Source organism: Mauremys mutica, chromosome 8 (genome assembly GCF_020497125.1).
Source record: "Mauremys mutica isolate MM-2020 ecotype Southern chromosome 8, ASM2049712v1, whole genome shotgun sequence".
In the NCBI taxonomy this organism is placed as follows: Eukaryota; Metazoa; Chordata; order Testudines; family Geoemydidae; genus Mauremys; species Mauremys mutica.
This window is the reverse complement of record NC_059079.1, coordinates 20,891,082-22,044,514: the sequence shown is the minus strand read 5'-3', so window position 1 is coordinate 22,044,514 and position 1,153,433 is coordinate 20,891,082. Positions and strand designations below refer to the sequence as shown.

The 1,153,433-nt window shown below is 41.4% G+C and overlaps 3 protein-coding genes across 5 annotated transcripts; all 3 read left to right on the top strand.

Annotated features, from left to right (window-relative positions):
* The first annotated feature begins 199,123 nt into the window (after nucleotides 1-199,123).
* NEGR1 (neuronal growth regulator 1) lies at nucleotides 199,124-769,584 on the top strand. Of its 2 annotated transcripts, XM_045027838.1 has the most exons (8): nucleotides 199,124-199,476; nucleotides 449,409-449,641; nucleotides 559,820-559,945; nucleotides 582,306-582,437; nucleotides 642,896-643,016; nucleotides 650,762-650,913; nucleotides 697,621-697,662; nucleotides 769,460-769,584. In XM_045027838.1, exons 1-8 carry the CDS (start codon nucleotides 199,301-199,303, stop codon nucleotides 769,582-769,584), a joined length of 1,107 nt encoding a protein of 368 aa, XP_044883773.1. In that variant the 5' UTR covers nucleotides 199,124-199,300. The 2 variants fall into 2 exon arrangements, with proteins under 2 accessions (XP_044883773.1, XP_044883774.1); XM_045027839.1 differs by lacking the exon at nucleotides 697,621-697,662.
* A 119,854-nt stretch (nucleotides 769,585-889,438) lies between these two features.
* ZRANB2 (zinc finger RANBP2-type containing 2) lies at nucleotides 889,439-905,623 on the top strand. Its single transcript, XM_045027261.1, has 10 exons — nucleotides 889,439-889,650; nucleotides 890,831-890,883; nucleotides 890,995-891,103; nucleotides 892,420-892,502; nucleotides 894,744-894,820; nucleotides 895,988-896,125; nucleotides 897,286-897,458; nucleotides 900,354-900,440; nucleotides 902,996-903,160; nucleotides 903,703-905,623. Exons 1-10 carry the CDS (start codon nucleotides 889,595-889,597, stop codon nucleotides 903,764-903,766), a joined length of 1,005 nt encoding a protein of 334 aa, XP_044883196.1. The 5' UTR covers nucleotides 889,439-889,594; the 3' UTR covers nucleotides 903,767-905,623.
* An 8,771-nt stretch (nucleotides 905,624-914,394) lies between these two features.
* Nucleotides 914,395-932,686, top strand: PTGER3 (prostaglandin E receptor 3). Of its 2 annotated transcripts, none has more exons than XM_045028480.1 (3): nucleotides 914,395-915,726; nucleotides 927,115-927,312; nucleotides 930,753-932,686. In XM_045028480.1, exons 1-3 carry the CDS (start codon nucleotides 914,872-914,874, stop codon nucleotides 930,792-930,794), a joined length of 1,095 nt encoding a protein of 364 aa, XP_044884415.1. In that variant the 5' UTR covers nucleotides 914,395-914,871; the 3' UTR covers nucleotides 930,795-932,686. The 2 variants fall into 2 exon arrangements, with proteins under 2 accessions (XP_044884415.1, XP_044884414.1); XM_045028479.1 differs by having other exon boundaries at nucleotides 927,115-928,018.
* Nucleotides 932,687-1,153,433: the final 220,747 nt, after the last annotated feature.

Below are 1,153,433 nucleotides of genomic sequence, written 5' to 3'. Positions count from 1 at the left end.
GTGCATAGCTCTACGGTAGAAGTAGGCCCCATAACATATATGATCATATTTCTCATGAAATCCATATTCTGTAATCATTGAACCTTAGCAGTCATATCTGGTGGTTTATTCCAGAAAAAGCATCCCCAGCAACTAATTAATTCACACATGTCACATAATGGAGTTCTGACTATGACATAATTTATGTAGCACCATGTTTACAGTAATTAAAAAGATACAGGCTGGCATTTTCAAAGGACGCATCCCGGAGAATTTTGGTGGTATTTGGGTACCTTAAGCCCCTTAGGGTGCTTTGAAAATCCCAGCCACAGTCTCTTACCCAAGGACTTTATGTTCCAAGTTACAGGAGCAGAATAATTGAATATAGTTGGAAGGGAATACGGCTCTTGGGAAGTATAGGTTGCCCAAAGTTGGCATATCACACGCATTGATTGTTTATCATGGTTTTGTTAGTTACACGGGGACAGGATTTGTGTTTCTGCATGTGCATGTGTTGCTTCTTAGTTGTTGTGTCTAGCACAATGGAACCCCATCCTGTTTTGGGCCTTTGGGTCCCAAACTACCATAGGGAGCAGGTTAACTAAAAGATTTCCAGGTACAGCTCTAGTAAAAGTATGTATATAATCCATTGATGGATAGTACAATGCACAATGTTACAAAGTGCATCAACTACATTTCCACAGTAACTACTTTCCAAACTCCAGGATAGCTCAAGCTGCCAGGTGACAGCTAAAGGTTCAAACCATGGAATTCTTTGTGCTTGTTTTATGAAACATTTTTCACTCCGTAGTAGACAACAAACTTCTCACAAACTTCTCATCTAGCTTTTCTATATGTAACTTCTACATCAAAGCTAGTCCATATACAGTACCCTAGATCTCAAAGCACACTTACTGATCCAGTCAGGCCTTCCATATCCTAGTGACTGGTATTTACATTTTTACACACACACACACACACACACACAGAAAGAGAGAGAGTCTCTCTAGATGGAGAATATTTAAGCTTCAATTGAATGGTTTAGTTTTTAAATGACACTATTCAATATTTAAGAGATATTTACATGGGCAAACTTTCATATACTGCAAAAAATAAAGAAAATTGGAGAGGTGATTGTAAGCATGTCATATTAGATTTTGTCTAAAAGAGAAGTTTTCAGAATTAGCTCTCTCTGGCTCTCTCTGAGTGTAGACGAAAGAGAGAGAGATCCTTTTCACTCCCTAGTGGAATATACTTAACTCTCATCACCCCATGTACAACCCTCTAACCTGCCATGCAATGTCCTCACAAAACTTCCATAAAAGTCTCACTAGAAAGTTTAAAAGAGGCACCAGATGCTATTTTTCTGATGAGTATTCCTGGCTACTCAACTCAGTATACAATACTTGTACACCTGTGTTGACTGCATACCTGGATCATGTTAATTACCTTCCTTTCTCACCCAGCTCAGCGTGTCCCTAATCCACATGCTAAGTCATTGTTTTTCCTGTAAGCTGGTGTCTGTATATAATAAGCTTTCTCCAGTCCTTTTTGGTTGGTAACACATCCCCTTAAATTCCCCTTTTCCATATGTTTGTGTGAATACAGAGTTTCCGCATGTGGTTAACCAGCCCCTCATATGACACAAGGTCTTCTCAAGCTGTGACACCTCTCTAATCATTGCACATTAGTCTCTTCACAAGTTTTCATACACCCACACAAAACAATATACTGTGTACTGATGCCTGCATGCAGGGCCTTTGACACATATCATGATGCAGTATGGCTCTTATTTTCTTTGCTTTGGGATTTGATTGCTTTTAAAGAGCATTTTTCAGGCGACCCTTCTTGTTTTTCAAGATTGAAAATATGGGTGAATTTAGTGCTCAAAAACTGGGCTCTAGTTTCAGCCAGGCATGTTGTGGGCAAAAGCCAGGAAAGCTTCCCACACACCTCTGTGTGACAGAGCAGCAACACTCCTGCTATCCATGTCCTGGGTCTCTCTTGAGCAGATGCTGCCAATTGTATTGAATTGTACCCAACTCTGTGTTGTTGGATTCTTTTTTTCAATGTGGCCAAATGGGGAGTAGGACAAAGCTGCCAAACTCATTTTTATTTGTAACCTAAATAAGGATTTGAACCTAAGTCGCTGGAGAGGCAAAAGCTATTGTAGGGACCCATGATGCTATCTAGCCTCAATCGTTTTGTAATTAACATTTGTTGTACAACTGTCTGTCAATTACTTTTTGCTTAATTATTGTAGATTATGTGCATTTTTCATTTGCAGGCCAAGTCCAGTGACTTGCTTTGGCAATTGCAGCTTTCCTTACAGTACAAATCAATCTATGCATTTGCAGAAGAGAGTGAGAAAAGGCAGACTGATAGCCGTCCATCAAAGATGAAGCCCATAAATTATCCTTTGCAGTGAACATATAATGCACGATAGTCTTTTCAAGGGCTCTGAGATGAATAATGTCTGAGAGGATTCTATTTTTAATAAGCTACATTTATGTGTCTTTGTGAAAAGCTTTGTGAAATCATGAAAAGTCAAAAGAGAAATCATCCCCTAACTTATATTTGTTAAAAGTATGATCACTTATAGCTCAGACACTAGTGTACCACCATTGTGAACCTCAATGCTTTGGGCCATGGCTGTATAACATTGTGGTTGGTTTGTTTTGGTTTTTAATGATGGTCATTGGTTGAAATCAAACTGTCTACAATATTCTGTGTCAACTGGTACGTTTCAGAACCTGAACAGCAATATGATTGGTAGTGACCACTAAGCCATTTCTTGTGCTTTGACACAATTTCCCAAAGTGTTCCCTATTAAACAAGATCAGATGCTTGTTTTCCAGTATTTTGAAATGAAGCAACAGCATGTGTAACATGCTGTGTACTTCTTTGGCAGCACATCTAATGGTTTAGCTGTTATTAACAACATACCTGTGGTTCTGTGAGCAGCCCCTAACGTCATGCATTCAGGGCAGATGTGAAGAACCCCTGCTGTCTAGTCCTGGCTTCGCCACTGATTTCTTCTATGGCCTTGGGCTAGTCCCTTTACCTTAGTTATTGAAAATAAAAATCTAGCTTGTTGGAAAAGCATCAGTAAAATGGAGGTTTGTATGGTGATGGTGAGATGATCCTGTTTAATTGAGAAAACACATGACATTAAAACTGAAACACTTTGAATTGTTGTCTGTTTTGTTTTCTGTGAACCCACAGACAGGTGCACCTCTCATGGGTTTTATCACTTGAAGAATTTAAATAGCAAGAATGTGAGTTCGCCACGGAAATCAATCCACACTGTCATGGGAAATCTCTGCATTTGCTGGTACCTCATTGTTTATATATCTCCCTTTCTTCCGAGAAATTGTAAATTGTACATTTTATATCATGCTACTTTACATAATATAGACATTGAAGCAATGTGAAATGATTTTTCACTACACAGCATGCAATGCAATTTATTTGTATGTAATTTCCTTCACATTAAATATCATACAAGGCTTTGCACAAAGTGTTAATCATAAGTTAGATAGACAGGGCATGTTAAATGGAATGGATTCTGATTAATAGCATTGCTCTGGGTTTACACCAGTGTAACTGAGATCTGACCTGATTTAATGAAGTGACATCAAGGATGAATTTGGCCCCAGACCTCAGAAGGAGGGAGGAAGGGAGTTGTAAATAATAAACTAAAAGAAATGGCTTAGAGAAAAAGGCAAAACAAGAGAATGGTGGAAAAATTAGATGTTTGCTTGAGGCACACAATAAGGAAAGTTGCACTGAGATTATTAAGTAGAATGAGGAGAGAGAGAGAAAATCTCTGAACAGAAGAAACAAATAGGTCATTACTGCTGGGAAATGGGTAACCTCAGCACCGTGAAAAGGCCAAGGGCCATATTAAAAGTACAGGTGAGGGAATAATTGATTTTTCAGTTTGCTGGCCAAACTGAAAAAAAATCTGAAAAAAAAAATCGTTTGTTTCAACCTGAAATACTTTGTTGTTTTTTTGTTTTCTCACGAAAAGAAAAACAAAACAAACAAGCATCATTCAGGTGAAAGAAAACATTTCAAGTGTCAAACTGAATTGATGTTGTCTGAACAAAATTTCAATTTTAACCAACCGTTTTGAAGTGGCAATTATTAAAAAAAAGTTTAAAAATTTAAAATATTGCAAGTTTTTTTTGAGGGGTAGCTAAAATATTTATTGAATTTGACCTGAATTTGCAAATATTTTCAGTTTCCCCCCCCCCCAAAAGAAAAACCAAAACATTTTTTGAAGAATAGTCAATTTCCCAAAAATATTTTAGCCAACTCTAAATAAATGTAATCAAGGAGGAAAATTTTGATGAGGTGGTCATAGGGCTAAGAGGACAATACAATATTCAGAACTTTTCTAATGAAAGGAAGGTTGTAGATAGGGTAGCATTTAGAAAGTGAAAAGGACACAGGAAGATTTGGGGTTTTTTCCAACGGAAAGGGAAACATTCGGGAGAAATAAAGTGGTGGTTGAGGTTTGGATCTAAGTGGCAAAGTCAGAAATGGTGAAGAGTTACTTTCCTCATTGACTAAATGAGACTGATCGTATTGTGATAGAAGCTGATTATACTCAGTGGCATGGGGATGGGTGCCATACTATTGGTAGATAAAGGAAATATGAGGCACCTGGTGCTCAAGTCAGTAATGGTGTAGTGTATTTGTTGCTGTTTAGAAATAAGACTATAGCAAACTTCACACAAAGGTCAATGGGGAAGATATTTTGCGGAGTGGGGTAAGGAGTCATCAGCAACCTGAACAATGATACACTGGAGAGATTGAGTGAGTTGTGCATTCAGTAAACTCTGGCATATGGCCCCAGTTCAGCCAAGAATTTAAGTACATGCTTAACTTTAAATATCCCTGTTCAGCAAAGTACTTAAGTATATGATTACAATTAAGTATGCATTTAATTCCCATTTGATTTCAATAGAACTTAAGCAGGTACTGAAGTTCTTTGCTGAATCAGGACCTGAATCACTGTATCTCCTGAAACTTTTAGCTGGAACAGGGTTGAGTAAAAGCTAGCTTGAGGGCTATCACAGCAGATTTAAGAGATGTGAGGGGACCATCAAGGCAAAAAAAGAAGTACTAACTCTAATATAAGGCCAAAGCTGCCTTCAGAATAGACGGTGACCAGAATGACAGGAGTAATTCCTAATGACAAAGTCAAAAGAAGAGTAGCATAAGCCCCAGATGTAACTATTGACCCTTACAGAGGGGATCAGTTTTGCCCTAGGGCAAGATGAAGTGATACTGAGATCATTGCTTAAATCAAGGGCATGCAGGGCCGGCCCACAACATTTTGGACCTGAGGAAGGGAGCTCAAATGATGCCCTTATGCCCCCTTGTAGACACAATTTTCTACACTCTGGGTCCTAGTGCCCTTCCACCCTCCTACACACACACAGAGTCTGGCGCCTGAGGCGGCCGCCTCAGTTCGCCTCATGGTAAGGCCAACCCTGAGGGCGTGGGGTGGAGGTGGGAATAGGAGCATGGCCTCTGGCACAGTTGCAGCACCTAGGTTTTCCAGGCTATCAAGAGTGACTATTAGACTGTGAGACTGAAAGAGTATCCAGGAGGAAAGGGGGTTTACAGGGAAGATGGACAGAGGTGTCATCTGTGAACTTCTCAGTGTGATACAATGCATTAGAAATATTAAAAAGAACCTCTCCTTTTAACTGAATAGTACTCCCTTGTGATCACTGAAGCCTGTAATTCAGTTCTACAATGTGTCAGCTACTTATTATTCCAGCCTACCAGATTATAAAACAGGCAATCTTAATGCTTCTCCAGTCTATGCTAGTTTATAAATTATTTTAAAAAATTAGCCCAGACAAAAATACAGCACCTCATAAGGAAACACATAAGCTTTTTAGGAGACGGTCATGATAGACAAAAATGATGATGCACACTGTAGTGTCATCATCAAAGTATAATTGTCTCATTAATTAAGATCAATATTCTGTTATATATTGGGTCCAAGAGTGATTATGACTCAAATGCCTGCTAAAATGTGTGAATTTATCTTCTGGCTTACAATTTGCAGCCACGTAAAGCATTTGGTGAAGGTTAAAAAGTTCAATTGCTGCTTTAAAATGTATTTGAACTTTAGGCATGAATAATCATTGATCTGCTCTTCAGCTAACCAATTCTCAAATTCCAGTATGGTGTGAGTTGTTGGGCTGGTTTCCCCCCCCCCGCAGTACTCTAATTACTTTTCCAGCAGGGGGAAAGCTATTTGCTCTCTTCAATATGTAGTGACATAACATTGTACATAATGCTGCCTCACACAAAGGTGTTCGAAGTTACCGGCACTGCTATAATTTACTGATCATCCATTGTTCTGTCTGTGATATGTGTCTCTTGTATTGGGGCCGTTACAACCCACCTCTGACATGAACAGTAAATCATGCTGCGTTATTTTGTGTGACATAGAACCACACTGAAAATTTAGCACTCCACTTATTTTGATGCAAAACTGAGATACTGGATATCAAAAAAGTTAAAACACAGATAAGCGACATAGTTGTCGAAATGAGAATTGAATCATTAGCCAACTCATTCATCATTACATACATAATTTGATGAGTACATGTAACTGCAAACACCTAAAAATTCTTTTTTCACAAAATATTCTGACACTGATCAAGCTAATTTTCATAAATTCCTTGCCAATGTGAAAAGCTTGTAACTCTGTATGTTCAGAAGTAATTAGATCAGATTCAAGCAATTTGCTGTAGGCCCTCAACTCAGATCATCCTTCATATGTCTTGTTGCTAGATCTGTCTTTAAATTTGATATAATGAGCTCAGCAGCACTATTAATAATACAACAAATCATGGGAGAATATGGTTTTATTTCATCGGTATTATATGCACAATCATGAAGCTTTTTGCTTATCTAAAGTAGGTGACTGCTCGAAGCTTTATATCTTTTAATCATGGAAACCAAATATTAGGACACAGGAATTACCAAAAAGTAAAATATATTTGCTCATTTTCAGTAACAGCTATGGGTTTAAAACATAAACTTTAGCAGATTATTTGGAAATGGCATCATTTAGATCAAATATTATTAGGGTCCTTTCTCTGTCTCTAGAGATTATTTTATTTAAACAGTGTAATTCCTGGTCTTAATAAATGTAGTGGATGAAAATTGATCCTCTCTAAATTATTCAGTCTCTCCATTTTTGAGTCACAATGGAAAGATTACCGCAGCTGATTAAATATGGGACAGCAGCACACAGTGATTGTGACTTGTGTCAGCCTAGCGTGAAAGTTATAAGTTAGTTAAATATATCTTATAACAGGAGATGGACTGAAGTACTTTGGAATTAGTGTGACAAGTATATTTGCTTCACTTCAATTAAAATGAGATGGCCCTTTCGTTGTGGGTATTAAGAGTGCAGGGACTGAGATCATTGCCTCTGTAGTGTAATGTGTCCCCTATCAGTCACAAGCACAGGGAGGTGAAGGAGTTTAAAGTTCATGCTACTTGCTTTTCTGGAAGATCAAAAGGGAGAATACCTGTAGGTCAGATCACCCTCGCCTGTGGGAAAATTCCTGGGAGAGGAAGTAAAGCCCAGGGAGAGTTCTCACAGCGAGATTTCCCACAATCAAATCTCCCTTCCCATCCTCCCTGCACTGCACTCCAGTGCAGAGTGAACAGAGTGTTCAGTCCCTAGGATCTCGGATCTCGGATCTCAGGAGGCACAGACTCAGGATGATCTTACTGAAAGTTAAAAAAGCTTCAAGCTAAGAAAAGTCACCTCCTCTCCCAAAGGCTAGGAATTTTTTCTTCTTTCTTTTGGCTCTTTGAAATCTATCATGTTTATTTTTGATGTAACAGCATGAGACGGTGAAGCTAATCATTGATTAGCTTGGCTTGACTCCTGGAGAGAGAAGTGTATTTCACTAATTGTGTTGTTCTGGGCCATGCATTGACCTACTAGTCATTTTTAGTGCCATGCAAAGTGAAGCACCTGAGTAAGTAATGTGAGTAATTTAAAAGCACGAGTACCAAGAAGCTGTGTTTAAACTGCTGTGCTCTGTGTTTGCTGAAAAGCACAGCTGAGCAATTATTTTAAAGAGTATTTGTTTTTAACTTTCCTAAAAATGTTTTTTAAAGACTCCGTTGGGGGCCACCTGTTGTGGGCGATCATTACACACTGAGCTGCTCTGATTTGTAGCTGAGGCTTAAAAACCAAGCCATTTGTTTGAAGTTTTCTATACTACTGTACTTGGAGTGGGGAAGAAGGGAACCACAGACATTCAGCAACAAAATATTTAAGACATAGGCATCTAGGAAGCATGTTTCTAGTCTTGGTATGGTGATGATTTCCTAAGCATACTCAATCTCTTCCTACTCTACATGCCGTGCTATTACTTTGACCAGTGGTTCTCAAACTAGGGCTGCTGCTTGTTCAGGGAAAGCCCCTGGTGGGCCGGGCCGGCTTTTTTACCTGCCATGTCCGCAGGTTCGACTGATCGCGGCTCCCACTGGCTGAGGTTTGCCGCTCCAGGCCAATGGGGGCTGCAGGAAGCGGCGTGGGCCGAGGGTGAACCACGGCCAGTGGGAGCCGCGATCGGCCAAACCTGCAGATGCGGCAGGTAAACAAACCTGCCCGGCCTGCCAGGGGCTTTTCCTGAACAAGCAGCAGCCCTAGTTTGAGAACCACTGATATAGAGAACTCAAAATATAAAAGAACTATAGAGAAGGCCAATGTTGTGGCTTACATGTAACATATCATTCTGCTAAGGACTTAGAGTGCAATTCTCGAGTCCATTCTTTCACTTCATTGCCTGCCATGAGGTAGGAGATGGAGCATTATGGAAGTGATCCCCTTAAAGGCAGTGGAAAAGTCTACATCTACACATGGAGTGGAGGGTGTGATTCCCAGCTTGAGCAGACACACTCATTCTACCTCTCATAAAGCTCTCAGTTAAAAGTAATAGTATAGCTCTGATAGCACAGGCTATCAGATGGTATGGGCTAGCTGCCCCAAATATGTACCCACTTGCCGTTGCCCTGGCTACCGTGGCCACACTACTATTTTTGGTGTATGTCTATTCAAGCTGGGAATCACACCCCTAGCTCCAAGTGCGGACATAGACGTACTGTTCTTGTGGTTGCCTGTATTGGACAATATGTATGGGAAGCGATGATTTTATGGAGAAGTCTTAGTGCCTCAGAAAGACCCAGTAGCAGACATTAGTGAAACATTTGTGCTAGATCTCAAAGAGAGAATAGGCAGCAAAGAATCCTGTGGCACCTTATAGACTAACAGACGTTTTGCAGCATGAGCTTTCGTGGGTGAATACCCACTTCTTCAGATGCAAGTCTGAAGAAGTGGGTAATAGAAGAGAGAATAGTGTCCTCTTGGATAGGAATGTTCTTGGGAGGAGGAAGGGACTTGAAGAGTGAAAGAATAGCTTGTTATGAAGCCAAGAGTTGAATTTCCCCTGCTTCCCGACACCTAAATATTTCTTCTCAAAGAGCCATGTTATGAAGTATAAAGAGCAGAAAGAATCCAGACAGCTGTTGTCTGGAGAGCGTGTGCATTTTGATGAAAAGCAATGTCATTCTTTTTGAAAACAATGTTTAAAATGTCTTTAAATTCCATTGAAGTCCTCTGTTGGTTTGGGTGACAAGGGTGTACAACGTGGTAAATTACAATAAACATCACAATATTTGACATAGACCAGGTGTTGCTTGTGCACTATAGGCCCACAGGGCTCTGAACTGGTTAAAAGACACTTCTTTCCAGGGAGTTGCATTCCCATTATTATTTTGTTTGTTTTTTAACAGCTGAAAGTTCAGGGATAGTCAGAAAAATTACTATATAAAATTACCTGCTTCTTACTCAGCCGCTCTGCTCCTTGTATGTCTGATTCATCTCTTCTGACTTGAATGGAATAATGGGTTCAGTCCTGGTTAACCTATCTCAGAACATGAATAGCAGAAATAGAGGGGAGATTCAGATCAGGATAATGAAAATCATCAGCGGTATGAACTGACTTCTATTAGGAGAGATTAAAAAGACTGGGATTGTTTAATTTATGCTCTGATTGCCCTGAAGACCAGTTCACTTTGCATTGACTCTTAGAAAGGGATCAAGGTATACAAACTAATGAATGGTACAGAGAAGGCATAACAAGTGCTGCTATTTACCTTTTTATGATACAAGAGTAAGGGTAGATTCAATGATGTTGAAAGGCAACACATTTAAAATTGATAAAAGAACATGTATGGAACTCAAGATACAAGATACGTGCTACAAGATAAAATTGAGACCAACAGCTCAGTACGTTAAAAAAAAAGAATTAGGTATTTACATGAATAATGAAAACATTTACAGTTATATTAAAGGGTAGCCTTAGAAAGGATACAAACTTTTATGCTTCAGGGAATAAATACACCATTAACTAATGTGGGTTGGGAAGAATCTACCCCTTTGGGCAGTTTTTTCCATAATGGTTCCCTACATGGTTTCTTACACCTTTAACTGAGGCATTAGGAGCTGGCCACTGTCAGAGGCAGGATACTGGTCCAGATGGATCTCTGGCCTGATTCAGCATGGGAATTAGAGCTGGTCAAATTTGTCAATGAAAATGTATTTTATTGGGAAAAACAGATTTGTTGAAAGGGTTGCTCAAGCTCAGGATAGAAATTCCTGCTCAAAAACACCAGCAAGAGAGAGAAACTGAAACAGACCCCAGACAAGCCCAGGGGTTAGGGCACTGATGTGGGAGACTCAGGTTCAAATCCCTGCTCTGCCTAATTCAGAGCAGCAATTTGAACCGGATCCCTGGTAGCCCCACACAAAGGTTAACCACTGGGTTATGCAGCTAGCTGCTCTTGCTGGTGCAATGAATATTGAAGTATTTATACAAATTGGAACAGCTCTACAAAGAGTAATTGGGACTGTCTCTATAGCTTGGTGGTTAGGGCACTCACCTAGTATGTAACAGTCTTAGGTTTAAGTCTCTGCTCTAAATCTGGCAGAGCAGGTTTTGAATCTGGCTCTCCTACTTTCCCTGTGAGTGCCCTAACCCATCCTATTAGCTATTCTGTGGTAGCCCACTCTCTCCATTAAAAACTTCAAATGGTCTTAGTTTTGCAAAACGGAATTCTTGTTTTCCAGCCTGGTCTAATGAGAATACAGCTGAGGAAGTTTGATCCTGTTCAACCTGGTGCATCGTCAGTACAAGTTACGAGCTAAACTCCAGTTACAGAATTTTTATTTTCATTTATTATAGCAGCAGTAAGAGCACAACTTGGACTCTCAGATCTGCAGTTGAATTTCCAGGGTTGACAGTTAGAATAATTGTCTTCTGACTTGTAAACTGAACAAATTTGATATGAATCTTTGAGAGAGACTAAATGTAGCACCCCAAGATGTCAGGTTCATTGAGTCATTTTCCTGATGATTATCGTACTCCCGTTCCTAGATAAAAAGCTCAGATTATTTTATAGAGTGAGGAATAACCATGCACAACACAGTGTCGCTTCACTTCACACTAGCAATCATGAGTTATGTACTCATCCTGCTTCTTTCTCATGAGAATAAAAACACTCTGCTGGCTCTCATGTAGATTATCCCTTTATCTATCACTATACCCATACATAGACATGTGTATATATTATATTGGTAATGGTGAGATCTGTCACAACAGTAAATTACAGTTTCAAGTAAGGAATAAATCCATCTGAAATAATCTATTTTTTCTTAGCTACATATGTGCAGTTGGCACTTATGTTAAAGGGACCCATGCCTGTTCACAATGAAAAAAAATAGACTCCCATCATTATAATTGGCTGTCAACCACACATATGCATTTGGCATCACTACACTGTCTGTTATTTTGAAATGTAACTGGGACTTGTTGCAATGTTAATCCAGACATTGGCAAATGCTAACTCAGCAATGTTAACTAGTCTGGCTGTTCATGCTGTACTTGTTTTGTGGTGGAGGATTTAAGTCTTCTGGCCAATCTGTTTCTGATTTTGAGCACTAAATTGAATGGAGTGGCCAGTCCCTTTTGAAGATCAACCTTGCATATTTGAAGGAGGAGAAAAGTAGAACATTGTTTAAAAAAAATGGTTCTTAATTTAAATCTGCCAGGGGGTGGATCTAATTTCCACTTTGAATAGAATATTGCTCCAGTAATTATCCTACTATTTAAGAACAAGAATAATTAGTGTAGTAACCTCAAAGTCTTGTAGTACTCACAGCCTGCTGAAGGAATAAACCCTACAATTAGCATTGGGAAAGAATATGAAACTTTTTTTACATAAGTAACTGTTTCAGTGCTTTGCTCTAGAAGTAGATTATTATCATTATTTTTAAGGAAGAAAAACTGGGCAGCTTGGAAGGAAAAAGAGTGGTGTTTAATCAGTGAGAAACCTATAGGAGTTTTTTATTTTTTTAAAGGACCTTTAAAAGTACACTGTTCCCAACTTAATGGGATGATACAACTTAATGGTCCTTTAATCTCTTCAGTCATTTAATAAACCAAGCATAACACTTTGAAATAAAATGTATTTTGCTTAGGGTTCTCTTCTTCCTTCATTTTTAGGTGCATGTCAAACAGAGTTCTACTCACAAGGGGAGATGAGTTTTTTTCAGCATTATGCAAATATCTGATACTACATAGAACTCATCTTTGAACCACCTAAACAGATCTTTCTCAACAACTAACCGAATCAGATTCATACATCCAGTGATTTCCCTACACCCCCCCAGGGTGTGTGTGTACACCCCCCTGAATTTCCCCAACACCCCCCTACCCCAGTTGTGTGAACTAGTTACATGCCAATTTAGTGACTGTTTGGAAATTTGAATTGAAATTGAAACATTAATACACACTTTAAAAGCATATACAGTGTATGATAAAATATGTGTATCTGAAAAAGTATAATAGATTTGAAAAGTATGAACATAGACTAGCTTCCTTATACAGCTGTTGTTTTTTTATTACAATGTCAGTGCATTCATTTTGGTGATGTTGGCCAACCTAATAATTTCAAATGATGATCTGTAAGCCAAGTCTAAATGAGCTCTCCCTGACAGCTAGCGATGAGCTGGGGCTGAGGGGAAAGGCTTCAGGACCAGACTGTATTTACATTCACACCTAATCTACCTAGGTATCCAGCAAACGGAGCTGTGTTGCCCACGTGATAGATTTTGGCTGGTTGGGTTACAAATCACTTGAATGCGGGGTGGGGCGGGGAAGAAATGTTGTTGTGCTTATTGTATGAGTAAAGGGCAGTATAACTGTACTTAGCTTGTGCTGATTGAGGGCAGCAAGAGAGAGGGTGGGGACCTGTCCCTCTCCACTGTTTAAAGACAGAGCTGATTAGGCTCCATAGATAGTCTTTTGTTCTGTTAAGTGACCACTGCAGCTGAAATCACTGCAGATCTAAGTGCTTAGTCCTGCTGTGGGGACAGTGTTTCTGTGGAAGAGACAGCCCAGACTGTACTAGCCCACTTTCAAAGCCAATTTTAGAAGTACTTAATGAGGCTGTTAAGAATGCTGGAGACACACAGTTCATGCAAACAAACATGGCTGTGGCATCCTACTTTCTATTTAAGCAAGAGATACCACACACTACAAACTGGAGGCCAATGTTAAGTGCATTGTCACTTGTTCATTGTGAAGTTGGACACTGGTTCTGAACAAGACCAGCAAATGCTCACTATCTTTCTGCAAGAAACTCAACTGGCTGGCTAGAAGCATGCAGTGCAACAGTGAAAGAGTCAACAGTTGAAAAAGTGAAGAACTCTCCCACCACATTAAAAAAATTTGCATACATGGCTGATGAATGCATTGATGCAAATGGACATCAAGTATTACATCATTATGTACATTATCTTGATGTCAGGGGTAGGCCAGTAGATGCATTTCTAGCTGTTCAAGTTATAGAAGACACATTGGCTGCATCTGTGACAACCCACATCTTAGAAGAGTTAAATGCTTGTCAGTTGGACCCCAAACAGATGGCTGCTTGTGCATTTGATGGAGCTGCAAACTTCTCTGGAAGACATGGCTGAGTACAAGCTTTGCTCAGAGAAAAATGTAACCCTAATCTCTCCTGTATACACTGCAGAGGCCATCTCCTCCAACTAGCACTAGTACGAGCTGCAGAATCTTCAAAAGACATTAAAAAAGCTATAAATTTGATTTCTTCATTAGGTTCTTTTTTCAGCAAGAGTCCAAAAAGACAGAATATCTTGGAAAATATAGAAGATACACTGGGACTGAAGTTCAAATTAGTCCAACCTGGGAAAACCCACTGGCTTTCTCATGAGTGATCCTTGGCTGTTGTCTTAAAATTACTCCAGTCATTATTACTGGCTTTGGAAAGTATCTACCAAGATGGGATGGATCTAAGTAGTGAGGCTGGTGGATTACTTTTGCTACTACATTCAGAGATGACTATTGCCATTCTCTCTCTCTCGTAAGTCTACTGTTGAAACTACTTGGGTCATTAAACAATGCCATCCAGGCATCTGCTACAACAGTAGTAGATCTTTGTCCAGCAATAGAGCTACATTTGGATCAACCAGAGAGCTATCCATAGAAAAAGTACTGGAAGAAGCAAAGACTTCAGTCCAGAAGTTGACTAATGAAGGCATTTATATTGACTCCTTAAGTGAAGAAGACAAGAAGTGTTTGTTAAGACAACTGAAAAAGTACACAGACTTGATTCTTAAAAATCTACAACAGCGACTTCTAGATTCTACTCAACCTCTACGTAGCTTTTACAGATGCCTGTCCTATAAAACACCAACAGTTGAGTGGAGTGAGGCACTACCAGCAATGGGGCTGCCATGTGATCAGGACAGAATAGAGAATTTGAACACAGAATGAATATCATACGACGAATGAATGAAGATTTGACTTCAACTACTTTTTTATCATCACTAGTGGCTCGACCCGATCTTTGTGTTCTTCATACAACCACCACTAAATACTGTACAAAGCCTGATGTCTATCCAAGGTCATAATGTACTGTTGTCATACCGCTAACTCCTAAATACACTTACAGGGAAACCCTTTTCTTCTGTGGTCACATGTCAACAGACAAAAAAAGTAACATTATTTAATAAAGATAATATGTATTCGTTTATCATATCCTCCAGTGCAGATCATTGAGAAGTATTTCTGTATTTAAAATTAGTTGTTTATATCACCACATTGTACAAGTCTATGTTTATGGTTGATTTAGTAGATTTATTTAAAAATAAAAGTAGGAGCATTATTTAGAAATCAGTATTCTTTACAGTTCTGGTCATTATGTTATCTCCAAGACAGGAGTTCACATACTGGGGCAAACTATTGGTTCAAGAACATTATTAATTATTAATATCATTATTATTGATTCTAGAGGCCCCAGCTAAGATCAGGACTCCCACTGTGCTTCAGCACAGTACAAACTCATACTGAGAGATAATACATGCCCCAAAGAGCTTGCAGTCTAAATAAACAAGACAGGCAAAGAGTGGGAGAAAGTCCCAGTTCCTGCATTCAGCAATAGACAGTGAGGAGATAATTCATAAGAAGGCTGCACCTACCTAATTATACATTGCAATATCAAGAAGGGTTTGAAGGAAGGGGCAGAGGTGGAAGAGAATTCCTTCCTGACCCTTGCAAGTAATTAACCCTGAAATTTGAAAATGTATATCCTTTATAATTGTAGGCTGTAATTGCAAATGATCATGTACATATAGATTTTTATTGCAATGATTAGGGCAAATTTTCTTGGAGAACACTACCTGCTGTAATTACATTTCACTTAAGCTCCTTGGATCCTCATAATACTGAAAACCAAAGACATTTAAGGTTGATGAATTTTGCATAATTTCTCCCATACAAAGAATTTTCACTTATCAAAGAATAAACTGATCCTTTATGCCATAATATATTGTTTTTTCCCTTGCATACAGATAACAGCTGAGCTTTAATTCATTTTAATTCTAATACCGTACATAACCATAGTGTGATGTGGTAAATATATCTCCTATATTAAAATTGATTTTGCAGTTTGTGTTAATCATAAGATTCATATTGCTAAATCTTACAACCCTAGGTCCAGCAGTAGGCTAAATATTCAAACCTTGTACTAATTGCTGGGCCCTGTTAAGCCTCAAGCTTGTTGCAAAGCCGATTTTAAATACTTTTACATCTTATTTTCCCCACTTGCATTATAACTTTAATTTTTTTTTATTACCACTTCCTTAAGCATCTTAGATTTTCCTAACATATAGATTATAGTTGATTCTAGGTATAGACGTCTCACAACCATGTCTGGGGTCAACAATCAACTTATATAATCAACAGTTTTTAGTTAGTCCAGGTTTCTGGAAGACAAGAATTAAAAGGAAGTATGATGCTAGTAGACTCATTCATCCTCTAGTGTGTGGAGTGTATATGGGGGTAATAAGTTAAATTAAAAGGAAACCAGCTTACTAGGAATGTTTTCACTTTTCACAAAAAACATGTGTGTAACATAGAAATATGGCTTGATGCTGGATATTCACTCCTTTCAATTAATTGCATACTAGGCGTGCGTGGATACTCATGAGCGATATAGGGCTAGGTTCAGTAGGAGAAAGGCAGAAGCAGGTACTGGAGTAATACAAGGATCTCATATAACTAGGGCCCTACCAAATTCATGGCCATGAAAAATGCATCATGGACCGTGAAATCTGGTGTCCCCTCGTGAAATCTGGTCTTTTGTGTCCATATAGCCTATATATTGTTACAGACGCAGCCATCAGCGCCATCAAAAGCCTACCTGTTATGAACCAACTCGATGATGAACTGAAGTGGAGGAGCTTAGATGACCTCCTCAATGTAAAGACCCCCGGAAAAGACTGCATACCACCTGAGGTCATAAAATGCAGAAAATCTATTCTACTGCAACATCTTCATGAGTTGCTCTGCCTGTGCTGGAAAGAAGGTGAAGTACCACAAGAAATGAGAGACTCCAACATCATCACTCTCTAGGAAAACAAGGGTGACAGGAGCTACTGTACCAACTATTGTGGCATTTCCTGTATTAGTATTATGGGAAAAACCTTTGCCCGAATTGTCCTGAACAGACTTCAGACCCTTGCAGACAGAATCTATCCTGAATTACTGTGCGGCTTCAGAGCTGAAAGGTCTACTATCAACACGATTTTCTCGCTGAGACAACTACAAGAGAAATGCAGAGAACAAAAAAAGCTCCTCTACATAGCCCTCATCGATCTCACAAAGGCTTTTGACTTTGTCAGTAGAAGTGGACTATTCGCAGTTCTAGAAAAGATTGGATGTTCCTCCAAGCTCCTAAGCATGATTCGATCCTTCCATGAAAACATGTACGGCACAGTCCAATATGATGGCTCAGTGTCTGAGTCTTTGCAGATTTGCAGAGGAGTTAAGCAAGATTATGTATTTGCCCCAACTCTGTTTGGGATCTTCTCCCTACTACTGAAACAAGCTTTTGGTTCCTTGACTGCGGGAGTCTACTTGTACACAAGATCTGATGGAAAGCTGTTCAATCTTCCAAGACTCAGATCTAAAACCAAGACTCAGTTATCCAACGCCTTCTCTTTGCTGATAATGCAACAGTCACAATCCACACAGAAGCTCATCGTCAAAGCCTAATAGACAGTTTTTCCAAAACCTGCCAAGACTTCGGGCTTACTATAAGCCTAAAAAGAAGAACATAATGTGCCAAAGACTTGAGGAAGCACCCTCCATCAAGATCAACAATTAGTGATGAACAAGTTCACATAACCTGGGGTCCACTGTTGCAGTCAACCTTTCACGTGAAACAGAACTCAACATCTGCACTGGAAAAGCTGCTACAACCATGTCTAGACTGAACAAGATGATATGGCAAAACAACAAACTGACAGAACACACAAAGATCCGTGTGTATTGTGCGTGTGTTATCAGCACAGTTTTATATGGGAGCGAGACATGGACCTTATACTCTCATCAGGAACAGAGGCTCAACAGCTTTCATATGCATTACCTTTGTCAAATCTTTGGAGTCTCCTGGAGGGACAAAATACTGAGGGGCTCAAACAGGCCAGCATACCCAGCATGAAAGCACTCCTCAAACAGAAACGCCCCCACTGGCTTGGGTATGTATGCCGAATGAATGATGGGTGCATCCCAAAGGACATCCTCTACAGTGAATTGGCATCTGGAAAAAGACCCAAAGGATGTCCAAAATTGCGTTTCAAGGATGTGTGCAAGCAAGACCTCAAAGAAATGGACAAATGGGAAGATCACACTCAAGACTGCAGCGTTTGGAAACAAGAGCTTAACAAAGGTCTCCGGGGCTCCAAGAGGAAGCCATCCAGCTTAGCAGAGGAGAAAAGAGCTCACAGAAGGCAGAGCCCAAAAGGTCAAAAAATCACCTTTAAGTGTGACAGATGCAGCAGAGATTGTCTCTCTTGAGTGGGTCTCTTCAGCCATGTTTTCAGCTGCCATAAAACCAACTGAGTAAATTCTTTACCTCTCAGGGTCGCATACCCATGGTCTTTTGAGACTGAAGGATGCCTACTACCTACCTACTACCTACCCTATACTATACAGATTTCACTGGAAGACCAGCATTTCCGAAACTGGGGGTCCTGACCCAAAAGAGAATTGCAGGGGGGTCACAAAATTATTTTAGGGGTACATGGTATTGCCATCCTTTTTTCTGTGCTGACTTCTGAGCTGAGTAGCCAGAGAGTGGCTGGGCACCCAGCTTTGAAGACAGCGCCCCGCCAGCAGCAGCGCAGGAGTAAGAGTGGCAATACCATACCATGCCATCCTTCCTTCTGCACTGCTGCCTGCAGAGCTGGGCGGGTGGAGGGTGGCAGCTGCTGACTGAGGGCCCAGCTCTGCAGGCAGCAGTACAGAAGTAAGGGTGGCAATACCATGCCATGCCATCCTTAATTCTGTGCTGCTGCTGGTGGCGGCTCTGCCTTTAGAGCTGGGCTCCCGGCCCGCAGCTGCCACTCTCCAGGTGCCCAGCTCTGAAGGCATCACCACTGCCAACAGCAGCGCAGAAGGGTAGCAGTATCACAACCCCCCCTTCAATAACCTTGCGCCCCCCCAAAAAAGAAAAACTCTCTTTTTTGGGTCAGAATCCCATCAATTATAAATTTCAGATTTAAAAAGCTGAAATCATGACATTTACAATTTTTAAAATCTTATGACCATGAAATTGACCAAAATGGACCGTGAATTTGGTAAGGTCCTACATATACCCCCTCCTCCACATACTCTACACTAGAGGGCCCACAGTCATCCTGCCACAAAGGTAGGTTGTGTTGACCTGCAAGAAGGAGCTGAGCACATTGACTCACCAGTCCTGCCCTGACTACAAATGAAAGGTGACGTCCCCATTTCTGCCTTCCCTTGCGCACCTCTTTATCATAGAATCATAGAATCATAGAATCTCAGGGTTGGAAGGGACCTCAGGAGGTCATCTAGTCCAACCCCCTGCTCAAAGCAGGACCAAACCCAACTAAATCATCCCAGCCAGGGCTTTGTCAAGCCTGACTTTAAAAACCTCTAAGGAAGGAGATTCCACTACCTCCCTAGGTAACCCATTCCAGTGCTTCACCACCCTACTAGTGAAAAAGTTTTTCCTAATATCCAACCTAAACCTCCCCCTCTGCAACTTGAGACCATTACTCCTTGTTCTGTCATCTTCTACCACTGAGAACAGTCTAGATCCATCCTCTTTGGAACCCCCTTTCAGGTAGTTGAAAGCAGCTATCAAATCCCCCCTCATTCTTCTCTTCTGCAGACTAAACAATCCCAGTTCCCTCAGCCTCTCCTCATAAGTCATGTGCTCCAGCCCCCTAATCATTTTTGTTGCCCTCCGCTGGACTCTCTCCAATTTATCCACATCCTTCTTGTAGTGTGGGGCCCAAAACTGGACACAGTACTCCAAATGAGGCCTCACCAGTGCTGAGTAGAGGGGGATGATCACATCCCTTGATCTGCTGGAAATGCCCCTACTTATACAACCCAAAATGCCATTAGCCTTCTTGGCAACAAGGGCACACTGTTGACTCATATTCAGCTTTTCGTCCACCGTAACCCCTAGGTCCTTTTCTGCAGAACTGCTACCCAGCCATTCGGTCCCTAGTCTGTAGCAGTGCATGGGATTCTTCCGTCCTAAGTGCAGGACTCTGCACTTGTCCTTGTTGAACCTCATCATATTTCTTTTGGCCCAATCCTCTCATTTGTCTAGGTCCCTCTGTATCCTATCCCTACCCTCCAGCGTATCAACCACTCCTCCCAGTTTAGTGTCATCTGCAAACTTGCTAAGGGTGCAGTCCACACCATCCTCCAGATCGTTAATGAAGATATTGAACAAAACCGGCCCCAGCACCGACCCTTGGGGCACTCCACTTGATACCGGCTGCCATCTAGACATGGAACCATTGATCACTACCCGTTGAGCCCGACCATCTAGCCAGTTTTCTATCCACCGTACCGTCCATTCATCCAGCCCAGACTTCTTTAACTTGCTTGCAAGAATACTGTGGGAGACTGTATCAAAAGCTTTGCTAAAATCCAGAAATAGTACATCCACTGCTTTCCCCTTATCCACAGAGCCGGTTATCTCGTCATAGAAGGCAATTAGGTTAGTCAGGCATGACTTGCCCTTGGTGAATCCATGCTGACTGTTCCTGATCACTTTCCCCTCCTTTAAGTGGTTCAGGATTGATTCCTTGAGGACCTGTTCCATGATTTTTCCAGGGACTGAGGTGAGACTGACTGGCCTGTAGTTCCCTGGATCTTCCTTCTTCCCTTTTTTAAAGATGGGCACTACATTAGCTTTTTTCCAGTCATCCGGGACCTCCCCCGATCGCCATGATTTTTCAAAGATAATGGCCAATGGCTCTGCAATCTCATCGGCCAACTCCTTTAGCACCCTCGGATGCAGCGCATCCGGCCCCATGGACTTGTGCTCGTCCAGCTTTCCTAAATAGCCCCGAACTACTTCTTTCTCCACAGAGAGCTGGTCACCTCCTCCCCATACCGTGCTGCAGAGTGCAGCTGTCTGGGAGCTGACCTTGTCTGTGAAGACAGAGGCAAAAAAAGCATTGAGTACACTAGCTTTCTCCACATCCTCTGTCACTAGGTTCCCTCCCTCATTCAGCAAGGGGCCCACACTTTCCTTGACTTTCTTCCTGTTGCTAACATAGAGTCCCCATCGGTAGATTTTTAGTGATAATGCACCCCCCTCCTTGAAATTCCTGATCATCTTCTTGATCCCAGGGAGAAGAGCATTATTTAAATGACCTGAGTTCTAATGGACAATTCTTATGGAATCTTTTTTTTTTTTAAGAAAGTATTGCTTCCATTTATTAATGAATTCATTTGCTTTAAGCAGAGCTTACCTCAGGACTTAGGGAGATCTCCATTGATCTTTAAGCTAAATAAATACCTCACAATCATCATTTATGCCTCCGCATAGCTGGCATAATAGCTGAGGACAGAAAACTAGTTAAGTACAGATCTAATTAAAATATATAAATTTGCTGTGTAGGAGATGGATGTGCTTGTGCTGTCTCTTCATAGCCTTTGCCCCTGGAGCCATGTGCAACCCCATGTGTGCTCAGGTTTCAATGAATTACAGTGCTGCCTTTAAAAAGTTGTGTTATTGAAAGAACTGGAGAACCTAATATAGAAAGACACTAGTTTCTAATTGCCTGTAAATTTTAAAATGGCGGATGTAAAAGGGAAGCCTGTCCAGGAGATCGGGGACTAGCCAGCCTTATTCAACCAGCCCTGTCTGTGCTATAATTAGCTGCCTCCCAAGCTAAGGGGTGTCAGGTGACTGGACTTCATAAAAAGCCTAAGAAAACTCAGATGGGGTGAGGGGGGAAATCAGAGGGAGAAGTGATGCTCCTGTGGCAAGTAGGGTCTGGAAGGACCCCAGGTAAGCAACCTGGGAATCTGGGCTCTATCCTGGAGCAGAGAGATTAAAGTAACCCAAAAGAGACTGGGAATTGAGCCTGGATACTGAGCTGAAGAGGCGCCCAAGTGGGATAGAAGAATTTTTTATTTGTTTTGACTTTGTTACCCTGAAAGAGGACTGAACTCGGAGGGTGACCCGTCAGAGGGCTGAGCCACACAAATCCCTGGGAAAAAACAGAAGATGCTGGTGAAGGGAAATTGAGGCCGGGAGTGTCTGCAGCACCATGATCAGCCAAAAAGGGTTGCTACAGAGAAGACACACCCTATGACAAGAACCACCTCAGAAAATGCAAGGAGCTTCCTGATTTTCAGCCTGCACACAATTCCAGACGTGTCAGATAGAATTTTCAAGTTGCCTCTGGAATATGGATTTCCAGTTCCTATTAACTTTATCTAATTCATAAAGATTCCCAGCGACTTTAGCAGGTTTTAGATTTGGGCTTTAGTCAACTTTGGAAACCTCAGTCTTAAGGTTAGGATCTTTCTGGCCAACACCCCCCAACACACTCTTCACACACGTCATCTCTTATAGCTGTGTCTGCTTAAGTCCAGAGGCAAATCAGAAAGATCATTTTATTAGCAGATATTAATTCAGCTGCTTGAGTAGGCTAAGAAGCTAAGATGTTCTCTAATAGGAAAGACGTGTTCAGAACTCAACCTGCACAAGGATGTTATGTTGCAAACTATTACCTCATTAGAGCAAATTTTTCATTTCTGGCTGATCCAGAGGTAGGGTGAACACTTATAAGTTCCTGAGATCTGGATTTCACAAATTATTACTACTTATTAAGCAGGATAGCTCGCTGGGGGGCACATGACACTACTGTACAGGATATGCCCCTGCTGCCCACTGGATTCTGGATGGAGATTGAAATGTTGGCTATGACCAATTAAACCCTAAATTGCCTGGGAACAGACTGCCTGAAGGATTACTACTCTCGCCAGTCCATACTGTCATAGTTGTAGTCAGCAGGGGCACCTCAGCTGAATTTCCCTTGTTATATCTTAGAGGGGATGACTGGCAGGGTGTTCTCTATGAGGGCTCCAGGACTCTGGTACTTGCCTCTCCTCCCAGGTCCAGAATAGCGCAAATATATTGACTTTCCAGGCATGATGCAAAAAATGATCCTTCTGATAGGGTTTCTGGAGAAATCTAAGAGTGTGCTCTCTAGGTGATGAAGAGTGGGGGTTGGGAAGAACAGGGCAGTCACTGTTGTGGAACTGATTTTAATGCTGGTCAGATTTAACTTATTGCATTTACAATATAGAGCCTTGGAAAGCCATCATTTTTAAAAAAAATTAAAATCTAATTAAATAAATACATAAAATAAATTAGCTCTTTCTAATATATTCTAATATAGCCCTTCCTTTGCTGCTGTCCATCTGCTCTCAGTAAATCTGTGGTGTAGTTGTGCTGGTCCCAGGATATGAGAGATGAGGTTTTATTGGACCAACTTCTGTTGGTGAAAGGTACATGCTTTTGAGCTACACAGAACTCTTCTTTGGGTCTGGGAGAGGAAGCAGAAGAGTTCTGTGTAGCTTGAAAGCTTGTACCTTACATCATCAGAAGTTGGTCAATAAAATATATTACCTCGCCCACCTTCTCTCTTGTAGCCGATTAGTTCATTTTGTCATCCATTTATTATTGTGTTACCATGGACACATGTTGTGCATAGATGCTGATGAGAATAAGGGGAACTAAGAAAACAACCTATGAATAATGGAGGAACTGAACATTCATGTGGTGTGGAAGTACAAATAAGGAAAGAGGATTGAAACCCCTATGCATTTGCGTAAGGTGTAGGCGTGGTCATGACAACAGGATAAAATAGGCTCTCTGGTTAGGCTAAGGAGGGAGGAAGACCCATGAAAGACCTCATTGGGATGACCCCAGCAGGAACAACCCCTTTCTCAATGACCACCTGTTGAGAGAGCTACCTGACTCTATGAAATCTTTGGGTATGTGAGTATGGATACGGCATTGGCCAGTGCATGGACTCTCTCAAGTTGTGTAAATGAGTATGCGAGTGCACTAGGTATGTTTGCACAGCAATAACCATCCGTGGCTGGCCCAGGTCAGGTGGGGCTCACGGGGCTCAGGCTGTGGGTCTATAAAATTGCTGTGTAGATGTTTGGGCTGGGACTGGAGCCTGAGCTCTGCCACCCTGCAGTGGGGAGGGTCTCAGAGCCTGTGCTCCAGCCATAGCCCAAACATCTACACCCCAATTTTTAGCCCTGCAAGCCTAAGTCAGCTTACCTAGGCCAACCGTGGGTGTGCTGCAGTCTTCTATTCCAATGTAGACATACCCTTTGAGTCCTGGGCTTGAGAACTGTTGAATGCCCGTGTCCCCAGATCCGATCAAACCAGCCTTGAAAATGGACTCAAGATGTGCCCTAAAATCCCACTTTATTAAAACTATAAAAAATGGCATAAATCAAGAGAATCAAATCAAACACATCCCATACAATAAAAGAGCTTGCTTCCTCTAGAAAGATGTCTGGATTCCTTCTGCAGTAGTTGAGTTCCTCCTGGTACATGGAGAAGTTTCCCATTATGTCCTGCTTTAAAGGGGTCACTTCTTCGCAGACAGAATTGGCCCCTATTTTTATCTCTGCAGAATTGCTGAAAAGGGGCAAAATAGAATGGGGTAAGAAGAGGAACAGAAGCCTGTTGGCCACCATTTTTACACATCAAGAAAAGAACCAGTGGTTGCGCAGCACAGTTGGAGAATGACCTAAAAGGAAAGTGGCAAAGTTCATTGTTACTTCACGTGGGTTAAGTGGCAATATACTAAGCTAGCTGTACAGAAGCAAAACTCATAGTTTGTCAACTTGCCTAACCAATGCTGGAGATGCTTGAGTTTTAGGCATCACAGGCAAGTTTGATTCTCAGGAGGGATTTAAAAGAGGATAAAAGTGGCATTTTAATGAATTTGGACTGGGGGTGGGTGGGTTTCTCATATGGTGGGCAGCTTGAAAGCTGCTTGGCGAAAAAGTAGACATCCCTGCAATCAAGGCTGGTATCGGTGGCAAAGTAAAAGCAGGAGATGACAGCTCAATCAGCGAGTGGTTCTGATAGTTATGGCAGGGTTATATAACGAAGGGCCTTAAAGGCAAATAATTCTATTCAATTGAAGTAATTCAGGCTTCAGTTTGAGTATAAAATATATGGAATTGAAATTGGTTTGGTTTAACGGTGTGATCCTTTGAGGTGCTGGGCACCTTAATTCCCACTCATGTCAGTGGTAGCTGAGGGTGCTGAATGCTTCCCAGGACCGAGTCTTTACCTTGTTAGAGACTGCTACATACAGTACATTTAATACCCTTCTTAGCAGTGTATTGCCTTCTACCTATCCTACAGCCCACTTACTCTTTTTTTTCATCTGTTGATGATTCATGCAGTATTTGGTGAATAAAACATTTTACTATAATAAAAATGCTGCTGCTCTGAGTTTATTATCTTTTATTTCTTCCACCAGATCTTTGCATGGTTTCATAAAAGGCTTTTCTTACCATTTAATATTCATAAAGTTAAAGTAGTTTTCTGTGCAAATAATTAAACATGCCTTTCTGCATTCCCTGGGTCTTCACCTCTCTTCATAAAGAGCTAAACGAGGGGGGGGGGAACATATGGAGGTGGCAGTTATAACAGGATAAAATAATGTTGACCTGTTACCGCTTCCACTGGAAATTAGCATTTATTTTTTTTCTCATCTGATGTTCTGTCATTACAAGGATGGTGTGTTCTGGTATTTTCATCAATAAACTTCACAATTTAACAGCTAGGTTAATGGCGATTTTAAAGAAAAATAATATTAATTAAAAAACAGTGACAGCTTTGATCTGTTTTTTTCTTCTTGAAACAAATTGATTTTTAGAGTCTCCTGCATGTAGCCACCCTGTCTTCCAAAATACACAACATATGTGCCAAGGTTGGGGGGTTTGTTTAAAAGTTGACAGTTAATGTGCACAGTTTGTACTATTTTGTTGGATATTTTCACTTCACAGAGTCTTTTGCACAAATGCGGATTCATGCTGCTGCAGCCATGGGATTTACAGATTGCTAAATCTTAAAAGGTTTGCATAAACAGGCATCTTGCTATTGATAAGGCAGACAATATGACCATCTGTCTTTTTTCTGTAGCCAAATGAAAATGACATGAAGTATGGGTCTTGTCATTTGAAAAGTAGTAATTTCCTAGCTCTTGTTAGTATTAATTTAAACTCTTATTTTGCAATGCGCTGCTAAAAGGTGATTACTTTCAGAAAGTGTGGCATAGCAGACTTTGATTTAGCTACACCACAAATCACTGTTGGAGAAAGCAAATGGAGAAGTGTTTGATTCAGCTCCCCAGAGCTTCTCCTCTCCTCCCCCACCCTCACCCCAACATGAAGCTTACATCTTGGAATGTTGATCACAGCACTCCTGGTTCCCTGAAGAATTCAAAATGCCTGTATCACAGCTGTAGAGTTTCCAATATAACAGTGCAAAATCAAGGCATAGGAACCTTAATGCTTTTTAATAACTAATGAATCAAAAAGTCTGTAGTGTTAGCTTTGCCTGTGACCTTATCTAAAGATAGCTCAACAGTTCAGTGTTTTGAGAGTTCTTTTATGCAGATTCCCAACTGTGTCACTATTAGTAAAGCCTTTAAGTTTCCTCTATTGAGAGCAAGTCTCTAGGGAAGTCCAGGTTTGGGCTTTATCCTTGGCCTTCTCTCTCTCTCTCTCTCTCTCTCTCTCAGCTCTTCCTTTGCATGAGCGGTAATAACAAGTTCAGAATGTACAGCTAGAAAAAATATTGTGATGATACTGCTGGTTTTCAGCAAATCAGAACACGGCATGTGGTAGCAATTGATTCAGTGATATATTTTGACTAAAGGTTCAAGGTCACTCACATCTGTCCCTGTTATTTTTCCTTCCACTCTCAAGAAAACTTCTCAATGGACTAGTCATCTTGCTTCGTGCACTGAGTTCCTAAAACATGTACTAATTACTCTGGCTGCAATTCAAGACCAGATCTGTTTTTGCCAAGAATAAGACAGTGGACCTAGAATGCACAAACAAGCTGGCCCTTGGCTGGTTAAGTCACCATGCTGGCCACTTCATCACAGACACATTTATGTTCCCCCAGGTAAAAAAAAAAAAAAATATATATATATATATATATATAATTATAAACAGCTTTGAATATATATATTCGAAGCTGTTTATAATTAAGAGATGCTGAATAGGCAGCAACAAGCTAAATTTGCCACAAAGAATCAGAGAATGTTTTCTTTTTTTACTGAAAAAAGAAATCATCAGCTCCTTCAACACATATTGGAACAAGCCCAGATTTATGTTGAGTGTGATAACAATCTACAATTTATACTGTATCAGGGATTTACAATATTGTCTTAATGCAGCATAGGAGCATTATAAACAATAACAGTGCTTAAGGTCTCTCTATAAATCTTGGGTGGTTAATAAAGTGAAACTGAAAATTTACTGCATGCAATTCCAAATTCGCCTCCATACTGGTAGTTTGGAGGGAGGGAGGGGGGATTTTTTTTTGTTTTTTGTTATTGTCCCAGTGCCATTGTGCACACTGAACATCAAGAGACTCTGCTGAGACTTCATGTCATTAAATGGGGGAGCATGGGTGGTTTGCCCTCTTTCTCTTACCCCCCAGTTCATTTTACACTACCCCGTAGCTTTCATATATTTAACTCCAAATGCATACCTTGTTCTAGCAAGTCACCCAAGTACTGACTGCACTATTGCACAAGATGTCAAAAGCCCTGAAATAATAATAAACCTTGACTCCTTCATTCTGACTTGTGTAAGTGTCATGAGATCAAGTTACCATGTAACCGGCTTTCCTGTGATCAGAAAAGCTTCATGCCCCTGTTGGAAAAGCCCTTTCTGCAGTTAATTTACTGGTCCTGGGGACAGTCAACAGTAAGGGTATGTCTAGATTCAGGAAATGTGCACTTGTGTAACAACATCAAGGTCACTACCCCGCTGCAAATCCTGACTGTAGTTACTGTGGTAACATACAACGATAAATAGCATGGGTGCAGAGTAAGTCGCACAGGTGTGTGCTCCATCTTACACTAGTACATCTGCACTACCAGTTAACACAGGTTTAGCTACACTGGTGCAAGCCCCTTCTCTCTCACACACATATGATTTAGTTGGGGTTGGTCCTGCTTTGAGCAAGGGGTCGGACTAGATGACTTCCTGAGGTCTCTTCCATTCCTAATCTTCTATGATTCTTCTATGATTCTATATACGTTGTATAGAAGAAACCCAGTATATTGATTCTATTGTTGGAACTACCGATTATGATGCAAATAGCATTCCTCAAACTTGTAGGTGCAGAAGGCAGTGAACGGTTACTCCTATTGTGGGTCTAAAGAAGGAAAGAAATGTTGCCAGGGAGGCAGCTGACCTTGCCTTTATATGTGGATAGGGAGAGAGCCACACATGGAGAGGACCCTCCATACAGCAGCTGACCATGGTCATTTCCAATTCCTGTTATTTATTTTTAAATATTTAATGAGCCTTTCAGCAGAGTAGGAGTTTGTCATTTTGTCTTTGGCCACTGCTCCCTCCACACCCTCACTTCACATGTTATGCAATTTGCAGTGGGGCAGCTGTTTGCCATCCTCCACCCCACACTTGGCCACCCATAATTGTGTATTATGTGCCATATATATGGCATGAACCTGGAACCCCTATTCAGACACAGAATCCCATTGCAGTCAAATCCTGAGAGGCATCGAATACCTGCAGGTTCCAGGAACCTCAACGGGAGTTACAGCTGCTCCTTACCTCTCAGGAGCTGGTCCAGTGACTAGAATGTAAAAAGCAAAATTATTATCATCACTAGTTCCAAATGCTTTGAAAAAATAGCTTCATTTATGCATGCAGTCCATTCTCCCAGTGATGTGTCACATTTACATCCATAACTCCCATTAGCAGTAATAGGAGTTAACAGCATAAATTCTCCATGAAGCAATAGATGAATGGACTCTTATGAGTGGAACATTGTGAAATGCATTAGAATTTTAGTCTGTTCTGACATCATATGGCTCTATGAAACTCACTTCTAGTCATGAGCAGTATATTTATAACTGGATGCTAAAACAGTTTACTAACCTATCTTAGATATAGCAAGAAAATAAATAGCACTGTATTAGTTATCATTCTAAACAGATGGTCTGCTAGTGATTCATTTATATCTCCCTTTCAGTCATTTTATTTATAAACAAAAGTTAATAAGCCTCTGAATTGTATACTCAGCTAATATAGGTAACTGTGTGTTCCCATTACTAGCCGCCTACTATCAACTGTCTTTTATGTTATGATGGTACAGCATGCAGGAAAAGGGAGCCATGATCCTGATTTGTGTCTTTGAGCACATCTGTAATACAAATAATAAATAATGTAATAATAAAATCAAGTTCCTCCATATGTTGATAAAGAAACACAAAGCTGCAACTACTATAATATTTGATTAACCAGTTAATATTTTTTTATAATCTATGTAGTATTTTAATTGCACTAGCTCCCAGAACCAGAGCTGGCTGAGAATTTTCCATTAGATTTTTTTTAAATTGGAAATGTAGTTTCTGCACAATTGAAATTTTCCAGAAGAAAATGTTATTTTTTGACTACATTGTCAATTTTTTGATGGAAAATCAAAACATTTAATTTTGGGTCTGGTCGACATTAAGCTGCGTCCACCTGAACTGCCATGGTGCATCATGGGAGTCATAGTTTAGATGTCTCATATCCCCATTCTCTCCTTCAGGCTGGGATTCTTCATTGGACTTCATCTCCCATGATGCACCACAGTCTCTCCTTTGGCTGGGCCCCATTAGTGCATAAGGAGAGCTATAGTCCAGTGAGGGAACCTAATTCTGCCTGGCCTTTGCACAGAAGCACCAACTGTGAGGAGGGTGCCATGCATCCTTGCACAGGGATCAGGCACAAGGATTACCCTTTGCTTGTGTCCCGTGGGGCACTAGACACCCTCCTAAACTGTGGTGCAGGGTGTGCCCTTCCACTGTACACCAGGGAGTTCTAGGAGGCAATTCCCCTCCCTGAATCACAGTGCTTCCCATAACTCTCCTTGGGTTGGTGCTGCTCTGGATTCCCCTCAAAGTAGGTGTGTGTCTAATAGGCCTAATGTAATCCTTAAATATGTGTTTAATAATGTTGCTATTTTGCTTGTTAAAAAACAAAGTAAACCTTATTTTAACAGTTTGATTTTTTAAAAGGTGCTTTTAGCTTTTCACTTTGGGATGGTTGGGCGTGATAAGGCACTACGTAAATCTAAATTGTTGTTAAAGGGCTTTAGTCTCCTAACCTCTGTGCATGAACTTCCTTTGTGCTGAAAATCCTTAGGGCTGGTCTCCACTACCGGGGAGATCTATGCTGCTGCAATTGATGCAGCAAGGATCTATTTAGTGGGTCTAGTAAAGACTCGCTAAATCGATGGCAGAGTGCTCTACGGTCAACCCCAGTACTTCAGCTCTCCGAGAAGAGTAAGGGAAGTCGACCGGAGAGTGGCTCCCATTGACTCAGCGCTGTGAAGACACCAGTGAAAGTCGACCTAAGCTACATCAACTCCAGCTACGTTATTCACGAAGCTGGCGTAGCGTAACTTAGGTTGACCTACCCCCGTAGTGAAGACAAGCCCAAAGTGAAGGCATGGAAACAGCTTCATAAAAAAGCAATCAGCACAGAGGTGATTGCATATTGCAATAAGTAAGTGGAAGTGGAATACATGGATTTTTACACATTTAACTAAAGTGGGCAATTTATATACATGATTTTGTTAAATACCCAGCAAGGTTTCCAACTGGCCCTGCTTAGGGTGGAAGGAGCAGAATTGTCTATATTGTGTCCTAGAATCATAATCCAGTGTCTCTTATCCCTGACAATAGTAAGTGGGAATTCTTGAGTTCAAAGGCCCCTGCTTTCTTCTGTGCCTTCATTTTTTCCTACATCCTTCTCTTTCCTCACTATTTATTCTCCTTTTCCTTCTCCTGAAAGTGTACCTTATTCCACACCACTTTGAACACCCTCCTGGTCTGTAGTGTGGGGATTTGGGTTTTGGTCTTGTTTGCTGTAAAGCATGGTGTACAGCTATGGTGCTACCATTTATGTCCCTTAACTGAATTCAACATTTAATATAAAAATATAGGGAATTAATTCACTAATAAAGTCCAAATGGTATGAGATTGAAGGCAATTGTGAATCAGTCTAGCCCACTCCATGTACAGAGAAGTCATGCTAATTTCAACTAGATCTGAGTTTCAAAAGCCAGGACTTGTGCAACCCAGCCAGACAGCTAGCTGAGAGGAGGAAATCTTTGAGATCTTGAACTTATTTCCAATTACTGCATGTATGATTTTAAATAAAAGTACCAGCATCCAGAAGAGAACCTGCTGTTTTCTGTCCATCAGCAGTTTATGCTCCTGATCTAGAAACTAGTGGTACCACTGTTACAGTTGCTCATATGAAACTGACCAGGCTACAATAAGAATGTTTTCACAACAAACGAAAAGTTGAATTTCAGCTCTCTGGAGCCTGTAAAGTGGTTGTGAAAATAACAAAATATCCCCCAAAGCTTCATGGGACAGGCACGCTAGAAGGGAGCTCTGGTGAAAAGCAGGCAGGATGGAGAGAGATAAGAGGATCATGCTGGAGCAGACTCCTATCCAGAGATAAAGGAGAGAAAGTTTTCAGTGCCTCCCTATACAGGGTCTGCTGGAGACGGGTGTAGTGATGCTTCAGTGAGCACTATGGGCTTTTCAGGGGTGGAGAATCATGGGTCCTGATCTGCCTCTGACACATCCCCTCCATGCTCTGCCCCACACTCCTCGCTCCACTCATTGTGCAACCTGGAACATTTCCTGGCCTGGGGGCTGCTACAGAGGCAGCACAGAGTGGTATTTCTGGGGGCTGGTGGAGAATGGTTTACATCTCCCATGATCCTTTTGCAGCAGCCTACCTAGCACATAGAAGCCATGGAGAAATGACTAATGAAGCCCATTGTGAAATATTAGTATTCATATAAATAGGAAAATAATTACATTCAAACTCTTTTTATCTACTGTAAACCATATTTATGCTACATACATACCAAATGTATCATATACAAGTGCAAGTAGGGACTTATTTAAATACTTTGGGAATATAAGATCTCTTTGAGAAAAGGTCCACTAAATACTTTTTCATTATATTGTCCTTTGTACCATCCCCACATAAGCTGTGGAAGAAAATCAAATCCCAGCTCCAAATGCACACACAGTATATAACAATTCACAGAGTGAATGAGTGTTGATGGTTGACGGCAGGCAACAAGGGTGAAAAGTAAAAACACAAAGAACAATGCTAGTAGCAAAAGAGGTATGTTTAATAGAAGCTCCTGGGGCCTTTTATGATTATGATGCTATCACATGGAGGAGAGTACAGAGACCATAAACATATTTGTTTTCATTACAGTTTTACCCAGTCAGCATTAAATTGACATCCCTCTATTGGATCCCTCAGGAGGGCTTCTGGGGCAGATGCATCATGTCCCTTGCTGGAGTCATGTTGCCATTGATCTGGGGGTGGGGTGCACAGCAAAGGAAGGAGACACATGACATCTGCAGATCCCCCCAGACTCCACCCAGATCTTTGGGGCTCTACTGGATTGCAGGGGCTAAGCCCCTGTGCTGCTTGGAGAGGGAGGAGCCTGTGATTAGATGGCACATGAAGGTTAACACTCTCATTTAAGTTTTAGGCCAACTTTTTTGTCTCACCATAGGAACATTCTCCCTTACATCTTCTTCCAATTACTTTCCATTTTCCACCTCAGCATATCTCTGCCCCATTAGCACACTGCATATCACCCAGGCAACCTGAAAATCCTGAAGGAAATATGGACAGGAAGACATTTTTCTGAGACACATTTACATTGGTTTGCAAATATATGACTTCTTTTCTTTTTGCAGGTGATAGTCATATATTTAACATCTGACATGTTTTCCCAGCCAAAACATCCCTCAGCAACCCAGCCAAAAGAATTTGGTGTCCTCCTAACCATGTAAATATAGGCACAACTCAAACAAGAGTTTTAGAAGGTTACATGACTGCTTTACCAGCACAAGTACCAGAAATCTTCACAGCAACAGAAAGGGAAAGAGAAGGGAAGAAAAGGCACGTTGGTTTTTTTAAGCAGGCTCAAATGGAACTTTCTGAGAATTCTGTATTTGTAATCCAGCTGAGGTGACTCCAATTACCCTCCAAAGCTAGAATTTCTCATTGTGCCACGTTATAAAAGTGGAGCAACAATTTCAGCCAATCAGAAGCCAAAAAAGAAGCACCAAGTGAAACGCCAGAAAATTAGATTGATCAGAGTTGATAAGAATCAAGTTAAACAATTCTACAGTGTATACATGTTTGAAGATTATACGACCACTGATAAAGAATTCAGATGACAGTATCTTATTAACATAAACAAGTTATTATTTTCACAATAATTTGTTTAGCAGTGTTTCACAAACCCCTGAACTAGAAAAGACAAAACATCTTTGCGATCTAATTACTTTTAAAATTCTATTAACATAATTCAATATAGCTGTTTTCAGGGTATCCCTGTTTAGGGCTTTAGTTCCCATGACAACGGAACAGCTTTTAAATATAGCTTGTAACACCCGGAAAGTTCCAGGAGGCTGGAAGAAAGCTAGTGTTGTGCTAATATTTTAAAAGTATAAGTGGGATGACCCGGTAATCATAAGCCTCTGAATGTGACATTGACCCAAGGCAAAGTGACGGAATTGCTGATACAGAACTTAATTAATAAAGAATTAAAAGGGGTAATATAATTAATGCCAATCAGCATGGGTTTATGGAAAATAGATCTTGTCAAACTTGTTACCTTTTTTTGATGAAATTACAAGTTTCGATGAAAAATGTAATGGTATTGATGTAATATACACCTCTACCTCGATATAACGCAACCCGATATAACATGAATTCGGATATAATGTGGTAAAGCAGCGCTCCGGGGGGAAGAGGGGCAGGGCTGCGCACTCCGGTGGATCAAAGCAAGTTTGACATAACACGGTTTCACCTATAACATGGTAAGATTTTTTGGCTCAGCATTATATCGAGGCATAGGCGTACTTAGACGTCTGTCAGGCATTTGACTTGGTACCACGTGACATTTTGATTAAAGGACTAGAAAGATATAAAATTAACATGGCACACGTTAAGTGGGTTAAAGCTGGCTAACTAATAGGTGTCAAAATGTAAATATAAGAAGGGAATCATTGAATGGGTGTGTTTCTAGCGGGATTCCACAAAGATCAGGTTTTGGTCATATGCTATTCAACATTTTTCTTAATGAACCAGAAGAAAACATAAAATCAACATTGATAAAATTTTCACGGCACAAAAATTGGGGGAGTGGTAAATAATGACGAGGACAGATCACTGATACAGTGCAATCTGGATCGTTTGGTATTCAGGGCACAAGCAAACAGTATGCATTTTAATATGGCTTAATGTAAATATATGCATCTAGGAACAAAATATGTAGATCATCCTTACAGACGGGGAATGCTATCCTGAGAAGTAGTGATTCTGAAAAAGATGTGGGGGTCATGATGGATGATCAGCTGAACAAGAGCTCCCAATGCTACGTGGTAGCCAAAAGGACTAATGCAATCACTGGATGATAAACAGGGGGATCTCATGTAGGAGTAAAGAAGTTATTTTATCTCTAAATTTAGCACTGGTGCAACTGCTGCTGGAATATTGTGTCCAGGTCTGATGTTCACAATTCAAGAAGAATGTTGATAAACTGGTGTCAAGTATCAGAGGGGTAGCTATGTTAGTCTGGGTCTGTAAAAGCAGCAAAAAGTCCTGTGGCACCTTATAGACTAACAGACGTTTTGGAGCATGAGCTTTCATGGGTGAATACCCACTTCGTCAGATGCATGTAGTGGAAAGTTCCAGGGGCAGGTATATATATGCAAGCAAGAAGCAGGCTAGAGATAATGAGGTTAGTTCAATCAGGGAGGATGAGGCCCTCTTCTAGCAGCTGAGGTGTGAAAACCAAGGGAGGAGAAACTGGTTTTGTAGTTGGAAAGCCATTCACAGTCTTTGTTTAATCCTGAGCTGATGGTGTCAAATTTGCAGATGAACTGAAGCTCAGCAGTTTCTCTTTGAAGTCTGGTCCTGAAGTTTTTTGCTGCAGGATAGCCACCTTAAGATCTTCTATTGTGTGGCCAGGGAGGTTGAAGTGTTCTCCTACAGGTTTTTGTATGTTGCCATTCCTAATATCTGACTTGCACAAATACAGACAGATATCATCTTCCTTTCCAAATGCAAATGGATGGACATCATACCAAATGGACTAAAGGTAAAAAATCCACTGCTATCTACATACTACACAGACCACAGTGAGAGATTATGCCGTACTCTATCAAAGAAACTGAGGAACCACCTGCATCCTATACAGCAAACAGGAAAACATCAAACAAGAGCTCTCCAACCTGGAGACTCTCATAAATAACCAAACTTCCGTACAAATGGACTTCACTAAAATAAGACAGGAGATCTACATTACTCACTTCACCTCTCTACAAAGAAAAAAGGACTGTAAGCTGTCTAAACTACCTGCCACATGGGGCCACAACCGTGGTATCCCTAACCCACCCAGCAATATCGTCAATCTATCCAACCACACACTCAGCCCAGAAGAAAAGTCTGTCCTATCTCGGGGACTCTCTTTCTGCCCTGCCACCCCCACTAACATGATACAGTTCTGCGGCGATCTGGAAGCCTACTTTCGCCGTCTCCAACTCAAAGAATACTTTCAGGATAACACTGAACAGCCCAAGGATACACAGTTACCCTCCCACCAACAGCACAAGAAAAAAAACTCCACATGGACTCCTCCTGAGGGTCGAAATGACAGTCTGGACCTATACATAGAATGCTTCCGCCGACGTGCACAGGCAGAAATTGTGGAAAAACAACATCGCTTGCCTCATAACCTAAGTCGTGCAGAATGCAATGCCATCCACAGCCTCAGAAACCACCTTGACATATAATCAAAGAGGCTGATAAAGGAGGTGCTGTTGTCATCATGAACAGGTCTGACTACCAAAAGGAGGCCACCAGACAACTCTCCAATACCAAATTCTACAGGCCACTTCCCTCAGATCCCACCGAGGAATACACTAAGAAACTGCACAATCTACTCAGGACACTCCCTACACTAACAGCGGAACAAATCAACATACCCTTAGAGCCCCGACCAGGGTTATTCTATCTACTACCCAAGATCCACAAACCTGGAAATCCTGGATGCCCCATCATCTCGGGCATTGGCACTCTCACTGAAGGACTGTCTGGATATGTGGACTCTCTACTCAGACCCTATGCCACCAGCACTCCCAGCTATCTCCATGACACCACTGATTTCCTGAGGAAACTACAATGCATTGGTGACCTTCTAGAAAACACCATCCTAGCCACCATGGATATAGAGGCTCTCTACACAAACATCCCACACACAGATGGAATACAAGCTGTCAGGAACAGTATCCCTGATGATGCCATAGCACAACTGAGCTCTGTGCCTTTATCCTCACACGCAACTATTTCAAATTTGATGACAATATATACCTCCAGATCAGTGGCACCGCTATGGGCACCCGCATGGCCCCACAATATGCCAACGTTTTTATGGCTGACCTGGAATGCTTCCTCAGCTCTCATCCACTCACGCCCCTTCTCTACCTACGCTACATTGATGAAATCTTCATCATCTGGACCCATGGGAAGGAGACTCTGGAAAAATTCCACCATGATTTCAACAGCTTCCATCCCACCATCAACCTCAGCCTGGACCAATCTACATGGGAGGTCCACTTCCTAGACACCACGGTGCAAATAAGTGATGGTCACATTAACACCACCCTATACCGAAAACCTACCGACCACTATGCCTACCTTCATGCCTCCAGCTTCCATCCCGGGCATACCACACGATCCATTGTCTACAGCCAAGCACTGAGGTACAACCGCATCTGCTCTAACCCCTCAGACAGAGACCAACACCTACAAAATCTCCACCAAGCATTCTCAAAACTACAATACCCGCATGAGGAAATAAGGAAACAGATCAACAGAGCCAGACGTGTACCCAGAAGCCTCCTACTGCAAGACATACCCAAAAAAGAAACCAACAGGACTCCACTGGCCATCACATCACAGTCCTCAGCTAAAACCCCTCCAATGCATCATCAGGGATCTAAAACCCATCCTGGACAATGATCCCACATTTTCACAGGCCTTGGGTGGCAGGCCAGTCCTCGCCCACAGACAACCTGCCAACCTGAAGCATATTCTCACCAGTAACTGCACACTGCACCATAGTAACTCTAACTCAGGAACCAATACATGCAACAAACCTCGATGCCAACTCTGCCCACATATCTACACCAGCGACACCATCACAGGACCTAACCAGATCAGCCACACCATCACCGGTTCATTCACCTGCATGTCCACCAATGTAATATATGCCATCATATGCCAGCAATACCCCTCTGCTATGTACATTGGCCAAACTGGACAGTCTCCATGGAAAAGGATAAATGGACACAAATCAGATATTAGGAATGGCAATATACAAAAACCTGTAGGAGAACACTTCAACCTCCCTGGCCACACAATAGAAGATCTTAAGGTGGCCATCCTGCAGCAAAAAAACTTCAGGACCAGACTTCAAAGAGAAACTGCTGAGCTTCAGTTCATCTGCAAATTTGACACCATCAGCTCAGGATTAAACAAAGACTGTGAATGGCTTTCCAACTACAAAACCAGTTTCTCCTCCCTTGGTTTTCACACCTCAGCTGCTAGAAGAGGGCCTCATCCTCCCTGATTGAACTAACCTCATTATCTCTAGCCTGCTTCTTGCTTGCATATATATACCTGCCCCTGGAACTTTCCACTACATGCATCCGACGAAGTGGGTATTCACCCACGAAAGCTCATGCTCCAAAACATCAGTTAGTCTATAAGGTGCCACAGGACTCTTTGCTGCTTTGATAAACTGGAGAGGGTTCAGAGAAGAGCCACAAGAATGATAAAGGATTAGAAAATATGCCTTACGGTGAGTGCAGTGGGGCAGTTACTCTGCTCCGGTGGGAAATGGCTAGGCTAATTGGAGAAGCAGCCACAGCTGAGGCCACGCCCCAATCAGTCCACACCTGGCCCTGTTATAAGGGCTCAGGGATGAGCTGGATCAGTCTCTCTCCAGTCTTGGAGGGAGAAGGACCTACCTGCCTGGGAGCACAGGGTACCTGAAATAAAGCAGTGCTGGGGAAGGGCAAGAGAAGCTGGGGAGCTCCAGCCTGGCAACTCCCCAGGCTGAGGCCTTGATAAGTGCCTACGCAGGTATTGGGGCTGGGAGGTGCAGCCTGGGAATAGGCAGAGGCAGCTGGTCTGACCCCCTTGCCAATGATGAGTGGCCATTACAGACTGCAGTTTGCCCCAGTGTAGGGTTACCAGATAGCAAACGTGAAAAAAATGGGGTGGGGGGTATTAGGCACCTATATAAGAAAAAGTCCTCAAAAATGGGACTTTCCCTTTAAAAATGGGACATTTGGTCACCCTACCCCAGTGAGAGAGGGCTAGATGATGACTGGCAGTAGCCACTAAGGCAAGGTGGGTGTAGGGGGGGGTCCCCTGGGAGGGGAGACCAGAGTGTGGGGTACTATGGTGGGCAGATCCCCAGAGTAAGAGGTGCTGGGGTCTGGGAGGGGCATGGAGGCCTGAGGCAGGCGAGACAGCAGCCACCAGGAGGCACGCTGAGTACTGGATGAGCTAATTCCCAGGATGATCAGCAGGAGGTGCTGCACTGGTGAGTCTTTCCTCTGCTACAGTGATAAACTAAGTAGATTAAGCTCCGTGAGTCTAAAAAAAGAGAAGGTTAAGGGTGACTTGATTATGGTCTATAAATAACTGCATGAGGAACAAATAGTTAATTGTGGACTCTTCAGTCTAGCAGAGAAAGGTATAACACAATCTAATGGATGGAAGTTGAAGCTAGACAAATTCAGACTGAAGATAAGGTGCAATTTTTAACAGTGAGAGTAATTAACCATTGGAACAATTTACCAAGGGTCACTTCTTCGTCACTGGCAAGTTTTAAACCCAGATTGGATGTTTTGTAAAAGATCTGCTCTAGGAATTATTTTCGGGGAGTTTTATGGACTGTGTTATACAGGAGTGCAAACTAGATGATCACACTGGTCCCTTCTGACCTTGGAATCTATTAATCAGTTTTGTGGGGTTTGGTTTTTCTTTGGCAGAAAATTTAGACAAAAACAAATTATTTTTTGTTCAAAGTTTTTCATGGGAAAAAGCCTCCCAATTTCTGAGCGGCTCTAGTGCAAATCCTAAAGTACCCTCCTCCAATGAGGGGCACCATAAACCGCCAGGAATATGCCTGCAGCACGTCTATGCTGAAAACGAAGGTGTGATTGCAGCTCGGGTGGGCAGCCCCATGCTAGTTTTCATCTAGTTATCATGACTAAAAACAATCGTGAAAACATGGTGGCACAGGTTCAGTGCAGGCTAGCAACATGAGTACATACCAAGGTGGGCTTGTACAACCCACACTGACGCCCATGCTGCTGCATCTTCACTGCTATTTTTAGCCCTGCTACCTAGAATGATGCTATTACAGGGTTTGCCTACCTGAGCTGCAATGACAGTTTTGATTACAGAGTAGACATACCCTTCCTGTCCCAATGCTTCAAATTAGCTATTAGATGTTCAGGTCTATTTCTGAGGAATAAAATCATTCAGCCAGTTGTAGGCTCCATGGACCTCAATGGAGTTGAGTTAATATACCCTGAGGATCTGGCCTATTGTATTTTTCCCCCCTCTCTCTCCCTCCATCTCTCCAAATGAATTTGATGTCATAGGGTGATATATTTTATGCTGCAAAATCACATCTGAAAAATAGATGGAACATAGTGATGGATTTTCTTGATAGCAAGTTCCATCCCTGAACCCAATTTCAGGGAATAAGGCTAGAAAACCATTAGGGTCCTCTGGGATTGCTCACATTGCAAGCATGAAAACTGGGTACCCTTATTTAAACGTTGCTTTTTCATATAAAATAGAGTCTTTGATAACTTATATACTCATTCACAAATTAAAAGGCAGCATAGTCCAGCGGTTAGCACAGGGAACTGGGAGCCAAACTCCAAGGCTGAAATCTTGGGCCCATTGAAGTCAATAACAAACACCCATTGACATCAGTGGGCCCAGGATTTCACTCCCAGATTGTATTTCTCATTTTGACATTGACATTGACAACTCACTTCATTGTCCTGCACCTCAGTTTACCTTTCTGTAAAATGGGGATAATACTATTTCATAGGGTGGTGTAAAGATAATTAAATGTTTATTATCCTCAAGTGAAAGTAATTCTATAAGTATGTTATTTGCTATACAATTGTGACATATGAGGAGGCTCACTGGAAAATAAGTTTGTGGAAATCTTTGTGAGAGAGAAAATACCAGGACTTACAGGTAGGAAGGAATAGCTGGGTCTAGTTTAGCCTTGGTATAGGTTGTCAAACAGATTTTTCTGCCAATACATAAAAGAATTCATGTCATCACATGGATGCAGACAACAAGAATTTCCTGAGATGTATAATATATGAAAGCACTGTTCACAGGCCAGTCAGAATGCCCAATGCGACTGATGCAAAGCTAGATAACAGGTTATTTTGTACAAAAAGACTAGATGTAAAGTAGATAATCACAGGATACAAGTTGCACAGCCACAAATAGTTCTAAGGTGGTGGGTGCAGTTCAGAATTCAACTTCAAGTTTCTGCTCAAGTGGTGTGGTGTTGGGTTTTAATACCCAGATGGGATTCTTTTCAAATAGCAGTGGTGATCCACCATAATTAATCCGCATGCCTTACCAGTTTATAAGGTGGAAGCAGCTGCAGCCAGCATCTTTGAAGCTTCAAGGTTTAATTTCCAGTGTGTGAAAATAGTCCCCAGATTAAAATGGAATCAGCAAATAACATCTGACATCAGGTAAGATCATGTAACACAATGGAATTCAGCGCAATTAAATGTGAATTAAAGGAGACCACATCTTCTAGAAATGAAACAAATCCAAGAATGTTAAGCAAAATGAAGAAATGGAAAGATTGTCAATTGGAATAATAACAACAAAAACAGGAAATATTTAGTTCCATGGACTAAATTAAGAACTAAAGACTGAATTAGGGCCTCAGTTATATGACTTGCATCCATGTAACTAATCACAAAACTGGGCTCTCTTTTTATTATTTTACCGAAATTTAAATTGCTAATAGTAGTAGGAAATAATAATACTTGCATATTAGTCCTACATGTTTGTCAGTCCCTGTACATCTTCAGAAAATGTGAGGTAATCAAAGTATATATTCCTTACTTGAAACCTTACTGCTCATGATTCCTTATTCTGAAAATCGAATCTCATGAAGAATTCTGAGGTGAGATGTGCTAAAATAATTACTTGTAGTGTTAGGTAAGTAAAGCAAATCAGTTGTCTAGTCTATGGGTTTATGACATGTAATAATAGAGGGCTGCTTAACTATTTGCATTTGATCCTTTGTTGCATTCTGTCATATGTTGCATTATAGGGCATGTTAGGAATAACCGGCAGAGAAATGTCAAACAATATATGTTTCTTGCTTCTGCTTTTGGATCAAGAGATTAGATTAGAAGGGCATTCCAAGAAGGCAATGGTATGGATCTCCTGTAGTTGTCATGACCATAACTGCTCTTGAACTCCAGGCTTGAGCCTTGCCTTGATCTGGACCTCACCTTCTGACCCAGATCCTGAAACCTGATTTGGATACCGATCCTTGGTATTGGGCCTGGCTTGGAACTTGACTGCAAACTTCTCTGCTACTCTTGGCTTCAGGTTTTACCCTGCTCTGACCCTTGGTCCAATTACCCTTGTCACAATCCTGACACTGAGGAACTTCTTTTTGTTACATAGATCTTCAGAAATAATTGTGTAGACTGGCTTTCAAACTGGAAATATATTTAAATTCTTTGCAAACCACCACAGATAAAAGCTGCCTCTGAAGTTTGAACTGAATTGGTTTAGACCCTGATTCTGCTTCCATTGAAATCTATGGCAATATTCCCATTGACTTCAATCATCGCAGGATAGGATCTTATACTTGTACAGAAACTATTTTCTATTTATCAAAAATGTTTTAGGATTTTCATTGCTCTGTTTCTTTGACCAGATGTCTAGATTCTGCAAATGATTATCATTTGACATCTTTCTCACATCTTCTGTATGATTCTTACACAGTTTACTTAGAAAAAGAACACTCTTTTTCATTCAAATATATGGTTTTATGTCTTTAAGAGCCTTTTCCCTCTCCATCTGACTACTGGTGCTTTCTTGACAATGTCACACAAAAAGGGTGAAAATGTCAAATTCAAATGCAGTCAAGTGTATTGTTGCCGTATGGCAGCTATACAAGACTTTGCTATAAGTAATGATTACACTAACAAAAGTGAGTAAGAATTGGAGTTGCAAAGATAATTTCTAACAGTAATCTCACCAGAGCTCAGATTCTATATGCACATATAGCTCCACAGATATATCTTCATTATTTGTTTGTTCTTCTTTATCCTCTACATCCTCAGGTGTATGGGGTGTTGACCAGTTTTCACCATTTATTTTTATCTTGTGCTGGTCTGCTCAGGCTACTGAATGTCATATTGATGGATTTGGCTTCTTTCTCTGTTGTTCGGCATAATGTTTCTCTAGCACATTAGCTGACCTCTGAAATTTCCTGGCTTGAAGGCAACACCTTTTAGGGAGTTCATTGTACATGGGTCGGTTGCAAGGTCTGTTGGGTGGAGACATAGGGCTCCACAGCTTGATGGAGTTCTCCATATATTAGTATACTTTGAATAAGCATCCGAGTGCAGAATCTTTTGGAGTTCCTCCATCACTAGTCTTCTATAATTGGATCCATACAGGCGGCCTCTTTTGCTTCTGGGCCTCAGTGGATCAGATTGCAGATTTGGGACTTAGCAAAACTGCATATGAAAACTTTCTATGAAAAGTTGATTTACAATGTGCTTTAATGAACACTGTTGCTAAGGTGAGGCTAGTTTCAAGGGCATCTGCTGGAAAACAAAATACAGTAGAGGGAGCAAATTGTTAAACTTACACTAATTAGTAATTCTTCACTCCATTATACCAGTTTTATACTAGTTTCAGTGGAGTTACCCCATCATAAAATTGGCATAATAGAATGGAGATCAGGCCCTTTATGGATAAATATTGTAGGAATGTAAGGTTAAATCCACAGCTCATACAAATCAGTTTTCTTCCATTGAAGTCAAGGGAGCTACATTGATTTACACGAGTTCTGGATCTCATCCATTATGTGAGTTTATTTGATAAATCTATTATATAATTCCCAATTAATGAAAAAACAGTTTTAGTTAAGTGATGTGGTTAGTAATTGACACAATCACATCCTCTCTTATTTTTCTTTCTTTCTTTTTTTTTCCTACCAAAGCAATACCTTTCATCTTTCCAGGACTCTGAAGTAAGGCTGCTGCTTCACATACATTTACTTGTTGCCAGGCACAATAGGTTTTAATCAAGAAATGACTGATAGCTATAGTTAAACAGAACATTAGGCTAATGACGTACCAAGCTGCAGCACAGTTAACTTATTTATAAGTTTATTCTTTATTGAGGAATTGAAGTTGCTTACTTTAAATCCAATGCCGTTAAGCTCTCTCTCTCTACAAATGTGTCCTCCAGCTTAGTAGGGCTGCTCAAAAAATTGTTTTGACAGAAAATGAGGTTTTTGACTAAATAAAACATTTTCTGAAAAAAATGTGCTTTCCTCGAAAAATGCATTATTTCATTGAAAAAGTCTACATCCCAAAACTGCTAACCCCAGTGACTCAAGGAAATTGCAATTCATTTGTCTCATGTCCCCATTCTTTTCTCTGGGGTGGGCTCCCAAGTCAGACTTTCTCCCAGCCAGGGAACTTCCATGATCACTGTCTTGCCACAGTAAGAGGGGAGACTGTGGTCCTACCAGCGAGGCCTATAGAGGTGAATGAGAGCATGAGTCATTGTGACAGCATTTCCAAATTGAAATATTTTGCGTTTTAATCTTTCACTGAAAAGTTGAAATTTTCCTACCCACTGTACTACTTAACCTTCTTCTGACAGGCACTGATCGGACACAGTCCATTCAACCGCTCATCACTTCGCATCAACCATGGCTGCACAGAGTGCTGAAGGAATGTCTGATGGTGCAAGTTGTGAGTGGAAAGGCAAGAGCAGTCAAGATAGCCATACTAATGGCTGAGCACTAATAATGGTATGTTCCAAAACATACACATAGCCTACGTTCTCTCTACATTTTGCCTCTTATTGGCTCACTCTTCAGACCATATTTCTTCTTTAAAAATATTTTTGAATGCATACATAGACTGAGTATCAGAGGAGTAGCCATGTTAATCTGTATCCACAAAAACAATGAGGAGTCCAGTGGCACCTTAAAGAGTAACAGATTTTTTTGGGCATAAATATTCGTGGATTAAAAAACCTCACTTTTAGCTCATTTAGATAGAGCTAAAAGTGAGCCTTTTAAATAGAGCTACTTGGGATATTCATGCTCTCCCTCCCCAGCTACTGCAGAATCCCTCATAGTGCACTGCCCAGTTGCCAAGGTCAAGTACTGGTGTAATGCTTTGCCTTCCATGCACAGCACAGAAATGTTGACATTCCATAGAGATACATAATAAAAAGACACCATTTGCAAAAGTAAGGAAGCAAGGTGAATCTGATTTACCAACAACAGCCAGTCGGTTGGCAGGTACAAGTGAGAACAACTAAGCTATGGATTGTGACTTTCCCAACCAACAATGGAAATTAAAAGGAAAGGAGAGGGCAAAAGACTATCGTAGCATCATGCTAACCACTGAGAATAAGTGACTGGCATTTTGAAAGGCCTTCTCTCCCTTAACTATGCAATTAATGTTTGTATTTCTTTTGATGAAAGAACAAAATTAATCATTAAGAGGAATATGACTTTTGCAAATGAAAGATTAAATGAAGCAATACAAAATAGATTATTGTCTTCTATATCCGATCAACAAAGTATGATATATTACAAAAAAAAAATTGTTTTTGCTTTTTCTTCCACAAGGAAGATTTCTTGAATTCCTTATTTTATTTTAAAATAAATTCTATCATGATTAATAAGGTCCAATAGTTTAGTATGTGTCTGATTTGTGTCTGAGGCTTGTTTTTAGAATGAATAGGAAACCTCTCTTTCCCAGGATCAGCAGGGCTCACAAAGGGTTGAGATAAAAGAAGATAGTAAGTGGTTTTTGAATGACTTTGACCTTTACTACACTTACGCCTAGTGTGCAAGAAGTGATGATTTCTTTTCTTTCTTTTGAGAGATAGAAGGATAGAGAGTGGAACTGTACTGTTCTGTGGGATGCTATGGGGTAAGAATGGTGCTAAAATGAGTGAGTGAAGTCTAGCTTTGTAAGTGACAGTTTGGCTATGAAATGATTGCAGAGGTGTATGTCAGAGCATATACGTGGGGTAAGCAGGAGAGGAAAGTGTATTCATAATTATTCTCTTTTAAACTAACACAGAGAAGGTGGAAGTAGTGATGTTCTCTAGACTCTACAGCTGATAACATGAACTCCATCATTCCAGCTGTTCTAAAAATGTCACTTAAATTAAAAAATCATATATTTTATATCATTTTAATATAATGTATAACTGTACTTAGACCTTGTCAGGTACAAGCTACTTTACAAATATTAATTTAATGCTTAAAAAACTGTAATTGACCATAATTAATGACTCACATGTCATAATACCTTCTATTAACACTCTCTACTAATCATCTGATGTTAAATTTACAGTCCCCACATTATAGTTAAATATCACCAGCTCTGGGATTACAAATGCTGAGTTATGTAGCATAACCACTTTTGCCAGACATTTTTTATAGAACATTAGCTCCTGAAAACAGGCTGGCCACTTCCTGAGTGCCCCCTGGTGGCCTGAGATATTGCTGCATGTGCCCTGCCTCAGTTTCTCTTCTTCCTGGGCTTCTCAGTAACTCACAAAAAGCTTCCAATAACAATGCCCCTTCTTGGGGTCTGGTTTATTAATATAAAATAAAGTCTTTTCCACCCCAGTCTTACACCCCTGCCTGTCTTTTTAAAGTAACTTTCTTTCACCCAATCCCAAGCCAGGCCCAGCCCCTCCTCTCTTAGGGTCTAATCTTTCTGTTTCTCACCATTTCCTCCCAGGAGTTTCATAATGCTCGTATTTTCACTCCTAACTCACAGGTTTGTCTGCTGCAGCACACCCTCCCAGCAGCTTCTGTATTCCACCTGCTCTCCTTAAGTATCACCCTGTCTCTGCAGCTTCATGTTGCTCTTACAGGGACTCACTTGACCCCTGCTCAGGGGTGCCTACTTTGTAACTGGGATTGGCTGGCCCCCTAACCTGGGGCACCCTCTCTATTCTGCCCTTACTCTAGAATGTTGCCCACCACAAAGCAAGTTCTACCTAAGGGAATGTTGCCCCTTACAGGTTTGTTTCTCACTCTGTACCCTGTCCAGCTCTCCTTTTTTCTGACTATGTTCAAAGAGAAACTGCTCTTTCTCCCAAGCTACTCCCATCATTGCTGCCTGGAGACAAAGCCTCTTCCTCTGATCCACTAGCATGCCACTCTGCCACTCCATGCCCCGTTTATCTGAAGCTAGCTCATCACTTTCCTTCAGGGCCAGCTGCCTGGCTTCTTCCAAAGCGGATAGTTCCTTCTGATAGCTCTCCTTCAAGGACAGTAAACCACTAGTGGTCTCTCCCAACAGTATTGTATGGAATCTGTCCACATCCAGCAGCCCTGTCCTGCCACTCCTTAGGCATTTCCATGAACTAGTCCTACATCTCCAGGACTGGTCCTGTCTCCAGTGTAGCATCCTTTATGTGAGCCTTCAATGGTTCTATCCTGCATTAATTACCCTTCTGTATAAGGTAGGAACAGCTGTGGCCCCCACAGCTACTTCTCTCCCCCACCTCATCTCTGCAGTGGTACTGGTCATCAGTTCTGACCCTTCCTGAACTTGGGAAAGGGCCTTTTTCAGTTCAGGCATCTAGAGCTGGCCAAGTTTCTATAACAGCCCATCTAGTACTCCCTGTGGTAATATGCAGGTCTGGAGTCTCTTTCCTCTGAGATTGCCTGTCTTTCCCTGTCTCAGACCCCATCTTTCTTTTCCCCAATGTCGTGAACCTCATCAGGACAAGTCTCTACCACATATCCTTCTGTTCCACAGCAAATGGCATCTTAGAGGGAATCTTCTTCCACCCTTGCCCTAGCTGGATGCATCTTGCATGTCACAGGGGACACTGTTGAACTGGCCTGTTGCTCATCTTCTTTTGCTTTCATATCGTTACATGCTTAAAAAGGCAGACCCTTCCTCTCGACACTTAAAACACTGGGATGGGCCCTTCCACCTCCAGACTGCCCCTGGAGGGTCTCTTCCCTGAGCCCATTTTGAGTGCACCCACTGCCCCCTGGGGCACTCCAACTTGGGTGTAGGATTTCCACATGTAAAGCATAACAGCATCTTCCTTATCTGCTGGCAACAGTTCACTGCTGTGCCTTGAGCTGCACTGCCTGGGTTGCCTGCTGACTCTGCAGGAGCTGTAAAAGGAAGGCTTGAATCCTCAACTACTGCTCAGCCAGTAAGTGGATCACATCCTCCATTTTTCTTCCTCTTGACCATCGAAACTCCCTTCATGTTTGAGGAGGGGAGCAGTCTCAGAGCCTACTGACTATGCCAGTGTCAATGAGTGTGCTGCCTCCCATCTGCCCTCTCATGGCTTGAGATCGCTCTACAGGCAGCCTGCCTCAGTTCCCCTTTCAAGGGGCTTCCTAAATACATTCTACAGTGACTTTTTTTGTCCATGATGCCCTTTTCCCTGGGTCTAATTTATTAATATAACAGAATATTCAAAATAACAATTCTCAAATCCCCATCAAGTCCCTGCTCCCAATCATCCCTCTGAGGGTCTTCCAGGCCTTCTTGCCTGGAGCCATTTCCCTGAAAATTCAGGGTTTCTTGCTCCCTGTACATCCACTTTTCTCTGCAGCATCCTGCTTCTCCTATAGAGGGAAATCATCTAACCCATGCTTAGGTGTGCCTACCTAGTAACTATAGTTGGCAGGCCCCAGGCCTCTAGCTGTTAAAGTGGCGAGCTATCCTCTTCCAGCTCCTCAGGTATGTTTGTCATTCTAAAAGAATTGTCTTGAGACATAGGAAATATTCTCATCTCTGTCTTCCCCACCCCCATTCCTTTTGAACTATAAATTCTGGCTTGTAAAATAGGTGACTGTTGAACTTTCCAGAATACTATAGGACACCAAAGTAACTTACTGCCTGTTGCCGTATTAGCTATCATCCTTAGGGTTCCTAAGAAAAGTCTATTAATTTATTTGATTTATACTATTATTCTCTAGATTTCTGAGAGCAAGGTGGATTCTCTTCACCCTCAGAGCATAGAAAGCTTATCCTCTTATGAGGTTGGAGTATGGATTTCAAGATACCAACAAGTGTCTGTATTTCTGTTTGAAATATATAATCTATATATCAATATCTATATATATTTAGAATGATGCCTGTCATTGGTTTCCCAGAGCAGCTCCCTCATTCTAATTTTACGTTTAATGATCAAATGTCCAATGGCTGCACAATAACTTTATGTAAATAAGAAAAGAGTACTTATAAATGCTTGTGTAAATGCCATGATTGCACATGCTATCCAAAATGCATGTGCAAAATTTCAATCGGAGCTTCACTAGAAAAGCTGAATGAGGATGGTGAATATTTTTTATTACAGTCCATGTGATTTCCCCCCTTCCCCCCTCCGCGCACAATTCTCTCTGAAGTGTTTTTTCATTAAGTTCTGAGGGCCCAAACCATTTTCACAGATTAATTTGCAAAATCCATTTTCAGGTGTGAAATGTTGTGTTCTGGAAATTTCACATTTGGAAATTCAGACAGAAGTACCATGGGCTTTGTATCCTTGGCAATTTGAGCTTGTAGAGGAAAAACAGGCAGGGACAGAAAAGCCTGCGAGTCACATGCTCATTTAGAATATATTATATAGACTAACACCAGGTCAGGAGGAACAGCTGTGGCTTGGGATATATATGTTATGGCTTTACTTGTATTAGGAAAAAAAACACTCCCCATAAAAATTAAACAAATAGAGCTAGAGTCTCTATTAAACAAATAGAGCTACTCCACTAAGTCAACAGAAGGATGCCAGTTTACACTAGCTAAGGATCTGTCCCATAATATTTACATGTAATTTAAGGTAATATGCATATTGGAAGTTTTGATAGAAAATACATTTCATTGTGTAACAATGCATATTACAGTATATAATAAACTGACAAACTACATCCTTAAAGGCAAAGAAACAAGTAGCAGTTAAAATTTTGTGAGAGACAAAATTAAAGTAACCCAATCAATAGTAAGTTTCACTTATTGGTCTGAGAAAATGAATTAAGAGTATTTTGCTTTGTTGATACAAATCTGTTTCTTTTTTAGCATGTGGTTTGAAAAGCATCTGCAAGGAAAATCTCATTAAAGAGACGAGTAAACAGGTTTCGCCCCCCCCCTTAAAGATAGGCTACTTTTCCCCTAACTAATTTTAACACATATGTCACAGAAGATAGCTTTGCCATTTGCTTTCAGTAACTTATCTTACAACTATGGTTAAGTTTTTCACCTGTACTGTTACTTTAAAAGAAGATGCTGCTCTCCCTTTATGCAGTACACTAAGAACAGGGCCATGGGGATTCTACTGGCATGAGGGAGCCCTTCTAGTGTTGCCAGCTTAGCTGATTCTGCACCTCCTCCTCTCAGCCATATCCAGGCTTAATGTCCCAAGCAGGATGAAGCATGGCCAGAATGCACTGAGATTAGGTTATCCCCAGCTGCATAATGGCCCCTACAAATTCTGATATTAGCATGTCATTACCACTGGGCAGAGGTAGGGGGGAATCTGTCTACCCAAGAACTGTTTTCACCCCTTTTCATTGGGAACCTACTCCTAAGCTTGCTACAGCTCAGCTGAGCTGCACATGTCATGTTCTACTCAGCTGTTATTTACCCATAAAGGAAGCAGGCAACTGAATGAATAGAGAGAAAGGAGTGATTTGGAGATGGGTGGGTTCCTGAGGATGAGTGAGTTAAGGATGCAGAGGTAAGTTGGGTTCTTAGAGTATGGGAGTTGGAATGTTGTTTTTAAGGCATGAATACAGGCAGATAGTGATGGGGATAGAACATGAGTTGAGGTGATGAGAGTTCCCAGGATACAAGATGGAATGAGGCAGGCTCCGGGAGAATCTGAATCCAACATGGGTTTGGAGGAAATGAAGTTTGGCTCCGTGGGGTGGGAGCAGGAGCAGAGTTCAGAAAGCGGGGAGATTGACATGGAGAGATATGAATACTGAAGTCTTTGAATGGAATTTTGTAGCACGCCCTATGATCTCATTAACTGAGTTATATAGCTTTCAAAGATGTAAATATTTAAAATTGTGTTAACTCATCCTTGGATATTAGTGCTTTGTTTGTCATTTTTTTAAATAAACCTGTCTTACTGTGGCACTCATTCTTCTCAATAGATCCTTGCAAACTGCAGATTTAAACTCAAATATTTAAGAATTTCAATTCAAAACCTGTTTTTAGTTCTTCCATTTGAGTTAGCTATGAATATTCACAATTTTTTTAAGATGCAGAAAACTTCAAATGCCCAAGAAAAGCTCCACAGATTCTGTTGGAGGATCTCAGGCAAAGGTGCTCAACAGAAAGAGACTATATAGAAAACCATGCCCCTTGGAATCAACTACACACCTTGATACTGAGAATGTGATCCAGTTCCACCTATTAGTTAACAGATTGAAGAGTGACCTCATTACTGCATAATAGACTCCACCCATCATTGATGTCAAGAGTGAGAATGGGCCCAGATCAATTCACCATTTTACAGCTTGTCCACTATTCAGTTTTCTTACTCTTCCACTCTGAAAGGAGCTCCATACTGTTTTCTAGCCAAAAGTGACTTGAGACATCAGATATTTTGCCAAAAAAAGACCTTCAATGAAGCAGCGAAGCATCACAGAAAATCTGGATGCCTCAGAGTTGTTTATGAGCATGCAACCCACTTCGCATACATCTTGCCCAAGAAGAAAGCATCTATGAGGAATAGCTAAATGAAGGATTCTCAGTGGTGTATATCATGAAAATTGCCAAAAGCTGCACCCAACTGTACCTGTTACTGTGCCTGTCACTGTGCCTGTCAGAAGACAGCACCCTAGGGAATGCGCAATCCAGGGGCGGCTCCAGGCCCCAGCATGCCAAGCACGTGCTTGGGGCGGCATGGTGCAGGGAGCGCTCTGCCAGTCGCCAGGGGGGCGGCAGGCGGCTCCGGTGGACCTCCCGCAGGCGTGCCTGCAGAGGGTCCGCTGGTCCTGCGACTTCGGTGGAGCATCCGCAGGCACGCCTGTGGGAGGTCCACCGGAGCCGCGGGACCAGCAGACCCTCCGCAGGCACGTCTGTGGGAGGTCCACCGGAGCCACGGGACCAGCAGACCCTCCGCAGGCACGTCTGTGGGAGGTCCACCAGAGCCACGGGACCGGCGACAGGCAGAGCGCCCCCCGCGGCGTGCCGCCGTGCTTGGGGCGGTGAAATGGCTAGAGCCGACCCTGGTGCAAACACTATTTGAGTTCTGCACTGACCCAAGGAAAATATCTGGAAAGTGCTCCAGTTATGGTGCTCTACACATCACTCTGAACACAAAATGAATTGTCTGAAATCTGTGGTCAAATAGTGAGAAATTATATAGTTGAGACTGCAAATGCATCAGTATTTTAGCTGATGAGTCGACATACATTGTGGAGAGTGAACAAATGACTCTAGGAATGAGGTTTGTTGAAATGAAGCATGGAAGTGCCTGTATTCAAGAAGAATTCTTGGGTTTTGTCCTAGTATTTGCACTGAGTACAGAAACTGTAGCCAATAGCAATTTTAACAAGTGCTTCTGAGTTTGGGCTTGACCTTTTCAAATTAGATGTTCAAAGATATGACTGCCACGGCAGTAATGGAGGGCAGGAAAAGTAGAAGGTGTTCATAAAAGAAATACCCAAAAGCAGTGACTGAGCATTGCTCATTGCATAGGTGAAATCAGGTTATTAATGACTCAATCGGTATAAATGAAATCTGCACCATCAGTGGAACTGTCAGGGCAATTATCTAGGTGCGGGTGTTTTGTTTTTGTGTGTGAGAGTACTCCTAAGGAGATGGCTAATCCCTACCATACCTATTTTATGAGAGAGATGCTGGCTGGAGACCTATAAGAGCATTCATATTTTTACTGCAAATATACCCATTTTTATGCAACTGGAACACCTTGCCTATACAAGAAAACAACACAGTTTACATATTGGTTCTTGTTGTGTATTGAGCACCTTGTACTTTACCATTAGCTGGATTATTATTGTGAAGTTTTCCTCAGTGGTTGAACCAGTGTGACTCAAACACTACACACTGTGCCATTCGAACTACTACAAATGCACCCTGAATCAGAGACCTAACAGGACTGCTTAAGCAACAGCGTTAAAATGCTGAGATCAGCCTAATCAAAATAGAAGAAATTGCTCTGAAACTGGCAGTTGAAGTAGGGGAGGAAGTCTTCTACAGCCAGGATCGCCAAATAAGTCAAGCCCCAGGGAAGTGTTCTAATGGCTCTTTCTGTGCCTTACATGGGCTCTCCGCTTGCAGATCTGCACCACGCTTTCACCAAAATAACCAAAGGCCATGTCTACGTTAGCAAACTTACAGTGGCACAGCTGTACCGATATAGCTGCACCACTGTAAGATCGCTCATGTAGGTGCACTACACCGACAGGAGAGAGCTCTCCCATTGACATAGTAAAACCATCTGAATGAGCAGCGGTAGCTATGTTGGCAGGAGAGCTGTGCACACTTTGCTATGCTGGCAAAACTTATGTCACTCCGGGGGGGGGGGGTTCACACCCCTGAGCAACATAAGTTTTGCTGACAGAAGTGGTAGTGTAGACCTGGCCAAAGCAACACTCTGATTGTTAAAGCTCCATCATTCCTCAATGCTCATTTCACAGGTATTGTGCTTACAAGTCTTCCCCTGGGGAGCTGTGACCAGCAATGAATACAGTGACCCCAGTAGGAACAAAGCATAACAAGAGAAAAGAGTTTTAAATACAATAAAAGGCCTTGGCACTTATCTATCTTACTTATAGGCTTAGGTAGGCCTAGCTTATCCCAGATACCCCAACCTCTGGGACTGGGGTTCAGCCTTACTCTGTGTCCTGTCCTTCAGCTGTTGTCTTTTTATCAACTCAAAGGTCTTTGTTGCAGTTTCCTTCACTTGGATTCCTCCCTCCATAGCTACAGGTGCCCAGTGAACTCAGCTGGAGTTTTTGGTTAATAATGAAGCACCAGCAACATGCCTTAATCTTGGCTTCTATTTCATATGCTTCTGAATCAAAATCAACATCTTTGATGCTATCATCAAATATACAATGCATAGATTTAAAATGTATAATATGATTCATTAAATATATTTTGGCATATACAGAAGAGCAAACATTAAGGGACCACATTAGGGAATGTTAATGAGAAGAGGGCCCTTTATTTTTAGGTCACCAGTTCAAGTCCAGCTTAAATTTGCAGTGGATGAAAGTGATTCTTATTACCATTCTATGGCTATTTGGCCACTTCCCAAGTGTCAACATTTCCAAAAGACAGTGGTTTTAAACTGCTAAGTGGTCGGCTGAGTGACATTCTGAGCAGAGAGGTCACAGATTAAATTGGCAGAGAGAATGGCTATCTGCTTAACATTAGTGATAGTGGATAGTGCCTCTAAATCATGGTTGAGGTATGTTGGCAGGAGACTGGGGGGAGGGCAGATTTACATTGCCAATGTAAATTCTGTATCTGTTCTTTTGATAGAGAGAACTGCATCCTCTGCAATTGCCAAATTTGATATTGTTCATGTGCACTACAAACTTCTTGCACTACTAAAATCAGTGGAAGTCTTATTATCGACTTCAGTGAGGGCAGGGGCAGGTGCTATCTTCAAACATACAAGAAAAAAACACCCGACTAATAGAGACAAATAAAAGATTAATAAAATCAATGGCTTAAATACATCTTCCAGACTTTTGCCATTATTCTTTTCAACTTCAGTCCTACTCTTTCAAACCTTACACTCAATTTAGGATGCACAGCATGTGTATGCCAAAAAATTCTAAGCAGCACAAAACAAATATGGTGACACGTTATCAAATTAAAGATTAGAAATGAAAATGTTTCTTGTAAACTATAATCCTTGCCTTGACTCATGCATTAAAAAAAATCAATAAAATAATCAGGCAACCATGCAAGTCTTCTTTTAATGACTTGTGTCTTAATAAATACTATATTCATTACAAACCTCCATCGAAGTATATTATCTACACATTCACCATGCTACTTTTCCTGATTAGAAAGCTTCACCTTGCTAAAGCATGAAAAATGGATAAGAGTGGAATGGAATACAAAATGATGGTTATTGTTGGTAAACCAGCAAGTTTTGCCCTTGTATAGTAAATCTCAAAATTTTAAATGTGATATTATAATGGTGACAAATTCCCTCTAGAATCACCTACATTATTTGAGTTTTACTTAAACCTGGAATAACTGAGTGAAGACTTAATTAGTATTATAATAATGGAAATTGTGGATCTAATTTAGGTGCCTAATATTGAAAGCAGCATTCTCCAATGGTTTCTGACCCTATTTTTGCTGGAGGGTGGGTGACAATGGAGCTAAGGGAAACATTGCTCCTGCCATGATTCCTTCCCCACAGATCCCCCAAATTTGTCGGGTTGTAAGGGCATCACCTCCAAATTCCACAGTCCCCCAAACAGCTTCATCAGAGGGACAGTGCTAGGTCACCTCCGTGAGAGGAAACTTGTGGTGTTTTCCTCTCCCCAGCCCTCCCTCCCATGACATTTTCTGCCAGAGGAGGTGATCTGGCTCTTGGCTGATGCATTTAATGCCTGTTTTGCTTCAGTCTTCACTAAAAAGGTAAATTGTGACCAGATGCTCAATACAATTAATATTAACAACGGGGGTGAAGGATCACAAACCAAAAATAGGGAAACAACAGGTTACAGAATATTTAGATAAATTAGATATATTCAAGTCAGCGGGGTCCTACGAAATTCTCCGTAGGGTACTTAAAGAACTAGCTGAAGCAATCTCAGAACCATTAGCAATTATCTTTGAAAACTTAAGGAGGATGGATGAGGTCCCAGAGGACTAGAGAAGGGCAAACATAGTGCCTATCTTTAAAAAGGTGAACAAAGGGGCAAAGAGGACCCAGGGAATTATAAACCAGTCACACTAACTTTGATACCTGGAATGATACTGGAACAAATTATTAAATAATCAATTTGTAACTATATAGAGTATAATAAGGTTATAAGGAATATCTAGCATGGATTTGTCAAGAACAAATCATGACAAACTAACCTAACTTCCCTTTTGACAGCGTTAGTGGCCTCCTGGAAAGCAGTAGATTTGATCTATCTTGATTTTAATGTTTTTGACACAGTCCCACAAGACATTCTCATAAGGAAATTAGGGACATTAGAAGAAGTTATTATAAGGTGGCTGCAAAACTGGTTGAAAGACCCAACTCAAAGTATTCATCAACGGTTCACTGTCAAACTGGGAGGATGTATCCAGTGGGGTCTTGCAGGGGTCAGTCATAGCTCCAGTCCTAGTCATTATTTTCACCGATGACTTGAATAATAGAATGAAGAGTATGTTTATAAAATTTGCATATGACCCCAGACTGGGCGGAGTTGCAAGCACTTTGGAGGGTAGGATTTAAATTCAAAATGATCTTGATAAAATGGAGAATTGGTCTGAAATTAACAAGATGAAATTCAAGAAAGCGAAGTGCAAAGTACTTCAGTAAAGAAAGAGAAATTCAGTGCACTACTACAGAATGGGGGATTACTGGCTAGGTGATAGTACTGCTGAAAAAGATCTGGGAGTTATAGTGGATTGCAAATTGACTATGACACAACATTCTGACACAGTTGTGGAAAAAAGGCTAGTATTCTGGGGTGTATTAACAGGAGTGTCGTATGTAAGACACAGTAGGTAATTGTCCCCCTCTTCCCAGCACTGGTCAGGCTCAGCCCTGCTGGGAGGGGTTTAATAACAGAAATAATTCATTTCTGGGTTAATGCCACCCCGATCTGGAGCTGATTTTTAACAGAAACATTTCCTAATAATCCTCAGGGCCCCAAAATAAAGTCTGTCACCACACAAAAGCTCATACTTGGCTCTGCAGTCTTCTCTCACCACAAGAGCTCTTTTTCTGTCCCAGACTGTTCTCACAGCCAGTCTTCCTGGGTCTCCCTAGCTGGAGTTCAGCCTTCTCACTTTAGCTTCTAGGCCCAAACATGATCAGCACCTCCCATGAAAGCCACCACTGTATTCCCCTCCACATCAGCAGTAAGCCCTCCTGAGCTGAAGCAGCAGATTCTGGTCCAGAGTGTCTGTCTGTAATTATAATTTGACACGTGTTTTCTCACTGTGCATAAGGTTTTTCTGCTAGTTCATGAACTTGAGGGCCGTGTAAAGAGTTTCTCACTGAGGCCTAGCATAGACTACCCTCAGTGTGGTACCTACAAATAGCATATATATATGTTATAGCTTCTGTAGAAGCAGCAAAGAATCCTGTGGCACCTTATAGACTAACAGACGTTTTGCAGCATGAGCTTTCGTGGGTGAATACCCACTTCTTCAGAACATCGTCGTCACGGACGAGGATCGGAAAAAGATCATCCTCGTTGATGTGACGATCCCGTTCGAAAACAGGACCCCGGCCTTCCGCGAGGCCCGAGCCCGCAAGCTCGAAAAATACGCCCCCTTGGCGGACCTCCTGCGGTCAAAGGGCTACGAGGTCCACACCGACGCTCTGATCGTGGGGGCCCTGGGCGCCTGGGACCCTTGCAATGAGCGCGTGCTTCGGACCTGCGGGGTGGGCCGTCGCTACGCGCAACTTATGAGACGCCTGATGGTCTCGGACACTATTCGCTGGTTATATTCGACGTTATAGCTTCTGTTTATGTTCCTTTATTTGTTCTTTTGGTGGCACTCCATACATTATACAGAATAATAACCTGCAGCATTTTGTTTACCCCCAAATTATCCGATTTCATCAATCTTTCCCTGACTGATGAGCACAAATACCAGGAGACCTGATTTCCACTAGACAGTCATAAAAAGATTTAATAATGATTGGATTGGATTTATCAAAGGGAGCCAGCCATTGTTTTACCAGTACTTGAAACCCTTCCTCCCTCTCCCATCTCCCTAGACCTGGTTATTTGACAATCAGTTATCCAGAATGAGCAAATGACCTGGTTCTTTGACAACGAATTAACTAAAATATACCCCCCAAATATTCTAATTTTGTTAGAATTAGCCCATCATTTAGGATTTTTTTTCTTTCTAGCTCAACGAACAGATAAGCTCGACCATCTGCCTGTTAAGAATCCTAGTGGTTTTTGTTTGGGGTTTTTTGTTGTTTTTTTTAAAGAAAATACTGCAGTTTTAATTTCACTATGAGATCTTTTATAAGAAAGATGAACCAAAGCCTAGAATTTGCACATTTTTTAATGTTGAGGTAGAGATTTGAGTCAACTTCCATCTTCCAAACACTTCTTCGGTTTTGTTACCCTTTTGGATCATGTCCACAACAGGCAGGGGATCTTCTGAGATACCCACCCTCTTGGGCTGAAATGTCAGAAAAATAACTTATGACATTTCAGCCATAACCTTACCAAAACCTTGAAATTGACACTATGATATCTGAACCAGAACGCTAGTCTAAATCTGATCTAGATCTGGTTCCTCACATTGCATCTGCAGTCCATCTCTCCCATAGTATGTACTCAAGAGGCTCCTACTCGGGACAGGTAGAATTTTATACTTGCAGTTTGTTTTCATACGGTAGAACTACTGAGTTTTCTTGAGAAGGAAGGAGGAATTTTCATGTCAAAGCATTTCAGCATCACCTCTTAAGTGGTAAAAATGACCACTGACAGAATAGGTGGGGTAGATGTTGTGAGTCCTATGCAAGTAGAGGATGTAGTTCTTCATATTGCTGCATATCCATTAGATAAAGCTGGCAATTCAAAAAACTCTCAGTTTGACTGTGTATTGAACCAAGTAAGCCAGAAAGTCATTGAAAAATAGAACCCATACAATTTTGACAAAAATAGCCTTCATCCAACCATTGAGCTTCTATTTAGAGTCCATTGGCTGTATTAGATATCTAAAATGATAAATCATATTAAATGGTAAGAAACTTGGTTAACAGAGTAAATGTTTCCCAATGACAGCTCATGTCCTTCTAGGATATCAAGCTCCGCAAAGCTCAAACTTCAGGAAATAGAGTTAAGATAAGTGCTCACGTAACCTTGACTCTCTCCCCCTGGAACTGGCAAGCACCACTGGCACTTATCTGCATGCAGCAGCTGCATTCAGTGTGTGATTTGTAGCTTTATTGAATGGCTTGAATAGTGGAGGCAGGAGGTGGTACAGGCTGGCAGAGGTGTGTTGGAGCTGAGGAGATGGGAATTACTCTGAGGAGCATCACAGAGCTGTGATTCTGATATGAGTAGATCAGGGTTTTGGACCCACCCTATGTGTGCAAGTAAAGGAAAAGGAAGCATGTGTACCCTGTGGAGCTAGTCTGCATCATTTTATTGACCAATTGGGTAGGTTGTCTCAGTAGCAAGGCACCGGGGGTGAGGCTTGCCATGGGAATTCTCAGTAGTAAGGTGGGATATATGAGCAGTCTATTGGTTTAATGATAAGGGAAAATATAGGATTAGATGGTATCGTGTGAGTCAGTGTGGAATGGTTGTTGCATTTCACAAGTGTGGCATTCTGTCAGGGGAGTAGGTTAAGTGTTTGCATGTAGGGCAGATGCAAGTAGCTACCTGCAAAAAGTAATATAGCAAAATGGCAGAATGTGTGTTTGTGTGTGATGATGGGCGTTTGAGAGCAATGCTCAAAGAGGACAGTGTTAAAGTTATATTTCCTTATCTCAGTATTCCCTGGTTTTCTTGTTTCAGTTTTGCTGAGTTGTCACCAGGAAACCTTGTCGCTGGGAAACCGCTGTGGTAACCAAGTTTCTTTCCCTTTAATTTCCTAGTTTTTTTTTTTAACAGAAAGAAAACTTGTTGGTAGGAGTTAATGATTGTTGTGGCAGTTGTAGATAGCATGTAAGCCAAGTGGACTACCAATCCCAGCCCTATCTCCTTCTCCTCTCCACTGCTTAGCTCCACACCTCCTCCCCTACCAACCAGCCCTGTCCCTTCCAGTCCAGCCACTCTCCCCACACTTCTTTGTCCAGGCTACCCTCCACTCCAGGTGGGGGTGGGCTGTCCCTGATGTGTTTTCATGGCAGTGTACTGAGGTTTCCAACTGGATCCACCCTTGCAATCTGACTTTCCCCTATCGATGAGGCAAGAACCCAAAGGCTGTCTCAAATGCCACCACAATTTTCTGAAAAGGAGCGGTATTCTGTGCACTGCTTAGCCAGTCTGGGTTTCTTCTCACATCCTCCAACGTTTTGTCAGTAGGTGCAGAACACAGGTGTACACATCCATCTGCAGCACAGGAGGCTCAGAAGTGGCCTATTCATCTCAATGTGATACTCTCACCTGAAAACACCTCAAGGAGATGAATAAAGCCTGAAGCAATAGCTCTGAGATGTGTTAACTCCTCCATTTGTGTCAGTGGGTGTTCCCATCCTTCCTTTACAATGCTGGAGAATGTTTGGTAGTGTCAGTCATGCCCTTTCTCAGATTCTCACTCCAGTGTGTTCTTGGCACATGGTCTGAGCATGCCTATTCTGAGCTATCCACTCAGAAGGGCAGGGCTTCCTCAGATCCTGGCTCACATGGGAAAGGGGAGTAAGGAGCGAGGGGTCAGACACCCCTAGTAAGGCAAACCCCTCTCCAGGACTTGGGTCCCATGAGTGGCGGCAGGGAGGATGGTTAGATCCCCATAGATGGGCAACTCCCCCAGATCTTGTCACACAGGCACAGGAGCAGGGAGGGGGACTCAGACACCACTGGGGTGGGCTGAGTTTCCCAGAGCCTACCAGACATTCCGGGGGGAGGGGGGAGGGAAGGAAGGGAATGGGTCTTAGACTGTCCATCTCCTGGCACATGCACACGCAGACTGTGGGGCTGACAGGTGCCACACCCTATTCTCCCTTAGCCCCCAGCCACTCCACCTCACCCGAGCATCCCCAACCCCTGCAATAATACAGAATGATGGATATATTTCAATTATTTAAGTTATTGTTTATGAATAGTGTTGTAAACCAATAGGGTCTTCGTCTCGCCTCCACTGCTTTAAATTAGAAGTAATAATTCCATTGAAGTGAATGGAATTATACCAGTGCAAAATTGGTGTGAGAAAAGATTTAGACCCAAGATCTGTCTTGAGGATATATTTGTTTTACAGTCATCAAGTTGTCATGGATTGCACTCACATAACATAGTGATGGGCAACAAAGATGAACTGGATGGATAGATTTCACAGAAAATGTGAAATTGATTATTTGCCACGAAACACAAAATTTCATTGGAAAATGTGAACATTAATTTTCTGCCTCTTTTTCACTTTGAGCAGTTTGTCTGGCATAGAGAGTTTACCTCTCCCACATCAAAGACATAACAGTGAAAATCTTGAAGGACAATGCAGTCACAACATATTACCTCAACTGCAAGGTATATAGGTATATAATGTACTGCAAACAGGTATGTGTGGAAAGCCCACATGACTGAGCTGGAATTTTCTAACCTACAGCATATTTTCCTATTGATCCACAAGTGCAAGCCTTTTTAGCAGCTCCTGAAAGATAGAAACGTAGTATTTCACAGAACTGTGGTGCCCGATGTATTTTTGATAGATGCCTGGCTTAACTCTTTCCAAAAACATTTTGAAACTCTGAAATAGTTGGGGGGAGGGGAAAACAAGTGTGCAAATAAACAGGTTTTTTTTAAATGAAGAGGATTACTGCAAGTCATATCCTCTTTTCTCATATTTACATTCAGACTTTTAATGGCACTTGACTCTGAAATCATTCCAGTAAAGCGGAAAATTAATATTTTAATATGTCTACCTCTCCAGCAACTAGAAATAAGTAAAGTGGAATAAGTATTAGAGAAGAAAATGTTTTAGTATTAACTATATGTATGAATATTTATCATCACTTGCCATCACACATCTGCCTATCAGGTGCCTTTTCACTTATATACACAGTAAATCACTGTGGGAATCACAGTAGCAATTATTTTTATGTTGTACAGAAAAGAGGGTGATAATTTATTTTGTATATCTTTGATTAGATTTTACCATAGTTTTTCTCTGAGTGAATCCAGTAGTATCAAGCATATCTAATAAAAATCATTATACAAGGGAGTCACGGAATGATACAATTCTCCTTTACCTATCATAAAAAAGTGTATTTAGGTAGGGGGATAGAATGTTAGAGGAGAAAACAAATGCATTTCCTTTCAGCCTTCAACAATGTCTACATTTTTGGTTCTGCTTAAGGGTTAGACTTGCAGAAAAATTACCCACCTGGTTTAGGTCTGTTTGTATCTTTTTTAATGAGTTTGTTTCAGTGATCCAACAAGTAAATGTCAGTTTTACAGGAGCCTGAACTGGTGGGTGGGTGGATTTTAGCTGAGTACCTTTGTGCAGACAAAGCAGCTACAGGCGTTTGATGGAGAGTAATGCTTCTGCCCCACAGAAAGGCTAATTATACAATCAACAGCTGGATTGTATGTAGCCTCTGATTTTTCAATTTGGTGGTAACTGGAGGGGATTTTAAGTACTATGAAATAGACAATGCAAGTTTTGGCTAATGCTAGCGATAGTGTTTCCAGGCACTGTGTGAACTTTACCCCCATCTATATGTCTGCCAGCACACCTCAGACTTGATTTGAAATAGCTCTGCTATTTCACCACTGAGAATCTCTTGAACAAAGGAGTAAGCCCATTAAGTCAAGAGGAAGAACTTGAAGTATCAATGGAAATCCAAACCACCATTTGTGGCTATGAGCCATGCCAAGCCTGGCTGGTGAAAGGCACCCATGAGCATCTAACTTGCTACTAAATAGAAACTGTTGATACTGTACTTTATTTAGAGAAAGCAATCTACTACCCTATCTAAAAGAAAAATAAAATGGTAAAGGGCTACCAGTGCCCACAAAATAATTAATGTTACAACTAACTTTACCCTCTAATACCATGTACCTAACCCCAGTTCATGAGCAAGATAAATGAGAAGCTACTGATGAGTCAACTGATCTCCACCAATGTTCAGAACCCATCCTAATCAGTTTTCCAGAGTAGCTCAGAAATGAGGCTGGTGGCACTAGTGGAATATTTCCTCTTAGCTATGTCCATGTTTATAACATTGGCTATCTAAGCAGCATTCAGCATGGCCAGTCATAAAGTCTTGCTCGTCCTTATAGACTTGGAACTGTGAAAAATGCAGTAAACTGTCTCAGGCCCTTCTCAAACCTGTCCCAAATGCTAGTGATGGGTGATTACAGTTCTGCCCCCACAGCTCTCACTTGTAGACTTCCCTCTTTTCCCTGTCACAACTGTATGTAAAACTTCCAACAGTATGTGGACAATACCCAGCTATAAATCTTCTTAACTTCACATGCTAGCAACACCTGCATCCATGTCCCCTCAGTCCATAAATGAGATCAGTGACTGGATTAAGAGCATCTGACTGAAGCTACACCTGGAGAAGACTGTGGTTATGCCCACTGAAAAGGAAGGAATATTTCAAATGGGCTGGCCTCTTCCTTCGCCCTCTCCCTCCCTGCTGTGATCTATTAAGGATGGCCATGGTGACGCCATAGCACAAAGACTATTTTGCTCCAGACCGCTTAATACCACATTCCTCATAGTGTATTGGAGCAATAGGGAGGCAGTGTGTGAGCACAAGAACAGAAAAGAGAAGAAGGAGGGGACAAAGATGGCAGAAAGGAATGGGGACAGGAGGATAAAGGGAGAAATACTGGCTCTCAGAGATCTATGTCCCACATTTGGCGGAGTGTCTGTGTTCCAGATAGCAGCACACCATAAGATGTATGAATGCAGCTAATCTACCTATTTCAGATAATATGGGGCCAAATCCTAGCCTTTTCACACACTTTTCCCTCAGGCAGTGCTCTAATTGGTTTAAATGGGAGTGTTGCTGTGACGGGGTTGACTAGTCTGGAGGCCCCCTGCTGGAGGCCTCGTGACCCTGTCTCATCCTGCCTCAGAAAAGATCAGAGGAGAAGTCCTCCAGATGGCCTAGTGTAGCTTAGGGGGAGCAGCCAATCAGAGCAGCTGCTGGAGCAGCCAGTCAGGGGCTAGGAGGGCCATATAAAAAGAAGCAGCAGAGACAGAGAAGTCAGTTGCTGCATGGAGCTGGAAGAGATAGCACTAGGTTCCTAGCTGGCTGGAAGAGCAACAGGGCCAAGGACAGTTCAGTGTGGGCAGGGCTGAGCCTGGGAAGGGTGGCTGCCAAAGGCTGGGGGAGCTAAGAAGGAGCTCCTGGCTGGCTGCAGGTACCAAGCAAGGACTGAGCTCAGAACCTAGCAAGGGTACCACGATGGGTCCTGTTGCTCTGGTTAAAGACTAAACCCGATGGAAGGGTTTCGGGGGGGATATCACAATGGGCCCTTTTGGACTGGTATAAATGGCAGTGTCTCCAGGAAGGAAGACTTGGTGGAAGGTAAAGACTGTATTCCTCAGAAGGGTTTGTTCTGTTCCACCCACAGATGTGTGTGTGACTTGGCTGGAGGGCCGAGTCAAAGAAGACCCTCTGAAGAAACCATTGGCCAAGTGTGGGGATGCTCAAGAGATGTAGGTGCCGCCCTGTTCCAAGAACTAAGAAACAGCAGGCTCTCACTCAACCAGAAGGAGGTGCTCATGGGAGGCGGGTGTCGACCCCAACTTACAGCTACCCATTTAAGGACTGAATGAGACAGGACTCCAGAATTTGGCCAGCAATGATGCCAGCTCAGACATTGGAAGCTATTGGAAGCTCTTTAAGGATGTTGCTAAGTTTTCTGGAGAAAATGGGAAGGGGGAAGGATGCTCTTCAAGTTGGCCTGTGCCAATATATCACCTGCCCACTCAGTGACTACACACATCCATGAACAAAAACCAAGGCTCCCATTTGCTGTAGCCAAAGAAAGTTGACATTTCCCCAACTTGTGATTAGTTTAATAATATTTCAAGCATTAAGCAGCTTTGTTATCCTCTATCTTTATTATTTTCATGGATTTTTATTTAATTTTAAAGTCGTGCTATTTGTAAATACAAATGGCTCTGAATGTCAGATGCATGTGTATAAACATCAGGACCCACACATACCACAGCTGTATTTGCTTGTGTAGAAACCCCATGCTGTGGTTATACATATCTGTAAATTAGTCTTTCTTCTTTGGATTCTATACAGCTCCCTGATTGCTTGTAAAATATAGACATGTTTAGCCTCTCTTTCAGATAGAATAACAGCTAATGTGCTGTTATATTCCATAAAAATTATGAGTTGTAAAATATATTATGCCTCTGCCATAGATAAGACCCTTTTTCTGATGCATCACAGGTTATAGACATGCTGTTCTTTCAGGCAGTCTCAAAACCCAAATGTTTAGGATATCAGTTTGTTTCTTAAAGATAAGTTTAATTTTCTCCTATTGATTGATGTTAAATGTAGCTAGGAAATAAATGCCTCTTTACTCATTATCTGTGCAGTGTATTTATTCTACACTAGAGTCCAGTTAAAATTCTTAATGTCTATGTTCCACATACTTTTCAGAGTTGTTCTAATTGGCCACCATTTCACAGAGCTCATTATTCACTAGGGTGACTTTCTGGAGACTGTTTCTAAATATACTAGAGATGATGGGTATATTACTTGCATAAAAACCTTCCAGGCTATAAAACCCGATCTTGACTTGGCTGAAGAAGATAATAAGAAGAAAGAATTCTGTCTAACTCAAGCCATACCTAAGGTGCTTTCCACATAAATGACTTGCTTTCAGTACTACAGCTCTGGAAAAATCCCCCACTGTCAGTGGAACTGGGGGAAATCATCATATTTCATAATTATTTTCACAAATCAGAAAACTTTCATTTTACAGAGATGAGCTGTATAACTGTGTGGAATGGATAGTCTTTGTTCAAGAGCAGTCCAATACTCACTTAGCAGGTGGTTTGTATACCAGACCAAAATCTTTGATAGAGATTTTTTGGATAGAGGGTGTAAGTCAGTGGTGAGTAACCCGCTGCCCGTGCGCTGCACACAGCCCCATCAGGGTAATCCACTGGCAGGGCATGAGACAGTTTGTTTTCATTGAACATCCGCAGGTACGGCCACCCACAGCTCCCAGTGCCCCTGGGCCATGATTTAAAAGGGCTCAAGGCTCCTGCCACCACTGCCATGGTACTGCAGCAGCAGCGGCCGGAGTCCTGGGCCCTTTAAATTGCCGCTGGAGCCTCGGGCAACACGGGCCAGGCAGTGCAGATGGGCTGGCTGGGGATGCTGACCCAGCCCTGCCCCTTCTGCCTGAGGCCCCACCCCTTCCAGGGGGGCCAGAGCCAGCCCTGTACTGGTAAGAGCTCCATTTTACTTTCACCCCTGAGAGACGGGGAGCTTGAAGTCTGGTCCTTGGGTTCTTTTCCTTGCTCTGCCACAAACTCTATGTAAGTGTAACCTATGTAAAGGGGACATAAGTCAATATACTTACCAAGTCTCTGCTACAGAGTTCCTCTCTGACTTCAAATATCCTTTAATTTAGGAACCTTCTGTATACTAAAAGTGGAAATTATAATAGGATTTATTTTCTTTCTCTCCATAGAAATCCTGTACCAGTTTTTACCATAAGAGTGTTATGTACACACAAAATTAATTTCAAATTCCTTTGTCTGAATAACACTCAAAAGGTAAATCATTACAGCACAGCAGTTACACAATGCACCCTAGCTAGACTAGCATCGCTAACTATAGATTTGTTATTTTCCTTTAAAATGAAGAATATAACACCAGGTCTAACCACTTCCTCTCCCCAAATATATGTAATACCTTACAAAATAAATACAAGGATTGGAACTACTGACAATTGGAGATCTTCTGCTTTCATGTAGGCTTACCCTGGGTATTATATTGACAATTAAATAAAACATATAGTTGTACAACTTAATCAATTGTTTCAGCATCTACACTATTGAGTGTGTACAGAATATCAAATTAAAAAAATTTGACAATTGCTGTTGCTGTTAGGCTCACACACTGTCTTTGGTCCAACGATGTAATATGCCTCACAAAGACATTTGGCCTCCGGGCTTTGATTCCTCCTTTATGGTGTTTTCCCAGTCTCAATCCCACTGACTTTTGTAAAATTAGGGGAAACTATATTGATATCCAATCCACAGATTCAATCTGGGTTACTCCTGGCAGCTCTATCTTTTCCCTGCAGGACTTGGCTGGTTCTGCCTGGTGCTCTACCAGTCAGGGCTCAGGGCCATGCCTTGTGTCTATATTCACACAAATACAGTTGCCTTACTTACTTAATTCTAAGACTGTGTCTTATAATAACAAGAATAAGGCAGCATCCTTTTAGGCAAGTAGCAAACTTCCCTATCCTCTTAACTATAATCCATTGCTATATAAAAAATACGCATTTTCCTTCTTGGATCTAAGGACCGTACAGATACCTTAACATACAACTGCTGCAGACCAATAATGTCCAAATACCCTATAAAATTACAGGAAACTGCACTGAGATCCACCCCACAGATTCAGTCTGGGTTACTCCAGGCAGCTCTATATTTTCCCTGTAGGGCTGGGCTAGATCTGACCAGAGCTCACACTGGCTACCAGTGTTGTACCCTGACCCAACTCTCTACTAACTGTTTGGGAGCTTCTAGCTTGTTACAAAGTGTGTGTGTGGGGGGGGGGGGTGTATGTGTGTACATGCAGGAAGTCTGCCCTTAATGAAGCCTTCTACACCAGCTTTGAAACTGCTACTGAGCATGTTAACAACTTCCTGCACTCCTAGTGGTCTGAAATAGCAGCTCCTTCTTTGCAGTCTCTCAGGGCTCTGTACTTGTTTGGGAATGTTTCTGTTATCAACTCAGAGCAAGTAGAAACAGCAGCTGTAATTACAGCAATCAGTGTTTTTGGCTAAACACCATGAAATAAGAAAAAGAAATAGGGAGTTACATAAGTCATAGAGAATGTCATTTATCCTCTGCAGTACTCGGTGGGCCCAATAGTCTAGTGGGTAGCACCTGAGTATCCTTTAACTCTTTTGGGCCTTCATGATATCTCAGGACAGGTTCGTGTCCCCTCCATCCTGTGAAAAGAATTCCACATTTTTATTTTCTATGCCCGCACAATGGGTCATCTGGAAGCTATACAGCAGCATTGAGAGGTACCACTGCATAATATGTGGGTTGTGGTCTTTCATCAAGTTCAGCCAATGGAGTTGTGCACAGACAGCTATAAGGCAGAAGAGCTGCTCACACAAGTAATAGTGTAGGGCATCGATGGCCCAGTTCATTGCCATGGCCTCCTTGATGACCAAGTAACCTACCTCTCACGGGAACAACTTCCTGCTGAGATAGGAAATAGGATGTTCTTCTCCTCCTTCAAATTCTTTAGATAACAGTGTTTCAAGCTCAACATTGGACACATCTCTTTGTAGGATAAATGACTTTGAGAAGTCTGGTTCAAACAGGGGGCATTTTTTCAACTGCTGGGGATCTAATACTTTGTTATTTGCCAGGATGAACTGCTCATAAACCCTACTCAGAGTTGAGTCTGAGTTCTTTTTCTCTTCCATGAAGTCTACATTGCTGGACAGCAGGTCCAGATTGAAAGGTGGCAGCAGACCCCTACTGCTCGGGTTAGGTTCAGGTCTTTTACCTATGAGGATGGTCTCTCTCCTTGGTCTTCATCCTCCCTCAGAGCCTTCTCTTTCAAGGCCCTGTCTCAGCTACTGCAGCCATCTCCAGCCCTCCTGGGTCTTCCTGCTCTGGCTTAGCCTCTTCTATGGATGTGCCCCATCACCCTTTGACCACTACTTCTAAAAAAGGTATAACTGGGTAGTCCAGGTCTTTAGTCATGCCAGCCCATACTGTTTAAGTGTGTTTTTGCACAGGCAGATGTACTTCTCTGATTGGATAGGGTCATATGTCTCTGTGGATACACTGGATTTAGATCATGCCTCCAGATTTACCTCCGGACCCCACCAGCCTCTCCCTGGTTACAGTCTGAGTCTATAAGTCCTGTACTGCTTCTCCATCCACTTGCACAGCGACTAACATTTTCCCTGGGCCTCTCTTCTGAGCCCAGTTATTAGCTGTCCAGGCCTGCCTTTAATTATAGTCCATGAACCAGCAGTATCTTCTGAAATGTCCTTGTTGTCCACATGCAAAACAGTTCCCCATGGGCAAAGCTGGTTCTGCTGTTGATTCTCCCAAGTGGGATGGCCTCTTCAGATAAGGTTGCTCAGTTTGAACAGGAAAGCCAACTAACAGTTGGCTTTCAGGGTCCTCTCTTGGTCTTTGCATCCCCATCCACTAGGGTTGGGTTTCCAACTTCCCCAAGATACACCTGGCAGAGTTTAGGTATCTGGGTTACAGGAGGAGGGGGGCATGCAGGACTGATTTTTGGTGTTTCTACCTCCAGCCCAATGGACACCAAGTAATTCTCCACCAAAGATACAGCCTCTGCCAAGTTTCTGGATGATGTCTTACCATCCACTCATGCCCCCCCACCAGGGAGAATTTGGGTGAACTGTTCCATGACAGTCATCTCTGCCACCTAAACTACCATGCATCCCTCTTGTTGGAGCCAATTCCAGCAATGCTCTTTCAGGTTCTGGGCAACAGTCCATGGTCATGCTCCGGGGTGGGGGCGGGGATTTCTAGTGGCAGAACCCCTGCCAGTAGGTTTCAGGTGAGATGTTAAGGATATCTAGGATGGCTTCCATGACATGCATGTAGTCCTGTTTAGCCTTCATGTCAAGGCACCGATATGCCGCTGGGGCCAGTCCGTTCATGTAGGGGACCAATAGGGTGGCCCAGCTTTACTTGGACCATTGGGCTGCGATGGCATCTCTCTCAGACATGATGCCTCTGGGTTGTCCAAGAGGCCCATTTTTGTCAGCTTTATAGGGATGGGTGGTATTGAGTTAGTATTTCTCCCTCCTGTGGTTAGACTCAAGGCCGCCCCAGGTGACAATAGGAACGTTGCCATCTGCTGGATGAGCCACTCATGTTGTTCTTGCTGCTGCACTGCCATTTCCTTAATCAGCTGCTGCTGTGACACTGGCAGCTGTTGTTGGGCAGCAAGCTTCTGGAGCAGATGAACTTTGCTATTGCTGGGTGGCCTATTGCTGCTGGTTGTTAAGAACCCACTTCGGCAGTTCCTCAAAATCTGTCTCTCTCTCTCTGGCCTACCATCAGTCTTGGGAATACTATGTTGCCCACATTTTCCACCAAATGTAATAGAGTCCTTAGAGGGCCATATCATGATGGTCTAATGGGTAGCACACCCATATCCAGACTCTCCTCTCAGCAGGAAGGCCTTCTAGTCCAGTTCCTCAATTGTGTATGAGCTGAGCTTCACCTGAGGTTTTCAAAGTGCTTTCCCTCTTCTTACCAGAGGGTGAATGGGGTGGGGATGAGGCTACTGTCCCTCCTGAAACAGGGGTAGTTGCTGGGGGAGGGGGAAAGGCCCTTCCACTCCACTGGGCTCTGACCCAGAGCCTTGTGACAGCCAATAAGTGCCCTCTAAGTTATCTCTGGGTCACTTCCTACCATCCATCTCTCCCCCCTGCTCTAAGTCCAATATAAGATAACAAAAGAAAAATAAAAGGCAGCTAAACCTTCTGCCCCAACCGAGCTCAGCAAGCAGTCCTATTCCTCACAGGGATGCTTCTTCAGAACTCTTGCTCAGGAGCCCTGAGGGTAGGTCTTCATTTCTCCCCACTCTCCCCCTTCTGAGCTGGGTTGCTCCCTTTTAAGTCTTCTCTCCAGCTGGAGCATATTCTGAAGGTCGGGAAGGGCAGGACTACCTGGGCCCAGTATTGTCTTTTAACCTCTTGGGGCCAAGTGTAGGGTTTGAACACCCCATCACAGGGGATAATAATTAACATGCTGCACAGATATGTTGTGAAGCTTAATGACTTAATGCTCATAAAATTCATTAAGGACATTGGCTGCTAAAAATGACATCAAAGTGCTGAATAGGACTGTTGTTGAGAATTAGGGGTGTCCAAGGAGACAAATAGGTGATATCTTTCAGTAGCTCAACCAATTATTTTTTAATTTATTTTACTTGTAGTTACTGGTCAATATTGTTTACCTTATATAAATGCTACTTGGTGTAAAAATTTACTAATGCCATATAAAAGTTTTCCCTTCAAATACTGACAGTTTTTACCACAAGTGGAGGTGAACTACATTGACTTGTTTACTGTGATTTGAACTGATACTATATATAAAAGTGTTACACTATATGATAGGATAAAAATTCAAATATTCAAACAGTAACATAGCTGTAATCCAAATACTGCAGAGAATGAATTGCTGTACAAGAATCTAAATTGCAGGCAAAACTGCTGCACTGCAAGCCCTCCATCTCCGAAAGTTGAAAGTTGATATTAGATATCTGTTATTCATAATATTAAAATCATTGAGGTGTAAAATTGTAGGTGTAGTGTCAAGCACAATGTATTATTTCTCTAGTCAGAAAAGACATATCCTTTGGGCATACCTAGAGCTGCACTGCTGCTTTCCCCCCCCCCCGCTTTCTTTCTACCAGTGCTAGCTTGGGGCCTACAAATCTTTTGAGGATGTGACAAAGATGTCTTGGCTTAGTCCCCATGAAACTGTGATAATTAGGGGAACCCTGTTGGAGGACAGCTGCTTCTTTACATCCTACTGAATGTCCCAGCATATGTGCTGTAAGTTCCATAGGCTGTGTGGAATATAATCAAGGCAGCTGCCAGTCCCTCAAGTATGGAGGCGTTTCTTGGCAGAGTCCATTCTTAAGACTTTGAGACCTATGAATGGACAGATTTTCATAGCTGCTGATCATCCTGCCACATCATATTACATTTCAAACCACACTTTTAATAACATCTTGTAAGAAATGTTCTCTCTCTTCAGGCTGCAGCCACTACCTTGACAGGCTCTTAGGTTGTAGAAAAAGTGGAAAGCCTGTAAACTCTAGATGTTGCAGACAGAAGTTATTTTTGGTTGCGTGCTAGAATTAATGCTAGGGCCCAGCCCAGCACTTGTTAAGGGAATAAATGGGGCTTAAATGATGGAGACAACCTTATGCACAGGAGAGAACTTTTTCTTTAGAAATTAAATGGGTCAGTGTCTTTGGTCAACTTCTGAGAGCCCTTCCTACTGCTAATGTCAGGACTTTTTTCAGCATGTAAATTTCATGGATTATATCACTGTGGGACAGAGGTGCAGGTTCAAGCTTCACAGAAGACAGGAGGTTTTTGCTCAAGCCTGAAAATTCTGTTGTGTGGGAATTACAGTGCTTTTGGCCACATAATCAGAATTAGTCTTCATGGGTAAAATCCTGGCCCCCTTGAAGTCAATGGAAGGATTTATATTGCTGTATAAAACTGTCTCCCAAAAGTATAATAATTCAGTGAAAAGTTGTGTCTCGCTAAATAAATACCAGAATCCTGGTCCTACTCTCAGTATACTCAATGGGCTCTCTGCTATTGACTTCAAAGGGAATAGAATCAGACCCGTGGTCACTAAAGAACTGATAAGACTCATCTACACTGATACAATAGGTTGGGATTGATTTATCTGTAACTTACACTGGTTCTACACCAGTATTATATCCATGCAGTTACTCCTGTTTTATGCTGATGAAAATGAGAGGACAATTAAGTCTGTTAATACTCATTATATATGATATAGTTCCACAAAGCCCAATCTATAATTGCTAAAATGCATGTCTCTGGAAGGATTTAAAAGGGACCTATACATCATGTTTGTATGCTTCCTATACGTTATGCATAGATCAGCTTTGTAACTCCCAATAGAAAACACCTGTATTAGATACAATGTCAAATTTCCTACTTGTCAACAAAAAAAATTATAAATATTCCTCTTAGGCCTGGTCTACACTAGGACTTTAATTCGAATTTAGCAGCGTTAATTCGAACTAACCGCTCAACCGTCCACACCAGGAAGCCATTTAATTCGAACTAGAGGGCTCTTTAGTTCGAATTTGGTACTCCACCCCGACAGGTGGAGTAACGCTAAATTCGACATGGCTAGCTCGAATTAGGCTAGGTGTGGATGCAAATCGAACTTAGTAGCTCCGGGAGCTATCCCACAGTGCACCACTCTGTTGACGCTCTGGACAGCAGTCGGAGCTTGGATTCTCTGACCAGCCACACAGGAAATGACCCGGGAAAATTTGAATTCCTTTTCCTGTCTGGGCACTTTGAATCTGACGTCCTGGCTGGACATCGGGGCGAGCTCCGCAGCACCTGCAACGATGCAGAGCTCTCCAGCAGAGGAGTCCAGCCAATCCAAGAATAGAAAGAGGTCCCCAGCATGGACTGACCGGGAAGTCATGGATCTGATCGGTGTGTGGGGCGAGGAATCTGTGCTGTCAGAGCTCCGCTCCAGCAAGCGGAATGCAAAGACCTTCGAGAAGGTCTCCAAAGCAATGATAGAGAAAGGATACAGCCGGGATGCAATGCAGTGCCGCGTGAACATCAAGGACCTGAGACAAGGCTACCAAAAAGTCAGAGCGGCAAACGGACGCTCCGGAGCCCTGCCCCAGACATGCCGCTTCTACGAGGCACTGCATGCCATTCTAGGTGGGTCTGCCACCACTGCCCCACCAGTGACCGTGGACTCAGTGGATGGCATAGTGAACCTGGACAGTTCCTCCTCGATGTTCGCCGATGTGGAAGATGAGGAAGGGTCTGTGGAGGACGGCGCAGGCGACAGCCAACACAATACCGCTTTCCCTGACAGCCAGGATCTCTTCATCACCCTCACAGAGATCCCCTACCAACCCTCCCTGGCCGTTAACCCGGACTCTGAATCAGGGGAAGGATCAGGCGGTAAGTGCTATAAACATGTAAACATTTATTTTTTATAAAACAGGTATAAAAAAATAGAAATACTATATATAAAATTTTCAATGAAAAACTATATGAAAAGTAGGTCCACACATATAGGGATTGAACAATAATCCTCCAGGGACAATTCAAGAAAGGTCTCATTTAGGTCCTTGAAAAGCCTCCGCAGGAGGTTCCTGGGGAGAGGTGCCTTGTTGGGTGCTTGTTGGGTGCTCACTCTTCCGTGCCAGGACATCCTTATGTAGATGGGAATCATCGCCTCCACAAGCATGGCCGCATATGGTCCTGGTCTCTGCAGGGCTTCCCTTAGCATCCGCTCTTTGTGACTCCGAGGGACCCGCATCAGGGTGATCTCGTTCATGAAATGCTGCATCTAATTAGGGCAATTAGTGTATTGTTACTGTTGTGAATGGTTGACTTTTACTTTGCATAACAATGACCCTCGCTTAACAGCCACGTGTTGTAGGCCACATAGGAAAAGCATACATTGATCTTTCCCGTGCACTGGCGGGAGTGGCTGGAAAAGGGTCAGAGTATATGATTTCCAGATTGCCTTTAGCGGGAGGGCACAGCTATCCATTAACTGATAAGCAGAATGTACTGTAAGGCTTACCAGGACTGTCTGCTAGACGGATTCAGCTGTCTCTCCCCACTTGTCCACTCTCCTGTGCAATGCCGCAGCCAATGTGAGCGTATTCCGAAATCTCGAACTTGTCCTGAGATCTCGTGAGACTTGTTGCCCTGTATGGTCTTGTTCAGAGAAACTGACTAGACTGTGTTCACTGTTCGCAAACATGTATCTGTTCAAGGAAATCAGTTACTTTTCCCATCACACAGCTTCGGCTCTTTCCCGGACTGCCCCGGCATCCCCCTCGCAGAGGCTGGCGCAGATTAGGCGGCGAAAGAAAAAGACTAGGGACGAGATGTTCGCGGAACTGATGGCTTGCTCCAGAGCCGAGGCGGCAGAGCAGAGACAGTGGAGGGAGACCCTATGTCAACAGCATCGCACACACATCAAACGGGAGGATAGGTGGCAGCAGGAAGACCAGCAGGCGACTCAAACGCTGCTTGGGCTAATGAGGGAGCAAACGGACACGCTCCGGCGCCTTGTTGATGTTATGCAGGACCGCAGGCAGGAGGACAGAGCCCCCCTGCAGTGTATCTGCAACCGCCCTCCCCTGCCAAGAAGTCCTGCCCCCCCCCACCCAAAAGTACAAGACGGCGGGGCGGTAGGGGCCGTGAGATCTGTCACTGCACCACTGCATAGCGCTAATGTACCACACACCTCTCACGCTATAAATTTGTAGAAGTGCTTCCCTTACAGGCTCACCCAGTCCCAAATCCAAGTTTCATCCCCCCACTGTGTATTAGATTATTAAAAGCTGTTTGCTGTTATTCACTGTTTCGGTCACGTCTTTCGTGTCAGAGGATTTTTTTGTGTATGGGGGGGGAGGGGATTTATAATTGCACGGTATAGCCTACATTACCAGGGTACAGACTTGGGGCCATGATCAACTGCAGGGCACACACACTGCAGTCAGTAGGCACCAGGGTCACTCTGTGTGGTGTATGCTGCCCCGGGTCATTCTGTGATGTGTATGCTTGTCCAGGGTCCTAGCGCCTGCCACCCCCTTAATGTTAAGGCACACTGCCCTTACCATGCACTTCCACCGTAGCAACGAGCCTCTCCGCTGCCCTGAGCCCCAACAAGAGCCCTCATCCACGGACAGATACTCACCCTTCCCCCACACCCCTCACCCCTTCCTACGCCCAAACCCGCAGCCCACTGCCGTCATCCAAACCCCTATCCAAAGAAGGCACCACTCGCCCCTTCCTGCAAACCCACCCCTTCCTGCAAACCCTCCCCTTCATGCACAACCACTTGCAACCGTCCCCCACCCCAGAGACCTATGTAGGAGCAGGAGGATGTCATTCCTCTATGGAACAAGCGGTCTGTACATCAGTGCACACCGTGCCCAGCACAGTATGCGTCCATGTTTCAACACCTGAACAGAAATGCAAAGTAAAACAAAGATTTATTAATAATGAGTGTTACAATTAATTTGCTTTAAAACATGCTTTGGAAGTGGGGGAAACTTGGAGAACGGGGTATGTAACCGCAGATCGAAATCGACACATACAGACACAGGGCCAGGGTCAGTTTCTCTTGAAAGCAAGTGGAGAGTCATAGGTTACCCTGCTCTCCGAGGAAACTTGCTTTCAAAGCCTCCCGGATACACAGCGCTTCCTGCTGGGATATTCTCTCGGCACGGGTGTCTGGCTGAGCGTAAACTGCAGCCAGGCGATTTGCCTCAACCTCCCATCCGGACAAAAAGGTCTCGCCCTTGCTCTCACAGAGATTGTGTAGCACACAGCAAGCAGCAATAACTACGGGGATATTCTTTTCGCTGATGTCCGAGCGAGTCAGTAAGCTCCGCCATCTCCCCTTGAGACGTCCGAAAGCACACTCCACCACCATTCTGCACTTGCTCAGCCGGTAGTTGAAGAGTTCCTTCTCTCTGTCCAAGGCGCCTGTACAGGGCTTCATGAGCCAGGGCATTAGCGGGTAGGCTGGGTCCCCGAGGATCACTGTAGGCATCTGCACATCCCCAACCGTTATTTTGTGGTCCGGGAAGAAAGTACCTGCCTGGAGGCGTTTAAACAGACCAGAGTTCCTGAACACACGCGCGTCATGAACCTTGCCTGCCCACCCAACGAAGATGTTGGTAAAACGTCCCCTATGGTCTACCAGTGCTTGCAGCACCATTGAAAAGTAGCCCTTTCGGTTAATGTACTCGCTGGCCTGGTGGGCTGGTGCCAGGATAGGGATGTGAGTCCCATCTATAGCCCCACCGCAGTTTGGGAATCCCATTGTGGCGAAGCCATCTATGATGTCCTGGACGTTTCCGAGAGTCACTACCTTTGAGAGAAGTTGCTCAACGATTGCGTGGGCTACTTCAATCACAGCAACCCCCACGGTAGATTTGCCCACGCCAAAGTGGTTCGCTACTGACCGGTAGCTGTCTGGCGTTGCAAGTTTCCAGAGGGCTATGGCCACTCGCTTCTGCACACTCAGGGCTGCTTGCATCCGGGTGTCCTGGCGCTTCAGGGCAGGGGACAGCAAGTCACAGAGTTCAAGGAAAGTGCCCTTACGCATCCTGAAGTTTCGCAGCCACTGTGATTCATCCCAGACCTGCAGCACTATGCGGTCCCACCAGTCCGTGCTTGTTTCCCGGGCCCAGAATCGCCGTTCCACACCATGAACTTGACCCATTGCCACCATGATCTCCACTGCGCGGCGTACCCTGCTTTGTGAGAGGTCTGCGCCACTCTGTGAATTCCTGTCCTCACCGCGCTGCCGGAGCCTCCTCGCACGATTTCTCAGCAGCTGACTGTGGAAGAGGTGGACGATAAGGTGCGAGGAGTTGACAACGGCCATAAGTGCAGCGATGATCGCAGCGGGCTCCATGCTCACAGTGCTGTGGCGTACGCGCTGTAACCGACAAGAGAAGGGCGCGAACAGATTTCCCGCCGGAGCTTTTAGGGAGGGAGGGCGTGATTGACGGTTCAATGACAACAGTTACCCAAAAGCACCCTCGACACATTTTTCCCCCAGGAGGCATTGGGAGCTCTACCCAGCATTCCAATGGGCAGCGGGGACTGCGGGAACTGTGGAATAGCTTCCCACAGTGCACCGCTTCCAAAGTCGACGCCAGCCCCGTTACTGTGGACTCAGAAATTCGAATTAGTGTATTTACTGTGGATACACAAATTCGACTTCATAAGGTCGAATCCACAAATTCGACTTAAGTAGATTCGAAATAGTCTTGTAGTGTAGACAAGGCCTTAGAAAACAGTGACCCACTTAAGAATGATTGACAAAATATATCAGTCATAGCTAGCTGACACCAGACATGTTTTTATTTTTAAAAGCAAGTTCTTACATAAATTGGAGATGCAAAATTCATCCTGTAAGGTACATTATAATTAAAGCACAATCTAAAAAAATGTTGGAATGCTATTAAATAATTATGGTTTATTCACATTTTTCCGTATTTCAATGTCCGTACTTTCTCTCTGACAGCTATATGTTTACAGCGAATCACTCATTTCTAAGTGTAAAACTGTATACTGTAAGACTGAATTATTCATATGATTCCTGTTCAGCCCTATTTTTATTTACATTTTTGATACTGAAAAATATTCCTCAAAGATTAAATTTAGCAATTAAAATTCAAAGAAACAATTTGACAATGCACATTATTAAATCACAAACAACTGGGACAGAAGAAAATGAAAAATAGAAAGGTGGTGGGTGTTAACTAGCTCTGATGTTTTCAGTCATTCATAAGTGGGTCACAGGTTTCCATTGTAGTATTAATATTGTTTATTTTAATGGCAAGCACTACATTTGAAATTACATACAATAGTGACATTTTCTATGAACCACATTCTAATATCCCCATTCATGCTGGGTAGTACCTTACTCTGCAAGCAAACCTGTTGACACCAGTGGGGCTACTCCTGGAGTAAGGTATGAACCAAAGTGAGTACACTACAGGTATGAGAACCTGCCCCTTTGGGATTTGCAAAGTATTTGTCCATTTTATTTTTATACAACATTTACAATAGCTATTTTTACATAATCATTTGTCCATTAATTTTCATGTACACTCATCCAGATAGCCATGTATTGAATTTTTGGGGGAAGATAAAATGCCATTAGTTGAGCAGAACTAACTTAATGTGATCTTCATCCATTATGCTATTCTTTAAATGTAAACCAAGAGACAATATAGGAAACATTGAAACTATTCCTGATACAATTTATATTATAAATTACAATGAAAAATGATCTTAAAGGAGTTCTGGGAAGAGATTGAAATGGCTCCAGTCATTTGATTAGTGCTTCTGTACTGAGGAAAAAGAAAAGGAAACACAAAACAGTTACAATATAGCTCAATGGAACAGATAGAATACATTTGGAGTAATGGTTAAAATGTCAGAGGTAGTGCTAGGCCCTCACAATGCTTGCAATAAACAGGATTCCCTCGTGTGTCACAAACCCACCACTAGGGCTGCTTATTCAGCAGAAGTTGGTAAAACCTGAAGATGTGATCTTTGCAGCAGCTGATAAAGATTATACTGGAATTGACTCAAAACAGGCCAGACAGCTTGTGCAGCTGGAAGAGTCTCTAGTAAGTTTATTTTATACAAGGCACTGTAACGTGTACCATGGAGAATAATATTGGATTATCGGGGTTGATGGGCCTGATTCTTACACATCAAGGCTTCCTTACACAGCTCCAGTGGTGTAAAGGAGTCTTAAAGAGAGTGTAAATGTAAATTATAGCCACTTCAACCTCATTGCATTGCCAAAGCAGTGTAAAGCGGTTTAGTGTAAATGAGAATCAGGCTTTATCCTGGTGCTTTAGTCAGTCCTTTATTACTTTTATGTAATCATTATGATTCTTTTATACCGGTACTTGCTATCTAGTATAAAAGAATCTCACATCACATAGACAATAAGATCTCTAGCAGCTCTGACCACTGCTGGTTTTTTTAGCCCTGAAGGGCAAAAGCAAGTCTGATTTGGTTTTCAAAATCATGCTAATCAGCTTCTGGGTTTCCAAAACCAGGGACAGTTCACACTCATGTCCCACTTCAACCAGACAAGTGTTTGAAGGATTGGGATAAATACAGAAGTTCAGTTTTTGCCTATCTTTGAATTTTAGCTCCTAGTGTGGGATAGATCCCAGGTGGTATAGTTTAGGATAGCTGTATGTTGAAGCCAACAGAAGTGCACTTAGGTACAGTAGCTAAGGATGTGGCCTGCTGACTTCCCATAAAATCATAGATTTTTAAGGCTAGACAGGATCAGTATGGTCATCTAGTCTGACCTGCAGCATAATACAATGAGAATAGAATAGAAATTTCATTCTTTCACTGTATAAATTCCATTAATATTAAAATGTTAAATCCAGATCAAAATAAATTGAAAATGTGGTCAAACTCAAATTAGTGTCATATACTATTGCTGATCTGGACATGTTACTCACACTCATGTCAACAGAATTTGTTCAAGAGGATCTGGCCCTAATGGCTAAACAAACTCTTTCCTTTTTGACCATTAAGGTTATTTCTATTTTACATGCAATTGTGTGAGAGTTTGCAATCCCATAAATTGCCAATATCATTCTTAGCAAGATAATTTCCACTCACAGAAGGCTCAGACACCAGTACACTCAGTAAATTTTGGCTAGATTCTGAGTATAGCTTTATACATTATTAGTCATGTTAGTAGTCCTGTATTATTCAATGGGGCATTCTTGTTGATAACAGTGGAACTACTCATGTGATTAAGGGCTACTTATTGATAAATTTGCAAGATCAGACCCTTTGCTCTCAGAGACTGGATTGCCATATTCGCTTAATTCAACAGGAGTTATGTTCATGTTTCTCAGGGGAGATTTTGGCATTTTATCTTTAAATACATTTCACAATTTCTCTCATGGCAAGGAAAGCCTCTTACTATTTGACCTTTTGTACTAAAGGGGTGAATAAAATTGATGCTGTAAGTTTGGTTAATTGGTTCCTTTAAGTTTTTACCTTTGCAATGTAGACAGTCTCTCCCCATTATGCAGTAGGAGCAAAGCTTGGGCATTAGCTTCAGCATTCATAACTGGGTACCTTAAAGTTGTCCAGTTTATATTCAGATATGCAGTTGTTAAGACAATGTTATGTACTGGTATGTTAATATATGGTTTATTGCAAATAAACAAGCTCTGCAGTGTTATGTTGCAGTTTTAAACATGTCAGGAAATGCAAAGTTATAGTTCCCACACCAGCAGTTACTGGGTCCTCTTGTGCATACTCTATGCAGTATTTTATTTGACTGTACATATTGTTAACTTTTATGCTTTCAAAAACAACCATAACTCCTACCCACATTTGACCTAACAGGAACAGGTTTCTGTCATAACAATTACAATTTTAGGGCCCCATCATGCAGCCTTTGGATATGTGAATGCTTCAGCAATGAGTAAGAGCTGTAGAACCAGGCCCCTAGCCACTTACATTTTCATTTGTAGGCCAGGGTAACATACACTGCACATAGGTTGATTCCTCTCTCTCCTACCTGGTAAAAAAGTAATATATTTGCCTTGTTCAATGAGTGGGCTACTCTGGGGTCTGTAGCCAAAATTTATAGAGTAGATGGGGTGAAACTGGATATAGTGTGTGTATCTGTAGGGTGATGTGTCTGAGTCTCACCATATGAAGGGGGAAGAATGGCCTGCAATAGCGGCTACGCTGTCTCTGTCCCACTCAGCGGGGTAGTGTTGTATGCAGAGCCAGTAAGAAGACTCCCTCTGTGACACTCAGGCCCCCTATGTGTTCCAGAGTGCACACCAGTTGAGGTCCATGGTGGAGCTACAAGTGAATTTCACCCTGGTTTACTGCAGGTGAGTATGTCATCACTGAGATAAACATAGCTGAGTTTACCTCACCATGTCCTGGGCCAGCTATCCACATACTCATACTATGGGGAAAGGAGGATTTTGGCACCTGAGTACATTGCTAGAGTTAGAAGAACACAGTTTGCTGTTCTTAAGTCATACCCAGCTTAGACTACCACAGAACTGTGCATCTGGCATTCTTTACACAATCTTCCTTTTCTTAGCTGAAGGATACTTTTCTAATGACCTAAATCTGATTATTAAAAACCATTACATTTTTTTGCTAATAATGCCCTCTTCTAACCTACATAACCGTGCAAGAAATATTGAAATAAAAAATAATTTACTGTGTTAAAACATATGGATAATAAATATTTTTATGAATATGGCATTTTTTTCAGATAACCAAGATAATACATATCTTAGCAATTGTATATTAACATCTTTTACTTTACATATGACATTGTGCTGGTTTCTTTTGAAACAAATTAAAATGGAGAGCGAGATTCTTCGGTCTCTCTCCTGTTTGATAGTAACAATTTCAAAGAGATGTTGCAGATGATTTCCTCAAGCTGGTCTTTTAATTTTACGTAACATTAACAGGTAGGGTATTGATAGCTGCTGTAGGCTATTTTAGCTACTGTCAAAAGCTTTGCCATTAGTGTATCTTGTTTTATGCTACGCAGCATACTAGGATAATGATAGCAAATGCATTTCCACCTTCAAGAGCAGAGATATACTGTATATAGTATTCTACTTCATTTTTAGAAAACTGCAGGGTGTAATTTTAATTCATTTTCTTCCATTATATCTTTTTTATTGAATTGTTTATAATTCACTACTTTTCTATACCTTATCTAACTCTATACACAGAACATGATTTTTGTTGCTGACACATAAGCCCTCAGGAACCTATTTGGTCAAACAATGGAAGAATGCTATCAAGTTTAATGACAATTTCCCCTCTACATAAACACCTGCTTTCCTGGTATATTACGTTAAAGCACTTCTAACAAGGTCAGTGATACTATTTTATCTTCCATCACTTTGAGGCATAGATATCAATCTTTATGAGCAATAAAGATGTATGAACACCAACAGTTTCTGTAACAGGCTTTGTTACATCTGTAAAGCTAGATATATATTTGCTTTATGATATATGGATGCAGACATTCAGTGATAGAATCTGTGTCCTCAGAGAGAATATTCAATATATGAGGCCAAATCCTCAACTCCACACACAGCCTCCCTGGCCGGAGGATGCTCTGGGGATTCCTGGAGAGACAGGAAGGAAAACTAGGAGCCTAAGGAAGTTAGGCATCCAAATCCCATTGAAATTCAATGAAGTCAAGCATATAACTCCTTGTGGTGCCTTTAGAAATTTCAGCCTGAAGGAATATTCCCCACAGACAACAGAGGCAGTAGCCTCCATGACCCGTGTGCTCTGCATCTCTGGGAGGAAATAGCTAGTGGATCCACACTTCAATGCATCCATTGCCTCTGTTCCACAAAGCCTTTTGCACCTTGGGATCTCCTGTGGAGTAGAGGCTCTGTGGTGGTATCCAAACTTACTCCAGCTTTCTGAGTGGAACATACCAGTTCCATTGGCTCAGGGCTGTCCTGAGCTGCAGACAAGGTGACAGGATGAAGCCCACAAAAACATATTTTTAGTGTTTGTTATTTAGCTACAATAAATATATATATGACTATTTACGTTTTTCTCTCTTCCCCTGAATTTATGGGTGTATCATATACATGTATTCCAGAGTAGTTCTTGAAAAAAGTATCTTGCTCACTATTCCCTCTCAATAAAATACATTCTGGCATTCAAGGCTCCTGTTAAATCCATAATGGCTGCTTTGTTTGCCTACATACTCACTGTATCAGCATTATTTAACTAACTACTTTGTGAAGTACATGGACATATGCTGAGTTGGAAAGGCAAACTTTGTTTTCTGCTATATTAAAAGACTGTTAATGTTGCAAAGTCAAGCACTCTGAAGTTAGGAAATGCCAGAATTAAAGTTACTAGTGCAGCCTTAATTTGACTCCCTTGTGCATATGCATAATAAGAACTAAGGTGAGAAGATGACGACGCTGAGGGAGGAAGAACGATAAAGAGGGAAAGGAATGGGTTCTGAGGGAAAATCATCTCCCCTATTTCTGAAAGGTGTAGTAAAATGGCTAAGGCAAAGTAAAAACAACTAACTAGTGGGGTAACCCTGAATGGGCTATAATGACTGAGCCTGACATTCTGTCAGGGCCGGCTCTACAGTTTTCGCCGCCCCAAGCAGCGCGCCGAATTGCCACCGCGGGCGGCGGGGCAGGAGCGGCACCGGAGTTTCTGGCGCCCTAGGCAGAATTTGGTGGGCGGCATTTTGTGCACTCCCCACGGGGCGCACGGGAGTTTCCGGTTCCACTCCCATCGCGCCGCCAAAGAAGGACCCTCCGCCGAAATGCCACCAGTGACAGCGGCAGTCATTGAGCTGCTCAATTGCCTGCCGCTGTTTTCCGCGGCACATCAGCAGAAGGTCCTTCTTTGGCGATGCGACAGGAGTGGAACCGGAAGCTCCCGTGCGCCCCGTGGGGAGCGCACAAAATGCCACCCCCCCCCGAATCCTGGCACCCTAGGCAACTGCCTAGGGTCACGTAATGGAAGTGCCGGCCCTGCGGCGGGGGCAGTCCGTGTGCCCTTAGGGCGGCAGGCGCATTTCCGCAGCGGCGGCAATTTGGCGGCAGCTTCTATGTTTAGCTGAAGCTGCCGCGGACAGCTAAACATAGAAGCTGCCGCCGAATTGCCGCCACCGCCGAAACGCACTTGCTGCCCTAACGGCACACGGACTGCCCCCGCTGTCCACGGCGGCAATTCGGCATGATGCTTGGGGGCAAAACAACCGGGACTGCCGCCCCTTGCAGAATGTTCCCCAAGCACCAGCTTGGAATGCTGGTGCCTGGAGCCGGTCCTGCATTCTGTGAATTATTCTCTCTTCATTCAGATCCCTTTTCCATGTGACTTATCAAAACCTGTTTTCCCCTAGCCTTTGCCAAAACTAAAATAAATGAGGTATCAATTAATACGTTCATGATTCAAACACACTAAAATAATGGTTTAATTCTTTGGGTCTCCCAATATGTTTCTGTGTCTCATCTTTGTCTGACTGTTTATAGTGAGTTTTAGGTCAGGGATTGGCAACCTTTGGCTTGCAGACCATCAGGGAAATCCACTGGCAGGCTGGGACGCTTTGTTTATCTGCAGCGTCCGCAGGTTCAGTCGACTGCAGCTCCCACTGGCCGCGTTTCACCATTCCAGCCAATGGGGGCTGCGGGAAGTGGTGGCCAGCACATTCCTCGGCACGTGACAATTCCTGCAGCCCCCATTGGCCTGGAACGGTGAACTGCAGACAGTGGGAGCTGTGATTGGCTGAACCTGCAGACGCTGCAGGTAAGCAAACCGTCCTGGCCCGCCAGCGGATTTCCCTGATGGGCCGTGTGCCAAAGGTTGCTGATCCATGTTTTAGGTCAACAGTTTAGGTGGAGCAATGTGGGGGCCCTGTTCATTTTTCTGCAGCCCAGGTCCTGGTCCCCCTGCCCAGCTTGGAGTGTCACAGGCATCTAGTATAGGGGCTTTGGCTCCAGTGGCCCATGATCTTGTTACTAAAGTACACTTCTCAGGGTTCTCCTCAGAGCTGTATATTGTTGCTGCCCAGCATGTAGTGTAACCAGGTACATTTCCCTGCCTGTTCTACCATGAGTGAGCACTATACAGTCTGTGGAATCCCAAAGAAATTCTTCATTTGGAGAATTATTCCACTGTTCCATATGTTAACAGCTGTGAACGGTGCATGGAATATGGATGATGGTCAATTTACTTTACTCTGATTTATGCTCCCATTTTTCTAAGTTGGGCATTGCTTTGAGTGCAGGGTGGCTCAATGGCAGAGCTTCCACTGTCCCTGAACATGCCACTGTATCAAATAATTATTGCTTAAATGAAGGCCAAGCTGGTTGGGCTGGAGAAGCTGGTAGTCCCTGAAATTCTGCAGTAAGAGGGAAAAGGTGATTGTGAACTTCATAGAAAAATAATGTTCTGAGTCTTGCTCATTTGGCAGCAATTATCTAGTTTACATCTTCCTACAGTCTCTACTTCTGTCCCTGCTGATGAGCCTCAGAGCTCATAGGATTTGCTTGCTTTATATGGAGTTAGTTAACTGGTATTTGTTTTAAGCCTCCCCATTCTCTACCCGCATCCCTTCATGTTCTATATTTGTATAACTTAGGGCAGGGGTGGGCAAACTTTTTGGCCTGAGGGCCACATCTGGGTATGGAAATTATAGTTGGAATGTGGGAGGGGGTGAGGCCTCTGGCTGGGGGTGCAGGCTCTAGGATGGGGCTGGAGATGGGGCACAGGAGGGAGCTCCTGGCTAGGATCAAGGGGTTTGGAGGGTGGGAAGGGATCAGGGCTCAGGCAGGGGGTTGGGGCGCGGAGGGGTGGGTCAGGGTTGCAGGCTCTGGGTGGCACTTACCTCAAGTGGCTCCCAGATGCAGCGGCATGTCCCGTCTCCGGCTCCTACGCGGAGGCGCGGCCAGGTGGTTCTGCTGTGTGCTGCCCTGTCCGCAGTCGCCGCCCCTGCAGCTCCCATTGGCCATGGTTCCTGGCCAATGGGAGCTGTGGGAACAGTGCTTGGGGTGGGGGCAGCATGCAGAGCAGAGGCCCCTGGCTGCCCCTATGCGTAGGAGCAAGAGAGGGGACATGCCGCTGTTTCCAGGATCTGCGTGGAGCGGCCCCCGGCCCTGCTCCCCGGCTGGTGCAGGGCAAGCCCCAGACCCTGCTCCCCAGTGGGAACTCGAGGGCCAGATTAAAATGGCTGCTGGGCCAGATCTGGCCCATGGCAGTAGTTTGCCCACCCCTGACTTAGGGTATATCTATACTGCAATTGGAGATGTGACTGCAGCTCGTGTAGGTGTCCTGCACTAGCTTTAATCTAGCAAGCAATGCTAAAAATAGCAGTGAAGAAACAATAGCACAGGCTTCATCGCAGGCTAACGTGTGCATAGCCAGGAGGCCTGGATGAGCTTGTACAGCTTGTGCTGAAACCTGTGCTGCTGTGGGCTTCCTTGCTATTTTCAGCCATTCTACCATGGGTATATCTACTTAAGCCACAGTCACACCTCTGACTACAGTGTAGATATACCCTAAGACTATATACGCTTCAAGGCAGGGTGAGTTTCTTTTTCTTTCTTTCTTTTTCTGTGTCACACAAATGTATGGTACTATAAAAATAATAATAGTAATCACCCCAGGTCTGGTATGTGTTTTCCATTATATTTAAATAAATACTACCCATTGTGTCCCAGGATTGTAGATAAATGGAGAGCTTCTGTCAATCTAACACCTTTCATGAGCACTCAGTTCACATTGAGCATTGAATAAAGGACAGAGAAAAGTTCTGGGAAGGGGTTTGTTGCAGCTGCAGTCTCCTCTTCACCAGTAACTTTATACACTACAGCAAGTTTCAGCTGGATTTTAGTCAGGGTCACTGAACCATGATGGTCATTGTTAACATCTGTGGAGTATTCTTTTGTTACAAGCTGATTCCAGGAATTTCTTGATATTTATATACATTTACTGATCAAATCCAATGTCTTCTAAAATCCATTTCAGTGCAGGTGCAGTGATGCGTGCCTGCATTTTTGTGATCAAAATCAAGCTCCTAGACTTGTATTAAACACCACTGACTATAGATCATGAGGTCCTTTCAGATCAATTGAAACATCTTGTAGGAGTGCCTAGTTCTGTGTTTATCTAGTTTTCTTCTTATTTACTTAAATGGTCACAATTTGTATCATATGCATTGAAGTATTCAGCTCAAGTTAAAGTAGTTCCCCAGGGCTCTGTTCTTTGCTCAATGCTTTTTAGTATTTATATGACCGCAATGACTTCAGTTTTCCAACAGTATGGACTCAATTTTCACTGCTTTGCTGATAATACTCAACTCTACCTGACTTTTTTTTTCTTCTGATTCTGCTTATCCTGCCTGACAGAAGCTCAGACATAAATGTCCCAACATTTATTTTTAAATTTAATGCCTCATAGGAGGAATTTTTATGAACTGGAGCACCTGGTTACAGAGGCATTGCTCATTCTTCTGAAATACAGATTGATGGTGATCACACTGCTTTTACAGATGTTGCTGTAGTGTTTATCTTCGTTATGTCTTTTGTTCAACATGCATCATCTGTAGTTAGAAAACTGTATTACTATTTAATAAATATTTGGCCTCAGATGTCTTGGTGCGAGGAGATTTATGCATTGTTTGCTTCATCTGTTTTACTATGACACTATTTTACTTTACAGACCTCCCGACAGAGCTGCGTGGATTACAAGCTGTGCTGAATGCTCCGGAGTCTTTTATCATCACCAAGCATAGTCTATATATTCACTACCCTAGTTCTGAAGTTATCACACTGGTGCCCAAATTTGTACTGTATTTAAATTGCTATTTTGGGTCTGGATGCTGTGACTCTTGCCTACATGACCTGTATTATGTAAAGTCAGTTCCTCTGAGATAGTATCATTAGGGACTGATCCAACTCACATTGCAGTCAATGGGAGCCCTTCAATTTATCTCAGTGAGCAATTGGAATAAGTCCTTAATTTGCAATCAATTAAGTGCACAAATGTGGATGAACTCTTGAAACCGGTTGAAAGCTTGTCTCAGCACACCAGAGGAGAAATTACCAACTCTCATCACTCCCTGCAAAATGGAATCTGAGGTGGGGTACATCAGAACATGGAAAAATATTTCCATTAAAAGTTTTATCAAAGCCATTTCCCACTTTACTCCAAAAGGTTTGAAATTTTCTGATGACTACCTGTCTGAGCATTTTGTATAACTTATTTGCACTCAGAGCTGCTCCAAAACCTAATTATTGTGTCCTAATTGACATTTTGGGCAAAAATCCCTTCCCCCACAGTCCCTGCTGGGTCAATGTAGAGTTTGTTTTGATCCATGCGTTCTATCTGTGCTACTCACAGAAGAGACAGAGCTAATGGAAGACAAAGCAAAATTCCCACCAGCTTAGAAAGCATGTTGAAGCTGTAAGGTACTGTACAAATGCTAAATATCATAATTAATAGTCATCATTAATATTTCCAATTACATTCTAATATTTCTTTGGCTTCCTTTATAAAATAACTTCTATAAATTTCTATCAATGTGTAAAGCTTTGTGTTTATAGGATAAAATTTCCCAGTGTTTCTAGTAAAACTGGATCATTATACTAAAATAGATTTTAATTTTGGAGCCAAGCTAATAAAATTATATATTTTTTAAAATCTATTTTATTTTTAACAGGCTTAGGAAATAATGAGGGGAAAAATGCTGTGGGACAATAAGAAATGTGTTTCAGAGGTGAAAGTTAAAGATCACACACAAAAAAATCAAATATACTTTCACCTTTAAACATAGCTCTCTTCCTTGGCGTTTTGGGTTTTCTTATGCTGGGGCTTATGGGGGCTAATTTAACTACAACGAGTCAGGAAAAAGATCTTGGCGTCATCGTGGATAGTCCTCTGAAGATGTCCACGCAGTGTGCAGAGGCGGTCAAAAAAGCAAACAGGATGTTAGGAATCATTAAAAAGGGGATAGAGAATAAGACTGAGAATATATTATTGCCCTTATATAAATCCATGGTACGCCCACATCTCGAATACTGTGTACAGATGTGGTCTCCTCACCTCAAAAAAGATATTCTAGCACTTAGAAAAGGTTCAGAAAAGGGCAACTAAAATGATTAGGGGTTTAGAGAGGGTCCCATACGAGGAAAGATTAAAGAGGCTAGGACTCTTCAGCTTGGAAAAGAGAAGACTAAGGGGGGACATGATAGAGGTATATAAAATCATGAGTGATGTTGAGAAAGTGGATAAGGAAAAGTTATTTACTTATTCCCATAATACAAGATCTAGGGGTCACCAAATGAAATTAATAGGCAGCAGGTTTAAAACAAATAAAAGGAAGTTCTTCTTCACGCAGCGCACAGTCAACTTGTGGAACTCCTTACCTGAGGAGGTTGTGAAGGCTAGGACTATAACAATGTTTAAAAGGGGACTGGATAAATTCATGGTGGCTAAGTCCATAAATGGCTATTAGCTAGAATGGGTAAGAATGGTGTCCCTAGCCTCTGTTCGTCAGAGGATGGAGATGGATGGCAGGAGAGAGATCACTTGATCATTGCCTGTTAGATTCACTCCCTCTGGGGCACCTGGCATTGGCCACTGTCGGTAGACAGATACTGGGCTAGATGGACCTTTGGTCTGACCCAGTACGGCCTTTCTTATGTTCTTATGCTGTAGTCACAAAGCTTATTACAATATGAGATCTCATGGTGTATGTCTTTTGAATGAGAACCAAAGCTGGCCTCAACCTCAGACCCCTCATCTTGGTGGTAGAAGGGTCAGTTGCCTGTTTTCACTATGGCTTGCAATAATTACCTTCAGAATAGTCAATTACTTCTATTTGGATTAAATAAAACAAAATTTATTCAACACAGAAGAAAAAGAGAATAAATTAAATACATTGCAGAGCTTCATACTGCTGCTAAGGTTGACACAAGCCTTTTCTAGGAAGGCAGAAAAAGTCTTTTGTGTTACAGATGAAGTTTAAGTAGAAGGTCAAACACCTGGGGTTAAGCTACTGTCATCTTCCGCTCCCCTCTCACATACTTCCTTCTCTTTACTCTCTGTCACCTTCCCTTTCTACCCTTTCACATGATGGGTGTATCCATCTTGTCAGGACTGGTTATAAATGCTGCTTTAATTCTACCCATTTATTTGGGCTTGATCTTATTCCCATTAACTTCAGTAGCTGGGCCTCTATATTAAGGATATAAAAGCTGCTGCTATTGAAGGCAACTGGAAAACTCCACGGAAAGGTTTGGATAGACTTTGGGACAGTTACTGTGCAAGAGGGAAGAGAAATGTCTAATGTGCATTTCAATATTTGTATATAGTATCTGTAAAAACTGTCTTGTGACAGGGTGTATGCCCCCACACAACCCCAAAGGAGTTAATGTGGGCTTGAGGCCAATTAACATACTTGGCAGCACCTGGGAGAGAGAGCAAGCAAACCAAGCTTAATTAATAATGGAGCCCAGCTGGGGAGAGGGCTGGGTGATGTTTATAAAGTCAGGAAGTTTGGCACAGATAGGACCTGCAGGAAAGGTGGCAGAGCTTGCTTGTATTTGCTCTCTGGGGGATAGAATCAGTTCAGGGAGGTAGCAAGGCTTTGGCTGCTAGCTACAGGGTCCTTAGAGTGAAACCCAGTGTAGAGGGAGGGCCTGGGTTCCTGTACCAGCTACCAAGGAAGGTGGGGTGAGAATCCCACAGAGCTCAGAGACAGAGGGAAGACCTGTTTCAAGGTCATTGGACTATAGCTGGATTGATTTCTGTGTCTGCCGGCAGGGGGGACTAATGCATAACCTGTCCAGAAGGCTAAATCCCTAGAAGAGACACTACCTTAGCAATGGAGTGACTCTTGGTGGGGAGTGCCAAATAGGGAGATATCTGTCATGCCTGGCTACAAGGAGGTGCTCCTGTGGTGAGTGAACCCTTTTACATGCCTGATTCTGTGGGATGAAGAGAACAACTAATAGACTCAAACCAAGGTCCTGTAGCCTGGTCTATGGACATAATTGAGTGAACAATAGAATAATTCAAAGGTGTAGTAGCTAAAAACACTATGGGAGTGCTTCAAACACCGATGTCTCAGAGCAAAGGCATTAAGAATTCTCACATCCCATGTTGTCCACACAGCCCTGCTCCCTCCATCCAGGCCCCTTAACCAAAACCCTAATCCCTCAACCCTTCCTCCATAGTCCCATTCATCCCACCACTACTCCAACATCCCCCTCAGTGCACCATTTAGGAACTTCCTGCAGAGCAAAGAAGCAGTTTGAATGGCTGTGTAGAAAGGGAGTATGATGAGGAATTGAGAGTGGAAGGAGCAGTGTTGTGGAGATCTCAAGAAGGAATAGTGCTTTATGGGGGCATAGGGATTCACAATGAGTGGGACTGTGTTTACCTCCGTTCTCCCACAGTTGTGTAGGAGGAGATAGGTGAAAAAGCATAACTTGCATGGGAAGGGAGAATGAGGAACCACCAATGGGGTTCATCAGATCTGTGCTCTTCTGAACTACCTGTAGCTTTCTAATGAATGACTGCAAGTAAATGCAACATAAATTTTTTATGTAGTGATTGTTTTAATGCTTTAAAGGTGGCACAGAAGGACAAAGTTTACACCCCCAAATCTGTTATCTCATTTCCTATTTATTATCTTCAATTTTTAGTGGAGAAATGACATTTAAATTAATGACAGTGTGAAGTTCTAAGTCATTTTGAATGTAACGCTTAATACTGAAATTGTACTTGACAACTAACAATGGGTGAAAGTGATGGATTTTAGTTTGCTTGAATTTGACACAAAAAAGATTTTTTTGATTACTGTAGCATGAAAAGGTGACATTTCAACACCAAAAAAGGCAGATCTATTAAATGCAGGCCCCTTTTTAATTTAAATTAAACCTAGCTTTATAAGATGACAATATATTGACTTACTCTCCTGTCAAAGGCCTGAAAGGGCTTGTTTTTCAGGCAGGATTCATTTTAGGTGAAAAATATGGAGCTTGCCAATGACAATTTTTGTCACCTCATGCAAGCTACCTCAGTCTCTCTAGGTAGTTAGTATGAGGTTTTTTCTTGTGAACTAGGAGTCACATGACTCCATTGAAAGTAATGCAGCTTGTGTGGCTAAATCCCGAAGCGCACCGGCAAATCTCAACTTTCTTTAAACGTGCATTTATTTAATGTACAGGCTTACATAAACTCACCACACAGGGCATTCATCCAAAGTCCTGGGAGCCCTTGACATACATTTTAAAAACACAGGGACTTAGGTGCTACTACTTCAGTCATTTTTACTTCTTCCTCATGCCTGACCACACATCACATGTTCACTAATCACGTGACCAATATAGCTTAAAACCACATTTAACTGGGTCTAGCTGCATCATAAAGTGCGTCACTGTGGCACTTAAGTTTCTGTTAATAGTTCCAAGCTTTTCATTCGCTTGGACCTTTTAAAATAGAAATAAACAAAATTTACTTTTACAGAGTATTTATTCCTACGTGATGCCACTTCAACTGCTTGCTTAAGATTTGGGGGTTTTGCCATTCTTGTATTCCCACTGAATTATTGATTAAATGCCAATTCTGTGTTCACTGTTCAATATTGTTAATAGAACAAGGAAATTGTCTGTGGCAAGTGTCTATGGGATAATATTTATTTTATAATGTACAATGCCAGTATGGAGTATTATAACATGAGGTATGAACTGGTATTTTATTGTTTGTTTCCTTTGTGTGTGGGCTTCATTTGGTATTTTGATTTTTAATTTTAACTCTGTTTAACAAATGCAAAACAGAGATGCAACAATTAAAATGAGAAGATGTTCAGATTTTGCATTAAGGCCCTAATACTGTAAAATACTTAAGCATGTGCCTAATTTTAAACACGAGTAATCCCAGATCTCTAAACACCATGCTGAATCAGGGTCTAATCTTGGAAATAAGTAATTTTTTTTTGGTTCATTGCATAAGATCTATGGATATGACTTCAATACAAGCTACATTACCACTTTTGCATCATTTGAAATTTTTGTTTGTAATTTCCTCTTTTTTGTTTTCATATTTTAAAAAATAAGTATCACTGCAGATTAAATATCTTAAAGGGCTTTATATTATACACAGAATTTTATATTGCACACTTTTTAGGAAGAAAATTAATTCACATATATTACTGCAAGGAAGTCCCAGTTGGTAAATCTCTTGCTGGGAAAAGGTTATTTGTAATGACCAAATTCGTCACTGTTTGGAATCTCGTAAAGGTCACAATAGAAGGTTTTCACTTGTTTTAAATAAAATTCTGTATTTTAAAAATAAATATGCTTTACTTTCATTTCATAGAAATATCAAAGCTATTTGCACTATAATTTACTTTTTGAGCTCCTGACATTTACCCAGCTGACTATCTTTGGAGAACAATCACTTGATTTGACTAGGAAGGTCTATAGGTAAGAAAACTGCAATGCATCATACTGCAATTTGTAATTGACAAAGTGCATGGATTCTGCAACGTAAAGGGTGAGCCTGTGAAGCATATTTATGTCTAGTAGGGGGCCCAAATCTAAAGCTAAGGTGTGAGGGTTTTTTTAAGTAGGCAAATTTGATAAACAGAAAATAACTCTGGAAAACTGTCCCAATTAAATTAATTGATAGGGTGCAATATGATAGCTTGTTAACTGTTCACTGCAGTCTATGCAGCATACTGGGATGGGGAGTGAAGAATACCATTAGTCAAATGAAACTACGGGAGGAAATTTTGCTAGTTCAGTTGCAAGTAACCAAATACAGAACATAGGTTCAAACCCCAGTCAGAGGATTGGAAAAATTACTATTCTTTGACATAAAGGCCTTGGGGATTGGAAATGTGATACAGGACCTTTCACGTACAGGCTGCCTCTTCAAATCCAGCCATGGGAGGTAGTGACCAAAAGTAGTTATTACTGTTTGTTGAAGTGAGTTGGTGGTATCAGTCCAGTTCTTAGTGAGACAAATTTGTATTTGGCTAGGATCACTAATATTGAGTGAAGGGTATCTGAACACTTACCACAAGTGGCTAAGACTTCAATTTTATATTTCATTATCTGAAGGATTTCATTCTCTACATGCAGCAACTCAGTCTTGATTTTAACCACATGAGCCCTTTAAGTAACAGCCTTTTCAAATTGCAAATCACTAGCAAAATAAGATATTGGGTGTGGATGCGCTACCCAGAAGGGTGTAAATCACATTAATGATGTAGTAATGCACCTAGGGAGCAGAGCTATTCAGAGTTGCTGTGTTTGGAGCAACAGCATTTTAAAATCTGGAGATGGATTTAAACAGTGGAATTACTAGGAAGCTTAATTCAACCACACAAGCAAGCTGAGAGAACAGTATCCTTCTGGTCAGTTTCAGAAATATATCCATGTAACTTCATATCAGCTAATCAGAGACAAGATAAGACTACACCCTCCAAATACACCATCATTGTCTGAACCTATCCTGAGAAAATGGCTTTTGCGTGTACTGGCACCTACCAGGGGCTTCTGGCTAACCCTTTCATGGGTCTTGCGTACTCATTTTCTTTCTGCTCCTGCATCCATGCTTCCCCTCCCTAAACCTATTTACCAGGCCACCTCCCTCTTATTCAAATCCTTCCTAAAAAGACACTTCTGGCATGTAAAAAAAGCTTATAAACATAATTCAGTGGCACTATCTAGATGTGTACATGCCTCACGAAGTAGCTGCCTTATCTTTCTGTTACTCTTGTCCTTCATCTCTCTTTCTCTCCTCTCACCCTCCCTCCCCCCCTTTGGTCTGTTTGTGGAACCCACTTTTTGTGTCCTATTTGTGTGTGGAAATGCAGGCCCCATGTCCTGTCTCGAACACAATTTTGGGTGCTCAAAAATAACTCCTCATGCCTCCAGTTGAACACCTACATGTACGATTGGCGCATTCCCAGCAATCTCTTGTCAATCCATTTCCTTGTGAGCCCTGCTCTCATTGTCTTTCTAGTATAAAAGGAAACTCTTTTTCTCACCCACTCACAGGTAAACAATTCTTGATGAAGTGCAGGTTAATTCACGATAGAATACCTCTAATTTTGTTTAACATCTTTTGTACACAGAAAGAGCTAAATGCTCTAAAGTGAGGCTTACAGAGTACACATTGCTGCAAATTGAACTGACAAGACTTCACCAGTGATGCATCATTTTACAGAATATTAAACACCCATCTCCAGTGTTTGGTTTCATGGGAGATGAAGTCATTCCTAAAAAGAGGGAGGGTTATGTTAAAACACAACCATTGCTGAGATGCAAAGTTTTGCTGAGCGAGTTGATTAAATCAAGTTTCAACAATACGGTATGAAAAATTGTTTGAAAGGAAATACAAAATATTGGTCACAAAGTACATGAACTGTACTTCCCACCTACTGGCTAAAGGAAAACCAGTGACCTAGCCAAATGTCTTCTGGAGACAAAGGAATAATGCTGGCTAATTGAGCTGTGCTTCTAGAGTTGGAGCAACTGATTGGCAATCCATGCTGCCTTTTCCCAGACTTCGCTATTCTGTTATCCCTCTCCCCCGGGGCCTGATTCACTGGTGCTCTGAGGCTCCTTTATGCTGGGGTGAGTTCCTGTGCTGTGAGTATTCCTGGTTGCTGCAACAGCTCCTGAGACTGTAGGGAGCCCGGTGAAGTTAGAGTAGCACTTGAAGTTGCCTTAATCTGTGCCTGGGTCTTTGCTGGTCTCCGTGTAGGGTAGAGACCAGGGCTATATGATATTACCCTTCTAAGCAGGTGGGTAGCTCCTTGGCTCCAACATCCCAATACACCAGCCAGCAATGGTGAGCAGGTACAAGGGGAAGCACCGGTAAAGGGCTGTAGTAAACTATTTTCCTAGTGGAGCAAGGGGGGGAAGAGTAAGGATACCTTATCAGAGTTTCTCCTTGGTCAGTGGAGCTGCATACCAGCCTTATGTATGGGGTGGGCATAAAGGCTCAATCTAGCTTGAAATAGTAATTTTAGAATAAAACTTTATTACAAATTCACACAAAGGAAACTTCCTCAGTGTATGAATGAAACACATGAATTGAATGAACAATAGGATCTCAGGCCCAGATCCCCAAAAGGACTTAGGCTCCTAACTCCCCACTTTATGCACCCAAGCCCAAAGTTTAGGCACCTCAGAGATCCTCAGAAGCCCTGCTAGGCTGCAGCCTAACCCTGTAGGCACCTAAAATCCCTTGATGTCTAATTTTTTGCCATAAGTCCCCTAAGCAGGGGCAGCTCTAGGAATTTGGCCGCCCCAAGCACGGCGGCATGCTGCCGGGGGCGCGTTGCCGGTCCCACGGCTCCGGGGGACCTCTTGCAGACGTGCCTGCAGAGGGTCCGCTGGTCCTGCGGCTCCGGTGGAGCATCCGCAGGCATGCTTGCGGGAGGTCCACCTGAGCTGCGGGACCAGCGGACCCTCCGCAGTCATGCCTGCAGAAGATCCGCGGGAGCCGCCTGCCGCCCTCCCGGCAAAATGCCACCCCAAGCGCACGCTTGGCGCGCTGGGGTCTGCAGCCGGCCCTGCCCCTAAGTTCCTGTATGTGTACAAAGCCTTGCTTTATGCACGTGGAACATCAAACCAGGTGATGTGATGCCCAGCCCTGTAGGTGTGCTCAGCATAAGCCTATTGGATCAGGCCCCATGCAAAATCCAGCTGCCGGAGGAGGAGCCTCACCTTTAGCCTAGTGCTTAGAGCATACACCTGGGGGGTAGGAGACCTGGGTTCAATTATTTCCTCTGCTTGATGCGGGGGGAAAAAAGATTTGAACAGGGATCAGCCACCTCTCAGCAGAGTGCTCTAACCACAGGGCTATCAGATATTCTGAGCTGGGTTCCCAGAATCTCTGTTTCATTTAGGGATAAATAGTCACTGGAGCAGGGGGACTGGATGCTGGGACTCCCGTGTGAGTGCCCTAACCACCAGGCTCTAGAATCATTCACTCTCTCTCTGGCTCAAATACTATTGAAGTGTTTATCTGAAGTGGAACAGTTTTAAGATGGGCACTTGAGAGAGTCCCCAGAGCTCAGTAGTAGGATAGTCTCTGAGTGGTAGGAGACCCATATTTAAATCCTTTCTCCCATCAGGCAGAAGGGGGAATTAAACCTGGATCTCCCACATCCCAGGGGCATGTCCTAACCACTGGGTTAAGAACTTTAAAGAAGGCACCTCCTCCTCTTATGTCTCTTGCAAGAAACAGCTTAAGCACCTAACTCCAGCAGTGGTTCATGGCTGTGGATCCCAGGAGATGCGTACTTCCCTTAAGTCATGGGTCAGGGATGGGAAGTTAGCATCTATCTGGTATCTTAGCATGCTGGCTCTTGTGGGTGCTGTTCTTTGGCACCTATCTCTTCCCATGCATTGTATAGGGAGTCTCGGCATCTAACTCAGGCTTTCTGGATTCCACTGATTTTTTTTCAAGGCAGTTTCCACACCCAAGTCCCTTTGTGGCGCTAAACCTTAGTTCCTCCAGTTGTAATAGGATATAAAATCTCAGGTACATTTTAGAACAAAGAGAACATTGTGATATATGCATAATGTGAGATGACCTACATGGTGATTGAAAATTATTTACTCTTTTATTTTTTTTAATTTCATTTTGTTAAGACCACAAAAAGAGCCAAATCTTACACTGATTTACACCAGTTGATCTCCATGGAAGTCATGGGGCTACAATGATTTGAATCTGGCCCATATGTATTCTGAGGTCTGTAGGAAACCTGCTACGTGCTTTGCTATACTCTCTCTCTAGTAATTACTGTGACAGTGTTATGAAGTATATATGACTGTCTAGAAGACCTTGATAATGGATTTGAGAATGTGTAACAAATAAAAATTCTCTTAGGTCTTCTATTCCTAGCTACTGTTAAATTTCAGTATGGAATAGGACAAAGATATTAGTATGAAATTTGGCTTTCATTGTTTTAGATTATTTTTGTGTATCTTTATTAGTGTGTATAAAATGCAGGTGCCTGTCTCTTTAAATATTTAAATGAGCATTAAACAGCTAAGAATATTTCTCTCATGCTCTCTAACATGACTGTCTCTTGAAATACTTTACAGCTTTAGCAAAAAATCAGCAGAGAGACAGGTGCATCTGGTTTGTTGCTAGGAGAGTGGGCATAGTAGATACCCCATACCTACAGCTGGAGCTTTTGAACAGGCAGGCAACTATTTAAATGATAGAATATTTTCATTCTGTTTCCCTTAGTTGTGCAAGAAAGGCCTTTGGGTGAAATGTTCCTGCTGGGAATCGATTATGGCTTGAGTAATCTAGTACACCTCTACCCTGATATAACTGGAATTCGGATATAATGGTGGTAAAGCAGTGCTCCGGGGGGGCGGGGCTGCGCACTCCAGCGGGTCAAACCAAGTTCGATATAACGTGGTTTCACCTATAACGCGGTAAGATTTTTTTGGCTCCCGAGGACAGAGTTCTATCGGGGGTAGAGGTGTATCTGCTAATAAGTAAGGAATTGATACTTTATCCCTTTTGTTGGTCTCTATATGGCAAGGAGAGGAAACTGGTTCATCAGAGTAGAGCTATAGCTGCAAGTAGCCCAACTACAAATCTCTCCTCTGTCTACTGGCTAAATAATTCTAGGTGGACTCAGTTTACACCTCCCCGCACTGAGACAGAGGTACACTTTTTACCTTGTTAAACCAGCCCTGAACGCTAGCGGACACTGATGATGGCAAGCTGTGTGTGTTCTGCTACCCTCTTGCAAATCCTACCATGGGAAGATAGCTATTGGGCCTAACTAATGGAGGCTGCCTAGGGGCGGGGCTGAAGTGAGTGTTCCTTACCAGCCCAGGCTATGTCCTGTTCCTGGCCACTATACTTTACGCCTCCTGTGAAATGACTCTTACAAGTTCCTTTCACTGACATAACTTTGTTCACATGTAAACATGTGACGTTTTGGAGCATGAGCTTTCGTGGGTGAATACCCACTTCGTCGGATGCATGTGCATCTGTCCCATTCATCCGACGAAGCGGGTATTCACCCACAAAAGCTCATGCTCCAAAACGTCTGTTAGTCTATAAGGTGCCACAGGACTCTTTGCTGCTTTTACAGATCCAGACTAACACGGCTACCTCTCTGATATTTGTTCACATGGACTTTCCAATACCAGAGGGCTTGTGTAGACTGAAGTGGCAGAGTTCAGCATGACCAAGGATGAGGTCTAGACATGACCCAGGCTGAATTGTAGACTGTATTCTAGGAGGATTTCTATGCATGTACTTTACCTATAATAAACGTAGCTGCTCTGTGTCTGTTCTCTGCGTTTCTGTGCTGTGCAAGTTAGAAACCTGTGGCTTCCCACCATCACCTCCAATTCAATGCCCTTTTTAGTGGGGAATGTAGTGCTCTTTTCTACTTCTTCAGATTATAATTTGCTACCAGGTGGGTTTTCTGAAACTACAGCATGCAGAACGTTAAAATCTGAATACTATTTAATGCTGTGTTACCACTTAGCAGAGTGGAAATCATATTTTTTAACAAGCCATTTGTAGACTGTGACTGCTTAAGTTCTAGTGTCTTGACTTCGGGTGAGGATAACCTGTCCCCATACTCTTGCTTCCTAAAACCAGAAAAGGAGAGTGGTTTCCACCTTGCCTTTCTTTGTAAATGTGCTTTTCATTCAGATTGGTGTTTATCTGCTCTGCAAAGATTTTTTTTTTCCAGCTGAGTCTAATCCTCCTCACTTGACTTTTTGAAATGCCACACATCTTAGTGATTGAAGACAAATAAAGTAAAGGTGCAGCATGTGTCTCTAACAACTGTGCTTTATCAGCTAATGAGACTGTTACACATGAGCATGGTCAGAAATGCATTGTGTTGCTATTCCACAGTGTATGTCAATGCTAACTTGTTATCCTGGCGCAGTGCTCTTTTTAAGTGCTCAAAAGTGAGTGTCTGCATCGTATCTGGATACACTTCATGATCAGAATTAATGCAAAAGAGCTACACAAGTTTTCCCACTTATCCAGCACAAGGGCTTGTAGATGTATCTATAAACCAAAATGTGGGGAAAAAAGAACTCACCAAAATACTGCTAACATCATTCAGGAATCTCAACTTCTTAAGCAGGTTGGCTTGTCAAACAGGCTACCTCCTCATCTGTATTGCAATTAAAAAGTATCATCTGCATTTATAAAAAGCTTACAATGAACTCTGTAAGTAACTGACCTCTTTTAACTTACTTGGGATGGGATAGAAAATTCTTGGGGGCTGGGTAGAAAATTACAGTAGATACATTTTGAAAAGACCATTTAATAGCATTTACAAAACACTGTACAAACATCAGTGCTTAACACACACCTTAGACTACTGCTATCCACATTTTACAGGTGGATAAACAGACCTTTTTTTTTTTTTTAAGGACTTTCTTCAAGGAACACACATTACTACTGGGATTAATGCAGAGAATTGCTGTATGAAAAAGTCTATAGCTGTGTTTATGGAAGAGGTCAGACTGGGTGATTGCAATGGTCTCTTCCGGCCTTAAAAAAACATTAATCAGGATTAGAATTTGGAAATTCCTGGCTCTGTCTCATACACAACACTACTTTCTACATTTTGAGGACTATTGGTAGGTTAGACGCATGTAGAATGGAAATTATTGGCTGCTGCTAATGTGTATATGACTACAAAAACCTAGAATTTCCATAAAAATATCAGCTTTTTGCAAATAAGAAAACTCACCTAAAAGGATATTTTAATGGTCTTAAAAGTAACCATGAGTGAGTTATTGCTGAAACTGGTTTTAAAATATGTCAGTGAACACTCTATTTCTAATTAGTGTTTATATCTTGTGGTTCCTACATCTATTGTCATGAACGGTCACATGTTAATGATTGGTTTAAAAATATGCTCTAACAAAAAACATTTAAAAGGCTTTTAAAAGAGATCTACCATCAGATGAGTGGCAGTATTGCACGTCACTCTGTCACTTAGGCAGAAAAGTACTTTTTTAAAAAAGGATAGAAATATGTGTGAAACAAAGTTCAGATTTTGAATATTAGTCCTTCCTTTTTGAATGATGTATTGTCCTTACTGAACTGTCCAAGAATGTGACAATATAAAAGCATGTTTGTATCACTGCCCTTTCATCTCCAGCCACTTGGAATTTAATCTAGTGTAAAACATAGATGATTAGTTATCTCAGGTCAGTCTAAAAGTGAGTACAATATGACATTAGATTTACCCATAACTCAGTGCAAATGGCCATTCTTAATCAGAAATTGTAATGTAATGAGAATATAGACAGTAGTGTGTGATTCTTAACTTAAAAGAGAGCTGTTTGTCCTGGTGAAGGTTCAAGTGCAGTGAGCTATGAAAGTGCTCATCTGTGGTGCAAGGAAATTGAGAGTGAGTGACTGGCCTTAATTATATATAATGTGGTTATTTTAACCAATTTTCTTTATGAAGCTTTGCTGAGCAGAAAGGACACTTCAACAGGATATGGTTGCACACTGGAAAGCCAGATGTATAGTGACATGCCTAGGACCTGGTCCAAACCCAGTGAACTCATGGGACTCTTTCTGGTGACTTCAGTGGGCTTTGGATCAGACTTCTATATATTAGTGATGGACACTTTGCTAATCCTTTAGGTAGAGGAGATCCAAGTATTGAATCTAAATATTTCATCTGAAAGTGTTTTGTATGTCTGTAGAGAAATGTCTGCCAGTGCCAAATGACCAGAACCCCAACCCAGCTTTCTATAACTGATAAGGGGGAAGATAAGCCAGACACTGCACAAAATCCACCAGGAACTTTGCAATTTGTTTTACATGGGACATGTTCAGGTACAATGGTGATGAGTGGCAATAAAAAAACTTAATTAGGACTGCTGCCTTATCGTATTATTTATTTGTATTACCATACCATTTAGGAACTCTAGTCAAGGACCTGGGCCACATTGAGCAAGACACTGTACAAATAAAACAAAAAGAAGGTCCCTGCACCAAGGTTACTTTGTTAAATGAGAGCCGCCACCTGCAATGCACTGAGCATGTACGCTGGGGAAGCGGATTGTCTGACTCCTAACCCCATGAAGGAAGCAGAGCAGGATCTCTTCCTTGCCTCCAGGAGAATGGTCTGTTTAGATTCCAGATTGCACACCAGCCAGAGGGCAGCTCTCCCTGCACTACTAAAAGCAAAGGGATATCTCCCTTTTTCTTAGGGTAAGTCCAGCCTGCAATTAAACACCCATTGCTCATCTGTGTCAGTTGACTTGGGCTCTGGGTGCAGGACTGTAAAGTTGTAGTGTAGACATTTGGACTCAGGGACCCTGCTGCCTCATGAGATCCCAGAGTCTAGGCTCTAGCTTGTCTACACTGCAATTTTATGATCCCATAGCCCGATCCCAACTCAGCTCACATAGGCCAGCTGTGGATGTTTAATTGCAGTGTAGCTGTAACGCTGACAGATCCTGGTTGTCAGCAGGCAGGATCGAACCCGGAACCTCTGAAGCTTAGTGCGTGAGCCTCTACAGCATGAGCTAAAAGCCAACTGGCTGCTAACTGTAGAGCAGACTCATTTTATCTCTCTAAGTGGTCTTGGTGCCACTAGATGGGACAGAACACCACACCCAGGAGGTTACATAGACATACCCTTAGCAGCTCTGGTAAGCAGCCCTCCCCTCCCCGCATCTCTCCTTGGCTAATATGGTGAGAGCTTCCCTCCCTGTTTGTGTCTCAAACACTGACATGGCCACAGTCTGAGGGCTAATAAGCAGATGTGCTGTAACATCGAGGGGTTGTGGCCAAGTCCATAACTGGTCAGTCTGTATAATGTGATGTGCAGCGAGCCTCAGACTGATGTGCACAATTCTTTTTCAAAGAGCAGTAAGAGTACACTTGGTGGTACCGCTTCTCCTCACCCCATTTATGGCTCCACACACCAGTGCCTCATGTAAATAGATTTTTTTTTAAAATTCAACACAGTAACTACAGTAGAGACAAATGTTTGTCAGTTTTGTAAAGATAATCTCCCTCAAATCCATTACATTTATTCATAGCCGCATGTCAAACTATTCATCCTTTACATTACAGCCCGATTTTTAGTTTTATGATTTGAGAGGAAAATGAAGATCCTCTTCAATGCACAGGCTAGCTGAGCTTACCTCTTCAGTAAACGCTCCAACATAGTTTATTATTTATGTACATAATTTTACATTGACGTCAGACTATTAAAATTCTCATTACTGGTTAAATGTTACTACAAAATACAAAAAGGATGCAGAGCTCCATGACTGTGATTTCACCTGTAATATATTCATACGTAGAATGCTTTGCCCGCCCCAATGTACTCACATGCATAACCTCTTCCCCACAATCTCAAACACACCATTATGATTAATACTCTAAATACATGATGAAAATTCAGCAAATAAAAATGAGTGTCCGCAGCAACCATATCTCAGACTCTTTGACCACCTATCCCATTACTGTTTAATGTTAAACGTCCATGCTTAAGAGCTTACTTTAGTCATATTGGTATGGAAGTCAGAGAAAGCAGAAAAATTGTTGTTTCTTTGAATGGTTACCTGTGGCCACTTCATCATGCTCCACAGTAAGGGTCCTACAGTGCCGACTCAGGCCAAAAGATTGGACTATGAGGAAATAAATCAGGTGTGTTGAGTATCTGGAATTTGGTTCTATCCCTTTTGTATTGATGGTAGTCAGTGGATTCTATGACTTTATCCTTTCAGTAATGTAGATATTTATTCATATTTTACTACTGTGTGTGCAAAGTGGACCAATTACAGTAACTTGTGGGTCATTTTGAATTTCCTAACATTTATGTTTGTTAAATTTTACAAGTGTCTCATTGCATTCATGTAGTTTCGTTCACATTCCGTTCAAACGGAAACATTTATTTCAATTTCAACCATTTTAAAAGCTTTTTGACTGTTTTTAATCCATTGAAGGGCATTTCTAAAGGAAGTCATTTCTGAAATATTTTGTTTTGGAATTGTGAAAACAAAATGTTTTCACTTTTGGAATTTTTTCCTTAACAATTTAGTGAAACTGATGAATAACAAAACATTTTTGTTACTGAATTTGCATTTTTTTCCCCAACTAAAAGCTTTGGCTAAATTCCCCCAGCTCTAATTGTGAGTACTGCTAAGGTTTTTGATTGCTCAGTGTAGTTGTGGAAAGAATACTGTGATATCAGACATGCTGTAAGCTTCTCACAAGCACAGTATTGTATTAGCAAAGTGGCACTTTGGAGAGCTACAGGCTGGTTGTTCAGTGATCAAGAAGTAAGCATTCATTTCTTTGGGACTGACGAGGGGGTAGAGGTTAGTTGCTCTTCTGATTCTTAGCTCCCTACACCAAGAATATTTTAGTATGATTTTCTTTTAAATGTTAAATTTGTATCATGTCACAATTCTGAATGTTGTGAAATGAATTAGCCATTAGTTATGGATTTAGACACGCACACAGTATTTGTTCAGCCAAGATTAACTCTTGCTGCAGAGAGACTCTGATTCAATATGTTTGCATGTACTGCCTAAAAATTGTTTTAAAGAACTACTACCATTTTTAACTGGCCTCTTAAATGTTTGACATCTTCCTGATGATTTATTGAGGAGGAGGGAAGCAGAGTAGGAAGCCTGAAGAAAAGTAGGATTATTACTTTTATAATTAGTTTCAATATTGACCATTTTATATTAATGTTCAGTAACAAACATGAAGAGGAGCAGGCTTGTTTGTGATGGAGGAAAAACATGAACTTATTATGTGAGATCCACTACGGTGCAGAGGGCCTGATAAAGGCCTGTCCCACTGAGCCCAATTTTTGAAGACTCAAGTGGGACCTAACCAGAACATACGTCTTGTCTGGGCTAAGCACAAGGGGTGAATTTCACCATAATGAATAATTCCTAATAGAGTATAGCAAAGAGGAATTGGAGGAATCTAACTCTTGCAGAGTGTATTTTTCTCTTATTTAAACTGCGATCAGATCTGCTTTATTTGATTTCATAGTACAAAAGTCAAACTATATACAATAATTCTTGATAAACTACTTTTTAATGATAGCCTTAATGTAGTAATTGTAGGAACAAAGCCTATAAAAAGAACCTTTTGTTGCTTTGAACAACACACAAATTTAATATATTGAAAATTGAAGTTTGAGCTTAATGAAGAAAGCAATTTAGATGTAAACTAGCTGGAATCAAAAGCCTAGGGATTTGAACAGTCCATCATGCAGTGCAATGAATGCTTTTGAAAACCAAATGTCTGAGTTGCCTAAAGGGATTGAAATAGGCCCCACAAACGCCCTAGTTGAGATCATGCGCATTCAGCAGAGACAAGCCAATGGCAGCTTTGCCATCTTCTTTCCCAAACTCTCTTCAAAAAACCTCCTGGCTCAGACAGGTAATTCACTAAAACAATTTGTATAACATGCATTGTAATAGTTGCCAAACTTATAAGCATAAATATTCAGGAAACAATGAATATTATGAGCCACTGCATCAGCCAGGTATGCTTACATTTGAATGGTTTATGCAATGGTACTGTAGCTGTGTTGGTCCCAGGATACTGGAGAGACAAAATGGGTGAGTCAATATATTTTATTGGACCAACTTCTGTTGGCTCAAAAGCTTATCTCTCTCTCTCTCTCACACACGCACGCACGCACAAACAGAAATTGGTCCAATAAAATATTACCTCATGCACCTTGTCTCTCTCTATTTGAATAGGGCAATCAAGGGGATTGTGTTCACATAATTAGCATATAAAAATTCCTGCAACAGTAAAGCAAATACTCTGTCATTTCAAAGAACTGCCTAAGGCTAGAAAAAATTGAATTTGCTGGTGGGGGAGAAATGGTGAAAACTTCAATTCACTTTAAAATTAAGCACAATACATTTTATTTTAAGTACAGTATATGCTAATTTTAGACCTATGAGTAAGTCCCACTGTCTTCTGCAGGATTCAGTTAAGCACATGCTTAAGTGCTTTTTCTGAAACGGGATGGGATTCAGCATGAGTTTAAATACTTTGAATAGGAGCATCAATGCCCACTTTCCATTATTAGGTTTGAAGATACCTATATTAGCTGTAATCTTCTATTTCTTGGAGCTATTGGATCATCTGGTTTGAAACAATACAGGATTCTGCATTTTAGAATTCTGATGTTATGCTAGTATGACAAGTTTTTGAAACTGAACATTCAAAGGAATACACCAATATAACATATCACTGTCATCGTATTAATTCAGACTGAATTCTGAATTCCTATTCTGTGAAGATTTGTTTTAGATTTACTGTGTAGCCAGTAGTCTTGTGAGATATTTAAAAAGTATCTGCACCTTTCTTTTACCAGCCCAGCTGTATAATTTGTTTCTTACCATTTAGGGACTAAAAATCTAGCACAAACAATGTTGAACTAATTATAATCTTAGCATTTACTCTTCAGAGTGTTTTGCAAACAGAAATAAGACTATCAGTTATTCTAATAAGACAAGTAACACAGGGAAATAAATTTACACTAATTTGTACAAAGAAGAGGTATTGTTCCTATATGTCACAATTTTGGTCAAAAGGAATGACTATTAGAGTTTCCACCTGAAGGGAAAACTCTGCATTGAAATGAAATGATGAGTTGAAATTTGAAGACTTAAAATTGGCATCAATAAAAAGAAATCAGGCAATAAGGCAAAAAGTGAATGAAATTCATTCTTGTGCAAATGGCTCTCATGAGGCTCATATGAAGAACCATTTCAGACAAAAAGGCATTGGACTGATAATGAAGATCAAACATCCAGAATGACCACTTCTTTTAAAAGAGGCTCTTTCAAAACATCACTATGCTGCTCAAAATACTCTTACTCATGTAAATCTCACCTTGTGTACTGTGACAGGGCAACACCGCCCCGCACCAGCCCCAGCAGCGTCAGGCCGGTAGCACTGATGGCAGAAGTCCCTCCCTGTCCGTACTGGGCATGCTCCAAGTGCTCTAAGAGTATAAAAGGAGGGAGCCCAGCTCAGTCTGGGCTGGCGGCCGCAGGGGAAGGACCTGACTGGGAAGCTCCTGCAGAGGACCAGCCACCGCCTGCGGAGGCGCCATGAACTGAAGCCTCTCCAGGCCCTGCTATGAGAGGAACCTGGGGAGGCGGCTGACCCAGAGGCCTGCAGGGAAACTAGGAACTTGTGGGAGACCTCACCGCTTAAGCTGGTAGGAAGCGACCCGGGGAGGGGGTGGTAACGGACTGGTACCTTGCCCCCGGCAAGCCTCAGCGTGTTTCGGCAGGACCCCCCCCCCCCCAAGCTGAGCCAGGGACAAGGTCCTATGCCACAGTTAGGGCTGGAGGGGGGGGACCTGGTGGAGTGGGAGAACCTCTGTCCACTAGGCCGTACTGCCCTGCAACCCAGGGTGAATCTATGGACTCTTTCCACTAGGCCGTACTGCCCTGCAACACGGGGCAACTCTATAGACTCTGGCCACTAGGCCGTATTGCCTGGTAACCAGAGGCACAAACCCTCTCAGTACCTTTTTATTTTGATCTTTGAGTATAAAACAGTATTTTATAAAAGTTTTGAAGATGTATGTTGATTGCTGTCCTGCATGGAATGTCAGGACAGTCGTCCACAAGAAATCTGCAAAATAGTGCTTTAAAAAAATCCCAAATTCCACCTCCACTACAAATTCCCATTTTGTGGGAATATAGAGGTTCAAAATTGTAATGTATTTGCTCTTTCCTATGAGTTAAATTAAGGCCATAGTTAACCATCCATTATGACCCTTGCTACATATGCTCATGAGTTCTTCAATAATTATAATTCACCTTTAGTGCTGAGTCTGTTTGGTCTCAGCCGGGAGGGAGGGTGTGTGTGTGTGTGTGTGTGTGTGTGTGTGTAAAACTTGATTGAAAAATCCATTCAACTGGTTTTGAGTTATGGGAGAACTGGGCAAGAAGGTAAAAATCTATGTACATATTTTATAGATAGAAATGTAAAGACTTCTAAGCTCACTGATTAACTCAGAACTGGCTGAACAAAAATATTCCAAGGGCAGGGGCGGCTCCAGGCCCCAGCACGCCAAGCGCGTGCTTGGGGCGGCATGCCACGGGGGGCGCTCTGCCGGTCGCTGCGAGGGCGGCAGGCAGGGTGCCTTCGGTGGCATGCCTGCGGAGGGTCCACTGGGCACGCCTGCGGGAGGTCCACCGGAGCTGCGGGACCGGTGAGCGGCAGAGCGCCCCCCGCGGCATGACGCCGTGCTTGGGGCGGTGAAATGTCTAGAGCCACCCCTGTCCAAGGGACAGATTCTGTCCGCAGCTCAGGCTTCCTTACATCACTGTGCAATGCAGAATCTGACCTTGGATATGAGATGTGAATCATCTCCTATATGCCAGAGTGCTTGTGTCTTGTGTTAAGGGGATTTAAAAATCACTCCTGAGTATGTCTCGTAAGATTTCAGCTGCCAAAGGAAACCCCAGCCCCTACATAAGCATCTAGGAATCTGAACGGCATGCTTTCCCTGACCGATTGACAGGAGGTGGGTCAGCTAATGCTCTCAGGGTAACAAAACATATCCTGAATGGGCATTCTTACACTCCAAAACGTCTAATTACCCACACAGAGCTTAGTAGTCTGATTTTCTTGCATGGTTAATACCTACATGGAGTTTCATTAGTGTTCTCCACTAATAAACTGTTTTAAGCGGGGGTTCATTGGCTAACTTCTTTTCTCTAATGTGTGTTTTTGTTTTGTTTTTTAAATTCTAGCTTGTAGCTGAAAGGAAAAATAGTCAGGGAAGAATTCAAAAGTTAAGACATGATCCTGCCCTCCATCTTTCCAGAAGACTGAAATAGAAAGTACTTTTGTTTTCTTGCTTCCTGGAGCCATGCATTGGTGTTTGGTGGAGGTTGAGCTACCTCTCATCTGTAGCTCAAAAAGCTACAGTAAAAGACTGAGGTGATTCTAATAAATTGAGGGAAGCCAGTGGAACTAATGATGAGGTTTAAATCTACCCTTCTTATTGAGGGAATCTGACTGCCTTTTGTTGGTACTGTTTGTACTCTGGGGTGCATTTGTATTAATTCCTGGATCATAGAATCATAGAATCTCAGGGTTGGAAGGGACCCCAGGAGGTCATCTAGTCCAACCCCCTGCTCAAAGCAGGACCAAACCCAACTAAGTCATCCCAGCCAGAGCTTTGTCAAGCCTGACCTTAAAAACCTCTAAGGAAGGAGATTCCACTACCTCCCTAGGTAACCCATTCCAGTTCTTCACCACCCTACTAGTGAAAAAGTTTTTCCTAATATCCAACCTAAACCTCCCCCTCTGCAACTTGAGACCATTACTCCTTGTTCTGTCATCTTCTACCACTGAGAACAGTCTAGATCCAACTGGAATATGCTTTATACAAAAGGTCTCTTGTAAGGTATCATTTCAAAGCTTATAATCTACTGAGTGTGATCATCCTATTTGTATAAATGTACCACTCTTGTATCTGAAACTAGAAATATGAAATGCAACTCTGAGGGCCTATTGTAATTATGCAAAGTGTGGGCCATTAATGGTGGTTTGGAATCTTGATGACTCCCATTAACCAGGACAATTGACTGTGGATGGCTCTGTTTGCAGGCAGGCCTTCCTGTGAGTCAGGCTGGGAGGAATGAAGGCTTGGGGTCTTACAGTGACATGTGATCATGTCATCTGAAATGGAATCCATCTTTAACCTGGTGCTTTTCCATTGAGAAGCGGGGGAACTCAGAGGGACAAGGGATTCCCACCTTATGCAAAATATATATAAGTGAGTGGAACAGAACAAAGTGAGGAGCCATCATGAAGAATCCCCTAGCTACCACCTGAGCTGGAACAAGAGCTGTACCAGGAGAAAGAATTCTGCCCAGGCCTGGAAGGTGTCCAGTCTGAGGAAAAAACTCACTGAATCATCTCTAAGGGTGAGATGATCTGAATTCAGTTTGATTAGACATAGATTTGCGTGTTTTATTTTATTTTGCTTTGTGACTTACTTTGTTCTGTCTGTTACTACTTGGAATCAGTTAAATCCTACTTTCTGTAGTTAATAAAATCACTTTTTACTTATTAATTAACTCAGAGTATGTGTTAATACCTGGGTGGGTGAACAGCATATCTCTCTATCAGTGTTATAGAGGGCGAACAATTTATGAGTTTACCCTGTATAAGCTTTATACAGGGTAAAATGGATTTATTTGGGTTTAGACCCCATTGGGAGTTGGACATCTGAGTGTTAAAGGCAGGAACACTTCTGTACGCTGCTTTCAGTTAAGCCTACAGCTGTTAGAGGACATGATTCAGGCCTGGGTCTGGGTTTGAGGAAGGCTAGCGAGTCTGGCTCAAACGAGGCAGGGCACTGAAGTCCTAAGTTGGCAGGGAAGGCAGGGGCAGAAGTACTCTTGGCACATTAGGTGGCAGATCCCAAGGGGGGGTTCTGTGATCTAACCCGTCACACTACGATCATCTTTGCCTGTGTCACTTCAAGATTAGACTATTGAAATGGAGCTGTTTCTTTCACCATATGGTCACTGGTGTAAAAGGGCTTAGCTTTGTTGACTACAATGAAGTTACTGTAGTTTATGGTAGCTGAGGATCTGGCCCCATAAGTCAAGCTGAATCTGGAGAAGAACATAGCAGCCCACATACCAAGTGGTGCATGAGAGATCTTTGCTCCGTGGTCGGCATCTTTATACATTTTGTTACAAATTATGTAACACTTGCCTACCAGCCCCACTTTATATCAATGTAAATGCTGAAAAGCATGTCTGTATCCATTAAAATCCCACTTACTCTCCAAAAAAGGAGGGATATTTTAGTATTTTTTTTTATGGAAATTCATTGGGGTTTAATGGAAATCCTTCTGCAAGGCAGGAAATTCACCACAGGACAGGTAGTATGCTGAGCCTTCAGGACTGGAACAGTATTTGTTGAGAACAAGAGAAAAACGTTAAATATTTCTACATAACTATTTGATATAAAGCTATAATCTAAGCAGGAAATGGCATTTATGATGATAAATGCCTTGAAACAAATTCTGCTTTCCTTATATAGGCAAACATCCCACTGATGTAAAATATTCTTTTGGTATTTTTCCCTGAGGAAAGACTGCAGAATTTGGTACTGTATTTTGTTTTCATGAACTTGAATGTTACGTTTTCCTTACTAATATGAGATCTGTCCAGTATGTAGTAACCACAGTTTACAAGTGAAATAAAAAAGGAGGTCCAAATGATTCTGAACAGCACAGCTGTGATGTATAAGTATACTATTGGGTACTGGTAACCTGGATATAAGTGAATTTCTTTTTTTTTCCCCATTTATCCAGAAGATGATGAGCAACTTCTTCCATGAATATTTAGACTATTCTATTTAAAATGCTCTGCATGAACCAATAGCATGTTTGTAGGATGAAAATATTTTCAATAGCAGCACACTTCAGGGGAAAAAATAGCTCACTACCAAAAAAATAAAAATAAAAAATAAAGCAGTGCTGTATAAATACTCTTAACTTGGAAAGCTGCTATCAGTTCATGCACAGGCTTTCCCTGCTGTAATAACTCAGCAAGATGGCATACTCTATGTACTAAACTCTTTAATGGGAAAACTAAACTACTTCCTAATATTTTTCATGTATGTATTCATGAATGTGACTATTGTAGGACAGTCTGCTTAAACCACGATGAATTATTTTCTGAATAAATCTTTAACTCAATTGTAAGCTCTTTAGGGTAGAGGCTACGTGTTTTTCAACATCTAACAAAATGGGACCCTGATCCTTGACTGGAACGCTAGGATAATAATGATGGCACAGATGGGCTGAATACTGGATCCATATCTCTCTCGAATTCCCACAAGCTTTATAGGTACTTTCTGTAATTAATAAAATCACTTTTTACTTATTAATTAACTCAGAGTATGTGTTAATACCTGGGTGGGTGAACAGCATATCTCTCTATCAGTGTTATAGAGGGCGAAAAATTTATGAGTTTACCCTGTATAAGCTTTATACAGGGTAAAATGGATTTATTTGGGTTTAGACCCCATTGGGAGTTGGACATAAGAACTACCTCTCTTATTTTTACTCTGACGTAAATATAAAGAGTCGGGTACTGTATCTCTAGAGTTGGCTCAAATGGTAATTTTTTTCAACTGTGTGTAAACATTCTGCCCATTAAATGTTTCTGAAAATACCTTTATTTTCATAACGAAGAAATAACCTACATACAAGTACTGGTGAATGTCACAAATAAGCTATCTGTTTATCATGTAGCAATTTCCCTCACCATTGTACTAAGCATGATGCACCCATTCACATTTACTTGCTTACTGGAAACCATGTGACTTACTTAGAAAGTCCCTTCTGCACAGTTGGTCTTATTATAAACAGAATAAATAGGTATAAATGAGATTTCTAAAATAAACAATTGTAAGAGCTCTCCCTGAACCCAGGCTTTTCTTAGAACATTGTTTGTTTTTATTTTTTTATATGTACATCCTCCTTGTTCACTCAGATGTCTTTTGCCTGACTGCAAAATAGGGAGATCTGAATTTGTACATAAGGAAAAGATGTTAATACACCAGAAAGCTATTTGCATAATGCAACTTGAAAAATGTATGTTTCCCAAGTGAACGCTGTGATAAGCCTGCTGCAGCTACAGTAAGCAGTGCAAAAGGCTGTAGGACTTCATCTCTAACTCAGCAATCTTGACATGCACTTAATATGTGCAGCTTATAAACTAATATTTAAGTAAATGCCAGAGGGAAAACAAATAGGGACTGCATGAAAAATTCGTGATGGGAGGCTTGAGCCGAAACATCTGCTGACCAGCCATCAGGCAAACTCTATCTTAAAATCTTAAGAGCTCCAAAACTAGCATTAAACTGGGTAAAACTCATATGCTGAGTGTGGAAGCCAATGATAAATTTGGAGAGTATTGTCCTTCTAATTTTCAATATGAAAACTCTACTGAAAAAATGTCTCCTTCTCCATCGACAGAAGGAGTTGCTGCCCTTGCATGACCAGAAATGTCTTTGATTCCAAGTTTGATTCTGAAGTCATTTTGATTTATATTCATAGTAACTGAAAGATAAGCTGGTATCTAAGGAAATGACTTTTCTCTTCCCTTTGATGCTTCAGGTGGATACCAGTTAGTCTAATCATCAGGATAAGGGGAGGATATGTACATTTCCTGGAGTTTCCAGGCATATAACCTGCAGTAATTGCCAACTAAATATACATTTTAGATCTGTGCCCAAAATACCCTCCCATCTGAGTATTTTTATTCACTGAAAAATGCAGTTTCAGGTTGACGGAAACTGATGATTCGGAGTGAATTTGGCAAATAGCCAAACAAAAATGGAAAGGAGGGGGAATTTCCAAAAAAGTCAATGAAAAGTCATTTCAACCCTTTTTTTTTCCTTCTTCTTTTCTCTTTTGGGGCCGAAAACATTTCAGGTGACATTTGAAGTGACATCTTGTTAGACAATTGGCTATATTTCACTTTCCAAAATTAAAAGTAAGCACCCAACAACAAAATGTTTTATTTTGAGTCAAACAAAAGTGTTCATTCAATCTGAAACAAATTAATTTTGGGTTTTTCTTTTGATGAGTGAGGGAAAAACCAAAAAACACTCTGCGTAAACCCAAAATGAAGGTTTTTATTTTTCAACTCAGCTATCGAACTGAAAAATCAATTATTCACCCAGCTCTAGAAATTACAATATTTCCTTTACAAAAGCTTGACAACCCAGAGCAAAATTCTCCTATTACAGTGACCCACAGAGGGCTTACCAGTAGTCAGTGGGGGTCTCTGTCTATAGAAGGTCCATGGAAAGTAATCTGGTCCCTTCCTCCAGATGTTACTGTGAGAGGAATTTCCCAATACCCTCTGTTCAGACAAGGGATCAATGTTCAACCATTAACTAGACTTTTATGGTTAGTAAAATTTGTGTGTGCAGTATTAGTTCAAGGAATCTTTTTCCCCATTGTCACAAAGGCTCCTGAATTTACAGAAAATATCCTAAATAGGACTAACATTATCTGAGGTATATTTGTTTGCTCCCAAAGGCCAGGGTCATGTCAAAAGACAGTTACATGATGGGTTATCCCTGACAGTGTTTTGTTGTTGTTTTTTTAAATAGTCCCATGCCAAAAAAGAAAAGTCTGATCATACATCACCTGTGCTGAGCCCTTTGTTGAGTCATGTTTATGGATATCAAAGGTTAGACTCCAGAATCAAAAAGGAAGAGGCTGTATTATGTGACTGTGTTACTATACTCAGTCAACACCTGCTTTTCGGATCTGATATGTCACCTAAGTGTTTTGCCATGGTCCTTTTAGCTTGGTGAAAGCTTTTCATTAATTTTCTTAAGGCTGCTGTAGTTTGCATTGGACATTGAAAAATGAATGTGTTGTTGTCTCACTTTATTGAGATGCAATGCTATAACTCCTTTCCTGTGCTGGATAAATAACTTCTATTGTTTTCTCACCTGATATTCAAATATGATTAAAACTGGTGTCCATTTTGCTCAACCCGAAAGTATGAAATATCTAAGCTTGATTCCAAAATTTTTATATGAATTTGTGAGTTTACTCACACTGATTAATGGGCTATCCACTCATTTCTAATAGACATTTGTCAAACTTGACTGTTGTTGTAATAAGTATACACTCCTCTCTTTGCTGCTGGTTGGGGATACCAAGCTTCCTTGGAAGCCACTCCCCCAAACAAGGAAGGGCTTTTTAAAAGGAAGATTAAAAACACTCTGCCAGGAATCTCAAAGGCTCCTGAAGCTGTGACAGAAAAACTTTGGGAAACTCTTGAGAACAGGACTGCTGCAGATCAAACTGAGATGTCCTATGTAAAGCTGTTTGTGTGATGAGGCTTGTACATATCTGTCACTGCTATGCCTGGCTTGAGCTCCCAGCATCAGTGTCACTCAAATACTAAATTTATACAATTTAAAAATAATTGCAGTCAAACATCCAGCAAAAAATGATGAAACATACAAATTAAGCATTAGTTAAGTCAATTTACGATAGTTGTTTACTTAATTCTGCAGGCTTTGTTCACAGATGGTTTTATTTAGATCTGCAAGCTAGCATAAAGTGATACATCACATTACCAAAATGTTTTTCTTTTATACCACAAGCCAGAATTGTGCAAACTCTCCAATTAAACCTGACAACTCCTTAAAACGTTTAATCCCACAGATGCAATTTGACAATCCCAAAGTGTAGAATGTACATAAGTTGCATTCAGCTGTTTCATCTTAAGACTAGTGTCTACATAGTGTTCAGACACTGTAGTAGAAAGTAGATAAAGTTGGTTAACACATTGACACCATATGTGCAACCGTGTTTTTATCACTAGCATGTAAATTAAAATAATTTGGAATTTAAATGTTTACTATTGAACTCTGTTTTTTTGCTGTTTTCTTCTTTAACAAGAGTGGTATCAGGCAGACTCAAAAAGTCCTAAACAAACTGGCAAATTATTTATTAGACAATTCCAAGGGGGGAGGGTGGAAATAAAAGGGAATGAGCCAAAGAGATTAGTTCTTAGCTGCTACTGGACAACAGTCAGTGTATTTAAAATGCTCCTTAATTTAGCTCAAGTGTTTAAATTAAAACTTTCTAATAGCAATGGTTTTTCATTCTCCACAGGTATTCAAGATCTTCAGTACTGTGATTAATTGGGCAGGCATGATTTCTTCTATTTAGAGCCCACTTGAAAGTGGAAATGAGAAATGAATTGTGCCAAAAGGCTTTGGTCTATTTTTATTAATAGAGCAGTTTAGATGGATCATGAAAACAATCTTCTAATTTATAAGAGTCAATCTTGTATCTTGTTAAACAAGAGTTATTATTATTGAACTTAAACCATTGAAGTGTGATATACCAAAGGCCACTTTCTACACAGCAGAATGCTACTGTGAGCACTAGCATGTTAACCACATGCTAATAGGGTTCTCAGCAGTCTGATATGCTATTGATTATCTCAGCTTGTATAATTCGCATCAAGACAGCATAGTTAACTGGAATATAAGTGCTTCCTTCTTGCTACTTGAAACGGATTCACATGCTCATCAGTCACTTTATTCAGGGCCATGGTAACAGACAGGAGGCTTTGTCCACAGGTGGATGGAGCCTTTTAGTGATGAGCAGCACTGAACACCATTAAACTCTGGCCTAGAAAAAATTTCAGCTCCTATTGTACCTACCAGTATTAATCTAAACGTAGTTGAAGTGCCAGATGGAAAAGCAGTTCAAAGCTGCTAGCCATTGTTCTCTTGCTAATGCCAACGTTAAAATTACACTAGATTTTGTATTTTGTTCATTTTCACATAGGCAGAAATGAAATGGAAAAAGATACAAAGAGTGTGTGTGATTACAAGGCCTCTGTGATAAAACCATTCCTATTCCACCAACCAGATATATTATTTTATATCTATAGGACAAAATAAAAGCTTTAATACCTGACCATATGCAAAATATTTTTTTTAAGTATTGTCTCTTGTTTTTACTCTGAGCAAGTGTTATCTTAATCAGAACTTGAAATCATCATAGCCAGGTGTATATATAATGACCTTTCTCCTTGCATTTTGCTGCTTATGCTTTTATAATGAAAGATGTAAGGAAAATTGGAGGAGAAATACCACAAAAGGAGGATTAAATAAAGGGGAAAATTTAGGTTTGTGTCACTTTAAGCATTGTAAAGGGACAAATTTCCCACAAACTAGAGGTCCGTGACAGATGATAAACATACACATTAGAGGAGTTGACAGGCTTTCTTATTGGAAAGCAAAATAAAATAGCAAGCCAGAAAGTACACTGCCTTTTTACTGGCAAATAACTCAACTTTGAACGTAATTTTTCATGGAGTTTTACTTTATAACATGCTTTACTCAGTGGGCGGTGTCTTGAAATTGCACTCACTTGTTAGGCCTGAGTCTTATCTCATTTACACTGACTTCAGGGATCTATTGGCTTGAGTGAAATGACTTTCAATTTACATTGTTGTCAGATTGGTATCAGGCCCATTGTAAATGGAGATCAACTAAGGAGACAGATTCAAATCTGGATCCCTTTCCAGTTCAAATTAAACTGGGGATAGTATTTTTCAAAAGTGCCAAAATGATTTCCCATTTTCAAAAGTGACTGACACTTCAGAGTCTAAACCTAATTAATTTTGTATATACTGTATAAATATAGAATGTATTTTATTCCAGGTTCAGGTCTGGCTGAAAACAGTCACATTATGATTAAATAAATATCTTATTAACATCTGAGTAGGTCAATAATATACTAAACAATGTTAACAAATAAATCACAAATACTTCATCCTAATCGGTTACCATCAATTCCATCTAAGCTGCTATTTAACTTGGGGACCCTTAACTTAGAATATTAATTGAAAGGAAAAGCCTTCTGGGAGATGATGTAGGTAAACCAATTTCTATCCCCTTTTTAATAGTTGTGAAAAGGGGGAGGAATTAGTTTTAGAACTGTGTACAAAAATGTGTGAGGCCTGCTACAGTCACAGAGAATCATCACAATTGTATATTCAATGCCTGCAGCAGTGGAACAAACTAGTCATTTGAGCGTATAGTTGCCGTTATTTCTTGTGTAATCGTAATACATGTACACAAAAATTAGGCATATCAATGTGTGCATATTGATGTTTGCACAATTCCAAAAATCTGGCATTGAATACATATCTGAATGTGCACTTCATTTCACTGAAACAGAGATTGTCCCATATGGTAAATATGTAGGTCTTAGGTTAATAAACCTAGACGTTCTCCTCAATCTTTCATTAAACTTAATTGATATACTAATGTGTTATACACCTTATTTTTTAAGAATTAAGTGATCAAAATAACTTGCTTTATATTAAAACCTGATTTTAAAAAAACTGGGCATATTTTTTTTTAATTTAAGAGACCATAAGAGTTACAATATTTGAACTGCCTCTAGACTAGCTTCCTTAAGCAAATTATCCATTGACTTTTAGTCTTTCAGGTCTTATTTAAGCTGTGGTAAAATGGGAGCCAGATGTTTACTTTTAGCTGAGGCCATATTTGCTAAGTGACCCACATTCCCTGGGGAAGACTTATAATCATTGTCTGAAGCCCAGGGATCCTTAGCAAGCACTACTTCATCTGGTTTTGACTCCTACCATGAACTCATTTCCTTCACTGCTGCAGAAACTGACAGTCAACTGCCAAGCTTTCCGTGGCTCTCTTGAGCTTTAACTTCTTGTACTCACTCTGTTCTGTAAATTAGTTTGGCATCCGTAACAGCTGCCTCTGATCTAATATTTTAATACAAATAATCGTATATCTTACATACTTCCAGTCCTGCTTTTAAATGTGTGTCTATGATCTATATGATCTAGGTTAATATTAATACGAAGTACTACAGGATCTGAAAATATTGGTCATAAAATGTCACATGTTTATATATTGGTAAAAAGGAATGTCTCTCACCTCAGATTTGCTATTTTAAAACTCTCCCGATGCATAAAAATAACTTGGTAATTAGGCTTTTGTTCTCCTCAGGATAAAATATATTCCGTTGTTCAATAACATCTGACAATGTCCAGTGCTTTGTTTTATACCTTTTCTATTACAACTATAAAATGCTTACTGGAGAAATATCTTCTACTACTAAGTTTAAGAACAACAAAATATACAGGAGAAATACATACAAACACTGAGAGAGGTAGGAATCACCTTCACCATAAGAAAAGTGGTAGAAGCTCGGTTGTCAGATGCTGCTGTATTGTGGTGGCCATTTGGAACTTAATTATAGGGACTGAGTTCATTATCAGACCTACCCCAGGCCATGGCAACTGTTTAGTGGGGTGGGGGGGTAGAAAGTGTCTGGCCCTCTAGCTGAGGCAGGTAACTCACATAGGAGAAAGAAAACTCCTAACTGAACCCTCTTGAGATAGGATAAAAATGTTTAGTGTACTAGGCAGTGGCAGTACTGTTATGGTGCTCTGGAGAGAGAAGAGGAAACTGCATATATACTCCTCAGAACTAGCTGGATGACAGTGTACCTACAAAGGGAGAAGCAGCAGCCAGGCCACAGGGCTTGTCAAGCTTTGCCAGCTGGAGACCTTGATCATGGTGCTAGGTGACACACTGCATCTTTGTTATTTTTCAGTTTGCACTTGAAGGGCCTGAGTAGTTACCAGTTTTAAGAGGTGGCTAGTCTGGAATGTTTATCATTCCATCAGGGATTCTTGCAAATGGTGGGAGGGCTCTTTAGCACTAGAGGGAGAGTTTGCTGCCTCATGCCTAGCAGGTCCTGGGTTCATGGGATTCCTAGTCGCTGGGATCTGGTTGTGTTCCCCAGAGCCAGGGAGAATAGCCCTACAGATCAACCACCAGATGAAAATTTGGACTCCTGAAATACACGTCTAACAAATCTTTGCAAGTTGCTGCTACTCAGTGTTTTGTCCTTAACGGGTAAAGGCATAGAGTTGGCTGAGTTGCTGGTCTGAAGAAACATCGATACACTCTGTGTAGGAGACCAGGTGGCCAGGAAGTGCAGGCTGAGAATGGGTCTGGTCTATAAGTTGTACTACACAGGTGGTAAGGGAAGGAGAAAGGGTTTAAGAGTGGTGGTTTGTGATGAACTTTGTAAAACTGTTTGGGAAATGACTCTCTAATGGCTGTTTGAGTACAAGTAAAGGAGTGTGGGTTGTTTTTAGTATCCATATACCCCCCACAGCAAGGTTGTCCTGAAGAAGAGAAGGAAGAAGTTAGAACCTAGCAAATATGGCTGAACCAGAGGAATTACTCCTCCTCCATATGAGTTCATGTCAGTCAGCCTATGAGCAGATACTGAGATGGTATACATTGGGATCACAGAATACAGAGAGTGCAGTCCTTGACATATGTTTTGGCAATCACCCACTGATTGCTAACACTTACAAAGCAGCAGAGTGAAGATGCACACAGATTTCTTGCTAACCTGAATGAACCAAAGGAAGATGGTTGAGGATTGAAACTGTTGCACCACTACCCAAACTGTTGGTGTCAACACACATGACTGGCAAATGTACCCAGTGTTAGCTTTGTGACAATGAGACTGCATCAGGATGTGAAAACTGTGCAGTGTGACTGCAGACAACTTTAGAGAGACAGTCACAAGATTTGAGCTAAGAGATACACAAATTGGAACAGCAGAAGAGTGGCAGATGTTCAAGAACATCTTGATCTGAGATGCTATGTGGACACACTAAGCTGGGTACACCATCTTCTTTTGAAGAATGGTGATGGTGGAGTGGGGAAGGGTGGGCAGAAAGCGTTAAGGAATAAGAGAAGCCAGAAAGGTTATGGAAAATTAACTCTTCCGAAAAAGCAGTTTCTGCATATAGAGTCTCCACGTAAGTAGTAAAACAAGCAGTCAGAAAGGCAAGAATCCTAGCTTTAGACTTGCTGTAGAATGAGTTGAACGACATTCTCTTTTGGCAAATTGAGAGCAATATGTAATTGTCCAGACCAACAAAAGGATGAAAGATGGAATGAACACACCATTCCTAAAGGATGCAGGGGGCAGACTGCTTGTGACAGGAGACATGGTACATAATCAATGGTAAGAATACTATGAGGGTCTACTTAATGAGAACCCTTTGTGCTATGTTGCTGACCTGTCAGAGGCACGGATCAAGGTTGAACTCCTGAAGATGGCACCTGAAAAAGCAGCAGGTCTAGATTAAGTCATGGAGGAAATAATTAAATCCTTGAGACAGATTTGTGTATGCTGACTCATGGGAGTCCTGCATACAATTTGGAAAGAAAAGAAAAATCCAAAAAATTGGAGAGAGGCTATACCGGTACCAATATACAAACAAAAGGATGACACATTTTAAGTTGCAAGGAATTGACCTGCTGCTCCACTGTGTGAAATTGTCAGAGAACCATAGTCACATTCAGCATATAGCAGAATCCATTTTAGGAAAGGAGCAGTTCCTTTCTGCAAAGGGAAAAGGGATGACAGATATGTTCATTGCTAGACCATGGAATGTTGACAATGGTTGGGTTTTCCTTGATTTCAAAGTACATTGGTAACTGCTAGTGCCTCTGATAGCATTCTTTCAGGCTACTGAAGGATCTTGTCCAGATGGTGACAGGTTTGGCTGACAGTTCTCTGATAAAAATGGGGGACACCCTTCAGTGTTTTGAGGTGAGGTTGGGGCTCCACCAGGGAGCATTGCTTAGCCCATTATTATTCATAATTGTGGTGGAATTCATAAGTAAGAAAATCCAAATGGAAGATGGTAGGAAGTTGGTCTATGCAGACCATATTGCACTAATGGCTGATAGTGAGGTAGGCTTGGTCCAGGTGGCTGATGCCTGGAAGACTGATCTAACAAACTGTGGCCTCTAAATAAGTAAAGAAAAACCTGAAATCACATGGGTGACTATCACAGAACCAAACACGGAAGAAAATCAATGTTGGGGCCAGTGCCTAAATCAAGTTTCTGTGTTTAAGAACTTTGGGGACTGATTAGTGGCAAATGGAGAAATCCACAGAAACCTGAAAGCAAGGGTGTTGAGCTGGGGGAAGTCTGGCTCAGGATACGTGTAGTTATTTGATATACAGAGGTCCAGACTACCTAGGGGACGACTATACAAAACTATGGCAAGACCAGCTGTTCTATACAGATTAGAGATGTGGGAAACCAAAGAGGCACTCGAATACATTACCCCTCTCATTTCAATAGTTTCAGTGTTGCTGGATTATATGTGGAATAGTGCTAGGAGGAATGAGACCTATGCATGCAGTATCAGGGAGGAGGCTGAGATGGTAAGGATATGAATGAAAGGAATCCTATTAGGTAGGTATTTGAGAATAGAGTTAATGGGTGGAGAACAATAGGGTGGCCAAAAAAAAAGGGGGAGGCGGGGGCTAGAATGTGTGTATGGAAGGATAGTGTGGGACTGGCAAGTCTGGATAAGACTAATATGGTGGCCTGACACCAGCTAACTGGAAAAGGTGAAGAAGATGATTAAGGGAAAGGTAGAGTAAGAGTAAAAACTTGTCTTGCTTATTAGCTGCCTGTGTGCGACTCAGAGGTAATGTATTTTGGAGCATCTGTGGACCTTGGATTAACAGAAGACCTTAAATACCTCTTCTAGCCTTGGAGTTACAGTAATGCTGGTTACAACGGATTCCAGTGGCTTCCTTACTCTCCGCAACTTACTGGCACCCAGAACGATGAGAGGAATCCCACCAAAATAGGTGAAACTGTACAGAAAAGGTCATACCAAAGTATATTAAAAATGGCTGGCTGGCCCCTCTGCCCCAGGCAGAACAGCCCCAACCGCAGCGGCCCTGGACAGGTGGCATGGTACAGCCCCGGGGGTGGACAGCAGCCCCCCTGCCTGCCTGCCCAAGCCTCTGGCACAAAGCGAACAGCAGGTAGGATGGGGCTTGGGGGTGGAGTATGGGCGGTGGGACGTCAAGCTATTTGGGAAGGCAGAGTCTTTCTATGCCTACAATACTCCGCGTCCATGTGTAGACTCTCACTAATTCATACTAACAACTAGGAGCCACATGAAGTACTGTATTTTGCAAGTGAGTGGTGGTGTATGTGCGGGGAGGTTAGGGTGACCGGGTAGCAAGTGTGAAAAATCGGGAGGGAGGATAATAGGCACCTATGAAAGAAAAAGCCCTAATATCAGGACTGTCCTTATAAAATCAGGACATCTGGTCAGCCTCAGGAGGGAGACACTTTAAAAAGCAAGGAAAGCTCATCTGAGATATCACAATAGTAAATGGCTATGGCAATGTAATGTAGTTTTGTTATGATCATGTTCATAACTTACTAGTAAATGTACTGCAGGACGTATTGGAAATAAAAGTAAACTACAGTTGTCAACTGTACTATAATTTGTGAAAATAATGAAGACTATGTAATGTAAGCTCTTTTTGCAGCCTCCTGCTGTTAAATCTTTTGACATGGAGAAAGACTAGGAGTTTTCTGTGGGGATGTAAAGCATGAGGGTTGGCATAAAGTGCAGATTAGCGAGGTACTGTGATCCTGTAGATGAATGCTTCTTTTTCCTTTGTTTCCCCTGCAATTTCTTATGCACCCTGTATTCGGGTATCCCCTGATCCCATACTCAGAACAAAGCAAATTCTGCCCCTCCTTTCTGGCTGTTTAAAGCATAAATTTGAGGTCCCACAATAATCTCATTCTAATAAAAATGTGTGGTTTCCCCACTGAATAGCAAGCTAAAGCACTTGGAAACACCAGGACATTTCCATGTCTATGTTCAGCAGAGTGATTAATCACTGCAACCTACACCTTTAAAATGCAAAGGCAGTTAAATAGTTCTGTTTTGTACTCTCCTTTTTATATTAATAAATAGATGTGAAAGTGTCTCCAAAGCCTCATCTATCTTGCATTGAATCAACTGTAATTGTAAAAACATCCTAATGCATCCAAATGCTTCTGTTGTTACCTGTTAGGTCCTATTCTGTAAATATTAGAGTACAAGTTTCCCATTTAGCCACTCTTAAAGGCACAATGGTAATTTTTAATAGCCTTTCATTATAAATGTATTACTACTGGCTACCATTAGTCTAGAAATTGGGGGTGGGGGTAGATGACCCTACTCTTCCCTGTTGTCTTTGAAGAACTCATTTAACTTTTTTATTTGTTTGATCAAGTGATCTAAGTTTTGGGCCTTGCTTCTAGGTTCTCCCCTTTTTATTACTCAATCTAGCTAGAGCATGAGGAAGACAGACAACTTTCATTTAACTGTTGGGCCCTTCTGGGGTCCAGTAGCTGTTGAAAAATGGTTATACATTGCAGTCAATGAACCATGAAGATTGTAAGGACAATAAAAGTAAAGTTTCCATGCCCTTAGAGCAAGAGGCTGGGTTCAATGTCTATTAAAGCTGTTTAACAGCCTGCAACAACTGCCAGAGAGGGTGAAAAAAGGTGAAATATCTATGTATTGGAGCTCTTTACCTGTCATAATGAAGAAGCTCGTCTCTTTTGCTAAAGAAACATTTACAGAAAAGGTGAAGCATATATCCTAGTTTTGTTGAAAATATATCATTCTAATTGCATTGCAAAAAACATTTATATCCACTTTGAAAATCAGATGAATGACCATTGGTAGCATAAAAATTATTAGTGTCTTTGGTTAATTATACCCAACACTACTGTTGTCATAGTCAAGTTAGCATATCAAATGCTGCGGAAAGAATATTCTGTATCAGAGTATGCAGAGGAATACAATCTAGTGATGGGAGAAGATCAGGAAGCCAAGACTCCTGTGTTATAGATTAGTCTCTCTCTCCCCCCTCCCCCTCCCCCACCCTCCCGATTCTGGGTGACTATGAGAAAGTGATTTAACTTCTCTCTGCTTTAGTTTCCCACATGACTATTATATTATTAATAAAATGGATGTAACAATATATGCCCACCTCACAGGAGTTTGGATTGACAAGAGCTTGGGAAACTCTGAGAGAAAGGTGCTAGATAATTATTATTCTTTGGTTATGTTTCTAAGGCTCAAATCTCCAAAAGTATGCAAGGATCATTAAATAAACTGAAAATTGACATCAAAAGGAGCCATTTCATCTTTTTTCCTTCATAAATTTGAAGGTACTTATTTATGAACAGTTAGATTGCAGGAGCACGTTGCTGGAGTGGCCCACACCTTCACTCATCATGGAATGCCTGCTAAATGACATGAAAATTGTAAGATCAGGGTTCTGCTTGATCTCTCATAATAGTGAGATGATGGCTGAGGATCCTCAACTGAGAAAGCTTTGAGGTTGGGAAGGTGCAATGTCAGCCTACCACAACCTCATCCATGCCTGCTGGGTCCTACTGGCAAGTCCGCAGCACCTTGTGATGACTGGATTTAAGGCTGACGAGAGTTATAACAGCAGTAGAATGTATGTTTGGTCCCATATTCCAAGAATATTCATTGCTGACTCTAAACCTAACCGTGGTCTGAAGACAAAGTCAAAGGGCATTTTGTAGGAGCTGGAGTGTTTGGTGAAGCTGGTTAGCTACCACCTTCCTGATGCTCTTGATCTGTAAAGATGGTGTGGTAACTGGAGGGGCTGTTCACATTGACTGGTGATTCTTGTTTAAGGGTTTCCGGGATTATGCCTCTCAGAAGCAAGCAGTAGTGTCTACAGGTATAACCTTTGTGGTCAATAGTCGTTAGGGGATCACAGGTCCATACTTCTTAAGTTAGCATCAGCTTCCTGCAATGCTTTAAGCACCTTTGCTTGTTAGAGGCAATTGGAGAGCTTCTTGAGTCTATCTATTTAGCTTAACAATTACTGTATGGTATGTTTTCTAATTCTTTAATCATTCTTATGGCTCTCCTCTGAACTGTCTCCAGTTTATCAACATCCTACATGAACTGTAGACTGGCCACAGTATTCAAGCAGTGGTGGCACCAGTGCCCAGTGCAGAGGTAAAATCATCTCTCTACTTTTACTGGAGGTTCACTAGTTTATGCATCTAGGGATCCATATTCTCTTTTAGCAACATCATTGCAATGGGAACTCAAGTTCAACTGATTATCTGCTGCAACCCTCAGATACTTTTCAGAGTCACTGCTTCTCAGGATAGAGTCCCCCTTCCTTGCAAGTCTGGATTACAGTCTTTGTTTCTAGATATTATACATTAATATTTAGCCATAATAAAACAAATATCTCTTTGCTTGTGTCTAATTTACCAAGCAATCCACATCATGCTGTATGAGTGACCTGTCCTCTCCACCATTTTCCAGTCTCCCATTTTTGTGTCTGTTAATTTTCAGTGACTGTTTTTCTTCCAGGTTGTTGATAAAAATGTTAAATAGCACAGGATCAGGAACTGATCCATCTGGAACCCCACTAGAAACACAGCTGCTGGAAATGATGATTCCCCATTTACTTTTACATTTTGAGGTCTGTCAGTTAGCTAGTTTTTAATACATTCAATGTGTGCCATATTAACTTTATAGTTGTATTTTTTTATCGAAATGTCATGTGGTACCAAATCTAACACCTTCCAGATGTCTATTACATCAACTTTATTACCTATTAGCAACCAAATTTGTAATCTCATTTAAAAAAAAAAAGTTAGTTGGACACAATCTATTTTCTGTAAACACATGTTGACTTGTATTAATTATATTACACTTCTTTAATTCTATACTAATCAGGTCCCATATCAGCTGCTCCATTATTTTGCCTGACAGCCTTATAACTATCTGGGTAATCCCATTTTACCCTTTTAAAATATTGGCACATTAGCTTTCTTCCAGTATTCTGGAATCTCCCCATTGTTCCAAGAAATGAAAGGCAACATTAATGGTCCAATGTACTCCTCAGCCAGCTCTTTAAAAACACTTGTATGCATGTTATCTGGACTTGCTGATTTTAAAATGTCTAACTTTAATAGCTGTTTTTTTAACATCCCTGCAAGATACTAATGGAATGGAAAGAGTGTTGTCATGATATGGCTAATTTATCTCCCCCCTCCAAATAGAGAATATTAATTGATCACTTTTGCCTCTTTTGCATTATTATTGATAATTCTACTTATTTCCATCTAGTAATGGACTGATCTCATTGTTAGGATTCTTTTTCCCCCTCTGATATACTTTAAGAAGGAGGCTTATTTATTGTCCTTATCTCTGCTGGTCATACGTATTTTCCCTTTGCTTCCCTTATCAATTTCTACAATTCCTAGACTGATTTATATTCATGACAACCAACTTCTCCTTTTTTCCTTTTGCTTATATATAATTTTATAGCTGTGTTCACTTCCCCTCTAAACCAGGTCACTTTTTTAAACTAGGATAGCCTCCTCCTTTGATTGTGACTGTTGGGTGTCTTTAATAAATTCCCAATTACCATTCATGTTTTTCTGACTAAATTCTTCCTACTGGTTGATTTGGCTCATAAAGCACCAAGTATAGATATTAATGGTTTGGATTTTGCACACTGTAAATGTGATCAATTCACGATCACTTGCACCAAACTTACCACTCATTTTTAGTTCTGAGATTCATTTCTTTGTCAAAATAAGGTCTAATAAAGAATTCCCCTATGTTGGTTGCAACATTTCTTGAGTTACGAAATTGTCATCTATAATATTTAAAATATTCAGAAGATGTTTTAGCACTGGCAGCATGAGGCTTCCAGCATATGTCACTCAAATTGCAATCCCTCATGATCACATAGCTTTTCCTGCATGTTGTTGATAGGTGCTTACAGAGCAGGTCATACATTTCCCTAGTGTGATTTGATGGTCTGTAGCAAACACAAATTAGTATCCCATCTTGTGCTTTATTTGTTAACACATTGGTCCATATGCAGTAAAGATAACTTTCTTCTGAGTTGTCAGTGACTCAAACATACAAATGCCATTTTTGACATATAGTGCCACTCTCCCTCCCCTTTTGCCTACTTGATCATTCCTAAATGTTATAACCATGGATTTTTTTTAACATTGCAAGTATGTGAATCCTCCCACCAGGTTTCAGTAATACCAGCTAGATTGAATTTATGCTCATAAATAAGCCATTCCAATTCCTCTTGTTTGTTATCCAGGCTCCTAGTATTGATGTGTAGGTAACTGAAGAAATTCTTCTCTTCATCTCCTTTAGTTTCTTAATTTTGTTCTCAAAATCTTGATTTGGTGCTAAATGAGTGTTCATATCTTCCCTTTTTACCATCCCCTTTTGTTATTAGTTTAACACCCTCCTGACTACTCTAGACAGCCTGTCCCTGAAGAAATTGGTTCCCCTTCTATGGAGGTGGAGGCCATCCTAACTATACAGGCCCAGCCCTTTCAAAATAGAAAGTGGACCAATGTTCCACCAAATAAAAACCCTACACCACTTACCTAGTCAGTGATTCACTTCCAGAATCTTCTGCCTTCTGTTTTCTGTCACTTGTGCGACAGGAACATACGAACGGCTATACTGTGTCAGACCAAAGGTCCATCTAACCCAGTTTCCTTTCTTCCAACAGTGGCCAATGCCAGGTGCCCCAGAGGGAATGAACAGAACAGGTAATCATCAGGTGATCCATTCCCTGTCGCCCAGTCCCAGCTTCTGGCAAACAGAGGCTAGGGACACCATCCCTGGCTAATAGCCATTGATAGACCCATCCTTCATGAATTTATCTAGTTCTTTTTTAAACCATGTTATAGACTTGGTCTTCACAACATCCTCTAGCAAAGAGTTCCGCAGGTTGATTGTGCATTGTGTGAAAAATACTTCCTTTTGTTTTTTTTCAACCTGCTGCCTATTAATTTCATTTGGTGCCCCCTAGTTCTTGTGTTATGAGAAGGAGTAAATAATAGTTCCTTATTTACTTTCTCCATACCAGTCATGATTTTATAGACTTCTATAATATCCCCCCCAGCCTTAGTTGTTTCTTTTCCAAGTGGAAAAGTCCCAGTCTTACTAATCTCTTCTCATATGGAAGCTGTTCCATACCCCTAATCATTTTTGTTGCCCTTTTCTGAACCTTTTCCAATTCCAATATATCTTCTCTAGATAGCCCAACATTCTGTTCACTTTTTTGACTGCTGCACATTGAGTGGATGTTTTCAGGGAACTATCCACAATGACTCCAAGATCTCTTTCTTGAGTGGTAACAGCTAATTTAGACCCCATCATTTTATAGGTATAGTTGGGATTATGTTTTCTCATGTGTATTACTTTGCATTTATCAACACTGAATTTCATCTGCCATTTTGTTGCCCAGTCATCCAGTTTTGAGAGATCCTTTTGCAGCTTTTCGCAGTCTGCTTTGGACTTAAACTATCTTGAGTAGTTTTGTATCATCTGCAAATTTTGCCACCTCAGTGTTTACCCCTTTTTCCAGACCATTTATGAACATGTTGAAGGATCTCCAAGACGATTATTTGGACAATATTCTTCTTTAGCACTTTTCCAAGTTCCCTGAAATCCACCTATTTATATGTGATGCCCTGTCTTTGACTTTAATGTGACCCATCACCAATGGATCCTTGCCTATGGACTTCAGAAGCCTATTCAATTTTAGTGATGTCTCATCTCTTGGCTCTGAGAAGACGGCACACCACCCTGTTGTCCCTCTGTCTCTTGTAGAATATTATTTAAGTTCTCCTGAGTATTGAATCCCCAACAAGGATCATCTGTCTTCCTTGGGCAGGTGGAGAATGCTTCGTGAGGAGGCTTAATTTTCTTACAGATTGGGTCGAGCAGCCATCCACAGGTGTCCTGTATCTAACTCCATTCCTTAGGATCAGCTGGATCTTGAGAAATATCGTCCACAGTTTCCATATGGAGAACCTGGTATTGATTGGAAAATTCTAGTTGTGTGGAAATCCTCCTGATCCTCTTCTCTCTGTGCACTACAGTCTGCCCATCCTCCTCTGTATCCAGGCACATAGAATGCAGCCTTAACCTTTTGTCTCTTCTGGTTACAAACAGCCACGCCTCTTCTGACTTCCTCTTTCTGACTCCTGGGGTGATCAGGTCCTTTCTTTCCTGAACCTAGGGGACTGCTGTTTCCTGAACCTGACAGTGTAGGAGCTCCATAGCATCTCTACTTGCCCTTCCAATCCAAGAATCTTTTTTTCCAGCACAGCCACCAATTTGCACTTCATATTCAGGAAATCCTTTCTGGCAGGTTCACCACCACTACTTCTTGCTAACTGTACAGCACACTAGCATGTCCTGTGTTTAACTGCTCAGATGGACATCAACGGGCACTATGGAACTTATAACACATGGTAGCAGGGTCCACCCAGCCAGTTGGTGTGTGGCAGGCTAGTGTACTGCATGTTCATACTCTGGCTTGCTGTGCACTAACGGACTGGGAAGACAAACCCTTTGAGAAATCATTTATATGTTCATAGAATTTCCCATAGATAAACTTTAGGAGGAGCTTGATACTCGTTCAGAAAATTCCATGAGGAAGCCAATGGGGAGCATACAGCAACCTGTGTAGACGTAGTTGCATTTTAGAAACCAAAGTAAGTATCATCAGGATACCACACTGGCTTTAGCAATGGACTCTCATACCTTGCGGATTTGCTTAAAGGCTTCCCTTCTTCAGGTGAAGGAATTCTTGTATCTGAGGTCAGATGTAAAAAGTATGGACACCGCCTCTCCTACCTTCCCTAGATAGTTGCTGTAGTGAGTAACCAAGTATTCTAGTGTAGACCCAGCTGTAGAATACAAACAAATCATGAATATATTACTACCAACCACCCAAGTAGCCCTTATTATACATTTTTCAAGGTACCTGAACTACAAAAAAAAAAGGAAATATATACACTGTAGTATGCACATAATGAATACTAACTTTATTTATTATGTTGTGAATTATGCAGAGGCAGAAAAGCTATCATTTTAAAAAAGAAAAATGGAAAGCCTTTTTGTAGGCTTTGTGCAGCATAAGCCTGACCTTTTAAAGACGTATCTGGAGATTACTTGGGTTATGTTTGACAGGAGTCTGTCATCCAGCTAAAGTTGAGGATGACTAAGGGTTCAACAGAGTAGATCAGACTCTAAATTAAAGTATTAACCTAAGAGAGCACTGCATTTAAGTATCCTAATAGTTTAGTATGTTGTCCAATAGCTGCAAAAATGTCTATCATCTAAAATTCTTAACAAATAAAACATTCATCGTGATTGTATACCCAGCTATTCTGCACTGCGCATGGTATGTAGTCAACTGCTAATCCCACAATAAATGGTGACTTTTTTAAATCAAAGATTATGTTATCTATCAGTGTTGCTCTTGTGACTTGAGCGGAGGGCCTTATTAACAACAATTAGTTTTAAGAAAAAATATACAGGTATATACATTTATAGTTTAAATTTATCTGTAACTGCATGGTTCATCTATTACTCAATAGACTAGCCAAAATAGGATTTTTTTTAACATTTAATACTACTTTAAAGTGAACTTATAAAGTAGCATGATATTAAAATTAAAATATTAGTCACTAAAAGGATTAATTAATTCCTGCTGAATAGTATGGCTGTTTTTAGACTGAGTGGGCTTGTTTCTGGATTGAGACACACACAAATCAGCAGAAAGTCCATTGACATTAGTACAATTACACCAGGGTAAAACTACTAAGTGAAGTCACCATCAAGCTTTTATGCTATAAAATGTAAACACAATGTAAACATACTTATTCAGAAATGCAAGCAATTTTTCACAATAATACCATGTTTCAAAGTAACACTTTGTGAATGGTGACACTACAGTTAGTATTCCCCATATCCCAATGAATCTGTTAAAATCTAACAGAGATATTACATAGCAGATTATTCGTTAAGAAATATAGCCAAAGATATGTTCATTTGCTGTGATGTTACTCCCAGATTCAGTATAGTGTAAAAATCTCTTAACTTCACTGTATCTGCCATCTTTAATTCTAAAACGGACAAGGCAAAGAACTTCAGTAACAAATCCACATAACCTCTTTAGCCAGATGTGCACAGTGAATAAATAATACTACTGTTTCAAAAAGGGTCTGGGAAATCCTTCTCTGTGAATAGCACCTTGGCAGTGTATAGTAATTATCTGGAAAGAAAGTCGGACACTTCAAAATTTGGATTTTAACCAATGTGGGCCTGATTCTCTTATCTCTGATGCTGGAATAATGCCACTAACTTAAATGGAGTTATTCCTGATTTACGCTAGTGTGGGTTAGGAGAATCAGGTCATATGACTGAAGTGTTTTTGTATCAAGGTTCCTCAGAGCAAATGAAACACTGCTCTGTTTCTGAGCTGCAGTAAACTGATAGAATTCCATTGCAGTATAAATCAGCTTAGTTTTATCATCCGAGGATCTGGCCTGCTGTCCCTATTCAATGTTAGATGTAGCACGTTTTCTAAATCAAGGGAAAACAAATCTTCAGCAATTAAAGATTTGATTTACATTCACTGTTCCATAATTATGGCAAGAGAATATTTCAATCAAGGACTAGAATAAAAGAGATTAGTTACCTTTACTTGTTATATTTGCATAGCAACTCTGAGATGCCGACTTCCCCAGTTCCCAAGGGGGTGCTCAACCCCTGCTCTGCCCCATTTCACCTGCCTCTTCCTGCCCCACTGTTCCCTCACACCTCCACACTGCTGAACAGCTGATGGTGGCAGGTGGGAGGTGCTGGGAGGGAGGGGGAGGAGCTGATCCATGGGGCTGCTGGTGGGTGTTGAGCACTCACTGTTTTTTTTCCATAGGTGCTCCAGAGTCAGTGCCTATAGTAACATTACATTCTCTAGTGTACCTCTGTGCCAGTCCAGACTGACTCCTAGCAAATGGAGTAAGAGAATGAAGCAATGCTTTGTGACTTCACAAAAGTGGGGAGACAAACCCTGTGTACTGCTATTTCTCTTCATAGCAGTTGGTACTGCATCATCTCTGTAGGTTTACACAGATGCCATTGGAAAGGGAACCACTTCACATCAAACTTTTTGCCAAACTATACCTGATACCTCCCAGCCACTCCTACCCGTCTGTTTTCTGCTCCTAGTCGCTTGTTGTGGGGGCTGGTGATCACCTTTCTCCAACCTCTTCCTGCTCCCTCCTGGATCTAAGTGACTTCATGTAGAGATGCCCCCACCTCCTCTTCTGAGTATGCACTGACTGCAGAAGCAAGCCCTAAAATTAAAGATAATTTGAATTTTGAAGCTCCAGCATCAGTGCCTAGCAATTCCATAGCTCAGGATTGTTTGGGTCAGGTGTTCAGATTCAGTCAGATCTTTACATGCTATATCAACTGATATGTAGGCATGAATCCGTTTTGATCTTGTGAAATCAGCAGCTGTGTGACTAGCAGTTTGGAAGTCACTTTATTCAAAGCATGTTCTACTTATTCATGATTAGCCAAATGCAGTTCAGTGTCCAATAATAAATAATATGCTTAACGAAACACATAATAGGCACATAAGAATATATAGAAAATGCACTGTGCTATTTAACAGATTAAGTATGACAAGTGGTTTATCTATAAAATAATAGTTGTACTCAGTCATTTACTTAAGGCCAAATGAATGTTTACCCAAGAGATGGGAATTGTTCCATTATTTCAGTTAAAATGTATTAATTTCAGATCCTTCTAAAAGTATTTAAAAAAAATTCAAAGTGAACATTATATTTAAATAAGCTTGACTGAGTTACTTTGACAAATGTCAACAAAATCCAAGTTAGCGGTGACAAACCATCCTTCACTTACATTTTGAAACTCCAGAGTATGCGCCAGACTATCCACCTTCCATGAGTGCCCAGAAGGGATACTGTGTGTGCATGTTCTCATTTCCATATTTGGAGGAGGATCATCTACTTCTGCAGCAGGGTCCCACCAGCCCTCAGATCTTGCAGAGGCCTTTCCTTGTTGCCTGGGGTCTGCACTGCGGGGAGGGGATAGAACCTGGCTGGGATGGGAAAGGAAGGGGACAGGTCAGGGAGATGTAAACTGCCCCCCTTCCAGCTCCACAGAAATCAGTGAAGAAAGATAGTGCTACGTTTTCTTCTCCACTGCCCTCTCCCTCCCCAGGAGCAGCCAGAACTGAAGGTACAGAGCTTTCACAGATATGGCCCTAACCTGAAGGAGCTGCTAGGACTAGGAATGTGCCCTATGGTCTCCCCATGCCCTGTTGAATAGGACAATGTGTGATAGAATCATCGTGAAGATGTCTTCCCTCCAAGGCCCATCCCATGGGCATTTTCCATGGGAGGGGATTATTTGGGCCTCCATTTTGAGGGGAGAGGCAGGGACTGGAATTTAGTGTTTATAACCTTTGTTGAGCTGAAGACTGAAGATCTTCTCCTTGTCCATAAACAACTAGAGAATGGGCCGCAGGGGTTGCAAGCTGCTTGAAGCTGTCTTGACATTGTGACTGAACTGTGGTCTAAAGCAGTATTTCTCAAACTGTGAGGCTGGCCTCTTTGGCTAGGTGCCAAGCTCTCTAAGCAAAGGCTCAGGCGAGATGAGGAAAATGATAAATGGAAACTCTTTACTAAGTTCTAGATTAAAAGAGTTAAAAGAACCATTTATTGTGTACTTTTTTTTTTGCGTGATTGGGAATGACCTGAGAACAAAGAAATTTACCATACCCTCTATATTTTCAAAATATCCTACTAAAATGTGTTATTTTCACTTGGAAAGAGATTTCCTTCTCTATTAAAAGTGGGACTCCTGAGTATTTTTGTATTTTAGGGGAGAACTAGGATGAGCTTTGCTGAACCTTGATTTATAGCAACCATTGGTGAGAGGGTAATTTAACAATCACTAGTATATTCACTGAGGCTCTGTGGGGTCTTAAAATTATTTGTCTTAAAATTAGTATTTCTATTGTAGTTCTATGATGGTGGTGGACACCTTCCTATTTAGGGGTTAGAATGTTACTGCTGACTTATTTCATATAATAAACTACTAACAAACCACTGGATGGTACAGTAATGGTTTTCTGTTACATCCCCATGTTGCTCTGGGTCAGACTGGAACCAGTGACCAAGCAATGAAAGGCTCTGGTGGTTCCATTGCCAGTCATCTGATCCAATCTCTTGTCCATCATTGGGTACGTGCATCTCAAAGAGAATCACTCCGTGGTTTGTCATTTCACTAATGAAACAAGCATCAGACTCACTTCCGAGTCAAATAGTAGAAGGTGAGAGCTGATGCAAAGCAAATCCTGAGGGGCTCAGATATTATGGAAGATCAAATAGTAATTCTTTGTGGCATATATTGCTGTTTTGTTTAACTTTTGTCTAAGTTACAGAGAATCAAGCAAATTCTAGTTAAACAAAATAATTTGCTGGCAGACGCCATACTGATCCAAGCTAATGAATATAGTTATTTAATGTGTACATTTTAGATAAGAGAGCCTTGATGATCAACAAAGTAGGGATTTCTGCTAAATCAGAACAAAAGTTTCAAAGATCTTCCTCTACCAGACACTCATTTTGTTTCTGGAGCCAACAATTTAGGAACACTCTTTGCTTTTAAATCAGAATGAACTGTTTTGCCTTCAGAAGATACAGAATGCAACCCAGCCTTCTCAAATAATTGACTTCTCCATATGACTACTCCAAGAACTGAAGCACTCAGGTTCTCTATGAAGAAGAGAAGCAAGCCCTGCTCAAGGGATTTGAAAAGAAATTGTCAGACTTCTTTACTTAGATTAAGCCTTGACTGCATTTATGGCAGGATGAGGAGTTATGACCAGAAAGGTTGGGAAAGTGAGAGACTTCATGCCAGAAATTCTGGAAATGCTATGGTCACTATGGTTTGGAGAAGAGGCACACAGCAATATGACACTATTGGGAAATAATAATAATTAATAATAATATGACACTATTGTTCAGATCATTAGCTGGTAATTATGCACAGCTGCAGAAGAACCTCTCTCTAAGGAAGATCAGTAATTATCAGCATATACAGCAGCTATGATATGCCAGAAGTACTTCCTCAAAGACCTCTGAAGAGTCAGAAGAAAGAAAATGGATATGTGGGAGTCTCCATGTTGGAAGGACATAAAGAAAGCTGCTGACTTTGGGTGCTGGTTATATCCAATAGAGCAAAGGTAAGTCATTGTGTTTCCATTGTGGATGAGAGCCTGCACCCTGATGTGAACTGCTTAAGCCTCGATTTTTTTCAATCCTGAGCTGACATTTTAGTTCTCTTTAGGGTAAATTTTGACTCTGGGATTCTCTCTGGAAATTGGACACAGCACAGTAATAAGAGAAATAACTTCTTTCACAGTGAGATTTTTCATAGGTTACAAGTGGGCTAGCACCCGTCAAGTAGGGTCCGGTGCTTCCATTTGGTCAATAAAGAGGGCAGGACAGCACCTGTGTGCTCTAAAGGACCATGGAGATTGAGACAGGGAGAGACCCAGTGAGTTGGAGAGGCCTGGTGAATCAGAACTGCCTGAGTGGAAGTCAGGGGCAGGGAAAATCTGCCAGAGACTGTCTATTTGGGATCTGGGAGAAAACTGAAGTCAGGGGATCAGTCAGCGGGGTTCACTACCTAGCATCACTAAGCCAAAAAGCCAGGGATAAAGAGAGCTGAAAGTAGGAGGAATGTCAGAGGAGATACTCGCTGGCTCTAAGCTAGAGCTAAGGGCCAAAGAGGGTTGAAGGCTGGGGAGCAGTGGAGGGGCTTACCTGCTGACATCTCCAGGACCAGAAATTTGAACTCAGTTCTGCAGAAAAGGACCTGGGGATTACAGTGGATGAGAAGCTGGATATGAGTCAACAGTGTGCCCTCGTTGCCAAGAAGGCTAACTGTATATTGGGCTGCATTAGTAGTGCCAGCAGATCAAGGGAAGTGATTAATCCCCTCTATTTGACGCTGTTGAGGCCACATCTGGAGTATTGCATCCAGTTTTGGGCCCTCCACTACAGAAAGGATGTGGACAAATTGGAGAGTCCAGCGGAGGGCAATGAAAATTATTTCAGGCCTGGGACACATTACTTATGAGGAGAGGCTGAGGGAACTGGGCTTATTTAGTCTGCAGAAGAGAAGAGTGAGGGGGGGATTTGATAGCAGCCTTCAACTAGCTGAAGGGGGGTTCCAAAGAGTATGGATCTCAGCTGTTCTCCCTGGTGTCAGACGACAGAACAAGGAGCAATGGTCTCAAGTTGCAGTGCGGGAAGTCTAGGCTCGATATTAGGAAACACTATTTCACTAGGAGGGTGGTGAAGCACTGGAATGGTTACTTAGGGTGGTGGTGGAATCTCCATCCTCAGAGGTTTTTACGGCCTGGCTTGATTTAGTTGGGGTTGGTCCTGTTTTCAGCAGGGGTGTGGACTAGATGACCTCCTAATCTGCTGACTCTAAGAATTATGATGGCCAGAGGGAGTGAGGGTTGTTCCGCTGGTAGGTTGGGGATGGGGTGCTGTGCTGATACAAGAACAGGGGAAGGACTGACAGAGACTCTGGGCCGGATCAAAGGCACTGGTGTGTGATTATGTGGGGCATTGTGGGATGGGGTGTTGGATGCTGACTCTTTGCACTGGGATGAGAAATAAACTCTACCCTGATATAACGCGACCCGATATAATACTAATTCAGATATAACGTGGTAAAGCGGTGCTCCAGGGGGGAAGGGCGGCACACTCTGGTGGATCAAATCAAGTTCGATATAACGCGGTTTCACCTATAATGTGGTAAGATTTTTTTGGCTCCCAAGGACAGTGTTATCTTGGGGTAGAGGTGTATATGGCTTTGAAGACTTATATTTTGGACCAAGAAGGGTACTATTGTCAGGAAAGCATGCATAGACTTACTGGAGACTCCTAAGGGGAAACTGAGGCAGGTGTGCCTATTGAGCTGTGGTCTGCTGCAGGAGGGCACTCCAAGCAGAGACCATCCTAAGACAAAGATGCTATATAAAATCCTGCTCAAGCCTAATTGCATATTAAATGTTTACAATATGGTGACTATGCTTTATATAGCTGGCTGAGTTCTGACATCTGGAAAATATAGCAATACGAGGTCCTGAAGAATTTCAAATTTTCATTGTTATTTTTGGCATCCCATACCACATGCATATTCATGTTTTTGAAAACACTTCATATTTCTATAGATTTCTTCGTTGTATGCAGGTGCAATTATAGATTCATGAATACAGCTAATCACTTCTAATACTTACAGGAATGTAGCCATTGCATTGAAATCTGTTTTTTTCTGATGGGGCTGTGTAGGATGTTCAGTGAATGAATTATAAAGTCTAGAGTAGTCTCCAAGACCTGTGGAAAAACTTCTTGCTTAAGGCCAACTCATCAGAGGTTTAATTTCTTTTCTCTTTAGAAAAAGAAAAAGAAAAATTACTCTTGGCAATTAGGAATTCTCTTATCCTACTCATCCAGAAGGTCCAAATTGGCTTTCTTATTAAAGATGAATAAAAACATTCATGGTAGATAATTTATTCAACAAATTTTAACGTTTTTTTTAAATAAAAAAACAATTTGTCCAAAAGAAGCTTTTGATTTTTTTTATATAGTTGCTATTTGACATTTATTCGTCAAATAATTATGATGGGTTTGGAGCTGCCCTCTGATTTATAACCTCTGTATGTTGAACTAGTTATTAGGATGTTTACTATATGAATATAATGGTGTAGCTCAACAGGGCGCTGTCTGGAAAAGCAAGTAGGAAAGAAAAGACTGGCTCAAGATGGCCATCTCTCAGCAAACACTTGAGTTAAGGAACAATGCCAGAAAAATAACTGTTAAAATAAACAATACTTTTTCTTTTAGAACTCTGTCTGATCAACATAGACCCATGGCCATTGGTCCCGGAAGAGTGGCAGGTGTTGAACTTAGCCAGACCTTCCAAATAAGAATAGTTAATACACAGGGTATTGTAGCCCAGGTCCCAGTCTACGAGTGGGAGAACTGTGAAATTCCACCCCGAGACAGGTGAAGACATGACACCTCAGACCCAGGGGGATGAGCTCAAAGAGACCAGGAAGGGGACACTGGTGCAGCTAGCCCTGTAACCATGACAGGATTCTCTGACTGTCCAGGTGCAATTCCTTGAAAGTTTTTAACATTCAGGTTCAAGTTAATACAAGCCAATGCATTATCTTTATGTGGGGCTCAAGCACTTGAGAGAAGTCCTGCAGCCCTATAAAGGATCCTGACATTCTATTACAACTCATCTCTGGGATTTCAGGTTTATTTTTGCATGTGTGTGTGGGTGGGTCTGTATAAAATACATAAGACATCAGAGTCTGTTCACATTTCCTTCATATAGCATAAATCCTTAAACTCAAAATAAACTATGTAGAAACACCCAACAGTATTCAGAGATCAGCTTTTGTGTCTCCAGCTCCCTGTGCTAGACTTCCTCCTTCCCACAAAAAAAGCCTTACTAGGCTTAGCTTCATCTGTTTTTTGTCAATTCAGGAAGGCACCCTGAAACCCTCTACAGGGATTCAACCCCAAAAACCTTACTACACACTCTGGTTCAGGATGTGCTTCTCCAAAGGGGTACCAGAAGACCTATGTCATCTATCCCAAACCCCTCATTGCAAGCAAGGAAAAGAAACCATGCTAAGATCATTGAGACCATGGGTAGAATTTCGAAAACCAGCAAACGAACTCACTACACTATTTGTGATCAATCCCCAGAGGAAAATCATTAGTGTTTTAATGGAGTCATTTCAAATAATGAGTATAATTGTGATCTGCTTGGAGGCATTCTGTGGGCAGAATGATGCTGAATTCATGGAAGTCATAGTGCTGCATTTTCTCATGATCTGGCCTCTTTGTGGCACTCAAGGTGCAAAGGGGACAGAACCTGGCTACAACTATGTAGCAGAGAATTTCCTAGGACAGGGGGAACTCCCTGGTAGAGCTCATGTGCTGAATGCAGGCCTGTACGTCTAACACCTCTTCATGACCTAACAGGCTAGTTGGGGATGGAGTGCGGTGTCGCAGCTCCCCTCCATCATGGCCATCCTGCACTTTGCATCAGGGCTGGGACTGGCCATGAGAACTGGGGAGCCCCAACCCAATCACATTAGTCACTGCAGCTGGCTTGCAAAGATCTAGTCACTTCCACCACCCCACGTTTACTGAGGCACCTACTTCATCTTGAGTTTTTTCTCCTGACAAAACCAAAATACTTCATATTCCTCAAAGCTCCCATTGATCCGCATAACTCTTTCAATATTTTATTTGTTGTTCTTACCTTTTCTCTCTCTGGCTTGTCTGAGATAATCTCCTCCTGGCCCCCTCTACCCTACCCCTCTTTGTAGTACAGGCTCCTCTTTTACCATCAGATATTTGAGCAGTCCGTCACAAAGCCACAATGTCTGCTGCTTCTTTGTATTTTTATGTATTGGAGGAATTATTTATTGCACCTTAATTAAGATGTCACTGAAAATATTCCAGGCTCCTTTCATATCAGTGCAGCTAGATTCACGCCTTATCAGTGAATGGTGTTTTCATCCCCTAGAACTTGTGGGGTTAGCTACATCAGAAGTTAATCTTGGGGAAGGGAGATGGTGGTGCTATAGCTGCCTTTCCCCCGAAGTGCAGTCGGAGGAGAGGCAGCTTTACAATTTGTTCAGGCTTCCATATAAGTTCCACTGGTGGAAACTGACAGGGAGATATGTTGAATCTACTTCCCTCTCTTGGACAGCCTGACCTACTTTGGGGACTGTGCCAAATGACTCTTAACAGAATTAGGAGTGGGGTTGCAGGCAACTTGCATTGTTGTTCTGCTTGAGGCTGATGTAAGGGACCCACAGTCTTCCAGGGGACAGTTTCTGCTAGTGTATAACACAGGGAGTGCATCTTGCCCATAGAGTTTATACTTCCTCCAACTGCATCATGCTCACTAGATTTCTTAAAATCTAATCCCCTAGCACTCCTGTTCTTGCAACCCTTCCCTTAGTATTGCTATGCCAAATGTCACCAAGTAGCATTGTTACATCTAGTCTTCTAGGTTCTTTTTTTTTAATTGTGTGAGCAAGGCTTTAGTCTTGGAATAAATACTTGTATGCTTGATAGTTTGGTAAACCAAGGCCTTTGGCAGAAGTCATTATGAGCAGTAGAAGAGTTTGCTTTCTGTCTTAATCTCTCTGCTCAAATAAAATCAATTCTTGTAACAACATTGCTTCCTAGGAGACAGGTATGGGTATATGGACTGGGATTTGTGGAAGAGGGGATTGCCTGTATGCTGTTTGAGTGCCTCTGTTCCAGGACTGCTGCCTATATGTAAATAAAATAAGTTGTTTTGTAGAACATACCCTGAACCTAAATCACTGATTTCTTCTCCATTGCAAGGCCCCATACTTCAGCTACTATGCAGCAGACTGGCCATGCAGATGGTCAAAATGGGGACACTGGTTTCAGAAGGCAGAGCAACAGTATATTGAATTCAAGTAGCTCATGGGCCTAGCACCAACCTTCGCTACCACTTTTACATTCTCAGTCAAGCCTTCTCCTTTCTTGTCAGAATATATCTAACTCTCTTATCCTTTGCTGTCTAGTCTAACATGTCTAGTCTAATATGTACCGTACTCATCACCATAGTATTAAAACTGGATCCTTCAGACCTCGTATCATATTTGATGCCTTAAATTGTGCCCTCTCGAAAGCAAAGGTGTCCTTCAGGAGGACAATACAGAGCCACTACACCACACAGCATTCCAGATGGAGTCTGTCATGCCTGTTGCAATGATTTATTCACAGAAGCAAGAGATCCAAATAGGGACCTCAATCTGGATTCTTTGTGCCAAATTCTGTCATGGAGTATGCAGGTGCATGTCCCTGGAGCTGAATTTGGCCCCTTCGATTCATTACATTGTTTAGATTAAAATATTTTGTGTGGCTCATTAAAAGGAGGAATGGAGCAGACCATTAAAATGCTTCCAAAAATAATTATCAATTTAGTGTGCAGACTGCCTCATCTGTTGTGGTCATTTAACTGCATTTCCCCCCATCATTATGTGTAAAAGTAAGAAGACTCAAATTCTGACACTACAATACCACCACAAGTTTGATCTAGTTCCCTAGTTCTTTTGGAGTATTTTTGTTTGGTTCCTTGAGTGGTAATTGGCATTCTCGCTTTACATGTTGTACAACATTTGTGTGTTTCTCCTTCAGATCTGTTTCTGGAAGTGGGCAGATAAGAATCTTTTCCTTCTAAAATTGATCTTAAGTATTACAAACATTAGTTAGCACTTCAGAGCATGTTAAAATGCATACAGTGAACCAATTAAAAGTTTTACATTTATATTGTTAGAGATAAAATAAGTGCATTTGGGAAAACAACTTAGCCATCTTACCCTTTGCTATGGATCAGTGTTTCTTAAAGAGAGATGTGGCAATTGCATGCTTTTTTAAAAGTGTTTTCTCTGACTTGAAATTCTAGATGGTGCGAAGATTTCACTAAAGGTGTTTATAACGCAAACTTTTTGGGTTCTGGTTTGCTGTAATGCATCTGCTCAATATGCCTTATGGAACTTGAAAATGCAAGTTAATCTTGCTAACCAGGAAATATAAGAAAGAAAGTGTTTTTTCTTTTGAAATTTTATTTTATACTGAAATATATCCAGTCTCTGAAAATGGGGTATGAAAAATATTGGTGACATTTTTGAAAAAGATGCAAGAGAACTAGACACCCAAATCTATTGGGCACCCTTCTCCCTTAGGCTTCTTTGAAAATCCCAACCTATTTCTTGTCTTACTCCCCCATCACCTCACTTCTTCTTAAAATGTGTATTCTAGTAGTTAGAATAGGGGATTGGGATTCAGAATTCCCAGGTTCTATGCAACTGATATGCTGTTTGATCTTGGCAAATCACTTAACTTCTCTGTCTGAAGTTACGCAGTTGGAAAACACGTTTTCCTCACAGAGATCTAATGATGCTTACTTAAATGTATACAAACTGGTTTTGGGTTCTCAGATAAAAGGCAAAATATGCTGTATTTATTTTATTCTTTCATTCTTGCTGTGGTAGAGAGAGTGTTGAAACTATTGCAGACAATTAAACCAGGATCAAGACTCAATCCATTCTGTGTTCATGGTTTGATTAGGTCAAAGCCTCTATCACTTATCGTCTCAGCTATGGAGAGCAGCCTGTTTCTTGCAGTAGGAGAAGAGAGCAGTAAATCCAATAGGGCTGTCACAACACTGTATCTAGTCGGCAGCTGATAAAATAGATCAGACTCCTCATCCTCGCTTTCAAGGTTCCGTACAGCATTGCTCACCCTACAACTTAGTACTTGTCTCTGCTGCACCCCACCCCTCCCCATACCGTATGCTCTACCAACTCCTGTCTTAACATGCCCTTCACCACCTTTTCCCACTCGCAATCCTGTACTGTTTTCATGCTGCCCTTATGTCTAGAGCAGCTTCCCCCATCCAGAGTACAAATCATGAAAGTGTACTGTTTTTCCTGTATTTTGCTGCATTAAACAGAGTGTATGTATAGTAAGAGACATTACTGAACCACAGCTTGTAATGATATAGTTTGTTCAGAGAACTTATGATAATGTTTAACTGGAAGGCCTTATATTTGCCAGCATGTACTTCTGTTTGCCGTCACTCCATTTTATAGTGCTTGTGCAACCCAGTACGTTGCTTAAGTAGGTTTTACCACGTACTCCCACTATCAATGATTTTCATGTTTTCCGCAGAACCAATTAACTTCATCAGTTTTATTCCATTGGGGAAAGGCTGGCTGCATATTTACTTGCCCCGTGTATTTGCATGTGGCAGCCAGCTTTTTCTGCCAGCAGAAATCAACACAACATAAAATTAGCTAGCAGAAGGAGGAGAGAATGAAGAGTAGGTGGAGTGCTGCCACTATTGTTTAGTATGACAGCAGCATAAGAACATGCATGTTAGGCAAGAGGAGAGAAGGCAGGGCAGGGAACTGAAGGGAAGAGTTTGGAGAAGAGCAGGTGAAGCGGGCAGATGAGCCAAGGATGGCCTGGGCCTGAGCAGAGGAGGAGGTGAGAGGTATAGGTCTGCTGCTATGTCTGGTGGGAGGGGTTGCAGAGGTAGACTTGACGGGCACAAGCAGTGGTGATGCAAGAGGCTGAGATAGAGATGATGGTGTGGGAGTGGCAAAGGAGAGGCAACTCAGTAAGGAAGTGCAGAAAACAGAATGGGATTTTCTAAAAGCATTCTAAAGTTCTGGCCTAACTGTTCCCATCACACTCAGTGGGAGTTTTACCATTGACGTTAATGGGAGCAGAATAGGTCAAGGCTGAGCTCTTTTGAAAATGCAACCCTTAAACCTTATTCCAGGCTGTATAAGAAACAAAGATCTTCACTGTAAATTCATTTTCTTAAAATCAACTGTCCCTTCTCAGCCTGTTATCATGGAACGATCACACCCAAAGAACCACCGCAGCAGCTACATTCTAATTGTACCCCTGTTCAATTGCAAGGGGGGAAAGGGAGAGGGTCATTGTCCTGCCAAGAATCACTTAAAAAGCTGAGTTTATCTAGGCAGAAGAGGCCCCTTTATACTTATTGCAATAAGCCAAGAGACTGCACATCTCTCCCTTTTGAAATAAAACCATGACAACATCATATGCTGATAACTGAAAGGGCTGCTGTTATTAGTGGTATTAATAATAGTACTGTGGTAGCTTAGGCCCTGTACAAACACTCTACAAGGAGTAAGTGTTAGGCACAAGCAGGCAAGCAAAGATTTCTCAAGAGATGCAGAAATGGTCCAGTTCTTTAAGAATATAATGTACAAGAGGAGGGGGAATCCCTGGCGAATCTCTTAACAAGAAAATCTCACTGAGACCATCTTTGAGTAGGCTTGGAAGGATTAAATTTTTATTGGTAAATGTCAGTAAATGTTGATGTCACTGTACCACTCAGGCAAATAAAAAAAATACTTCCATTGATTAATAATCAAAATATACAGTTAGGCAAAGTAAGAGAAATGTTGCTTGAGCACTTAGTGGGGTTTGATTTAAGGATATTTACTTTCTATATTTTCACTTGTAAGGTTGATAGTTTGTGTTTTAAAGGTTATAAGTCTGTCTTTGAATTTCAGTGTCTGCAGGCTTTCAATAATTACTGTCTGAGCCCCCTGATTTCTCGCAACTGTGAAAATTTAAATTGATAAAAATGAAAAAAAAACGCTTAAATTTTGATATTATCTATTGAAATTATATAAAAAAAATCTAATTCTGCCAAGCCTAATTATGAGAGAGTGATGTAATAGTGTGGTCCAGTTCCAAACACATGTAAAGTCTGTAGAATGGCAAGCAATCTTCTGGTAGGCTGTAGGTGTCATTTTTCATGGTTTCTATCTAAAACATAATCAGTTGTGAAATTTTAGTTTCCTCTTAGCTATGACTTTGAGAGTACAATTATCCTAAGTTAAGGCTTGATCAAGAGTAAGAACGTTTATCATTGAAAATAGTTAACGTTAATAACGTGTTCTTCCACACACAATACCAGCTCCGGAACGATCTTCTGTAAGGAAAAAGAGTTGTCTCTTTAGTGAAAGGGAGAATAGAAAAGCCACTCCTACATTGAATCTCTGGATCAAAATTGCTGCCACTTAACCAATTACGTAGATTTCAGAATCTGCACTTCTCGCAAGAATGCATTACCGGCCCACTTTTGTTTCTAAACTTCATATTGCTGTGCCCTTCCTATGCCCACCTCTGCACCCATTGCAGGGAGGTAATCCACTAAATTGCCTATGTTTTTTTTCACATTGTTTAACCTTGCAAACCAGCTTCTTGAAAAGAAAATGCTTTCTGGGATCAAAACTGTCAAATGAGCCTCCATCTCAAAATGAAAACAGTAGAATTTTTAAACCGCTGTAAATCTGGGAAATAAGGCTCAACCCCCTGCATCACTTTAGTGTTATTCAAACAGTTGCTAATCTCTACAGTACTTTGACCCCTCCTTTTGCAGCATCCAGCTGAGGACTCAGAAGCAAGTCAGAGTAGCTGCCTTCATCCTCTGTCACCTTCAAAATCCAAAGGCTCAAACTGATACCAGAATTCTTCTGCAACATGATCATACCTTCCTGGGGAGACAGGTGCCAAAGGAAATTCACAGTGCCAGTGGTATCCTTGGTCTTAGGGCATGTCTACACTACGAAATTAGGTCAAATTTATAAAGTCGATTTTTTTAGAAATCGATTTTATACAGTCGATTGTGTGTGTCCTCACTTAAGACCATTAAGTGGGCGGAGTGTGTCCACAGTACCAAGACTAGCATCGACTTTTGGAGCATTTCACTGTGGGTAGCTATCCCACAGTTCCCGCAGTCTCTGCCGCCCAGTGGAATTCTGGGTTGAGCTCCCAATGCCTGATGGGGCAAAAACATTGTCGCGAGTGGTTCTGGGTAAATGCTGTCAGCCCCTTCCCCCCTCCATGAAAGCAATGGCAATAAATCGTTTCTTGCCTTTTTTCCTGTGTTACCGGTGCAGACGCGATAGCACAGCAAGCATGGAGCCCGCTCAGCTCACCGTCAGTGTATGTCTCCGGGGTGCGGCCAGACGTGGTACTGCATTGCTACACAGCAGCAGCTCATTGCTTTTTGGCAGCAAACAGGGCATTACGACTAGTAGCCGTTGTTGTCGTCTCCTGGGTGCTCTTTTAGCCAGCCTCGATGAGGTCATTCTGGGGCACCTGGGCAGACGTGTGCTCCTGGCTAGTCTTGGTGAGGTTGCTCAGGGGCATCTGGACATAAATGGGAGATGACGATGTCTAGCAGTTGTACTGCACCATCTTCTGGTGAGCAGCCAGGAGACCATGATGTCTAGCAGTTAGGCTGGCAGCAGACGGTGCAGTACAAGATGTATGAGAGATGGAGGGGATCAAAACAATAAAGAGACCAGATTTGTTTTGTATTCATTTGCTCTTCCCCCCCCCCATGAATAGTGGGGGAGGGATAGCTCAATGGTTTGAGCATTGGCCTGCTAAACCCAGGGTTTTGAGTTCAGTCCTTGAGGGGGCCATTCTGTGTAAAAACCCTGTAAGCCATGTCATCAGTAGCCCCTTCCTCCATCAGTGCAACAGCAGACGCCATAACACGGCAAGAATGGAGCCCGCTCAGATCACTGCCGCAATTATGAGCACTGTAAACACTACACGCATTATCCTGCAGTATATGCAGAACCAGAACCTGCAAAAGCAAAACCAGGCGAGGAGGCAATGGCAGCGCAGCGACGAGAGTGATGAGGACATGGACACAGACTTCTCTCAAAGTACGGGCCTTGGCAATGTGGACATCATGGTATTAATGGGGCAGGTTCATGCCGTGGAACGCCGATTCTGGGCCCAGGAAACAAGCACAGACTGGTGGGACCGCATAGCGTTGCATATCTGGGATGATTCTCAGTGGCTGCGAAACTTTCACATGTGTAAGGGCACTTTCATGGAACTTTGTGACTTGCTTTCCCCTGCTCTGAAGCTCAAGATTACGAAGATGTGAGCAGCCCTCACAGTTCACAAGCGAGTGGCAGGGGCGGCTCTAGGATTTGCGCCGCCCCAAGCAGGGCGGCGCGCCGCGAGGGGCGCTCTGGCGGTTGCCAGTACCGCGGCTGCAGTGAACCTCCCACAGACGTGCCTGCGGAGGGTCTGCTGGTCTCGCGGCTCCGGTGGACCTCTCACAGGTATGCCTGCGGATGCTCCACTGAAGCTGTGGGACCAGCGGACCCTCCGCAGCCATGCCTGCGGGAGGTCCACTGGGGCCGCCTGCCGCCCTCCCGCGGGACACCGCCCCAAGCGCGCGCTTGGCGCGCTGGGGTCTGGAGCCGGCCCTGGTGAGTGGCAATGGCCCGGTGGAAGCTTGCAATGCCAGAAAGCTACCAGTCAGTTGGGCATTAATTTGGAGTGGGCAAATCTACTGTGGAGGCTGCTGTGATCCAAGTAGCCAATGCAGTCAAAGAGCTGCTGATATCAAGGGTAGTGACTCTGGGAAACGGGCAGGCCATAGTGGATGGCTTTGCTGCAATGAGATTCCCTAACCGTGGTAGAGCAATAGACGGAAGCCATATCCCTATCTTGGCACCGGAGCACCAAGCCAGCGAGTACATAAACCGCGAGGGGTACTTTTCAATGGTGCTGCAAGCACTGGTGGATCACAAGGGACATTTCACCAACATCAGCGTGGGATGGCTGGGAAAGGTACATGATGCTTGCGTCTTCAGGAACTCTGGTCTGTTTCAAAAGCTTCAGCAAGGGACTTTCTTCCCAGACCAGAAAATAACAGTTGGGGATGTTGAAATGCCTGTCGTTATCCTGGGGGACCCAGCCTACCCCTTAATGTCATGGCTAATGAAGCCGTACACAGGCAGCCTGGATAGTAGTCATGAGCTGTTCAGCTATAGGCTGGGCAAGTGCAGAATGGTGGTAGAATGTGCATTTGGACATTTAAAAGTGTGCTGGCACCGTTTACTGACTCGGATAGACCTCAGCAAAACCAATATTCCCATTGTTATTACCGCTTGCTGTGTGCTTCACAATCTCTGTGAGAGTAAGGGGGAGACGTTTTATGGCGGGGTGGGAGGTTGAGGCAAATCACCTGGCTGCTGATTACGCGCAGCCAGACACCAGGGTGGTTAGCAGAGTAAGAGGGGGTGCGGTGCACATCAGAGAAGCTTTGAAAACCAGTTTCATGACTGGCCAGGCTACAGTGTGAAAGTTCTGTTTGTTTCTCCTTGATGGAACCCCACCCCCCTTGGTTCACTCTACTTCCCTGTAAGCTAACCACCCTCCCCTCCCACCTTCGATCACCACTTACAGAGGCAATAAAGTCTTTGTTGCTTCACATTCATGCATTCTTTATTAATTCATCACACAAATGGGGGATAACTACCAAGGTAGCCCGGGAGGGGTGGGTCAGGAAGGAAGCACAGGGCGGGGTGAGGGAGGAAGGAAGGACAAGGCCACACTGCACTTTAAAACTTATTGAATGCCAGCTTTCTGTTGCTTGGGCAGTCCTCTGGGTGAGGAGGTTATGGAACTTGGGGAGGAGAGTGGTTGGTTACACAGGGGCTCTAGCAGTGGTCTGTGCTCAAGCTGCCTTTCTTGAACTTCAACCATACGCCGGAGCATATCAATTTGTTCCTCCAGGAGCCTCAGCATTACCCCTTGCCTTGTGTCACCAAGCTGATGCCACCTATCATCTGCAGCCTGCCACTTATCTTCATCCCGCCACCTGTCCTCGCATTCATATTGTGCTTTCCTGGACTCTGACATTGTCTGCCTCCACTCATTCTGCTGGGCTCTTTCAGTGTGGGAGGACTGCATGAGCTCAGAGAACATTTAATCGTGAGTGCGTTTTTTTTTGCCTTCTAATCTTCACTAGCCTTTGGGAAGGAGAAGATAGTGTGAGCTTTGGAACATTTGCAGCTGGTGGAGGGAAAAAAAGGGAGAGTGGTAGTTAAAAAGACACATTTTAGAGAACAATGGGTAGACTCTTCCATGGTAAACCTTGCTGATAACATTACATAGCACATGTGCTTTCAGTACAAGGTCACATTTTGCCTCTTACTGAGGGTATGCCAGTTTGGTGTGAGAGATCTTTCACACAGGGCTGGGCAACAGAATTTGGCTTGCAAGCAGCCGTGGTAAGACACAGTCTTTTGGCTTCTTTAACCTTCATAACATGTGGGAATGGTTTTAAACAGCAGCGCCCTAATTTCCCATACCGAGCAGCCATTGGGTTGGCCATTTTAAAGGAAGAGGGGCTGTGGTTTTCAAGTTAACGTGCAGCACAGACCCAACTAACCCCCCCCATACCCCCAATATTCTGGGATGATTGCTTCACCCCTCCCCACACCGCGTGGCTAACAGCGGGAAACATTTCTGTTCAGCCACAGGCAAACAGCCCAGTGGGAAGAGGCACCTCTGAATGTCCCCTTAATAAAATCACCCTATTTTGACCAGGAATGATATCAGTCTCCTGAGGATAACACAGAGAGATAAAGAACGGATGTTGTTTGAATGCCAGCAAACACCGGGACCATTCACTGCTATGCTTTGTTATGCAATGATTCCAGACTACGTGCTACTGGCCTGGCATGGTAAATACAGAAAAAAAGCATATCTACTAAACACGCATCCCCATTCCTTCCAGCAATCATTGCTATCCCAATCCCAGGAAAGACTCTAGAAACTGTGGAAGACATTAATGATCTTCTACGTTTTAGAAGGCAGAAATAGTGTACTTAGGAAGATGTCTTTCTTTTCTCTACATGCTTTGTGCAGGCTCTGCTCTAATAAAAATAACAATCTTGCTTTGCTCTCCTGAATCTGTGTAACATTCACTTCATATAGATTGCTCTGATTATTTTTCCTCACCCATTTTGTAGAAATGTGCCTTCCATTCCTCACCTTTATCTCTCCTGTCTCACCCCCCTTTCCATATATTGTTTCTTGGGGCAATGAATAATCCTGGCTCATGAATATCAGATGTATGTAAGTTAGATGGCAAAATCATGTTCCAGCAGGGTTATTTTATATAAATTATAGAAAAGCAGACTTTCTGCAGTTCAGATCTTTAATATTTAGATGTTTGGATTTTGTATAGCACTTTCATTTTCACAGCAGCTGTAGGCATGTTGTTTCCAAGTGGATCTGTGTGCAGACCATTTTCTGAGCCACCTTGTCTGACGAAACACTTTCAGCTTACGTCAGTGGAGTCCGTTGGCTTGACTTTATTTTTTTTAAATTCTTGTAAAATATGCATTTTGATATTCCACATCCACATCTGCCATAAGTCAATGAGAGCCCTTGTGATTATTTGTTGTGCTACCATAAATTTAACAAAAACTATGCTAAGCAAAGCTGTGCAGAGCAACCTCAGAATTCTGAAGGCTAGTGGTGATCAGAGAACAATAATATTAGCACTGCATGGCTAGCTTGATCTCTTTTCTCCTGTAACCTTAACACTGTTTCAGACATTGATCAAAAATAAGACAATTCACTAATTTCCTTCCAATGAAGTTTAGTATCTAATTGTAATTAAGTGGCATTTAATTAAAACACTTTTCCTAAGTGGGTCTTTGCTGAATCATGTTAACGGGCTCATTTGGGTTATCACATATTGTTTCTGTTTATATCATGTGTAGTGGGAGTAGACTTGGTTGGTGAATCTTAATATGCTCTATACAGCTGTTCACCACACACCAAGGAGCTGATGAGCAAACATTAGCTAGCTGCTGAATGCAATAATAAACTGAGATATGTACCTATTGTGTAATCCGCCACATATATGTGCCAGTTACTTTTTGTACCTTCCATTTTACTTTAACCATGAATAGCTTTAATATATTCTACAACCCTCCTTATGTTTTAAAACTTTTGAACTCGATTCCCACGTAAATGTTTACCTTTACACCTTTTAATTTCTTTACATATTGTGACTGGACTTTTCTCCAGTGTTGTAAGAGCTATCATAATGTTTCTTCCCAGACAACTTAGTGAATTAACATGCTTGCCAGTTTTAAGGCTGCAGAAATGTTCCATGCTCACTGCTGTGAGCCTTACACTTGGCAAGTGCCAACAGGTCTGCAGTGATGTTTAAAAGAATTTTATTCATTGGCACCTCCACCATCATTTATTAGTGTCACCTCTCTCACTGTTCTGGCCATGATCTTCTCCTCCCCACCCTCCTAGCAGGCATCCTGTCTTTTGCTGCATCATATTCAAGCTCTTCACTAGACCGCATCAAAATCTTTCAAACAAACCCTTTTTTTCAAAATGGAAAAAATTCACAAACTTTTAGTTCTTCTGAATAACTTGGTGTTTGTGGGTTTTTTGTTTGTTTTTGTTTTAATGAAATGTTTCTGCTGTTCTGAAGTAATTTTAATTTTTGGTGTTTCACTGGGAAACGTTAGGTTGAATACAGGCTCTCATGTTATGTGGTATCGTTCTGACTTGGTTGGCTGAGTGTGCAGATAAATTCTTGGAGAATGTGTGTGATACGCTGACTCCAGCAGCGTCTCACTCTGGCATTCCTTTGTGCTTGGGGAAGCAGGCTGATAGCGTGTGGGCACACTGGGGGGTCACTGAAGCAGGCCAGCTACTTTGGTTTCATAAGCAGTACTACTGTCTCCCTCTTGGTGTGAGGTTTTCATCAGTATTTGCCTCTCAGCACTGCTTGTTCACCTGTTGGGTGGCGGGGAAATATTTCTCTACTTCTGAGAGGTTCAGAAGGGATTGGCGGTGTGGGAAAGACATCTTAAAAAGGCCTATGGCTAGTTCTTAGTTTTTGAAAGGAGAAGACTGGTGACAGCCTTTGGGATAGACCAGTGTCACATCCTATGAGTTCCTCTGAGCATGGCAGACCACAAACAGAGGCTGCACAGAAGCAGCAGTCCTTTCAGATACAATTAAAGGAACATTTTTCAACTCCAGCTTGAGATTGCTCCCTGGGAAGGGCATTGCCGAATTCCTTAAACAACAGTCCTGGGAAGAGGACTCACTCGTGACCTGGAAGCTTCAAGAGATGAATATTCCCCTGACAAACATTGATGTTGAAGGTTGTGATAACTTGTAATGACATCAGTGATGCTGAGGAGGCTTTCCTTCAGAGTACAGCTCCAGTTAGTCCATCCTTTGTATACTCAGACCAGCATGAGGGTGAAGCTGTGCCGGAGATTACTCCAGAGCATGCTAGTGGCCAGGGAACTATCCCTCTCTAATAAATGCTGAAGGCCTTTTTCAGTCCTAGCATGGACATTTTTCTTAGCTCTCAGTTGGGATGAAATGTGACTGCGTCCCCTAGCAGTGCAAAGAGGCTCTGTGTGCATTGGTAGGAGGGCATTGCTCTTGCAATATGTCACTTTCAGCAGCAAACAGCAATTTAGATCCCAGGTGGCAGGCCCAGTAAATCAACAAAACCATCCTCCTGGCTTTGGAGGTATTGTTGGATTGTACAAGGGCAGTGCATCAACAGTAGGCTCACAAGGTCAGTCTAGGCAACAAGAAATGCTTGTGAACAACAGGAATGACTACACAAATAGGAACACTGGAACTGTTAGTGGCTGAGTTCCAGAGCAGTCACACCCACTGAGTTCACAGAAACCGCACATACCAATGGCAGTACCACTGCTCACAAGTGTGGCAGCAGCATTGTCAGTACCAACCTCAGTTGACTGCATGCCACCCTCTGTGTGCAGCTTTGAGAAGCAGCATACTGTGCACCACATTTTGTAGAAAACTGACAGCTGTCACTTTGGTGTGGTTAAAGACCTTGACCTATCACTTGGCTTTGAGGATACAGATGACTGGGTCAATGTTTTGAAGGCAGTGCATGGTGGTGGACTCTCACACATGCCTTGCCTTGCCCATTACCTGAATCTTGCTACCTGAGAAAAAGAGAGAAGTGCCTGTAGTTGTCCTACTATGGCCTGAAAGATCTGTGTGCAAAGTGGCTCTAGGGAGCACTGGCCTGCCACCACCGCCCTGTATGTATCTTTTGTGGAGAAGACAGGTTGCCGGTGAAGGTTTCCCTGACACCTCTCTGCCAGGGAGCAGAATCTGCCATCCTGTGCTCCCTTACTGTGACTAACGGAAGCTTCCCCATTCCCTTTCCTCTTCTCCCATAGATATTACTCCTTCATATTACCCTCCCCTGGAGCCCCATTCCCTCTCCAGGAGTGCAGGCATGATGGCTGACAAAGTACATCCCTTTCCAGGTTAGTTCAATAACCAAAACATTTTTGGTTTAATTTCCCCCCCCCCCCACCGAAACCTTAAATTGGAAACATCATGATTTATATTTTCAAAATATTTTGCAACCCTCTTCCCCTTCAAAATATTTGCATCAGCCTTCACCTGCAATATTTTACATAATCATACTCCGGACTACACTCTGTCTTCCTTTCATCTCTCTATCTGTCTTGTTCTCTCTGTTATCTTTGGGCTTGACCTTTAATCAAGCAAAACTTCATTTGAAATCAACAGCAATTTTAACTGAATCAGAAATGGCCCTATGAAGTTCTTTCTAACTGTCCTCTTATGGAATAATCCTATGGAATTGAGATAAATGCAATGCAAGAACTGGATCAAAATACTCATTTATCTTAAACAAATGAAAAATGTCCATCACTCTAATTTTTGGAGTCCTAATCCAGAGCCCATTGACATCAATGGAAAGAATCCCACTAACTACAATTGTACAGAACGGCTCAAAAAGCTTGCAAAACTTACATCATTCTTAAATACATTCTACAGGTTTATAGAGCAATTTGAATAGCACCTTCCGGGTTTCATGCACATTAAATTTTATAGGAGTTTTGCATAAGAATCACAGGGTTGATTTATTTTTTTAATGTTTTATGCTGTTTGCTAAGCTGGAATAGTATCTTGCCTTTTTTCTACCATCCATCCTCCATCTTTTTACTCAAATCCTAACTTAAAAAACAGTTTATTTGATAAATACTGGTGAATTTTCTACACCGGAACTCTGCGTTTTGTTTTGTCTCTTAGATCATTAAGTTTCATGAAGAGCCCAAATTGGCTCATCACCTCCAAAATGGGCTTCCCAGGACTAACAAGATTGCAATGGCTCTTTACAGTGCAGGTCAAAAAGGTTCTTTCAAATGTGTTTTTCTACAGAAAAGAGGAGTTTTGACACAGCAAAATTTTTCATGAAAACTATCTGCTTTTTATAGAAATGAGTTTTTGTTGAAATCTTTTTAGCTGAAAACTGAAATATAAGTTTTGGCTGAAAACCAAAAAATTCTGGGTTGTACCCAAAAGCTTGTAGTTTTGAGTTCTTCAACTGAAGTTTAAATTTTTCTCTTTTGACGGAGGGGAAAAGATGCATTTTTTTCCAGTCTGCTCTAGTCATGCTCAGGAGCCCCTATTCTGTTGGTTGGTCTAGTGCTATCATCACCAGTTGTGCTTTAAGGACTGTGACTAATACCTGCCATGGGTGGTTCATTCTCGCTCATATTCGCCCCAAGAAGAGAATTGTGTGCACGCAATGTAATGTTTTGATTTGGTAGGGTTCTGTGTTTGGGGTTTATTTTGTACATGCACTGGTACAGAGTTGTTAGAGAAGGCAAGACTGAAGGAGTGCACCTTGTGCTTGGCTGTGGCTCATGAGGAATTATGGATCGTTAAAAAGCCTCCTTTGGCTTCCTTTCATATGCCCTGAGCCTAACATTCTCCTAAGGTTCTAGGGAGATTAGGGACCTTGGGATAGGTGTAGTGTAGCAACAGAAGGTTTCACTCTTTTCTCCTCTAACCCCAGTGCCCTCCTGCCTGGCTGGCTGCTCCTGCTTCCCAGCACCATCACTTGAGCTGCCAATGAGCTGAAATTATTGTAGCTTATCAGTTTCCCATGACCCATGCTTACTACTTAAAATATTCATAACTTTTAAAATAAGAGTCTAAATTAGACTAATAACCTCATCTTTAGTTATGTGCACTACATCTCTGTCCTTTATCTCTTCTTCTTGGGGTCTCTTTTGCAGCAAAGTGAATAAAAACACTGACATTTGTGAACTCTGGACACCTCTTGAGGGGGAAGGGATGTCCTATTTAATTAATGAATCCTTCATCCACTAAGCATAAAATCGAGCAGGAAAACTCCTACCTCTGCCACAGACCGTTACCAATTGTAAGGCCGATATTTCTGTGTGAATTTTATGGGCAGGCAGTGCAAAACCAAGCTTACAATAGCAACTCTGTGGCAGTAGAAACTATGGAGCAGCTGTCACAGATCCACAATAATGGTCTGATGATGGGCTGTCATTTAAATCAGGACCAATCATAGTTCCTCCAACTTTCACTGAGTTAACCAGGCAGTCAAATAGAGGAGAATGTGGCAGGATGTGCCTTTAAATCTGACTCTCTTATCCATGGCGATCAATAATGATTAACACATCACTCTCCCTATTTGACTCTTCAGGGAGATGTGCCTTTTCAAGTGATGATGCTGCATACTTTAGAGTCTGACTGTCTTCATGATGAGTGATAAATCTATAAACATTTTACCTTAATGAGGAGCATGGTGTACATTTTCTTTTAGTTTTGTATGAGCCGTATGGGAGCCAAATTATGGCTGTCACATGTTGTTGACCTGAATTTGAGTGGGAGGGGTGCATGAGGACATATTCTCCAGCGTGTGTCCAACTGAAAATAACTCGTTTACTTTCTGGCCTGTCTATTATGATTAGCAGAACACTAACTCTACTTTACACATCCTTTATTCTTCTTTCAAAGTGGACTATCTCTTGTTCCTGATCTGGTGACTTCCATTTCAGAAAGGGTTTTTGGAGGCAAAATGCCCTATTTGGGCTGAATCACAGCCTTTCAAAGAACTTTTGTCCCTGATTTAGATTGAGTATGCAGCCAGTCTAAATACAAATTCAATGTGTTGAGGTAAGACTGAAACAGAGTCATGTTTCTCCAGTGAGTCTGAGTCAGATCTATCCTGTGGCTCTACTGATGTCATTCTCATTTTGGTAAATAGAAAGGGTATTTGGTAAATACAACTCTTGTATACCTGAGTTGTATAAGGCTTGAAGTATCATATTCTGAAGTGTCCTCCAATGAGAAGCAGCTTTGTTCTTATTGTGTTTCATGACATTCACTATACGTAAGTTTTTCTCACAAACAGTACAGTGAGAGGCTATTTTTTGTCTTACTCCCGTGTTGGAAGCATACTGATGTAAAATAATGCTAAGACAGAGAGTGTCTTCTAATTAGATGGGCTTCATTATTACATTGATAAAGTCAAAGAAGATAGAGATCACTATACAAGTATTACAGACAGATCAAATCCACAAGTGTTCCTGTTAGCTAGAGCTGACCTGACTTGGGAGTTAGTGTGAAAATATAGACCTTTTTACTCAGTTTTGTTTAGAAATTGAAAAACAGATTACATTTTTGTTTAAAGAATATTACGGAATACAACATCCCTTTGTTGTCCTACGCATTGTGTGTGTGTGGGGGGGGGAGAGGGTTGTTTGTTTTTCTGGTTTCCTTTTTAACAAAACAAAAAAATAACTGGATAAGCCATATTGTGGACTACTATTTTATCTGGGTCATGGTTATCAAAATTTATCATAACATTGATGTTTGTTTCCAAGTGGTCCACAAACTCTCTCTAATCTCTGTAATTTATATACATTTCACTTATGATTCAGCAGAGGAAGAATCCTCTCCTATAATACACATTCTATAGACAATTTCTCCTGTGTCCTAACTTGAAATGATTTAGCAAAAAATAAAAAATAGCTGGCTGTCCCTGATTATCTGTTTAAAAAAAGTACATTAGAAGTATAATCTTCTCCTAGAAAGAGTGCTCTGAAATCCTCTTTCAAAATTTTACATGAGAGGAGGCTTGACTATATATAATAGTAGTCAAAGTCTGAAAATCCTTGGTCTTTTACTTAACAAATGAATACTGGCAGAATGTCGGGATGTTTTTTATTTATTTTTATTTATTTATTTATTTTTGTAATGATCTCTAGCAGTGGTTTGCCCAGGAATTGAAATTAGGGGGGGTGTTCGAATTTACAGGGGTGGTGTCAGGACCAATGAGATATATAAAAAAGATATGAATAAAGTAAATGTTTTGTTAGGATTATGCAAATTTAACATAAGAATAATGCAAGTTACACCAAAACACATAACAGGTCTAGATTTCTAAAAAAACATATATTTAAATTGACTTTTGAAAAGTAAGCCATCATAGGGTAAGAGGAAAGTCCTCTCATGGATCAGTAACTGGTTAAAAGATGGGAAACAAAGGGTACGTCTACACTACGGGACTATTCCGAATTTGCATAAACCGCTTTTGTAAAACAGATTTTATAAAATCGAGTGCGCGCGGCCACACTAAACACATTAAATCGGTGGTGTGCGTCCATGGTCCGAGGCTAGCGTCGATTTCTGAAGCGTTGCACTGTGAGTAGCTATCCCGTAGCTATCCCATAGTTCCTGCAGCCTCCCCCGCCCCTTGGCATTTCCGGGTTGAGATCCCAGTGCCTGATGGGGCAAAAATCATTGTCGTGGGTGGTTCTGGGTACAGCCTCAACCCTCCCTCCCTGAGCAGCAGACAACCGTTTCGCGCCTTTTTTTGCTTGGTGAACTGTGCAGACGCCATAGCACAGCAAGCATGGACCCTGCTCAGCTCCATACTGCAATCGTGAATGTTTTAAATACCTCACGCACTCTCGTGCAGTCTATGGTGAACCAGGACCTTCAATCCGAGGCGAGGAGGAGGCGGATACGGCAGCGCAGCGATGACAGTGATGAGGACGTAGACACAGAATTCTCTCAAACCGCGGCCCCCTGTGCTTTGGAGATCCTGATGGTAATGGGGCAGATTCTATCCATTGAACGCCGATTTTGGGCCCGGGAAACAAGCACTGACTGGTGGGACCGCATTGTGTTGCAGGTGTGGGACGATTCCCAGTGGCTGCGAAACTTTCGCATGCGTAAGGGCACTTTCATGGAACTTTGTGACTTGCTTGCCCCTGCCCTGACACGCCATAATACCAAGATGAGAGCAGCCCTCACAGTAGAGAAGCGAGTGGCGATAGCCCTGTGGAAGCTTGCAACGCCAGACAGCTACCGGTCAGTCGGGAATCAATTTGGAGTTGGAAAATCTACTGTGGGGGCTGCTGTGATGCAAGTAGCCAAAGCAATCACTAAGCTGCTGCTACGAAAGGTTGTGACTCTGGGAAACGTGCAGGCCATAGTGGATGGCTTTGCTGCAATGGGATTCCCTAACTGTGGGGGGGCGATAGATGGAACCCATATCCCTATCTTGGCACCGCAGCGCCAGGGCACCCAGTACGTAAACCGGAAGGGGTACTTTTCAATGGTGCTGCAAGCACTGGTAGATCACAAGGGACGTTTCACAAACATCCACGTGGGATGGCCAGGGAGGGTTCATGACGCTCGCGTCTTCAGAAGCACTACTCTGTTTAAACGGCTGCAGCAAGGGAATTACTTCCCAGACCAGAAAATAACAGTTGGGGATGTTGAAATGCCTGTCGTTATCCTGGGGGACCCAGCCTACCCCTTGATGCCATGGCTCATGAAGCCATACACAGGCAGCCTGGACAGTGGTCAGGATCTGTTCAATTACAGGCTGAGCAAGTGCAGAATGGTGGTGGAATGTGCATTTGGCCGTTTAAAGGCGCGCTGGCGGACATTACTGACTCGCTCAGACCTCAGCCAAACCAATGTCCCCTATGTTATTACTGCTTGCTGTATTCTCCACAACCTCTGTGAGAGTAAGGGGGAGACCTTTATGGCGGGGTGGGAGGCTGAGGCAAATCACCTGGCCGCTGATTACGCGCAGCCAGACACCAGGGAGATTAGAAGAGCACACCAGGAAGCGGTGCGCATCAGAGAAGCTTTGAAAACGAGCTTCATCAATGGCCAGGGTACAGTGTGACTGGTGTGTTTGTTGATGAACACCCAGCCCCCTTGATTGACTCAGTCCCTGTAAGCAACTCCCCCACCCCCTTCGAGTACAGCTTACTTATGCAAATAAAGTCACTCTCATTTAAAAAGCACGAATTCTTTATTGATTCATTATAAAAAGAGGGAGAGAAGTAAGGGTGTGGTTTGGGAGGAGGATAGGAGGGATGGAGAAGGCCATTTAAAACAAAAATTCACAGTAACAACATCCTTCTGGTTGGGCTGTCCATGGGGGTGGAGTGGGCGGGTGCACGGAGCCTCCCCCCACGCGTTCTTACACGTCTGGGTGAGGAGGATGTGGAACATGGTGAGGGGGGAGGGTGGTTATTCAGGGGCTGCAGCGGCACTCTGTGATCCTGCTGCCGTTCCTGAAGCTCCACAAGACGCCGGAGCATGTCAGTTTGATCACACAGCAGCCCCAGAGTTGCATCCCGCCACCGCTGATCTTCCTGCCGCCACCGCTGATTTTCCTGCCGGTCTTCCTGCCGCCACCTCTCATCTCGGTTGTCCCTCCTGTCCTCACGTTCATCCCTCCTGTCCTCACGTTCACTGGCCTCTTTCCTGTAATTTGAAACCACGTCCTTCCACTCATTCAGATGAGCTCTTTCATTGCGCGTAACTTCCATAATATCCGAGAACATCTCATCTCGCGTCTTCTTTTTCCTCTGCCTTATCTGTGCTAGCCTTTGGGATGGAGGAGGGATGGTTGAAAAATCTGCAGCTGCATGAGGGAGATAAATATTTAGAAAGATACATTTTACAGAACAATGGTTATACTCTTTCACAGTGAAAAGCAGTATTCACCTAGCACATGTGATTTCCCTACAAGGTCGCATTTTTCATCTTAATAGTGAGTGCCTGCAGCTCTGGGATTACAGATCTCACAGACACAGGTCCAGGCATCAGAATTCAGCTTGCATGTGGCCATGGTAAGCCACTGTCTTTCGGCTTCTGTATTGATTTACCCCTCCCCCCCAACGCATGGCTAATACCATGCTAGCTCCCTGCTAATCAACAACCTCACCACCCCCCACCCACTGCGTGTCTGGTACCTTGGGGAAGATCGCCGGTGACCAAACACAGAAAAGATCATCGGCATTTCACTCCTCCCCTCCCCCCGCTTCGCTACGTGCAGGAAAGTTTTTTTTTTAAGCTGATGCAGTCCACGAACCCAGTAGAAAAATGGCCACCCCCCTTACTTAAATTCCTGATTTTTAACCAGGTTATCCTGAACGATATCACTTTGCTGAGGATAACAGAACAAGATAAAGAACGGATGCTTCTTGAATGCCAGCAGTCACCGGGACCATACGCTGCTATGCTTTGCCACGCAATGATACCTGATTACTTGCTACATGCATGGCGTGGTAAAGTGTCCTACCACGGTGGGCGGAACAAGGCTGCCTTGCCCAGAAACCTTCTGCAAAGGCTTCTGGAGTACCTACAGGAGCGCTTCATCGAGATGTCCCTGGAGGATTTCCTCTCAATCCCCGGACATGTTAACAAACTTTTCTAAGTAACTATACTGTCTGCGAATGCATCCCAAGTCCTCAGGGCAAATCAATCATTAAAAAAGGCTTGGTTAAAAAAACAATGTTTGCTATTTGCAAAGGTACACTCACCAGAGCTCCCTTCCATGGCGTCATTGTCTGGGATAGTGGCTTGTGAGGGCTGGGAGGACGGTAATTCCGTCAGGGTGATAAAAAGCTCCTGGCTGCTGGGGCTCACGGAGTGCTGTGTGCTCTCTGCTAGGTCTTCCTCCTCTTCTTCATCTTCATCTTCCCCGTCTGCATAATCCTCAGCCATGGAAGAGATTACAACCCCCACCTCGGAATCCACGATCAGGGGTGGGGTACTTGTGGCGCAGCCCCCTAAAATTGCATGCAGCTCAGCATAGAAGCGGCATGTTTTTCGACCTGCCCCGGACCTTCCGTTTGCTTCTTTGGTTTTCTGGTAGCCTTGTCTGAGCTCCTTAACTTTCACTCTGCACTGCACTGAGTCCCGGCTGTGGCCTTTATCCATCATAGCCTTAGAAATTCTTTCAAATACTTTTTCATTTCGTCTTTTGGAACGCAGTTCTGTTAGCACTGAATCCTCTCCCCAGATAGTGATCAGATCCAGTACCTCCCGTGCAGTCCATGCTGGGGCTCTTTTACGATTCTCAGGAGACTGCATTGTTAACTGTGCTGATGAGCTGTGCGTGGTTACCTGTGCTGATGAGATCTCCACGCTGGGGAAGCAGGAAATGAATTTCAAAAGTTCGCGGGGCTTTTCCTGTCTACCTGGCCAGTGCATCCGAGTTCAGAATGCTATCCAGAGCGGTCACTGGTGCACTGTGGGATAGCTCCCGGAGGCCAATGCCGTCGATCAGCGTCCACACTAACCCTAATCCGATATTTTAATACCGATACTAGCGTTACTCCTCTCGTTAGGGAGGAGTACAGAAACCGGTTTAAAGAGTCATTAAAATCGATATATGGTGCCTCCTAGTGTGGACGGTTGTGGCGTTAAATCGGTTTTACACTCCTAAAACCGGTTTAAACGCCTAGTGTAGACCAGGCCAAAGGGTAGGAATAAATTATCAGTTTTCAGAATGGACAGAGATAAATAGTGGTATCCCTGAGGGGTCGGTACCGGGACCAGTGCTGTTCAACATATTCATAAATGATCTGGAAAAATGGGTAAACAGTGAGGTGGCAAAATTTGCAGCTGATACAAAACTATTCAAGATAGGTAAGTCCCAGGCAGACTGCGAAGAATTACAAAGGGATCTCATGAAACTGGGTGACTGGGCAACAAAAATGGCAGATGAAATTTAATGTTGATAAATGCAAAGTAATGTACATTGGAAAACAATCTCAATTATACATACAAAATGAAGGAGTCTGAATTAGCTGTTAATACTCAAGAAAGATCTTGCAGTCATTGTGGATAGTTATCTGAAAACATCCACTCAGCGTGCAGCGGCAGTCAGTGATTCCCAACATTCTGTTTGCTTTTTTAAAAAGAACAGGAGCACTTGTGGCACCTTAGAGACTAACACATTTATTTGAGCATAAGCTTTCGTGGGCTACAGTCCACTTCATCGGATGTAGCCCACGAAAGCTTATGTTCTTTTTGCAGTACAGACTAACATGGCTGCTACTCTGAAACCTTTGCTTTTTAAAGAAAGTGATAGATAATAAGACAGAAAATATCATATTGCCTCTATATAAATCCATGGGACATGTACACCTTGAATACTGTGTGCAGATCTGGTTACCCCATCCCAAAAAAGACATACTGGAAATGCACAAAGTACAGAGATGGGCAACTAAAATGATTAGGGGTATGAAATAGGAGAAGAAATTAAAATGACTGGGAATATTCAGCTTAGAAAAGAGATGACTAAGGGGGGATATGCTAAAGGTCTATAAAATCTTGACTGATGTGAAGAAAGTGAACAAAGTAAATGTTTTGTTAGGATAATGCAAATTTAACATAAGGAAAATGCAAGTTACACCAAAACACATAACAGATCTAGATTTCTAAAAAAAATATAATTTAAAAAAATGTATTTAATTTAAATTGACTTTTGAAAAGTAAGCCATCATGGGGTAAGAGGGAAGATCCTCTCATGGATCAGTAACTGGTTAAAAGATGGGAAACAAAGGGTAGGAATAAATTATCAGTTTTCAGAATGGAGAGAGATAAATAGTGGTATCCTTGAGGGGTCAGTACTGGGACCAGTCCTATTTAACATATTCATCTGGAAAAATGGGTAAACAGTGAGGTGGCAAAATTTGCAGATGATACAAAACTATTCAAGATAATTAAGTCCCAGGCAGACTGCAAAGAGCTACAAAGGGATCTCACACAACTGGGTGACTGGGCAACAAAATGGCAAATTAAATTCAGTGTTGATAAATGCAAAGTAATGCACATTGGAAAGCAATCTCAACTATACATACAAAATGATGGCATCTGAATTAGCTGTTAACACTCAAGGAAGAGATCTTGGAGTCATTGTGGATAGTTCTCTGAAAACATCCACTCCATGTGCAGCAACAGTCACAAAAGCAAACAATGTTGGGAATCATTAAGAAAGGGATAGATAATAAGACAGAAAATATCATATTGCCTCTATATAAATCCATGGTATGTGCACACCTTGAATAGTGTGTGTAGATCTGGTCACTCATCCTAAAAAATATATATTGGAATTGGAAAAGGTACAGAGATGGGCATCTAAAATGATGAGGGGTATGAAACAGGAGGAGAGATTAAAGTGACTGGGAATTTTCAGCTTAGAAAAGAGATGACTATTGGGGATATGATAGAGGTCTACAAAATCTTGACTGGTGCGCAGAAAGTGAATAAGGAAATTTTATTTAATTCTTCACATAACACAAGAACTAGCAGTCACCCAATGAAATTAATAGGCAGCAGATTTTAAAAAAACAAAAGAAAGTATTTCTTCACACAATATAAAGTCAACCCAGGGAACTCTTTGCCAGGGGATGCTGTGAAGACCAAAACTATAACAGGATTTTAAAAAGAACTAGATAAATTCCTGGAGAACAGGTCCATCTGTGGCTATTAGCCAGGATGAGAGGGATGCAACGCCATGCTCTGAGTGTCCCTAGCCTGTTTGCCAGAGGCTGGGAATGGGCAACAGGGGATGGATCACTTGATGATTCCCTGTTCTATTCATTCCCTCTGAAGCACCTGGCCTTGACCACTGTTGTAAGACAGGGTACGGGGCTATATGGACCATGGGTCTGACCCAGTATGACCATTCTTATGTAAAAATTATTTATAATAAAAATGTTTAGTACAGAAACTCCCCAACATAATGACCTCCCAAGATAGCAACAATGTGAGATAACAACCTTGGAAAATACTGCATTTTAAAAATCTTGGCCTACTGGGAAACATTTATATAAGTTTCCATTCCCAGTCACAAATCCAGCATTCTGGAGCAAAGTGACTAAAATATAGTCCAACAAACAAATGTTTATTTAACATGCCCCTCACTTTTCCCTCCACCACTCCACTCACCGGTGTTGTCCTTGGTCAGTGGAGACTCAGAGTTCAGAGGTGCTTTCACGTGAGTACACCTTCCAGGTGGGGGACAAAAAGGCACAGTTTGCTCTGGCCACGGCTGTTCGTTGTGCCACCGTTCACTCCACCGCTCTGTTGCCAATGGCCCTGCACAGTCACCTTCTGCTGTCACCTACCACCGTGACCGCTGCGAGTTGGTCTCTTGAGGTTCCACCAGCTCTCAGTGATTTCAGCTGAACTCTCCGTGGGGGAACCTCGCTGCTAGTGCAGTCTGGGCTGTCTCTTACACAAAAACACTGTACCCACAGGAACACTGTCCCCACAACAGGACTAAGCACTTAGACCTGATTGTCAGTGATTTCAACTGCAGTGGTCACTTAACAGAACAAAAGACTATCTATGGAGCCTAATCAGCTCTGTCTTTAAACAGTGGAGAGGGACAGGTCCCCACCCTCTCTCTTGATGCCTTCAAATCATCACAGGCTAAGCACAGTTCTATTGCCCTTTACTCATACAATAAGAACAACATTTCATCCCTTTTCCCCCCACATTCAAGTGGTTTGTAATCCAACCCCAGCCAAAATCTATCACTTGGACAGCACAGCTCTGTTTGCTGGATACCTAGGTAGATTAGGTGTGAATGTAAATATAATCTGGCCCTGAAGCCTTAGCCCCCAGCTCATCACTAGCTGTCAGGGAGAGCTCATTTAGGCCATGGCTACACTTGCAAATTTGCAGCGCTGCAGCAGGGTGTGAAAACACACCCTCTCCAGCGCTGCAAATTGCGGCGCTGCAAAGCGCCAGTGTAGTCAAAGCCCCAGCGCTGGGAGCACGGCTCCCAGTGCCGTACGTTATTCCCCACAGGGAGGTGGAGTACGGACAGCGCTGGGAGAGAGCTCTCCCAGCGCTGGCGCTTTGACTACACTTAGCGCTTCAAAGCGCTGCCGTGGCAGCGCTTTGAAGTGCAAGTGTAGCCATAGCCTTAGACTTTGCTTACAAATCAGCATTTGAAATTATTAGGTTGGCCAACATCACCGAAATGAATGCACTGACATCATAAAAAACAGCTGTATAAGGAAGCAAGGAAGCTAGTCTATGTTCATACTTTTCAAATCTATTATACTTTTTCAGATACACATATTTTATCATACACTATATAAGCTTTTAAAGTGTGTATTAATGTTTCAGTTTAAATTCAGATTTCCAAACAGTCACTAAATTGGTATGTAACTAGCTCACAAAACGAGGGGGGGTGTTGGGAAAATTCAGGGGGGTGTAGGGAAATCACTGATCTCTAGCTTCCTCAGTTTGTAAAAACAGAAAAGCTGTTGAGGAGAGAGTTGAATGACATAGGAAAGTATAGAAATTCAGATTTAAAAAATGATCCAATCAACATATAGGAAAAAAGTGTTGTCAAAATTTGACACTGTGTTGTGCCCACTAATTCAGAACATTTTTCTCCCTGTCAATCTTGCTCCAAAAAATATTTTGTACCACTGTACATTGACGATATGAACAAAATCATCAAGCTTGCTTTGGGCATGATTTATTAGCAGAATCTAGAAGGTACAAATACTACAGTTTATTTGATTTTTTTTTCTTGTTCCTAAAAGATGACACATTTTTTAGCTGTCTACATTTGGTGCTTCTTATTATTGAAGGCAGCATGAGATCTGCACATGTCAAATTGCCTCTGGCTAGCAAATATATTTCTGGGATACATAACGTTTTAAACAGGAAACACAGGAACAAGTCTACAAGCCAATCTGTCTACAACTAATAAAGTATTCATAACATACTTCTAGAGCAAGAAGCTGAAAAGGAAGCACCTGTCAGTCACAAGCTATATGTTACATTTCCTTTTGTTACAAAAGTGAGACATTGACAGCATGACTGCTAATAGCAAATCAAAATGAGTTTATTAAACTCTGGACCACGTCCCTTTTGTATTAAGAAAGCTATCAGTTAGGTAGGATTTACATTTAGCCATAGACTGAGTATGGGTTAGGCCATACAATTTAGATTTATGAAACTGTTTCTAATCCCACTTGAGCTACAGACTCCTCATATGATTTTGGACAAGTTAAACACTATGCTTCAGTTTACCCATCCATGAAATGGGTTTAGTGATAAGTACTCACCCTTGTGAAGATCTTTGAGGTCTTCAAATGAAAAGTGCCAAAGAATACTTCCCATTTATAGTGTGCAAGGACTTGTGTTCTGACTCTTCCTGCCAACCAAAAAAACAATAGGCACACCTTGTTGTGGCACTATATAATTTACTGGGAGCTGCAGAATGAGGTTTCATCAATTGTCACTAATCACTGCCTCTCAGTGAATCATCTGGCAACACTCTGTAACAGCAGTGCAAAATCCCCATCATTCCAGAATGTACCCTCTGTCTTCACTGCCTGTGATCTAAAAGTGATTAAACATCCTAGTACTAAGCAGTAACCCAGAGAAGTATGAGGTGATCCTGTAGGTTAGAGGATGCAACCAGGAGAAATGGTGGGAATTATTATTTCCACTGGAAGGAGCCTCTCCACTCCCTGTTGTTCCATCTTGAGGAGCATGTTGGATGCTTTGATCCTAGATGTTCATGTAGCAGCAATGACCGAGAGTGTTTTTTTTTTCCTTAAGTGCATGACAGATAAGGATGTGACTTTTTTTTTTCTGGACTTCCAATGCTTCTGCCTTTACTGATGTCTCCAGACTAGATTACTACAGTGTACGTGGGGCTTGAAAACTCATCTGGTGCAATTGAATTGGGGGTGAGGGTTGAGCCATCCTGATTTAAATAGGAAGAGGCTAGTTGCAAAGCATTTTCAGTCTTCATCTCTGGAATTTACATTCATCTCTCACTTGATCCGGCAGTGTGTGCTTTTGATCTTCTTCAGGGTATGTAGTACTAGTATTAGATGATTCATACTAGATGATTTGTCCTTACCCACTTCCTACAGGGAAAGGTTATATGGGATGATATACTGGATGTGGTCTTGATTAGCTTATTTTCATACTGCTGCTGACCAGGTTTGCATCCATATGTCTGTGATACATACGCTCTCATAGCATCAGCGAGAGAAGTCATGTGACTACATCTCTCTGCACAGGTCATGTATTTGGGAATACCCGGTCAAATCTCTTTAAGTAGCAGAAGAATGGGGACTCTGCATTGCTAAGCAAAGTAGCCTAGTTACAGCCTGGAGCAAATGTTCAGTATTAAGACGGACATCTTGTGCTAAAGATATGGAATGGGTTGATCTGACACCTTCCGCTCTCAATTTTCATTCCCATCTTTTATCATTTTATTTCACTAATTTTATGCCTTAAATTTCCTCCCCTCCTCTTTTCTTGTAGTGTCATACCTTTCTTATCTGTCTTCTCTACCTGCTTTCAGTCTGCGGGAGGGGGATTTCATCTCAAGTATTCAAAAACAGGTCTACCTTTGTGATTCTCATTCTCTTTGAACAAGACAATAGTTGAACAGTCTGCATTGCTCAATGCATAGTAAGCAAGTGTAGACAGATCACTTCAAAGCTATGCCAAAGGTTTTCTACTTCCTGTATCTGTCTTCTTTTTGACTGCTGTATTTCTTTTGCGTATGCTTGTGCATAAAAATAATAAAGCTAATAAGCACAATAAAGGTCACCATATCATCCATAGTAATGAATGTATTTTAAAAGACACTCAGACAGAACAGCCCTGGCTACATCTTTGATTCCGATACAGGGAAGAAAGGAGGTCATTGTTGACACTGTCAGTGATCCAATTGCATTAATGCAAATGAAAAATGTCTGTGCCAGTCCATTTTAATATATATTAAAATGCTCAGAACAGATACTGCATGTTAGATTAAGCTGTAACTTATTGTATTGTATGTTGAAGCCATGCCTATAACTTTTTCATTTTTAATTGATGTGGCTTCAGTTTTTGGGTGGTGGATGTTAAAAATACCTTTATTATTTCTTGTAAGTATAAGGGCTTTCTTGCTTTTGCCCTCACTAACTCTCTCTCTCTCATATTCATATATATATAATATATTTCATAATGCTCTGTCTGCTTCACTTGCTGGCATTCTGTTTAAATACTGGCACTGTCAAAGCTAGCAATGAACTCTGCTTGCAAGAGAGAGTCTTGTTTATCTTATTGATAAAATGCAGAGACTTCTTAATGGGCTTTGTATTACAGCACAACAGTGAAGTCATCTTGCAGAAGTTCTTCCCTGGATTTATATCTGGCATCGAAAAGGGAAAACTGTTAGGGTGACTGGGATGGCAGGCTTATGACTCTTTCGTAAAACACAGAAATGAAACAAAGTAGAAATGTGGAGGAATGCTCAATCTGTTTCAAATTACATTTTACTACTTTGACTATCACTGGCATATACCTTAATTGAAAAAACCTGGACTCTCAAAGTTAGTACAATGGCTCTCACTCATATACAGGAGAGGTCCAAAGTGCTCTGTGTGTTTCTTCTGAATGATAAATGGCCCTATGCAGGGCCAGATACACTGATCTTGCCAAGCTGTGTTCAGTGCAATGATAGTGGGAGGAGTGACAACGATCGTTTTATGCTTTGCTTTGCATTCCTTCGACCCTTGTGCTGGTTGGGGTCCAGTTCAATCTTTCACATAGAGCAGAGCTGCCAAAAAGCTATAAGGGACTGTTCTGGCACCCACGTATGGCAAGACTGCAACACAGGCTCCCCGGGGCATACTTTCTTACTCCTAGGAAAGCCCCCAGTGCCACAAGCCAGAAGGAAGTGTGGCATAAAGCTGCTCACAATGCAAGGGTAACTTTTTAAGACTGCTTTCCATATGTTTTGTGATGCCAGAGTGTGGGGGCATAATCTGGCCCATAGATTTTTAGGGTGGATGTTCCCAGCACACAGATCGAAACATATTTAGTTAGCATTACATGCCCAACCATCCCGATGTGCCCTACTGATTGAATATAATATGATTTACAGATTAAATGCACAGTACTATAAAACATCCACGTAATTGAGAGGTGAAATGAGTCTGTCTTTCTGCCAAAAAACACTTTCAATCAGATGTCTCTGGATGTTTAAGTGATGTTGGAAATATGTGCCATTGTCAAATATTTCACTAATCAATTTGTCCTTGCGTCTCTGACATCAGCTCTATTTAGTGTAAGCTAGGTCATTAAATTATCAGTCATTACTATTTAGAGATACTATTGGGCAATATAAATTTGAGCCCTTTTTATTATGTGGAGAGTAACGCACAGAGCTTTTTCTGTACATTTAGAATTGATAAGGCAATCTGTTTGTTTGTTCTCTGGCTACCAGCCTGAAAGAGAATGTTGGTAGCAAACAGTTAGTTAGTTTTGCCACACTTTACCTAAAACTGAACTGTTGATCAATTAAAAGACAATACATCAGATGTTTTCAATTGTGTTATGGTGGGATTAATTGCTAAACTGCTAATATTAAGTGTGTGGTCAGCTCAGACTCCAAATTTCTTGGTCTAACTGCATTGAAATTACTTCAGTCTTGGTCAGTGGGTTCTCTCCACCCTGAATTCTCCATTCTAGGAGGATTTATCCAGAAAATGTTTCCTTTCTATGACTGCTGCAAAGACTTCTCTTCTTACTTTGGACAAAAAATTACTTGGTTATTGCAGTGTTCCTTAGAGGGCCTTCCCTGTTACTGCAATAAGTCTTATCAATAAATTCAAAATGCAGCAAGCTAGAATGTTCAAAGAAGCTAAAATTGTTAACTGTACAGTGTGACTGTTGAGACAGCTCCACTCAGCATAAAAAAATCCAGGGCACTAGAACACCTTTCTTCCCCCACACAGAATAATTGTATGTTATCGCAGCCACTGTGGATATCTCAGAATCCCTAAGAAGTATAGCCTGCAGACATATGAATGTTTAAGTTCCCTGTATTGGGTATTGTACTACATCCTTAAAGTATTGGATTAATGTTTTCCTTTCTTGACAGACAAACCAGGGAAATGCATAGCAATTAAGATGATGTAGGACCTAATCCATTCTAATTTGAGATTATCCATGTTTACCTCTCCACAATTGTCCACTAATCCTTTTAAAGAAGAAAATTTTAAAGAAACTTTGATCCAGTGTGTTGTCATCAGGCAGGCATGTGATGTAGCATGCATCCAAATATCTGTCTAGCTCCAACAATGAAGCAGAGGGTATCTCCATATTCAGAGGTACTAAACGAAAAATAAAAAAAATAAAAACCCACCTAATTGTAATGTTATATTGATTTGTTTTGCCTTATTTATTGGATGTCACTGCAATGAAAATATCATCAATCACAAGTGCTTTATTGAATATATTATTGGGCCAAAGTCTGACACCCTTAGTCTTCACTTGAGTGTATTTGCAGAATAAGGTAATAATCAGCATTACTAAAGATGTCTCCAAGCCCTTTCTTAGCATTTTTACTATATCTATATCTATCTATCTATATATAGGATCTGATTCTGAGCTACATACTCCATTTAGGCCAATGGAATTAGAATAGTTACTTCTAAGTTATAGTGGTGTAAGTGAGTGAATAACCTGGTCCATGGCTAAATAGATGATAAGCCTTTGGAGGTCCTGTAAAGAAATTGCATCATTTTATCCTTAATATTCATTCGTATTAGAGATGTCCAAATAGATATTATTCAAATTTTAAGATGCATGGCATTGGGTGTTGGGGTATATATTTTTAAGAAGTGATTGATACTTTTTGGAAAGATGAACATTAAAATTCACCTCCAAAAAGTTTATGGCTTGTGGAATTATGAAGACTTTTCATCTCAGTGTTTGCACCACCAACAAGCTTCAGCTGCCGTGTCGTCTTTTATTGATAATATAGGCTGCCTAGAGGAGTTCACCAGGGTCAGTTCTCAATGTCCTTTTAGTCAGGAATTCCTGGACTTTGGCAATGTCAGTGGAGCGAGTGTTTCTTCTTCTTTCCCAAAACAATCGTGGTTTAGCATCCTACAGGGGAGAGGTTTCCAGCACATATCACCCTGTAATGGCTTTGCTTTTTCTAGAAAAGTCTAAAGGCACAGTTGGTCTGTCAGTGGACAAGGGAGAGGTTGCCAGTTTGGCACCTTGCCCTTTTTCCTGCTGTCCAGAAGCACAGTGGAACTAGAAGAAAGAATAGGGTAATCATCAGTAGGAAAATTCTCCTGATGCGGAGGGGTCTTTTTTTGCAGTGAGAATCCTGGGTCCAAGCAGTCAGTCTGTGGCACTGCACAACGGTGTTGGTAGTCAGCAGGACTTGGAAAGGGCCTTTCCAGCGTGGAGCCACAGTCCTTCGTTGATGGATCTTTATGTAGACCCAGGCTCCTGGTCCCAACGATTGGCAAGGTTGCACAGGATCCTTCGGTAGTGCTTCCTTCACCTGTGTATAAAAAGACTTAACACATTGCATTAGTGCCTGACAATACTTAAGCATTATGTTATCCAGCAAATGAATGTCCATCTGAGCTGGGGTTAGTGGGGATGCAGTTGGTAGTCACATTGGGCGTCCTGTCAAAACTGCATGAGGGCTGAGTCCAGTCTTTCGATTGGGAATGGCTCTCATACACATCAGTGCCAAAGGAAGGGCATCTGGCCACTTTAAGTGTGTCTCAGCACAAATCTTGGCCAGTTTATTTTTTAAGTCCCGTTCTGGGGTTCCACTGTCCCAGCAGATTGTGGATGATGAGGGCTGTGAAGGTTGTGTTGGATCTGCAAAACTGTACATAACTCCTTTACAGTCCAGTAAAGTGTCCAGTAAAGTGAGTTCCACAATCACTGTTGATAGTCACAGGGATGCCAAAACGTGGTACAAAATCTGTAAGCAAAGACATCTACTGTCCTGCAGGGAAAAGCTTCAACCCAAGTGGTAAATACATCAACTAAAACTAATACATATTCATAACCACAACATTTAGACATTTAAATAAAATCAATCTGAATATTTACAAATAACATGCATTAAAATCCCCTTCAAATCCTTATTAATTCTTTCCTTGCTTCCACAAGTTGGGTGCTCAACTTCCACTGAATTCTAATAGGGTTTGGGCACTTAATTCAGTCAGGCCCATCTGAGAATCCCAGATGTAATTCTTAGCATATACATCACGATTTTGCTGTTCAAAGTGATTTACAAAGAATTAATAAGCCACATGCTGAACAATCAAATAATAAGCACATATCTCAAAGGTTCTCAAACTGGGGGTGCAGAATTCATTCTGAGAGGGCATGAGAAGCTTTAGGGGAAAAAACATACTGCACATATTTTACCCACAGCAATGAATAGCAAAGCTCTTTCCTCCAGACATATCGGGTCCTCAGATGGCGCTGTGCATTTTGACATATGTCTGTTAAACTTGCATAACATTATACGAAATCGTTGCCATTTATCCATTAATCTGTTTGCTACAATGCGGTGTGCGCATTTAATTGTAAGCACTGACCACAATCACCATTTTGTTTTTGCTCTTATTACAATGGATCATTGGCTCTGCTTGAATCAATACCTTACTCTTTTTAATGTTTAGTGAGACTTGCATGTTGTTTGTATCTGTATACGTATTTGTGGGGGGTGTAAACTACTACGACACCAAGAGTTGGGGAGCATGATCAAATACTGTTGAGAACCACTTTTGTATCTGCTGTGGCATCATAAACTTTTATTCCCCCTGTGGCTAGGTTTAAATATCAAACATCCAGTCTCAAATTCTCCTGTGATTATTTCAGCTGAAATGCTAGACAATTAAATGTGCGTTAATTAGAAAAAGATAAATAACTTTGTTTAAAAAAACCCACCTGGAATGAGGAGAAAAGTAGCAAACTCAGGTTTTCTTCGAATATGGGAATGGATGACAGCTGCACAGCTTTTTCTATGTCACACTGTTTTTGATATTTGTTTGCTCTTTTATAGTGCAATATCCTTCCTAATTTAAGAGCTGACAGCTTAATTATATGTGATTGATATGCTTATTTTGGGTGAGCCACTACCAGACTGTAAAGTATAAACATTATTCTTATTAGTATTTACCTAGCTTTACAAGTAAAGAATTTTAAATTTCAGAGGAAATGGCAGTGGGATTCCAGGAGCAGAAACAAAAGGCAGAAATAGAACTGAGTGATTTTTTTTTTCAGCGAATAGTAAATTCAGCAAAAAATACATTAACAAATTTGGATCGCTATTAGCTAATAGTTTCAGGGAAAAAAAAGCTAGGAAATTTTTTTTAATGTGAAATTTATTTTGACATTTTCAGAATGAACCATTTTAACATTTAGTTTTTAAATCAGCATTTCATTTAGAAAAGGCAATTCGTTTGACCTGAACAAAATTTTTGTTTGGTTTCAGCAAGAATAAAAATAATCTTTTTGGTTCAAAAAGTGGGGAGGGATAGCTCAGTGGTTTGAGCATTGGCCTGCTAAGCCCAGGGATGTGAGTTCAGCCCTTGAGGGGGACACTTAGGGATCTGGGGCAAAAATCAGTACTTGGTCCTGCTAGTGAAGGCAGGGGGCTGGACTCAATGACTTTTCAGGGTCCCTTCCAGTTCTATGAGATAGGTGTATCTCCAAAATGAACCATATGTTTTTTTCATTTTTTTTTATTTTGGCTTCTAAATTGAAAAATCAATTATTCAGTTCTAGTCAGAACCTCCTTGTTAATGAGTAGAAAGTGGCCTTCTTGGAAGCTTTATCACTCAACACAGAGCCCCCAAGCTTGTACAAGTTCCTGTTTAATACTTCTGTCAAAAGGCAGCAAATCACTGCTATTTCCCACTCCTTCCTCCCACAGGTGTAGATGAGATGGGGATGTGCAAATCAATGCCCCTTTCCTCATAGCTCCATGGAATTAAGCTTGGGTGGAAAGAGAAGGCAAAATTCTCCTTGTAGGTGCTGGGAGCTACTTCCGCACATGCAGACAGCTATTTCCTGCTGCTTCAGACCTACCCATCATGAGTGAGTTTAGTATTTTAACAAACCCCTGAAAGGAGTGAATCCGGCAGGTATGTCAAACTGAAAAATCTGAAAAACGCCCCCAAATTCAACATATTCAGTCCTGTTAAACACATTCAGATCCTACCTCCCATAAATAAATTGTCTGTCCGCCAAATGTCCCTCACAGGTGCATGACTTGATATAAGCAAGGACTCTGTTACACCCATCCTATACTGCTTACTGAAGAGTGCAGTCCGAGGTCTTAATTTTACCAGAGCTGGCCAAGAGAACATGTAAACCATGCAGTTGCACATGTTCCCTCTAGAATTTGTCAACTGTCATAAGCTAGACAGCACTGTACTGTAGCAGTTGGCAGGTTCAGGCAGTAAAACCTTTTAGCTTCTCAAGTTGTTGCTATTGCTTACAATATCTCCTATAGCAGTAAGGTGGTATCAGCATCAACTATCTCCTCCTATTCACCCAACCATCACTATCTCTGTCACAGCAGGTAGACTTTCTTCTTGCTGTCTTATAGAAGTGGCACACACTATACACTACAGAAGTGCCCAGCCCACCAGTCACCAGGATCTTTGGGCTGGTCCATGGAAAAGTCAAGGAGGAATGAAATCAGCAGGCGGGCAAGATTGGGCTGTGTGTGCACGTATGTGTGTGCTGTTACAGCTTAATGGATGGGTAATGGGGTGGGGTAGTGAAGTAGAGAGGGTGGGGTGAGTGTAAACATTGAGTGAAAGAGGGGGAAACATAGCAGTGGTGTTAAGATTAAGATCATATTAGCTCATACATAGTGCTATTATTGACTGTCCTATCCCGTCCACCTTTTTTTGTACTTTGTTCTTTCAGTCTCCCCTTCCACCTCTGTTTCCCCTTTCCTCTCTCCAGTATTCCCACTCAACTCATTCCTGTTGTCTCACTCATTGTCTGCTTCTAACTCGGGTCCCTACGCTCCCCTGTATTTCCATTTGACTTTAATTCTGTTTTGATTGGGCCTATAAAGGGAGAATGTGGCTTACATATTCATAGATGTCCATAATCAGAAAAATAGTTATGCTTACAATGAAACATACAAAAGTGAAGGGATTTCAAATTGTTGCTCAGTCTGTGACGACTTCCCAGAATGGACATTACCATTTCGGGGATACTGAGAAGCATGATTCATCTGAAGTGGATTCAGACAGGATTAATGATGTGATCTGATTTCAGGCGCATGAGGTAATGCCTAATGATCATTTAGATTTAAGACTGAGCCAAGTGGAAGGCTGCAAAACAGAGCTCCATCATGGATCACAGACACTTATCTTTGGGACCTGGGATAGGGCGACCAGATAGCAAGTGTGAAAAATTGGGATGTGGGGCAGGTAATAGGGTCCTATATAACACAAAGCCCCTCATATTGGGACATCTGATCACCCTAAGAGGGAACCTTGTGTGTTTAAACATCACCGTTCAGTCATTTGCAGTTTGTTTGCACCCATCCCCAACATAAACTTGCAGGCCTTAGGAGAAAGGTTCAGGAAGAAATGTGTTCATATATCATTAATGGTAGCTGCACTTATGTAATAGGAAAATATTTCTCTTGCTTCATTCAATGCATAAACTTTGTTTAGACTAAGTTCACAGATGGAGATCTTCCCATTATGTTGCCTGTCAAGCATCTGACATAATTTTGGTGCTACGTAAATAATAATTAAAGGCTTTCTTTAAGTCTCTAACATGCAGTTCCAAGATGTGACTGGAAAAGAGTTGTAGATAATATTTGTTAATTTTGTAACATGTTTGTATTGTATTGAATTTCTTCTGGATATGTCTTTAAAGGTCTAACATGCTCTTGGAAACTGGACAATAAGATTTGTCATATTTTTCTTATAATACTCAACATAAACACATTTAATAACAGTTACCTCTAATTTAAAATTAATGGATGATATGTCTAAATGCCCTAGGTCTAGATTTTTAGAAATATCAGGTATTGCAACCCAAAACTGATCTAGACGCCTCAGTCATTTTCAGAAGTGACTTGGACACTTGGGTTACTAAGTTGCATTGACTTTCAATGAGGAGCAAAGATCCCTCAGTCCTTATTCACCTAATGTCACAAGTTTGTATTCATTGATACACAGGTTTAATTTTTGAATTCTCCAGGTAGCCAGGCAGCTAGCTACTAAAAACACCATAGCTATAAATGCAAAAAAAAAAAGTAACCAGCTATCAAAATTAATTGGATGCTCATAATTTGGGAGGACTTTCACATTTTACATGGCTGGTACATATAAATGTCTGGTAAAAGGCACAGTAATGCTTGATATTTCCAGATGAGCATCCTTCTAGCCACTACATGCTGAAGGCTGAAATACATACCTTTCTGTGTAACAAGTGCAGCAAAGTCATATGCCAGTAACATAGCCTAGAAACAGCTTCTGGCTATTGATGTACATTTCTGACCAGCTCTACTGATAACCATGTGTGCAACATTAGAACATGTTACACAAGGACTTCAACCAGTTCTGCCTGAAGTCAATGACTAAACTTCCACTTGCAGGCTTTAAGAGAAAGGTTCAGGAAGAAATGTGTTCATTTGATATCATTAATGGTAGCTTCACTTAGGTAATAGTAAAATATTTCTCTTGCTTCATTCAATGCATAAACGTTTTCTCACTTAGTTTAATTAACACTTTTCTGGCCCATGGATCCTTCCATCCCACCCGTCTTCTTTTCTCACTCTTGCAACAAACATTGCATTGAGCATTCAATGAATTTCACTCTGCTTTGAAGATGACTGTTTCTAACACTGCTACTGTATAACAGCCTTTGAGACTATCCATTATGTACAAGTGGATGAAGCAAATGTATTAAAGTAGTCCATTACTACAAAAGGCAACAAGACTAACAAATAGGGCTGGTTGAAAACGTACCATTAAAGTTGTTTTTTAAGAGAACACTGGGTTTTCAACTAAACATTTTTTGCAGAAAGTGCCTGCTTTCCTCAGAAAAATTCAACTTTTGGTCTCACGTCTTAAACCTTGGTCAAACATTTTCAGTTTTCAATTGAAATCATTTTGTGTTTATGATGGAAAGTTGAAATTTTCCATGTAAAAAAACATTTCTGACCAGCTCTACTGATAACCATGTGTGCAACATTAGAACATGTTACACAAGGACTTCAACCAGTTCTGCCTGAAGTCAATGACAAAACTTCCACTTGCAGGCTTTAGGAGAAAGGTTCAGGAAGAAATGTGTTCATTTGATATCATTAATGGTAGCTTCACTTAGGTAATAGTAAAATATTTCTCTTGCTTCATTCAATGCATAAACGTTTTCTCACTTAGTTTAATTAACACTTTTCTGGCCCATGGATCCTTCCATCCCACCCCTCTTCTTTTCTCACTCTTGCAACAAAAATAGAACTATTTTAGACTTCTCCAGATATAAGAATTACATGTTAAATAGTGTTCACTTACCAGTACACGTAGTGCTGAAGTTGAATGTTAGTGCTTGCTGATATCGTAAATCAATTATGTTTATGGAGTTCCAAATTTACTTTGTCTTCAGTCAGACTGAATTCATTCATTAAGGGTTTCAGAATAGGCTGGGACTGAGTTCCAGAGGAGAAAAGCTGGCTGTGTTTCTAAGCCACAAAAATTCAGATTAACCAAAGTGAGTGCTTAGAATTCAGGTTTTCAATACAGTGCTCTTGTCATAACAATTGCTCTGAAAAGGTAATATTTCAGTGTTTATCAGAAAGGCATTTCTTGAAGATAACTTGACTGTTAACTTATTTTGTTACTGTCTAATTTCCAAAAATAAATATTGTAACTATTTCCCTATCATTTGTATTATATTTAATATTGGTCATATCACTAAACAGTGGTATTTTAGCATTTTCAAAAATATGCTGATCTTTTGTGTTCATTGGACAAAAACAAAGGACAAAAAGATGGGTGGGGAGGAAGTTAAGTTAAAGCACAAAAGAACTGTTCTTTCTTCATAGAAAAAAGATACTCCATATCAACTTGTGGTGATATTCCAAACTAATTCTTCAGTTTTTTAATAAAATATATCCAAAACCTGATTAAATCAGTTCTTCAGCTACTTACATGATTGTCTCACTTTATTAAAAATTAGATTATGCTGATACAAAATGGCATACTAGTGTTACCATAATTAAACAAAATTTGCCCTATACTACTATTAAGAAAATACAGAGGATAAGAACTTTTTCTTTTATTTCCTAAGTGACTGAATTGCTCTGCTGGAAGTTTATACATAGGGGAGTGATTCCACATTGTTTTCCAAATATGGTCATCCGCTTGCCCTTTACGATAATATCGGGTGATGTCTGACATGACATTCTGTACTCACTCTACTTTTCATTCATGTAGAATATATCCACCTGATGCCTTTCAATGTTTGGCTATAAGGAGGAAGTCAACAGTTTGGGCATGGAGTACCTTATTGAGGCAGAAATCATCTCAGCACCAAATAGAACTCAGTCCATCAACTCTTCTCTTGCATACCCTTGTCCAGTTCCAGGCCATCGAGGAGATTACATCAGATGGGTAGGCAGTACTATATTAGCTGTCTCCCCAAATGGTATCTTCCCTTTGTGGGAAGATTTCCTCACCTAGTACAAAGGCCTTTGGGAGTGAATCTGACAAATTGTGAGTCTCCATTTTTCCACCTTCCTAAGATGTTAGGCTTGAGGAAGGATCTGGTCCACACTTCCTCTCCTAGGCTTTCTCCTATCAATCCTGAGTTGGTTCCAGTCTCTACTACTATCAGAAGTCTGAGTATACAAGACCATGCCCTCTAGCTCAGAGATATGGAATGTCATAGCTGGATCACTAGTACTTGGAGGGCAACTTCTAGGCACCACTACAGTAGAGAGGAGCCACTGCATGAAGACTTTCAGCTGCCATTTTTCACAACTTGATGCATACTCTGACAAGTGACTGAGGATCTTTATGGCCAGCAGAGAGACAAATATCCCGTGCACCTAATTGGGAAGAGGCACTTGTTTTTCTGGATACAATACCTAACAAAGACAGGAAACTCCAAGACCGTGAGGAGCAGGACTGTGTACTGCTTGTAGTCCAGGGGAAGGTAGCAAGCAGTGGGCCCCTTTCTGGGCATGTTGATTATATCGGACTTGAAAAGAAAAACAAATGAATGGGTTAGACTTTCTAAATCCCTGTGCAGGGGGAAAAATTTTATTGGGCAAAGTAGGCAAGAATGTCAAACCTTTTGCTGAATGACCATTGCCTGAGCAGATCAGATAACTCAGATTGGTAGGACTTGTAATGCTAAGTCCACACCACTACATTTCTTCTCTTCAGATTGTTCAGCTCTGCCTCCTTGGCCAAAGTTACACTGAGGAGATTGAGAAATTAAACAGCATTTCAACATTGATGGCAGGGAATGGTAAATCCCAAGACAAGAAGGAGAGAGTAAAAGATCAGTTTCTGGATCCAAAGAGACCCCTGTCCTCCATTTCACATGCTGTATCTTAAAGGAGGACACTGCTACCAGAGTATGCTGCTAGGGTAAGTATTCTGTTACTGGCTTACAAAGTAAAATATTAATGTTTTCTCGCTTTTCCAAGGCAGAAAATAATAATAGTATAGGCTTAGAAGGATAGTGTATACATATGATACTAGCCATGGGAAAACATTAAAAGATTATGGGCTAGTTCCTCGTCTGGTGTAAATTGGCATAGCTCCATTGAAATTAATGGAACTTCACTGAAGTCAAAGGAGCAATACCAATTCATACCAGTTTAGAATTAAACCCTATAGTACCATATAATTCGTATTCTAACAAAGAGAAGCTGTTCATCATACAATATTCATATAATATTCATCATACAATAACCTGTTTTCTAATAATTTTTCCTAAGGAAATATTTTACCATTTGCTACATTACTGAATATATAATCAGAGGGGGAAAGTTTTTTATGTAGTATGAAGTTACTGAATAAGCATCCCAAGAGGAGTAGTCTATTCCCAGCCCAGCAGAGGCCTGGTGATGGGGATCATGTATTGGATCTTTTTTGCACAGAAATGGAGGAGTCCATTCCTCAGCTGTCAGTCTAGAGTGTTTCATAACACTACATTCAATTTTTTTTAAATAAAAAAAACCCCAAGAATATATGTATAGCCATTTTTTCTTCTTAATACAGGTACTGGAAATGCAAAATCGGAGCATGCTTTAATTAAAACTGCAGTATGAAAAGAAATCCCAGTCATAAGTCCTTCGCTATATAAATGTACCACTGATAGATCTGTCAGATATTATAACAAACAGACTTTTTCTTTCCCTTGGGAGTTCAGGTTAGATTACTAAATTCTCTTAGCAGGGGAGAGGATTATTGTGGCTTTTTATTTCACCTACTCTGAGGTTATTGTATTTATTCTTTTCCTTAGCCTTCGTACCACAGATTTATAGTTAACACTTCCTTTGGATACTGTGTATGTTGTCAAAACCTGTGGCTGATTCTTTGGTTTGATCAGTTAAGCAGTCTTTATAGTAACTATATTCAGTAGCTTGGATGTTGGTACTTGTTGCCACTTGTAGATATGGTTGCATCTAACATCCTGTGTCCCAAAAGTCTTGTATCCTGTTTTACTACTTCTCCTGTTTTATCAGCTGATTATTGCAGCTGAATATTTTACCTTTGGGTGTTTCAATTATGCATTAATGCAGAATGTTTTCTGTGATTAAGAGTAATAGATTTCTTTTTGCCATCTGACTGACTTGGTTCATGAACAGACTCAGCTATATATAACTTCTGCAGATTTGCTACAATGCTGTATTTGGTTTTGTTTTCTCTTGATTTCATTTGATCTGATTTTTAAGTGGAAGGTGGTCTTCTGGCATCTGCTTAGAGAGAGTTGGTTTAGATTTAAATTGCTTGTTTATCTGCACATAATGTGGTAAAATGCAGATGCCTTTAGGAATTATTTTATAGTCTAAGAGACTAGGTAGGAATCATCACCTCCTTTGGCTCTTGCCTTTTTCAGTATACTTTGATTTATTTGAACTGTATTCTCAGCCAGTCTATTTGCTTGTGGATTTCTCAGCAATATACTGCTTCACATCTGAATTTCAACTTACAAGCATCTTTAGAGTCCCTCACTAATACATTATGATCCATTGACTGATTTAATTATTTCAGGTACACCATGGCTACTGGGAATGTCGTCTTCTGTGTGTGAATGATCACAGTATTTTTGGTGTAGAGGTGTTATTTCAAACTACTATGAATAAATGCTCACAAATGAAAATGAGCAAGTCTGTCCCCAAATTTTGCCATGGGCAATGTGGAATTTCATAAGTTATGAGTGTCTGGTTCTGTTGAAGACTTCAATGCAGCTGACACTTGTAAAATTTTAATAGAATTATTTCTACCTCTACAGATTCTGTGCATATGACCATAACATCATCTCCTATTCCAAGTGTTTTAATTTCTCCTCTTTTCTAAAATTGATACTGGTTAAATGGCACACAGTTTTTCATCCTTTATTATCATTATTTCAGTCTCAAACATTCAATCTATCCAGCTCATGCTTATTCCTGTAGTAAGTAGAATACCTTTTTGCCTGCAGGCCAAACATTTTACATTACCATTTCAGGCTTTAAATGTTTCATCTTTGTCTTTGATTTGATTTTGGCCAGCTTTTATTCACTCATTCTCAGATTAACAAAAATGTGTGCTAATGCATTCAATTCATCATGATTTGGGACACTTTTCTATGCAGACTAAACTGCTGGTAAATTCTGCAGGTGACACAAATTGGTGGAGTGGTAAATGATGGAAACAGGTCATTTCTACAGATTTATGAGGTTTGCTTGGTAAAGTGGGTACATCAGTACAAGATGCATTTTAATACAGTCAAAGTTCATAAATCTAGGATCAATGAATGTTGATCACACAAGTTGGAGGAAATACAGTGACACTGAAAAGGATTTAGGGATCATGGAAGATAACCAACTGAAAATGTGCCCCCATGTGATGCTGCAGCTCTACGAGGGTTAATCCAATCCTTGAATGTATTAGCAGGTGAAGATGAAGTAAGAGAAGGGAGGTTTGTATTACCTCTACATATGGCATTAGTGAGACTATTACTGAAATAATGTGTTTAGTTCTGGTGTCCCCACTTTAAAAAAAAAAAAAAAGATGTAGAAACATTGGAAAGGGTCTAGAAGAGAACTACAAGAATGACTGAAGTCTTAAACCATGCTTTATAATTAGATATTTACAAAAGAGCAGGTTAATAGGTTACTTCATCCTGGTCTATGAGCACCTACTTGGGGGAAGAGATTCTGATAGTCAAGAGCTCTTTAATCTAGCAGACAAAGACACAACAAAATCTAGTGGTTGAAGGTGCCGCTAGAGGAATTCAGACTAGAAAAATTGCCAATTTTAGACTGCAAATAATTTTCATATTGGAACAATTTACCTTGGGATGTAATGGATTCTCCATCACTTAAACCCAAGACTGGGCATTTTTAAAAATGCTATAACTCAAACAGAAGTTTCACAGATTCCAAGACCAGAAGGGACTATTGTAATTAGCTAGTCTGACCTCCTTTATAACACAGGCCATAGAACTAATGTGCTTGATGCAGAAATTGTTGGGTCAGATTCTCTGGATTATCATAATGACTTTCTGACCTTAATCTAGGAATCTATAAATTCCCATTGAACCGATGGGAATTTGCACTATGTAGAATTACAGGATTTTGCACCAAACTTTTTAATCTTTGTTCTGATTTCCCATTTATATGAATCTGATGTTTCTTGCTCTTGCATATGAAGAAGTTTTATTGGTTGGCTTTATCATAGTGATCTGTGCATTTTGTTGAATTACTTAGAAATGATTATCTACAAATTTATGTGGAAGTGCTGTATAAAATTCAACCCTTCTGCTAAATTGGTGCAACTACATTAACTTCATGGTGTTACTCCCTCTTATACTAGAACAGAGTGTCTGACCGTATCTGTTTGAACCATTATGAATGTGTATATCAAATTTATGTACTGGAAATTATAGTAAACATATTGGATGAATTAAACTTATTTTACTTGACTAATATCCATACACAGATTGCAGTTTCCTTCTCCTTTATTCATTATTTGAATTTTGATGAATAGTGGTGGGTTTTTTTTAAATTGTTACACTATGGATGGAGTATGAATATTCAAAATGAGCTATGTTGCTTAGTTGTGATTGGTTAAATACATTACTTCTTTTCCCTACTGCAGTGGTTCCCAAACTTGTTCCGCCACTTGTGCAGGGAAAGCCCCTGGCGGGCTGGGCCGGACTGGTTTGTGTACCTGCTGCACCCACAGGTTCGGCCGATCGCAGCTCCCAGTGACCGCAGCTTGCTGCTCCAGGCCAATGGGAGCTGCTGGAAGTGGCGTGGGCCAAGGGACATACTGGCCACCGCTTCCAGCAGCTCCCATTGGCCTGGAGCAGCGAGCCACGATCGGCTGGACCTGCGGACGTGACAGGTACACAAACCGGCCCGGCCCGCCAGGAGCTTTCCCTGCACAAGCAGCGGAACAAGTTTGGGAACCACTACTCTACTGAATTATAATGTTCAAGCATTTCTAATGCAAATACTGCAATATCCAGATTAATATATGGTTTCTGCACATGGAACATCTAGCTTTTTTTTTAATTCACTTTCCACCCAGGAATGTATATCTTGTAAAACTCGATTGCTCAAATGCCTGTGGTACACAACCACAAAATGGAATTGAGCACAACCAAAGCGAGTTCATTTCCACAGCAACTCATCCATGTGATTTTTTTCTTGTAATACTTACATTTGAGACCAAGAAGAGCACATGCATTTTTATTTGAGACATATAATGGGGAGCTGGTCAGCCTTTAGGTTGACCAACTCTCATATTACTTATCAAAAGAAATAATCATTACATAAAAATCAATTCCCCTCAAAAACCAACAGTGTTCCAGTTCAGGCATCAATTACAGGAAGACTATAGTGAAGGTCTATATATCATCACCCCATGGATCACAGAGCTGCCCCTCACTTACTCTGGTGACTCTCATATTTGAGATTTGGACATCTGGGGAGGAAATGTACAGGTCACAAGTTTCCAATTTTGTATATTTTTATTAACTTCATAACTAAGCAAAAGCTTAACATTAAAACAAAGTGGGTTACTATTAAATCATAAAACAAGGTACAGCTGATTGTCATCTCAAATAAACCAACAATTCCTTAAATTCTATGTAGTAATTTCGGAAGGCAGCAGTCTATTTAGATATCAGTCCAGAAAATAGTAGGGTATATACCAATCAATATATTTCAGTTCCAGCTAAACAGTTGATACAAGAAGAGTCAAATCACTCCGAGATTGAAGCTACTGTTGAGACTGAAGCTCTGATGCCATTTAAAACATAATTTGGGCAGGCTGCCTATCACCCAATCCCTTCTCCCCCAACACAGGATTACCATGAAATATTATGATACAATTCAGGAGGATGCAGTTTGTTACATTTAACGTTCAAATGACAAATGTAGGTGAAAATAACATGATTTCTCAAGGTTAATCAGGCAACTCCTAATCTAGGAAATACATTAATCTTTTCTTTTAAACATCAAGGTATTAGAGAAACTATTCTATAGGGGCTGTTCTCAAATAGATTCTGTGGGTTCTAACACCACACTCTTAATACCAGCCCTCTTCTGAAATTAAAAATGAATGCAGGAATGCTCAGGTAGAGGCATCCCATTAATAATAAAAATTGGAAAACAAAACTCAAAAGGTTGATACTTAAGCAGGATGTTTGTCACAGCTCTTGTGGTTTCATTTGGCTTCAGGAAGTTCGCATGTGGCTGTAAAGATCAGCGAGTGGTCTTATTGGTGTTGATATTTAACAATTATGGACTTGCTGGCAGATATTAAACCTTAGATGTTGCATGATAGTGGATTCTACCCCTCAAGTAGGAGGGCAGAGGAAACATAGGCCTCTTTAACAGCCATGGTGATATTGCTCATGTAGAGGCCAATAACCGCAGCAGCAGTTACTGCAGGAAAGCCAACCTGAAGTGAGCAGCAAGGCTTCTTCCTTTACTTCAGGTTTTGAAGATGGTGGCCTAACTTGTTCTTCCCCTTCAGAGCTGCTCCTAAGGAGCGTTTTGGTTAATCAAAATGGAGTACTCTCCTTCAGAGGTCACTGGCATCACCCACTAGGGTCTTGATAAGTCACCTTCGTGCAAACAAAGAACCTCCTTATTCCAGTATCTTTGGGCTTAGAAAATCTATTTATTCAAAAATATATCAGGTCAGTCAGCAGCTCAATGGGTATTTTTAGACAGTTGAGGTCAAGATTCAGGCCATAGACATTATCTCAACCATGGTAAAGGCCTGACTCAAACATAATTTGCAATAAAATGCAATGCTAGCAAGAAATTGGAACTAGAAAAATCCCGCATCATATATTCACTCAGCCATGTGTATAGAGGGGCAGTTCATATTTTAGAGACAGTAGCTTTAACTTTCGCTTTATATTTTGGTATTCAGCAGTTCAAAATTGATCAGCATATTTTTTAAACACACACAATTTTGGGGGTTTATAGTGGGATCAGTCACCTCCTATGCACCCACTTGTGGCCAGGAATGCCTCTGCAGTGCCTTGCTAATAAGTTTTCCACTCTTCAGGGCTCTCCCATTAAATTCCCGCCAAAAAGTCTCAAAGGCTTCCTGACCAGGCTTTTCTCTTTCATTTTCCAAGTACAGCAAAGCAAAACTGAAAACAACATCATAACAATTCCCCTGCTGATCTTAGGCACTGTCCTCAGGGGTCTCTCTTCCGCATCTCACTGCCAGGCCTTGTGTCTCTGGAAGTCTCTGCAACTCTCTCAACCCTGCAGATCAAGGACTGTACATGACCTTTTGTAAATGTTAAACGTGTGGCACTCAACCATGATATTTTTTCTGCAGAGTACGAGACTACTCAAACATTTTGATCACAACATCAATATTGTCCCCTTCTCTGTCTCCCCATCTGCCTGCTGTAAATCTCCTGTACTTGTATTCTTACGGAATGCAGCAGATCTTAGTATTTCAGCTTTTCTGATTTCTTGTCTCTTACTGACTTCATAGGTCTGCATATATTTAAGTGTTTTCTCCTCCTTCTCCAATTTTCTCATACATTCCCTCTAAAGTTTTAACTGCTGCGGTTGGTTAACTGCATCCAGCTTTGTATGTGAAGTGAAGTTAATAATTTTTTAAACACACAATGTGATATTTGCAATAAGAACACAGCTTCTGTTATTTCAGCAATTTTTATTTCCCCCCTGGATTTTTTTTGTTTTTGTTTTTACTTTCACTACTGGGTGGCAATAGCGCAACCATAATATATTTAAAAAAGGTGACTGGAGTTTTAGCTCAAGTTCTGTTGAATTAAACTACTTAAATTAAAATTAAAATTTAAAATGTTATTCGCCTGAACATTTCAAAGGAAAGAAAGTTAGACTCAAACGTCCACTGTTCAACAAAAATGGAGTGCCACCTTGAATGTTGCCCCGCTTCCTCAGGACCAAATTACAACTAAATTTCCTTCTTTTCTGGGTTTAAACAACACACTTATTGCTTTAATTACAGATGAAGTGGCACAGTTGTGTATGGCAATTTACTGCTATGAATTAAACTAATGTTTCTGCCTTGGGGATTTACCATCTATTATGAGGCTTCTATTACCTGAATAGACTATATATTGTTGCTTCACTGCTGAGTGGTAGTAGCTTTTTCATGGCCTTGCACATTGGTTTCTCATTACGGAAAATAACAGTAGAGCTGGGTGAAAGATGGATTTCCCATTCCACAAGAGCTTTTTAGAGTTCCGATTTCTTTTTCCATTCTGAACTGAGATTAAAAATCAAAATCTTAATTTTTTGCAAACCAACAATCTGAACATTTTGTTTTGATCGGGTCAGTCAAAATGTTTTATGTCAGTAATTTCCTAATGTTTAGTTTTGATTTTTGACTTATTTTAAATTTTTTAGTACTAAAACTTCAAAACAAAAACCTGTTTTGAATTGGGAAAAAAAGTCAAAAATGTCAAAACAGGATGTTTAGACAATTCTCAAATGTTTTCAAAATTTCAATTTTGAGAAAGATCAGTTTTGTAATTTTATCAGCTGAATCTATTTGCAAGAATCTATATTTTCTGACAAAAAATGTTTAAGCAACTTCCTAATCAGCACTAGAAATCAGTAATACAGAATCCTGGTATCCTCTTAATCACTTTTTAAATTTACATTATGTACAACAGTTCTTGAGAAGAAGTGCTCTAACAGGGACACTGACAGTCCCCCTTTTCAGGAATCTCAGCCAAAATACCAATGTCTGGTTCCCAGGGAGCAACTCTGCTGTTTGCCTTACTCTCTCTAATTAGCATAAATTCTCACAACAAACTTCTCCTTTTTTTCCAATGTTACCCCAGAAAGAACAAGCATTGCAAAAGTAACAACAACAGAAGTATTTCTTCCAAGTCCTTACACTGCTCGCATGTGAAGAAGAATAATTGTAAGACTATGTATGACAGCACCATCTGGTGACTCCCACCTTAATATTTTGATATATAGGTCACGTATTACTGATGCTGTATTGCCTTTATTTAAAATGAGTACACAGTGTGAATGTTGTAGGTAAATAATGTGAAATACTAATTTCCTTCTGATGCTTAAAACAGGAAATAATGGTGATAACTGTTAGCACAGTGTTTTTCACCTTTCAATACTGTGATTCCCTATTACAACAGAAAATAGTTTTGGAACTTCCCTTCCAGCTAGTCATAAAGAACTAGATGGTGGTTCTGACCCCCTGAAGCCTGCTTGCAACCCCATTATGGGTCAGGATCCCCAGGTTGAGGACCCATGCGTTGGCAGATGTTGATGTTATAATGGCAACTACTCTGTATGGAAATGAGCTGTGAGGTAGGAAAAGGAAGATATTCAGTTTTTATGATGGATTATTTCTTTTTATGAACAGGAACATGAATGTTTCTTTAAACTGTTTGCAATAATTTTGAATGTGATTTTTTTTTAAAGAATACTCAGCAGGAAGTCAATTATTTTAGACAAGAAACCTGCAAGAAGTTGAATAAAACTGGAAAAAATGACTAGTATGAACAAAGTTAAAGCACAATATACAAAAGTCAATGTTCATAAATGGGCAGGAGCCCTTTGTATATCTAAATTTATTTAGAAACAGAAATATATCTATATCTTTTTCTGGAGTGAACAAAATGTTTTAAGCTAGCCTACTCATTCCAAGGCAACAAAAGGACAATGTTGCTACTGATTGTATGTACTTTTCACAAAGTAAATAATCTACATTCTCTAATTCTAAGCTATCTTACTCTCTTATGTTGAGGCTACAAATCAATAAGATTACTCATGGTATTAAGTGGTACAATGGGTGACACGTCTTTCAATTTGGGCCCTTAGTAATCATTAGAGATGAACTTGAATAAGTTCAGATCTGGGGTTCTATCTTGAACATTCAAATCCTATGATTTGGTCCCATCTCTAGTATTACATTTCTAGGCACCCAAATACCCAGAATATGTAATTATCCACATATCCTCTCTGATTTAAATTTGGGAGACTTGGGTCCCAAGTACAGGTTTTTCCCTAATTTAATTAATGGAACTCCACTATTACCTCTAATAAATAAAACAGTGCCACACCACCAAGTTCTCCTCTGTGGGGCAGTGGTTCTTCCTCTCCTAGAAAACAGGCTGCAGGGACCATTCCCAAACAGGGTTTTGTGGGAGACCAGAACAATTCCAGCACAGGCCTCTTACCTTGACACTAGCTCCTTGACATGAGCTTTTATTATCAGGCCTGGAGTGGGGACAATATATGCCCTCTCCTCCCTGGTTCCCCCTGCTTAGCTCACTAAGTCTTCATTTCATCATCCCAAGGGGTCTTTCTCCACAAGGTCTCAGTGAGGTTGGGATGATGCTCTATAGGCACCTGTGCAAGTGTGGGAAGATCCTTACATAGAGGGGCCCCTTCCATTCAAGGATCTAGAAGGGATGAGCTCTCATGAGGTGTTTGGGAAATAACAGGTCCTATCTTGCCCAAGTTACTCTCATAAAACCTTCTGCAGTAAAATAATATGGTGTTGGGTTCAGATTCAAATAATTGTAAAGTATGAATGTATCAAACACCAAATGTGAGTTTAAATTCTGATCTGTTTAGTAATCATAATTGTGCATCTGCTGATTGAAAAACATCAAGGAAGCAACTAGTTGTTGTTGTTATACTTAACATAGTGCTTAAGCATAATCCATAGCTTCTCAAAGTACATGAAAGTTACAGGTATAAAATCTGGTTAATGGCATTCTGAAGTACCATAATCATTTTCAGAATTCATTCTTAAACGAGCGTCACTTCAGATATAACTTTTGATAGCTACCTTCTACCAATCAGCAAGAAAATTTGAAAGACTAAATATTCTTGCACTTAAAAGGTTTTTTTTAGTGTTGTCTATTTCTAAAAGATATTTTATCCTCACTAAGAGAAGTGGCTTAACTGTTTAGTCTTCAAGCTTGAAGAAGTGTAGTACTCATTAGAATTGCTTCTCCACAAAGGCAAAATTCCATTTCTGCCCTGGATACTGAAGATGTCAGTTCCCACGGAAATAGCAGCCCCAAGAAGAGACATTTCAAATTGGTAACTGAAAACTCCTGTATGTGATCATTTAACTTTAAATAGATAAATGATAGGTTTATTCAGGAATGGACCTGTGCCCTTTGCCTGTCTTCAGTGTGATCCAAATCACTACTGGTTGTGATACAAAATAATAATAATTTATCCTTGTATTTGGAATATATTTCTTCTTAAAAGCCTCCAATATGAGGCTTGTTCTAGATGTTTTCAAACTATATTCATTTGTGTATCTTAAAAATAGGAAAATGTAGGCTGTTAACAAGTTGACAGTATTATATATGTATTTGGCATCAATATTAGTGAGCTTCTGTCATCTGACAATTATTTCCTTAGTATACCATATGGTAAAGAAAATGTTTTCATGCACCCACACATGACTAACATTTTATTGATAACAGCACGCTGTGCAAACCTACCCCATAATTGTTGTAGATAGTAAGATTGAAAATCAAGAACCTAAATGTACCTGTGCTCTTCTAACTGACAAGAAGCAGAGCCCAGATTTCAAAAGAATATCTTGGATGAGACGCTGCATAGCAGCCCTGCACGTCTCCTGGTTTAAGATAACTGATTTAAGAGGCTACTCTGCAGCACTGCTGCTCCAATTGCCTTTGCAGAGGCTGAAAAAGAGGCAACAACATCCCTCTGCTGCCTGTGTTCCAGCATTTTTGCTGCTACAGGATTTAATTGGTAGATATGAGTTCCAAACAGTCTTAATAGTAAAACATATTTTCATTAAAATAATGTGACTGGTAACTTTCAGTATGCTTTTCTATAAATGTATCATTTATGGCTTTCTTTCCATTATAAGTTTTTTGTGATGTTGTTTGTTTGTTTGTTTGTTTGTTTATCAGAGCTAGTCCCTGTAAGTTATATCAAGGTTTCTCGTGTTTTTACAATGAGGACTGCAGCTTAATAGACTGTCTCTCAGAGCACTTTCCTTGCTTATTCATGATCACATAGTAGACCTGTGTGGAGAACAAAAACTCTATTTTGCACAGGATTTTGAGAATTCAAATTATGTTTTACTATTATGAATAGGGCCCTACCAAATTCAAGGTGCATTTTGGTCAATGTCACGTTCATAGGATTTTTATAATAAATTCCATGATTTCAGATATTTAAATGTGAAATTTCACGATGTTGTAACTGTAGGGAATCCTGACACAAAAAGGGAGAGTTGCAGGGGGTTGCAAGATTATTGTAGAGGGGTCATGTGTATTGCCAACCTTACTTCTGCACTGCTGTTGGCAGTGGCACTGCCTTCAGAACTTGGCGGCCGGAAGGCGTCAAGTGCTGGCCAGGAGCCCAGCTCAGAAGGCAGTGCCACTGCCTGCAGCAGCACAGAAGTAAGGGTGGTATGGTATGGTATTGCTACCATTACTTCTGTGCTGCTGGCTTGAGAGATGGGCCCTCGGCCATCAGGCACCACTCTCCATCCACCCAGATCTGAAGGCGGTGCAGAAGTAAGGGTGGTAATCATACAACTCCCCCTACAATAACCTTGCAATCCCATTGCAATCCCTTTTTAGGTTGGGACCCCCCCAGTTTGAGGAATGCTGGTTTCCCCTGTGAAATCTGTATAGTATAGGGAAAAAGTACACACAAGACCAGATTTCATGGTCCGTGACGTGTTTTTCACAGCCCTGAATTTGGTAGGGCCCTAATTATGAACAAAATCTGAACATTTTTGAAATTCTCTGCAAAATAAAATCCCCTCCCCGCAAAATAATTTGTTTTGTATACATCATATTTTTTAATTAAAGTAGACAATATGATTAACACAGGCTTATGTTCTAATTGACAATCAACACAAGAGCTGTCCTCCAATGGTGCCTTTCATGGTCATTACCACAAACCATAGGGCTGGGGATGGTTCTCAAGATGCTCCTGCTACTGCAGTTTGACAAAAACATATTTTGTTTGGTTTGCAATTTTATTTTATTATAATACATAGTACAAAATTAAAAATGGAAATGAACAGGTTTTTTCAAAAAGAAAAATCAAAACAGTCTTTGTTCAGAAAATGTCAAAATGATTAGACCTTTTTTCTCCAAAATGAGATTACATAAAATTGATGTGATTTCACAGCACATTGAGATTGTGACAGAACTACATTCTCTAATGGAAAATGGTTCTGAGAGCTGGTTGGGAAAACTTCTTATCATCTAGCATCCCTGTGGCAAATGCAGCAATTTGATGGGGGGAAAAATAACACTGGGAAAGTATTTGGGATCAAATTTTCAAATATCTCCCAATTTTGAGAGCCCACCTTGAAACAACCTGTTTGAAGTGCTGAGCACAGGGTGGGCACTCTTGAGAATTTGGACCTTCATACCCAGAATTGAGCTGAACAACAGCCTAATAGCAATCTACACAGTGTTGCCTGGAATCTTATGCAAGATGTGGATGGTAGCACTGATTCACCTCAGAGAGATAAGACTGATAATCTCAGTTTAGGTTCTCACTATGCTGAGCTGGATAACATCTACCAGAATCCTGTGCTCAGAGGTAGAGAGAGACTTGCAGCTCTTAATAAGGTTATTGCAAGAGGGAATATTCCCTCTGCAGAATGAGATGAACTACTACTTAAACAGTTCTGCAGAGTGCACTGGGATCAGAATCTGATTCTTACCCTCCAACTGGAACAAAAGAAAACTAACATGACCATTCTCCAGTTTGCTATGTTGCTCAGCATGGAGGATGAGAAGCATGCAGCTGAATTAGACTGGACAAAGACACTTCTGAGAATATATCTGAGGCAAACACGGGTGTGAGATTTCTTCCTTGGACTGTCATATGGACACAAGTTGTGCTGTGACAAGGAGTCATTGTAAAGGAATTGAGAAAATAGTTGAACAAATATCTGAATTACAGCAACAACTGACTTCCTTCTCTAAAAAGTTTAAAAACAAGACTATGGGCTGTAAACCCAAACAATTGGTTGAATCTGCCAGTGAAACCAGAAGTGCTGGGAGCCTGAAGTCTAATATCCTTTTCCCAAAAGTGCCCAGGCCACGTTTCAAGTGTCCAGAAACAGGGCATATAGCAGCTCCAATTAAAGGGCATTCGGGGCTGATACCACTGATATTCTTCTTCCTATGCACTTGGGACAATGATTATTAATAAAAATCAACACAAGCATTTAAGCAGATCCAAAGAGCCTGTTACAAAAGAACCACACACTCTACATGTATATTTGAAAAGGGATTGATGGACCCAGCTTCATTGCTATAGTTATCCATGTCACTATATACTGCACATTGGATCTCAAGTGGCCACCATTTTGGAGACATCCTACTTGAATCACTTGTCATCCTCTCCTGTGTGCTACATTAATCTACCAGAGATCAAAAGTGCCAGTTTCCTACTCACCATATGTTATCACTTCATTCCCACATTCTTTTACTAGGGCTTCTAGATGAGTTAAACACACAACACAAAAGATGAGTGAAGAGCTTGTCAGTCTGAACACTTTGTCCAGACTATTAAATGAATACTTACAAATAACAAATACATTCCAAGATAATAGTCCCTGAATGGTTACTAATTTGCTAACCAAAAAAGAAGTTACATTCAGCACAAATAGTCTATCATAGGGCTTGACCATTCCTATTTATAAATTATCTAATTTTTTAGAGGAACCCTCTTACGGATCTCTGTAGTGAACATTTTCCCCATGCCATTAAAAACATTCCAAGTGAGTTGTTTTCCTGGAAAATCAGCTAATGTAAAAGGTTTCTGTTTTTCTCCCATGGACGTGCACTGTGCATGTGCACACATTTGGTGGCAGGTGCTGCACAGTCTCAAAAAACAGATCCAGATGAAAGAATTTAGTCTCCAGAACAACAAAACTCTATTGAATCCTTACCTGCTTTTTCACTGATCTGCAAATGGCCTGAAACCAGGGGATTTAAATCTGAAAATGAAAATACAATAAAAACTTTCATATTGACCTCAATACTATCATTAACTGAGATCTTAAATGATCTTATGTTTAACAGGATGTTATTGTGGAAATATCTCTTTATTGAAGGAGCAAAAAATATTTTGAATAGTTGAGGTCAAGTAAAAACAGTATAATGTGACTTAATAAATGTTAAATGGCTCTTCCAAAAATTAGATCTACCTGTGTTCTTATATATCATGCCCATCACCACAATTTGAGTATGTAATATTGACACTTTTGCATAAGAGCTCAAAACATTTAAATGGCTTCTCACATAACACAACTGCCTCTCTCCCTATTAAAATAGTTGATTCCCAGCTGTTCACTAGTCTTCACTAGTCTTCCTCTTGATGCTAACAGGAGGCTATGAAATGCCTTTATTTACCACTATGAATGGCAACTTGTCTAACAATTAGTGCTGGATGACTTAGTTTCATGCCATTAAGAGATTACATGCTTATGGTAGCTCAGTTATTGCTTCTCTTAATGAAGCTTGCATTCCATATGATAAATTTTGTTCATTTACATTTCCTAATATTTTGGGATTCAATAGATATTATCTTACCAGCTCTAATAACAATATTGCACAAACCCATGACAACAACAGCTAAATTCCACTCTATTACACTTGGAGACTGATTAAAGTAACTAACTGAAAACAGATCTTTGGTTCAATATCATGTGACAGGCTATGCAATCAGTGGGAAATAAAGAGAGGACTCGGAGGAACAAGCAACACCTGTTTTCTCCATTTGTGTGTTACTGTGATCCCAAGACTAGCCCTTTGAGGTAAAGATGGGTCAGAGCATCCCTTATCTCCTGTGATAGAATGAATGAGAGTACTCAGTTTGGGGAAGGGATGAAGGTGGACATGGAGGACCATTTTATATGAAGGGTGAATTCAGGGAAAAGTGGAAAGTAGGCTATTTCTTCAGCTGAGAGGAAGGATTGAACTACTTCTGAAGCTGGTTGAGCTATGGTCCTATGACAAATGGCCAAGCATGCTGGGAAAAGAGGAGCCTGAGGCCCTTGAGATACAGACTTTCTCCCTCTGAACTGCAGTTAAATGAAAGACACATGAGGAAGGCAGTTGTTTGAATATGATCTGGGGGCAGGGGGAGAATCATGGGAAGAGTGGGTAGAGGCAGAAAGGATGACCTTCCATGATAGCTCTTTGATGTCAAGCAACTGCTAAGATGTAGATACTCCATGGAATCTGATATTTTTGAGGACTGATGTGTTTAATTGTCATTTTTGTGTGGTAAACATATGGGCTTTAATGACTCCTGTACTGAGTACATTTTGTCCTACACTTCTCAAGTGGACGGGACATCCTCATGCTCCACTAGGGCTATGTCACAAGTGATTGTCAGAGTGGGATGTCTCTGGGGGGAACTTGGATACAAGACAACTTAAATGACTGAGGGTACAAGAGATTAGGGAGGTGCTGGATTCTGTCTGGAAGAACTATTTCTAGAGGAGGAAAGGAAGACTCTAAACATCGGTGTAGAGGTGGATGCCCAAATTCACCCCACTCCTGAGTCTGGAATTGAATGGGGACTGCTCAGAAAAATAATTCCCTGGCAGAACAGAACACTCCTGTTTTAAGTATCCTCTTCCAGCATTTCTTGAATTGGTAGCAGAAAGAGAGCTGAAAATATTCCTGGGTTTGGCTAGATTTTCTAGAGTCCTGAGGAAAAGAACTATGGTATACTAGACGCCCTCCTCCCCTCCAGGCCCAGGGATATAGCAGCATCAGGCTCCAGACAAAGCCTCTAGATAGGAGAACAGCTTGAAAGGCAAAGGGAGCCCACTGAGAGGATGGTAGGAAGAAAGTTACTTCAGTAAGTGGAAAGGGAGAATAGTGAACAAATCTTCACCAGGTTTGAGTGTAGGGCAGCGGACCCCTCTTGCCCAACCCTTGAGCTCCCAGCCAGTGAGGCTAGCCCCCGGCCCCTTCCTTGCTGGCCCCTTCCTTGCTGGCCCCCTCCCCCACAGCCTCAGCTTGCCATGCTGCCAGCGCTCTGGGTGTCAGGGCTGCAAGCTCCTGTCAGGCAGCATGGCTGTGAGAGCCGCGAGCCTACCCTGATGCACTAGACTGTGTGGCGGCATGGCTGGCTCTGTCTGGGCTGCACAGCTGCCAGTTCTGGTGCTTTGAGCGGCATGATAAGGGGGCAGGGAGTGGGAAGGGGGGATTGGATGAGGGGCATAGGGTCCCAGGGGACAGGGAGCAGGAGATGGTTGAATAGGTGTGGGAGTCCTGGGGGGCCTGTCAGAGGGTGGGGGTGTGGATAGGAGTCAGGGGACAGGGAGCGGGGGGGGGGGAGGGTTAGATAGGGGGTGGGGTCCCGGGCGGCTGGTTAGGGGCTAGTACAGAATGTTCTCACATTCTCTTGTGTATAGTTGGTGGATCTCCATAAAGGATCTAAACCATCTAAGATGATTTTAAAAAATTGTGTATATGGGGACTGGAGAATTTCCGCTACTATAAAGTGATACTTAATATACAAAGGTGAGCATTATATATTATGCAGTATTTATAGCCTGGTGCCCAGCCTCCTGTATGACTTAGTATGAAGCTTGTGTGACAAGAAGGGAGGAAGGATGCCCTTCAATTGAATTAGACCAGGATCTTTTGTGGTAACTAGAAAAGACCTACAAAAGTGGGATGCAATAGAAGAGGGTGAAGCATAAAGGAAAAGGAAATTAAGACTGTCAAGAGAAGGGGAGTTGGAAGTCACAGGTTTATGGACTGTTTGGCTATGGCAAACCAGGTGCCAACTCATGCCAAGGCTTCCATATCTCATTTGAACGCTGAGAAATACATAGTTGGAATTAGACTGGCTCACCTGTTAGTATTGTTAAAATGGGTATTAGTTATAAAAAAAAAGTGCTTAGTGTTTGGATGTTTGTAAATTGCTCCAGGTATTAATCTCACTTATAACATCTGTGCCCTGTATTGTAAGATATTTGAGCGTTTGCATTGTAAGCTACCCTAACTGTATAAATCACCAGTCAGGAAAGAGACATAAATTAATGTGAAATGCCGGCTTCCAACAGAAGGTGTTAGGTCCTCCTGCCTAACAGAGAAGGCCCATCAATACTAGACAAATTACTATGGATCATCGGAGGCCAAAAGACTTCATTGATTGCTCTTCTCTTTCCCTCTCCCCACACCCACATGAAGAGGAGACACATCAGATAACAAGTATCAGGCTGTGTTAGTCTGTATCTACAAAAACAACAGGAGTCCGGTGGCACTTTAAAGATTAACAGATTTATTTGTCTTTAAGGTGCCACTGGACTGCATGTTGTCCCATCAGATAAGTTTACAGCTAGAAGCAGAATGAAGGGAAAGGGAATAAAAATTGCTAACAAGGAGAAACTAACTGTATGCTGCTTGGACACTCAAGGGAAAAGTTTTTGAGGCATAAGCAGGAGATCCCGAGTGTTTAGCCTGGGTTAGCCCTAAGGGGGACACAGAGCTTGCCTACTATACAAGCTTCTATTACCTTTTGCAACTTAAATGTTTCAAAGTCTGTCCTGAATGCCAAGGCACCATGAAAAGGCACCGTACACCTCTTATGCTGTTAACGGTAACTGAGATACCATTCCTCTCAAATAGTCAAAAATATACAGGATCACTTTTCTGGTGAGATTATCACTGATCAGAAATTCAATTTTATATCATCGGTTATGCAACAACTACATTGGAAAATACATGTCAGCAGGACAAAACCAACCAATCATCCACAACCTGATGATCTTGAAGAAAGAGTTGAGCAGGTGTTGAGGTGGATTTTATAAAAGTGTATTAATACCACAGGGCCAAACTAGTATTAAAGGTTGCTATTTTCATTTGCCTATAGGAGTACATGGTTTTGTTTTTCCACTGAACTCCTTTCTCACCATAAGTGAAGATCCCCTAGGTATCCTGGCAAAAAGCTGGGAAACTGAAGCCAAAACATTGAAGGGCATGGCTAATTATACAGTCTAGATTAGGCCAGTTGGCAGAAATGAGAGATTTACTGCTTAGGACATCTCAAAGCCTTTCAGGGAAAGCAGAAGGCCCAATATGTAAATGTTAAGGCAGAAGTGTTAGAATTTATATTAAAGCAAAATTTTGCTTGTAAGCTTTTGGCAAAATGACAAAGCTCCTATGAAATCTTAAGGGAAGCTGGATCCGTGATGATATGAGGTTGTGAGATACTATCAGGAATTGCTCATGCGTATGTTCAGAGATGATATAGAAAGTTCTTCGGAGACAGGATATAGAAATGGATTTTAGTTTACAGATGGACAAGGAGTCTTCTTGTTTCCTGAATGTGCATCTTAACAGAATTTCAGGAAGAACTAGAAGGGAAAGTCTTGAAGGTTTGTATTGACATTTGTGGTGAGACTAGGGAGAACTACCTTGATGCATCATACTATCACCTTCAAAGATTCCATTAGGATATATCTGTGCCACAACCATTTATCAAGGAGAATGACAGCAGGAAGTGTGGTTATGCTAGATGTGGATTAGTCCAGTAGGTTTCCGGCTAAAATTATACAATTCTGCATAGATTTTTGAAAACATAATCCGGTATCAAAGTTTGACTTGAATCTAATACTTCCCACTGAAAATCAAGCATATACTTTTGGCTAAATGTATGTGCACCTTGATTTAAAGAGGAGTTAGTGGCCAGTAAGTTTCTCCCAGGAGACAATGAAATAAATAGCATTTCAAATTCCTAGACCTGTGTACCACTTTACTGCCTTTCCTTTTGGAATAAAGAGGTGTTAGGTTTCACAATTTAATGGACACTTTTCTGAGGGGTTGAGAGGTCTATGATGCAGTCTGGTTGGGTTACAGAATTGTTTGATACCAGTGGTACATAGCTGCTCCTCCCTAAGAATGGGAACCCTCACTGGAGGATTTCTCCCATACTCCGATAGGGTGACCAGATGTCCCAATTTTATAGGGATAGTCCCGGTTTTTGGGTCTTTCTTATATAGGCTCCTATTACCCCCCACCCCATCCTGATTTTTCACACTTGCTGTCTGGTCACCCTACACTCCGAGGATGGGATATTCCACTAAGGTGACAATCTGACCTATTTTTAAGGACTTTCTTTTCTTCTCTGTGTGTCCCTGGGGGAGATGGGAGTCGCTGGTTCCTCGGGGATGCGATGTGTTTCCGCGGGCGTTGATTTCTTTTTCTCCCTAGCTCCGAGGAGAGACGCGGGTTTGCATTCTCCCCAGCCTAGGGCAATGCAAGCCCCTTAGCCAGGCACTTACAGGAGCCTCCTCACTCGTCTCCTCTGCCTAGGCAGATGCAGGCTAAGGTGCGGGTTCCCCAGCCCCCCTTCCACTTCGCCCCTTCCCGCCCACAAGCTGGGCTCACGCGTACAGCCTGCGCGGGAGAAGCCCAGCTCCTCGCCCCCCGGACCCCGCCTGCTTGCCCGGACCGGCTGCGCGTGAGCAGCGCGGGGTCGGAACCGTCCTGGCCAGCAGTGTCGGGCGTGGCTACGAGCCGCCGTGCAGGGCATGGCAGCTTGGACGAGTTAGTTGTGTGTTAAAAAGCCGCTGACTGGCAAACTCCGCTGTCTCCCTCCCGCAAACGGGGGTCACTCCGCAATCAGTGCCTTTAATTGCATGCCAGTTATTTCCGTAGTGCCATGTCGGTGGCTGTAGCACACCTCCTCCCACTGCTGCTTTGCTTTTAGCTAGTTTTCCCCCCCCAGCTTTTTTCTCCTCTGCTCCACCACCAGCCATCAGGACAAGTTGCTAAGGAAACGGCTGCATGGCAACCGGCTCGGAGCCTGGGGGCCGTCTGCTGCTGCTGAGCCTGACGCTGCTGCCGCCGCCGCCGCCGCTGCTGCTGCTTCTCCTGCTCTCAGTCTCCTGCGCGCTTCCCTCCTCGCTAGATGGTGTGCGAGCCACCCGAGAATAGACGCGTTCCGGACTCGGCCGAAAGAAACCCGGCGAGGCAGAGCTCTGCCAGTGCCTTGGCTGCCTGGCTGGAGGGAAGACTCGTCCCGAGTACCAGGGGCTGGGGGCTGCGAGGCGCTGGAAGCTGAGAGAGAGCAGCCCCGAGCAGGGATGGACATGATGCTGTTGGTGCAGGGTGCTTGTTGCTCAAACCAGTGGCTGGCTGCTGTGCTCCTCAGCCTGTGCTGCTTGTTGCCCTCCTGCCTCCCAGCCGGACAGAGTATGGACTTCCCTGGGGCAGCTGTGGACAACCTGGTGGTCAGAAAAGGGGACACGGCTGTGCTTAGGTAGGAAACGGAGCCTCGTCTTTACTTCTCTGGGCAAGTGAGGGAGAGCGTTGTGCAAAGCCATTTCCAAGCGACTGCAGACACGCATTTCTAATATGCGTGTTGGTTTAGCTACCTTAGAAGCGGAGGTTTGATTTTCACTCTGAGCATTAGAAAGATGGACATTTTGTAACACGCTCCGGCTGCTGCTTTTGTTTTTTAATCTCCAAGTCCAAGCAGCCTGGGTAAGAGTAGGTCCGGGAGAGGCGGTCCCACTTTGAAACTAGTGCTCAGTCATTCATGCCAACTCTTCCTATTCAGGAGGGCCAGTCCCTCTGCTTCTATTTCTCACTTGTCCCTTTCCAGAGCCATCCCAGTATTTCAGTGGAATTAAAAGGCGTGTCCCTATTATTCTTCCTCAATATCCCCATTTCTAGATATAGTAGCAGTTCTCAGGTGGTCTCCCTTTGCTACGCGGTGTACTCTTCTACTCTGTTAAGTTTGGGAAGTTTTTAAAAAAAATCCCCCCCCCCCCGGAATAAGTTTGCTACTTTCTTCGTAAGGCTTGTTTCTCTCACTCCACTGCCTCTGAAAGATGTAATGGCTCATCAGAGATCAGCTATAGCCCAGTTACCTCCCTAAACCGAAGCAATTGCAGAAGGAGATACTCACAGAAGCTCATTCTGGTTTTTTTTAATGTAAATTGATACTCAGCAGTGTACAGATCTCAGCAATTCTTCATAACTGCCCTCCTCCGATGTTTGAACACACATTATTCAGACGATTGCTGTATTCTCATTCACTGTGCGAGTCTTCAGATGGGTATCTTTAAATATTAACATTGGGTGTCTTTGTTTAATAACCAATGACCAGTGCCTCTGTAATTTAATTCTATGGGTGTGGTATGTAATTCTATTAGGAAACTCTTAAATCCTGATCGGTGGTGGAAATCATGTCCTACTTTAAATATTTAGATTTTAACCAAACCTAGTTTAAGAACACAGATTAGCCCTTGGGTTATAAATTCAGAATCCCTGCTCAGTTAATGTATGTTTTGAGACAACTATTGACAGCAAATACCTTATTACAGAAGAATGTCTAAGACTTTTCACTAAACATTAGATGGATGCAAATAATACATACCTGCTTTTTGAATAGTAAGTTTGTCTATGGAAGTTTGGAAATCCCTAGTGCTGGATAAAAATTCTACATGATGGTTTTTAATGTCTGTTATAGAATCTGCTATTCAAACATTCCTTGCAAGTATATTGCTCAGTTGTAAAGGGGAAAGATTGCACAGTATTATAAGTGTATATACTATGATTTTAGCTTTTTTGTTTCCTAATGATTAACATGAAAGGAACCATCCTGCAATGACAACTGAGAGTTCTAGTTTTACACCATTAAGAGCATGCTTATGGTAACTCAGATATTGCATCCCTTAATAAAGCTTGCATTCCATATGGTAACAATATTTTTTTCTAGTCCAGTTGGCTGGTACAAAATTTGTTTACCAGTAGTAGTGTACTGTACTTAATATAGCTGAATTCTTCTATTTGACTCAAATTCATTAATCTTCAGTTTAAAACTGCAAAAAATTCAAATTTAGCTTTTTGATACATTTTACTTTGTCAGGATACTTTGTAGTAATTAAAAAAATCATTTTCTTAGTACTTCAGATTTGATAAGAATAGGCTGAATCTTCTTGTGTTTTGTAAGTCTAGACTTTAATCTGCAATAGTTTTAAACCACAAACTATTTGGCTATAAACCATTTTCTTTTCCCTTTGGAAGTAGCTGATTTAGGCTTCCAGATTAAAAAGTGACTTAGCCAGATACAGTTTTCGTGGATTTCACAATTTTCTTGGAAAATATTGCATAAGATTTCCTTGAGTGTTCTGATGTAGTATCTGCTGAGAATACAACCAGTGTCTATGCAGTGCAATTTTTTATTTATAGGAATATACTGTAGTTAGTCTCCTAGGGCATTCTAAAACCACGAATTCACTTGCTTTAGTTTCTCTGTTTTTGTAGACAGATGTATTTTGCTGTTACATTTCCTATCTTTATTTTCAGCGTTTCAGATTTAAAGGTTGCAGAGAACAAGAGTTGAGGAGTTGCAGTTCTTAGCTCAGGACAGAACTCAAACAAATACTGTACTGAGTGTCATTGGTGGTTCTGGAAAATAAAAAAAAAATCCTACATTAAAAAATTAAAGTAATACAAATATTTGTGTGACTCTAAGGGTTATCTATTGGTGTCTTAGAGCTAGAGTGTAGCACTACAGTATATTAAACTCTGTGAGGCCTAAAATTGTGAGTTCGCAACTCAGTACCCATGCAGCTGGATGGATTACATAAATGAAATTGGAGTTTTAAAGTCAAACAATCATTTTTATTTCATAAGTGAGAGAATATCTGTTTTGGAAGAGAATACTATTAAGGATGGAGTACACATCACTACTTACCTGTAGAACTCAGAAGCCAAAAGCAAATTTGTGCTGAAATAATATATGGGGTATTCATAGTCCCTCCATCTCAATATAAAGCATTCTTCCCTCCCTTTAAAGACATAGATGACTTATTAATGAAATCCATATTTTTAGTAGGTTTTCTTGCTGCTTGATGTTTACTGTATTACAAGGTAATGAGATAACTTTAGAGGAACAATGCACCATCACTAAGGGAGTGCATTTTCCAAAGGGGGTACAGGAGAAGCATAGAGCATTTAATGAGACTTTTCATGTAGACCTTCTTTGCTCCTCTTGAAATTTTCCCCAGAGGATATTCGTATCGTAAATACACATGAAACTTTTTTAATTAATGAAACTAAGGAATTTGTTTTTTATTAGGTCTTGGCACTGGAAACAGAGTATACATAGTCCAGTGAGTTCAATGAAGTGATTAATTTGCGTTCAGAAAAACGAGCTTCTTCCACCTCCCCCAGATCACTGTATTTAGATTTTCTGGATAAATGTACATTGCAGTACTCAAAGGTAGCTGTATAAGTGTGATTTCGAGTTGGTACTGTGCATCTTTTTTCTGTAGTAGAGCTCTGTTAGTGCTGACCATTGATTGTGTGGTGTGTATGTGTGTTGGCTCCTCACTTAGTGTCAGTTAGTGTCAGATTGCAGATTGTATCTGCATTAGTTATTCCCTCCTTTGCAGGAGTGGGCTCTCCGGGGAGTTACCTTTGCACTTTGCATGTTAAAATCAGAAAGCCTCTAATGAATGTGTTTAAAACACCCTATATGACTGCGAGTGTTGAGCATAAAACACCTTTTAAAGGAGTTAGACTCTACAAGTCATTCTCCTCACTTTTTGAGTCAGCATTTTACTAGGTGATGAGAGAGATTATGCTAATTCATTTGATTTACAGGTGTCTTGATTATCTGAGAGTCAAAGCATTTTTAATACTCTTGCTCTGAATACATTCCTGTTCAAGTTTTCAAGATTATAACATTTTTAAGTGATTTTGCCTGTGCCATTTAACTTAATTGCACATGACAGCTAGGAATAGATTCTGTATTCAGTTTACGTGTGTGCATTCCCACTGAAGCAAATGGAGTTGTACCTGTGTAACCGAGGGCAGAATTTTGCCCCTCAATGTTGTAACAAAGCTTTCCTTAGGAGCTGAAAATACTACTTAGGGTGTCCTATTGTAGTAAGCAGGTGACATATTTCAGTAGGTAGGGTACCAGAATCTATGAACTGCTATGAAGTCGTTCTGGACCTCTCTGATTCTAAGTTTCCTCATCTGAAAAATGTAAAATAAATGTTTTAAGTGCTTGGAGATTTACAGATGAAGAGTACCACTAAGTATCATAAGTAAAATAACTAGTTTGTCCTTTCATTTTGCAAGTGTGGAGACGTATTAAAGAAAAACAAGCACAGGTCTGTAATGTTTTTCTAATGCTGATGGAATGCCATGAAATGAAGCATTAGACAAACATACCATGGGGAACAATCCTGAACTCACAAGGGGGTGAGTTACATGCCCCCACAGGCAGGCCTCTTCCATTTTGTAATTGCATTGATTTTAAGATGTTTGAGGTAGGGATTATATATATCCCTCTGTTCCTACAGCACCTAGCACAATATGGCTAGGTCCAATCCTGACTGGATCTAGAGCTAGGTGAAATTTTTCACATAAATAGCTTTATTTATATGTGGGTGGCTTTTGCTAGAAAAAGGGGGAGGGACTATTACTATTCATTGGGGGAGAGACTTGAACTTGGGTCTCCTCTCCACCTCCTGCCAGCTGAGTGCTGGGCAGAGTGTCTCTCAGTGTTTCTTGTTGAAGCTGTTCTATTTTGTATAAATAACTAAATATTCAAAGGAACAGGGACTTGAACTTCAGACTCTGACATGGCAGGCAAGTGCTCCTACTACCAGATTATGGAGCTTTTCCTCTCTAACCTAATGCTTATTCAAGATATTAGGCAGAGGCGAGAATTGAACCTGGGTCTTCCACACTGGGCTAAAAGTTGTAAAGAAGGCACTGCTTTCTACTCTGTGAATGAAGCCCTTTAAAAACACCCAGAAACAAAGTATCTGCGGTCAAACAACCTGAATTATTATAATGTAAGGCTCTGTCTTTTTCCCCCCAAAGATTGTCTGTGATCCTGCAGCACACAGGCAGACTCCTGCACCCAAGAAAAGACTCACTGGACCACTATTTATCCAAGTGTAATTGAAAAGGAAAATGATTTTTAAAAAAAGATTAAAATAGTATTGCCATTCTAATGATTTAGTATGATGTCATTTACAAAGAAAAACCACCTCATTCCAGAGGGCCGAATTCTACCCTGCAATGTGTGTGCACTGCTCCCATTGATGAAGTCAGCAAGACTTTGATACAAGCACCCCAGGACCAAGCATTGCATGAGAGAAAAGTGTTACCAAAACATTTTTAATTGCTAAAAATACTGCATACAATCATGATTCGTTTAGAAATATATGCAAATTGTAGTTATCTAATGACTCATTTAAAGCCATCGTACAAAACAATTGTGCAGCAAAGGTTTGGAACATGTCTGCAACATCTTAACAACAAAAACTGAAATTTTAGAAAACACTTTGGGAGCGGACAAATTAAGGCTAAATTGAGATTACAATGAGGATGGAGAGCTGTATTGAATATGTTTTTGCCTCTATTTCTCCAACGATCAAATGACTGTTGCTTATGTATTTGTTACTGTCAGAGCCTCCCTCTACCAGTCTCCTTGTTGCTGTACCTGCTTCCTGCCAATAAAACTGCTGGGTGCAGCTCTAGGAACTACTGGAGGGTGAATGTTGTGTATTGTTGCCAAAGACCATTCTACTGGACTTACTGCCCTGCTGATAACACTTCGGGGAAAAACTGAGTGAGGATTTTACTCTTTTATATGCACCTGACAACAATAGCCTCGTATGCAGGTGGATTATGTATGTGGCCCTGTAGATTTTACACATTGCAGAAAGTCTTATACATTTTTGAAAGAAGAGTCCTTAAATTGCCCATTGCTGGACATTGCAAACATAATCCCTTTAAAATATCTGCATATATGAGTTTGACCACCTACAGACATGTAACTCAAAGTCTAGTTGTGACTGTCCTTCTCTAGATGACAATATAATTTCTTCATACCTGATCTTTCTTGTTAGTTCATGAACAGAAACAACAAAAGGGCCCAATTATACTGTTTTGCTGATGTAAATTTAAACACAGATTTTTACTTCAGGGCAACTATTCTGGATTTACAACAATGTGAGTTAGGGTAAAATTTGCTCCAAATAACTAATTTACTTTCAAACAAGTTTAAAGTGCAATTCAGTTTTTCTTTTCTTATTATCTGAAATCTAAACCTGTAATAGCCAAAAATATTAGACCTACTTTTGTACACTTTTGTCAGGGTTAGAAGAAGTAAAGATAATTTGCTCTTCGTTTCTTTTTCAAATCCAAATATCTAACTGAATCCTTTTAAATGATTCATCTGATATTTTTATGTAATGAGAGAATGAAATTTACAAGTCACCCTATTTTAGAAAGTAGGTAGAAATGTTTGTTTTCCTTTATATGAATGTGGGAAAACTGGTAATGAAATTCATGTTGTTAAATTGTTGGAGTACTATAAAATAACTTGATGCTTTCCATCCAAAGAGTTAAAAATAGAGTTCTTGTCTAAACTAAGAATTTTTAGATGCATGGTTCTAGCTTCATTGGAAGGAGCATTGGTGGAAGCTATAACACAGATGTTTAAGTGGACTCAGGTGTGTGTTTTACCATGGTTTTACAGGAAAATGGTTAAAAATGCATTAACTTTGTCTATATTGCAATCTCTACCAGTGCTAATACTGGAGGAGTTGTACCCCCCTTGGAATTATGAGTCTGAAAAATCTTGGTGTAGATGTAGCTGGTGCGCTTTGCCCAATGGACTTAAAAACAGCTGGCTGCAGCCACCACACATAGGCAGTTGTTAAAGACTGTCGCGTGGGTTAGGCATTCTTTTGTCTGGATGGAGATTTGTAGAGAAGCTAACTCAAGTAGATGTCAGTTATTGTCTAACCTGGCTGAGGAGTTCAGAGTTAACACCCAGCCCAAATCTGTATTAGCTCATCTCAGTGTTTGCAGTAATAGTCTCCATGTGGTTGTGCCTTGTGACTTTAGGCTGAGATGATAGTGCAGAGGACAATCATGTCACATGACAGACCCCAAGGATTATTCAAGAGGGACTTGTTTTTCTGGCTACAGAAAAGTATGGGGGGCACATTAATATATGTAAGTCTCGCTGCTGTTCTCACCATCTTTGCTGAAGGTACTGTGTACATAATGTAAATTTTTCACTAGGAAACAGCCTAAGATTTTAGGTAAAAAATTTAAAAAGTGTGTAGTCTTCATAGGACTCTAAATCCTATTGATAGTCAATGAGACTAGGTTCCCAAGTCACTTAGTCACTTTTGAAAATTTTGATCTCTGGCACCAGCTTGTTTTCCAAAAAGAAATTGTCTTATAAATCTGGTAGTGTTCAGCAAAGGAACACCAATACACATACAGATGGAAAGCCCCTGACATATCCACCAACGACATTACTCCACCATCATTCCAAATGCTGACTTCCTAGTGAAGTGAATGAGAGTTTTGATAGCAGAATATGCCTTTAAGTAACTGGTCTAGCATATTTTATATGAGATTACATGTATTATCATTAGAGTCCCCTTGATGCATATCCACACAGCTGTTGTATATGTTTTAAATTCTTTGCTATTTTATCTTTCCTAGTTGCTTCACATTTATTAATAGGGAATTAGCTTGACTTCTATGCCCCTATTTGGTATCCGTCTGCATTTTAGGCTCATACATTAATCTGCTGCTTGAATTTTTTCTTGGATCTTTCAGAAAATATAAATATTCTTTGGCACAGTTAAATCTGTAAAACTAAGAGGTTGCTTAAGCAAGTTTTCATATTTCAAATCTTTGCCAATTATGAGATGAGCACCTTATGGCACTTGAAAATTGTACAAGTAGTTAAACTATCCTTAATTTGCTCCACAATTATTTATTGTGTGCATCATAAATGTTTCATATAGTTCCTCTAAATTCTATCACAGATTAAGGAATCAGTAAGTCATGAATGGTGGAATTTGATCCATTCAAGACATGCTGTTTTATATCAAAAAGAAAAAGAGGGCTTTAACATTATTAATTACTTTCTTCTTGACATTATGCATAAGAGTGGACTATAACCCAAACTTGGAGAATAGGAGATGGAAGAATCAATTCCAGGGATTCAGGCTCTTTGTCCATCTGGGCCCTGGTCTCCATTACTGGCTATGGAGAGGAGTATTGGATTGTCCTGCAGCTTCTACTCCCAACAGGGATGTGATTCAGTGGATCCATACATTGCATGGATACCTTGGCCACACCTCTAGCACACCAACAATTCACATAATCAGTGAGCTGTGGAAACCTGCCACTAGGGAGAGTATGCAAAATCTCCCTACACAGGGACTCCTGGAGCTCCATGATTCTGACCCTTGAATGGAGTACAAGGAACGTCCCAGGGCTAGACTCTATATCAGGGATCAGCAACCTTTGGCACATGGCCCGCCAGGGTGCTTACCTGGGGGGCTGGGCCAGTTTGTTTACCTGCCGAGTCCACAGGTTCGGCTGATTGCAGCTCCCACTGGCCGCGGTTCACCACTCTAGGCCAATGGGGCGGCGGGAAGTGGTGGCCAGCACATCCCTTAGCGCACGCCGCTTCCCGCAGCCCCCATTGGCGTGGAGCGGTGAACTGCGACCAGTGGGAGCCACAATCTGCTGAACCTGTGGACGCGGTAGGTAAACAAACTGGCGCGTGCCAAAGGTTGCTGATCCCTGCTCTACATGGCCAAATAGTTTACAGTACATCCCAGGGGTTGACTTAAGATGTAACTATGTAGAGTGGATTACAGTATTTTAATCTTGAGTTGACCATTTCCTTTCAAGATGGCATTCTGCCCTCCTGAATAGGTGCACTGACCGTCTTCACCAATAATTAAAGCCACTGATTGTCAGCAGCCAAGAAGGGCATGTCTTCCTTCCACCCTCCAGTAACTCAGGGAGTAATACATGCATAACTCAAACAGTGAAGACCTTGCATTTGTCCCCTTGAGAGATTGCTCTTCAACAGCTGAAGGAGAAGGTAGTTTGGCCTGAATCTGAATGATTTTTTCAGAAAAATACTTTGAAATGTACATACAACTAGTAGGATTTAAATCTGCAATCAAGTGAAGACAGCCTGGATTAATCTAGATGTCCAGAACTGGAGACACATCCACTGACTGAGATTTTGCTGATAACTTTCACATTTGTCTCCATCACATAAAACTTAGAAAAAAAAATCTATGATGCAATTGACCAGAGTCACATAGACACTTCCACCAATGGCTCTCTAGTCATCTTTCCTCTTGCTTCATCTGTAAACCAAGATGACCTAAAAGATAAAGTTGGCAAACAGAATGTTCTTGGCTCTAGAAGAGAATAGAGAGAAAAATATTTTTACGTGGTCCTATACTAAGCCATTAATGGTAGCCTGTTGAAAGTATAGAGAAGTTCTTCATAGTTCTCTTAAAAACTCTGATTCTGTTAGTCTTTGAGAATAGACCCTCAAAACAAGTTCCTTATCCAGATTGGAAAGGCAAACCCTCCTTTAAACCACAGGAGATAACTCATCACAGAGGCAAAATTTCCATTCCTCCAATCCGAATCCAAACACCAAATCAAGGATGTGGCCAGCTGCATGAGTTGATCTTATAAACACTTGAGACAATCACACACGAACTCTCTACCTGTTAATCTAACAGTGCAGAACCCTGGGTAGCTGCCACTTTTTAAGAATCAACCAAGAAGAAAAATGTTTCCTCATCGTCTTGGCAAAAGTTTAATTTCCTACTAAAATTTACAACTGAGTCCTCAGAACAGGCAAGATTAATTGAGACACCTGGATTTACATGAGGAGGTATATGTAAAATAGTCCAAGTAAAATGTTTAAACATCACTTTAAAATTCTTAAAATGGTCTTGCCTTAACATGTGCCTCATTTTTACAGCATATGGAGAAAAAGTACATATGTGGCAGGTAGCTGTATTTGACATGACCTATACTCCTGATTGGGGTGGTAGGCTATTTTCAGTTATTCAACTGGTAGAGATAGAAATTTCTGTGATAGTGAGCACTGCCCATTAACAAGTTCTGTGTACACACCACAACAAGTAAGATATGCAATTAGGCTGGGTTTAATTGTTAATGAAGTGGTTGCATTTTCATCTCCTATATATTTAGCTTGGAGAGGTAAATTTTGGGGATATGTGGCCAATGTTTCAGATGTATGGCATCATGACTGGATGAAGTTTGTTTTTTTGAAGCTGCAAAGCTGAGTTAGAAATAAAAAGATAACAAAAACATGTTTTCCCTTATAAGAGGAAACAGTCAATCTCTCTTTAAAAAGATTTTCCCTTGGCAACAGCATATGATCTGATGGTCAAACAGGCAAACAGCTATCATTAGTCATGCATAATTAAAACAAAAAGTATCTAACTGTTAGATTTTTCCTAGACAAAACTGTTACTACTAACATGCAATATCTCTTGCAGAAATTGCCAATAGTTTTGTAGTTATGCAAATACAAAGTAAATATATAATGTATTTGTGTACAGTATTCTGGGATTTTTCAATCTTTGAATAAATGTACAGGAAAAAGAACTGTCTGATTTAGTATAACATCTATGATGTAGTAGTTAAATTTACATAAAAGTAATCTCATTATATAGTCAACAATATGCAAAATAACGTATTCCCCTGAGAGAACATCCAAGTCATACATAATCTATTTTACCATTGTGTCTTTACTGATCTTTCATTATGTACATGGAAAGTGCATATTTTATTGTTTAAACTATTGTCAAAGAAGGATGTTCTTGATATTCATAACAGATACTGAGAATGAAGATTTTCTTCTTAGTTGGCTACTGTACTGGGGACTCGTTTTCCTCTCAAATGAATGTAACTCCATTCATGTAAGTGGAGTTACTTCTGGTATAAAAGAGAACAAGGCCTCTTGGTCTTTAACTTCTTGGGAAAGATTAATAATTTTGTCATGTCACGTGTTTTACAGACCAGTCTGGACATCAGCCGTGATTTGGATGTTCACTTATCAGGGGATACATTTCTTTAGAAGGCAGTCCCCCTCTCCTGAAAAAGCTAGTTTCTGACCTGTATGGTGTCTGTGTGTGCAGAACTGGAAGGGGCTTTTGTTGTAGGGTGTTGGAGAAAGCTAGTGGGAGGCAGGATCAGGAAAGAGCTGTAAGAGAGACTGGCCAACTGAGGGAGTCGTTCTTTCAGAACAGCTGCAGAAAGTTCCAGTTTCTTATTTGTGGGGGATGGGGTGTCTGCAGGCTTGCAGTACTATGACCCAGGGAATTTACCTGACACCTTTTCTGCCAGAGCGGACTTAATGTGGTTAGCTGGAACTTGCACACTGAAAACAGTTTTCACCATTCTGGGAAGAAAGAGGCAGTCAATATATGAATGAACAAGTAAAAGCTAAAAGTTCAGACATAAGCTCACTAAAGTTAATAGCAAAGCTCCCTTGGACCTTAATGGTGCAGGGCCAGGGCCTCACTGAATAAACAGAGGAGGAGATGATGACTAGATTCCAGTGGGGGGGGGAAGTGTATGTGGCGACTACCCCAGCAGTTGTTTCAGTGGCCAGTTTAAAGCACTTCAGCATACATTGTCTTACCATAAATTATTCCTACAGCCATATAAATGTAGTATTATGGTAGCTATGTTCAGGGCTGTCCCTAGACATTTTGGTGCCCTACGTACCAGGTGCATTTTGTGCAGGAGCAGGCTTGGGAGACGGGGGAAACTGCCCCCCAGCATGAGCTGGCAGAGCAGAGCGGGTTGGGGCCGGGTGGTGATTGCAGGGTGGGCCCGACCCCGCACTCACGGGGTGGTGGGAAGTGGAGTGACCCAGCCACAGCCTGCTCCGCTCTGCTCCCCTGGCTCCCAGCCTTGGGATTTGGGGGGAAGGGAGGAACCGCCCCCCAGCACTCACTGGTGGAGTGGGCTGGGGCCAGGTCGCTACACTTCCTGCTGCGTGGTGAGTGCAGGGCACATCTGACCCCTGCTGCAGTCCCCTGGACCTTGCTCAGGGGAAGGGGTGAAGTGGGGGAGGGGCGGGGCAGAGAAGGGGTAGGGGCTCTGGGGAAGAGGTGGAGCAGGGGTGAGGGCAGCTTTCCTGGCTGGCTCAGCCGGCCAGGGGTTCAGGCTGGCCACTGGAGCAGCACTCAGCTGCGTAGGGCACCAGGAAATTTGGGGCAATTTGGTGCCCCAAAAATTTCCTGGTGCCCTACTCAGCTGCGTAGTTTGCGTATGGATAAGGACAGCCCTGGCTGTGTTAGTCCCGGGATATGAGAATGATAAGATGGTAATATCTTTTATTGGACCAACTTCCGTTGGTGAAAGACAAGCTTTTGCACTTACACAGTGTGTCTCATTGAATAAAAGACATTACCTCATACACGCTCTCTCTCTCTCTCTCAATCTAGTCACATGTTCAAGGCAATATGAAATGAATCTTTATCCTTTCAACTTCCTTTATGTTTTCTATCACTCATTGAACAAGTGTCCTTGACTTCCCTCTGGGCTCTAAATTTGTCCACCTGATACTTGATTGACAGGGAAATCCCTCTTTGTTTGTTGTTCACTATAATATTTGATGTTTGAAGTAATAATTCCAAGAGAGAACATGCTTTGTCCACCATGAATTTAATCTTTTAAAGAAATATCAGTTGGTGCTATTCTTCAGTTTCTGTCATTTGAATTATCTAAATGTTTCAAATATAGCTGTAGTTATGGATGAGTGCATTGACTACTGATTAATCTTAGACTGCACTGGTTAATGATTCAGTCTCCTGAAGGCTAGAGCATCAGGAATATTAGTAGTAATAAGAGACCCTAGGAGCACACGAGAAACAATTCCATTTTATTACAAGTTCCTTTATTAACAAATTCAGTAAACATAGAAATGATCTCTCAAATAGTAAAATATAATAACAGCTGGCTAGGACTAAACACTTTACTATAACCGGCATCATTCACGTCTCCTGCAGTGGGACTCTGGAATGTCCGTCAGTCATTCTGCTAATCATTGTTATAAACGTCATCCTGGCATCTCCCTGTGGGTTTCTTCCCTACGTGCACAGGCGTGCCAACAGCTTTTATTCTTGGTCACATTGATACCCACTAAGTATCATACATATGCATAAGGGTTCCAACCCCTTTTTCCTTATCAATACTTCCCTCCCTCACTGTTTTATGGGTGCCCCATTTCTCATTGGCTATCTCCTTAGTTCCCTTTATTCTCACTGTGCATCTATGATGGTACATACATATACATTGTGGTATATTTTCCCAAACAACATCCATTGGCACATTCTTTAGAGCAGGGGTAGGCAACCTATGGCACGTGTGCCGAAGGCGGCACGCTAGCTGATTTTCAATGGCACTCACACTGCCTGGGTCCTGGCCACCGGTCCGGGAGGCTCTGCATTTTAATTTAATTTTAAATGAAGCTTCTTAAACATTTTAAAAACCTTATTTACTTTACATACAGCCATAGTTTAGTTATATATTATAGACCTAGAGAAAGAGACCATCTAAAAATGTTAAAATGTATTACCGGCACATGAAACCTTAAATTAGAGTGAATAAATGAAGACTTGGCACACTGCTTCTGAAAGGTTGCCGACCCCTGCTTTAGAGTAATCTTGTAATTTACTGATACAGGGTTATTCCTAGGTCACATATTTATGTCAATCCTCCCTAGGCCTGAAGTCTAGTATGGCTAAGTTAAAATCTTTACAGACCTCAGCCTATAGGCCTTATATTACAGCCTTACTTTGCTTATGTGTATATACCTAATACACACTCATCATTCATAAATGCTTATCAACCTTTATACTACTATGATCCAATCCTACTTAAACCTATCCATCATGCATTGATTATGCTTAACCACAAACATAAATCCTCTATTACATTATTATATGAAACAACTGGCTACACAAAATATTTGGTCTCCTACTGGACATATGCTTTTATTTCCTTGAATAATGAAGAATGAAAATCATGTTAGGGCAGTGAAAATCAAATAATGTAATGTAAACAAACTTTAGACAATCACTGTTAAGTTGATGGTTCTTCATCTAGTAGTCTGACATGACTTTAGTTACTTTTACAGCACTACTAGGAATAATTTGGAGACATTTAGGAAATATTAGCTCACCCAGGTGCTGTTATAACTCAGAGCTTTTTTCATACTTACTCTTTTTTCATATTTCTTTGTTAAATTGGGTGAAATACAAAAGCTGTGTCAGGTTTGGAAGTCCAAAATAATTATTTTTAGAATTAAAGTGCTGGCTTTTATGCCAAAGCTGTTAATTTTATGTAGAAGTTGATAATTTTCTGCAAAGAGGTAAATTAAAACACTTTTCTAACTTGAATCAATTGACACGCATCATCAGTTGCATCTTCAGTGCATGGTCTAGAAAGTCGCTAGTCATTTTTAAACAGTGTTCGCACGTTACATGGGGGAAGGTAATTCTGGTGACAGTAGCCTCTTTGTGATGATGATGGCTTGCTTGTGGCAATGGGAAAGAATCACAGAAGACGTCACTTTCTATTAATACTGAACAGGGAACATCATTAGGATAAGTGAAACAGTAATCTCCCTATTCCTACTCTCTCCCTCTCTTTCTGCTTTACTGTTACGGTTTCCCTGGAATCTTCCCTCCCACTTGCCCAGCTTCCTATCTTGTCTAAAGAAGTGGTGCACGTTTCCTTAGGCCTTGTCTATACAAGAAAAGATTCACTGGTTTAGCTAAATCTATTTTAAAATCAGCCTAATTAAACCAGTGCAAACCACACTTACATTGGAGTAACAATTTGTGACGCATGGCTAGAAAGGGTTAAACATCCTGCAAAATAAATAACCCTCAAAAGACATGTAGGGAGATAATGTTTTTGTTTTTCTGTATTTACATATGTATGAGTAGGGTGGACAATGTAATCAACAGTCCCTGTCTATGCTGTATTCTGATAATTCAGAGGCCAAAAGAACATCCTATCATGTAAATGAATTGTAAACATGGGATATCTCAGTATTCATCTCTAAATGTACTGAGAATGGTGGAGGAACAAGCAAATGGCCTTATTAGTATAGCTAAGTACTGGTGATGGACCTCCTTCAAAGTCATGCTAATTACCTTGTGTTCCTTGAGGAATTCCAACTTGTCAAAAGACATGAAATTGTATAAAAGATCTTTAGGTCCTGATTCTGTCATCTCAGATCTGCTTAGACTTCATCCGGGGTAGTTTGAGTCGCAAGACTGAGGTCCAGTTATGCTGGTACACTCTGAATCTGAGATTTGGACATTGGACTATGACCTGAATTCTAAAGGAACTCTTTGCTGCTATGAAGCTCACCATCTCTGCTATGAATCTGCACCTCAATGAATTGAACTCATGTCTGTATGTATATTGACATTTTAACCATTCTCTCTCTCTCTCTCTTGTTTTTTTTAATAAATTTTAGTTTAGTTAATAAGAATTGGCTGTAGCGTGTATTTGGGTAAGATATGAAACATTCATTAACCTGGGAGGTAATGTGTCTGATCCTTTGGGATTGATAGAACCTTTTCTTTTATATGATGAAATAAGATTTACAGAAATTTTCATCATATTTGACGAGGGTACCTGGATGGAGGCCTGAGGCTGGATCACTTTAAGGGAACCGTGTTGTTGGACTTCTGAGTAACCAGTAAGGTAATAAAGAAGCTGCTTTATGCTGGTTTGGTGAATCTAAGTATTGGAATATCCAGCAGCTTTTGTCTGCCCCATTCTTTGCAGTTCACCCCAATTGAGTGACCACAGCTGGCTCCCCACTAGGACCCCAGTCACACACTTGATTAACTTACTTTAGCTTCTGTCAGTAAATTGGCCAAGTAAGGACTAAACCATCCTAGATTGAGGAGCCAATGGGATGGTGTCCCTAGCCTCTGTTTGCCAAAAGCTGGGAATGGAAATCACTTGATGATTACCTGTTTTGTTCATTCTCTCTGGGGTACCTGGCATTGCCCACTGTCAGAAGACAGGATACTGGGCTAGATGGACCTTGGGTCTGACCCAGTATCGCTGTTCTTATGCCAATAGAGAAGGTTTCAAAACAAATTGATAAAATTCACAGTAATAAGTCACCAGGACCAGTTGTTATTCACCCATTCTGAAGAAACTCAGGTATGAAATTGCAGAACTACTAACTGTGGTATGTAACCTGTCACTTAAATTAGCCTTGGTACCAGATGACTGGAGGAGAGCTAATGTAACACTGATTTAAAAAAAAAAAGCTCCAGAGGCAGTCCTGGCAATTACAGACCAGTAAATCTAACTTTGGTACCAGGCAAATGGATTGAAACTATAGTAAAGAACAGAATTATCAGACACATAGATTAGCATGATATGTTGGGGAAGGGTCAACACTGCTTTGGTAAAGGGAAATCATGCTTCACCAATCTATTAGAATTCTTTGAGGGTGTCAACAAGCATGTGGACAAAGGTGATCCAGTTGATATAGTGTACTTGGATTTTTAGAAAACCTTTGACAAGGTCTCATGTCAAAGACTCTTAAGCAAAATAAGAAGTTGTGGGATAAGAGGGATGGTCCTCTTGTGGATCATTAACTGGTTAAAAGACAGGAAATGAAGGGTAGGAATAAATGGTCAGTTTTAACAATAGAGAGCAGTAAAGAGCAGGATCCCCCAAGGATCTGTACTGGGACCAGTGCTGTTCAACGTATTCATAAATGATCTGGAAAAGAGGGTGAACGGAGGGGTAGCAACATTTGCACATGATGCAAAATTATTCAGGATAATTAAGTTCAAAACTGACTGTGAAGTGTTACAAATGGATCTCACGAAACTGGATGACTGGGCAACACAATGGCAGATGAAATTCAGTGTTGATAAATGCAAAGTAATGCACATTGGAAAACATCTGAACTATATATTCAGAATGATGGGGTCTAAATTAGCTGTTACCACTCAAGAAAGAGATGTTGGAGTCATTGTGGGTAGTTCTCTGAAAACATCTGCTCAGTGTGCAGCAGCAGTCAAAAAAATCTAACAATGTTAGGTGTAGCCGGATGCGCCTCCCTTCCCCTATTTGCTCTTTTGAGTGCAGTCTGCACTGTGTTTGTGCCTTTGTAACGGCATAACAGGAAAGTCCCCAATGATGTTAGATGCTTGCTTAAAGCTGCATTGCTCTATATAATCAATTGTATTCATGCTTATGAATATGTAATCAATTAATGTAAGGGATGAGTGAGATAGTGTGAGTGACAGCCAATGGCAAAACAAAGGGGCATATATCACCTTTTATGGAACCATGGTATTATCTTGGTGAAGGTATAAATCTCGAGACGTGCAGCCAGGTCAGGGGTACCAAAAAGGAAATGTAACAGCACGCTAAATTCGGGACCAGGCCAGAAGCAGTAGGGCCCTCCCGTGGATCCGAAGGGACTTCGGGGACTCTCGTCGCCTTGCGGCCGATCTCCGGGCAATTGTCACCTGGCCAGCCTCAGCCACCTGCGAAATCAAAATCAATCTATGCCTGCACCTGCAGCTGGCCAGCATGAATGTGATGTGTGTGTGAGTATAGCTGTATTAGACAAGCTCAACTCACACCAATAAACAAACCTCAGTGCTGCTCAAGTTCACCCTTTGTTTGGGCTCATTCCTTGACTAGTCCCAAGGACAGGAAACATTGAAAACCATTAGGAAAGAGATAGATAAGACAGAAATTATCATGTCACTATATAAATCCATGGTATGCCAACACCTTAAATACTATGTGCAATTTGGATTGCCCCATCTAAAAAATGATGTATTAAATGGAAAAAATATAGAGAAGGGCAACAAAAATGATTATGGTAAGGAACGTCTCCTATATAAGGAGAGATTAAAAAGACTGAGACTGTTCATCTTAGAAAAGAGACAACTAAGGGGGATATGATAGAGGTCTATAAAATCATGATTTGTGTGGAGAAAGTGAATAAGGAAGTGTTATTTTCCCCTTCACATAACACTAGAACCAGGGGTCACCCAATGAAATTAATAGGCAGCAGTTTTAAAACAAACATATGGAAGTACTTTTTCACACAATGTACAGTCAATCTCTGGAACTCATTGCCAGCAGATGTTGTGAAAGACAAAATTGCAACATAAGTTGCAACATAAGTTCAAAAAGAATTGGATAAGTTCATGGAAGATAGTCCATCAGTGGCTATTAGCCAAAATGGCCAGGGACACAACCCCATGCTCTGGGTATCCCTAAAACTCTGACTGCCAGAAGCTGGGGCTAGATGACATGGGATGGATCACTTGATAACTGTCCTGTTCTGTTCATTCCCTTTGAAACATCAGGCGCTGGCCACTTTTGGAACACAGAATACTGGGCTAGATGGATCATTGGGCTGACCCATGGTCTGGTGTCCTTTTTATATTCTTATCTATGGAATGGGTTGGAATCAATTTAACTAGAAATATTTTAAAACAGTTGAGTTAAACTGTGCAATATTTCTCAGCGACAAAACCATAGAGTAACCTTTGATAATGCCTATTTTGAAGGTCTTTAATCTGTCGGAAGGCTGGGAGACAGCACTAAAAATATGAGCTAGTCAGTGGAATAAAATCATCAAAGTGCCCAGGTAAAATAGTTCTGATGATATGCAGATTTTGTTCACCATAGATTTAGTCTTAGTGTTGAAGTTTGGATTGGATGTAGGGAAAATGAAAATTGGGGGTTTCATGTTTAATTTGGGGAGTGGGAAAGCCTTTACTTCTAACAGTTAATGTCCAGAATGGTAAGTGATTAATCCAAATGTTCATCAGTCTTATGTATTTACTGATGAAGTTGTTTATATTACAGTAATTCATAAGGCTTTAATTTTACTACTATTTATTCCTCTGACACTTTTCCCTGCCTCCCCTTCTGTATCAAACAAAGAAATAATAAAACAAGCCAACTTCTGTTTGCAAAAGAAGAGACATGCTGGCCAGCTGGCACTGTAGTACATTGGCTTTAAATGAGGGTTGGGGGGAAATGCAGTCTTGTTTGAGACATTCAGATGGATGACTGTTGTGTCAACACTTTGTGGTATTTCTTGATGATATCACGCTAGCCTGAAGGGTCCTTAACAGTTATTAATTATCAACTGGTGGGCACTCCTCTGCCTGAAAGGTGAAAATCTTTTTAAAATGTGTAGAGTATGCTCAGTGTAATTATTAAATGCAATTACGAGCTACTGATATGTACTGTTGGGACTCTAGGTGTGAGCAAATAGTTATAATGTGTACTGAGAAAATATGGCTTCAGTGATTTGGTATTCAAACTGCAAAATGTCAATTTACTATTTTTTAATTATCTAAAAGAAGTTTGACAGGGATCTTAACACTCAATGAGTGTTTGTTCCTCTGTGGCTCTGATGCTACCCATTAAAATGTTCAGCTTGACACAGGAACTCCCAGCATAACCTTAGCTTTGGATAATTACAGTGTCATTTGTTTTTTTTAAAAAAACCATAGCTGTGAATGCCTGTCATATTTAAATGAAAATGTTAACAATTGAAGTCTATATTCCTGATGAGTTGTACATTATATTCTTGAAATAAACACATCTTATGATGAATGTGACATGGTTCACACTAAAATATAGGCTATTACCATTCATAAATTACATCATTTATCAAATCGGATATTTCACATAAGAAGTCAGTCCCTGTACAACTGAAATCAAATCTAATATTGCAAATCACCTCTCTATCAAATAACTTGTCCTACATGATAGTAGAAATATACTGTAATACAGTGGTGTCCATTTACTGGCTTAAAGGCCATTTGCATATTCTGAAGCTCTGAACAGCAGCTGTTGAGACCAGTTAAGAAGTAATGCGCGTGTGATTATGAATTGAATATGTGCTCTCTGAGCTGTGCCCTGCAATTTTAGACTAAAGTGTCCGAATCAGCCTCATCTCTACGGAGAGGTGGTAGGAGATGCTCTCTCTCCAAAGGCTTTCCACCATTTCTCCTGCAGCCCATGTAGTAGAACTACTGTGTGCTGGGAACACTTTGAGAGGCTGAACCATGCTACAGCTGCAGTTCAGCAGGTCCCCTGCTGGCTGCCTGCCACATAAGGGAAGGGAGGAGAGAGTAGCTCTGTCTGATCAATTTCTTTCTTCCATACTGGGCTGTGAGAGCCCCACGTAGAACAGGATGGAAGATCAATAGGTTCTGCCTGAGTCTAGGGAAGCACCTGTTGAAGTCCCCCTGGGCAGTCCAAAACAGACAACAAGTAGAAGCTGAGAAACATCAGCACGACACAGCCAGCTATAGCTCACTGGATCTCTTCCCCAGCAAAGGCTGGAGGAACCTGGGTAGCTCTGGTTTTCTACAGCTCCCATCAGTCCCCTAGGAACTATGTGCTAGCTAAGGATACCTGAAATGCAGTGCACTCTGCCACTCCATCTTCCTGTTTCCAGCTAAGGACTGTAGGAGAGAAGAGTAGGAACTAGCTAGCCCGGGGCGGGCAAACTTTTTGGCCTGAGGGCTGCATCGGGTTTTGTAAATTGTATGGAGGGCTGGTTAGCGGAGGGGGTCGTGGCCTGGCCCCCACCTCCTATCTGCTCCCTACCCCATGGGACTCATGCCCCATCGAACCCCCCCATTCCCTGACGGCCCCTCTGGGACCCCTGCCCCATCTAACCACCCCTTCTCCCTGTCCTCTGACTGCCCCTGGAACCCCTGCTCTTGACTGCCCACTGCTGCCCCATCAAACCCCCCTTCCTTCCTGACTTCCCCCCGGGACCCCTGCCCCCATTCAACCCCATTTCCCCCCGGACCACCATCCATACCCCTGCCCCCTGACCACCGCCCCAAACTCCCCTGCCCTCTATCCAACCTCCCCTGCTCCCTCCCCCATTACCACGTTGCCTGGCGCACTGGTGGCTGGTGGCACTACAGCCGCGCCACCTGGCTGGAGCCGGGCCACGCTGCTGCTGCCGCCACCACCACGCAGTACAGAGCATGAGGTCAGGCCATGCTCTGCAGCTGCGCTGCCCTCCCAGGAACTCACAGCCCCACCACCCAGAGCATTGCACCAGTGGTGGAGCGAGCAAGCTGAGGCTGCGGGTGAGGGGGAACAGCGGGGGAGGGGCATGGGGCTAGCCTCCTGGGCCAGGAGCTCGGGGGCCAGGCAGGATGGTCCCGCAGGCCGGATGTGGCCCATGGGCCGTAGTTTGCCCTCCCCTGGGCTAGCCTGTCTCTAAATACGTGGGGATTCCCACAGTCTAGGGGAATCCCCAGTGTGTAAAGGCAGCAGAACAGGGCATAGAATCTGCCCCCTCTCCTCCACCCCAAGTACTGATTGTGGTCTCCTGACCATTTTGAAATAATATTTGGCCCTAGGGCTGAGAAAATTGGATCCCACCACTGTAATATACACAAAATTGTAGTATGGTTGGTACATGGAACAGTTATCAAGGCTGTGAGAGAGAGAGCTATCACGAGACCAAAGATAAGTCACTAGAAAATATAACTTTTAGGTGAAGCTAAATTTCAGAATACAGCATCCCTCCCTCCCCTTTACTTATTGATTTGAGTGGTCCCCTCCCATAAGTAAAGATTACTTACGTAAGCAAAAGTTACAAGAGGAGGTTTTGGAATTAATTGATAAACTCAACATTAACAAGTCACCGGGACCAGATGGCATTCACCCAAGAGTTCTGAAAGAACTCAAATGTGAAGTTGCGGAACTATTAACTAAGGTTTGTAACCTGTCCTTTAAATCGGCTTCGGTACCCAATGACTGGAAGTTAGCTAATGTAACGCCAATATTGGGCAAATTAGTTGAAACAATAGTAAAGAATAAAATTGTCAGACACATAGAAAAACATAAACTCCTTTCTTATGTAAGATCAGAATTTAATTTTAACAAATTTAAATATTTTAAAAAATTGGGCCCAACCTAAAAGGTGATGAGCACCTCAATTCTCCCTTTCAAGTCAATTGTAGTTCAGGGAGAGCTCCAGACTTCACATTATCAAGCTCTTAAAGTCTTTAAGGGATTGGATGCTACTCTGACTAAAACCCCCAAATAATTTGATTTCTCAGATTGATTTAGTGAGGAACCAGTTTTCAGTGCAGGCAAAAAGGACAGATGTGGAAAATAACCTTTGTTAACCCACACAAATCAATATTGTCATTTACTTTCAATAAAATTGCTCCTCCCCGTTAATTGGAGAAAAATTATGACCCACTACCTTAACCTGTATAGATTAGTAGATTAATTTTAAATATTTGATTAATTTAGAACAAAGGCCTCATCAAGTTATTTTGTTTTGTCAATAAATAAAAATAAACACGGTTTCTCCAGTGCCATATCACTGTAGCAGCAGTGGCTAAGATCTTTTCTAGATACAGAAAAATTGCACCAGTTTAATTTAAGATATGATTTTAAACTGATTTAGTTAAATCACTCCAAGAGGCTGTAATGGACACTTCAGTTTAAACCAAAGTTTCTTTCAGTTTAGCTTAAATCAGTTAGAAACAGGTTTAAACTAAATTGAAATAAGCGACTTGTAAACTGAAATAAAAGTGTCCACACAGGGGGTTTCAGTTAACTAAATCAGTTTAAAAAGCAGTGCAATTTCTGTGCATAGACAAGGCCCAATGCAAGTTAATTACCTACTTTGTTTCATGATCATAAAGATTTGTGTGCATTTGTAGGTAGTAAATAGCATTAATTATGTATTTACTTGATTTTTTTCAACTTTCTAAAATGCTACATAAACAAATGATGAAAATATAGATACATAATTTAAGAAAATGTTATCTTTACCACCAAGATCCACCACATCCAAGAGGGCAATTTTGGAGTTTGCATTTCACATGGCTTTGTTTCAACTTCTGTATTTTATATTTAACATTGCTGTAGATTATGTTAAAGTATAATATTTTTTATTAACATATTGATCCTAAGTCTCATTTAAGGGCCTGATCCTGTAAGGTAATGAGCTGTTGATACTTAGCTCCTCTAAGGAGATGATCAGCAACTCATAGGATTGATCTTTTATGCTATTATAAACCAGGAATAAATCCATTGGAGTCCATGGCAAAATATATTGGTGCAAAATCTGGTATAAATGAGAGCAGGAAGGGGCCATAGATTAACAGCTCTCATGCCCTTTATAGTAAGAAATACAAATGAAATTTTATTCATAGAAGTCTTTACAAGAAGTGTGTACACATCTGTACATCCATATGATATGAATTTTCATCCATCCAGTAACATCTATTTTGAATATTATGTGACTGATGAATCAAATGATTCAGGATGCCAAAATTACTTATTTATTTGATTTATGGAAATGCTACAAAGGTCTCCAATCCATATTCGCTACGTGCCATTGATATAACTTAAAAATACATCCTAAATACATTAGTACAATTTAAGATTGAACTCACCGGGCAATTTAAAAAACTCTAATCCCACTCCCACTTCAAAAATTCCCTATCCTTACAATTCCCTCTCAAGATATTACTCAAGTAAAACCATGGTAACATGTTCAAATATTATTGAAATTCTGAGATAAACAAGAAAAATACCAAAACCAACCAGAAAAAAATGACCAAGAAAATGGAGAATTAAGATTATCACTCTTTTTATGCTTTGTTCCAGGTATTAAGGAGGACTCATGTGATAGAATATTGTCTTCTATCAAGTTATTGCATGTCAAGCATGATGGAGTGAGTTACTGTAGGCAGACACCCTTAATTCCAAATTTCCTTAAGATGGTCTGCAGTAAACTTTTGTATTTTACTTCCTCTACTGCAAATCCCTTCAAAGCCTCCCACTCACATCCATTCATTACTGTACTATCCTGTAAGCTTTTGTGCAGTTAGATTTTAATTCCTTTTGAGACTTTTCAGTGCTCTTAGCAGCCTATATTTTGAGAAATTCCTTAATACAGGTCCAACCAGTGCATAGATTTCTTAGACCTTGTCTACACTACACTGCTAAATTGGAACCACTGCAATCGATGCGACAAATTGGGTCTGCTGAAGATGAGAGAGCATCTCCCGTTGACATAGCATGGTGTAGGCAGTGCTTTAAGTCGATGTAAGTTACATCGACTTAAGTTACATAACTTAACTAACATAATTTAGATCGACTTACACCGTTAATGGAGACTAAGCCTTAGTGGTTTTAAGGCTATTCCGAGAGGTGTCAGTGCAGGGGTTGGCAACCTTTGGGGTTGGCTGGCGGGCCGCAAGAGATTTAGTTTACGTTGACTGTCCACAGGCACGGCCCCCTATAGCTCCCGGAGGCCGCGGTTTGCCATTCCCGGCAAATGGGAGGTGAGGGAAGTGGCAGCCAGCACGTCCCTGCTCTACTGAGAAACATCTTAAAACAATAAGAGAACCTATACACATGCTAATAAACTTACTAGCAATCATCCAACCCCTAATATGGATTCTGGCAGGAGCAAACCTTCAACACCCCACCCACAAGGTTTCTTGTGGTTACAAGTTCATCACAGCTTCAGCTCAAAACAGGCACTTGGTATTATGGGACCTCAGTAGGCCCAGTCCTTCCAGCCCTTCCCTAAGAATTGGGGCCCTCTGTGAATCAGGAGTCCTGTCCATTTGCTGGAACAGGAGAAAGGCCCTGAGCCAGTTTTTAATACCAGGTTATTTATCAAAAAAACTTTTCTTTGTCTGTTGGTCCCTAGAGAATCCAGTCTGAACTAGATATATGCAGACCTTTCCAGGGATTTGGCTTTAAAGAGCTGATAATGGATGAAGTACATTACCATCCCTCTCCTACTGAGAACGTACATGCAGTGCCACAGTAACACATACACAGTTGCATTTTTAATAGCATGTACCCGAAAGGTACTAACCCAATTCAATAAGATTTAACTTAAACTTTATTGAATTATGTTAATTCCATAAGGTTTGTTTGGGATGTCACAGAAAATTTTTCTGTCACACTAAGAAACTGAAGTTATAGGAAAACACTAATTACATTCAATTAGCTATGCACATGGAGGGACAGTTCATTCTTCAACTGTTTGGTGGGGCAGTTTCAGAGCAGAGTAATATATTCCAAAACTCTCTTGCCCAACCTTGATGATCACACTAATTGTGGCTTTGTGAAAAAGGGACAAGACCTAAAACTATAATATACTGTTCCATCTGAGGTCCTGTATCCTTGTATTAGTTTTCCTGATCCCTTTCTGGACATAGGAGACTTCACCTTCCAATTGCCATTTTGGATGTTGGGTACCAATTCCTGACTCTCATACACTTGCTCACTTGGGAAATAATTCCTGGGTGGAGGCAGCTGTTCCTCACTTAAGCGATCAGGCCCCAAATCTAGAGTAAAACTCTATCTATGAATTGCACAATTCACACTTTTTCTGGAGAGATAAGCCATGCTCCCTGAAACAAGGTTTGTTGCCTGATCTATTGATTGTATGTTACATTGATTACTTAAGAATTCCCAATTAATACTCTGAAGTTTAGTGCATTCTTGTCCCAAGATCAGGCCCAGTATTAAAATGAGTGTTCAGTTGGGAACCCTGATGTGAACAGTTGCAACACTCCCACTTTGGAAAAACCTTCTGCATTTATAATAGTTTTATTAGCACAGTTGGCAAAGTTACAAACATGCCAACCCAGCCAAGTAGATAGAGATAATACAGAACATGAGTCTGATTATTCATGTACTCTCACCATCCCTTGCAAAAAGACCTGAAAGTGTAAATTAGCCTCCTCATTGGTGGTTGTCATCCTGTCATCTCCCAAGAGTTACATCTCCCCAAGGCAGTCAGGCTGGGATACAACTGGTATAATGTGTTATGCTGAGGCCACTATGCCTTATGCATATTCAGTAGGGGTTTCATCCCCTTATTTGTATTTCCTCACCCTACTAATGTTGGGGTGCCCATAGTTTACTAGTCTGTTAGCCTCAAGTTCATTAGCATGTATGTCAGTTAGCTAGTTACCATGGCACTCTTGTGATCCGATATCTGCTGATGTTCCTAATTTAAAATATAAACGACCATTCTGGGTTTCCTGTCAATGGTTTAGTCACTACAGCATTCTATCAGAAATAAGGAGAGCAGTACCGCAACCTCCCTTACAATAACCTTGTGACCCTCCACAACCCCTACAATTACAACACTGTGACATTTGAGATTTAAATAGCTGAAATCATGAAATTTACGATTTTTAAAATCCTATGACATGAAATTGACCAAAATGGGCCCTGAATTTGGTAGGGCCCTAGTTATTGTTACAAAACTTCACCTTATGTATGCAAATTGTAATTAACTGCATATTTATATAACCATAGTTAACAAGATCCCTCAAAGTCTCTTCTTGTTTCAGGCGAATTAATTTTTCCAACCAGTTAACCTCCGTTTTTAAAATTGATGTTCTACCTTCTCTGTTGTAAACAATCTCCCTAATTCTTATCTCAAAGTTCTTGTTTAATCTGAAAACTGAATTTTCTGTTTCTCTTCTGGCTGCCAATTAAATGTGTGCTGCTTTCATAAATCTTTGCCTTTAACTGCTTAGCCATCGTAGTCATCCTTTCACTAATTGTCTGAACAATGGCTTTCTGAATATGATCTAAATTCTGGATATGCAAGTTTGTCAAACCAAATGGAACTCCATTTTATGAAAAAAATGACCACATCCTCAAACCTTATACATCAGACTGACTCACAACTAAAAGATTCCAGCTACTAAAAATAAAATCAGAACAGTAGGGCCAAATTTAAGGCAAATTATTTCATTTGTTTTGTTTTTGATGTGTGAGATGTTACTTATTTTGGAGAAGGGGTGAAAGCATTGTCTTGCAATCAGCAGCTTCTTTAAGAGGATGTTGGCAATTCCTTGTTGCCGCTCCTAGAGGATGACTTCTTTTTCTAACTGATATGACAATCCAGTGCTGCCCTCATCTTCAGGGGGATTCTCTTGGTAATTCCATGCTGTGGCCTCTCCAAGATGAAAATACATGTGTGACGCTATTCCATATCTTTAAATTAAAGCACTGTTTAAGTTTAGCTCAATTCAGGGAAAGTGGTTCTAAAATAAGTCAAATTATGGGCCCTTAAAATACCAATTTTTAATCTGCCATTGGGCTAGGGACTCCTTCAGCAAGTCCTCCATGTGATTCAAAAATAGCATTTGAAAGAATGTGAACAATCTGTCAAAAATTGCTCCCCTAAACCAACTTAGATTTATTTTGAAGCAGTTAAATTAAAAACAAGAAGCTGCCTAACTTTCAAACCTATTCAGTGGCTCAAACAAACATTTCCTTCCAGAAACTAACATGGATCGTGTTCTGGCACCAGTTAGGTGTGGAGTAGATTTATTACAGGGCATTGGTTAGCATTTTGGTTCACAAGTTCTTATCCACCACAGCAGACCCTCAAATGTTCTGGAACCCATGTTGCTTATTGAGAGAAATGACCAATACATAAGTTAACGTTCAAAAGCTAATAGTGTTCCTATCTGGGCACCGGTTGTAGGGCAGTTCTACAGCAGGGCTGCCCTGGGGCGGGGGGAGGCAAGTGGGGCAATTTTCCCCAGGTTCTAGGCCCACGAGACTATAGTATTGCAACTTTTTTTTATGGAAGGGGCCCCCGAAATTGCTTTGCCCCAGGCCCCCTGAATCCTCTGGGCGGCCCTGTTCTACAGATCACCACCAGATGGGTTACAGAGTTGCCTCTTATTTTCTCCAGGACTCCTCATGTTTAGAACTCTGACATCTGAAGAAGAAACATCTGAACTGCACAGGTTTCCAGCTTTATATATTTTATTAACTAAACCAAATAATTAAGCAAAAGGTGAAAATAAAAACTACAAACAAAAGAGAGTGGGTTAATATCAAATCAAATTAATTAGCAGGTTGATTAAAATATTAAGTAAATTAACAATTCTTAAAAGCTCTAAGTAATAATTCAAGAAGATATCAGTCTAGTTTAGCTGTCAGCCTTCAAAGTAATGGGGCTTTATCAGTTTCAGTGTTAATCGATATATTTATGTCCCAGCTAAACAACTGACACATGGAGGGTTAAGAGTAGCAGCCGTGTTAGTCTGTATCCACAAAAAAACCAGGAGTACTTGTGGCACCTTAGAGACTAACACATTGTCTGTTCTTTTTATGGAGGGTTAAGTCTCTCTCATGTCGAAGCTATTCTTGAGACTACAGCTCAGATGTAGTTAAGGCAGCCTACTCAAACTATGGGTGGCTGAGCCATTTTCTTTCCCTCACAACAAGGGGTTACATGAAATAGTCCAATAAAATTCAAGATGCCACAGCTTGTTACACTTAAAATTTAGATGAACAATTTAGGAGAAAATAGCATAATGTATCAGGATCAAACAAATAAATCCCAATTAATTAAATATCGGCATGTGTGATCTTTCAGACTTTGAGGTTATTTAAGTATTTCAGAAACTATTGTATAGATGCTGTTCTCAAATTCTGTGGATCCTGTACACACATGCATGCCCAGGTATATGCTTATTACCACCCACCTTTTGGAACTAAATAAAAACAAAAAAACCCCACCAACTGCAAGAATGCCTAGATAGAGAAGTCCCTTTACTAATTAAAATTGGAAAAACAAAATTGATACTTGTGCAGGATGGTTGTTGCAATTCCTTCTTTCACTCAGCTTCAGAAAGCTGGTGTTTGTAACTTATTAGCCAGTGGTCTTACTGGATCTGATGTTTTAAAATGACTAACTTGCTCGATGTTACTTGCTTGTAGACGTCAAATCTTTGATGTTACATATTGCTGGAGTCCTCATACCTCTTCATTACCAGCCAGGAGTGTGGAGGAAGCACAGGCCTCTTTGTCAAGCATGGTATCATTGCGTGGTCAGAGATCAGCAGCCATTGTGGCTCCAAGCAGGCAGACAAGCCACACATTGGCTTTTTCTTTTCCTTCACTTTTTGAAGACTGAGGCCAATCTGGTTCCTCTTCCTTGAAATCCTTGTGAGGACTCATTTAGTGAATCAGAAGGGAGCACTGTCCTTCTGAAATCACTGGCATCACCAATGATGATGAGAACCTGCACCCCCAGCAGGAGCCCTCACCCCCCCAACCCCAATCCCCTGCCCCAGCCCAGAGCCCCCTCCTGCACCCGGAACCCCTCATTTCTGGCGTCACCCCAGAGATCGCACCCCCAGATAGTGCCCTCACCACCACCCCTGCACCCCAACCCCCTGAGCCAGTCCAGTGAAAATGAGTGAGTGAGGATGGGATGAGGGAGGCAGGGATGGAATGAGGTGGCGGGGCCTCAGAGGCGGGGAGGACAGGGGGCGGGACAAGGATGTTTGGTTTTGTGTGAGTAGAAAGTTGTCAACCCTACGTGTGAGAAGACTACATCTACGCATGCAAAGAACTTCCCCATTTAATTAATTCTGGGTTGGAAAGCCCATAGATCCAAAAGTATATCCCATCAGCAGGTCTGTAGGTATTTTGAGATAGTACGAGTGCATAGCCATCACTCCCAGTCAATCTTGGAGGGAGGCTACACCCCCTCATTCTCAGGTCCCTTAGTGGTAGCTAAGACCCTGGCCCTGTAGGCAGGGCTCAGCAGCAAGTAGTCCAGGGCTCTGGCCCTTGGGCAGGGTGGAACACCCAATAGCATAGCAAATTTCCGCCTTCAGGCAGGCGAAGCAACACACAAACAGTCTAGGGTCTGACACCCTAGCTCTGGCAGATGGCAGACAAACACAGGCTTCTTGGCCTAAGGGGAGGAGGCTGCCTCTCCAGGGGTGGGGTCAGCAGCAAGGGGGTTGGGGAACCTGGGACTACCCTACTCCACTGCCCTAACAATGGCAGATAGTGCTGCTACTGGGTCAGTGAGGATCCAGCCAAATCACACTGACCTGGATTCAGGCAACAACCCAAACTGACTATGGTCTAGTGTCTCTGGGCTACTTTCTATGAGCCCTTCATTCGGTACCTTGATTCCGTGGATGTCCTCCATCTCCCCAGGGTAGATAGCCAGCAGCAGTCCCAGCAGTTCCTTGGTACCCTGGTTGGCCGGCAGCTCTGTCAAATCCTCAGCATGGCAGGGATTCTCTTTGGGCTCCAGCCCCAGCAGTGGGCAAAAGATGTCCATCTTCTCCAGCAGCTCCCGCCCAACAAAACCACAGGGCCTCCCTTTTAAACTTCCTATCCCACCCCTCTCCTTCTGGGCGTGGGTGTCCATCGGGTGAGCAGGGGTTCCTCCCGTTAATCTCTCTCGTTACAGAGACAATTCGGTTGATGGATCAATCGTTCTACAAAAGTCCCCAATCAAAAACAATTTTAAAAATTCAGAGCTTGCAAAATGTTGAAATTGAAATACTAGGGAAAATAATCAAATATTTTCTTATCCATGAACACAGACACAGTTCCTTATTCTTGAACTCTTCCTTTTATATGGACAGGTGAATAACTTCCCTTTTTTTAGTTTGGTATTCAGCAACTTATCTTTCAACAACATTTTTGATGCACAAAATTTGTGAGAAGGGTTAGATTTTAACTCACTCAGAGAGAAAAACTGGCTTTTCCTCTTAAATATCACAATGTGGGGGTTCCGTTTTTATAGGCTTATCCTCACAGCACGTCACTTCTTTGCTGTGTGTCTGTTTAGACTGCAAGCTCTTCAAGATGGGAACTGTGGCCCTTTCTATCTATATATCTATATAATCTATATAAAAATATCTCCCATGTATATGTATTTGTATGTATAAAAATATACACAAATTATATATAATGTTGTTGTGTGTGTACTTTTATACACACGCACAAATACATACACACAGTGCATAACAGAATGGTGGGCCCCAGATCTGGGTTGGGGCCTCTAGTCCCCACTGTATCTCAAATAACAATAAATACCAAAAGTATTAATTACACTAAGCAATTACATCATAGTCATAGAGCTTCAGGCCAGAAGGGACCACCAGATCATTTAGTCTGATCTTCTGTATATCAAAGGCCACCAGTACCACTCAGTACCAACATACTAAGCCCAACACCTGAAATTAGACCAAAGTATTACAGCCCAAAGGAGACGAGTCTATTTTATGTGCCACAGGCAGACAATAGGCCGGATCGAGGTGCATCAGTGCTCAAGTCCCCCACAATGGCAGGGAATATTTTTTTCTCTTTTGAGCAAATGCTCAGTGCCACCTCAGGGCCCTGGCCCATCCTGTCCAATGTGCTATCACCAGCTGTGATAGTTCCTGATGTTTCAGAGGAAGGAAATTAAAAAAAAAAAAGCCCACAGAAGACTTGGGGGGTGGGGGGAGGAGAGGGTGGTATCCCTTTCTTACTCCAAACCTTGATGGCTGCTTTCTTTGTGAGAAATATAAAGGAATCATGTCAGAGACAGATTAAACCTTTTGTTTCACTGTGCTCAGACTAAAAATGTTGCCCATAGGTTTGGACTGTCTAAGAACAGGAAGTAAAAACAAAACTTTTCCCCACCTTTTCGGGTTTAGGAAATCAGAGAGACAACCAGTGGACTTTAATAAAACACTCAGCTAGGGGAAATCAATATGGAAATGACAAGATTTTATTTCTAAAAATATCCTGTGTATTATTGCTGAATATTGCTCTTGTTTGTTTTTGCTCTGGGCCATGACCCATTACTGAGTCAGGTCAGACTTGACTGCATGGAGAAGAGATCATGGAATGATAGAGTCAATCATAGTGAATATTAAGATACACTTCATCAATTCATAGGTGCAGAGCTCTAGTCACACCAAAGTAGATTTGATGATGAATAAATAAATTATGAAAATAGCCCAATTATGATAAACTATTTTCCCCTTGGGTAGAAAAACTGAGCTAGAAAATTATCCTTGACTCTTCATTTTGAAGACCAGTAATGGGCAGAAGATTGAAGAAAGAAATACATCATTTGTCTCAATTTTGTAATATAGTCTTACACATTGCCACAATTTTATTTTAAATTAACCTATTTACATTTAATTCTGTGACCTTTTGCACTTGTATAAATTCTATGTATGTTACATTCATAGTCATACAGAGGTGTTGATGTTTAAAGTTTAAAAAAAAAATCTGCCAATTAAATTAACAGAGCATAGTCAATTACAAACTGTGGGGTCTGCTCCCCAAGGGAGCAAGGAGGAACATTCAGGTGGATGTAGCGAGGCCTCGGCCAGCCCTCCCCCCCCAGAAGGCAGCGCCACCCAGCCTTGCTCTGGCCCTGCCCCTAGCCGCAGCCCCACCCCTGGCCGCGGCCCAGCCATGGCTTCCGCTCCCGTCCACATCTCCTCCCCCTGTAGCTGTGGCCCCACTCCTGCCCCCATCTCCCTGGGGGGAGGGTGCAGACTGGGTTGAGGGGTGATGTGACCGTGAAAAGTTTGGGGACTACTTGTCTATTACAACCCATTCCAGTTGTTCACTTTAGTGCTACCTCATGGTTTGAAATATGATTCATTAAGCTAAACCTTTTGACCTTCTTTGTAATGAGTTGTATTTAAATCTTTAGTTTAAATATGTAGTGGGCCAAATTCTGTTCTGTTTTAAATGGAGGCAGCTCTATTGAAATCCATGGAAATGCACCGTTTTGCACCAGTAGAAAATCAGGCCCTTGCTGGGGTGTGTATGTACATGTATGTAGCTATCTACAAAATAAAGCATGCATAGGTCTAAGTCTGCCCTCAGAAACAATAAAGATCCATATGTACTGTATACGATTTAGATACTGCAGCTTTCGCTGAAAGACTGGTTTTTCTCAGGCAACAGTGGTCTCTCTTTATAGTGAAGCAGAAGTTATTGAAAGGGTGCCAAACAGCGGCATGATTTCAAATGTCAGCACATGTATCCCCTCAGATACTTGGAGCAGTGGTGTGTCAATGAGTTAAATGTATCCTTTGTCAAATTCGGGTACATTTTTGCTGTGTATTAGCTCCCATGCATTATGTTTTTTTATTGTAGTTTGCTTATAATTGAGGGGTACAAAGAAACAATAAGACATTATTATTGGTCAGTCTGATAGGTAGTGATCTTGGCAAACCAATGGCCTAATCATTGTCTAGATATTTTAGGCAAAACTACAAAGGAGAGTTTTAAGGAAAGGGGATAATGAGGTAGTTTTGTGGTTGATTATTGAGGAGTGCCTCCCAAGCATGAGGGACAGCATGAGAGAAAGCACAAAGATGCTTGTTTGAAAATTTAACAGGTGGGTGATGGAGGTTGGCCTCATGGACAGATTGGAGATGGGAGCTGACAGCTCAGTAGCGAATGGGGTTGGGTGGGGATAGGCCGTGAAGGGCCTTGAAAGTGAAACCAAACAGCTTATGTTTGATGTGTTAGAGAAGGGGGAGCCAGTGGAGAAGTGCAAAGAGAGGGGTGACATGGGTAAAGCAACAGGTTTGGAAAATTATCTTTATAGCAATGTTCCCAATGGATACACCCTTGAACGTGTGTAAAATTCGCTGACTTCAGTGGGACTCCTTTTGGGTTAGTGGGCCTACCCGGGCAGATCAAATCGCAGGAATGGGGCCTTAGTCTATGCATTTATTTTGTGTTAAATCTAAATACTCAATCAGGATTTAGTCGCTGCCTCAGTATATCACGCAGGTGGCTAAAAAAGAATAAATATGACTAAAGAATGGATGATTGATTTAAAATGAATCTTGGTTGTAGAAGTGTAAAGAGCACTCTCTGTCATAAACTGCTTGTGACTCATCGGAGTGCAATAGTTTTGTTTAAATATTTCAAGTGAACAAGCATTCCATGACAATTACTAATAAGATTTTTAGTAGTGTGTAAATAATTAATATTATGGATGTTTGATTTTTCAAATTGTAGATAATGGCACAATTGCCTAGTTTCCATATCCGAACAGTGTAAGATTTTATTTTATTTTAATATATTTTATTCTGTCCCCTTCCCCAATTCTTAATTTGGCCTAAATAGTTACCATGAACAAACTATTAATGCCCCAGGAAACATTCATCAGGATATGAAAACAACATTTATAACTGTGTGTTACATACATAGTAAACGCTTCAAGAAATACCGTATCTGCAGCCCATGAAGCTGAGGCCTGTTTTTAATAGCGGTTAGGCAAAGTGAGCTTTGCAAAGAAGTGTAGTTTATTGTGAGGCTTATTTCTTTATAATCTCATCAGAATTGTTGTATAGCAATGCACATTTTTAAAGCACTACACCTGAGAGAATAAATGCTACTTTGTTAATTAGAAAATCATCAGTAAATACAAAATATTCAGTCCTCCTTGAGACCTTTCTCAGTAAGTAATCAAATAAAGAAGTATGGGGAACATTGTTTTACATTATTTAGCAAAACATTGCTTTTTTAAAAAAGCACAATGTGATAGTTAAGGGTGTACAATATATTTATTTCAAGGGTTTCAGGAAATCATAACTTGTGTAGAAGTCATGTTAAAACAGAATCAATTATTGACTAAGCAATAAAAGCCACAGATACTCACATACTCACTCATAATCTCTAAATGGTATTTTAATGTTCATTAAATTTACAGATGTTTAACCTGTTTGTTATAATTACTTAAATAATACATTGTAAAGAGAGTTCCATTGTCTCACTAAGATTTGGATGCATGGTGAAGTAATTTTGGGACACAGTAATCGTAAGTACATAAAACAAAAATAACCACCAAACAAGACATGAATATCCGACACTACAGATTGCTGAAAAGCTAAAATATCTTTCCTGAGATCCCTATGATTATTTTGTTGGGGGGATGGGAGGCATATTGCATTGCTGTCTCTGAAGAATTGGAGTTTTTTTATCATTTAAATTTTTAAAGATTTTATAAAGCATCCCAGATGAAAGGCAATGTGCTGTGTTAGTGCAAAGTGCAGTAAAAGCTGTGTTATCTGGCCCTGTACCAACTGGAAAGCTCTATAAACTGGCATTTCTAATCTTCATAGAGAGTCTGGTTTATAGTCTGGTTGGCATGGGGCCGGTAGGCACCCCACCTGGCTCCATGTGGTTCCCCAGAAGCGTCTCTTAGGCGGAAGGGTGGCAGGTGGCTCTGCGCACTGCCTCCACCTGCAGGCACCACCCCCACTGCTCCCATTGGCTCTGGGTCCTAGCCAATATGAGCTGTGGAGCTAATGCTTGGGATGGGGTGGGGGCAGCACACAGAGTCGCCTGCCGCGCCTCTGCCTAGGAGCAGGTGGGACAGGTCACTGCATGCAGGGAGCTGCTCAAGGTGAGCACCCCTGGATCCAGCACCCCAAAACTCCTCCCATGCCCCAATCCCCTGCCCCGAGCCCCCTCCTGTACCCAAACTCCCCTCCTCTCAGTTAACTGGCATTTTTCACTTACCAGCACCCACTATTCCCCCAACATGCCGGATAAAAAAGCTTTTACTGGACTATTATTTTATGAGTTCATACTATTTTGTACATAGTAGCAAATGGTGCATCTCCTTTACCAGTGGATCAGTACCCGCTCTGCCTATCATAATTTTGATTTTTTTTCTCTCTCTCTTATACGCACATGCACCGCGCACACATACGCATGTTTTCTCAGAGTGTGAAACATGTTCTGTAGGTCCTCTAACGCAGAGCTGTCATACACTGATGATAGAGACAAGTTGGATGAGGTAATATCTTTTATTGGACCAACCTCTGTTGGCCATCAATGATGGCTCATAGTAATGACATCAGATGGATTCAACTGTACATGCTCAGGAAAGTCATTAATGTTTACAGAAGGGGAAGAGCTACCAGAACTGATCAGTAGAAAATATGCTTCAGATGCCATATAGTCTATCAAAGAAAATATAAGATTATTAAGTCTCAGATGCTAGAAAACATTGCCTGGTGGCATGATCTGCTTGGTTCGAGAGGGTGTGTCTACCCTGCAGCTGGAAGTGTACTTCCCAGCATGACTAGAGAGATGCACTAGATCTACTTGAGCTAGTGCGCTAAAAACAGCAGTATAGCTGGGGTTAGCACAGGGAGCAGCTCAGGCTAGTTGCCACAGCTAGCCTGAGCCATCGCCTGGGCCACCCCCAGCTACACTGCTATTTTTAGATTGCTAGCTCCGCCAGAGCTAGAGCATGTCTGTCTGCCCAAACTGGGAAGCATTCTCCCACCTGTTGTGTAGATGTACCCAGAGAGAAGGAATCTCTCTCCAACTCATATAGGAAGCCACTGAGCCATTAGATTTTATTCCATATAGAAAACTACATTTTGGTTCTGTGGAGTCTAAAGTTTTCACACACATTCTCTTTGGGAGATATCTGGCTCCTTATGGCAGGCATCTGTGGATTTCAAGCAAAATAAATCCATTGTCAAACTATGTAGTCTAATAAATAGCTTGTCTGGATGCAGAAGACCAATCCATATCTCTCCTTCCAATTTTACAAATGCTTTTGCAGCACAAATAAAGTATAACCCTTTTTTATGATATCCAGGTACAGATATTTGTCAGATGATTTATGTATGCTGTTTCACAAGATGTAGATGTGAGGTGGCAGTGTCAAAAATTGTGCAGTTTTATGACTTGTCTAGTTGAGAATCTACCACGTCATTAAAACTTTTGTCAAAATAACAATGGGAGATTGCTGCGTTGTTTACTGCAGCTGTCAACTAATTTATAAAATTGAGCCATCTTTTACATTAACTAAAATCATTGGTTGAGAATGGAGAGAACCTCTCAGAAACATGTGACAATAGAAAAGTGTTGTTTAGGCTTTTAAAATGAGTGATCCAGTGGAATAAAAGCCCATCTCTAAAGCCTTGGTTTCTGTTATAGATGGTTAAATAGGTGTTAGAAAGAACCTATATCAGAAATACATAGCTGCATGTGTTTGACTGGCGATCCATCTGTAAACCTCACCAAGGGCCTGAGCTGAAATATTCTCATTGACTTCAGACAGCTTCAGATCAAGGCCAAAGTAACAGCAGCTTAACCAACGTTCTTAGATTATGCTGTCTGCCTGCACAATCACAGAACATTTATATAGAGAATTTTTCTTCCTACATTTCACAATCCATATGCTTCTGGTTTTTATTTCTAATTTTTGCTGTGGAAGTGGGGCTGAAATTTGCACAAATGAGGTAATTTTGGGGAAATGTGTCTGAATAATAGAATAATTTGATACACAGACTTTTTTCCCAAGCTATTGAATTGATTTGACTATGTTGCTAACGTATAGATTTGGATGTCAATTGATGGGCTATGTATATCAGTATTCACCTGTCTTTAATGAAAGATAAATTTGTAGCCTTTGCTGGAACTATTTTCAATAGTCAAGAAATTATTTAAATAGTATATAATCCCTGAAGCCACTAATTTGCATGACAAATTGATAAAATATAGCCTATTTCCATACTTTATTTGTTTTGAATCTGTCCAATTTCATTCCATTCCATTTATTTTAAATTAGGAGATTGGTTCAGTTAGTTGACTTAAAAACAAGTCAAAGGTAATGCTGTTTGTTCTGTATAAATGCCAGTCTATAATGTAAAGTGACCTGAAAGTGTGTGTAAATTACAATCATATTTATAAAAGAGACAAGGTAGGTCAGGTAATATCTTTTATTGGCTCAGCTTCTGGTGGTGGAAGGGACAAGATTTCGAGCTTCACAGGGCTCTTCCTCAGGTCTGTGAAGTTTGAAAGCTTGATCCTTCCACCAATGGAAATTGGTCCAATGAAAGATATTACTTTACCCGCCTTGTTTCTCTCAAGTCCTTGGACTAACATGGCTACAACAACATGGCAAACCATTATATTTATACTCACTTTAACATTTACACTGCTGCCAGAGTGCTGTAAACTACTTTTAATGTAACAGAGAATCAGGCCTATTAATAATCCCATTGGCTTCCACCTGAGTAAGAGTTGCAAATGTATCCCCATATTTACTGAATAACATTTCACTTTATATTCATGACTTATATAATTTTCCAGGAGAACTGACTATAAAATTTAAAAACAGAATTTACACAGATGTTCAACAAAATTGCAGTTCAAAAATAATTGTGATTCAACAGAAACTGTGAATTTCAATATATTCGACCAGTTTCTAATTGGACATACAAATACAAGCAGGATATTTTTCTCAACAAGTGGTGATGCTTACTATGTATCTTTGATTTTTCTTCTGGGGCCCACTATATGTTCAAATTAAAGTGATGCACTCTGCTTTTTAAATTCATAAAACTACACTATGACTTGTGCTGAAGTTTTTACATTGCTTAGACCAGTGGTTCTCAACCTTTCCAGACTGCTGTACCCCTTTCAGGAGTTGGATTTGTCTCTTATCCCAGTTTCACCTCACTTGAAAATGACTTGCTTACAAAATCAGATATAAAAATACAAAAGTGTGACAGCGCACTATTACTGAAACATTGCTTACTTTCTCATTTTGTCTGTATGAACTTTTATAGTTTGTATTGACTTCAGTAGTGCTTTTTATGTAGCCTGTAGTAAAACTATGCAAATATCTAGATGAGTTGCTGTACCTCCCGGAAGACCTCTGTGTATCCCCGGGGTACATGTGCCCTTGGTTGAGAACCACTCGCTTAGACAAAAGATGTTGATGTATATATTTATATTTCAGGTGGATGACACTTTAAAAGTACATTTTGCAACAATGCATGTAGAGAGAACATTTTTGTCTTTAGAAGTCTGTTGAATAATGAGAAATAGGAAATGAGACTTTTTTTTTAAAATCTAATCTTGAATTGAACTATCTTAAATAACTGTTAAGTCTACTAGGGATTTGAAGGGAAAGGGATACCTCTCAGCTGAACCACAGACTAAAAACACCACACAAATAAATCTTAGTAGGTGGCATAATTCAAACATTTGAAATATTTGTTAAATCCATTATTAACTCTTTTCAGTATTCAAACTTTATTCCAGAATGACATTTTTACAATGTACCAAGAGTGTCAGTCAAATGGTTTTAAAATATCATGCTCTGGCTACTGTATGGGCCAAATATTATCAAGTGACGACTAATAGTAGAATGGTTAATTTACAATATTTTGGTTAAAGTAAACTATTTATTATGTATATTAGTTTTTTATATATTTACCACCAGCACCACCACCCCGGAAGGATTCTAAATGGATTTATTATTTCACCGTGAGACTAGTTGAAAATTTTGGAGTCTATATCCATTTTATATAGCATCCAAAAAAGTATATTAAAAAGAATATTAAAATTGCAAAGTCAAACAGAAGTTAGGAAATGACAGAACTAACATTACCTGTTCAACGTTATTTTGATCCCCTTGTGTATATTCATTATTATACAATTTTTAATCACATGATCACATACTATTTTTTCCTCACAGGACCCCATCCTCCTTCAGTGAATGGATAGTTATTTAATTTTTATCCAAAATGATGCATTTTTCATAGGATTTTCTATAAGGGGCAGAAAAACTGTGGCATAGAGAAGTTAAGACCAAAATTTGGTGTCCACCTTCAAGTTGAGAAACACGGGCCTGATTTTTCAGCAGTTTTATATGTTGACAACACAAATCTAGTTGACTTCAGTTGCAGTTATGTGTGCAACAATGTGTGCAAATCTGGACTCAAAGTGTCTGAAGTCAAATGATGAACACACAGTTAGTGGCCAACTGTGAAAAATTTTAAGTGACTTGTCCCGCACCACATAGAAACTCTATGGAAGAAGCAGGGTTAGAATCCAGTTCTCCAGAATGGCATTCAATTTATTTTGCCATGAGAACATCCTTTCTCTTCCTGAAGTCAAAATCAGCTGATCTTCGAAGTTCCAATAACATTTTAACATTCCGTGGACAAAGCATAACCTTAAGCACTAATTCTGCAGGAAATGTTCCAGGCAGTATCTTCTTTTTTTTTCATTCCTTTTGGATTTGTCAGAACAGCCTGTGTTCCCAGGATCAGATCTGTACAGAAACTGAAACAATATTTCAGATTATTATACTGACTCTAAAAGTATGTCTGTTGGGTATAAATTTAAAGTAAATACCTTTTCTAGCTACAGATCTATTAGATCTACATAAAAATGTATTTGCTTTCACTGGATCACTGATCAAACTCTAATTACTGTTCAATGCAATAGAATTATTAAAGGTTTCTTAGCACTAGAAAAAATAACTAGGTAATTCACCTAGACAAAGTTAAGGACTGTTAAGGAGCTTCTAATCCTATATGTTCCCTTTTTCCTTTATGTAAACATATACTAAGCTTGCTCTGATTATTCACTGAACAGTGTGGATCAACTTATGGGTAACATTTTCAGAAGTGTGTATGTGAGTTAGGAGCCTAAGTCCCAATTTCAAACATGACCTAGGCACATAGGAGCCCAAAACCTATAGACTTGCAAAGATACTGAGAATTTAAAATGCCTATCATGTCTGAAATATGGGACTTGGTCTCCTAAATCACTTAGGCACTGTCATTTGCTCTTAAACCCTTTTCCCTTCTGCTGCATCTCTTGCAAGCCACAATGACCAGTGATGGTAATGCAAGAGACATTTAGATTAGCTTTGAGAGCATTTGATTTACTGTTAAATTTCATGGTCGAAAGCCTTCCCAAATGAAATAAATGGAAATTTTGCCATTGACTTCAGTAGGGACAGGATTTCACCCCATGTATTGAAGAAATGCAAGATTTTTATTTATTTTTAACTTTTATTTTATTAGTAACCAAAACACCTTTTTCTGTTGGCTGTCTTGGATTTGGAATTTTCAGTTTCTTATTCCTTGTTTTCCTGGTGTGCAATTTTTTCACTGTATCTCTTTCAGTGAAAAGTTGCTGTTATACTCTTATATATTTTAGGAATAAATCCACAGACTTACCTTCATTCTATTCTCACTTAGTTCCCATCCATAACCGCAACAGATTTGCCTTCTGATTTGCACTTGATATTTCCTGAAAATGATGCATGGAGCAGTTATTCATTTGTGCATATGGCATTTCTTTTCAAAATTGTTCTTGGAGATTTTTAGTTGTATAAAGCAGCTGAAAGGCTTTTGCAGTTGTCCAAAGCAACAAAGAATTTTTTTGAATTGTTAAAGTAAACTGACATATCAAACTACTGTTAAATTACTGTGCAATAGAAAAGGCACATCTGTAGACAGCTTTATCTGAAAATCTCAGTATAAGTACAAGAAACTGGAATATAATACCCAGCAACGTTAAGTACAATACTCAGGATTTCGGAGAAGAATACCAGTGTAAGGTGAAAGGATATTAAGAAGATTGAGGAGAGTGATAGAAGTAGAGAAGAATGCTGAGAACTACAAAAAGGGCATACACATATAGAGAATGAGAGAGAGACAAATGTTGGTTATTGGAGAATTTTACATCTTGCTGTTTTTAGACTCATCTGGAAAAAGTAGTGCATAGGTTTTCAAAAGTAATAGGTTGTGTTTTAGGATTTTTTTCCCCTAAGGTGTGGTGCATTTGCAGCAGAATCAAATTGGGGCTACATTTGTTTATGCCAGGGATGAATTTGGTCCAGTGAGTCCAATCCTGAATTACTGATACCTGAGTAAAATTCCCACCATAGTCAATGAGAATTTCACCTGAGTAAGGAGTTCAGGATAGAACTGAATCCTGCAATCACTCTGGGTTCAAACCCAGAGTAAGGGGAAGCACACTGTTGTGGTGCCATTGGGGTAGGTTGGGAAGGAGATTGGGACTCTGTCTCTCCATCTCCTCATCACTCCCAGCTTCATCTGCTACTCTAGGAAAGGGGCAAACTGCACTGGTTCTATACCCAACATGGTGCATATTTCCTTGTTTGCAGCCACAGTCTCACTAGCTTCAGTGTTGAGGGATGGAATCAAAGCTTCAACCAGTCCTCACCTCCATCTTCTCCTGCCCACCTGCGCAAGAGGGAGACACAGTAACAGAGTCTGCTTTCCCTCCCATGCTTCTACCTATGATCAAAGTAGCTGAAGCAGGGTCATAGGTGTATTTTATTGCACCTTCTTTGGGATTAGGCAGTAGCAGGTGGGTCTCCATACTGCTCAGATGCTACACATAATCCCATCATATAAACACTGCACTGTTTTACAGAGCTATAATGTGGAATGAAGTGTAAAATTCTGAAGTTTTGTCAAGCAGTAAGAGCAAAACAAATGTTTACTAATGATTAGTACTGTATACTTCACAATAATTTAGGCCTGTAGCAAATTGTAAATTTAGGTTTGTTCCCCCTTGTAGTTTGTACTATAGTTAGAGATCTATGGGCAAATTCTAATACACCTATACGACCCAAGTGTGAGTCAGTGAGTTGCACAATATAATTAAAGGCAGTATTTTGGTCTACAATAAACTTAAAATAGACTAAGTCCTCTGCTTAACAGAATAATTTGGCAGAATGCTTTGTGAAATACAGTTTATATTTATGTTAATGTGTTATACAAAGGACCCAATCATGCAGCCTTTATGGAAAAATGACTCTTAAATCAGCAGAATACTCTTGCTGAAGTCTGGACTGTGGGCTAGGATCCTAGACCAGGAATCCTGAACTCATGACAATATATTAGGAAGGAACAGTAATACTACTTGAGCACTGTGTGATGAACCTGAGGAACTCACTGTTGCAGGATGTTATTGAGGAAAAGAAATTACTAAGATTTACAAAGAGATTGGAGCATTAATGATAGGAACAATATAGGCTCTCAACCTCTTCCTAGCAAAAGCTCCTAACCATACTCTATCCTTTTCCTCCTTGACCTGTCGACCACCTTTGACATTGACCATGATCATCATCTTAAAATCTTATCCTCTTTTAGCTTCCATGACTCTGTCCTCTACTTGTTTTCCTTCCATCTTTCTAATTACTCCCTGAATGTGTCCTTCAGACAATCCTGCTTATCCTACCTCCTGCTTTCAGTGCTGGTTCCACAGGGCTCTGTCCTTGGTCCCCTTCACTTCTCTCTTCACCTTATATCTGGAAAATCTCATCTGCAAACAAAAATTCAACTACCATCTCTATGCTGATGATTCACTGATCTACCTGTACTCCAGAGCTGTCTCCTGTCCAAACTAAAATCTCAGCCTTTTTGACATCTCCTCATGAATATCTAGCTGTCAGCTCAAGCTCAAGATGGGTAAAATAAAGCCTTTAATCATGCTGCCGACAAGTCCTCCCTCCTTACCTCTTTGATCGCTGTGGTGATATGATAGACCATCCTGTTTGTCACTCAAACCTGTAACGGGGGGGTCATCTTTCACTCAGACCTCTCTCTAGGCCCTCATAGCCAGGAGTCCTCACATGTTTAAATCTTGCAGATTCACCATGCATAATAACTCTAAAGGTATGTCTGGGTAGCTTAGGCTAGCTATCTGAGTACAAACCTGCCCAGCCCCGCGGTACATACTTGGGTGCCTAGCTCATAATAATGACCATACTGGGTAAGATCAGTGGTCCCTCTGGCCCTGCATCCTGTCTTCCAGCAGTGGCTTGTGCCAGGGGCTTCAGAGAGAATTAACAGAACAGGGCAATTTATGAGTGATCCATCCCCTGCCATCCCGTCCCAGCTTCTGGAAGTCAAAGGCTTAAGGACACCCAGAGCATGGGGTTATGTCCCTGAATATTTTGGCTAATAGTCATTGATGGACCTATCCTCCATGAACTTATCTAATTCTTTTTTGAACTCAGTTATAATTTTGATCTTCACAGTAGCTCCTGATAATGAGTTTTACAGGGTGACTGTGTTTTTTGTGAAGAAGTACTTCCTTGTATTTGTTTTAAATCAGCTGCCTATTAATTTTATATTCTTTATTTCTTTTGTTATATGAAGGTGTAAATAATAATATTTCCTTAATCACTTTCTCCACATCATTCATGATTTTATAGACCTCTATTGTCCCTTAGTTGTCACTTTTCTAAGTCCAACAATCTCAGGTTTTTCATATGGAAGCTGTTCCATACCCCTAATCACTTTTGTTGCCCTTTTCTGTACTGTCTCCAATTCTAATATATCTTTTTGATATGGAGTGACTAGAACTATATGCAGTAATCAAGGTATAGGTGTACCATGGTTCAACTTAGTGGCATTATGATATTTTCTGTCTTACTTTTCTTTTCTAACTGTTACTAAGATTCTGTTAGATTTTTTGACTGCTGCTACACATTGAGGACATGCTTGCAGAGAACTATCTACAATGACGCCAAGATCTCTTTCTTCAGCAGTAACATCTCATTTTGACCTCATTGTTTTGTACATATAGTTGGGATTTTGTTTTCTTACCTTGCATTTATCAAATTTCATCTGCCATTCTGTTGCCGAGTCACCCTATTGGACTTAACTATCTAGAGTAATTTTGTATCTTCTGCAAACTTTGCCACCTCACTGTTTATCCCTTTTTTCTGATTGTTTATGAATATGTTGAACAGCACAGGTCCTAGTACAGATCCTGGGGAGGCTTTGCTCTTTACCTCTCTCCATTGTGAAAACTGACCCATTTATTCCTATCCTTTGTTTCCTATCTTTTTAACCAGTTACTGATCCATGAGACGACCTTCCCTCTTCTCCCATGACTGCTAACTTTTGTAGGAGCCTTTGGTGTGAGGTCCTTAACAAAGGCTTTCTGAAAGTCCAAGTACACTATCAACTGGATTACCTTTGTTCACATGTTTCTTTGATCCCCCTCAAAATACTTTAATTGATTGGTCAAGCATGATTTCCCTTTACAAAACCATGTGTTGCCTCTTCAACATATTGTGCTAATCTATGTGTCTGATAATTCTGTTCCTTATTATAATTTCAACCAATTTGCCTGGTACTGAAGTTAGGCTCACTGGACTGTAATTTTTTTAAAAATTGGCATTACATTAGCTGTCCTCCAGTCATCTGGTGCAGAGGTTGATTTAAGCGATAGGTTACATACCACAGTTAGTAGTTGTGCAATTTCATATTTAAGTTCCTTGAGACTTGGAAGGAACTCCCCATAAACATCTGCAAAACTAACTCATTATGCTCCTTCAAAATCCTCCTTAAATCTCTCCTTTTCTTTGATAACTGAAAAAACGATCATGATAATGGTTAGACGTCTGGTGTTGTAAGACCATTGCCTATCATGTTGACCAACTTTGTCTCATTGTTTCCTTATGCTCTCTCATTGGTCTGTGTCTCTGTCTGTTGTCTCTTATTTTATACTTAGATTGTAAGGTCTTTGGGCCAGGGACTGGTTATTTTGTTCTTTGTTTCTATAGTAGCTAGCACAATAGAGTTGTGATCTATGACTAGGGCTCTTAGATACTATGCTAATACAAATAAATTATACGATAATAACTTTCACTTACAGAAGCAAGGATGAAAATTTCAAGGACTATCTAGCTTCTTGGCTTTAAGGCATACATTAATCACAAGCTGGGAGGAAAAAGAAACTTTCCTGAAATGTAAATATAGCCAGTTAAGTGCAATATTATTGTTATACCTTTCTCTGACGCATGTAACTTGGGTCACTGTCTGTGACATGATGGTGAAATCGATGGCCCACTGGTATATATGGTGATTCTTATGTTCTTAAACAGTGTACGCTAATTATAGATTTGGAAACTGTGATAAATGGTAAGGAGTGCATTTTACCACTTAAATGGGTTCAGATATGTGACACTAAATACATTGCTGAAAGATAATTTAGTTTCTAAATCACTTTCACTCCTGAATTTCAATGATAGTTATGGATGAAAAACACCTACATTTCATCAGGAGGTAAATAAACTATTGAAGAAAATACTATGGGTGCGCTAGTAAATATTTATTTGTGATAGATGTGCATAAGTAAAGGATAGCATTCAGCATCCACAAAAACCATATCAATCTTACAACATAATATAAGGATTCTGAATATATGAATATATGTATGAATGGTTGAGTGCCGATTCCTCCTCAGCTCTTAGGAGTTGAAGGTTATGTAGTATGTCATTGGGAAGGCAATTCTCTCCAAATGTGTGCAATAAGGTTTCATGTTTGAACTCAATGTCATGATAATTTGAATTATGAATATTGTAAAATTATAATTTTGAACTATGAATATTATTTTCCCTAATATTTGAGGAAGCAAATACAGCATACTCTATGCCACTAAATGTATAAATGTAACTGATTATTACCCTGTCCTTTTCTGAGAAGGCCTAGCAATGGTATAGGCCCATTAGTACATGGAGATGGTGAAATTGTTAATGATGCAGAAAAGGTAGAAGTTTTCAATGAATATTGTTATGTATTTGGAAAGAAGCAGAATGTACTTTCCAGTCCATTATTAACTAAGGAGGATGTTAAAAACATCTACGAAGGAAACATCTTTTTAAATCAGCAGGTCCAGATAACTTGTACCCAAGAGTTGGCTGAGGAAAACTCTGGTCCGCTAATAATTTTTAGTATATCTTGGAATACCTGGGAAATTTTAGAACACTGGAAGGGTGTTAATGTTGTTCCAATATTCCTAAAGGGGCAAATGGGATGACTCAAGCAACTGTAGACCAGTTAGTCTGACATCAACCCTGGCAAAATAATGGAAAAGCTAATATGGGATTCAGTTGATAAAGAATTAAAGGATAGGAATACAAGTTGGCTTGGAAGGATTAGGTTTTTATCAGTAAATGTTCATTTTCCCATATATGCAAAAACCAACACAAATACTTTTTATTGTTGATAATCAAAATTTACAGATAAGCAAAGTAAGAAATTCTGCTTGAAAATTTTAGACTTTGATTTAAGGATGCTGACCTTGCATATTTTGACAGGTGTTGTTAACAATTTGTCTTTATGATTATTAACTTTTTGAATATCAGTGTCTGTCATTCAGTGATTATTGTCTGACCCCATAATTTCCTCAACTGAAAATTTAAATCAGTACAAATAAAAAGTACTTAAAATGCATAATTTTTGTGCAACAGTGAAAATTTAAATAGGAAAGAACTTAAAAATAAACAGTGAAATTATCCGTCAATTATAAAAAAAAAATTGAATTCTGCCAAGCCTAAATATAATTAATGTCAGTCAACATAGTTTGGTGGAAAATAGACCTTGTCAAACAAACCTGATTACATGCTGTGACAAGATTACAAGTCTGATTGATAAAAGTAATTTTGTAGGTATATTTTGTGTAACCTTTTGTAAGTCTTAGTATTACACATTATTCTCTTTTTAAAAAGCACTATTACAATATTAATAAAGCACTCATTAAGTGGAGTAAGAACCAGCTAACTGATAAATCTCAAAAACTAGTTATCAGTGGGGAATCCTCACTGAATGAACATGTTTCTAGTGGGGTTCCATAGGCACTAGACCCAATGCTATTCAGTATTTCAACAATGATCTGGAAATAAATATAAAATTGCTGTTGATAAAATTTGTGGATGATACAAAAACTGGCAGAATGGCAAAAAATTAAGGAGAACAGGGCAGTCACACATGGTGATCTGGATTGCTTGGGCCCATTCAAACAAAATGCATTTAAATACAACCACATGTAAAGTTATAAATTTATGAACAAGGAATGCAGGCCATTCCTACAGAATGGGGAACAGTATTCTGGAAAGAAGTGACTCTGAAAAGAATCTAGTGGTCATAATGGACAAGTAATTCAGTATGAGCCCACAATGTAATGCTGTGGCTAAAAGGGGTAATTAAATATTTGGAAATGAGTAGGAGTAGGGAGGTGAGTTTTACCTCTGTATTCAGCATTGGTGACACTGAGTGTGTGTATAGTTCTGCTGTCAACATTTTAAAATGGATGTTGAAAAATTGGAGAGGGTGTAGAAAAAAGCCACAGAAATTATTCAAGGGCTGGACAAAATGCTTACAGTGAGAGACTTAAGCAAAACAATCAAGCTCTTCATCAAAAATATTGAGAGGTAACTTAATTAGTGTATAAGTACCTTCACAAGGAGAAAATACATGGTACTAAAGGGCTCTTTAATCTGCTGAAGAGAGGTATAACAAGAACCAATGGCTGGAAGTTAAAGCCAGACAAATTCAAATTAGATATGAGGCACAACTTTTTAACAGTGAGGGTGTTTAACCATTGGAACAAGTTACCAAGAGAAGGGATGGAATCCCTAACCCTTGATATGCTCAAATTAAAATTTTATGACTTTCAGGAAGATATGCTTTAACCAAACACAACTTATTAGTCAAACCCAAGTTATTGGGCTCAGTAGGGCTATCTGGGTGAACTTTAATGGTCTGTGACATACAGGAGATCAAATTAGATGATCTAATGATGCCTCTGGCCTTAATTCTATGAATTATGAAATTTGGTGATTATGGTTCCTTAGTCCATTAATTAATATTAAAGAATATTTGAATGTTTATATCACCTTATCTGATGTACTTTATTATTCAGTTATTTTCAGACACTTTTAGTTTTACATTTGTTAAAATTCATTTTTTCCCAATGGCTATCAAATCGTGTTGTTTGAGTTTCTTCACAATTGTTTCCTATTCCATGTAATTTTAGATGCAGTCTGTAAAAGAGAACATGTTCAATAGTACAGCTGGTTGGAAAACGGAATTGCCAACATTTTGAAATTTTTGAAAGGTTCATTTTTATAATGTCAAAACATAATATAAAATGTTAAATAGTAAATATAAAATATAATAAAAATAATACAATATAAAAATCAAAACAAGAATAGGAAGTTGGAATAAAGCAAGAATGAGAAAGTTGAAACAAAAATACTCCATTCTGATTTTGAATTTTCTACAATTTTTATTGAAAACAATATGTTCCCATGAAACATTTTGTACTTGATGAATCAAACCTTTCCATCAAACCCTATATTCAAAATGCAACCATCTATCCATGAATATTCCCAAATATTTGCTTAAAATTAGCTTTTCTGAAAACAGTCCTGTCATTAAAATCTTTTTGTAGAATATTCATGGGGATGCTGAACACAGATGAAGTGAATTCAGTATTTTTTCCAAGCAAATATTTATGGATTATATATTAATATTCTAAGTTCAATTTCTTCATCTCCTTTAATGTAAAAGAGAATGGGTTTTTTGACACCTTTCTGATTTAGGGCTGCATAAGATGTAACGCAGTAGTACATCAGTCTGTAAGCACTTTGGTGAATTGTTATTCACAATTATTTAGCATACAATATATTTTCTTGTGTCCTCACCTACCAAATTAATCTTTTCCCCAAATAAACAATTCAATACAGTTTGGAGTCAATTTTGCCCATGGATTCATGCAAGCAATGCTCATTAGAAGCAGTGAAAAAATTTTCAGCACAGTAGGATCCTAGTTCATGCTCTATTCTTTAAAATCTATCTACATACATTTGGCCTATTCTACATAAAGAATATTCTCGAGGACTGTTTAGCTAAGATATTTCCCTGCCTGATTCCTATTTTATTTTGATGTGATATAAAATATGGCAAGTGAAAAATTCTGTCACCTTTACGAGGTGTACTGTCACATTGTTTTTCAGGGCCATTTATTTTTAGAAGAAGAATTTTGACTCTTGGATTTTTTTTTTTTTTTTAGTAAACATATTGCAAGCATGAATGTTCGGAACAAGTACATTCTATTTATTGTTTACACTCTTGAAATCTATGACCAAAAAAGGTTTGTAATTAGAGCAATTGTGCAGGAAGCCTTGACTTTGTCACTTATCTACATAATGAATGTAAAGACCGTGGACTACTGTTACTGTTTAGTTGAGCTGATTAATTGGAGGGACTGCACCTGGTAATAATTAGTAAGTAGAAGAAAGAGCAGTGGAGTAAATCAATATCTCTGAGAAGAGGCACTTTGTCCTTTGGGAGTCTACACCATAACAGAGCTGTCATGTTGCAAGGAGATTAGAGTATCCCTGATTAGTGTTGGTAATTTATTTAGTGGGGCCTTTACCTTATATACCTAACACATCAAGTATCAAAAGATATTTAATTTAATAATTTGCATTAAAGCTTCAAGTCTTAATTTTGATAGATAAGCTGCTAACACACTTTCAGAATTCTATTGTTATGCATTATAATATTCTCCTGCTGTAAATGTTTAGCAATTATATGCTTCACTTGCTGTTTAGTGTTATAATTACTATAAAGGTGATTATATGTCTGCTTTTTTAGTTTTAAGGATAAGCAGTATTATAAAGTGAAGCAAATATCTTCCTGTTTTACAGGAAGTACTAGCTCTCAAGCTGTTTACTTCTGGTAACATGTTATACCATGGTGGTATGGTACATTTGGCTGAATATATCAAAGCAGACAAATGCCTCAGATCATTTTTCCTACTGATTTTGGACATGACCTCTCCTTTCCCCCATTTAAGCCAGTGGATACCTCCCATTGATATCAGTGGGAGCAGGAACAGGCCTTTTTTCTCCAAGCTGTAGCCGGCTCCAGTCTGGCACCGCTATGGCTTAGGTTTGCTGAGTTCTATGGGAGCAACCCCAGGAAACTCAGAATGCATGCAGCTGACTATTCTCTCTCCATAGCTCAAATAATTCCTTCCCCAGATACCCATACAAGGTATATGGCTATTTCTTGTGATACAAGGTGATTCAACGGGATATGTTCAGTTAAGGATGAACAATGAACAGAGGTTCAGAGATTTAACCTAACAGAAAGCAAACAAAATTCCATCAAATAGTTTTCATGTGGAACCAGATGTAGGAGCTGTAGGAGCTTATGGCTTTACAAATATTTTGCTTTTTAAAAATGAAGCTTTCTGCCCTCCTGTTGTGTGAGTGCATTTTTTTTTCTGCATTATGAGTAGTTAGCTCAATTGGCATTTGTTTCTGCTGGTTTCCTGTAGAATTATCCGTTACTATAGTCCATTGTTACAGACCTGTTCCAGTTGGTCATGATATGCAATGGGTAAAAATAACACTTTGTATAGAAGCACCCAAGTGATCTGAGGACTACATTGCAGAAAAACTTACCCTCATGTAAAATTCACTATGATTAAAAACTCTTTCTGTGATGCAAACAGTGTATTTTTTGAAAGAGTCTCTTTGGGGCATAGGGCATGCAGAGAAACTGATTTGTACAAAGTCTTGTCTTCGTAATCAGATCTCCATGTCAACTGTTGGTTAGGAAATGACTTTCATATCCTTGCTGTTTTCTACCATGAAGGTGAACCAGCTGAGCTGATGTTGAGCAGATTTTCCCATAGCAATGACAATCAGCATTTTGGATACATTTGGATGAAAGAAGCCCTAAAATATTAAATCAACTGAAGCTTTCCTTTTTTTGTGTTTAAGATTATTACTCAAGTTTTATTCAAAGTTTCAACTAATATAGTAAGAAAATTGTGGGTATTAAAGAGGAATTACACTGTAATTGCAGAATAGTGAGTTAACATTGTGGACTTTTATGAGTAATGCAAACTGGTAATTTTATGAGTAATACAAAATGCTTAACTGTGGCTAGAAGTATCCAGGTTTAATAAAGATATGCTATAATATTAAGAATCTAATTTACTAACTGTCAGTGTTAATGTAATCTCTATAGCAGTAAAACTCCAGATTTGACTCTAACAGGCACAGAATCCATTTCAGGGGAGTATAAACATCCAGTCTATGATAGACCTATGATTGTCACAGGTGAGAGTGTTCACTAATAAAGTGTGTATTAGTCCTAGACAGGTAAAGAACTCCCTCAGTCTCTTAATTTACTTTGAATAATTCATTAGCTAGCACTTTTCACCCTATGACAGTCACAGGTAATCCCAGACTGCAATCGCTAATTAAAGTTGGAAGATGAAAGGGAGCTTCTAATGAAATACTAGATAAATCCTGGAACAATGCAAGTGTAATCTTAAATACATAAAATGATATTGTTCATTTGTTTTCACAGATGAATGGGGAAATTCTCTAACATTTGTAGTAATAAATAAATTGGAAATGTGAGTGTATATTAACATGGATCTGGGATGTGAAAGTATTTCTACTTATAGTAAAGTCTCCCTAGAGTCAAAACAATATGTGGAAAATTTTGAAATATTTAAGGGTTATCCATCCTATTGTTATTAAATGCTGTTGAATACTTCACATTCCGTTCTTTAATGAAAAGAATGAACAAATCTGGGCAAATACTAAATAAAAAATCATTATTGGCGTAGTCTGTAATGTATGCATTTATGTCAAATGATTCTAATTTTAATTAGTAGGTTTCAAGAATTTAAACACATGGAAACATTTTAGATAATAGAATTTACTTTTTTTCTGGGTTATGCTATGATTTTGAAGGTCAAGATTTGAAAATGCTCTGTTAAAGGAGAATGTACTATGCTCTGGTATTGCTTCTGGCTGGCTATGAACAGAAACATATCTGATATTGCAGTGTGTTAAAATATGCTTTACATAGGAAATTTTTCTGAATAAGAGGGGCTAGGAATTCCATTTTGGATGAATAATTAGAATATGCAGAACACTGCAAAGTGTATAGGAGCCGAAATGTATTGAAGCAAAAAGTCTTGTATTTTTAATGGCATTGTTAATCATGGTTGGAACTGTCTTATCTTGTGTAGATTATGCTTCAACTTTAACTGCACAATGTTAAAAATGTAAAAAATGTTAAAAGAGGCTTAGTTGGCAGTTAAAATTTTTCCATTGAATGCTTATAATTTAGAGAAAATTTTATTCACACCTTATGGAAGGTAGTGGCCTATTCTTGGGGATAGAACTAAGCCTGTTTAGCAGAGCTGTACGCCACTGAAAATGTGGGGTGCAGGACAACTTTCTACACCCCAACTAGCCAGACTGCCTGTGCAGCCACACTACAGCCACTAATTCAGGGACTGGAGAAAGTCACCAGATTGTGTACAGATGCACTGGTCATGATATTAATCACCTACATCCTCTACCCCTTCATGGAGAACTTTTGAAATGGCATACAGTGGGATACAGAGTCTGCCAGCACACAGTCTCTACTGTTGGTGCTCTCTACAGAAAATTCAAATTGTAAGATGTTTTGGGGTTTTCTTCAGGTTCAGATGATTTGGCCATGCCCAGAGTTTGAAATATACCTGGTGAAAAATCTTCAGTAGTTTATTTTAATATCTCTACATAAGAAGCTCTTAGAAGAATTTAAAATGCAACACAATACTTCCTAAACAGTCACAAAAGTGACTAGAGCACACATAGACTGCAGACATGGGGACACGTAGACTGCAGACAAAGTCCACCGGCTGGTACTTTGGACAAGCATTTATACCTGTGCAAAGTGCTACCATGAGAGACAGTGGAGAATTATGATGTACAAGCCTTCTACATCCACTTTGCATAGGTTTTAATAAGTACATAAAGTGTTAGGCAGTAAAGAATCCGGTCCATGGTTTAAAAAAAAAGTGTGGGGAAGCATTCCACTGGAATAATAATAAATGATGGGATAGTTGCAAAAAAGAGAAGTCCTGAAGTCATAGGAAGAGCATTAGGTTTTATAGTTTCAAAATAAATCTGGGACATATTCAAACCTGCCAAATTATTAAAAATAAAATAACTCCCTAATCATTTCAGAATCAATCCCCAACTCTCGGATTCTCAAATTCCTGCTGTTACTGAGATTTGTCAGTTGAGGTACAGACTTTGTGTAGGAAGTTTATACCTTTCTTGGGCCACCAGAAAGGTCCTGGAGTGTGCTCTCTCACACACACTTCCACCTTCCTCTACCTTTGAGGAGGAATAGATGCAGTTGTGCTTACTTTATTGAGGATGCTGTTTAGAATAATAATCATGCTGTTTTCTTTGTAAATACACTCTGATACATGGGAGGGAGGAAAGGAAACAGTGAAAATGCCATGATTACTGACTTATTTTATGCAGCTCACTAAGACTGTACATTGTGCTAGCTAATGAAAAGGACTTTCAGAAGGATTCCCCATCTTATCATCCATTCTCAGTGAAAAGAGTAGTAAGGTGGGGGTGAAGAAAGAAACTGTTAGGCATCATCATCCAAAGCCCAGGGAAATCTATGTACAGTTCTACTTCCTTACTCCTCTTCAAAAGCAATGAATACTAGTATATCTGCATGTTTTCTCCATTGTAAAGTGGTTGCCCACTTGAATAGTCTGTGGTTTGGAGAGCTGTACCCATACAAGCCCAACAGGCCCAAATGGATGACATGATGGTACTTAGCATTTGTTATATAGCACTTTATATGTCCAAAGCAAATAAATGCTACAGACAATAACTAATGAATCTTCACAGCATCCCCATGAGGTAGATGGAGTGTTCTCTATTTTACAGATGGGAAGCTGAACAGCCTTTTCTTCTGTTTTCTTTTGTCCTTAATAAAGTCGGATGACGTCCTGTGAATGGGTTCTAAAAGGAGGTGAAAAGCTTATGGTACTGTGGGGTTGGCAATGGGGTGTATGGAGGCATTGCTGAAAGAGGCAGAGTTAAGTTTGCATGAGCACACTGAACCATGCATTACTGGTTTTCAGAAGCTTGAGTTTTGCTCAGCTCGGTGTTCTGGATGGAGCCAACATACCTTAACTCTGCATTAATGTGTTGTTTGGCCATTGAATTTCCAAGTTTTTTGTTTGTTTGTTTGTTTTTTTTAGTAGGAAAAGATATGTTGTTGATAGGAGTTACAAGTCATTTAGGCAATTATACATATGCCCCAAAATTTGCATGCCAATCTAGCCAATCGCTGTGAAGTGGGGTGGCTGCCCCACTCCTGGAGAACAGGGGTTAAAACAGCCAAGCTAGGCTGATTGGAGTAGCAGCCACTGCTGTGGCCAGCTCAGTTAAGGCCTAGCTGGCCCTGATAAGAGGGCTGTGGGCCAGAAGCTAGAGGAGTCTCTCTCCAGCCTTGGAGGGAGAAGGACGTGACTGCCTGGGAGCACAGGGTACAGGGCTGGGGAAAGGCAAGAGGAGCTGAGGACCTCCGGCCTGGCAACTCCCCAGGCTGCAGGCCTTGGGAAAAGGCCAAATCAAGTACTGGGGTTGCAGAGGCAGCTGGTCTGAACCCCTTGCCAATGATGAGTGGTCATTACAGACTGCAGTCTGCCCCAGTGAGCTAGATGATGACTGGCAGTAGCCACTAAGGCAAGGTGGGTTTAGAGGGCTGGGGGTTCCCCTGGGAGGGGTGACCCAGAGTGTGGGGGTACTGCTGGGGCAGAACCCCGAGGTAAAGGGCACCAAGGTCTGGGAGGGACACAGGGCCAGCGGCAGGGGAGACACCGGCCTGCAGAGGGTACTCCATATGCTGGAGAGCTAATTCCCAAGACGACCAGCAGGAGGTGTCTCGCCGGTGAGTCGTCGCCTCACTACACGTCACCTCCCACATTAGCTGTGCCCCCTCAGCCTTGCTTTGGCACACCTCCCTAGCCATGCCCCTGACCCATTCACTGCATTCTTCTCTCCATCCTGGCTCACTGCTTATTGTACCCAGGACCCACCATTGCAAGCAGGGAACACATCTCTATGAAGTCTTCACTCTCTGGTACACAAACGTTTCTATTGCCGTTAATCTCTCCCCCCACCCCAATAATTTGACTTGCATGCTGTGCCTGGAGCAGAGCTATGTTACAGTGAAATGGTGTTCGTGTTTGTGTTTCAGAATGGTTGGAGGGTGGAGTTTGTGACAGGGCCAGTAAGAGGAATCACAATCACGGTTTCTGTTCCACAGTACTGACAGTTTTAAATTGGAGAAAAAGATCCTTTGACCCCGGCCCAATATGTATATGCCCATTTCTGAAAAACTGTGAGGTATCAGAGTCTGTAATGTTTCTATGCAATACAGTCCATATTTTCTGGTCAGCCATAAAACCTCCAATTTTCTGCTTAGTCATTAATTTATCCTTTGTTATGTTAATTGAATGTCAATCTCAATGAGGTCTGTGATTCATCCAATTATTAGTACCTCTCAGATTAACATTATAATGCAGCAGAATGAAGCCCATTGGTGATGGTGGGGAACTGTAACTCAGGAATCCATTGGTCAAATTTAGATCATTAACACTACCCTGCACTCCCATGAGGCACAACATATTTCAAAACAATTTAAGTAACCATTTGGATTTTAGAGCACTTAAAGTTGAGCTTTAACACATATAAAATGGTGGAATGGAAATCCTCAAACTGTTTGTCCATATTGGTGCATGCATGCTGTAAAAATTGTAATTTTCCTGAAATACTACTCTCAATTTGGGTCCCCTAAAGATTTAGCAGGGGCCATGCAGTGCCCTGGGTAAAATTGGCAGATTGAGAATATTTTTACCCACTGTCAAGAGATACTCTCAGCACTGGGGTGCCCCCTCTTGTCTATTCTGGAGATTAGCTCTTTGCAGGCCAGACACCACCTTCTGTCACTCACCCACACTCCTTGCATGACTCAGGGTTCTGTCTCTTCCTGGGTTGGCCCAATATAGATAGATATATAGGTATGGTCACTGTATATAGATCACTATAATCTTCCCCTTCTGAGGTACCAAAATCTCTTCATCCAAAATAGCGGTCTTCTATTCACTGCCCAGTCCATGCCACTTTCCCAGTGGCTCATAGGGGAAGCCAGGCCACAACTGTGGTCTACTTATTCCTAGATCCTGATGTTATTTCCTTTGACTCCTTCCTACATCTTCTGGCTCCTCCCTCTCTAGATATACCAGCCCAAACTTCCTCCTCCCAGCAGACTTCTTAGCACTATAGCCCCAGACACACAACCCTACTCCTAGGAAATGACTGCAGATTAGTTCCCCTTCCAGCTCCTTTCTGTTGTCATCTCCCTGGCTTTATACCAGCCCCATCTGTTCCTTCTCAGCTGGGCTCCATCATCCATCAGCCTGTCAATCCCTGGCTCTCACCCAGGCACAGTCTTTCAAGTTAATTAACCTAATTTTGTGTGTGTGTGTGTGTGTGTGTGTACATACACACCCTACCACAATCACATCAATAGTTTGGTGTCTCTTTTTTTTTTTCTTTCTCTTTTTTTTTTTAAACACATAGGACTAAATGGAAAGACCCAACAAAAACCTATAAACTTTTTGAAAAAATGGCTATATTTTCAGGGCTTATATTTCTGCAACACCGAGCTCATAAAAACTCCAAATTTGGGTCACTAACCCTACCCTGCACCCTCACGAGCCAAACTAAACTTCAAAGGAATCCAACCAAACCTGTCAATTTTAGAGCATTTAGAAAGGTCAACCTTTAAACAGAAGTGAGGTCACAACCTTAACTGTAGTGATGCTGCTGCACTGCTATAATAAAAGAGACAGTCCCTGCCACAAAGCTCACAATCTTACTGTATTAGTGGATATGTGCAGGGTTTGTGCCTGGATAGGGTGCAGGATATCTGAGGTATAGGGTGGTTGGCTCTAGTGGTATACCTGGGACTGCAGGGGCATTGGGGAGCAGGAAGGTTGAGGTTCAGGGTTGTTAGCATGCACTTGCAAGGTTATGAGGTGAAGTGTGATTGGTGTGAATTGGCAGAGCTATGGGGTGCTGAGTGTTTGGGGTGCAGTGGCAGAACTGGTGGTGCAGAATGGGTTGATGTGCACTGGCAGAACTGGGGGGTGCCATGCCTCCCTCATCTGAACTCCCAATCTATCTTCCTTCCTCTAGCACCGATCTCCATTTATCCCTCTCTCCATAACCTTCCTTGTCCTCTCTGTAGTCCCAACCCCACCCCTGCCACTCTTTTGCCCTCTAATATCCCTCTCCGCTGTAATTCCCAACCCTGTGTTCATTCATCTATATCACACTGTGTTCCAAAAAAACATGGATACAGATGTAGTCTCTAGAAGTCTGCTAAAGTCATTGTGCATGCGGAGCTTTGCATGCTGTAGCCATATTTCCTATCTGAGCTGTTTCTCATGTTACTGACACCAGTATCAAAACTCTTACTCTGCTTTGGGATTTACTGACTCTCATGGCTTTCAAACAGCCAAGTTCTTCCTCTTCAGGTTTGTAGAGTATATCTGAATAGCAGGCTCTTTCTGCTTCTTTTCTGTTCTTTTTTAGTCTTCCTAGGTAAAATAACCTTCAGTAAAATAAACACAGATTATTTGCTGCCTGAATATAATCCTGTCATCCTGATTTTAGCAACCCTAGAATTGTTCATATATTTGTTCTGTTAAGAGCCAAGAAATCCATATCTCCATATACTGGCATTTACAAAACATACCCCACTACCTTAAGGATTCCCATCTAGTTAGCAGAATGAAAAGGGCTTTGTCTTGTAAGATTTCACTGAGTATTTACATTATGCTGCATGCAGTAAAACAAGCCTTACCTTTGTTGGAGCAAATTCATTTCTCTACTATGTCTAAATAGAGGGACGAAGGCCTCTCCCTTGTGGGAAGTATGAGAGATTCATCCTCATTATATAAACAGGGCACCCTAATCTTTCCAAATGGATGATTAGGACCCAGAATGGGAAACTTCCGAACTGGAAATCTACCACAGTGCCCCGAGTGGGAATATGTTCTATTCCCTATGATCTCTGGCCCAAGACTGATTGATTTCTTTTAATTAAGGTTTTTATCAATGCCTGCAGTGCATAAAAAGAAACCCATGCAAACTGCACTCTACATGAGCAAGAGTACTGCTAACTGACGGAGTTTCAGAGTATGGCCCTTAAGGAGCTAAATTGAACCTTTGTGTAAGTAGGTATATCTCTATTGCAATGAAAATAACTTCAGTGGGACTGCATTCCTCAGTGTTAGCTTCAAATATGGCAAAATAAGTGAGAACAGACAGTGATTTACCTCATAAGAATGTAAGACCAGCCATACTGGGTCAGACCAAAGGTCCATCTAGCCCAGTATCCTGTCTTCCAACAGTGGCAATGCCAGGTGTCCCAGAGGGAATGAACAGAACAGGTAATCATCAAGTGATCCATCCCTTGTCACCCATTCCCAACTTCTGGCAAACAGAGGCTAGGGACACCATCCCTGCCCATCCTGGCTAATAGCCACTGATGGACCTATCCTCCATGAAGTTATCTTTTTTGAACCCTGTTGTAATGTTGGCCTTCACAACATCCTCTGGCAAAGAGTTCCACAGGTTGACTGTGTGTTGTGTGAAGAAATGCTGCCTTTTGTTTGTTTTTAAACCTCCTGCCTATTAATTTCATTTGGTGCCCTCTAGTTCTTGTGTTATGAGGAGGAGTAAAAAACACTTCCTTATTTATTTTTGCCACACCAGTCATGATTTTATAGACCTCTATCATATTGCCCCTTAGTCGTCCCTTTTTCAACCTGAAAAGTCCCCGTCTTATTTATCTCTCCTCATGTGGAAGCTGTCCCATACCCATAATCATTTTTGGTGCCCTTCTCTGTACTTTTTCCAATTACAATGTATCTTTTTTTGCGATGGGACTACCACATCTGCATGTAGTATTCAAGATGTGGGCATACCATGGATTTAAAAACTTGACACCCTAAACCCACCCCTTCCAAGGCCCTGCTCCCGCTCCCTACATTCCCCCTCCCTTGATGGCTCACTCTCTCCCTCACTCACTTTCACTGGACTGGGACAGGACTTCAGGAAGGAGCTGCAGGGTGGGGCCGATTTGGAGTGCGGGAGTGGGCTGCGGATTGAGGCAGGGGGTTGAGGTGCAGCAGGGGCTCTGGACTGGGGGTGCAGGCTCTGGGGTGGGGCTCGGGGTTGGGGCATGGGCTCCTGCTCAGCAGGACTAAAGCAGGCTTCCTGCCTATGCTGGCACCATGCTGCACCCCAGAAGTGGCCAGCAGGTCAAGCTCCTAGGTGGGGGGCCATGAGGCTTGTGTGCTGCTCTTGTCTTCAGGCACTGACCCCCCCCCAGCAACCATTGGCCATGGTTCTCGGCCAATGGGAGTGCAGAGCTGGTGCTCAGGCAACAAGGGGGGCCCTGTGACCCCCTTCCCCCTCCCCCCCGCCTCGGAGCCTAGAAGCAGTAGGGATATGCCACTGTTTCCAGGGAGCCACGCAGAGCCAGGTAGGGAGCCTGCAGGCCCCGCACCAACCAGACTATAAACTGGACTTTCAATGAAGATCAGAAATGCTGGTTTGTAGAGCTTTCCGGTTGGTAAAGTGCCAGATAACACAGCTTTTATTTACTGTATGTAGTTAGGTATGTCTGTTTTTGCATTATTGCCATACAATAGTATAAATCTACTTGAAAAGAATCCCCCCAGGGTGTGTAAAATCATTCTGTGTTGCCAGATATCACAATGTCTAAACAAAACTGAGTTGACTAAGGGTGCTGTGGAAGGCCTACCTCAGAATGCCTTTGCATTTTGTTTTTTGTTTTTATTTTATGCCTTGGTGTTAATGTTGCTTCAACATGTTTTTGTGACTCATAGTCTAAAACACGGGGGAGAAATGAAGGCAGTTGGTTTATAAAAGGCTTGAAAGTCTTTGATCTATTTTTAGCTGGAAACATACTTTTTTGGATGCTGGAGTTATTACTTTTAAACCATGCCCTTCGGTTGCACAACTTATATTATTTAAACACTGAAATCTCTTAAACCATTTTTCAATTTAGTGATTCTTTTCTATATGGTTTGCTGTTATAATCTAAGATTAATCTTAATTTGCTGTAAAGCTACTTTATCCAGTTTCATATTGTTTAAAATGTCCATTATAAACTTTCCAGTTTAATACATACCTTCCTGTAAAATGCTAAATCCATGACTAACAAACCTTGAAAAGGTCTAGTGCTATATTTTTTTTCTGCTGAAACAAGAAAATTGGATCGATGTTGCATTATAATACAGGTACAATATCTGAAATGTAAAATGAAAAATGCATATTTGCAACTTAAAATGCAAATAATTTTTACAAATCAGTGCTAGATATAAAAATTGGAATAAAAGTAATAAAAAATTATTCTTAGAGGAAAATATTCATAGTAGTCATGATACATTCTGATTTCTGCCAGTTACAGCTTGATTGCATACACAATTATTCTTGTGCTACTCTGATAAACTTGTGATTGGAACATAATATTCACATTTGAACTAAATGCATCTTGTTTGAAAGTCTACCACACAATGAAATATACAGCGAGAATGCATGGATTTTGTTTTGTATCTCTCCTTGCTTCCAACACTTGGGAATGAGAAATTTTCTACCTCTGGCCTGATGATGAAGATGGCTATGATGATAATGCTTAGCGCTTCTATAGCAATTTGCATCTGAAGATCTCATGGTTCTTTACAAATATTAGTCAATTAAACTCTGTAACCCCTTTTAACCTCCACCAGTTCTAATCATCCTCTTTCAGCTTCACAGAAATATATGGGAGAGTAAGAAACTAAATAGATAGTGGCTGTTCATGTGCAAGTGAGCAAACGAGGAGACAGCACAGGGAGCCCATCTGCTCATCTCTCCCAACCTTGCATCCCTGCACAGGGACCAGCCTCAATTACAATTGTATTTCAGTCTGCTGGAACATGAATGTATGTAGAGAGGGACGGGGAAGTAATGGAGCAAAGGACAATAAAAGAAAGTATCCTTTCCTGTAAAAATTACATCAGAGTACTAGAACTCAAGACTGTGAAAATGGTTCTGATAGCCAGAGATGGTTTGGCCAGTTCATATGGCAATGGTTGGGTAAGCAAGAGTTCCAAAATTCTAATTTTACTGAGATTCTACATCTCTCCTGGCTACCAGGGCCGGATTAACTCTCCTGTGGGCCTGGGGCTATTAGATTTTGTGGGGCCCCTGGGGGTTTGGAGTGTGGGCAGGGGCGGCTCTAGAAAATCCGCCGCCCCAAGCAGAGCGGTGCGCCACGCCGCTCGCGTCGCCCTTCCCCGGTCCCGCGGCTGGGGCAGAAGTGCCTGCGGACCGTCCAGTGGTCCCGCGGCTCCGGTGGAGCATCTGCAGGCATGCCTGCGGGAGCTCCGTCTGAGCTGCGGGACCAGCACACCCGCCGCAGTCATGCCTGCGGGAGCTCGAGCGGAGCCGCGGGAAGAGGGGACCCTCCGCAGTCATGCCTGCGGCAGGTCCGCTCGTCCCGGGGCTCCGGTGGACCTCCCGCAGGCATAACTGCGGAAGGTCCGCCAGAGCCAAATGCCGCCCTGCCGGTAAAATGTCGCCCCACGCACCTGCTTGGCGCGCTGGGGTCTGGAGCCGGCCCTGAGTGTGGGAGTGAGCTCAGGACTGGGGCAGGGGATTGAGTTGCGGGAGGGGGTGCAGCTCCAGCTGGGGGGTGGGACGGCAGGAGGTTCGGCATGTAGGCTCTGGGTGGGAGTTTGGCTGGGGGGGGGCCTCATGGCTGGGACAGGGGGCTGGGGTGAAGTTGGGGGTGTGGGATCTGGGAGGGAGTTTGGGTGCAGGAGGGGGCTCCAGGATGGGGTAGAAGGTTGGGGTGCAGGATTTAGGCTCCAGCCAGGAGGCGCTTACCTCAGGCAGCTCCTGGTCAGCGGTGCAGCGAGGCTAAGGCAGGATCCCTGACTGCCCTGGCTCTGCACTGCTCTGCTCCCTGAGGTGGCCGACATGTCCAGCCCCCAGATGGAGGGACCAGGCCGCTCTGCGCAGTACACGCTGCCCGTGCCTGCAGGTGTTGGCCTCGCAGCTCCCATTGGCCTTGGTTCCTGGCCAGTGGGAGCTATGGAGCCAGCGCTTGGGGCAGAGGCAATGCACAGAGATTCCCTGAATGCCCCTTGCCTAGGGGCCTCAGGGGCATGCCAGTGCGCTGCCGTCACAGAGATTGGGGGGGGCGCCGAGGCTTGGAGACCAGTGTCCAGCCCGCGGCGTGGAGACTTGCTGCAGGACAGACGAAAAGAAGCAGCAGGACGCATCCGGCCCACGGGCCTGCAAGGCTCCCCTTAGCCCGTGGCCCTGGGCTGCAACCCCTAAAACCCCTGCGTTAATACAGCCCTGCTGGCAACTGATCTATCTAGTGCAGTGGTTCTCAAACTTTTGTGCTGGTGACCCCTTTCACATAGCAAGCCTCTGAGTGCAACCCCCCCAAAAAATTAAAAACCCTTTTTTTATATATTTAACACCATTATAAATGCTGGAGGCAAAGCAGCATTTGGAGTGGAGGCTGACTGCTTGCGACCCCCCCCCTCGCGTAATAACCTTGCGACCCCCTGAGGGGTCCCAACCCCTAGTTTGAGAACCCCTGATCTAGCGAGTATCTAAACTGAATGTGAAGTTCTCATTGGAGAGAAGAGCCTCCCTTCAGTGTTCTGAATCTAGTGTCTAGGATGGAGGGGCGAGTTTCATAAAGTGCCTCATCAAACTTGTTTGTTCTCTTAGAGTGCCAAGATGACCCATTAATATACACAATACTATGATCTATAGGCAACTTATGGGGATGTCTTTGCAATCTTGTGGAAACATGTTTACTTATTTTCACCAAACCTCTTCTCTAAGTGGTTATCTGGAAGAAATGATTGAAGAAAGCCATTGCCATAATGCTTACTTCTATCTTGCTCAGATTGGCCTGGTACATGGATCTGATATTAATGCACGTACACAGGCACTGGCTTCTGGCCCAGGTACCTGATCTCCTCCCCAAGGGGCAGCTATATGTCTTGATCTGAAGATACATGTGCTGACACATGAAAAGTTAACACTTCAAGCCTGGGTCTTTTTCAGTCAATTCAGTCTCCTATCTTTGCTGTAGAATCTAGAAAAGTTTTGGTGTTGGTGCCAAGACATCAGAGCTCTTTATTTTCTACAAAAAGCCCTTTGCAAAAGGTTTTCTACCAATACGTTTCAGTAGTTAGTCAGTACCCTTGGCAAACACTGCCCTCACATACACCTGTGCAACTCCCATTAAAATAACATCATTTATGGGTAAGTATTCTAAACATTCCGGCTACACTTTGGAATTTTATAAGAATGAAGGTAGAAAGCCCCACTTGATGGAGGTGCCATGATGCCACTCTTCAGCATGGACAACATAGAGTGAAGCTGGTGACAGAAGAGGCAAATGCATTGCACTGCTTTGCTGGGTGTTAGGCTGTGCTTGCCTCATTACTGGGTTGAAAGATCACAAAGATCTCTATCCTGTCTGCTAGGACTTAAAAACAAAAAAACAAGGATTTTGTTTCAGCTTTCATTTTGCTACACATTTCTTCAAGTCCAGGTGCATTAGGTAAAAACAAAAATCATCATCACTGTCCAAAATTGTATGTGCAATCAGACAGTGACTTGCTTGTCTCAGACTATATCATGACTAGCATGTGTATTTCCCTTAAGTATAATTTTTATTATAATCTTGATTTGATTTTGAGCTGGTGGAATATATTTTTTCTAAATTGAAAACATTTACGCTGATGTAGCTAGAGTATTCTTTTTCTGATAACTAAATGCTTGGTAAAGCTTCAGATTGTCTAGGAGTTTTTTTCCTGGTCCTTTTATGGCCTGGCAATTTCCAGAATTCAGATACCCGGGTCTGAGAATACTATTCTGATACTGGAGATCCATCAGCTCTGTACGTGTCACTCTTTGCAACCTCCATATTTAGTTGTCCATGAGCACATAAGGGGCCAGAGTCTTATCTGTGACCACAGGTTGCCTCTGAAGTTCTGATAATTACCCTTTGGGCATGGAGTAGATCTTAAAAATACAAATTTAAAATTTGAACCCTTTGTATAAGATAAAGAATCTTGGACATTGCATTACTTACAATGCTGAAATTCTTAAAGGGACTTTAAAGATCTGTTTGAAAAATATTACTAGGCTTTTGTAAAAACTTTGGAACAGGGGCTTCTCTGTGTAGTAGTAGGCCATATTATGCCACCAGTTATTATGCAGAAATCCTCAGTGATTTCAGAGGGAACCTCTACTTAAAAATAATTGGATTTTTAAAATGTGTTAATCAAATTTTAAGTTACACAAATTATTGCTTCTAAGGAAGAGAAAATCTAAATTCACACATGAGACTGTTTTTTATGGTGCGGGTAAATAGTCCATTCCAGAAATCCTTCTTTTTCTTAGTTAATTCAAGATTTTGTGTGTCTATTGTTGTTTTATTTTAATTATTATTGAGGGAAACAATATATTTGTCCATGTATGCTGTATTTATGATTAATATTTGATATGGAGCTCAGAAAGGGCTCACAATAGGTTCTGTCTCTCATTAGAAGCAGGTATATCTAAGTCACTATAATCAAATCTCAAGGTATATCTTTGTTTTCTGTGGTGATACTTCTCTCTCTTCCTTTCTTCTCCTGCCTCCTTCCCTCTATGCTTTTCTGTGCAACTGAATGTGGGTGGTTCTTCATGCACTTGGCTAGGCCAGCCAAAGATAAATGAAGTCCTGAAGATGCCCTCAAGCATGTATCCAAATCTTGGCTCCCTTTTTTTCCAGATGTATTTTGGAGGAAGGGCTCCCTGCATTCACTACTTCAGCCTCCTTCCCCATTGCATTTACACTAGATCAAAAATAATTTGGCTGTCTAACCCGGTTATGTCTAGCATTTCCCAGTAAGAACACCGTGTTATCTGTGATGTTACATTGAACATAAAGAACTCAAAGTCTATAATTAAGAATCTGTTAGAACACAGTGGGTTTGGGCAATTTAGGACCATTATGCATGTTGAGATTCAATGTTCCATTGAGGAAGGAGGGTCAAAGAGCAACTTCCTATTTAATACTGTGTTCCTTCCTAATGTTTTAAACAGTTCATAAAATCAAAACCTATCTCCTTTTGTTCTGTTCTTTCTCCTAGTGGGAATTTTATATTGTTAATTCATATTATCTAAATATGAAGATGTTCACATCACTCAACTTTACTAGTACCATAAAAGGAATATAAATATTTTTGTTCAGTACTTTTCTAAATGAATAAACATATGTCTGGAACTTAAATCTACATTCCACAGTCTTTTTTTAATTAATTCTTGAAGCCTAAGTCTGCAGGGTCTTTTAAAATAAACTTTAATCAATTATTTTGCTCTAGAGTTCTAAATTGGTTTGCAAGAATGAATGGTATCCATGACATTTTGTTAATTTACAGCACATGTTACTAATAAAGTATTATTTCAAATTGGAAAAGTTAGAAAATGAGAAGCCTTCATTCATTCCTTTGAAGAATGTTTAAAATGTATACAGTATGTCAAGATTTCCTGTTTATTCAGTAATCAAGTTTTAAAGTACACATGTAAACGTTACTCAGTGTTCCTCATACCACAGAGTGTTGAAGGAAGATTATAGTGCACTCTAATAGTTTTAGAAAAATGAACTGAAGCAAGATTCATTAGCTTTTTCACAATATGCATAGATGTCAAGAGTGGGGGGGAAGGTTGCATATTGGTGCATATATAAAAAATAATCCCTCATGCTGTTTTATAGTAGTTGTCACTCACACTGAATAAAGGTATGAAAGCTGAAATTAGGAAAAGCCTCCCACATTTCTAGCTTGTAAAAGCAGATAGAATTTACTTCAGTGCACCCACAAACATGCCCCAAACCAGGGTGTATTCTTGCAAAGCCTCTTTGAGCCAAACGCCCACTGAAACCAATAGGAGTTCCATGCATGGAGGGTTTGCGAGATCAGGCTCCTAACTGTTACTAGTAAATTACAAAAAGAACTATTCCTGGGTGACCAAAGGAGGCCCCAAACCTGCCATCACTTCTCAGGCATCTTCTGTTGACATCACTAGGAATTTTGCATTAGTAAAATGTGCCGGATCAGGCCTACATTTTTGTAATTAACTGACTGGAACTCAAACTGAACTAAGTCTTGCCCTTTTATGCAAACATGCAACCCTGCGGGGTGCACAGTCTAACCCTGCTTCTGACAAATACGGTGGTATTGACTTGCAAATATCTGCTATGTTTGCTTATTAGCACTGCATGCAACCTACTAATTCTGAGCAAAAATCTTCCTACTACAGTAAAAATTGCGTATTTTTGCAACATCTTAACAGATGTTTGATTTAAAGACTTCCCATTAAAAACTAATGACAAATAATGCTCACAAGAAATCATTAGCAGAAAATGTGATTATTGTAGCTTACCTTTAAAATGATCTATGTCAATATTCTTGACAAATAAAACAACTGACCTTTTATTAAAAGGAATGATTGGTGTTAGTAATTATAATAAGCCACACTAAGTGTAATACATCTTCAAAGAACCATTGTATAATTTGTCTTTTTTCTTTCTACATTTGGAAACATTTCTTGCTTTCTTCAAGGTTGTTCTTTTAACAATTGAGGCACTAACATTTTTTTTCTCTTTAGTGAGTTTAAAATGACTTTTCTAATCTTAATCATAAAAGTTCTTAGAGTTTTTTTTATATAAACTGAGATTTTCACTTTATTATAGCACTTTTGTCCTGTCAAAAATGTCTCACCATATCATCTTTGTAAAGAAACCTTATCACAGATTGCATACTAGAAATACAAGTGCTGATACACAGGGGTCTTATCAGCAGAAAAAAGTGTATTTTCAGCTTCCTAATGTAACATGCTGTGCCTTTTCACCAAGGACACACAGCCTGGCAAGAGTACAGTATATCATGAGCATGTGTAAGATGAACATCACTTACACGAAGCTACAATTATCCTCATTTCCAATTAGTTAGACAAAAAACAGTTGATATGCTTAAAGTAGTATAGGAAGAATAGCTATAGAATTCATAGTATATTTCAATGACTATTTCATTATTATAATGGCAATGGAAACATAATGTGTTATTAACAAATTCAGCAATATGAAAATCCAGATTATAAATTTTTTTGGAAGTAGAACACAAAACCTTATGTTGTTTTTGTTTGAGTATTACTGTGGTTAGATGTTTGCTGTGTGTGTGTGGTTTTCCGGTGTACTGTCCCAGCTCTGCGCAAAGAGTTGGCACAGCAAACCTTGAGCAAACTAGCCAATAACCACAAAATCCGTTAAGGTACAAAGGCACCCAGCCAGGTTTATTGTCAACAAAGCATGGTACTAGTATCCCACAAAATCTGCCGGACCACTAATATATGTATACCCGTGACAATAGATGCAGCTCAGTCAGTGGTGGAACTTTCCACTTCCCCCTAGGCTGCCATGACTGCTCCTTGCTTTGACCTTGGCTTGTTTTGGACTTTGCCACCTGACTTGGATTCTGACCCTTGGTATCAACGCTGGCCTGGAACCTGATTTACATACTCCTCTGCTACTCCCTGCTCTGACTCTTGATACGGACTGCTTCCTTTGGGATCCTGACACTAAAGTCTGCATGCAACACTCTTCATTTTTACTTCCTTCTCCAAGCTAAACAAAAATAATGAATGTAGAGTTAACGCAGACTAGATAAACATATTGGTAATTTTCCTAACTTATTTAATAACTGAGTATTTCTCCTAGCTTTCTGATATCCTTGCTTGTATAACTCTCCTGGGACTGTTGATCGGGAAGGTAAAACTCAAGCTGATGAAATCAGGTCAAACCAAACAAACTTACTAACCATAGGCTCAATACACTTGTGTGCAACTTATTTTGACTTCAGTTAAAGTTGCACATGCTTGCATATCTGATGGCAGAATCTGGTCTGCTGTATATTGTCTTGGTTACTAGTTTTTGGGCTTACTCTGCTGCACCTCTGCCTTTTTATGGCAATTTAACTTCTTACACTTATCCTAGATCTGTAAGATATGTCTGAAGGCTCATTTCCAATGTTCCTTGTCCTTTTTTTTTTCTCTTGTCTACCTCCAACTTTGCTATATGTGTACTTTGTACTTTAGTTTATTCTATATGATTTTCTTCAGTTTTCTCTAGCATATTATTTATTAAAAGTATTTATTATTAAATTTTTGTATTTAGTGCCATAGATATTTACAGAGAGTAAAGGCCTGGGCTGTGATTCTTCTCTCATGCCAGTGTAATTCTGAGTAACTCTGTTTAAATCAATGGAATTACATTGATGTAAAATTGTAAATATGATGCACTGAAGTCAGTAGCAAAACTTCCATTGATGTCAGTAGAGCCAAGATTTCATTCCAGCCATAGGTTACTATTATCATTCGAAATACCAGAGTTCAAGAGAAATACATTTGTTTAGTCAAAATATGTTTCATTTTGACTTCCTTGCCCACTTCATGCTGCTTCCTGCTTGAAGAGCATATAGTGGTTACTGCTAAACATTAAATGAGGCACAGTATAAATGCCTGGCTGTAGTTTACATTCTAAATATAGGAAATATCACAAAAAAATAAATAACAGAATGTATTTGTTTACATTCATTGGTGGCCATTTATACCATTTTAAATCTCCCCTCAAATGAAATTGGAAATAGGAAAATTGGAAATAAGGATGGTATGGTTCATGTTCGGAAAATACTGTTAATAAAATATTTCCTGAGGTCTTCAAGCCATGAAAAAGAAAGTTAGAGACTGAGAAATCCTGTAAATATTTTTCACTGACAACAGAAATCAGAACAAGAGGTTTACACTACAACTGCTGCAGAAGCGTTCTTCTGTAATCCAAGTAAGAAATGAACCCTAAAAATGGCAAAACTGTCTGACCTAATTTTTAATAAGCTTTTTTCATATTTGTAAACAAATTTCCATGAGGCCTGAGGCCTAAGTAGCAAACATATATGGTCTTTGTCCCCATCTGATATTTAATCTCACATAGGTGACATTCATTTCCGAGGAGCCAAAGGGCTTGTCTTCACTGCAGTGTTAGCTTGAGGTATAATTCTAGTATTGTCCCTAACCTGACTCTCACGTGCACACAACAATCACTAGGGCAGGTTAAGTGGTGCCTTAAATTCAAGTAGCTGGCCCATCAGGAGGTTTGGGTTGAAGTTCAAGTGCTGCTGGTGCTCGAGCTAGTAATGCATTGAGAAGCATCTACAGGTTATAGTTTGAGTTAGCACAATTCCACTGCTAACCCACTAACTCTGCTAATCAAATCACTCTGTGTAGCTGGAATGTTACTTTGCAGTGTGGCCACGGTCACTAGAGGTAGGCTAGCTTGAGTGGAGTAACCCAAGTATACTAACTCAAGCTAATTATTGCAGTGAAGACAAGCCCAAAGACTGACTAGCTCACTTCCATGCCCTGGAAGCTTTTAATCTGGTAGTCCTAAAACCATAAAGAAAGCTATCTTTCCGTGTAAGGATTATTATTGTATTCAGATGAATGCTACGGTAAGCAAGGAGTAACATGAAGTTCTCAAAATAAACATGCAGGGAAGTGGCAGAAACTTTAACATCAATTTATATATTGGTTTAATTTTCAACATCACTTTTTATGAGTGTCTCTTTTTCTGCACTGTCACATCGTTCTCTTGGTCTGAGATAGACTGAGGGCCAGATTCAGTCTTCCTTATTGACGTTGAGTAGTACTTTACTCCACAAAGTAGGCCTATTGACTTCAGAGATACTACTTGTTGAGAAATGTTCTATCATTGTCAGTAAAGGTGGCTGAATCAGCCCCTAAGACTATGTCTACTTTAAGAGTGAGGGATGTGATTCCCTAGTGTGCTTACACACACTCATGGTAGCTGGAGTATAAATAGTAGTATAGCCATGATAGCACAGGCAGTGGCAGCATGGCTTAGCCGTGCTGAGTATGAAGCCACCAGTTTCAGGCGGATTTGTACTTGACCTGGTTAAGCCATGCCACCGCTGCCTATGATACAACTGCTACGCTACCAGTTATATTTGATCTAACTCACATTGAGCTACTGTGAGCTAATGTTCAATATGTCCAGATGTGTTTTGATCTGTAGCAAACCTCAGTTCTCTTATAAACAGTGATTCATTTTGCAATGACATCTTAAAGAGCGATGTTGAAATGGCTTCTGCTTTAGCATCATATTTGGTTTGCCGCTTGTGCTTGTGAGCGATAATACTGCCTTATAGTCAATGAGGTTGATGTGTGTGATCTCATCTATAAGGTATGTGACTTGTGTATTTTTTTTAAATTAGCAATATGCTATATGTGATTTATGCATCACAAATAAACGGTCTCATTGCCATTCATTCATTTAATTTATAAATGGCATATATTGTGCACCCACATATTTGTCTATGTGTTTCTATCATTCGGATTTGTTCTTGACAGGTCTTTAGCTAAGTTAAATCATTAGCTCTTACTACTGTTCCTTTCAGTGGTTTTGAATAAATTATTTAGGGACCGATTTTTTTAAACGTATTATTGTTATTTTCATAGTGCAAAGCACCATTCTGACCAGTCAGCCACATCATTGAATTACCCTCACCACGAGTGCCCCTGCCCCTTGGCAGCTGGCATCAGTCCCTGCAACACTTGCTTAGGCAATCTTCCTCCACTCATCCAACTCACACCTCTTCTTATGATGATCCAATCAGGTCAGTATTATCAGTGAAGCAGAGATGACTACTTTGTCATCCATTGACGGATATGCTCTCCTGTAGGTTTCTACGAGTGGTTCCTTTTAAGACTTTTTCAAGCCAACTGTTGAAGGTGGTGGGTAATAGTGTGTAGCCGTGTCTGACACCTGTCCTCATGTCAAACCACCTACTCTGATCATGTCCCACAAACACCAAAGCTATCATGCTTCTGTGGAGATTTTGTTTCAGCCTTATTACATTTTTACCAAAGCTGATCAGATGTAGGATTCCCAAAAGAGGTGTGTGTCATATGCTATCAAATGACTTAGCAAAATCCAGTAAGACATGGACTGCTTTCCTATTGTTTTCCAGCACTTTCTTGAATAGCACATCCACTGTATTTCTTTTTTGTCTAAATCTGACCTGTTCTTCAGCCAGACAGTTCCCTGTATTGGGCTCAGTTCTCTTCAGGATGATGCAAAGAAGTATTTTGCTAGTGTGTCAGTAATGTGATATTGCAGCAGATTCCACAAACAGCCAGGTCCTCCAAAGATACATATAAGTGCCTAAGATGAAGATAGGCACCTAGAGGAATTTCCAAAATACCGGTACTTAGAAACCTATCTGTCATTGAAATCAATGGGAGTGAGGTGCCTCAGCACTTTTGAAAATACCACTTGCCACCTATTGGGTCTTCAGGCACTTAAATTTGTTTAGTCTAACCGAGAATATTCTAACTCTTCCTCCCACTTGATACTTAGGCATATTTAAAAATATAACTATATATGGGGAGCAGATTTAATTTGAGGGGCCATGAGCAATCTCTTGATAATTCTTTTATAGGAAAAAAAATAGGATTCTCTGTAGCTTATCCAAATTTCCAGTCCTTGGCTTGTCAGTATTACAATCCAGAATTATTTTTTACTTTTGATTTTTGTGTCTCTTATAATCATGATGTATTGTGGAGATGACAATGGTAGCTTTGACTTTTGATAAAATTTGGGAAAATAGCTTTAACTGGTCACCATATCCAAGTTCAAAGGCAGCCTTTGTTGGTATGTTGTAGCTTTATTTAATCAGGAATCATAGGTTTTAATTTGTATTCTCCTGGGCTAATATCTAAAAGAATATTTAAAAGTATATAACCTGATACTGCACTTATTGAGGTTAGTGACTTTATGATAAGATTGTTCACAGAGTAAGGTACTAATCAATGTAAGGATGACTGAATTGGGCTGGGAACATTTGAGCAAATGGTGTAAATTGTCATAGCTCCATTGATGTTGGTGGAGCTCTGACAATTTGCATCAGCTGAGGATCTGCCAGACAGAGGAATACATTTAAAAGATGAAACAATTAAATGTGGGTGCCCACAAAAATGAACAAGCACACTTTTCCACTCACAAAAAACCTGCACCAGTATATGCAGCTTGGCTAATCAGACACCTACATTGACAGACCTGGTTCTCTGTGCTGATCATGTGCACCTCTGCAAAGTGGTGCAAAATGCCACCATTCTGAGTTGGTACCATTTTGCCCAACTGTAAATACCTAAACAAAGTGTGAAACTGTAGAGGGTCAAGTCTTCTGAGTGCAAGAACCCAATTTGCATGATGAAATGAGGGATTTTGAAGTTAAAATGGTAATGTGCACATTTTTGTGGGCACACTCATATGTTGGCAAATTTGGCGAAAAAGAAGAAATATGTTCACATTTTCTGAGACATTTTAGATATGGGTAAGAAAGAGGCACTGTGTGTTTGGTCAAGTTCACTTGATTCAATATTTATTCATTTGGGAAAGATGTTGAAGTCAGGTATATGTGCACAGCTCCTTTTGACAGCACTGGGTGCCATCTGCATGCATCTGAGAGCAGAACTGGGTCCACTGACTTCAGGAAATCTATTTCTCTAATCATATCAGTAAAATATTACACGCGTAGTATTTGTGGATTACAATTAATGGCTGCTTTTATTTGTTACTGTATCAACCTATATTTACTAACTTCCTCTTAAAATTGGAGAAATGTATATTTTGATGTGTTTGCTAGGGTACATTATACCAGAACAGTCTTTTACTATCTTACAGCTCTTTTACAGCTCAGGATAAATTGTCACTTTATCTCTTAAGAGTTACATCTCTTTGTTTCAAGTTGAATTCTGTAGAACTGCTTCTTTTTACAGACCCTCTCTAAAACTTAAAGAAAAGCAAGCAGCATAGCTACAGTCTATTTGCAGCGAACTCTTATTTTTTGTTTTCAACAACTGCATGCTGATGGTTGTGAGTTACCTCTTTCCCCAAAACCCACAAAGGAAGAGGTGAAAGAGGATAAAGTTCAAAGGCAGATTGGAGATTTTTTCTGATTGTTCCAGTAAGGGAGTGAGCTGAGCACTCTCATCCCATGGAACAAGTTGTATGGATTGTTCACAACCACCCCATGTTTCCCTAAGGATACGTAGGAGGTCAGGGACATCCATCTATGTGAAGGCTCTGTGTCACCAGCTCCCTTGTATGTTTCTTCTGCATTAAACTGAGCCTTCTGCCAGTTGCAGGGAAGGGGAGAAAGATGTTGCTGTGGAGGGGGGCAAGCTCTATGTGTGGAGGGATATAATTAGGCCTTATTCCTGAAGTGGTGTTTTTTATCTTAATAACACTAATATAGTTCCATAGGTGTGGCTGGGCATGTATGGGAAAACTAAAGTCATACAGAATTTAGCCTCTGCTCCCAAGGAGCTTAAATTCCAATGGCTCAATCCTCCAATCCCACATTTACCATATTGTTTTGTTAAAATCAATGGGACTGCGTGTGAAAAACTATTTCCAGGAATAATCCTAAGTGAGATGCAAAATGACATTCAAGGAGTGACATGGGGCCAATAGAGGAAGGAATGGGTTCTTCAAGATTTAAAGTTGTCATCTGATTTTGGCCTTTTCATAACAGAATCCTTGAGTTCATTATGAATAGACAGTGTTCTTGTTTTACTTAAGTCAATATTTTTGAATCATATTTTCAAATTAGCTCTCGTTTTGCAAAATCTTTATTGGAAACATGAATATAATTCTTCTATTATCAGATTCCTTCACAATTTAAACAAAATAAATCAGTACTAATTTTTAGCGTGTATTAACTTACTATCCTAAATTTCTGGCACTGCATCTTAATTATTTTGTTGCATTAATATAAATCATTGCCTTACCACTTTGGAGAAGTTTAGCAAAACTATAACTTTCATAAACATTCCCAAATGTTATCTCTTTTTGTGACTGTAAATGACCATTACTTTGAAGTGAAAAGCAATATTCTTGTTTTGCAGTAATGAATTGTTACTGATATTTTTTCTTATTGTTTAAAACATTTTGTATCTCCTTAGTGAGATCAATTTTGTTTTGCTCCATTGTCCTTTATAACATTTAATGTTTCTGCTAAAATCAACTAATAGATTATGATTTCTAAGTGTTGGGTGTTTACCTGCCACCAAACCCTTCTTGTGAAGCACCTGCAATGCTATGCAACTGCAAGTTCCTCTAGCTTGGCCACTGACAGACAGGCAGACAACCATGTTTCATTGCCAGCTAATATGGCAAGAATGTTGGCTGTAACACTTCCAACACAGTGTTGGCCCAACTCTTCTGAAATTCCAGTGGAATGCTACTTGGAAAAAAGGCCACCACATCTTGCTGGAGCACAAAGGTTGCAATGAACATCAATGGTAAAAGGGTTAGATCAAAAAATCCTAGTGTTCATTACTTTGGGTGATTCAATTTTTTTGGGTGCCTAACAGTGTGGCTGCTTCTGAAAATGATGTCATCAATAAATTAGTAATTACTGGATTAGTTTAGAAGGGATTTGCTGATTGGTAACAATAACTGTAGCAGTGCTTACTTCAGGTACCTTGTGTGGTTTTGCAGCTGTTCTTTTTCAGTCAGAGGCTCTTATGCTCATAACTGCAGAAGGGAGGGGGAGCTAACTGATGGCAAGACTGTCAGAGTAAATAAATTTCTTTGTATGACTCCTGACAGGGAGGACAAAAGAAACCTGGACTGTGCTGAATTTCAATCCAGGTATTTTATGGTCTTTTTCTCTCTTTTCAACCATTAATAGCTTGCAAGTGCGCAAGTCTCTAAAAGTAAAATAGATGGGACAAATTCTACACTCAATTGTACAGAAGTCCATGAAATTGCATGAGTGTAAGGGCAGTATTTTGGCCATGCAGTTGAACTCTGTGGAGGCAAAACAGGAACTGGCATATTCCATAACCGGAGCAGAGCAATCCCATGCCTGGGCATGAATCTATAGCTTTTCCAACATGTCTGTCTCTCCAAGGAAAGGATAAACTCATTTGTCCAGACTCCTGGGGGATCCAATACATAGTCAACACCCATTTTAAAGATAGGACCATCTCCCTGTTTAATGTGCTATATCAATGCTTCCAGAAAATATTGCTTTTGCTTCCCCCACTTTAGTCTCCTCTTCATCCTTGGGACTTTTGTCTTCCCACTCCCCACATGCTATTTTCAGTGAAGAGGCATTTAGATGGCAAAATATAATATATTAGACAGTAACATAGCCTCTGTCTTTTTCAGCTAGTTGGAATATGGAGCTGGATCTGAGAACTATTTGTGTAAGAAGTCTTGTTGAATTTTTAATATTTTTTTTCAGAAGATTCTGCATCCATCTGATGCTTTTGAATTTGTGTCTGTGCCTGTTTTGAGTGGCTGAGTGAGATCCAGTGAAGCCTGTTAGCACTGTTGCAGAGGGATGCTGGCTGGGAAATATTGTATGCTGTTGGCAGAATAACAGAGTGTGGAGATGAAGTGTGTGCCAACCAGGAAACTTTGAGAGAAGATACAAGGAAAGTTGCCAGCTAGAAAACAGAATGTAGCCAGCAGATCTAATAAATAGAGAGTGTTTTAGTGTGAGGGAGGGAGCCTCCTCTCACAAGGGAGAGAATGAGACTGAGAGAACAGTTGTTAAATGCAACGTAGTGAGGAAAGTCAGCAAGAGGCTTAAATAGTCTGAGTCACTTGCATGCTGGTATTGCCGCCTTGTTCATTGTGAGCTGCCAAGCAATATCGGGTGAGAGAATGAGTGCACAAGGCCACTGCTGTGAGAAGAAGCCATAGAGAGAAGAGTTAATTAGAGGGTCTGAGAAACAAAGAGTTGGTGTGATATATTGGGTGCAGAAAATTTGCTGTGGGGAGTGGATGGATGATAGAACCCCCTGCTGTAAGCGCTCTAGGTCCTGAAGGGATGAGAGAATTTATGTTGGACTCTATTGACACTGCCTAGGCTACTGTTCCCTACTCAGAGTTTAGGAACTTTGGGGTGTAAACTTGACAGGGGCCTTCAGATATATTTTGTGGTTTGGCACAATATTTTTGAACCTTTTTCACTATATTATTTCATTTTTCCTTTGTGCCACAGTCACAAATGCAAAATGAATTTATTTTGCAGAGCCTTGGAGAGAGAAGGTTGGTGAAGCAATATCTTTTATTGGCCCAGCTTCTGTTGGTGAGAGAGACAAGCTTTTGAGAAGCTGGTTTAATAAAAGATATATTACCTCACTCACTTTGTCTCTCTAATATCTGGACCAAAATGGCTACAACAGCACTGTATTTTGCAGAACCTGTCAGATTATTAAAACGATTTGGATCTGCTTCCTTTCTGATCCAGTCAGTGTTGCTATTTCATACCTCCCAGGTTTTCATATTGTCTAGTGAGTAGTACTGCACTATTATTAGGAAGTAACATAAAAAACCTTGTGTTAAGCTAGCTTTTCAGTGCTGCCTTTAGCAACTCAAGCTACTTAGCACTGAACTATTACATCCAGACATGTGGATAAGATAAATCTGTATTTGGATATGTTTGCTTCACAGGAAATAATTATCACATTGTGTTACATTGTTTGTGATCAGAACCTAGATGTAGTTTTGCATTGAAATGTGGCCGAGGACACTGGATGATTTATTTTCTGAACAAAACTCACTCCAGGTTTACTGATTGTTGAGTTTCTCTAGCTGAGATGACAGTGATCTCTGTGGTGCCAAATGTGGTTGCTTTATTTAGCATCATTTCTCTACCAGTATGGTCTGAGATGGGGGCGGGATTTTAATTTCACTTGCTTACAACCTCTGGAGATTAACACTTTTCATATCTCATGTCCCTTTTCTCCCTGAAGTCCTGTCAGTACTGTATTAGGCCCTGGGACTATAAACACTTCCACAAAAGACAATGGAATCAAAATCACTTGAAATCTTCCACTTGGAGCTTGACAAGATACCTGTTGGAGATATTCTATTGATATAAGAAATATTAGAAAACTGAAAAAGCCCATTATTGATTAATGGAGCAAATAAACTAAATAATCAGTGTTCAGATACCGCTGTGATAAACACTATAGAAATAACTGAGAGGCTCCAACCAGAATTAGGGACCCTTCGTGCTAGGAACTGTATAAACATGTATCAAGAGTGTCCTTCCTCAAAGACATGGCTGAAATGCCTCCACCTGTAGCCCATCTCTTCATGTCCAGAGGGCAGAACAGGACATGCCAGTGCCATGACTTGAACAGTCAGGGATATGCCGATTTAGCAGCTGGGGATCCTATGTAGCCCTGGCCACAATTTAAAGCTGTCCTTCCCTGATGGAATCTGTGGGGACAGCAGCACCACAAACCCCACATGCTCTCTATTGGGATGAATAATCATATAGTGCAGTTTCCCTGATAGTGAATAGGTTAGGTGTAAATTGCAGCCCACCAGTATACACTTAAATTGTGCATATTGGTGTTAGACTGCTTGTAATTGCCTGTGAGACACTGTGACTAGTCTCGTTACTGTGAGCCATTGTTTCCATGGGGAACGGTGACTTTTGTTCCTGAGAACTTGGACTTAGACATATTAATGGTGTTTGGTTATCGTGTGATAACAGCTCCATTAACATGTGTCACTGCTGTTCTAACACAGAATAAGGTGGTTGCACTTACAGTTTGTTAGCTTGGTTGAGAAGATTTGAAGCTGTACACTTGAAATTTCTTTAGAGTCCTTTCTGTATTTCATAGATATTCAATTATGAACTTGGTGGTAGAATAAGGTATGTACATAATATGATTGCTATGTTGTAGTATTTATTGAAGAAATGTTCCTCATTTCCATAATAAAGAAGCACAAATAGTTGTACATTATGGAACCTTTCCCATAATTACATTCAGGTAATCTGTTTTTTGGCGATAGCTCCCAAACATCTCAAGCTTCCCTATATTAGTTAGCTTCATTTTGTTTTCAGCTCATTGTTAAAAAGCTTTTCTCTGAAATTAATGGTCCAAGAAAGAAGGTCTCCAGCCACCTGGCTCTAAAGGTGTGTTTGCTTTATTGTGTTTTAAGGTACTAGAATGCAGGATTAAAGGATGCTTGTGGAGCCCTTATTTCTGTGATTTTTTTTTAAAGCAACATACATTTTGAGACTCGTTTTGTAAAAACAGATTGAAAACTATCTTTCTTCCATATTGTCTTCATTCAATTTTTTCCTGTAGTGAAAGCAGAAGTTTTTATAAAAAATGTCCCTTGCTTTAGTAGTACAGTAAAATTAGTTTTCATAAAAGATTCATGAGAAGAAAGAATGTTTAGGAGATGTATTTTAGCTTTAATTATCAAGGAAAATGAAGTATAGAGTACATAAAAGGTAAAGGTAATAATTGGAGATATACCAATCTCCTAGAACTGTAAGGGACCTTGAAAGGTCATTGAGTCCAGCCCCCTGCCTTCACTAGCAGGACCAATTTTTGCCCTAGATCCCTAAGTGGTCTCCTCAAGGATTGAACTCACAACCCTGGGTTTAGCAGGCCAATGCTCAAACCACTGAGCTATCCCTCCCCCCTATATGCATGATTAACTAAGGCCCTGATTCAGCAAGGTACTTAAGCATGTTGTCTAACTTTAATTATTTTACTTTTTTTTTTAAAAGGTAGACAGCAAGGAAACTATAGTACATCATAGCAAATCATAGCAAAAACTGCAGTTTCAGAACTAGCCTGAATCTCCCAATGTTATACCAACATTTAACTGTTAATTTTAGCTTTAAGGTATGCTATCTGCATAATTTAGTAATGGATATTGAACTTGATTTTCCTTGTTCTATTTAGGTAGAATCCATGCAGCTGGTGAGGATGGCATTGCAGGCTGTAAAATGGATCTGAGAGAGAATTTCTACACCAGAGTGTCCTGTTGCATTTCTTTGAATGCATACACAGTTTATTGTTGTGGCTGATGAAAATTAAGCCATTTTCTCATCTTTATCCATTGATACAGCTGCAGCTAAAGGTTGTTTTTCTAGTCTCCAGTATGAGAGAGACACCAGCATCCCTAGAAAATAATTGGTACGACACAGTGTATTTTACAAACATTTTCTAGTTTTCCATTTTTGTACACTGATTTCTATAGTCATAAAGCATATTATAGTCTCCTCTTTCTTTTTGGTCTGCATATTCCTATATAGGTTAACTTCTAATGTGAGGTTTCAAGAAAAAATAGGCCTAATTTCTAAAACATTGTAAGTATAAATTTTACAAAAACGTTAGAAACATAACAATTCCGGACAGCCTTTCATTATATGTTGCTATCATTTCTAGAAAAAAATGTTTTTAACTAGACCCCAAAGTCTCATATCTCTGCTGATTTGGGGTTTAGTTACAAATTCACAGCTAAGACATCAAAAGTTTTGAACTCTTCTAGGAAACCTAGATCCAGTTTCCAATGACTAAAGGGAAATTTATGTTTTTCCATCAAACGATAGTGTAATGTCAGTTTCATGTTGTGTTTTAGAGGGTTTGATTGCATGTGAATCTGTTTGAAAATTGTGAATGAACACCATGCAAATTGAAACCAACAGAAATGTCCATGCAAACTCCTCTGAAGAAAAACCGAAGAGTCAAAGAGATCCTTGGGGCCTGATTCTGAAAAGTGCTGAGCACTCATAATTCGCATTGAAATCAATGAGAGTTGTAGGCACTTATGGAGACTGACTCTTAGATCTACCCTTAATTGTAAATGCAGTTCCAAGGAGGCCTGCTGTTATTGAAGTCAATGTAAGTGGGATTACAGCACATAATTACCTAAGAAACGAAACCTGTAAGCTTCTTCAAGCAGTTATTTTCTCTCTATGAGCCTTATTGGTTTAACTCCATCACACACACATCACACTAGGGTGACCAGATAGCAAGTGTGAAAAATCGGGACAGGCGGTGGGGGTAATAGGTGCCTATACAAGACAAAGCCCCAAATATCAGGACTGTCCCTATAAAATCAGGACTCCTGGTCACCCTACATCACACTTACATAATTGGCATTTTGGTTTTGATATGATCCTGTAAGGTTCACTTGAACTCCTCTCTGAGTTTCTGTAGTTTCACAATTTACCCAGCTATTTGCTCCTCAAAGTAATTGTTCAAAAGGGTGCTGAGTTTTAATAACAGCTCCTGTTGCATATAGGATACAGTAAAAAATACAATACTATGAGATTCTTTCTCCTCCCCATTACTAATATAAAAGCTTGAACGGGTGTTTATTATGTACTGAAAACATTTATTTATTTCTGTCATGTCCAGGGAACAGTGTTAAATCTATCTTTCATACACACATTGGGTTTTGTATGTATATGCAAAAGGCCCATTAAGTGACAAAGCATTACAACACTTACTTTCTACTTAGTCATTTCTGAATCTTATATTACACACAATTGCTTTTGTGTTTTGCAGTTAAACCACAACCCCCCAGGGTCACAGTATTGGTCTGCCTCATCTGTAAAAACACTTCCAGATCTATTATTGAGTCAAATAACAATGAAATACAATAAGCCTTCCAACCCTTACTCCCTTTTGGCTTTCAAAATGAAACTGGTAACTTCCTGGAAGCTTTATTCCCAAAATGTTCTATTAGTGCAGTATGATGCTGGAATGCTATTAAAATTTCTTGCACATTAGGAGTAACTTTTATGCACAGGACGGCTCTCTACAGTGTATTGCAAACAGCAGACTTAACAGCAATTCGAAAAGGTCTCCCCAGAGCAATGGCCTAGCTCCCTAAACACTGTAAGTGGCATCATTGTCCGGAGTTGAACTGCAATATATGAAAACTGCAGCAGACAGATCTTGTGCATAATGATGCTCAGAAGATTCAAGCTGTCATTAGGAAGCTGCAGCTCCTTTCATTTTTGGTCCACTGAGTTAGGAGCAGGCTTTCTGGTTGTGGAGCCAAAAAAATCTAACACAGCTTCCATGCAGTAGTCATACATCCTGTTATTAAATGAATAGATCTCTTGTTATTTCGGGTGCCCCAAATTAATTAAAATGTTTAGGGAAAACAGTGGAATTTGAGGTGAATAATAAAACAAATATTTATTTAAAAGACTTTTTGAGGTTTAATTTCCTATCCCACCTGAACACTTTAGGGAATTTAAAAGTATTTTGACATAATATTCTAGTGAGTAAAGTTATAACCAAATAGTCTGTTCTTTTTAGCAGTAATATCATTCATGCTTCAGCACCTGCTTCTTCATCGATGGTAGCAGCTGTTTGAGTTGAAAAAAGGAATGAGACCTTGATAGTTTCATACTCTCCACTATTGTATATTAAGTTAAAGCAGCTACTGTAAATCTGACAAATCTTGGAGGAAGCTTCTACTTCTAGGTGCCTTTCTAAATATCTGGTATATATTTGTGAGAAGTTTGGGGATCTTTTCCTTAAAAAACAAACAAAAAAACTACTTTATCTTATGGTTTCAGCGTAGAATTTCACTAAAATGCATGAAAAATTCAATTCAGAATTCATTACCTTTTGCACTGTAGTGCCAAAGTCTATTAGTGTTTGAAAGTACAGGAACTGCTTTTGGCAGACAGAATAATTCTTCCTTCTAGATCATTCTACAGCAAGGTTAATCATTTAAATCGTGGCATAGCTGGTGATCATCTTACCAGAGTAAATGTAAAATATGTTGTGCGTTCAGAGCATAAAATGCAAAAAGTAATGAGCTACGTGAATATTCTGTACCATTTGTTCCAATGGTATTGATTCAAGAGCTATAAATAAATGAGAATAATTATCATAATGTTATAAATATTTGTAGTGCATATTTGGGACCATAGCCTTAGCTGATGCAAATCAGTAGCTCCATTGCTTTCAGTGAAGCTAAACCAATTTACTCCAGATGAAAGTCTGGTCCTTCATTTTATTTTTTTTTTAAATGAAGGAAAATCTAAATTGTAGCCAAGTTTTGGACCTCTTTTTGTGAGCAGGAATGTTTTAAAAAAGTAGTGGGATCATTATTCTACTGTGTAAGGGCCATGGAGAGAACATGCTAGTGTACTCCACCTTGTCTGTGCACTGCGAATAACAGCTCCATTCTGGTTTCCTCCACAGCAGGGTGTAAGAGAAATTTGGGAGCAGGTTAGACTGGGGGCGAGTAGCAGGAACATGGCCTCTGGGTTTGTGATCACATGATGGTTAACCAAATCCCCAAATCAGGGGAGAGTAGTCAGGAGGCTGTAAAAGAAGCTGCAACATTGCAGCACTGGTGCTATCTGTCCTGTGCTAATTTGGGTGGGAAGCATTTCATCCGTCTGGCTACTATACATTTCTCCTGCACAAAGCCAGTGTAATTGAATTTTGTGCCCAGGTCAGGATTTATCTACAGTATTATAGGAAGAAAGTCATATACCAAAATAAAATGTGTATGGTGAGCCCACAGCTGTATCACTGGAAATATGGAGAACTGTCAGTAATCAATTTGCTCCAGTTATTGATATGTACTAATTGTATGTTAGCCAGAATCACTGTGCAGTAAATCCAGTTGCTAGTTAATCCAGAACTAAGGTATGTATTTCAATAGCTTTGAAATGTCCATTTTATTTCAAAATCAACACAAAGCAATGACACACTATGACTCTGGTGTCTGAGAATTATAATTTTCATAAATAAGGACTCTGTTTTAAAATAGCTAGGGAAAGTCATTTCTTCTCTAGAAAACTGGCTGTCTTGGATCTAGTTCTGCAAAGTGCTGGACTGTGCCATGATCAGCCTTCAGCTTCAGGAGGAGTTGTGGGCATTTGGCACCTCACAGAAGGTGCTCAGCACTATGTCAGAATGCCATGAGCACATGGAATATTCAAAGACTGTTGTATCAACTTTATAATGTTATGTGTATCTTCATGAGCTAGTAATTGTATTGCTGATCAATGGAGAGTTGCGTGCTATTCTTAATACCCTTCATTTTTATTGAATTCTTCCCACCCATCCACCCAAAATTCCTGCCTTTTGCAAAAGCAACTACTCAAGTTTTACTGTTTGGTTTTTGTTTGTTTGGTTTTTTAACCTGAATTTTGCAAGTGCTGGAACTCCCCTGACCTGGCTCTCCTCCCCGCCCCCACCAGATGGGAGTGAGATGAAGGGAGCCGGGTACTGGCAGTCAAGAGGGGCTCCCCACCTATTTTGCTGCCCTATGATCTGGCTCCCCGCCCATCTTCTTTTCTGAATATCCATGAGTGGGCAGGGAGCTGGTGATAGCCCCGTCTGCTTTCCCTGCTGGACAGAACCCCCTTCTGACCCCAGAACTGCAACGTGGCCCCATCTACTTCTTCTGCCCACTGAGGGAGTGAAACAGGCAGGGAGCCAAGTCTTGGCAGCTAAGACTTGACCACTGCAGTGAAAGGTCCACAGGGAGCTGAAGGTTCCCTTCATGCACACCCCTACCCGTCCCCTGCCCCTTCATTTTTGGGTTTTATTGATTTTTTCACACTTTTTTAAAAAAACACTGATAAATTCCTGGGAAAATTTAAATAAAATTAAAACCAAAATCGAGAGGCCCTAGGTTTTCTGCAGGAACGAAAATGACTGAGAGGTAAATTAAAGTAAGATATCTGGGCAGATAACAAGTCTGAAGAAGTCTCATGTCCTGGGGCGGGGCGGGGTGGGGTGGGGTGAGAATTGCATATACTAGTTTGACCTGGTTCAAGAGGCCTGACAAACAAAGAACTAAAAACTATTTAAAGTGTTTTGAAGCTACATTTTCTGTGTAATGCATTTGTTCTCAGTAAATAATACTTTGCTTTATGAAGGCTGGCTGGTCATTGGTTAGTTTTGTCGTGTCCCGAGAGCACAGGCCTGCAGGTGCTAACCTAAAGTCAGACCTGCTAAAATGAACACAGTAAATTACAGGATACTGCAGCCTAAATCTCCAATCTGGAGGGAATGGATTGCATGATTCTACCCCAAGAAAGGTGACAGCTAGAGGCCTGAGACCTAAGTGAGATAATCTCAAGGAGACCACTAAGGAGTCAGATGTGCAGTTACCTCAGAAACTGTAACAAGTACCTTTTAAAATCAACCCTTCTATGATTTTACAAAAGATGAACGTTGTATATGCTGACTCAATGTCAATGCAATGGAATCCTTAAAATGTGGTGACTGAGGGCTAGGTGCAAATTTTACAAGCATGCCTATGTTTGTGCAAGCAATACAGTCAGTTGCCTGTGTAATATCAAATGTGCATGCATTTATGGTTTGGCACGCACAAGCATCGCTGCATGTGACTGCCTCTGTCTTTATATGTGTAAGTGCTTCCAGCAGCGTAGTTCAAAACTCATTATACTCTGTGATCTGAACCAAAAAGCTCTGTTTAGTGCTGCTGAAATGCAATTAAAGTCCATTTGGAACAGGTTTGCAATGTAACTTTTCCTTCTAAAGTGTGTATATATGATTTGGAATGCAATCTATAATAGAGATATAAGGCCAGGTCCTCAGCTGGTGTACATCAGCATAGCAACACTGACTCCAGTGGAACTATAATGGTTTACACCAGCTGAATATCTGGCTCAGAGGTTAGATATAATGAGATAATATGAAACACAGATGAACTCCAGGTGTTCTGCCAATCACATATCTGGAGCACAGTGTAGAAAGCATGCAGTGGTATTATTTCATTGCTGTGTAAGATGTTACACACATAAATCCCTTAGCAGCAATGCAGTTCAGAAGTGATTATACCCTTGCATCTCACCTAATATGTTCTATTTAGTATTATCAAAGTACAATTATAGTTCACTTTGAACAGCTTTCTTGCCTCACTTTTCCTTCTAAAGGATCTGAATATTATTCTAAAAATTTTCATATATTCTCAGCATGTACTGGAATATACATAATGCATATTTCTATAAATGATGTCCTGCACATACACTTTAGGGTGAATAATGAAGCTGCAAACTGTTCAAAATGGACTTTAATTGCACTTTGATACCACTACAAAGAACTTTTTGGGTGAGATAAGGGTATAAATGAATTCCATTGTCTTACATCTGAGTTTGCTATAGTGTTAAACAAGAATCAGAAAATAAATACCTAACCAGAATTTTGAATCCCGCAGGATTCAGTTTGAGATTGTTCCGGGACCGAACTCTACAGTTCGGTTTGATGCAGTTGGAAATGAACTGGCACCTGCATCTCTTGGAAATTTAAGATAAATGAAATTGAACCCCCAAAAGGAGCCCCATTCTGCTTAAGTCCATTCTTAACCTCCTAATAAGTCTCATGGCTGCAATACTTAAAGTTGTTTTGTGAGTGGTGGTCTTCTCTTCCCTACCAAAATGCTCCTTCTGGCCCAGGTAGCCTCTCTTTTAGACTGGGTTATTCATATGGAATTTGCATGTTTTGTTTTGCTACAGTCATCTCCCACTCTTGTTTTTGGAATGTATTGTAGCTTGGACTCAAGCTATGTACAAGAGGATTCAAGGTTTGAGGTGAATATTTCATACTGTTATGCTATTACGATGACTTGCTCAGTCAGTTATTAATGAAAGATTGTAGAGACAGAGCGGGGAGGAAGGCCATGAATTCTCATTAATTTGGTAAAGCAAGTATTGCAAGGAAGGACACAATGACATCAGGAACTTTGCAGAAGAGAGTAGGCATGGGGGGAATATCATTAAGTAGGTAGCTATGTAAATAAACGTTTTGGTGTTTCCAAACCAAAGCTTTTGATGATTGCCCTTCATTATGTACATATATAAGTAAAAAATTCTTAAAGTAGGCATGCCATAATAGACATGATTCTTAACTGTGTACAGTAGTCTAGGATTATTCTACCAATTAAGATTTTCTAGTCTAGATACTATTAAAATTGATTCTAAGAAACAATAACTGTCATGTGATGGTTAGCTACACCTTTTGCTGAAGCAGATCTATAGCTAATTTGAAAGTACAATAATATTACTACAGTAAACTGGCAAACAAGATGGTTTTCAAGTTGTCTGCATGTTTTAGAAAAATAGACATTTTTCTTCATTAGTCTGTAAAGCTTATTCCCTCTCAGTCATTCTTGCATGTTAACTCTGAGTTTTCACTGAGAAGAGTAGTGGGTTTTTTTTTAAAGAAATGGCATATGAGCAATTTCTTAACAAAATCTTGGTTTGAAAAATAAAGGCTCAGAAACCAGAAACTCAGAAGCAATAAAAATGTTAGTTTTGTGTTTTATTGGTGAAATAAAATGTATGGATAGCATCTGCTGTAGAGAGCAGAACAATCCTATCAAAACCAAGTCTATTTGGCTGTATAAAAGAGGAAGGATATTTCCTTAATAGTAAACATGTTGTAAAGGAGAAATAAATAAGCAGGTGCCTGAGACCATTGCTGGAAAAATGTAGCTTCTGTACTTTCTCTCACCTATTTTCTTTGAAAATGTATTTAGTGTTGCTTGGAAGCTTTATTGACGAAGAAACTCTACTTAGTGCCATGAAACCAATTGGTTTCATTTTACAAATGTGTTTTGTAAAGGACAGCTGAAAAGTTCAGAAAATGATACGTAGACTATGGATAGTAATGATGAAAACAGGTGGATTGAGAGTATATAACAGTCATGAGAGACCCCAGAATCCTGGTTCGACTAGTGTAATACATGGATGAGCTAAGTTTTCCTCTCAAGAAATGACATATTAGCCTCCCGCCGAAGACAACAACTTTAACCTACGTATAGGTTTATAGATTTTCCTTCACTTGTGTATTTACTATTTTGTTTATCTAGTACTGGAGTAAGAGCCTGAGCAAATAAAACTCTAATAATATTTGGAGTTTTAAAAAAATGAAAAATCTGCCATGTTTAACAATTATGCCTCATTTTAACATAGTCTACTATACCATATACATATTAGGAAGGATGTTACAGCATCACCTCACTATTGCAAAAAATTGAAAAGTGGTTGTTTTCAAGTAAGTGTTTGTTTCCAAAAATACAAAATATGCTAGAGATGGCAATTCTAGTTGAAATGAATGGATGCTATTTTAAATGGGTTCTGCAAAGAGGCATGCATATGGATAACTTTATATACTGTGAATAGCCCCAACAAAATGAATGGTTGAAGTCAGTGGGACCACTTACCGTGCATAATGTTAGGTACATGCAAAACACTTTGTAGGATTGATAAGAAATTATAAAAGTAGAGATTTTTTTCTACACTTGTAAAGCAACTATTACTTTAGTCTTATAATAGCTGAGACAACATGATATACAATTTCATATAGTCTCTTCTCATATGAGTCCACATGGTACAATCAGATCTGCCTAGACAGAAAGCTGTGCCTGGGAGTAGCCCCACTTTAGTCTGACTGCTGAACTGAGGCCAGCCCACAAGACAGGGTCTGTGTAATCTCCCAAAATTACCAAAGGCAGCAACACATATCACTACTTTGCAGTAGCTATACTATTGTTAATATATGCAGTGAAACTGGTATACTCTGGAAATCTATTTGTGCTAGCAATTAACTTAATTTTCCTAATGTGAAACACAAAACTATGAGATATTAAAGAGAAGAACTGTCCAGGGGGGGAATTATTTTAAAAGCTGATACATTCTAAATAATGTTCTACTTTTGAGGAATTTGGATTGCAACAAAGGCAAATGGCTCTTCAGTGCTACAGCGCTTGCCAAATGTTAATTATTCAAAAATGGAAATCTGACTGTCTTTGGATAATTGACAGGGCTACTGAAATGAGTGATTTGGCTGCTCTTGAAAGAATGTCCTTTAATTTAAACTGTTATTTGGAAACATTCAATAAAATGTGGTTGCTTGTTGGAAAGTATGATTAATTTCTCATCAATGTTTAAATATTTAATAGCAAGAATTGCTCATTCCAAATTTAAGATTTTATTCACTTAGCTGAACCTTAAAGCTGGGCTTTCTGTTGTAGGTACTTATTTTATTGATTGATAAGATACTTTTTGTATAGCACTGACCACAAAACAACAAGTGCCTATGATTGTATATATGCCATATACTGGACATGTTTCTGTGTCTCTGTGCATTGTATTTAATTGTGGGACAGGTCATCAAAGGCAGAAATAGGGACTACAGCTGTGAATGGAGTTATCTGTGCCCTTCTGAAAAAGAAACATGACCTGGTAATAAATCTAGCTAAGTAGGAGATAGAATATTAGGGTTGGGAGGGATCTCAGAAGGTTATCTAGTCCAACCCCCTACTCAAAGCCCCAGACAGATTTTTACCCTAGTTCCCTAAATGGCTTCCTCAAGGATTAAACTCACAACCCTGGGTTTAGCAGGCAAATGCTCAAACCACTGAGCTATCTCTCCCCCCAGACTTAGACTGGATCCTGTCCAGATTTTGTACAATGTTTATGGACCAAGTGGCTATCTTAAATTTACTTTTTGCTGTCAAAGAAAGTAAGCAGATATGTGCTTAATCCTGTGTACACTGTCCCCGATCACATAAAATATTAATTAACTAGTGTATCTGTATTTTTTCTTTATTTTGTGTAAAACACATAGCACCATTACTGGTTGAGTACAGAGAGAGACTACATGTGCATCAGTACAGAAATGTTACTATATTTAAAAAAAGATGGAAAATATAAAGCAACATGAAATGTTACATCACTGCTTTACACTCAGGGGCTGTAAACTGCCACAGCTTCACTGACTTCAGAATTATGCTAATCTATGCCAGTTGAGGATCTGGCCCAGAATCTGTTTGATTAGAGCATAGAGGAATATATTGTAATCCAAAGTATATTTAAAGATTTTTATAATGTAATATGTTATAGAAATATAAAAGCTACAATAAATAACGAGTACCTGTAATAGGGTATCCAAGCTATTTCCAGTAACCAACATGACTGTACTAATACTAAAAGCTACTTCATGTGTGGATTTCAGGATATATTAGGTGGATTTTTTGTTTTTAATAATAATCTCAATATTGAGGCAACAGTGAAATTCGAATTCAGATACTAGTCTTGTGCTAAAAAGCCTTAGTGCCACTTTTGCTCTTTAGGCAAATTGCAAACATGGTCTGAATGTAACAACTACAGCATTGTATTAGTGCCAACTTTTAGTCTATAGCAGCTTCATGGCCATAGCTGCATGCTGTTCCATTTCAGAAATGCCCTATTTGCGACATGCTCTAATCAAAATTAGTTCAGAATTATTCATTATTTCATTTGGATAGTAGCAAAGGACCACTGAATTTCTCACATAAGACGTTAAAAATCAACTTCTCTACCTTGATACATTTTTTTTAATATCATTAGAAAAAGTACAGAAAAGGAATTCTGAGATTTTTGGACTTTGCAGTGATCAAGCAGTTGAGTCAAATGAGGACTAGAATTTCTCTCAAACGTATTCTCAGAAAATTCTGTCTTTTAATCCAGTTCCTTTCTCCCCACTTATTTTTAACCATGATTTGTTATAGAAAATCTTTGCACTATCACTTAAACCTCACACTTTTAATGGGGAAGCTCAGCCAGGGTTCTTTTTTCATTATACATTCTTTTAAAAAAAAAGATAAATTGCTTTTTCTTCCCAAGTCAAAGTGTGTCAGTTACAAATTCATGGTATCTTTCTAGGCTGAAAGGTTTGTTCTTCATGACAGGTGTCAGGATTGCTGGTGATTCAAATTAATATTAAAGGACAATAAATGAATGTCAGAGGAAATCTGCAAATCTTCTCAGTCTAAGACACTCAGCTTTGGACCTTTAATGCCTATAAAATATGAATTGCTTCTAGGCAAATTATTGAAGGATTCAGAGCAGTGATATGTGAAGAACACAACAAGATACAGCTGACAGGCTCTTAGAATGCAGACCCAAATATTTTAGATACCATCTGGAAATAAAAATAGCTTCCATACAGGAAAGGTACTTATGGAATCTAGTATAAATTTTGTGTAGATTTATTGGTATTGGTTCAGAATTTCATTTATTATTTTTCACTGTTAATACACAGATGTACTGTTTTACAAATATGTATTCCTAAATATGTGCTAGTGGAATTTGAAAATGACTTTTTACAACAATGTTCCAACAGTTTCTACGTTAGCAGAAAGAACCTGTCAGCATACTAAGAACTGAAACAAAGAAGACAAAATTTCACTAATGATGAAAATCTGGCCCTTCAAGAGCCTTTCCATTGCCCAGATTTGTTCTTTGGTACTATTTTTAAACTTGAACATTTTCATTTCACTTCTTACTCTTTCTGTGTAGTCTCCTTCACTGTGCTGAGGCTTTAGAAAACAATCCCTTGCATTTGCCAGTATGATGTGTTCAAGGTGTGATAAAGCACAGACCAACCTTCTGATGTTTCATTGTAATGTGAGATCGAAGGGCAGTTCCTCATCTGAGCTAAGAGAATTTACACCAGTTGAGAATCTGCCCCTATTCTCAATACTTTGAGGGCCAATTTCTGAAATCACTGTACACATAGCTTGAAATCAATAGTTAGGCTTCGAGACCACAAAGGTTCAGTGGCTGGAAATTAAAAATATATTGGAAAGAAAACAAGATTTGCAAATGTTTGGAAAATGTATGGACCACATCCACACAAAAAAGGATATTTGACTAGTGCCATAGCAAGTAATTGGGAGGCTCCCTGCGAGGGAACCGAGGGGACCCCTTTCCATTAATAATATTCCATTATCAACTTAATCAAACTATGCAAATAATCTATAGAAATCCACAACTAGTAATGGGCTGTGAATACCTTTGAACCTAAAATTGTCTGTCACGTGTTACTCTTGTCAGTGGATACTGAAAAAAGTATAATGAATGTTTTTCTTACCTTGCTTATCCTGAGTAATGGAGTGCTCTATTGACAAATTCTTCTGTCATGTTCTTGAAGTCTAGTGTCTTGCAAATGTTGCTTTGTATGGACAATGTAACTAGTCCTACCAAACATTCTTGAGACATGGTAGACATCAGATAAGTTTTTATTAATTTAAACTTTGAGAAACTGCTTTCTGCAGACACCCCAGAGATTGGAGCTGTGAGAAACACTCGTAGAGCAATAGATGTGTTTGGGTACATTGAGGATAAACCCTCCTGAAAATGAATTCAAGTATATCAAGTGCAGGCTTTGGCAAAATGCCAGAAAGACTCTGGAGTTCATGTACCAGGTCGTACCCATCTACAGTACTGCCATCAGAACAGATTCCAGGTTACAGCAACATTTTTTCAATGCATTTTGTTGGGAGATTTCACATCACGCAGGAATTCAGACACGCTCATATGCTTTTGCAATAATTCAAAATGTTTCTCCCAGCTCCACCAGAGAAGCATCTATAGCAATATTGAAGAAGTCAAATTTAAATTTCTTTTCTTCATCACCGATGACTTGATCCTTTGCTTTGTAGCTGAACAACTTCTTTCTGCGGACTCATGTTTCAGCTAGTTCCGCAGGCACTGATGTTTCTTCTGCTGTCTGTATAGTAATTAACAACACCTCTTCAAATCCATTTTCATTATAATTTTGTATTTCTGTCTGAGTAGTTCCAATTAATTTGATGAGATTATCAATATCACAGTATCTCTTATTGTTTCTCTCAGTTTCAACAGCGCCAATTGCACACTTTATGTCTGAAACCACATAGCTTTGACACTTTCAATTTTGATCTTCCATCTTGTGCTAGACAGAGGCTTTAATGTTGTTTTTGCATAGGATTTCAAAACTGTCCACCTACTGCTTAACGCTGCAAATATAGTGTACATATATTGAAGAACACAGACAAAAAAATTCAATGAGTTTGTGGAATGTGCTGCGTCACTCAGCACTAGATTTAAAGAATGGCATCTGCAAAGAACAAAAAATACATTTTTGTTCTTTTGAATTAAATGGGCTAGCACATTTATGTTGTCCTGTCCTGTTAGCTCCATTACCATATCCCTTTCCCCTGTAATTATCAAATGTTGTATCATGTATGGATAACTCCTGAAGTATCTCATCTGACAAAGCCTTTCTGATAGTTTTCTGCATATTCAGAAATGATAGGAACTGCTCTTCAGTGTTGACTTCTGTCTCTAACATCTTAACATGCCTCAAAATGACAGACTGTTGCATCTGACTGATATCAGATGTTCAGTACAAAATAATGGAATACTATTTTATGTTGTTAATAATTATACCTGTTGCTTTTTGAGGACTTCACAATGATATCATTTTGCCTTGTAGGGCTTAAATAATGGTGTCTTTCTCCTTTTGCAAAGAACTATCTTATATTTTCTTCATCACAGGCTTAAATTTATCCATTAACTCAGCTTGGCCTAAGAAGTTTCCATTTCCACTCTCGTTAAGTTTCTCCATGGATCCACACAATGCTAGGTTCCATTAAGCTAAGTAAAGAACAATAGCTATAATTCCTTCAAATATATCTTGCAAGTGTTGTGACTCAGTTTTGAGCAATTATTGTGAAGTGTGGTCAATTGTAAATGCAGTTTTCATTTGTGGTTCCAATTCTTTCCACTTCACTGTATTTCCAATGCAAACATGACTTTTCTTATGAGTTTTGAGAATTTTGTGGATACATTGCCATTCCCAAAAACCACCATCAATGAGACTTTACTTATGAACACCAGACAATTTGCAACAAGAACAGAACACTACATCCTCTTTACTGGATTAAATGAGCCAGTGCCATTGTACATTTTCTCCATGTTTCAATTTTCTTTCTTAATTTTCTTCAGTAACTTGTTTCCATTATGACTTTTATCTTTAACTTGCAAGGGCCCATGTTTCACTATGGGTATTCTTGTTTTGTCATCGATTAATCTGGGCAATGTTGAAGAATCACTGACTTTAAAAACAGATACTAGAGTTAATGGAATGTCTTCTGAATTGTAGCTACTATTACTCACTTGTTGCGATATAGTAGCATAACAGTTAGACAGTGTTTCTTGCTCCCTGTTTTCTTCATGCACCTCTAAAAAACTTTTCTTGATCAGTTTCCTGTGATGATTCTACATTTGAAGAGCTACCAGGAGTCAAAATCCTTTCAAGTGCAACTTTATGTCTTTTAATCTTCACACAATGCACAGTCAACCTGTGGAACTCATTGCTAGGGGATGTTGTGAAGGCCAAAACTATACCAAGGTTCAGAAAATAATTAGATAAATTTATTGAAGACAGGTCCACCAATGACTGTTATGCAAAATAGTCAGAAATGCAACCCCATGCTCTGGGTGTCCCTAGCCTCTGACTGGCAGAAGCTGGTAATGAACAACAGGGGATGGATCACTTGATTACCTGTTCTGTTCATTCTTTCTGAAGCACCTGGCATTGGCCTCTGTGGGGAGACAGAATACTGGCCTAGAAGGACCATTGGTCTGACTCATTATGGCTGTTCTTACATGCTCATGTAATCTGCTCCTCTCTCTCTCTCTTTTTTCCCTTCCTTTTTGCTGTACCTGATGTAAATTTTCTAAAACTTCCTGACATCTTGTGGAGCAGGGTCTGGCTGTGGAACATTTAGAGCTAGAGGGCAAAAATGGGAGTGGGGTTATGCATAGAGGGCCACATCCAGCCCCCTTCCCTACCCTCTTCTTTATTCTTTCTCATCATAATACAATGACAAGAGGACATTCAATTAAATTGAAAGGCAATACATATATTGAACTGAAAGGCAACTTTTTACGCTCCCCCGCATGGAGCAAGGGCTCTGAGGCCTTTCCTAATTTAATGATCTTGACTGAGGACTCTGAGCACTGCAGTCCATCCAATAAATAATGAAAATCCTTATTGAGTTTGTGAGTCCTCACAATCAATGAGCATTCATAAGCACTGTGCACTTAATTTTAAACAGCAATACAACAGGTGACAGAGACTTGCAACTGTAAAGCAGAAAGCTTACCTCCAGCAAGGAATATACCATCTGTAAGGAACAAAGTTGGGGGAGGGAACACAGTGTGTGTGTCTAAGCGTATGTCTACACTACCGTGCTACGTTGGCGCAGCTGCACTGATGCATAATAGAAGCTTAGATGTATTGGGTAAACAACAAAGTAAAAGAAGAAGTGAGAGACAAAAAGGTATCCTTTAAAAAGTGGGAGTTAAAGCTTAGTGAGGAAATAGAAAGGAGCATAAACTCTGGCAAATGAAGTGTAAAAATATAATTAGGAAGGCCAAAAAAGAACAGCTTTGAAGAACAGCTAGCCTAAGACTCAAAAAGTGATAGTAAACATTTTTTAAGTACATCTGAAGCAGGAAGCCTGCTAAACAACCAGTAGGGCCACGGGGTGATCAAGATGCTAATGGAGCATTCAAGAATGATAAGGCCATTGTGGAGAAACTAAATTAATTCTTTGCATCAGTCTTCACAGCTGAGGATATGAGGGAGATTCCCAAACCTGAGCCATTCTTTTTAGGAGACAAATTTGAGGAACTGTCCCAAATTGAGGTGTCATTAGAGGAGGTTTTGGAACAAATTGATAAACTAAAGAGTAATAAGTCACCAGGACAGGTGGTATTCACCCAAGAGTTCTGAAGGGACTCAAATGTGAAATTGCAGAAATACTAACTGTTATTTGTAACCTATCATTTAAATCAGCCTCTGTACCAAATGACTGGAGGATAGCTAATGTGATGGTAATTTTTATATAAGGCTCCAGAGGTGATGCCAGCAATTACTGGCTGATAAGCCTGACTTTAGTACTGGGCAAAGTGGTTGAAACTATAGTAAAGAACAAAATTGTCAGACACATAGATGATCATAATTTGGGGAAGAGTCAACATGATTTTTGTAAAGGGAAATCATGCCTCACCATTCTACTAGAATTCTCTGAGGAGGTCAATAAGCATGTGGACAAGGGGGAACCAGTGACTATAGTGGATTTATATTTTCAGAAATCCTTTCACAAGGTCCCTCGCCAAAGGCACTTAAGCAAAGTAAGCTCTCATGGGATAAGAAGTCCTCTCATGGATCAGTAACTGGTTAAAAGATAGGAAACAACAGGTAGCAATAAGTGGTCAATTCTCAGAATGGAGAGAGATAAATAGTGGTGTCTCCCAGGGGTCTGTACTGGGCCCAGTCCTATTCAACATATTCATAAATGATCTGGAAAAAGGGGTAAAACAGTGAGGTGGTAAAATTTGTGGATGATACAAAACTACTCAAGATAATGAAGTCTAAAGCAGACTGCAAAGAGCTACAAAAGGATCTCACAAAACTGGGTGACTGGGCAAGAAAATGGCAGATTAAATTCAATGTTGCTAAAATGCAAAGTAATACACATTGGAAAACATTATCCCAACCATACGTATAAAATGATGAGGTCTAGATTAGTTGTTACCACTCAAGAAAGAGATCTTGGAGTCATGGATAGTTCTTTGAAAACATCCTGTCAAGTGCAGCGGCAGTCAAAAAATCAAACAGAATGTTGGGAATAATTAAGAAAGGGATAGATAATAGGACAGACAATATCATATTGCCTCTATATAAATCCCATGGTATTCCCACATCTTGAATACCGCATGCAGATGTGGTCACCCCATCTCAAAAAAAAATATTATTGGAATTGGAATAGGTTCAGAAAAGGGCAACAAAAATTATTAGGATTATGGAACGGCTTCTGTATGAGGAGAGATTAATAAGACTGGGACTTTTCTTCTTAGAAAAGAGATGACTAATGGGGATATGATAGAGGTCTATAAAATCATGACTGATCTGGAGAAAGTAAATACGTTTTATTTACTCCTTCTTATAACACAAGAACTAGGGGTCACCAAATGAAATTAATAGGCAGCAGCTTTAAAACAAACAAAAGGAAGTATTTTTTCACATGATGCACAGTCAACCTGTGGAACTGTTTGCCAAAGAATGTTCTGAAGGCCAAGACTATAACAGTGTTAAAAAAACAACTAGCTTGACTATTAGCCAGGATGGGCAGGGATGGTGTCCCTAGCATCTGTTTGCCAGAAGCTGGGAATGGGCGACAGGGGATGGATCACTTGATGATTATCTGTTCTGTTCATTCCCTCTGGGACAACTGGCATTGGCCACTGTCGGAAGACAGGATACTGGGCTAGGTGGACCTTTGGTCTGACCCAATATGGACATTTTTATTTTTATGAGTGTGCAAAGGGCTATATAAATGCCTTGTTTCCCATAATTGCAATACATGTAATCTTCTCTACATCAATCAAAATAGCATTGAAACTATGGAGTGGATCTGAGGCCCCCTGCAGCTGCAGGGTTTGCAGGGTTGAGTGCTATGGCACTGTATTTGGCTTTCTGGGGCACTTGGGACCCATCAAATCTCATCTACTAAATGAGCAGCTCACTGGCCATATGGCTAAATGTTATCATATGAACAGGGTGGAGTCAAGATGTTACACATTTAGGAATATATTCTAAAAACAAAAATGTCAAAGGCTGCTTCTAATCCAGGCCTCCTGTGACAGTTTCACCCCAAGGTTTTTTCCAAGAGTGGAGGGAAGAAACATATAAGGGATGCCAGCTATCTGAGCTGATACTGATTGTGGGACTGGGAGGGCACACCACAGCCCTCAGGGAGCACTCCAGCATCTGCCAGCCAATGGCAGCCTTGTCGTCTTAGATCTATTATTGATCAATCCTAGCACTTCTACAATGCATTGGGGGTTGCTGGGTAGTTGTGGAATGCAGTCCATAAAAGACAGAACAAAGGAGACCTCATATTTATTATGGTAGTGCTAAGGGCCAACTAAGATGGGCATCTCATCGCACTAGGAACTGTATAAAACAGAGAAGTAGATGGTCTCTTCTTGCTGTGCACTTGCCAATATAAGTACCCCACCCTCCCTAATGATTAGGTTAATGGTCAGATGGGTTGTCTGTTGCACATCAGATGATCAAAGGGACTTTGGGGTTCACTGGGTTGTGTGAGTTCCTTTTGGACTTTGAAGCAATTATGTAAGTTATGTTGTGTGGATAGTAATGACATGCTAGGAGCATGGGTGTTGCAGGTAAAGGTTAAATATTGGATGATACTGATCTTTTGAAATACTTATACCTGAGTTTTAGAGGATCTCTGTCATACTATTTGTCAAGCATCTGGTCATACCGTATAATAACTATTACTATAATATCAGTTTACTCTATGTAAAAAATGCCCTATTCTGTTGATTACCGTATTCATGAAGCACTATAGTCAAGTATTAAACAATGTTCTGTATACCCTGATATGTTTTTGTATGGATTGTTTTTGCCATTTAAAATATGTTGTTATATACCTTAGTGCCTAAGGATGCCAAAAACTCTAATGAGTTTATTACTGTTGGGAAGAGTATTATATGGCAAAGGTTTTATTTATGTACATTTTTAATATGCCTATCTTGACCGTAGGCATTCATACAAAATTAAAAATACTACAACCAACAATATCTTACAAGGTAATTTGCCTTTGCTGTCTAAGCTACCATACAAGTTCAATTATCCAACAGTTATTATGGACATTACTTTAAATAACAATACCCTGCAGTCAGTTTTACAAGATTCTCATACTATGGCCAATATGAAGGTCGGCCTGTTTGGATCCCTTAAAAGTATCAGGCTCTGTATAGGAAACCAGTACAGCCTATCAGAAAAGGCCTGTTGCTGAAGATGGGTTAATTGATGAAGCTTGCAGTTACGTTTCACAATAAAAATTAGAGAATGCTTTTTTACATTTATCTTGCACCTTGGAGCAGTAATATCCCAACTGTCTTGCAGGAAGAAAATGTTTCTTTCACAGAAATTCAGCAGTATTCAATGGAATTCCTCCTGTCGAGAAAGGAATCTCCATGTAGGACAGCTGGGATTTTAAGGCTGCAGGACTGCACTAAAGCAACCATGTGAATTTTAGTAGGAATGTTTATTAATACGGTACATTTTCAAATATCTGAAAGGCATAGGGGATGTGGCTAAGTTAAGGATAATTGAGGGAATTTCCAATGTTCAGTAATGGCCTTGTTTCAAACAGCAGACTTAGTAAATACAAAAAAAAAATCTGTGTAATCTCCTTGCTGCTTGGCATATTGCATAAATACTGAATATAGGAATCCCACTTGTCCTCATGGTAAACCCATAGGGGTGACAAACTCCTTAGGGCTAACACAATCCTGGGATGTAGACCTCTACCCCGGTATAAGGCTGTCCTCGGGCGCCAAAAAAATCTTAGCGCGTTATAGGTGAAACCGCGTTATATCGAACTTGCTTTGATCCGCCAGAGTGCGCAGCTCCGCCCCCCAGAGTGCTGCTTTACTGCATTATATCCGAATTTGTGTTATATCGGGTTGTGCTATATCGGGGTAGAGGTGTATAAAAAGAGAGTAATGAATAGGAACAGGGAAGTGACTTTAACTCAGTTTACAGCACTAATGAGACCAATACTGGAATACCATGTATGGTTATTGGTGTTCACATTTTTAAAAGGATGTTGAAAAATTAGAGAGGGTGCAGAAAAGCTAAACAAACTATTTGAGGACTGGAGAAAATATCTTACAGTAAGAGACTTCAACTAAACAGATTGCACTCTTTATCAAATAGTGTGATCTGTGTCACACAGGAGATCAGTCTAGATGATGTAATTGTCTCTTGTAAAAAATCTCTTCATCTAGATATGAAATATTACATCTGGGTCATATCTCCAAAGATGAAGGATCTTCTAAAACTACATATGCATAAAGCTTTGGGGGTAATACTGAGAAGCTTTAATACTGATTTCAACATACATTAAACATAGTCAGAGTCATCATCATCTACTTGTTCCTCTACTTAATTTACTGGCCAGTTGTTCTCTTCTTGTTGCTCTCTTTGATGAATCGCTCAAGCAAAATCTGTTTTCATATTGCAGGACCTGCTTCTCTCTCTTATAACTTAGGAAAACTTCCATTTCCTCTGCAGAAAATATTCTGAAAACGTTTTTATGTAACTTGCATCTGATAGGTGGGCGCTTGTTTGATCTCTAGTAACAATACTAGGGAGTGTAGAATTGCATATGCCTGCACAAAAAGATGTGTGGGGGAGTAGGACAGCTTCCCTGTTACCTTCTGACTCTGGAAGACATTATTAACCTTCTTAATGTAAGAAATGTATAGCACTCTGGTAAGAAGTCACATTTCATTTCCTGCCCCTAGTCATATGACAAATCAGGGTTACGAGCAATTATACTTACTATTAATATTCTAATATACTGAAGCCTAGAGGTCTCAGCTACAATTAGGTCTGCATTGTGCTAGGCACTGTACCAGCTAACATATAGTAAGAGAAACAGTTACTGCACTCATGATTTTACAATCCAAATAGAAACAAACAAACAATGTGAAAGGAAACAGAGGCACAGAGAGGCAAAATGACTTGCTCAAACAACAGTCAGAGCCAGGATCAGAGCACAGGTCTCTGATTCCCAATCTAGTGGCCTATCCACTAAATGTGCTACCTCCCCAGTGTCACCCTTGTTGCGTGGAAGGAATCATTATCCACTGACTCCCCCATTACTGCTAAACTGTCTGTACAATTAATTCTCCTTGGATTACATCACTAGGCCAAGGACTACAAGGTACAGGGAAGAGAAGTAAAAAGAGAGATTAAAGAACAGTAGAGAGGAATGTACTGGATTATGCTTTTATTTAGCTATGTAGAAGTGGTGTGAGTTGCTATGAAATTCTTACAGAAGGTCTGTAAGCCATATGCAAGGCATTAACAGGGTCAGTAAGGGTATTTCTGCACTGCAGTAAGGAGGTGTGATCTCCAGGATGGGAGACAGACTTGCACTAGCTCTGCTTGAGCTAGCATGCTGATAATAGCAGTGGAGAAGTTGTGGAAAAGGTAGTAGCTCAGGCTAGTCACCCGCACTCAGATCCAATGGGTTGGGCAGGCTTGGACTCCAGTTACTAGCCCATGCTGCAACCTATGCCGCAACATCCACACTGCTACTTTTAGTGTGCTACCTTGAGCAGAGCTTGTGCAGGTCTGTCCACCCACACTGGAAATCACACTCCCAGCTGCTGTATCGACATACCCTAAGAGTCTAATCCAGCTCCCATTAAAGTCAATGGAAAGACTCCAGTTGACTTCAGTGGGAGTTGAATAATTATCTGCTAATGCATTTATATGACCCTGAATATAGCATAGTAGGAAGAGAAAGAATTGGACCAGTATTTAACCAGGTAGATTGCACTGGGAAATCATTTTCAGATAAGAAATTCCTTTGATCTGATGTGGATGGATACCTGTAAAATCTTCTGCCTCCCTCCCCAAAGAGGCACGGAAATCTAAAGATAAAGAGATCTCCCATTACCATCCTTGACAGGAACTCTCCATCTCAGGGACCCCCAAGAAAACCCAACTCTTCCAACAGCCTTCTTGTTTCCTGCAAACACATCCAAGAGATATTTTCCTCATCTCACCATTCCCCTCTGAGACCCACAGCTTTTATCATATTGATGAGAAACAACTAGTTGGATCTGTGTGAAAAACCTTTAATGTGCCACTACAAAAGCATCAAAATAGTCTGGGAGGGAAAAAAGAAGGGCTTGTATTTAATTACCTACTATGGTTCCTTTCTAGATTTAACAGTTCTACTCTTTGACAAAATGATACTTTCTTGAAAGGATGGCTGTACTGCATGTTTATTTATGAATATTGTTCTTATAGAGTCATTTTGGAGTTAGTTCATCCATTTTTATGTGCTAGTGGCTTTTTTATTATCCCATTCTCCCATTTTGCTATAAATTGTTAATTATTACCTCAAAGGCGTTAGGAAAAACTTTTATTAACTGTCATAGTCTGAGTACTGGTTATAGAGATTTACCTTTGTCAGAGTCCTACAGTACTCTATTGTTATTAAATACAGCATATTATATGTTATAAAATAGGATAGTACAGCTTCTGTCTAGTTGTTTTTCAAAATTATGGAATACATCCATGACAGCAGCTACAAATAAGTTGTTTGTTTAAGGTTTTGTGGAATTGGACTCTTAAGTACCATATTCATCATTTAAGCAGAGATTTCCATTAACTAATATCTACAGAACTCTATTATCTCTGTTCTCATTACTGCTGCTGTACTGTTATTGTTTAGAAAAAATAAGTTTATTGACATCCCAGCTTTGTATTGATTAAAGTGCAATTCTCTTGTGTGCAAATTTTACTATAGTATTTCAAGAAGAAATCGCCATGAATAGAGAGATGTTATATCAATTTGCTAGATCCTGCAGGCATTGTTTTTAATGAGAGATACAAGATCAAACCAATATTCTACTGTATCAATAAGTCTTGATCTAATATTCATCATAGAAGTTTAGGCCAAGAACTCCAAAAGTGAGTAGTGATTTGTGCGGGAGGGGAGCCTGCGTTTTTCGATACCCAACTTGAGATATCTTCAAAGGGCCTGTTTTCAGAGCATGCTGAATACCTCACTTTGAAAACTGGACCAGTGTAAGGAATCTCAAGTAGGGCACCCCAAAATTCAGATACTCCAAATAACTAGTCACTTTTGAAAAATTTGGCATTAAATATTTAATGGCATGAAAGATATTAGCTTGTCATATGAATTGAAATCTCCGCTTTTAGAACTAAGGAGAGAAAAACAAATGGTATACAAAATCTGGGACCAAATTCTGTCTGATCCTTACACATGCACAGGAAAAGGGGTGGCCAGAAGGGAAATGACAAGGAACAACTCTTGCATCCTGGTCCTGATTCCCGAAAACATGCAAAGCTGACGTTCCACAGGCTGTTAATGTCAAGGTGGGAGGTACTAAGGCAGCATTTGGCAGTCAAGGATTGTGCTTTTTGTCTTTTTAGCTTGTACTCTCTGGCCTACTTGTGAGCATTACACCTCTTCTGGTTGACTTATAAAGGCAGGGCCGCCCAGAGGATTCCGGGGGCCCGGGGTCTTCGGCGGCGGGGGGCCCTTCCGTTCCGGGACCCGCCGCCAAAGTGCCCCGAAGACCCGCGGCGGGAGCCCCCCACCGCCGAATTACCGCCGAAGCGGGACCCGCCGCCGAAGCGCAGCCCGGTCTTCGGTGGTAATTCGGTGGCGGGGGGGGTCCCCGTCGTGGGCCTTCAGGGCACTTCGGCGGCGGGTCCCGGAACAGAAGGGGCCCCCCGCTGCCGAAGACTGGGCTGCGCTGCAGCGGCGGCGGCGGCGGGTCCCGCTTCCCCCCCCCGGCCCCGGGTCCCGCTCCCCCCCCGGCCTCTTACCCCCGGCCCCGGGTCCCGCTTCCCCCCCCCCGGCCTCTTACCCCCGGCCCCGGGTCCCACTCCCCCCCCCGGCCTCTTACCCCCGGCCCCGGAACAGAAGGGTCCCGGAACAGAAGGGGCCCCCCGCCGCCGAAGACCGGGCTGCGCTGCGGCGGCGGGTCCCGCTTCCCCCCCCCCCCGGCCCTGGGTCCCGCTCCCCCCCGGCCTCTTACCCCCGGCCCTGGGTCCCGCTTCCCCCCCCCGGCCTCTTACCCCCGGCCCCGGGTCCCGCTTCCCCCCCCCGGCCTCTTACCCCCGGCCCCGGGTCCCGCTTCCCCCCCCCGGCCTCGTACCCCCGGCCCCGGGTCCCGCTTCCCCCCCCCGGCCTCTTACCCCCGGCCCCGGGTCCCACTCCCCCCCCGGCCTCTTACCCCCGGCCCCCCGGGTCCCGCTTCCCCCCCCCCCCGGCCTCTTACCCCCGGCCCCGGGTCCCGCTTCCCCCCCCCCGCCTCTTACCCGAGTGCGTCTCCGGCGGGGCCTGAGCTCCGTCCCGCTCAGAGCCGCGTGGTGAGGGGGCAGGGCTGTGAGCTCCACGCCGAGCGGAGGCAGCTGCCCCCTCCCCACGCCGCTCTGAGCGGGGCGGGGCTCAGGCCTCATTGGAGCTCCCAGCCCCGCCTCCTCACCATGCGGCTCGGATCGGGGCGGGGCTCAGGGGCTCGGCCGGAGACTCGGCGCTTGATGCGCTGAGGCTCCAAGAGAGGGGCGGAGGCGGGAGCCTCCGCTCTTCTCTTGGGGGCCCCTGCGGAGCCCGGGGCCCGGGGCAAATTGCCCCCTTTGCCCCCCCCTCTGGGCGGCCCTGTATAAAGGTGCCTGGTAACACCATAGTTAGGGTTGCATTATAAAATGGGTGTGGAAATGGGACATAAATTCCTTGTTTTCTGTAAAAATAGGTGACCAATTGGTGTAAAATTTCACACAGTGTATACTTTGTTTCTTTGCTTTGGATTTTGTTTTCCCTTCCTACATTTTTATTAGGACGTCTTTGAAATTGTGCTCTAGCTGAAATTTCTTCTTGGGAATTGCACTTTTCATTGTTGACATATCTTTTTAAAAACTTCGTGTATCTGTACAAATTAGTATAGGGGTGGATTATCAATAGATTAGGTGCAATGGATAATTTAAAAAAACCCTTGAATTTAGATTTCAGAGTGGTAGCCATGTTAGTCTGTATCAGCAAAAACAATGAGGAGTCCCTGTGGCACCTTTGAATTTAGAGTCATATTTAGCTGTTACTGATCATAACTGAAGGTTTATGTGCATATTGATGGGGCAGGATAAAACCCTGATTGATTGGGGCAGGATAAAATATAATACAATTTTCCTCAGCAGCAGCAGTGCTTCTGCCTCCTGTAGGTCCACCTCTTCACCAACCTACACATGCACAAATCCAACCTTAAGCATTAAAAACACCATTATCACAACTGCCAAACACACACCATCACTTTAACTCTGCCCTGTTAAGGATGCCAGCCTTGCACCACCCTCTTTAACCTTCTTTCTGTGCACAATTAACTTCTTCAATCAAATATACACAACTACTAGTATTGGGAGGGGATAATATTTTAAAGGGGTGCATACTGAAGAGCAAAAGGGCATTAAGATTGCAGTGCATGGGGTCCATGATGAACTTCAGGTGTGGTAGTGGTAAAATGTGCACCTATGGAATAGAATGTATGTACTGCTGGGTGGTTTAACGTTTCATTTCCTTGCTGTTCTGGGTTTGCGTAGCAATAGTAGCAGCTTGTAAACAGTTTTGTTTGGTTGGGTTTTTTGTATTGCAGTATGCACAGGCCAAAAAAAAAAGGGGGTGCAAACCCTCTACATACACACACAAAAAACCTCCAAAAGGCATATTTGAAAGCTTTACAGACTTGGCACAGAAATTCTCATCTCTGTAGTTGGTCCCCATTTCACATAGCTAACGCACTGCAGCGTAAAAAGTGTTGAGAAGCTTGAATTGCTAGTGCCTGTGCTTTTAGATAAGTAAAGGAGTTTGGTCTCCAGGGCTTTAATTCTGGAACCTCTCATGAGCACTAAATTCATATTAAAATTCAAACACATGAGAACCGGCCAATCACTGCCACCCTATAATGGACAATATCACCTAACCAAAAGACACTGAAACTCTTACTGAAATTATGGCCTTATTTTTGATTACACGTGCAAATCAGATAATTACCTGGCGGTATGCAATTGCATGCACATTTTTGCATGGGTAATTCTGAAAATTAGGCCTCAGGTGTCTGTTACTCTTTTTTCACACATGCCACTCACTCAGCCTTTCATTTTAAAGTCCTGCTTGTGTGTATACATATATATGCTTTGTCATAATTGGAAATAATGCCAATTGAAAGTTCAAGAATGTGTTAGATAACAATTCAATCCCCCATAAGGGGAAAAATAATAGTTTCCTATTTCATTTTCTTTTTCATGCTGTGGTTTGTGGCATAATAGGAATAATCTTTTGCTTTGTAGAATAATAGCAATAAAAAGCTTTGAGATTGATTAAATGCCTTAGCTTTGCTTCGGCCATTAATCAAACTTGGCAGCCATTTATTGCTTTGGATAGTGCAAAGCAGTAGAGATAATCCCTTCAACATAATAAATCCCTTAAACATATTAAAATGCAATATAAATACTAGCGTAGTGATGTAAAAGTCATCTCTTCAAGCTCTGATGTGGTAGTATATATTGGTGGTAACCAATTTTCTAGGTTTGTACAGTTCCAACTAACCTAGATTATTGACCTTTATGTGCAAGTAGCTCTTCTTCAGAACAGGTTTAAATTTTGACTACTTTGGCCAATGCCAGGTGCCCCAGAGGGAATGAACAGAACAGGTAATCATCAAGTAATCCAGCCCCTGTCGCCCATTCCCAGCTTCTGGAAAACAGAGGCCAGGGACACCACCCTGTCCATCTTGGCTAATAGCCATTGATGGACATATCCTCCATGAATTTCTCTAGTTCTTTTTTGAACCCTGTTATAGTCTTGGCCTTCACAACATCCTCTGGCAAAGAGTTCCACAGGTTGACTGTGTGTTGTGTGAAAAAATACTTCCTTTTCTTTGTTTTAAACCAGCAGCCTATTAATTTCATTTGGTGGCCTCTGGCTCTTGTGTTATGAGAAGGAGTATATAACACTTCCTTATTTCCTTTCTCCACACCAGTCATGAATTTATAAATCTCTTACTTTAGATAGTTCAGCCACATCTTTTATAGGTCTCTCCTTTCTTTAATTGGTAGCTTTAATTAATCAGTTTTCATGATGCAGAGCCTTTGGTCTCAAGTTTTAGTGGTGGCTGTCTTTGAAGTTTGGGTTGTTTTTAAGGCATTAAATCTGAGCACTGAGGCAGCTGCTCCCTCTATTCTGGCTGTGAAAGTTCAAAACAATATTTTTGTGAGGGTTTTTTTTTTGTTTGTTTTGTCTGTGATGGCTAAGGGAAATGGTTTTGTTTTCACTGCATCTCTCAGACTATCAGAGCTGAGAATAGTTGGTTTGTTTAATTCTTGGGTTAAATTTGTGTTGCCAGTTTTTAATGTTTTCCCTTGATTTTGTTTGTCCCTTTTCAGTGATTTGTCTGTATAAAGACTCCTTTCCCCTCACCACAGAGCACTCACGGTGTTCATTCCCTGCAGTGCTTTCTGGTTGGCAGACTTCTAGGTGCCCAGATGTCCATGATACCAAATTCCTGGAAAGACAATTCTGGCCTTTTAGCTAGACTCATTAAAACACTTGATTAAGGAAAGAGCAGGGCAGGGCTCTAGAGGCTAGACTCCTCATTTGTCTGACTGTCAGGGCAGGGCATTATTTTGGCATGTGTGAGCACCTGAGGCAGGATCATGGAAGCTTGGAGAGTTGCCATACAGGAAAGCCCCATTCAATCGCCCCTACCATCTATGCCTAAGAGACATCGACATACTGGCACCTCAAACTCATTTGCTTGAGCATCTTGGAGGTGAAGACATGTTTGTTCTTCATGGGATTGCACCTGGAAGTTAAATGCCATTCTGGCACTTTGATCAGCACCCTGTAGATGTTGTGTCCGGAGCAAACTAGTGGCTCAGCCTTAGCCCATTGGTAACAGAGAGCTAAAGCACACCAGCTGCTAGACTTCCTATTACTTGGATGACGAATATGCAAATTATCCCCCCTCTAGAGTCTCTGTTTGTGATGATTTTTTCCTGACTGGGCCTTACTTTACTTCAGTATCTCTCACCACTCTTCTTGCTGATGCTGGCAGTACTTTTTACCAGTGTATTATGAAACATTTCTTGAGCTTTGCATTCTCCTGCAGTGGGAATCCTATGGGTACAATATAACTAAAGAAGAGAAATTTACTTACCTTTAATTCTGCTTCTTTGAACACATCTTAAACAATTGCTCCTTACCCAACCACCCCCCTTCAGATATTGATGTGTTTAAGGGAGTCTCATTTCCTGCTCATTCAAGGACTGGCTCAGAAGGTTCTAGAAGGAACTGAGGGCAGTGGTAGTTGGGAAGGAACATGAAACAATTAAGCAAAAACCCAGCTGCCATGGCATCAGGGTGCCAAAGATCTGAGAGCTAGGAGAGTGCCTTATAATTGGATGCTGAGACTCAAGACAGGAATAAGTTCCTCCAAAGAAGCAGGATTGCAGGTAAGTAACTTTCTCATCTTGACATACACAAAATTATGCTTAAAAACAATTTGTAACTTAGTGTCTTCAAAATGAAGACAGACATAATGAAAGAACAAAATAGAAAAATAAGTATGATCACTGCTCCTTATCATGTTTTATACTATGGCAACATAACTAACATATTGAAAGAATTAGCACCTCAATCTATCTGGTCTATTTGGCTACTTTTTGTTTGGCAGGAACTCTGTTTTTGCAGTTGAGCAAATTAATAGTTCCTGGTTTTCCTGGCATTTGAGGAGTAGCCCAGCTTAGCATTACTCATTTCTAACTAACAGTTCTAGGAACTTAATTATAGTTTTGGAGAAAAATAATATTTAATTTGTCTTTAGGCCTGGAGTATGGTCACTAACTTTAGATTTTGTGTACAGTTATCACAGCAATATTTAGAAAGAAACCCAACAACAACAAGACTCTTCTCAGAAACCTCTATCTAACAGTCTGTGTCTTTGAGTCAAGTTACTTTTCAGCTGCCTCTTCTTTTGCACAGAAGTTACTAGCATAGCAACTACAGGAGAGCTAAATGGAGACCGTCTTCACCTATACCTGCATGTTTGCGTGTACCTGACTCATGACTAGCTTGTGTTGTACCTATAGTTAGTCTGGATGTCTTCTATACTATAAGCTATGCATTCCTATCTCTGTGGCCCCTTCTGTCACCTGGGCTATTTGTAGCACTGTGTATGCTCAGCCACCACCTTTGAAAATGACTGATTGCACCCTAGAATAAGTGTTCACCTGTAGCTTTGAACTCATCCAAGCTTATGAAAATTGAACCCTAGAGATAGATTTTGGAAGATAATATATCCATTAAATTCATAGAAATAAACTTTTTCTTCCAGCAGGAATTTACAGAAATCATGAAAGAAATATGGCTACAGTTGAAAAAATACGGAAATATGGAATATTTGATTCACAATTTTATATCATTAGAAAACTTATAATTTTATATTCAGATAAGATTCCAAGATAATGTAGTGGTCAGAGCAGAAAAAGGGAAAGCTATTATTTTCACATCAAGATTACTTCAGCTACCTAAAACTTTAAAAAATTATACTTAAGCTAAACTCTTGTTAAGATGAAGAGCCTGGCAATGCAGAAAATTTCCCTGTTCATTAGAGATAGAAAGTAGGATAGAGATGAAGGAAACTTTCTGCACAAAATGGCAGCCTTCATGAGGTGAAGTAAGAGCCACTGACTAACTTTGAAATATTGAAATTGAAGCAGCTGTTGATTAGAATTGACAGGAGTTTTTCATGTGAAGTTCTCTCATGTTTCACATCCATGCCAATCAGGGTCCTAACTTGCAAACACTCCCACATGTAGGTAGCATTTTGTTATTACATCCATTGTGGCTCATGTTCCTCTAAGTTATGCATCTATCAGTCCTATCCAAAACATTTTCCCTACCATTTATGTTGCTAACTATTACACCTTCCACCGTACTTTGTTGAAAAAAATCACATGATCACTGTAGCAATCCCTTACCCATCCATGGCTTGGCCTACCTCTCACTGCAGCCATTGGAAACACTCCCACTGACTTGAATGGGCGTTGGATCAGGCCCTGCTCCATGGGGTTGTCACTTAGTCTTCTGCTTCCTTGCTGAATGTAATTTTAATTTATTTTAGCATATGATATTTAATTTTATCCTGACCTTTAAGAACCATAACAAACATCTTGATTATCCAACTAAGTAACAGACTATTAAAATGAAAGGTCACCTACATGCACATTCAAGATATGCAGCATATATTCCTCTTTTGTGAAGAGACAATCAAGTTATGTTTTGTCACAGAGAAATATTTAGATATTTATAAGGGAGGCAATGACACAAAAGAGTAAGTAACAATAATCAGGAAATAAATTAATGGGACATGAGTACTAAGGAAATCACCATATGGCAATATGTAAATGAAATTAAAAAGCAGAACATATTAAACTGATGATGTTATTTTGTTTGTTTGCAACCATGTTTTGGCAGCAGCTGGAGTATCAGACAAAACTTTATAAACTTCATGATCTTAGTTTTGAGCCTGTTTTCATTGAAGTCCAATGCAAAACTGCCATTGACTTCATTTTAAGACACTATTGACTTCAGATGAAGCAGGGGTATGCTTTTTAAACATCTTGAATTTAAATTTGCTCTATTTTGCATGTTAGCAATATCAGCTTTGCAAGATGTTTGGAAATACAGAGATATAATTATTTCTTATTTCCTATTCTTTGTTTTTTTGGGGGGACATAACTAATTTTGAAAGGCTGAAGGATTGTGTTTTCCTCCTTTCCCCCCCACAAAAAAAACCCCACTGCACATAGAGGATTCTCTGCAAGAAGATATCCTGTCTATGAAGATAGTGTGTGTCAACCACCAGAATGACAGGATTCCCTCCTCCCTTCCCAAGACCTCACAGAGGGCTCTCCATAATGTTCAGATCCATTTAGGAAAGGGAAAAGGCTGGTGGTAGAGGCTGGGTGGTCCCATGTGGGATAGCAGTGGAGGTATAGACATCATTCTCCCATGTGGCCTATGGATGTGAGGCAGAAAAGGTAATATAGACTGGGATTTATTAGCTTCTCCACAGAGTCTCTTCTGTGATAAGCTACTCCTCTAATGCAAGGCTTGGGACAGCTTTTTCCTATGGGTTTAACATGGGAGGAGGCAATCCAAGAGATATTTTAGATACTTCTAAGTAACTCCCTTGCATTGTTTTAGTGTTAACTCTGTAGGTCCCTTTAAAATCTATGTAGGAGGATTTTGGAGAGAAACTGTTGCAATAAATGAAGTTAAGTCCGTTAGTCTGTTTTGGCAGAGCGCCCCAAGCGGGGGTTTTTTACGTCCTTTTATTATAATGGTTACATAAATTATTTTATTATACGCATGTGCTAACTCAAGCCAGTTTTTTGCCCCCTCCCCTGATTGGTGCTCTATGCATTGCGTGTTTCAGTGGTACACACCTGGTCGGCGCTTAATTTGTGTGTCTCCTGATCGAGAGTGTGGGGGGGTGGGAACCACTTCAGCTGCTCTAAATCCGGGGGCGGTTTTCCAACCCCCTTAGTGCTTGAGAAGTGTAAAGTTCCTACAAGAAACTGTTGGCTGAAACTGTTTACGTCTTTGAAACTGAGAGCATGATGTATGGAAAAAATGTAGCTTTAGGATCTTGAAAATGCACAAAGACTTTTTTAGAAGTTCTGTGTTTTTATGAATTAGCATCTCAATGCACAGCATTCATAATAGCTTTTTAAAATCTTTTCATAGCTTCAGCACAAATGTTCACTTCCACATAAATGTATAATTTACCTGTATCATTGCAGATCTGGTTTCATGTTATTTATCATGTATATTGTGTGTGATTATATTTCAACTCCAAATTATTACTGGCAGATATGACTATTTCTTGGCACCTCTGTTTATTATACTTTGCACTCAAGACACGGCAATTCATTTTCCTGATCAACTTCCTGTGTCAGACATACAGGTTTCATGATTTATTGCTGCACTTGAATACTACTTGTCTTGAGTGCCTGTTCCAAAGCTGCTGTTTGAGAATGTGTCTTACTTTTAAAGGGATATAACTCTACTGAAAACCCTTTAATGCAATGTATTGGCATGCTTCAGTGTGATGATATTATGTAATGTAATCTTAGCAGCTTATCTTCTTGTTCTCTTTGAGCTTTTAAGTACCTACATCCTATAGCAAATGAGAATTATTTCTCGATTTAATTTTAGTTCGTTTAAACATCAACAGAATCTCAGATTTTAATCCAGATAAGTTTGAGATCAAAACAAATAATTCTTATAGTTATGGGAAACAGTTATGCCAGTGATAAGGCAAATAATTTCCACTTTCACTGCTTGTTTTAATGCAATTTTTGATCTCTGTTATATACCATATATCAGATCTACATATTTATAAAATGGACTAGAGAAATCTGTCAATGATGCCTGATGCTAACTGTACTGATAACAGTATAATATCGTAAGTGGATATTTGTTGGCTGCATTTGGGTCTATTTGTGAGCATTTTGGATTCTCTTGTCTGAGACAGATATCATTTTTGTGGTGTATATTTGGAAGTTCTTATAGTTACTTTGGAAGCTTGATACAGTTTGTTTTAAAATGAGTCTTCAAAATAACATAACAAACTTTATATTTATAATGGAAAAATAACAAAGTTTAATGCAAAGGATGCACCACCAGCCTTATTTGGGAACCATTTTTAAATATGGTATTATTCTCAACAGGACATCTATATTAAACCTGTGAAATATTCACAGATGTTCTTCCATAACAGTGGGAGGTTGGGTCCCTCCCGCCAACCCCCTACCATGGGGAAATTTTTGCCCCTTCTTTTTATGTTATTTTGCACCTCCTCACATTTTGCATAATTTATGGTTTTGATGAAAAAATGTATAATAGCCTCAAACCATGTTAATATGATGCAAAAGCTACTTTGGTTCTGTCCAGTTTTTGCATCTTTGCTCATAAATGGCCCTATTTCCTCTGGAAAAATGATGTGCTTTCCTCAGAAACATTGTTTCACTTCTCAACATTTTACACAAATTTCTCTCTCTCTCTCTCTCTTTCTCCACTAAGATGGTTTGTACATGAAAACATATAAGTATTTGTTTATTTGAATTTCTGATAATTAGAATTATGCAAGCAGATTCATAAAATTTCATCTCAATAAGTATAAAGTTACAGTTTTAGTTCTACTGACAACACAAGTTAAGCAAGGGACTTGGAGGCATGCTCTCCAAATGGTATTCGCAAACATTTAAGGATTCAAAGAGAGAGACTGCCTACATTTATTTTTAAATATAAATTACAAAAATATATGCAATGTTTTACTTGAGTAAACTTCAGATATGAATACACCTCTACCCTGATATAACGCGACCTGATATAACATGAATTCGGATATAACGCGATGAAGCAGTGCTCTGGGGGGGCCGGGGCTGCGCACTCCGGCTGATCAAAGCAAGTTCGATATAACATGGTTTCACCTATAACACAGTAAGATTTTTTGGCTCCCGAGGACAGCATTATATCGGAGTAGAGGTGTACTAAAAATTTACTGGTTCATTCCCATTACCTCAATTTTATGGTGGTTTCAGGGATAATACCAGTTATATTTTTATTTATTTATGATTGTAACTAATTTATTTGTGCTATCACCCAATCCTATCTTTTTAAGAACTGAGAATTTGTAAATTAAATATAATTCACATTCAACAGAATCAAGTCATTTGGAAAGCTGTATTGCTGTGAAAACATTTCTGGTGTAACTTTGGCACACATTTTCAGGAAGTTGTACATGGGAATAACTTCGGGCCACCTGTATCTGTAAAAATATTTGTGAATCCTTGGAGTTTCACAGTTCAAACCAGAAGTGCATCACTTGCTGTTTTAGTTTCCTGTTAAGAATGTTCAGTCATCCAATTTGAGAGCAGAAACAATGCCATGTGACCACAGATTTTGGCTCATGAACAGCTGTAGTGAACTGTTCATAAATGAGTCATAGTCTGGCAATTATTCATCAAAATGGTACACCAAAACAGTTATGAATGCCAAGCACATTCACAAAAATGATGAATAATCTGTTAATGATTCACATACCAAAAAACCCCACCAATATTCCAACTCCAGATGCTTGTTTTTAATTTAGGGAGCTCTATACAATCCTGGCTCCCTTAGAGTCCGCATCTCTCCTCATTCTATTTCCAAAGAGTTCAGATCAGATGAGATGCTCTCATTTGGGTGAAATCCTTGCTCCACAGACGTCATTAGGAGTGTTCACCCTTTGACTTGCATGGCTGGAAGACTTGGGGACAAGGTGATCTCATTGGGAGCCCTCAGCAATGGAATTGATTTCCCCCAATGGTCTGAGAGAATTTGAGTTTGCAGACATTATAATGTAGGAAATCTTATGTCTGTGCCCATTGTATTGTCTCGAGGGCTGGCTTGAGGAGTTAGTTATTTGTGGTTGGGGAGGATTTTTTAGTTCTGTACCAAATTTATGTTGGTTTAGTCATGTCTTATTTGGTTGGTTTTAGCTTAGCCATATTAGAGACCATGCTAAGCACATTTCATAAAATAAAAAATTCAGGGTATACGTTTCCTGAAATGTCTCTTAATGCTGTTGATTTTTGTATTTAACTGCTTATGGTGAGGAAGAAGCTTCTCTAAGATAATGATTCTGTTCATTTTCAGACTGTTATGGGGAACAATAACAGTGCTGATTATGCTTCAGTCCGTGAAGTCTTTTAAATGCTGCATAAAGAAAATGCAGTAGGTAGTCAGTTTCTTGTCATTTGTGCAGCTTTGACATTCTCATGTATACTGTGTGCCCCAGTGTAGCCATAGCCATCACCCTAGGATAAAACCATTGCTGATTATTGAGTTGGTAGTGAAACTGACTGTGAGGCTAGTGCTGTGTCAGCCTGATACTGGACTGCCTTGCCCTTCTTAGTGACATTTGTCTTTGAGCTGTGCATAATTGCTGCATCTATATTTTTGGAAATAAGGTCAGATACAAATCTGTTACATTTTCTACTAGGCATTAAGTGAAACTCATATTCATTTCTCCGTGCCATACAATATACTTTATATTTAAACATAGGTATTCTATGTAAATAACCCTATCCTATGTCAACCACCCAAAATATTTATTAAATATCTGATAAAATATTAAGGTTGAATAAGTTTAAAACTTTCTATAGGTAGCACCCAGTCAAATGTTTATAGACATCCCAATCACTCATGTATAGAAAAAAAATTCCCTAACCATTAGGTCTGGAAGTGCACAGTTAAGGTATGTAGTCAATTTTCCACTGCTGTTTAATAATAATTGACCATTCTGTCTTACCACAACCAATTTTTACCATCACACTTTTGTTGTTCAAATTACCTGTAAGGCCAAACCCCAGGGAACTAGTGTTTTTGTATTGAGTACAGTCTAAATAAATGGATTTATGCTCATTTACACCTGCTGAGGGCCTGATCCAGTGTTTTTAGACACTGTTCAGAGAAGGGTTAGAGCTCCCTCTGCTTGCAGGGCATTTATATTTATTTTCTTTTATATAATTGACTGCTTATATTTATTTTTGGTGTATTTATATATAACCATTTATTTTAATACACAAATACATGTACTCATTGTTGAGCTGGTCTTGGTTTCCAATATATATAATTAAAATATATTTTCATATCCCTATATACATATCCAGAGTGGTGAATACCACGATGTTCTAAATAAAGATGAAAATGTGCATATAAAAATAACAGTTATAAAGTTAGTAAGCATGTAGCATAGAGAGTTCTGTATGTACATGATAAAGGATCTGAATATCTATTCAGGTAACCAATAAATACAGAAGAAAAAATTACGGTGAAAGGCACAGCTCCTCATGGAGACAAAGTAAATAAAATCATCTGTAATTTTAGATGACAGAATAAGTGAAATGGATGAATCCAAAGCAGTATTGGAAAGAGTTTTAAAACTACATTTTCAAATGTTGAGCACAATGGGCCAAATCTTTAGCTTATGTCAGTTGGCATAGCTCCATTAACTTCAATGGCTCTATGTTGTATTACATCACCTGTGGATCTGGCCCTGGATCGCAAAATCCAAGTTTCTGCTTTATCTCAAATTATGTAAGAAATGTTATGTAAATGCAGCCTAGGACATACCAAACTGCAAGCAACGTGTTGTTTATTAACTAAATTTAAGAGAAGTGTGAAAAGCAGACTTATAAAAGGCATATTTCTTATGCTTTAATAATGAAAAAGCAATATGTTTCTCAATAATAGTGTTGTTGTCCAAACACTGAAGACTCTTTAATGGGATGCTGTTTAGTAAATTGAGAGTAATTGAACAGGGTTTGTCCATTGCATTAAAACATACACAGTGTGTGAGAGAGAGAGAGTGAAAATAAGGATAAAGTTTTCTAAAAGGATTGGCACTAAACTCCACCACCTTTCTGCCAAGTATTGAAACTGCATATTTTTGCATGTGCCTCTAAGGCCATTTCTTTATAAATACCATCCTAAGGGATTGTTAACAGTAGATGAAGCTTTCTCTTTATGCACTAGCTCTGGGATTTCCTATTTGCCAACACTACAAGAGCATTGTATTATAAATGAGGACAGCTTGCTGAGAGCTGTGGTTTAATGTTGTCTGGAAAGAGATGAAAACAACGTGTTCTGATAAATTTGTAGCAAAATCCAAGAGTTGGTGATTATACAGTTTGCTTCCTCCATACATAAGAAAAAAAATGTATTATGAAAATGAAGGATTTGTAAATATATTCTTCTGAAAGTCTTTGCAATAAGTAATAGACTGTCTAGACAGAATTTCAAAACATAGATTTATGTATATTTGGAGGGGGGCGACATTTAAGGGAATGGAAGTTGATATAGCAACACCAATTTCTGTATTTTTATAAAGTTAAAAAACCCACCTCTTTTTTGAATGGATTAAATAAAATTGTATTGTTTGCACTCCGTTAGTGTAGGCCCTGGGAAGTCAAAGCACTGCCAATGGTATGAGCACCTCAGAAGAAAGGCTGCTGTAGGGCACTGACTGGCAGTCCATTGTCAGGGGAAAGCTTGTGCTATATCCTCAAAAAAAAAAAAAAGACATGTAGTAGGAGGTGCTGCTAAATGTGCTGCTCCACCCAGCACTTACAGGGGCCTTCTGCTTGTTTCTGTTCTCTGACAAAGGGAACTGACATTGGTGTCATGCACCTTCATTGCATTCCCCAGCAGAATAATGTTGGCACGTGGAGCCCTAGGATAAGAGAAAATTTTCAGCTCTAATAAATCAGGGACTCTGGAATCTGTAATTCATTGTTCTGAAAAGGCTTTCAGACATCGCTAAGCATGTCAGTTTAATGACAACACTAGGGTACTTGTAGACAGCACTGGACATGCTGTTTAGGTGTGTCCATGTACCAACAGTTAAATCAGCCATCCTTTAATCTGGATGCAAGTTAAGAGGATTCTACTGTCAATGATAAAGGAATAAAACTGTGATAAGAATAAAACACTCATTCATTTAAAGGTAAAATAATATACAGAGGACACCTGTTAAAGAAATACACTAAATCTGTATTTTTTATTTTCCAATATACTCATAAAAAAGATGGTATTTTAAAAGATAACCACCCAAGATATTTTTATAAAAATCAAAAATATCAGGCCATCCTGCAGGCTCCCTAATCACAGAAAGCAACATGAAGTGGGATGTGATTAAACTTTTATTCCCTTTCAATGAGAATTTGCCTGAATAAAGACCTTAGGGTTTGGCCCCATAGGCATACACAACAGAATGTTGTATCATTTAGATCAGAGGCTTTCAGTTGTGGCTGTTGGTTCCTCCTCTATATTTCCAGCTGCTAAACTGCATTAAAAGATAGCTAAAGTACAGATAGCATCAGAAGAAGTGAGCTGTAGCCCACGAAAGCTTATGCTGAAATAAATTTGTTAGTCTCTAAGGTGCCACAAGTACTCTTGTTCTTTCTGCGGATACAGACTAACACGGCTGCTACTCTGAAACCTAAATTACAGTGAATACCTTCCTGATTTATATAAGGAATGCCTGTAGTTACCTCAGGGATAATATATGAGAGAAGAGAAAGGAACTGTATGATCATGAGTAAAAGGAGCTGTCACCAAGATATTCTTTGCATTAAAACGTGTACCACACTATAAAAAAAGTTTAGTATCTTTAAGGTCAATGTTAAAATAGTATCATTCTTATTTTAATGAAAGCTCACTTAAAGTAATAGCAACTCTGAAACAATCACTATGACAAGGATCTGGACAGTTGTAATCTGGAAGCCACTGAGTTTACCCGTTCTTTTCTGTTGAAGGTGTTCAGGTATTGATAGTGTAGTTTGGCAGGCGGCTTGATTTAAGGTTCAGGGCAGAGAGACACATCTTGGCCTCTATTGCCAGTTTGGGAGCAGCCTGATAGTCTTAGTCTTGATGGTGTTTTTAGGCTTCTTTGGAGGACTGCAAGTGTTCTTTGAGCTCTGGCTACACCCAATGTAGCTGAGAGGCTAAATCTGTGGTGGCTGGTACTGGGGAACTCACAGGTAAGTCTGGGTGGCAGTGGGGGTGAAAACCATAGTTCCCAAAGAATGGGCTATGTTGGGTTGAGGTGTGGATTGCATTGTTATATGCAAATTCGGCATAGCACAGCAAGAGAAGCCAGTTGTCATGGTGGTAACTCAAAAAGCAGCAAAGATACTGCTCTAAGATTTGATTGATCCTTTCTGTTTACCCATTAGTCTGTATGTGATAGGAGGACAAGGTGTGGGCTCGAAGCCAAGGAGTCTCACAGATTCCCAACAGAACCAGGAGATGAACTGAAGATGCTTCTCTAATGCTGTGCCCATCAGTAACCGCAGGTAATGGAAGATATTTTCCAGGAATAGCCAAGCTGTCTCCCATGTGGAACGGTATGCCATATTTGTTAGGAGGTTGACAACCACCAGGATTACAAAGTGTCCCTGGGAGTGTGGCAGTTCTACAATAAAGCCCATTGATATCATTGACCAATGCTGCAGAAGTATGCACAGAGGTTGGAGGAAACCTAGGCGTTCTAATTGTGGACTCTTGGTACAGGCACAGGAGGTTTGCAATACCCTTGTGACTTTGATCATCTAAGATCACCACCATAGGTCCTCAAATTGTCCCAGAACCGGGCTTGATTTTTTTCAGGAGCAGAGATACTCAAGCCAAAGCCTCCCTGGTACACAGGCTGATACTCAGTCCCACTTAGACTTGGTGGGTGGGGTACAACTGTGGGTGTAGTAGAAATAGGTGTCAACACTAATTTAGGAATCCACAAAATTTATCGTGATCATGGTTAAACTTATAAGGTGGGGGGATCTTGGGCTGCAGGGAGTTGGGGGGAGTTGGGAGTCCAAGATGGTGTGGCTTAAGCTGGCAGGATTGCATTCTGCACCTACTGGGGTGGCAAGGTCTGTAGGGCTCCAAGTATCTCTGTCAGAGAGATATTGGCCTTTGTAGAATGCATGCTCATTGTAGCCATTCTAATTCTCTTACTGCGTGTATTGGGGCTGCTCAAATTGTCAGTGACCAGGACACTGGTGGTCAACCTGGTGGCAGGACTCCGTAATCAGGAATCATAGTAGAGTGGATCTGGAGTCGGAGGCTAGATGCCAGAGCCAAGCGTCAGAGACAAAGTCAAAAGTCAAGAATTGGAGCTGATGATCAGAACTTGCTTACCCAGAATGAGGCAAAGCAGGGGCAGGGTTGAGTTGAGTCCAAAGCAGTAGGAGGACTGGGAACAAGGTGAGAGCAGTATTAGGAGTAAGCAGGAGCTATCATAAGCATGGGCAAATGCTTTGAGCAGTTGCTGAACTGCTGCTGCTTCTAGGCTGAAGACCAATCTGCTGACACCTCCAACTAATCAGGCAGCCTACTACAAGCCATCTGCATTCATTGCCTTGCTCTGCTGCAGGCCCTGATTCTAGAAAGTTTCCTGTGGTAGGTTAGAGGAACAAAAGAACAGCTATACTGGGTCAGACCAAAGGCCCCTCTAGCCCAGTATCCTGTCTTCTGACAGTGGCCAATGCCAGGTCCTTGACTGAGGAATCCTGCAGTTTAAAATTACCTGGATGTAATTGAAGTAGCAACGTTTTATGTCATATCCACCAATTGGTGTCAACTCACTGTACTTAAGTGAGGAGTTCATGGAAGAGCTAGTACAGCACTGAGATAAATTACATTTTTGACCAGTTGACTCCTGTGGGAACAAAATTGATTGAGAGAACTGAATTCTCCAGAAGTGCTTCTCCACTGAGCTTCCTCTCTTGAGGCTGACCACCCCAAGTATATCCACAAGCTGGTGTCAGGTTGTCAGCTATAAATAGAACATGGACGTCTTGTAGGAAAACAAACAAAACCAGTCCTGCAAAGAGCCATCAGGAGTATGGTGCCCATTACCTTAATAAGAACATCCAGCCTAATTTAAGTTGTTGCCTTCTCCTATAGTCCTGCTTCATTGGGCTCCTATGTACAGAAATGGAAATAAAGTTGATGGGAAATTTTCCATACAATTGAAATGTTTACCTCTAACAGAGGAAGACAGTCTTTCAAAGATTTTTCAAGGGTGTGGTATTTTCACTTTTCAACCATCTCTGGGTGGAATATTTTCATGCATTCGCCCATCCTAGCTTGGTCCTTTTCTATTGCTGTGAGATTGGTATATGGCCTGGCCTATGGGTGGCAAGTCTCACCATACCAGTAATGGCATTTCCTTTGTACCTTGCAATGCAGAATACATGTCCACAATAGCCCCAGAGCTGTTTCTTACCTGTTGCATTCAGTATTAACATGGCAATAAATAGCCTCTTTGCCAACATGCAGTGCAGCCTAAATAAATCCCCATTGAGTGGATAGAGCTCTCACTCATATATTCACTAGGCATGGCTGATGGAATCTCTCTACTGGGATTGCTCTTATGCAAAGTCCTGTACCCCCCTTGAATCTCTGGGTTCATACATGTCAGCAGTGTTTGTATTAAGCAGGGCTTTGGAGTGGAGCCCGGAGCTGGAGCATGGAGCAGCTCCGGAGCAGTGGAGCTGCAGGTTTTTGCCTGGAGCTGGAGCAGAGCCGGAGCACAGCTCCAAAGCTCTGGTATTAAGTTTGTACTAGTTGCTATATCAGCACTGGCAATATCTACAGATAGCTAGTGCATGCCCTGTCTGGTCAACGTGAGAGGTTCTCAGACAACTGTATTTGGATACCATGGTGATGAACAAGGAAAAAAACAAACTAAAGAGACAGTGACACTCTTAGGATGCAAAGGAGACATAGCTGCTGGAATGCAAGTGTACTGTAAGCATGTATTTGCAATATTCTTTTTTGGGCACCCACTTTGAAAATGCTTCTCAGGAACTCCACTTTCTCCATCTGCCCAGTACTGTCCTTTGATTGCTTATTATATAAATCTCCTGCCTGAATATAGGGAGCCATGACAGTAGTCTATCTAAGAGCAAAACAACCATTAATTCTCTTGTCTTAGGACAGGACAGGTTGGAAGGAAATTTAGTCTAAATAGCTTTTGCTGAGCTAATAAAAATGCAAAAATGAAGAAATACTAAGTAGTGCACTATAAAATACAAATTCTTGAAAACTCCATACAAGGACTCAGAAGAGTTGTTTTTTGTGGTAGATTAGCGAATGTACAACTTCTAAAATGGTTCTAGAGTGCTTCCTTATGCTTTTGCATCTGAGTTTGTGTTAAAAATAAGAAACAAAATATAAAACCATGAAAAAAGATAATTTTACTTTGGCACATTTTATCACAGTGCTATAGATTTTGGAGTGCTGAAAATTCACATGGAACAACTTACATTGTCATACCATCAAAAAAATACATGAATGGTCAAAATATATTAAGTTTTATGGCAAAACTGTTAATCTGCTCTATATTAAAACATATCAAATCAATATTTTATTTATCAAGCTCAAGGACTGTTTTATGAGCTAAGAAAATTTGTAGTTTTATTAGCATTATACCCAAATTATATCAAAATGAACATTGTTAATTAAGCTCTTAATTAAAGAGATTTATAGTACAATATGGAAGTACAGCTTTATTTACTTATTTATATTTAATCTTAACACAACCAAATAATTATTGTAAATTACACCATACTTATTTACTTGTGGTGTGTGTGTGTGTGTATATACCAACTGTTGTAGATGGCTCCAACTGCAGGTAGCTGTAGCACCGTGCAGAATTTTTTTATCCTTCTCTATGTGCATTTTCATCTCTATAACGTATTTAAATAGTATGTAATGAAAAGACAGACACTCTTCTCTAATATTCAATACTCTGTAAGAGAAATGGCCCGTTTCTCAGCTGATGTAAATTGGTTTAGCTCCATTGAAGCTAGGATCTTGGCCCTAAAGGACTAAATAACTAGAGCTAGTCCAAACGTTTCAGTTGGAATGTTTTTAATTGGAAAATGCTGTTTCATCAAAGTTGAAAGTTTTCATGTAATATAAATGACAAAATGAAATTAATCAAAATGGAAACGTCAAAATGGAAAGATTTTACCCTATCATAATGAAACATTTCCATATTATTTAAATAAAACACGATCTTACATCTTAATTGTCTGGAATTTTTGTTCCAGGGAAAATTTTGATATGGAATATATTTTTTTAATGTCAGTATTTCCTGCAGAATGGAAATTACAGCTTCTGACAAGCTTCTGAATCTATCCTATGGAATATATCAGAGAAAGAAAAAGTATTGGCTATTAGAAGCAAACAGTTCATATAGATTCGGGGACACCAAGCTGAAATTTGAAACCAATAGTGATAGACGACAATGGCAAATAGGAAGAATCAAGCAACAAAGAATAGGTATGATAAGTCTAAATGTTCATCTCCCACTTCAGAATTTACCCTTTTTAGCATACATTTATTTAGTTTTGTGCAGAAATCTGACAATGTGCATGGAAACAGAATTCATCATGGAACTTCGTGTCCCACTTGGGCATTCTGATTACCACAATCTATTGTTAATCAGCCATAGTCTATGTGTTTGTACTCTGCATGCTAATAAATTGCTGTACAATATCATCTGGGCCTGCCACTTTAATTAACTTATGAATTTATTTAATAAACCTCAGGCAGATTCGTAGTGTGGATGCAGCATGGAATCTGGAGCTGGGGAGTGGGTTCTGGTCATCACTCTTCCACTGCCTTGCAGTATGGCCTTCAATAAATCCTTTACCATCTCTGCATCTCAGTTTGCTTCATTTATTAAACAGGAACAATAATACTGACCTTCTTACCTCACAGAGGCATTGAGAGGATTAATTACATAATAGTAAGGACTTTGAACATGTAAATACTAATTATAATTATTTTTACTACTCAGTAGTACATGGCCTAAATTTTACTTACTATTTTATATTAAGGCTTTAGTTTCCACAACAAACTGCAGAAATTTAGATGTTTGGCTATGAAGAAAGCAGATTTAATTTCTGATTTGCAAGTTTTGCTAAGTTTGTGACAGTCATTTCAGTTGAATGATGAAGGAAACTGCATTAGGACCAAAAGTCAAGAAGACTCAGATGATTTTGAAGTATACCTCATTTTGGAGACGTGACATACAGTGTATCTGATTCTGTATGAATATTGAAGCAATTGGAATTGAGCTATATTGAACAAGCCCTAAACAACACAGAAAGTTTTACTTGTAACTATAACTTCTATAGAAAACAAACTCCTACTTGCGTTGAAGTGGCAAGAGGTACACCTACATTTTGTGCCTTGAAAACAATGTTATAATCCTCAGAATGATCTTAATCCATTTCTTGGTCAGATGCATGCAAACATACATACTGTCTTCTGATTTTTGTGTGTGTGCAGGGGGGACTGTATAATATGTTTACTTCTCATTACATTTATAGACTCATAGACTTTAAGGTCAGAAGGGACCATTATGATCATCTAGTCTGACCTCCTGCACAATGCAGGCCACAGAATCTCACCCATCCACATTTGTTACACTTGATCAATAACATGTCTCCTATATACATGCAGGCGTAATCAGCAAGCTGTATTCAATACATGTATTTAAAATCCTGTTAGAAAACAGTTTTATCCCAAAGCATACTTACATGAAGGAACAGTAGGTGTGCCTTTTTCAATTAAGCATTGCAACTAATGGCTTGCAGAAGAAATGTAAATTTTAATAAGAGATGGGTCTAAATGTGAATTGCAAAATTGAACACACCTGAATTTGGGACACTTTAGATCTGAACTTTGACGCTCTGGTCCACCTCAGCATTTACGGGTCTGACACTACTAATTTGAATAAGGAAGGAAAACATTTGTGATGGGTTATATATAATATTTCTTTCTAGCAAAAGTGCTAAAAAAACAAAGATCCATTGAAATAGGCTACATTTCAGATGGCTCCAGTTTCCCATCTTAAAAACTACTGCAGACTGATGCAATTCAATGAGTAGCATTAATTGGTGAGGACAATAGGTTGCCATTACCAACAGACTTGTGAGCCATTGGGTTAAGGGGAGAGAGGATTGTTGTTACATGAATTCAGATGAGCTTCTTTGTGTGGTGTTCAGCAGCCAAAAGTTATGTGCCTTTAGAGCTGAGAGATTTTGCATCTAGAGCGGGGATGAGTAAACTACAGCCCGTAGGATGCATCTGGTCCACGAGCCATCTTAAGCCAGCCTGTGAGCCACGCCAGCGGCTCAGCCCCGCTCCTACACTCTGGCTGGGGCACTGGGTCGGGGGCCGGACCACGCGGCTCAGCTTGACCTTGCTTTGGCGCGCCGGCCCGGGGTGCTAGGTCAGGGGCCGTACCACGTGGCTTCCGGAAGCTGTAGCATGGCCCCGCTGCGGCTCCTATGTGCTCCAATGGGAGCTGTAGGGGTGGTGCCTGCAGATGGGGAAGCGTGTAGAGCTGCCTGGCCGTGCCTCCGCATAGGAACCAGAGAAGGGATGTGCCATTGCTTCTGGGAGCTGCTTGAGGTAAGCGCTGCTCAGAGCCTGCGCCCCCTGACCCGCTGCCCGTGCCCTAATCCTCTGCCCCATTCCTGATCCCCCCCTCCCACCCACCAAACTCCTTGGTCCCAGCCCAGAACACCTTCCTGCACCCCAAACTCCTCATCCCAAGTCCCACCCCAGAATCCGCACCCGCCACACTCCCCAACCCCAATTTTGTGAGTATTTGTGGCCCGCCATACAATTTCTATTCCCTGATGTGGCCCTTGGGCCAAAAATTTTGCCTACCCCTGATCTAGAGAGTAGCGAGACAGTTTTGAGAGAACTACACTGTTAAAAACTCTTCTGAAAACTGAGACAAAGTTGTTATCTGGGTTGGGCTCCTGATCTAGGGGCCACAAAGTTGGCTTCCAGACACTTGTGCTATCCCCAACCTCACTAATGCAGATTTTTTCTATGCAGATAGTTCCTGCAGTCATTTGTTCTTATTTGAAATGAAACGTAATTGTCCCCCAAAATTGTAAATAGCACTAATATAGCTGATCTTTTGTTGTACAGATTTATTAACATGATAAAGAAACATTATCTATAAGGCTTACAATTCAGTGTCTCAGGAACATGTGAAAATGGTAATAATTTATGAATGAGGCTGAATCATAGATCAGAGTGGTTGAGTGGCCAAGTGAGCATAATTCCAGTGATGGTTTTCCTTCTGGTTTTGGATTGAATTATGTTAAGAAGATTTTGTGTCAGTAATTTGGAACATTAATATCGGGTACACCAATAAACGGAAAACTCCTTTTGAAATTTGGACAGACCATATTTCAATGCTTTATAAGAAAAAATATTTACTGTTTTTATGATAGTTTAATTTGTCATGAACTGGTTGTGAAAAGGTAATTTAACATCGAGAATGACTAATGCTAGTGAATTGCTTTTCTGAGTATGCAGTAGTTATTTACCATGGTTACACTGGTAAATTAAGAAAGGTACAATTACTTGGGAGGTACTGTAGATCCTGTTTGCTTTTCATTCTCACCATTTTTCTAATGTATTTTTTCCTACATTGTTCTTCAAACAAACAAAATTGAAAATGTTTAACCAATTTTGAGAAATATGCTTCTAAAATTGAAGGATTACTCCAGACTACAGAGTATCAGAAGAAATTAATGTTAAATCTTTTAGCCGTCAGGAGGTTAATTTTCTTCACATTTCACGGCTTGTACTCACAACTCCTGTTATTGTTAACAGGAGTTACATGTGGAAATCCCCACACACTGTGCTGAAAATTAGCCTTCTGGTGTTTACAATAGTATTTTCTTTCTGAACTCTGCATTAAATTGAGGAAGAGGTAAGTGTTGTCCTATCTTGTCAATATTTAACTGTGTTTATTCTTATTAAGGTTTGTGTAGGTTATTCCACCCAACCACATGAAACATTTCATCAAGCTATATTCATCTTGTTTAGAAGGATACAGGTCATAATGTTAAACTCAATAAAGAACATAATTAAATCCACAGCCAGGCACTTCAGTAGTTGGTAATATTCAAACATATTTTGCCAGGGACAATTTTTCAAAAGTGTCCTAGGTCCAGGGACTCTATCTTCTCTTCTACTATCCCTGCTCTCCTCCCTCATTGATGCTTCCAACCCTTCTCTCCACATGGCTACTTCTGTCATGAACTGGTGCGTGGGCAATCATGCCTAGTGGTTGGAGGAAGGTCAGTCAGGCCAGGAACAGCATCGAGTCAGAGCTGGAGTCAGGAACAGGACTGGAGTGACCTGGACAGCAGGGAAGCGAGGCTGGAAATGAGGTAGGACCAGGGCTGGAGCAAGGCTAGAAGCAGGGCAACACCGGAGAGATCACAGCCGCAGGGCGGGGCGTGTGTGTGTAGAGCATAGGGTTGTCAACCCTCTGGGACTGTCCTGGAGTCTCCAGGAATTAAAGATTAATTAAAGATTGTGATGTGATGAAATCTCCAGGAATTCATCCAACCAAAGTTGGCAACCCTCTCAGAGCAGTCAGAGATCAGTTGTTGCTGTTGGGCTTAGGCTGTTCTCACAGGCTGCTGGGAGACTGGGCTGGCACAGCGGCAAGTCCTCATTCCTGACAGCTTCCTTTCCCTCTCTTCCTTCGAATAAACTGACCTTTCATTCCTTTCAGGATCCTAGGGTAACACCTGAATGTTTTTTCCTCCCTTGCTAGCTGACCCTCTCTCTGTCAGAAGAAGCCAGATCCAGGTCTGCTGAGACGCAACTGTTACTTCTGATAAAGAGTAGAATCAACCATAGGATGATGAGATCTCTGGGGAGAGAAGCAGATCATAGGGGAAAAAAGCTTTGTTTTGCTTCATGCAGTTTCTGGACATTAGCTATCAGGTGACTCTTGTGTCCTTTGTGATATAATTTTTCTGAGGCCTTCCTTGGCCTTCACTCTCCTTTTAAAATGCTGGCCATACACTCCACTGCCACATATGGACCTCCTGAGATCTTTATGTTTCAGATACTGGTTGCCCTCAGTCTTGTGAAGAATACCACCGGATTGACTTCAGATACTGGCTGCCAATCTGATCTTTGAGGTTATGTCTACAATTAGACCCCTGCGGCTGGCCTGTGCCAGCTGACTTGGCTCACAGGGCTCCGGTTAAGATGCTGTTTAACTGAGGTGTAGATGATTAGACTCAGGCTGGAGTCTGGGATCTAGGACCCGGTGAGATGGGAGAGTCTGAGAACCCAGGGTCCAGCTCAATCCTGAAAGTCTACAACGCAATTAAGCAGCCCCTTAGCCCAAGCCCAAGTCAGCTGGCACAGACCAGCCATGCGAGTGTCTAACTGCAGTGTAGACATACTCTGAGAGGCCCCAGCAAGTGTATAGCCACTTTGACGTTATTGATATAGTCACTATTTCCATAAAATAAGAAATTGTTTTGCAACACTACTAGTGGAAAATTTGTGAGCATGACCTGGAGCAGCTGAAATACTCTGAAGATTAGGGTTGGTTGAAAAAAATTTGCAGAAAGGTGTGTTCTCCCCTTCCCCCCCGTCCCAATCAGAACATGTTATTTTGTTGAAACTGAAATCTTTTGCACTAACCTCTGGGGTACTGGCTATTTTGAGGTCTCACTCTCAGGATTTTTGTGTATATGTGAAAATTTCTAAATGTATCATTTTTGTCACACGTAAACAAACACACATTTTGAAACTCAAAATATTTTGCTAAATGGAATTGTTGTTTTCCAGACAGCCTTACTAAAGATCTAGAAGAAATAATAGTGAGGACTATTTTTTTCCAAAACATTTTTTTCCAGTGCACTTGTTCATGGAGGACATGGGTACTGGAAGTGTAGATAAGTTGCCAGTCTGATATCACTCACCAAAGAAACAGTTGTCTTAAACGTATTATTGATGAGGGGAAAAAAGAAAAGGATGGATAATGACTTCATCATGGTAGTCAAAATGTTTGAATATGATTTTTTAATCAAAAGAAAGTTGAGGGTTAACATTGTAATAGTCTGCTATCTACTATCCTCTCCTTTCCCATGAGCAGCCCACATCTTTTCTTTTACAAAGAGTTTGGAGACAAAACAGAGTGAAATAATAGAATAGATTGTGACTTTTACTTCCCTTTATCTTAGAGAGGTTGTGTTTTAATATTTAACACTATTTTAATATTTAATATCGCTACTGCTTTTATATAAGCTTGTTATTCTAGACCTTTCACTGTGATATTAAGAATCTGTCCAGACAATGTGATTAAATTATTTTATATTTTATTGTTTGATTAGTTAAAAATATTCTTGTCTGTGGACAAAAGAGCTCAGAGGCCAGGATATGTCAGTAGTGCACCATTTCTGCCATTCTAAAATTCTTGTGAGGCACCCTTTTTTTTTTTTGGGAAAGGACTTGTGGGTTTTGTTAGGTATTATTCAGTATATTATAAACTGTATAAAACGTGACTGTCTGTTACTTTTTGCCCTATAAAGCAGGGCCATATTTTCAGGCATGTCTTTATCTAGGCTGTAAAATTTCTGAATGCTCTGTTTTTCACAACTGTATTTCTGCTCATGCAGAAGCTCAGATTTGTATACACAACTTGATCCAACCCCTACTCAAAAAATAAAACACAAACTGATCAATCCAGAATTCATACAACAAAATAAAAATGATTCATTGGTTTACCTCAGGTATCACAATTCTGCCACCGTCTCTTTTAATATGATATTTAGTCATGAAATATAGTTCTTATGGACTATATTTTCAAACTAGCCTTATATGGGCCTCTGATTTTGTGATAGTACAATTATGGGTGCAAATAGATTCAGGTTCAGTTTTGTCCTTACAATTAGTTGTATTCAGATTTTAGATTGTTATGTCGTCTAAGGGCTTCTCTATGCTGTGCAGCAAAGCACACCAAAGGGGTGTGATTTTTAAAGCCCACTAACATGTTATGCTGTAATAGTCCTTTGTGGACCCTGCTGGCATGTTCAAAAGATACCTAGTTCACCTTAATGTAGTCCTGTTTGAAACGGACTAGATCAAGGCAAACCAGGTTCCTTTTAGAGTAGGGATCGGCAACCTTTGGCATGCGACCCACCAGGGTAAGTCCCCCGGTGGACCGGGCCAGTTTGTTCCCACAGCCCCCATTGGCTTGGAGCAGCGAACCACAGCCAGTGGGAGCCGTGATCGGCAGGTAAACAAACCGGCCCAGCCCATCAGGGGGCTTACCCTGGCAGGTCGCATGCTAAAGGTTGACGATCCTTGTTTTAGAGTGTGCCAGCAGTGTTTACACCGGACAATTACAGCGTAACATGTTAGTGTGCTTTACAAATCATGCCCCTTTGGTGTGCTTTGCTGTGACGTGTAGACAAGCCTTTAGTTTTTGACTGCATCTGCAAATTAGGGTCTTAGCCATCCAAATGACCTAATCTGTGCACCAAAATTGTGCCAGTATTAAATTATACCTGAAAAAAACGAAGACCAGTGACTGAAAATCTCACCCCATAGCCATTGTCAATATTTGTTATTATACAAATAAAAGCCAAGAAATACTGTTAGAGGTATTGTTTCTATGAACATTGTTGTTTCTTTATTTTAAAGTGTATGGAAGCTAGTCTACAAACCTTACATTGCAGTGAAAACTGAAAAATAGATACAAAATATCTGAAACATTTAGCATTACTTCTAAAAATGCATTTTCTTCAATAAATATGTTTGTATTTAATAACCTGGACTTCTCTGTTTCTCTCTCCTAAAAAATCTAGTGAAATGTTTGCACTTGAGAGAAAAAAGAAAAACAGTTTTAACTTAGCTAGGACAGGGAATTTTAGTAAAAAAGATGTGTTAAAAAAATGTTTTCACTCTGAATAGAGTGGCCTGGTAGCTTTCAAATCTTGTTTTATTGCTGGATTTGATGTTATGTTGCATACAAATAAAAGCCAAGAAATAGTTCAGGGTATAAAAACATTAAGGGTCATTCTACTAGAGGTCTGTCTCTGTCTCTCATGAATCTTTAGAGCGTTAATCTAGTTTACAAAACTGAGAGATAGGGTACGTCTACACTACGGGACTATTCCGAATTTGCATAAACCGGTTTTGTAAAACAGATTTTATAAAATCGAGTGCGCGCGGCCACACTAAACACATTAATTCGGTGGTGTGCGTCCGCGGTCCGAGGCTAGCGTCGGATTCTGGAGCGTTGCACTGTGGGTAGCTATTCCCTAGCTATCCCATAGTTCCCGCAGCCTCCCCCGCCCCTTGGAACTTCCGGGTTGAGATCCCAGTGCCTGATGGGGCAAAAATCATTGTCGCGGGTGGTTCTGGGTAAATGTCGTTAGTCACTCCTTCCTCTGGGAAAGCAACGGCAGACAAGCATTTCGCGCCTTTTTCCCCTGGATTGCCCTGGCAGATGCCATAGCATGGCAATCATGGAGCTTGTTTTGCCTTTTGTGACTCTCACCATATGTGTACTAGATGCCGCTCACAGAGGCGATTCAGCAGCGCTACACAGAAGCATGCTTTTGCTTTTGCATGACAGCAGAGATGGTTACCAGTCATACTGCACCATCCAAACCCTTCCATAAATTGGAACTGGTGAGGATGATTATGGCTACCAGTCCTTTTGTACCATTTGCTGCTGTCATAAGTGCCCCTGGCTGCTCTTAGCCAGGGCGCAAAAGCCAAAATTGGGAATGACTCCCTGAGTCAATCCCTCCTTTTTGGTATCTAAAAATAGAATCAGTCCTGCCTAGAATATAGGTAAGTGTACTAGATAACCACTGTATCATAGAACCAGAGAGCACAGCTGCTCTGTGTCAGATCCTGCAGAAACTTGATCTGTATGCTATTCACAGGGGGTGCTCCTGTAACAACCCCACCTGTTGATTCCGTTCTTCCCCCAGCCTTTCTGGGCTACCGTAGCATTGTCCCCCCACTTGTGTGATGAAGTAATAAAGAATGCAGGAATAAAAAGACATGGTGACTTGTTAGTGAGAAATGAGTGGAAGGAAGCCTCCAGCTGCTATGATAGTCCAGACAGGACATTAAGCAGTGTGTAGGAGAGAAGCCCAGCATCCCTCTGCTAGTCCAGGGGCAACTGAATCTGTTCTTTACACATGAAGGGTGGGGGCTGATGGAGCTCAGCCCCCTGTTGCTATGATGACGATGGTTACCAGCCATACTGCACCATCCACCATCCACCAGAAAATATTAGAGCCAGGAGCCCTTGATCGACCTGACGGATGCTAGTCAGCATGGTTACTGCCCCATGTGCCAATAGGCTGATGACGAGGACGGTTACCAGTCCTTTTGTACCATCAGCCACCCATGGCAGGGGGGAGTGAGGATGTTGGTGTTGACGGCTGCAGCATCGTGTCTATCTGCAGCATTCAGTAAAGATAGGGTGACATGTAAAAGAGTCAGAGGATTGTTTTCCCTTTCGCTTCTGGGGGTGGGTGGGGGGGTGAGTAGATTGCCAAGCTATGCCCTGACCCACCGCGGACACTGTGTTTGACCCTAGAAGCATTTGGAGCTCAGCCAAGAATGCAAATACTTTTCGGAGGCTGCAGGAACTGTGGGATAGCTTCAGTCCTCCAGTCCATGAGCGTCCATTTGATTCTTTGGCTTTCCGTTACGCTTGTCACGCTGCAGTGCGCTGAATCCCTGCTATGGCGTCTGTCTGGAGATTTTTAAAAAAGGATTCTGAATTTCATCTTCTGTAACGGAGCGCTGATAGAACGGATTTGCCTGCCCTTACAGCGATCACGTCCGCATCGTCCATGCTGGAGCTCTTTTTTTATTTTGATTTCGGACTGCATCGCCACCCGTGCTGATCGGAGCTCCACGCTGGGCAAACAGGAAATATTCAAAAGTTCGCGGGGCTTTTCCTGTCTACCTGAGCACTGCATCCGAGTTCAGATTGCGGTCCAGAGCGGTCACTGCTGCACTGTGGGATACCTCCCGGAGGCCAATACCGTCGATCAGCGTCCACACTAACCCTAATCCGATATGTTAATACCGATACTAGCGTTACTCCTCTCGTTAGGGAGGAGTACAGAAACCGGTTTAAAGAGCCATTAAAATCGATATATGGTGCCTCCTAGTGTGGACGGTTGTGGCGTTAAATCGGTTTTACGCTCCTAAAACTGGTTTAAACGCCTAGTGTAGACCAGGCTTTAGAGTTCTGTCCATATGCTGCTCATCAGCCCTATCGGGTGAAATATCTTTGTTTCAGATTGTTTCCACTGGCAGTATTTTTTTTTCAAACTGAGGATTCATAGTGACCCACCTTGACTGCTCATCTCTTTCCTAATGATAATGCATCCTGTAAGCATATGCAGGCTTACTGAAAAAGGAAAACTTCTTAACTCAAAAATAAAATAAAAAAACTGTTTTCTAGAGTCTGTATAAATCATACTTGAAACTCTTGCATTCTTATATCCTTATGTTTGTCACAGAGTCGTTGAAAACCTCTTATTATACATTTGTAAACCAGCACACGTTGGCAGGATATAGGTTTGAGCATGCATATTCTGAAGAATCTTCTGCTTCTGATAGAGAGTCCTGTGGCACCTTTAAGACTAACAGATGTATTGGAGCATAAGCTTTTGTGGGTGAATACCCACTTCGTCAGACGTATTCACCCATAAAAGCGTATGCTCCGATACATCTGTTAGTCTTAAAGGTGCCACAGGACTCTCTGTTGCTTTTTACAGATCCAGACTAACACGGCTACCCCTCTGATACTTGACTGCTTCTGATAGTATGTGACAACCAAAAATCGTGACTATCCTTCACTTACATGGATGTGTACAAATTTTCCACACACACAACCTCAAGAGGTAAATTCATCTTCCTTATTCAGTATTCAGCTCCAGGGTATTCCAGTCTTTCGTCACACAGAAGTTCTTGATAAGCTTCTTGTTCTAGCTGCTTCACTTTCTTCCCAAGTCTCTTTTTCTGTTTTACATTCAAGCCATTGGGGGAAAAAAACATAATTTTTCCCTCCAAAGGTATCCTCAACTCTTCTGTAAACTCTGAACTTTAACATTTAGAGTGATCTTTTCCCTTCTATTACCTCCTTGTTTCATAGTTGTTCATGAGAAAAGAGATCTAAAAGTCAGCATGAGCTTATTAAACCAGTATATCTGGCTATATCTCCTGAATTTTCTTCATCATTATGAGTCATACATATAAACAAACATTATGGTGAAGGGGAAAGGAAATTTTCATATTGAATGTGTCTGGATCATTTCTTCCTGAAATTGAATGTGAGTGTTTGAGCACATCTCTGCTTTTTATTCTGATATGGAATAGTGTCTGCAGTAAAAGTGCGCTATAAAAATCTTCACGCTAAAGATTCTTCTCTGTCTCTCTTTCCCAATAGTGGTCAGTGATAACCTGGTACAATAGGTGAAAAGATTCAGTTTTCTCCCATGTCCAGACCACCTTTCATTCCTTATTGCTAGAGCCCTGCGTGGATACAAAATTTGTATCTACATCCAATCCACTATCCACAAACATTGTCTGCAGATATTCACATCCACGGATGCAGATATCCACAGATATAAAGCAAGATATCTGCAGATTTGCCCGGCTCTACTCATTGCCTTTGCATTTACCATCACTTTTTAGGTTTTCTTGCATTAATTTATTACTTTTATTTTGCTAGTTGAACTCATTGTTTCAGCTGATTTTTGTCCTTATAGTGCCTTGAGTCGAATATCATTAGCAAAGTTACAGTCCATTTAAGTACAATTTTCTGTGTATGAAACTCCAGAGCTGACCTCCATCTGACATTTTCTAGGCTTGTCTCATTAAAAATGGCTTATGACAGTTCACTGGATACTTTATACTCATGAAAAAGGTATGGCAATGGGAGAAATCCAATTTATGTCATGACATATTTGCATGTAGTTTCCATTTAATGTGCAATTACAGCAGATAGCTGCCATTCAAATGCAAACAAAGATGTAGTGCAAAAAATCATGAAGACCCGTGTTGCTATACTTTAGTGTCTGTGATTGTAACAATGACATAGCAAACTATCATCTCTTCCAGTGCCAGCCAGCTTTTTCTTCCATTCTATAATTAAAACAACATGCTGAAAACATTTAATGGTATTTTTTCTTAGAATAAAGGGAAAATACTTAAAATAACCTGTACAAAAGAAAGATGTTGATCCTTAGGTGCAGCCAAGGAGCACATACTGCATCTTAAGAGGTGTCTGTGCAAAGATGGCTTTAAGTCATATTTATGCTCCTCTAATCCTGGACTATCCTGTGTGCCTATCCAGTTCTCTGGTTTAATTTAGATCAGTCTGGTGGTTGCTTTAAATTATGCTGTCTGCGGATGGTCCAAAGGAGCTGTATGGCAGTAGAGGATCACTCAGGCTCAGAGAAGGATCAAGCCTCTTTCCCCCAGTAATGTTCCTTACAGAAGCATTTGAAAGGGGAAGAGTGCCCTTATGCGGGTCTGTGTTACTGGAGGATCCCTCTACACTGGGATGATCCTCCCATGGCTGCCTGCATGGCTGCTTTGCAGATGGAGAAGTGCAAAGTTGCTTTTGCACAGCTAAAGATTAGAGCCAAAACTTTTACATAACATTGTTGATATTTATATCTTACAGAAAATATTCTCTTTATTTAGGTACATATATGGCCCCACAAATTGTTGGACACCACAAATTGTTGGATACCACAAATTTGCATGTTTCTAAATTAATTATACCATGTAAGCAACTTGTTCCTGCAAGACCTCCAAGCATGCAGCTCCCATTAAAGCCAACAGGATGTGGTGTGTTTGCAAGATCAGACCCAAATAAGGTCTAGTTCCACTTCCATTGATTTGAATGGAAGCAGGAGGAGCCCCATTTTATGCTTAGTTACAGGTCTTGCTTTGCTTTTCTCACAAGTGGGTGCATTTGCTCATTGTATCTAGTTACCCTGTTTGTTTACTGGCTTCCCCTTTTTTCATTCTTCCACAGCACTCAGGATCTGAGTTGCAACTAGAGATGATAACCATTTGATGTGCAGCTAATTTTATAGGAAAATTGAAGTATTTATGAGAATTAGTACATTTTTCTGTTTGCTATGTTAAATTTGAAATGTTTTTCTTCAAAGTCCTTTAGAACATTTCAGAGCAAATCTCTCAATTTTATGCTTTTTAAGAACACAGACTGATTATGTTGAGGGCAGAAATGCTAGTTATATCGCCTGCATTTTTCATAGCACAATAATTTGTTCAGTATACAAATACAGTTTTAAGAGCTAGCATATTGGTCCTATTGTAAATTGTGTATGAGTTCCTGTATATTAATCAGCAACACTTAACATGTGGATTTCCAGGAACTGACAGGTTGTTTATGAAATCTTCCAAGTTTGCATGACTAGTTGGTTTCAGTTCTGAAGAATTATTCCTTATGCTGTAATTTTGTCTGCTCTGTATCCTTTCCATCTTTGGCATTAATTATAGCGAACAACTATTTTTCCCTAGTTATGTACACAGTTCACTGGGTAGCATGTCTTCTTTTCTTTTCCACTATAAAGCTGTTTATTAGTTAACTTGTCTTTAGCAAGTATTTTTCTAAATTGGTCTTCCAGTTAATTAAATTAATTTAAACAGATAAAAATCAATGAGTTAATATGAGATAATATGCTGTCTAATGCAGTATTACATAATGCTTTGTCAGACATACCAAAATTGATCATTTAATTCATTCCAATATGCTTGATCTAAACTTATTTCTTTGAGATTTTTGGACTCAGGTGTCATTTTTTCTCTGTTTGCTGATGGCATATCAAAACTCCAGTTTATGATCCTTCATACATTATCTGTTACTTCAGTTTCTTTAAAATCTCTAATTGATTTGACAGTTCTCCCAGGAACTTTGTCCTAATCTGAGGGTTATTTCAATCTGGATAAGAAAGGCAGCTCTCTTTTCCTGGGGGGATTTATTTAAATGTCACCTTTCCATAATGGCAGTGGCATAGTGACTACTCTTGTCTTTCAGCTACTTTTGCTTTTATGGTATTGTTGAAGATAGCCACAGCCTCAGTAATGTGAGGTCAAGTCCCAAAATCCTTTAGAAGACTTTCTGGCAAGTTATGTTAAACCATTTATTTCTTTTTGCTCAATACTTATATAGTGAAACAAGAATCTAATTATTGAAAAGTAACTGTGATGGTTGTACTTCTCAAACTTCAGCATGGAAGTTGATTGCCCCAGTTGGCTCCCAAACCACTATTTGCCATCTCAAGGTGTGCTTTACATGCCCGCGTTATATCTGAATTCGTGTGGAGTCCAGAGCCCATTAAATCCCCGCCCGAGCCCCGCTGCCAGAGCTCCAGTGGTGATTTAAAGGGACCGGGCTCCCCACAGCAGCTGGAGCACTGGGCGCTTTAAAACATACCGGACCAAACACTTATAAGGCGGTGAGATTTTTTGGTTCCCGAGGACTGCGTTATATTGGGGTAGAGGTGTATATGAGTTTTATTTATTTTCTGTTTTATAATTTTTTCTTTATTATTTGTGTATATGTATGTACTGCAGATCAAATAATAGGAAGGAATCAGTGGGGGTGTGTATGTATCTTTCATTAGATATGTACATGCACAACCTTCTGCGAAAGAAGGGGATCATTAATATCAATTCTTCATCATAACTGAGAGCAAATAGGGTGCCTCTGGTCCTGTCCATGCTCATTCTAAACCCCACAAACAAACTTCATCCTTCTGCTTTTGCTTATTCTCACTGATGCATTATTTTTAACTAAAAATCATTCACTTTATAATTACTCTATAAATGATCGCTGCTCACACTACCCTCCTTTCAGGAGCTGTCTGCAGAGCGCCCCGAGGACCCATGTGCCCACATTCCGTTAGGCCACTTGATCAGTCATTTTCTGGCTTCTAAGAGGGCCCGAGATTGGCTGGCAGGACGGGGCAGCCATCCTTCTTAAGGAAGGGTCAAGGTGTTGCCTCTCTTTGACCACAGTGTGACTGCTAGCAACCTACTCATTTGCTGGAGCAGACTAGTTGTATGAACAATATAGAGTTTGCGTGACTTGTAATGTTATTAATGTATTGTCTATTTTTCCCTTCTGTATCAGGCAGGAGATATTGTGGTCAAATAATAATTTTATTATTTATTCAAGTTCAAAACATTGAGTTCTTGCGGGATAGTTCTAGAAGGGCAAATTGCCAACCAACATGGAAAATATATTGTGGGGAAATGGTCTCTATCTCCCAACCTGACAGTCAGGAGAGCTGAAATGAACTAAGGGCTTGATCCTGCTCTGACTGCAATTAGTGGCAAATTCCCTTTGACTTCACTGGTATTGGATCAGGCCTTCAGAGAGATGTAAGGCTGATACATGAAAATTTGTGTGTTCACTGCATTTTTTGCCGTTTCCCAGCTGTTTATCAACTACTGTTTTTGTAGGGCCTTTTATTGCTAAATATTAAACCTAAAATTAATAGTAGGTGAAGAAGATGCAAAATCTTATTACAGTACATCCAGCAATGTTTTGGGGTGAAAAGAATGCAGAATCAAGCTTCAGGTGTGATTTCCGATACTCTTTTATACAAAGTTATAAATGTGACCATTTTAGATAATGATAACCAGTGCGAGTTATAAACCAAAACTGCAACTTCAAAGCCCCTAGATGTGGAAATTTAATTGAAATAATAGAGAATTACACAAACTAGCATTTAATAATCATTTGAAATGTATTAATTTAAAATACTATATGAATCAGGAAGTAGATGACTAGACAGAAATATATTGAACAAGTATATTGAACATGGCATTAGCACAAGAACAAAATCTGATTTCATCTTGATAAAATAAAGATTACTCCTGGGGAAATTCTGTGCCAAAAAATTAAAAATTCTGCATACAATATTTTAAAATGTTGCATATTTTATTTGTCAGAATAACACAATATAAGCATGCCAGTTTCAAGTATTTTATTTATTTCAAAATACCTATCAGCAAGTATGTCTGTAATAACACAGACAACAAAAAAAATTCAGGAAATATTTTTTGACAAATAGATTTCTTACAAGGCAGATTAATACAGAACTTGATGTAACTTTGTTGACAGTTTTCTGTTTCAGTGAAATTAAATATTGAATTTAAACAAACTCATTATACAAAAGTATTGTAACAACCTGTCCTAAGAGAATGGTGGTGTTCTTAAGGACTGTTTTGTGTCTGTCTGTCATGTCTTGTCCAAATTAAAGTTTCTATGTGTATTGTAAGGTTTAACACCACTGTAGTGGGAGGGGGCTTGGTGAGTTAGTAGTTTAGTTGTAGGATAGTGGGTGGTTAGCATGGGGAAAGGAGACCCAGGGTAGCGTGTGTGGTGGAGGTGGGGGGTGTTGGGGTGTGTAGATGTGTACATGGTTCGCCAGCGAAGCCTCCTTCAGTATGTGCTCCCCCATGCCAGACATGGGCAGGAGTGCTGGGGAAGGGGTGCAGTGGCAGGTGGGAGCGGAGGGGGTGGCAGGGAATAGATAAGGGAGGAGGATGCCTCTAGGGTCAGACACATGCAGAGTAGAGTTCAGGGTGAAGTACTACTGTATTATACAAGTGAGACTGCTGCACCCAACAAGAAGGCCTATGGTTCCAGCCTGTACAAAACAGTGAATATCTCTTTGCCCTTTAGTACCTTCATCTGGACCCAGTTGGCTACTTTGGGAAGATATTTGTCCTGACATTTTATGGACTGCTTCATAAACATGTCATGAGAAACTTAATTTAATAGCACACCATGAGGTTTTTACATTGAGTTTTCCTGCTCATGCAGCAGGAATGCTCATGTGTATGCAAAGACATTATGTGTATATGTAACTAATACATTTGAAACACACAAAACCAGAAAAAGGAAGCATTTTGGTGGAAATCACAAATTATGTATGAAAAAATAAAATTATGTGGGGAACATTAATTCTGTGCAAATTCTGCATTGCACAGGGCTGCAGAATTCCAGCATTGATCAAAGGTACTGTATTGTAGGTACTTGAATAGAAAATTTGTATGTATTTGTATACCGAAAATCTAACAAAGCCCAAGTTCAGGACAGTACAACTCCTCTAAACTGTAACAAAGAGCAATTCTTACATGTGGAAATATCTGTTCAACAAATAAATAAACTAAATGTGCAAGAATTATTTGATGGACTTAAATTTCACAACATTCTTGGAAGACACTGGAAATTGGGAGAAACATACTATAGCCTAGCTATTAGGTTGGGAACATCGACAGTCTGGCAAAAAGAGTTTAATAAAATTGGGTTCTGCCTGAATTACATCTGTCCTCATAAGCATTCCAAGAAAGGAGTGTATTACAAACTTTTCATCATTCATCTCAAAGGGTATTGCTACAAATGACAATGTTCTGAGTTGGAGGAAGTGAACAGTGGAATGAAGCAAGAATGAATATTAGGGCAAGTCGTCTTTAGAATCTTTACTAATGCTGTGGAAGAGGGAATAAAAAGTTAATTAAATGTGTACCTGATACTAAATTGGAAGGTATTTCTAACACCTTTGGGTATAGGGATTTGAGACAAAGGGTTCTAGTGAAATTAGAAATAGATGTCAGTAATAATATTTTTTTTTAAATTCCACTTGGCAAAAATATATGCTGATGTACCTGGAGAAAAAAAATCTGAAATAAAATAATCAGTGTGAAAGGAAAATTTGGAAACAGTTGGGTCAGCTAAGTTTCATGCAGTAGATAAGGCACAGGACTGGGAGTCAGGAGATCTGGGTTTTAATTCTGGCTCTTCCTCTGACCTGTTATGTGACCTTGGGCAGTTTTCTCCACTTCTCTATGCCTCTATTTTCCCACCCAACATTTTTAGTGATGGATATGTTGGATGTTGAATTTTTTCAATTAAGACTGGACGTGCATTTTAAAAAACTTCAATCAGAAGTTAAAGACTTGATATAGGTATTACTAGAGGACATGTTTTGGCCCGTGTTATGCAGGAAGTCAGACTAGATGACCACAATGGTTTATTCTGGCCTTGAAATCTATTAAGAGACTTCTGAACATTAGTGGACAGCAATTAGTCAACGGGAGCCTTTCCACTGACTTTAATGAAAGTTAGATCTATCCCTGTTAGAGAAAAAAACAGTCAAAGGTTTCGACTGAAAGATTGCTCTCATCCAATAACAAGGGAAGTGAATAGCTCATTGTGCTGTATCATGGAATGAGGCTGGCCCAGGTAGGCTCCCCAGCACAGCTGTGTAGGGCTACACGTGGTGTTGGCCAAGTGATTTTGGACTGAGTATGAAGAGGTATAAGTCAAACCAGTGAGTTGGTTTCTTCTGATATAGCTCTGAGATTGGAATGAGAACAGCCTCCACTCTTAAAGGTGTGGGGTAGTCATTGCCCAACTATACCAAAAGAAGGACAGGAGACACCTGACATCGTTTTAATCAGGCCGCAACTTGATTATTAGATGTCTGGGACTACCCAGCAGATAAAAGTGTACAGTGCAGGTAACTTCATGTTCATTCAATATCTACCCCAGGGGCTTCCACCAGCCCCCCTCTTTTTCCATCCAGGTCCCCCAGCCAACCCATTGCTGGCACCGTACCACCACCACCCCCAAACGAGGCTTATGGAAAGGGGAGTTGGCTCCCCACCATACCAGACATAGGAGCCTGCATACCATCCCTGCCCATTCTGCTCCTTTAACCAATAACTCCTTTTAAAGTCCTTACTGTACATCTTCCCTATGCCTGCACTGAACATTTGCCACAAGGAAGCACCAGCAATTAGCTTGGCTGCCTCCTCCCCAAACCTAGTCAGGTTCCCAGACATCTCCTAATGCCCCCTTTAATATCAGCCAAAAATGTGTCTGCACCCAAGTCTGGCAGGTGAATGTGACTCCATCCTTCCAAAATAACTCTGGGGCCCTGTATGCTATGCCAGGATGCAAAATTACTTACCCTCCTATGGCCCCAAGGCATTTGGCCACCTTCTTGTTCACATACCTCCTTGCCTTATCCACCTGGGGTGAGCCTCACAGCTCCCCGCCAGGCCCTGTGTTGAAGCGTGACTGACAACACAATTTTTACTCCAGGAAAAAGCTCCAGGATCTGCCTCAGGTCCCGCTTTGCTCAGAGCATTAAGTCCACCCCTTTATACATTCCCAAATCGTTTTCCCCAAGGTGCACCACAATCATATCTGGCAAATGTGAATATGGATGTGAATAACAATGTGGCATTCAATTTAGGGAAACGTACTTATAGAACACTAGGCATGAATTTGAGTCAATTCAGAGAAAAGCAACTAAAAATAATATAGAAACGGAGGAACTAATATATCGGAAAAGACAAACAACTACAAATATATGTCTTAGATGAGTGACAACTAAGAGGCATATTTACATCTCTCATCTTCTTCCTTGAATCTGTGATACCTTTATTTTGCAACTCACGTGGTTTGTACCTATAGCTGGGTGATCTCAAGAAACATGTTCAGTGAACATACTCGGGGCAGTAAGAAAGTCCAGTGATTAGGCGGCACTAGTCTAGGAGTCTGGAGAGCTGGGTTCTACTTCCAGCTCTGCCATAGCCTTGGATAATACCTGAGGGCCAGGTGCAGATAGGTGCCTAGTGGGATTTTCAGAGCACTTAAGTGACTAACTCCCCTGGAAATCAATGTGAGTTAGGCACCTAGTGCTTGTGAAAATACTGCTAGGTGCCCATCTGCATCGTTAGGAACACAAATACCTTTAAAAATCTGTTCCTTAGTATCTATGCCCCAGTTCCTGATATGTAAACTGTAGCCAGTAGTATTTTCCTAACACAAGTTTGTTGTAAGGATAAATGAATTTTAAAAGATCATGAGACATTCAGATTCAATGGTAATGGGCTCCATGCAAGTACTTAAAATAGACAGACTTGTTTTTATTAAAAAAGAAAAATATACTCCATAAACTGCCTAATAGTTTAGCCTAGCATTATCTTCGTGTAAAGGATACAGTTTCAGAACTCAAAAAAGGATTTCTTTTATTGAGGAGTAAGAGATTTGCACAGGTAATTCCCATTAGCACTAGTGGGGGATCAACCCACAGAATTTCTTTATTCTCTGCAACTCTTTGGTGAATTTTACATCTACCTAATTTTTCCATGGCATGAGGTTACATTTTGATGTATAGTGTAATATTGTTACCCCTCAGCTAAGCAGAGGCTGACTTGGGCCTAGTGGCAGGCCTCTATCCATTGTTGAAGAAAAATTGCTGTCATGGAGTCAGATATATGTTGTTTATTTAGACATGAGTTGTGTTATTTTTAAACCATGATAGCACCAACTGCAAACAGCTAGTCACAAAATTCTCCCTCAGCATTCCGGAGGAGCCACCAGGAACAGATGCCTTCATCACTCTAGGGTCCAAGCTGCCATTGGGACCATCCCCTTCTGGCTGCCCTATCAACCTCCAGCCAGAAGCCAGGCAAGCAGCAGCAGATTTGTCCTTTGCAGTTTCATCACATTGCCCTCTGCTAGGGTGACCAACTCTTCCAATTTTATAGGCACAGTCCCGATATTTAGGGCTTTTTCTTATATAGGCTCCTATTACCCCCCTCCCCGTCCCGATTTTTCACACTTGCTGTCTGGTCACCCTACCCTCTGCTGATCTATTACTGCTCAGCCATTTCATTATAATATAATTAACTTTATAGAGGTGATACTTTTCCTGTCTGATCCTGTATGCTTGCATATTCCTGGGAAGACTTAGAGCTTGATCCAAAGCTCACAGAACACGGAGAGACTCTCACTAAGCTCAATTGACTTTGGATCAGGCACTTATTGCCCAAATTGATTCCATGTATAATATGTTTTAGTTATGATATACTGTAATTTATGGGGGGAGGGGAGAGGTGTCATACATCTTTGAAACAGGCAAGGCCTTCTTGAAGAAGAGAGATAGTATGTTTCCAGCCAATTGCATTAATTTATTCTGTTAGAATTTTAAAAAATCTTTGATTAAACCAGTATGCAGTGATATTACAAAAGAAGCCATAATAAGTCAACATTTGCCAGCATTGCCACCAATATATCCTGCTCTAAGTATTGGGAAAACTGGGTAATCTCAGATACGATGATGTGCAAACTTTTGGGAAAGGCTGACTTTTTCACGCACTTCCTGTGCTAGTCAATTCAGTAGTTAAAGCTTAACACGCCCAATCTTAACCTATAGTGAAATCCCCTAACAATAAGCTCCTTGGTGCCTCTGTGCTTTATGGAAACAAGGAGAAGAGCTAGTACTATGTGACCAGTAATGATCTTGGGAACCGTTACTTTAGTATTGGTGAAAGTTGTACAGGATGACCAGAGTTTCAACATCTGTTGTAACATAAAAATCTTATATATTTTTGTATTATCACAAAAGGTTTGCTATGCACCTCAGAGAACACATAATTGAAGAAAGATCTTGGCACAAAAATATAAATTTTATACTGTACCCAAAGAGAAAGAGAGAGAGAGAACAAAGAAGGGGTTACGTGTGGACTTGATTACGTAAGAATAGATTATTTCTTGTAATTTGTTTTGAACTATTTCATTTTATTCTTTGTGGGTTTTTTTTTTCATGTCTTATAGGCTTTGCATCAGGAGTGGATTTCAAGAAGGGATGTGAGTGAGAATGGTGGAATAGACAATATGTTTAGAGAGAGTGTTTCTTCCAGGCATAGGCATCAGCATGGAAGGAGGAGAGGAAATGTTTGTGAGAGAGAGTGAGTGAGTGTGAAAACTGGTGTCATTTTGGTGCCGAATCTTTAATTCCTATGATTCTGTAATTCAATCCACCAAAGAGACTGGCCATGTAAAGGTCGCTGCTGTTTTGCTCTGAATGTCAGACTTTGATTTATCTTCCATTGTTGTATTAGTTGACTCTAGGATTGTAAACAATAATTTCATGCTGTCCCTTTGACCACTGTCATTGCATTGATACATACAGCTTCTCATACTGATTCTCATGAGTCATTTGTTGGTCTACCCAGGATGACTTTTCATAGTTCAGTTCATACCAGAAAATGTTTGATATGCTTCTTTAGTGATTTGTTAAGTTTTTTATCTGAGAGGTGGATTACATCCAGGGTCACTTAAGAGTTCATTTTGAGGATATTTTGTCTGCTTTTCTGTGTTAACACCAGACCTACTAATCTGCTTTTCTTTTAAGACAAACTACGCTGCCTCCATTTTATTGACTTTTTTTCCAGCAGGTATTAAGCTTTCTTTGAAAATGAAAGAATCCTGATTTCATCCATCAGGTCAGAAATATGGGCAGGTTGTGGCCATCTTGTCTGTGAACATGCAATGTCACTGTTAAGTCTGTTTATTTTTTGTGTTAATTCCAACTTTAGTATTATAATTTTTAAGGTATTGCAGTTTTATGCTACTGCCAATTTCCTACCAAGTCTTAAACAAATATTAAAAAAACAAGGTGTCTCATCTTGTATTAGCAACAATAGATAGTTGCTTGCTCGAATAAACTACATTCAGTTTACAATTTTTTACTGTAAAATTTGCTTTTAAGATTAGGCATGATTTATCCTCCTTCTGCCAAAAAAGAGAACATTTTCTATTATACAAAACTGCAAGATTATATTGAACAGTTTATATTTATACATCCAGTGCACCGAATACTGCTGTCAGTTACACCCATGCATGGTGGACTTAACCCAGTATTGAACATGTGTGAATTCTGGTTTGTTGGTATTAGCTTACTAATTAATGGCCTTTGCATTTCTTTAGAGTCCTTCCTGTTCTGTTGTGGAGTTTATTGCTTTCTACTGTGCTTATTTTAAAAGCAGATAATTAAATAAAAATGTTTCTACAAGCACAATGTATTCTTGTGCTAATCAGGACAGTCACTAATGATTTCATCCTGTGGGGTTCTGAGTGACTTCAGCTCCCATTATAGCCTTCAGTTGCTTACAGGACCAAGGCCTTTACTGGCTTATGTGTCTGGGGAGTGTCCATTAACAGTAATGGTTAACACATAGGTCTGACAGCAGATCTGGCTTTTATTCCACATTGTGGAACAAAAATCCTGTGCTATCCTGGCCAAGTCATTTACACTCCACCTCAGTTGGTGTTCAAGTAGTAGTTCAAGTTGGTCACCTAGATAATGAAGCACCCAAAATGAGAGGCCACTTTGAAATACTGCAGTAATACTTCCCTACCGTACAGAGGTGTGGTGAGCCTTAACCCATTAAGAGGCTGGTAAAACACTTTGAGGTGTTCTGCTAAACTGAATAAATTATTAGTAATCATCATTATTATTTATTCACTGAAGTCTGGGTTTATGGTAGAGTTTTTTCTTTGGTTTCTGTTACCAATTTTAAAGGAATGCCCACACCTTTTGAAAAAGCTGTGGGGTTGCCAATGATATGTAGTCAATGAGTTAAGATTGCTGTTGTGTAATTTTTCTGGATTTCTTTAGCAAGTCCCTTCTTTATGGGTAATGAGACATTTGCATTGCTGTACATAGTTTTTAAATTACTCTGTTACAAAGAGTTCTTTTTAGAATACAGTTATGTGTAAATAAAAATGAATATGACATCAGTATTGCAAGATGAGTGATTGCTACAGATTAGAAGAAATGAAAAAGATCAGATGCAGAATAACAATTTAAGTATTTGACAGTTTTCATAATAAAAAGCAACTCATCTAACATAGAAAGTCTCTGGTAAAATTTTGAAAAGTTCTGGAAATAGACCATAGGCATCTATAAGAATCATTTTTTTTCTGTTTCGTTTTTTTGTTTGGTTGGTTGGTTTTGGGTGTTTTTTTGTTTTTGGTTTTCTTTCATAGACAGCCATAAAAATCTGGTGTGGATTGGAGGAGAACATATGGTTTTTAATAGGGTATGCTTGGGGTAGCAAAACAGCCACAAACCCAAAGAATTTGGTCCTTAAAAGATTCCCATTCATTGGTGGAATCACCAAATGATAAAGAGCTACCATTGTGATTTCACACTGGGCTTCTTAGGCCTCTGGGTAGGAGGCATGGCCAGAGAATCCCTGCACAGCTCCTGGAATGGTCCGTTGGGATCATGGGATCAAGGCCACTTATGTGCATGCCCGGCCCCCTCAGCTCCCTGCCATCCCTGCACATCAAGCTTCCTGAAGAAGCCAAGGCCTAAAGGCCATGTTTATATAAAATTATTTTTTTGCCCATGCGGAGAGGAAAAAAACAAACAAAAACATGTTTTCACATGGGACCTGGGATAACCTAGAGTGGGCAAGGATATTAAATCAGGAAGGTTTGTGTCATTGGAATCACTGCAAAATAATGTGCTATTAGTGAAGATACACAGTTAGCTAGGTGAAAACAGCAACAACAAAATTTGCCAGTTGTGGATAAAATCTGCTGATTGACTTTGGTGGTAATTGTGACTCCCTTTTATCCACCTATTCATTAATGTTTAAGGGTGTGAGTTTATCTTTCACAGAAAGTAAAATATTCTGAATACTAATGCAAATGCACACTGTATTCACCTGGATATTTTGAAAGATATTTATGAGTTAGGTGATCCAGCTGGGGACAGATACAATATCATATGACTTAGGTGAACAAATACACAGCATGAATAGTGACTAATATCTAGAGCTGGGCAGAAAATGGATCTCTCTCCCCCCTCACCTAAATAAAAGCACTTTTTGCAATTTTTTCATCCCAAATCAGACTGAAAAGTCAAAACTGCCAGAAAAAGAAATCAGGAAGAAATTACCAGAAAAATCCCACCTGGAAGGCTCTCACCAATTTCACTTTCTCCCAGCAGAGAAAGTGAAATCGACAAGAGCTTTCCAGAACTGCTGCAAGAAAGAGAGCACTTACCCTAGGTTCATACCCTGGTTCTCCGCCTTTCCACAGCTCTGCTGCCAAAAAGGCAGCTGGCCAGTGAGGGGAGGCAGAGCTGGGATGCTCATCCTCCCTGCTTACTACCCAGTTGGCTTTGGCTACCTGGCTGCCTGTCTTTAATGCTCTTATTTATTTTGCTTGCTTTCTGCAGGCAAAAAGTGAAATTGACAAGCACCTTCCAGGAAGACAGCCAGGGAGCCATCATTTTGATTTTCCTAATTGAAAATCAATTCTTTTAATTGGGAAAATTGAAATTTTCCCATGGAAAATGTTGATTTTGCAAAAAGTGTCTTGTCCATCAGAAAAGTCATTCCAATGGAAAATTTCCAACCAGCTCTAATAAAGCCTAACAAATACTTGCCTTGAACAGTTCATATGCAATCCAAAGGTTGAAAATTATTCATTTTGAAGGTTTGAGCAAATATGAACAGGATCCAAATTAATAAACATCACAACATCTTCACAGATTATTCAGGACCAGAAAAAAAAATGTTGAATAAAATTATTTGAAGCAAAGTGTGTGCCCAACAATACACATAACTGGTGTCTAGAATTCAGAATAAATTACAGGGAGGAATTAGTTCCCAGTTTCAAAGCCAGATAAGAGGCCACCTTTAGGAGGCTAGATTAAGTTGTTTATCTTTCTATATTCTATATTAATGTAAGTATTGGAGCTTGGCAAATACTGCACTGAATTTTCCAAAAGCTTCATTCACACTTTAAAACAAGGTTGTGCTGAGTGGGAGTGTTAGCTTCTGATGAACATTTTAGCAGATAAGTTTACTCGCAGGTATGTTCGCTGAAACATACAGCTTGTAAGCAAATATAATTCACTGAGAACATATTTGGGATTCATCATTGGTATTACACTGGAACTCTAATTATAATGTTATGATTTTCAGACCAGGGAACAAAAACATCCACATGACCAGAGTGCCAGTAAAAACAAGTTGGAGATAGCATGATTAGAGCAAACAGCTTGCAGATAAACTACAGAATTAATTGCCAAAATTGTACCCAACATGTCTGGAACTGATGTCAAATAGAGTGAAATCCATCCCTACAAAGAGGGCCAGCTCAAAAGCCTATTCATGCCACTTAAGTCCCACTTAAGCCTCCAGATAGGTCTTAAATAAGACTGAAATGGTGCATAGTATTTATGCTGTGCTTCTGCCCTGGGGTGAATTTTATCCATAATAAATAAATTTGAGAAAATTGCAGTCTGTTCACAGATTATCCATGAACATAAAAATAGATGTCATTCATCAGCTTGCTTGTTAGAAATGATTCACCCAGTTCTAGTAAATATATGTAACCCAAATATATCTATGAGGCTGGTGGTGCCCAACACGTATGCCTAGTGTCCATAACCAGTCAGTTTAAATGGCTTCTGATAATGCTCTGGGTATGACTGGGAATAATTTTCTCTATTATATTCAATCTACAGTTCTGGACTTTAAGCATCATCTCGATCATCAGTAATACGTAAGCCATCACATTGTGGTACCAAAGCCTCTTGCCCTACTATTATTATTTCTTTGACAATGACTGTGACAGTAGACTAGCCCCTATCTGACAGTCTTCAAATCTTACCACTAATTAGAGTTACTGCCGCTGGATCTCAAACTTGGGCTTCTAGCGAACGGTTTGTGTAGGTTAGACTGCTTGGGATGCATAAGCAAAGTCATGACCTCAGCATTAGAGTTTGAAGTGATGCTGAGCTTCACTTGCTTCTATTACTGTTGCTGTAAATTTTATATATATATATTATATATATAATTTAACTCAGTTTGGAAATAAAGGGATTAAAAAAAACTCATCACGAACCCTTAGGAGTCTTTAAAAAGAGAGTATTCAAAGGGTTTTGTTGTTGTTTCTATTTTAATTAAGATACATAGTAAGTCGCACAGTATGAAATGTATGAATAGGTACCCTACTGTTGTCTGTAAATGGAGTACAGAGTCTCAAGAGACTACTGAAACTGTATTACTAAAAATGTAAGCAAATAAAATTGCAGATTCATGTAAAAATTTAATAATTGTATCAGGAATATGCAGTGTTGCTGATTTAAAAAAAATTATGAAAAGAGAAATAAACTATTGCATTTATTGCACTAAAACTCTTACTTTTTGTGATTAGACCTTTTAGTATTAGATAAAAGGGACATTTTGTAACAAAAATGACACACGCTGCAAAGTGGTGATAATATTTTTAATATTTATTAAGCATTGGCAATGTGCTTAGTTCTGTGTAAAATATAAATCTTGAGACATTTTATTTCCCAAAGAGAGTGCCATCTACAGACTGAGAAATCAGGACACATTAGGAAGTCCAGAGCAGAAAACAAATGTGTATATTTGTATGCACATGTGTAATACATACATACATACATAATATATATACACACACATAGATATGCTAATTTTTCAAAATCTGGACCCTAAAGTAAGGCTCCTAAATCCATATTTATGCACCTAAGCAAGTGGTCAGATTTTTTAAAAGTACCTCAGAGGGTGCTGTTGCATACTAATGATATTTGAAAATTTGGCCACTTGTTTGGTTGCCAAAGTATTGTTTTAAGAGACTGAGTTCAGTTTCCTTTTTTGAAAATTTTGGCCATAATGTATTTAGAAATTATACCTCCAATTCCGCAAACATGTATGTGTACGTTAGTAAACTGAAGTATATGATATTATTCACGTGCTTAAAATTAAGTATAAAATTATCAATAATAATGCAGAAAAGACTGAAGAGATTAATAAATATTTCTGTTCTGTATTTTCAGAAAAAACAGATGATATAGTCATATATATGATAATGATGCCACTTGATATCTTTTTTGATGAGACTACAAGTTTGATTGATAAAGATAATATTGTTGATGTAAGATATTTAAACTTCTGTAAGGCATTTGACTTGGTACCACATGACATTTTGATTAAAAATTATAACCATATAAAATTAACATGTACACATTACATGGATTAAAAGATGGCTAACTAATACTTCTCAAAATAAAACTAAATGGGAAATCATCATCAAGTGGACATGTTTCTAGGGGGTCTTGCAAGGTTCAGTTCTCAGCCCTGTGCTATTTAATATTTTTATCATGGCCTGGAAGAAAACAAAATCATCACTTACAAAGTTTTCAGACAACACAAAAATGGGAGAATGGTAAATAAGGAAAAGGACATGTCACTGATACAGATCAATCAAACTGAGTGCAAGCAAACAATATGCCAAAGTTAGACGCAATATCCGTCTAATAAAACTGGTTTCAGGATCATGAAACCAATTCTGCTCTGGTGAATATAAAGGGCCAATTGTCCCACTAGACTTTGTCTCAACATAAATGTTTTCTTTGAGAATCATTTGTTTAACCCAGGCCAAAAGTCACTGGTTGGAAATCTGTAGTGAGGTCTTCACTGCAAGCTGTGATGGATGTAGTGGATTCAGTGGCTGGGCCCATGGCTTCTGTAGTGGCAATGCACATGAGCTCTTGGCTGCAATCCTTGGGACTTTCCAAGAGTTGCAACAGACTTCACAGGACCTGCCCTTTGTAAGGTCTTTGCTGTTTTCGGAGTAACTGACTCTACGATGCATGGCTTGAGAGACTCTAGGGCAAAGGTGGGCAACTCCAAGTCTTTGGGGTTGTACACTCCTGTCCCATCCAGAAAGCATTTCCACCCACAGAAGACCCACTGTTGTTCTGCCCCTGCTCCTTGGCAGAACCTGAAGAAAAAGTGTGGGGGTTATAGATGTAGAGCGCCTCCTCCTTTGCCTCTGTATCAATGCCTGCTCCATCTAGATACCCCTGCAGTGTCACCGGGCATTTTGATGGAACACTCGGAGATGTCATGCCAGTCTGCAGGATTGTGTGCAGTGTTGTTGTAGCCATGTTGGTCCCAGGATATTAGAGATACAAGCTGAGTAAGGTAAAATCTTTTATTGGACCAACTTTTGTTGGTGAGAGAGAGAAGCTTTTGAGCTACATAGAGCTGTTCTTCAGGTCTGGGAAAGGTACTTGGCGTGTCACAGCTAAATACAAGATAGAACAGATAGTTTAGAATAAGTTGTTAGCCCATATTCTAAGGGACCATTCAAGGTGAAGTGGTCCATTAACACTCTCGTAGTCATAGGACAAAAGGGGGTAGGAGGGCTTAGTGAGTTACAGATTGTTTTCATAAGCTATAAATCCAGTGTCTTCATTAAGACCATGGTTTTTAATGTCCACCAAAGTTATGAATTTAAGCTCCCAAGCTCATCTTTTGAAAGTGTTGTGCAGATTTCCTTTGAGGATGGGGACTGATAGGTCAGATACAGAGTGATTGCTTTGTGAAAAGTGTTCACTCACAGGTTATTTTGTTATCGTTTTCTTGTGTGAGTTCATCCAGAAGTGTAGTGATTATCTGGTTTCACCCACATAGTTCTTGTTCAGGCATTTAGTGCACTAGATGAGGTACACCACATGTTGTGATAGTCACATGTAGAAACCATGGATCTTGAAAGCTGTGTTGTGAGGGTGTTGATCATTCTAGCAGTGGAGGTTTTGCATCTGTTGTTCCGACAGAGTCTGATGCTGGTTTGAGTTGGTATGTCCTGCTCTGTGGGGAGCTTGCGGGATATCATAAAACTACAACAACCCATACTCGATGGGGACCTCATCCTGAAACAAATCTTTCCTGAACCCCCTCTTCTGGCCTTCAAAAAACCCCTTAACCTCTCCAAGCTCATCATCAGAAGCAATGTGGGTCCTACATATACCTATCACTACGTATGGTGTACCTCTAAGATCATGGTCAACTGCTCCACCCAAACCTGCTTATCCTTCATTTAATAGCCTGGACAGTGGTGCTGGAACATTTTTAATAGTGGGGGTGCTGAAAGCCAGCCCTCTTACCCCTATCCACTCCCCCGCCCCAACCTGAGGCCAGAACCCCGGGCATGCAGGGCCGGCAGCCCGGGGGTGCTGCAGCACCCCCTGCACTCCTAGTTCCTGTGCCTATGGGCCTGGAGGCTCCATGGTTAAATCCTCTAGTTGATTCTCACTTGGAGCAAGTTTAATAGTAGAAAATGCTATATCAGAGATCCTTACCATCAAAATGGAGGCTTTTTTTCTGTTTGGTATTGTAAGTCTGGGGTCTTGCCAATGCAGGCCTCTGTGTCCAGCATATCCTGGACAATCTATTGCACCTAAAACAGCACCGGTTCAGTTTCTTCTGTCAAGGTCTATCTGACAGCAATATCAGATTTCCATCGTCATGTAGGTAACCGTTCTGTATGATATGGCAGTCAGATTTGTGAAGGGCCTGGAAAGGTTTTACTCTCAAATAAGGGAACCTATGCCCCTTCTGGGACTTATACCTTGTTTTGTTGAAGCTTATGGGGCCACTATTTGAGCCTCTAGCAACGAGCTCTTTACTGCACCTATCTTTGAAGGTGGCTTTCCCAGTAGCTATCACTTCTGCCAGGAGGGTGGCTGAACTGTGTGCTCTGACATACGAACATCTTTGCTTGCAACCTCATCTGAGATGTCTCTCTAAAGTTGTATCCAATTTTCATATTACCCAGTCAATTTACTTACCTATATTTTACCCCAAACCATATGCCTATAGAGAGGAGAAATGTCTGCACACCTTAAATGTTAAAAGGGCACTTGAATTCTGCAGAGACAGGACTAAACAGTTTTGTTTGTCAACTCAACTGTTCATGGCCATAGAAGACAGAATGAATAGTTTCCCAATCTCTCTTCACAAAGAATTTCAGCTTGGATTATTTCCTGCATTTGTGTTTGTTATGATCTAGCAGGCATTTCCCTGTTAAGCAAAGTGACAGCACATTCCACTGGACTGCAAGTGGCCTCAGCAGCATTCCTTGTGCAAGTCCCTATCCAGGAGATTTGTAGAGCGGCAACCTAGTCTTCAGTTCACATCTTCTCATTCCATTATGACATTAATCAATACTCCAGAGACTATGCTAACTTTGGATGAGTTGTGTTCCAGTCCATGTACATATGAACTTTAATTCCTCCTCCTACTTTACCCATGGTGGAATGCGTGTGCACTCACTTGAAGAAGAAAAAATGGTTACTAACATTTTGTGACTTGTTGAAAGAGATGTGTTACACACGTCTGCTCCACAACTGTTCATGCTATCCCTCTATATCAGAGGGGTCCAGCAAGAAGGAACTGAGAGGGTTTGGGAGTGGCTGAGCCCTATATAGTGGCATACAGTGGGGAACAGCAGCAGAGTGTACTCAAGCCACCATGATGGGTACCATGAGAGAAAAAAGTCCAACTACTGTGCACAGGGCACATGTACACCAAGAATGGAACATACATCTGCAACACAGAACAACAGTTACAAAAGACCAGTAACCGTTTTATCCTGGATGAAACTGTTAGAGAAGTGTACAAAGAATTAAACATGTAAGTCCTATTATTGTTATGAAGAACTGTCCATCTGCTTTTCAATGCACTGTACTGACAGTGCCATATTTATTAAATCTGTTAAATCAAATAATGAAATATTATTTTGGTTTTCTCCACAATCCCATGTAGATATTCTTTCCAATTTCAGTTCAGGGCTTGGATAACTCTTAATATTCATAGTGATTTCTTCTGTTCACAGTGTAATCTAAGGTTTATATTCACTAAAAACTAAGCACCAAAAATTATTTTAACCACCTAAATGACATTATTAGTGTTTTTAAAATCAGTTTCTAATCTTGACTAACTCTGAAATTTGACCTTTTTGCTGAGTCTAGTCATGGAGAGCTACCATAAAACTGAAAGCTTTGCTAGCTTGCATAGTAACAAAGAGAAGCACGGGGGGAGGCAAGGCAAATGGTGGTTATTATTCTGTTTGTTCTGATTATTGCAAGTGGCAAGTGTATATACACTTACACATATCCATCTCTGAGGCTCTTTTCCTTCACTAGGCCCCTTGCTTCTCTTGAATCTGTTTGACTCACCCTAAACGTTGCAGGGGAATATTTACTGTAATCCCTTCTCCTTCAGTGACAACTGTGCCAGCAGAGCCATTCATCCATGGAGGAGGCCAGTTGTATTTCACTGTGGGAGAGAAGGCAGTTTTAAACTACATATGGGGCACCATAAAAGCTCTGACACTGGATGCTTTCTAGGAAAGTTTCTCTTTCCCGTTCTGAGCTGCACTGACAAACTGGCCCCCAATCAAGAGGAGATTTTATTGCCTGCTGCACTGCGTTGTATCCCCAATCTCAGCAGATTTTCCATGTCTGGGATCCCTGTGGTCTACCAGCAGAAATGACTCAGGTTCCTGGTGTTTAAAGTACAGCCCCCTTACATACCTTTATGGAGAATGATGTGGCGTTCTAACACAGAATGGATCCATGCTGGCAGTGTGATGAACACTCCTGAATGACATTGAAGCCATCCTATATTTCTTGAGTGGTACTTCTAAAAACTCCATAGAATTTAATAGAGGGTTATAACCTTTCTATAGGATATCTAAAATTTATAAAATTTTATAGCAGAGAGATAGTTCTCCATTAGATTAGATCTTCTGAGCTAATAATTCTCTACAAATGATCTGATTTTCTATTACATCTATGATGCTGGCAAACCAGGTGCCAGTTTATGCTAAGATCCCCGTGCCTCACTTGGATACTGACAAACACATGGGTGAAATGAGTCTGACTCACCTGTGTGACAGTATTGTTAAAATAGGTAGTAGAGTTATAAAAATGTGCTGCATGCTTAGATTACTGAATGCTTTAGCAGCATACTAATCTAATTACTGAACATGGGCACCATTTGGGGTAGGAGCCCTACCTTCTGGAGACAGGAAAAGAGAAAGAGTTGAGCTGGGCCCGGCTCTGCCAAACCCAGCCCTGAAACCCAACACACAGCGGCAATAGCCCATTCCTCACCTTCTGGGATAAGAATTCTCACAGACACACCCTAACAGTCTGCTTTATGGGGTGTGGGCCCTCTCCCTGCAATACAGACTGTCTGACATGAAGAAAAGTCACACATAAGAAAGAAACTTTCCTTTCTCCTGCTGCCACAAGTGTAATTTCTCTCTAATGTAGCTTAAATTGTAGAAGTCTGTGTTGTAAAGCTGAAGATTTGGGGTTCAAACTGTGCTGGTAATGGTGTTGTTATATGTAATATTAGTTTTCACATTTTTTCGTTTAAAAAAAATTAAAATAAACAAACCTACATTGAAAGAACACCGGTTAAGTTGTGAAGTCCAGCACTCAAAAGTTAGGAAATGCCAGATTTAAAGTTGCACATGCAAACTTCATTCTACCCCTTTGTGCATATGCATTATGGTACGCTCTCTAATCATATGATCACATACTATTTGTTTGCAAAGGACCCCTCTCTCAGTCAAGCATAGGATGGTTGCAGAACTGGGCAGAACTAAGGCTGCATGGAAAATCTTAAATTTGGCATTTCCTAATGTTTGAGTGCTTAATTTTGCAACCTACATAATTTTTTAACATTTTTTGTATAATAAACATATAGATCTGTTAGCAAATTTAATAGTGTATTACAGCTTAAAAATCCTCAAATTTATATTTAATCACACTTTTAATATGTGCTGTATAACTCATACATGCAAATTATTTATGAAAGTATGAAAATAAATTGTGAAATGTACACATTTATTCTTTTCGTATGCAGCACTTTATAGCTCAGATGAGAAGTGTTACTGTAGTGTTACTTCCAATGCTGAGGATTTAAAACTTCAGGAACATCAGTGTCCTCCTATACAGCCACCATTCTCCAGACTTGCTTCTCTCTAACGGATAGAGACATGGTTATCTCACAGCCTTAGAGTTTTGCTGTTTTGAAGGTTTTTGGTTAAATTAAAACCTTTATTTTACCAGTTTGTTCACTGTGAGCCTGGAAGTTTCTCTTCCTTTTCTCTGATGAGAATAATAGTATATGCTAGATGCTTTCCAGACAGACAAGGGACGGTCCCTTCTCCAAAGAGCTCATAGCCTAAGTGTAATTTCTTACAGTAACAGTTAGGTTTGTTCACATTCATTTTGTCATACTCAGACACTCCACTTTGTTATTCTGAAGTGTTAAGAAATGTGTTGCTGTTTCTGGTTCTTCATAATTGCCTATAGTGCTGCTAGTTTACTTAACAGGAACATAGGCCTCATATTTTGGGACAGGGAAATTACAAAATCTCCAATTATCCTGCCTAGGAGGGTAATACACAGTTTGGACTAGACTAAAAGTAATTGAAGAAATACTGTTAACAACAATGAAATTATGAAATTCAACTTTTGTGGCATTCTGTGTATAATAAAAAAGTACAATATTTTCTACAAAGAAAAAAATGGATAGACTGTTTGTTAAAATTTACTGATAAGGGAAAGATTCTATTTAAATGCATAGAGTTTGTAATCAGCATCTTGTTTTATGTAACAGAAATCCTTGTATTACGTTATTATACAGTTGTCATTCCAGTGCAAAGAATGCCAAGCCTGCAATTAATTACCTTATGGTGTGGAATAATTTCATTTTCTCATTTAGTGATGTTACTTTATGTGACCAGAATAGTGGGCAAACTCAGACCTGATGAAAATATAAGGATTAATTTGGCTCTCTTGCCTTAATGTGCAATGTCAAAAGTATGTGTATGAGGTTTAAGAGCATGCTCTGACATGAAATTTAATGACTCATGTTATCAGACTGTTCAGAAGACTGTAAGCTATTTCTATGGTGAGATTCTATTGCTGCTTTCTCTTATTCTAGTATCTGTCTGCCAAAAACCGCTTTACTTGACAACTGTTCAGTATGTGATTTTTGGATAATTCTTTTAGTTAAATCAAGGAATAATAAATTAATTTTCATGTTTGATCTCAGAAGTGAGGAGAGGCTGATTAATGGACAGATTTGTCAGAATAATCCTCCCAAGAACCATTGCATTATTAGTTCCAAGCTAATGAACACAAAGTATATTCTTTCTGCATTGTATTTATTATTGTTGGACATTTTTGCTTTTTTGCTAATAATTATGATTATTATAAATATTTACAGGTTTTATGTAAAAATCCACCAAAATTATGCTCATTATTCTAAACTGGCAGCCTAGGAAAAAAAGACAGGGCTGATGTTTCATTTTTCAGTAATCGTTTTGTAATTCCATTGTACTTCCACATGTAAGATTATGATTCCCAGAGTTGAAATGGTTGTCATATTTAAAATCCATTACTTTGACTATTCTAAAGATTGAAGATCAAGGGATATCATTATAAAGATCAAAGATCACTAGATATAATTTAAGCCACTAGAGTTCTGTATTTTTTTCTAAAATTTCTATGAATTCCCATGTCCAGAAGCCTGTTAGTTGTCAATAATCACATTGTTGCATATGCATTTCCAAGTCTTGTTAAACCCATCATAATGCTGAATCCTGACTTCAGCTTATTCTACAGAGGTGTCCTCCAAGAGAGACAAAAGGGTGTAAACTTCAATATAGATCTTAAGTATAGAGTAAATCATTCCACTTTTTGACATCATTGTCCATTTCCTCTATTGTGATTCCATAATAAAATTAAAACTAATTTTTATAAAGGCTTTCCTAATTATTTCATTTATACAAGGATTCAGACTAATATATGTTGTGAGATCTTCAGCGCTATAGTATTTCAAATTTCTTTTTGCAGGTTTCATTATATCAAGATACTTGTCAATCTTTTGAAATCATTTTATTTGCTAATTGTCTCCATAGCAAATTGTTAGCTCTCTATATGACCCGTTGAAAGAAAAAGATGAAATTATACAAAGGTTGTTTGTACAGAGAGGAATGATTCACCCTCTCTCTTCCCTCTTGGTGTGAACATTAGACTGACTGCTTAAACCATCACTTAAAGCTGTGATGCTTTAAAGTTCATATACAGGAATTTGTACATTTAAAATCTAAGTTGTTCAGTACTAGGAAATGTCATTCTAACTCTTTCTTTTTGATATTTGCTTCAGAAAAGAATTCCATTCAAACAGAAACATTTGCAAAGAACAAAAATGAAATGTCCTCTTTTTTTATCTCTTAAAGCCTTGTATTCTGAGAATATATTACAGTCAGTAAAACCTTTAGACTGAGAGTTTCTGAAATTCAAGTTTTACCACAGAATATTGTATATTGTCTTCTGTAAATGTCATTCTTTATTGCATTCTTGCAGGAAACTAGAGTGAGAGTGAAAATGTTAACATTCATAAAGGTGTCTGCTAATCAATATTTTATTTAGTGTTCATAGGAATCATAATCAGGATTAGTTAATTGACCAGTAGAGTGAATACTATGCAATAGTACAGGAATTCATTCTAAATTATTAATGTATGAATGTACCATTATGTTTAAATACAATTATGAAAATGAAAGTAGTTATTCATAACATTGCAAAGGATTCCAATATGGATGTAAAACTAATTATTGTTTAGTATGGAGACATGAAGTAGAGATGCCAGAACTACTTATAACCATCATTCCAAAATAAATGTTAATTTCATTGGCATGTTTACTATATATTTCACTATATACTGTGGCAGGTTTACAGAAACTAGGAACTTGTGTTATGCCAAACCAGTTTTCTAGTTACCAGCTTGCTCTTGATTACTGTTTTGCTTCGCTAAGTGCAACAATTCTTTTAGTTTAAAAGAAGCTTTTGTATGATGTTTTATGAGGTGAGAGGAGGTGCATAAGATGAATTCTACTGTTGTGCTATTCTAATTTATAAGAATAGTGGCTGCAGTCACATTGTGGTATTTTTACATTAGGGTGTTAGGCCAGTGTATCCAAACAATCACAGATCACTTGACCCTGTTCAAACTGTGCTAACCTGCATGATAGCCTAGGTAAGGCCACTGTGGTATGGCCTGCTTGCTGCTACTTTGCTTTCTCTTCACTCAGCCATGCAGCCAACTGCATGGCTTCAAGTGGTGCAGAAAAGCTTGTACTGGTCCTAGATACCTGGAGTGAAACCCTGGCTTCATTGAAGTCAATGGCAACACTTCCATTGACTCTGTGGGGCCAGAATTCTATGAATGTGGACACATGTATGTGCCTGCCTTTTTAATACAGTGACTTCAGCTGCTGACTGCTGACATTTTGGCCCTTGATGTAATAAATTTTGTAACCCACAAGTCTGCATTATAGATATGAAGTACAAAAAATGTTGGTGTTATATATGAAACACTTTTCCTGGCTGAGGCACTGCTGATGTATAGTAACCTCACAACCTAGATGAGCCTCTATAAGTATTTTGGGAAAAAGGGAAAGAATAAGTATGAAACATAGGCATTAGGAGAGAAATTTCAATTTTGCAAGGGCTAGATTGAAGTATTAAGTTATAATTAAAAAAGTTATTGGAGACCTCCAGAAAGCTCCAAGCCAATTTAATTAATGCAGTCAAACCTCTTCTTCTCTCCCTCCAACAGAAAAAGCAGCAATCAGTACAGTGGTATTTCAAAGGTTACAGAGGTCTGAATTTTACCTACAGTGAATGCTAAATATAATTATAAATTTGTTCATATCCTATTCCTTTTTACTTCTTGGGAGTAAAAATCCTGCCAAAGGGATGTACTGTTGTTAATTTCTGCAGTGTTCTAGTGTTACTGAGAAGAACAGTTTGGACCATTAGGTGCAATAGCTCCTGTGTGATGAAAAAGAAGTCTATAAAAGTTTTATTAGTCTGGATATTAGTAAAAAGGGGAAAACAGCCTGCTAAAGCCAGGAAGGAGAAACTGCTGTTGATTGGCTCCATTATTACCAACCAGTGTGTGTTATTTCTGCCAGTTGGTCGTACTTTGGAAACTTTCAGATGGACATGGGATAATTTGGTTAATAAAAATTGGAAGAGTTTTGAAAGGCGCATTAAAAATGGGGAATAAATAGAGGTATTGTGATTTTCATATTACATGGCATATGTTAATATTAGTTACAATATATGCTAGTTTACATATAGTTAGTATATGTATAAACTTTTATATTTCATTTATGATTTTTAAACAGTGATATAACACTATACAGAGAAATAACAAACATTGTCAACTGTGTATGTGTAACAAAAACAAAATTCTGGGCTGTATGCCTTTTGGGAGCTCAGGGTTTGTACCTCTTCTGGAAAATAAAACAGTGAATTTGTATCATATTTACACAATGAAGATTAAACACTTGATTCTACACTAATTTATGAAGGTCAGTAGCTTTATACTTGTGTGTAAATCTGTAGGACCAGTGTCTAAGATAGTAAGCTCTTCGTGGCGGGACTTTTCCTAGGTATTTGTATAACACGACTGAAACACTGATCCTTACTGAGGCACCTGGAAACTTACACAATAATAATAAAGGAACATTTATAATGGTGATAAAACTGCATATCAGTAATAACTCCTTATGCAGAAATAAAACTGCAGTTCTGTTTGTTAAATATAGGAGCACATTTAAAAACATTTTCATCTTCTCAATGTAAAAGGAATGAGTTTTGTGATTACAAAAAAGAAGGAAACATAACATCATCTTTAAGCTGTCATGGATTCTGGAAAACCACTGGTGAGATCACAGAAAGGGAGTTTGTGTGGTGCTTAGAGTAATGAAGTATTGCCATATTATATGACCTCTAATCTGTTTATACTTCAGTTTTCACTTGTATGAAATGGGCATTTAGAGCTAGTCACAGGGATGCCGCAAGGCTTAATAAATCAATATTTATAAAATGTTTTGATATGTCTGACTGAAAGATGCCATGCATATAGTAAGTGCAAAGTATTACTGTGTACATGGAGTATGTCTCATTCACAGGGGATAGTTTTGCAGTAGTTTGGTGATTACCCTCTGTATCACGCTATGTGGTCTGCTACGCGGGACTTCAGCTTCAGTAGCTACATTGCTTTGATCATGTAGACAAGATGGTGGAGCAGCACTGCCAATTGTTCTGGCTGTGGTGTGTTAGGAGGATACTAGTTCAGAGGTTTGACCCTTAAACCTCTATTGTGGCAAATTAGAAGGGAAGACAGAAAAACCTTTTTTTTTTAAAATTTATTTTCAATCACAAGCCAAGCGCTTGTTGTTCCTCTCATAATGGTCATTCACATCTTGGAAAACTCTAGGCCACTGTAACGTGCTCTGCCTAGGGCTTATTCCTGAAGTCCACTTGGAAGCTCAAGCTGGTCAGAACATAGCTGTGTGCCTCTTGCAAGCCTCTTTAAGAATTTCTTTTCAAGTCTTCACTCTAGTTTCCTGTTCATCTCCAGATGTAAGACAAGACATTGATGATACTCTTTTTACGCTTTGAATAGTGCGGGGCTGCTTCTCACACATCCCCCACCTCAGCATTAAGATCCTCCACAAGGCTCTTGCTCTCTGTTTTGGAGTTGGACTCTTCAGGACTTGTGGCAAGATTCTCTCATCTGAGTGCTCCCACCTTTTGAATGTTTAGAGCATGGTAAAAGACTTGTTTGTCCTATTCTGGTTTGAGTGTATTTGTTTTAATTCCTGACAACATAACAATATGGTTGCTAACATTTCTGGAGATGGCAATAGTGCTTCTTTAATGTTACCCACTGTAGTTCTATGTAATTTTTTTCAATAGATATGCCATGTTCCCTCCCATATGGGTGGCACGGCCACAAAGAGTCCACATAAGGTAATTCCACAATCCTCAGTTCTCTACCAAGCAATGAGCTATGACAGCATTTTCCATGGAACTGCAGTGGGGGTCAGGGAAGGGGTGTCCTACTATAAACTAAATGTGTTAATAGTCATGGCTTGGGTGTACTGGCACTCTTTGTACCTTTTGATTGAGGAGCGAGGGCTGGATCTCCCTAAACTCAAGTGCAAGGCCCTTTTCCTTAAGCTTTACACAGGAACAAGTCTTTGGCCTTGAATCAAACAAATATTAGCATGCTGGTAACTGAATAATATTTAAAAGACATAGAAAACTATTTTTTGAAGAGGGCTAAACTGCATTGTTTGAGACAGTTTCTGAGAAGCTCTGAAATATGAAGAACATTCTACTATTTTTCTCTTTTTCTCTGACTGCTTTTCTCATGGTCTGTCCTATAGAGCAGATTAAATGAATGTTCTGTAAATAAGACTTTCTGAATATTATGATGTTGGCATAACAATGGCAATAGTTTATTTGTTAATTAGTGTAAGAAGGTCAGAAGGGGTGTTTCTGTGTTTTACAACTGATATATTTTAATTCTTCTGGCAAAGGATTTGACTAATGAATTCATCTAGATAACAATTTTGAGGTTGTCAACACTGAGTCCTAAACTAGTTGACTGTTACTTTTAGAACTGAAATACATTTAAATTATATGACTAACTTTAATTGTAATAACCACTCTTCCATTAATTTTCTGTAATGAATAACATACGTATTTCAATGGTGGCTGATGATTTCAATAATTAGAAACATGTTCAGTGGGATATAATGTACTGAAAGTCAAATTTTGGAGCAATAGTTTAAGCACATCACAGTTTCACTCAGGACCAGGAAATTAATCAAATGGATATACTCTCATGCTTAGATGACTCTAAATTTGACCATATTAACAAATAGGGCATGATCCAATACCCATTGAATTTATGGGTGCATTTTCATTGATTTTAATGGGTATTGGATCAGGGCCAGAGGCAACTGTGTGAAATCCTTGTATGCCAAATATATGAACAGATTCACTGGAGCTATGAAATACAATGCAGCGTTGCATGTATGTATGTTTACTGTAGCTTGCATTGAAAAATCTCTATACCATATTGGTGACAAGAAAAACAGAAAGGTGTTTAATTAGTACAAACAAAACCCCTCTACAGTTCATGTTTCTTCCTATTTGTGCTGAAATACTTTGTTGTTTTTTAAAAAAGTGAGAGGACATGGGACCAGCCTAAAATTTCTTCCATCTAGTGGGCGTTTTCAAGCTATGAAACAAGAGTTATGATTGAAATTTACAAAAAAGGTAGAACATCTGCTAGTGATAGATTTGCATGTGAAGTACATGTTTTTAACTTCACGCTATAAAATCAGTAATTTTGAGGTATTTCCCATTCACAGCTTAGAGCTGAAACTGTTAAATTCATGGTACAAAGATACAATGTTTCTCTATGTCTTGATGGAAAATATTTTTCCACTCTTATACCAAGAGAAATATCCTGTAACTATAGAAGCAGCAAAGAATCCTGTGGCACCTTATAGACTAACAGACGTTTTGCAGCATGAGCTTTCGTGGGTGAATACCCACTTCTTCGGATGCAAGAAAGCTCATGCTGCAAAACGTCTGTTAGTCTATAAGGTGCCACAGGATTCTTTGCTGCTTCTACAGAACCAGACTAACACGGCTACCCCTCTGATACCTGTAACTATAGGCATTTAGCCTAGCTCTTTCTTTAGGATTTTAAGTCTTACTTTTAGAGTAGTGTGATTTCAGGAAATGTTTTTAAACCTATGGACTTGGATACTATACAAGGTGAAATTAACTTGGGACTGTTAATACTAGCTGTCATTATCTGTCCATCAAGAGTCTTATACCAATGTAGTGTTTAAGCTCAAATGAAAATAAGGAGTTAGCATAGGTGTAGATAGAAAAACTTGTATAATGAAACTGTATACAAGAAACTAAGACATGTTGACTTAAAAATATTATTTTTCATAAACGATCACAAAGAATGATACACCCTGTGGAGTCTGAAAAATTTGTGAAATATTGGTTAAGCTCATCAATATAATCAGGAAAGGATGCAAAATAATACTATACATTTTGGAGTTAAAATAATCATAAGGTAACATCTGCTTATCTACTAGAACAGATAGAACATTAACTTTTACCTTGCGCTCACTGCCCAGGCAGTCTCCTGCCCACTCTAGTGTTACCACTTGCACAATCAGCACTCCAGTGGAGAAGAACCAAAACAGCCTTCCTTTTCGGTTCTCAAGAATTACCCATAATATGCAGTCTTGAAGGACAAGTGTTACCAAAGTAAATTAAATTTAAGCTCTAGAAGGTGCCATAGACAAACCAAACAACTCACTATTGTGCCATTATTGCAATACACACATGAGAGAAATACCATTCTCTGGTTAATAACTGAACACACTCAATATTTATAATTACTGCATCAAAAAACAGCAATAAACACAACCACTAGACTACATTTCTCAACATACTACTCACAGAGATCAAATCAACACTCTAAAAGTACAAACTACAAGGCCCCAGATTCCTGATATGGTCTTCTCCATATCAGATTCTCCAGTTGCAGGAAGACCATCACCAGAAACATGCTTTCCAGCTTTATTTGGCTATATTAGTGCATAAGGAAACAATAAAGGGAAAAAAAACAGATGGTATCTGCTTTCAATCTCACATGTATGGTATTTTAATTACCAAATCTTCTTCTTGTTTTATAGCATTGCACTTGTGTTTTTGTAATATTCTCTTCCTATATTACCAAGCTCAAGGAAGGCACAGACTTACATGTGGCAACTCAAAAACACAAGAAAAAACAAGAAACACCAATTACACTCATTTATCTTTATATATGCTACCTCTACTGTGTCTTAAGATTCCTACTACTATAATTGCTATGTTGCCTTTATATCAGGGAAGCTTGTAAATGACATTTCCAAGGTAAACATAGTATGGTATGAGCAAAACTTTGATGGACAAGAAAAATGGTGCATGTAAGTTCTCCTAGGAAGACCACCTGGCACTATGTGGGCCAGTTTTCCTATCTATAAATTGTTGATAATACATACCTAACTCAGGTGATATGAGGGCTAGTTAATGTTTTACAAAGCACTTTGAAAATGGAAACTGCTAAATAAGGGCTATTGCTATTATGAAACTGTCTGCATGATGAAATTTAAAATTCTTAACATATAGTGTATTCCAGCATTATCTATCATAAAATATTGCATATAGGGAGAATAGAGTTTTGTTCTCTAAACTAGAAGACACTTAATTTGGTCTACAAAATAAACTAGCCATCTTCCATTCATGGAACTGTGTGTTGCTGCTAGTTTGTGTATTTTTCTTGTCATAATGAATAACATTTCTCTGTGTCCTTGTTTATATATTCAAACATGGTGAAACTATCCTATTCATTTACTGCTCTAGAAGCATATGAGCACTGCTGCCTTTATATTCTATTTTGTTGTTTGTTTGTTTTTCAGGACTTGTTGTCCTTTCTGGGTGCAGAGAATTGTAATTTGCTACATTTCCGTTCTGACCCAAGGCAATCTGCTCCTGGTGTGACACCTCACTACCTGTTTTGATCCCCTTGTGTATATGAATTATACATCTGGCTTTATTTATACATGAATATGATCACATACTATTCGTCCAATGGGATCCCTGTCTCATTCAATGCACACGATGAGGCAGAAAGTTGCAAGAAAAGGAAGAACATGAAAGAGCAGTCTCTTGTGTTTAAGGCATTGGACTGGGACACAGGAGTGCCAGAGACTTCTGATGCAATGTTGGACAAGACTGCCATAATGCATACACACAAGTGGCCTAAACTGAAGTTGTAGAGGCAAACTTAATACAGGTGTTTTTTAATTGTTAAGTGCTAGACTTTACAACCTTTAATTTTAATTTAACTCTTTTTTTGCATGGAATTTAAAGAATATTGAGACATTAGCATAGAGGAATAACTACCCACACTGTGCTGGCATGCTAGATTATGTGTACTATACCAGGTATAGGGTTGGCACAAATTACATCCCCTCCAGGGCATGGAGCAAGATATATCCCCCTAGAGCTTCCTGAGCTGATCCTTGGGCAGTGCAACAACACTTTTCCTATATCTGGGGCTTGTGGTAAAGTTGCAGTTCAGTCCTTTAGCAGAGACAGTGTCTGCTGGTGGATTTTCCCCTTATGAAATGAAGGGAATTATTCTAACAGACCAGACATCTTTGTTTAATAATAATGTAATTCCTCATTAGGCTATGATGTTCTTAAACTGCACTCATTTAAGGATCTCATCTTGTGTGTTTTGGAAATGCAGCCTGATATCACAAGGAAACAGATATTGAAAATGATGATTTGCCAACAAAAAGGGAATATATTTTAATTATTCATAAATATTTGTAGTAAATATGAGTAGCCCAAATGTTTTAACCAAAAAAACCAAACCAAAACAAAAACCTTTCAGATCAGAAAAAAAGTTAAAAACATGCAACTAAAAATGATCAAGGTTTTTTGTACAGACAGCACCCCTTTAAGTGGAATACATGCCTTAAATCTGCATGCACGGGCACTATACAGAGCCCGGTAGAAACGAAGTGCTAAGAGGAGTGAAGTGCAGAAATATTTGCATTTAAAGATCAATAAATATTGAAATTATGATAATGAGATTCATAACAAAACAAAAGACAGTTCACTTCTTTGCTGACACTGCTTGGCTAAAAGTAGGTTTGAAGATCCTTTCATTAAGCACACAACGAAATTTAGAGAATATGACTTACTGGTAATGGCTATCATAGCTATGTTTTAATAGCCTCAAAACATTCTATGACTACAAAGAAAGAAAACAAAACAATCGCAACTTAACATTAACCAAAAAGCATACATTAATTTCTAAGCAACCATGGAATCATGTTTTTGTAATCCAGGTCTGCCAGGTAGGTGATGACATCTTGGTGGGAGGAGGTCTTGGCAAATTGCTTCCTCTTGACATTTTGCATAGCACTCTCCGTGACGTTCCTCACCTTAGCATCCAGGCACGTCAAAAGGTGGAAGGCATGAGTGATCACTGCAACATCACAGAGATCACCCATTTGAGGGATGTTGGTGCTGTCCTGTCTGTGTGAGACCAGTTCATTGCTGGCTCTTTGGGGAAAAAACATCCACTTCTTCACTACTTGTCCAATGGTGCTGTTCTTCTTGTTAAGAGGTAACTTCACCATGGCAGATCCCCTAAGGATGAATAAAATATGGGGGATCACGAAGGTGTTCAAGGTGCTGGTCTTTTGCCCTGGTGCCAGTAGGGAACAGTCGATCTTGGCCATGTCTCATAGGATCTCTGCGATAGTATCCTCAGGTGTCTGCTGGACACGGAAACCTGTGGGCATGCCAAGATGTTGGTATGCTTGCCCATCTTCAAGGAAGATCATGAGTTAATCCTGGATCTGGAACGGCGGCGTCTGGACTGAACCTTCTACTGCCATTGATATGGTCACTTTCTCACATTGAAACGGAGTCTCGTCCTGTTGGCAGTCTGGCTGGTGACATCGAACATTTGTTGGAGACTCTCAGGATTGTCTGCGATCAGGACCAGATTGTCTGTGTAGGCCAGGATATTCATTCTATTGCCGTATAGGTCAAAACTGCCTAGACCACTGGCGATTGCTCAAATGAGCGGCTCCATGGCTTAGTTGAAAACAGTGAGGTTAAGGGGACAGCCTTGCTTCATGCCACTACAGATAGGAATTTCAGGCATCTCTCCTCTCATGGAGCAGATGGTGGTGGTGCAGCCATCATAAAGTTCCTGGACCAGTTGGAAAAAGTTTTCAGGCATCCCAATCTCTTGCAGAGTGGTAAAAATGTGGTGGTGGGGCATGGATCCAAAAGCGTTAGCCAGGTCAAGCCACGCTATGGCACATTGTCTCTGTGCCCTCCTGGCCATGTGGATGGCAGTTTGAAGGACAAACTTATGTTCATGACAGCCTTTGCATGACATGAAGCCCTTCTGGATGGAGCCGATGGCTCCTCTGTTCACTGACCAGTCTTTGATCCTAGCCGCGACGCAGCTGGCATACAGTTTGTACATTGTGGAACAGAGAGAGATGGGTCTCCAGTTGCTGGGGTCATCTTGCTCACCTTTCTTGTAGATGAGCACTGTAGTGAGGCGGCCTGGCTCCCAGCTGCACCTGAAAGGGCTGAGCCCGAACAGCTGCCGAAGTGGGCGGAGTCACCGCCGCCTGTTCCTGCCCCCCGGAAGTCAAGGGGCGGGACAGGAAATATAAAGTCCCAGTGGAGGGGGAGATTGGAAGTGGCCCGGGGATAGCCGACCCCAGTCTGGCTGTAGCAGACACTGAGCCTATGTCAGTGTGTTGCGGCCAGGAGCCCCACTGACTGCAGCGGATCCACGCCGCTGCTAGGGCCCCGGGCCGGGACGCAGTGGAGTGGGTGGGCCTGCGTCCCCCCTGCTACCCCCTACTCACGGGTGGCAGTCTCCCCCTCACCCCAACACTCCGGCGTAGAAGCCGGGACTTACCTGTTTGGTGCTCAGCCCTGCCTGAGGGTCTGAGCCCTGTACCTGTTGCTGCCCCGCCTGAGCTAGGGCTTGGGCTTTGATAAACTGAACTGCTGGGTGTTTGCTCAGCCCCTGCCTGAGGGCCTGAGCCCAGGACTACTGTCTGTTGCCCCGCCCTGACCTAGGGCTCGGGCTTAACGTACTGTTTGTCTGCTCAGCCCCTGCCTGAAGGCCTGAGCCCAGGGCTACTGCCTGTTGCCCCGCCCCAATCTAGGGCGTGGACTTTAAGACTGAACTGCTGCTCAGCCCCCTGTAGTGAGGCGGCCTGGGTCCCAGGCACCCCGAAGGCGAAGAGCGATCCCTCACCTGACAAGGGGACCCATACACGGACCCTTACAGCACCGTCATAGACTTCTTCCAGGAACTGGAGTACGGCAGAACTGTTTGCATTTGTTATAAATGGCAATTAATGCTAGGCAACTAGGGTCTCATTTTTTCAGGAAGTTATAGTGAATGCCATCTTTTCCTGGGGCTGTGGTTTTTGTGTGAGTAAGTTTGATCATTATTTCTTGAGGAGGAAAAAGGCAAGCTGATGGCTCAGTTCTAGTGCTAGGGCATGAGTCTGTGCTCATTGAGGTCAATGGCAAAATTCCCATTTAATGATACTGGATTAGGACCCTAATGCAGACAACATTCTTCCTGCATGTGGTCCTGCAATTCTCTTGCATGTGAGACACAGCATGTCAGACTGTGTCGTCTGACAGGAAATACGTTCCCCACACCCGGTTGGCAGGGTATGGATTAAAACGCTTCACTGGAGTGAAGTGGTCCTGTACTGTGTAGAAAAATTGCATAATAGGTCAAAAGAAAGCTTCTAGTTCATTAAGTGGGAAGTGGCATAGGTTGTGTGCATCCCTTGTACAGTGTAGAGTTCAGTTCTGCAATAGCAGCCTTTGCACGAAAGGGTGGGGTCAGAACAGGGTCAAGCAGAGGGTGATATGGGACAAGAGGATGTTTTAGAGTGTGGATCCTCTGTCTTCCTCTTTCTCTCACTCTGGAGGGACTCCTTAGGGCTGCAGGAAAATTATTTGTGAGAATGTTTGGAGGAAGCCGAGACAGAGGTGTAAACAGAGCCAAAGCAAATTCCATTGTGAATCCACACAGGAAATGATGCTGAGATGTCACCCATCTCTACTCTCCATTGTGGCTTCTGGTTTGATGAAGATCCAGATCAAGCCTGGCAGTGAACTGACTTTGAACAGGTTTTTTTTGTTTTTTTTAAAAAGACACTTCCACATGGCATTCATAATTAAATGATACTTAATATGGTTAACGCTTCTGATTAAGAACCAAAAATAATTTGAAATCAATCCATGTTGTACTTAATATTCATTTGAATGCATCCTTATCTTCCTTCTGCCCTGCCTGAGATGCTCCTGTGCTTATTTATAGATCATACTGAGTCACCAGATACCCATAGCAACATAAATAGCTCTACGCATTTTATCTTGCTACTAAACAGATACCATAGAAAATGACAAATGGCTGAAGAGTATTTTACTTTGAGTACTAATATTTATAAATTACATAATATTGAGCTCTTTCACCCAACACCATTAAAAAAAACGCTTTTACTTGGTCTTTTTTTTTTTTTTAATTCAAGAGCAGATGGTTAGGAATCTGGTTGTCTGTTTTACTTAGTTAATTATTTCAATTCAAGTTAAACCCTACAAAGCAAAGATTTAAGGATTAAATACAAGACAGGCAATGGTAAATAAAGTTGGGATCATCCCTTTCTCCCCACTCTGATACACTCAGAGGATGAAAAGCATCTGTCTCATCTCCCTATGTTGTGGGCATCCTTTGATATAAAACTGAGCAGAAATGGAGCTCCACTGCGACAGGAGGACATGAATGAATGAAGGTAGGATAGAGCCAAGGATGGGCTTGCAGCATTAATGTCAACATCTCCCAGTTTTACTCATTCTAGTCTCTCTCCTGCTTACATGGGATCAGGATGCAGAAACCATGCTATAGGGAGAGGGGAGGCCTGGAAAGTAGTGTGGAGGGACTGAAGTTTTTTTGCTGCAGGATGGCCACCTTAAGATCTGCTATTGTGTGGCCAGGGAGGTTGAAGTGTTCTCCTACAGGTTTTTGTATATTGCCATTCCTAATATCTGGTTAGGTCCTGTGCTGGTGTCGCTGGTGTAGATATGTGGGCAGAGTTGGCATCGTGGTTTGTTGCATGGATTGGTTCCTGGGTTAGAGTTACTATGGTGCAGGGTGCAGTTACTGGTGTGCAGCAAAAAAACTTCAGGACCAGACTTCAAAGAGAAACTGCTGCGTTTCAGTTCATCTGCAAATTTGACACCATCAGCCCAGGATTAAACAAAGACTGTGAATGGCTAGCCATCTACAAAACCAGTTTCTCCTCTCTTGGTTTTCACACCTCAGCTGCTAGAAGAGGGCCTCATCCTCCCTGATTGAACTAACCTCGTTATCTCTAGCCTGCTTCTTGCTTGCTTATATATACCTGCCCCTGGAAATTTCCACTACATGCATCTGACAAAGTGGGTATTCCCCCATGAAAGCTCATGCTCCCGTCCCAAACATCTGTTAGTCTATAAGGTGCCACAAGACTCTTTGCTGCTTTTACAGATCCAGACTAACACAGCTACCCCTCTGATACTTGTTTTAAAATTGACTCATGACCTTAACATTTATAAAATAAATAGTTACAGACCAAGAGAGCTGTTCACCAGTTATTCCATGGCAAAAAAAATAATTACTTTTCAAGGTGAACTCTTAAAAGAGGAGGTTATAAAGGAACAGATACAGTGGAAAAATAATTAGTAAGGTAAATCCTTCAAATCATTGCAAACATACTTCACAACCTAGCAAAATGTAGGGTAAAATAATTTGCACCACTCCTATCTAGAGTGGTGACTCGGTGCTACTATCTAACCCTAATAAGATAGGAAGCTTAAAATGATTTAGTAGTACATACTTAACATCTTCTGTAACCATGGTTTCATTTGTCTGCATGTAGAATATAGATAATTTGCAACTGAGAGTGTAGAAAAATACAAGGTTTGTTTGCAATGGAGGTAAATAAATGTGTGATCCAGCTTTCATAGGGCCAGAATCTGATTTTGTTTAAACTGGTGTAAATCAAGAGTAAAAACTCCATTAAAATCACTGGAATTACTCTGGATTTATTCCAATGTACCTGAAAGTAAAGTGAGGTTCATAATGGTGGGGAAGTACAAGTGAGAGAGCTAGTTCAAAACTAACACATTCAGTGTGTTTGTTTTTCAGGTTTATGGACATTCCTCATAATTTTTCAACACAGTTTAAAACAAAAGCAGCTCAAAGCACAATTCTGCATTTAGAATGAAAGTCACCTTAGTGTGATGAGCCACACAAGTCCCTGGGCTCTACTTAAATCCTTAAAGGACATGGGGGAGGTCTAATGGTGTCTTGAGTGATGCATACAGCCCTGTCGTCCTTTAAACTAGATTATGATATTCTTACAGTGGGTGGTGCCTTGGGCCTCAATCCTGAAAACACAGTAAGTGTTTGAGGGATTGTGGCCTTACTACACAAGTAATCCCATTGAAGGGTCTATATGTGAAGTAACACACTATTCCATGTAAGTGTATCAAAGTCTGTCATTCAGAGATTAAAAGAATTTATACTCTAATTAGAGAAGACCAACAAAATGTAGTAGGGCCAACAGAGGCTCAAGGAGGTGAAAGGTAACATTTTCAAAAGCACCTAAATGGTTTAGGTGCCTAAATCCCACTGACTGTTAAAGTCAATGGGACTTAGGCTCCTATGTCTGTTAAGAGCTGTTGCAAATTTTATCCAAAGTGACTTGCACAAGTTCACACATCACATTAGTGTCAGCCCTGAGAATACAACCCACATCCACTGACTCCCAGTCCAGTGCTGGATATTAAACCTATACTAGGCTTAGACCTATACTAGGCATAGAGCCATCCAATTTGCTAAAAAAATTAATAGTTCCACTTAAATTACTGTAACTATTGATTTTGAAGGGAGTTCATAATTTAGCCCATTGTCCTGCAGATATAGAATTGTTGGTTTCATATAATTTAATACATATTTTAGAAGTAGAAAAGCACCTTCAGTCATTTCAGAACAACTTTATTTTATGATACTATTACATATAGGGAAAATACCTGCTGTGACTGCTGTCCATTCTAAATTTAAGATTGGGGCTATACTGAAAATACACTTTCTGTTACTTTGTAGATATTATATTTATGTGCCAGCTTTATAACATAATGTAATACCCTATTTCTATCTTGGTTGGCAAGAGAGGGAGGGTTGCTCAGACCAGCAAGCTGAAGAAACAATTTTAACCAAATGGGAAAAGATAAAAGAACATTGCAGAAGATAGGCAAGCAATTATTTTCTAGTACAGGTAAAAGAATTTCATCCTATCAGATGATGTGAAACAAGCAGAAATTGCCATGTGCTTGTAAAAGCTTAGCTAAACTTGTTAAGGACAAAGATAGTGCTGTTGGCCAAGTCTTAAGTGAATATGGTAGGGACCTGAACACCGGTTCACCTCTCAGCAAAGACAGAGATGAGTAAAAGCTCCCTGGCTGTTGGACTTAGCATTTGATAGTTGGGTTACAATGATCCTAATCAGCTTATTTCAAATGTACACCCCCAAAAGACAATTATATATAGCATGTGTAGTGCTCATTTAATTTGGTTTCACTTTATAACTGAGCTACCAAAGACCTCTTTACTGAAAGAAACACAAATCTGGATGTCTGCCTCAATGTTACTGGAGACTTTAGGCTTTCAAATCCACTGACATTCGATAGGACCTGATCCAACCAAATTCCATGCAAATGCATGTGAGTCTTTCAACTGATTTAAATGAGAATTGGATTGGCCATTAGAGTCCACTCCATACATCAACTAATGAAAGAAATATACTAATGCAAAACTCAATAAAATGACCATATATTTTATCATTTGAAAAGAGCAATGCAAATTTAAACTGATTACTGAACAGAATTATTAGCTGTGGCATCTAAAGCTGGGCTCTCAACAAATGTTAAGAAATGGCACTGGAATGAAAGATCCCCAAAGGACACTAAAGCACTGAGGGAAAAGGAATTGACAACTGAGTATGTGACCTTCTACCCTCTGAGTCAATTCTTACCCAATGTCCCAGCATAGTACTATGGTGCACTGCACTGCTAGAGATGCCATTTTTCAGATGAAATATAAACCTAAGGTCCCTATCTATCTATCTATCTATCTATCTATCTATCTATCTATCTATCTATCTATCTATCTATCTACCTATCATCTCTCTAGCATGCTTATCACCACAGTATCTAAACTAGGTAAGTAACCTATGCTCATTAAAATCCCATGGTACATTTTACAAATTAAGATAAATTGATTGGTTTAAATTCCAACATTCTTTTACTGTAATGTCAACTGATGACATTCTTTTACTGTAAATTTCCTCTGTAGTTTCATTGGGTGAGTTAACATTCTTCACCTCTTGTACTGATGTTTAGTGTTGTTTGTTCTGGTACATCACTCTGCCTCAGAAGTGCATGTATTTCAGTGGTATGTATACATTTGTGAGTCATAGTTGTAAATTGAAGTCAAGTTACAAAAAACATTAGTGGCACTTTTTATTCATTCAGATTCAATGAGGAGTTTGGTGCTGACAGTACTGAACATTGGAATTTAGGGGTATTTTTGTACTAGACCTATTCACCATAATATTGCTGAAAAGTAATTTTAACAAATCTCTATTTCTAGTTCGCCTTCTTTTTTTTGTTGAAGAAACAAAATGCACAATAATATGTCTGATTTCAGTTTTATACTCTTGTAGAGCTTGGCAGAAAATATGTGCTGCAAACTGAACAGCCTATAAATCCTGTGTTCCAAACAATGACTAACAAATCTCTGTGATATCAAAAATTCTTGTTTCCCATTTCTGTACTTCCTAGCCAAACCAAAATTCATTTTGAAACCACTGATTTTACAAACATTTCCAACATCCCCTGAGATCTTTACAACATCAGGGCTTTGTTTAAAAATAAACTCTTTTATAATATTTGCAAAACATTGTGTTCCTTCTAGTGGACAAAATAATACTTGTAAACTGCCATTCATTTTAACCAAAACTGTAGCCCAGTGGTTATAATCTTGCTTAGCATTGCATTGAAATTGGTTGTTTTTAATCTTGTAGAGTTTGCCTTTTCAATAAGCCAGAGATCTTCAAGACAGCAGCATCCAAATAAATGGTTGACAATGGGGAGATCCAGAGCTAGCACCCAAGAGAAGGGGTGCAAAACTATGAAATACTAGAATCCCTGTTTTTTGCCATCATTGTGAAGAAGTTTCTCTTAGAATCCATGTAGAGCCTAATATATCTGGATACCCATATTAATACAGATCAGGACCAGAATTTTTCATGGAAAGTAAAAGTACTCACCCTTCAGACTCTTAAAACAATAACTCCTCCTCCTCCTCTGGTCAGGGTGGGTTTTTTTTGTCTCAGCAAAAACCCATCTCAGTTTACTCTGGCTCGTCATTCCTTATTCATCTCATCCTTTCTAGTCAGCTCCATGTGAAACCATAGCAACCTTTCCTACTGTACTGTTGGAAGCACAAAAATCAACCTCTGAAGATGAGAATAAGGGTGTCATTTTCGTTTCATCTGCTCTGTCTGAGCATTCCCAGTTCCTCGGTATCATCTGTTCCCTCTCGTTGCTTGGCTTTTGAGAGAGGCGAATTGAAGCATTGCTTTCTTCACCACGAGGTTCTTTCTGTCAGAAAGAAGTGACTAATAAGTTATACTGGGGGAAGTAGGAAAGATAGTTTCCACCAAATTTTGTGCACCCCATGCAATCCCTTTGAAATTAGTGCTTTGAAGTCAATGATCTTGCACAGCATTTAAATCCATGTAGAATTTGGCTCTTTGTTCTGAAATTGGTCCAGTCCTGTAGGGATTGTCCATAGTCTTCCTTTCAGGCTTCATTTTAAGTCTTTATTTAACGCATACCCTCATTTTGCATATGATGAATTCTGTCATCTGGCTGCATAATTCCTCTTGGCACTTTCTTTCCATAAGGTCTTGTATGTCCATCCTTTGAGCCTCAGCATAATACTCTCCATTTTCATTCTAGAAAACAACATTCTTGTGGCTATATCCTCTGCTAGGACAGTATAGGGATCTGAATGCCTTTTCGAAAGGTTCCACTTTTCTGACCTTTACTATGTTGTCCTTCTGTGGTTAGATACCACCTTTTGCTTAAGGTTATTTTTCCCCGGCATAAGGATTTTGAAGTCAGGTGTTATTTATTTCACAAGTCTTTGTGCTTGGAGGATTATGACCCGATGTCAGAAGTTCTTAGTGCATACAACTCCCATTGGCTCATGAATCTTTAACTGAAGTGTTTGTTTCTTCATAGAAGAGCATAATCTAGGAAAAAACATTTGTATTTAAAACCTGAGTAGCCAGCTTTCGGTGCATTTTTCACAATATTTCTAACTTTTTGTAAAGTACTTTAAGGAACATTTACTGCATGCCTTTTCTAAAAGCTGCGCATGTTTTTCAAAAAACACCTTGGATTAATATTTCATCAAACATATACAAAGTCATTTAAGAGATTTATGTTCCACTTTGATACAATGGCTACCATTTCTGTGTATCATGTTCCATTCTGGGGGTATCAATCCCAGAAACATGGATACACTAGTGGAAAACAGTATAAAGCAACACAAATGATTAATGAACTAGACGATTTAAAGCAGAGGAACCTCCTCAAATGTAGGCCTCACTTACACGTTTTAAATCATATATAGTTTATGACAGCAGGTAAGATTCAAATTATTTTAAAAGAATTATTCCAGATTTGCACCAGTGTGACAGAATCTCACCCTGTGCATTGTTTCATCTACCCATTTACCAAGCTCACTAGCTACTGTTGGATAAAAGAACTAAAATGTATAGCTTGGCTAAACAGCTATTGGTGAAGGATATAACTGTCTACAAGTAACTGAAGGGCAAAGACACCAAAAAGGGGGAGGAATTATTCAAGGTGGAGGCTTCTCAAGTTTTATCTTTCATAATAGAATAAATCTTTTCTCACAATCATGATAGCCTGGACCTCCACCCTACCCACTGTTGATCAAATGACATCCCTCTAACAGCTGTTGCTTACATGGAAAACTAATATTAGACGGTATATGATGCATTATAGATTCTTTTAATGTATTTTAGTAACTGGAACCAGCCACCTCTCTGCAGACTACTAATTGTCTGTGGACCCCATTTGGGACCACTGCATTAGGGAATAATCATGTATTGGCTGACTGGTATGGAGAACCAAATAGGTTTTTCCTATCTCCGTTGTTTATTATTTGTGCCACACCCAGAGTTGTGCTAAACTCTTTCCAGAATGCACTCTAAATAAGGGAGTCTAAGGGATTATAACTAACAGTAATGAGATACAGTAAGAGACAACATAGGGTGGTGACTATAAAGAACTAGTGACTATGGATTAGTTTCCTAAAGGAAACAGGGATAACCCCAGTGACAGAGACATTTGCAATAGGACTTGAAAAACGGTAGTGTACACACATGCTATAGGGAACACTTTTCCATGCAAGGGGATGGCTTAGATTACTTAATTGTTTGTTTCCATGCCTAGTCTATATGATACCGTTAGCATCAGGACCAAAGAGAATAACTACATATAACTAAATTTACATACAGAGCTGGCAAGTGTTCTTGGTTACCACTGATTAAACCCAATTAAAAAGTTACAATCATATGTATAGCTCCTTTTTTACATAAAATCTAAAATCTTTAAAAAACATAATTCAATTTCAGTTCATGTACTGTGTTAATTAATTCATTTATAAAGCCTTAGCAGTTAATTCACTTAATCATTTAAAGGCTTAACTTTAGAATTTTCATTAAATTTCACTTCATGTACTGCATTCATTAATTTATTCATTTAAAAACCATTTGTAATTTATTGACTTTATCCTTTGTACAGTTAAAGAGTTACTATAATTTGTCTTCCAATAATCATAGAATCATAGAAATCTAGGACTGGAAGGAACCCTGCACAGGGCAGCACTAAATATTATCTAGACCATCCCTGAGAGATGTTTGTCTAACCTGGTCTTAAAAACCTCCAATGACAGTGAATTCACAACCTACCTAAGTAATTTGTTCCAGTGCTTAAAAACCCTTGGATCTGGGAAGTTTTTCCTAATGTCTAACCTAACTCTCCTTTTCTGCAATTTACTGCATTACTTGTCCTGTCCTCAGTGGACAAGGAGAACAATTTATCCTCCTCCTCTTTATAACAGCCTTTTACATACTTGAAGACTATTGTTATGTCCCCCCTCAGTCTTCTCTTCTCCACACGAAACAAAATCTTGCCTCATAGGTCATATTTTCTACACCTTTAGTCATTTCTGTTGCTTTCCTATGGACATTCTCCAACATGTCCACATCTTTCCTGAAGTGTGGTGTCAAGAACTGGACACAATACTCCAGCTGAAGCCTTACAATGCTGAGCAGAGTAGAATTACTTCATGTGTGTATCTTACAACACTCTTACTAATACATCCCAGAATGTCTTTTTTTGCAACATTATTACATTGTTAACTCCAATTTAGTTTGCAGTCCACTAAAATCCCTGATCGGTTTCTGCAGTACGCATTTCTAGGCAGCCATTTTCCCATTTTGTATTTGTGCAATTGAGTTTTCCTTCCTAAGTCTAGTACTTTGAGTGTAACCTTATTGAATTTCATCCTGTTTATTTCAGACCATTTCTCCAGTTTGTCAAGATAATTTTGAGTTCTTATCCTGTCCTCCAAAGTGCTTGCAACCCCACACAGTTTTGTCTCATCCGCAAACATTGAGTGTACTCTCTATGCCATTATCCAAATAATTTATGAAGCTATTGAATAGAACCAGACCCTGGACAGATCCCTCTGGGACCCTGCTCGATATGCCCTTTCCACTTGACTGTGGCTCTTTGATAACTATTCTTGTGAGTATGGTTTTCCAGTCAGTTGTGCACCTACCTTATAGTAGGTTTGTCTAGGCTATATTTCCCTAGTTTGCATGTGAGAAGCTCATCTGAAATGGTGTCAAAAGCCTGACTAACGTCAAGATATATCACATTTACTGCTTCTTCATATTCACAAAGTTTTTTACCCTGTCAAAGAAGGATATTAGATTGGTTCGACATGATTTGTTCTTGACGAATCCATGTTGACTGTTACGTATCACTTTATTATCTCTAGGTGCTTACAAATTGATTACTTGATTATTTGCTCCATTATCTTTCTGGGTAGTGAAATTAAGCTGACTGATCTATAATTCCCAAGGTTGTCCTTATTCCCCTTTTTTAGAGAGAGGTAATATAAGGTACCTCTCCCTTCCCCCATGTATTCTCAGAGATAATCATTAATGGCTCAGAGATCTCTTCAGACAGTTTTTTAAGTGTTCTAGGAGTATTTCATCAGGCCCTGCTGGCTTGAAGACATCTAACTTGTCTAACTAATTCTTAACTCGTTCTTTCCCTATTTTAGCCTCCAATCCTACCCCATCTACACTGATATTCATATGTTAGTCATTAGATCACTGCTAATCTTTTTGGTGAACATTGAAACAAAAAGGTAATTTAACACATTAGCCATTGCTGTGTTTTCTGTTATTGTCTTTCCCTCCTCATTGATTAATGAGCATACTCCATCCTTGGTCTTCCTCTTGGTTCTAATGTATTTGTAAAATGTTTTCTTGTTACCTTTTATGTCGCTAGCTAGTTTAATTTTGTTTTGTGCCTTGGCCTTTCTAATTTTGTCCCTATCTTCCTGTGTTTTTTTTCTTATATAGTCATCCTTTTTAATTTGACCTAGTTTCTACTTTTCATGCGACTCTCGTTTGAGTTTCAGGTCATTGAAGACCTTCTTCTAAGCCAGAGTGGTCTCTTATCAGACTTCTTATCTTTCCTATGCATTGAGAAAATTTGCTCTTGTGCCCTTAATAACATCTCTTTTAAAAAGTGCCAACTCTCCTAAACTCTTTTTTCCCTTAGACTTGCTTCCCATGGGATCTTGCTTCCCATGGGATCAGTTTTCCGAGTTTGCTAAAGTTTGCCCTCTTGAAGTCCATTGTCTTTATTCTGCTGTTTTACCTTCTACCAACCATTAGAATAATGAACACTATCATTTCATGATTTCTTTCGCCCAAGTTGCCTTCCACCTTCAAATTCTCAAATAGTTCTTCCCTATTTGTCAGGATCAAATCTAGAACAGCCTTCCCCCTAGTCGCTTTCTCCACCTTCTGTAATAAAAAGTTGTCCCCAATGCATTCCAATAACTTCTTGGATAATCTTGGCTCTGCTGTATTATTTTCCCAAGACATATCTGATTAGTTGAAGTCCCTTTGGATGATTTTGTTATTTATTTAAAGAAAGCCTCATCTATCTCTTCTTCCTCATTAGGTAGTAGCTCTCCTACCTGCTTCCTGAGAGATTCTACTGGTAGACACCTATCATACTGGATGGTCTGACCAGTCTGGCTTTCTGCAATGGGGAAAGGCAGGTGACAGTCTCTGCAAATCTACACTAGGACCAGCAAGAATCTCCAAGCAGAATTTAAAAAACATTAAAAAAAACCTCCAACTCCTTTTTTCACCTCATCTCAACATTTTCCTTCCCTCTCCACATTGTGCACTTCTGGAATTGTCAGTGACTCAACAAAAGTCTCTCTGTGGAAGGCAGCATCCCTGACCTCACTAATTCTTCTCATTACTACTATATGAAGTAGATTGGTTAAAGCCATCAGCAATCATGCTGCAGTGGGACGCTCATGTTTTCCAGAGCAAGGAATTTATTTAGTGGATAATTTCAGATGTCTGCTTTTTCTGAAAGCAATAATAATTTCTGACTAGATACCATTCCGAGAAGTGATGAGAAATTGTATTGTATCTAGTATGAGTGTGCATTTGGTTAGCTCCACAATTAAAACTGTATCAACTTTATTAAGCATCCTGTATTTTAACAATTGTTTTATAAAGGGAAAATTGAGACTATTTAGCACAATTACCATTCACATTAGAGCTACATGATATTTCAACATCTGGTAAGTGTTGTCAATTGTCATCTAAAGACCCCCTGCTAAGCTGAATCTGTGCAGACAACCAGAATCCTGACTACCAAAGGTTGAAAATTATGTGAAAGAGAGAGAAAAGATGCACAAACAGGACTTTGCCTGCATCAACAACAACAAGAAAGGATTATAGGTAGACTGTAATATAGTGCACTCTATGGACCAGATCAGGGGTGGGCAAACTTTTTGGGGCGAGGGCCACATCTGGGTGAGGAAATTGTATGCAGGGCCGGGGCAGGGGGGGTGGAGTGCGGGATGTGGAGGAAGGGGCTCAGGACAAGGGATTGGGGCAGAGAAGGGGTGCAGAGTGTAAGAGGGGGCTCAGGGAAGGGGGTTTGGGTACAGGAGGGGTACGGAGTGCAGGATGGGGCTCAGGGCAGGGAGTTGGGGTGCACGGGGTGCAGGGTGCAGCAGGGAGCTCAGGGCAGGTGGTTGGAATGCACAGGAGTGCAGAAAGGGGCTCAGGGCAGGGAGTTGGATGCAGGAGGGGTGCGAGGTACAGGCTGAGGGCTTAGGGCAGGAAGTTGGGGGGCGGGGGGCAGGAGGGGTTTGAGCTCCAGCCCGGTGCCGCTTACCTAAAGTGGCTCCGGGGTGGCAGTGGCGCACACCAGGGCCAGGGCAGGCTCCCTGCATGCCTGCCCTGTCCCCACGCCACTCCAGGAAGTGCTGCGGCCCCTGGGTGGGGAGGGGGGCAGAGGGCTCTGCGTGCGCACATGGAGCCCTTTGCCTCCCGGCCCGGGGGCTGCTTCTGAGAGCAGCGCCGGGCCCGCAGCACCACCAGGGGTAATCCCGCGGGCCGGATCCAAAGCCCTGAAGGGCTGGATCTGGCCCGCGGGCCATAGTTTGCCCATCCCTGGACCAGACCCTGTCTCTCTTCATGGTTATTCCAAAATCAGGCTCAGAGGATCACTATAAAAGCAGCACTCCTATTTTGGTTTGCCTGGGAGGCACACAAAATCACTGCACATATGCCCACACAGATTATTCAAGCCAGGAGCATGATTAAAGCAAGAGGGATAGGGCTGATCGGGGTCTTGGATAGATAAGGGAAGTTTAAGCTACAACACACACATCATGCCTCTAAACCCGATCCCAGATTGCCCCTTTATGCCATTAAGCTCTGAGGACTTGCTGAAGGACTGTTTTTTAGCTAGGGTCAGGACACAATATTTACAACTTGGTTTTGATATTTTGGAAATATACATATCCAAAACATGAAGATGAGATTTTGCCTCTTGTTTTTACTTTTAAGAGATATGAAAGAATCAGAACTTGTAAATTTGTGGCTGTGGTTGAGGAGGGCTGGCTCACCACTCTGTACACTTTGTAAGTATCCCTGTATAGGCCAAATTGGGAGATGATTGATTAGGACTGGGTGATTAACCAGTCAACAAGGGGGGTGAGATCATCAGCTGGAGACTGTTCAATGGGAGACAGGAAGGGAGAGAAGGGGGCTGAAAGAAAGGGCAAAGAAGCTCAGGCTCTCAGGGAGGCGAGACCTCTCTCCCCCATCCTGTATGTACAAGGATATGTTGAAGCTTGGGAAAAGCCTTATGGGGATGGGATGTGAGGCTGCGTAAGAGATTGTGAATAAAGTACACTGGTGAATTTACACAAGAATGTGGGAGGACTGTTTACAAAAGGAAATCCAAGATGTGGAAGACTACCACGTGACAGTGCCCATCTCTGGAATTTGTGTCTAGGTGCCCCACAAGGTAACAAGACTTTTACCCTTATAATGAACTATGTAGATTTCATTTAAATATTTCTTCTTTTCTCTTCCTAAATTAAAAAGAGCAAGAGGTATAAGCTTGAGCTCTCTTTTCTTTGTATCTAGCAGCATATCCAGGCTCAGTACAGAGGTTCTCCCCAAGCAAAAAGAATTCTCTGCCACACCCTCTCTTCCTCACCCAACCTATGGAGCAACAGCCAGGCTACTCCGCTGCAACTGTTAGCTCCTACATGCGGTTTGCCTGTTACCACCTTGGAGAAATGTCCATATACTCATCTTTTGTGTATCCAGAATCATGCTCCCTTACTCTTTGAAGAGACCCTCATTAGTTCTGCTGCATCCAGAGTTCTTCATGTCCATTGAAGGATTTGCACTTTCGCATTTTATTTCTGTACTTGGTTTATCTGGCATGTGGGGATTAATCTTTACATCTTTCATTACATTTAAAATCCCACAGCCCCACTCCAAGCTCTGCTTTGAACTTTTCAGGCTGGATATTTTTGTGAGTTATAGTGGTGCACATGGAATTTTACTTAACTGCAGAGTTCAGATACAAGGGCTCATTGTCTGTTATCCCGAAGAAGGAGGAAGACACTTATCTTTGTGACAGAAAGCTGGAGTAGAGGAGTCTGTAGTTCTAAAACATCCTCTAAGAATATAGAGTCAAAAAGACCCATTTTAAGGTGGCACCTCTAAAAAAGTTCCCCTTTGTTACTCTTTCTCACTGCTGCTTATAAACTAGTGTTAATGCCATGTGTTAGACACTTAGATTGCAGTGTTAAAAGCCTAAAGTTGTTATTCAATTCAGACATTGGCATCAATTTGATCAGTACTTTAACTGGACATTCAAATTATTATCTTTCTTACCGCAAAGTCATTGCTCCAGAAATTAGAAGTGAACTGTAAGCAAGCATTTGCATAATATTTTCAGCCTAAAAACTCTAGTTCTTGAAATTCTGATTTTTATCAATCCTGAGATTTTTCCCTTTAGCTGAATTCGTAAAGTGTTTTAGTTCTCAGAAATTCTGAGTTTCAGTCAGGGCCGGTGCAACCATTTAGGCGACCTAGGCGGTCGCCTAGGGCACTGGCATTTGGGGGGCACCATTTTCTTCAGCAGCGACCGCGGCGGCTGGATCTTCAGCCGCCCCGTTTGCTGCCGGCATATAGGTGGAGGGAGCTGGGGCAGGGGAGCATGGTGAGGGCCACCTGCAGCAAGTAAGGGCGGGGGCGGCACGCAGGAGAACTCCCTGCCCCGCCTCCTCCCCGAGCATGCTGTGGCCGCTTCACTTCTCCCGCCTCCCAGGCTTGCGGCGCCAATCAGCTTAGGCGCTGCAAACCTGGGACGCGGGAGAAGTGAAGCGACCACAGCATGCTTGGGGTGCTTGTGCACAGAGCAGGGGTGAGCTGGGGTGGGGGGAGGGGTGCCTCAGGGCGGAGTGCTGGAGCTGCCGTGGGGGGGGATACCTCAGGGTGGGGGCGTGGGGGTGGGGAGGACGGAAGGTGGAAGTTTCGCCTAGGGCGCGAAACATCCTTGCACCGGCCCTGGTTTCAGTACATATCGCTATTAATTCTGGGGCCAGATTCTCAGCTAGTGTGAACTGGTGTAGCTCTATTGACTTCAGCGGCACTACCCCAATTTACACCAGCTTAGTATCTGGGCCCTTTGATCTTGCATTTACATTGTGCACTTTACCTTGTATGAGTTATAACAGCTTTATAAACTATTTCTCTGTCATGCATATTTACGTAATATTTTCAGTGCTGTACTTGGTCATATCACTTCCTTTTTTGCCTTTGAAATTAACATTACTGTGTACCCCCCAAACATAACACAACCCCCACCCCCCATCACTGAACTGATTTAGGTCTCAATCCTGTGCCCACTGAAGTAAATATCAAAACTCCTAAGGAATTTCATGGTTTAGAATTAGGCTTTTAACACATCTATGCCCCTGCCCAGCCACTTGACACTGAACTAGGAGGAAGAGTGGACCTTCTGACATTACCAGGCAATGGATTAGCCTTCAGATATAGGTGATAGTATATAGATAGGCTTGGAAGAATTAGATTTTTGTTGATAAATGTCGGTAAACTTAGATTGTGGTGTACATGCACAACGGACACCAAAAAAATGCCATCTATAGCAATGAAAATTTAGAGCTAGGTCAAGTAAGAAAAATGCTGCTTGAGAACTTACTAGAGTTTGATTTAAGGATATTTACTTTGTATATTTTGGCATGTGATGTTGACAGTGTGTGTTATAACTGTTATAAAGCTTGAACTTTTTGAATCTCAATGTCTGCTGTGATTAAATAATCATTGTTTCACCCCCCATAATTTCCCACTGTAAAAATTTAAAGAGATAAAAATTGAAAAAAAAATGCTGAAAAGCAAACATCAAGAGTAACCGACAAAATTGTAAAAAAAAATTTAAAAAATCTAATTCTGCCATGCCTATGTATAGACACGCTGCTGTCCCTGTAGATGGCCTCTTTTTGGTACTAGGCATTCAAACTAGCAATTCTCTTTGAACATTCCAGTGTAGAATAACTCACACACACATAGTCCACCGTGCAATCATCCCACACATAATCAGTCTTTTACTGTAGTGCAATAAAATAAATAAATAAATACTTGGGGTAACTGATGGGTCAGTTTGTTTATTAATATATTTTACATGGATGGGTGCTCTGTAACTGAAGAGTAGTAAAATTCAGATAAATATATTAAATTAATTAAAATTTATTAAATCCAGGGCTGGTGCAACCCATTAGGGGACCTAGGGAGTTGCCTAGAGTGCTACCATTTGGGGGGTGGTGACCGCGGCAGACAGATCTTCGGCCACCGTGGTCATCAGTGGTATTTTGGGGGTGGGACCTTCCATTGCCTCTGTCGGGGGCGCCATTTCGGAGGCGGGACCTTCCGCCGCCTAGGGCGCCAAAAAAAGCTGGCGGCGCTCCTGATTAAACCCTAATTTTCTTTGAAATATGTAGCACATATCTGGTGATGTATTTATTGCCAATCATTTGGGATTATTGTTTATTTCTTAAGTGTTGACAATGAGTTGAATGTTAGCAGCTGCAATGAACAGTGTATATTTTATGATAAGCACTCAACTGTACTGGGAAAAAACAATTTCAAAATAAAGTAGAATTTTAATTCCAAATTCTCATGAATGAATTCATGGTAGCTGCCTTTCTGTGCTTGTGCTACTCTACAAATGGCAATTTCCAAACACAGAAATTCCGTTAGATTTTCAACAGGTAGGCGACATGCTCTGACAGCTTTACATTTTGTGTGTTCTTAATTATGGTTTATTTAGAATTTTTTCCTCTTACTGATTTACAGCCTAGCAGTTCACAGTTAAGGGGTTAGAAAGTTGAGGCTTTTGACAACTGCTAAATAGATTATTCCATTCTTTTTAATTTCCTTTATTTCAACTGAGATTTGACTGAGGGAAAATTTCTTCAAATGTTTTGCTAGAGCCCATCGTGTGGAACTAGGGACAATTTTTTTTGGTGTAGAATTTACCTGTGATAGCCATAATATATTTGAGAATATATTTATGCATATCTCAGTAAGTCTTGTGTGTGCTGTGTAGCTCTGAGGGTATTTATTTGTGCCAATTATTCTGCTCTTTCAACCAGTAAAACTATGTAGGAGGGGTTTAAATCATGGCCCATTTTGCTTACACATTTACTTATTTTGCTATGGTTGTCAGATACCACTCATTTTCCATCATTCAGCAATAAGGAGCACAAATAGACTTATAATTCTTAATATTTCCTGCTCTGATCAGTTAAAGTAACCATAACATTTGTTGCATATGGTTATATTAGTGTGTAAAAAATAAGTTTTGCTTTTTAATGCAATGCAAATACTCCAAATTCCAAATATTTATCAAACATCACACAATAAAAAATGTTTATAGAGTCTAGAAAATGAAAACTTCTATATTACCTCACCTGTTTCTTATATTGAAATTCATGGGCTGATTTCAGCTGTTCAGTAGCTGCCCTTATTGTGTGTGTCTGCCTGTGAATACATCTATACAGATCGGTGGATACTCCGGTGTCTGATATATATCCACACCTAAACATAATGGTTAGGGGAAAAGTGGCATTCCCTTATGTCAGTGTATATATATATATATAAATCATATGTGTTTTGTGGCTGCCTCTTTTTGAGAGAGAGAAAGAGAGAGAGAGAGAGATGCTCATATTCTGGCAGAAGAGTACAATACAAATTGTTCATTTGGATCCACTTCCTTCCTCTTTGTTCATACTTTCTTTACATTTGGGACCCACCCCTGCATAAACATTGTGCTGACTGAGATACATGTGATAACCCACATGAAAGAATGGTGGTTTGGCATCTTTTAAACAAAAGGGGGACATTGTGTGGCTCTTGCTCAAAGTAAAAATGAAGGAATAAGTTATGACAGGCATATGTTTCTAGGTTATTCTAGCATGCTTGGGTGGTATTAGAAGGCACAAGGCTGATTGGCTTTATCTACTTCTAAGAAGTATAATAATCCCCTAAAAATGCACTGCCTGGAGTGTCTTACTTATATTATGCAATGAAATATATGACTAGAAGTACGAAAATGTAGATTTGACTTGAGCATGACAGCATTCATAAGTCACAGAAAGCTCTAATTGCATCTACAGTTCTGAAGATATTTCATTAGTGGTCATAGGGAAAGAAGAATGTAGACCTCAAACTATTACCTAATACACTTTTACTTAACTATCAACAGGCTGTTTTCCAGTATTTGGGAATGGGTGAGTTCTGTTCGTACCCTCTAAAGCACCTGGCATTGGCCATTGTCAGAAGACAGGATATTGGGATAGATGGGCCGTTGGTCTGACCCAGTATGGCCGTTCTTATGTTGTGTGATGACCAGGGAACTTGATCCTGTGAAGTGTTCATCATCTCCTGTCAGGTGAGGAGCACCCCCAATTCTTATGGACTTCAATAAGAGCAGATGGTACTCATAGACACTGGCAGGACTGGGCTCTGCCTCATTACAATTGAATAATCAATCATACACCTAGTGTAACGTGATAATCAAGGAAGCTACAGTACAAAAAAGAATATAGTTCATTTAAATAATAACTGGTAGGAAGATTCCTTCAAGTTGTCTATGCTGTGATGTAGGAAACTAGATGCTTATTCACACAGGGCTAGATTTTAAGAACAAAATGTTATATACTAGGGTGCAAAGGCACGTTAGTAATATACCCCGATATAACGCGACCCAATATAACACGAATTTGGATATAATGCGGTAAACCAGCGCTCCCAGGGGGCGGGGCTGCGCACTCCGGTGGATCAAACCAAGTTCGATATAACGCGGTTTCACCGATAACGAAGTAAGATTTTTTGGCGCCCAAGGACAGCGTTATATCAAGGTAGAGGTGTACTACTACTAATAATAATTAGTACTGCAAGGCATAGAACTTCTCCTATGATTCCTGCACCAGTATCATAAGTTCAGGTTGAGCTAGAGAAGTCTGGCCCCATAGTGTAACAGGTCTCTGTCACTTCCCTCCCCTCACTTCTGCTGTCCGCTGGAGCACTCCACACCTCCAAGAGCATGCCAAGGAAGCAGTTGCTGTACTCCACCAAATGCAGACCCTCATGTGAGCTATTATGATATATAGAAGCTCATTGTGTGTGCTCCCTCCCTACCCCAGCACCTGTGCACAAAGGCTCTACCACTTCTGAACAAATAATTCAACTTCCTTTCAGATTTCAAGTAATTTGACATTTTAACAAGTCTTTCTCTATCCACAGCCTGCTAGCTTTACTACTGCTAAAGGATCAAGATTCTTTCAAGCAGTACAAATATTAATCTTACATTATTACTGTACTAAATGTTCAATTGATTTGAATATTAAAATAGCCTAGGGGCTATTCAATAAAATATGTGATTACAGAAATAGTACAGCCCATTCCATCATGGAATAGCTCCTATGCATAACTTAAGTGATTGCAGATTATGGGCCTAATCCTGCAAGGAGCTGAGCATCTCCTGCTGTGCTCTCTCAACAACCCTCCTCTTCAGAAAAGAGGCCTGGGACACCAAAGCATGAGATTGCATTTGCCATGTAACCCACAAAAAACATAAAAAGAGGTCACTTTCTTTCTCATGGTTAAACTTGAGAATATTTGCTACTATGACATCAGCATGCTTTTTAATAAATTTTCATTCTGTGCCAAAATTTCTCCTATATAATAAGTATCTCCTTTTCTCAGCACAGTACATTTAATGGCCAATGGCCACATATACACACACACTTCTCTTTTTTTATACATTATGGGTCAGATTCTTAGCTGCACCCAATAAGTGTCGGGTACACCAGAGAAAAGGGTAGGAGGTGGTGTGAAGAATCCATTTGTGGCTCCCCAGTCATGGGGCTGATTCAGCATTGGCTTAGTCCTCTCAGTGTACTTTAAAGAAACTTCAAAGTAGATCTAGATACATCACCAGTCAGGGTCCTTGGGGTCCATTTCAGCAGCAGGAGAACGCTAGAATACAGGGATATTCCAGCCACATCCTGGAGCTAGTACAGCTGGATCTATGACACTTGAGGATTTTCCTACACTAGCAGACTCCTTAGCTGGCAGGGTCTTGTGTATCTACAGGCCCTCCATGACACTTAACAAGCACAAAAAGACATAGCCCACCAGATAATCTGACACATTGTCTTTTAAACCCTCCAGCAATTAGAGGATGAAACCCTTACAAAACAATAAATACCTGAGCAAGTCTGACATTGCCATGACTAGGGAGCAGTAATACCCATATGAAACAGCTTGTCTATATGCTGTAATTGATACTTATGTTGCTAGTGGGAAAGAAGACAATCTCATTAAGGCCCACAGCATAATTTTGCAACCAGACTCTAGGAGAGTCATTATCTGCACGATACTCCATATTATCCACCCTGAGGAAAGAATATCCCAATTTCACTCATGAGCACAAGTCTTTAACATGATGGCTTATGCTGCTGTTCAGCTGGCTATTGAACTGCCTAATTCTGTATAACTTTACAAACATCACAGAACAAAGTTCTGTGACTACAGTGCAAGGCAACCTGCCATATATTCAGAATATCATGTTTTCTCTTTTTAAGTCATACAGACAATACAAATGCTATAAAATATATTTTTGTAAGAATCATAATGTGAAAATCAGGATAAAAATGCTAAGTGTGATCTAGAGAGTTTATAATTTCAAAAGTGACAGAGTCCTGTGGCACCTTACAGACTAACAGACGTATTGGAGCATAAGCTTTCGTAGGTGAATACCCACTTCATCAGACACATTGAAATCACTCCACTATAGAAACATTGCTCTCACTTAAAATGTCTGTATTGTTCATCTGAATAATCTTTACTCACCCAAGTAAATCTTACCAAACACAATGGGACCACTTGTAAATAAGGCTTTCTCACATCATTTAGATTATGCTAACTTGAACTACTTTGAAATTAGTTATCATGCAATTTAATGTTAAGCAAGCAAGATACCTGGAAAGGAAAATGTAACATCACTTATGGTTTCTAGACTTTAGAATATTCGTTAGACGTTTAATAGAATTTAGGTTTTCTGGACTAGAATTCATTTTGTAGCAAACTGCAATTGAATTGTTACACTATAACTCTCAAGTGGCAAATTGTTTCAAGAGCTCCACGAACAGTCACATTTACACAATCTGATTGGCTACCCTAAAGGCAGAACCAATTTAATTATGCTAATATGCGTATAATGTTCAGAAATCTGAACTCACCTTTCCAAAACGTAAGTGTATATTGTCTCCTTAAAGAACCAGGCTTAAAGCTGTCAGGTTTCATGTTAAAAAGTGAAGGTTGACAGATTTGTAATTGTCAGCTTTAGCAAGCTAGTAACATTCATAAGTTTCATAATAGTGATGAAACGTTTCATTTGACAATAAATACAGTGCTGAATATAGTGATAACCTTGATTGAGTATAACATGGCTGTGGAAACATTCCAGAAAATAAGGTTTTGCATCTTTATGTAGAGTTCATAACAATCTGGGGGAAATTATTTGAAAATTTGCTCATTAAGAGCTCAATATAAAAAACATTTTGTTTGCATTGCCTAATAAAATGGGCCAGTAGATACATAATTTTTTTTTCCTGGAGTGTGTATTTTACAGCTTAAAATGTTCTGGTAGCTTTATGGCACAGATTACTGGAAGATGGTATTTTATGTCACAATAATCTATTTAATATGAAGATTTGTTCTTAAGATTGAATAAACAACTGGAAATCTGCATGGGGCAATAGATTACTTCAGCTGTTTATCCATTTTGTTGTTTTTTTTAAATATCTGACAACATCCCTTTTTTGTCCTTTGCATATGGTTGAAGTCCTAATGGCATGTTGAAAAAAATACATTTACTATAAATTTGAAATATTCCTATTGTTTAAACAAGAAATCAGTATTAGCTCACCACATTATTTTTTGGGTTATTAAGTTTGGAGGGGGAGACTACAGTTGAAATAAGTTAACTGATTGAAACTCAGGACTGTGTGTCAGAAAATCTGCCTTTTATTCCTGGCAATGCCACTGATTTCCTTTCTGGTCTAAGGCAAGTTATTTTATCTCTGTTTCTCCATGGGTAAAAGGAGAGTAATAATATTTTCCTCACAGGGAGAATGTAAGGTTTAATTAATGTTTGTAAAATGCTTTGAAGTCCTCATATGGAAGGTGCTGTTAAAGTACAAGGTGTTATTATCACACACTAATGTTGTTTGTTTGTATGCATACTTTACACAAGACAGCTCAGGGCACATAAGGTTGTGCCACGGTGGAAGGGAGAGGTCTCTATGGGACTGCTCTAGCTTGTATAATCTACAATAACCCTTATAGTGATCTAAATGGTGTCAAGGGCTGTTACAACTTTCAGCTACCCCATAATTGAGGAAACAGAAACCTGGGTTAGAGCCATCTTCTCCCCACAGCCTCCACAGCTGCACTGAGTGTAAGTCTACATTACAATCTGAGGTGTTATTGCAGCTCAGGTAGACATATGCATGCTAACTTTTTCCATGGTAGAGTGTAAAAACAGCGTAGATGCAGGCTTCAGCATGAACTAGCAATGCAAGTAGGTCTCCAGGGTCCCCAACATGCTTTTTCAGCCTGTGCTGAAGCACACACTGCTGTGTCTATACTCCTATTTTCAGCCAAGCTAGCACAGGCACAGCTACCACAGGTATGTCTACCAGAGTGGCAATCACATCTCACATTGTGTGTAGGCTAACCCTAAGTGTCTGTTCAGTATATAGCATAGTTATATATGTTTTTAAGAAGTCATTTGTCTGTTTATAAGTTTTATAGTATATAACTGTATAGTTGTGTATCTTTAAAGAAGACATTTTTAGGAATATAAAATAGAGGGCTGATATTATTGCACATAATACCTGTACAGGACTTTTCATCTTCAAAGGGAAGATGGGACACCTCCTTAGCACCCAGTTTCAGTTTTGTGTATGAAAGTTCAATAATCTATTGCTCATAATTCAACTAGTTATATTGAAAGCCATCCTACTACCTTCTATGAGGCCTGATTCATGAAACCACCTCTTTACAGGAAAGCACTTAAGCACATGCTTAAATTTAAACATGAGCTGAAGTTCCATTGAAGTTAGATTGTACACTTCTTGGGACAAAGACCTGTCCTATTCATGCCTGCAAAAGCATCTAGCACATATATGGGTAGCATATACCTTATAAAGCTCCTATGAGACTTGAGTTGAAAATTATGGAAGCAAGGTGATGTTGTGATTTGCAAATAGTTTCTCTACATTTCTTGTCTTCTGAAGAACCATAGACATGTTTAAATATTACTGTTTACTACAGAAGGCACCCATGACCATAATATTTGTGTTGTAAGTATTGTGCATATTTTGTCTTGCACATATTTTCAGAGCAGGTTGAGTTGTACAGCAGCTGTTAATACTGGCTGATGATTCATGTAGCTCAGCACAGTGTAACCTTAGTATTCCTTATTCTGAGAAATTTAAGGCTATATGATAGCAAAAGTAGTAAAAAGAAATCATTTTCATCATCTGACCCTATTATCAATAGAGATAAGATGTAGTTCCGTGGCAAACCCAGTTGGTACAAACCTACAGTGCTCACAGTGTGGCAAGCTTAGGTTTGCCAGCTATTTAAGCTATTATCTGGTTGTTCAGTTTATTGTGTGTCAACTCTACTGTATGGTCCAGGCAGGGATATAGCATAAGACTAGGAATCGAAATCCTGTTCCTATTGCCTGTTCTTTTCCTGACTCACTGTGTGAACTTGGGTAAATCACATACAGGAATATAGCAACTGCCATACCAGATTATCAATGATTTCTCTAATACAGAATCATGTCTCTGGTACTGATTTGTACTGTGTGCTTCAGAGGAAGTCCCAAGAAATTCCATAATGGTCAACTATGCTCTAACCAAATAAGAGAGAAGTTTCTTTCAGTTAAAGGTCAGATTACAATCTGAAACTTGGGAGTTATAGCTCTTTTTATATTAATGTAACTTTGAACTTTTTATATTAATGTAACTTTGTAACTTTTATATGGCTAATGGTGTCATTAGCCATATAAAAATATAATCCTTCTTTTGATGCTACTATGCTGTTGGCCTCGGTGCTATCTAGTGGAAGTGAGTGTCACAGGCTAACTATGGAAAAGAACTGTACAAAATTTATTTGCCTTTATACTTTTATAAATTATGCGTTTCTTGTTCTTGTATCGGGAGGCAGTGTTGTCTAGTGAATAGAGCACTGTGTTATGACTCCGTAAACCTGGATTCCATGTCTAGTTCTCCTGCTGTCCTGATGGGTGACCTTGGGCAAGTCACATGCCCGCTCTGTGCCTCAGTTTCTCCACCTGTAAAATGGGAATAATGATACTAACCTCCACTATAAACTGCTTTGAGAGCTCCAGATGAAAAGCACTAGATAAAAGCTAGGAATTTTATTATTATTACTTTATTATAAGAAAAGGTAAATAGGAGAACACACTTTACCTTTTCTAGACTATTGACTATTTTGCATACTTGATCATATCCCCCCCTTTTCTGTCCCTGCAAGCTAAATAGCCCAGTCTTTCCTCTTTCAATGTCTCTAATAATTTTCATTGCCAACCTCTACTCCACTCCCTCCATTTTTGTTACTTATATCTTGAGAAATGGTAACCAGGACTGAATACCCTATTCCAGGATAGAGCATCCACAAGAAGATCGAAGAGGAGAAGTTGCAGCATCCATTAAATCTAGGCCTTTATCAACATTTGTCTCTTGATAGATGCAACTTGTATCACATCACTGTTTAATAGTTAATACGTGGAAGACAAGATGCAGAAGGTGCTGCCCTGTTGGACTCCTGCTTTCAGTTCAAATCTTTCTGATATTTTCCTGTTTTATCTCCCTTAGTTCGCTGCTAATCTTCCTAGATGCTCCAGAGAAGTGCTGCAACTATAGTGCCAGTCACTCTTTTGCCTAGTGAGCCTTATTCCTGTTTGAAGCACACAAACTACACACAGAGATATTTTCTATAATCTCAGCACTTTTGTGCCATCCCTTTCACAGTGAATATCAGCACACCCACTGACTTTTCTCTCTCTTTCTATCTTGCATTTTATTCAGGGTTCACTAGCAATAAACTTCTCAGACATGCTGAGCACACTAATATTTCCTGAGCGCTTATATTATTTCTTGTCCTCTTCTTCTGTGTAGAGTCGAAGTGCTCATCAGCACCTGCTGTGCAAAGATTGATATTCATTGAGATGTCCATAATCACCTGGAAGGGAGTTTATGAAATAATAAAAAAAAATTGATAGGAAATTGAGTCTCTTTACAACCTTTATTTTCATCTTGTAGCTTGATTTACAATTTCTATTATTACTTACAAAATGTGTAAGACACCCTTCCTTGTTCTATCAAGAGGCCATTTATATAGTTAAAAGAAACAATGTAATGTTAAGTATCAGAGGGGTAGCCGTGTTAGTCTGGTTCTGTAAAAGCAGCAAAGAATCCTGTGGCACCTTATAGACTAACAGACGTTTTGCAGCATGAGCTTTCGTGGGTGAATACCCACTTCTTCGGATGCAAGTGGTGGAAATTTCCTGGGGCAGGTATATATAAGCAAGCAAGAAGCAAGCTAGAGATAACGAGGTTAAATCAATCAGGGAGGATGAGGCCCTGTTCCAGCAGCTGAAGTGTGATAACCAAGGGAGGAGAAACTGGTTCTGTAATTGGCAAGCCATTCACAGTCTTTGTTTAGTCCTGAGCTGATGGTGTCAAATTTGCAGATGAACTGGAGCTCAGCAGTTTCTCTTTGAAGTCTGGTCCTAAAGTTTTTTTGCTGTAGGATGGCCACCTTAAGATCTGCTATTGTGTGGCCAGGGAGGTTGAAGTGTTCTCCTACAGGTTTTTGTATATTGCCATTCCTAATGTCTGATTTGTGTCCATTTATCCTTTTCCTTAGAGACTGTCCAGTTTGGCCAATGTACATAGCAGAGGGGCATTGCTGGCATATGATGGCATATATTACATTGGTAGAAGTGCAGGTGAATGAACCGGTGATGTTGTGGCTGATCTGGTTTGGTCCTGTGATAGTGTTGCTGGTGTAGATATGTGGGCAGAGTTGGCATCAAGGTTTGTTGCATGGATTGGTTCCTGAGCTAGAGTTACTATGGTGCGGTGTGCAGTTGCTGGTGAGAATATGCTTCAGGTTGGCAGGTTGTCTGTGGGCGAGGACTGGTCTGCCACCCAAGGCCTGTGAAAGTGTGGGATCATTGTCCAGGATGGGTTGTAGATCCCTGATGATGCGTTGTAGGGGTTTTAGCTGGGGACTGTATGTGATGGCCAGTGGAGTCCTGTTGGTTTCTTTCTTGGGCTTGTCTTCACTTCCACCAATGTAATATATGCCATCATATGCCAGCAATGCCCCTCTGCTATGTACATCGGCCAAACTGGACAGTCTCTAAGGAAAAGGATAAATGGACACAAATCAGACATTAGGAATGGCAATATACAAAAACCTGTAGGAGAACACTTCAACCTCCCTGGCCACACAATAGCAGATCTTAAGGTGGCCATCCTACAGCAAAAAAACTTTAGGACCAGACTTCAAAGAGAAACTGCTGAGCTCCAGTTCATCTGCAAATTTGACACCATCAGCTCAGGACTAAACAAAGACTGTGAATGGCTTGCCAATTACAGAACCAGTTTCTCCTCCCTTGGTTATCACACTTCAGCTGCTGGAACAGGGCCTCATCCTCCCTGATTGATTTAACCTCGTTATCTCTAGCTTGCTTCTTGCTTGCTTATATATACCTGCCCCAGGAAATTTCCACCACTTGCATCCGAAGAAGTGGGTATTCACCCACGAAAGCTCATGCTGCAAAACGTCTGTTAGTCTATAAGGTGCCACAGGATTCTTTGCTGCTTTTAATGTAATGTTATTCTCTTAAACTAGGAAGCAAACTTATTTTGCCAAACCCACCTCTACTAGAGGTCCCTCTTATAACCCGCACTGTAGAAAATATTCCCCTAAGGGATCCAAGCAACTATTGTCAGGGAAAAACTTGATCAAAAAGACACAAATTGCACTCTGATAGAATGCCATTGCCAATGGCTGAGAAGACCCCCAGACCAACACCTGTAAGTGCCTTTCTGGAGACTTATACTGGACGTTTCCAGACAAGTAAAACTGCCATGATGGCATATGCTGTAGGGGGTAAGGTTAAACTCTGAGGAAACAGGATTCTTGGCCCCTTTACAGAAGGATTTTAGGTTTGTAGAAATGCCCTTCAGCCACAAGTGAAATGGCAATCAATCAAGGATTAGTGTAATGTTCCCTTGTCTGTCTATTCTATCTAAAAGACAGAAAGGCATATTCTGCATTAGTGGTGTTCAGGGATAGAAGAACACATTACAATAGTCTGTCTTGAAAGTGAGAAGGTTATTGATGACTGGGCAAGTTCAGATCAGAGTAAGGCACACAATCTTTGGCCAGCTGAAGATGGCAAAAGACACTTCGAGCTACTATTGCTACATGTAATTCCAGGGCAGAGATTAATCTCATAGGATCCCATGGTCACAAATGTTATTGTTTTAATATATATTTCATATATATTCATTTATATATTTAGTTGTATTACCCTCTGTGGGGAAGAGGACAACAGCCAACTGGCAAGCAGCAAGGAACACAACAACAGAACACAGAAAATTTCATAGGCCTACACTCCCCTCAAATCATAAATAGATAGATAGTAAAACTTCATTGTACTTACTTGATCTACTTTGTAATAATGAAATCAGTCTTGCTAAATTTGAACCTGGGGTTCTAGGTGGACTAGGTAAGCCAAAACTGAGGTTTAGGTCATTTAAATTATCTCCTCCCCCAAAACAAGAAATACTTCTTCCTCCCTCTGAAGCTCCACTGTGCAAGAGCATGACAGAGAAACACCAAGACAAGACAAGCAGCCAGTGGTATTGCCATGTTTCTTAAGAAAGTAACTTTATGTATGGCAGTTGCATACTGCTAGCACTGGATCTCTGTGGATACACAGTGAGCCACCTGTGAGAACTCACCATGCAAGTTAACAGCCATTTTGCCTGAATAAGGGCTGCAGGTTTTGGCAGTCTACTCTACATGCAATTTCAATAGGTTATTTAGAATAGCATTCTCCTTCCCTTATTTTCTGTTGATAATCTGTTGTATTAATTGTTTTAATGTATTTTTTTCTGTTGTCAAAGCCTCATTTTTGTAACGTTTTTCTTCAGACTCCTTTGTCATTTTCGCCTTCGGTGCATTAAGATGCAATTATGTACTTTGGCTAATTACTGCTTGCTTAATGTCAAAATACATAATGTGTCTGAAATGTCTTGAACTATTTTTCTCTCACAACATCATATATGGCACTATATATCAACTCAGAGGATATGAGAGCCATTCAGTATGCATCATGCCAGATATTTACCTAAAAATTAATTATTCTGATAGAACATACATTACATCTTTCGGGTATAGCGTTATAGGCATTTAAAATGCATGAAGAGCTCCTATTATACATATTTGGTTCCGGGGGCCTTTTCTATAGAGGGTTTATTTACTCAGATTCCAAATTCAGCATGTCATTTTAACACATTTTTTGGAGGCTGACAAAGCTGGGAATACTTTTACAGGCTAATGTAACTGGACACAGAAGTGCCACAGTGCATTAGGAGAATAGAAATCCATTCTACTTCATGCCTGAATTTATACTTTTCCAGAGACAGAATTTATTTGCATATTTTATTTCAAATCTATGTGAGTTACACAGAAGAAGGTTAAAATTAAATAAATGCCATGATTAAATGACAGACATAGGCAACCAGGTGTGCCATTCCTATCATACACATGCTTTCTAGTCACATTGATTACTGTGACTGATCGGTCCTTCAGCCCTCATATAGATTGCGCCGATCACAACACGTCTTCAATTATTCTCTATCCTGGCCTCCTCCTCCACCCTTGACCATGCCTTTTCAGATAAAGTCTTCCTATTTCTTTGGAGGTCGGCTGAGTGGTTGTTTCGGTTCCTGTGGGTACCACTCGGCGACAGCTGTGGTCTGTCAATTGTCAGTGAGCTTAGCTATATGCCCGACCCATCCCATTTCACTGTATCTGCTTTTAACAATGATATCCTGCACTCCTCTCTGCTGTCTGATCACTACATTGGGGACTTGGTCACGGATTGAAATCCCCAGAATTCTTTCCATCACACTTTGTGACAGATAGTTGTTGCTCTTCTGACTTCATCAGTGCCCATGATTCGCTACTGTACAACATTGCTAGCAGTATTGTTGAGTTGAAGAGGTTGGCATGTGTTGTCTTGCTAATTTTTCCTTGGAGAACATCCTTGATAGAATGGAATGCACGCCAACTGACATCCTTACTTTGCGAGAGTTCACCTTCCTGATCATGGCGCATGTTAATTTCTTGGCCCAAATAGACATATTGTTCAACTTCTTCTCTTTGTTCTCCCTTGGCTATTATTTGGGCTTTTGGCAAGACATCAGACCACATACATTTCGTTTTAGAGCGGTTCATTTTCAGTCCGACTTAGCTGCTTTTTGTGTCCGATTTCTCACAGCATTTTCTGTGGTTTGATAGCATTTTTAGCAATCAACACGATATCATTTGCAAATCTGAGGTGGTTTAAATGCTCTCCATTGACACTGATTGCACCCTTCCAGTTCATCCATCTCATTACCATTTTGAAGCAGGCTGTGAAGAATATCGGTGAAACCAGGTCTCCTTGTTTCACACCTTTTTTGACTGGGATGTGAAGGGGAGTGTCGAACATAGTTATATCTGTAGTGCAGTCAGAATTTGCTTCCTTTAGTAGTTTGACTTTGTTTGTGTAGATGCCCTGCTCTGCAAGAGCTTTCAGCATTGCATTGATCTCTATGCTGTCAAATGCTTTTTCATAATCAATTAATGTAATTCATAAAGGGAATTTGTATTCCCTTGAGTGCTCTAATAGCTGGTTTATAGTGAAGATATGGTCCAGTGTGCTGAAATTCCTTTGAAAATCTGCCTGCTCGCTCAGCTACTGCTCATCTAGACTCAGTGGGAGTCAGTTTATTGTTATTTTGGTGAATAGCTTGTAGACATGTGAGAGCAGGCATATTGGATGATAGTTCTTTAGATCTTCACAATCTCCCTTCTTGTACCGCAAAATGGTGTTCGACTCCTTCCAGCTGGATTGTATCTTCTGCATTTCCAAGTAATGGCTAAACCTCTGAGCAAGGGTTTTCCAGAGGTCTTGGCCTCCAGCTCTTATAATTTTGGTTTTCCTGGAGCTTTTCCTTCCTTCATTTGGTAGGCTGCATGTCGAACTTCGCCGACGAGGACCGGGAATACGCACTTGTTGGTCTGTTGAAGTGTTGGTAGTGGGACATTTATTTGAGACACAAACAGTTCGGTGTAGAAATCTTTGCAGACTATTTTCATTCCTGTTCTGTCAATTACTGCTTTTCCATCCTTGTTCTTTAGTGCCATTAGAGATAGGCAAAGTTGTCACAATGTATTTATTTAACTTTGTTTTCTCTCATTAAAAATATGCCTATTACAATTGTTTCTGTACCAGCTGTGGCTTCATCATGGTCTCCAAGGATAGACATATGTAGAATACATTGCACTAATCCATTCTGGATCTGACAAAGGCATGGATTAAGTGAGCAAGGTTCATATGTAATAAAAACAGGCACAAAATTCAAGATAAATATAGATTTGGAGACTGCTCCTAGTCACTAAGGACTCCAGGAACACTTGGGGATCTCTTAAACCCTATTAGCAAAGGGTGCTAATAGGGGGAAAACCAACCCTCAGTGTGTTCTGGTTGCTGTCCTCAAATATCAGCTTATACCATTAGCCCTCAGCCAGTTTGCTTTCATTCAAATCTGTGGCTTGGCCAGATGCTAGGAGGGCACTAACTCCACATCATCTGGATTTTCTGGTAGCAAACAGTCATGAAACAAAACACAATATAAATTGTATAATGATTTTTTTTCTACTAAAGCAACTTGTTAATGAACCCAACATAAATAAACATAGTCACAGTAAGACAAAAAAAGTTACTTTTAAAAATGTCAGATAAAAGGGTAGATTTTTCAACATATTTTCTCTACTTCTGTAACCCTGTTATCTACCTTTGTAAAATTCTTCTCCCTTTTTAATTATTTATTTAGCAGGTTCAAATTTGGAATCCCGTAAACTTTTGTTTTCCATTTTCCCTTATACCTTTTCTCCGCTTATACTTGAGCTCTCATCTCCTCTTCTGCTGCTCATTCTCTAGCCACAATTGTTTTCCTTTCTTGTCTGTTTTACTTTCTCATTAAGCCTGTCTTGGATCTCTCCATTCTGACCCTGAATGTTTGGTTGGCAGGCTGGATTTCACTATGTTGCTTCTAATCTGCTCCAAGTACAAAAATATTGATATTGTAAAAATCAATATTGCACTAGGCAGAGCAGAACAAAGCTCTGTGTAGTAAAGACAACCTGGCTGGTCCAAAACACAGATAGGTCTCAAGAAATCATGACAAGAGGGAACCTATCTTCAGAGAGAGAACCTATATTTATAATATATAGTTCATCAGAATAGATGCTCACAATGGCAAAGAAAGCACTGAATAAAACGTTTTCAAAAGAACATTTTGGGGCAAAACAGCAACACTCATATGCCACCTTCAGCTTTTCAAAATTCCTTAAGATACTTTCTTGGAAACTGCAGTTGTTGTTGAATCCCCTAGCATTGTCTCTGATGCTGTTCAAATATTTGACATATGCCATCTGTGCGATGTGCTGTCCAGATAGGTTAATATTGAGCTTGTTGTAATCTGGAGCTGGAGGCTGGTTGATGGTAATGGCCTGGACTTAGTTTTATACAGATTAATAACAAGGCCAATGCATTCTGCTTCTTGCAATCATATAGGTCATGAGCTGCAGCGATTCACCAAACTGAACCACCAAGACAATATTTTTGGCATATTCAAGATCTTGAAGTAGAATGGTGCTCAACTCAATGCCACTGACAGCTGGCTACTCAGGCTTATCCATCAACCAGTCAATGCTAATGTTAAACAGTGATGGTGACAGTCACAGCATTGCTGAATTCCTATGGAGAAAGGAAACCATCCTACGTATCCTGCGTATCTTCCATTGATTCAACTACGATTTTCCCTTTCATTATAGAGCTCTTCAATGACACTGTCTTCTCAGAGATGCTGAGTTGCTTTATCAGATCCCACAAACTTGGCCAATATACTGAATCAAAGGGCTCATGGAAGTCTATAAAAAATGCTGCTCATGACTTATTAAATTCAATCATCTTCTCAAAAAATTGTCTCATGGTAAAAATCTAGTCAACAGGTCTAAAGCCTCATTTTGTATCCTGGCCTTTGCCATGAAATGCATCACTGATTCGAGCCATTGTCACTGAAGCAAAAACTTTCCCAGGAACCAACACCACTAATACCACTATAGTTGCTACATTTAGCCTTATCACCCTTTTTGAACAGCAGAAGAATAACCCCCTTCATCCAGCCATCAGGGATGATATTAGTACACCAAATGGTCTGGAAGAGCCTATGCAGCCAGGGTACAACAATACTTTCCGTTGTCTTCAGCAATTCGGGTAATGTTACTAAACCCTTGGTGCTTTCCCTAGCTTCAGCTTATGGGCTCTGATCCATATCTTTTCTTGGTTGAAAGAAGGGGTGTCTACCTGAACTTCCTGCCCCTCTTCAAATGGAAGAGGGACAGCATATCACAGACAATTGAGTAGTGTCTTGAAATGATCTTCCCATCAATGCAACTGATCCTGCAGAATCTGGCTGATGCTGACATCCCAACTTTATTGGACAAGCTGGTGCCATCTTTATCTGTAAACACTGCAAAGTTGAATAGAAGGTGCAGTGATCATGCCTGACAAGAGTCTCAGAAATTGAACAGTTGCCTAGTTGCTGAATTCCCCATTCTGTACTGGAATTGATCTGTAGTTATCAGTATTACCACATAGATTATCCACTGTTAAGTGATATAGGAGCTAACTGTGGACTTCTTATGTTGTCCTGATGTATAAATAAGTTCTTTCAAATACTACGCATTATTTCACTAATTTAAGTTTGAAAAGTAGATTGTTTGTTTAGTTCCTGTTTACCTGCAGGTGTTTCTTTTTTCAACCATATGGGCATATCCTCCAACCACTTACTACCGAGCACAATGTTGTAGTGCCGGTATAACATGTTCCAGGATCAGCACCGTAGTTGGTAGTCCCCAAATCCATAAATGGACTCCTGAGTTTATATTAAAGAGAGGGATTTTATCTGAAATACAGCTTCTTTCCTGGGAATTAAGTGGAACAGTGTGTTAATGAAATAGTCATTCAACACATGAAGATCTGGGTTCAACTCTCTATCAGGGCAGCATTGAAGAACTTTATAGAGGAAAATATAACAGCCAAGTTAAAAAAAGCTGGACTGAGGGCAAGCTACACATGTTCAAGTGTAGGGAAGGGCCTTCTAATTGAAAACAGCTAGTTCAATTGTAAGAAAATAACCTGATTTTATTTGGGGCAGGAGTGGGCAGGAGAGGGAGGTTCGCCAACCAGAAAGACAACCATCTAGGAGACCAAAAGCAGCTAATCTATCTTTTGTTTTACTAAGTTTTGTCTCAAGAAATTGTGTTCCCTGTTTGTATAGCATGTTCTCTCTAACCTCCTGAATCAAAGAGGGTGATTTGAATTTTTCACCCGCTTGATTCTCTCCACAGAGGCATGCACGAAACAAACTCAAAATGCGGAGTTTTGGATTAAGTGACTCATCCCAAAGTGACTCTTCCAGGGTGTCCTATAGAGGACTGATTCTAGTCATAGTTGTTAATAATCTGTTAGCATTTGTTAGCAATATGAACACTTGGTAACATTTTATAGTATAACGAATATTTGAGTGTGCAGAATTCCATTATGTTGAAATGACAACACTGTATTAAATATAGCGATAGTACATAAACATAGCCAAACATTTTTGAAACACCTCTCCATCTTTTAAGGCAACCTATGCTATTTTAAGTGTTAAGCAATGTGATTTAAAACAAGCAATTATATCACATGATCAGAAATTCTTATGTGACACAAAAATTGACTATAGTTTTCTGAATTATTTCCCTTGGCAGTGTGTTTAGAATTTTTTATTCCACACTGAGTTACATTGGCTCTAAATAGAGCTGTATATGTGTCACACCATTTTTTATCAAAAATCATGGAGCAGTGGTGGTAACTTTAGAAAAAGGCACAAGTTTACTGACTGCTCTGTGATGTCCAATTTTTTTTTAAAGTCTTGACAAATGAAATTCAGCTATATCGCTTCAAAATCCTAGCAGGCCAGGATCTTTCTCCTCTTCCATCTCCACCAGCACATTCACCTTGCCCCACAGAAGGGGCACCAACTACCTGCAGTAGCTAGCTACCTTCCACCAGCACCCTGATCCCATGGGGAGGAAATGGGGCTGGAGAATGAGCCTGCCCCCCTCACCTCACAGCAGAAGATCCTGACCTGTGGAGTTGGGCCTGGGGCTTTGACAGCAAGCCTGCTCCGCCCTTATCCTGGGCATGGGCAGCGGCAGCTCCTGTATTCCACTGGGCTTGTTACAGGCATTGCAAAGTGCCACATGGGATTGACAGAGGGACAGCCAGTCCAAATCTGAATGAGTGGCACAACCTCAGAATGGGAAGCCAAGCCAGTCCCAGCCCCATGGAACGCAGGAGCTGTCACTTTGCAGTGAGCATGGGTGGAGTATCCCCCACAGTGGCCTCCCTTCCACACCAGGCCAGTGGGACAACCCACTGAGAGCCTTCCCTCATGGAAGTCATGGGCAAACAGAGAAGTCAAGGTATCTGTGATTTTTTTCACCATCACAACAATCCTGCAGCCATAGCTATACATGTCTAAACAGCAGTTATTAAAATACATATTAATGAAATGTCTAAACTATGCTATAAATCAATTATTAGTACAGTAGTAAAGTGGACTCACTTATAGATTCTCACCCCAGGTCTTGTTTCCTCACCCAATATGCTGCTTTGATGGAACTACTTTGACTTCAGTGGAAATACTCTTGATTCATACTAGTGTGTGAGAGAAGCAGACCCATTTTCTTTACAAGTATTATGGCTCAATTCAACAAGGTATTTAAATGTGTGCCTAACTCTAGGCACATGAGTAGTCTCTGAGACAAATCACATGATTAGTTAAATACCTGCTTATGTAATCTGCTGAAAGGTGGCCTATTTATTAATACTAATGAAACTGAGAATACTGCAATTTTTTGTAGGTCAAACTTAAATATTTGTCACTCTTGCTTTTCCTAAATACTATTTTAAAGCCATTTTTTGTTGACAGTGTAAAGACCCAGACCACCTTGCCTCCTACCCCCCACACATACAAATAAACAAATATAGGAATTGAAGTTTGTACAAATGCAAATGCCTGATGAATTTCATGGCTTCATGAACTTCTTGAAAGCTTTTGGAAACCTCTTGACTGCGATTATATTTGGTGTTGTAGCCAATATCTCATGTTTATTTTTCTAAACACTAATGCCATGTTCACTAACCGTAACTCCACCAACTTCATTTCCAAGAGAAATGCGAGCTGGAGGAAAATACTTTTTGTACCAGGCTGTTGCAGTTTGAACACTGTTGTGGCAGTCAGAATTAATAATAGAATGCCTCAAGTGGTCAGAACAAGTCAGGGAATTTTGATTAGACAGAAAATGAGGTTGAGTAATATAGATCAAGAAATCTTTTAATTGTTTTGGCTTTATATTTTATATCTAGTTATAATTTATAACTAATATTTTATTTGAAAAATATAAATCTTGGGGGGAAAAGTCAACACTGTATATTTGATAATTAAATTATAAAGTTATTAACTCTAGCCAGCAGTATTAGCAATGAGTGAAATCCTGCCCCCATTGAAGTCAATGGGAGTTTTGCTATTGACTTCCGCCTGCTAGGATTTCACCTGGTATGTTGTAATCAAGCACTTCATGGCCAGAGCCTGGAACCTGAATCTTAATGGAAGGTATTTTGAAATATTTTCTTCTTCGCCTCGCCCTCTGAAACCCTAGGTAGAGAGACTGAAAGCCATTAACCATACAGAAGCAAGAGTAAGTTTCTTCTACTTAACTTTCAGAGGTTTCTGAAGGTTTATTTTCCAGGTTAATCTACTTGTACGAGGACTCATTACATTTTCAGCTAAGTGGGCAAAGGATTAATTGTGGGTGAAACATGATAATTTCCCTTCAAAATTGGGGATAAAAATTTCAAATGGAAAAAAGCTTGAAAACTGGCCTCTGAGCAAAGTGCTAACAATTATCTGCACTGCAGCCTAGATCAAATTCAGGTTAGGTAATTTGCTATATAAGTGTGTGTTGCTTCAGCTGAAGCTGTCTACGGGTAGCTTAACTGAGACATCAAACTTTTCTTAATTTTCTCTTAAATCTGTGTTCTGGGATAGGTGCATCTTGTTCATTCCACACTTTTCAGTCTACGTTATGTGAAAACCTGGCTGATGCGGAAGACTTCCCTTAGGAATCAGGCCTTTAAAGTACTAGAAACTTTTAGTGTGATCTTAGCATTTTACTTTTCCTGACACGCTCTCTGCAGTTTGGATTTTGTTCAGCATTTGAGACTCTCTGCCATATCATGCCGTTGATTGATCTCAGTCATGCTTGTTTTGAAGAGTCAGACATTTATTGTACATTGTGGGCACTTTAAGAACTTGAAATATTTACCAGTATGTGCTTCTTTATTCTCTGTGAAGAATAAAATGGGGGTTGGAATCCTGAAGCAATTTGAATGTTTTAAGTCTGATTAATTTCTATCTCTTTAAGGGACACAATAGATGGCTTGAGCATTAGCGACTGTAAATCTGAGTTTAGTTGAAAGTAAGATTCATTAGCTCCCTAGGTAGGCCTCAAAGACTGAATGGTAACAGTAGATTCTTTCTAGCTCACAAGTGCTGCAAGCATTGCATGGCTGATCAGTAAATTACAAGCCAATGTAACAATAAGTGAGGTTTGTAACTGCATAGTACAAATATTTGTACTTTAATTGGATATTTAAAGGACTGCATTTTTGCCCTTTTTCGAAGGTAATCAGAAATTGAAGGTTTTATTTATTTTTTCATTTATACCTTAATGGTTGCTATATGTTAAATGAGTTTCGTGGTATGAATCCATTTACTAGTGGACAGGTGTTCACATAATAAAACACACCATTACAACTGCCACCATTTTGGCAGGCTCAGTAGATAAGCAAAAAACTGAATGGCTATGGAAACTGCTCTGCCTTCTCACCTGGAAGATCAGTCCATCTAGATCAGGGTTGAGGCTCACTGGTGTATCAGCATATGGAAACTTTTGCTGCTGCTGTAGCCCCACCCAGCTATTTATATTCTGGGTCCAGATAACTTTGGTGCTTGGAGCTGTAAATCTGGTACCTTTTAAAAGGACTGAATTCGCTTATACTAAAATTAAAATATTTTACAAAAATGTTAATGTATAAAAATACTATCCTATATATAGAAGTGCTTTAACACAGATAGCTTTTATCTTAGCTAATGTAGGACACTCATCTTGCGATATCTAGAATATTATTGACTTGGTATTATTTAGCTCTTTATGTTTAATTAAGAAATAGGATTACCATGAAATCATCATATTATGGCTTCTGTTACAGCTCATATTTCTGGGACCAATAAAATGCAGATAATAAAGGAAATATATACTCTGTGTGTGTGTGTGTGTATATACACACACACACATACAATATATAAAATATATTATGAATAAGAATTGAAAGAAGTTATGTTTTCACCTGTTGACACTAGAAGATAAGAGGAATGAGCTTTTTCCACACTTTTCAGACTACATTATGTGAAGATCTGACTTATGTGGAAGACTTCCCTTAGGAATCAGGCCTATAAAGTAATAGAAACATATGATCTTAGCATTTTAATTTTCCTGACATGCTCTCCTCTGACGTTTGGTTTTTGTTCAGCATTTGAAACTCTGCCAAATAGTCACCAGTATGTGCTACTGAAGTAGGCTTCTGTACGTCATTTGGCTTGGTACCACACAACACTTTGATTTAAAAAACAAACAAACTAGAATGATAGAAAATATACATGGCACACATTGAATGGATTAAAAACTGACAGATATCAAAATATGCAGTGTTGTTGTAATGGTGTTGGCCCCAGGATACTAAAAAGACAAGGTCGGTGAGGCAATATCTTTTATTGTACCAACTTCTGTTGGTGAGAGAGACAAGCTTTTGTCTTACACAGAGTGCTTCATCATCAACATCATCATTTCTAGTGGGGTCCCACAGGGATCTGGTTTTGGTCCTGTGCTATTTAAAATTTTTATCAGTGACCTGGAAGAAGACTTAAAATGATCACTGATAAAGTTTATAGATGACAGAAATTGGGGAGTGGTAAATAATGAAGAGGACGTGTCACTGACACAGAGAGATCTGAATCACTTGCAAACAATATGTGTTTTAATACGACCAAATATAAAGTTATCCATTTAAGAACAAAGGATGTTGGCCATACTTACAGGCTGAGGGACTCTATCCTGGGAAACAGTGACACTTAAAAAGATTAGGCCATCATGGTAGGTAACCACCTGAATGTGAGCTCCCATGCAACGCTGTGGCTAAAACATACAAATGTAAGCCTTGGATCTATAAACAGGATAATCTTGAGTAGGAGTAAGGAGATTATATTACTTTTTTATCTGGCACTGGTGCAACTGGTGCTGGAAAAATGTATCCACTTCTGGTGCCCACAATTCAAGAAGCATGTTGATAAACTGGAGAGGGTTCAGAGAAGACCCATGAGAATGATTAAACAATTGGAAAACATGCCTAATACTGATACACTCAAGGAGCTCAGTTTATTTAGCTTAACAAAGAGAAGGTTAAAGGGTGACTTAATCACACTATAGAAGTACCTACAAGGGGAACAAATATTTGATAATGGGCTCTTCAATCTAGCAGACAAAGATATAGTACAATCCAATGGCTGGATGCTGAAGCTAGACAAATTCAGATTGGAAATAAGGCACAGATTTTTAATGGTGATGGCAATTAACCATGGGAACTACTTGTCGAATATTGTGATGGATTCTTTGTCATTGGCAATTTTTAAATAAAGATTGGATTTTTTTCTAAAACATATGTTTTAATTCAAATAGAAATTATTTCAGGAAAGTCCTATAGCCTGTGTTACTCAGAAAATCAGTCTTGATCATCACAACGGTCTCTTCTGGCCTTATAATCTATGAATTATGGTACAAAGTTGTCCACTGAACAATGATATCAGGTTTATTATCAGTCATGTAGGAAACAATGTAATTGAGTCTGAAAGGCATTTTAAATTATTATTATTTCAGGAAAAAAGTGTGCATGCTTGAGTGAAAAGGACTGGTGATAAAAATATGATTGCAGTGATCATATTAGAATGCTGATCAATACCTTCAAATAAACTGTGTATATGAGTGTCTCACTAAAGCCATGTTGCTTATTAGATGGTTAGGCATATTCCATGATGAAACAGTATTATTATATTGGACATTTCTACTGAAATAGTAGATATAGTTGACCTGGTGGATCTCATTCACTTGGATATACAGAATGCTTTATGCTGTGCCAGTTCAGAGTCCTGACAAACCTGCAGCCACAGGAGACCCCCCAGGTGATAGGGATTCCATGCCACCTCACACTAGTCTAATGTTTACTGCTCATGCTCCACTGCTGTACAGTGCTGTGCACAAACTACTCTATGCTTCGTTAGTTCTACAGTGATAATTCAAGCCTTCTGAAATATCAGGATTTCTCCCTGTCTGTTGTGATCTTGGCACATCATAAATTTCCCACCTCGCCATTTAACATTGAAAACTGCCTCCACAGTTCCCTAAATCTCTCCGCAACACTTTCCCATTCTGTCTATTCCCACGTATCTTCATTCTCAGGGAACTGAATCCCTTGACTGTTAGAGTAATCTGGAGCAGATGGCGGGGGAAAGTTGTAGACTGAACCTTAGGTCATACTTTGAGGAGCCCAAGAGAATGGCTATGCCTGGAAGGATCTATATTAGGCCTGGCTAAAAGAATCAATTCCATCAATGTTGAGGTTTCATGTTTTTGTTCTGATGTGGAATTATTTTATTTTTTTGTGTGTGAAAAAATGAGGGAGACCCACCCCGGCCTGCCACCAGAACTTCAGCAAACACTGCAGGACCTCCCCTTTTGATAGAGAGGGCCTGTTTTCTGAAAAGACCGATTCAAGGCTACAAAGCTTTAAGGAATCAAGGGCGATAATGAAGTCCCCAGGCATGCACACACTAGCTACCAAGCAGAAGCCCTTCAAACCCCAGCAACCGTCTATAGGAGACGGGGGAGTAATGGCAGGAGGAAAACCTCCAACCACCAGTCCGGGCAAGGCCAGGGCCTGTCCAAGCCCTTGTCAGGCTCAAAACAAACCTTTTGAAGAGACGCCTGAGGACGATGTACCCAAGAGTGGTCACTTTGACCAGATGGCATCCACCCCATCTTCCAAAGGTGGGGGTTTCTCCAGGTCGACCTGTTTGCCTCCCACAGCAATCAGAAATGCCTGGCTTTCTGCTCCCTCCAAGGCCACTCCCCAGGCTCTCTCACAGATGCCTTCCTGCTCCTGTGGATGAGTCTACTATTTTACGCCTTTCCTCCATTCCTCCTTCATGGATCACGTCCTGCATCCGCTCTTGCTATGATCTGACCAGTGTTCCGACCCCACCCCTCACTGCCCACTCCACAAAGAGCCAGGCCTCGTCGGCAGCTTTTCTGGCCCAGGTGCCGATCCAGGAGATCTGCAGAGCTGCAATTTGGTCCTCAGTACACACTTTTGCTTCTCACGATGCCATCATCTTGCTTGGGAGTCACCTAACTGGAATCGACATGAGCAAGCACTCGAAGAAAAAACGGTTACTCACCTTTAACTGTTGTTCTTCGAGATTTATTGCTCATATCTATTCCAAACCTACCCTATTCCCCTCTGTCGGAGTAGCCGGCAAGAAGGAACTGAGGGGGCACTGGGTCGGCTGGGGTATATATCAAGCGCCATGAAGGTGCCCCTCCAGGGGGCTCCACAGCTGACCCACCAGGTGTTGCTAGGGTAAAAATTCTCCAACAGCCGTGCACGTGGCACGCACACACCTAATTGGAATGGATATGAGCAACACATCTCGAAAAACAATAGTTACAAAGGTAACTGTTTTTCCCCCTTAAAAAGCTCTGTTAGCTGTATAATGGGAAGTTTCACCTTCTTCTGAAATATCAGGTATCAGTCATCCCCAGAGGAAGCCTAGCAGACTAGATGTGACCAATGCTCTGATCTGGTACAGTAAATCTTGCATTCCTATATATTATTTTTATGTGTTCATTACTTCAGGAGGGAAGGTTCCTTAAATAATGCTTAGATCACACCACAGTTCTGCTAAGGTCTGAGGAAATCAGCTTTTTAGATAAAGTGAAGGAAAAATGGCCGTCCCTCCTCCCCACTCACACACACACTCCCTTTACAACTGCCTCTCTTCCTGCTCCACAATAGAGGTATTTAACCTCATCACTGCAATGAAAGATCACATTCATGTGGAAACATATCCCTCCTGTCTGTCGCATTGTTCCTGATAAATTGTGGCTTTCCAGTCAAGTAAACTGTATCATTGATAACTGCTGGACACAAATGTGCTCCAACAATGGTGATTTCTGTCTTTACCCCCCCTTTTCATTTTCTCAGTAGTGCACTACTTTACAATCATTTTGTTTTATGAGTCCACTGCTCTACCCTTCAACATACCACTGCAGTCCAGAGAAGTTCTCCTTCCTCCAAACTGCTAATGTTTCTCACTCCTGCTTCTTTTCCTTTCCTATTGAGTCAAACATGCAGCTAACACTGGAGAGTGAATGAATCTCTCAGATGTCCTCTTCCCTGCTTGCTGCTCTCCTGAATCCTGTTTTTCAATCTGGTTTCAGTTCACACAGGTTAGAGAACATGTAATGTTGGAGTGAGCATGGCCAGCATTTTCTGGAAATGTCTCATGTAGCCAAATGCATAATCATATGCCAATGATAATGCAGTGATATACACGAACTTAAACTGTCAAAACACACACACACACAAACACACCTGGATTGAAAAATCAAAAATAAATGTTAAGATATTGAGTCAAATGTTTCCTTTAGAGATGAACACATGTTTGCCATTAATTTCAGTGGAAGATGAACATGTGTATCAGAAGCAAAACTTTTTTTTTTTTACAATAGCAATAATAAATGTAGTGTAAGGAATTCCCTAGGGATTACTGGTTAATTGGAGTTATATAGGCTAAACATTTTTCACCAACATTTTTCATCAAGTTGCCTACACATTCCAACAACTTTCTTTATACTGCCGTACCTCTATCACCAATTAATCTGAATTGTCTATACCTATTCATGTTATTGCATTCAGAAACTGATCTTCCAACTAGGTAATTAAATCATTATGTTTTTTAATTAATTTTCATTAAATTTTATCATCCCCTTTGGTGATGAAGTGAAAAATACTAAGTCATAATTTTATATCCTTTTCCTTTTTATATATTCTTTCTGAATGGCACCATAAACTTTAGTTAATTGTTTTTCAGTATAAATCAGACTGAATATTGATACATTTGTCAAGATATCTTAATGAAATATCTATATTTTAGCTTATTGCTGATTCCTGTATTTTAAAACCAAATGTGTAAGAGGCTAATTACTAGGTGTGCTTTTATGAATTAGTCTTTCTTTTTTGTTCTGGAGGAGCAGATATTGCCTGCTAGAGACAAGCTGATTAATCTCAATTGTACAAGGTTCTCAAAGATTAATATTCTCTTTGTGATTCATGCTGTTTACAATATGGCTAAAATATTAAAACACATTACTTAAAAAGATAAGGTACATTTTTCAGAGTAGACTAGTCCAATCCAGTTACATGCAGCTTGGGTTGCAAATGAGTAAACCCTAAATAGTGTTATACTTTGCTGTATAACAGACATCCCAATGAGTATTGCAGCACCTTTAAGCAAAAAATTCTCTCAACTAGGAAGAACATTTTTGTTTTCGGTGTCATGCTTATCACTGCACCATGTCTAGAAGAACCTTCTGTTTGAACTTAATTCCTGTATAATAATTGCTTAATATTAGACTACATCTTGAAGACCTCAGTTCTTACTCGGACTTACCCAGGCAAAAAATGAAGTCAGTGGGAGTAAGAATTGTATAATAACTAGGTAAAGATGTTAGTATTTGGATGACTCTTTTATTTGTATCTAAGAATAGTTGTTCCTTTATTACTACATATCAGTTGTGAAGCATTTCTACTGCCTCTTTGAGTCATTACACTCATCCACTCTACTTCAGGTGTGTGCAGGCCCAGTGCAGCAGAGTCAGACTTTTCCTTTATTGGTACCCATCAGGGCAGCACAAGTACCCTGCTGCATGATGGTATAAAGGGCAGATACCCTTCAGTTCCTTTTTACAGGTAAGTAGTCAGAGTACATTGACTTGCTACTTTAAGTTCTCTCTCTCTTAACAGATATATTATCTTCCTTACTGTAAACAGTTAGTGATATTCATTAGTTATATGAGTGTAGGTTTTCTTTGTTTTTTTTCTTGTTTGTTTTGGAGCTTCAGTCCCCTCTTATTATTGGCGTGCCAACACCTGGTACCAAGATATGCCTTGATCTGCAGGATTTAAGCTTTGTGCCAGCTGTAGGAAATCCATGCTGGTGAGTGACCATGCATTCCACCTGTTCAAAGTGCCTTGGCAAGGGTCTTATTAGAGATCTCTGCAAGATTTTCAGGGGACTTCAAGCCCAAGGATCAAAAAATACAGAAGTGAGTCTGTGACACAGTCTCATGAGTCCATCCTGTGTCCACCTTTGGAACCTTCCTGCTCGGGGAATGCATCACGTACTTAGGCATTGGTGAGGAGTGCCTTCTGGACATTGCTTCTGAACATCAGCATCAATCCCCTTTTCCACTGCCAACAAAGATGCACAAGAGGGTGGATTCATCAGAGGAGTGGAGACTTAGTTCCACTAGACGATGGAGGTCCCTGGTACCATCCATCAGCTTGGGAGGACAGGGAAGGGTGTAGTCCAGAATAAGGCACTTCCTGGTACCAACCTCTTTTCACTAGGGGTCATCAGTGCTAGCTATGGTGCCTGCATCATTGAGACTGACCCCTGCTATGCTACCGATTACTTCTGGACAACAAAGGCAGCATCAGGAAAATCTCTTGGTACTGATGACATTGGAGACCTATGCAGCAGCATATGACCTACTCTGCACCTTGGTGCCATACCTCCCCATTTGTACCGGAGACAAGCCAGCCAGTACTAGCAGATCCTCAGGGTCCTGGCTGCTGACCTACTCAGTCATGATAAGCCTTCAGTACCATAGCAGGGCTAGATTGTCAGAGCCTCTGTGCTTTCTCAGCCTGTGCAGTTCCAAGGGTAAATCTAGTGTGATGTCCCCTGTACTGATATCTCTAGAGCAACAACCGTGGCCCTCAGCACTATCTGGCGCACCACCACCATGGTCAGGCAACTTAGGGTCCTCCTTGCAGTCTGAGGTGAGTTCTTATGCCCCTTGGTCCTGGGATAGAAGGCAGCACTTCTCTTCTTGATCAAGGAAGTTCCAGTACTGGAACCCACTGGATGTTCAGAGACAGGGACCCTTGGTGCAATCGTGGCTGAGATCCTGTCTAGTGCCCTACTGGAATCCCAGGGCCATGCCTCACACTTCCAGATCTTCCCCAATTCCTCAGCATGTCAGACCTCCTAGCCCACAACTTGCTAGCTCACTTGACGGGGTCCTGATGTGGATATAAAGCAAGCCCTTCAAGGCCTGCAGGCTTTAGATCATCCACGCACTGCACTGTAGGAGGATCGGCCTCAGCCTCCTTTGCATTCTTCCGCCTCCTCGTCTGATCAGACAGGTTCCCTGGGACTCTTCACCTGTCCAAGATGGCTTCAGGGATTAACAATACTTTTTAAAGAGAGTTGCTACCTTTCTTGATATTCCTAATGAGGTGCCAAATGCTGTTCTGCCTCTAAAAGCTAAGAGAACTGAGAGACAGTACCATGTTTCTTTTGAAGGATATGACATTTTTTATTCCCATCCTTCAACAGGTTCGTAATTGTCTCAGCAGTGAATGAAAGCATACATCAGTGATCTATGATTTCACATAGCTAATCAACAAAACTTATTGGCTAGATATGATTTTTCCCTCTAGGACAATATGTTGAAGTTCTCACACAAGTTGCCGGAGGATGCCAGAAAGAAATTGCAGACACTGTTCAACAATGGCAAGTTGGTGGCTCACACCTTTCTACAAGCATCCTTGACGGGGCAGATTTGATATTCAGAGCCAGATGTTCATGGCTTCAGTCCTTTGACCTACTACAGGAGGACCAAAAGATGATCCAGTGTTCTTCTCACAGAAGATGGGTGAGACACTCCACAGTCTTAAAGATTTGAGAACCACGTTAAAATCATTGGGAATTTTCACACCGTTCCCTAAAAGAAAGCAATTCTGCCCTCAGTCTATAGAGACACATGCCTCTCCCACTACAGCATCCTGACCACTTTAGAAAATGAGGGTCAGAAGATGATCACCCCATCCTCTGTTTTCTTCTTTAGTGGGTTCTTTGAGACAGTCGGGAAATCCCAGTTTCTCCCTCCAATTTTTTTTTAATTCCAATTCCTATGCTCTTGGACTCATATTACCACAGACTGATGGGTCCTAACTACTGTGAAACATATATTTTTGTCACTAATTTAAGCAAAAAGACTGATTATGGCCGGGGGGGGAGCGTGGCGGAGAAGAACTGTTAGGTAAGAAGGTATCATTCATACCTATTCTTCAGAGAACTGCATTTTCTGGTCCAAAATGTTCTGAACCACAAGGGATAAGAGAAGTCAGAGTCTATCCCTAGCCGTTTACATGATGGGTTAGATCACAGAAACCGCCTTGGGACTGCCACTTGATGTGCTGGGACTACCTCTGAGCCCATTTCCCTGCCAGTTTGGGACTCCAGTACCTTGCCTTGTTTGAGCACTCAGATACCCAGCTCCCAATGGGGTCCAAACCACAAATAAATCCATTTTACCCTGTATAAAGCTCATATGGGGGTAAACTCATAAATTATTCACCCTCCATATCACTGATAGAGAGAGATGCTCAGCTGTTTGGGCTCCCTCCCCAGGTATTAATACATACTCTGGTGTGAAGGGGTTCAACTCACCACTGCTGGTGCCTCCCGCTGGTTGCTCCGGGAATTAGATCTGTCCAGTCATGGAGCACCCTCTGCGCATGGTGTCTTGCCCATCATCTGCTCTGCTGCCTTGGGACATGCGTTGCTCCCCGCTCGGCGGCGTCCTCTTCAGGACACTGCCCTCCAGCAGTGCCCACTACTCCAGTCTCACCCCCTTCCGGGGGGAGGGTATGTTAACAGCAGTCTTTGGGACTCACACCTGCCTCAGTGGCCAATCACAACCCAAAGTCTAGCCCCTTAGCTCAGGGGCAAGTTGCAGTCTGTAGTGGCCGCAGTCCTCTGTGGCCAGGTACAGTATAAGAGGGGAAGGGGAAGACCCAGGGCTGCCCACTACTCTGGGTCCTGACCCAGGGACTCTCTAGTGGCAGCCTCTTTCTAACATCCTTCGTTCCCCTCTTGTCTGCCTTTCTTCCTCTTTGGCCCTGTGCACCTCCTCAGCCCTTTGTAGCAGGGTCCGCAGCCTGGCAGGTAATGGGGCTGGAGCTCTCTCCTGTTTCCCCGAGCCTGCCCGGCATGCTCTGTCCGAGGTGCTAGCTCCTTACCGCAGGAGCCGGTCCTTCTCCCTCGCTAGTCAGGGAGAGACTCTCCTCTGCTAGGCCCTTTATATAGGGCCTCACCTGGACCTGATTGGCTGCCTCTTCCTTCCCCTGATTGGCCCTCCACCGCCCTTCGTTGATTGGCTGCTGGTCTGCGCAGCCTCAAAGGCCTGTTCCAGCCTCACCACATCTGCGTTAATTAATAAGTAAAAAGTGATTTTATTAAATACAAAAAGTAGGATTTAAGTGGTTCCAAGTAATAACAGTCAGAACAAAGTGAATTACCAAGCAAAATAAAATAAAACATGCAAGTCTAAGCCTAATGCAGTACAAAAATCTAAATACAGGTAAATCTCACCCTCAGAAACGTTTCAATAAGCCTTTTTTTACAAACTAGACATCCTCCTAGCCTGGGTCCAGCAATCACTCACACCCCTGAAGTTACCGTCCTTTGTTCCAGTTTCTTTCAGGCCTCTCTTTGGGGTGGAGAGGCTGTCTCTTGAATCAGCTGAAGGCAAAATGGAGGGGTTTTCCCAGGGGCATATATAGTCTCTCTCTTCTGGGTGGAAACCCCTCTCCCTCTGTGTAGAATCCAGCTGGAAAATGGAGTTTTGGAGTCACATGGGCAAGTCACAAGCTCAGATGTGGATTGGCATCTATCAAGGTTCATTGTTAGCCAAGTACTCCCAAGTACTTGAATAACCCCTTCACACTATGTTGACCAAATCTGACTTAGGTGATTTCTACAGCAAAAACTTTAAATACAAGCATAGAGCTAACGCGCATAACTTCAGATATAAAAATGATACATGCATGCAAATAGGATGAATACATGCAGAAGAACATAACCTTTGTCAAGATATGTTACATGGCATATCTAGCATAAAACATATGCAAGTTATGTCATAGTTACACTCATAAGCATATTTCTATAAAGCATTATGGGGTGGAACATCACAATGATCTAGGACAGTGTTTCCCAAACTTGGGACGCTAGTTGTGTAGGGAAAGCCCCTGGCAGGCCGGGCTGGTTTGTTTACCTGCCCCGTCCGCAGGTCCAGCTGATCACGGCTCCCACTGGCCGCGGTTCGCTGCTCCAGGCCAATGGGAGCGGCCGAGGGACGTACTGGCCGCCGCTTCCAGCAGCTCCCATTGGCCTGGAGCAGCGAACCGCGGCCAGTGGGAGCTGTGATCGGCCGGACCTGCGGACGGGGCAGGTAAATAAACCAGCCCAGCCCGCCAGGGGCTTTCCCTACACAAGCGGCATCCCAAGTTTGGGAAACACTGATCTAGAACTTTTAAATCACATCATTCTCATTATCAAATGCCTTTTCCTTCCATTGCAACTCTGACTTGATTTTAGTAGCCACTACCTGAATGACTGTAAGAGGCAAAACCTATGCTGCATACTATCAGGACGTATGTAATCTCCGTTTTCAAATGATACAGAACATATACTCTCTGAATGGAGGAGACTGAAAATGGTGAGGCATGCTGAAATTGGAGGTGGGGAAGAAAAAACAAGGTAGTAATTAGGATAACTTTAAAGCATAGCTGTCATTTGTTTTAATATTTTTGTTGCATAACTATATGCAACTTCTTAGTAGTATATCACCATACTTAAAAGATAATATTTGTTCCTTGGCTGTAATTGATTGCACTCCAAATTTAAGAACATTTAAAAAAGATATATAATTCATAAAAGTCTCTCTATATATTTTGATAACTCATTTTATCTTTTACTGTATAAAATATATTGCTAGGGTGTGGTATGCATTAATGTCTCCCTTCTACTCTTTATTAATAAACTAGTCAACTTAACATTTATTCAGAGGTTTTTCTATCAGTTGCTTTCAACCTTTCCAGACTACTGTACTCCTTTCAGGAGTCAGATTAATCCTGTGTTTCCTCAAGTTTCACCTCACTTAAAAACTACTTGCTTACAAAATCAGACATAAAAATACAAAAGTGTCACAGCATCCTATTACTGAAAGATTGCCATATAATTATAAAATATATCAGTTGGAATATAAATATTATTCTTACATTTCAGTGTATAGTATATTAAGCAATATAAACAAGTCATATACAATTTTAGTTTTTACTGACTTTGCTAGTTCATTTTATTTAGCGGGTTGTGAAATTAGGCAAATATCTAGAAGAGCTGATTTACTCCCTTGATGACCTCTGCGCACCCCCAGTGTACATGTAAGAGGTTAAATGACTTGCCCAAGGGCATAGAGTTCACTTACACCAGAACTGGACATAAACCTTTGGCCTTCCTGAACTCCCAATCTATTGTCTGATCCACTGGCCCATGCTGCTTCTTTGGTATGCAGTGATATAAACCAGGTTTTCAAATAGAAGTATTAAGTCCTTAAAATGCTGTTATTTCCTCAGCTAATGTTTATAAAAACAAACGTACAATTAATTTTGTTATTGCATCATACTCTAGGTCAGTGGCCCCCAAACTTTTTACAGTCATGTACCCCCCTTACTCCTGTGTGCTCCCTGCCCCCCAAGGAGCCAGGGCAAAGAGCAGGGCTGCACATCCTGGGGGGAGGAGGGATTCACATGGCCAGGGATAAGGGAGTGGCGGCAGGGGCTGAGACGGGTGGGGGGGGGAGCAGGGCCGGTAGCAAAGTCGGGGGCAGGGCTGAGGGCAGGGCCGAGAGCAAAGCTGTGGGAGCGGAGCCAGGGCCTCGTCAGGAGCCAGGGCCTCGTTGGGAGGCAGGGCTGGGTGGCTCTCCCTCCCCTATCCCCTGTGGGGGCTGGTCTTGGCCCTGCTGTGCCCCCCTGAACATTCCTCTGTGCCCACCTGGGGGGGCACCCCCCACAGTTTGGGGACCACTGCTCAAGGCAGTGCTGATCCTGCTGGACAAGTATACAGTGATTACATTATTGCATAGTAAGAAGTGATATAATCTGGGGAGCTGGAGAATAATCACATTTTTCCAGAATAATTTGTTTATAAAAATTAAAAGATATGAACCTTTTAATCTATCTATCTATCTATCTATCTATCTATCATCTCAATGTGTTTACAGACCTGTTAATATGTTATATTTGTATATAAAGGAGAGTTTAAGATTTTTAGTGTACCACAGGTTTATTACCATACAGCAACATTCTGAGAAAGAGCTTAAATTGGCTCCTTGAACACCTGAAGCTTAGTCCCAGACTCTTCAAGAGATCTTTTAATGGAGAGCAGACAGCTTGATGTTTAATTCACCTTCAGATTGCTCATGTAAGCCTTTTGCCTTCATAGTTAAGGGTTACTCACCATCTTTACATTAAATAGACATTTTAAAGTGCAATATCTCAGTGGCAGAGGGCTGTAGACAATGAAACACCAAGTTAATTGAAACAAAAAACTTTGTCTCACACTTCCTGTGAGAAGTTCTATCACTTTAGGTTTTGTGCTGTTTGAAATAAACTATGTTGTGTATCTTTTCATTCCATTTGAAGGTTGTTGGGAAAAAAACATCTTTTTTCTAGTGCTGGAAACCAAATTTAAGGGGATTCTGGGATTTAAGGTTTATGGGCCTGATCCAAAGCGCACCTTAGTCTTTCCATTGACTGTAGTCAAAATTGCCAAGGTAGTTTGGAGTTAATGCACTAAGGAAAAACTGTTTTTCTTGCTAAAAATTAGAATCCAGTATACATTTAAACCCTCTGTACTCCTTATTAGAACAGATTAGAATTTTTCTACAAAACAGTTTTTCATAAGAAAATGACAATTCGTCAAACCCAGAACAGGCTGTTTCAACAGATCTTTCTTTGGGAAGATTATTGGAAATTCTGCTCAAAACCAGAGTGAAGAGCGAGATGGTTTAGGAAATAGTGATGGGCTGATTATAGTCCAGTGGTTAGGGCAGGCACCTGCAATGTAAGAGACCCATGTTTAAGTCCCTCCTTATATATACAAAGTGGAACAGCTCCATATAGAGTAACTGAGAGACCACAACTAGACTAGCCAATAGCCTGGTGGTAAGGGCACATGGCTGTGATCTGGAAGACTCAGAGAGAGCAGGGATTTGGATATGGCTCTCTCCTACATCCCAGTTGGCTGTTCTGGGGCTCACTCTTCAATTTTTCATAAAGTATGTTGAAAGGTCTCGGTTTTGTCCTGATGCAGAATGAAACATTTTTTGACAGTTTCCCATGGGACAGGAGACATTTTCTGCCCAGCTCTTCTACTTACTCGACCAAAATCCCTATATACATCTCACAAAATCATAATATTAATTTTCTTAAGTAGCTTTCCCTTACATTGTGAGGCACTGAAAGGAAGATGTCAGTCATTGCTTTAGGTTAATTTTATCACTCCCCCAGGTTGTGGTAGTTGCTAGCCAGCATCTCTCAATCAAATTCACTTATCCCCCACTGAAAATAATCAAGGAAGAGCTTCCAGCCAGATCCAATAGTACAGAAAGTATTCAAAGGAAGAACTCTCTCAATAAATCTCATAAATAATACAACTGCAAACTTTCAGAGAATTGTCAAAGGAACCCCTTCATTGCTCCCTCTGTCTCTCTCTCTTCATGTGTATATTGTATAAGTACCGCATTGCGTCAATGATTTAAAAATTATTTTTTCCAAGTTGGTACAGTGTTTGCAGCAGAGTAGTAGGTATGCTCACAAGAACCTCTACACAGGAGTGATTAGTAGCATCTCTTAATTTTTGTGCTCATAGATGAAATAGATAAACAAAAAAAAACCCTGTTTTTGTTCTGTGGCACTGGAGATAAAAAAGTGTATATTACCAAATGATGTGGTCCTGTCTCATTATCAAGCTAGGGGGTAATGTAAGATGAACATGCAGAGAACTTTGAACATGAAGAGAAAAAGGGGATATTTTTTCAAGGGATGTGTGGGGAAATATGTGATGAAAAAAGGCATCCATCTTAGATATTAATAGAAATCTTGATTGTAGCTAATGCACTGAGGAAATTATTCAAGAACAATTAATCCTAATGTAAAGATTAGCCATGTATTGTTGCCAGGATCTTTCAAACCTTAGGTTATCTACTGCAAAAGAGACAGTCATGTAACTTAGAGCTGATTGTGAGCAGATTCAACTTGCACAACTGACTTTCCAAATAATTATTAGCACTATCCATACATAAATTGGTATTTGTTGTATATTTGGCTAGACTGTCCATCCCTCACTCCCTGTGTGTATATCAATAAGGTGGGCAATAATTAATATGTGTTTAGTAATGCTGATTTCCTACATGTTATAAGGCATAGCCAGGTATTGGAGTTTTTTTCTTTTAGCATAGACAAATTATTGATTCTCAATACAAATGTCCTTTCAGAATCCTTCAAAGCACTCAGTTTCTCAAAACTTAAACCATTTCCAAAAATAATTACAGTATTACTGTGTTAAGATAAACATAATTATATTGGATAGTGCCCTGGTTCAGATGTGTGTTGTAATACAGGCAACAAACTTAGGGCCTGCTTCTACAAACACTTACTACAGGGCATGGGTGATCTTCAGTGGGACTATTTGTAAATACTATTTGCAGTGCACTTTGTGATATATACTAAAGGTTTGCAGTAGAAATTTGGCCTTCATATGCCTTGGCCAGTCCCTCACATGTCTCTACACCAGAGGTTGGTGGGATGCAGGAAAGGACTATTTCATCAGTCCTACCTTTTCTAGAGACCTCCCTGAGTCGGGAGTCAGGAGAACTCTTGGCTGAAGGGATCTGTCTGTGTTTCAGCCACTTTATGCCAGTACACCAGGGCACAGAATCAGGCCCCCATTTTCGGGAAGTACTGAAAGCTAAGACTAGAATCCATTAAATTATTTCACGACATTATTTCAAGACAAAAAAGAAAAAATGCCATTTTCCTTAAGTCCCTCCTAGCAAACGATTAGTGTATTTTTGCCTTGTGCAGGAACTCCCACTGATAGCAATTAGATATTGTCAACTTCAGTTTTGTCATTGAGAGCCCCACAAAGGGATGCATTTATGGTACACTGGTCTCAGATGTATCAGATTCCATGATGCCATAGAGGTTTCCTGGATCCACAGTGTAGCTCCTTTCCTTAAGGTCCTGAGTTGTCAACAGTCCACTGTGTGTGCAACACCACTTCCTGCTCCCCAAGGACTTGATACTGCACCATTACAGTTAATTGGAGTTTTTCCACTAACTTGCTAGCTCCATGCTGTTTCTAGGCCTTTTTTCCAGAATCTCCCCTGAATCCATCCCTGGTTCACACAGAATGAGGGAGAAACATATGCCTAAGTGCAGAAATGATTGAAGTATGTAATGCAACAGGTGATCTGCATTACAATATGTAATCCGCTGGAACAGATATTCTGAAGTGGAAGAGACGTTTCTCAAAGTGGATTCAGTGGTCAGAGTTTATGAAGTACATTCTTATAAATTAGAGAGGCTCACTCAATTTCATGAAGTGTAAAAATGGGACTTCTTATTAAAATTAGATTACTTAAGGTCAGGATTGCCCTGATAGTTTTTCCTTTTTTGGGTCACAGCTGATCAGGAGAACAGTGAAATATTTAAAATTAATGGAGAGTCATATATATTGAAATTGTTTCCTATAAATTACATCATTATTTCATGGATAGTATTTGAATACAATCAGATGGTCATTAACACATTGTGGTGTAGTTTTCTATCAAGTATACCTGTTATCGCATAAACACATTTAATAGAAAACTAGAGCTATGAACTAAATTCATACTAATACATGCCTGTTTCTGCGCCATTTTCTTTAAATGTTAGAAAGAAGGTAGTTTCTATTTGTTTGTGTCTATCATATAAATAAGAATCCACATTAATAATTAGGATTGAAAAACAGCATTGCTAAACACATATTGAGGGAATGTATTCTAAGACTAGCTCCTTAATGTAGTAGAAGATAGTAAGAAATTTTTCAGGGAAAATCAGCATGTCAGAATCAATAGCTGTGATTATCCTGTGGTAACTATGTTTAATGTTCATGGGCCATGTTCTTTAGACTGGATTACTGAGGCAACCATGTGAGTATCTGCTGCGAGAAGATAAAGAGCATCAGTTGAGTGGAGATGATGGTTTTGCTAAGTAATCTACTTCCTTGACTGCATCCTGTAAAAAGCTAAATTCCTCTGGTAAAATTTCTTTTCACAATGAATGAATCAAATGGAAATACAGCATGAAAAATGAGAATAGGCTCCTGAGGTGCTCAAAAGAAAAAAAAAGTTCATCCTATTAGCAGTACAGGCACATGAAATCACAAGGCTAGGTACCAACATTTGAAGCTGTACAAATCTTTAATGTATCCTCTTTGATTTATAATACCCTATTCATATCTTAAACCTTCCATCCCATTCAAAATAATGGCAGAGAGGCTATTTCCTATTGTTTTGTTATGATTAGTATTCTTCCTTTGCTATAAGTGTTGTTTTAGGCCTGGAATAGTGCTGATCTTCTATCGTTCTGTGTACATTGCAGCAGGTTTCAATCTCAACACAAAGATGTAGCAAATCTTGCCTTACCTATGCTAATTAAAATGCCTATTATCCTCCCTAGTCTGTGTACCACAGAGCTGAAGGAATGCATTGTATATTGTTTTTGACATTTTTTTCCTCTATCAAAGCTACAAAACTAACCCCTAGATGAAATAGCTCAAAGCACAGCATGCTTGTTTATTTTTCAGTGATTTCAAAACCTTTTGTTGTAGTTTGTCATTTTAAAAAAACATTTTTTATTCCTTGCACAATCTTTTGTTCTCCCTTTTTAAACATTGTAGATGAGTAATATTTGAAGGGAGTGTATCTGGTGTGTTTCTTTCTATAGACTGAGGCCCCAGATTAGATGCAAGACTAAGGAATATATGAAATACAGTTGAGTCCTCTTATAGTGAAGTATTCTCCACTACTCCATCTCCCTCAATCCCCCCAAACTTCACTACAGATAGGGAAGGGCCTACTTAGCTAAGATCCACTCCATTTTATCGCAGCAGTGGTGCTAGGGCTTTTCTCAACCTCCTGAAGATGCGGGGGCTTCTAGCAACTGTGAAAGGCACTTGAGAGACTATCTAAGAAAAAATCCACTTTGTTATTACAAAATAACTGAAACATAAATGTGATACAATAGATACATGGATTTATCAAAGCTTAAATAAGAAATGCAATGATCAGATTACATTTATTTAAAATATCAAGGGAGAAATTCCTCTTCTTCTCCCTACAGCCCTGGTTACTTCTGCAGCAGGCAGTGGCCATAGAAGTGCCATAACTGGCTGGAGAAGAATTCTAGGGAAGGCACAGCATAGAAGATACATAGGCACTGCATAGAAGATACAAAGATTTGTTGGCAAAAGCAGCTTTTTGCTGACAAAACAGGAGAGTTGTACACACTACAAAGCTACTTTTGGTGGCAAAACTCTGCTGTTTTGCCGACAAAACAAAACCATCTCAATGAGAAGCATAAAGCTTTTTGTGGCAAAGTTAAAACGACAAAGGGTCAGTGTAGACCAGGGGTTCTCAAACTGGGGGTCAGGACCCCTCAGGGGGTCGTGAAGTTATTACATGGGGGGGTCACAAGCTGTCAGCCTCCACTCCAAACCCCGCTTTGCCTCCTGCATTTATAATGGTGTTAATTTATAAAAAATTGATAAAAAAGTGTTTTTAATTTATAAGGGGGGTTGCACTCAGAGGCTTGCTATGTGAAAGGGGTCACCAGTACAAAAGTTTGAGACCCACTGGTGTAGAAACTGCTGTTTGTTTTGTCTTCATAACTGGCTTTCGCCAGTATACCACAATGCCTGCCATGACCTCTCTGCTCACTGTTTTGATCTCTGCTGCCTTGCACACATGTGGCCCTCCCCTTTAAAAGTTCCTGGAAGTATATGACAGCTCCATGCTGCTCCCTTTGGGGAACAAAGAGCAAATCATTAACTGGAATGCTCCTGTTCTGCCCTGCACTAGGAACACAGCAGCAGGCATCTAGACTGCTGCTGGAGGGAGCGGGGTCAGGGGGACGGGGTGGGACTTGCTGTGCTGCTTTGACATTCCTCAGCACAGAAAGCTCACAGAGCTGCACAGAACCATAGACAGGCAGGCAGAGTGGCTTACTTCTGGAGAGACTGCTGTGCCAAGCAGAGCCCTCTCCCTGCCTCAGGATAGGTCGGTCAGCCTGCTGTCTCCCTCGCCCCAGACATACTGCTCTCCTCTCCCTCTCCCCACACTTCAGTTGAAAAGCAGCTAACAATCTACTAGGATGCCCCAGGAATGGTGGGATTGAGAAACATGCATCTTGTGACGCTGTTTCTGCCCCATGAGGCATTGCAAACCCTTCCCAAAGCAGCCTGCGGCCAGTTGCGTAGTGGAATAAGTACCACAGTACACTGCTTGATGTGTTCATGCAAGAGCTGTTAGTGTGGATGGACTCTGCTGACACAAGCAGCTAGTGTGGATGTGCAACAGCGGTTTTAATTAAAGTGCTTTAATTAAAGTGGCATAACTTTTGCCGACAAAGCTTTGTAGTATAGACAAGGCCTTAGGTTGTCCTATGCAGGCTCTTTCATAACCCAGTGTACGAGAACGTGCTGGGGGAGGAGGGGCTGGGGCAGGATTGACTTGTGTTGTGGTTAGGAGGCGAATACCCTTAATACACAACTATGGGCATTTTGGCTGCTTTAGGCTGTGGATGGACCAGGTCACAAACAACCCAGAAAGAAAGATGATCCATAAATTAGAGCAGCTCCCAGCTGGCTGCTCTACTTTGTACTGAGGGCCTCAGTGTCCCCTGGAGCTGTTCAGAATCTGACAGGCACAAGTGTTATTTAAATCACCCTCTCCCCGAAGAGGTGCAATCCAGAATCTCAGCCTAGATCTTCAGATATATATTGCTGCTTATACTCATTATAAATGAAGTTATTTGAAATTAGCATAAAATTTGAAACAATATTGTCATTGTGAGCTACTCAGATAGCAATTCCTAGAATAATGTAACATCATCCAAAACTAACAGAGGAGTGATAGTTCTATTTAATTGTCAATTGTGAGCATTCATTGACAGTAACAATCTCCGTGCTTTTGCAAAGAAAATCTGAGTGCTCCTTTTTCAACGTTCTATGTCAGTTTTTGTACTTTCTGAGATGTTTGAATGATCATTTAAAATGGGAAATTATGGAGCAAATCAGCTGGATCTTCAGAGTGACCAGCTCTCTATTCACAACTTATGTTTGGCATTTTCTGAACCAGCTTTACAGTTATTTAACTGAAGTGAACATTTCCAACATTTTGGTGTGTAGCTATCAGGGCTCACAGGCCTACAGGTCCCCAAGCAATGCTCAGGCTATGACTGCCACCCACCAGCTCCCCTGAGTAACTATCGAAGGGTCCAGAAAAGGGCTAGCTTGCAGAAGGCCCCACCTTAAAAGCTCCTGATTGGGGGGAAAATCCAGTCCCCTGATTGGCTAAGGAGAACTATATAAAACAGGAAGTAGTCTGAGCAACTAGAGAAATTCTTGGCTGGCTGGGACTACGGAACGCTTATGTGCACAGGCCACACCAAAGAATTACATACCATGGATGTGTCACTAGGAGATCTCTCTGGAGGATGACAATTCCATTTCGATGTTTCTAAATTTGTTTTTGTTCGGTATTGGAACCTTTGAGTTCATTTAGGATGGGCATTATCTGTTGTACTTTGTATCCAATACTATACAGCTCTAAACCACTGCTTTAAGTGTCAGGATCACAGTGGGACCTTCTAGTCTTCCCTATCCAGGTTCATTTTATGTCACAGGCTTTCACTGCTGCATAATTCTTATCATTATCCAGTGATGCCAAAATATGACTTTCCTTTGGGCAACACACACGTCCTTATTTTTACAATGTCAACGAGAACTGCTCCCTCTCCCTTTCTCTTTTTTTGCAAATTAAAATAAAAGATGAAAATAGTGTTGTCTTAGTTTTAACTTTTGTTTGGTAAATTCTGGAAAAAAATAAATGTATATGTATATTTAAACAGCATCTATTAAAGTCCTGCTTTTATGTGAAGGGATGATAGCACGCAGGATAAGTTAACTGGTTATCTTTAGTTAGTTTAGTTGTATATACAGGTACCTCCATGGATTGGTTGGTTATTTATATGCCTACCATCTCTATTATAAAAAGGCTTTGTAATATCTCAATAATAAATGCATTCATAACCACATCTTCTGTAATCACTACAGTTCCTGAGCTGCTATTTGGCACTCATTAACTGAAACTCCCATTCACCTATAATTTATGAGAAGCATACAATTATGTGTTATCAGTACTTCAAGTGATTACTACACTGTATGTTTTTGAGATAATGGCATGCAACACTCCATGATGAATTATGCCTCTCTGGGTAGCTTCAATTCCTCCATTAGCCCTATTATTTTTCTAAAAACCAACCTAGAGAGAATTATGTTACAGGGTTAGCAGTATCTGCTTAAAGTAAGAACTCCAGGTCATGTTGATCCAATAAAGAACAGGACAAGACACACCATTACATAATATTATGCATATTCATGTGTATGTGCATGAGACAGAAAGATACTTTATAAGGATTCGGATATCATAAATAAAATGACATTTCTTTACAGGGCCTGATTAAGCTGAAGTAGTACAGTGATGAATCAAGTCTACCATTTATTTCATTTTTTTGATTGTGTGGTTTCAGTACTTATATAATTGAAGGACAAAGAACATTGGCTCAAGCCAGGCATGATTTAGGCAGGAACTGTACAGGTTTCCTCACATAGTTCTATAAGTACTCTTCAGTATTAATCTGTAAGACATGCAGCCATTTCTGACCTTGTCTTCTTCTGAACAGACACTGACAACTTTACCGTATATAGTGGGTTTGTGTGTAAGTCAATTTTTTTTTATTTCTATGCGTTATGACAGGGCCTTGGAGCCATAGTCATGGATGAGGACCCCACTGTGCTAGAGGCTGTACAAACAGAACAAAAAAGATGGTTTCTGCTCCAAGGGGCTTACAATCTAAGTATAAGACAAGAGACAGCAGATGAATAGAGACACAGGGAGACTACAAGGACTCAGCATGACAGGCAGTGGTCTCAAGCACATCAGCAGCCTAACCATTGTCTAGTTTTTGGTAGGCATCACAAGAAATGAGAGTTTTGAGGAGGGAGTGGAAGGTGAACAATGAGGTAGATTTGTGCACCTCCCAAGTAGTCAACAGCTATTGCCATTGTGGGCCAAATGGAGGCAGGGGTTGGTATCTCATTAGTGAATGAGAGATGATAGGTAGAATGTGAAGGGCCTTGAAAGTGAAGACAAGTAGCTTATGTTTGATGTGATAGAGAAGGAGTAGCCCACTTGATGGATGGAAAGAAAGGGAAGGTCTGGTCAAAGTAACGGGCTAGGAGAATGATCTCTGCAGCAGCATTCAGAATGGATGTGAGAGGAGCAAAATGGTGTTTGTCAAGGCCAGAGACAGGGATGTTGGAGTAATTGATATATAATATGATGCGAGACTGGAGAAGAGTTTTAGTTGTGTGGGTGGATAAGGAAGGCCAAATCTCAGTGACAGTATGACAAGAATTGGCAAGATTTAGATATAGCCCAGTGATTCTCAAACTTTCGTACTGCTGACCCCTTTCACATAGCAAGCCTCAGAGTGTGACCCCCCCTTATAAATTAAAAACACTTTTAAATATATTTAATACCATTATAAATGCTGGAGGCAAAGCGGGGTTTGGGTAGAGGTGACCCCCCATGTAATAACCTTGTGACCCCTTGAGAGGTCCCGACCCCCAGTTTGAGAACCCCTGAAATAGCTTGAATGTGAGGACCCTAGAAAGTGGTAGAATTGAAGAGGATTCCATGGATATGAGCCTGAGTGGCAGGCAGGATGGTGGTGTTGTCCACAGTAATTGTGAAATGAGGTAGGTGGAGGTTTGGGACGGGGGTGGGAGAGTAGGAGCTTTATCTTAGTCATGTTGAGCTTGAAGAGAGAGGATCAGAGCCTAAATCAGCCATGTCAAATCACAGAAGGTAGAGTAAAAAGAAGAGTAAAAAGAAGAGCTAATTTTATTAAATCACACTATTTCCAGATTTCTCCTCATGCTGCATAGGTGGTTAAGCCTCATGCTACAATGTATGCACTTGAGATAATTATATTAGTGATATCAGTCGGAACCTCTAGCTTTCTATTGTGAAGGTTTGTCTTTTTGCTGTTGCAGAAAACTTTGTGTGAAGCTAATCAGCAAGGACTGAGTACTCTCATCATAGGCCCGGGTCCAACAATTGCTTCCTGTGTGGAACTCCCGCTGATGCCAAAGAAGGTGGTGCAAAGAGTCTCTAAAAGCCCTGATTCTAATGGGGGGATGATTCTTCCAGGACAGGAACTGAGGAAGACAGCTGTATGGCTCCCTTTTGAGGACTCTTTTCCAAGCCCTGCTGTTGAGGCCATGTTGGAAGCCAGACTAAGGGTGATGGGAGTATGTCATGAGTGGGCAACGGTGGAGATTCTGTGCAGTGCTGCCACCTATAGGACTGCCCATGGAGGCTGCGTAAGGCCTCTCTAGTGCCCTTCCACTCCTAGGCTGCTCCAGTAGTTTGTGAGTTCTGTGCTTGGATTCTGTGTTATTCATGGGATTATCACCTCAGTTTTTAAATACCTTATGAGGCTGATCCTGTGAGCCTCTTGGGAAGTGATGAACATCCTCACCTCCCATGGAGAGCATCTGAGAGATGGGGACACTTAGTAGCGCAGAGAATCAGGCTCATAGTGAGTGCGTGTGCTTGTCCCAACTTTACTTGTGTCTGTTTGTCATGCATGTTTGATCATAATTTTTTCTGTTTAATGCAAGGCATGCTATGTAGTTCAATTTTAAGTTTCATGGTTAATTCAGTGTCAGTGGTATATGTACTCGTCTCTAGAAACAGAGCTGGATTCAGAGATATGCAATGTGTGTTTATAGAAACATTATCAATACAATTTATCATGGAGAGAGCAAAATGTCTTGTTTTTCAGTAAAATACAAGTGTGACGATAATATGAACCTTTGAATCAGAAGGGGAAATCTGTGGTTTTTTTTCTCTATTATTTTATGTAACATAACATGCTTTTTGAAAAACAATAACACTAAAGCCGGTGTGCTCCAAGGGACCCAGGCACTTTGTCCAAAGTCATATAAGTAGAGCAGGGATCGGCAGCCTTTGGTATGCAGCCCGTCAGGGAAATCTGCTGGCAGGCCAGTCTGGTTTGTTTACCTGCAGTGTCCGCAGGTTCGGTCGATCATAGCTCCCACTGGCCGCGGTTGGCCATTTCAGGCCAATCGGGGCTGTGGGAAGTGGGTGCCAGAAAATCCCTTGGCCCACACTACTTCCTGCAGCTTCCATTAGCCCGGAACGGTGAACTGCGGCCAGTGGGAGCTGCGATTGGACGGACCTGCAGATGCTGCAGGTAAACAAACCGTGCTGGCCCGCCAGCAGATTTCCCTGACAGGCCATGTGCCAAAAGTTGCTGAACCCTGGTCTAGGAGATTATGATATTCTGTTCATACCCCATACTGGGGAGGAGCACTTGGCTTTGTTTGTAGTCTATTCTCAGTTCCTTTGAGGGGATGTCTTCTCTCTGACTCTGTTTAGTCCTGTAAAGAGGCATACATCCCCAAAAAGAGCGTGAGAAAAAGTATGCACCAGACAAATTAGAAGGGTGTCCTTGGCATACCCTAGTTCCATGTTAGGTCAGCACTGTGATACTATTATGGGAGTTCAACACAAATCACAGCTGCGAGTATTTGATTCTTTCTTCTATGTCCAAAAACTATGGCTCCTTCTTGCTCACAAATGATTTTATTGTGCAACTCATACTCACTCACATATTCCAGCCAACCAATGTATTTATATCTGCATACAGTTCAGTAGCTTTTCATTTTTCTTTTAGATCAAACTCTTTTAGATCATCCCTGCTCTCAGAGATCCAAGATAATATCAAACATTCATGTGACTATTTTTGAAATTGAACCCTATTTTTTGTTAATTAAATTAAATTAAATTTTATGTTAATTAAAGAATTAGAAGTCCGGTATGGGTGTTCCATCATATGGCCATCATAATGCATTCATTAGCAAGATGTGGCATTTATTTGAATTTTGCAAGTATAATGGCAAACCTACATTCATTATTTTTTCATGAGTGCATCTTACTGTAATAATTTTCTGTTCTCAGTCCTCATGTTTTTGTCAGAACTTATTACATCAGTGATTAAATCTTTTTTCATTTTTAGCCTTGAAAATAATAAAGATCATCATAAGTATTCTAAACCGAAACAAATGCAGCAGCTAATTATTCCTTGATCTCTATCAGTAACCTAGATGGTTGCTTTCAGACACATGTATGTTCACAAACATACCAATGTTCATTTTTAATATATAAAATAGAAATGTGTGTGTGTGAATATGTATGTGTTTATGTTATTTATATATACACCTCTACCCCGATATAACGCGACCCAATATAACACAAATTTGGATATAACAAGGTAAAGCAGTGATCCGGGGTGGGGGGGCGGATCAAAGCAAGTTCGATATAACACTGTTTCACCTATAATGTGGTAAGATTTTTTGGCTCCCAAGGACAGCGTTATATCGGGGTAGAGGTGTATATATATGTATAGTTACTTAAAACCTTTCAGCCAAAGCCCATGTTATTGAACATTTCAGATACAACAAACAACATTTTCAAAGGCCTGATTAACTGCTTTGCTGTGGTCTCAGAGCTTATGTTGCTTTTTATTCCTTTAATTTGTGTTTCAGTGTCACATGGCAGAAAACCAAGGGGAAAAAATGTACCATCTGGTTTGACTGTCATCTGGAGAAATGGTTGACTCATCTTTTTATATAATACATACATACCTGACTTTAAGTTTGTCATGAAGACTCTTTCCCCACTGAACAGTTAAATAAAAACCTGCAGTCCTTGTTTATATTTTTATATTATTTTGCTACAGTGACCAATTTTTTCATAAAGTTTAGAAGCCAGTGTAGGCTAATAAGAATGTAAGATCATATAAGCTTTGGAATTAAATAAATAGATGCAAAATATAGCAGCCAGTATATGATATGTATTTTTGTATTGATTGCAAATTAAAATTCCTCCTGTTTAGAATGATTCTACTAGTGTGGGAGATAATCCCTAGATACAGAGTGGAGAATATTAGTAGAACCAATAATATCAAACAGATTACAGGTTTAAAGTGTCTCCACTGTATTATTGTTGTTTTTCTGTTATGCTTATTTTGTTCACTTTTGGTCTGCAAAATCAATCTATCACCAGCATATGAGAGGGAGTGCAGGGGGAAAGAAGTTTTTTCATATAAAAATTTTATAGATAATTCTAATTCATTAGAGTTGTGCCTGGTTATTCCATCTGGTGGATTTGGCCAATAAAATGAAGATCCTATACTTGATATTTGAAAAATACATGTAATTGTTATCTCAGTTCATTGCTATCTGTTCAAAATGGTGGAGGATGGAAACCTAGTTAATGAGAACAAACTTTTGTTTGGCTTGGATGATTTAGATATTAAGGTTGAAACCCACACAGATTTAAATCCAGATAACATTGAATATAGGACAAATTATATTAGTAAACTTGCAGAGGTATAAAAATAAAATCTCTTGCCATTTACATTTTTTGTCAATTTTTTTTTGTCAAGTAGCTGATGTGTCTAAATTGTTCTGAGGCAGTGCAAGAAAATTGGATAAGACCTTTAGTGTAATGCTATTTGTGTAAGCACAGTTGTTGCAAACTACTGTATATAGTATGTACTCTAGCTTTTGAAACTCTGCTCTGCAAGCAGCAATCCAAGCTGAAAACAGACGAGAAAAATGCTGAGGTACCCTTTCATTCAGCCACTTTCCTACAGAAATCTTAGTTCATTAGGATACTCTCATAGAAAAAGTTGAAAAAATCCAATTTACTGGAGATTTTTGTACACTTAGGGCCAGATTTTAAAAATGATTTAATTGCTAAAGATGCAGATATGCATGTAGTCGGATGTTCAAAACTGCTTAGATACCCAACTTCCATTGATCTACAATTAAAATTCCACCTTTACGCACCTAAATACCTTTAAAATATCTGGCCCTTAGTTTAAAATACATCTTTTGTGTCCAAGAAGCATGCACCATGAAATTTGTAAGTGGGGGCATTTTAGAAATCTACAAACAAAAATGAAACTGGCTTCAGTTTCTTTTCTTGAAAATGTTTAAAACCAGTGTAAAAAGGCATTGTAAGGTGAACTATATGATAGTGGAGGGAATGATCCATTCCCCAACTGCATATACAATGGTGTGGAGAAACTTTGAACCAATCTCACTAACCCATGTTCCATCCCTATTTTTCTCATATAGTTTCTGAGGAGAGGCTGGTGGTGGCCACGCAGTGCTGTGAAATACAAATATACTGTAACTGCATTTCTTCACAGAATCATAGAAGACTAGAGTTGGAAGAGAGCTCAGGAGGTCATCTAGTCCAACCCCCTGCTCAAAGCAGGACCAACACCAACTAAATCATCCCAACCAGGGCTTTGTCAAACCAGGCCTTAAAAACCTTTAAGGAAGGAGATTCCACCACCTCCCTAGGTAACCCATTCCAGTGCTTCACCACCCTCCTTGTGAAATAATGTTTCCTAATATCCAACCTAGACCTCCCCCACTGCAACTTGAAACCATTGCTCCTTGTTCTGTCATCTGCCACCACTGAGAACAGCCGAGCTCCATCCTCTCTGGAACCCCCCTTCAGGTCAGGGGTGGCTCCAGGCCCCAGCACGCCAAGCGCGTGCGTGGGGCGGCATGCCGCGGGGGGCGCTCTGCCGGTCGCCGGGAGGGCGGCAGGCGGCTCCGGTGGACTTCCCGCAGATGTGCCTGTGGAGGATCCGTTGGTCCCGCAGCTTCAGTGGAGCATCCGCAGGCATGCCTGCGGAAGGTCCACCGAAGCCGCAGGACCGGTGACCAGCAGAGCGCCCCCCGTGGCGTGCCGCCGTGCTTGGGGGGCCAAATGACTAGAGCCGCCCCTGCTTCAGGTACTTGAAGGCTGCTATCAAATCTCCCCTCACTCTTCTCTTCTGCAGACTAAACAAGCCCAGTTCCCTCAGCCTCGCCTCATAAGTTATGTGCATTAGCCCCCTGATCATTTCCATTGCTCTCTGCTGGACTCTCTCCAGTTTGTCCACATCCCTTCTGTAGAGGGGAGCCCAAAACTAGACACAGTACTCCAGATGTGGCCTCCCCAGTGTCAAATAGAGTGGAATAATCTTTTTCTTCTTCATCTGACTTTCCCAGGCCATCTGCTCCCATCCATGCTTTATGATGGAGATGGACATATAAAGGAGACTATTAAATATTTGGTTTTTAACATGTAAATATATTTGGGGTCATATTGTGCCCACAGTTATACCTGTGTAACCTCATTGATTTCACAGGGTTTACATGAGTGTAACAGCACAGAATTTAGCCTGATATGCTTAAGTCAACACACACATTTTTTCACTGATTTTAATCTTAATCTTGTTTTTAAACTTCTTTGCATTTCAGCCTTGAAAGTATTCCTTTTATAGCATGATGAAAGTTGATTATTATTCATAGAAAAAATACAAAGCCATAATTTTAATTAAAAAAGGACAAGTTCTGTCACATAATATTTTATTATTAATTATTATTTTATTATTATTATTGTATTTCTTTTCCATTAGAAAGATTTCATCAATAGCTTGATGAATATAAAATAGCAATATTTAAAAGAGTAGATATGTAAAAATTAATGGAAGAATGAAAAAAATTAGAATGAAAAAGACCATGACTGGAATGACCCCTGGAAATCATGCTGCTTTTTTGGGAGGTGGGGGGGTTTGGATAATGAGAAACATACTATATGGCCTTAAATATGATTCTGCTAATCACAGTTAAAGGTCATACTAAAAAGAATACGTTTGTGCTTAGTTTTTCCTATGTATTGTTTCTCTTGAGAAGGCATTTAAGTTAATATTATAAGAGACTATAAAGATCCATAACTGAGTAGTAGTCTGCAATAAGGATATGTGGATGGAAGTAGAATTATTATAGTAGATGGGGTGAAATCCATGAGATTCTGCCATTTCTTTATACTACAGAGCAGGGCTTGGAAAATTCCATTTGCTACTAGTGAGTAAGAGGCATTCCCTGGTGAATGAAGGAGGCTGAAATATCAGTTGCTATAGAATTTAAGCTTTAATTTAAAAAAAAAAGTGCCTAGCCCTTGGGATCGCAAAGATTACACTCCAAACGTGACCATAAGGTAAAATGATGCAGTGCTCTTTTCTAAGTCTGCAGAAAAACAGTTCCAGTGTGTCTGTTGCAACAGCAAGTGAAACGAATACAACACTTTTCAGTTTCACTGCTGCTATTCAGAACCCTTTGGCTATCTGGTCCCCACGAACCTGGGGGAATCCCTTTGGGGATCCATCAAACATTATTCAGAACTCTTTGAGCACCAATGACAGTGTCAAGAATCTTTCCCTTTGCTTGAGCTTGAGAAATCTTGAAGGAGCAGCAGAAAAAGCACTGGAACTTTTGCATTTGACCTTTCTTGTGTTCCCCTGCCTTCCCATCTTTCGTATCAGCAACTCGCTGGTAGGTGTCTGGCAAATTTGTCAAGCCCAGCCATAGAGCGTAATAATGTGATTTGTGCAGCCCTTACATGTAATAAACCATACACAAAATCTCAAAAGTACTAGAGGTGACCTATGAGACACATGCGGATGGTAATTATGCTAATTACTCCTGAAAATTCAGGTAGCAAGTAGCCACTTGATCCATTTATTTCAGTCAGTTTGCCAATTAAAAAGCACATGGTATTAGCTGTTTCTTTTGAAAAATCCATGGATCATAAGAGATCTCTGGACAGTTTCCTTGATTTCTCCCAAAACATGGACATTTCTCTAGTTCAAATCTATTGCTTCATGGAGTCAGGGGCGGCTCTAGACATTTTGCCGCCCCAAGCACGGAGTGTCCGCTGGTCCCGGGACCAGCGGACCCTCGGCAGGCAAGCCACCGAAGGCAGCCTGCCTGCCGCCCTCCCAGTGCTGGCAGAGCGCCCCCCGTGGCTTGCCGCCCCAGGCACGCGCTTGGAACGCTGGTGCCTGGAGCCGCCCCTGCATGGAGTATAAAATATTGCTGGACAACACCCCCCAAAAAAGTAGAAACTACTAAGTTTGGAAGCAAACATTTAAAATGAGCTAATTATGAATAAGTATATTGCTACTACATTAAATGAGTTATTTGAATGAAAAAACTGGGTAAAAATCTCAGTTCTGTCAAATCTGCTCAGTTTAAAAGGAGAAAAAACACTGTCATCGTTAGCTCGTGTGATGATCTTGTAAACTGAACAAATACACCTATTTGCTTCAGGACAAAAGAGAAGAGATTTTGGGAGGAATAGCAAGAAGAGAATAGAGACTGCCCCACTTCCAGGGCTGGCCTTACCATGAGGCGAACTGAGGCGGCCGCCTCAGGTGCCAGACTGTGGAGGGGCGCCACTAGGACCCAGAGTGTAGAAAATTGTGTCTGCTGCTGGTGCATATGTATTCTCTCTGCTCTAGATGCACAGAGATGGTGAAGTGCTGTGCTGGAGGAAGGAGGGCACAAGAGACATAACAGGCAGGCAGGAGAAAAGGTGAGAGGGAATAACAGAAAGCAGCAGGAGCTGCAGGGAGAGAGAGGAGGAGGAGCCTCTTATGTACCTTTCTAGCACCTCCAGGAGCCTGGACTGATTAACTCCAGTTTCTCAGGGAGCTTCCTGTTTCCTGTTGCTTCCCTAAACCCACTTGAGGAGAGCAGGGTGTCAACTGAAGTAGTAGGAGACAGTTAGGCTCTTAAGATGCTGATATCTTCCCTCACTCAGGCCCTGCTACCAGCATGCTTATTTGTCCCCTTCAATTGAGTGTTCAGAGCCACTATAGCTGGCACAGAACAGCAGTCATGAGTGAAAGAAGAAAATGCCCTTCTGGGGCAGCATTCAGAAAAAGAAAGCAAGCAAAGGAAGCTTTTCTATCTAAGCAGGAAGGAGCTCTCTTCTGGCCCCAGTGAGGATGTGAGTGGTGAGGAGATGCCTGATCCTCCAGTTAGTCAGAGTGCAGGTAACCAGGCATCTACTGCAGCATCTATATCTCCATCTCAAATGGATGTAACCATGCACATTCCTGAAGAAAAGTGTAAATCAGTGTGGTGGAGGCGCAAGAAACAGCTGCTGCAGAGTTTAGTTCCTTAAGTCTAGATGATCCAGGACTGTGGATCCATTTGAGCGGTAACCTGAGGGACTTCCTTGTACTGAATGGACCACAGCAAGTAAAAAACTTCATGTTCCCCAAAGACAATGAAAATAGAAGTTTCCATTCAACACATTACTGGCGTGAAATCCCCAATGGTGACAAAATGGAGAGGCCATGGTTTATGTACTCAAAAACCCAGAATGCTGCATACTGTTTTCGTTGCAAACTCTTCCAGTCTAATGTTCCAGCCACATTGGGTTCTACAGGAACAAAGGACTGGAAAAATCTGGCTAGAAATCTGGCATGCCATGAGAAGGCAGCAAATCACCAGAGAGCATTCCATAGGTGAAAAGAGCTTGAGATGAGACTAAGGTTAAAGGCCACCATAGATGATCAGCATCAAGAGAAGATTGCATCAGAGTCTCTTTACTGGCAAAATGTTCTGAAAATGCTCATTGCCATTGCGAGAATACTTGCCTCCCAAAACCTAGCACTTCATGGCACTTCAGATCAGCTGTATCTGTCAAACAATGGAAACTTCCTTAAAATTGGAGCTGATGGCTGAGTTTGATGCTGTACTCCAGGAGCATCTAAGAAGAACACCACCTAAGAAATGTATTCACACCACTACCATGGAAAAACAATTCAAAATGAGATCATACAATTACTGGCAACAAAAGTCAAACAGAAGATTGTGGCAGATCTGAAGTCAGCAAGATATTACTCTGTTATTCTGGACTGCACACCTGACATCAGCCATATGGAGCAAATGACTTTAATGGTGCGTTTTGTAACAACAGAACTTAGTGAAAATGTCCCTGCAATGGTGACTGTCAGAGAGCAGTATCTAGAATTTATTGACATTGATGATACTACAGGAGCTGGTATGACAAATGTGCCTCTTAAAAAGCTGGAAGATATGGGATATGCGGTAGCTGACATGAAAGGTCAGGGCTATGATAATGGTGCCAGCATGAGAGGAAAGAACAGAGGAGTTCAGACATGGATCCGAGAGTTAAACCCTCGTGGTTTTTTTTGTCCCATACATTTCTCATTCGTTGAACTTGGTGGTCAGTGATGCAGCATCAGCTTCTAGTGAGGCTGCTAAATTTTTTAATGTAATTCAAAGCATCTATGTATTTTTCTCTGCATCAACTCACTGATGGCAAATTTTGAAGCAACATCTGGAAACATCCTCTCTAACACGGAAACCACTGAGTGCCACACGATGGGAAAATCGAGTGGAGGCAATAAAGCCTATCAAACACCAAATTGGGAAGATAGATGATGCCATAGTTGCCATTATGGAGGATAATGCTATGACAGGAACTGTTTGTGGGAGAACAGTGGCAGAGGAAAATGGAATCACCAGAAACATACATAACTTCAAATTTCTGTGTGGCTTAGTGTTGTGGCATACTGTTTGAAATAAATGTTGTAAGCAAGAGACTCCAAGGTGTAGACCTTGATATATCTGGAGCAATGGAACAACTGGACAAAGCAAAGTCACACCTACAGTCTTACCGGTCAGATGAGGAATTTCAAAACATTCTGAAGAGTGCACAGGAACTTGGCAGAGGAACTTCACACTGAAGTTGGCAGAGGAACTTCACACTGAAGCTGTTTTCCCACCCATTCAAGAACACAAGAGTCACCGAAGAAGAAGACGTTTTGATTACGAAGCACAGGATAAGCCCATAAGAGACCCCAAACAACAATTCAAAGTTGAATTATTTAACTGGGTGCTAGATTGTAGAATACAGTCAGTTGAAGAACATTTCATTCAGCTCAAGGAACACCTCAGTATATTTGGGATGTTGTATGATATTTCAAAGCTCCTCACTATACCTGAAAAAGACCTACACCAGCAATGAAGAAGACCTACACCAGGGCATTAGAGACAGTGTTGACACACGATGACATGCATGATATTGATGTGTGTGATTTAGGTCAGTGCTTCTCAAAGTCGGGTCACCGCTTGTTCAGGGAAAGCCCCTGGTGGCCCGGTCTGGTTTGTTTACCTGCTGCGTCCGCAGGTTCGGCCAATCGCAGCTCCCACTGGCCGCGGTTCGCTGCTCCAGGCCAATGGGGGCTGCGGTTCGCTGCTCCAGGACAACTTCATGTTCCCCAAAGACAATGAAAATAGAAGTTTCCATCCAACACATTACTGGCATGAGGGTGGAATAGAGATTGGACACTTTCTGACTGTACATAAGGAAGATAGTGAGAGATTGCTGAGCCAGAAGAGGAGGTCAGAATTTGGCACTCAGAGCAGATGGTTGGAATGGGAAGAGGAACTGAACTGTATGCTGAGTTGTAAAATTGGCCAGATGGCTTGTTGTAAAGAAAAGGAAGATCCTGGGAATGATGGACTGTCTCGCTATGGATTTCCTAACCTGAATTCTAAAACTGAAATGAACTTACTAGGGTTAGTTTGTTTCCTACTGCTATAAGACACACCCTACAGAATCCACCAAGATTTGTCATACACTGGAAGGGACTAAAAACTATTCATAATTAGGATAATAAGCACCTCCCTTCTTTAATAGTGTGTCATCTAGAGTTACTCCTAAAATGGAGTGCACAGTTTAAAGTGTACAATGTGTTTTCTGCCTGCTGGGAAAGGCAGACAATTCAATATTTGTGAACCTTTTTACTCTGGAAAGGTAGCACTGCATGTGAGAAAAACCCATCATATTTCAGTTGAGTGCTGCTGGGTTATTTTTATCCCGGAAGGCTTTTCTTAAAATAAAGTAGTTCTGAGGAAGTCGAAAGTCAATCAGATGCACTGGATGAACTGAAAAATCAAAAGGAATTGAAATTAGGTTTTCAGAGTACAGCATATGGTATAAGGAAGATGCCAACCAAGATATAGTATCTTACACTCTTTAAACCTATTCAGACAGTGTTTCAGTCATTTCCAACCAAAATGAACTTCTCACAAACTGCATTGTCCAAATGCAAAGTCGAGAAAAACAGGGCTTCCCTTGTGTGTGTTTCTGTGTATCCCTCCCTAATCTGTGGACAGTGTAAACTGTACGTATTGTTATAAAAGGCAAATGCATTGTGCAAAACCATCCCTATCAAGTGAATGAAAATGCCACAGAGAGAAAGTTCTGTATCTACAACCTTAAACTCTATTTTTAAAATACTGTTCATAGATCTTAAGCTTCTGTTTTATTTGGTTTTCTGGGAATTGGCTGTGCAGATTTCAGTTCCATTCTTTGAACAATATAGTCTCCCTCTGGTGGCTAATTTGACATCTACAAATTCCCTTAACTGTAAATCAGCTGTGTTGCCTCTTGAAGAAAATTATCTATTGAAGGTTGTGAATTCCAATGATGTTCAGCTTTCCCCCCCCACCCTCGATTCTGGCTTCCTCTGTGATATGGGTGTGATTACACTGATACGAAATGCTTCAGACATTTATAGAGAGCCATTTATTCACGAGGATCCCCAGACACTTAGACCCAAATCCTAGGCCTCTTTTCCACTGCAGTGAGGGTTGTTCCTGGGTCTGCACAGTTCCAGGTGCGCAGGCACAGTGGTGATTGTGCAGTATGATTACTTAAATAGGTACAGAGGTCAGTCTCTCTTGCTGCATATAGAAGGTAGAAGATCTTCGTATCTGGGAAGTATTGAGCATATATATATATAAGCTTGCTACCCCAAGCAACTCCCAATAGGTTTTTGAGCCTCCCAGTTACCATAGGGGTCTCTGCAGCCATGAAGCAGCATTAAACACTGTAAATTGCATACACAGTAGGGGAGAGTGGCGGGAATGCTAAATATATGGATATATTTGCCTTGGAGGGGATAAGAATTACTTGGCTTTGGCGGGGGGGCTGTTTGCTGTCTGCCCCCTATACCAAAGTGCCTCTGAGGTGTGCAGCTCTGTGCCACAGAATTACCAGGGCTAGGTTTTGGCCTGTAATTATTAAGCATGGACAAATTGGTTTAGATAAAAAAAAAGGACCTAGTGAACTTCACGTAAAGCTGGAAGTGAATCTTCTTTCTAGTTCAGACAAGTTCAGTTTGCTGTGATTTTGCTATGCTTTGTGGTGTTCATCTCAACTCGCTGTTTCTAGCTACAACAGGAGTGAAAATTTGAAAACATCAATAGTCTGTGTATATGATATTTCTGTCACTGCCAGAAGCAGGAAGTACTGGAATCCTTGCAAGATTTTTGGCCCAATTATCAGACCCTTGAGGGACTGGATAACTCAGATAAGGCTCTGAACTTTTGGATGCTTGTCCAAAATTAACCTCTGAACCTTTTCATGTTCCATCTTTACTTACCATTTGATTTAAATCCATTCTATCCTGCGGGATGTTCAAAAGGGTTCCATGAAAACTATTTTTAATAGAAAATTGGATTTTCATATAAAACATTTAGCAAAAAGTGTCTGCTTTCCATAGAAAATTTTGATTTTTTTATTTAGAAAACTGAGACCCAGAAATCAAAATAGTTTTGGCTAAAAATAAAAAAGTGATTCTGAAATGATGCTGTAGTGCCTCATAGGAGTTGTAGTTTGGGTGCTTCATGCTCTCTTTCCCCTTGATGGTCCATGCTCCGTGGCTGAACTACATCTCCTATGATGCACCACAGCATCTCAACAAGAGGTGAGGTCTTGGTGAATTACATCTCCCATGATGCATTCAGGGAGTCTAACCCACCATAAACAATGAGGGTATGAGGCACAGCAACAGAAGTGAGAAACCAATTTTTGGGGAGGTTTAGATGGCCCAAAAAAAATGGATTTCAGTTTTTCATTGACAAATCAAAATTTTCATTGAAAAGTCAATAATTTTATTTGTTTTATAAACATTTTCTATACAGCTCTGCCTTACACATTCTCAGAACATATTCAGTTAAAGAAGCAATTCACAACATATAACATTGTTTCATTAAAGCCGGATATAAATAGGAAATGTTCTGTGTTTTTAACTCTGTAGCTCTGGATTCCCACTTGCTCTTTTTCCACCCTCCAATCCCTTTCCACATGGACACCTTGTAAGATTCCACACTTAGCATATGTCTACATTTCAAGCTGGGAGTGCAATTCCCAGCTTGAGGAGCCAGACAGTTTCTCATGGAGCTAGCACATGTTTAAAAAAAAAAAGGTAGATGCAGCAGCACAAGCAGTGAGAGGGACAAGCCACCCTGAGTATGTGTCTGGGGTTTAGATAGATATGTACTCAGGGCCACTAGCCTCTCCCAACACTATGCTGAGGCAGCTACAATCTATTTTTATCATGCTAGCTCAATGACACAGCTATAACATGATCCAAAGGCTGGACATTGAAGCTAGACAAATTCAGACTGGAAACAAAGCATATATAAGCCACTGGAACAATTTACCAAGGGTTGTGGTGAAGTCTCCATTGCTGACAATTTTTACATAAAGATTGCATGCTTTTTTCTAAAAGATTTGCTCTAGGAATTATTTTGGGGAAGTTCTATGGCCTATGCTGGGTACCAGAGGTCTGCCTAGATGATCACTATGGACTCTTCTTGCCTTGGAATCTATGAATGAGAGCAAACATGACTATGCCTCTTTTTGCTGGGAATTACACCCACCTCAAAGTGTAGCCATAACCTAAAAAATGGCTGTTTCATAGAAATCAATACTATGGAAGGATAAACCCAGATACATAGTTGCTGGATGGAATTCACAATTCACAGAAATGTGGTTACTACCTTTTCAGATAAATATGTTTCTAATATATTTAAAGGGCTCCATGGGTCTACTCTGCTAACTAATTATGTGGAAGTTCCTCGGGCAAATCTGCTCTTGTAGTCTGTGCAGCCCAGTTCAAATCAATGGGTTGCACAGGATATAAAAGTAAATATGAGCCCTTTTGCTGTACTTTATCTGTATAAGCTTGAGGCCAAGAGACTAAGTAGTCTCTGAATTTACATTATAAAATGTTTTTAAGGTCAGATGGGGTGGGGCATATTTCATGTGATTTTCGTGGAAAAAAAGAACATTGAGCTGAATCCTGATGCATTGTCATGCAAAAGTAAGGGAGGTAAAAGTTCCAAAATTGGATTGATTATGTGGAAATTCAGAACTAAGGGCTATAATTTAAAAAAATCCCAGTTAAGAAATTCAAGCAGAACTATTTTGTATAATTAGTAATAAATATATGTTTTAATTGTGGGGAAGGTGACTGTAGCAAAAAGATGAGTTCAAGAAACACCTTGATTTATTCCTGGAGAAAGAACAGCATAGAAGGCTAGGAAAGAGGGAGGAATAGGGAAGATGTGGTTAGAGATTTTTAAGGAAATTGGACAGGATAATATCTGATACTTGCAAATTGCAGCAAGTCATTCTCTGATAACTGTTGGAAGAAATATTGAAATATCCCTATGCAGCTATGTCAGTTAACACTGGAAATGATGTTTTAAATCTTGTTGTGTAAAACATTTTTGATTACAGCCTTCAGTCAAAAAAAAAAAGGAATTACTTTTTCCATTGCACTCTCATAGTCACATTTTAAGACAGAGACAATCTCCTGACTGTACTATGGTTTAGTCAAAACTTTCTCAAGAAACATAAGATAAATAAGGATTAATATTGTGTTTATTTAATTATTTTAATGCTTGGTTCAATTAATTTTGCTATATGTTTGTTCTTTGTTCATAAAACATAATTCGTGCTTCTTGGCGATTGTTTTAAAATTAATTGCATTAAGTGAAATCCTATGGTGACTAGCATGAAGTCTAAAGATAAGCAGAAGCTAAGGAAGAAGAAAAGATGGGGCCCATTATACATTAATTATCAATCAGTATCCATTAATTATAATAAATAATTTGTCCTTAATTTATGACAAATTATGTTATTGGTGTTTATGGTGCCTAATTCAATTTTGGTTTTTGTCTTATCATTCATAAATGATCAATAAATTCAGATAATTTGAATGTAGGGGCAAATGGTCTTATGACAGTGCTTATTACCACGAGTAATGCATAAGCTCTGCACCTTGTTGTAAGTGATTCAAGTATCAGACCCTGTGACAGAGACCCATAGAAAAGTTAATAGTTTTAATTCACAAGATTTTATGCACTGATCTGGGGCTTTGCGCCTGATCTTACTTCTAGTGGAGTCAATCAGGAGTAACTCAACTAATAGATTCAAACTGTAAAACTGAATTGGAATAAATTGAATTGGAATCAGGTTCTGAGTTTGGGGATCAAGCTAACCCCAAAATGAAACTCAGTGGAAAGCTCTGGATTATTCTGCATGAAAACAATAACTCAGATCAGGGTCCCTTGAATGTATTCTCAGGTTCACAACAAAATGTGCCCAAATTTGCCTGAAATGGTTGCAAATCTTAGGGAACCTATCAGCTTCTTAAGCCGAGTTTCAAGTTTGTAACAAGATTCTAAACCTCACCATTTTTTGTCGTGGTGTTTGTATCCTATTACTGAACAGCTGCTTTGCTACTGTCTTATAAGGAAAGAAACATTTTAGTAGTGCTCTCTCATCAGTGTCTGTCCTTTTATTTTGACAGTAGAACAGCCTCAGGCACCTCAGAGAAGGGGATCTATAACCCCACCTGACCTCAAACAAGGCATGTACCAAGGGAGCTCTCATCACCATGAGTGGAAATCAAGGAACTTAGTCTTATTCAGAAGGATATCATGTGGCATTCATTCACTTTCATTCTGGGATACTTTCCCCCTTCATCTTAGCTTTTCCTGCCCCCTCAGAGATCAAGATGCACATGTTCTGAGAGAATATTTCACTCACCCTTATGGCTGAGAGGGCAAATTACCTCTTTGAGGTTGCAATAACAGTGTGAGAGTTCTGCAGTCTGTAGACTTCCCACAGCCACTAAGGTACCAGTTCACTGATGTTCCTATCTACCTAAGAAGTGAGTTTCAAGGCCAAATTTCATTCTAAGTTTCCTGTGTGGCAGTAGGTGGGATACAAGCTAAGCTATCTCTCTGACCCTCATCACTATTTAAATAATGTTAATGGGCTTTAAACCAAAAGAAAAAGGGAAAAACCTTTACAATCTTTGGTAGTTGATTTCGTTAGCACAGAATTATCACACACTGTGAAATGCCTAAAAAATTGAAACAAAGTATTTTTGCTCACTGAAAAAGTGGGGTAGTGAACAGAGATGAGTGTATGCAGCAATTGTGGTTTTAAGGGATAAATGGCAAGGAAGAATTAGCACAATACTGCAAAAATGTATTTTTGAACATACGAGTAATTAATAAATTCACAAATCAGGAGCAATTTACAAACAGAAAAAATATGAATTCATAGGACAATGTATCTGCAGCAAATAAATTTGACTGGTTGTAGTACACACTAAATGTTGTAGGCACCTTCTCCATTGCTTTTTTTGCCACCTTTTTGTTGCTGGATTGGGAAAATGCAGCAAAGTGCTGTGTGCTTACTAATTTTAAAGCTATCCTACTTGAAATCTTTGGGCCAAATTCTGCCCTGGCTTACATTTAGTTCAATCTTATTGCCTCAGTGGATTTGCACGGATTGTGAGTCAACACAGAATAGAGCCCTATTTTTTGTCTTTTGGAGCAGATTGCTTCAGGGAAAATTAATCTTTCTTTTTACACATATTTTATCACTCCTAAAAGTCCACTTTCTAAAGGTACACACAGAACAGGAACCTGATCTGGAATGTCATTTTTCTTTGAGTCATGTCTCTGTGTTCCAGAAAAGTTATTTTCAAGGAGAGCCACTGAACCTAAACTGGGGAAGTATGATTTTTGGTTATACATCGGGAAAAGTCCTGCCTAAGACCATGCTTGCTCAACCTTGAAAATTGATCCCCTTGTTGTAGTGAGTAAATTATAGTGAATGTACAATATTCTCTTTGTTAATCAACTTTAAAGTTGTTTTTTGGCAGATGCCTCCTATTTGTGATGTTCACTTTGGATGGTAAAGGGAATTGGCCAAGCAAGAACAACTTGGTCTTTGGCACATTGTTCAAAAAGAGTGAGAAACTATCACCAGACCAAATAAAACAGCTAGACATAATCTAATGTTTATAATATCCCTTTTAAGAACTGATTTATCTCACCTTTTCTCAGCATGGAAGCCTTGATGTTGAAAGAGCTATGTTTAAATGAAGAGCAGTGAGGAAATTTTGCAACTTTCAGAACACATGTCACAGCATCTGGCTTCTTTGCAGGCTTTTGACAGCTTCAGAACTGCCCATTAGGGTGCTGAGACAGCTGTGAAAGTAACTGGCTAACTTATCCTTTTTGAACATCATTTTCATGTGATTTAACTTTGAATCTGAGGAAAATTCCACTTTTATCTTTAATTGGTACCCTTAAAATTGCTACTTTCATTATTCAATATTTTTGAGCAAAAATGGTTTATTTTCTTACAGTCTAAACATTTTATTTTTGCGGGGAGGGGGAAGCAATTTTGCTAGTGTTTTTAGTGTGTGTGTGTATGTGTGTACATATATATGCATGTATCTGGGCAGAATTAGAGAGAGAGGAAAATCTAAATATTCACCTGGACCCAAAAGCTACCTTCATAAATAATCCTGTACACCTCACATCAAACTGCTGTAGAGTGGTATTAGAGAAAAAAATACCACCTTCCAGAGAGTAGTGTAAGGACTTTGGAGCGTGCCTGCAAAGTGTGGGTTTTGCCCTGGCCCCTCCCCAATCCACTATACACAGTATCATCTTTTGGATTTAAGGGAAGGTCTTCAAGATGATTGTTTACATCCCCCAAATCTTTTCCGACCTCGAAACTCTTCCTTTAGGAGCCCAAAGCTTTCCACTGAGGTCTGCTCATACTAGTGTAAACAAAGAAGAAAAATCTTTCTCCATGGAAGAGCTTTCAATCTCTGTCCTGGTGTCCCAAACATATAGAACCAGACATCTTCAGGGGAGTACAATAAAATAAAAGGAGCATAAATAAGTAACATTCACTAGTCTAAACATTATGCCTTTTCTTACCTGTTCCCTTCTCCAATTTCCTTATTCCCTTCTCCTTCCTTCCTCCTTGTGGTGTTCTGTATCCATCTTCCTAACATTTTCTTCCTTTTGTCTCAGTTCTAAGTATATTTTTAATCTTATTTTCTCTTCTTTCTTTGACAAGTCACATCTCCTTTCTCACTCATATTCTCTTTCATCGTCACCCAATCCAACGTCCATCCCATTGCTCTCTCCTGGATTATATTTTCTCTCCTCCCTTGCTGAGCCTTCATGTATTCTCTTTGCTTCCGACAGATCTCCTGTCTCTGATTACAGTTCAGGAGATCATTCCTATTTAAGGTAGCAATTAAGAGCACATTTTGCCCCCATAAAATCAATTAGACTTAAGCACATATTTGTAATTAAACACCTACTTATGTTTTCTCTTGAATATGGATGGTTTTAAGCATGTGCTTAAGTGCTTTTCTAAATTAAGGTTTTTCGCTCTCTTGTTCCTATCTGTATTCCATTGTCTCAGCAAGATTCCCTTCCCTATCAATCAGTGTCTAATATTTAGAACTTATATAGAATTGTACAAACATCAGTTAATGATCAGTCAAAATGCCTCTGTGTGAGGTAGGTAAGAAAGAACTGTTTCCCTCATTTTCAGATGGCAACAAAGCCTTAGGCATCAGAAGGAGTCTGTATGTGAAGGATTAGAACACAGGAGCAATTTGCTTCCAAATTCATGCTTGGTGTGGTGCACAATGCACCATTGAGTTGCTCGCCCCATGACAACCAGTTGCTACCTGGGTTTCTCAGCTGGTTGGCAGATGGGAGGGAGCTTGTGTCAGCTGTAACACAATCCGTGGCAGCTCAGGAGGCCCTGACTCCCTCACAGCTGCAAACTGGTCTGTCCAAAATTAGGTTCTCAGGCCACAAACAACAGCCTTTGGGGCTGTAGTTAATATGTGAATTATCATAGTAATAAATTATCAAGTTACATTTTAAGGCTTTCTAAGCAACAAAAAGGGCTAGGTTTTTTGTTTTTTAAAGAATGAAATTTGGCATTAGCTTTTACACCCCTTGCATCCCATTATCAGGGACAGTGGCAGGCAAGCCATGGCCTTGGGCTTCATGAATCCCCCTCAAGACTGGCTCTGCCAATTTCTGCAAAATGAATTCAGATAATTTGAATGTAGGGGGCTACTGGCTTAAACTGGCAAATGGTCTTATGACAGTGCTTACTACTAATTTCTGCAAATTAGATTCTGAAATATATCTTCACAATATTTTTCAACTGATTAGTTTCATACAGTTAGCAGCAACCCACCCTGTTGCATTCAGCTTGCAATTTTGTAGCAATCTCAAGCACTGTGTTCAGATCCCCAGTGTAATGTGTAAAGATGCTATCAAACTTTTTCAATGTATATTTTCATTCTGTAGCTGTGCTTTGTACTCCTTCAAAAGAATTAGTCTTTAATTTGTAGAGGAAGACTTTCAAAATGAAGTTTAGAAAGACAGGAGTTTGTCACATTCATTGGGGGTATATCTACATCTTAATGTGCAGGGAGTTACTTGCAGAGCTCCAATTAAATCGCTTAGTATACCCTATTGCACATTATTTTTTTGGTAATTGCTTCTTTAATAAACAATAATTGTACAAAACTACAGTAGTGTACTATAAACCAATTATACTAGTTTGAATCATTAACATACTGCTGATCCACTTCCATTTATTTTGATGTAGTTGAAATATGCTTTATATTTGGTTGTTGTCTAGGCATGGCAATCTAATAGGAGCTATGCTTACATAAATAGTGAATATTGTACAACATAAAACTTAGAAATGATAAATAAGATGAGCATAAAAAGGAATAGTACAATTATATATTTAACTTAATTTTCAGTCTTGTGAAATGGCACTAAAAATAGTAAAGGGAAAAGAATTTTTCAAATATTTTACCAAATGAGGAGAAACTCATTTTGGAAGAAAAAGAAGAGTAATTTTCATACTAGATAGCATGTACCTCGATCCCGATCACTACTGGATGGAATCTGAATTGTAATTGTTAACATTTCTTAATAATCTGACAGTTAAGGGAGATTCCCCTTGAGCCAAGTGATAGGGGACTGTGATTTTTGGAGCAGAAGGAACTGAGTTCTATCCTGTTGTCATCAGAAGTGGTCATGGGGTTTACTTCAGAGATTATTGAAGTCCTCAGTAGCCACAGATCAGCTACAATTTGAAAATGCAGACTTAGAGAGGGAGGAGATGATAATGAAGTTCTCTATGTGTAAACCTTTTCATTGCAAGCTATAAGGACGATTCCCCTGTATTTGGAGCCAAAGTAAACTCGGTTTCTGAATTTCTAAATGACTTGCAACTTTTTAGGCCCATGTCTAATAAGTTGTAGTTATTCATAGATTCATAGACTCTAGGACTGGAAGGGACCTCGAGAGGTCATCGAGTCCAGTCCGCTGCCCTCATGGCAGGACCAAATACTGTCTAGACCATCCCTGATAGATGTTTATCTAACCTACTCTTAAATATCTCCAGAGATGGAAATTCCACAACCTCCCTAGGCAGTTTATTCCAATGTTTAACCACCCTGACAGTTAGGAACTTTTTCCTAATGTCCAACCTAAACCTTCCTTGCTGCAGTTTAAGCCCATTGCTTCTTGTTCTAGCCTTAGAGGCTAAGATGAACAAGTTTTCTCCCACCTCCTTATGACACCCTTTTAGATACCTGAAAACTGCTATCATGTCCCCTCTTAGTCTTCTCTTTTCCAAACTAAACAAACCCAATTCTTTCAGCCGTCCTTCATAGGTCATGTTCTCTAGACCTTTAATCATTCTTGTTGCTATTCTCTGGACCCTCTCCAGTTTCTCCACCTCTTTCTTGAAATGCAGTGCCCAGAACTGGACACAATACTTCAGCTGAGGCCTGACCAATGGAAGAATGACTTCTTGTGTCTTGCTCACAACATACCTGTTAATGCATCCCAGAATCACGTTTGCTTTTTTTGCAACAGCATCACACTGTTGACTCATATTTAGCTTGTGGTCCACTATCACCCCTAGATCCCTTTCTGCCATACTCCTTCCTAGACAGTCTCTTCCCATTCTGTATGTATGAAACTGATTGTTCCTTCCTAAGTGGAGCACTTTGCATTTGTCTTTATTAAACTTCATCCTGTTTACCTCAGACCATTTCTCCAATTTGTCAGGATCATTTTGAATTTTGACCCTATCCTCCAAAGCAGTTGCAATCCCTCCCAGTTTGGTATCATCTGCAAATTTAATAAACATACTTTCTATGCCAATATCTAAGTCATTGATGAAGATATTGAACAGAGCCAGTCCCAAAACAGACCCCTGCAGAACCCCACTCATTATACCTTTCCAGCAGGATTGGGAACCATTAATAACTACTCTCTGAGTATGGTTATCCAGCCAGTTATGCACCCACCTTATAGTAGCCCCATCTAAGTTGTATTTGCCTAGTTTATTGATAAGAATATCATGCGAGACCGTATCAAATGCCTTATTAAAGTCTAGGTATTCCACATTCACCGCTTCTCCCTTATCCACAAGACTCGTTATCCTATCGAAGAAAGCTATCAGATTGGTTTGACATGATTTGTTCTTTACAATTCCATGCTGGCTATTTCCTATCACCTTACCACGTTCCAAGTGTTTGCAGATGATTTCCTTAATTACTTGCTCCATTATCTTCCCTGGCACGGAAGTTAAACTAACTGGTCTGTAGTTTCCTGGGTTGCTTCCCCTTTTCCAGTCTTCCAGAATCTCTCCTGTCTCCCATGATTTTCCAAAGATAATAGCTAGAGGCTCAGATACCTCCTCTGCTAGCTCCTTGAATATTCTAGGATGCATTTCATCAGGCCCTGGTTACTTGCAGGCATCTAACTTATCTAAGAGATTTTTAACTTGTTCTTTTTTTATTTTCTCTTCTAAACCTACCCTGTTCCCATTAGCATTCACTATGTTAGGCATTCCTTCAGACTTCTCGGTGAAGACTGAAATAAAGAAGTCATATGAAATATTGAAACATAGTGTGAAAACAAATAACTAACAAACATACAACTCTCTCTATATTTTCATTCTGATTATTAATCTTTTTCTCCCTTTGGTCATTCACAGGTGTTATTTGGAAGATGGAGCTTCAAAAGGTGCCTGGCTGAACCGGTCAAGTATTATTTTTGCAGGAGGTGATAAGTGGTCAGTAGATCCTCGAGTTTCAATTGCAACAGCAAATAAAAGGGAATACAGTCTACAGATACAGGATGTAGATGTGACGGATGACGGTCCATACACTTGTTCTGTGCAGACCCAACACACTCCGAGAACAATGCAGGTGCACTTAACTGTACAAGGTATGTGTTTTAACCAATTGCACAGCATTATTAGGAATGTATTGAAAAAATCAGTATTTAAAGTAAAACAGTCCTTTATTAATTTTTTTAAAATATGTTCTCTGCTTAATGCACAGTAACCTTGTGATCAGAATGCATCCTCTAGAATGTCGGGTTTAATTTTATTATATTTATGTTACATCACCTCTCCCATGGATTTTGGACACCATAATGATTACACTAACTTATAAAATCAAGATTGGATGTTTTTCTAGTTATAACAGGAATTAATTCAGGGAAGTCCGATAGCCTGTATTATACAAGTGATCAGACTGGATGATCACAGTGGTCCCTTCTGGCCTTATAATCTATGAACTTTTCAGCACAGCTCATACAAAATCCTCAGCTCTATTGCCTTGTTTAGGTAGATAGTGAACTACCTACTTCTATTCATTTCCCTTTTAAATTCAAGCCATGATCATGAAAATGAATGTGACCTAGATGATGGGCATCTGAGCATGTTTTAGACAGCCACTCATATTGCCTCATGATCTCATGACATATTGCCAGGACCTCATATATTGGAAAAAAAATTCTGTGACCTTTTCAACCATGTGAAAGAATTGTGGTAAGTTTTTTTTAGTGTTACATTCAGTAATTATTGTGCACAACCTTTTGTACAAGATACACTAGTTTTAATGCTAACTGAACAGTCCTGCTTTTCTCTCTGTACATGTGCATTTAGAAAGTAAGGTGGATCAGGAAGCTATTGTGTTAGATAGAGACTGACGCAGTATAGGCTGGAGTTGTTCAAACACAACTCATTCTTATGGACAGATTATCACCATATTGATGCCAAAATTAGCTTGATTTCATTCCTGCATAAGTGGTACTTATGTCAAGCCATTGTCCTGTAAAAGTGAGCTCTGTGGTTATTCTTTTGTGGCCTTTAAATGAGGTATTAGTCTCCTCAAAATGTGGTTACTCTTTATTACTTGCAGGGATTCATTTATTTTCAGATACTATTTTATCTTTTCTGTTATTAGAGAGGATATGATAGCAGTATTTGTAGTGTCAAGTAGTTTATATTTTAAAAAATATGATAAACATCTTTATATTATAATTTTAAATTAATAATTGCCTCATCAACAAGCCAAACAGGTAATGCTCGGACACAGAAAGTTTGTACTCCAGTAGTTGATGTGGGATTACTGTAGTTTTGCAGTTACTTTGTTTTCCAGAGCTCAGAAATGCATATAGTAGGTAAAGTAAAAACCTTAATCATATGATGCTGTTTATAAATGTAATTATTCATTGAAATTGATTGGCATTGAAGCAGTTTTTCAGTTATATTAATATAAGTTCAAGAGGGACAAACATCAGTAAGTCAAACAGGGTCAAGTCAAGCAGTAAGTAGATGTCAGAGAAACAATTGTCCTTAAGTAGAGATGATTATCTGCATGCTAAAACAAGCTGTCTCACACATTTTTATTCTTCAGATTTTAGTAGTTCCTGTCAATGCATGCTTAGATACATACTTTAAAAATATTATTTGCATGATAAATTTTCAAGCCAAGATAAAGTAAATTATTGAAAGAGTACACAGTTCTCCAGAAAGCTAAGCATCCAGAGTTTGCTGCTATGCTAGAGTTAGAAACAACAATGGGAGTAGAGCGTGGTAGTTGAGGGGGTAGCGAGGGAGAAGAAAGAAAGAAAGAAAGAAATTGTATACCACAAGTCAAATGCTGCTTTGTTACATTAGTGCAGTACCCATTGACTTGCATGGGGAATATCAAATGAGAACAGAATTTGGCCCAGTATTACTCCTTTTCAATAAATGAATAACAGTCAGCTATAGCTACACAGTCATTTAACTTCATGTGTGTTACTAGTTTGGTTTTCTGCTTCTTTAAGAACCTGTACATAGATTCCCAGCCCTCCTCTGCACCCATTGCACTGCCCATGCAGCACACAGAGAAGAATCTATTATGCTTGGTATCTCCTTCAAGGGATCAAGTCCCGACTCCCCAGTAAGTGTAGAATTGGTATACCAGCCTCCTGTGTCACCTTGCCTCCATCTCCTGTGTAGGGGTATGTTGGGGCAGGGAGGGTGCATGGCAGGAGATCACTTCAGCCATCTCAAGCTTGTTGACAGTCTCTTGGAGACTACTGCCATCTGGCACAGGCTAGAGGAACTCCCAGGCTGTATTAACCTATGCTGTGGTGGAATGTGGCAGAGAATCCTAACTCTAATCAGCTCTATGATATACTACCCCATCTGCTGCAGCATAGAATGTAGCCCCAAATGTCTGAAAGCACAGGAATTATGTATGATTAAAAGAAATAAACCTGAGTGAAAATTATTTCTAACATCCGTGTATTGTTCTCTCTGAGGGTGCAAAAGCAAGGGAAGAAAGTATGTATCTCATATGAGATGTATCTGGTAAAATTTCAGACAATGTCAGTACAATATTAAAAAAAAAACTTGACAAATTTCTTTACTGTGTTGACAGTTGAAAATAGAACAAATAAAAACATCAGTGAAACAGTGTATGTGTATACACAAATAGAAATACCAAAAACTTTGTATCTTTGAAGTGACCGTGTCTATTGTCTCCAGCAGAGGTAATATGTGTATATCTGTCAATTTGTTGTAGGTCTTCTATGTGGCTCCTAGTATTCTGCCTTGTCATCATTTTAAAATACATAATCATGTGCTAAGTTCAGGAAGGGTTTATTGCCTTTGCATTTTAACACTGATGCCAAATATAGTTGGAGGGAAATATTCTCATTTCCCTTATGCTAGCAAGGTGCATTCCGCAATACAAGAAGGCACAAGTGTTATATGCGATCTCTTCAAATGGTATGGGAATAAGAAGAAGCCATATAGTCTTTATCACAAACTGTGTATGAAAATGAATACTGCTTTTGAAATTCATGAGTAAAAAGATTTTTATTTAAAACTTCTATGGTACAAAATCAAGACTCTTGGTTGGCTATTTGTTGTTGTTTGTTTGTTTGTTTTGTTTTAACGTTATTATGGAAATGACTGGACTTACTTCAGCCTCTGTGGCAATATTTCCCAATGAGCCTCTATGGGGAAAGGAGGCAGAGGACAACAACAAAGGCCCTAGATAACACCCCTCCCCAGTGCTTCTGAGGTGGTGGGTAAAAAAACAAGCAGCTCATTGAAATTCATTTGCCTTCCATCTCTGCTCTCACAGAAGCCCCTAATGAGACTGAGAGCAGGAAGTAATTACCGATGTTGCTACATGCCTAGACAGCAGACCCTAGCTTTTCTCTACTGTTCTCTCAGCATTCAGCTAAACTACAAGTGTATATGTGACCTGGCTCCACGATACTCTCAGTGGATGTCCAACAAAATTTAAAAGAATTCAAGTATTTCATTACAGCACCTCAATTGTGGTGTTTGCAAAGCCATGCAAACAAGAATTAAGTGACTAAACTAGATTGAAAGAAACATTTGTCAAATATAGAAATGAACCGTTGTTGAAAGGACCCCCTAACAGTGAAGGCAAAAAACAAGGCTTTTTTTTTAACATAAGGTAATAAAAAAAAGGTGGTAATTGGAGATATACCAATCTCCTAGAGCTGGAAGGGACCTTGAAAGGTCATTGAGTCCAGCCCCCTGCCTTCACTAGCAGGACCAATTTTTGCCCCAGATTCCTAAGTGGCCTCCTCAAGGATTGAACTCACAGCCCTGGGTTTAGCAGGCCAATGCTCACACCACTGAGCTATCCTCCCCCGTTAATCCACCCTGTTTTCTTTATCCTGCATTCTCACAGAAAATAATAGCTAAGAGGCCTGGCCTAATCCTGCAATTGGAGGCTTTTCCTGTATCACCACCGCAGGACTAGGATGTGAGCAGTGTGAGTCTGTAGAGGTGTAGCAGAGCACTGACTCACCACCGTGGAGCCTCCTGCTGGCCGTCCTGGGAATTAGCTCTCTCAGCCCTGGAGTGCCCTCTATGGGCCGGTGTCTCGCCCTGTTACCTGCCCCTCTGCAGTCCCTTTATCTCCACAATGTGTTGGCCCCACGTCCCTCCCGGACCACGGTGCCCCTTACCTTGGGCTGCTGCCCCTCACCCAGGGAACCCCACTCCCCTGAGCCCACCTCACCTCAGTGACCCACTGCCAGTCTTCATCTAGCCCCTTTAGTCCGGGGCAAACTGCAGTCTGGAATGGCCACTCATCATTGGCTAGGGGGTTGGACCTGCTGCCTTTCCCTCCAGCCCCAGTATCTCCTTAGGCCTTCCCGTCAGGCCTCAGCCTGGGAGGTTGCCAGGCCTGAGGTCCCCAGATTAGCCTGTCCCTTCCCCAGCACTGCTTTATTGAAGGTACCCTGTGTTCTGAGGCAGCCAGGTCCATCCCACCCCAAGGCTGGAGTGAGACTGCCTGCCTCCTAGCTCACAGCCCTCTTTATACCAGCACTAACGGCCCGCATTGGCTGCTACCTACCTTCCCCTGATTGGCTCCTCGGGGCAGCCCTTTCCCAGAGCTGGTTTTAACCCCTTTCTTTCCAGAGCAGGGTGCTAACCCCGCTACAAGAGGTAATATGTATTGTACTGTTCCAAAGTAAAGAATCCCCTGCTTTGATTATTTTTATAATAGTTAATGCCCTCAAACAAGGAACTGAAAAACAAAGTTGAAAACTAATTGCATATAAAACACATAAATGAAAGCTTTAAATTAATTAAGCTAACAATCAGAAATAATGAATCAATAGTGAAAAATATGCCTAATTATTAAGCAAAGGCATTTATATCTTCAAAAATGCAAAGTGTAACCTAAGGCTTCAATTTATTAGTGTTTGGTGTAATCATCATTAACATTTTCAGTTGAATTTTTAATGAGCAAACTAATATAAAACAGAATTTAAAATGGCAATCTTTAATACTCCAGATAGTATACTCAAATCCTTTACAAATACTGTATGTGAAATTTTTGTCACAGTAATTACTTTTAACCAGTGCATCTTTGAACCCAACAATGTCATGCTGTAGCTTTGAAAGAACCAAGTGTATTTATTACATAAAGAACCTTATTTTATTAGTAGGGACAAAAACCTTTGAATCCTCTGAATTGATAGCTAAGATAGTTTTTTTATAATATTTTTTGTATGCAGTTGTAATGAAAATACTTCTATAACTGCAGTCATCTGAGTTCAACTAAAACTTTTATGTACTGCGAATCATGCCATATTGTTTGCATACAATTGGATTAGCAATGGTAACTAGTGGGTTAACTTCTACATTGAAATATAGTAGAGGACAAAGTGATTGCACATATCCATTCCACTTCACATGCCTGTGCGCCAAGTGCACAGTTGTTGGAGGATTTCCCCTCAGCAGTGCTAGTCGAGGCAGCACGTGCTCGCTCCGTGGCCTCGTGCTGCTGCGCAATGGCATACAGGGCAGAGCCTCCCCGACCTCCTTCTTACCACCTGTGACAGCTGCCATATTGTCTAGTCTTGCCGTCACATGTTTTTCACAATGTATCTATTTTGTACATAGTTGATACTTATTTAGCTATAGTTTTGGTATTAGGTAGTTTTTAATATTGTTTCCTTCTAGAGGGTGTTACACATTCCAGTTCCTTTTGTTGGGTTCTGGTACTGGGGCCAGAGCATGCCTCAGTTACCGGGCTTTACCCCCCGTCATTCCTGCAAAAAGCCAATGGCAGTAAGTGACCTGCACTTCAGGGTGGCCAGACTTACATTTCTACTGATGGAGGCAGCTCTGTGTTCTCACTTGGAGCCTTTCCACTCAGAACAGCTGCTTTGTTTAGGTGCACTCCTGCTATGTTGGCTGAATCCTGACAGCAGTCTTCCCAAGTACCAGGGAAGGAACACCACAAGTTGCCTTCATAGGACTCAGCATCTAGGAGAGGAAACTCTAGTACTGAAGTCCAGCAAGCATGCACACAAAGGAAGTAGGGTGTTTTGCTTATATGTAAATATATAGTAAAAGCTGCTTTATCCAGCATGTTGGGGGAATGTAGGGTGCCTGTACATGAAAAATCCCAGTTAACTAACAGGGAGGGAGTTTGGGTGCAGGAGGGGGTGCAGAGCTGGGGCATGGGAGATGGTGCGGGGCGCAGGCTCTGGGAGGGAGTTTGGGTGCAGGAGGGGGCTTGGAGCAGTTGGTTGGGGTACAAGAGGGGGCTCGGGGTGCTGTATCCAAGGGTGCTCACCTCAGGTGGCTCTCTGAAAGCTGCAACCTGTACTGGCTGCTCCTAGGCAGAGATGCAACATCCATTGGCCTGAAACTGTGCTGGTCAGACAAACAAATACACATTCCTTTGTCTAGTGTTGACTGGGCTTATACATCCTTCCTTAGACGTTTTTCCTTCCTTAGAGGTTTTTAAGGTCAGGACTGACAAAGCCCTGGCTGGGATGATTTAGTTGGGTTTGATCCTGCTTTGAGCAGGGGGTTGGACTAGATGACCTCCTGAGGTCCCTTCCAACCCTGAGATTCTATGATTCTATGATTGCTTACCAAACACAGTTTAAGATCACAGTTCTAGCACATATCCATAACTCTTTGTACATACCCCATACATACATCACTCAAGAATATTAATGATCAGTTAGTCATTAGTTCTTCAATGATATATTACATACCACTTATATCATGACAACCATGTATTAGGCATAGTGAGTATATCAGGCCTGACAAGAGTTGTAGACACAGAGTAATGAATCCTCAGTGAGCCTCTGTATCACAATACCTCAGCTACAAAGAGGAGACACTTTGGGGGTCAGCAGCAACAATACCGCTGCTTCTACAGATATTGCTAAGCAAAATTCTCCAGATTTGGTGTGCTGGGCATGTGCACGTCTGAGTGGATTACAGATCTGCACCCACATCTCGAAGAGCAATGGTTACAATATAGATAAGTAACCATCTATTATCACAGCCACATGACAGGTAGGTCAAGTGGCTAAATCAGTCTCAAGCCTAGTGATAAAAGAGAATTCTCCAGTGAGCCAAAAGAGGGGATAGTGAGTGGATACTTGAAAGAAGTCTGTCTACATGAAAAGGACAGAATGAATAGAGGCCAGCTCAGAGAACCTGATTGAAGTCAGCAGCTGGCCTGAGTTATCAACAGAGACCCTAGAAGGACAGTGGAACTCCTGGCTTAAGGAGGGAACAAGGGTTGGACCTGACTAATTGCTAAAGACTAATTGATATGCTTTAAGAGACTTAATAAATGAAACCCCTCACAGGGGGAATCTCAGTTTAAAGTATTCTGGCTTGGGAGGACTTCCTACAGAAGCCAAACAGGGAGTAGAGGGCAATGCACCTGCAGGGTGACGCTATTCCACAATGGATTATCTTGAGGGACGTTTGTCAGCCACAGGGCTTTTTTATTCAACTCTCACTCTCCATTTATTTGATGGCTTGACTGTGGCCATTAGACCAGTTTGGCCTGCAGTTTCCCAATCCTGCTTTTTCCTCAAACATCAACTTGTGTGCAGAAGGCAAATGCCAAACGAGTAGGGATCTACTTATTCATGGGTTTCCTGAAGGGGCCATTTCCTTCTTATTTCCCCCATTGTTATGAAGGTCCATAGGACCAGTGGAACTTCAGAGAACTCTGCCTGTACATCTAGAAATCACAGTGAACAATGGAAGAGTGAACAAAGGGTGGCTTTAATAATGAATTAATTGCTTAAAAAAATAAAAGGCCTATTCAAATAATCCACATAATTTTATTAGAGTAAGCTATTTGTATGTTACTGTAAATCTATTAAACATGCACAGTTGATTTTTAAAGAGAGTTTATGGTGAAAAGATAGTACTTGCTAAACCATGCCCTTACTCTCATAGCTGCTGACTTTTACAACAGAACACGCTTACCAGGAATGTGCTACTCACTGGTTTAAACTTGCTGTCTCAAATATATTTCTTTAGTTAAAAGGCTTATAGAGCATCTAAATGGTCATTTTGAAGGAAAAAAGACCTGTAGCTTTTCCATCTCATTTCCACAATTGTCAGCTTTCCTTATTTAGTTTTATCTTCTTCCATTTCAGAGTTGTCCAGTATATTTTCTGGCCTTCATCCAACTATCAGTAGCTTGCATCTATGGCCAGCACAATTCCTTTTTGAATGTTGGGAGCTTGTGTTGCTTTTCTTATTCAGCATTGGTGAGCTGTTTGACAATCATCTAAAATTGAGACTTTTTCTTTTGGCTTTAGTAAGTAGTAGTGAAGTCTTTGTAAAAGAAGACCTTGCTCTATGTGAATATGTTTGTTAATTGTCCACTGTATCTAACTTTCCATACGTGGCCAAGCTTTTGAGGAAGGTGAGGCAATATAGATGCAGTAACATCTGGAGAGAAAGGATATATATGATAAATTGTCTACACAATAGGTATGGTCATATTGGCTGATGTTTTCAAAGAAGGAAAAGCAGGGAAATAATATCTTAAATTAGTGTTGGATATGTTACCTCTGATAAATAGACTTTCAGATCTGGATGGACTGGCCTGACTCAAGAACATGTACCCAGGATCTTTTTAGTACAAAGACTCTACCTCTTATTCTATATGAAAAGTAGGCCCCCAAATCCCATTGAAATCACCCTTATTCCATAGGCTTCTTTGGAAATCCCAGCCATCACCTTGTGACAGTTTTGAATGATCTGCTCAACACAGCGAAGTCTATGACACAGCAGATAATCAAGATCTTGTTAAAGTTACTGAGAAGCAGGGTAAACACAATGGGAAAGCTCTACAGTACTATTTCAAGGGAAGATGTGAGTAATGGCTGAAGGGCCTAATTTTTTTTCAGATAGCATAAGGAGTAGAATTCTCTGCACTCAAAAGATCCTGGGTACATGTTCTGGAGTGAGGCCAGGCCAGTCCAGTCCATATCTGAAAGTCTATTTAGTAGAGGTAATATATCTAGCATTAGTTACAGATATTATTTCCCTGCTTTTCTGTTTTTTCCCTTCAGTTCTTCTACTTGTTCTCTTTTCAGTTATGACAGCCCAGAAGAAAAGAAATGCATGTCAAGCCATTTTTCAATTTTTTGATGCCAAAAAAACCTCCTGTCAAGTCTGACTGCATTAACATGCCACTCAGCCTCTCTGTTCATTAGAACAAATTAGATTTGGAAATTTTTTAACTTTAAACAAACTCTCTGCAAACCTGACATATAGTAACAGCAGCAATTATTTTCTTCATCTTTTTTTTATTGCATGGGTTTTATCCCATGTAATGACAGACTAATTGCAGAAATGTTGGGAAAACTTTCAGTGTCAATTAAAGTAACCTCAACAAAAATTCAACAGCAATTGGAACCAGGAGCATTTTATATCCTAAATAACCAGCCTTTATATCAGACTTCACAGTTGAGTACATTAGAAGAAGGTAGACCTGAAGAAGAGATCTGTGTAAGCTCGAAAGGTTCTCTCTTTCACCAACATAAGTTGGTCCAAAATAAGATATTACATCACACACTTAGTTTCTCAAATATTTTGAGATCAACATAGATACTAGAAGACAGCAAACAATCTTTATAATGGCAATTAATAACGTAATGAGTATAAGTAAGGTAGATCAGGACCAGATCAATTAGGTAGCTGCAAGGAGCACTGTTTAGTCAAAATCAGAGTTTCTAGGTTTTGGCCATCAACATTCTGAAGCTTAGCACTTGCTGTTCAGACTTTCCAAATTTTGCAGCACTATTCATACAAAACTCATAATGCTGACTAGTATTTTACCCCCTTCAATTTTTTTTCCATTTAGGCTATCAGCTGCATGCCCTCTTATATTCTGTGTTTTATACTAGCATGCAAAATCCGTATCTTTTTTAAAAAATGCACACAGGATCAAATATATCTTCTGCAAGATGTGTGTGTTCCAGTTGGTTAGCTATACAAGGCACTTGATCCAACCCCATGTATTTCTACTCTGTTACAGTCAGCCCATTCTGTTGACACTTTCAAGCATCTTATGACTTTTTAAATCACTTTTGTACATGGAATTCTCCTTGTGCTTCCTTCCTCTTTCTTTACTTCTAGTGTATTTTTTGTTTATTTTTACTTGCAGTATGGATAATGTGGGGCAAAAGTTCCACCAAAAAGAATCTTAACTAAGACAAATCACTTGGAAAATGTAAACTGAAAAGGCCAGGGACTTTGGAAATTTTTTTTTCTATAACGATGTATAATATATAATGTCATTATCTTGGGAGAGTGTATTTCCCAGAAACCTCACTGTGTCCCAGAGAAGATCTTCCTCAAATGCTGACTTAGGTATATCTGTACTGCATTTTGACACCCACAGCTGACCTGAGCCAGTTGACTCAGGCTCATGGGTCTCAGGCTAAGAGGCTGTTTAATTGAGGTACACAGATTGCGGGTGACTCTCTCACCTCTCAGGGTCCTAGAGTCTGGGCTCCAGCCGCAACCCTAACATCTCCACTGCAATTAAACAGCCCCTTAGCCTGAGACAGCTGGCACAAGCCAGATACAGGTTTTCAACTGCAGTGTAGACATATCTTACTGTAGCATACTAGGAGGACAGCAGCCAGGTACCAGTATTAGCAGTTACAGGGTGTTGTACTCCGTGTAAAATCTGGGGTTATTTTAAATTTGTTTTAAGTTGTATTTGAGGGATCACATCTGGGCCAAGCCTAAAAACCACATTGAAAAGGATATAAAACCATCTTAAAGATTCAACTGAAAGTCCAACTATCCTGTGTGTGTTTCCCTTTTAATTTTAGTAAATTTAGCCCTGAGGAAAGCTGCTACACTGACAGCTCTGTAAAGAAAAAAAAATCCCGTATTTATGCACTGAACTGGCACAGCAGGAACAGCAGCGCTCGAAGTTTCCCCACAGCTTCTCAACCTCGATCTTGGGCAAGAATCTATTTCTTGGTTCTATCTCCATTCCAATTCAATTCTTGGTCTCTGCTGAGGCTTCCACCCAGTAACAATTATTAATTGTACAAAGGTGGCTTTATGCTGTGGATGACTGTCAGGTACAAAGTGAGATCAACCACTCATTATATACAGGCCTCTGCATAGTCATCAGAAGGTAGTCATCGTTGCCTTGGGCTTGCTTTGAAGCAGCAACTTAGAGATAAAAGGTGAACTAACCTTTGTTTGTGTAGTTTCCCTTCAGAGCAGTGTGGGCATCAAGGTTCAGGTTGGCTAGTGCCTGGCTTCAAGGATGCAAACATTTTTTGAAAGGATGTCTCATATTTTCACTGAGAATAAACTCACCCTCCATATTCTCTGGTAAAAAAGGCAAAGATATGAGACTTACACATTTATAAGGAATGACTTTGATCTCGGGGTAGATCTGTTTGAAATAACGGAGACTCTTATGAACCTCAAGTAGCTAATTGATGCTATAGAGCTATATATCCTCTCTGCTGAATAGGGTTCATAGGGATGGCATAACTAACTTCTACAGAAGCAGCTTTTGTGTTTGCTTTTAGTATTGTTCATTCTTTTGTTCTGAAAAATTAGAAACAACATGTGCTATTGGGGAAAAAAATAATGAAAATAAAAAGCAAAAAAGAGATACAAAGAGATAGCAAAATCACATAACCAAAGTGCTAGTTCTCTCTTTATGTTGCATATGGATAATTGGCAGCAGAGTCTAAAACACAAAGTATTAGAAACAGAAGATATTTTTTAAAGCAAAGTTCCAGTCCTTTAAAATGGTGTTACATGGTGAATGCCACTGAATAACAATGAGTTCTTGTATAGGAAAAAAAAGGGCTTTCCCTTCCTTCAGGGCAGGAAGAATTTGAAGGCTAGGAATTGTATGCTACACATTAGAAATTAAAGAAAATAAAGACTCAAGCCTTATCCCAAACTCTCAGTGACTTCACTGGGATCAGGAACAGGTGCCAAGATTACAAAATCATTTATGATGAAATCCTACTCTAGGTGAATTTCTCTGTTGCACTGAGATCTTTACATACAATCATTCCAAACTCATTTTGAATCTTCTTTTGTGTGCCATTTTTGCGTGATGTTCTTGATCTGGTTCAGTGAGGAAAAAGTAAAATTTTAATGGGATACTATACCATTACCTCATACCATTTGACTTGGTACTGCACAAAATTTTGATTAAGAAATACAAAATTCAGTTGATGCACATTAAATGGATTAAAAACTGACTAACCAATATGTCTCAAAATGTAACTGTAAATAGGGGAACATCACTGAGTGGATGTGATTCTAGTGGGGTCTGGTTCATTGATACCTATGCCAAGATATCAATGACCTGGAAGAAAACATAAAATAGTCATTGATAAAGTTTGCAGAAGACATACAGGTTGAGGATGTAGTAAAGAGGGCAAGAGAACAGGTCACTGATATCAAGTGATCCAGATTCTTTTATAAGTTAGGTACGTGCACACAATATGCATCTAAAAACAAAGAATGTGGGCCATATTTACAGAATGAGAGACTCTATCCTGGGAAGCAGTGACTTTGAAAAAGACTTGGTTCATGGTGGATGGTTAATCAGTTGAACATGAGCTCCGAGTGTGATGTTATGGCCAAACAGGACTAATGCATCCCTTGGATGTATATAGAGGGCAATCTTCAGTTAACATTATTTCAATGACCTTATTAAAGGGAAGTGAGACGTAGCAGTAATTAATTACAAGTTTAGAAGGAGGTCTTAGTCAATTCAGTCTTCATCAGAGCTAGATGCTAACTCATGAACTGATGATTTAAATGTTAGATTTTCTATTACCAAAATCAGAAAATGAAATTGTCATAGATCCTAGCGAGTGCCTCTTCCTGACCAACCAGTAGGACTACTGTGAGGGAGTCCAAGCCTCTGTGCTCTGGATCCCCCAAAGCGTGTTGAGCTTCTAGACTGTCAACAGGCTAAACCACTGGTTCCTCCTTTGGCCTCTGGCACATTTCCTGAGCACTGACTCTCAGTCTGCTACCCTTTCTCAGAAATGGAGCTCCTTGCCCCACCTGCCTTGGACCCTGCAAGCCCTTGGGAACCATCTGGGTCCAGGAAGGCAGGCAGACAGGCAAGATATCCTGTCTTCATGCAGGCTGTTGCATGCTAGCTTGTCCTCTCCCTCTTGGAGCCCCTTCCCACCTTCTGTGACTTTTCTCCCTCCTGCCCCATGCTGCTTCTTCCTGTCTGGCCCCTGTTCCTGTGTGTTTATTTTAACCTGCCCTGGTTTTGTTCTCCTCCTAGTGACTTTCAACTGCTCCTACCTCCCCCGCCCCCGGATGAATCAGCTAAACTGTTTTTTTCTAAGGATACAGCTACTTTTTACATAACCTCTGGGTGAAGTTTAAGTATCATTGTTAACCTTAAGTGCTTCCCATTGTATCTGTCTGGAGTGTACATGCTACAGGCCCTGGCTGCAATGGTGGATCCACATATATGTGGGCACTCATAAAACAGCAGTTTTTCATAATACACCTTCACAATATCCATCAGAATTCATTACTTGCGCAGACATAGCCCCAATTTAGCACAGAAATACCTCCTACCATTTTGTATTCTACAAACGAAGCTCTGAACAAAGGACTGAATGACCCACCAAGCTGTGGATGTGTTCCTGAGGGACTTTCAAACCAGCAAACTCACCAATACTGCTATTTTGGGTAAGAGCCGACCTAATAGTGACCTGGCAATGTGGCTGGCCCTTTGGTTCAGATGACCATTTTGTATAGTGAGAAGAGTTTTTTAAATAACTTCTCACTGTACTGGACCTAGGTGCTGATTAGAAGCCAGAGAACTGGAATGCAATTAGGGGCATGCAAATCATGGAGCCAGAGAACTGGAATGCAATCAGTGCCTCCCCTTCCCCCCAGCACCTTCCGTCCGATGGTGGACCCTGCTGATCTGCGCATCCACCTCCCTCCCAGCGCCTGCTGTGGATCAGCTGTTTTGCGACATCTGGAGGTGCTGGGGGCAGTGAAGGGGGGAGGAGCGAGGACGCAGAGTGCTTGGGGGGGGGAGGCAGATCTGGGCAGGGAAGGGGTGGGGAAGAGGCGAGGTGGGGGTGGAGTGGGGGCGTGGCCTGGGTGGGACCGGCGGGGAGCCCCCCCGGCAGATTAGAAACTCGGCACCTATGATCAGAAGTACAGTCTGTGACTGGTTGGTGAGTTTAACCTCAGTGTTAACCCCCAGTTTTGGGAGTATCTGCCCTCCCTTTTGCAGCCTCCCCTAACCTTGGCATTTTCAGTGAGGGCTATCCCAAGCACCCTGGGTCACAGATACCATTGAACTATCCTAGGAAAAGCCATATTCTAATGCTCTGGCTCTGGTAGAGTTGTATCTTTGAATAATTTTGAAGCTTAATAAAGAAGATCGAGGAAAGAAATTAAGCCCTGTAGTATTTAGGAGCAATAGCTCGGTTTCTTAATTCTTCACTTTTTACTGGACAATATTAAGATTGATATTTAAGAAAGAGTTCAGTAAGTTAGAGGTCTTACTGCTATCAGTGGACCACAGTTTAAAAACTGTTATCTTACATAAATACAATGGGACAGAGTTAAGATAGCCATGTGCGTTTTATCAAGTGCTTAGCCACGTGACTGTCATTTTGTTCAATACCATGTTCTTGATGGAGTTTCTCAGGCTTTATAAAGGAGGATGAGAACATGGAAAGATTTGGTTAGTATGCTCCCTATCCCATGCACCTGATGAGGGCTGTAGATTGGAAGGCAAAGACTAAAATGGTGAGGAAATTTTGATTCACTACTGGGCCACATCCCAGGTCACTTTTGGGACTACTGTAAATAAGGCATGCAGAATCAGGTCCACATGTGTGAGAGACTTATATAAATTCCTATTCTTACTTCTCTCTCATTTTATTTCTGTGGATTATCTATATTTTGGTTTCTTAAACATTTGATACACTTTGTATATAATGAATTGGAAATAATTGTATATGTAAATACAATTTATAGATTCAGTCCATAATGATGATCAATGTTTTCAATTTAAATATGGTTCATATTTCCAGTATAATATTCCAGCCCTTTTATTTGTTTAATAAGCCTCCTTAATGCCTCCTAAATATTAATGTATTGATTCAGTCTTTGCAATGTTTGTGAAGTCTAATTTATTTTCGAAATCTGGCCAAGAGAGACTTGCATTTGGAACTAACAAGATAAACCTTGCACAAATTTATTTAGAGTGGAACAAAATAAATATGCAAAATACTTCTAAACTCATATCACCACCATTTTCCAGTTAAAAGTGACAACATATTACTCTTTTAAATTGCTGGTACTTGAGTGGGATGTCAGTTTTAGTTATAAAATTAACTTACTAGTGCCAGCCACTGTTATCATCTTGTCCCATCTCAGAACAAAAAGAGAAAGAATTAGCAAATTTGTTCCAGATTTAAAAGTAGTTTAGTTAGATTTACTAAAAAAATAGAAAAGCAGTCCAGTTCCATAATTATATTTAGAATCTTTATTATTATGGGTTGTATCCATGAAAGCTGTGAGTAATGACCAGTCAGAATGTTCTCCCGCTGCTTTTGTTTTTGTGGATTAATAAAATGCTTTATAAGCTCTTGCAATTCCTGGCAATTCAAAATGGACTCTAGCAACATGGACTTTACCTGTGGGCTTGTCTATACAGTAGGGCAATTTGCACTATGGGGGTGTGATTTCTAAAATGCACTAGCATGCTGCATGCTCCTTGGTCCTTGTAGACCCTGCTGGTGCTCACTAAATGTTCCCCAGTGCACTTTCACATAGTGACATCACTTTATCAAAACACACTAGGGAACATTTAGTCCACACCAGCAAGGTCTACATGGACCAATTAATGAACAACACGTTAACGTGCTTTAGAAATCACACCCATGTAGTAATTACCCTCTCATGTAGACAAGTCCTGTACCTATTAAATCATTTCTTCTTTAATATCCTCTAATAAATCATGGAAACTCTCATCTTACCTGGCCTGATGGTGATCTCACTTGCATTGGCATAAGTCAGGAATAATTCCACTGAAGTAAACAGGGTTATCCTTGTGTGAAACCAGAGTAATTCTGGAGTGGTGATAGCCACTCCACAGTTAAAATTGCAACTGAATTCTCATTATAAGCCTGTATTTTGCCCCATCTCAAATCCACAAAGGAATATCTACCTCAAAATTGATAGATTGGACTCTTTTTCAAAAGTAGGTTTTTTCTACCTGATTTTAAGTAAATTGGACAAGTTGTTTCTGACTTATAAAACCTTTACAATGGTTGTGTTCACTAGAGTCCAAAATGTCTTTTGGTGGTTTTTTGCTGCTTTGTAACAAAAAAAGGGAGCGGACATATCCACTTAAGATCTAATGCAAAGGACCAAAGTTTAGGTGATTAAATTCTAATTTTAAAAATTAGATATTAGTTTGAGGAGTAATCTCTAAATGGGTCAGAGATGGGCTTGAATAACATGAGCAGGCGGGGTAGGGGTGTGTGTGGATTTCCATCAGTGGGTCTTCTTGAAAGAGCCTGAGGCAAAGGTGGCGGGAGAGGAGAGGGGAATGACTCCCTGTTCTGCAACTCACAAACTTCTCCTAACCCCTCTGTTGTCTTGCATACCTCTGTTGTGAAGCACTTTGAGATCTATTGATGGAAAAGGTCTATAAAATGACTATTAATAATAAGCATATGTGGGAAAAGAGGGGTTGAGCAACTCTAGAGGGCTTGTGGGAAAGGAGATTGGAGGTGTTCTCACCTAACCTCCCTTTCTAGGAGAATGCTGTGGTCTGTCAGAAGTGAACAGTTCCCAGTAATTCTTAGGAGTCTTCTTAGCGTCCTCTCCTTCAAGCCTAAGGGGCCCAAGGCTTCTTACTAGTCACAATGTCCCTTTTCCCCTTCCTCTTGCAGACTTCCCAAGGTTGGATGAAGTGAGTTCCCCCTTCCTTTGGAACCCCTTCCTGCGGACTTTAGGAACCAGCTGGTCAATGGAACCATATGAAACTCAAACTACTTAAAGCACTGAAAAAAATGTTCTGCAATATCAGTGATAGTGGCACATTTTGGGCTGAATACAATTCAAATTCTAGTTTTATATTTAAAAATTGGGCATATCCAAAAGCATAGTAACATTTTATTAACTTGTGAGTGAGACTATAGCAAGTGTTCATCATCCTGATCTGAAAACCACAGTGTTGTTTTGCATGAAAATAATCTAAATTTCAATACTTTAGTAAATGTCAGGACAAACTAATTGTTTTTATTTAAATCTTTATAAGTGCAGAATTCCTTCTTTACAATGAATTCAATAATTGTCATTTAACCTTTCTTTAAATTCTGAAAGTTATATATGGAGAACATTAAATAGATTTTTTGTAAATTCACTTGCAGTCAAAATGATTTGACTTAAAAAGTGGATAGAATTTATTACTTGGTACCCTGTTGACTAGGAGTACTCCAATGTGGATTGCTCTGCAGAAGATTTCACAGAGCTCCGCAGTGCGCCAGACCTGTTTTTCAACACTAAAATTATTCTAGTAAATAACAGTGAGGAGAGCGACAACCACTGCTAAATCATGGGCCATATTCTGCTGTCACATTGACATAGCTATTAGAGTGCTCCATACGTACAGGAATTTTCCACCAAGTGATTGTATCATGTATTGTGGAAAAAAGACTGAGACCACCAAGTCTATTTTTCTTTTAGGATTGTACTTGAGACTTACTGGGCCTGCTGAAGTCAATGGCAGAACTCCAAACTGGAAACCGATGCAGGCCCATGATAAGGCTTGTTCTGAAGCTTCTGGAAGTGAAAGGCTATTGTTTCAACCTGCTGTGTCAACTCAGACAGATGTTCAGTAATAAGAAAATAAAGTTTAATGATGTTTGATTTACTCTTCCAATCCTGCTTAACTTTATTAGTGTAATTAAACAATGAGCAAGAGTTTCATTTTAGAGGATACTCTAGGTATGTCTACATTGCGGCTGGGAGCGAGGGTCCTAGCCTGGGTAGACAGACTTGTGCTAGCAAGGCTTGAGCCAGCGCACTAAAAATAGCAGTGTGGATATTGAGGCATGGGTGGCAGCTTGAGCTAATGACTCGGGCGTGGCCCCCAGGGAGCCAGGGGGGGTTTGGACAGTTAGCCCGAGCTGTCATCCATGCTGCAATGTCCACACTGCTATTTTTAGTGCACTGGCTCAAGCCCTGCTAGCACAGGTCTGTCTACCCAGACTGGGAGGCATGTTCCCAGGTGCAGTGAACATATGCCTTCTGAATATAATATTCACACACAAAATGTCTGTAAGGCTTACTGGAATTCCTTTTGTATTTGAAAATACATACGGATTTACCTGTACATGATTTATTATAAGCAATTGATTATTTATTTTTGTACATTACTATACAATGTATAAGTATATTGGGCCAAATTCTACCCTCAGTTACATTTGTGCAACCCCACTGACCTAAATCGGTGGTTCTCAAAGCCTGTCCGCCGCTTGTTCAGGGACAGCCAATGGGGGCAGTGGGAAGCAGCGGCCAGCACATCCCTCGGCCCGTGCCGCTTCCCGCAGCCCTCATTGGCCTGGAGCGGCGAACCGTGGCCAGTGGGAGCTGCAATTGGCCAAACCTGTGGACGTGGCATGTAAACAAACTGGCCCGGCCCGCCAGGGGCTTTCCCTGAACAAGTGGTGGACCAGCTTTGAGAACCACTGACCTAAATGAAGGTAATGGAGCTGAACTACTGTAACTGAAGGCAGTATCTGGCTCATTATTTCTAAAACCCTGACTATGCCAAGATTAATATCAATATTTTTAGTGGCATAAGTGCCCAGTATAATATTATAGTGAGATGACCCCTACCTATTTCTGTGATTTCTCCACTGGCACTCCAATTATTTCTGCTGTTGTATCTTGAAACTGCCAACCTAGCAAAAAAAAAAGTGTTCCCTCATTTTAAATTACATAATATTGTTCAGGGAAAAGTTAACAGGCTTAGAAAGTTGAATAGTGGTAGATTTCTCGTGGGGCTGGGTTCTGCTACTTTTATTTAGGCTGAGTACATCTTGCTAAAAGAGTAGTCCTTCAGAAAGAGTGGTGGAAACTGGCCCTTTTGGTCCAGAATGAATTTGTACTATTCTGCTTCCATTCTGCAACAGGATTTTCATTCCAAATGTATAATGGCAAATCTTGCTAATGGAGTATAAAGAATCATGAATTTTCCTGAATTTGCTGTAGAGTGAACCCTGAACATTTTCAGAGAACAATATCTTTTGTTTTTGCACAACCCAAGAGGGAAATATAGAGACAAATCTCCAGAAACGTTAAGAACATAATATAAGAGTGGTCATACTGGTCAGACCAACAGTCTATCTAGCCCTACACTGTCTTCCAACAGTGTCTGGTGCCAGATGCTTCAGAGGAAAAGAACAGAACAGGGCAATTATTGAATGATTCATTACATCATGCAGGCCTAGCTTCTGTCAGTCAGAAGTTGAGGGCCACCCAGAGTACGGGATTGCATCCCTGATGATCTTGGTTAATAGCCATTGATGGATCTATCCTCCACATCTAATTATTTTTGGATACCAGTTATACTTATGGATTTCACAACATGTCCTGGCAACATGTTCCACAGGTTGAGTGTGCATTGTGTGAAGAATAAGTTTTGTATATTTGTTTTAAATCTGCTGCCTATTAATTTCATTGGGTGACCCTTGGTTCTTCTGTTGTATGACGGGGAAAATAACACTTTCTTATTCACTTTCTCCACACCATTCATGATTTTATAGACCTCTATCTTATCCTCCCCTAGTTGTCTCTTTTCTAAACTGAACACTCTGTCTTTTTAATCTCTCCTGTTATGGAGGCTATTCCATCATTTTTGTTACCCTCTCTGTACTTTTTCCTATTCTAATATATCTTTTTTTTTAATGGGGCAACCAGAACTGCACACAGCATTCAAAGTGTGAGTGTACCATGGTTTATATAGTGGCTTTGATATTTTCTGTCCTATCTATCCCTTTCCTAATGGTGCCTAACATTCTGTTAGCTTTTTTGACTGTAGATTGAGCAGATGTTTTCAGAGAATTATCCACAATGACTCCAAGATCTTTTCCTTGAGTTGTAACAACTAATATAGACCCTGTCATTTTGTACATATAGTTTGGATTATATTTTCCAATGTGCATTACTTTGCATTTATCAACATTGAATTTCATCTGCCATTTTGTTGCCTGGTCACTCAGTTTAGTGAAATCCCTTTGTAACACTTCTCAGTCAGACTTAGTCTGAACTATCTTGAGTAATTTTGTATTGTCTGCAAGCTTTGACACCTCACTGTTTATCCTTTTTTCCAAACCATTTATCAATATGTTGAACAATGCTGGTCCCAGTACATATCCTTGGGGGAAACAATTATTTACCTCCCTCCACTGTGAAAACTCACTATTTATTCCTACCCTTTGTTTCCTATCTTTTAATCAGTTACTGATCCATGAGAGACTTTCCTTCTTATCCCACAACTGCTTACTTTGCTTAAAAGCCTTTGGTGAGAGACCATGTCAAAGGCTTTCTGAAAATTCAAGTATACTATATTCACTGAATCACCCCTGTTCACATGCTTTGTTGACACTCTCACATAATTCTGATAGGTTGTTGAAGCATGATTTCCCTTTATAAAAGCCATGTTGACTCTTCCCAAAAATAGTATGTTCATCTATGTGTTTGATAATTCTGTCCTTTATTATAGTTTCAACCAGTTTGCCTGGTACTGAAGTTAGGTTTACCAGTCTGTAATTGCCAGGATTGCCTGTGGAGCCTCTTTAAAAAATTGTTGTTACATTACCTGTCCACTAGTCATCTGGTACAGAAGCTGGCTTTAGTGATAGGTTAGACAGTTAGTAGGTCTGCAATTTCATATTTGGGTTCGTTCAGAATGGGTGAATACCATCTGGTCCTGGTGACTTATTACTGTTTTTGTATCAATTTGTTTCAAAACTTCCTCTATTGACACCTCAGTCTGGGACAGTTCCTCATATTTGTCACCTAAAAAGAATAGCTCAGGTGTGGGAATCTCCCTCACATCCCCTTTAGTGAAGACCAGTGCAAAGATTCATTTAGTTTCTCTGCAATGACCTTGTCTTCCTCCAGTGCTCCTTTAGCACTTTGTGTGTCTAGGTGCTAAAGGAGCTGATTGTTTGGCAGGCTTCCTGTTTCTGTTGTACTTGACACAAAAACTAACAGTATTTTTTTGCTAGTTGTTCTTCAAACTCTTTTTTTTTGGCCTGCCTAATTATACTTTTACACTTGTCTTGCCTGAGTTCATGCTTCTTTCTGTTTTCCTCAGTGGGATTTGGCTTTCATTTTTTAAAGGATTTTTTTGTCTCTAGCTGCCTCTTTTATTGTGTTATTTAGCTCTGGTGACATTCTTTGGTCCTCTTATTTTTTTTTTCATTTGGGGTATATATTTAATTTGAACCTCTGTTGTGTTTTTAAAGTTTCCATGCAACTTGCAAGCATTTCACTCTTGTGGCTATTACTTTTAATTTGCATTTAACTAACTTCCTCACCAACTCCCCTTATTGAAGTTAAATGCTACTGTGGTGGGTTTCTTTGATATTTCTCCCCCTACAAGGGTGTTACATTTAATTACATTATGGTCATTATTACCAAGCAGGTCAGCTATGTTCACCTCTTGTTCTTTTTCACCTATTTTCTGAGGTTTTGTTTTTTCTTTCTTAAATTCTTCTACTTAGCACTGTGAGTAGCGCTGTGAAAAATATATACTATATTAAAGCCTATTCAAATCCCATTTTAGTCAGAAGATATTGATCTCCATTGACTTCACTGGCTTTGCAGGAGACCCTTAATGAGTAAAACACATATAATGCAATGCTGTACTTCATCATACTGTGCTAACCGTAGCAGTATATATATAGCCCCTCGATGTGTATATGTCAAGAGGCTAACACATTCATGAAATAAAGCAGAATAAACAGCAAAAACAGCAAAAATTAAAATGTGTAGTAAAACACTGTGTATGTAACTTTTGGCAAAATGCTTACAATATAAAAAATAAAGAAAAACAGGAAAATAATAAAAAAAAAATTAACCATTCTGAAATCAGGAAAGTATATCATGGGTAAAAAAATGTACCCAGTACTATAACATACATTAGGATAATACAGAATATACTGAACTTGATAGCTAAAGCATAGTGACATGGGTGTATCGTCTTTGTCCTGTGACTGAAGACATTGTTAGGCATATGACTCCTGTGAGATTTTTCTAGATGAAAGATTGAGGTCAGAATTTTGCTGTTAGACTGATTTAAAACTAAAAATGTCTGACACATTAAATACCTTAGTTGAAATGTTATCATCAGATAAAAACCTTTTGTCAAGTTTAGTTAATGGTTTAAAAAGTGAAGTCTGAATTGCACTGGAAGTACAATTCCTAGCACCGTTTCTCCTAAAAACTGTGACGATTTCAGGGAAATCTTAGCTATCCTGTAACAGCACAAATGTTGTGATCATACAGGAGTATTACTAGAACCCATTTTACCACACAGAAAAATCTAGTCCTGCGGTCAACTTGTTTATTGTCAAAGGTTAAATTTTGCACCAGTTGCAGGCATGTTAGGGTATTCCCTTAGTTACCCTGGGCCAAATTCTCCTCCCCTGAGAAGTCACACTGGCTTCAACATGCTGAATGTGCATGTAAGAAAGCTCATGCTAAAATAAATTTGTTAGTCTTTAAGGTGCCACAATTACTCCTGTTCTTTTTGCGGATACAGACTAACACGGCTGCTACTCTGAAACCTGTCATGTAAGAATAGATACTTTACAAGGAAACATGCAAGCATACCTGGACAGTATTCTCATGTAAGAAGCATATCTGATGGATATGCAGTGTAATATATATACACTAGCCCATATGTTGTTCTGCATGAAAGGAACTGATTTGCCTTTAAGAACTCTGTTTTTCAATTCTATTTTTATTCATGTTTATTTTTATACAAATATTTTTTTTAACTCACTGGGTAAAATTCTTCCTCTCATTACAGCTGTGCAGCCCCATAGGTATCAGTGGAGTTGCAGAAGTGTATCTGAGGGCAAAAAGATGCACATTGCATATTTACAATGGGAAGACAAAGAACTAAAGGGATGAAGTACTCAGCAATAACCTTGACTCATTGTCCCAAAAGACACATATTGTGCAATACAGACTAAAAACAATACCTAACACCCAGACCAATTTCCAGTATACGTTTTAATGGAATGCTCTAAGTGAAGTAAGCTTGTCTCCCATTTCTTGTCTAAAATCTTCTTTTCGCCATTATTATGAATGATAATTATATATGTGAAGTATATAATTAAAGGATATAGAGTATGTGACAAATTCTGTTCTGAATTACATCTGTGCATCCCCTTTTAAGGCCTTGTAATAAAGAAGAGAATTTGGCCCAGTATCAAATTATGTTTGTCTGGTTTAGAGTTTATTTATTTAGATATAAAATAATAGAGGCCTATCCAGGTGCCCTAATATAATTAATTATACTGTAAATATAATTCATTTCAATCTGAGCAGCATTAAAATCTGTTCAACAGGACAGTCACCTGTCCCCTCCATCACCTAGAAAGCACACTCTCCGCCTTCTCCAGCGACCCTGTCAAACAGAAGTCTTTTGCTGAGTGCCCAGAAAATCACCAAGTTTAGGCCACCGAGGGAGGAGCAAGTTCTAGAGTCTTGCCAGATACTCGGTGGTAATTTATATTCACTTTGATTTGTGTTTTACTTTGTAACAGGTACTATAAAGTAGTTCAGTTCTTGTTACTAGAAGTGATAATGCTGATCTGTGAAACATTTTAGAATTAAAGGTTTCTTCAAACTATGGTGACTCCTATAGCTCTGCCATAACAAAAATGTGATTTTACAGTAGAATGGAATGTTCTGAGAAAATGTTTGAAATATTTATATCTACTAAGTATTCAAAAAAGAGAGATAATTGAATAACAAGATAACTGGTGAATCTCAAAACATGACACTAACAAATGCTGCATATGCTAAGATGCATTCAGTCTCTGGAGTGTGATAAGTTGACAGTGATATCTGACTTGGGCAAATCAGTGACAGTGAGGCTAGCTGCTCATATGTGAATAGTTACTGATTGAGGTTATTCACAGGGGGAAAAGAGCAGTACTTAGAAGGCAAATGTGAATATATATGGTACAGCATGAAAGGAAAAATACTAAAAAGCTGGTTTTTTGAGATTATATCTGCAGTATTAGATTGTAGAATAACCTTTCAATAACCTTTGCTTGTGATTCTTAAAATTAGACTGGGCAAAGTATTATAGACTCTAATGTTGGCGCAATCTAGCTGACATCTTTTCCATCTCTAACTCTAGTTCATCTTTCCTCAGCTGTGATTAATGTATTGTTGAATGTGACTCAGTCTCTTTCTACAGTAATTAGAGCTTGGGCCCCATTTTACAGTACTTAGCCGGCTACCTTGCAAGCTAAATAGATCTAATTATAACATTCAGAACATTACGTGTATCAGTAAAGGCAATTAACATGGCTTGAATCTAATTAAAGAGAAAATAATTATAATTATTTAAAAAAACTAAATATTCTTAGAATATTCTTTACATTTTGAAATAAATGGACAATTCCATGAATGCAATAAACAATATTAATTCAAAATAGAAATGAGGAGAAAAAGGATTATTTCCCAGTTAAACCACTGTATTGGTAGTCACTAGACTTAGGTTCTGTTCCTGGCTTTGTCTCTGACTGTATGAACTTGGGCCAGTCCCTGACATCCCAATGATTCAGTTGCCTCACAGGTATCTATAACATGAGGACAGTAATATTTATCTACTACTCAGGGAGTATTCTGAGCCTTAATTCATTTAGAATTAATGGGGGGAGGCATAGCTCAGTGGTTTGAGCATTGGCCTGCTAAACCCAGAGTTGTGAATTCAATCCTTGAGGGGGGGTCATTTACAGGTAAAAATCTGTCTGGGGATTGGTCCCCCTTTGAGTAGGGGGTTGGACTAAATGACCTGCTGAGGTCAATTCCAACCCTGATATTCTATGCAGGGAAGTAAAAGATTCTTCACCCACTCAGAGGGCTTTCTTCTGTGTGGAGCCTAGTTTTATTTGACTAAATCCAAGGCTCTGACTGGTTGAGCCATAGAGAAGAAAAGCGGCTGAGATTGAATGAGCTCTCTCTGGTATATTCTTTCTCTAGAGAGTGTTAAGCATGTGCACTCTTTGGTGTCCTAAAGGTTAAAACATTTCACTTGTGATAAAGTATGACAGCTTTGTGTCTCTTTTTAATAAATCCTTTTTTCTCTCTCCTGTAGCTCTGTATCAGATTGCTGTGAAAATAGTTGTTGGGCCTTTGCAAGGACATTCAAATATAACCATAGTGGTATCAGAAATTTTTTGCCACTTCGCCTTATGGAAGGTATTACTTTCAATACTTGGAAGCAGAGTGTCTGCTGTTCTGGGGATGTTTTGCTGTGCAAAATGAGGAAGCAACTGGACTGTATTATTGTGTCAGCATATACTATGTCTCACACCAGGGTAAATATTAATTGTTTCAGTTAGGATGCTAGACTGTACAGAACTAGAGTATTTTGTAAATAACAAGCTGAACAGTATCTGGCACTCTAATTGTAACATCTCAACTGTGTGAATTCTTAGAGTTTTAAATTTAAATTTTCATAGTGAAACAGATAAAAATGTCCTCTTTTCCTTCTGATCCTGATTTTAATCACACTTCTATGCTGACACCTTCAGATGATTGTGTCTCCTGGACATTGACATCTTTTTGAGTTTGCTTGTAGCTGTCTAAACCTTGTCTGTTTTACAGCTGGTATCAAACTTAGATGCTCCTTGGTACAGGGAATGTTTCATTACATGTATTTTAAGCACTGAGCATTGTTACATCAACAGTAGACTTTGCATCAATGTGTCCATCATCATCAAGTACATCAAAATAATAATATTTTGCCCTATTATAGCTCTCTTTCTCAAAGATCTATTATTATTATTTATTATTTCTATTACTGTAGCACTTAGGGGTCTTAGGCATGGACCAAGGACCCCATGGTGCTAGGTGCTGTACAAACAGACCAAAAAAGAGACACTTTGCCCCAAGGACCTTACAGTCTATAATCATGAACAAATTTAGTACTAGAATCCCTGTTAGGTAGGGAGAAGTATTATCTCCATTTTACAGATAGGGTTTCTTGAGGCATGGAGAGAATTAAACCAAACTTATACAAAATGTCCAATAATTTTGGATGCTTCAATGTTAGGGTACCCGTCTGAGAAACACTGTGCTTGATTTTCACCTGTGCTAAAATCTTCAGCTTCCAGTGACTTAAGTTGTAGTTTGGGGTGTTCAGCACCTCTGAAAACCAGTCTCTAGGTGTCTCAAGTTGGGCACTCAGAAACTGAAGCACAAAATTAGTGGACTCGTACCCTATTTTTTCTTAAAATGACTAGTCTAAGGACACAGAGCAAGTCTGTGGCAAAGACAGAAAGAGAGCCTAAACCTCTTGCCTTCCAGTACCATACTCTGTCAGTAGCAGGTGTACAGGTGTTGTTCAAGTAAGGAGAATATGTTAAAAGAAAGTAGACTTTTAGAACTGCTGTACTGCATAGAGGTATATGTAGTCTGGGCTGGAGTAAGGAATAGGGATTTTAGAGCCCATGCTTTAGTCCTTATCTCCCGTGTCACGGGATAAGGTCAGAATCTCAGCTTTCATTTACACAATGTTTCTAGCCCTTATGTATGCAAAGGAAAACTTGGAAATGTGAGCTGAATGTAACTGATGTCTGCCTGTCTGTCAGTCTTCAAACTGCCTGAAACAGTAATTCCAAGAGGTGTGATCTGATCCATACATCATAACTCTGAAACCTGCTGCTACCACCCAGAGGAGTAAGCCCACTGTGTGGTGCTGGGGCATGGGCAAGGGGTTGGGGCCATGGAGGCATGTTATTAGTTGTGCCTTAGAGTCCAAGATTTCCTTAATTTAGCCCATATATAGTACCATTTTGGAACTGCTAACTACACCATGTATTTATTAGTTGAAGCTCCATTCGTTAATGACAAGTTTATGTCCTTTATCTGTGTTCAGTTTGTTAAAGTTCTTAGGGGTTTTTTTTTTAAGGAATTTATGCACATACCTTGCTGCTTTACCAGACTTGCTTAGAAATCTTTTCTGTCATAATCCCAGGCAACCATAAAAATGGATTTTAATTTCTTACAATACCAAAAAGTTTCAGATCAGTGGCTAGAATTTTAAACTACTAATTTAAGCATCATCCTTAGCTGGATAATTAGATAGTAATTTCTATGAAGCCTTGAAATGGTTTGGGCTCTTCATAAAATCTGTTGATGGCACTGCTATGAAAATTCCTTTCTATGACACTTAAACTATAAAGCTGTCTTCTTTTGGTAATATTGCTTTAGCTAATTAGCCTTCAAGGCCTCCAACACATTATAATTTCATTCTTGTGTCCACAGTCTTCTCTTCCATATTTTACATACATGCCTTTGTTTTAAGGCCAGCTAAAATACTAATATGTATAATTCTATTTCTGTAGGAATCTGTATCCATTTGCTTTTGAGAAGGACAGGACAAGGGTCAAATTCCCTCATTCATGTCAATGCATAAACAGATTCTAAGGATTCCCCAGCAATCAATTTAAACTGCTGGATTAACTTTAATGAATCGTATCAAACCATAGATTGTCAGGAAAATATATTATTGTTTTTGAGCATTGAAGATTTGTACAATGTTGTATAACTACCACTGTCCTTCACATGACGCAGTATTAGTTCTGGGCCCTGTATGAAAATCCTGGGCCCTGTATGAAACCTGGGCAAAAGGGCTTTGGGTAGGGGATGTATAGTATTACATAGAATTTGGAGAAGAAAATCCACTTCTTCAACTTGCTGGAAAGGTTTGGATCACTAGAACATCTTGGACAGAAGGGATTTGCCAGCTCAATGTGTTAGTGCAAAATTATGTGCAAGTCATTTTATATCTTTCTGGAATGTCCAGGATACCAGGTCTTCTTGGAAGCTATAATATGGTTTTAGTTATATTATCAAAGCATTCATGTTTTGAAAGCTAGATTTTGTTCCCCAATGGAGCATTTTAAAGGGTTGTTGTATTCTATTTAAAAAAGCCATTGTGGGGTTCTCTTCTCACTATGTTTCAATAACTCGAGCTCAGTTTTGCTCAGTTTAAAAGTTATACAATTTTTTTTCCAACTGGCAGACCTACAGTCTCTAAATGGGAAAGTCAGGCTGAACTATTTCCGATTTGTACAGCGTCATATGTAATAAAGATTCTGCATACCAAATTCTGTCAGTTACACCTGTGCGACTCCATTGTCGTCAGTGAGGTTGCACAGGTGTAATTAGTGATAGAATTAAACTTCTCTATTGGAACTTGGATATCAATTTTGATGATGATACATGAGACAGAATTGAATCCAGCTCTCATACTCATAGCTGGGTTGACTCTTCAGGGTTAAAAAGAGTAAAAAAAGTAGTAAAATCTCACTTTGTCAGTGAACTCTGACCCATTGCTTGGTCAGTATGACTCTGAACACACATAGGGGAAGATCTGTATTGTTTTAGTAAGTAAATTTCAGAGTAGAACCTCACTCTAAAAAGGCTGAAACACAAGCATAAACAAAACTAAGCCTCTGACCATGCAATGAGCTCTATGCAGGTATGTTATCTCCTGGATGTGTATATACAAATTATATTAATTCTATTGGGCAATTCTTGCAAGCATCAAGGGAAAATATATCCCATTTCTTCTGACTCAGAGGTATACAGGGATGCATTTTTATGCTTGATTCGTTAATCAGTTATGCATCATTTACAAGGAACTTCACACACAAAAACTGAAAGATGCGATAAAAATAGCAAACTTCATGTGTTTCGTATTCATCCAAATCCTCTTACCAGTGCTTACATTGCTAATTTGTTGTTTTACCACACAAGTTGAAAATGAGCTAATGAGCAAACTTTGCATATTGCAGGAAAAAACCCTAAATTAGAAATTAAGAATGATTAGAAAATTCTGCAAAATGTTGCTGTGTAAGTAAGATCTATTTGGAGCCACCCACACTGGCATTCTGCCCACTTGTGCCAGATTTTATTTGATCTAGTCTACTGTAAAAGAAATGCTTATAATATCAGTAAGTGGATCATACAATCCAAGTACAAGAAATGTCACAGTTTGTTAGGCAAGAATACACCTGAAAAATATTCCTTCCCACTGCTACCTTTGGGCTAAATTGTTCCTGATAAGCACTTCCCTAAGTAAGGAGAAGTGCGCTGCTACCCTGCCTTAGATGGAAACCAGGGAGTTGGGGGGATTGTTCTTGGCTAGGCACAGTCTCTTTCTAAGCTCCTGTGCATGAAGAAACAGCGAAAAATGTGTAGTCTGTACCGTCCAGCTTGCTGCACCTACAGTTCTTGACCCCCTATGGGGCATAGGGAGGAGGGACTATGATTTTCCTTAGCTGCTTTTAATAACTCTTGAGCTTGGAAAGCATCAGAGGAAAACAGCACTTGCAAGTAAGTACCCCTGCTACAGGGTGGCTAATTATTTGCAGGTTCCCTACCACAACCCTGATCACTGATATTAATGTGAGTTGCATTAGTATATCAATGGCCAATATATGCCCCAACCCTCCCACTCTTCATTGGCAAGTTGGCACACTGGAAACTAGCTAATGCTAGCTATCACCTGGGAACATTTTCAAGGATTTGGGAAGCTGCTAGGGAGTGCTGAGCCAAGAGAAAGGGGAGGTTCTTATTTTGGGGAGATGACTTTTGTGGGGAAAATTGCAGCCCATCATTCTTCCTGTCCTCTCTGGAAGCTTCCCTTTTATGCTTGCATCCCCCTGCTAGTAGTTCCTGGTACTTCCCACACATCAAGAACCAACAAGAAGGTGTCTAGGGTTGGGGCAAGGAGGGACTAATCCCATGGATGAAAGCAAAACCAGCAGATGAGAAGAGGTGAGCAGGAAATGTAAAGTTCTTGGAATCTAGGGTGGGATCATTCCAGCACTTACTGGGGAAATGAGAGAGAGCTTGGGAGGTGAGCGGCTGTATAGGAGCTTCTGGAGGGATGATCCAACTCCCATCAGTTGAAAGATTCTTGTTCTTTTCAGTGGGAATTAGATGAAACCCAGAATGATTCTAATGTCTTTACTACCTTAATGCCAAACAGTGATGTTGACTACACTTTATTCCTGGGTCAAAGAACTTAAGAGGAAGAGGGAAGTCTCTATTCAGTGCTAAGGAGAAAGAATATTGCACAGAACCAGTATTTTCTATATTGGACCTTTGAGAACTGAGGGCAAAATTCAGATCTGCATGATGGATCTTGACTGCTGTTCTGCTTGATGTATTTTTTAAATAACTGTAATTCAGTCTGGTAGTTGGTAATGTGCACCAATATAACATTCTAAATATATAATCTAGAAAAGATGGGATAACTTCACTGCTGGCATCAATGGATACAACTTCACTGATGCTGTATCCACCTCTGTCATTGGTGATTTGGTCCATTGAGAAGGAAGATGGGAGATATAGAGAAATGGGGTAAAGTAAAACCAAGCAAAAAAGCAAAGTAATAAAACCACTAAATGGGAAGGTAAATGCAAAGAAAATGGTCCTCATATTCCTTTCACCAGGAAGAAATGGCCAAAGCAGTAAAGTATTTATTCTTAAACTTATGAACTTTTATACAGCTATCCATCTTCTAAAGTTTTGAATACATCTCCATACAATATTCATCTTCCTTTGTCTTTCTCTTCTCAAATACTTTTTAAGCAGAATCAGCTGCATAATTAGAACTAAATCAAACACCAGTGGAAGTGTAGTTGACGTTTATGGCCAGTACATGGGTAGTAAACTTTGGAATTCTTTGATAGAATACTTTCAGTAAAATTAGCTCCATGCTTCTTGCCATGGTTCCATTTTTAAGTGTGGAGAAACCTATTGCACAGATAATTGTCTTTTATGGAGTTACATAACACATAATATTTAAGTATCTGTTTGTGTGGCACTGTTCTGTTTCTGTTCATACAGTCTGATCTGAAAGGATCACAGTGTAAGGTAAGCCTGTATACCTGCCTTGAAATTAATAAATCCTTGAGAGATGGCATTATTTGCTGGGATAATCAACTATAATGTCATTTATAACTTTTGTAGCTGACTCTGCTTTAGGGAAAGTTGATGCATGATCTGTGTGTACACTAGATTATTTCATAAAATGAGATATATTCTACATAAACAAAAATATTTTACCTCCAGTGACCAGTCCATGAATAAAAATCTATAAGCAGAAGGGACAGAAACATCTCAATATGGGAACCAGAAGAAAAACGTGAAATGTATTCAGTTGAACTTGATTTACAACAATCATCCCCTAAACCTAAGGGCCTTATGAAAGGATTGATTGGGCATGGAAACTGAAGTAGAGATGGTCCCTCCAGATGAGATGCCACCATACAGTTATTCTGGGAAGTGTGTAATGATTTGCTGCAAATGTTTGGTGAATAGAGCACTCCGTAGAGCCCTCAGTTCAGCTCATTTCATAATCTTAAAAACAAAAAAAGATACTGGAGATAGGTCTTATTTAACAATGTAGTGCCTCTCTAATTGTCAAGGAACAAAGGCTGTATCCATTGTAGTTGCAAGAGAATCAATCTTGAATGTTTCATTGTTCTTATGGGAAGTTTCCTCTTACTTAAGAAAACAGTGTATGCTTCTTTGTAATATCTTTTAATTCAGGAAGTCTATTCTATCCTCGATGCACATGGATAATTCCCATTAATAATGAATGCCCTTGGAAAAAGAGAAATTCCCCAAGACACTATAAAACTCACAAAAAGGATACATTCTGTTGCCAATGATTCTACTGTCTCAGAGTTCTGCTGTAAGTTACTTGATGTACCTCACACAGGGCTAAAGCAAAATTTATCAGCAGTTGCACAGGTGATTGGATTAACTGGAAAAGAGGAAGCATGTAAATCAGTTAATTTAAATTCCGCCTCCAAAACACAAGGCCCGAATCTACCCCTTTAATGTAGATGATGATGCATCTCTGTATCACATTTCATGATCTGGGAACCTACTGCAGGAAGAAATCATCTTTTGTTTTGGATTGGTTTCTCCCTGTATATTTTCTTCCCTTGGGATCACCTGCAGCTGAATTATCTTCTTTTAGGAGGTAGATTAGAGAAGATGACCTGGATATTTGATATTTTTGAGACCTAAATGGTTATTCACACAAAATATGCCAAACTGATTAGAACAAAATCAAATGCACATCTTGAAAACTAATCCAAAGGGAAAACAGAGAGAGAGAGAGAGAGAGAGAATAAACATCTATGACAAATGGGTTGGTCATAATTCTAAAATAATTCAACTGGGTTCATTGACGTAGAATGTACAGTGAGTAGTACCAAAACAGAACCGTTACCTCCCGCTAAACGTACATTTATTAGAGTATGCACATCATTCCCCATTTCATTCATTGAGCAAAAAGGTACACATTGGGATATGGTAAACATCTATTTGTAATGATGCCCGCTGTATCCCAGGGCATCCAGAAATGCTGGAAATAACAGGAAAGCAGGCAATGCTAGCTCCACAAAAAGCCATGATACTCCAGACAGATAAACAAACAAACCCACTCAGTATACACCCAACACCTCCTCCACCCAGATCCCATGACTGAAAACAGATTTCAAAGAAAAAATACTAAAAACTGAATAACTAGAAGTTAAATGAAAGCAGATAGAGCAATGGAATACCCCACATTTTAGTCTTTTAGCACAGATGGACTGAAATGGTTGTAGTCCTGAAATGTATGGGAGTTCATTTTCAGATCCAGTTACGATATTTTCTGTTTGGGTCCATTTCTAATTTTTATATAGGTATCCCTTAACTATCAGGTCCCTATTTATTTCTCAAAGAGACACTATCAATTTGATTGGTTTTTTTTTTAAATTTCACTGCTTAAGTTACAGGTGTAAATCTTTGCAGGATGAGGTCCAGAGGTTTACTTGTAAGTGTAGCAAGTTCAAAAATGTCAAACAGAAATGTGATGTTAATCTTAAACAATTTTATGATAGTAAATATAATTGATGACATTTGTGAGGTTATCTAGTTGAGATTAAATTAGCCAAACAATTAAGAGCTCCAGTTGATTTTTGTCTGAGATCTTAGTTCAGTTTAGTCATACAATTTATTCTAATTTATAAAAACCAATACTAAAATATGGCGAAAGTATGCCACAATAAAGAGTGCTGTGAGACTAGAAAGGTTACTCTTTCATCAGTGTAAATCTGAAATTTTAAAGTTGTAGAGGTTAATTAGCTTTTACCAAACATCTGGGGTTTTTTTTGTTTGTTTGTTTGTTTTTGGTTTTTGGTTTTTTTGCTGCAGTTATGTAAATTCTTGTAAAAATATTTCAGGCAAAAGAATAATCTAGAATGAATTGCCATGTGTACTGTGGTATACAGAGATGCATCTTTCTGTACTACAATTAAGGATTTAAAACAGCTGGAAAGGTACCTTAATTGGGTAATGCTGTGACTTTCTCTGATGTTTAGGGATACCTGAGCAGTTTAAAACCAGCATATCCAGCTTTCCTCTGCCTGCAGACAGCACCTCCACCAATAGATGGGGCTGTATCTCTATCTTAGTGTTAAGTTGTCATTACATTATTATGAACTGTTTGATCAGGGGCGTGGGGAAGAGGAGCTTTGCAGATAGTTCAATATTGCCTGTGTGTACTGGAGTGGTACTTGCAGGGTTTCAATAAATCCCTGTGATTCTATAAGTGAATATTACAAGTCATTCTCATAGGATGGGATATGCCACTCCCTCCCAGATAATTCCCAAACAGTGGTCCTTAGGAGGGGCCTGAAACTCTTGTCTTATTTTTTATTTATAGGCTTTAAAATATATGTGAATTTTTCCATGGGATTTTTTTTTTTTAGATTCTCTATGAGCTTGTTCTGTCACCAAGTATCCCCTGTGGTGCCAGCACTGAGTGCAAGGAGACCGTCTTTTCTCTGTTGTCCGTGGTCTCCCTTCTAGAGCACAGTCAGTGTGGAGCCACTAGTAGAGCTGGCAGCAGTGGCAGTACCAGCAGGCCTTGCTGGTGGGGAGGTGACGGAGACATAGGTCCAAGTGGGAACAGATTTGTTGAAGTGGAACTAATTGGTTGGAATGGGCTGGAGGGGACATGAGCTCAAGGGGGGTCATTTGGGGGTGGGGGCTTCCTTTGAGCATCTCTTCGCCCCCCCCCCTTGATTCCTGGGGAGAGTCATTGGTCAAATGTCAGATTGAGTTTGGCTCAGTATTTCCATAACTGGATCAAGTGTGCACAGGAACTGTCCAGTCATCACTGAGCTGTGTCAAGGTAAAGGTTAATAGCTGATGTACTGATTTCTTGCACTTATGAAGGTAGGAACTGAGAGCAAAAAGCCTGGAACAATAATGAGTTCTGTATAAAATACCTACTGGGTATCCAGTGTATTTATTAATAGATGCAAAGTAAAACTGAAATATAGTGCCAGACCCCCTTTGTTCTTACCATCTAAGAATCTAGCAATGGAAGGTCTGTTAAATCTTGGAAGCTAAGGCTGGGATTTTTCATAACAACTGAAGAGAGTTAGGCATCAAAATCTCACTGAAATTTGATGGGATTTACATATCTAGTTCCCTTAGGCGCCTTAAAAATCAGGACCCAGATCTACTGTGAAACTTACAAATCTTTGTTCTCTTTGGGTAAAGTTCACACTAGGTAAAGCACTAGGCGACAATCTAAATCCTTGGGAAAATTTCACTTCTTTTTCTGAGCAGGCGGGAAGAATTCTCTTGCAACTGAACAAGTGTAGTTCCATTTTGTCTGAGGTAGAGTACAGGATTCGGAAAGAACCCATCCTCTCTGTATCATTGAGCTTAGCTTCGGTGGAGGGCTTGGTGTACACCGCTACACAAGGATAATAGGGGCTGGGGCAGAGTTGGTGGATATGCTACTATGACTATGAAAGCCATCTCTTCCCGGGGAGAAGCATAAGCAATGCAGAGGCTAATCCAATTCTGAGAAGCCACTCTGCTACTGCTCTGTGTCTTGGAGGAGCATTCCTTCCCTGAATGCAGAGAAAACTTCCCAGTGCACCCTGTGCTGTGAATAGGAGGAAATATTTAGTTCATTATGCAGGGATTAACTAGTAAAAGGACCTTGTGTGAATCTTCTTCACTGTGGTGAATTTCCCGCTGAGAAAATATTTAAATGGTTATCTGAATATTTATTTTACTAATTTAAGGAAAGAAAAGACACATTCAGTGCACCTTTAAAGAAAAGGAACAAATCCAAATAACAAGCAGTAGCATTCTCACTACTCACAAGAAGTAAACTTGTTTTATTACCAAAGATAAAAACACCAGGCCACACCACACTGCTTTTAGCAATCTGATGAATAGTTCTTGGAACAGTTGAAAAACTCACAGGCTTTCCCTTTGATACTTGAAAGTAAGGAATTTGTGAGGAAACTTTAAAAGGCACGGCTTAAATCTTCCTGGTCATAAAATCCCCTTTTGTAAAAGTTAGTCTTTCGTTGTCCATTTTTAAAAAAGATTTTCCTGTAAGGAAAACATTTACAGGTTTTAGATTTAGAGTGACTTTATAATCTTCAAAAGATTTCAGGACAGCAAATAATGAGCTTAACTAACCTGAGCAATCTAGGAAGGGTACATCCTCTACAGAGGAAATTAAAGCCACTGCTATTTCTGATCCTAGTGATTGAAATACCTTCATAGTGAGATTTAATTCAGGAGGTTTAGGGTTTCTAAATTGGGCCTTCAAAAAGGAAGTTTCTGCTCTTTCACTCTTTATCTGACTGCAGCTAGGGGAGGATTTTCAACTTTTTTTTTTCCCCTGAAGGTTTGTACAATAAAGTTAACCTGCACACAGGTAAAGGAAATAATCTAGCAGAGGGAATGATAAAATGTCTTCCAGAAATGTTATTGGGACAATTTCAAGAGGAAAGCTTGGAATTTTAAGTCTTTTAAACATTGCTTCTAACTGATGTTTCAAAAGGTAGAGAAAAAAGTCAACACATGCGATGTAGGAGGGACTAAGGAAGATTTTTTTTTCACATAATTTTTTTGAAGTTTAGGGGTATAGGACAGTCACTAATTTTTAATAGGTCCGGAGAGCTATGTTGGAATCCAATTTTTAAAAGGAGGTTAAAATGCCAGTCTCAGATATGGGACTAATTGCTCCCATAGAAAGGGGGGGAAGGGGAAGCAGAACAGTCCATATCATGCCAAGGAGATTGTGGGGGCAAAGTCAGCTAGACAGGAGTATCCCCGAGTCGTTCAGTCTCCTTCTCTCTCGTCCACTTCCCAGCACCCTCCCTGGATGCATAACTGTGCAGAGAAACCAACCCCTTACCTTGCCCCACTTGGTCTGAAATAAATGAAATCTGTTGATCTTCAGGGTGCACAAGCTCCATTTATTTGGGTGGCACCTTAAGTAGGGCTGAGATGTATTGCAGGGAGGTTGGGGAATCTGGGGAAGGAAATTAGATGTAAGCTTTTTTATTTGGCTATTACTTTATAATTAGATTGGGATTTGCTGTTGGATTTACCTTTTCCCCCCATCTATGTAGATGTAATAAAAATAAATAAATAAAATATATTTGTTAACACTCTTGAACTGTGAGAAAGAGTGGAGGCCTTACCTGCTCCTTAAAAAACGCTCCTGGTTTAGTAAATGTTATATTTTATTGTAGAATATGATTTACTAATTCACTCATACTTGATCTGATTATCTGCATGACTGGCCCAAATTTATATAAAAGTCATCTAATATGAACAGCTCGAGTGGAAGACTCTTATAGTATTGAAAACTAGGTAACATTTAATACTGCAATATTTTGCCAGCAAAAAAAGACATTATCAAACATGAGAGACACAAGGTAGGTGAGGTAATAATATATTTTATTGGACCAACTTCTGCTGACATAAGAGACAAGTTTTTGAGCTTTCAGAGTTCTTCTGGTCTGGAAAAGGCACTTGTAGTGTCAGAGATACAAGAGGGAACAGATAAGGAGTTAAAACATATTGCAAGAGACCATTCAAGGTGAAATGGGCAGTTTATCCCATGTAACAACAGACTAATCACAGAAACATTGGGAAAACTTTCAATGTTAATTTAAAAAAAAATCAACAAAAATTCAGCAGCAATGGGAACCAGGAATATTTTATGTTCTAAATTCTGATTATAAAGTATGTTACTTAGGACATAAAATGTTCCTGGTTCCCATTGCTGCTGAATTTTTTTTTTTTTTGGTTTTGGTTTTGGTTTGTTTTTTTGTTGACATAGAAAGTATTCAAAACATTTCTGCAATTAGTCTGTCATTACATGGGGTAAATTTTCCACTTCCCCTTAAATGGTCTCTTGCAACATGTAAGAACATAAGAAAAGCCATACTGGCCCAGACCAATAGGCCAACTAGCCATGTATCCTGTCTTCCAATAGAGGCCAATGCCAGGTGCTTCAGCGGGAATGAAATAACAGGCAATGTTCGAGTGATCTATCCCTTGTTGTCCGCTCCCAGCTTCTGGCAATCAGAGGCTATGGACACCCAGAGCATTCGGTTGAATCTCTGACCATCTTGGCTAATAGGTCCATCACTGCCTATCTTCCACAAACTCATCTAATTCTTTTTTCAACCCATTATAGTTTTGACCTTCCCAACATCCCCTAGCAATGAGTTTCACAGGTTAACTGCTGTTGTGTGAGGAAATACTTTTGTTTGTTTTAAACCTGCTGCCTATTAATTTTACTGAGTGATCCCTCGTTCTAGTGTTATGTAAAGGTGTAAATGACACTTTTTCTCCACACCAGTCATGATTTTACAAACATTTATTATATGCCCCTTTAGTCATCTCTTTTCCATGATGAAAAATCCCAATCTTTTAAATCTCTCCTCATGTGGAAGGCTGTTCTATAGGCCTAATCATTTTGTTGCCCTTCTCTGTACCTTTTCTAATTCTAATGTATCTTTTTTTAGATGGGGGCAACCAGAATTGCATGTAGTATTTAAGGTGTGGGCATACCATAGATTTATGTAGTGGAATTATGATATTAACTGTCTTATTATCTATCCCTTTCCTAATGATCCTAACATTCTGTTAGGTTTTTTGACTGCTGCTGCAGATTGAGCAGATGTTTTCAGAGAACTATCTAAAATAACTCCAGAATCTCTTTCTTGAGTGGTAACACATAATTTTTATCCCATCTTTTTGTATGAATATTTGGGATTATGTTTTCCAATGTGCATTACTTTTCATTTTTCAACACTGAATTTTATCTGTGTTTTGTTGTCCAGTCACCCAGGTTTGTGAGATCCTTTTGTAACTGTTTGCAGTCAGCTTTGGATTTAACTATCTTGAGTTATTTTGTATTGTCTGCAAATTTTGCCACCTCACTCTGTATCTCTATTTCCAGAGCATTTATTAATATGGTCCACTGGTCCAAATACAGACCCCTTGGGGACACTGCCGTTTACCTCTCTCCATTCTGAAAACCGACCATTTATTCCTACTCTTTGTTTTGTGTCTTTAAAGCAGTTACTGATCCATGAGAGGACCTCCCCTCTTATCCTATGACTTTGCATAGAGTCTTTGGTGAGGGACCTTGTCAAAGGCTTTCTGAAAATCTAAGTACACTATATCCACTGGATCCCCCTTGTCCACATGCTTGTTGACCCCCTCAAATAATTCTAGTAGATTGGTGAAGCATGATTTCCCTTTACAAAAGCCATGTTGATTCTTCCCCAATAAATCATGCTCATTTCTGTTATTTTCTGTTGTTTCAAGTGCTACTGAAGTTAGGCTTACCAGCGTGTAATCGCTACAATCACCTCTGGAGCCTTTCTTAAAAATTGGCATGACATTAGCTATCCTTCAGTCATTTGGTACAGAAGCTGATTTAAGTGATAAGTTACATACCATAGTTAGTATTTCTGCAATTTCATATTTGAGTTCCTTCAGAATTTTTGGGTGAATACTATCTGGCCCTGCTGACTTATTACTGTTTAATATATCAATTTGATCCAAAACCACTTCTATTGACACCTTAATCTGGGACAGTTCCTCAGAATTATCACCTTAAAAGAATGGCTCAAGTGTGGGAATCTCCTTCACATTCTCTACAATGAAAACTGATGCAAAGAATTCCTTTTTTTTTTTTTTACAATGGCCTTATCTTCGTTGAGTGCTCCTTTAGCACCTTGATCGTCCAGTGGTCCCACTGATTGTTTGGCAGCTTCCTGCTTCTGAAGTACTTCAACATTTTTTTGCTGTTAGTTTTTGAGCCTTTTGCTAGTTGCTCTTCAAGTTCTTTTTTGGCCTGCCTAATTATATTGTTACTTCCTTATCCTTCCACCCTTGTATTTAGCTCTTATAACCTGAGTGCCTTTCCAAACCTGAAGAAGAGCTCTGCAAAGCTCGAAAACTTGTCTCCTCCATCAATAGAAGTTGGTCCAATAAAAGATATTACATCATCTACCTTGTCTCTTTCATATCCTGGGACCATTGTGACTACAACAACACTTCAAACAATTATTGAATATTATAGACTGTGCCTCATTGGGAGACAATTAATAGAAATGTCCACATATCTGGGATAATCTGCCAGGTTATTATACATTCAGTGCACTTGGGGCTAGATCTAAGATGCCTCGTATACAGAGGACTCCCACGAAAATCTAGGAATGCAGGAAGCGCCTCTTAATAGCATTTTAACTTCATTGCACCCTGGAGCTCCCATTCCAGAAAAAAAGCTTGTGTTGCTGTTTCCCCTAAATTAAATGATTTTAAAGTTGCTAAAAAGTTATTTTCACAAGTGGTTTGAAACAGCACAACATAGTAGAACAATAATTGAACTACACAGTATACAATTTTCTCATTTTCATAATATTACCTTCAAGTGCTTAGACACATTTTTCAAGCTTTACATCTTTTTAGTGATTTTTTTAAACTACTCTACATTTTCTGAACCTTAGATCCATGAGAATGATAAAAAGGTAAGAATTGTGTGTGTGTGTGTGTGTATGTATATAAAATAAAAAGATGTTTGTTTTGCTAAAAAATTTCCACTAAATTTTCCAACTTCTTTAGCTGAAAAATTCAGCTTTCATGACTTTTTTTTCTTTAAAAGGTTAAAAATAGTTTTAGCTGAAACTTTTAACCCTCTCTGCTTAGCACATGCTGACATATGAAAGGTTAATTATTACCTTTTTATTTTCCATTGAAACTTCCTAACTGAATTTTCTCAAAATACGAATGGAATGTTTTAGTTGTGCCCTGCAAAGCCAGTTCAGTGAGACACAGATATGCAGTAAAATTTTCCAAACATACACTCACTTTATAAAAATACAAACTCTGAATAATAAACAAGTAACTGTTAATCTTAAGGCTGCTGACCAAAATGTAGTGCTGCTACAGAATGGGCCAGATTTTCAGCTGGTGTAAATTAAAACCACTAAAAACAAACAGCTATGCTGATTTATACCAGCTGAGAATCCAAGTTCTGGCATGCTGTGACTCTTTAAAAAAAAAAAAAAAAAAGGAGACATGCCATCATAGCATACCAACCTATTTCAGGATCATAAAGGAGATTTAAATGTATTCATTAAATACTGCATTACCAGCAGATTAGTAATATGTATTTTAATTAATGTTAAAGGACCATGAGTTTTGTTAGAAAATAATTGACTTATTTCACTTTATTGCAAAAAGCTTGAAATACCAGAAACAAACCTAATGCTACCGCTTGCCACCCTTGGTGAAATAACTTTCATTTTCCATATTTAAAGAATTTACTTGTACAATATAAAGTTTACAAGACTTTATCTTCACTAGAAAATGATTTAATTTTATTTGTATCTTTTAAATAGTAAAGGAACTAAAGTATTGTGCTATTTCAATGTATTTAGTGGAGAATTGGTATGATGTTATAGTACAGTTAAATCTACCTTCAAATGTATTGATTTAATATTAGAGATCACATAAATATTTTATTTCTTATTCAATAAAAGGAAAACAATAAAAAGAGGTTTTTCTTGTGACCTGGACTAAGTATTACTCTGAAATACTTTCAGTCTACCAAAATAAGAAAATAATGTGTCAGCCTTTAATCATATGCATTAGAATTATGCTAATTTTAAAATGAGTAGACCCCTTTTTGGGAGGCATACTGACATTGCCCAACCATGGGCCTTTGTTAACTCACCAAGAACTGCTGGGTGGCATTTAATTTGCATAAATGAGCAGATTGTTGCCACTTTCCTCATTAATTCCAAGACAACCCCCCCCCCCCACATTAAAATGGAGTTAAAGTTGAGAGTATGTATCAGTAATTTAAGTATTAAAAATATTACAGGGGTGTTGTAATTATCCAAAATCCGAGCATTACAGGAAATGTCACTATTAAATTAAGGATTTAAAATAATGTAAGCATGTTAAATTATGGAAATTCACAATTAAGTCTCCCAAACAACCTTAACTATGCCATTTAGGGATACCATGCAATAACTATTAATTTATGATTAAAGCATTTTAGTGTTTGTGGTTCCAGATTAGACTAAACTGTTTTTTAAATGTTTTCTTTAAATATACATTTCCCCCTCATGGTGTTTCTACAGAGCACTGCTAAGGTTGTTTGTGTTGGGTGTCTTAACATGTTTCGATTTCTTTTAAGTGTAACCATAACTCTCAATTTCCTGGGCTTATAATGATTAGGGAATAATTACAGCAATGCTGGAAGGTTCTTTTACCCTTAAATTAGTGATACAGTCGAACCCATTTATGTCGACCTCGGTTAACTTGCCAATCCTGTTAAGTCGACGGTTTACAAGTGGAACCGCCAGACTCCCTCTTTGGCTTATGAGTTTCTCATCCGTTATGTCGATTTGCCGAACCCTAATATCTCGAGCCCGTCCCCGACCCACCGTGTCCCCAGCCGCCGGCTCCCCGGCTCTCCAGCCGCGCGGTTCCCCAGCCGCCCGCTTCCCGCGTCCCCAGCCGCCGGCTCCCCGGCTCTCCAGCCGCGCGGTTCCCCAGCCGCCCGCTTCCCGCGTCCCCAGCCGCCCGGCTCCCCGCGTCCCCGACCCACCGTGTCCCCAGCCGCCCGCTCCCCGGCTCCCCAGCCCGCGGTTCCCGCTTCGCCGCCCGCCCGTCCGCCCGGCTCCGCTTCCCCGCCCGCCCCCCTATACCCGGTCCTGCCTGTCCCGCCTGCCTGGCCCCGCATACCTGGTCCCTGCCCGTCCCCGCCCCACAGACCTGGTCCGCGCTCCTCCCGCCGCCTGCCCGCCGGCTCCGCTTCCCCGCCCGCCGGTCCCCGCTTCCCCGCCCCCGCATACCCGGTCCCTGCCTGTCCCCGCCCGCCCGCCCGGCCCGCATACCTGGTCCCTGCCCGTCCCCGCCCGTCCCCGCCCCACATACCTGGTCCTGGCTTCTCCTGCCGCCCGCCGCCGCCGGCTCTGCTTCCCCGCCCGCCGGTACCCGCTTGCCCGCCCCCGCAATGCCGGTCCCTGCCTGTCCCCGCCCGCCCGCCCGGCCCGCATACCTGGTCCCTGCCCGTCCCCGCCCCACATACCTGGTCCCGGCTTCTCCTGCCGCCCGCCCGCCGGCTCCGCTTCCCCGCCCGCCGGTCCCCGCTTCCCCGCCCCCGCATACCCGGTCCCTGCCTGTCCCCGCCCGCCCGCCCGGCCCGCATACCTGGTCCCTGCCTGTCCCCGCCCCACATACCTGGTCCCGGCTTCTCCTGCCGCCCACCCGCCGGCTCCGCTTCCCCGCCCGCCGGTCCCCGCTGCCCCGCCCCGCATACCCGGTCCCTGCCTGTCCCCGCCCGCCCGCCCGGCCCGCATACCTGGTCCCTGCCCGTCCCCGCCCCACATACCTGGTCCCGGCTTCGCCTGCCGCCCGCCCGCCGGCTCCGCTTCCCCGCCCGCCGGTCCCCGCTTCCCCGCCCCGCATACCCGGTCCCTGCCTGTCCCCGCCGCCCGGCCGGCCCGCATACCTGGTCCCTGCCCGTCCCCGCCCCACATACCTGGTCCCGGCTTCGCCTGCCGCCCGCCCGCCGGCTCCGCTTCCCCGCCCGCCCGTCCGTCCGTCCGTCCGCCCGGCTCCGCTTTGCCGGATCCAGCCACGTGCAGGCAGCGCGGTAAGGGGGCAGGGAGGGGGTGGGGGGTGGATAGGGGTTTATCTCGATCATTGGTTATCTCGATGGCTTTTGGCAAACCCCTAGGCCGTCGAGATAACAGGGTTTAACTGTATATACTCTCAAACTTGAACTCTATTTTAAGGTAGATTTTTTTTCTTGGAATTTCCTTAGTTTTCTTAATTAAAAATTTCATATGTCAATACTAAACAAGAAACTCAAATAAAAGGTTAGCATGTGGTATTAGAGAGCTGTAGTAGGAACCTTAAATCATCTTTAAAATTTATATTTAAAGGGTAATTCACTGGTGCACCAGAGTCGCACAGAACAGCTGGATTGCACTGGTAACGATGGCCCTGAAGAGACTCATGGTTTAGTGGGCTGGACAGAGACCATCACTGTTTGAAAGAGGCTGTGTGGAGAGCCCAGTTTCTGTGCTTCAATATCACTAGCATGTGGCCACGGAATCTTTAAAGAGCAGTGACAATTGGGCTAAGTAATCTACTTTTGACTCATGTCCAGTCTCCTCATACTACTAAATCATTACATCCAATACAATTGTTGTATTCAGATTAGCTGTAGAAGAACGTTAATGATTGGCTGAATTAGCTTTGATGTCACAGCAGCCCCACCAAAGTTACCTAAGCTGTTGACTTCACTTTGTAGCCTAAACAATCATAACAATTAGATAGCAAAATTGTTAATAATTTAGCTTAATTACAACTTAATTTATGAAAATATAGCATATGGGTAAGATTTCAATTAATTTTAACTACATGGAAAACTTTGAAGAGTCTGTTCTCTTCCATTATTAAGATCACTGAGAACAAAGAAAAAACTGAGGACAGATGTTTAATTAATTAATTATAACTCATAAATGAATTCATAGTTTTACTTGTAAATTCATAGAAAATTAATTCTGTATTCCAAGAGTAAATGCTGTAAGTTTGGGCAGGATACACTGAATTTTTCATACATAATGAATCCCCGCATTAATTGCTTTAAGTGCAAAATAGAACTCAGTCTTAATTGAAGAGTCATGACCAGTGGTTCCATAATACAGAGTGCAGCCCTCAAAGACTGCAAGTCCCATCCTTCAATGCTGAGTAGCATTCTGTAGCTAATGCTTTCTGAAACAGGCCTCAGATCAAAAGTCTCCTGAAGTCAGACTTCAATACTAAAAATGAACGTGGCTAGGTGTGCCTTTGTAGAACTACTGGGGCCACGTTAGGTCCATGACCACACTTGGCCACTATTTGTCCCATTTAAATTGTGAGAACAACAATTTTATTTTAAGGAACTGTCTTGTTGCTGGATAAATATTTGGGAATGTCACCATATTCAGGGGTGACTAAGGAACCTGAAGATTAATTAAAATAATTACCAAAATGGCACACCATAATCACTGAATTATTGAAAGTATAATAGTTGCCAAATATGATCTGGAAATTTCTGGATTATGAGTATTATGCAAGTACGGTGTCATTACCACAAAAAATAAAGCACTAAACATGGATTGCATGGGAATTACAATTGATATTGCTTTCCTATTGCCTAAACAAATAGAGGGAAGGAAAAGGCTCAAATAACATCAAAAACTATGTATTAAAAAATCCTGGTTTTAAACATGAACCCCACATTTTGGATAAGAATTAGATTTGACCACACCACAATCAATTCATTGTAACAATCGGGATCTCTCTATAAAAGCTGGATCCAAAGCCCATTGAAGTCACTGGGCTTTGGGTCAGGCCCTAAATGTGGAGTTTTGTGACCGATCAGTGTGAGTCAGGTTGATTTAATCCTTGTTATGTGTCTAAAACTGCACAGCGGGCTTTTAAAACTATTTTAGGAAGTTTGACTGAAGTTATTTAAAGGACTAAGTCCAATGTAGACTAGTGGCTCATTGCTCACATGATGCCTCCTTGGTTATATTCATTTCTAGCTGTAGATTCAAATTCACAACAGTAATTAATGTGGCCTGTCATTGTCTATGATCTTAGTCAGAAGGAGTGTTAAGAAACATCCACTTTCTGCATTTTTCCAAACCTATTGGATGACTCTTCATCTGCATTTAGAACTAGGATAGTATATTCAACCTATCCCCTCCAAATTTGCCCCACCTCTTGGCAAAAACAAACAAAAACTAAATAAGCCCTGGTCTACACTAAGCTCGGGGGTCGAACTAGGGTACGCGAATTCAGCTACGTGAATAACGTAGCTGAATTCGAACTACCCTAGTTCGACTTACTTACCCGTCCAGACGCCGCGGAAGCGAACTCCGCGGCTCGAAGGTCGACTCCGGCAACTCCTCCTGCCGCGGTGGAGTACCGGAGTTCGAACTAGCGCTTCCGGGGTTCGAACTATCGCGTCTAGATCAGACGCGATAGTTCGAACTCCGAGCAGTCGAACTCGCCGCGTCGACCGTCCCGGTAAGTGTAAACGTGGCCTAAAAAACACATCACCACCATCTTGTTATAAGCTGCACTTTGTTGGAAGATATTATACTTTGTTCTTGAAAAATATGTTGTGTACTGACACAAGTGTATCATTTGAAGTTGGAGATGAGTAAAGGCCAGATAGTGGAGGCCAGCGATATTCTCTGGACAATATTTTTGGATATGTGTGTCACTATTTAGTGCTCTCTGTGGGTGATTTCAAAGACCAAAATATGTTCTTCAGAAGTATTTTATGAGCCACAAGCTTTATCTAATCAGAATGATATATCAGGCTCTTGAGTAGGTGAACTTCATCTTGAATTTCAAGGAAATCAGCCAACTCTCCTTTCAAGTTGGTGGCAGAATTTTAACAAGGGACTCTTAGAAGCCCCCTGGAATCACATCACTGCTCGAAGTCTGTTGTCATGACAAACTTTTATTAAAGTGGGTGATCCAGGTTTTTTTTTTCCACTTGTCTTTCCAGTCAGTACAGTGGTCATACAGCATTTCATTATTCATGAACTTTGGACTTTCAGATGTTGGTTCTGTAAAGTGATATTGCTATGTCAGAGAATAGTGTGTTTAAATGCTCACATAGTGCAAGGAATTCAATTTGTATCTAAACAGACCTAAAAATCACTTCACATAAAGAACTGAGTGAATTAATTTCAGAAGAATAGTTTAGCAAGCAACAAACACATTGCGATACTTGAACACAGCTGCAAACTTGGAGGATACACTAGATTAGAATACTGTTTGTAGCAAATAGCAAATTGAAGCCCTCTTTGAGGCAATTAAGAAAATCAGAGCATCCTTTGAAGCAAATAGACATGAAAAATGCCATTCTTGCATTGATTTTCCAAATGCTTAATTTTGCAACAGTCCTGAGTACCTTATAGTTGTTCAAAGCCCAGTAGAACTATATATCTGACATACAGATGAGTTTTTGTTTTTATATTAACTATTCATCCACATCTAAATGCATATTTTCAATAGCAGAAATGATGAATGAGAATTATTAAAATAATTTCCCACTGCTGGCTGATGCATAGCTGCAGCCAGATAACATTTTGTATTTATATCTCACCACTAAGAGATGGAAGTCACTGTATGGAAAAAAGGTTAAGCAAACAAAGATTTGGTGGATTGGGGAAAACATGGCTACATTCAAATGTGAATGTGACTACCTGCAGAAGCATGGTGGTAAATAGTGTTGGTAGCAACCTCTGCTTTCCCTCTTCCATCTACTAACTTTCATTTAAAAGATTCAGGACATACTTCTGTTATTACAGCAGCTCTGTAAGACAGATAATTCAATCAGTGGTTTCCTTTTGAAATCTGGTGCTTCTCATTGACTTCCATGAAAACTTTAGAAACACTTCTTAAGTTGTAAAGGGCTTCTTCTTGTATTTTACTCTGTTTCCCCTTCATTGTGTATGGGCTAGGAATGGGGTGCCCACAAAATTTCATCTTCCTTTTAATTCTGCCTGATCATAAGATGTGTTACCCTCCTGTATGGGCCCACAGGGACACATCCCTGAAAGGAGCTTCATGGCCATATATCTTAAAAGAGCAATATAAAGAAGAATTTGCATCAGTAAAACCAGGAAGGATGTGTTACTGTAATTCTTGAGGCAATAATAGGGATAACAAATGGTATGGTACTTGATATTCTTGACACACCTAGTGGAAAAATTCTATAATAAAGGAAAACTCTGACAAGACACTGCTTCTTAATGCTACAATATGATTCTAACTTCTATTATACATGCTTTTCACAGATCTTTTATCCCCAGGTATCAGTATAAAAGCTTGGGAATCCTACAAACAAAATATTTTAGTCCTAAAGTTTTGAAATTTTTGAAAATCATGCCTAAGATGATGTACATATAAAATCTGTTCATTTCCTGCATTTTTGCTGTTCTTCTTCCTTGCACTGTTTCAAATATTTCTCTCTCCAGGTAAACATATTCATTTTTTTTTTAAATCTCATGGGAGAGATGTGAATTTGAATTCAAGTGCTCTAATTTGAACGGATGAAAAGGATTTAAGGAGTCAGATAATACAGCCACAACCATAGGTCTGTGATTATCAACCAAGCTCAAAGCCATTATTACATACAGCACAGTGCAACAGATTGAATAGTTACATTATTACCTCATCTTTGAGACCTTAAGACATTGAATACTAAATACAAAAAAAAGAGGCAGCTATACAAATGATATACTAATTTTATTTAGCGTTGAATTTTAATAATCTGCTGTTTGCATCTTAATTTTAACATTGTTTCCTCCATTACTGCCATTAAACTCACCTGCTAGAGGAGATACAAAAGATACATTTCTTAAATTGTTGAAAGTATAGTATCCAGTTTAGGCCTCCGTGACCTAAATGTCATGGGCATATAAAAAATCAATTTTTAGCGTAGTCAAGGCATCATATGGTCACAGCTCTTTTGTATTAGTAACCTTTTTTGTGTTTGCAGTATTTCAAAACAAATAATTTATCTGGCATTGTTCATTCGTTTATTATTCTTGTTCCATTATAAATTATTATCCATAACTATTTCAGAAAGTTTGTAGATTATATTAGCATTTATTAGGAGTGAAATTACTATTCAGGTTCCAAAATAAATGCCAATAATTTTTGTATTTAAAAGGAAATATTTAACATAATTCTCTTCATACATATCTGCTGTAGTGCACTCCAAGCACCATCGTATTACTCTTTGGTTAAAAGAATTTGATTAAAAATAATTACTCTGTACTTGACTTCTGATCATCCTCAGTAACTGACCCCATATTCACACCTTACATATGCCAAACCTGTCTTGTCTCATTGCTCAGATTATAACTTCTCTTTCAAAATATCCCATTTTCTGCAAATAGGGGAATTTATACGTCTGTCAATGTAATCTGGTAAATCATTAATCATGACATTAAATAGTGTGGCACTAATTGTATTTCCCTTAAGGATTCCTCTTCTGTCTTCCAGAATTCTGATTAGACAGTCCCTGTTTGAATCTGTATTTTCCAATAAGGTAAGACATATTTTAGCCAAAAGAAAAAAACCCTTTATATAATTCCCATTTTTATAGTAATCCCCTTCTTCTATGTCAGAAGTATTTAAACATGCATATGTATAGCAGCAGCTGAAAGTGCCACTATAGTTTATTTCTTGTACCCATTTCTAAGCCTTTATAACTTGTGCATAAAAATTGCCGCTGGCTGTGCAACCTATATGTAGGATGTATATTCTTCTTTCAATGTGAGTGAGTAACTTTCAGTAACGGTATATCTACACTGCAATTAGACACTCGCTGCTGGCCTATGCCACCTGACTTGGGTTCACTGGGCTCGGACTGCGGAGCTGTTTATTTGCAGTGTAGAACACATTTTGCAGAAGTATTAAACTCATTGCTTATATATGCTAGTAGGGCAAGGGGTTAAGGCCTACAAATTACGCCAAGCAGCAATGGGGGGTTAAGGTACGCTTAAAATTCTGGGCCTATGAGCGGGGTGGGGGGGATATTTTACATACTATAGGAAACAATCTTGCACCAGCAGCAGAATGAAATATGTGCTCTAATAGGTCTTTCCCAGCTCCAACATGTGGGATGCATTTATTAAAATAAAATTTTGCAGAGCATTAGTCAGTAATGTCCTTGATTCAGAGAGAAGTAAATTAACATAGAAATTGACAGATTGGATCAAACTCAAGGTCTACCTGGTCTACTTGCCTGTCTCCAATAGTGGCCAGCACCGGATGCTTCAGAAGTAAGGCCTGGTCTACACTACGGGGTTAGGTCGAATTTAGCCGCATTAGGTTGATTTAAAAATGAATGCGTCCACACAACCAACCCCGTTCCGTCAACCTAAAGGGCTCTTAAAATCGACTTCTGTACTCTTCCCCGGTGAGGGGAGTAGCACTAAAATCGACTTTGCTGGGTCGAATTTGGGGTAGTAAGGACGCGAATTGATGGTATTGGCCTCCAGGAGCTATCCCAGAGTGCTCCATTGTGACCACTCTGGACAGCACTTTGAATTCCGATGCACTAGCCAGGTACACAGGAAAAGCTCCGGGAACTTTTGAATTTAATTTCCTGTTTGGTCAGCATTGCAAACTCAGCAGTACAGGTGACCATGCAGTCTCCCTAGAATTGTAGAGCGTAGAATGTTTCTACGCTCTCCCTATCATCTCTGTCCCTGAGGTTATCGCAGATTAGAAGGTGAAAAAAAAGCACTCGTGATGACATGCTTTCCGAGCTCATGCAGTCCTCCTGCATTGATAGGGCACAGCTTAATGCATGGAGGCATTCAGTGGCAGAGGCCAGGAAAGGACATGATGAAGCGCCTGTTGGGGAAGTAAATGGACACGATGATGAAGCATCTGTTGGAGCTGCAGGAAAGCCAACAAGAGCACAGACTCCCGCTGCATCCACTGTATAACCACCTACCCTCATCCCCATGTTCCATAGCCTCCTCACCCAGACGCCCAAGAACGCGGAGGGGGAGGCTCGGGGCACCCAGCCACTCCACTGCAGAGAATGGCCAAAGCAACAGAAAAGGCTGTCATTCAAACAATTTGATTTTTAGTGTGGCTACAATAAGCCATGTGGCCTTGTCCTTCCCTCCTCCCCACCCCACCCGGGCTACCTTGTCTGTTATCTCATTATTTTTAATTAATAAAGAAAGAATGCATGGTTTCAAAATAAAAGACTAACAGACGTTTTGCAGCATGAGCTTTCGTGGGTGAATACGACGAAGTGGGTATTCACCCACGAAAGCTCATGCTGCAAAACGTCTGTTAGTCTATACGGTGCCACAGGATTCTTTGCTGCTTTTACAGATCCAGACTAACACAGCTACCCCTCTGATACTTCAAAATAATAGTTACTTTATTTCGAAGGAGGGAGGGTGATTGACTTACAGGGAATTAAAATCAACAAAGGAGGTGGGTTTGCATCAAGGAGAAAGACACACAATTGTCACACCGAAGCCTGGCCCATCATGAAACTGGTTTTCAAAGCCTCTCTGATGTGCAGCTCGCCTTGCTGTGCTCTTCTAATCACCCTGGTGTCTGGCGCAAAACGATTGTCTGCCATTCCTTTCACGGAGGGAGAGGCGACTGATGAAATGTACCCCAAACCACCCGCGAAGTCCCCATATAGGCCACATATTTTGTACCAGTGGAACATTTCTCGATTTCTACTCTCCTTCATGTAGATTTAGCCAAAGGGACACCATAGTAAAGAACCTGTATGAGATTCTGGCCTCACTGAGAGCAATGGGAGTTGTGCCAGTGACTTCAATTTGCACTTTATTTTAAACCTGAAACACCCATCAAAAAAAAAACCCACTATGGGTTTAAATTGCAGAAAAAACAACACCTCCCACCCAAAATACCCTAGAAGATGTCAATTTAATTAATTGATTTTACGAACCCAAACCTTAATTCTGAAGTTTGCATTCCTCACACTCCACAAGGCACATCCCTAATTTAGACTACATCAAATGTGCATTTAATATACTGAAATATTCTCTGAAGTGTGTCATGCTGAAAGGTATTCACACCATCTTTAAAAGTGTTATTTGGAGTTGTTTTGACATGATCATTTGTCACATATTAGACCAATCCATTTAAATGTCATTCAGAATATATGCTCCCTTACTAACAAAAAACATGCAATTTTCAAAGAATAATCTTTGATTATAATTGTTATTGCTAACAAAAATTCTGAAAGGAATTTTCAACCTTGCGCTTCAAGTTTTAAACCAGTCTCTATTAGAGATTAGGATTATAATTAATCTAGGAAGCAAATTATACCACATCTGCCTACTACTTCTTACAATTAGGGTATGTCTACACTACGAAATTAAATCGATTTTATAGAAGTCGATTTTTAGAAATTGATTTTATACAGTCAATTGCATGTGTCCACACTAAGCGCATTAAGTCGGTGGAGTGCATCCTCACTACCATACCTACCATCAACTTACAGAACAGTGCACTCTGGGTAGCTATCCCACAGTTCCTGCAGTCTCCACCACCCATTGGAATTCTAGGTTAAGCTCCCAATGCCTGATAGGAAAATCAAAGATACTCACTTTGGTCCCAAACTGATATCTGTAGGTTCAGTTCTGGGTCCTGGCACTGCTGAGGCAGCTCAGTGTGTCTGGAAAGTTGCCCTGAAGGGTCAAATGAAGTTTCCCATTGTTACAGACAAATCTATGCTACCCACCCTTTGGAATATGAGGCTTGTTGGGTGCGAAGAGGGTGAAAGGGGCATAGTGGAGTGGATAGTGCTCTGCCAGGTGATTGGCAACTGAAGCTCTGGAGTTGTTCTAAGTTGTGTGAAGGGCTTTTTTGGCCCTCAGACATCTTAAGGAAACAGAAAGGTGATATAGTCCTCTGCTCATCAGAGTCAAAGTCTTGTCACATCTGAGGCTTCAGTCTTATGTATGTATTTAAAGTGTCAGTGAATGAAGGGAAAGTGTACCCAGGCAGTGAAAAGAAGAAGGCTTGAGAAGATAAATCAAGGGTTTTCTGACAGACAGTTTATGCCTAAAGACCTTTCAAACCTACAGTGTTATGTTCAAGTTGGTTTCAAATGAGGCAAAATGGGTCTGTATAGTGGAAAATCATGTAAATTCTCAAAACACTTCTATTTTGTGTGGTTTCATTTAAAAAAATTAAAAGTAGTAAACTAAATGTGCATTTAAAGTGCATTTAAGATAACATTAGATTGAAATTTTCACCACAACTCCTTAGTTTTTCATCTGCAGAATTTGCAAGCACATCTAATTTACAAGTGCAAAATGGGTAATTGCGCTAATTTTTGCAACTCTTCACTTGTCCGTGCAAGTACTTTTTTGTAGGTTGTAATTATGCAGGCCCTGTGCAGATTTGACCATGGAAGTCTGACTCAAAACACAAATGGAAAGGCATTCAGCTTTAAGACAGAATCTCTGTGCTAACCTCATTCGTAGGGATCACCAAACAAGTAATCAGTGCTGTATTGCTACAAGACCAAAAAACAAAAGGGAGGAACAATAGCTTCAACTCTGAATATTCTATATTTGGTTAAATCTTTAATGTTATTTGAAATGAAGGGTGGGTGGGTATTATATCTTCAAACTTGTTCTACTTCGTATTTCAAATGCTTCTAGAACTTTGGATATAAATGGAGGTTTTGATTGTCATTGATGTCACACCATTTTCAACAATCTCTCTAAAACGCACCTGTTTGATTCCCCCTCTGATTTCCTTTTATAATTTCCATTTCATAATTGCAGTGAGACACTCTAGGAAGTGTGTGTCCGGAAGACTACTGCACTTCACTGGTAGTTGAAAGCTCTTGGAACAATCCCCCAGAAATACACTGCCTGTTGTGTTTTATTGCTTAATTTTCCAAACTCCTTAATATCCAATTCTAGCTACAGTACGTGACCTACAGTAAATTATTTCTTTCATAACTCTCTTTAGAATAGACACACACAGACTGTTCTGAACATAAATTAATCTCATGTTTGAAATCTCCATCGGTTTATATAAGCAAGCAGTTAGCCGGTAGTTTTATAAAGGGAAAAACTCGCCCCTTTACAAGAGCAGCTTGTCAGCCCTGGCTAGTGAGGCACAGCCAAACCAAGAATTCCCAAAAGCTACAAAATACCTTTTTATTTAATTCATATTTACAGATTTAAGGGCAAATTGTGATTTGATTTAAATATCACTACTCACTGTCTCCAGTAGGGAAATACTTGCCAGAAAGTTCTAAGAAGGTACTTCTGCATGAGGTTCAAACCTTGGTATAGCTAATAATGTGGCAAAAAGCTGCCTTGTTACCATGGCAATTTACATGCCCAGCAGTCACTTTATAAGGGCATTGCTGTGGTAGCCACTGCTTGGTGAGGCCACAGCAGGATTATAGCAGTTAAAACCAGGCTGCAGGGGGCGGCGATGGGGCCTGCGCCCTGCACCTCCCCAGTCCTCTCCCCCCATGGGAGGCCCTATGCAAAGGGTGACCAGACAGCAAATGTGAAAAATCAGGATGGGGGTGGGGGGGTAATAGGAGTCTATATAAGATAAAGACCCCAAAATCGGGACTGTCCCTATAAAATCGGGACATCTGGTCACCCTACCTATGCCTGTGCACGAAGACCCACCAGGCCTGCCTCGTACCCTTGACCCTCACCCCCCACTCTCCTGGGTAGCAGTGGTGGGGGGGGCAGATCTAACTCATGGGTCCACTATAAATAAGGTAAATTTTTAATACCTATTAAATTGTGCATTGCAGGTGGGGTGAGGTGGGAATAACTATTTTGTAATTTGTGCCTCGCCTGCCAAAAAAACCATGAGCCGGCATTATTCTTTTGTTACAAATTATTCTATTTAAAGTTACCTACACCCAGATTTGTAAAGTTATTTAGGTGGTATTCTGCCCAGTGTTGTAATGTCTAACTCATTTAGGAGCCTAAGTGTCACTGAAAGTCAATCATTTGCAAATTAAATATGAAAGCAATGATGGTAGCAAAACTCCTAAAGTTTTGGCGTTTGAGATCAGTTTGGATAAGCATCCTACAATTTTGGATGCCTACCTGATCCAATGGAGGCCCCAATAGGTTCTGAAACCCTCTTAATAGGAACCCCCCTCTTATTTCAACAGATATCCCCACTGCCAATGTTATTTTCATGGGAGGAGGGTGAAGGAAACCTGGAGCCAGGTCATTTGCTCCCCTCATTTTATGTGAGTAGGCAGCTCCCCCTTCTGACATCTTCAAGGAAGAGACAAGTACAGTAAAGAAGCACAAAGTAGGAAGCCTTTTTAAACTGAATAAAGTAGAATGGCTATACGTTTATGAGACTTCATTTTGTACAAGTGCATCACTTCAATTGGAAATAATCAGATTTTGGTTTCTTGCTCTCTGTAGGCCGTACATTACATTCAAAGCTGCATATGCTGTTAGCAAATGTTCTTCTGATTACACAGTACCCGTGTGTTTTTAATATCTGTTACTCCTGTTGCATTGTTTTTGTTCTGAATGCCTAACTTCTTGTAAACCCTCCACCCATAAAAGACTATACATATGTGATATATGATCTGAGCTACTTTGTCAAGAGTATCATCTGAAAATTAATACAAAGCACCAAAACATGAGTCTTCCAAACTGGCAAGTGGAAGTTTCCAGGTTGTGGTCATATACCTTTAGCTGATAAGTAACACTCATGATTGGAAGCTGTGTATCTAGAAACATAAACATATTTTTTTTATAACACCTTGTGACTTGTGAAGAGCAGTATTTCTTTCCATCCCACCACATCTTGAGCTGTTTGTTTGGAATATTATTGCAGATTTAAATTATTAACATTGTAGCAACCAAAAATCATCTTTCCAGGTAGGAATATAAAATTACTTATGAACACTATCACAAAATTACCATTAACTAAGTCAACATACAGCAGTGTTTCTCAAACTGGGGTCACCGCTTGTGCAGGGAAAACCCCTGGTGGGCCAGGCCGGTTTGTTTAACTGCCCCGTCCACAGGTCTGGCTGATCATGGCTCCCACTGTCCCTCAGCCCATGCCGCTTCAAGCAGCTCCCATTGACCTGGAGCAGTGAACCGTGGCCAGTGGGAGCCACGATTGGCTGGACCTGCAGACGAGGCAGGTAAACAAACTGGCCCGCCCATCAGGGGCTTGCCCTACACAAGCGGCAACCCCAGTTTGAGAAATGGTAACACCCACTGTTTCATGTTCTCTGTGTATATATATCTTCCTATTGTCTTTTCCACGGCATGCATCTGATAAAGTGCGCTGTAGCCCACGAAAGCTTATGCTCAAATAAATTTGTTAGTCTCTAAGGTTCCACAAGTACTCTGGTTCTTTTTACTGACATACAGTATGGCAGGACAGCTTTCCCTTTAATATCTCATTGTGTTCAAATGCCAAGTCTAATTTTCAAAGCTGCCAATACAACCTTGGGCAGGCCTCCAGGAATATACAAATGTACTCCAAGCTTTTCTTTGTACAGAAACATAAGGAGCCAATGGGAGAGTATGTTGGAAAGTGCCATTGTGTAACCATATTAAGCTCTTTAGCTTCCAGGCCAGCATCAATTTAAGTTGACATATCCAACCTTAGCCATTTCAGTTACTAAACAATGGGGCTCCCCTAGTGTTGTGGGTTCTTTGCCAGCACACAGCTATCATAATGACTCCCTTATCACACCCCTCCTTGCAGTGAAAAGCTAGAATCAGCAGGGCATCTGTAATGGCCTTTTAGAGCTATTAGCAGCCAATGCAACTTAGAGAAGTCCAGAGAGAGGGACTGGACCAAAGCAGATCAACCCAGAATAGGGGTTGTGTAAAAGTGGCTTAAAGATGTCTTTCATCCCCCTGCTCCTGAGCTGTGCCAACTGCTTTTGAGCCTATGTGAGACAGGTATTCCATGATGGTATTTCATTACCTGTACCTTACTAGGCTATATGATTTTTCTTGCATCTCTGATACATTTTCCTACGGAGTATCAAACCCCTTTTCCATTTTTCAGATCTACAAAACTACAATGATTCTAGGCCTCAGGAGGTTATTTTCTAAGAAATGGGGAAGTGTAGCGTTCAAATGAGACTGATTTAATAGCAGTTACAACTGGATCTGTGTCAAATTCTCTAAATAGCTCAGCTGCCCTTGAATGCTTAATCACCATTTGCAGGTGTTGCAAATATCACTTGGATGCTTTAGTGCCAGCTCTGGTCTACCCCTGAACTGTGACGGTAAGCTTTTTGGCATCCTATGAATTTCTTCTCTGTAGACACCTCTGTTTTCAAATTTAGATGCATCTTTTCTTGTTAAACTGCTTTCTATGTATGATTGTAAGGAGATGACACTTTCTGAAAATGTTACTTGCCTTTCTAACTGGTTCCAACAACACTTTGGTTCCATTTTTTATAGAACCAGGCTAAGTTCCTTGTGGGAGAAGTTCTTGCCAATTAGAATAGCAAAGAACATGGGAAGAGATTTGATAGTTTTTACTGATGTTTCTGTACTATCCCTCTTTCCCTAAATGGAGGCCAGCAATGATTTTTGTTGCTGAACAAACCAAGCTGAATAGCTTTATCAGCTTTTCATATTAAAACATGATACATTAATCTAGATGTTTCTTCAAGTCTAAAAATGCTCATTTATTTATGGAGCTGAGAGACTACGCACTTACATAGCATTGACGGGCTGCTGTTGTAATTTTTAAACTAAAGATGGAAAGTGGTCCTCTGTATTATCCGAGCAAAGTCATTAGCTAGATGTTGAAATCCTAATTAAAAAGGATTTTGAATATTCAGCTGTGGAAGTCAATATTAATTGAAGTAAGCTGGCTATTTTGAATGTTTTTAATCCTTGTAATACTTTTGAATAGTACCACAGATTTGATTTATTCATTATTAGAAGAGACTTTAATTATTGTATTTCATAGTATAATTTCATAGTTTCTTTTTAAAATTAACTTTTTATTGAATTTCCTGAAAACACAAATCCAAAACAATAATGAAAATTACAGACGTGCATAATAGCATAAGTATATATGATATTGTAAAATTTGGCATAGATTATGGGGCCATTGTTAGTGACAACAAAATTGAGGTTATGCTGAAAATTGCACTTAAAATAAGAATAATTTCTTTCACACTTTAATTATTAAATTTAATCTCTAAGTTTGTCACAATAACTTCACAGGATGATACAAATTTCCCTGCCATTTCAAAATAAAAAAAATATTTACTAATTTTTGTATGGGAAACATTTAAAATGTTCCCTTTTTCAAATTCTGCCCCAGCAGTGTCATTTTTGGAGGTTCCTGTATCTCAACAAACTCCAAAATGCATTCTTTCTTTCTCTCTCTCTCTTCAACACCAGGACTTCTTAGAATTTAAAAATCAAATACAACAGAAAGAACAGGAGTACTTGTGGCACCTTAGAGATTAACAAATTTATTGTAGCATAAGCTTTTGTGGGCTACAGCTCACATCATCGGATGCTGTAGCCCACGAAAGCTTATGCTACAATAAATTTGTTAGTCTCTAAGGTGCCACAAGTACTCCTATTCTTTTTGCGGATACAGACTAACACAGCCACTACTCTGAAATACAACAGAGTTATCCTTTTTTACCATAATTGAATTGATCTCCACTAAGAAAAAAACAGCTGAACTGCTGAGATCTATCTTGTCTTTTCTGATAATACAGAGGCAGCTGTAGTGGATCTTCAGGCTCATGGTTGCTGATAGATTGGGCTTTTCCTTTTGCTTGCCCCCGATCACTCTGTCTTGATCCCTGTCATGAACAAGAGGCCATAAAGGTGCCTGGAAGAGGAAGGAGACTTACTATCCCTGACAAACTCTCTGTGAGCCATTGAGGGTGCAGGCAGTGCAGACTGAGAAACCTTGGGCAAGTTTGTCAGACTGGGACTCCATTAAGGGGTTAACAACTATGGAGGATGGGGGTGGTGACCTGCTCCCAGGAGAGAGCTGGCAGGCTGGGAGAACAGCCCAGGCTGAGTGGGGAAACAGCCACAGCTGTGGCCACGCCCCAAACGGACTCAGCTGGCCCTATAAAGGTACTGCTGGGCTAAAGCAGTCTCAGTCTCTCTCTGCCTTTAGAGGGAGAAGGGCCTGGCTGCTAGTGGGAGTGGGAGAGCTCAGTGGTTTGAGCATTGGCCTGCTAAACCCAGGGTTGTGAGTTCAATCCTTGAGGGGGCCACTTAGGGATCTGGGGCAAAAATTGGTCCTGCTAGTGAAGGCAGGGGGCTGGACTCGATGACTTTTCAAGGTCCCTTCCAGTTCTAGGAGATTGGTATATCTCCAATTATTACCTTATTACCCAAGGTGGAGCAGGGCTGGGGGAAGGCAAGAGAAGCTGGGGAACTCTGGCCTGGAAACCCCCCAGGCTGCAGGCCTAGGGTAAGGCCAAGTGGGTACTGGAGTTGCAAAGGGGCAGCCCACGGGTAGGCAGGAGCAGCAGGTCCAAACCCCTTTGCCTGTGATGAGTGGTTGATACACTGCAGTCTGCCCCAGGAAATGGGGGCTAAGTGATGACTGGCAGTAGCCAAGACTGAGGTGAGGTGGGGTATGGGTTCCCTGGGGAGGAGAGATCCTAAGACTGAGGGGTTACTGCCAGGGGGAAGTGCCCTAGATAAAGGGGCACTGGGTCTGGGAGGGACATGGGGTCCAAGAGATGGTAGTGGGACACGGGCCTGCAGAGGGCGCTCCGGAGGCTGGAGAGCTAATTCCTGGAAGAAATCAGGAGGAGGTGCTGCAGGAGTGAGCCCTGCACCCTTACAATGGGATATAGGTAAGGGGTGGAGGTCTTGCAGCCATAGATGCCTCAAGCATAGAGCTATGAACTTCTTTCTGGAGGCAGCTTCCACTTCTGATGAGCCATCTGGGGCTCAGCCAAGAGGATTTCAACTGTAAAGAACCAGAACAGGTCAGCTGGACTGGAACTCCTACTGGAGAAGGCTAGGACTTCCTAGAGAGTCTTGTGGCCATGAATAGGGGAGCATACATTTATTTATTTGGATTTAGAAAAGCAGCAACAAGAGGCATCGATCTGTCTATAGTTGAGTCTAATAAGTGACCTGTATCTCAAACTCTAGGTGATTAAAAACACAATAAATCAATAGAACCCCACAAAATAGAGAGAGCAGTAATCCATTAATCACATCAGAAATCAAATAAACGAAAAAGAGGACATGGTAGGCTCCTTGTTCCTCCCCTCCCTCCCATGCACTTCACTGTGAATGCCACACAAACCCTTCTCCCCTTACTTCCCATAACCCAGAGCTCCCCTTTACTTCCATCCTCTCACATTACCATGGCTTTGGAGAGAGTGAAGCAGGCTACAGAGAAGCTCCATTGTGATTATCTATCAAGTATATGTCTGTGTGGAGCTGCCATCTGCTACATTGCCTGTGACTCTCAACATAAGAACTGTGTGCTGGCAAAATAGAGGAGGTTTGTTACAGTGGAGCTCCACTCTACTCTGCAACTCCTTCCCATTATTCCCCCATGTGTTTCCACTATGGCCCCTCACATACAGTCATGTTTGCTACCAGGCCCCTGCCGCAGTAATGCTCCTTAACATGGACCCATCCACACTGGCAGCATGGTGAACCATGTCTCTCTGGTCAAGTGAAAATATTTTAAACTGGATTTAAAAGCATTAGAAAGAGGGTGGAGGTGTTAACTGTTAGTGTGGTAAACAAATTAACTAACAGGAATGTTGAGCCTTGGTGATGAGATATAAAAGCTCTTGCCCAATTTGGGAATTCCTCCCAACTCTAATTGGCAACTTGAATATGGTACTGAATCTCAGAGTAGATAGCTCTAGTCACCCTCCCATATTGCTTCTACTCTGGTACCTGTGGGTCAGTATCTGGTAGGAAATGCGCTGTAAGAAGAGGGATTTCACTTCTTCTCCCTCCACTAGTCATATAGCAGGACTGATTTATTTGTTTGTGTTCCACTGCAATGTCTAATTTAAGTCTCTCCCCCACTGTAGAATATCAACTATTGTTATACTTAGTCCTCAGGAGACTCTCTCTCAGAGAGGTAACTAGAGGCTGAATTTGTCTCTGTCTGGCATGGATACCTTCTTTAATCAAATTGAATCCTCTAATAGGGAGTTTAATAGCATTCATTCCGCTCTCAAATAGTCACTGGCCCTGAGATGATACTTGAGGCAATACTGTGGGACTTGATGATTGCTTTTGCCTTAAAACGTTATAAATATTATTATAAGGACAGAAGTCCCTTAAAGGGGTGATTTTGTTAATGAACAGGCAAGAGTAGAAGAGGGTATGATCATGTGTGAACATATTGATAAAACAGAAAGTGCATTTCATTTTATTCAGAAGAAATGTTATCAGTTTGCTGGCTGGACTGACTATTTGCTGGCTAGTAAAGTGAAGGCCAACAGACTCAGTAATAGGATACTTAAGATTCAGGATTTACTATTCACGATTTTGTTGTTATTAATAGGGTTAGAGACATTATTTTAACAAACAAACAAAAAATCCCACATCTTGTATTCCCTCAGAAACCTGTTCCTTAGGAGTGTACCAAGAGATGCAACAGAATGGATGTGGTGGCCAAGGACTAGGACTGAGTGATTATTTCACATAAATAAAAGCTTATACAGTAAATTCAACATCCTTGTGTTTGAAAATTATCCTTCAATAGACTAATTTTTATTTTACTTTGTTTTTTCTGTTGCTCAATTAATTGTACAAATGAATTCTTGCCTATTGATTATTTGAAACCTGCTCATTGTATTTTTGATTCACTTCATGTATGATTGGTCACCTAAATCACATACCATTGTTTCCGATCCCAAATTGGATGATGCTCTATCTCACGAAAAGTCAACTGCATTAACATTTCCAGTGGAAATAATCCTCCGCATACATTTTCAGAACATTTATAGTTCTGCAAACTTTCTTGCAAATAAAAACTAACTCACTTGAAATTGCGTTAAAAGTTTTGCTAATGTGCTGCAACTCAGATGCTAAACTTAAAGTATTTTTTAGCTAAACCCTTTATGACCATTTAATATTAAAACACTTCTGGTGATAAGTTATTACTTAATTTTTTGTAGTTATGCTTTAACTGTAAAGATTATACCTATCTGATCATTCTGTTTTCTAGCATTTATCAGTGTAGAATCTGGTTCACATACCTTAAGTATTAACATAGTGAGCTCTTATGGAAAATAAGGCAAATTGATATATTTTCTCATGGTGTACATATAACTTCTGTTCCCATCAGTGGAAATGTATGCACCTATATTGACAGGGGAATAGCCCATGATGCTTACTAATATTATTACTGAAAGATGTAAAATATTGTTTTGTCATTATTTAATATTTATATTGCTGTAGCACCCATAGGCAAAGCCAAAATGGGACCCATTATTTTAGACTTTGTACAAATGCATACAAAGTCTGTGCCCTCAAGAGTTTACAATCTAAAGTTCTGAATAAAGAGGATGAAAAGAAATATTGAATAAGTACCCATTCACTATCAAGGAAGATTATTTTAATGGCTATATTTTGAATACTAGGCAAAATCAAAGTCACATAAGAGTTCAAAACAAAAGAGAGAGATACTTATCACTGGGCTAAATATAAATTGTCTTAGCTGTCACACTGGCAACCAGACCGTACTATTTGAAAGCTGATATTCGATGGCATTTCAGTCCCATTTGTGTTTTTTCTGGTAAAACCTGTTAATATTCTCATGTTGCTAAGAGGGATAATTGACAATATTAATCTCTAATGTCTGGTTTTTAATTGTATTTCTATTGATAGACTCAGCTCACATGCAGTAAGAAAAATAGGTTTCAGTGAAAACTTCCATATCTACTAATATTATTGTATTCTAACTTGAAAATCTATCAACCCTACATTTAACATGTTTGTCAATCTCCTATATTATATATCTAGGAGAGGGCGATAGAAAATCATAGTGAACTGGTCTCTCATTTTTCCTTACAATTAACAGAACATAGAATTGTTATGTCTTTTATTCCTTTATCCATGGTAGTATGGAACAGCAGGTATAAAATTACTGAAGTTTGATACTGTACAAAGGCATGGCTTGTTTGACCACCAAGTGTATGAATCTCTCCCAATTAGTTTTACACCAAATTCAGTGCTGTGTTAGTTACTGGTTTAGAGAAGAGTAGTGTTTTGGGTTTTGAGAGAGAGGATGTATGTATGCCCTACTATAATTATTAGCAGCCTATTGATCCCTTTTTGAGGATGTCAATCAATTGCTATGGAAAATATGAAGATAATTATTTGCTGTCTTATGTCTAATGACATGGGAAGAAAGGAAAGTTCAGAATATTTATTGCAGAATATAAAGATGGAAAAAACTTGCTGGATATTCCTTCCATGTTAAGCAATCAAAGCACCTTAATTGCAGGGAACTGAACTGAGATGTGTGATTGAGCAGTATCATTTGGAATGTCAATCTGCAGTGTTTGCCAGTTCACTTAAACCAGTCACAAGAAATGTGAATTAACTAAACTTTATTCCTGTTGTAAAGTAAATTGCTCAAAGAATAAAAACTAAGCAAAAGTAGCAGCCATTTAAGATGTATTTAACATAATCTTACAGGTAAGAGATGGGAATGACCTATAAAGCACAGGATTGATCTCTCTGGTAAATTCTCGAGTGTTTTGTCTGCTATTTTGAATAAATCCAGTGAAGGAGCCTTAACTATTTCATAATTTAATTGAACTTGCTATTGGAAAAAAATCTTATTGTTCAGTTAATTTTATTGACAACATTTTATGATGCTACTTCTAGTTATTCCTCACATATCCACTGCAAAGAATTTTCTTCCTGTCTATTATTAATGTTGATTCCCTTGAAATACTAGAACAGTAGACAATTACAATATTTCATCTCTAGTCATTTTTGTTACCTAGTTGTAGGTATTTTTTTCTTTTAAAGTTTCCACGTTTTGGTCATTTTCTGCATGCTTTTTATTATTTTCCCCTTTCATTGCCAGTGTGTCCGTTTCCTGTAGTGATACACCCCCAAATGCACACATCAGTGTGACTGCTCTAATGCTGTATAAAGAGAACTTGTTACCTCTGTCCCTAACATTATGCCTTTTATGTGTTGAATACTGTTCCACATAAAATTTGCCTTTTAGCCACCACATCACACTGCAGTTCATTTCTGAGGGCCTGATTCTACTGTCATTTCAGTTCCATGTACAGAGTGGCTGCATACTTAGGCCCTATGTCATTTATTATCAGGCTGAGGTCTTCGTAGGGTTACCAACTTTCTACTCACACAAAACTGAACACCCTTGCCCCGCCTCCTACCCCACTCCTCCTCCAAGGCCCAGTCCCTGCACCATCCTTTCTCTGAGGCCCTGCCCCTTCTCACTCCATTCCTCCCCACCCTCACTCACTCGCTCATTTTCACTGGGCTGGGGCAGAGGGTTGGGATGCGGGTGAGGGCTCCAGCTAGGGGTGTGGGCTCTGGGGTGGGGCCAGAAATGAGGAATACAGGGTGCGGGAGGGGGCTCCGGGCTGAGGCAGTGGGTTGGGATGCAGGAGAGGGTTTGGGCTCTGGCTGGGGATGCGGGGTGTGGGGTAGTGCCAGGGATGAGGGGTTTGGGGTACAGGACAGGATCCCGGGCTGAGGCAGGAAGTGGCCGTTCAGGGAGGGTGAAGGCTCCAGCTGGAGATGTGGGCTCTGGTGTGGGGCTGGGGATGAGGGATTTGGGGTGCAGGAAGGGGGTCTGGGCTGGGGCTGAAGGGTTCGGAGTGCGGAAGGGGGCTATGTGCTGGGGCAGGGGGTTGGGGTGTGAGGGCTCCAGCTGGGGGTGCAGACTCTGGGGTGAGGCTGGAATGAGGGGTTTGGGGTGTAGAAGCGTGGGGGGGCTCTGGGCTGGGGCTGAGGGGTTCAGAGTGTGGGAGGGAGTTCTGAGCTGGGGTTGGGGTGTAGGGGGGTAAGGGCTCCAACTGTGAATGCAGGCTCTAGTGTAGGGTCAGGGATGAGGGATTTGGGGTGCAGGAGGGGGCTGCGCGCTGGGGCAGGGGATTGGGGTGCAGAGGGGTGTGAGGGCTCTGACTGGGGGTGCAGACTCTGGGGTGGGGCTCGAGTGAAGGGGTTGGGGTGTAGAAGCGTGCTCCACGCTGGGACTGAGGGATTCGGAGGGGAGGGAAGGGGGGCATCAGGGCTGGGGCAGGGAGTTGGGGTATGGGGTGTTGTGAGGGCTCTGGCTGGGGGTGTGAGCTCTGGTGTGGAGCTGGGGATGAGTGATTTAGCATGTAGGAGGGTGCTCTGGGATGGGACCGAGGGGTTCAGAGGTTGAGGGGGGAATCAGGGCAGGGGGTTGTGGCATGGGAGGGGATGAGGGGAGCAGGCTCCGGGCGGTGCTTACCTCAGGCAGCTCCTGGAAACAGTGGCATGTCCTCCCACACCAGCTTCTACGTGCAGGCACGGCCAGGCTGCTCTGCATGCTGCCCCATCTGTGTGCGCCACCCCCACATTGTGCCACCCCCTATTGGCTGCAGTTCCCAGCCAATGGGAGCTGCAGAGCCAATGCTTGGGGCTGGGGCAACATGAGGAGCCCCCTGGCTACCCCTATGCATAGGAGACGGAGGAGGGACATGCCGCTGCTTCCGGGAGCTGCATGGAGCCTGCCTTAGCCCCACTGTGCTGCCGACCGGACTTTTAACAGCCTGGTGAGCAGTGCTGACTGGAGCCACCAGGGTTCCTTTTCAACGGGGTGTTCCACCAAAAACTGGACTCCTGGCAACCCTAGGTCTTCCTCATATTTATTGTTTCTGACTATCTTTTCTTTATATATGCCTTTGCTTTGATTATTTTGACCCAAAGTATTGTAATGAACTCACTACTGGGTGTAATCAGCACTAGTTAATCGTGTGTCTTGTAACAAGACTCTTGTTGCCCTGTTCTGATAACAACTAATGCAGATTCTACTTAAGCTCTGCTGAGAGAGCCAATCTTTTGTATTAGGATTAGATTCTGTCCCTGCTGCTGCCTTGCCATGAAGTTCCCCTTAACATCTGTGAGGATGTAGATGGCTATGGATTTGTTACAGTATTCATAAGCATATTAAGTGTGCTTTACTTTGTTTCTGTTGTTTTACAATCTGTTTGGATCCACATGTATTTTTGCTCTGTTCTCCCTTTGCAAGACTTCCTAGCTTTATACCTATGAATGTAATTCAATTTTTTTTTCTGTTTTCTAAATAATTTCTGAAGCTGTTAGAGAAGCATATATGTATCAATGCCTCTCCTCGAGGCTCACTTCTTCAGTGAGACTTGCAAACTCAAGGAAGATACATTTTAAAACATATACATTTAAACAGTACTTTTTAAAAAATCCTGCTGAGCTTCCTTCTCCAGTTTCCCAGTGCATCATGTTTTGGCTTTGTCTGTTTTTTGTTTTAAGACCCTCATCCTACAATTTGTTCTGTGTTCTCCCTGAACCCACATGGAGCTCTACTAAAGTCAACAGGGATCTGTGTGTGCAGGAGTTGGACCCTGCCAAACAGCTTGCAGGATTAGAGCCTTTGATTGTAAATTCTAAGAGGCAGGGACTTTTTTCATAATTCTATTTATCCTCCATTAATTTAACTATCCCCATTTAGCATTAGTGTCAATTTCTCTTTAGTATTCATTTGATCCCTGATAAATTTATTTTTAAAACTTGCTTTATTAATCTGTCCCTGTTTGCCTAGCTTTCCCTTCTGAGTTCCAAGCTTAATGCAGTAGTAGGAGTTTTGCTGCATGCACTGAGAGCAGAATTTGCCTCTGCATTTTCTATACGATTAATTCACAAAAGTTAACATTTCTAAATGTGTGTCATATTCTGGCAACAGGGGAAATGAGTAAAACAACCAAATAGACTTAAATCGAAAACAAAATTGAGAAAGCAAGTTTTCTGTTAGTGTTTTTGTTAGTGTTTTTAATAGAATGAGGAGGGAAAACTTCTCTTTTGGTGACAGCACGTTAAAACTGCTTCATGAATCAAATACCACCGAAATATATGGCTCAGTTGGACTTATCAGTGAACTCTGCCACTTAGCTGATATCTTCCCACTTCTTTCTTTTTTTTCTTTGCTAATGAACAATACTCAAAAATACATTTTAAAAAAAAAAGTCCATAATAACACATTTGTGTTTTGAAGATAAATATTTTCTGACGGGTTTGTTATTGGAAAGAGACAGGCAAAAGTAGGGCAGAATTATGTTTGTTAATCTATTTGTCTCTTGTCTCTTCTTTTTTTCAAGATATTGGGACAGTATGTTAAATTAAAAAAAATTGAGACAGTAAAGAAGGTGCAGGTTTATTTAAAGCTGAGCCTTTGTAAATCAAAAGTATCCTCTTTTACTGGCATATTGCTGCCCTGATTCTGTTGGCAGGAACCTTGAACAACAAGCTGACAACTAGCACTGTGAAAGCAGTGTGTTCTTTCACTAAATTTGTGTTAGGTTAGACCAGTATTTTGGAATCTTGTTCTTTTCTCACCGTCTCTCTGTTGTTGCAAGTGTTCTTCACTAGAGGAATGGCTTCCAGCTTAAGTCAGTTGTATCAACTTGCTACACTGACCAAGCCAATATCGGGTGCCACCCATTCAATGAGTGCATTCCAGGTTGATCAACACAAACTCCATCATGGGATTAGTGTGAACATACATGAATGAGAGGCAGACAGCAGTGTTTCACTAGTATCCATCCTGCGTTAAGGTAAGGCACCAGTTACAAATACCTCTGGTACCAGTATGGGGGTTGGGGCATATACCAGTATGGTGGTCAGGAATCCTTGAGGTAGAAAGGACAATCCTTCAAAACTTTATATTAATTTTTATTTCAAGTGAATCAGTGTAATAGGAATTCTTGGTCTGATTATGCTAATTTATTCTTATTAATCACACATACAGTACTGCCAGTAGTACTTAGGAGTGTGAAACATTGCAGGTACTGCCACAGTGTTCATTATCTTGGAGGGATAATACCTCAAAAAAATCTCTCTAAAACAATATTTAGCACTTCTATGGAAGTAATCTGCTCATGTGTCATGTTCACACTCCATAAAGAGATTGTAGGTGCAAGCTTGAGATCAAAGGACTGTAGGTTAAATTAACAGGGAGTATAGTGGAATATAACTTCCCTTCTGCTGAAAAATGAGCATAAGCTCCACCTCATCTCCTTGCTCCCCGCTTTCTTGGTGCACTGAAAACTCACCAAGCAGGGGGATTTTGAAGTGGGAGCAGCAGAAGGAATGGATATCTGGCTGAGGAATTTCTGGGGCTCACAGCTTTTCCAGTCAGTGGGAGGAGCAGTAACAACCTGAATAGGAGAAGATGATGGTGGCTCAGGTGGAAGTCCCCTACCTACAACCTCTCCTCTAAAGGAAGATCTGCCCTACCCAGTACCTAGGCTTCCCTCCAAAGGGAGAGGAGAAGGAGGCATTACTCAGTTTTGTTTTTACATTAGTACAGACTCTCCATCTAGTTAGAAGTTGGGTGAGCAGCAGCAAGTATGTAACCCCACCCAGCTCTGCACATTGTGCACGCACACGTTTTTGCATGGCTGGCTCAGGGACATAATACCTTTTGGAAGTGTTTCTTACTGCATCTCATTGCCCCAAGAAGCCCTCATCAGCACATGGCAGTGGCATCTGTGATAGGAGACAACAAAATTAGTTAACTCTCCCTCTTACTTTGACCTACTTTAAGCAGAGCTGAAGCAGAATGAAATAGTTTTTCCAGAAATAAAAGGAGAGGGTAAGACACAAAACAGAGCTGCTACAAGTTTAAGAGAAAAAGAAACAGTTGACCAAGATGTACTGGTAAATTAAATACACTAACATTAAATGGAATATTTTATCACTCTGCATTGCAGGTGACCATAGAAATAAATAACATCTATGATTTTTCAAAGGAGCTAGGTAATTTTGTGACTTACAATATTGGTGACTGTGGGTACAAAGGTAAGGGGAAATCAGATATCTTCCAGGAATATGTTCATAGAATCATAGAATCTCAGGGTTGGAAGGGACCTCAGGAGGGCATCTAGTCCAACCCCCTGCTCAAAGCAGGACCAAACCCAACTAAATCATCCCAGCCAGGGCTTTGTCAAGCCGGACCTTAAAAACCTCTAAGGAAGGAGATTCCACCACCTCCCTAGGTAACCCATTCCAGTTCTTCACCACCCTACTAGTGAAAAAGTTTTTCCTAATGTCCAACCTAAACCTCCCGCTCTGCAACTTGAGACCATTACTCCTTGTTCTGTCATCTTCTACCACTGAGAACAGTCTAGATCCCTCCTCTTTGGAACCCCCTTTCAGGTAGTTGAAAGCAGCTATCAAATCCCCCCTCATTCTTCTCTTCTGCAGGCTAAACAATCTCAGTTCCCTCAGCTTCTCCTCATAAGTCATGTGCTCCAGCCCCCTAATCATTTTTGTTGCCCTCCGCAGGACTCTCTCCAATTTATCCACATCCTTCTTGTAGTGTGGGGCCCAAAACTGGACACAGTACTCCAAATGAGGCCTCACCAGTGCTGAATAGAGGGGAATGATCACATCCCTCGATCTGCTGGAAATGCCCCTACTTATACAACCCAAAATGCCATTAGCCTTCTTGGCCACAAGGGCACACTGTTGACTCATATTCAGCTTTTTGTCCACCGTAACCCCTAGGTCCTTTTCTGCAGAACTGCTGCCCAGCCATTCGGTCCCTAGTCTGTAGCAGTGCATGGGATTCTTCCGTCCTCAGTGCAGGACTCTGCACTTGTCCTTGTTGAACCTCATCATTTCTTTTGGCCCAATCCTCTAATTTGTCTAGGTCCCTCTGTATCCTATCCCTACCCTCCAGCGTATCTACCACTCCTCCCAGTTTAGTGTCATCTGCAAACTTGCTAAGGGTGCAGTCCACACCATCCTCCAGATCGTTAATGAAGATATTGAACAAAACCGGCCCCAGCACCGACCCTTGAGGCACTCCACTTGATACCAGCTGCCAACTAGACATGGAACCATTGATCACTACCCGTTGAGCCCGACCATCTAGCCAGTTTTCTATCCACCTTACTGTCCATTCATCCAGCCCATACTTCTTTAACTTGCTGGCAAGAATACTGTGGGAGACTGTATCAAAAGCTTTGCTAAAGTCCAGAAATAGCACATCCACTGCTTTCCCCTCATCCACAGAGCCGGTTATCTCTTCATCATAGAAGGCAATTAGGTTAGTCAGGCATGACTTGCCCTTGGTGAATCCATGCTGACTGTTCCTGATCACTTTCCCCTCCTTTAAGTGGTTCAGAATTGATTCCTTGAGGACCTGTTCCATGATTTTTCCAGGGACTGAGGTGAGACTGACTGGCCTGTAGTTCCCTGGATCTTCCTTCTTCCCTTTTTTAAAGATGGGCACTACATTAGCTTTTTTCCAGTCATCCGGGACCTCCCCCGATCGCCATGATTTTTCAAAGATAATGGCCAATGGCTCTGCAATCTCATCGGCCAACTCCTTTAGCACCCTCGGATGCAGTGCATCCAGCCCCATGGACTTGTGCTCGTCCAGCTTTTCTAAATAGTCCCGAACTACTTCTTTCTCCACAGAGAGCTGGTCACCTCCTCCCCATACCGTGCTGCAGAGTGCAGCTGTCTGGGAGCTGACCTTGTCTGTGAAGACAGAGGCAAAAAAAGCATTGAGTACACTAGCTTTCTCCACATCCTCTGTCACTAGGTTCCTTCCCTCATTCAGCAAGGGGCCCACATTTTCCTTGACTTTCTTCTTGTTGCTAACATACCTGAAGAAACCCTTCTTGTTACTCCTAACATCTCCGGCTAGCTGCAACTCCAAGTGTGATTTGGCCTTCCTAATTTCACTCCTGCATGCCTGAGCAATACTTTTATACTCCTCCCTGGTTATTTGTCCAATCTTCCACTTCTTGTAAGCTGTTTTTTTTTGTGTTTAAGACGAGCAAGGATTTCACTGTTAAGCCAAGCTGGTCGCCTGCCATATTTACTTTTCTTCCTACACATCGGGATGGTTTGTTCCTGCAACCTCAATAAGGATTCTTTAAAATACAGCCAGCTTTCCTCGACTCCTTTCCCCGTCATGTTATTCTCCCAGGGGACCTTGCCCATCAGTTCCCTGAGGGAGTCGAAGTCTGCTTTTCTGAAGTCCAGAGTCTCTGTTCTACTGCTCTCCTTTCTTCCTTGTGTCAGGATCCTGAACTCGACCATCTCATGGTCACTGCCTCCCATATTAATCTGTTAATATTTTCAGATCAGGAAGGAATTTCCCCCCTCAGCTACAGCACTGTATATTTAACCAATGGCCAGTGGAGATTTTTTGTTTGTTTGTTGTTTTGTTTGGGCTTTCCTCTGCAGCACCTATCAGAGGCAGGATACTGTAACTGATGGACCAATGAGCTGATCTGGTATGGCAAAACCCTGTGTTTCTATAACATTTAATGGCTCTTTCCAAATCTTCTAGAGCAGAATGGTGGAGAGTGGCATGCTTAGTTAGAAATATTGTATTACTAGATCTGTGTTTCAGTAAGTTCTCTGATTTGAATCAAAATTTTTGCAAACAAATTAACAGATATGCCAGTTTTATTTTGTTTCATCTCTCCTCCTTTTCTAGCATCAAGTCAGTGGCAACAAATACACCTTGAAGGCATCCAGTCTAGCTTTTCTATTTTTGTATTTTATGGGTAATAAATTGAGTACCGTAATGAAAAAAATGTGAAGAGTGATGAAAGGGCTGCAGAGAGAGCAAGTACTAGAATCATAGAACTGGAAGGGACCTCGAGAGGTTATCTAGTCCAGTCCCCTGCACTCAAGGCAGGATTAAGTATTATCTATACCAAGGGAGGGGAAACTACGGCCCGTGGGCCGGATCCAGCCCATCAGGGCTTTCAGTCCATCCTGCAGGATTGCCAGCCCCGTGGCGCAGCAGCGCTATGGCAGGCTCCCTGCCTGCCCTGGCCCCGCGCTGCCCCATGACGTCCATGTGGCCCCTGATGGGGGAGAGCAGAGGGCTCCATGCGCTGCCCGGGCCTGCAGGTACCGCCCTCCACAGCCCCAATTGCCTGGGAACAGGGAACCGCTGCCAATGGGGGCTTCAGGAGTGGCACCCACAGGCGAGGGCACCGTGCAGTGGAGCTGCCTGCCCTGTCCCACCCCTAGGAACCACTGCCGGACATGCTGGCCACTTCTGGGAGTGGTGTGGGGCAAGGGGAGGCAGGGAGCCTGCCTTAGCCCCACTGCACACTGCTGCCACCCCAGAACCACTCGAGGTAAGCAGCGCCGGGCTGGAGCCTGCACCCCAACCCCCTGCCCCGAGCCTCCCAACCCCCTGCCCTGAGCCCCCGCTGCACCCCTCCTGCACCCCAACCCCCTGCCTGAGCCTCCTGCTGCACTCCACACCCTTACTGCACCCCAACCCCTTTCCCAGAGCCCCTTCTTTCACACCGCACCCCCCCAAGCCACACACTCCCTCATGCACCCCAACCCCCTGCCCCAGCCCTATATTCATGGCCCTGCATACAATTTCCCCACCCAGATGTGGCCTTTGAGCCAAAAAGTTTGCCCACTCCGATCTATACCATCCTTGACAGGTGTTTGTCCAACCTGCTTTTAAAAATCCCCAATGATGGAGATTCCACAACCTCCCTAGGCAATGCCTTCCTACTAGTCCTCTCTCCTCTCCCAGCATATACCTAGAGAACAATATGAGTCACAGAAAATAGGGAAAATCTATTACATCAAAAATTGAAGAATGATTATCTACAGAGAGTCTTTCTTTACTGGTGGAATAAAGGTTTGCATGACAAAATACCTATTGGTAAGAGTGAAGACTCTTTTTGATTCGCTTGGAAAAAAGATAGCTGCCAAGGTCATCTTTCACAGAACTTTCAACATCATAGCAAATTTTTACCCCTCAACTGTTCATTCTGAACACATACTTAATTCTGCATAGAGTAGATAATATTACTCTTGTAATCTTGAGCTGTGGTGCTTTTAACAGAAGGCACAGTGCTTGAAAAATAAAAAAAGTTGATGTTATGTGCCTCTCCTGAAGGGAATGATGGCATACTCTTACTTAGACCTATCTCTGTTCTATTTAGAAAATTTCTATCGAGTTTCTCTATTGCACACCATTATTTTCAGCTATTGCAAGCCTGGGCAGAGCATAGACATACATATCAGGCCAATTTGAACACGGACAGCAGCACAATTGCCAACCTTCACACGGTAAATAAGCACCCTGACTTTCACAATCAGCCAAAAATCAAGCTAATCCCATTTCAAAACAAGGGCAAAACAAGCCAGTCCTAAGAACCCCAACATTCTATGTGACTAGAGCTCCCTGGCGTGCAGTCTGGGACTGTGGTGGGCCCGCTGTGCACCCCAGACTTTCCCCTTGCCCCTGCTTGCCGGGTGCCGATTTAAAAAAAAAAAAAAAAAAGGCAACAAGCTACAAGCCAAAAACTAGCCAACAAGCAGCTCACAAGTCAATTAAGCCAAAAACAAGCCCAATTTCTGTGGGTTTTTTTTCACGGGTTTGGCATGTCTGGACCATCAGCCTTTCTAACAAAAAGCCTTCCTCAAATTCCACTAAATGATCCATTTTAAAATAGCATCTGAAAAAAATCACTCCAGGAAATCACCCTTTTATGAATAAGAGCCTCTTGTGCAATTCTAAAATTCAAGTCTTTCATTTACTCTTTAACCTATTTTGCTGTTACTAAAATACTGTACTTTCAATAGCTTGAGTATTTCAGGCCAAATACAAATTTAGTGTAAGCTCATACAATTCTATGGAAACATAAAATTGCATCTGTTTACACCAGGAGCAAATTTAGACTTTTGTCAGTACCTACCTGTACTACAGTCCACTCTGTACACAACTATATAGCTTGTGCTGGACATTTTGATACCTCTCAACTTCAATGTTTCAAATTTAACTAATTTTTACAAAAACTTCTAATAGAGCACCCTTTAAATAATACGTTTTGAATTTATTTGTTTATTAAAATTTCTTATAAAAAACAAGTGTTTTACTGCTTCACTGTAGATATTTAGAAGAGCTTTTTGCACAGGCTTGAGAACACCACCACCAAACATGATCAAGCACATCATACTTCTCTTCTTCCCTTCTTGCATATAGGGCTGCCTGCCATCTTTCAAGTTGCAATTTCAGCTTTCATGTGACACAAAGAGGTGTCAAATGCACAAAGTAAATAATTTTTGAATAGAGAAAAACAAACACGTGTCTTTAATATTGCTGTTATCTCTCAGTTATAGTGATGTTAGGGTTTATTTGTAAACATAATTGGTATACTTTTCAGGTGGAATCATGATTTTTCAAGTTGATTTTGTACATTTTAAAGGAAGGCGCTTGTTTATTTTATTAATTTAGAAACCATAGGGAAGCACTGTGAGTTTTTGTTTTTGTTTGGTATAAAATAAAATCTCGGCTGTATAGTCAATGGCAAAACTCCCATTTACTTCAGCGGGCCATGATTTCCCCACTGTTCTCCCTTTACCTATAAACTTCACTTACTTGTTCCCTTCCCACTTTCCAAACTTTATTCATTTTTCAGTAGTTTTCAACAAATGGGGAAGAGCTGAATAGAATAAATTATTATACACATTGCTATCTAGTCTAACTATGAGGAGTAATGACTAAAACCTCGGTAATAATGAATTACGTAAAAGAACTGCAGATTGCAACTCACTGTAGGAACATATTTTAGTGAAAATGTAAATGTGACGCAGTAAAAAGGGGAGGTATTTTTAGAGATGGTAAATCTGCCATTATTGTTAATTTTTTCTCAGTCCCTTGCACCACCTCAGCCTTTAGATGAAGTTAAAAACAATGTTATGAACACAGTGACATAGCAAAATTAAGTTTGGGTTGGAGCCTCTGTCATGCAGCTTTCTCATCATGTTTCTAGCTGTTTTGGAATGGCTGTGTATTTTGTATACCCCTAATATCAAGTCAATTTTAGGCTTCTTATGGTACACCATATGTACACATGGATATAATTTTAAAAGAAATACCATATGTTGGTATCCTAGCCCATCAAAAAGCCTAGCACTAAGCTATAAATCTTGCATCATTGTGCATACAGTATACATATATTAAACACTTTTAGAGCAAGATGCTGCATTTTTCTTCATGGTATTAATAGTATTTCATCTGTATCCACATTGGTGATCAGATTTCTTTGTATTGGAAAATTCTTCAATTACCTATGAGACAAGCGAACAAATATGCATCTAGTATCAGAGGATATATAGGAGGTACTAAGGCATCATGCTGAGTGGCGGCCATGTAAATAGGCAACACACCAATGATATGTTGATATGTGGTAGCATTCTCTAAAATGCTTCTAGTTCCACATGCAGGGCTAGTTAGGCAGAACTGTAGGGTCTCAATGAGTGGATGAGATGATAGTGTTTGGAGAAGGAATTTAGGTTTATTAGGTAATGGGAAACTTTTGGGACAGGAGGAGCCTATACAGGAAGGATGAGCTCCACCTAAACCAAAACAAAACCAATTTAGTATTGTCCTAACCCAACCTGATATTCTCACTTCAAGGGGAGAGAGGGTGGGTGCTACCTTGCCTGCTGTGTGGAGAAAGGGCTTTTTATGCCAGGGCTTGCACCTTATTAAGCTCTCTGCGCTTATGTTCCCAGAGGATGAGTCTGCCTTGCCCTGACCACCATCCACCTTTTTGCAGCAGTTTCTGACCTATTTCCTCCCCCAACCATAAAGCCCTGCTACCTTCCTCCAGCAAGCCTGGACAACACCTCCCTATTTCAGATGTGGTGCAGTCATTGCTGAGACATTAAATCAATTCTTTGCATTGGTCTACACTGCAGAGGATGTGAGGGAGATTCCCTCAACTGTGCCATTCTTTTTAGGTGATGAACCTGTGATACTGTCCCGGATTGAGGTGTCAGTAGAGGAGGTTTGGGAACAAATTGGTAAACTAAGCAGTAATAAGTCACTAGGACCAGATGGTATTCATCCAAGAGTTCTAAAGGAACTCAAATATGAAATTGCAGAAATACTAACTGTGGTATGTAACTGATCACTTAAATCAGCCTCTGTACCAGATAACTGGAGGATAGCTAATGTAATGCCAATTTTAAAAAAAAGGCTCCAGAGGTAATCCTGGCAATTACAGGCCAGTAAGCCTAACTTCAGATAAATTGGATGAAACCATAGTAAACCACAGAATTGTTTGACGATTAGATGAACACAATGTGTCTTGGATCAGTCATCGTGGCTTTTATAAAAGGAAATCATGTCTCACCAATCTATTAGAACTCTTTGGGATGGGGAGCAACAAACATGTGGACAAGGTTGATCCAAGGATATAGTGTACCTGAACTTTCAGAAAGCCTGTGACAAAGTTTGTTACCAAAGGCTCTTAAATAAAGTAGGCAGTCATAGGATAAGTGAGAAGGTCTTCTCATGGATCAGTAATTGCTTAAAAGGCAGGAAACAGAGAGTAGGAATTAATGGTCAGTTTTCACAGTGAAGAGATATAAATAGCGGGGTTCCCCAAGGACATATACTGGGACCAGTGTTGTTCTACATATTTATAAATGATCTGGATAAACAAACGTGGGTAAACACTGACATGGAAACATTTGCAGACAATTACTGAAGATAGTTAAGTCCCAAACTGATTGCGAAGTGTTACAAAGGGTTCTCACTAAACTGGATGACTAAGCAATAAAATCGCAGATAAAAATCAATGTTGATAAATGCAAAGTAATGCACATTGGAAAACATCCCAACTATATATACAAAATGATGGGTTCTAAATTAGCTGTTACCACTCGAGAGAGATTTGGAGTCATTGTGGATAGTTCTCTGAAAACATCTGTTCACTGTGCAATGGCACTCAAAAAAGCTAACAGAATGCTAGGAACCATTAGGAAAGGGATATATAATAAAACAGAAAATATCAATAATGCCACTATTTAAATTCATGATATGCCGACACTTTGCATGCTGCATGAGTCTCCCCATCTCAAAAAAAAATACATTAGAATTGGAAAAAGTACAGAGAAAGGCAACAAGAATGATCAGGCTTCCATATGACGAGAGATTAAAAGGACTGAGACTATTCACCTCAGAAAAGAGACAATTAAATGTGGATATGATAAAGGTCTATAAAAATCATGAATGATGTGGAAAAAGTGAATAAGGAAGTGTTATTTACCCCTTCATATAACACAAGAATCACAGGTCACTCAATGACATTAATAGGCAACAGGTTTAAAATAAGCACATGGAAGTAATTCTTTACACAACACACAGTCAACCTGTGGTACTTATTGCCAGGAGATGTTGTGAAGGCCAAAAGCATAACTGGATTAAAAAAAGAATTAGATAAGTTCATGGAGGATAGTTCCAACATTGACTATTAGCCACTGTGGTTAAAGGAAGCAATCCCTTGCTTTGGGTGTCCCTAAACCTCTGACTACCAGAAGCTGGGACTGGATGACAAGGGATGCATCACTTGATAAATTGTTCCATTCTGTTCATTTCGTCTGAAGCATCTGGCACTGGCCACTGATGGAAGACACTATACTGGGCTAGATGGACCATTGGTCTGACCCGCTATGCCATTCTTATACTCTTACACTGTTTTCATGTGTGGACATAGGTCAACACGATGGCTTTCTGGACCTATTGCCTTATATAGAAAGGAAAATGAGATGAAAGCGGCATTTCTGCAAGAGAGAGATGAGGTCATCTAAAAACCTACTTGATGTACTTACTTTAGATTAATCGTATATATAAATTATCTATAGATCATTATGAGTTAAGTCCAAAATGTCGAATAAGTAATCATGTAGTTTGCTGGGATAATAAAGATTTACTAAATAGGAGCAATAATTCATCCCTGTTTTGAGTAGATGTAAAGGAGTTGTTTGATGATGGTTAACAAGAAGTCCACCATGAAACAATTAGCTCAGAAGAGGTCTTTTACATTTAACTCAATTTATGGCAATGCTTTAATTGATGATAGACTATTAGCCATCAATTCTTATCTTCTGGTAAATCTCAATACCAGTTTGACTATAACAGTGGTTGATAGAACCATATGGTTAACAATGCCTTTGTTAGCACACTATTTTTTTAAGATTTCTTTCTCCATTTTTTCATTATGATCTATTTTTATGGCAACATAGTTCATTGTTTCTGTACTATAAGGCTGATGTTTAAATCGGTAAAAAAGAACTCCATCAGTGATGGATAACTACATTTACATGGCAGTATATTTCCAGCGAAAATACAGAGGCTTGTTAAATGCTTTATGTAATTCTGATGGTATGAGAGAAGTATGAGATACTGGTTAATCAAAAGCTCAGAAAAGTACTACTTTTTATGAGGTTTTCATATTTTTGCTTCAGCAATAAATTGGAAACAAATGATGTGTCAAGATATAGCCATTTTTCTTTCCAACATACCCATCACTTACTTTGTCAGACCCAGAGCTGATGCTTCCTTTGCACAGAAGGCAAAGTATATTTAATAAGCAATAGGTGAGGACCTTTAAAGCAACGTTCTTCAATCAAAATGCTGTTAAGGATCTAACCATGTAAAAGCAAAAAAACCCAAAAAAACCCAAGCTCCCTACCTGAAACCACATTTTCCCAGTTGGTGATTGATTGCCACATAAGTAAAAGATCAGTTGTACATTAATACAAAGTGTAGCCAATTGTAGTTTTAGTTTTACCTAAGTAAATGTAGTGCACGCTCATTTAAAAGCTTTATAAAATTTACTGTGAAAATTCATGTATATTTTGTGTGTGTTTTGTGCACTGTGCTAAATATTTCAATTTCACATATTCTCTTCTTGTCACAATGTTATGGGGGAAGTTGTGGATGCAATTATGTAAAATTTACTTTTTGTTTTGATTGTAATATATTTTTTTCAATGGAGCAAGAAATACTTTTAAAAGGAAAATTTTAATTGTTGCCCCTTTTTTTGTAAAGTAGTTTTTATTTATATTCAGGAAAATGGAGTCTTACCACCACATAAAAAAGAAAACAGGGTTACACAGAATAAGACCGTAAATGAATGAATAACACAGTGGCCTCCTTATAGTCCTGTAAATCTCAGTGAGGGTCAGAATGTAGCACTTCCTTTTTTCTTCTTTTTTATAAAAATAAAACACCATAGGCCAAATTCAGCCTCTATTGTGTATACATAATTGGGGAAAATGAGGCCAAGAAGGTGGCGACTCTTGTACTCACATTGCTTTTATTTTAAACTGGTGGAGTTCACACACAGCTTTTGCAGTCCGTGGCACGTCCTGAGACTGACCTCACTGCACATTTGGCAATGGGGACCTTTTGTTGTGCTTGGAAGAGAAAGTGTCTTAGCTCTTTAGGGGTGGCTAGAGAACAGAAGGTGTGTTGCCTATCTAAGGGTGGCTAGAGAGCTAGTGAGTAACCTTCAACATTAAAGCAGTATGTTTATTTAGGTGACTGTTTGTTTGCGGGCAGGGTGAATCTGGACAAGTGTGGTAGCCCTTTGGTCACCTTTCAGGCCTGGTCTGAAAAATTGGAGATAACTGGGGAATTGGGGAAAAAACGGAGGGGCCTTCCAGGACCCTGACCTACCTGAGGCTTGAGCTAGGTAGGTACCACTGCCAGGTACATCTCAACTCCTTCAGGATAACCTTCAGAAGCTACTGGGCTTGATTAGGAGAGGTAGAGAAGTCAAGAAAATTACACGCTGTGAGCGGCAATCTATTATTGGGCATCTTTGCCTACTGGGTGGTAGCCTCAGGGTAGATATCTTGCAACTGCCCCCTCAAGCATATCACAACTTTGTAAGAGTTACTAGAGAGATGAAGGGGGATTGGGATGCGGGAACAGTTTCTGAGCCATTTTAATGGAGTGTGATTGTGAAGGGAGGAATGGATACTTGAGGCTGATTTAAAGATTCACTTGGATGCTTTGGGAGGTACAGGTTTTGGGGTGTTTTACCAAGATAGGTGGTGTGCCCAGAAATGGATACCAGGATACAAAAGGTATAGTGCAGGATGTAACATTTCTGGATTTTTTCCCTCATTTTGGTTGCAGACTTGCAGTGATCATTTGAGGAATAGAGTTTACTAATAAAAAGGTGTTTTTCTCTTGTGCAACAAGATAGTGGTGGTACATATTATCATTCACCAGACCTCCAGATCACACAGAGTCATGAGGTTGGTAAGAGCATTTGTTTAAGACCTAGCATCTGTTCCCCTTCCACGCATATGCCTGGGTTTGATAATGACATAGCAGATGCATTGTTTTATTTTCAGATGGACAGATTTCAAGAGCTGGCACCAGGAGCTAGCAAGGAACATGAATGGATGCCACTAGTTCTATGGAACCTAGGCATACGGTGGCTGTCAGTGTAGCAAAGAGTTCTGTGGTTCCACAATATTTGTGGAGTTATAAAAGAAGTTTTAATGATTTTGTGCAATTTCAGGAGTGGGAAAGCCTGTCACTGATATGATCTATTAAAGAGGACTGGGTGCTGCAGTACATGGGGTCATTAGCCATCTGGCAACTGGCATCATCAACCATCTCCACTTGCCTCTTGGGCATTACATTTGTCAGTAGGCTGAGTAGTACCCAGATCCTTGTAGTGGGTTTTTAATTTGGAGGTCTCTAGGAGGATTGTCTGGAAGCACTGACCATAGGGAGGATACACTTTTTGTCCTATCGCTGTCAATATGCTTAGGGATCTGATGTGGATCCCAAATCCCATATGACATTGTGGACAAGAGGTGGCCTTGTTCAGGGCTGCATTCCTGGTAGCATTTTTTTGACACTCTTGGGATCAATGAACTAGTACCTGGGTCCTGTTGGGATTCTTTCGGAAGGGCTTTGGAATTGAGGGATATACATTGGGAGGGGTGATTAGTGATATTAACCTTAAGGAGGTCAAAAGTAGATCAACGAGGCTAGGGTGAAATCCCATTATTTTACAGGAGGGTGACAAGTGTGGGATCTGCCTTATCAAGGCTCTGAGGGTATCCATGGCAATAAGACCAGAGAGGGATGGGCCCCTCTTTATTCACAGTGGTGGGAGTCCCTTTACAATATACCAGTCTATTACAAATGGGGACTGACAAGGTTGGGGCTTCCAGCACAGGAATTGGGTTCCCACTCATTCAAGATTGGAGTAGCAACAGCAGAAGCACAGCGAGGTCTGGGGCCGGGGCAATTCAGGCAATTGGATGCAGGCATTCTGAAGCATACAGAATACCTGTGAGACCATTGGTGGGGAATCTGTGTTTATTTTCCTCTGTGTTTGAGAAACGTACTCAGCAATGTAGGGTTTGGGGTTTAAGTTAGCAAAATAGCACTGATGAATGCACATGATGCTGATTCCACAAATTGGTGTTAGACTAGAAATTTCAAAAGTTCAAGTAAGTCCAATAGATAAGATTGCCCTTCAAATTTCACTCCATTAGAGGAAATAATTTTTAATGAACCAGGTATGTTCTGAACAAACACTTCTGGTTTAGGTTTAATTTCAAAGTGGGATAGCACATCTCTCATATATCAAATTTATGTTGCCTTCTATCTTGGAGATTTCAGTTGGTGTAATTCTTCCAAATTTCAAAGTATTTTGATTTATCATCATAAGAAGATTGTTCAAAGCTGCAGATTTGAATATTTCATTCTTGGTTGCCCAGATTTTGTGTTTCGTATTAATGAACCTCTTTCTCTGAGGAGTCACAACTGCATAATCTTATTTGCATGAACTCAGAGAAGGGGATCACTTTCTATGGGGTTTCAAAGTAATTAATTAATGGGCTCCTTCTCTGAAGAGTTTGAAATTTAGGTGAATTTCACTCACCTTACCTTTTGGGACGGGGTGGGGGGTTGTTTTGTTTTAAATCAAGTCAATTACACAAAGTCCATAGCAGTCTCATCAGTCTCTGCTATTTCTCTAATCTCAGTGGGATACTTGGGCTATATAGGATCTTGTGGAAAGATCTGGGGGTCAAGTTGGCACCTGATAGACAGTTTCAACTAACTTTGATTTGTAGGTAAACAACAGTGCCTCTTCCATGCCAACCACAGAATATTCTGAAAGTATGTTGTACCAGAACTGTGTGGTTTTTAAAAGGGTTGGCCAGTGACACAATTTTAAAATTGTAGAAGGCAAGATTTCTCATTGCTTTATACCCGATGATTTCATATGATGTATTTGACTGTGAGAAGTTCTTTCTTCCAGACAAAACTTCTTGTCCAAAAAATATTTTGGAGGTGGATGAGGAGCATAAAAATGCACATTTTGAGTTTTTCTGTTTATAGATCTAATGATGAAAATGCTGTACACAAATTTTCTACAGCAGTAGACAGGTTTTGTGTGCGTATCAATAATTATAAAAGGAATTAAAGGAACTTGAACACAGTGAAATCATCTCTTACTTTACACAAGCTTTGAGGCACCCTGTCATTAGAAATAAATTTTGCATATAGCAATGTCATATTAGACTTTTTTCACTAACAACTTATCTGTTGGCTACCATTGAAAAGTCCAACTCCTGAAGAGAAGTCTTTGAAATACTGGCATTTTAATCTGGGATACCAAATATGTGACACTGCATTGGAGGTCTTTTTCCTTCAGTAGGGCGTGATCCAGTTCCTGCTGAAGTCAATGGGAATCTTTTCATTTACTTCAATGGGAGGTGGATTAGACTTATAACTGGTAGGTGATGTGAGAGCAAGTGATTAAGCATATTTACAAACTTTTATATGTACATATAGAAATCACTAAAGAAAAACAACATTGCAGTTACTGGCTAACTTAAAATTGTGTTTAATTTATGATCTTTATTGTATGTAGAATACTTAACCACCGATGGAATGCTCATAACAAGTAATATTCGTTGTGAATTTAGCCCCTTAGTTCTGTCCAACAATTGTTCGTCTGTGAATGTATTCATTATTCACAAGTAAATTGAAATGTCAACCATAGGTAATCTATGGTTGACATTTCAAGCTGTTAACGTGGACTATCCATTATTCCTTACATCTTGGTGTATGATTGTCACATGTTGATATTACAAGCTTGGTTGATAGAGGTAATAGGGTTTATATAATATACTTAGACTTCCATAAGGCATTTGACTTGGTGCTGCATGACATTTTGATTAAAAAACTAGAGCAATATAAAATTAACATAGCACACATTAAATGGCTAAGTCATAGATCTCAGTGTGTAATTGTAAACAGGGAATCACTGAACAGGTGTGTTTCTAGTGGATCCTGCAGGGATGGGTTTTTGACACTATGGTATTGAATATTTTTATCATTGACCTGGAAGAAAACATAAAATCCTCAGTAATAAAGTGTGCAAATGATCCTAAAATTGGGAGAGTAGTGTTCAGTAATGAAGAGGACAGGTCACTGATATAGCATGATCTGGGTCACTTGGTAAGCTTGCCACAAGGAGACCATATGCATTTTCATATAGGTATATGTAAATCTGTACCTTTAGTAAAAAAGAATATAGGCCATACTTTCAGGATGATGAACTCTATCCTGAGAAACAATGACTCTGAAATAGATTTGGGGATCATGGTGGATAATAAGCTGAACTTGAGCTCCTAGTTCAATACTGTGGCTAAAAGGGCTAATGCCATCCTTGCATGCAAAAACAGGGGATTCTTGAGTAGGAATAGAGGTATTATTTTACTTCTATATATGGCACTGGTGTGACAGCTGCTGGAATGATTAAAGGTTAAACATGGTTAAAAAAAAAACTAGATAAGTTCATGGAGAATAGGTCCATCAATGGCTATTAGCCAGGATGGGCAGGGAGGCAAAACCATGCTCTGAAGTGTCCCTTGCCTCCATTTGCCAGAAGCTGGGAATGGACAACAGGGGATGGATCACTTGACGATTACCTGTTCTAGTCATTCCCTCTGAAGCACCTGGGATTGGTCATTGTCAGATGACAGGATACTGAGCTGGATGGACCACTGGTCTGATCCAGTATGACCATTCTTATGTTCTTAGAAAACATGCCTTATAGTAATAGACTAAAGAAACTCAGTCTATTTTGCTTAACAAAGAGAAGGTTAAGGGATGACTTGATTAGTCTATAAATACCTACATGGGGAACAAATATTTGATAATGGGCTCTTCAGTCTAGCAGAGAAAGGTATAATACCACTCAATGGCAGGAAGTTGATGCTAGACAAATTCAGATTGGAAATAACACGTAACTTTTTAACAGTGTGTAAATAACCACTGGAATGATTTACCACACATTGTGGTGGAGTCTCCATCACTGGCAATTTTTGAATTAAGAGTGGATGCTTTTCTAAAAGATCTGTTCTAGGAATTCTTTTGAGGAAATTCTATGACCTGCGTTATACAGGAGGTCAGACTCGATGATCACAGTGCTCCCTTCAGGCCTTGGAGTCTACGAAAACAGGAAAACAAGCACATCATATATTCCTCATACAAATTTTCATACAAATACTTACTGTGCTAAATTTTGTGAAATGTTTAGGAACATGAACATTTTCATGACTCCCTGGACGCTGTCTGAACAATAACAAACTGAGAGGTATTTGGTATATAAACTGATAAATAATAGCAAACAGAATTTAGAGCAGTTTTTTTTCTCCCATACAGATATTTACAAATCACTGTGTGTGGGTGTCACCCAGCTTTAATTAACTGGTTCAAGCTATAAAAAGGAAACATAATCAGCAATTTCTTATGTCATCTTGGTGATTGCTAGAAACTATCCAAGTTTAGTAAATCAGTGGGCATGTTAGGAAGACAAAGCAATAAGCTTTGCAGAGAAAAATCAAAGAAAGAAGTATCCTTGTACATACCCTCTTCAGCAGGGCCAGCTCCAGGGGTTTTGCCACCCCAAGCAGCTCAAAAAAAAAAAAAAAAAAAAGCTGCAATCGCGATCTGCGGCAATTCAGCGGGAGGTCCTTTGCTCCGAGCGGGAGTGAGGGACCCTCCGCCGAATACCTGAAAGTGCCGCCCCGCTCTGGAGTTGCCGCCCCAAGCACCTGCTTGATAAGCTGGTGCCTGGAGCCGGCCCTGCTCTTCAGTAACTACATGAGACCTCTTGGAGAGGTCATGAGATGTTATGGGCTTCACTGTCAACAATATATTGGTGGCACCCAGTGGTACATCTCAGTCTCCAAACAGTGCCATCATAAAGATGGCACAATGCCTATAATAGATCATCTCTTGCATACAGGAGTGTGAGGTTCAGACTGAAGAAAACTGAAGTGATGCTAGTCAGAAGGGAGATGATAACAAAGAATTATCTGAAACACTGTGCCCCGCTTCCTCCCAGTGAAAGCATCCTCCCCCATATGCCTAGTGGGGAAAAACTTTGGGGTCCTGTTTAACTTATCATTATCCCTGGATGAAATGGAAGCATCAGAAGTAAATAATACCCTATTCTATCTTCAACTTGCTGGGAAACTTTGCCTCTTCCTTTAAGCCAGGAATCTGCCCACAGTGATACATTAATCATTTCCAGACTCACTATAACTCACTCTATTAGGAGCTGAAATGGAAACAATTCAGAGGGTCCCAGCTTTTGTAGAATATGACTGCCAGTCTCTTCAATAGGACAGGTTACTGTGAATGCATTCCCCTGTACTACAGTTCCTCTCTGGTCTTCCAGTTTGCTGTTGCCAGTTTAAGACCTCTTTCCAGGAATTGCTAAGACAGCTGTATTCCTCTGGGACAGTGCATCTTACAAATTCCAGAATAAAACATGTGAGAGCCAAAAATGAATGTATAGGGATGATTAGCCTAATCCAGGATCTGACCAGTTTTAGGATATGCTCCAAGACAATTCTCTTTGATAAAACTTTCTCAGCATAACCAAAAGGATTTACACATAAAAAATGAAAAACAAAGAAAAAACTTCAACCCCAAGAAGTGTAAAAGAATCCAGGAAGTGCAGTAGGGTACCTCTACACAGATTTAGTATACCTGGAGAGGGTTTTAGAAGCTACAGTGATGTGCACTACAGAAAACTGTAAAATAGGTTGTTTAATTGGATTGACACATTTTGCTTTCCTTAAAAGAGTGTGTGTATTTGTATCGATGATGGGTGGATCTTTAGATCTTTCCCATCTTCCTGCTGAAGAAGGGGTGCCCAGCTTTTTTGTTGTTCGTCAGTTATAAGGATGTTTTACGTTGGTTTAGATCAGTGTTCAAGACTATCATTGCAAAGAAAATGGCTAGAAGCTTACTTTAAAAAAAGAAAAAGTTGAGATGTTATATATATGTATTTCTGGTTCAACCCTAAATAGATAGCGTGGGTGTGGGACAGTAGCCATGGGATTTCTGAGGTCTGACTGTAGTCTCTTCTCAAATGCCAGGACTGTAGCAAACCAGGCATACAAATCAAGTGTGTGTATATATAGATATATAATGTCAGTAGTCTAAATATATAATAGATTCACTCTTTTCAAAACTATTGTTGGACTCTGGCTCCAAATGTAATTCACCAGGGGTCCTGCCTATTGGTGGTAACAAATTACATTGTCACAAAGGAGCCCTGAGTACTTTACAAACTGATTTGTAAATTTAAATAATTTCACTCGCTCCTGAAATGTGGCAGCAGTTCAAAACCTCACAGTAACACTATATACCATAACAGTCCAGGGCAAGAGGTTAAGAATATAATAGGTAAAGAATATTTTATCCAATAGAAACTATTAAGGAATAGCATAAGGGGGAATTTAGGTACAGAAGGCAGAATATAAATATCGAACTTGGAATTTGGCCAAGACTCTAAAGTTTATACAACTGTGTCCGCAATAATGCCATAGGATCTTTAACAATAAAAAATAATTACCTCAGCTTTGTCTCTTCCAAACTCTTATTTGAATTGTGAATTATTTGTGAAAAATACTCTCATCTCTCCTCATTGTAACTCCAATGATTGCAATGAATTGCTCCTTACTAGCACTAGTATGAAATCAAAATTTAGTGCTATAATTAGTATTGCGAATTTACCCACATTTGAAATAAGTTACTGTCAGGATTTGCTTGAATTCTGTAGGTCTTCATTGTCACTTTTTTTTTTAATTGCTTTTGGAGACTAAAGGAAATTCCACTCCTTATTAAACAGCCCTGAGAAAAATAATGTCCCTCATGCCACAGTATATTGATGTGCAGTTCTGGAAATGATGTATTAATTTATTTAATGGTGTATATATAGTGCCTGCAAGCTTTAGCAAATATTAAAACAAACCATCGTGCAAACCAACTAAATGGAGAAGCTTAGATAAACTTGACTTTTCTTAAGGTGCACACTTTGTTCCAGTTATTGAAACACCGTTATTGTGCAATTTTAATACATTACTTAGAAGTACTGAATAGCAGTTGACAGTAACCTCTCTGTTTACTGAGAGTCAAATCAGTCCCTCCTATGGAAAAAAGTAGGGAGTAGGGGGAAATAGTTGTCAGAAATTTTTGAAGTTTACCCACTGATTTACCATCAATAGTCTGGGAGAAAGGAACTCTCAGACATGTGGGGAAGGATAAAGCAGAGACTTACAGAACTTGTGTTTCCTTGTGAAAAATCATATTCCAACCTTGTGGATCCTTGGATATCTACACACAGAGCCAGCCTTTCATTGCCAGCATAGCTGATCTGAAAAGGTGTCATGTCATTGGCTCCCCTGCCATGCCTACATCCTATCTTCCTGGAGAGCAATATTAACTAGAGCTGGCTGAAAAGTTTTACTTTTTCAGTCTTCGTCTTTGTAAATTTCCTAAGCTACTGGTGTTAAGTCCAGGAAATTCAAAACACTTGGCATGCTGAAAATGCCATGTAAATGAACTGATTTTCCAGTGGAACTTCCTTTTTAAAATAATATAAACTGGAATGTCAGGTTTCCAAATGCCCTTTCTCACATAATCACAGGGCTTGGTGTATGCTGCAGCCTGTAACCAATCTCTTTAGGAGTGACCCCTTTAGTGCACCAGGCTCCAAGGACCCACACAGTTCTGCAGAGGCAGGTCCAGGGCCTCCAAGACAATGAGACTGGCCCTTCGGAACCAGCAAACTGTCTCTGTCCATAGCTCCCTGCAACAAATCCAACCAAGCCGGGGTGCAATGCTCTCACTGAGTATTTGTGGCAACACAAGCAGCCTTCCCAAATAGGGTAACCATTTGTTAGTTATCTGGCACAGAAAATCTGAAAGTCTTTAGGTTACCACAGAAAGGCAGATGTTAAGCCACAGTCCATCCCAGCCAACCCAGTGCCATGAGGAGTCAGCCAAGCATAATAGACTGTATCTCTGGCTCTCTTCCCCTGGCCCCCTCTTGTCTCCCCTGGTCTGGTCTCCTGAGTCCTCCCAAAAAAGGCAACTCTTCTTTTAGTCCCCTGGAAACTTGCTCTTCCCACATTCCACAAGTCCTGCCTGCTGGGGTTTCCTGCTGTTAGATGTTGGCTGTTCAGTCCTTGGGGCATCTTTGTCTTGCTGGACCCTCTGTTGATTTAGGTCAATTTGAGCCAGTCCTTTAATGACTCGATTCATCCACCTGCACAGGGAGGAGACACACACACACACACACACACACACACTCCTGCTGTCTCCTGCACTGTTCCAGGAGCAGTTTTAATCCTTTCACACCCACTAGGTAGCAATACAGACGGAAACTGAGGCGTGCCTAGAACTCATAAAAAATATTACAGAAAATTCCCACTTTGTCACACCCTCCAGCATCATCCTGTACAGGAAGTTATGGCTATTGCAGTCAGATAACTGTTACCTCTCTAACCACAGGCAAAAACAGGATGATATTCCTGTCACAGCACAATTCTAGTGGCTCCCTACCAGACACCTAACATCATCCCCGATACGAAGTACCGCTGAAACTGGGAAAGTTCCTATAATTTATTATATAAGCTTTACTAAGTGAAATAACTTGGTTGATTGGCACTTATCAACCATTACCATTTTTACCCGTATTTATATAGCAGAAGATCATCCAATCTGTGTAGGTTAAAACAAATGCATTGATAAATGCAAAACCATGTATAGAATGAGAAAGCATCTGTTTTGCTGCAGCATGAACTTAGACACCAATCCTTCAAGAGATCTTCCTGCACAGATCCTTGTACTATTGGGTCATCCTATTGACATCAGTGGGATTCCATACAAGAATATTCCTTTTGAAGTATCAGTACCTTACTTTGCAATTTTTAAGTAGAGTGTGCGGAACTGGCGGGGGGAGCAGTGGTCAATAATAGTATTTGTGTCATCTTACTGAATTTGTATATAAATACCTACAATTTTTCTCTTGAGTATAAATAATATCATCTTAAAAGAATAGGAATAGAATTTTATGGACAATAGTGTTGTTAGAAACTGTATTTTTAATACACCTCTACCTTAATATAACGCTGTCCTTGAGAGCCAAAATATCTTACCGTGTTATAGGTGAAACCATGTTATATCGAACTTACTTTGATCCACCGGAGTGCGCACCCCCACCCTCGGAGCACTGCTTTACCACGTTATATCCAAATTCGCATTATATCAGGTGGCATTATATCGAGGTAGCGGTGTAATAAAATTCGAACAGTCTAGTAGTTTTCTAAAATATCTCTTAATCTGATAAACATGGTGCATTCTAGAGAAGCAAGTTAGTCTTGTGTTTACAGCACTGGGAGATCTGGGTTCAGTTCCAGTCTTGGTCCTGCCACTGCTTGTGAAGTCAGTGGGGCTTCATGTGGAGCCAGTTGCAGGGATGGAGCCTTAATGTGTCTGTCCCTCATTTCTGCATCTGTAGAATTAAAGTGATAATGTTTTGTACTAAGATAGAGGCCTCAACCGACATCAAGGCCCCATTGTACTAGGTACTATTGAAACTCATTGCCGAATTTGAGACTCAGACTCTAAGCTCCTCAGCAGGGGTGGCATTTCAGAAAAATTGGGGGGCAGGCACAGCTTAAATTGTGTCAATATATAGAAGATATGTGATTATATTATATCCTGCAAAGATGTGGGGCAGATCAGCGGAAAAGACAATGGAGCATATAGATCTATGAAAATCTAGAGGGAATGGGCAACTGCTCCCTTTGCCCCATAGTAAATGATGCCCCTGCTCAGATTTTCTCTTATTATTATATTTACAGCACTAGCCTGCAGCACCTGATCTTGGTTGAGGCCTCTAGGTGCTACAGCTCTGCTGTTAATAATAATAAAATTACATAAAAGCAGTACTTCTGCTACTACCGCCAGCTTCTGTATGGTGAGTTCTCTCTTCACAGGCACGCCTCTCTCCATCTTTCCTCCGGAAAGTGTCCCACTTTTTATAAAGTATTCATTTGGCCAGAGTGAGAATTACTCTATAGTCTGGTGCTTAGGACCCTCCCCTGGGAGGGTGGAGACCTGGATTCTAGACCTAAATTCCTTCGAGGGGCATGGCTTATGCCATACCTGTCTCCTTGACATTTCCTACTAGCTAGTTTAGAGCAGCGTCCTGCTGAGCATGCTGGCTTTTGTGAATCCCTATTTTGTGCTCCTAACTCTGCACATGCATTTTATAGGGAGCTTGAGTGCCTAACTTGGGGTTGTGAATTTTAGTTAGGCACTGCAATACACAGCATTGCAGCACCCAAGTACCACTCTGTAATCAAAATCACCATCTTTTCAAATGTTTTATTAATATACCAATTGTACAGTATATAATCTTTAGTTACTTTAAAAATGTTTAGAGGATATTTTCTATGGGTTATATTAACCTTGTTGCAGAGGGCCAGACAAAATCTATGCACCACTTAATTCTAACTTCAGCTTTATTTGAGCTTCTCGGCATAGGGATAAATTTAACTGAAGTTCAAATCAATACAAATATAAGGTTCTGGGGAATTTTTAAAAGTTTGCCAACCCCCGATTCTAGCATATACTCGTACATACCAAAATATCAGGGATGATCCTGAGCCCAAAAAACTGGACAGTTGGCAGTGTGTACTGAGCTGTGACATTACATGACTTTCAGCATTCCCAAGGGAGAGAAAGGATTTTCTGGATTCGTACAATATTTGCTGCTTGCCCAGTTATTCAAAAAAGTCACATAACTATACACTAGAGTGAAAGCAAACACTTGCCATTTAAATTCATAATTTATATCTGAAAAGAAGCTGTTTGGGAACTAGAAGACACAAATGCATAGTTTTTTCCAAACTTTATTACAAAAATATATGCCATACTTGCTATAGTAATGTTCCAAAATACTAGATTTTGTAATAGTATTTCTTCAGCCTATCAGAGCATTTATGATAAATTTCTAAAGTATATTTTTATTTTTAATAAGGAACCAGGTTTCTCCTTTGGCTCAACAAATCCTCATGTCTAATGTAACATTCTACTACGACTTTGCCTCTATGACCTGGGAACAGTAAGCCCAATAGAACGGCATTTCATTTTATTACAACATTATAAAGATTATTAATGCTACTGTCACATACTGTCCAACAGCACTTTTCTGTCTGATTTTGTTATTTGTGTTTATATCTCAGTGAACTCTTTTCCCCCTAGCCCTCTAAGATGATATATTACAAAGCTACATCTGATCCTTAAACATAATGAAAAGGGAGAAATCCCAAAAGGGGAATTCTGTGACTGCGCCCTGTTATTATTTACTGAATGCCATTTGTGCGTGCACTGTTATTCAAAACATAAAAGACATTGTCTTTGCGCCAAGGGACACAAAATCTAAACTGGACAAAGAATACAGTTCAGACACAGAATATACCAGATGACTATGGATTGGAAGGTCCAATCTCAAAGTAGTCTAGTTACTTTTTAAATGTTTCTTTTGGAAGATTATCATTGAAAGATTTTGCAGAAGACAAGTACTTTCAGGAGATATTTGACTGAAGACAGGGTAGAAGATGAAAAATCTTCCAACATAGAAGAACCAAAAAGATCAGAGTGGAATGATACAAGGGGCGTTAATAAGGCAGATGGTTGGGTTGAATGAAGAGAGCAGAAGGGGTAATAGGACGAAATGAGAGTGAAGACATAGTAAAGGCAAGAGAGGAGCCGTGCAGCTGTCAAAGAGAACCTTGAACATAACAAGGAGGAGGAAAGACAGGGAAGACATTTGAATAAGGAGTGACATGATCCAAGTAGCAGGGAAGGAAGATGATTTCAGCAGCTGTATTTTAGATGGAAGAGAATTGAGTAAGGTGAGATGGTCAAATAGGAGGTTAAAGCAGACAGAGTGAGAAATAACCAGGGAATACACAAGGGTTTTGGCAATAGTAAAGGAAGGGATGCAATATAGTAAAGAAACATCAGGATGGAGGTGACAGACTCAAAACGAGGGAGCAGAGAGGAATCAAATATGAAGTGAGTTTGCAAGCCTGGAGGATGGAGAGGACAATGGGATTATTAAGAGCCCTGGGGAGGAAGATAAGGGAAATGTGAGTTCAGTTTTCACTACACTGAGTTTGAGATGGCTGAGGTAACATTTAAGATGAGCTATCAAAGAGCCAGTTGGCGATTCGAGACTCGACATAGTAAGAGACAGATTTGGCAGTTGCCTGGGTAGAGAAGCTGTGAGGATAGATAAGGTAACCATTGGATAAAATGTAAAGGAAAAATAGGAGGGGAGTACAGAAAGCAAAAAGGGAGAAACAGAACCACCAAAACAGCCACTAAATGAACAACAGGAGAGGGAGTATAGAAAAACAGAGAGCATAGAGTTATGAAAACTTGAGGAGAAATAATGATTGTATCAGTGAGTTTGGAGGCAGTTAGGAAAGGGAAGCCAGGGAGAGATTTGGGCATTTTGTTTTGCTTTTTTGTCTCAGGTGCATAAGAGATCTAGGAAGCAGGGCAGAGTCAGGTCAGGGTGCAGAGTGGGAACATGGCCCGTGGAATTTGGACTAAACAAATCCATGGCTCTTTTCTCATGTAGAGCACACACTAGCCCATAGATTCCACTAGTGACCACAGATATTTACAGAGGAGACATCACCACCTCTTAACCTTCTCTTAGATAAACTAAATAGATTGAACTTCTTCAGCCTCTGACTGCAAGACAAGTTTTCAAGGTTTTAAATAATTTGTCTCTCTTTTTTTACCCTTTGAAATTTGGCAGCATCCTTTCTAAAATGTGGACACCAGAACTTGATATAGCATTCCAGTTATACACAGAGTGAGCAACCAGCCTCCATCCACCAGACTGCTCTCTCTGATACATTGATTGATTCATGGGCCAGGGCAGACCGGGTCTGGCCATGACCCAGATCTCCCACCTCACTTTGGGCATTCTGTTCCCCAGAGGAAGCAGTCGGGCACAGTCCCAGAACTCTGCAGACTTTTAGAATGAGAGGGTCTGTCATTATGAGATGCCCTTGTTCATCAACACAAATTAAAAATTTACTTTATTTGTGTTTTGTGGGGGGGGTCATCAGTTTGTATAAGTGTTTTTTTCAGGAGGAATTTGAATGGAGAGAAAAAAGGGTAGTTTGTGGAGGAAGACAAAGGATAAGAGTGGGAAAAAGAAACAAAGGAAGCAAAGTGACTGGAGTCTCAGGTAGGGCACAGGTACAAAAAAGGGGATTAGTAAGAAACAAGAACAAAAACATACAGTAAGGGTGGAGTTGTGTAGACTTTTTTAAAATAAACACAAGAAGCAGGAATTTGATATGGAAGGCAAGAGGAAGCCAGTGAAGATGTTAACTATAGCAAGCCAAGGCTAAAATAGACCACTATACATTTATATTTTAATCTTATTTGTACAAATTTAACACAGTTTTAACATTTTATTTGTCACTGGTGTGATGTTTAAAAATAGATCTTCAAAAATATCTAAATATGTGGAAGGAAACAATAAAAAAGACTAGGAGCTAAGGTTCTAATTTTCCTTTCATTTAATACAATTTTCACACAGTATTACCCCACTGACTTCACTTGAGTCACCCCTGACTTATACCAGTGTAATGGAAGAATTATACCAGACATTTAAAAAAGAGTTGCTAGCCATTAATTTTATTAATCTAATTTCTGAAAAGAAAGACTGCTTTGTCTTAAAAAGCGATGTTACCGCTTTGCACAATTTTGTAGATTTTGTCACACATAGCCTGGTTAGGACGTTGAAAAATATGACTGATAATTTAAGGATACCAATCTGATTATGCTAAGTAGGTCTAACAGTATCTATTTTAGAGTAGTTTTGAACAGTTCTGTAATTGCACGCGAGGAGGGAAATAACTCTTGTTAAATGAACTTTTGAATAGAAAACACATAGACCTTTAATTTAAAACAATGTTCAAAGTGTTTTTAAATGGGGAAGCTAATACTATCAGTCCTAATTTGCATCATTCAGATATCAAGTCAGGAGTTTCATGTTTGATTGATAATTATTCTGTTTATTATCTTTCTTTATTTTGAAAGACTTTATACAATGTTTTAGTGATTTACTCCTATTTATAAATGTGAATAGATTTCTCTTTCTTTAGGCTATTTTGATAAAATTTAGTAGAAAATGTAGGTAAGCCTTATTCCCATAAAATTAAAATCTTTTCATATTTCTGTATTTCTGCAAAGCCAACACAAAATCTAAATACACTAACTAAAATGGCACAAGTTGGTGTTATAATTAAAAACTAATAATGGATGTTACTTGTAGTGCAGGCTATCTATTGTAATTCTAGAATTAGATAAATGATATAAAAATGCTCTTGTGATGGAATAAGACAGTCCTCATGAAAAAGGATTTTTAATTATTTATTTATGTAGAGCCCTGTGTAGGTACAAATTTATACCCGCAGATGTGGATATATGTGTATATAAACCACAGGGCTCTCTCAGGAACCGCAGCAGCAAAAGGAGCAGAACGTGGGACCACTGCTCCCAGGAGCCAGTGACTCGCACCAGCAGCTCCTCTGCGGCAGCTGTACCGCCCCAGCCCCACCCACTGGGGTGGGCACTAGACTCACCGGCAGTTGCGTTAAAGCAGTGCACATGCCCCCAGACAGGAGACGCAAACAGCTGCATGGAAGGGACGGGGGCAGGGCTGGGAGTGGGGGTGGGAACGGTATAGCCTCGCCAGAGGAGCTGCCAATGCAAGGCACTGGTTCCTGGGAGCAGCGGCCCCTCATTCCGCTCCTTTTACCACTGCAGTTCCCGGGAGAGCCCTGTGGTTCCACGGATGCTGATTAATATCTGCAGATATCCGCATCCATGGATATGAATTTCTATCCACACAGGGATCTATTTATTGGCAGCATTTCTCTCTTGAAAAAAATTGTCTTCTATTCTGAATTTTTGTTTGGACCTTAATTTAAATATGAATTACAAAAACAATTTCTGGAAATTTTAGATAGGTATACTTTTGCTGCTTTTTATCCAGTCTTAGGATCATTCTAGTCAGATTGCTGAAGTCTGTCAAATGTATTAATTATAACTAAAGGCTCTAATTCTCTGTGTCTAATCATGATGTGCAGTTAACATATTAATTGGAGAGTTTTAAGACTTGTTATTTCTGCATAATATTTCCCTTGGTATATTGTACCCATCTGATCTGAAAGCGGATGTAACACATTTAATTGGGTGAAATTCTGGTCCCATTGAAGTCAGTTTCAAAACTCCCATTGACTTCAATTAGGGTCAGAATTTCCCCCAGTCTGCCAAACAGCTGTTGAAATACTTGAAAGTCTAAAAAAAGGGGTTGAAAAAGGAGGAGACCAAGAACTAACATGTTAGGTACAGTACATGGATTCATGAACTGAATAAAAAGCAGAAATGTAACCTATAGGAATGTATTGAAACTTAATAAATTAGCTCATGATGACTTCTGCAGAGTGGTCCAAAACGAAAGATGCTTTATAAATGACTGGAATGTTTATTACAAAGATACATTTTAATTAGTTTTATTATTGTCAGATCATTTGAGACAATGTACAGGCTATCTGTAGTGTACACAGCAACTTGCTATAGAAAGTGAAAACTATGTTCATACTTTTTATAGTCTTATCAAATCAAACTATAATACATGTTAGGTTTGCCTCCTGTCCAGGTTATCCCAGGATAAATCCCTTTTCTGTGGTAGCTGTCCCAGGAAATCTGTAAGGTTGCTGTGCTGTTTGCTATACACTATGTGCAGGCTCAGAATAGCTCTCAGAAAATAAAACAAGGTCTGTGCCAGAGTTGGTGTACTGTTTCACTGCACCACAGTGATGCTTACTCTCTAATTAAGGTAGAAAGCAGGTATCTGAAAGGAGGTTGGTTCTGTCCCCTGCTGAAGAAAGTGGCCTACTGACACCACCAATACTGAGAGCATTCGGGTACTCTCTTGCTGTCCACTCAGACTTGTTTGATTTTTAGGAATACACACATTCTTACACTCGTTTCTACCAAAGTGAAAGCTGAATCACAGCAGAGACCTGGTCTTTCTGTGATGTGTTGCTTTACTATTAGCGTGTAGTACACTTCCTATTGTTGCTGTCTAAAGGGACCTCAGCTGTTACAGTTCTGATTTTAAACAATATTTTATACCTTTTGAACAGAAAAATTAACTGGAGTTGCATCAAGCTGGGCAGCAAAGCTTTGAATTTTGGTGAACAAACGTTTGCAAGCTCTCATGATCACTGCTGTTTGCCTGTTCGCAGCAAAGAGTGCATAAACATTTGTGCACCTAAGCTGCCAGAAAAATGTTTGGCAGTCTAAAGGGAGGATTCACTTGAGCTATTGAAACCAGTTACACTGAACCCCTTCATTATTGCTTAATTATAAAACTGTATTCACAAAGAAATCTTATTGGGTAGTGACAATTCTACATTATGATGAAAATAGACACGCTTTCTCATATTAAAAAATCAAAAAACCTACAATATTCTACAGTAATTTCATAGAACACTAATAGCACAATTGTAAGCTGTAATGTTTCATACCATTGCGGGAGAATATTGTATTTTTTATTGTTTATGCCTCATAGTTTTGGCTTTAAATAAAGTTGGTTTGAAAAACTTCTACCAATAATTTTCCATCAGAAAATGTAGTTCTGTTGAAATCAAACTGCTCCATGACATTGTGTAGATTTTGCCAAAATTTTGTTTTGGAAATAAAAAAAAGAAGTGTCCAACAAAGTCAGACTGGCCTAATGTTGGAACAAAATGTTTTGATATTTCATTTTGAAATAACTTTTCATTTTGAATGTTTTATTTAACACAATATAATATAATATAATATAATTATAATTAATTAATTATAATAGAAGTTAAAGTCAAATATTTTGTTGAAACAAATCATTTAAATCCAAAACAAAAAAAAATGGGAAATTTGGGAATTTTTTCTTCTTAGGGAGGTTCAGAATTTTGGGATTTTGTTCAGATTCTAAACTAAACCAAATTTCAAAATCTCCAAATCCTTCATTGTCATAACAGATAGTTAAGGGTTAACAAGCTCAGTAACCTGATGAACACCTGACCAGAGGACCAATCAGGGGACAAGATAATTTCAAATCTCTGTGTTCCTTGTTGGGTCTTTGTTCTCTTTTTGGATCTAAGAGAGGCCAGACATATTCTTCAAGTTCTCCAAGTTTCCTGAAGTATTTTCTTCTATTCAGTCTAGTGAGTATTAGAAAGGCGGACTAGTCTTATAATTTGATTTCTACATTTGCAATTGTGTGTTTGCTGAAGAAATATCTTTATTTCTGTTTGCTGTTACTTTGCTTATTCTGAGAAAGGAGGCGGGGGGGAGAGCCTCTCCAGGTTTATAAGTTAGACCCTGTATTTTTCCATCCTGGTATTACAGAGATAGGGCACTTTCTTTCTTTCTTTTTAATAAAAACTTTTCTTTTTAGAACTTGATTGATTTCTTCCTTGTTCGGATTTTCAGGGGAAAGGGAGGGGGGGGAAAAGTGAATCCCTCTTTGTTTTGATTCAAGGAATTTGAATCCAGGTATCTCTCCTAAGCACTAGGAGAGGGGAGGGGGGAAATGGGTTGTTTCCCTTTGTGTTGAGATTCAAGTTTGAATCTGTGTTCCCCAGGGAAAGTTTTGGGGGAACAGGGAGTGTGTCAGACACTTAAAACTTGACTGGTGGCAGCAAGAACCAGATCTAAACTAGAATTTTAGTTTAGAGGAGTCCATGCAGGTCCCCATCTTGTGAACGCTAAAGTTCAAAGTGGGGAATAAACCTATGACATTCATGAAAAAGTGTTTCTATCCTCCCCACATCTCTATTCACCAGTGTTCCCTTGTTGATATTAGACAGTATCATAAGCCTTCAAGCTTATAAATATTCTAAAATACTACTTCTCACTACAGTGATCTGTTGTTTTAGTGTTTAAATATTTCTTTCAGAATTATATTGCATGCTAAAATGCTATATATGTTTACAATTTATTTTGATATTAATGTCATGAATAAGAGAAGCCAGGTATAGCCATCTGCCCCTAAACCCAGCCATCATTAACTGCCTGCAAGGAGTGCAAGGAATTGCACAGAAGTGGTTCTTGGAGAGAAATATGAAGGGTGGGAAGGAAGAGTTTATAGTTTGCTTTCCAGGCATAAGGAGCAGCATACAAGATGCTGCAGATGCATCTGTGTAAGATGCTGACAAACAGGTGAACAGGCATCACTGGCAGAGCAGAGGAAGTACAGGGAAATGTGATAAGTGCAGACAAGTGGATTGTGGCACCACTGTGAAGGCTTTAAACATGAGGAGGAGAATAAGCTTGAACTTGATGCAGTGAAGAGGAACAAGTGGAGTAACCAGGGGGAGCAGTGATGTCATCAGAGCAAGAGGAAAGGAAAATATATTTTGTATGGACTGAAGGACGGTCAGATATGGTGTTAACAATAACTGAGATGGGTGATGGGAGCAGAAAGAAAAGGATGGCTGTTAGAAATGTTATGAAGAAAAACGTGACAATATTTGCTCACAGCCTGGATGTGTGGGATACGAGAAAGAAAGTCAAAGATTATTCATGGTTGTGGACCTATATGAGGAGAGGAACTTGTGGCAGTAGTTGTAAATGATGTGTATGAGTTTAGAGATAAAAGAAGAGAGATGGGAAGTAGCTGTAGGAGTAGGTGGGATCAAAAGTGGGGTGTTTCAGCATGGCAGAGAACATGCCATGATTTTATTTTGAGAGGAACAGGCCAAAAGAGCGTGAACTTAAGGTGAGTAAAATGGAGAGAGTGAAATTTTGGGGGTGAAGGAGCTTAGGAGCAGTGAGGAAAATAGATCAAGGGATCATGTGGATACGCTACAAGAAGAGAGCTGATGAAAACCGTAGCAGGGGAGACGAGAAGGAGGAGGAGATGGTGTTGGAAGGAGATAGGAGGTGGGAGATCACATCATTTTCTTGATAAAGAAAATTCTGTTTACCCAATACAGTTGTACGTGACTAAGGGAGTTCTTATATCCTATTGGATAAATAAAGGTAAAGTTTGAATTGCAGTTGCTCCTATGCAGTGATTTAGCACAAAAAGTGGCTGAGTTCTAACATGTAGTCTTTTCTATTCATATATAATGATGCCAAATACAAATTATTTTCAATAGTTTAGTTACAATATTGAAGGGATATTGTGAAGTAATTTAAGCCTTAAGAGGCCAAATTTTCAACTCAGCATCTCAAATTGCAGGTGCGATTCTGTGTGCACATTTTTTTCCAGTCATGATTTCATTCTTTTGCTTGAAAATTGAATAGTTATTTGATTGGGTAGTTACCTGATTTTTCTATGCAGTTTCCTTGATATAGTCAATGTTCCTATGTCTAGGGGAAAAATTGTTGCTGCAATTTTGGAAGCCATTTTTGAAAATGTTTCATGGGCCAGATTTTTGCTGGTGTAAATGAGCATCACTACATTGAAGTAATGGAAGCTGTGCCAACTTTCATCAGCTGGAGATCTGCAGATATATCTTTAGAAGTTTACGTTCTGGGACTGATACTGCAAGATGCTTAGTGTCCTCAATTTCCATTGAGATCAATGTTCACATATTTCCCTCTCCCATATTTGTACTGGTGTTTGTATGTCTCAGTCAAAGTAAAATAAATCACTATACTTAACAGCAGATTGTATGGATGGGCCAGATTTTTCCATTCCTCCTTTTCTGCAATGAGCAAAGGAAAGGTGGGGGAGGGTAAGGCAAGGTGTCTATAAGACCTATTTGCGTGTCCCTAATTCTGGCCCTGATTCCCAATGTAATTTGGGACAGCACCAGAAAAGCTATCAATTGCACTGGTTTGTAACAGCCCTCTGTTGATTATTATGCCAACACATTAAAGCTAGAGGACAGTCCCCTATGATATGTAAATCTCTAGCTATGTCCCCTATGATAGATACAGGGAAGTGGGTTGGTGACATCTTTATGCCATCCAAGTACCCCTGGAGCAACGGAGTATTCTGTGGCAGCTAAACATGCCACGCAAATAGCCATTAGTCAAGCCCTCCCCTCCAAAAAAAAATGTTTATATGTGCATGGAACCAGAAAAAATGAGAAGCTTTGAAGGAAGTCACATGAGTTAAGGCTACTGTAAATAGTAAGTTATTTAATCTGGAAAATATTCAATTAATGCAAAGTATAGATTTACATCAGTCAGCTATATACATTTACTTGAGAGAATAACCATTTCATTTGAGTTTATTCCATTCTTCCAAGTAACTTTCTATGAACATATTTTTGTTCTGTTTTATTTTAAAGATAGAGATAAGGAACTTAAATTTAGAAAGTTATTCATAAATAGCTTTAGGGTGACTAAAGCCAGAACATTTGCTAAATTACTCATGGTATTCTTCTGCCAGTTGTACCTATATACTTAAGATGTTATGGTCTCCTACCTTGGGGCCTTGGGAATTGGCTTATCATACATTTCATGTACATGAGAGTACATACATCATGGCAAGAATTAAGAGTATGCCTTTGAATTTCTTGTCTTTTGCCAATTCATTTTATAATGTGAATCATATCTAACTTGGGGAGGGTATATTTAATAATGATCCTTTGGGCTTTTTCATGACAAATGGGCATATTTTATCTCATTTTTAGACTATGTAGGTCACAGCTGTCCAGTTTTTTCTTTGGTATAGAACTGTCTTTTGCAGAGTGAATTAGAGTAATGGATTAATTTCAGGAATCTACATGGAGAATCTGATTAATAAAATTATCCTTTTATGTGGAAATAATTCTTTTGTATGTTTCTAATCTTGAAAATGCTCGGTAATGAATGTGTGGGGTTTTGGGGGATCATTAAATGAACTGGGAAAAGTGAGGATTATTTTTGAAAGTTAGGTTGTGGCACATTCTGAAATATGTTTTTATTTCTGTGGAAATGTACAAACCTATTTCAAACAACGAGGGAGAGTAATGTACTTACCTATGATAGGAAATTGAAAAGCCTGAGATTTTCCTTTCAACTGACTCTTCTCCTCCCTGCCATCCCACACATTGGCAGTGTTTCTCTCTGCCAATCAAAATAATGCACTGCAAATATAGTTAATTTGCTTTAGTGACAAAATGTGTATCCTTCACTTTAAGTGAATTTAGAGGATTGGGAAGTCCAAGAATTCAAAAGCTCTTTCTTCTTTGCAGTCTCTCTGGCTTGGACCTATTTCTTAGCTTTCCTTGCTTTTATGATTATAGTACCTATGGCAGTGAAAGTCTCAGAGGGCTCAAGGTCTTCCTGGAGTCTGAACTTGATCAATTTTGAGTAATATCAAATTTGTATAGCTAATAGAGACTCACCAGTAATCTCTAGGAATGGGTGTGAGGGTACTAACTGGGCTTTTGGTGAGGGATGTTGGGAATTTACTATAGTTGTTAATTGAGTGCTCTAGCATAATATCATATTGCAAGAGAGAGCATCTGCTTGGAATTGTACAAGGGAAAAGATATACAACTTATTCCAAGATTGTGGAGATGGGTACTATGCATTTCAATAGGAATATAAATATTGTTTTATAAGGGCTCTCTTTTACAAATGGGATCAGGTTTATAAATGTGTAGTGATATATGACAAGGTACCTGTAAATACTCCCCATCTGCACCTTGACTTATTCCAGTTTTTAAAATGCGTTTAGGACTGTATCTCACCACAATTAGCCTTTGTGATGCATGAATCACAGAAACTGTACAGGGCTTCTTTGCTATGTGGCCACAGACACTGAGATTCTGATTTGAAGGAGAGAGTCCTTCCCTCCCTCAGCCACCTCCACCTATAACAGAAACTGTGTGTCATGAGTATCATCATCCTTTACTTGGATCAGATTATCAAACTCTATCCAGTATAAATGCTGAGTAATATGGTTATGGGACAACGTAAGTTGGTGATTGCATACTCGCTTGGTTGACTGCAAAAATGTTTGAAGGAGCAGAGAAGAATGGCTAATAGTTTAATTTTTCTCAGTTAATGAGAGAGAAATGATACATTGTGTTGAAGACTCCACCCTCATGGCCTACAACAAATTGTGAAAAGAAAAAGGAAAACTTTAGCTACCACTCTGTAGTGATCTGGGACAGAAGGCTCCTATCCACCCCACTTTGCTGTTCATAGATGAGTGAGGTTTCCCTCCACCCCAACCACACTTTGGCCAATTCCTGTCCCATAGGCAGGTTAGCTACAGGGGAGGAAGGGGAGAGGCAGGATCAGCATAGGGTGCTGTGTAGGTAAAGTTTCCAGGGTGTCCAGTTTTCGACCAAAAAGCCCAGTCAAAAAGGGACCCTGGTGGCTCTGGTCAGCATAGGTTACCAGACAGCAAATGTCAAAAATCAGGATGTGGGTGGGGATAATAGGAGCCTATGTAAGAAAAGACCCAAAAATCGGGACTGTCCCTATAAAATCGGGACATCTGGTCACCCTAGGTCAGCACCTGACCAGTCGGCGGTGCAGCGGGGCTAAAGCAGGCTCCCTGCCTACCGTGGTACTGCGCAGCTCCTGGAAGCAACGGCATGTCCCCCCTCCAGCTCCTATGCATAGGGGCAGTCAGAGAGCTCTGCATGCTGCACCTACCCCAAGTCCCAGCCAATGGGAACTGCAGGGGTGGCGCCTGTGGATGGGGCAGCGTGCAGAGCCACCTGGCCGCACCTCTGCATAGGAGCTGGAGGGGAGAGGGGGGGTAAGCACCATCCAGAGCCTGCACCCCTGACCCCCTCCCAACCCCCTGCCCCAGCCGTGATCCCTCTCCCGCACTCTGAATCCCTCAATCCCAACCCAGAGCCTCCTCCTGCAGCCCAATCCTCTCATCCCCAGCCCTACCCCACAGCCCCAGCTGGAGTCTTCACCCACCAACTCCCTACCCCAGCCCAGAATCCCCTCCTGCACCCTGAACCCTTCATTTCTGGCCCCACCCAGAATCTGTATCCCCAGCCCAGAGCCCATACCCTCTCCCACACCCCAACCTCCTGCCTCAGACTAGAGCCCCCTCCCATACTCTGAACCCTTTGATTCCACCCCCCAACATGGTGCCACCTCCTGCACCCCAAACCCTTCATCCCAGGCCCCCATCACAGAGCCTGCACCCCAAGCCAGAGCCATCACCTCTCTCACATCTCAACCCAGTGCCTCAGCCCAGAGCCCCCTCCCGCACCCTGAAGTTCTCATTTCTTGCCTAACCCCAGAGCCTGCACCAAAAGCCGGAGCCCTCACCCCCTCCTGCACCCCAACCCCCTGAGCCAGCCCAGTGAAAATGAGCAAGTGACAGGAGTGGGGAGAGTGAGTGACAGGGGGAAGGGGGGACAGAGTGGGCAGGGGGCAGGGCCTCAGAAGGGGTGCGGCAGGGTGGGCCTTGGAGTAGGGGCAGGTCAAGGGCAAGGGTGTTTGGTTTTGTGTGAGTAGAAAGTTGGCAACTCTATGTGTAGGACTTTTACATTAAATTTTCTTCATTAAGTCAATTCCACAACTCCCTCCATGAAAACACAGCCAACTGGTTGTAGAAAGCTTGTTGCCTCTTAACAGTGCATATCAACTCAGCACAGTAGATTAGGATGTGAACTGAAGAATAATACGATATCCAATTGAAACTGCAGGGGAAGTTTAGACAGGCTTCAACCACGGGCACCGACTCTGTGGTTGCTCCGGGGTTGGAGCACCCATGGTGAAAAATTAGTGGGGGCTCTGCACCCACTGGCAACCAAACTCCCCCCTCCTTGCCTCCTTCTTCCCCCCCCCAGTGCACCACATCCCCATTCCTCCCTCTCCCTCCCAACACTTCCTGCCACTCCCTCCCCCGCCGCCTAACAGCTGTTTGGCAGCACTTAGGACTTTCTGGAAGGGAAGGGGAGGAGCGGGGACACATTGCACTCAGGGGAGGAGGCAGAGAAGAGGCAGGGACTTGTGGGAAAGGGATGGAATGGGGGTGGGGCTGGGGACTTTGGGGGGTAGGGGCTGGGTGAGAAAAGGTGGGGTGGGGCGGGGACTTTGGGGAAGGGGTGGGGCGAGGGCGCTGCAGGGGCAGGAAGAGGTGGGCCAGTGGCGGGGAAGGGAGGGGTCAAGCACCCATTGGGCAGAGGGGAAGTCGGCACCTAAGGGCTTCAACCATCCTTGAACACGTACATTCTGAATTTTGAGGGTGTACAAACTCCAGATCCAGATCTAAATTTCGCAAATTGCTCATATCTTTATAATGGCAGAACAAAAAATTCAAATCCAAATATTGCAGAATTTAGGGATATTTGAATTCCAAGTCAGGATCCAAATTTTGCCACTTATGCAAATCTCTACTCTAGCTGTTTCCCAAACTGGACACCTATGCTAACATTTCTTTTAGTACTGTGGGGTTTGCCTTCGCAATTTCACCGCCCTCCTAGTGAAATACTGTTTCCTAATAGCCAACCTCGACCTCCTCCACTGCAACTTGAGACCATTTCTCCTTATTCTGTCATCTGCCACGACTGAGAACAGCTGAGCTCCATCCCCTTTAAAACCCCCCTTCAGGTAGTTGAAGGCTGCTATCAAATCCCCCCTCACTCTTCTCTTCTGCAGACTAAACAAACCCAGTTCCCTCATCCTCTCCTCAAGTCATGTGCCCAAGCTCCCTAATAATTTTGTTGCCCTCCGCTGGACTTTCTCCAGTTTGTTCACATCGTTTCTGTAGTGGGGTGGGGCCCAAAACTAAATGCATTACTCCAGATGTGGCCTCACCAGTGCCAAATAGAGAGGAATAATCACTTCCCTCGATCTGCTGGCAATGCTCCTACTAATGCAATTTTGCTTGGCTTGTCAGAGAGATGATGAAATCACAATTTGAAGCTGAATGGGCTTGGATCTGCAGATATTCACAGTGACATATGGGTTTTTTAATACTGAAAACTAACCTACCTACAAAAAGAATGAGTAGTACTTGTGGCACCTTAGAGACTAACAATTTATTTGGGCATAAGCTTTCATGGGGTAAAACCCACTTCATCAGATGCATGCAGTGGAAAATACAGTAGGCGGAAAATTAGCATAGGGAAACAGTTGGTCCTATGACACCATCATAGGACCTAATCACATCAGCCACACCATCAGGGGCTCGTTCACCTGCACATCTACCAATGTGATATATACCACCATGTGCCAGGAATGCCCCTCTGCCATGTACATTGGCCAAACCGGACAGTCTCTACACAAAAGAATAAATGGACACAAATCAGATGTCAAGAATTATAACATTCAAAAACCAGTCGGAAAATACTTCATCCTCCCTGGACACTCAATTACAGACCTAAAAGTCGCAATTCTTTAACAAAAAAGCTTAAAAAATGGACTCCAACGAGAAACTTCAGAACTGGAATTAATTTGCAAACTGGACACCATTAAATTAGGCCGAGTTACTGTCTACTGGAAGAGAGGCAGCCACCATGTCTGAGTGACCAACGGTAGGGAATGCTCGGGACAGGGGAGAGTTGCGACCCAGGGACCTAACCACTAGGAAGTACCTCCAATAAGCCCCAGGCCCATCACACCATTTAGCAATAAGTACATTTTGATGACATTTAACTTGTTTAATGAACAAAAGTTATATGTGCAGAACAATTTAAAGTATTTCAAATGTGGTTACAACCTGTGTTACTTCATGGATCACACCATCATTAACTGCCCAAACTCATTTGTATTCACTCAGGGCGCACTGTGCTGTTTGTGGGGATTTATTTATTTATATTTTACTAGTACTATGTTGTGCACACATGGGGGCAGCTTTTGGTTGACTATGTCCATATGCACATGGCAAAATAACTGGGGCTAGCAGTCAGAATGTTTGGTGGAAGTTGGACATATAGGTCCTAGGCTCAGAGAGACCCACTCTGAAGCCCTCCACATTGTGGAAGAGTATAAACAAAGTGGGCCATCAGTGAGATGGGCATAGTCCACATGCATATACATGTATGCAACTCTCTTAATCTAGCAATGATCCCTAAACATGATTCTTGTCAGATTTAAGCAGCAAGAGTAAGGGTTGCACAGTTGGAACCTTGGAGAGAGAGAGAGAGAGAGATATTTGGTCTTCCACTATTATGCTGCACTTAAATTTTAAGTCTCCACAGAGAAAATCAGCTACTGAAATCATCCTAGTGATGTAAGTAATTAATAAACTAGAAATGTATGCAGTGTTGTTGTAGCTGTGTTGGTCCCAGGATACTAAAGAGAGAAGGTGGGTGAGGTAATATCTTCTAAAGGACCAACTTCTGTTGGTGACAGAGACAAGCTTCTGAGCTTACACAGAGCTCTTCTTCGGGTCTGGAAAATGTGCTGAGCCTCATAGTTAAATACCAGGTGTAACAGATTGTCTAAAGACATTTTCCAGACCTGAAGAAAAGCTCTGTGTAAACTTGTCTCTCTCAGTAGCAGAAGTTGGTCCAATAAAATAGATTACCTCACCCACCTTGTATCGCTAAACTAGAAATGTCTATTAAACTTCCATCTTATTTCTGGAGTTGTATAGAAGAAGTAGTGCTTTTTGTGTGCAGTGCAGTTTTGAAAAGTGCTGAAGCATATTTTTTCAAAGATATTATTCTGTATGTGGTATCTGTAGGCCAGATTCAATAAATTCTCCATCCACTCTCTCTATTCTGAAAGCCTGTACAAGGCTGCAAAATTGATTTGTGTGCATTTTTGCAGCCTTACACAGACTCTTGTGGCAAAGAAGCTGGACTGTGTTATTTTTATTGATTCTTGTCCTGTGTAACTGTTATAGATCTATTTGACCAAACTTACCCTGGTACGTATTTTGGTGCAATTCAAAACATCAAAATCAAACGGTGGCTACTATTCAAAATGTAATAGTTGATCATACCCTATATTTGTAATAACTGAGGCTCATAGGGTAGATGTAGCCCAACTAGCTTACGAACATGCTTCTATAAACCACGAATATTTGGACCCCTGGTCTTGGGTATAAGAAACATTATATTGCCTTAATGTACCATACACCAGCATTCATTATATTACTTCCTTTCTCAGTTGTTTGTGGGATAGTTCAGGCTTTCATGTTCAGTTCACACTATGCCTAGCAACAGCTATGAAGAATTATCAGGCTCTGTTTTCCTACAGAGCTGCTGTTAGCAATGTCACATGGCTTCCCCGACCTTTATTTCTCTCCAGCCTTTGTTTCCCTCTTTTCATCCCGAAACAGGTTCCCTCATGACTGCCTGCCATAATCGGTTGCTTTTATTGTTTTAGCATGGAACTGCCTTACTCCAAACTCTACAGAGAGGGCAGATGCCTGGGAACTTGGACATTACCTTTTTTAGGAATTCTACCTACCTTCCCCATATGGCTTTTTTTAGGATTAAATAGTTAATAATTGTACAGTAATTTGAAATGTAAATCCTTATATCTGTACTAATTTATTTTTATTATTGTTTATTTATTTATTATTTTATTTTCATGGTAAATTATGGTCTTAGACAGCCAGACACACATTCTGTCTGAATTCCCAATATTTATAGTCTCTAGCTGATGCAGAATTCAACATCTGCAAAAAAGTACAGTATATAGCAGATGCTGAGTCATTCAAGCAACTTTTCAGTGAGTAAATGCCTGTGATAAAAGAATGTTTACGAAATCTAATTGTACAACACAGCCCCAGCTGCTGCTATTACGGGTACTACTGTTTTCAACATAGAAATGTAAAACTGCCCTTTTTCTTTGGCCCTCTCCTTTCAAGGAAACATAGCGGCTACCCATTCAAAAGCAACTTGGTTTCATTGTCTCTGATGTATGCAGTTTGTGGGGTGGCACTGTCCAAGTCCTTTTTAAAATACATTGGGGGGATAATCATAGACTATTCTTGAATCAGCTATTCCTGGTTGAACTGGATAAATGGCTGAGAAGAATTTATGGGCCAGATCATGGATTTGTAGTCACAAGCAAGAGGGGATCTATGAGGTACTGTGGCATTCCAATTTGGCTCTCTTGAAATCCACTAGTACAGAATTTATATGGGTCCTCTGTGTACTGAGCAGTGGAATAAAATTAAAAGCCATGTTTAAAACCAGAGTGTGGTCCATTGATTTAGCCTAAATACCTGCTCCCCTAATCTATTTCCATCCTTTTTGGAAGGAAATGTGAAGGATTGCAGCATTTGACCCCATATGTTTACAGCTATTTTACTACTGTGCGCATTGGGTCAGACTTTAGTTTTAAATAAGACACTTGTGTGTGATTTGGGAAGAGGCATTGGTGCAAAGGGCTAAGCTGCATCAGGACCTTTGAGAGCCAGCAACCCTTACTTGCAAGTGTGCAGGTCCGAGCCATTGGCCCACCCTTCTGCTGAAACCTTTTGAGGGTGTGGGGGTGACACTGCTGCTTGCTCTAGTGCAGGGAATGCAAGGGACTACAGTTGTGGCTGACACCTACACTGAATTTAGAAGGCTCCTTGCATCCATCTCAAGTATTATGCGCCCACAGAGGTCCAGTCACAATCTGTCCCATAATACACATAGAAAAGTGTTAATAACCTGGACCTCACTAGTTGCCAAACCCAATAATCCATATGTAAAAAAATGAGTCTCCCTGCTTAGCAAATATTAAATAGTGTTGTGGTGAGGTTCCATACTTAGTAACTTATATATAACCCTATAGTATATTTAACAGTACTGTGTACAACCATGTGAAATACTGTAAACTGCAGTTATCAGAAAAGGAACTTAAAGCATTTTTGGATAGTGTATTCTTGATCTTTAACAATTGTTTATTCACTCACTGTTTCATAAAGGTTGTAATAATTAATGAGATTCTAATGTAATTTAAGGTTTCCTTAGCCCTTCTTCTTCAAAAGTAATGGTTAAGATAGCAGGAATTTTTAACCAATATGATCAAACTATTTTGAGTGTTTCTGTACCTTAATAAAATTTAGGGAATAAACCGAATACTCAAGATCTTCTGAACATTTTCAGTATTTTTTTGTCATTATGAAGGTTTTTGCTATTACAATGTTAGTAAAGGAGGTGCCCAGTAAAGACAATAGATATTGTCCCCAAGAGAGAGGAAATCTGTTTTTCTTCATAAATATTTTTATTAAATAAACTGAAATCTCATAATTATATTTTTCCTGTAGTACAAGCATATACTTGCATTATGGAACAGTTTTGTTTGAAAACTGCATTTTTGGTACAAAAATGTAGCCATTGCTAGAGTTTCATCACATTTACTAGAAGCAGGGGCGGCTCAAGGAATTGCGCCGCCCCAAGCAGGGTGGCACGCCACGGGGGGCACTCTGGCGGTTGCTGGTCCCGCGGCTCCGGTGGACCTCCCGCAGGCACGCCTGTGGATGCTCCACTAAAGCCGTGGGACCAGCAGACCCTCCACAGGCACGCCTGCGGGAGGTCCAGCGGAGCCGCGGGACCAGCGGACCCTCCTCAGGCATGCCTGCGGGAGGTCCACCGGAGCCGCCTGCCGCCCTCCCGCGGCACGCCGCCCCAAGTGCGCGCTTGGCGCACTGGGGTCTGGAGCCGGCCCTGACTAGAAGATACCATTATACCAAGGCACAGAATATATCACTTTTTGCATGTTTGACATTGAGAATGTGGCTGTATTCTGAAAAGTGTTTGTAGAAATAGCAATGTGGTGTTCCCTGTTATCTGTTAACTTCCATACTAAAGGTGCTTAGTTAATATATAAAAAGACACTTCACAAGTGAAAGCTCAGCCTGGATTCCAAAAGTAACTTTGGTTCTTGTCTTGCTGTGCATCATTACCAGTAATAAAGATTCTGCAGGCCAAATGTTACCCTCCCATTTACCCTTGTAAAACTCCATTGTCTTCAAGTTATGCCCTCACTGATGCTTTCAGTTACACTGCTGAAGCCTTATTATATTCTGATTAGTCCTATAAATGGAATTTAGTGAATAATTCTGCTTAAGATATACAGAAAGGAAAAATAAATGCAGCTCACTCTCTCTTGGCTATATTGGCATTGCAGGACCAACAGGCGTAAAAAGCAATAAAAACTTACTTTACTCACTAATGTGAAGAGATATAACTCTAGATACACACAGGCAGCAGATGGAATGAATAGGAAAGTACTATTTTTGCATAATCATTTTTCAGAGAACAAAAGCATTTTAATTTAATGTCCATTATGGACTAACATGAGCATGTCCAGATTTTGCCTAAACAAGAGCAACACTGGCAGATTGCTAGGAACCTGAGAGCTATTCCAAATTTTCATAAACTGGAGCAGATTGCAGTTGTCCTAGTGTTTAATATGGAGCATCCTGATCCATGGGCTGTACCTTCGTATAAATGATGGAATAGTTGTGGTCATAAGCAATTCTGAACAAGGATTTGCTTGCAAAATACCATGAAAACCATTGTAGCTAAAACATCATATTAAAAAAAAATCCAAACAGTTTGGATTTCAAGACATATGTCAGACATCTGAGGACTAAAGAAAATGAATCACTCTTTTTCAATTCTTTTTTTTTAAAGTTTCTCATTGTTCCATTTCAGTTTCTCCGAAGATATCTCGTATTTCAACTGACATTGTTGTGAATGAAGGAAGCAATGTGACACTTATTTGCTTGGCCACTGGGAAACCAGAGCCTTCCATTTCTTGGAGACATATCTCTCCATCAGGTAAGCACAAAACCTTTTTTAACCCTCTTTCAGGAAACCCATCACCATTCATGCCTTTATAGATTAGGAAGTGACACCACTACTTTTGTGTGCCCAGTTTAAGACAACTGGACCAGATTTTCAGAGAAAGTGAGCACTCACAAACCATAGCTGAAGTCAGTGAGGGTTGTGGATGCTCAGCAACTGTTAAACTCAGGCCCTTAGACATAGGTTTAGACACACAAATTGAGATACCAAAATTCAACTTCACTTTTGAAAATCTGGGTCTAAGTGACTTGTCTAAGGGCACAGAAGAGAGTCGTTGTCAGAGACAGGATGAGAGTTCCTGGTTCGCAGGTTATGCTCATTTCAACTGACCATAGTAATCTATCAAACATCTCAGAAAACAAAGGAATCTTTCAGACACAGTTCTCTATACCTAAAAAGGAAAGATGAAATTTACAGCATTCTGATTTAATATTTTTAAATATTTCACTACCACTGAGCTTTGTGATTATGCTGTTATACAGAATAGTTTATCAAAATTGTTTTAAATTAAAGCATACATGAAAAATTGCAAACAGACATGATATCTAAAGAAATAATTGTGATTCTGATTCCACATACAGAATTCTTTTTATATTTTTAAAGTATTTTTTGTAAGTGACTAACAGAGTTAAACTGTTCTTTGAGGGCCTCTGTATACTGGGGCGGCTCTAGGTATTTTGCCGCCCCAAGCACAGCAGGCAAGCTGCCTTTGGCGGCTTGCCTGCGGAGGGTCCGCTGGTCCCGCAGCTTCGGCGGACCTCCTGCAGGCGTGCCGCCGAAGGCAACCTGCCTGCCACCCTCGTGGCGACCGGCAGAGTGCCCCCTGTAGCTTGCCGCTGCAGGCATGCGCTTGGCGTGCTGGTGCCTGGAGCCGCCTCTGTCTGTATATTCCCACTGATGGCAAGAGCACCTTATTGCAAGTTGTGTTCATAGAGGAGTGCTCAAGTACACTGTAGCTCCTTCAAGCTTTCAGTGCCTGAAGCTGTATAAGGGAGTTCCACTCCTCAGCTGTTTCAGTTCCTGTCTCTCTCTGTTGCTGACTGCTGAAGGAACTTCACTTCCGTGTTTCAGAGCTTTGGCTCTAACAATCCTCTGTGTTTTATGTCTAGCAGGATTGCCTCCCACTGCCAAATGGAAGTGGTACACAGCATTGGTGCTGGATCTGGAATGTTTTTATGTGGATGTTTTTATTTATTTTAAACATAAAGGGCCTGTTCTACTCTCTCACTTATTTCAAAGAACTTTTCTGAAATCCTTTGAGTTGTTTGGGAGTATGTTGTCATTGAATTACTGTCTCGCATTACTGGAATATAAGACTGATTTGATGATTGTTCTGTAACTAAAATATTATATTTCCCTTTATTTACTTCCACATTAATTATTTAGTTTGAAAGGTTGCTTGAGAGGTCACATTACTTGGCATTACTTTCTGGTTGCTTAGTCAGATGTTTGGATACTTTTCATTTAGAATGGATGACTGAATGTGTTCCTATATTGACCAGAGTAACGGCAATTAATTACTGTATGTGGTGGAACATAACATAGTGTGCCTAAAAGTGATCTGAGCAATAGTTTGCTTTACAAAACAAGATTTGAAAAAGTTACTATTGGCCTTTAGAACAATGACAATGAAATCAGTTTCAAGTGATAACTGATAAACTAGAAAAAAACAGTTGCATCATAAAGATGGTTTATAACTAAATGTCAATCAAAATAGTATCAGAAACCTTGGGGAGACTTTAGAATGGTAGCTTTATATTTGAAGTTGCTTATAGGAGGCACTCCCTAGGGTTCCCTGAAAAAATGAATTACATTAGCTGAACCCTAGTGCCATCTTGCTAAAGTCTAATAAGTGCTTCTAATTGATATTTTTTATTTTAGATGCAATCTCTGTGCAACCCCATTGGCTTAGCTGTTTATCTTTTCAGGAGAGGAGCAGTGCTTTGGTTGTGTTTTAATTAAAACTTGTCACATAGATTTTAATTTTACATTCTAGGTCAACTTCTTTATTGCGTTTTGGTTAACCTTGCCTGCTTAAGAGGAATCAGGAGCGAACGATGTTCAGAAAAAAGAATTCCTTAGAATAGGCAAGGTTAACCAAGCCTCAAATGGCAATAAAGAAGTTGAGTAATTACTGCTTATTGCAATGTAACTTGCATGCTCTCTGTAATTCATTTAACTAGATAAAATTTATTTTCTAAACTACCAATAGTCAAATACAGACAAAAGCTCTGAAAAAATAATAATTAATATGTCACTATATAGTCTATACAGTATAATAGTACTAGATATGTATCAGTAAATAATATTGTTAGAGCTACCTCCTTCCAGTTATAGCGCATTTGTGTTTGCAATCAAAATTTGGGTCACAAGCTTGTGTGCAGCCAGAGACTGGGAGGGCAGCAAAACCAGTGCACTCAGTCCATGGGGGAGGGAATATGTTGGGTTGCTTGTGAAAGACTCTTGCTTGTCTTTCTAAACGATATGCTCTAGCTCATCTAGAAGTTATGGACTTGATGAAATTTTACAGCTTGTGTGACACAGAAGGTCAGCCTAGAAATTATTATAGTCCCTTTTGGCCACGCAATCTATAAGTCTTTTAGCCAAGTAGTGTTAATGGTTTCTTGAAGGAGAAGCATCCAGACCATTATTGTTCATTGCATATTATCCACAAGGTATTTCTCCCTTGTTAGGTTAGGTTAGTTCTCATGCTGTTGCTTGGACAGCATAGAGGACATGTGCCTCCGTGATGTTCTGTTCTGAGCCAAATTTCGTGTGTTACGGGATTGGATGCCTGTAAGGCACAGGTGTCTGTTAACGCTGTCCAGCCATCATGTTTTAGGTCTTTCAGGGAGTCTTTTCCATTCTGCTTTTATTGGGTCAAAGTCAAAGATGACTCTCTCTCAGGGAAGTTGGAATGCATTTGGAGCAGATGACTTTACAACCTTAGAGAGCGTCGAGTGCCAATTGATGTTTTCAGTCTTTTGAGATGCTTCATTTGAATGGTGTCTGACTTCTTTTCAATCTTGACAGTGCGGTGCCTGTCCCATAAGTCAGAATACTTATCACTGAAACATTAAAGCTCTTTAGCACTGAAGCGTCATATTGCTATTTACCAGTGTGTTCAATTTGTGAAAGACATTCCTGATAAAGGTACTGATAACATATGCAGTGCAGGCTTTGGGTTTTTACTTGCTGCTACTCATGTTATTGACAACAGAGCCGAGGTAGGTGAAATCACCGATAGTCACGACTGTGTGGTCACCCATGAAGGTGCTAGACCCTCAGTGTGTTTGCAGTTGCCACCTGGAAGAATTTTGGTTTTACAACAACTAAGTTTTGGGCTGACTTTTGCCACTGAGCTTTCCTGGGCTTTAAGTGTCATAACCAGCTCATCCATTGATTCAACAACTAGCACTACATTATTGGCAAAATTGAAGTCAGTACAGTTTTTAACATCAAGGTATATACCTAAAATGCATTTACTTGGTCTTAGAGAGACAAGATGGGTGGAGGTAATATCTTTTATTGGACCAACTTCTATTGGTGAAAGGGCTATCACCTGTCTATTAAAACCACCTTGCTAGTAGCCATCATATCAACTTGGAAAATAGGGGAGATTCAGGCCCTCATGATGGGCCCCCCCTTACATGTTCTTTTGTAAGGGCAGAGTCACCCTTAGATGTCATCTGAGGTTTCTGCCCAAGGTAACCGATGACTTTCACATCAGTCAGTCTGTTCACTCCTGTTTTTTCTCTTTAAATTGATTCTGCCACAGGTGAAACAAAACTCCACACACTGAAATAATGAGAGCCTGGTATTTTTATTTAGAGAGGACCAAGCTGCCCAGGTCACACATAAACTCTTTGTGGCTTTTGCTGAGAGGGTTAAAGGACAGTCCTTGGAAGGGCAATCATCTCCGAGGCTGTTCAAGTGGGTCTCAGATTGTCTTGTTATGATATAGCTAAAAAGGTTGAATCTGGACAAATTAGGGCTCATTCCACTAAAACTGCAGCAGCTTCTGCAGCCTGTCTGGGTAGCATCCTCACATCAGAAATGTGTAAGGCAGCAACATGGAGTTCTAGACGCACATTTACCACTCACTATTTCCTGGTTCCAGCATCCAGCTCAGATGCTAGTTTCAGTAAGATGGTCCTACAATCGCTATTCAAATAGGACTCCTCTTGCCCATGTCCAGGTGAATTGGCATGTGATTGTTGGACACCAGCAGTGGAATCTGTGTGGACAATCACTCAGAGAAAGAAAAGTTACTTACCCAACAGTAAGTATGGTTCTTTGAGATGTGCTTTTCAAAGATTCCACAACCCACCCTCCATCCTCATTAGCCAGAGTCCTATTCTTATGGGATTCTAATTAACAAAGGAACTGACTGCAGGTTGCACCCTGCCCTTTGTAACCTTAGCCATGGGATGAGAGGATGGTGGGGACACTGCTATTCAAAATAATCTAATCTTGGCACCTGGGGCATATGCATACCAAGAATGGAATTTGTGTGGACAGAATGTCTCAAAAAAAAACACTTACTGTAGAGTAAGTAACTAATCTTAATTAACTTGGATTTATGTGACTATTGTCTAGGATAATAAAGAAAGAAGCTCAATCATAATATGGCTAATTTACTTTGGTTTCCAGCTGCATTTAACCCCACTTCTTACAAGGAGCAAACACTGATAAATCTCTCTTGTCAGAGAACTAAAATAGAGTTTGAATGTATTGTATCTGATTTACTATTGTCATGGCTCTGTTTTCTCTGGGATACGGATAGAGGATTTAGGACTAGTCTGTGGGAAAGGAGGAAGGCCCAGAAACTCTGTGAAATAACTCCATGACAATATAGAAACAAGCTGCCCTGGAAACCCAACAGATTATATTCTGTCTGGTAGTCTGTCATGTAAATTGTTGAAGTAATTTTCTTTTGAGGTAACAATGTAGCTGTACTGTATTGGAGCATATATTTTGGAATAGAAACAGTTACAAACTGCACTAAAAATCAATTAAAATCTGCAAGGGATGCCTTGATTTATTAGGGAAAAAAGTACAGGATACTTGCAAACACTAGTTTTCTCTATAGTGTTTGCATCCTAATTTCTGCAAATTGAGTTTATCTAGAGCTAAGGTTAATTTGCCCTTCATATTTTTCATCAGTTCTCTCCTAGAACTCCCACTGACAACAGTGAGGCTTACATACATGCATCAGAACAAGAATACAGCACTAAGTAATAAAGAATTATATTTAAAAGATTCTGGAATTGTTTGTCAAAGCTGCTACTAAAAGATAAGATACTAAAATCTCTGTATACAAATGATTCAATGTAGCCTAATTCAGAAAAGTTATCATGGTTTGCATCAATGCAGCCTCTACTTGGATGAGATCTGATACAATTTTTTTGAACAAGAGATAAAATAAAACTTTAATGTGAATGAAAATAAAATATATTTAAAGATGATTTTTAACTTAGTACATAAATTATTGGCTTGTAATCTTTATGGTGAATGTTTTACTTAGTCATTATGTAAATGCATTCATTATATAAATATTCATTATACAAACCCATTATGTAAATCCACAAAATCTACACACACAGTGTAACGCCAAAAGGAATGTGAAATTGTAGTTTGTAATCTGAAATTCTCGTATCGTTGAAATGTCATTTGATTAAATTGTAGGTATTTATTTTGTTCTGACATTTAAGAGCAAAGTTTAACATCCATAGTTTAAGAATGAAACTAGAATCTTAAAGAATTAAGGTCTGTCTGAAACATAATGCTAGTTTTAAACACTTGTATACACACTATGTTTGTTATATTACCATCTTTGGAAAGCAAGCACTGCAAATGTTACCAAGAGGAGTTGTACACGGAAAGTGGACCCCCATCTAAATACCACAAGGCAGTAATTTTGCAATGGCCTGATCCACTCCATTGATTTGGTTCATGTCCCAGGTGAGCAAGGGAAGGAGAGGACCTGCAGTTCCTCCTCTTCTTTCAACAAGTTGCTTTGGCAGCTATTTGTTTTACACATGCACAAGGCTTTCAGATATGCTTCTCTTTTCTCACTCTTTTAGGGTGTGGGGGACGGAGAAGGTAAAACAAGAGGATTGTGACTGGTTGTGAGACAAAAAGAGATGGATGAAGCTGGCAGTTGCAAATCTGTTTAGATCCTTTGCTGTTACTGAAAAATGCACGATGTGCTGAATGAGCAGGAGTCCTATGGAAAACATAGTCTGTGATCATGTTATTAAAGACTCTATTAAAGTTTATACGAGTGCCCTTAATTCTGGCATTTCCTAACGTTTGAATGCTTGACTTCACAAGCTGAATGTTCTTTGAACATACTTTTTAGATGTACTTCCTAGGTTTTTAAAAAGCAAATTGAAAAAAACAGAGTAGACCATGTTGGAACCATAGTCACACCCTCATAGTTCATCAGCAGAATTAAAACGTGTAGATGCATAACACAGACATCTGCCACTTAGCTAACTAGTAGTAGTAGGTTGTCATCCTCTATGTAACCCATCCACTAGAAGGAGATGAAGTTCACATTTTGCCAGTGGGTTTCACAGCTATTTGAGTTTCCTCTCGTGGTTACCCACCCTTCTGCCCCTGGCCCCTCCAGCTTGTGTTGTCTCAGTCCCAGTCTCCCTTCTGCCCCTCCTCATCTCAGGTTCCTCATCTCAGTCAACCCATGTCCCTCTGACTCTTTGTCCTGTTCCCCAGCTCTTTCTCACACTTTCAACAGCACCTTGTCCCAGTCTCTCTTCTCCCCATCCCATTCGGCCCTGCTCCTCACCCTTCTGAACTCAGATCAGGCTACTATCTCTCTATCCTCACTGCCTGAAGGAGTGAGCACTGAGAGAACAGGAAAGAACAGAAAAAGAACAGGAAAGACAGCATCCCTCCTCACAGTCCCAATGCCTGGCAACACAGCACTCCTGTCTAACAGGATCCCCTTGCCAAATTTCAAGTCTCTGTGCCAAAGCAAGGAGGCACTAAAGAGAAAGAAATGGTTGTAAAAAAAACCGTTAACATTGGCAAAATAACTTATTCTGAGAAACAGATGAACCATTTTTGCTCATGTTTAAAAAATAAAATAGAATTTAAAAATAAAATAAATCAGCCATTGACCGACAAACAGAATGGGAAATTTAAGCTCAAAGGTTTAAATTCTGTCAAAGTTATAAGCAACAGAAAACAGGGTCTTACAATGGAAAGTGTTGGGCATTAATGATCTGGTGGATGGCATGGATTGCACCCTCAGCGAGTTTGCAGATGACGCTAACCTGGGAGGAGTGGTAGATACACTGGAAGGTAAGGATAGGATACAGAGGGACCTAGACAAATTAGAGGCTTGGGCCAAAAGAAATCTGATGAGGTTCAACAAGGACAAGTGCAGAGTCCTGCACTTAGGACGGAAGAATCCCATGCACTGCTACAGACTAGGGACTGAGTGGCTAGGCAGCAGTTCTGCAGAAAAGGACCTAGGAGTTACAGTGGATGAGAAGCTGAATATGAGTTGACAGCATGCCCTTGTTGCCAAGAAGGTTAATGGCATTTTGGGCTATATAAGTAGGGGCATTGCCAGCAAATCAAGGGACATGATCATTCCCCTCTATTTGACATTGGTGAGACCTCATCTGGAGTACTGTGTCCAGTTTTGGGTCCCACACTACAAGAAGGATGTTGAAAAATTGGAAAAAGTCCAGCGGAGGGCAACAAAAATAATTAGGGGGCTGGAGCGCATGACTTATGAGGAGAGGCTGAGCTAACTGGGATTGTTTAGTCTGCAGAAGAGAAGAATGAGGGGGGATTTGATAGCTGCTTTCGACTACCTGAAAGGGAGTTCCAAAGAGGATAGATCTAGATTGTTCTCAGTGGTGGCAGATGATAGAATAAGGAGTAATGGTCTCAAGTTGCAGTGGGGAAGGTTTAGGCTGGATATTAGGAAAAACTTTTTCACTAGGAGGGTAGTGAAGCACTGGAATGGGTTACCTAGGGAAGTGGTGGAATCTCCTTCCTTAGAGGTTTTTAAGGTCAGGCTTGACAAAGGCCTGGCTGGGATGATTTAGTTGGGGATTGGTCCTGCTTTGAGCAAGGGGTTGGACTAGATGCCCTCCTGAGGTCCCTTCCAACCCTGATATTCTATGAATAGGCACCACTACTTGAACCATCTACAGTATAGCTCATGATAACAGCAGAATAATAAACACCTGCAAAGCAGAATATTCACAGCCAGTTCACTCTCTGTTGCCTGCAATACACTAAGTATTTGCAGTTCAATAATATTGGCAGTCGGATGTTTTGGAGGTAGGTTTTTTTTTTCATTTTCATGCTGTGACTCCCCTCCCCTTATTAGCAAACTCCAGTCTCTCTTCATGCCTCCTTCTTTTGTGTGTGTGGGCGCACACATCATGACTGAACTGAATCCAATACTAGCCCTATTGTTTCTGGACAGCGCTAAAGCTCTGAAGATGTATTACACTAATGTATCATCATAACACTGGTCGTTCTGACGATATATTAGTGTAATACATCTTCAGAGCGCTCAAATGATGGGACTGTCTAGGACGAATGAGTCTAGGAGTTGATTCAATTCAATTACAGGACAAAAGGCATTGCTAGTCACGGAACGCAGAAAGAGAGAATGTTTCCTGCAAAAATCTCACTGGAGCAGATTACTACAAAAATCTTGACATTTCATGGGGAAAAAGTCAGCTTGTTTGCTTTTAGTTGCAGTTAAAAATAACTACCCTGAAAAATTAACAAGCCTTAAAATTAGCACTAACTATGTTAAAATGTTAAAATATCTTGTTCCATATGTATTTAGCTATTGTAGGGTAATTTTTTCCCCAAAAGTTTAATGAATATTTCCGCACAATACAGAAACAGTAAACATCCTGTTTAAAAAGTAAGAACTATGTGTGATGGACTTTTTTAAAAATGAAAATTGATTTTTTTTTTACTTTAAATCAAATAGGATCAGATTTCCAAGGACTTGTATAATGTGTGAATTTATGTTTTAAGATGCTCAACTCTTTTCCTTTAACTCAAAAGTGGCTTTATCTTTAAACTATACTTTGCAGTTGTAGCACTCAGACCTAGTGAATTATATAGACCCAAGTGTCGATAGAGCATGCGCATGTACAGACCAATACAATAGGTGTTAGTGTACCTAAACTTCAATTAATAAAATCACAATCCAAAACAATATATTCAATACAGCATTTCTTAGTCTATAACAAGATGATAACTTCCACACTACTCTATAGCTGCTGTCATTAACACTACAGAGCTAATACTAATACTAATCTCAACTGCGTAAAATATCTACCGTAGACATAAATGGAGCTTTTCCTAACTTTATAATTCAAAGTCGAATTAAAGATATTTCAAGTACTATGGAAATGGTCCCATCTGAAAGGCCTCTCTGTTAGATCGTTGTTAAGGTCCCACTTGAATTGTTTTGTTCTAGGTATCTTAAATCTTGGGATTATTTGTTTCCTGGTTCATCAGTCTGAATTCCTGAGGCCAGTGACTGCTGCCAGCCTGGAGCTGCCACTCATCTGTCTAGTACTCCAAGTGATCACAAGCACTTCCCTTGCTTCTTTTTAAAGCCTTACTGCTAGTCAAGAATAACTCTGCCGACAGCACAGCTGTTACTTAGACTGATATGCATTTGCCATCTACGAAATTTCCCCATGACACTCCATGTAATCACCTGGCTAGTGGTATGTGTACTGCCTTTTTCTGGATGGAATCAGAATTCTTTGACTACACCATAGCCCCTGTAGTGCTAACTGAGATATTCCTTTAGCTCAAGTGTTAGAGGCCTATTCCTTTGGAGCAGGAGGATCCGAGTTCCAGTCTCACTATAGCTGTGAAGTTCTGAGTAGCTATGATGTGCACCCTACTGGCAACTGTAAAGATCCTAGATGGACATGGATATATAGATAGATTTAGATATATTTACTGTATTATTCTATAGCATAAACTAGTTTCTTTGCTTAGAAAAAATAATGTAAAACAGTTCAGTGATTTAATTTGATAAGCAATGGCAATGAGGTGCCTCCCTTATGCCATCATTTTTTCATCTTGTGGGCAATTGTTTGACTGTGGTATTAGCACTGTACTCAACTTTAAGGTGAAACATCTGTTCCTTGCAACTAAATTGGAATGGCCTACCCACAATCCAGGAAAGTTTCAGTAGCAAATCATGCCAGGAAGGATCAACAATGAGTGGGCCAGGATAAACCATGAGCCGGGAGGTTTCACATGTTCCTAAATAGGCCAGTCTGAAGGAAACACATCTGAGCATGTAAATGTCTCAATCTTCAGTTTCAAATCTGCTGCAAGGTGCTGGACCTGCATGTTCAAGTGATGGCTTCCTGGAAGACAACCACTTTCGTGACCCCTTTGTGAAAGTTAGTATTACAATGGGGAAGCGGAGAGCTTAGGTCTTTTTGTAGACAATTATACTTGACAAATTTATGTACATAAAACCTACATGCTACTGTGATGGGCATATTAGAAATTAATAGAAAAGAGAAGCCTAATATACAGTGGTCCATTTTGTACTTTAAATATTTATGCCATTAATATTTTATATGGACTTTATTCTACTCTATATAGGTTCTTACACTATGGTATCTGAACGCCTTCCAGTAGTGCATTAAGTCTCATGTCACATCTGTCACATGTTTAGTTCTCTCTTCCTGTCCCCAGGGGAGAAGTATGTGCAGTGGAATATCTTGCTTTGATAGGGTTTTAGTTGTTCATTTTTTTAAATATACATGTCACTGTGTATTTCTAAGAGAGACAAGGTAAGTGAAGTAATATCATTTATTAGACCAACTTCTGTTTGTTTATTGGACCAACACAGCTACAACAACACTGAAAACAACTATGTATTTATGTTAGAGAAGGCAAGCTCAAAGACATGTTCCTTGCACTTGAAGTAGAAGTGGTGAGTGTGACAGATATTGCAACCGCATGCAACATCTTTGAGGACTATATTGTACTTTATATTTAAAACATGAAAATCTCAAAAAGCCCTTATATTCAGATGGGCCAGACAGCATGAGCTGTAGAATATTTATAGCCTATATTTGCACCCATACAAATGATAATGTGTATTTGTGTGTTCCCGAGGAGGTGGTGTGTGGGGGGGGTTAATGCAGATCCTCTGTAGATAGGTTAGTGGTTGTCCCTCCCCCTCTGGCTCAGTGGGAGGCCACTTTGCCTCACTTCGTCATTGGGGCACCACCAACTATCAGGGAATTAATGAATCAAGTCCAAGGGCCTGAGGCCCCTTTGGTGGGGTAGGCCAGAGTAGCAAAAGAGTCTAGGTAGCTCTGACCCTTAGGCAGGGCAGAGCAGCAAAGCAGCCTAGGTAGTTCTGGTAGCTCTGACCCTCAGGCAGAGCAACAAACAGTCTAGGGAGCCCAGGCCCTCAGACAGGACAGAGCACCAAACAGTCTAGGGAGCTTGGGTCTTTAGGCAGGGTGGGGCTATCTGCAGTCTTTCAGCTGATTCCTGACTCAGGCAGATGGCAAACAAATGTAAGCCTGGCGTAAGGTGGGTAGGCAGCCAGCACAAGGATAGGGGGACTTGGGCCACCCTACTCCACCGGGTCCCAGACCACTAGGTCAGCGGGCATCCCACCGCAACATGCTAACTTGGGTTCTGACTGTAAAACTGGACCAATGTCTGGTTTCCCTAGGGGCTACTTCCTACCCTAGGCTGGGGAAGGGGTTCCATAGTTCAGGGGTCTCATCGGGGTATTTGGCTGCTGGCAATCCTGGTTGCTCCTCTCCACTTCCTCTGGAGTCAAGATGCTGGTTGCTTGGTAGCAGGGCCTGGGGCCTGCAGCAGGCTTGGGACATCCATATCCTTCCCTGGCTCAGACTCAACTAAGCTAGAGACCAAACCTCTTAAACTTCCTGTCCCATCCTTCAGCTTTTGGCAGGAGGGATGGGCCTGGTCTGGCTCTCCCCACCAGGGATCCGAGAGTGCCCTCCCCCTCTGGATCAGTGGGAGACCACTCCACCTCACTACATCCTCCAACAGTAGTTATGTAAAAACCCAGCCTTTCAAGCTTGACCTTAGCGGGGAGGGACTGTTTTTTAATCTGTTTATCTGTATCTGTTTATCTGTTTTCAAGAGCCTGGGAGACAAAGCAAGATTTCTGGTATAAAAAGCTAGTTTAAACAGACTCTGATTCTTCTGATTCAGCAAACCAACAGGACCTTAGGTCCTAGGGTGACCCTAACCCCTGCAGAAGGGTTGGAAAGACTTTGTCCTACCGGACTGCCCATGCGGAAGATGGGAAATTCCTGGTATGTTCAGTGAGGATTTAAATCCTTTTATTGTTTTTATGTTTTTCCTCTGTGATGCTTTTGATCTCATAATAAATGTACTTTGTTTTGGAAGAGCTATGTGGTCATAGGTAAAAACACTAATTGTCTTTGGAAAGAAATCCAAACACAGGTGTTGGCTGTTAGGCAGACTGGCTTGCTGGGGATATCACAGTGTATGTATGGCACGGGGCTGCATGGAGCCTTAAAACCCTTTGTCAGAGACACCTCCCCAGAGACAGGTGATGGTTAGAAGCCTGAGATATGACTAGACATTCCTGTAGTGGAATACGGAGGCGGGATACAGAATTCAATTACCCTGAAATTGTGACCGTGTGGTTTGTGATTGTCCTTAGTTCCTGGGGGAGTTTATCCCAGAGTCTCAGACTGGCCACTGAGAAAGTTTTGTCTCATGCACCGATTTGCTTTACCCTTATTACAGAGAGTTCCATTGTGCCAGAGGAGGATATCTATCAACCACAGTGTTCATCGCAGAGCTTTAGCCAGACTTTTACATATTCTGGGTTCGGGCCCTGACGTACCTAAATAAGGACTGAGAACTTTAACTTGATTTGGTAGTCTATAGGAAGCCAGTGTAGAGAGCAGAGAACAGATTAGATCTGATCACAATAACCTATATTGTTGAGGAGACACACTGAAGCATCTTTACTAATTGGAGTTTCCTAAGTGCCAAAGGTTTCATGCTCTAGTTCATCTTATTGTAAAATTACTATTCTGGAGTCAAGTTTAGCAATCTGTAAAGTCAGCACATGTCACTAAATCAATGGCTCTTTAATATGAAACACATCTGTAGCAGTTTCCCACCAACTCAAGAGGAAAAAGGAGATATTAACCTATTAAAGGAAATAGACTTCCACCAATACATAGTTTTATTTATCAATTTAAAGGAAGCAGTGCAATTAATAGCTTCCAGTGGTTACTATCTTTCAACCTTCCCTTTGTTTTTGGATTTAAGGAAAGAAAATGTATAGTATTGAATCCTCAAAAATTCATCTATCCTTCAGAAAGGAAATGTCTTTTGATTTCAGTTTTTTAAAAAAGGTTATTCAATGGACTTTACCCTGCAATGGATGAAATCCACTGTAGAATAGATTAAATCTGAGGATTCAGGACTGAATCACTTTCAGTATCAGTCCTTTACATATGGAGTCACTGATATTAAACTCTGATTAATGGGCTGACAATTAAATGGTCTCATAAAAATGTCATCATTATGAGAACTATTCAAATGTTTTAGTATCCCTTTAAGAGCAATTAGCAGTAATTCTGGAAATGTTCACGTCATCTGTAAATTTTGAAACCCAATGAAAAATTCTGCCTGTTAATGTGGAGTTGTTATAAGTAGTGAGGGAGATTCAGACTAAGATATTCAAATACTTTGGTCTGCTATGTAGTGAGGATACAGTGATAGTCTTAGTAAAACATGCATTTTCTGAGGAAAGCTATACAAAATTGGTGATCATTTTTTTAGAAAAATGTGTATAAGAATATTTATTTTTTGTTTCAGGTGATTTTGTGTCCCATTTTCAGCAGCAATGGGCAAAATGATTATCTTTGCATAAAAATCACATGAAAATTAGAATTTTAAAACCATCTTTCATTCAGATTAGGCTTTCTCTCTTCAGAGATGGACTAATTATCACCTGAGAAGTAGTATGTTTTTTTAATCAGAGTTTTGTGAAATATGATGGATTTTTCATTGAAATTTCTAGTTCATAACCAAACACAAAGCAAGTACAAACTGCAAATAGTTTTGCATTTATTTTTGTAAGTTCTTTACCCTGTCTAGTTCTGAGCAATGTGATCTTCTGGAGAGCAGTGCCTGAATCGGAGGGTAGGGGTGAAGTGGTGGATGATCTCCAAAATATAATGTGATGCTCCAACTTTTTCTTTGCTTAAATTATTTTACCTTTTCTCCCCTAGAAGTAAGAACAGGAGAGTATAGTGTAGCCATCTATTAACTTCTTCCCCTTTCATTTTGAGTGCTGGATATCAGTGTAGAAAAGGAGAGTAAATGATTACACTGATGAGGGACTTGACTTCTCATAAAAGGGATGAAGTGAGTTTTGTGCGTAAACGGTTAATGAGATTGTGATTAAGTGTTTGAGTATTCTCTGTTGGTAAACATATCCTCAACTTTAGAATGCAGTAATTGCCTTGTCTTAATAGTCTACATACAAAAATCTTGGGAGAGAAAACTGGAGGAATCAGTGGGTTTATTGAAGTCCAATATTTTTATAGTAGATAAAGTAAAACACTAGCCATGATGGAGGCAAGATGGAGAAGGATATCACTTTTGTATACCAAAAGCTACCCAAATGAAGGAAAAGTTACCTCATGTAGCCAGAATCAGATCTGCAGGATTCAAATATTCAAAAACAAAGGAATGGAAAAAAAAATAAAACTATACTGACTTAAAATGAGATACAAATGCACATGTTAACAAAGAGTTAACCATTGAAATGAAGAAATTGTATTAGCATCAGTCACGGATAATTAGCACCCTGCTAAGAATCCATAAATCCTCACATAAGGGCTCTGAACTATGTTGAAGTTAGCCCTAATTATGTTGTTGTGGTTTTATAAATTCTTTACTTCTCCAAACTGAGAAGTATAAATTTTCATATTTGGCCTTGAAGACTAGAGAGAGAAAATCTTCTTCTACAATGAAATGTTTCATATATTTCAGCTCTGCCAAACAGAATTCTGAATTTCACAATGTAAAAAGAATTTCTCCCTGTTAAAGGCTCGTGCTTTGACTAAATCTGTGAGAACATATTCTGAATCAAGAACCCTGAATGAAGAAAAAAACATGTACTTCTCTCCCAGATAATCTGTCTGTCGATTGAAGACTGGTATTTGTGTCTGTGCTGCCAATACACCAATGTCTTCCATGCATTACAAAGATTTCCAGAAACAGATCCCCAAAAGTCAAAGGGAGTAATCTGGTAGACATGCTGCCCACAGATGACCATCAAACCTTTTGGTTTAAATGTTTTTTTTTCCCCTTTCAAAAGATAGCAACTGATCCATAGCATCTTCACTGTAAGTATTAAAATGTAGATAGTTGTCCTTATATCAAGATTCTACCTCTAAGGCAGCAAAATCAATACGCTAATGCATTTCAGCATATGAGACAGTCATGTGTTCTTTGTTGCACTGAGTGTAAAGGGAAAATTCAAAATTACTTCCAAAAATGGTAACTTTATGGGGCTCAGATATATAAATTAGCATGACAGGTAGTTCTGCTCAGTGATTAAAAGGTAGTGTAACTTTGGAAAGTGGCAGGGGGAAAGAGGGGAATTAAACTTGACATCTTCACTTTTAAAACCAATCTGTACCTTGGTGAGTCAAAACTAACCATTAATAAACTGCAGCAAATGGGAAGGTTGTGCAGGTAGAAAAATATAAATGATTCCTAAGAGTAATTTTCTCTCTCTCTCTCTCTCTCTCTCGAACACAGCATCAAGGGGGAAAAAAAGATTTTCTTCCCAATAAGGTGATATTTGAGGATTACATATTCATGTTAAAGGAAGAATGCAATGTTGTTAAGCTAATAATGCTGTACGGTAACTGACAGGTTTATGCTGGCATTAACGTTACTTAGTGCTCTCACGTCATCACAGCTACATTGCTTTGATGATTGACAGTAATACAGCAATTTAATATCTTCAAAAGATTTGTCACTCTAATGATGCATTTGTGTAATGATGTATTGCTATTATGTTATAATGCTACTCTGAAACACAAACCCTTAATATGAACACTCAGATGTGCTCTGCATGTTTTATCCCAAGAACTGTGTAAAAACATAGCTAAAAAAGAATATTTTTGAGAGAAAGTAATAAACACTAAAAGGCTAGAAAAGCCACTGCTAGCCTATACAATGTGTACAATCTTCCTTGATTTTTTTTTCCGAACAAAAAGTGTCGTTACATTGGTAAAGACTCATCTTGATTGTTCTATTCATGAACTAATTTAAAAATACATAAATAGTTCATTGTAAGAGTCTAGAGGTGAAATTCTCGGCCTATTTGAAGTCGGTCGGAGTTTCGCTATTGACTTAGTAGGGCCAGGATTTCATCTCAGAACTCTAATTCCCACTTTCTCTCTCCAGTTCATCTATGAGATACTATAGAGCCTAATAGTGAGAAAATTAAATTGTCTTCTGAAACTCTTTTTCAGAGACTAGTAATTCAATTTCTTCTCTCTTTCCTATGGCTATGGCTTTATTTAACTGGGTATACAGTAATCACAATATGTCTTAACTCATTGTCTCTGCTCACGGGTAGATGTGCATATATATATATAAAATCTTTTCTTCTATTGGATGGTTGTTGGAATTCTCCAGATGCTTTTGATATTGAAGATAAAATGTAATAGACATTAGTGACAAAATTAATACAAATTCCTGGATTCATGAGAAAATGTTGTATATACATGCATATATATCTGGCTTTTCAAAGAATTATGAAATTCATTTTCCTATTTTCAAAATGTATAAGCAAATGAGTTATAGTGATGTACTGTGCATATATTACCACAAACTTTATACATGATAATGACATATTACCACAAACTTCATATGTGACATAGAATCATAGAATATTAGGGTTGGAAGAGACCTCAGGAGGTCATCTAGTCCAACCCCTTCTCAAAGCAGGACCAACCCCAACTAGATCATCTTAGCCAGGGCTTTGTCAAGCCGGGCCTTAAAAACCTCTAAAGAAGGAGATTCCACGACCTCCCTAGGTAACCCATTCCAGGGCTTCACCACTCCTCATTAGGACAACTCCTTTATACTGTAGAAAAGATACTAAGAATCTATGATTTAGGACCTGTAATCTATTTTTAAGGATTAGTGGTATAGCCTGTGTAGCTCTGATCTTTTTCTCCAGTTATTTTCAGTTACAAAAATCTGCTGTTACATGATTGCTAATGTTCTGGAAAGATAGTTGTGCCAGGGAATTTGAATAAGGCAGTATAGCATCCTCACATGTACAGAATAGATTTACAAAGGAAGTGCTGACAGACTCTTAACAATTGCACCACCAGTACACCCCTCTAATAAGAATCATATAAGCGTGCCCAAGTTTTCTTTAAAAAAAAACAACTTTTTTTGTTTTTATGTTAAAATATAAACACATAACAAAACAAAGCATAAAAATACATGTGCAAGATGGAAATATCATATACATAACAAAATTCAACATTCATCATTTATAAAACATGCAAAACAAACAAAAAACACCCCTAAACCTGTAGGCATCATGCAGGGCGTCAATTATTAAAGTGACTACATAGATAAATAAGTGAGAATATAACCTTTGAGTATCAGGGACTAATATATACTAACTTGCAAAAGTATGCAATAGTTTAATGTGTGACCAGGCACCCTCATATTTTTTCCAAGCATTTCTATTACAGAGTAATTTTTTCTATTAATGCAGTAGCAGAGAGCTCCCTAAACTAATCTGTGTATGAGGGAGGAATTGCAGATTTCCATTTTCTCAAAATAACTCTTTTGGACACTAACATACTTAATGCAATCCATTTCTGAGTGCTAACTGGTAATACCAACTCGTTCAGCACCCCTAAAATACACAAGCTTGGAGAAAGAAAGAAAGCAACACTTAATGTTTTTGAGAGGGCATTGAATATGGCATTCCAGAATACATGCATTTTTGACAGGTATAGAGGATGTGTGAAAGGTTGTCAATACTTATTTACACATTCACTTTCCCTGCAGATATTGTTTCTGTTGATAATTTTCAACTAGACTGATGACTGCTTACCAGATCTGGGAACTAATGCTGTTTGTGTGGTAGCTAGGGTGACCAGACAGCAAGTGTGAAAAATCAGGACAAGGGGTGGGGGTAATAGGAGCCTATGTAAGACAAAGCCCAAATATCGGGACTGTCCCTATAAAATCGGGACATCTGGTCACCCTTGTGGTAGCAGAGTTGTGCCGAATACCTAAACCTGTCACTTCTGTCAATATGGAGTGGCACTGTGGCAGTGATATTGACCTCTGCTGAAGCTGAGTATTATCACATTCAGATTGCAAAGTAAATGCCACAAGAGCAGTTACAATCAAAGAATAGTTAAGAAGGCTAGAGATAGGCGAGAGGAAGTTGGGGAATTTCCTTATGTTTATGCATTTAAAAAAACAACCTGGGGTTTCTAGTGAGGAGTGCTAGCTAGAGGCCAGTGAGTCTAATCCTGAATATCTATTTTATGGATTTGCAAGACACTACACTTCACTTATTGTCTTCTTTCCAAATTGATGTTGGTAATCAGAATTGAAAAAGGCATTAATTACCCCCCAAGATTAGACAAAACCTGTCTCCAAATTTCACGATTGTGCCAATCCCCAGAGAAATTTAGGTTGGAGAGTTTTTAATCTCATAATTTTAAAAGGATTTTTAACATACAGTATTGTATACTTTGTAGTGTTTTATGCATTGTTTTCTCAGTGTTATAAACAAACTGTGTGCTTTCCTATTGACAGCCTCCCATGTAATTGTTATCTCATAAGTTTAGCTATCACAGACTTAGCCTACTTTTGTGTAGATAATTACAAGGTGGAATGACTTACCCAAACTGAGTATTGTGATTATTTTTAGTGTGCACAGGTAGAGTTTATGGAAAGTTATTTCCAGGGAAGCAGTGTTGTCTAGTGGTTAGAGCAGACGATCAAGACACTTGGGTTGAAATCCTGATCCCACTGACATCATTAGAAAAACTCCACTAATGTCAGTGAGACAAGGATTTCAGCTTCGATTTCTGTTCCCATATCCACCACTTACTTGCTGTGTAACTGTGAGCAAGACACTTAACCTCTCTGTATCTCAGTTTCCTTTGTAAAATTGGAATAATACTCACCCAGCTTTTGTCAGTTGATTTCCTTCATGTTGCAACATGATCTTTAAACAAAAAGTGAGTGGCCTCTATACAATGTGCTTTTAGATGCAGGATTATCATACAAACTTGGGAAACTAAAGAGTCTTTCACAAACTGGAGCAGATCCTTTTGGATGAATAGGAAAATACTAACATTCCATATATGATTCACTGGAGCATTGCCTTCTGGGATGTGGAATTTGATAGGGTCTCCTCTGTGTAGCTGAATAAATTCCATAAATTCATGGAGATCTGGTAGCCTTTCACTGAACCCTTTTTGGACTTTGTACCCAGTGCTTCCCATAATATTTTGTAAAGTACACCTCTGATCCCGTTGAAACCTTTTTCTTCCTGGTAACTCAGTTCTTGCTTTCAGTGCTCCTAGAGGTAAGGATTAGGATATTCTAGATTAGTTTTGTGAACAGTCCTCTGTAGGAGATACATTATCACATTTTTAATCTTTTATGATGTAACTTCCCGCAGAGAAGAGCGAGGGTGGATTGTCTATCCTTCTCTTTTTGTGAGTGTGACAGAGCGCTGTAAGCAGTTACAAATAAAGCCCTTTGCAGGCCAGCACCCTGGTCACTTAGGATCTGTCTACACAGGGATTACAAACTTGTTTTTGGCCCGGGTCAGCTGACTCAGGCTCTGGGGCTGAAAAATTGCTTAAAAGTGGAGAGGAATTGCTGAAAGTGGCTCTCCTGCAAGGGTAGCGGGTCTGAAAGCTTGGGTTCCAGCCTGAGCCTGAATGTCTACACAGCAATTTTTAGCCCCTCGGCTCAACCCCTCTGAGACTGAGTCAGCTGACCCAGGCCAACTGCGGCTGTGCCTCAGGTCTTTTAACACTGTGTAGACATACCCTTAGATCACCCGGGACACTGAGTGCAGTTAGAGCAGGAAGGAGTTAAGTAGCTTGATTGGGTTTGGAAGGGTAGAATGAATCACTTACATCTGTAGAGAGCCTGATGAGCTAAGGATGTAATTAGCTCACCAACTGGAGAACCCAGGGGAAAAAACAAGCTGTATAAAAGGCTGACCAGGGAGCAGAGGTGGGCCTCCATCTAGCTGCTGTTGCACTGTGTTGCACTGAAAATAAAGGAAGAAACAATCATACACATATTTTTACATGTTACTTCAGTGAACTCTGTGTGCTGTATGATTTACCAGGAGTGCTTATCAGCCTGGGTTTGGAGGTGCTGGCGGGGATGTCTGTTCACCGTGTGGTGTGGGTTATTGATATCCTGCTGTTTCTATGTGGATTGTTGATTGTTTGGGTTGTATGAGGTTGTCCCATATGATATGTCTTCTACTTTCACTTCTCCAATATAGGGTAAAATTCTTCTAAACACAGAGAACCTACATAAAGCACTCATATCACCCCTTTTACAGAGAGCCAGTCTATCCCTCGTGGGAAGAGAAGCTAATATATGCTTAACTATCTAGCTCCAATTTCCCCAGAGCCCACAGAGAGGGCATAAAAGAGGTGTGGCTGCTCCGTCAGCCACTAAACTGGAATAGAATCCATAGAGAGTCTGTGATGCAGCCCTGTCACCTGTGGATATCGTACTCCTCCACAAGCCACAATGAGATTTTACAATCAATTTCTGAAATGCAACCTTATATGCCAAATGTATGCACTTTGAAAGATTAATCTGCAAAGTGTTCCTTGGTTTATTCACTGAAATAGTTTTCTTAAGCCAAAATTAGTGTCTGTGATACAGTGTTCTCATACAGTACCTCAGCAGCATACACTGTACAGCACATTCAAGTAGGTGACAGTACATACAAGCAAATATATGTTTTATGCAGTACAGAACAACAACATATGTTTCTCTTCATAGTGATATTAAATAAAATTTTCCAATAAATTGATTCAACCTGGCAACAGTGGCCCATAACAGCAGCGAACCATCTGAAGAGTAACAGCTGGTTCCTTTGTGGAAGATTACTTTTCATAATTTCTCTCTTATGAACAACATCGGGAAAAATCATCCTGGTGCAATTTACTGTATCCTGTAAATTATTTCACTAGATTTTATCACTGTTCAGTTCAATTCATATTTTTTCCATTGCAGTTCTATCATTCCTACTTTTTGGAACTGGTGTTTTCTGTGTTTTTTTTCCCCTGTGAAAGAGTTGCAGTATCTGAGACCTGTTAGTGAGTGATATCTTGATAAGTATAGAAACTCCTGTGTAGAGAACCTGCATGAGGCCTATATATCAATAAATCCTTAAAATAAGGCTTAAGTGGAACTTAAGCGATAAACAGGCCTTGTACTCATCATGAATTTCTGACACAACTAACTATTTGAAGATTTTACCATTGCTCTGTACATTGTTTGCAAGGTTCTTAACAGTTGACCAAATCTTATCTGTGTTGTCACAGTGTGGATAGCAACTTCCAGCAATTTCTCCCCCCTTTTAAGCATGTATATTCCAACGTGTGATTTATTAGAACCACTATTGTGCATTTTAGTAAGGTTTAATTAATATTTTCAATTTATTTTATGTTCTGTTGTGAATGTTTATAACTTTGTGCAGAATTTAAAGGTATTTTATTTGTTCTTTAGTCTATTGAGAACTGCTCAAAGGAGAGAAAAATGAACTTTCCTTCTTAGGATCTCAAAGTGCTTGCAATAAACCTGGAAGCACTTTGTAAAAGTCAATATATATGGAACCGTATTGGTGAATTTCATCTACAGTGCTAGAAGGTTTTTAGATCTATGCCCATTTTGCAGCTGAGTTTATCTGATGTATGTTGATATTAGGGAACTCTAATCAATTATAAAGAACATGTGTATAACCTTTCCTGAGAAGTAGTTGTTAAAGTATCACTCGTTAAACTTTCTCTTTCCTTAGAATTGTTTTCTGTACATAGTAGAACAAAGGCTATAATAATTGCCCAGTTTTATTTGGAATAATTTTGTCAGCAATATCCAGAAGAAAATCATGAGTTTGTTGTTATACCTGAATGATGCTTCATGAACCTCCAGTTAAACTTTCTCTAATTTATTCTCTCTCGCTCTCTTTTCATTTCAGCAAAACCATTTGAAAATGGACAATATCTGGACATCTATGGAATTACAAGAGACCAGGCTGGGGAATATGAATGCAGTGCAGAAAATGATGCCTCAGTCCCAGATGTGAAAAAAGTAAAAGTCACAGTAAACTGTAAGTCCTGTTACTTTTTAATCGCTAAATCCAGTGGAGAGGAAAAAAGAGCTGAGAAGAAAACAGCCCAGTGTAGTATAGTGGGAACAAGCTGCTGAAATAATAGCCCTTTTCTATTACAGTAGCGAAACATCCTGGACACTCATGGTCTGAGTTAGTTCCACAAAAGGGAGACGTGGAATAAAGGCTGAAATGTCTGTGTCCTCCAATGCTTCTGCAAAATGGAGGATGGTAATGGTTGACATTTCACATTTCTTGCTTTTGTGGACATAAGTCAGACTCTTGGGTGGTGATATTTTTTCACGCTGGAGACTGAACTGTGTAATTCTCATTATTACTAATGGGACTGGAATCCCTGTATTTGTACATTGAAGGCTATCTTCTTTTCTCAGAGTTCTTTTGCCACAGTGTTCTGTGGTTTAATTTTGTGCAGTTGTACAGTAATGTAGAAAGAAGAGATCATTTAGTCTGGTCTATCTCAGTGGAAGTATATTAAATAGCAGGTCTTACTATGATATAACCCCAGTACAAATACATGAGAAGCTCTGCTAGAATGCAATTATTTCATTAACATCTTAGTAGAGATGTCTGATATCAGTGGAAGTGCGTAAGACTGGCTGTTAGATTACTTTATAGGCTATCAAGTCTGTCCTTACATGGGCTTTTTTGTCAATGCTTTGCTACTCTACAGTTTAAGTCAACATAAGTTATGTTGCTCAAGGATGTGACTTAGCCACCCCCTTGAGCAACATAACTTATGCTGATTTAAGCGCCAGTGTGGACAGCACTATGTCAGAGGGAGAGCTTTTCCTGCCGACATATCTACTGCTACTTGTGGGGGCTGGAGTAATTAAGCCAACAGGAGAGCTCTCTCCTGTCAGCTTAGAGCAGTTACACTACTCTTTTGATTTGAAATATTACACTAATTATATGCTAGTAAAACTACGTAACTTTAAGGGGAGGAAATGAGAATAAATTCTTAAGGGTGAAACTACAAGGGAAATTTTAGGTAGGCTAAATGCAATTACTCAGATTGTAATTTGGCCAGATCACTAGGATTAACACGTCTCTTCTCTTGAAAATTGCCTTGGGATCTTAAATAATTACAAGTTGCAAGGACTTTGGTTTGTGCCTCCTTCAAAAGTTAGTGTCTCTAAGCGCAGTGCTTTTAGCACCATGCTATGAAATTAGTTCTGTAACGATTCAGAGAGAGGAGTATGGCTGGCAGAATTGCTTGCACTACTAAATGCATTACTTGGGTTTTCCTTGGAGATATCCTATCAGAACAGTGACCAAGCCTGACCTTGTTTACTTTATGAAATGGTATGGCTGCAGGCCACTATGTGCTGGGATGTAGTAGATCAATGCAGTTGCCTTTTACCTGTAGAGGCTTAGTTGATTGTTTTATTCTTATCATTACAGGCAAGATTCTGCCTCACTTAATCACATGGATTAGTACTTACAATGATCTCAGAGAGTAAGGGAAGCAGAATCAGCACCCTAGTAGCTTTTTTTACATGTCCCTAAATCACCAGAGGGTTTGGCACAATTGACCATAATTGGCAATCTCTCTGCCTCGGAGAGGTCCAGGGTTGAAATACATAGAAACTCTGCAGATCAGGTTTACATTGGTAAAACTATAATATGAGCAGAACTGCTTCAGTAAACTAACACTGAGTCTGTACTTTGATTTTCCTGTGTCCCTTGTTTCCATGAACATTTTGATGAATGCACCCCAAATTTTGGAAAGTGAAAATAATTGTTTTAAAAATCTAAAATTAGTGTTAGTTTTATGGATAACTATAATAGTTTTATACAACATGTAAGTGTACAGCATTGTTATTCTTCAATGTTTTGTTATAATATAGTGTATTACAGTACAACTGCAAATCCTTACAAAATTGGTCCTTTATCATTACAGTAGTCTAATTGGCTTCACATCAATAAAGGTTTGTAGAGTGGGGCCCTTATTTTGTGGAGTAACTTTCATGCAACTGTGTCCCAGAATGTTTTACAGAGTTAAGTGAGCACCAAAGTGTATACTCAGCAGGTGCACTGCCCTACATGCCATGTACCCAAGGGGACATTTTCTGCTGGTTAAGAGGCATCTCCAGCCCCAAGACCCCTCATGCCTATGCAGCAGTCACTGTTAGTCACATTCACACTTTCTCCTTGTTAATAGTACCTGGCAGCATTGTAGCGGTGCCCCCTCAGCCATCCTCGCTGGCAGCTTCAGGCTGGCATTTTTGCCAAATAAACTTTGATTCCTCAAAGCTCTCCTCTTTCTTCCACCTCCTCTTCAAGAGCCGCTCAGGTAAAGGTAGAATTTTGCATGTAGAGGGAAGGAGGGAGCTGAGGTACAGAAGAGGGAACTGGCGAGGCTGAAAGAGTTGTTTTAGTGAGGTGCTCAATAATAAATACTTTAATCCCTGTACACTGTTATTCTGTCATGGAGCTCAGTGACACAAATGCCTCCAGTTTGACTTTGCAACTTGATGGGGGTTATAGCCTTATTAAGTACATCATTCCTTATACCAAGAGCACTAATAGCTTCTCCAGTCTAATTCTTAGTCACATATACAGTTCTGTTAATAATTAATATTTCAAATATTACTTTACACTTTAGCTACTTTTAAATATAAATATATAAAAATATAAATGTAATTTTTATTTACGGCTACATACTAATTATGTCTAGGATTAAATGCTGGCAATTTTTATTTCTGTATGAACCTTTTTTTGCTAGAGAAAAATGAAATAAAACATCTGGAACAATCAAGTATCTGTCCTAATTTTTCCAGAAAGCAGCCAAATTGATTTTCTCCTGTTTCAAGTAATTTAGAAGAAAATTAATGTGAGCGCTGAGAACCTGCAGTATGTGCCAAACTTCAGTTGGGATATTTACATAACCAGGAGCAAAGATTTTAGGGCTAGATCCTAACCTCCGTGCTCAGTTTTATACAAGTGGTCTCTGTAGAAGTTTGGCAGTTAAGTTGACTCAAGCTGCGGAGCATCACTAGAGTCACTTCACGGCTGTTGTTTCAGCCTTCCCAGTGCAGTTCCATCCACAGTACCTGTGTGCACCCAAAGAGGATTTTGACCTGTGGGTCTACTAGGCATGCCTCTGTCGTTCCTCCAAACAGCCTTTTACTTCAAGGCAGCCCTCTGACATCACTAAAGGCACATATTCTGAAGGCAAATCTTGAACATGGGACTTGAAAGAGAGACAGCAAATTCATTCTTAGCCCCCTTCCACAGCTAGATAATAGGATTTGGGGGACCTTCCAGTAAAAGAGTCTTTGAACCCCTGAGTGCAAATTACATTGTGAACCTATCTTCCCTGGTTCTAAGACAGTCTTTCTAGTCTCCTCACAGGAATCAGAATCTCTCCGTCTCCTGTGGCCCGGTTCCTATCTGTCTCCCCCTTTCCCTCTGAACCACTGAGCCACATCTGTCTCCCTTACCTCAGGACTCCCCATGTCTTCCTTTCCTAGCATCCTATTATTTCTCCTTTCTTCTCCTATTGTCTGGCCCCCTTTCTGGGTTAGACGAGAAAGAAGGTGATCTTCAGAGCTACCTGGCCTCTTGTGATTCTCTAGGATGAAGAAATGGAAAGTGCAGGGGAACCTTTTTGCTATCCCTCCTGCTATTGTTGAACTGGATAAGATGGGGACAGGGTATGAGGGAAACGTCTGGCTCCCCAGGTTGAGGGAGGGTATTCTTCAGTCTGGAACTCTCTCCCTGCTGAGCTATCCCAGGAATTAAAAATTAATCTTTAATTAAAGATTATGTCATCTGATGAAACTTCTAGGAATAAGTCGAACCCAAATTGGTAGCCCTAATTCAAGACCAAGACTGCCGATGTACGGGACACAGTGTACGACTAATCTATTCACTCATGTTTTTTGTCTGAGTGTGTGGGATGTTTGTGTACGTGGGAGCTTTGGTTTGGGAGGGTATATGGCTAATTTGAGAAGGGACTCTGTAGTTTAATTTTGCTAATGAAGTTTTGTCCGGTTTTTTACGCATGCTTCCAGTGAGGTGTGAGTGTGTGTTCTGATTTATTTTGTCTGTGTTTTTTAATGTGATGGAAGGACCCTGCGGTACAAAGCTATCTTGCAGTTACAGAACGTTAGCTTCAGCAGCTGGCATGCCAGTTGGACCTTGTCCCTCTTCTTTAGACAGTGTTTGCTTATGTAAGCGGGGTCTGGATGAGCTCGTCCCTGACATCTAGTAATGAACTGGGGGAAAAGACTTCAGGAGCAGACTGTATTTGCATGGACACACCTAGTCTGCCAAGGTGTTCAGCAGACAGAACTGCATTGCTAAAGTGATCAATTTTGGCCGATGTTGTGTTACAATTCACGTTGGTAATGAATACAGGGGTAATGAAATGTTGTTATCCTGATTGTATGACTAAAGGGCAGCAGAACTGTACTTAGCATGCTCTGATTGAGGGGTTCACCCTACTGAACCTCACGTGCTAAGCAGCAGGATGGGAGGCCAAATCACAGTGAAAATGACAGAGGATGGGGACAGGTGTTCCTACCTGATGCTCTGGAATGTGCCTAAAGAATCCTAGACAGTATTTGATCCTCCCCTTTCCAGTGTTTAAAGACATGGCTCATTGGACTCAATAGAGACTCCTTGTTCCTGTTCAGTGATTAATGGAGCTGAAATCAGTGAGGAGCAGGTCCAGAGGTCTGTGGCATCAGTGTTTCAATGAAAGACTAAGGCAGTAGCAGAGAGGTTCAAATCACTAAGAGCTGTGCTAAGTGCTGGAACCTCAGAACGCAAGGTCAGCGAAGTAGCAGCAGTGGTAATGACAGTGGCACAGCTGAGTGGTGGCAGAGAAAGCAGCAGAGGTTGCAGCGAGCCGCCAGTGGCAGCAGCAGCAACATACAGCAGCAAGTGGCAGCAGAGATAGCAGCAGCAGTGAATCATAGAATATCAGGGTTGGAAGGGACCGCAGGAGGTCATTTAGTCCAACCCCCTGCTCAAAGCAGGACCAATCCCCAACTAAATCATCCCAGCCAGGCCTTTGTCAACCCTGGCCTTAAAAACCTCCAAGGAAGGAGATTCTACCACCTCCCTAGGTAACCCTTTCCAGTGCTTCATCACCCTCCTAGTGAAAAAGTTTTTCCTAACATCCAACCTAAACCTCCCACACTGCAACTTGAGACCATTGCTCCTTGTTCTGTGATCTGCCACCACTGAGAACAGTCTAGATCCATCCTCTTTGAAACCCTCTTTCCGGTAGTTGAAAGCAGCTATCAAATCCCCCCTCATTCTTCTCTTCTGCAGACTAAACAATCCCAGTTCCCTCAGCCTCTCCTCATAAGTCATGTGCTCCAGCCCCCAATCATTTTTGTTGCCCTCCACTGGACTCTTTCCAATTTTTCCACATCCTTCTTGTAGTGTGGGGCCCAAAACTGGACACAGTACTCCAGATGAGGCCTCACCAATGCCGAATAGGGGGGAATGATCATGTCCCTTGATCTGCTGGCAATGCTCCTACTTATACAGCCCAAAGTGCCGTTAGCCTTCTTGGCAACAAGGGCACACTGTTGACTCATATCCAGCTTCTCGTCCACTGTAACTCCTAGGTCCTTTTCTGCAGAACTGCTGCCCAGAATTCGGTCCCTAGTCTTTAGCAGTGCATGGGAGTCTTCTGCCCTAAGTGCAGGACTCTGCACTTGTCTTTGTTGAACCTCATCAGATTTCTTTTGGCCCAAGCCTCTAATTTGTCTAGGTCCCTCTGTATCCTATCCCTACCTTCCAGAGTATCTACCACTCCTCCCAGTTGAGTTCATCTGCAAACTTGCTGAGGGTTCAGTCCACGCCATCCTCCAGATCATTAATGAAGATATTGAACAAAACTGGCTCCAGGCCCAACCCTTGGGGAACTCCGCTTGATACCGGCTGTGAACTAGACATGGAGCTATTGATCACTATCTGTTGAGCCTGATGATCTAGCCAGCTTTTTATCCACCTTACAGTCCATTTATCCAGCCCATACTTCTTTAACTTGCTGGCAAGAATACTGTGGGAGACCATATCAAAAGCTTTGCTAAAGTCAAGGAGTAACACGTCCACTGCTTTCCCCTCATCCACAGAGCCAGTTATCTCATCATAGAAGTCAATTAAGTTAGTCAGGGATGACTTGCCCTTGGTGAATCTATGCTGACTGTTCCTGATCACTTTCCTCTCCTCAAAGTGCTTCAATAGTTTCCAATAGCAGAGGCAGCAGCAGCAGTGGAGGCATTGCTCAATGTGCCCCTCCCTTTTTGGGGTGCGAAGTGAGCCCATGTGAACACACCAATGAACTGTGGGTCTTTGCTAACCCAGGACAAGCAACCTTGAGTGGGGTGCTGCAGAAAAGGAGAGTGTTGTGTTAAAGGGACTTTGCTAGTCAGAAACTGAGACAAAGGACACTGCCCAACATACTCTGGGGTGGTTGTTTTCGTATGGTTACATTCTTTTGAATCGTGATTGTGTTTTCTGAAATCAGTGGTTTTCTCAAGATGTGCTTGCGAGGGGCACTCACCCAGATTCCTGGAAGAGCACCCCAGAATGTAACCCTTCTGCCACATGGAGACAGCAACAACAAGGGCTGGGTTCAATATCTATGGATTTCTCTTAACAGTACAAACAGAATTGTCTGGAGCCCACACCCAGTGAGCTCAGAAAACTAATCAACATCCCTAGGCGCCTCTAAGAGGCAATACTTCCCCCTTGTAAGAACTGAGGCCTGGTCTAATCTAAAAACATAAGCCATGTTAAGTCGATCTAATAATGTTTGCATGTACACTACCGAGTCCTTTCTGCCTACCTAAGTGCCCTATAAAGTTGACTTCTGTACTCCACCTCTGTGAGAGGCATAGCACTTGCTTCAACATCCACGGGTCAACATGGGGATAATGTAGACATGTTGTGTAATTTTAATGAATTGGCCTCCAGGAGGTGTCCCACAGTACTCCACTGTGACCTCTCTGGAGAGTATTTCAAATCTATTGCATGTCAGTCAGATACACGGGAAACAGCCCATCCCCTGTTAAAGCCCTGGAAACTTTTGAATTTTCATTTCCTGTTTGATCAGCGCGGAGAGCTCACCAGCACAGCTGATCATGGAGACTCAAGGCCACAAACACGCTCCAGCATGGAGTACGCAGGAGGTGGTGGTTCTTATTGCTGTGTGGGGAGAAGAGTTTGTGCAGGCAGAGCTCCATTCCTGCAGAAGAAATGCTGATATGTATTCCAAGATTGCATGGGGCATAGATGGCTACACCAGAAGACAAACATACCAGAAGACAAGAGAGGCAAACAGTTGTTCTGGTTCTGCCCCACAGAAATGCTACTTTTATGAGGAGCTGCATCCGATTCTCAGTAGCAACCCTACCACTACTCCAGAATGCTCCGTCGATACCTCCCAGAAGCCCTGGGCGACCTCAGGCAACAACAAGGAGGACATTGTTGACGAGGAGGAGGAGGAGGAGAATGTGAGTCAGGCAAGCAAAGGATTCATTCTCCCCGACAGCCAAGAACTGTTTTTAACCCGGAGTCCATCCCTTCACAGGACCAGGTGGTGGTGGAGCATAATGCCGGGGAAGGCACCTCTGGTGAGTACACATTTCCAATCAAACAATAAGGATTACATGTTGTTATTTTTTATGTTTAATCTGAACAAAAAAGTAGATGTTGTGAGTATTGGTGGCCACTCAGCTACGCAGAGGGTGCTCTCCAAAAAAGATTGTTTATGTGCATGGGAATGGCCCGGGAATCCTCCATGGAGATCTTTAGGAAGCTTTCATGGAGGTACTCTGCAATCCTTTGCAGAAGGTTTCTGGGAAGGGCTGCCTTATTTCATCCTCTACAGTAGGACACTTTCCCACGCTACTCCAGTATTAACTCTGCTGGCATCATTGCAGTACGCAGAATTGTAGCATAAAGACCAGGTCTGTACCCAGATGTTTACAGCATCTGCTCCCTTGCCACCTCTGTTACCCTCAGGAGAGTGATATCGCATAGGGTCACCTAGGGGAAACTGGGGGAAGTTTTCAATGCTAACTCTTAAACCACCAACAAGTAATCCGCCCCCGGTTTGGTTAAATCTGGGTCACACAACCACACTTTCCCAAACATGCTGTGGTTGTGGTTGTGGTTGGAAGGGATCACTGTGTATTGCAAGCAGCATTTAAAGAAGGGGGGGGCAAGTAGCTTCCTTTTTGTCTTCCTCGCCCCCTTTGCCCCCCCCCTTCCCCATAGCCTGGTGCTGCTTTTGTGACAAAACAAACTATTTGGAGAGCTTTACACTGGTGCCTGTCCTCAAGCACCATCCAGGTTGCTAGGGGAAAGGGGGCTTTTCTCAAGTTACAGCTTGTGAGCCCAAGGATGTCTTCACAAAAGCAGCAGCACAAGACCTCTTGCCCATGCCCCGTGGCCTCACTCACCATGGCTGGAGCAGCAAACCAACTCTTGCAATAGCCAGTGGTTGTCATTATGTTGTGGCTTGCAGTGAAGTGTATTGAGGGGTGGTTTTTTTTATTTAAAAAAATTAACCTTGCACCAGAAACAGTGTATGCACTGTCAATGCTACCCTTGTGCTTTGCATTCCTTACAGCTGAAACCTTGTCCATTGGCGCATCCTTCACACCGGGACAGTGACTTTCCCAGATTAGAAGGCGGGGAAAAAAGACTCAGGAGGACATGCTCAATGAGTTAATGTGCGCCTCCGAGAGTGACAAGACGGCGCTCAGAACATGGCCTGCACAAGGACAGTGGACAGGAAGGACAGGAGAGCATGCCATGCAGGAAGAGATGCTGTGGATTATGAAGGAACAATCAGACATGTTGAGGCGTCTGGTTGAGATTCAAGAAAGGCAGCTGGATGCTAGAGTCCCTCTGCAGTCTATGCTGAACCTGCAGCCATCATCGCCCAGTTCTACAACTTCCTTCCCCAAGCATCCTATGAAGCAGCGGGTGAGGGGGGAAGATGTGGGGATGGGAGTTTGGTATCCCTTGTACTCAACACGAGGGGAGGGTACAAGGACCAGAAGGTGCCCATTCCCATACCTTTGATTGTTATTGCAGTGCATCTGTAAGCAAACTTTCCTTGTTTCTCCCTCCATGGTGTTATCAGCCCTTTTGCCCCAGATTATCTTCCTTTTTTTTTTTTGCTGTTTCTGCATAATAAAATAGATTGAGGAGATTGAGGAGAAAAGGATCTTTATTCATTGAGGAGAAAATACTCTTTATTCATTCAACACACAGTGGTTGGTGGGGTTGGAGTTTACAGGGGAGAAATACAATGGAGGGGTTAGTTTGGTAAGGAACAACACAGATAAGTGTCACATTACTGTGGGTCATTGCTGAAACTGGTTTTCAAAGCCTCACAGGGACGCAGAACCCCTCAATGTACTCTTTTTATTGCCCTGGTGTCTGGCTGCTCAAAATTGGCTGCCTGGCAATCTGCCTCAACCCCCGCACCCCAGCGGAAACTTTTCTCCCTTTGTTTCAAAGAAATTCTGGAGCATACAGCAGGCAGCAATAACAGTGGGGATATTGCTTTCACTGAGGTCAAACCTAGTAAGCAAACAACGCCAGTGACCTTTTAAATGTCTAAAGGCACATTCCACCACCATTCTGCACTTGTTCAGCCTATGGTTGGACCGATCCTTACTGCTGTACAGGCTGCTAGTGTATGGCTTCATGAGCCATGAGAGCAAGGGGTAGGCTGGGTCTCCCAGGATCACGATTGGCATTTCGACATCACCAATGGTTATTTTGCAGTCTGGAAAGAAAGTCCCTGCTTGCAACTTTCTGAAGAGTCCTTTGTTCCTAAAGATGCCTGTGTCATTACACCTTTCCTGATCATCCCATGTTGATGTCAGTGAAACGGCCCCTGTGAGCCATCAGAGCTTGCAACACCATAGACTTTGGGCTTATATACTCTTTGGCAAGGTGGTCTGGTGCCAAGATAGGGATATGTGTTCCGTCTATCGCCCTACCACAGTTAGGGAACCCTACCTCAGCAAAACCATCCACTATGTCCTCACGTTGCCCAGAGTCACTGCCCTTCTTAGAAGAAGTCTGTTAGTGGCCCTGCAAACTTGGATCACAACAGATCCCACAGTAGATTTACCCACTCCAAACTGATGCCCCACTGACCGGTAGCAGTCTGGCGTTGCAAGCTTCCACAGAGCTATCACCACTTTCCACTGTCAAAGCAGCTCTCATTTTAGTATTGCTGTGCTTCAGGGCTGGGGAAAGCTCTTCACACAGTTCCTGGAAAGTGGCCTTATGCATTCGAAAGTTCTGCAGCCACTGCTCGTCATCCATAGCTGCATAACAATACGGTCCCACCAGTCGGTGCTTGTTTCCTGGGCCCAGAAACAGCGCTCAACAATGTCAAAGTGATGCATGACTGTTGCCAACAATTGTGAATTGCTCTGCTCTGTGTCTTCCAGCAGGGATGCTTGAGTGGCATCACATTGTTCCATGTGGCGACTCCTGTGGCGGCTGTGTAAATACCTCAGGATAAGGCACGAGGTGTTTGTAATGCTCACAACAACAGTGTACAGCTAGGCAGGGTCCAGGCTTATCGTGCTATGGTGTCCGTGTGGGTGATCCAGGCTTGCAAGAAAGGCTTGGTTTGTTTGCTGTTGATTTCAGGGGGGAAGGGACATAAGTGCATCATGGGAGGCTAACGCCATGTTCCCATAACCACCCATGTCAATGTTTTGGTCCCATAAGGCATTGCAAGCCCAACCCAAAATTCTACTTAGCTATGTGCACTATGGGATATCTACCCACAGTGCAGTGCTCCATGTGTCAATGCAAGTCCTGCTGGTGAGGATGCACTCCGCCAACACAATGAGCATAGTGTGGACATGCAAGATCGACTTGCTTAAATCGGAGCCTTGATGCTGATTTACATGAAGTCGACTTAACTTTGTAGTGTAGACATGGCCTGTATAACAAAATAAAACTTTTATTAAAGGAGAAAGGGAATCTTCAGACTCTGCTTACAATTAAATTTGCTATAGGCTTCTTGGGTCTGCATAGGACCCATGCTGAGTATGTTATGCCTTCGATAACAATTTTTTTTTTTTTTTAAGAAATGGCAAAACCAAGATTCAGGTACAAGATGAAACAGCTTGTGCATATGCAAAGTTTGTAAAAGTCAGCTAATTGTTATACGTTTTTGTCTGTCTCAGTATGTAACTTGTCCACTAGCCAGTTGAACTAAATGCACAAATACTCCCAACATCTGTTCCATACCACAAACACTTATTCAGTCTGACTAGGTAGAAGAATGACTTATTATATTCAGGAGCGTTTCAAGATAAAACTCACTTACATTAGAAAAGCAGAAGCACCCTGTAGTGATCAAACTCTGTGTATATTTCATTCACATTGAATTTTAAATGTAAAGTTAAAGTTGGATAGAGAGGACTGAAATTCTAAGCACTTAATTCTCAGTTGTTCTGAGTGTGAGCTGAGTCCTGGGGCTACCTGGGGGTCATGCTAGCTATAGCATAAGGGATTGTTCCAGCAGCCCAAGGGCATCAGAGTACAAACTCCTCTAAGCCCACCTTTTACACCTCCATTTTGTCTTCTCTCAGCTCCCGTGTCTGCTCCTGAATTCCTCATACACAGCAGGGGAGAGCTGTGCAGGCTTTATACCCCTGAGGGAGTCCACTACAGAGAGGAATCTCCAGCTGCCCGTTTATAGCAGCTTTAAATTCCCTTTGTGCCAGGACTTATCCAGGGCTGAGAAACTGGCCCGTAATCACCTAATTACCACTCAAAGAGTAAAAAATACTTTGCAGTTGCGAGGTGCCTTCTATCAGGCTCTTGTTGACTGTATGGGCCTAATCTGTGTTCTGTTCACTGCATAAGGTCCATGAAGTGAGGAAAGCAGAGAGTTTAAGAATATTCCCTAAACTGCTAGATACATAAGAGATAGTGTGACAACCCATGTGACTGGCATGGGTTGACAGTAAGGTTTGAACCTAGCATGTACATCTACAAAGCACAGATCTCGGTACCTCTTGAGCTAAAGCAGTAACCTGGTAGCAGTATTAGGGTATGTCTACACTACGGGATTATTCCGATTTTACAGAAACCGTTTTTTTAAAACAGATTGTATAAAGTCGAGTGCACGTGGCCACACTAAGCACATTAATTCGGCGGTGTGCATCCACGTACCGAGGCTAGCGTCAATTTCCGGAGCGTTGCACTGTGGGTAGTTATCCTGTAGCTATCCCATAGTTCCCGCAGTCTCCCCCGCCCATTGGAATTCTGGGTTGAGATCCCAGTGCCTGATGGTGCAAAAACAGTGTTGTGGGTGATTCTGGGTAAATGTCGTCACTCAATCCTTCCTCCGTGAAAGCAATGGCAGACAATCATTTCGCGCCCTTTTTCCCCTGGATTGCACTGGCAGACGCCATAGCATGGCAACCATGGAGCCTGTTTTTGCCTTTTGTCACTGTCACTGTATGTGTACTGGATGCTGCTGACAGAGGCGGTACTGCAGTGCTACACAGCAGCATTCATTTGCCTTTGCAAGGTAGCAGAGACGGTTACCATCCCTATTGCACCGTCTGCCATTGTAAATTGGTGATGAGATGATGGTTATCAGTCATTTTGCATCATTTGCATTTGGAAATTGGCGATGACGGTTATCAATCCTTTTGTACCGTCTGCTGCTATCATGGGTGTTCCTGGCTGGCCTCGCTGAGGTCAGCTGGGGGCGCATGGACAAAAATGGGAATGACTCCCCGGGTCATTCCCTTCTTTATGTTTTGTCTAAAAATAGAGTCAGTCCTGCCTAGAATATAGGGCAAGTGTACTAGAGAACCAGAGAGCACAGCCGCTCCGTGTCAGAGCCCCAGAGATCCCGCAGAAATGATGAGCTGCATGCCATTCTAGGGGGTGCCCCTGCAACAACCCCACCCATTGCTTCCCTCCTCCCCCAACCCTCCTGGGCTACCGTGGCAGTGTCCCCCCATTTGTGTGATGAAGTAATAAAGAATGCAGGAATAAGAAACACTGACTTTTTAGCGAGATAAAATGAGGGGGAGGCAGCCTCCAGCTGCTATGGTAGTCCAGGCAGGACATTAAAGGGGGGGGGGGAGGAGCGCAGCCTCCCACTGCTATGATAGTCCAGGGAGTACAGAATCTTTTATTTAGACATGAAAGGGGGGGGGGCTGATGGGGCTCAGCCTCAGCTGCTATGATGAGGACGGTTACCAATCCTTTTGTACCATCTGCCGGGAATGACCAGGAGTCTTTCCATTTTTACTCAGGCACCCCCGGCCGACCTCACTGAGGCCAGCCAGGAGCACTCACGGGATGATGAGGACGGTTTTCCACCATTTTATACCGTCTGCCATCAGGAAAGGAAGGGATGCTGCTGTTCAGCGCCGTAGCACCACGTCTACCAGCAGTATGCAGTAGACATACGGTGACATTGAAAAAAGGCGAGAAACGATTTTTTTCCCTTTTCTTTCACGGGGGGGTAAATTGACGAGATAAACCCTGAACCACCCCAGACAATGTTTTTGACCCTTCAGGCATTGGGAGCTCAGCCAAGAATGCAAATGCTTTTCGGAGACTGTGGGATAGCTGGAGTCCTCAGTCCCCCCTCCCTCCCTCCATGAGCGTCCATTTGATTCTTTGGCTTTCCATTACGCTTGTCACGCAGCACTGTGCTGAGTCCCTGCTGTGGCCTCTGTCTATCATAGCCTGGAGATTTTTTCAAATGCTTTGTCATTTCGTCTTCTGTAACGGAGCTCTGATAGAACAGATTTGTCTCCCCATACAGCAATCAGATCCAGTACCTCCCGTATGGTCCATGCTGGAGCTCTTTTTGGATTTGGGACTACATCGCCACCCATGCTGATCAGAGCTCCATGTTGGGCAAACAGGAAATGAAATTCAAAAGTTCGCGGGGCTTTTCCTATCAACCTGGCCAGTGCATCTGAGTTCAGATTGCTTTCCGGAGCGGTCACAATGGTGCACTGTGGGATACCGCCCGGAGGCCAATACCGTCGAATTGCGGCCACACTAACCCTAATCCGACATGGCAATACCGATTTCAGCGCTGCTCCCCTCGTCGGAGAGGAGTACAGAAATCGGTTTAAAGAGCCCTTTATATCGATATAAAGGGCTTCGTTGTGTGGACGGGTGCTGGGTTAATTCGGTTTAATGCTGCTAAATTCGGTTTAAACGTGTAATATAGACTAGACCATAGATTGTTAGTCTCTCTGTGAACTAGCCACTAGCTAGGGACACAACACATACTGTGAAAACATGTTACATATTCCACCTTTCTGGGGAAACTTCTCTTGAGGTCCACAGGATTTAAAGCCCCATGCTTGGACAGCATTGTCCAACAACCCTCCATGGATTTAACCTTAGATATTTTACAACCAGAAAGCACAGACCTCTAGCACTGAATGTAAAAGAATAACTGCACTAGCTAATAGTAGTAATCTTCTGTGAACGAGGCACACTGTAAAAGCATGTTACAAAAGCATGCCCCACACACCAGCAGCTAGAAGAACCACCCTTTTCCCCTGTCATAAAAAGAGGCTTTCTCACTAACTGTCTCAGCAACCAGGAGGGTTTACACAGGGATTGCACACCCTGCCTGCTAGCAGTAATGGGAGGGCTAGATTGTGAAATTAGAATACATGTCTGTCATTGCACTGTGTAGGTCAGTGTACCTGTGGTTCCAGACAGAGAGCAGAGTAGTCTTTGCACGTGACCTTTCATAGCACATTCCCTACAAGAAATGTGGGAATGGCTAGTCACATTCCTGTGAAGTAGTGCGGAGTTTCAAACTGTGTTTTTACATTCTCAGAACATTGCTGAATAGCCACCCACAACAGCATCCTGGGATAATTTGTAACATAATCCCACTGGTGTTGTTCCAGTTGGGTCACACTGCTCGTTGCAAGGGCATCACCTTTCCACCTCATGCTACCTGACAGCATCAGTTCTGTCAGCAGTATCAGATGCTGAACTGAACCAGGCGTGGGTATAGCTAATAGCAAAAAGATGTCCAACATTGTCTGCTCCTTAAACATCTTAAAAGGCTGCCTGCTAGATAAGGTTCATCAGCTAGGCTAGTTGTGTAGGGAATGCTCAGACCTGCACACCCCATACTACTCAGAGCTGCATCACAATCTGGCCAGGACATTTATTTGCCTATATTTGCATACTGTGCCCTCATATTGGCCTCAGAGATGCCTGCAGCTGGAAGCAGAACATCACAATTTGTTTGAGTGTGCAATGCTTGCCCAGAGAGGTTTACTACACATGGCCGCATGGATTACTTCTCTAGGCATTAGTATCTAGCTGGGAAGCCTGGTTTATAATCTAGCCCTGCATGGAGTTTCAGATGCATAGTCAACACAGTGGAATGTCAGGTCTTCATTTCCGTAATTGGTTTGTGGATTTCTGCAGTCATTTAATGACATAATGGCTCTTCAGCTCTTAGAGATTGAATACCACTATGATTAAGACCAGTTTCTTATTTTTATGTGAAAATAATTACAGTAAATGTGTATTAAATTAGTTTGCAAATTAAATCTGTACGGTTTTTAATAATAGAATCATAGAAATTAAAGATGGAAAAGCCTTCTGATCATCCTGCCCACCCCAAGCTAGTGTAGGATTGTTCTTAATGGCATGTTCTTCAGTCTTCTTTCTTTTTTCCCCTCCAAACATACACTGAATAAAATATTCACTTTTGTTAGAAAAGTGAACAAATGAAGACAAAAACCTGCCTTCCTTTTCTTTGTATCGTTTCTGTTATTGAAAAATTATCATACACAGTATGGCACGAGAGCCTCATACACTGCAGTGTATTGTCTGTCCAAATCCTGGCCCTTAGATCCCAGTGTAGTGTCACTTTGGCCCCCAAGTTCTGTCTGATATTGGAGAATAAACTTGATTGCCTCTTCCACTAGATGAAAAGAATTTTTTGAGTAAACTGCTGTATTAACAAAAGGAGAGAGACCAACTGGCAAAAAGATCATAGTCACTTGGCTCCATGATCTGGAAATTATATTATCATTTACCACCCCAGTGCCTTTGGACATGTTGGATTAGATTCTGATGTCAGGTTACACTGTAGTAATCTGGGAGTAACTCCATTGGCTTCAGTGGCGTTACTTCAGATTGGCAGAAGCATAACAGCATGCACTTTGTCCCAATGGCCTTGATTTTACAATTGTAGTTAAAGTAGGTATAAATGTGGATAGATGGGTAAGGGTATATGTGCAAACCTTTATTTTGCAGTCAGGAAAATGCAACCAACAGCGACTCTAGCAAGACACGCAGTGAACTCCATATCATACAACGCAATGATTATCTGATGATAGAGTAATTCAAGATGGTGTAGCATCGCTTAGGTCTTTAAAAACCAGATGAGCATTAAGCAGCACACCTGGGGGTGGAAGGGCAGGATGGAATAGAGGGAAATATTAGTGGGAGGAGCTGCATACTGCAGTTATCAGTAAAGGAAGGGTTTGTGTTTGGAAAAAAACACAATAATTTTCCTAATCTACTTTTGCTATTGGAGGCTGTCTGGTTCTGTTAACCCTATTGATAAAATTCCTCCTTTGTTGGCTCACTTACCTCCACTTCTATTCTGCTCATCTGCCCATCCTAATACTCTGCTGTTGCTGTGTTCCTGATGTGTTCTGCCAATCTTCTACCTAATTCTGGTGGGTTTTTAATTTGGCTGCATTATTTACCTTCTGATTCAGCTCCTCAACAGATCTTTACTGTAACAATAAATGAAGCCAAGTCCGTCAGTCTGTTCCAGTGGAGCGCCCCAAATGGGGGTTTTCCACGTCCTTTTATTATAATCGGTTACATAAATCATCCTATTATGCGCATGTGCAACCTCAGTCCAACTACTTGCCCTTTCTGGTAATTGGTGCTTTGTGCATAGCGTGTTCCAAAGGTAAACATCTGGTCGGCGCTTAATCAGTGTGTCTCCTGACCAAGTGTGGGGGGGTGGGAACCACTTCAGCCGCTCTAAATTCGGGGGTGGTCTTCCTACCCCCTTAGTGCTTAAGAAGTGTAAAGTTCCTACATCCCCTCCTTTTCTGTTTTGTCGACCCGTGCCTGGTCCGCATGTTTCGTGATTTTATATGCATACATGACGGCTTGGGGTGTAGGCAGGGGTTTGCGCCGACAGGGTGTAAAACACATCCTAATTATATTAGGAATACACTGAGCAAATCAACAAAAACCAATCAAGCAGGCGATAACAATCAAAGCATATTGCAAAACAGTTCGGACCCATCCCATGGATGGCAGCCACGCCCAAAGGTCATCCCACCATGATGGGTTCCTGTCCTGCTGAATGTGTTGTGCCAATTCTTGGAGGTTATCTATGTGTGCTTGAATCCGTTTAGAATTGTCTGTTAGATTAAAACAACACATGCCATATACCTCTTCACAACCCACATGGCTGAGCAACAGCAGGTAATCAATTGCCGCTTGATTATCTAATATGGCATTGCGAAGCTCCTCCTGTTCTTGATTCAGCAAGGCCAAGGCGGCAGACGTATAATTAATATTTTTCGCTAAGGCACATGCCAATCGACTAAGCTGTTGGTGATTGGCTACTCCCAAAGCTGGGAGACCCACCAAGGAGACAGCCAGAGAGATGTACTCAGCCCGACTGAAAAGGTTGACATTGGCATTACATTCTGATCTCATGGGGGTTGAGCTTCGCCGACGTCGGGTGCGGGCCTCATTAGTTCGGGAGCCAGTCAACATTGACCTTGTGGGGAGTATCAATGTGAGCCTGCTTAGACAGCATTGAGCTTCTGAAATATTGGCCGGAATATAATTAAAGGTCCTCTGACCACACGTAAAAAACCAACCCTCTGGTAACAAAATGTGCCCGTAATTGCTGGACACATTTTGAAAGCGCGTACAATTCCATTTTGGGGTACCCACCCGCAAGCAGCCTTTTGGGGGCTTGTGATGTGTGCAATTAACCATCCGTACACAGGTCAAATTGGCGTGATTGGCTACCCGTGGGGTAAAGAGGGACAAGGCACTTGCGGGTTTCACATAAGTGGCCTGGCCCCATAGGCTCATAGAAGAATACTGAATCTCGGTGACATTTATAAAATTAGACATCCCCGTTGCATGTGCAGCACTGCCCGGCGCCTTACATACTGGGACCAGGTAGGTGCCCAACAGGCCATGCATCTTAGGGGCCTGCTGTAAACAAAAGGAAGATTGGTTGGCAAGGACCGCAAATCGAGCCCATATATTATAACGCATGCGGCTATGCAATTCGGGTTCGGCCCCAACCGGTAACACACAAAAACAACACAACAATATAATAAAAGAATTAGCGGTCAAACAAGCAAAAATAGCAGCAGTAAAATTTTCGGGGGTAGGCTCGGCCTTGTTATTCTCCAACGTCTGCTGAGCCTGCTGCGCCAGTCGCTTCACCTGCCCCCAAGTAACCTTTGGTGCCGTCTTTGTGGCTCGGCACGCTTGAAAGGTCTCGGTTAGGTTCAGATTGAAGTTGGGTATCGGGTTCTTGAGGCCTTGATGCCACGTCATCGTGCCACGGTCACACGTTTTTGGCAGGGACCCACAACGGACCTGTGGGAGTAAGCACAGCGGCATGCCCCCGTCCCCAGGTTATTAATGGAACGGGGCCATACCAATTAGGGTCTGGGCTCTGCCTATATTTGACAGATGGGCGTGGGAGCGGGGTTTCCGTCTTAAAATGTCGTTCAGTGACTGTAAAATTCTGAAAGATATTTAAAGTATTTAGGGTAAACAATACTATCGCTAATTGGTTTTGCTTGGCGCCCAGGGTTGGCCCATCATCCCCCACTGTTTTGTTTTGCTTTTTTAGGTACTTTTTAAGTGTACGATTGGTTTGTTCCACAATGGCTTGACCAGTGGAATTGTACGGAATACCAAAGACGTGGTTAATTTGCCACTGCGTGCAAAAATCCGCAAATTTGTGAGAAATGTAGGCGGGGCCATTATTGGTTTTTATTTGTTGGGAGCGGCCCATAACGGCCACCGCAGCAAGAACATGATTAATTACATGTTTGGCTTGTTCGCCCCGTTGGGGGGTGGCCCAAATATAATGAGAGTAGGTATTAATGGTAACATGTAAATATTTTTAAGAAGAAAAAGGGGGATAAAGCGTGACATCCATTTGCCAAATTTGGTTGGATTGAAGGCCGCGGGGATTAACACCCAATTCGGGATAATGATGAAGACTTGCACAATGATTACAGATTTGAACAATACGTTGGGCCTAAATTAGGGGGATCATAAAATGCTTCGCCAAGGATTTAGCATTTTGATGAAAAAATGCATGACTATTAATGGGATTCGAAAAGAACAGAATGAGTTAACTGAAAAAAGCTAGAGATAAGACACTGGCCACAGTCAAGGACACCGCGCACAGCTAAAACTTGGCGGACAGCCAAGAAAAAGGGGGGCTTGGCGGACAGCCAAGAAAAAGGGGGACTTGGCGGACAGCCAAGAAAAGCTGCTATGAAAGCGGCAGAACTCGGCCAGGCACTAACAAAATGTGTTAGCTAAAAGGGGAAGGGCAATAAACTCAGTCATGAATGGTAAGATGTGATCCAAATTTGCTCAACAAGTTTTTTCCCCATAGGGATACAGCAATGTCCATGATATAGGGTTTAAGGAGAATTTCCTTTCCCCCCTGTCGCGGAGTTATAGCAATCCATCGGGTGCTTTGTTGAGCAGCCTGCAATCCGCCCACTCCCCAAATGGCTGGCACTTTGGATTTGTCCCAGGTGGACGGCCACTGCCGAGTGGAGATGACTGTAACGTCAGCACCAGTATCCACCAGCCCCTTAAGGGGGATACCGTTGCAGTAATAGGTACGCTTAAATTTTGCTCGTCCTATTGCTTGAGTGATTGCCGCCACCTGAGGATGGGCCTTCGCTAAGGTGGACCCGAAACCCCCAGCGTCCCGGGTCACATTTGTTCCCCCTGCGGGCAAACAGAAGGGAAGGATCACCATTTGGGCCCATGAATCCCCTTGATGCAGCTGTTTTGGCATATGAGCAAAGAACATAAATACTTCCCTTATAGTCACTATTTATTACCCCGGGAACTATTTGAATGCCATATTTTCCGGCATGGGAACGAGGGAGGATTAGCCCCATAGTGCCCGGGGGCAGGGGTCCAGAAAGTTGGGTAAGAATCGCCACCACCTCCCCGGGGAAAGTGAGCTCCCTATCTTCCTGCAACAACAAATCGATTCCCGCACTTCCTAGGGTGGCCGCCGGGGTATCATAGGCGGTGCCTCCTCCCACCTTTGGGCCGGGGCTGGGGGATCGCCCGTTGCCCAGTTTCCCGGAGGTTGGGCATGGAGCGGGGGATTGCTACGGCATTGATTTGCCCAGTGGTAACCCTTCTTACATCGGGGACAAATAGATCTTGGCTTATTGGACTGCTGTCGCATCCCGGTATTGCCTCCCCGCCCCCCCCCCAGGGGCCCGACACTCCCTCTTAAAATGGCCTGGTTTCCCACAATTAAAACACTTTCCCTGGGGTTTGGACCCCTTCTGCATGGCTGCTGCCAGCAAATTCATCTGATGCACTTGAGTGCCCACATCTGTGCACGCTTTTAGCATTTCTGCCAGAGTGTACTCCGGTTTGGTCACAATGGACTGTAACACCTTGCGGCAGTCCGCATTAGCATTCTCATAAGCGAGTTTCCTCATTAATTCCCACTGGGCTTCAGGATTATCTACCTGCCTCTGAATAGCCTCCTGTAATCTGTTAATAAATTCCACATACGACTCTTGAGGGCTCTGGCGGGTGACGGTAAAGGACCGGGAGGGTTTCCCCGTCACCGGTACTTTAAACAGGGCTCTTAAAACACAACGCCCCACAACTTGGAGCGTTACGAGAGGGATATTCGCAGCCTGCTCCCGTATGCTGGCAAACTGTCCTGCTCCATACAGCTGCTCGGGAGTATAGGCCCGCCCCCCGATGCCCGCCCCTGTTGTAATGCTTCCTGTTGAAATTCACTATCCCAAATAACATACTGCGCGGGGCTTAAAAGCATCCTACAAAGATCCTTCCAATCTTGGGGGAGCATGCTATATCCATTTGCAATCCCTTCTAACATGCCTCGGGTGAAGGTGGATTTCAATCCCGACTCAGTAACCGCTCGTCTCGCCTCTCGGAGAACGGAATAGGGGAGGGCTGTGATCTCCACTTCAGCCTCTCCCGCTGCGTTGCCAGGGCGATGTGTCACTGGGAACGCAGCCAATAACTCCCCCATCTCCTCACCATTCAGTTCTCCCTTCTCCTTTTCCCTCTGTATCATTGCCTGAAAAGGGGACAGCCGAATAATCGGCCATGAAGAGCCATCCGTACCCGGACATGCATCAAGGCATTCGGGTACCGCCTCAGGCGGCTTGGGAGGCAAGATCCGAGGGTAAGGAGGGGGGGCCGAAGGCGCGGGGGCGAGAAGGATAGCCCTGGAGGACGCTCCAATCCCGATTGTCTCCAGAGTCTCCTTACATCGCTGCCAAAGCAGGAGCCACTGCACCGCGGCTCGAGGTTCCGCGTGCAGTGTCGCCCCTATCTTTATCCAATCATCTACCGACAGTGACCCGTGATCCGGGTACCAAGGACATTGGCGATTGATTTCAGCAAGTAGCTGTTCTAACTGACCCAGGGAGACTGGCCTGCCAGCCTGTTTTATGATAGCCTGCAGCTTTTTCGCATGAACTTTCTGCTGAGCTGACAGTTCCTCCCCCATACTCACGGAACGAAGCTTCCCAGCGAGGTTCGGTGCACCGAAGGCTATTCCAGCCGGTGAGCAGGGGGAATCACGTCGGGGTCACCAGATGTAGCAATAAATGAAGCCAAGTCCGTCAGTCTGTTCCAGTGGAGCGCCCCAAATGGGGGTTTTCCACGTCCTTTTATTATAATCGGTTACATAAATCATCCTATTATGCGCATGTGCAACCTCAATCCAACTACTTGCCCTTTCTAGTAATTGGTGCTTTGTGCATAGCGTGTTCCAAAGGTAAACATCTGGTCGGCGCTTAATCAGTGTGTCTCCTGACCGAGTGTGGGGGGGTGGGAACCACTTCAGCCGCTCTAAATTCGGGGGCGGTCTTCCTACCCCCTTAGTGCTTAAGAAGTGTAAAGTTCCTACACTTTACTCTGTGGGTATGGCCAGAATACCAAATAGTACTGTAGGGACAAATGACCCAATTTTAGCCTTTATATCTCACAAGATTTTTACTTGCTTTCTCTGGGACAAGGAATGAAATAGGTGCATGCTCTTTTTAGAAGTAACACATCCTCTTGCATCCTCTATTTGGCTTTGTGTTTTCCCTTCTAAGCTCTTTGATCTGCTGAAGTACACTGGTTTGACTGATGGTTCAAGTGGTCTTTATTCCATCTCTGTATTCTCCTTGCATAGCCTCTTGCATTAGTGTGTTTTCTCCAAAACATTACACATGTAGACCTTTGGCCATATAGTATCAGTATATAGATTTTCATGAACAGTTTAATGTAAAATTAAAAAAAAGTCAAAAGAAGTACTGGTAGTTAATATTTTCCTATTGATTAAAAGTTTACACTGTTTACTGCAGATCTGGTAGTTGTTGAATAAATCAGGCTTTTACTATGCCCTGTAATGTATGGTTGCAGTGAACCCTGAACAGCTATGCTGCATAGGAAACAGGCATATTTTTGAATATGGATATTCACTGCATATAGTAGCTGCTCAGTCTTCCAAATATGTACAAGAAAATTATGTGGTTTCAATTAGTTTTTTATTCTAAAGTTTCCAGGCTGGATTACATCCAACCAGACACAAATAGCAGTTTGCTGTCTGCCCTTGTACCGTAAATATTATAACTTTAACATGTTTTTCTTTGCAGTGGTGTATTGCATACATTATTTTTCTCTTTAATATATGTGTATCTCTCATGCTTTCTTTAAAATGATGGTCTTAGAATTCATGACTTTTTTGCGTGTGCTCAGTGAAGAAAGTGTAATGAGATCTTAGCATCAAGTAGTGTGGTGCTGGTAGTTTCCAAGTAAGGAATACATTTCCAAATTGAGCTAAAATAGATCAGATATAATCTAATTTCACTTTACCAGTAAATCTTATTAGCATTTTCCATTACATTTTATAAGGCAAATACTGATTTACTGATGATAATCTTGAGCCCCCTTTGGAATAACTAGAATCTTGGATTAACAAGATTTTAATATGTATTCTGAAAGCTGGTCTGTAGTTATACATACATTACTGCAGCTTCACTAACTCTTGTCTGTTTTATAAATGAAACACTTAAAAAAAATAGAAGTAGTTGCTAAATGCTGGAATCCCTAGAAGCACTTAGGTCATGCTAAGAAGATGAAGAATGAGACACATGCACCATGAAGCAAGCTTTTATTTTAATTTATGTAAAATTGTCAATTCCCTAAATTAATGAATAGCAAATGTAAACTTTTAAATGGACTTGCATTGCAGAATTTCTGTTTTTAGCTGCTCCTTGTAAATTATACAAAGGGTCTGTTCTGCTGTAGCTGTAAAATAAACAGTTTGCTTCAAGCTAGACCATGTGGATTTCACTGAGTAGGAGTCAACTAGCCTTCTAAAAGAAAATGCAGCTATTAAACTGAAAATAAAGGATAAGATTATTAATTTAAATGAAGCTCTTACTAGTCTTGTGCTACAGACCACGGGCTAGATTCACTGGTGCTGGGGCAGGGTGGTGTAAATTACTCTTCCCTGCACCAATTTAGCCTCTTGATCCCTGGAAGGAATTTAATCTAAGAGAGGGAACTGATGGAACTGCTGCCTACTCTTTTCCCCTGGCTTTCGCCTAGAGGATGGGGGGAGGATAGATATCTTTAGTTTTTGACCAGTGCTCCAAAGGAGTTCTGCTGGTACTGGTTGCTTAAGAGAATGCTCGGAGTTAGCACATCTTCAGACAATGTCCCCTTCCCAGCCAGCAACTGTTTACCAGCTTTATGGCTCCACTGACCCTTATTGTTCCCCATTAATAAGAGAGGGGAGTTTGCAACTACTTTTCAGTACTGCAACGTCCTCCTCTGTTGGGCTTTCCAATGTGTGGAGCCTGCACAGCATAAACTAAGCAAATTGGTGCTGTTTGTTAGCTGCATAAGTCATGTGGTATTGTTTCTCTTCTCTGATTGGGTGACTTATGCAACTAACCAGCAGCTGGAACTTTCACGTAAGTCATTCAAAATTCACTCTTGCCAAATATTAGAATATTTAAGCTTAACATTTCCTCTTCATGACAAGTAGGAGATTTGCTAAATATTCATAGAAAAACAATCACAGGGGACATGAACACAATAAAAGTGAATGCATTTAAAGATTTGATCAAGAATTTACATAAATATTATTCTAATAGTCAATCAGCTCTAATAGTGACTGTTGTGGTTGATTTATACATGTATAATTTCCAATTTGAGTTGTTGCTTATGTACATTTTGTACTATTTTTAAAGGCAAATTGAAATTAATAGACAATATTATGCCCAGGGGATGGACTTCATCAACCTAGTAGTCTTTTCCATCTCTTTTATGATTCTTACCACAGTAAAATCCAATTTAATGTTTTGCTTCCCTAATGCTAAGAAGTTAATTAAAGAAAACAAAGCTATGTAGACACTGTCATTTAATTTTCTGTTTTATTTCTCATATAATGGTTCACTAAGGATTTGACTTTGCTGCCACTTTTTTGAAGTCAATGAGAGATTTGCATTATTTTTCATAGGAACAGGATAGGGCCCTTAATTGCTTGTGTTAATTTTATTTTAAATGTTTGGTTTTTCTTAGATAGTTTAGGTTTTTGCAGAACAGCTTAACTCATTAGCATGTCTTTGAAGTCTGCCTCACTGTTGCTATGGCAGTTTGCATAATATTATCCATAATGTTCTGATTTTACTTTGAAATCAGACATACTGTACAAGTCACTCTAACCTAATTATATCTGTAACCTTAAAACTACTGTGGAAGAAATTATACTGTTCTGTTTGTTGTGCCTTTTACTGTCTAGACATTCCTCACTGTCCTTACTCTTTTAGAAGGTGTATTACTTTAGAACTGTTGTTCATATTAGGGCTTGGCAAAATTTAATTTTAATCTTTTATCATTTTGACTCATAAAATCAATGTTTATTTTTAAACATTTTTAACAATTTAAATGTTCATAGTTGTGCAAAATTATGTGGTGAAGTAGCAGGCAATATGGAGGCCACAGTCATTATTTAATGTCCATAAATTCTGAGATTCAAAAAGTTAAAGCTCTATAACTATTGAAACACAAATTGACAGTATCACATGTCAAAATACACAAAAGTAAATATCCTTAAATCAAACGCTCAAGGAGCATTTTTCTTACTTTGCCTATTTGTAAATTTCTATTATGAAAATATTTTTTGTTTGTGTGTGTGTGTGTGTCTGTGTGTACTGTGAAATTGACATTTGCTAACATTCCTAATAAAAATCCAGTCTTTCCAAGTCTATTCACATTTCATATTAAAGAATTACAAATTACCCACTTGGATTTCGTTAACAAAATGCTTATTTTTGATGCAACAAAGAATAATTTCTCAAAAGCGAACAATATATATAAAAACTTCCAAAAGGCTACTTCACAGATCTGCCTCTGATGTTCTGCAGACTTTATTAGACACTGGTGCAATTAGAACATTAGTCACAAAAATGTATCAACTTTTTCTGTTTCCTGTAACTTCTAATACAACCTACAGGAAAAAGCAATGGAGTCCAGTTTAGCCAGTATGTGTTGTATGTGTGATAAATAACCCTGATTATGAGCACCTATAGACATGAAACCACATAGCTGTAGCTCCCACTGAAGTGGAAAGAAGTTGCTGATATTCTCAGTGTATTTTACTTTTTTTTCTTGGGTGAGATCTATATATATATCACATCTTCATGGTTTGCTTCCCCCACCCACATGGAATTGCAATTATGACTTGAAATAACTGTTCAGAAAAAGATATTCAAATCAGAAAAGTGTGCATGCATGGTATTTTCACAAAACACAATTTCACATTTTTCTTGTCTATGGTTCAGGGCATTAGAGGCCAATAAAATCAATCTCTAGCCAGCTCTAAGGTTCTTGCTACTCCAATGTGGTCCATCTCATTATGGATTCCTTCTAATTCTAAGTCTCTGACTGTAGGGAATCACTAGTTGTCCCAACTCTTCTCTTTTCTTCTGGACCTTTCTGTACAAAACCCCATCGGACAGGAGAAATCATTCTTGCAAATATAGATGGGTCTCTCATTTCTCACCCATCTCCTCATCCTGAACTGGTCTATGACCTGACGCCAGAATCATATGTGCTATATACTTATCACATCACTGTAAAACTTTCCTGTCAATGGGAATAGAATCTCGGGTGCTTGATCTTCTGGGCCATGGACTTGGAGTTTGAAACTTTTGCAGCATGCTGTCCTCATCACAAGGCAGAACTTTTGTAAATCTTGTAGCTCAAGCTCCTGATTATTCTCCAGAATTATCATTCTAAAATGTAATTTGTACTCCATTGGCCTGCATGATTGTTTTCTGGTTGGCCTCTTCACCCAAATACTCCAGCAGGCAGCTCTCGTTCTTGGCTTAAAATTTGTAGAGCCCTGCAAATCCGCTACATATCGGCTTCATATCTGCAGATAGTGGAGTGGGATGCAGATACAACCGCGCAGGTCTCTATGGATCTGGAGCGGAGACAGAGACGCATTTGCACAGGGCAGAGCCAAGCTGAGCCGTGCCCGGCCAAGTCCCAAACCGCTTTGGAGGCACTTTGCCTCTTCCCAGCACCTGCTGGGCAGATTATAAAGTGCAGCCCAGTCCCAAGCCTGCTTCGTGGTGGCAGCAGCCACTTCCCCCCCACTGGGCTATGAAGCCAGGAAACACATCCAGAAAAAGGGAATCCAATTTCCAACAGAGCCCGGAGCACTTTAAATAGGGGTAAAAAGTTCGCCACCTAGGCTGGGAGCGGCGAGAAGGGGAGAGAAGGGAGAGCGAGAGGGGAAGGGAGAGAAAGGGGCAAAGGGAGAGTGTCAGTGCCAGGCAGAGGATGGAGAGACCATGAAGTGCCAAGGAGCTGGACCACCTGGCTGATGGCTCGGGGAGCGGAGGGATGAAAATCAGTGAGCCAGAGAAGTAGGAAGCAGGAGCGGGCGAGAAGACCTGGGAGCCCATCCCCATCCTCTCAGGCTGGGTCCCCGCAGGGAGGGCAGGCCCACACGCGTGGGGTGGGGGAGCTCTGAGCTGGGCCCTGGGATGGCCTGCGGGGCCTTCTGGGCCCCATGCTGGCCACCTGTCCCCCAGGGCAGCAGGCCCAGTACCTGGCAGGTACATGTTGAGCAGCAGCGGCTGGGCTCCGGCGTCATGTCTCTTGGCGGCACCTGTCCCGCGTCATCTGACTTGGGCATCCTGGGTGATTCAGCGCGCTTGCGCCAGCAGCCAGTGGCTGGGGCTGGGCGGCAGGTCAGAATCCAGGCTGTCCAGCACCAGCTTGCTGTCCAGTGGCTTGGTCCCCCCTCCACACTGCCCCTTCTCCTTGAGATCCTATGCCGCCCCTTACCACCAGTCCCTGCCCTCGCATTGCCTTTTCCCTGCAACCCCCCGCTCACTCATCTCTGCTCCCTTTTCCCCACTCCAGACAGCTTGCTGGTGCGGATAGAGGTAAAAGTCAGCTAGTGGATCATGGGGCGGATCGCGGGTTGATCCTGGCAGATGCGGATCCACATTTTTGTATCCATGCAGGGCTCTATAAGTTTGGGTGTACTCCACCCTGAAGAGTTGTTGATCACTTGTTAGGTTTAGGACAGTTCTCAGAGTCTTGTAAAAAATGCCCTTGCTGTCCACATTTGAAACACATCTGCCCTCCTTTTGACCCTGGTACCACTCACTTACCAGTTTCCTTAGGCTTCTGAGGGGTCAAATACTCTTCTAAACTGGGTAGAGTACAGCAGATCTTGGCTTAGGTAACTGCCGTTGAGACAATAGCTGTTCAGCTTAGAGATATTTCTCTTTCCAATCTATCTCACAATAGCTCTCACCAGAACTAGATGTCCCTTCCAGTCTCTTCACCAGCTGAAGGCTAGCTTTCCCACTGGGTCTCCTCTTCTATCTCATTTCTCTTCTTTTTTAGAATGCTCCTTCTTGATAGAGCTAACTTCAAACAGAATTCTGCATAGAAAATGTTTCTCGGTTGGCCATCTGAATTAACACCCTTGATCTTGAGCATGATTAGCAATGACATGCCAACAACTCTGTAAAAACTGATCTTGTATGTGAATCTTATTCTGTATTTTTTTACTCCCTTTAGCCCACGATATTCTTGAGTTTATGTGTGTAATCTGCTTAGGTACACAGAAAGTTGTTCTATAGTATGTTGATGAGTTTCAGAAAACTGAGTCTAAGGGTACGTCTTTGCTACCCGCCGTATCGGCGGGTAGCAATCGATTTCTCAGGGATCGATATATCGCGTCTCATCTAGACGCGATATATCGATACCCGAACGCGCTCCTGTCGACTCCGGAACTCCACCAACCTGAATGGCGGTAGCAGAGTCGACATGGGGAGCCGTGGACATCGATCCCGCGCCGTGAGGACGGTAGGTATTTCGATATACAATACTTCGACTTCAGCTACGTTATTCACGTAGCTGAAGTTGCATATCTTATATCGATTTTCCCCCGTAGTGTAGACCAGCCCTTACACTGATACAGTCACTACACTCCCATGGACCTTTTCTAGAATCCTAAAACAGTATCTAGCACTTGCTTTGGTACCAGCTCCTAAGGGTATCTGTAGTGCTTGGGGCAGTAAACTCTCATATTCCAGGGTGCAATCCAGACCAGTAAGAGGTTGTGTCATCACTTTCCCTGAAATCTTGGTTGCCTCTCAGTGGTTTGCTGTTGTAGCTCCCAATCTGGACTGCTCATGAACAGCCAAATAGCATGCAGGTCACAGCCTGTGTCTGTGTACAGTCACAGCTCTGGTCTAGCAACACTTATCCCAGCAGCCTGTTGGCAACACACCAGCCCCACGCTGGCTTCCAGCAGCCTTGGTTACTACTTGCAGGGTGACCCCAACACATTTCCAGTCCTGAATTTTCCCCCAAAATTTGTGTTTTGCATTGTCCAGGCCTCTCCTGGCAGTTCAGATATTAAAGGGGTCAATATGCCACTTTAACTGGAGTTACCCAAACAGTTCAGTTTTAATACAACACTGGATTAGTTTTCAGTTAAAAAATAAATGAATAAATGAATAACTAAAACAAGTTTATTTAACTACAGAGAGAGATTGTGAGTATAGGTTTAAGGTATTAAACTCAGAAATGATTACAAGAGAAATAAAGATACAACACTTTCCAGTAGCTGCAACTTAAAAAACTAGGCATGGTTCAAGATAAAATTCTTAATACAGGTTCCCAGCAACACCGCAGACCAAATTTTCAGGTCAGGATCTCTCACAATATCACATGGCTGGGTCCTTTGTTTTCTTAGGTAAAAGAGAGAGAGAGAGAGAGAGAGAGAGAGAGAGAGAGAGAAAGGGAGGTTCTCCGGTGTTTTTGTACCTCACTTTTATACTCCAGTCACCCTTTGAAATGCATTTTCCTGACAGTTATACCTAGATAAATTTACTTCCTGTTGTGACATGTTTGAGACATGGAGTCTCAAAGTGAAAGAGGTTCTGTCTGACTGTTTGCTAAAATGCTGTTCAATCTGCTCTGCCCCCTTTTGTTGCCAAAGACTGGCCACTTAACAGCTGAGTGCCCATCAACTTTGACATGTGGCTAGAGGTGTCCTTTGTCTTTGATAAACCAGATAACCCACTCCCCAAACCTGTCTGGTAAATACATTGAGTCATAATTTCAGTGTATATTCATAACTCTTAATATACATATTGTATATACATTTCACCATCATATTACTGACCAGTGAATTATTAGTTTTCAAATGATTCCTCACCAGTCATATTTTGTAGAGTGGTGTATCGGGTGTGAATACAGGGGTGCGTTTGTCCACAATCTCAATGATTTTCCTTCTCTTGACCTTGTTAGAGACTTAACCATTTTCCATAAATTATTTGGCATGAGCTCACCAAGTGGAATAATCAACCTCTCCACTGGGTCTGGGTGAACTGCCCAAAAGCCCATTTCATTTTTAACTTTATATTTGTCACAGTCTTTGTCTCACAAACAGATTTTAAAACCTGCCTAACAGCCAGTGTTGCATCTTGAAAGAAAAACACACAGCAGGGGTAGATGTCTCCAGGGAATGTCTCCTGTAAAAGGTATAGGTCCACTATCTCTTAACCTACTAATCTGTCTGTCAATCACAGGGCCATGGGGTTTGGAACATGTGTTAATAACATCATCCAGGAAAACCTTATAACTTCACATATAATGTTGCCATGCGTATTTTACCAGGGAAATAGTGACCAGTAAATAAAGAGTTTTCAAATGATACTTTACAAGATATATGTAGTACAAGGATTGTCACAATAATGTGTAGGTTGTGAAGACAGGGATATACTCTGTCACACCTCCCACCTTTACAAAGCTGCAGTAAGGTTAGCCACCAGTTGACCTGTAGGCAACAGGTCAGGCTTTATCTTTTTACGTAGATTTGTGATTGCAGATACAATGTCACTGAACCCAGGCACAAACCTTCTGTAATAATTTACCAGATCTATGAAAGATGTGGACCTGTTTTTTGGTTTGAGGTACAGGCCAATTTATAAGGGCTTCCACTTTTAAGGGATATGGGAATATTTAAACACCACCTATCCAGTGTCCCAACTAAGGAATTTTGGCTGCTCCAATTTTACACTTAGAGACGTTTATGGTTAGGCTTGCTTCTTGTAGCTTTGACAGCACAATTTTAAGTGTTTTTTTGTGATCAGCCCAAGTGTTGCTAAATGCTGGGATGTCATCCACATTCACCTTTGCAAAGCTCTGCAAACCATTTAACACTTGGTTGACCAACCTCTGAAAGGTGGCTCCTGCATTAATTAACTCAAATGGTAACATTGTGAACTCATACCAGTCACATATGAGTGATGAAAGCAGATTTTTTCTGTGCATCCTTATCTAAAGGAATTTACCAGTAACCTCTAGTTAAATCAAAAGAGCCGAGATATTTAGCTTTGCTTAAAATATCCAGCATATCATCAATTCTAGGCATGGAATACACATCTGGTACTGTGACAGCATTGAGTTTTCTATAATCAACACAAAACCTTACAGTGCTTTGTTTCTTAGGCGTGGTCTACACTAAGGAGGTGGGGGTCGAACTAAGGTACGCAAGTTCAGCTACGCGAATAGCGTAGCTGAACTCGAACTACCTTAGTTCGAAGTACTCACCCGTCCAGACGCCACGGGATCGAAGTCCGCGGCTCCCCCGTCGACTCCGCCACCGCCGTTCGTGGTGGTGGAGTTCCGGAGTCGATGGGAGCGCGTTCGGAGTTCGATATATCGCGTCTAGATTAGACGCGATATATCGAACTCCGAGAAGTCGAACGCTAGCCGCCGACCCGGACGGTAAGTATAGACGTACCCTTAGGGACCAAGACCATAGGTGATGCACAAGAGCTGTTACACTTTTTAATTCTCCTAAGTCTAACATGCTTTGTATTTTTGTAAGAATTTGTTCCTGCACCTTGCCACTGGCCCTGTAGAGTCTGCTGGGAGGTGGCTGTGGTCCTTCTATAATGATTTTATGAGTTAGCAAGTATGTCTTCCTTGGCTTATTACAAAATGCTTCTTTGTGTTCTTGTGGCACAGACAACACATCTGCACTTTCAACTAGTGTTATCACACTGCAAATATCAGTGTTTTCCATAGTTGAGTCAGTTTGACATTCAGCCTTAAAATCAATGAAAATCTCCTTCTACACATCAAGTCATGGCTTGCATTCTGGAAGGCTGTTTGTGGGAGCTACTTCAGCGAGGCATTGTAAGGTACCCAAAGCTGCAGGGCAGGGGTGACACAGTCTCTACTGGTCTGGACTGTTCCATAGCATGTCACGTTGCACTCCATATGATTTTATGAAAATATGCTAATGAGTGTGAATATAATGTAACTGGAATATGCTTCATGCAAAAGGTCTCTTGTAAGGTATCATTACAAAGCTTATAATCTACAGAGTGTGGTCATCCTATTTGTATAAATGTATCATTCTTGTATCTGAAACTAGAAATATGAAATAAAACTCTGAGGTCCTATTGTAATTATGCAAAGTGTGGGCTATTAATGGTGGTTTGGAATCTTCATGGCTCTCATCAACTAGGGCAATTGACTGTAGATGGCTCTGTTTACTTGCAAGCCTTCCTATGAGTCAGGCAGGAAGAATGAAGGCTTGGGGTCTCACAGGACATGTGACCATGTCACCTGATAGTGGAATCCATCTAAAACCTGGGGCTTTTCCATTTAGAAGGAGGGGTGGCGACCCAGAGAGACAAAAGATTCTCGCCTTGTGCGAAAGCTATAAAAGGGGGTGGAACAGAACAAAGGAGGCTGCAGTCATGAGAAATCCCCTAGCTACCACCTGAGCTGGAACAAGGGCTGTATCGGGGAAAGGATTGGGCCCAGACTAGAAAGGAGTCTAGTCTGTGAAAGAAGCTTATTGGAACATCTCTGCATTCAGTTTCCTACTGTATTAGGCTTAGACTTGCATGTTTTTGTTTTATTTTGCTTGGTAACTTACTTTGTTCTCTCTGTTATTATTTGAAACCACTTAAATCCTACTTTTTATATTTAATAAAATAACTTTTGCTTATTAATTGACCCATGGTAAGTAATTAATGCCTGGGGGAGCAAACAGCTGTGCATATCTCTCTATCGGTGTTATAGAGGGCAGACAATTTATGAGTTTACCCTGTATAAGCTTTAGACAGAGTAAAACAGATTTATTTGGGGTTTGGATCCCATTGGGGTCTGGGTGCTAGAGACAGGCACAATTCTTAAGCTGTTTTCAGTTAAGGCTGCAGCTTTTGGGGGATGTGGTTCAGACCTGGGTCTATGTTTGCAGCAGGCTAGCATGTCTGACTCAACAAGACAGGGTACTGAAGTCCCAAGCTGGTAGGAAAAACGGTCTCAGAGGTAGTCTCAGCAAATCAGGTGGCAGTCCCAAGGGGGTCTCTGTGACCCAACCTATCACAGTCACACCCATCACTTGCACCATTTCTACTATGGCATATCTGTTAACTTCATTTGAATGACCCCTGGAAGTATGGCCATACTCTTCGTACCTCTGAAGTACTTGGGTAAGGGGATTTAAGTTAGGGACTAGGCCTTACATTAAGAATAGCCTACTCCATTTAGAGAGATTGGATTTTGAAGCAGGACAACCTTTCTTTGGGCTTTGGTCTAAACGTAGGCCTTGTCTGCTCTAGCAAAAATTGGACCTGTAAATCGCCACTGGTGTAGTTCCACTGGTAGTAAAAGCAAAGATAGTAGTGTAGTGTCATGCTCAGAAAGTTTAGCCATTGTTTTTTATAAACCTGCTCTGCATCTTCAGAGGCAGTCCAACTTTCTGTAAGTTTAGGATTTGCTCAGCAAAAACTTAATTTCTTATAAATGCTAAGGAATGTGAGTTCCATGCAGTAGGGTGTAGGCTGAAATCTGGAAGGGCAATCTCCTGATTTAAATGGAAGGAAGTTCCGTCTTAAGACACTTTGACATCACAGCCCAGATGCAGATGCATGGCACGCAATCCAGGGGATAGAGAAGGAGTACTAGAAATCTTAATATTTTCTTTTGGCTTTCAAACTGGTTAGTGTTTTTTCTGTGAATAAATTTTACAAATTGTTTCAGAAAAGTCTTTGCTTTGCAAAAATTTAAAAGAGAGCTTACTAGGCAGGAAAAAAGAACATCAAAATGTTCAGCAATGATTGGCACTACCACCTAATATGTTAGTAAGGAAAGGGGGAAAACAAACATTAAGAACTGGTGTCTGCACTACAGAAAATAGTAAAAAGACCTTGTATTTGTAGTTCAGTTGGTACTACATCCAAAACTTCGCTTTTCGTTTGTTTACAACTTTCTCAGATTTTTACCTCTGAGGATGAAATGTATAGGTCTCTCCAGTGGGGTGTATGGGCTTTTTAAAACCATAGTAAAAATCTGTTTTTCATTTCTGAGTAATCTCACCATGGACAGAAAGCAGATTTCAGTTGTGAAAAATTTGGCAGATTCTGTCTTGCACATGAGTCAAACACTATTTTGTTTTAAAACTCCATATTTGGTCATCCCTGAATAAGGAATATGTTTTGCTTTGTTTACAGAAATCTAGTTTTGAATTAATGAAGTTAAAGATGTTTAAAAATATTATTCAAAGCGTGAACAGTATATTTCCCTAACTTCAGAAACGTGCTGAAATGTGGTGCTCAGATTTTATGCACTTATATGTTTGAATGGTACGGAAAGGATAATTCATCTTAAATTTATTGGCAGAACCAGAGGCAGCTTTAGCAAATGGCAAACAGTAAATTTACATCTGAGGCAAATTCACAAATTTGTCCAGGGAGTAAAATTTTCTATCTAATCCACAGTTCTACATGTAGATGTTTTGTCAACGTGCTTTTATTTGTTTAAATCTCATCTAGAGTCAAGGAAGCCTCTTTTTTTCTTTTTTTTTTAAATCTTTTGATTTGTGTGATGATAGAACTTGCAAATGGCTGATATTTGTATTAAAGAGATATAGCTAAATTTTGAAAATTAGCCTCCATGCACTGCCTTCATACAAAAGATACAGCATATAATTTACAGAATAAGAGGACTAGAAATTCTTGGTTCTTCAGAAAGATGTAGGAAGCCAGATCTGTATTGCAAGGATGGAAAGGACACTACAGAGAATTCTTCTGCAGCATACACACACTATGCAGAAGGGAACAGAGAAATAATGGTTAATTAACCTGTAATGTCAAATATACAAGAATATTATACACTTCAGCTAAAGGTGACCAGAGCACTAAAGCAACGGAGACAGAATTTTGACTTCACATTAAAAGCTAATAATACAGACAGGGCAGTTATAAGAATAGTCACTAGCCAAAGTATTTTATAAAATTAGTTAAGTAATTGTCAATAAAAATAGGTAGGACAGAACTATGCTCTCAAAGTAGGGGATGGGTCTTGGAAGGCTTCCTGCTCTATTTTAATCTAAAATTTTCCCGTGTTTTTAAAGCTGGATGGTACTTCAGTTATGCACCCTATAATCAGAGGAAAGAGTTTCCTCTCTGTTAGATATGGGACCAAATCCTGATCATTTCATTCACAAGGGTAATGTCATTGATGAGACTACTTGTGTGAGCTGGGTGAACAGGATTTGAACCATGATGTTGTCATGTCATGTAGTTATTATAGTTGTCCAACATGTTTTCTGTCATGAATAAGATTAGACTAAGAAAGATTGTCAATATCCACGACTTAAGAACTGTATACTATAATCTGAGAAATAAACAGGTGTTGTAATGCATTGATCTGAGAAAACATATTTATTCCCGTAGATGAGAGATAGATGCTTCATTCACAAGTACAGTGCTCATCAATTATGTCCTTCAGATATATGTTTAAAATTTGAGAAGACAGACTGAAACCATGTGGTGCAAGGCTCTGATTGAAGATCAAACTTGGTCCTAAATTTACACTGATTTTCTGTTGTTCCGAATTTCACAAACTCCTGAATATTTGTAGCTTCTGTCTAAAGGACATTGCGCATGTTAAGGCACAACAAAGTCAATTAGAAATTGTTTTCTATATGTAGATGGTATTCAGCTCCCATAGCACAACATCAGTTTACACTGGCTGCATCGAGCAGGGTGATGCATCTAAAGATGTTACAGGATATTAGTATTCAAGATAATCCATGAACAGGGAAAAATGATAAAGCTCTATCTCTTTTCAAATCTCTACCTTGTTTACACATACTGAGTTCTACAGTGATACAGTGTAACTAAAATTGTATGACAACAGCCCATCAAATGAGCCATCTTCTGCCCCCTCAGAGATCTTGTGTTGATCAGTTGCATAAAGCAAGTAGGACAAGGATGCAGTTTTGCTCCTTCACTGGAAGATGAGAAGCTGCTTGTCATAACACTAGCATTGTCGTTGAGACTGGATAGTTTTCAGTTCAAGAGTCAAGCAGGACAAGTTGATCAGGATGTCAACGATAAACACTGTGCTTTGTCCCCTCCAGATGAAGACAAGACTGTTTTCTACACAAGCAGTAAGATGAGTAATAATAGGGATTTAAAATATTTTTAAATAAATTATGTAACTGCCTTCCCCAAAATTATGCTTCAGACAGAAAACATCAATGTGATCTTGATACAGGCAATAAAAGACTTCCTCAAATGGTTATAAAAGAGGGATTTGAGTATTAAGTACCTCTGGGCTTCTCCACTCTGGGTCATTTCCTTGATGGCTAACTCTGAAGATTGCCATGGGTTTCCTTTTTCTTCTCCAGATAATTCATGAAAGAACTGCAGATGGTGGTAGAGGCAAGTAAACTTTTGCTATTAGCATTTGGCAGTCATTTGAAATGTCCAAAGACCTCTGCACCTGGTTGTTTCCTTCCAGAGCATTCAATACCATACAAAGTTTAAAACAGAAAAACTTGATGTGATGTAAAATTTTCTTTGAATGAGAAAATCCACTCCCTGCAAAAAGGAAAAACTTCAGATAAATTCAAAATTATCTGAATGTCAGAAAATCAATATAACTAACCAGGAAATGCATGTTGCTTAGGGATCAAATTTATTTTATTTTAGGAATTCAGACCACAATGAATAATCTGAACACACAAGGCAGCCCTTCTGATAATGATGAAAAACAATATGCTGACACTACTTGCAAAGGCATGGACTACCTTCCTGGAGCTTCCATCCCTATTATCTATGACTCATCAATTGCAGGCACCAAAACAGTAGATCCACCTGCAGGGTTTTAAATACAGGTGCACACACTTTCCCAAATCAATTCAGGTCTGTTCGAAACCTGGCTCTAATAAATCACCAACAGTTTGGAAAAAGTGAAAGACACTATAGAAGCTATATTTTTGTCAAGCAATGTTTTGTGTCAGCAACAATCTTTTCCTTTTTTAGAGGATTAGCAGAATATCATACTAACATTCATTTTTTCACAATAAATAGAAAAATATACTAAATGCCTTGTATATATAATCATACAATTGGATCCTAATGCATAAATATCAAATACACTGCAGTCTGTTAAACTGCTATGCTGGACTTTGAGGGTGCAAGAATTTTTTAATAGGAGTTAGGGTTTTTTCTACAGTTATGAAGAGATTTTTCAACTCTATTGGTATGGACAGGCATGGTTCAGATAAATGTCCCACACTTTTCAGTTCTTGCTAGTATTACCCCCCACAAAAGTGTGAAGGTGAAAATAAGAGTCCAGGCACATATACAGTGTGACTATGTGTCTCTATTAATTCTCTGTAGGTCCTCAGAATAAAGATTCTACTCTTGCAAGACCCTGGGAGATACACAGCAATGTGGTGCTTGTCCGTCAACTTCCTAGGGTGGATGGAATCTTGGCCCCATTGAAGTCAGTGGGAGTTTTGACATTGATTTCAGTGGAGACAGGATTTCACCCCTAATGTCCAAGTCAGTTTTGTGATAGCAGTCTGTGTTGTGCACCTTTTATCTGCAAAGCCATGTTCCTGTGTGGCATGTATTCACAGACCCTGTACTCTTGTCCCCATGACTCTGTTCATCATTTGAACTCAACCTAATCTCTGATTGTAGGTGTAGATTTCAATTATATTGTTAAAGCTTGCTGATTACAGCACTGGTTCTCTGGTGAAGTTATTAAATCAGATTTTAATAACTTCTGTAATTGGACTGGAATAAACCAAATGTTTGGGCCTAGATTTGAGTTTGGAGAGCATTGTAAACTATGTATTATTTATTTTCTGCTTTCTGTTTTTATGCTGCAAAGTACCAACAACAAAATTATTTTGGAACATTGGTGAATTGTCTCTGGTTTAGTGTTCATAGATTATAAAGCCAGAAAGGACCACACTATGATCATAATCTAACTTCCTGTATAACATAGGCCATAGGACTTAGCTGAATTACTTCCTTTTTGAACTAGAACATATCCTTTAGAAAAACACCCAATTGTGATTTAAAAATTGCAAGTGATGGAAAATCCACACAAACTTTAGTAAGTTGTTACAATTGTTGATTACCCCTACTGAAAAATGTGTACCTTTTTCCAGTCTGAGTATTTCTAGCTTCAACTTCCAGCCATTGGCTCCTGTTTGCTAGATTGAAAAGCCTATTATCAAATTTTTGTTCCCCATTTTAGGTTCTTATAGATTGTGATCAAGTCACCCCTTACCTTTTCTTTGTTTAGCTAAATAGATTGAGCTTCTTAAGTCTATCATTTTAAGGCATGTTTTCCATTCTTTGAATTATTTTTATGGCCCTTCTCTGAACTACCTCCAATTTATTAAATCCTTCTTGAATTATGGGCCAGAACTGGAGACAGTATTCCAGCAGCAGTTGCACCAGTACCAAATACTGAGGAGATATAACCTCCTTACTCCTACTCAAGATTCCCCTGTTTATACATACAAGGATTGCATTAGTTTGTTGGCTATAACAACATACTGGGAGCTCATGTTCAACCATGACCCCCAAGTCTTTTTTAGAGTCACCACTTCTGAGAATAAAGTCCCTCATCCTCTAAGTATGTCCTACATTCTTTGTTTTTAGATGCACAACTTTACATTTGGCTGTATTAAAAATAATATTTTTTGCTTGTGCTCACTTTTCCAATTGGTCCAGTTTACTCTGTATCAGTGATCTGTCCTCTTCATTCTTTTCCATGTTTCCAATCTTTGTGTCATCTGCAAACTTTATCAGCAATGATTCTTATAAATGAACTGGAAGAAAACACTTAAAATGTTTAATAGCATCAGAAAGAACCGATCCCTGCAGAACCCCACTAGAAACACACCTGCTCAGTGATGTGTCCCTATTTACAATGTGTTGAGATCTGTCAGATAGCCAGTTTTTAATCCACTTAACATGTGCCGTGTTAATTTTATATTGTTCTAGGTTTTTATTCAAAATGTTGTGCGGTACCATTTCAAATGCATTGCAGAAGTCTAAATATTTTATATCACCACTATTATCTTTATCCAGTAAATTTGTAATCTCAAAAAAATATTGAGATGGTTTGCTGGGATCTATTTTTCATAAACCATGTTAACTGGCATTAGTTATATTATTCTCCTTTAATTATTTATTAATCAAGTGCTGTATCAGCAGTTCTATTATTTTGCCAGGGATCAGCGTCAGGCTGACAAGCCTATAATTACCTCGGTTGTCCTATTTAACCTTTCTGGGTATTGGCACAACACTAGCTTTCTTCCAGTCTTCTGGAACTTCATCAGTGGTCCAAGACATCTTGAAAATCAATATTAATGGTTCTGCTCATGAATCACTTAACTGACTCTCTACATATTTTCTATTTTCTGTCTCAAATCTAACCTACTAATTTTGAGGCCAGTGTGGTGGATTTTTTGTTTCTTTGTTTGGTAGTATGGAGCAAAAATTAGGCTTATAATAGAAACTCAGTTGTAGCCTTACTATGGAGCAGCTAACACTACTCCATAAGAAAGCAGAACAATGATACTTCTTTATGATGAGAGCAAGACATCTTTAAATCATGATTTGAGGACTTCAGACAGACGTTATGGGTGTACTACAGGAGGATGGGTGAGGTTCTTTGACCTGCAATGTCCAGGAGGTTAGACTAGATGATCATTATGATCCTTTCAGGCCTTAAAGTCTGTGAATCTATGAATACCATTTTGGCCCATGCTACTTTAGCTTATGTTAAACACTAACTGTATCTGTGTGAGTAAGAAGATAACATCAATTTCTGGATTGTAAATGATTATTAAAATGTAATTCACCACATGCTGCATGGCACACATATCAGTTCACAATGCACTGTGCATAGTTGATTTGAAACACATATTTGCTCACTACTTTTCTGAATGCTCTATTTGACGGTATTGCTAATGTCTAAGGGCTTGTCTTCATGGCAAGTTAGTGCACGCTGTTGATTTACACCACACTAACTCCCTGTGTAGACAAGCCCTAAGTATCATAGATTCAGGGCATGTCTACACTTACCTCCAGGGCGATCGATCCAGCAGGGATCAATTTATCACGTCTAGTGAAGACGCGATAAATCGACCGCTGAGCACTCTCCCGTAGACTCTAGTACTCCCCCCCCACATACACTATAGACCAGGCCTCAATATCTAAATAGTTTAGCTTGATATTATATCAACACCTAAACTAAAAACTGCTGGATTTATATGTAAAATTGGCTTAAATGAAGGAAAATATGGGCAGGTATTCCAGTTTTCCCAAGTAGTTCTGCCAGTTCACCTGGCCTGATGTGCAACATCCTGATTATTGCTGTCATCACCACGTCTGAATATTCCCTTGCTAATGAATACTCGTAATAATATCGCTCAGTGTTTCTGACTAAAGGTGTGCAAAATATTCATACCAAATGTCAAACTAGAAATTCACAGCTGTATCCATTTCATAAGGAATTAAAAAAAAACATTTTCAGAAAATGTTAATAAATTGTGATCTAATCCTTGTTTTGAACATTGTCCTCTAAAGATGTAAGACAATACATTTAACCCACCGTGCCGCCTAGCATCCAAACAACTGGATTTTTATCAGTTAAGTGCTGCTGCACTGTGAGAAAATAGAAACTGTTTATCCAGAAAATCTTGTAAACAAGAGCCGAAGAAAGACTGCTGTGCTCTGTATGCTTCAGTTAAATGGCACCATTGTCACAATTCAGGTCATGAAAGTCCTAAGTAGATCCCCACATTTTTGCTACACATGTGTTTGAAGGGACGCCAGACTGTAGTAGTGGCCATGTTCCAAATCATAATGTTTTGTACATTGTCCAAGTTGTTTGAGGAAATTTGCAGAGCACCTGGCTGCATCCGCCTCATTATTATTACTAATCATGTTTATTAAAGTGGTGCCTAGGGGCCAACCAAGAATGAGGGCCTGTTGAGCTAGGACCCAGTACAAACACAGAATAGCACATAGTCCCTGTCCCAAAGCGTTTACAATGTAAATACACAGGATAGACACATTGTAGAGAGAAGGGGTAGAACATACAAGCAGAGTGAACCTGGCTTTTTTTATACATACTATTTGCCTTGCTTTTTTATGAATCTCATAATCAATTAAATTTGCCCAAAACTGTGTTTGAAAGAAGTTTAGGAGACTCATATGCCCCCTAAGAGTTGCAAAGATGTTTGGAGTGGAATTGGCATATTTTCCTAAATTTCTCTGTAAACATCTACTGAAGCTATTTGAGATTGAATACTGGTTTTGTGAATGTACTGTTTGTTTAAGGGAAAGTTCTGGAGTGCTGCCACTGTTGTTTTTTTCTGTATCTACTAAATATCAGAATAACATACACTGGTCTGTTTCTATAAACTGTTACATTTGTTGCAGCTTACCTGAAAAACCTTATGCAAACTTCATTTATTTTTAAAGTAAAGCAGTAGCTTGTAAACCTTTTATGGTTTTGCCTCATTCTTCATGAATGTGTATGTTTATCAGCTATAGCACACTGTCAGTGAACAGTGGTTTTCAGTCAAAAAGACTGTCAGTAATACTGATTCACTAACAAGAAAGCTGTCAAGCTGTGACAGCTGCCGTCTTTGCAACCCCAAACAATCTGTTTGATGCTAACGCTGACTTGTGCTTCCACTTATTATACAGTAATAATGAGCAGTATCCTTAGAAATATCATTTTGGTGAGTATATTTGGCTACTTTGTTATGTATATGGGCTGTACAAAATCAAAAGCCAAGGTGCATAATATTGCTTTTCTGCAACACCGTTTTGTTAATTTTGTCATTTGGGACCTACTTTTTATTTCAGGTGTTCAGTTTCAGGATTACTCACCCAGCTTTTACAGTTGTTCAACACATACAGCTGGGGGAGTTGTTGGTTTGTTTGTTTTTTATTACCAGTGGTTGAGGAGAGCACAAATGTATATTTTTAAAGATTTATTTTTTTAAATAGGGTATTACCATTCCACCAGTCGTACTTACTTGAAGTTACTATTTACAGAACCAATTAAAGAAATTGGCAGGATATTTCCTATAACAATAGTGCCCGAGGATCTCAGCCTGCTCAATTAAATTATAAGGGTGCAATGTTTGGCCCTATGGTGCTGCAAAAACTCTGGAGACAGCTAGGGGAGAATCCTCTCTGCCCCCCTCCCTCCCCGCCCAGCACAGGCATTGTGTAAGGCTGCTTTAAGAGGCTCCCATAAGTCCCCAGACTAAATGGCATGCTGGGGCTGGAAGGGAGAGGGCCGTAGTGTTCACCAATTTCTACGCCAGAGAGCTGGCCAAAATTTTTCTGATGGAACAATTTTCTTTCAGAAAATAGAATCCAAACAATCCGAGGGCACATGTCAATTCCCTAAAAAGTTTCAATGGAAATCAGGAAGGCAGGCTTGCCAACTGCCCAACTGATCATCCAACTGCCTTGGCCAGCAACTCAGGAAGCAACTCAGCTGCTCAACTACTCAGTGGACTGGCCAGCACTTAAACAGATTATTCTGTTTCATTGGAAGTTCCATGATATCAGTGTTTCATTCCCAGGTGGAACAAAACAAAACGTTGACAACCCAGAATTTCCCACAAAATGGAAACTCCCTTTTCCAGCCATCTCTACTCTTCCAAGCTCAAACCGAACTGCAAGGCCCTCGAATCTGCTGCTGTTCAGCCACCATGCGACAATGTTATTTAATTCACTCAGAATTACATGTTGTTCTTAACATTTTATGGTACTTGACAGAGAAAAGTGTTTCATCTAGTTGAGAAATTTCAACCGGATCATAGTAAAACTTCTATGATAATGTTTTCCCTATTGCAGAAACAACCTGGGGAGCTGTTGGAATCTGTGCTTTGAAGGGTTCTCCGTGCCAGATCTGCATGGACTAGGGTTTGGGAAAGCCACTCAGTCTATGATTATATTAATCTATCCCATATACATGGTTCAGAAGGGCTGAAGCCCATGGACTGGAGCAGCAGCCGTGCGGTTGAAAGCAACCTTTCAGCCCAATGTCCTGGATTGGTGGGATAGATTTATTCTGTCCTATCCTTCATTCTTTATGTAGGGAAGTGAATTTCAACATGTGGAAGAAATATTACATAGTAGCAGGGGTGAACACAAGGGAGAGCAAACAGGGACACGGGCCCCCATCAATAATTGGCAGGGGCACAGAGCTCCTCTGGCCCCAGGGCTGTGACAGGGAAAGCAAGCTCCTCCGCCCCTGGGGCTGCAGCTGGGTCACAGAGCTCCTCTGGCCCAAGGGCTGTGGCACAGACCTCCTCTGGCCCCGGGGCCAGAGGAGCTCTCGCTCTCTCCCCGCTGCTGCCCTGGGACCAGAGAAGTTCGCTCTCCCCTCTATGGCCTCAGGGCCAGAGGAGTTCTCTCTCCCCTCCACGACCCTGAGGCTGGAGTAGCTCTGTGATCCCACCACAGCCAAGTACTTGTGGAATTTATTCAGATTGCTCCACGGCACATGGATTTTCGTTGAACTGGTGAGTACTGCTGTTTATTTCTATGCATATGATGTATGTGCATGTGTTGGTTTAATGTGTATAATATGCGTGTGTTTAAGGTGCCTCCACAAAAGCAGTCAGATTTAAATTCCTGTGCACACCCCTGCTTAGTAGAATTAATGTGAAAATGGCATGGGAATGGGAACAGTGTATGTATCTTATGAACAGAACTAAAACCAGGCAGAGATGCAGACTATCCTGCTTGAGCAGTTAGGGTGAATTTCAGGGCAAAGTGGAATATTAATTCCATGATCAGGAAGGAGGATGCATTTGCAAATAATTTGAGGTGAGCAGACTTGAGTTCAGATAACGTACTGTGAAATTTTACAATGTTTTGTTTCATCTGTTTTCCAACTATCTGAATTACACCTGCCCAAATTTTGGCAGGGTTATGAGCTGTGTGGCTTTAATGGATACAAGTTACAAGATAATTAAATAATGAGTGAATTTTTCACCAAAATTGTGACTTCCCATCAAAAACTGAAGTTTCCAAGTTTCATCCAAATTTTTTATGACCGTCTGGCTCAGTACTTTAAATAAACCCTCTCACTTGCCTTAGCAGCAGCTTGATATGCCAACTTTTTCTTTCTAAGCTATACCATCAATTCTCTTTGAATAAAATGATACTTTCCATTCTTCTTGCCTAAAATACCCAGGTGCCATAATAAAGTTCTTCTTGGAAGATTCCATTCAAGTGCCCGAGGCCCAAATAAGAAATTAGTAGCAATTGGTGATTTTGCTGATTTCTTTCCAGCACCGCCGAGTTTTGTGTCATGTGATTAGGTCTATAGTTCTAATAAAGATCCTCAACCATTTTATAAGTTTGCAAGTAGATGGAAGAAATAATTATGACAATTTTTCTCTCCCCCAGTTATAGAAGTAATAGCAACAGATAATGAACCAGGCATTGACAATTATCATTGTTATGCTAGTTCTTTCTACTTACATATTTGAAAACGGTGGAATTATTTTATTGCAGCTCTTTATGAGCCTGATTCAAAGCCCACCGAAGTCAATGGAAAAACTGTCAGTGACTTCAAATTAGATTTGGATCAGGCCACATAGGTGGCTGAAAGACATAAAACACAAACTTCACTATATAACAGAGCCAAACATAGGGAGTTTTATGTCTATTTTTATCTTCTGTGTATCTGTTCATTCTAAATTACAAATGTGTCATCTTTGCAAATACAAAACTGTTTATTCACCATAGATTCTAAGTAAATTGTGTGGCCAAAGGGGTGCATATGCTGCTCTTTAATAAATGCATAAATAAAATATGACAATTGCCCCTTGTACAACTGGGATAGGGTGACCAGATAGAAAGTGTGAAAAATTGGAATGGGGGTAGGGGTAGTAGGTCCCTATATAAGACAAAGCCTTGAATATCAGGATTGTTCCTATAAAATCAGGAATTGGTCACCCTAATTGGGAGCTCTGAGAAGTATTCTGCCTACTGATGTTCTCTGAGACACTGGGACTCTTGAGTGCAAAAAATACAGTGCTGTGGCTAGATATTACAAGTTAGCCATTGTGACTACTTTGCTATGCCCTGATAAGTTCAGCTGTCTATGGGAATGTGTAAATATACCCATGGGCATAGTGAGTATTTTGAATCTGATAATCAAACACATCAGATATAGGACAAGTTCAGCATGTAGTCAAATGTTGACATTTCCTCTCACCCTCAAAAAAAGGTGCTATTGTATTTATTTTTTATCTATGTTAATCCTCCTTAAAATAATTATTTATCTCGTTCTATAGACTGCACAATGTAGGACATAGTCTCCCATGAATGCATATGTGTAATCCCATTAAGATTAATGTCATGTAAGGTGTACATTGGGAAATAATAGACCCCTGTGCTTTATTGCTATATTAGAACACCTCATTTGACAGTATAGCACAATTATCATAAAGGGAAATACAATTAGAAAAACAGTTCACTAGAAAATGGAGGCATCTGATAGAAACAAATTAAACAGTAACATAAAACTTGATGAATTTATATGGCAAAGTATTCCTTCCACACACAGACACACACAATTATATTTTATATAAAAATAAATAATTCCCTGTATTAAAGAGAGAGACTGTAGGAGACTACAATTACATTGCTGTCTGGGGATAATTATATACCTTTATAATACCATTTCTTTAGAATGACTCCTTTTCCTCCTTTCATAACTTTTAAAATTGTCATGAAATGAATACTATTTCCTTGTAAATTACATGAAATCCATTTCATATAAAGCACAAGAAGACTGCCTAAAATGACGTATTGTCTTCTGTCATTCAAATAATTTTAAAGGGTTTTTTTTATAGCATCCCTGTGTATGTCCCCATGAAGATTGGGGTGGGCGGGGGTTGTTTTGTTTTGTTGTTTTTAGTATTTTTCCTGTATGAAAGTAAACATTTTATTTTCGGTTGATTTATCATCATAATTACATGCATTTTTAAGCTTTCCTCTCAATTTAGTACTGGAGGGAGGTTGTATTGAGGAAACATTAAATCTGTAGGAAAGTTCAATCAGTGATTTCAAGGTATGTTATAACACATCCATTAGAGAGACATATTTTAGAAGATTCAGAAATTCCCTACATCATGCAAAATTAATAACATGGCTGTATCACTCAGAAGGAATATTTGTAATTGTGCTCACAGCAGTCCAACAGTTAGTTTGGGGTGGTCACTTTAACACTAGTATATAATGTCTGAGTCACTGATTTTGAGAAAATAAAACAATAAATGTGGAGAGAAATTGTGAAGGAAGAGGTCTTGTGCTATCATTATGAAAGGCTTATATCGCACACATTCAGAAAACATATCTAAAATGCAGTGGTTAGAAAGCAAATTCTGACCTCAGACACACAAACCTCCCATTGTATTTAATGGCATTTTAAGCTGTTTAATTTCTTCCTGATACATTACCTAATAAGTATTTGTAGCTGTTTAGCTCTCTGATTTATATGGTATTTGACTCTCTCAAATATTCACACACTGAAGATCAGGGGCGGCTCTAGAAATTCCGCCGCCCCAAGCAGAAGTGCCTGTGGACGGTCTCGTGGTCCCGCGGCTCCGGTGGAGCATCCGCAGGCATGCCTGCGGGAGCTCCGTCCGAGCCGCGGGACCAGCGCACCCGCCGCAGTCATGCCTGCGGGAGCGCAAGCGGAGCCCCGGGAAGAGGGGACCCTCCGCAGTCATGCCTGCGGCAGGTCCGCTCGTCCCGGGGCTCCGGTGGACCTCCCGCAGGCATGACTGCGGCGGGTGCGCTGGTCCCGCGGCTCGGACGGAGCTCCCGCAGGCATGACTGCGGAAGGTCCGCCGGAGCCAAATGTCGCCCTGCCAGGACAATGCCGCCCCATGCGCCTGCTTGGCGCGCTGGGGTCTGGAGCGGGCCCTGCTGAAGATATGACTTATTTTTCTTGGAATAAATCCTCAGGTCTTCAGTTTTATATCCTTCCTTCTTTCTTTGCTCAGGCAAACTGTTTTTGATTTTGCAGGGAGTTTGTCTGTTAAATGATTAAAGGACAGTTTCTCATCCTGATATGGAAACTAAAAAAAACTGTGCAAGTGCTACTCAGTATGAATTAAGGTTGCTGTTTCTGGCCCAATGAAAGAACATCAGGAATTGGACACTTTTAAGACTTAGTAAATAAATACATTTATGAACTGCAAATATGCTATGGTAACATGAACTAATTATTTTTCTCTAATATTAACAATATAGATGAAGGTGAATGTATTATATTTTGGCAAACACAACATTTTACAACTGATGAAAAAGCATGCATTTTGCCCTAAACAAATTGAAATATTTTGTAAAGATTTATAAATCTCCATAAAGAGACCAATTTTTACTGTCTGGCTGAGTATAGGGTATAAATGACACTTTTTACTGCTGTAAAGACCTCAGTATTTTTCATATTAATACATCCCAAAGATTTGAAAACTGCTGATGTTTGACTTCCTGTTTCAATGAATTGTAGAAAACCTGGTGCCTTGTAAGAAAAATATCTTTATTTTGAAACATTGGAGAGCAATTTGCTTTACAAAAGAAAAAGTGAAAGAAACCAAAACTTAAGTTTGATGAAAATTGGCAAAATACATTTTTTTATATTTACAATTAATTCCACAAAAATGTTTGTTTAATCAGACAGTGTGGTTAATCACACAGGTGAAATTGAAAGTTACTAGCACTGAATGCTAGTGTAAAAGTTAATAAATTCAGCTCATAATCATTATGCTCATGCTAGTTATAATAATTTACTGTCCATACTAAATCTTTATAAGCATTGTAATTAAATATAAAATGCACATTAGAATTATAATGAGTAATTAGGGCAACATAACTAATATGCATAAAAGTCCCAAAGCTCATTAAAATGTTAAAAGACAAAACCTGTTCTAGCTAGAATTTTTGCATATTTTCTGTAGCTGTCTGAATGCCTGTGTACCTTGTGCATTGTTCTTCCTGTTCTTTTATAAACTACACATTAAAAAACATACTGAAAATCTTTGGAATAGCAGATTCAGTATTACCTTACCTGGTTTCCAGTTGGAACAAGAGATGTAGAATCTCATTTCTAATAATATCCCACAGACCAACATAAAGGCCTGATTTATCAAAATGGGATAGCGCACTTCAGATACATTTAATCTGAGCAGGAACAAATTATGGAACAGAGAAATATCAACATAAATGGCAAATATTTCATCTCCACTCTTTGTTTAATTTATTTGTTATTTAAGCAGTAGAGGAAACCACAATGTGCAATGAACAGGCAGCATTATTGAAAGAAGAGACTTTCCTAGCCAAGTGAATTATGATTCATCCATTCATTTTACTAAAATGAAACCAAATAGGTCTGTGACAAATGCTTTTGATAAAGGATTTGTCTACTTTACTGTTCATTAAGGGATATACTCTGCCCATGGTGCACATATCTAACTTTAACAGGAGTTACACATACACATTAAGGAGACAATAGATCCATGAGCCTCGACTACTAAGCACATGTGATGTTCATGTTTGATTGTGATTGTGATGCTGGGAGTCTTTGGGTAGCACAAGTATCAGGGGGTAGCTGTGTTAGTCTGTATCCACAAAAACAACGAGGAGTCCAGTGGTACCTTAAAGACTAACAGATTTATTTGGACACAAGCTTTTGTGGGTAAAAAACACTTCTTCAGATGCATGGAGTGAAAATGACAGACACAGGCATTATGTACTGACACATGAGGAGAAGGGAGTTACCTCACAAGTGGAGAACCAGTGTTGAAGGGGACAATTCGATCAGGGTGGATGTAGTCCACTCCCAATAATTGATGAGGAGGTGTCAATTCCAGGAGAAACAAAGCTGCTTTTGTAGTGAGCCAGCCACTCCCAGTCCCTATTCAAGCCCAAATTAATGGTGTTAAATTTGCAAATGAATTTTAGTTCTGCAGTTTCTCTTTGAAGTCTGTTTCTGAAGGTTTTTTTGTTCAAATATAGCTACTTTTAAATCTGTTATAGAATGTCCAGGAAGATTGAAGGCTTTTGTATGTTACCATTCCTGATGTCCAATTTGTGTCCATTTATTATTTTACATAGAGACTGTCCGGTTTGGCCAATGTACATAGCAGAGGAGCATTGCTGGCACATGATGGCATATATAACATCAGTAGACGTGCAGGTGAATGAGCCCCTGATGGTGTGGCTGATGTGACTGGGTCCTCTGAGGGTGTCGCTAGAGTAGATATGGGGACAGAGTAGGCAATGAGGTTTGCTACAGGGATTGGTTCCTGGGTTAGTGTTTCTGTGGTGCGGTGTGTGGTTGCTGATGAGTATTTGCTTCAGGTTGGGGGGCTGTACGTAAGCAAGGACTGGCCTGCCTCCCCAGGTCTGTGAGAGTGAGGGATCATTTTCCAGGATAGGTTGTAGATCACTGATGATGTGCTGGAGAGGTTTTAGCTGGGGGCTGTACATGATGGCCAGTGGTGTTTTGTTATTTTCCTTATTGGGCCTGTCCTGTAGCAGGTGACTTCTGGGTACCCATCTCGCTCTGTCAATCTGTTTCCTCACTTCCCCAGGTGGGTATTGTAGTTTTAAGAATGCTTGATAAATATATTGTAGGTGTTTGTCTCTGTCTGAGGGAATGGAGCAAATTCGGTTGTATCTTAGGGCTTGGTTGTAGACAATGGCTCGTGTGATGTGTCCTGGATGAAAGGTGGAGGCATGTAGGTAAGTATAGCGGTGTAGTGGGGTTTCTACTCACCAGCGCGGCGCCTCCTGCTGGTCATCTCAGGAATTAGCTCTTCCAGTCTCTGGAGCACTGCTGGCCCCGTGTCCCTCCCAGATCCCATTGCCCTTTACATCAGGGGTTCTGCCCACTAGCAGTATCCCACAATCTGGGTCTCTCCACCCAGGGGAACCTCCAATCCCCTATCCCCACCTTGCCTCAGTGGCTACTGCCAGTCCGCATCTAGCCCCTGCTCACTGGGGAAGACTGCAGTCTATAAACCACTCATCATCGGCAAAGGGGGTTGGACCTTTGGGCCTCTGCCTATCTCTGGGCTGCTCCCCTGCAGCCCCCATACCTTTAGTAGGCCTTTAACAAGGCCCGCAGCCTGGGGTTTTACTAGGCTGGAACTCCCCAGCTCCCTCTGCCCTTTCCCAGCACTGCTCCACCCTAGGTACCCTCCTCAGCTTCCCAGGCAGCCAGGCCCTTCTCTCTCTAGGGAACTAGAGAGAGTGTCTGACCTTCCTTCTGGCCCTCAGCCTTCTTACAGGGCCAGCTGTGGCCTGATTGGGGCGTGGCCCCAGCTCTGGCTTCTTCCCCCAATCAGCCTAGCTTTTCCCTGCCACAGCCCTCTGCAGGGCTGCTTTTAACCCCTTCAGGGCTGAAGCAGGGTGACCGCCCCACTACAAGTGGTCAGTGGGTTTCCAGTATAGGGTGGTGTTTATGTGACCATCACTTATTTGCACTGTAATGTCCAGGAAGTGGATCTCTTGTGTGGACTGAGTTTGATGGTGGGGTGGAAATTGTTGAAATCCAGGTGGAATTCTTCAAGGGCCTCCTTCCCTTGAGTCCATATGATGAAGATGTCACCGATGGAGCGCAAGTAGAGGAGGAGGAGCACTAGGGGACGAAAGCTGAGGAAGCGTTGTTCTAAACCTTGGGTAACACAGCGTGTAATCTTATTGTGCCCCAGTCCAGGTTCAGACTTCATCCAAAATAAGGTTTAGTGCTAGGTGTAGTTCTCCACACTGATTAGTAGTAAATCTCAGGCCCTCTGCAGCTTTCCACCAGCTTTCCATTCTAGTCCCACCAGTAGATCCACTGCCAGGAACCTCCAATTCCAGCCAATTCCACCAGCTTCCCTCCATCCCCTTTTTATCCAGGTGCCTCCAGCAATTCTGTTGCCGAGACCTTACTGACCACCTCCCCTCATAGGAGGGATTAAGGTGGACTCTAATGATGGGGGTTCGCTCCCTGCCATACCAATCAGAGGAGTCCCTAACTGCCCCCAGCTCATTCAATTACCAAGCACCTCTCCTTAATTCCTTTTCCAAGCCATTTATCCATTCTTTTGTGCCTTAATTTATGGAGTACCTGAACTGAACATCCACTATACACTTAAATAAAGAGTTGCGTCATATGGCCTACCGCCCGTCATGCTCTGCATGAACAGAGCCCACCTGAACCTGCTGTGAGGAAGGTGAAAAAAACCCAGCTGCACCTGGCCAATATGGTAGTAAGGGAAAAATTCCTTCCCGGCCCCCCTGAACGGGGGCTAGCGTAATGCCCGCAGCAGATATAGCTAATCACCCAACATATTTCTGACCGAAATAGGGAAGAAGGGTTGGTGCTGCCTAGCCTGCTCCAAGTGATGAGGGGAGGGTCGAGGCCCAGGCTGACCTTTTTAAACCCCTCATTCCTAGGTGGTGAGTCATCCACCACACTGATTGCTTTTCCAATAGTTTTACGTATTCCCTCCTCCCCTCAAGCCAGAAAGTATTGCCCTCTTCTCCTGGCCGGCCAGACAACCCCCTCCCCCGCCCCCCCCGCCCTTGCTTAAAGTGCAGGGCGGTGATTCTGCCTGCCTCCAACCTCATGAACTACCATTGTCAGTGATTAATTTTCAAGACGATTACACAGCAGGGGGTCAGTACAGAATTTGGCCCCACTACATGTGCTCATAAAAATGGGCACATAAATGCATTTTTCCCAAAATATGATATGCAGTTTTAAAACTGACTTCATTCTCAATTGGTAGAAGTTATTAAACTCTATTTGTACCAGTAATATCACTATTCCTATAGAATATAATTGAAATAGCCAATGCAGACTAAAAAAGTACACATCCTCGAACCCCTCCTCAAAATAACTGACATCACCAGAATATGTAATGGTGTTGGTTACTGGAAAGTTTTGTCTTTTATTTAGTAAGACCTGCACAGCTCATCATGCAAGTGCAAAACTCATGGCAATAAAAAGTTTACAGCAGCCCTCATCCTTTCTTACTCACTTTGCAAGTTCAGCCTGTTAAGGGGCCAGTCCTGTAAAACTGTCATTAATATATATAATTATTATTTGAATGCTTGATGCTGGTTGTACCAGCAAGTGCTGACTGTCTCCGGCTACAGTAACTCCTCACTTTAAGTCGTCCCGGTTAACGTTGTTACGTTGCTGATCAGTTAGGGAACATGCTCGTTTAAAGTTGGGCAATGCTCCCTTTTAACGTTGTTTGGCAGCCACATAACATGCTTTTTCCACTGCTTGCATGAAGAGCAGCCCATTGCAGCTAGCTGGTGGGGGCTTGGAACCAGGGTGGACAGGCAGCCCCCCTATCAGCTCCCCGCTCCCCTAAGTTCCCTGTGCAGCAGCTGCCCAGCAGGCTACCAGTTGCTGGCAGTTAAGTGGTCCCTCCCCCCACTCCCATGTGCTGCTCCTGCCCTCTGCCTTGGAGCTGCTCCCGGGAGCCTCCTGCTTGCTGTGCAGGGGAGGGGGGAAGAGGGGAGCTAATGTCAGAGTGTTCCCCTCCCCCCTACTCCTATTCCCCGCTTACCCCTTCTCCATATAGAACAGGGTGGGGACAGGACAGGGCTCAGGACGGAGAGAGCTTGCTGGCCGCAGCTGCCATCTCAACTTCCTGATCTTTTTAAAGGCAATGTACTTAGAGTGGTATCAGCATACTTACAGGTGCAATGTGCATCTCTCTCTCTCTCCCACACACAGGGTGTGGGTCTCTGTCTGCCATGCTGTCTCCCCTCCCTCCATTCGTGCTGCCTTGTAGAGCGTGAGGCTAAATTAACAACATGTTAATCCTTGAGGGCTCAGCCGAGTGCTAGTTCGTCACTAAGCAGCAAGGCATTCCCCGGGAAATATCCCACCCTCTTCCACCCTCTGACTTCACCACCTCAACCAAGCTTCACAATCATCATTGCTGTGTACAGTATTAAATTGTTTGTTTAAAACTTATACTATAGTTTTTTGTCTGGTGAAATTTTTTTTCCCTGGAACCTAACCCCCCGTATTTACATTAATTCTTATGGGGAAATTGGATTCACTTAACATCGTTTTGGTTAAAGTCGCATTTTTCAGGAACATAACTACAACGTTAAGCGAGGAGTTACTGTACCTCCCTCTAGTCAGGCAGCTATGTGTTGGGATTTCTCATGGGTCAATCAGTGCTGAACAGTTTTCTTGCTCTTATCCACTCTGCTTTAGTGATAAACTTAAAAGTTCATCAATAAGACCCTAGTTCAGCACAGGTTTTTTTTTGCTGGAAATTAATCATATTTGTAAATTCCTTTGAAATCCCATTCACTTATGTACAGGGTAAAAGTTGAGCATATATTCACATGCTTTGCTGAGCAAGGATGTACCTGAGGCCTTGGCTACACTGGCGCTTTACAGCGCTGCAACTTTCTCGCTCAGGGGTATGAAAAAACACACCCCTGAGTGCAGCAAGTTAAGCTAATCCCCACAGGAAGATGGAGTACCTGCAGCACTGGGAGAGCTTTCTCCCAGCGCTGGCGCCGCGACCACACTCACACTTCAAAGTGCTGTACAACTGCAAGTGTAGCCATACCCTGAGTCATGATCTAAGGGAAGGAGGGTAAGTCTATAAATTGAATCACAAAAGCTATATGCTAGTACTGATGCAAATACCAGTGATATAGAATCCCCTTTTTCTTCATATTGTTACTTCATCTAAATGTTAATCGTATTCTTTTATAATATATATATATTAGCAGGAAATAAACTAAATTTATTACTATAACACATTAGTTATTAAAAAATCCTTTTTATGATTTTCATTTACTGTAAGGAAAGTATTAGCTATTCAGTTAGAGTTTTTTCTTGTCACAGAAGGAGTAAGAGCAACAGAATTGTTCAGGACAATGAGCAATGTCCAGTACCATCAACTTCAAAAAGCTCAGACTTTAATAAACTCAGAGAACTAGTAGCTAAGGTCCCGTTGGAAGACAATCTAAGGGAAAAATGCACTCAGGAGAGCTGGCAGTTTTTCAAAGAGGCAATATTAAAGGCACAACAACAACAAACTATCCTGATGCAAACAAAAGGAAGAATAGCAAGGCTGCATCAGGAGCTCTTTAATGACCTGGACCTGAAAATCAAAAAAGAACCATGGACAAATTGCTAAGGATGAGTACAAAAGAAGAGTACAAACGTGTGAGGACAAAATCAGAAAGGATAAGGCACAAAATGAGTTTCACCTAGCAAGGAACGTAAAAGGCAATAAGAAGAAGTTCTATAAAGACAAAGAGAAAGACAAAGGGAAGTGTAGGCCCGCTATTTAACAAGGAAGGAGAGCTAATGAACAACATCAAGAAAGGTTTCAGAGTAGCAGCTGTGTTAGTCTGTATCCGCAAAAAGAACAGGAGTACTTGTGGCACCTTAGAGACTAACAAATTTATTTCAAGAAAGGTGAAATGTATAATGCTTATTTTGCTTCAGTCTTCAGTAAAAAAGGTAATTGTAACTAGATGTTAAGTGCAATTATTATAAATTGTGTTAATTGCAATAGGTTACATGCCATTTGGGAGTGACCACTGAGATATATTTATTTATTTTCAATTTCCTAACCTGTGGCTATATAAAATTTCAGCAGTTAGTAAGGGAGGCAACACAGAAAAGTGTTACTGAGGGCAGCTGGACTTTCCTAACGGAGAGAGATAGAGGGATCACTCTCTGAGAAAAGTTAATAGGCAACAGGAAAAGTGCTTAAGAAGGAAAGTGAGTTAAACAAGAAAGACAGGAAATATTTCTCGAAAAATACCAGCAGGATTTTAACTCCTGGTTTTAACTCCTCGGCATGAGCCTGGTGGAACACCCTAGTTGCTAAAGGTTTTTTGTTTTTACTCTTGACAGAAACGGTAGCAGCATAGAGTATGACCAAATCCCCTGCAGTCACAGGTCACCTGGGCCACTTATGAATGTTGGTCTCTGCATGTGCCGTTGAGAGGTGTGAGAATCCTATAAGGTAGTATCTTCAGAGAATCAGAATGACCTAAACACAAACTATTTAAAAAGGAGAAACAGTTGGTGGTACTCAGCTGAGGAAGTAGATGTCTGCTTTTTATGTAACTGAGGGAAGTTAGGCAACGGGTCTAGGGGTAACAAACAGATGTCATATTTAAACTGTTTTCATTTGGTTGAGTACAACTGAAAACAAGTTGGGAGTTTATTTGTTATCATCAATCTAGAATTTGGTCTGGATTCTGACCCCAACTCCAGCCCTAACACGCTGCTGTGGTGGCATATAGGGTCCTTAAAGGAGGGGCAACAGGCCCAGGGGAAATCCCTCTGCACAGTAGCAGTGTAGGGCTTATGTAAGCAGACCTATACTGCTCCACCTTACATGCCTTGGTGTGGGAGTGGGTGAATTAGAGGTGGGAGAGGTTATGCTCATAGTGTTGTGCTACAGGAATTCTAAGCTGCAGGGCAACCCAGAGAAACTCAGATATAGCTTCCAAAAAATAGTCGTCCTGAAAGCTGCTTAAACTTATGCCAGAAGCTATTTCAGTTTTCATGGTAGCCCAGAATTGGGGCAGCACAAAGGTGGCATTTCCCCCCAGTCTTAGACTGAACCTTCTGTGCTGCATCTCTCACCAGAGACAGTACAGATTCTAGTCCCATGTGGGTTACTTGTTTTCACTACACATATTAGTATGCTTTTCAGTAAAAACGTGGCGCTGATTTTAAATCATGGTAATAGTGCATGTAAATTGAGAATGCCTTTTTATTGCACAGTTGAAAATCTTGTCACTACCAATTAAAGAGAATGGACTGATTCATTCACTCCCGGTTATTACGGGGAAGAGACAGTTGGAGAGAGTGGTTATGGCTGCTGAAACTAAAGGAGAGAAAAGATCTTTTGGTGGCCTCCTGAAGCCAGTTCACAGCGTGCTATGTATTGGTATGGAAAATAATGCATTCTGTTCAATCCCATCTAAAATTTTACTCTCCTGTGGTTTTTTTTATTAGATGCAGGGCTACATCCTTCTATTCCTAGCATCCAAGTTTTCTCTTCCCAGACTCCGAATTAATATAAAATTGGATGAGCTCTCACACATCTCTGGAATACTAATTAATAGTTAATACTTTAGTAAACGGAAGCCCAGCGAGATTGTGTCCAACGTCACACAGGAAGTCAGTGACAGAGTCATTAACAGAACCCAGTTTGCTCTTCCCAGTTCTGTACTGTCAAACTATAGTGTTGAACTGCCTTTAAGGTCCAAAGATCTGGGACAATGTATGGGATTGTGACACACAGGTTCATTTCTGGTTCACTGCTTTGTGTCAGCAGCTCTTCTCAGGCCTGACATGCTCACTATACTTCACACACTGCGTCATGATATTTATATAGAAGGTGACATGTAATATATGGTTTGAAATCTAATAACTCACTGATCATTAATATTCTTGTGTGATATATGTAAATATATTTAAACCAGATATGTCCAGGGAGTGGGTAAATGAGTCTGCCCTAGACAAAGGAATGTGTATTTACTTCTCTGAATAGCCTTCGGTCTTCAGGCAAGACAATGAAGGCCCATTTACATTTTAGATAACAAAGCTATCAAGCTAACAAGAGGTGGAAGAGTCTGTTTCCAGCAAGGAAGAGAAACTTTGAGAGTTGCAGCGCTGGGAGTTTACAGCACTGGTCATGCAGCTGTGTAGGAACAGCGCTGGTGTGTGGCCACACTCACAGCTACCAGCGCTGCAGTGTGGCCACATTTGCAGCGCTGTTGGGAGTGATGCATTATGGGCAGCTATCCCAGCATTCAAGTGGCAGCAACGTGCTTTTCAAAAGAGGGGGGTGGGGTGTAGTGTGTAGTGTGACAGGGAGCGGGGGAGAGAGAGAGAGTGGATTTTTGGAGCCGACACTGTGTATTAGCTCCCTGCCTTGAAAATCAGAAAATTTTCCAAACCCCTTACTCTTAATTGCAAACAGCCTGCAGACCAGATAAGCAGCACGGACTCCCTTTCTCCCCCCCCCCCCCCGCGTTTCTCTCATCAAACAAACACTCAACCCCTGTGAATAAGGTAGGCAGGGGGTTATCTCATTTGATTGTTCACAGTCACTTACAGCTTGATCACAGCAAACAGGGGCTGTGTTTGTTTAGATAAGCAGCTCCGGGAGCTCCGAGTTCATAACAAAACAAAGAGAGGCTGCATAACAAAACAAAAGAGAGTAATTTACTTAAAAGCATTCTGGGATATCTCCTAATACCCTGGAGGCCAATAACAGCGCTGGTGTGTGTCCACACTTGACGAGCAGCGCTGGATCACCAGCGCTGCACTCGCTACACCCCAAGCAGACCAGGTGTTCAGCCAGCGTTGCAGCCAGGGAGTTGCAGCGCTGGATGTGCCTTGCAGGTATGGACAGTTACTAATTGCAGCACTGGAAAGCCTCCACCAGCGCTGCAACTCACAAGTGTAGCCAAGCCCTGGGCTATAAAAACCGGGAAGGGGTCTGAATCTCAAGTGATAAGCAATTGACTCAACTGATTGTATACAGTATTACTGTATTATCAAAGTTTTATCGAGTGAGATGTTTTATCATAGCCTATGACACACTGGTGGTTAATATCTTTGTAAAATGTATGTATTCACACTATATGAGGAATTACAGATATGCATTGATCTTAGGCTTTCCAGTCTGTGTCCAAACAGAGGGAAAACAGGTATTTCCCAGGGAGGAGGGAACATCACTGGTGTTTACTTGTCTCCTATGTAAATTAAGCATGGTGAAATCAAAACAATGGAATCTCCATTTACATATAGAAGGATGGGAAGTCCACAGGAAGGGAAAAACAGCATGAGGTCATTCTGCCGCTTGAAATTAGGTCATTGAACTTTAGAAGATAAAAGCAGAGCCAGAAAGCCATTTTAGCATCCATCGCTAGAGAGACATAAGGGAACAGAGCTACTGAAAGCTGAGAAAGATGGGTCCTTCACCCAAGGGGCAGGCAGCGGTTGAAATCTCTGGGAATTGTGTATAGGTGAGAAACTTGCATAGGTAAAAGATATTTCACCTAGGAAGACAAGGGAAGCCAGCACCTTGTACTTCCGTGGAAGTTCCTGACTGAGGCAAAGTCAGCCATGGCTGGAAAGAAGGTAGACTGGTGAGAGAAATGACCTTGACCAAAGCCTGTACCTTGCTAGATTACATTTTAGACTTCTAGATGCATGTTTTCACTTTTGTTTGCTTGGAATTATTCCTGTTGTTATTCCTCTTGTGCTATTTTTAATACATTTGTTTAATTTTACTACAAACCAACTCAGTGTATTTACCTCAGTTAAGTTAATAAGTTGTATTGCGTTTTTGTCTCTTTAAAGACACAATGAACCGTATTATTTCTCTGAGCTGTCCAGGAGAGGGCTGAACACATGGTTTGGGAGAAATTTGGGACTGGGAGTATGTTGTAGTCACCTTGCTGGTTGTAACCGAGGCTGGTGGAAGTCAGAGTAGGGCTGTAGACAGGCTACTGTGGTCAGAGCTGCTGAACTAGGGCAGTCTAGAGCAAAAGCACTCAAGGTGTGACCTGGATGCTTGTACGCTAGCTCAGAGCATCCCCAGGTGGGAAGCTAAGCAGCAAAGCATTGGGTTACAGGGTAGTGACACAACGCCTCACAGGTCGCGATTGCACTCCCCAAACCCTGTGACAGAGACTCAGTCCAATTGTCATTGAAGTCAATGGAGAGACAGACTCCCAGTGACTTCAATAATAGCTGGATCATGCCCTTCGTTAGCAATAATTCTTGCCAGGTAAAGTGTCCTTTTAAATATTTGTGAATATACTCAGGGGTAATTTCTGCATTAGTCATTTTATAGGCTATTTTAAGGGTCTGTAGAAGTGGAATCTGCATACTAATGCTTGTTTCCAGACATTTTATTTTAGTACATCATAATTCTACTTCATATACTTTTAACGAGATTTTTGTTTGTACTGAGTCATGTCCCTATTGGCACATAAAATAGCATTATGAAACTGACCAGCCTATGTGAAGAACTTCCTCATGAACCTTCTGTTTAATATAGCTGTTCCTTTCTTTGCAGAAGTCGGCTATCATAAAAGATTATGGCCTCTTAAAATGACAAGCTTAAAGATGAGCGTGATTATGAAAAAGAATGGAGGGAGGAATCTATCTATCTATCTATCTATCTATCTATCTATCTATCTATCTATCTATCTATCTATCTATCTAACTAGTTTAAAGCAACATCTGGAAAATTGCTTAAAAAATGAATGGAGTTTTATTTATAAGTTGAATGTTTTCTTTTCTATTTTTAAATATAATTTATATGCATCATGAAATACTATGAAAATATTAAAAAAAAATCTAAGAAGAAGGCAATTGCTTATCTGTTCATGGTTTCCCCTTGTTAAACTATTTCCTGTGCAATTTCGTGCTGTTTAAGGTTGGATTTTCATGAAAAATGGAGAAATTGGCAATCACTTATCTATCTTTTATCTGTTGCTGTAAATTAAAATATTAATCTTTTAAATGTTTCTTTTGTGCAAAGAGAGAGCTGCAAAAGAGAGCAGACTAGATTAGGATGCAACATTTATGTGTATAGTGAATTATGGGAAAAATCAGACTTATTATATATAAAAACCCTAATTATTATAATTGTGAAAGTGAGTTCTACCTTTAGTATGTACCGTTCACATTTTACACGCTTTTGGTTTAATCCTCAATTCCTTAGACAGATAAAAATCTTAGCAAGTCTGTGGGTATTGTGTCTTCATATGCATGTAGGGCCTGCTAGAGTCTTTCCAGTTTCCAGTGGGCTTTGTATAAGTCCCTTAAGGATTAGGTATATTTTTAGGGTACGTACTGTCTTTGGTAAGAAATTAAAATATTTTTGAATAATTCCTAGTGCAACATGCAGTGGACACTTGTTTGTTCATATCACAGGATTATATGTTTGTTGCCTGAGACACACAGCTAAATAAAAGCTGTATATTATATTCTACTTTCAGGGATAACTTCTTCCATATCCAATTTGAGAAATGTGGTTGAATGGGAGTAGTCCTGTCACAAAAATCAAACAGGAAATGTAATGTTGATCCATCAGACATGAAAGTAACTTCAAGCATCTTGTAGAAGAAATGAAAATATAAATCTGTAGTGATTTTTCTTTAAAATTTGCACTTCAATTTTTTTTCCAGTCGCCCCCACAATTCAGGAACTTAAATCCAGTGGTGTGATGCTAGGAGGTAATGGACTGATAAGATGTGAAAGTGCAGGAGTTCCTGCTCCAGTCTTTGAGTGGTACAAAGGAGAGAGAAAGTAAGTAACCCACATGTATTTATTGTATATGTTATATACTAATACCAGTCTAATGCTGTTCTGCATATTATAAGCCTTGTGTTATAAAGAGAGGCATCAGTGGAGTTTGGTGTAGTACGAATGTTCAGTTGATTTACAGTAGGAAGATTATGATGAAGAAACAAAATACTGACAGTGCTTAACTTCTAAGATTGGGTCCATTAAGGTGTAAAGAAGCATTTAAAAGATGCAGTCAGTGTATCTCGTGGATAGCTATGGTTATCATGTGCCTGGTTTTAGATTGGGGGCCTATTATTTTATTCCCAATCCAGTCTCCAAAGTCTTTTCAGTTTTTCCAGTGGGCCCGTACTCACATGCAAACAGATCAGATGTTTCAGCACATCTGAGGAATACCTGATATATTTTAATGACACTGCATTGAACATTGGAGTGCTCCCTACTAAACCCAATGCCTGGGTATCAGACATAGTGCAGGAACCAAGTTGTGTGTGCAAATCAAAGTCACCGAAAGAAACAATCCCAGCAGCACGGGAGCCCTGAGAATCCCTCCTCCCTACTCAGAAGATGAGAAGGAAGGAGCTACTAGGACAAGGCATCATCACAACCTCTCTGGAGAATGAGGGATAGAAAGTCGCCTCTCTCTCGCAGAAACCGAGTGAAACATTGGAAGAGTCCTCTCCCAGCTTTAGGATGAGATGAGAAAAGCCCAACGTTCCCTTCAGCAATCAGAAGGGAAAGATTATTATGCACTGTTGTCAGATACTATAGTAATGGAGGCTATATAAGTACCTAAGAGGGAGAGAAAAAATCACAAAACACGGGAAATATTTATTATCATGACAATAGCTACAGACAACTTCCGTTTTGAAAAAAGGCTGTTCAACCAAAAGACTGAGGAGGGGTGGGGGGAAACAAAGTTCTGCCATTTGTGGTCTGAGGAACAGATCCAACTTGTGTGAATTGCCATCACTCCACTGAAGTCAGTGGAGCTAGGATGCTTTATGCTAGCTGAGAATCTGGCCCAGGGTTTACTTTCTCTCATCTTGCATGTTGAAAATCAATAAAGTGTTTTTCATATTTGTTTTTAGTCAGTTTCATTTTTAGGTGCTTAATGCTACCTAGTTTGTGTAGCCCTCTCCTCCACGGCATCTTGCTTTATTTCAAAACAATTGCTTTTATTGCAATATTTTAATATGAAAGCTGTTTTACAGCTCTTAGGTTCATATGAAAGTTTATTTTTACAAAATTTAAATATTGGGGCAAATGTAACTTGTCAGTGTCTGTTTAAGGCATATGCACAAGGGGACAAAGTGAATGTTCACCTTAGCGTTTGGAATTTCTGGACTGTTAAGTGCTCGCTTTCTCAACTTTAACTTCCCATTAATGCTGGGATTTAACACGGAATATTAATGGGCATTCTTCATAGAAAACAATTAGTCAGAACATTTCTGACTGGCCAGCTGCTCTTCTTGAGATTTGTTCCCCTATAGGAGTATTAGCTGTTCCCTTTGCTCCACAAGGTCACAGAATGGTCCTGAATACCATACTCAGATGAGTTGCAAAGTGTTTTTTAATGTGATGCAACTGAGACTTAACACTAACAGTAGCAGAAGATTATCTTCTTTTGAGGGAACCCCCTAAATCTTGCTCCCAAACGTGCACACTTTGTCTCTCCCCCTTTATTATACAAAAAAACTACCATTATGTTCGAGAGGGGTTTTTTGTTTGTTTGTTTGTTTTTTATGTGTTTTTTTTTACAAGCAATGTTGCGGTACTGTTTGCGTACATTATAGAGTCTGGACTCAACTGGAGATTCCTGATTTGATGTCAGTAATATCCATTAAATGCATGGATCTGACTGATTCCCTTATTTTTATGTATGAACTCAGTTTCACGAGAGCAGTAAGACACAACAGGCAATGCATTTCAGGACAATAAAGTCATTGCCGTCTGTCTCTTGCTTCAGTTATAACATCACCTGAGGCTTATTTTAATCACCCAGAAATGCACTACCCTATTGTCTCTTATTGCTTAAGTATTTTTAGTACATGCTTATGTTAAGTCTAATGGTAAATAGTATTTTTGTTAAAACATTGTTTATTGACACACTGCAGATACTGAACGTTTGCAAAGATTCTAGTATTTTTGAACATTGCAGAACCTTCCCATTTACAAGAAAGTCACTCTTTTTTTTTTTTACTCCTACATTGCTCTGTTTCCCAATACTACCCCAGCAAGTATCATCTCTCAAAGATGAAAAATCTATACAGTACTATGCTGGTAAAGCTAATTCCCTGCTGTAACGCACAACTGAGAAATGTCAGTTTTCAAAGGTAGTTCAGGAAAAGACTATGCAGAGTGGTGAGCAGATTATTTGTAGGTGTGGCTGAAGTCACTTGCAGGAAATGTTAGGGCCCAATTCACTTTCTTCTGAAGTCAATGGAAACACTTCCATTCCTATAATGAGAACTGGATTGGACCCTAAATTAGTGCTGAGTGAATTTAAAAACAAAATTAAGTGTTGGGTTAGTTTGAAAAATACCCAAGAATATCTATATCTGAAATAACTATGACTGTTGAATTTACAAACTGTTTCATTTACTTGGATCTAAACATGACAGTAAACAGGTCTTGCAAAAACCACACAACACTGAGGAGTCCGGATCCTAAAAACGGAGGCAGCAGAATATAAACTTTCATTTCCATGGGAGGCACTGTGACATAGTAGAATCCTGGAGTGGACCCAGGAGACATGGGTTCTGTTCCTGGCTCTGCCTCTGGCCTGCTGGATGAGCTTGTGCAAGTCACTTTGACCTCTCTATGCATCAATTTCCCCATCTTTAAAGTGGATATAATGATAATGACTGTTCTTTGTAAAGCCCTTTAAAATATACTGATAAAAAGTGTTATATAAAAGCTAGGTATTATTATTATTTATTTAAAAATAAATGTTTCTAGCCTTATAGTTGCAAAGAAAACCTTCTAAATTTGCACCGTGTTAACCAGTACAGTGCTGTTTTCCTGGTCTGCAGACAGATAGCTTCTGTGCCTTTATTGCTGCTCAAAGCTTTCTCAAACAGTGGCAGAGTGAAATTAATAAGACTTTGATCAATTTTAGTGTTGCTGTTCAAAAATCTGGAGAAAAGTAGTGAAACTGTCCCTGTCAGTTGCATGTGCTATTTCTTGACAAAATTATGAACCGCCAGCAGGTACAAGCACTGGAGTTATTCCTTGAAGAGAATGACATGAAAAGGAGGATAAGGGTACAGTAGGAGGAGACTCTTGAGTGGGAGGGCTTTGGAGGTAGAGATGGAAAGCTCATTTTCCATTCCAGCAGCTTAAGGGGAATGAAACTTCAGATTCCTGCGGCTCCTTTACTTGCTTGATACAAATGATGTAAACCCCAACAGAGGCTAGAGGCAGCACTCTGGTAGGAATCCCTTTCCCAGGAGGAGGAGAACTGGGCTTATAGTCAGCTGCATATCATCCTAAAATAAGTGCTATATCTCAAACCAGAAGTTATGGGCTTGATACAGAAATCATTGGTGAAATTCCATGACCCACCCTAAATGACTCCCAGGGCCTAGAGGGGCACACTCTGCCTCCATTCCCCAGTAGCAACAGCAGCCCGTTCCCGCTTCACATCCAAGGGACTGGTGTCGGAGAAAAACTCAGTTCTCACTTTTTGTTTGGGTGCAGCAGAGTCAGATACTTTATTCTGCTTAGCAGCTACAGCAGGGAGAGAATGCACTAGGACATAGGGTCTCCCCTTCCTAGACAGGTCTCTCAACGGGTAAACAATTGCAGCAGCATTTATACTTTTGTTACAGACAATAATAAGCAACAGCTGCATTTTGTTTATACATAGGTCATCCTGATATCTTGTTTTTCTCACTTAAGAGACTCCAGTCTACATTTCGTATTATCTACACAAGGTTGAAACAACGTCTCACACAGTTCTTTTCCACTCGCCTCACACAATCCTCGCTTCTACAGATCTCGCGTTATTAGGGTTACAGTTAGCCTAACTCTTGCTAACAGAGACTGTCATACATTAAGATCCCCTACAAATCCCTGTCAGTTTTTTCTCTACTTCCACACTGGTACAGTGGGATGAAAGGTGCAAGAGGAACTTGGGAGCACAGAGGAGCATGGAGTGGTAAATAGAGTTAAGAGGTACAGGTAGGGGAAACCCACCCTTAGAGGACACGGGAACTGAGGGCAGCTGTGATTGCTGAGGGAGCTGTGATAGACGGATAGGAATTTGGAGGTGGGAATAGTCAGGGGGACAGGTTGGAGGTCACAGAAATTTGCGGGGGGGGGGGGGGAGAAATGAACAGGGACAGGGGAGTTCTGGGAAACAGAAGAACCTGAAAGAAATTAGGTGTGATAGGGAAGCTGAAAGTGGCAGAGGCTGAATACACAGAAATGGGACCCAGTGGACCAAACTGGAGGAAACACGGAGAGGGAGATGAGAACAACGGGAGGCAAGACATTAGAAAGGATGATGGAGCAATAGAGATGAGGAGGAGTAGGCGGAAGCAGAGGCAGGAGGAGGGATGAGGAGTCAGTGTGGGAGGAAGAGTGAGGCGGATGAGTGAAAGCTGGGGTGATAGAAACCCGGGAGGACAAAGAGAAAGAGCTGGGGCATTGAAAAGGCTGTGAGCATGGAGAGTGAAGCTAGGAAGCATGAAAGTGGAGACAGGCAAAGTCCAGCAACTACAAGGGCTAGTGGCATGAGGGAGAGAACATGGTGGAAGCAGATAAGAGGGGAGGATGAGGCAGGGAGGAGATATTCAGAGATGGAATGAAGAATGAGGGAGGACAAAGTAAGAGGGATTTTGTGGGGAAGAAGGACAGAATAAAGGGAAAGGATGACTGTCTTAATAGGTAGATTAGGCCTCGGAGACTAAAAGCTCTAACCAAAATATGCTGCTGGCAACACCTGGGAAGCACAAAAGGCAATGTGGCCAGACATCTGGAGAGCTTGAGAGAGGCCAAAGCAGCTTGCAGCACCAAAGTCAATACTTGTAATGCAGATGGGCTTTGGTGTGATAGAACAGGACTTGTACTGCTTGGAACCTCATGGGGGTAGAGCCTCATGGCTCTGTGTTGGAGGATCTTTCTCTCCTCTGACTCAAAAGTCTCTTGTTTGACTTTTTGGGGGATTTTTGGGGGGAGGTTTAATATTGTTTTCACATCCATCTGTTGTAGCTGCCATGGTCACTGGCATCTGTTGGGTTTATATGAAAGCATAAAAGACTTTAACACTTACATTTGGCAGGTCTGACCACTGGATTGGGCAATGTAAAACCCAATGCCGGGCCTTTCCTGCAAAGCTTTCTATTAGCTTCTTTGCTGCTGATCACTAAAGCAGTGAAAATGGTCTTTGCAGCACCAAAGTACTATTTAGCACTGAAATTTTGAAAGACGTACTAGATATATGATGCAACGCTGCATGTAAGTTTGGCATTATGTACATGGTACCTGTTCAACAGCTAAGTGGTAAGTTTTTGAGGAGCCCAGAACTGCAAAGCAAGAGCATCACAGTTTTTCTGTGGGTGGTGGAGGAAAAGAAGAAAAAGAAAGTTGTAATTTCAGAAGGCACATAGCTGTTTATAGTAATATATATTTTGCCTTTCACAAGTTTGGGGGTAAAAATGGATTTTGTTACTATTCTTCTTACCCACAAAACCAAATTTTCAATCCTCTGTTTTTTCTTCAAGTAAGTTATCTTAGTTTGTTCCTGAAATTACAGTGCCCACAAGGCAGTACATAGCCACTGGAATTTGATATATTCTTTTTCAGTGTATGGTTTAGCCAATATACTCAGCCAACAGATATAAAAAACAGTACAGAACTCTTAGTGTGTTGACTTACACTGAGAATATAAAGTACACACTGCATTGAAAATCTAATTTATATGCAGGAAAGTATAGTGATTAAATGAAAACTAGAAGCGTTAATGAAATGCAATAAAATATTCAATAATCAATATGCAGATGTACCATTAATAATGATAGATTTGCATTTTGAGGCAGAATATTAAAAGATTGCATCCCTCTCCTGGATTTACAATTCTCTGCTTCCATATATCAAAATTAAAGAGTAACATGTTTATATAAGACAAAATTCTGCTCTTAATATGAAATATAAGCAATTCTCTGAGTAATCAAGCATAGCTGGTTATTTTCATCATATATCTAACTCTTGTGTCTGACTTGGTTCGATGCAGCTTGTGCATTCTTCCCTACCATGATAAATTATAAAGACTGAAATTTTCCTCTCAACTCAGGTAAAGTCCAAAGGCTGCCCCTCAACCCCAGGATTTTTCTGGGCCATTTCAAAAACCTTAATATTAAATTATGTTTGCTATCTCTTATCAGTACAGGTGCTTATCACTACAGTTCCTGCTTTTTACATAGGATGAACTATGTATCCCTTATCTTTGGTGAATCTAGAGAGTGGGAAGACTCAAAAATTGATGTTCATTTGCCTGGAAACACTGTTCCCCTTCTAACTTGGTTAATATCCCTTTCTCCAATGTGGTAGCCATGGTTGTGGAATGACCATAAATCCAAGTAGTTGCTCCTCTAGACACCTGGTTTGTGTTTAGAGAAACAACTACACAACCAATGAGGAGGATCCTGAAAAAGTTCCATGCAAAAGCTTTCCTGTAAAGCAAAGAGAGATGCAGAGTAAAGACAGGAATAATACTGTTTCCCTTTTCCTAATACAGCCCGTTGTTTGGCATTAGGAGTAAGTAACTCTTTCTGCACTTCTTTACCATTTTTGCATGGCAGGGACTAGTTGGAAGCGTGGGACTCTCCAGCAAAGCCAAAACAAAAAAATGTGGGAGACGTAAGCCTTATTTTGAGCCTTATTTTGTGCCAAATATCCTGGGTTTTATATCAGCTCCTTGTAGGGGGCACTTTGAACTTCATCTCAGGAGCTGGAAACTTCCTCAAACCAGGCAAATCCTTACCTGGAAAGATGCAAACTGGCTGCTTTCTGTTTTCTTTGTGCTGCAGGACAAAGGAAAGTAGAGCAGTGCTCAGCACTTCAAAGTGGCCGCTCAGGCTGGAGGACCCCTCTTCCTAGGCTTCAGAGCCCAATCTCCAACTTGAGCCATGTCTATGCATCTAATTGTAGTGTGGTAGTGTGAGCCCTGCAAGCCAAGGCCATCAACCTGATCTGGGAAGCTCGCTTCCACAGGCTGCGTAGATGCCGTTGTGACCACACTATGATAATTGGATGACTTTGCTTTATACTTTGTTTCTTTGCACTAATGGCTCAATTTTCAGACTTGGCACTTAAATTTATCACAACACTACTTTACCTGGACACTCAGCTATATGTTTTACACGTTATGTGCCAATTTGAATATCCAAGTACAGGATTTCACCTTCCTCTTAAGGTGCCAAGATTTAAAAGCTGGGCTTTCTATTGTAATACTATGTGCTTAGTGATATAGGGCACTGGTAGTTAGATGAAAGTCAGCATTACATCGTATCATTGTCCTTAGACTGTAGAACAAATTGGCAGGAAATTGTATTAATGTAATACTATCCAGTTATTGCTTTGCCAGTGCTCCCCAGCTCTGCCATTGTGTTAGCTTTATACCACTGGCTAGTTCCCCACTGTTAGCTCCTGTTAGCAGTCAGGCATCATAAGCAAATAAAGAAAATGCAAACATGATTGCTTGAGGCATGTGATTTACAGAAGATTTTCCTTTTGCCTTTTAGACTGATCAATGGTAAACATGGAATTACTATTAAAAACTATAGTACAAGATCACTTCTCACTGTCACCAATGTAACAGAGGAGCATTTCGGCAACTACACATGTGTCGCTGCCAACAAGCTGGGAGTGACCAATGCCAGCCTGCCTCTCAACCGTAAGTAACATGGATGTATGGCAAAATGTTCATAATTGTGTTTGTTTCTCTACAGTTGTGGATGGAAAAGTATAAGAATTCAGCATGATTGTTTTGGGGTTTTTTTTCACAGGGAGTGTGAATACCATAGCATACATTCCTTAATAACTGCAAATACACAAATCTAACTACTCACTTTCTGAAAATAATACACTGAGCTTTAGAAAGCCCTTTATTTGGGGGATGGAGAGAAGCTTTATGGGAATCCAAAAGCACCACATGTTTAGTGGCAGGGGATTGCTACTACACATGATGCTAAATTTGGTTTCTGTATCTTTTTCACTATTCTGATGGAGTTGTACTAGAATCTGTTGTCTTCTGATGCTATCTCCTTGAGGTATCCAAGAAAGATTCAAAACTTTACATACTGGAGATACAAAAATCCAAGGTCTTATTGCAAGCATGAAATTAGCATGACAAAATGCACCTCCATGGAATACCAATAATGCATGCCTAAGATTTTACTGTAAACAAAACAAGAAAACCTTCCAATCTATTCAAGGAAGTAATACCTGAACATGCACATTACATGGGGGATTACATTCATGGAGGTTAACTCTCTCATAACTCTATCCTACAGATTTTATTCTGACACATTTTTCCCAATCTACAGACCAGTTCTCATAAATTCCTCAGAAAACCTGTCTGAATTTAAGATTGAATCTTTCTGAAAAGCCAAGAGTGGTTGTGATGGACAAAGCAGAGTAGCTTGGTGATTAACATCCAATTTCTTTTGCATAGAATGAGTCTCAAATATCCTATTTCAATTATCTTCTACTTTTAGAGTTAAGGCGTTTATCTGTGGTTGCAGTACTTCTGTAGTTGATATGATAATTGTGACATCTGTGATAGTGATATCTGGAGATATGTATCAGGTGAATGATGTGTGTTAATTTACAGTATTTTAATATAACAAATTTAATGGTGAAAAAGGAATTCAGAAAATATGTGAACTATTTTCAAAATTTGGTACATTTTTTATTTTTAAAAAAACTGTGAGTCCAGTGGCTCAGTGGAAATAAGTGCTTAAATCCTGAGACTCCTAACTTATAAGCTTGAAGTTTCTTAATAGTCCAGTTATTTCCTATCTCTTCCAGGGCTTATATTCAGCTGGAGCCATCCAGAGTGGAGCTCTGGTAAATATTTTCAAACCTGCGGGAGCCCCAGTGCCTCCTGCTGGGCAGAAGCCCCAGCCCCCTGACCCTATGGCTAAAGACCCGAGACTAGGCAACTCCCCAGGTCTAAAGCCACAAGACCTTCCAGCCTGCAGCTGAAGCCTGGAGCCCCGAATGGGAGCGGGAGTGGCACAGGGGCTCCAGGAAATAATCCCTGGAGAATTTAAGCCCTCATATCTTACTTTTACTATTTAAAGCAGAAGAAAAGAGTCTGAATCATCATAGGGTAGTATGAAGCCTATTTATATTGCTTCAACAGGGAGAATGTATTTAACGTTTGAGATGGCATTAACCAAATGAGAAAATGGTTACAAATATTTTTAACCGAAAATACAAGACATAGCACATCCCATCTTCCCAAACAATAACATTCCACATGAGAGTTTAGAGTAAATGTAAGTAGTAGAGCTTCCCCTAAATTTCCAAACAAATTGGATAAAATGTGGCATACTTTTATTGATACGAACATACCTGAATTTGGGGAAAAAGCTCATTTACCTGTTCAGCTGTTGTTATTGTGTCTATTAAAGTCGTATGGCTGAATCCTAAAATGTGTTTAATCTCTGCTCAGCGCAAGTGAGGAGCAAAGATGACTAGAGGCCACTTTTACACAGCCAGCTCACTTCCTGGTGAAATTTAGCCTTTGAATTACTCTAAGTTGCATTGCCCGTTACTAGCAAATGGCTTATCCTGCTGGCCAAGGATTACTAGTGTACAGAAGCACTCTGGCTATGTCCCTTAAGCCTGGGTTGGTGGGAAGAGGGTGTTGTAAAGCCAACTACAACAGCTCTGTGTCACATGGTGATTTACACCCCATCAAAGAATCCCTAGCTGTTAAATCATCTTTCTGCCTGATTTGCACTGCTGGAGCAACACAAACAGAAGAAGAATCTGGTGAACATCAGGTCCATAGAGCATTCCACACTGTTTGGATGCAATCAAAATTTGTACGGGGCCAGAATTTGGGCAGGTGAAAGTCAGAAAAGTGAAAATAGGCAAATGAAAATTTCTTAACATTTTTATGAAATTTGTATCTGTAAAGAAATTCTGCCCCCTTGATAGCCTCTAGTTCAGGGAGAAGCCAGAGTCAGTTCAAGGAATGAGAGTAGTGTATAGTTTCCTTCACTCTCCAGTTTATGTGCAGGAGAAAGTTCAGGTGTTGCAGAAGCCAATTCAGATGGGTGGAGGCATAATGAGGGAAGAGAGATGTATCACATCATGTGTGGGAGCCTGTTCTTGGGAGATGCTGGGTGGCATGCACCCTCCCTATGCTTGAAAACTACTTCACTTGAAGTAACAGCTGGTTTGAGAGGCAGCTCAGAGGTCAGCCAAAGTCTGTGAGCCAGTAGCAACAGAATAGAACTGAGAGCTGGAAAATACTATCATGGCTCTATTATGATGATAGTAGATACAGGCTGAGCATCTTTGTGAAGCACTCAAAGAGATGTAGGGATTGGCAGGGATATATAAAGTGCAAAGTATTATTATTGTTGTTAATAACAGAAATTTTGCATCATAAAAGATAATGGCAGATCTGACGTGGAACAGAATGACAGAAAATAATGGAACATGGGTCTGATCCTGCATTCCATGTTGTAGAATATGATAGTAAGTAATACAGGATGAGATACTTTATAATATTTTGTTGCATTATATTAGTGTTGCACAAATCAAGTAATGGCTTGTCAGGAGTTAATGAACTGCATAAGAATAAGGAATTCAGGATTTTTGAAATTGTTCCTGTGACATGATTTGCATAGTCCCAGGAACCAGGAAGAGAGATTCTCATGCGAAACTCCTTGAGTAGTGATTCAATTAAGTATTTGATTCTATGCTTATATGACAGAGGGATTTTTCTTTCTAAAAGATACAGTTTAGTTTGGTGAAAGTCAAAGATATAGCCATGTGTAACACCATAATCTGCAAACCATTGTTCTAGAGGGTTTTTTTCAGTTAACAGTAAAGAGTTATTCGACGATGAAACATATCAGTTGCAGGGATAAACATAATCTGATGGCAACATTGCCTAAAATATTTTACAAATTAGTCTTTGATATCTTATTTAAATGTATATTAATAAAAATGAAGAGTGAATGCATTAGTATGTTACAAAATGAGCCCTTGAGTGGTTAGAATAGTGTCATTAGAAAAGCTGCCAATAATTACTGAGATTGCAGAGCCCCTGTTGGATGTACTTCTGAGTTCTTCTACAGAACCACAATCAGTGTATGAAGACAAATGATTTTATCAGGATTCTGTCACAAAGCCCTTCTGTAGTACAAAAGCAGCAAATATTGAGTGCAAAAGACTACACACCTCTGCTATTAGGTATTGGCAAATTGCCCAATGTCTCTGAGCAATTGCTAATTGGATGCTTCTATATATGTATTTTTAAAAGGAACTTCTTTAAATATGGCAGTAGAAAGCCTGCATTTTCTTCATCTGCAGGTTCATATATAGTAGGTACATGACATCTCAGTTATCAAGAGCCAGTACCCCTTTTTTGGGGGGAGGGGTGGTTAGACCTCTGCTGTATTCTCTTGTAGTAGTATCTTGGCAGCAAAGTATTCTTTAAAAGGGTTCAAATTAAGGCTATTAAGAAATACAAGAATACTTAACAGGATTACTAGCAAGGGGAGCATGAGTATCAGTGTTGTGTACATTCAGGCTTAAGCCCGCAGAGAGGCAGGAAGTGGGTGTGGAGACAGCTGAATTATAAGGTATAGAATCTCTTCATGTGGTCTAGGCAGCTGGTTTGGGAGGAGAGGAGAGTGATCAGGCCATAAGTGGTTGTCTGGGTTAATGGAGTTACATAACTATGGAATAGTAATGCAAGCTGGGTGGAAGGAGTAGAGGGGAAACCTGCCTGAGGCAGTTGTTTTCTAAGTGAGGGAAAGGTATCCCAGATACTGTTGTGAGCAGAAGAAACTGGTCAGGATCATTTCTATTTACAGGAAGTGAGAAGCTGGGAAATAAATCAGAACAGATTTGCATGTGAATCTGACTTTTGGGGGGCCCCTCCAGACATTCCAGCTTCTGTGGATATTTTGAGCTTTGCCACATCACTAATTGAAGAACATGATGGGTTCTGAACGTGTAAGATCTAGCTATTAAAAATCAATCAGCAATAAACTGAACTTTGCAGAAAAAAACACAGAGACCCAGTAATTCCAATAAATTAATAATGAATGGCAGTTTGCTAATTATTCACAGCTAAATCCTTGGTATATTCCAGATAGGTTCTTTTCCAAATGTATTTCTGTGTTTTCTTTATATGAGTATATGAACTGGATGATCCTCCCAAGGCACCACTTTAGTGTGTGCGCTGATTGGATGGTCCCATCCTGCCATCTATGGGCCCTATTCATCAAATATTTTGCACCATTTAAGCAGATTTTCCACAGAGTTTGCAGCACTTAAAAAGAGGAAGAAAGCAGGTTTTTCTGTGAGTGAAGCGGATTTTATGATTCATTAAACCCATTTTCTCAAGGGGACAAGTATTGTTATGATATGTACCCAGGATAAAAGGTTCCATTTACAGAGGAACAAGGCAGGGAGTTGGTGGATAAAGGAATAGTCCTTGTTTAAATATGCAGAGTCTTCTTCTAAATTAACACAGTTTTAAATAAAAACAGAAAGCATTTTCTTTGAAAACAAATTTGTGAAACTGCCCTGTGGGTCTAACTTTAACCCTAGCCACTAACACAGGTTTTGCACAAATACTTACTCTGCTATTCCAGAAAAAAACAAGTAGTCACAATATTTACTGCTAAAACATATATCTCATACAGTATAATGCTCTGCGGTTCACTGACTGAAAATGTGAGGTGAGATACCGGTATGTGTGACAGAATATATACAGATGGTTGGTTGGTTGATTTTACAAATAAGGGACTCGTATTTTGTGGTTAATATAGTCAGGTATATTTTTTTTCTGTTTTTAATTAATAATGGGAAAAAGAGTAGAAGAAGTATTCCTTCATCAGAAATTGTTTGTCCCCTCTTCTGGGCCAGTTTCCTGAGGGAAAACTAAAAAGAAGCTATGGCTCATATTGCTGAAGGACATCAGGTAGCAAAACGTGACTTGTGACTTATGATTCAAGTGCCACTGCAACCTAGTCCATCTCAACAGCCATCCCTGTGTGCCAGTCCTTGTGGCTACGCTCTTCTGGATTTGCAGGGGAGATTAGATTGCAAGAGAATACTTGTCCTTTGGAAATCCCATTCTGCTTAGAAGCAGAACAGAGAACTCTTTGTGTAACCCATGGCTGCTGGGTGTGGTGGTCTGTCCCCCTCTAGTGGCACCTAGACTAGAGGTTAATGAATCTGCTACAAGCCTGACTAAGAGCTATGTGGCTTTTAACTCATGCAGTAGAGTCTCATGCATTTAGCTTTAGAACTCCCAGGTTCAATCCCAAGCACTGATGACCGGGGTCTGTCAGCATTACATTTGCACACTCTAAAAGACCATAAAACTGCCCTCAAATGATTGGCCCTTTATACAGCACTGGCAAAGGAGCCTCCCTCAGCCTTTGAGTTCCAGTACCATGGGCTCTTATGCCATGCTGTAGCCAAAGACCCTGCCTTCTCTCCTGAGAAACTGCATTCCTAGCATAGACCACATTGGCTCAGAGATTCAGTGAGATACCAGCACTAACAGGTGATGTAAATTATGTGCTGTTACTGTGGATACATTGATCCTTAATTCTCACCCTACATTCTTTCTAAAATGATTCTGATTTCCAGTTAAATCAATCTGTCAATTTGCCTGTTTTTCCCCCCTCAGGACTATCCAGGGAGGTTAGGTTTCAATAAGGAGGATTTGAGTTGCTATCTGAATAGCTATGCTATTCCACAGATCAGACAGATTATTTGTATAGTACAGGTCAATCCATTTCTATTCAAGGTATCAAAGTGGATCAGACTCTTGTTATGATATAGTAGGGATTCCATTATCATAAGGGCTCATTCCACCAGCTCTAAGGCAGCCTCTAAGTATATCTCAGAAATGTCTCTGTGACAGAGATATGCAAGATTCTGGATTTCTGTTCATACCTTCATGCAGCATTGCTCCTTGGGCTTAGCCTGTAGAGCAGACACTCACTTTGTGAGAATAATTCTGTAACATTTCTTTAAGAAATCCTTAGATCCATCTCTTTAGGTCTGAGACTATTTGTCAATCTCCTGCAGCATGGATCCATGTAAACAGTGCTCAAGAAAAAATTGGATAGTTACAACAATAATTGTGATTTTCTTTGAGATGTTTTCCTGTATGGCCTCCTGCAACCTTTTCCCACTATTTGAGTTTTATCACAGATTCTTGAATTAGTGGGAGGAATTAAGTAGCCATTGGATCTGCTCTTCCCCACCCTCATTTTTAATGAGAGCAACAGGCAGATCATTCAGGCAATCATCTTGAACCATAGTTACTGTGCTAAGTAACCATAATTGTATCTGTTTATTATGGTGCAAGGTATTTGTAGTAATCCCCATCCTGTTATCATCTATGCATAGAAGGGGACTATGGCCAATACTTTAGCCAAATGCAAAGATGTAAATGGTACCTTTTTAAGAGCTTCACTGTAAAGGAGAAATTGTCTGTTGCTGTGCCCTATTAAACAGCTACCACGTAACTACTCAGATATTACTTCCTGTTAGAGATGAATTAAATGATCCATTCATACTTGTTACTTGCTTCAAGTCTTTTGGCATAAGAGAGAAATCCTTGAAGTAATAGTAATAATGATTATAAAATGTAAATCATCATGAACAGCTGCAGGAAAAAGGTAAGTGGTTACATTGGGAAGAGGAGGTACTGGATAGCAGGATGCGTGTGCAATGTGACAGTAAATTCTGTGCTAATTTAATTTCTGCAGCAAAACAGAACTACTGTGCTCTGTTGAATAAGCATCCAACTGTGAACTTATAGTTACTGCGACATGCTTATAATCTTGTCTCAAACATTCCTACGTGCCATTAAGCACCAGCCCATGCCCTTAATTTATGTTTGTTGATTAGATTGTGCCCCAATTCCCACAAAAAAATTCACACCCAAACAATATTTTTAATAAATTGAGCTCCATGCCTGCAATGTAAAAAAAGAATATTATATATTTATATATATTTAAGTTTTAAATTAAGTCTTTGTGATCTCCACATGACATGTAGTAATATGTGTATTGCTCAGTCACATTTACTATGCATGATTTGTGTACCACTGACCTCTACTGGAATGTCAAAGATGCATAGATGTGTATAGTGAGCATCATTAAACAGAAGATATTTATGACACTATGCTACATCGTCTAAATAGAAAACACTGGGCCACGTTATTCTTTAATTTTTATTCAGCATTGGGAAAATTTTACTCTCCAAAGTGAGTAATTTGATATGTGAGTAAAATGCCTTTATTTGTACCATCATTGTCAATACTATATTATGGTAAGACTAGGGGTGCAGAATTTCTCTTTGGTCTAGTAAATTTTCATGACATTTTGTAATTTACACAGTGCACATTGTATATTCACCTCCAGCCACTTGTAAAGACCTAATACTACTACAAATAATGGAGATAAAACTCTGTTTTTAATCACAAAGTCCTACTTAATGCCATATATGCACTTTAGTTTTCAATTCATCATTAGTAACCTTGAATTTGTTATGACACATTATATATGAGATTATATATCTGTAAATCTATAGCTAGATCTGACTATGACTATAGCTATCTATAAACACACAGTATGACACCCCTGTGCTATAGGGATGTAATCATAATTGTTGTATTGCCATATAATTAATCTCTGCAGCAGATAGTGTGGCATACATCAAATACGTAACGATCCACTTAACACATCCCCTACCTGTATACTGTCCATGGAATGACTGACTGCAAATTGGATTTTGAGTATAATCTGAGAGAAATTCCTTAATTTGAACGTGTATTTGAGCTACACAAAAACATATACAGACTGAACATGTAGCATCTTATGCATTATTCATCCACATAGATTAGACAGTACCCACCAGGGTGTAAAAGGCAGGAACAAGTTAGCTTCACTTCATGATGTGTACGCATGCTGGTGCTCTCCACAATGCCACTGCTAATGGCCTAAAAGCTGCTGCTGCCACCACCCCCTCACCTCTGGCTAACACTCCATATGCATAAGCAATAAGTAAAGGGACACACTCTTGAAGATCACATCATGTCTTTTAACCTCTGAATAAAGCTTTGTTAGTCTAGTTGTGCGGAGGTTTGGGTTTGATCCATGACAGCTTTTTGCTCTCTTTTTTTCTGCCCAGGATAATAATTTGATACTATAAAATTTTATTGATATAATAAAAGCTGTATTAAGTCACCTGCTAACTATGTTTGCCTGTCTAATCTGGCGGTAAAATCGGAGTCTCTATTAGGATTTCTCGCTATTAAGTTCATTGTGTATGTGGCCAACTGCTATACCATCCAGGAACATAGCAATCCCATGGGTAGCTACTATTAATAGGTTTCAATAATTTAAAATATTGTTGTTTGAAATCATGCACACTGTGTCACAGGCTGCATAGAAATTCAGTGAGAATTTTTATAGGTTGTTTTATCATTAAACTCTAAGTTATTTTCTTTATTGACTGATAAATTGTATTTTAATGTGTTTGGCTTTGTGGCAGGTTCCCACTAAGTTTTAGCTGATGTCGGAGAAAAACTCAGTTCTCGCTTTTTGTTTGGGTGCAGCAAAATCAAATACTTTATTATTTCTCCAGTAATTACAATGGAGGGAGAGAGTGCCCTAGGACACAGGGTCATCCCAGTCCCAGACAGGTCTCTCAACTGGTAAACAATTACAGCAAGCTTTATACCTTTGTTACAGACAATTTCTAGCAATAATACAGATGGTAAAAAGCAACAAATACATTTTGTTTATACATAAGCCTTTGTGCTATCTTATTTGTCTCACTCCTAAGAAAAGCAAGCCTGCATATTTGGTTAGACTGTTGCAAGGTCGTAATAACTTTTCACACAGTTCACTCTGTCTCACATTATCTTGCTTCTACAAATCTCACATCATTAGGGTCACAGCTAGCCTAACTCATGCTAAGTAACTGACATTCATTAAAATCCCCTTCAAATCCTTCTTAATTCTTTCCCTGCTTCCACACTCAATATCACCACTAGCCTAACCTTTTTGTCATGTCTGCAAAGAAATGTGCTCTACAGGGAAATCTTCTTTATGTTCAGAGTTTCAGTTCTGTTGGCCAATAACTTACAAGGAGGCATTTGACCTTCTTGTTTTACTATTTCATTTCACAAAGCACTAACCCTAAAACCAAATCAGACTGAAATCTGACTGTTCTTCTGTTTTATGTCAGGTCTGAGTTGGAAGGTCTGCAAAATTTGTTTTCAAATTTCAAAGGTCCAAAAGCTGCAAGGTGCCTAGGCTCCTGCAGAGACAAAGCACTGGATTGCAAACCAGTATGATGTAGCTAAATCTTTCATTTGAAATGTACTCCTACTGCTGCTGCCTTGTTCTTTCCAAAGAAAATCCCCTGGGGTACACATACCCCATCTAGAGATTTTCCTACCCAGTCTTGTTGTGCTGGTTCCTGTGAGAAGTAAGGCCCGGGATCTTCTCTTCTCCTTGTGGGAAGTAGGTGGTGGAGAGTCTAGTAATAGGGTGGGGAATGTCTTTCAAAGCATGTGATGTATGCAGACACATTTTGTGAACTCCCTACATGTTTTTAAATAATTAGCGACGCTTCTGTTTTTGATTGCCAACTGCTTGTAGCACAGCACTTCGCACACCCCTTGATATTGTCAGCTGGATGCAGATCCAATTCAGTTGAATGCAGGATGTCATGAAACCCTGAACAGTTGAGCAAGGCACTTTATCTTCGAGGCTAATAATAATAACACTGTGTCATTTGTTTACATAGAGCCTTTCATTTCAAAAGAACACAAAGTGCTTTATAAACTTAACTGACTGCTTTAAAAATTCTACACATGAATCCCTTCTGACACCAGTGAAATTCAGTCACTTGTGGGATGGAATGTCCCAACAGACTAAGGGCCCCTTCAGAGCCCATTGAAGTGAATGGGAATCTTCTCATTTACTTCACTGGGCTTTGGATCATGCTCTAAGAGAGTACAACACTGCACAAAAAGTAAGGCCCCATCCTGCACTTATTCCTGCCTGCATTCATGTTAATTACAATGTAGACGATGCATGAGAGTAAGCATTGCTTATGAGAATAAGGGTTAGTGCTTTCAGGTTCTGAGGTAGTTAGTGAAGATGGTTGCAGTTCATTGTTTTATTATATCCTCCTAAAGTGTGCTAGGCACGTCACAAACAAATAGAAAAGATAAGATCCTTACTGTACCCAAAGAGCTTAGATTTGACGTATTAGCGCAGGCACAACAGGTGAGAGCAACAAAAAACGTAGCGGGGAGAAGAGGCAAAGGTTACAAAACTAAGGACATGAGGTTACTTAAATGTGTAGATTGTGACTGAAATTTTCAAAGCTGCCAAGAGATTTGGATACCCTGGGAGCCTGGGCTTTGAGGCAATACATCTGGCACGCTGCCCCAGAGTCAGGACCCAGGCTTCTGAAGAGCAATGAGCTTGGGAGCCAAGGTTTCCAGACGCCCTGTAAGCCTGCCAGGTGAGCTGCCTTGGAGCTGAGGATGCTAGAAGCCTTGGGAAGCTGGGCTCCAACTGCTCCCAGGCTTTCCAGTTCCTGCTTCCCATCAGTCAGCCAAGCAGGCTGCCGAGGAGTTGGGAGCTTGCAATCCCAGTCCCCAGCAGCCTGCCAGGTGAGCTTTCCGGAAGGTGGGGAAGCTGGTTTCTGTTAGCATTTCATCAGAACTGATACATTTTCATGAAATATTTTAATTTTCCATGAATCTGCATTTTCTGGTGGAAAAATGTTGCACAGGAAAATTTCTGGCCAGCTCTAGTGTGCATACTAATGTTATAGAGAAGTTAATTGGGTTTCCTATTTCACTTTTCTCATGATGCAGCAACAATCAATAAAATTGTATGGCAACAAATGTTAAACTGATACAAGGAATTTTTTCCTTAAAAAAACCCCATATAATATGTGGAATACATTGCCACAAGATATTACTGCCTAGTAAGTTCAAAAGAGATGGAGGGATTTATATCCATAATGGGACATCCACAGTTTTGTCGAATAGGATAAAACAAATAGTCATCTCTTCTGCTTGCGTAAATAATGTAGATCTATAGGGATCTGGCTCAGAACTTTCAGAAGGTATCTGAACCCTCATTGCTCAGGTAATTAGTCAGCCACTGATTAATGACAGTTCAGAAGTAATTCCCTCTATGCCCAGTTTATTCTATAACTGGGATTTCTTGCACTTTATTCTGGGGCATATGGCACTGGCAGTGTCAGAGACAGGGTAAGATGGACCACTGGTCTAATCAATATGGTTATTCCTATATTTCTTCCTTTAGGTCAGAAGGAATGTTAAGATCCCAGGATTGTACCTGTATGAAAATATTGTATTTAGATTTCATTGTAAGATCCTGGGGCATTTACCTTTTCTTATGTCTTTTCTTAAATTGCATATTTATATATCTGACAGCTCATTCTCAGTCTGTATACTGAATGAATCCCAGTGAAATGATGTAATATAGGGACATCTAGGGAATTTGCTTATTGCTAAGTGCAGTCATGCCAACTATTCTTCTATTTAAAAAATGGAACTGTAGGTGAAGCCTATCAATATGTACTTGACTAGCTGTACATGATGACCAAATTTTTCTCACTTTACTCACTAAAAAATCCCATTGAAGCAACTAGTAAGCCAAACAGGATTTGGCCCGTATTCAGAGATGTCATGCTCCCCAAAGAAAATATGTTGCTTTCTCTTGCTATTTAGAAAACAGCAACTTCTCTCCAAACCATGATTTCCTGAAAGGCACTTGTTTGTTTCTACCTTGTGAGCAATCTTCAATGATTCAGAAGAAATGGTGGTGGGTGGCAAATACCCAAATAAAAGTATCATTCATCTTGCTGGAACTTGCTGTGCAATTCATACACATTTCAGCAACAAATTGGAAATCGCAGAAAATTTGGGAGGGGGAAATCTTCTGTACTTTAATGCAACAATACCAAAAATAGATTCACAGATTTAAAACTGTAAAGGAGCTTTTTTTCAGTCTCCCTCTGTATAAACATTCATTAACCTCTGCATTGGATCATCTAGGAAACAAGATGCTGAGGGATTTAACCAAGCCTTTAAAGGAGGAGATTCAGGCAGATTTTTTTCTTAAATCTACCTACAGTGTTATCATGTCAAACCAACAAACTTAAGACCCACAGGAATCTCACAAGCTTTTGAAAGTATTCTGTAATAAACTAAGGATTTATAAAAGCTTCAGGGTTTAAAAAAAAACAGAGCATCTGAAAAATGCTAGCAATTGATGTCTGGGTATTTGAGACAGTTAGAGGTAAAGGCATATAATTTACTTTTCAGAAATGTACTTCCTTCCCAAATTTATTATTACAAGTAATCAACACTAACGTCCATCTTTAGTTTAAAATACTTTACCATGAAAGCTTTATAACAGTGAGATGACATTTCCTATCCACTGAAGAGCTCTTGTTGGCATAGTCTTACTAAATGTGTTACTCTGCATTTTCAAGTTTTTAATCTTTGTAATATTTTAATTTCATAAACTTTATTCTAAGATAAAAGGCAAAGCTGGGAACTTGATGATTGAAGTTATATTAATGTCTGTAATTAAAATACTTTCTCAGGACAAAATGTTTTAAGCATTTCATTTTCACAATCGTCATGGAGAGAGAAAGAGGAGGTAGCAAATCTTATTGTCTTTACAGTAAGCTAAAACATAATGCAATATAGTAAATAATTATGCATTATTTTGAACTCTTTGGGCTGTAACATTTAAATCTTTAACAGCTCTTTGAGAATATAAGGACTGAAAATTCCAAGGCAATGCAGTTCAATAAGAAAATAACAAAATGGTAATCCTGAGTTTGGGATTAGGAATCTTATAATATTTGACCTATTCACCTTTCGTGGCTTTTAAAACTACAGCTGATGGAAGTGATGCACTCTTCTACATCACCGGCAGCTGCTGCATTTATGTTCTGAGGCAATACTTGCTAAATCAGTTCATTTGGAATTTTATTTCATTATTTATTTTTGCAGCGAAGGACTGTTACCCTTCTTCTTTTCCTAGACGTGAGTTGAAAATTAGACTTGGTAAACTCAGAAAGATCTACAGTATCAACAACACATTTCAAAATATAATTTCTCAAAGTTTTAAAATTCAGGTACATCAAAACCCTGCTTTCTGTCAATCCAAGCTTTAAAATTAGGATTAAAACAGGGAGGAAAATTAAATCTCCCTCACATTTCCAGTCATCATTCTACATACGTTGTTTGGTAATGATGATGTGCCATTAGTCAGTCAGAAGGCTAGTGACTCTAACTTGTAAGGACTCAGGCAGTTTGCAAATAAAAATACTTCTACTGGTCATTGAGCATTCACCACTAACAACTAGATACTAAAAGTGCTGCTGCTTTCTGTAAATATTTAAAACTTAGTGTAGAACCTGAATGAGCTGACATGATGAAATGTGAACTGAAGATGCAACTCTTGGTGCATGACCATTCATTTGAGTGAGACATTTATTTTAAATTCTTTAGGTCCTTAGAGAAATTATCAACTTCTACATACAGTTATGGACTTTTATATAAACCAAACCCCCCTGAAAATTGTAATAATGCAAGTAAAATTACCTTTTGTTGCTTCTACCAAATAGAAACTGCTTTTTTTCCTTTTTTACCCTATTTTCAAACCTGAACATAACAAAAACTAATCCAGAAAATCAGATGACCTATTCATGAGTCTTGAAAACAGCATTAGCTTAAAACCAGTGGAGATAGCCCACACAGGCATCAAAAATCTGTCTAAATGTTCTTTTACATTCCCTCAAAATCTTTTCCTGTCTATTCAGAGATCATGCAATATAATATAAAACAGAATGGATTGTCTGTCATCAAACTGAGGGCCAGATCCTGGCCCCTAACACAGCTGATCTGTGTCACTCCAGTGTTGGAAAGTCAGGTTAAACCTGCCTTAAGCAGCCAGCTGGATAGTCCACCAGTGTCGGAGCCAGGCTGGGGCCATTTAATCTTAGTGTAATTTAAAACAACCCTGAGGCTGCTCTTAATTATGCTTTGGGCTAGATCAATTTCTGGCAGCCCAGAAAACTGGCAGTGCAAAGCTGTGAAACAGCGTAATATCTGAACCTAAAAATGTGCAGCAGACCTGCTGAGCCTGTGAGAATTCCCTGCATGATAGACATGGCTTCGGTCCCAGTCCACAGATAGAAGGATCCTCCTGCGTAAATCCTATTTGCATAGAGTATCTCTGAAGTCAGTGGGACTCTGCGTGGGTATACAGCGAATCTGTACATTTTCTGTTACAGAATGAAAGCATTACTATTTTTTCCTTATTAGATTTAGACAAACAAGAAAAGGAGGTGGCCAGGCAAAGTTCTAGTGTTCTAAGTCTGCAACCTGTAGACTCCTTGGAAGCGTGGATTGAAATTTCAGGAGAGTATACTCATCCCTTCATTCTTCTGAGCTATATAAATGGAGTAAAGTTCATTTGGATTTATATTAATAATTAATTAGATGAGTTTTGCCATTGACAGTACCCTTGAAAATGTCCCTTTTGAGAGTGCCTACTTTAAGGTGTCATTTTCTCTTTTAACAGTCCTGCCGCTAGGTTCACATATTTCTTTTAACAAAATAAAATCTTTAAAATCTCAAATTAGCATGGTGCTCCATCTTGGAATTCCTGCTTGGTGGGGTTTTATGGTTGCTACAAAAACCAGACACTTACTCCACAGGAATGCCTTATTCTTTAAATAATGGCACTGCAGGAAACCCCTTAAATAATATATTTGTGCTCTGAGCATTCTGCCTTGAAGCTTTGTCTTCTTATGTTCAACATTGGAGAATTATACGTAAGGACCAAATCTTGCAGCACTCAAATCAAATCAGGGAACAAGATCTAGCTCTGTATGTGATATAACTAGTGCTGCATTTGTGCTTTTTCCTCTTGCAAGCTTTTACCAAGCAAGCCCCGTGTTCATTTGACACTCAGAATTGCTTTCAGAGAGATTATGTTTTTGCTTTGAATGTAACCTTAAGTTTCAGCAGCTCCCTTATTTTCTTCACTGGGAGCAATTAGAATTTCCCAGCATCACAGTGGTGCAGTTTTCTGCCTTTGTTTAAGCATATGATGCAGAGGAAGCCTAACAGGCTCTTTCAGTAGGTGTGATTAAGAGTAAGAGATGAAAGGCACTAAGGTCACAGGAGCGTAGAGGAACTGTGTGATAGTTCAAAACTCTAATGAACAACTTGCTGCTGAGCTACATAAAACCCACGTTTACCCAGGGGGTTACTGGTGGTTCCGTTTTATTATCCTGTTTACAGAGTGGGGATTGGAGTCAGTATCATTGTTTTTGCTTTACGTTGATAAAAAGATGGTTAAAGATGTTCTTGTCCTACCTTAGAAATTGTTTCTATGTACTTCAATTTCTTGGGATTTTTTAATTATTAGTTTGGTTTTATGCTGACCATTTTACACATAAACAATAAGAGTTCTACATTTGGTCTTCAGTAGGCTAAGGGCTATATATTCTTGTGTACATACAAGTGTAGTCAGTTCATCTCACACCAGAGAATAAAATGAAAGGAAGATGAGCTACCTTAGGGCAGGGGTTCTCAACCTGATGATCATGACCACTCTACCCTTCCCATGCTCTCAATGAGAAGGGGGTTCCAGGGTCCCAGTGTTATCCCAGTATGGAAAAGGTGGAGAACCTCTGGCTTAGGCTGATCTTATATTGTAAGTGATAATTCATTTATTTTACACAAAATAGCACACACGGTTTACATATGTTTATATACTCACCACATTTATTTGCACTTCTAACTTATGATTCTATAGTGTATAGTATAGTACTTGAACCTCTGTCCAATGTCTGCCCTTAAGAAGAAGAGAATGAAGCCTAAAGTGCTCTCTCTGTCCCTCAGTTGTACTGGTCCCCGTTTTGGGTATAATGGCTAGTGGTTTATAGACAGATCTTAATTTTGAGGAGAGGGACAAGTGGCTAACATCTTTTTGCAGTTTATCGCTCTGACCACTAGAAAATCCCCTTGGAATCACAATTCATATTCTTTAAATAGGATAACTGATTCTTTTGTGTGGTTGGGATGGGGCCACACACAAGAGAAATGCATTTTATGATTTAGTTGGTCCTGTGGACTTATCAGTAAGGGGAGAATTCAAACCAGTACTCTACAGAAATACACTTCTTTCCTGGCTCTAAACATTCCATAGTTCCCCAGCCAATGAATGTATTTCCTTCCTCTGTATGCATGTGTTTGCTGTTTGCATTACCACTTATTATATGGAATAGTCAGACACTTCTCTGACTAGTCTTACACAACTAACTATTCTCTCTTGCCTATCTGTAGCTCATGCTCAATTTCAACAATCCATATTCACATAATTGTTAATCCATTGCCCTCTCCTATCTTCATATGTTAAAAGAATGAGGAGTACTTGGATGGTGTTTTCTAGATCACCAATGGATTGTAGTTTCCTCAGGAAGTCAGTGGTGTCTCAAAGATAGCTGGGAGTGCTGGATATATGCCATCATGTGCCAGCAATGCCCCTCTGCCATGTACATTGGCCAAACGGGACAGTCTCTACGCAAGAGAATAAATGGACACAAATCAGACATCAAGAATTATAACATTCAAAAACCAGTCATAGAACACTTCAACCTCGATGAACCTAAAAGTCACAATTCTTTAACAAAAAAACTTCAAAAACAGACTCCAACAAGAAACTGCGGAATTGGAACTAATTTGCAAACTGGACACCATTAAATTAGGCTTGAATAAAGACTGGGAGTGGATGGGTCATTACACAAACTAAAAACTATTTCCCCATGCTAATTTCCCCCCTACTGTTACTCACACCTTCTTGTCAACTGTTTGAAATGGGCCATCCTGATTATCACTACAAAAGGTTTTTTTCTCCTGCTGATAATAGCCCACCTTAACTGATTTGTCTCGTTAGAGTTGGCATGGCAACCCCCATCTTTTCATGTTCTCTGTATATATATTTATCTTCCTACTATATTTTCCACTCCATGCATCTGATGAAGTGGGTTTTAGCCCACAAAAGCTTATGCTCAAATAAATTTGTTAGTCTAAGGCCTGGTCTACACTAGGGTGGGGGGTCGAACTAAGGTACGCGACTTCAGCTACACGAATAGCGTAGCTGAAGTCGAACTACCTTAGTTCGAAGTACTCACTTGTCCAGACACCGCGGGATCGAAGTCCGCGGCTCCCCCGTCGACTCCGCCACCGCCGTTCGCAGTGGTGGAGTTCCAGAGTCAATGGGAGCGCGTTCGGAGTTCGAACTATCGCGTCTACGCGATAGTTCGAACTCCGAGAAGTCGAACGCTATGCATCGACCCGGCAGGTAAGTATAGACCTACCCTAAGGTGCCACAAATACTCCTCGTTCTTTTTGCTGATACAGACTAACACATCTACCACTCTAAAACCTGTTCATATATTAAGTGACTCTGGACTTGAAAGGTCTTTGGAGCAGGGGCAATAGGTGTTTCACTGCAAGGATATATTGTAATAGGCAACAATGTCTTGGTTGAATTTTTGTATTTTCAACACTAGTGAGCAAAAATAATCTCTCCCTAGTGCTTCAGAGTGCTATGAAGGAGAAATAACTTCATTGCCAGCCCACATCCTGTGACCCTGGACAGGATCAGCAGCACATGCAAACTGGAGTATACACTTCTTTCTGTGACCAGCAATGGCTTTTCTCTCATTACCCTGCTCTGTAAGTGAAAGGTGGTTCCAGTGCCAGACACGTGTCCAGAATTGCTCTGCCGCCTATCTCCTTTCTTTTAGCATTTTATTATTGACAGAGACCATAAACTTTCCATAATTTGGGCTGAACCTAGAATTGCTATTTCTAAGCCTAATTTTCATCCTTCCATCTTCTGTAACTTTATACAAACCAAACTGTCCATAATTTCATGTGTGTGATGTTATGCAGGTATAGATTTTTTTCTGGGAAGTTTGAGGCTAATTGTAGAATATAAATTTACAACCATAATTCCAGCTTAATGACCTTTTTTCAGGAATTTTATATGGTTTATGAGTTACACCATGAAGCCAGCATATTTCAATATGCAATTTATACAAATTTGTAACGATTCATTTGATAGACATTGACTGTGGATTTCAATTCATCATGGATCAGTAATACTGTAATTACACAGTAATGATTAAAGAACTTATTCACAAATTGCTATATCAGTAGGAGCTAGTATTGGAGTAAGGTAAGCAACTACTGTACAGCAACTAAATCTTTAAGTCAATTGTTACACAGATAACGTGGCTTTTTGAACATATCCATGGAGACAATAATACAGTGTACTGGCTATGGAATAGCTAAAACATCACGAAAAATGAAATGTAATTTTGATATAGTTGTGAAATGAGATATTACTTATGACCACACACACTTCTATTGATCAAATGACTTTTAAAGCTATCAATAACATTATTAAATCTTGAATTAATAAGGACACAAAGAAGTTTAGGGGTAGGATTTTCAATGGCAAAAAAAAGCAGTTATAACTAAACTCCTATTTATCTCCATACTGTTATTGGTAACTTTAAAAACCATCTGATCAATAGAGATATGTGTACACAGCGAAATTAGGTCGATTTTATCAAAGTCGATTTTTAGAAATCGAGTTTATACGGTCGATTGCGTATGTCCACACTAAGCGCATTAAGTTGGCTGAGTGTGTCCTCACTACTGTGGCTAGCATCGACTTACGGAGCGGTGCACTTTGGGTAGCTATCCCACAATTCCCGCAGTCTCCGCCACCCATTGGAATTCTGGGTTAAGCTCCCAATGCCTGATGGGGCAAAAACATTGTCGCGAGTGGTTTTGGGTACATGTTGTCAGTTGCCCCTCCCTCCATGAAAGCAACGGCAGACAATCATTTCGCACCAAACACCAGGACGATTAGAAGAGCACAGCAAGGCATGCTGAGCATCAGAGAGGCTTTGAAAACCAGTTTCATGACTGGCCAGTCTTCAGTGTGACAGTTGTGTGTGTTTCTCCTTGATGCAAACCTGCCCGCTTTGTTGATTATAATTCCCTATAAGCCAACCACCCTCCCCGCTTCGAAATAAAGTAACTATTGTTTTGAAACCAGGCATTCTTTCTTTATTAATTAAAAAAAACATGAGATAATGGACAATGTAGCCCGGGTGGGGGAGGAGGGAAAGACAAGGCCATGTTTCTTATTGTAGCCACACTAAAAATCAAGCTTTTTGAATGACAGCCTTCTGTTGCTTGGGCCATCCTCTGCAGTGGAGTGGCTGGGTGCCCAGAGCCTCCCCCCCCCCTGGCATTCTTGGGCATCTGGGTGAGGAGGCTATGGAACATAGGGAGGAGGATAGGCGGTTTTACAGTGGATGCAGTGGGGGGCTGTGCTCTTGTTGGCTTTCCTGCACCTCCAACAGATGCTTCATCATGTCCGTTTGCTCCCCCAGTCTCCTCAGCATCGCTTCCTGCCTCCGCTCTTCGCACTCACTTAATTCTTTCCTGGCCTCTGCCACTGAATGCCTCCATGCATTAAGCTGTGCCCTATCAGTGTGGGAGGACTGCATGAACTCAGAAAACATGTCATCACGAGTGGTTTTTTTCCACCTTTTAATGTGCGATAACCTCAGGGACGGAGATGATATGGGGGACTCCTTGGTTACCTATGCTGCTGAGTTCGCTGCGCTGACCAAACAGGAAATGAAATTCAAAAGTTCCTGGGATTTTCCTGTGTACCTGGCTAGTGCATCAGAGTTGAAAGTGCTGTCCAGAGCAGTCACAATGGAGCACTTTGGGATAGCTCCCGGAGGCCAATACCGTCGATTTGTGTCTGCACTACCCGAAATTCGACCCAGCAAAGTCAATTTTAGCGCTCCTCCCCTCGCCGGAGAGGAGTACAGGAGTTGATTTTAAGAGCCCATTAGGTCGACAGAACGGGGTTGGCTGTGTGGACGCATTCATTTTTAAATTGACCTAACGTGGCTAAATTCGCCCTAACCCCATAGTGTAGACCAGGCCTAGAAGTGTGTATGCTTACAAGTAATGTCTCATTTCACACTATATCAAAATTGATGTGCAATGGGAATTGGGCACCTAAGTGACCTGCGTATCTTTGAAAATTTCCACATTAATCCTTAAGTATATATATTATATACAAACAAAGGAAATGATGCAGACAATTTAGGTGTGGGTGGCAATTGCCATATATCTCAACTATGTATAAATCAGCAAATTGGTTTAATAAAAACACAATCTTTACTTAAAAGGACAAGTAACAATTAAAAATGCTTATTATTAGACTAGTATGTATAATAGTGTTTGACAAATATTTATCATTCCTTTATCATTTGTGCCATTTCATTTAGTATCTTATTGTTAAAACAATCCTCTTTCTAGTCATTTCTCTACATTCAAGCATCTACCTTTCACAGTAATTCCTATAAAAAGGCACTATTTGATGCAATGTTAAGTGCTAGGTAGAGTTATTAGATTGAATGGAAACAAAGAAAGTAATGCCAGTAACATAAAGCAGTGTGTTGTATTCAGGTCCAAATATGAATACATCCAGTTGATGATGGAGGTGAGTCAGAAACTCTGTGAAGTCCACTCGGGACTTCACTATTGCTATTGTTTTCACTTGGAAGGCACTCAGGTACTATGCTGATGAGTAGCAGTATAAATCCCTTAAGAAGGTAGATAGGTAATCTCAGTTTTAAGATGAATATAAACTGAAATGATTAATTTTCCTCCATGAAAAATTGCCTCCCCACATAGACAATAAGCTACACAAATCCAAACTGTCAGAGGATTTCTAAGGTTTGCAGATTTTGAGCCCAATCAACTTACATAAATTGTCACATTACAATTCTGTATCTTCAGCCTTATAAAAGGAGAGGGTAGGATGGTCTTGTAAATCAAGCACTGGATTTAAGTCAGAAGACGTGGATTCTATTCCTGACTCTGCTAGTGACTTCCTATGTGGCCTTAGCATAGCAGTGTATATCGATATACAGTATAGGAATTCACAGGCATTATCGAAGCAGGCACTGAAAGATTCAGTCTATGTACCCTAATCTTCTCTGTGCCTCATTTCTCTTTCTTCATGCGCAAAATGGTGGTAATAATAGATAAGAAGCAAAGAAAAGCTTAAAATATGGAAAAGAGACACATTACAGATTAATAGCTTCTAAATAAGAGAAGCAAGTTAAAGATTCCTTTGGACTTCTGATACTGACTCTCCTTTTGCCCACTTCAGGCATATGTATCCATTACATGTAAACCAAAGAACAGCACATGCTAAATTCACTGAGATTTGTTTGAGCATTGCAGTTCTTTCTTCTACATGTATGGCACACACGATTCCCCATCATAAGTTCTGAAACTAACAGAATTCTCTACCTAAGCTATTAGTTAAGCCCCAACCTCCAGTATTGTGATGCTGCTTTGCTTGTTTTTAATGACAAATCTAAATTACATTAGAAACCTCTCTGATGAAAGTTGGGTGTGTCCCTGTCAGCCATTTCCCTATTGTTTTGTTGTTTGTCCACTTCTGTTTGAGTTAGCAAAAGGATTGTGGATACCTATTATATATTCACCTTCTTCTAAGGATAATAAAAGGATAATGTACTACTCTTCTCCCCAGATAATCCTTTGGAATAGATTTTAAACTGTCCTTTTTCACTAAGCCTAATTTCTGCTAATTTAATTTAGTAAAAATTTTAAGAACTTTCTTTCTCAAAAATGCTCTCAGAATTCCTTTATGTTGGCAAGAGAGCCTAAGCACAGTTCATTGAAAAAAATATGAGTAAAATCTAATCACTTTAATTGGCTGCAGGCAATAACATTAAGATATAAAGCATTGAACCCCTGCAGAAAAGCTGTTGTTCTCTAGATATATAATGGGTGAATGACATTTCTGATGACATAGAGAGAGCTCTACTGGGCATATTGCACTAGGGCCTTCAATATTGGGGGAAGCGGTTTCATATCAGACTGTCTTTTCCTGATATTTGATGAGAGGTGCATATCCTTAACTAGCAAACCAGAAAAAAAGGAAGGGAACATCTTTTGGATGGAAAGATAGAAACAGACCAGTCAATCAGAAAGGGGAGGATATTTTAAAAGACTCTTCCAAGGTAATTGTATCTAGGGCATGGGTGGGCAAACATTTTGGCCCAAGAGCCACATCTGGATGGGGAAATTGCTTGCAGGGCCATGAATGTAGGGCTGGGGCAGGGGGATGGGGTGTGGGAGGGAGTGCAGAGTGTGGGAGGGGTGCGATGGGGCTCAGAGTAGGGGGTTGGGGTGCAGGAGGGGGTGCGGAGTGCAGCAGGGGGCTGGGGTGCAGGAGGGGTGCAGGGTGTACAAAGGCAGGGGGTTGGGGTGCAGGAGGGGGTGTGGAGAGTGGCGGGGGGCTGAGGGCAGGGTGTTGGGGTGCAGGAAGGGTGCGGCAGGGGTTGGGGTGCAGGAGGGGTTCGGTGTGCGGGTCCCAGCGCCGCTTAACTGGGTGCCTGTGGGTACCTCCCCTGAAGCTCCCATTGGCCGTGGTTCCCCATTTCCAGCCAGTGGGAGCTGCAGGGAGCGGTGCCTGGAGGTGAGGGCAGCACACGGTGCCCTCTGTCCCCCACAGGGGCCACAGGGACATGGTGCCGGCCACTTCCAGAAGCGGCGCAGGGCCCACGGCGCCATGGGGGTGGCAATCCCACGGGCTGTAGTTTGCCCACCCCGATCTAGGGTTCCCAGGTGTCTGGTTTCCTACTGGAATGCCCTGTCAAAAAGGGATGCTGGCGGCTTCGGTCAGCAGTGCTGACCAGGCCATTAAAAGTCCAGTTGGCAGTGCAATGGGGCTAAGGCGGGCTCCCTGCCTTCCCTAGTTCCACAGGGCTACCAAAAGCAAATGGCATGTCCAGCTCCTAGGCATAGGGGTGGCCAGGGAGGCTCCATGTGCTGCCCCTGCCTTGAGTGCCAGCTCCGCAGCTCCCATTGACCGGGAACTGTGGCCAATGGGACCTGCAGAGGCAGTGCCTGTGGGCGGGAACAGCGCACAGAGCTTTGAGAAGGGGCAGGGTGGGGGCTCGGGAAAGGCCGGGGTAGTGGTAGGGCAAGGGTGTTCAGTTTTCTGCAATCAGAAAGTGGCAACCCTAGTTGTATCATTACATCATAACATAGTCCAATTTTATGCAGGATTAACACAGGACTGAGAAATACAGACCATGATAGCAGATACTGTAGGAGACAAAAACATCTAACTCAAGTGCAGACTTTTGTAGAAGGCAAAAAGATTATCTTCATGATCCCTCTGGCTCCTGATTCTTTATTAGGTTGCAGATCTGCATAGTCAGTAAAAGGGGGGAGATTAACAGGCTTTTTGTCAGATGTGTGGTATTTACATAAACCAGAAAATATGTAATTCAATAAAGTCCAGTCTGAATAGAACGTTGGTTGATAGCATTGTCTGTTGAAAGCATGCCATTATATAGCAGGAAAGAGGTGGCACAGTAGTATACATTTCAGCTCTGTCGCATCCCTAATGTATAGTTTACTTTGTAAAACTTAACTCTCACTTCCAGTAATAAAGTAACAGTTGTGCACATTCAAAGAATGACCTCTGAGGACAATGATATATAATTAGTGGGAGCGGAAGTGGTTCTAATCATATGATTTTTTAACAGCAAAAAAATGCTAACAGTTTTCTGCTTCTACATTATTCATGAACTTCCTATTTATACATATTAATGAAAGCAGAAATTAAAAAGAGCACTACGAATATTTTGACACTTTTTCTTCTTTGTTGTAGGCTGAACAGCTGTAAAAATTGCACCTAAGCCAGCTGTTTCCCCTGGAAAGATCTAAGATTAGAAATAAAGATTTATATGCAAATATTGTTTATCTTTGATAGTAAAATATTTTTACTTTGTAAAACTGAATAAAATGGTTTTATTTTCGTGGAGTTTTGTGTGGGGGGAGGGAGGCAGTTAATTAGATGTTTGCCTAAATATGGTAACTAAATAGGCTTTCTCTGTTTGCTTTTCCTTGGTTTCATTACATCAAACATATAAAGTATCTTGGGAGAGGTCTGATTTTTAAAAGTGATGATGAGCACCAGCACCCAGCGTTCCTATTGGTGTTAGTGGGAGTTGATACTCAGCACCTCTGAAAATCAGACCACGTGCATTGTGTGGTTTCCTTTAATCATTTTAGACTGAGGTAGTTGTGCAACCCTGTTCTGTAGGAAATATTTCCACAGTTTGGCTTCATAATAGCAAAAGGCCAGGAACAGGTTAAGCAAGCACTTATGGATTACATTCAAAAGAGGGCATAGAAAGCCCCCGTTTATCTCTTACATTGAATACAACCACTCATTTTCCCCTTTCTTTTTTTATTTTAATTATAAAGTACACAGGATGAACTTTAAAGCAATGTCTTTACTACAATGTCCATTACCGATTGCTACACAGTGATAGATTTCTCTTAGAAGTTAGAATACCTGTATTTCAGAGGTAATGTGTGCATCATGATGTAGAGGTTATTGTGGTAAATGCTTACTTCTACAGACTTGATAGGTAAACCACAGCATAAAAATTGACAGAAATGGCCAGGCTTCTCAGGGGCAAGTTAGATTAATGCTCCAGCCTTTCAGGGAATTTTCCCTTTTGTGTTAACCGATTGGGATTAAAATCCCTATTTATTCCCCCCCTCTTCTCTTTGGCTGACAGTCCACTTTATGTCTGGCACATTTTTTCATGGAAGACTAACTGAGTTGTTTCAGGCATGCAAAGAAAGATAACATTACAAAGATCATATACTCCGGTTAGTTCTGTGCTTTTCCTGGTAAAAGTTCAGGGGGGGGGAAGATAAAAACAGCATACAAAACTTTGATGAATATGGGCTCTCATTTGAAAATTGGTTGTGCTTTTTATTACCTTTCATTTTTGAGAATGCTAGGCAGTGTTTTGTAACTTCAGACCCATAATCTCTCTCTCTTTTTGATTTACATATTAAATGTGTTATTTTCTTTTTGTATTTTGGCATAGTGCTAAAAGAATAAATACTTTTATAAGGTTTCTTATCATTTGGACTTGTAGTTTTTCCTATGTATTGGCGTTTATTGGCCAGATTTTCCAATGTATTTAAATACCTAAAGATGCAGTGGGATTTTTCAGGAGCTCCTGAATGTTTTTGAAAATCCCTCTAGCTGGCTATCTGCATCTCTAAGCATCTAAATACATTTGAAAATCTGGCCCTATGTGGCTTTGCATAGAACAGTGGTTCCCAGACTTGTTCCGGCGCTTGTGCAGGGAAAGTCCCTGGTGGGCCGGGCCAGTTTGTGTACCTGCCACATCCACAGGTTTGGCCAATCACAGCTCCCAGTGGCCGCGGTTCACTGCTCCCAGCCAATGGGAGCTGCAGGAAGCAGCGTGGGCTGAGGGACACACTGGCCGCCGCTTTCAGCAGCTCCCATTGGCCTGGAGCAGCGAACCGCAGCCACTGGGAGCCGCGATCAGCCGAACCTGCGGACGCGGCAGGTAAACAAACCGGCCCGGCCCGCCAGGGGCTTTCCCTACGCAAGCGGCAGAACAAGTTTGGGAACCGCTGCACTAAACCCTTTCAAACTATGATTGGGATGGACTGTGGATGGATTGTGGCGAGTCCTCTTCCCTGTCAAGAGTGACAGCCTATCTATAGACCACAGCACAGTCACTGTCTCCAGCTTTGCAGGGGAAGATGAATAAGTTGCAGGACATTCAAATAATAGTGTAATTTATTATCTTCTTGCATCCAGTGTGTCTCAACTTCAGTGCAGTTTTTTTTAAGACTGCCACAAATTTAGATCATTTTCCCCTCTTCTTGTTTTCTTTTGTTAAAATGAAATCTGTTGGTGATTACTCGTGGCTTCAGAAGACAATGTATATGTAGTACTTGCACAATCTGTGTGCAACAGGCCAAAAGTTTTACCTGCCTCCATGCTCAGGAGAGAAAACTGGGTACAGTTTGGGGCTTTGTGATAGTATTTTTGACTTCCAAATGTGCTCTGTGTTCTGCACCATCAAAATTCCTCAGTGGTTGCCATTATGAATTTTATTTAGATCATTATTTTCAGTGGTGCTCAAAAGCACTAACTTATATACAACAATTCCTGTTATTTCTCATGAGCTCTTAAGTTGTGCCCAAATGGAGTTTTCCTACAGTCACTGGTACTTTCTTAGTAAGCTGCTCTCTTTGCCTGCTTACAGCTGCCACACTTATTATTTATTATCTTTGCATTACACAGAAGTGTGTTTGGCACACTTCGTTGCCTTCCCCTTCTTTCTGTCCTCTAGAGCAGTGATTCCCAAACTTGTTCCGCCGCTTGTGCAGGGAAAGCCCCTGGCGGGCCGGGCCGGTTTGTGTACCTGCTGCATCTGCAGGTTCAGCCGATCGCGGCTTCAGGCCAACGGGAGCTGCTGGAAGCGGCGGCCAGTACATCCCCCGGCCCGCGCCACTTCCAGCAGCCCCCATTGAATATCCTGTGGTGCTTTTCTCAGTGGATTGCCAAGACATGTCCCTTGTCACCACTGTTAACTTTTGAACATGGATAATAGGTACATACAGACAGACCCAAATAAATACAACAAAATACCCACAGATCAGCAATAAATTTGTTTGATTTTGTGCTATACAGAACAGAGTAAGAAAAAAAAAAGTCTGCTACCCTCCCATAATTAAGGTGGATTATTAAAATCATTTGCTTATCCAGTGCAAAGCCATGTGCTACCAGTACATACAGTTGTCTTTGTTATGTTTATTTTGTTATTAAATTATTTGTATTATGGTAGCACCTAGGGACCCCAACAGGGACCAGAGCCCTATTGTAAAGCACTGTACACACATGAATTGTACATAATGAGCCCCATAGTGGTCAAATTCTGTGTAGCTATTTGAGTGGAGTTTTGCATATGTGAGAGAAGCAAGCAAGCTTTCTCTAATTCAGCATCTCTGGTAATAGTAATGATGTTTTAATGATAATACTTGGCACATATATATGACCTTTTGTCCTAGCATTTTAAAGTTCTTTCACATTACCTGAGTATACCTAAGGAAAGTATAATTATCTCCATTTTTCAGATGAGGAAACTGAGACACAGAAGAGATTTGACTTGTACAAGATCATACAGTGTGTTGGTGGCACATCTGGGATGCTGATCTAACAGTCCTGATTCACAATCCCTTGCATTAGTCTTTACTTTGTGTACTTTCTCTCCTGCTGGTTCCTCTAACATGATGGATAAGCCCTTTGAGCTGTGAGCATGTAAAATGCCTGTGGTGCAGAGGATAAGTCGGTCTCTGTGAGAGGGGAAGTGATCGCAGGGAAACAGACCCATGTTGCTGATTCTGGCTTTAGGAGCTGGAATTGTAGTTTGATGAGCAAGGTAGGCTAAAACTCCCTCAGTGACAAGGCATGACACTGGCTCTTCATTGTTCCACTCTGTAACTTTCTGAGAGTCAGAGAGCAGGACAAACTGGAAAATATAGTTTACCCATATTATTCCTAGCCTCTGGCAAGGCATTATAGGACATAGGGAGAATTGATAAACAAGATGGGGTGAAATCTGGAGAAGCCTGGCAATGGTGAAGCCACTCCTGAAAGGTGTGGGCAAGTAAACCCACTCTGTTGGTTTTTTTCAGTCTGTGGTGTAATGGAGTTTACAAAACCCTCCCTAAGGCCGAGGCAGGGGAAAGGCTGGAGCAGTGCTGGGCCAGGAAAACTCCACTGCTGAGCATGCTCCTGGGGGTAAGAGCAGTATAAATAGAGTTCCAGCAACCCAGGTGGGGCAGAGGAGAGAAACCATTTCCAGGAAGAGCACATTCCTGAGCTAGAAGGAGAAGGAGATCTTACTGAGGAGGTCTGGCTGTTTTTCTTTCCCTCCTCCTTTGAAACATCACCCCAGAGATAGGGAGAACCACATGTGGGGGTACCAGAGGGTTGTATGCATCAACCCTGAGACTTTGGGGGTTTGGAGCAAAGGACTATAGAACAGCAGTCACACCCCAAGCTGAGACTTTGGGTAGGATAGAAAGTGGCACAGGGGAAGATGAACAGGAAGTGAGCCAAGCATAGGCCAGCCCATGCTGTCACACATTCAGGGCCCTGGGCCCAGTGAGGTGGGAGTCCCTGGGTTTCCCTACCCAGCCCAGAGCCCCTTATGCCTAGCCCTGGAATGGCAAGGAAACTGACCTAGCTGAACCCCATCTAGGGATCCCAGACACACAGAGTGAAAAGAGAGACCGGGCAGTGGGCCCTAACTGCTAGCTGACTGGCCTGGCAACCCTGCCACAGTATCTTTAATGTGACTTTGGGATAAACACTTGTGATGAGTGTCTAAAACAGTTTGTGGGATTGTGGGCATGTTTTGAAGTTGTTTTTTTTGACAAGTTGTAATGAAGGCCCTAGGTCAGGACCAAATTTCCATTCACAGATTCCAAAGATTTGTCCTTATCTCCCCTCCTGGCTAGTGACAATCTCTCTCTCCCGCTCTCCTCCTGTTTTTTCTTTTCTTTTCCCCCACTGTTGTCTTTCTCTTTGCCCACTACCTGCTCCTTTCTCCCCCATTATCCCTCTCCCTCACAGTGGGCTGGTCTCCTCTTAACTCTTTCCTTCCCTTCCATTTCTGTTACCCCACTGCTCCTGTCGCCCTACCCAGAATTTGACCAACTCACTTTGTCTCCCTCTCCTTAAATTTATTTCCCACTAGTAGCACTGTTTCTGCTCCTAAGGGCCAGGAGATGAGTGAGTGAATATGTGTAAGGCAGTGCTAGTTTAGGATTAGGGTTAGGGTTTGGGTTACCATCACCTACCACTGTCTGCTCCACTCAGCTGTGGGACTGAAGGAGTTGATAGAGGGAGCTGTGAGAGGTGAAGAGAGAAAATAATCTTGTCTGCCTGCTCAGCAACTGCAAAAATAAGTAAACCCTTGTAGCTGAGAGGAGGCACTGCAGAGAGACCTTGCTGACTTCCTGCAGTCCTACTGCCTCTTTCAGCTGTGGTGAAGAATGACGGGGCAGGCTGCAACTTTTGCTGTACTGAGCTGGAATGTTTATCAGCTGGTAGTTCAAGCAGAAGAGGAATCACAGGTCTCTAGCTCATCATGCCAACAAGTTCGTATGTGTATGTATAATTACAATTTCTGTTTAGGAGACAAGATGTTCAGAGAGCTTGTATTGGTATTTATGTAAATACTAGTTGCTGATGGACGAGTTGCATCCTCAGAAGGTGGATGTTCACTCTCTCAACAACAAAAGAGGAATGAGATTTAGAGATTGTGGATACAGTGTTCATAGGCAGGGGAAATTCTGTTGTCCAGTAACCTGGGACAAGTAGGCATGCTATCTGAACAAATAAGTATTTACTTGTCCTGCCCACCAAACCAAGATAACAGAGTAGGCTGAGTAATGTCAGGCACAGCAGCAGTGGCTAGGATTGCCAACTGCCTAATCTCACAAACCCAAACACCATTGCCCTGCCCCCTGTCCTGCCCCTTCCCTGAGGCCATACCCCCATTCTGCCCCTTCTCTAAGGCCCTGCCCTCCACTCATTCCATCTTGTCTCCCTTGCTCTCCCCCACCCTCATTCACTTTCACCAGGCTGGGGCAGGGAGTTGGGTGTGGGAGGGGGTATGGGCTGGGTCAGGGATGCAGGAGTGGGTGGGGGGTGCAGGCTCTGGGAGGGAGTTTGGGTGTGGGAGAGGGTGCAGGTGGAACACCAACAGATCCCGGTCATCATCATCAGGATCAAATCTGGGACCTCTGGAGCTAAATGCATGAGCCTCTACTGCATGAGCTAAAAGCCATATGGCCCTTACCTAAGGCTGTAGAGCAACCCCCTTAATCTCTCTCGAAGTGGTCTCGGTGCCACTCGATGGGACAGGACACCACAACCAGGAGGTGTGTGGGTTACATGGGCTCTGGGAGGGAGTCTTGGTGCAGGGAGAAGGTGCGGGCTCTAGGAGGGAGTTTGGGTGTGGGCTCTGGGCTGGGGCAGGGGATTGGGGTGCAGAAGGGGGTGAGGGAGGCAGCGCTTACCTCAGGCAGCTCCCAAAAGCAACCAGCACATCCCTCTGGCAGTGGCTTCTAGGCAGGAGGCTCAGGGGGTCTCCATGTGCTGCTACCCCTGCCTGCAGGCACTGCCCCCACAGCTCCCTTTGGCCGCAGTTCCCGGCCAATGGGAGCTGTGGAATCGGCACTCGAGGCGTGGCAGCGTGCAGAGACCCTCTTGCTCCTCCCCAGGAGCCAGAGGGATGTACCAGCTGCTTCCGTGAGTGGCATGGAGCCAAGGCAGGTAGGGAGCCTATCTTAGCCCTACTGCGCCACCAGACTGTCAGTGCCTAAAATCTCCCAGTTTGGCTGCAGTGGCCTCTGGGAGATAGAGCGTGATTCCGGTAGACTCCCGGTAAACCGGGAGGGTTGGCAACCCTAACAGTGGCTGTCAGGGTTGCCTGAATAGGACTGTAGCAAACAGCTAAGTTGCCTTGGGGCAAGGAAGGTGGAGGAGTTGAACAGAGAAACAGAACTGAGCTACCAGTCAGAGGAAAGGTGCTGGAGAAAAAGGGGTGGTTTGAGTAGAGCACAGACCTCAGATGCCACTATGTGGTAACTGTTGGTAAATGCTGACTTTGTAATGGGGAGCTTCATAATGGCTATGTAAAGGGGACAGGGAGAAGGGTTATCTTGAATGAAGCCACTTTGTTACATTGCATGACTGTCCAGAAATCCATAGCCATGCTGTTCTAGCCATATATGAATCAGGAAGAGGATATCTGAGGACCCTGCATTACAAACACTGGAGGAGAGACGGTGCAGAGTCATATTGCCTGTATTTGTGACACAATATTTATCTTCATTTTTAATCTGATTATGTATAATTGGAAGGTATCAACTTTAAAATTTTCAGTCTACATAAGCAGGGCCAGCTCTGACCTTTTTGCCGCCCCAAGCAAATAAATAAACCAGGGTGCAGGGCAGCTGGACCCGGAGGGCAAAGCCCCCCCCCCCCCAAAAAATAGGGCAGCCATGCCACCCTAGGTTTGGGCGGAATGCTGCCCCTTAGCATCTGCCGTCCCAAGCACGAGCTTGCTCGGCTGGTGCCTGGAGCCAGCCCTATACATAAGCAGAGTAAAGATTTCACTCTTCAGATTTATTTACATTGCTTGAAACTTGTATGTGCTTCACTTTCTCACCCTTGGATTTTGTTGGATATATACCATCTGTACTGCAAGGAAATACCATGGGGTCAGAAACTAGTGGTGTAAATTTTTATAGGATGCTCAAAAAGGAGGTTGTAATATGAAGGGGAACTTGTGAAAAGTCCCCTATGCATAGTGCTAAAATTTTCTCATTTGGTCACTATCCATAAATATGCCAAGAATCTTGTAAAAGGCAAAGTCTTGAACATGAACAAATGTGATATGGATAGTTAAAGGAAGTAGCTGGGCTTTTTTTGTTTGTTGTTTGGATGGTTTTTGTTAGTAGTATAGAGTAATATCACTGTGTGATCCTTTCATTTTATAAATATTCTGTTGTATGTGCCAGTGGAAAAATAACTTTCCATTAAAAAACACCTCACTTTTATAATATACTGAATTAGCCAGAAATGTACTTATTTAAAAGTATTTAGAACACTTGACAGACTTTTGTACTCCATTTTTTCCTTTTCAAGCTATGAAAAATAATTCATCCTGCATTAAGTAGGATGATTTCCAGTCTGTAACCTATCAAGAAATCCAGTATATGTGTGTGTGTGTGTGTGTGTGTGTGTATATATATATATATATATATATATATATATAAATTTTGCTAATCCTTCAATCTGCTATGGGTATTATATATATATATATATATATATATATATATATATTATATATATATATCCATAGCAGATTGAAGGATTAGCAAAATTTGCAGCATTAACAACTGTTGGACCTAATCCTTCAGACACAGGGCCTGATGAGACATAGAGGCAGTTTACCCTAAAGACTATAGAATTGAATCCATTACTTGTGGGTTTAAATGGTATGTAGGTCTTGTCCTAGATTTCTGCAGAGGGGTGAATTTCACCCATAGTGTGTAATGTAGTGTCTTAAAGACCTAAATATTAAAGTAATGAATTATCATTTTAGGTATACATTAAAATACTCATAGACTCATAGACTTTAAGGTCAGAAGGGACCATTATGATCATCTAGTCTGACCTCCTGCACAATGCAGGCCACAGAATCTCACCCATCCACTTCTATAACAAACCCCTAACCTATGTCTGAGTTATTGAAGTCCTCAAATTGTGCTTTGAAGACCTCAAGGTGCAGAGAATCCTCCAGCAAGTGACCCGTGTCCCATGCTGCAGAGGAAGGCGAAAAACCCCCAGGGCCTCTGCCAATCTGCCTTGGAGGAAAATTCCTTCCCGACCCCAAATATGGCGATCAGTTAAACCCTGAGCATGTGGGCAAGACTCACCAGCCAGAACTCTATGTTTAATTATTGTGTACTTTCTACCTTTTACATAAAACCATGGTCAAACTCAGAAATGGATGAATAGTGAGATAAAAACGAACTTACCAACCACTGAAATCTGAAATGCACATTTCAATTTCAAATGTACTTGCAACCCTTTCACATTCATTTCCTTTGCACATCCAGGACCAGGTCCTCAGTCTTAGAAATGGCACCCTCTGCACCGTCCCGGCTGAGCCAAGGAGGCCATAAAGCCGCCTTAATCACATAGATGAGGATTCTCCCTATGTGAGGGATTCCCAAAGAAGTGCCATGTGTAACACCATTTGGCAAGATTTAAAATATACTTAACTTTAAAAAAATATGCTGTGATTAAGGACAGACAGACAATAGCAAATGTACAGCAGTGAACAGTTCTTCATGGTCAGAAAGATGGAGTGAATGGCCTACTTGATCCTTTCCAGTATCATAGCTATTAAATATTAAACATCTTGTACAAATTGAAATATGAATATTTGTCTTGCTGTAATAAAAGAACAAACCACGCAAGTAAAATAAGCTATTATTTGGCAACTAAGGTGTGATAACTCATACCTGAAAAAGAGCTTGACTTGTTGTTGCAATATATTAATGATGAGTATAGGATACAGAATTACTTAAGGGCATCTCCATGTACCAATCCACTTAAACCTTTTCATCTGGAAGGTTTATATGTGAGTAAGTTTTTCCACTTACCATCACATTCAAATAGTCCCTGGCTTACTTTGGCTTAATGAGCCTTTTCATTTAAAAAAAAAATCATTATTCATTAACATATAAGGTGCAGATTTGAAGGAGATTAAATGAAATTAATGTAGTTAAGTACCAATGATCTTAATTGAAAATAGTTATGCAATTAATTTCAACTCATATCAATACGCTGATGCCACTTTTATTCTGGACTTGTCAATTTATTACTGTAAAATGTGGGAAATCTAACCTTTTTTTTTTTTTTTAACAAGAACAGATACCAGATACAGATGCAGATTTAGGTAAAATGGGTGTGTTGGTATGACTGTTCTGTTTTGCTAAACATATGAAGAATTATTAATCTTGTAGCACCAGATATGGATACCCTTTTTCCAATTAATAGTGTAAATAGTGCTTATGGAACAGGATGCTACTCAGTTTGAGTAAGAATATAAGAATCTCGCCTATAATAGAGAGTGCATTTCTCCATAATATGCCTTACCAATATATAGTACATGTAAATGTCACTGTATGCTATATATAAATATCTAATCATAACTGTTGAAATCCTTTACTGTTACCATAGTGAAAACTATTTCATGTAATATTAACCTAAAATTCATATAACTGAGGAGATTGTTGTAGGAGGAACATTGATTAGTGTCTATACTGCAAAACGTTAAGACTAGAGCAGGCATATGCTGGAACTATACTTAGGTCAAATGCAGTGAACATCTTTCCTTGACAATGCTAATTCACTGTACGCTTTTCACTCCTGCACTCTCCTGAGAAAGTGCAATTAAATTTTATGCTCTTCTACATAACGCATTACAAAACCAGCATTTCAAGAAATACAAGCTTTTATATACAGAGTAGTTGCAGTTGTTTTAATCCTTTCACACATGGATCAAAATAAAATGTTTCAATAATGGTGGGGGGTTAAGTCATTTGAAAATTAAAGGCTTTAAAAAGCAATATATAAGTTCTTAAGTTTCTCTCTGTCACATTTATTTGGAAAGTGCGGTACAATAACCAAATATGTGAATAAATAAAAAAGCAAAATGTAACCATATATAGTTCCATATAAGTCTGATATAGGATCATTTTGTTTGCCAGGAAATCTGGTTTTTCCTAATGTGCTTTACATTATCTATGTATTATAAAAGCTGGTATCTAAGCAATGGTATGAGTGCACTGCTGCTTAATTTGGGACCCATTCCAAGATTACAAAAGCTATGTTTCCTTTTAAAGAAATGTTGGACCTCCCTATGGTGATTCTTTTTCAGCTGCTGCTGTGTGGAAATAGACTTTAAATAAGTTTTCACTTTTGGATTCTTCTGACAGCAGCAGTTCTTTCAGTTAGTTTCAGTTCCATACATAGAACTTGTCTTTTCTATCACAGAGGTTTGAGTAAATCACAAGAGTCAGTTCTATGAACCTTGCAGATAATGTAGTCTTGCAAACCTGTGGTAGCCTATACAAGCCCTCACATGGCTCAAAGAGCTGTTTATATTACTGAGGGCTCTTCTTTTGCAAAGCCCCTTTTTACTGGTCTAGTTTATTTCTGAAGCAGTATTGAATGTGAAATCCACAAAATAGAAGAGAACGTTGTGATTTTGGTATCGTTTAACAATTGTACTCACATAATGTGTTGAAATGGCCCTATACCATTGTCAGCTGATGAACAACATACAACATATTACTTAGCCACAGCAGAAGCTGAAGCCCATCTTTGCATTCATGGATCCCAGTAAAGTATGATCTTTCATATCAATGCATTTTGGATGCACAGTTTTCTCTGTCCCTGCTGTGACTCTATGAAAATTGGTAAGTAGAAAGATACGTATGGTAGGCTTCACTGTGTATTCTTTATTCTTAATGTGGAACAGTGTATTTCATTGTTTAATATTGTTCAATATAAAAAAGGTATTTTCTTTTTTGTCTTTAAAGGCCATGATTAGCAGAAGATATCCTTAACTTCTTTATACTCATGGACGAATAGGATATATTTTTCCATATGTTGTCAATGTGATGTTAAAATTATGTAGTTGTAAATGATCAGTGCATTTGGAGGAGAATTGCATTTAGGAAAGTCTTCAGCCAAGATATTTGGTCATCTTTTGCCTGGTCCTGAGAAAGAGATGATTTTTCCAGTGAGGAAAAAACAGGCAAGTGGATCATGAGTGCCAGGAGCTAAAGAGGCCAGTTCCTTAAAGTAAGTATTATGTCATTTCCACTTTGTTATAGAAAAATTGCTGAATACTGGGCCTAAAATGCAAGTTATCCCATGGAGGGGAGAGAAAGCATAAGTTGTGTGCCTGGGGCCTCGTGTGACTAAAAATTCTCTAGGTTCATTATTTCACAATATGCAAGGGGTTAAAACAGGAAAAAACATAATTATCACTTTTTCTTATACTTCTGTTTTGCTTTATTTTTATGCTAGAATAAACACTGAAAAAGAACCAGCATCTCCTCCTCAAAAACAAGGAGAAAGAAGAAAGCAATCTGAATAGTGCTGGAAGATTGAGCTGATCCTCCTCTGTATGTCAGACTTCTCTAGTTCCTCCTGGCAGATCATGACCCAAATCTTAAATTTCTTGGATCTGCATTATTCTTTCTCTTCTTTCATCAACAACTTTTGAAGATGGAAAAAAGCTGGAAAACTCATTTAGGGAATACATGATAGTGTGTGGTGGTTAAATGTTCCAACAGCATGTGTCTGGTATGGGCAGTCATTCTAAATGAGTGGCAATAAAATCTTTAGATCACACCAGTACTGTCTCATTTAATACATGAATATGCATATCTCTGGTGATGAATAAATAATTGAGAATTTCATTAAATAATATAAATGACTTTATCTTGCTTTTTAAAACAGATTCTTCTTTTTGAATAAGTTCCACCCCCCTTTTGACCCACCATGTTAAGAAAATGCTACCACTATTGATAAATTGGGCAAAAATATTTGTAAGAATTTTAGAAGTGCAGACTTAGATTGTAGGATTTTTCTCTTCTATAGGTAAAAATTTACCTGCAGAAATAGAGTACAACATTTTTGTAACTGGAACTGACGTTTTCTGTATTAAGAGATATTATTTCTTATAAAAATCATACTTCTACATATTGTTTACCATTGGGATACCCTGGTACTGAAATACCATATTGTTCCGAGTATAGGCCGCTCCTGATTATAAGCCGCACCCTTAAAGTTTGGTGCTATTTTAAAAAAAATTAATTTTTAACTTTTTTTAACTTAAAGAAAATATACACATTAGTAGAACAGTAAAACAGTATTTTATTTAATGAATAGGAAGACATGTACCAGTATTTTTAACACTTTTAACACTTTTGGTAGTCCTGTTTTTGACGGCATATGTTATATACTCAGAAATATTGAAAACTATTTTGTAGATATACTGTAAATAAAGAAGGGAAAAGGAATGGACAACAAGGAGACTGATGGGAACAGTTCTCACCCTCTCCCCTGCACAACAATCAACAACATTAGCAAATGTTCTTAGGGTTAGGGATCATGCCCCCCCCCGAACTCCTGCCCCATCCAACCCCCCGCGTTCCTTGACACCTCCCCCCACCCCAGGGACCCCTGCCCCATCCAACCACCCCTTCTCTCTGTCCCCTGACAGCCCCTGGAACCCTTGCCCCTGACTGCCTCCCACCGCCCCATCCATCCCCATATCCTTTCTAACTGCCCCACCAGGACCCTTGCCCCTATTCAATCCCCCTGTTCCCTGCCCTCTGACCCCCCAACCCCTATCCACCCCCCACCCCGAACTCCCCTGCCCTCTCTCCAACACCCCTCCCTGCCCCCTTACTGCGCTGCCTGGATGTGGCTGGTGGCACTACAGTCCGGCCGCAGCTGGAGCCAGGAGCCCCGGGATGCTGGGCCGGGGCAGGATTCACGCGGCCGGAGCCCAGAGCTGGAGGATGTGGCGGGAGCCAGACGGCCAGAGCCAGGTAGCTGGCCGGCCAGAGTAGGGCGGCCGGGAAGGGATGCGGGGCCGGAGCCGGGCGGCGGGGGACGCGGGGACGGGCGATGCGGGGCCGGGCGGCAGGGGACGCGGCCGGGGCCGGAGCCAGGAGGCGGGGACGCAGCTGGGGCTGGAGCCGGGCGGCGGTGGAGGCGGGTGCGCGGGGCCAGGGCCGGGCGGTGGGGGAGGCGGGGACATGGCTGGGGCAGCCCAGAGCCCTCTGAGTCCCGGCCGCGGCTGGGATTTAAAAGGCTCTGTGCTCCCCGCTGCTGCCGGCAGCCCAGAGCCCTCGGATTCCCTGCCGTGGCTGGGATTTAAAGGGCTCTGGGCTCCCGCTGCGGCTATTGTCCCGATTGTAGGCCGCACCCCTAGTTTAAACACTCACATTAGCGGAAAAAAGTGCGGCCTATACTCGGGACAATACGGGGTAGTTGTATCCTACACAGAACAGAAATGGTATCCTGAAGAACACTGGTATCACTCTTTGTACCACAGTATTATAATTACATTGTGCTGGGCAAAATATATGTATATTGAACTACATGAGTTGGTCAACCTCAGCTCATGTACATGAAAGTCCGAATAAATTGTCTCTCAGGTATACAAACTTCAATCTTTCATCTTAGTCCATCTCTGTTATTGTTCCACCTTAATACATACACAGCAAATGCCTTTGCTAAAGAGAAGGTCTAAATTTGGTGGATCCTGTGATTTTTGCTGTGATAGAGGGAGGAAAGGGTGGGAGGAGAAAGAGGCCATGTATTTTACTAGAACTTCCAGCTAAAATGCAACCTTGCTGGAGTTGGTTTGCTTTCACTTCCTTCCACCTTCCCTCTCATGCTGTGTTAAGTCACAAACCTCTAGCAGGTACTACACTTGTACAGACATCCACAGGCAGGGACATACCCAGCTGAGTTACATGAATGATCTCCCGTCACTCATGAACCATCAAGAGGGAGGCTCCAGCCAATTTCCCCTAGCTTCCCAGCCTTGCACCCCAGAACTGTACTGTCTTGCACCGGTCAGAAGCCAATGAAAGTTCAATACCCAGTCTGTCCCTCCCTCCCTCAATGTGGAGAGGACACACACTAGCCTTAGTAAACTGAGCTGAAATTTTCCAAGCACTTCAACCAAAACACACTGTTTTGGATAAAATATAAAACAGATTTATTAACTACAGAAAGATAGATTTTAAGTGATTATAAGTAGCAAGCCCAGAGATCAAAATTGGTTACTTAAGAAATAAAAATACACTTGCAGTCTGAGTTCTACAAACTAAACAGGATTTGAATCAAGCAGTGTCTCACCCTAATAGATGGTAAAAACAGGTCACAGATCCTCAGTACATAGGCTGGGACTCTTTTCTTACCTGGGACCACCCTCCCCATTCAAAGTCTTTGTCCTCCAGACATTTCTTCCAGGTGTTGAGTTGGAGCGGGGAGGGGAGGGAAGCCAAGTGATGATGTCATTTCCCCTCTTGTATAGTTTCTTACAGCTTGCTAGAAAGATCTATGCTGTGACATGCGGGTCCACCCCCATTGGTCAAGCAGTCTCCATTGTCTACATCTTCTCTCTGAGAAGTCTTCTAGGATGGCTGGCCATTGGAAGAGTGGATTCCCTTTAATGGGCCATCAGAACGACTGGCTACTCCACTGTTGTACCTGTACCTGTTTCCAACCTCACAACATTTATCAGTAATTTATGCAGCAATACTTCATAATCTCACCTATAATGATAGCACATACAGTCCAATCGAATATTAATGTTCAACAGATCAAGGCTTTAAAATGATACCTCACAAGGCATACTTTGTACAAAGCACATAATAATTATATAACATTGGTGAATATGGGGCTCTAGGTGCTGCTTTGAGGTACAGTGTGTCATAACTGGTTCAGTTGTTTGCCATAATGATTAACTGTTTTTTCAGTGCTGTGGTGATTTGATAAACTTAACTCCTATAATGTGGTGTGATTAATCTAGTGTAGTCAATGATATATTTGAGAAAACAAGCAAGTTTTTTCATTGTACTATTGGTAAATCACTCACTTTTCTGACCCGTTGGCCTGCATCTCCTTTCACAGACATAACACTAGTTAAAAAAACATGTTTTTCCTGTAACCTCATTTAGGGCACATTTATACTTACAATATAAGCATATCCATTGTCATATATGATTTATGTGTCAAATTCAGTTTACTGACAGAAACAATATTTGTTTCCAGAAGGTACTGATGTATTGATTCTCTTTATATCCTGAAAGGTTGGTTCATAAAGGTTATCAATACAAAGGGGAGATAATATGGTCTCAGCGTAGATACACCAGAATGTGTCTGGACTCTTGATTGGTGTGACTGTCTTGTATATTAGGTAATGGTGGGCTTGGTTATTTTGTTGTTTGTTTGTTTGTTTTCTCCATGTATATCTTTACATTGATAAATCTGATTAATATATACATTAGTGCAGAGGAAACAAAGAAGTTGTGGAAGCAAACTCTGATGTATGGGGGATAACTGAGTTGCTGGTAATCGATGGCTGTCAGGAATTTTAACAATACTAGATAAAGAAGAGCAGACTGAAACAGCAGAGGGGAGATTTCTGCAGTGTAGAATGTTTATCAAGTTCCACTCACTTAAATGATCATAACGTTGCTGACCTGAATGGGTGCAACAACCCAAAATTTGCCCTTTGTGTTTTAATAAAATGCATAGTTTGGAATAGAGTCCTCTTCCTTCCTTAGAAAATTGGGCAGGTAATAATATCCCAGCTCTGGCAGCCTAACCAACAGGCAACAGGTGTCCAGAGTGAACAGCTATAAGTGGCCTAACTAGAAAGATGCATACAGTAGAAATCCACTTCTAGTGAACTGGATTGAAAATCTCAGACTGTGTCACTGTATCACATTGTGCAAATTTCAGTTCCAGCTATAGTAAACATCTGCTTATAATGAACTTATTTTAGGGGAAAATGTCTTCACTGTGGACTCAATCTTGCAGAATTGCAAAAATGGCTATAGATCAGCACAAATTAAACAGCTATCAAATACACTGAGCTTGGTACTTACGTATTTCCACAAACTTAAGTAAGTGTATTCCAGCTTGCTCAGCAACTCTGTAGATCTGCAATTTCTGGCAGAACCTTCAAAGTGATAGAAACTGTCATTCAAGATTTGCTTATTCAGAAATACTGATCTTCATGGGTCCATTTTCCACAGTCACATGACTCCTGGAAGCACTTTGATGATCATCATCCATTCATCCTGTTGTTGCTGAGGTATATTTAAAGCAAGCTGACCCTCAAAAGACACATTTGCACACTTTCAAAGAAATTGCTCTGTCTTGCTTTATCGGCTTTCCCCTGTGGCTGTCCTTGCCTTGGGCCGTGCTCTCCAGAAAAGCCTGTGCTGGGTTTTGCAGTCTCAGTTCTAGAATGCCTAAGATCTGCTTCTACATACACTCCCAGAATCAATTACTACAACATGGGACTTATAGTAGCTTTTGTGGAGCCGCGTGGCTACACACCTGAAATAAATGTGTGGGATCACACTTAGGGCACAATAAGAAGCCTGATACTTAATGCCTGTGGATTTTTGTAAGAAAATAAGATACAGCAAACCTAGCTCCCTGCAGTTCAGCACACTGTGGGGAGCTGCTGAACTCTGCTGAGTGCTGAGCAGCAACGTTCAGCAACTCCAAAAATCTCTGCATGCTGGGCAGTGCACTGCAGGCTCAGGTCCTATACAAGTTCCTCTATGTGCTTGTGTAAAGTATTTTAAAAAAAAAATAGCAAGCTGCCCCCATGAATACAGTCGGCATGAGTGAAGGAAAGAACTAAAGCCCTGCTGAAGAATAAATCTTGGAAACGTTTACAGGGAAACCAGTACCAGCAGCAGGTCTGGATGAGGATTTTCCCTTAGTGCTTGGATGGATAAAAATTGTCCAAACCCCTTGCATTGTTCTCCAAACACTTTTTCAGTGTGGGAGAAGATTTATACAGGGCTATAATTATATGCTGCATATGTGGATATTACTCTAGTGAAATAGAGGTCAAATTCTGGATACATATGAATTACTTTCTGTACCTGTGTGGATGCCAGTGATGTCATGTCAATGTCAATATGCCCAGTAAATTCATATGTCTTACTTCTTTATCCTAGCTTAATTAAAATTTTATTGTAAAATACGACACTGCAATCCGTGCTTTTGTATATGTCTAGTGGTTAAAGTCACACAGTTGGCCTCATATTTCAAAAAGGCATTCATTAATCTCTCAGGAATTCACTTGTTGTGCTTTATGGCTTGATTTTATGTTATATTTCCACAGAATTAAGAGTAGATCAGAGGTGTTTAGGTTAGAATATTTCACCCTGTCTTAAACCTTATCCTGTTCCAAAACATTTGGGATATGTTTATTCATGATGCTGTTTGGATCTTCAGAGAGAAAAACAAAACAGCTGGTTTCCTCATGAACACACTGGGCTATTTTAATAAAAATAAAAACACATTAGTGCATCATTAGTAACATTTTAATGAGAATGTCAGTTGTTGGGTTTAGTGTGTGAGTGGTGTTGGTGGCCTGTGATACACAGGAGGTCAGACTAGATGATCTGGTGGTCACTTCTGGCCTTAAACTCTGATTCTACCTACTTTCGTGACATGTTATTGTTAAAACTATACAAATTATTAGTCAACTAGAGATTTAGTGGTCTCCCCAGAAGCAAGATCTGACTCAGAATGCTACCACTAGGAAGCGTGATCCCACAGAAAACTAATTTTTCTTTAACTCTGGGCTGAGAGGAACAACACCACAGTCGTGTTCTCTTTTGGGATGCAAAAGTATGTTAGACCAAATTTATATCTGTCAAAATCCTGAAAGGAGGTGTGAACAGCTCAACTGTTCTACTTCTTTATGTCCCAATGCTCATAGGCAAAAATTCCCATTGAAGTCATAGAAGTAAAAAATGTCATGTTTTTATGTATTTTTCATTTGCATATCTTATGCCAGTGTGAAATATGGCTAGCACCACTGTCCCTGAATATCTGTGATCTATGTGAGACCTTGATATTGTAAGACTTCTAGACTTGGGCCCAAAGGAAATGGAAAATAAATGCTAAAAAAAAAAGCAAAATGTTACTAATGAATCTTTAATGTGTTTTTATTTTTAATAAAATAGCCCAGTGTGTTCATGAGGAACCCAGCTGTTTTCATTTTCTCTCTAAAGACCTGAACTGCTTCATGAATAAACACGTCCAAAAAAGAGTTTTGGTACTTGAAGCTGGGGAAGATATTCCAGCCCCAAATAGCTTGGTCTATGATTCTAGTAATGTGTAAAGTCAATGGGAGTTTTGTCCAAGGACTTAGAGCCAGATTCTGCCTCCTTCCTGATGGTGAGTAGTACTTTGCTCAGCAAGTAATTGTACTGAATGGGACTATTTTCAGAGTGAGGTACTGCTAAACGTCAGTGAAGATGGCAGAATCTGGCCGTGAGTCATGACTACAGGGCTTGGCCCAATAGTAATAAAATCCTTATTAAAACTGATGTGGCGGAAATGGTGGTTTTCTTTTTAATGGTAAATTACAGTAAAGCATGAGTTAGCTGGCTGACTGTGGCAAAGATCGCTTTGCTACTCGTCTGCAGTAAATGGAACCCAGGGCTTCTACAGGAAACTACAGCAACAAGGAGGATTAACTCCTACAATATCATAAGAACAAGATCATGTTATCTCAGGACAGCCCGGAAGATAACTCACGTCACCACTGTATAATGCTTTTGAATTGAAGATAACAATAACACCTGGAAAACCAGATAGGCTTTTCCAAAGCATATAGACACAGGAAGGGCTGATATCCACCAAATCAAATGATCAAAAATAGTAAACCAAAAATAAATAGCTAGCATTTGAAGTATGCTCATCAATAGTTCCTGCCTACAGTACACTTGGTTTTCAAAATACATTGTTTTAATCAAATTTCCTTTTTTCTCTACTAGTCACATTTGCTCTATAAGAATACAAGCTTGTTTTACAAGACACTTCATTTTTTCCAGACAACGGGTTATTATAAGGGGGGTTGCAGTACTTCTACCCTTACTTCTGCGCTGCTATTGGTGGTGGCTCTGCCTTCAGAGCTGGGCAGATGGAGAGTGGCGGCCGCTGGCTGGGAGCCCAGCTTTCATGGGAGAGCCACCACCGGCAGCTGCACAGACGTGAGGATGGCATGGTATGGCATGTATTGCCAACCTTCTGTGCTGCTGCCTACAGAGCTGGGCCTTCAGTCAGCAGCTGCCACTCTCCGGTTGCCCAGCTCTGAAGGCAGCAGCACAGAAGTAAGGGTGGCACTACCGCTCCCAGCTAAAATAGCCTTGTGACCCCATCTTCAACTCCCTTTTGGGTCAGGACCCACAATTTGAGAGACACTGGTCCTCCCCTGTGAAATCTGTATAGTGTAGGGTAAAAGCACCCAAAAATGTCACCAGGGGAGACCAGATTTCATGGTTCATGGCCATGAATTTGGTAGGGCACTACAAATAGATTACCAAGACTGTTGAATAACTTTCCAATTCACATCAACATAATAAAGCTCATGTTTTTTTAAAGGTCAGACATTGCTGGTCAAGCCGTTTAGTTAACAGAACAGGTACCTCACCAAGATAGCATTATTTCTGTAGGTTCATGTAATTTGGTTTCAATAAGTGGTGTATCTATAGACTATATTGGCAGAAAGTATGTATGTATAGCAATCATTTAAGCAGAAACCTTCATTTGAAGGACACCAATTCTGATCCCAGAAGAATCCACTGAAATTATTTTTTTCTATATTGAATTTGCGTCAGACTTACTGAAACAAGCAAGCACCAAGAGTAGCCTTAGAATGTCATCTGTCCTGCAAGAGATTTCCTACCCCACCAGGGAATTTCCATTGAATAAGTATCAGTGAGTTTGAGAAAGAAAGGAGACTCCCTTCCTTCAAGACATTCTAAGTCTCCAGGATCATAAACGTTAAAGCATGGGGCTTGATTAAGTTGATTTTGAGTCCATGTTCAATAGGCAGAGCATGATTTTCATTCATTCCTTCCAGACCTATCCTTTTTGCTAGAAAGGTTTTGTGATTAGTTCCTGGGGGTGTATATACCTGTACTATGGATGTCCCAAAATAACCAAACTTGTTTTCACCCCTGAAAACACATCTTAGCGGAACACTGCACTGCAAACATTCAAGGGCCTTCCCATCTTTTCTGAATGCTCTTCCCAGGCAGATCCCCTGGTAAGAGCTCACTTGTGCTCTGGTTCAGCAATGCACGTACGTATGTGTATGACTATGCCTGTGATAGTCCCACTAACCTCTAAGACTCACATATATAACATTACACATGGGTTTACATGTTTTGTTTGATTGGGGCCTTGGAGATGAAAGCAGCTCCACTCCCTGAGGGTGAAATTCACCCCAGTTCTGAGGGTTCACAGGGATCAAAAGGTGCAGAGGATCTTTGCAGATCCTGCATTAGGGTGAGTTGTACCCATCATGCCACAAAGCAGTTATGGTTTACCCCACCCCTTTCTCAGATATCAGGTGGATTTCCTCCACCAGCTGAACTGATAAATGTGGGCAATTGTGTAAACTGTCTCTAAGCAATATGTAGGAAATTGTATTTATATAAACCACAATGTATGGCACAAAATGTCAGCCTTTCACACTGCATGGGTTTTATGTTTCAAAATGAATTGTAAAGTTAATACAGTGCAGTTGTGAATTCCCAGATTGGCATATATTAATAAAAGTGTCACAGAAGTGCCAATTCAGAACAGATATATTTTAAATATCACATTGTAATTTATTAAATAAATTCGTGTGATTATTGAGTAGTCACTTGATACATTTTAAGGACTTGTAACACTATTAACTTTCATTCAAACGAATGCACAACTTTAAAATGCATTTTGTTGTTTTAAATGAAGCAGCATTTCTTAAAGAAACCGTATTTATAATTAAATGTCTCTCTTTCAGAAAATGTTGGGTGTTGTTTCATTTTGAATAAATCTTACATTCACAGCATTAAATCGAATATTGCAGCTAATATAGAAAATTGAAATGGGGAAGACAGAGTGAAGCTCTTTTGCTATGATTTGCATGTCTACTGTTGTCTTACTAGTTATTTTGTATTTTTTCAAAGCTGTTGCATTATGTTTTCATGGTATTTTCATTATATGGCCCAGGATCCTTTGGATTTAGGTAATGCTACTGTTAAATCTTTTTTAATTAAGAGCATTAAGTTGCCGCTTGGAAATCTTACTAGTTATTTGCACCTGAGCAGTATTTATTAAGATTGGTATGTTTGGTTTGTGTAAAAACCAATAAAAATAAATGGAAAAAGTGGAGTATAAAGTACTACCGTAGCGAGATAGTGAGATGTCATAAAGTTAATGATTTGTTATACTAAATGTGGAGAATTTTGGAATTGTATATAGCTTCTTTTTACTATTCTTTGTATTGCACCAAGTAAATTAAACTTCTTCAAAATGTGGTTTGATATTGGTGTTTTCAATGTATGTTTTTTAGAAATCATTTAAACAGAGGATAATAAACAATTATTTCCACAAGTTCACCTAAGAAAATGCCAGAATTCTCTTAATCATATTCCTTATGTTCACAGTCTTTGTCACTACTTATGTTTGCAAAAATACTTAGTGTGAAAGAAAGCCTTTTGTACACAGGTTTCAGTATTTCACAAGAAGAATTCCTTGTGATTTTTGGCTTGAAAACTTTAATGGTAGGTTTAGAAAGCTGGCAGAATGGAAATTTGCAAATCGGAATGTGGTATCCTGTGTACTGTGTATTGGTGATGCATGAATAAAATAGATTTAAAAAGAAAGACAGTGATGTGAATCTCATGACATAGGTTTGGTTTATTGCATGTTTTTCACAGAATCTCTGGTGGTCAGTTGAATCTTTCAATAAAAGGTCTTATGCGTGTCTCTTGCATGACTGTTTATTGTCTCATTTTGTATCTGTGTTCCATGTGTAATTAATATCCAAATGTTCTCTTTTTTTTTTTCCTTTTCCCTTTTCGTAGAAATTATTGAGCCTACTACCTCTAGTCCTGTCTCAAGCCCAGGTCAGTATCCACATACAATCACAACGTATGTTTGGGTACTCTTTCTCTCTCTTCAGGAATCATGACTTTTACATTGTCATATCAATAAGTTGAATTGATATTGGGCAGTATTGTTTCTGGTACTGCTGGATTGTCTCTTTCCTGTCTTTGTGCATTCATTAGTCTGTCCTTCCTTGAGCTGTATACTCTGCTCTCTTCTAAGTTTCTTTCTTTGAGAAAACTGTTCTGATTTGTATCTCTCCCACCTCCCCTCTCTCTCTGTCCGAAGATTATGCAGTAAATGCATACAAGGGGGCTTAGTTGTGCATTGCTTTTACTTTTAGTACTCTTTGTGGTTTTAGTTGTAGAAAACTGACTGTTGGTTTGTGTTACTATAAATAAGGCATTTGTTTTGCCTTTTGTAAACCTTTTTCTGTAATATCTACCAAAATGAAGGAATGTATTTAGCTTTTCTGAAAGAAACATTCCAGATCATCACCACTTCTGAAAACCTCATGGGAAGGATCTCAGGGAAATCTCTGCTGTGAGGTTCTCCTCATAGAACTCATCTTGCTGAAGGAGGTGGAGTTTGCCTCCATGCAAAAAAGGTTGCAGAGCCTGCCCCTACACTTGGCCCCCAGGATCTGTGAGAGGCGAGGATCATCCATACAGAGGTCTTGACCCCTGGGAGATTTCCCATTGTTGGTTCCCTAACAGTGTGTCTCCATTGGAATCACTCTAACAGGGACTGCCTCAGCCATGACTGTCCCCATAATCCAGTGGGAGGAGAAACTCTCCTGTGGAAAAAATAATATAGTCCCAGTCTGTATTATTTTTTCTGACTAATCTCCAGAGGGACAGGGCAGGGGGAAATGATGTGTCCCCTTCCAGACCTTCCCGGTTGAACTTTCTTCCCCCAATCCATGCAAATTGTTCTCCATGGGGTCTGATGATGGTACCATGGGTGGCACAAAGGTGGCTAAATCTCCCTTTACACACAAGGAGGCACAATCTGGACCAATAGTTATACAAATTTTAGTTCCATTTTTGTATATCACAGTATTTGTCTTTTGCACAGTTAAATTTAAGGATTTTTATAAAACCATATTTTCCTAACTAGTCATAAAAACTGACTCCACACATGATGTGTGAAAGGAAAACTCTTTTCACACAATTATTTTTTAAGAAAATGGTTATTATAATATACCAAGAGTTTTTTATGTCATCAGATTACTGATCCGCAGTGTAGTCAAATACAGCTTTTAGAAGGAAACTGAACACAATTAATATACTGAACTGGTTTCACAAACATGTACTGTTTCTTAGCAAAAGTATCTGAAGGAGAGTCAGATGCTTCTGGGAAAAAGGGAAAAAAGAGGCACAAAACTTTTCTTGAGAGAAGTAGGATTTGGGCCTCTGTGCTTCTCTCTGCTGAAAGACATGGTAAGGAAAAAACCAAAAGTAAAACGAGTCAGTTAACCCGCTACAGGAGCAGAAATGGGGGGTGAAGTCAATGTAGCCTGGCTCCCTTCCCTAAAGGGACTGGAGACAAAACCCTTTACATCCTCTGTGGCCCTATCTCAGGGGTGGGCAAACTACAGCCTGCCAGCCGTTTTGACCCAGCCTTAGAGCTCCCGCTGGGGAGCAGGATCTGAGGCTTACCTCGCTCTGGCACTCTAGCCAAGAACAGGGTTGGAGGCCACTCCGTGCGCAGGGCCGGTGCAAGGATGTTTCGCGCCCTAGGCAAAACTTCCACCTTGCGCCCTCCACCCCCCGCACCCCCGCCCTGAGCCCCCCCCCCGCAGCAGCTCCTCCCCTCCACCCTGAGGCGCCCCCCTTGCGGCAGCTCCCCACCCTCCGCCCTGAGGCACCCCCCACGCCCCAGCTCACCCCTGCTCCGAGCACGAGCACCCCGAGCACGCCATCGCTGCTTCACTTCTCCCGTCTCCCAGGCTTGCGACGCCTATGCTGATTGGTGCCGCAAGCCTGGGAGGCGGGAGAAGTGAAACAGCTCACCCCTGCCCCGCCTCCTCCCTGACCACGCCGTGGCCGCTTCACTTCTCCCGCCTCCCAGGCTTGCGGCGCCAATTAGCTTAGGTGCCGCAAGCCTGGGAGGTGGGAGAAGTGAAGCAGCCATGGCGTGCTCGGGGAGGAGGCGGGGCAGGGGTGAGCTGGGGCGGGGAGTTCCCCTGCATGCTGCTCTCTCCCCCTTACTTGCTGCAGACGGCCCTCCCCGCACTCCTCTGCCCCAGCTCCCTCCACCTAAATGCCGGCGGCAACCGGGGTGGCCGAAGATCCGGCCGCCGCGGTCACTGCCAAAGAAAATGGCACCCTCCAAATCCTAGTGCCCTAGGCGACCGCCTAGGTCGCCTAAATGGTTGCACCGGCCCTGTCTATGCGGCTCCTAGAAGCCACAGCATGGGCCCCTCCCATGCTCCAGCCAGGGACCTGGGTAAGGGGCCACTCCACGTGGCTCCCAGAAGCCGCGGCATAGCCCCGCTCCAGCTCCTACATGCTCCAGTGGCGCCCTCCGGTGCGCCAATGGAAGCTGCCAGGGCAGCATGCAGAGCCACCTGGCTGTGCCTCTGTGTAGGAGCCAGAGAAGGGACATGACGCTGCTTCCAGGAGCCGCTTAAGGTAAGTGCTTCCCGGAGCTTGCACCCCTGAGCCTCTCCCCATGCCCCAACCCTCTGCCCCAGCCCTGATCCCTCTCCTGCCCTCAAAACCCCTCGATCCCAGCCAGAGCACCCTCCTGCACCCCAAACCCCTCATCCCCACCCCCATACCAGAGCCCACACCCCAACTGGAGCCTGCACCCCTTCCCGCACCCCAACCTCCTGCCCCAGCCCTGATCCCCCTCCCACCCTCTGAAACCCTCAGTCCCAGCCCAGAGCATCTTCCTAAACCCCAAACTCCTCATCCCCAGCCCCACTCTGGAGCCCACACCCCCAAGCAGCACCCTCACCCCCTACCGCACCCCAACCCCAATTTTCTGAGCATTCATGGCCCACCATACAATTTCTTTTCCCAGATGTGGCCCTCGGGCCAAAAAGTTTGCCCACCCCTGCCCTATCTCCTTTTTCTGTCAGTGTAATAGTCACTGGTAACTCAACAAGGTGTCTTATGGGCTTTCTGCTTCCCCTCCCCCGCAGGCTTTACTAAAGGGGAGAACAATATAACCCAAAGGAAAGTGTTCACTGGCTAATACTGTAGAAATCAGGGAGATGCAATAAGGAGGAGAGAGTTACAAAAGAAAAACTAAGAAGCATATTGAACCTTCCCATCAAGCTCCAAGGTTAACCTTGAGAAGGTTCTATCAAGAGAGAAGCTGGGCAGGCTGTGGAGGAGTGTACTTTCCAAAGTTCACAGATACAGAGGCTCCAGTTTCACAGAGGGGCTGCACATCCATGCTACCTTTTGGATCTTCCTTCCCTCAAGAAATTGTGCTGCCTTTATCCACCCCAGGACCTCCTACACTGGCACTGCAAAGCATTTCAACTAAACTACCAAGAAAGAACAGTAACATGGATTTATTTAAGACCAGAATATGGCTCTCAGAAAAGGATAGGCAAAACAAAGCCAAAACAGGAGTGAAAGGGAAGGATGAACTTGACCTGCAAAGAACAGACACAGGTTGTACTGAAGTTAAAGCCAAGCTAGTCAGGTGATTTTTCACGGCTGTTATAGGCCTCTAGGGAGTGAAATAAAGGTAGATCGAGAAATGTTTTTAGAGATAACAGAAGCCTGTAAGGAGTCCAGAACTTTGATACAAGTCAGATATTGAATGGCATGACAACTGTGCACAAACTTCACATTGAATTATTCTTTCTATATGTATGGCAAATTGCTTTGTGTTGAACAGTCTACATGGTCTGATGCTATTCTGGACCTAATTCAAGGAAATGAGGCAAAAATGATAAATATTATATGGTTAAAGTTAGATGGCATCTAATATTATTCAGTTTGAAAGACTTATGAGGATAAGTACTGCAGCAAGGAGGACACATTTCTAGTTTAGGAAAGCTGACTTTGAAATAACATAAAAGGTTGCAAAGACTTTTTATGGAATTCTTAGTAAATGGGGAAATCTACCACAGACAAAAAAATATAGTCTAGAAACTAATGAAGAGCGAGGCCAGTGTCCCAATGTGATATATTTCTCTTAATACAAAGTGGGCACAAGAGACCACTGTGGTTAAGCAGGGAGGTAAAAAGGGAGCTAAAGATAAACAAAAGGCGTTTGTTTGAGGTACAGTCTGCAAAATAGGAACGGCACACCTTTAAAGCCAAAGAGAAGAAAATTAAGAGAAGCAAAAAATAATGAATCGCTAACTGTATGATATATTCCAATTTTAAATAATTTAAAAGATGAGTTTAAAATACATTTGCAAAATGAAAAACAAGAGAGAGTTATCTGTTGACAGTACAGAAGGAGATTTAAAAATTGCAACAAAATCAAACTGGTTAAAGAATAAGAGTTCAGTCATAATCCTTCCTCATGAATGTTGGTCCCACGGAAATCAGTATAGCAGCTGAATTGTTCTAAGTTTGCCTTGCATAACTAGACAATGTTCCTGTGTATTTCTTACACTTCTCTATTCTGAGTATGTTAAATCTCTAAGGTATGCTGTTACTGTTGCTATAATATCATGTAATTTCAAAGGCAATTAAAAGTTTTCCATGGCAGCCAAGATCTGAGCCCCAACATGCCTCAGTCTCAACAGAGGAGGACAACAACAGTGGACTAGGCTAGTACTGTTGCTGAGGACTTTGTTTATGGGGGGAAATGACCAGAATAAACATTTTTGTAGAAATTAAAGATGAATAGATTAACATAAGAGACATCCATTATTTTTTTCAAAATTAGGGTAGTTAAGTCTACTTAATATTTGATAAAGTCTTTGCCACATCAGTTTCTGATTCAACTAACAGGACTGGAAAATTGAATTATTAACACAAAATTATTTTATATATTAAAAAGGTCCCTTCCAGCTCTAGGAGATTGGTATATCTCCGATATTTTATATATATATATAATATATTTATATATCTTATATATATAATTATTCACAAAAATAAGGTCTATGAAATGTAGCAAGTGATAAGATTAAAAGAAAACTATACTGTGAGCAGCACTGCAGGGTGAAGGTATAGAAGGTAAGAGGTGTTTTCCACTATGATAAATTGTACAATGTATTTAAAAAACGAATGTATTTTTCTATTGCAAATGCCATTTCTGAGTTTATTGGTAGCAATTTCGGTAAAAATAGTCATGTGACCCTATAAATGTTAAAGCCTAATACAAAAGACTGTATGCATATTTCCATCTGCTTTATCACTGCTTTTGAACAATCAAAAACCATTTTAAATATTAAACTTAATATAAATATTAAACAGAAATTCCTTTTCTAATTACATTTTGATCATATTAGCATTGTGGCAGGTTTACAGCCTTCTCCAAGTTTTATGCATAACTTTTTTAGCAAGATGGTACACTGAGATTATCAGGCTTTAGACATGAAAAATGACGTTTAAAAAATGTAGGTCCAGTCTGTTTCTTACTGAAGACAATGGCAAAACTTTCTTCATGCTGTAAGTTTGCTGCTACTTAAGACTGTTTATTCATAGATCAAAGTCCTAGTCAAAATGTAGAGTGCTAAACAAACAGTATCATTTCAGGCATCATCAGAGATAATTTTGGGAAGGATTTAATAAACATAATTTGAAAAACAACTAAAATTAAGTAGATTTTTGAGAGGCAGGCATTGTTTAACTAACAGTCTGTCACTGGTTTTCAGAGATATTGCCATCATTACAGAGAAAGTAAATACATAAGAACATAAGAACATAAGAAAGGCCGTACCGGGTCAGACCAAAGGTCCATCTAGCCCAGTATCTGTCTACCGACAGTGGCCAATGCCAGGTGCCCCTGAGGGAGTGAACCTAACAGGCAATGATAAAGTGATCTCTCTCCTGCCATCCATCTCCATCCTCTGACGAACAGAGGCTAGGGACATATAATACAGTGGTGATTATATCCTGAAATTTTATCAAAGCATTAATTAGGAATTCCATGTAAAAAACTATTGACTAGCCAGCAGAATTCATGATGTGAAGATGAAAATACCTTGTTTTATAGAAAATTGGCTCAGGCGTGATATAAAAATGAGTAACTGACAATTTCTGCAGCTGGAAATTTTTTTGAACTTATGTAGACAAAGTAAACTGATAGCTGTAGGAGCAAAAGATCATAGAACTAGAAACAGGAATATACAAAAATCTAATAGCTGCATAGTGTACAGAGCAAAAGGGAATTTAACATTATTGCAGCAAAATGTTTGAAATCACTCTCCTATTCCACATCTGTATTTTAAAAAGCATTAAAATGCTAGGAAACATCAAGAAAGAGCAGGTAAACCTCAAAAGAAATGTTTCTTTACAAGGAACCTGGGTCAGGATTCATCGCAAATACATTCTTCAATATTGTCACCTTTTCATAGAATCGCTGCTTGAGCCAAAACCAGTTCTGTGAACTTATTCATGATCTCTTTGTTAAACTATAATCAGTTTCACTTAAGTATGTTAAAATATGTTTGTCATTTATTTACAAATGTGGCAAAGAATAGCATTTTCACCTGCCTGTCAGACTATATAGAGATGCACACATAATGGAATAACTTACCGTTGTAGTTATGTTCCTGAAAAATGCGACTTTAAGTGAAACAATGTAAAGCGAATCCAATTTCCCCATAAGAATTAATGTAAATGAGGGGATTAGATTCCAGGGAAATTTTTTTCACCAGACAAAAGACTATACATATATATATATACACACACACAGAGAGAGAGTATAAGTTTTAAACAAACAATTTAATATTGGTACACAGTGATGATGATTATGAAGCTTGGTTGAGGTGGAAAAGTCAGAGGGTGGGATATTTCCCAGGGAATGTCTTACTGCTAAATGATGAACTAGCAATTGGCTGAGCCCTCAAGAGTTAACTCTCACACTCTACAAGGCAGCAGGAATGGAAGGAGGGGAAACAGCATCACAGACAGAGACAGAGACACACACCCTGTGCGAGCGAGAGAGAGATGTGCATTTCCCCTTTAAGTAGCTGACCCTACTCTTAAGTACACTGCCTTGTTAATTAGATCAGCTTGCTGAGACCGCAGCTGCTGCCAGCAAGCTCCCTCCATCCTGATCCCTGTCATCTGTTCCCCTTTCTCTATGGAAGATGGGGTAAGTGGGGTGCAGGGGGGAAGGGGACACCCTGACAGCCTCCCTTTTCCTCCCCTCCCCAGCCCCCGCACAGCAAGCAGGAGTCTCGGGGAGCAGCTCCAAGGCAGAGGGCAGGAGCAGAACATGGCAGTGGGAGGAGGGACAGCTGGAACTGCTGGCAATTGATAGCCTGCTAGGCAGCTGCTGCACAGGGAACTTAGGGGAGCAGGGAGCTGATGGGGGGGCTGACAGTCCACCCTGGTTCCAAGCCCCCACCAGCTAGTTCCAACGGGCTGCTCTTCCTGCAAGCAGTGAACAAAGCAGGTGGCTGCCAAATGACGTTAGAAGGGAGCATTGCACAACTTTAAATGAGCATGTTCCCTAATTGATCAGCAACGTAACAATGAAACAATGTTAACCGGGACGAGTTTAAGTGAGGAGTTACTGTAATTTAGCACTACGTGTGGAACAATTCACTCAAGTGGCCCAAATTCATATGATAGTTCTCCATAATTACTGAATTGCTTTAATAGCAAAAAGGTATATCATACATTCTTTATTTAAAGAAAAAAGTAACTTTCCTTTCATTGTCTTTCTGGGATTTTTTTCCATTCTTCCATTCCTTACCTAGTTTTTATTGGGCTCTTAAACATTTTTTGATTCTTTAAATAGAGTTTGCTATTATCACCCCATTGGTTAACAATTAAGCCACCCTGTTTCAAGTCATAAACATTCAACATGGCTGCACTTATCAAAGTTCCGTAACAGTATATCCAGCCAGGCTGAGTATAAACTTTTGCAATAAGGTAAAGTTCCATTGAGTTGACCATCATGCATTAGGAGGAAATTAAAGATGTTAAATTTAGTCTTAATAAAGAAGAAAAAAAGACTTTTAGGTAACTCAGTCAATAGCTTTGAAATAACTACATGCTTTTAGGTTTCTAGGGCCTATCTGTTAAAATTTCTTCTCTTCCCTTTGAATAACCCATAATAGATAAAAAAGAAACTTAACATAATTATACCGCTGTCTAGTTTTTTACTTCTGTAGTAAAAGTTATTGAAATGAAGAAGCAGAAGCAAATGTTTTTACTGGGATTTTTTTTAAGCCATCTACAGATTGAAGTCTGAATTCTCTTCAGTCTCAAACATTGCAAGAAATTTGAGACAGGAAGTACTTTACATTACATAACAAAGCACCATGGGATTGTCTGGTAAAAATAATTGAAAACCATCTGGAGCAGATGGCGGCAAAGTGGAAGAACTGGAAATTAGACTGCAAATAATCTGGGGGCACAACGCAGCACAAAATCTTCTATTTTAGCATTTTGTGAAGGGGTAGATTACTACTGACTTTGACAGTGAGCTCCTAACAAAAATCTAAGGGTTATGAATATGAAGATTCTGGAGATACCAATGGATAGTACAGAAAATTACTTAATTACCTGAAGTCCTGAAACTGAAACTAAAAGACAACCTACGTTGTAGGCAAACAGGATCCCCATGAGTTAACCTAAAAAGAACAGTGAGATTGTCACTGAGACAGAGAGAATTAGTTGAAACAGAATGAGAAGTATCAGTTCTTGTTCTTCCCTACATCAGTCCCACTAGGGCATGTTAGACAGCAAGAAGTGTTACAGATAAAGGAGGTTTATTCAGAAGGTGGGTGTGAAGTCTACTATCATGTTGCTTTCAAAGATGAATGTCACTCATGATGAGAAGAGACATGTTCTGAGAGAATGATTTCTGCAAATTGTTTATAGCAAAAGATTTGGGAAAGTAAGTGAGGCAAGGCCATGCTCAGTGAAAGACCTAGGGACTCTTAAATCTAAAATAGCTAAACACTACTTGATTTTGTTCTGTTGGTCTGTTGTGTGTTTTGATAAATCTATACAAAAAGATTTGGAAAACTCAAATGAGGGACCTTTTATTTGTTGTTTCACTGTTATAACCATAAGGTTTTTTCTGGGAAAAGTGTGTAGAATCCATGTGAAGTATTTGCTTTGCATAGCAACTTCAGGCTTTTTAGTTGATGAAGTGCTAAGCAGTCAGGGCCACTAGCACATCTTAAAAAAAAACAGGAGTACTTGTGGCACCTTAAAGACTAACAAATTTATTTTAGCATGAGCTTTCGTGAGCTAAAGCTCACTTCTTCAGATGCATAGAATGGAACACACAGACAGGAGATATTTATACATACAGAGAACATGAAAAGGTGGAAGTATGCATACCAACAGGCAGAGTCTAATCAATTGAGATGAGCTATCGTTAGCAGGAGGAAAAAAAACTTTTTGAAGTGATAATTAAGATGGCCCATAGAAGGTGTGAGGAGAACTTAACATAGGGAAATAGATTCAATTGGTGTGGTTCTCTGCACCTGGCAGGACTGGGCCATCATTACCTCTCAGAATAGGACATAGAATCATAGAAGATTAGAGTTGGAAGAGACCTCAGGAGGTCATCTAGTCCAATCCCCTGCTCAAAGCAGGACCAACACCAACTAAATCATCCCAGCCAGGCCTTTGTCAAGCCAGGTCTTAAAAACCTCTCAGGATGGAGATTCCACCACTTCCCTATGTAACCCATTCCAGTGCTTCACCACCCTCCTAGTGAAATAGTGTTTCCTAATATCCAACCTAGACCTCCCTCACTGCAACTTGAGACCATTGCTCCTTGTTCTGTCATCTGCCACCACTAAGAATAGCCTAGTTCCATCCTCTTTCAAACCTCCTTTCAGGTAGTTGAAGGCTGCTATCAAATCCCCTCTCACTTCTGCAGACTAAATAAGCCCAGCTCCCTCAGCCTCTCCTCATAGGTCATGTGCCCCAGCCCCCTAATCATTTCATTCATTGTCCTCTTCTGGACTCTCTCCAATTTGTCCACATCCTTTCTGTAGTGGGGGGCCCAAAACTGGACACGGTACTCCAGATGTGGCCTCACTGGTGCCAAATAGAAAGGAATAATCACTTCCCTGGCAATGCTCCTACTCATGCAGCCCAATATGCCGTTAGCCTTCTTGGCAACAAGGGCACGCTGTTGACTCATATCCAACTTCTCATCCACTGTAATCCCCAGGTCCTTTTCTGCAGAACTGCCGCTTAGCCTGTCGGTCCCCAGCCTGTAGTGGTGCATGGGATTTCGTCTTCCGTCCATGGGATTCTTCCAACATCAGTTAAATATTTATCTTCCCTTCTCTCCAGCCGCTGTGGACAACTGTCCACAGAGGCTCCAACTAGGTGTAGTAATGGTTCATGAGTTCATTAACATTTTTATGTATAACCAATAATTTTGAATAGATATTATGTGTTTAATTTGTTATTTAATGATTACAGGTACAGATAGACTTACAGGTAATTTCTGTCTCTTTGATGTCATTGGCATTCAACTGCATGTTATATTGTGTTCTTTTTATTTTAAATTTAAATTTAAAAAAGTTCAGATAAGAAATATCCTGAATTATGACAGGGTTTGATTCTCAGGGAAAAGCTACATTTGTGAAAAACTAGTCATGAACAATGAAATATTATCTAAAGATTAGGGAATACAGAGGTAAGTTTTTACTGTAATGCATGGGGATTTAAGCATGTGACTCTCATTCAAGTTAGTGAGAGTAATGCAATACTTTTTTCATGCTGTACTGGGAATTTACTTCCAAGTAAAAAGGAACTTCTAGGAATATTTGAAGTTAACTTAGAATGGGAAATGTGTGCTAAGCCAAGTTCTCTCTCTGTGTTTAACAATTCTCTTTGCCTTTATGACTGAGTGCACAAGTATATCATTGGTATGATAAGCCTTTTGAAATCTGTGGTCTCAATGAAGTAAAAGGGGGCTCTTGACATAATGCTACTCTAAAGCACCCATAAGAGTCTACCATGCAATGAGGTCCCATGTGAAGAAGAGTTCAATTAAGTCTTGACATAAAAGTTCAGTCATAAAATAATCAAAGGTCTATTGGATCAAATGTATCTTGATCAGGGAACAGCAACCTTTGGCACACGGCCCTCCAGGATAAGCCCCCTGGCAGCCGGGCTAGTTTGTTTACCTGCCGTGTCCACAGGTTTGGCTGATTGCAGATCCCACTGGTGCAGTTTGCCGCTCCAGGCCAGTGGGGGCTGCGGGAAGTGATGCAGGCTGAGTGATGTGCTGGCTGCCGCTTCCCACAGCTCCCATTGGCCTGGGTGAGCCGCCAGTGGGAGCCGCGATCGGCCAAACCTGTAGACGCGGCAGGTAAACCGGCCTGGCCCGCCAGGGCTTACCCTGGCGGGCCGTGTGCCGAAGGTTGCCGATCCCTGATCTAGATTAAGGAATGAAGAATCCAACTAAGCCTTCAAAGAGTTATATTCCAACGTGTCAATAATTGATGTTTTACTATCAAGTCCTTACATTAACATATTCATGATCTGAAATGGTTCTTTCATAATGTTGAGATTCTTTTCCACTTATATACAATGAGCAGAGTTAAATATAGGTCAGTTTTGATGTTCAACTTACTAGCTTTTCAGAGTTGAAGTCAGGCTCTATTTTATGCAATCATGCTTCTGGTTTAGTTTATGGAAAATTTCTAAAATTAGTTCAACAAAACCAGAAGATGATATATTGTTTTACAAAATGTTTTCATGGAAAACAGTGGTTCAAATGCCTATATGCAGAAACATTTCAGTGACCTCAGAACCAGACTCAAATGGCTGGGATTGATTTACAAAGCTATTTTTCAGGTCTCCCATCCCCAACATAACCAACTCCCATCCACCATGGTCATATCAATAAACAATGGATTTTTGGTAGGACCAATGAAATTATTCTTCAGAGCATCTCCAAATTTAACTGACTGAAGGTATGTCTACACTGGAGTGGGGCTGTGTAATTTGATCAAGGTAGCACACTAAAAATAGAAGTGTGGCCGCGCTGTACAAGAGGTAGGAGGGTCTAAGACCCTAAGTAACTACCCTCTTCTGCTGCTTGCACTGGCATAGTTACACTTCTGTTTTTAGTGCACTAGCTTGAGCAGAGCTCAAGTGTGGGTATGTCTACTCGAGCTGACAATTACATTTCCAGTTCCATTGTAGACATATCTTGAATCTGTACAAAAATGTGGAGGGTGTCTTCTCGTTCCACTCAGTTCTCTGCTTCAGGAGAAGGGAAAACCATCGACTTATGCTGGAATCTGTGCACTTCTATAATAATAAAACATGTTTTGGAGGACAATTCTACAAATAACCTAGGGATCTGGGGGCTGCTAGCTAACCAGCCATTTGGTTCAGGGGGATTATAGTATTTACATAGTACTTTAAGCTAAAATAATTAACCATCCGCTTGGTTCCTGTGAGAAAGGGAAATATTATGATAAAAAGCAAACAAATGGGGAATCAAAGGACAAAAGGTTCTTCTTTAAGCATTTTTCCACACAGATCTCACTGTAGGTATGTGCATCCCATGCATGCAAGCCTAGCACCTGTTAGCCAGCAATGTCCATTGCGGCATATGCACATGTGCTCTGTGCACCCTCATGCTTCCTACAACAAGGGTATAAAGGACAGAACAGACCCAACTGAAGTCCCCTTGGTAGTAAGTCAGAGCTCACAGTGTCCTCTTGCTTTCATGTAGCTCTTAAATAGTTTAGGGTTTATAGCTGGTTAGTTTGTTTAGTATTAGTGTAGGTTTTGATAAAATTTAATTTAAACCGGTTGGCTTTATTTAAAAAAAAAAGACTTTTCTTTCTTTGAGACTCACCCTAGAGAATGTCCAGAAGATGTCTTATAAATTATTTGACATTTTGCACTGGTATCCTAGGGTCATTCATCATGACTATTAAAGAGAACATTCTTGACCCTGCCAAAAATCTTTTGCAGACCCCAGCATCTCTCTCTCTCTCTACATCTAAGAAAGTAGATTGCTGATACTAATTTCCTCCTAAAGGACATTCAAATATATTTTTACCCACCCAATACCTCTGCCTTTGATTGTTAATATAGCTCATAAAAAGTCTAAGCTGCCTGGGTCCCATACGCTACACCCAGAGACAAGGCGCCCAAGAAGACACATCTAATAGGAAGAAAAGTTTAGTAATATGCTAGTTTGAAGATTCATGTAGCCAACTAACAGGCTTTCTTGGCCAAGTACAATTTTATTCAATGGGAAAGTTTTTAAGTAAACTGAAAAACTTCTCCTCAGGAGACTAGAGACAAATTGAAGTCAGTGGTTAAAGAAGGCCAGTTGGTGGTGAAGACAGGTTTATAGGCCTCATTGGATGCCTCAGACACTGCAACGAGTTCAAAGGCCATTATGGCCACTATGCAAAGAACATCATGGTTCCAGTCACTGGGCATTCCAAAAGTGGTTCAGGCCACAATTGAGGACCTTCCTTTTGAGGGCCATGAGCTTTTTAATTCAAGAATTGATTGAGCATTTCATTCTCTAAATGACTCTGTTTGGTCTCTCGGTCTTTACACACCATTGCAGAAGAGAGAGCAAAGTAGATTGAAATCCTCCTTCAGGCAAAGACCTCCATCATCTTTGTATCAGTACAACATGGCTCCTGATGTTTTTTCTATAAAAAGGGCTTCCTTCTAGAAGATGAGAGGCCTACCTTCTTTTTTTGTGACAGCAAATTCTTCATCGGGCCACAGGTTGCAGCTTTGATGCACTGGTGGAGAGTCCTGGACCCAGTTGTAGAGCATCTTTACCCCTTATCTCCTCCCTTTGGAAATCACCTTTCCTTTTTTTTTTTTTCAGATACATAGTCTGCAATTTTTACTGACCAGTCTTTCTTAGAAATTGTTCAGAATGGATATTCCATATCCCCCTTCCCCAACTTTTCCATCTTCAGGGACCTGTTTCATGACACACTGCTGCTTTTGGAGACAGACTCTCTTCTTCGGCTGGGTACAGTAGAAGAGGTGCCCCCAGAGTTCTGAAGCAAGGGTGTGACAGGGTGCTGGGGAAAGGGTTCCTGATTCAACCCTCTGTTACGCTAGCTCCCATTTAGGAGAATAAATTAGAGCTGGCTGGAGGTAACCTGGCCCTAATTGGGGAAGCAGAGACAGCTGCTGCCTAATTAACCTGGGGCTGTATAAAAGCCTCCGAAGAAGGAAGCCAGGAAGAGCAGAAAGAAAGGGAAAAGGTAGGGAGTGGAACCAGGGAGGTAGCTATTCCTTCCCTCCCTCCTGCCTGCAGACAGTGAAGGGCCAACTGTATATGGTGAAACCGGGGTGGGAACAAGCCTGTGAATAAACTGCACCAGTGGATACTAACCCCATGGTCTCAGAGTGACTTTGTGGACGTAGCAGAGGCAGGAGGACAGGGGGCCCTGCCATGCTCTGCTACAAAGGGTTTCTATCCCCACTACTTACTCATTCCAAAGAAGAAAGGGGGATAGCATCCAATTTTAGATCTCAGGAATCGCAACAAGTTCATCTGTTGCTTCAAAAGATCTCCCTTTCTTCTATAATTCCTTCCTTGGATTCTATTAATTGGTTCACAACTGTTGACTTGCAGGATACTTGCTTTTATGTGACAATCCTTTCAGCTCACAGGAAGTTTCTGTATTTCATGGTCAATGGACTTCACTTCAGTTCAGAGTATTACTCTTTGGCCTTTGAATAGCTCCAAGGGTTTTACCAAATATTTGGCAGAGTTAGCAGCTCATGTAAGGAGAAAAGACTTCCATGTGTATATCAATGGTTGGCTGATGGGAAGCCATTCATACCGAAGGGATGTTCATGTTCTTCATTTATTTCCCAAATCAGGCCTCAGGATCAATTGGGAAAAGCCAGCTTTAACCCCTACTCAATCTATAAAATTTATAGGGACAATGTTGGATCAATGAGACCATAGTCTCTGCAAAGAATCACTTGATCTCTTTCATTCAGTCTTATCCAAAAATCTCATTGAGAATCGGCCTCAGTTTTCTGGGTCATATGGCAGCTTGTATTTACATGACTCTGTATGCAAGACTACACCTCTGGCCTCTTCAGGGCTGGTTAAGGAGGATTTATCAGCCAATCAAACACACCATGGACTTACCGGTATAGAAGTTTCCCTGAAAATACTGTCATCTCTGCTTTGGTGGAAAGACCTCAGAACACCTGCCAGCATATTTTGCTTCAACCACCAACTTCTTCAAAGACTATGGTGACCGATGCATTCAAACAAGGCTGAGGAGCTCATCTAGACTCTCTTCAGACACAGGACATGTGGTCCTGAGCTTAGTATCATTACACAAAAATGTTCCAAAGCTGAAGGCTGTTTGGCTAGCCTACAAAGTGTTTCTGCCTCTCCTTCAGGGTACCACTACTCAAATATTGACAGACAATAGAAGATTGATGCATTATATAAACACACAAGGAGGGTCAAGATCATCCCCCTTATGTTGAGAAGAGACATACCTATGGAACTGGTGCATCCTACATCAGATCAGCCTCATTGACTTTCATCTTCCAAGTATATGGAACAGTGTGTTGGATCAGTTGAGCAGGAAAAGGTCTGTAACTCATGAGTAGGAGCTGAAATCTTGGTTATAGATCAAGTATTCCAGGAACGGAGAGTCTTCTCCATTGAACCCATGTAATCATGCTCACTATATCACCTCTCTCTTAAAATAGCATTTTTGGTAGCCATCACTTTGACTCGCAGAGTGAATGAAATTCAGGCTTTGATGACAATCCCTTCATTTATCATAAGGAGAGGGTTACCCTCATGCTACATCCACAATGTTTACCAAAAGGATTTTCATATAAATCAATTTATACCTCTTACCAGTATTTTTTTCCTAAAGCATGTGACTCCCTGCAGAGGCTGAACTCCACACACTAGATGTTCTTTGGGCTATGTCCATTTACCTTTCCAGAACAATGACATTTTGTAAATCTTTCAGATTCTTTGTATCTTTTGGTAATCAGTCTAAAGAGCAGACTGTTTGCTCTCCAAGACACTCTAAATGCATTCTTCCCTTTCTAGTTTAGAGCACACTATTCCAGGTCTCAGTAGATATATACAACTGCTTTTAGGGAAGTCTCTATTTTTGAGATCTGTAGGGTGGTTACTTGGAGTTCAGTTCGTGTGTTTACCAATCATTACTCCAGCTTCTAGATCAGATGCCCAGTTTGGCAGCCATTAGTCAGGTAACAAAGGTGAGATCCATGTCGATAAAATGCTCAAAAAAGAAAGAGGTTACTTACCTTATAGTAACTGGAGTTCTTCTCAAGTCTCTGTGGAGTGCTTTTGTCCACACAGATCTCATTACCTGCCCTCCTTCCCCACCAATAGAGTCTGAATTTCTGTATTAGGGCAGGTCTACACTAAGGGCGGGGGTCGAACTAGGGTACGCAAGTTCAGCTACGTGAATAGCGTAGCTGAACTCAAAGTACCCTAGTTCGAACTACTTACCCGTCCAGACGCCGCGGGATCGAAGTCCGCAGCTCCAAGGTCGACTCCGCCACCGCCGTTTGCAGTGGTGGAGTACCGGAGTCGACCGGAGCGTGCGGGGAGTTCAAACTATCGCGTCAAGATTAGATGCGATAGTTCGAACTCCGAGAAGTCGAACTCACCGCGTCGACCCGGCAGGTAAGTGTAGACTAGCCCTTAGTGAAGGAACTGAATATAGTTGGAGCTGCTCTGCCCTTTATACCGTCATTGTAGGCAATGTAAAGATGCGAAGGGCGCATGTGCAGCCCCAATGTTCGCTGCTGGCTAAAATATTCCAGGTTTGTGCACATGGAACACACACACCCACAGCAGAATTCTCCTTAAATTGTGTAAGTCCACAGAAGGGACTGCGTATCAGAGACAAGATTAAAATTAATGTGTCTTTTGTTCTCTTTCCTGTGGTTAGTCCACTAGATCATGCTACATCTCATGCTAAGCCACTTATTCTTGTGGCCACAACCACATTAGCGCTCTGCAGAGAAGTGGCAATTAACACTTTTTTAATGAAAAAAAAACCACTTTACTTTTTATGTAAAAAAACTGAAGTTTTCGTATACCTTTTTCAGGTGTGCCAACTCCTGTGTATATGGTGTTGGTGGGAGGCTGCAACCACAAGATTTGTGCGTCCCAGAGTCCAGCATGGAATATAAAGTCTAGTACATTTCCCTCTATATTTATCCAAGCATCTTTGAAAAATATGGCTCATTTTCATTACTTGATCTACATGCTGGCAAAGAAAAAAGTCAATTACATGCTAAGATGCTAAAATAAATTCTCAAACTCTGCTGCATCTCATTTTTTCCTTATCAATGTTTTTCTAGCTTTCCGTTAAGAACTGTTTAGCTAGGGAATAGCATTAATAGTCCCTATCTCAACAGGTGAAATACTGAACTGATGAGGCTCCATTGACTTTTAACGCTCCCATACTGTGTAAACACTATCAAGACTCCATAACATTGAATCTGCTAAACAAATACCATAACACAAAAGAACATTCATCTAACCAATTTTCCATGATCAAGTTCAGTCAAGCTATGCTAATCTGCTACTTTGAGTTTTCAGTGTTAAAAATTGTCTATAAAACACATATGGTTACTCTGTTGGTATGCTTTGTGAAGTTTTATTCCAAAAAGCTTAGATTAAATGTGTTTTCATTTGTTATGCCAAGCAGAAAATGTACTACCAATCTACAGAGTCCTAGTCGTAAAATTCTACTTTCTATCTTTGAGATGCCAAAACCGAGCAATTGTAATTCAAGAAGAATATGAATATGTGAAATATTTCATTAACAAAATAGTCCCAAAATTCTACATTCACTCAAAAAGGTTAGCATCCATATTAGTAGACAGCAGTTTCAAATATTTTTAGCATTTTTACTAAATCCAAATGGATTTTAAATGATCACATTCTTTAACACAGAACTTCTCATTTGAATTAAGCCACTACTAAACTACTTTTTGTCTCTTCTGCAGCAGTGATCTGGAGATTGCTTAAAAAAATGCCTGGTTAATTAAAGAAAAAAGATTACAAACAGGGAGCCCAGTTACAAATGTTTGTGCTTAGCTTTGGGTGCCCATATTCACATTTGGAAAGTTCAAATTAGCAGTCAAGCACTGAAACCAATGTTAAGCTCCTTTACGCTGATCCAAGCACATGGATGTGGAGTTAGTTGATCACATTTTAAAATCAGGTGCATTGTTGATATTTACTTGATCAGTTGATATTTACTTGGTCAGTCATTTTCTTGAACTATGGTCTCATGCAATTCTTTAATCCCTTACCATAATAATAATTATTCTGAAAACAGTGCATTGAAGAGTCTTTTAAGAGGCTACTGAATTCCTGAAGATGACTAAATAAGTAACAGTGACAGGACATGGGGAAATAATTGGGAACCCTTCTTAACTAATGATCTCACACATTATTAAAGGACTTATGAAAATTAAAGACATGCAGTGATGAGGGCACTTGCTTTATATAATTCAGAGGAAAAGTGCACACTGTATCTGTTTTAATGCTGTGGGCAGTTTGGACAATTCATTGAGTCCCCAATTATTTCCCTTTGTCCTGCCATTGTAACTTATCTAGTGTATTTTAATATACAAAAATACTAAAAGAATCTCAATTTTCAAGCAGGCCCTATTAGTCACAGGGGAAATCTATCTTTCAGATCCTACAAAGTCAACGTTCCCATTTTAATCAGTGGCCATTTTGCTTGAATAAGAACTGTAGGATTGGACCCTATGAACTTTAGAATTGATAACACTATTGAGCCTTCTGGTCAATTCCAGCTTGTAGTAAAATAAATCATCTGACTGGTATTGCTTTTGTGCTGGGAATGTTGTATTCACTGTTGTTAGAAGAATTGTTTAGCAAATTAAATCAAAGTTTCCCCTCGGGATTTTTAAATGTCTTTGCATCTGTGGGTTCTTCCCCTGCTTTCTCAGAAGCAAGGGCCACTAAGCTCTCTCTCTGTTATTGTCTGTGCTAGAGTAAGTAGTCACATTGGAAATAATAACAGTAAATATAAAACAAATGTTTTCAGTGCTGGGTTGGGTTGTTTTGAAATTTTGATGGCTCTGGACTTTCTGCTTTTTCTTAACGTCATACCTTTGCGATCCATCTCAGGGACACTGACACCTAATTTTTTTTTAATTGGCTAATTTAAAAAAATGATTTTCTAGTTGAAGTATCCTTTGCACAATATGCCTTGATTTAAAAAATAATAATTTTCAGAACACTATAGAAGTTTCTTTCTGTGGTCCTGTTGATAGGTGTAATAGTTTATATGCGGGTAATAGAGGCTGTCTCTACAGAAATTGCTGTCAAATGCAGTAAGTAAACTGCACAAAGAGAAATACTTTTTTTCAGTAACTTCTTTTTAATTATGCTAATCTTAAGAAGTACTTTGGTCATTACAAGTAGGTATAATATTTTCAGACAGGTATGTCATTTTTAGGTAGATGGAGTCCCTCTGAAACTAAATCTAAAGTCTTTTTTTTCCAATGAGTTTGGCTACAGTTGTCCCTATATTTCTTTAAAACCGTACCCCTTTCCCTATGTTGGACACCTTATATTTTTCCTCTTTGTACATTTATGAGGGTAGGTTTATTATTTTTATTGTATTTTAGAATGATATATTAATGTGAATTGTTGCGTCACATTCTGGGGATAGGAAGGTTTGGTTATAAATTCAACTAATATGGCTATTCGTCTTCAGAGTATTTAGTGTAACAGTTGCTATTATAAGAACTGTGGAATATTAAAGCAATGTCAGTTCTTAAACCTGTGACATTTAAACGAATGATAAACCAGTTGTACTCTAGAAAATGAACTGCCTTTGAAGTAAGGTATTCATCTGCACTTACAAAATAAATGGAAACTTTGTTTCAGAGATGTTCCTAAATTGTCCTGATAAAAAGTACATTTTGAAAATAAAAACTGTGGAATTAGGTAAATGTTTCTGTTTAAAAGAAGTACATGTTTCAAAGAACTCACTGTGTTAACTCAGTGACGTTCTCTAATATTTAAAGACTATATTATTTCAGAAGACTCTTTGACTACCACAAATCATAAGGATATTATTCACTGCTTGCTGAATAAATGCATCACATACAACCAGAAAAACTATTTTCTGTCATCTAAAGAACAGGACAGAAGTGGGTCATCTTCAGTCTATTGATCCGCACTCTGTAGATCTGTATGCAAAATGTAAGAATACTTTCTGCTGATATAATATTGACTACAGACATGCTCTTCATTGGGAATTTAAATATTAATGAACTTTCCAACAAATATGAGTAGCCTTTCTGAGTCAAATAGCTGCTCTGAGACTCTGCCTGTACTTTGCTTAGCCAGTGTTTCAAATAGAAATGAGAATATCTACGTTTTTCAAAACCTAATGCATTATTTTGATTATCAATTTACTCTCTTTGACTGTTGATTTTGGTAAAGATGCTACTATTTTTTCATGATGCAGAAGGTTCCAATGCAATTTGGAGTCTGTCAAAATATCATAATACCGCTGTGTCCTATCTGGTTGCCCCATCTCAAAAAAGATACAATGGAACTTGAAAAGATTCAGAGAATGGCAGTGAATATGATCAAGAGAGTGGAACAGTTTCCATATGAGGAGAGACTAAAAAAATCTGGGCTGTCCATCTTAAAAAAGAGACAACTAAGAGGGAATATGATAGAAGTCTATAAAATCATGACTAGTGTGGAAAAAGAGACTAGAGAAGTGTTATTTACCCTTTTACACAATATAAAAACCCAGGGTCACCCAATGAAATTAATAGGTAGCGGGTTTAATGCAAACAAGAGAAAGTACTTTTTCACACAACTAACATGCGGAACTCATTGCCATGGGATGTTTTGATGGCCTAAAGTATAACTGCATTCAAAAGAATTGGATAAATTCAGGAAGGATAGGTCCATCAATGGCTATTGGCCAAGATGGTCAGGGATGCAACTCCATGCTTAGCACAACCCTTAACCTCTGACTACTAGAAGCCAGGAGTGGAAAATGGGTGGATCCTCCATAATTAATCTGTTCTGTATGTTCTTCCTGAAACTCTGGTATGGGCCACTGTCAGACACAGGATACTGGGCAAAATGGACCATGATCTTGACCCAGTATGGCAACTCTTATGTCCATAACAGGGTGAAGATTTTTATTTTTTTTATTTGAAGGGTTATCAGAATATAACATGCTAAAAATGAATGCTCACCTTTATTTAGTCTAGTTCTGTAATGTTGGTCTGTATAGTTCTGTATAGTTCCATAATGTTGTTAGTAAGAGGTGGGAGATCTTTAAGCAAAGGTAATCCAAAGTTTTGGAAAAGTTCCAACTCAGTGGTCCCCAAATTTTTCAGGGTCGTGCCTCCCCTTACTCCTGTCCACATCCCACCTCACCATGGCTGGGCTCACCCCACAGTTTGGGGGCCTCTGTTCTAACTAGACATGTGGAAAGAGGTGAATCTGTATGTGTGTGAAATTTTGCTTGAAATGTCTCACTATTTTGGTTGTGGTGATTTTGTGTCTCTGAAATCACTTTTCAGCAGAAAATTGCACTCAAGAAATGCCAAGCAGAGTGGTCTAGTGGCAAGGATAGAGGATGGGAGAAGCAGCGAGAGAGAGAGAGAGAGAGATGTATTAAACCGGTAGTTGTTGTAGCTGCTATTATTGAGCACCTTACCACTGTTCAAGTTTCCACCATCGAAGTTGACACAGTGATTGCTCACAAAAATCAGTGGTCTAATTCTGCAAAGCTTCCTTATTTGTGGGAATTCCTTACTTATGTGAGTAGTTTCAATGAGGTCACCGGAATCACTCACTTCAGTAATGCTTTGCAGGGTAGTGCCCAATATCTGTCAAACAGTTTCCAGGGACAACTAATCAGAATAGCAGTAAATTGAGGGGGCAACATGTTTCTAATCTGCATTACACAAGAGGGAAATGGACTTTGTTTGATGGCATTTAAGTCTGGAGCAGTTAGCACAAAGCATTTTTTTCCCAGTAGCACATCATAGCAGCTGCTATGGAAGGCGGTAGCAGGCCAGCAGACTTCCACCCAAACATCCAAGTGACAAGAGGAGCCAGAATATGGATGGGCATGAGGTTCAGAGAGTGAGGGGGCAGTATTGGTTCAGATAAGGATTCAAAACCAGTACCACACTAGCAGTGTGGGAGATTCTCCAGTCACTGCCTGTATATGCATTTTGCAATGGTCACTGTGCTGTGGTTTTGTTGCTCTCCTCTGGACTTTCTCTTGTATGTTTTATTGTCGTAACAAAACACAAAACAAAACAGCAGCATTAATGCCATAAGTCAATGAAATTATATGGGACAGACAACATAGAATCTGATCGATTTTTGTTGTTGCATTTTGTGAGCAGATTTGCAAGAACAGCTTGATAACTATATCAGTTTTGCTGTCCTATAATTAAGATATTCATATTTAAAAACACCCTAAAATTCAATGGAATATGCAAACAATTCTCTATCAGCTTTGGGCCCAGAAGCTTTTGAAACATCATCTGATTTGGAGAATTGTCCATGGAAAAGTATTTTAATACTGGCAAATATGATAGTTCTGGAATCAGTATAAAATGTAACATGTTATGTATAGGTGACTGTTTTTTCTATTTGGTGCTATTGTTTGCCAATGTAAGCACATAGCAAATAAGATTGGCTATATTAGAACTACAGATGAAAATCAGTAAAGCGAAGAGCTAGCGTTCCAGATGTAATGTATTTTTGGAAAAGTTTTACAGATAGATATTTTTCTTTATAGTTCCAACAACTTTTTATTAAATATTAATGCAGATAAAATGTGTGATGGTCTCAGTCCATTTCCTAGTGACAGGTTGTCCCCATTTCAATTAGTATATGTTGGCAGTCTTGGTACAGAGTTAAGGGCTGAATAGATATGGAGAGTTAACTACTGAACCTCCTCATTCCTAGAGATGATTCATCCAGATGAACCCTAAGGCACAAAGACTGAAAATGCCTGCTCTGTAACTGACTGAGGGTCGTGACCCAGATTTTTAAATATGACTCTCTATTTGTGGATGTAGTCTAGGTCATTTAGATGACTATGTACCTGTGTGGTGCTGGTGAATCAGATTCTTACACATCTAATTGCTCTTAGAACGAAGTGACCATGCCCCGCATTGAGGCTAGGCTGTAAATTTAGCCCAAAGAATGTGCTGTTTTATGTTTTCAGGCCAATCTGCAGTCCTTCGATAGCATTAAAATAATGAGAAAAATGTTCAATATAAACTTTCCAATTTGCAACTTTGACAGTACAAAAGATAGAAAAACTACCCTGAAGGAGCCTGCATCTGAGATTAAGTTGTGGTTGAGAGAAGACCAGATCAGTATTTAATATTTATTGTATTTTGAACATAGTTTATGTGAGCGTTCTGCATGGCCAATAGGTATTTTGACTGAGTTGTACATGTGCCAAATTCAAATACAGTTGAACCCTGTTATGTCGCCGGCCTAGGGGTTTGCCAAAAATAGTCGAGATAACCGATGATCGAGATAAACCCCTATCCACCCCCCCACCCCTGAACTCCCCTGCCCTCTCTCCAACACCCCCTCCCTGCCCCCTTACCGCGGTGCCTGCACGTGGCTGGATCCGGCGAAGCGGGACGGGGAAGCGGGGCCGGGCGGCCGTGGACGGGGACCCGGAGCCGGGCAGCCAAAGAAGCGGGACCCGGTAAGCGGGCCGGGCGGCAGGCGAAGCGGGGACCGGGTAAGCGGGGCCGGGCGGGCGGGCGGCAGGCGAAGCGGGGACCGGGTATGCGGCGGGCGGGCGGCAGGCGAAGCGGCGGGTGGGCGGGCGGGGACCGGGGAAGTGGGGCCGGGCAGGGACCGGGGAAGCGGGGCCGGGCGGCGAAGCGGGGACCGGCGAAGCGGGGCCGGGCGGACGGGCGGGCGGCGAAGCGGGGACTGGGTAAGTGGGGCCGGGCGGGCGGGCGGCAAGCGAAGCGGGGACCGGGTATGCGGGGCCGGGCGGGCGGGGACCGGGTAAGCGGGGCCGGGCAGGGACCGGGGAAGCGGGGCCGGGCGGCGAAGCGGGGACCGGCGAAGCGGGGCCGGGCGGACGGGGGAAGCGGGGCCCGGGTATGCGGGGCCGGGCGGGCAGTCGTGGCCGGGGAAAGAGGCGCTGGGGGGGGGGGCGGCAGGCGAAGCGGGGAGCGGCTAAGCGGGGCCGGGCGGACGGGCGGGCGGCGAAGCGGGGACCGGGCACGGGGGGCCGGGGGGGCGGGGACCGGGTAAGCGGGGCCGGGCGGGCGGGCGGCGAAGCGGGGACCGGCGAAGCGGGGACGGATGGACGGGCGGGCGGCGAAACGGGGACCGGGTATGCGGGGCCGAGCGGGCAGGCGGGGACCGGGTATGCGGGGCCGGGCGGGCGGGCGGGGACCGGGTATGCGGGGCCGGGCGGGCGGCGGGCGGCGAAGCGGGGACCGGGTAAGCGGGGCCGGGCGGACGGGCGGGCGGCGAAGCGGGGACCGGCGAAGCGGGGCCGGGCGGACGGGTGGGCGGCGAAGCGGGGACCGGCGAAGCGGGGCGGGCGGGTACGCGGGGAACCGCGGGGCTGGGGAGCCGGGGCTAGGGCAGGAGTCGCGTGGCCGGGGAGGGATGCGGCAGGAGCCGGGCAGGGCCCCCGCCGGAGTTACAGTCGAACCCATTTTTCTCGACCTTGGTTAGTGGCAAAAGCTCTTCTGTCCTCGAGATATTAGGGTTCGGCGAGATTAAAGAATCGACATAACCGATGAGAAACCGATAAGACAAAGAGGGAGTTTGGCGGTTCCACTACTAAAACGTCGACTTAATAGGGTTGGCAAGTTAACCGAGGTCGAGATAAATGGGTTCGACTGTATATGGACAGAAAATGGAAGGTTCCTCTTCTTTTTACCATACAAAAGAACTTAGAACTAGAAATGGTCAGAAATTTTCATTGGAAAATGCTGATTTGTTGAAAAAAAAAACATCCTTGGGAACGTGTGGATTTTGACAAAATTAAGTTGGAATCCAGGCAGGTTTCTGATACCAAACTGCCTGGTTTCCTGCCAGCTTGCCCACCCAGTTCCTCAGAATCATTTTTTTTTTAATTTCTGAATTTCCCGCAAAATGGGGATTCCAGTTTCCAGCCAGCTTTAGTTTTAACCTCCTTATAGTGTGAACATTTGGATATAATTCACAACATCCTGCCTACCTATTGCACAGATGGGGCACAGGAAATGTTTTGTTATATAGTATGGGGTCAGCTATTTACTTATGTTGTGCCTAATAAATGTTTAAAACCCTTCATATCCTTTTTTGTTCCAGTTAAATGGCTGTCCAAATTATACTATCCAAATGACTGAACTGTTTTGCAAAAAGTTCATTACCCTTTTCTTCTACACTTCTGATATTTTAAGGAGAGCATCAGACATTAAAGATGCATATGATTATAAGATCCTGTATTTCATTAGGGATAATGTAAAATGGATATGCCAGAAGGGAATTCACAAAAGAATGTGATTTTTTTCTCCCGATAATAAAGCCTGTTTAATATAAAATATATTATATGCATAGTTGATTTTACGGGAACATGTGTGTATCCATACATGAAAACAAAATAGTGGGCTTGATGCCCCTCCCATGCTGGTCTAAATCAGAAGTAATTCAATTGAAGTCAATGGCAGCATACCAGTGGAGGTAAAATCCTGTGAGTGAGAGGAGGCCCAGACCGTATTACCTGTAGCCAAGGTCAATGTGCATAAAGGTTATATACTGTATGAGCTTCACAGCTGCTAGTCATATAAGTTACCCAAGAGAGCTTTAAATGTTCTCAGTTCAAAAATATTTATTCATTTATCAGAACACTTTGCTGCTCATAAGAGTGCTGGCTCATTATATTTGGCCTCGTTTTGCACAATATTATACGATGTATGCAAATGAATTTTCTCAGAGTAGTAAATTTTGCGAATGTCCCAAATATGCTGGCAAATAAAGTGGAGTAGGCTATGAATACTCCAAATGGCTTGAATAGACTTAGATTATGAGCAGATAGAGGTAATTTACTCATAGAATTCAGTGTGATCACTTAGATAAAGCAAAATGTGGGGCAGATATTCAAGGTAATTTATTATACTCTAAAACCTCAGGCACAGTGGTTTGAAACTCCTAAGAATTTCCCTCCTCCTCGTCCCAGCCACTCAGATGGCTGAAAACTATAGAATCTCATTAAAAAAATGCAAACTCTTTCGGGAGTATGGTGCACCTCTGTGTGCATCTGCGACAAGGTTAGAATATTACACTCTTGAGTTTGAGGACTTGTTTTAAATCCTGTACAAATACTATTCATGTCAGCCAACTATGATTCAGGACATATAATCATGATGAAAAATGTTAAGTTCCTGGCCCCAGTTTGCCAAAAACTGTCCCCATGGGCCAGTAAGAGAAGCATGGAAAATGTTAGTTCTCATGGATTCTTGTGCTCTGATTCCTGTTCATTTTTTGCTACCCATAGTTATCCCATTGGATATTAAGGATCAATATAGACTATGGGACTACGCTGACATTTTTTTAAAGAAAGTGTTTGTTCAAATCAAAGGTTTTTGTTTTATGTGCAAAATATTTTGCCTACTGCTACAAGTCAGACATTTTTTGACTGTTACTATTATTCATATATAACAGGGTAAGGTAACAACTTAAAATAAAAGCTTTCAAAGTTAAGCACTTTGGATCTGATCCAAAGCCCATTGAAATTAATGTGAGCTCTCAATTTATTATTTAATATTTATACTGTTACTGCAAAGAACCTACTGTGTTAGGTGCTACACAGCCATGGGGGTAATGCAAGTCCTGAACCTGAACATCTTACAGTCTAAGAAATAGAATATATTACTAAAATTTCCACAAAGTAATATTATAGGGATGTGGCATGTGAAATAGACTGTTCAATTCAGAGAAGATAGCTTGTAAATGTGCCTCTCAGCACTTTCAAATTTAGTAACCATCTAGCACATAGAAGCAGTCAGTGTTGGACTCATGCCTCTACCCAGGGCAAAGTCCCAGTAGTTTGTTTATGTATTATTTTTAATGAATAATATCTATTACTTTTAATGAATAATATCTATGAGATTATGATTGCAACAATGCCTTTTGTTGTAGGCACTAGAGTGAGATAATTGACCTTGACTTCTTACTGTGCCCTTGCTTTCACCTTTCAGAATATATACTCAAGTTGCAGTCAATTATCTCTCAGTAATGCCCTCAATGGCAGGGACTTATCCTTTTAATTAACTAACTTTTTTAAATGTATTATGGGACTCACTCTTCTTAATATTTCTGATGGTGAAAAAATTATAGCCTACCATGGAGAATAAAGGTCTTATTCAACCAACACAGTATATGGAGCCACATTGAAAGAGTTCTCTGGCATACTAAGCTGATTCAGAGAACAACTCACTTTTGAAAGAACAAGAATTTATTTGATTGAACAGAGTATGGATTTTATAATAGGAAAACAGCAAGTAATTTGAATAGTTAGTGGTAAATTGTCAAAGCAAAGCACTTCAGTTATACACGCATTCTAGTAATAACTAATGCCTGCAATGCTATTTATAAGATGTCCATATCTAGAATCTTCTAAAGCTTTTTTCCCCCCTCTGTAGAATCTCATTTAGAATGGTTCATTTTAAATGAAGAAGCAGCAGCCTTTTACAAAGGGGTAGAAATCCTTAGCCAGCTTAATGCAAATTGTCACTTTTCACATATTGTAGAATTAGAAAGAAACCTTCTTTTGTATAAAGAGACATGAAGGTTTTAGCAGTTCACGGGTTATATGCAATAGAAATTAGCAAAAACAATTTGCCCATATAGCAAAATATGCCTTTTCCCTCTTGTGCAAAAAATATGGAGGATACCCCTCTTTAATACGTATTGAGCATGACTTAGAACCCAAACTTACAAGGTGCTGAGTACCATCAGCTCCAATTGAGGTTAATGGGAGAGAAAGTTGAAGGCCACCTGCACCGGGCAGAATTGTGCCCTTTCTGTATTACCTAAGCGGGAATATATAGTACTTCTTCTTTTATGATAGTTTTGGATAGAGTGTGACAACCCTGAATATTTCTAAAGTTTCCAGCACCCAATTAAATCTACTTTAGCAGTCTCTTGCCTTGTCTTCCAATATCCTAACTTGATTCCAGTTGCCAAATTTCAGGATGTACATACACATGTGATGTACCCATCATAAACAATATAGAGCAGTGTTTCTCAAACTGGTGTCGCTGCTTGTGTAGAGAAAGCCCCTGGTGGGCTGGGCCGGTTTGTTTACCTGCCCTGTCCACAGGTTTGGCCGATCGCGGCTCCCACTGGCCACAGTTTGCTGCTCCAGGCCAATGGGAGATGCTGGAAGTGGCGTGGGCCAAGAGACTTACTGGCCGCCGCTTCCAGCAGCCCCCATTGGCCTGTAGCGGTGAACCATAGCCAGTTGGAGCCGTGATCGGCTGGACCTGCAGACGGGGCAGGTAAACAAACCGGCCCGGCCCACCAGAGGCTTTCCCTACACAAGCAGTGACCCCAGTTTGAGAAACACTGATATAGAGCTATTGTAGCCTTAGCATTGAATTAATAAGATGAACCAGGAAGGATTCGAGGGCACTGAGCACTTTGCAGGATTAAGGCTAAAAGGGAGCAAGGAGAATGGCTGCTATTTTCTGAATGGAGAGAAACAAGGAATGAGATGCTGGCAGGGTTAGATTTATGCACTGCCTTAAAATTAAGGCTGCAGATGTGGAGTTTGAACTTGTAGCACAGCGTGACAGGGATTCCGAGAAGAGAATCAAGGAGGGGGTAACAAGTTCAGAGTAGTTGCTCTGGATTAAAACATATTGGATAGAGAAAACAGCAGACAGAGTCGGTGTGACCAGAGAAGAGGATGTTAAAGAAGTCAAGGCAAGAGAGGACCAAAGCTTAACAGCCATGACCTGTTGGCCTAGATTGAGTTGTGGTGAATTAGAGTTGATTTTACCTCCTCTGGTGCAATAGACTGACTGCAAGGTAAATATGTAGTCTGCACAAAATGCAAATCCATTATATGAGGATACCTACATATTTTCTCATGAGCCATGGACACATCAGCACAACAGTTCCATGAAAAAAATGCACTGAACAGTCCAGGGCACTGAGAAAATTGTGAGTGCCACATAGATGGAAAAATCAAAGGCAAGAAATAATTGAGTACTGGAAGGCTATTAGCTGAAGTCTGCTGTTTTCTCATGAACTAGGGAATATGAATGATTTAAAGTTGATCTGACTGGAACCTATAAATATAATACAACACTAAAGAGAGTTGAGCTATAATTTACCTAGACTGGAGCTGGTCTGAATGACAAAATCCTTTTCAAATGTAACTTTCCAGAGGTAGGGAAATCTCCTTTCTATTAAAGTGTATTTCTACTGCAAGGGCCAGATTTTCAAGGGCCAGGGCAGTGCTCAGGACACCTAAGGAAGGCAGGGCTGGATGCAAAATTGACTTTTTGCCATTTTTCTAATCCCAATCCTAGGAGCAGCTTCCTGGCTACTCTAACTTGCACTGGTTTTTAATTGCCGCCTTGGAACCATTACACCAGCAGACACTGGAGGAACACAGCATGTTCCAGATGTTATTGTCCCACTTATCACACACCAGGGGCCAGAAAAGGGTAGCACAGAGTCAACTTTGCTAGCTATCTGACTCCTGGGCATTTCCCCACATAGCCATAGTATGGGGAAGGATCTGATCCTATATGTAAGCGTACATTTACACTTACCCTTTGCCTAAATTGATAGGTGTGTAGGACTAATCTCAGAGCCAAATTCTTCAAACACACACCCTGGAACACATAAGCTCACCTCCTCCAGGGGCTAACAGTCACTCAATGCTGCTCAGAAGTGGACAGCATTAGCTGTAGTGTTTGGAGCAGGCTTAATACATGTCCTGTGAAGACTTTGGGGGAGATTAAGGTTCCCATGCATGAGCACAGACTGTAGTACCATTGCCAGTTCTCCCTTGGATGAATTCCCTTTGAGGCACAAGCTGGGACACCCTATGCTTGAGGAACTGAACATGACTCCTGGTCTTTGGAGGCTGGAGACAGGGGTTATTGAAATGAAGTAGGAATTATTTTTCTTTACATAGCCAGATGCCTCACCTCTTCATCATAAAGGAGAAGCAGAGCTCAAGATCATTGCACATGCGTGGGCACACACACACACAGGCCACAAGTGCACCCACACAACCTGCCAATATTTGGATGCCTGGAACTCTGGTTTCAGCAGCATCTGCATCAACACCTGCCCTGAGTACCTCCGTCAGCAATTTCTCTGGAGGGAGAAAGCAATCTTTACTATTAGAGATCACAGATGCAGTAAAGATGCTGTCAGTCATTGATTCCCTATTGACTATCAAACAATTAAAGAATAAACCAATAAGGGTAAAACAAAAAGGCAATATATCATTGCTGAAATAAATAAACAAAATAAATACATCAGAGGACTGAAAGCGAGGCACAGCTAGTGCCTGGAATCTAGGGGTCCAATAACATTACTTACCCCTTCAACTCACTGTACATGGTGTATATCCTGCAGCTGAACAGACACCAGAAGCTACTTTGCACCTCCTTCCATCAATATCAGTATCCATTCCTTGGGAAAAGGTGAAGAGGGTGAGGTGATATTAAGTGGCTGCATAGCAGAAACTGCAGCATATAGCACAGCTGGAGGCAGAAAAAGAACTATTAGAACTCAAGCAGCACAGGCTGGAGGTGAAAAGACAGAGCCGAGGCGTATACTTGCGGAGCTGCAGCTGCCACTGGGGAGGCAATTAGTACAATGTTGCAGACAGCAGACCTGATCTTTTTAGTGTTTGTTGTTAAGGGTGAAAAGAGCTTTTCATGCATACATGTCAAGAAACCTGCTGAACAAAATATACCTTACCACCTTAGTTCATTACCCTAAAGAAATATAGAGCAGTTTACAGGAAGAAAATATCACCCGCAAAAAGAAAAGAACATTCTTTCAGAAAAATGATCTTGCAATTTCATAACCTAAAACTTGGCCATATAGAGAAAAAATGTACTGAAATGCTAAAACAGGACAAATAAGAAAAACATATGAGCCAACACCTTTCTATCACTGCTGAAAATGGCCAAAGAGTGTGAATTTGACCCTGTGTGTTTAACTCCTTGTCAAACACATTAAAGATTTTCTAAGAACTTGATTGGCCATCATTCGTGGGGTATTGAATCATAGAAATGTAGAGACGGAAGGGACCTCAAGAGGTCATCTAATCCACACCCCAGGCCTGTGCTTAGGCAGGTCCAAGTACATGTAGGCCATCCTTGATAGCTGTTTGTCTAACCCAGTGGGTCTCAAACTTTTTTACTGGTGACCTCTTTCACACAGCAAGCCTCTGCGTGTGACCCCCCCCCTAATAAATTAAACACACTTTTTAATATATTTAACATCATTATAAATGCTGGAGGCAAAGCAGCATTCAGGGTGGAGGTTGACCGCTTACAAGCCTCCATGTAATAACCTCGCGATCCCCTGAGGGGTCCAGTTTGAGAACCCCTGGTCTAATCTGTTCTTTAAAACCTTCAGTGATGGGATTTCACAACCTCCCTTGAAAACCTATTCCAGTACTTAACTATCCTTATAATTAGGAAGTTTTTCCTGATATCTAACCTAACTGTCCCTTGCTGCAGATTAAACCAATTGATTCTTGTCCTAACTTCAGTAGACATGGAGAACAATTGATCACAATCCTCTTTATAACAGTTGTTAGAGGGCTTTCCCTTCAGCCCCTCCCCTGGTTGTTGTCATGCAGACAGAAAGCAGAAGTCCAGAAGTCCGAAGTGCAGGCAATGCGACGTTTATTGGGGCTAGTTCCAAACAAGCACATCCATAGCTCTACACGCCAGCAGAGTCTGTTTCCCAGTGTTCCGTTCACAGCTCCGGTGCTGCAGAGCATTTACCCCATGTCCTTCTTCCCAGCTCTGATGCTCCAGAGCCTCGTCTGTGTCGCCGTTCCCCATTTTCATTTCCCATTCCCTATTCTCACCTCCTCCTTCTTAGCAGGCCCAAACACCTGCAATGCACACGCACAGTCCCACCCCTTTTGTATCCCACGGGAGGGGTGAGGAATGAGGTTGTGCTATGGTCAGGGATTTTGTCAGGCATTTCTTTGGACTTTTAGTGTTTTATACCTTCCTCCCAATCCCTCTTTGCCTCTCCCGACTGGTTGCTTGACCTTGCCTTGAGATTTGAGGCAATCTTAAAGTGTGCTCATGGATTACACTCCCATGATGCCCCGTAACACTTTAACTGCTCTTACGTGTTCCCATTGTACTAACAAATCCATCTGGCTAGGGAGAAGCAACACACACAGTGTCTTTTGTTCTTTGTTCACACATCTTAGTATAAGATATAAGAGTATCAAAAGTCAAACCCCAAATTCTATCTCAGGGTGACAAAAAAGACTGCCTTGACTTTAGATAAGAGATGAGCAAATGTGGTAATGAATAATATACTCAATTCAAGCCTTAAGCACTGCATTGTTAATATCAGTCCATTCACACATTGTCTCCTGCAAAGACCCTTACAGTTTACACTCCCTCCCTCCCACCCAAATACTGATTTCTGTACAGTTATTGGTTGAGATTTTGAAAGCCGCTAATTTTAAAGAGGTGTTTTGTGGCTAATTCCCCATTCCAATGTAAAACTCCCAAATTTTTATGATCTTTATTGACTTATTTTTCATCTCCACAATGTCCCTTGAATCCTCTGGGCCAGATCATGATGTCCCTTGCACGGCCATGCAGGAAAGGGGGCAGACAAGAACCATTCTGCTCTTACAGTGCTGCTCATGCTCCTCCTTCTTAGTAGTAGCCCCTGAATTTTGGGTAGTACAGAGACTGCTCACCCTGGGAGCAACTAGCCTACCAAAGGATAGGAAGACAGTGGTCGACTGCCTCCAATCTCATAACTACACCAGTCTGTAGAGATGGGTTGACATACTGGGCAAATACTCTGCATCCACTGAATTGCTTTGTGCACAGTGTGCAACCCTAGGAGAAGTTATGCATGTACAGTATCCCTGGCACTCCTCCTAGGATAAGGGATTTCATACTACACCCTACACTGAATTATGGCATAAATGACACAACTAGCCCTTTATATCTAGCTGTAAAAGTATAGAGTAGTTATTGGGGGTGGTTTGCAGTCTTGCCAATCCATCTCTTGCTGTAATCCTTTAAAGCTACAACTCCAAATAATTAAGGATGTGTTAATATATTCTAACATTCAAGTCTCTCAGTCAATTAAAATTTTGTATGAATATAAGTAGGAGCACTACCTAGCCTATTATTCAAGGAATCACATTGACCCTCAGGAAATTATACAAGTAAACACTCTAACCACATTATTAAATGGAATGATATTAGATAGACTTTACTCCAGCAGCCCACACTTGTGTCCTCTTTAAAAGGGTGTATAGTTACTCAGAAAATCTTTTTTCTCACAGCTTTACTGTTTTTCCAAATTACCCTGTAAATTAGGACACTGTTCCTTGCTGTAGTCTCATAAAGCAGTGCTCTATGTACTATATACTGAAATGTAAGTACAATATTTACATTCCAATTGATTTATTTTTATAATTTTATGGTAAAAATGAGAAAGTAAGCAATTCTTCAGTAACAGTGTGCTGTGACACTTTTGTATTTTATGTCTGATTTTGTAAGCAAGTAGTTTTTAAGTGAGGTGAAACTTGGGGTACACAAGACAAATCAGAGTCCTTAAAGGAGTACAGTAGTCTGGAAAGGTTGAGAGCCACTGTCATAAAGGATTACTGAAACTAAGGAATTCAACCTCCTTCCACAGAGGCTTCCTCTCAAATCCAAGGTTCTCTACATTCATCCATCTTCATTTAGTTGAAACTGTATGCTTTATCACAGTGATATCCAAACCCCCAACTCAATTAGTAGCCATGCTTGTAGTAGTGCATGCAGCTCTGATTTCTGAGGTAAACTCACTTTCTTTCACCCCTGGATGTTTGCAGGCACAAGTGAGGCAGTCCCTCACACAACTTAGATGGTGAAGTTAATGGTTCAGAAGAATTCAGCATGTGAATCAAGTGCAAGGGTTTTGAAACATGCAGATCCACTAATAGCTTTTTCACTTCACTTAGTGTTTATATATGACAGTAAATATTACTCACTGGTTTCCAGCATCGTATTGTGATACTCAGAAAATAGGAAAAATAAGCAAATGCATTTGTCTTGATTGCATCAGATGTAATCCTTATTCCCTTGTAGTACATATGTTTGCTTTTTCAGCGAAAGAGCATTTATTATTTAATACATTGTTTTGTAGCAAAGGCACAATTTTCTATTTATAGATACCAGTCACAATTTAGTATTGGAGAATATTTGATTCGCTTGTAAGAACACTGAATTCGTCTACATATTTTGCAGATCAGATTTAAATAAAGTTTGTGATGTCTTCACAAATTGTTGAACAATATAACCAAATAATTTGAATAAAATACTAGGGGTATTTTACCTGCAATCCCTATACAAGCAAAGGGCTCATTGACTTAAATAGGTAGGGTCTGCCTATGTAGAAATTGCAGCAATTTTTCAGCCCCAGAGCCTGAGTCCCGCAAGCCCAAGTCAGCTGCAGGGTTTTTAATCCCTGTGTAGACATAGACCCTGAGTCCACTTCCGTCCCATTTGCCCTTATGGGGACGTCTAGCATTGCAGATTTTCTTTATTGAGATTGAACCCCTCAGGTCCAGATTTTCCCAAAGTTGCACTCCATATAGGAGCAATCTCAGGACCAGTGCCCAGGGCGTTCACATGCAAAATACGCATCTTGGTGTTTACTGTTACCACCAGGCCCTCCTCTTGGTACTCAGAATGTCCCTTCTGCATGGCATCCCCCTAATTTGGGAACTGGTGATACTCCCTTCTCAAACTTCAGTGGGCTGGTAGTCTCTCAGACTGGGCTGTGGGTCAATGGCTCTGGCCTTTTGGTTCAGGGTATCCATGGACCAATTACTGTAGGTATAAATCAGGCACTTAGCAGTCCAATAATCGCAGGTGCAGTTTGTACCCTCAAATAAAATAAAGGAAGGGGAACTAAAAAGGGAAACTCTTTCCTGCTAAATGCAGCTGGAAGAAGGTTTGCTGTACTCAGAAAGTTGAATGTCTGTAAATGAAAAATGACCAGACTAAAATTATTATTAGGGTGTAATTAAAGCCAAATTATATATTTACAGTTTACATTGTGGTCCTGCTTATATAAAGTGGTGCAGTCTATTTTACAAAACCTCAACTTTGCTTTTGTGCAGCAACCAAATTATCTTAATGGGTGTTTAAATGACAGACAAGATGAATACCTTCCCCCGAGTCATTTTCTGATAAAGAGACATCGCTTAGCTGCAAGATGACAAACTATATGTTCAAAGTGACGAATCATTTAATTAAAATTTACAAGTGGTTAATAACGTTTGACCCAAATGGAGGCAGTTATCATGAATCAATTTCAGAGGAGGAACATCGCTTTTCAGAAAAATCAATCGCTAGTAGCTACAGTACCTGGACATACTCTGCATATCTCACAGTCTATTTTTTTAAGAGTCCTCTCAGCTGTTTGTAGTATAGTCTAGTTTAGAAATGATTTCCATCAAGTTGAAAAGTAGTAATGATTTTACTTGAGGCAGTGTTTGAACTCTCTCTAGTTTCATGAATATTTAATATCACGTAGAGAGTTCAAGAAAAATGCTCTTGTATCTTAAGAGCAAATAGCTCAAATTTTGATGAGTTATGTTTTTATTGCATATACAGGCCAGTGGAAATTACAATCATCTTTCATGAAAAGGCTGGGTAGTTTTTATTATAGGAGAATAAGGGTGGCCATTGCATTTACTAACTAATATAGTCAATGTAAAATTGCCAAGGTAACATGCTTTATTATTTATGCTGCCAAGCATATAATGTGCTGGTAGTTTCATAAAAATATATATTAGAGGGATTTCACATGCCAGCAAGCTGTAGATCTGTTTTATGTGTGTGACTTATCCAGTGTCCTTCTATTTTAGTTGTCCCCCATAACAACGCATGATTAAGCCGTATTGACATACAAAACAAGCTGGTGAAGTAAAGCAGATCTAGTCAGTTACATTGCAAGGCTGCACTGTTTTAAACGTCCCATCATGTTGATTTTGCTATTTATTTCATTCACTGCTTTTTTTTTTGCAATGAGAACACTAACAATGATGAATTTATTTAATATTAATGTGGTTCACCAGCAGTGCACACAGTACTTTCACAAATTACAGCATTTTAATAGTTTGTATCTGAAAACATTTTTAGCAACTTATGCTGTCTGTGAAAGTAACATAGAAAAAGTGAGTAATCAAATATTTAAGAACATCAGCTAAATTTATCCTTGAACAAGATGAATGAAACTTAGATCTATAGAAAGCACCTGTCTGCTCTCATATTGGAAGAATTGTTTTAAGATTGTAATCTGAATTAGCAAAATTCTGTACGAAAGTTCCTTTTATATGCAGAATCACCAAATAACAAGAAATCTGTTTAATTTAGTATCCTTTGCTGAAATCAGAAGAGTAATGTTTGAACAGGCCAGGACCTGCAAAGTTTAATGTAAAAGATTATCATTCACAGTGTACTATATGACTCTGCTTGAATGCTGTAGAACTAACAAAATGTTCTTGATATATGGGAGAACTATCAAAAGTTGCCACTGAATACATAGATTTAATATGCTGTTTAATTCAAGAGCTGTTTTACAATGTCACACTCCATTTTGAGAAGTGACTCAAACCAATCTTTTAAAATATAGAAAGAATGTTTTTAAAGGTCAAAAGCACAAACATTTTACATGCTAACTACTAATAAATTCATATTTTGTAAAAATTAGCAGTTCAGCTAATGCCTGTAAAGCTATTTACAATATTATAGAGTAACACTCAACCCCTAATTATCTATAGTAAGTCATAAATAATTGTCAGGGTTGCACATGAAACAAAAATTCTATCAAATTAGAATAATTAGTTCCCAAGTTAAAATTTCATCTCACATTAAAATGCTTTTTCTTTTCTCCAATATGACACTAACAAATGAAGGAATCATTGTCATTAAAGCACGGTGGTAGAAGCACTACTGTATTCTGTCACAAGTATATGCATAAATATCTAATTGCACGTGCAATACATATGATACTTGAAATACACCTAATAGCTGTTTTTGCAACATAACACGTTTGCATTAAGCAAATTTATGAGAACAGAACTCTAGTAGTTGGCTCAAAGTCACACCATTCCTTATGAAAATATGTAAATGGGGGTATTGTTCATGGATTAGTTTTCCTGTTGTAGAATGTTGACTAGAGCAATGGCACTGTTACTGGACTTTATTGAAGGGACTTACTAGACCTTATGTACTTTTGGGCCAATGATGACAATTCAGTTCCTGTAGACTTGTACTCTAGAACCATAGAAATCAGATATGGCGGGAAAACTATAAGGACATGATGTCCACTCCCATGCCAAATTCAGGATTGTTTGCAACAACGTATTTTCATTTTGAATAACTGTTTTCATATGAATTCTACATTTTTGCTTAATTTCATACCATCATTTTAAACTTCCTTGTAAAAACCCTGAATAATTCCGCTCTAGTCTTGGTTTCTTCACCCTTTGAGTATTGTGCTCACACTTGATTGTCATCGAGACGGATGTAATAGGTTGGCTGGCCCATTCAGGGTGGTTGGGCTCACCCACACCTCATCCTGATCATCTGGGTGATTTCTTTAAAAGGCTGAAGAGAGCTCAGGAGAGCTGCCAGAGGGAGGGTGTCTTTTGTGGCTGACCCAGAAGAGAAAGGGCAGCTGGAGAGAAGGAAGGGCCTGAGGCGAGTGCTGGGGAATATCAAACCCCAGCCAGGCAGAAGAGGGAAGGATATAGCCAGTAGTACTCCAGCTAGGTTGGGCTAGGAGTGTCAGGCAAGAAAGAACTCTGCCTGGGAAGCTGCAGGGAACGAGACTGGTTCCTGCAAGGAATAAAGGGACAACTGAACTCAGCTCCAGGAAGGAGGTCTGGGGTTTCCTGATTCAAGGAGAGGGAGACGCTGAGTTGGGGTTGGGGTCTGCAGTGTCAATGTGTGTATAGACTAAATAAAGTGAGTCCCTATGCAGTAGGGGAGTGTTTTAAATTGCTGAGGATGGGTGGAGTTTTTGAGGAGCCCTGTGACAGAGCGCAGATGAGTGTAACCAACCTACTGGTCCATATTAGGCCACAAGCAGGTGCCCCAAGTCATATGATTTACACAACAAGCTATATTATTTTTATTAGGGATAATAATAATCAGGGATTGGTTCTTTGTTATGCTAGGCATTGTACACCTACAGAGTAAGGGACAGTCCCTGCCCTGAATGGCTTATATTCTAAATAGACAGTACAGGAAACAGTGATGGAAGATACAAAATATGGTACACCTCTACCCTGATATAACGCAACCCAATATAACACGAATTCGGATATAACGCAGTAAAGTAGCACTCTAGGGGGACAGGGCTGCGCATTCCGGTGGATCAAAGCAAGTTCGATATAATGTGGTTTCACCTATAACGCGGTAAGATTTTTTGGCTCCCAAGGACAACGTTATATCGGGGTAGAGATGTAATTATTAATTTTTTGTTCACTGCTTTCCCCCAAACCATTTCTCTACCCCCACTCCCTCTTCCCTCTAAACACGTGCCCCAGTCCACCTGCACCACCATTGCTGATCCCAAACTCCTTTACCTAGAGACATAGTGCTCTTCCCTAGTCAAAATCAAAGATCTCTGAAAGTGCAAACTCTGTTCCTCCCCTGCCTGCACTGCTACAGCAGCTTCAGCTGCAACCAGACTGACATCCTGCCCTGCCCTGCCTCTCAGGGTTTTGTCCTCAATCCTGGGAGATACAGATTGTGCCCCCAGAGTCAAAGGTGAGCCACTGGGCCCATGTGCTGAAGGAACGCTAAGCAGATGGTACCTAGATGGTATGTTCTAGGGGTGAAATCCTGACGCCACAGAAATAACTCCGGTTGACTCCCAAAGAATATGCATTTGGACAGTTCTCTGTTTCTGCCTAAATAAATGTGTCACATGTCACATGCAGGCAATTAGCGAGAGAGTGAATGTACATCAGTCTATAGGCTAGTGCAGTGTATGAGACTCAGGTTCAAGTCCCCGTTTCTCTATATGAGTCAGAGCAGAGTTTTTCAACCCAGGTCACTCCCACTTTGCAGCCTAATACCCTAGCTACCCAGTTATTGTCTCTTTCCATCTGAGTCCTGATAAACGTTTTGTGGAAACTGGTACGTTTCAGTTTTAATGAAACAGCATATTTCGTTAAAATGAAATGTTCTGATCAGCTCTAATTGAAAATTGTGTATATTATGTCAACGTGTCACACATAGTAGCACTGATATATCCAAGTTCATGAGTTCAAGTCCCACTCCAGCATTAAGGGTCTGACTCAGTACTGACAGTGTAGTTGAACGTTATAAGACTGCTACATTGTTAAAGGAACCTTCCTTTGGACAAGCTACTTAACTGTGGTCCCTTGACAGCTATCATGGTTAAATGTAAGAATCACATGGTCCTTATCAGTATAATTAGGGGTTATCCAGAGGGCTATGGCCAATATTCCCTCTCTTCATAAAAACAGGTTCTAATATCAAAGGCAGTTTTATGTCAGCTCTTCTGAAGTGCATGATGGCTGATTCATTTTCCTATGATCACTGCACTGCTATCTGTGCAAGGAGCTCTGAGATCCACTGAATATGAAAGATGCTATATAAAATCCAATTTTATTCTATTCTTTCTCAGTAATTTGCCTCATAAATACTTTCTGTGATTATGAAATATTGTTTGGCAGTAGAAATTAAACTCAAGTGATGTTAAGACTGCACTATTTTATCCTGTTAGACATCAAGAGCATCTGTCTTCTAGTACTGCTTCATTTATCCTATTAAATGCATAATCATGATTCATTTTTTATTGTTCAATAGAAATTTTCATGTTCAATATGATCAAATTTATCTGTGCTCAATAATGATCTTCATTTTCAAGTTGCTTTACAGGTATGCCCCCTGACAGATCATAGAGGAGAGATATTTTAAATACTTTTTAACACAAGGTATCTGTAACATCTGAAAGATTAGAGGAAACTACATTGTTTTAACACCTCTGTACTAAGATTTTATGATATCTCAAGCCATTTGCTTGAGGTAAGAATACATGCTAGAGAGCAACAGGTGAAGAATCCATTATTTACAGTGATTATCTAAATTGCATCAGTTCCTGTTAGGGCTGTTAAAAGTCTGTCAGAATCATCATTGTTCATTTTTCATGAGGGTTCTGACAGTTGTAAAAAGAATAATTATAGAGTAATAAAAAATGTGTACAAACATTGTGGTCTCCATCAAAAAGTTATCTGAGTCTGTAGCCATCTTAGTCTGTATCAGCAAAAAGAACGAGGAGTACTTGTGGCACCTTAGAGACTAACAAATTTATTTGGGCATAAGCTTTTGTGAGCTTCATAGATGAATGCTGTGGAAAATACACTAGGAAGATATATATGCACAGAGAACATGAAAAAATGGGTGTTGCCATACCAACTATAACAACACTAATCAACTAAGCTGGGCTATTATCTGTAGTGATAATCAGGATGGCTCTGAAGGACGATCCCTCACTCTCACACATCTTGGGAGACAGGCCAGTCCTCGCTTACAGACAGCCCCCCAACCTGAAGCAAATACTCACCAGCAACCACACACCAAAAACACTAACCCAGGAACCTATCCTTGCAACAAAGCCAGTTGCCAACTCTGTCTACATATCTATTCAAGGGACACCATCATAAGACCTAATCACATCAGCCACACCATCAGAGGCACGTTCACCTGCACATCTACCAATGTGATATATGCCATCATGTGCCAGCAATGCCTCTCTGCCATGTATATTGGCCAAACCAGACAATAAAGAGAATAAATGGACACAAATCAGATGTCAAGAATTATAACATTCAAAAACCAGTGAGAGAACACTTCAACCTCGATGGGCACTCAATTACAGACCTAAAAGTCACAATTCTCCAACAAAAAAAACTTCAAAAACAGACTCCAATGAGAAACTGCAGAATTGGAATTAATTTGCAAACTGGACATCATTAAATTAGGCTTGAATAAAGACTGGGAGTGGATGGGTCATTACACAAAATAAAAACCATTTCCCCATGCTAATTTTCCCCTACTGTTACTCGCACCTTCTTGTCAACTGTTGGAAATGGGCCATCCTGATTATCACTAAAAAAGTTTTTTTTCTCCTGCTGATAATAGCCCACCTTAATTGATTAGTCTCGTTATAGTTGGTATGACAACACCCATTTTTTTAAGTTCTCTGGTCCTAGTGTATTTTCCACTGCATGCATCCGGTGAAGTGGGTTTTAGCCCACAAAAGCTTATGCCCAAATAAATTTGTTAGTCTCTAAGGCGCCACAAGTACTCCTTGTTCTTTTTGTTATATCTGAGACATTACAGTAAGTACCCAGATTTGGACTAAACAATAACTGAAGCACCTTAGAAACCACAATGTGGTAATTGCTGGTAAATCTTGACTTTTTAATGGCAGCCACTGTGTTAAGATTTAAAATGTAACTAAAGTTCATAAACAAGTAACTGCTATTAAATAAAACTTGTACTATACTTTTTCACTGTGAAAGTAGTAGCATATAATATATTTATATTCAAATACACATTGACATGATTCATCCAAAGCTACTTATGGGTTCAATAAGTCAATAATCCACTGAATAAGGGTCCTTAATAGTATGCATTGACACCTCCTTTGGAGCCATTACTAACTATTGTGTCAATGAGCTGCAGATTTTGAACATCTTAAATAGTATACACCGTGACACTGAAGACCATAACAATTCCTTTTTCATGATCCATGACTAATGGGTCACTAGGAGATCTTTGAACCATTGCTTTTAATCTACTATACTGCAATGCATGGAAAATGCATCAGGTATATAAAGGCTCAGTACAATTAGTTGCACTTCAAAGCATCATCATCACCTTCAAGTTCTATATCTCACACACTTACATGCAGTTTGTAATATTTCTAAAGAACTCATTGGAATTTCAATGAAAGAGCCGTAATGATTCCATTGTATGTAGACCTGATGAGGTTTCTGTCACTGTGTGTCATATACCGTCTCAATTACACACTTGGGGTTTGGGTTTTTTTTTTATAAACCAAGTAAATTGAGCATAAAAATAACATTAAAAGAATGTGAAGGTTCGGATTTAACTCTTCAGAAGCAAGGAAAGCCAAAATAAGGGTTCTCATTCTCAAGCTATTGTGACTAATTGTTAGAATATTTTCCACATACCCACTGCGTAGCAAGGAGCATTCAAGTGACAACATCTACTCTTCAACAACATGCGCATCATCCTCTTCATTATGGAGGTTTCCCAACTAAATTACCAAAATTTAACCAGTCTGCTTGAGATTTCACAGATGGTCATTTGACTCAGTACTATTTTTTTCCTAAGTGCGTGGTATATTGGACAAATTGTTCATCGTTTATAAATTTGAAAAATGAAGGATTTTGACTTATCCATAATAGTCCTCAATGTTTTACTGTATACACTCAAATTGGCTTTACTTTGTTGGCCTTGGCAAGGACTAGTATCGTTGACTGTTTTAGAAAGTTAGTTAGATTTTGGGAGTTATTAGAGTAGATTAATATGAACCTCAGAAGCCCTGACTGTGGTTGAATGTAGGCTTGATAACTGTGTAATCACCCCATGCTTAATTTGTGTCTGCCATAAGGAAATTAGAGTGCTGGGCTTGCTTTAAAGAATAATTGCGTGTATGTAGAAAAAATAACTGTGGAATATCAGTAGAAATTAAATATTGTATTTTTTGAATTTTTGTAGCTTGGGGAATGTATAGGTGGGTGTGAATACAATGGCATTTTTAAGGTTTTTAAAGATAGCTTAAGTTTGTGTTTTCATACTTTCCAGTGTTTGATTTTGTGATTTTGTATTCAGTACATCTGTAACACATTTTCTATTCTGGAGATGACTGAAATGGTAAATGTGAATATTGCCTACACTGACCTAAGTTTACCTGTGTAAGAACTTTGGAACTTGGTCCTAGCTAATATTTGCCACATAGGCACAAAACGGAAGAAAGTCTTGAGTGAATGCTTAATGACTAAATCATTGATGTTATTTCAAGGTCAGGCTTGATGAGAGCCAGAGAATGAGGTAAAATCAGTGAGTCTGATATTCATAGTGTGAGGTTGGATATATTTATTCCTATTTCTTTAAATATTAGGCTCTGTTTGCCTGACTGCAGTGTTATTTGTTCTAGACAGCTTGAAATGGCAGTATAAAAAATGTGCTCTTGCAGCAAGAAGCACAACACTAGCAATCCAGGCAACCCATCAGGTTCAAAGTCTCACTACTCACTCTCAATGACATCTGTCTCCCTAGGGGGTCCAGATCTGGCCACCACACAGCCTCTGCACTGTGGAGTGTGGACATAACAGAAAAACTTAGGCTTAAAGGTTACATTCAGAATTTATCTTTGGTAATGGTCTGACTCCAGTCAAGAGAATAGGAATGGATTCAGGACCTCATGGGTAGACATTTGGAGTGTGGGTGGAGTGAAATGGGGGGAGGATTAAATCTAGAAGACAGACAAAGCCAGGCATGTGCAGTGAATAGTGGTGACTGGGAAGAACGTTGCCCATCCCACCCACACGCTATTTGAAAGCTCTATCTTCTGAGGTACTTGACATTTTGAATTAGTATGCACAATCTCTATTGTCTTTCTCAGGCCTTTCTACACACAACTAAAGGACAAAAGACCCCCAAATCTATACTCTGTTATGACGCAACCAATAGCTGTCATATTTTGATTGTCTCAAGTGTTTTTATTACCCATCAGGTATTTCATTATGTTTTAAATCTGAACTCAATGACAACTTTTTTACACAGAACATTTTAGGACACCTTAAAATCAATATCAGACTGAGCTTTTACACTATGCAGTGGAAATATTTATATATTTATATAATGATAGTTACTGTTTGCATAGTGATCTGAAGAATGCTAAATACTGTAATGAGAATAATTAGCAATGAGCATATGTCTAGTATTCTCCTCCAAAACTCTGAGTACTTGTGTAATCATCTTAGTAATGATACCTGACTAAAAGTTCTAAAGCGGGGGCTGTTTTTATTTTTGTATATTGTTCAGTGGCAAACTCATTCTGGGCAGTAGTAGAATGGTAGAACTTAGCTTAGGTTACCTGTTCTCCTACAAATTAAGGATTTCTTCAGAATTTATTAGTGCAGCAGATTGGACCAATGGCTATACTGTAAATTATGCTAAAATATGTCCTGTTAATGATAGTGCTAACACAGAGTACAAAGAATAGCCATTTCCTGTTCTGGAATCTTAGCAATTACTCCTGCCCTGAAATACTCGGATGCTATTCTAAGCACTCATGATAGACTGAAACCCAAAACATGCCATGTCAAGCCTTAATTTGCTTATATTGGAAATAGAAACTTAATCAGCGGAAATACATTAGTTTTGAATCTCTGCAGGTCACGGTGGTTTTGTGTGAAATGAAGATGAGTAAGACTTGTCGACATCCACCTCGCTTACATTTTCCTATACATTCTATTACTTCTTTAGTGGTCCACCTTCTGACTTCCTCTGCAACTGCTCACTTTTGGAGAGGGACCAAACCCATTTTTTAAAGCCACCAATGCTTTTCAGCTATATTTCCTCAGACTGCCATCTCAGAATATATGAAAGTAGCATTTATCTCATTAGTAGACTAGTAGATGGACAACTTTTGTAATGATTTCCAATGCATTTGCGTCAACAGAGCAAAGTGCTTCCTGGTTGGAAAACATACAGGGCCAAGTTTTAGCCAGTTATACCCATGCAACCATATTAACTTCAGTGTGGTTGCATGGGCCAGGGGCGGCTCTAGAAATCAGGCTGCCCCAAGCAGCGCGGTGCGCTGCGCCGCCCTTCCCCGGTCCTGCGGCGGGTCCCCTCTTCCCGCGGCTCCGGTTGAGCTCCCGCAGTCATGCCTGCGGGAGCTCAACCGGAGCCGCGGGAAGAGGGGACCCGCCGCAGTCATGCCTGCGGCAGGTCCACCGGAGCCAAATGCCGCCCCCCCGGGAAAGGGCCGCCCCACGCGCCTGCTTGGCGCGCTGGGGTCTAGAGCCGCCCCTGGCATGGGCATAAATGAGAGCAGAATTTGGCCCACAGTAGAAAATGGGACTTCTGGGATGTAACTTAGGATAGGATGAATCCAGCAACTAGATATTAGAGTCAGCACTGCTCTAAATCGCAGGCAGATTATAGTGAGTGATTTAGAATAAGCTCTCTGGGTATTGATTTTGCCTGGCCCTGCATGGTGCACAAGTGGAGAGGAGGGCACAAATAGCCTTCCCTCCTGCCTTGCGTCAGGTGCAATCCTGATCCTTGCACTCCCGGAGAGTGGGAGAGAATGGAAAGACTAGCACACAAAGCTAATTTGAGACTCCCCACAGTGGGTAAGCAAGGAAGGGCCCAGTGGTGCTGGGTGGGCATGACTAAGAGTGCACATTAGACTCTATAAAAGGGTGGGGATGCAAATGTTATTCAGGCCTAGTTTTCCCCAGTACCCTATGGGATCATTGTGTCTACCTTAGACACAATAATTCCGGTATAGGCCACTGGAGCAGAGCCTCTCTGGTCCAATTCCTTCCAACTTGTGTCATGGCTAAACATCACAATCATGTCCACATCATTAGATTCAATATTTACTTAAGAGTTTTGACTGTCCTGTAAGATGAGACCAAGTATCACTTCACTGATGACTTCTTCCTACACTCTGATTAAACATAATAACATGATCATACTTTACTTTTATAAATAATCTATTATAAAATGATACCATTGTTTGTATGTTGCTGAAATCCAAACAATTTACTTTCCATAGTAGTGTCTGGGGTTATAAATCTGTGTGAGGTGGGGTTCTTTCTTTGTAGTTAATTTTTTTATAGGAGTGATTCACAGTGGAGAAGCATGGGAATAACTGTGCCATGGTCAGCTTGAAATGGTCCTTGGCATACTTAAAATATCCAAAGTATCACTTGATCAAATGTTGTCGTGGTCCAAGAGGCTTGTCTCTGTTTAATCAATATCTCCATTCAGCTTTCCCATTTGAAAGGACTTGCTATCTATCTTGTCTCTATGTATTTAAATTGAATAGTGAATTTTCCATCATTATGAGATTCATATCTTCAGTGCTTAGCCTGGAGAATGACTGTATTTGCATAAGATTAAACAAATTGGTGGTTTCACTGATTCAGATCTATGTACGTTTTTCAAGGTGGTTGTTTGACCAATCCTACTCTGGCCTTCAAGACAGGGATTGCAGTTTCTCTTTTTGACAAACTTTGGTTAAAACACTCATAAGTCTGTTGTGGTGCCCTCCAAGCTGATTACCTCTCCTGTCTCAAGTCATCGCTTTCTAATGTAGTCTTTTTATAGACTGTCAAACTGCTCCTCCAAAGTCATAAATCCTCAACTAACATCAACTATAACAATATTTAGAGATTTTTATCTGTAGGACTCGACCGAGACTTCAGAGTCCCATTATCTTACAATCTTTTCTTTAAAAAAAAAACACATTTTTACAGCCTAGACTTTTTCATTATCTTTCTTTTAACACTAAGCCTGACCTTGAGTTAGTTTCTCCCTTCCTCCTTAGTTTGTTTTACTTTCTGCATATAAACTATTTCTTAAGGCTCCCCCCCCTTAATAAATCATTAACCTAAATATAATAAAATGTGATGCCTATTACCATCTTCCATACATAATCCATTTAACAGATTTATTCGTGCTTATTCAGGCACCCTGAAGAAGTCAATGTTTTTATCCGTAGGGTGTCAGTATTACAGTTTATAATTATTTTCAACAAATGGCTAATGCAGTGGTTGGAGTTTTAAAATGTTGGTTAGCAGAGACAGTATTGTAGGTTTGCTAATCTCTTGTATTAATTAGGAAGAGTGATATAATATGACTTTGTTCCCCTTTATTTACTACCAAGAGAGAGGATTGAATATAATCCCATCTGTGCTGAGGTCACACGTAAATATTTTCACAACTACATAGATTTATAAAATGTTAAGAAAAGTGAAAGGATAGCTTGATAAGTGTACCCATGCATAAAAGGTTCACACTGGGGCTTTGGGAAAGGTGAGCTTAGCTTGCAGAGGCATGGTCAAATGATTTGAAAGTGATATAGAACAGTTTTAGTACTGATACAAGAGGGACTTTCTTCCCCAAGGGGATCATTACATTTTATAAATGACTCCTGGGAAAGATACATGAAGCAGATATAATGGACAAAAGTAAGCAAAGAACAGACTTTTACTTGGTGTCTAATAATATTGGGTATACCCACTGAATTGCAAAGCTTTCCTTGTAAGTGGGTGGACCAAGGGCACCAAAGTTCTTTTCATTCTTCCATTGATTCATATCTGCTTCTACTGTAACTAAAAGGAACTTCTGATGCAAATCTGTGATATTATTTTTAATGTTCTATGGGAGATTACTCAGGCTTCATAATCTATGCTAAAGGCACAGTGTAATGCATGCACCCAAAACTAATTTCTAACTCACATTGCTGAGTGTAAATTTAAATAGTTTTCTCATGTTGCAAGGCTGCTGGATGCAAGAATCAATGAGCATTAGCTATGTTTTGTGAAGCAAAGAAGAGAGAAATGCCTTCTGGGATAAGAGTGCAGTGACAAAGATGTATAAAAACTGTTAGGTGATTTCATATGGATAAAAAATGTCACTTTTTATGCTGTGTCTCTGTTAACCACCTGCTTTGGTTGCTTTCCAAATAATAACTTTTAATCTTTTAGAAATCCCAAAGTGTCATAACTTTTTGCCATATTATCATTGGTGCATGAGTTAGAGATACCGACAGCCACATATTATTATTGATTATTTGTATTACCAGAGTGCTTAGAAGCCCTAGCCATGGACCCAGGACTCCAGTATGCTAAGTGTTGTACACAGGGCCACCCAGAGGGGGTGGGGGGAGTGGGGCAATTTGCCCCAAGTCCCGGGCCCCACAGGGGCCCCCACGAGAATATAGCATTCTATGGTATTGCAACTTTTTGTTATGGAAGGCGCCCCCGAAATTGCTTTGCCCCAGGCCCCCTGAATCCTCTGGGCGGCCCTGGTTGTACAAGCAGAGAACAAAAGATACTTAGACTGTAAGGCAAAGAGCTTGACCCAGTGTTGGTCAGCCTGACAAGCAGTAGTTTCAACAGCCTAAATCATTGTCAAACTCGTAGGCATTACAGAAAAGTTTTAAAGCAGATAATGAGGTAACACTGCAGATGTTTATGGGGAGTTCCTCTCAAGCATGAGGGGCAGCATGGGAGAAAGCCAAAAGGCGCTTATTTGAAAATTTAACAAGTGGGCAACGGCGGCTGGCATCATGAGCCAATCGGGAGTGACATCTCAGTAGGAAATGAGAGATGATAGGGAGGGTGGGGATAGGCTGTCAAGGGCCTTGAAAGTGAAGACAAGCAGCTTATGTTTGAGCTGAGAGAGAAGAGGGGGCGAGTTTAGGAAAACAGAGTGAGGTGTCACATGGTCAAAGCAATGGCCTAGGGAAGTTGTTTTAGCAGCAGCATTCCAAATGGTTATGAGCAGGGAAAGATTGCATTGGTCAAACCTAGAGAAAAAGATATTGCAGTAATCAGTATGTGAGACGACGAGAGCTTGAGAGCTTGATCCGAGAGTTTTAGCTGGCTGGATGGATAAGAAAGACTGTATCTTAAAGGTGTTAGAAAGAATCAGCAAGATTTAGCCATAGCCTAGATGTGCTGATCTTGAGAGAGACCAAGTAAAATAATTACTTTTGCTCATGAGTGATGATAGCTATAACGAGCATTTTACCTAACAATATGGCACCTATTAACAAAAGGATTCTCTAAGATTGGAGAACACCCGTGTGCTAAAGTCACTATTCTTACAAAGGCATTTGCATGGGACCTAGTTTTAAACTGGGAGCCTTGAGATAAAACTGTTCTGTGGAAATTATCCTATATACGTTTATTAATTATTTAGAATTGTAGAAAGCCTAAATGTCCACTGGCTTCCTTAAAAACTCAATGGTTTAAACTATAGCTTGTGAAAGAGCTGGACTCTAAAGCAGCCTGACGTATAAGGTGGCATAAGGATTCAAAGGGAATATTCTATATACATTTGGGACATTCTAGTATTCTAGTATGGGGAGAATGAGTGCAGAAGATTTGTTGAGATAGGCAGTGGGTAACTTAGATGAAGATTGGAAGGTACTGTAAGAGTCTCATTGGTATGAATCTGCTGAAGGAAACTCAGTTTGGAGGTTCATTAGTCAGTAACTGATGGCATCCAAGTTACTGATGATCCATCAGTCTGTCAGCACCAGTGAAAGGAAAATATTCATGTTCTGATTAGGTTTACTTTTACTGTATCTATTATTTCTGATGTTTTCCTTGGTACTGGTTCTTTTTGTTAGTTCTTCTAGAAGTTGCTTGTATTGATTACTTAGCAAGAGTGCTGCTTTTAAGAAAATGGCACATATAACCTAACTTTGTCTGCTTTGGGAACAAATTAAAGTAGAGAAAAGGGATACAGGAAGAAATCATGGAAAGGGACTTTGACCTGAATTGTTAACAAAAGTGGGGCTGGTGACTTTGTTGCATACCTCTGAATGACCTCCATAATGGTATGAACTAGTCAGGAACCTTTCTGAACTGAGAAAGTCAAGCGAAAAAAGCTTTTACAGACCAGTTTGCAATAGTTACCAGTAAAATGGCAAGATTTCCTCATTGCTGATGAAATACATAATAAAGCCCCAGTTTTTACCTCCAGGTTTCACCAGAAATCACTTAACAAATTACAGAATATTTTTAGTCAGAGTTCTATAGGAAGATCTACCACAGCCTACATATTCTAATTAAATGAAGGCTCACAGAAATAGAACTGTGGGAATGTTGCAGATGTAGTGTCATTTATTTCCATTTTAAGGCTGGACTCCAGCCACAATACTTTAGGAGTGAAATTTGATAGCGTCTATGAAGTAGACATTGTAGCATCTATAAAATGAAAATGCTGTGCATAAATGAGTAACTGAGGTGGGCCTGCAAGGTGGTGAGTATCTTCAATTCCCCTTTGAAACTAACAGCAGTTGAAGGTGGCCAGCATACCACATGAAGGACTGATAACCTTGCAGATGTTATTGCTTATTGACTTATCAAGTCAGTGGGAAATTGACAATGAATGCAAATATATGGGCCAGTAAATCTCTCTTAATCTAAAGTGTATTCACTATGAATTGTGCCCCTCACAGCTATACAAACATCAAACATAGTATAGAGCTCTAGGCAGATCATTCCATTCAGCAAACAAAATGTTCTGATTTACTTGTCTAATAAAATGGAGCCTTACGTGCCAGGTATGGTTGAATAGAACAGCTCAGCAACAGTTAAGTCCCTGGACAATAATAATTGCACTTGCCAGGAACCATGAAAGCTAATTTTATCTTAATCCTGTAATAAAAGACAGTATCCCCAATGACTAAAATAGATACATTTTCCTGTATAGTACCTAGTTACATCCATTTGGTATTTGGTAGATGACTCCACTGACTGTGGAAAAACACCATCAGTTCTTCTAACAACATACTATACTGCCGAACCCAGTCTAAAAGCTGTCTTCATCTTCTGCCAATTAATGATTCGTCTTCATTTATAACGGCATCTACCTCCATACATCTGATAACTGAATTCTAAACAACAACAGGGAGCCCATTCAGAGATGTGGGGGGAAGGGGAATGGAACATTTATGAAGATCGGTATTTTCTTCAGTCTTTTAATTGTTGTATTACTGAAGTTATTAACACTCCGGACAGATTTTGTCCTGTTGAACTTCTATGCCATCTTTATATTTCTGCTAAATAATCCCAACAGTTTTGGTGGACTGATCACATGAGCACTACACTTCAACACTGTCAGTTGGCATTACAGTTCTACAACTGTCTGAGTCACCTTAAAGATTTTTGGGTACCACTTTTATCAGCAAAATAGGTCTATGTGCTTATTAATATAATTTATTATTTGTCTTACATTAGCTCCCAAAGGCATCACACATGCTGGACATGCTAGAGAAATATTATAAAGGACAGTCCCTGCCTCAAAGAGCTTACATCGTATTACAGTTCTATGCAATAGAACTCCAGTTTTAACACGCACACAGGGAAAGCTCTTCAGCTTAAAGAAATCATAAGAGTGCTGTAAGTGGCACCGTTTTATTTGATGGATAGGACAGTTATTTCTCATGACCCTTCTCCAAAGCAGAGGAGGAGGAGGAGTTGGCTTGCTTTATTTTACTTCTGTAGCAGTTTGACTTTGATTTTTCTCTATTCACTAATAGTGTGGTAAAAGCGCAGCTAATGACTGATAGGTGGCTTTCTCAGATACCCTGTTACACCCAACCCTCCGAATTCTTATAAGAGTAATGTGTTATCATATTTTTATTATTACTTCAAGGAATAATAATCTTTCCTTTCATGGATGACAATTGATTCTGGGCAACATAGACCACAGAGGCAGAGAAATTATCAACATATTAAAAGCGCACAAAAAAACCCCTTTCAATTCAACATGATATGCCCTAAAGTCAGGAAATTAAAATGTATTTGATTTTAGAGGTTGTCTCTTTGTGTAGCGGTTGACTGAGCCAATTTCTAGTGGGTTTCTAGCACTTCTCTGGTGGGTGTGGCAAACCCAGGACAAATGGTTACAAAGGGAGGGGTAGTAATTAGTCCCAGGGGGTTAAAAGGCCTCTCCCAATCCACTGAGGAGAGAGAACCAGGGGGAAATAAGGTTCAGCTGGAACAGGGGTTACCAGGGTACTAATTAGGTTCAGCTGGCGCCAACTGCTGGAGACCTTTTTAAACCCTCCCTGGCATGGAAGCAGGGGGGAAAGTGAAAGAAGCAGGGAAGTGGCCAGCAAGTTACGTGCAGCAAGGCTCTGAACCGTTGCAGCAAGGAAGGTGGCGCTCTGTCCCCAGAAGGGGAGTAAACAAGCCCAAGGGATTGACTGAGGGAAGGATTAGCCAGACCCTGTGCTATCTAGAAGGGTTTGCTTTGCCCAAGCCTGCGTCTCCAAGGCTAAAAAGGACTGAGCCTGCTGAGGAGAAGAAGGTACTTTGCCACATGGGTTAAGCCAGTTTTGTAGAATCTAAGCTTTATTTTAAAGAATTGAGAGCCAGATTCTCATGGAGCAGAGGGGGTCAAGGGTGTGTCAGCAGAGGAGTCTGTGAGTGCAGTCAGGGGAGCCAGCTGCAACTGGATAGCCACTGAGGACTCTCCAAAGCCAGGGTTTGTCCCAGAGAGCACAGCAACAGCACACACAGAGCAGAGTAGCCCAGATTATCTGGCCCTGAGTTTCTATTCCAAAAATAACATTCTGAATGTGACACAATTCAGTGCTGAGTCTGCAGATAGACAGAAATCGTGCTTTTAAGGCCAAATACTGTACCTTACCCTCATGAGTGGCGTGTGACTCCTCCATTTTGGGAGCCTGGGTGCTTTCCCGTCCTTACCAAGACAGTAATGGTGGAGATGAAAGATACTTCACTTCTTCTTTCAAAACTGTTTCTCATACCAGATTAGTGACCTAGTAGTACTGAGGATATATTAAGTCCATGGCACATTTGAATTTTAAGACTAAGTTAGCAAAGCACAACTCCCCCCCTAGAAAACCTCTAAAATATTCTGTTAATACACAGAAAAAAAGTATTTTTCCCATACTCAAAGAACTCAAACCGCCAAAAAGAATTTTACCAACAAATTCATCTTGGGGGTTAGAACAAGTCTGAGAAACTTCAAGCCCTTTTCAAAAAGTTGTAAATGTTTTATAATATGCCTAGAATGAAAGTGCCTTCAAAATAATCACTGGAAAAGAATATCACTGCTATTTGGTGCTAAGACTGAGGGATGGGCCACTGCTTGTAAATGTGCTTTGAAGATTACGATGATCTCAGAACACCTGGAGATTTCCACAAGTCAAGGTGAGGAGAGGATGCACCGATGCAGAATAGATTTACCAGATGGTAGCACATTCAAGTAGATAACTCAGTATGCATCATGCCTCAAGAGATCTTGCTTGTTCCGAGATGATCCAGCAGCTGGGCACCTGGTTTATTTCCATTCCTGTTTCTACTAGCCGGACTTTACTGAGGATACTTTATCCTGAAGGTTATACCCAGACTGCAAACATAAGCAGGAGATTTATCCAGCAAACCATATGGCAATAAGGGTGTTTTAGTGAAATAGAAGCATTTACTGAGAGATCCGTTACATAGTTGAAGAATAATATGATAATGTGTGTCTTCTCTAATTTTTGATCCTTTTAAAAAATTATATTTCAATAGTATTTCCAATTCCAGTTCCAATCAGAGTGATTTGTGAAGAAAAATTTGCAATTTTCTTCAAAATTGCCCAGATGACCTAGTTTTCATTTTAAACTACAGTTAGCCAGTTTACTGGAAAGTTGCTTATCAGTATACTATTATGTTTGGGAAATGAACATTCACAGATTAAGGAAAGATATTTTCAACCTTCTGCAAAATTAGGAAACCAGTTTTATTGCAATAAAAATTGTCAACATTTTTTTTCTGCAATAAAAGCAACTTCTTTTCCCAAGAAGAATCAGATGGCAGGTTGTTATTTGATTCTGAATAGTTACGTGCTTTGTTTTGTCTTGCTGTTGCACCCTGTATGTGACACAGTCAAACATACCCAGTAATTATTAGTCTGTAGACCTTAAAGATAAAAGATTCATCCCAGCCCTCTGTCTGTAGGGGAGCTGTGGTACTAGAGAATGTATTTGACATGTTTCGGGGTGGGGAGCAGCTTTAAGTTCTGTCTGGAGCTCCATAGGAGCCCTGCCAACAGAAACTGCCCAGGAGAGGCACTAAATCATTGCTTCTCCTGGCTGGCTTGACACCACTCACTTGGGGCCATAACAGGAGACTGCAGGCCTATGACAAAATAGAGGTGACTGGACAGTTTGAGCTACTGTGTCCTAGTCAGCAGTATGGGGTTGGGTCTGCAAAAGCAATCCTGAGCGTGAACTGGGTCCACTTTGGTTTTGTTCCTTCTGTTGGCTTTTCAGCAGTTGCTGCAAAGAACAGATATTGAGACAGATTCATCCCTAGGAAGTCATAGTTATGCCAGAAATTCCCAGAGTTGAGTCTACCTCACCTGGTGATGCTGGGGCTCAAAGATATTTTAGGCAAATGAAGGTATTTATTATAAGGTTCTTAGAGCTGAAGTTTTTGTTCAAAGAAACAGCCATATTAACTACACCATAGCTAGTTAGTTGAGACTATATATTAAGTCTATGGGTATGTTATAGCAGTAAAAAGTCAAATTCATTGGTATTGTATCCTGTGTTACTTTTGAGTCTTCATTTCCCTTCATTCAACTCTGTTCAGATTCTCATTTTACCAGATGTGAACTCAAAGCTACAACTGAACCTAAATTAATTCAAGAACCTAAACTTGCACAGCTTTTCTCTCCCTCAACAGAACACGTCTTAGTTTCCAAAGCTTTGTGTGAGCTATTATTTTTGGGCATATTATTGCTTCCATGTTTGGCCACACTGTCACTGCACTACCAGTTCCTAACTCATTGATCTGTAAAGTGCTTTGGGAATATCCTGGATATGAAAGGAGTTATAGAAACCATATCTTGTTTTAGTCTATTACGAATGAGCAATTTAATCAGTGGTGAGCTGCTAATTAGCAGCTAAAGGGGGCGAGGGGTTAGTTTGTTTTTTGTTTTGTTTTGCAGTATTGAATTAGTCTGATTTGTCAGCTTTGGAAAACATTACTTTTTCAGTTACTTACCTGAATATATCTTCTTTTTTTTATTCTAAGTATTCTAGTGTCTTTGTATTTCTACAATCTGAATATGATTTAATAAGCTGGTTCATACCAAGGAAATCAGATTTACATAATTTTCCACTTGCTCATAGAGCCACAGCAGTTCAGATTGTCTTTTACATTGGGGAGATGGTTTTAATATGATAAGATGAAATACCACCTACAGAATGCTTGATCCTGCTAGCTTGACTTTTGTAATAAATTAAAGGTTGGTTTGTCAGACTGACTTTTACTATAAACTGCTATTGTAATCAAAAGAAGCAAAGGTAAAAGAGAAGCCCCTTTCACTTCTGCCTGAGAAATAATTCAGCTTATTCATCCAGGGAGGGCCCATTCCTGTGGTGCTTACTCATGCAAATAAACTACTAGCCACTATAAGACTTCTTGGGCGAGTAAAGGTTCCTGGATTGGGACCTAGTGTTGTCTTTTTATGTATTTATGTTATTAGCTGAAACTTGTGCTTGGGAAGTAAAGTGATGTTTTGTTCATGTCTCTCGTTCTCCACGTAATAAGATCAACCTAAATTCAAAATTAGCAAGAACATGGCAACTGTGTCTCAGATTTCTGTACAAGGAAGCTAGTGAAGTGTTTAGTTATTGCTATTCAAAACACACTTAAATTCCAAACTCTCAGGACTGGAGTAGAAAGCAAACTAGATGTTGTGAACCCTTCAGTCTCTCGTTATTTCTCCATTTTATTTCTTCTCTTCTGTTCTCAGGAATTCCTTACTCTTCTCATTTTTAGTGATTTAGTGATTATTTATGTAGTACCATAGGTGTATATGGTAGGAGCAGCCCCAGCAGCAGCTAAAGCAAGGACTGATGCACTGGAGGGAGGATGTGAAAGAGGGCCCAGCTGGGGCCACCTCTCCCCCCGGCATCCTCTCTGAGCCCAGAAATGTTCGGGGAAGACCCCATTCACACACTCTGGGAGACCAGGACATAGGTTGTGCATCCTTTCCCCTATCCCTCCCACCATGTGGCATGGGAGGTTGGGGGGGAACTGCAGGGAGAAGCCAGCCAGAGACTCCAGCTGATAAGAGCAGCTACAGAAGGAGCTAGGGTTGCCAACCCTCCCAGTTTCGCCAGGAGTCTCCTGGAATCAGGCCCTATGTCTGAGAGGCTACTGCAGCCAAACCGGGAGATTTGGGGCACTAACAGTCCAGCAGCACAGCAGGGTTAAGGCAGGCTTCCTGCCTGCCCTCACACTGCACCGCTCCCAGAAGCGGTTGGCAACCCGTGCGGCCCCCTAGGTGGGGTGCAGAGGGTCTCCACGCACTGCCCCCACCCAGAGTGCCGACTCTGTAGCTCCCATTGGCCGGGAACTGCGGCCAACAGTAGCTGCAAGGATGGTGCCTGTGGGCAGGGGCAGCACCTGGAACGCCCCCCCACCCCCCTCCCCACCTAGGAGTGGCTGCCAGAGGGATGTGCCGGTCACTTTTAGGAGCTGCCCGAGGTAAGTGCCGCCCCCCTAACTCCCTTCTACACCCCAAACCACTGACCCAGCCCAGTGAAAGTGAGTGAGGATGGGGGAGAACGAGCGACAGAGGAAGGGGGGCTGGAGTGAGCAGAGGTGGGGCCTCAGAAAAGGGGCAGGACCTTAGGGAAGGGGCAGAGCAGGGAGCGGGACAAGCATGTTTGGGTTTGTGCCATTAGACAGTTGGCAACCCTAGAAGTAGCCAAAGTGGGAACCTTAGGACATTCAGAAAACTTTTCACAGGTTTGACTGGACTTTTTCTGCCCTATGTTGATTGGCTGTTTGCTCTAACCACCTCCCTCTCCCACCCTCACAGCACCCACAACTGCTCCCCTTTGCTATTACCAGCCCTGTCCTTCTCAATCCCCTTCACTTCAATGTCCCCTCTCCCTTCACTGTTCTTTCCATTTGGCATATCCCCTCCTAACTGACCCCACTTCAAAAACAAAACAAAATCTTGGCACTAACATGGCATTTGCCACCATCACATTGTTCAATCTGCTGGCGTGTTCTACCCTTTCTAGGGTGACCATATTTCCCAAAGGCTGGGGCTGGTGTTGCTGCTTGCCCAAGCCCTGCCTGCCCCCTGCTGGAGCCCTTCTTCCTCCTGCCACCCCATCCCCCTGCGTGGGGCTGGTATCACCATTTGCCCCACACACACATTCCTTTGCACCCCACTTTTTTGACAAAAGTGGGCATTTGTCCCGTTTGCTCTTACTGACTGATGAAGTCGGCAAGAGCAAATGGGACAAATGCCCACTTGTGCCCAAAAAGTCAGGACGGCCGAGACAGAGCTTAAGGAAGGGGCTATTCCAGCCAAAATGGGAGGTATGGTCACCCTAACCCTTTCCCCTGCTCTGTGCTTGTCTTGTCTATTTAGATTAAAAACTCTTTGAAACCCTGTGTGTGTACAGGGCTTAACACCTTCTTCGTTGATTCTTAGGCATAATTATATTAAACATGATTAGTAATAATGGTGCTTTACAGGCAAATAAATGACAGGTCCAACTCCCAATGAGCTTTTAATCTGTGAATCTGTTCCTGCAAACAGTTACTACCAAGTGCAGTGCTCACTCTCACGAATGGTCCCATTCCATTCTGTTCTTGTCTGATCAGAGTCTCATACCATCTTCATTACCATAGCATCTGACTTGCTATGGTCATCACATGGGCCAGGGAAGCTAATGATCTGACCAGCGGACCAAATTCAGTGATGAAACCTGATCATGTACCACCTGAGGCATGTTGTGTATACGCTAAAAAAGTATCTTCTAGAAATCCATTAATCAATGTGACTAGCATTTGTCATGTAATTCTTTTCTTCCTTTTTTTCCTCTCCAAAATTATATGAGGATTTTTAAATATGTTTTTTATTTTCTTAGTTGATGTCTGCTGTGCTATGTGCCTTTGTTATTGAAGGCAAGGCCAAAGCAGTGCTCCTCACACTTGTACTGGAAAGTGTCAGTGTTTGAGGCAGTTGTTAGATCATGTAGAGTTTCCTCTATAGCTTTGGAGTGGCCCCCCAAGAAATTTCTGTCTCTTATACAAATGAAGTTTACCCTTGTTGTATACAGCTCTGTTGTGCCTCAAAAGCAGAGTTGTTGACCACCATCCTCACCCCACAGCTACAGGAGATCTTTTAGGTATTCTGGGCCCTGACCAGTGAGTGCTTTGAAGATAAGGATCACAAGTTTGAATTTGACTCTTTTTTTTGTGTGTGGGTAGCTGTGTAGAGAGAGGAGGACAAGGTTTAATGTGTTTGTGTTAGACTGTGTTGCTGAAGAGATGTGTTGCTGCATTCTGCACTAGCTAGAGTTTCCTGAGGACTGATGACTTCATGCCTAGTTATATTGCAGTGCTGCTGTAATCCAGCCAGGAGATGGTGAAGGCTTAAATTACTGAGGCTAGGTCATCATTTGTCAAGATGGAGTCTCCTAGCCAACCCGAGATGGTAGAAAGTGTAACTCAGAGACTCTGTGACAGCTCAGTGTCAGTGAGGAATGCAGGAGTACTCCTAAACTATGAACTAACTTAACCAATAGTGAATATGTATCTTCAACCAAAGGAGAGTGCACCATGGCCAGAAACTCCTCCAAGCATTTCCCTTTACCAAACAGTGTAACCTCCATCTTGCTTGGGTTCAGGTTGAACTAGCTGTTCTTCATCTGTATGTTGTCTGTGTTGCTGGCACATGAGCCATGTCTTCCTACTAGTTGTCCTAGTGGCTGTATGTTGATGTTGAATAGGATTGGTGATAGAACTCCTCAAGTTGGGTCTTGTGATGGAAGTGCAGTTTCCCATGACTATTTGGGGGTATCCCTCCATGTATTCCCCTGGACTCCTCGATAGGGCTATTCTAGATAGTACCCTCTTTGCTTGACAGCAAGTTTCTGCAGAAATGTGTACTAATTAGGATCTACAATTTCAGGGCCTAATTCTGCAACCATTATCTAAAGTAGCACTCACATGAGCAGGGATTGCTCATATAAGTAAGTGCTGCTCAACAAAACGGTTGCACAATCAGGTCCTACATTTTAGAATAACTCATAATAAATACAGAAAAAGCTTTGAAATGAGTGATAAAGCAAAGAGCACAGTATTCATATGTAATCAAAGGAGGACTGGGATCGTATTGTTTCAAATATTGGAGTGATATTTTTAAATAGAATCTTTCACTGAAGACCATTGAATATTAAGCATTGTATAGCTTATTTTCAGTGTGTGCTTTTGGCATTCAACAGCTGTGAAACTGTCAGATTTACCAAAAAAAATCTTGAAATGTGACTGAACATCATTTAGAATTAAGGGCCAGATTCACTGAAGGTGGGGCAGGAATATGTAAATTACATCCCAGAGACAGGCAAGCAATGAGACCACCTTTATTTACCACTAGGTGCTCTGCAGGTGGAAGCTGCTAAGAAGATGCACTGATAAAAATGGCATTCCTTAGCTATCTCAGCTATGCTTCTTGTCAGCCAGAGCTGCCTATGATTTTAGGCTGTTCTGTCACATAAAGCACACCCCACCCCAGCACAGGAGGAGTTGTAGCCATTTCTCTGTTGCAGTCTCCTCCCTTGGTAGAATTTCTGTAGCTGGAGCCCAGCATGAAGCAGCATAATCTAGCCCTAGGTGTTCATTAATATTGTTATTTATCAATGCTACAACACAACTGAATGTTAAAATACTATGGAAAGTTACTTCTAATTAAGGTGCAGAGAAGTACACTAGTGCCTTATGTCATCTTTTTATTCAAAGATTCTTTTCCTGATGTTTGAATAGCAGAGATCTTGGAATTATGGATTATTTTATGCAATTCTGTGCTTCGAGCAGTTAGAACCCTTTACTAGATATACATGTAAATTCAAATGGTTACGGCTCTGTTCAGGGAAGCATCCAAAAAGTTGGTGTATATTCAGGGCCGGTGCAAGGATGTTTCGCGCCCTAGGCGAAACTTCCACCTTGCGCCCTCCCCCGTTCCGCAAGCCTGGGAGGCGGAAGAAGTGAGGCAGCCATGGCGTGCTTGGGGAGGAGGCGGGGAGGGGTGAGCAGGGGCGGGGAGTTCCCCTGTGTGTTGCCCCCCACTTACTTGCTGCAGGCGGCCCTCCCCGTGCTCCCCTGCCCCAGCTCCCTCCACCTAAATGCCGGCGGCAACTGGGGCGGCCGAAGATCCAGCTGCCGTGGTTGCTGCCGAAGAAAATGCCGCCCCCCAAATCCTAGCGCCCTAGGTGACCGCCTAGGTCGCCTAAATGGTTGCACCAGCCCTGTGTATATTGATAAGCTCTTGTGTTTGTAAAATAGGCTATACCGGGGTAGGCAACCTATGGCATGCGTGCCGAATGCAGCACGCGACCTGATTTTCAGTGGCACTCACACTGCCCAGATCCTGGCCACTGGTCCGGGGGGGCTCTGCATTTTAATTTAATTTTAAATGAAGCTTCTTAAACATTTTTAAAACCTTATTTACTTTACATACAACAATAGTTTAGTTATATATTATAGACTTATAGAAAGAGACCTTCTAAAAACGTTAAAATGTATTACTGGCACGCGAAACCTTAAATTAGAGTGAATTAGGTTGCCGACCCCTGGGCTAGACATATGACAAAAATAGGTGTTGACCAGAACCTGAATGGGAAGAAGGGGAATGAATACTTACTGAACATTTCAGAAGCTCCAAGAAAAAGTTTGAGCTTCATGCATTTGAAATAGTATCGCAACGCCATCCAGTTGATCATTGTCATTACAAGATTTGATTTTTCTGTGACATGTTTATCTATAGATGTCAAATTGTTGTATTGCATTAGTTGAGTTTTATAATTCTGGCAACTGGATCCATTTAATGAAACAGAAAATGAATGATTCTTTGACACTAAGAAGACAGGTAGACCTATAAGTATGTTTTATGTTTTATGAAGGAGAAAATTGGGTTTGACATATGACAAAAATAGATTTCATGAGATTTCAACATTTGTGCTTTGTTGACCAGAAACTGAATAGGGAAAAGCAGAATGAACACTCACTAAACATTTCAGAAGCTCCAAGAAAAAGTTTGAATTTCCTACATTTGGAATAGTATAACAATGCCATCCGGTTGATCATTGTCATTAAAAGGTCATAAAAATTAATAAAATATTTTATATAAAATAAAGAAAGTTGAATAAGTTCAGTCCTGCAATGGGTTAAAGTTCAGTGGGGTTCTTTTTTAATTCAATCCCTACTCCACACTATACGGTACTCTCAATTAATTTACCTAATCTTATATTTAAACACTTCGTATATGTTTGTCATAACTGTAAGATCAATCATTCCATTGTCTGGCTATTCTTAACATCAGAAAATGTATTCTAATAAATAGAACACTGCCATGACACTGAGGCCAAGCCAAAGTAGTGGAAGCACAGAATCTTTCCATGTAATCTATATGGGAAGAAGTAAAATTAAAGGTAGAGGAACACATTCTTACAGAACATCTGGGATGATCTAGTACAATCAGTATAACAGCACACAGATCAGAATTCAGAGTTCATTCTTAGATTTGGAATTTGAAATCCTGTTAATTTTGAAATTGTGCAGATGAAGCTAGAAAATATAGACATTAAGTTATTTACTGAATTTTTTTCAAAGCCTTTAATCAACCTTGGGCTTTGGGGTTGTTTGTTTTTGGCGGGGGAGGGTTGTGCATTCTTTCTCTTCCTGTTGAAAAGATTATACTGTTTTGGTACTCACATTTCCATGAGCAATTTGTATTCCCAGTTACTAGTAAATTATTTTGTACAGTTTACCCAGTTTACTGTTTACCCAGTGATATTAGACACCATATGCTAATACTAATGCTAACATTCATATAGTACCATGGTATGGGAGTACTTTTACTGGGAATATTGCAAAAATGCCCACAACAGATTCTAAGAGCAGGTCCAGGGTCTACAAGTACATACTGTTCAGTAAAATTGGCAAGATATAGTACTGAAGAATAATATCTGAAGCAATAGTAGTGTCAAGAGTCAAATCAGTTTTCTGCTATGTCTGCATTTCCAAGAGAATCCATTAAAAACAAGTTGCTCCTGTTGTCAGGACCAGTGACTATGGTGGAAGAGCACCAAGAAATAATAGATTTTGTTGTGATCCACTCTTCATTCTTCCCAATAATTCTTGGCATTTCTTGGTTGGAGCAGCATGACCCATGTATCTCCTGGTGGTGGAAGATCATTAGCTTCTCCTCTAAATATTGCCAGAAAGCGTGCTTCCAACAAATTGACTAACCCCTAGGTAATCTGCATTCATGGCCCCAGGATTAGATAAGACCTTTAAAAGCGAGAACTTGTTAATCATGGACTAACCAGAAGGCAGCTGCTCTGGACCAGAACCTCAGGCTCCCCAATAAGTGGCAAGACCACTTGGGTGTGTTCAAAAAGAAAAATGTGAATTCCGTACCCCCACATAAGGCCTAAAAGTGTCCAGTAGATTTACAACCTCAGGCAAAAGTGTGCTACAGATGAATATACACCATGTCTGAATCAGAGATGGATGGGGCTACACGTGTATATCCAGGAAAATTTGACAAAGGGCTTCATTTCAAGATCCACCTCTCCAGCAGGGTCACCAGTCCTCTTTGTGCAAAAAAGGATGGGTCACTATGCCTTTGCATAGACTATCACATATTAAATCAGGTGATTATTCATAACCAGTACCCATGCCCCTCATCCCAGAATTGTTGGATCACCTGAGGATTCCCAGGATCTTCAGGAGGAATACAAACTAGTTTGCATAGGTCCTGGGGACAAATGGAAGACCATTTTTATACTTGGTAGGGGCACTTTGAATACTTAGTAATGCTGTTTGGCTTAACCAATGCTCCCTGCAACATTTCATAAACATTGTGTTCATAGAATAGAATATCAGGGTTGGAAGGGACCTCAGGAGGTCATCTAGTCCAACCCGCTGCTCAAAGCAGGACCAATTCCCAGACAGATTTTTGCCCCAGATCCCTAAATGGCCCCCTCCAGGATTGAACTCACAACCCTGGGTTTAGCAGGCCAATGCTCAAACCACTGAGCTATCCCTCCCTCATCTGCCCATTTATAGTGGAAGCAGACACATCTAACATGGCCCTGGCAGCGACACAGACAACTCATCCCCATAGAGATGAACTATGAAATCCTGGGCAAAGAGCTGCTCTCAATCAAAACTGCATTAGAAGAATGTCTTTGCCACCTTGAGGGATTCTGCATCCAGTACAGGTTTTTATTGACCATAAGAACCTTGAGTACCTCCACGAGGCTCAAGCTTTGAACCAAAAATTATGAAGGTGGGCCTAGTTCTTCTCCCGATTTGAGTTTACAATTACCTATCACCCAGGAAACCAAAATTGGAAAGCCAATGCTCTATCACAAAAGGGGGACTACTACCAGAAAAGCAAGGAACCTACTTCTGTCACCACCCAACTCCTCAAGCATGATATTTTGTAAATGCCACAATTCAGCACAACTTGCTCTCCCTTATCTGATTCACCTTGAAAGAGCTGCTTGCCCAAGGGATACAATCTATGCCATTAGCAGCTAAGATGCACCGTTTGGTTTGGGATGGTATAACCTACATTGATGGATGTATATGTGTCTCCCTGGGGTGTCTCCTACTGGAGGTGCTATGGCTGGGTCATGATGCTCCATTTATAAGCTTTTTATCATAACCCATATTTCCAATAATGACTAGTGGTTTTAGGTGCCCAACTTGAGACAACTTAAAGGGACTTGATTTTCACGAAGTGCTGAGCACCTGCCCTCTGAATACCGAGTCCCTTTAAGGTGCCTCAAGTTGGGAACCCAAAACTTGGAGCACACCAAATCACTAGCCACTTGTGAAAATATATGCCAACTTGTTTTGTATCCTGAATGCAGGTCAGAGGTCTTCAGGCTAAACTGAGGCCAGACGTATGTTTCGGTGTCTACTGTTATTTGAGTGTACTTTCAGCATAATGCACAGAGATCTATAATAAACTGAGTAGCTGTGATGCTTCATAAAATAACGCCCCCTCAAAAAAAAACTTGCATTAAATATGTCTTTAGTTAGGGAATCAGTCATCCAAGAAACTGTATAAAGAATAGGGATATTCTTCCAGTCACATTGCTCAGTTGTCTGAAAATTCCTAACCTTATAAATCTGCCTCACAAAAGGAACAGTATCCATCATAATAGACTGCTATTATACATTAGACATGATGCATAATGCAACCAAGTGCAACAAATAAGAGGGGGAATTGGGAATTTGTTTTTAATGTTTTAATATTGAATTGAAATTCAAAAATTTTTGTTACTTCAGAATAAATATACACATTGCTCAGAGGTAACTTCTATTTGTACTAAAGGGTTTCTTGTTCACAGTTTAGGCAGTTGGATAAAACCCACTTAATTTCTCTTTGTAATCCTCTGACACAATGCTGAACTACTCATAAGGATCCTCTAATATCAAAATACATTAAACAGTGTTATTAATAGGCTAGGTTAGAAACTATTTAGTAAAGTAATAATTTTCTACTGCAGAAAGATTGATATTCATGGCAAAACATGGAACCTAGAGACTTTATCAGTTATTAGTCTAACTACCTTGTCACCAAAACAAAACAAATATATATATAGCAGGTGAAATATTGCTATATCTTAGTTTTTCTTCACCCTCGCCTACGTGGGTCAACTCTGATATAAAGATGAAAATTTTATGCAGAAACAAAGACAAAGTCCACACAAAAAATACATAGGATGAGTTAATAAGTTAATTACAATAAGACTTAGCACAGCTATTATTTTCAGTTTACCTCTTGTTACCAGTTGAGTTTTTCATGAGCTATCACCATTACATTTATCTGTGCTGAAATGATTTTCCTATAATCCCACACCACTGCCTAAAGGAACTAAAACACAATGTGATATTTTGTAAATGTGTCTCTAAATGATTAAATCGCTCAAAAGATTTTTAACTTTTGTTCTTAATTTTATGAGGGAAAAATTGATCCAAAATATACATTTATAATAGTATTCTCTATTTGTTCTTTAGTATTCTTTTTCTCTGTGAATACCCGCATTCATTTTGTATAATTTCAAGTCTTCATCTCAGCTATTAATTGTATCAATTAAAGTTCCTTCTTCCTTTGAAAAAATTGAATTTACTGCTCTTCCAAGTTTGAATGAAAACCTTTGAGACTAGTTTCTGTATCTTCAGTTTTTGAGACAACAATGAGGCAAGTTTGTTTATCTAGCCTACAGTAGTTTAGCACCCGGATGGCCTTTTCAATCACAGAAACACATTGACCATCATTACTAGTATCCCCTGACACTATGCATAAAACTATTCAGATTATATTGACATATAATTTGACTGGGATAAAATGGTTTAAGTACTTATGTGGCGAGAGTTTTACTGTAATTTTAAGAAAAGTAGAGACTATGGGTTAAGTTTTCAAAATTATCTAAGTGACTTAGGAGCTCAAGTCCCATTTTCTAAAGTGATGACATAGACACTTAAGAACCTACATTTCATGGAATTCAATAGGACTGAGGTTCTTAAGTGCTCAAAGTCACTTTTGAAAATTTAACCCTCCCACTAGATAACTAATTTTTTAAACCAGAATTGTGCATTCTGTGTGAAGCTTCCAAGATTCCGTGATTAAAAAATGATGATGAGAGGATGGATGGTCTTGTTAAGGCACCGAACTAGAACATGAGAATTTCTCTTCTGATCCCAGCAGACTTCCCATATAACTTGAGAGAATAATTTTTTTCTGGAATGAAGGATTAATTCCCTTTTTTGCCTGCATTCTCTGTCTGTAAAATGGGAATGATAATGTTTCCCAGCCTCACACCCCCTGTTGTAGGAAGAATTGATTGCTTGTGAGATATTCAGATTCTATAAAATTAATGCCATGGAAAAGCCAGTAATAATAATAAAAAAATTATTTGAGGAATTGGAATTTTGACAGCTAAGAAAATCTTTTTAAGGCATTCCAAATCACCAATTCATAAATGCCTTAGATTCCTTGCAGAAACTGGCTAAATGGAAAAGATTACAGGATGGTCTATTTGAAAAATAAATCTGAGAACCTTTTTTGCAACCATGATGTCAGTGGCATAACCTTTGAATATATCATTGAAATCTTTAGGAGATATCCTGTACAAGGGATACTTCTTTCTTGAGCAAAGTCATAACTGGATGTGAGTAGGACAACCAGGTATAGCATTACAGTGCTGAAGGAAAGACTGGAGCTGTAGCAAGAGCATTTTAGTGTTAAGTGGGAGAGGCATCAAACACTCGAGTAGGAAGTACAATCTAATACCTCACCAATTAGTTCAATTCATTATTTAATAAATACAACAACGTGTCAGGCATGCATTAGTCAGTAGTGTTAGTGTAGCAGAAACAAAAACAATGATGCTGTAATACAGCCGGTGATATTTACAGGTGCAGGAATAGATAAGAAAAATATCTGGCTTTACTTTTTACAGGTTGCATTGTTGCAGCATATGTACTTGAAAGTAGATTGGTTTTGCGCTCATGAACTTGCAGGAACAACAGTGCCTAGAACTCAGAGGTAAAATTCAGCCTAAGCAGAGGGCTAGCTCAAGTCCTGTACACAACTTAGTCCCACTTAGACGATAGCTTAAGGGATGTATATGCTTTTTGTTGGCCATCTACACAAGAATTCATGTCATGCTAGGCACAATGAACAAGTTCTCCACGTAGTGATAGCAATGTACTTTAAATCCAACCTGCAGCACTTCTGCTGCAGTGTTCTGCTTCTGAGCAGAGATTGCTCAGTTCTGTTGAAGCACATAGTGGAGAAGTAATATCTTTTATTGAACCAACTTCTATTTGGTGGCGCTTGCGCAGAGCTCTGTAAGCTCAAAGCTTGGCCTTCTCACCAACAGAAGTTAGTCCAATAAAAATTACAACCTTGCCCACCTTACTTCTTTAATATCCTGGGACCAACACTGCTACATCAATGAAGCACATAGTGATCTCAGATGGATAAATGTCCTTTAAAGTGAAGGATGAAACCACTAAATTAATTTTCACTGGAGCTCCATATGTAAGCACATGTATATGTTTTTGTGAATAATTTGTAATTGCTGTACAGGAATTTCAGCTTTGATCTAGTTATTGAATGTTTAATTTTTGTAATTTCAGTTCAGTTTAATAGTATGTGACACAGTCCTAATACAGGAATCTTGTTTCATAGCAATGATGATTTCTCATGACTGTCATGGAGGGTTTTTTTTAAATCTGACGTTTAAACTTTGGAATATTTACCGGTACCTTCAAGATGTTGAGTGAGAGAGTGGAAAGGTGAATGGAATGAAGAAAACAATCTGTAGGACTGTACAGGAAGCTAGAAGAGAGCAGATCTACAATACACTTGTAGAAGCACAAGAAATCTAGAGGTGAACTTACTGTAGATTCCCAGCCATTAGTCCACTTGTGCAGTACCAGGTTAAAGGTAAAGAAATGGCAGCAAAGTATCCTGTAAAACTTTACAGCTCAGATTCTAACACCTTTACTCATGTTGAATAGTACACGACATGTTGAATACACTACAAATAGGGCTGTTTGTGAGGTAAGGCACTACCCAATACAGTAACTCCTCACTTACCGTTGTAGTTATGGTCCTGAAAAACGCAACTTTAAGTGAAACAATGTTAAACTAATCCTATTTTCCCATAAAATGTAATGTAAATGCAGGGGGTTAGGTTCCAAGGACATTTTTGGGGGGCAGACAAAAGGCATTATATATTGTATGGTACTGTACTGTACTGTGGTTTGGAAATGCCCCGGCTTGCCCCACACAGGCACAGCCCGCTGCAGGCAAGGACGCTAGGAAGCACCTTCACAGCAGCAGCAGCAGCAGCAGCTTCCCTGGAGAAAAACAGATGCTGACTTTGCTGGGGGATGCTTCAGGCCCACCTCTTCCTGTCCCCACTCCACTCCAGGCCCACCTCTTCCCACCCTCACTCCACCTCCTCTCTGGAGCAGCCGCATCCCCGCTCCTTCCCCACCCCCAAAGTCCTAAGTGCCACTTCTGGCAGGATGAACCTCTGCTCCTGCCCTGAGGGGTTTAAAAATGGCCTGGCAGGGCTTGAGAGCTGCTGCTCTAGCCTGGGCTGATTGGGGAAGTGGCTGCAGCTGAGGCCACGCCCCAAACTGAGCCACAGGCCTTATAACAAGGCCAGGGAAGCCAGAAGCCCAGGCAGTCTCTCTCTGGCTATAGAGAGAGATGGGCCTGGCTGCTTAGGAGCTTGAGACTGGATACCTGAGTGAAGCAGGGCTGTGGAAAGGCTGAGGAGCTGGGGAGCTCCAGCCTAGAAAGCCCCAGGCTAGCCCTAGCGAAGGGCCAACAGGTACTGGGGGTTGCACAGGGCAGCCCAGGGGTAGGCCAAGGCACCAGGTCCAAACCCAACTTTGCCTGTGATGAGTAGGCTGATACTGCAGTCTGACCCAGAGTGTGGGGCTAGACAATGACTGGCAGTAGCCAATACTGAGGCAAGGTGGGGATAGAGGGTGGGGGTTCCCCAAGGAGGGGAGACCCAGAGAGAAAGGGGTTACTGCCAGGGGCAGCACCCCATGTGAAAGGGCACCGAGGTCCAGGGAGGACAGGTGGATCACCAGCCTGCAGAGGGCGCTCCAGGGCTGGAAAAGAGCTAATTCCCAGAGTCACAAGCAGGAGGCGCCGCGGGGGTGAGTCCGACCCGTTACACCACTAAACAGCTGTTTGGCAGCGCTTAGGACTTTCTGGGAGGGAGGAGGAGAAGTGGTGACCCGGCGCTTCCCCGCTCCTGCCCCTCCCCCCCAGCCCTTTGCGCTTAGGACTTTCTGGGAGGGAGGGGGGAGAAGCAGAGAAGCAGCGCTTTCCCACTCCTCCCTCTCCCTCCCAGAAAGTCGTAAGTGCCGCCAAACAGCTATTTGGCAGTGGGGGAAGCGCTGGGAGGGACAGGGAGGAGGCAGAGAAGAGAAACTTGTGCAGTGCTCCCTTGTAAAGTCGCTGCTCTTCCATAGAATCTTACAAGCAATGGACAGAGCAGGCAGCCAAACGACGTTATAAGGGAGCATTGCACAACTTTAAACAAGGTAACTTTGAAACAATGTTAAGTGGGAGGACGTTAAGTGAGGAGTTACTGTATGAGTAAGAGGATCAGAATCTGACCCTCAGATGTTAGTGGGGGGCGGGAGTGGGAGGAAAGCAGCCTAGGACGTAAGGAGGACTGTTAAAGGGAAGTGGAGGGGGAACAGACAGTAGATAAATAATCAAATTATGCAATAAAACATGTTTTTCATGAACCTATTTAGAGACTTCATGATTTGTAACATTGTTACTGTAACTTCTCCATTACATTCCCCAAAACTTAGCATGAAACATGCACCTCTAATGATGTGAAAAAATAGCTATGCATAAGAAAATTAAAATGGAGTATATTACCTTTTCTTTATTTTCTCATAACTATCCAGCAACACCAGGATTGGGATTCCAAGACCCTTTTGCTAGGCCAAGGAGTAGAATTTAGGCATATATGTTAACTAAAGATCATGGGACCTGAGGCCACAAAAGAGTTTAGAATCCAGCAATAGTTAAGACCATAAAGCCAAAAATGTAAGTTTTCTGTCTGCCCCACATAAAGCACTGGAAATGTTTGAGTAAACTAGTAGTTATTAACTTTCTCCTCTGTGAAAATGACTCTCTTTTTCATAAATAAGGAGTAAATAAGTTAAAAGAGAGATTGAGTCAGTGAAAATGGGCACACCTTGAAAAAAAACACAAAAAAAATTAAATAACAACATGAATATTCAGGCTCAGGGGACTCAAAGAGCCTTGATTTGTATAATAGTAATTTGTAAGACCACTTAGTGTCTAATAATGTAGGATCAGGCCCTTGCCTCCAAATATTCTTGACCTTTTCTCAGTTTTAATACAGTTTCACATTCTTTTTGTTTGTTTCACTTTATTGTGTTCAGTTTAAAATAAACAGTACTTATAAAAATAGAAAACAAACCTGAGTATTTGCATGTGGACATCTGGAGGAAAATTCACTTCAGTGCTACAAGCACAGCTGTAGGAATACTTAGTATCACTGCTTTTTTTTTTTCAAAATTTTGAGATTCTGGGATTTTATCTAAGAGAATAATTAGTCGTAGGCATATCAAAATGGAAGATTTCATACTTAGATTGCTACTCTCCTTTAAAAGAAATATCATCTGATTGAAACAAGGGATAATTTAGCATGGGTGTATGGTAATAAGGGAATAATTATGGCTCTGGTTCTGGAAAACATTTAAGAACATGCTTAAATCCATCACTTCAGGACATCACTTAAGCATGTTTAACTTTATTCAAGTGCTTAAGATCCATTGACTTAAAATTCACATGCTTAAAAGTTGTCCTAATTAGGGAAGCTTTCCTGAATCAGAGACTGTACCAAGATGTGATGTAAGGTAACATAAGACTTTTAGTAAACTGTAATTTCCTTTTCAGCTTTGCATATTATAGATATGTCCAAAGGCTGAGTCCTTCACTGCTTGTGCATATAAAACTGCCTTTGACTTGACTGGGAGTTCTGGTTACATTCAGAATGCAGAATTAAGATCATAGACAGTATTGTGTTAGAAGCTAGTAAAAGCCCATATCATAAAATTCTGGTCTGCACTTTGGCACTGTTGAAACTATGAGAAATCGAGTTGTCAGTGTTTGCCCAGTCTTGAAAATGAGCACTTATTGAATGGCCCAGATTCTGCACTGAGATTCAAAAGTGCATTTTCAGTTGATTTCAGTAATAGATGTGGGTGCAAATCTGAGGGCAGAATTCAGCCCATATTGATTATTAAATCAGACTTTCCAGTGGTTCTCAACTCAACTTTCATCTTATTTGTTCCTTTTAATATACTATTGTATTCCTTTATTCTATTTGTATGTATTATTATAACTATAATATTCACTGAGATGTTAAAACGGGGGATTGCAATATATGTTTGCATTAAGAAAAGGTAAAACAGAACCCTTTTTAAAGAGAGTGAAAATAGACATGGACCTCTTAGCCAGACAAAATTGTCAAACTTTGGTGTCTAAAGTTAGGTACCTAAATCCATATCAAGTCAATGAGTCTGAGCCAATGATCTGATCTTCAGCAGTGCTGAGCACCCGCAACTTCCATTGACTTCAATGGGAACCTTGGTGCTTAGCACATCTGAACATCAGGTCATTGATTCAGGTGTCTAAGCGGGGATGTAATTGCCTAATTTTAGGCATCCACATTTGAACATGTTAATGGTAATAATTATTTATTGTTCTAGGTAAGATGAAAGAATAGACACTATAAGTCTTATTTTGTAGTATGTCTTTCTATCTTTCAGCTGCATTTTCCAGTTATCTTCTAGTTTCATATTGAGCACTCCTGAGACAGAAAAAAAAATGCAAAGATTTCCAAATTGCTGTAAAATAAAAGAATTGGGGATGGGGAATAGAAATATTTACTTAACATTTATTCTTTTCTTTCCAGCTCCAAGTACAGCCCAGTATGGAATTACCGGTGGTGCTGAAGTTCTGTTCTCCTGCTGGTACCTTGTGTTGACACTATCCCCTTTCACCAGCATATTCTACCTGAAGAACATCATTCTACAATAAATATAAAGAACCATGAAAGGCTTTTAAGGATTCTCTGAAAATGCTGATGACTGGAGCCAATCTGGTAGAGTTTGTTAAAAGCAGCGTGGGATATAATCAGCAGTGCTTACATGGGGATGATCGCCTTCTGTAGAATTGCTCATTATGTAAATACTTTAATTCTACTCCTTTTTTTGATTAGCTGCATTACCTTGTGAAGCAGTACACATTGTCCTTTTTTAAGACGTGAAAGCTCTGAAATTACTTTTAGAGGATATTAATTGTGATTTCATGTTTGTAATCTACAAGTTTTCAAAAGCATTCAGTCATGGTCTGCTGGGTTGCAGACTGTAGTTTACAAAAAAAAATATTGCAGTGAAAATGTGATTCTTTAAGGCTGCAATACAAGTATTCAGTTCCCTCTTTAAATATGATTCTATCCAAATTTATTCAGAAGCATTTTTATTTTAAAAAATCAAATAATATTGCCTTCAAAACATTTCTTCAAAATATAACACATATCTAGATTTTCTTCTAGCATGATATTCAGGTTTCAAGAATGAGCCTTGTAATATGACTGCATAAAGCGATTCTGCTTCCCCACCCCGCCCTGTAAATTCAGCATAGGTGTGCCTCCATAAAATACTACTTTTCTCTTCCTCTCCAACAATTCTGGAATGTGTACTGGTAAATGACAACATGTAAATTCAAGCGTACCTAATCTCCAGTTGAGGACAAAGATGCTATTGGCTAAAAAGAATACCTTCTCTTCCACCTCCAGTGGGGTAATGGAACTGCTCCAAACTCTGCCCACAACAACTAGACTATATGGTATTTTTTTAACCAGTCAATCAAAAATAGCACAGGTATATTTCCCTTATTTTTTCCCTCTAGTGTAGTTAATTTGTAGATTTTGTTTGTAAAACAAGTTTTCCTGGTATAAAATACAGCACAACTCTCTTAAGAGACTTCTTGTGAATGTAGCACTTTTCCCTTTCATTGCTCTAAGTCAGAACTCTTAAAAGACTGTATATGTGAGGTGGTGACAGTCCTTTTTTATTATTGGCCAGTACTACATGAATTGATGTTCTTGCACTGGAGTTGTACTGATCAGCTAACTTAGCAGTGATACTTTCATTGCAAATGTTTTTAAATCTCAGATAGCTAAGAACATAGGAAGCATTGAACATACATTTAATATAGATATATTTTAAAACAAGTGGCTCTAATAACTATATTTTGGTGCACCTTACAAATGCCGTCACATTACATCTTAATTGCCAGAATTTCATTAAAGCACTGCTAAGATGTATGAATATCTTACCATAACAATTAATTTCACCTTTCATAAATGACTCTTGCAGTCCCCACATATTGCATTGAGTTCAAGAGAAGTTTTTCCTGAGTAACTGATTGGATCCTAAAATAGCATATTTTATTTCTGTGGATATAATAGAGTTGTTGTTTTTCTTTTAAACAGCCTCTAATTTTGCTCCCAAATGATTGTCCAGTCATGCTGTAAATTAATTGTGAGCACTAAGTTGCACTTGCAAAACTGGAGGCTGAAGCAAGGTCCCTTTAAAAATTTGACTCATTATGAAAGTTGACCATATATGGTCCAGGCCATCACCCATTGTAGTCAGTACAAAGATACACACCGGCTTCAATGGAATTGGATTGGGCCCATATAGAAGAGACACTGGTGATAAGAATTTCTAATTAAAACATTAATTACAATATAAAATTATCCAGTCACTTGTTCAACATATAAAACCACAGTAAATAATAAAAAGACTGTTGCCATGTGAAAGTTGGAGTTATTTATATCAAAAGAAGATTGTCACTGAACACCATGTTGCTATTTTGGCTACTTTTTTAGTATCACTGCCACAAAAATTTCGCTCAGACACACGCCTACTCAGTCATTTTTGTACTGTGTTAAGCTCCGTAACTAGCTAGCTGGGTACTGTACATATTCAGCACTTTCAAGTTCATTTTGCAAATATCCTATTTTTTAAAATTCAAATTATGAATTTCTTTAGTACCTTGATCAACTGCCCCATTACTAATATATAAACAAAGTATGCAGCAAATATGTTGTAATTACTAAATGACGCTTAGATAAGGAGTATAAAAAGAATACACTGACTCCATAATAGGGCAATAAAATGTATTGAATCACGCAGTTTGTGTTCAGTAATAGCTTAGAATATTTCTGTTCTTCTCCAATTTGTGCGTTAAGCAGGTTCTGTTTTCATAAATATGGCATTTTTTTAAAACCTTGAATAACATGATGACATTTTATTAGTTGAGGAAGCAGTGTATAAAACAGTACGAACCATCTTGTACACTATCCTGACATTCTGATCACTCTTGTATTGCAGCTTTAAAGTGCTAAGCTCTAGAATCCATTCAATAGAAAAAATGGTGCTGCAGAAAGTATTACATGTGAGTACAGTTTTATGAAGAAAGAAACAGCTCAAGGAGATGTATAACTCAGATGCCTTTTCTCACATGAATTAGGAATTGTTTCTATACTGTAGCTGGACCAAATTCTATATTTAGGCTAATTGTTTTTTTTCGTGATTACTGACACATGGAATGTGAGGATTCTGGCAGCAGAATAGAGTATGGAAACATTTTTATTAAATATGAAAAAATGAAGTATTTACTTTTTTGCATCATGAGAATATTCTTGCCAATAAAGCCACTGGAAAACATAGGCCAAATTTTCAACCTAGCCTCTGAATTTGCACTTGCAATTTTTGTGAGACAGTTTGTAGCATGCAAAAATCCACATTTGTGGGCACAACATTTGCTTCTGCAAACTAGGTATCTATCGGCTCTGCATGTTCAAAAGTGATAGTTTGTGTGTGCAAATTTAAGAGACCAACCCTGCGCATAAGTACTGGGGCCACTCACATTAACACTGTGTCGGTCACTAAATGTTTGTAGGATTGGTCTCTCACAGGGTGTTTATGAATATCTGACCATCTAAGGTTCCAGTTGTGCAAAGGGTTATGCATATGCTTAACTTCATGCACTGAGTAGTCCTAAAGAAACTACTCGCAGTACATGAAATTAAGCACATTCCTAAGTTTTTGCAGGGTTGGGGTCCAACTCAATATTGGTCAAATAAAGTTACTTGCGTCTTAGGTTAATCTGTTCCATGTGGTAACCTGATAATTTTACATTTTGGGACTTATTGGGACATTCTTTCAACATGGACTGTGCGGACTGTTGCAAATTAAATACAGTAGCATTTTACAAAATTGATCTTTTAATCTCTGGCATATACTTGCTTTCTAGCTGATACTTGCATGATATATTCTATGCTCATCCAATTACCACTTACTGTTCAGATTTTTAAATCAATTATTATTATATTTATCCCAGCATGAAAAAATATAGAAAATAAATGGATTTGCTCCAAGCAGTACAACATTTCTTATGCTAAAACTGTTGTCCCGCACTTGAATTACTAAAGTCTGTAATTCCATAAGTTCCTGAATGTGCAATAACTCAGGTCTATTAACTACCATTGCATTGATGACAAATATGGGCAATGGTGCTGTAATTATAGTGTTGCTGATCGTGATTCTTTACTAATATTGAATTTAAGGATGTCTCAGAATTTCTAATACAAACACAGTTTCTCAAGGGTTTATAACTTGGCAGGAAAATGTATTCTTCATAACTAGACAGCTTTTTTAACTTTTCTATATATATTTAGAAAATCTGCTGTTTCTAAGAGACAGGAGTATTGAAGACATTACCAGTGAAAGCTGCTCTTTTGCACATTTTCAGAGTTAGCACTCTAGCAAAATAATGGTAAACGTTATGCCTACCAAAATATCTGCTTACCCCACATAACTGTGTATTAAAGAGTGTGTATACCAAAATATGTATTTACCTGGAAAATCAATATGCCTTAAAGCCTAAATATGCATTTACTTCTAAGATTGGATCTTGCTCTTCCAGTTTGGAGGTAAATAATCCATATTTCACAATCTGCCATGGAAGATTTTGTTTCTTAAAAAAAAACATGCTCAGTTCTTTTTAAAAAGTATTAAATAATTTTAAAGTTCTTGCACAAACTAACATATGTGAGGGAAGGAAAAGTTAGGATAAAACTCTATCCTGACACTCTGACCTTCTGAATTGCAGACAAATAAACTTGCTCTCAGCAATTTTTGAACTGAGAAAATGACAAGGAGTTTGGTGGTTGCCACTGAAACTTTTCTGTTTGCAAGTAAATATTACAGAATTCCCCATACTTACTAAAGGAAATGCTGTGAATAGGGTGGTAGGATACGTTAATGCAAGGGCATATGTAAAGATTTTTATAGGTATGCTCATTTTGAATTTTTCTTCTCTCTATCCCTCTCACAGGAGCCCCCTCCAGCTGGCCCTATTTCCCTGTTCTTCCCCAACACAGTAACATTTCTTCCACCTCCCAAGCCTTCTAGGGTAGAGTACATCCTATTCTCTTTCTGCCTTCTTGCTCAGCTCCATCCCCTACTCTCTCAGATACACACTGATCACTTCCTTCTGATTGCTGGCCTGAGAGTTGGGTCAAGAAAAAATAGCTGGGGACACAAATTATTCCAGGAGTTTCTGGCAATTGTAAGGAAAGATAGTCATATCAGGAGTGCAGCCAGGCGTAAGGAAGGTGTCTGGCTGTAAGGAGATAAGGCAGGACTATACTTACTGCTTGCAGAAGTCCCAGCTGGCCCTACTTCCCAGCTTCTGGAAGCCTTCACTCATTCACAGCATTGTACCATCATTGACAGTGGCTTTCTAAAATCCTTAGGGCCACATGCAGCTTGCACTGGCCTAAGTGCATGAATATGTGAGAGCAGAATTTAAGCTTTAGAAAACAGTTTGTCCTGAAACCCTTAGAGAACTGACTAACTCATCATATTGTTGTACCTAGTATTGAGCCTACTGTAGATATTATAACAATCTCAGAATAGGGCACAGTGTTAAATACAGTACCACATTTCCTAAAGGCCTAGGCAGCAAAAAGCACTAGCTTAGCTGCTGACCTAAAGAAGCTCTACATGCCTCATTAAAGCTGCTTTCTGTTCTGAGGGAGAACTCTCTCCCAGGTAACAGCCTCATGATGCTAGGTGAGGTAATATCCAATCAGCTGACGTAGCCCATCTATCTCCATTCATGTGGCATTCAGAGGGGCTGAAAATGTACTGAGCATGCTCAGTGCATCCTCAGATGCCCTTATATCAGGTGGACATTCCCTTTGTTGATGGACATTGAGCCTGCTGGGGAAGATCTGTGGAGAGGAAGTGTGGTCTGATGACAGTATCAGCAGGACTGAATTCTGACAACAGGAGTGAGCACATTGCCTACAGATTACTCCTTTCCCCAATTATAAAATAGTGCCTGGGATGGAGGGATGACAGGACATCCCAAACTACACCTCAACAGAATCTGGGGTAGGGGGGGAGATATGGCTCATGTTGCAAAGAGAAATATTTTTATGATTCAAAAAAATGGTTCTTAGGCCAGAGTTGGCTTCTCTCAGTCTTTTGTGAGGCTGCACCGTGCTCTAGGATGGTTGTAATTTCCTGAGATTGTGTGCCCTAGCTAGAGGTGGATAGATGGATTATTGCTGGTGGAGAGTTGTGGAAATGTTCCCACCTCCAAGCCACATAACTATCCCCAAGCTTTTTAGTTTATGTAGGTTTTGCCCTCTGCACAGCACAACTTTTCTTCTGAATGGATCTACTTGAGATCTGCTGCCAAAATTTATGTCACATTTCCCCAAGTCACCATCACCGCTGAGCACTAATTACTATTTGCATATTTGTTCTTACCCTAACACATCTACTTTCTGTTAACCGTATGCCTAATTTCTAGAGTTTTTAGGCTTCTCTACTTTATGAACTTCTGCTCTAAAATTTAGATATCAACATATTCATTTTACACTTCCGATAAACCAGAGATGAATCACAACTAAACTCAGGATGCCCTAAGTTAGATTTTAAAATATATTAGAAGCTCAGCTCTCCCATGTTTCGATTGGACCACATATAAATCTATATTTTAAAACAAGATTTGAGGCCAGATTCTCAGCCATCCTATGACTATTTTATACCTCTCCAATAGCACAAAGAAACCATAAAGCTGTTGGATCCGCCCTTTGAGGATTCCCATTGGAAGGGGAATTGCTGAGGGATGTAGAATAATTTTGAGCAGCTCTGCACCATTCATTATCCCATCCCTGGCACAGGAGCATTCTGATACCCCAACTATCCTTGGCTGCTGGAATGGCCTCTTGGGGATTGCTCTAAGTTATGCCAGGAACCATCTCCATTGTTGGGTAAATGTAAGGGTGACATAAGGTCGCCTTTCACTTTGATCTTGCTCTGAGCACAGTTCCGCCCAAACAGAGAATTTGGCCCTTAATCTTGAAGAACTTTAAATAGAAATGTAAACAAAAATGATAAATAATATAGAGACTGTAATTCTACTTGCAATCAATGTTCAGCTATTCATATTTTTTTTTATTCACCTTCTTTGGGAACTATGAAACCTGGTAAAACTGAAAGCAGACGAAGTCAAATAGATTACATTTCTGTGGCAAAACAGAGAATGTAAAGACAGGAAAGAAGACAGTATTGTAAAGTTAATTCCAATAAGGCCACAAGAACCTCCCCCGAAATGTTTTAAATATGTGAATATTCATTATCTCGTCACTGCCTTTTTGCAGCCTGCCAGCTAAATAAATGCCTGTAATGATGTATACATTATATTCAGTGTCCAGAGGGCTAAGCAGTCTGTTTTTCCCTAATGAACATCTATCCTCTTTATTAATTTCCAACCAAAAGCAAAACACAATTTACACATTATAAGATGTGAAATACGTACAATAACATAAGCGTCCCACTTAACAAACCCATTACAGTCATAAGTGCACAGCTCCCATTAACCTTAAAGGCATCTACTTAAATGTGACTCTCAAGTGAGAATAAACTGTAGGGACTTAAGATAACACCGATTTTGCCTTTTTATATATTTCCAATTGTGGAAAGAGAGGGACCGATCCCTTTTCCAGTTTTGTGATTATGTCTTGCCCCTCCTCCCCCAGTATAAAATCTTCAGGAAAAATAATTTAATTTCCAAGATACTAGTCATTTAGATGTGCTTAACATTTTTGAGGTATCACTTGAGGTGGCGATACTTCATCAGCTAAATACAAATGAGAGAGGTAAAACATTCCGGGAAGCTACGGTAAAAGTTGGCTAGTCTGCCTCCACTTAATGCTAATGAGACAGTTTCTTGTAAAAATTCCAACTTGATAGAAACTACAGGAGGTAGCATGGTTCATTAGGCTACAAAAGCTGTAAAATGTTAAAAGGACTGGTTTTCCTCCCTCATTTCAAGTGATTTGCTAAAAGCACTGGGATGTTCCACTATGGAACTTTGAATTCACTATTCCCTTCATTAATTTTGACCTTTTTAAGTTTAGAAAAAAGTTATCTTTAGGGTAAGCCACTGAACATTCCCTTCCCCCCATCAACTGGAAATGTCTTTAAAACTGAAGAGACTATGAGTTTAGTACAGTAAAGCAACGGGGCTTGTTTTCCAAAATATTCTGCCTATAAATGAAGCTAATGTGTTAAAAATTAAAGAATGTAAATTGCATTTGAACATGTTTAAATTGCCTTTAACCACACTGTATAACTCTGTTGGGTCTTTTTACCCATTTGCTCAGTTGGAATAGAAAAATAAACTGGATTATGCTAGTTCTGTGACCTGACATCCTGCCTAAAACACACTTGAGCAGTGACCTAAGAAAAATGTGGTCAATGGCTCTTCTATAGATACTCCTTTAGAAAGTGATGCCTTTGATTTTAAGCTGCTTTAGCTGGTGTCTGTCAAAAATTCTCTCATTGCTTTCAGTGATCTGGAAAATAAGCTTGCAAGCCAGCCATGTGGAGTTCAGGATAATTTAAAATAATAACAAAAAATTACACGGCATAGTTGACACATTCTTCTGAAGTTTTATTCTAAGACATTTCCATAAATAGTATCTTATGCCACAGTTAATCAAGCAGACATGCTTAAACCACAGGTGAGCAAAAAGCTTGATTATTATTTTTAAGATGTAATGAAACCATCCTGTAGGCATGAAAACAGGAGAATCCCAGAGAAGCTGTTTTATCCATAAAGTGTTGTTTAGCTGTAAATCAGTGTTGTGTTGTTGTTACAAGTATTCAGGTCTTTGTGGTGACTAAAGCAGGTTGGAAAATGTTAATGAAGGCACAATTTTGGTAAAAAATTAGAACTGACATTTTTCACAATTCCCTCCCTTTGTTTTCTGACCAATTCTAATGGTGACAACATACGTAGAGAGCCAAATACAGTTCACCTGACTCACTCATGGCCTGCTCCTGCTCCCATTGAAGTCAATGCACGTTTGGCATTGATTTTAATGGGAGCGTGATTGGGTCCTGACTGACCTCAATGAATCTGGTTCCATTCATGTGAGGAGGGTTTGGCCTACAATATAATAGCTGTCAGGTGGCACTATTAGAGGTGAAAAATATGTGCCACCATTTCCAAAGTCGGGTATTGAAAATTAGGCACCTGAATACAAATATTCTGATTTTTTTTCCTGAGGTGCTGTGTGCTCTCAATTGATTTTGAAAACAGCAAGAATGTTGAGTGCTCAGCAGCTCTGATTATCAGGTAGTGTGTTCAGAGACCTACATATGGACTTAGATTTTTAACATTAGGCACCCAAGTTTGCAAGTTGTGCCCAGAATATTTTTTGTTGCAAATCAACAAGTAGCAAGCTGCTCTGTTGCAGTTCTTTATTCAAGTCATATGGGGGCGGGGTTTACACATTAGTTTGATTACAAAGCTGCTAAGGTAAGCTTCTAGGGTCTGAATTGTTGTTGTTAAGAGATAGTACAGTGGGGTGCAAGACAATCTCTCCAGACTAGAGCAGGAGACTGGGAGCTCAGACCCTCCTGGGTTCCATTCTAAGCTATAAGAATACTTCCCTCCCAGATTCATTGTGAGACCTAATTAAAGAGGAGCTGCTCCTAAGATGTGCTGTGGACCCACAATTGGCAGTGAAAATCAGTGAGAGCTCAGTACCTTTCAGTCTCAAGTCCTTAATGTCTGGAAAGTCCTTTGAGGTCCTGGGATGAAAGATGCTATAGAAGTGCATATTATTCTTATGTAGTCTGCGCCCCACAAAGTGACTAGAATTAAAGTTATTAATTGGGGATGGGTTAACCTCAAAAGGTTCAGGGGGTTGATTTGCGTAATCATCCAAAATAATCTTATCTATTATATATGCACAAATAGGCTGAAAATACTGCACAAAATAGGTTATCAGGCACAATTTTTGATACTTCATAGTTCTACTCTGAGCAAGCAGCTTTTCTCATAGTATTTTGGCATTTCAGGTCTTGTAAGACGCAGGAAGAGCAAAGCCAGGTGAAAATTAAACTAAATGGGGAAATATTAAGTTAACTAGATTTTTTTCAAAATTTGATATTCAGTTTGAGTCATTTATAATTTCATCCATATCAGTTTACCCTTCCTTACTGTAAAAAAAGTGTAGAGATTTTGTTTGATTTAGTAAAAATACATTTTTTAGGATAGCTGATTCATATCACTCTGTGTTACCAGATCTCATTCCTGTTTTTAAAAACTTAGCAATTTTACCTTACTAACTGAATACGGTTAGTGTAATATTTGCAATATTCCCTAAGAATTCACTATACTAAGCATAGCAAATGCAACAAGTAGCATTATCTAACTATCAGTGACAAAATTGGAATGTTTTTATGGGCAGCTACTGTATCATGGATTAGTAGACATAAGGGGCCAGATCCTCAGCTGTCAGCTATGTTAATTTACACGAGTTGAAGATCTGGCCTTAAATTTCTATAGTAAACCTCAACAATAAACAACTTTGAACTGCATTCGCTCTTGCATGTGCCAGGAGGTATAAAATTAGTGTCTGGCCTGCTGCACACTAGGGAGGTTTCGCCGAGACAGGGCAGGTGGAGGCATTGCACCCTGTCTGCTCTCTAGGTTTCCATCCACAAAGGGCAACTTTGATTTCTGCTAAGGACTCAGCCAGTGGAGGCTGCAGGGGGTATGCATGAGTCAGCACATCCCTTGGCTCTGCCCTCTTCTTCACCACCATCACTCATTTTTCAGACAATACTAGCCACTTGTGGGCCCATGGGTGGGGGTGGCTGAATCTGCTGAACTCAGCCTTTTGCCTCTAAGACAAATCTGATAAATTGATAGGAGGAATAGACTACTAAAGAGACAAGAAACTGGTATTGAACTTGATGGGCATAGAATCTTTAACCAAACCTACTTGGATTATCTCAACACAGATGCTTTGTAATCCCTAGATGAGAGCTATCTTCATCTAGTCAGTAATACATCCACACCTTTTTACAGGTTTTAAATTTTAAAAGATAGAAATACAGAATGATAGTTCAGCATTTACATTTAACTTGTTACCTTTGCTGCTTCAAGACCCATACTTTTTGGAGAGGGAAAAACCATGTAGGCATTTCCTATAAATGGATTATGGGATTGGATTTTCACTTAAAATAATTTGAAGGAGTTGTATTGTTTATCTGACTCAACAAAATTTTCCTCCCCAAGCTGTATACATGAATGTTGATTGTGCTTTCAGTAAGAGATACGGAGTTAAAATACTATCTGTTATGTTATTTATATTCATACAACATGGTGGAGATATTTGATTACAGGTTTGCCTTCCCTGTAGATGATTTACTTAGTGGACCAGTTCCAGAGCATTTCCAGTATAGTTATTTTTGACATTGTAGTTTTCATAAGTGTGTTCTGAGCTCTTTATGTCACTGTGTTAAACACCATCTTGCATGTGACTATAATGTAAAAGGGTACATATTAAAAATTAATTTCAAAAGTTAATTACCCTTAGTAACTCAGCTTCTTAGAACAGTTGTGAGCTACATCAGATTTAACATCCGCTCCTTTTAAATTGAGATTGTTAGTAATGTTAGTCAAGAGGCACTGATGAGCACTTCTCCCTTCAAGATTTTTCTCTCAATAAGTTTGCAGACAAGATACTCAGTTCTTCTGAAATAAAAAGTTCAGCTAAGGGCTTTGACCTTATATCTGAGTACAGAATTAAACACTCTGGGAAAGGTTAATGCACAGATTGAGAGGGTTGAGAATTATACCCCAAAATACTTAAAGAAATAATTTTAAAATGTAAAGATCACTGATCATATATTTTTTTGAAAAAGGTACCTGTTCCTATGCTGTCATCTAATCTTTAGGGACTAGACCCAATGGGAAGACTTACATTGGCATCCGTGAAAGGAGGATTAGGCCCTAGAATCATGTGGTATAGGAAAGCACGGAGATGATTTTTCCATTAGACAAATGCACTTTTTTTTTCTTTTGTAGTTGAATATGGATACCATGAAAGTGACTAAAGCCACCAACTAGCGTTTAGGCATAGTATAGGCAGGCATTGTACAACCTTCCCTACATAGCACTGCTAATACACTTCAGTCCTAGCCTGGTCCCCAGACCTCTCTGTTATTTATTTGGGCCTCTCCTGTCTAGACAATCATACTAAATGTCATGGACCATACTCCACCATAGAGGAACTAGGGTGAAATGACCAAACTCATTTGTATTTGTGATTGAAAAGGAATTGACACCCAGAACGCCAGAGATGAAAGGCAGGTGTGTTTATCCATTGTGACACCTGGTTTTGGTTCTTTTGCAGTTTAACAGAAACAGTCTGAGTCCTAGTGCAAACTTTCCCTGCCATTTTCTTTATTTTCCTTCCAAGGAAAGGGGTATACTCAGGTCCGGCTCCAGACCCCAGCGCACCAAGCACGTGCTTGGGGCGGCATTTTGCCGGAAGGGCGGCAGGCGGCTCCGGCGGACCTCCCGCAGGCATGACTGCGGAGGGTCCGCTGGTCCTGGAGCTCCGGTGGACCTCCCGCAGAAATGCCTGCGGAGGGTCCGCTGGTCCCGCAGCTCCGGTGGAGCATCCGCAGGCACGTCTGCAAGAGGTCCCCCGGAGCCGCGGGACCGGCGACCGCCAGAGCGCGCCGCGGCGGAATTCCTAGAGCCGCCCCTGGGTATACTGGATTTTCCTTTTAAATCTTTAAACCTGTATTTATTTTTCAGGTGGCTTGCAATTAAAAACTGCAATTGTTCTTTTGTTTCCCTGTCTAGCTGAGAGTGGTGAAAAGAAACTACTTCAGCACTGCTGTGAAATGTATAACTGTTACCCCAAGCCATTTCTGGGAAAATACCCACTGCGATGGCATAACCTCTGTCATAACCAGTGAGGACAGGAAACTAAGTCACTGTATTTAGAAAGAGAAAAACCTCTCTTCTCCTTTCCTTCTTTCATCCTCACACACACAAATAAGACCACCACTATGCGATTCCCAAATAGCATTGCAAAAGTTAGTTGTGCTAGGCTATTACTATAGGCCATGTAATCAACAGTTTAATAATTCACTTGTCTTAACTTAATGACACTTGTTTAGATGTAATAGTCACACTGTTAACAGACCATATGACTAATGAAAAGTTTTGAATGTTCTAACAACTTACATGTATTGTTTTGGGGGCAAAACGCCTTCCGACATATGCAGAAGGCCCTAAACTGAAACGCATAACCACAATTCCATTGCACAGAGCAGGCAGCAAATAGGCCAGGGAAATGCTTTATCCTTTGCACTACACACAGCACTGGCTGCAGCCAGAGGATCACTAACCGGAGGGAGGTACAGCAGCAGCTCCTATAGCCCAGAGGTTCTGTTAGCAGCTGCACTAGAACTCCTGGATCCTGGCACAAGGGGTGGAGAATTCCGTCTTAACTCCCAGCCCAAGGAGAGACTCCCCTGCTTAAAGCCAGTTTAAACAAGGGCCCTTGCACTGTTTTCAGGTCCATTTCTCTCGTACAGAGTTAGCAGTCTCTGATCTTCACTGTCCTTGAACCAGATTCTAAGGGCAGAATGTTTAGAAGGAATAAACAGGGACTTGCTTCTCTTAAGAGGGAGGGATGCATAGACTAATGCAAAAACCAAACCTTGTGTCAGTGAGAAATGGAATTTGTGTGTAATTATCATTTTACTACTCTACAAATTATCTAAATAATTCCAGACTCAGCTTTCTGTCTGGAATTCACACTTGATTTAACGTGATGACAAATATAAAGCATGTTTATTTAATCTGTTTTACATTCTATTTGTGATGAGTAAAATGAGCATATTTTTTTTTTGATGTTGAGAGAAGTCTTACTGAGATTGCTGTTAGTGGGTCTAAGGGCTCAATTCTGATCTCCTTACTTCATCTGAGCTGTACCTAGCTCCATGAGAAGCCCTGTTGTTTTCAGTGAGGCTACGCAAGTAAGATCCACTCACTGTAAGTAAAGGTGACACGCGGAATTTTTCTGCACAAAAAAATCTTTTTGCAACACTTGTTTGGACTGAAACATGTTCATTTTAGTCTATGACCAGGGACCAAATATGAGACTGGAAAATACCCAAGCCTCAAACTAGGCTGGGCCAGCCAGTGGCACAAGCTTAGCGACCCCCCGCCTCCTCCCGCCCATCCCCAAATAAGAGAGCTCAGGGGGAAAGGCTGTTGCCTACTAGTGAGAGGGGCTGCTAAGGCCAGCTCTGGTGCAGCATCGCTCAGCCCCACTCCAGGTTTTTCCTGTGTGTTTCCTGTTCTTTTCAGGACATGATGTCACTTGCAGTGGTGTGGGGTACTGAGGTGTATACCCTGGGAATGCATTTTATGTGGCATTTCAGACTGGAAGTAAGTCTCGGGGTTTCTTTGGTTTGTCTCCTGATTCTTGAACTCTTCACTCTGGCAATACTTGTTCCATTTGCACATCAGACTACCATATGACTGCTCTGGGCCCATCCTGGGTGGCCCCTCCTGGGGCTCCTCTAGTCATGCACCACTGTCACTTGAAAATTTATTTCACCTTGTTATCCTTTTTGCAACTGCTCTCTAGTATTAAAAAAGTCCTTCCCTGCCCAGGATGTTATGACACATATATAAATAATACATGCAAATATACTTAAACAAGCTGTCCCAGGTCTACATTTATTTGCTGTTAAAAATAGTAATATATAATAATATTAAAAATGAAAATAGCCACAAACAGTATCACTACTGTAAACTGTAGTGGTTTTGAATCGTTACTGTAGAATGCTGCAGTACCTTCTTAATAAGGGTAAATTAGCTATTCCATCCCTAAATATATTTAAATAAGCTCTCTCAGCCCTGAAATATGGTTTTGTTTTCCAGACTATGTATAATTTAGAGGGATTGTTTTAGATTAGGGAAAACAGGAAAACAAGCAAGCAGAGTGTATCTTCCATAATGTCCATCCTACATCTTCTCCTGTTCCTTTGCAGACAGACAGAGGTCTTGCGGTAAAGAGAATCATGGCTATGCACTTCCAAGTTAGGAGCTAATGAATTTCCATCATCTGGTCATGACAATCTTGGCATTTTTGAGATCACCTGAAGCCCTGAATTATTCCACACCCACCCAGACCCACTTTCAGATAGATTTAACCTCCCCAAGGGACAAATTCTGCTCTCAGATTGGTCTCAGGGCAAATTGCTTATGCAAAAGTAAGGGTGGAATATGGCCCAAGACAGTAAGATCTCATGGTAGTCTTATCCTAGATAACTATCTTTCCCAACTGATCCCCTCCTTCTCTTGCTCCACTGCAACCCCACAACATGCTTGTTACAGCCAACACCTCTTAACTTACACACACACACAACCTGGCTAGTCATTTGTGTCCCACCTACACAAATATGCTTTTTATTTGGGAAACACTGGTGCAATTATTCAGAATCTGATGCTTCCTCTTCTTTCTTAAATGCTTTGATCAGCAGTGAGATAGCTAACCATGTTGACATTGAAAGTAACATCACTGGTGTCTTAGATAGTACCTATTGAAATGAATATGGCAGTCCAGTCCTCAAAACTGTTGTTTCAAGCTCAGGCAGACTTCTGCACGTCAGTTGCACTTTTTTTATGTTTTAGTTTCAAAGACTTTCTTTGAGAATGTAACACCTAGAGACCTACATTCTTTTGAAAATCAAAGCTCAGACTCTGTAGAACGATTGAGGAGTTTGTCTGGGCCCCCAGCTAGTTCTTTTCACCTATTCACAGGGGGAACCTCCCCTTCCCCCAGGATATTCCTGTGTCCTAGTATCCAGCTTGGTTTATAGCAGGGGTCGGCAACCTTTCAGAAGTGGTCTGCTGAGTCTTCATTTATTCACTCTGATTTTTGGTTTTGCGTGCCAGTAATACATTTTAATGTTTTTAGAAGGTGTCTTTCTATAAGTCTATAATATATAACTAAACTATTGTTGTATGTAAAGTAAATACAGTTTTAAAATATTTAAGAAGTTTCATTTAAAATTAAATTAAAATGCAGAGCTCCCCCAGACCGGTGGCCAGGACCCAGACAGTGTGAGTGCCACAGAAAATCAGCTTGCGTGCCACCTTCGGCACCCGTGCCATAGGTTGCCTACCCCTGGTTTATAGCATACGTTTTATGACTAGGAATCCAAAATCTCTTCTATCTCTGAAAGCTGTGGTGCAAGTTGCAAGAGCATGTTTCAGTTAGAGTTGTAGCTGAACTGAGAGAGTGGATCTCAAACCACCAAATCTTCCATCTCCAAACTTCATGGGTCCAGCCAGTCTCTATACTAGGCCCAAATCAGAACATAGAATCTGAACACCCTTGAACTGGAGGAAATCTTGGATCAGGATCTGAATGCCGCTGCTCAGGTTCATCTATAGTTCCAGTGCAACATAAATTGTAGCTTCCCCTCAAAAGACTGAAAGCGCTCACCTCCTGAATACTCCCGCTGAGCCAGATAGCAGATATCCTGCAGTGGCTCCTCACCATTGGTTCTCAGTAGTAGCAGTAGCTCCAAAACCACTCTTGCTGAACTACTATATGTATAATATGCTACTGCAGTGTGTGGGGGTGTGTATAAAAAGCTATACACACCTCATCCTCTGCTGCTGGCATAAACTATATGCTGCTTGCATCCTAATTCTGCAATCCTTATTCATGCCAAGTTATACTTACTCACAAAGGGAGTCCAGCAGAACTCAGTGAGAATATGTGTGTAAGTTACTACTCACTGTGAATAAGGCTTGCAGTATCTGCTCTTTCAAAATGTAAACACTTGATTGGCAGTGAAAGCTAAGCAGCCATTCATCTAAGTGCATAAAATGTGTCCATAAAGATGCACCAAGGTTATGTGTACATGCGAAATTGCAGATGCAAAACTGGAGGTCGTTTTTCCAAATCAGCCTCGTTATATCACGATGTCCTGGCCAAAGAGTCTTTGTATTAATAATCTTCCTGCTAATTTGCATTTTCACTCACATTTTCTTCCCCTTTCACACTTAGCATTTAGCGATTTGGCTCATTCACCTTTAGCTTTCTGAATAAGACAGAATGCAAAATCCTCTAGAGGATCTATGTCAGTTTCACACTGTATCCTTAAAAAGCACGCTTTTTCCCAAGGTACATTCAGTTTTCATGTAACTACAGTATTGCCTATACCTGTTAAGTACAAGGAAAGTCAATTTATGATTTTTTTCTAAGTGCTTCTTATGGATCTTGACTCTAATGTAGAGCCTTAGAAAATTCAACAAAGCCTGTATTACTCATTTCAGTTTGAATGCTGCTCACAAATTAATGGTCCCATTAATTAGACAACTGAAACTGCAAAAAGGAAAAAATAAAAGAGTGCATGGTATTTTTCATTTGAAGGTACCATGCTGTAAAAGATGTTAAACAGTTGAGCCAGATTTTAACAAATGCTAAGAGAGGTTTTAATTAGGGCTGACACATGAACCGAGCAATCTCACAGTACATTATATATATGAAGGGTTGTTTTAACTAAAACCTAGAATTATTATATGTAATTAATGTTATAAATGAACAGATACGCATGGCATCTTTTCGGTGCCAAGTGAATACTAATGCAGACTTTATCCTCCGCAGGTTCCCTACGCGCTCTCACTGCAGCTTGCTAACTAGGTAATGTTTCACAATAGTAACCTGTTTGGCATCAGATCAGTAAACAAAAGGCACAAGGGTAATGTGTTTGCTCTTTCTCCACAAAGACTCTGGATAATTTACCTTTCCATTTAATTTACTGTCTGGAGCTATATGTCTTTTGTATTCTGTGTAGCCCTTAAGAATATACCGTAAGTGTCTCTTGAAGTATCAGACCTAATTGAAAAATGCAGTTCAGGTATAACTTGATAGATGAGAATGATTCACAAGTTCCAAAATAGAATCAGCCAATTTTTAAAAGATCATATTCTTTGTTAATTAGGGGAAAAAGAGATTAGCTTATAGAGAGAAAATCATTTGGCATACCTGAGGATATGAGACTACAATATATTCCTGGAACTGCAGCATAGATACATTACAGAGCAGACAGAATGGGGTTACTTGAAATTATTGCTATGACCTATACCTTTAAACATCCTTAGGAGAAAAAAACATCAAAAGACCTGCACATGTCTACTAATCATTTCAGAATGGGGGAGGGGGGAAAAAGAAGTCTCTTCTTTATAGGAACCTACCTCTGTGATTTGTTTTGTTCAAAGAATAGCTTTTGCATTTCTATATGCATGTCAAGGCTGACATTAAATATTAAAGCAAGATATTAAAATTTCAAAGAATCTGAATTAAACCAAAAGTATTCAAAAATAAATGTTCCTGAATATTTAATATTAAGGATTTCATAATTAGTTTCAGAAAACTCTCACGCCAAAAAAGAGGGATTTTTTTAAATACTGGTCATAATCATGATCTTTGGATTTATGTGGCATGTGTGGTACACCACTGAGAAGGGCACTTCCTCTGCTTGTTTTTCTCTTTCTTTGAGCCAACTTAATGATAACCTAGAAACGGTTGCTATTATGTATATCTTTGCTGAGTAATTGATTAATAGGTTTTAAGGCCAGAAAGGACCATTATGATCACTTAGTCTGAGCTTCTGCATAACCCACATCATAGAATTTCACCGAGTCCTGCACCATGCCCATGGTTCTGGTTGGGCTTTTAGAAGATAGCCATTCTTCATTTGAAGATTTCAAGTGATGGAGAATTCTCCACGTCCCTAGGTAAGTTGTTCCAATGGCTAACTAACCTGACAGTTAAAAATGTGTGCCTTATTTCTAGTTTTCCTCTATCTTCCGCTTCCTGCAATTGGTTCCTGTTATTCCTTTGTCTGTTAAATTAAATAGCCCTCAGCCATCAGAAATTTGTTTCCCCATGTAATTACTTACAGACTATAACAAAGTCACCTCTTAACCTTCTCTTGGATAAACTAAACAGATTGAGTTTCTTTAGTCTCTCACTATAAGGAAGTTTTCCAGACTTCAATCCATTTTCATAGCTATCTTTGGAATCCTTTCCAATTTCTCACAGCTTTTTTCAAGTCTGAACAGCAGAATTGGACACACTATTCCAGTAGTGGTCTCACTAATGCTATATACAGTGATAATACCCTCTCCTACATTTGAAATCAATAGGATTATGTACAGGATTAAAGATACATTTGGTTGTAACTGTTTACAGGATTGGGCTCTAAAAGAGGTACAATGTAGCATATGCCATAATATAACAGCCAGGCTTCAGTACCTGAGTAGGTATGTATATTTCTGCAAGAACACACTTACTTCGGTATAACTACATTACTGAGGGCGTGAAAAATTCTGATCTTAGTTCCACTGGTGTAAATCCAGAGAAACTCTAAGGAAGTTAGAGTAGCTACTCTAGATTTAACACTAGTGTAAATGAGATTAGAATCTGGCACAGTATAGTATACTGGCACCAAAACACTTGCCAGTTGCCTTACATAGCCAACTATGTATTTGCAGTCAGCCTTTGCAGTATTCACACTATTTCTTATAGTAAATAGAATAATGGGACATGCAAGGAAGCACTGTGCATACTGCAGTAACCGGATCTGTTTATCCTCGGTAAAACTGGTACACTTTGAAGAATCGTCACTATTATGTAGTCATTGGATGCCCCATTTCTATTATGGATCAAAGGCAAGATCCTCAGCAGGTATAAAGCAATATAATTTCCATTGAAGTCGCTGAATCAATGCCTGTTTACACCACCTGAGAATCTGGCACATATTTTTGGCTAGTGTATTGTTAGTAGTATTTGTTTATTATTTGTATTTCAATTGCACCCAAAAACTAATCAGGATCATTGTACTGATGGCTGTACAAACACAAGGGCTGACTGTCCCTCCCTGAAGTACCTACTGAAGGTTTTTAGTACCCAGTTATCATTCATTAATACAATCAAAGTAAAATGTTAGAAAAGTCACAATTTTTTAAGTTTCAAGGTTATTAATTTCCTGCAATGTGCTGCATTGAGACAGCTCCCACAGACATGTGAGATGTTAAGAAATTTGTTCACCTTTGGATAGATGAGAAAGAGAATGGGTTGGTTGTGTACATCTTCTGCTTCCCTGGATTTTCATCTAGCTTTCTGAGATGTATAACATAATTCCATTTTTAAGTAAGATATGAAATGGTGCTGCATAGCTCATGTTACCTGGTATCTTGATTTGTTTGAAGAATACACAAACCAGTTAAATATTGTTATCTATCTTCATATCTTCACCCCAACACTGGGGTGCCTGTGTGCCAAAATATGTTATTTTTACAGCATGTCTCTTTTTTTAACAATATTAAAACTCAGCAGGCACCTAAAGTATATTTCTGCCTCATTTTATGCAGTGCAGTGATATCGTGGGTTAGTTTAATCCAATAGTTAGATAAGGGACTAGGAGTCATAAGACCTGGGTTCTATTTTCATCTCTGCTTCTCTGTGACCTTGGGCAAGTCACTTCATGTCCCTGAGCCTCCGGGTTGTTATCAGTAAAATGGGGCAAATGATACTCATTCCCCTTTGCGAAGCTGTTTGAGAGGTAGAGATGAAAAGTGAAATATAAGAACTACTATTGCCATTATTTACTCTGGGATACAGGTAACCAATGGGAGGAGCTACAGTTGGGATTTAAGTGGTTTCCAAAAAAAATTAGAAAGTCAGCATTGAGCTAAAGAGAGCAAATAAAGCCAGTGACTTACAGCATTTACTATACATAACCAGGAATCCTTCACACAGTATCATACCCAATAGCCTGTTTATAAGCTGGTTGTAACCAACTGCTATCAGCCTGATAAGACTAAGCTACTGTACATGCATTTTCAACTGCATAACTAACACAATATTATGAACAATACTGTTTTGGGCTGCTTCTTCCTCTTCAGTGGAAACAGTGCTCTGTATTTATTCATATTACAAACCTACAACCTGGCACATTTTGAACCGCTGCATTGAAGTGCGGTCTTACACTTTGTGAAGTCATTTACACCCAGGTAAAATGAGTGCAAGGTCAGTGTAAACAGAATGTAATGAATGTGGAATTCTGATTTGGTAGCAGCTTACACTCACTTTGCACAGGTGTAAATTACTTCACAAGATGCAAGACAATAGAGCAGCAGGCCCTGATAATAGACCGGGGGGGAAAGGGCTGCTATGACCCAACAGTACAGATATTTATATAAAAACATTCACAAATTTCTCTCCAATAAGAGTAAACAGTTCCTTTATGTGCACATAAAAACCCATTGCAATAATGTGGGAGATGAAAAGAAAGTCATCAGCCTATAGTCAGTGGTGACACAAAGTAATTACCATCCTTCAGAAGATAACATGACTTTAACACTGTGAATTGCTATAGCTTCAAATAATTTCCAAAGGAAATAATGACTTGTGCTACTGCAGCCCATTGGGAAACCTTACAGAGAACCATGTGAGATCTCCAGAGGAGACAGTAATAAACTCATATCGCCTCTTTACCTAGCCTAGTGCCACTTTGGTAAAAATGCTTTAATATCATTAAGGACAATATTGTAGCTTCTGTCCCAGAGATTTTCCCCTTCTTCCTTTGTGTGTTTCACAAAATCATTAATGATTCCTATATATTAGACTCAGCCAGAGTTTGAAGTGTGGCACAGTATGGCTTGGGAGTGCTAAAAGTTATAAACACTGAGCAGACCTCCCACATGTACCCTGCGTTCCACTCTCTTTATGGGTTATTATCTTTTGACTGTGTTTGTTAATTTGCCGGACTTGTTTTTAGATCTTCACTCAATAGCACGCAGTAGAGCTAATAACATTTACTTTCAACAAAATGTCATATTATGGTGGGGGGGTCTTGAAGAGATAAAACCATATACTGACAAAACAATAAAAGAAAAATCAATCTTTATGACAGATGAGAGAGTGAGATTTACAGTGTAATCAGAAAGACACAAAGAGATTCATGGGTTGTAGGGAATGGTATCTAGGCAACATTATTCCATAGATGGAAACACAATCACACTAGCATGATCTGTTTCCTTATTTCTGAACAAATCTTTCAGTCCATTCTGCTGAAGTGCACGGCTGAAGTGCACACATCTTAGTGCTGAATCTGTATCGGTGCAGGTCTCCTTTCACTGAGCTTCTGAACTCCTCAAGCCTTATGCTTTTTTGATGCAATCAGTTGGCACAGAACGTGCGCTCAGAAAATTGTTCAAGATAAGGGGCAGCCCCAGTGAAAGATGCAATATGTTACATTCTTCTGCTTCTGTGCTGTTAGGTATTTAGACTTGCAGTCAGAATAAAAATGAAGAGCTGATCTGCTCTAAAAATGACCTTCTGGAAATTAAATGATTGTCCCTATTAATTTTGCTCAGCTTTACAGTATGCCTTATATGCAAGCAAAATGATTAGTCAATTAGAATTTAAAAAGACTGCTCCTTGAGTTTAATAGTTTCTATATTTTAATTTATACTTTAAAACAACAAACCTAGACCCTCTTTAAATTGCTTTGGGACTGCTAATCTGCACAAATTAGAATCCTGTGGCCAGACCCTCAGCTGGTATAAATTTAAAATCCCTCCTCTCCTGCAAGAGAGATCCTACCTTGCAGGGTGAATTCCCTCCTCCCTCACAGCAGCTATTAGGTTGGTTGAAATGCTGGCCCGACTGAAGTCAATGGAGCTTTGCCAGGATTTTAGCCATAATGTTTCCTCTTTCGTTCATGAGCTAGAGGCGAGTGGAGCTTCAAATTTAACAGACACCTTCTGGTTAGAAGCTGCTATTAAAGACAGAGCCTGCAAACAAGATCCAAAGAGCAGCTATCTTGTTCCCCTTTCCAGCAGGAAAGGCAACAGAAAGGCTGGGTTTCCTAATAGGACATGCCCAGAGAATTCACAGGTTAAAGCATTTCACTCATATCTTCTGTATCTACCTTTAGCTAATATGTTTGGTTATCTGTCTAGTATTTATCTGATCATTTTTCAAATCTCAATTATGAAAACACAGCTTCTGTAATAGCGACAATCTGTTTCACTGCAGAAATCCTGGCCCCAAATTCCCATTGATACAGCCAGGATTTCACCTCAGAACCTTAGCTGACTTCTTGTGAGGATGCTTCTCTGTCTCGTAGGAGATTTCACTGCTAGCTTTTGTGGTAGACATGTGGTATAGGCAGAAAGGCCAATCAATCCATCACTAGAAAGGGGGAGGGATAGCTCTGTGGTTTGAGCATTGGCGTGCTAAACCCAGAGTGATGAGTTTAATCCTTGAACAGGCCACTTAGGGATCTGGGGCAAAATCAGTACTTGGTCCTGCTAGCAAAGGCAGGGGGCTGGACTCAATGACTTTTCAGGGTCCCTTCCAGTTCTAGGTGATAGGTATATCTCCATTATTTTTTTATTTTATTTTATTTTTAAAGTCATGACTCAGTAAAAAAAAAGTATTATTCACACTATGTCCTGCAATAACATGTATAGTAAAATGTCTTCATGGCATTTAAATGTTTTCTCTAGCTCTAAATAGGTGTGTGGCAGGCGCCAGTGCTTTAGGTAATCACTCTTTCAGACTCAAATTGTTAGATGGGTACAAAGGGCTCAGATACATTTATATACCGTCCCTTTGCAGTAGTGACAGTTTCATTAGGTGTACCTTCTTTGACTGGAAAATGGATGTTAATGTTATCCTGCACGAATATAGCTGAAGGGGCAGTCATCTGTCATTAAGACTCAGATGTTCTAAGAGGGCAGTTTGGTGATGATAGCTTGAGGTACAGCTTTAGATCTTTTCCCTGGGTCAGAATGGGAAGCTGTTATTTGTGTGGAACTCCTACTTATCCAATAGTTTTGATAAAACTGAACATAATGTTGTTATTATTTGGCTGCATTGTTATTTCTATCAGTAATTGAGAACTTTTGATGTTAGCACTGAAATAGCAATAAATAGTTTTCTATACTCTTGGGAGTATAAGGTAGGAAACTGAGTCACAAGTCAACCCAGTTTAGGCTCAATCAATTTTTGCCTTTATTTATACAACTTCAGACAGAATTATTGTCACGTATAGTGTCTGAACATGTATTTATACTAGAGGATAAACAGATAAGATGGAATTGGTAGGGAGCCAAATTTACTGCATTCCGGGGCACTGGAAGTTTTCTTGTACTTCATGATGGTCATTGCTGCCTTTGATGTCTGGTCTTGTCCTTCCATCCCATTCATTCAGTTTCCCTGTTCAAGTGTTTCTGCAATACGGGTTTGTCTTTTTATACATTTCCTCATCACACATTTATTAACCATTCTCCAATCAGCATTAACCCCATTAAGCATTTATTCTGGGTAACCCATACAATATGCATGTGCAAGTTTCCATTTTACACAATTTTTGCAGTTTGTCATTCCGTTTCTGTGTCACCCTGCTCCTGGGTTTTCCCAGTAAAGGGGCTTTTTTCATAATAGGTTTGTGTACTTTTAAAAAAAAATCTTCAAGCATTGCCTATTACCTTTGTCCTATCAACAATAACATCATATTAACCAAATCAGAAATTCTATATAAAAGGAGAATTGGCAAAACAACATTCATGCCAGCAAGGCCTTAGCCTAGAGGTTACCTCATCTAACTCATTCACTATCCATAATTATAAATTATTGAAGTGTAACTAAAAAAGTGGTTAATCTTACCATTTAGCAATTCTTTGTTTTTATATTTCAATATCATAATTCAGTACATGTAAATTATTACACCCTTTAACCTATTTGAAGGGCTAAACAATCTCATAACATCAATATTTTCTTTCTTCTTTAAACATGGGTTTTCAGAGACTTTTTCACTCAAAGTCCAGCCTTATGTTTGTGAATCATTACCAAAAAAACCCCTTTGTTGGTAATTTTCCTTGTGTTGCATTTTGATGGGTGTCTTAATTTTACGGTCTTAATAATCATCATTCTCCAACAATTCCACATCATGGTACAATCTTTTCCAGAATAGTATTTCAGCTAATTCAATTCTGAGCTAATAACATATGAAGCTAATAGATGTCTTTAGGATCAAGATTAAAGGCCATTTTCATTCTGTGACCTGAACTGCTATTGATATTAACAGGAATGTTACACAAAGATCATGGATAGTCCTTAGCCTTAATACTTATTCATCAGCCCTGGCTTTCAGAAGTTTGCAGAACCCCTGTAGGACCTGACATAACCTGTGTTTTCCTTTAACCCAACTAAATCTGCAATTTTCCACCATGCTATTTCTGAAGTAAATGGCTTCACTCCCATCTAATAAAGACAGTGGGCCAACGCATGCCCCTGAGATCTGGGCACAAGAGGGATTGACCCTCCACCATTTCCAAAGTATTGAAGAGGCTCTTTTAAAACAAGTTTAAAAAAATAAATATTGTCGTGAAAAGAAAAATAAATAGTGGGAAGTAAAACTAAAACTAGACTGTAAACGCTTCGGGCAAATATTTCAGTATGTACAGAGTTAGCACAATGGGGCCCTGAGCTTGACTAGTGACGCCGGGCCCTACCGCATTACATCTAATAGTAATAATATTAAATTGCAAAACAAGGTTTCTAAAAGCAGTTTTGCTCCCAAGTGATGTTTGGGTTGTAGATTATGGTACTTGTGATTTGCATTCACAATTCAAGTGAGGGTGCAAATTGCCCCACAAAAGGAAGATATCCTCTTTAAAGCTTTGGCCCAATGGTTACAAAAGACCTTACTGTTACACAGGAAGTCAGATCTATATTCAAAGTTTCTTCCCAGAGCATTGTAGCTAACATTAAGTTGTCTATGAAGTGTGAAAAGGGAATGTCAACTGTCTAGAAACTTATAAACTGTTCTGTAATTATCTTCACATAATATCTAGATGTCCAGTGTTTTTGTTCACATTCAATTTTCAAAGAATCAGGTTTTACAGCTTAGAAATATATGTGTTTCCAACAATATCTAGTAAATCGCTAGCTGTATATTTTTGTTATGACATTAATACTCTGTACCTAACCCTCTTTTCCACTAAATCCTTTTCAACTTCCCTATCACCCATTTAACCCTGTGAACTCATACTCCTTCCTCTGGAATGAATCTGAGCAAGGCATTGCACACAACATTCACTTTCACAAATGATATACTTTTGGCTGGCTGCAAACACTTGTAAGAAGCAGTTCAATGAAACTGTAATAGGGTGTTGCTTTTTCCTAACACTAATTAATATACTTCTAGTTAGAGGATTTAGAGTCCTGCAGGCTTTGAGGCACTAGAGAAGTTCTTACATGCATATTGAGCCACCCAATTGTGCCCTCAAATGAATGTTCTTGCTTCATGACCTTTGCATATATGTGCCAGATGAGGCAAAACTAGGCCCATAATTAATTGTTTCCTCTCTTCTGTGCAGTATATGTGTCTAACTCCCAGGAAGCTAATGTGAGAGGGGCGTGTGTGTTAGTGGAGACTAGATTTCATAGTCTTTACATAGGGTTTTAATTGAAAGGAACTCTGGAAGAAGCCTCTCTAAGAGCTATCTCTAACAATAGATCACCTTTAGCATTCTTAATGCTGCTGTAAATCACTTGATTTTAAAAAATGCTCTACTTTTTCAAATGCCAGCCCAATTTCCATAATGAAAAAAATTGTCATACCAGTAGGGAAGAAACATTAAAAGTGTCTAAGTCTATTTACTTGTAGATTTTTAAAAAATTGCCACCTGAGATGGACAAGCTTAGTTTCCCTCATTACCAGCAAAACAAACTTTGCAGCTCCCGTTATAGAAAGAGAACTTTGTAAATTAAGCACTTAGAAATCCTGACTTACCAGCTACGGAGCCATTTAGATAACAACGAGAAAATAGAGTTGACCAAAAGTGGGACTAGAGCATATAATTGGACATGTCAGTATACTGAAAATTGAAATACAAAAACTCTACTTTTCTGGAAAATACCAAATATATCCAATGTACAGCTCAGTATATTCCCATATGCTGTACTCTTTGAGCCATAAATCTAAAAGTGAGAGCTCACTAAAGGCCTGATTCAATGTCTATTGAAGTCAATGGGAGTCTTTAATGGGCACTGTCTCAAGCGCTAGAAGAATCGTATCAGTCAGCCTTTCCATGTTACACCGTGCTGGAAGAGTTGGGAAATCCTATTTAAGATGCCAAAGAGTTGAGACTCAGTAAAAGTGATTCACATAAGTTTCTGATGAGTAAACCTAGTCTTATAGATATACCAGTCCATTGAAAGAAGCTATAATTGTGTGATGTAAAGGTTTTATCGACCTGAGTTTGGGATGACTGCAGTGCACGCAAGGGGTGAATCCATAAGCGAGTTATGTGGGTCATTACAAAAAATGTGCTAAAAGGTTTGTACAGCACTGTCGTGTATTCTGAATATGCCACATATGCTATAGAAAAGCTCTCACAGAAATGTTTTTAGATAAAAATGTTTGAAATATTATTGGTATTACTTCTATAATCCACAGTCTATAAAGCCAATATCTTACACCACTGTAAATCAAGAGGTGCTCCACGGAAGTGTAACACCAGTGAAACTCTACTGACCTCCACTGAGTTATTTATTTATTTCCACTGACTTAAATGAGATCAGAATCCGTCTTGATGAGCCAAACAATACAGGACATGGGGAAAAAAGAAAATTGTAAATAAAACATTTTAGAAACCTGAAAAGATTACCTACGATAGCTTTTCTGTGCTTAGTGATGCTGCAGTTTTAAGGCCTGATATCTCAGGAACTTTCAGGACTAGAAGCAATTTGTTTGTGCATGTCACTGGAGATCTGAAAGTCTCTTTTCTCCCATGGTATAATACTCCCATTTCTATCTCTACAGTGTTGCAAGATGTCAGAGCTTAACCATGGTGCAGGAGTGTAGGTATAGTGTAGGTATAGGGCTTTAGGCTGGTGTAATTTTGGGTGAGGGAGAATTCTGGAATTGGGGAGAAAAGAAAAAATGGTCTCTAACACATTTTTCTTGTTTTTTTAAAGTTCAGCTGTTTGATGTTGCTCAGAGGTTCGGAATGTTAGAAGTAGCCCCAGTGGACATAAATTAGTGAGCAGAGCTCGGGTGAGGTGGTCAAACATGCGTGATAAATGCAGTTTATCACATGATTCTCCAATTTATAACATAAAGCTTGCCACCACAGATGTGGTAGGTGTATAATTATACATTAAATAGGTATATGATTGGTTCCAATGTGCAATTTTCATGTTTTACTGCACAAGCCATATTAAATGTACTGAGTACAGACAGTGTTTTAAGGAATTAAAGTTAATAAATGCATCCTTTAGGGTGATTAAATACACAAGCGGAGTTGAGAGTGCAAATCAGTTTCTGCTTCCCATAGGATGCTTTTAGAGAAAAAAATGTTTCTGTCATTTTTATTAGAATGAAATATAATTTTGTTTCACTCTGTTTACTTTGTTTTTAATATATAAGGATTCAGACAATATCATGTGGTTGAGTAATAACTTAATTCTTTACCTAAAATATAGTAATGGGAAATTCTGATGAATTAAGCCAATATCTGCTGAAATTAGAGTTTAGGAAAATCCTCCCTTGTGATCATTACAAAACAAGCTGTTGTAAACTAGTAAATCTCAGCTATTAGGTTGACAAGTGACAGGCCTATAGAAATAGCTTTATACCCATAAAGCATAATTGCATTTTATTAACGGGACATGATTTTGAACTTTTTCACTGAATAAGGAAAACAATAAGTTTGAAATGCTTTTTTTTTTCTTGGTACGCTTCCAACACAGGGAATAGCCCATTAAGGATTGTATTTTATCAACTAAGAAAGCATTTGGCTTGTCCTTTCACTTATACCTTAGTTTGAATCATTTATAAATGAAATCAGGTGAGTTAGAATACCAGCTACTGTACATCTTACCGTAGGAAGCTATGACAGTACTGTGGCAGGTTTATTTTCCTAATGATGCAGTAAAAGTAGGATGAATAAAGAAATTAGTGCAATTACATATTTCAGCAAAGTCCCTAATACTGCTTTAAAAATGATCTCTTGGAATGAAACCCTGCTTAGAGAGACACTGCCTGTGGATACTGGCACACTAGCAAGTCAGTGAACCTTTGAATGTTCTGCCTGCCACTTGGATCTGAATGTTACAGATCGGACTGTTTGAAGACTTTACACTCTCCCTGACATGGCCTATGTTCAGCCAATAGATTGCCCCATATCAGTATTGTAGATTTTGTGTCCTTTGCTCCAGGCCCCCTGCTCCCTCTATCTGACACTGAAACAGGATCCTTAGGTCCCACCTACCTGAAGGTAGAAAGCACACCATTAGATCTCTTTAGCTATGTGCCCAGGAAAGAAATAGCATCTTCTTTTCTTTCACTTTTCATCTGTTGTATCTCAGATTTCCTCAAAGCCACCTACAACAAAGCCTAATGCATTCCACACTTCTCCTCCTTCTCAACCACCAACATCAAGGCTAACAGAAAAATATGAAAGCACAGAATTTGAAGGTAACTCAAAATAAAGGATAGCAACAAAAGACCAGATCCTCCATTGAGCATCAGACCCGCACCACGAGATTCTGGCCATACAGTTAGAACATCTAGCCCCAGGAGGGTCATTACAATGTCAGAGTATCCTAGTGTTGCACAGAGCCCTTGGGCAGGTTCCTGAACCCAAACCATCCCTTGCTGCTGGAACAGAGGTTGTGGATAGAGGAAAAGGGACATGGAAGGATGAGCCAATGCTCACGTGCCATTTCAGTGCCTTCGGGCTGTTAACAGCAAGTGTAAATTAGAGCTGCCTTAGATTTGCTGCAATTTACAGCAGTGGTAGAGAAGCAGTCCTGCAGCCCAGGATTGCAGGAGTGCACAGGTGAGTTTTAGTAAAGACCTTGCATCTCTCCACAACTTGTGTTGTTTCTCCTCAGCCACAATCTCATGGTCCAGAGAGGGTGGCCAGTGGCACCTGCCAGGAAACAGCTAAACTTACTAGACCTCTTCATATGCCTTTTTATCATGTGTCATCTGTGCTCAATCAGTCCAGGTTTTGTGTCATCAACTACTGAAAACCAAAATCAGACACACTCAGGGGAGACAAGTATAAGCCTCACATAGGAGGCTCTCGAAGAGGACAAGCTCCTAAAGTATCACAGAGTCAAGTATCATAAGAACGGCCATATTGGGTGAGACCAATGGTCCACTTAGCCCAGTATCCTGTCTTTCAACAGTGGTCAATGCCAGATACCTCAAAGAGAATGAACAGAACAGAGCAACTATCAAGTGATCCATCCCCTGTTGTCCAGTCCAAGCATCAGACAGAGACATATAATGGAGCGTTACCACACAAGAGAAAGAGCCCTCTCATAACACCTAATTTCTGCACAACACTTACACAACATTAGAAAATACCTGGCACTCTATATTATACAGAAAGCTTTGCTACATCATCACGTACGATGGTTTACAAGCCTGAAAGTCAAAGGGCCACCCAAGTATGGTACCATAGCAGAATAAGTTAAACTAATGGTCTGACAGTTGGTTGTTGCAATCTTCTAGACCAATTTGCTGTTCTTCATTGCCACCAATATTAACACCAGCTAATGGACACTAGAGAAATAGACTTAACTGGTATAATATGAATGCTACTAATGTCAACTAAACAGTTAAAGTTTGGACAGAACTTTGAAGATGCAAAGCACTGCATAAGGAGTGAGTATTATTATAATACTTGATGTGTTTACAAATTGCAGTGAAATACTTCATCATTCACACACAGTTTTTGCCTCATGATAATAATCATTCCACTGATACAGGCGATGGTAATGGAAAATTACATGCTCCCCTGGCACATTGGCTCACCCAAAAGAAACATAGATTGGCAGATACATAGTCATACCACACACAAATAGAGTTGTATTTCCCTCTTGCTTTGTGAGTGCGTCGCTTCCATTTACACTCAAAGGAGTTACAGTCAGGAATCAGAGTGGAGAAAATCTTGAAGGCATAAAATTTGATGTCACTGTGCTGCAAGTTAAAACTGACTTGATATATTTTTTAATTTTCCTATGATAAACTCATTGTCTTGAGACTATCATGTGCAAGTCAAGTCATTTGTTTATGCCTCATATTTTCTTCATTTTCAGATTGTTGGCATTGTAGCTTTATTTTTCACAAAGTTCTCTTGCTAGTGTTCATCCATAATCATCAACAAAATAACTTAATATATGTAGGCGACTATAATGACAGTAAATGCTGTGTAGGCGGGATAATATATGCTCTATTGTCAATGCATGCATGCTGAATTAAAGACCCTATTCTGGTCAAATGCTAATACATTCTGTGAGCACTTTTCCGTAAACACATTTATAAAACACAGCATAATGAAAAGGTGATCTGAATAATATAATGACTATAATCTTATATATGCAAGTTTAAGAACCAGTGTTTTTATGTAGCAGCGTCGCTTGCTCATTGGCACAAAAAAATTGATTTGCATGAAAATACCTTCATGATAGTGATATCACTTTCACCTTAAATGTGGTACACCAGTTAGGACACAAGTGACATGAAATCTCAATTGTAAATGATTTGTTCTTTTTTAAATGAACTTTGCTACAGCTGGCTGCTCCGCTGCTACCAAAAATTTATATAAATATTCCATTTTGAAGATTTTTTTAATGAAAAATTACATATGGAACAAAACAGCTTAAATAAAAATTCCAGCACATGCTTAGACTTTCAGCTACCACATATTTCAGCCACAGCACTTCTCTTCAAGGATTACCTTAAAAATGCTGATGGACCAAACTTGAGCAGTAGAGAGCTGTGGGTGTAAGAATTAACCCAGTTAGTTGCCAGGGCATATTTTTTTATATTTGCTGGCTTTCTTCTCTCATTAGACCACATGACAAGATCGATGCTTGCAATAAAATGGTAAACATCACTGATGGCAGAAAAAGCGGAAGTACCTGATTTGAACATTTGTTAGCCTTGCCAACAACAACTAAGGGTAGAGTTCTGCAGTCCTCTATTGAGCAAATCTGCTCTTAACTTCCAGTGGAGTTGGGAGCACCCAGCACTTTGCAGCATCAAGCCACAATAGCGTAAAGTTCAACATGGACAGAGCAGGGAGCTGAAAGAACTCCACGAGATTCATCTCATGGAAATTACTAGTAGACAGCCTCTAAAGTGGGAGAGGATTGGAGACTGAGGGAGCTGGCAGGGAATGAGAATTCCTAACCCTACAGATCCTGGAAATCTACAGGGAGTGATACCCTAAGCACTGCAGCAGCTGGAGCTGTCTCAGATGAATGGCTGGTTCTCCCTCGCCCTGACAACAATGCCTGATAACCAATGGCTGAATCCCCCTGCAGCTACTCAGAAGATACTTAGAATTTGAACAACAACATATTTCAGCAGCAGAGTGCCTCATTATGCTTCTATTTTCATCAAAGGAAGCTTTGCTGGAGTGAAGGCTGCTCCAAACAGCTTTATCTCCAGCTGAGTTAGCATATTGACTAAAATAGCTGCAGGCTGAATGGGAGTGGCCAAGCTCTGATCCTCCCCCACCCATCCCAAAAGTTCAGGGTTACCAACAAAGAGGGCTTCCTCTGTGATCAAGGAAAGGAGAGGAGGATGCCACAATGGGAGATTTTCCTTCCTTTTGATCAGATAGGGAAAATTGTGTCTATAAAAGGTCCCCTCTAGAGGGAATGCTCTGACCCTCCCATAGTTGGATTCTAATCACTGGGAGTAAACATACCTGAGTATTTAAAGGTAAAGTGTTACTTTTAATTAATTCTGTGTTATCCTAGCAGATGATCCTAGTGAAAATTTAAAAAATTTTGCTGTGCAACATACACACCAATTTGCTATTATAGTATCTAAAATAAGAGCATATTTCAAAATAAAAATCCCAGCCACCTAAGTCTGAGTGATCTTAAATTAGCAATGGATGGTTTGTGAAACCAAAACACAAAAATCATTTAATCTGTGTCATAAGAGAAGCAACTTTTGTACATTTGTTGCCATTAGCAGAATGACTCTTTACTGGAAGATTGTCATTGAATCTGTCCTGCCAAATACTAAATTTAAGCGTATGTTTCTTTTTTATGGAGACATAAAATTCTGGTTGCCCAAAACGATGAGATAGATATGCACTGTGTCTCTACAAACAATATGCACTGATTGCCTTAATAGAAAGTGTCTTCTGTTTTGAAAGATTTTACCACCTTGAGAGAGATTCCTGGTATGAAAATTGGAGGGTAGTGGTGGAACCAGTCATCCCTCTTAGGTTGGTAGGTATTTTATAAGTTCACACCCTGTGGGCTTGATTTCAGAGGAACTGAGTATGCACAGATCACATTGACTTTTCTTGGAGTTGAGGCCACTCATCAGCTCTGAAATTTAGGCCAATGTATGGCTAGCAGGTCTGTAACCAGGACAGGGCAGCCGCCATAGGGCAAAGCTGTGGAGGGGGAAAAATGGGGAGAAAAAATATGGAGGGAAAATGGTAGGGGGTGCAAATATGCTTACTCACCCTGGGCACTAAAATGCATAGTTATGGCTCTGATGGATAGCCAGTAAAACAGGAAAGCCCCTGTGTGTTAAATGTAAGGGACATATGGCACCCTGACACCCTGCACAAGGGACAGACTGCAAGCTCTGTCCCTGTAACACAAATGGCTGCATGACAGCTCTGGTGCTATAACATAATAGGATGTATGTCACGACCTTGTTTCTGCCCAGAGAATCCACAGCCTGTGCCTTGAAGCCCGTTGCAGTGGTCCATGGTACACTATCCCACACTGTGATGGCAAAAAGCTCTTTGTGCTGGATGGGCAGCTACAGTATGCGGCATCTGCACTATGCCTGCTTTCCTCAGCCAGGGCAGGAATTGTGTTTTCTTGTGTCTCCCAGGGAAAAAGAAAAAATTCAGCAATGCTAATGATATTTCTTCCACCACTGTCATTTTCTAGCCAGCCAAATGAATGTGAATTCTTAGGATTGGCATTCATATTATACACTCTGTGGACTGATTGTCTTGAATGTTTATACAGTACTATTAGATCAACAGGAGTGAGATGGATTGCTTTTCATTACACATGCAGCATGTTCAATTAAAGTCAGAGAGTCATAGAGTTTAAAGCCAGAAGGGACCACTAGATCATCTCGTTTGACCTCCTGTGTATCACAGGCCACCACCGCTACCCAGCACCTGCACACAAAACCCAACTTGTATTAACATGGCAATTTGGGAATATACCAATTCCATGCTGTCAAATTCTCTTCCATTCTAAACAAAATGGTAGTGCTTTTAGCTTGATTCAGCCAACAGTTTATATAGTTTCTATACTGTAAAATCCTTTGCAAGGATGCAAATGTGAATAGCTTTGTACAGGCTGCTGCACTGCAGAACAGGGAGGTTTTTATATTGAATTGGCCCCTTGATTCTAACTTGTATTGCACTGACATTGATTTTTAGTATCTTATCACTAGTGATTATTCCCCTTGTCTAATATAAGCTTGACTTTAAAAACCTTTTTTCCTTTTTTTAAGACTGCAATAATTAGGAAGCCTTGGGAAGGATGAGACTGAGATACAATCTCCTGAAAAGAGTGCCTGTAAAGTGCTTGCTGTGTTAATCCTGCTAGCTTATATTTTAATTACTATATATTATTAGTCATATATTGCGGATTTTAAAGAGCAGTAAACAGCATTACCCTGAAAAAAATCTTGGTTCTGAGCCTTCTGTTCCTCATTCCAGAAATATATTTTCATTAGTGATCCTGAGCAGAAGGCTTAGTACATTATCAAGTGATAAGACATATTAAAACAATAAATAATACCTGTGCCATGAAGCCTAGAATTAAGAGGGCAATGTGACAATATGATCTGAATGATACAATACATATTTGAGCTAATAATAGGTTAGAAAAGTGAAGCAATTTTTAAACAAATAACGCAGGTGAGTCTTTAAGGGGATGTGTTTAGAAACTATGAATGAACTCTGATTCTATTTTGAGCCATGAACAGGGAAATTTAGCAGTACGTAAAATGGTCTTGGTATAGCAATATTCAGTGCTAAAATTGTATCTAGTTGTATTACATTCATGAAGTATTGCAGGATCTAAGTCTAATTTTATGCTGATTTTTGTATCATGAATCTGTAATATTTATTTGGGATAAAGAGGTAAGAAAAAGCAAGATATAGAATCTGATTCTTCAAACACACATCAGGCCACAGTAGGGCTGTAAACAGGAGTGGGGGTTGCATTTTTCTGTTTAAAAAAAGATTCAGTAAACCTTGTGTTACAAATCTGGTGGAAATATATCTCAGGGCAGGTCCTCTTTTCATCCTCAGTCATGGGCCTGCCTTAGGGCTGCTCCAGCTCATGTCAGCTAGAATGGAACCCTTGGGGCCATTGCACTGGCCCGAATGGAGATATCCTGGCCTTTTAGGCTTGGAGAACTTCACTGGCAAATCAGATTGTAAATTAATAGTACCTATTACATTAAATGTATGATATTTACACAACAGTTGACAAAATAAAATCCCATTGTTCTTGATCCTTATTTTGAGCTGATCCCTGCCTGTTACACTGGAAGAGAGCTAAAACATACATTAGCAATATAAAAGCTATTTAATCATCCTAAATTTCTTTTGTTAAATATCATGCCAGATGCTCAAATGGAATAAATTGGTGTCACTCCACTGATTTCAGTAGAAGGCAATGGAAGTATTCTGGTTTTCACTCTCTAAGGATCTGACTCACTGATTTAAAAAAAAAAAAAAGAATCTGTACAGGACCAATGAAAATGTGGTGTTGATGTAATTCCACAAACATTACTAATTTTCTGGCTAATGCCCAAATAATGACACTTCTCACTATGTCAAGGATACTTACCGTTAGTTATGAATTTTTGCTATACTTACAGAGTATGTCAAGCTTAATTTCTTGTCTTTCTAGCATCCCTTTGTCAGTAAAATGAACCAAATTGAAATCATCTAGACAGAAAAGGTAATGCTTCATTGAGGAGGAGAAACAGCTACAAAAATGTGCAGATGTGCAAAATGTTTAGGGATGCTATTGAACCAGGAAGTGGGCTCCCTGGTGGTCCACAGAGTTAGCTGGTCACTGAAATCTGATGAGTTAATGTGAACTGTGGGTGGTCTTAGATTATCTAATTGGTTTCTAAGCCAGACCTCTTTTCAGAGCGTATGTATCTTTAGTATTTGAACTCTGATGAACTGATTGCTGGTTATCATTTGCATCTCTTGCAAAGCAGCTTACCCTAGCTGTTAAAATACAATTCTTAGTTTCCTTTCTGCTGCATTGTCATACTTTCTATTGTAGGTAAGGCCCCTCATCAAAAATGAAGACAATTGATACGAAAATCAACATTACTTCTTGCCTGATTATAAAGCTAAAGTAAACATCAATCTGCCATTATCCTTTTATATATTTCTAAGCCATGTGTGCCAATTCCATCATTTGAGTACATTTTCATGCAATATATGTAGAAGCAAATTATTTTTAATAATTGGTACAAGTCTTCATTTTAACTGAACAGAAGTGTTTATTATATGTGCTGACTTTGGTCTTCATTCTGAGTGCCAGCATTAGTGTCGGCACACTTAAAGCTTTTGACCTGCATGAGTTTGCTATTTAATTATAGGATGGTACTAGCTGGACTGCAAAATGGAATCACACGGTAGTAAAAGCTGCATGCAACGCAGACCATTAGATTTGGCAAGTATTACACAGTAGGACTCCTCTGGCATTTGGGAAATCATTCAGCAGAATTACAGCTTTTGATGGGAAAGCTACTTAAGAGCAAATAAGGTCCAAAAAGCATAAAGGAGCATGAAGGGAAAGCCTAGTATTAATCATCAGTTCAGAACATAAAGCTTCCGTGCTAACTGCTAACAATTAAAGTAAACATTTGCATAACAGTTCACTTGCGTAAATCAAATTAATGCTTGAGAATTATTTCTGTTCTGCAGTGTGATGATTTCTCTATGAATAATGAAAGATGTAAGGAGAGGTGGTGTGTAATGCTTCTACTCTCGTGTGTGGCACTGTTATATTGCTTTCGTGTGGTGGGAGGAGATGCAGAAAAAGTGATGGTTACTGTTATTTCATTTCCTAAAAGATGCACGGATTGTGCATTACAACCTTTACCAAAACACCACAACAGGGCTCAGATTTAACTGAGTCACATTTTCAGTGACATTTATAGGCATACTGAAGGAATAAGTTTTAAATTTTATAGTTGTGCAGCATACACCTTGAGAGTCCCATGTGAAAGAATCAGAGTAAATTTCTGTTTCTCAGTATTTTATGAAATGAGACTAAAAAAATTCAATAAATACCAGGATAGCTTGGGTCTGACTGACCCTTTTGCTTTGCAAGCAGAGGTCTTACATAAAACTACCTTTGAAATTGGAGTTATTTTTTCCCTTTTTAAATAATGTGGACATGTCATGAAAAAAATGCTTTCCCACTCATAGTACTGTACACCTTCAAACACTTTCCTTTTGCAAAAGGCCAGTATTTCCGTTATTACAAAAAAAATCATATAGCCCCAGTGCTATTCACTCGATTAACCCCGTTCCTTCCACAAGGAACTTTGTTCTTCAAACTTGCCAGCTTTGACATGTATAACAAATAATGACCCATAATGAAAAACAACTTTTGTTTTATTACAGCAAATAGAATAAGAAAAAGGAGCAGGATTTAATGAAAGTCTAATATCCTTTCTCCTGAGAAAGGAGCAGAAGAGCAGACAGTTGCTAATTTATTTTATGATATTATGGAGCACATAACAGAGGCATGCTGGAAAGTGCTGCCATTCTAGTCACTAGTAGAGCTCTTGTTCTATAGATCTGTATATAGTGTACATAGACTCTGGACTTTCAGTGAGGAAGCAGGTTTTGTTAGTTTTGTATCATTGTAGACTTTTATCATGAAAAACCACATCTTCATCTTCAATTTGGGAGACTAGGTATGTATCTCTGTGCAGCAGGTTTTTGCTAGTAGTGCTTTCCTGATACCCAGCTGGATTATTCTGCAGGGCTTCTCTATAGACAGATTTACATGTACCGAAGATGATATTTGCTGAGGATTAACAATATGTCCCTGATCCTGCTTTCACCCCAGTTTTACACTGGTGTAAAACCATTGATTTAAGTGGAATAAATCTGGTGGACAATGATGTAAGTGAAGGCAGAATCAGTCCCTATATATTTACTTAAGTATCCCCATGATACAGCGTGGTAAATATTGATATATTTTTTTCATTTCTGTGCGGAAGGAAGAAAAGCATAGGCATTGTGTTAATGTTTACATTAAAATATCACAGATCAGTAAGAAAACCAAGTGATGAACAGGGGCTTTTGATGCAATTATATGGCTGAAATATACAAGATAATCAAATTAGTTATACAGTTTGGGTTTGCTAGAACTGGCGTTACTGAATGAGTTACTTTTTGTACTCCAATGAAACGTGTTACAGGTAACACATGTTTCATTTCTACATTTATCAGAATAAGGACAAACACCAGATATTAAAAAATAAAATATATTTGGTAGAGCCAAATGTAAAAAATGATACATATGATATCATATGCCATATGATATCTTATGCTATATGATATGTGGGACACAAATAATAGCAAATTAGTCTTAACTAGGGTTGTAAGAAAGAGAGATTCTCTTTAGAGGGTGCCCAAAAAGTGTATTTTAATTTAATTTAGTTTAATTCAAATGATCTGTTGGAATTCAAGATGAGAGAGAAGAAAAATTAATCATGATGCTATCCATTTTTGTAATGAATTTCAAAACTCTAGAACATACATTTGTGAGATTAACCAATTTCAGCTCATGAGTGGAATCATTTACTTTATTTTATTCCAGACTAAATAAATACCTGGTTCATAGACTCTATGCCAGATTCCGCCCTTGTATGTATACATGTATCTTTCTTGCAAATAGATGGTTGTAAACAAAAAATCTAACTTGCACTCAAGGAGCACGATTCTTGATAGTGTTCCAATATAATGTGCCTCTCACCTAGTTTCAGAAGCAGATTTCCTGTCATGGATGAGACCTATCACACCTTTGTCTCTCAGCTGATGGAGTCTCTGCTTTGAATCTAATGTACAGTATCTGTCAAAAGATCAGATATTGTATTTGTTTGTTTTTTAGCTTGCTTTTAGCTGATAACAGCATGGGCCAAGTGAACCCCAGGAAAATAATTCATCACAATACACTGGTCCCCCTAACACAGTTGCAAAAAAAATATTCCCATGACTAATATGAACCCAATTGCATCAAATCCTACTTAAATATAATCAATCAGCTATGTGGAAAGCATTGCCCCAAAGCTCCTGTAGGAATAGGATTGAATGGAACCAGATTGTGTATACTGGCTAAAGCAGTGACTAGGTCAGTGCATTTTCAGACAACATACCTACACTAGTGACTCATTTCTATTGCACGTATATTTTACCCGAAGATCAACATGGTGACTTTGTCAAAGTCACTATGTTGATCTTCGGGTAAAATAGGGATTTCATTTCAAAGCAGCATAGCAGCATTACAGTGTGAAGCTATAAGTAAAATGAAACCACTGCAGACTGTATTTCCTCTGTCTTAGCAGCTATTAGTCACAGAGATGATAAAGCCATTATTGCACAGTAAACACATCACTTGTATAAAGGAAGATGATTAAATTGCTTTGCATTATGTTCATATTCCTTCCTGCAGGGACTGCATTTTATTCCAGAATCAGATCATGCCTTGTACATTGTGTCACAATTAGAAAATAATGCTTATATAAATATATATATATATATGTTTCTCTTTTTTATTCAATTCTAAATAAATCAGCTCAAGATGATAGAGAAATGGTTGGGAATTTTAGTTTCAAAACGTGGTTTACAGTAAATACATTAAACGGATGCCTTATTTATGAGGAGTGAAGGATTTTCTGAATAGAGACAATCCCCTATTCCAAAGGTAACTGCAGAAATCTTAGCTCGGGATATTCTCCCTAGAGAAGAGTGAGAGGTGTGTAGGACATTTCTATGTAAAGCCAGTCTGACAGCAAGATAGTAACAACCTGTGCAAAATGAGAAGCTGAGGTCTGAAAGGAGCCTTGAAATTTCAAGCCTGGGTTAACTTTTATGAGAACCTAGGGCTAGCTTGACTCATGGTAAACATCAGACACACAAACACTGGTTCTGGCCCTGGTGAGTTACTTTGCATCTTCATCTCCCTGTGGGAGTTGTGAGTGCTCGGCACCCCCCAGGATTGCTCCAGGAAACAGCTGGTTCCTTTCAGGAGGGTTACAAGCATAGAAAGAATAGTGTATAGACAATGCTACAGTACATATTGCATCTGTCTCATTAATCAGACAGACATTGCTGTTTGAAAAAAAAATTAATGGTCCTTGATATGTTCAGAAAAATATTTCCAAAGCCACTCGGTAATTTTCCATGTAACCTTACTACTGCACAATGGATAGGAAGAAACTCACTTTTTTATAACTTGCCAGACAAATTACATTGGTTAACAGAAGAATCTCTCCCAGGATTAGAAGATTGTGAAATGCTTTATTTCAGTAGTTTGACCTTAAGTTGATTGAGTCACTAATTCTTTCCAAATCCTAGCAACACCCTGTAGGGATCACTGTACTTATTTCCTTCATCTGCTCTCTAAATTAAATAAGAAACTGTTTATAAAAATGATGTCTTGATAGTCCCCAGGGACGTTCTTATAGAAACCTTACATTACAGACATGCTTGCTGCTAGTGATCTTTGTATTACAGCATGGTTGGAATTTCAAGGAACCTTTTTCTTCCTTTTATATTGTAGTAATTGTAAGGAAAATATAACACTACTGCAAGGGTGAAGTCCTGGCTCCATTGAAATCAATGGGAAGACTCCCATTGACTTTGATGCAACTAGGATTTCATCCGAGAGCTTTAACATGCCATCAGGTTACAGCAAACCGCATGTCTGCAAGACACACAAAGTATCAAATTATCAACTTTGGCGTTATACTGCCAAAAGTACTGTATTTATTCTAATATTTGGGCCATTATTTTTAATTGCACATATGGACATAAAGGAAGAGTCAGTGTGCCATTAGTACAAAGTGATGTTTAACACTTTAACTATAAAGTACCGTGTGGAACTATGAACAAATCTTACAAGTCCAAACTCTAAACAATGTACAGCATTTTATGATGCATGTAGTATTTTTAGTAGCAACAGACTATGACATTTGAGGGCTTCAGCCTAGTAGGATATTACAGTGTTTCTCGCTTCTATGTAATATTTTGTATGGGTTTAGAGAAGATGGCCTCTGTTGTGCATTGTTTGTGAAATGTTTCTTATCCCAGAGAGGTGTATGATGTAAAATACGTCAGTGAAAAGTGTATATTTTATGTGAGAGGAAAATACATTTTAATAAAGGTAAAGCTTTGTTAGCTGTAAAAATAGCAACTGTTCAAGTGTACAGTAACTTCTTACTAATGTATGAAAATCTGTGATATTTTTGATTTGATTGTATTTGTATTGCCCAAATAAAACATTTTGGCTGTATTGTTCCTAACTCTTGCTTTTTTGAAAAAACAGAACGAAAAAAAATGCATTTATAACCCATTCGTGTAATCTTGTTCTGCAAGTATTTTTCATGCTCCTCAGAAAGCAAATGTATGGAAGAGAGATAAGCTAGAGGTACTGTACAGAGTGAAAGCCCCATGTTATTTCAATGTATTGCAGTGTGCAAATTGAATTTCCAAATCTAGGGTCAGATTCTGCTACGCTGACTAAAATCTTCTTCTGTAAGAAGTCCTGTTGATTTCAGTAGAACTACTCTGGAGGCCCTGTTCCTCCACTGAGCTATGTGGAAGGACCCAGACAGGATCAGAATTTAAGGCAATATGCAGCATAAGTAAAGGTGGCAGACTCTGACCCCTCATAACCCTCTGCTTCTAGGGAAGTTTTTTGGTGGGAAAAAGGGTTCCTTGAATAAAAGAGAGTTCAACTTGTGCTCTCTAAATCTTGAGCCAGCAGTACCTGAACCTAAAATACGCAAAACTCCCATGGCAGGCAAAAAGAGATTGATGTTCGCATTATTTCATTGGGCTCTATGACAACTAAGTCACTTTTTCATATATACTAAATGTTAGTGAGTAAACAAAAATGTGATGCATTGTCCATCCAAGGTGCCTAGGAGGGTAGTATTTAAGCAGTGAGGTATCTTGTCTGCTCATCTGCCTGCAAACTTGATTAGAGAAAAAAGTGAAATAAACTAGATCATTTTAAAAACTAGTGGTGGACACATCCTAATGCTGCTATACAGCTTTGGCTTCCTTGTCAGACGGGCTATGAACTGGAACAGCAGAGCTATTGCTGAAGAGGATCAAGATGCATGGGCAGAGCTCTGTGGGGAAACGTGCATAGTAGTTTGCGCCTGTATTCTATTTGACTCCAGCCAGTGCTATCCATCCCTCAATTTCATGAGAACTAAATTGCATTAGAGTTTTACTAGGAGGCAAACCAGATTGCCATCAATGGCAGCTATGAGTGAGCAGACAAATGTAAGTTGATAGAAGTTCAGAAAAATAGGCTACACTTAGGTTACTGGTTTATCAGTCAAATCATAATATCATGCCAATGCTGGGAGCCAGTGGGGAGATTTAGGAATGAGGGGGTAGCATGCTGAGAAAGACTAGACCCCATGAGACTTGGAGCAGCTGTATTCTAAATGAAACTGAGCTGATGAAGTGTACCCTCTAGTAACCTAGCAAATAATGAATTACAATTGTCGAATGGAAATATTAAAAAAAAAAAAAAAGAAAGCATCAACTAATATTTCATAGTCTTTCCTGCCAGGAAATGAACTTACCCTTTAAATATTCCTATGGTGGTCGAATGATAATAGTAATAATAATGCCTTATATTTATATAGAGAGACAAGGTGGGTGAGGTAATATGTTTTATTGGACCAACTTCTGTTGGTGAGAGAGACAAGCTTTCGAGCTTACACAGAGCTCTTCTTTATATAGTGCTTTTCATCCCAAAGGCTCCAAACCCACTTTAGCAAAATTTGCTACAGGAATCACTTCACCTGATGCTGAACTGTAGCTACCTCTGGGGTGAAACATGTCAGCCATTTAACAGCACACAGCAATGCTAGACAACAGTTTAGAGCGTGAGATGAAGAAAATTATAATAATTGCCCGCTGCTGTAATAGGAGCTCATGGTGGGGATTTAGGAATGAGGTAGCATGCTGAGATGTAGACCCCAGGAGACTTGGAGCAGCTGCATTCTTAATGACTCCAAGTTGATAAATTGACACTGCAGAAGGAATTAGGCATATAGGAATTTGCCCAGGATACCAAGAGCCTCAGTTTTACATCTCTTTCACATTATAACCCCCGTAATAGCACATCAGGCCCAACATTATGTTGGGGAGTTTGTTGAATATTGATCTACGGCTTGAGCCAATGCCCATTAAAGTCCATGGAAAAACTCCCAAGGGTATTGAATTGAGTCCCAAGCAGATCAACATTATTTCTTGCAAAATCTTTGATTTTCCTTTTGATGCTGGTGCCCATGTAAGCAGTAGCTTGGCTCACCCATGTTTGTGTACCAAGTATGACAAGATTATAGCTTTGAGTGGTACGGCTGCTCTGGTATCTTGGATACTGAACAGAGATGTCTGCCAAGAAGTGAATAAGATTCCATGTTACACCAAGAGTCTTAGCAGTTGACATAGTTAAACCAGAACTATTCAATGGGCTAGACCTTATGTGTATTAGTGTTTAATTTTATGAAATTCCCATAATTTCATCCAAGCTGAAGGTGGGAGATTCAAAAATACTCAACATTGGTCTAACTCTGATTGACTTCAAGGGGAGTAGAGTTAGGCCAACAATGAGCAGCACCTTTAAAATCCCGCACTGCCTGTCTCAGCACAATACCTAACTGAACGTAGGCTGCGCTTAGATGTCAACGCACAGGGCAGACAGACCTTTGCATCCTCTAAAAACGAAATAAGTGAAAACTCAGCCAATAGCGATGGAGAGACCTAAAATGCAGTACGTGGATACTAAAAAGCAGAGTCCATAAACAAAGATTGTACTACCAGATTCATACAACTTGACATGATTCCCAACAATAGCAACTCACTGCTGTTCACTCAGAAGTAACTACCAGGAGTACCACTGTCTGGAAAATACTACAGCTGCCATGTGACTAGTAAAGAACCAGAATCATTTTTCTCTTAACACTAAACAAGGCAATGTATTATAATAAGAAAGAACCAGCTTAGCCCTAAAGCTCTCTTTCCTTCTCCCTCTCCTTTGTGCTTACTGGAGACTGTCAGCTTAGAACTTCCCCAGTGCCATCCTGTCTGCCTTCCTACTACAGATTTAGAGATTTGGAGAGTACACCTATCCTAACATATGCAGCAGCAATGTTGCCACAGTGGATATACTGGCATGGGGCTGTCCCAGCTGGAAAACTATACCTCCCCCCCCCCTCTTTTTAAATCTTTGGTAGCTGCTGGTTATGTCATCCTTAAAAGCAAAGTGGTTCAGACAGAGACATCAAAGCATAGGGAAACGATGTGCAGAATCTTTGAAATCATTCCCAGACCTGCCAGTTTAGGGGAGAAGAATTGAATCAAGTTTGGTGATCCTCATCAGTTTGACCTGCCAGCAGGTAAGTTGGATGTTTTGTGAACACCTTCTAAGAACAATAAATACCAGATAGTTCTCTCCTGGTCCATCTTTGTTGCAAGCAACTCCCTGGTGCAAGCCATGTGAAAGACTAAACACATATGACTGACAGAGGTGTGGTGCTGGTTGAGTATATATAAAGCCTGCTCTAGGTTTTGCAGGGCCCCATGTGAACAAACTTGTGAGTAGATCCATCTTGCTGCCTTGTCACCTATGGTAATGTCCCCCATCACTTCTACATCTGCACACAAACTGCCTAGCTCCTGCCTACATGTAATTTCCCTCTGGCTATGCTGACCCTTATACCATGGGCTTGTGAGACTCTGTGGTCTCTAGTGCCCTTACCCCTTTGTAGACTGAAAGCTAGGAGGAGCCATTCGTGCTGCCTACCACTGGAGTTGGATGGAATCTGAGAACCAATAGAGCCCAGAGATCATGCTCTGACCGGCAGGTCAGGGTGTATATAATATAGGGTTCCTGGCACAGTGGAACCCTAGGTGACCACACTAGCGTAAAACTGTCATTCTGTAATATGAGCATCCCATGATGCAGTCATGTGTTTTTAATTTGTAGATGTATTCAGCCATAGTATCCGTACCAGGCACACATTCATTGCCTACAGCCTATAGAGGGGAACTGATAATATGGGAGACAAGTGGTTGGGAGCTTGTAACACAGTGCTGGGGAAGCCCAGAGCACTGAACCACTATTTTACCTTTCTGCCTCAGCAAGAGTGAGCATTGCTGGAGATTAGACTGTGTGTCAGCTTCCTGCCATGCCAGTCTGACTTCCTCACCAGCAAACTCCTCGAGACTCTACCACTCTTTAGTCTTGCCTAGCAGGCAACAACCAGTGAATTCCAAGTGCCTCAGAGATGTCTCTGTGCAATGCACAGAATGTATCACAGTACACACATAGAAGATACTAAGTTTGCTGCTCTTTTCAAGAGTCAATACATTGCAGCTTACTAACTTAACTGGGACAAACACACATTTCCCTGTAAACACAGCAATGAGTTGGTTTATAGTTAAAAAAATAAAAAAAAGTTGATTAGCACAAGGCATAGGTTAAGTGACGCCAAATAGCAGGAATTAACGTAGAAATAGTTACAAAAGTACAAATCCCCAGAGGCCAAGGCGCTGGTTTTCCCTGTCTCCTCAGGAGAAGGATAACTTTCTGTGTGTCCTTATATCTGAAAGTCTGCCTTTGTTTCCAGGATCACACTGATCCCCTGGGGTTGTCTCTCCTCCAGAGAGGAGGGAGTGAGGTGACTTCATCTTGCTTAAAGTGTTCCCTGATGAGCAACCATGTGATGCCTCCTGCTGCAATTTAACATTATAAATGTTCTCTTCCTGCAACCTCTGATACCAGTGAATAGCCCACTGAATTTGCCCACACCTGATTTAAGAGTAAGTTCTTTTGTCTGGCGATAAGCTGTTTATCAACACATTCCCTCTACCCCCACCTCAGAACGTGCCTGGTTTAAACATCTTTTAGATACAGACTGTAAAGCAGAATATCAGTAATTCCACAAACAGCATTGTCACATACATTTCACAATGATATTACTGACCAATGTATACTTAGTTTTCAAAGGGTGCCACACAAGGCATATTTTGTGCCAATATCATTGCAGTAGTGTGTGTAGGGGGTGAGCACAGGGGTGCCAAGGGACCTAGAGCTCTACTGGACAGATGACGCCATGTGGGCCCCTGAGCACAGGCCCTGTTCCAGCCAAAGAACACCCTCACACCACAGGAGGAGAAGCTATACCAGCTATGGACTAGGGGAGGCAATGCTGGATCCTTCTGGTAACAAGTGGACTATCTGATTGGGTGTTTTGTGGGCGCAATGGTGGACCAGGGGTTCCTGAGTGCAGGGGAAGAGGGAGTGAGGGTGCGAATGGGAGGTGGAGGCCAAAAATGTTCAAACTTGGGTGCCTACTGTTAGCCTTCCAAATCCACATTTAAGCCTCTAGCTGGAAGTGGCCTGATGTTGAGCAGTCCCAAGCACCCTACAGCTACCAGTGAAGTTAATGGGAGCTGTAGGCACTCAGCACCTTTGAAAATTAGGCCACTTCCTTAGATGTCTAATTCCAGGCCTCCAAGGATCCTCCCCTGGATGGCACTAAGGCCCTAGTTCAGCAAGTTATTTAAGCAGATGCCTAACTTTAGCCTTAACCCATCTTTAACAGGACTATGCAGTAGCTTAAAGTTTGGAACATGTTTAGTTACCTTGTTGAATCGGACCCACATTTGAAGGCAATGAAAGTTGGAGGCCATTTAGTGTGCTCAGAACCTTGCATGAGCCAAGCCCCAACGGCGCGCTGCATTTATACATAGGTGGAAAAAAATGGCAGGGATAAATTTTTGAAAGCAGTGCACAGAGTGTTAGTCATTTTGTTTCCATTGCTTTTAATGGGAATTCTATAGTTATAACTTGACACATCACTTTTGAAAACGTACTCCCTTAGCTCTCTTGTTGACCTGTGCCTACTGTGAGTCAGCGTACCTTGCATCAAAAGCACAAGACCCGCTAGTATTGAATGCTTTGCAATCTGGAAAGATAATAAAGATGCCTAAAAGTATGAAAGCACCATTATGCTTACTTCTGTAGTACAATTTTGTATTTGTACGTTATACAATTAAACTGTACATTACTCTTAAATGTTGGGGAAATGAATTGCACTGAGTACCGACCCTTACAATTTCTCAAGCAATAATATTATAGGATTCCCAAAAATTAATTTCATTCTGTCTTCAAATTAATGAGTCGAGAACAAAAATATATGGTCTCAGGCAACAATGACAAAAATACTTAGCTGAAACATGCCATCTTTCTGATTGCTAGATTTATTTTACTCTTTTAACTATGCTAATTTGTGATGTTGGGCTTTCTGATTTCAGGACAAAGTACAAGGTTTATATTTTTGGATCTCACTCAGATAATGTCTTTATTTAACCCTGTTTGTTTTTCCCAGAGAGTATTCACCCTTATCTGCTGAATAGAGTCAGCTCTATGTCGGTAAGGAAAAACAAATTGAATTTTAATCACAGGGTTTCTATTCTGATCACTGTCGCTCTAACCAGACTTTGTAGTTATCAATAAAACGCTAAACAGTGTGTCACTGCTGAACTGATTTTGGTTGTTTGTACCTTCCCACTCACTTGCATTTTTAAGGTGCCTCATTGCTGTATGTGGAAAAAATTCCAGTTTTTACAGTATCAGTAATAAGCTTTATATCTGAGGTAGCTAATTGATTCGGTTGGTGTTTCTGTGCTTTCAATGAACAACCAATTAAAAGAAGCATTAAAAGGGAGAACTTTTATAGTCCTAACTTTGTAAAGATAAGCTTAGGAGTCAGTTTTTCTTAATTAATGCATATGAAGCACAGACTGCTGCTTTACAAAATGGAAATTTCCATCAGATTAAAGAATACCTTACACATACGCATCCTTTTTTCTCCACATTTAGAAGTTTGCGCTCCTCATAGAAACCTTAACTTTGAGCTTGAGGATTGTGTTTGTTAAAACAGAGACAAGGAATTTGTTTATAGTTAATTCCTGTGGCAATAAAAATGGACCAAAAAAACCCTTTTAAAATCATGTTTTCCTTTACTAAATATTCCTTTCTGATAACAGTCTTCACTAATGCATGTAAAATATTTCATTCATTCTCTCTCCAGGGATATTTATTAAGGGGGGGGGAATATGCTGCGATGATGTGTTCAGAGGGTCTGGGGAGGCTAGTGGGCTACTAACTGAAATATAATAGTTTGAATACATAAGGCAGATTTTGGTTCATAATGAGTTAGAAGTTAATTGATGATAATATGCCTCCAAAATATAATAGAGAGTTTAGCTGCCAGATGCCCTAACTTGCCTTTTGCTTCTGAAAGATAGTGATTCAAATGGGCATTTGACCTGAAGCTTTTCCTGCCACTTCTCCGCTTGGAGTTTTGGTTTGGTTAGGTGCTCTGCATTCAGAAACAACACAGCATCCTCCCAGCTACAGGTGCCCAAAGGGTGCTGGCCAGGGAGGGAGCCAGACTTCAAGTGGTGTGAAAACAAAATGCAGGCCATAGTATTCGTTGACCTTCTTCCAAGTGAGTCAGTGGGGTCTGATGCCCCAAATGGTAGCCAAGCTTTGCCAGGCCATCTGTTCATGGGCCTGTCCCACAGAACTAACTGTGGTTTGTGGACCCCTCGGCAGTGTAACACAATCCTAGGCATGCTAATGCTGGCTCAGACACTAGAGTATGTCTATACTGCAGCTGGGAGCGAGCTTCCCTGCCTGGCACACACTCTCATGAGCACACAGACATGTTGAAGCACCAGCGGAGGCTCAGGCTAGTCACCCGAGCTTGACCCACCTGATCCACTGGGACTGAGATTGAGTGGTTAGCCTGAGCCTCTGCTGGTGCCACAACCTCCACGCTGCTCTTTTTAGCAAGCGAGCTCAAGTCTACTAGCACAAGTCTGTCTGTCTGGGCTGGGCGGCTTGTTCCCAGCTGCAGTGCAGAAATACTCTATATGGCTTCCTAGCTGTGGGTCTTGACCAAAGCCCTCTTGGAGAAGCTGTGTTATTTTTACCACAACTGAAGGAAAATATGATTTGCTAACCGGGAAGAACTGCAGGGTCCCAGGGGGTCCAGGGTCCCAGGGGGTCCTGAGTCCCTCTGTCAATGCCTTCAGAGTGTAGGGGTGGTTTTGGACCCATTACTATCAGTCAGGCAGCTGCTAATTGGGACTGGCCCATGGCAGGCCTGGGCAGGCCAAAGCAGTTAGGCACTATTACTGACCACAAGATTCCCTTGCAGGGCTTTCTAAGGGACAGCCTATGGAACAGGTCTTTTCCTGCTATCTCTACCTGGGAGCGTTTAAGGGTATTTGACTTGTTTGAACAAATGCAGGCTTGGTTAGCTAATCATAGAATCATAGAATCTCAGGGTTGGAAGGGACCTCAGGAGGTCATCTAGACCAACCCCCTGCTCAAAGCAGGACCAAACCCAACTAAATCAAATGCTTTTCTCTAGTGATAAATTCCACACTGGACTTTTGTGACTATCTGAGTTGAATGCTGTCTTCAGCCCCGGTGCTGACAGCACAGATCTTACTAGTACAGGAGCTTCCTTTTTATTCCCCGAAAAGAAATATCTGCAAATGTCTTATGCTTCCCTTGCCTATCCAAAAGGGCTCATTTTTCTTTAGAATCTGAGCTTGGAGCAGACATCACTGCCTACACTTAAAAAAATCCTTTTGTCTTTATTAGATAACTGGGTTTCCTAAGACATTGTAATGGCAGTAACGTTTTGTAATTCTGGTGTAGCCCAGAAACCTACTATCAACACAATAGGCATAAAGTGCAAGCTTGCAGTGTCTGTGGATCATTATATCTTTTTAGATGCTGCAGGGTTGAAGATACTGATGATTCCAATCTACCATCTAATGCCTGACATTGTCTTTTCCAGACAAGTTCTTTTTTCTGAAGTGCTCTGTATTGTCAGAGCCTGACACACACTGGGAGAGTACTAGAGGGCAGGCATGCCTACCACAATATTATACAGCTTCATAATGGAATGAAAAAATGCCTTTTCCCCTTACACTGTAGAAGGGCTTTAGAACAGCCATTTAAAAATGTTAATGCCGCTCAGATTTCCAAAATAAGGGGGTGGGGGGCGATAGTTTTTGTTGAGTAGGAATAGTTTAATACATATACAGAAAAGAGTAAATTGTGGTGGAATTGGAAAGTGGGTGAGGAGACTTTGACGTGCCTCCTTGATTGGAGGGAAGTGATAATGTCTCCCAAATGGTGCCCACTTGGTGGCACCAAAATGAGATATCACTCTCAGTAAATTGTGCAGATCTGGGCCCTCCCCCTGCCCTCTTACATTAGGAATGAAACAGTTTCCGATGTTGACTTTTAGATTAGCCTCACCTCAGTGAGATTAAATGGAGCAGTTCACACCTCCCAGAGCTATTGTTTCATGAGTGACTGGCACCCAGGATAGGCTGCCCTGGGTGTGAGTGTCCCCACAGCAAAGTTACTGCAGTCACCCATGTGTGTTTGGAGCCACATCACATATCTGTGTGCTGAGAGATGCTCTAGGATTCTTTCTCAAACAGCTGCGTCAATTGCAGGAAAACATCACTGTCCTCAGGGAAAATTGTGGGACGGTATTGGAGGATTATTAGCACTCAAGTGATTTGGCCTGCATCACCACCCAAATGGACAGATTCCAGCCCAAATTAAACCAGAGCCAGGGTTTAAACCCCTCCACCCGCAGTGCATAAGCAGGCTTAAAGCACCTCCAAACCCAGGTCAGAGGTTTTTATGTGTGGAGGGGGAGGCAAAGGGGGGTGGGAGTGGGCTGAAGCCCAGCAACAGCCCATATTACATGTGCAGTGAAGACAAAGGATATGTCTTCAGTAAACTTTTGCACCCTGAGTTAATTGGTTGCCAACTAACTCCAGGTAATTAACATGTTTCAAGGGCTGGTGTGGACCTTCCCCCACAGATTTCACCTAGGGCATGGCTACACTTGCAGATGTAGAGCGCAGTGAGTTAAACTAGCCCTCGGCGAGTGAAGGAGGGAAAGTGCTGCAGTGTAACTCGCAAGTGTAGCCAAGCCCCTAGACTTCTCGTATTTGTTCTTTGCCCTATGGATCAACCAAGGGCAAAGAATAAAAGTTTGTAGCGTGGATTAAATGTGTAGGGAGTGCCCACACTAGCCCATACAAATGTGTTAACTGGCAATCAATTAACAAAAGTTAGTGAAGACAAGCCCATAGACATCTCCCCATCAGTTACATTCAGCTCACATTTTTGAGGCTTTCCTTGCAACCATTCATAGATTCATGTAGTTTAAGGTAAAGAAAGACCATTAGATCATCTAGTTTGACTTCTGTACAACACAGGCATTAACTTGCACATAGTTACCCCTGTATGGAGCCCAAACCATAACAACTAGAGATTTACATTTCTTTTAAAAATGAAACCTGAACCTCCGGAGAACAAGGTAGCCCCTGGAGGCGTGCTTGTATGCCAGACCACCTCATACTGAACCTAATCATACAAAACACATTTGAAAATTACATTATTTTTGGTATAAAGAATCAGGAGGTAGCCGTGTTAGTCTGTATCCACAAAAACAACAAGAAGTTCGGTAGCACTTAAAGGCTAACAGATTTATTTGGGCATAGGCTTTTGTGGGTAAAAAACCACTTCTTCAGATGCATGGAGTGAAAATTACAGATGCAGGCATTATATACTGAGACATGAAGAGAAGGGAGTTACCTCACAAGTGGTGAACCAGTGTTGACGGGGCCAATTCGATCAGGGTGGATGTAGTCCACTCCCAATAATTGATGAGGAGGTGTCAATTCCAGGAGACGCAAAGCTGCTTTTGTAGTGAGCCAGCCACTCCCAGTCCCTATTCAAGCCCAAATTAATGGTGTTAAATTTGCAAATGAATTTTAGTTCTGCAGTTTCTCTTTGAAGTCTGTTTCTGAAGTTTTTTTGTTCAAATATAGCTACTTTTAAATCTGTTATAGAATGTCCAGGAAGATTGAAGTGTTCTCCTACTGGCTTTTGTATGTTACCATTCCTGATGTCCGATTTGTGTCCATTTATTATTTTACATAGAGACTGTCCGGTTAGCCAATGTACATAGCAGAGGGGCATTGCTGGCACATGATGGCATATATAACATTAGTAGACATGCAGGTGAATGAGCCCCTGATGGTGTGGCTGATGTGGTTGGGTCCTCTGACGGTGTCGCTAGAGTAGATATGGGGACAGAGCAGGCAATGAGGTTTGCTACAGGGATTGGTTCCTGGGTTAGTGTTTCTGTGGTGTGTAGTTGCTGGTGAGTATTTGCTTCAGGTTGGGCGGGGGGGGGCTGTCTGTAAGCGAGGACTGGCCTGCCTCCCAAGATCTGTGAGAGTGAGGGATCATTTTCCAGGATAGGTTGTAGATTGTTGATGATGTGCTGGAGAGGTTTTAACTGGGGGCTGTATGTGATGGCCAGTGGTGTTTTGTTATTTTCCTTGTTGGGCCTGTCCTGTAGCAGGTGACTTCTGGGTACCCATCTCGCTCTGTCAATCTGTTTCCTCACTTCCCCAGGTGGGTATTGTAGTTTTAAGAATGCTTGATAAAGATCTTGTAGGTGTTTGTCTCTGTCTGAGGGATTGGAGCAAATTCGGTTGTATTTTAGGGCTTGGCTGTAGACAATGGATCGTGTGATGTGTCCTGGATGAAAGCAGAAGGCATGTAGGTAAGTATAGCCGTCAGTAGGCTTCCGGTATAGGTTGGTGTTTATGTGACCATCACTTATTTGCACTATAGTGTCCAGGAAGTGGATTTCTTGTGTGGACTGGTCCAGGCTCAGGTTGATGGTGGAGTGGAAATTGTTGAAATCCAGGTGGAATTCTTCAAGGGCCTCCTTCCCGTGGGTCCATATGATGAAGATGTCATCAATGTAGCGCAAGTAGAGGAGAGGCACTAGGGGATGAAAGCTGAGAAAGCGTTCTTCTAAGTTAGCCATAAAAATGTTGGCATACTGTGGGGCCATGTGGGTACCCATAGCAGTGCCACTGACTTGAAAGTATAAGTTGTCCCCAAATCTGAAATGGTTCTGGGTGAGGACAAAGTCACAAAGCTCAGCCACCAGGTGTGCCGTGGCTTCATCAAGGATACTATTCTTGACAGCTTGTAGTCCTTCCTCATGTGGAATATTGGTGTAAAGAACTTCTACATCCATGGTGGTCAGGATGGTGTGTTCAGGAAGATCACCAATGCATTGTAGTTTCCTCAGGAAGTCAGTGGTGTCTCAAAGATAGCTAGGAGTGCTGGTGGCATAAGGTCTGAGAAGAAAATCCAAATAGCCAGATAATCCTGCTGTAAGAGTGCCAATGCCTGAGATGATGGGGCATCCAGGATTTCCAGGTTTATGGATCTTGGGTAGCAGCTAGAATACCCCTGCTCAGGGCTCTGGGGGTATGTCTGTGTTGATTTGTTCCTGTGCTATAGCAAGGAGTTTACTGAGCAGATGGTGTAGTTTCTTTTGGTACTCCTCAGTGGGATCAGAGGATAGTGGCCTGTAGAATGTGGTGTTGGAAAGTTGCTTGGCAACCTCCTGTTCATAATCTGACCTGTTCATTATGACTACAGCACCTCCTTTGTCAGCCCCTTTGATTATAATTTATTTTTGGTAAATAATCCACAATAACAACTATGCATTGTTATAGTTCTTCTGTCCTAGGATCTCAAAATTAGTTGCAAGCACTAATGAATTAAGCTTCCCAACACCCCGGGAGGCACAATGGTTAAGTATTATTTCCACTTTCAAAATGAAGCAACTGAGATGCTGAAAAGTAGAGTGACCTGCTTATGCCCATAAAGTAAATCTGTGGCACAGCTGGGAACAGAACACAGACTCCAGTCTCCCAGACCATATAGGCACCTAACTTGAGGCACCCAAGTTTGGAAAATGTTGCCCTACGGTCTTCTCTGGTAATCGGGGTTCAAAGCAGATTTGAGCTTTAAGGAATCAGACCTTGAGAAGCCTGTCTGAGTTCCTCAGAAGAATGTCCTCTCCACATTGTTCATTCATATCTGCTTTCCTGAATGTGTACTCAACTGTGCAACTTTAGTGAGCACTCATGCAAGCTGTTCAGCTGAAGTCAGTGGAACTACTTGCATGAATAAGTGTCACCAACCAGGTCCTTAACGGAAGAAACATTTGGGAAGAAAATGCATTGCTAAAGTAAGGTCCACTTGTGGTGTATCCTCAATTTATCTACTTTTCTTGTCCATTTCCAGCTTCCATATAAAAGTATTTTTCTAGGCAGAGGACCAAAGTTCAGACACAAGGTCAGCCAAGCAGCTGTCCTTTTATAAATGTGCTCTCTGAAAGGACTGTAGCAATAGCTATCTCCTGTGAAATCTAATTTAATACATTAATATGGATCCATAAAACAAAGTCACATATAGTGTGAGAAAAGTTATTTATGGCATTGGAATCTTACTGATTACAGCAATAAATAATACAGAATGTATCACTGGGAAATAATGTAAAGTCAGTTAATCCACAGGAGCAGTGAAGGGAATTGGAACAATGTTGCTATTATTCTGGTGCAGTAATTTCAGAACGGCAGCCTTCACAATTTCGCTCTTCGTGATATCAAGCAATTTCACTGTTCGTATTATTTACTATTGAGGTGTTAGGCAGTTTCTACTCATTTGTTAATAATTTTTTTAGGAGATCCCCTTCTGCTCCTTATTATATGAATGGAGCTGCTAGTTCTATTGCTAGTTCAAGCCAACAGAATTACAATTCTCTTCAACATTCCCAGCATGATGCCAGCAAGATTTCAGCTTAATCCAGGGGCACAAGTTCAGCCAGTAACAATCATTTCAATTTCTATTGCCGTTTACTTAGGCTTAACATTGGCAAGCTGCCACACCCTCTCTGTCTGAATTCTATTAAACCACTTTCACAGCATTACTTGGAAAGCAAAATCTGCAGCTTTCCTTTACGTTACTACCCTACATAACTTAATCAGCAATTGGGAGGCACAAAACCGCAACTGGTGCAATAAGAAAAATAAAAATCTTTAATTGCTCTTACAGATTTATATCCACTAAAACTATAGCTATTGCCCTTAATAAGAGAGAAACAAATCTCAACCACATATTTATTAATGTTACCTCCAGACCTTCAGCTTAATCTCTGCCTCCCCTGAGTGAGAGGGATGAAATGCTCCCATGGAACCCAGACACAGCTCCTGGTGATTAGTAATCCATTATTTAGGGCTAGATCATGCCACAGATGCCCAGGCCCACTTTGGGAGTCCTGTGGACCACATTGTGCTCAAAGCCTCTTTAAGCTCCCTGGTGTGCAGGTGAAGCATATCCACTGAACTACCTCATACCAGGGTGCTGCATGCATCTCCCTTCTCTGACTGGCATGGATGGTGGGATCATGTCCTTGCCCCTTTTGAGTTGGCCCATGCACATTGAGGCACTAGCCCAGAGCAGCATGTGCCTAATTCTTGCATTTAGATCACCAAGGAATGACGGCTCCTTGCATGCTTCCCTTCTGACTCAGTGCAGCTGGGCTAGAGTCAAGCACTATCTGGAGCTTGATATTAGGCCCTGCCAAAGCCTGAAAAAATCCTCCCACAGTACATAGACATGTTAAAAATATTTGTGGAAGTTTTAGGAATCAGTGCAGTGAAAATTAAATAAAACTCTGGCAGCAGTATTATGCTCTGCTTTTCATATACTACCTTTACTGATGCAGTAATCTTAAACCATTGTTCAGACACAATTTACCGAAGCCATGGGATGAGATCTTTATCTCCACTTCAGATCCTTTACACCAGGTAAAAGGACCAGAGTGGCATGAAGGGAGCCATAAAAGCCCCCGTTTCAGCAGAAGGAGGATTCTCTTTGCACAGGCACTGTGGGAGACAGTCATGAGATTGCCTTCTGAGGAGAGAAAAATGTCAGAATTTGGAAAAGTGTGGAGTAATGGAAAAGGAGGCATCAAAATAACTCAGAGACTGCTAACCTCAATGATGGGGAAGATGGTGGCACTATCAACAGTGCTAGAAAGGGAGAGAAGAGGAGGAGTTTTGACAGGAATGATGAGGAGCAGAGTTTGGGCCATGTTTAGTTGATGCTGATGACAAGACATCCAGGAAGAGCTGACAGAGAGAGAGGATGAGAAGCAACAGTAGCTAGAATGAGACAATTCAGTGGTGGAGAAAGAGATTTGTGAGTCATAAGCACACAGATGATCGCTGACGCAAGGTGAGGTGATGAGACCACCTAAAAACAGAATGCACAGTGAAAAGAGCTAAAGGTCAAGGACAGAGCTGTGGGGAAGCCCCACAGAGAGTGGGAGAGGAGAGGAGGAGAATCCACTGAAAGAGAAGCTGAATGAATGGTCAGAGAAGTAAGAGAAAAGTGGGAGAAGTAGGAGGAGAAGCAGGAAAGAACAGTATCTCAAAAGCCCAGTGAATATAAAAGGTCAAGAAAGAAAAAATGAACAATAAAAAAAGCAACAGAGAGGCCAAGGAAGATGAAGATGGATAGAGGCCCTGAGATTTAGCCATGAAGAGATCCTAGGCAAACCCTAGGCAGGGTGGTTTCAGTTTAGTGGAAATGTTGAAAGCCACATTTGAATGGATCCAAGACAGAGCTGGAGGAGGGAAAATCAATGAATCAGTTGTAAACTGTGCATTCAGTAATTTTGGAGATAAAAGGGAAGAGAGAAATGGGCGTGTCATTGGAAAAACAAGTGGGATAAAACATAGAAGAGACCAGGGCGTGTTTATATAGGGTGAGGGAGGAACCAGAGGCCAATGAGAGGTTGGGAAGGAAGGTGAGGGAAGGGCAAACACCAAGGCAATGGAAATAAGGAAGCAGGAAGGGATGGGTTGGGGGATTAGAAAGGGGAAGAAGACAGTAGAACTCAAGTAACAAGACAGAAGGAGGACATGGTGTTTGGCAGGCAGGGGGATAAGGGGAGGGATAAAGATGAGGATGTGAGAAAACGGGAGATCTTGGTGGATGTAACAGTTCTCGAGGCACCCAGGACTGTGAGTCACCTTCTTATCCCCTGCCTCCATCGGGTGGGAGTCTTTCTTGTGGTAGCGGGGTGTCAGATCCCCAACATCACCAACCTTTCAGCCACTCAAGCACTTTCCTTTGGGTTATGCCAGCCCTAACTTCACCTTGCAGGTTAACAATAGGTGCACATAATCCCTGAGTCTCTTTGAATCGTTTCCCTGTGGTATCCAGCCCCTGGCACTGGCTTCTCATTTGATTTCCTCTCTGAAAATATCTGCAAGATGCTGTGCTGAGAGAAAGTAAGGGGAGAGAGATTAAGGAAGAGTCAGTGGTTACAAATAAGTGACAGGGACTGTGGACGTTGCACTCAGTGAGAGGAGAATGGTATTGCTGTTTGTCCAGAGAGATGGCAGAGCTGAAGTAGACAGAACACACCTGCAATGTTTCAAGGTCATGGGACTCCCTCCAGAAGCAGGAAGCAGCACCAGGACAGGAGTGGAGGAAGCAGACACAGGGAGTAAGTCAGGGCTGGGGTTAATAGGACAGACTTACCGGTGAGAAAGAGTCAAGGGTACAGAGAAGAGCATGAAATAGAGGAAGTAAACTACTGAAGCGAGGAATGAGAGAGCTGAGAGGAGCAATGAGAGCTGAGGTGGTGGAGATCTCATGGACATTGACAGACTGGAGGTTGCAGAAGGGGATGGGGTTAGTGGTCATGCAATGGGATACAAACCCCACATCAGGCAAAACAGGGTTAATAAGCTAATGTACCACACCTGTGAGAGATATCAGATTTGGTCAGAGGAACTTAAATGGGATAATCCCAGCACAGCTGGTGGCAAATCAGAGAGGAGAGTAAGTTTCTTGGAGCAAGGCTGGCTAAAGGCAAGAACTCCTCAGATGACTGCTGTCTAAGGGCCCTTCCCTGAAGGAAGGGAGTGCCTGATGCTCATCCACTTGAGGAGGCACTATTATTTTACATTAGCCTGTGAGCCTAGCTGGGGCCACAACTTAACAGAAGTTCCTCTGAAGGAAGAGAGCTTTGTGTTTACTGACAGTCCACCCCATTCTGGGGCTCAGCAGGAAGGATGTACCCTTGACTCTCTCTCACAGCTGGAGGGCTGAGTTTCTTATGACTGGACTGGTGTGGTGGAACACCTGAACACCGTAAAGCAGAGGCCCAGATGACTACTGGGGCCTAGCCCAGAGGTTCCTGCGGTAGGAACCTCACTGACAAGGTGATGCTGAATGAGACTAGATGGTGCAGGAAACAGGGAATTCAGAAAGAAAACAGAAGGGATATTTTTTAGTGAAAACAAGGTTAAGTGACCATGTCTGTAAGTGAGAGAATAGATCTAAGATGAGGCCAAGGATTTGGGCAGCTAATGGGTTGGAGGGGAACCTGACATGCAGGGGCGGCTCCAGGCCCCAGCATGCCAAGCGCGTGCTTGGGGCGGCATGCTGCGGGGGACGCTCTGCCGGTCGCTGGGAGGGCGGCAGGCGGCTCCAGTGGACCTCCCGTAGGCGTTCTGGTGGAGGGTCCGCTGGTCCCGCAGCTTCGGTGGAGCATCCGCCTGCGGGAGGTCGACCAGAGCCGTGGGACCAGCAGACCCTCCGCAGGCATGTCTGCGGGAGGTCCACCGGAGCTGCGGGACCGGCGACCGGCAGAGCGCCCCCCGCGGCTTGCCGCCGTGCATGGGGCAGCGAAATGGCTAGAGCCGCTCCTGCTGACATGAAAACTGAAATCCTCAAGGATGAGACTGAGAAGAGAGGAAGAGCCACACTCTGAAATCAGAAAGGAAAGTATATGAGGAGGAGTCAGGGGTATGACAGCAATGAGTCGGTGGAGGAGAGAGTTACAAACTGACCTTTTATCTCCCACGTTGCCTCCTTTTCATCCAATTCACTCTCTGAGCCTGGCCTTAAAGTTGCCCTTATGGAAGCAAAGACAGAAGGATGGGATTGATGGTTTCAGTTGTGCTGCTGACATTATTTCTTTTTAATGCCTCAGTGCAAATGCAATGTAGATATTAAACAGGATGTATAAACAAAGCCACCCATTTTACACAGATGTATGCAGTTATGGTGCTCTGTTTTATTGAATCACTTAACATTTGTAATGCAGGAGAACAAAGTGCTCCATTCCCATTTGGAGGTGTTTATATTTCCTATTTAAGCAATAAGGGTGCACATTAACTCATCTAATGACGGCTTTCATCAAACGTACACTTTGGAACAGTAAATCACAGTGCTTTTGTTTTCACTCTGAGGGCCTGAATCAGTAGCTACTCCACGTACAGAGTTTCCATTTAGCCATCATGAGAAAAACCCACAGCAAACCCAAATCAAAAGGATTTCTTGCAGCCAAAGCATGAGCATTTGGCTTTCTCTTAGGTGAAGTGAAAAGTTCATAGGTGAAGTGAAAAAATATAACCCCACAAATAGAGAGTGTTTGCTGAGATTTTAAAGGGTAGCCAAAATGATCAGACTCTTGCCAAGATTCTCGTTAAGATGCATGTTGCTGTCCAGGTTCTCCTTTTATGTGTTTCAGAATACCTGATGGCTACTTCTAGGATGAATATAATTAACTTTCAATTCTCGTCAGTTACATTTTCACCTGTTCCACTTGTAACTCCCTGGAACTTCTAACTTGTCCAATTAGAGTGTGAAATTGCCATTAGCCACAAAAAGAGAGAGGGTAAAGACCCCTCCCACTATGCACTTAATTAACCCTTGGCAATCTACCCTGCTGCTTGTCTCTTAGATTTTTTAAGCCTCCCCTTGAATGATTACATTCCTTTCAATGTACCTACAGAGTGTCATGTTGAATGTTGTACTTCCTTAGTTGGGGTACCTAATTCCTAGTATGAAGCATAGACTCTCTGCTACAGGAGCAACTACATCAGCTCTAAAATGGCTGAGCCTCCCCCCCATCCCCCCACAAACACACCCTTACACCATCCCTGTCCCCTGAATCATTTAGAAGTGAACTGGAGAGAAAACTTGGGAAAAATCCTGAGTTGCAGGGGAAGAGACTAGATAACACCAACATTTGGTTCTTTCCCTGCCTAATATGAATTTAATTTTGAGTTCTATAAAGTTATATAGGAATTAGGCAGCATAGGAACAAGAATTATTTCTCATTGTTTAGAAATGAAGGTGTCCAAAAAGGTGTGGAGGACAATCCAGGGGCTTCTGGTGCTTTATGGAAACTACCTAAACTTACAGATCTCATCCTTTTTAGTCAATGGAATTGGGGGAAAGAAACTTTTATTAAATGTGATTCTTGTAAATAGAATGCCAAATTCTACTCTCACTTACTCTGGATTTACACCTGACTTTAGTGCAGTTGCTCTGAATTTAAACTAGTATAAGTGATAGCAGAACGTGGCTTGTTGCTCTTCTCTGGACCCTCTCCAGAACGTAATCTCCCTCCAGCCTGACAGTTCAGCTTTCAGTATGACCCATTGTAGTCTCCCCTTTAACCAGTTCCTTATCCACCTTTCAATTCTCATATTAATCCCTATTTGCTCCAATTTAACTAATAATTTCCCATGTGGAACTGTATCAAATGCCTTACTGAAATCCAGGTAGATTAGATCTACTGCATTTCCTTTGACCAAATAATCAGTTATCTTCTCAAAGGAGATCAGGTTGGTCCGGCATGATCTCCCTTTTGTAAAACCATGTTGTATTTTATTCCAATTACTGTTAACCTCTATGTCCTTAACTACTTTCTCTTTCACAATTTGTTCCAGTTGAGGTCAAACTAACAGGCGTGTAGTTTCCCGGATGACTTTTTCCACCTTTCTTAAAAATAGGGACTATATTTGCAATTCTGCAGCCATAGGACACAACCCCCAAGTTTACAGATTTATTAAAAATCCTTACTATTGGACTTCTAATTTCATAGATTCATAGATTCTAGGACTGGAAGGGACCTCGAGAGGTCATCGAGTCCAGTCCCCTGCCTCATGGCAGGACCAAATACTGTCTAGACATTTATCTAACCTACTCTTAAATATCTCTAGAGATGGAGATTCCACAACCTCCCTGGGCAGTTTATTCCAGTGTTTAACCACCCTGACAGTTAGGAACTTTTTCCTAATGTCCAACCTAAACCTCCCTTGCTGCAGTTTAAGCACATTGCTTCTTGTTCTATCCTTAGAGGCTAAGATGAACAAGTTTTCTCCCTCCTCCTGATGACACCCTTTTAGATATCTGAAAACTGCTATCATGTCATACCCCATGCTATCATACCCCTCTCAGTCTTCTCTTTTCCAAACTCAACAAACCCAATTCTTTCAGCCTTCGTTCATAGGTCATGTTCTCAAGACCTTTAATCATTCTTGTTTCTCTTCTCTGGACCCTCTCCAATTTCTCCACATCTTTCTTGAAATCTTTCTCAACAATACTCCAGTTGAGGCCTAACCAGCGCAGAGTAGAGCAGAAGAATGACTTCTCGTATCTTGCTCACAACACACCTGTTAATGCATCCCAGAATCATGTTTCCTTTTTTTGCAACAGCATCACACTGTTGACTCATATTTAGCTTGTGGTCCACTATAATCCCTAGATCCCTTTCTGCCGTACTCCTTCCTAGACAGTCTCTTCCCATTCTGTATGTGTGAAACTAATTGTTCCTTCCTAAGGAAGGATGTGCCAGTTCCTTTAATATTCTTGGATGGAGATTATCCTGGCTCCCCAGTTTTAGTCCCATTAAGCTGATTGAGTTTGACCTTCACCTCGGATGTAGTCATTTCTACCTCCATATCCTTGTTCCCATTGGCCACTACCCCTGAGCTCTTCATTAGCCTTATTAAAAACTGAGGCAAAGTATAAGTGTTTTTAGGTTTAGGAACCTTGCTTATGCAACAAGAAATGCAGACCTAAATTTCCCGTTTGAGACACTCCAAAGAAGCCTGACTTTCAGAGATGAATGTATCCAGTGGATGCCCAAGAGCTGCTCTGAAAATCAGACTCTTTAGGGTATCTCACATTGGGCACCCCAAAATTAAGACTCCTAAGATCATCTACTGTGCCAGGGGGTGCTCAACTCCCCAGCTCTGCCCCAGGCCCTGTCCCCACTCCACCCCTTCCCCAAGCCCCCACCCCACCTTTTCCCGCCCCCCTACTCTGCCCCCACCCTGCCCCCACTCCACCTCTTCCCCTAAGCTCCCACCACGTTGCTTTCTGCCCCTGCTCCACCCCCACCCCGTCTCTTACTGCCCCATTCTGCTCCCTCCCCTGAGCACGCCCCACCCTCACTCCTCCCCCTCAGTGCCTCCTGCATGCCACAGAACAGCTGATCCGTGCACTGGGAGGGAGGGGGGGTGCTGATTGGTGGGGATGCCAGCGGGCGGGAGGCGCTGGTGGGGGACCGTGGGGAAGCTGGCTGCCAGTGGGTGCTCAGCTCCAGGGCTGGAGCACCCACGGAGTCGGTGCCTATGCTTTGTTTCAAGTAATGGTGTGTGGAGATGGATCATCACTAGAGCTGATCAAAAAATACAGAGGAAACTATCGGGACAAATTTTTTAAAAATTGTTACATTTTTCTCAAGTTTTCAAAAAAATCTAGATCACTCTGAAAACCAGCTGGAAAACAGCAACACTATTTTGTGTATAGTTTTGAAAGTTTTTTTACAAACAAATTTCATAGACATTTTGAAAATTAAAACATTCTAAACCAGTTCCAGTAACTACTTCACCACATCTCCAAAGGGAAAAATAACAATGGCACCATTCCTGCAAAGAGTAGCAGTCCCACAGAAGTACAGTTAAGCACATGCTTAAGGGATTGCAGGATTGGGCCTTATGTCAGCATGCAGTTCACTGATACTTCAGAGAGTGGAGAAGGAGAGAAATTGGGATATGACATACAAATCCTATACACAACAGGTGGCCCAATGCCGTTAGGAAGGACTACTCACAGGGGTCAAGATTTGTACAATCTAGACCAAGATTAACTCGAATGCCCCAAAATGAGATGGCAGCAAGAGGTGGTCTGTTAGGCTGACGCTGAGAAATGTAGTTATTTCTTTTTGTTAGGGATGTTTCCATATTTGGGAATGCAGGCTTTATGCCCGTCTAGTGCTGCTTTCACTGTAATGCCTGAGTGCACGCTTTTATTTGCAATTCCTTTCTATTCTGTGGCAGCTCATTTTGCTTTACATTAAGAGACCTGAAATTCAGATTTCTACGGTTTGGCAATTAAAAAAAGAAAAACATAATAAAACAATGTTGGATTCTTACTGAACTTCAAAAACTCCAAGAAATTCAGATATACTGCTAGAATTCTTCTGAGATATTTTTTGTTCCTTCTCTGTCTGCCAAGTTAAAAATGTAAATTATGGGAACCTGCACAGTGTAGTGTTTAAAGATAAACTCATGCCGTTTCCAGTAAAAAATCTCATAAGAGTAAAACAAAGCTGTAAGGATTCCAGGTTCAGCCCATGTGTCTATAGCTCTGAAATGCCACAGGAGACACTGTTCTTACATTTTATTCAGGATGTGACACGTCAAAACAATCTGTGCAGCAAATTAATGCAAATGTTCAGTATGTGACATTTATCTAAAAAGTCCAGCCTCTAACCAGCACTTTCTCCCATGAATTATTTTAATATGCAGTATTAATAAATTCCAAATTGTTTTGATATTTATGCCTAGCAGTGTTTTTCAGCCACCACTCTGTGGAAAATTCCATCAGCAATTACTCTAAAGATTCCAAATCCGTAAGGATTAAAGATCAAGTGAAAGAAATCACTTATTTTTTTTCAAGCCGGACTCATTGGCTCACAAGTGGCAGAAGAGATTCCATTTTCCTACCTGTTTACCTCTTTCCTTGTTGTATGCAGTATAGTTGCAGCCGTGTCAATCCCGGGATATTAGAGAGAAAAGGTGGGAGTGAAGGTGTCAAAAAAGGTGCTGAGGACAATCCACCAGACCTAAAGAAGAGGTCTTTGTGGCTTGAAAACTTGTCTCTCTCATCAACAGAAGTTGGTCCAATAAAATATATTACCTTATCCACCTTGTACCTCTTTCATGGCAGGCTGCTCCTACTGTCAGGAAGTCATTCTCTTTCAAAATTGGAGATGTTTCAAACTACTTTATTCCTCTTTAAGGCCTGTGTACTGTTCAATTTGGGTGCAATATAGGGAAGAGATGGGACTGCAGAAAACTGCTGAGGTAAAGAACATGTTCCAAAAAGTCAGAGAAGCCTCCAATACAGCTAACAAGGGAATAAAATTGTGGAGGGTTACAGCAGTATTTTGGAGCATTTCACTCTCGTAACTTTTAACAAAGGACAAACTCAGAAAAGAAAAAGGAAAAGTTTTGCTACATCTCCTCACACTCATTCACTTCTTCAGACTACAAGAACCTGCCAGTTTTGCATTTGCTCAGGGATCATTGTGGGGTAGACTCACCACAGGGCCTGCACCATCTTTGGAGGGAAGTCCGAACAGCAGAAAGTCTACCAAAAGGAGGCTATAGCACCAGAGACCAGCTGCACTCATCCCTCTGTTAGAGGGACCACAGGTGACCAGCAGTGCCAAAAAAATGAGTGGCTCTGACCAATGAGGTGGGGTGGTAATGGAGACAGTTGGATGAGCTGACTCAGTGTATCTCTACTGCTGTTTTACCTGGTTAGAATTTAAACCTGTCCCCAACCAAGAGAGCTCCAGGACTGCCTGGCCTACACCCCGAAGTGAATCTTCCCTCACATGATCAGTTCCTCATCCACATAAGACCTCCCAGCACTAGGAGGGGTGAAGTCAGTGCAGATTCTACATGGTGATCTTTGTTCTCCTCACAGTATTACGAGTGTTACACCATGAGAGGAGAAGCTGGTGCTATATTTTTAGATTTGAAATAAAAATAAAATAAAAAGCCAGAACCTCCAGTCTCACTGAGCTACTGGTGTGTGTGTGGAGGGGGGAGCCGAATATGGCTTTATGCCTCTTTAGTGGCCCCCACCCCAACCCTCTACTGGCTCAGCCCCATGCTGAGCCCTGCCCTGTTGCCATTGATCCAAATGGCCCATTCCAGGAGCCAGGCATCATCAGGCCCAGGGACACTCCAGCCATGCCCCATTTTATCTGGTCATGCAACTGCACTGCCATACATGGGATGCTCTGTGACACCCATGGATCACCCTGCACTGGGGGAATTCATCCTCTGGCCACTCCTGTTGACTTTAGGGCAGCTTTGTGATAGCAGACTGGCACAAAGCTGCCTACTTAGCCTGGAGAGTGTGGCCTGAACTTTTTATAATGTAATATTAAAAGTTTGGTGCTGTTAAATAGAAAAGGCCTCATCTATTGTTTATAAAAATATCCTGGGAAAGCAATCCACCAACATGCAGACCTCGATTTGGTGGCTGCAGCACTCACTATGGCCTACATTGCAGACAACCATGCTACAACCAATGCTCCAGTGGGTGACCTGCTTAGGTCATTGAGTATTTGTTTTTAGGTTGTGTTCCTATATATCAGATTAAGATCAACAATCCTGACAGTGTACGGTACTTAAGCTTAGCTTTTGTTTTCTTTCTTGCATGTTTTATATTGACCTAAAGGTCCTCTTGTCCTTTCTGCCTCCAAGTACGTATATAGTATAAGCTCTGCATTTCTAGAATGTTAATAGAGTTGGGTCAGGTACAATTATTTTGATCTTGTTGCTGTAGCTGAATAGCTGCTTGATGAGTATTGAGCTTTGTGTGTGTTTATTGTGTTTAGTTGTTACTCTGAATTTTGCTGTTCTTTCTATCCATCAAGGGTTTTCTTCTCACCCTCACAAACACAAGAGATGGATTTTTTTTCAGACAGGAACTCCTGGAGTGCAGGTAATTTATTCCCCAACAAAATTACAGGAGAGTGCATCATTCATCAGGAAATACTTTCTCCTACTTCAGGTGGGCCAGCAAATGTTTTTTCAATGCAGATTTAGGTTTTGTGTGCTAGTTAGCAAAGATTGGCTTGAGAAGTTGCAGCATAGTGAAGCTAAAGAGCTGCTTTTCTTCCTTCAGTGATGCTGAATGTTTGTGTACGCTCTTTATTAAGAACTCAGTGTGACCCAGCATTTGAGAAGTTCAGTAAGAACACAAGCTTATAAAATCTTAAATCTCAATCATCCCAAGCTGTGCACCTGTCCAGGGGAGTAAGGAGGTGTAAGGCTCTTAACTCCCTCTTGTGGGCTACCTGTATCACCAGAGCATGCACAGGGTGGTGGATAGCCACTAACATGCTGTTATTCCACCTCCCATGTAGATGGGTGAGAACTAGGTGGCACTTTGGTGCCACCCCACACAAAATGCCAGCCAGCACACTAGAGCTGCTGCAAAGGGGGAAGTAAACTGCACCAGCAGAAGGGCTCCGTAGCACAGAGACCCCTCCACCCTTGGAGCAAAGGGGAAGCAGAGACCAGACTGTGATTTTCAGAACAGCAATTCACTGCCTCTTCATCAGACTGGGTTGATAGGTTACTGTCCAGCCCATAATATGTCCTCTGTGCTGCTTTGTGATTTGAGTTGATTCACATTATTATCATGGAATAACAGGCTGGAGATTAATTGATATACAACCATTAAGCTCCTGGATTCAAACAAAAATGAAGACTTTAGAGTCAATAAAATAAATCTTAACTTGGTTTGTGTTCCTGAGCCAGGAGCCTTGTAGAGAAACTATGGGAATTTCAAGGGCCAGGGGCTGAAATTCTGCTTGGCCCTGAACTGGGATGAACAAGGGCAAAACTCTCCTGACTGCTTCACACACACACAGTGCATTCACATGAGGGCTCGTCACAATCTATTCCAATGGGGCTACTTCCTAAGTAAGCCTCTATTCAGTGGGAGTCAGAGGGGCAAAACTAGGTCCAAAATAAATGGTTTTTCTTTGTATATAATAACTGTTATGTATTTAGAGCCATGGCGACAAGAGTATGGCGACAAGACATATTCCACAGCAGTTCCATCAAAAACATTTGCTTTTTACATCTTTCCAACAGGTCCTTTGTTTTTCTACACAATTTTTCTTATCAAATCCCTGACTCGTATCTGCACATTACGTGGAGGATGGGCAAACATGATGCCTACTAGTAAAAACAAGCCACTTCAACATGACCTTTTCTAGGACTCAAGAAACCCCTCAAGAGTTTCATGAAGCAGAAGTTGGGTAAAGAGAGCATTGTTCGCTGGAGGCTGCTAGAAATGAACCAGCTATAAAACAACCCTGAGGGGAGGAAGTTTACAACATAATGATCTACAAGGTACTGTTATTAAGACTGGGTCAGTTGGCTCATACAAAATGAGAACTTTCACAAAAAGACTCTAACTGAAATGGAATGGTACATGTGTGGAGGTTTGAGATGGTGTGTGTAGCTTTCCTTCATTTTCATTTCTGCACACCTCTGTGCTTTGTAGTTCAGCCCAAGTCTAGAAGCTGTGTCCTGATAGACCATAAGGGAGACTGCTCTGGCAGACCAGATGGTGAAAGGTCCAGGAATCTTATTAGAAATCCTGTCCTGGTAACATTTCCATCCTCATTTTGCAGAAACAAGGACACTGATAGTGATCTCCCTTATTTCTTTTATACCAGTGTAACTCCACTGACTTTCTCCTGAGTGGAGCTCTTAGGGGAGGAGACAGGGGGATGGGGAGAAAGTAGGAAAATGACACAAAAAGTGAAGGACAATATTTTCCTTTTATTTATTTTATTAAACATTTCCATCCAGCTTTGCTCCTGACTCATTAGTTTAAATGAGAGCAGAGTCATGCCCAGGTAGGTCAGATAGTTTAAAACCATGGACAAGTCTATCTATCTTAGTTACTTATATAGCCCCCATTACCAGAATATCTGAGTGCCTATTCATCTTTAATTGTTTTATCCTCATAATACTCTCTAGAAAGCAGAGCGGAGCAAAATTCAGAATTTCTGTCCTGCAGGAAATTCCAATAGTTCAACATTTCTTTTCATTCCAAATTGGGCAAAATGTTGGAATTTCACAACTTTTCAGAGAAGAGCATTTCCAAAAATTTTAATTTTGGAAATTTTAAAACATTACATTTAAACATTGTTGATTGAAATGAAACATGTTGACATTCTTAAATCTAAATGGTTCATTTGGGTTTGTTGAAATGACCCAAAACGCTTTCTTTCAAGTCAGTTCAATATTAACTTCATTTTCCCATTGTGGTGCATTGCCTCAGGGGCACTGTAGTTTGAGAGCCATATGCCCCTCATTCTCCTTTATGGATCAGGAATGATAGGAATGTGCAGCTTCATGTTTTATTGAACTAAATTGAAACAAAATGTTCCCGGTCAGTTCGACAAAATGAAATGTTCTGATTCAGGTCAAACCAACCTGAAATTAAATAATTCATTTCAATTTTTCCCAACAGCAGATCTAAAATTTTCTGCAAAATCAAAATGTTTCCATGGAAAATTCTGAGATTTGCTAAAACTGCATTTTCTGTTGGAAAATCATTCTGACAGAAAAATGCCAACCAGCTCTACTAAGAAAGTAGATCCTTCTCCTGACAGACTGCTATGTCTCTCTCTCACTGCTATGACTTCTTTCATCCCCCTCAAGACCTGCCCCTTGATCCAAAGCAGCAAAGAGTCCTCCTCATATTTTCCAAAACAGTTTTCTGAAAATAAATAGGACTGGTGAATCTTTGCATTCCCTCAGCCTCCGGGAGACTGCCGAGGGAGGAGAAGAAGGTCCTTTAGTGAGGATTATTAATGGCCGCCTTTCAAATGCTTAACTACCTGGGTCAAGTACAGCCTATCACAGACCCTTTTTCTCTGGCTGTATCCAGTTATCAGGCCTCCTTTTAAACCTTCTTATCAGTTTTCCCTTGATATAAATTATCAACAGATCCCAGATCCTTTGTCACAAATCCCAACCAAGGGTGGGGCCTCCTTATGTTAGGCTCTATATAAACACAAAGAGACAGTCCTTGCCTCAAAGAGACTGCAGTCTAAACAGACAGGATAGACAAGGGGTGGAAGGGAAACAGAAGCACAGCGAGGTAAAGGAAGTGACTTGCCTAGGGTCGCACCAGCAGGTCAGTGGCAGAACTGGGAAAAAGAACCCAGGTTTCCTGAGTCCCAATCTGAAGCCCTGTCCACTGGGCTGGTTGCCTATCTATTAAGAAAAGAGATTTGGGTTCCATCCTTTATATACCCTTGCCTACACTCCAAGGAGGAATTCTTGAATCTTCTACCCCAGGAACTCTCATATAGAATCGGATTAAATGATAGACAGAGCTTGAACAAAAAATACCTTTGACTATGTTTGCTGCTAAATATTGGACTTTATTTCAAAACCACTATGACGTAAAGGTCAAAAAAATTTAATTCCTCTCATCTCGTCAAGACTTTCTGTGATACAATAGTTCAGCCTTCTAACCTACCCACGTTTATGCTGGATTCAACTGCCTTGTGTTAAATAACATGCATGTACTTATGCCTGATGATAGTGGATTCATTATATTCTAGTAGGCCTACATGATACTATTGTTTGAAGATACTTCCTAACAAGCAGGGGCAAAATAAATTACTGGAGCCTGGCACATCTAAATTACTGAGGCAGCCAGACACTCAGGCGTATACCTAATTTTTCTCTTGAACAAAAACTTACAGTAAACAATAGGTATATAAAGGGGGAGACAAGAGATAACACAGTGCTGGAAAATTGTTTCTTTGAACATTACAAATGCGTATCTTTGACAAATTGTTCTTCCCTAGCCCTGTTTGCTCCAGAAGAATGATGTACCAAGGCCGATTACGTTAGCACCAAGGTTTTTGTTTAGCCAAGGCTATTTTCTAAATGCATTTTGCTGGAAGGTGCTGCTAGTGGCTTGGAATGTTTCTCTCTCTATTCTGTTCTTTGCGAAGACACAGGGCTTTGGTGTGATGGCTTTTCAACTGCATGTTAATTCAAAATGTATCAATAACAAAAAATTGTGAGAAGGAAGAGAGAGACACTTTCTGTTAGACAAGGCCCAAGTCTTAGTAGAGCAGGCTGGTATTTCATCTGCGCCAGGCTGAAGTATTGTATGATGCCCACATTCATTAGAAATATCTTCAACCCATATTATTTAATAGCATAACTAGAGGAGTATAACCTATTAAAATCAGGTGCATGTTTCTTAACTCAAACCAGTTGAATACCAGTCTATGCAGGGAAAGGGTTAAAATCCTGTCTGCCTTTGTGCTTCCATGAGGCTGGGTTGCTGTAACTGAGAACAGAAGGTGGCCCATAATGCCTGCGATGACTGGGTGAACCAGTTCAAGGTTTAGTGGCTAGACTGTACCTACCCCTGCATATGCGCATAGGATGGCAGAACCCTTCCCTCTCCTTCTGCCCCAGTATTGGATTCAGGCTCAATCTCAGTCTGCTACCTCTGGCAGCAGAAACTCTATGGAAGGAGACATTCAGCAAGGGCAAGGCCTCATCTTCCCTCTCCCCCACATTTCAAAACCAGCCAGCAGGGCTCGGCCAGTGCAGGAATAACACAATTTACAATCCATTAAAGGTTCTAGCAGCAGCTACCTTCAGCTAACTTGGAAGTAATGTGCCTGCCTGAAGAGCAACGTCTGCAAGAGCTGTCACCAGGGTGCTGTACCTTCACACTCTCCTCCTGTGGGCAGTAGCTTAAAACCACAATTTAGCCCAAAGTGATTTTTGTCTTGCTGTCCTTGGCTCACTTGTAACTACAGACTACTGGAAGTGGAACCTATTAAGGAGTTCTTATAGCCCCATGACACTTGATTACCAGACTTTGTGCCACCAATGAACCTGTGAAAAAGATCACTCGTCTTGTATCACCATGGCAACCAAATCATTTTGATTTGCGCGTGTGTGTATATGTTCGGTATTCTGGTTTCCATGGCGAAGTCACAGCACGTTAGAGCAATGGAAAGTGCCACACCATGGTGCTGTTCATCCACTCAGCTGCGTTGAGGTAAGTGGACTCCGGGGTTCCAAGGCAGATGAATCAGCACGCTACCAGTCAGTCTGATGAGGGTCATTTAGATCCCCTGCGCTATCTAGCCCAGCACAAAGCAGTATTCAGATATTTTATCCATCTTAGGGGCACAGCATGAAAGATAAGGAGCAGAGGCCACCAAAAAAGGTAAAGAGGCTGACTCAGTGCAAGAGCACTTCCAGAAAAATAAAACAGATAGTGTAAATCCCAGGATAAAGAAAAAAAAAATCTAAAAAGATCAAACATCTCCTCCTCCTCCTCCTTTGTTTCCTTTCTGTGTTCCATAAATCATCTTGTTTATGTAATGGTGGATGATAAAGCAAGACAGATTTGGAAAACATTTTTTTTTTATTCCTGTGAAACAGTAAAATGATTGATGCTGTGCACAGAACGGTTTATAAGAAAGGCAGAGCTTTCAGGGATGATTTACTGGAATCCACTGCAACATTGGATTTGGATACTACAAAATGCCAAGCATTCAGAATAAATAAATTAATTAAATAATTGGAGAATGGCTTTGAGTAGTTAAGACTGAGTAGGGAAAAAATATATAGCCCTGCATTGTCTTCTGTACAAATTCACACTCTGGATTTATAAATTAAAAGTATGAAGAGTACTAGTTTAGCTTGAATATATAAAAACAGAGCAGAGCTATTCAACTTAAACAGTGGAAGTCTTATCTGGCTGCCTTGGCATTTATATGACAATGTATTAGTGCTGCCCTGGAATAATAATTCTTTGCTGATTGTAAGCAAACCATTTTTATAAATCTTGTGTTCTGCTCTTTTTTCAAGATAAAGAGCTAGGGTGTACTGTAGAATGTACATGTACAGCATGAAATGTCTAATAGAATTTGGATTTATATACAGTAGTGTCTTTCATACTCAAGTTGTTCCCAAGTTCAGTGCTTTAGTTATGTCAGAAACTGGTAATGCTGTAGTTTAGGCAAACAGTGATAGTCATTATGCACTCAGCTACACCTCATGCATAGGCTTGGAAGTCTTTTTAAAAAAATCAAAATATAAACATTAAAGCACTTTTCTGAGAGAGAGGGAGAGAGAGAATGCTAGTGAGGACATCAGAGTTATCACTTGAAATATTCCAAGATCAATCCTGCAAACTCCCACAAGTCGTTTTTACCAATGTGAGCAAGGGATTCCAGGGTGAAACCCTAAGACTGCCACTGGAGAGATTGGCATTAGTGTTATATTCACAGCACCCACACAGAAGAGTTAGATAGAAAAAATACTGGAACATCAGAGTTTTATTTCTTAGAATCCGGAACCCTAATACATAAGAACCAAAGCCAGAAAGAGTATGTCTACGTTGCAATTAGACATAGCTGACTTGGGCTCGCAGGGCTTGGGCTGTGGGGCTCTTTAATTGCAATGTAGATGTTCCAGCTCAGGCTGCAGCCTGAGATCTGGGACCCTCCCACCCTGCAGGATCCTAGAGCCATGCTCCAGATTGAGCCTGGATGTCTATACTGCTATTATACCGCCCCACAGCCCAAGCCCCACAAGCCCAAATCAGCTGGAATGGGCCAGCTGTGGGTTTTTGATTGTAGTGTAGACATACCCAGAGAGACAAAGCAGACTGCTTCCTAAGGCAGAGAGGCACAACTCATCACCTTGCTGAAGGCTGGCTCTTTGCAGACTGACTGCTCCAGGCCCAGATCACATGCTTCCCTACAGAGCTCCCTTTCCTGCATGCAGGAAAGGGAACACCTTACAAATGACAGTGATAGCTTGTAATTTTAACACAGCTTTCAATACACCTCAGTCAGTTCAATGTCTCCTCTGAAAGAAAGAGGACAGATTCTGATCTCATTTATGCTCTTGGGATTGTTGATCTAAATCTGGCCCATCACCTTTAGCAGTTGGATTAAAGTGCATTGACATGTCAGCACAGGCCCAGCCTAAATCCTGGTGTGGGACTTGACTCCATTCTGACTTAGAGGACAGAGTTAGCATTATTAACTGAATTATCCTGATACCCTGCAAATGAGGTCTTGTTCTAATGCAGGGGTCAGCAACCTTTCAGAAGTGGTGTGCCAAGTCTTCATTTATTCACTCTAATTTAAGGTTTCGTGTGCCGGTAATACATTTTAACATTTTTAGAAGGTCTCTTTCTATAAGTCTATAATATATAACTAAACAATTGTTGGATGTAAAGTAAATAAGGTTTTTAAAATGTTTAAGAAGCTTCATTTAAAATTAAATTAAAATGCGGAGCCTCCTGGACCTGTGGCCAGGACCCGGGCAGTGTGAGTGCCACTGCAAGTCAGCTCACGTGCCACCTTTGGCACGCATGCCATAGGTTGCCTAACCCCGTTCTAATGGTATATGTATTATGGGGAACAAAGAATAGGTAGGAGCTGACAACTACCTTATGAAAAACAGATCAGTAAAATGTTTTTTTCTGCAGTATGTGCCATGAGGTAGATGTAGTTTCTTATATTGTGCCCATCAGCTTGGCATCTGAGCAAGTTGTATCATATTTGCCTAATGCAAGCCAAGCTCAGGAACATCATTAGAATGGCTATGTAGATAAATGAGACGAGGGGAAGGAAGTAAAGAGAATGGCCTTTTTGTTTTGTTTTGAAATCCCAAGTCCTACCCTCAAAAACCTGCAGATCAGGCACTGGCTGGCAGCACTGGCAACAGGCACAAAGGAACAACAATGAAAATGCTGATCTGAATGATTAATGTTCTTGAAGTAGAACAGGAAGCAGCTCCTCACGCAGCTGGACTAACCAGGAGATACAAATTGGCTTTCTTGAAAATTGGTGGGAATGGATATTAAGTTGTTATGTTTGTCCCTGGCCATTTGGAGCCGAGACAAGGAATATGAGGGCATGTCTACACCGCACACGTCTTTCAGCGGCCTCTAGAGCGCATACCCATGTAGCCCCCTAACACGGGTATAAATGGTGGTGTAGACCATGAGGCATGGCTTAGGCGAGTAGATTAAAGACACACCTGAAGGGCAGTAGGGAACTGTAGAAGCCTTTTCCATTCATAACTTTTAGTTACATACCACATTGTGGACACAGCCTGTTTTCACTGCCAATGGTATGTAGCACAGACATGGCCTCAGTTTAATCGCTGAGCTGTGAAAAGTTTTGTAATGTCTCTTTGAGAAATCAGCTGCTTTTCTTGGAGTATTTTATTCTTGTGTTACTCAGCACTATAGATTTTGAGCCTTACCAAGGAACTCCCAGGTTGTTTAACACCATTTACATACACACTTAAAACATAAACCAATTCCTAACCAACGAGCTTTCTGTGTGTTGTGCTCCAGTTGGTTGCTGCCTTCCCCATACTGATAAAAGATCATGGATCACAAATACTTGATGCAAAGATCATTTAAGGGTGTCCTTGGCTAGGCATGATGTTGCATGTCATTGTGTTAACCCCTGATCCTAGCATACCTTGCGTCATCTACCATATGCATTTGCTGCTTAGGGTCCTGCCCCCAAAGTGACCAAAGTTTTGTGGTACTATATGTATAAAGTTAGTGAAGTGCTTTAGGGTCCCTTTGGGTGAGAGGTGAGATATGGAAATAAAATATCAGAACTAACCCCATTGCTCTGTGAGGAATGTGGCGCACTAGTCCCTTTTAGATATTTGGCAATGTCCTATGTTGACCTCAGAGGCAAGCACTGAAGATTCTCTCAACGCCAGATTTTTGCAGGCAGAGCCCTTGATAAGTTCCCAAAAAACAAGCTCACACTTCTTAAGTATAAGAGGATTCTTTACTAGGGTTGACATTCAAGAAATGATGCAAATGTCAGAGGCACATATCTCAGAAATTAGTTGAAAAAGAAAAGCAGAGCTTTTCCAAGGAGCACCCCCTGGAGCTCAGTCTGAAAGGGAGGTTGTTATGGATTCAGGGGGCAATCCAGACCAGTAAGGGGTTGTGTTATCACTTGCCCTGCCCCCTGAGTGCCTTACAGTGCTTTGTTGCCATAGCTCCTAGCCTGGGATGCTCACAGCTGAAACGAGATTTTTTGGCTGCTCTGTTCTATGAGAGGAATACAGAATTAAAAGCACTGTCCTGCCACCATTAGCTGAAACAGAGGAAAAGACCAAAATTTAGGCCTAATCAAACAAACAAAATAGAGTGGTGACAGTGAATCATAATGTTAAGATCTACAAAAGTGCATAATTTGCTTTACAGTTACAAGGATTTCATAGTTAATAAAGATGGTTTTAAGTGGTTACAGCTAGGGGAAACAAGATGGTGATCACACGCAATCATAGCCTGAGAAAACAAAATGGCTGTCTTGGAGCAATTAGCAGGCAAGCAGGCTGAAGTGAGTCAAAGGTCACTCCAAAACCTGAAGGGAGGGGTCAGTTAAACATAGCACAAGGTCTTAAACAGGTCCAGCTTTAATAGTACAGGTCTTCAAACAGGTCTGGCTTTGATTGACAGATAGGTATTAGCCATGATTGGTCCATAAGAAGGGAAGGACCAATCAGAGAAAGCTAGGATCTGTATATAAGGCAGAGAGATGACTGGCTTTAGTTAGGGTGAGTAGAAGGTGTTGCCGAAGTGAGTGGTGAAAGCAGGACAGAAGAGCTGAAATCACAGAAGAAGACAGTAGAGGCTGAAGTAGTAGTAGCAGCAGCAGAGCAGTGGACAAAAACTGCATAGACAGAGCATAAGGACCATTCAGAGGGAAGGAAGACTGCAGGAAAAGTAAGCTTGGTGATTTCAATGATAAGAAATAAATTGAGTAAGTGGGTATGTTTGGGATAACAAAGGTGGATGTCTGTGTATGTTTGTTATTATGTATATAGTTTTAATGTTTTAAATAAGTAGTTTGTTGCCAGCATCCTATATGTGACTGGCCATCACATATAGAATGTAACCCCTGAAAAGCTATTTCCAACTGCATGATATCATAATATTGAGTACCTTATTATAAATCTGTGCTAATAAAATATTATCCTGTGATCTGTATGTGAGAATTGATGTCTGCAGGGTTTTTTCAAGTATATGTTTTAGATTTCTGTATTAGGGCATATTGTGTTAAAGAACATAAAAATGGCCATACTGAGTCAGACCAATGGTTCCTCTAGCCCAGTATCCTGTCTTCTGACAGTGGCCAATGCCAGCTGCTTCAGAGGTACAGGACAGAAAACATAATCATCAAGAAATCTATCACCCATTCCCAGCTTCTGGCAAACAGACAGGGATGGTGTCCCTAGCCTCTATCTTGGCTAATAGCCATTGATGGACCTATCCTTCATGAATTATCTAGTTCTTTTTTAACCCTATTATAGTCTTGGCCTTCCACAGGTTGACTGTGAGTTGTGTGAAAAAATACTTCATTTTAAATCTAGTGCCTATTAATTTCATTTAGTGACCCCTAGTTCTTGTGATATGAGGAGTAAATAATACTCCTTATTTACTTTCTCCTGGGCAGTTAAGAGAAATAATGTTTGTTTGTTCCTCTAAAGAACAAAAAAACATGTGACAACTTATTAACTAGGTAAATACACTCTTCCTTTTAAACACAACACTGAGTCAGTTTATAGTAAAAATAGAACAGATTTCTTAATAGGTAGGGCTCCGTGTCTGTAACAGAGGTCGTGGAAGTCATGGATTCCATGACTTCTACAGAGGCCAGTGTGGCTGACCCCAGGGCTGCCCAAGCAGCTGGCTCTAGGGCCAGCTGCTCGGGTTGTCCCGGGGACAGCCACACTAGCTGCTACAGCTCCAGCGGCCCCCAGAAGTGGTGCCTGGCTGGCCGGCTGGAGCAGCTGTGGTCTGTGAATCCTGTCAGCTGGTGCTGCTGGCCCTGGGCACCCCTCTTCCCTAGCGTCCCCCCCCCTTAGCAACGCCCTCCCCCTGCATCCTCCCCAGCAACCGCCCCCCCCCAGATTTAATGACAGGTAGTTTTAGTATAAGTCATGGACAGGTTATTGCCCATGGGTAAATCATAGCTTTAATAATAGAATCATAGAATCTCAGGGTTGGAAGGGACCTCAGGAGGTCATCTAGTCCAACCCCCTGCTCAAAGCAGGACCAAACCCAACTAAATCATCCCAGCAAGGGCTTTGTCAAGCCTGACCTTAAAAACCTCTAAGGAAGGAGATTCCACTACCTCCCTAGGTAACCCATTCCAGTTCTTCACCACCCTACTAGTGAAAAAGTTTTTCCTAATATCCAACCTAAACCTCCCCCTCTGCAACTTGAGACCATTACTCCTTGTTCTGTCATCTTCTACCACTGAGAACAGTCTAGATCCATCCTCTTTGAAACCCCCTTTCAGGTAGTTGAAAGCAGCTATCAAATCCCCTCTCATTCTTCTCTTCTGCAGACTAAACAATCCCAGTTCCCTCAGCCTCTCCTCATAAGTCATGTGCTCCAGCCCCCTAATCATTTTTGTTGCCCTCCGCTGGACTCTCTCCAATTTGTCCACGTCTTTCTTGTAGTGTGGGGCCCAAAACTGGACACAGTACTCCAAATGAGGTCTCACCAGTGCTGAGTAGAGGGGAATGATCACATCCCTCGATCTGCTGGAAATGCCCCTACTTATACAACCCAGGACATAGGACAATAGGACATAGGCTAAGTGATGCCAAGTAAAGGAATACATTTAGTAAGGGTTACAAGCAAATAAAAGTGAGAACACTCATCTAAAAATTTAAAACTTAATCTAGCAAGGTACAGGATTTGATCAAGATGGATTTTCTTACCCACAGTCTTCCAGCAAAATGGTGACTACCCCACAGTCCTTCAGTCAGGAACTCGTCCAGGGGCTCAAAGGTGCTGGGTGCTTTGTCTTCTTATATGAAAGAGATAACTTGGGGGTCTCTACCCCTTTCTTTTATAGTCCAGTGAACCTTTGAAATTGATTCTTCTGACGGTTACCTCTCAAAATTAAATTCATGCAAGCTATGAGGAAGGTGACATGGAGTCTGATGAGAAAGGAAGCTCTGTATTCTTTCTTCCCCCACTGATGTTTGCTGGAATGTTTGTTCTGTCTCCTGCCATCTCTTCTCCCTGCTGTCTTAAAGGGCATGTTTACTGCTTATATGGAAATTGAGGTAAACATACATTCCTTTGTTTAGGACACACCTATTGACCACTCCTCCTAATATGCAGGGCCGCCCAGAGGGGGGGGCAAGAGGGGCAATTTGCCCTGGGCCCCACAGGGCCCCCACGAGAGTTTTTCGGGGCCCCTGGAGTAGGGTCCTTCACTTGCTCCGGGGGGCCCAGAAAACTCTTGTGGGGCCGGGCGCAGGAGCTTCTTCCGCTCCCGGTCTTCGCCGGCGGGGGGTCCTTCCGCTCCGGGGTGGAAGGACCCCCCACTGGTGAATTACTGCCGAATTGGGACCCGCCGCCAAAGTTCAGCTTGGTCTTCGGCGGTAATTCGGTGGCGGGGGGGCCCTTCCGTTCCAGGACCCGCCGCCCAAGTGCCCCGAAGACCCGTGGCGGGGGCCCCCCGCCGACGAATTACCGCCGAAGAACGGGCTGCACTTCGGCGGTGGGGGGGCCCCCGCTGCGGGTTTTCAGGGCACTTGGGCGGCGGGTCCCGGAATGGAAGGGCCCCCGCCGCCGAAGACCCCAGGCCCCCGGAATCCTCTGGGCGGCCCTGCTAATATGACCAGTTTCCACACAGTTTAGTCACAATTCCAGCATATATTCATAACTTTTAATACACATCATGTACATACATTATACAAGAATATTAATGATCAGTGAGATATTGGCTTTCAAATTATACCTTACAATGCATATTTTGAACAAAAAATACAACAGTAGTGCATAAGGTTTGAATACAGGGTACTGAGGGACATAGAGGTACAAAGCTAGCCTTTCAGGGTTCCTTGGGCCTCTACCAAGCTACATTTTCAAGTCTACCTCTTTCTGACAGACTTAGACCTTTGATCTCATAAGCCTGGTCTTGCAGTCTCTGGTGCTCTAACAGACACTTAGTGGTCATGCTGGGGGCATCGCTCCATGTTTCCCTGCTGCACTGTTTGTCCATTGTTCTCTTACTGAACCAAATTTTTCTCCCAAGAGTGACAGACTACACCACAACCCTCCTCACTACTGTTTGAGGTTTTCCTACTCCTAGTCTTTTGCTCAGGATATTCTTTCCCACAACACTAATTGAGCTGGTCACAGTCCCTGGCCTGCTCCTCAGCAGCTGCCCTGCCTCTCCCAGGTCCATCACATGACTACACAGATACTAAGCTGTTCTCCATCTTTCATCCCAGCTCTAAGATGACCTCTTCCCACAGCCTCCTGCCTCAGTTTCTCTGGGCTCTTTCCAATCAGATCTCTTATCTGACCTTCCTTCTGCAGCCAGCACCCAGGCTGCCACCTCTAGCCTGCTGCACATGCACTGGCCCACATAGTCTCTCCTTGTGCCTGATCCTCTGATGCCCCTTGCTTTTCCTAGTCATTCTAGGCAACACTGACCTCTCTGTTGGCTAGATGTTAAGCAGGATCCCCTGCTGCCTCCCAGAGTGGCCTGTTGCCCAATTCTTTCCTTCTAGGCCATTCTAATGGGGCTAAGATCAGTTACTTACTCAGTCATCATGAAATAACCCTTCCACCTCAGTCACACCATGCCAAATATCTCACCTTTTCCTAATTTCAAGGGGACAAAAAAGCAAATGTTAAAGAATCAATGAGTGTGGGCAGATTTAGCTGAGCCATCTTATAGCTGGGTTTCTCAGCCTGGAGGGTATTGTTAAAAGGGCAAGGGTGTCAACTAGATCCTGACTAGCCAGGAGGCGTATCCCAGGTTGGTTCCAATATGGATATGGTTGAGAACCGCTGTGCTTTAGAAATCAGTAAAGAATTATATCCTTAGTAAAATCTAGAAGACTTTTCCATAAGGGAAGTTGGAGAATGTTGACATGCTGGAGAGACAATGACATTAAGAATGGCAAGTACTCTTTAATCACTTCGTCCATTCCCATCATACATTGTGGACCCTTCTGGGGGCAGGGGAGTTCATTTGAGATTGACTCTGAATTATTACACTATTTCTATATGCAGAATACATGTTGTGAGAAGCTTCTAATGACAGCTAATGAACCAGGCTGAGAGAGGTAATTCAAACAGTAAACAACATTATTACAGCAATTTATAAATATCTTTCATTAAACATTAAAAACAGCTGCTCTCTGATAGCGTTCTTGTAAAATGAGTTGGATGATGAATTTACAAGTGGTTTGCAGCTAACCAGGTGTCATCAGACAGGGGGATTCCAGGCCTCTTCCAACAGAATTTCAGAGCTCTGGACGGATGGGATCCTTCAAAATGGCTTTGCACCATAGTGCCTCTGAGTACTTATGAGTAGCTGTAAAAACTTGAGTCCCAGTTCTCTCTTAACTTACACCCACACAGCCCTGCTGAAATCACTGTGCCTGCACAGGGTGTAAATCAGGACGCATGACGGGACAGTATGGAGGGTATTTTAGTAGCTACCTTACACCAGATGACTGGGAGTCAAGAGTCGTGGGCTGAGATCCTGTGCTGTGCTGTAGGGAGGCACAGTGCAGAACTCACTGCCTTGAAGCAGGGAGGGCAAAGGTGGCTTTAAGTCATCCTGGCCCTCCTATTCTGGGCTCCTTCAAGGGCAGGTGCAGCCTTGGCATAATTGAGGTGGCTCAGGGGGTCATCCCAAGTCATAGCAGTGTCCCCCGCTGCCCTATAGGAAATAATAGCACTGAAAATGCCCATAGCACTATGTGCTATAGGTCCATGCCCTACTACCCACAGCATACCCCCTACTCTGGTCCTTGGGGGAAGGGGAGAGGACTCATTGGACAGTATAGGTCTGCCTTACGCCATATTTGGGCCAATGCCAGTGGGACGGAGAATCCCTTCCCTGGTGTCTCTTCTCAGCGCTGCACTAATTTCCCATGCAACCTTACCCAGAACCATTTGTTCATGTCTGCACAGCACTGTGGACTCAGTGTTTCCAAGCCCCTGCCTGAGCATTCACACTGCATTGTAAAGCTGGATTTATAATTCCTGGACCCAGAACTCACAGCTACGCTAACGTGTCTGTACTGTGCTACGCAGCTCGTCTGACTTGGGTCTGCAGCTTGGCCTGCGTTCACACTGCAAAATGGCAGAGCTTATACCCAACTCACAGTGAGACTTGGGCGCTCACCTACTCCTCCCAGCAGGGTCATAGGAACCTGGGTCCCTAGTGCTTGCTGACCTGAGTCACAGTGATCTGTGTGTGGATGGATGGAAGGGGACTTCAAACCTGACTCAGAACCTGGGCTTAGTGTGCAGTGAGCCCCAGTTTCTCCTGCTGTAAAAATGGAGCTGCTCAAATTAACCCTCCTCTGCAAATCACTCTGAGATCTCCTCCTGAAAATGCTAAGTGCTAAGTATTATTATTCCTGGGAAAATACTGTGTGAGCTCTGGTGTATTGCATCTTGTCTGGTTACCTTACATGGCAACATAATTCATCATCATTGCACCTGATGAGAAAAACAAGTTAAAGATAAAGGAACATTATGTCTAAGGGTGAAATTTCAGTGCACAGCTGAAAAGCCCAAACTCCCCATCAGCCATACCACTGTCTGACCTTGTGCAATAATGACATAAAAGACCTGGGTTAGTTCACAACATCTTGAATACAAATCTAGTGATTATAGCTGCAATTGACAGTATGGGTCAAAACCTTTGTGGCACCATGGCTGTATTCTTTTAACACGTCCTCATTGAAAAGGGCTCTCCTGTTTAATGAAACAATGTCATTACTAATCATGTCTTGTATTTATATAATGTCCTTATGTCAAAGCTGTCAAAGACCTTTTGCAAGGATGTCTCAGCCTTATTATCCCCATTTTACAGATATGGAAACTGAGGCACAGAGTGGTTAAATGACCCAGTCAGGAATAGAATTCAGGTCTCCTGACTTTCATTCTCCTGCTCTAATCACTAAATATGCTCCTTCCTATTTTGGAACTGCATTCCCTCTCCCATGCTAAACCCCACAGGATGCATTCAAAGGAAGGAAATAAGACTGGGTCCCCCACATTGGTCCATTGGAGTCAGTTTGCCTCCCATGTTGAATAGGCTCAGGATCTGCCCTCCAACCTTGGGATCCCTGGGATCTGCACAGTTCCTGGGAGATCAGTGATAGGTCAGGACCATCTACATGGAGACCATATGTCTCCATGCTGGTTCTGTGTACCTCATGCTGTCCCCCTCTCCCCAGATTCCTGGCAGCATACTTTCACTGCAGCTACCAGTCACTTCCCTCGGCCACCGCTGCTCTGGGAGTTACTTCCCCACCCTTTTAGAGGAGATCCTCACTGTGGAAAAAGTTCTCCAGGAAAGGAAATACAACCATGGTGCTGTATTAACTTTTCCTTGCAAACTTGGCTGGGCTGGTAGAAGTATGAGCTCTCCAGCCTTGCACTGCACCCAGCTCCTCCACCCTCACACACTGGACCAGTAGAGCTACCATGTAGGCAACTTAACCCTGGTTCCACACAGCAGAGTGGATCTACAGGCAGAAGTTTCCCTCTGCCCCAGGATGTGGGAGGGGCAGCATGAGCTACATCTTAGTTTGATGTACAAGGAATGTATTCATCCATCTGACCTGTTCATCTATGAGTCAATTTTCAATTGTACTTTACCTTTAAATGCATTGGGAGTTTATTATTTTCCTGTTATAGTGGGGTCTTTTGAAGAGAACACCACATTTTTTTTCCTGTGGGAGGAGGAATTCATCCATAACAGGCCTAGCTCTTTAATGGATAGCTGTGTAAGTGGGCTTCACGGTAACAGTGACTCAAACCTGTATAAAATTTCAATACTAATTCTCTCCTTCTGTAGCCTGTGGCGTTTGAGCTATGCTTCCCTTCACCTCATCTATGCTTTGGTATTGTGAGAGCCAACAGTCACTCATGAAAGTTCTTGGCAGCTGCAGGACCCCGAAGACTGACTTTGGAATATATTGTGCTTTTACAGGAATGACATTTGGGTCTCTGATTTGTTTCTTGGCCAGGCTGTGATAGTTCTACAGGTACAGAGCTGCCTGCTGCCTCACTACAGGGTCAGCATGTTGATTTTGTACCTCTAGACATTATTTGTCACTTGGCTCACCTTGGATTGCAAGACGTTTTTTTTTTCTCCCTCCTTACTATGATGCTGAGGAAAAAGATTATGTGCTGTGTTCCCACTAGATTTATATACAGCTTCTATCTCTTCTATGTAAAAAGAAATAGCTTCTCACACCCATATTAGCCTGATGTGAAAATTCATCTCTAGCAATACCCATGCAGACTCTATGACCTCAATGTATCTACCTCAACATACTCAGGAGTGGATCATACCCTTCTGCGCTCAGAACATACACCAAAGTATCTTTTTTCTTTTCTTTCCTCCCAGCTCACACTCTTGCACTGACTGTACTGAAATATCCTTCCTTGGAGAATAACCACTTGTTGCTTATTCTTGTGCCATTTTTGAGAACTGAATCTTCTGAGTTGAGTGATAATGAAACTTGCAAAAAAAAGAATTTTAATGGGAGGATTTTGTGTCATAATCAGAATCGAAAGCCTAACCATATCTAAAATAGTCTCCCAGTGATTAATGATTTTAAATTTCATAATTTTTGAAGCTACATTTGAAGAATATGCAAATGTTTTCTGAAAAGGCTGTTCTTTTTGCTTAAAACCCCAAGCAGAAGTCTTCAGATATTGTTAAAGCACATTCACATTTTATCACCACAGATGCCTGGGCAGCTGTATAGAAATCCATCAGCAGTCGATGTTTTTGAAGCACTGACAGTCAGTTTGCAGGGAAAATAAAGTAAAAAGGGCTAATCCTGGATTAAAAGGTATGCAGATAACTCTCATTTTAATGATGAATAAAACTAAAACTACACCCAAAAAAACCCACAGTAAATAGGAGAAAATATAATAAATATTCTGGGGCAGTCCATCAGCTTTGCAGAAGTCCCAGACAGGAGGAATACCCAGGTATGGAAGTAGCTTTAGGTCTGTCATTACTTAGATTGGCTGCGATTAGGTGTCTTGCTAAAGTAACAAACTAGATTGCAGAATGGCAAGATGGAAGGATCCATACTTCCAGGAACCATCCATGTTGTCCAGTTGGTATTGTTCCAGCCATAGAGGATACTTTCTAAACCTTAGCTCCGCGGTCCAAATGGCGGTCATCAAAAATTGGCCAAATGACGAGAGGAGCTTGAGTTACAGTAATATGCGAAACCCAAGTATTCAAGTTGGGATAACCTGGAGATGAACTCCGTAAGCCCTTATATGATGGCAATCAGAGCCCAAAACCGATTGCTAAGTAAGTGAAGATCTCATGTTCAGATGAAGTTGCAACACTGGCCTTCTGAAGAGCTAGATGTGTAACCTCCAAATGTTGGCAGATCGCGTTTTGTGGTCAGAACAGCAAAGCTCATCTCAGATTTTGCCTTTTGATTTTCAAAGATTGCTACGTGCATGTCTGGCTGTGTGAGGGGTTATCAGGTCCACACTTTCTGCCAGACATATGTGCAGTGCTTAAATCATAAATACCCCCATGAAGGAGTGTATACTTCTGTGTGAAAGTTTCCTGCAATGTGCCTCATTTTGACTGCTACGCACCAGATGGCACCACACTAGCTAATTCTTTACTTGACATAACATAGACCAAGATATGGACAGGGAATTATAATATATGAAGTTAATTTATTCTTCTACTTATTATCTCAGCACCAATTTTGTTATCCTGTAGCACTTCAAGAATGGTGCCTTAGTAAGTTGTATGGAGAACGAGTATACTCATTCTGGGTATTTCAGTGCCCTGCCCCCATGCATACACACTCCAACACCTGGCCCATCTCCAACTTCTCTCCTGTCTCTGAAATGAGATCCCATCATTATCTCCGTAGTCCTCCCTAAATTCCCCTGTGGCTTCCAAAAGATTCCTCCTCTACCACACGATGTTCTTCTAAGTGAACAGAGTGTTGTATTCTCCAGCAACCCTGCTCCTTGGCATGGAGCTGCTTTGAGGTCCACACATAAAGTCTCTGATCACCCCTTTTGTTTTGTGAACAAAGGAAAGTGCAGAATCTGGCAGCAGAGGGAAGCAGCTCACAGTGGGTCTGATCCAATACTATTCCCTATTGACTTCAGTGGAGCTGGATCAGTTTCAGGGAGAAGGCCAGCCAAGGAGGACATAGAGGTTCCCAACAGAGTGGGGACAGGAGTGTAATTTATCCAGCAGCAATAGCCCTTCCAGTGTCCTCATCATAATACTCCCTAATGGCCATTAGCCAGTCCTTAGATGACATATGGGGTTAACTGTCTACAGGATACATTTTCTTGTGCTTTACAGAGAACTGAAATATTATTTTCCACTTCACAAACTGTGATTGCACATGGCATTTTGATAGGAGTTTTGAACAACTGAGGCTCATCAGGATTCTGCAACAGAAATGAGCCATCATCTGATGCTTTTTCCAGAAGTCACAAAGAGATGAGAAAATCCAGCTACAAATTTATAGTAATTACCATATAAACTGATGCAGACACTTACCACTTTAGACAAGTGAAGGCCTAAGGACTTACCAACCATTATAGCCAACCAGCTCCATGTTGGCTTTGCATTTAAGCAGCTTTCCGTGCCCAATTCATTTCATATTGCATTATCTTGAATTTAAGATAAATGGGGTAACTTCACCACTGACTTCATTAGAGTTGTTCCTGCTTATGTTAGCTGCAAATTTGGTCCAGAATATTGGCTTGAGATCCACTTATTTCAAATGGTAGAACATTAATTTGGCTCTATCCACCTATTTATGATCAAATCACGTTCCTTTTTGGAGCTCTGCTATCATAAACATGGATGGAGTACGGAGATCTGTACTTCTGGGAGATGGGACGATCTGCTCAGATTGTCCCAACACTTTAGTATGAAAGCTGCTGAGTTGCCCATTGACTTCAGTGGTAGTTCGATCAGACCTTTAATTCATAGATTAATCTAATTTTTTGGAAATCCATAGTATACAACTGAGGCAGAACCCAGGCCCAGACTGGTTATCCACTGAAGGAAATGGAGTGCATTGCATTGTTCTTGTGTAAACCATTGTGGCCAACACAGAGAACTGTGTTGATGGATGCTGAACAGGTGCTCAGATTCTGTGGTGATGGGTGTCAGTATAATACCACTTGACTGATGGGCTCCAGGGGAGATCTTGAGTGGAGGAAATGTAGGGACACCTGGGGAAGGACAATGGGGGAAATAGAAGTGTCATAAAAAAAACCATGTAATTATTGGTTGGAATTTTATAATAGGGATTGGAGCTATGAGAACTATAAAGCTTTTGTTACCCCATTCTGAATTTATGCAGATGGAACCTAAAATTACTCAAATATTTACATTTTTTGTCAATGGTTTTAATCCATTTTGCCACTTAATTGTATAAAACCATCTTCCACAACAAGGATATTGGTATTTTTAAATAAATTCTTCTGTTTTTAAATATAAAAAAGCCTGTAATACACAAAAAAGCTACAGATGGAATTTTTATATACAGTTGTTTTCTCAGTAGATGGAATATTGAATCCTTCACCCATTAAATGTATCCTCACCACAGATTTGCTGCACCTGCTATTTTACATCTCAGTATATTTCAAAGTGACTATTTATGGTCCATTCAAAATGAAATGTAGACAGTCTCTGTAAATAGCTTTTAATAGCACAACGATGACACCTACTGGTCAGAGTTATCTGCATTCACTGCTTTGCACAATCGTTATACAAAACAAAGAAATCCATACAACTTTAACATGTGTAAGGGATAATGGACATAAAATGAGATGTATTGCAGGCATTTATAACGCTTTTAATAGGTCTTTCTTTATTCACTTACTAAATAATCACTTTGTTTTGCTACTAAGGCTACACAAAATCCTCCTGCAGAACTTGGAAAATTGCTCTGATAGCCAAGAGGCTCTGTATAGCCCTAAGTTATGCTGGCTTATGTCACCAAAGTCAGTGCAAAGGACTGCTGGTGGTAGAAAAATCTGCCCTGACAGAAGTTGCAGCAGCCTAAGTTGCTTTCAGTCCTTGCCCCACAGTGGAACTCGCACCTGACCAGTGCAGTCACCACAAAAAGGTCAACCTTACACTACCCAGAAATTCCACTCCTCATGTCTCAAGCAAGCCCATTTTTGAAGTGGCTTTGCAGCCACACCTGAGACCAGGAGCTGCCACAAATTTCAAAACCTTTTAAGGTTTGCCCATCAACAATAAAAATGCAGTTGTTCAGATAAATAGCAATGACTGGTGCTGTATCACGCAGTCCACAAAAAGCACTACTCTGGCCTGCATAATACACTGGATACCAGATGATACCAGTTCTTCTGGGCATGGAAAGTTCAGCAGTCCCTATTTGGAACTGGCATCCAGTAAGACTGCTAATTCCCTCATAGACATTAGCTGGCATTACACAGGACAAGACTTCTGCCTCTTGGACCTGCTGAATCACACTCCAGTTTCATAGATTCCAAGGCCATAAGGGAGCATTGTGATCATATAGGCTGAACATCTGTATAACACAGGCCATAGAACTTCCCCCAAATAATTCCTAGAGCAGGTCTTTTAGAAAAACATCCAATCTTGACTTAAAATTGGCCAACTACATCCATGATGAATAATGCACAAAACATGAGCACACCAATAGAGTGGGCTAAATCCTGGTCCCAGTGACTTGATTTGACCACCTCCTCCCCTTTCTCCTCACCACTTTTTCTCCTCCTTGCTTTGATACAGACAGTGCCTCTTTTTCTCCATGAATGGGTCCAGCTGAATTGTGTTAGAGATGGACAGGATAGTGTTGCCAGAGGTAATTTTCCCCAGGATTCTGTCAGTGTGTGCGGTGACAAAGGATGTTGATGATGCCTGGGGTGATGCCAGGAGTACATAATGCCAGAGGCTGCATGAGTCACCAGCAGCCACGTAACAATACGGAATTTGCGTTTTTACAGAGAATCTTTAGTTTTTACATTTTGTGAAAAAATAAAAACATATATTAACTACATTTTACTGAAAATACCATTGTCACTTATTCAACGTGCACAACTTCCCCTTCTTGGGGTTGATTTTTGAATGCCCTTTAAAGTGTCATAGCTAAACATACTCCGATAAACTGCTTCCAGTGTATAGAGGTTACTCAACAGCATATAGGAATTCATGTTTTAACACATCTCAAATTTCACTTCAGCCTCCAGATGTGAGTAATTTAAGTATGAAAAGCTGCTGAAAACTTTAAAAATTCCCCCTGAAGACCGTGTTGCTGAATTTGTCAAGGACACATTTCATATTGATGGCACTGTGCTGTTGTATACCATATGCAGTAAGGCCATAGATTACATTCGATGGCAGACAATTGTAGAAGACATGGAAAGCGCTAGATGTAAACTGAACGAAAAGAAATGAAAACAAGAGGCTGAAACAGCTGAGCCATCGACAACAGTAAAGAAACAATGCACTGTGACTGGATCAGTCTATTGATTTTATTTTATTATAATGATTGATGGCAGTAGTAGGTTCGAACTTGCTTTAAAAATGTAAATCTATGCATAAAACATTCTGTTCAAGTGATACCCATATATTTTGTGGCTAGGGAAAATTTAATTGTATTTTAACTGCAGAAAAATGGCGATTTTTTTATTCTTAATTGGAGAATTTTTTTTATCACAGAAAACTAGGATCCCTGGTCATCAGCTCTAACAAAGTTCCATGCAAGTCTGAGAGGGGCCATTTCTGGTTTCTCATATTGCCTCCCCTCTTTGAAGACTGAGCAGCACAAAATGGAGTAACAAAAATATCTCAGTGCTGTAAGTGATTGGCACGGCTGCAATCAGTGTTCTGTTTTATTGGGAAAGTTCAATGCACTGAGATTTCATTCCAATGAGGAATGATTTGAGGACCTAATTTTCATAATTTAAAACAATTGAGAGGAAAAACAGAGACAAGAAGCTAGGAATGGGAAGAGTAGCTGAAAAAAGGAAATGAGCAAGGGCAGACAGACAGGAGGAAAGTGAGCAAGTTGATGCAGAACAGCTAAGAAAGGAACAGATGGGAAGGAAGCACTACAATCACTGTTACCTTTTTTCTTTGATTTTTTTTTTTAATTCAAAATCTGCTGTTTCTCCATTCCAGTTTCCTTAAATCAGCGTGTTCTCTACTAGCCCTCTCTGCACTGCTACTAGGGGCACCCAGCTCACTTTCCATGATGTCCGTGGCCTGAAAAATTCTAGGACTCCATACGTGGTGAATCAATAAGAATCTTTCCCCATGTATGTGGAGGTTCTTTTCATGCTTGGGTGTGTTACCAGGCAACTTAAAGAGGCATCAATTCCCCTGCAACGACTGCCACAAAAATCTGAATTCACCAGATTGTGTTTCCCGATCCAACAGCTTTAGTGCCCTTCTATTTTCTGTTTTGTTCTTTGGTTTCTGTCCATGCTAGACAACCAAACCATAACATCTTGTGATTTCTGTTGTTGCCAGATTCTGCTCTCACTGACACCTGAGCAAACTCGTTGAAGTCAATGGGTCTGGACTGGTATTAATGGTAGAAATTAACCCTTAGGAGTACTCTTTAATCTTACTTTAACTATAGAACATTGCCTTTCCTCCAGGGAAATACTCACATAAAGCAGAAACAGGGCACAGCTGAAAAGTCTGAATCAGATCAAAAGTTCTCCAAAGATGAAGGATCTTTCGATCCAGAGTATCAGTTTGAAGGCATATTTGAATCCAGTGAAGAACAAAGGTATAAAAGAATCCAATAGCTGGAAGTTGAAGTCAGCAAAATTCAAGTTTGAAAAAAGGTGCACTGTTCTAACAGTGATGGCAATTAACCATTAGACCAGATTACCAGGGGATGTGGTAAACTTTCTGACACTTGGAGATCTTTAAATCGAGACTGGAAGTCACTCTAAAAGATCTGCTGTAGCTGAACCACAACTTGTTGGATTTGATGTAGGAATCACAGGGAAATTCTATGGCATGTGTTACACAGGGGCTCAGGCTTAATGAGCATAGTGGTCTCATCCGGCCTTAAAATCTGTTAAATCTATTCCCCAAGCTTTTTTTGGGGGGGGGGCGTGAAATCCAAGGGACTGGCTCATGATCCATCTCTGATAATATCACATCATATTAAGTGACCAAACATAGTGGACAGATAATAAAGTTTCCACTAACCAAATTTTAACCACAAGGAAATATTTTTCTTAAAGGTTAAAAAAAGTGGGGGGAGGGAAGAAGGGGGAGAAATAACTATTGGTAAACCCTGTTTGTACTGTACATGGCTCAAGAGGCAAACTGCAGTGCATTAACCTCACCACTGTAGCTGACGTACACTCCTGTTATATAGTGCACTTGATCTGTACCACTTCAACCAGGGACTCTTGACCTTAGCTCTAACCCTTAGCTCTGGCTCCTGGCTTCTCACCACCACTGCTTCAACTATTTGTCCTTTGGTCTTGACAAGAAGCCACAGAGGGCAAAGAGCTCTTTACTTCCTCTATTGGTGACAAGGGAATAGTGCTACCATAGAGCACTTAATTTGATAGACTACCTACCCATAACTTCTCTAGTGGCACTTGGGTAGTAACCATAACCATACATGATCTTGGTTTTGGGGACTTAGCAGGCTCCCAGAGAAGTTCAGAGAGGGGAAAGAGTTCTGACTCTGTGATAAAAAGTTCACTTCCAAGCAGCCAGGACTCTGCTCAAAGGTCCTAAATTATTAACACTGGTTCTCCACATGTAAGGTAACTCCCTTCTCTTCATGTGCCAGTATATTGGCCTATATCTGTAATTTTCACTCCATGCATCTGAAGAAGTGGGGTTTTTATCCACAAGTTTATGCTCAGATAAATCTGTTAGTCTTTAAGGTGCCACCGGACTCCTCATTTTTCTAAATTCTCTTGGCTCTCCTCCTGTGGGGACTTTTCTGCAAAAGACAATGCAGATTAAGGACTTTGCTGTGAGAGACAACACAGAGGTCAGCAGCAGAGCTGGATGAATTGTGGTGAGGGCCTTTCTATCCAGTGCTTTATATGAATCACTAAGATGACTTAAGTGGTGGCACTTGTAGGTGGGCAAGCAGCTCCCAAAGGCCTGGAGACAGACCTGCAAAATAACACTTGGATTATTACTACTTGCTGATCCCAACCATGAGTGAGGTTTGACGGTTATTAGAAAGGGGCATACTTTACTCTTTATTTGTATGTACAATCTGTTGCTTTGTTTCCCAAATTTATGACTGATCCCTTTCTCATAATAAGGATTCCCCAATTTGTACACATACTGAGTACTTGTGAGTGGAGAAATTCTGACTGTTCAGGGCACCTGGGGAGGGTATATATAGCTTTCCCAGGCTTCTGGGTTGGACTCGAGATAGTTTAGTTAATTGTCAAGAAGGACCCTAGATATACTAAACCCAACCTTTTTTGCTGCTGTTAACTGCCTGGCAGAAGGGTTACATGTGCATGTGTAAGAGATGATGCATAATAATAAAATGGAAACTTGATTAAGCACAATATGTTAAATGGTAACATTGCTACCTTAAAGAGAGAGATCTCACTCTTCTATGCAAAAATATGTGGAATGCTGAAAAGGCATAGGTATTGTATTGATTTCAATGAGAGGCTTAGGTGTGCAGAGTACAGGATAAAGCTACTAAACACTAACTCCTAATTTTATGCCATTTCAGAAGGAAGACTTCTGTGAAAATATCTAGTATTATCACACTGTGAAGATACATGTTTACTATCAGGAAACAGAAAGAATGACTAGGGCATGGTATAGAGAAATAATGTGCCTAAGGATCCATAGTGGACTCTAAAGAACAATGTGTATCCCCATCTAATTTTTCTAATGTGACTTTGTCATAAATATAAAGGGAAGGGTAACAACCTTTATATATGCAATAATATAAAATCCCTCTTGGCCAGAGGTGCAGAATCACTTACCTGTAAGGGGTTAATCAGTTCAATTAAGCTAGTTGCACCTGACCAGGAGGACCAATGGGAAAAGAAGATACTTTCAAATCTGGGGGGGGGGATGTGTTCCCTCTTGAGACAAAGAGAGAGACCAAGCAGGTAATTCAGCTCCTACTGAAATGATACATATAAAATTACAGAAATTGTAAGTAATAGCAAGGAAATGCATTAGATTATCTTTTGTTTTAGCCTGTGAATTTTCCCTGGGCCAAGAGGGAGGTTTATTCCTGTTTTGTAACTTTGAAGTTGAGCCTACGGTGGAATCCTCTGTGTTTTAAATCTTTTTATTACCCTGTAAAATTACCTTCCATCCTGATTTTTACAGAGGTGCTTTTTTATTTTTCTTTATAATAAAGTTCTTCTTTTAAGAACCTGATTGGTTTTTAGTGTCCTAAAAACCCAAGAGTCTGGTCTATGCTCACCTTGTTAACCTATTTGGTTGGCATATTATTCTCAAGCCTCCCCAGGAAAGGAGGTGAAGGGGCTTGGGGGGGGGGGGATATTTTTGGGGGATAGGGCTCCAAGTGGCCCCTCCCTGAAAGTTTGTTTAAATCACTTGGTGGTAGCACAATACTGTCCAAGGACAAGGAAAGGAATTTGTGCCTTGGAAGTTTTTAACTTAAGCTGGTGGAATATAAGATTAGGGGGTCTTTCATGCAGGTCCCCACATCTGTACCCCAGAGTTCAGAGTGGGGAGGGAACCCTGACAGACTTTCATTGCATTCCTTCAATCTTATAGCAGTACATGACCTGTACTGGCAAACTACCACCTCAGTAAGTGCTGCAGGGCAAATCTGACTAGATGGAAGTCAATGTGCTTGGTATGCCAATAGTTTGAAAAAGAGAAACAAAAAAAGGTACAGATCGAGAAAGAGGAAAGCATTAAAGTAGGTGGGAAAGAGGGGGAAAGAGTAAAACTCAGGAGAGAACAGTACTGAGGCAAAGGGCAAAGGACTCAATAGAAGCAACAGACACACTAGTCTAGTGATATAAAACACAAATTGGCCAGACTTCGCTCTCAGATACATATGCTTGACTTCAGTGGATGATGAACATGCCTACCTGAAAACAGAATGTAGAAAACCCTGCTAATAGAGAGAAGATGCCTTCTCATTAAAAGGCTTTTATGTTCAGTTGCTGCTCTTTAATAACATCATTTTACTCAATCTGCCTCTTACCCCATATATCTCCAGTGTTCTGTTAATTAGCAATTTTGACAGAAGATCCTCCTCTTTAAAAGGCTTTTAATTTATGTTTTTGAGGGTCAGACTACCTCCTCCTGTGGAGATACCTATAGGAGAGGCAAAGAAAATGCAGGGAAGTCCAAGAAGTTGACTTATTTCCCACAAATCATTTGCTTGGGGAAAGTGAGCCCAGGGAGGATTCTAGGGGACCAGGGCAGCCTTACAAGGCTGCAAATCCTGAGAGAAGCTTTCTCCACATGCGACAGCATCAGGAGTGGACTATCTTCATTTGTAAGGGGAATTTAGAAGAGCACAACTGCATTTTTCCCCCCGACTCAGTCCCTGGAGCCATGACATTATGCCATGTTCTGAGGCTATTAAAAATATGCTACGAGTTGCAGGGTATGAAGCTTCTATCTGTTATGACATGTTTTCTATGCAATTTTAGATAGAGATGTCACACTTCATGCTACAGAGGCCACTGCCATTTTGTGTTCAGAGACAGGAAGCATACACACTGTGCTCCCTCCTAGAGTCCTTATGTTTGTTCCTTGTTGTATTGTTTTCTTAACATAAAATAAAGGCCAAAAGTAACTGCACATCTATGGGTGCTCTTATACAGAAACAATATCGTAGAGCACTCTTAAGGTTGGAGGGCAGGAGAATGACATCACCATGGGTAGGCAAGGTGCAGGAGAAGTGCAGACTGTATGTAAGTCAGTGCATGCGTGTGTGTGTGTTGTCACTGATTATAAATGAAAATATAGAGAGGAATTCCTTCTGGCAGGTGTCATTTTAACTTTGGCATTGTATTAAAAAAACTTCTGTGTTATGAATCACTTGTAGCATAAGAATGACTCACCTGTGTTAACAGAATGACCCATGGTTAGCTTATTTGCCTGCAACAAATAAAAGGATTCTTAATGAACCAAGTCAGGTTATTCTGAAGGTGCTGAAGAAGGGGAATCAGGTGCATTTTAGGGTGTAAAAACAAAAATGTCTCATACTTTGTCAGGATTTCATTGGGATTTTTCTGACAAATGAATGAAGTTGCTTTAGCATAGTGTTAATGTGGTGAGTGCTGGGTGAAAAAATTCAATTGAATGCTGTCACAAGATTCTTTTGTTTCACTGACAAGAGTTGTCATGTTCTTGCGACACCTGCCATGCAGAGAGCAAACTGATAAATAGCTTAAAGATGAAATTGTCAGTCACCATTACCTTGCATAAGCAATTATCTGTTCTGGTGGCCTGCAATGCTGGGCCAAGAGATCCAGGTTCCTAGGCCCAGTGGACATGCAGAGGTAGGCAGAACCCTGTCGGATGTGGATACTTAGCCTCAGGGAGCAAGGGAGTAACTTAGCCCCACGCAGAAAGATTCTTTAAAGATTTGTCAGTAATAATTACTCTAAAAATAGCTGTTTCTAGAAATAGCAGGGGAAGTGCCAGATAAGGCCATGTACATACAGGTTTTAAAAAAAAGTGAAGGAAATGGTGGGAGAGGTTGGTGGGGAGGTGACTAAGTGGGCAGTTGTAACTTTAAAGAGATCTTTCTAATCACACTGACATTTGCATAGATTAGCCCTGAATCTTTAGGCTAGAGTGGCTCTTGGGTATCACTTAAATTGAAGGGATATCAGCTGTAAGTGATTTCTAAATTATTTAGGCTTAATATGATTGACACTAACCCAGTTTTCCAGAAAATTGGACCTCTAAAAAAAAATCATATCCAAGATAAACTCCCACCTCACCTCTCTGCACATCCCTGATACCATAGAAAATTGAAAGACAATCGCATTTCAGACTACCTTTGTTTTAAACCCCAACAGCACTGTAAAATGTTGCAATGAACTGATTGAATAATACACAATTGTTTGAAGTTGTTTTTTTTATTTCTGGGTCCCTGAAAGAAAATGTAGGAAAAGCTGTGGTGCAGGATGGATCTATACAAAGCTTCCATCATTAATAAAAACCATAATGAATAATATGAGATACGCTTAAGGACAAATTGAGCCCACACTTCCATAGACTGGCTCTGACACTGGTACAGTTTTGTTTTTAGGGGGTATAAGACTTGGGAGCTGCTCAAGTGCACCAGCATGCAGGGTATGGATGCTGTTGCCACCTTGGTCCTCCTGGACTCCCCCTGCAGTGGAGACATCTCAGGGCTGAGAGGGCTATTTTAATCTTAGGGCTCATAATAGGTATGAAACAGGATTCCACCTTCCCCTCATGCATTGCCTCAGTGTAACTATTTCGTGAGGCACTGGTGGTGAGCACTTGAGGCATATAGAGGGCTTTAATAACCCTCTGCTGAATGTGTGTTACAGGTCCCCCTCTTTACAGTCCCCAACTTTAGTTCAAGCTGTACCAGCTCATGCTTTTAGGTTTGAAGGTGCCCCATGTAATTTCCAGTATGTATTCAAGATGGCAGCCATCACACTTTCACCCAAGGATTTCTAAAAGTGCTTCATTTAATTAATTGCATTATTTCATAGAGTCTCTCGGCTATGGAGTCCTCCAGGGCTCGGTCTAGAGAACCCTGCAGTGGCACAGGCTAAACATCATCTATAGATTGATGATAATCAGCTCTTCACCACCCCTGACAGAAATGTTTCCCTTCTCTTCCAGTTTCTGGCAGAGATAGGGACCTAGATGACATCAGCTAACAGGGAAGTGATGCTGTTTGACATAGGAGTGGCCAAAGCTAATGTCTGGTCTCCCAGTATAGGGTGTCTGCTCCTTTCTCCTTCTCAGGGTCCCCACTGCTCCTGGACAGCCAGATGGCAGCAATGGCCAAGAAAACAATCTTTCATCTCCAGCAGCCCAGGCAGCTGTGATCATCCATCTCAGATGCCAGCCTGATCACACTTTGGTCAATTCAGGACTGAACGGTTCCAGTACAGTCTACCTGAATCTAACCTTGAAGTATGTTAGCTTCACTTCACTGGATTCTATTGACTATTGCTTTGATTTCACTCCATGGGCCAGTTCTGCAACCTCAATCTCCAAAATTTTGCTTTAAGTTCAGAGTTTGACCGAAGCTCAGTGGAAAGTACTGAACATCACCCCAGTTCATGTTGAACTGAGGAGAACTATAGCAATTTTGGACCAAATTCTCTGATGTAAACTACTGCAGCTCCATTGGCCCTTTGTATGAATCTGGACCAGTTTATGGTCCAGATTCAGTCAAAAGTGTTCCTGGTTCACTAGAAAAATAAACTTCAGAGGGTTTTTGGAAAAACTTTCCTTTAGTATGGAGAGTGTGATATTATGAACTTGATGCTGTGAGGTACAGAGCCCTCACCTGTCTGGTGTTGAACACCATGCCCACTCAGTGGCAGGTGAGGGCAATCAGTATCTTTCAGGAGTGGGCCATAAATCAGCTTTTTTGTGAGACTCTGTGTGCCAGGCTTGAGATGAATGGGGGTTGCACTTTATTTGAACTCTGTGGGCTTTTTATAATTATGATTTAATGAAAAGCAGAAGTTTACTGAGGCGTTTTCTTCAACTATATAGTGAGGAGAAAATGAAGCCCAAGAATTCCTCTCCTTTGTGGCCATACATTGCTTCATAAATAAGACACCTGTTAGAATGAATATTTATGTATGTGATGTTGGCACAATTGAATTTAATAAAAAAACAAGAATTACATTTTCAATGATGTAGAAAAATCACAGCCAAACCAACAGTAAAATGGAGACATAACATTGCTCTTGCATCCTGGCTTGTAAGCAGCAGTCTCCTGAAATTTACAAAGCCATATGAGGCAGTGAGAGAATAATTGTGACTCTGCCTCCACCGGCCTGGTGCTCAACCTACCTACCTGAGCCTCCATGAAATGGCACAGTGAGCCCCTGGACCACCCCATCAGGCAGTGCAGAACTGGCAGACACACCTTCCCTCTTGATTCCCTCTCTCTGCCCCGTCATTTATGCAAGCTTGCCAATGAAGCTGTAGAACTGTGCAGTGGGTTACTGCACCTTAGAGGTAGAGTAAGTTAACTGTGAAAACGGCATACTGTACTTATTATGCTGCTTTCTGTGGTGGGAATGGGGAGGTGTGTCAGAGTGGCAAGGGACTCCACTAAGTGCTGAAAACTAGCCACTCTTCCTAGAGCTCCTCGATGTGGTTCCCTTTGTCGCTTGCACATCCCGACTTCAATAAATTAGGAAGAAGTGGCCATCCACCTGTGTTCTGGCCTGCCAAAGTTTTGACAAATGCCTCCTGGTGCCAGAACTGCACTGAAAATGCAGTGAGGTCTGATTCTGACCTCACACCAGTTTTACAGTGGCATAGCTCAAGTCACTTCAGTGGAATTACTCCTACTTTTATGCCAGTGTGAGTGAAATCAGAATCAGGCTTAGGTATGGTAAGTGTTTCCTTAGTTTTGCATATGGGCAAAACTATGGCCCAAATTTGTAGCCTTATAGATAAGGTCAGTATAGAAAGTTTTAGGCTCAACCCCTTTTGGAATTATTTTCATTTCTTTGAATCTATTATTAATGTATTTTCTCCTACTGTAATGTGGGTGAATACATTGTCCTCATTTATGTTTCTAGATTGAATGCAAAAAAATAAATGTAGTCAAAGACATTTAATTTATATGCAAGCAGACATAGTACAAAAAGAAAAGATCACCCATTCAAATAGATTGGTTAGAGAAGGGTGAGCCATTTCAATGAGCAAGTTACAAATTGACAGTTCATACCAACTTGATCTTCCCCTATCTAGGATTAAGAGGCTGAATTCTGCTCTGCTGTACATCCCATTATTTTCAGGGCAGAATTTGTTCTGATGAATTGACAAATGAGAGATCTTGAGTGAGAACGGAAATGTAACCATAAAATGTTTAAATGCTTCTTAAACATTCCTGATGTATCCAAGTAGAATGGCCCAGCTGTGCTGCTGAATATCTAAGCTTTTCCAGGATCTAGGTCGTTTGATACCATGGTGACAAACATACTTAGAGAGAGAGATTAGATAGACTATAACATGACCTAGCATTCCATTGGTTTCTGTGGACTGGAGATACCATGTGCAGTGGGAGGCTAGCATGGAAAGGGCTAATTGTGTCTTGTTTAAGGTGGCCATTTAAATGGTTATTCCTTTTCCAACCAAGCTTTTTAAAATGAGATATAAGATCTCACTAAAGTCTCACCTTTTCGTTTTCTAGGTTAGCTGTACCCAGGGCCGATGCAAGGATGTTTCGCGAAACTTCCACCTTGCGCCCTCCCCCGTTCCGCAAGCCTGGGAGGCGGGAGAAGTGAGGCAGCCACAGTGTGTGCGGGGAGGAGGCGGGGAGCAGGGAGTTCCCCTGCGTGCCGCCCCACCCCTTACTTGCTGCAGGCGGCCCTCCCCGCACTCCCCTGCCCCAGCTCCCTCTGCCTAAATGCCGGCGGCAACCAGGGCGGCCGAAAATCCAGCTGCCGCGGTCGCTGCCGAAGAAAATGCCGCCCCCCAAATCCTAGTGCCCTAGGAGACCGCCTAGGTCGCCTAAATGGTTGCACCGGCCCTGGCTGTACTTACACATTAAATATTTTTGATCAGACACATTTATTCCTGAAGTAACTCTTTCATGAATCTTTGTAATTATATCCACTGTGTTAGAAAAAACCTTTTTTTCATTGCACAGATCTTTGAAATTAGAAGTTGTTCAAATTTTATCAGTTGAAAAACAATTATTTGCACTTTTAAAGAACGCCCAGCTACTCTTCATCATAACGCCTTTCAGAGGTTAAAAGTATGTCTTCTGCTTTCCATGTTGTGAGTTTTATTATTCTTTCAGTGACACGAGAGCACAGAACAGCTACTTCCATACAACCTCTTCAGTCTTATGTTTCTCTGAAATCTCAGACATGTCATCATTAGAACTGCTGCCACCTGCTCACCTAAACTGTCAGATCTGAATTCTAGAAAAGCCTTTTGTGTTTGCTAGAGACACCAAGTTACCAAGAGGAAAGAGGACTAAGTATCCCCATATAATGACTTGCAGAGTTCATGGTTCATTGCTTAAAAAAAAAGGTACTAATGGCAAGTCTTTTTTTCCTGAGAAATCCACTGCACCTCAGAAAAATTCTTCAGTCCATTCCTTGAGAGATGTGGGGCTCCGAAAACAAGGAAGAGTAATAATAATAAAAGAGAGAGAAAGCAAACAATGAATAGCTGTAGAACAGTATAATGGGACTGGTGTAACCTAGTCACATAACAGCCAGGAGCTTTACACCATAAATGTGCTTTATAAACAGAAAGGAAATATGGCAGTGTGCATTTTGTGGTAGAACCTTGGATGCCTGGACCACAGAACTCTTAATTCCTTCAGACTAGAGAGGTGCATAATATTTGAGGAAAAGCTCGTTTACTGAAAATGTAAGGGAGTTTTCATTTGATTACACACACAAAATGAACCCATTTTGCTGAGAAATTTGCCAGGTTTGTGAACATGTCTGATGATGGGTCACTTTTCCAATGAAGATGAGAATTTTTGCATGTTTGGATACAAAAATAGCATGGAAACCATCAAATTTTCCAGAATAGCTATACTGCCCAAAATGAAAAAGCAAATATGTCTGTGAACAATGCAATAGAAAATGAAGTTTTTAACCTATCCCTTCATTCTGTTTCACTGTTTGTCCTATAAAGATCATGTAACATGTCTTTGAGAGGGGCATGAGATCGCAAGGTTGGATTTGTATTTGAGCATCTAATCTGGTAGAAACTAGCATGTTAGCTGACCTGTTAAACCTGGCATAATTTCTTTCCTGTGCAAGAGACATTTCTTTTTTTTTTAGTCCACTTTTTGGGTACATGGAAAGGGCCCAATCCTTCAAGGTGCTGAATCCCTGTATGGTGCACAGTATCATTCTGGATCAGCCCCATATAAAGGTCAGCTCTAGAAGATACACTTTACTGTACCGGTACCTAGCAATGTTAACTAGGTATCCTTGCTGTAGTTCATAGGTTGGTGAACACTATGCAGGGTTAGGACCTATATAACTGGTAGAGGTGGTGATTTTCCAAACTAGCTCCTCTTTATTTAAAATGTATAACCATGTGAACCCCCCCTCCCACAATTTTTAAAATTTGAAAACCTCTGCATCCCTGAATATGGTTGGCTGGTACACACACTTGTCAGACATTAGTAACCACAAAATACTTTTAAATTAAATAACTCATACATTTTAAGGAGATTTGGCTTAATGTTTTGAAGGTGTATGATTAATGCAATTCTTGTTGTTCCATGTCTTTTTAACTGTTCTTCTGCATATTTGGGGGCTATTTCTTTGTTGGATATGATATTTCTCTTGTATCATGATATGTTATTTTGCCTTACATCTTTTTAGGGGAATAATTTGAAAAGCCAAGCTAGGTCTCCAGTGGCTGTAAAAGCAAATCCTAATCTGTATTGTAAATGTCAGCTAAATTGTGGCCAAATAAATGTCTGGATTTTGCTGGCAGAATGGTAGGCTCAAGTGCATCATGAGTTCTTATTTATTTTTTGAGCAGGAATACTACAGCTAAGATAGCAGTTTGACAGGTGAAATTTGCTGGAGAAAATGATGCATGTGTATCACCACAGAGATTGGGTGAGAGGCTGTTGTCAGTCAAAGCAGCAGAGAGCTCAATTAGAGAATGTGAAGTTATTGTACTAGAGAAACATGAAATATAATAACAAAAAGCAGTCCATTTTCACGTGCCATGCACATTTTCTGTTGAAGTTCTATGTAGTTTGGGTATAATGTGTAAAAGGTGTATGCACAGGTATCTGTGAAATGGACAAAAAAAAATTTCCTTCCATGGATAAGACAATTTTACACACTGTTTACACAAAGAGGCTCCCAGTCAACATTTTAGAAAAAACAGAAATATGTCATCAATGGGACAAAATCAAATACATTTTTTAGCATTGAAAATATCTGACTCCAAAAAACAGAGATTTTATGTGACAATACCCAATCTGTGCATAGATTTGCACACTAAACTGTGTTAAAATAAACGGATGTTTACACTATTAACTATAGTATCTATTTTTAATTGTTTTATGTGCTCTCAGAAGGCTTGAACTATTCTTTTAATATAATTATAAACTCTCTCATGCAATTCATAATCTTTTATAATGATCACATGCTGAAGAACATATCTTTTCTCCAAAACCATGTCAGATTGAGTGACATGTGAGTACTCCTCTCTAAGCATCTGTTAGAGAAATTCTATTACTGAATGTCTGTCACACTTGAAAATTGGAAAAAAACATTGGAAGACCAATGCAGTTAAAATGTTACGATGCATTTTTAAAACTGCTTTCCATTACAGTCACAGAAGGCACTTATTTTTTTAGCATATTATAAACAAATAAGCCTTATTTTAATGGTTTATGGAATTTGCCTATTTTCACATTGGTACTGTTATACTCTCTATTTCTTGTTTCAGCAAGAAACCTGTCAAGCCCTGCTCTTTTAAAAAAAAAATAGCACAGAGAAAGATTGTTTTCCAGTTTAAATTAATGTATGCTCAGTTACAACAATACAAATGTTGTGATAGTCTGATGTCATCTGATGGAAGCACATTACACTCATCAATTTGAAATTGTTAGTATAATGCATTTGTAGAGGTCCAAGTGTTTTAAAGACATGATAAAAAATGGATCCTGCCTCTAAGACCTTAGTATAGGTAGATGGCATATAAATACTATAAGTAAAGAAGGCAATATTAAAAGCATGAAAGAGCAATCAACAATGGTACACATCTTATTAGTTCCAAAATATTAGTGAGGGGTGAGGGCGGTTTGTTAATAATTGTATTATGAACATCCCCTGAAGGGCAGTCTAGAGATTATGGGTCAAATCCTGGTCCCATTAAAGTCAATCAGGTTTTTGCCATTGACTTTAATGGGATCAGGATTTTATCCTATTTGATACCGAGAGGACTCTTCTGCCCTAATTCTGCAGATGGCTCTGTGGAGATGGACCATTGCACCTGCATGGAGCCAGATACGGAATAAAAGCAGGGACTGTCCCTTTCATACATCAACTAGCACAATGGGGCTCCAAATCCTGAGGCCTCTTGATGCTACAATAACATCAATGATCATTTCAATATTAATCAGCAATGCCATAGCACTGCCTTTCCTGATGACCTGGGAGTCTAATCTAGTTTTTGTTAAAGTATATGGAAAGGCACCTATGCCTCCAGTGAGATCTGGACTGGTCTCCAGACAGTAAATCAATGCTCTGTAGTAAGTGACAGAATACCAGATTGGATGGAAAGCTTCAATAACAATGAATTTTTGTCCTACTGTTTTAATCCCTGAAAGTAAGTTCTATATTCTACTGAGTGCTACTGCTATTATTTGTACACAAATATCCCTTTGAGGTACACAGGCATGAATTAAGCTTCAGGGGCTAAATTCTGTTCTTGGTTACACGATGCAACCCCACTGACATTAACAGGGTTGCCTCAGTGTATCCAAGAACAAATGCCCTTTGTAAATTAGTGTCACATACACAACTGAACAATAGTGGAGCAGTACACAAAGTGCCCATTTCGCAAAGGGAAATGCAATTGACAGTGCAAGACATCATGGATTTAGGGCCTAATCCTGGAAGGTGTTGATCACTTCTGGAGTGGCTTTGACTGGCTTTTCATTGTGACTTCACAGGCTAGGTCCCTTAAAGTTTGACCAGTGGCAACAAGGCTCTTTTGTTTTTCCTTGCAAACTCTACCAGTGAAAGGTCTGATTTGGTCTCTGTTTCTCTCTCTCTCTCCAGTGTTTAAATATCCTGCCTGCTGTAGAAAGCAAATATGAATAAGCATTTTATATTTAAATATTCTGCTGAGACCTCAATTGTTTACCATTGCTCTGCTCATATTATTTTGGGGAGACCTTCCCAAGTTCTTTACCTTAACTGAAATCAAAGCAGTGGTACATGAAGCAAAATGCTTGTTGTTTAGATATAAACAATGTAAAGGAGGGACACACTGCATGATTCTCATACATCTTGCCAACCTTATGTTTTATATCGGGTGTATGTTTTAAGTACTTTTGCCTTTCAAAACCCAGCAGGGTCACACATGAGGACAGACAATTTTGTTTTTTTGCAAATAGATTTGACACAGTATATTTTTAAAATATTTCCCCCATATTTAATAAAAGATAACAGCTAAAATTTCCCAGAATACTACACTGGAAATGTATGTTATTAAAGTGCCACCTACTGTACTGAATAAAGTAGTGCATAATGTCACTGCAGAAGCAAATCTTTCTAAATATTTTGGTGAACAACTATAATCTCTTGCTTGTTCTCATGCCTTATTTTTCTTTACCTTGTTCTAAAGATCTGTGCTGACAAAGCTGACCAAAGACAATTGGTTTCTATCCATTACAGTGCTATCAAAGTCTCTGACATCTTTTAAATGTAGATTGATTATTCAGTGCCATGAAAGCATGTCAGTTTGAGACAAGTGTTTGTTAATAGAGGTTTTAAACTTTCCAGACTATGCTGCCTGTCTCTGAAGTGTAGCTCATTAAAATTGGCTGTACATCAAATAGCATCATGGGCTTTTGGCTGTTTAGTTTGTCCTAAATCCTCTGCTCTGCACCAAGCCTAGACAGTGGAGATTGTTTTGCTATGGACTGCTCCCCCATACTCCCACACCCCTTCCCAGACCCCAAGGTAGCGGTGGAGCTGCTCCACAGCCACTGCTGCAGTCCAGTAGTTCTTGCTGTTTTACAGGGGGCAATGGCAGATTCAGATAACTGTGGTCCCATCAGCCCATATCTACCCCTTGCCCTTAAAATCTATGTGCATGAGAAAGCAGAGAAGCCTCCACAAATCCTGCCCCAGTGCCCAGCGCAGTGGTCTGCACTGATAGAAGGCAGGATTAGCCCTTTTCCTGATTACTAGGGACATTTAATAACTGAACGGATTTTCTTGTGGCAGACAAACCCAGATGGTCCATTCATAACGCACCTTCTCCAGCAATCTTACTATTTTATCTCTTTTATTAATAACACTGTCACATTGCCTTATGCACTAGGTAGTGGAAGGTGGTAAATAACAATCCTGTAGCCAGACGAGTGTTTGTATGATTTGTATTACAAAATGTGGTTACAGCATGCTAGTGAAAGTGAATAAAAATTACTAGGACAATCAAAAAGGCTATAAATAAGCACATAAAATATATACAAGAAAATTGGCTTTAACTAAGGAGAGCAGTCTGGGTCTCTCCAGTTCAGTACTTAATTTGAAAGAGAGGAGAGAGGGAGGGAAAGAAAGAGAAAGATGTGTATAAAGAAGGGAGGAAAGAACAGAAAGTGCATCTCCTGATGTGCCCACCCAGCCTCAAATGAGAAAAGAGTCTATTTTGTCATCTGCACCCACATCTGTGTGCCTCCCTGTGAGAATATTTGTGTTTCTGTATTCTCATAATTTCCCCAGTGGGCCATTTTCCCCCTTGCAACTGCCATTTTGTTTGAAGGATGCCCTGCCCCGCTTTATTCAAATTGGGGAAGAGAGACACAAAGTCTATGAATGGTCACACACAACTCCAGAGATCAATCAGGCTGAGTACTGCTGCTCTAGAAAGTTTGTGCCTGGAATCTGGGGGAAAGATCATTTCCGAACACTTCCTAGCGCTTTCTTTTTTAGGTTCAAGAGCAACTTTTATTGCCTGGAATTCATTTCCGCTTTGTTCTGCTATCTACAAGCTCAATCCTGAAGTCAGGATGCAATCAAAACTCCCAGACTTCAATAAGACTGTCTGACCCTGGATTTGTAGCACCAGAGCTGTCATAGGTTTCACCCCCACTCTAGACTTTAGAGTACAGAAATGAAGACCTGCATGTGAACCCCTAAGCTGAATTACCAGCTTAGATCTGGTTTTGCCGCCACCACTCCCAAGCACTAACTCCTTTCCCTGGGCAGTCTTGAGATACTTCTTCACCTATTTCCTGGTGAACACCGATCCAACCCCTTGGATCTTAACACAAGGAGAATTTAACCATCCCCCCGTCCTTTCCCCCACCAATTCCTGGTGAGTCCAGATCCAATCCCCTTGGATCCTAACACAAGGAAAAATCAATCAGGTTCTTAAAAATAAGACTTTTAATTAAAGAAAAGAAAGGTAAAAGAAGAGAACCTCTGGGAGAGATTAGCATACCAGCTACTCTCACAGACAACAGATTCAAAACACAGAGGATGTTCGCCTGGGCAAAAACTTAGTACACAAAAGAATTCCCAATTTGATTATTCTTCTAATTGCACAAAATAAACATAAACCTATTTATTATTTTCTAAAACTTACTACTCTGATAAGAGGCTGGTTCCTTGATCTTTTTCACTCCGGCCAAAACTGAAACTGACCAAGACAAAGGGAACTTCCCTCCTTCCTTTTGAAACATCCTGTCCCCCCATTGGTTCCTCTGGTCAGGTGTCAGTGAGGCTAGGTGAACTTCTTAACCCTTTACAGGTAAAAGAGGCATTAACCCTTAACTATCTGTTTATGACAAAGGCTCTACCTCACACCGTTTATGTTGAGAACTGCCAAGATCATTATGAATTATTTGGTTTTCCTGCTTCAACAGTGCCTAGGAGAAGCCCTGGTTGGCTGTTTCAGCTCTCACACCACCAATTATCACCAGTCCCAGTCCCTGATGCAGGGGGTCCATGCTGAGAAAAGGGGCTGTGCAATCCCTATGCCCCAGTGTTCCATGGCCAGTGGGGCGATTCTTGGGGGCATTGGCATTAGGCATAAAATAGAGAAGCCCTGAAGCTGTTCTAATTTACATGAGAGATTAGGTAGCCCCAGGATTTGGGGAGCACATCACAGCTCCACCTCTGAGCTGGGCCATGTGCACCCCAGCTGTAGCACAGAATTGAGCCACATTGTTTACATTTGCTTTAATCCATATTAGTTTTCAAAAATATATTTTACTTTTGATTCATTAGGGATATGCATTGGAGTTGTAGCCATGTCAGCCCCAGGATATTAGAGAGAGAAGGTGGATGAGGTAATATCTTTTATTGGACCAATGTCTGTTGCTGAGAGAGACAAACTTTCAAGCAATACAGAGCTCTTCTTCAGGTCTGGGAAAGTTACTCCCAGCAGCACAGCAAAACGCAAGGTGGATCAGAATGTTTAGGATAAATAGTTAGCACATATTGTAAGAAACCATTCAAGGGAGAAGATAATCGCTGTGCTCTCAAATGAACTCACAGGAAAATGATAAAAGACAAAAATACTGTATCAATCACTCTACATCTGACCTATCAGTCCTCATCCCCAAAGGGAGCCTGCACAACACTTTCAAAAGATAAGCCTAGGAATTTAAATTCATTGTTCTCCTAGACACTAAAAATCATGGACTGACCAGAGAGGGATTTATGGCTTATTAAAACAATCTGTAACCCACTAACCCCGTCTTTTTTCCCAGGACTGCAGAGGAGTTAACGGGCCACTCTACCTTGAATGGTTTCAGAGTGGTAGCCGTGTTAGTCTGTATCAGCAAAAACAACAAGGCACCTTAGAGACTAACAAATTATTTGGGCATAAACTTTCATGGGCTAGAACCCACTTCATCAGCGGCATGGAGTGGAAAATATAGGAGCAGGTATAAATACATGAAAAGATGGGAGTTGCCTTACCAAGTGTGAGGTCAGCCTAATGAGACAATTCAATTAACAGTAGGATACCAAGGGAGGGAAAATAACTTTTGTAGTTGAAATGCGCCACTCTCATTACCAACAGTTGACAAGAAGGTGTGAGTAACAGTAGGGGGAAATTAGTATGGGGGAAATTAGGTTAAGGTTTTGTAATGACCCAACCACTCCCAGTCTTTATTCTGGCCTAATGTGATGGTGTCCAGTTTGCAAATTAATTCCAGTTCTGCAGTTTCATGTTGGAGTCTGTTTCTGAAGGGTTTTTTTGTTGAAGAATTGCCACTTTTAGGTCTGTTATTGAGTGACCATGGAGACTGAAGTGTTCTCCTACTGGTTTTTGAATGTTATAATTTCTGATGTCAGATTTGCGTAGAGACTGTCTGGTTTGGCCAATGGACATGGCAGAGGGGCATTGCTGGCACATGATGGCATATATCACATTGGTAGATGTGCAGGGGAATGAGCCCCTAATGGTGTGACTAATGTAGTTAGGTCCTTGAATGGTCCCTTAGAATATGTGCTAACTACTCCTGCTAAGCAATCTGTTCCACCTTGCATTTTGCAGTGAAGCTGGGAACCCCTTTCCCAGACCGGAAGAAGAATTGTATGTGGCTCACAGTATTGCTAACTTCAAGAGATCAAAAGTCATGAGTTCCCCCCCCCCCCAAAAAAATCATGACATTTTTTAAAAATGATTATATTACGTTTTGAGGTCAGTCTCTTGATGTTTGAACTCCCCCTGCCCATCCCCAGCGTGTGTGCATGTGACAGATAGTGCTGCCCACTCTCCCACATGTACTGGATAAGGGGATTTTGGCCCCTGATTCAGGAGCTCTCACCCCCACATCTGCCCAGCAATAAATCCAGTTCCCCGTCAGTTCTGTCCCCACCCAACCCCTCTCAATTCAGGCCTCCACAGTTCAGCCCCCCAACCCATCAACTCCCCGCCACCCACAGTTAATGTTCCCAGCACCACCCCATTGCTCAAAACCCACCATCAGTACAGGCCCCCAACCCCATCATCCCTCACCCTCCTCACTTCAGTCCCTCTGCAGCCTCCAGCCTCACCTTTGCTTCTTAGGGCTCTTCACCTATCCCAGGCCTGGAAGGGCTGCAGTGGGGTCCCCTCTCCCACTTCCTAGGCTGGCAAGGGAGCAGCCACCCAGGACTGACAGCTGGAGCCCCTGCTCACCTCAGGTGGCTGACAAGATTTCTAAGAAAAATTAAGCCTCACTTTTAGAACACTCAAATGTCAGGATTTGTTTCCAGTTGATTCAATTGTGTATTTGAGGTTTGTTTGGGCCCTCCCTTCCCCCTTCTTTATATCTCAGAGGAAGTTTCTCTTCCCTGTTGGGGAGTAGCCATGCTGTCTTCCTCCCCCCACCACAAACTTGTTAGCTTGAGAGATTTACTTGATATGTAAATGAATACTCATTGTCTTTCAAAGTACTTTGGAAGTAATTAGACTCTGCCTGTTGGTATGCATACTTCCACCTTTTCATGTTCTCTGTATGTATAAATATCTCCTGTCTGTGTGTTCCATTCTATGCATCCGAAGAAGTGAGCTTTAGCTCACGAAAGCTCATGCTAAAATAAATTTGTTAGTCTTTAAGGTGCCACAAGTACTCCTGGTTTTTTTTGCGGATACAGACTAACACGGCTGCTACTCTGAAACCTGTCTTTAAGGTGGGTAACTCCTGTCTGACTGGAAACACATTTTAAGAATGTGCTGCAGCTGAAGAAAAAATCCTGATATTTAAGAGTTCTATCATGCATGAGGGTTTATTTTGCTCAGATATCGCAACTCTCACAATCAATCTGGAAGAGCTGGCATGGCTGCAGGGCCGGCTCCAGGCACCAGCAGAGGAAGCACGTGCCTGGGGAGGCACATGCTAAGGGGCGGCATTCCGTCCATTCTTGGGGTGACGCAGTCCGGGCAGCTTTTCTTTTTTTTTGCTTTTTTTTGCCTTTTTTTCTTTTCTTTGCAGTTCGGGTGGCAGTCCAAGCGGCTTTTTTTTTTTTTGCTTGGGATGGCAAAAATGGTAGAGCTGGCCCTCCATGTCTGGCTCAAAAGTTTGTCTCCCTCTCTCTCTCCAACAGAAATTGGTACAGTAAAAGATATTACCTTGTCCATCCTGTCTCTTTTTTTATTAGGGAGGTTCAGCAAATCTGTTTTCTGCTCTCCATTGCATTCTCTTCCACTGTATGCAAGACTGAGGAAAGACACTAGAATGAGTGCTTCCCATGCGCCACTGAACTGAACCAGCCAAGAGCGACCATGCATGGGAGTTAGTAAAAGTGGTCTCTTGTAAGGGCGCTTCTCTTCAGAGGTTTACACACCAGAGAGCAATGGTTTTCCATGGCCTCTGCAAGACAGTAGCTCGTGACAGGTGGCCTCTCTTCAGAGGTGGTCTCTAAGGCACGTTTTACTGTAATTACAAGTCTTTCAGGACCAAGTAACCATGTTCCAACCTTTACTGGACCAGATTTTTCAAGATGCAAGCCAGCATATGTTTTACACACGCAGTAGTCTGCATGTGCATACTATCAGCTGGGCAAAGGCAAATTGAGTAGTTTGCATGTGTACATTGCTAGCCAGGTGCTTCTCTACCCAGACATGCATAAATACTCGATTTGCATGTGCATGTCCAACAGTGTGTGCACAAAGTAGACAGACATGCATCTGTCCACACACAAATATGAACAAGCTTGAATACTGAAAATCGAGCACCACTGTCTATTGTTGAAACATATCTATCCAGCAAACATGTATTCTAGCATTTATTCTAAAACAATCTATTGGTTTGAATAGTTCTAACATTAATATTTATAGTAATATGCAACCTTATTCGTATTCAAAACATTATTCTACATATTCTTAAGGGGAATCTAGTTAGTGCCATCACACATAAAAAACATCTGAGCCATGTCTGTTCATTCTTACTACAGTAGCTGAATAAGGCCATATTTATTTTTTCAATCTACATTACAAATTAATGATTTTTTAATTTATTATACTTACAAAGATTAAGAACAGGTCTCTTCCAGTAACTTTAATTGTAGTGAAGTTGCAGTACCAGGAGTTATGTAAGATGAAGTTCATTGCTTGGAGAAAAAAGAAACTGTCATAAATAAATATACCTAGCTAAGAATGGTTTTCCACATTTTCTGCAATGATAATATAAAAAGCTTCATTCCTTTCTCACTGACTGCAGTTCCTCTACATCAATCTGAGTAAAGAGCATAAGAGAATTATTATTTGTACATGTTAAATATATTTTTGTTGTCTACCCAAAGTAGCAAAACTGAGAATAATAATATTCAACTCATAACTAATTTGAAATTTATCTTGCTGCTCAAACTGTCATATCACCAAGCTTCATTCTATTGGGGAAAGCTACCAGAGATGCACCTGCAGCTTGAAGTTTACTACTTGTGTGAAGGAGAGAAGTAAAAGAGATCAAATAATTAGAATTTTTAAATTTTACATTGCAATTTCACCCATTTTGATTTTACAGTGCCAGACTTGACTACTTTATTTAAAGGATGTCTCTTGGTTGGCGATTACTTTCCCAAAGCCAGTATGCCATAAGGCTTTGTCTACACTACACACCTTTTAGCAACATGGCTGTGCCGTTACAGCCGTGCTGCTAAAAGTCATGCAGTGTAGCCACTGTTTGTTGGCAGGAGTGAGTTCTCCCGCCAACAAAAAACTTACACCCCCAACAAGCGGTGGTAGCTTTGTCAGCAGTGCCTGCATGGAGCCCCACTGACTTGCTTCATAGAGGTGCATATGTCAGGCTATGCATTGCAAACAGCAGGATTTCAGTCTACTAAGAATCTACACTAGTACTAGTAAAACCTACCAAGAAACTTCTGAACAAAATAAAAAATATGTTTTGAAGCAATAATCATACAAGGAATATACAGCAGCATTGCCTGCAACAATGAGAATTTGCACTTTAATTAAAAATAACAAAATGGAACTACTTAGAAATGTATATGCCATAACTGAGTGACCCCGTAATCATATTTCTGTAAAACATTTCTCTTCTGCACATTTTATCCTCATTTGTCTATAAATCCAGCATCAAGGACCCAATCCTACTAAACACGTCCTATGCAGTACTCCTATTCATGGTAGTAAGCAAGTAAGCACTAAATTGGGTAGGAATTGGTTGAAGGCCCTAAATTACTGTAATATTCTACAAGGAGGGACCAGTCTAATGTGTTTCATTTGAAATGCTCAGAGAATTGTAGGTGGTATCATTGCACCCACTGGCAGCTAAGTCCTGTCCCCCACAGTGCCTCCCGCTCGCCGGCGGCCCTACTGATCAACTCCTCCCGCTCTCTCCCAGCACCTCCTGTCCACTGCAATCAGTGTCCAGAAGGCTCTGGGAGGAAGGGGGAGGAGCCGGGATGGAGCATACTCAGGGGAGGGGATGGAACTGGGTGGGAAGAGGTGGGGTGGGGATGGGGCCTTGGGCAGAGTGGGGGTGGGAAGAGGAAAGACGGGGGTGGGGGCTTGCAGGAAGGTGGTGGGTGGGGGCAGAGTCTGGGGTGTAGCGGGGGGGTTAAGCACCCCCCTCCCCAGGCCTGGAGGAAGCTAGCGCCTATGAGTGGTATAACATAGCAATAACAATTAGCAATAAATAAAACACTGTAGGATGGTGTTCCTTACTAAACACTGTTGAGTGTATGTCAGATAATTCTCTTTTATTTCGCTGAAAGATAAGCAGTAATCCTTTCTTGATGCACGTCTCCATTCATATTCCCATTAGTTTGGCTTTGTGCGCCAGCCAGGTTCTGTGATATCTTTCACATCACAAGATTTTACATGTTGGGAAGTCACTGGGTATGTCTACACTGCAATGTAAGCCTGGGCTCAGACTCAGGCTTGAGCTAAGGTTAACAACTTTCTAATTGCACAAAACCAAACAACCTAACCCCGCCCCTTCCATGAAGCCCTGCCCCTGTCCCGCCCGTTCCCAGAGGCCCTGCTCAAAAACCGAACACCTGGCAACCCTAGCTTGAGCCCAAACCCTGCTTCTGCCAACACACAATTCTGTCCAACTCAGGCCAGCAAGCCCTCCAGGCCCGGGCCCCAGGAGCTGGCAAGAGGGGTGGGGGTTCAAGCCCGAGTCACACTGGGACTTGGGTCCAAACTCTATCATTTCGCAGTGTGGACACAGCTTGGGCCAGGGTTCCTCAGGCTCAGTGTCCAGCAACCCTAGTCCACAATCCCATGGGCTGATGTTCCTTGTTCTTGCTATCCCAAGACTAGCCAATTGCCTCCCAGAAAACAGAAGCAATCCTCCTGGTGCAAGTACAGCTGCTCAATGTTTAACCCTTCCATTTTATTCTGACCACTAAGTTGCAAACACAGTGAACCTTCTCATGTGTTTGTAATGGCCCCCAACCACAGTCCTTTGCCAAACATGCTGCTACCTGGTCATGGGAATCACAGCCAGATTTTGGTAAATGTTTGGAGCAAGACAAAACGTTCAACTTCAGTGAGAGTACCAGATGCATATCAGAAAATAGTGAAACAGCTGGCAGAGTTGATCAGATGTATTGGTGACCTTCTGACCCCAGAATTTAGTATTGGACCAGATGGGAGCAAGCAGGTGCCAGATCAGGCTAGCAAGGTGACTCTAGTGCTCACACCAGTCCTCAAGGAGACTTTACCGCAGGAGCAGCTCCAGCATGTCCTGGGTCTGTACTCAAAGGAGCTGTTTGATCTCTCTCTCTCTCTCACACACACACACACAAAACCTGCAGCAAAACCAGAAGTAGGCCTGGAGCCTAGTGTTTGGCTCCATGTTTCTTATTATTAATATACAAATATGGAGGATTTTCTGGTTTTTGAACCAATGCAATTTTTAGTACAAGCCATGCGTAGCAGCATTTATCCGCTAATGGTGGAATGTATGCCAGCACGTGAGTGTCCCCACCTCCACCCCACCATGTGGAATTCAAAATGGATCCCAAAAAGCACAAACACCAGTTAAACAATCATTTAAATGTAAATGTACACTTGATAGTTGCACATTCTTACACAGATGTGCCACGGTGTTACAAGACTCCTATATTGTCATCCCTTTTAGTATGGTGCTCTGTATAAATTATAAAATGTCCCTTTGCCATTTAGGAACCTCCAGGATTGTTATGCCCTCCAGAACGTGGAATGCATGAAAGACCAGAGAAGGCTTAGGTAGTAAGCCCCTTGCCCCACCCCACCCCCACACACACTTCACCCCCCTCCCAAAGCCCAAGAAGGTCAGCAATTTTTAAAAATCTAGCATGTGCATATTTTAACTGACCATTATTTGCACTCTCTTTTCACTCTGATTAACTTAATACTGTCCACAGAGCTCCTGGGAACTGAAGCATTCTCTTACAATATATTAAAACAGTTCTACAAAGTATCTTTTTTTGGCCTTAAGACTTGGCAGGCACTTTTCTTTGTGGATGCCCTGAACCTTCTTTGAAGTATTGAGACAATGTTTGATAACTGCTTTCAGGTCCTTCTACCTCTGTAGGCCTCCGTACCTTGGCAGTTTGGCCACACTCCAGCAGGAGCCTGGGATTTCGAACTGTCACAGACCAGTTCAAGTGGAAGCATTTCCAGTTAGATTTTCTGGACAGGGCCAACGAGCAGGTGCACTACCAAAGGGAAGAGGACTCGCAGCAAGTGGAAAGGCACAGACAGGCTGCAGAATGGGAGGACAGAACTGCAGCACATGAGGAAAGACTGGCAGCACGGTTTCTATGGCAGGAACATTGGTGGAGGGAGTAAGATGGAGTACAGTGGAAAGACCTATTTGAGAGGCTGTTTGTGGTATTGGCCCCAAGAGTGCAGGCTTCTCACATCCTGAATCCCCTCCATGGTACCAAGTGCTACAGACCAAGAACACATTGGACAATTCCATGGTTAGGTGGCCCATGCACTCCTTCACACACTGGCTGGACAGGGTAAATGTATCCCTTGCAGGCCTCCCCGGATCATGCAGCAGCACCAAGTGCATGCTAAATATACAAGAAAGGAAAAGAAGAATGAGGTGCCAACGGACACACAAAAGCAGAGGATTTATTTGTTGACACTGGTCACTGTTTGCACTGTTCAATGTTTGTTTTATGTACTTTCTTCTATTACTCCAGTATCAGAGGGGTAGCCGTGTTAGTCTGGATCTGTAAAAGCAGCAAAGAGTCCTGTGGCACCTTATAGACTAACAGAAGTTTTGGAGCATGAGCTTTCGTGGGTGAATACCCACTTCGTCAGATTTATTACTGGTTTTGTTGTTGGTTTATTATTGGTATTTTGGTGTCCTAATGGCAGCTGGCCTGCCTGGCAATGCTTTAATATTGTGTTTTTGTAAGACAACCATGTTCCTAAATAAAGACTTTTATATTATTAAGAAAGTTCATTATCATCACTGCATCACATCATATAATGTGTATTTCAAATAATAAAGATAAACCATTATATGGCAAACACAATTTCTCAATGCATCTATATACATCAATCCACAATGAATATCCACAGTTCTTGCCAGACAGTGCACCACCATTTCATAAGTAATCTCTCATCCATAATTAAAAATAATGACAATCAGTCCCCCTGTGACAGGGTGCATAAACCCCAGACTAGAACTGAAGGAGTTAAAGAACAACTCTAGGCCCAGACAGCCCCACCCATCCGCATCTAAAGAGCATGCCTGGGATGGAGGCAGGCCTTAAAAGGAAGCCAGAGAGTTCAGAAGGGGGCTCAGAGGGCAGGGAAAAGGAGCTGCCCTGAGAGGTCCTGAAAAGGGATGCTGCAGCAGCTCCTCTGGGAAATGAGGAGCCTACCTGCTAGGCCCAGACAGACTAAAGGTGCATTTGATACATTTTCTTCAGTGACTTTTGCTACAGACTGCAAAGCTTGGACTATAAGAGGGGTGGGGGGTGGTAGAAAGTGGACCAGCTGCAAAGTGCTCAGAGTTCCTGGCCTTTAGTTACTCTCACAGGGCCCTGGACTGGAGCCTTGGGTAATGGGAGGGCCTGGGCTCCTCCGCCAAACCCCCCCTGTACTAAGAAGGAACTGACCTTGTAACCAATAGGTGACACTTACCTCAAGCGCCAATCATCACACACACCCATTCATTGCATACAGTGACAGTACCTCATTTATTGTTAGCATTGCTGTACAAACACATTCATAAACATACTATTCTCCCTAGTTTCTGGTCCACGCAAGTGTATAATGTTGGAGCACAGAGCATCCCTGATTTCTGTTGAATCCTGCTCCAGCTGTGACAGGGTTTTTCTGGCTGATTATACAAATTCAGCAGTCCATTGCTGCCATAGGTCCATCCAGGGGCAAATGGCTCACCTTTGCCTTCACAAAGACTGTGAAGAGCACAGCAGGCCACAATATTTCAGACAGCATTGATGACACTGGAATCTGAACAGTTCTGTAAATAGTGCTGGTGGGATTTCAGTGTGACAAATGCACATTCTACACCTACTGAGAGTGTTGTGACACTTAGCATCCTTATATTCATAACCTATACACTACTGTAATAATTTTTGAACAAAATATGCCTTGTGAAGTATCACCACTGATCATTAATATACTTGTGTGATGTATGTATGCAGTGGGTATTAAGCATTATGGATATATGCTAGAATTATGACTAAAGTGTATTTAAACCAGGGATGTAAGGAGCAGTTGTTAAAAAGGTCTGCACTAGCAAAGGAATGTATTTTCCCCATCTCAGAGGTACTTCCAAAGTACTTTGAAAGACAATGAGAATGTATTTACATATTGTGGAAACAAACCCATCAAGCTATCAAAGAGCAAAGGCAAATCATACACAAATAAGTTAGGGAGAAGACAGCATGGCATCTACACCCAACAGGACAGAGAAGCTTGGTCTGGGTTTTACTTTTCAAATAATTCATTGCAAAGGTTTTAATGGTCTATAAAGATTTGGGGATGGCCGAACTTCAAGTAATAAGCAATTGAATTAACTGATTATATAAAATATTACTGTATTACAAGCATGTATATGAGGTCTTTTCTGAAAGCTACCGACACGCTGGTGATTAATATCTATATTATAATATATACTTTATATTTATATTATATAAAGTATATATTAACATTATATATGGGTACTTAATGAAATATGGGTACTTAATGATATTCTTTTTTAAAATACAGGTTCCCTCCCAGACAGGAGGGAAGGCAACTATTTACCTGTCTCCTATGTAAAATTAAGCCTGGTGGAACCAAAAATATGGAAGCCTCATGCAAAGGGGTTGGAAGCCCACAGGAAGGTAAGAACAGCATGATGTCATCCTGCCTCTTGAAATAAAATAATTGAACTTTGGACGATATAAGCAAAGACAGAAGCCATCTTTGGTATCCATCACTAGACAGACTCATGGGAACAGAGATCTTGCAAGTTGAGATGGGTTCTTCAACCAATTGAGGTTGAAGTCTCTGGAAACTGAAAATAGGTAAGAAATCATCTTGAACAAAGCCTGTATCTTCCTATGTAAATTTTTAGACTTTTAGATACATATTTTCATTTGTATTTGCTTGTAACGCCTTCTAACTTTATTCCTTTCACTCGTCATCACTTAACCTATTTGTTTTTGTTAATAAACTTGTTTTACTATTACTATAAACCAACTCAGTGCTGTGTTTAAATGAAAGTGTGTATTTACCCCATTTAATAAGCTTTGATTTGTTTCTGGGTCTTTAGAGGAACAAACAAACCTTATTATTTCTCTGAACAGTCCACAAGAGGGCTGGACAAAGCACACAATTTTGGAAAAATTAAGGACTGGGAGTATTTTGGGGTCACCTTGCTTGTTGTAATCAAGGCTGGACGAAGCCAGAGCAGGACTGTAGACAGGCTGCTGGTGTGAGAGCTGCTGAATCAGAGCTATCTAAGCACATAGACACTCAGAGTGTGACTACATGCTTGTAGGCTGGCTTGGAGCATCGTAGGCTGTGAGCTACAACAGCAAGACATTGTGAGTCACTCAGGGTTACAGGGCAGGTGGTGACACAACCCCTCACTGGTCTGGACTGCACCCAGAACTGTCATCACATGTATAAAGAAACCTTCTTTTGCCAGGCCCTCCGAGATCAGGATACAGCTTCATAAACAAAGGCAAAAGGGGTTCTGTGGGGTCCCTAGACTAACAGTGGGGACAATAACTCTATTTATGGCAACGTGATTTGGTGGGAATAATGTCTCAGAATGATTATGAAAATTGACTCCTGACCGGCAGAAAACCCTACCATCATGAACTTTTTCACTACTCCCCATGCTGGCATCAATAAATCGGCCTCTGAAGTCCACAAGAGTCTGCATTACAATGGAGTGGTACCCTTAGTGGTTTAGGTACTCATATGCTCCTTGAGGGGGGAAACTGCAGCCACATGAGTCCCACCAATGGCCCCACCATAGTTTGGAAACCTTGTTCTCTCAAAACCAGCAGATACTTCAGGAATATTGTTTATACCCACTACCTTTGGGTAAATCACACACCTGATTGCCTCAGAAACTTCTTCTACCACTTTACCCACAGTTGGCTTTCTGACACCAAACTGGTTAGCACTCGATCTGGAGCAGTCTGGAATAGCAAGCTTTCAGATGGTTAGAGCAACCCACTTCTGGACTGGCAAGGCCACCCTCATGCATGTGTTGTAATGCTGGAGGTTAGGGCAAGCTGCTCACAAAGCTTTAGAAATGTAGGTTTCTCCATTGGAAAGTTCTGGACCCACTACTAGTCATCCCAGGTCTGTATGACAATGTGATCCCACTCATCTGTGCTTGTGGCCCTGCTTCAGAAGTGCCAATCTACATAGGGTGCATCAGCAGCTATACAACAGTGCAAAGTGCAAGATCATGCACTTAGAGACTAACAAGAATTTTTGCTATAAGTTGGGGATGTATCAGTTGCAAGTGACACAGGAGGAGAAAGACCCGGGTATATTGCTTGATCAGAGGATGACCATAATCCACGAATGTGATGCAGCCGTGAAAAAGGCTAATGCAATCCCTCCTTGAATGCAATCCCAGGCAGGATATTTCCACTAGAAATAGGGAAGAGTTATTACCGTTATACAAGCACTGGAATACTGTATGCAAGTCTGGTCTCCCATGTTTAGGAAAGATGAATTCAAACTGGAACAGGTGTGAAGAAGGGCTATTAGGCAGTGGTGCAAGTAGATTTTAACTCTTACTGGTATAGCGATTTATGGGAGGGACACAAGGGGGGGCACCAGCTAAAGAGGGAGAAAGTGACCTCACCACGTGACTTCTCCCCGCTCCGCCCCCAGCCCGGGGCCCTATGGGGTTGGGGTGCGAGATGCAGGCAAGGAGCTTAGGGCAGGGAGTTGGGGTGCAGGAGGGATGCGGGGTGCAGGCAGGGGGCTTAGGGGAGTTAGGGTGCACAGGGGTGCATCAGGGGACTCAGGGAAGGGAGTTGGGGTGTGAGGTGCAGGCAGGGGGCTCAGGGCAGGGAGTTGGGGTGCAGGCAGGGTGTGGGGTGCAGGCAGAGGGCTCGGGCAGGGGGTTAGGGTGCAGGAGGGATGCGAGGTGCAGGCAGAGGGCTCGGGCGGGGGGTTACGGTGCAGGAGGGGTGCAAGGTGCAGGCAGGGGGCTCAGGGCAGGGAGTTGGGGGGCAGGGTGCAGGAGGGGTTTGGGCTCCGCCCTGGCACTGCTTACCTGCAGCGGCACACTCCCTGCCTGCCTGCCTTGGCCCCATGGCACGCTGCTCGCCACATCCCTGCGTGGCCCCTGGGGGAGGTGGGGCACAGGGCTCCATGCGCTGCCCTTGCCACGCCTCCAGGTACCTCCTCTAAAGCTCCCATTGGCCACAGTTCCCCGTTCCTGGACAATGGGAGCTGCAGGGGGCGGTGCTTGGAGCAACGCACAGAGCTCTCCCCACCCCCGGGATGTGGTGCCATGCCGGCTGCTTCTGAGAACGGTGCGGGTCCCGCGGCACCACGGGGGGCAAATCCCATGGGCCGGATCCAAAGCCCTGAGGGGCCAGATCCAGCCCACAGGTGCAGCAATTCTCTGGATATTTAATTTCACTCAGGCAAGTAATGTAATCTACTCTTCCTTTCCAGACAGTTTGTGGCTTTTCCTGTAAGAAAACTTACAATTTCTTTGCAATGAAGTCCAGTTTGACTCGGTTCTGTGTAGTGAACTGGACAGCAACAGAAAAAATCAGAGAGCAGGACCCTCAGCTGGTGTAAATCAGCCAAGCAGCAGCGAAGCTCCAATGACACCAGTTCATGCTACCTGAGGATCTGGCCCAGACACTTTGGCTCAGGTTATCTACAGAAACTCTCATAAAAATGTCTACTGTTGCCATTACCAGTCCAATTACAGCAGTCTTAGCAGTGTTGGGATCCCTGGGCTAGGCGGGCTGTGGCCATGGTTGCTGTATGCATCTCCATACCATGTAGCACTGCTCCCAGCACCAGCCAGCATGTCTGATCTCAGCCCAGCCCCTTTCTCTGCCTCTCCCTAGGGTGACCATACGTCCAGTTTTGGCCGGGGCAGTTCTGACCGGCTGTCCTGACTTTCTTTTTCAAAAGGAGGCATTTGTGTGGTTTGCGCTTGCTGACAGTTGGGACAAATGCTCACTTTTGTCAAAAAAAGGTGGGTGTGGTGTGGAGCAACGTGTGATGGGCATAGGGTGACCAGACAGCAAGTGTGAAAAATTGGGACAGGCGTGGGGGGTAATAGGAGCCTATATAAGAAAAAGACCCCAAAATCGGGACTGTCCCTATAAAATCAGGGCATCTGGTCACCCTAGATGGGGGGGGGGGGAGCAGGCAGAGCCTCCAGCCCCCTCCTGCAGGGGGGGAAGGCAGAGCTGGGGAGGGTTCCAGCACCAGGCAACAGCCTCCTGTGTGGGGGAGGGGACACCTCGGAGTCCCGTTTTCTCCTTGGGAAATAGGGTCACCGCTACCCCTCCCTCTCTCCTGCTCCCCCCCCCCCATTGCCCCGCCCTCCTCCACACTCTCCCTTGGCTTCCCCCCGCCACTTCTCATCCCACCCTCAGCCCCGCCCCGCTCCCTCCGATGGGGTCCTCCGGCCCCTAGGGGGAACTCTCCGCGCCACCCCCCGCTTCCCGGCCGGGCAGGGTGGCTATCCCACTGCCTGATTACAATCCGCGCCGCGCGGCCGCCCTTCGGCGCGTTTCCTGGGGCAGGGCCGGGCCCTGTGCGCGCCGACCCTGTGGCGGCTGGTAGCGGGAAGCAGGCGCTGCGAGGCAGCCCCGTCAGACGCAGGACCCCGGCCCCGCCGCGCCGCTTGGCTCTGGACGCGGTGGGCCAAAATGTCGACGAAGAATTTCCGAGTCAGCGACGGGGACTGGATCTGCCCGGACAAGAAGTGAGGGGGGCCCGGGAGCCCCATGGACCGGGGGGGGTGCGGACCTCGGGGCGCCGTGGACGGGGAGCGGGGCCGGGTTCGGGGAGCTCAAGGTCCTCGAGTTTTCTTCCTACCGGGCACAGGAGGCGCCGTTTGCGGGGCTGTTACTTCTCCGGGGGCCACAGGCCGCTGGGGACGGACGGACGGATGGTGGGGCAGGTCCCTGCGCCTGCTCCCCTGCGGGAGTCTCTGCTGCCTCCGGCTGGGGTAGCGGGGCCCGAAACAGGCATAACGCCCTTTGTATCAGCGCCCTTCAGCTCAGAGGCCTCCCCGCCCGGGAGGCTCAACGACTCTGCTGGCTGCAGCCCCGGGTCACTTCGCTCCCGGGGCGGTGGCACGATGGCAGCGCTGCACCCACCACACACTGCAAAGAAAATGAACGGGCCCTGGCCCCGCAACGTGTTCTGCGTGGGTGGCCCCAGGCCCGTGTGCCTCCTCGGGGCCCGATCGCTGTGGGTAGGGCTGGAGGGGCAGGGGTGTGCCTGAGCAGAAACATTGCAGCGCCAGAACCGTCAACTGGAAAATGACATGGCTATTGCAGTACAGGGTACTTAAAAATCTTCAGAGAAACCCAACAATCCTTCAGTCTTATTTATAATTCTTCAGTTGGCTTCCAGTATGTTTGAGAAAACATTTAATAAGAAAAGTTAAATATTTACCCAGAGTGCTTTACTAAATACAAAATATTTGCCAACTTTTGCGGGATGTTTACAGTTAATGAAGGACCTAGTGCTATTACTGTGAACCAGTAGAATTCTGACAAAATAAAATTGCCAGTGGCCTGTTTGTTTGTGCGTTTTTTTGCTGGTCTGAAATGTGTATTTGTACAACAAAAAGAAAACTAACCACCCTGTTACAAACAGCTAATTTATTTCAGAGGTTAGAAAACAAAAAGTCATTGTTATAAGTTCCTTTGAGTTTTTATAGCAGTTTTATTTTAGCTACAAAAATTAAGCTACCAACATTAAAATTGTTCAAGCCGGAAAAATGTCATTATTCATTTTGCAAAACAAAGAAAACGTTATAGGATTTTTCATCTTTAAAAGATTTTCCAAATATAAATTCCTATCATCTTTATCCTCTCCCCATTTAAAAAAAAACCTGTTAATTGCCCTTCATAAGAATATATTTCTTTTTTCAGGTGTGGAAATGTTAATTTTGCTAGAAGAACCAGCTGTAACAGATGTGGTCGAGGTGACTATCTTTCCAGTTTAGAGTTCCCTTCTCTCATATTCCCCCAAAAAGAATGAAATGTTCAATCTATAAGAAACTTCTTGAAAATTATTTTGTTTAATCTATTTTCAGAAAAAACAACTGAAGCCAAAATGATGAAAGCGGGAGGGACTGAAATTGGGAAGACGCTTGCTGAAAAGAGCCGTGGCCTGTTCAGTGCTAATGATTGGCAATGTAAAACGTATGTCGGTTTTGAAACTTTAATATTATTTCTGCTATAAACGTTTTTAATTGACTGAAAGGTCATGTATCTTGGATATTTAACTCAGTCAGAAACAATGTAGCTTTTAGTGAGTAGGCAAGAGAAATTGGAACCTCTTTTTTTTTTTAACACGTTTTAAAATAGGGCTTGTATGTTTTCACATTAGATTAGTTTTCATTTAGTTTTTTTCTGGACAACAAATATTTAATCAATATGACTTTAGACAGACAGAATGGTCTTTTGATTACAGCACAGGATTGGAAGTATGTGTTCCGTTCCTGATCTGAGTGAAAAACTTCCTGTGTGACTGTAGGCAAGTTACTTCACATCACAGGCTACTGTGTGTGTGGATTTTTTAAAAAAAGAGATGGGGATGAGAGAATAAAACTTCATAGTGACTTTGTGAAGTTTCAAAAGGTGCAAAATTCAGCAAAATTATCTTTTTCCACAAACTCTGTACATGTGAATACTTGTATTGTTTGAAACTTTTATGGAAACAGATTTTTTTTATGATACCCTGATTTTACGAAGAGCTTCATGTCTCCTGATACCCTCTTAATTTTGATTTATGAATTGTCTTTGTTAATTTATATACAATTTCTAATCTCTGAATCCTGTACCTATTAGAATATTTTTCCATCTCTAGAAAATGCTAATTGAATTCTAGTTGACGTTTATTTCAAATTTCAGCTTTACAACTTGCACTTGCCCCTGTGTTCCTACAGATTACATCCATGCGCTCCTATTTTTCACCTTCTAACTCTTGTCCTTTTCACACTATTTTCCAATCTTCCTCTGTTTCCTTCCATCTCTACTGTCTTTTTTAAATAAGCCAAGCACCTTTCCTCAATATATATAGAACCCTTGAAAGAAGTGACAGGTAAAAATGACTTTTGTACAGTTATGATGTGAAAGTTCCTTTTATGCCCAAATATATGCCATTTTATTACTATACTATGATTTGGTATAGATATGTGCATGTATATGCATTTTAAGCTTGATCATAGCTGTGCCTCTCTTGGGGCTCTTTGGGCTGACTACTTGGCTCATGGCTGTGATCCTAATGCAAAATTCCTATAGACTTCTCTGGGAGTTGTGTGTACATAAGTACTGCAAGAGTGGCCCCTGATCATGTTACAATTACGTATTTGTTTAGTAGTGAATTTAAACCACCGCTAATCAATATAAATTGATTTCATTCTTTTCTGGTGCATGTTGCCTAATTCCCATGGTATTTAACTTGAAATAAAATGTTGCATTTTTACACTTACTTTCTTTTCCCTCCCCAACTAAAGTTGTGGCAATGTGAACTGGGCCAGGAGATCAGAGTGTAATATGTGTAATACTCCAAAGTATGCAAAACTGGAGGAAAGGACAGGTAAGATAAATTTGCCTTTTTAAATACTCAGTTCTCTTCATAAATTTTAGAAATCATAACATAACTTAAATCAAGTGGTCAATTTGCCTTTCTAAATACTCAGTTCTCTTCATAAATTTTAGAAATAATAACATAACTTAAATCAAGTGGTCATTTTTAATATGCATAGCAATGCTACCTAGTAGTCTTCTTCTTGCATATCCCATCCTTGTAAGTCTATATACGTGCTAAGTATTACTAGTATGTAAAGTACAAGCGTGATAGTGGTTCACCTCAGGAAATCCCCTAAGCTCATTCAGTTTAAACCACTTTCTTAGTTTTCATGAAGATACAGTATTAAAACAAATTCTTAAATACATTTCCAACAGATTATGTTTAAACTCAGGAGACGTTAATTTTGAATGTCTGATATGTAGCCATAGAGTCCATCTACACTAGACTTATAAGTCAGTAGTAGGTTACAATACATTTCCAGTTTGTAGTGTAGAATGGAGCATAACTATTTCATAATCATGTCATGTTTTGGATATAATAAAGTCCCATCTGCATTACAAAATGGAACCATATTATAACTAGGTCAGGGTTGCAACCATGTTGTAACTGGAACTGATTGGATTGTAATTGTGTAGACGAGCCCAGTAGGTGTTAAATGGTCAGGGAATTGATCTGTTTTAATATTCTGTCACTTCTCAAATTAGAAGCACAGAACTTAATTTATTCCTCATAGAGAAAAGTACAATTTATCAGTTTTCTATTTCTTCAACAATTCTATTTAGTCTTAAAAATAAACTAACAGTCATGTTGACCGGTCGTATATAATGAAAGTACATGTAGCACAATGCATTTTTATTACTTACAAACAACTATAAATTATAGCTGAAATTAAAGTTGAAAATTAAAATAAGTAGTTCTGAGCTCCCGGCAGATATTCAGAAATGGTGAAATATGTCGGGGACTCTAAACAGTTGAACAAAATACATGCTGGGTTTGTGTGTTGAGAATTTTTTTAATGTGTTGCTGCCTTATAAAAAACATTCACTGTAGAAGCCATTCTTATCAGATTTGGGAAGAGAAGGATGGCTCACTAATATCTTTTTTCCTAAGGATACTTGAATGAAAGGATCTCTGTTTTAGAAGTTCATTTTTTTTGTGTGCTAATTATTCCCCCTTTGTAGTCGTCATTCTCTTTTTTGCGGGGCTATATTTGGCTGCATTAGTGACATTTGTTGTGTCAAAATATCTGCTATGACTTCAAATGGCAAGAACAGTTATTTTGAAAATGGCACGAGCAATGAAGAATGAGGAGTTTAATGGAAGTTCAAGTTTGTTATGATAGTTGGGTATATACCATTGAAGGGGCAATTTTAATGTATTTACTAGCAATCATTTCAAATGGAACGTGATAAATAACCTTAAGGCTTCACTTTATAAAATATTTCCTGTATGCAACAAAAAGCAGTAACAAAATTGTGCTTTAAGCAGAAATGTCAACTCAGTGATATTCCCTTTTCCTTTGCTTTCCTTCTGAAATCATCCTATAAATGTAGGGTTAAACAAAACATGCAAAAAATGTTTTTGGGGGACTAGATTATCTCCCATGCCAAATTTGCCTGGCAAATCTATAGGGTGTCAGGGAGTCTGTTTCAGCTTCTTGATTCTCAGGCCCACTCTTGATCGTATTCATCTTAAAACTGCTAGCAAAGAGTATTAAATTCCACTTATGCGTTATGTGCTATAATGGATCCTACATCATGGAAGTATGGCAGTGGTGGAACAGAGCCCTCCCTGCCCTGACATGCCCTGTGGGTCAGAAGGAGAGGCAGGGTCTGGCTGCAGTTCAGATGCTTCAGCAGGGTGTTCTCCTATACAAGAGGAATTCTCTGCTGGACATTTGCAGCCTGATTATCTCTCTTTTGTGGCACTTGGCCCTTAATTAGCTAAACAGTCGCAGTGGGATGTGTTTCTTTCATTTAGCAAAGGTTGCCTCAGTTTCTCAGTTAGATATGTAAAAACTATTTTTGATACATTTGTGTGAGAACAGTTCAATGCCTACTTCCCTTCAGATTGCATAATATTCCTGGTATAGATTTCATGATAGCTTATACATCTAGAAACATCTTCTATTGGCTTTTAATCAGATGTAGCATAATAAAAGTATTTACCAAAGACTTTGAATTTAGTGTAATTGAACTTACACAATATAAGAGGTTATCTAGTACATTCTTATTTTACAATTTACAGGATATGGAGGAGGTTTTAATGAAAGAGAGAATGTTGAGTATATAGAACGTGAAGAATCAGATGGGGAGTATGATGAGGTAAGATTATGTATAATTATTACATTGGAGGAACATAAGTTAAAGTGAAGAGATTTGTGTTAAGAGCACATATCTGGCAGGGAAGCCTGGCTTGAGAAACTAACTCAGGGTATATCTACGCTGCAAGTACTATAGTGGACACAGCTGCAGTTATGCCATTGTAGTATAGACACTTCCTGCAGCGATGGAAGCGGGTTTTCTGTTGCTGTAGTAAATCCACCCCCTCGAGGTGCTAGGGTCAACAGAAGAATTGTTCCATTGGCCTAGTTGCCATTGATAGTGGGGTTCAAGCTTTGACCTAGCTGCAACTACCTTAGGTTGATCTAACTACATCCGTCTGTGCATGAAATTTTTCACAGCCTGAGTGATGTAGCTACATCGACCTAAGTTTTAGGCGTAGACCAACCTCAGCCACCCAGGCTCACGGTGAGGGAAGCTAGCTGTATAAATCTTTTGAATTACGGCTCTTGCCGATTCATATGTGAAGCAGAATTGGTGTGGAATCTGGAAAGTTGTGGGGGTGAACTTCTAAAAATCAGTTAAAATTTAAATTGGTAGGAGTTAACTATGGTTTGTTTCATTAGTTTAACTACTTGCAAGATCTGCTTTAGATTTCCTATGCTATTTTCTTTAGGGTGCTCATACTGCTTCCCAACATACTGAAGTCTGTTATAAAGCAGTTTTGTAAAGCACATGCTGTTTGATTGCATCCACATTTTTGATGAATTTATCAGAATATAGACATTGTGATGTGTCTTTCATTTTAGATCTACAGTAGGTTTTTGCTGAGTACTTGTTGGTCATTCAGCTAAGATTTCATTGTAGACATTTGCCTTCTCTGTCTCCACACATAGCAATATATTTTTTTATTTGTAATTAAAGCAGGGCTTTTGAGCTGTGCTCCAGCTCCAGGCAAAAATCTGCAGCTCCACTGCTCCGGAACTGCTCCACGCTCCAGCTCTGGGCTCCTCTCCAAAGCCCTGAATTAAAGTTGTTTTTACTATTTTTCACTTTTTCCCACGAGTTTTACAAAAGTCTTAGTTCATTATAGTCTTTTCATGTTAGCTCAGAGGCGGCTGCTTGTTTAATATACTGTAATTAGTATTACTTGTGGTGGAGTGGGCGGAAACAAAGCATGTGTCACTCACATTATTTATTTGCAATTAGTTTGGTCGCAAAAAGAAAAAATACAGAGGGAAGCCAGTTGGGCCTGCATCTATCCTGAAGGAAGTAGAAGATAAGGAGTCTGAAGGGGAAGAAGAGGAGGATGAGGATGAAGATCTTTCCAAGTATAAATTGGATGAGGTAAAATAATTCTTGTTCTTTGTTACTGCTAACATACTATGTTCTTACTAAGTGAGATTGGCCTTAATTCTTAGCTGCTTGTAAATGAGTATTGTTATACAATACATAAGTTATAAGTAAGAATGATATGTTCTCCTAACCTCTGTATGCATATTGGAGTGGGATATGTGTGTATTGGAAGAATGCATGAGCTGAGGAGAGTTTGTCAGCCTGAACTCTGTATTTGTTGCTTTGAATGACTGCGGTCAGAAACTTACCACTTAAACTTACATTTATATTTTAACTTTGGGAACAGAATTAATCATTGTAAGAAATATATGTTTATATAGGCTGTCTTAATAGGTAGATCCAGTAGATTATGGTGAAAATGCACACTAACATCTTTTTGAATTACCTACTGCTGCACTATTTCTAATGTTTTCAAAATATCTAAAATAAATGTCAACATGGACTAGACATGTTCCAGATGTCTTCTGTTAAATGATGCTGGCTTTATTTTTAGCTATAAAATTGAAATAAATATCCTCCTGATCTGCAGTTTTGTTTTTAATACATAGTGATTGTTAAATATTAGTTGTTCCTTTTAGGCCATGATCATGAAAAGACTTGTGCACATATTTACTTTTACACACTGACCAACAAAATCAATGGGACTTCTCAGAGTGTAAAGTTAAGTATGTAAGGAATTTGCAGGATTGGAACCTAAGTTTGGTAATGAGATAGACTTCCTCTGCGCCTGAGAATTCTGCCAGGCATCTGCCCAAAATAAAGCTTTGTCTCTTTTTTTAAAACAGTCACTGAACTGTAATACAAATGCTGGCATTATAATTCACTATCTAACTTTTTAATTATTTAGTCATTTTGCAGGTTTTTGAGGATCACTTTTTTTCAGTCCTATTTTATTGCTGTTTCTGAAATTATTTTTATGTAGCTATTTGATCTTTAACAAGCTGCACTCAGTGTTTGAGATTTTTTTGTTAACAAAAGAGAACTAAAAAAACGGATTTGAAAAGATTGGGCAATAAGCTCCAAATAAAGTACAGAACAAGAGCAAGTAAAAACTACTACTCCAAATGAAAATAGTCTAAAATGTAATCCTACTTTCTGCATATTTTCTTCATATTTAAGTCTCCAAACCTAACAGTCTACATTTTTTTCAGGATGAGGATGAAGAGGAGGCTGATCTCTCAAAGTATAATCTTGATGCCAGTGAGGAAGAAGATGCTAATAAGAAAAAGAAATCCAACAGGCGCAGTCGCTCTAAATCTCGATCTTCCCACTCACAATCTTCATCGCGCTCATCCTCCCACTCAAGCTCAAGGTCTAGGTCAAGGTAAACGGGTACAGGTCAAGGGTAACGCCAGGCAAAATGTCAGTATCTAACTTCTTTATTTACATCTTTTTTTCTTGATTGACTTATAGTTTCAGTTAATAATGTGACAGTTTTATATATTCAGTTTACACAGGTAGATTACATTTTTATAATGGCCTTTTGTAGCTCCACAGTTTTAAAAGTGAGGGCTTCTTTTAGTTTGTCAGTTTGCTTTCAGTGAGTTAATGTTTCAGCTGTATCTGTAACAAATATGGTTTATAAAAACAGGAAAGCTTGAAAACTAATCGTAGTCCTTTTGGCTTGCTATTGAGTAGTTCCATTTAATGTTAAATAGACACTTTTTTGGAAGTACTGAGGATTGTTGGGAGAAAAGTAGACAAACTGGGAGGTGGGGATAGTAAAGTAGGAGGTAATGCAATCAGAGCAGATAAAGTAGAAGGCCACTATTGGAAAATGCCTTGAAGGTGAAGATGATAAACTTGAGTTTCATGTGGTAGAAAAGGGGAAGTCAATGGAGGGATTAAGATGATTATGATGTGGTTAGAGCATCAGGCAAGGAAGATGATCTTAACTGAGTTAAAGAGTTTGCAGGGTCTACATGGGTCTCAGTGAGGCCAGATAAAAGCTCTAATTTGCACATTTAAAGAGAACACAGAAAAGCTTATTCTCAAATCAGTAGTGAACCAACCATTTAATAAACACATCATTTTACTAGTTGGTTAAAAAAATCTCTATTTCTTAAGCTCCTTAATACTAACAAATGTAAGATTAACACATAGATATCTAACTAGTAGTAGTATAGCTAAGAATTAGTTATTGTAGGAGGAAGCTTATAATTTGACCATAATAAATTGCCCAAGTTGAAACTTGGTGAATAACCTCTTGGTTTAGGAGAATTTGCACCTGCAAAAAAATCCATTAGGATGGTCTCAAGTTCTTGGAGTAAAAAAATATATATAATATATATTTTTTTACACTTAAACTGCTTCTCTGTTTAAAATATCAGCTATTGTTTTGCCAGACTTTAAGGTAAGTGAGGCACACTTTGCTTTTGTCTCTGAAGTGGCCAGGATTTCAAATATGTGAAAATTACTTTCCTTTTTCCTTTTTGTTAGAATGTGTATATTAAATGTTTTACTTGGCCTACATGACAGCATATTGTCCCTGCACCTTCCATTCAAAACTCATTTGCTAAGTGCACCGTCCTTGCCTGACTTTTTTGAACCCTCTACTGAATTCCCCTTTTCCACTTCATAAAGTTTCTTCTGTACAGATGCCCTCCATGAACAGATCCATAGATCACTATCCTTTCCTTGAAATGCCTCCGTAAGGCCCACATAGGCTAGAGTGCCTTCAAGAAGCTAACCAAATATTATTGGCAGAGCTGATTGGCACTTGCCAATTCGTTTATCAAAAAACACATTTTGATAGTACGTTTCATTTCTCTTCTTCCACCCTTCATCTTAGAGTCTGAGCTCTGTGAGGCAGGGACTGTGTCACCCTGTGTGAACTGCACCCACTGCATGGGAGCTACTGGAATGCAAATAAGATTATCTGTCATATTTTTAAAAAAATAGTACAAACTACAGTCAGCTCAGATGAAGGGTCAAACATAAATTCACAACCCTCAAAGTTGATGAAAAGTAGTTTAATTTATTTTGTGTTTCCTGGGATCTCCCAGTGTTGGGTGGAATCTTGTCACAGGTACTTCAATACATATTCGCAACGTTGGGCTGAGTCTTCATTTAATTAAACATAAATGTGTGTTCAAAGGGTTTTGAGTTCTCCTTGAAGGTTTTGTTTTTGTTTTTTAGAAACCTAAATCTTATCTTGCTAGAAATAAAAGCGCAGACTATTCTTGTTCTGTATAATATGATGAAATAGAGACATTGGTAACAATATTTATTGGGAGTTATGGAATTAATTTACCAAATAGTGCCAGAAAAGATTATTAAATTTTGATTTGACATGTCTTCTCTTCAAAATAATTACAATTATACCAGACTTGTAGTACTGTACTCCTGCTTCTTGTATTTTAAGGAGACACCATCAATTTGAAAATTGCATTAGTTTAAAAACATTGTAAAGTTACAAGTAATGCCTGAGATTTCCGTAAATTAGCAAAAAAATTTACTCTTGTGTGTGCACTGTGCCTTTTATGCAGAGGAAACAATTAGACTGATTATAGGCAGTTTCACACTTGCTGAAAAGAGCCTTCTAAATATCAACAAGTGAATAACAAATCTTGACACTTTTTAAAGAATTTGTTTAAGAAATGTTCATGATAGTGTATTTGGAGTACTATATCAGACATTAGGACTCCTAATTTAATACACTTCTAAAAATCCAAGCTGATGGTGTCCCATTAAGGTGCAAATTACAAGGTTTGGTTTGGATTCATGAAATAGTTAAAGGGTAAGCAATCATTTTATTAACTTTACCGAATAACTGCTACCCTACTTACTTTGTCTGCTTTCACAATTTAATTAATAGTTCTAATGACAACTTTCAATATCTTAATAGGACGCCATTAATAAAAACCTTAACTTCTTTATGCCATTCCTTATATATTGGAAATTCTAACTAGAATTATCCATCAGCAGTTGAAAGTAAATAAATAACTCCAATATACAATCTGGCAAAACTTTAAAGACCAAATAAAGTCTTTCATGAATCCGGGCCCAAGTACTTTAATGTATGATAAAGAGCTGCATTTACATATTGTTAAAAACAAATTATGAAAGAAAATGAATATTAATTTTTGAAAAGTTTCAGATATTAAGAACTAGTATTTCAGATGCTAGTATGCATTGATCAAAATTCTAGATGTAATTTTACAATAATCATATCTCAAGGCTGTTTAAGTATTGGAAAAAATCCTCCATGTTGTTTCAGGTCCCATTCAAGAAGCTCTTCGAGTTCCAGATCAAGATCTCGTTCCACTTCCAGAGAACATTCTAGATCTCGTGGGTCGAAATCAAGGTGAATGAGGTAGCTTTCTCCCTGCTTTGCAGAGAGAAATTAAAAGGGTAGCAGAACTGATTGCTTGTTTGTTTCTCTAAAAAACTATTTCGACTTAACTCATTTTCAGCATGGAAGTCAGTTGTTCCCAGGTCCAGTGTTCCAAGGAGTTACCACTATTAAATGAAATAATTATTCTTGAAAATGCAAGATTTTTTTTTTTTATGAGAATATTTTTAAAAGTCTGGTCTAAAGCAAGCAAGTGGATAATCCGGTGTCTGCAATATGTCAAAGAGAATCTGAATGCATATTTTTCCTTAAAATAATTCTTGCAACTTTATTTACTGTTTCCTCTGGCAATTAAGTGTGAAATATTAGAAGATGTGCTATACTCTTATTTTGTATATGTTGGTAACGTATGTGAACATCCATTAGACAAAACTGTTGAAACTTTTTTTGTAAACGTAGGGGAAATATGTGAAATCACTGATCAATTACTCATGTAAGTAACCCACTGAAGTCTGAGATTACTCCCATGTGGTCAAGGCAAGCAAGACTTGGTCCAGATTTTCTGGATATACTCATGAAAGATGATTTAGCTGGTCTTTTTGTATAGCAATTATTGAACTGTGCAAGGCAGCCAAAGCTAACAAGTAGTCCTTGTGATGAGTTCACTGCGGCTTCCTGTTGACAGAAGTTTTTGCAGTAGAATGCAAATTCACCTCTTTTTTTCCATTCCTGGAGAGGGCCCCTATGGTGTGAAACAAGTAGGGCAGGGCATCTAAAAATAGTTTTGCATCCCTTGTGTAGCACAAACCTCTTGAGTATCCTCATTTTAAGGGGTGGAGTATAAGCAGGGATTCCATTATCTCCTAAAGAGAAAACCGTGGAAGTGCTCCATGCAGCCTCTGTGGGATGTCTGCGTTGCACACTCCTTATGGCAGCATGTGGACTCCCCTCCCCACCTCTGACCACAGTAAAATAGTATAGATAGTGAACGCTTGGATAAATAACTATACATCTGACACTCATGGTATATACTCTACACAGCTCTCTACACACCTGAGCAGTGCCTCCCTGTCTACGTTGTTATTTTTAGCAGTGTAGTGTAGGGAAAGGCTCTGCTGCTGGAGCTTTCCTCCCCGGCTGGGGAAGACTCCCAACAGTGGACAGAGAGGCTCCAGCAACTCCCTGTAGTAGGGGAAAGGCTCCAGCAGCATGGAGCTGCTGGAGCTTTGCCCCACCACAGGGAAAGACTTTGGGAGGAGGGAAAGGTTCTGGCAGGGGGAAGGCAGTGGGGAAAGGTTCTCACTGCCACCCCCATGCCAGAGCCTTTCATTGCCCCATGTAGCTACATGCAGGATGCATCCACACTGCAGTTTTTCACAGTGGCATGGAGCTGCACTTACCCTACATGCTGCAGCCAGTGGTGTGCAGCATGGATGTATCTTATGAAACAGTTCTTTAGCTGCTCTGAGGGAAGGATTACTCCTCATTTCACCCTCCATGTGCCCAATGTCCATATTAGCTATATTTGTCCTGGGCATTAGTTGGAATTTTAGCCTAGTGAGAATTGCAACTGGTATAAAATTAAGTAATAAAAGACAAAGCAAATTATTATTTGACACTGATACTGAAGCAACAAGTTCAGAACAAGTTATTTTTAGGATACAAAATTGGTTTAAAAATGGATTTCAGATCTGTCTATTAAATTGCTTAACTTTTGTGAGTGCTTTATTATTTACAGTGAAGATTGTGAAACATTTCTGCAGGCTTGATATCTGAAAAAGTACTGTCACCAAATCCTCTTTGTCTGGTGGATTTAACATTGGGCTTGGAAATAGAATTTAGGACCTCCTAACTTCATCACCTTTTCAATCCACAAATAATGATTTTTTTCATGAGAAAGTAGCTGATTTTTGTGAACATAGATGACAAAATGCCATGCAAGATATTTTCCTAACATTTTTAATTTATTAAAATTGCTTCAGTTTAGCAGAAGTCTTGCAAACTCAAATAGGCGAATTTGGGTGGGAGGAATGGCCATTTTTTGAGATTTCTTCCAATTTTAGTAATTTTTTTTAGGCAGTTTATTTTTGAAGTATCCTTGGTTTAATGATCCACAATGGAATATGTCTCTCTACTGGTAAAGTGAAACATGATTTTAAATAGCTTATGTTAAATCTGTAGTTCTCCTACCTCTCACTTTATGGACTGTATTACTTAGCACGAGTATAGTCGTCTTGTAGGCCGTCTCTCATCCCAGTCTCCTGCAGTATGTTTAACAAAAAAGCTTAATTGTTGAGAACACTGGGAAAAGGCTCCCAAACCACTGGTCCACAATACCATATTTCAAAAGCATTACTTTAAAAATAAGGTTTTTTTATTGTTAAGGTAGAAGTTCTTATTGACTCTTAACTAAGAAGTAAGTATTAAAATATCCACAAATACATTTTGTAAAATGTTGTGGCAAATCTTGTATTGAATGTTCTTTGATCTGAACTCTGTAGTAGACTTTTGCTGTCTTCTTTGTATTATGCACAAATTAAATCAAATTTATTTCTTAATCAATAAAGATCCAGCTCCAGGTCCCACAGGGGGTCTTCAACCCCAAGAAAAAGATCTTACTCAAGCTCTCGTTCATCATCTTCCCCTGAGAGAGGCAAGAAGCGGAGTCGCTCTAGATCTTCTTCGCCCGGTGATCGCAAAAAAAGACGTTCGAGATCACGGTCACCCGAAAGGTTTGGGTTTATGTAGAATAAGAATGGGTGCATTTAAAATGTGTGTAATACACTTTGTGAAGAAATGAAATGAACTGGGAAAGGATTGATTTTTATCAGTTATTCATTTTGGTATTTAAAAATAGTTTCCTGCCCTCCCTCTTCCAATTACCATGCTGCTTTTTAAAACATAAATGTTTTAAAACCATCAAAAAAAAATCTTTCTTTGCAAAATCTCCTGTTAAGAGCATGTTCCATAGAAAAAGACCTAGATAACCATTGTTTCGGTGTTTGAAGGGGCTAATGTACTCCATTGCTTGATTAACTTTCATAAATGAATACTGTGACATCAAGAAATTGTAAATTTAATATGAAGTGTGGTAAATTTAATACTAAAAAGTGTAATACGTTAGTGAGCCTAAACAGAAGGTTTCAGATTATTTATATGTTCAGTTTATATATTACCCCATCAAATAAATTAGTCTTCTAACTATTGTGGGTGTGAGTGATACAATTAATTTGAACTTATTTCTTTGCATGTTTTCTCTGTTTGTATCTTACAGACGCCGCAGGTCGTCATCTGGATCTTCCCATTCTGGTTCCCGTACAAGTTCTAAAAAGAAATAATGTATTAAAGTTCACATTTAAAAAAAAAAAATCCAGTCCAGTGCATGAGGCATATTTTTAAGAAGTTGGTGTCTTATTTGGTCAGAAGTGCTAAATCTGCTAGTAGAAGTGCATGTTTGTCCTTGCTTTCTGGGAAGCTTTGTTCATTCATTAAACAAAAAGTAAGGTAGCATTTTAAGCCATAAATTTCCCAAAGTAGGTGTGTACTTTTCATTATTCCGTTTATCTCCTCAGATGTTGCATATTTGTATTGTTAATGTATAATTGGGCCCATGTATTTTAGTACTACCACATGGTTGGTTTGTTTTTTAATTTTTAGGGCTCCAACCCATTACATTATTTACCATTCCCTGAGCTGTGAATGGAGACAGGTTGATCTGCTTAGTCCCACCCTCCAAAAGAGAGCTGCCTGCACATAACAGCTCCTGAGCTTCTTTGATGCACTTTTGCTAGGACCAGAGGAAATTACTACAATTCTAAGGCTAAAGTATCCCATGGGGGGGGTTTTAGGCTAGGCTTCCAATTCTGTATTTAAACAAAAGTTGTGATGAATGGCAGTTCTCACTCACATTTAGTGCAGACGTCCGATTTCCACAACCAATATTAGGTTCCGTAATGGGTGAGTGAGACTTTCACTCTCCCAGCTTGAAGGTTTTTGGGATCATTAAGCACTCTCTTCTCCATAGCTGAGGTGTGTCTCAAAGCTGTAAGTCTCTATGGAGATTTAGCCTATTTGATCCTGTCTTAGCCAAGGAAAAGCTTGTTTTCTGCAGTAGGTTGCTGGGTGCAATTTAATTTCCATGTGTATGAAGTCTGTGATCCTCTCTTAGAAAGGGGACAGTCTTGTATGGACTTATAATACTGAAATCAACATTATGGAGCTACTTTTGAAGTGATGGGGGACTTTATTAAACTAGTTTCTTTGGAGTTACAGTACAGGGTTGAAGCCTCTGCAAGCCACCAGTCAAAAATTAATTTGGGCTGTAGAGAGATTTTTTTCCACAGTAAATTTTACTTGTGGTAGATAAAATGCATAAGAAGTTCTCCCTGAAATACAGATAAATCTGTGCTTCTAAATAAATGTGATCAAAGATCATCACTGTTCCCCTAAACTTTATAAAATTTATGGCTTAAAATGCTTTATGAAATTTGTTTTACTAGCAATATCACATTAAAGCCTGGTCACTCTTGAGCTCCGTTTGGTTAAGAAAGATTTGTGTTAACAGTTATCTTCAGTGGCATCACAAGGTAAGTATGTTAAGGGAAAATAATGTTTTTTAAAACAAAAAAGCAATATATCTGTAATTATTTGAGTAGTAAAACTTTCAACATCTTTGATAGTTGCTTTTGTAAAATGAACTTCACAAGACAAACGGAGCAAAATTACATTCTGCTTTTCTTTTTTTTAAATGACTTTTTAAGTTCCTTTTGGACTGATTTGACAGAGCAAAATGTTTTTGTTGTAGAAATATTTTGATAATCTCTTTGCAGAAAAAATTGCCCTGCAACAACTTCTTTATCGCTTTCTTTTATATCTGATTTCCTTGCTCAATGTAGTTTAGATTGCACAAGAACAGTTAGTCTCTTTTAACTGTGCCTCTGACTTCAGGAAAGTCTACCTACTAAATTGTAAAAATTAGATCTATTAGAAGCTATATGTTACCTTTTGGTTTATTCTTGTGCTTTGTATTAAAATTGTTGCTGTACTTAGATAAAAGTTTTTAAATTTTAGCAAATGGTAGACTACAGATAACTGAGGAAAATTATGGTTTAATTTGGCTTAGATAAAATGTACTAGGTCATTTAATGAAGAAATGATTCTGCAGACAAATGTAAATAAAGCCTGTGAGTCAATTATACAATGAGTGTTTCTGTTTAGACATGTAGAACAAATCTTTCTATCTGCTGGCTCTCTTTAAACTTTCCGCAATGCTAAGCCTTTTTATTCTGTTTAAAATATCTGTGATGTAAGAAGAACTAGCAACTTAAAGGCAAAAGCAGTTAATCCAACCCCAGCATGTCTCGTAAAATACAAGCAATATCCATTCTTATTGAATAACTGAATCAAAAAAACCACTGGGCAATAGATCAGGATCAGGCCTGCTTTGTGTAAAACAGATTAGTCTTAGGGCTTGTTTCAGGAAAAAGAAATCAACTTCTGTAGCCTAATGTTGTAATTTGACTACAGTAAAATATTGTCCCATGGCCTTCTGCTTGGCCTTGCACACTTCCTAAGTAAAGACCTTTATATTTGGATTACAAATACCAGCTATACAGTAAATGTTGGAGTTTCTACAGACCTCTTTTAAATCTGGAAAACTTATATTAGCCCAGATGAAGGGAAGCTGCTGTGGTTAGGAATAAAAGAAATGTCTTCATGGAAATGCATGATACTGTCTTTCAAAAACATAAAGTAAAACTGAATAAAAACAGATCATTCTAGTTTCATTATCCAAATAGAGTGAAAATAGAAAATGCAAACCATGAATGTAAAAGATGAAGAGTAACTGATATTTTTTTTTAAAAGGTCAGCTGAATTGCCTTTTAAATAAATAGTCGGGAGAGAAGAGTATGGGTTGAAATCCTAAATCATTAACAGAATGCATATGTAGCCTTCAAATTGCAAAGTAGTACATTTTAAAAGTAAACAGATTTACTTGCCCCAGACCTAAATTCAGTGATTTGTTTCTTCTGCAAGTGGTGAGGGTGACAAAAGATCAAGGAATTGCTTATGTTAAGTATGTCTTTATCTTTCAGGAAAAATATAACAACTTAAGTCATTCAACTTAAATAATTAGCATTATACTAACTTGGAGAAGGCAGGATTAGCATGAGTATGTCTAATAATTTGGGACAACTTTCCATCCCTGCACTGTGCGTGAAACTTAAACCAAATAAACATGTTTTTTTACATTTTGAGGTAAATAGCCACGCTATTACAGACATGTCCTCTGGATCAGGCACAGAGGATGCCATGTAATATACACTGATCACGGGGTTATACTTATGCATGTTTATGTCATGGGAGGAATATGTGAAATATGTAATCATAATATATGCAAAACTACTGAAAAGGGTTTTTATTTCATTTTTAAACTCATATTGCACCTATTGCTGTGGAGAAATTTTACCATGTAAAGGGAAAGCGCTGAATGCAAACTTATGAAATGGTACGTGTTACATTTTGTAAAACACTTCAATTTCCTGTTGATCTAGGAAGTGATGTGTCTTCTCATAGTCCTACTATCATAGTCCTACGGAGCACAGCAAGCCACCGGCCCGTCCTCTGGAGCCCTGCCGCCGCGTGTGCAGCACTCTGGGAGCCGGGGCTGCGCGCTCTCGCGGGGCAGTGTTTGGCTCCACGGGGAGGCAGACACTCTCCCCATTCATCTGGAGCCCTGTCACCACGCACGCAGCGCTCTGGGGGGCGGGGCTGCACGCTCCCGCGGGGCAGCGTATCTGGCTCTGCTTGTAACCTCATGGTAAGGGGGCCAGGGTGGGTTGGATAAGGGGTGCGGGCAGTCAGGGGATAGGGAGCAGGGTGGGTTGGATAGGGAGTGGGATGCTGGGGTGGTGGTGGTGGCTAGAGGCGGGGGTCTCTGGAGGGGGCAGTCAGGGAGCAGGGGAATGGATGGGGCATGGGAGTCCCAGGGTCTGTCAGGGGGTGGGGGGTGGATAGGGGTCAGGGCAGTCGGGGGACAGGGAGCAAGGAGGGTCCTGGGGAGCAGTTGGGGTGGGGGGTCTCTGGAGGGGGTGGTCAGGGGACAAGAAGCTGGGGGGGGGTTGGATGAGTTGGGAGTTCTGGGGGTCCTGTCAGGGGGCGGGGAGCAGTTTGATAGGCATGGCAGTCTCGGGGGTCTGTCTGGCGGCGGGGGTGTGGATAAGGGTTGGGGCAGTCGGGACAAGGAGCAGGGAGACTTAGATAGGGGATGACGGGGGGGGTAGTTGGGGCAGGGGTCCCAGGAGGGGGTAGTCAGAGGACAAGGGGCGGGGGTTGGGGATTCTGAGGGGGGCAGTCACCCAGCCCTCTGCCCTGAGCCCTGACACCGCCTCCCCCCCCCCCACACACAGCCCTCTGCCCTGGGCCCTGTACCTCCCTCATATACACCCAGCCCTATGCTTGACTCCTTCACCCCACACCCCCCATGACCCCAGCCCTGACTCTGGCACCCCCACACATACCCAGCCCCCCCTTCCCTGACATCTGCACCCCCCCACACATGCCCCCAGCTCTCTGCCCTGACTTTTGCACCCCCCCATCCAGCCCCCCCACACCCCATGCACCCGCCACATCCCCACCCTGAGCACCAAATGGGGGCTCCTGCACCCCCCCCACACACACACATTCCCACCTGCACCCCTCGCATCAAATGGGAGCTGTCCAGATAAGTGCCCCAAACCCCCTGCCCCCACCCCTGAGCCCCCGCCCTCATTCTAGCTCCTGGCGAGACCCTTCACCCTCAGCCCTGTGCTCAGTGCACTCCCACCCTCAGCTCAGTGCAGAGAGAAGAAGAGAATGACCCAGAACCAGGGAGAAGGTAGGTCCAGCAGCCAGAACCCCAGACCGGCAGGGGGTTGTGTGCAGGGCTGGGACCCCAGCCTGGCAGCAGGCTGAGCGGGTCCGGCAGCCGGGATCCCAGCTGGTAGGAGCTGGTGGATGGAACCCCTGAGCGGCCGTGAGGTGAGCCACTCAGCCCACTGCCAGTCTGGGGTCCCGGCCGCCAGCCCCGCACAGCCTGCTGCCGGTCTGGGTTCTGGCTACTGGACCCTTGCCAGCCGGGGGTCCTAGCCACAGGCCCCGCTCAGCCCGCTGCCGGCCTAGGTGAACAGAACCCCAGACCAGGAGTAGGCCGGCGGCGTAAGATCAACAATTTAATTTTAAATGAAGCTTCTTAAACATTTTGAAAACCTTGTTTATTTTACAATACAACACTAGTTTAGTTATATAATATATAGACTTATAGAGAGAGACCTTCTGAAAAAACATTAAAATGTATTACCGGCACACGAAACTTTAAATTAGAGTGAATAAATGAAGACTCGGCACACCACTTCTGAAAGGTTGCTGACCACTGGACTAGTTCATCTGTTTGGTATGTGGCTCAGTTAGCCCTCTTGGGCCTGCCTATCATCCCCTTCAGTGTCAACCGTGAATGACACAATACATCAGCGTCTCTACCATTTGTAACAATCTTGATCCCCTACTTCTCTCCTAGAGATTTTAAAATATTAATCTGTCAGAATCTGAGTTTCTGGTTTTAAAAGAAAGCAACAGAGGGAGGTTGAAAGCAGGACACTTTGTAATGATCTAAAACTTAAAAAAAAAAACATTTTCATAAAATTGGTCTGCAGTGCTCTGTCACTTAAGAACTTTGGAATCCCTGAAATGAATTGTTTGTATCAATTATCTTTTTACTGTTGGTGATAGCTTTGTTTAAAAAAAACAAAACACTTTTTGAACTATTTTGGAGAACTTATGATATTACAGAGGCCGAGCAAGTGCAACCTGATTGAGGAAAAAAGTGGCTTTTACCTGGATTATTTTCAACTATTCGGTATTAAAAACCATTTAACTCAAATGCCTTCTAAACAGTGAGAACACGATTTTAAGAGACAGAGACAAGGGAGTTTCAAATCCTCATCTCTAGTTCTTCCACCAGAAACCTCCAGCAAAATAAGAAAAAAAAACAATACTTGAGACTCTTGATAATGTACAAAATGAAGAATTAAAACAACATTTACAAGATACAGGCCCATCCCTCCCTCCCCTTTAGATTACCTTAAACAACAGCCGACAGAATTCTTGTAGCTTCCTAGCTGAATTTGGGCAAAAATCCTAGGTTGGTATAATGTTCTAAAGATTTTTCTAAGCCCTGCCTAGCAATCCCTTAACACATGCAATTTGTAACCATTCTCTTGTTTTGGGTCTTCAGAATTAGTGCAGGGCCTTATTCTTGAGAACAAAAGAGTGGACTCAACATTGCTCTTCTAGCAACAGTGTGCTAGTGCTTGAGAAAGCAGACAAAACGTTCTGATACATTTTTAACAATGTATATATGTTAATTTGGTTGTGAAACACCTATTAACATGAAATGTGAGGTCCAACCCAGGGCATCTCTAATGTCTTGTTGCTAAACTGAAGAGGACAGGTTGTGATATCACTGTGTAATTTGGATGCATTCACCCATCCGGTACTTTCTAGTTTTTTGGGTTTTTTTGTAATGTTCCATTTATTGATTGATTGGACACTGCTACATCAAGGGTACTAGGATTAGCCAAAGGAAAGTAACTGAGAACAGCAAATAGCTGGTGTGGGGTGAGGGAGATTGCAGGCATATAGGAGTGTTGGCATATTAGAGCAGATCTGACATAAGTAGTAGTCTGGGAGAAAAGAGCCTTGCAACTGATGGTGGCAGCAGAGTATCTCAGGAACTGGCAATGGGGCACAGATCTTTGTGCTTGTCAATAACAGTGAATCTAATCTAGGTCAGGAGAAAGTGGAAGTAATTGACATCTGATGGTTGGTTGACCTATGAGAGATGAGTTAGATATCAGGGTTCAATTGCTAAGGGGTAAGCATCCCTATCTGACTACCATGTTAGTAACCAGGCTTGCTGGTGGTCTCAGTACAGTGGCAAGGGATTAAATGGGCAAGGAGGCTAAATACAACCCTTGGAGGATGGAGAAATTTACACACAGGGCTGCAATCTCTGTGGGGCCAATCTCCACCTTTTTTTTGTGAGCCTTAAAATCACCCAAGAAAACAAAAGACCAAGGCAATTTCTACCTATTGCATTATGTAATTAATCACGTGCCAGGGTTCAATAAATACAGAAATCTTGTTCACATTCTCACGACTAGAACTGTTGAGTCAAATCTCCAACACCATTAAGATTTGTGAAGATATTTCAGTGTAAGCCCCCAGATGGACACTCTTATTTCAGTAAATTTCCAAGTGTAGACAAGCCCTAACACTCGAGCTTTACAGTGATTGGATTAGCAACACAGAGTATCTGTGTCCCCATTATGTTACCAGTTCAAACAGCAGCACTTGAGCTTCCACCCAAACCCATGACAGGCCAGCTAAGGTTGAAAGCACCTCTATTCCAGCTAGAGTACACATTTGTGTGTGCATGGAAGCCAATGTGGGGGCAATGCTTAAGTTATACCTTAAGTTAATGCTGCACTGAACACAAGCTCACATTCAAAAAGGCCTGCCTATATGTGTGGAATCTGTTATTGCTTGCCAACTTCTTTTTCTCCTGTGGATCTGGAATCCTACCTCCATGCAAATACTTTTATTCTTATACTGTCATCCAGAAAAAGCAAATAATATATAAAGACAACCTTAATTTTATCTGTACAAGGGATAAAATCTCCACGAGACTTGATATTCTAACTACAATTGTTAGATTCAGATTGATTGATGTGCATAAAATAGCCATTCCACTAAAAATAAAGGCAGAGCTGAATCCCCATATACATATAAATCTATTAAGCACAAATAGCATGTAGTGCCAAAAATTAGCATTTAGTACATTTATGTAAATTAATTTCACTTCTAGCCAAATATCAGCTGGCACCTTTCATGAAGAAAGCTGATTTAAATAGTCCCTGAAATACTGTATGAGTGTGAAAAATACCAAGTTGTTAACACAACACATCACTGGATGGTGCTGTTGTTTGAGACAAATGCAATTCCCTGTATTTCTTTGGCAACAAGGTAAAATAAAAAAGCAGTCGGCAGGAATGAGCTTGCAGGGGGTGAGGGTTTGGGAAAGGAAATGGGGGTCATTATTATGGCCTCTGTTGTATAGAAGGTCAGATTTGTCACTAAGGTGAGCAGAACTGTCACTCCTGGTCTTAGAATCTGAATTATGGTGCAGTCATGCATACTTTCCCATCTTAGGCTTCCATGAGCTCATGCACATTTGCTGCCATATTTATGCAGGACAGTAGGACTTGCTGTATGACTGTGCAAATATCTAACACAATGGCATACACCATGGAATGCTCTATACCAAAAAGTTTGGCCAAATAGCAGCACTCAGTGCTGATGACCACCACCATCACTCTTCCCTTTCATTCTGATGGCAATTCTAGGGACCACAGGGATTGTTCTGCAAGTGGGTGAGCTGAGCTAATTTTGTGTTATCTATTTAGGCTGTTTTCCATCTTTTGTACTTATCAACTACAACAATGAAAATAAGTTGATTTCAGCCTCTTTCTCACACCTTAGATCAAGAAGAGGACTGGGAAACAGGAGATACCTGTTGCTGTAACCCATGTGTTTGTGATCTTGAGCAAGTTCCCTGACCTCTCTGAACTCAGTTTAGTCACTTGTAAAAGGGAGATAATACAAGAGAGGCCAGGTGGTCCAGTGGTTAGGGCACAAGCTAAGCCTTAGGACACCTAGGTACAAGTCCCAGCTCTACTACAGACTTTCTTATGTGACCTTGGACCAGTCACTTAGGCCCAGCTCCTCAAAGGTAGTTAGGCTCCTAATTTCCATTGAAAACCATGGGAGTTAGGAGCCTAAATACCTTTGAGGATTTGGGTCTTGGCCTTAGTCTCTCTGGGCCACAATACCCCATCTGTACATGAGAAGAATAGCTCTGCCCTACCTCACACAGATGATGAGGGGAATGAACATCAAAAAACGGTGAGACACTCAGGTTACTGTAGTTATTGGGGGCCATATAAATTAGATTGATACTCTCACATGGGTGCAGTGAGATGTATGTAATTAGGCTGAGCTTTTCAAAGCTGCATAATGATTTGGATGTCCAATTTTAATGTGAATTGGGTGTCCAAACCCATTAGGCAGCTTTAAAAAACTTCAGATGTAATGTTTGTAAAGCCTATTTGAGATTGTTGGATGCAGGTGTTTTAGAACTGGTTGTGTTATCTTCAGTTCCACTTTCTGGTTCTCAGTCACTAGTAGAATAGTGAAATGTTTGTGTTACGAACGTGTTTGTTGCATTCAACATTTTTTCATGAAAATATCTCTGTTAAATTTGGAAAAACAAGGAGGAGTACTTGTGGCACCTTAGAAACTAACACATTGTTTTGCTGATACAGACTAACACAGCAACCACTCTGAAACCTGTTAAATTTGGGTTTGTTTGTTTTTTGTTTTGTTTTTTTAATGAAACCTGAATTTATCTCTTTGAATGACAAAGTATTATCTGCCGGAGGATACCTGAACTTAGCAATTATATCCCCTAAGATGGCAATCTAAACCTGTAAGATGGACCCTGATGGCAAGTTTTCATATATACAAAAGTGAAAAACTAATCAAACTTCCCTAAAATGGGAGAATAAATACCTTAATTTCACTCTGTATGACTACTTTCCCCCCAGATTTATTATCTGTCTATTCAAAATTGTCACACCTGAATAAAATAGTAAACTCCAGTAACAAAACAATATCCTGCAATGTTAGTTACTTATAACTAAGACTTCCACTGTTTGGCTAAAATGGATTTTTACCTGACAAAATGATAAAGTGGCCTCAAAGGCTGGGGAGGGGGAATGAAGTGCCCCCACTAAAAAATGTTTTCCTCTACTACCACCTTTTAAAGACTGTGCCACATCCTGTTTTTAGTTTTGCTCTATTCCTCCTTAACCTGATATGAAAGGAATCACGACCAGCATGAATATTATGAATTAATATCTAGCACATTTTGATTTCTAAAGAGAAAGATGATGGCTCGTTTTGTTTCTCATTTACCAAAACAACTCCAATCGTCTATTATATACTGATGTTTGATTTTAATGTTAATGACAACAATTGGTATTTATGCTCCAGTAATACTCATGGATACAGGTGATGTTTGTATCAGGACAATAACTTGTGTTTCACTAGCAATTACGCTATTGTACTGGATAAAAGAAATTAAGGGCTGGAATCAGGGAAATCTGTACATAAGTAAGGATTGTATAAGTAAGGATAGCTCCATATGAAGAAGAGAAAACAGCTGTGGTGTGAATTTAAATTGACGACGAGCAGCAAGGGTAGAATAAAAAGCACTTAACAATTTTAATTAATGTTAAATGTATTTAACTGACCAATGAATATTAAGGATTTTTTTAAAAAGTGATTTCATCTCCTGAAAACAATGTAAAGGTGTAGATTCCATACCAGCATAGGTGATTTTCAACGTGAAAAAGCAGTAGAAAAGCGCAATCAAACCAGATAATTCCAGGGAGGATAACGCATCCTTTTCACTTCCTTTTATTCTAATAATCACGGTCATATTGCCAGGTCTGTACAGGCACTTGTAAATAAAGTTTGACTTTATTTACAAGTGTTTAAGGGTTAAGAGTTGGGTCTCGCTTTGATGGCACAGAAATAAGAAGGCAGGGGGATAGGAAAATCTTTTACAATCATGATGTAGCTAGATATTGTTTAACACAGCAGCGCAGCGGTCTGAATGGGTTTTGTGTCCGTGTTCATTTCGAGCTCGATGGCGCTAATCGCCCTGTACACGTCTAGGTACGTTACTCGTTTGTTTCTTTTCCTCTCGTGCCTCCCGTCCCAAATTACAAATAAATAAAAGGGAACCGCGTGATGTGCTGTAACGGTCGGAGGGATCAGAGTCCCCCGCGCACCCACGCAGCTCCCTGGCAGGAACAACCTGTAGGAGGAAAAATGTGACCAGGAGCGGAAGGCTCTGTGGCAACTCTGCTCCCCGTAGCACGGTCGGAACAGCCGCCCCAGGCGTGACGCGGCGCCCAGCGCGGGCCAGGCTAGAGCTGCCCATGCCGGGGCTGGGCGGACTGTTACCGCCGTTACCTGGAAACCGGCTGCGGAGACAAGCGGCACGCGGCGGCTCGCGCGCGGGACCCTGCCTGTGGCAGCCCCCCTTCCCGCGCCGCGCCGGTTAGCTGGACGCGAGCCGCCCCGCTCGCCAGCCTCTCGGGGGAGGGACGCCCCCCAGCGGAGCTGGATGAATGAAGCCCCGGGGCCCCGCCTCCTCTGCCTTATAGCTCGGCGGCTGGTCCCTTCGGCCCACTGAGCTCCTCGCCATGGGCTGGGGCAGCGCGGCCGCGGCTGGGCTGCTGCTGCGGCGGCGGCTCCGCTCCCGCGCCAAGCCGGCGGCATGACGCCCCCCCAGTTCTGTGTGGGGGGCCGCTTCAACCACACCGCTCCCAGCATGTGGGGCGGCGCCAGCGCCCCGCGGGGGGCCGACAACGGCACGGCGCGCGCCGCGGAGGGGTGCGGCTCGGTCTCGGTGGCCTTCCCCTTGAGCATGATGCTGACGGGCACGGTGGGCAATGCCCTGGCCATGCTGCTGGTGTCCCGCGCCTGCCAGAGGAAGGAGAACACGCGGAAAAAGTCCTTCCTGCTGTGCATCGGCTCCCTGGCGCTCACCGACCTCACCGGCCAGCTCCTCACCAGCCCCGTGGTCATCGCCGTGTATCTGGCCAACAGGAACTGGCAGGAGCTGGACCCCTCGGGCAACCTGTGCGCCTTCTTTGGGTTCTGCATGACCGTCTTCGGCCTCTGCCCCCTCTTCATCGCCAGTGCCATGGCCGTCGAAAGGACCCTGGCCATCAGAGCGCCTCACTGGTACGCCAGCCACATGCGAACCAGGGTGACCAAGACTGTCTTGCTCAGCATCTGGCTGGCGGTGTTTGCCTTTGCCCTCCTGCCCATAGCTGGCTTAGGGCAGTACACCCTGCAGTGGCCAGGCACCTGGTGTTTTATCAGCACCGGGGACAACCAGGCTGTGGGCAACACCTTCTTCGCTTCAGCCTTTGCCTTTTTGGGACTTTCCTCTCTGATCGTCACCATGGCGTGTAACTTGGCCACGATCAAAGCTTTAGTGGCTCGGTGCAGGACCAAACCCTCAGCGTCTCAGTCCAGCAAGCAGTGGGGGAGAATCACCATGGAAACACTGGTCCAGCTGTTGGGGATCATGTGTGTTCTCTTTGCTTGTTGGTCACCACTGTTGGTAGGTTATGTTTTAATTTTCTGTGTGATATTGCTAACCCCACAGCATTCTTTCACAGAGAATGGGGGTGATGGTTACAGTACTGGGGGGGGGAAGCAAACCTGTCACATCCAACTCCCTAAAACATTGTCTTTGTGTCCCCCCCCCCAACTTTCAGCCTGCTTTGTAAGGGAAATAAGCAAGTGGAGGGGGGTACACCCTGTTGAAGATAATTGAGTAGGAGGATACAGGTATAAGGGGATCCCTTAGTGAGAAGTACTGGGGATAGGAGTAGGTGCAGGGCACGGTATGTATGGGAGGACCCCTTGGGATGGGGAGCTGAGGATGGACAAATACAAGGGGACTCACCGTAGTAGAGCTGTGGGTGACCTGTATGAGGGTCCTCTTGAGGAATTGAACAGGGATGAGTGTGATATATGGAACAGATCCCCCTGGAGAGGAGGTTAAGTGAGGAATGGAGGTTCAGAAAGACCTTGATGAAGAGCTGATAGGGGCTCAGCTGGAGTATTGTGTCCAGTTCTGGGCACCACAATTCAGGAAAGATATGCAGAAATTGGAGAAAGTCCGGAGGAGAGCAGCAAAAATTATTAAAGGCCTAGAAAACATGACCTACAAGGAAAGATAGAAAAAAACAGGGTTGTTTAGTCTGGAAAAGAGAAGACCAAAGGGGACTTGATAACAGTCTTCAAGTACGTAAAACAAGGCGGAGGGTGAATATTTGTTCTCCTTATCCACTGAGTACAGCACAAGGAGTTACAGGCTTAAATTGCAGCAAGGGAGATTTAGCTTAGACATTAGCAAAAACTTTCTAACTGTAAGAGTGTTAAGCACTGAACCAAATTACCCAGGATGGTTGTGGAGTCTTGGTCATGGGAGGTTTTTAAGAACAGTTTAGATCAGGGGTAGGCAACCTATGGGACGGGTGCCAAAGGCGGCACGTGAGCTGATTTTCAGTGGCACTCACACTGCCCGGGTCCTGGCCACCAGTCCGGGGGGCTCTGCATTTTAATTTAATTTAAAATGAAGCTTCTTAAACATTTTGAAACCTTATTTACTTTACATACAACAATAGTTTAGTTATATATTATAGATTTATAGAAAGAGACCTTCTAAAAAGGTTAAAATGTATTATTGGCACGCAAAACCTTAAATTAGAGTGAATAAATGAAGACTCGGCACACCACTTCTGAAAGGTTGCCGACCCCTGGTTTAGACAAATATATGTCAGGCATGGTGAAAGTCCTGCTTCAGTGCAGGGGACTGGACTAGATGAGCTGTCATATTTCTGTCATTGTGTGGAATGGGGGCTGTCATAAGCTGTGGGCATTTGTGGAACATTCAAGGTTGAAGGTTTGGGGAAGAGAGGTGGGAAATGAGGGATTTGCAAAGAAGGAAGAAGAAGAAAAGAAACTGGGAACATGAAGGAAGAATGTGGGTCTTAGAAGAGATTAGAGACACTAATGTATTTGGCAGGCAGGTAGGAGTGAATGAAATGAAAGAAGAGGGAGATTGATGGGGGATTTGAAAGTTCAGAACATCATCCAAAGACTGGTGTTAGCAAAGGGTCAAAACACACCAGAACTTGTGTGGTTCTGCTGCCTGGATAGCAGAGAGCAGGTTGAGCAGTTCTGTATTCTCTGAACTATGAAGTATGGCAGGCATGTTTTTGCTCACCCAAGCACAGCAAGGGATCTACCCACTGGAGCACTGAGAAGCCTAGAGATGGTGAAATAGGGCACCAAGTGCTGAGGCTATCACTCCTCTTCAGGATCTCGAGAGGAAGTGTGTACTGCTGGAAGCCTTATTGTGATGGGGCCTCATGTTAAAGGGAGGAAAATGTCTTTTTTTCTGCACCAACCTTACATACATACTCCACTGCTTTGAGAAAGATGATCTGACCTGGGCCCTGTTAGTGACCTCTCACTTGTTACACTAGTTATTTCATTCAAGGGTTGTTCCCTGTGTTGTATTTTTGGCAGTTTTTAGAGAACTAGTGATGACAGTAAACACTGCAACATTTTAGCATTTTTTTAAAGAGGCTAATCACACAACTTTTACCCTTTCTTCTTCTTCTGTTCTTTTTTTGCTCAGTCTCTTCCTTGTTGATCTGGGGCAAACCCCTTTTCAGAAGTATCGGGCCCTGAATGTAGAATGTGTGTGTTTCTGCTGCATGAGACTTGGCCGAGGGGTGGGAGGAGGGGACGATATCTGTAGCCCTGTAGACTATGAAGCATGGTGGGGACTTTGCCCCCACAGGATAGCATTGTGAATGGTGCTAGAGCATCCAGCACCTGGACCCACCAGACATGTTCCAATGTGTGTGCATGCACATGTCTTGAAGGGAAGAGGTGTAACTAGCTATGGGGCCTACTACCACCTTGGGTTGCCCACAACAGGGGTGCAGGAACAATTTTTATAGTGGGGGTGCTGAGAACCATTGAACCAAACTGTAAACCCTGTATATAATGGAAACCACTTGGAGCCAGGTGGTGCAGCAGCACCTCTAGTTGACTCCACTGTTGTTCCATGGCCTGGCAGGGAGATTTCTTCCCCCTCTGAGACCCCTGTAGATCTCCCCTACACATGGCTCGTGTATTAGGGTGGAGGATATGGCCCTTACCATTGACTAGTGCAGCTACCTTGGGAAGAATGGCTAGTGGTGCTACTGGAATATTCAGTGTAAATAAGATAGCATTAGAAATGAGCTAGTTCTGCCCAATGAATTTATTTTTTTGTAAATTAATAACATCCCAGGAAAATCTGAAAAACACCCCCCTCCCCTCCCCTCGCAACTTCTGCATGTTACCTGTACAGAGATCATTAAAAGCTTGTGACAAAGGTGAACTCAGTAACCATATTGCAAACCTAGGGAAAATTGCTTTCTAAATGACAGGACAATGTTCTACTCTTAAGAGCACCAGCGTAGCCTCGATTTGACCACATCTCAGCAGCAATGTAAGAGCAAATGCTGTAGTGAGCCCTCAAAGCAGTAAGGTACACCTCTACCTTGATATAACATTGTCCTTGGGAGCCAAAAAATCTTACCGCGTTATTGGTGAAACCGTGTTGTATTGAACTTGCTTTGATCCACTGGAGTGCGCAGCCCCACCTCCCCGGAGCACTGCTTTACCACGTTATATCCAAATTCATGTTGTATCGGGTGGCGTTATATCGAGGTAGCGGTGTATCTTTACGTTCACAGGATTTAATGCAGCACATTAGAACGTGATAGTGAATTAGAGCTCAATGGCAATTGCTAGAATTGGCCAAAGAGGTGCACTGTCACCCACTGTCACTGCTTCCTCATTGAATCTTTCCATCCAGAAGCCTATTCAGCCTTGTAGAATGTGGATTGCGGATGTGGTTCCACTGCACAAGGTGTATGGGGCCTGAAGGCAGGAGAGCTATGCAGGATCCTCCTGGCTTTGGCTTCATTCATTTTCCCACAGGGCCATACTCACTATTGTTCCTTCAGTGGCAGGAGTTCATGCAGCTGTTCTCGAAGTCTATTTGAATAGGCTTTTTCTAGTTAAAATTTAAGATTTACATACTTTAGAAACAGCTGCAGAGACTTCTCCCTTAAGGACATCCAAGGTGGCTGTCATTTTTGCTGCCATGAAACAGACTTGGATATACAGGACTCAAAACTCTGGGGAGTCTCGACTCTGCCCCAAAACCCCCATTAACAAGTTTGAATTCCTGGCCCTTTGAAGTTAAGGGGAATTTTGCTACTGACTTCAATAGGCCAGGATTTCACATCCAGTATGGAAAATATTTGTCCTTAGCCTTAATTATTTGAGGGTCAATACACTAGTTGATTCTTAACCTGACCAGTTTATACAGGGCCATAAACTGCACATTTAGTCATGTGCATAAGTGTTTCTGGTATCTGGCCCCTAATGAGTGTTTATACAGCCAGAATCTCTACTGGTCACCCAGATACCAGATGTCTCCTTCCACTCTGAATACTATGAAAGCCCTATTGTGTGTATCTTGGTAGCTTATTTTTCTTGCCACGTTATTACTTTTCCTAATGTAATATCAAAGCTATAAGAGACAAGAATAGCTCCATTTTTTGAAACATGGGAATTGTCTGTCATTAAAGACTGGGAAACTAAGTAAGCCAAAGACTACATTTAATGACTACTTCATTGTTCACTAGTACAGTACATTGAATACAGAGCTAAAGCAATTTCAAACTATTTCCATTTTGTTTGTCATATTTTGCTTTTACTCTTATTGTGTAGATAGTGCCTAAAATGTGCAAGGTGTTTTCCTTGCAGAGGAACACACAATCCTCTCTTTAAAAGGTAGAAGGATCTCACAAGTCTGTTTCACAAAGCCATACATTTTTAAGCAAAATGTCCTTTTCTCTTTTTTACACACACGCTCCAAAAAATATCCCCTCCTCTACTACTCTGTAGCAATGCTTCTTGCTGATTTATTTTAAATAATATTTTTTCAGATTAAAAGCAGAAAGACAAAACTATTTGACTTGTACTGCCAGGGTGCCCTCCACTTTACTTAATGCATCTATGTCAAGAGAAAAAGAGGCACCTACATGCAGTGAGGAGAGAAATGGGACAGTCACAGCAGAAGTTGGACAGACTGAGGCTTTTAAACATAATTGATAGTGTGACAAACTATTCAGGGAGCTGTAGAGAGAAGGCAAAGAGATCCTCTAACATTTTGCTATAAAAAGGTCAGCACTGAATGCTGAACTGGCAACTGACCTGATCTTTACAAATCAAAGGCAGAGCCAGTTAAAAACATGCTGGGCAGCAGACCTTTGAATTTGTTTTATCTTATTTCTTCTTCCTGTCTGCTTGGGATTCTGCTGATACAACTCATTAAATTCACTCTGGGTATTTGTTTCTTTATGAAATGACATCATTTCAAAACTTTTTATGAATTTTCGAGGGGCCGGGTTCCATAAATCTTCTTCTCTCCAGTGTGTAGCCTCTATGCCAACATGTTTCCCTCTTGGATTCATAGTCCCAAAGTTCAGAGCAGGAATTATAGAACAATTAGTGGGTTTTTTGTAATAATTAAAAAGAATAATTCTAGAATAATTAAAAAGATTGGCACACACTAGGAACAATGGGCCTGATTCTGATCTCACTTGTCTCAGAATGAATTGTGAGTAACTCTATTGTAGTCAGTAGCATGTCAGAGTAAAACCATCGTACAGGAGATCAGAATCAGGCTTAACATAGCCCATACATAGGCAATCTAAAGTATATTTTCCCCCTTGATATTTGTGTTTAACTCCCATGGAATTTCTTTAATGTGCATTAAAGGGAGAATTGCCTTGTAATTGCCTTGTCCCTCTTTTCCTAGCATAGATTATTTAAATTTGTTACATAAATAGTTTTAACATTATGAGTAATCATTGCAGAACAATTCTTAATTTTTAAAAAAATACTGTATCTGCTAGAATGTATTTGCCATGACTACACTTATAATTCGTGCATACAATACTTCGGAATACAAAGCCATTAACCCTTTAAGGCTAACTCAAAAAATACAGAGATTTTTTTCAGGCCAGAAGGGATTGTTATGATTATCTAGTCTAGGGGTAGCCAGCCTGAGAAGGAGCCAGAGATAGGCCTATCTCTTGGAAATGGGGCTAGGGTTGCCAACTTTCTGATGGCAGAAAACTGAACACCCGTGCCCCGTGGCCCTGCCCCTTCTCTGAGGCCCCCGCCCCCTGCTCTCTCCATCCTCCCTCCCTCTGTCGCTTGCTCTCCCACACCCTCACTCACTCGCTCAGTTTCACTGGGCGGGGGTTGAGGTGCAAGAGTGGGTGAGGGCTCCAGCTGGGGTGCAGGCTCTGGGATGAGGCCAGGGAGGAGGGGTTTGGAGTATGGGAGAGGGCTCCAGGCTGGTGCAGGGTGTTGGGCTGTGGGAGGGGATATGGACTGGCTCCGGGGTGGGGTCAGAAATTAGGGGTTCAGGGTGCGGGAAGGGGCTCTGGGGTGAGACTGGGGATGAGGGGTTTGGGGAGGGAGCTCTGGGCTGGGGCTGGGGTAGGGGGTTGGGGTGTGGGAGGGGGTGAGGGGTGTGGGCTCCAGGCGGCACTTACCTCAGGCAGCTCCTAGGAAGTGGCAACATGTCCCTCTAGCTCGTAGGTGCAGGTGTGACCAGGGGGCTCTGCGCGCTACCCCTGTCCACAGGCGCCGCCCCCACAACTCTCATTGGCCACGGTTCCCGGCTAATGGGAGCTGCGAAGCCGGCACTCGGGGTGGCACTTGTGCCGCAGGCATGGGAAGGGAGTGGAGCGCTCTTAGCCACCCCTGCACCTAGGAACCAGACGGACATGCTGGCCGCTTCCAGGAGCCATGCGGAGCTGGCCACTGCAGCCAACTGGACTTTTAGCAGCCTGGTCAGCTGTGCTGACCAGAGCCACCTGGGTCCCTTTTCGACTGGCGTGCCCGTCAAAAACCAGATCCCTGGCAACCCTAAATGGGGTTAGTCAGAGGTTACTATGGTGAGGGACAGGCAAGGAGCAGAATGTCCTCAGAAGCTCTGGACATCAGTCCTCTATGATGGGAATTGTAGAGGAATTGTCAGGTAGATGACAGTGCCTGGACCCTGGGAAAGGCTTGGTCAAAAAAGGAGGATATAGGGGAAGTGATGTTGTATTGTTATCACTTAAAATTAGACAGCAGTAGAGGCTGAAGTATATTTTATATAATTTAAAATAAAACTGGAAATAATCATGGGCAGAAGTCTTTAAAAAATAAAACTAAATTAATGGAAGCTGCAATCAGTAAGTTGTCCATGAAACAGGCTATTGTAACCTTTGGGTGAGCTAGAAGTTTAGTTCATTGTCCTTCTCCACTGCCTAAAAAGCCCCAGCTTCCATAGAAAAGCACCTGGAGACCCAGAATTCAGTCACTAAGGATTGCATGGGGTCAACCTTCCCACATTCAAATCCAAAAAGAACAAAAAGGAATGAAATGTAATTCCTAAGTACCAATTTTATAAAGATAAAGAAACATTACAATTTCTACAACATAACATGGACACTTTATAATCCACATATATTATCTTCAGTTATACATAAACATAAAGAAAACAAATTAAATATAAACAGGTCAGTCCCCACAGAAAAACAGTGAGATGTAACTTGGAGTTCCCAAAAGCTAAAATTGAGTTCACCTGAATCTGTTACAGTCATTGCTCACCAAAATCTATACAGTCTGCTGAGTCAAAAGCATTGCAACAACATCTTCCCTTCACTTGCTTGTAGAAATCTCCAGCTGGAATCATCCTTCCCTGCTGCAATCACTCAGTGAGTGAGTCAGCTAACCAATTAACCAACCTCTCAGTTAAGTATATAGATTTTTAAAAACAGTTTTTGAAAAACTGAAAATAGCAAAATATAAGTGACTTTTTCTCCATCATCACATTTAAATAAGAGAAAAGTTGGTGAATCATACTAACTGAGACAATTTAAAATAATTTGGCTAAAATCGAACAACATTCCAAGTATACATTTAAAATTAAAAAAAGGTTTTCCCTTTTTACAGTTAACACGGCCAGGGCTTCCCTGTTGGAGGCTTAACATTATCACTAACCAGCTGCAAAATGCTTCAGAGTTAGGGGGAAACAGCCTACTTTCTGCTTCTGTGGTTCAGCTTCTCCCAGGCCGCAGCTGGCCTTTTGCAAAGCCGCTGCCCTGACTACTTGCCCCCATAGGGTCTGACTCCAGCAACAGGGCATACCCAAAACTACCAAACCCAATTCCAGAAACTTCGGAGTGTGCAGTGCTAATTGTGTATCTGCCTAGCAACAGTGAACCAGACACAACTCATTCCTACCCCACCCAACAGATCTCCTAAAGCAGGGGTGGGCAAACTTTTTGGCCTGAGGGCCACATCTGGGTGGGGAAATTATATACAGGGCCATGAATGTAGGGCTGGGGCAGGGGTTTGGGGTGCAGGAGGGGCTCAGGGAAGGGGGGAAGCGTGCAGCAGGGGGCTCAGGGCAGGGGGTTGGGCTGCAAGAGGGGGTGCAGAGAGTGGGAGGGGGCTCAAGGCAGGGGTTAGGGGGCTGGGGTGCAGGAGGGCTTCAGGGTGAGGGCTCTGGCCTGGCACTGCTTACCTCGAGTGGCTCCAGGATGGCAGCGGCGCACAGTGGGGCTAAGGCAGGCTCCCTGGCTGCTCTGGCCCCACACTGCTCCCGGAAGTGGTCAGCATGTCCAGCAGTTGCTCCTGGGGGTGGGGTGTGGCCGGTAGCGCCGCCATGCACTGCCCTCGCCTGTGGGTACCACCTGCAAAGCTCCAATTGGCCGCGGTTCCCCATTTGGTGCCTGCAGGCGAGGGCAGCGCATGGAGCCCTCTGCATCTCCTCTTCCCCCCGGGGCCGCACGGATGTGGTGCCAGCTGCTTCCGGGAGCAGTACGGGGCCAGGGCCAGCAGGGAGCCTGCCTTAGCCCTGCTGCACCATAGGGCTGGCAGTCCTGCAGGCTGGATTTAAAGCCCTGATGGGCCGGATCCAGCCTGCAGGCCATAGTTTGCCCTCCCCTGTCCTAGAGAGAGATCTCCCTATTAGGCACACGGGTTATACTGTGTAACCACATGACCTTACCACTGTTACCCTCTTCCTTCCCCTGCCTCTGCTTTCTCCAACTATTTAAAGCCACTTATCGTTACTTGTCTACAGTTTAGATTGAGCATCTTCAGAGTCTAGCACAATGGGGCCTCATTCTGATTGGGTCATTAGGCACTGCCATAATACAAATAATAATTATGAGATGTAACTATGTTTCTGTGTGTACATTACAGCCAATGTGTACACACAATGGGTTCACTGCGCTGTAATACAAATAATAATTATGAGATGTAAATATGTCTCTGTGTTTACATTACAGCAAATGGAAACCAAACAGTAATTAATTATCATTCCCAGCATTCAGGTTATTTCCTTCAGGATCAGTATTTGAGGAACTCTGAAATATGATAGCCCTTATAATCCTTTTAATCTTGTGCTGTTATTTCAGAATTCATGAAATTGCAATATCAATTGGCAGATAAAATACAGTATTTATAAAGAATCTGCTTTCATGTGCCAGTTGCTATCTGTTTTGTTTATATTACATAATACTCCACTGTTACATGGAGTGTTAAATTGCTTTGCTGAAAATTTCACTTTAAACAACATATAAGGTTATAATTTCATGAATTCTGTGTTGACCTATTAAAATAATTTTAACTGAAGTCTGTAAAAGTTACAGGGCTAGATTCTCAACTGGTGTAAATCACTGAAGTCACTGGAGCCCCAGAGATTTATATCAACAGAGGATCTGGCCCATAATTTGTATAGTAATGTAAATCACCCTGTTTTATTAAACTATAAACTACATAAAGCGATGGGGCAATTCACATAGAATCATGGACACTAGAGACAATAAAAAGGTATTATGTCATCAAGTACATCTTCCTGGCAGTGCAAGATTATGTATTCTGTATTATAAATTTACTAACAATCTGTCCAATCTAATTTTAAATGTCTACTCACAACATGTTGTATATATGAAAGCTCAAAGACTCCCAGCAAGTTCATAAAATAAAGCAATTTAAAAGAGCATTCATTCTATTTAAAAACAAACAAATTCAAACTTGTGCTAAGTCTAATGTTTCAGCTTGAGAACTCTAGCTTCTGAAGAACTATGTGATTGGTGATCACTGAGGACAAAACTGCTGGTGAGCATTCCTGACTTCCAGAGGCCCCACTTAACTATTTTTAGCCAGCCATCCTCCAGCATTGTAATTTGTAATTATTTGCAAGGATTCTTTAGGCCAAACCGTGCCCTTGCTCTTAGGAGCCATATTGGGGTATGGGGAGAAGAGGATGGCATCTGTGCACAGAGGGACCAGTCTTTAGGCAGGAGCAGCTGGGAAGAGTGCAGGGGGAAGGGAAGCCTGTCTCCTGGAGTAGCCTCCACCAACCCATGCATGGCCTCCTTGCAGGATGTAGCAGCATATCTTCTAGCCCTTCCCACTCCTCTGTCCTGCCCACTGATGCTCAGGCAGCCTTCATAGAGATGGAAGAAGAGCTTTGCCTCTTTCCTGTATAACCATGGGCAAATGAACTAAACTCTTATTGGCCTTCATTTTCCCCTCAGTAACATGGGGCTAATGATGCTTCTATGTTAGGAGATTTATTTCATTAATGTCTATAAAGCTCTTCGAGATTCTTAGATGCAAAGGGCTCTTGAAGTGCTAAGCATTATTTTGATTGATTGAATTATTATATTGCAGTCTTCAGTTGATAAGTCTTTAAAAGCCACAAACCTTGTGGTAATTCATAAACCAACAAGGAAAATTGATTTGCCAAGTTCAAATGTCTATTTGTGCCAACCATCTCAGTAAGCAATAGCAAATAATGCACAGATCTTATCTAACACCCCCAAGGACTAAGGGGATCACTGACACATCTCTATGATGGTGCTGTTAGTTTAGCAGCTGGCAGTTTGAAATACATGTGTTAGGACTGCCCTGGAGTAGAGATTTTCTGAGAGATAGTATGATTGAAGATCTTCAGCTTCTCTACAAATTAATGGCTTTGTTTTATTTGGGGTCGATAGTGGTAACACATCAAGAAAAGCCGATCTACTGATGCAATTTCTTTTGACAGCTGCCGGGCATGTTATACTAGCCAGAGGCATGGCCACTCTGGCCCCATTTTGGGTGGTGGGTACTATAATGTATGGGATATGTCAGATATGGAAATGCTTGCATAAATGCCCATGTTTAAATGCCCATGATTTTACAATTTGCCTACCTTTTCTCAACCACACCAACTAAAACACTTAGGGGTCAAATAGCCATGCTTATCATCCTTTGTACTTATTAACTCGTATTATATTGAAGTTTCTTTTCTCAATATGAATTATCCAGCTAGATTTAGCAACATGGGTAAGGGTGGAGGTGGCAGTATGAGCTCTTTTAATTGATTTCCCAAGCTCTGCAACTTCCTAGTCTAGATCAGTCCATCTCCCATCAGTACAATTTCATCTAGCCTTCTGCCAAGTCCCAAAGACAGGCTCCTGGCTGATATCAGTGCCAGATATATTGGATCAAAACAGTGGACAAGGTGGAGGGTAAGATCTTTATCTCCCCCCCAATTACTGCTGTGACCTGGAGCACATCCTGCACGCAAATCCACACAACACACAGTATTGTACGTAAGGCCTCTTTGAATGAAGTTCACTGGGGACATCCTTTATTTTCCATGATTGTGGTTTGATTTGAGGGAAGTAGCTGGAGGGGATCGGAAGATTCTAATCTGATGGGCCCCTCTCTCATAAGACATTTCTGTCCAAAGAAGTATGGATGTAGCTTATTTTTAATGATACAAATTTTTCTCATCTTTTCTTAGATTATGATGTTGAAAATGATCTTCAGTCACAAGTCGGTTGAACACTGCAAGCCATCTGACAACACAGTTCAAAGCATAGAACTGCAGAAAGAATGCAATTTCTTCTTGACGGCTGTCCGCTTGGCCTCACTAAACCAGATCTTGGACCCCTGGGTTTATCTGCTATTAAGAAAAATTCTCCTCCGAAAGTTTTGTCAGGTAGCAAATGCTATCTCCAGTTGTTCTAATAATGGATGGAAAGGGCGACCTATCATGTTAACAGATGAAATCAGACAGACAGCAGCATGAAAGAATATTGATACACCTTGCATGCAAATTACTTTTGACAAGTAGTCTTAAGCCTTACTGTGAATTTGGGCATCTGTGGCGTGCCGGTGTCTCCACATAACTAAGCATAGTAGTACTTTTGAATGGACTTAGAATGCCAGACAATTATGTATCTGGTTTGCCAACAATACATAAATATAAACAAAGGAGTATGGCCTATTATTAACAGTTACCTAAAATTATCATAGCTAAAACCATTCAAGCTAAAGAATATGACTTTTTTTCTGCCATATACATCATGTTTTCTGGGGATTTTTGTTTCTTTGAAGGAGAAGAATCAATAATTTTTATGTCAGGTAACATTTGAGACACAGATTCAACAGCTTAAGTTATTGAAAAGACTCGTTACTGTACTTAATTTTGACTCTAAGCTTATCTGCTAGATCCAGATATTATTCCTACCTCCTTTTTTGGGGAAAATGCAAGAGACTTGAGGAAAAAAATAATAGGAGTCCTTTCCTTTCTTTAGATTTCAGTGATTTGTTAGAAGAATTGCCAGTGTCGTTGTGTATAATAATGGTGTTCTCTTTCAAGTGCTGAAAGGCAGCAGGAGTCGTTGATACATGGGCTTACCATGGTAATTACTGATTTTTAGTAAATGCAAGAATAAACTCACCTGCTGCAAAGGAGAGGGGGCTTTGGGGAACAGCAGAAAGGTACAATCTACCTTTTAAAAAAAATAAACTTTGCACTTTTTTTTTTTTTACAAGTAATACCTACGAAACACCCAGGTTAGTGAAGCATTGTTTCACACTATGGCGATGTAGTCTACCTTAGCTATTCACAGTAGATATCCCTTTCACACCCACCCAAAGGGTGGGTTACTCACAATATGAAATATCAGCCAAGAAACAATAGATGTGTCCTAAAAGCCAGCTTTCAGAAACATTACAGCCTTGGGATTTTTTTTGATTTTTTTTTAAATCAAGCTCCATTCTCAGCAGCGATTTCAGTTGGAGGATCTCATTACTCAGATCTTTCCTTGAGTAATTTTCAGGTTGGATTATAAGCACTCACATTTCTGCTGAATTGTTTGAACATCTTTTACTAACTCCCTTGTTTTCCTCCAGGTTTTCATGGGCCCATAACCTCTAACCTGTCCCATTTAATGGCCTCCTTTCTGGATTGGATCTCTATGAAATTGTTTGCAAGAATATACATGCCAAAGTTTGGTCTGTTATACACAAATGCAAGCTTGCTGAGATTAGTGGAGATACATTTTCTTATACCATATCTAAATTCAGCCATGGAATTTCTATCAGAGTTAAAGGAGGTTTGTACATGGGATTGGTACAATAACTGTACTTATATGTTAGAGTATGAAAAACCATTGGGCAGAGAAGGCCTTTAAAATGGCGTAATTGTACTTAATAGCAATGCATAATCAAATGGAAAAAGTAGCTCTCAAGTTCAAACATAATTTTTGATATCACACTAGGCTGTGGTTTGGTAATGGGCAATATTAGAAATGGGCTACTGTAAATACTCTTGTAGGTAAGGATAACATTCATGAACAACTAATCTTCCCTCTGTAGGTACACATTGAAATAGCATGAAATATGAAAATCCGAGGTGGCAGCCAGAAAGCATTTGGCTAATCACTTTTCATGCCCTTGTGTCTAATCTTCACCATAATGACAGACAAGAAAGAAAAGTAACTGGAGTTAGATTGGCAGTTAACATTGTATGTCAAAACCTCAGAGGTGATTACTTTTAATGTGACATCAGGACTCTGACATCTCAATGATAATTCAAGAAATAGCGTAAATTACACTGAGGTACTTTGACATTTTGTAATCCACTGTTTTTACTTTAAATCTACTTGCCGCCTTGTTCAGTTTCACAGTGACACAAAATAAAGATGCTTATTCGGCCCATATATGTCTGAATAAAGAAGAAATCAAGAACCTCATCCAAAGCCCATTGAAGCCAATCAGTCACTAAGGATAGGTCTACACTGCAAAAAGAGATGTGCTATTAACTCGGGTTAAACTAGCAGTGAACACAAGGCAACTCATCTTTTAGCTCAGGTTAGAAGGTCAAATTAAAGCGATAGGAGAGCTTGGGAGACTGCTCTACCCACTGGGCTATTGGGTATAAAGTGGGCACTTCCACCTTCTGCAATTTTTTTTTTTTTTAAGAAAGGACTGAGCTGACTTGGGTGCCTAACTACAAGAGAGGAGTTCATGGTTTGAGCCCTGTGTGGAGGAAGGCATCTCTGGTCAGTTGGGTGCTTAAATCCCTTTGAAGGGTGGGACTTAGGCCGCACCCTGTCCTCAGCATTTCCTATTGGCTAATTTATGCAGCTCCCTGCTAGTCAAGGTACTGGCTTCTGAGAATCCCTTTTAGGCACCTTACTCTCTCCCTACATTGTGCTTAACATGGGTTTGTGAATTCCACTGGGCAGCGGGGCACTAAAAAGTTAGATGTGGTAACACTCAGCATTACAATGCCTGTGGCTCCTTGTGACTCTAATGCTAAGGGTCTGAGCCTCCTCCTATTGAAATCAGTGGGAAATTTGCCATTAGCTTGGAAACAGGACACTGAGATTCCTAAAAGTAATATTTCTTCTACATATTGTAGTGGTAGGAGAGAGGATAATGGCTTTATGATAATAAAGCAAGATGTAAACCCAATTTAATCAGCATATTGCTTGTGTCAGTGGAAAACAAACCAGTCAGCCTGCAAGGACACCAGAGAGAAATAATTACAAAAAATGGGTTCCCACTTTGAATGAAAAAGGTAGGAGAGCAGCAGTCTGCAAATAAGATTTTGATTAACCCGTGTTCATGGCAATCAATCTTAATAGTCTGGCTCTAAGCTAAAATGTGAAATCACCTAGAATTTACTAATGTCTTTTGTTGTTTTTGTTTTGTAATTTATGCCCTGAATTAATGTGCCTGTTTAAACTTGTTTTTTTATTAAGTGTAGACTTGGTTAATGGTAGAGTTGTTTCTTTGTGTTCATCTTGTACTTTAAAGGATTATATTAGAGCTGGGCCAGACAGGTTTAGACAGATTCTAGTTCCTTTGAGGTTTAGGTACCTGACCAGGAGGTTAATTCAAACTACTTTGCACACTTATAACTTCCCTTGAAATGAATGGTAATAACAATTGAAGCTAGTGAAAGAAAGGAAAATGCCTTGCTAACATTTAAAAAGGCTTTCAGCTATTAAAATATCATTTAGAAAAACTCCTGTATAGTTCCTAAATCCTCATCACATACACCTGGAGAAAGTGCAACTCCATCAAATGCTTTGTGGCCTTCTGTAGCTCACTGTGATTTTCTTTTTTTCATTCATGGGCTCTTAGGAACAGCTGTTCACCAGCTTATGTATCGCTAAAGCTAGATAGCTACTCGGAAAAATAAAACAACTCCTGAATATGTAACAGATGTACAAAACCCGCCAAATGAGACTAATTAACCCAGGATCTATGATGTGCCCCGGTAACAAGGCAGAGGACATCTAACAGCGGTCTAAGTGAGGAAGGCAGCATGTTTTGACATCAGAAATATTTTTTTCCAGTTAGCAAATCTCCCTTCTGGTTTGCATGCTTTTTGTCTGGGTATTTCTATCTTAGCCAATTTCTGTGATGTCCCTCTCGCAAATGTTATGTATTATATTCATATTAATGTGCCTATCATTAAAAAGAAGGCTGTTTCAGGAATAGCTATATAAACAGATCATTTACAAATGAACGCTGCTCTTAGGACACTACTTAGACTAATGTGATCCAATAAGAACACCGTCTTAATAATTTAGTGTCATACCTAAGATGGAACCAAAGACACACCTTTTAAAAGCAGATCCATTATTCTTCAAGGCATATTAGGATAGTCATTTATTCACATCCATACAATATGTCTTACAAGACATAGAGCTTAATTCTGCTTGGACATGCACAGCTCAGTAGGTTTGCACTAGTGCAAAAAAGAGTGGAATTTGGCTGATATGCTGAAAATCAGAAACATACCCTTCAGCTACAAGAGGTTTACACCAGTGTAACTGAGATCAGAATTTGGCATTCAGTGCCTTCTAGGTAATAGAACAGAATACAATAAACTAGAACTACAGTGTCCTGGCCAACATTTGCAATCTGAATAAAACAAGATCTACTGTCCAACACTCTACAGGAGATAACATTGAGTACAATGACCGTATGTGCCTACACAGCGTCTGCCCTACGAGTGTCTAGAGCTCATTACTGATAAGCACTTTAGGAAATACTGAGTGAGAAAGATACTGTATAAAACCAAATGATCCCTTACTCTCTTTGAAAGAAGTGCCATGTGCCATTTCATGCCAAAAGACTTCTGTTAAAAGGCTGTTTTTCTGTTCAAGAGATTAGCCTCATTCAGTTTATACACATTAGCCATTTTTCAGAAATTTGTCCTTTGTGAAGTGTGTCAGAGTGACCTCAGTTATTTGAGTGAATTGTGCTCTGCTGGACTTTTCTGTCAGTCAATAGCCGAACAGCAGCCTGGTACAATAGTGTAGCAAGGGTGCAAAAAGTCTATGAGATTGAGTAATTTTTGTCCTAATATCACCACTGGGCAAACATTAGTTTTTCATCTAGACTAACAATGAGATATGCAATGGCAATATAAGAACTGCTGAAATGTAAAGATAGTTTAAACTAATTGTTGAAGGGAACCAGATATGGGCATTATAATGCTCAGAATAATCTCATCCATTTGCACTCGTTATTAAAACAGTTCCTTTATTTATTTTTTAATTTAGAGAAAAGAGGGATCATATCTGTCTTTGGGTGCAGTAATATGAAGAATTGCATTTTATAAACCAAGAAAGTCTGAGAGATTATTTGCATCTTATTTGTTTATAGCAAAAGAATTTAAGCATTATTTGCCAGGCATGGCCTTTATGACATGACTGGCAACTGAAGCACTTTCTTAAATGAATTCAAAGATCTTTATCAGAAATGTAATTATTTGTTTTGTTTTCCCATTTATCTGGTTCTGCGGGGAAGATATTTTTGCTGTATATTTTTGCAGATGCCTTCTACTTTATTCTAAATGTATGTAAATTTCACTACAGTCGTATTTCGAAGATCCATTTTGATAAAATGATGTACTTCTGCCAGAGACATTGTAGAAACTGTGGTGTATGGTTGAATTCTTTTGATATAATTTTGTTGGCATTCAAAACACAGCCTGTTGGTGTATTGAGTGTGTGTGTGTTGTATTTGTCAATGCAAAATAAACATTTAAAAGTTCAGCAGAATAACTGGTCATTATTTCTTGATGCCAACTTTTGCTTGCAACATTTTGATACAACAATTTCAAGTAACCTGCAATTGGCTTCAGTGTGAGCACTATCTGCTGCTAAATTTTTAAACATCTTGAGCCAAATTCTGTGCTGACTTCATTAGGACTGACTGCAGAGGTTTAAGTACAGAATCTGGCCTTTTTTGTGGGCCAGATTCTGCCATCCATATGCACACCAAGTAGTACTTCATGCCCACTGAAATCAGTGTCAGCATTTGCAGAATAAGGTAGTACTATATGGGAGTAAGGGTGGCAGAATCTAGCTCTCTATGAATAGGTTAGCAGCACATTTGTGTATCTTGATAAAACAAGATACTTGATTTACAGCATTTGTGTTTGATGTTGTACATAACTATCTCGGTTGGTCCCCTTATCTCTTTTGGGGATCACTGTAGCATATTTAGACAGCTATGGTGACATTGATAATTGCATGCAGAATGGCTCATCATATGTGTTTTTATTAGCAGTGCTGAAGAGGCTTTCACCCTGCTGTAGGCTAAGAATAGCTGATGATATTGGTATGACTTTGCAACTGCACTTTCTTGTTAAAGGAGCAACAACAGATCAGAGTCTATAGCCCACAAAGATGTGGCCTGTGAATAACGGATTAATAGTGTATCTAAGGGTACGTCTGCACTACAAGACTATTTCAAATCAACTTAATTCGAATTTGTGGAATCGACCTTATGAAGTCGAAGTTGTGTATCCACACTAAATACACTAGTTCGACTGTGTGAGTCCACAGTAACGGGGCCAGTGTCGACTTTGGAAGCGGTGCACTGTGGGAAGCTATCCCACAGTTCCCGCACTCCCCGCTGCCCATTGGAATCCTGGGATTTCCCCCCAATGCATGCTGGGGGGAAAAATGTGTCGAGGGTGGTTTTGGGTAACTGTCATCATTGAACCGTCACTCCCGTCCTCTCTCCGTGAAAGCGCCGGCGGGAAATCTGTTCGCGCCCTTCTCTGGTCGGTTACAGCTCGGATGCCACAGCACTGCGAGCATGGAGCCCGCTGCGATCATCGCTGCACTTATGGCCGTTGTCAACTCCTCGCACCTTATCGTCCACCTCTTCCACAGTCAGCTGCTGAGAAATCGGGCGAGGAGGCTCCGTCAGCGCGGTGAGGACAGGAAGTCACAGAGTGGCGCAGACCTCTCACAAAGCAGGGTACGCCGCGCAGTGGAGATCATGGTGGCAATGGGTCAAGTTCATGGTGTGGAACGGCGATTCTGGGCCCGGGAAACAAGCACGGGCTGGTGGGACCGCATAGTGCTGCAGGTCTGGGATGAATCACAGTGGCTGCGAAACTTCAGGATGCGTAAGGGCACTTTCCTTGAACTCTGTGACTTGCTGTCCCCTGCCCTGAAGCGCCAGGACACCCGGATGCGAGCAGCCCTGACTGTGCAGAAGCGAGTGGCCATAGCCCTCTGGAAACTTGCAACGCCAGACAGCTACCGGTCAGTAGCGAACCACTTTGGCGTGGGCAAATCTACCATGGGGGTTGCTGTGATTCAAGTAGCCCACGCAATCGTTGAGCAACTGTTCTCAAAGGTAGTGACCCTGGGAAACGTCCAGGTCGTCATAGATGGCTTCGGCGCGATGGGATTCCCAAACTGCGGTGGGGCTATAGATGGGACTCACATCCCTAACCTGGGACCGGCCCACCAGGCCAGTGAGTACATTAACCGAAAGGGCTACTTTTCTATGGTGCTGCAAGCACTGGTGGACCATAGGGGACGTTTTACCAACATCTACGTGGGGTGGCCGGGCAAGGTTCATGACGCGCGTGTGTTCAGGAACTCTGGTCTGTTTAAACGCCTCCAGGCAGGTAGTTTCTTCCTGGACCACAAAATAACTGTTGGGGATGTGCAGATGCCTACAGTGATCCTCGGGGACCCAGCCTATCCGCTAATGCCCTGGCTCATGAAGCCCTATACAGGCGCCTTGGACAGTGAGAAGGAACTCTTCAACTACCGGCTGAGCAAGTGCAGAATGGTGGTGGAGTGTGCTTTTGGACGTCTCAAGGGGAGATGGCGGAGCTTACTGACTCGCTTGGACCTCAGCGAAAAAAATACCCCCGTTGTTATTGCTGCTTGCTGTGTGCTCCACAATCTCTGTGAGAGCAAGGGCGAGACCTTTATGGCTGGATGGGAGGTTGAGGCCAATCGCCTGGCTGCTGATTACGCTCAGCCAGACACCCGTGCCGATAGAAGATCCCAGCGGGAAGCGCTGTGCATCCGGGAGGCTTTGAAAGATAGGTTCCTCGGAGAGCAGGGTAACCTATGACTCTCCAGTTGATTTACAGAGAAGCTGAACCTGAGCCTGTTTCAGTGACTGTTGACTTCGATCTGCGGTTACATACCCCGTTCTCCGGGTTTCCCCCCTTCCAACACACGTTTTAAAATAACTTTAATGGAGCACTGATTATTAATAAAGTTTTCTTTAATTATGAATTCCTGTTCAAGGGTTGAAACATGGACGCGGACTGTGGTGGGTACGGTGTGCACTGATGTCCAGACCGCTTCTACACTAGAGGAATGACAGGCTCCTGCTCCTACAGCGGTCTCTGGGGGGAGGACGGTTGCAGGTGGGTGTGCAGGAAGGGGTGGGTTTGCAGGAAGGGGTGAGGGGTGCCGTCTTTGGGACGGAGTTTGGATGCAGGCTCTGGACTGGGGCGTAGGAAGGGGTGAGGGGTGTGTGGGAAGGGTGAGTATGTGTCCGTGGATGAGGGCTCTTGCTGGGGCTCAGGGCATCGGAGAGGCTCGTGGCTAGGGGGGAAGGGCATGGTAAGGGCAGCCTGCCTTGCCATTTGTGGATGTCAGGCGCTAGGACCCTGGGGCAGCATACACCTCACATACTGACCCGGGGCAGCATTCACCTCCCAGAATGACCCTAGTGCCTAGTGACTGCAGTCTGTGTGTGTCCTGCTGTTGATCCTGCCCCCAAGTCTGTACCCTGGTAATGGAGGCTGTCCTATGCAATTATAAAACCCCTCCCCCCCCTTCACACAAAGTCTTCTGACAAGGAAAACGTGACGGAAACAGTGAATAACAACAAACTACTTTTAATACTCAACTACACAGTGGGGGGATGAAACTTGGATTTGGGACTGGGTGATCCTGGAAGGGAAGCACTTCTCACACTTTAGGGAATGAGAGCTGTTTGGTACATGAGCGCTCTGCTGGGGTGGAGTGACAGTTTTCACGGCCCCTAGCGCCCCTCCTTCTTGTGATTTTGGGTGAGGGGGGGACAGGACTTTGTGGCAGGGGAAGGCGGTTGCAGATACAGTTCAGGGGGGGCTCTCTGCTCCTGCCTGCGGTCCTGCAGAACATCTACAAGGCGCCGGAGCGTGTCCGTTTGTTCCCTCATTAGCCCAAGCAGCGTTTGAGTCGCCTGCTGGTCTTCCTGCCGCCACCTGTCCTCCCGTTCGCTGTGTGAGCGCTGCTGCTGACATAGGGTCTCCCTCCACTGTCTCTGCTGGGCCGCCTCGGCTCTAGAGCAAGCCATCAGTTCCGAGAACATATCGTCCCTAGTCTTTTTCTTTTGCCGCCTAATCTGCGCGAGCCTCTGTGAGGGGGATGCCGGGGCAGTTCGGGAAAGAGCCGCAGCTGTGTGATGGGAAAAAGGAAGTGATTTCCTTCCAAAGATACATGTTTGCGAACACTGAACACAGTCTAGTCAGTTTCTGTGAACAAGACCATACAGGGCACCTAGTCTCACGAGCTCTCAGGACAAGTTCGAGATTTCGGAATACGCTTTCATTGGCTGCGGTCTTGCACAGGAGATCGGACAAGCGGGGCGGTACAGCTGAATCCGTGTAGCAGCCAGGCCTGGTAAGCACTACACTATAGGCTGCTTAACAGTTAATGGATAGCTGTGCCCTCCCGCTGAAGGCAATCTGTAAAGCATAAAGTCTGACCCTGTTCCAGCCCCTCGCGGCTGTGCACGGGAAAGATCACTGTATGCTTTTCCTCTGTGGCCTCCAACACGTGGCTGTTAAGCGAAGGTCATTGCTATGCAAAGTAAAAGTCAAGCATTCACAATAGTAACAGTACACTAATTGCCCTAATTAGATGCAGCAGTCGCCGAACGAGATTAGCCTGAGGCGGGTCACTCGGAGAGAGAGAGAGCGGATGCTGCTAGAATCCCTGCACAGACCAGGACCGTATGCTGCCATGCTGGTGGAGGCAATGATTCCGCTGTACATTAGGATGGCCTGGCGCGGAAGAGTGTGCTTCCACGGAGCACCAAATAAGGCACCTCTCCCCAGGAACCTCCTGCGGAGACTTTTCGAGCTGCTCTCCGAGAGCTTCGTGGAACTGTCCCAGGAGGATTTCTGTTCCATCCCTATCTGTGTGGATCTTCTCTTTATATAGTTTTTTAAGCAAAAGGTTTCATATAGTTTTTACACATTTTTATTCCTGTTTTTTAAAAAATAAATGTTTCCATGTTTATAGCACTTACCGACTGATCCTTCCCCTGATTCTGAGTCCGGGTTAACGGCCAGGGAGGGTTGGTAGGGGATCTCTGTGAGGGTGATGAAGAGATCCTGGCTGTCGGGGAAAGCGGTATTGTAAGCGCTGTCGCCTGCCTCGTCCTCCACAAACCCTTCCTCATCTTCCCCATCGGCGAACATCGCCGAGGAACTGCCCCTCGACACTATCCCATACTCAGAGTCCACGGTCACTGGTGGGGCAGTGGTGGCAGACCCACCTAGAATGGCATGCAGTGCCTCGTAGAAGCGGCAGGTCTGGGGCTGTGCTCCGGAGCGTCCGTTTGCCGCTCTGACTTTTTGGTAGCCTTGTCTCAGGTCCTTGATTTTCACACGGCACTGCGTTGTATCCCGGCTGTATCCTCTGAGTGCCATGGCTTTGGAGACCTTCTCGTAGGTCTTTGCATTCTGTTTGTTGGAGCGCAGCTCCAAAAGCACAGACTCATCGCCCCACACAGCGATCAGATCCAGGACTTCCCGGTCTGTCCATGCTGGGGACCTCTTTCTATTCTGGGATTGCATGGACTCCTCTGCTGGAGAGCTCTGCATCGTTGCAGGTGCTGCTGAGCTCGCCCCGATGTCCAACCAGGACATGAGATTCAAAGTGCCCAGAAAGGAAAAGGAATTCAAATTTTCCCGGGTCGTTTCCTGTGTGGCTGGTCAGAGAATCCAAGCTTGGACTGCTGTCCAGAGCGTCAACAGAGTGGTGCACTGTGGGATAGCTCCCGGAGCTAGTAAGTTCGATTTGCATCCACACCTAGCCTAATTCGACATAGCCATGTCGAATTTAGCGCTACTCCCCTCGTCGGGGTGGAGTACCGAATTCGAACTAAAGAGCCCTCTAGGTCGAACTAAATGGCTTCCTGGTGTGGACGGGTGCACAGTTAATTCGAATTAACGCTGCTAAATTCGAATTAAAGTCCTAGTGTAGACCAGGCCTAAGACACCCATTTGGACAGAAGAGCACAGGGCCGCCCAGAGGATTCAGGGGGCCTGGGACAAAGCAATTTTGAGGGCCCCTTCCATAAAAAAAGTTGCAATACTATAGAATGCTATATTCTTGTGGGGGCTCCTGCGGGGCCTGGGGCAAATTGCCCCACTTGCCCCCCCACACACACACTCTGGGCAGCCCTGAGCCAGCCAGTGCTGCTCCACTGTCAGAGCTCTGCACTTGCTTACTACTTGTGCCCAACCCTTGCACAGGAGTGTGAGCAGGAAGGGTGGATCCTTGGGCCCTCTCCCTGCATCTGAATAGGGCTGGGCCAAAGAGAGTGAGAATGACTCTGTAGCCTAGTGATTAGGGCACTCACCTGGGAGATGGCAGACCTAAGTTTCAGTCCCCGCTCCAATGCCAAGTTAAGAATTTATACAGAGTAGAAGAGCTTCAACAGGAGAGACTGAGAAACCCACCTCCAAAATATCTCATAGTCTAGTGGTTAGGTCCCTCTCTTGCTTGATAGTGGAGGAAGTTGAACAATGGTACATATCTAGGGCTTTACAAAATTCACAGTCCATTTTGGTCAATTTCATGATCATTGGATATTTAAAATTGTAAATTTCATGATTTCAGCTATTTAAATCTGAAATTTCACGGTGTATAACTGTAGGGTCCTGACCCAAAAGACAGTTGGTCGGGGGGGGGGGGGTCACAAGGTTTTTGTAGGAGGATCATGGTATTGCAACCCTTACTTCTGCGCCTTCAGAGTTGGGTGGTTGGAGAGCAGCCAGGCGCCCAGCTCTGAAGGCAGCGCTGCCACCAGCAGCAGCGCAAAAGTAAGGATGGCATGATATGGTATTGCCACCCTTATTTCTGCACTGCTGCCTTCCGAGCTGTGCGCCCTGGCCAGCAGCCGCTGCTCTCCGGTCACGCAACTCTGAAGGCAGTGCAGAAGTTAGCGTGGCAATACCTCAACCCCCCTACAATAACCTTGTGCCCCCCCCCTCCTCCTTTTTGATCAGGACCCTGAGTTTTAGAAATGTTGGTCTCCCATGTGACATCTGTATAGTATAGGATAAAAGTACACAAAAGACCTGATTTCAAGGTCTGGGACATGTTTTTTCATGGTCATGAATTTGGTAGGGCCCTCCACATATCCAGTAATATTAGCAGTAATCAATGGGTGTAAGATCTGAAGGCAGACAGCTGTTCAGACATGTCCATCTGGGATTCTTGCCCAATTGCCACCCTATGGAAACTCCTTCTAACGGACACTGAGAAGACAGGGAATGCTTTATGTGAGATGGAAAGGGAATTTTTTTCTACCTGCCAGCTGCTCAAATTGTTCATCACAAAGTTCAAAGATTGCTCTGGGAGCCACAACTAAGCTGAGAGTCAGGTTACCAGGCAATCAGAGTACAAGACATGTCAGATGGCAGACTGGGAGTCAGAGTCAAGAAGGAGGGCAGATATTTGGAGGTCAGAGTCAGGCAGCAGGATCAGGGAACTCGGGACAGCAGTCCTAAGCAAGGAAAAACTCAGTTTTACTGACAGCTTCCCGGTCCTCTTGAAGCAGGGAACCAATTCGGCCAGAGGGTTTCACTTGTCAGGTCCCAGGCCTGCAGTCCAGTGACAAAGTTGAGCTTTGAATCTGGGCTATTATTAGAGGTCACTGAGTGGCGAGTTGTCACCTACTAGCTCCAGATGACGTTGAACCAGGCTTTTCGGGATCGTTCCTATGGAATGCTTGAATTAGAGTAGGGGCACATATATATTTTTGTTGGCTCCCAAGTGCACTCCTCAGGGCCATATCTCTCCCAGTGGATAAAGTTCCGGAGCCACCCACATTTATGTTTACAGTCCAAGATCTCATGAACCATGTATTCCTCCTGGCCCTGTACTTCTATTGGTGGAGGAGGTGGCTGGGTCATAGAATCATAGAATATTAGGATTGAAGAGACCTCAGGAGGTCATCTAGTCCAATCCCCTGCTCAAAGCAGGACCAACACCAACTAAATCATCCCAGCCAAGGCTTTGTCAAGCTGGGCCTTAAAAACCTCTAAGGATGGAGATTCCACACCTCCCTAGGTAACCCATTCCAGTGCTTCACCACCCTCCTAGTGAAATAGTGTTTCCTAATATCCAACCTAGACCTCCCACACTGCAACTTGCGACCATTGCTTCTTGTTCTGTCATCTGCCACCACTGAGAACAGCTAAGCTCCATCCTCTTTGGAACCCCCCTTCAGGTAGTTGGAGGCTGCTATCAAATCCCCCCTCACTCTCCTCTTCTGCAGACTAAATAATCCCAGTTCCCTCAGCCTCTCCTCGTAAATCATGTGCTCCAGCCCCCTAATAATTTTTGTTGCCCTCCGCTGGACTCTCTCCAATTTGTCCACATCCCTTCTGTAGTGGGGGGACCAAAACTGGACACAATACTCCAGGTGTGGCCTCACCAGTGTTGAATAGAGGGGAATGATCACTTCCCTCGATCTGCTGGCAATGCTCCTACTAATACAGCCCAATATGCCATTGGCCTTCTTTGCAACGAGGGCACACTGCTGACTCATATCCAGCTTCCCATCCACTGTAATCCCCAGGTCCTTTTCTGCAGAACTGCTGCTTAGCTAGTCAGTCCCCAGCCTGTAGTGGTGCATGGGATTCTTTCTTTCTAAGTGCAAGACTCTGCACTTGTCCTTGTTGAACCTCATCAGATTTCTTTTGGCCCAATTCTCCAATTTGTCTAGGTCATTCTGGACCCTTTCCCTACCCTCCAGCGTATCTACCTTTCCCCCTATCTTAGTGTCATCTGCAAAGTTGCTTAGGGTGCAATTAATCCCATCATCCAGATCATTAACAAAGATGTTGAACAAAACCAGCCCTAGGACCGACCCCTGGGGCACTCCGCTTGATACCAGCTGTCAACTAGACATCAAGCCATTTATCACTACCTGTTGAGCCTGACAATCTAGCCAGCTTTCTATCCACTTTATAGTCCATTCATCCAATCCATACTTTTTTAACTTGCTGTCAAGAATACCGTTTCAAAAGCTTTGGGTCTTGTGAGGGAAAGGTTTTTCCATGTCTGGTTTCAAATTTGATACATACAACACTGGGTGAATCTTCAGAGAGCAGGGTAGTTGAAGTTCCAAAGTGACTGGATTGATCTGTTCCTGGATCCTAAAAGGAAAGTCCAGTTTGGGAGTGGTTCTGTCTGTGATGGAGATGCTCCATGGAGAGCCATACCTCCTGTCCCATTGAGTAGGTGGGTGCACTGCTGTCAATGCTGGTCTGCATATCATTTATAGTCTGCTCTCACCTTTTCAAGGTGTTTCCTCACTTCTTCCTGAGCCCAATTAATCCACTGCACTAGGTCTGAGGCGGCTGGAGTGGGAAAGGATATGGGTAATTGGGAGTGGAAAGGGGTGGTACCCACAGTTGGTTTAAAAAAGCAGGGGGCTTTGATCCATGGGCATGGTCTGCAGTGTTATATGTAAACTCCATGTAAGGGAGAAGCGAGCATCAATCATCCTGGTGATAAGTGCTCAAGCATCTCAGATACTGCTTGAGGATCTGGTTGGTCCTTTCCATCTGGCCATTGGACTGGCTATGATAAGCAGAGGAAAGACGTGTGAACCCTCAGCAGGCGCATAGCCCTGTGCCAGATGTAGGGCATGAACTAGGACCCCCTAACTGGAGGTAATGCACTTTGGAAGGCCATAGACGTGGACTGTGTGATTAATCCATAGCTGGGCCTGAGGAACTGAAACAGAGCAATCAGGGGGCTATCAACATTGAACAACTCTACCCAGCTAGACCGAAGTGGTTGCTACAGGCAGAGCCACTGATGTTTAACAACGCTCTGCCAGTAATCCTACTTGGAGGCTGGAGTGTGGAAACTCCTAGTGGAAGGACAGGAATACAGAAAAAGTTCCACAGACTGCTTTTAAAAATGTGACATGCTCTCTGACAAGAGCAGCCATTTCAACACCAGAACCAGATGATTTAGCAGAAGGAGTGGAAGCAGGAGGGATCTGGACCAAACCACAAGATTGAAAAAAAGAGATGAGACCAGACTAAGGAGAGGGATTGCATTCAGGTGTTTGTTGTTTTCCCTAGAGCTGTAAAGCTCTGGCACTAGGGTGACCAGATGTCCCAATTTTATAGGGACAGTCCCAATTTGGGGGTCTTTTTCTTATATAGCTTCCTATTACCCCCAGCCCCATTCCAATTTTTCACATTTGCTGTCTGGTCACCCTATCTGGTGCTGTCTAAGAGTAAAGTGTGAGTGCATTTAAGTTCCTTTGCAGAGGCTGTGTTCCTTGATTTAACTGTCACGTGGTTCCCCAAATAGTTAATCCAGAGTGTGTGCAGAGGTGGGCTGTGGGTGTGGGCACATTGCACAGGAGGCTTGGAAGGCCTGAGAGACTGGTTCCAAGGTCTAGAAGGCTAGACGTCAGGGTCTTACTGCCCAAGAAGGGTGCAGACACAGAGTCTTCATCTGGGAGTGTGCTGGAGCGACCCAGAGAGTTGGAACAGTGATCAGTCGCTACCAGACCCAGCTGGCTTGGAAGCATGTGGGATCCAAAGATTGGGTCCTGTTACAACAGACTGGTGACCATCTACAATGGAAAGTCAGTCAGGGTTGAAACAACCATTGCTGTGCATGTGGTACAGATTTTTATAAATTTATGTGGCCTATCCTCTGTATGTGTATGTAATAGTAAATTACAGAAATGGTGTTAAATCCCTACATTTTACAAGGGGAAATTACTTTACAGTACCACAGTATTGTATACATGGTATAGTTATGTATTTTTCCATTTAAGAAAGATATTGGTAAATGAAAACACATATGGCTAATACTAATGACTAACATACAACACTTGCATACATACATAATCAGTCTTAGCTGTGCTAATATTATATTTTAGATTCTAGTGTGTGTATCCCTTTAACCATTATTATTATCACTGTGTACTCATTTACCATCAGTTTAAGAAAAGAACTATTATCAGAGTAAATTATAAGCTTGTTTCATTTTTATTGATTGAGTCTAGATAAGACTTCATAATATGAATGGTCTTTTTCCAGGCAGACAGAAAACATTTATCTAATTGTTTGTACTACACTCCTAATGTGGTTATTTTTGTTTGGTTAGTATCTATGTTGCTGCACTTGTTAGGATTCTGAGGTATGTAAATCCAGGCCCATTTACATTATCATCGAGAAGACAATTATGCTCATTACTCAGGCCTGGTCTACACTACGGGGGCCGGGGGTGTCGAACTAAGGTACGCGACTTCAGCTACGCGAATAGCGTAGCTGAAGTCGAACTACCTTAGTTTGAATTTCCTACCTGTCCAGACGCCGCGGGATGGAACTCCGTGGCTCCCCCGTCGACTCCGCCACCGCCGTTCGCAGTGGTGGAGTTCCTGAGTCAACGGGAGCGCGTTCGGAGTTCAAACTATCGCGTCTAGATTAGACGCGATAGTTCGAACTCCGAGAAGTCGAACTCTCCGTGTCGACCCGGCGGGTAAGTATGGACCTACCCTCAGAGAAGTCAGACCAAGTACTAATAGATTTAAATGGTCATGGAGTCACATAGAGGGACTGACTAAAGACTCAGGTCTGCTACTCTTACTCACATGAGAAATCCTCATTTAGTAAAACGGGGACTACTCATGTGAGTAAAGGCTGCAGGATCAGCACCTAGATGAATCCCTAGTGGGTCCTTCCAAACCCAATGATTTTATAGTGGATGCATACCAAATACAGCAAGTAATGTGCACAGTACCGTATGCACTCCTCTTCAGAGTGAACTTTCAACACGTTTAAAATAAGCTCACAACAATGATAGTGTTGGCACGTTTAGTGGGGCTCTGGGGCAATTTGGTGCAATCCCATAACAATAAAAGTGGTCCTATGGCAGATCAAAGAATTTACCCTAGCAGCATCTTTTGTTATCACTCATTTGCACGGAACATGAAAAAGAGAATGAAGGAGAGGTGAACGCCTCCATTTCTCAAGATGACAACCTGGGATAAATACTTTGCATTTTTAGCAGATTTTAAGTATCACCTGATTGCATCATCAGTCTAACAATCCTGGGGACACAAGTCCCTGTCTGAGTTGCATAACAGAGAAAGGTTGTTATCAGATTTGCCCATTACTTTTGGGTATGCTCATTTATTAGGGTTCCTCTTCTGGGTAGGGGGGTGTTTCTGTAATTCTATCAATGTACTGCTTGTGTCACGTGTGTTTTCATATGGAGCTCTACAAGTCCCCTCCCAATGGAGCTATCTTGCAGAACCTAGGTTCCCTAGGGCTGGGTGCGCATGCACACACGCATGCACACACACCCCTCTTGTGTGGCCTGGGTCAATCAGCACTTTCAAGCTGCCCCCCCTTATAAGGCTTCATTACTAGAATTGGTCTAATAACTGCTGAGCTGGGTGTGGGCAGGCCTGGGTTCATTAACATCTGGAGCAGAGATTCCCCCATCATGCAGTGCTTTCCTGCTTTCCTGGTCCCAGAGTTCAGTGCAGTTCTCTGTTCTCCATTCTGTCTGCTAATGGAGATGCCTCCCTGTCCCATCTTTGATGCAGATGAGGCTAGGGGAGTTGCCTTTGTTCTTGTCACCCTTGTCAGGAGGGGTCTACGTATGTCTCCCATCCGCCTTTCATTGCTCTCTGCAAGTCTTTTCTCTGATTGGTTTTGGTTCAAGCAGAGGCTGGTGGGTGGTGTCTTTCATGAGTCAGACTGGATACTGCGGCCTGGTTCCCCAAGAACACAGAGCTGACTGGTATCAAGGTGCACACAATATTTTGTTCACAGCTACAGAGATATAGATATGGTAACAGCCTCATTTTATTCCCAGCCATTAGTGCAATAGAATTTTTACATGCTATTTATCTATAACAGCTGCAGACAGCATTATCCCCATGCCCACCAGTGCCAGTCTTAGATGTTTGCAGAGGGAGAGCAAGACTCATGCATGGCAGGAGATAGCACCTATTTCTTTGCGTTCCACCCACAATAAAACTTCTACCCTCCCATATAGCCTGAACGAGGGTCCCAGGCTTCCTCTTGCACACTGTGAGCATTTGCCACCATCACCCTTCCTACATAAAGAAGGAAAGCATACTTTATTGCAGGTGGCCACTCCTGGCCCAGCCCTTTGGCTGCTGAGCAGGGAAATTCTAGGCAGAACTGCAGTATTTGTATACTCCTGGGAGCAGCACTGAGAACCACACATAGGTCTATCCGTGACTGCAGATGCAGCTTGCCAAGCCTGAGATTACCATTACCACTTTGTAATGACATTTCTTCCAGCCCTCAGAGATTTTCTTACTTCCCCTCACACCTGCAGAAGTAAATAAACAATGAGCAATTCTGACGTGAAAAGCTGACAAATAATGAGAGCCTTTCCTACTGTTCCACCAGCTGATTATACAAATAGCTAGAGGGGAGCATGTGTCCTGTTAACGCTAAAAAAGAATCACTGGGATTGTTTCTTCTTGTCCAGTCATAGACAACCTAATTTCTGAAGTTTGTTACAGATGAGCATTGCAAAACAGGATCCAAGTTCACACTACTGCAGCATTCTTAAAGCTAGAGGGAGGAGTGCCCTGGCTGCAACTCCCGAGCACCTGTTTCTGTTTCTAGGGAAAACTAGCATAGAGCACATCTGACATTTATTTATCCATCAGCTTCCCCTCAACATACAGTAATACCTTTGGCCCAGCTCTTTCTCCAGGACTGATTTATATAGCAATGTCCAGACCTTGCGGAACATTTTACTCAATAAAAGCAGAACCTGAGAACCCAAGTAACTGAGTGTTTTGTTGAAGGAGCACATGGAAATGGAGGAGGAAAAAACCCAAACAAACTTCACAAACAGGAAGCACTATAGTAGAAAAATCACTCTGGCTTTACCTATAGTCCATGGGAATGTGAGAATGATAGATAACCCATAAACGTCACACATCAGGGAAAATAAACTGAAAAACATGTTTAAAACTCCTTTAGCCAAAATTCATGTCCAAGCTTTGGAAACAAATCAGCTGTTCCTGATGAACATTTATCCCCTCTTGCAGTAGGCTCCCTGCCAGGCAGCTAAAGAGCCGGTAAGCCTAGTTTCTCCCTGATCATATGTGGGGGGAGGTTGCCCCTTTCTTCCTGCTTGACTTCCCATGGAATGCACTGCAGGACCACCCCACAAACCCATGGGATCCCAGTTGATCTGCAGGAAACCAAAACCATCCAAGTAGAACCCCTGCACTGCTGCACTGGCTCTTACGCCCCTGATTTGAGCTACGCAAACTTTTTTGGATGAAATATTTTTGGGGGGAAAATATGCAGATTAAGGTCAACCACAATATTCTTCAAATTCATATCAAATTCACCAACTTGTTTCAGTTAAAAAACACAATTCCCCCCCCCCCCAATCAAAATGTTTCATTTCAACCTTTTTCAAACAAAACATTTTGATTTCTCTTCATGGCACAAGGGGTGGTGTCCCCAGCCCAAACACCAATCAGCTTGGAGCCACCCACTCCCTGATCCGATCCTACCCATTCCTCACCTTCTCCCCCAGCAAATCCCAACCCCTGGAGCACCCTGAGAGGTCTGGGAAAAGGAGGGAGTAATGTAGAGAACGTAACTGACTTCCTCCTATCCCCTCTGTGGCCTCCTCTGCTCATAAAACCCCAAACACAGCCTGACCCTCTAAGTGATAGAATGCACACTCACATAGTTCAGATGGAAGATTCTTGAGGTGAGATTTGATAAAGAAGGGTCTAATTTGGCAAACACCACCTCATGCATGTAATCCTATTAAACCAGGACCAATCATAGGAGTAATGGAGTGAAGCATTGGACCTTAGGTCAGGGCCTTATATGGCTCCATAAAGTGTAACCAGGGAAGGTGGATCAGCCTTAAAAAATGCTTCAGTATTTTGGCACTACTAGGCAAAAGGAGCATTTTTCAGAACTAGATAAGATAGCACAGCATTTGAAGTCTGCCTCTTTATTCCATTTCTAACTGTCAGTATTGGCTTCAGTTCCCATTTTAAAAAACCCTAGATACTTAGTTTCATTGAGGAACATTACAAATTTAAAATGCCTTTTTTACTCTGTCAGAGAAGGAATCTTTATTTCAGAAAATAGACTGAGTCATAATTTTAACAACAAGAGATAAGTAGCAATCCTCAGCCATTCCGAGTGTTATTACAACATCTGATATCCTGTATGAAATACAGAAGAATGTGAAAACAAATCAGAACTTACAGGGATCTGCTGGAAATTCTGCTGACTGTCTAGTACACATTTTTCTAGACTGTCTCTACTTTTACCTACTGGTACAATTGTAGAGACAAATATTTCAAAAATAGTTTAGGGAGTTATTATAGATGGAGAACAGAACAAGGAGTCTCTAAATACAGAGCTAATTACAAACAGAATTGCAGACTGGGATGTTTTAATCATGAAGGATTTTTTTCGTCAAAATACTAGTTAACTCAGAAACTATAGTGATGTCATGTATAGTGCACCATAAAAGAGCAGTACTTGGTCATAGGGAATGCCGGATCTATCGTCTTTGCTAAGATCAGAAGATTAGGATGGACACAAACATTCTGAGTACGAGTGGCGTTTGGCAGCTCTAACAATTATATTCTCTTCACTTATGAATTCAGTCCACTGGAATATAATCAGACACATAGGTGGTACTAGCTTGACTAAAATCAGTGGGTTTGATTCTGATCTCACCTACACAGTGTAAATCAGGAGTAACTCCACTGAAGTCCATAAATATACATTGGTGTCAAGGATGAGTCTTATGTTCCTGAAAGCTCATGCTTCAGGGATTCAGCTGGCCACCTGCAAGGATCAGGAAGGAACTCCCCTTCCTTCCATATGTATCCTGGGGTGGTTGGGTTTTTTTCAATCTCCTTCCTCTGAAGCATCAGGGATGACCATGGCTGAAGATGAGACATTGGATGAGGAGGGCCAGGGCTCTGAGGTGACAAGTATTTTCTCAGCTGCTTGGCTGGCTGACTCGTGCTCATATGTTCAGGGTCTAACTGATCACATACATGAGGTTGATTTTCCTCCAGGTCAGATTGCCAGTGTCCTTGGTGGGATGGGGGAGGTTCACTTTTCTCTGCAGCATGTGGTGTGGGTCACTCGCCAGTGTTATCTGGTACATTTTACTCACTTCACTGGCACTGCAGGGCCTCGGACACTGGCAGACCTCAGTCCCTCCTATTCTCTGTCTGTGGCACATAACGATCTAGTCTCCTGTAGGCTGTAATACTTTGGACTAATTTTGGTTGTTGGGTTTAATGTGCAGGTGCTGGGTGGTGTTGCTGGCTTGTGACATACAGGAGGTCAGACTAGATGATCTGGTGGTCCCATCTGGCATTAAACTCTATGACTGTCTATGACACTGACACAAAGCAGCCTTAAACATGGCAGATCCAGTCATCAGAGAACCTCTCCACTGTAGTGGCTCCTAAACCATCTCCCAAGCCAGCTGCCAATAGAGAGGCATGGTTGAGCCTGCACTAACAACTGCTTAGGTCTGTTGAAGCTGGCACAAGCTAGAACAGCCTACAGGCTACTTTAATGTGTGCTGTGCATCTGGCCTAGCACAAAACAGGACTGGGAGATGGCAAAGGGCATCTTTGCACCCTCCCCAGCAACAGCTGAGGATATTACCCATTAGCTATAAACTCTGTTTTTGACTATTTGCCCTGCATGGTTTAGTCATGCCACAGAAATACCTGCAGGAAGAGGTTTTGGTCAGGAGGAAGGAGAAGAATTCTGTGAGGATCCCATTGTGAAGTTTTCCTGGAGTCATTTCTGGAGAGGGAGGGTTTGTCCTACACGGAACAGCCAATGGTTTGATGAGTTCTTGGAGTAATTTCCACAGAACTGTATCCCCATTAAATTCTACAAGGTTTTCCCATGAAGTTCTGGAATAAGCTGCATGTCACAATGAAGCATGCAACAGCCAGGACTCATAAAATGTAAACTCATTATACAGGCTATCAGAAACACAATTATCTTCCAAATTCTAGGTCTGAGCTGCCTTTGGCACTTCATGTTATACCAAAATATATTAGGCTGCTGTTTGACTGCTACTGTGTAGACTGTATTAGGAATTGAGCAGGATATATTTTGATCAGTTTGGATGGAATATATATACCCAGTTAGCTCAAATATGTTTTATTGATTTATTTGAATGTATTATGCAAGCGAGTGCTAGCCAACCAGGGGAGTTGTTATTTTTAAAACGTATTTTCTTTCCTAAAGCTGTTAGGTAATACAGAGGGTTAATTCATATACTAGCTTGGCAGCTGTATGCTTTATTATTATCTAAAGATTAGGAATAATCTATCATATGCCTTGTTACCAAAGAAACCTTATTATAGTACTTAAATAAGTTTGTTTTTTATACTAATATATTTGTACTAGACCACAATGTCTGCATGTCACAAAGTACTACATTGTTGATGACTAAATTTTTACTTCCTTTTGGTGGCATATACTGGAGACAGAGTAAAATGTAGACTGGGACAAAATATAATTATGGTTCAAACATTGGATTTGGTCCTTTCTTAAATACATGTTCTTCTTAAAAGTACTGGATCATCTGGAGTGATTTTTAGTCCAAAGTGAACGGGGAAGGTCTCTGCAGGAGCATGCACTAACAGGAGTTAGTCAGTTGTAGAGATTTCCTGATTGGTATAATAGTAAATGTTTAAATATTTAAAAATAAATAAGGGTTTGGCTAGGGATATAAGCCCTGAAGCATCAGGGCATAAGCCAACCTGTAACTAAGGGAGGAAGCTTTGCTGGGGCCGGTTATCCTACAGTTGCCTTCTGCAGGATTTCTTGTACTTTCCTCTGATGCAGCTGGTGCTGGCTGCTGTGAGAGACAGAAAACTAGATTGGATGGACTGCTGGCAGGATCCATTTTGGCAATTCTTATGTAGGTAACATTCTACAAATTGGGTAAAAACTGGCAAAAGCATTTATGTGGCCTGAGATCCTAAATCCCATTTTCAAAAGTGACTTCGGCACATAGGCTCTTTAGGCTCACTGAAAGTGAAGTGCTTAGGCAATTTTGAAATGTTACCCATGGTCTTGTTTTTTATTTGCTGTCACCTGATCATCATATTGGGTGGGATTTTCAAAAGCATCAAAATGACTTTCAGTGGGACTTAAGCTCCTAAATCATGCAAGCACTTTTGAAAATTCCACCCAATATCAATAGTCAGGTAACAGCAGATAAAAACAAGACCATGAAAATCCAACTGAAAGTAAATGGGACCTATGCTCCTAAGTCACTTGGGTGCTTCCAAAAATCTCACCCATTGATAGTGAAGGAAAAATTAGTCCAAACAAAAAGGCCAAGCTGATATGATTCAAGGACTATGTTCAAATCATGCTTGTTAAAAACAGAAGTTGTAAAACCAGAAATTAATAAACAAAAATTGATGTGTCAAATATTAGGCCTAATTGGTAGGAAATAATAAGGGGATGAGTTATTCCGCCCATCACTGTATTTTGGGTCCTTAAAAAAAAGATTTTTTGGGAAAAACAGACAGAGGTTCTGAAGCGAGCTTCACCCAAATGCTGCCACTCCCACCCCCATCCCCATCTCCTGGGACCCTGGACCTTCTGTATCCTAATCCTAAAAAATGTCCTAGCCAAATCAAATAAAAAGAAATCCAAATTACATTACTACCCCTACCAGCTCCAGCTAAATCCCAACCACCACCTCAAATAAAACAAAATTAAACTTTAACAGCAGCAGCAACAGCTCCAGCTTATCTCAATTAGCCTCTTCTCTTTCTCTTTCCCCCCAAAAGCAGTTATTACCATCTTTAATACCATCTAAAACCCATCAAACAAGGAAAGTTTGCCTTCTAAAACTCTCTCCAGCTTAAAAACATGTTAAAATAAAAGCCTTGTGTACATTTTACATTTCAAATGCTTTAATTGTTTTTCCATCTTTTCTGTATCTTTAATAAAAAGTTAAAAGAAAGAATAATGGTGTGTTTGCCTTAGTACTAAGCAGGCTAAAGTCTCTATATACCAAACCCCTAACCTTATTTAACACTTTTTAATACGAAACAGTAACTAAGTGATGTTAACACCTTTAGCCCATTTATTCCATCCAAATTAATATAACAGATCCCAAGGGTTCACCAAAAGGGGTCATGAAAGGTGTCTACTGATAGCCCATGTCACACTGACCATCAGCGTCACTGTGAGAGTTATATATGGAACATATGTGAGGAGTTATGTATATGTACTCAATACTACATTCTCTCAGTGTATAGTTAAAAGCAGGCCACTCAAAGGTAGAGTGTTTTGAGACAAACTGCTCCAAACCGGGGGGCGGGGCGTAGGAGACACTTAACTCCCAGGAGGACCATACTGTATTGTCTGTCACACAATAGGAGTCTAAGTCAAACACTAATGAAAAGCTGGCAGAGACTTTAGAAGGAAATTAACAGGAAGAGGTAAACACTGTGGTGGGGGAAACTATTTTCAGGTGAGCATCAAAGGTCTGTTCTGGTATATTTGGGGCGGGGAGTGCATAAGACACCTTGGAATCTTCAATCTGTGAGGACAAGCACCAGCTGTCTTGATATTACAGCAGGGGTGGATTTCAGCCAACCTGGTTGAAAATGCTGGGGAAAGGACTTGTTCTGTGCCTGTACAGCATCTATTATAATGATCCATGACTAGGGTTCCTAGGTTCTATGGAAGTACAACTGATAAATAATAATGATAATAATAACAGACTGAACCACATATGACAGATGTTAATCACACCAGTTGATGAGTCACTGGAAGGTGCTCAGATACTTTAGTGATGAGGGTGGTAACAGAGGATAGAATAGAACAGAATAGATTGTTTCCAGTGATGGAGAGAAGTGGAGGAGAAGAACAGGTGTAAGTGTGCATAGGTTTGTAGGGGGGACACTGCAGAGTCTACGTGCGTAGCTAATGAGCAGCTCTGGAGTTTCAGGGAAGCTCTCCTTGAACTTGAAGAATGATCATAGTGTTCCCTGATTCCTGAGATGGCTTCCCTGCCACAGACAAGAAGTGGGGTGTGGTGACATGCCTGACCAGACAAGAAGCACCAGGGGGTAGGGGAGCCTGACAGCCCAGCTGACCATGGCTCCTGGCATCTCATTTGACAACAGTACACTGGAAGGGACACTAACAAAATATTTTTCCTGATGCAATCACCCCCATAAACATGACCTTAGAGATGTCTGAGAACTTGTCTACACATAGTTTTTGCACCAATGTAATTAATTCAATAGAAAAAAGTATATAGTTAAATCGGTGCCACTCCCTACCTAGTGTGGACACAATCCTACCGGTATAAAGGGGCTTATATCACTAAAGCTTGCTTGAGTTACTGATAGTGTTATAGAATGTTATTGAAGCAACCCACACCTGTAATAAACACCTCTACATCCACACCAAGTTGTGCCCACACTAGTGGGTTGCCCTGATTTAACTCAATCAGTTCTTCCACCGATTTAGTTTAAATCCATGCAAAAACTGTGTGTAGACAGGCCTGGAGAAACATCAATAGCTGACAGTTTCTGTTCAGCTGATTTGTAAAACAGGAAGACTGACACCATGCTCTAATCTGATTGCTATCACAGAGCAGCCTCCTCTGAAGTGAGGATAACATTAAGATACTAAAATAATAGCCTTGAAACTTGATAGTTAAATATAACCTGTTGATCTGGAAGCCGGGAGGGGCTCTGAAACTCACCAGCTGATGGGGGAGTTATTTAGAAAAATTAAGTTTTTGATTAATTTGGAATCTCATAGGAAGTTCAGCTTTTTAGTGATACCATATCAGTTCATGTTTAATGAAAATGGCTTAGCACATCAGATTTTTCCACAAGCACAAATGCCATTAGAGAGTTTGATCAGGACAAAGTAATCTCTTTTAACTATGTTATTATGGGATGACTGAAAATTAAGTATGCGACTGGCATTTTAATTTTAATGTAACTGGTATGAACATAATCATTAGCCGGCCTAATAGTTAGAATATCTCTGATCACCCATCAATCAGTGAGAGATTGCAGACAGATCCCTTCCAGAAACTGGCAGGATGCCACGTCTGAAGATTGTGAGGGACTGAAGACTGCAGCCACAATGGGCCAGTTTCTGATCTCACTCAAACCAACCATAAATGAGGAGTGAACCATGCCAGGGTATGACCCCTGAGTCACACTGGTATGAGAGCAGAATTTTGACAATTATTTCATTTGCTAAATCCTCCGTTCACCTGGTTTCCCATCTTTCTGTTTTCCACCTTTATATTGCTTTGATATTTAAAATCAACAGAAAAAGCTCCTTACAATTCAACTGTGACTTTTCCTTCATTAGGGAGGCAAACAAAATCATTCTGCCTAAGTTTCTGACCAGGGGGTAATGAGTGCTGTAGAAACAGATCTGTAGCTACTGGTGGCAGAATGCAGACTTTTTGCAGGTGATGATCTTCTTCTTGATCAGGGTCCTATTTCAACATCTGCCATTCTCAAATTGCAGCCTGTTATGTCAAATGGGCACATTAGCCAATGTTACTTCCATGTGAAAACACCACCGAAGGGATGCTATTGAGCCTTGCAACAATCACTAGTACTGCAGGAAAAATGGAATCAGCTTCATCATAAAACTAACTCTATAGAAGCCTCATGGCAATTTTCTGTCCAATATGAGCCAGGCCAGTGTTATTAGAGCAGTGTGAGTCCTTTGCTTCAGGAAGATATTGCGCATGACCTGATTTTGTGACAGCACAAAACCAACACTCTTTCTCCAAAAGGCCTGTAACAGAGATACTTCATATATTTGATTCTCCTGCATGAACAGTTCTTCGCCTTCTAATAACAGCTTCATTAGTGGTAAAAACTGGAGCTTTCAACAACTTAGTTTGACAAAGACTAAATTAAGCAAATATTTTATGTCTCCCTCAACTATTATTTCCATATTTTACATTTTTGCCCACAAAGCTGCTTCTAAGTAAGTTTCAGCAGGGTGCAAAGTAGCCAGTTAGTCATCCTTTACTGTGCACAATATTAGGGTTTTATCTTATCACTGATCAGCATGCAAAACACTCATGAACCTCAATGGGAATTTTATATACAGAAAACAGCAGGATATTGTTATAAATTTGATACTATTGTCGCTATAGGTTACAAAAGAAGAGATTTGAGGACAACTACACACCAAGGGTCAGTCCTGGGGCCAGTTTTGTTCAATATCTTCATTAATGATCTGGAGGATGGCATGGGCTGCACTCTCAGCAAGTTTTCAGATGACACTAAACTGGGAGGAGTGGTAGATACGCTGGAGGGTAGGGATAGCATACAGAGGGACCTAGACAAATTAGAGGATTGGGCCAAAAGAAATCTGATGAGGTTCAGCAAGGACAAGTGCAGAGTCCTGCACTTAGGATGGGAGAATCCCATGCACTGCTACAGACTAGGGACCAAATGGCTAGGCAGCAGTTCTGCAGAAAAGGACCTAGGGGTTACAGTGAACGAGACGATGGATATGAGTTGACAGTGTGCCCTTGCTGCCAAGAAGACTAACGGCATTTTGGGCTGTATAAGTAAGGGAATTGCCAGCAGATCGAGGGACCTGATCGTTCCCCTCTATTTGACATTGGTGAGGCCTCATCTGGAGTACTGTACCCAGTTTTGGACCCTACACTACAGGAAGGATGTGGAAAAATTGTAAAGAGTCCAGCGGAGGGCACAAAAATGATTAGGGGGCTGGAGCACATGACTTATGAGGAGAGGCTGAGGGAACTGGGATTGTTTAGTCTGCAGAAGAGAAGAATGAGGGGGGATTTGATAGCTGCTTTCAACTACCTGAAAGGGGGTTCCAAAGAGGATGGATCTAGACTGTTCTCAGTGGTATCAGATGACAGAACAAGGAGTAATGGCCTCAAGTTGCAGTGTGGGAGGTTTAGGTTGGATATTAGGAAAAACTTTTTCACTAGGAGGGTGGTGAAGTACTGGAATGGGTTACCTAGGGAGGTGGTGGAATCTCCTTCCTTAGAGGTTTTTAAGGTCAGGCTTGACAAAGCCCTGGCTGGGATAATTTAGTTGGGTTTGGTCCTGCTTTGAGCAGGGGGTTGGACTAGATGACCTCCTGAGGTCCCTTCCAACCCTGATATTCTATGATTCCATGTTTCTGCAGCAATTCTTTCTGTATACTTAGGCCTGGTCTACACTAGGAGTTTATGTCGAATTTAGCAGCGTTAATTCGATTTAACCGTGCAACCGTCCACACCAGGAAGCTAATTAGTTCGACCTAGAGGGCTCTTTAGTTCGAATTCGGTACTCCACCCCGACGAGGGGAGTAGCGCTAAATTCGACATGGCTATGTCGAGTTAGCCTATGTGTGGACAGAAATCGACCTTAGTAGCTCCGGGAGCTATCCCACAGTGCACCACTGTGTTGACGCTCTGGACAGCAGTCCGAGCTCAGATGTTCTGATCAGCCATACAGGAAAAGCCCCGGGAAAATTTGAATTCCTTTTCCTGTCTGGCCATTTTGAATCTCAGTTCCTGGTTGGACATCGGGGCGAGCTCAGCAGCACCGGCAGCGATGCAGAGCTCTCCAGCAGAGGAGTCCATGGAATCTCAGAGTAGAAAGAGGGCCCCAGCATGGACTGACCGGGAAGTCTTGGATCTGATCGCTGTGTGGGGCGATGAGTCTGTGCTTTCGGAGCTGCGCTCCAAAAAACGGAATGCAAAGACCTACGAGAAGGTCTCCAAAGCCATGGCACTCAGAGGATACAGCCGGGATGCAACGCAGTGCCGCGTGAAAATCAAGGACCTGAGACAAGGCTACCAAAAAAATCAAAGCGGCAAACGGACGCTCCGGAGCCCAGCCCCAGACATGCCGCTTCTACGAGGCACTGCATGCCATTCTCGGTAGGTCTGCCACCACTGCCCCACCAGTGACCGTGGACTCTGAGGATGGGATAGTGTCGACGGGCAGTTTCTCGGCGTTGTTCGTGGATGGGGAAGATGAGGAAGGGTTTGTGGAGGACGAGGCAGGCGACAGCGCTTACAATACTGCTTTCCCCGACAGCCAGGATCTCTTCATCAGCCTCACAGAGATCCCCTACCAACCCTTCCCGGTCGTTAACCCGGACTCTGAATCAGGGGAAGGATCAGTCGGTAAGTGCTATAAACATGTAAACATTTATTTTTTTAAAAACAGGAATAAAAACTATATGAAAAGAAGGTCAATACATATAGGGATCGAACAGAAATCCTCTTGGGACACTTCCACTAAGCTCTTGTAGAGGTACTCGAAAAGCCTCCACAGGAGGTTCCTGGGGAGAGGTGCCTTATTGGGTGCTCCGTGGAAGCACACTCTTCCGCGCCAGGCCATCCTGAGGTACAGTGGGAGCATTGCCTCGACCAGCATGGCAGCATAGGGCCCTGGTCTGTGCAGGGATTCACGCAGCATGCGCTCTCTGTCTCTCCTAGTGACCCGCCTCAGGGTGATCTCGCTCATTGACTGCTGCATCTAATTAGGGGAATTACTGTAATGTTACTATTGTGAATGCTTGACTTTTCCTTTGCATAACAATGACCATCGTTTAACAGCCACGTGGTGGAGGCTGCAGAGGGAAAGCATACAGGGATCTTTCCCGGGGACAGCCGCGAGGGGCTGGAACAGGGTCAGACTTTATGCTTTCCAGATTGCCTGCAGCAGGAGGGCACTGCTATCCATTAACTGTTAAGCAACCTAAAGTTTACGGCTTACCAGGCCTGGCTGCTACACGGATTCTGCTGTCCTGCCCCGCTTGTCCGATCTCCAGTGCAAGACCCCAGGCAATGAAAGCGAATGCCGAAAATTCGAACTTGTCCTGAGAGCACATGAGATAGGTGCCCTGTATGGTCTTGTTCACAGAAACTGAGTAGACTGTGTTCAGTGTTCGCAAACATGTATCTTTGGAAGGAAATCACTTCCTTTTTCCCATCACACAGCTGCGGCTCTTTCCCGAACTGCCCCGGCATCCCCCTCACAGAGGCTGGTGCAGATTAGGCGGCGAAAGAAAAAGACTCGGAACGAGATGTTCGCTGAACTGATGGCCTGCTCCAGAGCCGAGGCGGCCCAGCAGAGCCAGTGGAGGGAGACCCTCTCTCAGCAGCAGCGCTCACACAGCGAACGGGAGGACAGGTGGCGGCAGGAAGACCAGCAGGCGACTCAAACGCTGCTTGGGCTAATGAGGGAACAAACGGACACGCTCCGGCGCCTTGTGGATGTTCTGCAGGACCGCAGGCAGGAGCAGAGAGCCCCCCTGAACTGTATCTGCAACCGCCCTCCCCCGCCACAAAGTCCTGTCCCCCCCTCACCCAAAATCACAAGAAGGAGGGGCGCTAGGGGCCGTGAAAACTGTCACTCCACCCCAGCAGAGCGCTCATGTACCAAACAGCTCTCATTCCCTAAAGTATGAGAATTGCTTCCCTTCCTGGCTCACCCGATCCAAAATCCCAGTTTCATCCCCCAACTGTGTAGTTGAGTATTAAAAATAGTTTGCTGTTCATTACTGTTTCCGTCATGTTTCTTTGCAGAAGACTTTGTGTGAAGGGGAGATAGGGGTTTGTTAATTGCATAGGACAGCCACCATTACCAGGGTACAGACATGGGGGCAGGATCAACAGCAGGTCACACACAGAGTGCAGTCACTAGGCACCCGGGACACTCTGGGAGGTGTCTGCTGCCCCAGGTCAGTCTGGGAGGTGTATGCTGCCCCAGGGTCCGAGCGCCTGGCATCCACAAATGGCAAGGCAGGCTGCCCTTACCATGCCCTTCCACCCTAGCCATGAACCTCTCTGATGCCCTGAGCCCCAGCCAGAGCCATCATCCCCCTACACCTACTCACCCTTCCCACACACCCCTCACCCCTTCCTGCAAACCCACCCCTTCCTGCACACCCTCCTGTAACCGTCCTCCCCCCAGAGACCGCTGTAGGAGCAGGAGCCTGTCAGTCCTCGAGTGTAGAAGCGGTCTGTACATCACTGCACACTGTACCCACCACAGTCTGCGTCCCTGTTTGAACCCTTTAACGCGAATTCGTTAGTAAAGAAAACTTTGTTAATTAAAAATGTTCCAATAACTTTATTTTTAAACGTCTGTTGGAAGGGGGGAAACCTGGTGAACGGGGTATGTAACCGCTGAAAAAAGTCAATAGTAACTGAAACAGGGGCAGGTTCAGCTTCTCTGTAAAGAGACTGGACAGTCATAGGTTACCCTGCTCTCTGAGGAACCTAGCTTTCAAAGCCTCCCGGATGCACAGCGCTTCCCGCTGGGCTCTTCTAATCGCACGGGTGTCTGGCTGAGCGTAATCAGCAGCCAGGCGATTTGCCTCAACCTCCCATCCCGCCATAAAGGTCTCCCCCTTGCTCTCACAGAGATTGTGGAGCACACAGCAAGCTGCAATAACAATGGGGATATTGGTTTCGCTGAGATCCGAGCGAGTCAGTAAGCTCCTCCATCTCCCCTTGAGACGTCCGAAAGCACACTCCACCACCATTCTGCACTTGCTCAGCCGGTAGTTGAAGAGCTCCTTGTCACTGTCCAGGGCGCCTGTATAGGGCTTCATGAGCCAGGGCATTAGCAGGTAGGCTGGGTCCCCGAGGATTACTGTAGGCATCTCCACATCCCCAACAGTTATTTTGTGGTCCGGGAAGAAACTACCTTCCTGCAGGCGTCTAAACAGACAAGAGTTCCTGAAAACACGCGCGTCATGAACCTTGCCCGGCCACCCGACGTAGATGTTGGTAAAACGTCCCCTATGGTCCACCAGTGCTTGCAGCACCATTGAAAAGTAGCCCTTTCGGTTAATATACTGGCTGGCCTGGTGGGCCGGTCCCAGGATAGGGATGTGAGTGCCATCTATAGCCCCACCGCAGTTTGGGAATCCCATCGCGGCGAAGCCATCTATGACGACCTGGACATTTCCCAGGGTCACTACCTTTGAGAGCAGTAGGTCAACGATTGCGTGGGCTACTTGCATCACAGCAACCCCCACGGTATATTTGCCCATGCCAAAGTGGTTCGCTACTGACCGGTAGCTGTCTGGCGTTGCAAGTTTCCAGAGGGCTATGGCCACTCGCTTCTGCACACTCAGGGCTGCTCGCATCCGGGTGTCCTGGCGCTTCAGGGCAGGGGCCAGCAAGTCACACAGTTCAAGGAAAGTGCCCTTACGCATCCTGAAGTTTCGCAGCCACTGTGATTCATCCCAGACCTGCAGCACTATGCGGTCCCACCAGTCCGTGCTTGTTTCCCGGGCCCAGAATCGCCGTCCCATAGCATGAACGTGACCCATTGCCACCATGATCTCCGCGGCGCGGGATCCCGTGCTTTGTGAGAGGTCTGTGCCACTCTCACATTTCATGTCCTCACCGCGCTGCCGGAGCCTCCTCGCCCGATTTCTCAGCAGCTGACTGTGGAAGAGGTGGACGATAAGGTGCGAGGAGTTGACAACGGCCATAAGTGCAGCGATGATCGCAGCGGGCTCCATGCTCGCAGTGCTGTGGCGTCCGCGCTGTCACTGACCAGAAAAATGTGCTAACAGATTTCCCGCCGGCGCTTTCAGGGAGGGAGGGCGGGAGTGACGGTTGAATGACGACAGTTACCCAAAACCACCCTCGACACATTTTTCCCCCAGCAGGCATTGGGGGCTCTACCCAGCATTCCAATGGAAGCGGGGACTGCGGGAATTGTGGGATAGCTGCCCAGAATGCACCGCTTCCAATGTCGACGCTTGCCCCGTTAGTGTGGACTCACAAAGTCGAATTAGTGTCCTTAGTGTGGATACACAAATTCGACTTCATAAGGTCGAATCCACAAATTCGACCTAAGTTAAATCGAACTACTCTTGTAGTGTAGACATACCCTATGTGAAGTGTTGGATACTTAAAAAAGAATTGTAGTTATAAATAAAACAATAAAACTGAGATTACAAATCCAAGAGAAAATACCAAGATCATAAAAAAGAAATGGCCACTTGGGTCACAGCTGGGCTATGAGTAAAATGTATGTATCATACAAAATAACTGGACAACATATCATCTTCAACATATGATGGCCATTTTTATTCACCTCCTAGCTTCCATGTAAGTGATGACAGATAACCGGGAGTTCATGTATTGGACACATGAAATATTCTGAAGGCTAGTTGCATTTCCCATGGCTAGTGTGACACTGGCTGACCAGGTCATGCTAGAGTGTATTCAGATCAATTCACTTGTGTATTAGTATAGATCAAAATGAGTGTAAATGTAAGAGTGTATTCAGGTGTTTAAACTTCACGAAAAGTAGTGGAATGTTACTTGTATTGTTTTTACTTATCTGTTCTTGTTATAATACAATAGCAAACATTTACTTCTGTAACTGTAGACCCCATTAAAGAAATCTTGTGAAATGCATAGGAAGGACTTAAGAACTTTAACAGAAAATGCTAATTTCAAAGCAAGTGGCCATTATGTATGATGGTCGGAGGTCAAAAGACTAAGTGCAGTCCTCATTCACCATCTCAAAGGAAAAGCCCATGGAGGTAGAGACACTATCAGCTTGTCTTCTGTGAGAAGAAGATATAAGAATGGATCCAAGAAAGATCCTGCATTACTGAACTGTTTGGACTCTTACAGGGAAGCGTCGCAGATGCAAAGCCAAGATCCCAGAGACAATCTGGGTACCCTGAAAAGACTTGGGAAATGGGCAGTGTATTACATCACTACCACCATCTGGAGTTACAAGCTGTGATTCCCTGGTACATAATTATACCTGCTTTAACCTCTCAATAACTCTCATTCTTTTCTCTTAGCTAATAAACCTTTAGTTAGCTTACTATAGAAATGGCTGCCAGTGTTGTCTTTGGTGTAAGATCTGGAGTACCAATTGACATGGGATAAGTGACTGGTCTCTTGGGACTGGAAGAAATCTGATGTGGTGTGATTTTTGGTCTAAGTGACCATTATCACCAAGTCCAGTTTGTCTGGGTGGCAAGATAGATTGGAGAGTCTGAGGGGACTGACTTCCTGGTAAGACTGGTATAGTGAGATCCAGTTGTTCATATCTGGTACTGGCTTGGTGAAATCTAATGGTAGAACATACCACCAGTTTGGGGTGTCTGCCCTTGTTTTCTGACAGTCTGCCCTGAGGTAGGGACTCACAGTTGTGAGTCACTCCGTAAGAGTTAGGACGCCCCAGATTTTCATAAATCATCTGTTGAAGGAGGGCATATTGGGATTTAAAAAACCTCTTATTACAGCATTGTTCACAACATTTATTTTGGAATTCCTCTGTGACCTCTCATCTAATTCCACTAGATTATCACTATGACTGCTACAGGTCATCCAACTCAGTTAAAGGGAACCAACAGAGGAATGCATCAGACATTTCTTTCCGAGAGCCTCCATCATAGCGATGTAATATTTCAGAGCCAGATTACACCAATGGAGATGTGGAATAAGTTCAGGGAAAACTATGACATCATTCCCATACAACCAGAATCTAGCCCTGAGTAATTGATCCTCCCTCCACCCGCCCCTACTTAATGACAGTGATCACACTTGATGTCCCAGGACACTTGGTGAATAACTTAATGTCAGGGATACTATTCCTGAACATAAAGAACTTTAAATAGCATCCCAAGAAGAGTGCAAGAGGGTGTTCACTGATTCCTTAAATGGTATTTGAAGGCATTCTCCATTTTCCCTTCAAGGTGTAGAACTGAACAAAAACAAGTGTGTATATCGGAAGAGTGCAGAAAACTGAACAGAGAAAGGCTATTTGAGTGATTTTGGGCAGTCCTCAATAAAAAGTCAGTGGTATGTAACTTTTATGTCAGTGACAGAACAGTCATTTGAATTTTTTATTTTGTATCTGTTGAAGGTTTAGCACTTTAGTGCTAACCAGCTAGTCACATGTTCACACGTTGACTTCACACACAAAAAATCACCTCAGACACTTCAGAAGCAAATTCTACAGAGCATATTTCAAATCATTTTTTCCCCAACAGCATACCACTGAGACTCTTTTCTCAAGCAGCAGCCAGTGCACACTGCACAGCAGGCAAGTAAAAACCGTCGAAGTTGCAATGTTCCTTTCTTTTCTTAGACTACTGGGACCAATCTGACAGATCTCATTAACTGGCGCAGTAATGTACTGTTTCAATTTTGACTGAGGCTGGTCTCAGAATAACTTATTTATTTAATGAATAATGAAACAAGGACTACAGTAAACACATCATTGTTGTTACTGTAACCCAGCCTAGTTGTGTTATCTGTCTCAGGGCTGGAATTGCAGATATTTTCAAAAAATGTTCTGAAGATGTAAACCTCCACTGACTTTCCGAAAATATTCTTTTCACCCCTTGCCCTTTCAAATTAAATTAGATGAATACTCTGCTGTCCTCCCATAACACTTAATATAGATCTTTAGGAACAAAAACACATTTCCAGCAAAAGTACTTCAGTCCACCAATTTCCAAAGCTTGCTAAAAGACACCCACAGGATGAGGAGCTGGTGAATCAACAACATTGTACACTAACCTCAGTCATTGACACACAGGCCCTGAAGCAGACACTTCGTCCCTATTGTCCACATAGATCTCTTTGGGTTTCTGACACACTGCACCAAGATGGCCCAGTGCTTGGATGTGATCATCTTATGGATGAAGAATGGTAGTTGAAGCTGAGCCCAAGCAAGATCAAGGCAATGCTGGTGAGAGGAAGAAAGCATTTTAAGGAGTTTGCAACCACAGTGCAGTCTCCTTTCATTAAAGATACATATCCACAACTGGACAGTTAAGTCTATGTATAGGAGGGCTTCTGGATTCCTCACTGATGCTAAGGTCTCATACAGCACTACCACAAGTAATGCTTTCTACCATCTATGGCTGGCTAGAAGGCTCAGCCCTAGCCATCAAACTATGATCTGACATCAGTTATAAAATGCCTTCATCACGTCTTGGCTGGGCTACAGCAATACAATATACCAGATCATTAAGCTTTCAGCACTTAGGAAACTCCAACACAGGCTATCATGAGCACATCAAACCTGTCGTCCGCTCCCTATGCCAGCTTCCCATAGACTATCAAATCTAGTTCAAGTTCTCTTCATGGTGCTCCACAGCCTGACCCAGATTGACTAAAGTTCCAGGATGAAGACCATGGTTGACAACTTTGCTCCCATGGCTCAGTGGAACATTCATCAATAAAAGTAAAGCTTGTTTATGTGGGAGACGGGGCTTTCTCGGGAGTCAGCTTAAGACTATGGAACGAACTCTCACAGGAACTAAGGACTATCACAAATCTGAGCACATTCTGCTCTAAGTGCAAGGAATATTTCTTTGACCTTGCTTTCGCTAACATTTACCAATGGGTGTGCATATAGATATACAAAAAATTCCAAAACAAGACACTTCACTGCACATACTTCTTCCCCTGGGGAGAGAATGAGAGAACTAACACATGACAGATGTTCGTCACTTTGCTTATCACACTACTGGAAAGCACTCAGATACTACAGTGATGAGCGTTGTATAAGAACCTATATAGAATAGAATAGTTATTTATTTACCCAGTAATGCTGCTTCTTTCCTTAGACATATGGGAAAGAATTTTTGTTGAAATGGGAAAATAAACCAATAGATTCCCCAGTCTCTGATTCCTTCTCTTTGTCAGCACACGCACCAATGGGACACAGACTTGAATGCAGGCTAAGGGTGTACATCTGAGAGCCTATCACAGCCCAGTATGCTTATTTTAAAAACTGCATGATAAAGTAGTTCCAGTGGAGGGATGGGTTTGCCACTCAGCACTGTTTTATAAGAAACAAATACCTTTGGCCTCTTTTTAGCTGCATGAGGATAATTAGCCTATAATATCCAGGCTATATTGTTTGCATGGGGGCCCTGTTCAGATAGATTCTGCTGCTCGCAATGGCCAGGATTTGAGGTTTTTCATCATACTTGCAATCAGAATCACAGCCATGGAGAATGTGTTTCTGGACTCTCAGGCTGCTGTGCACAGTGTTTACTCTTAACTGAATATGCTTTTGGTGGGAATATGAAAAGGATGAGAAAACATCAGTTTAAGACTATGGAAACTGGAGCACGATCAGTGGGGAAGTGTGGAGGCCCACTCTGCCAATTAGTGAGGAAAATGAAATCAGACTTTGTGTTACTCGTTTAGACTGATCCTGATGCGTTCATTAGGAAAGAACCTCACAAGAATGACTAGAAGACTAATTGCTGAATTTTGTGAATTAATACACAAGAAAAACAATTTAAAAAGGAAGGATAATGCATCATAAAATGTTCTTTGTTCACTCGACTATTATAGTTTAGTTTCAATTATTTAGAAAAATACTTCCTAGTATACTGGTAAATGTTATATACTTGCTTTCTGAATAGCCTCAGACCTCCCTCTTAGAGTTCTCTGATATTAGCAATCATATATTATATACACCACCATTTTATTTACATATGTATTATTAATTATTAGGTTTCTCTATGTTGCTCATCACTGCAGCATGACATTGCAGACACAAGATATTGCTTCAACAGTGTTATGCCAGGGATGAGTCTGACCCAACGATTTTACAATTTGAAGTTCTGATCATGCATTCCCTTAGTAATTATAACTGTGGATAACCCCATAGAAATTAAAGAGACTTTGCCATTGGCTTCAGTGGAAGCAGATTGGGTCAACTGTTAAGACTGATTTAATGAAAGACGGTAAAAAGCACTAATGGTTCTCAGCATTTTCCATCCAAGGACTTATCTTCCATCTAGCCAGGTCCCCATTTAGTAATATGGGAAAAATAGGGTAGTAAAGACCCCTCCAATACCTTTTTGCAATCCTTAGGTTGACAACCAAGTGTTAGAAGAAAGGAAGATGAGATTACACAACAATAAGATTTGGAATGAAATCCTGGCCCCACTGAAGTCAATGGCAAAACTCCCATTCTCTTCAATGGGGCCAGTGTGTTTTGGTTAGTAAAGTGTGTGTCTTGAGGGTCTCCCCCCAAACTGGGGGGTTGATAATAGTTACTTTGAAGAGGAGACTTGAGCTGTAGCATTTGCTGAAAAGGAAAGTGAGAAATTGCCATTTTTGGTATAAGAATTACAAATTAGGAAAATTCAAATTAGGAAAATTCTACGGCATCAAAATATGAAAATATAGCAGGACCAGAACTAAACAGTGCTGAAAACGTAAATATTTCTTTGCAATAAGAACATACTCCCAGAGAATCAGATAAGCAGTAAAAGGAAACCATTAAAAAAACAAATGACCATGGTGGTTCCTGTTGAAATGTACACTGGCTGTCACCTCTGGTATTTCACTACAGAGATAGATGACAACAGCAGAACTCCTAGGATAGAGAAAAGGATTTTTTCATTACTTCTTAGTTTCAAATATTGATGATATCACCCAAGAGCGGAGAGTATTTTGAATGAACACCAAGAAAGAGAAAAACTGGCAGGTAATCCATTCTGGGAGATGAAATCATCATAAGAGAAAAGAAACTAATCTGACTGTAGCTCCAAAGGATTAGAGAGATGCTCTGTATTATTTATACACCACAAATCACATGATTTACAAAGGTGTTGAGCATTTGCAACTTCTTCACTTCCTTAAGAGCTGTGCCTGCTTAGCAGTGTGGAAAAACCAGACTATATATACAGTTAGATTTAAGTATAGGTAAAATATTTTTAATGTGATTACATGACTCCCATGCTCAAGGGAAAGAAGTAGGTCATGCAACATCTTCCAAAAAAATCTTCTGAAAGTTCAAAATATCTAGAGGTCATAAATGGAACAACAGACAAGAATAAGAACTAGTCCTCTCCAAAGGAGTGTACAACAGAGATTCTATTGTAAAAAGAACCTCTGAGGAGTATTCATTAGGTATGTGTGAACTATTGTGAGTTTTAACTGCATTGGTCTAAGGCCCTGATCCAAAGCCATTGGAATGACTTTAGTGTACTTTAGTTCAGGAAGGATATATTTGACCAAAAGGTTTAAAACAGGGGTAGGCAACCTATGGCACGCGTGCCGAAGGCGGCACACAAGCTGATTTTCAGTGGCACTCACACTGCCAGGGTCCTGGCCACCGGTTCTGGGGGGTTTGCATTTTAATTTAATTTTAAATGAAGCTTCTTAAACATTTTAAAAACTTTGTTTGCTTTACATACAACAATAATTTAGTTATATATTATAGACTTATAGACAGAGACCTTCTAAAAACATTCAAATGTATGACTGGCACACAAAATCTTAAATTAGAGTGAATAAATGAAGACTCGGCACAGCACTTCTGAAAGGTTGCTGACCCCTGGTTTATAACTTCAGATAGACACTGACAGTTATATTTCACATGATACAAACAAAGATGTTAGATAACAACAGAGAATACTCTTACTGAAAGGTTGAAACATAACACTATTTTATTTCTTAGAATTCTGAGCAATAACACACAAGAACCCCAAAACAGAGAGAGACAAAGCAGTCTGCTGCTTAAAGCAGAGAGGAACAACCTTATCTCACTCTAGGATGGCTGTCTGGTGACTGCTGATTCCAGATCACACACTTCACCACAGAGCCCTCAAGAAAACAAGCAGAACCAGGAAAACCCCCACCATTAAAGTGATAACTCGCAATTCCAACATAGTCCTTGATACACTACAATAGTGTAATAACTATGCTAACTCATATCTGCAATATTGCCCAAGAGTTCAGCCAGTTTGGTCAGATATTCTGTTTGCAATTAATTTGCTGTTAAATAAGGGTATCTAGAAGAAATTCAACTATTGACCATGCTACATAATACTCATAGACTCATAGACTTTAAGGTCAAAAGGGACCGTTATGATCTTCTAGTCTGACCTCCTGCACAACACAGGCTACAGAATCTCACCCACCCGCTCCTGTAACAAACCCCTGACCTATGTCTGAGCTACTCAAGTCCTCAATTTGTGGTTTAAAGACTTCAAGGTGCAGAGAATCCTCCAACAAGTGACCCGTGCCCCATGCTGCAGAGGAAGGCGAAAAACCCCCAGGGTCTCTGCCAATCTGCCCTGGAGGAAAATTCCTTCCTGACCCCAAATATGGCGATCAGCTAAACCCTGAGCATGTGGGCAAGACTCACCAGCCAGACACCCAGGAAAGAATTCTCTGTAGTAACTCAGATCCCACCCTGTCTATTTGCCGCTAACAGTCAAATATCAATTAATAGCCAAAATTAAGCTATCCCATCATACCATCCCTTCCATAAACTTATCAAGCTTAGTCTTGAAGCCAGATATGTCTTTTGCCTCCACTGCTCCCCTTGGAAGGCTATTCAAAGAACTTCACTCCTCTGACGCTTAGAAACCTTCGTCTAATTTCAAGTCTAAACTTCCTGATGGCCAGTTTATATCCATTTGTTCTTGTGTCCACATTGGTACTGAGCTTAAATAATTCCTCTCCCTCCATGGTATTTATCCCTCTGATATATTCATAGAGAGCAATCATATCTCCCCTCAGCCTTCTTTTGGTTAGGCTAAACAAGCCGAGCTCTGAATGTATTCTGACAAATCAGTACAATCTAAGGGGAAAAGTTCAAACCTAGGTGTGTGTATGTGTGTAGAATGCTCTAGAATATTTACATGAAAGATACTTTATCTACATGTCATTACCAGAAACTGAACTGTGGTCAGGTTTCTCAGGAAGTTTAAAAATAAACACACTCCTCCCAGGTCAAAAGGATTTTAAAACCCTGTGGTGTGGTGGAGAGTGTCTATAAAAATGTCGTGCCAAATTCTGACCTCCACTATACTAGTGCAAACCTTGAGTAAATCCATTTGAATCAATTCTCATCCCATACCAGTACAAATTCACAGTCACTCTATTGACTTCAATTGAATTACTTTGAATGTGTACTGAAGTAAGTAAATCCATGTATTCATGTCTGAGCATCAGTGACATCATAGCACCAAATGATGAGGTCACTGAATGTGTACTAGTGTAAGTGTAAAGTCAATGTCTGCAGCAGGTCAAGGAGAGTTCACCAAATGGGAGCATGATCTCTTCATCCAGGCTCTGATCCTGGAGGTGTGTGCAAAGCTGCTGTGCTCCCACAGAAGAGTGAGGGGAAGCAGCAGGCTGGCATACTCCTGCCTGCTCTTGTCAAGTCTCAAACCTGCTACGTGTCATGCCCCTCTTACACAGTTTACCAAAAGGTTAAAAGGGAAGGGTATTGATAGAAAAAAGGCTGTCTGAGGAGATGTGGGTGATGCGCAGACCTCTGCTTGCTAATGAGACACTTAGCTATGCATCATGACTCCATCACAGTGCTCTTATTAATACAGGAGTGAGTTCCCCTGTGCTTCTTGGCCTGCTCATCACTTTTTTACCTTGTGTTCATAAGCAGGGCACTTTACACCTACCTTGGGCACTGTCGTGCTTTAACATACATGGCTGTTTCCAATGATTGACCTATTGCCCAGTCACCACGGTATCTGGCCGCTGTTACCCCAGAGATGCACACATGAAAAAAAGAGATTTCCAGTCCATTAAAATTAATTATTTAACTACCAGTTTAGGCCACTTGCTTTGAAATTAGCATTTTCTGTTAAAGTTCTTAAGTCCTTCCTATGCATTTCACAAGATTTCTTTAATGGGGTCTTCAGTTACAGAAGTAAATGTTTGCTATTGTATTATAACAAGAACAGATAAGTAAAAACAATACAAGTAACATTCCACTACTTTTCGTGAAGTTTAAACACCTGAATACACTCTTACATTTACACTCATTTTGATCTATACTAATACACAAGTCAATTGATCTGAATACACTCTAGCATGACCTGGTCAGCCAGTGTCACACTAGCCATGGGAAATGCAACTAGCCTTCAGAATATTTCATGTGTCCAATACATGAACTCCTGGTTATCTGTCATCACTTACATGGAAGCTAGGAGGTGAATAAAAATGGCCATCATATGTTGAAGATGATATGTTGTCCAGTTATTTTGTATGATACATACATATTACTCATAGTCCAGCTGTGACCCAAGTGGCCATTTCTTTTTTATGATCTTGGTATTTTCTCTTGGATTTGTAATCTCAGTTTTATTGTTTTATTTATAACTACAATTCTTTTTTAAAGTATCCAACACTTCACTAAGTATACAGAAAGAATTGCTGCAGAAACATGGAATCATAGAATATCAGGGTTGGAAGGGACCTCAGGAGGTCATCTAGTCCAACCCCCTGCTCAAAGCAGGACCAAACCCAACTAAATTATCCCAGCCAGGGCTTTGTCAAGCCTGACCTTAAAAACCTCTAAGGAAGGAGATTCCACCACCTCCCTAGGTAACCCATTCCAGTACTTCACCACCCTCCTAGTGAAAAAGTTTTTCCTAATATCCAACCTAAACCTCCCACACTGCAACTTGAGGCCATTACTCCTTGTTCTGTCATCTGATACCACTGAGAACAGTCTAGATCCATCCTCTTTGGAACCCCCTTTCAGGTAGTTGAAAGCAGCTATCAAATCCCCCCTCATTCTTCTCTTCTGCAGACTAAACAATCCCAGTTCCCTCAGCCTCTCCTCATAAGTCATGTGCTCCAGCCCCCTAATCATTTTTGTTGCCCTCCACTGGACTATTTACAATTTTTCCACATCCTTCCTGTAGTGTAGGGTCCAAAACTGGGTACAGTACTCCAGATGAGGCCTCACCAATGTCAAATAGAGGGGAACGATCAGGTCCCTCGATCTGCTGGCAATTCCCTTACTTATACAGCCCAAAATGCCGTTAGTCTTCTTGGCAACAAGGGCACACTGTCAACTCATATCCATCGTCTCGTTCACTGTAACCCCTAGGTCCTTTTCTGCAGAACTGCTGCCTAGCCATTTGGTCCCTAGTCTGTAGCAGTGCATGGGATTCTCCCATCCTAAATGCAGGACTCTGCACTTGTCCTTGCTGAACCTCATCAGATTTCTTTTGGCCCAATCCTCTAATTTGTCTAGGTCCCTCTGTATGCTATCCCTACCCTCCAGCGTATCTACCACTCCTTCCAGTTTAGTGTCATCTGAAAACTTGCTGAGAGTGCAGCCCATGCCATCCTCCAGATCATTAATGAAGATATTGAACAAAACCGGCCCCAGGACTGACCCTTGGTGTGTAGTTGTCCTCAAATCTCTTCTTTTGTAACCTATAGCGACAATAGTATCAAATTTATAACAATATCCTGCTGTTTTCTGTATATAAAATTCCCATTGAGGTTCATGAGTGTTTTGCATGGTGATCAGTGATAAGATAAAACCCTAATATTGTGCACAGTAAAGGATGACTAACTGGCTACTTTGCACCCTGCTGAAACTTACTTAGAAGCAACTTTGTGGGCAAAAATGTAAAATATGGAAATAATAGATGAGGGAGACATAAAATATTTGCTTAATTTAGTCTTTGTCAAACTGTTGAAAGCTCCAGTTTTTACCACTAATGAAGCTGTTATTAGAAGGCGAACAACTGTTCATGCAGGAGAATCAAATATATGAAGTATCTCTGTTACAGGCCTTTTGGGGAAACAGTATTGGTTTTGTGCTGTCACAAAATCAGGTCATGGGCAATATCTTCCTGAAGCAAAGGACTCACACTGCTCTAATAACACTGGCCTGGCTCATATTGGACAGAAAATTGCCATGAGGCTTCTATAGAGTTAGTTTTATGATGAAGCTGATTCCATTTTTCCTGCAGTACTAGTGATTGTTGCAAGTCTCAATAGCATCCCTTCGGTGGTGTTTTCACATGGAAGTAACATTGGCTAATGTGCCCATTTGACATAACAGGCTGCAATTTGAGAATGGCAGATGTTGAAATAGGACCCTGATCAAGAAGAAGATCATCACCTGCAAAAAGTCTGCATTCTGCCACCAGTAGCTACAGATCTGTTTCTACAGCACTCATTACCCCCTGGTAAAGCTGGTGTTGTCAGAAACTTAGGTAGAATGATTTTGTTTGCCTCCCTAATGAAGGAAAAGTCACAGTTGAATTGTAAGGAGCTTTTTCTGTTGATTTTAAATATCAAAGCAATATAAAGGTGGAAAACAGAAAGTTGGGAAACCAGGTGAATGGAGGATTTAGCAAATGAAATAATTGTCAAAATTCTGCTCTCATACCAGTGTGACTCAGGGGTCATACCCTGGCATGGTTCACTCCTCATTTATGGTTGGTTTGAGTGAGATCAGAAACTGGCCCATTGTGGCTGCAGTCTTCAGTCCCTCACAATCTTCAGACGTGGCATCCTGCCAGTTTCTGGAAGGGATCTGTCTGCAATCTCTCACTGATTGATGGATGATCAGAGATATTCTAACTATTAGGCCGGCTAATGATTATGTTCATACCAGTTACATTAAAATTAAAATGTCAGTCGCATACTTAATTTTCAGTCATCCCATAATAACATAGATAAAAGAGATTACTTTGTCCTGATCAAACTCTCTAATGGCATTTGTGCTTGTGGAAAAATCTGATGTGCTAAGCCATTTTCATTAAACATGAACTGATATGGTATCACTAAAAAGCTGATCTTCCTATGAGATTCCAAATTAATCAAAAACTTAATTTTTCTAAATAACTCCCCCATCAGCTGGTGAGTTTCAGAGCCCCTCCCGGCTTCCAGATCAACAGGTTATATTTAACTATCAAGTTTCAAGGCTATTATTTTAGTATCTTAATGTTATCCTCACTTCAGAGGAGGCTGCTCTGTGATAGCAATCAGATTAGAGCATGTTTTACATATCAGCTGAACAGAAACTGTTTTACATATCAGCTGAACAGAAACTGTCAGCTATTGATGTTTCTCCAGGCCTGTCTATACACAGTTTTTGCATGGATTTAAACTAAATCGGTGGAAGAACTGATTGAGTTAAATCAGGGCAACCCACTAGTGTGGGCACAACTTGGTGTGGATGTAGAGGTGTTTATTACAGGTGTGGGTTGCTTCAATAACATTCTATAACACTATCAGTAACTCAAGCAAGCTTTAGTGATATAAGCCCCTTTATACCGGTAGGATTGTGTCCACACTAGGTAGGGAGTGGCACCGATTTAACTATATACTTTTTTCTATTGAATTAATTACATTGGTGCAAAAACTATGTGTAGACAAGTTCTCAGACATCTCTAAGGTCATGTTTATGGGGGTGATTGCATCAGGAAAAATCTTTTGTTAGTGTCCCTTCCAGTGTACTGTTGTCAAATGAGATGCCAGGAGCCATGGTCAGCTGGGCTGTCAGGCTCCCCTACCCCCTGGTGCTTCTTGTCTGGTCAGGCATGTCACCACACCCCACTTCTTGTCTGTGGCAGGGAAGCCATCTCAGGAATCAGGGAACACTATGATCATTCTTCAAGTTCAAGGAGAGCTTCCCTGAAACTCCAGAGCTGCTCATTAGCTACGCACGTAGACTCTGCAGTGTCCCCCCTACAAACCTATGCACACTTACACCTGTTCTTCTCCTCCACTTCTCTCCATCACTGGAAACAATCTATTCTGTTCTATTCTATCCTCTGTTACCACCCTCATCACTAAAGTATCTGAGCACCTTCCAGTGACTCATCAACTGGTGTGATTAATATCTGTCATATGTGGTTCAGTCTGTTATTATTATCATTATTATTTATCAGTTGTACTTCCATAGAACCTAGGAACCCTAGTCATGGATCATTATAATAGATGCTGTACAGACACAGAACAAGTCCTTTCCCCAGCATTTTCAACCAGGTTGGCTGAAATCCACCCCTGCTGTAATATCAAGACAGCTGGTGCTTGTCCTCACAGATTGAAGATTCCAAGGTGTCTTATGCACTCCCCGCCCCAAATATACCAGAACAGACCTTTGATGCTCACCTGAAAATAGTTTCCCCCACCACAGTGTTTACCTCTTCCTGTTAATTTCCTTCTAAAGTCTCTGCCAGCTTTTCATTAGTGTTTGACTTAGACTCCTATTGTGTGACAGACAATACAGTATGGTCCTCCTGGGAGTTAAGTGTCTCCTACCCCCCGCCCCCCGGTTTGGAGCCGTTTGTCTCAAAACACTCTACCTTTGAGTGGCCTGCTTTTAACTATACACTGAGAGAATGTAGTATTGAGTACATATACATAACTCCTCACATATGTTCCATATATAACTCTCACAGTGACGCTGATGGTCAGTGTGACATGGGCTATCAGTAGACACCTTTCATGACCCCTTTTGGTGAACCCTTGGGATCTGTTATATTAATTTGGATGGAATAAATGGGCTAAAGGTGTTAACATCACTTAGTTACTGTTTCGTATTAAAAAGTGTTAAATAAGGTTAGGGGTTTGGTATATAGAGACTTTAGCCTGCTTAGTACTAAGGCAAACACACCATTATTCTTTCTTTTAACTTTTTATTAAAGATACAGAAAAGATGGAAAAACAATTAAAGCATTTGAAATGTAAAATGTACACAAGGCTTTTATTTTAACATGTTTTTAAGCTGGAGAGAGTTTTAGAAGGCAAACTTTCCTTGTTTGATGGGTTTTAGATGGTATTAAAGATGGTAATAACTGCTTTTGGGGGGAAAGAGAAAGAGAAGAGGCTAATTGAGATAAGCTGGAGCTGTTGCTGCTGCTGTTAAAGTTTAATTTTGTTTTATTTGAGGTGGTGGTTGGGATTTAGCTGGAGCTGGTAGGGGTAGTAATGTAATTTGGATTTCTTTTTATTTGATTTGGCTAGGACATTTTTTAGGATTAGGATACAGAAGGTCCAGGGTCCCAGGAGATGGGGATGGGGGTGGGAGTGGCAGCATTTGGGTGAAGCTCGCTTCAGAACCTCTGTCTGTTTTTCCCAAAAAATCTTTTTTTTAAGGACCCAAAATACAGTGATGGGCGGAATAACCCATCCCCTTATTATTTCCTACCAGTTAGGCCTAATATTTGACACATCAATTTTCGTTTATTAATTTCTGGTTTTACATCTTCTGTTTTTAACAAGCATGATTTGAACATAGTCCTTGAATCATATCAGCTTGGCCTTTTTGTTTGGACTAATTTTTCCTTCACTATCAATGGGTGAGATTTTTGGAAGCACCCAAGTGACTTAGGAGCATAGGTCCCATTTACTTTCAGTTGGATTTTCATGGTCTTGTTTTTATCTGCTGTTTCCTGACTATTGATATTGGGTGGAATTTTCAAAAGTGCTTGCATGATTTAGGAGCTTAAGTCCCACTGAAAGTCATTTTGATGCTTTTGAAAATCCCACCAAATATGATGATCAGGTGACAGCAAATAAAAAACAAGACCATGGGTAACATTTCAAAATTGCCTAAATTTCAGTGAGCCTAAAGAGCCTATGTGCCCAAGTCACTTTTGAAAATGGGATTTAGGATCTCAGGACACATAAATGCTTTTGCCAGTTTTTACCCAATTTGTAGAATGTTACCTACATAAGAATTGCCAAAATGGATCCTGCCAGCAGTCCATCCAATCTAGTTTTCTGTCTCTCACAGCAGCCAGCACCAGCTGCATCAGAGGAAAGTACAAGAAATCCTGCAGAAGGCAACTGTAGGATAACCGGCCCCAGCAAAGCTTCCCCCCTTAGTTACAGGTTGGCTTATGCCCTGATGCTTCAGGGCTTATATCCCTAGCCAAACCCTTATTTATTTTTAAATATTTAAACATTTACTATTATACCAATCAGGAAATCTCTACAACTGACTAACTCCTGTTAGTGCATGCTCCTGCAGAGACCTTCCCCGTTCACTTTGGACTAAAAATCACTCCAGATGATCCAGTACTTTTAAGAAGAACATGTATTTAAGAAAGGACCAAATCCAATGTTTGAACCATAATTATATTTTGTCCCAGTCTACATTTTACTCTGTCTCCAGTATATGCCACCAAAAGGAAGTAAAAATTTAGTCATCAACAATGTAGTATAGAATAGGAGGGACTGAGGTGTGCCAGTGTCCGAGGCCCCTGCAGTGCCAGTGAAGTGAGTAAAATGTACCAGATAACACTGGCGAGTGACCCACACCACATGCTGCAGAGAAAAGTGAACCTCCCCCATCCCACCAAGGACACTGGCAATCTGACCTGGAGGAAAATCAACCTCATGTATGTGATCAGTTAGACCCTGAACATATGAGCACGAGCCAGCCAGCCAAGCAGCTGAGAGAATACTTGTCACCTCAGAGCCCTGGCCCTCCTCATCCAATGTCTCATCTTCAGCCATGGTCATCCCTGATGCTTCAGAGGAAGGAGATTGAAAAAAACCCAACCACCCCAGGATACATATGGAAGGAGGGGGAGTTCCTTCCTGATCCTTGCAGGTGGCCAGCTGAATCCCTGAAGCATGAGCTTTCAGGAACATAAGACTCATCCTTGACACCAATGTATATTTATGGACTTCAGTGGAGTTACTCCTGATTTACACTGTGTAGGTGAGATCAGAATCAAACCCACTGATTTTAGTCAAGCTAGTACCACCTATGTGTCTGATTATATTCCAGTGGACTGAATTCATAAGTGAAGAGAATATAATTGTTAGACTAAAGTTAGGCTCCTAAATCCATAGTTATGCACTAAAACAACAGTAGCCTGATTTGCAGAGAGGCTGATTGCCCACAAATTCCACTACAGTCAATGGGAGCTGCATGTGGTCAGCACCTCTGAAAACTAGACTACATGTTTTGGTTCCTATATATGGATTTAGAAGCCTAAGTACAGGGGCAGGGGGTGTTGCCTCAACCGGAAGAGGCAGGGCCTTTAAATACAGGGCCCTTTAAATCAAGATTTAAAGGCCCTGGGGCTCCAGCTGCAGCTGGGAGCCCTGTGGGCTTTAAATCACCCCTGGAGCTCCCAGCTGCAGAGGCAGCTGGGAGCCCTGGGGCTCAGGGGCGATTTAAAGTGCCTGGGCTCTGGCCACAACTACCGCGGTGGAGCTCTAGGACCTTTAAATTGCTGCCAGAGCCCTGCCGCCGCTACCCCAGGGCTCCGGCTGCTGAAGGGATCCCTGGGCCCTTTAAATCACCAGCCTGGGTAGGGTGACCAGATAACAAGTGTGAAAAATCGGAAGGGGGGGGGGAGGGTAATAGGAACCCATATAAAAAAAAGCCCCAAATTTCCGGACTGCCCCTATAAAATCGGGACATCTGGTCACCCTAAGCCTGGGGAAGCTGGTCTGCTCCAGCAAGGTGTACTGGCTCTTGCCGGTATGCCGTACTGGACCGTACCAGCTTACTTTCACCTCTGGGTATGAGGAACATAATCTTTTATTAGATTTATATATCTATGTCAAAACTGTTATTGGGAAAAATCCTGCTTCATTTACTCCAATTGGATTAATCACGTGAGGTAAGTAAGCAGGTTTTAGCCCCGCTGAAGTCCTGATTCAGCAAGGTACTTAAGCACGAGTGTAGTCCCATTGACGTCAATGAAACTACTTCTGTGCTTAAAATTAGACAAGTACTTAAGTGCTTCGGTGAATCAGTCCCAGCAGGCTCCACAAAAGTCAGCACAGGCAATTTCCAGGGGCTTGGATGAACTTGTTTCTCAGCTGGGATTCATGTCAATTTATACTCAGAGTTTATCAGATTCAGGGTTTTTGAAAACATGAATTAAAACTGAATAGAAATCACTAAATTTCACCTGGTTCTGGATTTAAATTGGGGTCAAGTTTGCTTGAAAGGTTTGCAAAGCTTTCACTGAACCTGGGCAGAGTTTTAAGTTTGCAACAAAATATGAAACCAAGCAAGATTTTTATGTGGTTTCAGGTTTTGTTATAAAAACTTTACACAAATCTAGTAATAACTGGTGCAGAGATTATAAACTATGAATAGACTGGATTCTGCTCACCTTGCCCAAGCAAATAAATGCCATTGATTTCCATTGAAAATTAGCTGGATTTGGGCATACATTAACTCCAGTAAATAATGGGTTAATATTTGACTGATATCTGTAAACTTCCCTGACACAAGATGAACACGGAGAGCATCTACATTTTTAGGTTATTGTGGATAACAAATTATTATTTCAATACAAAGTGACAAAAATATAATAAAGACTTGCAGTTACAATCAGAGAACTCAGTAGGAGCATTGCTTGCAAGAAGCATAAGGTAAATGGGTTTCAATAACCTAGATGGAGCTATTATAAGGTAGGAGCATAACCGTTCTCAGAGAGTAATCATCAATGGTCACAGTCAAGCTGGGAGGGCATATTGAGTTGGGTGCTGCAGAGATCAGTTTTGTGTCTGGTTCTGTTCAATAACTTCAATGATTTAGATAATGGCATAGAAAGTACACTTATAAAACTTGTGGATGATACCAAGCTGGGAGGGATTGCAAAGACTTTGGAGGATAGGATTAAAATTCAAAATGATCTAGATAAACTGGAGAAATGGTCTGAAGTAAATAGGATTAAATTCAACAAGGACAAATGCAAAGTACTCCACTTAGGAAGGAACAATCGGTTGCACACATACAAAATGGAAAATGAGTGGAAGGAGTATTGCAGAAACGAATCTGGGGCGCATAGTGGATCACAAGCTAAAAATGAGTCAACGGTGTAACACTGTTGCGAAAAAAGCAAACGGCATTCTGGGATTAACAGCATTAGCAGGAGTGTTGTAAGCAAGACTCAAGAAGTAATTATTCTGCTCTATTCGGTACTATAAGGGTTCGACTGGAGTATTGTGTCCAGTTCTGGGTGCCAGATTTCAGGAAAGATGTGGACAAACTGGAGAAGTCCAGAGAAGAGCAACAAAAATTATTACAGTTCTAGAAAACATGACCAATGAGGGAAGATGGAATAAACTAGGTTTGTTTAGTCTGGAGAAGAGATGACTGAGGGGGGACATGATAATAGTTTTAGTATATAAAAGGTTGCTACAAGGAGGAGGGAGAAAAATTGTTCTCCTTAACTCTGAGGATAGGACAAGAAGCAATGGCCTTAAATTGCTGCAAGGGAGGTTTAGGGTGGACATTAGGAAAAACTTCCTGTCAGGGTGGTTAAGCACTAAAATAAATTGCCTAGGGAGGTTGTGGAATCTCCATCATTGGAGATTTTTAAGAGCAGGTTAGACAAACACCTGCCAGGGATGATCTGATAATATTTCGTCCTGCCATGAGTGCAGGGGACTGGACTAGCTGACCTCTTGTGGTCCCTTCCAGTCCTACAATTCTAGTTTTCTATATGCAATAAACTAGGTAGCTTGACTACTTATATATTAGAACCATCATATTTAATAAGACCAACAGATAAAATATTTTTCCTGTATTTTACATTAGTAACTTTTTTTCCATGACAACAATCTCTCACACTTTGCCAAACCCAAAAGAGAGTTGATAGACTTCCACCACTGGACTGGAATAATGGATCTGGCAGCAATCTATAGCTGGAGGTACAGAAGAGGGTCAACTTTTGTTGCAGGCTGTTTGTTATATAACCCAAGTAAGGCAATAGACATTAATTAGTACAGTAAAGGTGCAAACCAGAACTTGGCACGACTGGGCCTTATTTACAGCCAAATCCTGCAGTCTTTACTCAGGCAAAGTTTTTATTGAAGGCAATGGGAGTTTTGCCTGGGTAAGACAACGCACAGTTTGGCTCTTAAACTATCATGTGTATAACTCCAATAGAATCCCTGTCTTGCCTTTGGAAGCAAAGTGTTGGACATTTTATTTTTACATAGGAAATTCTGTCATTACAAAAATCTGAAAATATAGATTTACTTCTACTTGGTACCAATTTTAAACAGCCTTAGTTTATCATTTTGGTAGTAGGATGGATCTTCCACACATATTGTTTGTACACAAAGGAGAAAGAGAAATTGCCTATAAATAAAAGAGAAGTTACGCCATTTAATAACATTTCTACTGAAGGGAGAGTGCTTTGCATGTCACTTCAAAGCACAGTACACAAGTAGCTGTGGTAAATAGAGCAGATAGACTTTATATATGTTGGGCATTCACTCATTAAGTTCCTAACTTCCACTTATTGGCATCACTTACCATTGAATAGGCCCAGTAACTTTGAACTGCAGTAGAACTGCAGTGGTATTGAAGATCAAAACTCTGACAGCAAAAAATTTAGTCAAGGGGTACAATTTTCAAAAGTACCTAAGTTACTTAGGAGCCTAAATCTTATTTTCAAATGTGACTTAGGCATGTCTATATAACATCCCACTGTTCCCAGCCCAGGTCAACAGACTCGGCCTAGTGGGGCTCTCACTAGTACTCTACAAATAGCTGTATGGACGGTGCTCTGAAGTTAGGCCTCGCCCTCAGGGTGCAGCTCAGGCTCTGCAGCCTAGGAAAGGGGGTGGGTTTTTCAAAGTGCTGTCTATCCAGCTATTTTTAGAGTGCTAGTATGAGCCCCAGTAGCCCAAAGCTGCCAACCTGGGCTGGGAGGCTCTCCGCCACCTGCTCCAAAATGCTGTGTAGATATACACTTAGGAGTTAAATTCCACTGATTTTCAATGACAGTTGGGCTCTTAAATGCCTACATCACTTTTAAAAATAGGACTTAGGCTCCTAATCAGTTAGACACTTTTGAAAATTTCACTGAAGATCTTTTACTCATTTGACACAGTTAGAGATCAGTAAACACAGAGTCTGATCCTGGATAGTGTTGAGCACCCTCAATGCATATTTAGGTGTGCCTAGAAATCTGGCCATCTGTGCTTAATATTCAAATTTATCTATCGCTCAGTGGATTATACTTGTCCTTACTAAATCCTAACCCTATGCACAGCCGGATATCAAAGGTTAAACTGCCCATTACATCAGGTGTCAGTGAATTAGCACCTCTAAGTCAAGCAAGGATTTCCTGTGACAATGGAATATATGAATTTTACAAAACCAACACCTGAAACAGATGCACAAACAAGGAGCTTTGACAAAACAAAAACTCCATTAGCTTCCATCCACCATTCATTAGGAGGTGGGCAAAGGCTATCCCACACCAAAAATGCAAAGAGAAAAAGGATTCACCTTTGTGCCTGTTGGCCTAAAAAAGATTCCTTGGCAACTTGCCTCTCAGCAATAACCAGACCACAGTTTACCCTTGAATTGGCTATTTGCAACCCATAGGTAACCCATAGGGATCACATGCTCTTGGCCAGCTATTTTGGATCTGTTGGATCTTCTCTGGGAAGTGCTGGCAAGAGCTCAGGTGCAGGAAAGGTATTTACAAGATAACATTTGCAGATCATAACTAATCTAAGACCTTGCAATTCAAGATTCAGCTATTTGGAACTAATGTCCTTATTAATATTTATTGTGACGCTGCTGAGTCCCATATAAAGCATGCTATGTGCGTTATTAATCTACTGCCATTTGATTTGTTTTGAGTGTAGGAGGGTTAAAAGTTAATGAGATGCATTATATTATTTTTATTTTTACCATGTTTTTCTACCTTGAAGTGTGGGAGCTACACAGGCTAACCAGCTATTTTCTTACCACATTTTTATTTACTGGAAAGTTTGCTCTGAGGTTATAACGGATCATTAATTTTTAAAACTGCAGGAAGCAAGATTGATTTACTTATTGCAACTGCCATTGCTCCAGAGTGCAAGGCAAAAACAGTCTCTCACTTTGGGATAAATTTGTCCTGCACGTGGGTGCACACAACTCCCATTTGGAGACAGTCAGATTTGTGGCCATTTGTGATGGCAGCATTTGGCCCATTGGCTCAGAATTCATCTCAGGTCAAAAGTGACAATGCCCAAAATGGTCTGTCTATATCTGCACACTTCACAAAACCACTGCTCTGCACTTTTTGGCCAAGCCAGTATCAGCTGAGCCTTCTTTTCCAATGTTTCCAGTTGCCTTCCCTTCCTGGTGGAAAGGAGAGCATTTCATTGTTAGAATTGCATCCTACTGTGGGCAGTTATGAATGGATGCACCCATCGGAGCATTACAAGTTACTAAGTTTAATAAATGATTTGGCATGATTGCTCGTTTATGTACCAGAGGGGCCCCAGAGTGAAATAGCATGGTGAGGTGTAGGTCATAAATAAAATGCATTGGCAAAGTTGCAAGAGAAAGTTTGCAAGAGCCTATCCATGCTACATCTGGTTCTTGTCTGCACTATATCCCTCACTTTCATGAGCATTATACATTTACTCCCTTTTCTTAGAAGGAACTCACATCAGGCATATATTATAGCAAGCTATAAAAGTCCAACACAGGACATATCATGACAAAAATGGCAATGTTAGCTAGTATATTGACAGGCAACATGGTTTGGATTGGTAAGGCTGAACCAGAAACATCAGAGTCCAGACTGTATTATTGATTCATTGTGCTCAATGGGAGTCTTGATTTACTTCAGTGGGCTTTGGGTCATGCCCTTAGGGCTTAAATCCTGCCCTGTTGAAGGCACGAAGAGTTTTGCTACTGATTTCAATGTAAGGAGAAGGAGGCCCTTTTCTGTTCTATGTCTCTACTTCCACATCTTCCTGACAGGACTTGAAGGAATAAGGTGTTGTAAGGCAAAATTGCTAGGTGTTGAGTGCTCTCAACTTCCACTGAAGTCAGTGCTATTTGAGAGTGCTCAGAACCATGCAAAATTCAGCCTAATTAATGAAGGTGCTTTGAAAAATATAAAACAGTATATAAAAGCTGAGTAGTATTTTTATTAATAAACATTTTATTAATGAAAATGTATTTACATTTTGGGGATTTTTGTTTTAATAGAGGAAATCAATAAAGGAAATATAAGTTATTGTGACTTTTTGTAAAGATATTGACTAAATTGACTATATCTTCTCCCAGCCCTCCTCTACATTGGCTGTTTGCAAGGGAAGGAATCACAGATACTAGGCCCATGTCTGCAATTACTGGGGATTGATGCTACTGTGATCGATGCAGCGGAGGTTGATTTAGTGGGTCTGACCTGCTAAATCAACCGCAGAGTGCTCTCCGGTCAACTCCAGTACTCCACTGAAACAAGAGGAGTCTCCAGAGGTGAAAGTAAGCTGGTACGGTCCAGTACAGCTTACCGGCAAGGGCTGGTTTCTCCAGGCCAACGATTTAAAGGGCCTGGGGCTCCCGGCAGCAGCCCCACCACCGCTATCCCGGGAGCTCCAGCAAAGGCGCTCAGGTGGCGATTTAAAGGGACTGGGGCTCTGGCCACAGCTACCACCCTGGGCCCTTTAAATTGGCATCCGAGCCCCTCTGCCAGAGCCCCCGGGATAGTGGTGGTGGGGCTCTGGGTGGTGATTTGAAGGGCCAGGGGCTCCAGGCGCCGCTACTGCAGCAGAGCCCCAGGCCCTTTAAATCTCCGTCAGAGCCCTAACCCCAGGGTAGCAGCAGCAGCCGGGAGCCGCTGGGGCTCTGTCAGTGATTTAAAGGGCCCAGGGCTTTGCTGCAGTAGCGATGGCTGGAGCCCCGTGCCCTTTAAATCACACCCAAGCCCCAGGGCTCCCAGCCACCTCTGCAGCTGGTAGCTCCAGCAGTGATTTAAAGGGCCCAGGGCTCCCAGTCGCCACTACCGCAGCCAGAGCCCCAGGCCCTTTAAATCTTGATTTAAAGGGCCCAGGGATTTAAAGGACCACCTCTTCCAGTTGAGGCCTCGCCCCTCCTGCTCAGGACTCCGGCATACTGGTAAATGCTTTAAGTTACTTTCACCCTGGGAGTCTCCCATCAATGCAGCACCGTGTAGACACTGCAGTAAGTCTACCTAAGCTACATGAACTCCAGCTAAGTTATTCATGTAGCTGGAGTAGTGTAACTTAGGTCGATGTACCTCGGTAGCATAGACAAGGCCTAGGGGTATCCATTGAAGAAAATAAATGCAAGGGTTAAAAGGCTTTTAAGCCTGTAAATGAAAAGAAATGTATATAGATCATTATTTGCTTTATAGTACAGTGAACTACAACTTGCAGAATACTGGCGTTTATGTAAGAGCACATAAAATTGGAGCTGATTGTGTCTTTTGGATTTTGCGTTTACAGTTCAATGGCTACATGTATGAATAACCCTTAAAAACAGCTGACGTGAGATATCTCTAGAGTCCCTTTGTTCAGGTTCTGGCACCAGTTTTTCCTACCCCTCCTGATAACTCTTCTTCTGAAGTCCTAATCTTTTCCCTTTTTACAACAGCACCTTGACAAATTAAGGACCCCAATCCAGGAACCATTACAGAGTTAAAACTCCCATTGACATCAGGTAATATACACCAAACTGTTGGCATGTTGTTATTTATTATTTTATAGCACCTAGACATGTGCTAGATGTTTCACAGCAGATACAGGCCCAACCCCCTACTTAAACATGAGTTCCAAAAAAGGGCAATGCTTACTGCAATATGATCACATGGTTACTCAGCTTGTGCATGTGTAACGCATCATGGCGGTTAAGGTTTGGGCTTGTTTTTTAAATGTGTGTAAACATAAGGAAGATAAAAGCTCAAAGACTGAATATAGCTGACTCACTTATGAGTATCACAGAAGAGCTGAGTTTTCAGGAGGATTTTAAATGAGAAGAGGGTGGTCGCTTGGTGGACCAAAGTTGGGAGGCCTTCCACACATAGGATGTGGCATGAATGGAGGCATGATGACTTCAAGGCTGCCATCATTTGCAGTACTGAATTAGGTGGGACCACAATCTTAAGGGCTCTATCAAGAGGAGCTGAGCACCTCACAAGTCCTGTTGAACAGGGTTGAAGGAACAGGTGTTATTCAGGCAAAATTCCCACGTACTTTAATGGGACTGTTGCCTAGCAAGGTCTTAGTAAAGACTGCAGGGGTCCCACGGTGTGTTAGTCTCACTCTCAGTAGTGCAGGTGCAATCTCACAGACCTTTCCACAATTTTCTTATTTAATGTGCCACGCTCAGTTAAGTATATTCCCTTTCCCCCCAGAAGGCTATTAGTACTGTTCCTCATGTTTCATTTCATTACTTGACTAGGAACTGCTTCCCCTGCCATTCTTTGACTGTCTTCTCTATTTAGACTAGAAGCTCTTCAGTGCAGGGACTACAGGGTTGTACAGTGCCTGGCACAACTGTGCACAAAACTTAGGACCTCTAGAAGCTACTGTAAGAATAATGAGCCATTCTAATTCACTTTTCAATGAAGCAATGTCATTAAAATTTAAAAATTCTTTTGTTTTGGAGGGAAACATCAGACCTTTTCAGCAAAGTTTCAGGTTTATTCTAATTTTGATCATTTTGCATTGATTATAGAATCATAAAAATGTAAGGCTGGTTCACGGGAGGAAATACTGGTTACATGAGGGCTCTTTAACCTAGTGGAGAAAGGCACGACAAGAACCAATGGCTGGAAGCTGAAGCCAAATGATTTTAAAACAGAAATAAGGCACAAATGTTTAGCAATGATTAGCCATTGGAACAAACTACCAAGGAAAGTAGTGGATTCTCCATCTCTTGGTGTCTTCAAATCATGACTGGATGCCTTTCTGGAAGATAGGCTTTAGTCAAACAAGTTTTGGGGTTCAGTGCAGGGTTAACTGGGTGAAATGCTATGGCCTGCTTAGACTAGATGATCTAATGGTTTCTTCTGGCCTTAACTGAGATAAAAGAAACAGAATCATAAAGTTGATTAGTTTGCAGCTGATTAATAATAAGAGAGCCTGCAATTTACAGGGACTTGTATGTGTTGTAATATTCACTACAGAAATACATGACTTTACCAGACTCCTTAAAACAAAATCTCTCCTTTCTCACAGCGTCTGTTCTTGTTCCCTTCCTCCAAGGTTACTTGATAAAGGCATTAGGCTAGAGCCACTATAAATGCCTGTGCTCTGCAGTGGAAGTGGAATACGTCAGTCTTTAATATTCCTAAAATTGATCTATTGAATAAGCGGGGGACGGAGGGGAAATGCCTGTTTACTTCAAACCTGAGAGTAACTAATCTCAGCCTGAGCAAAGGGCTTTAATGGAAGTTGTATCCAGAGTAAAAATCCCAGCTTCATTTAGGTATGTCCTTTGTATTGACTCACTGCTGATTGTAGCAACAGTCAGTATCATTTGGAATGTAATCAGACATTGTGATAACAGGATGGCTGATAAAATAGTCCTGTGGGTCCTACCACCTAATAAATTACGTTTTGTAAGGCATAGACTTCTCATTTCCTTTTGTCCTTTGTCAAAAATAGTGAATCCTATACTAGACAAACTGTTCTGCGAATTACTGAAAACATATATGGTGTGTTGCTAACTCACTGCATTAGATACATTGGGAATTTCCACTGAAAACCAAGGGCCATATTCTGAGCCTAGCTCCATGACAGTAAAGTTCACAATAGCTCCTTGCTGTCATGGATGCTGTATCCACCCTGGGCTGACCAGTACTAAGGTGGTCAGATCTGGTGCTAATGTACAGCAGACATGAGTCAGTGGTTTGGATGTGCTGTCTGGAGAGGAAAAGGGGAAGTCCGCTTGCTGCCTCTGAGCAATCAGACATCAAACCTGCCCTTCTAGAACTCCCCTGTGATGGAGCTGTAGAATTTGCAGCCCTATGGCTGTGGTAACTCTCCAAGCTGGACCTGCAGTAGTGAGGCACAGGACCCAAGAGGGGCTACTTGCCATTGTCAGAATAGAAAAAAAAACTTTAAATGTTGATTTTGCTCAATTTCAGAAATTAAAAATAATAAGAAGAGCTGAAACTCAAGCTCTAGGGAGTGACAGGTTTCCTTTTACAACTCTTCTGAACTCCTCCTTTTCCAAGTGGCCTGTTAGACAGAGGTTCTTCCCTAAAATACATATATTGGCTAATTTGAATAAGATTCACCAAATCTGATAGACACCAGAATGGGGTGAGTGCCATGTTCCCCCTCTCAGCCATGCTATGCTATGCAGAAGGCCATCGTGAGGTTCAAGCACTGTAAGTCGGGGCCAGAGGGATGGTTTCTTTCTGCAGCATCACACTACACCTCAACTCTGCAGGAATTCTCCTATCAGAACATAAGATGAGCCTTGATTCCTGATCACAGCAGGCTCAGAAGTCTCTCAGAAAGCAACAGATGTTCTTTCAAGTTACTGGACTTGGAGGGTTCTTTCAGGAGAAGCTTTTGTAAATGCAGGATGATTGGAATATAAGACTAAGGGGAAAGCCCAACCCCCTATCATTTCACATAGTCAGAATGGAATTCTTCAAATAAATAAATAAACTACATTATTAAAGACTATCTTACAGCTCAGCTGTAAACAAGAATTTTGGTTAAATTAAATTCCAGTACAAGGAAATTCTTTGTAGCCAGACAGAGTGGGCAAAACCTCCCTGGGTGTAAACTGTCATAGCTGCATTGAACTCACTGGAGCTGTGACAATTTACACCAGCTGATGATCTGGCCCTAAGGATATTATAAAAGAATCTCATAGATGCCTTTTTAAGGCATCTTAAAACAGCTTGCTTTTGACGTAGACAGGATAAAAAAAAAAAAGGTGTTACCACAAACCTCAACCTTACCATGAAAAAGGTTTTGTCAATCTCTGAGATCTAGAGCAAGACAAACTACTTCTGCCTTTTTCCTTCCAGCCAGCAGCAACCTCTCAGTGATGATCATGTTAAAAGCAACAGATCTTTGTTTCTCAGAATAAATGTTAGTCATTTTACAAGTGGCCCTTAACATTTTCAGAAGTTTAATCAAGGCAACACTACAGGCATCAAAGATGTTTTCCCAAATTCAGGTTTATCATTTCATTATTTTTCTTACTGACTATATACAGGAATAGTTTCTGTGAAATATACTTAGCTACTACTGTAAAATTAAAATATGCATTTAGTTCTATATCACTATAGTCTAATCATATTGAATGTGACTGACTCAATATTTATCTAGAGAGAACATTTCCCTCAGTCTGTGGGTATGACTCAAGGTAAAATAAAAGAAGCTATTGTCCAAATGTAGATCTCATTTACAGTAGCATAAGTCCATATGAATGCCAATGAAGACCAAGAAATTACTCTAGATTTATACCAGTGTAACTGAGAACAAGCACTTTCCCTAAGAAATTCTAAGTATCAGAAATGGTGTATCTATCCTCTCTACCTCTTAATGATATTCTTTCATTCCATACCCTTTTCTTTAAAACTGCATTCAAATCTACTGTGCCTTTCCAAGTAGCTCAGGTATTCTGGTTCATCTTCATATGACCGATGGCTTTAAGGAAGAAATTTTTCTGGTTAAATAAATAACTAAGCCTGACCCATTCTGTGTCTAAATACTGGAACGCACAATGGAATTTTACGCAATCAGTTCTGTATCACATTCACTGTATCAGAAAACACATGTGCAGATAAGCTTCCTTGTTAATACCCCTTACACTCACTAAAGAATATTTCTTTCAGTCCAAAAAGTGTCCTTCCCTCCTTTCCAAAGCACAGCCTTAACTTTGATTCTGAGACAACGCTTGTGCAACATCCATTTCAATATCCTCATACTGCACACACAATCCTCTCTCATCTCACCCACTGAGGGTGCAGCTATCCTTCAGTTGTTTTCTGTTAAAAGAATCACCTAGAACTCTCAGTTCAGTAGAAGTCTCAGGATATTTTCTCCTTTAGCAATAGATCTGTAATTTCAGTTAGAGTAAATGTGCAGCAAAGGAAAACATCCCAAAAGTAATATGTAGGAAACATGATTGGGATGGGCAGAATATCTGCTGTCTGGATCTACTTGTGAAGGAGCAAAACATACCAGAGTTGTTTAACATTCTTGATGTGATCTAATGAATTGCTTTGACTCATATAATTGAGAGCCCAATCCTATGAATCCTTAAGCAAGTAATCTTATTGCAATCAGTGGGACTCACAGGAGTAATGACTTCTTGCAGCATGTCCACAGTAACAAGCATGCAATGTATCTGAACTCTGGAACTCACGTTACACACACACACACACACACACACGGCGAGAGAGAGAGGAGAGAGAAAATGGTCTGTTCACAAGCAATCATATTTCTAAATTGCTGTAATGGTGCACATATTACATATTACAAACATATTACAAATGCATCAGAAAACCAGTGTGAGCTACTAGTTAAAGAACTAAATCATGCCTTTCCAGATGAGCCTCATTAAGCATTTAAGCCCAGATTTTTAAAGGTATTTAGACACAGATGTTGTGATGCTGAGCACAGCAAACTGATTTAGGAGCCTAAATCTCATTTTCCAAAGGGATCAGGGGCGGCTCCAGGCACCAGCACGCCAAGTGCGTGCTTGGGACGGCAAGCCACTAGGGGCGCTCTGCCGGTCGCCACGAGAGTGGCAGGCAGGCTGCTTTCGGCGGCTTGCCTGCAGAGGCTCCGCTGGTCCCGCGGCTTCGGCGGACCCTATGCAGGCAAGCCGCCGAAGGCAGCCTGCCTGCCGTGCTTGGAGCGGCAAAATGTCTAGAAAAAAGAACAGGAGTACTTGTGGCACCTTAGAGACTAACAAATTTATTTTAGCATGAGCTTTCGTGAGCTACAGCTCACTTCTTCGGATGCATAGAATGGAACACACAGACAGGAGATATTTATACATACAGAGAACATGAAAAGGTGGAAGTATGCATACCAACAGGAAGAGTCTAATCAATTGAGATGAGTACACCCACTTCAATCTCTCTAACCACTCAGTGACAGACTTGAAGGTGGCAATTCTGCAACAAAAAAACTTCAAAAACAGACTCCAAAGAGAAACTGCTGAACTCGAATTAATATGCAAATGAGATACAATTAACTCTGGCCTAAACAGAGACTGGGAATGGTTGGGTCATTACACTAATTGAATCTATTTCCCTATGTTAAGTTCTCCTCACACCTTCTATGGGTCATCTTAATTATCACTTCAAAAGGTTTTTTTTCCTCCTGCTGATGATAGCTCATCTCAATTGATTAGACTTTTCCTGTTGGTATGCATACTTCCACCTTTTCATGTTCTCTGTATGTATAAATATCTCCTGTTCGTGTTTTCCATTCTATGCATCCGAAGAAGTGAGCTGTAGCTCACGAAAGCTCATGCTAAAATAAATTTGTTAGTCTCTAAGGTGCCACAAGTACTTCTGTTCTTTTTGTGGATACAGACTAACACGGCTGCTACTCTGAAAAATGTCTAGAGCTGCCCCTGAAAGGGATTTAAGCACTTGAGTCTAAATTCCATCAACAGTCAATGGGATTTAGACTAAGTGCCTAAATCCCTACTGAAAATGAGATTTGACCCCCTAAATCAATTAGGCTTTGCAACACCGAGTGCAGCAACACAAATGACTTTAAAAATCTGGTCCTTACTATTCAAAATCTGAAAATGAATGGCCATTTTCAACACATCAGGGTTTAACAGTGCAGGCATTGACTTGCTTTTGTAAAGTGCTTTGTAAAGTGCACTATATAAGTATCAAGTACAGGGTTTACAAACAGGAGTCGCCGTTTGTGTAGGGAAAGCCCTTGGTGGGCCGGGCCGGTGTGTTTACCTGCCCTGTCCGCAGTCCGGCCGATCGCGGCTCCCACTGGCCATGGATCGCTGCTCTGGGCTAATGGGAGCTGCTGGAAGCAGCATGGGCTGAGGGACTTACTGGCCGCTGCTTCCAGCAGCTCCCATTGGCCCGGAGCAGCCAGGGCCGGCTCCAGGGGTTTTGCCGCCCCAAGCAGCAAAAAAAAAAAAAAAAAGCTGGAGGTCCTTCGCTCCGAGCGGGAGTGATGGACCCTCCGCCAAATTGCCACCGAATACCTGAAAGTGCCGCCCTGCTCTGGAGTTGCCGCCCCAAGCACCTGCTTGATAAGCTGGCGCCTGGAGCCGGCCCTGGGAGCAGCGATCCACAGCCAGTGGGAGCCGCGATCGGCTGGACCTGCGGACAGGGCAGGTAAACACACCGGCCCGGCCCACCAGGGGCTTTCCCTACACAAGTGGCGACCCCTGTTTGAGAAACCCTGATCAAGTAACATTATCATTTATAGCAGGGGTTCTAAAACTGGGGCTCGGGACCCCTCAGGGGGCCGCAAGGTTATTATATGGGGGGGGTCGCAAGCTGTCAGCCTCCACCCTAACCCCCGCTTTGCATCCAGCATTTATAATGGTGTTAAATATATTTAAAAGTGTTTTTAATTTATAAGGGTGTGGAGGGGTCACACTCAGAGGCTTGCTGTGTGAAAGGGGTCACCAGTACAAAAGTTTGAGAACCACTGATTTATAGGATTATAATGTATTTAATGATTTGCTATTAGCTAATAATTCCTTTTGTGACATTGATTCAAATCTTGTCATTATTTTAGTCTTGCTAACAAACTTTATTTATGAGCTTGAAGTTTTTATTCAAGTAAAAATTGTTTATTAAAAATGGATGTTTAGATGATCAGCTGACTGAGCTAGTTTGCAGCGCATCTGAATTTCTGTCATTAACTGCTGAAACAGATACCACTCAGTCTACAACACCCTTGCCAGAGCCACTTGTACTTCACCATCATTTGTTCACTGCTAGCTATTCTGCTGCTTAATGGACTCCAGAACATCCTAGCCCATTAGCCAGTGGGGACATGATGTATAATGTTGATGTATTGGGTGAGATGACATCTTGTTGCCAGCAGCCAATGGGCAAAGCAACTCTGATGTCACTCTGTGGAATGGAGAAAAGTGATCTGTGGCTGAGATTTTGATCAAATGGGTCCCTAAAGTTAAGGTTTTAAGTCCGTGTTTAGCTGTCCAAATAAATGGCATAATTTTCAAAAGTGCTGAAGAACCAGATGCTCCCATGGACTTTAGACTATGTCCTTTAACACACTTTACTGTCTGACAAGTGAAGTAGCCTCGGTATAAATGTAAAGGGACATAACCAGAAGAGTGTTTAAAGTGCAGGGGAAAACATCTTTTGTTCAAAAGTCCATTTGTTCATGCACAGGCAGCATAAAGGAGAGAAGAATGGAATATTCTCAGAAGGTACCTAAAAGGCTAAAACAAAGGCTACCCTCCGTTCATTCAAAAATTGCATCACTAATGTCATTGCAGGGTGGTACAGAATACCCTGCCTGAGGGCTCTGAAGTTTGACAAATCTATCTTTCACCCTGAAGGTATCTGTCAGTATTACCACGAATACCGGCTCTGCTGGGAAAATGGCATGCATTACATTTTAAGGACTAGATTGTAGCTCTTAGCCCCAGAGCTGAGCAGGAGGGATTCTGTCCAAGGAATGCCAGAGGAGAATTCACTGCACTGTATCTTGGGATGGTGCAGCACACACCCGTCTCTGGAAATAGCCAGTGTAGGCTTCGGTGGGGGGCTCAGCCATACTTAGTTCCTACTCCTTCTGTCATCTGAGACAATTTGTCTACCTGCAGATGTATGAAGGGAACTGTTCCTGTACTACCCTAGTGCAAGGACTGATTGTCCTTGGTCTTTTTGCATAGGGCAGAGAGGGGTAGGGGGAAGACTCCTTGCATGCTCCTTCCCCTCTGTGCCCCCATGCTAGCTCTAGGAACAATCTGGCCCTAAGCTAATGAACTAGGAAAGCAGTTTGCTCTCTGTAGAACTTGAGAAGCCCTTCACTTGTCAGGCATCCTCAAATGTGTATCCCAGAGTGCATTAAATCAGTAATTTAGCAATACCTGTACTCTTCCAACACCTTTGACTTATCAGAAAGGGACAAGAGTGGTTGGGAGGGAACCCTTCCAGGAATGAGATCATAGCTTTGTCTCTTTGATTATTCAATCATTAGACTATTTTCTGAGACTGCCAGGAAGGGAGTCAGTTAATGGAATTTTTTATGTATGAAAATTTGCCCACCAGGATCTGGATTGAGACCATCATCTCACTTCCCATAGGAAATCTACAATCCTTTAGATAAAGCTTTGTTCACTAGCAGCCAGGACCAGAATTGAAACTATATCTTGCAGCAGAGGTGAAATACTTCATAGCCCATTCCTCACCAATCTCTGAGCCATGCAATCCCTCAGATACAGGGCTAGATACTCAGCTGATCTAAATCAGCCATTGAAATCAAGGGCGCTACAGTGATTTACACCTGTTTAGGAAATTGTCCAGACTCCTAGAGACTATTTTACTGTAAATCATTTAGTTTCATATTCCTTTTAAAAAAATCATATATATATATATATATATATAACAAATTGAAAACTAACTGGCCACCAAATACGTGAAAAGAATATTTGGGCTGAAAGAGAAATTTATAAAACCAATAAATAAATAAAACTGATCTCCAAATATAGAAATACTGCATTGCCAGCAGATCAGGGAATGTGATCATTCCCCTCTATTTGACATTGGTGAGGCCTCATCTGGAGTACTTTGTCCAGTTTTGGGCCTCACACTACAAGCAGGATGTGGAAAAATTGGAAAGAGTCCAGTGGAGGGCAATAAAAATGATTAGGGGGCTGAAGCACATGACTTATGAGGAGAGGCTGAGGGAACTGGGATTGTTTAGTCTACAGAAGAGAAGAATGAGGGGGGATTTGATAGCTGCTTTCAACTACCGGAAAGGGGGTTCCAAAGAGGATGGAGCTCGGCTGTTCTCATTGGTGGGCAGATGACAGAACAAGGAGTAAGGTTTCAAGTTGCAGTGGGGGAGGTTTAGGTTGGATATAAGGAAAAACTTTTTCACTAGGAGGGTGGTGAAGCACTGGAATGGGTTACCTAGGGAGGTGGTGGAATCTCCTTCCTTAGTGGTTTTTAAGGCCTGGCTTGACAAAGGCCTGGCTGGGATGATTTAGTTGGGGATTGGTCCTGCTTTGAGCAGGGGGTTGGACTAGATGACCTCCTGAGGTCCCTTCCAACCCGGATATTCTATGATTCTATGAGTGCGTTTAGCCTTCTCCTTTAATATAAACCTTGTGTCTAGGAAAGAGACTCAGCCTTAAATATGAATGACCTTGTTTGGGTTTATTTGTATTATTTACATAGTACCCTCATGTGCAAAGCATTTTTGATAGGGAATATGAATACAGCCTTTGTTTTTTATTTATGTTCCTCTAACTGAAGATATGTCCAATTTTCAGCTGCAAATTAGACATATAAGAAACTAAGAAATAAAACTAAATATTTCATATATAGTGACTCGTGTGGTCTTGGGAAGGTTTTTTTTTACACAATTGACTTCTCGAGCAAAAAAGTTCCCTCTAAATAAAGTTTGGAGGCGGTCACTGTGGGGAAATAATCAATTAGAAGCTGACTTTAGGGTTTGTAATAAATATGATCAATATTTGGATGAGGAGCTTTTGTTTTTGTTATGATGGCCGAATGCCCCAGGAAATGTGGTGTTTGGAAATGTTTTCAAAAACTGTATTTATTGTCATTTATTGTGTTTACGTAATACAAACACAAAATTACATACGCATACACACACCATGGCACCCACACACAGTGAAACAGTAAAGCTTTAAAAGTACCTCAAGGAAGCAACACTGTAACGGTTACTCATCCAAGTAGGCTGTATACTGTCAGGCACATAACACATGGATCCCAAAGCTCAGCTTGGCCGGATGCTGCCTATAGCCCTGTCCACAGCCAGCCTCCATTTTTCTAAGGCCCTTGGAGACTAATTATTCTAGCAAGTCAGAACTCAAGACTGCTCTTCTTCTCTAGCTGCTCTGTAAAAGCCTGGGTTTGGTGGTTTGCACTGCCACAATCTATTTTCCAAATATCAAGGAAAATACAAACACAAATGCTTTTCATGCCTCCTCCTACAAGGTGCTGAAGGCTTTCAGTGAGGTGCCAACTCCCACTGAAGTCAATGGGGATTGAGGGTTCTCAGGCCTTCATAAGATCAGGGCCTAATTTTTTATTAGGAGATTTTTAAGTGTATATATAGATTAAGCTAGGACTTTTGAGTGCATGAGAATTCGCCAACGTCATTGGGGGTGGGGCGGAACTCTGCAACTATGATGTTCATGAGAGATGACTAAAATTGGCAAACATCCTGTTCTGAATCTGTATTCCGTTCCCTCAGCCCCACCCCAACGCCATACCAGAGAAAACACCCTGCTTTCTTTCAGGGCCTGTATAGCTCCCCTGTTCCCAAAGAGAACTACAGGAGCTTTGAGGGATTTTTTCCTTCCACAGCTGCCACTCAAAATTGCCAAGTGTGTGTGTAATGGGGAGAGGGGTCCATAATATGGAGAGAAAAGCAGCTCAAGTTAATACAGGCTCAGGTTTTATGAAGAGGTGCTGGTTTAGGTTTAGGAATAAGGAGAGTAGTCCTAAGATCCTTGCCAGTTTCCTTGCTCACTCCCACCTCAGTCTCCCCCTCCAACCCTGCTGAATCCAACTCCAAACTGCCCTTGCAGAACTGCTTACTCAGCGATCACACAAAGGTGGAATCCTCACTTCCAAAAGTGCAGGCACCTTGCCGTGCACATACCTGGAGAAAAGCATGGGGCTCTTAACCAGCTATGTTCTCTGTTCCCAAAACAAAGAAATGCTAAATAAGGAAGTGTAGACTGTGCGGTAAACAGCTTAGCAGATCTTGAGCCATGTTTTATGTAAAGACTGGTGTACTAACTAAACCACCACTTTAAATTGCTATTTTGGGTGGGTCTCTCTCTCTCTCTCTCACACACACACACACACACACACACACACACACACTTCCTTATTCTCTGGGATATATTTGAAGAAGAAACACACCACTTAAAACCAAAGTGCTATGCTGGATCTTTCTTCCCCTTTGTCTCCGATGCTTTCACATGAAGACTAAATAAACAATTAAATGTGGTATTTTGGATCTTCACTCTCAGGTAATCCTGCTACACCAATTTCAATATAGTTCATGATAAATAAAAAAACTATTGCATTTATGTCAGTGTATTGGTTGGCGTATGGTAATGTACCCGTTAATAATTCTGTTAGTATTTTACTCACTCAGTCATTGGCTGTTACTTTTTTTAACTACTTATTGCTACTCTCCATTACTTCTTTTAGCTAAACAATTTCAAGGTGAATTACAAGTTGAAGCTGTGCCTTCTCCAGTTTTGACTCCATTCCCTAAGCCCATTGGAAACCAAGAAGAGCCTTCAAAAAGGGGAATCAGAAATTATTAATTTCTTCTACTTACATTTTGCCATAGTTTAAAGAGATGTTACTAAGCTGCTTTTCTATTGTCCACAATTAATGTGGAAAGTGAGTAACAGGCCCATGATGTACTAGAGGACAGGGAAAACACACTGAAGATTAAGCTTAATTTAAAATGCCAGAGAGAAAAAAAAATCTATTATCACTTTTCATTACAGCTATATGGTAAGAGCTTGGTTGTGTATTAAAATGTCTTTGGTGGGCAGCACAAATCTTCCATTCTGTACATATCTACTTAGTCATCCAATTCAGTTAATTAGATGAACTAACTTCAGCTAACTGATGAACCTTCGCATTTAGATATTATGTTGATTGGCACAAATTTGTCTATCATATTCAGTTTACATGTCTGCTCTAAGGTGCAGTTTCACATCCTCCACTTCCACCAGATACCACTGAATAACAACTCTGAAGTGATATGAAGTATAATAATTGGTGACTGAGAAGTTAAATAATTTCTATAGCCAAAGTCCCATGAAAATTAAAGATGGAAACAAACCTCAGAGATTGAATCCTAGAATCATATGACTGGAAGGGACCTCAAGAGGTCTTCTTCTCCAGTCCCCAGCACTCAAGGCAGGACTCAGCATTATCTAGACCATCCCTGACAGGTGTTTGTCTAACCTGCTCTTAAAAATCTCCAATGACAGAGATTCCACAACCTCACTAGGAAATTTATTCCCGTGCTTAAGCACCATGACAGGAAGTTTTTCCTAATGTACAACCTAACCCGCCCTTGCAGCAATTTAAGCGCATTGCTTCTTCTCCTATTCTGAGGCTAAAGAAAAGAATTTTTCTCCCTTCTCCTTCTAACCACCTTTTATGTACTTGAAAACTGTTATGACCTCCCTCAGTCTTCTCTTCTCCAGATTAAACAAAGCCAGTTTTTTCAATCTTCCTTCATAGGTCATGTTTTCTAGAACTTTAATCTTTTTTGTTGCTCTTCTCTGGACATTCCCCAATTTGTCCACATATTTTCTGAAATGTGATGCCCAGAACTGGACACAATACTCCAGCTGAGGCCTAATCAGCGCGGAGTGGAGCGGAAGAATCACTTCTTGTGTCTTGCTGACAACACTCCTGATACTACATCCCAGAATGATGTTTGCTTTTTTTGCAACAGTGTTACACCGTTGACTCATATTTAGGTTGTGATTCACTGTGACCCCCAGATCCCTTTCTGCAGTACTCCTTCCTAGTCAGTCATTTTCCATTTTGTATGTGTGCAACTGATTGTTCCGTCCTAAGTGGAGTAATTTGCATTTGTCCTTCTTGAATTTCATCCTATTTTCTTCAGACCATTTCTCCAATTTGTCCAGATCATTTTGAATTTTAATCCTATCCTCCAAAACACTTGCAACCCCTCCCAGCTTGGTATTATACACAAATTTGATCCGGGATCCCACTTGATAGACCCTCCCAGCTTGACTGTGAACACTGATAACTGTTCTCTCGGAACACTTTTCCAACCAGTTATGCACCCACCTTATAGTAGCTCCATCTAGGTTGCATTTCCCTAGTTTGTTTATGAGATGGTCATGCGAGACTGTATCAAAAGCCTTACTAAAGTCCAGATATAGACATTATTAAGGTCACAAGAGCAAACCATCTCATTGCATAGGACTAATAGGATGTATGGCAAGAGACCACCATGGCTTAACCAGGAGATCTTCAATAACTGAAAACTCAAAAAAAGAGTCCTACAAAAAGTGGAATCTAAGAGATCATTAAATGTATTTGTTTTGTCCTTGTCCAAAGCTCCTCTACAGAAACCAAGAACATCCCTTTGCCTTGCAGCTGATTTTATCTTTGGATCCTTTGAAAAGGTCAGATTTACTTTCCACAGTAAAAAAATGTGGATTTTAGTCACCACTGGAAAAGTCTATGAGAACTGCAAAGAATTCCATGACAGTACTCCATTCTTTCCCTTTATTTAATTGGCTGGTAAAATATCTGGAAGATGAACTTCCAGAAGTTATCAAAGAATGATCCTCATTGTCCACATTATTTTTCTCAGAGTTCAACATCAGAGTATTGTAGCAATATTCAACTGTGCAATGGATGGAGAGAAACATTTTTGAGCTGGCTCACATCTCAGTAAAATCACAGGCAGAAGTGAATAACAATGCATTGGCACATGACAAAGCAGATCTGTCTACTCAACGAAAAGAACATTCAGAGCAGTATTTTAGCACAGCAGTGAGGTTGGCAGCCATCAAAAACTGGTAATGTCATAAAACCTGCCCTTCTGCATCATAATAAACCAGTCTATTGTACAGAGACTTGGCACTGTCATGAGGTATGTGTGGGTAGGTTGTTTATAGGAACAAGATGTTTTGCTGCACTTCTGAGAAACCTGTTAACAGAATGATTTTTCTATCACTCCCCTAAGAATTACCTGCACAATAAGACCACTTCATGCCTGACAGAAGAACATACTCATAAGTGATCCCTTCCTTGCCAGATTTGCTTTATGGTCTCACAACCCTGTCTGAAAACATTTCCCTACTATTTTGATTAATTATCAGAGTCCTGTTCCACATCAAGAAAAAGCTCCTTCTGTTCCCGTAATAGCAGCTCAGTGACATATGGAGCCAAAAGACACATAAAAATTGCCTCTGTTTCATGCAACCAGAGGATTTTTAATTTTTTCACAATTTCTGAACCATTAAGACCCCTGCTGATCATTTAATTTGTTCAGTCACTGTGTGAAAGGATGCACATATCTGATGAAACACCAACTTAAGCAAAATCTGCTGCCATTATTTGGTGTCTTGAGGAATAGCCTTTGTCCACATTTCATGTGTACTATCATGGATCACTGTTAGCTCGGGTATAATATGTACACCATCTGCCACATCTTGCCCCAGGCACTACATAGAGCCTGAGGGTATTCACATTCCTTCATGAGTGATTCCAGACTCCCACAAATCTCTTCTGACCTACAACATTTCTTACACAGGGACTTGTCAATTTGAAAATGTAGCATTGGCTTCTTTGAGACAGTGCTGCTCTGAAATAAGTCGTTGCATGGGATAGATAATGTTGTTACCACTTTTTGAGCTGAGCTGAGCAACTGGCCAGAATTCAGGGTGCATTGGGTTGTTTTGGTTAGGAGAAAAAAAAATGATGATTGACTCAGGTATTTCTTTGGTGCAATCCTATTTATTTACAAAGAATGTGTAAAGTCCTGTTTCTCTGAACACAGCAGGAATCAAAGAGCAGAAGACAATTGCTTTGCTCATAGTTCCATACCCCTTTGCAGCCAGCACATAGTCCAAAGTTCTGTTTCCAGACTTTTCTCAGGGCCACATTTCCAGTGCATGTTCTGACTGTCTTTCTGCTGCCTTGTTTGTTTCTTTGCTGTTTCTCCTCCTTCTCTTACTTACACAGACAAACACCATCACATCAAACAATACGCACTGAAACCCCTCCATCCACATAGTTAAGCCTTCTGTACAGCCAAACACATGCCTTTGTTTTGAGCAGTGACATGTGCCTGTGTTTTGGGTGGAGCTTCCTATTGTTTGAGCTATCTGGTTCCATGAAAGGGACTTAATTGTTTCTTACATTTATCCCAATTGAAAGGCAGCTGTTACGTCCACTGGTTTCAAAGAAGTTTAACCCAAGTTATATTTTAAATGTGGAGCTCTAGTGACAGGGAGAGTTTCTCCAAAGGCAGAGTGGCAAACAGGTGCCCAACACTTACGGAAACTCAATGCCTAACTCCTTTCTTGTACCTTTGAAAATCTCTCTCATAAATCACCAGGTACTTTTCCTTCATTGCTCATCTTGCTTGTATGAAATAAATTCCCAGGTACTTCCTGGAAGATGCCCCTCCAAAAATTATTACAAACAACACTGTCCACATTCACCTATATTAGCAGCAATAAGCATGTTGTCTGTAAGCATTTACACAATTACTTCCTGTAATTGGCTGACTAATATCTAAGCAATTTCCACAGGCTCTGCTCAAGCATTGTGTGAAATATATCCCAGTGCCTCAGCGGTCTCATAACAGCTCTCAAATTATCTGGCACATGGCAGAGCAGGACTGTCAATTCTGTGTTTTTGATGAGGTGAGGGAAGAGATAATAGAAGACATAATTCATCTGAACATTAAAATAAAACAATTCTTGTCCTCCAATGATCATCCAAAATTGGTCCATCCTCTCCTACCATGGGTGTTTTCAATATTCATTCTCCCAGCTAAGAGCAAGTGCAGTATGTCCATTACAGTTTAAAAAAACAACAACAGTGTTTGCTAAAATAATCCCTCCGAAGCATTTTTAAAAACTCAGAGTTAAATCCAAAACCAAACAAAATACTTCCCCATCTTTTCCCTGTTTGCCATATACCAGCTGCACATCCATCCTTTGCTATGAGCGCAGTACAACTCACACTGAAGTCAGTGTAAGACTACAGGATTTTTACTGCTCTTCACTTACAGTGTATTGTGATCAAAATGTATAGCTTGCAACCACTACGTAAATTGAACCCTGCTATTGCCAATCATTTGCATTTGTTATAAATAAGCATTATAAAATACTGCTGCAATACAGTTTCTCCAAATACTGCATGTACATACCTTGTTAGCCTTCCAAGCCATTTGAACTGAAGCTTTACAGATCTGCACACCTACAGGGGCAGAATTTTCAAACAGGGTGGAGGCTGAGGTCTGTATGAGATTGTGTGGTTACTTTTGAACATGGAGCCAGGGCTTCCATTCTTGAAAATTTTTATTGCACAATATTTTAGTGCAAATATGTTACTAAATGGGATACACCTGTAACGTATACTATGTGTTACCTCAAAAAAAAATAGGTTTTACCTGATAGCTACTGTATATAAAAAATTCTTTATATACTTATTGAGCTAAATTCATGATGGGTGTAAGTTCATTGAATTCAATGGAGTCACAATAGGGATTAATTTGGCTCACATTTCTTGCCTAAATTCCATAAAAGTAAATTTCTTCCATTTCACCAGCTGGAAAGCTAGAGTATATATTATATAATCTAACATAGTCTTGATCTACACTTTTATACCCCACCCATCAGAGTGTCTGAGAACCTTATAGCTTAGAAAAATATATAAGGATGTATTTGCTATTGTTCTCCCTCACCACCTCCAGAGGTTGGTACTTTGGATTCTTTTAATCACCGGTATTATTATTTTAGTTATCGGCAGCGGAGACAAAATGCAAGATCACAGAGATGAGATTGACATTTGGACAAGAAGACTGAAAGTTTGTGCTCACTTTCAGGTCCCATGTGAGTTCCATAGCTGTGTCGATGCTACTGAGAAATTTCTGTCTCAAGAATATAAAGGCACTCATGCTAGCAGCGAACAGTTCCATTGTTCCTGACTAGAAAGTAGCAAAGATTGAATACTTCATTCATATAATACAGAAAGACATTGGGGACAGCACTGTTCTACCCTGCTTAACGAAACATGAAGGAACATTTGTTGTATTTTATAATCATTTGTCATAACTAGAAAAAGAGATCAATTCTGACAGTGTCTCACTGAATTTCATTTCCCGCAAGAACTTAAATACAGTTAGTGAATGCTAAAGAAATGTGTGTTCATTTGTCCTGCTTTAGAAACTTAACAACCATGGAAAATCTCACAGACTGTATCCAAACCATTTCCTCCTTGATTTTCAGACAGATTTCTTTTTGATACATACACAGAGTGTAGGACATTTCTGATTGATAAGATGTAACACTTTTCCAGGTCCTTTCCTTCCCCAGTCCCAGCAATATCAACAAAAGTAAGAAGGCAGAAAGCACCTTATTCATATACAACAATACTATCTACTCAAACTGATCAGCACACATTATGTATATAGGCAATGTTGGATTTGAAGGAGATCTTGGTGATCAGTTAATGGAAAATGAAATATCAAAGGTTGATGGAGGGAACCTGTTGCCTAACAAAAACCAACAATGACAAATAAGAGAAGACCTCCGTCTTGCTACTAGTGCTAACACTGAATAAGTACCTTGACTGCACACCCTCTAAGCACTCTTCTGAACTGATATAGCAGTAACTTAGCATCCGATGCTGTTAGTGACAACAGAAACAGAGATGGGCCTGAACAGCAGAATATGTATCAGATTTGGACCAGAACCCCAGACTTCCCTAAGGTTTAGTGTTTTGGGCTTCTCTGTAACAGTTCAGTGTAGCACATTAAAAGGCACTGACTGTGGAGTGTGGGTCCACAGCTGGACTCCTTGGGAGGAGAGCGTAGTTTCACATCTAGTGTTACAGTTGGACCCATCTCTAAACAAGAACAGAACAAATACTCTGAAAACAAAACATGTCAAACTTCCTTCCCTGCACTTCAGTTCAATGGCCGGGTCTTCAGCTGGTATAAATTGGCAGGAACTCAATACAGCTGTGACAATTTACCAAAAATGCGACTCTGCCACAATATTGAATGTTATTTAGGTCAACCTTTTTTTTAGTTGTTCCTGTTTTGTGAAGCATACATTTTAAGCTGTAAGAGCTGGGCAGGACATTCCATTCCCACCAGGCCTTGTACAGTTATTTACAAGCAAGCTTCAGGGGCCTGATTTGCCACTGCCATGCATCTTGAATAGTCATTTATTCCAGTGAAATCAGAATGGCAGCAGTTTTCAACCACTTTGCACAGGTGTAAAAGGCTGTAACAAGGTGCAAGGCAGTGATGAATCAGGTCTGCCATCTGTAAATCATTTTTATGTAGCTCAAAGGATTTCTGCAGTTCATAGATTTATGTCTATGTGGTGACTGACATTTCTGACATTGAATTTGTAACATCTTGAAAGTGATCAAGACTTTGAAGTCTTCAATGGGAATTTTGGCATTGCTGGAGAACCAGCTGATCTTTATTGAGAAAAGAAATGTCTAGATATATTATGGCCGCCACCTGTTCTTTTTCTTTCCCAGATTCATTTTTTCTGGCTTTTTTGGGCTAAGTTTAACTGGAGTCAGTGGATTAATAAAATCTTTGGTGTTGCCTCCTCTTTATTCCTTCAAACAAGCAATCAAAATCACCCCCACACACAAAAAAGTATCAGCCAAAAGAGAGACTTTGTGTGACAACTAGATTTCATGCAGTCAATAATAGAGGGGTTACCAATGAAGTCCTTGTAGCTTCTCCAATTTACATAAGCTGAGCACATGGCCCAGAAAATTCTATGTTCCTTGTTTCCCTTGTGGCAAGTGAGATATTTCCCAAACTAAAATAGTGGCTTTAAGAAAGACGTCTCTACTGACATCTATGCAATAAATATGACATCTCAGGACAGTGACTTAGTAAGAACTGGGGTATCAATGGGAAATTAATTTAATTTCACCATTCATAACAATTCCAAAGGACAGAAGAGAGCTTTCTCATAGCTTTTTCTCTCCAGCTAAATGTGTGATTTAGTTCTCCCTCCCCACAGTGAATTTGTGTATAGGGAACAGGCTGTCTGCCTTTTACTCTAGCGATGGAATCTTGACCTTTAAATAATATATCTTGGAAGTGGGAGAGGGAACCCTGTTCAACCAATTTCTTCAGTAATGGCACATGATAGGCTAATGTTCAGAGCTGGTGATAAATTCAGAAGTCTTCTTTCTGTTGAAAAATACAGGCTTTATGAACATCTCTCCCCTATGGATTTTGTGGCCATATATCTAAGAGGGTCTATCAAATCCCTTAGCTCATTAAGGGGCAGATTCTACACCCTTGACTCATGTTGACTAATGTCTTACACCTTGAGTAGTTCTACTGACTTCAATGTTGACTCTACCCTTTTATACCACTTACCAAATTGCTTTAGCGGACAAATTTCAGTGAAATTACTTGAAGAGTAGGGTACTACCCAACATGAGTAGAGGACGCTCAAATCTAGCCCTTCCTATGGACTTGATATTAAAAGTGTCTTTATTTCAGTAGAGGCCCCTAGGTGCTACTACAATAATAATGGATATGTCTGGCTACCATACAGTCTGTGATTTCAGAGATTTCCTTTCCAGACTAAATCACCATCACTGAATTCTGCATCTGACAGCTGGTATTGGGCATTGATCAGTTATATTACAGAAAATACCTCTGAGGTGACAAATCTCAACAAGTTTTCTAACGCAATTTGGTGAGTACTATTTAAAAAAGCTCTCAGTTTCTGCCTTGGAGAAGTGAAAATTATTTATCATTATTCACATTCACTTAGTTTCAAATATCTTACGGTGTATTCTGCTTGCACCTTAGTTGACATGGATGAAACACAGAAAAAACAAGCCTCGATAGGATTGGAAGAAATGCAATTAGAAAAATCCAGAAAGTATATTTTTATCTTTGAACTATCTGGGCCGTGGCTGAAATCTCAATTTTTTAATGTCAGCAACTCTGTTTTTCTTAGAACATATGGTCAATGTCCTTTTGGCAACATTTTTCAAAGGGATCTTTGCTGAAATACTTAAACATTTCGTAATATGATCTGAGTACGTTCAGTAAAAGTTCAGTCAACCGTAGGTTGTGACCTAATCACACCCTCTCAGTACTAGATCTATTACTGATAATAACAGTAATGTGTTCCATAGAGCCTCTCATAAAAGAGGTTATGGGGCAAACTTTGAGATGGAATTAAACACTCTGTCTCTATTAATATTAATGAGAGCCACACATCTAATGAACCACACACTGAAACAAAGAGCCTGTGGTCAAATTTAACTCTAAATGGTATATGGAAGTTAAACCTGTGAATGGAAACTCACTGATTTTCTTTTTCTCAATGCTCTTTCAGCCCAATCCCTCTTACCTTCTCCACTTTAGTAATCTCTTTAACTTCAATGAGATGACATGTGCTGTGATTAAGACAAGCAGCATTTGCCCTGAGGTCTTTTCTTGGCTTTCTCCAAAAGTTTCTAGTGCCTCTTTGAAATCTCATCAGTTGTTTGCAGTGATTATAGTTTAAAATCCCTTCCTGCACTAAGGCTTGTGATGGTTTGAAGACCATTTATATTCTGTATTAAAGCAATAAAATCACCACAAGACCCCTTGCTTTACACCAGCGCAAGGGAAATCTGAGCAAAGGCCAAAACTCCAGTATTTTCTTCTATATTCAGCCTTGGGAGAGCTGTGGAGTTCCTGCTGTATGGAGGAGGCTGCTATGGAGTGGGTACGCAGGAGGAATGTAATAGGGTGACCAGATGTCCCAATTTTATTGGAGCAGTCCCGATATTTGGGGCTTTTTCTTATATAGGTGCCTATTACCCTCCACCCCCTGTCATGATTTTTCTCACTTTCTATCTGGTCACCCTAAATGCACAGCCCCTGTGTTCTGCAGAACTGAGGTTCATGCCAGATTCCCACAGCCCAGGAAGGAAGGGAGTTTAGGAACAGGGAGTGGCCAGAGGATTTGCAGATATGCAGACAGTGTCCACACCCTCCTTCATATACTCCTAGGGGATATGAATGGCTCACAACCCCTGTTCTATCACAGAGTTGGCAGCGCAGCTGAGGGGTTGCAGGGTTGCCCTATGCCCTGCCTGTTTCATTAGCAATGAGTGAGGCTAAATGCAGGCTCCCCATGCAATGCTCTGTCCATGAGGTTGAGTTGCTTCCAACCTAACTCTGCCCATTCCCTGCTTCCCCCAGTGTTCCCTCAATAACAGCCTTCTTCATGCAGCAGGAACAGTTCCTCCACATCTCCACCTTACTACAGACGTAGCTGGTTACATAATCTTTGAGATAGTTTAGTCTCCTCAACAGATAACCATATCAGGAGTGACCTCTCTGGTCTAGCAAACTCTCTCTCTGTGGAGACTCCTCCTTCCCTGTGGGGTTGGCCTCTGGATGGTTCTCTCTCAGTTCTGTGCTGATTTCATTAGGCGCGCTCTGGGGGTTGTGTCCACTCTGTTATAAGTGCCTCATGTTCCTTCGGATTACATGTTTCTCTTGTATAGTCATCTCATATGACCTGGATGTCACTGAACTCTTCAAGACTCCTTCAGTCCACTCCTTCTGGTGTCTCTGTAGTGGCCAGATTCTCCCAGAAATGCCTGTCACCAGGGCTAGTAGGTCCTTAGCAGACCTGTCATTTCTCTAGTGCCTGCTTTTTCTGATTGATGGACATCTCCTCTCAGTGGCGTTCCCATCCTTCTGGCTGCAACAAGTCTCCCTTCACTGATAGCAGGGTTTTGGTCCCTCATCCCATCAGTGCCTGCACTGGACTGTTTTGGCACCCTATAATGAGATAATCCTGTGTGCCAAAAATGCTAAGAAGGGGTCTGAATCAGAAGAAAGAGCCTGATGTAACAGTCTCATAGCTCATTCCACCTTACCATTACACACACACACACACACTCTCTCTCTCTATATATATATATATACACACACACACACACACACACACATACTGAGATGGTGGCATAGTGATCAAAATCCTATTTGCATGCAAATTCCTTGAATTCTTCCAAGGCAAACTGGCATTTGTTGTCAATGAATACCATGTCTGGAATGCCACATCTCAAAAAGTATGCACTCAGTTTGCCAATCACTAATGAAAGGCATCAACCTCCCAAAAGTCTGAATAATAGTCCACTGTCATTAAGAACTGCTTTTCCTTGAAGATAAATAAGTCCACTCCCACATTTTCCCAGGGTTAGGTGGGCAGCTCATGTGGTAACAGAGTCTCTTTCTGCTAGCAGTTATCACACAACAGGCAGGTGTCACAGAGTTGTGTATTCATCCCTGGCCAGAAAACACATTCTTGAGCCAGTCTAAGACTGTTGTTAATGCCCAGGTATGAGACATGGAGTTTTTGCATGACATCCTTACATAATGAGGTGGGGACAAAAGCTCTCCTGCCTTCAAAATATAATTCCCTCCTGCACACTTAGCTGTGATACTGTCTTTCCAAACACTCCATGTACAAACCTTGTTAGCCGCCTTAGCCATTTGAACTGGAGCTTTACAAATCTGCAAACCTACAGGAGCAGAATTTTCAAACAGGGTGGAGATTAAGAACTGTGCAGGATTGTGTGACTGCTTTCGAACTTAGAGCAAGGGCTTCCCTTCTTGAAAATGTTTTCATTGCACAATATTCCAATGCAAACTGGAGTTACCTGTAATGTACTCCATTTTAGGTTATGCCTGACAACAATTGTATATAAAATTCTTTATATACTTACTGAGTTAAATTCAGGGCTGGGATAAGGCCGTTGACTTCAATGGAGTCACATCAGGGAAGAATTTGGCTCACTGCATATTTAATACAGTCTATATAAAATGTTAATAAAGAGTACAACTTCATATTATTACTAGAATTTAAGAGATGATAATTTGCCACATTTTTCCACTGTTTGTGAACTGTCCATGAATAGACCCCAAAATCCTCAAAGAAGAGTATATTAAAGCATTCTTTTGATGTCCATTTCTCCTATAGAACTTGGACAGATAATTTATCATTCTTATGAAGCATTGTACCCCTTTCATATCCACAGGAGCTGGCATGTCTCTGACCTCCCAGATCTTGTTGAAATCTGCTTTCAGTCTATCTGCTGAGAGTAGATATTGAATACATATCAGCTCACGCTATTTGAGTCACATTTTTTCTGGGTTCACTTTTATGTTCTTGTCTCTGTATCAGTGCAGAAAAATGTATAGTTTTCTGTTATTTTTTCATTCAGCTTCTATAGCATTGCTCCTGTCACCTACGAGGATATCATCTGCAATTATTTTCACCCTAGGCAGGCCTTCCAGCACTCAGGTGAATCTTCTTTGAAACACCTCTGGTGCTAAGCTTGTGCCCATTGGCATGTGCAGCCATCTTGAGCAACCAAATGATGTTGGAAAGGTTGTCAGCATGCTGGACTTTTTATTCAGTTTTATGTGCCAAAACCCATTTCTCACATCACAGACTGTAAAGATTCTGGCTTTGGACAGTTCTGGCAAGATATCCTCAACAGTGAGACATAAATAGTAGCATCTTTTTAATGCCTGGTTCAGTGGCTTTGGGTCTGTGCAGATGGAGAATTTGCCCAATGGCTTCTTTACCACAACCATGCTGCTTACCCAGGCTTTACTGACCTCTCTGGGTGCTAAAATATCCCTGCTTTGCAGACTTTTGAACTGTTTGTGTACTGGATTACATAGTGAACTTTCCTTCATGGTAAGCACACAGGTTCCACTGTGTGGTCTACATCTACTTGCAGCTTTCTTTTGAAGCACCTGTCACCTTTGTAAACATCCCCATAGTCTTTATACATTTTCTCCATTGTCCATAGAACTCCCTCTTTTGCTTCTTGCACTTCAATCATACAATTCTGATGCTGAACTCTGATCATGACTTGTATGGCTGTATTCCCTAAACGGGGTCTGTGGTTTTAATCCACTACTATAAACTTCAGTTGGTACCATCTGTTATTTTTCAGGTTAATTACTATGAGGTCACATTTTCCTACACACTGCATTGTGCTCTCATTGTATGTTATTAGAGTGTGCCTGCTCTCTCTCTAATGGGTGTTTTCAAGTCCAATTCACACCGAGGAATCACACTGCAGGAGACCCTGCTATCCAGTTAAAATCACACAGGGCATTTCCCTATTAACACTGATGCTTGCACAGAGGTTGGTATTGTCCCTTGTTGCTTTCCTGTCCCAACGGCCTGAACTCAGGCTCAAGGAGACAGTCGTGCTTTCATCACGTTGTCGGATGTGCCATCCCTCCCTTGTACATGACTGACTCTTTCTTTGCTTTGGCACACACTGCTAAAATGGTTCAACTTGGCACAGTCCTTGCAATGCTGTCCTAGTGCAGGGCACTTCTCCTTTACTTACTCATGCTGTCTCCCACAGTAAATGCATCTCACTATGGGTAGGGAACCCTGGCCTCCTGCTCTCCTTTGCTGTTGTCTCACTATCTGTACTTCTGAGGCTGTTGTGCCTCCTAGAGCTTTCGTCTTTTTTCTTGAGGCATCTGTTTCAAACCCCAGGTCTAAGAATCTGTCTAATGTGAGATCGCCTTCCTGAAGCAGCCTGTGCTCTCAAGTGCCATAGACTATCCTGTCCCAAGTCAGGGAGTCTGTCAAGTCCCCACAATTGCATGTAGCAGACAGTGTATGTAAGACAGTATCATAGGGGTCTATTCTTTCCACTTTGGATTGGTGTCTATTGAAAAACCTGTGTCACTCCACACATAATGCCCCAAGGCCTCTAGAACTATTGTGAGGCTTCAGACAGTGGTGAGCTCCAGAGTGGTACGGATCTTTCTGCCAATAAAGTAAAATAAACAGTTTTACTTTCCTATTGCAGTTCTCCTGCATGGCCAGGTTTGTATACAGCTGGAACATCTCCTGCCACTAGGTCCATGGCTGGGCAGATTTGTATCTGCAAAATCCAGAGCCCTGGAGGGCTTCAGACCAAGTTCCATTGCTCACGCTGCCAGCTGCTGCACTTCAGGGAACTCACAGTTCAGACGCTGCCACCATGTTTCATTAGCAAGGAGTGACACTGGATGTAGGTTAAGTTGAACAAGTGGCACTTCATTAAACCCTGTGCACTGCTCTGTCAATTAGGCTTAGTTGCTTTCAGCCTAACTCCACCCCTTCCCTGCTCCCCTGGTGTCCCCTCTCTAACAGCCCCTCCAGGGAATATGGGCCCCGTGGCTCCAGTTCCATTGGTCATGTGCAGTGAAGTCTTTCCCTTGACTACACGGTAGCTCTCCTCACAAAGTTCATTTATTGTGTTTGCGAGGGTGGGATGGACTGGCGGCAGAGACATTCACTCTACTTCCTGAATTTAAAGCATAAATAAAATGCCAGAGGGACACTGTTTGAAGGCGCCAATAATGCCTATGCCCAATGGAATGAGTTAAATACCAAGGCTAGGATTCTTGGCTGTGCCCCCAGGACACAAAGTGTAGCCCAAAGTTGGGGGGATCAAACTAGCTTCAAGCCATCTTTGAACCCATCTGGTTCTTGGCTGCTCTGGAGGCTGGTGCAGCCGGTGCCATAAGGAAAACAACCAGGAGCTGCTCTAGTTTACATTCCCCTTCACCACACAAACATGCTGCCTATGGGCAGCACATCGCAGCTGAGAATCCTCATAGCTACATGAATTTCATTCCAACTCTCTGCACACCCCGTACTCCAGAGCTAGCAAAGGAGCCTATGCGGGGCAGCCTACAGTCTTACTCAATGCCTGGACCTGGAGAATTCTCCCCTGGCCACCTCTGGGGCTTTTATAGCCCCTGCAGAGCACATCAATAGCATACAGAGGCGTGTTTAGAGTCTTAATTACACATCTCTGTCTGTGGGCTTGAGCGGTACAACGGTTATTATGCTGGGGGGGGTATTACATTTTTTTCCCTTTTGGTTAATTTAATTTCCTTTCGATTTGGCTGCAAATAGTAATGTTTAAAAAAAACTGAAAAAAAATCTTGATTCATTAAGCTCCTTAGAATTTCATTTACTCAGCAGAACATACCAGTGCTAAAGGAACCATATTTATAGACCTTTTTAAAAAAGTATAAGTTCAAATGCCAATTTATATTTGTAATTTAAGATACAAAATGCAATTCTTGTAATGGTTCACTGATTACTTGAAGGACTTCTGAAATTCTGCATTTTAAGGCTATGTATATTGTCTAGTCAAAGAAAGTGATGACCATACTTTTCAAATAGCAGTGCTCCTTACACCTAAATCCATATTTAGGCTTTTATATATGTGGCCTGATTCCAAAAGTGCTGAAGACCTAATGATCCCATTGAGTTCACTAGGAGCTGAGAGTGCTCATAATATCTAAAAATCAGGCCATTTCTTAGGTACCTAAATATAAATGTTTAGGCAACTATATTGGGGGCTACAGCTGTTCACAGATAATTTTCAAACAGAGACAAGGACTAAAGCTGTCAAATAAATCATTCAGTATGAAAAGTTCATCCACCTACAAAATAAATTAATAGAGTGATTGGGCAAGCTTAGTACACTACCTTTAAGCCTCGATTAGAGCAATCAATTTTAAATCTCTTTTCCAAGACATTTTGTTAGCTCAATACTTCCAGATAGTGTCATATTTTAAATGGAACAAATACTTTTTTTTCTCATTTATATAAACATAGTGAGCGAAAAAGAGTATTTATGCTCAGCCATTCATAAGGAAACATGGAATGGTTTTAATTTCACCATGCAAAGAACATTCATAAAAAAACAGATAAAGACAATACACCATGAATCAAGGACACACAGTTAACATGTACAGACCAAAGATGTGATTCTTTTCTATGCATCTCTTATATAAAACTCAAAATACATATTGAAGGCAAAATGCAAAGAGAAACTGAGAAGTTAAGTTGTGACATGTGCTTCTTGTTGGTGAGAGTTTACACAGATCTCTGTGCAAGTGAAAACAGCATAGCAATTGTTCCTGCCCACAATAGGCCAAAGCACATATTCTTGACCAAGATCTGAACCCAACCCAGCCATATTCTGCTCTCACAGATGACTCCATTGATTTCAGTTTAATGGAGTCATGTAAATGAGTGCAAAATGTGGATCAAGATGACCCAATGGCAAAACCTCCCTCTTGATACCACTAGCACATAGCATCAGAGTAGAAGCTGTGGCATTGCAAAGAAATCATAGCAAATCATTGATGCTACCCAAAAAAGAAACATATCAGTGATGTGGAAGGACGGAGGGAGGCAGAGAGAAATGGCTGCATTCAGGATGTCAGTCAAGAAGTCCCACTGGAATTATACCTGAGGTGAATAATCATTCCTAACTGTTATACAATGATGAACTCTTGCTCACTCAAGTTACTTTTTGACTATAAAAGGACAGTTCTGGAAGGCTGGTATCACAGGGAGGGAGAGAACTAGAGGACATGGTGAGAGGGGGAAGACAACTGGATAGTTTGGACAAGCACCCAAGTTTTCAGATCCTTATTTAAAGCAAATCTGTTGCGGTTCACCCATCACTGCTTGCAAAGAAAGGAACATTCAGTAACAATTCTCATGTAAGAGAAGAGAGCATAACACAAGAAGTGCTTCAAACAAAAATTACAACATTTACATTTTAATACTTCTAGCAGAGATTAGGAATGTCTGAAATGCAATCTAACTTGACAGGATGAATTACCAAGGTAAGAAGAAATTGGATACAGCTAACCATAAAGGGAAATGCAATGTGCACATTACTTTCAAATTGTCAAATTCAAAATAAAAAGGCTGAACAAATATTTTAGGTAATAAAAACAGTGAAATCAGCAAATCATTAAGGGTGGGGCCTGGCAGCTACAAATAGTTTTTTAGACTAACGAATTATTTTTAAAAGCACAATGAATAAGAGACATCCCAGAGCAGATCAGTCACTCAAAAATGCAATGCCTATGATGAAGAGCCAAAGAAGTGAGAGGCCAGCCTTGCAGAAGGGCATACAGGGACAAATAACTCTGCCAGATCAGTGTGCCAGGATGCTTGTTGATCTCAGTCCTCCCTGTCATAGAGTCCCTTGGGAACCACTCAACATCTTATGGGGTTGGGTACAGAGGGGTTTTTTTGAAGGATGGTAACTAGCAGAACTTTTGAGCTTGAAGATTAGTATGAAGTGTAAGAGTACGAAAGCTACAATAGGGAGGAACATCCTGGGAGAAACATACAAAACTGCACGGATCTTGGGGACTGATCCTGGACACTCTCCCTATAGAGATCAAGGGCCCATTTCTCCATTGTCTTGCACCATGTGCCATCATTTTTATCTGTTCAAAGGCCTACCAAAACAGAATGGTGGTTTTTACCCTCACTGCCTAAAGGATGGCACAGTGCTATACAGTGAACAAGACTTGCTGTCATTTCCTCCCACCTAGGCAGAAGGTGAGGACTGGATGTGTAGCGGTAATGAGCATTGCAGGTGATAAATAGTTTCATTTCTAATTTGGGAGGGCCAGATTCTGTTCAGTTAAACAAGTGTAACTCCCATTAAAGTCAGCAAGATTTGCATATTAGTAACTGATGATACGATCTGGCCAGCAGAGTACCATTGCAAGCACAAATAAAAGAGGTATCCAGGCTCCAGTGAGTGAGTTAACTCAAGTCACAATTTCTAATGAAAAACGGATCCCTATGTTAAGATTCCCTCTTTTTTATTTCTTCCCATACCTCTGGGTGCTGAATAAGGTTTAGACTGCTTAGAGTGGCAGGGGGGTATATGTATGGTGGGGTTTTTTTTATTACTACTGTCTTCAATTTACTGAGAAACACAGACCATCTGGCTCTCTGTAAGGTACACAATTCCACTATTTCAAAGTGTATAATAAAAACAGTCTTACCAGTTCCCATTACACTAAATACACATGGACAGAGTTGTTTGCTTTCTACTGGTTAGGACTGAAATTCTGCTTTATATGGGATGCATGGATTGTGCCATATTTGCTTGCAAAACACAGGGCAGTGGAGCAGAAGCAGGGATACTGTCACAGAGTTCCAAGGGATTTTTTTTTTACAATAACTCTGAGTTCCACCTGTGGTGATGAGGCTCTACACTACTGTCTAATGGCTAGCGGCTAAATACCACAGTGCAGGCCCAGGAAGGGAGGTGTTAATTAGGGTTGGGAAAATGGAGAACAACTAGGAATAATGGGAGGCATGTGAGCTTGGGAAAATTTAAGCTGAATATAAGAGCAGATTCCTTACAGTAAAGCTCCCAAGAAGAGTAGTGATAGCCCCATCCCTTTAATGAGACCAGATAATATACTACAAGGAACAGTCTCTATAATCAACAAGAGAGACATAAAAAAAGGATGAAGTAAAATGAAATTGGTGTGGGTTAGAAGAGCTACATTTCCTCCTCTGTAAAGTCCCACATTTGTATTTATTAAAACAGTTCTTTTTTCCAGCAGGAAATACAAATGTTCTAGTGCAGATTATTTTTCACCTTGTAGGATGAAAAAATGAATTCATTAAAAAAAATATACAGAAACTCAGGTTTCCTTAGGAAGATCTTTTAATAATGTTCTTTGGCTGTGTGTGACTCTAACTTCTATTTTTCAATTCCAAATCTACATCTCTCTCCTCTGCCAAGTGTTCCAGGGACCCAGCTTCTCTCTCTCTTTCCCCTAACCTCATGCTAATTTTAGAGTCCTATTGCAGTCTCCCTCTAGGATATCATTTCTCTCTCTAATCTGAAAGCTCCTGGATAAATCTTCATGCCCCTGGCCCAAGGCTAATTTCTTTCTTTTGCACATCTCAATCTGTTTTAAGTAGTCATGGAAACTCCATACGCATTTTTAACATTCATTCATCTGATATTATAATGATAATGACTTACATTATATAGCAGCTTTCATCCAAAAGGATCCTGAAGCAATTTACAAAGTGATTTAATTGCTGGATTAATGAGTGCATTTGATTAACAATACGATCAGATTCTGAAAGGTCATCTGTTCTGATTTTACCAGCTGGAAATTCTGTTCTTAACGCTTCAGTAGATAATTCACTACTTCTGTATTATCTCTTTGGTTTTATTATTATTAGTTTATTATTTGTATGATCCTAGTGGCAAGAGCTCTAGACATGGGCCCATTACACTAGGTGCCACACAAACACAGAATTAAAAGATGGCCCCTACCCCAAAGAGATTACAATCATCACACGTGCATTGCTATTCAGAGGGCATCATGCCCATTCATGAGATGCTTCTATGGGCACATTTGAAGATACTGTTAAATATATTTCATTCAGCATTTAGATTTGTTAGCTGGATCGCCATTCCATACACATCACTGCAACCTTTATATTGAAATGGTTCTCATTGAATCAGAAGCATAAAAGCATTTGAAGTTGTTTATCTATATAGGGCATTTGCTTGGCAACATGCCAAAGTACCTGAATGTTCAGAATTTACTCATCTTCTTATCAGTGAATCCTCCAGGCTCATTTAATTTAACTGGTTGCTCCTAAAGTTTCCTCAGTCTTTAGCAGATGGCATTTTGTCAATCGCTTTTATATCCCTTGGCATTTTAGACAGACATGATAAATCTTTTGCTGATTTTTATTATATTGTATTATTTGCAATAGAAGTCAGAGAACTAGCAACTAGCACTTCATAAAACTTGTCACTTTAAGATTAGCAGAGGAGTTGGAAAGGGCTGAACTCAAGGAATTGCAGTGTTTGCTATCAATTAATACCTGGGTTTTATAACATTATCTGAGTGTGATTTGTGTTATAACCTTATCTGTGGAGAAGAAACTTGCAGCTTCTTTCAAGAACTCTCTGGTGGGGTCAAGACTTTTGTTCTTGATGTTGAAGTGGTCTTCTCTAATTTTTTTTTTCAAAATTCTCTTAAAGGTGAATTCCAGTTTTTCTTTAAAAACTTCCAAGAACTTTTTTGAGCGATTCCATTTGGCCTTAGCTTTCTCAGGCCTCAGGAAAACTAAATATCCAAGGGACTACTTGAGTGAGTAGGATTTGGGCCAGTATTCTAGACTTCTTATCTATCTGTGGTATTTAAGGCACTTCTCACTTTGATATGTAAACACTGGTTCCTGGTTCCCTGCCAAAATAAGTGGCATCCGACAATTATTAACATACATTTGAAAGTATTAGTCCATTCTAAACTCATCATCTTCCCACACCTTCTGGGTGGCTGGGTTGCCACTAACTCTGGCAGAGAAGCCACAGTTTGCAGCACAGTTTTCTCAGGATCTCCAAAAGGCAATTTGTTAAAATACAACACTAATCACAATTTTAAACAGCAGCCCCCGACTTCTTTCCTCCATTGGAATCTTACAAACAAACTTTAAACCTGTTAGAAAAAAATCTCAGATGTTCACCTTTAAATAAAGATTGGGAATCACAATGTAAAGGAGAACCTGCTTTCAACAATTCATGTGAACTAAATAAATGTTTTAATATTTTCTTATTGTTATTATAGTATAAAAATAATCTGTGGCCTTCTAACACTTTGTGGTTGTCCCAATAGTGCACAGCATGGCTCCTCAGGCACTGCTTAATATAAAAGAGGTTTCACAAAACCTCTTGGCACAGAGGCAATTAAACAAGCCAGGCAATGATCAAATGATATCTTTCACAACAGATACTGCCCATGATCATGTAGTTACTTTTGTGAAAGCGATAAGAGAAAATTAAATCTAAATTCACTTCTTAAAATTAAATGAAAGTTAAAACAAGTTCACTCCTTTCCCACTACTCTATTAGTCTTAAAGAGATAACCTTAAAGTGACAATCTTTCTTAAGTGCTGGCTGCTAAGCTCCTTGATTAATACTGCAAACAATACAATAATAGGAATCAGCAAATGATTGATTTCATCTCGGAAACCCAGCAATAAATTGTACAGTAGCCTGATTTCTCTAGCAAGGATGCTTCCAGCAAGGACTGCGAGACTCAAAAAGGAAAATATTAACATTTTGTAAAATTCTTTAATCCTTTTCTACTACAACCCATAAACGATACATTCTTCCAGCTCTGCTTCCTGATTCGCTTAATGTAACTGTACAATCAGGAGCAGAAACAATACCAAGATTTATGCGACCAATCGCATCTAGCCAAAATAATTCAAATGTTAAATATAGATCATTAAATACATACAGCAAAATGGCTTATCAATCAACAGTGGGGAGTAAATTCAAATAGCAGGTAAGGAAATAGCAAACTGATAGCAGATAGTCAGTGAGCAGAAAGCTGGGCTAAATTCAGTGAGTAAGTATTTGCTGTGAATCACTGTCTCGCCTTTAGTGCACAGCCTGTGGAACTCAAACAGAAGTTTGGGAGTAGATTGCCTTTACCTTTGGTGCAGAAGGAATTGATGTTGGGCAGTTTGAAACGAACACTAAACGTCACTGGCCTGGAATAGCTGAACTATCTCCTGTTTATTGTGTCTGACACTAGCAAAGTTATAATTACATTCCTTTCAGTCAGGCTACTTGAAATGAATTCAGCTGCTTTGTAAGGACTTATTACATAAAAATCTTTCTGGAATTGTTTTTAACATCTATTTCTTCATGGTAACTGTTAAACTGCAGCTATTGTTTTCTCCTACTACTCATTCCGCCCATACAGCAAGAATGTTTTTAAGATCTTGGTCTCTTACATTTTTAACTCTTCCTCCAGTACTGGAACATTTAGTAGGATAAGATATTGGGGTGCAGAGTGGTGAGTTAAGTCTTTCACAGGAGGGCTCATAATCCAAAATTGCCTGCTACCCAATATTGCAGGCTCTGTTTTACCATCATGTCTTTAACCGAAGTTATAAACTATTGTAACAAAACATATTATTCTCAAAACTATGTCAAGGTCCTACAGACTGACAGCCATGTAACTCCTCTCCCTCGAACCAAAGTTAGTTTTCAGCTCCTAACGCAGGTAGCAAGTACTCACTGTGAAGTTTCCAAGTGTGGAATTTGCTCCTTCTCTTGGTCCAAAGCTCAAGTTTGTTAATCTTCAGAGCACACTGCAAGGTTCTTTGTGGCCTTTGGCTAACCTAAGTTATTGCCTTTTTTCTTCTTTCACTTTTCAATAATATGTCGATGTTTATACCTACACATGATGCACCCAGACATCACAGCCAAGAGCATACTACAAGATATAGAAAACAATGACTCACTATGCCAAGTCACCAAGTCTTCTCCACCAATATTACTGCAAGAGCTTTGTTATAAGTGGCTTTTGGAAGTTTAACAAATTGGGGAATTGTATCCGATACACTCAAAGATCTGAGACTTGGAAGAAAGCATCAAAATATACCTAGCAGAAGAGCACAATGTGTTTAGATTCTTGGTCTTGGCATCGCACACAGAATGGGCTGTGAGGGAATAAAATGAACTTGCAGCATTAATATAGCCTTTAATTTGTCCAACCACGAGTACTAAATAGGAAATCAGTAAAAATGCCTCTTGTCCTTAAAGATTTCAGAATAGTTGTGATGCTTGAGCAATAGAACTGCATCTCAGCCTCCAATAACAGCAGGACAAAAAGATGTATTATTAATATTTATATGACTGTAGCTCTAAGAGACCGCAACCGGGACTATAGCCAGTATTAAAAGACCATCAATTTATTTCTAGTCAGTGAATCATATGCATAAGTTTGAAGTTTTCTGCTAGGAAGGCAGTATTTTGTGGAAAATGTTTTTATTTGCTGTTTATAAAGGGAATTTTTGTAGAAAGCCACACTTTCCATGGGCTGGCACTCACTACAAGATTTAACAGAGCTATAAAAAGATAGGAGTGGGGGTAGGGGAGAAATCAGGGGAAGTTCTCTGACCACCTCAGAAAAATGGAAAGCCAAGAAGTTAATGGGAGCATTGCTGCCACCCCTAACCCCCAAACTCCCACTCCTTTCAAAAGATCTGACTGATGCATTCTCTTTGCAAAAGTGATGCCCCTTTGTCACCCCTAATTTCAAAAGTTCTGTATCTGGGCCTCGTGTTCCTTGTCAATGCACTCCAAAGTACATTTAATCTGAAAGGCAGCCCTTTCAACTGACTGGCCATGTCTTATCACCATGCCAGGCTTTTGGTTTCAGTAGTGAGTCAGAGGAAAAGTACTGACCACACTTTGACCAACACCGGGAAGGTCACTCATCCACTTACTGAACCAACCTGATTCTGTTTAGTCACTAAGAACTGCAGGATCACTGCAAAAGGCTGTGTGGCTGCTTAAGAAACAGTATTGTTTATTGGTAAGCTATCACTCCCAACACGACAATCTGCTTTAACCAATAATGAGAATTCATTCACAGGAACATTTGCCACTTCTATGAGTGGTACTTCGGGAATGGTAGAACTGAAGGTGTCTACATAGTCACGGGTATAAAAACAAGCAAATGGAGTAATCCAAATACCTAATTTGGATTTGAATTATTTGAATATCTGAACACCTCTATGTTCAGAAACAATCAAACTTTTCCAAAATTTACTGGTCCGCTTATACAAATATATTGTATATTGTAGTGCTTTCATTGAAAAGTTTTTCAAGGTCTGGTTCAAGTGCTCTGGGCCTGCATTTTATTTTCATTGCCTTGCACAGATAGAAAAGACCTTCAGTTAGTACAAGGTAAATAAAAAAAGAAGAAATATGTAGTCTTGTTTTCTGTTTTATTACCTGAAGGTTCTGTGGTACCTTGGTACATTAAGTACTGATTTCATTACACTACCATATCATAAAGTGTGCTGACACCAAAGTCACAAATCTGCTTCACACAGTAAAAAAAAAAATCTTGCCAAATAAAGCAGATGTTTTAGCTGTTCTGACTTGTTCTGTCTGTGTATCCCAAGGGTCACTAGCCACACTTGTAGCACATACTGGCAGTGTCTGTACAGTCTAGGGACATTGGGCGTGGATGTCATTTCAGCTCAATAAATCAAAGCAATGCAAATTATTTCAAAAGCACCTTATGCTGAGGGATCTTAAGTTGTTGCAGAGTTCCACTAAAATTAAATGGTCACCCATTCTGCTCAATTAATAATTCTTATCATTTAGAACCCCTGAAAGGATAGAAGTCTTAATCACTTCACAGCTGTTCTCAGACTTCCATATCTACCTCCTTAACCCCAATTTTCATCCTATATCCACTCACACATCTCCCTTTGAATGTCTCGCTCTCACTTCCAAATTAAAGGGGCCAAATTCTACTCTCCCACTGAGGCCAGTGGGAGGGTTCCATACAAGTAACCAAAAAGTAGACTTTTGCCCCGTGGACCCAAAACACCCTCAATGATTAGCCAGTTTTTTAAGGGTTAAACATTATGGAACTCATTACCTAATGACATTACAAATGTCTTCATATTCTGCTTATTTAAGGCCAGACTTCACTTTTTGAAAATATCAGTGGCTGCCCTATGGACCACACACACACACCCGTCTAAAGCAGCAACAGACCAACAGAAATGAGCAAAGAAATGATGTTGTAGAATTATGAAAATAATGATAATTTACATAGCACCTTAATTGTGCAGGGTATTGTTGAGTAGGTAAAAGATGCCAAACAAAATCCCTGCTTCAAAGATTTTACAATGTAGGCACAAGAAGAGACTATGCTGCAGCTTATTCACTGTATACCCGTGAGATACCCACTCCTGGATAACTGGCTTAGCAACATGGGTGTAATCTAATGGAACAGCAAGAAGGAAATTTAATGTAATTGAAATGGAATCATTATGAGGAATTAGAGGATTGTGAAGGCACTGAATTGCCCATGCACCTCATAAGAATGAGAACTGCATTGGCAATGATTCTCATTTCCACAAGTGAATATGGGTAATGAGCACAATGAGCAATACTATGCATTCTGGTCACTGTAGTCTTTTGATTACTAAATAAAGCTTGTGAACCTTAATAGGCACTAAGCAGCCTGATCCAGAAAAACATGTCCTATCATTGCTTGAGTGGATATCGACAATCTGCCAATATCACCCAATGAAAAGAACATAAATAAGAGAAACAATCACATTATGAACATCTGCAGAGAGTGTCTCGTTGCCTTTTGCTGTCAGGAGTGGGAGTCTGGCACTGAGGGAGGAGTCTGGATGCAGCTTGTCCAAACACCACCATTTAGGGACTCTCCACTGCCCACACACCCTGCATCCTGAGTGTACCAAAGCATAGCCAGTGAAAGACTTCGAAATGAGAAAGTGGAAAATGAACATCTGTTTCTACAGCTAAATATTTTCTTTCTTTGAATGAAAGTTGAAATACAAGCCAAGCTAGAGCTAAGATGAAGTCCCAAATCTGGACTCCAGAGGGTCATTCCAAAACAGAACCAGAAAGTCTGCCCCTCTTCCATCATAACTTCCTGAAATGTTCTGAGCTGGTATTCAAAGAAACAATTCCATATTTCAAATACAGACGAACAACAGCCTGTTCACATTCATTTCTTTCTTTGGGCTGAGAGTATCTGCACTGATGAAAATACATAAGACTCACTCTGTGGCAGAACTTTTCCTTTACTGAACACAGGAATATATCAAATCATTCTGTAGACCTCCCCAACCCAGGCAATACTATATCTGTGTTCCAGAAAGTGCCTAACGAAGGAGTGAAGATAAGTTAGTGTCACCATTCCTAAAGGCACTTTTATGTTTGGTCACTAATTAATTTTTCAGTGGTCTTGAAGTCTCACCTGCGTAAAAGAAGTCTGCTTTTGAAAACTCTGCTGTAAACTGCGTAGCCGTTGTCACCATTTAAATGTTATGGTTCACTTCAATTTTCTAACCAGCATTAGGGTGAAAGAAGCAGTCACCTTTGAAATTATTGCTAAGTGCATTGTGACTACCTCAGTACATAGTTGGCTTGACAAAGGGTAATCATTCAGTTCAACGTCAGAAACGTCAGTATTTTAGAACAGATTTCCACACCCCTTATTATTACTACTACTCCAGTGTATTTTGAAATAAATTCCCTGTAGGCCATGCATGCCAATATTAGAGGTACATGTTAGAATTTTATAGTGGGTGAACTCTGAATAATAAAGTCTCTTTACAAAACAAGTGTTCATTAAAAAAGGGTTCAGGGAATAATTTTAACAGAGTATTTTATAATTAAGTTATTCACAGATGGGCAAGGAGGGAGGACATCTCCATAAGGCAAAATGGCATTCAGTGTACTTGCTGGAACTCTCTGGAACTGACAAAAACGTAGGCCAAATTTTTCAAATCTAAAGTTAGCCACCTAATGCTATATTTAAGCACCTAAATAAGAGGGCCTCATTTTTCAGAGGTGCTGAACTCATATATCCCATTGAAATCAGTGTAATGGGACAGTGGCTTTATGATTCTTTAGGTACCCAAGTCTGAAAATTTTGGTAATATATATTTGTAATATGACCCATAAGGGGATTCAAGGAGTCGGTGCCTCTCATAGGAGAGATTTGTAATACAACCCTAAAAGCATCTAAACAAACTATCAAATTGGCATTCACTACAAAAAACATACAGGACCCAGTTAACAGGAATAGCCACCTAGACTGAACATGCCAATGCTGCCTTTGTAAATAAGAAAGGTTTCAAAAAGGTTTAGCAGCTGGGGAAGTTAGAGTTCTTGTTACTAGGGGAAAAAATTGGTAGCTGGGAAGAGGGAAGGATCAAATTTGCCTATTTGTTATAGGCATGGTATCTGTGATGGGGCTCCACTCACTATTCTGGCACCTCCTGCTGGCTGTCTTGGGGATTAGCTCTGATGGTCCATATGCCCTCTCCTGATGGTACCTCACCTACCATCATGTCTGCTCTCAGACCCACAGCTCTCCAAGAACTGTGGCATTCTCTTAATGACACAGTCTTCCAGCCACGTCATGATCTGTGATCCCCTCCTTAGGGGGCCCTGCAGTCAACTGTCCAGCCATTTCCCCAGTAGTGAGTTGGAGGGCGGGGGACCTGGACCCATCCACTAATTTGGGTCCCAGCCCAAGGACCCTGTAGATGGCAGCCATGTGCTGCATCCCCTCCAGCTCCTCAGTACATTTCTCTGGGTCACTTCTCCACAGCCTCAGCAACTTCTTCACCCTTGCCCAAGGGCCTCAGTCCTAGCAGCCAGCCAGGAGCTCCCACTCACTCCCCTGTTCCTGCCCAGCACTGTTCTGTCCAGGGTGCTATCTTCCCTCTACCTGCCAGGCACCCAGTCCTCCTTTCTTGAGCTCCTGGGAGTAATTGAGCCTGCTCTACCCAGGGCTGGCTCCAGGCACCAGCACAGCAAGCAGGTGCTTGGGGCGGCCAATGCAAAGGGGTGGCAGATCTGGGTCTTCAGTGGCAATTCGGCGGCGGGTCCTTCAGTCCCTCTTGGAGGGAAGGACCTGCCGCCGAACTGCTGCCAAAGAATGAAGCAGCGGCGGTAGAGCTGCCATCGAAGTGTTGCCAATTGTAGCTTCCCCCCCACCACCGCTGGGGCGGCAAAAACACTGGAGCCAGCCCTGGCTCTACCCTACAGCTCTTCTTATATGGGCCTGCTAAGCCCTGATTGGCTGCTTCTAACAGCCCCTCTCCTATTGGCCGCTCCCTGCGCAGCCTTCCTAGGGCTCTATTAACCCCTTACATGCCATTGTGGGGCAGATGCCCCATCACAGAGCTGGAAAAGCTGTGGTATTTGGGGCTCTTAACGCTTAGAGGTAGTTACCATTCCTGCTATAAACTTTCCTATCTGGTTCAAACCTAATATACCTGATTTTTAAATAATTATTCAGTGGAAGGTCAGTAACAGTTAATATAGGTATCTATTTACCTTTTTTAATTTTTATTTAACATCTATCACTATGGAAAGGAATGGGTGTTGCTGTGTTATTTGATGGCTTTAAGATTATATTTCTGTATTTTCAAGTTTGTCCCATCTTAATTCAAAAATAAAAGCAGCACTGAAACGGAAACAAATTTAGTTTTTCCATTTCTTCAGAACTAAAAAAAAACCCTCTCCTTTCTTAGGTCAGAACCTTGGGGCCACAAGATTACTGGTGAAATATTTTAAGAAATGCCAAGGGCTTGATAAGTCCAAGAATATGTTAAAAAACACAAATGTCATCTGACATACTGATGAAGTCCAAACTCTGCACTGAATACCTGAAAAACATTTGCCAAAACAAAGACATTCAATTGAAAGTTGAAGACTATGCAGACTATAAAATCAAATTCTACTATCTTGCTACAGCAGAGAGAACACATAAACAGCCACAATGAATCACAAATCTATTTAATCACCAATGAAGATACAAACCAACTCTTAGCTACTCTCTTTTATTCAAAGTACAGGGTGACACCAGCATGAAGCTGTCCACCAAGGCATTTACACTGGGTTAAAAATAGAAACACTCAGATAGTGAGCCATTCACTCCATTTGGTATCTGGGCAAAATCAATTTTAAATCAGCATAGTCTGACAGTTTAGGATGTCCGGCGGATGTTCCAGCCTGGTATTACTTTTTTTTCCCTAGCTTTTTTAATATAACTGCATCAATATAAGGAAAACAAACCTTCATTCATGAAAATTCTGCAGCTGTTCCACCTTAAAGGACCAAGCCTATACAACTAATGGAAGAGGGGAAAGTAGCTTCAGGTTTGGGATAAAGTTTTCCTTCAGACATGGTATTAGATACATGGATGGGGCTTGATCTTCAGCGGGTGTACACTGGCATAGTTTCTTTGGAGTCAGTGGAGCAATGGGTGATTTAAAATAGTGAAGGATAGGACCAATGGTATTAAAGCCACAGTCATACCAGAATGGCCATCTATGCTGCAGAAATGCAGAGTATTTCACAACTCAGAACAGTCACCAAATCCTGTACTCAGCACCCAGTGCCAGTAACTGGGCAAGAGTGGTCCAAGAGGGAGGAATCCTAGGCCCCAGAGCAACAGCAGATATACCCTGAAGTCACTGTTTCAGCCTCAGGGGAGAGTAAGCTCTCCTAGTCCAGGTATGCATGCTCTGCAGGGAGAACTGGTGTAGCAGCTAACCCTCCAGTCACACTCTCTCCCCATAGCCAAAAAGACTGGGTGCAGTGGTACAGACACCTCCGGTGGAGGTGAATCCATGCTGCGTACCCTTTGCAGGGATTTCTGAAATCCTGCCCCTCCTGTTGCTTCTAATACCCACAGTGCCCCCGCGGGTGAGGGTGGGCAAAGAGGTTTCAATCGACTTAATTAACAGTGTAAACTAGAGAACTTCTCATACAGAAAAATGCCTTGAGGCTAACCTAATACAGTCAAAGAGCAGTGGTACATAGGATGGAGCAAAACATGAACCTACAGCTTGACAATATTTTTTTTTTTGGCGAAGCGTTGATTCACAGAAAAATATATTTCTGCATGAAGTTATTCAACCCAAATTAACGGATGTGGCCTGGGTTTAAATAGTTTTGGCCAAATAAAAAAATGAATCAAAACAATTTATTTTGACATTTTTCTAATGAGACATTTCTCCTTGTCATTTAAAAAGAACATTTCATTTAGAAATTTAACTAGATATGTTAAGGGTAAAAACAAACAAAATGTAATGAAAAAGAACAAACAAATTTTGTTTCAGGTCGAACAAAACGTTTGGTTTAGCCTACATTTCTTTCTGTTTTTCGTTTCAGCAAGAAATACCAAAAAGGTTCAATTTCAGATCAATCCAAAACTAGATTTATTTCAGTTCAGCCACCAAATCAATAGATATAGTTATTTGCTCAGTTCTATATTAAACTATTGAATTGAGGCCATCAAGTCAGTCCTATAAGAAATACCTTCTAATGCTTAAAAAATGAGACTGGCACATTTACCAAGGCAAAACCACTAACAAGACCAAAGAAAAAAATGCCAAAATAGACTGAGTTTGTTTTGTTGCACATGTTCATTAAATAAAAATGCATATAAATCAAGATTCTAGGAAGACAAGAAATAAGACAATGAAATGTTTTAAATGCCTCTTTTCAAGAATGGCACTAAAGAAAGTGTTATCCATACAAAATGTACTTCTCTCCACTTTATTTAAGTACATTAATTCATTTATTGCATAGTGCGGAAAGAAATGTTATTGTCAATGTAAGTGAAGCGGGGATGGAGAGAAGTCAATGAAATATTGTACTAATATAATAAATGGACACAACACTGCACTAAATTACTCTGTAGGGAAACATGCCAATAACTCTAGGATGTTAGAGATAAGCTAACTAGAATCAGTACTCTATGCTTTTCCTCAGTCTCTCTCATTTTGGCTGTTTCCCAGCTACTTTCCCTTAAAACTTCACTGTCTTTTGCTCATCTTAATTTACAGAATATTCAGCAGTGGATGCAGGGAAAAATATTAATGTACTTTTAGTTTTTACAGCAAAAGGTGATATGCTGCTCTGTTTCCTTATTAAGGGCAGGATGGTCCCACATGATGCTCTCTATTGCTGAAGGTGCTCATCACCTTACAGGAAGCACTCAGCAAGTACCAGGTATTACGGGGGGCTGTTTGCCAACAGGTACATTATAACCATCTCAAGGAGCCTTCTCTTTTTCAATTCACTGTATATATACACAGAGGTAGGTGAGAAAGGATGGTCTCATGGATGGTAGATAGGAGAGCCAAACTGTACTCCTTACCATTCCACAGACTTCCTATGTGACCTTGCATGCAGTGCTTGTGGATCCGTAAGTCACTTAACAGTATAGGTGCTTGCGAATTTTTGGATGAAGTTTTGTTGTTGGAATGAGAACATGAGAGTTTCAGCAAAGCTTTAGCTGGGAAAGGGTTTTTTCTGGTCAGAGAGTAACAGAGAGATCCTCACCCCAGAACAGCCCAGTTCCACATTGGGATGAAACTGAATCCTTTCAACATTTTTCATGAAAAAAAGAAACCAGACAGTCACTAGCCCAGTGACTGCTAGAGCACTCATTGGGGAAGTGAGGAACCCAGGTTCAAATCCCTGCTCTGCTAGAGTTGAATTAGATACCTGAACCTGTGCCTCCTACATCCCAGCATAGTGCCCTAGCCATCTGGTTATTCTAGGGGTGCGGGGGGCTCTCTCAATTTCTCTCCTTTCTAATACTCATTAGGATGGGGAGAAAGATTCTATATCCTGGTGCTTGGGCACTTACCTGGGAAGTAGCAGACCCAAGGACTTGAACCTGGATTCCCACTTCCAAGGTGAGTGCCCTAATCATGTGGCTGCTCTGTCTTGTGAGGTCTCTCATTTTTCATAAAAAATGTTGACAAGTCTCTGTTTCAGTCCAGTGCAGAACAGGAATAATTTCAAAATCTCAGATTTTTGCAGGACAAGATTTTTCCACTCACCTCTACTTAACAGCTCTGTGCCTCGGTTTCCCTAATTGTAAAAATGGCGATATCTGCCTTATAGGGGTGTTGTGAGGCTAACTTCACTAAAAGAAATCCAAACATATTAAAGAATGGAAATGAACAGTTAAAACACCCAAATGAACAACCTTAACTCCTCCCTATAATGACAATATGCAATAAACATACAATTTTGATAAGCACATAATAGTGTTTGCAGTTACAAATTAAATGGATTTTTAAAGTCACATTAAGGGGGTTTTAATTTTTTTTTCTTTCTGGCATCACTACAGGGTGAGTTAAGGTGGTTTGTGTGCCCTAATTGCATTTCCATAATTTAACATGTTTGAATTTCTTTTAAGCTTAACCTTAGTTCTGAATTTCCTGAGATAGTAATGTTTGCTCAGGGATAATTACAACTCCCTATAATATTTTTAATCTTCAATTACTCTCAACATTAATGGCAGTTTTATGTAGTTTTTATCTGGGATTTTCCTTGTTTTTACACATATTAAAAATTTCATAGATGAACACTTCACAAGAAACTTAAAGAGAATGTCACTATATATCACTAATTTGCCCGGTAAGTCTAACGTCAGTACCAGGCAAATTAGTTGAAACAATAATAAAGAATAAAATTGTCAGACACATAAAAGAACATAAATTGTTGGGCAAAAGTCAACATGGTTTCTGTAAAGGGAAATCATGTCTTACCCTCTGATCCCACTGAGGGTTACCAAAAGAAACTACACCATCTTCTTAAGAAACTCCCTGAAAAAGCACAAGAGCAAATCCGCACAGACACACCCCTAGAATCTCGAGCAGGGGTATTCTACCTGCTACCCAAGATCCATAAACCTGGAAATCCTGGACGCCCCATCATCTCTGGCATTGGCACCCTGACAGCAGGATTGTCTGGCTATGTAGACTCCTTCCTCAGGCCCTACACTACCAGCACTCCCATCTATCTTTGAGACACCACTGACTTCCTGAGGAAACTACAATCCATTAGTGATCTTCCTGAAAACACCATCCTAGCCACTGTGGATGTAGAAGCCCTCTACACCAACATTCCACACAAAGATGGACTACAAGCCATCAGGAATAGTATCCCCGATAATGTCACAGCAAACATGGTGGCTGAACTTTGTAACTTTGTGCTCACCCACAACTATTTCACATTTGGGGACAATGTGTACCTTCAAGTCAGTGGCACTGCTATGGGTACCCGCGTGGCACCACACTATGCCAACATTTTTATGGCTGACTTAGAACAATGCTTCCTCAGCTCTCGTCTCCTAATACCCCTACTCTACTTGTGCTACATTGATGACATCTTCATCATCTGGACCCATGGAAAAGAAGCCCTTGAGGAATTCCACCATGATTTCAACAATTTCCACCTCACCATCAACCTCAGCCTGGACCAATCCACACAAGAGATCCATTTCCTGGACACTACAGTACTAATAAATGATGGCCACATAAACACCACCCTATACCGGAAACCTACTCACCGCTATACTTACCTACATGCCTCCAGCTTTCATCCAGACCACACCACACGATCCATTGTCTACAGCCAAGCTCTACGATACAATCGCATTTGCTCCAACCCCTCAGACAGAGACAAACACTACAGGATCTCTATCAAGCGTTCTCACAACTACAATACCCACCTGCTGAAGTGAAGAAACAGATTGACAGAGCCAGAAGAATACCCAGAAGTCACCTACTACAGGACAGGCCCAACAAAGAAAGTAACAGAACGCCACTAGGCATCACCTTCAGCCCCCAACTAAAACCTCTCCAGTGCATCATCAAGGATCTACAATCTATCCTGAAGGACGATCCATCACTCTCACAGATCTTGGGAGACAGGCCAGTCCTTGCTTACAGACAACCCCCAAACCTGAAGCAAATACTTACCAGCAACCACACACCACACAACAAAAACACTAACTCAGGAACCTATCCTTGCAACAAAGCCCGTTGCCAACTCTGTCCACATATCTATTCAGGCGATACCATCATAGGACCTAATCACATCAGCCACACCATCAGGGGCTCATTCATCTGCACATCTACCAATGTGATATATGCCATCATGTGCCAGCAATGCCCCTCTGCCATGTACATTGGCCAAACCGGACAGTCTCTACGCAAAAGAATAAATGGACACAAATCTGACATCAGAAATTATAACATTCAAAAACCAGTAGGAGAACACTTCAATCTCCATGGTCACTCAATAACAGACCTAAAAGTGGCAATTCTTCAACAACAAAAACCCTTCAAAAACAGACTCCAACATGAAACTGCAGAACTGGAATTAATTTGCAAATTGGACATCATCAAATTAGGCTTGAATAAAGACTGGGAGTGGATGGGCCATTACACAAAGTAAAACTATTTCCCCATGTTTATTTCTCCTCCTCCCTCCCCCCGCAATTCCTTACATCTCCTTGTCAGTTGCTGGAAATGGGTCATTTTCATTACCACTACAAACAGTTCTTTTTCTCTCCTGCTGATAATAGCTCACCTTAACTGATCACTCTCCTTATAGTGTGTATGGTAACACCCAGTGTTTCATGTTCTCTGTGTATATATATATCTTCCTACTGTATTTTCCACTACTTGCATCTGATGAAGTGGGCTGTAGCCCACAAAAGCTTATGCTCAAATAAATTTGTTAGTCTCTAAGATGCCACAAGTACTCCTGTCCTAATCTATTAGAGTTCTTTGAAGGGGTCAACAAACATGTGGACAAGGGGGATCCAGTGGACATAGTATACTTAGATTTCCAGAAAGCCTTTGACAAGGTCCCTCACCAAAGGCTCTTACGTAAATTAAGTTGTCATGGGATAAAAGGGAAGGTCCTTTCATGGATTGAGAACTGGTTAAAAGAAAGGGAACAAAGGTAGGAATAAATGGTAAATTCTCAGAATGGAGAGGGGTAACTAGTGGTGTTCCCCAAGGGTAAGTCCTAGGACCAATCCTATTCAACTTATTCATAAATGATCTGTAGAAAGGGGTAAAAAGTGAGGTGGCAAAGTTTGCAGATGATACTAAACTGCTCAAGATAGTTAAGACCAAAATAGACTGTGAAGAACTTCAAAAAGATCTCACAAAAACTAAGTGATTGGGCAACAAAATGGCAAATTAAATTTAATGTGGATAAATGTAAAGTAATGCACATTGGAAAAAAATAACCCCAACTATACATACAATATGATGGGGGCTAATTTAGCTACAACGAATCAGGAAAAAGATCTTGGAGTCATCATGGATAGTTCTCTGAAGACGTCCATGAAGTGTGCAGAATCAGTCAAAAAAGCAAACAGGATGTTAGGAATCATTAAAAAGGAGATAGAGAATAAGACAGAGAATATATATTATTGTCCTTATATGTGGGTACGCCCACATCTTGAATACTGCATACAGATGTGGTCTCCTCATCTCAAAAAAGATATACTGTCACTAGAAAAGGTTCAGAGAAGGGCAACTAAAATGATTAGGGGTTTGGAACGGGTCCCATATGAGGAGAGATTAAAGAGGCTAGGACTTTTCAGCTTGGAAAAGAGGAGAATAAGGGGGGATATGATAGAGGTATATAAAATCATGAGTGATGTGGAGAATGTAGATAAGAAAAAGTTATTTACTTGTTCCCATAATACAAGAATTAGGGGTCACCAAATGAAATTAATGGGCATCAGGTTTAAAACAAATAAAAGGAAATTATTCTTCACACAGCACACAGTCAACTTGTGGAACTCCTTGCCTGAGGAGGTTGTGAAGGCTAGGACTATAACGGCGTTTAAAAGAGAACTGGATAAATTCATGGAGGTTAAGTCCATTAATGGCTATTAGCCAGGATGGGTAAGGAATGGTGTCTCTAGCCTCTGTTTGTCAGAGGGTGGAGATGGATGGCAGGAGAGAGATCACTTGATTATTACCTGTTAGGTTCACGCCCTATGGGGCACCTGGCATTGGCCACTGTCGGTAAACAGGATACTGGGCTAGATGGACCTTTGGTCTGACCCAGTACGGCCATTCTTATGTTCTTATGTTATATGATATTTCTAATGATTTGAAGATATGCAGTAGCAAACTTTAGACTATTGTATTATTTTAATTTTTAGGGCCAAAACCACCAGTATGCTAAGAATTAAGTCAAACTACCCCTAGCTGAGTTGATAGTAGATCCTAACAGCACAGGGAGCTGACAGTTTGGCTCCACTCCTATTTGAACAATTGGATTCATCAGCCATTTTGAAAGAGGGCAACTTTGCTGAAAGCTGTTGTGGCTTTAGTCTCTTTAAAACAATGGGAGAAAGCAGCCATGTTGAAAGATGGCAGTTTTTCTACAATATTCTCTATTGAAAAGAATTACTAGTCATATCTTGCTGTGGGAGAAACAGTTAGAATAATGGCAAAAAAATAACCATTAGTTCTTAAAAATACACAAAATATGTAGCATACACATAGGTTTTCAATTAATTGTTACTATACGGGAAGTTTGAAAGTCTTTGTGTTATTTTGTTCATGAGATCATTCAGGACAACAAATGGTCTGACACTTGGTACTACATTTCTTAAACTATCTATTGTTACCCTAATTATACCTTAAACGAATGAACAGGTTTACTTGTAAATTTCAGTAAACTGCTCAGAGGAGGTGCTTACATATGTACTTACAATATAGCCATTGAATTCCTGCCTTACGTGCAAAATTCATTGCAACCTTAAAGTATGAAACTGACAGTGGTGTTCCTTTAATATTGTCACGCCTCTGCCAACAAATAGCAGTTGTCAGGTACTTGCAGGTAGGTTTGCTGTTAGAAGAGAAATCAGTGAGAGCACCTGAAAATATTATTTATGTAACTTGTTTCATTGATACCAATCCTAGAACAGAGGTGGTCACAAATAGCATGAAGACAATCCCTTCATTCAGGATCACAGTCCAAACACCAGTACTTGGAGCAACTGTACTTCAAGAATTGACTCTAGTCAGAAAGATTAAGGTAGCGCAAACTCTTGTTGTTGGTCACAGCTCCCCCAAAGAAACCTCAACAGAAAAAAACAACAATACACAATTTCTTTCAAAACTAAAACTTGTTCACATATTAAGGAAAATAGCTTGTAAGACTGTGTGTAATTCCATCATTTGGTGACTCCTATCTCTATATATTATTTTCTGTTCTTGATTTTTAAAGAGTGAGGGCCTGATTCTGATTTACCCTGAGGCCCCTTTACATTGTTCTAGCAGTGTAGAGGGGCTTTAAAGTGAGGTAACTGTAATATAAAGTGTAAATTAGAATCAAGCCCTCAGGTAATTAAGGCCAAAGAAATGCATGCAATAGTATGACAATGGCCTAACACTTGTCTTCCTTCTGTATTATGATGATCATAAATGCACAACATACTGTACCTCTATTGAGCCATCATGAGACAGAACAATAATTATATTCAGTAATGCTTCATTTTATAATGTAATTTGTTTTCCTCTCTTGTGAATAAGCCTAATGACAAACATAATGCACTCTAAAAAATAGCAGTAGCACTTCTAATGGCATGGCAGACAGCCAATTTTTCTAAATGAATTGGATCATACTGGCCTCTAATATACAATAGATCTGCTTACCCAATAAAATATGCATATTATCTCTTTGTTACTGGGATAGCTTTTGGTTGGGGGTGGTTTTTATTAAGTTCGACTCAGAAAATATGAATGAGAAAGTCATTGAATTCAATCACCTCTTAGAACTTGTTTGGTTATCGATGTCATAGGTAATATGGGCCATATTGTGCTATCAGTTTCATAGCAGAACTCCCCCTTGGAGTAATGAATAATGATCAGTGGCCCAATATGGCCTCGTGTGCTGACGAGAATAATAAAATAGAATTGAATGTTTTATAATTATCCAGCAATTGATTAAATAATACAAAATTAGAAACTCATGTAATTAATGTCATTGTGCCCTTGCAGGGGTTATAAATGCTTTTCAAAGGAAAAGTAGAGCATCAGCAGGGACCAGAATGTGGGATTACTGAGTATTGATGAAACTCAGGACTGCAATGCAGTAAAGAAAGGCTATTTAAATCTTCAAACAGTTGCTGCAGGTTTAAGCAGAATTTTCTCCAGATCCAGACTAGGGAAGTGTTTATACAAAAGAGATAAGAAAGTTACAGAGTTCTGAGGATATGAAACACCATGCTTGCAAATGATACAAGATTATTTGCTAGCCAGCATTAGAATATGAAGGACGTCAGAAGGACATAGTAAAGCCAGATGAATAGTCAACACTGTGGCAGCTGAAATGATTTGTCGATAAAACCAAGGTAATACATATTGGAAGGAATAATACAAACTATTCATACATTTTACTGGATTCTAGTCTTTTCCTGAGTACCCACGGTTAGTCACTTGGATGTCAACTGGTGACAGTTCAGTGAAAACTTCAGCTTAGTGCAAGCCCGTGATGAAGAAAAAGAGGGAGAGGGAGAGAGAGAGAGAGAGATTATAATACTGTTACATAAAACCCAAGGAACACTGACCGGGGATAATGCGTTCAGTTCTAGCCACCCCAGCTTCACAAGATCACAGAAATGGATGGGTCCACAGATGAGCATACAAAGGATTAACAGAATAGTGAAACTGCACATGAAGAGAGACTGAAAAGAAAAGGACTGTTTAATTTAGAGAGGAACTGCATGAGCAGGAACATGAGAACTTTTAACCAAAACCATTGGGGGAGGAGGGAGGGATGACAAAGGGAAGAACCAAAAATGGCATTTGGACAAAAATGGAAGTCTGAGAAAATATCCATTTTTGTGAAAATACACACATTTTCACTGGAAACTGTAAATATTATATTTTTAGAAACAAAACCAAATTATTTTCTTCTTTTTGACAAAAATCTAAAAAAAAATTGAGAAAAGCAATGAACAAAAATCTTCATTTTCAGCTAAACTTTTTTCAGGAAAAAAATCATTTTCAGAATAGCTTGATTATGAGACCATGGCTTCCTTCCCTCTTGCACACCAGGTTGGTTGTGCTGCAAAGAGCACTGGCAACATCTGTCTGCATGTACAGCCATGGGAGCCTCTCTCCAAGGTCTTTTCTTTGACACCTTCCAAAGATGTTTGGCTGGTGCACCTTGTCCTCTCCATAACCCAGCAACTTCTTGTGAGAGTCAGAACTGAGCCCTTATAATGGAGGATGTAATTGAAATAATCTCCCTGTAGTTCTGCTTTCCCCCAAATTACCACTGTTTGGATTTTATCTGATGGCTCTTTTACATACCTAATAAAATTATTTAAAAACTCTATAAAGCTCTGCTGTGTAACAATATGAGACACAACACAATGATCTCGAAGAAAGTGTATACGCAGTAGTGATGAGCCAAGCAGCTTCAGGTTGACTCCATACCATAACAAGCTCTATATTCTCTCTTTAACTCCATACATAACCCTGCTGCAGACAGAGTGGAGGCATGAAAGGTCATCATTAGTCAAAGTCATCTCTCAGAAAGGACCTTATGTTTCCAACAGAAGATAAAAGCTCATGTCTAAGTGATATGTTGGTTTTATATACAAGTTATTTGTTTCAAGGACCTGCTTAGCTTAGCCCCAAGTATGCTTCTCCTGGCCATACTGCACTATTTGTGAATAATAATCACCAGGCTATTCATCCACCTTGTGTTTATTTTTCATGGCATTTTTATGGCTTTTGGTCCACGTCTTCTGTTATTTTAGCAGAATGGTCCTTTCCACTTAGTGACACTAGTTAATATAATCATCAACATTACCCAAGGATGTGTTCTGTGTATAAATACCCAGTCCTCCCCAAGCTACAAAGGCTCCCAGATCCTCTCTTTGTAGATTTAAATGGTGTTGATATTTCTGGTGATAAATTATTCATTTTCTGATGAAGATACCTCAGTGATTTTATTGCAGATCAAGAAACATGTAAATTGAGAGAAGCTTGGATTATTAAAAAGTAAATCACACCCTTTAGGGATCTAAATCATAACAACATATTTAATCTTGGCTTAGAGAATGAGTTGAAAAATCTCAAGAAGGGAACTGAAAATGAGTTCTAAAATTAGTTTTCTATGACAAAATGCATTATATATTTCTTTATCTTAATTCCACTTGATTGTCTTCTTTTCATTTATGATATATATATATACACACACACACACACAAACTTTTATATATACATATATGACATTAATGTGTTAATAAATTAGGTACTGCATTAATTATGTCAATATCTTAATTTATATTTTCAATTCAATGCAACAAAAAGATGAAATAACAGTTGCAAATGTATTAATACAAATGTTTGGATCTTAAATTTACAAACTCTGAATTATATTAGGGCTTTCTTCAATTTGTGCCTACTTAATTAAATGCACATTTGTTCTGTTATTTTATGTGATAACATATTTTTTTTCAAACAGATATATAAACTTCAGTACTATCACATTTCAGCCTTACTAAAAAGTATAAAACCACAAGTCACAGGTATATGAATGTTATTTTCATCAAATACTGTTCCCGGTCCTTTGGTTCTGTCTGAGATCAAAGAGATTAAAGAGACTAGGACTTTTCAGCTTGGAAAAGAAGAGACTGGGGGGAGATATGATAGAGGTATATAAAATCATGAGTGGTGTGGAGAAAGTAGATAAGGAAAAGTTATTTACTTGTTCCCATAATATAAGAACTAGGGCCCATCAAATGAAATTAATGGGCGGCAGGTTTAAAACAAATAAAAGGAAGTTCTTCTTCACACAGCGCACAGTCAACCTGTGGAACTCCTTGCCTGAGGAGGTTGTGAAGGCTAGGACTATAACGGCGTTTAAAAGAGAACTACATAAATTCATGGATGTTAAGTCCATTAATGGCTACTAGCCAGGATGGATAAGAAATGGTGACCCTAGCCTCTGTTTGTCAAAAGGTGGAGATGAATGGCAGGAGAGAGATCTCTTGATCATTACCTGTTAGGTTCACTCCCTCTGGGACACCTGGCATTGGTCACTGTCGGTAGACAGGATACTGGGCTGGATGGACCTCTGGTCTGACCCAGTATGGCCATTCTTATGTTCTTATCAGATATCATGCTTTTTTTTTTAGTCTGTTAGCACTTGGACATCTGAAGAAAGAACATGAAAGTAAATTAAAGGCAATACAGTCTGAAAGATGTTGGGTTATACTATTGTACTGTGTTCTTGAAAAGCCACGTTTGACTAAACTGAAGTTGTGATAGTGTAATTAAAAGTTGTATGTTTTCCCATCAATGCAAAAAGACTTACATTAAATTAGAAACATTTTTATCATCTTAACAATCGCTGACTCTGTATTTTCCATACCCCTACTTCTAAAAAATATCTTACCTTTCATTTATTGTTCAGTATTTTAACAAGAAGGTCTGTACACAAACTGATGCTACCAGTAGTGAAGCCTTCCAGAAAAGAGATCTGCTTGAAAATGAGATAAAGAGAAACAGCATTAGATGTATGTCTCTAATTATCTGTCATATGAGCACTCACTCATTGTTGGAAGCTAAAATAAACCCAAGACAAAAATCATTGAGTTCAAACTACCTAAGATATCTAATATTTCATAATCACAGGGCCTGACTGTCCTTTCACTTACACCAGTGTAAGTCAGGAGTAACTCCAATGAAGCCAACAAAGTTATAGCGTGTTAAAGTGAGAAAGAATTGGGACTCTACAATTTTTTTATTGCTAAAAATGAGAAAGTGTAGGTCAGTTATATAATTGGCTTGTCATTTATCCCCTTTTATTTCTATTCTTTTCCCTCCCTCAGAAAAAGGATTTGTTCTTCCTCAAAATTCATAGCACTAGAAAATGTAGTCCTTTATCCAGAGAACCTCTACAGCATGGATAGCAATGATGACAGCTTCATCTTGTGTCTGTCTCATCACCGTGTCTCATTCCAGATTGGGGGTGAGCATCTCTAGGGGTGGGAGATTATTCCTGTTTCCATATCAACTGAATGTTTGTCCTTGCTCACGCAGCAAGAATGCCAAGAAGGGTGTCAGTTGTGTAATAAAGAATAGTAAATTTGCACTTCTATGGTGGTGTGCCTGTCCCCCTTCTAAAATCACAGACACTGAATCTTTCTCCAGCCTTCCTTTCCCCTATGTCCGTAACAGGTGTCCTGGTTTTGCTCTTTGAAACTCTAGTTACTCTTCCTAGAAGTGAAAAGCTCTTTCTCATATTACCAACCGCCTGAGATGTTCTGCTTTGCTTTGCATGTATATTACCTTAAAAGTTTTGGGATGGCAGCAGCCACTTTTAATAGATCTCTTTATTATATGTATATCACAGTGCCTACTGGCCACAGTTAAGCTCAGGGACCTGGTTGTGCTACGTACTGTACAAAATCTCATTGTAGGAAACAATAAAGAAAGTTTACTGCTGCTTTATATAGCTCAGTCTGTTTAGTTCTAAACTTAACATAATCCACCAGGTTTTTGTATACATTTATAGAATTTAAAATGCTATATACTCTGCAAGGTAGTCACTTAGTTGTATCTTGGCCATTTCAGTTATATTACATTACAACAAGCCATGTAAATGTGTCATTCCCTATCCATTTGTTCAATTTCCATAGACACAGAAATATTAACTCACTAAACAGAAATTATAGCTCCCTTTCATGTTAAATGTGTGCTCATGTTTTCTAGAGCTTTTTTTTTAAATTGGGGTACTTTACAAGCCTAATAAAAGGCAGCTGAAACAAGTCACAGAGCACTACGTGTTTATGCCCAGGTCATATGTATTGATTAGTACAAAATTAGTCAGTTGCTGGGATACTGCACTCAAACAACTCACAGGCAAGCTCTCTCACTCAGTTCATAAATATAAATTACAATAGGACTGGTCAAAAAAATTCCATTTAAACTATTTTTCCCGCAGAAAATTGGGTCTTTAACTAAACACTTTTTTTTGCAAAAAAAAAAAAATCTACTCTCTACAGAACAATTTGATAAAAATGAACACCTGAAAAATAAAGTTTTCTGCTTTCAGCCAAAACTCTATAATGTTCAATTTGGAAATTTTACCACAGTGCCTCATGGGAGATGTCATTTGGGTTCCTCATGTCCCCATTCTTCTGTATGGGTTGGGTTTCCCAGCCAGACTCCCCTCTCCCACCACAGCCAGAGACTCCATAGCACTGAGGGAGCTCAGCAAGATGAGAGACCAAGGAAGAGTGGTGCATTGGGGCAGATGTATCATTCATTCATTCTGAATGCCTACAACTTACATCAGAGCCAAAGACAAGCGCTGTGAAGAATTATTATCCTACTTCTCTGAAAAGATCACAACGTTCAGGAAGGCTTCTCAAACAGCATGAATCCATTCCACCTATACCCACCAACCAACAGCCCATTTGCATTCTCAGAATTCAGTGCATTCACCCATCAAGTAGTCCGACACCCTAAAGGAGTCTCAACCCAAGACAAGTGAATCCAACCCATGCCTACCTGGCTTGTGTGAACAACAGGTGCTACTCCTGACTGAAACAACCAACCTTCATTCAGAGAAGGAACCTCCTCTTCCTTCTTCAAGCAGGCAATAGTCCCACCAACACTGAAGAACCCCACTTTTCATACTTTGTCGTACACAACTACTGCCCAATGTCAAACCTCCCATTCCTGAGCATGGTCATAGAGAAGCTAGCAAGGAAAAGGCCAGCTACAAGCTCATCTAACTGAACCTAACATTCTAAACCCAACACAATCTGGATTCTGGCTAGGACATGGAAGCAAACCAAAGGCAGTGCCTTAATGGCATTGATGGATGATTTCTGCCTGACAAGAGATAAAGGGCAGAGATCCATTCTCCTCCTTCTGAGCCTCTCTGCAGCATTCAACACTGCGGATCACACAGTTCTGCTGCTTCACCTCAGAGAGCTGGCAGGAGTCTGACGTAATGCACTAAAACAGTTTGAGTACTTCCTGGAGAGATGCGCCCAACAAGTAGTAATGAGAAACTGCACAACCACAACTAGATTCTTCGCTTGTGGAGTTCCAGAAGAAGCAATTCTCTCTCCAGTCCTTTTCAACATCTATATGCAACCACTAGATAAATTGGTCAGATGCCACAGACTCAAGTGTCATTAATATGCAGGTGGTACAAAGCTCTACCTATCTCTCACTATATACAACCACACAACAGTCACAAAGATGTCCCAGTGCTTGGATGAGATCAGTTTTTGATGAAGAACAACTAGCTGAAGTTGAACCTAAACAAGACAGAGATGATGGTGAGAGGAAAGTATTCTGAAGAGTTTGCTGCCACAATGCAATCATCATTGGTTGAAGATATATGCCCACAATTGGTCAATTCAGTCCATACTTTAGGAGTTCGCTTGGAATCTTTGCTGGTACTGAGCTCCCACATAGCTGCATCCTCAAGTAAAGCTTTCTACTATCTCTGCTTGTCTGGAAAACTCCATCCTATCCTGGCGGATAAAAATCTGGCCTCAGTTATTCACACCTTCATCACCTCTCAGCTGGGTTACAGCAATGCACTTAGGAAACTCCAACTAGCTCAGAATATTGCACCACATCTCTTCAACAATATAGGCTACCACAAACATATCGAACCTCTCCTCCCCTTTCTACACTGGCTGCCTGTAAATTTTTGAATCAAGTTCAAGGCCTCGGTCCTTATCTTCAAAGCACTCCATGGCTTGGGCCCAGGATATCTAAAATATAGTCTTAAACTTCAGGATGAAGACAATGGTCAACAACTTCACTCCTCTGGCACAATGGAACTCTCAATAGTAAGAGTAAAGCGTCTCTGTATGGGAGACAGAACCTTCTCTGGGGGCAAACCAAGACTGTGGAATGAACTCCCAGGAACTCCCAGGAACTAAGGACCATCACAAACCTCACCACTTTCTACTCAAAGCGGAGGGCACATTCCTTTGACCTTGCCTTCTCGAACACACATAGCAACAGGTATACTTTTAAAAGTTTAAAAAGACGCTACCAAAACAAGGCACTGCACTGAACATGCTTCCCCCTCCGGGAAGAGTATGCTAGAACACACAGTACATGACAATTGCAAGATCATGTTGCTTAATGCACCACTGAAAGGCGCTCAGATACTACGGTGATGAGCACAGTATAAAAACCCATATGTGGTCTGCCCAAAGAGGTATAAGGCATCCAAACTACAACTTTCTTGAGGTACCAGCATTTCTCAATCAAAATGTTCAGTTTTCAGCTGAATTTTTTGTGGGGTTGCCAAAAAGTCAGAATTTTCCAATGGGAATTAAAAATGCTATTTTCTGACCAGTTCTAAACTACAATGTAGCTGGAAAGTCCTGAAATCTGAGAAAAAGGCACTGTATGTAAGGAATATACAGGAAAACAGCTTTATACAAATCAGTAAATCTTTTAATGCAAACTTCATGGAACCAAACTTCAAAAAGTCTTTAGGCCCACTTTGCTCTCTCACAAGTCGTTAGGGTTGCACTCATCTGCTGTAAGTGAGGGAAGAAGTAGGCTGTAGTTGTCTTATCAACATATGTAGAATTGGTGGGCATGTGACTCCATTCTGAGAAGAGATCATTTTTGAAGGGATCATTACTCCAATTCCCTTTTGCCATATCCTGCAGGACCAGAGACTGAGACCCTTCCACTCTGTTGGGGACCTTTGCTAAGATGTCCATGCTTTTGTCATTTCCAGCCTGGATTTCATGGAAGCTGAGGAGTGCTGAAGGTGGCTATGAAAAATTTCACAAGGGTGCACTCAGACCCACTTTCCAGCAGAAGTTAAAGCTCATATTGTATCTGCAATTTAACCTGAGCAGCCTCCACAGAGTGGACTACTGTAATGCACTTTTGTGGGGTGGGAGCTACTGTAGAATTCTGCCATCATTCTGGAATAGGATAGACCAACACAAACCCCCACTCCATTCAAGAGCAGCAGGGGCAGCAGGGGAAAAGTGCATGGGACGTCCCTCCCAGGATGACATCTTAAAAGCCCAGACCATGGAGAGAGGCAGCCAGTCTTCACAAACTCAGTGACATCAAACATCACCTGGACTTTATTTCTACTGGAAGGGATGTTCCTCATTTGAAGAGGAAGGTCATTGCCTAGGATTTAAGTTGGGGGAGGAGAGGACAAATTATATTGGGATGTTTCTGAAGATATTCCAGTGTCCAGAATTATTGTCTGGTGAGTTTTAAACACCGATACTGTCAAGCTACAGGAACATAGACCTTCTGCTCCTCAAGTCAGGCCCCTCCTGTCACAGGCAACCACATCATATGATCCCATTCATAAATTTATCAAGCTCCATCTTTAAAATAGTTAGATTGTTTGCCCCCACTGCTCCCAGTGGAAGCTTGTTCCAGAACCTCAGTCTTCTCATAATTAGAAAATTTCTTCCAATTTCCAGCCTAGATCAACAAGCCATTTTCAATATTTTGCTTTTATAACAGCAAAGCATTGTATCAGCAGGAACTATATGCAATACTGATGACGGAAAACAGTGAACTAAAGAGTTGTTTAAAAATCTGTGAGGTTTTTCACACGGGTAGCAAGCCAGGTTCTGTTCTCATAAGAGTCCTGCCAAGATATACAGTATATAATACTCTAAGCTTCCAGAAATTTAAAATATACTTCAGTTTCCAAATCTGTCGCAGCCTAAATACTTCACATACCTAGTGTGATGCAAAGGAAATAATTGTTCTTTCTGGTAGCCCGTAGAATCAAAAACTCCCACAGGCTTATTTACATGTTAGAGGCTTGGATAGCATGGGCCAATCATGGATAAAGGCAAAGAGCACATATTTGAAGGACAAAATAATCAGATCTTATGCATGTAATGGTGTGACGGTGCTGCCCGTGGGAGCCAGCTGAGGTCACTCAATCAGGGTGAACTGCAAACAAAACGGGGCAGACAAACCCCAAACGCTGGTGATTATTCCAATACTTAGATTTACCAAGCTAGCACAAAACAGCTTCTATAGTACCTCACTGGTCACTTAGAAGTCCAAACCACGCAGTTCCCTTAAAGTACCCAGCCTTAGGCCTCCATCCAGACACACCTGTCATATATGATGATGATTCCCGAAAATCTTATCTCATCATATAAAAGAAAAGGTTCTTTCAATCCCAAAGGATCAGCCACATACCCAGGTCCAATTATAAGTTAGATCTTACCCAAAATACACGCTATAGCCAATTCTTATTAACTAAGCTAAAATTTATTAAAAAAGAAAAGAGAGAGGGGGTTGGTTAAAAGATCAATATATATACAGAATTGAATTCAATTCTTGAGGTTCAGATGCATAGTAGAGGTGAGCTTGTAGTTGCCAAAAGTCCTTTCAGATAGTTCATAGGTTATAGTCAAATGTCCATATTCAGGGTGGCTCCAGTCAATGACTGGGGATCTCAATCCTTGTGGCTTAAGGTTTCCCCCTCTTGAAACCCAAAGCAGATCTGAGATGAAGCAGGATCATGTCCCAGGGTTCTTATACATTTCCAGCAGCCTTTCAGCCTGAGAAAACAATAGGCTTAACTCCTTCTCCCAAACATCCTGGCAATTAGCACAGAGTAATTTACCCATTAAACAGTTCAGATACAGGTTACCACAACCTTCAAAGAGACACATAGACAATAATACTATTTCACTCAAGTATCATAATAAATGTTAAATATTCATTTTTTGATCTTTGAATTAAAACTATAGCAATCGACAAGACTTGTTTGCTTACATCACAAGACCTGAGCAAACATCTACCCTTGAGATCTCTAACGATGCAGACTTGCATTTCAAAGCTCTATTCATTTACATATCTTCCTACCCAGCCTTAAGGTTCACCCATGGGTCAGCTCAGTCCGTGAGGTGAGTTAATTAACTCTTTCTGGCCCTGTCATCTTTCAATGAGATATTATATCACACTCATAACGTCACAAATGGTCACTGCAGTGGTTATTAACTCAGGTTTTTCAATTATTAATTTTGAAATTAAACATAGCAAACAAAGTTGTAATTGCTTAGTAGCCTAGATAAGGAGTGCTATCTGCAGATATTCCTTACTGTTGTGACTGGAGCTTTAGCATGCAGTCTCTAACCCTCCTGAATTGTCACTCTCTTCATGTCCCCACTTGCTGTGTGTTTTGCATAAGCCTTTAAGAAAATTTCATTCTTCATTTCCAGTTGGGTGTCATGTGGGGACTGTCTTTCTTCCTAAGAGATGGCAGCAACACTCTGTGGAGACAGGTTTCAGAGTGGTAGCCGTGTTAGTCTGTATCAGCAAAAACAACGAGTCCTTGTGGCACCTTAGAGACTAACAAATTTATTTGGGCATAAGCTTTCGTGGGCTAGAAAAGCACAAAAGCTTATGCCCAGATAAATTTGTTAGTCTCTAAGGTGCCACAACGACTCTGTGGAGAGTGCAGGGAGAGTTCTGCTAGGGCAGGAGTGGGAAAACTTTTTGGCCCGAGGGCCACATTGGGGTTGCAAAACTTTATGGAGGGCAGGATAAGGAAGGCTGTGCCTCCCCAAACAGTCTGGTCCCCACCCCCTATCTGACCCCTCCCACTTCCTGTCCCCTCACTGCCCCCCTCAGAACCTCCGACCCATCCAACCCCCCTGCTCCTTGTCCCCTAACCGCCCCCTTCCAGGACCCTACCCCCATCCAACCTCCCTGCTCCCTGTCCCCTGACTGCTGTGACCCCTATCCACGCCCCCGCCCCTATCCAACCCCCCTGTTCCCCGCACCCTGACAGGCCCCCCCGGAACTCCCATGCTTATCTAACCCCCCATCCCCCATCCCCTGACCACCCCCCAGAACCTCTGCCCCATCCAACCGCCCTCTACTCCCTGTCCCCTGACTGCCCCCCGGGACTCCCACCCCTTACCCAACCCCCCAACCCCAGCCCCCTTACCATGCTGCTCAGAGCAGCAGCCGCTCAGAGCAGCATATCTGGCAGCCATGCCACCCGGCCGGAGCCAGACACGCCGCCGCACTGCTCAGCAGGAGCGTGCAACCCCGCTGCCCAGAGCGCTGCCGCGCGGCAGCATAGCTACAGGGGAGGGGGAGAACAACGGGGAAGGGCCCAGGGCTAGCCTCCCTGGCTAGGAGCTCAAGGGCCAGGCAGGACGGTCCCACAGGCCGGATGTGGCCCGTAGGCCATAGTTTGCCCACCTCTGTGCTAGGGGCTAGGACTCTTGCCTGGAGTGAGTTCTCACAAACCTTAATTTCTTCCTGCTAGAAATATTCCCAAGCTGCCATCCTCCTGTGCCCCTCTCCCCTTCTGCTGGTTCTTCGCTATTCTTTCAAGCCAGGAAGGAGCAGACAGGAGGTACAACAGAATCTAAGGGTGGAGGAAGGGACCTAAAAAGCTGGGCCTGCCAAGCACTGCAAGATAGACAGGGAAAGTGAAAGAGGCTGAGGAAATGAAAGTGAGTTATCTAGTTCCTATTGTGCTGGGAGTGAATGGAAGGTCTGGTGCAGTACTTTATTTTGTTTCCTCATTTCCCTCATAAATATATTACCCACATTCTGTTAAACATTTATAACGTTAGTGCTGAATTGTCTCTCTGCAGTGCCAGACCTTGGTAAAACAGACCCCTAAACAAGGCAGGATTTGTCACTTCCTTTGCACACTCAAAGCAGCCGGGGATAAGTAAGTAACACTAACTGCAGTGGTAACCCCTAATCTGTGTGTGGTCTCCAAGATCATTCACCCCCCTGAGGCCAACCTTGTATCAGTCTTAACTTTAAATTGATGGGAGAGGGAGCCTCATTGGGCCCTGTCTTACTTTAACTGAAATGTTAAAGTATATGATATAGCCCATCAATTGGCCAAATACTACTTTTAGTTCCATGTTTGTCAATCTAAAGTAAAACTGTTAAAATAATATTACACTGGTGTTTCATGAGCATCTATATACAAAATGGGTCTAAGGTTAGGGCCATAATTTGATCTAAATTACTCTAGTGTAAATCCAAATAATTCAATTTAAGTGGATGGAGTTATTTTGTACGCTGATGGAGCTGAGGTCAGAATTTGGACATTGAACATCAAGGAATGGGGTATATTCACTTGTAAGATGCAATAACAGCCACAAGTGCCTTCTTTGGTCACTTTGATTTATTTTATAAAGTAAGATTGGCATCCATGTGCTACATTTTTATGGGGAGGCACAGAGAGTTTTGAGTGAAGTTTCCACTCACAACTGATTGCCTCTCAGTTTGACATTCTGAACTTCAGTGTTAAATGCTGGCATAAATTGCACAGCAGTAGCGTTGCTTGAAAATTTTGCATTGAAACAGTTTGAAGAAAAATTGGGTTTTTTACTAAAATGTTTTCACATAAAGCATCTGCTTTCCACAGAAACTGTCACACTTTTGCCAAAAGCTTTTCTCTCATTGAGCACTAGCCTTGCCTTGGTGGCCCAAGAATACTTAGAATTAGTCTCTGAACTTCCAGTAATATCAGCAGCCTAAAAAGACATGGATAGTCAGCAAAATATGGCAGACTAAAGATAGCTACATATATTCAAGGGCATTCTTACAATCCTCTTCCCTCTGTCTCCTAAAGTTATTCGTTCAGTTGACAGCACAAGTAGGAGGCCCTTCCATACTCAGGCATAGAAAGATGAAGTTGTGGCAACCAGAAAATATTACCAACGCCCCAATCAAATCTGGCACAAGCAGGGCCGGCTCCAGGCACCAGCTGAGCAAGCTGGTGCTTGGGGCGGCAGATTCTAGGGGGCGGCATTCTGCCCAATCCTAGGGCAGCACGGCCGCTTTTTCGTTTGTTTGTTTGCTGCTCTGGCCGCCCTGTAGGGGGCAGAGGAGGGGAGCGCCCTGCAGCAAATTTGGCAGGGCAGCCCGCGTCCTTCCCTCCCCACCGACGGGAGCAGCTCGGAGCCCTCCCGGCAGACGGCGCGGAGGTCGGGGCCGCGGGGTGAGCGCCCCCCTGAAGCCCTGGCTGCCCCCCTTCTCTCTCTCCCCCTCGCTCCCTCCCCTTCCCCCCATTAGACCGGGCGCGCACTCTGCAGCACAGGGAGTCCCCTGGCTCCGGCTGCCCTGTAGGTTTTTTTGTTTTGTTCTCCCCTGCTTTGCCGGCCGTGCCGTTCCCCCACCCCCGCTTTGCCGCTCCAGCCACGCCGCAGGTTGTTTTTTTTCCACCTGCTTTGCCGCTCCAGCCGTGCAGTTTTTTTTGTTTTCCCCCCACCCTGCTTTACCACTCCGGCTGTGCGGCAGGTTTTTTTTCTTTTTCTTCCCTGCTTTGCCATTCCAGCTGCGCTGTTTTTTTGTTCCCCCCACCCTGCTTTGCCGCTCTGGCTGCACCGTGTTTTCTTTTTCTTTTTTTTTTTCACCTGCTTTACCGCTCCAGCGCCCTGTTCTCCCCCCCCCCCCGCCCGTTTACCGCTCCAACCGCACCGTGGTTTTATGTTGTTGGGTTTTTTTCTTTCCTGCTTTGCTGCTCCGGCAGTGCTGCAGTTTCCCCTCCACCCCCTTTGCCATTCCAGCCGCGCCGTTTTTTTTGCCCCACCATCCCCCACCCCGCTTTGCCGCGCTGGCCCCACTGTGGTTTTGTTTTTGTTTTTTCCCCTGCTTTGCCGCTCCGGTGGCCCCTCCCCCCCCTTTTTTTTTTTTGCTTGGGGCAGCAAAAAAGCCAGAGCCGGCCCTGGGCACAAGCCACACATGGGTGTTGAATCTCTCCAAGGCAGCAGACCCACAGCAATGTTTAAAGCCTCAGCAACTAAAGCTGTAGTATTCTTTGCTGCGTAGCACCCATAAGTATGTATTAAAATAACATGAGTTCATCCGCAGCAATCTTCATTTGATTATCTGTTGAGCAAGTTCTTTTACACGATGCTTTATTAGAGAACCTAGCAAAACTACTTACTCTACTTCTGAGCAGATGACAGAAGGAAAGTTCAATCAGCTCTTCCTGTTTAATTTACATATGGACTTGCGCTATTTTATTTGAGTGCCTTGTACATTTTGCTGATCCAAGATCAAACACCCTACCTGAAAAATATATATTTCAAAATGCTAACTAACAGCTTGAAGGCTTTCTTTAAACACACAATAAATCTGAACAAAATGTTGTTTCTATTGAGTCAAGTTGAGAATAACCATAAACTTTGAGAGAAGACTTGTAAGATTGCACAAGTGGATGGAACATGAACAAGCCTTTAATATTTCATTGTCTCTGGCTTCTTTCCCCCCCTTTTAATTGCTGCCAATAATTGGGTCTAAATCTTAAAAACACATAGTTGCAGTTGCCACTATTAACTACCAAGATATAAATATTTAAAGATTCAAAGCCTCTTTCACCCCAGGGTTTCTAAATAAACTTTAAGCATAAAGTTTGATTTAATTTTATCATTTAATGCAAACACATGCAGTATGTAAATGTCTCATTACAAAGATGGCTGGGCATTCTGAGCCTCATTTTACAGATGGGGACATTGAGATGCAGATAGATTAAAGGCCAGATTTTCAAATGAGCTCAGAAATAGAACCCAAGTCAGCTGACTCCAGTGTCCAACTGTATTCACCTTCATTATGGGAATCAAATAAATCTTTCATTTTTACTTATAATTATCCCATTATCCTTATTTTCTTTGAACATTTCTAAAACCAAATCAAAGAATGAAAGTAATAAGCATAGAATTCATATATACAATAATGTAATACATGCATTTCTCTTCTTAATTAATGAGTAGTAGTAATAAAGTTAATAATTGGAGATATACCAATCTCCTAGAACTGGAAGGGACCTTGAAAGGTCATTGAGTCCAGCCCCCTGCTTTCACTAGTAGGACCAATTTTTGCCTCTGATTCCTAAGTGGCCTTCTCAAAGATTGAACTCACAACCCTGGATTTAGCAGGCTAATGCTCAAACCACTGAGCTATCCCTCTGGATTTAGAAAGTGGCTTAGATAAATTTAGATTAGCATTATCAGTAAAGAAAGGAAAGATGCAGATAAATGAACATGTTGCAAAGATTAAACAGGTCTTCCACTGGATTTTTTTTTCATTCCTCTATGTTATTGAACACAAAAAAACCCATTCATATGGCAACAAAACAACAATTTGCTTAACTTCTCTAAGAAATTAATTACTCTACACAACAGCAATCCAGACAATGCAATAAGACTTGCATTCAGTCAGTGTCCATTTAAAAAAATGGACTGTCAATAGCTCAGGTCAGCAAAATGTAATTGTATTCCCAAACACTATCACCAGCCACAGATCAGTTTAATTGATTTTACAGTCCAATATTTTTCAAATTGCTGCTTTCATCAGTGTCCTGAATAGGGATCTGTAAGAAGAATGCTGCTGAGGATGCTTGCAACCTTGGGGAATGAGCAGTCAGGTTTGTTGGTGGAAAAACACCTGCCTGATCATAACAAGTAAGAATACATGAAGTTATCCAGGACAAAATTGTCTGTGAGGAGATTGGAAGACCCGCCTCACTGCCAGAACAGTTTAGTTCTTTCTATGTAGAAAGCTAGAGCCCATCTAACATCCAATGAGTGAAGACATTGTTCATTCCTATTTGCATGAGGTTTCAGGTAAAAGACAGGTAGGTAAACTGCTTGATTGCTATGAAATTGCGAAGCCACCTTTGGGAAGAAACTGGGGTGAGGATGTAAATACAGGCTATTGTGACTGGATGACATTTGAGGTATGTTATCAGGGATCAGATTGATTGGAATTGTACCTCTGGGAGGTAGGCCCTGGTCTAGGTAGAGTCCAGCACTGCCCATGAACTCCATCGGCTGCACAGGAACGAGGGTAGACTTGTTTGCATTTATCAGAAGGCCTAGGGCCTTGAATGTTGACTAGATGAGTTGAATGTTGGACACTGCCTGAGCCCTAGACCAGCCAGTCATCTAGATAAGGATAGACCTGCACCCTTAACCTCCTCAGAAAAGCTGCCACTAACTCCATACATTTTGTGAACGCCCGAGGAGCTGCAGACCAACCGAACAGGAGTACTGTGAATTGGCAGTGTGAGTGGTTCACTACGAATCTGAGGAACCTTCTGTGTCCTTGGTACGTGGACACATGAAAATAGGAGTCTCTTAAATCGAGGGCAGTGTATCAGTCTCTGGGATCCAAATTGGGGATCATGGATGCCAGTGTGACCATGCAGAACTTTCTTTTTGAGATAGTTGTTGAGTTGACACAGGTCTAAAAGGTCTGAGACCTCCCTGGGCTTTCAGGATTAAAAAAATAACGGGACCATAACCCCTTCCCTCTTAAAATTTGTGGAACCTGTTCCAGGCTCCGACCCGAAGGAGTGATTGAACCTCCTGGACCAGAAGCTCTTCATGAGAGGGGGCCCCTGAAGAGGGATGGGGCAGGAGAATGGGAAGGAGGGGTAGAAATAAACTGGAGGGTGTATCCCACTTCTACAGTGCTCAACACCCCATGATACATGGTGATACAGGACCAAACACTGATGAAGTAAAAAAGGTGGTTTGCAAATAAAGGAAAAACAGGGTCTGGCATCATGGGAACTGATACAGCATCCTCGAGTGCCCCATCAAAATGCCTACTTAGAACCCCCTGAATGTCTAAGTGGGGCAGGCATTGATGTCAAGATAGAAGGGGGTGGTGTGCCTATCCCTATAACCCTGACTTCTCTTCCTATACAGGCTCTGACTGGCAGCCAAGGCAGAGTACCCTGGGGGCTCTTTAGGCCTGTAGTGCTTCCTGGAGGGAGCTGGGCTGTACAAACCAAGGAATTTAAGGGTCACTCTCAAGCCTTTTAGTCCATGAAGCTTTGTGTCCATCTGTTCCAAAAAGGCAGGTCCTGAACAGTCTGTTGGACCTTGTGTGGGAGCCAAAGGACTGTAGCCACGAACTCCTGCACATGGCAACTGCTGAAGCCATGGACCTGGCAGCAAAGTCAGCTGTAGCCAGAGCAGCTTGTAAAGAGACCCTCACCACCAATTTTCTCTTGTCCACTGGCGAGGAGAACTCTTGATGGCCCACTGTGGGAGCAAGTCTTTGAAATTTTGCATGGAGTCCCACACGTTAAAATCATACCTGCCCAGCATAACAGCTGCTGGTTTGCAATTCTGAGTTGTAACCCCCTCTCCCCAGTAAAATAAACATTCCTCCTGAACAAGTCTAATCTCGTTGAGTCCTTTGATTTTGGGGCCTGGGCCTGCCCCAGAAACACCCTGAGGCCCTGCCCCTCTGTGCCAGGTGCACCAGGTGTGGGGCAGGCAGGCTCAACCAGGCAGGATCCCAAGTGTGGAGTGGCTCAGTGTTGGGGGATCCAGATGTAGGGTGTGAGGGTTCTGTGTGGGACAATCTGAGTGCAGGCAGCTCAGTGGGGCGAGGTCTAGATGTGGGAGGATCTGGATGCACAGAGGCTTATTGGAGGGGTTCCAGGTGCAGGGGCAATGGGACTCTGCAGGGGCTTCCAGGTGAAGGTGGTTGTGGCTCAGAGAAGGGGTATGGGTGTGGGGGTCTCATCTGGGGGTGCTGGGGGAGTAGGGTTTGGTGGGGGTGCAGCTAGTTGGCAGTCAGTGGCATGGGGGTCTGGATGTGGGGCTTAGGGTGGTGAGTGAGGTGGGGCTTATCTGTGTGGGGGTTTGAGTGTAGGGAGCTCAGTGGGGTGGTCTGGGAGAAGGGGTGAGGATCTAGAGGCAGGGGATCTGGGGGGGCAGATGCAGGGGTTGAGGTTCAGTGGGGTTGGATTCAGATATGGGAGCACTAGGGGGCTCTGGGTGTACGGGGTGAGGCTTGGCGGGGGTGTCTGGGTATGGGAGGTCCAAATAGAGGAGCAGCTCCCTGTACAGTGACTCCTCCCCCAGAGATGAGGGCAGGAAGCAGGGGAGGTTGATGAGCCTAATGCAGTTGGAGGTTTCTGGGGGTGGGTCTGACACAGCCCCAGGCACTCCTTGCAAGGGAAGAGGAAGTCCCATCCTCTGCTGCCTCCAGCCCAGCTGGGACTAGCTCAGGAGCCACTGGTTGGGGTGTCCCCAGCCCTGCGGTGATTTATCTCTCTGCCAGATGCTCTGAATGCCTGAAATGATGTACCTGCACTGCTAGGGAGTGGAACATGACTGCTCTTTGAACTTCCCTTTGTTTCCCTGTCAGAAAGTCATTTTTCTCCGGGGAAGCAAAGAAATCTGTGGGGACATGAATTCTGTGCACGCGCAGTGGCGCAAAATTCCAGCAGGAATAAGGACTCCAGCTGGAGCCAGCTCATGTTGGATGAGGATGCAGGTGTCCCAGCCCTTTGCCTCCTTTGCAGGCAGTGGGTCCCTAGCCACAGTCAAGTTTGCTGGGCAGCTTTCAGGGAATGTAAACCCCAGCACTTTCATCCCTAGCTGCAACCCCACAAAGCTGTCTGTAGCTTGTGCCTTTCTTCGAAAAAATTTGTTACCAAGCAGAATGCCTGTTACCAAATCACTTTAAAATTAATCTCAATGGGACTGGATCAGTTCCTGGCAAAAAGTTGCTGTTAAGCAAAAGTCATTAAGACTGGATCACTATTAAGCAGCATCAATTGTATTGACAATGTTAGAACAATAAAAAGAGAATAGGTAAGAATAGCATTGTTTCAGAAAATAACAATTAATCAAAAATTTGGACACAAAGTAATGCAAAACTCAGAATTTACTGGAAAATTGTGGTTTCATTAATTAAATCTAGATAAACATAACACATAACTATTGTAATATATTATTTGTAGCAGGCAAACTGACAAAAATTTCAAACGTGTCCTCACAAAACTCACTGTACAAGATTGTCCTCACAAATTTTCACCTTGAATCTGGGCCTATAGACTACAAAAGCCTATGATGATGGCCAAGCTCACAAGCTAGGACTCAACCAACCAGCCAGTCACCTCTTTTAGCTACCGTATGAAGATAATAATGAGGAATTCTCATACATAAATAATTCCTTAGTCAACTAGACGTAAAACTATAAAGACACTAAAATGTAACAGTTCTCTATCTTTCAACACGCACTTGAGCCAGCACCAGCGACTAATAGTAGTTTGATTATATAATCAGCTGATCTGAGAGGACACATTCATCACGGTCTAATCTTGTGCCATCAGAAGCAATATATTTTTATTAATATTTATGAACATTTTAAACTCTTTAATATGACAAAATCTATATCAGTTAACAAAAAAAATTATGTCTTTTACCAAATCACATCTCTTATTTGCTTAAATATGCAGCTGTAAGCTGAGAGAGCGTGTCACATTTTGGTCCAATAGGGATGCGCATAAAAATAAGTTGTGAAACTTATCAAATGCCAAAAAATTAACAAGTGTCTAAATTTGAGGCCCCCTTTGAGCTTGACCCCAGGCCAAATGGCCCTCCTGGCCCCCACCCTGATTGGCTTTGCAAGTACATTACAATTATCTCAAAATTAGATCAACTAATCTTTAATGAAAGACTGTGAAATGCTCTCGTAGATCAGTGTTTCTCAAACTTTTTGATATGAGGGACCAGCTTTCTGCCTATGTCAGGGACATCTCAGGGACTTGTGCTTGTCCATGGACCAATCGTTGAGAAACGCCATCGTAGATGACCGCCTATAAAGGCATTATAAACTTCACAGTTGTCAGCATTGGGGAAACATGATCAGCGCTTCTTAGCTGCTTTAGCTATTTTTTTTTTAATTATCAGAGCCCAACAGCTTAAAATTATATATAAACTCCAAGCAGAGAAGGATGGCCCTCAACATTTTATGCATCTCTTAATATGCTTTTTACCCTCTGGTTAAATATGTTGTGAACTGTGAAGACCTGCAACTGAAGAGTGGGATACAGGTCACTCTCCGCAACACACAATAAAGGTTTTATAGTTTCATAGCTTCAGACCACCGTAGGGCTCCACTTCTTCATTTTAGTACAGACTATTAAAAAAATAATCTGTCAAGTTTGGAGAAGAGTTTATATTGAACGTTAGTCATCCAGGGCAGAGAATATTCTGTGTTATGAGGTTTTGTAATATTTTTTGTGCGGTAGCTTTTCATGCTGAGAAAGGTTTCCTCAAACCAAGTCTAGTTTTTAGAGGGCATATGTTCCTAAGTACTCTGTTGCTGCTTTATAGAGCTCAGAAAGGCTGAGCACTTTTACCTGTGACACAGCCCTCAGTATCAATGATTAAAACCAGGAGTAAAATTACAGTGACAATTGATCATACCTGGAGACATTGGAAGGGCCTGAACTTCTTGTGCCATTCTTTGTAACTCCATGATATAGTTTTATATATTTGTTTGCAACAGGTTGTCCATCTGGGCTTCTTCAAAACCCAAATTAATCTTTATATTTCATCTGTTTTACAGCCATTTGATTTCAGGGAGCCACTTTTGGGGCTAAACCACCACCAAATCTGGTCTTATGGTTTTTCTACCATCCAGGAACTAAAATAGTGTGAGGTCGGACCTCTCCCCATTATTTCAATCCCATTAATTATTTCCTGAAGTATAAGAAAAACTCATACATCAAGCATAAAGTAAAGTGCAAGTATGAGGCCAAAATACTAGAATATGGTACTAAAACTTAATACAATTACTATTAAGGAGAAGGAGCAAAGACGTATTCCAGAATAGGGAAAGAACAGGTTAAATAATATTTACATAATTTAGATGTATTAAAGTTAATGGTGCCTGATGAAATTCATCATAGAGTACTTAAGGAACTAGCTGAAGCAATCTTGGAACCATTAGTGATTATCCCTGAGAACTCATGGAGGACTGGTGAGGTCCCAGACAACTGGAAAAAGGCAAAGATAATAACTTTCCTTAAAAAGGGAAACAATCAGCCTAACTTCAATACCTGTAACGATACTGGAACAAATTATTAAACAATCGTTTTGTAAGCACCTTGAAGATAGCCAGCATGATTTTGTCCAGAACAAATCATGCCACACCAACCTAATTTCCTTCTTTGACAGAGTTACTGGCCCAGTGGATAGATTTTATATCAATTTTAGTAAGGTTTTGACACTCTCAGATTACATTCTCATGAGCAAACTAGTGAAGTATGCTCCAGATGAAATTACTAAATGGGAGGTGCACAACGGATTGAAAGACTGTACTCAGAGGAGTTACCAGTGGGTTGCTGTAAACTGGGAGGATGTATGTGTAATGCAGCTCCAGGATTTATTTAGGAGGCTGTGTAGCATATACTGTAACTTGCTTGAAATAAGTTTTCTTTAAAGGCCGTAACTTATAAAATTTATAAAACCTACTTGTAAAATTTAAGCTCAGGGTGCGGAGTTGGGTGGATTTAAACCTTTTGGAATCTCAAAACAGTTTTGGTTCAGTTTGAGTTTTGGATTAAGTTTTGGAAGAGGGTCTTATTTTACCTAATCCAAGTCAACCATCCTTATTTCAATGTTTAAGGAACTCTGTTCTGATTCAAGCAGTGAAGTAGACTTTTAAAATGACATTAAGTGTAGAGGCAGCATTTTCTGAATGTATCTGAACACTAGCTAAACAGCTGGCTCATTAATGAAATCCATTTAATCTTCTTCTTAATTAGTTCCCAGGTTGAATAAGTCTAATGTGAAAAATAATTATACATCAAGTAAATTAGAAAGTTTAAGTTAAAGTAAGTCAAGCAAGTCATTTAAATTTAATAAACATAAAACATATGAAACCTGCAATATACATGCCTTTCACAACTCTAGAAACATGTTATTCTTTGCAAAGTTAAATAATAACCTTTTAGACAACACTCTTCATCTGTAGAAAACACTTCACAAGATGAAGTTAATATCACCACCACCATTTTGCAGAAGGGAGAAACTAAGGCAGAGTCAAAATGGCTTGTCTGAGGCCAGCCAATAGCAACAGACCTAGAATCTAAGTTTCTTGAATCCCAGTCCTGTGTCCTAGCCATTGGACCACACTGAGTTCTAGTCCACCCTCTTGGACAAGTCTAGTTCAATTGCATCTTATCGCTTTGTTAAAAATAGAGATTTTCAAACTGGGTAACTACAGTTGGGCAACTTAAGTCCATATTTTGGCATCTAAATGAGCAGCCTGATTTGCAGATTGGAGTCACTAGCACTGCTGCGTACTGAGCACTTCTGAAAAATCAAACACTTAGCAATAATAGTGATAGAACAGGACCACATTATGTTAGGCTCTGTACAAACAGAATAAAAAGAGGGTCCTTGCTCTGAAGACTTATTTAGGTGCCCAACTGTAAATACCCAATTTATACCACACTTGAAGTAGAAAGGAAGAATATAAACTGGCTAATGCAGAAAAATAGGCAGTAGCCTAGGACTAGCTGAGTTCAATTCCGCTAGTTTCTAAACCCCAAAACCTTCTAGAACCGAGGATAATCATTGCAATCACCTCCTCTGTAGTTATTTAGTCAATGCCAGTTTATTTTCACAGACACTTTATGCAGGAGTAAATCACACATGTTCAGATGTCTAAAAACTTACCAAAAATATGGTGATACTGTATTGCATTTCCTTTATCTTTTTCTCTTCTAGAATACTTTGCTAATGTATATATACTGGCATAAGCATATTCTCAGTTTTGTGTACATTAGCTTCCATCACAGTTACAGCTACTTATATTCCAACACTGTGTTCTTTCCTAGGTTTTCACAACATTGGAATTGTCTACACTATTTTTGTCTAGAAACAGGTTGCACTGTAAAATGTAATTCTGATTTGGTGTATGTATTTAAATACACACAGTGTTATTACATTTTTTTTCTTTGTCAAAAGAAAGCAAGAATAGGGATTTGAAACATATCTTAAAGCAGAAGTTATGAATGCATGTTTTTATTCTCAGGCTTTGGGAGGTAGGCCAGTCCTTGCCCACAGACAACCCACCAACCTGAAGCATATTCTCACCAGCAACTACACACCACACCACAGTAACTAACTCAGGAACCAATCCATGCAACAAACCTTGATGCCAACTCTGCCCACATATCTATACCAGTGACACCATCACAGGACCTAACCAGATCAGCCATACTATCACCGGTTCATTCACCTGCACATCCACCAGTGTAATATATGCCATCATATGCCAGCAATGCCCCTCTGCTATGTACATCAGCCAAACTGAACAGTCCCTATGTAAAAGGACACAAATCAGATATTAGGAATGGCAATATACAAAAACCTGTAGGAGAACACTTCAATCTCCCTGAACACACAGTAGCAGATTTAAAGGTAGCCATCCTGCAGCAAAAAAAGCTTCAGGACCAGACTTCAAAGAGAAACTGCTGAGCTTCAGTTCATCTGCACATTTGACACCATCAGCTCAGGATTAAACAAAAACTGTGGATGGCTTGCCAACTACAAAAGCAGTTTTTCCTCCCTGGGTGTTCACACCTCAACTGCTAGAAGAAGGCCTCATCCTCCCTGATTGAACTAACCTCGTTATCTCTTGCTTGATTCTTGCTTGCATATTTATACCTGCCTCTGCAAATTTCCACTACATGCATCCGACGAAGTGGTCATTCACCCATGAAAGCTCATGCTCCAATATGTTTGTTAGTCTATAAGGTGCCACAGGATTCTTTGCTGCTTTTACAGATCCAGACTAACATGGCTACCCCTCTGATACTTGTTTTTATTCTGTTGGTGAAAGCCAAAGACATTCATTGAGAACAGGAAAGTAACAATGGGTTTAAATTGCAACAAGAGAGATATAGGTTAGACATAAGGAAAAACTTATTAACTATAAGGGTAGTTAGGTACTGAAACAAATTATCTACCGAGGTTGTGGAATCTCCATCATTGGAGGTTTTTAAGAACAGGTTGGACAAACAGCTGTCAGGGATGGTCTAGATAATACTTGGACCTGCCTCAGTACAGTGGGCTAGACTTGATGACCTATGAAAGTCTCTTCCAATTCTCCATTTCTATGATTCTATGGTTATTTACTATTTAAAACTAGAGTATTGTTTGAACTTTTTATTATCACTTGCTTATTTCACAAAGATTCATTGAATATATTTTTGGACAATAGCAAGTCTAGTATCTTTGTATCAGAAGATTTTGGGGGTTTCTTCCCTCACATTTTCCCTGCTCCCACTTTCCCCCTCCCGCCCCAAATGGCAAAAAGGAAGTTAGGAAAGAGGAAAGGGAAGGGGGGAAATGAAAAATGACCAATTTTCATTTTAAGTTTCAAAAATGTTCAGGGTTTTTTTGTGGAGGAAAAAAGTTTCAAATTTTTCACAATGGCCTACCGTTCCTCCCACTGACGCAGTTCCATCAATGGCTGCAACAAAGGGAATGCCAGGATAGACCAGCTGCTGTTGGAGGGGAGGAGAGACCTCCCAGCAACAAGACAGATTACAGATGGTGTCTAGTCCACAAGTTGTGTGTGTACAGGGTTAACGACAATAGGAGTCTATTATGCTTTATTGTCAGTTGTTTGTTCACATATACAAAATAACCTGAGAAATATATCTGTTCCAACAGACCTAAGGCAACTACTGATGTTTCCAAGTATGAATCTGCTGGAGAACTCCTAAAAGACCAATACTACGGCTTCTTCTAGTGTCCTAAGTAGAGAACTTTGTCTTGGACTATGCTTCAAAGGACAGACAGGAGAAACCAATGACAAATGCTGAGTTTTTAAAGTGCTGCTTCACTTTCAATTTTTATAGAGTTTAGCTTTAGTCCCGACGAGTAGAAATTCTGAAATAAAAACACTTAGAAATGAGTGATTAATTGCAACAAAATTTATCTGACAAACCTGACAACTGTCTGCTCACAGGATTATCAGAGAAACAGATCTCCATTTTCAAGACTATTAAGTATTCAGCATTTTTACACAATTTTTTAAAATAACTCTATAGGTTGACCATGAACAGTTATCCAAGAGTACTAGGTATTCAGTATTAACCACCAAAGCTGTTAACTGTGATTGGTCACATAAGGCGCACGGCATTGGTTATTTTCACAATTTGGATGTGTGTAAGTAATTCCTGGATACATTTATATGTGCAAAACTAAACTTCGGTTTCTGCAGCTACATTTCAAAATTTTCTCCAAAAAAAAACAAAAAAACAATACAGTGGATCAAAGGGCATTTCCATTCCTGTATCAGCCTGTTGGCTGATTTTGTATCCTTGAATCTCGGAATCACTGTATATCACTGAGAGGACAATGAGTCTCAGCAACTATTTAAATTAAAATAGGCAGAACCAGAACAAAAATAAATAAATGGAAAAGTTGGAAAAAGACATGGAGCTCCCACAGCCTTGCATTCAATCTGCTGGTTAGTTGTGCTCCTTCTCAGCAGGAATTTGGTAGTGGGAGACAGACTTGCACCATACTTATACTTGAGATATATGGGCATTCATATTTGTCTTTGAGACGAGCCCTGTTTGTTGAGGCAGCATAGGTCAGTGGTGAGCATGGAAGGAATCACAAGACTTAAGGTCTCTTCTGCTAGTGACTTATTGAGGATGTCATTTAAATGCTCTAAGCCAAATATTTAACAGAGCCTTTACTCAACCTCCATTTTGTTGGTGGATACGAATTATAGGTATCTAAATATTAACTACTTGGTCAGAAGGTGCAATCAGGTAGCTAGATATTGAAACCATTTGTGCTTACAGCTGATTTCCGGCACAGAATTGGAAGACTTTTTATCCTTCTGTACTTATCCTCATTTTACATATGGGGAAGCTCAATACTCATCTCAGTAAAATGTTCAGAGATCCTCAGATGAGTACAAAGTGCTATTAACAAAATCAGACATCACATCAGTATTTTAAGACAGGTTATGTGTGTGCTCCTCTCCTTTTGTTAAGTGCCTCTCAGGAGAAGACTATGGTCACTTGGTTTGGTCATTTTTATCTGGAAATATTTAATGAATTTTGTGACTTTTCCAAAATAAAGTTTTCCTAGCTGTTCCCATGAAGCCATTCACAATTCTTAGACAAAAAGTTATATGGTTAGTGTTATTAGCTGGCTTTTGTGTAGGTCAGCTTACATCCATCCTCATTGCTATGATGTAATCTCACTCCATTCTGATCAATTTTCACTTTCCTGTCACGTTACCCTTCATCTGAAAGCCTTAGCTTTCTCATTTAATGTGTTTTCTTTCAGAGACACTCTTATGGCATCAATGAGAGCCAAAAGGTCTCTGCCTAGCCTGAATCACAGTGCTTTACTATTGTACATCAAGCATTTTGATTACAGAATTTCAACTCTGTTACTTTCTTAATGCTGGGATCCAGCAGCCAGAACGGGGAGCCCATTTTCCTTTAGTCGTACTTCCCATAACAAGTGCTACTACAGAACTTTCTTAAACATCAGAGCTTAGCTTTAGTGGGTTCACATAAGTGCAACTCTATCTTAACATCAGTGTTTTAACTAATCCATAACAGCTGATGAAATTCAGTGTTGACAAATGTAAGGTAATGCACGGAATAATTTGAACTACACATGCACAGTGCTGAATTCCAAGCTAACTATGACCAGTCAGGACAAAAGACCCGTGTATTATTGTGGACAGCTCAGTGAAAACCTGCACTCGGTGTGCAACGGTTGTGAACCAAAATCTAAGTGTAATGATGCGTAAAGAATGAGAGAACATAAATCTGAAAATGTTAGACTATCATTAAATAAAACAATGATGTACCCTCCCCTGGAATACCATATTCCTTTCTGTGCAGCCGATCTGAAAAATGATAGAGCAGAAATAGAAGAGGATGAGACAACAACGTAAAAGATTAAAGGAGCGGAATGACTGCCCTCGTAGGAAAAGTTGTAAAAGATTAGCTTATGGAGGAGACTAATTTACAGGCCTTGAATGTGATCAAGCTAATCGCAGCTATATTGTGTGCATTCAGCCACCATTAATTAATAAAATAGAACACCACATAGGTAAAGGTTAATTTGGACAAGCAGGGCATCTGGAGGCAAGGTCGAATACCAGCAGCAGGCTTGCAGTTTCTGCTAATCAGAATGGGAGGAGGGAGAAAAAATTATGAGACAACGAAAATAAGAGGATGGAGATCTTGAATCTGGGTGCCTTTGATATAAAAGCTTATTATGGCTAAGATTGTTAGGAATGTTTTATTGATAAGTAGTTTATTGATGTTAGGAGAAGTGATGACCCAGTAAGGGTTGTTGTCAGACATCACCGGTGTGGTACTCTGCTCTGTCCAATGTTGATAACAGTCGGCTGCGTGCGTGTATTCCCTCTGTGTGCTGCCCCAGCTCTGCGCAGATAGCAGACACAGCAGATCCCAAGAGAAACCCCAAGGACCACAGACTCCGATAAGGTACAAAGGCACCCGGCCAGGTTTATTGCACACAGTCTCTAGCTCCCCGAATCATATGTCTACAGTTCTGCTAGTACATATGTGCTCCCTGACAATGGACCATCTCAGTCAGTGGCGGGATTTACCACTGCCCCCGAGGCCAGACAAAGACAACCCCTCAGAGGTCCATTTTTATACATAGGTACAAACAAGTTACACATCACTCCTGATGTATGGAGGTACAACCCCTCTACTTGTCAAGGTGCCACCTATTAGCTTGTACACGTTGGTTCGAGCAAAACAACTCTAGCCATCATATTATCCTTTTAACCCTGTCTTTAGGATGGGTCAGCATGTTCCTATTATCTGTGTGGAATGTGCTAGTGATGGAGTGTTCTGGTATCATCCTGGCACGTGTTTACGCTACTTGTGCCCAGTATCTTTTAGGTATGTATGTTTTTGCAGCATCAGCCCTCTTCATGTCAGATTCTGTGAGCAGGGCCTGCCTCTTACTCACAGCTTACCTTTGTTTTATATCCGCAAAGTCTTGACCATTACTTTAGCTCCGGCCTTAGACCTCATACCGGACCTCTGATACAAGGATTTATATTTCAGGACCTCATCTTACGACATTCCCCCACTTTTTGTCTTTTTATGGGGAGGATGTTTACCCATCGTCCTGGAAAAGCATAATGCATAGACTAAAGATAACAGTGTTTAGCCCACTGGGTTATGTGGTTATCTTATTTTACCATCCATACACTCATGCACCACCAGTATTTAGTCTGCACATTACCTCATATGACTGATAGACAGATTTTATTATCCAATTATTTTTAGTCCCTTATGATGGGCCTAGGAATGTTAGGCCCGGGACCTTGACTGAGGTGTGGGGGTCTGTGCTTGTGTATTGTTAACTTCACTGAATGGTATGAGATGGCCTTTGCCACACTAGGGGCTTTGTTAAGAAAAAACAGATAACTAAATTATATAGATAACATGAATATATGGACATCCATAAATGAATATATGTTGTGATTACTATGTGGCTGATAAATGATCATGTGATATATGAGGGGGCTTATATGCTGTATATGTTAGAAGTATATGCTTTAACACCTTACTCCTTAAAACGGGGGCTCTCAAACTAGGAGTCGGGACCCCTGAAGGGGTCGTGAGGTTATTATATGGGGGTCACGAGCTGTCAGCCTCCACCTGGAACCCCGCATTGCATCCAGCATTAATCATGGTGTTAAATATATTTTTAAAATGTTTTTAATTTATAAGAGGCAATCGTACTCAGAGGCTTGCTGTGTGAAAGGGGTCACCAGTACAAAAGTTTGAGAACCACTGCCTTAAAATGATTATTCATTACCACAGTCGTATTGATTGTCATTTCCATCCCCTTCTTCACTCGGCACTGTAGCTTGGCTTGCTTGGGTTGACATAGCGTGTAACAGCACCGTCCCATGAGAACAATTGTTAGGGCCTGGATTCCCATTAGGATTACGCACCCACGAAAGCTCATGCTCCAATACGTCTGTAAGTCTATAAGGTGCCACAGGCCTCTTTGCTGCTAAGGGTTTGGACCACTGGATATAAAGTCACATCCTCTGAAATTGCCCACCAGGGTATTTCCACCTCTTTTTGTACATTTTCTATTTCATTCATTTGCTGCTGGATCAATTGAGTGATTGGTATTAGGGATTCCTTGATTCTCGCCACCAAATCATGTCTATCCAACTACAAGTGTTCCACTGGGTGGGGGAACAGTTCAATCAGTAAGTCTTGTAGGTGTTCATGTGGGATGATCATTTCAGTGACAGTACTGCCTTTGCTTGTTGGCCAGAAGGCAGGGGATCCTATTTGGATGGTGTTAATAACAGGTATGCAAAATCCAGCATCACTTGTATGGCAAATGGTGGCAGAGATGGAAAAATTATGATAAACTATAGCACAGACCACGTCCTGAATTTGTACTACCTCATTAACTCGTTCCTTTTGTACCAGTCAAGCCCAGCGTTTCCTTGTGTTATTAATATCAATTGTGGCATAGCACTCACACAGCCATCATCCATTATGTTTTATGCAACAAGCTTGATTAATTTCCAAGCCAGTTTCAGTTACTAAGCGCACGATGGGGCAATGATGTACATAGGTCTTGTTTACAAGCGTCCCCACACTATTTGCATAATATACCTTAACTGGCTCTTTCAACCATCTAGGGACTGCCATCATGAGATATACGCTTTTGCTGTCCTCCTTGTCCAATCCTGGAACTCTATCAAATTTAGCAAAGTGTAGAAAAACAGGCATAATATGGTTTATGCCTCGTCGCTGTAATTGTTTCAAGATGGCTGTGAGGTTTAATATCCGTGGCCAATTCTGAAGTTGCAGCTGAAACAAACTTTGCTGTTCTATCGTGATTACTCTATTTCCATAGGCTGTGCAAGCACCTGCCAATTAAATATTATTTTTATGCTGTTGATGATAGTAGTCAGGTAGCTAAACCTTTGAGCAATCAAATGCATATTATCCACAGTGATTGCATGCTGGTCCAGTAATAAACTGCTAATACCTCCTCCTGTTTTAACTGCTTTGCCTATTCCAGTCACAGTGGTGTTTAATTTTAAATTAAGATTTTCAATATCTGCAGAGTTTCATATGGACATGCCAAGACCAGAGCCTCCCATCACTCCTAGTAAATCCCTCCTTTCTCTATCATGTTTGTGGCAAAGCTCCAACCTTGTCTCAGTAGGTCCCGTGCTTCCTGGTGGATTACATTAGCCTCAGAGGCTCACTGTGATCCTCTACGTAGCCCTTCTCCCTCTGGAGGCAAGGGTCACAGCCTGCTAAGCCATTTTCACCATAAGCCAGCAAGGGAGGTGAGGAGAAGCTACCCTCCCTCACACAGTCTCTGTTGTCTCCCAGTCTCACTGAATAGTTGGGAAGGGGAGGGGGGAGTCCAGGCCCGCCCTCTACTCGGGGCTCCAGCCCAGGGACCTTGATAGTAGCAGCTCTTGGTAGCTGACTTTTTGGAAACAGGACGAGTATGATTCCCTGGGCCACTTCCCCACAGCAGCCCCCACTTCCTCAATATCTACATCACCCTTACCTCAGGGTCTCCTTCCTTGTGCCTGATAGGGTTTGTACTGCTCCGTTTGTCCAGCAGCGCAGCTTCCTCCTACAGCTCCTGACACACACGCCCCCACCTGACTAACTGGGAGCCAGCCCCTGATTGGCTTCAGGTATCCCAATCAACCTAGCTGTCTTCCCTGCTTTCTGGAAGGATCTTAATTGGCCCCAGGTGTCTTAATTGATCTGGAGCAACTGCCATTTGCTTACCCTGGTAACAGGGCTTTGTTTAGCCTGGGGCTAATATATCTGTCTCCCACTACTTTCCTATAGCCATCTGGCCTTGCCCCATCACATGTAGTAGGGCGATTTGGGTGCCTTTTCAGAATTGTAATTGCATCTCCATTTCCGAATTAAACCAATCCTTACAGTGTCGGGGCGCTGCCTTGGCATGGTCATACTGTCAAAATTGAGTTTTAGGGGCACGTAGATCCATCCTACATTTTCTACCATATACTCTGCCGTAAGATGCAGGAAAATTCCTGACATAGGCTATGGTTGTACAGTGGGACGCTCCCTTCTTAGGGTAATGTGGGTATGTGGAGGAGTGGAAGGAGGCAAAGTTGGGGCTCTGGTTGGACAGGCGTCTTCACATACCTGCACAGGGTAGATACATTTACTGATGCTTGGGGTTATATACCAAGTTCCTGTGTATGCTCCTGTATCTTTTAGTTAAATGTTACGAATGCGAATAGCCACACTCCATCTAGCCTGCAAGTCAGTAAACTCCACCCTGCTTGTCCAATCACTGTATGGTTTTACAATTCCATTTAAGTAAGTAATCACTGTGTCCCCTGCTCGAAACCAGTCCAAGGATACTGTAGCAGCCTCGAGTTTGTGTGCTTGGACAACACATACCAGAGTCAGATCCTCTCCCACCACTCTTGGGAAATATTGCTCCTTGATTTGGTACCACTAGAGCGCGCTCCATTTCCAGAGTGACTCGTTTCCTTACTTTGCATATGTTCATGTTCACTTTGTGTCAGTGTCAGGCATGTTAATGGAATCTGCATAAGAAACTGCAGTAAGAACAAAAACCTGATCACAATTAACAACACTATCAACCTTCCAACAGCATGCATCCTCTCCCTGTGTCTCTTTACTCGAAGTCAGTTCCTTTTCAATCCGCCTTCGAGCATTATTGACTTCTTGGACAGAAACATGTTGAATCTCTCTACCGTCTCCAACAGTCCATCCCAAAGCTATCTTAATAGCAAAGGGTGACACCCTGAGGAGGAGCTCCAGTTGTTGCTTTCCTTCAGTTTCACACACTAATTTCAAAACAGTTCCAGTAGGGTGCGCTTGATGTGCTGCATCCCATCTTTCTGTCCAAAGAGTTCTGGTTACCGAATGCATTTGGCTGATCTTTGTGACATCGACCGTCCCTTTGCCCCTTGGGCCACTACCAGGACACCCAACAGGTTCCCTATCCAGGTTGGCATCATAATCTCTACAAATATAAAACACTCGCTTCTCTCTCAGGGGGTAAATGTGTATAATGTACGTTTTTTGTTTGTTTTTAAAAGCAGAATTGACTCCAAGCAATGTATTATTAACTATTGGGGTGCTGAGGGAGCTCGGCGATTAAAGCTCATAAAACCGCCATTATTGATTTGTGCTTACCTTAACTACTTATCCAGTATGTTTTTCTGTAAAAAAAAAAAGCACAAAACATGTAATATGCAGTTTAACCCTTGTATTCCTTTAATTACATGGCATGTTTCCACCGAAGCTGTTCCTCTATTTCAACCAAGTACAGGGAGGGCCCTAATTTATCCAAAATTGGCCAAGGACCTAACCACTGTCCTTTGGGAAGTGTTTTCTTTGGAGCTTGTTCAATTTTAACCAGAACATGGCTTCCAATTTGCCATTGCTGGATATCACTGTTTTCATCAAATGCTTGATTCGTGGGTTTTTTTTGCTGGTCTGCAGGCTGCTGTGCTGCAGCTGCTCCTTAAATGGCGCCCAACCACTATTTAAAGCTGTTCATCCAGATGGTAGTTGCCAGTGTTGTAATTGTTTCCCAATCTGGGGGATACAGCAAGTTTTCCCAGCCGGGCATAAGTCTCCCAAAGTGTATTTCATAGGGACTAAATCCTGTCATGCGGCTTGGCCGCTCCCGATCCTCATCAGAACCCATGGAAGTACCATGTCCCAGTTTGTTCCCAGCTCATTACACACTTTAGACAGTTCAATTTTAAGAGATTTATTCATCCTTTCCACCTGTCCCCCAGCTTGAGGGCAGTAGGGGATGTGTAATGCTAGGGGAATACCGGCCCATGTCCCCATACTTCGGTACACCTGTCCAATAAAAGTGGTACCATTGTCAGAATCAATGCTGTGGTGGCAGCCTCCACCTAGGAAAAATTTCAGCTATTAACATTTTTGCAGGTGCAGCACCATTTTCTTTTTTTAGTAGGGAATGCGTCTACCCATTTGCTATCCACAATTACAAACAAAAGTCTGTTTCCCCTAGGGTCCTACAAAATCAACCTGTAAAAGTTGGAGGCGGCCTTTTAATGCTTGATGCATTAACTCTCCATGTCTTCTAGCAGGGTCTTGCTTAGCACATATTAAACAGCTATGAATATGCAGGTTTAAATCCTCTTTCATTTCAGGCCACCATCCCAGTTTTTTAAGTTTTTCTAATGCCTCTTCCTGTTTTGGATGACCTCCCACAATCGAACCATGTATCCATCCTAAAAGGAAGTACTGCATCTGCTGAGGGATTACCAGAACTCATTCATTTTCTGGTTTTGCCAGAATTAGGTCTCCCTCCTTTCTCAACGAGACACCCTGCCACTGTGAGGGGCATTCTACTATCCATTGCTGTATTAAGTCATCTTTTGCTTCCAGGTCCAGTAAAAACTGTAGCTCTTTCTGGTTGTTCTCTTCACTTTCTTGTTTTTGTTTTGCCTGTGCCCGTGTGGTTACTGCCACGGGCGTGGGCTCCCACAGTGTTCCAGTGAGTGCTGCTTCCTTAGCCAATTTATCTGCTTGTTCATTTCCCTTTTTCAATGCACCTGTCCTCTTATGGGCTTTTATTTTAACCATCTGGATCCTCTGATACTGCCCTGCCAAGTTCTCTATTTGCTGTCATAAGGTCCTGTGTTTAATTTTGGATCCATCAGTTACTGTAAAACCTACACTATTCCAACATGGTAGGTAGATGGTGGTTCCCTTGTAAATATAATCTGAATCAGTTCCTATTATTAGCTCTGTTTGTTTGTTCTTCATTCTAGCTAAAACTTCTAAGGCCGCTGACACCTCTGCAGACTGTGTTCCTCCTTTGATCTATTTGTACTGGAAGAAGTTAACCCTTCGCAAGTTTCCAGTTAAACAAATCCCTGCAAAGCCAGTGATTCGTTTTCCTTTGGTGTAATATGAGCTACCGTCCACAAACCAAATGGTTTTTCCAAACACGTGTTCAATTGGGGTTGCTTTAAAGATAGAGTGTGCTTTGGATTCCCGTTGGGGTTCACGAACATGTTCTTGACCATTTATAGTCAATCCCCATACAGACATTTCAGGTTCTTTTACTGGGACTAATTGAAGATTCTCGGGCATGAGAGCAAAGACTCATTGAATGGCCTTATCTACATTCACATGTCCTTTAGACAGATTTTCCTGACTGAGTAATTTTCCCAGTGCAGTGTGATTCTTTACCATCACCTTGCTTGATCCGATAATTGCCTGAACTTTTTGTAGCGTCCAGGAGGCAGCGAGAGCAGTTCGCTCACAAATTCCAGGTTTGCTTTCTGGACCTGCTAATGCCCTGCTATAATAAGCAACGGTATCTCCCCAGCACCAGTATCCTGTCTAACAATACAGCAATTCTTAACATTAGGGTACAATTCAAAGGGGAATTCGTTGTTAGGGGCAGCCAAGGTAGGTGCCTCCATTAACCCTTTTTTCGGGCTTTCCCATGCATTAGTTGCCTCCTCTGTCCAGGTCCACTGTGGTCTTTTAAGTATCTCATTCAGGGGACCTGCTTTCTCTGCATACTCAAGCATAAATTCTCTGCAGAAGTTAGTGAGCCCCAAAAAGATTTAGTATCTACCGGCGTAGGGAGGTTAACAACACACTTCACCCTTTCCTTATCCACAGACCTTCCCCCTGTACTGAGTTGAAGTCCAAGATATTGCATTTTCTGTTTAATCTGGGATTTAGACGGGTTACGTTTCAAGCCATACGCTTGGCAGCACGTCAATAACTGCCGCATTAATGCTTCATGTTCCTGTTCTGTTTCACTGACTATTAAAATGTCAACTACACACTGTACTATTCTTCCCGTTTGTAACAGTCCCTCCTTCTCTAGCATGTTTCTCACTACAGTATGAAATATAGGTGCGTCACAGTACCCCATAGGCAAAACGTTCCAGCAATATTACATACCCTGGAATACAAAAGATCTTCTGTATTCAGACTCTGGGTTTAAAGATTTCAGAGGGGTAGCTGTGTAAGTCTCTATCAGCAAAATCAATGAGGAGTCCTTGTGTCACCTTAGAGGCCGACAAATTTATTTGGGCATAAGCTTTCGTGGCTATAACCCACTTCATCAGATGCATGGAATGAAAAATACAGTGGGCAGGTATAAATATACAGCACATGAAAAGACGAGAGTTGCCTTACCAAGGGCGGGGAGGGTCAGTGATAACAAGGCCAATTCAGTCAGGGTGGATGTGGCCCATTCCCAACAGTTGATAAGAAGATGCAAGTATCCACAGAAGGAAAATTACTTTTTGTAGTGACCCAGCCACAGATTGAGCCAGAAGGGTACCCAGAAGTCACCTACTACAGGACAGGCCCAGCAAAGAAAGTAACAGAACGCCACTAGCCATCACCTAGAGCCCCCAACTAAAACCTCTCCAGCGCATCAAGGATCTACAACCTATCCTGGGGGATGATCCCTCACTTTCACAGACCTTGGGAGACAGGCCAGTCCTCGCTTACAGACAGCCCCCCAACCTGAAGCTAATGCTCACCAGCAACTATAAACCACACAACATAAACACTAGCCCAAAAACCAATCCCTGCAACAAATCCCGTTGCCAACTCTGTCTGCATATCTATTCAAGAGACACCATCATAGGGCCCTAACCACATCAGCCACACCATCAGGGGCTTGTTCACTGCACATCTACCAATGTGATATATGCCATCATGTGCCAGCAATGGCCCATGTACATTGGCCAACCGGACCATCTCTATGCAAAAGAATAAATGGACACAAATCAGACATCAAGAATTGTAACATTCAAAAACCAGTAGGAGAGCACTTCAATCTCCCTGGATACTCAAGAACAGACTTAAAAGTGGCCATTCTTCAACAAAAAACTTTAAAAACAGATTTCAATGAGAAACTGCAGAACTGGAATTAATTTGCAGACTTGACACCATCAAATTAGGCCAGAATAAAGACTGGAAGGGCTGGGTCACTACAAAAAGTAATTTTCCCTCTGTTGATATTCACCCCTTCTTGTCAACTGTTGGGAATGGGCCACATCCACCCTGGTTGAATTGACCTCATTAGCACTGACCTTCCCACTCCCCTTGGTAAGGGAACTCTCATCTTTTCATGTGCTGTATATTTATACCTGCCTACTGTATTTTTCACTCCATGCATCTGATGAAGTGGGTTATAGCCCATGAAAGCTTATGCTCAAATAAATCTGTTAGTCTCTAAGGTGCCACAAGGACTCCTTGTTGGTTTGGGGTTTAAAGATAAACTCCAAGAGCCGTTTGCCACATCAAGTACTGAGAACCACTTCATGTCAGGAGTGACTACCTCCAACAATTCTGGGTAAGCAGCCCCTAGTAGTGCTCCCCATTTGGCAGTTCTGCTTAACCCCCGATAGTCAATAGTTAATCTTCATGTTCCATCAGGTTTTTTTAACTGGCCAGATTGGTGCCACATTAGGTGCTGAACACCTTCGAATTAATTTTGGTTTTTCCAATTCTTCTATAACTTGCCTTAAGGATTCTTTTGCTTCCTGAGGTATTGGATATTGTTTTATGCATGGGGGTATGGCTCCTTCTAATGTAACGGAGGTTTGTATTTTTCCCGTACCTAGGGAGTCCACTGCCCAAACAGTTTGAATCTCAGCCCACCAGCCTTCCCAGCCTCCTGGTGCAGGAGGTGGCTGTTTAGGCTTTATTGCTTTCACCATCTGAGTTGCAAGTCCCATTGGAATCAGGTTAGCGTTATGTGTTTCTTCCATTATAGTGAGAGTTTGTCTGATACACCTATTTGGGAAGTCCAGGATTATTCCCAATCATTGTCCCAATTAGATTTTCTCTCCCTGAAATAGCACACTTCTCCTGAATGGTATGTACACCAAACCAGAGAGGGAGGGTTTTAACATCATATGATTCTTAGTTCCTGACAAGGCCAGCGCTACTGTTTTTGCTGCCCCCAGCAGCCCGCCGCATTGCCGCCGCTGACGGCAGGGGCAGTCTGTGTGCCATTAGGGCGGCACGTGCGTTTCCGCGGCAGCAGCAATTTGGCGGCAGATTCTGTCTTCAGCCGGAAGACAGAAGCTGCGCCGCCACGGACAGCTGAACATAGAAGCTGCCGCCGAATTGCTGCCGCCGTGGAAATGCGCGAGCCGCCCTAATGGCACACGGACTGCCCCCGCCGTCAGCGGCGGCAATTCAGCGCGCTGCTTGGGGGCAAAAACACAAGGACTGCCGCCCCTTGCAGATTGCTGCCCCAAGCACCTGCTTGGAATGCTGGTGCCTGGAGCCGGCCCTGGTTCCTGATATGCTCTGTCTTTGTACAGAGTCCACAACTGGATATACATTAAATACATCTTTTACTGTAGGAATTCCAGCCCGTGCCCAACAGAAAATCTGCAAGCCCATCCCCGACTCGGATGCTTAAGTGGGGGCGCCCCCAGACATCTATTGTCATAGATTGCTGGAAAATGCATTCTGAGTTGCAGGGAAGGCTGTCCTATGCTACTGAATTACTAGCAATCGGATCATTCAATCCACACACCAAAACAGTCACCTTAGCCACCTTCATCTCTGCCTTTTCTTCCTCCTTTTGAGATTCCTTCCCAATCATACATGCCTGTAGCTGCACCCGCAGCTTCTCATTCTTTCCTTTAAGAGCTAGATTCTCCTGTTTCAACATTTCAGGTGACACTTTTCACTCTCTCCATTTACTCCTCCACCTCTGTTCATTCCACAACCTCTCCAACCCTGGCCACGAGGAGAGTATATAATCCAGGACCCCCTGTTTTCCACAGTCCTAACTGTGTTTGCAGCTCATTGTTTAACCATAGTCTCCACTTTTTCAATCCATTCATTCCAAGGTATGTCTCTGCCTCCATTCTCATACCAAGCATTGATCCATTCTATCGCAGCGCCTCCAAAACAAGTTGCTTCAAATCCTCGAGATCAGTATCCCCCGCTGTTAAGCTAACATACGTTTGTTTTATGTCAGCCAGCTTGGCCGGAGCCTCTTCCCGCATTCTTGTAATTCCTTTAAGTGCAGCTCATCCACTGGATAACTGAAAATGTTTTTGAGCCACACGTTTAACCATTTGCGTAACATCATCATCAAAACCAAGGTTATGACAGTGGTCCCAACAGGGTTTGTACTAGAATTGGTTCCTGTAACATGTAAATTCCCACCGCTTTTAACAACTGCAAGCACTTATGTAGCCATGCCATAAACTCATTAAAATTCTCAGAAGGCGGGGGGCTGACAGCTCCAGCTAACGCAGTTAACTCATTCATTTTTAAAGCGTCGAGCCTGGCTGTTAAGCCGCTAGCTCGAGGTGGGCGACGTGAATATGTACAGCATTTGGGTGCCTCCATTTCCCTTTCCACTGCATTCCATAACCTCAATGGAGGTGGAACACAGGTTTGTGGGGTAGCCTCAAGGGTAAAGTGGGGTGTAAGTGGGGTGTCAGGGTCAGGTTCCGCGGTAAGGCTCTCTCTCCCATTTTCCCTCATTTCTCCTGTTTTAACAGGAATTGATCTAGTTTTGGGGAGGGATTGTCCAAAACCCACTTCTCATCATAAGGTGGTGGTTGCAGTGTGGTGGCCCCTGACCACGGGTCAAGAGAGGATGATCCATCTGGGTCATTCCACATGTCCCCAGTGCAGCATCCATTCCAATTGTCCCATGTTCCATCTTTTAATTAACTAGGGCCACCTGTTTCCATTTCTGCCCCCATCCTTCAGGTAGTGTAAAAGCACTCGAAGTCTGTTGAGCAACAGGGGACGGTACCTTTTTCCTCTGCAGGTTTTCCACAGCTGTCTCCAATTTTTTGTTTTCCTGCTTTATCTCTTCAAGCATATCGTGAGTCTGGACCGCCTGTTGCCCTATTAAAAAAGCTTGGGATTTCCAGTGCTTGACTGCCTGGATCGCTTCCTCCAAGGCTTTAGTCTTTTCTACTTGCCTGGTTTTCTCCATTACTTGCCTGGTCAGTATGTCGGTGTGTTGTTTAAGCCATCTTACTGCCATAGACGTTAATTGCAAAATCCTAGCTTTTTTGCTTTTATGATTCTTTTAGGAGCTTCTGTTTCTACGATTGCTTTATATATGCCAGTCTGTGTTTCCCCACTTTCTTTTTAAAATCATATGGACCCCCTTTACTTGCAGTCCAGCGGGTCCACGAGTTATCAAACTCTGTTGGGATTTGAAGGGAGGAGATAAGGGGGTTCCCTAGCTCGTGGTTTTCTTTCATGTTAGATCACAAATCCTACAGTGAACAGCTCATTTACTCACCAGATCAGTGATCGGGGTCAGCAATGTGGTCAGACGTCACCAGTGTGGTGCTCTGCTCTGTCCAATGTTGATAACAGTTGGCTGCGTGCATATGTTCCCTCTGCATGCTGCCCAGCTCCGCACAGATAGCTGGCACAGCAGACCCTGAGAGAAACCCCAAGGACCACAGACTCTGATAAGGTATGAAGGCACCCGGCCAGATTTATTGCCAAAACAAAACAGTCTCTAGCTCTCCAGATCAGATGACTCCCATCTTTTCATGTGCTGTAATATATATATACTGCTTACTGTATTCTTCACTCCGTGCATCTGATGAAGTGGGTCTTAGCCCACGAAAGCTTATGCCCAAATAAATTGGTTAGTCTCTAAAGTGCCACAAGGATTCCTCATTGTTTTTATACTTCTGCTAGTACATATGTGCTCCCTGACAATGGACCGGCACAGTCAGTGGTGGGATTTACCACTACCCCCGTGGCCAGACAAAGACAACCCCTCAGAGGTCCATTTTTATACACAGGTACAAACAAGTTACACATCACTCCTGATGTATTGAGGTACAACCCTTCTACTTGTCAAGGTGCCGCCTTGTACATGTTGGTTCGAGCAAAACAACTCTATCCATCATATTATCCTTTTAACCCTGTCTTTAGGATGGGGCAGCATGTTCCTGTTATCTGTGTGGAATGTGCTAGTGATGGAGTGTTCTGGTACCATCCTGGCATGTGTTTACATTACTTGTGCCCAATATCTTTTAGGTATGTGTGTTTTTGCAGCATCAGCCCTCTTCATGCCAGATTCTGTGAACAGGGCCTGCCTCTTACTCATAGCTTAACTTTGTTTTATACCAACAGAGTCTTGACCACTACTTTAGCTCCGGCCTTTGGCCTCATACCAGGCCTCTGATACAGGAAATTATCTTTCAGGACCTCATCTTACTATAGTGGTCACTATGAGCTCTGTGTTTTGTAAAAGTTACATATAAAAAGACTAGTTAGTAGATAGGGCTGTACCAAATTCGTGGCCATGAAAAACATGTCATGGACCATGAAATCTGGTCTCGTGTGTGCTTTTACCTTACCCTATACATACAGATTTCACAGTGGGGAGACCAAACTGGGGGTCCCAACCCAAAAGGGGGCAGCGGGTGGGGTCGCAAGGTTATTGTAGGAGGATTGCATAATTGCAACTCTTACTTCTGCGCTGCCTTCAGAGCTGGATGGTTGGAAAGCAGTGGCTGCTGGCCGAGTGCCAAGCTCTGAAGGCAGCAGTAGAAGTAAGGGTGGCAATACCATCCCATGCCACCCTCATTTCTGCGCTGCTGCCTTCAGAGCTGGGTGGTTGGAGAGTGGTGGCTGCTGGCCAAGGGCCCAGCTCTGAAGGCAGCAGTGCAGAAGTAAGGGTGGCAGTACTATACCATGTCATCCTTACTTCTGCACTGCTGCTGGCAGCAGCACCACCTTCAGAGTTGGGCTCCCAGCCAGCAGCCGTCGCTCTCTGGCTGCCCAGTTCTGAAGACATCACCACTGCCAGCAGCGGTGCAGAAGTAAGGGTGCCAATACTACAACCCCCTTACAATAACCTTGCAACCCTCCCACAGCCACCTTTTGGGTCAGGACCCCTACAGTTACAACACTGAAATTTCAGATTTAAATATCTGAAAGCATGAAATTTATGATTTTTAAAATTTCAAATGACAGTGAAATTGACCAAAATGGGCTGTGAATTTGGTAGGGCCCTAACAATAGAGTGTACTTTGGAGCAGTTCTCTGAAGCTATCCTGAGAGAATTTCCTCCCCCTCCCCGCTCCCCCCCTGACACCCTACTCCCGGGTGAAGAAGCAACCAGCCATTGTTGACCTACTGCTATTACTAGATACCATCTCAGATTTTAGGTAATTATTTGGGATGTACTAAACCTATTGTTTATGTGTGTGTGCTTAAATCTATTAAATGGTAGTTTTAGATAAGAGCATGCTTATTTATATCAATCTTTCATTAGCCAGGAGTGTTGTGTTCCCATTGATTTATTCCTGACAGTGCCTGGAGTGAAACAGTTATGTTACCACTGCTTTGGGTTTAAGATCCAGGGTAACAATGTGTGTTTTCCTGACTGCAACAATTCTGTTGTTAGTCTCTGGTTTTACTCTGCTGATTGGTGCTACATAAGGTCTTAATCCTGAAGCCCACTACACATGTAAGTAGTCCTGACTTATGCAATTAGTGTTATTAACTCTACTCAAGTGAGCAAAGTTTGTAGCATCAGGTCCCAAGTTACTAAAATTAATGAAATAATTGCACTTCCCTTATTTACTGTGAAGTTTGGACTTTAAAGTTTAATAGTGGAAGAAATTTCCCCCACTTCCCATGAACAATAAAATGACCAAATTTGATTCCTGCAGACTTAATCATATGAATTCCAAATAATGTTTACTTTTTGACACCCAGTCATCTGTTAAGTAGTAAGAACCCAGAAAACATTTATGAAGTGTCCTGCTGTTAGAAAAAATAACTGTAAATTATTTTGCCTGTAATAAATCTAGTGCTGAGAGAATTCATATTTAATATCATCCTGAGGACCACCTGACTACCATTTATTTTCTAAAAACTCATTTTCATAACTCATAGCAGGTGCAGTTTTAGACGGAATTTATGATCTCCTGGGATAGTACTATTAAATTTTTCCAGTGTAGATGAATCCTAGAAGTCTTTTAAAATAATGTTAATCCATTTTAATTAAAAAAATTTTAAACATCCCTTAGTATCCAGTGTAAACAAACATTTAAAAATGTTATCTAGTGCTGGGCTTGTCTAGTCCTACTGTCAGTAGTTTGGTTTGAAAAGGGTCAGTTAGACACTAGTTCAAGGTGAAGATGAGAAATAGAGAACATCCTAATATGCCAGGGGTGGGAAAACTACGATCCGGGGGCCACATCCGGCCCTTCAGACGTTTTAATCCGGCCCTCGAGCTCCTGGCAGGGCTCCAGCCAGGGAGCAGGGTCAGGGGCTTGCCCCACTCCACATGTGCCATGGCTCTGCATGGCTCCCGGAAGCAGAGGCATATCCCCACTCTGGCTCCTACGCAGAGAGGCAGCCAAGGGGCTCTGCATACTGTCCCCACCCCAAGCGCCACCCCCGCAGCTCCTATTGGCCAGGAACCATGGCCAATGGGAGCTATAGGGGCAACACCTGTGGACGGGACAGGGCACAGAGCTGCCTGGCTGTGCCTCCACTTAGGAGCCGGAGGGGAGACATGCCGTGGCTTCCAGGAGCTCCTTGAGGTGAGTGCTGCCTGGAGCCTGCACCCCTGACCCCCTTCTGCACTCCAACCCCCTGCCCCAGTCCTGCTCCCCCTCCCGCCTTCCAAACGCCTCGGTCCTAGCCCGAAGCACCCTCCTGCACCTCCAACCCCTCATCCCCAGCCCTACCCCAGAGCCCACCCCCGCTGCCAACCCCCCCCCAAGCCCCAAGCCCCAATTTTGTGAGCATTTTCATGGCCCACCATACAATTTCCATACCTAGATGTGGCCCTCGGGCCAAAAAGTTTGCCCACCCCTATAATATGCCTTTGCTAGGAGTGAAGCCTCGGGCCCTCTGATAAGACTTTGGAGCTCACTTTCAAAGAGCTTTTTGCAAAGGGAAATAGGAGGCTTGGGCCTCCACCCTCAAAGATAATGATGCATGGGGTTAGTCTGAGCATCTTTAGGGATGATTGAGAGCTTTCCTACAGTAACAGAGAGTTCAGTCTTTCTCCCAATGAAGTCAGCAGAACATATTTTATTGGACTTCATTGGGAGCAGGACTGGGCCCCAAAGCTTCAGTTAAATCTATCTAAAGTTTTGAACGATGATCTGTCAGACCAAACCCCTTCACTTTCTTGCGTTTACACATCATCACTACTAACACAGAATTGTTCTCTACTGCATTTTCTTAAGTGCTTTGTAGAGTTTAACTTAAAACTGATTCACGCAATGAAGTTTCCACTGCCTCCTTGGAAAATTATTCCCTGTCCTAAGAGACCTCGGACAGTCAGGTCACTGTTTCAGTATTATCCCATTACTCCTTATTATATCCCCTTGGACTGCCCCAAAAGAGTCTAATTTTTATACCCTTCCTAGTTATAGAGAGAGATCTCTTGCTGAGGGAGCTACAGTTCCACACGTAGAACAAACAAAAACAAAGCAAAACACCACACACCAATTCAGATACTTTCATCGGGAAAGAGACAGTGGAGTGAGTTCACCCCAGTGTAACTCCACTGAATCCAGTTGAGTTATAGCAAGGAGGAGTTGGCCAGCTATTGTACCAGTATGTCACGTTACCCTAAATGTCTGAGTTACTGTACTATTTACAACAATATATCCCACAATAATAGTTTTACTCCTAATTTTTTCCTTAATCAAGTAGACATAGCCAACCTCTCCTTATTTCATTCTGTCACTGTAGCACTAGGGATAGGGGAACAGGTTCAGGAAAAAAATAAGACCTAGTCTAACATACAGCCCAAATCTCAAACCCACCTCCCCGCCCCCATATTTCATTTTTATATTAACCTGAATTGATTTTGTTTAATAATCTAGCACTGAGAAAGTATTAAACCAAAATGCCAGTATTTGAGGAGAGAGACCCCAAATCCATGCTTTCTATACATGTGATTCCTGTATTGACTGCATTAGAAATTAACGAAACAGACATTTTTCCAAAGCTATAATGGCAGTATCTAGGAAGTTTATGTACAGACAAGAAATAATCAAAACTCAGCTGTTCATTTTAAGCTCTGTTAGAAGTGCAAGAGGAGAAAAATATCATTACAAAGGAAAAAAAGACAAATCAAAAGAAGGGGGGAAAAGTCATTTCCACAGATGTGGGGTTTCTTTTTTTAATAAACCAAGTGTAAAACTGACATTCAAAGCCACAAAAATAATTGCCAGTGTCCTAATTAACTTTGCGTTCTAGTCCAAAATCTGGCATCTTGTCATTCCTTTTAATTATCCCCTTCCATTTCAGATTCAGTCAAGGTTAGCTAGTGACTTTCAGGAGACCCAGTGCCAGCCTAGTGAAGGTCCTATACCTGGACAGAGGATGAAGGTTTGTAGGCTCTTAGTTCTAGAGGCAAAGAGCTTTAAAAGATAAAGGGATTCCTAATGTCTTTACACTTCGGCACTTTGTCTCCTGTTGTGTGGTTCCTCCAGTGTCCTACTTCCCTGAACTTTGTACATTCCTTGTAAATAACCAAATTTTAAAATCAAGAGTACCTGACTCCAGCATCAATTTCTCCTAACTGGAACAACCTGGAAGAGTGAATTTCCTGCTAACCACTCAGGTCAACACTATTGTCATCCACCAAAAGAGGATCTATGATATCAGTGCTCTTGAGTTATCAGAGCTAACCTGCATAAAACTAAACGCACACTTATACACGGGTCTTTGTTGGTCCCAACAGTGTGTACTGTACAAAATTTGACTTAAGGACAGCATGAGCTGAACAGAGTCTTGTGATAACTGTTTCTTCCTCCCTCATGTGAGAGTCGGAATTAATTTTTTTCACTTCTGAAAAGACGTCTGAATTATCAATTTATCCTAAAATTACTTTTCATGAGTAACCTTATGCTAGAAAAGTAGCATGTGTCCATCTCCAGGAAGCTATGAAATCAATTTTTCCCAGTAAAACAGGAACTGCATTTCATTAAAATCACAGAGGAGTCGTTATTATAATCCCACGTAAAATATTTACAATAATGCTTCTATACATTTTGGTAGGAAAAGAACATTAGTCACTTCCACAAAAAAGTAACTCAGTCCCCTTTTGAAGAGCATAAACAGAAATGCACAGTATTCTCCTGATCCAGAATAAAAAGGTTTAAAACAATTTGTGCACTAGGCAGTGACATGCTTAAAAAGGAACAAAGTAATTTCTATGCCCTCAGGCAAATTCAGTGCACTTCAACATGCAGCATAAGAGCCTACTTCTGTTGAAATCAATGGCAAAACTCCCATTGACTTTGATGGAACAAGGATTAGACCACCTTTCATAACCAAATCCTGAGAGGTACTGAGCAGCTGCAACTTCTACTCAGGTAAGTGGGTCTTGTTGCAAGTGCTCAGCACCTTTCCAAGGCCATTTGGGCCTTGATTCAATTAAAACACTTAAGCACGGGCTTATGTGCTTCATTGAATATGGATGACTTAAACATGTATTTTTCCCTTGCTCTCTCAGTGTTCTACAGCCACCCGTATAACGGAGCACCAAGATTCCAATCTAAGACTGTGTGTAGATACAGAAAATAGAAATAGGTAAATAAAAAGGAAACCATAGAACAGATGGAGGATTTAAAAGGAAGTAAACTAATTTAATATGGTTTCAATATCTAAGTACACAGCCTTATGACTGTTGTTCTTGGCTACCTTCCCACCTTCAAGGTCTTCAACTCATGAGTGTAAGATCTTGAGGGTTGACACTGATTCCTATGCTATTTGTATTACTCCCATGCTACAAACGGGGGAAAGTGAGACACAGACACACTATATGAGTTGCCCAAGGTCACACAGGAAGTCTGTGGCAGAGCAAGGAATTGAATATGGGTCTCCAGACTCCCAGGCTGGTACCTAGCCGCTGAACTATCCTTCCTCCCCAGAAGTTTGGGACAACAGCCAGCTGGTAGTATGCTGCTGCAGCCTGTAGCCCTGGGAGGGGACCAGGGGGGAAAGTGATTTGCCCCCCACAGATATAAGCTCATGCACCTTCCCCCCTCCCCACAACTTCTCCACTCAACTTCCTTCTCATTGCAGGTCCTTTGTTTCCATCCTCTGAGGGTACAAACATAGGGAGAGATGTTTTTAATTACCCCACATGCCCAAGATGTTTTAGCACTCTGCCCTAGCACCCTGCGAGACACAACACTGCTGGCCTGCCCCTGCATTCTGAGGCTGGGCTGGAACTCCTCCCAGAGCTTTAACACTTACCCCGGAAATGCAGCACCCTGAGCAGCCTATGCCTAAAGTTAGCTTGTTGCCTTTTTATGCCAGGAAGTTACAGCTGCCTACAGGCTACTCTGCGTTTAAGAGGAAATTCTTTGGAAATGTGTTTATTTTCTAGGAATCACAAGGCCTCTTAGAAAGACGGCTTGAGAAAAATCTTTAGCCTTGGAACTTCAGGCCAACCTAGCAAAAAGGTAAAACAATCCACTACTGAGGTAGGGGGTATAAAGAACACTTAGCACAGAGCAGTAGGAAGGTAAAGAACTAAGATCTTTGCCAGGGGGAGAACAAAATACAACAGGAAGCCAGACCCATTGTAATCTGTTCTTGTGCGTTACTATTTAGCACAAAGCTTCACTGAAGATAATTATTCAGTTGTACAGGTACCCAGAGGTCTGCTGCAGTGCTCTTCTTTTCAAAAGGAGACATCCCAAGGAAAAGGCTTTCTTTTGCCTGACATATTGATTGTATATTTATTATATTAGTGATTTAGTTTCCCAATAAGCACTCTGAAATTTGGTAGGTTCTTGTCCCAAGATTAAGCCTAGCATCATCATCATCACTGTTCCATTGGGAGCTCCCATGTGCACAGTCACAGCGGTCGCACCTCAGAAATCACACTACATTTATAATAATTTTATTAACACAGTGAACAAATTGACAAACACGCTAACCCAGCAAGGCAGGTAGAGATAATACAGAATAAGCCGAACATCCATATATTTGCACTATCCCTTGCAAAACAACCTGAAATATTAGTTATCTCCCACGGCCTACAGCTCCCCCTCTCAAAGCACACAGGCTGGGATATAACTTTTCTGGGTTAAATTTATGCCACTACACCTAGCATAGTCACTGTAGCAGGGTGCTGGTGCAAAGGCACCTAATTAGCCCCTGCTCAGCCAGCCCTAATCAGGAGAAATAGATTGGGGCTGGGGAGAAGTCTGGTGCCTGGCCTCTGGAACTGGCTGCACCTGTGGGCCTGCTAGTAGAAGAGCTATAAAGGCTGGCTGGCAGCCAGTGCAAGGGAGGATGGCCAGGGAAGGGGCAATCTCCAGGCTGAAGGGAGACGCCCTGTAAAAGAGGAGATAGGAAGACCTGTGAGTTTGTAAATAGTATCGCTGGTGGTGAGAACTGTGTGTAAATAAAAGCCACGGGTGCTGCAGCAAGAAAAGCCTCACAGTGCTTTATTGAGAGAGCAAAGAGCTCAGCAGGGGCGGGGCCAAGGAAAGGACCCGGTTACAGTCACTAGGGGACTCAGCCCCTCTTCCTTGTTTGTAGCGCCTTTCTCCCATAGGTTATTAATCCTTTTACCTCAAGCTGATTAGTATGTGTGCCAATCAGTTATGGCATTCTTGTGGTCTGATATCAGGTGATGTCCCTAACTAAAAATATCTCAAGACACTATAAACTAGCATCTTGTAATTATTTATCTAACAATAAGAGAACTAGATATGTGCATGGAGGACAGGTCCATCAGTGGCTATTAGTCAGGATGAACCGGAATGATGACCTTAGCCTTTATTTGCCAGAAGTTTCATGTTTGATTTCCTTGTTTTGTTTGTTTGTTTTTTGTCTCTCCTTATTAATTCAATCTATCAACTATGGCACAAAAGGGAGATCCAAGGATTAGCTCAGTCTGCTGCTCCCCATGTCACTTTCTGTCCTTCCACAGCCTTTTGGCTCCATCCCTGCACACACCGATCTTTCTTCTTCTCCTCCCCATTGCATATAGCCCGTAGTGACTTTCCAGTCATGCCCTGCTTACACTGCCTGTGCATCACTCTCCCACACAGGTTCCCTGACAGCTTCCTGACTCCTCACACCAACTGCCTTTTTCTTCCTCTGCATAGATTCCAGGCATTTCCTCCCCTCCACAGAGTCCCTAGTGGTTTTATCTCTCACACAACCTGCTTCCTTATACTGTACAAAGTTCCTACTAGTTTTTCCTTGCTCTCTCTGCTCTGAGTCTGATTTCCATTCCTCAGATAAACACTGGGAGCTTCTCTCCTGCCATCTCTTCTCACATTACTTCTTTCCTTGGCCCCAATCTCCTCTCTCTCTTCCCAGTCTCTCAACTGTTCTTCTCCTCTTCCCAAAGTCTCTAACTGCCATTTTGCCAACCTTCAGAATGAGGTTGATATTTAGATGGAAATAACCCCCTCGATAAAAGAGAAAGCTGCCAAGCTTCACCTGGTTTCCACATCAAAACTATGCAAAACAGTAAATTTTCCTGATTTCAATGTAAATCATACATTGGCCAAAAGTTGCCCCAAACTGTGCCTAAGTTCTCCTGAAAACCATAAAACCAAACAAATTGTCCTGTGAATTTGGGGATGGATCAATTGATGATTACTGTTCTGTTCATTCCCTCTGGGGCATCTGACATTCGCCACTGTCAGAAGATACTGGGCTAGATGGACCTTTGGTCGGACCAAGTATGGCTGTTCTTATGTATTTCAGAAGTTTTATACTGCCACTCGGCACCACAGTAGCTGAGAGCACCAGGATGTTTGGGAATTCAGCACACAGTTTACTCATCATTGTTAATTTTCCCATAATTGGAAGCACACAGCTCTAAATCAAGGCCTTAAATGGAAGAGAGAGTTCTGAAGCCTCCTTTTTTATTACTGTTTGTTTTGTTAACCATAGTGAAAGGTCAGTGGTGGGACCAACAAGCCCAGTGTTCAAAGCTCATATTAAAGTGCTGCTCTTATCAAATTTAGAGGAAATGAATTTTTATAGCATCATTCTAAATTAAGTCCATCGGAGGCTTTACTCAGCCTATGAAGGGCAGCCCAGATTTCTTCTATAGACCCTAATGATATTTCCTTTGGAGAAAATTCTGTCAGTCCGTGCATAGAAAGCAAGCATGTGCTGTTAATCTTCTCCCTACAGACCTCTAGACAGGCTTTATAGCAGGGCTGGCCTTACCATTAGGCAAACTGAGGCGGAGGGTGCCAGTAGGACCCAAAGTGTAGAAAATTGTGTCTGCTGCTGGTGCATATGTATTCTCTCTGCTCTAGATGCACAGAGATGGTGGAGTGCTGTGCTGGAGGAAGGAGGGCGCAGGCAGGAGAAAAGGTGAGAGGGAATAACAGAAAGCAGCAGGAGCTGCAGGGAAAGAGAGGAGGAGGAGCCTCTTATGTACCTTTCTAGCACCGCCAGGAGCCTGGACTGATTAACACCAGCTTCTCAGGGAGCTTCCTGTTTCCTGCTGCTTCCCTGACCCCACTTGAGGAGAACAGGGAGTCAACTGAAGTAGTAGGAGCCAGTTAGGCCCTTAAGATGCTGATATCTTCCCTCACTCAGGCCTTGCTACCAGCCTGCTTATTTGTCCCCTTCAAATGAGTGTTGAGAGCCACTATAGCTGGCACAGAACAGCAGTCATGAGTGAAAGGAAAAAACACCCTTCTGGGGCAGTGTATCTATTGGGTTTCCAGGAAATGGGGCGGGCGAGCCCGCCCCATGCTAACGGAACCCCCCCCAGCCTAAGGGGAGGTGCCACAGAGCCTCAGAAACCCACTAATTGCGGGGGACAACTAATAAAAGAACAGGGACAGGAGTGCGGTCAAAGGGTCATAAGAAGGGAGCCTGACGGTGACACCGAGCAGAGAACCCCGGACAGCGCCCACTGCTCCTCGAAGGCGTCAAGGGAGCCAGCGGACGCCGCCCAGAGGAACTCCGCCCGGAGACGTGAGCGGACTAAGGATCGGAAACAAGCCCCACAGTGGCAGGAGTCTCCATTGGCCAACCGCCTCTCCCTGGTCGCGTAGATGGCCATTTTTGCCAGGGCGAGGAGGAGGTTGACCAGGAGGTCCCGCGACTTCGTGGGGCCACGGATAGGGAGTGCATGGAGAAGGAGGTGTGGGGAAAAGTGCAGCCAGAAACGCAATAGGAGATTAGTGAGGAGCCGGTAGAGGGGCTGCAGCCTGGCGCACTCTATGTAAATGTGCGCCAGGGTCTCCCTCACGCCGCAGAAGGGGCAGGTGTCTGGGACAGGGGTAAACCGCGCCAAGTACACGCCCGTACTCACGGCCCCGTGGAGGAGCCGCCAACTGATATCCCCGACGGGCCTCGGGACCAGGGTGGAGTACAGGCTGGCCCACCGGGGCTCCTCACCCTCCAGAGGTGGCAGGAGGTCCCGCCACTTGGTGTCGGGGCGGGACACGAGGGTGAGGAAGTGAAGGGTGTGGAGCTGCTTCCTTGGCGCGGTTTGGAAACGGACCGGCTGCAGATCGTGCAGCCGGCTGGCGGAGAAGGGGCGGGGGGGGCGGTCGGGTCCACGGGGCAGGGGCCCGATGAAAGGGTCTGGAGGGCTCGGGGTGGGGGGTGGGCGGGGCGTGCCCTCACGCAGGACCCGGTCGAGGTAGGCCCGAGCAGCGGGCGGCAAAGCGGCCTTCACCTCCTGTAGTACGAGCCGGGGAGTACAAGGTCTGGAGAGCCCCATACGCCGAGCGAGCGTCGGGGGATCCAGCCAGTCTCCCCGGTCGTAGTCCAGGAGGTCTCCGACCCTGGTAGCTTCCGCCAGGACCAACCTCTGGCACACCGCGGGGGACTCCGCCACCTGCACACGGAGCTGGGGGTTGTGTAGCAGGGGCTCCGCGAGGAGATCTGCCCCTTCGGTGGCCGCCACGGACCTGGTCGCAGAGAACAGCTTCCAGGTCCGGAGGAGGTCCTGGTAGAAGACCGGCAGCCCGGAGAGGTCTCACGGAAGGCCCCTCGGGTTGAGATAAAGGAGCTGCCGGTCGTATCGGAGCCCTCGGAAGCGGCGTAGGAAGGCATGTGCCAGAGCTCTCCATGCCGGACTACCCGCACCATAAAGGAGCCTCTGCAGTGCCTGGAGGCGGAAGACGTGGACCTGAGTGCGCAGGCACTTCAGGCCCTGCCCTCCCTCCTCCAGGGGCAGGTGGAGCACCCCTGCAGGGACCCAGTGCAGTCCTGGCCAAAAGAACTCCAGAACCACCGTCCGGAGTTCGGTCAGGAACCCCGGGGCCGGGACCAGGGTGTTGAGCCGGTACCAGAGCATGGACAGGACCAGTTGATTGAGCACCAGTGCCCTCCCTCGGAGGGAAAGGCACCGGAGGAGTCCTGTCCATTTCCGGAGCCGCTCCGCCACCCTGCCCTGCAAACCTTGCCAGTTCTCCGGCGGAGAGGGATGCGTGGCAGAAAGGTAAACGCCGAGATAGAGCAGTGGACCCGCGCTCCACCGGATGGCCTGAAGCGCGGTTGGGAGGGAGCTCGCCTGCCACCCGTCCCCGACCACCAGGCCAGAGCTCTTGACACAGTTGACCCGGGCGGAGGAGGCTGCCGAGTACACAGCCTGGCAGGCCTCCACCCGCGCCAAGTCGCCCGGGTCCTGGACCACGAGGAGCACATCGTCGGCGTACGCCGACAGGACCAGCCGCAGCTCCGGCTCCCGAAGCACCAACCCCGTCAACCTCCTGCGGAGGAGACAGAGGAAGGGCTCGATTGCCAGGGCGTACAGCTGGCCCGAGAGGGGGCACCCCTGCCGCACTCCCCGCCCGAAGCTGACCGGCTCGGTCAGGGTCCAGTTGAGCCTGACCAGACACTCTGCGGAAGCGTACAGCACCTGGAGAAAACCCACAAACTGGGACCCGAAGCCTAACGCCTGCAGAGTGCCCAGGAGATACCCGTGGTCCACCCTGTCGAACGCCTTCTCCTGATCCAGGGACAGGAGGGCGAACGACAGACCATCCCTGCACCCAAGCTCCAAGAGATCCCGGACCAGATACAGGTTGTCGAAGATGCTACGGCCCGGGACGGTGTAGGTCTGGTCTGGGTGGATCACGTCCTCCAGCACGGCCCCCAGCCGCAGCGAGATGGCCTTGGCTACGATCTTGTAGTCCGTGCTGAGGAGCGAGACGGGACGCCAATTCCGTAAGTCGCGGAGGTCCCCCTTCTTCGGCAGTAAGGCGAGCACGGCTCGCCTGCACGAGAGAGGGAGGACCCCGCTCCGCAAGGACTCGGCCCAGACGCTGACCAGGTCCGGGCCGAGGATGTCCCAGAACACGCGGTAGAACTCCACGGTCAGCCCGTCCATGCCCGGAGACTTGTTGGTGGGCATGCGACGGAGGGCTTCCGAGAACTCGGCCAGAGTGAGAGGCAGCTCTAGCCGGTCTCGGTCGCCCGCGCTGACCGTCGGGAGCCCGTCCCAGAGCACTCTGCAAGCGGCAGGATCGGTCGGATCCGGGGAGAAAAGGCGCGCGTAGAAGGTCCGGGCCCTCTCGCACATCTCCGCCGGATCCGTGAGGGGGGAGCCGTCCTCTGCCAGAAGGCAGGTGACGTGCTTCTTGGCCCCCCTCCTTTTCTCCAGGGCGTAGAAGAAGCGGGAGCCGCGATCCATCTCCCGAAGGAGGCGGATGCGGGATCGAACAAAGGCGCCCCGGGCCCGATAGTCTTCGAGGACCCGGAGCTCCTCCCGCTTCTCCCGGCACGCCCCGCAAAGGGATGGATCCTCGGGGCTGGCGGCCAGACGCCTCTCCAGCTCTAAGACCTCCCGCTCCAACTGCCCTATCGCCGCATCCCTCCGTCGGCTGGCGCCCCGGGTGTAGTCACGGCAGAAGAGCCGGGCGCGCACCTTCCCCACATCCCACCACCGCCGCGCCGAGGGAAAGGCATGCCGCTGCCCTCGCCAGGCCAGCCAGAACTCCCGGAAGGACGCTACGAAGCCCTCATCCTCCAGCAAGCTGTTGTTAAAGTGCCAATAGGCCGGCCCCGGCCTCTCCGCACAGAGAGAGGCCGTCACGGTGGCGAGGTGGTGGTCCGAAAAAGGGGCCGGCCGGACGCTGGAGGACTGGGCCCGTGAGAGATGGAACCGTGACAAATAGATGCGGTCCAACCGGGAGCGGCACGACCGATGGGCTTCCACCCGGACATAGGTGAACGTGGAGGCATCGTCCGGGTGGTGGTCGCGCCAGACGTCCACCAGGGAGTGATGGGTGACAATCTCCCGGAGGACGTCCGCGGCGGCTGGGCTCTGCTCGGTCCCCGAGCGGTCCCGCTCCTCTAGGACGGTGTTGAAGTCCCCGCCCAGGACCAGGCACTCACGAGGATCCAAGGAGCCGAGGAAGGCGGACGCCTGCTGATAGAACTGCAGCCGCTCCGGGGGCGATGTCGGGGCATAGACATTGACGAGGTTGACCACGAGCCCCTCCATGCGGACCCGGAGGTGCAGCAGGCGGCCCGGCACAGCCTCGGCGACCCCCAGCACCTCAGGCCGTAGGTCGGGGGAGAACAGGGTAGCCACTCCAGCCCGACGGGTTGTGAGATGGCTGAAGTAGACCTCGTCCCCCCACTCCAGCCGCCAGCTAGCTTCGGCGGCCGGATCCGTGTGGGTCTCCTGCAGGAAAACCACAGAGTACCCCCCCTCCCGAAGGAAGGAGAGCACCTGGCTCCTGCGGAAGCCCACCCTACAGCCCCGGGTGTTCAGTGTGGCAAAGGTGACGAGTGCCATGAGGAGGGCTGGGGGGGATCCTCGTCGGCAGGGGCGCTCACGGCCCCCGTTGGGCCGCGCAACAAACCGTGGCCCATCCCGAAGGTGAGCAAGGAGTCACGGAATTTGCGCACCCGATGGTAAGCCGCGGCACCCTGCTTCCCGGTCCTCTTTCCCTCCCCCATGAGGGCCCTCGTGGCCAGGAGGATCTTGTGAAAGTCCCCCCAGCGCTGGAGAGCAAGCGGGATCTTGTTGCGGGAGCCCCGGACGTCCTCCAGGAACTCCTGCAACTCCTCTCTCAGCGTATGGGGGGGCGGGGTCACTGGCCTCCGGGGGTCCACCGGTGGGACCTCTGGCGCAGCCCCGTGGCCCACCGGGACGGGCAAGCAAGGGACGGGCCCTGGCTCAGTGGGGGGCGGTGGAGGGAAGAGTACAGCCCCGAGTGGGTCGGGACTGTGAAATTCAAAGGTCGCTCCCTGGGAGTCATCCTCTAGGAAAGGGAAGGAGACAGCCCCAGGGGCGGCAATAACATCATGGGAGGTGGAGGGGGCAGGGCTGGGGTCAGGAGCAGGGGCGGGGGGAGGGAGAGAGACGGGACCCTGGGCCGCAGGAGCTGAACCATCAGTAAGTGGCTCCTCGTGGCCAGGTACGGGAGTTGGAGGGGTAGGGAGGGGGTCCCCAGTGACACCAGGCTCAGGCTCAATGGCAGGTAGAGCAGCCTCGGCGCAGAGAGATGCAGAACCCTCACAGGGGCCCCCACCCGGGAAGGAACTCGATTGCCCCACACCACCGAGGGACACCCCCGGTAGCCCATCTCCCTGCCACGAGGCACCGGCCGTTGCCACAGCAGGCTCGGCAGCCAGCAGCAGGGTGCCGTCTGCAGCCGGGCAGGCTGAGGAGTCCAGGGGACCCTCAGAGGCGGGAGCGGACGCAGCGGGAGGGTCGGTGGAGCACGGGGAGGGGGAAGCTGGGGTGAGGTCGGCTAAGTCGAGGCCCGTGGGCAGAGGGTCGTCCTCCCCCGGGGTGACCGGGGTCAGACCCAGGGCCTCGATCTCCGCGAAGATGGAGGGGAGCTCACCTCCCACCACCCCGGGGTCCTCCCCACTCGCACCCGAGGCGACGCTCACCTCGGGTATTGCGCGGGGCAAGGGAACAGGAGGGGCTTCATCGGAGGCCTCCGCAAGAAGGGACTGCGGAGGAGGGATGGTGGTACCTTCTGGTGCTGCCACGTCTGCCCTAGCCGTCATCGGCAGATGGGTCAACCCCTGGGGCACGGCGGAAGGCTCCGTGTCTGCGGCCCCCTTTCTGGTCTTACGGGGGGCTTCCTCCTCAGGTGGCACGGGCGGAGTTCGAGCCTTCCGCTTGCCCCGCTTACCCTCTACCCGGGTCCAGCCCTCCATGGCATCGCCTGCGGGCTGGTCAACAGGGATTGGGTCAGGGGACAGAGAAGACAGTTTTGGGGCTTGGAGAGGCACAGGTGGGACAGCAGGAGGGAGGGAAGAGTCCCCCTGGGGAGAGCCCTCTCCCACGCCCGGCAGTACCCCTGCCGCACCCTCCTCCACAGGCCCCGCCAGAGTGCAGGCAGCAGAGGCAGGGCACTCCCGCTCGTCTGGGCGCACGGGAGGACGGCCCCCTGAGGCCCGAGCGGGAGCAGTGATGGGCTGAGGAGGAGGAGGGGGGGCTCTGGGCACCGGGCGGCCGGGGGCGCCGGCGATGACAGGGCCAGCGCTCTGCCGGGGCTCGGGGGTCCCGGACGCTCCCCCGTGCCGGGCCAAGGGGCAGTCCCTCCGAACGTGCCCCGTCGCCTGGCAGAGGTAACACCGGGCCTCCCCCGTGGAGTAGTGCACCCGGTACTGGGCCCCCTGATAGGGGACCAGGAAAGACCCCTCGAGCGCCTCTCCGCCACGCGCCGCCGGCGGCAGTTGAAGCTGCACCTGCCGGCGGAATGAGAGGACGTGACGGAGGGCGGGGTCTTTGCAGCCCAAGGGGAGAGGGCTCACCACGGAGATGGGCTTCCCCAGAGTAGAGAGGGCAGGCAACAGGGCGACATTAGGCAGGAAGGGAGGGACGGAGGTCAGGACCACACGGACCCCCAGGTCCTCCAGCGGCTCCAGGGGGACAAACACGCCCCCCACCGCCAGGCCCTTCTCCACCGCCTCCTGTGCGGCGGCCTCCGAGGCAAGGAAGAAGACTGCCTTGCCGTACATTTTGGAGGCCGCCACGATGGCCGTGGGCCCCACCACCCTCGCCAACGCCCGCACGTAGGTCTCCACGTGGGGCGAGGCGGGCACCAGGAGGCAACGGACGCCGTGCTTCCGGGTCAGGGTGGGGAAGGGGCCCCGGCCGCTGTAGATGGTACCGGAGGCGGCGGTCGGGGGAGATGACGTAGCGGCAGGCGGGGGGCCCGCCGCCACCTGGGCGTACGCTCTGGGGGCCAAGGGAGGGGCACCCGCAGAGCTGGGGGAGGGGACAGCGGGGAGGGACGCCACGGCCGGTGGCAGGGCCGCGGTGGCAGGCTCCGCCATGGAGGGCTTTGTCTTCCTAGCGGGGCCCTTTCCCTTCTTTTTGCCCTGGCCCTTTCCGCCGGCTGGGGGGGCTCCCCCAGAGGCGGAAGGGGCGAGGGACGTGGCAGCAGCAGAGGGCACCCCATCGGTCGCCGCTGCCGGCGCCTCAGCGGTAGCGGTGGCAGGAGGTCCGGCAGCGGCGGTTGAGGTTGAGACTGGGGGGTTTTCGGGGGGAGCAGGCGGGGGAGGGGGGACAGGCGTTGTCCCAGGGGTCCCACCCACCGCGTCTCCCGCCATGCTGAGTAGGGAGGGAGGGAGAACGCCGGAGAAAGGGGCGGGGGGGGGAAGGACAGGTCACCTACTCCTCCCTGCTAGGCTGTGGGCAGGGAGGAGGGTGCCAACAATAGAGAGGGGGGGGCAGATACGGGGACTATCGAGGACTTCGGGGGGGGGGGGTTAGTCACCGACAGAGGATTGAAATCCGGCTCCTCTAGCTGCACTAGGGGAGGGGAGGGGAAACAAGAGCAATGGGGGGTGCAGTGCAAGAGGGGCAACTTAAACAGGGGAGAGGCACAAGCGCACTGATGGAGCTATGGGTGCACGAAGGGAGGGGCTAATCAGGGCAAGGGGCCGCGGAGGGAGGGGAGCAACCAGGCTGGGAGTGGGGCAGAGGGACCAGGGGCTGGCTTCAGGGCCGGGGCAGGACAAACAAAGCTGCAAAGGGAGATGGGCGGGGCTGGCAACAAACTGAAGCTGGGCTGGGCGGGGGAGGGGGGGGCCACAAGGGGCAAACGGGGCAGGCAACAAGGGGCAAAGCTAGGGGGCCTGTTGCAGAGGGGCAGGGGGGAGTCCGGGGAAGGGGGGGGTGCGTGCACCCACAAGCGCTTGTGCAAAGTCAATGGCTGGCTGGCTGCTGCTGGAGGCCCAAACGGTGGCAATAGGGCGCGGCAGGCCAGGCAAGCAGCTGAGTCCCAGAGGCAGGAACCGAGGCAGATGGTAAGGGGCCTGCAGGGGTGGTGGAGGGGGCAGCGGTGGTGGTGGGGGTTGGCGGGGGGACACAGATGGACCAGGGGGCAGGCTCCACGCCACACCCCCGTGTCCCCACAAACACAGTCTAAACCCCCACCACTAGAGCACAGTCAAAAAGTTACTCAGTTTTTAAGGCCCCCTCCACAGTGGTCTTCAGATTCCTGTGCACTTCCCAGCAGCCGGTGGTCTTCTCAGTCCTCCTCCAGGCTCCAGCAGCTCCCCAGGACAAACACAGCTCCAGCAGCAGCAGCAGCCTCTCCTCCTCCAGCAGCCCTGGTGGCCAGGCAGGAAGGACCCCCCCAGGTGGTAGCTGTAGTGGTGGGGTCCTGGCTTCTCCCTCCAGAGGTGGGGGAGTGGGGGCTAGCCAGCAAGGCCCCCCCCACCCCTCACTCACCCACTCAGCAGCAGTTGTAGCAGGAGCAGCAGTCCTGGGAAGAAGCACTCCAGCCAGCAGCAGCAGCCCAGGAAGGGAGAAGGAGCTCCAGCTAGCAAGGCAGCCAGAGAAGGGGGAATGCTCCAGCCAGCAGAGCAGCCCAAGCAGGCAGAGCGCTCCCTGTAGCAGGGTGGATCCTGCTCTTGCTGAGAAGGGGTTTAAAAAGTGGCCTGACAGGGCTTGAGAGCAGTGGCTCTCAAGGCTGAGCTGATTAGGGAAGTGGCTGCAGCTGGGGCCCATGCCCCAAACTGAGGAACAGGGCCTTATAAGAAGGCAGGGAAGCCAGGAGCCAGACAGTCTCTCTCTGGCTATAAAGAGAGAGGGGGCTGGCTGCTTAGGAGCTGAGACAAGGTACCTAGGGTGAAGCAAGGCTGGGGACAGGCTAAGGAGCTGGGGAGCTCTGGCCTGGAAAGCCCCAGGCTGCAGCCTAGTAGAGGGCTAAGAGGTACTGAGGGTTGCAGGGGGCAACCTAGGGGTAGGCAAGGCAGCAGGTCCAAACCCCCTTTGCCGATGATGCGTACTGGATACTGCAGTCTGCCCCAGCGACCGGGGGCTAGATAGAGACTGGGCAGTAGCCACTACTGAGGTGAAGTGGGGATAGTGGGGTGGGGGTTCCCCAAGGAGGGGAGACCCTAAGAGAAAGGGGTTATTGCTGAGGGCAGCACCCCATGTAAGAGGGCACCGGGGTCCAGGGAGGGACTCGGGGCCAATAGTAAACAGGTGGATCACTGGCCTGCAGGAGGCGCCATGGGGGTGAGTCCGACCCGTTACACGTGGTGGAGAATGCAGGCATAGCGGTCCGCCCCGATACAAGGGGCCAGGGCAAGGACTATGGGACTATTGCCTGGACATTGAGACGGTGGAGAAACTGAGGCAGGGAGTGATGGATTCCTGTTATACTGGGGTCTTCTTTGCGGAGTCTCCAGGCGTTGTCCATGGGTGGGGTTTGGAGTCAGCACCCCAGTGGAAGGGGACTGATGACCGAAGGGGACTGATGACCCACAGGGACTGCAGGAGGCGCATTGGGCCCTCCAAGGACAGATGGCCCAGCTGGTGGAGGAACAGCGGGCCTTGCGGAAGCTCCTACGGCATGTGTTCGGGAGGAACCGCCAAGGAAGGAGCCCGGCTCTAGGGCCAGGAGGCCTAGGGCAGAACTAAAGACTTGTTATGTCTGTGCTACGAGTGGGCACATAAAACGAGACTGTCCCTATGGGGCTGGGGGCAGGGTGCCTCACCCCAGATTGGGACAAAACCCAGTCCCTCAGATGGCACGCTGGGTGAGGGAACCCAGGCGGCTGTGGGTGTGTTGGGCCTGTGAGAGGCGGGGCCACTTTTGGCGGGACTGCCTGGCCCAGAGGAACATGACCCAGGGCAACCCAGGAAGGGTTGGCCCAGGGAGGGACAGTAGGAAAAAGCAGGGGGCCCGGACAACACCGAGGCGGGGAGCCTGTTGGCATTGCTGGGAGCGGGGCCACCTGAGGAAAGACTGCCCCCTAGTGGGGAGGGCAACACAGCTGGAGGCAGCCGAGAGAGTGGCTGACCAGCCAGTGGGCCACCCAGGGGAGGTGGTGAAGACCGCAACTGGGACGGTGGGGACCCTGAAAGAGGGTCAGACCCAGGCCATCGCCAGGGAGGTCATTGGGAAGGAGACCCAAATGGACTGGGCCCAGCAGGAGGCCGGGACCCAGGTTGGGGTAGACAAGGTGACGGTAGGAACCCAGACCCTGAGTGCGAAGGGTCAGGAAGACTGCCGGGAGGACCAGGATCTACAGGCGCAGCTAGACGCCATGGAGCAGGCTTGGAAGACAGCCCTAGCAGAGCTCCAAAAAGTCCGCCAGGAGAAGGAAGCCCTGGCCTGCAAACTGAAGGACAGTGAGGAGAAGCAGGCGCGGCTGGCAGGACACCTCCGGGTCGCACAGGCCAGAAGGCCCCATGATCCCCTGGGGTGGGGGTTTTAAGGGGGGAGGTGTGTAGCAGGGTGGATCCTGCTCCTGCTGAGAAGGGGTTTAAAAAGTGGCCTGACAGGGCTCGAGAGCGGTGGCTCTCAAGGCTGAGCTGATTAGGGAAGTGGCTGCAGCTGGGGGCCATGCCCCAAACTGAGGAACAGGGCCTTATAAGAAGGCAGGGAAGCCAGGAGCCAGACAGTCTCTCTTTGGCTATAGAGAGAGATGGGCCTGGCTGCTTAGGAGCTGAGACAAGGTACCTAGGGTGAAGCAGGGCTGGGGACAGGCTAAGGAGCTGGGGAGCTCTGGCCTGGAAAGCCCCAGGCTGCGGCCTAGTAGAGGGCTAAGAGGTACTGGGGGTTGCAGGGGGCAACCTAGGGGTAGGCAAGGCAGCAGGTCCAAACCCCCTTTGCCGATGATGCGTACTGGATACTGCAGTCTGCCCCAGCGACCGGGGGCTAGATAGAGACTGGGCAGTAGCCACTACTGAGGTGAAGTGGGGATAGTGGGGTGGGGGTTCCCCAAGGAGGGGAGACCCTAAGAGAGAGGGGTTATTGCTGAGGGCAGCACCCCATGTAAGAGGGCACCGGGGTCCAGGGAGGGACTCGGGGCCAATAGTAAACAGGTGGATCACTGGCCTGCAGGAGGCGCCGCGGGGGTGAGTCCGACCCGTTACAGGCAGCATTCAGAAAAAGAAAGAAAGAAAGCAAAGGAAGCTTTTCTATCTAAGCAGGAAGGAGCTCTCCTGAGATACATAGACACAAATGTTCATGGTGAGCCTTCCGGCCCCAGTGAGGATGTGAGTGGTGAGGAGATGCCTGACCTTCCAGTTAGTCAGAGTGCAGGTGACCTGGCATCTACTGCAGCATCCATATCTCCATCTCAAATGGATGTAACCATGCACATTCCTGAAGAAAAGAGTAGATCAGAGAAGAGTGTGGTGGAGGCGCAAGAAACAGCTGCTGCTGAGTTTAGTTCCTTAAGTCAAGATGATCCAAGACTGTGGACCCACATGAGAAGTAGCCTGAGGGACTTCCTTGTATTGCATGGGCCACAGCAAGTGAAAAACTTCATGTTCCTCAAAATGAAAATAGAAGTTTCTATCCAACACATTATTGGTATGAAATCCTCCATGGTGACAAATTGGAGAGGCCATGGCTTATGTACTCAAAAACCCAGAATGCTGCATACTGGTTGCAAACTCTTCCAGTCTAATGTTCCAGCCACATTGGGTTCTACAGGAACAAAGGACTGGAAAAATCTGACTAGAATCTGGCATGCCATGAGAAGGCAGCAAATCACCAGAGAGCATTCCATAGGTGGAAAGAGCTTGAGATGAGACTAAGGTTAAAGGCCACCATAGATGATCAGCATCAAGAGAAGATTGCATCAGAGTCTCTTTACTGGCAAAATGTTCTGAAAAGGCTCATTGCCATTGTGAGAGTGCTTGCTGTCCAAAACCTAGCACTGTGTGGCACTTCAGATCACCTGTATGTGCCAAACAATGGAAACTTCCTTAAAATTGTGGAGCTGATGGCTGAGTTTGATGTTGTACTCCAGGAGCATCTAAGAGTCACCACCCAAGAAATGTACACGCACCACTACCTTGGAAAAACAATTCAAAATGAGATCATACGATTACTGGCAACAAAAGTCAAACAGAAGATTGTGGCAGATCTGAAGTCAGCAAGATATTACTCTGTTATTCTGGACTGCACACCTGACATCAGCCATATGGAACAAATGACTTTAATGGTGCATTTTTTAACAACAGAACCTAGTGAAAATGTCCCTGCAATGGTCAGAGAGCAGTTTCTAGAAATTATTGACATTGATAATACTACAGGAACTGGTATGACAAGTGTACTTCTTAAAAAGGCTGGAAGATACGGGATTTGAGGTAGCTGACGTGAGAGGTCAGGGCTACGATAATGGTGCCAACATGAGAGGAAAGAACAGAGGAGTGCAGACACGGATCTGAGAGTTAAACCCTTAAGCTTTTTTTGTCCCATGCAGTTCTCATTCATTGAACTTGGTGGTCAGTGATGCAGCATCAGCTTCTAGAGAGGCTGCTGAATTTTTTAATGTAATTCAAAGCATCTATGTATTTTTCTCTGCATCAACTCATCAATGGCAAATTTTGAAGCAACATCTGGAAACATCCTCTCTGACACTGAAACCACGGAGTTTCACAGGATGGGAAAGTCAAGTGGAGGCAATAAAGCCTATTAAATATCAAATTGGGAAGACAGATGATGCCATAGTTGCCATTATGGAGGATAATGCTATGACAGGAACTGTTTGTGGGAGAACAGTGGCAGAGGGAAATGGAATCACAAGAAACATACATAACTTCAAATTTCTGTGTGGCTTCATGTTGTGGCATAACATACTGTTTAAAATAAATGTTGTAAGCAAGAGACTCCAAGGTGTTGACCTTGATATATCTGAAGAAATGGAACAACTGGACAAAGCAAAGTCACACCTATAGTCTTACCGGTCAGATGAGGGATTTCAAAATGTTCTGAAGAGTGCACAGAAGTTGGCAGAGGAACTTCACACTGAAGCTATTTTCCCACCCATTCAAGAATACAAGAGTCACTGAAGAACAAGACATTTTGATTACAAGGCATGAAATAATCCCATAAGAGACCCCAAACAACAATTCAAAGTTGAATTCTTTAACCAAGTGCTAGATTGTGCAATACAGTCAGTTGAACGTTTCATGCAGCTCAAGGAACACAGAAGTATATTTAGGATGTTGTATGATATTCCAAAACTCCTCACTATACCCGAGGAAGACCTACACCAGCAATGCAGGGCACTAGAGACAGTGTTGACACATGATGGCATATGCGATATTGATGCGAGTGATTTGGGTGATGAACTGAAAGCCCTTTCAAGATGCATTTCAGCAAGATCAACTCCAAAGGCTGTTCTGGAATATATGTGCACAAATAAGATGACCACCCTCTTTCCAAATGCTTTTGTTGCTCTGCACATACTTCTAACACTTCCTGTAACAGTTGCCAGTGGAGAACGCAGCTTCTCCAAGCTGAAGTTAATAAAAACACATCTACACCCATAATGACACAGGAGAGGCTGGTCGGCATTGCAACCATCTCAATAGAGCATGAAATGGCCCAGACTGTGGACCTTCAGCCAGGGCCGCCCAGAGGATTCCGGGGGCCCGGGGTCTTCGGCGGCAGGGGGCCCTTCCGTTCCGGGACCCGCCACCAAAGTGCCTCGAAGTCCCGCGGCGGGAGCCCCCCGCCGCCGAATTACCGCCGAAGCCAGACCCGCCGCCGAAGCACAGCCTGATCTTCGGCGGTAATTCGGTGGCGGGGGGGGGTCCCCGCCGCGGGCCTTCGGGGCACTTAGGCGGCGGGTCCCGGAACAGAAGGGGCCCCCCGCCGCCGAAGACCGGGCTGCGCTTCGGCGGCGGCGGGTCCCGCTTCCCCCGGCCCGGCCCCGGCCCCGGCCCCGGCGGGTCCCGCTTCCCCCCCCCCGGCCCGGCCCCCGCCCCGGCGGGTCCCGCTTCCCCCGGCCCGGACCCGGCCCCGGCCCCGGCGGGTCCCGCTTCCCCCGGCCCCGCCCGGCCCCGCCCCGGCGGGTCCCGCTTCCCCCTCGGCCCCGGCCCCGGCGGGTCCCGCTTCCCCCTCGGCCCCGGCCCCGGCGGGTCCCGCTTCCCCCTCGGCCCCGGCGGGTCCCGCTTCTCCCTCGGCCCCGGCGGGTCCCGCTTCCCCCTCGGCCCCGGCGGGTCCCGCTTCCCCCTTGGCCCCGGCGGGTCCCGCTTCCCCCTCGGCCCCGGCCCCGGCGGGTCCCGCTTCCCCCTCGGCCCCGGCCCCGGCGGGTCCCGCTTCCCCCTCGGCCCCGGCCCCGGCGGGTCCCGCTTCCCCGCCCCGGCCCGGCCCAGCCCCGGCGGGTCCCGCTTCCCGGCCCCGGCCTCTTACCCGAGCGCGTCTCCGGCGGGGCCTGAGCCCCGTCCCGCTCAGAGCCGCGTGGTGAGGGGGCGGGGCTGTGAGCTCCACGCCGAGCGGAGGCAGCTGACCCGCCCCCTCCCCATGCAGCTCGGATCGGGGCGGGGCTCAGGGGCTCGGGCTGGAGACTCGGCGCTTGATGCACTGAGGCTCCAGGAGAGGGGCGGAGGCGGGAGCCTCCGCTCTTCTCTTGGGGGCCCCTGTGGAGCCTGGGGCCCGGGGCAAATTGCCCCCTTTGCCCCCCCCTCTGGGCGGCCCTGCCTTCAGCAGAAAGCAGTTCAAATCTTTGCAACCAAGAAGGCACGGAAAGCACCACTTTGATTATTCAAACAGATAAAGATGCCAGTTTTTACTATGCAGACAAGAAAAGTAATATTTGCTGTTCAGGCATTTGAAAGTGAAGTGTTACTTAAAATTTTTGAAAAAGGCATTTTAAGTTGTTAGTTCTCCTTTATTGGGGTAGGTAGCAGAGCAGTACCATGAGAGGAATAGAACAGGAAGAAGGCAGAATTACGACCTTTCAAAGTTTTGGCCCAAGCAAGGGGGCATGGGGGCATCATTTGAGCTCCTCGTCTCAGGTACCAAATGTTGTGGGCCAGCCCCATTCAAAAAATGATTTAATGAAAGACTCATAACTTTGAAAAACCCTTGTAAGATAGGGAAGACGATACAAAAAAAACAATAAACAGCTACTTCCTAGATCTTATTCCAATGTACCATAGGGAGAAAGTATGCTTCAGAGGAGAGGGAGTCAGGAGACCTAAATGCTATCCTCAGCTCTGCCATTGACCTTTTCCTGTGACTTGGGAAAAAGCTAAATATCATCATGGGGTATAAAACAGATTTGACAGACAAGTTCTACTTACTACGTGTGAAGAATTAGAGGATTTGCAGAGCATTACAAAGAAAAGCCATGCATTGTTTGAGGAAGACAACAGCTTAAAGCTTCCTCTCTAGACACTGCTTTCAGATCACCATTGAAATCACCACAGGTACTATATTTATTAACTACCTTGCAGCTCCATTTAAAGCCCCACCCTCCCCCATGCATTATTGGTTGCCTGGGAAAACCAGTAAGTTGTGCATGTATGTAAGAATGTTGCTAAGTATCCAGCTGTCAAGATGCTACAGCTGATGCAAATGTGAACACTACAGAATATTACAAGAAGTTGCCCCAAACCGCTTACTTCACAAACAGAAGCAAAAATCTGTCTGTGGAGCGGCTCAGACCGTAAATCATTGAGCAATAGGGGCCAAAAGGAGTTCCCTACTTTACAGATGAAGTGAGGAGAAACTCTCTCTGGCAGGTAACTGCTTTCTACTTCAACAGCCCCTAAAACTAGTCAGGCTCTCTCTCTGACCCTCATGAGCTTAAAGACATCGGTAGGGAAACTGACTTCTCTACTTAAAGCTTGAGAAGCAAATTAGAAATAATTTATCCAAAAAAAAATAAATCAACACTATATTAACTTAATCTTTTAATATAATGTGGTCAATCCCGAGTAGCTCGCTGTATTCCTTTCTGGTACCCTGTCTTTCAATTTTAAGGTCTTTGAGGCAGCAGCTACTACTTCACTGTTTAAGAAGCAGATCGCACTTTGTCGGCAGTATGAGTTAGGTTGACCTATACATAACTTACTAGAGTTTGTGTATTCTGGTAAGTGGGAGATATTTTCTGCAGGATAGAGTCCTTTGATTTTTCAGCCCTATTACATTATAGAAATAACTGATTCCTGGGGATTTAAGTAGAGAACTTTTGAGCACCTTAAAACATAGTTCTACTCCGGAAGTAACTGTGTAAAAATGGTTGAGTGGAGCATACGTTATTGTGTCTTGGTGATTTCCAAGTCAGACTTGATAAGTTCTCAAGTCAAAAGATGCTTTTTCTCTACATACTTGACCTGGGGTCCAAAAGAAACTGGGTTCCGATTTATGCATCAATCATAAAAAAGTCTGTAGGTCAAATACTGCCCTCACTTATACCTGGGCAACCCCGTTGCCTCACATTCAGATTTCATTTACACATACGCAATCCTATTGTCTCCAGTGCAGAACATAACTAACATTTGAAAGGCAGTCATAATTTGAAAGTAATGGGAGGCACAGGTGACCCTGCATTTGGAACAGTTAACAATTCTATTGATAAGACAGAATAAATGCAATTCACTTTGCCAGAATCGACAGAAAAAACTGTTTCATCATGAAAATAAGCAGACTAGACTCTGAATACACAGACAGATCCGCTAAGAAAGTATGTGCTTTTTTTTTTTAAACAGGCACTTTTCACAGTAGCACACACACTTCAAGAATAAGATTTAAATGTCTAGTCAAATGTAGTCATTTCTAAGGAAGTAGTCATGCTTTTATGTTTTAATGTAAATTATATAACAAAGCTATTAAACATGGATCATTAAAAGGTAATTAGAGATTAATGAGTCGTTCCAAAAGAGTATTCTGACTCTGCTCATAAAAGAAACTGAATTGTAAAACATGGTGATATTTGATCCAAATAAATACAACACAGTAAAAAGTGGTAAAAGATTTGTGGAATTCAACAACAACAAAAAACAAATAAAGCCTACACTGCACACGTAAGTGTATGTGCTATCAATTTTGAGGATTCATGTTTGAAGACCCATTGAAAATGTAAGTCTTAGTCATTACCTTATATGTTTAAACAGAACCTAAAAGTGATATATTTTGTTCCAAATTTAGGCAAGTTTGTCAGGGAAAGTTCTCTTCCAGAATCAGTGAAATGTATAGAAGAATCACCACTGCAAGTGACTTTTCTACTCAAGCTCCATCTACAAACAGATCTGTCTTATTTTTGGTTGTTAAGAGGGAGGATGTGCTGTCAGTTCTATCTAAGATTTGCTTACTTTAGATCATTCTAGACCAAGGCCAAGATGTTCAACTCTGGGTGCAGCTCCTAAATCCAGAGTCAGGCACCTAAATAAAAGTGCCCTGATTTTCAGACATGCTGAGCAACCCTAGCTCCCTTTGATTTCAGCATGGATGCGTGCAGGGAGCTCAGTGCAGGATCAGGGTCTTAATGTTTCTTTCTCTTGTGATCTTTACTTACTCTTACGATGCTGTGCTGTCCATCCTCTCTTTTTTAATCCAGTCGCACTCAAGGCCGGATTTCCCATTAGGCACCGACATTCTAGGGGAGCCTAAAAATTCAAATTATGCCACTCCCGGGTCCCAGCAGGGGGCTGGTCCAGCTGAGGGGGAGACAGCCCCACGCAGCCCTGCTGGAGTGCTCCTCGCTCTGCCCGGCAGTAAGAGTCACTTCCCAGTGAGACCAGTGAGTGTGGCCAGAGGGCTGGACTTGGGACAGTGGGTCTCTGGGGTGGGGGGGGGGTTGTGGGGAGGTGCTGGGCAGTTGTAGAGGGGCTGTGCGGGGGGCACTGGAGGGTGTCTGTTGGCACAGGGAGTCTGGGGCTCCTAAAAGTGAAAAGTGATAGGGTATCCCTGCTGCCTGCAGTGGGGTAGGGGGCTCCAAGCCCCTGTGCCTATGGGTGCACAAGATGTAAATCTGGTCCTGGTTCCACTACTTCTTTTGCTTGCTCTGTACTGCTCTTGTCAGCACATTCACCCCCACCCTCCCAGTCTAGATTTCATTCCCATGGGGCTCAGACATCTGTCACCGTACATCATATAAATTGTTAATCTTGAACAAGAATAACTACAGAAAAAACAAGTGGGAAAAAACCTTAGGAGAGGCTGCCACTAAAAGGCAATTGTGAGGATATTCTATTTGCTTGAGAGCAAGAAAAGTAAAACATAACAGGAGTGAAAAATCCTTAAGCACTAATAAGGAGATGCAGTTTAGAGTTTCAGCTATTTGTCTCTGCCAAATTTAAAGGGTCAGTACACCAAGAAAGGCATTCTGGGAAAGCAATCCTATAAGGTGGTGATCCTGGTTGGGGAGAGTTAGTACTAGGGAGCTCTAGGCTTCTGCATTTTGTAACCGCGGACGTGCATTATATTAGAGACATCAGCTATGAAAATGCTAAGGGGCATTTTCTAGCCACAGTGGGCAGATACATGGAATAAAGGCTGCTACTGCCTTTGGGCAGAAGCAGATGGAGGCAGGAGTTTCTGCCTAGCCACAGTTCTCCTCCCCCCATCCCTGCATAAGGGTGTTATGCTACAAAGTGCTCAGCTCCCAGGGGAGTTCAAGTTGCTTAACGTCAGGATCAGGCTTTGAAGTACAACATGAACAAAAATGTCCCAGCCAGAGTCTAAATTCCAACCCACCCATTGGATTGTGGGTACAGTAGAACCTTTCAATATCCATCTGGGGTCGTGTGGCACATGCTGTGCAGCACAGATTCATTTTTACAAACTCTCCTCAGGGTTTAACCTTTTGATAGTCAATATATGCTTCTTATTATTCCCAGTCTCAAAACAGATTTCACAACACCAGCAATCAGAATGTTACAGCTTAATGTCAGACTTTATATCAGTCAAGCAGGCACTGAAGAATTCCAACAGGTTTTACAGTGTGTGCACTTCTTTAGCATATAAAACAAAATGGCTTCTTTACGGACGTATGTAATGTTTTTATTTTCCTTTTGACAGGTAATTTTCTCCATAGAAAGAGCATTCCATTCCTTGGCAAGCTCTATTTGCCAATTGGGGGATAGCTCAGTGGTTTGAGCATTAGCCTGCTAAACCCAGGATTGTGAGTTCAATCCTTGATGGGGTCAAGGGCAAAAATCTGTCAGGAGAGTGGTCTTGCTTTGAGCAGGAGGTTGGACTAGATGACCTCCTAAGATCCTTTCCAACCCTGATATTCTATGAAAGCAAGAGATCTAGAAGTTTTGCTGCATTAGGTGTTGACTATTTTATACCTTAAAGATTATGCTACTAAGAGCTTAATTGGGCTCATACTTTAGATAAGTAATTGCACCTGTCTCAGAAAATCAGGATGTCTGAGGCCTGGTCTACACTAGGACTTTAATTCGAATTTATCAGCGTTAATTCGAACTAACCGCTCAACCGTCCACACCAGGAAGCCATTTAATTCGAACTAGAGGGCTCTTTAGTTCGAATTTGGTACTCCACCCCGGCAGGTGGAGTAACGCTAAATTCGCACTTGCTAGCTCGAATTAGGCTTGGTGTGGATGCTAATCGAACTTAGCAGCTCCGGGAGCTATCCCACAGTGCACCACTCTGTTGACGCTCTGGACAGCAGTCCGAGCTTGGATTCTCTGGCCAGCCACACAGGAAATGACCCGCGAAAATTTGAATTCATTTTCCTGTCTGGGCGGTTTGAATCTGACGTTCTGGTTGCACATCGGGGCGAGCTCCGCAGCACCTGCAACGATGCAGAGCTCTCCAGCAGAGGAGTCCGGGCAATCCCAGACTAGAAAGAGGTCCCCAGCATGGACTGACCGGGAAGTCCAGGATCTGATCGCTGTGTGGGGCGAGGAGTCTGTGCTCTCGGAGCTGCGCTCCAACAAGCGGAACGCGAAGACCTTCGAGAAGGTCTCTAAAGCCATGAAAGACAAAGGATACAGCCGGGATGCGATGCAGTGCCGCGTGAAAGTGAAGGACCTAAGACAAGGGTATCAAAAAGTCAGAGCGGCAAACGGACGCTCCGGAGCCCAGCCCCAGACATGCCGCTTCTACGAGGCACTGCATGCCATTCTAGGTGGGTCTGCCACCAGTGCCCCACCAGTGACGGTGGACTCCGAGGACGGAATAGTGTACCGGGACAGTTCCCCCTCCCTGTTCGCCGATGGGGAAGATGAGGAAGGGTCTTTAGAGGACGGCGCAGGCGACATGGAACCCACTCCCGCTTTCCCTGACAGCCAGGATCTCTTCATCACCCTCACAGAGATCCCCTACCAACCCTCCCCGCCCGTTAACCAGGACTCGGAATCAGGGGAAGGATCAGGCGGTAAGTGCAACACACGTATAAACATTTATTTTTTATAACATTGTTATAGAAAAAATAGAAACAGTATTTACAAAATTCTAAATATTAAACTATAATATATATTAAATTATATGAAGAGAAGGTCCACACAAATGGACTTTAAGAAATTCTAAATATTTACAAATTAAAACATTCTAAATATTAAACTATAATATATATTAAACTATATAAAGAGAAGGTCCACACAAATGGGGATAGAAAAATAGTCCTCTAGCGACATTTCTACGAAGGTGTCATTCAGTTCCTCGCAAAGCCTCCGCATGAGGTTCGTCGGAAGAGGTCGCTTGTTGGGCGCTCCGTGGAAGCAGACTCTTCCACGCCAGGACATCCGAATATAGAGTGGAACCATCGCCTCTACTAGCATTGCTGCATATGGTCCTGGTCTGTGCAGTGCGTCCCGTAACATGCGGTCTTTCTGGGCACGAGTGACCCGCCTCAGGGTGATCTCGGTCTGCAAATACTGCATCTAAGTAGGGCAATTAGTGTAGTGTTACTATTGTTAATGGTTTACAATTAGGTTGCATAACAATGACCCTCGCCTAACAGCCACGTGCGAGAGTCCACAGAGAACAAGCATGCATTGATCGTTCCCGTGCGCTGGCGGGAGGGGCTGCTAAAGGCTTATCCTTTCTGCTTTGCACATTGCCTTTAGCAGGAGAGCACAGCTAACCAGTAACTGATAAGCAGTATGTACTGTAAGGCTTACCAGGACTTTGTGCAAGAGGGATGCAGCTATCTTTCCTCGCTTGTGCGCTCTCCAGTGCAATGGCGCCGCCAATGAGAGCGTATTCCGAAATCTCGGACTAGTTCTGAGATCTCCTGAGACTTGGTTCCCTCTTTGGTCTTGTTAACTGAAACTGACTAGACTGTGTTTACTGTTGGCAAACATGTATGTGTTCAAGGAAATCACCTACTTTTTCACATCACACAGCTTCGGCTCCTTCCCGGACTGCCCCGCCATCCCCCTCGCAGAGGCTGGCTCGGATTAGACGCCGAAAGAAAAAGACAAGGGACGACATGTTCCAGGAACTGATGGCCAGCTCCAGAGCGGAGGCGGCAGAGCAGAGACAGTCGAGGGAGAGCCTGTGTCAGCAGCATCGCACACACCTGGAACGGGAGGATAGGTGGCGGCAGGAAGACCAGCAGGCGACTCAAACGCTGCTTGGTCTAATGAGGGAGCAAACGGAGACGCTCCGGCGCCTTGTAGATGTTCTGCAAGACCGCAGTCAGGAGGAGAGAGCCCCCCTGCAGTGCATCTGCAACCGCCCTCCAACGCCAAGAAGTCCTGTCCCCCCCTCACCCAAAGTGACAAGACGGAGGGGCGGTAGGGGCCGTGAGAACTGTCCCTGCACCGCAGCACACCGATAATGTTAGAGACAACTGTCGCGCTGTAAATTTGTACAAGCTCTTTCTTTACAGCATCAACCAGTCCCAACTCCAAGTTCAAACCCCCCACTGTGTATTACATTATTAAAAGCGGTTTGGTGTTACTGACTGTTTCCGTCACGTTTCTGGTGTCAGAAGACTGTCTGTTGTTCTGTGGGGGGGGGGGGGGGGGGGAATTGTAATGTCACTGCATAGCCCACAGTGCCATGCTACAGACTTGGCTGCAGGGTCAACTGCAGGGCACACACAGACTGCAGTCACTAGGCACCAGGGACAGTCTGTGTGGTGTATGCTGCCCCGGGTCTTTCCTTGATGTGTATGCTTGTGCAGGGTCCTGGTGCCTGACATCCCCGAATGTAAAGGCAGGCTTCCCTTCACATGCATTTGGACCGTAGTCACGATCCTCCCCGGTGCCACGAGCCCCAAAAAGAGACCTCATCCAGGGGCAGATACTCACCCTTCCCCCACACCCCTCCCCCCTTCCAACGCCCAAACCCACAGCCGTCATGGTAACCCCTATCCAAGGACAGCACCCCTCGCCCCTTCCTGCAAACCCACCCATCAGTGCACACCTTAACCAGCACAGAATGCTTCCATGTTTCAACGAATAAACAGAAATGCAAAGTCAACGAAAGATTTATTATTAATTACTAAAACATGTCCTTAGTTTTAAAACGTCCTTGGGAAGTGGGGAAAACTTGGTTTATGATCAGGCTCTCTTAAAATCAAGTGGACAGTCACAGGTTACCCTGCTCTGCGAGGAAACTCGCTTTCAAAGCCTCCCTGATGCATATCGCTTCCCGCTGGGATATTCTCTCAGCACGGGTGTCTGGCTGATCGTAAACAGCAGCCAGGCGATTTGCCTCAACCTCCCAAGCGGCCAAAAAGGTCTCGCCCTTGCTCTCACAGAGATTGTGGAGCACACAGCAAGCAGCAATAACTACGGGGATATTCTTTTCGCTGATGTCCGAGCGAGTCAGTAAGGTCCGCCATCTCCCCTTGAGACGTCCGAAAGCACACTCCACCACCATTCTGCACTTGCTCAGCCGGTAGTTGAAGAGTTCCTTTTCAGTGTCCAAGGCGCCTGTATAGGGCTTCATGAGCCAGGGCATTAGCGGGTAGGCCGGGTCCCCGAGGATCACTGTAGGCATCTGCACATCCCCAACCGTTATTTTGTGGTCCGGGAAGAAAGTGCCTGCCTGGAGGCGTCTAAACAGACCAGAGTTCCTGAACACACGCGCATCATGAACCTTGCCCGCCCACCCGACGTTGATGTTGGTAAAACGTCCCCTATGGTCCACCACAGCTTGCAGCACCATTGAAAAGTAGCCCTTTCGGTTAATGTACTCGCTGGCCTGGTGGGCTGGTGCCAGGATAGGGATGTGAGTCCCATCTATAGCCCCACCGCAGTTTGGGAATCCCATCGCGGCGAAGCCATCTATGATGGCCTGGACATTTCCGACAGTCACTACCTTTGAGAGCAGTTGCTCAACGATTGCGTGGGCTACTTGAATGACAGCAATCCCCACGGTAGATTTGCCCACGCCAAAGTGGTTCGCTACTGACCGGTAGCTGTCTGGCGTGGCAAGTTTCCAGAGGGCTATGGCCACTCGCTTCTGCACAGTCAGGGCTGCTCGCATCCTTGTGTCCTGGCGCTTCAGGGCAGGGGACAGCAAGTCACACAGTTCAAGGAAAGTGCCCTTACGCATCCTGAAGTTTCGCAGCCACTCTGTGTCATCCCAGACCTGCAGCACTATGCGGTCCCACCAGTCTGTGCTTGTTTCCCGGGCCCAGAATCGCCGTTCCACACCATGAACTTGACCCATTGCCACCATGATCTCCACTGCCCGGCGTACCCTGCTTTGTGAGAGGTCTGCGCCACTCTCCTCACCGTGCTGCCGGAGCCTCCTCGCCCGGTTTCTCAGCATCTGACTGTGGAAGAGGTGGACGATAATGTGCGAGGAGTTGACAACGGCCATAAGTGCAGCGATGATCGCAGCGGGCTCCATGCTCGCAGTGCTGTGGCGTCCACGCTGTAACCGACCAGAGAAGGGCGCGAACAGATTTCCCGCCGGCGCTTTCAAGGAAGACAGGGAGGGCGGGATTGACGGTTCAATGACGACACATTTTTCCCCCCAGCATGCATTGGGGGGAAATCCCACAATTCAAATGGGCAGCGGGGAGTGCGGGAACTGTGGGATAGGTTCCCACAGTGCACCGCTTCCAAAGTCGAAGCTGGCCCCGTGAATGTGGACTAAGAAGTTCGAATTTGTGTATTTAGTATGGATACACAAATTCGACTTATTAAGGTCGAATCCACAAATTCGACTTAAGTAGATTCGAAATAGTCCTGTAGTGTAGACAAGCCCTGACAGACTACCCAGTATGCTGAAAACTGTATTTAGTGCTACATCCCTCCAGAAGACATTGTTACTCTTAAACATTTAGAACATCCTGCCTGGGGCAATGTGTGATTAAAGGGTCACACTCACCTAAGAGCAGAGTCATCATGTGAAGGCTCATATTGGAGTTAGTAAGTGCAAGAGATCCCATTTCCCAGAGTCCCAAGTATAAGTGTTCTATTTGACAGGCTTCACAGAGGCAGAGAGCCTGGCATAGGCCCTCTGAACACCAGGGAATTTCAACAAAAATGCGTTAGGGGATGTAACAAGTACCTATGGCTAATTTACACCTCTAGTTTCAAAATTCTTGGTGCCTGGTGATTGACGAGTCATTCCCCACTCATTTAAACAGCTGCACAAGCAGAGATCCTGTTCCTGAGAATGTCACAGGTGGCTGAAATTCTGTCCTTATACAATGTGTTCAGAGTCATACTCTTTTTTCAAAATGAGCTTGCTATTGCTAATCATATGCTTCCTGGGGCCTGCCTTTTCAGTCAATCCTTAGAGCCTGCAGTAACGCTGTTCCTTGGTTTGATCAGGACTGGTATCCATGCCAAAAGAGAGAAAACCCTTCCTTAAATGTATTTGTTTTACCACTGAAATTTGTTCACCTCAGTAAATCAAACCACTGCTCAGAAACGGCTGCCCCTGTCTGAATTTTAAATGTCAGCACGTATACAGATTGTTCTGTATGAGCATCTTACGGCAAGTCTGTCAGCTTGTTTTCACAGTTAAGTCCTTTGAATCAGTCACATGGGAAAAAAAATCTTTAAAGAAAAATATTATTGCAAGTAATTCAGTTTAAACACACAGGGCCAGAGGAGGAAGCTGAGAGGAAGAGAGAACTGATTCTAGCCTTGAGCATGCAGGTGTTTGGAAACTACTCAGCCTATTGTCTTCCAATACAGTTTGAGCAAAATGACTCCCACTACAATAGTCTGAACACTGCAGTTTAATGTGTTGCCCAACTCTGCTACCTGGAATTAAGGTAAATATCTGAAGGCATCAGTAGCCAATATCAACATTGCTGTGAGTTTGATTAACAGATGCCTTTCAAAACACACTGAAGATTTAGTGGATCTTATATTACAGCAATGAGTGGAAACCAAATCCCAAAATGTAAATATCCCCAAATTGCAGAGGGTTAATATTCAGATCCGGATCCAAGTGTTGCAGCTCATGGTCATCCCTGATTTATTGAAACATGTTCTCTTTGCTCTAGGCAAAGGCATCTCTCCAGCTGAAGTCTCCACTGGCCTGGGTCTCTCCAGCGAGGAAAGAACTAGAATAGCTGGCTGTGTCACCTTCTCCACAGCTCCCTGCATAGGGGCCATTTCAAGGATGTGCTGTCCTTTGGCTGTCCTCAGGGAACCTTCGCCAGATGGTGCAGGTTGAACAACTAGTGATGGTGCAAGAACTGCACAGAGAATCAGGGATTTGTCATCAGCTTCCTATTGCCCTCATCACCACCACTAAAGTGGGGGAAGCAGATAATCTGGTCCATAACTTATATATTGTAATACATGGGTGTACAAGACACTTCGCAGGTGTAAAACAGAGATCCTGGGACCAAGAGCCTGGGGCCAGATTTACAAAGATCTATTTAGGAGCCTTTCAGTGGAAGTTAGGTGCCTAACCTGTTTAGGTGCTTTTGTAAATCCCACTAGGTGCCATTCTGCATGTATAGGCACATAAATACCTTTGTAAATCTAGCCCCTAAAGTCTATATTAGAAATGAACAAAATGAATAATGACAGAGCATGGCTGGGTGTAGAGAAGGAGGAGAGACTAGAAAAAGAGGAGACAGGAGTTTTCCCTACAAAAATCTCTCATGTACTTTGTTTTATTCATGGTCAGGCACAAGAGTGGGGGCAGATAGTTCCAGTGTGAAGACTGCTGGTGAAAGAAATACGTTTAGTAGAGGGATAACGTAGGTGGTCAGCATTTGGCTTAGAGCAGAGGAAGGAGAAGACTATTCCCAGAATAGGGCTGACAAAGAGAATAAGCTGGTTATGAAACAGGGAAAGGGACAGGAGAAGGCAGAGCTTAGGACATGTTAGGGATTGTCAGAGGAAAGGAGAACAAAATATCAGCATAAGCACAGGTATGTAGGGCACCGAAGATAATAAGGAGATGGAAGTTGATACAGGAAGAGAAGATCAGAAAAGGAGGAGGATGGCAACTCCCTTTCAGTCAGCAGACCTATCACTCCTAGGATTTAGGATCTAAATAATTGGGGGGAGAGGGTGTTGTATTGTGGTTTCCAACAACAAAAATGATTTTTGATAGGTCTCATTGTGTTTGTCAGCGTAGAGTTTGCTGGGGTGGCTGAGACATGGTCTAAGGCTATAAAAGATGCTGCTGCAGAGCTGAAGGTCGGGAACTAATAGGGGGTAGGGAGGTGTTTGGGAGGTATCCGGTGGTAGGGTGAATATCAACTGCATAAAAATAAGTTAGGTAAAGGAGAGCAAATAAGAACAGACCCAAGGAGCACTTATGCACTTTGCTATCATTTATTCAGCGGCCTATTAGCCAACAGGGAAAAAACCTCAATCAGTCATTTCAGTTTGCCTGTGAAAGTTTTACAAGCCTTCTGAAATCACCCTCTGAAAAAGATGTTTTAAGCACCTGGAGCCACTCTAACCTCTAGATATATTCCTTAAGGAAAATTCCTGAACAACATCCAAATGCAAATGCACAAATTAATCTTGTTAGCAGGAAGAGTTTGAAATGTTACATTTTGCTACTTCCCATTCACCTTAATACTTGGCAGCATACGTGACTTTTTATCTGAGAACTGCTCGGTAGCAGGAATACAGAAACATTTCCACATCACTTCTTGTAAACAGCAATGAAAACAGCCAGGGCCTGAATCATCTCTCATTTATACCGGTGTAAATCAGGAGCATCTCCACGGAAGTCAGTGGAGTTATGCAAGCATAATGCTGGGATAGGTAAGTAGAGAATCAAACCCTCAAGGTCTTTAAATATCTCTTGGCCCAGTCCTGTGTGATGCTTCTCTAGAAGTTTAGGGTATTTAGCAGCTTGTAGAATCAGACCTCTCTGTTTTTGGTGGTGGAGCCATTGCAAAAAGGAAGTACAGTATTCACTCCCGATGAATGTGGTGTTAAGCAGAGGGGCCAGCATGTAGCCAGTTCAGCACTGACATTTCCCTTGTTCTGAGGGATTCCCTATCCCTAAACTTCTGCACACGGGTGAATTTCATCTTTTGAGGCTAGAGTGGAACAAACATGTACATACTTTCACATCCCTGCCAAACGTAGCACTTTCTTTATTTGAATTGAATTAATGATTCTGTGTTAATCTACAATGGGTTCAGCTCCTGTAGCTACAGTTTCAAGCTCAGAGTGAAAATAACCTCTAGTGCTTTTCTATTTGCCTCCCCACATAATCACAGAGGGATAGTGCTTTTTCACTAGAACACTAAACAAACACAATGAGAAATGAATGATAAAATAAACTAATTGGCTACACATTCTGCCAAACACCAGCCACTCTACTTTGTAACTTGTTACAGTTCACTAGCTATCACTTTGTAGAATGGAAGATCATCATGGAAGAAACAACTAACTTGGGCTGCAGTGCTAGGCTGCAAAAGTTGAAAATTTGCAGGAAAATAGTAGAACAAAAGAAAAGTGTTTCTCTGCTAGATTAGGTTTTATTCTGAAATAATTTTTTTTTTACAGAGTTAGTATCACATTTCATAGGCGTATGGAAGGTCATTTGAGTGTACTGCATGTTTGGTCATTTGAGATAAACAAGAAAGCAGGTGCTCCAGGCATGGAGAAAAGCATTAAAGGAGGCCCCAGGACAAGAGAGGATGAGGTATACAAAGCAGATGGTAAAGGAGGGAGACCCAGGAGGTAGCTTCAGTGCCAATGCCAGCTTTCAGCCATTCAGTAAAAGACATAAAATGAAAAAAAGCCCTCAGATTCAAGGCTTTAATAATTCAGCCCCAACCTACATCTTAGATCTCACCTTTTGGGGTTCCTCATTTGCTCTGCCAATGATGCCAGCCTTCTTCAGGTCTTCACTGAGGGTTGGCCCCCCCCCATTGGAGTGTCCTTCCAGCCTCAGCCCTCCTTGTGGGAAGAATGATAGAAAACTACCTCCAACCTGTCTTTGCATCAGAAGGATGGAAACTTTACTTGAATGAGTTCAAAATGAGGTTCGGAGATGCAAGGACAGGGCTGGCTCCAGGCACCAACTAAGGAAGCAGATGCTTGGGGCGGCCAATGGAAAGGGGCGGCACATCCTGGTCTTCGGCGGCAGGTCCCTCAGTGTGAAGGAGCGAAGGACCCACCACCGAATTGCCGCCAAAGAATGAAGCCGAAGTGCCACCGATCATGTCTTTATCCTTTTTTTCTTTTTGCGCTTCGCCGCTTGGGGCATCAAAAAAGCTGGAGCCAGCCCTGTGCAGGGAGGGGAGAAAACAGGGCCCTACTTGTCACATAGAAAGGTTTTAGTATTCCCAATCCCACTACACCCCTTATTTCAGGGCTGTTGAATACATTTACTGTAGTAGCCTCTGTGAGCATATTCAAAGCTGTAGTGGTTACAGTAGTGCCTTCACATCCTAACTACTAGTGCACGTGCACAATTCTGAAAAGCAAGTTGGGCATAATACGAGACCCCCCACATGCAGAAACAGTCATTTGCAATACCCAAAGAAACCCTTCTGCATGCAAGAGACTGCTAAAAAGTTATCAGCTGCACCCTGAGGCACTTTTCTGAAAGAAGCAACAAGCACATCTGATGTCAGTCCCTCAGTACTTACTCAGGCAAAATAGCAGCTCTGCATAATTTCAGAAACCACTGCAGAATGTGACCCTTGATGATTAAGCAACTGGAGTTTATAGCTAATGTTTTGATAATAGAATTACTTCTCTCTTCAATACTTCTAAGGATAACAAATGTGGATTACAATAATTATGCTTTTAATAGAATTGCACAGAAAAGGATGTGGTAAGTTGCTTTGAAAAAAACCTCTTTATTGCCTTAGGGAATTTGATGGGCATATTTATGTGCCAAAGAAAAACATAAAAAGGAAAATGAAGTCAAAGCAAGGGTAATGCAGGTCTTCAAATGCAAACAATTAGCAAGATGAAGAATAGCCCTTAGGAGGAATGTGCAATAATATTACTTCATAGTGATGGAAATTGTTTTCCTTTAAGGAAGAGAGTGTTCAAGAATGTGACAAAGCCACCATAAACAAACTAAACCATAACTTTGTCCACACTCCCGATTAAATCCTGCTCCACCATCTGCGACTGGAATTATTCCACTCACCCATCATCCAGTTTCAGAATCGGGTTCTCATGCTGCCTCTTCCTCAGCCACACCTTGTAACTTTGGCAAATATATTAGTGTGAGCACATTACATGTAAGAATGTCCAAACATTGCCCTTGTATATGTAACTCACACACCTTCTGGGTGTGGTGTTCTGGCCCAGCTAGTGTCACCAAGAGCAATTAAGGAGTCTGCTCTACAACCTTAGCTAACAGCCAGGTGACTTGAGGCTCATGCGCTAAGCTCCAGAAGTCCCCGGTTTGATCCCCCCTGCCAACAACCGCAGTCTGTCGGTGTTATATATGCATTTATTTCAATAGGATTTCCCAGGTATTTCAGTAGGAACAGCATGCCAAAAGAGCATTTTGTCCCAATGTATTTAGTACAGTTATTACTAAGTACCATGCCATCTCCCATTTTAATAATTTCTTCCAAAGCAGAATATATGTGATATCATTTAGACTTCTTTCTTTCAACTTAAAGTGTAATTATCACTAAGGCTTAAGAGTTGCTTTGCTTTAGTAACCATGGAAAAGGGGCTGAATTCTTCATTGCAATGCATTCGGTTTGGTGCAGGTACAACACAAAAGCAAATATGTTTAAGCCACCTAGCAGTAACAATTAATGAGCATAAACATGCAAACAGTAAGTATCGTGATGTGATGTACTAAGACTGTGTTCACTTAGTATTTATGTACATGCCATTTGACAAATTTCTCAGTGTCATCCTGTGTAGAACCAGCCATGATTTACATTTGTGTGTAAAGAAAGCCTGTTTATTCCAATCACCCTATCCTCCTATTTCTACCCTTTTGTAGGGATTCCTCTGAACACTAAAGGGAGGATTTCAAAGGAAATGAGAGTTTTGAACACAGCATCAAGGCAGAGGTACAGTATGAACAGACTAAATACACAATATTAAGTCAGAGTTCAATTTAACAGCCTGATGCTGAAAACCCTCAAGCTTCATACTTCCCATCAATTTACCTCCACATCCTGTGAAGTTCGCTTTAATTCTGCACAGGAGGTGACAAAATCCTCATCACACCTTCCAAGAGCATGACCGTGTCCTCCTCCACTTCCAGAAGCTCAATTCTGCTCACAGTGATGTTGATAGGAATTTTGCCACTGAGTTTAATGGAAACAGATGCAGATCCCAGGATTGCAGACAGCTACCATGCTTACAGCAGCAGGAGGTAGCCTGTCAGTAAGCTATCACCCCACAAGTCTGTCTCCTGGGAAGCAGATGGTCTGGGGGTTAAGGGAAGGGTCCCCTGCATTCTGTAGCAGCAAGACCAGAGAAAGACTTCTCCGGTCCCACTGCTGCTCAACCATCCCTTTAACTCATTCTGGGACTGAGGTGCTCCAGAATGCACTGCTGAATTAGGAATCTCGCCAGAACAACTAAGCTAGTGCATCCGGATACTCCTTGAGGTACGCTAGAAGGTTGGTTGAACCTGAGCAAGTTTCAGGTTCATAATGAAGATGAAAGTGATGAATTTTCACTTAGTGTAAGCACACTTGTGTAAACCGTTCATAGAAAAACCTGAAATAAGGTCTGACATTGCATCATAAAGCTTAACAATAGCTTATTGAAGGACCATTTCCAGCAGCATGAAATCATTCAGTGAAATGACACTTGAATTCCTACTTCTTTGAGTGAAGACTATATCAAAGTAAAGACCAGGAAGTATTAGGGAGAATGAAAATCTGGTTTCTGAATTTAGATTATAACTAGTACTTCGGATGATTTAACCTTGAAATGAGGACAGCTCAAAACTATCTAATTTTTGTGTCTGGTTGAAATGTATTGTAAACCTATAGAGGTACTGAATGGAATTCCACAGATCAGTATGTCACTACAAAGATCAAAGAAGGTTCATGTGAATATGATGTGGATAACAATGCATCAAGTCAATATTAATAAAGGACACTATTGTTCATATTTCTCCAAATCAATAAGGAGCCTGCCCCAAGGAGCCTAACAGACCCAACAGAACATTCAAACCTTACCAAGGAGGAACCAAACAGAACACACACACACTCTCTCTCTCTCTCTCTCTCTCTCTTTCTACTGGGAGGAGATTGGTCTTTGACTATTAGCGGTAAATGCCAAATGGCCTGTTATAGGACGTTAGATGGGGTGGGATCTGAGTTACTACAGAGAATTCTTTCCTGGGTGTCTGGCTGGTGAGTCTTGCCCACATGCTCAGGGTTTAACTGATCGCCATATTTGGGGTCGGGAAGGAATTTTCCTCCAGGGCAGATTGGCAGAGGCCCTGGGGGTTTTTTACCTTCCTCTGCAGCATGGGGCACGGGTCACTTGCTGGAAGATTCTCTGCACCTTGAAGTCTTTAAACCATGATTTCAGGACTTCAATGGCTCAGACACAGGTTTGATACAGGAGTGGGTGGGTGAGATTCTGTAGCCTGTGTTGTGCAGGAGGTCAGACTAGATGATCATAATGGTCCCTTCTGACCTTAAAGTCTATGATTCTATGAGATGAGACTCTGTTCACAATGATTCACATAGGCAGGGTGTATGTCATGGGTGGAGTTTGGAAGAGTACCACTACCAATCTGACCCCTGATTAAAACAAGAGTCTCAGTGGTTTCATACATGTTTTTCCCTACTAGACTACCTCAAGTACTCCTAAATTAGAATTAAATATTTGGATAAGATATTAGAAATATTGCAGCTGATAGTATCAAGTTGATTGAATTTTCTGTAAAACTGGACAATCTAATTTCTGTCAAAAGCTATTTACTAAGTGTTATGCATTTAGCTAGAATCAATTTTTCATTGGTAGTCAATCAACTGACACTTGGATCCCTGGACTACTTAATATAAGCATGAAAGAGAAATTCAGATGCCATTTTATGGGCTTGCCAGCATCTTAACTGGGTTGTTTGGGTTTCTACAGGTTTGGCTGAGCAGAACATACCACTCATTGAGACGCACAAAGAGCGTCAATTCTTCAGACTTTCCTGCAGCTATTTCCACGATACAAAGGTTCAAATGTAAATGCTAATATGGCCTTAATTTTCCATAGTACAGACACTGCCAACTGGATTGTCACCTGTCAGTACATTTATGGTTTGTCATTGTTAAGAGTAAGCAGTAAAAGTTGCCTAATTGTATAAACCTGTTAAGATATTTAGGTCAGTAAAAATGGCACTGGTATCATAGTTTGAATCTAGTAGTTAAATCTAGGAATTATTTTCCTTATTCTGGCATTTCCCTTTATATTATCAGCAGTGAATTTAATAAAAAGACATAAAAAAAATCAGCTACTCATACCACAAAACCTACTCACTGTGAAAAACCGACCAGGGAAAATATAATTATTATGTATGACCAAAAAGAAAAATTGACCAGCTCACATGATTTCTAAGCAATGTCTATTTCCCCCATACACTATTGGCTAAACGTTTCCCCCTCTTGTCCCAATACACTTGCACAAAGAAAGGTAAAGGAGCCTGAGGAGTTTTTTTGTTTTGTTTTTTTAAAGCAACCTAGAAAGGCCATGGAGTAGACAAGCAGAATGGTGACCTGACACTTCATTGAATGTTAGATGTGAGTCAGATGAATGCACCCAGCAATTCGTTAGTCAAAGGGGATGTGGTTAAATGGATTGGAAGAGAGGCCATTCCTCTCCCCTCATCTCCACAAGGCTGCCACTGCTGATGCCTGGAAGTAAATGTGGGAAGCAAATGCTGCTTCTATTTGGACTGGCCATAAGCAGTGCTGAATGAGCTGCCCCAGGCTCCTGCACTATGGATCAGGAAATTTTCACTTGGCTCTTACAGCTCTGCTCGTGCTACCCCAGTTCATGTCTGGCAAAAAGTCATCAGCTATGGCTATTTTTAACACTTCTTAATCTGCATACATGAGTTTTATGGGTTGGGGACAGGGAACATGGCTTCAGATTGTCATTAAAAAAAATTCCATAAAGCGGACTATGAACGCCAGTAAGTTTTTTCCTAAAGCACCTCAGAGCCCTGTTAAAATAAGCACCATTTCAATATTAAGTATCACTACCACAAAAGCAGCTCTAAAACTTTATAAGATATATTGCTAATGGGAAAATCTCAGATAGGGTGTATCTTATCTTCATTTCCGTTGGCTCTGTGCATTAGACTGGGAGAGACAATTTAATTTTAACATTTTTGTTTTCAATGTGTTTTATTCAGTACAGTGACTTTCCTTCCCTATGACTAAGGCTAAGATTTTATCACAGATATGTTTAGTAAAAGTCAAGGACAGGTCACGGGCAATAAAGAAAAATTCACAGAAGCCCGTGACCTGTTCCTGACTTTTACTAAAAATACCCACGATAAAATCGGAAGGGACTGGGTAGATGCTTCCCCCCTTTCAGCTGAGCCATGGAAATCCCCCTGCAACCAGTGGTGCCGGGGAGCTGCGGGGATCCCCCATGCTGCCGGTGGCAGCTAGGGAGCTGCAGGGTACCCCCCCACCTGCAGGGGCTGGGAGCTTGGGGGCAGTGCTGCCTGGGGTGGCAGGGTACCTCACAGCTCCCTGCCACCGCGGGAGGCTGCGGGATCCCCCAGCCACCAAGGCTGAAGTCACAGAGGTCCCTGGAAGTCACAGATTCCATGATTAAATTGTAGCCCTACCTATGACCCATTTTCATTTGAAAAATAGTTTTCAAGGAGTGGAATTTTGTATTTTCCTACAACACCCCTATATCAATCTATCCTACTTTCCTTGTGTACCTCATTGACTGCACTGGGAATGAGTCATGCAAGGAATGCAGATTCCTGCCCACAAATGAATCTAGAGAGATTTCACCATCAATTTTTTCAGCCAATACATTTCACTTACTGCTATTTGTCCCAGACATGCAGGAAGAAACACAAGATGTGAGAGATGTAGTTTAATTGGACCACAACTTTATTAAGGTAACTTGTCTGGGAATTATCCAGCAATAACCAACCCAGTGCTGTCATCATTCCTTCCTCACTCGTTTCCATCTATTTGGGGAGGGCTGCCATCAGCATCCCACCTCTCTGGCCCCCGTCTGTTGCTGGGATCCCACTGCCTTCCCCTCATATGAGAGTTAAGAGAGCTGAGGAAACACCATTGTCTTCTCCCTATTATGAGGCCCAGACCCAGTCCCCAGCTTCTTTAGGGAGTGCCTTCCACTAAACCCTCTTCCAATCCCCGTTTAGCAGGGAATCAGGCACACTTTGCAATGAATACCTGCTCTGGACCCTTGCCATGTGCTAAGCTGCAGCAACTTGAACCTAACCTCCTATCTCACATCCTAGGAGCTGCTGTGTGAAGGCAGAAAATGACCCTGACCAGCCCAATCTGGCAAAGAGGGAAAATTCCCTCTTCATCCCCGAAAAGGTAACCAGTGCAGATCAAAAACGTAGTCCCAAGCTAACCCAATGTTGACCCAGAAGTGAGATAGGGCTCTGCCTGGCAGGACAGAGCATATATGTTCTCCTCTGGCCAGCATGAGACCAATGGCTTATCTGAGCTCCTCCAGCCATTCTCCTCCCCGCCCAAATGTGTGGGAGGAGCTCTTAATGGAGCCACTACCCCCTTCCTCCTGGTTGACCAGACAAAGTCAGCCTCCTCCCTCCTTTGAGGTTGCAAGAGTTGCGTTCTAAATCCAGCTAAAGCTGAACTTGGGACCAGTGCAAATTCCTGTTCCATTCAGTATCATTGTAATAAAGTCTTGTTGTTATGGGAACGAGACTGCACTAAACAGATTACCTCAACTTGAAGCAAACTGTGTCATTTAATTTACACTCTGGTGCTTTTATTCTCCCTGTTCTAAGCAATCCTTTTTATATATAAAAAAATGTTAACATTTCCAAGCTATTACACCAAAATAAATTGCCAACTGAAAACTCGGCTAAAAGTTGCTTGTTTTGAGCATTTCTATGATTTTAAACTGAAGTTGCTTTTTTAAGAACAATATTTTGGACTTCTAAAATTGCCTTCCACCCAAGTATCTCAAACTGGTTGACAAACATCAGCCTATTGGCCCACAACGTCCCTGTGAGGTATTAGACTACAAGTTCCTTTGGTCTGGAACTTTATCTCGTGTCTGTAAAACGGTGCTAGTGCAGTTATATAAACATTGTATCATGAAGTTATGGTTACAAGGAAACTGAGGAACAGAGCCTCTTGCAGAAAATGCCACATGGTAGAGCCAAGAAAGTCCTTTTTCCCCACTTAAATTCTGTGTTTTACTGTTGTGAGATGGTATAGGAATGTTCCTATATTTCATTTAACAGGACACACTCTTATTACGAGTGGGCCATGCAAGTTCTTACATTGGAGTATCCATTTATGTCCAAAGAAAGCCAACAAACACCACCCCAAAACACTCTCTAAGTAGCTGAGTCTTTACCCTGAAAAGGGAGAAGTGCCAGAGACTTCAGAAAGTCCACTAGGGCTTTTGGTATTGCAGTTGATATTACATGGAAGACACTTGGCTACTACGTTAATAGGCAGTCATACAAACCCCTAAGATACATTACGGAATTTCTTCCTTCCTGTTCCCTGTGATGTTAATACATCTCTAATTGTTTCATAAGCGTGTGAACATTGCAACAGCTACAATCTGTTGGAAATAATCACCAGGATTATTTATATTCGAGTGTTGAATGTACAAATACATATAAGATTGTAGCAGCTGTCAACTCCAGTTAGCAAACCAAGAGCATGCCATCTAGTCTATCATTATACTGTTAGTTGATGTGCTAAGCATATCCTCCCATTTGGCTTTCAATGAGCTAAAACTATTAATATTGATGTGTAATATCAGCGTATTACTGTGTTGTGATTTTGGCTGTTCTTTTTTAGGTTCTCTTTATTTTACAATACCTAGTTCTCATACCGTGCTTTTCCTCAATGGACCTCAAAGTGCTTTACAAAGGAGATCAGGATCATTATCCTCATCTGATGGCTGGGGAAACTGAGGCACAGAGGCACGTAAGTGATTTAACATGCAGCAAGCCACTGGCGAGCCAGGAAGAGAACCTAGTCATCTGATCCCAGTCCAGTGGTCTAGTCAGTAACTGTTTTGCTATCATCAGTTTTTATTGTATAGGATTTAGAGGACTCACAGGAGGCACCTAACAAATGGATTAAAATCAAACAAATATGTGACTGCTTCTCAAGTACATCAAGCAAGGCTATACTCCTGGCCTTTTGAGAATGGCTGAAAGGTGGTTGAGCTTGCTTCTGAGCTGCAGCCAAAAAGAGATAAGGGGATGATTCATACTGAGAGTGAAGGAGAGAGAAACCCATTGCTTGAAGATCCCAGTTTCTGTGTAGCAGGGAAAAATGAAAGCCTCAAACCATCTTAAAGACGTTATATCCATATAAACAGGGTGACTGGTCACCCTGTCCAGAGAGGAGGTCTCCTCATGCTCCTTCTGACTCTCCACAGAGGTACTTGAAGGAAAGACTAGATATATTTACCCAGAGGTATCCTCTCATAAGGAAATGGTGGGCCTGTTACCCTCTCCAGAGGACAGGACAGAGGACACTCAAAGGAAGCTGTGTGTGAATGAGACCCTGGTCCAGGTAGGAAGTTCCCCCTACCCTCTGTGGCCCCCTTCATGCTATTCCCCACTTCCAATCCAATTTGTAGCTGAGGAAGACGGGGTAAGGTGGCACCTCAGGTCAGGACTGTAGCCCTCCTTATACTCTGCTGCTGTAAGTGCATGGAGTCCAGAGGAGCATGTCATAGGAAATGAAACAGATAGAGGGAAAGAAAAAAAAAAACCAGGGTGATTTCAGGTACATAGCTTCTAAGCCACATGTGGGACAGTTGTGTCCAGGGATTAGATCCATACTACTCTTGCTATAGCTCACTTTAAGGCCTTGTCTACACTACAGACTATTTCGAATCTACTTAATTCGAATTTGTGGATTCGACCTTATGAAGTCGAATTTGTGTATCCATACTAAATACACTAATTCGAACTTCTGAGTCCACATTCACGGGGCCGGCGTCAACTTTCGAAGCGGTGCACTGTGGGAAGCTATCCCACAGTTCCCGCAGTCCCCGCTGCCCATTTGAATTCTGGGATTTCCCCCCAATGCATGCTGGGGGAAAAAATGTGTCGAGGGTGGTTTTGGGTAACTGTCGTCATTGAACCGTCAATCACGCCCTCACTCCCTCCCTCCCTGAAAGCGCCTGCGGGCAATCTGTTCGTGCACTTTTCTGGTCAGTGAAAGCATGGACGCCACAGCACTGCAAGCATGGAGCCCGCTGCGATCCTCGCCGTTTTCTCCTCCTCGCACTTTATCGTCCACCTCTTCCACATTCAGCTGCTGAGAAATTGGGCTACTTTTCAATGGTTCTGCAAGCACTGGGGGACCATAGGGGACGTTTTACCAACATGAACGTCGGATGGCCGGGCAAGGTTCCTGATGCATGTGTTCTCAGGAACTGTGGGCTGCTCAGACGCCTGCTGGAAGGTAGTTTCTTCCCGTACCACGAAATAACTGTTGTGGATGTGCATTTGCCTATAGTGATCCTCGGTGACCCAGCCTGCCCGCTAATGCACTTGCTCATGAAGCCCTATACAGGCGCCTGGGACAGCGACAAGGAACTCTTCAAATACCAGCGAGCAGCGTGACCTGTGACTGTTCAGTTTCTTTACAGAGAAGCTGAACCTGCCCCTGTTTCTTTACCCAGTTACTGTTGACTCTCCTCTTCGGTTAAATACCCCGTTCTCCCCGTTTCCTCCACTTCCAAGACACGTGTAAAAATAAAATACATGTCACACTGTTACTGAGGAGAGGTTTCTTTATTCATGACTTTTCGTTAAAGGGTCGAAACTGGAACGCAGACTGCGGTGGGTAGGGTGTGCGCTGATGTAAAGACCGCCTCTAAACTTAAGGAATGACAGGCTCCTGCTCCTACAGCGGTCCGCATTGCCGGACTGCTTGTTTCAACGGAGCCTGCCATCCCTCCTTTTTGGGATTCTGTGTGCGGGCGGCTATGTGGCCTTGTGGCGGAGGAGGACGGATACAGATTCCTCTGCTGCGTGACTCAGCGGTCCACAACAAGGACCGCTGTATAAGATCTGTACCCGACCTCCCCCGCTAAAAAGTCACATCCCCACCGCCCACACAGAACCTGGAAACCACCTCCCATACCGACCACGGTGCCTGCTGACTGCACTGTGTGTGTTACCCGCTGCTGATCCGGCCCCCGTGTCTGTACCCTGCGAAAGGTGCCTGTCCTATGCAATTAGCAACGCACTTCCCCACGCACCCCATTCAAACACAGTCTTCAGTGAGGAAACATGACGGAAACAGTACTTAACAGCAAAGTATTTTTATTACTTAAGTACACAGTTATGGGATGGGACTGGGATTGGGACTTGTTTGAGTCCGGAAGGGAAGGACTTATGCAAACGTAGGGTATGAGAGCTTTTGGTTACTTGAGCACTCTGCTGGGGTGCAGTGACAGTATTCACGGCCCAGGGCGGGCATCCTCCTGGTTATTTAGGGTGAGGGGGGTATGTGACTTTGTGGCGGGGGAGGGCGGTTGCAGAGATACTGCCGGGGGCTCTGTCCTGCAGCGGACCTGCAGAACATACACAAGTCGCCGGAGCGTGTCCGTTTGCTCCCTCAGTAGTACAAGCATTGCTTGAGTCGCCTGCTTGTGTTCCTCACGCCACCTCTCCTCCCATTCGCTGTGTGAGCGCTGGTACAGAGAGACTTTCTCCCTCCACTGCCTCTGCTGGTCCGCCTCGGCTAGGTAGCAGCCCACACATTCATCGAAAATCGTGTCCCTTGTCTTTTTCTTTCGCCGCCTAATCTTCGCCAGCCTCTGCGAGGTGGATGCTGTGGAAGGTCTGGAGACAGTGGAAGCTGTGAGATGGGAAACAGTTAGTTAATTCCTTGCAATGATACTTTTTTGCGAACAATTAACTGAGTCTAGGCTGTCTCTGTGAATTTTTTGTTGAGACCCCTGTGCCTGCTGTTGCACAAATCATTTGCGCGGTGGATTCTGGGTAAATGTCGCCAGTCATTCCTTCCTCCGGGAAAGCAAGGGCAGACAATCATTTCGATCACGTTTTCCATGAAATGCCCTGGCACACGCCATAGCGTGGCAACAATGGACCCTATTTTGCCTTTTGTGTATGTCACCGTATGTGTACTGTATGCCGCTGATAGAGGCGGACCAGCAGCGCTACACAGCAGCATGCTTATGCTTTTGCATGACAGCAGCGATGGTTACCAGGCATACTGCACCGTCTACCATACCATGAACTGGTAAGAAGACGGTAATAAGATGGTCATGGTTACCTGTCCTTTTGCACTGCGCCATTTGGTGCTGTCATAAGTGCCCCTGGTCGATCAGCCAGGGGCGCAAAAGCAAAATTTGGGAATGACTCCCCGAGTCAATCCCTCCTTTTTGGGTATCTAAAAATAGAATCAGTCCTGCCTAGATTATGTGCAAGTGTACTAGAGAACCACTGTATCATACAACCAGAGACCACAGCTGCTCTCTGTCCAATCCTGCATAAATTTTGAGCTGAACGCTATTCACAGGGTGTGCTCCTGAAACAACCCCAGCTGTTCATTCCGTTCTTCCCCCAGCCTTCCTGGGTTCCAATACCATTGTCCCCCCACTTGTGTGATGAAGTAATATAGAATGCATGAATAAGACACAGGTAGTCGTTTGTGAGAAATGAGTGGAAGGAAGCCTCCAGCTGCAATGATAGTCCAGAGATGACATTAAGGGGTGTGGAGGAGGGAGCCACTCATCCCTCTGCTAGTCCAGGGGCAATTGAATCTTTTCTTTACAATGAAGGGTGGGGGCTGATGGATCTCAGCCCCCTGTTGCAATGATGAGGACGGTTACCAGCCATACTGCACCATCTACCATGAAAAATTAGCAACAGGCGGCCTTGACCGACCGGTCCCAAGCAAGTTGGTACGGTTGTCATGGTTACCAGCCCTTTTGCACTGCCCCATGTGCCAATAGGCTGATGATGAGGATGGATTTCCATCGTTTTGTACCATCAGCCATCCATAGCGTGGGGGGAGCAAGGATGTTGGTGTTGAGTGCTGCACCATCGCGTCTATCTGCAGCATTCAGTACAGATACGGTGACATGTAAAAGAGTCAACAGAGGATTGTTTTCCCTTTAACTTCTGGGGGTCGGGGGGGTGCGTAAATTGCCGAGCTATGCCCCGTCCCACCGCGGACACTGTGTTTGACCCTAGAAGCATTTGGAGATCAGCCAAGAATGCAAATGCTTTTCGGAGACAGCAGGAACTGTGGGATACCTTGCGTCCTCGTTCCCCCCTCCCTCCATGAGCGTCCATTTGATTCTTTGGCTTTCCGTTACGCTCGTCACGCAGCTGCGTGCTGAGTCTGTGCTATGCCGTCTGTCCGTTTATTTATTAAAAATACTTTGGACCAGGCGTAACGTAACATTTCTTCCCCTACTTAGATGCAGGAGTCTCCGAGCGAGATCACCGTGAGGACAGGCACTGAAGGAGATAGAGAGCGCATGCTGCGTGAAAGCTAGCACGAACCACGGACCTATGCAGCCGTGCTCTGGGAGGCAGTGCTCCCTGAATACCGCATGAAAGCCTCGCGCGGAAAAGTGTGCTATCACGGAGCACCCAATAAGGCAGCTCTCCCCAGGAACCTCCTGCTGATGCTTATCGATTAACGGCAGGAGAGCTTCGTGGCGTTCTCCCAGGAGGATTTCTGTTCTATCACCATATATACAGAGACCTCCTTTTCACACACTTCAGATTCCTGTTATATTAAGAATAAAAGTTAACATGGTTAAAGCACTTACCGACTGCTCCTACCCCTGATTCAGGATCCGGGTTCCTGGCCGGGGAGGGTTGGTAGGGGATCTCCGTGAGGGTGATGAAGAGATCCTGGCTGTCGGGGAAACCAGCGTTGTAAGCGCTGTCGCCTGCCTCGTCCTCCACAAACCCTTCCTCATCTTCCCCGTCCGTGAACATCGTCGAGGAACTGTCCGTCGACACTGTCCCATCATCAGAGTCCATGGTCACTGGTGGGGCAGTGGTGGCAGGCTCCGTAGCGTCCGTTGGCCGCTTTGATTTTTTGGTAGCCTTGTCTGGGGTCCTTGATTTTCACGCGGCGCTGCGTTGCATGACGGCTGTATCCTCAGTCTGTATCATGGCTTTGGAGACCTTCTCGTAGGTCTTTGCATTCCGTTCGTTGGAGCGCAGCTCCGAAAGCACAGACTCCTCGCCCCACACACCGATCAGATCCAAGAGTTCCCGGTCAGTCTATGCCGGGTCCCTCTTTCTATTCAGAGATTACATGAACTCCTCTGCTGGAGAGCTCTGCATTGCTGCCGGTGCTGCGGAGCTCGCCCCGATGTGCAACCAGAACGTCAGATTCAAACCGCCCAGACAGGAAAATGAATTCAAATTTTCGCGGGTCATTTCCTGTGTGGCTGGGCAGAGAATCCAAGCTCGGGCTGCTGTCCAGAGCGTCAACAGAGTGGTGCAGTGTGGGATAGCTCCCGGAGCTACTAAGTTCGATTTCCATCCACACCTAGCCTAATTCGAACTAGCCATGTCGAATTTAGCGTTACTCCACCTGCCGGGGTGGAGTACCAAATTCGAACTAAAGAGCCCTCTAGTTCGAATTAAATGGCTTCCTGGTGTGGACGGTTGAGCGGTTAGTTCGAATTAACGCTGCTAAATTCGAATTAAAGTCCTAGTGTAGACCAGGCCTAAGATACTGATTGTTACTTTGTCTCTGCCACCTCCTGTGCCCCTGCATATTAGAACTTTCCTCACAGAAGAGAGAACTTTTAGTCACCCTCAAGTCAGCACTCCTGGTAGGGAAACGGGAACCAAAGGAAAACAGCCTGAGAAGTTATGAGACCAAGTGAAGGAATCCTCACCCTTAACATGTTACTGCAAACCAATCGATCTGTGCAGACAGCTTCCTGAAGGCTGCTGGGGATGGCAATGAGCAGCAGGCTCAGCTGCTGCTTTGCAGCTACCCAGGCTCTGAGCTACATGGATTCATGTTTCCCCCTGATATGCCCACTACTAGCCTTCCACCAATCTGGAGGCAGCTGCTGCATACAACCTACAGACGTTTGCATGCATATAGATGGATACTCAGCTACCCAATCTGCACAGCACATGCCACCAGTTGCACATTCAAAAGAGGGCTTGAGGCTGGCTGAAAATTTGGCCATCAGTGGTCACTATACACCACTGAATTGTATTCCCGGTCCATCTGGCATTTACACTGTAGTGTATGAGTTGGGAAGTATTGTACTTCCTTCCCATACTGCGGGAACACTATATAGCAATATTGACTGACTTTCTTTAGCTCATCTTCTGTCTTTAGAAAGTAGCCATGACTTCCATTTCCACCTTAAATGATTATTTTGTTTCCAATCTGCATTTTATACAGGAGAAAGGCAGGACCAATACCCGTCTGTTTCCCCCCCCCCCCCCATTTACTACTGACTAAGTTAGACTGTGTTTCCTCATCCATTTAATATAGCCAAATTAATATCAATATTGTACTCCAAGTCACTCTAATCTAATTAGCGTCAATATTTTATCTGCAAGTTGCACTGAGAATGAGGTTCTCAGCAGCAGCTCTGAAAAAGAAAATAGCATTCTCTTCTATTTTGGGAATCCACACTGAATATTAATAAAGACCGACATCTGGCAAACTGAGTATTAGTCCTTGTGTATACAAAGCATGTGTAGTAGTAACACAAGATGCATTCTGAGGGCCCGGAGACAGTCAAACTTGGAAGGGTTGGCAAGTTTCCTTGGAAAGAGCAATGGCAACACAACACTTCAGATACTGTTGCTAAATAAATTAAAACCTTGCTCTGACCAACAGAACGAAATGGAAGCTCAGTGAACAATGTGATCCCTCTTCCTCTCCCCTTTTAAGAGTACATTGTGGGGTGTGTTATGTTCCCCTGGGGGAGTTCTTGGTATTTTTTCTGAACCCTTGAAGATATGTCTCCCCCACTCGTATCTCTCACTTTCTGTCTCCCTGCTTGTGGCTCTTAGGAATAGACAGGACTGCCTTCATAGGCAGTTGGTGCCAATGCTTAACCAGCAGTAGAGTGATGTTGACACCGGCCCCTGAAAGCACATCACACCGGTATTTGGCTCCCTGTCCTGGCTCTCCTGTGCGTACAAAGTCAGATGCAAGGTTTTGACACCTGGGGAGTCACTTCTCCAAGTGATTAGAGTAACTGCTAACCCCACCACAATGCAAATTCATTTCAGTGTAGCTTTCCCACCACCACCCACTGAAAGAGGATGGATGGAAACAGAGACTTATCCTTTTAGAATCTGTGGAGTGCTCAGACACATAGGAGCTGACTCCGTGGGTGCTCCGGGGCAGGAGCACACATGGAAAAAAAATAGTGGGTGCTCAGCACCCACCGGCAGCCCCTTGGATCAGCTCCTCCCCCTCCCCCACAGCACCTCCCACCTGCTACAATCAGCTATTCAGCAGTATGCAGGAGGCTCGGAGGGGGAGGGGAAGGAGCAGAGGCAGGAAGAGGTAGGGGTTTTGGGGGAAGGGGTCAGGTGAGGCTTGGAGTGGAACAGGGGCAGCAAGAGGCAGGACAGAGATTGGGACTTGGGGGAAGGGGTGGAGTTGGGGCGGGGCCTGGGGCAGAGCTGGAGTTGAGTACCCCCCAGGAACAGAGGAAGTCGGTGCCTATGTTCAGACACCATGGTGATCACCATGCCTGACTAGAATAGAACACAGAGAAGTGCAAGGCACTCTTACTTCTTCCATTGTATAGGGTTGATTCTGTCTGCACATAACTCCCAAGCCCCTGATAGCTCAGGTGATATATACTGTAGGAGGAAAGGTGGGAGAAATCTACAGCAACAGGAAAATAAATTGGAAGGCATCTCCACTCAGAGCAGCAGCAGGAGGCAAGGAGCAATGGATACATCTTTATTCAAAGGTTATTTTACTCACTGAATAGTTATTACTTTGAAAAATTAATGTAATTTAAAATCAGGCACTAGTCTATCTACATAGTTGTTTGTTTATACATTCCCTGGATTGCTGGCCAATGAGCTTCTAAAGATATGTTTAACTTTTAGTTCATTGTTCCTTTAAAGTCACAGAGAATAAATAGAACTAAACTACCACAAATCTGGCAACATTTTATTCTTCTTTCGCCCTGATCCTATATTGTCTCTATCTTCTGGTACCATTTCAACCCCGAATCACATCATAAATTCTTAAGAGACCCAGAAAAATACCAAGATGTGCTACATAATCTGACTAGAATATATAGAGAATATATTTAAAATTGTCTATAGTTTCTTTTCAGATCTAATAAAATATAGACTTGTGAAAGAAAGGCTGAAAACAAAAAAAAAACAAAAAAAGGGATGTTACCAGTGACTGAGGAAGACATTAATTAGATTGACTTTCAGATGTCTTCTGGGAGGTACATAACCTTTCCTCTGACTCAGACAGTACTTAAAGAAAAGCAGAACATCCTATTCTCTCAGAGAGAGTAGGGAATGTGAAATTATTGAGGGCTTCCTTCAATGCCAAAGTAGAATTGATCCCACTAGTCCCAATTCTACTCTGTTACATTTGTGCAGCTTCACTGAAACAATATTGTCCACCCCAAACATTCATGAGTCAGGCAGCAAACATCATGAGATTGGCTTTAAAAGCCTACATTTAGGATTCTTATTGTCTTCTGGGTTTTTATAAGTATCAGAACTTATAAAAAGATCTAATTACATTCGAAAGTAACTTTTAAAGGACACTATTCAAAGTTTGTAGGACACGATCAGCCATAGAAATCACCTAGCAAGCATATAGGACATAATTGCTTTGTCATAATAGGCCCAATCCTGCAGTACCATTAGAACCTGCTCTCGCTGAAGCCAATGGCAAAACTCACTTTGCCTTTAATTGGGAAGGATCACGTTCATAATGTCATAGGACTTCAGGTTGCACAAAGAACACAAAATCAGGTCAAGTGTTCTAGTTAGATTTGCACAGATATTGTGGGGGTGGAAATCTTGAACTATGTTGACCATTTCTAAACTGAATTTGATTTACTGTATTTCAACACAGTTCACTTTTTGCTAACATTTTCCAAGCAAGTTTTTGTTTGCATGAATATTTACGGAGAACAGAAGTCAACAAGTACTTGTCAGAATTCACCTTGCAGCCATCTTGAGGCGTTGTTTCTAAACATTAGTTTGTCGGTCCAGGAATAGAAACAATACAATGTGACTTCTCCAGTTGGATGCTGAGCTAAATGTGACCAATCGCACAACACAAATGTTGAATATCAAATAGTTGTGGGAAAAGTCAGTGCAAACAGTTCACAAGCAGTTGATAGTCTGAAACTTGTTCCCACTAAGCATTTTATCTTTATGAAGTTCTTCACAAGACAAAATAGTTTGACAGTCTATTTGCAAATACATTGTGAACCAAAAAGAGGCCTAAATTAACTGGCATACTTATTAGCTGTGAATTACTTGGCCACCTGTCATGCTAGTAAATTGCACATACCAACGATACAATCCAACTGAAGAATCAAGAAGGAAACGTTTTATTAATGTATACGCTAGCTGGTGCACAGACAATCCCTGAAGAGTGAATGAAGTCGTTTAAGGAAGGTTCCTACAGGTGTTGGTCTTGATCAAAACAAATAAAATCGACATCATCAAGTTCAACCTAAAGAATATCATTCCTGATTCTGTAAATGTAATTCTGTTACTGTAGCCTGGAAGGTCTGTTGAGCAATAAACTCTGCTGCCTACACCACCACCCCAATTCAGTTGAGGAAGACAGAAAAAAAACAGTAACTTGCACAAAACAAAGTTACATGCAAACAATCACTGGAGGTTCTGTAGAGCAGTTAGCATCACACCTATGTTTGCCCCAGTAATTATGCAAACAACAAATTCAACATAAAGAATGCCAATCTGGGTTACTCGGAATGTAATTCCATCTTTATTTCAGACCCAACAGCAATCAATATCAGCATCTCTCTTTAGGCAATATTCTTTTGGGGGTAGGGCTTGCAGAGGACATACATGGTGAGAAGGGTAGTATTGCTGGCCTCAAAAGTTCAAAAATGAGTCATACCAACCAGTCAACCAAGATTGCATCCCACCCCCCAAAAAACTTGGGAATTTTAGAAAAAGTAAGCGTTTTTTGTCTGTTTTCAAATTCTTCCCCTGTCCAGCCCCCAGCATGTGTTGCCAATTTATTATGAGAAAATAGATTTTGGCTGCCGTACTGCCCCATCAATTAATTTTCTGCCTCACTCCACCCCACACCAACTCTTCAGTCTCAGAATCAAATCAATTAATTGTGTGAACCCAGCCCCCACATCTGCCTCAGGCCCGAGCCTGGGGTTACTATCTCTGAGATACACACACACACACACCTGGGATGATCCTGAACCCACAAAACTGGACAGCTGTGTCTAAAAAGGCATACGCTGGGAATCCTGGGAAACCCTGGACAGGTGGCAACCACAACTCAACTCCGCCCACCCAGCCATACCTCTGCACCTTCTGCCCTCAACAAAACTTCTGCTGCTCTTGCACCTGTGGAGTTTCTTCACCCTCTCTTGGCTTGAGGGCTGGAGGGAGGGCTGTGCCAGGAGATCTTCACCCCAAGCCTGGGTCCTCTTCTACCCCTTCCCAAATCTGGCAGCACACAGAGGAAGAGCCGATCACAGGTGGTGAAGGAGGGAGGGGCAGAACTGCCCATAACTGTTGAGCTTTTCCCCACCCCCTTCTCCACCCTCCTCCCACTCCCAACAACATCTCAGCTTCTCAGGGAGATGTTCCTGCCTCCTACAATGCCTGCAGGTCAGTCAGAGGGGACTTTCTCCCTATGCAGCCAGAAAATTGCAGGAAGGCTTAAACTCCTTGCATCCTGGTGACACTGGTTCCAGAAGGGTTTAAAAACCCCATTATACAGAAGGGTTGGCACCAGTGGAATGCAGAGTTTTAAGCTAAATCCACAAGGATTTCGAACCAACCAGCGTGCAATCTCGACAGATAAAATGAATCTGTCGAGATTTGGAAAAAAAGCTTAGGGGCAATTTCAGAGTGGTTGGCTTGTTTGTATGGTGTGTCTGGCTGAATTGCATCAGATAGGGCCACTATTGACAATACAACATGCTTTTGTTTGGTTTCTCCCTCTCTCCTTGCAAAGCCTGTAGCAGGAAAGTTGATAAGAAATCACTAGTTATGTTCGGGTCATGTAGTAAGGACGCTGTAAATTAGTGGGTGGTTTCAGAAGCCAGAGACTGGAAAAAAAGCTCCAATCATTAGTCCTTTTATGACCCTTTCTTCAGGGCTTTTTACTATCCACAAATCAACTGACAACACAAGATAATAACCCCAGAGGCTGCCCCTGCTTCTGGCAGGGACAAGACACGCCCTTGCCCTGAATTCCCTTTGACCCAGCTTCTCCTTCCTTCACTCTGCCATGGGCAACTGTATGACTGGTGAGGACTTGTTAACCCTTAACAGATTGCAACCCCTTTACTTTGTCAGAGAAGCCCAAATATTTGTCATTCATTCCAGTCCTTGCAATTGTGCCTCTGAAGTTATGTTCCTCGGTATTGTTTTCCTCAATGTGAGGAACACACCTATCTGCTTTATTGACCATGTCTGCACTGAGTACTGCCATGACACTCGAACTACCAAAGTCCTGTCCCAGCATGCACAGGGTTCAAAACAAAGCTTGAGTTGGACTCCCTGAGAGCAGTCTCTTCCTGATTGTTCCAAAGGCCTTAGTCTATATTACAGAGGATTGTACCTGCACCATTATCCTCTGGGCAGATTGGAGGGTCTAGATTTAGGTGAGCTGTATTATCAATCACAAGCATTTAAAAGTCATGAGTCCATCCCCTTAAAATCATGAGACTGGCTAAGAAAAAAAAAGTCATGAGATTTTAAAAATAATTCAGAGTTCCTTTTATTTGCCTTTCTAACATTTGAAACTTGAGGGTTCATGTTTTCCAGCTTTACTCCACAATTACAAGGGCTAGAAACTTACTTTTTTAAAAATGAAAGCTGAAATCAACTGACTCCAAAAGTGGGGCTTTAAGAAAGTCACCCAACATTGGGGTAAAGATTATGAGAGTTGACAACACTAGTTGAGTGTCAGGAAGACCAGAGATCTTGTAATGAGAGATGTGAGTTGATCAAGGGATCAGTGAGAAGTTTTGGGGCAGGAATGGGCAGAATTTAGATACGATATGGAAATAAAACCAGCAGGATCCAGCGATGAGATATGTGAGGAGAGGACGACGATACATGAGGGAAGAGAGAAGAATGGAAGATGACATCAAGGTTGTGAACCTGTACAGGAAGGTTAACGCAGCTGTCCACAGTAATGACATTCAAATTCAAGTTGTATTTCACATTCATAACCACAAACAGGAACTACTTAGCTCAGTATCCATCTGGAGAAGCTACCAAATACATTAAAAAGCAGAACTAAGGGTGGCAATAACATACCATGCCCCACTTACTCCTGCGCTGCTGCCTTCAGATCCAGGCAGCCGCAGAGTGGCAGCTGCTGACTGAGGGCCCAGCTCTGCAGGCAGCAGAGCAGAAGTAAGAGTGGCAATACCATACCCTGCCACCCTTACTTCTGCACTGCTGCTGGCAGTGGCTCTGCCCAGCTCTGAAGGCAGTGCCGCCGCCAGCAGCAGCGTTGAAGTAAGGGGAGCAGTACCATAATCCCCACTACAAAACCTTGCAAACACCTTCCCCCACCACTCCCGCAACTTCTTTTTTGGTCAGGACCTCTACAGTTACAACACTGTGAAATTTCAGATTTAAATAGCTGAAATCATGAAATGTATGATTTTTAAAATCCTATGACTGTGACATTGACCAAAATGGACTGTGAATTTGGTAGGGCCCTGGTAATTAGTATAACAATCTTAGTAAACTACCTCTGCATGTTATCTCCTCTCACTGCTTTTCCTATTCATGTATGCCTTAAGTGTACAGCCAGACTGGAGGCTTAAATAGGTTTGTCAACATGGTTTTCTTTACTTTTTGCTGATGCCCTGCAGATACACCTCAGCATTTGTTTTGCTCCAGATATTTTAGATAATAGAAAGTAGTATGGTTTGGGGGTCTTAGCACAGATCTGGGATCCAGGATCTCGAGTCCTACTCCCATTTCTCACGAAGATTCACATAGGGTTCAGTCATGAGTCCTCTCGCACAGCTGTGCAGCAAAGTAAAGGAGTGTAAGGAGCCCACTTAGGGCTGGTCTTCACTACTGAGGAGATCAACGCTGCTGCTATTGATGCAGCGGGTGTCGATTTAGCATGTCATACCTGCTAAATTGATGGCAGAGAACTTGCCGGTCGACCCTGGTACTCCAGCTCCCGAGAAGAGTAAGGTAAGTCGACCAGAGAGTGTCTCCCATCGACTCAGCACAGTAAAGACATCAGGGTAAGTTAACCTAAGCTACATCAACTCCAGCTACATTATTCACCCCTGTAGTGAAAACAAGCCCTTAGTCTCCCATGTGGCCAACCCACATCACCGGAGCTAACATATGGGAGAGAGCACCTACTGCCAGGTTGCTGCTGCTACTCCGGATTAGGTGGGCAGGAACAGCTGAAGCCAGTTCAGGTGGAGGGAAGTGAACTGTGCCAGGAAAGAAGGTTAGCGTAGCAGACTCCTCACCTGGAGCAAGGGAGCTGCACCCAAGGGCAGACCCTGGTATCTGCCTTGCCACTGGAGAAGTGTGGTCCCCTACTTCCGCTTGCTTGGGATGGATTGTTACAATCCAGCTCTTGATGACCTTGGTCATCTCTCAAGCTCTCGGTCTCAGTTTCTCCATCTGTAAAATAGAGTCTGTCACTTACCTCCCATACAGAAGCACTGTGAGGGCTTAGAAAGGCATTTTGAAGATGAAATTGCTGTAAGAGCTGTGCAATGTTATTTAAAGACCTATAAATAAAATGTTTGTGCTGACAGGTCTCGGTAGGGAAAAACAGCAAGGTGCTTTCCTCAACAAATAGTTTAACATAAAGCTACAGTAAGAGAACATCAGGAAGTAGCCAAAAAACCTCCCCATTTTGGGATAAAACCTGGTCCCCCAAGTCCTGACCCAACCTTCTCAAAGGTGTTTGCCTGCCTTTAGGAGGCAAAGGAAACAAAGTCTTATAGCCCTTCTCATGAAGGCCTAAAAAAGGGGGAAATTGATCAGAAGCTAACCCCAATCCACCAGAGACTCGGGAGACTCCTGCAACCCTGTCACAGAATTTGAAACCTTAAAGTACTGTGTTCTTTACAATATCTTCCTCTAAAAACCGAACTGAAGTTAGCACTGCTGGTTTACGAACCCTTTAGTAGTGCAGGCTCTGGTTATCTGCCCAGGAGTTCCTCTTTGCATTTAAGTCTGATGAGCATCTGGCTACATCTACACTACAGCCCGGATCAATGCTCTGAGAACGATCCACCAACGGTCAATTTAGTGGGTCTAGTGAAGACCCGTCAAATCGACAGCAGATCGCTCTCCAGTTGACCCTTGTACTCTACCCTGATGAGAGGAGTAAGGCAAGTCGACAGGAGAGTTTCTCCTATCGATTCCCCCATGATACGTCAACTCCAGCTATGTTATTCAGATAGCTGGAGTTGCATAGCGTAGGTCGACTTACAGCAGTAGTGTAGACATAGCCCCTCCATTCACACACCACCTGCCTTTTAGCCACCACCATGTCACACTACAGGAGCATAACAAGAGGGAGGTTGCAGGACCCAGCCATCACCCTTTGACCCTTGACTAGAGCTGGGTGGCATAACAGCAGAGACCCTTCTCTGGAGGCATAATGGGGGGCAATTGGGCTAAATTTGAGTGTGATTCTGACCCTGGCACTTCTTGGCTGCCAGTGCAACAGGAGTGCAACTAGAACTACCTCCCAGTCTCCCAAAAGCAAAAGCAAATCCATGAAACAATCTTTCCCAAATGGAGTTTAACACTAACTATTATGAATGCATTTTATAATGCTTGGCACTATGCAAGAGACAAAATGAAAACAGCCCATGCCCCAGAGTTCAAAATTGTGACCAGGAGCAATGGGATGAAATGAAAACATAGGTGAATATCAAAATCTATTAAATTTAAAATTAGACTGGACAACTATGTTGTAAGAAATAACCCTGCACTGACAGGGTCATGGAAAAGATGACTTAATAGGTCTCTTTCCATCTGTATGGAACTTCTGTGGTTTTTTACTTGGGCAGGAGCAAGGTAATCAGTGAAGTTATGGCTAGATGTAACAGGATTATGAGGGTAGAACTAGCTGTAATAGGATTGTCTTCTTCACCATGCTAATGGTTTTCATGGAGCAACAAAGAGAGTGAGTGAGCGAGCGAGAGACAAGCAGATAGACACATGAGGGGAGAACAGGAGATCATCTCTGCCTATCATTATGAGACACACAAAACAGAGATTATTGGACATTTGTGACCTTGTGTAACTGGATTCTTATATCTCCAACCTACCCAATCTCAACATTTTCACAAGACTGATTATGGCTATTACAGAACATTACAATCAGCAGAAAACATGTTTTGACAAGCTTTCAATACCAGGTGCAGAAAGGTAATGGAAATGGTAGCGCTATATAAATATTTTTCTTACAAAGTTAAAAACCATCTGCTCTGTCTTTCCTCAGTACTGTAATAATAATAATAATCACCTTCCCCCTAGACATCGGTTCCAATGGATTAAGAAGTCATTTGCAAAAAGACATGCCCGTGTTATTCTTGCCAACATATTTCTGTTATAAGCATTACAGGTACGGCCCTCCATCTGAGATATCTACATTTGAGAAATGGTATGTGTTCTGGTTTTCCACTTTCAGTTATAGTGACCTTTTTTAGAGTAGAGAAAGTGTACAAAAGAAATGCAGAAAATGACTATACAAACAAAATAAAGACATTGAACAAAAGACAGATTTTAGACCCAAGTGTGGTTATATTCTGAAAAATTGAATTCTGGGAACGTTTACGATCTTTCAGTTATTTCCAGATCTTGTTCCATTTACAATGGAAAGGAGATTATATATGTAGACACATATCGCAATCTCAGTTTGAGAGCTAAAACTCTGGCTTGTGTATTAACATTAATAGAGCCTGTCAAAATTATAGTGAATGATCTACTCGGTGAATTTTGCCTTTTTTTTCCCTTCTATTAAAGAGCCATTTGTGAACTGGTGCTGATTTCTGAAATTATTATTATCTACAGGTATTTGCAAAATAGTTTATGCAAAACAAAATTTCAATTTTGTGCGTTTGCAAACTATACACTTGAACCATTAACTATTCCTGGGGTGCATCACCTAAAATCACATGGTAAGGATCACTGAAACTTTATATAGCATATAATATGCTAATAATAGATTCTCTGCTCACATGTAAATAAGGATGGATATTTGTGGGAAGAACAGCCATTCCCTTAACATTGGTGCAGACAAACAATTCATGTGAATGTTTCCCAGTAGCTAATAATAAGGGCTATGAATGGTCAAACCAAACAACCATTCAGCATTCAAACAAATGTTTGGAGACCCAGTTTTTGCATTATCTGACCAACTCAAATTTCTAGCAATACTGATTCTTCAATCAGATCTTGATTAATAACTTTGTTGATATATGAACCAGAAAAAAATAATGTATGCTTTTGTAGCAGCATTGACTCTGCAATTCAAATGAGTCAAAATACCCTGGAATACATACAAATAGCTCCTTCTTAGACAACTCATCTACAACCTCCCATTGAAATCATGGTACAGGATCAAGCAATTTTTCTGACCCTAATTACACTTGATATGTTCAAGCTTTTACACATGCCAACCTTAATGGCTTTGATTTGCCAATGATCTCTGCATAGGCAAAGCCCCATTTTAGTCAGTGGGGCTCTGTACAGATGCAAGGGTCCATTGATGTGGAATTGATTCCACAATTAGCATAAAGGTGACTAGTCCATCTCAGTGGACTAGTAGCTTTGTGCCTTGGAAGGTGAACATGATTTTAAAATCATGGCAAAAATGATACACAGTAAAAATGTTCATTAAGTTGCAGAAGTACAACTTAAGTGCTTAGATGGCACAACTCAATAGATATGGTTAGATATATTTTATATCTACAGAGTGGTTGAAATTAAAACCTAAGGAGTTTTGACAAATGACATTTAGTTTTTAGTAAAGAACAAGTCACTATTTTCTTGCAAACATTTTCTATTCAATATATTAATCATACTGCATGAATCAGTATTGTAATTTAAAAAGTGTCGCAATCTTGATCATTCTTTTAAGTTTAAATTTCAAAGGATAATCTTTAAAAGCCTTAAAGATGTTGCATACTTACTAAAAAGTATGTTTTAAAATTTAAATGTTTCAATGTGCTGTAATTCTTCATCTTCACAGCTCATGGAAATCTCACCTTGGTTTTCCTGGAACACTACCATACTCCCTGCCTATTACAAAGGAGAAGAACCTCTATTATTTCTTTATTTCAGTAAATTATGTGCCTTGTATTGAGTAATAAATGAGAGACCTGAGTAAATTACTACCATTTCAATGGACAAAAAATTATCTGTATTAATTCTTTAGTAGTTCAATAACAACTGAAACTGACTGATTTGAGTTTCCCCAATATTTCTTAACAAATCCAATTAAAGAGGTTATAAAATTATAAAAGCTGGATTTAATACAGGAAAAAATATTAGAGGATTGAAAAATAAATCTAAAAATTTTTAAGTGCCTATGATGCAATAAAATATAAAATTCTTTTGAATCATTTACAGGGCCGGCTCCAGAGCCCAGCGGGGCAAGCACCCGCCTGGGGCGGCCCTTTCCCGGGGGGGCGGCAGGCTGGGCTGGCGGACCTGCCGCAGTCATGCCTGCGGGAGGTCCACCGGAGCCCCGGGAGCAGCGGACCTGCCGCAGGCATGACTGCGGAGGGGGCGCTCAGCCGGCGGCTCCAGTGGACCTCCCGCAGGCATGACTGCGGATGGTTCGCTGGTCCCGCGGCTCGGCTGGACCTCCCGCAGGCATGACTGCGGCAGCTCAATCGGACCAGCGAACCGTCCGCAGCTGCGGGAGGTCCAGCCGAGCCGCGCGACCAGCGGACCCTCCGCAGTCATGCCCGCGGGAGGTCCGCTGCTCCCGCGGCTCGGGGGCGCCTCCCGGGCATGACTGCTTGGGGCGGCCAAATTTGTAGAGCCGCCCCTGACCATTTATACACCATAATGCTATCATTTGACACAGCTTTTTCATATAAAACCATAGTTACTAAGCTAAGAAAAAAGGATTTGTTTAAAATCCATAATATTGCTATGCCTGCATATCTTTATTAATTAGAGCTATCATAGTCTTTGGGAGGAATTTAAGTTTCTTATGAAAATAAGATACTAGGTACATAATCCTGCTCCTATTGAAGCCAATGGGATTCTTCCATTGACGCTAATGGGTTTTGGATCAAGCCTGCTCACATTGAAGAAAATGGCAAAATTCATATTGATTTCTGTTGTACAGAATCAGGCCCTGATAGCACTTGCCAAAATAAGGAAGAATGGAGGGTCTCTGTGCAAGATACTGTATCTGAATCCTACAGTACAATATTCTTGCTAGTCCAAGAGTAAATCTCTACTGAGCAGACACCAGCAGTGGTTATGAACACTGGTTCCTCAAGGAGGACGAAGCAGGGCCGGCTCCAGGCACCAGCGCGCCAAGCACGCGCTTGGGGCGGCATCCTGGGGAGGGCGGCAGACGGCCCCGGTGGACCTCCCGCAGGCACCGGAGCCGCCGACCCGCAACCGCCAAAGCGCCGCCCCCGTGCAAGTCCTGGAGCCGCCCTGCCGCCAGCCACGGCCGGGAGTCAGAGGGCTCCGGGCTGGCCGCCGCGGCAGGCAGCACAGAGCCCTCTGACTCCTGGCCGCGGCTGGGATTTAAAAGGCTCTGCGAGCCTTCTGATTCCCCCCTGCGGCTGGGATTTAAAGGGCTCTGGGATCCCCGCCTCGGACGGCTCCCCCGCCACCCCCAGCACAGGGCGGCAATTCAGCAGTCTGCTTGATGCGGCAAAAACTGTAGAACCGGCCCTGGGACGAAGAAAGACCACCACATTTTTCACTTGTAACCTAGCATAGGTTTCAAGCTCAATTTCTAGAAACAGAGACTAGTGCTTAGACTATTATACTATTATAGGGACTTCAGCACCAGGAGGCCCTTGTCATTTCAAGGTCCTCTTGTACAACCACATGATCCCATTGCAGCTCCAAAGATCTTATAACTGAAAGCCTTGGTCTTGCAAATATTTATGCACGTCCCTAACGTTGTACACTGCATCATCCCATTGGTTTCATTGAGACGATTCAGAATATGTGAAACTATGTGCAGATGCAAATCTTTGTAGGATTGGGACTAAATTAAGATGAACAACTAGTGGGTGAAATACATGGTGGGAATCAGGGAGGCAGGGGCGGCTCTAGCAATTTCGCCGCCCCAAGCACGGCGGCACGCCATGGGGGGCGCTCTGGCAGTCGACGGTCCCGCGGCTCCGGTGGACCTCCTGCAGATGCCTGCAGGAGGTCCACCGGAGCCGCGGGACCAGCCGACCCTCCGCAGGCACGTCTGCAGGAGGTCCACCAGAGCCGACTGCCGCCCTCCCGGCGACAGGCGGAGCGCCCCCCGCGGCATGCCGCCCTAAGCATGCACTTGGCGTGCTGGGGCCTGGAGCCGGCCCTGCAGGGAGGTAGCTGGAGGGTAACAGTGCTAAGAACACAAGAAAGATTAATTAGAAATCCTTATTGGCCTGCTGCCAACACCAGCTGAGGTGCAAGAAGTTGGGATTATGACATCATCCTTGCTCCTCCTGGAATTACTCTTCAGGGGCTGCACTAATCACTCCCCTCAGCCCCTCATTCCCTAGCACTACAGCCAGATTTTGGCTGCCCCCTTCACAGATGTACCGGGGTGGGGGGCAAAGGGCTCCCCATATCTTCTCCACCTTGCCCCAGTAAACCAGCATCTGGTCCCTAAGGGGGAAATGATGATTACTTTTTCCATGGGGAAAATAAATCACTCACATTATTGATAACTAACTCAAAAACAATATACTTGGTTAGTAAGATGTATGAATTTGTTCCACACTCACAAACATGAAAAAAGTTCTTGTTTTGGAAATTATTTCACTGGGTTCCTTTATCTTTATCCTTTATCACTGTGCACAGGAAATAATGAAAATAAATCCCATGGCATTTTTAAATGGTGCCACGCGAAAGGTGGGCCCTAAATACATTTGTACAATTAAAGCTGACAAGACCCAGGAGGAGAAAAGATGAGAAAATGGAGAGGTGGATTGAATCTTTGTTTTGCAGACAGTTAAGTGTTACTCTTTTCCACCTATGAAGAGCAAAAAACATACGTTCAGTCTGAATAGTTTTTATTTTAGAATAAAGGAACAACAAGAATCAAATCCCCATGGCAAAACACAGTGCAGCCTAACACCCTACATCACTCTGCTTCATAAAAATGGAAGTTGATCCTTCAGACAGCAGGCTCCATAAAGTGCCAAGGTATTGAATGCTGAAAACAGTTACGCAGCTATATATAGAACAATTAGTCCAGGGAGGCTAGCTTAAATCAATACTGGTTAAAGAGATATTTCATATGCAGTAGTCAAATATAGTTATGCAGCAAAGCCCTTTAAAAATGCATCTTTGATATGGTAGTAAGCCACATGTTAAAAATAAATTTCCATTACCCCAAAAGTTAAAATAGAAAGTGACCCAAAATGAACGTAAGTGGAAACTGCCAAGTTTCATCTGACTGTGTCAAAGCTGCAAATTTCACATGATTTTTGTGGAACCCATAATGTACAGAAATGGACATATATTAATCTGAATGTTTAGTGAACCTTTTGGCACTGCTTTCAGAGCGGTAGCCCTGCTAGTCTGTATCAGCAAAAAAAAAAAAGAGGAGTCTTTGTGGCACTTAGAGACAAAAATTTATTTGGGCATAAGTTTTCGTGGGCTAAAACCCACCTCAGATGCATAGAGTTGAAAATACAGTACAGGTATAAATACACAACATATGAAAAGATGGGAGTTGCCTTACCAAGTGGGGGGTCAGTGCTAACAAGCCAATTCAACTTCCAACTAGGTTGCTAACATTTAGGGGGCGGCGACCACAGCGGCTGGACCTTCCGCCGCCTCTGCTGGGGGCGGCATTTCGGGGGCAGGACCTTCCGCTGCCTCTGTCGGGGGTGGCATTTCGGGGGCAGGACCTTCCGCCGCCTAGGGCGGCAAAAAACTGGAGGTGCTCCTGCTAACATACTTTGAAAAATCCTTATAGTCTTGAACTCTACTGGCCATAGATTTCTCCTTGTGTCCCTTTGCATGCCTTATCAAATTTCTACAATTCCTTGCTTTTGATTTATATTCATTACCATCAACTTCCCCTTTCTTCCATTCTTCATGTTTGTGAGTGTGGAACAAATTCCACAGGACCAAACCAGATCAGCCACAACATCACCGGTTCATTCACCTGCACTTCCACCAATGTAATATATGCCATCATATGCCAGCAATGCCCCTCTGCTATGTACATCGGCCAAACTGGACAGTCTCTAAGGAAAAGGATAAATGGACACAAATCAGACATTAGGAATGGCAATATACAAAAACCTGTAGGAGAACACTTCAACCTCCCTGGCCACACAATAGCAGATCTTAAGGTGGCCATCCTACAGCAAAAAAACTTTAGGACCAGACTTCAAAGAGAAACTGCTGAGCTCCAGTTCATCTGCAAATTTGACACCATCAGCTCAGGACTAAACAAAGACTATGAATGGCTTGCCAATTACAGAACCAGTTTCTCCTCCCTTGGTTTTCACACCTCAACTGCTAGAACAGGGCCTCATCCACCCTGATTGATCTAACCTCGTTATCTCTAGCTTGCTTCTTGCTTGCTTATATATGCCTGCCCCAGGAAATTTCCACCACTTGCATCCGAAGAAGTGGGTATTCACCCACGAAAGCTCATGCTGCAAAACGTCTGTTAGTCTATAAGGTGCCACAGGATTATTTGCTGTTTCTTCCATTGGTTATATTTTATGTATAGCTGCCTTCTTTCCTCTTCTAAGCCACAGCATGGACCATGCTAACTCATTTCATTTTTAAATGTGCTTAGTTTGAAATATTAACGATTTATTCATTCTCGGTTCAAACTCCTATTTATTTCCTAGACCAGTAGCAAATTGATTTAAAATAGGCACTTTTCTCTAGCTGGGGCAGTCCTTTCCCTTTAACAAAAAAACAATTCCAATGTTTTTCCCCATTTGTGCTATTATAATTGTTGCCAATCTCATTACTACTCATTCAGTATCATACTGGCTGTACAATACTGAAGCAAGCATTAGAATAAGTGCTCCATAAAGAGTCAGAACTTTACATTTCAATGATGAACTATGAATCCATCAAGAATTGAGGATAGAACGTGATGCTTCTCAGTTCGGATTACTATTAGTGTATACAGGCATGACCTAATGCCTGCCGTCTTTACTTAGGCCAAATTCCCACTGAAATAAACCTTTTACTCCAAGCATAAGGAAGAGATACATAAGCAGTTTAAAATAGTCTGCATAACTTACATCAGAATAATGTGTGTTTTCATGGAAAATGTGTGTTTTCATTGACAGGTTATGGTTTGTGTAAGATGGTAGAATCCCCAGCCAGCTCCAAACCAAAAAAAACAAACGAACACCACTATCCACAGAGTCAAAAAGTCACCCCTCCTGCTGTCTGATTTATTAACAAATGTGTGATTCCAAAGTAACTCCAGCCATCTCTTCAATCTTGGCTGTTCTTAGGGTTCCTACCCTCAGGACCTATCTGATCCTGACTCTGGTTCCACGTGCTAGAGGGCTGCTCCCACCTCCTGTATATTCAAGATGAAGTCCAATGAGTCATATCTGTTCCAAGGAGTGTCAACCTGCAACTCCATTCAGGGTTCCAGCACCTGGTCTCAGAGTGTGTCACCAGGAGAAACCCAACACTCTGGAGCGGGCCTGATCCTGTAGCCACTACTAATGTGAGTGGTTGCAGAGAACTCAATGCAACTACTCATCTGTGTAAGGACTAGTCATGCGAGGAAGAGTTACAGAATGGGGAGGCTCTTCATTTATTAGCTGAAGTTTAAATCTTCATTAGAACATTGTGAGAAAAGTACCATTTTCTTATAAAGGACCCACTGAATCCTGCTACAACAGCTCCCGAGACTTCCCAGGCAGCAGAAATAGGAAATTTTAAAAATGCAGGAATAGTGCATTAAGAGGTAGAGATGGGAAAACTAGGTCTGATAAAATAAGGACCATGTCGCTGAACCTCTTTCCATTTTTAGAACTGAACTAGAGCATAAGGATTTATGAAAATCTGAAATGCTCAGACAAGCTTTCCTCCACCACCGCCATCTGCCTTTATACTGTCAAGTTCCAGCAGAAAGTGGAAGTGCTGACATGTTTCATTGGCATTTCCAGCTACCATTAGAAGCAGAAGTGCTGGAAATCCCATAAGATTAGTTTACAGATTCAAGAGATTCAAATAGCTCACATAAAGTACCAGAAGTGTTTGATGCTTTTCCAAATTCTATCACCATACTATTCAAGACTGGCTTTATCACTACTAATGAATAAGAAGTCTTTGCCAGGCTTCATGGAGGCCATCTGAAAGAGAATAACCCACCTCTTGGGAAAGGCAAAATATGAAAGCCAATCATGGTCTAAAAAGTCACTTAATATAGTCAGATCTCCCAAAAATATAACAATTTCCTCCCATCTGTCTCACTGGCCACATAGCTCAGTTTCTGACCAGCATTGCATGTAGCCCGTTTTGAGAGGAGGGTCCTACTGTTTGAGCTGCCTTACACCAAAAGGCACTTAGCTACTTCTTACGGTTGTCAGAATGAAGGATGGCTATCACACCCACCAGCAACCAGGTTTCACCTAGCCTCCATTATACCAATACATACTCCTTGATTCATGTCTTCAAGAGACAAGATGCTGCATGAGGCACCAGCAGTAATTTCCTCAAGTTCTTCTTCCTAGGCCAAGCTAGAGTGAAAGCATTCATTAGATCTCTATGGACAGCGTTAAAAAAAACTAGATGAACCTAGATTAATGATCTGAGGGTAAAACTAATTTGGATGCTTTCTCAGCTTGAGCCTTTCTAGTTCACTGCATAGAGTTTACCGGATGCCTTGCAATATAATAAAATAAAAGGCTTCCACGTGTTGATGAATTAAATGGCTAGTTGCAAAACCTATTTCCTAGGAACTGAGGTTTATTTACTACATTGTGACTTTATTCAGAAGGCCAAATTGTTACTTAATTTTAAGGCATTCTTAAAGCGAAAAATCTGGTGCCCATGTTTGGGAAGATGGTAAAAGATCAGTGCACCTAAATATTTCATGGCTGTAGAGAATTACTGTTTCATTATCTGCTTCAGAGACTCCTTATAGTAATTTCCATCTCCTTTATTAACAGACTAATAAAAACTGTTCTATGTAGGTAGAAAAATGGCCTGGGTCCCACTTACATGAATGTAGCTTGTTAATGAATACCAGTTCTTATTTTGCCCTTTATAGCCCCTTACATTTCATTACTGGATTATCTAGATTAGGTATATCTTTACATGGGTAGCTCATGTGAACAATACCTTTTAGAAAATAATGGAACAGATGGCCCTGTTCTCAGTGACAGTGGCACTACCCTTTATGAAGAACAGATGTGTAACTGAACAAACACCACACTCAAATTGCATAGTGACTGACACCAGAAGGATTTAAAAAGCTATTTCAAAGCTCTTGAAGGAGGATACATTAGCCACACTACTCACCAGTCTTTTGTGCTTCAATATCATGCCATGGCCTTTTGTTTTGACTACATTTTTGAAATATGGCTTTATATGGAACAAGTTAAATTTAAACCTTTGTAATAAATGTCTCTGGAGAAGTCATTAATTTAATTGGGCCAACTGGGCAAGTAAATGGGAATTTTGCTTGAGTAAGAAAGTTAGCTAAGGACCTCAAGATTCAACCCATATCATAGAAATGTAGGTCTGGAAGGAGCCTCAAGAGGTCCATCCTCCTCATGTTGAGGCAGGACCAACTATACCTAGACCATCTGTGACAGGGATTTGTCTAACCTGTTTTTAAAAACCTTCAATGATGGGGATTCATCAACCTCCCTTGGAAGCCTATTCCAGTGCTTAACTATCCTTAGAGTAGATATTAAGAAAAATTTCTAACTCAAAATCTCCTTTCCTGCAGACTAAGCCCATTACTTCTTTTCCTGCCTTCATTGGATGCAGAGTAAAATTAGTCACCGTCCTCTTTATAACAGCCCTTCATACACTTGAAGATGTATGTCCATCCTCAATCATCTCTTCTCTAGACTAAACATACCAGTTCTTTCAATCTTTCCTCACAGGTCATGTTTTCTAAATGTCTTTTTGTTGTTGTTGCTTTCCTCTGGACTCTCTTCAATTTTGTCCACATCTACCTTATAGTGCCCAAAACTAGACACCATACTCTAGCTGAAAGACCCATCAGATTGCATTGTGTGGCCAGCTATCTGGATAGAGTTGGTCATGCATGGTGTCATGTCTTGTGGTTTCTAGAAAAGCAACTTTAAAACAAAATAACCTGGCCACATTCTGGTTTCAGAATACATCTGCATCACTACCACTACACTGAGAGGGAGCTACATATACATGTCAGAAGACAAACTACTGGTGTGTCTTATTATCCCCAGGAGGTTTATTGTACCTTTCTCAGAACCAACTGGTTCTGGACACTGTCTGAAACAGGATACTAAACTAGAAGAATCAGATCTGATTGTATAAGCAATTTCTAAGACTAATACTTTTTAATTTATTCACCAGCCAACCAGAATTCAACCACTTTGGGGGCTTTCCTTCAGCTTGATTCATTAGCACAATTAGATTTGCTGTTACAGAGTTCATAAAAGGTCTCTGATTATATTCTGTTTTGGGAACCAAAATAAGGTAGACTCAAGCCATGTGATAATCCTAAGGAATCTATAGAGAATAGATGCCTGTTTTATTTGATGCAGGAGAAGCTGAAAGTGGTACAACAGCAAGATAGTCAGGGACCAGACCAGCTAGGACCACCGGCTGGCCTTCTCCCTAACTGTGCTGCTAGGCAACCAATGAGCCCAGCTGCACTGCCTCTCAGGCTGTTCCCAGCTCCTGATCTGCTGCTGGTTTAGCATTCCTGCCTATCAGCCTGGTTTCCACAGCAGTTCAGTGGCTGCTCAATGGATACCATGCCTGCAGCTGTGCTTGCCCTTGCTCCTGCTTATTCCAGCCCCCAACTCTCCTCTGGTTTCAGACTTCTGGCTGTGACCCCCCAAACACACCCTGTTCTGCCTCTGGCTTAAAACTCTGGATGACCCACTGATTCTGGCATTCCACTTCTGTCTCTCCAGTACTAATCCCCTGGTCTGCCTGTGATTTACAACTGCAGTTTACTCCCCCTGCCCTGGCATTTGGTTTTTGCCCCCTCCAGTACTGGCCCTAGGCTCATTGCCTGGTTTCTGCCCACCCTGGACTCAGTTCTAACTAGCAGGCTGAACTCTTGCCATCCGGGCCATGGGCAGTCAAGCCTAGTGGTGAAGGCAACAACGATTTAGAACTACTACTTATGAACTCTTTCAGATGCTGGATAATGAACAGGGCAGTGATACTGAAATGCAGTGAGTTTTCCAAGTTATGTAATGTGCTCTAATGCACCTGCTCTGGTTTCTGACCTGTCTCAAAATCTGCCAATTTTCTTACAAGAAATTCATGGGAAAGATGCTGGTCCCTAACTTATCATGAATTGTTGAAAAACACCACATATGCTTTCTACCAGAGAGGTAATTTAGTCAAAGGGGGTAGGGGGAGAGAACCAAAGATGTTTGTATTATATTTTTCGCTTCCTGTCTCCTTGGATTTCCAGATACTGCAGTTCTGACCACAACTAACTGTTCACCACTGCGTATTTTGAGAAGAAAACATGTCAAATAGGCTTCAAGCTAGACAGACCTCAGTGTTTAAGACTTTGGGAAAGATTTAATTCTCGGCATTAAAACTATTTCAATAGAATCCTATCAAAATACCAGCAACTAGAGCCTAGGGTAGTTAAGACAGTACAGATCCTATTGTAGCGAGGGTTACCAGCTGTCTAAGCACACAAACCCAAATACCCTTGCCCCACCCCTGCGCTGAGGCCCCGCCCCTTCACCGAGGCCCATCCCACTCTCCCCCACCCCGCTCGCTCGCTCTCCCCCACCCTCACTCACTTTCACTGGGCTGGGGCAAGGGGTTGGGGTGCAGGCTCTGGACTGGGGCCGAGGGGTTCAGAGTGTGGGAGGGGGCTCTGGACTGAGCCTGGGGCAAACGGTTGGGGTGCAGGAGAGGGTGCAAGCTCTGGGAGGGAGGTTGGGTGCAGGAGGGGACTCTGGGCTGTGGCAGGGGGGTGGTATGTAGTCTCTGGCCGGGCAGCACTTACCTCGGGCAGCTCCCAGGTGGCAGTGCAGCGAGGCTACAAGCAGGTTCCTTGTCTGCCCTGGCCCCGCGCCACTCACAGAAGTGGCTGGCATGTCCTTGTGGCCCCATCAGGGAGGGGGGCACTAGGGGTCTCTACGTGCTGCCTGCACCCTGAGGGCCGACTCCACAGCTCCCATTGGCCGGGAACTGTGGCCAGTGGATGCTCTGGGGGGGCAGAGCCTACCTTAGCCTCGCTGCGCCACTGACCAGGAGCTGCCCTAGGTAAGCAGGGCCAGGGGGCTCCGTGCATTGCTCCCTCCGTGCACCACTCTCAGAAGTGGCCAGCACATCCCTGCGGCCCCTGGGAGAAGGGGGGAGCTCCAGGTACCACCCCCACAGCTCCGATTGGCTGCACTTCCCGGCCAATGGGAGCTGTGGAGTCAGCACTCCAGGCATGGGCAGACCTGTGTCCCCCTTTCTCCCCACCAGGGGCCACAGGGACATGCTGGCTGCTTCTGGAAATGGTGCAGAGCCAGGACAGGCAAGAAGCCTGCCTTAGCTCCGCTGCACCACCAGACTTTTAGCAGCTTAAAATCTCCCTGTTTGCCTCCAGAAACCTCCAGGAGCTAGAACCCGATTCTGGGAGCCTCCCAGCAAAACCTGGAGGGTTGGCAACCCTAATTGTACCAAGTGCTAACAAACACTTGGCTGGAATTCCCTAATCTTAAGTATTTAGGGAAAGGAGGAGTGCTGTTTAATGGGAATATCTGAGTAGTCCAAACAGGAAGTTTCCCCATTCCTAAGACTTTTGTGATATTAATCACCTTGCAACCATTTCTAATGGAAATAAAATTTGTGTCTATTCCTGCCAGCTTTAATGTTACCCTTGTGAAACATGTACAGTCTTTCGAAATAATTTTGAAGCCCTCAAGTAGTAGTTTTGTTAATAAATGTATCACAGACAAACCGGAACAGTCATTCTCTTACAAGACACATACAGAAATAGAAACACTACAGGAAATATAACTTGACCAAGAACTTTTTATTCCAAAGCTAAATTAGAAGAGAACCATGCCACATTCTGATCTGTTTCACATTATAGGATTCAGTTCCACAGTTTAGATACAATTCTGTTTCTCAGAGACGTACTATACTAGAAATTATATATAATCCCATATGGATTTCTTACTTCTGAATTGAATGCATTTATTGAAACTTTGCGTTTAAATCTATAACATATCTGAGTTTTTTATTCCAGTTATTTCATTCAGCAGCCCTCTTTCTTGATTATTTATCTCATTGTTAGCCAGCAGCATTCTACATATTTCAAAGCTGTTCTTTGATGGCTGCTGAAAAATGGTTCACAAGATATTTATATTTGTGTTTTTGACAGAGAAAAAAAAATATTACATGACAAAAAGCAACTCAGTAAATCAGTGAGAATAAGCCAAAAGGAAAATGAAAGTACTTCCCTACAAGTATGAACTTAATTACTACTAGAAAGAAGTAGCAGAAAATGTTTCCATGGATGTTAATTTGAATGCAGATTTCAGTTTGACCATATCTGCGACCCTTTCATGTTTACATGCTGAGAACATTCCTTTGCTTGAGTTTTAGTGGTGTGAAAAAACGAGCTTTTCACGAGTTAAGTCCAAGTGCTTGAATAGTTGCTGAACACTTTTTTAATTGTATATTTAGTTGTAATATTCAAAAGTACATGTTTCACATCAACAAGCACAGTTACACAAGTCATCTAATCCAGGTACAGAAATAGTAACGTGATTTCTGTAAAATCCTAGATAAAAACTGGAGTTATAGTTGAGTACATAGCACTAACAGAGTAAAAATATTACAGGGGTGTTGTAGCACTATGCCATATATTTCATGTTATAGCAGTCTCAGATGATGACCCACCATGTTTGTTTTAAGAACACTTTCGCAGCAGATTTGACAAAATGCAAAGAAGGCACCAATGTGAGATTTCTAAAAATAGCTACAGTACTCAACCCAAGGTTTAAGAATCTGAAGTGTCTTCCAAAATCTGAAAGGGATGAGGTGTGGAGCAACACTCAGATGCAGAAACTACAGAACCTGAACCACCAAAAAAGAAAAATCAATCTTCTGCTGGTGGCATCTGACTCAGATGATGAAAATGAAGATACGTTGGTCTGCTCTGCTTTGGATTGTTATTGAGCAGAACCCATCATCAACATGGACACATGTCCTATGGAATGGTGGTTGAAGATGAAGGGGCATATGAATCTTTAGCGCATTTGACACGTAAATATCTTGTGACACTGGCTACAACAGTGCCATGCGAACGCCTATTCTCATTTTCAGGTGACATTGTAAACAAGACGTGGGCAGCATTATCTCCTGCAAATTATAACCAAACTTGTTTGTCTGTGTGATTGGCTGAAGTAGGACTGTAGGTTCTAATGTTTTAAAATTGTTTTATCTTTCAATGCATTTTTTGACATAATTCTACATTTGTAAGTTCAATTTTCATGATAAAAAGAGATTGCACTACAGTACTTGTATTAAGTGAATTGAAAAATATTTCTTTTGTTTTTTACAGTGCAAATATTTGTAATAAAAAAATAAAGTGAGCACTGTACATTTTGTATTCTGTGTTGTAATTTAAATACATATATGTGAAAATGTAGAAAACATGCAAAAATATTTAAATAAATAGTTTTCTATTATTATTTAATCACACGATTAATTTTTTTAATCGCTTGACAGGCCTTCTTAAAAGAAACCCAAACAAGTTAAGATTTGGAAATGCACAGTTAAGGCACCCAAACAACCTTAATTCTGTCCTGTAGTGACACTATGCAATAATCAAGTAACCATGATTAATTAGTGCATAAGTGTTTGTAGTTGCAGATTAGATTTAACTGATTTTTAAAGGCACTCTTTTTCCTCATGGTGCCACTAAAGCAGCACAAACAATGAGGAGTCCTTGAGGCACTTTAGAGACTAGCAAGCTAGGCAGCACAGTGCCTCTTAATGCCATAGTGGGATACTGGTTCTGTACCTACTCAAATAATGAGCAATACAACTTGATGCAATATCTGTTTTCCTTTGATGTCTCCTATACAGTAAAATCAACAGAAGGAGTCTTTAAAGTACACGTGTTGTTACAATTTCAGTGGGAAAGGTTGGATTCGTATGTATTTCTAGTGTCAGAGAAAAACTTAGTTCTTACTTTTTGGTTGGGTGCAGCAAAGTCAGATACTTTATTATTTCAAGCAATTGCATAGAGGGAGGGAGTGCGCTAGGACACAGGGTTTCCCTCTCCTAGGCAGGTCTCTCTCCAGGCAGCTTCATGTAAGTGAGAAACTGTTTTAGGCAAAGTTATAGCTTGCTAGAATTAAGTTTTAGGCACTAGAAAGTGTGTTACTTCTTCATAACCCTTTTCCATCCTTTTATTCTTGTCCAGTATCACTTAAATCTGTGTTGTCTATTAATAAACTTATTCTTGTTTTATAAAGCCATCTCAGTGCTGTATATTAAAGAAAAGAACGAGTCCTCAGCTAAACTAAGACTGATGTGTGCACTGTCTCTTTGGAGACAAAATTTCTGCAAGTGCCCAGAACTGGATGCTGCAGAAAGACGTCCTTGAGGTTCACTGATTGATATCTGCAAGGCAAGGTTAAGACAGGCAGAGTCTTGAGGCCTTGGCTAGTGAGGTGGACAGACTGTGGTTCCCAGAAGCTGTCTCACAGAGTAAGCTCCAGCAAAGCTCTCTCTAGACAGGGGCTCAGGGTTCCCAGCAGAGAACCCCACAGTAATACACTTGCATCTGAAGAAGTGGGTATTCACCCACGAAAGCTCATGCTGCAAAACGTCTGTTAGTCTATAAGGTGCCACAGGATTCTTTGTTGCTTCCACAGTAATAGATAGTAAAGAAATGAGCTGCACAAGGTCCACGATGCTGTGCTGCAGTGGACTACTCTAACCAGTTCAGTTTTGTTTTCACCAGACCATGTTCTCTCTTCCTCTATCACTAGTAACTTCATATATTTCATAGGTTTTTACAGAATTTATATTTTAGGTGACTGTATTAAGATCTATAAACAAGAGAAACTCACTCCCTCTTGTAATATAAAGCAGACCATAAATTGGAATATTGTCCTAGATTCACATTGCCATTTCTACCAAGCAACTGCAATCCTTGACTCTGTTGTCTCCCTAGAGTACCTTAACAAACAAATTATTACATGGTTCTGGGAAATTGGCAGAGTCCCCTGCCACCCACTAACTGGCGTGACACTCCTTTGTCCAATGAGGGAGCAGAAGGATTTATAGTATCAAACATTTGCCTCGTTATGTGCATAGTGATATGGGTAGCTACCACTAGAACAGCTCCAATAGCTTAACAAAGTTCACTCATTATTCAGTCACTGAGAGCTCAGTCACAAGCCTGGCTGCCACACCTTTGTAGGAGAGTAAGAGGCCTTAGAGGGAACTACCCACATCAGACCCAGCATGAGTGGAAGAACAGCTGTCCCTGGGCTGAAACACCCCTTCCCGGGCAGGTGGGCAGTGATGGAGAATAGGAAGAACTTCCAATGGTAACTAAGTGCCTAAATACCTTTGAGGATCTGGGCCTTTGTGCTTTGGGGTCCAGAGCCCAGTCAGTGCAGCTGACCTGGCACAAAAGGAAGAAAACCGAGACTGGAGTTACAACTCAGTCCCTGCTCTGCCCCTGACTCGCAGAGTGCCAGGGCAGCCCAGAGGGAATTCCTGACCACCTTCCATAGCACTGATGATGATTAGATATTCTGAGACCTCTTTAAGTCACCTGCTTCTAACTACCCAATTAGCCCATAATGACCACAGCAATGTTTTGAAGAGAGAAAAACCAGAAAGGCTAAGACTAATGTAACTGTAATTAAAAAGAGTCTATGGCATTAGCTACTGGCTCTGCATAGTATATTCTTTAGTTTCGATTTTCTAAAAAGAACTAAAGTCAAATATATTGGTAAGATGCACTTGTTCTTCATATCTAAAAAGGAATACATGTACAAGTACCAATCCCAGATCCTTACTACCTCAGAGGGGTAAAAATCCAAGAGAGACTAATTGTTACAACACCCAAGTAGTTATAGTTCACAGCTTTCAGCCAAGGGTATTGGTAAATGATCCCAATAAACTATCTCCGTTTGTGTTTAATTAGTCATACATTTTTTCAACTGAAATCATTAAGGAAGACACTTTTCCTTAATTCTGTTTCCTCCCCTCCATTATTTGAGCATTTGTTACAGTGTGCTTGACTGTGAACTGGCATCCTCTCGAAGTTGTATGTACAGTTAGGACATATATAGCTCCTGGGCAAGGTGAATGTAAGATTTTAGTGCATAAGAAATGAGGGTTGCCAACCATCCAGGATTGTTCTGGAGTCTCCAGGAATTAAAGATTAGGTCATGTGATGAAACCTCCAGGAATACATCTAACCAAAATTGGCGACCCTGTAAGAAATTAAAAGAGCAAGAGCTTGTTTTCCTCTGTCATTGGAAATCACCTAGCACATTTTGGACAGTACAAAAATAAATACAGCACATGCAAATGAATTATTTTAAACTTTTACCATATTACACAGAGGCATCCAGTATTTATATTTTGACTAGATACATTCTAAAAGTCTACCTTTATGATAAGATAACTACACTTGAAAATATTCCTAATTCTACACTAGAGTGAAAATATTGCAGTGTTAAATGTTGTAATAATTTCCTTCTTACAAAACCACCCCAAAATTAAACTCAGTGAAGATCCCAAAGGGTGTTAAAGTCAAATGAACACCTTTACAAGCAGCGATCATGTCTAGGGTTATGGAAGATGATGGCATAGAGCCTAATATGCCATTTGACACCAAAAGTGAATTTCTGCTTACCCACTTAGTAACAAATTAATGCATCAGGAGGGAGATCTAGATGAAAAATGTAATCATTCTGGTGTTTAATCATTTGAAAACTCTATTTTAATAGATTATTTAGATTTTTCCCTCCAAATTAGCACTGTTATCCTATTTTCTACTTCTATTAATAATCCCCACCTTTATATTGTTATTACAGATGGATTATTATTTTTTTATCCCTCACATAAAACATTAAACATTAAACAAGGTAATCACATTTTTCTCTGTTCTCTGAGGCCCCAATGCTGCAATCTGATTTGATATCCTAGGTCCTGCAGCCAAATGAAATCCTATTACAGTTTATGGGACTCCAAAAGAGCATAAGGTCCTGTGCTAATGGATCAGAGTGCATAATCACAGCTTAATTTATCAACTTCTCTTTATATAATGAAATGCCAGAAAGTGGTGGTGTATGCAATGTGGTTGTGGCTATGATGGTCCCAGGATATTAGAGAGACAAGATGGGTGAGGTAATATCCTTTTATTGGACCAACTTCTGTTGGTGAGAGAGACAAGAGCTCTGGATTAGCTCGAAAGCTTGTCTCTCACAAGCAGGAAGGTGACCCAATAAATTACCGCCTCGCCCACCGTGTATCTCTTGTTTTACATGGGATATAGAGTATGTGTACACTACAATTAGACACCTGGGGCTGGGCCAGGACTGGGGCTTGTTAGACTCAGGGACCATTTCATCACAGGGTCCTAGACCCCCAGCCCAAACACCTACACCACAATTAAACAGTCTCTTAGCCCAAGCCCTGTGAGCCCCACTTAGCTGGCAGGGCCCAGCTGTGGGTTTTTAATTGCAGATTAGACATAAACACTAAATGTATGTGTGGGTGTCACCTCAAATTAGACTCTCTGTATCTACCTAACAATGAAAAGCAGTTGGGAAGGGGAAAGGTCCATTGGCCCCAGTGCTGCTGCTGTCAGGGAAAAATAGGAGAACAAGCAAGTAGCAGCTCTCTAGTCAATGAAAAAGCAGAGGGGGCAGACAAATAGGCTGCCTACATTGCAGCTGGGAGCAAGCTTCCCAGCCCAGGTAGACAGACATATGCTAGCTCAACTCAAGCTAGCAAGCCAAAAATAAGAGCAATTATTTGGTGTGACTGTGGTAAGGGAAAATTGAATATAAAGTCTGCTAGATGGTTAAGAAATCTGACATGTTCCCCTCTCCCTGAATCAAGGAGGAGCTAATATACTTCAGAGAGAATATGCATATAGGAAAAAGGGTAAGATATTCTAGCTCTGTGTACCTCTTGCTTTGTTTTTCTCCCTGAAGTGGTCCCCATCCTCCCCTACAATGCAACTTAAGTGACCCATCACAGCTTGAAGAACAAATTCAGAATAGCCAAAGGAGTACTTCCTACAAGCAAGTTTGCAAAAATCACATAGACCCAAATATGTTTATAGAAGCCACTGAAAGTGTCAGACTGTAACCAGATGTTCTGCAGGTGCACCAGGCCAATCCTGGGGAGGGTATAAGAAGCCAGACACGTGCCTTATATTCTGACCTAGCAACTGCAGGACTGCTTTCTCCATATACCCCTGGGCAAAAGATATCCAAAAGGTGACTGGAAAGCTCAGAGAGAAGGCAATGCACAGTGTATCCTGAAGGGGTACAGATATTGACCCATTCCCTCTGCATACCAGGAGCCTTTGGAAGATATTAGAAGTCTCCTTGTGGCATGGCCACAAATCTGCATTAAAAAAAAAATCTCATTTGAAATATCCTATGGAATTCCACATGGCATTAAAAAATCCTCAGACCTCCACCCTTGAAATTCAATCCACCCCTTTTGGAGATGGCATGTATATCATGGCATTTTAATAGTCTAGAAATGTGTTTTATTCTTGCATTCTGATTACTCTTTGCAATAGTACCACAAACAAGCTTTTCCCCAAAGTCCCTTGGGGTGTCCCAGATTCCTTGGAGCCTAGACTTCAGATATTAAAGCTCATCATTTTTAACAAGATTACAGCTTTATTGAATACAGGCAGCTGGACTGGATGTCTATATAGAAATAACTAAAACTTCTCAAAGGCCTTTCTCAACATGTACTAGGAAACGTATAAACCTTGAGAGAGATTCCATGGTTGTTTCAAGAAATGTTCCAGAGCACAGGGTCTTTCAATGATGTCATACTCAAAGATACAGGCAGGCAAAGAATTCTAAAAATCTTGGTCGTCCAGCCTTACCCACAGATATATGCACTCCTGTATGCCTCACTTATGATTGTTGATATATTCAATGAACAGAACAAATATAAAGTCTCAATGAGAGAGCACATTGTGTCAGCCATCTTTAAATGGCACACATGGAGAACTGCTCCAGGCAGGGCAGGGGAGCCACTTTACTCATAGGCCTTATGTGCACTAGGATT

What these genes read in the sequence shown, in the direction of transcription:
- NEGR1 (XM_045027838.1), top strand. Translation starts at nt 199,301, where the DNA reads ATGGACATGATGCTGTTGGTGCAGGGTGCTTGTTGCTCAAACCAGTGG. An exon ending in GGTGCACTTAACTGTACAAG is followed by an intron (nt 449,642 to 559,819) that starts GTATGTGTTTTA and finishes GTTCCATTTCAG; the next exon opens with TTTCTCCGAAGATATCTCGT. An exon ending in TGGTACAAAGGAGAGAGAAA is followed by an intron (nt 643,017 to 650,761) that starts GTAAGTAACCCA and finishes TTTGCCTTTTAG; the next exon opens with ACTGATCAATGGTAAACATG.
- ZRANB2 (XM_045027261.1), top strand. Translation starts at nt 889,595, where the DNA reads ATGTCGACGAAGAATTTCCGAGTCAGCGACGGGGACTGGATCTGCCCG. An exon ending in AAAACTGGAGGAAAGGACAG is followed by an intron (nt 892,503 to 894,743) that starts GTAAGATAAATT and finishes TACAATTTACAG; the next exon opens with GATATGGAGGAGGTTTTAAT. An exon ending in CCAAGTATAAATTGGATGAG is followed by an intron (nt 896,126 to 897,285) that starts GTAAAATAATTC and finishes CATTTTTTTCAG; the next exon opens with GATGAGGATGAAGAGGAGGC.
- PTGER3 (XM_045028479.1), top strand. Translation starts at nt 914,872, where the DNA reads ATGACGCCCCCCCAGTTCTGTGTGGGGGGCCGCTTCAACCACACCGCT. An exon ending in CTTGTTGGTCACCACTGTTG is followed by an intron (nt 915,727 to 927,114) that starts GTAGGTTATGTT and finishes ATCTTTTCTTAG; the next exon opens with ATTATGATGTTGAAAATGAT.